Source organism: Sus scrofa, chromosome 8 (genome assembly GCF_054392235.1).
Source record: "Sus scrofa isolate SSC_HxYL_T2T_F1_AM1 chromosome 8, Sscrofa_HxYL_maternal_Yorkshire_Landrace_v2.0, whole genome shotgun sequence".
In the NCBI taxonomy this organism is placed as follows: Eukaryota; Metazoa; Chordata; class Mammalia; order Artiodactyla; family Suidae; genus Sus; species Sus scrofa.
Genome location: NC_139390.1, coordinates 107,342,364 through 108,434,381, shown reverse-complemented (window position 1 = coordinate 108,434,381; position 1,092,018 = coordinate 107,342,364). Strand labels below are relative to the sequence as shown.

The following is a 1,092,018-nucleotide window of genomic DNA, read 5'->3' as shown; positions in this document are numbered from 1 at the left end:
CCCTTTGGGCCTTTAGGCCTATAATTAGGGTTAAATCACAAAATAACACAGATGGGAAAGAACCAGCCATCATAAGGAGGGACAGAAATTATACCCTAAAGGAGCTGCAAGACCATGGTAGCAGGTAATGGGAGCTGGGAGAATATGTATTGATTGGATTCTGAGGGTGCTGATCAAAGGAAGAGTTTATTAACTAGGATACAGTTAGTCCGCTCAGATACAGGAGATGGTGTGAATCCTCTCCTAAAATGACTCCTAGAGGCATGGAAAAAGCCTGCCTACATGGTGCCCACATCATGGCCCACAATGAGCAGAGCTGAAATGCCAGAGTTTCTGTGGAAGACAGTATAAGGGAGGGATTAAGAAGATCAGGGAAGTGAGCATGCTTGGATGGATATAGTATGGTGATGAGAAGACTTGGCAGGGAGGCCCAGAGGATGTACCATTTACTAAGTCTGTGAGAATGAACTGGCGAAAGGGGAACCAGCGTGAACACAAATTTTTATGGGGGATCCTCTTCTACAGGTCAGGGCTGCTGGGAGGACAAGAATGTTACAGAACTTGGCTCACTGATAGAAATGAGGATAGCAGCAAGTTCTGATTGTGGCTCAGTGGGTTAAAAACACAACATAGTGTTTGTGAGGATGTAGTTTTGATCCCTGGCTCTGCTCAGTGGGTTAAGGATCTGGCATTGCCATAAGCTGTGGCCTGGGTCACAGATGTCACTCGGTCTGGCATGGCTGTGGCTAAGGCATAGACTGGCAGCTGCAGCTCTGATTAGACCCCTAGTCTGGCAACTTTGATGTGCCTCAGGTGCAGCCATAAAAAAGACAAATGAAAAAGAAAGAAATGAGGATGACAGACTCCCAGAATAACAGAAGATCAGATGCATTTAAGAACCAGAGGATGGCAATTATTATAATGATGAGAAAGGTCAGATTGGAGCCCACAAAAAATTACAGATTATTAACAGTATACAGCATCCCCAGGGGTGAATTAAATGGGCAGCCAACAGAGGAACTATTTAGCTTATACCAGCAGAAGCAATGAAGAGTAGATGACCAAGGGGTGAGCAATATGATTCCTTGCCCAATTCTGCACCTGAGCTAAGTTTCAGATGAAAAACTCATTGACTCAGAGGTGGCAGGGTCCCAGGGGGGAAGGACCCCATGACATCACAGCGAAAAACATGGTGATGGTTTCCCCAGTGCCTCCCTGAAGAGACTTAGAGCCTTTTGTATGAGTAACCATGCACTGAGGAAAAGGCAATATCACACATTCAAGGACTGATGGACCCAGTGTCTAAGTGACATTGTAATCTGGAGTGGTGAAGTGTCATCATGGTCCCCTGTTAGTGTATAAATATATTAGAGGCCAATTAACAGAGTCCTGGTCAAGGTCAGGCTTACACTGCATTCTCTGAGTCCCATTGGTTCCACTAGTTCACACCCATTGGTCATTTTCCCAATCCCTGAATTGAAGTCGATGTACTTGGTACATAACCCTCACAGTGGTTTCTTGCACTGTGGAGTAAGAGTAGAGAAGACCTAGTGGAAGCCTCTAAACCACCCCCACCCCACCTCCGACCAAGATAACGGATATAAAACACAGTATTGCTTCCCAAGAGATCAGAAATTAGTGCTGCCTTTAAGACTCTAAATGATGCAGCAGCAGTGGTCCCCATCCATTTAATTCACCAGTCTGGCTCCTTCAGGAACTAGATTAATGCTGGAGGATAATTATAGAGTACCACAAGCTCAACTAACTAGTACCCCTGATTAGAGCCACCATGCTGCATGTGGCATCTTTGCTAGATGAGATTAATCTGGCCTCATATATATAGTATGCAGCTGTTGATTTTGTGAACATATTATTTTCTATCCCAATCAGGAAAGAGGATTGAATGGAACAGTTTTACTCCAGAACTCTATTAGCTCTGTTATGCTCTGCCATAATGTAGCCTGAAGAGATCTGGACCATCCACAGAACATCACATTAATCCATTACATTGATGGTATTATGTTGATAAAGCTACATAAACAAGAAGGGGCTTGTATGCTGGAGGCCTTGTAAGATCCATGTGTTCCAGAGGGTGGACAGTAAACCATGCGGAGTTTCAAGAGCACGCTACAATGGGAAAACATTTAAAGTTTCAGTGGTCAGGCTTGTGTTGAGATATCTCTTCTCAAATAGAAGTCTAAAGTATTTCCTTTTGTACCTCCTCCCATAAAAAAAGAAGAGACAGGCTTTGGGTTCTAGAGGCAGCACTTCTCTGGCATGTGTACTGAGTGATGGATGGCTGCCAGCTTTTAATGAAGCCCAGAGCAAGAAAGCGCTCTGCAGTATATCCAGATTGCTATGCAAGCCATGCAGCCACGAGCCATATGATCTGCAGAACCTATGGTGTGAAGATATCAATGGTAGGAAAAGATGCTGTGTGGCGTTTCTAGCAAGCCCCAGCAAGGAAATAACAAAGCAGGGACCCTGGGGTTTGAGAGCAAGACCATGCCAGAAAATTAGTACCTGGCATGCTACTTGGGCCTTATGGAGGTGGAATGCCTGACTATGGGAAACCAAATAATCATACATCATGAATTGCCTCTCATGAGAACTCACAAATTCCTAAAATTGAGCAGGCCAGCAATAATCTCTCAAACGATGGAAGTGGTACATTCACCACGACTGAGCACTGTCAGGGCCAGAGGGCACAAAGCAAGCTACATGTGCAAGTAACCCAGACTTCCACGATGCCCACTGCTGTTACACCAGTGCCTGTCACTCAGGTGGAAATGGAGGGGGAAAAAAATGTCTGATCTTGGTTTATGGGTGGGTCAGCTCTACATGTGGGCACAAGTTGCGCTGGAAAACAGCTACACTATGCCTCATTCAGAGGAGGCCTTGGCAGTGATGAGGGACAATTATCTCAGTGGACAGAGGCCTCACCAGCAATGGCTTGGCCAAGATGATCAGTGACGAGGAGGACTGGGGTAGAGGCATGTGGATGGACATTTGGAAGCATACACAAGATGTGAAGTTTTTATATCACACTTGATGTCCATCAGAAAGTTTCACTATGAGAGCCACCAAGTAGACAAAATGATTTGGCCAGTTGATGCCCACCCAAGTACTGGTATGAGAGGCACAAGTAACAGTGTGATATGTTTATTTCCTATCACTAACCACTGAAATGACCTAATAGCCATAATATTCTGGTAACAATGAGTACATCTAGCTCTCAGATCTTGGTTTTTAAAATACCAATATCCATTAAAAAGGATGCAGGAACCCTTGGAGAAATGGTTGACTCCAAATCTGGGACAGAAAATGTACAAGGTGAGCCTGGAATATTTTTTCATAGCCAAAGGGCAAGAAAGTTCTCAAAAGGCCACAAAAGCCGGCTTGAAGGAGTTCCCACTGACTAAACTTGGGACAATTTGAACATCAAATTGAATAATGATGCTAATGAATTTTAACACATTGAATAAAAGACAATGGTAAGTTCATAGTGTTCTTTACTAAAAATGGAAGGAAGGGGAGAGACCTTATCTGCAAAAGAGTACAAGCCAATAGATGTAGTAAAATGATAAATAGAAAAAGCACCATTTTGCAACCACTGATTGATATGAGTAGTAATCATTAATGGATGCTAAAACCCCTAGGTGAAAAGTTATTGGGGAACAGGATATTCAGTTTTCAAATATCATGCCACAAATTACTTACTCATTACAAAGAAGGGAAAAAAGATGAAATTTTAAATGACAGTGGAGAGATTTGATGGACACCAGTGTAACCAAGTGATGAAACTTTGCCTTATCAATAACAGAATAAATGATATTTTTACCTCTTGAGAGGTACTGAGAAAAACACAACATCACCTAAGCTATGCTCTTGCCAGAATGTTTAACCTTAACATAACCACAAGCAAACAGTCAGGTAAATCCAGATTATGAGACAACTTACACTAAAACTGGCTTTCCAAAATGTCAGTCATTAAAAGCAAAATAAAAGGTGGGGATCTTTTCTACATTAAAGAACATTAAACTCTTCTATATTAAAGAAATACATTATATAACATTTGCTTGGATACTGGATCCAAAACAAAAACAAAATGAAAAATAACTAGAAGCACATTTGGTGGACAACTGGAGAAAACTGAGTATCAGATAGTATATTAGGTTAAAATGCTGTGTTATTTTTTAATTTCTTGAGTATAATGCAGCTGTTGTGATTATATGTAGCAGAATGCACTTATTCATAGGAGAGATTTACTAAAGTATGTAGGGATAACGTGTCCTGAGAGATAAAGGGACTGCGGCAAAATATTTGTTAACTACGGTAAATTAGGTTGAAAGGTAAATGATTGTTAGCTTTACTATTTGTTCATTCCTTTTTTTTTTTTCTCCCTCCCTTTTTTTTTTTAATGACTGCACCCATAGCATATGTAAGTTCCCAGGGCAGAGCCTAAATCTGAGCCACAGACACAACCTATGCCATAGCCGTAGCAACACCAGATTCTTTAACCTACTGCACTGGACCAGGAACTGAACCCAGGCCTCCACAGCAACCTGAGCTGCCACAGATTCTTTTGTGTACATCTCTGGGAAAGAAGCCAGATCCTGAGGTCACCTTGGGACTTCAGTTGTCTCAGCTTTTTTTCTTTCTTTCTTTCTTTCTTTTTCTTTTTAAATTATAGTTGATTTACAATGTTGTACAGCCAATTTCTGCTGTACAGCAAAGTGACTCAGTTACACATTCTTTTTTATTATTTTCCATTATGGTCATACATTCTTTTTAAAAATATTATTTTCCATTATGGCCAGAGTTTTTTCTAAGTAATTCATCTTTCCAACCATATTGCCACCACAAGATCTAGGAGTATCCTTTTTTCCCTTTTTTCTTTTTTTTTTCTTTTTCAACATTTCATTATGCAAAATGTTTATATGTATGGTAAGTTTGAAAAAAACTTAACATTTATATATCCACCATCTAGGCTGTACCATTACCATTTTACTATGCTTGCTTTATCACACATCTATCCATCATCCCTCTACTCTGGATGGGAACACTCTTTTTCTTAAAGTTGTAGCAAAGTCCTTCTTCCATGAGCCCTGAAGATAAGCTCTGAGATCTGAACCGTGCATGAACTGGATATTAGAGATAAAATATTGAAAATCCAGCATTTCCTAAACTGTTATAACTATGGAATTAAGTTTTGGAAACACATAGAACTTTCTCAAGACAGGAAAGAAAAAATGGTATAGTTAGCATCTATATAACTGTCTGTTGCATAAACATTTCCTTGTTGTTAACATTTCTTATTCAACAAATCAAGATGGAGTCAACAATATAAAATAGCTGTGTTTACCCGCTCTGGGGGCAGTCATGTTCTCCACTATTGGCCTTCCATACTAAGCTGACTACCTTTATTTAAGAAAATGAAAAAAAAATTTGCAATCCAAGCATTTCTGTTTTCTGTGCTTTTCCTTATGAATATTTTGTACATAATTACACACAGGCTCTGGGTTGTACATGGCATTTTTCTACCACTACAAAGAAAAAGAGTATCATTGGTCAGATCTTTGGGATACAGACGGAAAATACCAATAGCTCACCACTCTTTGTCCTTAATGAGTTTCATTTGAAGTTTTAGCTGGGCCCATGTCTTGAGATACTTCCCCATACATTTCTCTTCATACTTTGGATGATAAACTTCTCACTGAAATGAGAAAATAGACCCACAAGTCTTTAATGTGCTTTTGAAGGGTTGTAACATCACATGCTCCTTTGAAGGGTCGTAACATCACATGCTCCTCCTATTTATCTTCTGCTTTTATGTTTCTTTTTACTCCCTCTCTTCACCTTTCCATCACCTCACATCTTAGGAGAGATGAGTCAGAGCTTTGTAAGGCAAGCTTTTCCAAACTCCACACTATGTTCTAGGTGTAATCATTCTTGAAATGGTTGGTTCTAAATGGAATCATAGCTTGAAATGCTAGTGAAGACATTAAAAATAAGACCAGTGATAAAGTTTATTTTTTCCTCAACAATAATGAGCCACAATTAGGCAGGAAAAGATTTTGTAATTAAGGTTTCCAACAGTTGTTCTCAGGATTGAAAAAAGTTCACCACTTATCTCACATTTACATATATTAATTATTGTTTTAGCAAAATGTTTTATTGCCATCTAGAGAATGACTTTAAAAATATGTTTTGATTCCATTCGAAAAACATCCGAGTTATTCATTTTAAATTGATTTTTCTGGAGTTCCCGTCGTGGCGCAGTGGTTAACGAATCCGACTAGGAACCATGAGGTGGCGGTTCGGTCCCTGCCCTTGCTCAGTGGGTTAACGACCCGACGTTGCCCTGAGCTGTGGTGTAGGTTGCAGACGCGGCTTGGATCCCGCGTTGCTGTGGCTCTGGCGTAGGCCAGTGGCTGCAGCTCTGATTGGACCCCTAGCCTGGGAACCTCCATACGCCGCGGGAGTGGCCCAAGAAATAGCAAAAAGACAAAATAAATAAATAAATTGATTTTTCTCATTGGAACAGGGCACTGTGGAGGCTGAAATTCAGGGGAGCAATAGCAAGATCATAGAATGTTAGTTACAAGGCAGATCACTCAACACAATCTTTATCTGGCTCATGAAACCTATACACAGTATCCTCAGCGAGGTCAAGAACTGAATTGAAAGATCCATCCATAAAGATCGTACTAGAACTACTTGTTTTTGAGGGATATTGAACAAGAAACTTGCAATTCTCTTTTGAAAATGAGTCCGAAAGGAGCTTATGTTGTGACTCAGCAGGTTAAGAACCTGGCTAGTATCCATGAGGATGCGGCTTCCTATCCCTGGCCTTGCTGAGCAGGTTAAGGATCTGGTGTTGCCACAAGCTGTGGTGTAGGTGGCAGGTGCAGCTCAGATCTGGTGTTGCTGTGGGTGTGATGTAGACCCCTAGCCTGGGAACTTCCATATGCTGCGGGTGTGGCCCTAGAAAGAATTTTAGAAAAGAAAAGAAAAGAAAAGAAAAGAATATGAGTCTGGAAAAAGTCATCTGGGATAGTAATAACAAAAACAGCTAAGAAGCCAAATTCTTTTTAAAAAATAATTTTCTTGTTTGGTTAGTGCAATAGACCTGCTCAACCTCACAAAAACAGCCAGAAATTGTTTTTATTAGATGAGAAATGCAATGTAAGGATGAAATACTATATGTAAGAAAGAAATATTTCTATGTCTACTTGTGTACTTGTAATATTTGTTTTTCAGGTGCCGAGGGGGCAGAGAATTGAAATAAACTTTCTCCTTACTCTTAGCACATTATCAATATCTGTTTATATCCCCATATTTTTCGCTCATCTTAGGCCTCCATTCTAATTAAAGACAATTACAAGGATAAATTAGTTCTTAACTATACATTTATCCTTGTAAAATATGTTACTGGATGCAGTGCTTTGATGTGTGTAGCATTGTGCTATAAATCTCATTCGTAACACTTTTACTATTTTTGATGCCTATAAGGCTTGCTTCTCTCTGATGCATATTAGTCCATGGTATGCATCTATCATATTCTACATATCCATTCTTCCAGCTTCCTGTTCCCCACAATCACCAGCAATGCCACAATGAATATCTTAAAAAATAGCCCATCAAGAACTTATAAAAAGATTTTTCCAGGATACGCCAGAAAGGGATCACTGGGTCACAGGATGTGCACATACCTAATTCTTTGACCATGATAAGATCAGATCATTTCCAGGATGATCTGACACCAGCAATGCACCATTACTCATCAAACCTCAGTATCATTCATCTTCATAATTCAAAGAACATGATAGTTTAGCGTAGCATATTATTAAAAATTTCCATTTCTCTGGTTACTAGTGAATTTGGGACCCTTTCGGTATGCTTATTGGACATGGGCTTCTTCTTCTATGAATGTCCTATGCCCATTTGCCATTATACATGAACTTCAAATTATACCTTCACTTGGTTCTTACATTCCATTGCTTTGTTTTTTAACTTAATGATTCAGTGATTTTAAAATATTGCACATATTTTTTCTTCGTCACCTGTCTACTAAAGAAAGTTACAGGTGGTATCTTAGCCTGAATGAAATTGTTTCTTTCAATTTTGCTGTAGTCAACATCCATTTTCCATCTTATTGTTTGCCTTCAGGGTCCTGTGTGGGAAGCCTATCCCCAACCACATAGCACAAATATATCTTATAGCACAAATATATCTTCCTATGTTTTCTTCCACTAGCTGTATTGACTATCTATTTATATAAGAAAAGTAGGAGTATAGTTTTATACTTCTTAATATAATGATGTTATTCCCAGCATCTTGGAAATAGGTACCTTCATTTCTCCATTGTTTTGCAGTATGAATTTTATATATCAATTGCCATACATACACAAAATCTGTTTCACTGCCCTATTTGTTCCAGTATCATATTATTTTTATGAATAAAGTTTTGATTTAGTCAATACCTAGTAAGACATGCCCCTGTTCATTCCTCTTGTTTATTAAAATTGATTTAGGTATTTGTGGGCTCTATTCATCACTATAAAATTTGTGAGTTTTTTGAGTTCCTCATACCATCAGCTGCATTTATTGGGGGAAGGGGATAATGTCATTGAATTTACATAGTAAACATAATTCATACTGTGCTAAAGTAAAACATTATGAGCATAGCTATCTCTTCACTTACTCAGGTCTTTTATATCCTTTAAAATTTTGTTCACAGAAGTTTACATACTCTTTTTTTTTTTTAAGCTTTTTAGGGCTGCACCTGTGGCATATGGAAGTTCCCAGGTTAGAGGTCAAATCGGTGCTGTAGCTGCTGGCTTATGCCACAGCCACAGCAACTCCAGCTCCAAGTCTCTTCTGCAACCTACCCCACAGCTCATAGCAATGCCTAATACTTAACCCACTGAGTGAGGCCAGGGATAAAACCCACATCCTCATGGATACTAGTCAGATTCTAACCTGCTGAGCCACAAGGGGAACTCCTACATTCTTTCATTAATGCTTAGTTCTGTTAACGTTTTTGTTAATATTGTCCTGTTTTCTGTATTTTTTGTTGAAATGGTGTGGGTTTTTTTTGGGGGGGGGGTGCTCCCATGGCATGCAGAAGTTCCCAGTCGAGGGATCAAACCCATGCCACAACTGTAACCAGAACCATAGCAGTGACAACTCCAGGTCCTTAACCTATTGAGCCACAAGGGAACTCCCTGAAATTGTGTAATGAAGGTATATTATAATATTTATATACTGTAAAAAACTGGTACCACTGCTTGTGAAAGGAAACTAATTTTTGTAGTAGGTTCATGCTTATAAAATGAAGATACTTTTTTTAATTTTTTTTATTACTCAATGTATTTGCTACATTTATAGTTGTACAATGATCATCACAATCCAATTTTACAGGGAAGATACTGTTAAACAGCATGTGTGTGTGCAATCTGTCTCTTTCCATGGGAAATCCCACACCCATTTCTAATCTTCATTTCTTTCTGCTCACGATTCCCATATTAGGTTTCTTTCCCCCATTATTGAAAAAACACGTCATTTAAAGAAACTAAAGTGATAGGAAGTCCTGTATAACCTCCATATTTACATACCTTTCAAGTTTGTCTTTCATTCAGATTCTTCTCAAGTCTGACTCATTTCTTAACTCAAAAGAGAGGGACTTTCAAGGTGTTTTTGGACCCAAAAGCATAAAACCTGATTTTACTATCTACTAACATTTGTGTCAGGTGCCAGGGAAACAATTGGTTTGTGTAAACTGAGATGAATCATGTTATAAATCGTTGAGCTTTGTATGAATTGCCATTATAGTTTAGGGAAAAAGTGGCAATGGACTGCCTTTGATGACTGGATGAATGGAACAATAATTCAATTACATATTACTAAAGTAGGAGTTTCTGGAAGAGAAAATATGATGAGAGTGCAATAAAAGTGTATATTAGAGAATTACATCCTTGATGTATAGTAACAAGTAAACAAACTACAATATTTTCTTCTAATGAAAATGCTGACACCAATTTGTGATCTCTTTCATTATTTAGTATGTCCCATAAAAATTGCTATTGAGAATTACAGCTATTGCTGAAAAGTTTCAGTTATTTTAGAATAATAATTCAATGGTAATATGTCCAACATTTAAACTTGATTGAGATAGAAAAAAATTATTCCAAAGTAATAATATTGGGTAATGCACACTGTTTCCTGTGCATTACAGTGAAATGGGGACCTTTTGTTGTTATTCACTTTTGCTGTTACTCAGAACTGATTCTGCTAAGGAGAAATGATAGAAAACTTACATCAAATTTAGTAGATGTATAATTTTATTTTGCATATTAACTCATGAAAAATAGAATCAGTGCTATATAGATTTTCTGTCTAGACAAGCTCACTCCTAAATTCTCTGCTTCTAAAATATCTATCTTCCAGGAGTTCCTGTTGTGGCTCAGTGGGTTAAGAACCCGACATAGTGTCCATGAGGATTCGGTTTCAATCCCTGGCCTCCCTCAGTGAGTTAAGGATCCGGTGTTACTGCAGCTGTGGTGTAGGTTGCATATGCAGCTAGGATCCTTGCATTGTGGTGGCTGTGGCATAGGCTGGCACCTGCAGCTCCGATTTGACCCGTAGGCTGGGAACTTCCGTATGCTTCAGGTGTGGTCCCAAAAAGAAAAAAGAAAATAAAATACCTATCTTCCAAATAACTTATGCTTTCCCACCAATGCCATACTTGTATTTTCCCTTACCTCATTTTGTGACAGATGAAAAAGTTCATCTTTCAATTGCAATTGTGTTTTTTTTAGTCTATGGGACATATCTTCATTTTGAAACATCCTCCCTAGGCTTCCTTGCCATTGTCTTTTTATGGATTCCTGCCCACTTTATTGGCCATTTTGTCCCATTTTGGCTTAGTCTTCTTTCTCTATTCCCCTGATAAATGCTAGAGATTGGCACAGCTTGGTCCGAGCTACCCTTAAATTTCATGCCCTACTTGCTTCCTGAGTGATCCAACGCATTTTCTTAGCTGTAGTTACCAAATGTATGCAAATGACTACTATCTCTGGTTAGGTGTAGAGGGTCACCTTAAGAAATGAAAACACATTGAATAAACTAAAAAGTCATATTTTTATTTAAAGACACAAAGAAATATGAATGAACTAAATTCAGAAATGGACAAGCCCTCATGAATGAATAGAAACCTAGGGCTCCTTTGTCCAGGGAGATGTTTGCTGAGTTTTGAGGGACAGGAGGGTAGAGGCCATAGCCAGAACTCTCCTGGACAAGGAGTAACAAGTCAATTTTTTAAATTTATTTTTTAAACTGTTTTATTTAAGATGAAATCTATACCATTTGCCCATTCAAAATGTACAATTCAATGTTTTTTAATATACTCACAGGGCTGTGCAATAATCATCACATTCTAATTTTAAAACATATTTGTACCCCTAAAAGAAACCTCATACACATCAGCAGTGAATCTCCATCCTCCTCCTCCAGCCTAAGCAACCACGAATCTACTTTCTATAACTATGAATTTATGTATTCTGGATACTTCATATAAATGAAATTATATAATATATGATCTTTTGTTACTGGCTTCTTGATGTTTTTGAGGTTAATCCATGCTAGAGCAAGTATCAGTACGTCTTTATTTTTATTGCTGAATAAAATTTCACTTTATCAATATAGCACATTTTGTTTATCCATCTGTCAGTTGATAACATTTGTTTCCCATTTTGGGTTTTATAAGTGATGCTGCTGTGAACATCTATATATAAATTATCTGTGAACATGTGTTTGCAACTTTCTTAAATATATGCCTATGAGTGGAATTGCTGGGTCATATGGTAACACAATGCTTAACATTTTGAGGAACTACCAAGCTGTTTTCCAAAGTGGCTGTGTCTTTTTACATTCCATCAGCAAAGTACAAGTGTTCTAGTTTTTCCACATCTCCTTCTACACATCTGTTGTTTTGATTATAGCCATTCTAGTTAGTGTGAAAAGGCATTTGATTTCCACTTTCCTAATGACTAATGATGTTGAGAATCTTGTGTTCTTATCAGCCATTTTTGTATCTTTTTGGAGGAATATATATGCAAATAATTTGTCCATTTAAAATTTGGGTAATATATATTTTTGTTGTTGAGTCATAGTAGTCCTTTATATATACAAATTCCTTATCATGTATATGATGCCAAAATTCTTCTCCCATTCTATGTGTTGTCTTTTATTGATGATATCACTTTAAAGGTTTTTAATTTTAATATAGTACAAATTTATCTTTTTGTTTGTTTCCTGTGCTTTTGGTGTCATATTTAAGAAACCATTGCCTAGCTCAAGTTTATGAAGACTTACTCCTGTATTGTCTTAGAAATTTTATGAGTTTGTATTTTACATTCTATATAAATTTGCATTCTTCATTGACTTGCCGTTGCTCCTTTGTCAAAGATCAGTTGACTATATTTGTATGGGCCTATTTGGGGGCTCTCTTTTCTGTTCTATGATCTATGTGTCTATTCCTTCACTAATATCACACTGTCTTGATTACCGTAGCTTTATAATAAGTCCTAAAATTGGCTAATGTGGGTCCTACAACTTTGTTCTTCTTCTTCAGCGTATGTTGACTCTTTGAGGTCCTTTGCCTTTTCATATAAACTTTAGAATAATTTTTTTTATATCCACAAAATAGCTTTCTGGTATTGCATTGAGAATTTATAGATGAAGGTGTGATAAACTGACATCTCAACTCTACGAAGTTTTCCAATTCATAAATAGAGAATATTTCTCTATTTAGATAATCTTTGATTTCTTTCATCAAAAGATTTAGAGTTTACTGAATATATATCCTGTACATTTTTTGTTAAATTTGTACCTAAGTATTTCATTTTTTGGTGCTATTGCAAATGATATTTTTTAAATTTCAAAATTCAATTATCAACTGACTTTTTTATATTAATCTTGTATTCTGTTACCCTGCTCTATTCACCTATTAGTCACAACAGTTTTCCTATTGGTTGTAGGGGATATTTGACATATATTATCATGTCATCTTTAAATTTTATTTCTTCCTTCTAAATATGTATAGCTTTCACTTTCCTTTCTTGTCTTATTGCACTAGTTAGGATTTCTAGTAAAATGCTGAATAGGAGTAGGCATTCTTTCCTTGTTCTCCATCTTAAGGAAACATACATAGTTTATCACCATTAATAATGATGTTAACTGTAGGGTTTTTGTAGGTATTCTTTATCAATTTGTGGAAGCGTCCTAGTTTGCTGACAACTTTTATCATGAATGGATGTTGGATTTTGTCAGTGATTTTCCTGCATCAGGTGACATAATGATGTGATTTTTCTTCTTTAGCTTATTGATATATGAGTTACATTGCTTAGTTTTTGAATGTTGAACCATCCTTGAATACCTGGAATAAACCTCACTTGGTCAAAGTGTATAATCCTTTTCATACATCATTTGATTAAAATTGCTGATATTTATTGAGGAATTTACATCTATGTTCATGAGAGATATTGGTTTATAGTTTTCCTTTCTTGTAATGTTTTTATCTGGTTTTAATATTAGGGTAATGCTGGCCTCATAAAATGAGTTAGGAAAGATTCCCTCTGCTCCTATTTTCTGAAATCTATTGGGGATAATGTGTATCATTCCATCCTTAAATGTTTAGAAGAATTCACTAGTGAAACTACATGAACATCATACTTTATTTTTTTGAAGGGTACTAGTTATTGAATTCAGTTTGTTTAACAGATACAGGACTCTTTACATTTCTATCTTTCTTTATGTCAGTTTGTGTAGTTTCGTCAGATTCATATAAATTATCAAATCTATGGGCACAGAATTGTGTGTAACAGTTTTTTTTTTAATCCAGTTAATGTTCATGGGTTCAGTAGTGATGACCCCTCATTCATTTCTTTTTTTTTAAATTTTATTTCACTTATTTTTTTTTTTTGGAGATTTGTTAATTTACTATTTTTTTTTTATTTTCCCACTGTACAGCAAGGGGGTCAGGTTATCCTTACATGTATACACTACAATTACATTTTTCCCCCACCCTTTGTTCTGTTGCAACATGAGTATCTAGACAAAGTTCTCAATGCTATTCAGCAGGATCTCCTTGTAAATCTATTCTAAGTTGTATCTGATAACCCCAAGCTCCCGATCCCTCCCACTCCCTCCCCCCCCATCAGGCAGCCACAAGTCTCTTCTCCAAGTCCATGATTTTCTTTTCTGAGGAGATATTCATTTGTGCTGGATATTAGATTCCAGTTATAAGTGATATCATATGGTATTTGTCTTTCTGGCTCATTTCACTCAGTATGAGATTCTCTAGTTCCATCCATGTTGCTACAAATGGCATTATGTCATTCTTTTTTATGGCTGAGTAGTATTCCATTGTGTATATATACCACCTCTTCCGAATCCAATCATCTGTCGATGGACATTTGGGTTGTTTCCATGTCCTGGCTATTGTGAATAGTGCTGCAATGAATATGCGGGTGCACGTGTCTCTTTTAAGTAGTTTTGTCCGGATAGATGCCCAAGAGTGGGATTGCAGGGTCATATGGAAGTTCTATGTATAGATTTCTAAGGCATCTCCAAACTGTTCTCCATAGTGGCTGTACCAGTTTACATTCCCACCAGTAGTGCAGGAGGGTTCCCTTTTCTCCACAGCCCCTCCAGCACTTGTTATTTGTCGATTTATTAATGATGGCCATTCTGACTGGTGTGAGGTGGTATCTCATGGTAGTTTTGATTTGCATTTCTCTTATAATCAGCGATGTTGAGCATTTTTTCATGTGTTTGCTGGCCATCTGTATATCTTCCTTGGAGAAATGTCTATTCAGGTCTTTTGCCAATTTTTCCATTGATTGATTGGCTTTTTTGCTGTTGGGTTGTATAAGTTGTTTATATATTCTAGAGATTAAGCCCTTGTCGGTTGCATCATTTGAAACTATTTTCTCCCATTCTGTAAGTTGTCTTTTTGTTTTCTTTTTGGTTTCCTTTGCTGTGCAGAAGCTTTTCAGTTTGATTAGGTCCCATAGGTTTATTTTTGCTCTAATTTCTATTGCTTTGGGTGACTGACCTGAGGAAATATTCATAATGTTGATGTCAGAGAGTGTTTTGCCTATGTTTTCTTCTAGGAGTTTGATGGTGTCCTGTCGTATATTTAAGTCTTTCAGCCATTTGGAGTTTATTTTTGTGCATGGTGTGAGGGTGTGTTCTAGTTTCATTGCTTTGCATGTTGCTGTCCATGTTTCCCAGCAATGCTTGCTGAATAGACTTTCTTTTTCCCATTTTATGTTCTTGCCTCCCTTGTCAAAGATTAATTGACCATAGGTGTCAGGGTTTATTTCTGGATTCTCTATTCTGTTCCATTGGTCTGTCTGTCTGTTTTGATACCAGTACCACACTGTTTTGATGACTGTGGCTTTGTAGTATTTCTTGAAGTCTGGGAGAGTTATGCCTCCTGCTTGGTTTTTGTTTCTCAGGATTGCTTTGGCGATTCTGGGTCTTTTGTGGTTCCATATAAATGTTTGGATTGTTTGTTCTAGTTCTGTGAAAAATGTCCTGGGTAATTTGATAGGGATTGCATTGAATCTGTAGATTGCTTTGGGTAGTATGGCCATTTTTACAATATTGATTTTTCCTATCCAGGAACATGGAATATCTTTCCATTTCTTTACATCTTCTTTGATTTCTTTGATTAAAGTTTTATAGTTCTCAGCATATAGGTCCTTTACCTCTTTGGTCAGGTGTATTCTGCCCTCATTCATTTCTGAGATTTGTAAATATATCTTGTCTTTTTTTTTCTTTCCTTTTTCCTTTATTTATTTATTTATTTATTTAATTTATTTTTTTTGTCTTTTTGCCTTTTCTTGGGCCACTCCCACGGCATATGGAGGTTCCCAGGCTAGTGGTCGAATTGGAGCTGTAGCCACCGGCCTACACCAGAGCCACAGCAACGGGGGATACGAGCTGCACCTGCAACCTACACCACAGCTCACAGCAATGCCAGATTCTTAACCCACTGAGCAAGGCCAAGGATGGAACCCACAACCTCATGGTTCCTAGTTGGATTTGTTAACCACTGAGCCACGACGGGAACTCCTTCTTTTTTCTTTTTAGGACCACACCTGCAGCATATGTAAGTTCCTGGGCTAGGAGTGCAATCAGAACTACTGGCCTACACCACAGCCACAGCAGCACTAGATCTAAGCCGCATATGCAACCTACACTGCAGCTTGTGGCAATGCTGGATCCTTAATCCACTGAGTAAGGCCAGGGATCAAACCTAAATCTTCATGGACACTATGTTGTGCTCTTAACCCACTGAGCTACAATGGGAGCTCCTATCTTATCTCTTTTTTTCCTAGTTAGCCTGGCTATAGGTTTATAAAATTTATTGATTTTTTTTGCCAAAGAGTCAGTTGTTGGTTTTGTTAATTTTCTCTAATGTTTGTTTGTTTGCAATTTTATTGATTTCTGGTCTAATTTTAATATTTACTTCTTTCTGCTTTCTTCTAAATAAAATTGCCCTTCTTTTTCCTGTGTTATAAGGTAGAAGCTTAGGTTGTTGATTCTAGATATTCCTTTTTTTATAATACTGTTTTAATTCCATAATCGTTTAATCACTGCTTTCAATACATCTCACAAATTTGATAATTGTATTTTCATTTTTATCAAGTCAAAAATATTGTAAAGTTATTCTTAAATATTCTTTTTTTTTTGACTGCTATGTTACTTAGGAATGTGTTAATTTTCAAATATTTGGAAAAATTTCCAGCTGTCTTGTTGATTATAAATCAATTAAACTAGAAGTTTAATTCCACTGTAGTTTGAGAGCATACATTGTATAATTCCTATTCCCCACATCCAGGATGGTGTCTGTGTTGGTGAATATTATATGTGAGCTTGAAAAGAATGTGTATTCTCCTGCTATTGAATAGAATATTCCACAAATGTCAGCAAGATCAACTTTACCGGCCATGCTGTTTGATCAATTATTTTCTTACTGACTTTCTGACGTATCAATTAATGGAAAAGCAATATAGTTGATTTATAATGTGCCAATTTCTGCTGTACAGCAAAGTGACACGGTCATATATATATATATATATATATATATATACACATACATACACACATACATACATTCTAAGCAAAGGCATCTTTTAAATCAATTAAGAATAAGAAAAATATAATGATTTATTTTACCCTAATTTACATGATTTCTGATAAGAAGTCTTTTGTAATTCTTACCCTTTTTTCCTTTAAAGAAAAAGTGTTTTTTTAATCTGACTTTCAAGATTTCTTCTTTAAGTTTTCTGTGGTTTGAATATGATATCCCTATGTGTTTTTGTTGTTGTTGTTATTTTTGTTTCTGTTTTTGCTTTTTTTGGTATTCATTCTGCTTGTTGGTATTGTCTAAACTCCCCAGATAATGTATTGGAGTCTATTAGTAACTGGGGGAAATGCTCAGTCATCATTACTTCAAATATTTCTTCTCTTCCTTTTTCTTCTTATATTCCAAATGCATCTATTTTATACCTTTTAAAATTGTATTTTAGTTCTTTGATGTTTTATCCTATTTGTTGTCATTCCGATTTCTCTTTGCATTTCATCTTGGGCAATTTTTATTTACATATCTTCACTGATTTTTTCCTTGACTACCTCCATTTTATCAATGAGTCCAGCAATGGCATTCTTCATTTCTGTTAGTCTTCTTAGTTTCTAGAACTTAGAGTGCTTATTTTTCTTATACTTCCCATATTGTAGTATAATATGTTCTTCCATGTTGCCTACTTTTTCCTTTAGAACCCTTGATATATTAATCATAGTTATTTAAAATTCATATCTGATAATTCCAGCACCTGTGTCAGTGCTGTGTTGATGGGCCTGTGTGCATCTTGGAGAATTATTTCAAGACTACCTATTTGTCTTGTTCTGATTGCTCCTGAGTAGGTATAGCCTAGCATATGTACACACCTTTCTCACCCAGAGTTGTCTATGATCTTAAGAAAGTTCTTTTTCTGCCTCTTTCCCTGTCTCTTTCCATTAAAGTTCTGGCTGCTATGCTATTTTGCTTATATGAAAACTAACAGCCTTTTCTTGATTGTCCTCCACCAAAATCTCAGTTGTTTTCATTAGGCACGGAGTTCTCCACTCTGTTCCAGATAAAAGTTCCTTCAGGCAGAGCTCTTTGTCCTTGTGCCTACCTTTCCCCCTGGGCAGAACCCTGGCATTAACATTAAAGGAAAGAAACTGCTCCCCCTCACCCACAAGGGCAGAAGCAAGCCCTAGTTTTCTCAACCTACTCCTCCAAGATGGAACCACCTCCCTACAGCCTGCTAGGGCTGGGATAGATTAGAACCTTAGTATTTTCAGACTGCCATACCTGAAGTAGGGCTTCCATCCTTGAGGGGAAGCTGTGTGTTGACTACTGCTAGTCCTGTCTGGAATAGAGCTACTGTAACATGAGCCTGGTGAGGAGGGAAATACCAGAGTACCTGACCTTGTGGTCACCATAATCCCAAAGTGGAAATGAGGGGGAGAGGAATCTTATTCTTTGTTGTAAATACCTGTGGTAGAAACTTTATAATGTGGAGCTGAGGGCGGTTGTGTAATGGAACAGATGATGGTACATATGTCCCAGGTTCTCACTGTTCTTACCTAAGATTATATTTCTTTAGTAATGTTTATTTACTTGCTGTATGTTCTTGGCATAATTTCCAGAGTCTTAGAATGATTGATTTTTATAATGTTCACCAGTTAAATCAGTGTTAGACTGGGAAGAGGCTCTGCTGAACTCCTTACTTCATCATTCTGAAAGTCCTGCCTTAAACATGTCCACCTCTCCTTTTTAACTACTGCAAGCATCCAGTGTGGCAAATTGGAATCTGGAGGAGCCACAATAAAGGATTAGTCCTCACTACTAGGCAGAAGCCAAAGAAAACTGCTTCCCCATCTTCTTCCCCAGATGGATGGTCCCAAGGCACATTTCTTATAGAACTGTCAAGGATAGCCAACTTTTGTATCTGTTCCATTTCTATCCTTGCTTTTCTTCACTTCCTGATCCAGCAATTTTTCTCAAGCCTCTGCCTTTGATTCTGCTAAAATACATGCCATGCTTTGTATCATACTTTTTGCTTTATAAATAACTTACAGTTTCAGCTAACCACTGCAATGTGCTAAGTTAAATTATGAAAACTAGCAAAAAATGTATTCTCTGGCTTATAGATTATTATGAGAATGAAAAAATTATATTAAACTATATGATTTTAATCTTAAAGTCTTTACCTCTAGTTCTCTACATTATGGTTTACTTTTCGATGTTATTATTCATCAAAATGCATACAAACACATGCATTTGAATTAAAAATTAAGACATTTTTTAACAGAAAGTCTATCTGATTTGGCTAACTGGAATAATAATGAAGTCCAACTTTGCTAATTAGATTCAAAGTAGACATTTTCTATAAACAAGCTTAATCTGAAGCTCTAAGATTTTGGCAAAATGCATTTAAAGCACATGGCATGATAAAGCATTTTATCAAACATACTGTATGGGAAATATTCTGAAGTTAACAACATTTCAATTTTCTCAAAAGTTTCTGAGTGTAATGGGTTAAACAGGTGGCTCTAAGTGAAACAAATATATAGTTAATATTTGAGAAGTTTTGGTAAATTCCTCTTAGAATAAATGACTAATGGCTAGGTAACAAATCATTTTGCAACTCTAGAGGTTTCTTATTGGTTTCTAATTCTTAGTATTAGAAAGACCTAATCAAATAAATAATTTTTGATGATAGATTATGTGTTTTTTCACATGCAACTCTGAAGGAGTTCAAAGAATTAAGTGATATTCATGTAATAAAACTTCTTTCACCGCTATTTCCTTCTTTATATGAGTAAGGTTTCTCAGAGTCTACATCAGTGCACATGAAAAAATAAGAATAAACTGGTCTTCAAGCAATCAGTAAGATTCATCCACAGATATACTAATACGGGGGAAAAAACATACTTTTCAGAATTACAGAAACATTTTCAGTACAATTTACTTCTTATGTAATAAATTTTGCCAAAGTTTATAAAATAGTTATTTTGGTTAGTTGCCTTAATTATAACTCAATTCAGAGGGGAAAAATTAACTCTTAGAACTTTCTGGTCACATGGAATTTTAGAAATTAAGTTCATGTTTATAATTTGTTGCAAAAAAGAAAGAGTCAATAAAATACTTATAAGCATTTTAAATATATGTTAAATCAGGTAACATTTTGCAAGGGAAATATGGTGAAATTATAAGTTCAAAAGGAAAAAGAAATGATATGAAATTTTTAACTGTTAAAGAAGAGATTGTCCATTATTATTTTTAAGTGAATCATAGTGGGTGTAAATGACTATGGTATTTAGATCTGAGTATATTTAAAAGACTGATATTGGCTGTTTTTTAAATTTGTTTGCTGTTTTTTGTTTTTGTTCTGGCCATGTAGCAGCTTGATGTGGGATCTCAATTCCTAGACCAGGAACTGAACCCAGGTTGCGGCAATGAAAGCACAAAGTCCTAACCACTAGACCACCAGAGAACTCCATGTATTGTTTTGTTTTATTTTATTTTACTTTTATTTTTATGTCCACATCTGCAGCATATATGGAATTTATCTGGCTAGGAGTTGAATCGGAGATGCAGCTGAGGCTACACCACAGCCATGACAACACTGGATCTCAGTGTATCTGCAATCTACACTCCAGCTTTTGGCAGTGTGGGATCCTTAACCCACTGAGCAAGGCCAGGGATTGAACCCCCATCCTCACAGAGACAATGTTAGGTCCTTAGCCCACTGAGCCACAACACAAATTCCTGATATTGCTTTATTTTAAAATGTCAGCCCAGCCTGGAAAATTGCATCATTTGCAAACATCTAATCTTATAATAAAACAAATTAAAAATATTAAATGTGAAGGGGTATATTGCTTATGAAATCTTTCAGGAATACACAAGCAAAAGCATTTGAAGACCACTGACCTGGACCTAGCTGACCTGACCTAGTTCACCACCTGGAGTTCAGCCCCTGAAATAATGCATAGAGAAAACCCCCAAACCTGCAAGTTGACCTAGAACCTTGAAATGGCCTTCTGCTGGAGGAGACAGAAAATAGCCTGAACAGAGAACATAGTGAGTCTCATGGAGATTGAAGTATAGTGTAATACAAATTGGATGACAAATCTTTTTAAAGTCTTTCATGGCTTCCCATTGATTTAGCAGAAATTCCAAACACCTAATCACAGCCTACATGCTTGATACTCAAATTTGTTGCATGGAACAGCAGCAGCAATATCACTTAAGAGCTTGTTGAAAATGCAGAATCTCAGATTCCCACCCCACACCTTGAGGCAGAATCTGTATTCTAAAAAGATCACAGGTAATTTGTATGTCTATTAAACTGTAAGGTATACTTGATCGTAAATAATTTAGATAATGTAGAAATAGTCAAGGTATTTAGGTATTTAGCTTAGAAAAAGCTGATGTATACTAGAAATGAAAGAGCAAAATCTGGAGTTCCCACTGTGGCACAATGGAATTGGCAGGGTCTTGGGAGCACTGGGACAACAGGTTTGGTGCCTGGCCTGGCATAGTAGGATAAAGATCCAGCATTGCCACAGCTGCAGCTTAGGCTGCAACTACAGCTTGGATCTGATCCCTGGCCAGCTACTCCATATGCTGGGGGCGGGGGGCAAAAAAAAAAAAAAAAAAAAAAAAAAAAGCAGATGGCACAATCTTTCAAAAACACCCAAAAGATTTTTCTTCATCATCAATGCTATCCTTCTGTCCCACTCTCTCCCTTATTTACTGTGCCTCTGATCAAAAGGATCCTCTATCGATTCCTTTTGCACTCTAATTTTTTCTTGCCCCTAGTGACTTCTACACATGCTGTAGGAATTCTGCCTGGAATACTATTCCTTTCCTTCACACACAGTCTTACTCTCATCTTTCTGATCTCTGCTCAAAAGACACCCCCTCAAAGCTACCTTTCTTGATCACCCTCCTGAAAGTCTCCAGTTCCCTCACTGTCCCCTCTTCCTCTCCTACATAGGCTTTAGCACAAAGTGTAAGTTATTTATTAATTTTTAACTTTTTATACTGAAATAATTGGACTCACAAGAGGTTGCAAAAACATTATAGGGAGTTCTGTGCATTGCTTACCCAGCTTTCCCCATTGACATCTTATATAACCATATTACAAATTTAAACTAGGAAACTGACATTGAGACAGCAAACATTAAAACTGTAAGTTTTTGTTTGCCTATCTCTTCTCTTCGTCACCCTATTAAGTTAAACCCAGTCATTCCATATAACATTTCCTTGTTTGATTTCCTTCTTTGGACTCATATATTCTACTCATTATCTAGAACTACCTAATGTATTTTTTTTCCTTGGATGTTTTCTGTCCCCACTCTTAGGACGTAAGTTCCCTGAAGGCAAACAATTTGTGCAGCACTGTATAACCAGCACATACAGCAGTATTATAATCGTTAAGCAGAAACACCGAAATTACTCGATATATATTGATTTGATATGTGAATGGATGGAGGCTGAGATCCAGTTCCAGATATCATGATTGATTTGTATATTAGTAGTTGAGGAAACAAACATATTACAAAATTAATTGTATTCAACTAGTAGATAAATACGTTCTGGAGATCTAGTGCACATAATGGTGATTATAGTCAAATACTATATTATTTATTTCCAAATTGCAGAGATTAGATCTTGAATGTTCTAAACATAAGAAAGAAATGATACTTACATGACGTGATAGAGGCGTTAGCTAAAGCTATAGTGGTAACCATGCTGCATTATGTTAATGTATCAAATCAACAAGCTGTATACCTTAAACTTATAGAATGTTACATGTCAACTGAAGATCCCCCCCAAAAAAAGTAATTGTAGAATTCAATACTTCTCATGAACACATTTTATTGTTGTCATATGTTAAGTGGTAGGAAGGAAATATATAACTTCAGTCTCCTCCTCTACAAGACAGGAAAATATGGTAATTCAGACTTTGAAAACTCTTCTCAAGTCTCAAACATTATCCTTTGTTGACCCATTTGGTTAAATATGTGCAAAAATTGTTTAGAATGAGGATAGCATATATCATATTTCTGTAAGATAATTTTTTTCAGGCAGATGATTTTCATTTCTGCTTCTTTTTAGTTGGACACAGATAGCTGCTTTTTGAAATTGTATAAAAAAGTTCTTTATTCAGACGGGGAGGAAGATTACTGATCTAGAGTTCAGCTGCTGGACACTTGAAAGCCAATACTTGAGGCAAATGTTAGTAGAAAAGAAAGGTTGCTTTATTCAGGAGGCCGGCAACCTAGGGAAAAGACGGACTTGTGTTCAAAAGCCAACTCCCCTCTGCTGATCAGGGGTAAGAACTTTTAAAGGAATTTCAGTGGTATGTTGGTGGAGGGAGAGTGCTATGTGCAGAACACCACAGCTAGCTCTGATAATCATCTTGCAATTGGTCATGCAGTGGTCTGATCAGTGTCATCTTGACTGTTTTAAGCACAGTGAATCTTCAGTTCCAGGGTTGGTTTGTTCTCATTTCCTTGAGATTAATTCTTTCAACTGTGTAAGGTAAGCAGCTCATGTCATGGCTACAATCTGGTCATCACGTAGCTAACTTCTTCTACCAGATGGGGGTTTCAGTATTTGCAAAACAGCTCAAAGAATATGGGTCAGAATATTACCTACAGCTCTTAAGGAGAAACTAAAGTTCTTGTCTTTGTTTAATTATTATTTGGTCTTATTTGTGTCCTCCCAAAGTGCTTGTATAATTCCTTCAATTTTGAGTGTGCCCTTGCACTATTCCAAGATACAAATTTTAGTTGGGAAATGCCTGAGACATCTCCCTCCAACTGCTCCTTCTTATTCAAATGTGATCACAATAGGTTTCCAATCTGTTCACTTTCCCTCTGACCTGGGACATGACACCCAGGAAAGGTTCTTCTCGGCATTGAGAGACAAAAGGCCACTGAAGGCTCATAAAAACAAACAAGTAAATAAATAAAATAAAATCTAACTCTTGATCAGTAATGCTTTCAGAGCATGATCTTGATCAAACTGGGGAAATATGAAAAATAATAAAGACAAAGGACTAAAATGGAGTCAGAAGACCAGAAGAGGGAGTTCTCATGCACTTGACATTAATACAGTTTGCAACAGGAAGAGACTACCTTGCATGTCCAGCAGGAAATTACCTTATTCCCACCAGCAGGAGGAGAAAAAATATTTTCTCCTTGCATGGCAACAGCTCAGCCAATGAGAGACTGTCACAACTCAGCCAATGAAAAGCCACTATACTTCAAACTCCCAGTTTTCTCCAATGGACTTTTTTGTTTATAGCAGACCCTCACAACTTTATCCTCAATAAGAGTTTCCTCTCCTTTGCTTTCCCAGACTTGCATGTTGTTCAACATAGTTGCATGTCTTAAATTGCAATTCTTTGTTCCTGAATAAATCCATTTTGCTGCTAAAATAACTACCTGTTTTATTGTTTTTGGTTAACAGTTTTAACTATAGTAATTATGATGATATCACTCAACAAATTTGAATATGTGGTTTTCATAGAAAATGTAAGCTCCTTCAGACATAATAGATGTTGGATTATTATGTATAGTCAAGTACCAAAAGTGTTATATAATGGTAACTTTAAAAGTATTGCTCAATAGGGAGTACCTGTTGTGGCTCGGAGGGTTAAGGACCCCATGTTGTCTCTATGAGGATGTGGATTCAATCCCTGTCCGTGCTCAGTGGGTTAAGGATCCAGCATTACCTCAAGCCGAAGTGTTAAGTCACAGATGCAGCTTGGATCTGGTGTCTCCCTGGCTGTGGCTTAGACCACAACTAAAGCTCCAATTTGATCTTTAGCCTCGGAACTTCCATCTGCTGCAGGTGTGGCCATAAGAAGAAAAAAAAAAGTATTGCTCAATAACTGGAATTCCAATGTAAAGTGTGCCATATTTTACATTCAAACGAAAGGGGTGACATTGATTTTAAACACTCTGACACATTTGTTTTTAATGTAGATTTCTGTGTCTGAACCTAATTTTTCCTGCTTTCATTTATTTTAGTAACCCTTTATTGAGTGTTTACCTTATGGCAGACACAATGCTAGACCTGAATACAAAACTCTGTAAGACACTTCCCTCCTTAGAGAATTCACAATCTATCATGGCAAAAAGGTATTTAGAAACAGAAATACTGGAAAACATTGTAATACATCTTTATTGATTATGTAATGGCAGCACAAAGTTGGTATGAGCTCTGATTCTGGAACTGGAGTGCATGACCAAGGTCCATACCAATCAACACTGCTGCAGTTTCCATTGCCATTAGAGAGAAGCATGGGACATAGGAATAGTCAATGAGACACAAGAAGACCTTGGCTGAAATTTCTGGAGAAGAGATTCTTGCTCTTTCTTGCTGATCAAAAAATGAGGAGGAGTTCTCTTGTGGTGCAGTGGGTTAAGGATCTGGTGTTGTCATTGTGATGCTGCGGCACAGGTTCGGTCCCTGGTCTGGGATTTTCAACATGCCAAAGCCCCAGCCAAAAAAAAAAAAAAAAAAAAAAAAGGATGTATATATATATATATAGGGAGGGTGTAGGAGTTCTGCTACCATCTTGCTACAATAGGAAACATGATTTTGAAGTCCACATAGTGAATGGTTTTGCACATAGATTATAGCCAAGCCTGGTCCTAAAGACATATATGGCATGGAGCCTCAGCCTGGCCTGGACCCAATCTACTCCTGGGGTTTAAAGCTTATGAGGACCAGTACATGACATTTACTTAGGCCAAACTTATGTTAGTTTTCTACCAGATAAAATCAAAAGAATTTGAACTTAATGTGAATTGGGGGAAAAATGCCATTAACAGGAATTATTAGACTGCAGTAAAAGGATTAGAATTTAACTTTTGGTTTGTTCTCTGTCTTTACCACTGACTATAAAAGCTCTTCAAGGGGCCAAAGCTATGTCTACCTTGACTTTTTCTGCATACTTAGGACCTAATCCAGTGTCTCATACACATAATTTTAAATATTTATGACTGATGTGAAGAAGAAAAATAGAGACATAAAATGTCAAAATAAATAAAGAAGACTTTGAAATAGTTTTTTTTTCACATTTGACCTGAGCAATGGAGATACAGTGATAAGATGATTAATGGATTGTAGAAGACTGTAGCTGCAAAAGCAATAGAAAGAGTTTATTAGAGAGATAAGATGCTGTCAGGCTAGTGCACAGGCCAAGAGCAAGCTTGATCAATACTAAGGGAGAAGGGGAAAAAAAAACAACCATCAGCCTTTTCTAGAATACATACAAGACCAAATGATAACTTACAAAATTGTAAACTTTACACATTTCTAAAAAGAATGATAAGTGAACAAAATAACAAAATACAAAATAGGGGTAGCAAGAGTTGTTTTGTTTCTGATTAACAAAGGTTTACTGGGCACCTACCGTGAGCTGTGCTCAGCTAGGCACTGGATACATCACATTGAACAAGAAGGGCTTGGTCCCTACCTTTGGGGATAGTCATACTAGTATAAAGAGATGGATGATAAACAGGTAAAGTAATACAAATTAAGAAATAATAAATTTTAGAATACGGTATGTGGAGTATATATTTCAAAGACTTATACAAGAGAGAAAATGAGACTAGTTCTAGGAAAAGATCATATTTGTCAAGCATTATGGGCTGAAATGTGTCCACTCAAAATTCCTATTTGAGGTCTTACCTCCCAGAACCTCAGAATATGACTATATTTGGAGAAAGGGCTTTTAAAGAGGTAATTAAGTTAAAATGAAGCCATAAGAGTATTTAATTTGACTGGCGTCTTTGCAAGAAGAGGAATTAAGACAAAAAAGGAGATAACAGGGTCACACTTGTGCAAAGAAAAGGACCACGTGAGGACACAGTTAGAAGGTGGCCATCTCATACATGTATATAAATGTTATTCTACCTTATGTGCCATCAACTGGAAATTTAAACTTTTGTCCAATTTAGTCTTTTGACCAATACATTTTTAAAGTCAATTTGTTGGCTTTGGCCTATTTACTTATTATTTTTCACACACACATATATTTTTGCTCTTCATCTTCTTTATAACATACACTGTAGATAATGTCCTATCAGTGCATTTATAGCTATCACAGTTTTTCACTGCTCTACAGATTTTTAAACTATATTTTTAAACAATCTTCTAGAACTGAACATGTTTAGGTCATTAATAATCTTTTACCTTTATAAACACTAGTTAGCATTGGCTCTATTGTCATTTTTGTCAGTGTGAAGATTTCTATATGATTCCTTTCTAGAACTGAAATTGCTAGGTCAATAGATATGAGTACTTAAATCTTTAAAGAGTTATTTCTGTATTGCTCTCCATTGAGGCTAAGTCAATTCATACACTCACCTGCAAAGTAAGAGGGTATCTATTTCTTCAAACCCTTTCTAATATTGATCTAAAAAAAATGTTTTTAGGAGTTCTTCTTGTGGCTCAGCTGGTTAGAATCCAACAAGCAACCATGTGGATCCCTGGCCTTGCTCAGTGGGTTAAGGATCTGGAGTTGCTTCAAGCTTTAGCATAGGTTACAGATGAGACTAGGATTCTGGGTTGCTGTGGCTGTTGCATAGGCTAGCAGCTGCACCTCTGATTAGACCCCTGGCCTGAGAATTTCTATATGCTGTGGGCTGGTCCTAAAAAATGTTTTGAGCTTTGTCAATTGAAAAGAAAAGAAATGACACTTCAACTTTAGCTTTAATTGGCCTTTATATTTTTATGAGAATGAAGAGACATATATTTGACTTAAATATTAGTTTGTTTGTTTTAGCATTGGTGGATCCTGGGACACTGGCGTCACAGAAGCTTGACTTGTGGCCCGCATTGGCTGGGGATAAGTGAAATGAAAGAAATAATTTCAGTTGGCAAATATTGGTAAATAATACAGGAAAACATTAATGGTTTGGGGGAAATAATACAGGAAAACATTAACAGTTTTTTGTGTTTTCAATGGACTTATTGATGTTACTTTGGGGGGGGTGCACCTGCAGCATATGGAAGTTCCTGGGCTAGGGGTCATAACAGAGCTGCAACTGGCAGCCTCCATCATAGCCACAGCAATGACAGATCCAAGCCATGTCTGTGACCTACACCACAGCTCATGGCAATGCCAGATCCTTAACCCACTGAGCAAGATCAGGCATCAGACCGACATCTTCATGGATACTAGTTGGGTTCATTATTGCTGAGCCACAAAGGAAACTCCCTCCTTTTTTTTTTTTTTTTTTAATGTGAGAATTACCTTCAGATTTGGTATGGTGTTATAAACAGTGTATAATAACTTAAGGAACAGTCAAGGTTGTACCTATAGAAATTGTGGTTATAAGAAACTATTAAATGGTAGTGAAATAAAAATCTGAATTAAGCATTCACATCAACTTTAACATATTAAACTTGGTGGCATTAAATTCTTTTATACATTAAAATATAGACAATATGCTGTTTTAACATCCTTGTTTTTAAATTATCTGTAAAATAGTTGTATTACTGAACCAAACTTGGGTCCACTTGCTGGTGTACAGAAAAGTCAATCTACTGACAACAGGTTGTAGTGAAGGAATGTGCTGCGTTTATTGCAGGGCGCCAGGCAGTGAGTCCAGGCAGCTAGTGCTCAAAAGGCCCAAACTTCCCAGTGGCTTTTTGGGAAAGGTTTTTAGAGACAGGGTGAGGGAGAGGGTTGTGGGGTGTGTGATCAGCTCACATTCTTATGATTTGTTGGTAGTGTGGTAATTGAGACTCAACATCATCAGCCTGGTTCCACTGGTCCAGGGACTACATGCTTGTGGGCAGCATACAGTTAACTTCTTCCACCTGGTGAGGGTTTCAGTATCTACAAAACAGTTCAAAGGATATGGCTCAGAATACTCTCTATATAGCCTTTGAGGAGGAACTAAATGTCCTTGATTTGTTTAATGGCTAAATTATTATTATTTTGTCTTGCTTGACTACTTTCCTTTGTTTTTGCCTTTTTTTCACTTCTCTGATTAAATTTATTCTTCAAAACTCCAGCAGGCTTAGGAGGCTAAAGTTTTTCTACAAAAAAGACACAGGCAGAGGACATGGGGAGTGCTGATTATGTCCCAGGAAGACCCCATAGAGTCCTGCTCAGTTACAGTTGTGGTTTTACATTATTATCTGTTGCAGTACTACATTTTAAGAAACTTTTTATTTTATTTTAAACTTGGAACTAGTATGGAGTAGTGAAATACAACAAGTCTTGGAGTTGGACTCTCTTGAGTTCAACTTCTGGTTCCACTTTCTAGTTTGTGTTATTTAACTTTTCTAAATTTCCTATTCACAGTGGAATTTACACTATGGTTTGTGTGAATCAAATGAAATAGTTTATATCAGGTAGTAGCCAAGCACCTGGCAATTAGTATATATTTAATTTAAAAAATTATTAGTATATAATTCATTTAGTTTTTGAAGCACATTTTATTGTACTCCAGGGTAAAACATTTTCATGATGAAAATATCAGTGTAAATAGAAAGCGTCTAAATTTGGTTAATTCGGTGGCTACCTTTGTGGAGTATTTTGAAAGTATCCCTTCGATCCTTAAGTAATCTTTTGATGGTGCATGAAATTATACTGTTAGAGATTTGTTCCATTAAGTCTCTTTAAACTTGAAGATTTTTATTGTCTTTAAGGTTTTTATGTAAAAGTGAAATATCCCCCAGAAGAGGAGAAGGATAATTTCAGGGGGACCATGAGATCCTGATTTAATTCAACTTGAGGCTGGCCTTTGTATGTGAACCTGTGAGGTGCAAATGAGAGTAACAAAGGGGAAAGTTAAAGTTGAAAGAGGTGACTATTACCTTGATCCCAGCTTTAAAAAAATAGTCCTCTTTCTTCAGTGGGCCAAAAGAAATGAAGAACAAGAAAATGTCATATCTTTTTTTAATAAACAATGGACCACAATGAAAACCTATATACAATTATTCATAGCAATTTTATTTGTAATAGCCCAAATGGGAAACAACAAAAATGTTCCTTAGCAGGTGAATGGTTGATCAAACAGTGGAACATCCCTACACAGAATACTACTTAGCAATAAAAAAAAAAACACTCACTCACTACATGGAACAAGCTGGATAGGTCTCAAGTGCATTGTGCTGAATGAAAAAAGCCCACCTCTAAAGTCACATACTGTATCCTCATGCATATTCTTTAAATGATGAAATTACAGAGATGGAAGATATATGTGGTTTCCAGAGGCTGGTGATAGTACAGGGAAGAGAGTATGTGTGACTACAAAGTGGTGAGGTAGCATGAGGGGATGTCTTTGTGGTGACAGAATAGCTCTTACCTTGTTTGCAGTGATGATTATATGACTTTACATGTGATAAAATGATATAAAAGTATATATACACATTACCCATGTCAAATTCCTGATTTTCATGTTGTACTATAATTAAGATAAAACCATTGGGGGAAATTGCGTGAAGGGCACACAAAACCACTCTGTACTACCTTTGCAATTTCCCATGTATCTATTATTACAAAGTAAAAATTTAAAAAAAAACCCAGAAAGATCACTAGAGAGCTTCCATCATTACAGCAATTCTCATGGAAGTCTCTGGATGGCGATAGTTGCTTTTGAGTTGCTTTTGTACCCTATTTAGTGGCACGATGGTGAACGGTGAAAGTAGGTGGTAGACAACTGAAGGGAGTAAACCTTGTCATGAAAATTAGTGAGTCAAATGAAATGTCAGATAGCTTAATGATCTCCACAACATCAAACACCTTTAGAATAAAAGGCTTTTAAAATAAATAATTCATTTTTATGATGCTGTCTAACACATATCTGTAATTACAGGGTGGCTCTTGGTGCTAAGGATGAAAGGAAATAGAAGCTTTCAGATTCCAACTCTTCACTCAGTGGTTAAATGAAGAGCACAGTGAATATCACCTCCCTCTCTCCTCTTTCCTCTTAACTCTTTCATCTTCACTCCAGAGTAATTTAGTTTCAGTTTAGTTTTTCATTTGAGGAACCTGGATCACATCTCGGCAATTTCTAGTTCAGAGAATTTGTGATGGGGCAATTTTCCCCTGGGGCAAAATTAGATGTTTGATTTAGCAAACTTGGATTCTTGTGGGGGTTTTGGAGCCTTACTAGGAAGTAAAGATTAAGAATGACTGAGATTTTTTCAGACTTTGAAAAAGACTATTGCAATTAATTTCTCTGTGTAAGTACAGAAATAAATTCTAAAACGTTATTTCGAATAAGGGACGTAGGGGGTGCCCTGGTGGCAGGTGGAAGTAGTAAGATAGTTATACGCTTTTTCATTCTTGGCTTTCATCCAATCCTTTCATAGGCCTTCTATTTCCTTATAGGCAATAAAGGTTAACACCTGTACCTCATGTGTTCAGCCTTTTCTGGCTTTATCTTAAATTTGGCTTCATAGCTGTCACTTTTGAGGTAAAAGTGAAACTCTCATTTAAAAATGTTAGGAGAGTAGCACTTCAGCTCAAGAGGGAAGTCAGAACTAGAGATTGTAGACATTTAGAATTTGAGTCAGTATATGGTAGTGCCTGGGAGTGAACTTTGGAGTCATACTGATTGGGAACCCTAGCTCTCCAGTTTGGCAAGTTATGTAACCTCTCTGTACCCTAGTTTTTAATTTGTTAAGTGGAAATAAGTGGGCATAATAAGAGTATTTATCTCACAGGATTTGGGGAGCATTAAATGAGTCAGTAAATATAAAGTGCCTGGCTCGTGCTTGACAGTGTTAACTATTGCTAGTATATTACGGTTTACATTTCTAGTTGTCTTATGTGCGTATTTCACATCTGCTCCAAGCAATCAGAAAACTTCTACAGAGCTAAGACTTTTACACTTTTCTTATTACATTATGCACAATATCTGTAATAAGCCTCTAACTCCAGGAAGTCGTTTGCTTGGGTTCATTCTCTAATAACATGAAGAGACTTTCTCCTTAAAAATGGTGAGCCACTTTTCATTACTATAACAACAACAGACTTACTTGAAGGATTCACTGTGGCAGCGTTTCACACAATCAAGCTCCTTTTACTGCTAGAGTCATAAGAGTATTATTGCTCTCTATTCTGAGTGGATTCAGTTCAAATCACAGCACATGATTTTTCTTTTTGTTAGCCATCTGTCCCAAACTGTGCTCATCTGTCTTCTGACCTCTGGAAGGCTATTCATTAACATTTTCTTAGACCAGGGAGCAAAAGGACTTCAAATTCGCTCCTAACCTCCGCCTCTAGGCCCAGGCTCCGCCCCCAGCCCGGGGAAAGGGCGGGGCTCAGGTGGCGTGCCTCGAGGCGCCGGCGCCGTGACGTCTGACGCTACCAGTTGACGCAGCCGCAGTGCCGCCCGGCCCTAATTCGGACCCCTCCCATCCTCCTCCGCCCCTCTCTGGGTCAGTGGCTGGGGTCCCGGGCTGGACTTGGGGCAGTGGGCGCGTGTGGTGGGGTTAGAGGGTCTGGGCGCGGACGGAGCTCTGCAGGCCTGGTCCGGCTCAGTGCTGCAGCTGCCGCCCAAGGCCCTCGGCGTCCCCAGGAGAGAGATTAGAGCGGTTCCGGGCCGCCCGGGCGCTCGTTCAGGTGAGGGGACGGGTCGGTCCGGGGAGGGTTAGGTGGGCAGCACTCTTCAGCGTTTCTGTACCTCAGCCTGGTCGGAAACTGGGTATTTTGGCTTTGTCGCGGCTGCCTGCTGCGGCGTTGACTCATCTCTTACTCTTTTGCCATCCTTACCTGCAGCAGGGGGACTTGTACATTGTGTGTCGGAGGTCAGTGAGAAGGCCTGGAAGGGCCATGACAGTCAGATGACTGGGGGCTCAAATGCAAGAGCTGGCCCTGCAGATGGTAATAAGGCGGGTGGGCGACGCCCACTTGCTGATGCGTGGGCAGGACCGTGCACCCTGCAAGTTCAGGCTACAGCCTATTAGCACCGGGTTACAGGAGACCCCATACTGCTTAATACAGGGTCGATTTTGGACCAAGGGCTGTGGATCTGTAGAAACTCCCTTTACTCCCGAGCAGTGGTTTGTTTTGTATTCTGAATTGGTGCTTGCTGAGTCTACACTATGGAAGAGTACATTTCAGTGGAAACATCTTTGACCAAAGGAAGGTGAAGGAAAGTTAATTTTCCTTCTGTGGAATTGTCCCCCTTCTGTCCCTCTTGGCATTAGTTTTGACTGTAGCAAGATAGGGCCGCTTGTTAAAGGGAAAGAGTTCTTGTAAATTTCCTCTGTAAGGAAATCATTGTTTTCCGTGACTGTCCAAGCGTCTGTTTCAGCTGGTTTCATGTTGCTGCTTTCCACTCCGTGCATAGCGATAAAGCTGATTTAAGTTAACTAGATACATGAAGTATAAAAATAGACGAATTAACCAGAATATTTGTTATATAACTGTTGAGTAATACATGCTTTATGTGCATGTTATTTAATCATCATAACAATTCTATCATGTAAAGTCCATGATTACTATCATTTTACTGATGAGAGAAGTAAATCCCATAACCCTAGAAAACAACTTGTCCAAAGTCAGAGCTGTGATTTAGATCAGATAATCAGACTCCAGTTTACAGTTCCTTAATCAGTATGCTTTACCATTCTCAGGCATCTTGGGTATTTGCAAGGTGATTTTTATTTGATAACAAGTGTGCAGGTGCTGCGAATAGGAGGGAAACTGAGGCATCATTCTTGTCAGCAAGTTTGAGAGAACAAGTTTTTCATGGTGACACCTGGAGTGTGTTTTAAAGGTAGAATTTGACTTATAGAACCTCTGACTATCAAAATCATACTCTTTCCATAAGTACAATGGTTTTGAAACCTATAGAAGACTGTAGTTTGGAGATTGTGGTCGTATTCTAGTTTTAGGAGTTTTTCTTGCTCGGAAACTTTAAAGAAGGAGGTGTAATATTGGACTAATATTAAAGCTTTCCTTGCATGTGCGAGTGTACACACAAGTACATTTAATCTGAAATGGTGAAACTGCTGATAAAGCAGAATATCTTGTATAATTGGTTAAAATGGTGTTCTTTTCAGGTTTGTGAAGATGAAGCACTGCAGGAAGGCCTTCTGAAGATCAAGAAAAGGAAAAACAGAACATTGCAGACTGAAAAAAACAAACAGGTAAATATTTGGGGTTTCAATTCAAGTTCAGAGGAAATCGTCTGACTTTGTGCTTCAGCTGTAATTAAACCTGCTTAAATGGCCTAGGAATGGGGGTGGGGTGGGGATAGTGTATAATGTGACCTGCCAATCACTTTACTTTTTGAACTATTGCTCTGTGACCGACAGTTGAGTCATGTGTTTAGCTTGTGTATTGGCAGGAGAAAGCCAAGGGCTCGATTTTATCAAGTGTCAACTTTCTTTTCTCTCTCATTCTTTTCTTGCTCATTAATCTGCCCATGTTATAAAGAGTTTTAAAAAGAAATGAAGAAAATTAATTGAGTTTTGGGTTCTTCATAGAATACTGTACATGGTTGAACTCAGGTATATTTTTTACTATGAGTTCTAGTAGAAGACATGGTTAAAACATGATTAAGAAAAGCTTGGAGTTCCCGTCGTGGCGCAGAGGTTAACGAATCCGACTAGGAACCATGAGGTTGCGGGTTCGGTCCCTGCCCTTGCTCAGTGGGTTAATGATCCGGCGTTGCCGTGAGCTGTGGTGTAGGTTGCAGATTCCGCTCGGATCCCATGTTGCTGTGGCTCTGGCGTAGGCCAGTGGCTACAGCTCCGATTGGACCCCTAGCCTGGGAACCTCCATATGCCGCGGGAGCGGCCCAAGAAATAGCAAAAAGACAAAAAAAAAAGAAAAGCTTAATTCATTTCATAAATACTGAGTACCATATACCAGGATTTTTTTTCAGGATTCAGTTAAGAGTAGTGGTCATCATGGTCCTGGAGAGTACTAAGGTAGTGAATTTTTTTCTAGCAGATAACATTTTTGTGAACCCATACCTTTTTTTGAAGTTTCATATACAAGGATGTTTTTGGTTTATGTAAAAGACTAGGAAAACAACACTACTCACATGATAAATGTTTGTATATATATATAATAAGTCATTTTAGTTAATAAAGGAAGATGCTCTACTAGAGCTACTTTAAGGTACAGTGGGAGACAAGGATTCTTACAAACTTCATTTTAGCATACTCTTTTTCAGGTTAAAGATATCTTCTTATCCATTCATCTGTTGATGGGTACTTAAGTTGTTTCCATATCTTGGCTATTATAAGTAATGCTGATATATATGTGTATATACATATATATGTAACTGCTGTTTCATAAAAACAGTATGAACTGTTTATAAAAACAATGAAACTTTGTCATTTGTGACAACCTGGATGCACCTTGAGGATATTATGCTAACTGAAATAAGATGGAGAAAAACAGGAGTTCCCGTTGTGGCTCAGTGGTTAAGGAATCCGACTAGGAACCATGATGTTGTGGATTTGATCCCTGGCCTTGCTCAGTGGGTTAAGGATCCAGCATTGCCATGAGTTGTGGTGTGGGTCGCAGATGCAGCTCAGATCCTGCGTTGCTGTGGCTCTGGCATAGGCTAGCAGCTACAGCTCCGACTTGACCCCTAGCCTGGAAACCTCCATATGCCGAAGGAGTGGCTCAAGAAATGGCAAACACACACACACACACACACACACACACACACACACACACACACACACACAAAGATGGAGACAGACGAATAACATATGATTTCATTCATATGTGGACTATAAAGAACAAACGAATAAACCAAACAGAAACATAGATACAGAGAACTGAAGAGTGGTTACTACAGGGGAAAGGATTAGGGCAAAATGGGAAAAGGGGATCAACTGTGTGGTAATGCATAGAAACTAAATTTTTGATGGTGAGTGCACTATAGTGTATACAGAAGTACAAATATAATGTACACATGAAACTTCAGTCAGTGTGACCTCAGAAAATAAATTAACATGGTCAGATAGGCAACAATCTGGAGGATGATTTGGAGAGAGATGAGGTCAGAAGCATGGCAGTCAATTGGAGGCCTTGTAGTAATCCAGGTGGCAAATGAGAATTAGAAGCAAAGTAGTGCAAATGGGAATTAAGGCTTGGAGATGGGTTAGATAGATGTAAGATCTCACAAAATTACCATTCTCATACTTTTTATTAGTTATCTATTACAGAGTAAGAAATTATCCCCAAACTTTGTGGCTTAAAATATTTGTTATCTCAGAGTTTCTGTGAGTCAGGAATTTGGGAGTGACTGAACTGGTTGCTCTGGCTTCAGGTCTTTCATGAAATTGTAGCCAAGATCTTGTACTCAACTGGGACTGGAGGATTTGCTTCCATGATGGTTCATTCACCTGGCTGTTGGCTGGAGGCCTCAAATCCTTACCACATGGACCTCTCTAGCACTCGTTAAGTGTCCTAATAAGGCAGCAGGCTTCTTGGAGCACATAATCCGAGAGAGCAAGGAGGAAGCTATGATGCCATTTTTGACTTAGTCACACACACCACTGCTTTGCCATATTCTTTTAGAACTGCATCACTGAGTACAGCCCACACTTGGGAGGGGAATGAATTAAGCTAAGCTCCACCTCTTGGAGGGAGAATATAAAATAATTTTTGGACATATATAAAAACTACCACACAGCTTCTTTCAGTTGTCAGTTTTTTAGTTTTTTTTGTTTTTGTCTTTTTAGGGCCATACCTGCAGCATATGGAAGTTCCCAGGCTAGGTGTCGAATCGTAGCTGTGGCTGCTGGCCTACACCACAGCCACAGCAAAGCAGTATCTGAGCTGGGTCTGAGACCAACACCACAGCTTATGGCAATGTTGGATCCTTAACCCACTGAGTTCAGGGATGGAACCCGTGTCCTCATGGATACTAGGCAGGTTAGTTACCGCTGAACCTTGAGGTGACCTCCCAATTGTCAGTTTCTTTAAGGGGCAAATAAGCTCTTTAAAAATATGTAGACATAGCCTTTATGTCCAAGTGAGAGAGACGTGCAGAAAAGTGGGGAGGTGGTTCAGTGAGATTTGACTCACTTTACAATTTGGCCTCCTTTGCCACTAATTAGGCTCAGTAACTTGATGATGTGTTGCTTCCTGTAGTTTAAAAAAATGGTTGCTGACCTTTGATTTAATGGAGGATTCTTTGGTGGAGGATTCTAAGGTGCCATAGTGGGTAAAATATGAATTTTTTACACCAAAATACGGATTTTGGTAACATTCAATAGTAGCTCCTAAACTAGAATTTAGAGCTAGAAGGAAGGAACTCATTTTTCATAGTAAAGAAATTGAGGACTAAAAGATAATTACAGGCTGATTTCTGTGTTATACTGCCTCATATATTGCCTTATCTGTTTACCTATATTGTATATACTGCCTCATATACAATATGAGAGGCAGTATAACACAGATTCTACAGCGAGATTGTCTAGGTTTTTTTTTTTTTTTGTCTTTTTGCTATTTCTTGGGCTGCTCCCGCGGCATATGGAGGTTCCCAGGCTAGGGGTCCAATTGGAGCTGTAGCCACCAGCCTATGCCAGAGCCACAGCAATGCGGGATCCGAGCCGCCTCTGCAACCTACACCACAGCTCACGGCAACGCCGGATCGTTAACGCACTGAGCAAGGGCAGGGACCGAACCCGCAACCTCATGGTTCCTAGTCGGATTCGTTAACCACTGCGCCGTGACCGGAACTCCGAGACTGTCTAGGTTTAAATCCCAGGTCAGCTCTGTCTTAGCTATATTTGTGTCTAGCTTCTCACAGCAACAATTTGCTCATCTATAAAATGGTGAATTGTAAATAGGTAGTCATTTCTAATTATTAGATCAATAAATAAGTGTATAGAACAGTGCCTGGCACATAGCAAGCAGTGAATAAATGTTAGTTTATGGTAGCTATATTTTATAATGGTAAGTTGATACCATGGAATGAACATTTCAAAGAGTAAGATAACATTGTTCAAAATGTTTACATTCTAGACTTTAGACAACTGACCTTATTGAACTTTGTCATTTTTTATGTATATGTACAGTATGTTTCTGTTCAGCTCCGTATCCTTTTAAAATACTCTGTTGGATATCAGCAGTAGTATTGTGTAAGATCATACATGCATTAAACTTCCTGAAGCAGCCTCTTTTTACAGTATGTACTCAAAAGCTCATTTTCAATTGTAGCAGTGTTCTCAGCTCATAAGAATTGGCTATTAAATGGACCTTTTGGGCTCTTTGCACAGCAGCATGCTAATAAAAAATATTTTCTTTGAACCTGATGAGAGTGTTGGTAAACACACATGGCCAATTTCTTCCTCCCTCTCCCCCATATCCAAAGACCCTATTTTATTGGGTGAGAAGTTTGAATAGGTATTAAGTGGGATTTTCTGGGAGTTCCCATTGTGGCTTAGTGGAAACGAATCTGACAAGCATCCATGAGGACGGAGGTTTGATCCCTGGCCTCGCTCATTGGGTTAAGGATCCGGTGTTGCTGTAAGCTGTGGTGTAGGTTGAAGACGCGGCTTGGATCTGGCATTGTTGTGGCTGTGGTGTAGGCCAGTGGCTACAACTCCAATTCAATCCCAGCCTGGGAACCTCCATATGTGGTGGGTGTGGCACTAAAAAGCCAAAAAAAAAAAAAAAAAAAGAAGAAGGGTTTTCTGATATAAGTGATTTAAGGCAGAAAATAATAGAAGATTAAAGGTCAGATAAGAAAATGGAAATACTAGTTTTATTACAAGAAACCTTTAGGATTTTGCTTTGCCGATGCTAGTTTTTTAAAAAGTTTTTTGCCTTCCTGTGTATCAAGATGGAAGGAATATATAGCATTCTTTTTTTTTTTTCAGGGCCACACTTGTGGCATGTGGAAGTTTCCAGGCTTGGAGTCAAATTGGAGCTGTAGCCAATGGCCTACACCACAGCCACAGCAACATGGGTTCCGAGCCACGTCTCCCACCTACACCACAGCTCACAGCAACGTTAGATCTTTAAACTACTTAGCAAGGCCAAGAGTGGAACCCTGTCTGCATGGATACTAGTCAGTTCATTACCGCTGAGCCATTGCTGGAACTCTTGTTGATGACTTGAAGAATACATTGAAGGTAGTAAATACTTGTGATGGACTCTTTGGAGATGAGTAAAATTTAGAAATCATGGTTTCTTCTAAATTCGAAGAAGCTGAAGTTGGCTCTTTTTATCCCATTGTTAGTAGATGTGCTCTCTACAGGTTTTTAAGAGTTTTGTTTGTTTTTGCGCTTTCTATGAGTATTTAGGTGAACCAACATAAATTTCTGGCTATAGAAGAAAGGCTTGCTAAAGTGCAATATTTTTATTGGATGATATGACTTATTAAATGTTAAAAATTCTTCCATATGTAAGATAAACCATTTTTGTAGCATAGATTGTGATATTAAAAAGTGCTTTACATTTGTTTAGTTTGCTGATTTATACTGTTTGAATTACTGGTCACCATATCTGAATACTACTTCAGCAGTAGTTGCCTGGTGACCAGTGTACTTTGGTATTTGATCTGCTTTTAAGAATCTCAACGGTGTTTGTAGAATTATATTATTTGTATTAATGTGTTCTTGAATGTCATTTATGTCAACTAATTTCTTTAGGTTATAGATTTCCGTTCTTTAGTAAATATATATTTTTCTCTTATAAGGAATGAGATTCATTTTAGTCATTGTTTACTGGTATGCATTTTATTTTTTCTTAGCTTTCACCTTGTGTTGAAGTGGTTTAAAAAAAAAATTAATGGTAGCTTAGCTACCACTGTTAAAATGTGTTTCTTGTCAAGCTATGAGTTTTATGTTTGCTCTTCAAGGAAGAGATGGCCATTTTACAACTTGGAAAGGGGCTCAGATATTCAGTAACTTGCTCAAGTTATTTCACAGCTAAGGAAAAGATAGAGGAAATTGAAGGAGCTTTCCATTTCAAATCTGCTTTAAAGCCTACTCTCATTCCAGGATACCATTTTTTTTTTTTTTTTCTGATTGTTATTTTACCACTTAAATCTGTTGGTCTTAGAGTTAGTTAATAGTTAATATGTCAGACTGTGCTTGATGCATGTAGAATACTGGTGCTGAAAGGGACCTGGAATGACTCTTTCTAGGTAGAGAAGATTATACCTTATCTATTTACCTAAGAGGATAATTGCCTATTTTGTTTAAATTAACAGAATAGTATATTATATGTTGCTTTATGTACACAAAGCTGTTGACCCTGGCCAAATTTGTTAAGGAAACTACATTTTTTTCCCACCATCTCTTTTTTCAAGTTTTCCCATCTTCAGGAATCTCAAGCCTTTTAGGATATTCTTGAGTCCAGCTTATTAATGAGAAAACTAATCTAAGGAAGTGATTTATATTAATAACATGGGTTAATAATTAATGGTAGCTATTATTGATACACTCTAAGGGTATCTTAGCATTTTAAGAGAGAATATTGGTTGGTACTCTGTTTGAAGAAATGGATGGTGGGATTTTTATGCTTGTATCCTGATGGGCAAAACTTTTTAGGCATAGAGGGCTCTTAAAATCACTATATGTTAAGTTCCAGTAGTGTCTTAAATGTAAACGTTTACATATTTCTTTTCCATGAGATGTTCAATTACAGGTCCTTTCTGTATTCTGTTTTGTATATTTATTTGTACAGCATCATAGAATTGGAAGGAGCATCTCAAAATTACTTATTTCAGGCCCTCTGCCTTTTTTTTGGTGAGTGCTCAGACAACTTGGGCTGTTGTAGAAACAGTCAATAAATTTAACACTCTTAAAATTTCATTTTGGATAAAAATGTTGTGATCTGATTTGTGTTTTGTTTTGAGATATCATCATGCCATAGGAAAGGTAAGCAGTCTGTGTGGGCAGTTTCTTTGTGTTGGTATTTACTGAGATCATTGGGTCAATTACCTGGCTTCTAAGTAAGGAGGACATAAACGACTGAAATTGGGACCCCAGCAAAAGTATCTCAAGATAATTTTACAAAAACCAAACGGTAGCTTGAAAGTTTTCAAGTTAAGTATGTATTCTATAACAGTTAATGTAAAATCAGTCGTTTGTCTGTGGATAAACAATGCAGAAATATGTACAAAGTGCATACTTTACAGAATTTCTAGTGCAAAGAATGCTGCTGTGTGCTAATAGGTATTCATGCTTCATGATGATGAGAATGTGAATGCTGATTAAGTTCAAAAAAGAGCTATAAAGTTGATTTACTTTCCAGCTCTTGAAACGCATGTAGTTTCCTTTATGGAAAACGAACTGTGATTAAATCAAGAGAATTTTAGTATAATGGTCTGAAGATACAAATAATTGTGACTTATACAAATAATTGTGACTTTATTGTTGCAGGAGGGATTTGAGTATGATTAATTTTTTTCCTTTATTTTTATTATATTTTGAATTGAGTTATCAAAATGTTGGATGTCCTCTTTTTAAACTCAAGCAAATGAAACCCAAATTTTCTTGAGTGTGAAAAAGATCAGTTAGGAGTTCTTTGGCCTTGAATACAGTGGAAATACTTGCTTAACTTCGTGAGTAGTTTATAATTATGTACTTTCTATAGTGATGCATTTATTTCAGTCATTTATGAAACAAGTATTTGTTGAGAGGCTACTGCATACCAGGAACTTTGTTGAATATTGCATACTCCAATGAATAGGGCAGACACATCCTTAAAGAGATGTTTGGGGTGGGAGGAGACAGACTTCTAAACTGATAATTATAATACAGTGTCATAAATGCTAGGTACAGTTACCACTGTGGGCATCTGGAGTTTACTACCACTGGGGAACTCTCAGAGACCAAATAGAATATACCTCAGAGTTCTCCCAAGCCAAGAGCAGGGGAGCTGCAGGTGTTTACCCACCAACTTCCTAGCCATCATTGACATTAACTCTGGCATTTCTGGCTTGCCCCAAGTACAAACTTGAGCATGTTCCTACAGTCAGAAAGCAGTCCACAGCAGGGTATTATAGGTTTCAGAATGAAGCGTCTTCCTGCATAAAGGTGAGTGTCCACTGTATATGGGCAGGACACCAATGGGATTGGTTACCAGTATCAGGCATTTATACAGTATATTATCTGTTGTGTGCCAGGTGTTCATTGCTCTAAATGCTTTACATATCCAAACTCATCAGTTCTCACAGTTCTCTGTGAGGCAAATACTGTCAGTGTCCTCATTTTACAGATGAAGAATTAGAGCACAGAGAGGTTAAATAACTTACCCCTGGTCATACAACTATAACGTCAGAACTGGTATTTGAACCCTCCTGGTCTAGTACATAGTCCACACTCTTAATGCATATAATGGTCTGCTTTTGGAGCAATACAAAAGCAGGACCTTTTGACTCTTCTGTTTTTCCCTGGTAACTGCTTCCTCTTTCTCCCTTCCTCTAATTTCTTTCCTGCTAGTGTTCTTTACTTCCTTCCTGTTTATAGCTTGCTCATCTCCTGTTTCTAGAGCAGTGCAGCTGTTCTTCCTTCCATTTTTATACTCAGGGCTATCAAATAATTCTTGCTAAGGCATTAACTGATCTTTCTGATGTTTTGATGAAGGCTTTGAGTTTGATATCATTAGGTATTTGCATTTTAACTTTATAAAAGGACAGGGATTTAAAAACTATAGAAAGAAAAACTTGGTGGTAGAATGACAGATGACCAAGTTGATTCTTTTGGGTTGGGAGATACCTATTCGTAGGCCGTAGTTATAAGGAGAGGCCAAGAGATGTGTGCTTGGGCAGGAAAAGCCCCTTTCTCACCTGTTGTGTCCTGTCTTCCAACCACTACCCTCCGTTTTTCTTTTTAAATTGTGGGAAGTATTACATGACAGTTGTAAAACATTTAAATAATAGGTATGAAGAGTGAAAAAAAGTCCTGCTTTACTCATCCTTTTCCTTCCCTTAAACCGCCTCCCAGTGTTCTCCTTTGAGGTGACCACTCATGGCTTTGCTAATGTTTCTGCAGATTGGTAAAAGTAGGTATATATATACACACACCTTACATATGCCATATATATCTATATGGTAGTACATATGTACTACATACAATAAGATAGTCTTTTCTTTTTAAACATAAGTGAACTACTATTCAGTTTGTTGCTCAACTTGTTTTTCTTCTGCTGACATTATGTATATCCTAGACATTTCTCTGTATTATCCCCTGTAGAACTATTTTGTTCTTTTAAAAAATGCTGCATATTATTTTCTATGGCAAGAGTGTACCATAATTTACTTAACTGTTGTTTCCCTATTATTTGACATTTTCCCCTATTTTCTCAGTCTGATATATAATGCTGCAGTGATTATCCTTGAAAAAACATCATGTCTAAGTGTTTCTCAGAAATAAATATAGCCCTAGAACTGAAATATTAAGTCAAAGTCAAAGCATGCTCATTTTTATAGTATCTGATAAATTGTTCTTCTTAAGGCAGTTTACTCCCCTTGACTATGTATGACTACCCATTTCCCCATACTTTTGTCAATATAGTTGTTTGTAATCTTTCTAATTTTTGCATTTATGACTAGTGGCTGATAAATTGTGATTGTCCACAGTTGCTAATGACATTGATTATATTTGTTAATTGCATGTTTATATGTTTCCTCATATTTCTATTAGATTATTTGTATTTTTGGTATTGATTTGTAGGATGACCTCTATTCTTGTAGGACCAAATCAAGCTTTGGTCTTCTATCTCTAAGACTCTGATGATGCAAGGACTAAATGTTTTATTCCTTTCTGTTAAGGGGAGAGAAAATAGGTTAAATGTAGTATTTGAAAAGATTTTAAAAGTAATTCATTTTGGAAAGTAGTCTTGGAGTTCCTGTCATGGCTTAGTGGTTAATGAACCCGACTAGGATCCATGAGGACAAGGGTTCGATCCCTGGCCTTGCTCAGTGGGTTGAGGATCCAGCATTACTGTGAGCTGTGGTGTAGGTCACAGACGAAGCTCATATCCAGCTCATATCCCGTTTTGCTGTGGCTGTAACGTAGGCTGGCAACTACAGCTCAGATTCGACCCTTAGCCCGGCAACTTCCATATGCCGAGGATGCAGCCCTAAAAAGACGAAAGAAAAAAAAATAGTCTTTCTTAGAAAGTTATTTCTAAGAATGGTGGTAATAGTGATAGTATTAAATAAGGAGCTTTGATAAGTCTCTGGTTGGGGCTGTGTTTGGTTAAACTTTCACTTTTCATTTGCTTTTCTTTGTACATCACCAAAGTAATAGTTGCCACAATTTTCTGATGTGGACAGCAGTTTTGAAATGAATGCCATGGATTTTAAGAAGGATGAAGAGAATATATGTGCATCATGAAACTATTAAGAGAACATGTCTTAAAAATGTAGATCAGTGTTACTTATGTAGTAGATAAAAAAGGCAATATAAAATGATGTGATAATTGAAAACAGGTGGCTGTGTTCAAAGCATTATCACTGATTTTATGGATATGAAGATGAATAAAACAGTTTCTCTTGGTTGTATCAGAAGAAAGAGGCAAGATAGATTAGATTCAGGTTGTGCATCTTTGGCAGGAATATCAAGGAAATGAAGCTGTTCTATTAAAAATGCACTATTTTGGAGTTCCCGTTGTGGTGCAGAGGAAACAAATCCGACTAGGAACCATGATGTTGCGCGTTTGATCCCTGGCCTTGCTTGGTGGGTTAAGGATCCAGCGTTGCCGTGAGCTGTGGTGTAGGTTGCAGACGTGGCTCAGATCTGGCGTTGCTGTGGCTGTGGCATAGGCTGACAGTAACAGCTCCAATTAGAGGCTTAGCCTGGGAACCTCCATATGCCTCGGGTGTGACCCTAAAAAAAAAAAAAAAAAAAGTGCACTATTTTGATTTATCCCCAAATTAGATACTTTGATCACTTAATTAATTGCCAACTTTCTCAAAAGTTCCTGTTCTCCCCTTTGTCATTAATAATTATTTTGGGAGGCAGTTATTTTGAGACAGTATGAGTATTCTGTTGCTCATCAAAGTTTAGTTGATTGTATTGGTATGACTCACAAATTTGTATTTATTAAATGGGTTGTAATTTATTATTATTATTGGTTTTAATGCTTAAATTGTCCCAGATTTTGCCAGTGACAGTCTCTTTAATCTGGTTTCTGTGTCCTTCCGACATGTTTCCATCATTCTTTGAACACTGTCCTTTCTGGAAACAAGGCTCATCTTGACTTTTCCTTGCCCTTGTGGAATCAGCCATATATCTTCAAGGAGCCTTTTCAATAGAAAATGTTCTTTTTAACTATCAAGGCTTTATCTGTTGTTTTCTGTTAAAGATTTTTTATTTAATAATTAGACAAATGTTGGTTAAACTGTGTGATACTGCAGTTTTCTGACTTTGCAACTTGAATACCCTCTTTCTACATTCTTTTTGGCTATGGATTATTATGTGATGGGTGGTCCAGGTGATTTTGCATGAGGACTATAGATCCTTTTGCTGGGTACATCACTTTCCCTTGGATTTGATTTAAAACAGGTTCCCTTTTATGTGTAGATCTGAATGCCGGAGCACATCCCTCATGAAGCATCTCTTAGGAATCACAAGCTGCTCTTTTCCTCTTTAGTAGTGTGCTGGTGATACATCTTTAAAATGGTAAAAATAAGTGTGAAATAGGTGCAGATGTTATTTTATAATATGTAAACCATTATGTAGTATGTTAATGTTTGGTTTTAGATTATAGGTCTTGTCAAAATATTTTCTCCTTTTAAAATTATTTCTGTTTTTTAATCTACAGAACTAAAGGAAGGGAAAGTTCATGTTGTGAAAGTTAGTCTCCAGATTTTAAGTTGCCAGTGACACAGTTTTCAAAGCCTTGAAAAATATGACATTTTACCATTTTATTGAAATATAATTGACATATAGCATGTATTACTTTAATATATAGCATAATAATTTGACATATGTATATATTGCAAAATGATTGTCACAGTAAGTTTAGATAGCATCCATCACCTCTCATAATTACAAATTCTTTGTTCTTATGATATGAACTTTTAAGATATATTCTCTTAACAACTTTCAAATATGCAATACAGTATTGTTAACTATAGTCACTATGCTGTTCATTACATTCCAGAACGTATTTATCTTATAACTGGAAGTTTGTACCTTTTGACTCTCTTTCTTATTTCCCCTACCTCAGGCCTCTGGCCACCAACAGTCTTTTCAATATGTGAACATTTTTAAACTCACCTTGTAAACTATAGGAAAAAAATGGTTATTGAAAAAGGTAAATGTTAAAAAATTTCTCTAGCTACTTTGTCCTTAAGGTTTTCATATATCACTTTTTTTTTAAATTTAGGGCTACACCGATGGCATATGGAAGTTTCTAGGCTAGAGGTTGAATCAGAGCTACAGCTGCTGCCTGTGCCACAGCCACAGCAATACCAGATCCATGCCGCATTTACAACTTACATCACAAGCCGCATTTGTGACCTACACTGTGTCTGCGACCTACACCACAGCTCTTGGATGTGCCGGATACTTAACCCACTGAGCAGGTCCAGGGATTTAACCTGTGTCCTCATGGATACTAGTTGGATTCATTACCAATGAGTCAAAACGGGAACTCCCTCAATTTTAATAATAAACATTTAGTTATTGAGCTCATTTAAAAAGAATAGATCTTTAATTTGAGTCTACATTATACCGAGATTTCAACAGCATGGAAATATGAAATATAGTAATCTCTTATAGATAATATCTGCTGTCTCACCCAGTTTTTAAACATGTTTTGTGGTCTGTGAAGATAGGATTTATGGTGAGTAAGCAGAAAACATTTTAAAGAAGTTCACAAGCCAGCTGTACTGAACTTCAATTAAAAAGTTGTCCTCACATATTCTTCCTGCTTTAAAATCTTTTTTTGTGGTTGTCTAGATTTTTTTCCTTCTGATTTATCACAAAATAATTTTTTTATAGGTGGGTTGGATTAGTCATGTTGTATCATCAAGCAGTAATTTTCTTATTTCTTAGATCATAAAATAAGAACTTTCATTCTTCACTTTTTGCTCATTCTTAGTACATATATACACATATCAAATACACACATATACCTTTACAAAATGTACATACATTTTTCATGTCTGCTCACAATTTGATGTTATATTGTAATACAGTCAAATACCTGAGCATCTGATAGCAGGAGATATGCTTACTGTCTAGACTCTATCCAGAGTGAATCCAGAGTAAGAGGATTGTTCCCCCTGGAATATTGGGGAATACCCATTTGATGGTGGTTAAGAAGAATTAATATGATTTAATGTATAAATATCAAGTGGCAGCTTTTGGGACAAGTCTAGATGAATTTGGCTAATGTAGATGATTAATAACTTACTCTCTCATTGTTGAGATAAATATCTTTGATTAAATTTAAGAATAATAATATCCCTCCTATTTTAAGCTAGAGTATAGTAACTGAACCTGAGTCTCTATTCATACTTAGAATGGTGAAATCAGAACATTAAAAATATGACACTGGGAGTTCCCATTGTGGCGCAGCAGAAACAAATTTGACTAGTATCCATGAGGATGTGGGTTCGATCCCTGGCCTCGCTCAGTGAGTCGAGGATCCAGCGTTGCCTTGAGCTGTGGTGTAGGTTGCAAAAGCAGCTGGGATCCCCCCTTGCTGTGGCTGTGGCCTAGGGTGGCAGCTGTAGTTCTGCTTTGACTCCTAGCCTGGGAACTTCCCTATGCCATGGGCACAGCCCTAAATTAAAAAACAAACAAAAACACAGTTGTTTTTCATTTTATGTAGTAAAGTGGACATGTTTTTTATTGTTATATTTTTGCATTCTTGTCATTGAAGGAGCCAGAATGTGATTTAGTAACTTTCACATTTATTAAATTTACCTTTTTCGGAGTTCCCATCGTGGCGCAGCGGAAATGAGTCTGACTAGGAACCATGAGGTTGTGGGTTTGATCCCTGGCCTCACTCAGTGGGTTAAGGATCTGGGGTTGTTGTGAGCTGTGGTGTAGGTCACTGATGTAGCTTGGATCCTTTGTGGCTGTGGCTGTGGTGTAGGCCAGCAGCTGTAGCTTGGTTCCTTTGTGGCTGTGGTTGTGGCGTAGGCCAGCAGCTGTAGCTCTGATTTGACCCCTAGCTTGGGAACCTCCACATGCTGCTAATACAGCCCTAAAAAGCAAACAAACAAACAAACAAAAAAACTTTTTCCTCCCTTTCTTGTCTTTAGATGCTCTTCTAGAAAAACTTCAGTGATGGATCAAAGGAAGAATGAGAGTATTGTACCTAGTATCACTCAATTAGAAGATTTTCTTACAGAACACAATTCCAATGTTGTTTGGCTCCTTGTTGGTAAGTAGAATATATTTTCTTATACTTTAGTGATAGTTTTTCATGTATGAATTAACAACTGCCAGATTTTAAGCAGTGGTCAACTGAAGTTAGAATGTTTATAATATCATTTGTTTATTTTTTGGAAAGAAGATTTTATTCTATGTTTCTATGAACATTTGCTCTGGAATCTGCTCTGGAAGGCTCTTTTCTTTAGACTGCCTCCTTGTCTGACCTAGGGGAAGTGGAATGAGAAGAAAGACATTGAGCTTATTAGCTTATCTTTGCTGTTTCAGGTTTGCTCCTCCATTCCCTGTATCAACTTACATGCAGACTTTTATCTGTTGTATTATAAAAGTGATAAGTCCTCATGGTAAATATGTTTTTGCCTTATTATCCTTATCTCTTTGCTCACTTCTTAGGCACTTGGCAGTGGGCATTTCCAATTACAATTTTTTTGCCTTATATTCCAGAACTTTTCTAGGTGTATACAAACAATACAAAACAGTGTATAATTAAATTGCAGGGAGAGGGAAGGAATGTGAGTGAATGAATTAATATGAATACATGAGAAGGAGAAATACAAACATAATGCCAAGGGAGAGATTGCTTACTATATAGGCTGTTACTACCTGGGAAGTTTTTCTGGAGGATTAGTGTTTGATTTGAATTTTAGCATAGGGATTAGAAAGGAACAGAGAAGAAAATAGGAAGGGTAAGATGGGTGAGAGAAGAAAGGGGGAATAATGGTAATATTTATTGAGGTAATCATTGGTGGTATTTATTGAATGTCTTCTGTGCCATATACCACAGGCATTTTGCATATATCGTCTCACTTAAAGGTAGGTGTTATTTTCCTCTTGAGGGAATCGAGGCTCATAAAGATTAAATAATTTACATAAGTTACATAGCTGTTTTTTTCTGAGTACAGACAGGCTTATGCTTCTTTCATGACACCATAGGATGTGTGGTAGGATTACAGGTGGAGGTGAAGTTTATATAAAGGGAATTATAATGATTCATGATTTGTAGGTAGGATTGGATTACTGTTTAAAATTCAAGCTTTTTTTTTTTCTAATTGATGAACAGGAACTGTTGTAAATTATCATTAATGAAAACTTTAAAAAAGTAAAATAAAATGCAAAACATTAGCATGAAATGTAATTTCATAAAAGTAGCATTAGAAAATTACCTTTTAGTTTAAGTAAAGGCAGCCTTCTTTCTTATTTCCTATGTGTCCCCTCTTTTTCACCGAGAATGTCTCTTTTTCACATTGTACGTGGCTTCTTTCTTTAAGGTGAAAATACTAGCAACAACAAGAAAAACATTGAGGGGTTGTTTAATGCCTCTGTTTTACCAGTGGCTTTAGCTACTGAAGTGGGGGGTGGGAGACGATACATTGAAAAGACCACAATTTCCAGGTGGTTTAGTATAAGAGGCATATGTTCTCAGCAAATACCTCTTGCCTTTTTAAAGGGCCCATAACAACCTGCCATGCACACAGTGATTTACAATAAAAATTAATACAAAATGACTTAAAGCTTAAAACATAATGTCCTCTCATCAAAATAGCTGTTCAAAAGAATTATTCTAGAAATAATTTTTATGGACAAGTTAAAACACTTGCTACCTCAAAGCTATTACTGTCAGTTTAAGCTACCTTGAGGAATGCTGTGACCGCTTTGTTTTATCTAAGTTAAATAATTTTTTTAAATTATGAACTGAATATGATGTTGCTAAAAGGTTACACACATTAAATTGCTTTTGAATCTTGAAAATGGTTATACTTTTAAAATAGAAAAGTAAAAGAAAATTTATCAAAAAATGCTTTCTTGGAGTTCCCGTTGTGGCTCAGCGGTTAATGAACCTGACTGGCATCCATGAGGACACAGGTTCAATCCCTGGTCTCTCTCAGTGGATTAAGGATCTGGTGTTGCCATGAGCTGTGGTGTAGGTTACAGATGTGGCTTGGATCCCATGTTGCTGTGGCTCTGGCATAGGCCGGCAGCTACAGCAGCGACTGGACCCCTGGCCAGGGAACCTCCATAGGCTACAGGTGCGGCCCTAAAAAGAGAGAAAGACAAAAAAAAAAAAAAAAAAAGCTTTCTTGTGTTTTGCCTTTTGTATATTCATAAACTTGTTTTGGGGGGGGAATATTACATTTTATAAGTGACTATAAATTTTCATAAAAAATAGTCAAATGTAGACTATCATTTACTATAGCGTACTTAATGGCATTCTTTTTTTTGTTTGTTTTTGGCTTTTCTAGGGCTGCTCCTGTGGCATATGGAGGTTCCCAGGCTAGGGGTCTAATCGGAGCTGTGGCCCCCAGCCTATACCAGAGCCACAGCAATTCGGGATCCGAACTGCGTCTGTGACCTGCACCAGAGCTCACGGCAACGCCAGATCCCTAACCCACTGAGCAAGGCCAGGGATCAAACCCCAAACCTCATGGTTCCTAGTTGGATTCGTTGACCACTGAGCCATGACGGGAACTCCCTTAATGGCATTCTTTAAAAGTGGGTTATTGTCATCAATTTCAGCAAAATAGTGTAAGGTTACCTATATAATATAGATATATCTTTAAGTAGGTTAAAATTCTCACTTCTTTCCAGTAGTTTTTTTTACAAGCAGAGACAGTTGATTTTTTTAAAAAGTGACATTTCTCTGATGTAAGAAAAATCATTAGCTTTCTTTTTAGGTGAGTGCAACTTTTAGGAAATAGCTTGGGAATGAGCTTTTAGCCTAATAAAAGTAGATTCTTTTTTCCAGAATATTTAGAAATACTGGCTTTCTCTTCCCAGAATATCTTTGTATATGTCTAATAACTAAGATAGTACAAATAGTGAAAAAGGAAACAGAACAAGGAAAGCAGTTTTACTTGAAACAATGATTTATTTATTTATTTTATTTTATTTTTTGTCTTTTGTCTTTTTGTTGTTGTTGTTGTTGTTGTTGCTATTTCTTGGGCCGCTCCCGCGGCATATGGAGGTTCCCAGGCTAGGGGTTGAATCGGAGCTGTAGCCACCAGCCTATGCCAGAGCCACAGCAACGCAGGATCCGAGCCGCGTCTGCAATCTACACCACAGCTCACGGCAATGCCGGATCGTTAACCCACTGAGCAAGGGCAGGGACCGAACCCGCAACCTCATGGTTCCTAGTCGGATTCGTTAACCACTGCGCCACGACGGGAACTCCGAAACAATGATTTAATTGATATGATTGGAATCTATGTTTTTATGGCTAATAACTAAGGAGAATGAAGAAAGTTGAATAAAGCAGAATCAAACTCTAGTTTTAAATAATCAACTATTAAATTATAAGCGGACAAATTACCATATGAAAGTAAATCCTATCATTTCTGAACATGATAAATGATCTTTTACTAACAAATTTTTATTAAAATATTAAGGCGATTGAAAGGAAACAGTGAAATTTTTTTTTTTTTTTTGCATTTTTTTTCTCCCAACAGCTACCATCTTGTCCTGTGGATGGATTATTTATCTCACATATTATAATTCTCGCAATGTCGGTCTTATTTTAACACTAGTTCTTAACAGATTGTATAAGCGTGGCTATATTCATATTGGTAAGTTTGATTTTATCTTCTTTGTAGTTTGGAGATGTATATTGTAAATTAATATTTTATAAACAGATAGTAGCTTTAGAAACTTACCTGTGTTTCATGAAAGTTAAATTAATGTAACTGAAATTTCTCTCACATAGCACTCTGACTAGAAGAACTACCATTTGGTTACATCCTATAGCTCATTCTTATTTCTTAAAATGTTTCTTAGTAAGCTTTGACTTTTTTTTGTTTATAAGAGATACTCATTAAAATAATTTGAAAAATCTAGGCACATATAAAATATGGAAATACAAATTTCTTAAAATTCCACCAGCCAAAGAAAATTTCTAATGCCCGATAAAGTTTTGCGTTTTTTTTTTTTAAACTGATACTTAATATAACTGTAAGCAGAATCATTTTGTGTATTTCATTTTGCAGGCTGCTTTATTAATTTAGTTTGACTACTTACAAATGGAAAGTTCGCAAAGAGATGGGAGGATGTAATAGGAAGTTACACGCTTTGGAAAGCCCTAAACCAGTGGGAGAAAGGGCTGAGGGGTCACCTGTTAGAATGTTTCTAATCTTCATTAGAGTTTAATACCTCTTCATGGTTATAAATAAAGCTTCTCTCAAACATAAATAGTCTTTCATTAATTAGAGGTAATGACTGGTTCCTGGAATCACCCAGACTAATGGAGAAGAAAGGTGAATTAGTCACAGCTTTAAGTTTATTTAATGGCTGTGCCTTATTAGGGGAATTATCGATAGGAAGCAGCTATTTAACTGATATCCTCAGATAGTTATTTAGTAGCTCAGTTCATAGTGTCAATATGTATGGCCCTTTTTTATATTTGAGGAAAAAATGAGAGAGTATTAGTAAGGATGTTAGGAAGCGGGCAGGGAGAGAACATTTAATTATTGAATGAATTGAATGCTAAGATTATTTAAAGCTTTAAGGGCTCTACTATTTTTCAAAATGATTATATTAATTGCTCTTCTTTTCCCCCTACAACAGGCTCATTTTCTTTCTCTGTTCTTTCTGGAAAAGTCATGGTTCGTGAAATCTATTACATTACAGAAGACTTGTCTATTAGGTAAAAAAAAATAAAGAATCCATCTTCAACAAATTTGAGATATTATAATTTTTTTGATTATTAAACTATTGAATATCATTTGCTTTTACATATTAAAATGTTGCATTTTTCAAATAAAAAATCATAAACATAAGAAATTATTATTTCCAGTGACTCATACCTGGTGAATTAATTTTTTCTAATGTTTCTCTCATTGGATTAATTTCAAGTTAGACTGACAAAAAATTGGGTAACAGCTTATAGAAATGAATAATTTTTTATCATCACTAGTTTAAAAATTGAACCATTAGATTACCTAACCATTTTTGTTGTAGAATTCATTGTGGTCATTCGTTATATAAGCATAGGTTGGGAATATTGATAATGCCCATTTATTAGCTCCATATTATATGTTTTCAGAATTGTTTAGCCTTTTTTAACATTTCTGATTTTGCCTTAAGGAAATGAAAATCTGAATATAGTAAGAAATGGTAGTTCTCTCTTCTATAAGCTTTGAAAGAAAAGCTTAGTCTATTTTTATGATTTTATTAAAATTTGTTACTTAGCTGAAACTTGCAAATTTTCAGTTAGTTGAAAACTGCTAGGGTTTGGCAGCACTCATATCTCACTTAAAACAATAGAGACAAATTCTTCATGAGTCTAACATTATTTCCAAATTAAAAGTAAAAAGTGGAGTTCCTATTGTGGTGCAGCAGAAACGAATCCGACTAGAAACAATAAGGTTGAGGGTTCAATCCCTGACTTGCTCAGTGGGTTAAGGATCCGGCGTTGCCATGAGCTGTGGTGTAGGTCACAGACACAGCTCAGATCTGCCATTGCTGTTTCTCTGGCATAGGTCGGCAATAATAGCTCCGATTAGACCCCTAGCCTGGGAACCTCCATATGCCGCAGGTGCGGCCCTAAAAAGATAAAAGACAAAAAAAAAAAAAAAAAAAAAAAAAAAGTAAAAGTAAAAAGTAAAAGTTAGGCTGTAATTCCATCCTTTTGGGATATGAATGAAGGAAAATCTTTAAAAGTTTCCCTTTAATGTTGCTAATATCTCCCTTTCAAGATTTGGCTTTCTGTTTGTATACTTTTCATACCACTTAAAAATATCACTTAAAAGGAGAACTTTTTTTCTGTTAACACTTAATTTTTTTGTTAAGTGTAGTCTGGTATTACAGTTTGCCTAAATAGAAGAATCTAACTTAGAGCTATGCAAATCTTTTCCTTGCTTAATTTGAAGATTATGAAACAGGTAGGTATGCTAGTGTCCTGTTGAAATTTTTCCGTATTTCCTTATTATCATTTGCCTGCCTTTTATAATAACTAACTAGGAAATGAGTTAAGTAAATTGTTATTTAAGTTTTCGTTTTTATAATTTATCTTGCTTAGAATTCAAGATGGATTTATAATTTTTCGGTGGTGGAAAATGTATAACCCAAAGCAGAAGCAACATGGTGAGTTTGCATTTTTTCATGTGTTTGAGATCTTCTATCATACAATCCTAATTTTCATTTGTAGATATTGAAATGTTTCACATTTTATAATAGATAAAAATATTTTTAAAAGCTTTGGAGTTTATAAAATTCTGATTTTAACACCCCTTTGTTGAAAAATCCTTCAGCAGCTTTCCTCTTGTACGGTTAAATTTTGTTACTTTAGCCTATTATTTATTTAGAATTTTTCCTCTCCATGACTCTTACCCACATTTCTAGCCTTACCTCAACCTCATACTGTGATTAAAGTGGCCTTCCTACACTTTCTTTTTTTCCTGCATTGATACTGTTGTTTTAAGAATTTTTAAATGATTTTTCTTTTATCCATTATAGTTGGTTTATAGTGTTCTATCAAGTTCTGCTGTACAACAAAGTGACCCAGTCACACACACACACACACACACACACACATTCTTTTTCTCACATTATCCTCCATCATATTCCATCATAAGTGACTAGATATAGTTCCCTGTGCTGTACAGCAGGATCCCCTTGCTTGTCCACTACAAATGCTATAGTTTGCATCTATTAACCTCAGACCCCAGTCCATCCCACTCCCTTCCCCTACCCTCTGGCAACCACAAGTCTGTTCTCCAAGTCCATGAGTTTCTTTTCTGCAGAAAGGTTCATATGTAATCTATATTAGATTCCAGATGTAAGTGATATCATATGGTATTTGTCTTTCTGACTTACTTCACTTAGTATGAGTGTCTAGTGCCATCCATGTTGCTGCAAATGGCATTATTTGGTTCTTTTTTATGGCTGAGTGGTATTCCATTGTGTGTATATACCACATTTTCATCCATTCATCTGTCAAAATGGCTTAAAGACTTAAACATAAGACAAGACCCCATAAAACACCTAGAAGAGAACATATGCAGAACATTCTCTGACATCAACTGTACAAATGTTTTCTTAGGTCATTCACTCAAGGCAACAGAAATAAAAGCAAAAAGAAACCAATGGGACTTAATCAAACTGACAAGCCTTTGCATTGACAAGCAAAGGAAACGATTTAAAAAAAAAAAAAAAAAAGACAACCTCTTGAATGGGAGAAAATAATTTCAGGTGATGCAACTGACAAGGGCTTAATCTCTAAAATACACAAACAATTTACACAACTCAACTGCAACAAAACCAACAACCCAGTTGAAAAATGGGCTAAAGACCTGAGTAGACATTTCTCCAAAGAAGATATACAGATGGCCAACAAGCACATGAACAATGAGTGCTGTCTCTGTAGCACCTTGGATTGCTGCTGAGACATGGTTTGATCCCTGGCCTGGAGCAATGGATTAAGGATCCAGCATTGCCGTAGCTGTGGCATAGGTCACAGCTACAGCTTTGGCTTCATTCCCTGGCTGGATCCCTGGCCTGGGAACTTCCCTATGCTGTGGGTGAGGCTGAAAACAAAACAGAACAAAACATGTATCACTTGTAACAAAAGAGAGCACTGACTGTGGTACCTGTCTTCTGCCCCTTTTTGGTTGCTATGAGATGCATTGTCTTAGATTATTTCCTTAGTAGAAAGTAGCCTCTCCTATCACTTTATAGGTGGATTTGTTAATTACTGTTGTTACTTATATTTAATGTAATTATGTCTTTTATTTGAGATTATTGTTTGAATCTTTTAGCATTGTGTAGTTTTAAAAAATAAACTAGTGTGTCTGTAATGCAGAAGTTCAAATACTAATGTGATGTGTAAATGCATCATACTTTGAACATTTTAGTAGTATATTTTAATATACACTGATGGCTACATTGGGATAAAGTTTTACTCTGAAAGTAGACCATACTGTTCTTATCATAAAATGTTTAAATTTTGTTGTTATATAACCAGAATGTAGAAATTCAGATTGTTTTTAGAATGCTAGATTGAAATACTGTAGTAAATCAGCTTTTTTCTTTTGCCAGTGTTTGATTATTTTTAAAATATGATTCTCTTATCATAGGATTTTGTTCTAAAATAAATTGTTCAATTAACTATCAAGTAACTTAGATTAATTTTGACTAAAGTTTTAAAAATGTTGAGTAAATGTTGTTCTCTGTAATTGGCATCTTTAGATCCAAAAGCAGAAACCAGATTATACATCACAGTCAATGACTTTGAATTTCATGTCTATAATCGTTCGGGTCTTTATGGACGTCTTCAAGAATTGTTTGGTTTGGAGCAAACAATAATTCCACCCAAGAAAGAAGATGATAAAACACGAGAAAATGGAAGAACAAGAACCCAGTCCAAAATTGAAAGGTTGATTGTCACATGCGAATTTATTAATCTTCAGCATTTAAATATTTGCTTTTATTAGAGTGTTATTGACATTATCCACCTAAACAGCCTAATCTTTGCAGATTATCTACAACTTTTATTCTCATAAATAATTATATAATTCTTTAGGAAATTCAAACAATACAGAATTATGTAGTTTATAAAAAACAGTCCTGGACTACTTCTGCTCACTGGTTCTACTTCCCTCCATGTCGATAACTGTTGCTCTTAATTTTTATCCTTTTGAGTGAACATACATAAATCTATACAAACAAACGTATTTAAGATGCATATATGATTATATGATTTTGTTTTATCTGTTTCTGAGCTGTCCGTTCTGTTTCATTGACCTATTTGTCTGTTCTTTCACCAGTACTACAGTGTGTTGATTCCTGTAGCTTTACAGGAAGTCTTGAAGTTGAGTAGTGTCAGTCCTCCAACCTTATTTTTCTCCCTCAATATTGTGTTGGCTATTCTGGGTCTTTTGCCTTTATAAATTTTGTGCCTTGTAAACTTTATAAACCTTCTGCCAAAATAATTTACTGGGATTTTGACAGAGATTGCATTGAATCTATAAATCATGTTGGGAAGAACTGACAGTGTTGTCTTCCTATCCATGGAGATGGATTACTCTTTGGTTATTTAGTTCTCTTTGGTAGCTTTCCTCATATTTTATAGTTTTCTTCATGTAAATCTTGTATGAAAATTATTAAATTTATACCTAAGTATTTCATTTCCCGTGGTGCTAGTGAATGGTATTATGTTTCTGATTTTACATTCTACTTGTTCATTACTGGTACATAGGAAAATGACTAATTCTTGTATATTATTAACTTTGTATCCTGCCATTTTCTATAATCACTTAATTTAAGGGTTTTTGTGATCAGTTCTTTCAAATTTTCTTGATAGATGATTGTGTCACCTGCAGAGAAAGTCTTACTTCTTCCTTTCCAATATGTATACGTTTTCTTTCTTTCTTTTTTTTTTTTTTTTTTTTTTTTTTGTCTTATTGCAATAGCTAGAACTTCTACTACAAAGTTGGCAAAGAGTGGTGAGAGGGGACATCCTTGCTTTGTAGCTGGTCTTAGTGGGAAAGCTTCTAGTTTCCTCACTATTACGATGTTAACTGTTGTTTTTTTGGTAGATATTCTTTATCAAGTTGAGGAAGTTCCACTCTGTTCCTTGTTTACTGAGAGGTTTTAATCATGAATCATTATTGGATTTTGTCAAATGCTTTTTCTGCATTTGTTGGTATGATCCTTTCATTTTTCACTTTTAGCCTCTTACTCGATTTTTGAATGTTGAGCCAGCCTTGTATACCTAACAGGTTTTTTTGTTTGTTTGTTAAAGTAGATGATAGGACACTTATCACAACTAAATATTTAAAGGTATTAGGTCCTAGGCACTGAGCTGAGGTACTGGGGCCACCAAGAATATGAAAACTGTTCTATCTTAAAATTTATAGCCTACTCAGGGGTTAGAACAATTAATAGTCAATTTTAGTGCAAGAGATATAATATATGGCCAAGAATAGAATTCTCTGGGCACACGTAGAAGGATTAGTGGAGGTTGGAAAAGGGTGAATAAATTAAGCAAAGGAAGAGATGAAGGGTCTTCTGTAGAGAAGAAACATCATATGCAATAGAGAAGTTGTCTTCTGAGGCTGGAGTAGATTACTTGATGGGGGATAAATTAGACTAAGGAAATTGCCAGGGTCCAGGTGTCAGAAATCTGGCTTTACCATAGGTCAGCAGTGCTGTATTGTGATTGGAAGGAGATATGACTCAAGGCAGTGAGACTAGATAGAAGGATGTTGTAATAATTCAGGGAAGAAATGATCATCAACTGGGTTGTTGGCAAGAAGGGAGAAGTGAATGGATTCCAGATACACTTAGGCACATGAATACTTGAGAGTGATAGATTAATTGTGGAGAACAAATAAGAATGATGAGTCAACTGTGAATCAAAAATTTTAATTTAAGCAGTGGTTAGTCAGGGAACTTTAGAGGAAGGGGTAGTTAGGGGAGGTGGATAGTGAGTTAGTTTTGAATTTTTTTTTTTTCTTTTCTTTTTTTTTTTTTTTCTTTTTACAACCATACTCACAGCATATGGAAGTTCCTGGGCAAGGGGTCGAATCAGAGCTGCAGCTGAGGCCTGTACCACAGCCACAGCAACAGCAATACTAGATTTGTGCCGCATCTGTAGCCTAAGCCAGAGCTTGTGGAAATGCTGGATCTTTAACCCACTAAGTGAGGTGAGGGAACGAACCTGCATCCTCACAGAGACTATGTTTGGTCCTTAACGAGCCATGGTGGGAATTCCAGTTTTGAATTTAGTTTTAAGCACAGAGGGCCACCTTGCTGAATATTGTTTCAGAATCGTGATTTAGGAGTTAATGGATTATTGAAGAGATAGGCCTTGAATTTTCATAGGAAGTCTTTAGTGAATTACTGTGAATATTTCACTTCTTAAATTTTGTATACTTGGTATATGGCTAATTTCTTTTTTCTAACTCTTGGTTTATCCTTTTCATTTTATTGGCACAAATTGGTAGAGGTAGGGAGGGAAAAGGATCAGAAGTGCTTCCAAGACTTAAAATGTCAAAATGACTTGTACCTTGGCCATTTTTGTTTTAATCATAATTTTGATTCTCTTGTAAAATGACATATTGTAGTATAGTGGGCATAATGGTGGATGTAATGACAAGACATCATAATTTATATGTTTGTCATTAAAGCTTCTTATTCTAAAACTATGCTTTTGTTACAGCTTGCTTACATAAAAATTGATGCATGATAGAGTACATTCTAAGAGACATTTTAGGGGTATTAGTGTTCCAATAGATAGGCATTGTTTTATTTACTGAGTAGTCATTAGATGTATTTGAAAATGTACAGCTGTATTAATAATGTGTGTTGTAAGGAAGTCAGCTGTGTTCTCAAGTACATAAGTTGTTCTCATATATGTCCATTTTTGTTTTATTTTCTCAGGGTTAAAGTAAAAACAGAATCTCAAGACCCCACATCTTCATGGAGATCACTTATTCCAGTCATAAAGGTCAATGTGAGCACTGTAAGTAAATTCCACTATAGTTAGTGTTTGATGGGTTAATAACAGAATGTTTTACTTTTGCAGATAAAATTTTCACTTAAGAAAGCAATTTTGTAGAATTTTTTGGGGTTCCATTTTTCATAAAGTGAAAGAATTATTTCAACACTAATACCACTTTAGCACCAATATATAGACCTTAAAGGCTATTATTTATTTATTCAGAAATGCTTAACTTTCTAAATTGATCAGTGGGGTAATTCAAATAGTACATAGTGCTAAAGTGGAATCATTTAGTAGTTATTGAAAATGCTTGTTAGAAGGTAAGCTAAGAAAAAAATATGGCCTAGATAGTGTGGTATAATATCATTTATCTTTTTTTTTTTTTTTAAGGGACGTTTGGCCTTTGGAAATCATTATCAACCTCAAACTCTGTGCATCAACTTTGATGATGCTTTCTTAACTTATACTACGAAACCACCTTCTAGTCATCTTGACCAATTCATGCATATTGTGAAAGGAAAGCTTGAAAATGTTCGGGTCATGCTTGTTCCCAGTCCAAGATATGTTGGTCTTCAAAATGATGAGTAAGAAAGTCATAAAAATAACAAATAACTGCTTTATGTCTAATATAGGCTATCATTTAGAATCTTTGGTATCCTTTTAATTTCCTTGCTATAAGCTGGGCAATGATTAGATATATTTCTCTATTAAATCAATTGATAGTATTCCATTTTTATAAGATAAACAGATATGCTGTCCATTGGTAAACTCTGATTTTATATATTTTTCTATAAGTTTATAACTCTAACTTTTCTATCTTTTTCATTGTATTTGAAAAACTTATTTTGGACAATTAAGCCTTGATGTTTGTATGTTAGAAAATATCATACCACAGGTTGGTTTTTATTTTCAGAAGGGCTGCAAAGTAATAAATTGAATGAAGTCATTATAGTGAAGTAGTATTTGAGTTAGTCGAAAGTTGAAAATTAAATCAAAATTACTCTTAGAAAACTGATAAAGTTAGGACAGTTTTGGAACTTGCTTGGCATGTAAGTCTCAGTTTTCCAACCAGATTGCTTTCCTTCAGTGAAGTAGTTGCTTGCATTTTGGAGACACATTATAATAATGATGCATATTAGAGTCACTCTCAATTGTGGTGGGATGCTTCCATTCCAGTGGACTAGGACCCTCAGGTAATAGCAGACATGTCACCTTGGTCTGATTCCAGGCCACATGCTCACGAGTGTTCATCTTTGTTATTCTTAATCTCTTTTTTATGCAAGAGCCTCTGTGATTGAATCTGTGTAATTTAAGTATTCATATGATGAACGTCCACTGTGCTTCAGCTTCTGTCTTTGTGTGTCAGCAATACTTAGTTTGATGTTATGAGAAACCTGATTTTTAGTTCCACCTTTTTGCTAGCTTGCTATTAGATTTTTTAGAGGTTGGCTAGAATGATAAATATTCTCTACCTGAGTACCAGGGAGGCTGTGGGTTTCACTCTTCAGGATCACTGAGTTTGTTAAGCATCTTCTGGAATGTGAATCATGCACACAATTACATATTTATAGGTATAAGTTGTAATACTGAAAAAATAAATCTGGCTTTTTGGAAAACTACTACAGAGTAAAATGAACAAACGTTCTAGTATTTGTGTAAAAATATTTAAAATTGTTTTTTTCACTCTCTAAAAGTCAGCATGGAGATTGATCATATTAAACACTAAGCTTTGTGATTGAATACATATTTAGAAGAAGATTATTGAATTTATATACATTATCTAATGATTGAAAGGTTAATTTTGATATAGAAGGAAAATATTGTGGTGTATCACAAAGAGAAAAGTTGTTAAAGCAACTGAAAATTTATAGTTGGGAGGGAAATTAATTGGTGATATACAAACATTCATTCCAGAGTTCATGATGTTTGCTTTAAGTTTGTTTCAGTTTATTTCAAGTTGATCAATTTAATATTCTTAGAACTAGGTAATATAAAGTTGATACAAATGACATAACATTTTTTCTTATTTAATGTTTCTGAAAGGTTCTACTTTATTTTATGGATATTTAAGGTATTTCTTATTCAGTTTTATGGCCTTATTAATATAAAATGGTTGAATTTTAGGTCTAATTTTCAATTTATTGTTTCAAATATATGATTATTCCAATGAATAGAATTTGTTTCCCATTGTATTTAATTAAACTTTGTTTTAAATTGATTTCTCATTCAAAACTTAAAATGGAAAATGTAAAACAGATTTTTTTCCTTCTTTTTTTTTAATTTTTTTTTATTTTAAAAAATTTTTTTGTCTTTTTGCTATTTCTTGGGCCGCTCCCGCGGCATATGGAGGTTCCCAGGCTAGGGGTCCAATCGGAGCTGTAGCCACTGGCCTACACCAGAGCCACTGCAACGCAGGATCCGAGCCGGATCCGAGCCGCGTCTGCAACCTACACCACAGCTCACGGCAACGCCGGATCATTAACCCACTGAGCAAGGGCAGGGACCGAACCCACAACCTCATGGTTCCTAGTCGGATTCGTTAACCACTGCGCCACGATGGGAACTCCCTTTATTTTTTTTTTATTTTCTTATTTTGATTTTTTTCCTTCTTGAACCAATTTACTGATCAAAAATTTTTCAGTGCTATTTCATTATATACTTTAATATATAGAAAACAATTATAGAACAACTTACTGTATGTTGAAAGATGTTTTCTCTTTTCGAGATGCTGCACTCGATTACTCTTTGGTTTTTTGTTTGTATTAACCTATTACCATCATTAATTAGAATACTGAACATTTTATACTCTGGAAATGTGCTTAACCTTCACCCTCTTTTGTATAGACCACCAAGATTGATGGGAGAAGGATTTGTGGTGATGCAGTCAAATGATGTTGACATCTACTATTACATGGATGAGCCAGGTATTACTTTTGATAATATGCTTCATAGATGCAATTCTCTTTCTTACTTAGGATATAATATCAGTAATGGTATTTGTGATTAAATAGTGGTAAATGTGGATATAAGAATACCTACCTAAAAATATTTGTGTCTTGTCAAAAGTTGAATATTACCTTAGTATTTTAGACCAAAAGAGAATAATATGGTAATATTTGCTTCAATTCCGTTTTTGTAAATATACCTCAAAATTATGAATGCAAATAATAACCATGAGTGAAAACCTTTAGAGAATGTGGGGATAGTTATAGTAGTTCATTCTGGCTTAGGAAAAAAATCACAGTAAGTTAGATTTGAGCTTTAAAGTTTAAGGATTGCAATCCATCTAGTTAAAATGCGTCACAGGTGGCCTCAGTTTTATAAATGTAGCTAAGTATTGGATTTATTTATTTATTTATTTGCCTTTTCCGGCCATACCTGCAGCATATGGAAGTTCCTAGGCTAGGGATCAAATTGGAGCTACAGCTGCTGGCCAACACCACAGCTACAGCAGTGTAGGATGAGAGCTGCATCTGCGACCTACACCACAGCTCACGGCAACGCCTGATCCCTGACCCACTGAGCAAGGCCAGGGATCAAACTCACATCCTAATGGCTACTAGTGAGATTTATTTCCACTGTGCCACAATGGGATTTTTAGTTGTTTTTTTCCAAATTCTCAGTTTTTTATACATTTTAGAAGGCTTATGAGGTCAAAGTATTTTCAAAATTAGGATGTTATTTGCCTTTTTTTTAACCAAAAGCTGTGGTGGATAAAACTACTGGTGCTTTAGTATGATTTAAAACAGTGGTTCCAAACTACACTAGTAATCACTGTCTTTTCCACTGCTGCATATTCACAATAAGACAAATGCCAGTGTTACTTTTCAGTGTCTTCGACTAAGCAGTAAAATTTACTTTTATCAGATCTTTTTTTTAGGGCTTCACCCGTGGCACATGGAAATTCCCAGGCTAGGGGATGAATTGGAGCTGCAGTTGCCAGCCTACGCCACAGCCACAGCAGCCCAGGATCAGAGCTGCGTCTATGATGTATACCATAGCTCGTGGCAGTGCTGGATCATTAACCCACTCTCTAGGCCAAGAATCAAACCCTTATCCTCATGGATACTACTCGGATTCTTAATCTGCCAAGCCACAACGGGAACTCCTACTTTTATCAAATCTTGACCCTTGAGTGAACTTCTCAATATTCAGTATGATAAAATAGTAAGAATACATAATGTGCTAGTGCTGCATACCAAAATACACTGGTGTTTTGAGGAAGAGCACTGTGTGATGAGTTCCAAGCTAAACTGTTTGCTCTTTTCATGAAACACTAGGTTTGCTTGCAAGAGCAAATAGAGACAAACAGTGGTTTTGAGCTTTCATGTGAAAATTAGAATTTCGGAAATAGGAGTCTTCCATTGTGAGTTTTGTAACTTTTCTGATGAGATTACCAGTGATGTTAAGAATATGGTTTTGTGAAGAGACTTGTGGCTGCCTGATGGGAGGGGGAGGGAGTGGGAGGGATCGGGAGCTTGGGCTTATCAGACACAACTTAGAATAGATTTACAAGGAGATCCTGCTGAATAGCATTGAGAACTATGTCTAGATACTCATGTTGCAACAGAAGAAAGGGTGGGGGAAAAACTGTAATTGTAATGTATACATGTAAGGATAACCTGACCCCCTTGCTGTACAGTGGGAAAATAAAAAAAAAATAAAAATAAAAATAAAAAAAAAGAATATGGTTTTGTAAATGTTTAATAATGAGATTTATCTATGTAGGGGAAAATGCATGTTTCAGGGAACCAGTATTTTCCAAATGACCAATTCATGATCAGTAAAAGATATATTTAGAGTGCAAGAGAGGTCAGTACATTGTATCAGAGTGTGAAAAGTTTAGCAATACAGTTTCAGATTCCATATTGCAAGTAATATGTTGAGTAGGGATGGATTGAGAGTTTGGGATTAGCAGATGCAAACTACCATATATAGAATGGATGAACAGAAGGATGCTGCTGTATAGCACACAGATCTGTATTCAATATCCTGTAACAAAACATAATGGAAAATAATATGAAAAAGAATATATATGTGTGTGTATATATATATAGTTGAATCACTTTGCTGTATAGGAGAAACTAATACAACATTGCAAATCAGCTATACTACAATAAAATAAAAAAGAAATCACTTGAATTTTGGTGTAGGACCAAAGAATATCCAAAATTACTTGAAAAAGCTATTAACATATTGCTCGCTTTTCTCTCTATTTGTATGAGGTTAGGTTTTCTTCAGATCATTGAGTAACATATTAAATGAAGAAATAGCTATGAGAATTCACTTGTTTTCTGATAGGCTGGATATTAAAGAGATTTGCCAAAATAAAAAATGCCAGAGTTCCGTCACGGCGCAGCAGAAATAAATCCGACTAGGAACCATGAGGTTATGAGTTTGATCCCTGGCCTTGCTCAGTGGTTTAAGGATCTGGTGTGGCTGTGAGCTGTGGTGTAGGTCGCAGACGTGGTTCAGATCTGGCAATGCTGTGGTTGTGGCTGTGGCTGGCAGCTACAGCTCTGATTAGACCCCTAGCCTGGGAACCTCCATATGCCGCAAGTGCAGCCCTAAAAAGACAAAAGACCAAAAAAAAAAAGGCCAACATTTCTCACTAAATTAATTTTTAAAGAAAATGTTATTTTGATTAAATATTTTCATTAAAAATGAAATTAGGAGTTCCTTCTGTGGAGCAGTGAGTTAAGACTGACTGCAGTGGCTCAGGTTGCTGCAGAGGTGTGGGTTTGATTCTCATCCTGACACAGTGGGTTGAAGGATCTGGCGTTGCCGCAGCTGTGGCTTGGATTCAAACCCTGGCCTGGGGATTTCCATATGCCATGGGTGAGGTCATACAATGAAAAAAAAAAATTTGTTTTTTATTAAAATACATTTATTTTTACATATTTTCATAAAATTTTATTAAACATTTCATTATGTAGTGAGTTTTTTTAATATAAAAATATTTCAGTTCTAATTTTAAATACAGTAAATTTTGATATAATGCAAAAAAATTTCTCATATGTGAGTCTGCAATAATATTTTAGAGTGTAAACTGTTCCTGAAATTAGAAAATTTTAGAACTGTTGATCTAAGGAATATTTTTAATGATTGTTTAAGTCATTATCTTCATACTTTATATTCTGCAACATAGGACTTGTTCCAGAAGAAGCAGAAGAAAATATTGAAGGAGAAATGAGCAGTGAAGATTGCAAATTACAAGATTTACCTCCATGTTGGGGACTGGATATAGTTTGTGGTAAAGGAACAGATTTCAACTATGGGCCATGGGCTGATAGGCAAAGGTATTTGATTAAATTATATTTCTAAGTCAAATATATTGGGATAATACTCTAATTTTTTTTATTAAAAACTGGCTTAGTATTTTTATAAGCTGTTTTATTCTGGCAGGGTAAGATATCATTAAGCATTTAAATTCAAATAACTTGTAGAGAAATTGGCATAAGCATGTTTGCTCTAAATGACGAGCTAACTCATTAGAAAAATGGTGAATGAGCAGTGTATTTATTGCTTCCTTTGTTTTCTCTTTTGTTTTTAATCCATGAATATGCCGGGGATTGTTGGGACTATGGAGATTCAAAGCCAAAAGACATAAATAGTTCAGTTTTAGGAAAAAGGAAACAAATTTATTAAGTGCTGTAATAGAGGTAAGTATAAAGTCTTGATGAAGAACTTAGAAAGGCTCTGTATTAGTTTTCTAAATCTCCCGTAACAAATTACCACAGATTGTGTAGCTTAAACAACAGAAATTTCTCACAGTTCTGGAGGTAGGAGTTCTGAGATCAAGGTGTTGGTAGGATTGGTTCCTTCTGAGGGCTGTGAGGTAAGGGTGTGTTTGAAGCCTCTTTCCTTGGCCTGTAGATGGTCTTATCCCTGAGTCTTCACATGGTCTTCCCTTCTGTGAGTCTTATAGGTCTCTATGTCTGCATTTCCTCTTCTTGGAGAAACATCAGTTGTGTTGGATTGGGGCCTACCCTAGTGACCTCATTTTAATTTAATTACCTCTCTAAAGACCCTGTCTCTAATTATGGCTAAATTCTGAGGTACTACAGATTAGGACATATGATATGTCCTATATGAATTTTAGGGGGGATGCATCCATGACAGTTGCACAACTCATTGAAGAGGAGAGAAGAATTGGGGAATGTTTTTTGGTAGCAGTAACATGTGAGTTGAGTTTTGAACATAAATAGGAATTAGCCAGGAAGGCTAAATAATCAAAGCAAGGAAAGAATTCTGCAAATACATGATGGCAAGTGGAGAATTATCTCAGTAAGTTCTGTAGGTTGTTAAGAGATTTGTAGGTAGTTAATAAATATAGAGATTTTACACTGGAGGTAATGGGGAGTGCCTGAAAGGTTAAAAAAAAAAAAGGTTTTTGTGTCTTATTCTATTAATTTTGAAGTAATTTTCTTATTTTTAATATATTACGAACATCTATCTACTTACTGAAGAATTTGACATTTACCACTAAGAGGGAACATATAAATTTTCATGTAAATGGACATTGTTGAAAGCTAGTTTAGTTTTTCATAAACTAGTTTGAATGGAGAAATAAAAGCCAAATCAGTCACTTGAGGCAGATATTACTGGGCCATTAATGGACTAATAAGAGTGTGGATCCTAACTTGATGTACTGACTCTCTTTATACTTAATTGTTTTAAAAAGTGCTTCCTATCTAGCATTGTTAGAAAAATCATATACTTTGTCAAGTACTACGTGCTATTAATCCTGGTATCTCTAGTATTCAGGAATACTTGGCTCCATTAAGTAGCTATTTAAATATTTAACAATTGTATGGTAAATGAATGTGTATTATTTGAAAATTTGCATTTTGCTAATATAATAATTGTTCTGAGATAGATTATTAGACTATGAAAGTAAACTGAGCTTAAAATTTCAGGTTAGAAAACAAATCTATATTTACTATGGAATAGTTGAAAAATGAGGGCTTTTACATTCCATTAAGTAACAATTACATTTATTGTATTTGAGAGAAAAAAATGAAAGTAGTGCTTTAACACATAAAATATTTTTGCATTTTAGCATTTGAATAAAGTGTAATTCTTCTTAAACTGTATTTAATTTTATTGTATTTAGAAAAACTATTAGGCTATATTTACATGAAAATCCAAGCTAAAATTATTTTAATACATAGCCATATAATTTCTGGGGTAATATATCTGTAACATAGAGAAATGATACTGAAGACAATGTGAAAAAAATCATGCTTTACCTCCTCTCTTCAGTGGATCCTGTCACTGCTAGGAGAGAATAGCAATGTATTTCTTAACCTGGACTTAACAAAACCATTCAGATTTATTTAAAAAAAAAGAAGAAAGAAAGAAACTTAACATATGGGTTTAATTTCCTTACATGAGTGATAATAGTACTCATCTCCTCCCTTCCATGTACAAATTATGTATTTCCTCTTTTGGAGTGATTTCCTTTTGTCCTTCCCTATTTTGAGTTTTTACACAAATATGAACTGTGATCAGAAATGACAGGTCAGTTTTCTTAGCATCTACCTGTTATAAGAAATATAGAAAGAAATCTCAACCGTTTAATTATTGGATAGTTCACTTAGCATTGTGAGTTTTTAATCTCTGATGTAGCATGACCTTATTTAGCTTGCAGATTTTAATATCACCTTTACCTAATTTTCTGAATCTTTAAGGTATTCAGCTTTTCTTTTATGATATTTTTAAGAGTTTTCATGACAGAGTCGAAATGCAATCTTTATACATCTTGTAGTTAATCCTTAAATGATTAATAATGCAAATATTCCTGACCTTATTTGGCCTTTTATTGCTTTCACTTCAGTTGTTTTCATTTGTATTTTCACATTTGAGCTCTATAACTCAGTGAGAGACACAGAGACAGATATGTGATTTCATTATACCTGTGAGAAAATGAAGATGCAGAGAGGTTCAGTTATTTGGGCAAGGTAGTGAAGCTCTAGCGTCTAGAGCCAGTGTTCGAACCAACCCTTCAAGTCTACTGCTCTTTTCATTTTATCCTGCTATCTATTTATAGGCTATGATCATTTGATGCTCAGATGGATTCCTTGTCTTTAATAGTGTTAGTTTTACATATTTATGTGTCTTAGCCAAAACATTTACAGACCTAATTTTCTTTTCATGTACATTAATTTAATGATGTCCAGTGAAAATCTGTGATGGATCAATTTGCAGATTTTGTTCTGTTCATCGCATTTTTTCCTAGTCAGTTTATCTCAAGCAGCATTTCCTGTTATGGAGGATTCCTTCCGCAACTCTTCTGTTTAAAAGTCACAAACTAGTACCTTTTCTGAATGTATGTGTAACATGCTAATTTTTTATAATTACGTAGAAGACTCTGAATTGAAAATGTTTGGGTTTGTTAAATCTTTGTAAAATGATAAGGGTAGGCAAATACATTAGAGCCCTAGCTTCCAAATACATGTCTACTTTTTAGAAATCTGTTGTTCTTTAGACTCTTATCATTATAATATTGATTAAAATTGATTATGAAAATAGTAAAAATAATTGCCATTTTTTTCCCCTGTGCCTTGTACTGCTAAGTCTTTTTTGATATATGTTGTCATTTAATCTTTGGATCTATTCTGTGAGACTGGTTATGATAACCCTATTTTACAGATGAAGAAGCAGGCAAGTGACCTCAGAAAGGTTAAGTAACTTGTCCAGTGTGAAATAATGATTCTTATTAAACCACCCTTCTTCAGCTCTTTGTTTGCCATTTGGATCATTTATATACTTGTATTTTCTCACAGTATACTTGAATAGTGCAAATTTGGTTTTACCTATGGCCTATTGGATAGTAGTATTTTTTTTTTTAGCGCCACACCCATGGCATATGGAAGTTCCCAGGGTGGGATCGAATTGGAACTGCAGCTGCTGGTCTACATCACGGCCATAGCAACACTGAATCTGAGCCACATCTGCGACTTTTGCCACAGCTCATGGCAATTCTGGATCCTCAACTCACTGAGCGAGTACAGAGATTGAACCCAGATCCTTAACCCACTGAGCTGGTCCAGGTGTCCAACCCGTCTTCTCATGGATACTAGTCAGGTTTTAACCCACTGAGCCACAATGGGAACTCCAATAATACAAGGTTATAACACTGATTTTAGTCGCTTATCAGAGGTAATTTTATTTGAATAACATGTCATCATTATTCTTTCTTTTTCCTTGTACAGAGATTGTTTATGGAAGTTTTTCTTCCCACCTGATTATCAAGTTCTGAAAGTTTCTGAAATTGCACAGCCTGGAAGACCAAGACAAATCCTTGCTTTTGAACTACGAATGAATATTATTGCAGATGCTACAATTGACTTGCTGTTTACCAAAAATAGGGTAATTATTGAAATAACATGGTAGAAAACAGTGTTCAAAGAATTTTTTTTTCTTTTTTGGCCGCACCCACAGCACATGGAAGTTCCCAGGCACAGCCACAGCAATGCCAGATCCTTAAACCACTGTACCGGGCTGAGGCTCGAACCTGTGCTGCCTCAGAGACAATGTTGGATTCTTAACCCATTGTGCCACAGTGGGAACTCCTAGTGTTTAAAATTTGAACATTATTTTCTGAATATTTTTCTAGTAACTAATCCTATGTTGATTCATTTTTATGAGCTTCCCCTGACCCCCACTCCTCATAACTGTATGTATATTACTTTCATTAAGAGCTAAATAGTAGAAGGAAGTTCATTGATATTAATAAAGCTTCATACTGTGGTCTGATTCATTTTCTTCTTTATCTGGCTAAATTGTTTTAGTATATTTTTGGTATAAATTTGAAGTTTTGCTCTTAGGAACTTTTAATACCTATTTAATATTAGTGATGATTAAGTTTTATCTGTGAAAATAACTGAAAAGTAAAGATAACTGTCTCCTATAAATTAATTTTTTCTTTTGGTAGGAAACAAATGCTGTACATGTGAATGTAGGAGCTGGCTCATATTTAGAAATTAATATTCCAATGACAGTTGAGGAAAATGGTAAGCTACAATGAGTATTTTTATGTTTTAAATGCTTAGTAGGGGAATAATTAATATATAAATAATTGTTAATCCTTTTAGACTAAAATTAATGGAATTTTCTTTTTCAGCTTTCTATTATACTATGTAATTATTCATTCACCTAGAGAGAAAGGAAAAATATTTTAAGCTAGGTCTTATTATTCTGTACTTTCATTATACCTTCTCTTTTGTAAGATTGCACATAATTTGCTGAGCATATGCTTTTCCTGTTAGTCTGTTGCTCTGTGAAAGCAAGTACTGCGTATTTCTTTTCATTGGTGTATACCTGGTGCCAAACCCATACCTGCACATGGTCCATGGGCAGAAATCAACTGAATGACTAATAGGCTTTGTTTTATTTTTTCTTTATGGCTGTACCCACAGCATATAGAAGTTCCTAGGCCAGGGATTGAATCTAAGCCTCAGATGCCACCTGAGCTCCAACTGTGACAAGGCTGGATCCTTTAACCCACTGTTCCAGTCCAAGGATTGAACCTGTGTCCCTGCAGCAATTCAGAGTAGCTGCAGCCAGATTCTTAACCCACTGTGCCACAGTGGGAACTCCTGTGCTTTATTTTAGGTTATATTGTTAGTAGATTTTTGTTAGGGATTAAGCTGGGTATTTTGAATAGAATAACTATTAAGAAAGCAGAACATTTCATATTTAAAATATTAAATAATGCCCTGATAACTGTCATTTCATATGAGCTAAGATGATCTAAGATCATTATACATTTGAATTTGGGGCTCTGATATGGGTTAATCAATAACATGATTAAATATTTTTTGTTAAATTTATTAAAATATTATATAGTCTTCCTCATTTCTCCTTCTACCTATCCTCTTATTACTTTTATAATTGAGAGCAGTTGAAATAAAATTCTGCCTTATTTATTATTCACTTCCTTGAGAGTACAGAGAATAGTAACTTAACTGATAATTTTAAATCACTAACCAGCAATGTTACTATTGCTATGTATAGAGTAATTTTTATGTAATTCTTGGCTTTCTTTCCTTATTTCTGTCTTTCATCTTGTTGCAATGTTAAGAAAAAAGCAGGCAAAGGGGTTGACTAGATTCATTAATTTTTATAAAAAGTTAGCAGTTGAGTCTGCTTGCTTAGATAATTAATTGAAAAAGTGACTGAGAATGGCATAGTATGTCTTTTTGCTGTAACTTTGGGGCTATTTCGATAAAGAACTAAACCTTATTTTAACTACTTCTAAACTAATAACCATACTGAGTCTTGAGGCAGGTGCTTCAGATTTTCTAGAAATCAGAGCAGTCAGTTGGAAAGAAGCATTTTTTAGGTAATTCAGTTACTGATATATAGGATCTATAATTCTATAGTGGAGAAGGCAGTTGGAGGTTGCACAAAATTGAGAATGGTTCAATTAAGGGAATGCATCTACAATTTTGAAACGGATGATGCACATAGGAAATAATATTTGCACAATTTTTTTTTTTTTTTTTTTTTTTGTAGTGCAGTTACTGGTGCACCAGGGTGAAGGGTCCATCTGAGGACTGAGGCATCAGTATTTTTTTTTTAACAGTCTCACAAGCTTTTTTTATTGAAGTATAGTTGATTTACACTGTTGTGTTAATTTCTGCTATACAGTAAAGCTAATCAGTTATATATATATATATATACATATATATACACATATACATATACACACATATATATACATATATATACACACTTTTTTATTTTATTTTTATCCCAAAGTTTAAAAAGAAAATTTTTATTACAGTTGATTTAGTGTTTTGTCAATTTCTGCTGTACAGCAAAGTGACCCAGTCATACATGTATATACATTCTTTTTCTCACATTATCATCCATCATGTTTCATCACAAGTGATTAGATATATAGTTCCCTGTGCTGTACAGCAGGATCCCATTGCCCATCCGCTCCAAAAGCAACAGTTTTCATCTACTAACTCCAGACTCCTAATCCATCCCACTCCTTCCCCCCTGGCAAACATGAGTCTATTCTACATGTCCATGATCTTTTCTGTTTTGTAGATAGATCATTTTACCATATTTTAGACTCCACATATAAGTGATATCACATGGGGTGTGTCTTTCTCTTTCTGACTGACTTCGCTCAGTATGAGAGTCTCCAGTTCCATCCATGTGGCTCCATATAACAAGGCCCATAGCATTGGCGTTCATAAGAGTGCAATCCATCAAGAAGTGATGTACTCAGAACGTTTGTGCTTTTATTCAGAATGGGGCTGTGTTGTTTAGAAACTGTCATTGTATAAGGAGTAGTTGAAAATGATGAAAGTATGTACCCGTGAGTCAGTGAAAGACAAGACATGGAAGCTGTCTTAAATAGCTACACACTATCATTAGAAAATAGACTTGTAGTTTTGTATTGGAAAGCAAAATCAGAATAGACACTGTATGATAATGTATCTTTTTTCCATCAGAGCTGTCCCAAATGAGAAAGGTTACCTATTAGATAATATATTGTAGATTATTGGGGTGTATTTAAACAATGACTGATCACCATTTTTAATGGATTCCTTCTTTGAGTGGTGGGGGGAGTTGTTTCTAGTCCAGATTTTTAATTATATAAATATTTTTTTAGGTTCTTAATTTTTATGTTTTCACTTCTTTTAGGTTATACTCCTGCAATTAAAGGACAACTCTTACATGTTGATGCCACCACCAGCATGCAATACAGGACTCTTTTAGAAGCAGAAATGCTAGCAGTAAGTATATGATATGCATATGTATATACATAAAACACAAATTTGGTTTTAATTTTTTAATATAAAATTTTAATGGTTTAAAGTCATTAGATGGTCTGTCTTCTCATTCAAGAACCAGCAGATGCTCTTGACCATCTTGGGGGAAGAGGAGTAGATTGCCAGTGCTGTGGGCTCCCTTGAGCATCTCTCTGTTGCTCTTCTTTTGTAGGAAATGAACATAAGGGAATGATACATGGGTTTTTGGTTTTTAAAAATGTGAAAGTCGTTAGAATATTATTTTAAAGTCCATCGTGTGGCTCGATTAACTCTCTCTTATGCTATAAATAATTTCTTACTATATATTTTCTGTCCACACTGGGTTCTTTCTCAGGGCTTAATAATTCATTGCCCCTATACTTGATGAATAAGGTAAAAGGAAAAAAATCTTATTGATACCGTGAATTACTCCACATTAGAAACAAAATGAATATGAAAAGGCTCATGATTAAAATTGCAGATCAGGAAATCATGAATCAAGCAGATTATTTTTTTGTCTCAAGGACAACAACAATAATAACAAAATTACTGTGTAGAGTGGCTGTAATTTAAGGAGGGTTCTTTTATATTAGATGGTGCCATTAGGTCCTCAATTGTCTAAAAAAGCATATTTACACATGATATATGTAAATTAAGAGGAAAAATGTGCAATTACCAATAATATATGAAATATTATAAATATATATTAAATTGACATATTTAGCATTTTAATGAATTCATAAGCTATTGCTGATAAATAGCACTGTGCAGCAATGCTATACCTGGTCAGGGGTAGCTCTTGGCTTTGCAGAATTGCCAAGCTTTGGCAGGTGGAGTACAGCACAAAGCACCATGTCAGATTTATAACTACTGTGCTGTTAAATGAGAGCTCAGGAGGCACTGGTGGTCAGCTCTCTGTGTGACAGTGCGCATTGCATTCTGCCTTCCCTTACCCTGAGCCTGTCACTTAACAGATTATGTAAAAGGAAGAATTAAGGTAGTTGGCTGTTGCTCTGTTTTGCTATAGCATCAAAACTGTAGCCTGATTTGTTCTTAAAGTTTTTTGACTACATGGGTTAGTATTTCAATGATTTGGATGTAATATTAAAATCTCTAAGGGGCCTTCTGTTCAGCTTAGTAGGAAAATAAGTTTTAATTACCAGTTTGTGTGAATTAATTTCTAATGCTGTTCACACAATGTCACATTTTAAGCTCTAACCTTTTTACTTAACATGTGGTTTGCAGTTCCACATCAATGCCAGCTACCCCCGAATATGGAACATGCCACAGACATGGCAATGTGAATTAGAGGTTTATAAAGCCACCTACCACTTCATCTTTGCACAGAAGAACTTCTTTACAGGTAATTTGCTAATAGGTATAAATACCATGAGATTTATCACAGTGAACTAGTTTATCTTCAGTGAGTTTTTCTTTCAGACACAACCTAGGGATTTGATGACATATTTCGTACTTTCTTACTTATACTTCTTTTGGGGCCAAGAATATCAAAGGAAAATTTTAAATATAGATATTTTTTGCTCTCTTCTAATGAACAAGGAAAATATGAACCCCAAATTGAGTTCAGAAGTAAGTGAAAGAACTCATCTTGTGTCAGTGTAGTGGGGAATAAGATGGGGAAGATGAATCCTCTTCTCTTCTTGAATTAAGCATCATCATGGCTTCATTATTTACTTTTAATTATTATAATCCAGACAGTATATTCAGATAGCAAATATGTTACTTCTGTATTTGGAGCCCCTCCTTCATTCCCTTCCATTAGCATGTGTCATTGAGTTGATGCTATCACTAATTGGAAAATCTTTTATTTTTTGCAGCTTATTGTGATAGCTACTCATTTTATGATTATCGAAACATGGAGTTTTAGTCTCTGAATAACATAAATATAAGTAGCATTATTGAGCCTTCCTATAAAAAGTTTAGCCTTACAGAGTTGGTCTGCTTTTCCAGGATCAGTGCTATGCCAGAGATCCTAATATTGCTTGATTGATTGCTACATTTATCCGTTCATCCATCCACCCACCCATTGTTTACAAGCATTCTGTGATGAGTACTATTAGATATTTGTGGGGATAGCGGTGATTAAGATATTTATAGGTTGTCATGTCCTACTTAATTAGCAGTATGATGTTGGCCAAATTGCCTAATAGTTTGAATTTCAGATTCTTTATTTATGAAAGGAGGGTTAACAATTTCTAACCTAATTTTGCTATTGCTAGAGTTTTGGCCTTTTGTAATAATGCCATTACTATAATACGTTTTTTTTTTTTTTTTTTTGTCTTTTTGCTATTTCTTGGGCCGCTCCCGCGGCATATGGAAGTTCCCAGGCTAGGGGTCTAATTGGAGCTGTAGCTGCCAGCCTATGCCAGAGCCACAGCAACGCGGGATCCGAGCCACGTCTGCAACCTACACCACAGCTCACGGCAACGCCGGATCGTTAACCCACTGAGCAAGGGCAGGGACCGAACCCACAACCTCATGGTTCCTAGTCGGATTCGTTAACCACTGCGCCACGACGGGAACTCCATACTATAATACGTTTAATCATTACTCTTTTATATTTGTTTTTTTGCTTTGATCAGGAGCCTTATCTTGGGGATTAGATGGAATGATTCCTATATTTTTGGAGTTTATATTTCTTTCCAAAGCTCAAGTCAGGGGCCCAGTAGTAAAAACTTTGACAGAGTCCCTGACAAGTTAAGCTTTTGTCAGTGAAGCTGAACATTTAATGAGTAGTACATAATTCAGATTTATGAAGAAATAGCTAAAATTTATAGTGTGTATTAGTGTCTGTCTCTTTGCTAAGAAGGTTCACATATTAAGTCATTGAATACTCATGATAACTCGCAGGGGTAAATTTATTATCATTATGCTTATTTTAGAGGTGAGGCAAGTGAGTTATGGGATGGTCAAGCAAGTTTTCCAGGGTTACATGGCTAATAAATTAGTCAAGCTAGGATTCCAACCCAAGGAGTCTGGCTCAAGAATCTGCTTTTGTATAGATAACTTCTTTGCATAGCCTTTTCTTTCTCACTTAAGATTTTGTTGTTTCTAACTTTGCTAATTTTTTAAAATGTATTTCAGTTTTTCTTTTTTTTGTCCAGATATTTAAAATTATTTATTTAAACTTAACCCAGCATTTTTAAGCATTCAATCCTCCAGAATTTCCCAGTCTGACTTTATTAGTGCTAAGAATAGTTGGAGTAGAAGTATAAAGTTCTCAAGATTTAAACTTTTAAACTTTAAACTTTTTGTTTAGATTTAATATTGTAATAACAAGTACTCATTTCCTAAATTACAATCGTTTTCCTAAATTATTTTCTTTCTCTAATGGTAATCTTTATGCTATTGAAATTCACTGTTTTTAGTTGTTTTTTTTCCCTAAAATTTACTTGGAGAAATTTTAAGAATATAGAAAGGTAAAAAACTTTTAAGTTCTCATCTCCTAGATTTTTTTTTTCCCTTTTTTTTAGGGCTGCACCTGTGGCACATGGAAGTTCCCAGGCTAGGGGTTGAATAGGAGCTGCAGCTGCCAGCCTACCCACAGCAGCTTTACATCTGAGCTACATCTGTGACCTACACCACAGCTTATGGCAACGCCAGATCCTTAACCCACTGAGCGAAGCCAGGGATCAAATCCACATCTTCATGGATACTAGTTAGGTTTGCAGTCTGCTGAGCCCTAACGGGAATTCCCCTCATCTCCTAGATTTAATAGTTGTTAACATTTAGAAAAACTGCTTCCAGAATCTTTCTGGTGTCCTTTAAAAACTTATTTCTAAAAAAGTTACAATCAGAAAATGATACTGGTTTAGCCTCGGAGAGAATGTACTTGGTGATAGTGTTTGAATTTCTTTTCTCAGTTTGTTTTTTGCCTTTTTGGGGCTATGCCTGCAGCATTTGGAAGTACCCAGACTAGGGGTCAAATCGGAGCTGAAGCCGCTGGCCTATACCACAGCCACAGCAACACCAGCTCCGACCCTATGCCACAGCTCATGGTAACACCAGATCCTTAACCCACTGAGAGAGGCCAGGGATTGAACCTGCAACCTCATGGTTCCTAGTCGGATTGGTTTCTACTGCGCCACAACGGGAACTCTCCTTCCCTGTTAACTTAATTATAAAGTGAGTTGTAGGTGAGTTTTTTGTTTTTTGTTTTTACCAGAATAACATTTAGATTACCAGCTCCACAACTTTTAAAACTGTTCTTGAAATGAGTAAGGCAGTCATCAAGAAAGTGTTTTCTTTTTCTAATAAATTTTTTTGGTGAGACCATCTGGTAATGAGAGCAGCTTTTGGTTTAAAGAGAAATACATATTGGAAATAGTTTTTGAGGTTCTTAGTAAAAATATTTTGTTACAGTAATTTTTAATATTTATCAATAAAGATGTTATATAAGCTGATAGGAAAACTGTTGCAGAATATGTTCAAATTTTAGATAAGTTATTAAAAAACTAATAAGCCTTGTTAAAATAGAAATTAGCTAATAACTTCAAAATTACGTTGTTTTCTTTAGATGCTTAGTAGATTATTTGAACTTGTGTTTATTTTACTAGTAGTTTTTTACATAGTAGCAGTGTAAAGTAGATAAACACAACCAATATAAGTTGAGTCTCTTATGATAGTGATTCAAAACAAATATAAACCATGATCTCAACCCTCAGAAAACTTAGGGGGCTATTGCTTATGGTCATTTCTTTATCAGTCTCCACTATATTGGCATGTGCACTAGATTTAGATAAATGAAATAGTATATTACAGCGTGTATTGACTGTAGAGCCTGTGGTTTCTCTAAAGCATCATGCTGTTGTTAAAGACGATTAGAGTTTTCCTTCAGCAAAGAGGTTACCAGAGAGTGTGTTTATTTTAGATAAAAGTTGAGAACCAAAAATGTTTATGAGGAGAAAAGTGAGAACATGTTTGATGAGTGATGAATTTGTATTGTGCAGTTGGGTAATTCCACAGATAACTTTTGGGCATCTCCCAGGTGCTGAACACTGTTAAAGAATAAAGTTAGATAGTAAGCATGTAGTCAGGTCAGTTAGGTAGGATGACATGTAGAAGTAAAAGTTTAGAAGTAAGCGTAGATACTATAAGGTATGATGAACTACTGTGATTACTTATTAAATGAAATAATACATTTAAAGTAACATTGAGAAGTGGAATTTCCCTTTGTCTTGTCCTAAAACAGGTTAATAGCCATATGCCTTTTATTTTTGGTATAGTAAAACCTACATCTTACTAATTTATTATTGAAATTTGATATTAAATGTATTATTTTGCCATTTTATCAGGAGAGGAATTTCTCTCTAATATATGTGCACAAGTTTCTGTACATTGCAGCTGTATTTTAAATGAGTTCATGTGATATTTGACTTCAGATTTCATCACTGAATCTAATATTTTTCAGCTTAAAGATATCTTTTAAAATTCAAAGACAACTACTTTAAATATTTAATTATTTTTGCCTATTATTTTCCTTAGAATATCTTCAATAGTAAGTGCTATTATTTCTTGAGCACTTGTGCACCTTGTGGCAGTTTCTGTGCTAAAACTTCACGAGTGTCATCTGAGTTTTCAGAATAAGTCTGTGAAATTGTCCCTATTTTGTAAAAGAGAAAACTTATAGCATTTAAGTCATTTGTTCAAGATTACATAACTTATAAAATGATAAAGCCAGAATTTAAACCCAGGACTATCTGGTGTCAGTATGTGCTGTAGTAATAGTACTTTCAGTTGTTTCTGTTTCTCAAAAACAAAAGTGCTGATTTCCCGTACACAGGATTGTGTTATATGCTGTGAATATACAAAGATGAGCTTGACATCTCTCTGAGGAGACCATTTCTTATATGGTATTGCTGGGAGTATACAGTGCATGCAAATGATTTGAATGCCAGAAGGAAAAGTAAAGGAAAGCACTATGGTAGAACATAGCTAACATCTTTATTTAAAAAAAAATTTTTTTGTTTTATTGAAGTATTGTTAATTCACACTAAAATCTTTATATAAAGAGCTTTTGCCTGGTGAGGTTAAAAAAATTAAGGTACAAAAAGATAAGCAGACTAAGTATGTGAACACAATTTTAAAAGGCAACACTTAAACCATATAGATCAGCAGTACAGTAAATCAGCAATCAGCAAAGATGATTGACTTTTATTCTCAGAAGGCCAAGTTTTTGTTTTGTTAACATTGTATCCCCAGAATCTAAAACAAAGTCTGGCACACAGGCATTTTGTATGTATTTGTTTGTGAATAAAACAACATGAAAAAATTTAAAAAACATAAAAAATGAACAAATGAAAAAATGTTCAACCCTACTTTTAATTAAGAAATTCAGTTAAAGTGAGATATCATTTTTTATCAATACCCCCCACCAAAAAAAAAAAAAAAAAAAAAAAAAAGGGAAAAGGAGAGAGGTAGAAAGGAATAGAATTCAGGAGTAGGTGCAGTGAAGTAGATAATTGACCATACATTTCTAGTAGGAGCATAAATGGATTCACAACTCTTAGAAAGCAGATATTTAATTTATAATAGCCTTGATAAAATTCATAAACTTGTACCTGGCAGATTTACTTTTGGAATCTATCCTGACAAAATAATCCTGAATATGCAATGAAAATATACATGGTAACATTATGTATAACAAAATTTGAAAGAGTCTAAATATCCTAGTACAGTAAATGGTTAAGTATATCTTAGCAAATCTCTTTAGTGACCTATTATTAAAATTTTTGTTAATGTGTATGAAATAGCATGAAAAATTGAGTTCAATGAAAAAATATATGTATATACGTAAAGTATGTGTATCTGGAACAGTATAAATATATATATATAAAAAAACTGGAATGAGATATATCCACAATATTAGATATTTGGGTAGCAGAATATCAGGTGATTTTTTTTTTTTCTCTTCTAAAGTTTCTTTAAAAACATAATAGGTCTGTGAAATGCATTGAAATTTTCTTCTTTGGAACTCTTGATTAGTAAACATATTTACTCTCAGATCATTTAGCTATGTCTTAATTACTTTTTATATTTCAGTATAAAAGTTCCTTTTAGTTACAATAGAAAACTTCACTTTTGGTGTTAGAATATTTGTATTTCATCTTCTAAATTTCAGTTAATTTTACATTCTGTCTCCTACCCCAACAATTTTAGATTTAATTCAAGACTGGTCAAGTGATAGTGCTCCTGACATATTTTCATTTGTTCCATATACATGGAATTTTAAAATAATGTTTCATCAATTTGAAATGATTTGGGCAGCTAATCAGCACAATTGGATTGACTGTTCCACTAAACAACAGGAAAATGGTAAGTACTTAGAAATCATTAAGAATCCTGTTCATTAAGATAAATACCAAACAAAGAAACTTTGTATTGATTTTACAGGTTTAATAGATACTAGAATTGATCTTTTTTCCATTGTGTTGTGAGATTCTCAAAGAACTGTTTTAGAATTTGTATTGTACTAAGCATATTAAATTTAATTTTGTTTAGGTGTATATTTAAGGAGGTTTTTATTTAAAAATTTTTTGAAATTAAATTTTTTTCTTTTTTTGCAGTGTACTTGGCAGCCTGTGGGGAAACACTAAACATTGATTTCTCTTTGCCTTTTACGGACTTTGTTCCGGCTACTTGTAATACCAAGTTCTCTTTAAGAGTATGTATAATTGGATACATTGTTTATTACACAAGGTTTATTAGTAAGTTTGATTTCCCAATGCTTATCTTTTTTTTTTTTTTTCTCTTCTTTTTAAGGCCTCACCTGTGGCACATGGAAGTTCCCAGGCTAGGTGTCGGATTGGAGCTGCAGCTGCAGGCCTACTCCACAGCCATAGCAACTCTGGATCTGAGCTGTGTCTGTGGCCTTTGTCTCAGCTTGTAGCAACACTGGATCCTTAACCCACTGAGTGAGTCCAGGGATTAAACCTGCCTTCTCACGGACACTATATCGGGTTCTTAACATGCTGAACCACAATGGGAACTCCCCCAATGCTTATCTTTACTCTTTCCTGCCCAGCCTGTTGCCCCCCTGAAATATTTTAGCTTTCCTCTATTGTTCACTAACTTCAGTGTCAAGGAATTGTACCTGTTTCTTTTTTACCGTTAACTCTAATGTTCTACCATTCCCCTAAGTTCCCCCAAGCTCCCCTAAGGAGTTGGACAATAATATGGAAATATAGGTGTACCACAGTGTTCGTAGCAGCATTGTTTACAATAGCCAGGATATGAAAGCAACCTAAGAGCCCACTGACAGATGAATATATAATAAAGATGTGGTATTGGAGTATTATTACTCACCCATAAAAAAAGAATGAGATCTTTCCATTTGTGACATGGATGGACCTAGGGAGGTATTATACCTAGTGAAATTAGTCAGAGAAAGGCAAATACTGTATGTGTCTGCTTATATTTGGAATCTAGAAAACAGAACAAATGAACAAATAATATAGAAACAGACTCCCAGATATAGAAAATAACTACTGGTTACCATTAGGTGGTAGGGATAGGGGTGCAAAAAAAAAAGAGATTAAGGGGTACAGACTACCAGTCACAAAATATGTTAATTGCAGGGGTACAATGTACAAGCACAGGGAATATAGTCAGTATTTTTGATAACTTTGTATAATGTTTAATCTATAAAAACATTGAATCACTCTGTTGTACAACCGAAATGAATATCATAAGTCAACTATACTTCAACTTTAAAAAATTGAACAATAAAAAAATATTCCTTGAGTCAATTATTAGAGCTCATTTACCTCTGTGATTAATCTATATGTAGTATTTCCTATTGAAAAAATCCATGTGCAAGTGGAGTTGCACAGTTCAATTCTGTGTTGTTCAAGGGTTAGCTGTATTTTATTCCTAATTGTAAACGTGAATTCAAGGAATATATGACAAATACCTTTCTTTTATCCAATATCCAATTCTTTTATCCAAAATCCAGTTCTTAGGAGTTCAAAATGTTGTGGAACACCTAATATGTAATCAGTAGTAGTTGCAGTATTGATGATGGTTATGGTGGTAAAAAGTAGCAACAGTAAGAAAAGCTAACGCCTATTAACATTTTCTTTGTTCTAGACACTATTCCAAGTGCTTTATGCGTAGTAACTCATTTAATTCTCAGAACAATCTTGAATTAGTTGTTGTTATCTGCATTTATGGCATAGGAAACTCAGGAGGCAGGTTTATGGAACTTGTCATGTAGCTAGTGAGGGCCAAGTTGGGATTTGAACCAGAAGATACAACTTCAGGCTCCATTTTTTTTCTTTAGACTTGCACCTGTGGCATATAGAAGTTCCTAGGCTAGGGATCCAGCTACAGCTGCCGGCCTAGGCCACAGCCACAGCGATGCCAAATCTGAGCTGTGTCTGCAACCTATATTACAGCTCAAGGCCAGATCCTTTACCCACTGAGGGAGGCCAGGGATCGAACCCGCTTTCGCTGCACCACAATGGGAACTCCAGGCTCCAATCTTTTAACTACTCTTGTGCTACCTGTTAAGAAACCAGGCATCAAGATGAACAAAGATTAGGGGACCTAAAGAAAAAGTTAAACTCAGTGACGATCCTTTGATGTAATTCTTAAAAGCAAATTGAGGAACCAAGACTTACTACAATCAAAAGAGACAATTATATTGTAAAAATTAATAAAAATACAAAGCATATTCTACCTGAGCTTGTATTGGTGAGATGGTTTTTAATTTCTTTTTGTGTGTGTGTCTTTTTGTCCTTTTTAGGGCCACACCCATGGCATATGGAGGTTCCCAGGCTAGAGGTCTAATCAGAGTTGTTGCTACTGGCCTACACCAGAGCCACAGCAACGCCAGATCCGAACCACATCTGCGACCTACATCACAGCTCACGGCAACGCCAGATCCTTAACCCACTGATCGAGGCCAGGGATCAAACCCGCAACCTCATGGTTCCTAGTCGGATTCGTTTCCACTGCACCATGACGGAAACTCGGGTTTTTAATTTTTTTTAACTGAGTTACATGTGAAATATTCAAGGATGGGATGGAAGATGACCTTTTTACTGTTTTCTAGAAACTATGCTCTTTATTTCCCTCATTTTTTTTCTTGACTTTATAAGTAGAATTTAGTTTTAATGTAAAACATTATTCCATTTAACTAACTACTCAATGTAAAATCTGCCATTTCAAATTTATTTTTATTTTCTGTTGATTAGTTTCAAGATTATTGTAGTTAAGCTTGCTTGTTAACTAGTAACCTAACAAATTTATGTATTTTATTATTTTGGGTTATTATAAATTATTTTTTAGGGAGAAGATGTTGATCTTCACTTGTTTTTACCAGATTGCCATCCTAGTAAATATTCATTATTTATGCTAGTAAAGAATTGCCATCCAAATAAAATGGCTCATGATACTGGTATTCCTGCTGAGTGTCAAAGTGGCCAGAAAACAGTTAAACCAAAGTGGAGGAACATTACTCAAGAAAAGTAAGTGTATAATTTAGTGACTTAAGTATATTGTGTTTATGTGAAGAAATTACTCTTGTAATTCTTTTAGAGATTAACAGTAAAATTTGATTATCTGTAACTAATGTCTGTAATGCAGTTAAAGGAATACGTACCTGACTAGAAGCTTTATTTTTTACTTTTCAAAGGGCTGGTTGGGTTGAATGCTGGACTGTCCCAAGTGTCATGCTTACAATTGATTATACATGGCATCCAATTTATCCACAAAAAGCAGATGAACAGCTAAAACAATCATGTAAGTGTTTTTATATAATTCACACTTTGAAACATTTGGTGTTACAATTAATAAGCACTAAAGATAAAAAAAAAAAAGAAACATTTGGAAATGCATCTTTTCTTCTGATGCAATTGTATACATTTAAAATCTTTTAAAGATTTTGGTATAATTCTCCTAACTTTCATTGAGCATTTACTATATATCAAATACTAGACCAAGCTGTTTCCTGGATAATTTATCTTATTTAGTCCTTAAAGCAATCCTGTGAGATAAATATTATTACTGTTATTGTCATTGTAGAGTGGAGGAGATATGCTCAGAAAAAGTAATTTTCTCAGGGTCTGCTGAGCTAGAAATATCAGAGCTGGAATATGAAACTAGGTGTATGTGAATCTGTATAGGTGCTTGATTTTGTGAAATGCTAGTTTCCTTAATGCATTTGGACAACTATCAAATCATTTATAGTTTCTCTGAGACTTAAGCACTGCCTTACTGGGAACCAAAAGGAATTAGTCAAGTGAAATTTCTTTTAGGTATTTTTCCAGTGAATTAAGTTTTAAAGAATAGTTTTCAAAGCTTTTTTACATATGGGGCTTGATAATGGTCACACTGCATTTGAATAGCTAGATACCTATTTGTGTGAAAATAACTTGATAGCTTAATGTCCAAGTGTAGTTAAAGCCTAATTGTGACCTAGATTTACAGCATATTGGCAAAACTTGATGAGAATGTTGTCTTTGTTAATGTGAACTTTTCATTCATTCTTCGTAGTCTGATTTATGTATTTTTATACGTATTTCAATGAAGTCTGTTCTTTATTGTATTCTCAATTATTAGTATTTCAGGTTCGTTTTCATTGTATGCTACAGATATTTTATCAGTATTAGTTTTCATATTTGCAATGTAGAGTTTCTTAGTGAATAGTTGCTTGAAAAACTTTTTAAGAGGTAGAGGTGCTTTTCTCCCTGATTCAGACATTATTCTTTTTTTTTCCCCCTCAATTTATTCCAGTGTCAGAGATGGAGGAAACAATGCTCTCTGTATTAAGGCCATCTCAGAAAACAGACAGAGTGGTTTCTTCTCCCTCTACTACTTCTCGTCCACCTGTTGATCCCTCAGAACTTCCACCTGATAAACTTCATGTAGAAATGGAACTTTCTCCAGATTCTCAGATAACTCTCTATGGACCTCTATTAAATGCCTTTCTGTGTATAAAGGTATGGTTTTTAAAAGAACTTAGATATTTTTAAACAAGGCAAAACACATCTGATGGAAATTGAGACTATTTGAAATAGCCAGTTGGATGATTTAAAGTATTGAGTATATATTTGTTGATTACACTTATGGTGTTAGACGCAATTACAATTACACAATTATAAAAATAGTATACTCCTCATTTTAGCATTTTTTGGGGAGCAATTAGTATGTTCTAGGAATTGTACTAGTTGCTGTAGAGATGATATAGCATCTGTTCTTAAGCTAGAGGGGTATAGCATGATAGACATGTGTATGTACAGTTTTACTGCATCATAATTAATTCAGTAGTGGAAGTATAAGAAAACCTTTTTATCTGAGGATAATTGTACCTGGAAAAGGCTATTTCAAGTGAGTCACTTAAAAACAGACAACTTTATTTCATAGTAAATAAAAAGCAAAGATTTGTTTGGAGCTCTGTCTTGAAAATTGAAGCAAATATATGAAGATGAATTCATTTCAAAGTATGACAAATTTAGGCTCTTAAGAAGTATGCACTACTTCTTTGAGCAATGACTGAATCAAATGGTGATTCATTTTGGTATAATTTTTCCACACAAATTGCATGATTGTATAGTATGATAGCACTTGAAGGTTGCTGTCTCTAGCATGATTACAAAGAGAGGCTATTTTGAGAAAAACATCTGAGCACTTGTCAATTTTCTATACGTCGCTTTTATTCTTTTGATACTCAAACCATACTTTTAAGAAGTCCCCAGCAAAACGACCACTAATTCTTGCTGATTACTACCCTTTATAGGTAATTTCTCTAAGCCTTCCAGATTGTCATTTATACTGCTTGTATTACCTGTGATTTGAACCATCATCCAGTATCACTTTCAGCAACTTCATGAAATTTGCATATTTCTAGGATCTTGCAAATTCACTTTACTTTACTTTTTCATTGTACCTTTGGGTGTTTACTACATCTGATAAAGAGAGACTAATTGTTCTAACATTACCAGTCATGAACATTTAGAGTTACTTGTGACATGGATGTTTGTGTGAGTCTAATTTTATCAATGCATACCTGTTTGTTTCCTTTTGTAATTTCACAATTGCAGAGGTTTGAATATTGAATGCTTGGCTAACAAGGAATCCTGTAATGTTCAGTAATAGGGATAATTCTGGTGAGGGTCTAGGATGATCAAAGTTGGCCAAGAAAGGACAATCAAAGTTTGTTAGCAAAAAAAAAGGCTGTTTGGAAGAAGTGCTAGCTGAATAAGTTTTGAAGTTTTTGTGAGTTACTGTATTAGATTTACTAAAAACTATTATAGAGCATCAGATAATATAATTTAAAGTAGAAGATACAAGGGGAAATGCATTGATTGATTGATTGATTGATTGCTTCTTAGGGCTGCACTCACGGCATATGGAGGTTCCCAGGCTAGGGGTCTAATTGAAGCTACAGCTGCCGGCCTACGCCACAGCCACAGCAATACCAGATCTGAGCCATATCTGCGACCTACACCACAGCTCATGGTAACACTGGATCCTTAACCCACTGAGCAAGGCCAGGGATCGAGCCAGCAACCTCATTGTTCCTAGTCGGATTTATTTCCACTGCGCCATGACGGGAACTCTGAAAATGCATTTAACATTTGTAGAAACCTGTAGTTTCTGTTTGTTTCCCCAGAGTTTTAGAGATTCTGGAAGGTGTAATTCTGATTCCAACTGGGGAGACATGCACACAAACATACACACAAGTGTTTTTTTCTCTCTTTGTGACCGATTTTCTGGTCAGTTTTGAATACTATTAGAGAGGTATTAACTATGGTTTTTGTATCAACACATGTATATTGAACCTCAATTATTTATTCATTTATTTATTTTTTGACTGTGCCTGCAGCATGTGGAAGTTCCCAGGTCAAGGATCCGAACCTGTGCCATAGCAGTAACCCAAGTTGGTGCAGTGACGATGCAAGATCCTTAACCTGCTGCACCACGAGGGAACTCCATTTTTTTAATTTAAAAAATTCCATAGTAATATATAAACAAAAATGACTGTAACAACACAGAGAAAAACATCTATCTTTATTTTAGACTTCCTTATAAATTCTACTCCATGTATGTTACATATTTGGTAGTTTTTTTTTTTTTTTCTTTTTATGGGTGCGCCTGCAGCATATGGAAGTTCCAAGGCTAAGGGTCACATCAGAGCTGTAGCTGCAGGCCTATGCCATAGCCACGGCAACACCTACATTGCAGCTTGTGGCAACACTGATTCCTTAACCCACTGAGCAAGGAGAGGGATTGAACCTGCATTCTCATGGACACTATGTCAGGTTCTTAACCTGCTGAGCCACAACGGAAACTCCTATTACATATGTTGGCAGTTTATTATGTTTTGATGCAGACTGTGCATTACAGACATTATAACAGCTTTTTAGTGTCAGAAGTTTGTTGCACTGAATATTATATTGGTATTTGTATTCAAGTGAATTTAGAACTTAATATGAAGCATCTACTGAAATAAATTGAAACTTTTTTTCTTTGTCTTTTTAGGGCCGTACCCTCGGCATATGGAAGTTCCCAGGCTAAGGGTCGAATCAGAGCTACAGCTGCTGGCCTACACCACAGCCACAGCAACGCCAGATCTAAGCTGTGTCTGTGACCTGCACCACAGCTCGTGGCAATGCAGGATCCTTAACCCACTCAGCAAGGCCAGGGATCGAACCCACATCCTCATGGATCTTAGTCGGGTTCGTTAACCACTGAACCGCCACAGAAACTCCCAAATTTAAACTCCCCCCCCCCCCCCCGCTTTTTAAGGCCGCACTCTCAGCATATAGAGGTTCCCAGGCTAGGGGTGCATTCAGAGCTACAGCTGCTGGCCACAGCCACAGCCATAGCCGCAGCAATGCAGGATCTGAGCCATGTCTGTGACCTATACCACAGCCCATGGCAACGCCAGATTTTTAACCCACTGAGTGAGACCAGGGATCGAACCCACAACCTCATGGTTCCCAGTGGGATTCCTTTCCGCTGCACCACAATGGAAACTCCCAAATTTAAACTTTCTAAGTTTTGACGTTTTATAAAATATTTTCTAACCCCAATGTGGGAGGGTTCTGCTTCCTTTTATTGGGAATATATGTAACTCTTTAAGTTTTTCTCTTTTTCTTTTTTTTGACTTAGTGTCATGCTGACATGGGACTATTATCCTATATGAAATAGCTATCTCTAATATTTATTTTCTCATCAGTTTTAATGTATAACTTATCTTCCACTTAGTATCAGTGTTAGAACTTTAAAACTTTTTGGAAGTTGAGTTTGAGATATGTATAATGTGTGTATACATAAAAGAAAACAAAGAGAATATGAAGATTTATGTAACTGAGATTTTATGGGTTTTTTTTTTTTTTTTTTTTTTGTTACCAAAATTAAACATCAAGAAATTCTAAAGGATGCACTAGAGGGGGAAAAATTACTCTATATTGACTTAACTGTAAAACTGACTTCCAAAATCTATAAAACAAACCAGACTTGGCATCACTATTACAAAGAATTCTAGGAAGAGTGTATAGTGAACATGCATTGCAGTTTATGAGGACGTTTCTGTGGAACTGGGAGGTCTTCTGAAGATGCAGAAAACATTGCAACTCTGCTGGCCCAAAGTCATTTCAGATTGGTTTAGTAGCAAATTGAACATTATGCCCAAGAGAATATTTTTCTTTTTTTCTTTTTTAAAATTTCATTATAGTTATACAACTTTCATGACAACATAATTTTAGAACATTTCCATCCCAGACTCCCAGTCCAAACTCTGTATCATTTCATACGTTGGGGATATAAGGTTGGATAACAGTGCCACTTGTATTAGTTTTATGAATTGACTTCTCTTAGTCTTACTAAGTTTTTCTTAATGGGAGAAGGAATCCTGACTCTAAATAGTATATCATTGGTAGCAAATAGAACTGAGGATTAAGGTGTATATGGCATATATGTTTTCTTTATTTAAAAATCGTTTTTCACAGGGAATATAGCCAATATTTTATAATATCTATAAATGAAATGTAACCTTTACAAATTGTGTAAAAATGTTAAAAAAAATAGTGTTCTTGAACAGAAGTTGGCTATCAAGTTTCCATTAAAAAAAAACTTTAATAGTGAAAATAGAGTGCTTGTAGGGTTTTTTCCTGCATTTCCAATTTTATTAGCTGTCGTCTTTTAACTATTGTTGATAATTCTCCCCCCACCCTATTTTTGAGAAGTGAGTATTATTGGAGGAGTGTGAATTTTTAGCTGGGGGAAAATGGCAGTCTCCTTTACTTGAAGTAGGTTACTTGACACTCAAATAATTAAATATCTCTAGGAAAATCTCAGAAGACTCTTAAATAAATTGAGAATGTTGCTTATTCTATCATTCTTAAAGTTATACATTGTACAAACTTGACAAAAGAACACATTTTCCCAATTCTGTAAGCCAGTGTTTCCCCCCCCCCCAGGATTGTTTAAAATTGAAATAGAATTTTTATTTGTATTTGTAAATATTTGTGTACATTTACTAATGTTAAAATATCATAACTGTTTGCCACAATATATTACTACTTGCTAGATACTTGAGTCAACCTTTTGGTATTTTTTTTTTTTAAGTGAATTCTTAAGAAATTAACCATTACAGACGGAATTCTCATATTAAAAACCCCAGGAAACTTAAGTCAGACACCCACCATTAAACATTTAATATTTGACTAACTTTTAAGAGTTATCGTTTTTAGGAGTTCCCGTCGTGGCTTGGAGGTTAACGAACCCGCCTCTAGCATCTGTGAGGATGTGGGTTTGATCCCTGGCCTCACTCAGTGGGTTAAGGATCCAGCCTAGCTGTGAGCTATGATGTAGGTCACAGATGTGGCTTGGATCCCGTGTTGGTGTGTCTGTGGTGTAGGCTGGCACCTACAGCTCCTATTGGACCCCTAGCCTGGGAACCTCCATATGCCGTGGAGGCGTCCCTAAAGCAAAACAATACAAAAGAAAAAAACCCCAAAAGTTACCATTTTTAATAAGTAAATTTTGTTGATAATATTCAATATGTACAAATGAATTAACTCATAGAAGGCTCCTAGGGTTTTATAACTCCTTAAAAACAGTCACTTCCACCATGTTAGGAATTCATTGTTTCCTGTAGCATCTGATATATTTCTGTTTCAGATATTTAAGTGGAGATTGGTTTAGTAGCCAATTGAACATTATGCCCAAGAGAATCTTTTTCTTTTTTTCTTTTTTAAAATTTCATTATAGTTATACAACTTTCATGACAACATAATTTTAGAACATTTCCATCCCAAACTCCCAGTCCACCACTCCCTTCCCCCCACTTGTGGAATCTTTTTTTTTTAATTGTAGTAATCTACAAGAATCTTGTTGTTGTTTTTTTTAAGATAAAAAATTATAAGAGACCACAAGGGGTCTTTTAAGAATTAGAGATTATTAGTCTAGGATTATTGAAAATTAGCTAAAATAATTTATTTCTAATGATCTGTTAGTAACTCTTAGTATGTTGAAATCTAATAGACATGAATAGTGTACATTGACTCCTTAGATCAGTTGTATGGAGGGAAGTTGAGGCAGAGATGATGGGGTCTGGAGGCCATTTGCAGATAAAATCACCAGATGGATTTTTCCATTTTCCACCTATCTCTAGACTCCATGACCATTGTAAACCTACTGAACACATCTCCAAGACTGAGGTGGCATCTGTATTTTGAAAAGGCTTCTCAGATGATCTAAGGAGAACTACTGCTCAAATGTTTCTAATCTTGAATATCTCTCTTTTTAATGTTGATTGAAATCAGATATTTTTAGTTTAAAAAAATTTTTTTTCTACTGTACAGCATGGTGACCCAGTTACATATACATGTATACATTCTTTTTTCTCACATTAAATGTTCCTTCATAAGTGACTAGAGAGAGTTCCCAGTGCTACACAGCAGGATCCCACTGCTAATCCATCCCGAAGGCTACATTCTGCATCTATTTACCCCATGAGATACCACCTCACACCAATCAGAATGGCCATCATTAATAAGTCCACAAACAACAATTGCTGGAGGGGGTGTGGACAAAAGGGAACCCTCGTGCACTGTTGGTGGGAATAGAAGCTGGTACAACCACTATGGAGAACAGTATGGAGGTATCTTAGAAAACTATACATAGAACTACCATATGACACAGCAGTCCCACTATATCCGGACAAAACTCTGCTTAAAATAGTTTTAAATATTTAATGTTGGAATTTATATAAAAAGTGATATTTATTTGCCTTTCTTTTGTGCTTGAATTTGTCCCTACTTCAGAGTTAGCACAATTAAGTCAAGTAGATTCTAAATAGCATGTATATTATTTAGAGTCAGATAATAACAATAGAGAATTGATGAAGAAGCTTCGGTTCTGCAAGTTAGTAGATTTTGGATTTTAATATTTGTCCTACCAGTTAACTGAATGACCTTAAGCCCCTCAATATCCTTTCCTATGAAGAAATATTAATTGGCCTGATGTTCAAAACCTTTGCCAGAAAATAAATGTGTCAGTAACCAAAGTGCAGAATTTATCAAAATAATTGACTTGGTTTTAATATTGAGCAATTTTAGTTAACAGCATTAACTAGAATATTTTAACAACTTTTGATTACTAATGACAGATCAAATAGGCAAAATTTAAATTCAGAATCAATGGGAAAAAATTTCAATTAAAAAGAAATTCAAATTCTGATACAAAAGAAACCAGAATATTAATATTTCAAACACTTCTGAAATTATAATGCTTAAGAAACCAGTATGAACTATGTGAAAATAAGTTTTGGTAACTGTTTATAACATGTTTTTGTCATCAGTAACCAAAACTGGACATCCTTATTAAGTCTGTTAAAACATTCCTGATAAATATCTCAACCAGAATATATTAATTATAGATTTACCTAAATGGATTTAGCCAAATTGATATTTAGTGAATTGATCTGCTTCCCTCAAAGGTTATCACTAGCTATTTTGCCTCAGAATTCTGAGAAGCACAGATTGAAAACCATTGAACATTACAAATCTTCATAGGTTTCTTTTAGAACCTAAATTGAAAGTTTTTGTTGTATTCGGAGGTTTTGATGTTACTAAATTTTACTTCAGATTTCTTTGCCTTTTTGTGGGTTTTGCTACATAATATTGCTACTTGCTAATCAGCCAAGTGTATGTCTTAAATACATGTATCTTGTTTACATTTTAAGGCCATAGACTGATGCTTTTAATTACATGAAATAGGTTAAGAAAATATTTAGTTTAGAAATTTTGGGCTCTGAGGTGAAAAATTATTATTATATATCTCTTTTGCTAGCAGTTTATTCTTAATATTTATAGGAAAACTACTTTGGGGAAGATGATATGTATATGGATTTTGAAGAGGTTATTTCAAGTCCTGTTCTGTCACTGTCAACATCATCCAGCTCTGGGTGGACTGCTGTTGGAATGGAAAATGACAAAAAGGAAAATGAAAATTCAGCCAAGTCAATTCATCCACTTACCTTGCGCCCTTGGGATATTACTGTACTTGTTAATTTGTACAAAGTTCATGGGCGTCTTCCTGTTGTAAGTGTTTACATATCAAAATAACCTGGAATTTATCTCCTACCCAGCATAGGAGAATCTATCTATGTGTGTGCACACACTTATATTTAAAAATTCAGATTCAAAAACTTCCAAATTTATCCTTTTATCTTTATAAAGCTAGTTTATTATTTTCTTCATAATATAGTTACTTGATCACTGATAATTGTACTTTCTGGTTTTCTTCTTTAGTTTTCTTCTTTGCTGTTCTGTGTAACTTTAGAACTTGGCATGGCACTGAGTTGCTAAGTTTATAGCTAGCCTGATGGATAGTCCAGGACGTTACATTTTCTTACTCTAACTCCAGATCAGTTTGGGACTGTATGGTGGACCTATTACAAAATTAAGATCCAGGGTTGCCCCAGGAAGTTGAATTGGGTCAAAGTAAGGATGACCCTTGGGCCTATAGGGGCTGACTTATAATGAGATTATATTGCCTGAAGAACTCATGGCCCATGGAGCCAGACAGTGTATGGAGGGGTGGTTCTAGTGCTTGTGCTGCGTCCTGGGTCCATGTCATGTACTTAAGTTTGCACATCAGAGAAATCACCTCTGGTGCTTAGTGAACCTGATGTCTTTACTGGGGTACAGAATAGCTATTTTTGTGAGTAAGCTCTGTTTCTCCTTTTTAAAAATCAAAGTCTTTTAATTATATAAATGTAATTTTTATTTTCCTGTGTTTGCTTGGTCTTTTTTTTTTTTTTTTTTTTTTGTATCTTGATGATGGTATTTTGTTTGACTTTAGCATGGTACCACTGATGGTCCTGAGTGCCCTACAGCTTTCTTGGAAAGACTATGTTTTGAAATGAAAAAAGGATTTAGGGAGACCATGCTGCAACTTGTCTTGTCACCTCTGAATGTGTTTGTCAGTGATAACTATCAGGTAATGTGAAAGTGAATTATGATAGTTTTATTAAACACTGATTTATTATCGCTATTTATGGGGTCAAAACAACGTGTTAACTTCTGTGCATGGAATATATAGCTCTTTAAACTAGAAACCTTTAATTTAATTGTACTAAGAAGTTTTGTATGTGTGTATATAGGTATGAGAATTGTTTCAAAAATCTTAATTTCTCTTTTTTTCCCTTCTGTTCCTTAATGTGATCCCTAACAATTATATTTTATGTCTATTATTTTTAGAAATGGAAAGTACCTTTTAACTTTCTCATATATTTATGGACGGGAAAAAATAATTGTAGAAAACATTGGTAGAGTCTGTTGAAAATCACAACCTAAGTGTTAATTTTAAACAGTACCATAAATCTTGAAAACATGCATTAACTGCATGGTCAATGATTTATTCTTTTCAGCTAACAAACCTATAAAGTATTTGGTTAATTCCTTCAAGATATTCCAGGGGATCTTTTGGAAGAGAACCAATGACACTTATCAAATGAGAATATTTTACATTCCTGTGTAGATTATTACATTATCGTTACTATTTTTTTTTTAATGCTAGTGGCTTCTCCTGGCATCTACGATTACTTTAGGGGTCTTCCCTAATTTTAGTCAAGTTGTATGCTTTAGAAATATGATGGATTTTAAAAATTATAAACAGGAGGATTTATCTGACACCCCCCAAATCATCAGTGAACTCACTGTGGATTCTGTGTAGTAACTGATCATCTTATTTACCCTCTTATATTTCCTCTTTTCATTCTTTTGCCATACTAACTACATTTTTTCTTCATGAAAGTTTAATTATTATGTATTTATATATAAATGCATAAATATGTTTGATATAGCTGAGATCTAGTTGCTAAAACTTAATGCTTAATGTATGCTTATTTTTGTTCAGAATATGTTTCTTTTTTAAAAACTTATATTTCAGAGGAATTATAGATTTACAGGAGGTTATAAAGGTAGTACAAGAGAGTTTCTGTGTTTTCCCCATGTTGATATTTTACATAATTATGATATATTATCAAAACCAGATTGATCTTAGTAAAATATGTGTGCATAGTTTTGTGCCATTTTATCACATGTGTAGATTTTTGTGTAATTGCCACCAAAATCAAAATACAGAACTGTTCTTTTTTTTTTTCTGATTATGTGTTGTATTTATTTATTTATTTTTTTATTTCCCCAATACATTATTTTTTTTTCTACTGTACAGCATGGTGACCCAGTTACACATACATGCATGCATTCTTTTTTCTCACATTATCATCCTCCATCATGAGTGACTAGATATAGTTCCCATTGCATGGCAGGATCTCATTGCTAATCCATTCCAAAGGCAATAGTCTGCATCTCTTAACCCCAAGCTCCCAATCCATCCCACTCCCTCCCCATCCCCCTTGGCCACCACAAGTCTATTCCCCAAGTCCATGATTTTCTTTTCCATGGAAAGGTTCATTTATGCCATATATTAGATTCCAGATATAAGTGATATCATGTAGTATTTGTCTTTCTCTTTCTGACTTAATTCACTCAGTATGAGAGTCTCTAGTTCTATCCATGTTGCCGCAGATGGCATTATTTTGTTCTTTTTTATGGCTGAGTAGTATTCCATTGTGTATCTATACCACATCTAACTAATCCAGTCACCTGTCGATGGACCTTTAGGTTGTTTCCATGTCTTGGCTATTGTGAATAGCGTTGCAGGGAACATGCAGGTGCATGTGTCTTTTTCAAGGAAACTTTTGTCCGGATATATGCCCAAGAGTGGAATTGCTGGGTAATATGGTAGGTCTATGTATAGTTTTCTAGGGTACCTCCATACTGTTCTCCATAGTGGTTGTACCAGAACTGTTCTGTCATAACAAAGATCTTAACTTGCACAACACTTAATTTGTCATGTGAAATTTTAAAAATAACTCTTGTCCTGTGCTTTCTAGTTAATGGGTCATTAGAATTGGTTGTTTTTTTATTTTGGGAGGTGAGTGTGTAGAAAGGAAGCCTATTTCCTTTTTCAGTTTGTTGAGGAAATTAATAGAGGTAAAAGGGAAATATCTACTTATGGCTAAGTTCTGAGAATCTTGAGTGAGTATTTCTGGTTTCTTATGAGTACCTCTGGCTTCTTATGAGTACCTGGTGATACTTCAACTTCTGTTTTAATCACTGTTTTCTCAAAAGACTTTACTACATGTAGTAATTCTGGGGATTGATTTTTCATTTTGTTGATAGTTTCCTTTGTTATGAAGAAGGTTTCAGTTTGTTGTAGTTCCACTTGTTTATTTTTGCTCTTATTGCTTTGTTTTTGGTATTAGATTAAAAAAATAATAATCACCAATTGAAACTATAGATTGTTTTGGGTAGTATGGACATTTAAACAGTACTGATTTTTCCAGGCCGAGATCCACATGTGTTTTTGAGCTCAAAAGAACCTATCAAAAACATTGTATGGAGAATTATTGAATCTCAGTGCCAAAAGTGATTTTATTGACCATCCTCCTGGCTGCATCAGATAAAATATAACTGATACTGGAGAAGTTAGGTGATTTTATATACTATCACAGCCCTTAGATGAAAATAAAAAATGTATCAGAGAGTTTCTAGGACTGTTATTATGGTCACAATTTGAAGTGACTTCAAAAATTCTTATGAATTAGATTTAGCCCTATCCTTAAAAATACTTCTTTATGGAGAGTTCCTCCTGTTGTTTGGTAGGTTAAGGATCCAGTGTTGTCTCTGCAGTGACTTAGGTGGTTGCTGAGGTATGGCTTGATCCCCCATTTGGCGCAGTGGTTTAAGGATCTGGAATTGCTGCAGCTGTGATGTAGGTAGTAGCTATCCCTCAGATTCAGCCCCTGGCCCAAAATTTGTTTTGTAGCAAGAAATACTAACCCTGTAAGATGGCCTTCATGCACACACCAAAAAGACTATCATAGTAAAATTAGATAAATAATATCAAGTCTTAAAAAATGCTGCAAAGAGAGGTATGAGATGCTTCAGTAACATGTAATTGTTTTGAGATAAGAGCATGATAAAACTTGCCTATTTATTTATTCATTTATTTATTTATTGGCTGTGCCTGCAGCTTATAGAAGTTATCTCTGTGGTGGTTTTGTAGAGTATGAAACAGATAGATGTAAAAGTGAGTGCTGCGAGTCTTTGCAGAGGTTCCAGCAAGAGGTCATATTCTTTGGACCAGGATGATAGCAGTAAAGCTGTAAGAAACTCAGTGCATTTGTGAGAGATTGGGCAGTAGATTCTATAGAAATTAGTGACTGATAGGTAGAACATTACCAAACTTGATTTTGTGTTCCTGATAACAATCTGTGGAACTGCTGTTCCACTGAGCCCTATTTTAGGGCATACCCTTTAGCTTTCTGTAAGTCTTAAAAATTTTCTCTCTGAAGTGTTCCTTTTTAGTTGTGAATTTATAATTATTTTCTGTAAAATGAATTATCTTTTTAATATATATATGGAATTCTCAAAATCCTTATTAAAGATGACAAAGCTAGTGCTTTGTTTTATGGTCTTAATGGTCTTTGTTTTCCATGTTATTTCTTCTTTTTAATATTTTAACACCATGATTCCTACCTTTCCATGAAAGACAGGCCTCTGAAATTCCCTGTCAGTCAGAATACTTGTTTCATTTTATTCATCGAGGCAGTTACCAATTAGAAATCTGCATTATTTTTAGGACTTTGCTGTCTTGCTTTGCATTTGGGCGCTTATGGATATTGTCACTAAAATAGCTTAACTCTGACACTTTTGTAGGTACAAGGTTGTGTTAGAAGCTTGTGGATTCCAAAGACTTATTTTCCAGATAGCATGTTTTTACCATTTGTCTCTGGGGAAAAAGAGCAACCAGAAATTATAATGCTGATTTTTCTTATACTTCTTATGGTCTTATTATTGTTTTTAGCAGCGACCCCCTGTGGATGAAGTGCTCAGGGAAGGTCACATCAATTTGTCAGGTCTCCAGCTGCGAGCACATGCTATGTTCTCAGCAGAAGGTCTTCCCTTGGGAAGTGATTCCTTAGAATATGCATGGCTAATTGATGTGCAGGCTGGAAGCCTTACAGCTAAGGTCACAGCACCACAGGTATGTTCTCCGAGTGCTAGCTCCTGATTTACTTTCTTTTACTCACCCACCTCCCCAGGAATAAGTTGTATGACCATTTGAATGTTCATTGCCTTTGCACTTACCATTCAGAATTTTCATAGCAGTAGATGAGTCAGAGACAAGTTCACTTTTCTGGGCTACATAAAATTGACAAGTGTAATGTTTTATAATTCTACATAATACTTTTAAGAATTGAAGACTTTGAGAAAAACTCAGGAAGAAATTTCTGGAAATCAAGTTATATATTATTAAAATTGTATTACTTGTCTCTCCATTGTTGAAACAATCTTGTTTTCCCAGTACATAGAATAATTTTCTAAGAACTTTACCTTCTTGTGTATTTCTTAAGTATAATTTGAAAATAGCATTTATGATATTAAGGTGGCATGATTTTTTACTTGTCATGTCTCAGAGCAAGGGACTATCATTCGTACCTTCACTTAGTGATGTGAATAGTAATTTAGAAAAGTAAAAATGAATTTATTGGTAAGTGAATCTGGTCTGTAGTGCAAGTTGTAATCCTTTTGGATAAGCCCCCCTTCCCCCTCACTGTCTGACTTAGTCTTTAAAAGACTTGGAGGCCATAAGGGTTACAGTCAGCTCTCCCTATCCACAGGTTCTACATACATGGATTCAACCAACCAAGGATTTAATCAACTGTAGATGTGAAGCCTATGATATCAGAGGGCTGACTGTATTTAGTTCTAGAAACCATTGAAATTTGAAAAGCTGCATTACTGCAATATTTTACCTGTTGAGCCACATGCAGGCATACCTCATTTTATTGTGCTTCACAGATTTTGTGGGTTTTTTTTTTTTTTTTTTTTTTTAACAAACTGAAGGTTTGTGACAACCCTCCAGCAAATACGTCTGTTGGCACCATTTTTCTGACAATATTTGCTCAATTTGTGTGCCTTTGTCACATTTTGGTAATTCTTACAATATTTCAAACTTTTTCAATTTTTTTTTTGTTTGTTTGTTTGTTTGTTTTGTCTTTTTGCCATTTCTTGGGTCATTCCCGCAGCATATGGAGGTTCCCAGGCTAGGGGTCCAATCGGAGCTATAGCTGCCAGCCTACGCCAGAACCACAGCAACGGGGGATCCAAGCCATGTCTGTGACCCACACCACAGCTCATGGCAATGCCGGATCGTTAACCCACTGAGCAAGGGCAGGGATCGAACCCGCAACCTCATGGTTCTTAGTCGGATTTGTTAACCACTGCACCGCGATGGGAACTCCTCAAGTTATTTTTTATGATGATCTTTGATTAGTAATCTTTAATGCTACTGTTGTTAAAAGATTATGACTCACTGAAGGCTCAGATTAGCATTTTTTTTTAGCAATAAAGTTTTTTTGTTTTTGTTTTTGTTTGCTTTTTAAGGCTGCACCTGCGGCATATGGAGGTTCCCAGGCTAGGGGTCGAATCAGAACTGTAGCTGGCAGCCTACATCACAGCTACAGCAATGCAGGATCCAAGGTCTGCAACCTACATCACAGCTCATGGCAAGGCCAGATCTTCAACCCACTGAACAGGCCAGGAATCAAACCCTCATCCTCATGGATGCTAGTTGGGTTCGTTAACCACTGAGCCACTACGGGAACTTCTAAAGTTTTGGTTTTTTATACATAATGCTATTGCACACTTGATAGGCTACAGAATAGTGTAAACATAATTTTTACATGCACTGAAAAACTGAAAATGTGTGATTTGCTTTATAGTGATATTTGCATTACAGATTTTGTTAGCATGGTCTGGAATCAGACACACTGTAACCATGAGGTATGCCTGTATTTGTAATGTGTATTTCGTAATTGGCATTTCAAAGACTGGAACGTGGTAGAAATATATATACTCATTTTTTAACAAAACATTACAGGTTGTGTGTGAAACACATACAATTTGGAGGTAGGTAGTGGCTACAAACAGCTGAAAAAAGACTCTAGATAGCTTATATACCTGAAAGAAATTGTTGGAGGGAAGCAAAAATTAAGATTTTAGAAATAGGAAAATGAATGGAATTGAAAAGGGATATTTTATATAAAAATGAATGAAAAGAAATAGATAATAATGGATGTGTACAAATAGTCAGTGCTCACTGGCTTCACAACTGTCTTCTTATCTGTCATTTTCTGTCTTTAAATATACAAGTAAAAACTGAAATGCATAACAAAACAGCTTGTTCCCTAATAAGCATGCAATGAAGCCATACTGACCCCCCCAAGACTGGACAGAATTCTTCTAATCTAAGGACTTCCATAATCTCATATAAGCTGCCCTTATCAGAAGATGAAACATTTTTCTTTCTTCTTCAGTAGAATCTTGGCATCATTGTTTCCTGCAAGATTCATGAATCTATAGGCACTTTTCATATTTATTCTATCTCTGCATGTTTTAAAAGTAAAATTCATGTTCTCTGAGAGATTAAATTATATACATTTTGAAGTATTTACTCATGTCTGTATTGTAAACAATTCTAATCAATTCTAAGATTAATTTTTTAAACTTGAGATTTGATGTAGATCTAGTATATACTTAAGCTTCAATTACATAGAAGTGCTTTACTCTTCAAAATACTTGTTTTTTCAAAATTGTAGCTTTATAGATACGAATTTACTTCAAAGCTTGGTTTATTATTAGGTAGAAAATTTTAGGTGCTTTTCTGTGCAAAGGATTCCAGTTAGTCGTGTAGAAAGCAAGATGTAACCGTGAAGAAAAGTACTTGCTTAAGAAGATGCCAAAGTTGAATTTTTCAGTTGAAATGAGTTTTCATTTTGGCAGTGCATTTTGTCATTCACAAATTAAAAGTAGCACAGGCTTATACATGATATCATGGTATAAAAATTACGATATTGGCTAGCAAGGAAATTATGTAGCAGGTATAAGGCACTGTTGGGGTTCTTTAAAGCTGTATTAATATTCGTGATAAGTTTTTGAACACTGAACACTTCTTTAGAATGCTAACAGTGTTGTCAACCTGTCCTGGCTTATTTGTAGCTGGCTTGTCTCTTGGAGTGGGGACAGACGTTTGTTTTTCATGTGGTATGTCGGGAATATGAATTGGAAAGACCAAAATCAGTAATAGTATGTCAGCATGGAATTGATCGTCGGTTCTGTGAATCCAAGGTATGTTAACAAATATGTTAGTAGTATTAGAAATATTTTTTTCAAAACGAAAGATTGAGATGCTGGCTTTAAATCATACACACATTACATCTAGTAAATAACAAAGTACATTTTTTTCAAGTAATTACTTTACTTTGCAAATTCATAACTATTTGTTGTAAATATCTAAAATACAAAGTAATTATTGAGATATACATTCACAAGTAAATGGAGATATTAAAACATATCTCTTACCTTTTTACTGTTAACATTCATGTCTTGTTGCATTATTACACTAACTCTTTGGGATATGGATATGGCTGTGTATTTATGTAAAAGATTTAGAAATTGAAGAAAGAATAAGGTTAAATTAATTATGTGACATTCTTTGCAGACCCTTCTGAAACCTGTTCTCCTATAATGTGATTAATTTTGGGCATTTGCTAAGTTTCCTGATTCCAAACGCTTTCCACAGCATGGTACTGCCGTGACTAAGGGTCATTACAGTACCTTAAAAAGGTTGTAAAAAGTAGATGGTAATTCCTAAATGCATGTATAGTGGTAAATGAGATGCAGAATGTTATTTTGCGGTAAATACTATACTATTCCTTATGAATTTGTGGTGGAGTGCTTTTTTTTTTTTTTTCCCGGTTATACTCACTTCAAATAACCTGAAAAACATGACAGGTTCAAAAAAGAAAAATAACTTACCCTAATTCTATAGCATAGAGATAGCCATCACTAAAATTTGGTTTTTCTTTCTAGTTTTTTTCCATGTCTTTTCTTTCTCTTGTGTTATACAAGCTATATTTCTTTGCTGTTATGTTAATGTGAATTGAAAGTAATTCATAGTGCTTTTAATTTGTCTAAAAAAATCTGTAACCCATGCTTATTTACCAATAATAAAGGAAACAACTGTAATTGGTGATAAAATTATTTTTTTCTTGTTATAAACACATAGCCGGGCTCTAGAGACCAAGTTCCTTAGTTATTAGTTTCTTGTGGATAATTGGTACATGCTTGTAGTCATGTCTCTCTCTCTCTAATACTCAAAGATTGTAAGTTGCATTGTAATGTTAAAAAATCAACTTTATTAAAGCATAATTTGCATACAATAAATACACCCTTTTAAAATTGCACACTTTGAGTTTTGACAAATGTTACATATACTGTTATAACCATTACCACCAGTCAAGATCTAAAACATTTCTGTCACCTTAGAAAATTCTCTAGTTACGCTTTGCTGTCAGCCACTATTCCAGGCAACAGCTGATATGCTTTCTGTCATTTTAGATCAGGGTTTTTTTTTGTTTGTTTGTTTTTTGCTTTTTGTTTTTTGCTTTTTAGGGCCGCAGTCGCGGCATATGGAAGTTCCCAGGCTAGGGGCTTAATCGGAGCTACAGCTACCGTCCTACTCCGCAGCCACAGCTATGCCAGATCCCCCACCCACTGATCAAGGCCAGGGATCAAACCTGCCTGCTCATGATACTAGTTGGATTCATTTCCGTTGTGGCACAGTGGAAACTCCAAGAGGGTTTTCTTTAGGTCTATTTTGTGTAGAGGAAATATATTAGCGTAGAGTACTGAGAATCACGCAAAGACATCTGCCTTCTACTCCTGACTCTGCCATTGATGAACAGGGTACATGCTATTGGGCTGGTGATTTGTTCAGGGCTGTCATTTCCCACATTGAAGTTGGTGATGTGTATGTTTTCTTTGAACCTAATCACAACCAAATATATGTTTTGGGAGTAAAACAAAAATAAATGGATTTTCCTATATAGCATCATAAAACTTACAGGTCGTGTATTTGTGGATGTGTGTAAAAAGGTGCCTGTGTGTGCACATGTGTGTGTAAGGAATATGGAATACTCTTATGAAAATCTTACAACTTTAAACTCCTATACAGTTCTTACAAGCCTGTGACATTGTATATCAGTTGATTTTTGGCTGTTCTTTTTGTGTCCCAATAACAAGTTATATATATACTCTGTCAGTTTGGTATTGCCACTTGCCACTTTTGAATAAAAATGGCACATGGTTACTTACTGGTTTTCTAATTGGTAAGACTTTAATTGCTGATTATTTCATGTATCATTATAAATATATCTAATCATAAATATACATAATTATAAAATAAAATTCGATTTCTTAAAATATACACATAACCAGAATTTTATTTATTTAAATAAGCAGATTTAAGTATTACAATAATGAATTGATGATAAAGAATTAAATGTTCAATCCCTTTTCATTTTAGTTGAGTTGTATTCCTGGGCCTTGTCCAACTTCAGATGATTTGAAATATACTATGACTCGTTTAGCAGTAGATGGAGCTGATATTTATATTGTGGAGCATGGCTGTGCTACAAATATAAAGGTACACATTTATTTCTTGACCAGTGTAATTCTTTTTTCCTTTTACCAAACCAAGCCTCCATTTCTTGAAAGAAAACACATATTTATAGCTTGTCATCTCAGAGAATGACAAGAATAAAATTCTAGGAGCTAGCTTTCTATGTTTTTACTCATCCATTTATCTTCTAGTATTTTCTTTTTAAGGCATTCTTTCTTGACTTTTTTTGCTCTAACTTAATTGTTATAACTTTGCTTATGGCAAGGATATGAACTAGTAGGTTTCTTTTATGGCAGGAACGCAAGTTTTTCAAAAGATTTGATTTTGGTAATAATGCCTTTAGGCTTTATTCATTTATAATAAATGCCTGGTTCCTGAAAACATTTGTTTGCCACCTCTGCTTTAAGGGTTATTGTTTAAAACTAAGCCTTGTGGAGTTCTCGTCGTGGCTCAGCAGTCAACGAACCTGACTAGCATCCATGACGACATGGGTTCAATCCCTGGCCTCGCTCAGTGGACTAAGGATCCGGCATTGCTATGAGCTGTGGTGTAGGTCACAGACACGGCTCAGATCCTGTGTTGCTGTGGCTTTGGCGTAGGCCAGCAGCTCCAGTTCTGATTCGACTCCTAGCCTGGGAACCTCCATATGCCGCAAGTGCAGCCCTAAAAAGACAAAAAATAAATAAAAATAAAATAAAATTAAGCCTAGTTAAGATTCTGTGATTTCATTACTTCCTACTCTTCTAACTTTTCTTTGCTCCTCCTCTAATTTTCCTTTAAACTTTTGTTCTTTTATTTTTAATCCTCTTTCTTTAATTAAATGTTTATTTTTATTCTTTGCATTTATATTTTCTATTTCCCTTTTCCCCTTTCTTCTATTTTTCATGCAATTTGAAATAATTAGCTACTTTCTAGTTTATTGTATGTTGCTTAAAAATACAGGAACTATAGTTTTGTTCCATTTCCTTCATTCAACTTTAGATGGGTGCAATTCGGGTTGCAAACTGTAATCTCCACAATCAGTCCGTCGGGGAAGGAATAAGTGCTGCAATTCAGGATTTTCAAGTGAGACAGTACATTGAACAATTGAATAATTCCAGAGTTGGACTTCAGCCTGCAGTACTACGGAGGGCCTATTGGCTTGAAGCTGGGTCAGCCAACTTAGGACTTATTACTGTTGATATTGCATTAGCTGCTGATCATCATTCTAAACATGAAGCACAAAGACATTTCTTAGTGACTCATGATACCAGAACTAAAAGGTGAGTGAAATTTAAGAATGATAGTAGTCTTAAATTCAGATAAAAGTTACTAGATAATTATAAAGGAAATTCCACTGGTAGGAGTGGAATAATAACATCTTAAAGAAAGGCTGGTGTATACCTCAACCAATATATAAGGACCTGATACCTAAATAATTACATTGTATATACATCATCTCTGATAATGGTGTGGTTGCTGGAAAAAACATTATTTTCTGATTTCTTTCTAAGTCCATGCTGTGTATGTCGGCAGTGAAACAAGGAGTTCCCATTGTGGCTCAGCGGTAACCAACCTGACCAGTATCCAGGAGGATAGGGTTCAATCTCTGGCCTCTCTCAGTGGGTTAAAAATCTGGTATTTCCGTGAGCTGCTGTGTAGGTCGCAGACATGGCTCAGATCTGGTGCTGCTGTGGTGTAGACTGACAGCTACAGCTCTCATTTGACCCCTAGGCTGGGAACTTCCATCTGCTGTAGGTGTGGCCCTAAAAAAACCAAAAACCAAAAACAAAACAAAAAAACAGTGAAACAGATTTAAATTACTGATCCCCAAATAACATTTTGTAAATCACTACACCCCTTTCTCTCTCACCACAGTTCTCTACTTTCATCATTTCTAGTAAACACCATCGCTAATCAGCATTTATTCTACAAAACTCCATCTTTTGTACACTTTCACAGCTGCAGGGAAGATTGAATGTACCTAAACCTTAAGAAATGGTCCTTAAGAAATTATACTGCTTTTTTTAATAATTTGTTTTTAAATGAATTGGTGCTCTCTTTTATTTATTTATTTTTTTGGCCACACCTTGGGCATGTATAAGTTCCTGGGCTAGGGATTGAATCTGTGCCACAGCTGTAACTGGAACCACAGTAGTGACAACACTGGATCCTTAACCTGCAGAGCCATGAGGGAACTCCTATGTCTGCTTTTCAAAAACTTACCAAAGCCTCTTACTGAATCACATCTGTTTAAAAATGACGGTATGACTTTTTCCATCCCCGTCTCCTCCATTATAAGTTTATGAAGCTTATTTTAAAAAGATAAAACTATTAAATAAAGGAAAATAATTATCGTAATCCTACCACACTGAATTTGTTACATTTTTCCAGTATTTTTAGTGTATTTTTCTTATACTTAAAATCATCCTGTATTTACAGTTTAAAATTCTGCATGTATATAATGTTGCCCTTTAAAAAAAAAAACAAAAAAACAAGAGAGGAATTCCTGCTGAACCTCAACAGATTAAGGATCCAGCGTTGTCTCTGCATTGGCCCAGGTTTGATCCCTTGCCTGGAACAGTGGATTAAGCTTCAGACGTTGCCACAGCTGTGGTGTATGTTGTAGCTGTGGCTTGGATTCAGTCATTGGCCTGCAAACTTCCGTATGCTGTGATCCTGGCCAAAAAAAAAATCCCCCCAAAAACCAAGAGAGCCAGTTTTTTGTTTATTTATTTATTTATTCATTCATTTATTTATCTATTTAAGCCAGCACAAGGGGTTTATTTGGGAATACCAGAGAATGGCAATTTGGGACAAGCAAACTGTGATGAACCATAGGAAAGCCTGGAGAACAGAGAAGAGGGGCTTGCTTTTACAGAAGAAGGGAGTTTGGAGGGGCTATGACAGTTCTTCACTGGATGCAGCTGTTGGAGTGAAAAGTTCCTTTTAAACAAATGGTAGTACACCCACAAAGTATATTATGCTTTTTTAGCATTTGCCCTTATATTAAATATGTAGGTTGTTTCTAAATTTCTCATAAATCATAGCAAGAGAACCATTTTTGCACATAAAATCTTTCCCACAGTTTGCATCGGGTGCTTTTTATATGTTATACATGTATATTTTCCCTTCTGTCTTCTCTAGACCGATGTTGCTCTTCTAACTTGATATATTCATTCCATCTCATATTTCACATCTTGAATACTATTTTTTAAAAGATTGCCCCTGTTTTCTTGTCACAACACCCTCTTCTTTACCTCAGAGCACTTACTGTAATTTATGATTAGGTATTCTTGTTTATGGCATTGTCTTTGCCTCTGTAAGTTTTATATGGATAAGACTGTATCAGCTTTGCCTAACATGATACAGACACATAATAGGTAGGTTCAAGAAATATAAATGAATGAATGTAAAATGAAAATGGTAATACCTGTCTGTCTTCTTGTGAGAGTCTCAAGGGTCCAGTGAGATAAGGTGTGTGAAAAATGCATAGAAAAATGAAGTGCAAAAATGAGGTTTTATTATTTAAAGTTTAAAAAAAAAAAGGGGGAAAGTTCCTTTTGTGGCCCAGCAGGTTAAGTATCCAACTAATATCCATGAGTATGAGAGTTTAGTCCCTGGCCTAGCTCAGTGAGTTAAATGATGCAACGTTGTCACAACCTTGCAGTGTAAGTTGCAAGTGTAGGTTGTAGACAAGGCTCAGATCTGGCATGGCTGTGACTGTGGCATAGGCCAACAGCTGCAAATATGATTCAACCCTTAGCTTGGGAACTTCCATGTGCCGCAATTGTGGCCCTTAAAAAAAAAAAAAAGCACCAAAGAAGTAAAAAAAAAAAAAAAAAGGAATAAAGATAAATTTCCCAGATTTATATAATATTTTTTTAAGAAAGAAGAGATAATAAATGCTGATAGTTTCATATGTAGATTAATCACTGGGCCTGATGAATTTTACAGATATTTACTCTTATTGTCTTAATTCTGAATACTTAATTCAGAGTTCTTATTACAAAATTATTATATGTTTTTTCTAAAATTATTATTTTCTAAAATGCATTATTTTGATTTTGTTGAGAAATAATTTCTTGCCCCATATTTATGATATTTTGGTATACTAAATTTACCATGTGAAATAGGCTCTGAAATGCTAAAGGGAATAAATTATCTATTAAGCATAATATGTACTAATAATTTTATGTATCTTTTAGATTAGTGTTTAATTTTTAGTTCTTTTGAATGTTTACTGCTGTTTTTAAACTGGATTTAAATGTCTTAATTTTATATATGCTTCTTTTTTAGCTCTTTTTTGTTTTTAGATGTATGTTGTATATCTCATTTTTTTTCCTACTTGTTTTCATTTTTCATCTCACCATGGTGAGACTGTTGTTTTTTCCTCTTAGAAAGGTAAAATAATAAAAAAGACATTCTACAGTAAAAATAAAACTTTTGTGTTTAATTTGTCTTTTAAAAATATTATCCATTAACTTTATATTTAACTGATTATCCTCCCAAAAGTTTCTCATGAGGTTTTGCTATGTTGTTCTTTTGTTTGTTTCATTTTGGGCTTCTGTTTAGGTTGTGGTTTTTGTGGCCAGATGATACCCTGAAGAATAAGAGGTGTCGGAACAAGTGTGGTTGTCTTGGTGGCTGTAGATTCTTTGGTGGCACAGTAACTGGCCTAGATTTCTTCAAACTTGAAGAATTGACACCTTCCAGTAGCTCTGCATTTTCAAGTACAAGTGCGGAGTCTGATATGTATTACGGACAGTCTCTGCTACAGCCTGGAGAATGGATTATTACTAAAGAAGTTCCCAAAATTGTGGATGGTAATGTGTTGTCAGTTATGCTAAACTTTTACTATCTTTGTCCTTTTGCTCCTCTGAGAGAAGTTCAGTGTTTAAGCTTGTTTGTTCAACTCAGTTTTTTGAGCAGTCATATAGGTATGGTTTGGTATAATCTTTCCTTGTTTTGCAGGTGATTTAACTAAAGCCAGACAAAACTAGCACAAGGCAAAAGTAGATGTACTTTTCACATCTCCTGTTGTAAACATGAGTGATTTTTCTTGGCCCAACTTATTCTAAATAGTTTCTTATCTATCATTTCCCTAGAACCCAGATTCCAGAGGTATACTTAGGAATAGCTGTGCTTTGAGGTAACAGTTGTTTTACTGGTTTACTTTTATAGGACAGATTTATCAAGAGAAATATTTATACTCTTGGCCCTCATGCTATCAACTACTTCTGCAAAATATTCTTCTTATCATTAAAACTGTACATGTCAAGAAGAGAAATGTCTTTCTTAGAGCCTGTAGGATAACTTTGCCAACACATGAATTTGGTATGAGCAGTGAATGGTGGCTTTAGGTATATTAGATTTATATTTATCTAGTGTCTTTTCTCCAGAGACTTCAGAAATGCATTTTCTTTTGGGTCTTAGTTGTGTTTTCCTACAATTAAGTTGTCATGCTTTCATTAAGTGAAATACAGTAGAAAAGTCTTGATATTTCGCCAATATTTAGCCTTTTCCCCTTGATCCATTCAAAAACAAAAAACGTTGACTTAGCTCTGCCTTTTGTCAGTAGAAAGACAGATAGGAAAGCAGTAGTTTTAACTTTAAGAATTTATTGGGTTGATTTCCCATGTATCAGGAGCTCTTATAGAAAAGAGCTGGACTATTACATATGCCAAATATGTGTTTAAATGGTTTCTCATTGAATCTATGTTATTTTAAGGTTGCTTGACTTCAATAGTTTTACCAGAATAAGAGCAGATTTTCTTATAAAATCAGCAAATACCAAAACTTCTTTACATTTAAAGGACAAGAAACATGTTAAATAAAATTTAACTTAGCTGTCTTTTTATGGTATTACTTTTCACATTTGAATGTTTGTTTTTAAAGGTTTTCATAGGCATTTCTTATTTCATCCCCAAGCTACCATGTGAGTTCTTTATTTGCCCTATTTATAGTAACTAAGGTTCATCACGGAGACTGAGTTGCACAAATGCACACAGTCACTTATATGGCTGAACAGAAACTAGAATCAGGGTCATCAAAGCCACTTTAGTTCTCTGCACAATACTATAGCTGCCCCTACTTATAAAGACTTTGCTTGATTTTCTAAATTGCAGATAAAAATTTAGCCATCAAAAAGTCAAGACAGTCTACAGAGAATTTATACATGGTATAAAAGGTGGAAAATAGCAAATTCTCTTACAGTGAACAAAAGAAACCCCATTATAATTCTTATAATGAATAATACGGAGTGTTTGTGTCTCCTAGTGATTCTCTCGGGAGTAAGTTTCTTGTGAAGTGAAGATTGGAATTAATCCCTACATAGGTACCTTACTTTCAGATTGTTGAGTTTTCCAGAACCAGTTATAGATGTACAGTGTCAGGATAGAGTCAAGGGGGGCATATTGGTAGAACTAAGAATTTCCTTGGAACGTCAGTGAATGGTAGTTTCCTATCACTTAGAAGTGAATCAAACACATTTTTCTACTGACTATTGTTCCAGCTTTTACCTTTGTGGTAGTGGAAGCAAATAATATTACTTATATTGTAAGTTCTTAAGTCTTCTTGCCCCTTAAGTTCCATCCAGAACTGTCTTATGCTTGGGAAGATGTTTTCTCCTACTAGCAGGTTCTTCTTTATTGGGTAGCACAAGGATGGCTGGAAGAGAGGAAAGTAGGGCAGTAGCTATTTTTTTGTATCTAAGCAGCCTTAGAACTCTCATTTTATCCCTCCACCTTCCAATTTTCATGACACCATCACAGGGCTATGATAAAAGGCTGAGGAAATGTTCTAGATTGACAGCTGAATGCTGAATAATAAACCATCCTAGATTGGATCTTGTCCTGGAGACATCAGAGGTATTTTCAAGGACCTTATGGGGTCAGTTGAGAAAATTGGAAAGCACATGGTAGATAAAACAATAGCATGGTAATAAACACCAAATATTACAAGTTAATAATTATATTGTGGTTTTGTATTATTCTTAGGAAATATAAATGTTTAAGTATTTAGGGTAAAAGCCTACGATTATGCTCATATGGTTCAAAAAGTATTATGTCTTTTATAATAAATAGAATACATAGGGCAAAATGTTTGAAACAGGTAATTTCAAATAAAAGATTTTTAGTGGCTTTATACCACTCTTTAAAGTTTTCTAAGTTTGAAATTTTTCATATAAATAGTTAAGAAGAAGAAACAATTCACTGTGGACTCTGGATTCATACTTTCCATAGGGTTTAGCATATTTTTATTTGAAGTTAATTATGCTTATGCAAATAATTATATCTGTCAACCTCTAGGCTTGGAACTTCCATATGCCGCAGGTGTGGTCCTAAAAAAAGAAAAAAAAAGTGATTATATACTTAAAAGATAAAAGTTAGGTTGAGTTCTCATATTTTTAGAAATTGCTTTTATAATTGCTGAAATTATCATGTTTATGTAACGTACTGTTTATTTGTTTAGGAAATGTGAATGGCTTGAAGAGGAAAGAATGGGAAAACAAATCAGTAGGAATAGAAGTAGAGAGAAAAACTCAGCACCTTAGTCTTCAAGTACCATTACGATCTCATAGCTCATCCTCTTCCTCAGAAGAGACAAGTAGTTCTAGTGCTGCACAGCCTTTATTGGCTGGTGAAAAGGAGAGTCCCTCTTCAGTTGCTGATGACCATTTGGTTCAAAAAGAATTCTTGCATGGTGCGAAAAGAGATGATGGCCAAGTAAGGTCAGTATTCAATTAGACTTAGAGACCTGATCATAATAGGATTATATGTGTTTAAAATTGTAACAAGAAAAACTTCTCTCAATTCACCTATTGTAGAAAATTTTTTCTTGTCCTGAATTTATTTTTAAAATCCATTTGCTGTTTTTCTGATTATTAAAATAATACATATGTATTCATTCCAGATGTTAGGAAAACACAGAAGAGTATAATAAAAAATGACTTGTCATCCCACTACTCACTGTGAACCATTACTAACATTTGCATGTTATTTTTCCAGTGTAGCGAATATTTTTTGGTCCTTCTCTTGGCACCTTAATAGTTGACTACTAGAGAAACACACTTTCCTCTAGACTGGATAGCACATTTCAGAGTCCTCCCATCTCCTTGTCTATTCCTTCTCAGTTGCTATTTCCATATCCTCTGTTTTCCTTACCCCCACCCCTTCTTTCTCTTCCTCTGATGGTCTGCCATTTGTTAAATGTTGCTGACCCTCAGGTTTTTGTTCTCTGTACTATTTCGCTACTTTGTGTGGATATTTTAATGTAAAATTTTACATTTTCTTTATAACAAATGGTTGAGATTACAGAAAAGATTTTGTAATTACTTCTATTTATTTTAATACTTCTATGTATAGAGAGAATTATATGATGTGCAATTAATAGTAATAGTTTTGCTTTCTGTTTTAGTATTCCTACAGAAATTTCAGGAAACAGCCCTGTGTCTCCTAATACTCAGGATAAGTCAGTAGGTCAATCTCCTCTGAGATCTCCCTTGAAACGACAAGCCTCTGTATGTTCTACCCGACTTGGAAGTACCAAGAGCCTTACTGCTGCTTTTTATGGGGACAAGCAGCCTGTTACAGTTGGAGTCCAGTTTAGTAGCGATGTCTCTCGAAGTGATGAGAATGTACTAGACTCGCCAAAACAGAGAAGAAGTTTTGGTTCATTTCCATACACACCGTCAGCAGACTCAAATTCATTTCATCAGTATCGATCAATGGATTCCAGCATGTCAATGGCTGACAGTGAAGCCTACTTTTCCGCAGCTGAAGAATTTGAGCCCATTAGCAGTGATGAAGGCCCTGGAACTTATCCAGGTAGAAAAAAGAAGAAAAAGCAAGCCCAGCAGATTGATTACAGTAGGGGTTCCATATATCACAGCGTAGAGGGACCACTTACTGGCCACGGAGAAAGCATTCAAGATCCCCGCACGCTGCCGTTCAAAACTCATCCTTCCCAGGCTTCCTTTGTTTCTGCATTAGGTGGAGAAGATAATGTTATAGAGCATCTGTATGTTGTAGAAAATGAGAAAACAGTGGAGAGCGAACAGATTACTTCTCAACAACCTGTGATGAATTGCTATCAGACTTATCTTACACAATTCCAGGTAATTAACTGGTCAGTGAAGCATCCAACCAACAAAAGAACCTCTAAATCCTCATTGCATCGTCCCCTCGATCTGGATACACCAACCAGTGAAGAAAGTTCGTCATCATTTGAACAACTTTCTGTTCCAACTTTTAAGGTATAAGCCAAACCATTAGTTTCCACTGATAAGTGTATTTAAGAAAATTGATTTTTAAGAAGTTTAAAAAAATACTGTCATTTTGCTACCTTTCTGAAAACTAGAATTCCTAAAGTCATGGTTTCATGTATGACAGTAGACCTCAGGGTTATTGATGAGTATTATAAATCTAAGCATATAAAATTGAGGAATAGTTTTAGAGTTCCCACTGTGGTATGCTGAGTTAATGATCTGGTGTTTGATTTCCTCCCAGCACAGTGGGTTAAGGATCCAGGGTTGCTGCAGCTGTGACGTAGGTTGCAGTTGTGGCTCAGATTCATTCCCTGGCCCAGAAACTTCCATATGCCGAGAGTGCAGCCAAAAAAGAAAAAGTAGTAATAAAATAAAATTGAGAAATAGTTTCAGGAGTTCCCATCATGGCGCAGTGGTTAACGAATCCGACTACGAACCATGAGGTTGCGGGTTCGATCCCTGCCCTTGCTCAGTGGGTTAAGGATCCGGCGCTGCCGTGAGCTGTGTGTGGTGTAGGTCACAGATGCGGCTCGGATCCTGCGTTGCTGTGGCTCTGGCATAGGCTGGCAGCTATAGCTCTGATTCGACCCCTAGCCTGGGAACCTCCATATGCCGCGAGAGCTGCCCACTTAATAGCAAAAAGACCAAAAAAAAAAAAAAAAAAAAAAGTTTCAGACTTGATTGTCACAATATTAACAATGTATAGTCTGTCTTCATTATTTATACTTTTTAAGATAAGGATCAAGTCTCTGTAAATTCATGTTTTCTGTGTCTTAAAAGTAAATTTTGAAATTGTTTTTAATAGTTGGTGTTTTTTATGTTAAACCATAAATGTGTTTATGGAAATCCATTTCTGCATACCTGATATATGAGATCTTATAATTCAATATGACTTGGTTATTATCCGTTTCTGTAATGTATTCTATAAAAAGCTTTTTTTAAGGAAAACTAAAAATATGTCAAATTTAATGACACTAGCCAACATAAAAACATTTTTATAAAATTATAAATTTAGAAAGTGCCCATTGTGGTGCAGCGGAAACAAATCTGACTAGTATCCATGAGGATATGGGTTCGATCCCTAGCTTTGCTCAGTGGGTTAAGGATATGGTGTTGTCCTGAGCTGTGGTTTAGGTCACAGATGCAACTGGGATCTGGCATTGCTGTGGCTGTGGTGTAGGCCGGCAGCTCTAGCTCCCATTCAACGCCTAGCCTGGGAATGTCCATATGCCGCAGCTATGGCACTAAAAAGCAAAAAATAAATAAATAAAAATATGAATTTTTAAGATAACTTTTTAGGTTTTAACGGCCAAAATTGAGCATATAAAATTTCATGGAACTGACTGATAATTCAGGAATCTTATGTGGTATATACTTTGTGTGTGTGTCTGTGTCTTATACTCATTTTAAATTCAGATATTTATTATATACTACTGTATGCCAAGCATTTCATATTCAGTAATAAGGGAAATGGACGGAGCTTATAGTTGAAGGGTGGAATACAGGCATAAATGGATAAATGGATAAGTACAGTGTCTGATTACAGATTGAGACGTCCTATAATCAGAGGATGTCGGGATAGACAATAATGGTGGGTGGAACTACCTAGATTGTACTGACATGAAAGGACTATCAGGAGGTAATATTTAAACTGAAACTTAAAGGAATGAAGAGGAATTGAGAATGGGAAGACTTGGGGATACTGCATTCAGGATACAGGCATCAGACTTTAGCTAAAATTCTAAAGTGGAAAAGAAGTCACTGTGCATGAGACATAGTGAGTTAGCAGGGAGCCTTGCACATGATGAAGCTAAAGACCTAAACAAGGGCCAGGTCATTAAGGACTTATAGACCAGACTATCAGTAGTTAGAATTTTACTTTAATTTCATTAGGAAATTCATGAGAGTTTTAAGGAAATACAATGTGATCTCATGTACTTTGGCTACTAAGTAGAATTTAATTGTTATTAAGCAAGGAGGAAGTGGGTTGATCACCTTGAAGGCTGTTGCAGAAACCTGTGCAATAGATAATGGGCTTGGATTTAGGTAATGATGGGAATGTGATAAATGGAATGGGCTATTCTTACAGATATATGCATTTTGAGTAATATGTATTGAGGAAGAAAGAAACGTTAGTGACAGTTACAAATGTTTTAAGATTGTATCCATTTCTTGTCTAAGTTTTTAATTTTTTAATTTTTTATTTTTCTTTTTAGGGCTGCACCTGTGGCATACGGAAGTTCCCAGATTAGGGGTTGAATCAGAGCTACAGCTGCCAGCCTGTGCCACAGCCATAACAAGGCCAGATCCAAGCCACATCTGTGACCTATGCCGCAGCTTGTGGCAATGCTGGATCCCTAACCACTGAGCAAGGCCAGGGGTCAAACCCACATCCTCATGGATAGTAGTCGGGTTCTTAACCTGCTGAGCCACAATGGGAACTCCCCCCAAATTTTTAAATGATATCTTTATTCCATGTGAAAATATGTTGGTAAATGAATGTTCCAGGATAAAACCGAGTGTTACTTGCTATGTAGAATAGAGGTTAGAACTGCTGTGAGAGGTTAGAATTACTTTAGTATTTTCAGTAAATTCAGTTTGATTAGACAGTCAAATCTCTGGAGAAAATAATCAAGGAGTTCATATCTTTAGATAACTGCAAAAACAGAATACAAAGTTACTTTTCTTCATTAAATCTAAATAATGCTTCATTACTTAATGCTTCATTAAATCTAGCATTTAAAGGGGTTCAGTTTGAGTATTGAAGTGCATTATTTATTATCTTTTATGGATATAAAGTACAATTTTTCCTATAATTTAAGGTTACTCCGGGATTCTTTCCTACTTAAAAGTTGATTGTGCTACATGCCTCTAAAATTAGCTTAGAAAAGCCTAATGAAAAAGGAACTATGAAGCAAAGACATTTGAAACACTTGCTTTTTAAGCTTTAGTTGAATAGTCTTTTACTCTCATTACTCAATCCTCATAACCTGCTCTGTCATTTGTCTGAATGATCAGAAAATGAAATTGCTAATTGAGTGTTTTCTATGATTTTTTTCAATTTGTCTGTTAAATATTTATATATATCAGAATCACATAAACAAGTAATTTGGATATTTGCAAATATCACTTCATAGCATAAAATTAGAGAATAATTATTAAATTTCTAGGCTGTAAGTAATGTTTTATATTCTAGGTTATCAAACAGGGACTCACAGCTAACTCTTTACTAGATAGAGGAATGCAACTTTCAGGATCAACTTCAAAGTAAGTAAAAATTATATCCTTTTGAAGTTTAAAGTCAGTCCTGATTATGAGACATACAGAATTTTTATTCTGAGGAATAACCACTCTATTTGACTGTAGTTTTTATTTTATGAAGAAATTTTCCCAAATAATTCAACTTTCTTGTCTTTTGTGACTTTACATATACAAGCAGTCCATAGCATTTCTTTGAGACATACTTTGCAAACCATAACTTGGCATATGAAAATTGGAAACTAATAAGAATTCAGTAATTTTTATATTTTTGGAAAAACCAATGAGGTAAATATATCAAAAAGTTTTTTTTATCATTTCACATATTAATCATCTTTGATTAGTTTGCATTTTAGTGCTACATTTATCTTGTCCTTAAAAAAAATATTTGGGGCTATTATATCTAGTCCACTTTTGTGAAATTTTTAGTTGAAATAAGTGTAAGAGTCAGTCATCTTAAGGAAGCTCCAACTTTATTTTTATCATGCTCTTTTTAATATATACTTGTTAAACTGTATAGTACACCATATACTCCTCTGGAAAAGAAAGCTGTTGATAACACCGATGATGAAACGTTAACAGAAGAGTGGACCTTGGATCAACCAGTCTCTCAGACCAGGACAACAGCCATAGTTGAAGTAAAAGGAACTGTTGATATTGTTCTGACTCCCCTAGTGGCTGAAGCTTTAGACAGGTATTTTTATAAAATGATAAATGTATGTAATACGGTTAGTATATGTGATATAGTATTTTCATAAAAAAGAATGCTGGAGTTCCCATTGTGGTTCAGTGGGTTAAAAGCCCAGCTAGTATCCATGAGGATGTGGGTTCAATCCCTGGCCTTTCTCAGTGGGGTAAGGATCTGGTATTGCTGAAAGCTGTGGCTTAAGTTGCAGATGTGTTTCGGCTCCTGCATTGCTGTGGCTATAGTGTAGGGCGGCAGCTGCAGTTCCAGTTCAACCCCCTAGTCTGGGAACTTCCATATGCCGCAGTTGCAGCCCTAAAAAAGAAAAGAAAAAAAAAAAAAAAAAAAGAACGAATGTTGATGGCTATTTTGATTCAACAAAAATGAAAATAAGTTTAAAAAGATCTGTGTTACTTGTTACTTTTTTAGCCTAGATAATTAAATATTGCAATATTATAATAATTATATTGCATTATATTTTCTACCTTTTCTTGGACTGATAGGCATAAAATGATCAAATACCCAGAAACTAATTACTAAGTTTGATAGTCATACTACTATCTAGTTAATGAAGGGACTAAGGGGAAATAACATATTCTCTGTCCTGCAAGGAGGTTATATTCTATCTAGCGAGATAAAGCAAACTTAAATAAAATCTAGAGTGGAGCATATTGGAATAGTTAAGATAAACTAGATCATAGTATTAAGTGCTAGTAAAATTTTTCATTAACTGTTTTTCTTCCCTCAGATACATTGAAGCAATGGTTCATTATGCTAGTACTCGACATCCAGCTGCAATCGTAGATGATCTCCATGTCAAAGTCCTGAGGGAAGCTGTCCAAAATAGCAAGACCACCTTCTCAGAAAATGTAAGAACTTTTTACTCAGTGAGTGTGACAAATTGAGTGTTCTTCACATTTACATAATATCCAAACTTGAAAAAAACGAATGTTAAAACTTTATTTGCCATTTAAATTGGAATAGATGGATGTCTCTAAATAGTCTTTATATGACATTGGCTCTGTAAGAGATAGGCTATATAACTATAGTATGTATTAAATAGGCTTCTAAAATATTTATTAAAATGTAGCGGTGCTAAACTAGATGGAACTGACACATGGATGGGTATAAAGGAACACAGTGAATACCATATTTCTATTGTAGATGATATGGGAATTGTGAAAGGTCTGTGAAATAATAATTGTACTTTCAATCTTTTTAGCTATCTTCCAAACAAGATATTAGAGGAACAAAAACTGAGCACACTACCATAGGAATGACTAACCAAGGACAAGCACAGACAAATATAATGAAGCAAGATAATGTAACAATTAAAGGTCTTCAAGCTAATGTTAGCATACCAAAGGTAATAGTTTAATACATTAAAAATTTTCCTAATAGGGAATGTTTTGGTGGTTTTTATCATTTATAGTCATTGAACTGAATGGTGGTAGAATAGATTGTAATATCAAAAATATGCATTTTGTTTCCTTGATGATCTAGTTAAAGAAGTAAATGTAATAGTTTGCTTAAGCAGAATGTTGGGGAATAGTTCTAAAATATTTCACATCCATCCTCTAAGAATTTAAATATTATTTTATGGGAGTCTATATTTACAAGCTTTGCTTTCATGACTCTCAAACACATATATATGCCATTCCTTATAGTTGTTTCTCATACTCCTGTATATCTTACATTTAAGTGATAAATTTTTACTTTTCAACTCTGAAATTTTTGACATTTTGTGTGTTAGGTGAACTTATGTTTGTTACAAGCCTCAGTGGAAGAATCTCCAAGTACAGCTCCTAGTAGAAGTGTGACACATGTTTCCCTGGTAGCACTGTGTTTCGACAGAATTACCACTCAAGTTCGTATGAACAGGTAAAAAAGGTTTTTTTGATTGGAATCATGATTATCTTGCTGAATGTAAAAGCAAAACGTAATCATCTTTTTAATATGTTTTTGAAAAATTGTGATGTTGAAATTCAAAACTAATACTGGAATTTCAAATCTGACTGTAGATTAGCAAAGTAGGTTTTAAAAAGTTTCTACTGTTTTTATTCATACTGTCTTTCAGTAAACACTGAAGAATTTGTTACTAATATCAGTTTAAATAGAACAATAGAATGGTTTTTAAAAACTAGTTAAATGTTTTTACTAAACTGTATATTTAAATGTTAACTATCATAACTCTTTTTTTTTTTTTTTTTTTTTTCATTAAGAGGTGTGGTTGAAGAGACTTCAAACAGTGCAGAGCCTGGTAGAACAACAAATTTTGATAGGTATGTCCATGCCACCAAGATGCAGCCTCAGTCATCTGGATCTCTCAGATCAAATGCTGGAGCAGAAAAAGGCAAAGAGATTGCAGCCAAGTTAAACATTCATCGAGTTCATGGGCAACTGAGAGGTCTTGATACAACAGGTAGGATTCTACAACATGCTTTTGCTTTGATGTGTATAAGAGGATTTTGCAAAAGGAAACATAATTTTTTTCTTTTGAATATTGCTATAATTTGAGTGTTTTATAAGAAGAAAGGTATTTCTGATCACGGGGTATTTATTACTCACATTCTACTCAGGATGGTAGGAAGTTAAGTGGTATGGCCCTAAATTGCCCAGTACTTCTATCTCCCATCATTTTTCTTCATGGTATTATCTATTTGCTCATTGTAGAACAGAGAGAGTTTAATCTTTATAGTCTTTCTTTTTAAGATCATTCTGTTGGGACAGTTTTCTTTCACAATGAAGAATTATGATCTCAAAAGCAGATAGTCAAATTTGTAATATACAGCGGCAATAAGAATAATAGAAAAGGCGCTGCTTCTTAAAGTCCCTGGTGAGGTAAAAGAGAAAACTAGTAATAGCACATATCATTTCAATAGTTTGACTCAGTTCAGTGCATGTGCTCATTTAGAGGCTTAAATGATCTCTGATTGTCAGAAATTCAATCCAGAAAAAATTGAATTTGCTAATCTTGTTTGAGATGATTGTCATGATAAAATCTCTATGTTGGACAGTTGTCCAAGTCCTGAATGAGCAAATGATTTCTTTGAATTTGCTAACTGTTACTTTGTAGATGCTGAAGGTTCCATGATTCTAGTCTGTATTCTGAGTCTGTGTTACTGCTATGCCTTTCTCAGGGTTTATATCACCATCTTCGTGTTTGAGGCAAAAGCATTTGGCCTGAAGATGTCAAATGGAGAGATCTTTTGTGACTACCTGAAATATATAGATGTAAAGCTGGTGCAAAGTATACTATAGAAAAGTCTTTCAGACTCAGTGGCTTGAATATAAAAGATTTTTCTCAGCTCTGTAGTTTGCAGTGATAACCAGTTTGCACATGGGTGTTGTGCAGACCATTATGCCATAACTAAATATGATTTTGTCATATTTGTCTAGAAAACACTCATCAAAAACAAAACTCCCAATGAAGTTCCAAGGTGGACATTGTATAAAACTGCAGTAAAAGTTGTCAATATCTTTGCTTTTATGTACACAAGGTATCTGTGAAAGGACACTCAGTAATCTAATGGTATTTGTTACCTGTGGGGAAGGGAAGTAGATGTCTGGATGTGCATGGTATTAGAGGCTTTTCATTGTGTATTCTTTCATACTTTTGGAACTTTAATCTATGTGAGTATATTACCTAATAAAAATTTTAAATAAAATTGAGATTAGGGAATTTCCGTCATGGCTCAGCAGAAACGAATCTGCTTAGTATCCGTGAGTTTGCAGCTCAGTCCCTGGCCTCGCTTAGTGGGTGGGGGATCCGGCGTTGCAGTGACCTGCACAGACAGCAGCTTGGATCCCACGTTGCTTTGGCTGTGGCACAGGCCAGCAGCTGTAGCTCTGATTGGTCCCCTAGCCTGGGAACCTCCATGTGCTGCGGGTGTGGCCCTAAAAAGCAAAAAAAAAAAAAAAAAGGCAAAGAAAAGAAAAATTGGTGATAAATCCTAACCTTATACCATACATCACAGTAAGTTCTGAATTAAAGCCAGACATTTAAAAATGAGAAAATTATTTTAAAAATAGATGAATATTTTGGAGTTTCCATCATGCACAGTGGAAACGAATCTAACTAGGAACCATGAGGTTGCGGGTTCGATCCGTGGCCTTGCTCAGTGGGTTAAGGATCTAGCGTTGCCGTGAGCTGTGGTGTAGGTCGCAGAAGTAGCTCACATCTGGCGTTGCTGTGGCTGTTGTGTAGGCCGGCAGCTGTAGCTCTGATTCGACCCCTAGCCTGGTAACCTCCAAATGCCATGGGTGCACACACACAAAAAAATAGGTGAGTTTTTAATCATAAATTCAACAGGTAGTATTTTTCTATGGTGTAATATTATATAGTTATTAAAGTAATATCTTTGAAGAATTTTTAATAAACTGAGGAAATTATGATTGTTGACTGTTACATGAAAAGTGGGAACCAAAGCTGGGTTTGTAAAATGATCTCTAAAGAGCTAGAAGGAAACTTACTTGTATCTCTTGGTGGTAACTATACATGGGTTTTTTTTCCTTTTTCTTTTTTTAATCTTCTTGCTTTTCTGTATTCATTAGCTGTAATTAGAGAAAGAAATGAAAAAGAGTAAAATAGAAACTTCTGCCAGGTACTTGGAATGGTAGTTTCCATATTCCATATTGAAAGTGATGCAATAATGGCAATTTCTGTGGTTATATAAATTATATTAGCATAAAGCAGTGTAGTTTTCCTGGAAAGTAATGTTTTTCCTAAGGTCAGGAAATTAATTAAAATACTTTATCTTATAAAATGATGAGAAAGTACTTAAAAATAGTTTGCTATGAATCTAAATTACTTAGGAGCTTTTTAAGTGTAGGTTTTTAGAGTACCTGTATCTTTCATAAATTTATGCTGTCTCTGAGAAATTATTTGTTAATTCTTTTCTCCATCTTCACTGTGATTCTGGCATTTTTTAAGTAATATATTAGGCAGTATTATTTTTATTTTTTTTTAATTTTTTTTTTTTTTTTTTTTTTTTTTTTTTTTTTGTCTTTCTGTCTTTTTAGGGCTGCACCCATGGGCATATGGAGGTTTCCAGGCTAGGGGTCTAATCAGAGATGCAGCTGCTGGCCTATGCCACAACCACAGCAAGGCTAGATCCTAGCTGCATCTGCGACCTACACCACAGCTCATGGCAGTGCCAGATCCTCAACCCACTGAGCGAGGCCAGGGATTGAACCCACCCCTCACGGTTCCTAGTCGGATTTGTTTCCACTGTGCCCCGACAGGAACTCCAAGGCAGTATTATTTTTAAAATTAGTTGGTTTGTTTTTCTTTTTGATAGAATACTAACATATCTTTTAAGACAGCCACTGTGCCAAATGTTTACGTTATTTGTTTTTTTAAAAAGTATATAAACCTCAGTTTTTAAAAATGATCATTTTGTTCTTTTTTTGATGATAGATATTGGTACCTGTGCCATCACTGCTATTCCCTTTGAGAAGTCCAAAGTTTTATTTACTCTTGAGGAGTTGGATGAGTTTGCTTTTGTGGATGAAACTGATCAGCAAGCTGTTCCAGATGTGACTCGTATAGGTCCAAGTCAAGAAAAATGGGGTTGGATAATGTTTGAATGTGGACTTGAGAATTTAACTATAAAAGGTAAGCATTTTTCTTTTGAATTCTGCTTAAGTAAGGAACACATTGGCCCCACATTGCTGAAATATTTTGAATAATCATGACTTTGAGTAATCTGAATTAGCATTTTCAAGCAGAAAGTGTGGTACCTGTGATTACTTACTAGGAATGGGTGTCCCATCCAATTGCATAGTGGAACTTTATGGAATAATTATGCGATTCGAAATTAACAGAGCATTTAAACATAGAAAACCTCAATGCCTGAGCAAAGTAGTGCATGATTCAGAAAAAATTCCTTAATGAAATATAAAGCCTCCTAAATTTTGGAAGCTTGCCTCTTTGGAAAGTGGATCTTTGATTAGTAGAGCTTTGCCGTATAGGATGAAAATATTATAAATCCTTTATTCAGTGATACCGACTTATATTTGTTTTCTTTTACACGACTCATACATTAAAATAGGAAGGCTGAATTGTGTTAGACTTGTAGGTTTAGTTGTATATAATGGAATGTATTTGCCTAAAATTCCTTACCTGATAATTTAATATTCCATCACATTAATAGATAAGAGCAAAGTTTTGGTGAGGAAAAAAAATCTTTATGTGATTTTTATTTTTATCTTTATGGATATTATAGAGTACAGCATTGAGACACCTTGTGTTTTTAATTAATACGTCATTTTATTTTTATAGGAGGAAGACAGTCTGGTGCTGTTTTATATAATACTTTTGGAATTATGGGTAAAGCTAATGTCACAGAAAGGGGTGGAGTGCTGACATCAAATAATTCTTCTGATTCTCCAACTGGCAGCGGCTATAATACTGATGTCTCTGATGATAATCTTCCTTGTGACCGAACAAGCCCTTCATCAGACTTAAATGGGAATTCTGTTTCTGATGAACAAGTTGGTGAATTTCTAATAATAATAATAACAACAATAATGTTTGGGAAAATAAAATAGAAAACTACATACCCAATTCACATTTAGTTTCTAGAGTATATTTACTTGTTTCATGTTATAGATTTTGCTTAAATGATAGTAAAAGCGTTTTGGTGATTATATTCTACTAGAGTATAGTTGCTGAAATGTAGGTTCACATCATACATATGTTTATATTTATATCCATTCTAGTACCTAGTGAAATACCTTGATTATGTTAGACAATTATAATTGTTGAATTAATAGAATTTCAGAAAAGCAGGCTTTGTTTTTATACTATCTGAAGAATTTCAGCAGAATGCATTTTTTAGTTTTTGTGGGTTTTGTCTTTTTTTTGTTTTTGTTTGTTTGTTTGTTTTGCTTTTTAGTGCTATGCCTGCAGCTTATGGAGTTTCCCGGGCTAGGGGTCTAGTTGAAGCTACAGCTGCTGGCCTATGCCACAGCCACAGCAACACCAGATCCGAGCCGCATCGGCAACCTACACCACCACTCATGGCAATGCTAAAATATTTGACAGAAGCCTAAGTGTCCTCCTTGATCTCTTTGATCCTATTCTGCTTGCTGAAAATCCCCAAATTTGGTAATATTGCTTTCTGTGGGTTCTCTGATTTTTCTTGGTCCATTTCCTTATGTAGTTCGTTGTCCTCAAACGTGGATGTTCTCTCGTGGATGTGCCATGTTCTCTTCTTGGCTACCTTTCTCTTCTTGCTGTTTGTCCATTCCCTCATTTATTTCATTTCCTACTTCAGCTCCATAATTTGATGATGCTTCTCTTTCCTATAGGTTATGCCTTCATCACCAACCAACCCTTCACCTGAGCTTCAGAATTGTATCCAATGGCCATTTAGATACCATCACTTAGATGTGCTATAGTCACCAAAAATTCAATCTAAAAACAATTTTATTATTACTTTGCTTCACATACCCTATAAATACTTGCTTAGGAGTTCCCATCGTGGCTCAGTGGTTAATGAATTTGACTAGGAACCATGAGGCTGTGGGTTTGATCCCTGGTCTCACTCAGTGGGTTAAGGATCCAGCATTGCCGTGAACTCTAGTATGGGTCGCAGATGTGGCTTGGATCTGCGTTGCTGTGGCTCTGGAGTAGGCCAGCGGCTGCAGTTCCAATTAGACCCCTAGCCTGGAAACCTACATATGCTGTGGGTATGCCCCTAGAAAAGACAAAAAAAAAAAAAAAAAAAAAGAAAAAAATAAACAAATAAATAAATACTTGCTTATTATCCAAAAGCTCCCCCCTCCCTTTTTTAAAGTTCAAGTTCACCTAAACTGTCTTCTATATATTTGTGTACTTAGTGTTTGGCTTATAACTCTGGACTGAAACCTATGGGCCAAATGTACTTGAGAATTCAATTTTTTTTTCTTTTAAAAGGAGAAATATCATTCTTTTATATGTTCTACCCCTATATTGCTATTGTCTTTCCTTAGTGGTAACTACTAGTTTGTTCTAAATATCTTTGAGTCTGCTTCTTTTTTTTTTTAAATTGAAGTATAGTTAATTTACAATGTTACGTTAGTTTCAAGTGTACAGCACAGTGATTCAGTTGTACATACATATATATAAATACATATGTATTTGTTTATAGAGTCTTTTCCATTAGGTTATTATAAGATATTGAGTATAGTTTCCTGTGCTATACAGTAGGTCCTTGTTTATTTTATGTGTAGTGGTATGTGTATATTAATGCTAGACTCCTAATTTATCTCCTCCCTGCCCCTGCTATGCCCTTTGTTTTCTGTATCTGAGAGTCTATTTCTCTTTTGCAAATAAGTTCATTTGTATCATTTTTTAGATTCCACAAACACTGATAAATGATATTTGTCTTTCTTTGTCTGACTTCATTTAGTATAATATTCTCTAGGTCCATCCATGTTGCTGCAAATGGCAATATTTCATTCTTTTTTATGGCTGAGTTATATTCCATTATACACATACCACATCTTCTTTATCCATTCCTCTGTCAGTGGACAAGGATGGTAACTCTGTTTTTAGTTTTCTAAGGAAACTCCATACTGTTCTCCATAGTGGCTGCACCAATTTACATTCCTACTAACAGTGTAGGAAGGTTCCTTTTTCTCTACACCTTGTCCAGCATTTATTATTTGTAGACTTTTTAGTTGTGGCCATTCTGACTGATGTGAGGTGGTACCTTGTTGTAGTTTTGATTTACATATCTCTAATAATTAGCAATGTTGAGCATTTTTTCATGTGCTTTTTGGTCATCTATATTGTCTTCTTTGGAGAAATGTCTATTTAGAGTTTCTCATTTTTTGATTGGGATTTTTTTTTATAGTAAGCTATATGAGGTATTTGTATATTTTGGAAATTAATCCCTTGTTGGTAGTATCATTTGCAAATATTTTCTCCTAGTCTGCAAGTTTTCATTTTGTTTATGGTTTTCTTTGCTGTGCAAAAGCTTTTCAATTTAATTAGGTTTTATTTATTTTTTATTTTTAACTTTTTGGTTGCCCAATGGCATGTGGAGTTATCAGGCTGGAGTCAGATCTAAACCACAGCTGTGGAAACACCGAATCCTTAACCCACAGTGTTGGTTTGGGAATTAAACCTGTGTCCCAAGGCTGCAGAAATACCACCATTGCACCACAGCAGGAACTCCTAATATATATATATATATTTTTAATGGCCATTCCCTTGGCATACATATGGAAGTTCCTGGCCCAGGATTGAATCCGAGCTGCAGCTGGAGCAATCCTGAATCCTTTAACCCACTACGCTGTGCCAGGGATCAAGCCTGCACATTCACAGTGACCCAAGCTGTTGAAGTCAGATTCTTAACCCACTGTGCCACAGCAGGAACTCCTTATTTATTTTTATTTTTATTTCCATTATTCCAGGAGATAGATCTAAAAAAACATTGCTGTGATTTATTTCAAAGAGCATTCTGCCTTTGTTTTTCTCTAATGATTTTATGGTATCCGACCTTACATTTACATCTTTAATCCATTTTGAGTTTATTTTTGTGTGTGGTATAAGAGAATGTTCTAATTTCATTCTTTCGCATGTAACTGTCCAGTTTCCCCAGCACCACTTAATAAAGAGATGGTCTTTTCTCCATTGTGTATTCTTGTTTGTTTTGTCATAGATTAGCTGACCATAAGTGCATGGGCTTTTTTCTGGGCTCTCTATTCTGTCCCATTGATGTATGTTTCTGTTTTTGTGTCAGTATCATACTGTTTTTATGACTATAGCTTTGTGGTATAGTCTGAGGTCAGGGAAGCTGATTCCCCCAGCTTTGTTTTTCTTTTTCAAGATTGCTTCAGAGTCTTCTGCATTTCTATACAAATTTAGAAATTTTTTGTTGTAGTTCTCTGAAAAATTCCATTGATAAGAGATTGCATTGAATTTGTAGATTCCCTTGGTTAGTATGATCATTGTAACAGTATTGATTCTTCCAATCAAAGAGCATGGTTTGTTTTTCCGTCTGTTTGTGTCGTCTTCAGTTTCTCTCATCACCATCTTTTATTTTTCAGAATACAGATCTTTTGCCTCCTTAGGTAGATTTATTCCAAAGTATTCTATTATTTTCATTGTTATGGTAAGTGGATTGTTTTCTTAATTTCTCATTCTGATTTTTCATTTAGTGTATAGAAATTCATTAGATTTCTCTGTGTTAATTTTGTATCCTGCAGCTTTACCGAATTCATTGATGAGCTTTGATAGTTTTCTTATCATGTCTTTAGAATTTTCTTTATTTTCATCATGTCATCTGCAGGCAGTGATAGCTTTACTTCTTTTCTTATTTGGATTCATTTTATTTCTTTTTTTTCCTTGATTGCTGTGGTTAGAACTTTAAAACTATGTTGAATAAAAGTGGCGAGAGAGTGCATTCTTGTCTCGTTCCTGATCTTAGAGGAAATTTCAGTGTTTCACCATTGATTGTGGTGTTGGCTGTGGGTTTGTCAGCCTTTATTATATTGAGGTATGCTTCTTCTATACCCATTTTGTGGAGAAGTTTTTATCATAAATGGATGTTGAATTTTGTCAAAATGGTCTTTTACATCTATTGAGATAATTGTATTTCTTATTCATCAGTGTGTTAATGTGATGTATCACATTGATTTGCATATATTGAATAGTCCTTGCATTCCTAGGATAAATCCAACTTGATCATGGTGTATTATCTTTTTTATATTTTGTTGGAGTAAGTTTGCTAGTATTTTGTTGAGGATTTTTGGGTCTGTGTTCATCAGTGATATTGGCCTGTGATTTGTGTGTGTGTTGTGCTATTGTTTTCTGGTTTTGGTATAAGGGTGATGTCCTCATAGAAGGAGGTCAGAAGTGTTCCTTCCTCTGCAGTTTTTTGTAAGAGTTTCAGAAGGGTAAGTGTTAACTCTTCTCTAAATGTTTGGTAGAATTCACCTATGAAGCTATCTGGTCCTAGATTTTTGCTTGTTAGGAGTTTTAAAATTACAGATTCAATTTCACTACTGGTAATTGGTCATTATTCTCCAGTTTGTGACTTGCCCAGCTTGTGGATATGGAATTTGATTATATCATAAGCTTGCCCCTCCTATCAGTTTCATTGTGGTTCCTTTTTTATGTCTTCAGCTGTAGAGGATCTTTTTTGGTAGGTTTCAGTTTTCTTCATTGATAGTTTTTTAGCATATTTTTGTGCTTTTATTGTGCCCGTGAGAGGAAGTGAGCTTAGGGACCTTCTACTCCATCATCTTGACTGCTCTCTCCTACTTCTTTTCTGTTATATTCCCTAGTTTTGTTGTATTTTATCAGAATCTGTGTATTGGTGATTAAGAGGTACAAACTTAGGTATAAAATAAGCTACAAGAATATATTGTACAACACAGAGAATATAGCCAGTTTTTTATAATAATTATAAATGGAGTATATAACCTTTAAAAATTGTGAATCACTATTTTGTACACCTGTGACTTATATAATATTGTACATCAGCTATACTTCAATAAATACTAAAAAGTAAAAGGTAATATGTGTGAACTATATGTTATGTTAACTCTTAGTGGAATCTGAGATAGCACTACATTTTGACATACTTGAATATTTTTGCAGCATAGCATTAATAAACATACCAGGTGGGATAAATGGTCTCTGATCAGTTCATATCAGATTTTGAGGCCACATTTACAAAAACTGATTTGGATTTTCAGAATATTGTTTGTTTTAGAAATGCAGATACCAGGAATATAGACTTACATTTAGTGTGTGCTAACTCTAAAATCACCAGGGCCTATTGTTCATATTGTCTTGTAACAGGATTTAAAGCTGTTTTCTGGATACTTAATCATTACTTAATTATTCTACAAGAAAATCCCACTCTTGACTTTATTTCAACAAAGACTATCTAAAAGTGAATTAGAGGCCTATAAACAGTTGTGACAGGCAATAGACTCTTTTGTTTGTTTGTTTAATATTATGCTTCATACTTCCCTGCAGTCTGAAAAGTGGTGATTACACATTTAAAAATATTACCCCAATTTCTCAATTCAGAGCTAGATTACTAGCATGTATGATAATTAAGAGTATTTTGTTGTAGAGTGTTTTTTATTTGAATATCGGCTATAATAGTATTTCTTATGGCACTTTATTTGGAAGTTTGAAATATTTTGTTAGAATGGAAAGTATATTGCATTAGGAAGCAGAAGACTTTAATGCTATCACTTATTCTTTTACTTAATAGTTGTATGACTTCTGGCAAGTCACAAAACTTCTCTCACTTTCTTCGTCTAGGGAAAAAAAATACTCTTAAACGTATGTTACTGAATGAAGTGATTAAGAGAAACCCTTTAGTTCTAAGATCTCCAATTTATCGTTTGTTACAATGCAGAGATTTTTCAGATTGTGCTACTTGGAGCTTCAAGGATTCATAGGTATTTCTCAGAATAAAGTTTAGGCTGGGCAAGGCTAATGTTATCTTTTTAATATCAAGGTATTATCTATAGAACTAGATTTGATGGAAAGGTGTTGTGCTTAAAACACTAGTTAACTTCCATGCTGGTGGTTTTAAGGGGCTATATTTTTTATAAGTTTTTGATATCCTTTCTTACATAGGATGAAGGAGTGGAATCTGATGATTTGAAAAAAGATCTACCTCTAATGCCTCCACCTCCAGATTCATGTAGTATGAAATTAACCATCAAGGAAATTTGGTTTAGTTTTGCTGCTCCCACCAATGTGAGATCTCCTACACATGCATTTTCTAGGTAAAAAGTTAAATATAATCATATCCCTTGATTTTTCTTTATTTTAAATAACATAAAATTATTTCTTTGAATTATTTTTCTGATATGTCTAGTATTAGGGTTCCCACCTTTTTTCCATCTTTCCTACTTCATATTTTCTTTACACATCTTCCCAGTTGTTTTATCCTTTTTCTTTTCTAGGGCTTTAGTTTTATTTTTACATGTCACCCTGCCATGAACCTTTTACTCTTTTCACCTTTTATAGGCTTTTATATTTTTCTTACTTTCCTATAAGCTGTTCTTTGCCTTTTTTACTTATATGTTCACAGTTTATCCGCTGGTCAAAGGAAAAGTAGTTTTATATAAATAAAATAGTCACTAAGTACTGTAGGATGGAAGATTATTTGAAATATAAATCTTGATACTTGTTATTATATATATATTTTTGATTTTAAAAGGCAACTGAACCTTTTAAGTACTGCAACTCCAGCTGTTGGCGCATGGCTTGTTCCCATTGATCAACTCAAGTCATCCTTAAACAAATTAGAAACTGAGGGAACCTTAAGAATTTGTGCTGTTATGGGATGCATAATGACAGAAGCGTTAGAGGTATGTCTTTCAACATCACAGAGTATCATTGAAGCTTAACAGAGTTTTTCATTGAAGATGATCCCTTGTTGTTCATCATTGTTGAACAACATCAAATATGCAAGTTCTTAATTACTGAATACCTTTAGAATACCTGTGTCACTCTAAATCTTTTGTTTTTTCTCTTTTTTAGAATAAAAGCGTACATTTTCCCTTAAGAAGTAAATACAACCGACTTACAAAAGTTGCCCGCTTTCTCCAAGAAAACCCTTCATGTTTACTGTGTAATATACTTCATCACTACCTGCACCAGGCAAATTACTCCATAATTGAAGATGCTACAATGGTGAGTTACTGGAACCAGAAAGCTTTTTTAAAAATCCTCTAGCTGTTGAGATGTGTGTGGGAAGTCCAAAAGAGAAATGTGGTTAGAAATACAGACTTATGGACAAGACTGAGCTCAGATTTATGGTTTGGGAGTTGCGAGAATGAAGGTGTTAGAAGCTGTGGATATGGGTGAGCCTTTTAAGGATGATTTATTGAATGAGAAACTAGTGAAGAGTGGGATACCTGAGAAATACCAAAATTAAAGGGGCACAGAGAGATTACATAGAAGTGTACAGAGTGCTGAGAAGGGAAGGGAAGAGATAGAAGAACCAGGTAAGAAGGTCTTGAGAGCTAAACCTATGAAAAATTTTAAGCAAGAGAATAATCATTAGAGTCAGATTTCACAGAAATGTTTAATAAAATAAGGACTAATTAATAATTGAGGGGAGAATATATAATTATGCAAAATAAATACAACATATCTCTGCACTATTAAGATATCTACTACAGAATGTGACACATCCTGGTTAGGGGTTTAGAGCTTGAGAATGTCTTTTAAGCTTTTGGTCAGTAGAGGATACCCAGAAACCTTTAGCTGAACTAGTAATCAATGTCTCAGTAATATTAATGGGCAGTCCCATTCCTGATAACCTCTAATGAAAGAATCTATAGTAAATTATGGACTTGATAAAGGTACTTAAACCTTAGGCTGGTTTGTTAGTTTCTACTCCCATCCTATGAATTAAATACTGCGAGGTCCACAGTGCATGGTCAACTTGCCCATCTAGTCATAGGTGGAGAAACTAGAACAGGGAGAATGGATGGATGCTCTGCCTGGATATTGTTGCCGTGTAAGAGGAAGAAACACAAGGTGACCCTCGTTATTTGAGTCTGGGAATGAAAGTGCAGGCTAAGGGACCTGATGTTCTTGAGAAGGTAAAGGAGTTCATTCCTGCCATCTAGTAAATGGCTCTCTTCAGTCAAAACCATCACTCCTAACACAAGAAATTATAGGAAAGGGGAGAGAGAGGACTTGGGTATTTTCTTCCCATGCTAAGGCTGTAGTAGGCAAATTTTCTTTCTTACAGTCATCACCAGTCACAGTGGAATAAAATATATTCTAAATTATATAATTGTTACTACAGTTATAATACATTTTAGTTTCAGAGCAGTTACAAATCCATCTATACCTAGCACTTAGCTATAGTAATTTATTTTTTATGTTAAGTAGAGGTGGTTACCTAATCTTTGATCAAAATAATTTCATTTGCTCTTTGCTTAAGGAATATCTTGGGTAGCACAAAATACATTTAATTCCTCACTTGAGCAAAACAGGTAGAGTGGATTAAATGTTTCTTAGGGGGAATCCCAGTTTTATTTTCCATGTTTAGCTTGTTTTTCACCTGGTACTGCTGTGTGGTTTATGACAGAAAGATGAAACACTGTGTTTAAAGATTCAGTTCTGTGGTCAGCTTGAAATACTGACTCACTTGTGTAACCTTAGATAAATTACTTAACATGTAACTTCTAGTTTCCTCATCTCTAAATGGTAGTTGTAATATTTAAATGAATAAGTATATGTAAAACTCTTAAATAGTAACTTTTTGTCACAGTAAGATTACTCCTAACCATGTCATTCTTTTCACAGAGTGATGGCCTTCCTGCTTTGGTAACTCTGAAGAAAGGTTTAGTTGCACTGGCAAGGCAGTGGATGAAGTTTATTGTGGTGACACCAGCCTTTAAAGGAGTTAGTTTACATCGACCAGCTCAGCCTCTGAAACCTCAATCAGCTGTGGACCATGAACATGAAGATGGCCTTGGACTGGACAATGGAGGTGGTCTTCAAAGTGATACTAGTGCTGATGGAGCAGAATTTGAATTTGATGCAGGTATTTTTCTAATATATTAGCTAGATATTATGTATTTAGTAACATAATACATGTGATAATTTTAATAACTTCTGCCCCAAATTTGAAAATGTCGTGGTTTAGTTATACCAGTATGATTTGTATTAGTCCAAGTAAATAGTAATGTTGGAATCTTTACGGAGACTTGACTTTTAAATTTAGTTTTGAGAAGTAGAGTAGATTTTTTTTCTCCTAATCTATCCAGTACAATTAGCAGACATATTTGTATAATTAGAATGCTTTGAGTGAAACTCATGAATTTCTTTTTGAAACTTATATTTGTATTTGTCTATTTATCATTCTCTCTAGCTACAGTCGTTTAAAGGAGGCTTTGAATTTTGCCTGTTTAATTCTTTTTTTTTTTTGCTATTTCTTTGGGCCGCTCCCGCGGCATATGGAGGTTCCCCGGCTAGGGGTCTAATCGGAGCTGTAGCTACTGGCCTACGCCAGAGCCACAGCAACGTGGGATCCGAGCTGCGTCTGCAACCTACACCACAGCTCACGGCAACGCCGGATCATTAACCCACTGAGCAAGCGCAGGGACAGAACCTGCAACCTCATGGTTCCTAATCGGATTCGTTAACCACTGTGCCACGACGGGAACTCCATGCCTGTTTAATTCTGAATGTGTATAATGCTTTAGAGGTATGCATTCAGCCTACAAGTCTGTCACCATAGCGGCTCTTTCAGAAAACAGGTTATAGATATGCACTTCAGAAATATACATGCATACTTTAATGCTTTTTCAAAAGTTATTTTTTATTATGATGGTATGTAGTATTCAATTAAAATTTGTGATATTTCAAAAAAAAATAGTAAAAAGGACCATGGAAATGGGACAGTAGTCTTAAAATTAGAGCTTTTAGAATGTTGACACGTAATACTTTACCAAGCTTTTTTTAAAGTTAAAAAAAGACCTTTGTATTTAACAAATGGATATGTTATGAGAAATAGGCTGTTTTATTATTTATTTTGAAAGATTACCAGTGTACTTAAAAATTGAAAGAACAATGTAGTAAACATCCCTTCTAACTATCTGCAGATGCCTAGATTAATCTGTGAACATTCTGTACTTTCTTCAGCTTAATTGAATTTTTTGTTTTGTTCTGTTTTTTGTTTTTTGTCTTTTTAGGGCCACACCTGCAGCATATGGAGGTTCCCAGGCTAGCAGTCAAATCGGAGCTATAGCTCCTGCTCTATACCATAGCCACAGCGACACAGGATCCGAGCCGTGTCTGTGTCCTACACCACAGCTCAAGTCAAAGCCAGATCCTTAACTCACTGAATGAGGCCAGGGACCTAACCTGCGTCCTCATGGATGCTAGTCAGATTTGTTTCCACTGAGCCATGACGGGAACCCTGCTGAATTGGTTTTTGATATCTATACCATTTGGGTGGCATGTCTGAAAGATTGAGTAGGAGCTATCTGTTCTTTTCTTGAGACTGAGTGAGAAGATTGGAATTTGTAGAATAAAAGAGGAGTGAATATTACAGAAGAGGCTACATTAATTTGTCAAGAAATATGAAAAATTGAGTTCAGTTATACCACCAGCAACATTGGAGTTGATATTTCAAAAAAATGATAATCCATAGTCCACTTGCTCTTTTGGACTGTTTTCAGCCACAGTCAGTGAACACACAATGCTACTGGAAGGAACAGCCAACCGGCCTCCACCTGGCAGTTCTGGACCTGTAACTGGAGCTGAGATAATGAGGAAACTTTCTAAGACTCATACCCATAGTGACTCTGCATTAAAAATAAAGGTACCTTGCTGATATTTTCTGTTACAGAGTTGATTTACAGAGAAGACCTAAACTTTTGTTATCTCAGATGTAAACATTAATCTACCCTAAATGTACAAATAGTATTTTTATTTTGAAATTAATGTGATTAGGGAGTTCCCATCATGGCGCAGCGGAAATTAATCTGACTAGGAACTATTAGGTTGCGGGTTCAATCCCTGGCCTTGCTCAGTGGGTTAAGGATCTGGCCTTGCCCTGAGCTGTGGTGTAGGTGGCAGAGGCTGCTCGGATCTGGCATTGCTGTAGCTCTGGGTATAGGCCAGCAGCAACAGCTCCAATTAGACCCCTAGCCCGAGAACCTTCATATGCTGTGGGTGCAGCCCTAAAGAGACAAAAGACCAAAAAAAAAAAAAAAATTTAATGTAATTAGTAACTTTTCGTGTACACAGTTCTTTGAAAATTATATCAGTAGTTAGTAATTAATACTGAACAAGGACTACTTCAACTACGAAGCCTTAGGGCTCTCTTTTCAATTTATTGAATATTGTAATCTCTAAAATATAATATTGAAAATGTTTATCAGCTTATAATTATTAGTTTTAATGAGAGACCTTATAGGTAGTACATGATCAATCAACAGTTTCAGTTAGGCTGTTTCATGGTTTTAATTACTTTTTTTATTTTAAGAAATTAACCAATGCTAGATAAGACTTATGTATAAATAGCAAAGTGGTTGACTGCTACTTTAGTAGCTAGACTGCCTTGGTTTTAATCCTGCCTCTGTCACTTTGTTGCTTTGTGACTGGACAAGTTATTAAATGCACTGTGTGTCAGTTTCTTCACATGTTAAAAATGGAGAATATAATAGTAATCTCCTTCGGAAGGTTGCTGTAAGAAATAAAGTTAACACATGAAAAATACTTAGAACAATACCTGGCACATAGTAAATAACAACAAGTAAATTATTTGTTTTTGTTGTGGGAATTATTTTTTGGTAGTTTCTTTTTCTTAACTGAAAACAAAAGGTAATTTGCTTTGACAGTACGGATATATAATCTTTTTTAAAAAATCTATATATAATCTTAAATTCATACCAAGAGTTCTTTCGGTAAATGGTAATTTTGACTATATTAAAATATAAAATATCTACACAGAAAAAACAATGCATTGTAAACAAAATAGAAAGACATATAACAAAGGGCTGTTTTTCTAATATGTAAAGATTTCCTCCTAATCAAAAAAAGAGCACAACCAAATAGAAAATAATTAAAGGCAGTTCACAGAGAAACACACACACACACACACACACACACATACATATATGTGTACAGTTTGGACTATAAGGCTTATTCTGTTTCTGTAGTACATTTACAAAGTGAGGACACTTTAAATTCTCACTTCCTTCATCCGTCTCACACCTTTTCTTCCTGGTTGATATTTTTTTCAAACCCTCCGATCATATTTAGACATTTGCTGTTAATGTTGTTCTCTCTCAGAAATGTTTTTGAACATTCCTTTGTTTATGGATTACAAAAGTCCTCCAAAATTTTGAAATCATAAGTGCTTTGTTATAGATATCTGCTTTTCAGGATCTTTCTGTCTGCATAGTATTTCTTTGTACTGTTTGAAACAGATCTGGAATTTTAATCTTAGCTGTTGATAGAGATAGGAAAATTCTGTAATTTTTTGGTTTTTTTCCCTCAGAGAATTGCTGGAAATTGTTTTTGGCGTATTAGAGCTCTACAGAGAATCAAGTCTTAACATAGAAATGCATTATCAGAGTACTAAGAGGAGTATATATAGTATTAAGAATTTTGGGCTAGAAGTCTTACCACCAGACTTCCTCTTCAGATTTTAAAGGGAGTTAATCATTGTTAACATTAGGTAGATGATAGTAAATGTTCTCCTTTGTTTTGTACTTTAGAGTTTAAAATCTTATTACATACACGGGAGATTCACCACAATTTCTGGTAGACACTACAGTTGTTTCAATGTGAACAATAAATAGCAGTAATAAAAACAGTATGTAGTTGTGATTGTCAGCAGTCATTTTTATGTGCATAAGAGTGAGCCCCATGTTGTGTCTTTGTAGGGCATTCACCCATATCATTCTCTGAGCTATACCAGTGGAGACACTGCCACAGATTCTCCAGTGCATGTCGGACGTCCTGGAGTGCCCATTAAGGAGAGTCCGAGGAAGGAGAGCCTACTCAGCTACCTGACTGGAAGTTTTCCAAGCTTGCACAACCTCCTGGAAGGGACTCCTCAAAGAAGTAGTGCAGCGGTGAAAAGTAGCTCCCTAACGAGAACAGGTATATCCTTAGTTTTGACAATTTGGAGTTTACTTCTATGGAGAAATTAAAAAAATAAAAACAGGACTTAAGTTTGTTTACATATATAGTTTGGTTTCATAACTTGTCTTTTGTATTATACCTTATCTTTGAAAAAGTATTTTGGGAAACTGTTCTGTTTATACCTTGTTGGTGTCTCATGCCCTTAGTTTGCATTTTTAAGTTGCAGCACTTGCTGTTACTCTCAACCTAGGGTGTTAAGGGATGCTGCCTAGGCCAGCCAACAGAAAATTTCTTCCTATTATAATAAAAATAAATTATTTATTAATGCCTTAATATCTAAGTATCAAGAACATGCAGTGAGATTAAAGACATGTAAAGAAGACATAGTTTAATCTGACTTTTCAAAAATAATTACAGGAGTTCCTATCAGGCTTAGTGGTAACGAGCCTGACTAGTATCCTTGAGGACACGGGTTCAGTCCCTGGCTTTGCTCAGTGGGTTAAGGATCCGGTGTTGCTGTGATCTGTGGCATAGGTCGCAGACCTGGATCGGGTCTGGTATTGCTGTGGCTGTGGCACAGGCTGGCAGCTAAAGCTCCAATTCGACCCCTAACCTGGGAACTTACATATGCCACAGGTCTGGCCCTAAAAAGACAAAAAAAAATTTACATAAATTACATTTTCTACTCTTTAGTACATAATCATTGCTATAATTAATAAAACTTTATTTTCAGGAAATGCAATGGCCACTGATATGTTATCTGAACACCCTTTATTATCTGAGCCATCATCTGTGAGTTTCTATAATTGGATGTCAAATGCTGTGGGTAATCGAGGAAGTGTGGTACAAGAATCTCCAGTTACAAAATCAGGACACAATAGTCTTCCAACAGGTATTGGAATCACATTATTTTACTACCTGTCTAAGAGATACATGTAAAGTTATAATGAAATACTGTTTTTCAGAGAATGCTTAAAAAAAAACTCAAATGTTTTAAGTGCTGTTTAATTGAAACGGGCCCATTTATGAAATACTTTTTGGAAATCTTGCAGTTGAGAGAGTTGTAAGCCATCCCTCAGTGTTCTTATGAAAAGGCAGATATATTAAATGTGAGACTGTATATAATTTAAAGAGTTTAAAACTTGCATTTAATGTGGCTGGTTTAATTTTCAAAACACTAAAAGGAGGTAAAAGAGAAACACTAAGTCAGAGTTCCCACTTTGGCTCAGGTTAAGAACCTGATGTTGTCTCTATGAGGCTGTGGGTTCGATCCCTGGCCTAGCTTAGTGGATTACGTATCTGGTGTTGCTACAAGCTGTGGCATAGGTCACAAATGCGGCTCGGATCCTTTGTTTCTGTGGCTGTGTTGTAGGCCTGCAGCTGTGGCTCTGATTTGACCCCTAGCCCTGGAACTTCCATATGCTGCAGGTGCGGCTGTAAAAAAGAAAAATTTTTTAAAAATACAAAATATAACTACAATATCATGTACCTACAATTCAGAAAATATTTTCAGCTTATCCAGATTCCTCAGAGAATCTAGGAAGAGTATATAAACTAGGATTTATATACTGTTTATGGTTACTGAAATATTTAATTAAATCTGCAGGTGTACTAAAAGGAGTAAAATATGATTCTTGCCCTTAGAGAGAAAGACAAATGAGGAAAAATTATTAGTTAAAAAAAATACTTATAAATAGCAAGAGAACAGGCAGGAAATTCACAAGAAAGTATTGGTGACTGGTTCCAGTAACATAAATGGAGCTACCCTTTCTTCTATTTTTTTCCTATTTATCCAAATTTACTTGATGCCTGTACTATTTTTCTTGTAAAATGCATATATATTTTTAAATCATTTCCCCAATACATTTTTTTTTCTACTGTACAGCATGGTAACCCAGTTACACATACATATATACATTCATTTTTGTCACATTCCCTCTTGCACTGTTGGTGGGAATGTAAGCTGGTACAACCACTATGGAGAACAGTATGGAGGTACCTTAGACATCTATACATAGAACTACCATATGACCCAGCAATCCCACTCTTGGGCATATATATTTTTTAAAAGTTATGTGAACTAGTTTGATCCTAGTTACTGAGGGCAACTGAAATTAATCAGGGTAACAGCTGTTTGGATCACTTGTAAATTCTATTCGGACGAAAATATGAAATTATTGAAAGTGGTTGACATGTGACTACCTACTCAGTCCCCCTCCACCTTTTTCTGTTTTTTGGTTTTTTTTTTTTTTTTTTTTTTGCTAGTGTGTGGACCACTTTTGAATCTGAAACCAATCCTAATTCTGACTATAAGAACACTTAATACATGCTAGTTCTTGGTATTGGCCCTTGGTTGAAGATAGAAGGATGATGCTTCTACCAGCTTTCAGCACTTTTCTGAGCTAGTCTCACTACACGGAGTTTAAATTTCAAGAGAACCAGAGGGAATATTTTCTTTCTATCATAGGTCCTTTGCCCTATGGAGTTAGAGAATAAAGTTTGTACAAAAGAAGGAAGTAGTGCCATTTCAGTTTTGTTCTGCCTGAGAAAAGCATACTTGGGGAAAAATTTATATGTGGGATTCTTTTTCACCTATGATTCCTGCCCTGCTGCAGCTGCTTTGGTAGCTCTGCTGTTTTCTAGTTCTGTTCCTCATTGCAAAGCTAATGGGATATCAAATACTTTTCAAGTATCTTAAGCCCTAAAGTTTTATATCTTGGACTTACTGGCTCTAGTACATACTTGTATGTACTTGGATGACTAATATATTCTGAAAATTCAGCTTAATTTCATTTTTTTATTAATAAATCATGTCTGTATAATAACCTGAAAGTTTTTTTTTTTTTCCGTTCTCAATTTAAATGGTCTGGTAATATGATTATATTACAGGTTTCATAAGTTTACTTTGCTGTGCTCTTTTATGTTGTTTTCATTTCCCAATAATATAGATTTTATTTTTGTACACTTACTGTTAGGTGTTGCACCCAACCTTCCTACAATACCCTCGGCATCGGATTTTAACACTGTCTTATCTAGTGACCAGAATACTTTGGATGGGACACATTCTCAACATAGCACTAGTCAGGATGATGTGGCAGGTGTAGAAGAAGCCAATCAAGGATTTCCTGCTGTACAGCTTGCTGATGCTCAGGTGAGCCAGTCTTTTTTCCCCTAATTATAATTACCCCTTATTAGGCAGTACTTAGCAGCTGGAACCATCATGTATGTGCACCTTGGAATTCTAGTGAAAATTTTTTTTCCTTGCCTGTCCGCCTAAAAATTTCGTGAAAAAAGGAGGAACCTTTTAAAAAGTACATGGGTTAGAGTTCCCATCATGGCTCAGCGGGCAACGAATCTGACTAGCATCCATGAGGACACAGGTTTGATGCCTGGCTCTCTCAGAGAGTTAAGGATTTGGCATTGCCGTGATCTGTAGTATAGGTCGAAGATGCTGTTTGGATCCTCTGTTACTGTGGCTGTGGTGTGTAGGCCAGCAGCTACAGCTCTAATTCAACCCCTAGCTTGGGAACTTCCATATGCTGCAGGTGCGGCCCTAAAAAGACAAAAACAAACAAACAAAAAGTACATGGGTTAATTATAAGTACAAATTAAGCATCTGTATTAAATCAAAGAGTGCCATATAGTTAGTTTTATCATAAAGCAACGTTTTTGTTATTGGGAGACAGAGATTGGCTAAATAACATGACTAGAAAATTAAATTTAATCACTTTTATTTCCTGTAGTCTTTAGTACTGTGTTAAGACTTGAGTGAGCAATGGAGAGGCATTGAAGATTTTAGAGCAGAGGAATAAAGTGCCTAGAACTGTATGTGTAGAAATATTACATGGGTAGTAGTGTGTTAGATGGATGGAAGTGGAGAAACTAGAGGTGAAAAGATGAGTTAATGAAATAGTTCACACAAGTGTAATGAAACTTTTAGCTTATTAGATGATTATGGCTTTGATAAAGTAAAGGAGAAATATTTGTGGAGATGTTACTTAATTGACTAAATGTAGAAAGTGGGGTACAAAATCCTTTGAAATGTACGTTTTAGTTTGAGTGACCAGAAGGCAAGTGGGGGAGTGAAATACGGATATTAAGAGGAGTTATTTTTTTCAGATTGAAAGAGGACTTGAGCATATTTATGTACTTGAGGGGAATTAGGAAACTCCTGATTTAAAAAAAAAAAAGGAAAAAAGGGTAAACTGATAGAGAAAGATGAGAAGTGTTGCAATTTAGAGTCATTTATAGAGAGGGATGCTTTTAGACATAAAAAGCAGATTTTCTTCTGAGAATTTTGGGATGGCAATAAGGATAGTTCCTAACTGTACAGATAAGTTAGCAAATTTGTAGCTTCACTTTTCTCTCACAAGAGGAGGTGATTTATGTTAAAAAATGTGTCAGGCACTTTTAAATTTTCTTGAGATTTACTTCACTAATACATTGGAGTAGATTTTAGGGACTCACTTTTTTTAAAGAGAAAGGGAATAAGTATATTTTTGTTTGTGTGGGCCTGTATACATATCCATTGTATTTATTAGAATCTAATATGCTTTTTTAGCGATAACTATAATATTTTACATGTAAGATTCTAAACTCTGCCAGAGACATTATCATTAAATAACACAACAAATAAACCGTGTAAGGTGATTTAGATAGATGAAAAGGTTGGAGTGAATGTGAAAGAGAGCTTACCACATACCCCCAGAACAATTGCCAGCTAGTACTGAGAGTCTAGTTATTTAGGTTAGTAGTAGTGAACACAGTGATATCATTTCCTCTCATTGTCCTTAGCAGCTCATCTATAGGAGTAGAAGAGGATTGATCCAAAGCAGATGTAGCAAGAAAAATGAGGTGATGAGATGTAAGTTGTTAAAATGGAGTTCAAGCCAAGATTGGCAGGGGATGGGGGAAAGAAAATGATATCACTTGAAACATAGCATTGGTTATCTACATGGCCAAGGAAGTCATTCAAGATGAGAAACTGGGATAGAAGAGAAGAGAACCCAGGTCGTGGTGGGTTTGGAGGAGGCATAAATGGATGACAGAGATTAGGAAAGGTAGAGTGTGGAGTGTGGTTTGAACCTGAAGAGGGAACAGTTTTTCCATTAGGACTAAAGAGAAAATCTAAGAAAGAATAAGCCAAGCAAATATATAAGGGAAAGAAAAGTTCTCAGTTTCCAGTGTGGGTGAAATTGTTTGAAATCTCTCATTCTAGGCCTTCAGACCTTCACAAGAGTACAAACAAATGAGAAGACTGAGAGACAAGTGAAAATGTGGACTTGGGTCTCATTGCATAAATGGCACTTGTCCGTTTTGATCGAATTTTTAAGCTTTAGGAAAAGATCACTAAGTAAGAATGTGAAGTGAAGAGTTAAAAGGGGGTCAGGAAAAGCATTGGATAGATAGCACCTAAATTTAGCCTGTGGAAGGAGGAAAAGGGACCATTTAGCTAAGAATGAATAGTCAACAATTGTAGTGATCAGCTGTTGAGTACTTATAGTTGCTTGTCTCTGGGTGTGCTCTTAGTGACTATAAAATTAATTTAGCTAGATGTTTAGTCTAGCTAAATTAGTCTTATAGTCTCAGCATATATGATATGTAAAGGAAGTTCTTTGTCAGAAAATAAATGTTAAATGACTTTTATAGCCAAGGGATACCACTTAAAAATAGATCAGATAGTTATAGCATATGTATCACAGGAAATTGATCAACTTTTGTGAAGCTTTTATACCAGATTTTTATAGGAACACAGTATTCATGCCTTTTTTAAGAGTAAGAAGTAGAATGATTTAAACTAATTCATAATTTTATTTGCCTTGTGCTTTTACTCAAGCAAGATCAAAGAATCTTTGTCCTTATGATTAATTTGAGGATGAGTGACACATAGTAGGTGATCAAAAATACTGTTAACTTTTTAAGTAAAATTAGAGCTATACCTACTATACAAAACCTTTTTCTTTGACACTACAGTAATAATATGTACTGAGGTAAAGTGTAAGAAAAAAGCCACAGTAAATGATGAATTATAAATTGAACTACTACAAATGTCATGTCTTTTAGGTTGTTTTCAAACCTCTTCTGAGTCATACAGGGATTCAGTCACAGGATGCAATGCCACTTTGCTACCGAATGTACTTTGGGGAACACCTTTCATTTTCGGGAACTTTGGACTGCCTTAGAGCAGATATCGTGGATTCAGACACAGCCAAGGAGAGAAAAGGCAAAAGAGCAAGAAGGTATCTTGAATTGCTCATGTTTTTATGTAAAACTTTGTACAAAAGTTATAATACCTGTTTTTTTAACTTTGCTTTCATCTCATGCTGATGTGGAAATAATTTTAATGACTTAATGAGAAGATAATTTTAACTTAACAGAAATAGTAGCCACATTTTCTTAATAACCTGTTTATGACTAGTTTCTGAGGCTTATTTTTAGGCATATTTTTATAAGATTTTAGCACACTCAGGAGGGTCAGCCAAAGCACATATGTTGATATATACACTTATAATTTATTTACTGGTGCATAGTTTAATTTTTATGATCTTATGGGCTGTAATTGTATATATTTTCCTTAGAATTTATCCCTAACCTCCTTTCTGAGTTGACTTGTAGTAGGTTGTATTTTCTGGGGAATAGAATCGAGGTCATGTGAGTATAGCCATCAAAAACGTACATAAAAATACTAAATATAGCATGATAAAAAGAACCATCCTTTACTGCCATTCTTTATCATCACAGGTAGCTCTTCAGTTTCTTTACTGCTTTAGTAGGAAATAATATCTGCACTAAAAAGATTTGACTAATTTTTTTGAACTTGGAATTTTCCAAGTTGGATAGTCTTGGTACAGTTTATAGGAAGAGTTATTTGCAACTATCTTGATTTTTTCCAATTTCTGCTTTAGCAAGCTGGTATATTAAGAGTAAAATGCACATATATCCAACATATAGCTAAGTGAAATTTATTTTTCATTGGAATTAGACTATTTAAAAAAATAATTTTAACAAAATCAGTTATAGAAAATTTCATGGCAATTTTGTATAGAAAGATATAGCCTTCATAAATTTTGTTTTAGGTGTAAATATCTTAGGATTTCCAGTGACACAGGAACATAAAAATTGCATTGTTTTTTTTTCCACTAAACACAAAATAGTCCTTGCTTTTCACAGTAGTGTGGTACTGTAAGAATGACTATGCAAGCTGAAATACTACAGGTATGACCTTGGTGATGATTAAGATGAATGGGGAAAAATTACCTTTGTTTTGTGACCTGGAAAAATGTTTGTCAAAACATTAAAAATTCTCTTACTGTTCATTGTAACTGTGTAGGATTATAAAGAATATGGTCAAACTAATAGTTTGTTCATATAATTTAAAACATTAGAAACATTGAAAATTAAAGTATTTTCTTTCTTATTTTCTTTCTTTCTTAAAAACTCATCAAAGGGTAGTTTGTATAGTTCTTGCCGGTTTATCATCGTGTAACTTACAACACAGAATGAACATCTTTTCTGTGCCTTGGCAAATGTCATACTTGATTCTCAGTATTGATCAGTGCCCAGTATTTTACCTTTGTACTTTCAGTGTCATGAAGTATCTTTAAGATATCTTTTTACGAGGAAGTTTTTTGGCCACATCACTTTTCCTTGGGATATCTTTGTCCTTTTTGTCACAACCATTTCCTCTCTGTGCCAGTAAGTTTACCGAGTTGCTCTAGCTGCATAACTAGAATTTCTACAACAGAGGAATTGTCAACATTTTCTTTTTTTTTTTTCCTTTTCTGTCTTTTCTAGGGTGGTTCCTGCAGCACATGGAGGTTCCCAGGCTAGGGGTCTAATCAGAGCTGTAGCCACCAGCCTACATCACAGCCACAGCAACGCAGGATCTCCGAGCCTCGTCTGCAACCAACACCACAGCTCACGGCAATGCCGCATCCTTAACCCACTGAGCAAGGCCAGGGATCGAACCCGCAACCTCATGGTTCCTAGTTGGATTCGTTAACCACTGAGCCATGATGGGAACTCCCAACATTTTCATACTAAGTTTTTTCTTCTATAACTCCATTTACTTTTTTAAAATTTAATTTTTATTGAGGTAACATTGATTTATATCATTATGTAGGTTTCATGTGTACAACATTATATTTCTACTTCTGTATATACCACTATGTGCTCACTACCAAAGGTTTAGTTTCCTTTTGTCACCATACAGGTGATCCCCAATTTGCCCTCCCCCCCTTACTCTCAGCCCCTTCTTCTGTGGGGCCACTACTTTGTTCTCTTTATCTGTGTGTTTGTTTTTGTTTGGTTTGGTTGAAATCATATGGTATTTGTCGTTCTCTGACTTATTTCACTTAGCATAATGCCCTCAAGGTCCATCAGTGTTGTCACATACGGCAAGATTTCATCTTCATCTCTTTCTCTCTCTGTCTTTTTTTGTTTGTTTGTTTGTTTTTTTTTTTTTTTTTTTTTTTTTTTTGCTTTTTAGGACCGTACCTGTGGCGTATGGAAGTTCCCAGGCTAGGGATCAGATCAGAGCTGCAGCTGCTGGCCTGCACCACAGCAACACTGGTCACCTTTTTTATGCTGAGTGGTATTGGAGTGTGTGTGTGTGTGTGTGTGTGTGTGTGTGTGTGTGTACACACCACATCTTTGTTCATTGATGGGCACTTAGGTTCTTTTCATAACTTGGCTTTTGTAAATGCCATGATGAAAATATGGATGCATGTATCTTTTTGAATAAGTGTTTTGTATTCTCTGGGTAAATACCCAGAAGTAGGATAGCTGGCTCACAAGGCAGTTCTTGTCTTAATTTTGGGGTGAATATCTGTATTGTATTCCATAGTGGTGCACCAATTTATATTCCCACCAGCAGTGTACGAGGACTCCCTTTTCTCCACATCCTTGCCAATAGTTGTTATTTCTTATCTTTCTGATGATAGGTATTCTGACAGACGTGAGGTGATACCTTATTTTGTTTTTTATTTATATTTCTCTAATAATTAGTGGTGTTAAACATCTTTTCATGTGCCTGTTGGCCATCTATATATATAATTTGGAAAAATATCTATTTAGATCTTCTGCCCGTTTTTAAACTTTTTTTTAATTGTTCTTTAAATATTCCTCTTATCAGATATATCATTTGCAAAGATCTTTTCCCATTCAGTAGGTCATCTTTTCATTTTGTTGATGGCTTCCTTTGCTGTGCAGAAGCTTTTAATTTGATGTAGTTCCATTAGTTTATTTTTACTTTTGTTTCTTTTGCCTCAGGAAGTATATCAGAAAGGTCTTGCAAAGACCAATGTCAAAGAGTATATTGCCAGAGTTTTCTTATAGGAGTTTTCTGATTTCATGTCTTACATTGAAGTCTTTAGTCATTTGAGGTTTTTGGGTGTGGTGTGAGGTAGTGGTCTAGTTTCTTTCTTTTCTTTTTTTTTCTTTTTGAATCTGACTGTCCAGTTCTCCCCACACCATTTATTGAAGAGCCTGTCCTTCTCTATTGTATGTTCTTTGCTTCTTTATCATGAACTAATTTTCTGCATATGTGTAGGTTTATTTCTTGGCTTTCAGTTCTGTTCCGTTGATCTATGTATATCTGTTTTTCTGCCAATACCATTCTGTTTTGATTACTTTAACTTTGTAATATAGGATTATGGTGCCTCCAGCTTTGTTCTTTTTTTTGTCAGGATTGCTTTGGCTATTTGGGATCTTTTGTAGTTCTGTGTAAATTTTAGAATTCTTTGTCCTGTTGCAGTGAAAAATGTTATTGTGATTTTGATAAGGATTGTGTTGAATCTGTAGATTGCTTTAGGTAACATGGACATTTTAACAGTGTTAATTCTTCTGGTCTATTAGTACAGATATCTTCCTCTTTATTCGTGTCTTCAGTTTCAACACTGTCTTATAGTTTTTGGTGTACAGGTCTTTCATGCCCTTGGTTTAATATATTCCTAGGTAATTTATTCTTTTTGTTTTGATTGTAAATGGGGTCGTTTTCTTAATTTCTCTTTCTGTTAACTCACTGTTAGCATATAGAAAGAAGATAACAAAGTTTTAAGTGTTTATTTTATACCCTGTGACTTTCCATTTACTTCTAATTGAATTTCATCACCAGTATTATCATTTTTCTGTTTTGTTGCACTTTCATCTTTGCTGTCCAGTTCTCTCTTGATTAACCATTTTTCTAAAATGTCATATGAATTTATCACAAGAAGGCAGTACAACTACATGCTCTACTGTCTGTGTGTAAAGTGAATAACAAATGTGCATTGAGCAATCACTGACAGACTGGCAGAAGTGATGTGCCTGGTCAATGACTATGAGTTATATCTATTATTTATATAGTGATTTGTGGACCAAAGAGCTAGCAACAAGTTTATACTATATGCTGTTACTCACAGTGAATTATAAATAAAATTTGAACCATGTTTTTGGGGTCTAGTGTTACTTAACTGTAAATTTTGGTAACTGAAGTCCATTCCATTGGAATCATCAAATCCAGACACTGAAACATTAATGCCTGCTTATGCTCCTTGATTAGAGTTTAAAATTCTTAGTTAAATTTGTATTTCTAGTTGCAGTAGCCAACTTTCATATACATGTATTTTTAATAATGTATATAATATACATTAAAATGTAAAATATATAAAATGGTGTGTATATACATATAGTATATATATCATCATAAATATAATTAGGTTATGCATAATTATATAATATGATTAAATACATTAGATTATATTGCCAGCAGGCTACACCTTCATCTGACCACACATCGCTTTTTATGTTCCCAGAGAAATTCTTCAAGTGCCTTTGAACTTACTGTCTTTGGTCTAGCCGAACCTAACATTCCTTTTAATTTTTCTATGCTCACACCAGCTCTGAGTGTTCTACATTTCTATTAGTAGCTATGGTTTTGCTTTTGTTTCTCAGATCTCCTGTAACTCCGCCTTAAACTCTTATTTATTGGGAAACCTTTGTCACAGTATATGTTTCCTGGTCATTGATTTCAGTCCTATCAGGGCTTTTTTTTTTTTTGTAGCACATTGTCCATTCTGCTAATTATTATACATTACTGTTGGATTTTTGCCTTCTTGTGTAAACATGTTTAACTCTCTTAGCCTATGAAGCCAGAAAAAATTATTAAATCATTTAACATAGGTCCTGGCATGTAGTAAGTCCTCAGAAATATTAGTTTTCTTATATCTTTGCTGTCTCCAATTAAAGTAGTTGAAAATATTAGGGACTTAATATATATTTAATTTTATTTTTAGTTTTAACCTGTCTGGCTGATTTGCCTTAAATGACTGCTTCATTAAATGCCCAGATTTTTTTTTTTTTTTAACTTGGATCTCTTTAAGACTTTCTTGCCTCTCTTACATGTTTTCAGTTCTTCTTTTTGCAGATGTGGATTATTTTAATCTCTTTTGAGTCTCTCTCCTATATGTTCTAATTCTCATAATCTAGTTTTTCCTTCTCTGCACACTTAGCATTGATTGTAGGCTTTTTCTGAGCTTATACCTTTTCTTGAATTATACTACAAAATGGAATTTTTATTAAATACTGATATTCATTAAGGAATTATGAGTCTCTTAATTATAAATTCTTGAAGTTAAATTGAGAACATCAAAGCTACTTTGGGGTTTTTTGTTGTTCAATAGAAAAAAATACCCTGTTTAATTTGACCTATATGGCTACACATTCGTATTTTACATGGAAGAAAAGGGGGAAAAATACCTTTTTATAGTTTTGGTGCTTGAGGGTTATTGTAATTAGTAGTTGGTTTATGGAAATCTGAGATATTTTGACTTTTTTTATACATTTATACATTTTTTTATACTTTTACCTGAAAATTTTTATATAAGCAGAGGATTTGCCACATTAATTTCTGTATAGGTTTTAAGTTCTGTTGTGTGCATTTCTCATATTTCAGTTGCTTTTCTCAGCACTTTTTCTTTGTTTTTTTTATTTTTTTTTGAATGATTTATTTATTTTTGGCCACGCTTACAGCATGTGAAAGTTCCTGGACCTAGGATTAAACCTATGCCACAGCAGTGACAACGTTGAATCCTTAAATTAAACCCCATATATTTAAGAGAAGAGGAGAGACTGGTTAAGGGAGGTATTCTAGTTGACCTTTTATTGACTTTAAATTCTGATACCATTGGGGTGTGTATTCAGATGGCAAGAAAAATTGTTTTATCATTTCACTAAAATCATTAATGCAAGTCTGATTTTGACTAGTTATAGATTAAGATCAGAAGGAAGACTTAAGGTCCAGTTTCAACTTAGGAAAAAGCGTATTCTACTTAATTTCTTACTTAAAATGATTTAAGTAGATTTTAACATACTTCAGTTTGGAGATTATTTTGCCTATACATTAATAAATATTGTGTGGTTCTGAACAAAAATAAATAAAACTTTATCTTTTTTTGTTCACATTTTTAGGCAAGGCCATGTGAATCTTCCTCCACTTGAGTTCAAACCAGCATTAATGTTGGAAACCTTTAGCATCAGCGCTGTTGTCATGGAAAAGTCTGTGTGTACCCCTCAGAACTCCACCAGTGCTCTTTCTTTTCATGATCTCAACAAGCGTTATTACAATACCTTTCACTGTAACTTTACTATTTCCTGTCAGTCAATAAGTCAGCATGTAGATATGGCTTTAGTTCGTCTTATTCATCAATTTAGTACAATGATAGATGACATCAAAGCGACTCAGACTGACATTAAACTTAGCAGATACACAGCTGGATCAGCTTCCCCAACGCCTACCTTCAAAACCAGAAAACATCGGGATTTTCGCTCATCTGACTTCAGCCGCAGTTCTAGAGGAAGTCTTAATGGTGGCAATAGAGTAAATAATGCAAAGAACAAACGGACCAACAACGAGAATAATAAAAAAGAATCTCGAAACAAAAATTCATTAGGAAGATCTGAAAGAAGAACTTCAAAAGTGTCTAGGAAAGGTTCAAAAGATGTGGTGGATCATATGACTATACATATGGATGACTCTGATTCAATTACAGTGTCGGAACAAAGTGAGCCTTCAGCTGAGTGCTGGCAGAATATGTATAAATTGCTTAACTTCTACTCACTTATCTCTGACCCAACAGGAATATTGGAAAAATCTTCAGAAACATTTGGACCAGCAGGTAATGGAAATTTTTGTATTTAAAAAATTTTCCTTCCTAACCCTCACACAGTATGCTCTTAAAGAATGCATTCAGATGGACCTGCTTTCAGATATCTGACTCTGCTACTTATTTTCAAATATGACCATGGGAAAATGTTGAAAATTTTAAAAATATCATTTTGGTGGAGAGGACCTAGAGGGCTAGTTTGGAATGTGAAGGAAGGGAAGATAAGGTGATGTTTGGAGCATCCTTCTATTTTGCAGTTTTCACATCTTAACCCATGTATTTCCATTTACTTATAAAGGAGTTCGGAGCCCTACAGAGCCAACATGTAAAGTTGTGTTTGAGAATGAACAAGACAGTAACAGTTTGACTAAGACGCAGAGGAAACGCAGCTTGGTAACTGCTGAACCTCAGCATGTTACTCTAATAGTGTTTGGGATTGGCATGGTGAACCGCACGCACCTGGAGGCAGACATTGGCGGGCTAACAATGGAATCGGAACTGAAGAGGATCCATGGCAGCTTTACACTTAAGGAAAAAATGAAAGGTATGGTGATATTCCAATACTTTGGTGCCACTTTTTTGAAGAAAGGCAATGCCATGTCTTGTAAATTGCTGCTTGGCAATTTTTCTTCAGAAAATAGAGCTTCCTATTTATACAGATGAAGAGTGTTAGTTTATATAATTTTCATATTCTTAATGTTTTTAAAAATATTCTAAGTCTTCTGTACTTCTGAGATTTAAAATGTCATTCTGTTTAATGTCATTAGTCTCTTTAATGCATGAATGACATGTTACATTATATACTCAACATTATTTCAGTTTTGACATATAACACATATGTATATGTAAGTGCATAGGAATAAATATTTTCAAAGAATTTTTTTTTTGGTCTTTTTAGGGCCAAACGTGTGGCATATGGAAGTTTGCAGGCTAAGGGTCGAATCAGAGCTGTATCTGCCAGCCTATGCCACAGCCACAGCAACGGGGGATCTGAGCTGAGTCTGACCTACAGCACAGCTCAGGGCAATGCCAGATCCCTAACCCACTGGGTGAGGCCAGGCATTGAACCCACATCATCATGGATACTAATCGGATTCGTTTCCATTGAGCCACAATGGGAACTCCCAAGAAAATTTGTTTTAAAGTATTTCTTAAATAGTTTAAATTTTATTATAACTTTATGATTATCTTTGTCACCAAATATATTATGAGTAAAATGAAATTTTAATATGAAGTGCCAGCTAATTATTTCCATAATTTACATAATTATTTTTCTCACATTTTAAGATGTTTTACATCAGAAGATGACTGAGACATGTGCCACTGCTCATATTGGTGGAGTTAATATTGTGCTGCTTGAAGGAATTACACCAAATATACAGTAAGTGTGCTTTTTTTATTATTTTCTTAATATTTAAACTTAAAAATCGTTGGATGAATCCCATACTTAGCAAGTTTTGAGATTTACATAGGTCGTATTCCCAGATACTGTGATTCTGTCACTAAGAATATCTCCAAATGAAATGTTTTCAGAAAAGTTACTCCCTTTCGAAAATTGGTTTACTACCTCCATCACAACCCTAAAAAATTGACTCCCAGTACATTTTAAGGTTGTGTAAAAAGAAAAATGATGACAATGCTAATTTCAGGGAAACATATGATTCAAAAGCTCCTATAGTTCAAATAGTAAAGTAAAATAAAATTATAGTCAGAGAACATAGACTGTCTCTTGGTTTTATGCTAACTAATCATTACCCATATTTATGTTGGGTTTAAAAACTTTATCTTACCTTCTTTTCATTTAAAGAATTTAGCAATTAAGCCTATGAGACCCCTCTAATAGTATAGGTAAGCTTTCAATAGTGAGTATAGCATGCCATACTGCTTTTCTTTTCACTCTTTGTGCTCACCTTTTCTTTATGTGTTCTAGTCGTGGATCTGTCTAAAATTGCTCTGATAATTATTACCTTTATACATGATCTCTAGATTACTAATCTTTTATCAATACATTTAACCATTGACTTTGTTCATATACTTGGGGTTATATACCTTCATTTCTAACTTCCTTTCAGTGGAGGAGGTTTATACTATAACTACAAAATATATTCTCATAATTTAGGTCAGATTTTGAGGATTTACTCTTTTTTTTCACAGGTGGGCACACCTGCAGCATATGGAAGTTCTCAGGCTAAGGGTCAAATCAGAGCTGTAGCTGCCAGCCACAGCAACATGGGATCCAAGCTGCATCTGTGACCTACACCACAGCTCACAGCAACACCAGATCCTTAACCCACTGAGTGCAGCCAGGGATTGAAAGCACATCCTCACAAATACTTGTCAGATTTGTAATCTGCTAAGCCATAATGGGAACTCCTCATTCTTAATATTATAACTAGTTTATGTCCTACTCTTGTCCTGTTAAAGCATCTATCATGCTAAAATACTGACTAAATAGAGGATTTGGTTCACTCTTATAAATATTAGTCATAGATTGTCTCATTACAAGCCTATTTTTTTAACATTTCCAACATGGGTCATAAAGCTGACTGTCTTGGGGAAGATACCCTGAAATGGATGTCAAAGTCTTGCTGGAGTAGTTTGGATCTGTAAGTCTAGAACGAAAGAGTGTATTTCGTTATAGCTGCCTAAATGGTCCAGATCATAGTTCCTAAGCAGGCTTTCTAAAGACCAGGAAATCTCAGTAGTTGAGAGAGAAAAGGTCTTTTCTGATCATTCTGTGTGGGAAAGGGGTATTATTATTAACAGTTACAATCTAAAGGAGTATCTACTGTGGACCAGCAGCCTTGTAAGTATAATTTTAATCAGTCCTCACCACAATCCAGTTAACTGGGGTGATTTTACCCCCATTTTTACAGAACAATAAATTGAGATTCAGAAAGATCAAAGTGTTTTCCTACAATGCTTGAACTCATACCCGTTAAGATGCCTAAACCTCAGTTCCTTCCACCTCCCCGTGATGCTTCTGCAGAAAGTCATCACACACCTTGGGTTTCATGATTCCTTTGCTGACTCTAAATTTAAAGTATGATGGCTACTTTAGCCTATTTGCAAGTACAGCAAATTTCTTTAGATATCTAATGTTTTATTTACTCTATCGTATTGAACCTTTTATCTCCATTATCTGTTGTCTCTTAAGAGATGGGCTTTAAAGAGTATCTAAATTTGCAAAACATAATATTTATAAAACAGATTTTTAAAAAGGTATTAGTTGATATTTTTTGTCTTGAAATGATACCTCAAGCAAAGATCCCTTAACTTTTTCATTAAAAAAAAAAGGGGAGTTCTCTTTATGGCGCAGCAGGTTAAGGATCTGGTATTGTCACTGCAGCACCTGGGGTCACTGTTGTGGTGCAGGTTCAAACCCTGGCCCGGGAACTTCCACATGCCATGGGCACACCCAAAAATGATAATAATAAACGTTATTATTACTTACTGCCAAACTTCAGTAGTATTAAGACTTTCTGTATTTATTCTTTAGCTTTTCATTTCCAGTTTCAATTAAAAGGAAACAGAACTTTAAAAAAAAAAAAAAAACAGTTGAAAAAGTTCCTTGAGGGAAATTTTTAAAAGTGGGAAATAAAAGCTTACCAGATTGGTCATAGTGTAACTAATTTATGTATGAATGTTTATTTGCTTCCTTTTTGTTTCTCTGCTTTCTCTTGAACCTTCATCATAGACTGGAGGATTTTCCTACATCTCCTACAAGCACAGCCAAACAAGAGTTTCTGTATGTCATTATTATTCTTTTTCATGGACTTTGTGATTAACATAGTATTGAGTAGTTTTAAAGATAAAGTAGATTATCTGCATGGCTGTGAGTGTATGTAATTAGTTATTTTGTAGTTTTAATATAGACCCTTTTATAGATTAAAGCTTACTGATATTCAAGGAGAACACACAGGTAAGGACCAATTTTTTGGTAGTTCGTGTTGTTGGAAGATTGTAACACTGTAGTTGTGTGTCGCTTTGTGCTTTTTAAAGACTTGTTAATATTAAAATTTGTATTATCACATCTTGTTAATATTTGATGTGATAATAGAAGATAAATTTTGTAACTTTGCAAGAGTTTTTACACATTGCAAAAATAATTATTAAAACATTAATATATGAAAATGTCTACATAGCTCAGTCTCAATTCTGTTTTTAAGATGGGGAGAGTTTATTGCTTTATTGTCAGTTTTTATGTATGGCTTTTGCTGGAAGTACTTTTATATTTTGACTGGCTTGATTTGACATATATATCTGATATTTTGTAGTTTATTATTATCTGATATTTTCTGAGCTATACCAAGTGCTATATTTAAATATTTGTCACAACAGTATTACCACTGTGACAGTTGAGTATGTTACTTAACTTTGATTATCTCTTTGAACATTTTCCATAAAATTTGAGTATACTGAGTAAGTAGATGAATATGTATATTTTGTTCCAGGCTGATAAGATTATCAATACCTGGTGAGATTTGTTTCTTTGTGTACTGATAACAGGCCATAGACAAAATATCATCAATTACTAACCCTTTGTTGGGATTACCTATGATGTATATCACTTCATCAGCCAAATAGAAGTACTAAAAAAGCCTAAATACACTAATATTATATTAGAAAATTGTTTTTTGGAAACCACTCTTAACAGGTTTAGAAAAATATCTAAAGTATTATCATCTTAGCAGGTATAGAAAAATATCTAAATCTTCTTTATTGATCATCATAGCTAGAGAAGATTCATTGTTTCTCTTCCTTTTATTCTCTAGCTTTATAATAATTTTAAAAAATTACTGTATGACTTTGGAGGGGATGCTTTTTAATAGCTGAAGATCACATCTTCATCCATCACAAATTAGGTTTTTTGTTTACATACTGTAGCCTGCAAACGGTATTAGGGTTCAGAAATGCAGCAGTAAGCAATTTAAAGGTGGTCCCTGTCGTGATATCACTTACAGGGCCACTCCCACTTTTTTTAGGCTTTCCTGCTGAAAGAATTAACATGTAAGATATAATTGTCAAATGAGAAAGAGAGTTCCAATGATTTTTAATAGTTAGCTAAATAACATGTGATCACAGCACTCTCTCCCCGTTGCAGAGCTTTTCGGGGAAAACTGATTTGAGGCAAGCAGGGTATGTCAGCATATATAAATCAGTTTACTTCTTTTCCCTGCTTCAGATGTTTGGGCCTGCATGCTCAAGGAAGTGGGGTAGGGGTGAAAATAGACTAGAGATAATGAGGCCCCAAAGTAAATCCTCAGATCCTCAACGTGCAAGTAACAAGGATGCCTGGCCTACCTTTAAGGCCCTATTGTCCAGACACAGGAACAAAACGATGGGGAAAAGTCTTTGCCTATTAGACACTGCGGTCATTGTAATTTAGACTCACAGTGGAACTAGCAGAACCTTGTCAAGTGGATCGCTGTCAATGAATTCTTGAACCAGATTTTTTGGTCACTTGCCAAGAACTTTTTACATATATGAAGCATGCCTGGCATACAAGTTTTTTTACAGTCTTCTATTTAGAGCGATTTTGGCCACTTCTCTCTTACGTAAAAGTCTTACATATACTACATGCTTTATGATACAGATTAAATGACCACTTTTTAAGAATTAAAATAAAATTAGGACTAGATAATTCATATTGGCAGCCTGAAAATTGTTTCTCGTTCAGATCTTCTTACATTTTTAACGTACTGTTCGACAAGAGTTAATCAAACACCCTACAGTGGCTGGCTCAGTTTGATCAAGGTAGGACTACCATCCTGTTGTCTAGCTTCAAGGGACATTACTCACTCTGTAGTCATGGGCATCATTTACATAGTCTGCTGTGTGAATGATGCCCTCTGGAGTTGGGCAGCAGAGAGCCCTTGAAGTCCCTAACATCAAAATTGCCACTGTGATACCACAGTAGGAGAGCAGTCAGCCCCATAGCTTTCTCTTCTGATGTTTGGTGTATTATTGGAATCGAGGGTTGTTTATGTGCTTATATAATCACAAGGAATATTTTTGTTTGTTTGTTTTTTGGGTTTTTTTGCCATTTCTTGGGCTGCTCCTGTGGCATATGGAGGTTCCCAGGCTAGGGGTCCAATCGGAGCTGTAGCCACCGGCCTACGCCACAACCACAGCAATGTGGGGATCCGAGCCGTGTCTGCAACCTACATCTCAGCTCACAGCAACTCCGGATCCCTAAGCCACTGAGCAAGGCCAGGGATCGAACCCGTAACCTCATGGTTCCTAGTCGGATTCGTTAACCACTGCGCCATGACGGGAACGCCTCACAAGGAACATTTAAGTAGACTTCTCTAGATTATAAAAGTAAAATGGTGTGATTGGTGTAGCATTTCTTGATTGTCATGATAACAAAAATTCTTTGTAAACACATGTTTAGTTTCATTCAATAGGTGGATACTGTTCACAAGTAGAAAGCCCTTTGCATTTTAGCATCATCTGATTGTTCTGGCTTGTGTCGACATTGAATTTAAAAAGGAATCTCATTGAGGATAAAGGATAGCTTTATTTATTAAATAGTTAAGATTCAAAAGTCAGTAATTAGCATCCAGAATCTACCTGCTGGCTAGAACAATTCCATTGATCACTTTATTCTCTTTCTAATTAATGATAGTCTCTGAGTAATAGCTCCCTTTGTAGAAGAAAGCAAATATAGTTCTTGAGTAATCATTTCACTGTCTCTAATTGGTAATAATCTGATGGAACCATGGTTATACTTCTCAAGGTTTATTTTACTAGAAGCTAAATATAATTATTTCATTCTTTCTTTTTTTTTTTTTTTTTTTTTGGCTTTTGTCTTCCCGTGGCATGTGGAAGTTCCCAGGCTAGGGGTTGGCCTACACCATAGCCATAGCAACATGGGATCTGAGCCACGTCTGTGACCCACACCACAGCTCAGAGAAATGCTGGATCCTTAACCCACTGAGCAAGGCCAGGGATCGAACCTGTGCCTTCATGAATACTAGTTGGGTTTGTTAACCACTGAGCCACGATGGGAACTCCTAATTAATGATTTCTTAGATTCTTGAGACTGTAAATAAATTCTCATTGAATCCTTCATAGCCTAAGTAGAGATAATTGTATGTGAACTGACATGTAGTTAATCTGAAATTTGCATTATGTGTTCTTTGCTAAATCTATTGTCTCATCCTTTGCCCATTCGAAAGATAACATTTATGTTAAAAGCTATCCTTTAACTGTCTAAGCCTTTAGTGGTGCAGTTCACTGATGTAAACTGTGTATATCAAGACTGCTTCATCACAACTTTTACACACATGATTTAGCAAGTGCTGTCAGTGGAATTCCACAGTTGTAGTGTTGAGTCATTCTTCTGCTCATTCATTTCACAAAATTCAGTGTGTGTCTGCTGTGTTCAAAGCATTGTTCTTCTAGCCATTGGGAAGAAAGAATGAGAAATCAGTAAGACAATAGTTCTGCTTTATATCTGTGCCAGTAAAGCTTACCAATTTTTAACTAAGTAGTAATTACTCATTATAATTGGATTCCTGTCATTTCATTGCCACTCACTGAAAATAAAAAATGAAAAAATGCAAGTTAAATTTCTTCCTCCACATTAACTTCTTAACATATTAGATGTTTATTAGATTAATTTCTTTGGCTGATTAGATTTTAAGAAGTATAGTGGGTTTTTTTTTTTTTATTCTTTTAATGTTCACTCTCTATACTTTCTTAGTGGTTGTACAAATTCCTAAAATAAGTTGAAGAAAAGAGGAGCTCTGAATGGGAAAAAAAAATCAAAATGGAATTTTGTCTGTTGTGTATGTGTAATATGTCAGTGTCTCTTACCTATAAGTGTATATGTATATTCTTTATTAAAGAAATAGAATAATATTCAGTACAGATAGTATAAAATATATTTCAGCATTTTTAGGAAACGTTTCTTTAGTATGATTTAAATCCATGAAAAATCAAGTCATTCACTTCATTGAATGATTCAAAGACATTTGTATTGCTCTCAAAATATTTTTTCAAAATCTCTTTTTGTTTGGCCGTATTTAAATGATCCTCTTTCTCTATTAATAGAACTGTAGTGAAATGTAGCATTGCCAAGTCCCAAGCCCTCTACAGTGCCCAGAGAGGGTTGAAGACTAACAATGCCGCCGTGTTCAAAGTGGGAGCTATCAGCATCAACATACCCCAGCATCCCGCCACCTTACACAGCATGATGGTTCGAAGTTCTCATCAGCTGTCTAAGCAGATCTCAGATCTCATCAGACAACCTTCTACAGCGTAAGTTGTTTACTTAGATTCTGTGTAGTGTTTCCTGTCATTCTTTGCTGTGTTAACAATAGTTTGGAGGAAGACCAAAGGTTACCTCTAAGAAGTGACCATTATGGATAGTGGGGCAAGTAAAAGGTAACTAAACATGATTGTGGATATTTATAATACGGGATATTATAAAAGTATTATGTTAAAAATACAATTGTCAGTCTTTCATATTGCATCAGTAGAACTTAAAGAGATCCTAGATTAGATGAGTGGACATCATAAGAGGTATTAATAAAAAACAAACTGACAGATTCTAGGACTCTAGCAATACTTATTTACTTTGAACTCATTGAAATTAGTGACTGCATAGATTTAAAAAGTTGTAGTGGCCATTTATGTCCTCTGTATGGTTTTGTGCTGTCCTCTATATGAAATTAGTACATGGTTCAAAGTAGGATTTGATTATGCCGTTATTATACTTACACACACACACACACACACACACACACACGTGTGTGTGTGTGTATACATAGTCTTTTTAGGGCTGCACTGCAGCATATAGAGATTCCCAGGCTGGGGTCGAATTGGAACTGTATACCACAGCCCCAGCAATGCCAGATCTGAGCCGTGTATGCAACCCCACAGGTCATGGCAGTACCCAGTCCTTAACCCACTGAGCGAGGCCACGGATTAAACCTGCTAGTCAGATTCATTTCCACTGAGCCACAATGGGTACTCCCCATATTATAAATATTTTAAAGGGCAGTAAGTTGTACCTTTACATAGTAACCTTTATTTCTTGGGTCTGCCTTGCTGGGCTTTCTTCCTGGTCTCCAAAGCTATAACTAATGAATAGCTAATAAAAATATAAGTAAAATGTAAAAATTTGTCTTACTATGTTTCCTTTTTCCTATTCTGTAAGGAAATAGGAAATTAATATGTCTTTTGATGGTGTCTTAAAGCAGTGATTTTTCCAGGTGTCCTATCTGCCAGGTCTTTAATTCTGATTTAATATCAATTCATGTCTGGGTGACTAAGTAGTAATAATTTAAATATGTTTCTCCTGTCAATGGAATATGGAATCCAGAATGTGTACATGAGTCTTAATTCAAAATACTCTAAGAAATTTTTCTGTATTAGAGTGTTTTGGCAGTAGAGTGGAGTACTTTAAAAAAAAAATCAGACGCTGGAGTCAGACTGAGTTCAAAACTTATTTCACCACTTTCTAGCTATGCTTCCTCATTTGTAAAATAGAGATAATACTACTCGAAGGGTTTTTTGAGATGAATAAATGGTATAAAATGCACAAAACACTAAGGACAATACCTGGCGCATAGTAAGCACTGAAATAATTTTTTGTATTTCTTGGTGTTGGTATTATTAGTGGTAGTAATAGTAGTGGCAATAGTATTATGACCAATAGTAAAGTGCATAATGGTTAAGTCATGGAATTTGGAATCAGACAAACCTGAGTTTAAATTCCAGTTTCATATTAATGATATGAATGGTGTTGGCAGTGTAACATTTCAGATTATACAGTTATTACTTTTTTATTTTTCTATATCATCATTTTTTAATGGCTATTTTGTGAAAGTCTCGTGTTGAGAATAAGACATCTGTTCATTTTAGTTTTGCTATTTTTCACTGAAAATTCCAATTTTATACAGTTTTTATTTTTTATACAATTTGTTTCATTAGTAGCTGTTCTAATTGTCTTTTTTAAACTTTTTTACTTGCTTTATAGCCCACAGCCTGTAAAAGAAGATATTGCCACGCCTCTACCTTCTGAAAAAACCCCAACAAGTGTTAATCAGACTCCTATTGAAACAAATGAATTCCCTCAGCTACCAGAAGGTTTAGAAAAGAAGCCTATTGTCCTTAAATTCAGTGCCATGTTAGATGGCATAGCCATTGGAGCAGCACTTTTACCATCTCTGAAAGCAGAATACAAAATGGGAAGAATGAGAAGTCATGGAATGACAGGTAACACTGAATTTGAATTCATTCTTAACATTTATGACTGGTTTGAGAAATTAGTAATGTTTTAGTGAAAGATTCAGTTTTACAGATTTCATACAGAAATTTAAATTTAATCAAAGCACTTTTAAATTTCATTAATAGTATTTTCCAGTCAAGTGAAAATATCAGTATACTTCCCTGAATGATCAGCATGGACCTGCTTTCATCTGGATTTTTTTATAATTATTCTACTCTTGAGACCATTACCACCTTAAAACTTAAGTTGAATACATTTCTGCATCTATTAGGTTCTGATAGCCTGAGTAACTCGGTTTATTTTCCCATTGGGTGCATTTAGCTCCAATCAGAGGTAATTTGACTTCTTCAAATTAGCTACCTTTGTAAGAGTTTGTGATCCTTATATATCCTCTCCAAAAGCACTTTACAGTTGAATTTTTAATCTGAAATGTAGCAAATATACAGAAGTGTGTGTAGCACAGGAATTATATCCTATCTCTTGGAATAGACCATGATGAAAGATAATATAAGAAAAATACACACACAAAACACACACACTGGGTCACTTTGCTGTATAGCAGAAATTGGCATAACATTGTAAATCAATTATACAATTAAAAAAAAAAAAAAAAAAACTTAAGAAGGACTTCTTGTTATGGCGCAGTGGAAACAAATCTGACTAGGAACCATGAGGTTGCCGTTTTGATCCCTGGCCTCTCTCAGTGGGTTAAGGATCTGACGTTGCCGTGAGCTGTGGTGTAGGTCGCAGATGCAGCTTGGATCTGGCGTTGCTCTGGCTCTGGTGTAGGCTGGCAGCAAGTAGCTCCGATTAGACCACTAGCCTGGGAACTTCCATATGCCGCAGGTGCAGCCCCAAAAAGCAAAAAACAAAAACAAAAAAACTTAAAACCTTACCAGTACTTAGAAGGCTTCTTCAAGGAGTTTTATCACTACCAGATAATATTCTTTGTGACTGCTTGGTGAATAACCATTATCATGAATTTGGTGTTACCCATTCCTTTGCTTTTCTTTATAGTTTTACCACATATGTGTATACTCATAAATGACTTTGTTGTTGCCTACTTTAAACTTTAGTCGTGTGGAGTCTCATGGTGTATTTTTTAGCTTGGAAATTTTTTGTTGTACATTTTCTTTGAGAGTCATCTAATTTCATTCATACTTCTTTGATTCATTCATTTTTTACTGAAACATAGTAGTCCTTTAAGTGATTATATCACAATTTATTTATCCATTCTGCTATTGATGGATTTTTGGCTCATTTTACTTTTTTGCTGTTACATTTGTTCTCATACGCATCTTTTTGCACACGTGCAAAAGTTTCTCAAGGGTATTTACTTTAGAGTGATACAACTAGACTGTTGAGTAAATGCATTTTCAATTTTACTAGAAAATATAAATCTGTTTTTCGGTTGAGTTCACCAGCATTTACTCTTCCACCAGTATTAGATGAGAGCTCCCACTGTTCCACATCCTTGTCAGCACTTGGTATTATCTGACTTCAAAATTATTGCTTGTCTGGTAAAGGTGGATGATATCTCATTGTAGTTTTAATTTATCTTTCTCTAATTTTTAATGGAACTGAATTTTTAAATATGATTATGATGATATATATATTTATGTAAAATAGCTGTTGATGGTTCATGTTTGTTTTTTGCCCATTTTACCATTGAGTCATTTATATTTTTCTCGGTTTATAGGAGTTCTCTGTATACTTAGTAGATTAATAAATACTTTTGAAGTTACATGTTCAACATACATTGTCACCCAGTCAGAGGCTTATTTCACTTTTTGGTCTTTTGATCAGCAGATACTCTTAGTTTTAATGTACTTGAATTTACCATATTTTCTTGTTTTATTGTATATTTTTATGTCTTGAAGAAATCCTCCTGCTCTTAGGATCATGAAGATATTTTCCTATATTTTCTGTTAAACATTTTGAAGTTTTGCTTTTCATATTTAAATTCCTAATCTGTAAGGAATTGATTATTTCTTTCTTTAATTTGGTATAGATTATGTATAACCAGTTATCTCACGATTACTTACTAACTAATCTGTTCTTTTTTTCGGTGATAGATAATCCAACTTGTCATCTGTTAAGAGTTTCTGTTTATGGCAGTCTGTTTCAGAGATGTGTGTTATGCCTCAGTAGCCTGTTTTGATGCCTGAATTTTCCTTTTTTAAGTTGTCCTGGGTACTTTTGGGTTTTTGCTCCTTTGTATACATTTTATTTATTTATTTATTTATTTACACTGCACTCACGGCATGTGAAAGTTCCCAGGCAAGGAATGGAAGCCACCCACAGAAGTGGCCTGAGCTGTTGCAGTGACAGCACCAACCCTTAACCCTCTGCTCCATAAGTGAACTATCTTCATACACATTTTAGAATCAGTTTGCCAAGCTCCCTGAAAAAAACCTTTTTTGATTTTTATAGCAATTTAGTTGAATCTGTGTATTTACTTAGAGAATTGAAAATATCAATTGATATTGAGAATTGATACAGAATTTAACCTTCTTATTCCTGAATATATCTATTTCTCTGTTTCTGTAGGTCATTTTCAGTGTTTTGCTACAAAATTTAAAGTTCTTCAACCTAAAGCTTTTGTGTATCTGTGCAGGATATATTTATTTACTTAGGTACCTAAGTACTTTCTGTTTCTGTTCTTACAAATGGTGTATTTTGTAAAATGGCGTCTTAAACTAGTGGTGGTATGTGCAAGCAAATGTGGTTGATCCTTTTATATTAATTTTATACTGGCAACCATATTAAACTATTTTTTTATTGCTAATAAGATGTGCAAAGAAGATTTTTGTTTCTTCCTTTGGAGTCTTATACCTTTTTACTTATTTTTCTTATCTTATTGCACCTCTACTACAATGTTCAGTAAAAGGGGTATTGTGGGCACCCTTGTCTTATTTACATTTTTTAAGGGAATTAATATTTCACCAGTGAATATGATGTTTGCTGTAGATTTATGCTGGGTTATTTATCAGTTTAAGAAAATTTATTCCTTGTGTGCTAAGAGTTTCTATGAATAATTGTTAAATACTTATTATTGGATACTTTTTTCTGCATTTGTTGAAATTAAAATATTTTTCTCTTTTATTCTATTAACAATTTTAAAAATCACTTATGTGCACATATATGTGAGTACATACATACATACATGTAAGTATTTATATACATATGTGTATTATTCCTGCTTCCTCACATTTTAGGTTTTTTTAATTGAGAGGGATTTTTTTGGACATCTAGATCTTTTTGTTAACAGAAACAAAAGAACTTTAAAGTGAGTTTCCATATATAGCAGAGTCAGAAGTGTTGGCCCTTCAAGTATTGGACTAACAATAAGTTAGACTCACCTTGGCCATTTATTCAGGGCATCCATGAAGTACAAGAGTCAACAGAAGCAGCAAAGCAAAAGTCAAAATGGCAGTTTTAGAACTAGGAGGATATAAAGATTTAGAGGCAAAGAAAACATACTGTCAAATGTTCAGACAAATAACAACCCATAATTCTTCTTGAAATGAAGGAAAGGGACTACAGTAGTAAAATAATGGTTGCACAAGTGATAAGGATGACCTGAAACCTAGGACTACTTTAGTCTTGTGATTTTATTCGGTGATGTTGGTGATATTAGTAGTGGTAGCTACTGTGGTAGATGGTCCACACTCCTTGCAGCCAGTAAGCCATGGTCTGTGAGTGCCTGGCAGGAATGCTGAGTAAGAGATCAGAGCAGTTGTGACCTTTCTGGCCTTTCACAATTGCACAAGTTGGAGAGCATTTTTCTGTTTATGAATAACTCATTCCAGTATGAATATTATTGTGTAGTGAGTGAATATAGTGAGTGTGACATATAGGAGATAACTTTTAATTAGTATTTTGAAAAAAGAATTATTTCTGATACAATCGAGAATACCAGGAATGTATAATAAATTATGAATGTAGGCAAAATAAGCTATTTAAGCTATTTAATGATGTTTGAGTGGAGAGAATTAGTTACATACAGAACAGTGTCAGTATATTTTGTTGGTTAGAAAGGAATATGCACATATATATTAGAGAGTATATGTAATAGTCAGTAATAGATCATAATTTTAACAAGGTATCTGCCACTCCTTAAAGCCCTCATAAGGAGTTGGAGAAATGTGACCTGAATAATAGTACAGGTTATTCATTTATAATTGTTTAAACTGCTACATGCCAAATTGTCCATTTAAGAGTTTAGACTCATCAGTAAACCAAAAAACATACCATATTCTTATTTGAAATATGGTCCTACTCACCTTAATTATTGTTAAGATCAAAGATACATATGTTTATATAATTTTATACTTGATGAATGTTTTCAGTGAGTATAATTTATTCGATTTGACAATTTCACTGCTTCCTTCCATACTGAATTGGGACCAGGAGGCAAGTTGTCAACTGCTGACTGTTCTCTGTGAATAAAACATTATGTGAGAGTTCCCTGGTGGCTTAGCAAGTTATGGATCCAGCATGGTCACTGCTGTGGCTCAGGTTTGATCCCTGGCCTGGGAACTTCTGCATGCCACGGGCGCAGCCAAAAAAAAAAAAAGAAAAATAACCACTCTGCGGATTGGGTTTTGTGTGTGTATGGTTTTGTTTTGTGCACTTAACTAATTTATCTTATTTTAAGTCTTTTCTAATAAGAGTGATTTCTTTCTTTACATTCTGTGAAATAAAGAGAACATTTGTTGGATATATGTATATATATAACTGATTCACTTTGCTATAAACCTGAAGCTAATAAAACATTATAAGTCAACTATACCTCACTAAAATTTAAAAAAAAAGCTTTTGCAGGCATTTCTCTAGCACCTAACACAATGCTGGGCACCTACTAGGCTTAATAAATGATATTTGCTGGTTTTATAGTACTGACTGGGTCTTTTTGGTAACCATTTATTTAAAGATAGGAAACATTTTATAAGCCAATTTAAAATATCCTTTTCATATCTTTCAGCATAGGTTTTAGAAAATGCACACATTTGTCATAGACACCATTTATTGAACAAATTAAGGAATGAAATGAGTTGAATGAGTACCTGAATAACAACAGTCATTTTTCTTATTTCTTACAGGTGCACAGACCAGGTTTACATTTGAGCTGCCAAATCACAGATTGCGTTTTACCTCAAAAGTTTCTGCCACAGATATGTCAACCATTCCTCCTTCTGCCAGTCTTAACCTTCCCCCTGTGACTATGTCAGGGAAATACATAATGGAAGAGCACGACAGTTATTCAGATCAAGTATGGAGTATAGATGAACTACCTTCTAAACAAGGGTACTATTTACAGGGAAATTATCTACGTTGTGTGGCAGAAGTAAGTTCACTTTTTAATTTTCTTGGTCTTTATAATTTAGGAGTCTTCAAGCTTTTAGTGTATCAAAATATATAGTGATCCAAATTTTTAAGACAAATCATTGAATCATTTATTCCTACAGAATTTTGTACTGAATCTGGTGTGTTTGTGTGTCTTATCTCCTTATAGTTGTATTTTATCAGGCTTTTTTTCCTTTAGTCATCTTTTTTTTTTTTTTTTTTTTTTTTTTTTTTTTGTAATCAATTGCTATTTCTCCTTTAGTCATCTTTGAATTTGTATTGCTTACATTAGGTTTGGGTTCCCATCCATCTCTGCAATATTTTCATGATTCATTTGACTGTTAAAAAGCTAATACTATATGACATTTTTCAAGTGCTTCATATACATTGACTTGTACAGCCCTTAAATCAGTCCTTTGAGGCAGATATAGTCTCATTTTATAAATAAAGAAACTGAGCCTTTAGAGAGGTTACAGGATTCTTCTGGCTACAAAGGGTCAGACAGAGAGAGAAAATAATTACAATCAGATTCACAAACTAATTTCTTTACTAAGGGAAATTGAAAGCCAGCATACCTGATTGCATCTTTTTTGTTTGTTTGTTTTATCTCTGTATAACTATCATAAGTTTAAAAATCATTTGGATGTATTTTTCACTTGATTTGTGGTAAACAGGTCATTTGTTATTATCCAATTTGATATAGTAGAAAATTAAATTTGGAGACATTAAGCAATTTTCTCTAATTCTCTTAACTATCAAATGAGAGATGCCGGGGTCATACACTCTGCTGTCCCTCAGCTTAAGTTGTCAGTGTGTCAGGAACAATAGCAATCTTACCAAAAATCATTTTGCCAATTATTTGATTTAAAAGTTTTATTGCCTAGAATCTGAAGCATCCGTAAGAATGCTCTTTGGCTTCTTTCCAGAAATATTATAGCTACATAGGACATATTTAAGTCTGATTTACCTTCTTTGGACTCTGCTTGCCTTAGAACTTGGGATTTCAGAATGTGAAAAACAGGTGTGTACAAAAGAATAGTGTACATGAAGTTTCCTGGTGCCCTAGCAATTCAGGATCCAGCATAGTTATTGCTGTAACTTGAGTTCGATCCCTGGCCTGGAAATTTCTGCATATTGTGGCCACAGCCAAGGAAAAAAAAAAGAAAATAGTGTTCAAGATTCTAGCAGTCAAATATTTATTTACTGAAAGATAGATTATAAAGCATATTTCATTTGTGCTTTTCTACTCTGAAAAATAAGTGTCCAGATTTTAGTTTAGCAATACATTTTTTTTTTTTTTATCTTTTTAGGGCCACACCCATGGCATATGGAGGTTCCCAGGCTAGGGGTCAAATTAGCCACTGGCCTATACCACAGCCACAGCAATGCCATTTCTGAGCTTTGTCTGTGACCTACACCACAGCTCACAGCAATGCCAGATCTGTAAGCCACTGAGTGAGGCCCGGGCTCCAACCTGCGTCTTCATGGAATGCTAGTCAGATTCATTTCTGCTGAGCCATGATGGGAACTCCTTAGCAATACTATTATTAATGTTTCATTTGACAAAAAATAAATCTAGTGCAATATATTGCATCATTCCTTACTAATATTAGGTATTATAAAGGTACAAAGTTTGTAATTGGGATAGAACTATTCCAAATTTACTAAGAATGCAATAAATGACAAACACTAGGAAGTATCTAAAGTTGTTTCTCTTTCAGCATTTCCCATTTTACTGTTGTCTGAAATAGATGCATGTGAAAATCATCTTTGCCCATTTGGTACTACTCTATATAAAATAAAAGTTCCCAATGCAACTTAGACTTTATGTGACTTCTCACTTAAGACTGCCACATCTGTTTTGCTCTTAATTTTTTAATCAAAATATGAATTCTATCAAAGTGACAAATGTTGAAGCATTTGCCTTACTCATCATTACTGTAAAATTACGGCCTGCTTTTTATTCTGTTTATTAACTAATTCTTTTTTTATTAAAGTATAATTGACTTATGGTATTATGCCAGTTTCTACTGTACAGCATAGTGACCCAGTCATATATACATTCTTTTCGTCATACTATCTTCCATCAAGCTCTATCCCAAGAAACTGGATATCCATTGCTTATCCATTCTAAATGCAGTAGTTTGTATCTACTAGTGCCAAACTCCCATCCATTCCACACCCTCTCTTCTCCCCCTTGGCAATCACAAGTCTGCTCTCTATGTCCCTGAGTCTGTTTCTGTTTTGTAGATAGGTTAATTTGTACTATATTTAAGATTCCACATATAAGTGATATCATAAGGCATTTGTCTTTTTCTTTCTGTCTTACCTGACTTAGTATGAGAGTTTCTAGTTGCATCCATGTTGCTGCAAATGGCATTATTTTGTTCTTTTTATGGCTGAGTAGTATTCCATTTGTATATATGTATTACATCTTCTTAATCCATTCATCTATAGATAGACATTTAGGTGGTTTCCATATCTTGGCTATTGTGACTAGTGTTGCTATGAACATAGCGGTGCATTATCTTTTTGTATAGTTTTGTCTGGATATATGCCCAGGAGGGGGATTGCTGGGTCATATGGTAGTTCTATATTTAGTTTTCTGAGGTACCTCCATACTGTTTTCTATAGTGATTGTACCAATTTACATTCCCATCAACTGTGAAGGAGAGTACCCTTTTCTCCATACCCTCTCCAGCATTTGTTATTCATAGATTTATTAATAATGGCCATTCTGACCAGTGTGAGGTGATACCTCATAGTAGTTTTGATTTGTATTTCTCTAATAATTAGTGACACTGAGCATCTTTTCATGTACCTATTGGATCTCTGTATGTCTTCTTTGGAGAAATGTCTATTTAGCTCTTCTGCCTATTTTTTAGTTGCTCATTTGTTTTTTGTTGTTGAGTTGTATGAGTTGTTTATATATTTTGGAGATTAGGCCCTTGTCGGTTGCATAATTTTGCAAAGATTTTCTCCCATTAGGTGGGTGGTCTTTTCATTTCTTTTTATGGTTTCCTTTGCTGTGCAAAAGCTTTTGAGTTTAATTAGGTCCTATTGGATTATTTTTGTTTTTATTGTCATTATTCTAGGAGGTAGATCAAACAAGATATTGCTGCGATTTATGTCACAGAGTGTTCTGCCTATGCTTTCCTCTACAGGTTTTATAGTATCTGTCCTTATGTTTAGGTCTTTAATCCATTTTGAGTTTATTTTTGTGTGTGGTGTTAGAGAATGTTCTAATTTTATTCTTTTACATGTAGCTGTCAAGTTTTCCCAGTACCACTATTGAAGACACTGTCTTTACTCCACTGTATGTTCTTGCCTCCTTTGTCATAGATTAGTTGACCATAGGTGCTTGGGTTTATTTCTTTGCTTTCTATCCTTTCCACAGATGTATATTTGTGTTTTTTTGTGACTACCACACTGATTTGATGACTGTAGCTTTGTAGTATAGTCTGAAGTCAGGGAGCTTGATTCCTCCAGTTCTGTTCTTTTTCAATATTGCTTTGCCTATTCAGGGTGTTTTGTGTTTCCATACAAATTTTAAAATATTTTTTTCTAGTCCTGTGAAAAATGCCATTGGCAATGATAGGGATTGCATTGAATCTGTAGATTTTTGCCTTAGGTAGTATAGTCATTTTGACAATATTGATTCTTTCAGTCTAAGATCATGGTATATCTTTTCATATCTTTGTGTCATCTTTGATATTTTTCATCAGTGTCTTATAGTATTAACTAATTCTTGCCAGAAATTTTAGACTTTATGCTAATCCTGTGGCATGTATTATAGTAAACCTAAGTGAATATATCTGATTTGCTAATTCACTCAAATGTAAGCTTCATTGGAGCATAATTTTGTTGTTTTTATTCACAGTTGTATCCTTAGCACCAAATGCAATACACAGAGTACATGGTCAATAAATATTTGAATGAGTAAATACATTTACTTTCACTTATACTGGTCCATGGATCTAACATGCCAACAGTAGTCATTAAAAAAATAATTACATAAATTACAGTTTTAAAATTAACAGATTACATAAAGTATAATTTTTATTCATTTTCAAAAGATTTCTCATACCTTATTGGCTACTATTATTAAAAAATGGGGGAATGGCTCATAATAATATCAAGGCAACTGGGGAATCTGAATTTTTTTTTTTTTGTCTTTTTTTGCTATTTCTTGGGCCGCTCCTGCGGCATATGGAGGTTCCCAGGCTAGGGGCTGAATCAGAGCTGCAGCCACCGGCCTATGCCATAGCCACAGCAACGCGGGATCCGAGCCACGTCTGCAACCTACACCACTCACGGCAACGTCAGATTGTTAACCCACTGAGCAAGGGCAGGGACCGAACCCACAACCTCATGGTTCCTAGTCGGATTCATTAACCACTGTGCCACGACGGGAACTCCTGAATCTGAATCTTTTTAACCCTTATTTAGCATATTAATTTCAAATAGTGTATAGATAATTGTTTTTCTTCAGAATTTGGGATGATTTATGTGAGATGTATTTAAAATTAATATAATTCATAGTGTTAATCTAATATTCTGTTTTTGTTTGGCAGGTTGGTTCCTTTGAACATAATCTTACAACTGATCTTCTAAACCATTTGGTGTTTGTACAGAAAGTGTTCATGAAGGAAGTTAACGAAGTAATACAAAAAGTTTCTGGTAAGATGAGCTGGTTCCTTATACTACAAAACATACAGCAGGTTTTTATTCTCATTGGTATATGACAATGTGTCAATGTATGAGTATTTTATTTAGGTACTTTGAGTAACTCCTTTTCTGGCTGTCTCACCTACAAATTCTTTTGCTTATTACTTTTGTCATGTATAATATATGGACTTATAATTTATAAACTAAACAAAGCTCCATTTGCTTTCCCTTACCCCCCAAAAAGCTTAGTGTTTGTCTATTAAACTAATCTTACTCATTTGCAACAAAATTTCAACCAATATTAAGATTTTGATTTCAGTATGTGCCAGATAGTGACTGTGTACTGGCTACGTGGTAAATTGTTGATAGCAACCCTTTTTATATTTCTGCTATTCCTCAAGAGTAGATTACAAGTGAGATTCTTAACTCACCATTTTACACTTTAACAGGAAATAGGCATTTTATTTAAAAAATATTTAATTGATTTTTAATTCACAATATAATTCATTAAGAGTAGAGTGGAAAACAAGTTGACTGTGTAACAATTCTTAAGATTGAATATTTCTGTATATGTATAATCATGTTGAAATAATACTTAAGCTTCATATATAAATTGTCATCAGAGGAGATTCCTCCATGTTAATAGGTAAATTAGTTCATTTGTAAATTAATTCATGTAGCATATTTATTGAGTAAGTAGGTATTCAATTATCATTGTGATGAATTCTCTGAATGACAAGAAGAGGGTTGCTGTGTCTGTGTCAAAGGAGGAATTAACCTAATTGAAGGAATTCGAAAAGGCTTCCCAGATGAAGTCATATTCAAAACCTCTTAAGTGGGAGTTCCCGTCGTGGCGCAGTGGTTAACGAATCCGACTAGGAACCATGAGGTTGCGGGTTCGGTCCCTGCCCTTGCTCAGTGGGTTAACGATCCGGCGTTGCCGTGAGCTGTGGTGTAGGTCACAGACGCGGCTCGGATCCCGCGTTGCTGTGGCTCTGGCGTAGGCCGGTGGCTACAGCTCCGATTGGATCCCTAGCCTGGGAACCTCCATATGCCGCGGGAGCGGCCCTAAAAATGGCAAAAAGACAAAAAAAAAATCAAAAAACAAAAAAAAAACAAAAAAAACCCTCTTAAGTGAAGTCTCATTTGGCAAGAAAGGAGAAGTAGAGAAGATTGAGACAGGGCTTATGGACCAGTGTTTGATAAGGCCTTAAAGGATAGAACTATTGGGATAGGGAATTGGATTATGTAGCAACTGTGTGAGCAAGAGATTTTCCTGGTTCTAATGGGTTGGTTCTGGTTATATCTGAGGAAGCTACCTAATGATCACATTGAAGAGGCCTGGCAGAGCTATTATATACAGGTTAAGTGTAAAAATCAGGTCAGTTGGTAGTCTTAAAATTTTTCTGGAAATGGTTGAATACAAACCGTTAAGGAAGAGGTGAATATATAGCAGGAGCCCTTTCTGCCACTGAAGTTGTCTCTAGTTGGGGACCGTACAGAAGTTTTAATGGTCCATTTACCTTGTTAAAATTGCATTAGAACATTGTCTATAATATGAAAGTTAAGAATATTTCAAATTGGTAAATTTTTCTGAGTTATAAAGTGTATTTTTAAGACTGCTATTGCTGAATATGTTTAATTAAAAAACAAGTAGACTTCCATTAATGAATCTCATATCTCTTTTGGTAAAAAACTGGGGATTATAAAGTCCCTAGTAATAGTCTGGTACTGTAAACTGTCCTTAAAGTGGGTTTGATGGAAGAGAAAGGCTTTTCTTAACCTTTGAATTACATTCTGTTAGAAGTTGGAAGTAAAGTATATCCCTTGGTCTGTGAATAATGAACTGAAAAAAGAAAACTGGAAGTTAATGTTCCAACCAGGAAGACTAGCTAATCACCGTGAAGAATACAGCGTGAACCCTGGAGAAATAGCAGAAGTCAAGTCAAAGTCACTTTATCATCCAGCTGGCCCAGGGCCTCATGGAGGCACATAGGTTTCTTTATATTTTCAAAACTAGAGAATAGAACATATTTTGCAGAGGAAATACTTTGAATCCTTGTAGCCAGATTTCTTTGTATTCTAATCTCTGTCTTATTTCCCTACTCTCCCATAAACTTCATGATAATTTTCCTTATTTATTTCTTAATCTTTTCCCTCATGCTTATCCTTTATGTTAAATTTAGCTTTAGAACATTTTCTGTTGCATAGGTATTCTCATGTTCATCAAGTTTGTTAGGAATATTCTTTTTTGAAGAATCAATTCTTATAATCTTATTGCCCATAGATTTCTTGGGTTTCAGAAAGATGTAGGTAAGCACTTAAATAGTAAAAAGAAGAGATCTATTTTCAAGTAATGTACAGCCATGAATATATAGGGAGATATAAATATAATGAGAATACCTTCTTACAATTGAACCAGGTATATTTTTAATTCCCAACAAGGTGAAAACTGTGGAGTTAATGTGACTAGTCATGTCTCTGATATTTCTATAAAAGCATTGTATAATATATTTGTGAGAGGCAGAGCTCTTCTTTTTTTTTTTTTTTTTTTTTTTTTTTTTAAATTTTCCCACTGTACAGCAAGGGGGTCAGGTTATCCTTACATGTAAGAGCTCTTCTTTTAAATTAATTTTTTTCTGAGTATAAATGATTTTCTGGGTAGTGATAGATAAACAAAATAGGCTTTTAAAAAAATAGACTTTATTTTTTAGAGCAGTTTTAGGTTCATGGCAAAATTGAGAGGTAAAGAGATTCCCCAGATAGCCCCACCTTCAGTCAGGTATAGCACTCCCTCCCCTTATCAACATCCTCCGTCAGAGTGGCACACTTGTTAACAACTGATGAACCTACATTGACACATCTTTATAATCCAGAGTCCATAGTTTACATTTGGGTTCTCTCTTGGTGTCATACCTTCTGTGGCTATGGACAAATGTATAATGACATGTATCCACCATTACAGTATCCTACAAAGTAGGTCCACTGCTCTAAAAGTCCTATGTGCTCTGCCTCTTCATCCCTCCCTTGGTTGCTTCCAAGTTTTGGCCATTATGAGTTAAGCTGCTATAAACATCCATATGCAGGTTTCTATGTAGACATAAGTTTTCATCTCCTTTTGGTAACTACCAAGAAGCATGATTGCTGGATCGTATGGCAAAAGTATGTTTAGTTTTAGACAGTTTTTAGGAAACTGCCAAACTGTCTTCCAAAGTGGCTATACCACTTTCCATTTCCACCTAGAAATCAATGAGAGTTCTTGTTGTTCGACATCCTCCCATAATTTGGTGTTGTCACTGTGCTAAATTTACATTTGATGGGTGTGTAGTGGTATCTTATTGTTGCTTTAATTTGCATTTCCCTAATGACATGATGTGAAGCATCTTTTCATGTGCTTATTTATGATCTGTATATCTTCTTTGGTGAGGTTAAAATCTCTAGCCCATTTTTTAGTCAGGTTGTATGTTATTGTTGAGTTTGAGCTCTTTGTGTTTTTTGGGTAATAGCCCTTTATCAGATTTATCTTTTGGAAACATTTTCTCACAGTCATGGCTTGTCTTCTTATTCTCTTGACACTGTCTTTCTCAGAGCACAAGTTTATTTTAATAAAGTCTATCTTATCAGTTCTTTCATGGATCGTGCCTTTGGTGTTGCATCTAAATAGTCATTGTTATACCAAAAATCATTTAGGTTTTCTACTATGTTGTATGATTTTTCTGGTTTTAGGGGTTTTTGGTTTTTATTTTTATTTATTTTTTTTGAATAGCTGATTTCTTTTTTTCTGACGTAATTTTTATGTAAAGGAAAAGATGACCTAGTGAGTCATATCCAAGACACATAATTTGGCAACATGCCTGACTTCATTGAGCTTCATTGAAGCTTGTGAAGGGGTACAGAATAGCACCCCCAAATATGCCTTTTAGTGTTGTGTTTTAAATTTGGCCTTGTGATCCGTTATGAGTTAATTTTTGTGAGAAATTTAAGGGCTATATCTAGATTTATTTTTTCCATGTGGATGTTCAGGTATTCCAGCACCATATGTTGAAAAGACTGTATCTTTGTTCTGTCGTATTGCCTTTTGCTCCTTTGTCAAAGACCACTTGACTATACTAATGTGAGTCTGTTTTGGGGCTCTTACTTCTGTTCAGTTGATCTTCTTGTGTTATGGTATAATACCACACTGTCTTGATTACTGTAACTTGTATTCAGGTAGTTTCAGTCTTCTGGTTTTGTTCTTCTGCCTCAATATTTTATTTTTTACTTTTTGTCTTTAGTCTTTTTAGGGCTGCACCCATGCATATGGAGGTTCCAAGGCTAGGGGTCTAATTGGAGCTATAGCTGCCAGCCTTCGCCAGAGCCACAGCAACACCAGATCCGAGCCATGTCTGCGACCTACACCACAGCTCATGGCAACACCGAATCCTTAACCCCTGAGCAAGGCGAGGGATCAAACCCGCAACCTCATGGTTCCTAATCAGATTCGTTTCCACTGCACCATGACAAGAACTCCTGCCTCAATATTTTATTGGCTATTTTGGCTCTTCATGTATACCTTAGAATGAGTTTGTTGATAGCCACAAAATAATTTGCTAGAATTTTGATTGGAATTGTAGTGAATCTATAGACTAAGTTGGAAAAAACTGACATTTATCTTAGCAGAGTTTTGTGGTTTTTCTCCTGTAGATCTTGTTACTATATTGGTAATTTATACTTAAATATTTCATTTTTTGTGGTGTTAATGTAGATGGTGTTGTATTTTTAATTTCACATTCCACTACTGCCAGTACATAGGAAAGCGATTGACTTTTGTATATTATTAACTTTGTATTATGCAACCTTGCTATAAACACTTACTAGTTCTAGGAACAGGTGATCAAGGTCATTTGTGAACAAAAGCAGTTTATTTCTTCCTTCCCAATCTATATATCTTTTATTTCCTTTTCTTGCCTTATTGCATTAACTAGGACTTTTTGTATGATGTTGAAAAGAAGTAGTAAGAGGGGACATCCTTGCTTTGTACCTTATCTTAGTGGGAAAACCAAGCTTGTCACCCTTAAGCATGATAATGGCTGTAGTTTTTTATAGATGGTTGCTCTCAAATTTAGAAAGTTCTGTGTTCCTAGTTTACGGAGTCTTTATTACCAAGAGGTGTGGGATTTTGTCAGATGCTTTTTCTTCATCTTTTAATATGCTCATATCATTTTTCTTCTTTAGCTTTTCGATGTGATGGATTATATTAATTGATTACCTCCTAGGAAGAAAGTCCCATCCTCCCTATATTTGCTCTCTGGTATTATACAAGCTCAATATTTATAGGAAAAGATGAATCATTTTAAGATAAAATATTTGAAGGATAAACATGCAGAAAAGTTCTTACAATAAATTAGAAGTTTTTTATTTATTTATTTATTTTCTGTAGTCTTTTACGGGCAAATGGAAGTTCCCAGGCTAGGGGTTGAATCAGAGCTGTAGCTGCTGGCGTATGCCATAGCCACAGCAACATGGGATCCGAGCTGCGTCTGCAACCTACACCACAGCTCACAGAAATGCCCATCCTTAACCCACTGAGGCCAGGGTTCAAACCTGCGTCCTTATGGATGCTAGTCAGGTTCATTACCACTTGAGGCACAATGGGAACTCCTAGAAGTTGTATTTTAAAATAATAGAATATTGTTTCCTGAATGCTCCATGGCCTGGGCAACAAATAGTTTATTAGTAGGAACTTTATCCCCAGGGCCCTCTGCCCCGCCTTTTTTTTTTTTGATGTATAGGCCAAACCTTTATTGTCACTCTCTTTATTGCTAAAATACATATGACCTTATTTTTTACTTCTCCACTTTTATTTTTTCTTTTCATTCTTTTTTGTTTATAGTGCATGCGAATATAAATGACAAATGTCATATTTTTAATTGAAGAGATTATTGCATTGTAATTTTTTCCCTCAAATACATTTTCTGAGATGTATAATCATGTTTGGTTTAAATATATGTATAATGTTCTGTCTTAATCCTTATAAAATGTTCTTAACACACATACATCTGTCTCAGTGAAATGTGATATGGCTGAAGTTCCCTATTAAAGATTGAGTTAATGATTGGAAAAAGTTTTTTTTTTTTTTAAACATGCGAAGTAGTTATTTTCTTTTTAAAGAATTGCCTCAAGCCTTCAATTATTTAATGTCTTTCAGGTGGGGAGCAGCCTATTCCTCTTTGGAATGAACATGATGGAACAGCAGATGGAGACAAGCCTAAAATTCTACTCTATTCATTGAACTTGCAGTTTAAGGTAATATAAATAATAATAAAATAATGATTCTTTAAGAAGTGTTTTTCTACTTAATGTATGCTTATACAAATTCATATGATAACATGAATATGCCAAATAGAAGTATAGCCCTACCCACTCAGAGAAAAAGCTGTAATGATTGAATGTCCTTTAGGATATTTTCCTACTTGTATTTTTATATGTGAGTAATTTATGCATATTTAAAAACAATACTTTTTCGCGTCAGAACATTTAGGTCCACTTTTGTTACAATTTAACTGCTTCCTTCTGGTGAACATTTTGATTTTTTCTAATTATTGCTGTTATAAATTACTCTTTAAGAAATATTTTGTACACTTGTCCAATTAAAATAATACCTTAATATAAATGTTGTTATTTCTAATATTTATATTTGTGTTCTTAAAAACTATTCTTACCAAATAGTTAATTGTAATTAATGTATTTAATCCAGGAATAGTCTGTGTTTTATATACAAAATACTGAAATGAAATTTAATAGCTGAAAAAGTTCCCACTGACATGAGAAATTAAAGGATCTTGCTAGTTTTATCAGTTCATTAGACATCCTATATCTGTTTTAAAACATGGTATTTTATATATCATATACTGAAAGATTTCATTTGATTAGGTGTACATTGTTGATTTGATTTTTTTTTTTTTTCCTCCAAACATATAATCTGCTAGGGTATTCAAGTAACGGCCACAACTCCTTCAATGAGAGCTGTGAGATTTGAAACTGGATTGATTGAATTGGAACTTTCAAACCGACTTCAAACCAAAGCTTCACCAGGAAGTAGCAGCTATCTAAAACTGTTTGGTAAATGCCAAGTGGATTTAAATCTGGCATTAGGACAAATTGTTAAACATCAGGTAAGTGCTGAGAATGTTAATATTAAAACTGTGGCCTTTGAACTTTGCATATCAGTTTGAACTACTTTTAGTATTACTATACTTTTAATTTTTTTATTTTTTGGCCATGCTGGCAACATGTAGAAGTTCCTGGACCAGGGATCGAATTCGAACCACAGCTGTGACCTATGCGGCAGCTGTGGCAGTCCAGGATCGTTAACCCACTGTGGTAGGCTGGAAATCAAACCCGCCCCACCGCAAAGACAACACTGGATCCTTAACCTGCTGTGCCATAGCAGGAACCCCAATTTAAAAAGTATTTAAAGTTTCTAAGAATTTCTAATGAAAAATCACTTAAGAAGGCGCTTATAATTTTACCTGGCATTTCATAGAGTATTTTGGTGGTAGTATATTGTTCAGTGCAAATGCAATCACATGACGCTTAATCTAGTATCTTCATGAACATTTGTTTACTAGCATTTATTAGCATTGGTCAGTCCTTAAAATGTTACTAGGTTTCCTAGCTGTCCTCTATGATAAGGCAAACTTTGCATGCCATAATGTTAAACATGTAATGTTAAAAAAAAATTTTATATATATATATATATATATATATAGCAATAGATCAGATTTTGTTTTATAAAAATTAACTTCCATAGCTCATCAAGGAATTTTTTATTTTTTTTATTTGGCCAAAAATTTTTATGTAGATTTTAACTGTTTTTCCTTCTTTAAATAACTGATTAATGGAATACCAGTCACACTTTCAAAACTGAATAGGTATCTTAAAGATTATATGGGGAAATAAATGAACAAAAATTTTATGTCATCTCTAGAAAAACACTAATTTATTCAAATATAAGTACAATTTGAGAAGAGAGAGGATCTAACTGTCTCGAAACATTTAATACATTGCCATTGAGAATATGGACCTAATCCTAGCTTTTGTATGAATTTTATGATGACTTCGTATTTATCTCTTATATACACGTCCATTTTGTAAATTAACTTCAAGTGTTCTGGTACAGAGTGTCAGGAATATATATATGTCATTGACAAATGAAATTTAAAATGTACTATAGTTCTTTTGGCGAACAATACCATTATGGTGTTAAAACTTAATTTTCTAAATTAAAACATTTTCCATTACTTGATTTTATTGAGCTTTTGATTTTATTTTAGGTTTATGAGGAAGCCGGTTCTGATTTTCATCAAGTTGCCTATTTTAAAACTAGAATTGGATTAAGAAATGCCCTGCGAGAAGAAATCAGTGGTTCTTCAGATAGGGAAGCTGTGCTTATTACCTTGAATAGACCAATTGTTTATGCACAGCCTGTGGCCTTTGATAGAGGTAAGATAAAAGTCCAATACTGCCTTGTTTGATTTAGAAATGTTTTGGTAACACTAGGAAAAATCATCTATAGTTTACCAGTGTAAACGCTTGACAGCTATACATCTCTTAAATTTGAAATGTGAGCATGCAAAAAAAACTTTCTTGCTTATTCCCATCATTTCTTTTAAAATAAATGAAGTAAGTAAACTTTAAAAGTTATTTTACTTTCCAAAATTATTTGCTTTCTACATAAATCTATAGGACTGTCTGATTCAGAATTTTAATTGTAATGCTGTTTTTTTGGTTTGGATAACTATCACACTCATTTGCCTTGGAACTGTCTTTATTCATTTAATGTGTAAACATTTCTTGCTTAGTATCTAGAAGTGAAATACAAATACGGAAAACAGTATCTCTGCCCTCAAGGAATCTCGGGTGGGAGAGAGAGCAAAGTAGACTACAGAGAGGAGGTTTTTATATATGTGTATACACACACACATACACACAAAACACACATACGCACATATGTATCTATGTTTAATATATCCTCTGTATATACACACATATACACATGTTCTAATATCTGAGGGAGTCTCTAACTTTCCCTGTGCTTCTCAGGGTAGAAACTAATTTTTCAAATTCAACTTGGAGTTAGGAGTTCATCAGGGAGACAGGAAATGAAAGCTCGTCTTATTTACCTCTGTATCCAAAGGCCTAGAACAGTCCCGGGCATGTAGTCAAGAAGTAAATAAATATTTTCCAAGTGAGAAAGAACATAAATATATATGAGCACAGAAGTCTTAAGAAAATATAGCTGCAACTTTGATAAAATAATGGGAAATAAGACTGAATGATAGATAGGGTCTAATTAATGTATCTTCAGCAAATAGGAATTGTATTTTAGAAAGAACCATTTACGAAGCCATGAAAGATTGAAGTTGGTGGTGGGTATTGGCTGGAGATAAATTCAGTTTCTTAGAAAATGGCCTCTTGGCAGTATTATGGATAACATTTTATTTTGTTAAATCCAGAGCACATTTTTTTCATTTCTCTTTTTACTAGCCTCTGATCAGCTTTCAGCAACTCCTTAAAGTACTTCCTACTCTTTGTGTCCATGTCCTAACAGTTGCTTTTCCTTCTATTTCTCTGACCCCTTCATCTTTATCTTCTCTTCAGGCTCCTCCTTCCGTATACCACAGTAAATTATGGTTTCCCTTAAGATTTCATTCTTGTTACAGACTCAAATGTTTTTGACTTCTCTTTCTAAATCGTGCTTTTTTGTTTGTTTGTTAATCTGTCCCAATGCCTGGCATATAATAGGCATTTTACAAATAATTCCTTGAATGAGTGGATGGACTTTGATTTTCTTCTTTTGCCATTTTGCAGTTACTTGCTTTCTGCTTTTTTTCATTTGTCAAGTTGACTATATCCTCGTAGCTCCTTTCTAATTCTAATGCTACAATTTTCTGAGAGTAATTTTTATTAATGAACAGGATTTTACAGCTGTAGAGGTTTACTTGCTGTATTGTTTACAGTTTTGATTTTAATTTTCTTTCTGCCCTGTCTTAATTATCAAAAGCTGTGCTGTTTTGGCTGAATTATAAGGCTGCCTATGACAATTGGAATGAACAACGAATGGCTTTGCATAAAGATATTCACATGGCTACAAAGGAAGTGGTAGATATGTTGCCTGGTATCCAGCAAACATCAGCCCAGGCGTTTGGGACTCTTTTCCTCCAGCTCACTGTGAATGATCTAGGAATTTGTCTGCCTATCACAAATACTGCACAGGTATAAAAAATAGAATCATAGACCAACATTAAGAACCAAACATTTTTTACTAACCATTCTTATGTATGTAGAATATAACAATAAAATGTTCAGGTTAACAATTTATAACGAGTTTAGTAAATAGTGAATAAGATTGAACTTCAGCCATTGTTCATCCGCAGTGTATTAAATATGAATCTCATGAGACTTTTTTCTGAAGCATTCTGATGTGCCTCAGAATAGTAATGAGGTTACACCCATCTCATACATCTTAATTTTTTACCTTGGAAAATAAGCAGTCTGCTTTTCAGAATTTTTACATTTGTTTTGTAGTTAGCAAAGATATCTTTGCCATTTACTTGTTAATTCAATAGGAACAAAGAATACTTAAGAATACTATTTCATAATGTTTAATAACCTCATCTAAGAGAAAGGAATTTCAAAATTCTTTTATACTGTAATAATGAATGGTAACAAAACTTATAAGTTATGTATACTGGATAAAGCAAAATTTTCCTCTTTGTAATTTAGGACTAGTTCTCAGAAATACGTATTTGCATTCACATGTGTATGAGAGAAAAGGCTGTGAACCCCTATCTGGCTAAGAAGTTAGAACTATAACAAATACAGAGATCTATGTTTTACTGTTGTCACTTACCTAAAATAACCTGTAACCAGTCGTTGAATGAATTTATCTTTTAAAAGTATTTTGTTTGGCAACACAGTGTTAAGAAAAACTCTGGGTCAGGGATTGATATGTTTGTGCTTCAGGAGAAAAATGATAATATTTCAGTGGCATGGTGGAAAGAGCCCAGGAAGCCCATACACTTCAGAGGTGGTTGTCAAAATGAAAATGTTCCCTACAATTAAAACAAAGGCTTGAGATAGAAAAATAGATAATTAGCCTTTTGCAAGTTCAGTTTTTAAAAAATGTACATGGCAAATGCATTTCATTCCAGCAATTTAGTTTTTTAAGGTAGTCATCATCTTTGTAAGCTGCTTTTTAATGAAGCTTTCTAGGGTTGGCTCTTTCTAGATGTTTGGTCCTATGAATCCTATGAGATTTCCAAGTTTTGAAAGTTGTCACCTTTTGTCATTTCTTCTATAATATATTTTGCAGTCGAATCATACTGGAGACCTTGACACTGGTTCTGCCTTAGTACTGACCATTGAAAGTACTCTCATCACTGCTTGTTCTTCAGAATCTCTAGTTAGTAAAGGGCATTTCAAAAACTTCTGTATTCGTTTTGCTGATGGCTTTGAAACATCTTGGGATGACTGGAAACCAGAAATTCGTGGGGACCTAGTGATGAATGCCTGTGAGTGTCTTTTATTTTTGTATGAGGTTTAGAATTTTTGAAATTAAAAAATAATTCCAGTATCTTTAGTAGTAAAACTAAAGGATGTTTGTAGATAGGAATGTTATTGGACTTTGTGAAATAAAGGCTATTTCTAATTAAAGATATCAAACCATATTTGTGAAAAACTGCAGCTTTCAGTAGTTCTGGTAAGTAAACCGACTAGATACTCTTTTTGATGTTGCAACATCTGAAGTTTTGCTTAATGCCTGGTCTTGCCTATAATTGATTCATGAATGACTAGGTAAGATGTATTCGTTCAGTGGGGATCTTGAAAGAAAGTGATAAATGTGCAAAAGCCAATTCATTGTATAGTACAGGATAAACAGGAGCAGGAACTCCAGCCATAAATAATAAATCCACACTCCCAAATATGTAGCATACAGAGTGTAACTTGTGTGAATTCTTCTGATTCCATAATACTCAAGGTTAGGAATAAAGCTGTGTTTATATGCTATTTTTTCAGTTCTGGGTTTTTTATTTTTTAATTTTTCTTTTTAAAAAAATTTTTATATATGTTATTTTGAAGGTAAAAGGGTACATTTATTTTAACTGTTTTATTTTAAATATTACAGCAGAGTAGATGAAGCATCATTAACCTCAATAGTGAAGAAAAATTTTATTTGAAGAATTAAACATATGAACTAAAATTCCTCAGCCAATCTGTAAACCAAAATTAATCCTTAATTCATTTTTCAAAAGGTGGTATACCATTGTTTAACAGTTTTTCTTCCTCTCTACTGGAAGAAAATCTTTCCAGTTCTCAGTTCTTTTTGAGTATTGGGAAAACTTTCCACTTTTTTTATATCAAAAATTAACATTTGGGCATTTAATGTTGGCTAATATTTCAGGTGAAATTCTTGGTTTTGAATACTTTGCCTTTAGGTAATTCACAGGTAAAATACTAGGATTTCTTTAAAAACTTCAGGTTACTAAGAAGACTTGATATCAAAATACTTATGCCTAATACTCAGAAGACCAATAATTGCCTTTATCAGAAATCTTTACAAATAATTGTTTTACTGTTATATATATATGTTTTTAAAGTCACCGTAACTGTCTCTTTTTTGCCCCTTTAAAATTTTTTAAATTTATTTTTTATTAAAGTATAGTTGATTTACAATGTGCTAATAACTATCTTTTGTTTGTGTGCTTTTTTCCTTAAATTTAAACATACTGATTTTTATTAAGATGACCTTTTGCCATCATTACAATCATACTGGACAGAATATATTTGGAAGCAAAGGGAGGATAACATTTCATTAACAGTTTAAACAAAGGGAAAATGCATAAGAAATATGCCTCTGACTCAAAATCAAAAATACATATTAAAAAATATAATGCTGTACAGTAGAAAAAAAATCATGTTGGGTAAATAATTAAAAACAAAATTAAATTTAAAAATATATATATATATAAATAATAACTCAGCACCTTGGTGGATATTACACCAGCAAAGTAGAACACTAACATGCTGATAATTGTGATAATGATAATTTATTTTGGATTTTGGAGGATATCAAATGATTTGTTTTCAAAACGTGCTTATTGTCTTTTGTCTTGGGAGAGTGGCAGAAGAAGGAAGTAGAGTAGTTGTTTTGTTGACATAGAATTCCAAATTCCAAATGTGCCAAAGTTTTCTGCTTTGTGGTTTTTATTAGTAATTATTAGGAATTCACATGCATAATGTAAAGCTAAAACCTTTTTCTTTATTGAAGTATAGTTGACTTATACTATTATGTATACTAGATGTATACAGTTTAGTTCTTTTAATAAGAATAAAATATTGTGAGATATGAAGTAGGCTTTGCAAGTCATATAAGGTAGCCCTTTCATTCTCCAGATTAGAAATTGTAACTTAGGATAGTAATCCTGTTAATATTTAGATAATCAGTTGGGGTGAAAAATTGCAGTATAATATCTAGTCACAAGCATAATTTTATTGAAAATTATTTTGGGGGCAATTTTCGTGCAGGTGTAGTTCCAGATGGTACCTATGAAGTATGTTCCAGGACTACAGGACAAGCAGCTGCTGGTAATTCACATTTGGTATTACTTTTGCTACATATATTAGGTAGAATTCTGCTTTTATATCTATTTTTCCTTTATATTAGAGGATCTTTTAACTAAACTAACTCTGATATTCCCTAATTTGTGAAAACTATTATGCAGTAACATTAGCATGTTTTTATTTAGACACCATCAGTGTACAAGATACATGACAAAATGTTTTGGGGAAGACAAAGATGAATAAGATATACTATATACTCTATAAATTTAAATTCTCATAATGCAGTTAAGCCTCTGCAGTATAACTAAACTGTAATAAGTGTAATTTCAATAAAATATAAAATTCCAATTGCTAATGAAATTTATAAGAAGAAAAAAATTTTCTGAATTTCAAAGGATAAGGATACTGCAATGAGAGAAAGCCTTATGGAAGAACAAGGATTTTTTTTTTTCCTGTATCTGTGACATGCAGAAGTTCCCGAGTCAGGGATCAAACCCATGCCACTGCAGTAACCAGAGCTACTGCAGTGACAGTGCTGGATCTTTAACCTCCTGAACCACAAGGGAACTCCAGAACAAACATTTAAACAGGTATTTGAAAGATGGATAAAATTGTTTGTTAAGCAAAAACTGGAAAATGTGAATAGAAAAAAATTAGAATTATACCCATAATAATGTTAAAACACAGTGTTTAATTAAAATTGTCCAAATTGGCTGGAATAGAGTTATGTGAAAATAAGATGGGAAAAATCTTAAATCCAAAATTAAGGAGTGTGGACTTTCTTTAGTGGACAGTGAGAAAGCCTTTGAATTTTTTTTGAGCACGGAAGAGATGTGACAGTATCAAAGCCCACTTTCTGGGGTTTAAAAGGTAGAAATCCAGGAAACTCTTTGGAGATAACTATAGAAGTAATAACCTGTCTTGACTTAGATGATAGCATAGTGTAAACTTTTATTTTGCCTGGTATAAACTTAGGAAAAACTAAAGGGAGATATTTATTTAAAAGCTCTTAAAATGTTGAGAGGGGTAAAAGCTGATTAAGATTAGTAGATTTCCTTTTTCTCCTTACTGTTTCCTCTTATCCTCCCAAACCTAGTCTCAGTGCTCATCCTAAGTAAACTCTCACAGTAGCAAGGCCTGCAAGTCCCCACTGACAGAGAACTGAAATGGTTAGGAAATTTCCAGCAGGAGAAAGGTGATGACAGAGGTAAACATACATGCTGGGGAAAAGGTCATATAAAAGTTTTTGTCAGGACTCTTAATAAGTGAAAACAGACCACTCAAACGATCTTAAAATGGGGAACTTACTGGAATATTTACAGATCACAGTTAAACTTAGGAATGGCTATCTCGGTGAAGAGAAGGAACCAGGCCAATTCAGGGGCCCTCAGAAACTACTGGAAACTACATTCCAGCTGTCAGCGGGGCTCTTTCCAGCTCTTGTCTCTTCTTCTTTCTGGCTGCTTCATTTTTCCTTACTGCTTACCTCCTTACACATGGCAGGAACATGACTGCCAGCAGCTCATGAGCTTCATTTCCCCACCCTCAGTCACTAGAGAGGAACCAGAGAAGTATTCTTAGTTTTCTAACTTTGACCCTTGCCCAGACTAATTATCTAACTAATTCTGGCTAATGAAGGAGGGTCATTCCAGCTCCTACTATAGCCTTGGGAAGGTAGATCAGCTCGGGGACTGAGAGGAGAAAGGAACCCATAGGTCACTGGAGAAAGAAGGGCGCTACAGCGAGGAAACCATAGATGCACACTAGACAATAGGGAAATTAATCCCGTAGTCTAATGTTTCTGACAGATTTAGCTGTGAGAGACATTAGTTATTTCGCAGGGCCATCATTCACTTTATTCACTGGGTGTAGAGTTATTTAAGTTCCTATACTCAAGACTTATCAAAAATGTCACTTCTTTAAACAGAAAGTAGTAGTGCTGGAACCTGGACACTCAATGTATTGTGGAAAATGTGTGGGATTGATGTCCACATGGATCCTAACATTGGCAAAAGACTTAATGCTCTGGGTAATACCCTTACGACACTGACAGGAGAGGAGGACATAGATGACATTGCTGATCTGAATTCAGTGAACATAGCTGACCTGTCAGATGAGGACGAAGTTGACACTATGTCTCCCACCATCCACACTGTAAGTAAACTCACTGTTAAGACTTTTTCACCACTGGCTTTCACCCTGAAAAAGGGGTATTATGAAGTCAGTGTTATTTGTTGTAATTACTAATTGTGGAGGAAGGAAGGGAATGGTGTTTCTCTGTATCTATATTTATAAAATACTGGTTTTTAATTTCACAGTATTGTCTTTTAATTGAGTTACTTATTCATAATAACTGCCAGTCAACTTGTACTTTAACCTACAGGTAATGAATAAACGGCAAAAGGAAAGTGCAAGCAAATCCGTAGAGACAGAAAGTAGATTTGTGGTTGCCTAGGGCTGGGAGAGTCAGGGGGCATTGGGAAGGGGGAGGGGAAGAGATTTTTAATGTTAGGAGGTTTTGTTTGGGTGGTGGTGAAAATATTCTAAATGGATTCTGATGATGATAGCACAACTTTGTGAATATACTAAAAACCACTGAATTACATATTTTAAATGGGTGAATGTTATAACATGAATTATATATCAATAAGAATGTTAAAAAATGAAAGTCAAAAGCAAAGTTCACACTCAAAATGAAGTATAAATTTTAAAAGTATGTATTTCTTTCTATACTATACTGTCCGTGTATTCTGTAGTATCATATTTTTTGGAAGTTAAAAAAAGTTTCTCTCTGCTTTCATTCTAATATTAGTTTTTAAAAAAATTGAAACATCTTTTAACTGTTGTATCATGAAACAGTTTTGTTCCTGGAAGGAAACTTTTAAAAAATTAATGTTACTGTTTATCATTTAGAATTCAGATGGAAGTTCAGTAAGTGGAGATGGCCACAAGCTCACCTTTGGGCAACGACTTGTAAATCACCTCCTAGGCCTGAGGCCCCCACATCAGCGCTATTCTGTTCCTGCAGAGTATCTATGTGACTCAGACATGTGGGCCTCCCCTCAGTCTAGCCAGTCCCATTTGAAAGCATGCAGAGCTCACTCATGGGGAAACGTAGGTAGCAACTAGATTGCTTATGAAAATGAAGGGGTTTGAATCACTGGAGAGTCCAATCATCTTAATATAGATGACTTTGATTCTTGCATGCTTCCTTTGATTTAAGATGTTATTTCTGTGACAGTATGGATTTGCTTTGTGACCTGAGGGTTTACTGACAGACCTACTTTTGATTTTTCAGGAAGCTGTAGATTATCGAAGACAAGGAGCATCTTGTAGTCAGCCAGGAGAACTTAGAGGAAGAAAAATTATGAAGCGTATAGTGGATATCAGAGAATTGAATGAACAGGCCAAAGTAATAGATGATCTTAAGTATGTATAATGATTTTTAGTTTAATATAATACTTTTTAATAATAGAATCATAAGATTCTAAATGTGAAGAATATCATTTTGGGGCCAATACAAGTGCTCTTTAGTTTATAAATGAGATCACCAAGGTCGAGAGAAGTTTGGAAATTTGTCTGAGATCATACATTCATTAGTGATAAAATTATAAATCATACGCTAGTGCTCATCACAACTTTACATTTATGAGCAGCTTATGGCTGGCTGTCACATGTATGCATCTCTACATGTGTGTATATATATATATATATGTATCTTCACATTTGTATATATGTATCACTTTTTTTCTAACAATGGTATTTTTGGAATGATTTTTTTTTTTTTTTTTTTTGCTTTTTTGGGCTGCACCCTTGGCATATGGAGATTCCCAGGCTGGGGGTCGAATTGGAGCTATAGCTGCCGCCAACACCACATCTGAGCCACCTCTGTGACCTACACTACAGCTCACAGCAACGCCAGATCCTTAACCCACTGAACAAGGCCAGGGATTGAACAAGCAACCTGATGGTTCCTTGTTGGATTTGTTTCCGCTGAGCCACGATGGGAACTCCAAAATGCAAATTTTTAAGAGAGGAAACAAATTTAGAATTTATTAAGTACCTATGTAATCTCAGTTTAATCCTTACAACATTTCTTCAAGGATAGATGGAATTATCTACACAAAAATTGGATTGGAAAGGTTAAAGTGGAATCTGAACTTGTGTTTGTCTAAATTCCAACTACATGCCTTTTTTTTGCCTGCCTGTGTTAGTGGCTCGCTGGAACTGAGGTGATGGTAGGGCAAGTCAAGAGTAGGGAGGGGGTGGTAGTAATTTTTTTCTTTATCTGTTGCCTGCTACATAATACGAGGTAATACTTCCTAAGACTAAATATGCTTTTAAACAAACTTTAAAACCTTTTTTCCTCATAGGTGGAAGTTATACCTCATCTTTTCTCATTTTCATACACATGTAACTATGGGGTTTTTTGTATTCAAGGACTTTACACAAATGTATGCATGTACAGTGAAAGATATTCCCTAAAAACTTGTCTGTAAAATCAGTTATGATAACAGTGGTTCAGTGTCCTGTTGACTTATATTATAGTTCGAATTTTGTTACCAGGGTTAAAAAAATGACTTGAAGAAAAGTATACTTCCTCCTCTAAAATCTTACCTGAGGCTTAAATTCTATAGAGTTTTACATACAGATATTATTCTGTGGAGTGGTTCCGTAGGTTTCATGAAATTATCAGAGATTCTTGATGTAGAAATGGATAAGAACTGTTTGCTGAAACAGTAGAGCTTTTTTACACCTGGTCAGGTGTGAGTATTAACTCTATGGAGGATTTTTGCCTGTCCATATATAATCTTTGATATTCTGATAAGTGAAAGAATTAAAAAGGTGCAAGTAAAAATCACTCTTACTTTGTTACCTCTTTAAGCTAATTGCCGATTTGTTTTGAATCCAGAAAATTAGGTGCAAGTGAAGGAACCATAAACCAGGAAATTCAGCGTTATCAACAGTTAGAATCTGTTGCTGTGAATGACATTAGAAGAGATGTTCGTAAAAAATTACGGAGATCCAGTATGCGAGTGAGTAAATATTTAAGGAGAATTTTATTAAAGTAGACTATTTAAAAATTTGTTTACTGTATGAAATTGTGTAGTAATACTTTCCTTGTTTTCTTTCCACCTCCATTGCTGGTGATAACACTTGATTTGTATATCTCTTGTGTACTATGTGTCAGGCACTGTTTAAAGCATTCAACATTTAATAACCTATTAAATCCTTACAAAAGCTCTATGAAGTAGCTTGTATTATTTTTTTCAAATTTTAAAGATGAGGAAAATGAGGCACAGAGAGGTCAAGTAATTTGACTGAGATTATACAACCAGCAATCCCAGTGGAGCCAAGATTTAAACCCAAACAGTAGAACTCTACAGTCTGTGCCCTTAGCCTGTGTGTTCTGTCTACCTTTCATGAAGTCATACTTTCTTTGTTGTGTCTTACTCAAATGGGAAGTCTTTCGAGATATCCATCCTACCCTATCCCATTTTCCACAACTGACTTTACTCTTTAGCCACTATGTACACTCAGCACTTTATTCTTACCTTATAATTTGCATGCTTAGTTGCTCTTACCAGAGTTTGAGTCTCTTATAAGACATTCATCTTTGACCCAACTGCCTACCAAACTTTCTGAGATTTAGTACAATTGATGAACAATTGAAATAAATAGATAGATGTATTATAAAAATATAGTAGAAAATAATTCGGAAACTTACTCAAATGGAGCTAGGTTGCTTTGAGTCAAGGTGGTCTTGTTAGTGAAAAACCTAATTTGTAAAAATATAGTCAGCAGAACTCTCCATTTTTTTAAAACCAGAATAAAGTTTTTTTGGATGTTATCCCAATACATAAAACTGATAAAAATCAAAGCTGCTGAGGTTAGAGGAAGGAGGAAGATTGCAGGGTTCCAGGGTTCGTTGGCTTAAACTTTCTTTCCATGGTCACCACCAAAGCCCCAGACAACCTCATTTGAATACCGTTCTAAATTATTTATTTAAATGAAGAATTCAATTTGAGTTATTCATCACTGGCTTTTGATAGTACTAAATGGATGGTGATGGTCAGTAATGAATTACTCTGTGTTTAAATTTTGCCACTATGTACTTCACAGTTATACAATATAAGGAGAATATTGCTTGTGTACTATCTAAAAGCTAGTTTATACCTGGCAGTCGACTGTTAAAAATAACACTAGGTAGAGAAGATTAGGGAAATTCTTGAAATTACATCTGTATTCTTAACATTTGTCTCATTTGGCATTTCCCCTTCAATTCCCTTTTAGTCCTTTCATGTTCTAAATCTCCATTGTATTCAAATCTTTTTAATATCTAGCCACCCAAGTACAAATCTGGAAGAGAGGAATTTGGAGACAGGGAGAATGTTTCAAGCTACCACTTCCTTTCATTTTTTGTAATAAAGGGTTCTGTCAGGGGTGCTATAGGGTGGTCCCCGAGAGGATTGGTAGTCCGTCTCCCTCCTCCTCTTCTTTCCTGGTCTCTTATGGTCCCCCGATCCTCCACCTGACTTTCTCCTAGAATCTTCCAATTCTCATTTTCTTTCTCTTTTCTTTCTTTCTTTCTTTTTTTTATTGTTTCCTCTCTCTCCCCATTTCTGTACCCCCATCCCCTCTCCCAATCCTCTTTTATCTCAGGCCAGCCAGTGGCTCCTATTTTCATCATGCAGCCCTTCTAACTGATGTTAGGACTAAAGAGTAGCTGATTCCTGCTGCACTTTAATCCATCTATGCTATTAAGTGACATTTAAAGTCACAGTTGAAGGTAGTTTGTTATTTACCTGAGGGAGAGGAGCTAACTTCTTTAATACTTGAACATTTCATCTGAAGTCAAATATTACAAGAGTAAAGAAATGCCTGAAGTCACCCTTTTTCTCTCCCCTTTCATAAGGCTGCTTCCTTAAAGGATAAGTGGAGTTTGGGTTATAAACCAAGTTACAGCCGATCTAAAAGCATTTCAGCTTCTGGAAGACCACCTCTTAAGCGCATGGAAAGGGCAAGGTAATATATTTCAGACAATGCAACAAGTAATTGCTTACTCTTTTACCAGTTCATTACTTATTTATTGGGTTCTAATTATGGAAATTAGAAAATTAAGAGAGCAATGGACCTTAGTAAAACCAGTAATAGTGGATACTGTCAAACTAAGAAGTTTGAGGAGGAGTTCCTATTGTGGCTCAGCAGCAATGAACCTGACTAGTATCCATGAGGATGTGGATTTGATCCCTGGCCCACTTAGTGAGTTAAGAATCCAGCATTTCCAAGAGCAGTGGTGTAGTCACAGGTGTGGCTCAGATCTGGCATTGCTGTGGCTGTGGTGTAGGCCGGCAGCTGCAGCTCCAATTCAACCCCTAGCCTGGGAACTTCCATATGCTGTGGTACGGCCCAAAGGAGTTTGAGGAATTCCTCTATCCCATTTGTACCACAACCATTGTGTGCTTTTTAGTAATGAAGGAGATTGCTATTTAGACAACTTTATAGTTTATCCAAAGAAATGAATATTTATGTATTATAGCTGTAGCTGTAAATTTGTCATTTAAGAAATGTGTGTGATTATACACCATTTAACATATGAAAAAATGGAAATTTTACGTACCGTTGAAGAAAAATACAGTTTTACTAGTAAATGAACACCATAAATTAAGTATAAATTCTTTTCTATAAGGTTTAGTTTTAGAAAATCTTGTGTCAAAGCAATGAATGTTTTTCATGGGATGCTAAAGGTTAAGAAATGGAATACAAGGGAGTTGCCTTCATGGCTCGGTGGTTAACGAACCCGACTAGGATCCATGAGGATGCGGGTTCAATACCTGGCCCCGATTAGCGGGTTAAGGATCCAGCGTTGCCGTGAGCTGTGGTGTAGGTCACAGATGCGGCTAGGATCCCACTTTGCTATGTGTAGTGTAGGCAGGCAGCTACAGCTCCAGTTCCACCCCTAACCTGGGAATTTCCATATGCTGTGAGTGCGGCCCTAAAAAAAGCAAAAAAAAAAAAAAAAAAAAAAGAAATGGAATATCAAAAGTTCAATCCTTGGATAAGGTAAATATTTAGAAATAGAATGTTAATGCCATTAATCAGACTTTTATAAAATTCAGAGATTTTTTTTTTAACAAGAATGTTAATGTTTTATAACTTTATGTTTTATCTGCAGTTCTCGAGTAGGAGAAACTGAGGAACTCCCAGAAATCCGTGTGGATGCAGCATCTCCTGGACCTAGAGTCACTTTCAATATCCAGGATACAGTAAGAGACATATTATTTGTTAGAGATGCACAGTGCTAAATAGCTTTTAGCAATTACAAAATTATAGTAGTTACTCACATTAGAATACTAGTTCCTACTTACAATGAAAGTGTGGCTTGTAATAGTTGAAGTGTCTGCACATTACAGGCACTGCCTGTGTGCCATCATTTGAGACCCTTACTGCAGCTGTTAGTGTTTTGCATGTAGAATAAAGACTCCATACTGCTTAAATGTTTTGTTGAATGATTTTGCTTACAAGTGTGACTACATGTTAAACTAGGTATTTTACACAAATGTAAATGTGGAATGTTTATACTTAATGTTATTATTTATGAAAAAAGTTATTATTTATATATTTTACTTCAGAATATGTAGAGATAATAGCAGAAACCAGAAATAAAAAGGTCAGCTTCAGAGCTGTATTCTAATTTTATAGCATGTTAAAACTTATGTTAGAATGTTCTGTTTTTTTGTTTACTTTTAAAAGCATTGTTTTTTTATTTTTCATGAATTTTTATAAATTTTCTTATTATTTTAATTAAGTTGAAAAAAACGGTATGGGGAAGTACACCACAATCCAGCTGTCCTGGGGAAGGGTATTTTCAGGTACTTTTTAAGAACAACATAAATTTTGCTTTAAAACTATAATTAACCCACTCTGAAAAATCTGCTTTCAAAATGTCTTTCTCTCATTTCATACTAAACTCAGACTTTGGAGATATTTTACATTAAGGTTTAAGGTTGTTTGAATTCTTTTTCATCGTGTATATTTCAAAAATTCTTGTATGAATATATTTTAGTTCTTATAATTTAATAGTAATTATTTAATCTCCAAAATTAAAAGACTAAATCATTATAACAAATTAATTCTACGAACTCATAATCCAAAACTGCAGTATGCTAGAGTTAGTCGCTAATCCCTAAGTGAATCACTTTTCCCCTAAGTACAACTGCAAAATGAGTATTTTAAGAAAAAATTAGTTTCCTAATTCACACTAGAATCAAACCCATCTCAAAAGAAATTAATCATTGGATGTTATTTATTCTGAGTCACTGGTGTAAAAAAGCATGTATAAAAGCAATCCATTAAAAAATGTTCAAACTAGGAGTTCCCGTCAAGGCTCAGTGGAAATGAATTTGATTAGTATCCATGAGGACACAGGTTCGATCCCTGGCCTCACTCAGTGGGTTAAGGATCTGGCATTGCCGTGAGCTGTGGTGTAGGTCACAGATGCGGCTCAGATCTTGTGTTTCTGTGGCTCTGGCTTCGGCCAGTGGCTGTAGCTCTGATTCGACTCCAGTCTGGGAACTTCCATATGCCATGGGTGCGGCCCCAAAAAGACAAAGTTCAAAACAGTGTGGAAAATGTGCTACACAGTCATTATTAAGTTGAATTAACATCTTTACTAACCACATATTTTCCCTAAATATAAGTTATAAAAGTAAAATTGAAGTTCCCGTTGTGGCTCAGGTTAGGGACCTGACATTGTCTCTTATGGGGATGCTAGTTTGATCCCTGGCTTCGTTGATTGGTTTAGGGATCTAGCACTGCTGCAGCCTGCTGCAGCCTACTGCAGCCTGCTGCATGGATCATGGTTGCAGCTCGAATCCAGTGTTGCCGTGGCTGTGGTATAGGCCACAGATGTAGCCCTGATTCAACCCCTGGCCTAGAAATTTCCATGTGCTGTAGGTGTGGCTGTAAAAAAAAAAAAAAAAAAAAAAAAAAAAAAAAGATTTAATTTGAAAATTGTATCTGTGTAGTAGGTTTATAAATCTTTGTCTAGAAATTTTCTGTCAAATTATATTTAAAAACTGGGACTTCGCATTTTTGTTTCCTTCCCCTAGTATATGCTTTCAGTATATATCCCATAGTTATACTGAATTTAGTCAAGCTGAATTTTGTTTTAGAACTATTAGATTGTAATATAGTGAGCTTGACAGACATGTCCTTTTTTCTAAAAATGGACTTAGAAGTAAATCATTTATAGTGAATTGAATGGATTCTACTAATTAAATGATTATTTTCTTGTGTCCAACATTTTTTTAAGATCAAGATAATTGACATGTAACATAATTCTCAGGTAAACAACATAGTTATTTGATATATGTATATATTGTGAAACAATTGAGTTTTTCTTAAAAGCATTAATATTTGAATTAAGTCCTGTTTTAAATAGCAGTGTATAATGTTTATAAAAAATAGCATATTAAAATCATAGATTACAAGATAGATCATTAAGGCATGGGTAGATAGAAAATAAATATAAAACAAAGGGATATTTATCTAAACTCTTAGCACAGTTTTAAAAATTGAAGATTTTGTGATAAAATCTGATTTACTTATTTCCTGAATGATAGGTATTTTATAAAACGTGAAGAAAAGCTAGATTCTGCAGATGTTTAAAGTTTTGATTATAGGATTTCTCTATGTAATTAATAGTAGTATCAATAAATTTACCTTGCACATTATACTTTACAAAGGCTTATCACATTCTTAAAGGATAGGAATTAACTCTCAAAACGGGGTATCAAAATTAGGTCATAGGAAGTTGTATTGATTTTTTTTTTTTTTTTTTTTTGACCTCCTTAAATACAGTGGCTTCCTGGTACAATCCTCTCAGTTAGTAGCACTGTATTTATACAAGCCATTCACCTTACAATGTAGAATTCTTAAGTTTGACTAATTGATTTCTTAATTACATAACTATTTGCACATCATTCTTCAGCCCATTAGGGGCCCATTTTTAAAAGATATGCTGACAAAAAGCATTTAGAAGCACGAAGTACATTCTGTACTGACACTGCATGCTCCTTAGTCACTAATGCTGTCTTGCCCTTCTCATTTAAAGGTGATCACATTGTTTCTTTTGTCTCCACAGCATGATTAACCTATGCTTTAAAGAATTAATGTATATACTAATCAACATGATGATACATGCTTATGTAAAGTACAAATTTCACTCTGATTTTTAGTGTGTCAGTGGTGTGACTCTCTGTGGTTTTAACTTCTGCTTCCTTCCTTGGTGTGCCATTTCATATGTTCATAAAGCTGACCTTTCTTTCAGTTCAGCCTGAGGAAATTCAACTTTGAGAGAAATTTTAAATAATTAAACGTATTTTTTAAAAAAACTGGAAAGAAGATTGTAGTGCAAACCTGATTCATATTTTTCTCTTTTGACAGTTTCCAGAGGAGACAGAACTAGACCTTTTGTCAGTAACCATTGAGGGTTCATCCCATTACTCATCAAATAGTGAAGGATCATATTCCGTGTTCAGTTCTCCCAAAACTCCAGGAGGCTTTTCACCAGGCATTTCTTTCCAACCTGAAGAGGGCCGACGGGATGACAGTTTATCTTCTACCAGCGATGATTCTGAAAAGGATGAGAAGGATGAAGACCATGAAAGGGAAAGATTTTATATTTACAGGAAACCCTCGTGAGTAGCCTTTTTCATTTTAAGATCCTTCAGCAGTATTTTAGAATCTAGAACTGAGCTTAAAGCATTATACATAACTGTTAATTTTTACAGAAAAAATTCTTAATGTGCCTAGGAAACCAAAGTAAGACTAAGAGACATATCCATGGTTTACTAATATAATTTAGCTTCATATGGCATTATTTTTTTTTCTTTCTCTGTTTTTCTGTCTTTAAATAAAATCTAGAAAGTAGCATTTAAATTTTACAATTTACAGAAATAAAACCTCCTTCAAAATATAGAATGTAGTTTATGCACTTAAATTTAGAGACTCCTTAATAGTGATTGTTCCTGTATCCTGAGTACTTAGCACACTGCCTGGCACATAACAGTTACTCAGTACATAGTTGTGAATAAAATATGACTCCATTAAACTTAGGAAAACTTGAACTCGTTAGGAGCTGGTTGGGTAATTTGTGTGAATTTATCCAATAGTAAAATCTATTTACAGACTATTGCTCACATAACATGTTGGAAATAGTTCCTTGAAAACTCCTCCCATTTTACTACGATGTAGTGACCAGTTGTTCTTTCTTTAGACATGCATCTCGTAAAAAAGCAACAGGCTTTGCTGCTGTTCACCAGCTATTTACCGAACGCTGGCCAACAGCACCAGTCAATAGAAGTCTGAGTGGCACGGCTACAGAGAGAAATATTGACTTTGAACTTGATATACGAGTTGAAATTGATAGTGGAAAATGTGTGCTCCACCCAACCACTCTTCTTCAAGAACATGATGATATAAGCTTGAGAAGGTAAGACATTGGTCAGAAAAGGTCACAACAAAGACAAATACCATATGATATCACTTATAACTGGAATCTAATATCCAGCACAAATGAACATCTCCTCAGAAAAGAAAATCATGGACTTGGAGAAGAGACTTGTGGTTGCCTGATGGGAGGGGGAGGGAGTGGGAGGGATCGGGAGCTTGGGCTTATCAGACACAACCTAGAATAGATTTATAAGGAGATCCTGCTGAATAGCATTGAGAACTATGTCTAGATACTCATGTCGCAACAGAAGAAAGGGTGGGGAAAAAACTGTAACTGCAATGTATACATGTAAGGATGACCTGACCCCCTTGCTGTACAGTGGGAAAATAATAAAAAAAAAAAAAAAAAAAAAGGTCACAAGTAACTTAATTTGCTAGAAATACTGTGTATATGCTATGTATATGGAGTTACCATCATGGTACAGCAGAAACGAATCCAACTAGGAACCATGAGGTAGTGGTTTCGATCCCTGGCCTTGCTCAGTGGGTTAAGGATCTGGCATTGCTGTGAGCTGTGGTGTAGGTCACAGACGCTCAGATCCGGCGTGGCTGTGGCTGTGGCGTAGGCCGGCTACTACAGCTCGGGTTAGACTCCTACCCTGGGAACCTCCATATGCCGCAGGTGTGGCCCTAAAAAGGACAAAAAGACAAAAAAATAAAGTCACTCTAAACATTTATAAGTTTTTACAAATGTAATAGTGATGATAAACAAGAATGTTAATTTATTTTTGCTTCAACTGCAATAAACCAATACTCAGCTGTTTTCAACTATGTAAAAGGCAGTTTCATTTGGTTCAACCTAATGTGTTCATGTGAAACAACTGTAACCTCAGGAAAAAATAAAGGTAACTGCCCTTGTAGTTATGGAACATACAACATAAACCTCATCCATGGCAGGAATGATTAAGCCAGTTTAGCTAGAGACCTTGATGAGTTTCACTTTTTCAACTTTATTAATGAAGAATTACATTCCACTTACTGTATAAATAAAAGTTTGATTTTAAACAAAATAGGAGATAAATGTGTTACAAAAAGATAAACTTTTTTTTTTCCATTTATAGGAGTTATGATAGAAGTTCCAGGAGTTTAGATCAAGAGTCTCCTTCAAAAAAGAAGAAGTTTCAAACTAATTATGCTTCCACCACCCATTTAATGACTGGCAAGAAAGTGCCATCATCTCTACAAACAAAGCCTAGTGACTTAGAAACAACAGTATTTTATATTCCTGGAGTTGATGTAAAGGTAAAAGTCTAAATGTATAGGATAAGGGATTAGATTATTAGTAGCCATGTTTATTTTCTATCATATATATTTTTTCTTCACCAATTACATTAAAATGAGACTTCTAATAGAGCTATATTCTATACATGAGACCTTCTAACCTGCAGGTTTCCCCCTTTTTTTGACATAAGTTAATTTTCTTTTTTGTGCATTGAGTCATAACGTATTCACTAAATCTTTGCTAGTACAGCATTTTTAGATTCTGGAATTATACAATCCTAGAATGTTTAGAATTTAAAGTATCTTGAATAACGTTTTTAATTTTAAAAATGAAAAACCAGTACAGAACTTGCTGGGGTCACAGAGCTAACTTGTAAAGTCTTCTGGCTCCTACCACATTTGTGTGCACTTCTTGGTTTTCCTCATCTGCACAATTTTAATTTTGAAAGTTTATTTGTTTTGATACAGTTGCATTACAACTCCAAGACTCTAAAGACTGAATCACCTAATGCCTCCAGAGGATCCTCCTTGCCAAGAACACTTTCTAAAGAGTCCAAGCTGTATGGTATGAAAGATAGTGCAACATCTCCTCCTTCTCCTCCTTTACCTTGCACTGTCCAGAGCAAGACTAACACCTTACTTCCTCCCCAACCCCCACCTCTTCCCTCAGGTATTTAAGGAAAATATACTGTATTTTTACTTTTTGTCATAAATTTTTAGTCATTACCTACTTGCTCTATTGAGACTTTCTTTCAAATTCACATGTTTAGGGAAAAAGGACTTAGAATTGTCAACAATGACTGTACAAAATTCGTATGTGAAAGTGTGGGCCAGCTAGTTTGGGCTGGTTCTCAAGTTGATATTACCTTAGAATATCAGTTGCTAAAATAAACTTAATAGGAGTTCCCATCGTGGCTCAGTGGTTAACAAATCCTACCAGGAACCATGAGGTTACGGGTTCGATCCCAGGCCTTGCTCAGTGGGTTAAGGATCCAGTGTTGCCGTGAGCTGTGGTACAGGTCGCAGATGCAACTCGGATTCTGTGTTGCTGTGGCTCTGGCGTAGGCCAATGAGACTACAGCGCTGATTAGACCCCTAGCCTGGGAACCTCCATATGCCGTGGGTGTGGCGCTGAAAGTGACAAAAGACAAAAAAATTTTAAAAATTTAAAATAATTAAACAATATACTAAATAACTTGCTTAATTTTTTAGATCTGTGTACATTTAGGAAAAGTCTTACAGTTTAGATTTGGGAACATGATCTAGAAATCATCAAACTTAGACATTTAAGACTGAGTATATTGGACTTAACCACATTTATTATCTATTATTGCATAACACATTATCCAAAACTTGGTGCTTATCTCAAACACAATTTCTGTAAATCAGAAATTCAGGAGCAGTTTTGGCTGGGTGCATCTAACTTTACAATCTTTTATGAAGTTGCAGTAAAGATGCTGGCTAGAACTGCATCATCCAAATGCTTGACTGGGTTTGGAAAATCTGCTTCCATCATAATCCCATTCACATGTCTGGCAAGCTGAGGCTTTAGTTTCTCCCCTCATGGGTCTCTCTGTGGGCTGCCTGAGTGTTCTCATGACAGGGCAGCTGATGATCCCTGGGAAGGAGTGATCCAAAAGAGAACATGGCTGAAGCTGCAGTATCTTTTATGGGTTAGTCTCAGAGGTCACATACCATCACTTCCACAATATCTTATTGATCATACTGGCCAGCCTTATTCAGTGTGGGAGGGAACTGCCCAAGAGCATGAAGACCAGGAGGCTAGGGCTATTAAAAGTTATTTTGGAATCTGGCTACTATACCACATCAATAATACCGTGTGTGTGTGTAATAGAATTTCCAAAAAAGGGAACACTGGACTAGACAAGAAGTATCTGAAAAAGTTTTTTTTTTTGATAGAATTTGATACATAGATCTTTTAAAGTAGCCATAATCATGATAAGAATGTCTAACATTTTTATATTACTTTAAAATTGACAAGACACATCTGTGTCCATTACGTGGAGGCCAAATACAATCCCCATTTTATATGTGAAGAAAGTTAAAGCTCAAAAAGTTGAATTTATTTCCTAGGTTTACAAACTCTAATACATTTTGGGGTTGAAAACCTAAGCTAAAGTTAGCTAAATCTTAGTTAGCTGTTATAATCATTCTAGTGATGAGAACGTATTCAGTCAGGTAGAAGGAAAGAGAAATGCAGCCTGTGCAAGGAGGCATTATAAATAGGTACAAGGTAAGAACAGCAAGAACATAAGAAGGCCTAAAAAACATTTTTTTGCTCACTTGCCACAAAATATTTTTAGAGTTCTCTATATCTTACTTATTAAGTGGATCAAATAATACTAAATAAGACACTAAATTCTGAAGTAACACTAATGAGAGAGTTAGCAAAGTATAAACTTGAAAAGTTGAACCAAAATTTGTGACCTAGAGCAAGTAGGAATAACTGTTGTGTTAAATATACATTATTGATCATCTTTGTATTCTAACAGTAATATATGATTTCTATCAGCCCATTTTTATTGCATTCTTGTATGGTTTTAAGTATAAGGTACTTCACCTGATTAAAAATCTTTCATATAATTCTGATTTCTCACAAAATTATTGTATGTTTTATGGAAACTATTTATTAAATTCACCTCACATTTGTAAATGTTCTAGCCAAAGGAAAAGGAAGCGGAGGAGTAAAAACAGCCAAGTTATATGCCTGGGTTGCACTTCAGTCATTGCCAGAAGAAATGGTTATTAGTCCCTGCCTGTTAGACTTTCTGGAAAAGGCTCTGGAAACTATTCCAATCACACCAGTTGAAAGGAATTATACAAGTGAGTGTCTTCTTTGTACACTTACTTGCACAACACACATGTTTTGGGGTCTTGTTACCTAGAAGGATTTCTTAATGCTATTATATATTATTACAGAATATATTCAGTGATAAATGTGAAAGGATTATAGAACTATAAAAGAACTTGAGAGACCATCCAGTCCACATTTACAAATAAAGAAACTATGTCCTAGTGAGGTTTTATGATTCTTCCATGGCCACGGTTAGTCAATGACACATCCTTAGGTCCTGTGTTAGTGTGTTTCTTGGACTGGAAACTCCTTGAGGGCAAAGGCATTGATTGCTGTTTAATTTGTACATTGTTTAATAATAGCACCAAGGAATCAGAGTTTAGAGGAATGAGTAAGAGGTTTGAATAGGGAAAGATATATAGATAGCTAGATAGATAGTCTACAGAAGCCAGTGTTTGCCTGTGTTCATACCCTTGACCTTAGTACTAGCATAATAGAAAAGGATCTTTTAATAAATAGTTGCCCTTGGAGTTCCCATTGTGGCACAGCGGAAATGAATCTGACTAGTATCCATGAGGATGCAGGTTCCATCCCTGGCCTCCATCAGTGAGTCAGGGATCTGGTGTTGCCCATGATCTGTGGTGTAAACATCAGACATGGCTTGGATCCTGCATTGTTGTGGCTGTGGTGTAGGCTGGCAGCTATAGCTCCAGTTCAGCCCCTAGCCTGGGAACTTCCATATGCTGGGGGTGCGGCCCTAAAATGCAAAAAAACATTTTTTAAACAAGTAAATAGTTGCCCTTTTCCTAATAGTAAAACTTTAAATATTTTAACAGCTGTCAGCTCACAAGATGAAGATATGGGACATTTCGAGATACCAGATCCTATAGAAGAATCAACAACATCTCTAGTATCATCTTCAACATCTGCATACTCTTCCTTCCCTGTAGATGTTGTGGTTTATGTACGAGTTCAGGTGATATACCTCATTTATTTATTTTTGTTTTAAAGAAGTTTTTTCCCCCTAAAGTTTATTTGAACATTTACAATATTATTTCCCTTTAAAGTTGTCTTTGTCTTTAGTATGTCTATGATGGCTTAGAGGGTGCTTGAACCTTTGGGAATTATATATACAATTTTATGTGTATATTTACTTTTCTACTGAAAAGGTTCATAGATCTTTGAGTTGTCAAAGTTGAGATATCATACTTTTGTGGCAAATGTGAAAGTATATAAGTTAAAACCCTTTTTTTTAGGATTTTATGCCTTTTATGATGTAATATGGCACCTTTGTTTCTTGTCATCATGGTCACTTTGGGGTAGATAAAAAGAGAAATTGAGATATAAAGCCATAATAGTACCTTTGTTAGGTTTTCCTAAGAGTTATATAATACCTATTGAGAATTTTACTCTAAAATTCAGTCCTATGTATAGGCCTTCAGGAGTATACCTCAAGAGATACTGTGCTTTCAGTTCCAGACCACCACTGTAATAAAGCAAATATTGCAATGAAGCAAGTCACATGACTGTTTTTATTTCCTCATGCCTGTAAAAATCATATTTACACTATACTGTAGTCTATTAAGTATGCACTAGCATTACATCTTAAAAAATAATGTACCTACCTTAATTAAAAAAATGATGTCATTGGAAATATGGCACCCTTAGACATGTTCAAGGTAGAGTTGCCATATACCTCCACTTTGTAAAAAACTGAAGATCTGCAAAGCAAAATAAAACAAGGTACGTTACATTAGCATCAAGAGCTTTATTCTGATCTTCTGGAGTTATGCGCTAGCTCTTTTGAAGGGCTGAGAAAACATGTAATGTATGAGGGCTTGAGAGTTTATGTAACTTCAGTCTTTAATGCAACAGCCTTTTAAAATTTCAGTATAAAGGAAATTACTTCCTTTAAAATACTTGATTATAGACAATATGAACATAAACATCCTTAACGTTCGGAATTACCTAAATATCTACACATTTACTGCTTAGACAGAGTTCCTCACATGATTAGTTTTAAAAATGATACCATTTTGTTAATACATTTTGGTTAGTGTATCATATGTCTGTTTGAAAAAGACAGGACTATTAAAATTCTTTTTCAGTGTCAGATAATAAATTTGGTATATGTAGACTGAAATGGAAAATAAATGTAATTTTTAGAATTTTGAATCATCTAGTTCCTAGAAACTTTTTTTTTTCTTTCTGCACTTTTCAGCCCTCACAGATCAAGTTTAGCTGCCTACCAGTATCAAGAGTAGAATGCATGCTAAAGCTGCCATCCCTGGACTTGGTGTTTTCTTCAAACCGAGGAGAACTAGAGACTTTAGGGACTACATATCCTGCAGAGACTTTATCCCCTGGAGGTAATGCTCCTCAGAGTGGATCAAAGACCTCTGCAAGCAAAACTGGAATACCAGGTGTGAGAACATTCTTTTATTCCAATGGCATAATGCCAAGTACTACTTTATGGTAATTATATATATTAAATTTGCAAAAGGAAAATATTTGAGAATTAGCGTATTTATAGGGAAGGTCTATAGTAGGTCAAAGTTTTGAGTGTATTTTGTTGTTGGCTCGCATGTGCATATTGCAAGCACTCTTCAGTATGAATGATAATGTGTTCAAGTACTTCTTAAAGTTTTTTATGCTATGTTTTTACATTATGAATAATCATTGTTGCAAATGATAAATAGGAGATGTCATATTATATCGAGGATTTCATATCACACTGAATTTAAAGTGTATCAAATTGTGTGTGTGTGTGTCTATAAATATTTTTTATGGTAAATTTTGTTACCTTACTTATATCCCTGTCGCACGAAAGGTTCAGTTTTAAAAACAGAAGTGATAATTTCCTGATGAGATAGTCACTCTTTACTATATTAAAACTCATTTTAATAGTGTCATTTCTGTCCTAAAAATCCTATTTAGAGCTCACAAATGCAAATAATAAAGATTTTGTCAGAACATTTTTTTTAAAGAGAGACTAAAATGAATGAAAATTGAAGAGAGAACTTATAAGAGAACTAATGTTAAAACAGTGGTTCCTATCCAGGGTTGATTCTGCCCCCAGGGAATATTTGGTAATGTGGAAAAATGGCTAAAGCAAAACAATTCCTTTGCTGTGTGAATTTCTAAACGTTTTCACAAAACAAATTGGAAAACAAAAAGTTGATATTTCAGAAATAAAGTTTTTGCTAATGCCATCAGCCACTGCTGTCCTTAGCTACAAAATATTGCTAAGGATTGTGCTGTGGTCAACAACATAATGGAGTGGCAGCGTTGGTTTTTGAAACTATATTCTTCTGATTATAAAATTAATTCATTTTTCATTATTGAAAACATAAAAGTACTAAAAATGAAAATAATATCCCTTTATCATAGATAACGAATGTTATCAGTTCTGCCTACTCTCCAGCATTTTTGTGTATATATAATCTTTTTCTCAAGCATAATTGGAATAGTCTCTTCTGCTTTTCAGAATTTTTAAATACAGGTTTTCCCAAATTATTAAGTATTTACCTTTTTTTGTTGTTGTTTGTTTTTGTTTTTTAAGGCCATAGCCACAGCAGTATGGATATGAGCCATGTCTCTGATGAACACCACAGCCCACAGCAACACCAGATCCCTGACCCACTGAGTGAGGCCAGGGGTTGAACCTGCATCCCATGGATACTCGTTGGATTCACTTCTGCTGCGCCTTGATGGGAACTCTTGATATTCAATTATTTTAATCATGTATTTGAAACTCTGAGCTTTTTGGTTTTTATTTTGTAAATAATATTGAGATAAATATCTTTGTATATAAATATTTTTAAACATTCTTAGGATAAATTCTTTACATTTATTTAAAAATATACTTAAGGCGGTCCTGTCATGGCTCAGAGGAAACGAATCCAACGAGTATCCATGAGGATGTAGGTTCAATCCATAACCTCATTCAGTGGGTTAAGGATCTGGCGTTGCCGTGAGCTATGGTGTAGGTCACATACACGGCTTGAATCCTGCATTGCTGTGGCTCTGGTGTAGGCCAGCAGCTATAGCTCTGATTTGACCCCTAGCCTGGGGTGCAGCCCTAAAAAAATAAATAAATAAATAAATAAATAAATAAATAAATAAATAAAGTTTATTCAGGAATTCATCAGAGAGAGTGAACATTTTTAAAGTGTTTGTTATCTTTAACTCTCTAGTAAAACTGTAAGTTTTCTGTGTCTTCATCAGATGTGTTTGGACACCAAGTTCACTGTATTCTTCCCATTGTGCTTTAAATGTATTTTCAATCATTACCAATATGATGGACTAAAATGGTATTTTATTATTTTAATCTATATTGTTACTTTATTGGCTATTTGAAGGAAGGAAATAAATATGCCCATGTCCATTTCTCATTGGGATATTCACTTTTTTCTTGATGACAAAATGTTACAAATTATTAACATAATTATAGCAGTATATAAGCATTATGCTAGGAATACATAAAGGAATATAAAATGAACAGCTATTTTATGTCCACATTTATTTTAGAAAATAAAAAAATGAAATAGGACCTCACATTTTATCATCATAAAACATGCAAGAAGGAATGCTGATGAGAATAAATAAATGTATAAGAAGTATAGGTTATGACAGTATCCATTCTTTTAAAGGATCTTTATTGAACTTTATGGATTTCTGGGTCAGTGCTAGGAGTTGTATATACTCTTGTGAACTTAGCTAAAAGACATAGTCCCTGCTAATGTGGAACATAAATTGAATTTGGAAAAACAGATAATAAGCAAACAGGCATATTTTGAGAGGAAACATGAAGTAGGTTAGTATGAGTTAGCCAAGCAGAGAATTGGGGAATAAACACTCTAGGTTACAGAATACAAAATGCAAAAGTAGGAAAGAATTTGACAACTTTGAAAAATAAAAGAATAAAATTAGTATAAGGGTAGCATGGTGAATAAAGGTCATATGGCATGAGCAAGATGTAGATAGATAGCAAAGAGCCAGGTCATGTAGGGAAGCCACTGAAAGGTTAAGCAGGGATGTGGACGTGACTATGGTTTACACTTCTAGAACAGTAGTCCAGCCTGCAGGGCGGGAGCTGATTGGAGAACATGAGTGGAAGGAAGCAGGAAGAGCAGTTGGCCATTTCTGCAGCCTAGAACAGATAATTGCTTAGGCTGGAATAGCAATAGCAAGATGGAGGGAAATGGATAGAGTTGGTATATGTTGTTAGACATAGAAATGACATGGGGATACTTTGCATGATAGGAAGTTAGAGTGGGAAGGATGGCAAATAACTCTCAGGTTTCTGGTGAGCTATTTGCATGGAAGTGTTCCTGGAGTTGGGAAGTACTGGAAGAAAAGCAGATTGGGAGGGAAGGTCAAGAGTGCACTTTCAGACATGGTAAACTTTAAATTCCTGTGATCCATTCTAGTGAGATAGCAAATACATGAATGCAATATATGAATCCAAAGGAAGTCTGGATTGGCAAAATCATATAATACTCTATTCAGATGGTCTCATCTTTTTTATGTTTGAAGCATATTTGGAATTAGCCTGTGCACCCATGGTAAATGTTGCCAGTGAAGACACATGGTTGCTTAAGACAGAGAGATCTTTAACATTCTGCTTTTGTGTACCTTGCTCTATTTCCACTGTTTCTATGAAAATGTGGGCTTCAGATGTATGATTTGGACTTTTTACAGTTTGTTTTCCTTCCCCTTTGCTTAAAACCCAGCTATTTTGTACCTCTTCCACTGCCTGCCTCCAGTAGAACAAAGGAGAAAAACAAGAAACCGTGGAATTGGCCAGTCCTATGTATAAGTAATTATTTCATAGATGAACAGAATATACAGCCCTGGTTTACAGAGTAAATTAATTGGAAAGTACATCTAACTCCTCATTTTAGTAACTTCAAGGATTTAAATCCATTGATTAATGTTTGATTATTTTTATTTTCAAGTCATGTTTAGTTCTTGAGAATATATTAGTGATGGTATTTAAAAATCTTCCGTGGCTTATAAACATGCTAGATTTCTTGCATTCCCTATAGGTTCGTCGGGATTGGGCAGCCCTCTTGGCAGAAGTCGACACAGCAGTAGTCAGTCAGACCTGACCAGTTCCAGCAGCAGCTCATCTGGGTTGAGCTTCACTGCCTGCATGTCTGACTTTTCCCTTTATGTATTTCATCCATACGGAGCAGGAAAACAAAAAACTGCTGTTTCTGGCCTCACACCTGGATCAGGAGGATTAGGTACTTAGCATATTTGTGTCTTTTTCAAATTTATCACATCTTTTCGAGCTTGGATCTTTTGGGATATCATGACATCTTTAACAATGGATATAAAACAAGATCAGAAACTTTATTTTTCTTCTTGATAATATCTATCCCATCTCTATAATTAGAAATATGAGTTAAGTAATGCATATAAAACAATTATTCTAAAACTCAATATTTTAAAAGTTATACACTGTGCAGCCTCTTTGGATATGAGGTTACTTACGTTACTTACATGTTTAACCAAATCTGTATGTATCAAAAATTATATTCCATAATAGTAAAATTTTCAAGTGTGTATATCATATTTGTTCATTTAAAGTGAGACTCTTTATTAGTTTTAATCTAGTGGACTTAAATTCCACTGGCGTTGAAGTGCAAATTTACCACTAAAAATGGTTAAGATGTTGTTATCAGTGAATGTCTGTTGACTTATTTAGACAAATAATGAGGACACACATACTCCATGACAGTTCTAGTTTTTGTTTGAGAGACATAAAAATCATCAATTATGTTCATGGACTTGGACCTATTAAACAACCTGACCATTAGGCATTATTGGGAATGCCTAGTGATCACTAGGTCATTCTGCTTAAATTTTTACCTCACTTAAGTGACTTTGATAGATGGCATATTCTAGTCTAGTAGATAATAGATGTGTGTATATATATATATATATATATATATATATATATATATAAAATGTGTTCATTTGTATGTGTTTTTTTAAAGGGAATGTGGATGAAGAACCCACTTCAGTCACTGGTCGAAAAGACTCACTCAGTATAAATCTCGAGTTTGTAAAAGTGAGTTTGTCTCGGATAAGACGTTCAGGAGGTGCCTCATTTTTTGAAAGTCAGTCTGTAAGCAAGTCTGCAAGCAAAATGGACACTACACTAATAAATATATCTGGTATTCAGCTTTATTGCTTTTAAATTAAAATACTGTTTCCCAGAATTAAATAAGAGCCTCCTTTTTAAGTGTTTAAATATTAAATATATTTAGTAATATTAAGCATTTAGTGACAAATTGATTTAACAACTCAACCAAGTACTAGCTCAGTGCAGGTAATCAATCTTATAAATAAGATTTCTAGATAAATATGTAGAAATATCACCCAAAGGCCAAAATATGCCTAATTGAATAATTGAAAACTACTACCTTTTCTTAAGGTTTAGTTCTTTTGAACTTGATTTTTATTTTATATCAAAGTATATTTGATTCAAAATGTTTGAGGTGTATGGCAACGTAATTCGGTTATACATATGCATATATCCATTCCTTTCAGATTCTTTTTCCATATAGATTATTATAGAATATTGAGTAGAGTTCCCTGTGATATGCAGTAGGTTCTTGTTGATTATTTTATATTCAGTAGTGTGTGAATATTAATCCCAACCTCCTAATTTCTCCCTGTCCCCTCTTCCTCCTTTGGGAACCATAATTTGTTTTCTAAATTTGTGAATCTATTTCTGTTTTGTAAATAGTTTCATTTATATAATTTTTTACATTCTATATATTAATGATATCACATGATATTTGCCTTTAATTTACCTCGCTTAGTATGATAAACTTCAGGTCCATCCATGTTGTTGCATATGGCATTATTTCATTTTTTATGGCTGAGTAATATTCTGTTGTGTATATGTACCATGTCTCTTTTTTTTGTTTATTTTTTTATTACTCAATGAATTTTATTACATTTATAGTTGTACAACAATCATCACAAACCCTTAGGTCATCCCCCCACCTCACAACCTGTCTTATTTGGAAACCATAAGTTTTTCAAAGTCTGAGTCATTATCTGTTCTGCAAAGAAATTCATTACATCCTTTTTTTAGATTCCACATGTAAGTGATAGCATATGATGTTTGTGACTCATTGCCTGACTGACTTCACTTAACATGATAATTTCTAGGCCCATCCATGTTGCTGCAAATGCCGTTATTTCTTTCCTTTCAATGGCTGAGTAATATTCCATTGTGTATATGTACCACATCTTTATCCACTCCCTTGTCAATGGACAAAATCAAAATGGATTAAAGACCTAAATATAAGACCAGATACTATAAAACTCTTAGAGGAAAATAGGCTCAACACTCTCCAATATAAACTATAGCAGTGTCTTCTCAGATCCACCACCTAGAGTAATGACAATAAAAACAAAAATAAACAAATGGGACTTAATTAAACTAAAAGTTTCTGCATAGTAGGAAACCCTAAACAAAACAAAAAGACAGCCCATAGAATGGGAGAAAATATTTGCAAATGAAGCATCTGACAAGGGATTAATCTCCAAAATTTGTACCATATCTTCTTTATCCATTCCTCTGCCATTTAGGTTGCTTCCATGTCTTGGATATTGTAAATGGTGCTGCAGTGAACATTGTGGTACAAGTACCTTTTCAAATTAGGGTTTCTCCAGATAGTTGCTCAAAAGTGAGATTGCTGGATTATATGGTAGTTTTATTTTTAGTCTTTTAAGGAAACTCCATACTGTTCTCCATAGTGGTTGTATGAATTTATGTTCCCCTTAACAGTGTAGGAGGGTTCCCTTTTCTCCATACTCTCTCTAGCATTTACTGTTTGTAGATTTTTTGATGATGGCCAAGATGACCAGTGTGAGGTGATTCTTCATTATAGTTTGATTTGCATTTCTCTAATAATTAGCAATTGAACATCTTTTGACATGCTTTTTGGCCAGCCATATGTCTTCTTTGGAGAAATGTTTATTTAGATCTTCTGGCCATTTTTTTGATTGGGTTGTTTGTTTTTATATTAAGCTGCATAAATTGTTGGTATATTTTGGAGATTAATCCCTTTTGGTTGCTTCATTTGCAAAGATTTTTCTCCCATCCTGTGGGTTGGCTTTTCGTTTATGGTTTCCTCTGCTCTGCAAAATCTTTTATGTTTAATTAGTTCCCATTTGTTTAGTTTTTATTTTCATTACTCTAGGAGGTGGATCAAAAAGATACTGCTGTGAATTATGTCAAAGAGTGTTATGTTTTCCTCTAAGATTTTTATAGTATCCGGCCTTACATTTAGGTCTTTAATCCATTTTGAGTATTTTTTGTGTATGGTGTTAGGGAGTGTTCTAATTTTACTCTTTTACACACAGCTGTCCAGCTTTCCTAGCACCACTTAATGGAGAGACTGTCTTTTTTCCACTGTATATTCATGCCTTCTTTTTCAAAGATTAATTGACCATAGGTACATGGGTTTATTTCAGGGCTTTCTATCCTGTTCCATTGCTTTTATAAGTCTTTGGGCCAGTACCATGCTGTTTTGATGACTGTAGCTTTGTAGTATAGTCTGAAGTCAGGGAGTCTGATTCGTCTAGCTGTTTTTCTTTTTCAGGAATTTGGCTATTTGGGGTCTTTCATGCTTCCATACAAATTAAAATTTTTTTTTTTGTTCTAGTTCTGTGAAAAATGCCATTGGTAATTTGACAGGGATTGTATTAAATCTGTAGGTTGCCTTGGGTAATATAGTAATTTTGACAATACTGATTCTTCAAATCCAAGAGCATGGTATATCGTTTCATCTGTTTGTGTCATCAGTTTCTTTCATCAGTATCTTACAGTTTCTAAGCTCTTTTGCCTCCTTAGGGAGGTTTACTACTAAGTATATTATTTTTTGAACTAATGGTAATCAAATTGTTTCCCTAATTTCTGATGTTTCATTGTTAGTGTACAGAAATGCAAGAGTTTTTTGTGTATTAATTTTGTATCCTGCAACTGGATTCATTGATGAGTTCTGGTAGTTTACTGGTAGCATCTTTAGGATTTTGTATCTATAGTCTCATGTAATCTGCAAACAGTAACAGTTTCACTTTTTTTCAAGTTTGAATTCCTTTGATTTTTTCTGATTGCTATGGCTAGGACTTGCAAAATTGTGTTGAATAAAAGTAGCAAAAGTAGACATCCTTCTCTTGTTCCTTATCTTAGAAGAAGTGCTTTCAACTTTTCACCATTGAATATAGCTGCAGGTTTGCTATATACAGCCTTTATTATGTTGAATTAGGTCCCCTCTTTGCTCACTTTCTGGAGAATTTTTATCATAAATGGGTGTTGAATTTTTTCAAAAGATTTTTCTGCGTCTGTTGAGATGATCATATGGTTTTTATTCTCTGTTTTGTTAATGTGGGTATCACACTGATTTCTGGATACTGAAAAACTTTACATCGCTGAGATAAATACTACTGGGTCATGGTGTATGAGCCTTTTAATGTATTGTTGGGGTCAGTTTGCTAGGATTTTGTTGAGTATTGTTGCATCTATGTTCATTAGTGATAGTGGCCTATAATATGTGTGTGTGTGTGTGGTATCTTTGTCTAGTCTTGGTATCAGAGTGATAGTGGCCTCATAGAATGAGTTTGGGAGTGTTCCTTCCTCTGCAGATTTTTGGAAGTTTCAGAAGGATAAATGTTAAATTCTGTCAGAAACTTAGAAAAGAGTTAAATTATCTGTGAAGCCATCTGGTCCTGGACTTTTGTTTGTCAGGAATTTTTTAATCACAGTTTCAATGTCAGTACTTGTGATTGGCCTATTGATCTTTTCTATTTCTTCCTGATTCCATCTTGCAAGGTTGAATCTTTCTAAGAATTTGTCCATTTCTTCTAGGTTGTCCATTTTATTGATATATAGTTTTGCCTGTAGTAGTATTTTAAGACCCCCTGTATTTCTATGGTGTCACTTGTGATTCTTTTCATTTCTAATTTATTGATTTCAGCCCTCTCCCTTTTTTTCTTGATGAGTCTGGCTAAAGGTTCATCAATTTGGTTTATCTTTTCAAAGAAGCACCATTTAGTTTCATTTTTTGTAGTTTTCTTTCTATTTCATTTATTCTCTGATCTTTATGATTTCTTCTACTCATTTTGGGTTTTGTTTGTTCTACTTTCTCTAGTTGCTTTAGGTGTAAGGTTAGGTTTTTTATTTGGGATTTTTCTTGTTTGCTGAGGTAAGGTTATATTGCTGGAATTTCCAGCAATTGCTTAGAATTTCTTTTACTGTGTTCCATAGGTTTTGGATCATTGTATTTTCATTTGTGTCTAGGAATTTCTTCTGCTTTCTTCAGCGAACTATTGGTTGTTTAGTAGCATTCTGTTTAGCCTCCACATGTTTGTGTTTTTTTAAACTTTTTTTCCTTTAGTTGATTTATGCTCTTACAATGTTGAGGTCAGAAAAGATGCTTGAGGAGTTCCCATCATGGCGCAGTGGAAATGAATCTGACAGGAAACCATGAGGTTGCGGGTTCGATCCCTGGCTTGACTCAGTGGGTTAAGGATCTGGTGTTGCTGTGAGCTGTGGTGTAGGTCGCAGACACGGCTCGGATCTGGCATTGCTGTGGCTCTCGTGTAGGCCGGCAGCAACAGCTCCAATTAGACTCCTAGCCTGGGAACCTCCGTATCTGTGGGCGCAGCCGTAAAAAGACAAAAGACAAAAAAAAGAAAAGATGCTTGATATGATTTCACATTTCTTACATTTATTGAGGCTTGCTTTGTGGCCCAGGACATAATAATCCTGGAGAATGTTCCATGTGCATTTGGGCTATGTATTGTGCTGCTTTTGTAGAATGTTCTATAAATATCAACTATATACTTCTGGTCTAGTGTGTCATTTAAGGCCTATTTCCTTATTGATTTTCTGTCTAGATCATCTGTTTACTGACATAAATTCATTGATGATAATGGGTTATTAAAATGCCCCACTGTCATTGTGTACTGTTGGTTTCTCCTTTTTTAGCTATTAGCATTTGCCTTATATATTGAGGTGTTCCTATGTTAGGTGCGTATTTATTTATAATTGCTATAACTTCTTTTTTGGATTGATCCTTTGTTAATTATGTAAGTATCCTTCTTTATCTCTTTTAAGAGTCTTTAAAGTCTATTTTGTCTGATGTGAGTATTGCTTCTCCAGCTATTTTTATTCCATTTGTCTGTAATACCCTTTTCCATTCTTTCACTTTCAGTCTATGTGTCCCTAGATCTGAAGTGGATCTCTTGTAGACAACATATATACAGGTCTTGTTTTGCATCCACTTCACTAGTCTATATGTCTTTCACTTAGAGCATTTCATCTATTTATATTCAAGGTAATTGTAGATATGCATGTTCTTATTACCATTTTCTTAGCTGTTTTGGATTTGTTTTGTAGGTTTTTTCCCTCCCTTCCTCTTTTTTTATTTTCTTTTGTAATTTGGTAACTATCTTCAGTGTTTTCATTTCTTGCTTTTTCTTTATCTATTGTAGATTTTTGGTTTGCTGTTAAATGAGGTTTTGAAATAGCAGTTTATAAACTTAGAAAGTTGTTTAAATTTTCCCATTTGCAATTTCAAATGCCTTTCCAATATTATGCATTTGTAATCTCCTCTTCTCATGATTACTGGTTTTGATGTCACATTTGTGTGTGGATGATTTCCTACCTTTCCTGTGTGTTTGCCTTTACTGGTGAGCTTTCCCATTCATAATTTTCTTGTTTCTAGTTGTGGCCATCAAACTAGATGTGCTTCTTCACTTCTCTACCATGAATTAGTAAAACAGTGCAGTTTGACTTTTTGTTGATACAATTTTTAATTATAAATTTTTAAAACACTAAGGGTTAAGTATTAAAAAAATTTTAATATCTTAAGTTGTGTGCATGTGCATCACTAGCTTTATAACTAGTTATATAAGTATGGGCAAATCACTTGCTCATTTTTTTACATTGTGATTTGAGTATTTAAAATTAAATCACATAGAATATTTTGAAGAATTTACAGTACTAAACATTTTAAAAATTATTCATTGAACAAATATAGTTAAGTACACTTAACACACTCAACACAATATATGTTTGGTCATTCAGCAAATATATTGAGTCTGTATTTTACAATTAACTTGTGTCAGGTACTCTGCTAGATACTCAAATATTCTGCAGGCATGAATAATTCAGTCTTATGAGTAAACAAATAAATTATACTGCACTGTGATAAGTCCTATATTGAAGGTTTACTTAAAGAGGAGGAAACAATTAAATTGTTTATATGAGAGATCAGAGAAGGCCTCACAAAGGAAATGATGTTTGGACGAGATCTTCAAAATTATGTAGGAATATTCTTGGCTGTAGCAACATGGTATTTAATGCTATAGAAGCATCAAAAACATGATTTTGAATCATACTTTGATTCACTGAGGCTGAAACCTAGGTATAACTGAACATTTAGTTAGTTGTACAAAGTAAGGGGGGAGGGGAGTTCGCTAGAGGTAAAACTGGTAAAACAGACCAGGACATGATAGTGGGGGGGAGGCAGAGGACTCTTATGCCAGGATAAACAATAGAGTTCTGATCCTTTGGGCAGTTAGAAGCCATGAGAGATTTTTAAGAAATGGTATGACAACATTGTCCCTAAAGATGGCAATACTGTATTGTACACTTAAAAAAAATTGTTGAGAGAGTAAATTTTCACATTGTGTTCTTACCACAAAAACAAATAAATTGTATATGGATTATATGATAATATGTTCACATTTAAAAAAAGGAATGGTACTTCAAATTGGTATTTTAGAAAGAGAATTGATGATTGAATGAAAAATAAAGAGTGGAAAGATGCTTGAGGCTGTTCAAGTAGACTAAGCAATATGGGATGAAGGCCTAAATTGTAACAGTTAAGGGGGGGAGTGGTTTCAAGAGAAATGTTAAGAGTATCCACAAGCTTAAGAACAAGTTGTATGTGGAGAAAGGAGACGAGGATACCTCAAACTTTTAGCTTTAGTGATTAAAGGAACAGTGAAGTCACTAACTTAGAAAATAAAGAAGAAAGTGCCTAAAGGACATTGAGGTTAAAGAATCTTGCAGGCAGTTGGCTAATGGGCTGTGTGGAAATGGGCTCGGGCTGAAACAGAAACTTTAGGTTTGGGAGACATTGGCAGGTGAATGTCACAGAAGGTATGGTGGAAGAATAGAAGAGCATATAAAGCAGGAGCAGTGGAGTGCCCAGAGCAGAGCCTCAGAAGACAGTCATCAGAATGCTTTCAGGTTGACAAGTCACTTTTTGTCTAAAAGTAAAATATTAGTTCTTGCCATTGAAGTTATTTGGTTTGCAGCTGCTCTTGAGGAAGTTTGTATTCTAACTCATCCTGTGGGTCATTTCCTATATTTGAGAAGGTCTCTATGTTAAAGCTGGTGCTGTCTATAATGGAATTCCAGTCTGCCCTCACCTCAAAAAATGGAAGTAGAACTGATAGTGCTATAATGTGCTATTTTTATCTTTTGTGGAAGGAACACATTATCACTTACTAATCATACTTATTTTGGTATTTCATGAATTGTAGCAGAATTATAATTCATTTGTGTGATATCATGTCATAGTACACCTATAGTGTGAAAATATTAAAAGCTTGGAATCTGTTCTTACAAATTTCATTTGTGTATCAGCTGTTTGTGATATAGGGTCTGCTTCCTTTAAATATGATATGCGCCGCCTCAGTGAAATTCTGGCATTTCCAAGAGCCTGGTATAGGAGGAGTATTGCAAGACGCCTATTCCTTGGAGACCAAACTATAAATTTGCCAAGTAAGCTTGTTCTGTAAATTATACTTATGTTGCTTTTAATTTTGGTTATAACAGTAGCAAGATCCATGATGTTGTACCATGCAGTTCTTTCACTCATTCAACAAACATCTATTGAGCCCCCTTAATATGCTAATAATCCCTAGGAATTCACTAGCATTGGAGGTCACAAAATATTTGCCCTCTTAGGGATTAAGTTCAGCTGATATTTATTCTGTGATCTGGAAATGCAGAAATACATTTAGCCAAGTTAATCATGGTTAATTACCCATGGAAAAAAAGAAAAATATTGGGGACGTGCTCCCATATTGGATTTTTTCTCTTGGACTTGGATATTGTTGTAGTATTATATCATAAATAAAAGAGTTAGCATGATACAGTAGAAAATAGCAGAAATCTGGGTCTGGATATATTCCCTCATTTTTTCAAATGGGAACAGGTGTGTCCTGCCCTTCTAGAGTTTCTGTGAGAATTCAGTAAAATAACATGCTGGAATGTGTTTTGGAAACTTTACATTGTACACCTGTCAGAGAACTGTAAGGAATACATGATATGACTAGAAATGGTGAAGTGGTTCAGTTTATTATTTTACAACATGGTGATTTCACCCTTTTTATTTCATGTTTGTTTTCTCCTTTTCTATTAGCATCTGGCCCTGGGACACCTGATTCTATCGAAGGTGTAAGCCAACATCTTTCCCCTGAGTCATCAAGAAAAGCTTACTGCAGGACTTGGGAGCAGCCCAGTCAGTCAGCCTCATTCACCCACATGCCTCAGTCACCTAATGTGTTCAATGAGCATGTCACAAATAGTACTATGTCACCAGGGGCAGCAGCACAGAGCCTCAAATCCCCAGCTTCCGTAAGATCAAGAAGTGTGTCTGATTCTTCAGTTCCCCGAAGAGGTAACACTGCTCTCTTTATTATCATTCACCCTCCAGTGCTCCCAAGATGAAAGTCTTAATGAGTTACTCCCATATTTCTGTCCAAAGTGCAGGAAAATATTCTCTTGGCAGGTTTTTAATGGAAGGTTGGGGGGACCCTAAGCAAACAACAAATACCTCACAGTATTTGCCAGCAGAGGAGACAGGAGATGGGTAGTAGCTTTGAAAAGGAATAGGGAGAGAGGAATGTGCATATCTGTTGGCACGTTCCATATGGTACAGTTATTTTTAAGAAGTAAAACAATCTATAGTGTTGTAAAAGATATTTGATGTTGAAAAAAATCAGTTTTTTCATTGTCATTCTTTTATTCATCCAGTATTTTTTGAACTCTTATGTGCTGAGTATTCTGCCTGTGTTTAAGTATATATAAAAATGATGTAGTTTATATCACAAGGTAAGATTAGGGTACAATGAGCAAATGCAGGATTCCTGATAAATACTGAGTCCAAAGAACAGAGAGAATAGGCACACCAGCCAGCCTCTGCATTTCAGAAGAGTAACTGCCTTCAGGGTTTTTTTTGGCAGCAGCAACTTATGATTTTCTTGTTTGTTAGGGAAATCCTAGGGTGGCGAATGACCTGTGCCTTAGAGTCTCCTCATATAAATGGAGATCATACAGAACTTTATGGGTTTTCAAGAAGGCTGGGAACCCTTACTGAATATTCAGTAAATGATAACTTACTTTAGATGTAATATGACAGCTATTAAATGTTAGGTTTTAACATAAGAATATCATAATTTTACTTTTTAGATTATAGTGATAATAGGTTTTGCTTTGTAATTGGCTGAGCATCTATGTGAGTGAATGTACATTTGATTTTTCTATTTTTAGATTCACTTTCAAAAACATCAACTCCTTTTAACAAATCAAACAAAGCAGCAAGCCAACAAGGGACCCCATGGGAAACACTTGTCGTGTTTGCTATCAACTTGAAGCAATTAAACGTTCAAATGAATATGAGTAATGTAATGGGAAATACAACGTAAGCTATCAGATACAAAGAAAATATATTTAATCATTAGTTGTAATTTTTCACACATTGTAGTAAAGGAAGAAAAAACATTTTTTAATGTTAAAATGTTTGAGACGGTAAAGACGGGTAGATAAAAGATTATAAATTGCTTTATCCTAAGAAGAGTTTAACCTTAAAGATATTGTAATATAAAACAGCATGAAATATGTTTTCTAAAAGAAAATATGGAAAATAGCATAATTTTCTAGCTAAGAAAACTTCATCATTAATGTTAGTAATCAAATGTTTATCACATTTTTAAAATGTCCAAATTTTTGCCCAGCTTTTTTGAAATTATCTAACTCCTGCTTTAATTGATGACATTGGAAGCCATATGCCCAATTAATAACTCTTTTTTTCGTTTCTAGTTGGACAACTAGTGGTTTGAAGAGCCAGGGCCGTCTGTCAGTAGGAAGTAACCGAGATCGAGAGATAAGCATGTCTGTTGGTCTGGGAAGATCACAGTTAGATTCTAAAGGAGGAGTGGTTGGAGGGACTATAGATGTCAATGCTTTGGAGATGGTTGGTATGTTGAAATTTTACAACAGAAAGATATATTGAAAAAAAGTATGTGAATCCTGATTTTGATGCATTTTCCCTTTAGGCAGTTTTGTGAAAAGTACTTATTGTTTCTGTTTTAGCTCATATTTCTGAACATCCAAATCAGCAACCCAGTCACAAAATCCAGATTACTATGGGTTCCACTGAAGCTCGTGTTGATTACATGGGCTCAAGTATTCTCATGGGTATCTTCAGTAATGCTGATCTCAAGCTTCAGGATGAATGGAAAGTAAATCTGTATAATACACTGGATTCAAGCATGACTGATAAAAGGTACTTAGTAAAATATTACTTTCTCAATACTTTACATGGCTACTCTTAACACTTTCTATCATCTATTGACAAGACATAACCATTTTTCCTGCAAAATGATTTTATATCATGTAAATTAATATGAATGAAAAGCTGATGGGGAAGAGAATTTTCCTTGTGCTTTTAAACTATCTTCTATAAGATATATGATAAAGACTCTGTTTTATGCTCTAGTGAAATATTTGTCCATGGAGATCTGAAGTGGGATATTTTTCAAGTAATGATATCAAGATCAACCACGCCAGACCTGATAAAAATAGGAATGAAGCTGCAGGAATTTTTCACTCAACAGTTTGATACCAGCAAACGAGCTCTGTCTACCTGGGGACCAGTTCCTTATCTTCCACCTAAGACAGTGACTAATAACCTAGAGAAAAGTTCACAAGAGCAATGTAAGAGTTAAAAGACTAAGACTTTAGATATGCTTTTATCTTTTACTAAATATGTGCTACACTTTTTTTTTTTTTTTTTTTTGGCTTTTTTATGGCCGCACCCATAGCACATGGAGGTTCCCAGGCTAGGGGTCCAATCAGAGATGTAAATGCTGGATCTTTAACCCACTGAGCAAGGCCAGGGATCGAACCTGCATCCTCGTGGATACTAGTCAGGTTCGTTAACCGCTGAGCCATGACGGGAACTCTCATATGTTACACTCTTAATTTAAAATAATATCTATATACCATACTTAGAAAGTGGTCCATGTGCTTGTTAACTTACTCAGCAGAGTACCCAATTTCCTACTGGAATTAGAGGCCATCATTTGGGAAGTATTCATTTACTATCTCTACCCCTGCCACAACTCATCTACAATCATACCATTATTACAAATTATATTACTATATTACAGATTATTTTCTTACATTACTATAATTACAAATTACAACTAGTGATTAAATATATTTTGAGTTGTTTATATTGTATTTCCCATTACATTATTCATATTCATTTGACTGTTAATACATACACTACTCTGTGCTCTTGAAGACTAATTATGATAATACCCTGTTTTGGTTTAAAGCATGAGCTACAGAATGAGTGTGTCTGAGTTTGGATTTATTAGCTGTGTCATGTTAGGTAGATTATTATTTTCATTCAGTAACTCAAATATGTATTATATATCAACCACGTTCTTAAGCACTGTTTTAGACATACAAGATGTATTAGTGGTCAAATGTTTTCATGAAGCTTACATTGTAATGGGAGAGACAAGACCATAACTAATTCACTAAGTAAATCTGTAAGATAATTTCATGTAGAGAAAGATGCTGAGAAAAAGAACAAAGCAGAGGGAAGGATGTGGTGAAGGATGGTGTGTGAGGATAGCTATTTAAGAAAGAATGGTCAGGGAAACCTTTCTGAAGTGAAAGAGCTATGCTAAGATCTGGGGGAAGAGACTTCTGTGCAAAGTGGGCTCCTAAAAGGTGCAAAGCTCCTACAGTCCGGAGTAAACTTGATTGTTTGAGGATCAGTAAGGTGGCCCACTGTGGTGGAACAGAGTGAGCAAGCAGGAAAATACTGGACATGAATTCAGAGAGGCCACAGATAAGATTTTTAATGTGATTAGCAGCTTTTGGAGAGTTTTGAACAGATTTGATATTATTTGATTTACTGTTTAAAAAAAAATAATAATCCTTTTAAAAGCATCATCCTGGTTACTGTGTGGAGAGCAGTAACCAAGGTGGTTTAGGAATGAAAGTAAGAAAACCACTGCAAAAATTACCCTTATCATTGTTACACACTTACATTACCATTGTAAGGAGGACATTTCAAGAGTCCAGGCAACAGTGGCTGCTGGCTTTAACTAGAATAATGGAGGTAAAAGTGAAAAGTAATCAGAATCAAGATTATTTTTAACAATTTATTATCACAGAAGCAGTACGTGTGGATTGGGAAAAAAATTAGAAAACATACAAGCTAAAAATAAAAACATCACATTCTACCCAGAAATCATTTTGAACACTTTAGAGCAATTCTTTCAGATACTTTTCTATGTATATATATGTGTGTGTAATTTTTACCAAAATATTATTCATATTGTTTTGTAACCTTTCCCAGTCAACAACCTCCAACTTTCTATTTTGCTGATTATCTCCTCTGTCCTTCTCACCAGAGTCCACAGCTGATTTAAAATTACCTTTATACCAGTTAAATATGGTTACGTTCCTTTACTCTTTTTCAACTCAGTATAGTCCTTTTTTTTTAGTGACCTCATTTGTAAGAGACTTGGCCAGATGTCCTGCAGAATGTCCTACCTTCTGGGTCTTTTTTATTTACTTGTGATTTCATTTATCGTGTTTCCCTAGCCCCTGTATTTTCTTTAAACTAGAATTGGTATCAGACATATATAATTAAAGGGATGTTCCCCAAAGTGCCTGGCCTGGATTCTTCCAAAAAGTCCTTGCCATGGAAAACAAACAAGCTTAGGGAATTGTTTCAGATTAAAGGAAACTAGAGAGATATGTCAACTAAATACAATGCATGATCCCTAGTTAGATCCAGAATAAGAATTGTGGAAAACACCCAACAGGATATTATTGGAATAAGTAAGAAATATGAATTGTACAGCTGACCCTCAAAAAACAAAAGTTTGTACTGTGCAGGTCCACATGCAGATTTTTTTCAACAGTAACAAATACTATGGTACTACACGATCTATGATTGGTTGAATCCTGGATCTATGGTAGATACAGAGGGCCAACTATAAGTTATATGTGGGTTTCTGACTGTGTGGAAGGTCTGCGTCCTTAATCACCACTTTGTTCAGTGGTCAGATATATATCTGATTAGTTCCTCTTGAAATTTAATGTGCATCTCAAACATCTGGAGATCTTATTAAAATGCAGATTCTGATATAGTAGATATGGAGGGGTAGACATAAGAGTGAATTTCGAACAAGCTCCCAGGTGATGCTGGTTCGCAGACCTCACTTTTTAGTAGTAAGCATCTAAAAGAGTTTTTGGGTTTAAGTATTTAAAATTGGGATCTGCCTTTGATTTCTAGGTCTTTTTATCACTGGTTCACTTAACCCCTCTTCTGTTTCACTTGACGATGAAATAACTAGTTTACAAAGTTACTGTGAGAATAGCATAAAATTTCATACAAGCACTTTGTAAATCATCAGTCATTATAGAAGTGCTAGTTGTCATTTTAGCAAGTTGCTACTTTCCTTAGTTCTCTCCATCTTACACAGCATCTTTTCCCAGACTGTTCTGCTTAATGTTAACCAGGTGCTGAATTATTGTTTTCATCTCTTAGCTAAGTCACTTCAACTGTAGAAAGTTGAAAGCCACCTGTGTCTTCCCACGTACCACTCATGAGACACTTTTTTGGTTTTCTTGCAGTGCTCGATGCAGCTCATCATCGACATTGGCCCGGAGTATTGAAGGTGGTATCAGGATGCCACATATCCTTATTTCAGATTCCATTACCAGAAGATGGAATGCAGTTTGGAGGATCAATGAGCTTACATGGAAATCACATGACGCTAGCTTGTTTTCATGGTCCAAATTTCCGTTCAAAATCATGGGCCCTTTTTCACTTAGAAGAACCAAATATTGCTTTTTGGACCGAAGCCCAGAAGATCTGGGAAGATGGTAAACTGACATGTTTTCAGCTTTCACATTTCCCCATCTTCTTGTATGATTATATATGACAGAGTAATTTTCTTTTCTTACATATTTTGTTTTTCTTACATTTCTGAAGTCCATATATATTTATTACCAAGTACCTGACATGTCAAGGAGTTAACTGCTAATGAGTCAATATCTATGAAGTCTGGGACATGTTAAAGGACTTACTGCTGAACTTCCCATCTTATTGTTTTACTTAGGCAATTAAAGTTTCTGCTGCTGTGGCTGACCATAGTCATAGTTACAAGTATTTCTTATAAAAACATGAAAAGAGGAGTTCCCGTCATGGCGCAGTGGTTAACGAATCCGACTAGGGACTATGAGGTTGCAGGTTCGATCCCTGGCCTCACTCAGTGGGTTAAGGATCCAGCATTGCCGTGAGCTGTGGTGTAGGTCACAGATGCGGCTCAAATCCCACATTGCTGAGGCTCTGGCGTAGGCTGGCAGCTGCAGCTCCGATTAGACCCCTAGCCTGGGAACCTCCATATGCTGAGGGAGCAGTCCTGGAAAAGGCAAAAAGACAAAAAAATAAATAAATAAAAAATAAACAGGTAATCAAGATAAAAAAATGAATCAAAAAATAAAAATAAAAACATGAAGAGAAGACACACAGTGGCAGTTAAGGAAATAACTTGGCAGTCAAAACTATTACAAAATTTTTATTGGCAAGGTTGTGCTTTGTAGTTTCTTTTAGCTTTAATTTTCTACTAAGTTGTTTCTTAATGATGAAGGGAAAAAAAAAAATGGCTGATGTTCTTTCTTCATCTTCCTGGGGATAAATATAGTTGTAACTAAAAGAAAAGGTATTTGTGATTTTTTTTTCTCACATCTATTGCTACAGGGCCACACTCTTGTTGCACCTAAATACAGTTTGTTACATTAAGAAACTTTTTTCCCTCTAGGCTCTAGTGATCATTCTACATATATTGTGCAAACACTGGATTTTCATCTAGGCCATAACACCATGGTTACAAAACCATGTGGTGCTCTGGAAAGTCCTATGGCAACAATAACCAAGATAACAAGGCGTCGCCATGAAAATCCACCCCATGGAGTAGCAAGTGTGAAAGAATGGTTCAATTATGTTACAGCCACAAGGAATGAAGGTTAAAAGTTTGATTCTTAGATTTCTTGTTTTGTTTTTCTGACTTTGGGGCTCTGTTTACTGTGTTTAGAATTTAAGTGGAGTGAGAATTTCCATGTCTAAAAACAAGTTTCATTTTATTCCAGCTGCCATAAGTAGTAATATCAGTACATGACTCACCATCCTACTAGTGCAATACCTTATGGACTTAAATTTTTTTAGACGTAACTGAAAACATTCAAAATAAAATTGGTTTAAATAAATGAAATTAAGTTTATGTTATAACTGGAAAAATATACTTTGTTAACATTGAAGGTTTGGGAAAGTTAGTACACAACTAAGTAATATAATGCCACAAACTTAAGGTTCAAGATGGCTGGAATAAAATGAAAATAAGAATTATTCCTATGAAGTCATAAGTTTAAAGAGAGTGCTTTTGATGAATTTTTTCATTTGATTATTAGATTCACCAGCTTGGTAGTAATGCAGTCATAAAAATTCTTATTCTGTGGTTGTTTCTGTGTTAGATGAAAAAGTTCACATTACTGCTTTTAGCAATCATTTCATTTGTATTAGAAAGCTGACTAAATGGAGATATGTTAATACTTGAGTGTTTTACTTAAAAATGACCTCCTTTCCAAGATGGCTTGGGCCTCATGGAAAATAGTTGCTATGCATCGCAACCCCAGGCATCAGAGACAGTTAAAAATGTTCTGAGGAGTTCCTGTCATGGCTCAGTAAGTTAAGAACCCTACTAGTATCCATGAGGATGAGGGCTGGATCCTTGGCCTCGCTCAGTGGGTTAAGTATCTGGTACTGCTGCAAGCTACACTGAAGGCCACGGAAGTGGCTTGGATCTGGCGTTGCTGTGGCTATGGCATAGGCTGGCAGGTGCAGCTCTAATTCAACCCCTAGCCTGGGAATTTCCATATGCCACAGGTGTGGCCTTTTTAAAAAGAAAAAAAATGTTCTGAGAACAGAGGAGGATAAGGAAATAAGTTAGAAAATTTTTCACATATTGATTATTCTACTTTGCAATTGGAGACTGTGGGGAAGGGAATTCTTTCCGACCTGGATACTGAACTGCTACCTGTGTACCTAGAAAAATGCTAATTTTTATAAAACAACTTCCATGTAACCATAGCACATATGCTGGGGAAAATCAGGACTTCTACCAGGTTTCAAGGTCAGGATCATATTTAATCATAAATTCTATTAAGAGTGAAGTATTCAGTCTATGAAAAACTTTGAGCTTAATGAAACTCTTAAATTCAGATATTAATTCAGTTGAAAATAGTATTCATTTTAAAGTTCAAGAAAAAACCAAACTATTTGATTTATCCAAAATCATGTTATAAATCTTCAGTATTGAAAACAGTGATTTTATATATATATATATATATATATGTATATGTATAAATATCTTTGTCCATATCTACACAGGTAAATAGGCATATAACTAATCTCAAAACCAAAGCTTTAGTATGGCTTGATTTTTTTTTTAATGTTTTCATTTTCTAGCTTTTGAAATAAAGGTTTCGTGTATCAGTGTCATGAATGCTATATGCTTATCAGTGCCTGTTGGTTTATTTGATTCTTACTGTCTTTATTATAATGCATGTAGAGCTAAACCTACTTCGGAATGTTGATGCTAATAACACTGAGAATAGCACTACAGTGAAGAATTCTAGTTTGCTGAGTGGCTTCAGAGGAGGTTCTAGCTACAATCATGAAACAGAAACTATCTTTGCACTACCAAGGATGCAGCTTGACTTTAAATCCATTCATGTTCAGGAACCACAAGAACCTTCATTACAGGGTATGTGGAAAAACAACTTTTAGTTTCTAAAGTTACTGATAAAATTCTAAAAGATTTTCACACACTCCCCCTTCCAGGGTATTTTTGTAATATAATATGATGAAATTGATTTTCTAGGTTAAATTTATTGATTTTCTTACCAATTATACGACCTCTAGCAACTAATTTAATCCAGTTGTATCTATTTTTACTCAAATGGGGCTAATAGGACTTCATTAGGTTTCTATGAGGAACAAATGTCATATGTTTGGAAAGTGCTTAGTAAACTGTCGTCATCATTCTGTGAATCACATACAAAAAACTACTCATTTCTCAATAGCTGCATTTAAGTAGATTCATTTATAGGGATCTATGTAAATACATTGTTAACAGGAAGAGGAAGAGACTTATTTCAGTAACTCTTCTACTATAAAAAAAACAACAAACAAACAAACAAACTTTGCCATTGCAGATGCCAGCCTGAAGCCAAAGGTAGAATGCAGTGTGGTGACAGAGTTCACTGACCACATCTGTGTGACAATGGATGCTGAGCTCATCATGTTTCTTCATGATTTAGTGTCAGCTTATCTTAAAGAAAAAGAAAAAGGTGGGTAAAATATTATTCTTTTTTCATTAAAGCTTCAGGAAGGGCAGCTCTCACTACCATTTATAAGGGTTTTATGGTCTATTGATAAAATGGTATAACTTACAAATATCAATAAATAATATAACAGTAAGACTATGTGATAGATTCTCGGAGTATCTGCTAGGTACATGGCATTTTTTTCTAACTGTACTTCAAACTGAATTGTGTTTTATACTTAACAAAATGTTTTCATATATGTTATGTACATTAGGTCTTGTAGGGTACTCTCAGAAAGTTGGAAAAGAAAACCTCTGAAGAAATATTGCTAGTCAAAGTGAAATGACTAAAAAACGACTACATAATAAAGTTACTGGTAGGAGTTATATACATAATTGGGAAATGAATTTAAATAAGAAGATAAATCTGTTTGGAATGCACAGAACATTTTTTTATAAATATTTAGACCCCAGTAATGGTGTTTTGTTTTTATGAAGTACCTAACATTAGTTTACTCACTGCAAACTTAAATGTTTGCCCAGTAAGAAACATACAGTGATCCTAATATCCATATGGAATTGGTTGAATATATTATGGTATAGTCATATAATGAAATGGAATACACTGTACTTAAATGAGAGCTATTTTGAAATTTCATGATTGCTCTCCAAATACATGGCCTTTATTCACTTATTGTACACCTATATGAATATACAATGGTAAAACAACAGATGTGCTTTTAAAAAAAAAATGTTTGGAATAGAGGTAATTTGTTCAGGTCACACTATAATCATGCTTTTTTTTTTCATGAAGAAAAACAATTTGTAAATATTTCAAAATGCCCTTATGAGGAATGCTTAAGTGAAGAAAAAGATTACCAAAAGATAAAGTGGAAAGAGTACAGAAGTAGCCTACATAAATTGAATTGCTCTTCTATTACTATTCAATGTAGAAGTGCCAAAAATTCAGTGAAAGTGAAATCAGTGATGGCTGGGAGAATCTATGAGACATTCAAGTAAAATGATTGAAAGCATATAATAGGAAAGATTATGTATAATATACATAGATCTAGTCTTCCCATAGAGCAACAACATATATTAGTTACTGTTAATCCTCTTGTCTTTCTCTCTGCCTTAGTATTTAAACTTAATTCTAGATAAACCTATGAAGTTCAGAATTCTTTTCTTATCTACCTAGACATGAATGCCTGCCAGATTTCTTTCTCTCAGGTATTATGTGAAACCTTTATCATTTTATGGAAACAGTGTTGGTCTTCCTTGAACTATATTTCTTAAAATATATATATTTTTATAGAAATTGTTTTAAAACTTTATTTCAATGGGAAAAGAGGAAATAGAGACTTGATTATTGAACCTAAAATAATAAAATTATTATCTATAGGGATTTTATTTTATTTGCTTTTTTAGGGCCTCATCTGCAGCATATGGAAGTTCCCCAGGTTGGGGTCAAATCAGAGCTGCAGCTGCCGGCAAATGCCACAGCAACCGTAGCTGCGTCTGCAACCTAGACCCCAGCTCAGGGCAACGCCACATTTTTAACCCACTGAGGGAGGCAGGAATCGAACCTGCATCCTCATGGATACTAGTAGGGTTCATTACCACTGAGCCATGATGGGAATTCCTATGGGATTTTAATTATAAATAAAAATATTTTAATAGCTATAAGTATATTTTCTTTTCAAAAACTAAAAGTAGTTTTAGCCAAAATAAATATAAACATGCCTCAAAATTCTTAACAGCATGTAAGACTAGAGCAGAATCAATATATTTCTAGAACATCAAGATATAGCACTGCCTGATGGGAGAGGGAGGGAGTGGGAGGGATGGGGAGCTTGGGCTTATCAGACACAACTTAGAATAGATTTACAAGGAGATCCTGCTGAGTAGCATTGAGAACTTTGTCTAGATACTCATGTTGCAACAGAACAAAGGGTGGGGGAAAAAAATGTAATTGTAATGTATACATGTAAGGATAACTTGATCCCCTTGCTGTACAGTGGGAAAATAAAAAAATAAAAAGATACAGCACTGTATTGATGGTGATCAATAATAAACAGAAGCAGAGCAACAAAGCAGGTAGTTACTGAAGACATCTGTGCTGATGTGGTTGATAGTACAGCATCATTCCTAGGTTCATTCCCAATCAAAATATTATCCCACTGCTCATTAACAAAGTTATACCAAAGCTACATAAGTCATATCATATTACCTAATCATTTTATGATCAATTTGTCTTGAAAACCTGTACCTTATAGAAATGCTGTATTTATTAAAGATCATATGAACACCACCTTTGTCTCAGATTTGATTTTAAATATATCATTTATGATTGCCAATTTAAAAGGCCTCATTTTTCATAAAACATTTACTCAACTATGAAGAGTGAAAAAGCTCCTTAGTACCACTGTTCAAATATATATAGCCAATAACATATTAAAACCATTGAGTTGTACACTTTAAATGAATTGTATCTCGATAAGCTGTTCAAAAGTCATCTACCTACAAGCACTTTTTTTTTTTTAGAAACCCTACATCTATCAATTTCAGCACTCTATGCCTGCTATCAAATAAATCTCAGCAGCATTCTTTTTTTTTTTTCCCTTTGGCCATCCATGTTCCAGGCCAGGGATCAAACATGTGCCACAGCGGCAACCTGAGTCCCTGTAGTGACAACAGCTGGATCCTTAACCTGCTGCATCACAAGGAAACCTCAAATCTCAGCATTCTTCACCATTAGTTTTAGGCATAGACGTATATATATAAATCCTATGCTATTATTCAAAAATATATGATGACGTTATTTCTAATTGTAAAAGAATAAAATAACTTTGATACTGTCTTTCTCCAAGACAGTAATGGGCATGTATGTTTATGGCTTTCATGTTTAAATATTACTTGAAATGTAATTTATAGAGGCTTTGACCAGTTCATAAATAAAATAAATAGAGCCCATTACTTTGTATAGTGATTTAAAATAAATTTATTATATATATATATATATATATATATTTGCAGTGTTAATCTATAATTTTCATTACAGCCATTTTTCCACCTCGGATTTTATCTACTCGACCAGGACAAAAGAGTCCAGTTATAATTCATGATGAAAATTCCTCTGACAAAGACAGGGAAGACAGTATCACTTACACGACTGTGGACTGGAGAGATTTTATGTGCAACACATGGCATCTAGAACCCACACTTAGGTAGGTGGTGGGTGTATATATTTACCTACTTCCTATGAGATTATTAAGAGAAAAAGGTTATAAATAAGGCTGCAGGTTAAGTATGGTTTACCAAAAAATATTTTTATGTTAATCATGTACAACCTCTACAGCTTGTGACTGATATTTGTGTTGCACCTTTCTGCTTTTATAAGTGCTTCTAGGCAAGGCAAAACAAGTACAAATATAAGAATAGCACAGCCACTGATCAGCTGTCCACTGTGTGACATTCTGCCAGTTAATCAGTAAAACATGAGAATAACTCCACTTTCACAGTTGCTGTTATTTTTTTCATCATCTCAGCAGGATGTTATTTTCAGATGTTTGAGGTAGCTGCAGTAAACTGTTTTTGTCACTTTGGGAAGATGCAGAAATCATACATCATCATTAAGAAACTGTTATAATTTCTCACGTATGTCATGATATCGTAATAGAACCTACAGTGTCAGAGTAGCTTTCTGTCTGCTTACTAAGTGATATAAAACCATCCTGAAATGTCAGACTTAATTGTCAGGTTCCTTTACCATGTCATGTTCTTCAGTCATGATCCCAACTTGTTTTCATATCAAAATTTCTGAAGTATTTTCTTGGTTTTAATTACATTACATTTCTCCCATAACTGGTAGTACTTGCTTTGTATTGGCCTTCTATGTGATTTAACACTCACAAATCTTCCAATTATTTTTCCCCTTTTTTCACAGCTGTTTTGTTAGTCAAATTATAACTGTCCAAAATCATGCAACAGTGTCAAAAAAAAGTCCATCACAGTTAAGCACAACATTCTGCAGAATGATACATACTTCACTTAGATAACGTTATTATTATTATTATTCAGATATATTTATGCCAGAAAGTCATTCCAAACTAAGTTTCCATTATTCAGTGGACTCCTGTATAAGCAGAAAGTAGTAACTTTTTGTTAGTAATTTGTATTTAATAAAATTTGTTGTAACCCAATCAGCAGAACACTTTGGCATTAACAGTACCATTATACAAGTATATTAATACTACTAAGACTTCAGTCACTGATTGACAATCCTGAGTGTCAATACTCAGGAACAAAATTAAAATCCTGCAAAGGTCTTAATGCAGAAAACTATCTAGTATTTGTAAATCTAAATAAATGTAATGAAATTGACTAAGTATCTTTTAATTTAAAACGAGGATAGGAGTTCCCGTCGTGGTGCAGTGGTTAACGAATCCGACTAGGAACCATGAGGTTGCGGGTTCGATCCCTGCCCTTGCTCAGTGGGTTAAGGATCCGGCGTTGCCGAGAGCTGTGGTATAGGTCACAGACGTGGCTCGGATCCCATGTTGCTGTGGTTGTGGCCTAGGCCAGCAGCTACAGCTCTGATTAGACCCCTAGCCTGGGAACCTCCATATGCCGTGGAAGCAGCCCTAGAAAAGAAAAAACAAAACAAAAAAACAAACAAACAAAAAAAAGAGGATAAAAATAGTTACATTTGCCATAAATCTGTTGCTTTTTCTTAAGAAAACTACCAAGAGATTAAAGTAATACATATGGTAGTGGAGAAGAACATGGTTAAGAGCTCTGGCTCTAAGCCCAGCTTTCTTACTCAGTAGCTCAGTGACCTTGGCTAAAGGACCTAACTGCTCTCTGCCTCAGCTGCCTCATATGAAAAATTTGGAAAATAGTATTTTCTAGGTTTGCTATATTGGTTACATGAGTTAATTAGTGCAACATGCTTATAACTATTAAAGAGTTTTCGTAGACCAGTGCTTAATGCTCCTTTTTTCTCTACATAAGATCAGGATCAATTGAAATAGGAAGTGAGGCAGCTGGAAATCAAAATGACACCTTTGATACTGATAGCTGTTAACAGAGAATGTGGTTTGATGTCAGGCAACAATGTCTTTCTACTACAAAGTCCAGGTTTTGACATACCTACAGGGATTCAGTGATGCAGAACTCAAGGGGCTGGGGTGCAATGGGGTGCTGAAGTTGCACAGTCAGCAGTCCTGTGTACTCACCTAGTTGCAGGCAGCCATGAACAGTCCTAGGCTAACCTATTTAGGGACCTGTCCTTGTAAAACTATGGCTTGGAGGAATAGTTCAAAATAGTGACTCCTAAGAGCTGGCAGGGAGGAGAGTACCAACTACATTAGTCAGTCCCTCTGTTAATTTGCCAGTCAGATAAGTTATAAGTAAGGGTGCAGAGAAAGACAAGGAGTGTTTCACTAATGCTATTCCTCTATATGGAAGGAAGGGAGATAAAGTAGTTCTTCCTTCAGACATGTTTAGCACATAGCAAACATTTAGTAAATTTTAGCCTTTTTTTCTGCAGCTTTATTGAGGTGTAACTGACAAAACAGATACTTTAAGTGTACAATGTCATGATTTAATAATATATGCCTGCATTTTGAAAGGATTCCCCCATCAAGCTAATTAACATCTTTCAGAATGAACCAGATGTCCTTTAAAACTTTAAAATGACCATATAACTTGAGGCCTAAAATAAATAAATCCTGGTAAAATTCATTAAACCCCATTGCTGTGTAGGCTTACACATCTCTTGAGTGCTCCTACAGTGAATCTAGGAACTGCAGGGTTAATCAGTTGCACATACTGAAAAGATTTTGTCTTGTGCATATTATGGAGGCTTAGTGATGTTCTGAACCCACCTTCAGGACTGTGCTAGGGCGCTGAACTCCTTAATAATAATAATTTATAATTATTTTAGATTAATTTCTTGGACTGGAAGAAAGATTGATCCAGTAGGTGTTGATTATATTCTTCAAAAATTGGGCTTTCATCATGCCAGGACTACTATTCCTAAATGGCTTCAAAGAGGAGTCATGGACCCACTGGACAAGGTTCTGTCAGTTCTTATCAAAAAACTTGGTACTGCACTACAGGATGAAAAGGAAAAGAAAGGAAAAGACAAAGAAGAACACTAAAAAAAGTAACTTCATCTGTGAACAAATTTTGATTCTGTCCGTTAAGCTTTATTACACTGGAGTGTTGGGGTTTTTGTATAGTAAAATTATTTTAAATATAACTTTAAAAAATTCTAATTTTGTGGCCATTATATTATAAGTTTATAAGTTAACCTGTTTATTCTAGTTCCACCATTCTGTATACAGTGAAGTATTGCATGATGATGTAAATTTTGTGAAAAACTAGATTAAAATATACAGATCTGTTCAGTAGAGTTTATAATTGTATTATGTGCAATATGATTCCTGCATCTTTAAAATATTTTCAGAATAACTGTGAATTTTCTTTGTTACTGGCCATAACTTTTAGAAAAAAATCTTGTTGATAATGTGATTTTCTTTGGTCATTAAATGCTTTTTTAAAACATAGACTTGTATAAATACCTATTTGTATATAGTCTGAGTAACTGTGATACGAATAAATACCACTAAAGTATTACCTGTAACTATTGTAATAAAGAATAATTGGTTTCATTCTGTATTTGAGACTTTTCTTCCTTTACTAGCTTATTTTTATAATTACTAAATGCCTTAGTAAATGCCTATCCAGTGTCACACTCTTTCCACAGAAAATAATTTTTATAAAAATTAGCTCAAGGAGGATATAGTCAGAAGCATAGCAGAGGTTTCAGAAATATTAGGTACTGTTCTATTTATTTATTTATTTATTTATTTTTTTGTCCTCCTGCCTTTTCCAGGGCTGCTTCCTGCGGCATATGGAGGTTCCCAGGCTAGGGGTCCAATCAGAGCTGCAGGCACCGGCCTACGCCACAGCCACAGCAACGCGGGATCCTAGCCGAATCTGCAACCTACACCACAGCTCATGGCAATGCCTGATCCTTAACCCACTGAGCAAGGCCAGGGACCGAACTCACCACCTCATGGTTCCTAGTTGGATTCGTTAACCACTGTGCCACGACAGGAACTCCAGGTACTGTTCTATTTCTTAAGCTACTGGTGAGAACACAGCTCTGTTTTATTACACTATATTCTTTGAGTATATGCAAACTGTAAATAAATTAAAATTTTTTGAAGAATAAGAAAATCTAAAATAATATTCAAAGGTAGCTATAATACTGTTAATCACAACTCAGGTCTGAAATCTAGCCAAGTCAAAACAGTTTAAAGGTGGGTGAAACAGAACTAAAGAACCATGAGCTAGAAAACACCTCAAGAAAGCCTCTGGTGCAAACTTTTGCACTTATGATCTCTGACAGATTAAAAACAATTCAAGATCAAGATACTTAGCCAAGGGTGTGTGTGTAAAGTAAATTTGGGTAGGAGAATTAACAATTGGTATCTATGTAAAGTCACAAAACAATTCAGTTATACAAATTAAAATTAAACCTAAAACCCTAGTCATAATTTTGTATTCTGCTAGACCATCTTATCCATCATCTGCCTGGTCTCTGTATCCCCCCGCCTAGTCATCCCTACAATTGGGAGCTATATGTACATTATTTCTATTAGTCACTTACCAGAGAAATAGCTAAGATAGTTACTTCATAAAACAAAATAACTAAAAACTTAAATTAATTCCTTGAGTTGTAACTCAGGTATTAATTCTCTGCTTCAAAGAAACAGTGTGCTAGTACATTCTAATTGTTAAAATTTTTCTATGGCTTTAAATATTACTGATATAAGATATGACCAAAAAATGACATAGGAATAAACTTTACTTCTGACACATTGTGATATGCTATAAAAAGAAAAGGGCAATTTAAAATAAATCTGTTAAATGTTCAAAATTTAGGTGGCTTTACTGAACAAAGCTATGAAAATGAAAAAACCACATTTGTGCCATGGTGGTAAGAATGTAAACTGACACAATTCCCATGGAGGACAATTAAGCAAGAGCTATTAAAATGACAAAGGGGAGTTCCCATTGTGGCTCAGTGGTAAGGAATCCCGCTAGTATCCACAAGGATGTGGGTTTGATCCCTGCCCTTGCTCAGTGGGTTAACCATCCGGCGTTGCCATGAGCTGTGGTGTAGGTCACAGACGCGGCTCAGATCCCACGTTGCTATGGCTCTGGCGTAGGCCGGTGGCTACAGCTTCAATAAGACCCCTAGCCTGGGAACCTCCATATGCCGTGGGAGCGGCCCAAGAAATGGCAAAAAGACAAAAAAAAAAAAAAAAAAAAACATAATCAGAGAACTTAAAATTTCAACCTTAGAGAAGCAGAGACCTGGAAAAAGGCATTGTGCTCACCCTTAGAACAGAAAAGTTGGACACAATATAAATGAATGATTTTTCTTGAACCCATCATAAAACTGAGGTCATAGTGTAAACAACCAACACAAAATTTGAGGAGACAGGCATAAGGACAAACAGGACCTGAGCATTTGCTTACTCAGGTCAAATGCTCTAACAAATGCCATATAAGCTAATAAGATTCAGCTAATAATTTGTAAATAATTGTACAGGCTGAGCATAGGCTTGAATAACATTTTGAGGCCTTTGCAGACTTAGAGGATTTTGTGCCTTCCTGCAAGCTTTCTCTCCAGGAATCCCACAAGATGTTCACAGGGTAAAATCAAGGTGAATCCTGGAAAAGCTTCCCCCATAGAGCTGGCTAGAGACTGAGAACAGCCACCACTGAACCTCTGCCCAGCCCCATGTCCTCCGTATCTCCTAAGGAATACAAATGTAATCCGCAGAGCGAAAGGCAACAAAATTATTAGCCTGAGGAAACTGGTGGAAACCCACTGAAGCTGGAAGAGAATAAAATGAGAAAAAGTTCTGCTGGGAAAAGCAGCCCAAACACTACATCTGAAAAAGGGGCAGAAACACTTATGAATGAATTTGATACAATCAGAAACCTGGATCTAAATAAACAATGTAAATGAGGGTAACAAATATCTTTTTTGTTTCTGATTGTTGTAAAAGATCATTAACTCCGTAAAGTTACACTACACCTACACTTCAAAATACATTAGGCTGGAGTTCCCATTGTGGTACAGTGGTTAACGAATCCGATTAGGAACCATGGGGTTGGGGGTTCGATCCCTGGCCTCGCTGAGTGGGTTAAGAATCTGGCATTGCCTTGAGCTGTGGTGTAGGTCGAAGATGCAGCTCGGATCCCACGTTGCTGTGGGTCTGGCATAGGCCAGCGGCTACAGCTCCGAAAAGACCACTAGCCTGGGAACCTCCGTATGCAATGGGTGCAGCCCTAGAAAAGAAAAAAAAAAAAAAAAATACATGAGACAAAAATGAAAATAAAAGATAGATATATCCACAATTATAGTTGGAGATATCAACATGCTTCTCTTGGTAATTAATAAAACAGACTGGAGGGAGAAGGAAGATCAATAAAAATATGGATGAGTTAAATAACACTAAAAGCCAACCTGACCTAATGGGTATTTATAAAACAGTCTTCCAAACAACAGAGAATAGATTCTTCCCAAGTTCGACTGGAATGTTCACCAGGACAGACATACTCAGCCCTAAGACAAACCTTAACAAATCTAAAATAGAAATCAAAGGTGTTCTCTTGTGGCACAGCAGGTTAAAGATCTGGCATCACTGCAGTAGCTCAGGTTCCTGCTGTGGTGCAAGTTGTTGGCCTGGAAACTTACGCATGTCATGGATGCAGCCAAATAAGTAAAAGTTTAAAGAATTAAAAATTAGAAAAACTGAAATCATACTATGTATATAGTCTCAACCATAATAGAATTAAACCAGATATCAGAAAAATTCTGAAACATTTCAAAGTTAAACAACACACTTCTAAGTAAGCCATGAATCAAAGAGAAAGTTCCAAGGGAAATTATAAAATATTTTAAACTAAATGAAAATATAATGTAGCAAAATTTGTAGGATGCAGCTAAAGCAGTACTTAGAGGGAAACTTAAAGAATGAAAATAATTAGAAGAAATCTTAAAACAGTAAACTATGCTTGAAACTAAAGAAGTTAGAATAGAAATTAACTCCAAAGCAAGAAGAAGGCAAGGCATCATAAAGATTAGAGCAGGAATAAATTTCAAACAGAAAAATAACAGAAAAAAAAATCCATAAAACCAAAAGCTGCTTCTTTGAAAATATCAACAAAATTTACTAACCTCTAGTCTGGCTGAAGAAGACACAAATTACCAAAATTAGAACTAAGAGAGGATGTATCACTACTTATCCCACAGACATTAATTAAAAAAGGAGTTGCTGTTGTGGCTCAGTGGAAACAAACCCGACTAGTATCTACGAGGGTGCAGGTTTGAACCCTGGCCTCGCTCAGGGGGTTAAGGATCTGGTGCCACCCTGAACTGTGGTGTAGGGTGCTGTGGCTGTGGTTATAGGCCAGCAGCTGTAGGTCCTATTTGACCCCTAGCCTGGGAACTTCCATATGCTGCAACTGCAGCCCAGGAAAAAACAAACAAAAAAAACCCAAAAACTTATATGGGCATATATTTGACACAATCACAATTACACAAAACTTGGATGAAACAGACTCTTAAAAGGTACAAAATACCAAAAGTCATCTTAGAGATAGATAACATAGAGTTCTATATTGATTAAAGAAATTGAACTTATAGTTTAAAACCTTCCAAAACAAACAAACCAAAAAACCTCCTGGCCCAGACAGTTTTACTGAGAAAATCCTGAAAAATTTACTGGAAAATATAAAACATTTAAGGAAGAAATAAGATCAATTCTACCTAATCTCTCTGAAAGCAGAATACTGAACACTTCCCAACTAACTGTATGAGTAATTATCCTAATACTAAACCAAAGACATTACAAGAAAGGAACACTATAGTCCAATATTCCTCAGGAGCACAGATGCAAAAATCCTCAACAAAACAGTATGAACTCAGCAACATATTAAAAGGCTAATACATAACACCCAAGTGAAGCTCACCTCCAGAAATTCAAAAGGATGGTTCAGCAATTAAAAATCAATAAACATAGTTAATTGAATTAACAAACTAAATTTTAAAAGATCTCAAAAGGTACAAAAAAGAAAACTCAACAAAATTCAACAACCATTAATGATTTTAAAAAATCTTCATCAAATTAGAAACAGAGGAGAATTTCTTAAGCTTAAAAAGGGCTATCTATAAAAAACCTAGAGCTAACAGCATACTTAATGGTGAGACAATGAGGTCTTTCTCTTCAAAATCCAGAACAAGGCAATGTTTCACAGCTCAAAGGGAGCATACCATACTGGAAGTTCTAACCTGTGTTTTATGGAAAAAGAGTCTTCACATAAATACGCCAAATTATGTTTTTGACAAAGGTGCAAAAGCAACTCAATAGAGAAAAAATAGCCTTCTCAAATGGTGCTGGAATGGCTGTTCACAGGCCAACAACAACAACAACAAAAAACCATAAAAAAGTCATTTCAACACAATCCTAACACCTTATGCAAAAAATTAACCCAAAGTGGAAAAAATACATCATACACCTAATGTAAAAATTAAAATTATAAAATTGGTCTGGAAGAAAACATATGGGTAAATATGTGACGCTGGGTTTGTGATGAGTTTCTAGATACAATGTCAATAGCATGATCCATTAAAAAAAAAATACCCTGCTTTACTTTGCTTTATTGTGCTTCATATATACTGAGGGTTTTTTTTTTTTTTCCTGTAACAAATTGAAATATTTATGGCAACCCTGCATTGTCAGACGATTGTCAGAATTTTTCACCAAAAAAGTATTTTTTTTTTAATTCAAGTACAGTTGATTGACAATGTTGTGCCAATTTCTGCTGTACAGCAAAGTGACCAGTCATACATATACTTTCATACATTCCTTTTCTTATATTATCGTCCATCATGTTCTATCCCAAAAAACTGGATATAGTTCCCTGGGCTATTCAGTAGGACCTCATCACTTACACATTCTAAATGTAATAGTTTGCATCTACTAACGCCAAACTCCCTGTCCATCCCACTTCTCCTCCCATTCCCTTGGCAACCACAAGTCTGCTCTCTACATCTGTGAGTCTGTTTCTGTTTTGTAAATAGGTTCATTTGTGCCTATTTTATTTATTTATTTATTTTTTGTCTTTTTGCCTTTTCTAGGGCCACTCCTGCAGCATATCGAGGTTCCCAGGCTAGGGGTCCAATCGGAGCTGTAGCTGCCGGCCTATACCAGAGCCACAGCAATGCGGAATCCGAGCCGTGTCTGCGACCTACACCACAGCTCATGGCAACAGTGGATCCCCAACCCACTGAGCAAGGGCAGGGATCGAACCCGCAACCTCATGGTTCCTAGTCGGATTTGTTAATCATTGCTCCATGACGGGAACTCCATGTGCCATATTTTAAATTCCACATATAAGTGATATGGTATTTGCCTCTTTCTGACTTGAGACTCTCTAGTTGCAAGCATGTTGTTGCAAATGGCGTTATTTTGTTCTTTTTTATGGCTGACTAGTATTCTACTTAATATATGCACCACATCTTCTTAATCCATTCATCAGTTGATGGACATTTAGGTTATTCCCACATCTTGGCTTTGTGAATAGTGCTGCAATGAACACAGGGGTGCCTTTTTGAATTACAGTTTCTTCCAGATATATGCCCAGGTGTGGGACTGCTGGATCATATGGTAGTTCTATATTTAGTTTTCTGAGGAACCTCCATACTGTTTTCCATAGTGATTTTACCAATTAACATTCCCTCCAACAATATAGGAGGGTTCCCTTTTCTCCATACCCTCTCCAGCATCTGTTATTTGTAACAAGATTTAATAATGATGGCCATTCTGACTGGTGTGAGGTGGTAACTCATCATAGTTTTGATTTGCATTTCTCTAACAATTAGTGATGTTGAACATTTTTTAATGTGCCTACTGGCCATTCATACATCTTCACCAATAAAGTATTTTTTTTCAAAAAAAGTATTTTTAAATTAAGATATGTACATTTTTAAAGACAAAATGCTATTACTGCACACCTAATAGACTTTAGTACACTGTAAATGTAACTTTCATAACCACTGTGAAACAAAGTAATTGTGTATCTCACTTTACTGTAATATCTGCTTTATTTCAGCGGTTAATAAACAAACCTACAATATCTCTGAGGTATGCTTGTAAGTTAGACTTTATCAAACTTAAAAACTTCTGGTCTACAAAGACACTGTTAAGAGAATAAATACTCAGCCACAGACTTGGAGAACGTATTTGCAAACCACATATCCAATGAAGGATTTGCATAAAGAATACTCTTCAAACTTAATAAGAGAGGAAAATTTCCAATTAGAAAATAGGCAAAGGACTTCAACAGACAATTAAGGAATGGCAAAGATATATGAAAAAAATACTCAATGTCATTAGTCATTAGGGAAATACATATTAAAACCACAATTAGATACCACTATATACCTACTATAATGGCTAAAATAAAAGTTAAAAAACTAACAATACCAAATGCTGGTAAGAATGAAAAGCAACAGAAAGTATCATTTATTGTTGCTGAGAATGCCAAAATGTAAGTTACTCTGGCAAGTTCTAGCAGTTTTTTCTAAATTTAAGTATGGACTGCTATGGACTGAAGGTTTGTGTCTCCCTAAAACTCGTATGTTGACATCTAATTCCCAATGTGAGGATAACTGGAGGTGGGGCCTCTGGGAGGTGATTAGATAAAGAGCCCTTGGAAATGGGATGATGCCCTTATAAAAGAAACTCCAGATGGCTTTCTTGCTACTGCTGCCAAGTGAAGACACAGAAAGAAGATGGCCACCTATGAATCAAGAAGCAGGCTCACACCAGACACGGAATCTGCCAGCACTTGACCTTGGACTTAGAAGCCTCCAGAACTATAATAAATATTTGTTGTTTAAGTCATCTAGCCTATGGCATTTTTGTTATAGCAGCCCAAACAGACTAAGACACTAACTGTATGACCCAGAATCCTACTTAGAATTATATTCGTAATTACCCAAAACTAGAAATAACCAAAATGTCCTTCGATAGGTGAACAGTATTATATCCATACAATGGAATGCTACTCTGCAACAAAAAGGAATAAGCTAAATATTCACATAGGTGAATCTTAAATGTGCTTTTCTAAGTAAGAGAAGCCAGATTCAAAAGGTTATGTACTGTATGGCACTACAGAAAAGGAAAAAACTATACTGAAAACAGGCCACGGATTGCCTGGAGTAAAAGGAAAGAAGAGGAAATTACTACAAAAGGGCCACATGTGGACATTTTATGGTGATGAAACCATTCTGTGTAGAGCTGAGATGGTAAATATACAACTATGTATTTGTCAAGAACCATAGAACTGTATTTGCCAAAAGTAAACTTAATTTAAAAAACCAACAGGGGAGTTCCCGTCGTGGCGCAGTGGTTAACGAATCCGACTAGGAACCATGAAGGGTTTGGTCCCTGCCCTTGCTCAGTGGGTTAACGATCCGGCATTGCCGTGAGCTGTGGTGTAGGTTGCAGACGTGGCTCGGATCCCGCGTTGCTGTGGCTCTGGCGTAGGCCGGTGGCTACAGCTCCGATTCAACCCCTAGCCTGGGAACCTCCATATGCCCCGGGAGCGGCCCAAGAAATAGCAACAACAACAACAACAAAAAGACAAAAGACAAAAAATAAAATAAAATAAAAAACCAACAGGGATGTCAGGGAATCCTAGGATGAAGTGCAGACTGTAACAAATAAATATAACTGTGTTATAAAACTATGACATGATCTCACTGAAGGGGGTGGTAAACAACTGACTTTAACTTTGGAAAACTGTTTTGACCAGATAATATAAGACTACAGGGGGGAAAAAAAAGAGGCACTGTGCTCTAGCTGGTAAGTTGTTTCCCCAGTGATACAGTTAACAAACGTGCAAATACTTCATATGCTGAACAAATAAATCATACACTTAGCCAGATTTCTCACTGTCAGAGAAAGAAGTCACACATAAGCAAAGAGGAAAGCTAGAATGAATGCTCTGGTATTTCATTACAGACAAAGGGATAAATACAAATTCATCTTTATGTGCAGATACCAAAATACAAATGTGTCTGTATGTATCAATTAGTATACATAAATATTCTTACTAGCTCTGTTCTCTGTGTAGGCACAGAAGCAATGACACTTCAACAGCAACAAGTACAACTTGCTCCAAGATCTTAGTTTCTCCTTACCATTATCCAGAAAAAATAACCAGGGCTTCCTGGAGAAAGGGTAAGTTTTAGATCCAGGGCATGGAAAATACAAGTATCTTATAGTCTCAGAAAATAAGGAAATGCTTTTATAAAAATGGGAAGATATCAAAAGGGCAGAGGAGGCACCAATGAAACAGCACCCAATGCTGGAATGATTTGAGCAACAAAATAATGACAATATGGGATTACCCCCAAATAATAAAATAAATACCAATGAATCCACATTGGTATAAATGATCGAGTACATGTCAGGGAGGGGGATAAATTTTTCCTACAATGAATTCCAAATAATAAACATAAAAGGAATGAGGAAAATAGCAAATTGCCAGTAGAACACCACAGTAGAAATTCTGGTTCAAGATGGTGAAGAAGGAAGATCCCAAACTCAACCTCCTCCCACAGACATACCAAATATACAGCTATATACAGAACAATTTCCTCTGAAAGAAACCACAAAACTAACTGAGCATCTCCTACGCAACAGGCAACCAAAAAACCCCACATCAAAACAGGTAGGAGAGGCTGAGACATGATCTCGCTGTAAACCCCACCCCTAGCGTGGTGACCTACAATCTGTAGGAAACTTCCAACTCCAAGCTTCTACTGAGGAACAAAGGGTTTGATCTCCACATCTGGAAACTTTTAAGACCTGCACCTCAAAGATGAGCCCCCCAAAATCCAGCTATGGGCGCCAATAGGGCTTGCATCCACAAAACACACAAGGCGATAGTGAACTAACAGTTCTGAGGACATTCAGGGCCCAGCACTGAGAGGGCCAACTGAAATACCCAGTCTTTCTGCAAAAGATGTCTACTTTCTTATCTTATAGATTTAGCCTAATGGACAGCTATTTAATTTAACACAAGTCTAGGGACCTCCTCGCCAAAGATCACAGAGGCCTTCAGGCACCACCTTTCTATTCTCCCCCTCCCTCACTCTAGGTCATGAGTTTCTCCCAGAAAAGAATTTGTGCACATGTCTGGTGTCCCCAGTTTTTGTGCATACCACCCAGGGGGCACTCCTTTATTACCTGGCTCTGGTGGAGAGAAGAACTTATGTTCACAGGTCCTACAGGTTTGTAACAGAATTCTTAATTGGCTATCCCCCAGGGCATGGTAGAGAAGCAGCAGACTGAAATGCCCAATCTTTCTCAGAAAGAAGCCTATTAGTTTATCTTCATACCTGAGGGCCAAGGGGAAGGCTTCTTCCTAAACACACATATAAGGGACCACTGCAAACCTCTCCAGAGACCAGACAGTCTGGTAATGCTATCGTCATGTCTTGCCTCTACCCTACACCATGCCACCAGTGTCTCTTTGAAAAAGGAGTTGCATACATGTCTTGCACTCCAGCTTTTGTAGATGCCACCCAGAGGACCCATCTTTTTGATAGCCTGACGCTGGTGGCTAGTGAGGGTTGGGCTCAAGGGGTAAATGGGACGGTGACAAATAAAGAAAGAGTTCTTAAATGGCTATCACCCCAGGACCCAATGCAGAGGGAACATATAAAAATGCCCATTGCTGGAGTTCCCATTGTGGCGTAGTGGTTAACAAATCCAACTAGGAACCATGAGGTTGCAAGTTCGATCCCTGGCCTTGTTAAGGATCTGGTGTTGCTGTGAGCTGTGGTGTAGGTTGCAGCTACAGCTCCGACTAGACCCCTAACCTCCATATGCCTCGGGAGTGGCTCAAGAAAACTCAAAAAGACCAAAAAAAAGCCCATTGCTGAATCTTCCCCTGAAAGAAGTATATCTGCATTCTTTAAAAGCTGCTGCCTGGTCTGACTTCCAATCAGTCTGGATGTAAGTAATGACTGAAATCGTCCCCTTTTGGACACTGAAAGATCTTGGCACACCCTCAACTACGTGGATGCACTAAGAAAAGCACAGACTACTTAGACAACCACAAAGGTCTGAGAGATAACCAAGAGGTAGGGCAGGGTTGAACAATAAGGTTTATCTGCTACATGAGGCCAACACTTCAAGACATGTAGCTGTTCTTTCTAATGCACAGAAATCAGAGTCAAGAAAAATGAAGAAACAAAAGGATATGTTTTAAAGAACAAAAGAAAACCTTAGAAAAAGTTCTTAATAAAATGAAGATAAGTGATTTATCTGATACGCAATACAAAATAACAGTCGTAAATAGAAAAAAGCATGGGAGAGGTCTGTAAGTTAATGATAACTCAAGAACGCAGGATTGCTTAACAACAAAAACATGCAACAGAAGCACAAGACATGCCCCAAAACAATAAAACAATGGTGAAATGAGACCTGCATCCTGCCAGTAAGTTAATGATTCCTAGGACATGCTCCTCTGTATGCACTGAAAACAAAAATACAGAGGAAGGTAACATTATACTGAAACTGTCATAGTGGGCAGATGGCTAGGTATGAGGAGAGAAAGGCGGGCATAGGCCAGGTGGCAAGAAACCAGGCGTTTTGTACACAATGAGGGGTCCATAGGCAGCCAAAGAAAACTAGGAACCTCCAGACTGATGGAAAACTACCATTTTGGGGTAATAAGTGTCCTGGAAGCAGACAGAGAAAGGTGGGAAAAGGCACCAATCTCAAGCTTCTGAAGCAATCTATTACTCATTAAACCCTCATCACAATAAAACCAGTCTTGTAGATAAGAAGTTCCCATCATGCACTGACAACATGACACTTCCACTCAAGGCCAAATAAGAAGAAAAATCCTTCCTCCCTTCGGGAAAGGGAAACTAAAATGAAAATCAGGGAATGTGACCCTCCCCCCCACCCAACGCCTCCTTCTCAGTGAATATTCTGTCTATTCATTAGTATGCCCTTCATAACAGGCCAAATAAACACAAGCCAGATGCTCACCTGTCTGCCCACCTTCCCCTCTGGAGGCATATCTCTCACTTAAATAAATCCTCACTTAAATAAATCCTCACTTTACTTTCTCAATTTCCATCTCATTTCTGAATTCCTTTTGTGATGAGACAAAGAACCTTTGAGCAGGAACAAAATCTGAGATGATTTATCATATTTCAGTATATGATACCACATTATAACAATCTCGACCATGTAGGGACAAGAAAATTATTCTGCCCAACCTGGAGGAGGAGTTGATGATAGAAGTCTGATGTCTACTCAAGAATGAGAAAGAAAAGTGGTCTTCTTCCCCTCCCCACTTTTTCTTTGGTTATAAAATCATAGCCCACTAAGTTCTTAGGGCAGCACTCCTATCCCTGCCCACCAGTCTCCCTCACAAGCACCCTATACTAATAGGCTCTTTCCTTGCCTGTCACTCTGCCTCTTGCTGAATACTTTCTGCATTGAGACAGAAGAACCTATACTCTACTATGTCCTCAAATGCGTTCTGCAGTTTCAAGCTCAGAAGAATAGATTTAAAATGTGAGAATTTTAACAAAGAACACATAATAAAGTACTGAATAGAAATCAGAGCTGAAGAATACAAAAAGTGAACTGAAAAATACAATAGAGGGGTTCATCATGCAACAGAAATCAGCACAAAAAAAATCAGTCAACCTCTACCTGAAGACAGGGCAGTGGGATTCACCTAGTCAGAGCAGCAGAAACAAAAAAAAAAGAATGAAAAGGGTGAAGATTGCTTAAGTGACTTACAGGACAACATCAAGTGGACCAATCTGCATTATAGGAGTCCCAGAAGGAAAAAAGAAAGAGAAAGGGACAGAAAACTTATTTGAAAAAATATGGTTGCAAATTTCTCTAACCTAGGGAAATAAGTGGACATCCAGCTCCAAGAAGCCCAGAGTTGGCAAAAGGAATGAAATAACAAAGACCAGAAGAGAAACAAATAAGAGAGACTATACAGCTACAGATGACACCACAGAAATATAAAGGAACATAAGATATTGCTATAACAATTTTATACCAATAAAATGGACAACCCAGAAGAAATGGAAAAATTACTATAATCTCCCATGAATGAGCCAGGAATAAAAAGAAAATATGAAAAGACCAATTACCAGTAATAAAATTGAATCAGTAATTTTAAAACTCCAAAGAAAAGTACAGGACCAGATGGCTTCAGAAGTGAATTCTACTAAACATTTAGAGAAGACGTACCATCTATACTTCTCAAATTATTTCAAAAAATTGCAGAGGAAGGAACACTTTCAAACTCATTCTATGAGATATTATCTGATACCAAAAGAGATAACCAAAAAAAGTAAACTACAAGCCTAGTGAACAAAGAAGCAAAAATCCGCAATAGAATATTAACAAAGCTAATTCAACAAACATTAAAAGAATCACACCATGATCGACTGGAATTTTATCAGGGGAGTGGGGATGGTTCAATATCTGCAAATAAATCAATGTGATACACCACATTGACAAATTAAGGGATAAAAATCATATGATCAGAGTTCCCGTCGTGGTGCAGCAGAAATGAATCCAACTAGGAACCATGAGTTTGCAGGTTCGATCCCTGGCTTTTCTCAGTGGGTTAAGGAGCCGGTGTTGCCGTGAGCTATGGTATAGATTGCAGACATGGCTCAGATCTGGTGTTGCTGTGGCTGTGGTATAGGCCCTTAGCTGTAGCTCCAACTGGAATCCTAGCCTGGGAACTTCCATACGCCCACAGGTGCTGCCCAAAAAGAAAAGAAAATACAAAAAAGTAAGTAAATTTAAAAAAAATTTTTTAATCATATGATCATCTCAACAGCTGCAAAAAAACCCTTTTCAAAATTCAACATTCATTTATAATAAAAATAACTTACAACAAAATGGGTATAGAGGAAACATACATTAACATAATAAAGGCCATATATGACAAGCCCACAGCTCACATCATATCCAATGGTAAAAAGTTCAATGCATTTTCTTTAAGATAAGGAACAAGACAAAGATGACCACTCTCACCACTTTTTTCAACATAGTTTTGGAAATCCTAGCCATAGCAATGAGAAAAGGAAAAGAAATAAAAGCACTTCAAATTGGAAATGAAGAAATAAAACTATCACTGTTTGCAGATGATAGACTACATAGAAATACATAGAAAATACTCAAGATAACATCAAAAAACTAGAACATATCAATAAAAATTGCATATGATGTTAACATGAATACAGTGCCTTTATAGACACTAATAATGAACTATCAGAAAGACAAATTAACAATCACATCATTTATAGTCACATCAAAAAGAATAAAATACCTAGGAATAAATCTAACAAAATAAAAGACCTGTATTCAGAACATTATAAGACTCTGGTATAACAAATTAACAGACACAACAATCAGAAACAGATGGACAAAGATACCATGTACATGGATTGGAAGAATTAATACTGCTAAAATGACCATGCTACCCAAGGGAATCTACAGATTCAAAGAAAACCCTACCAAAATACCAATGCTATTTTTCACAGAATTAAATAATTTCAAAATTTATATGGAAACAAAAAACCCTGAATAGCCAAAACAATCTTAAGAAATAACAAAGCTGGTATCATGTTCCCTGATTTCCAACTATACCATAAAAGTGCTGTCAACAGCATGGTATTGGAACATAAACAGACACATGGATTAATGAAACAGACTAAAGAACCCAGAAACGAATACACTTACATAGGCAATGAATCTACAACAAAGGAGGTAATAATATAAAAGTGAGAAAAGACAGCTTCTTCAATAAATGGTCTTGGGAAAACTGCACAGCTACATATCAAAGAATCAAACTTGACTACTCTCTCAACATGCAAAAACAAAACAAATTATATATATATATATATATATATATATATATATATATATATATATAAAATGTATTGAAAACTTAAATCTAAGATTAGAACCATACACAGTAAGCTCTTTGACATCAGTGTTAGTAATATTCTTTTGGATATGTATCCTCAGGCAAGAGTCACAAAAGCAAAAATAAACAAATGGGACTACATCAAACTAAAGAGCTTTTGCACAGCAAAGAAAACTATCAACAAAATGAAAGGCCATATATTGAATGGGAGAAGATATTTGCAAATGACATATCTGATAGGTGGTTGAGCTCCAAAATATAAGATAACTCATTCATGTCAATGTCAAAAAAAAAAACCAAAAAACCAACAACCCTATCAAAAACCGACAAAGGACCTAAGTAGACATTTTTCCAAAGAAGACATACAGATGGCCAAAAGCAAGTGAAAAGCTACTCAACACCATTAATTATCAAATAAATACAAACCAAAACCATAATGAAATATCACCTCACACCTATCAGAATGGCTATAATCAAAAAAAAAAAAAAAAAAAACAAGTAACAAATATTGGCAAGGATGTGGAAAAGGAAACCTTCACACATTGTCGGTAGGAATGCAAATTCATGCAGCCACTACAAAAACAGTAAGAATATTCCTCGAAAAATTAAAAATGGAACTTCCACAGAATCCAGTAATTTCACTCCTGAGTATTTGCCCAAAGAAAGACATATGTTCACAGCAGCATCATTTATAAAAGCTAAGATATGGATGAAACCTAAATGCCCATCAATAGATGAAAAGATAAAGATGTGGTACATATATACATATATATATATATTGTCCACATATGTATTCACACACATGCATACAGACACACACATAATGGAATACTACTCGGCCAGAAAAAAGAATAAAATCATTTGTGACAACATGGATGAAGAGAATATTATGCTAATTGAAATAAGTCAGGTAGAGAAAGAAAATACATGATTTTTCTCATATGGAATCTAAAAAACAAAATAAACATAAGAAAACAGAAAAAAGAATGTACAACCAGCCCATTTAAGATGGCAGTTCTTTTGCTCTCTGTACATCCTTTGCTCAACCGATCAGTACCTGCTTTAGTTACTCAAATAAATGACTTTTTTCATAATCGGACTCTAATCAGTAACTGCCTACATGCTTCCCACCCTACCCCTAGTTTCAGCTAGTGACTGATCTGATCTTTAGATCAGAACAGTTCCACCCTGCTAGTCTACCAAAGGGACTCTGAGGGACTAGCCCCTCTGCTGGTTTCCCTTGTAATCAATGAGCCAACCTGATGTCAATTCCCCCTTCCCTCAGTAAGGAAGACTGCTGCTGTGACTTGCCTGCTGTCTGCGGTACTCAATGGGATGTTACTCCAGGACCTCCTTGCTTCCACATGTAAGATCCTCTATCCAATAAACCACTGATGTCTCTATCACTGTCTCTGGGCTCTTTCTTCAATCTTAAGGCTAGGCAACTACAAGGTTTGCAGGTCTGTGGGATGCAGCCCAACAAAGAGTTATAGATACTTGAGAACAAACAGGTAATTACCAGATGGGAAGGAGTTCAGGGAGTGGAAAGAAATATGAAGGAGATTAAGAAGTAAAAACTTCCAGTTGCACAATAAATGATTCACAGGTATGAATATATAGTGTGGGGAATATAGTCAATAACTACACAATGTCTTCATATGGTGACAGGCTATAACTAGATTTATCCCGGTAATCATTTTGAAATGTGCAGAAGTATCAAATCACTATGTTATGCAACAGAAGCAAAATGACGGAGGTCAATTATACTTCAAAAACAAACTCATAGAAAAAGAGACCAGACTCATGTTTGCCAAAAGTGGGCCGGCGGGTGGGGGGACTGGATGAAGGCAGTCAAAAGAAACCTCCAGTTACAAAACAAACACTAGGAATGTAATGTACAAGACAATAAATACAATTAAAACTACTGTTCGTTGCCTACCAAAGTTGTTAAGAGAGTAAATCCTAGAGTAAATCCTGAGTTCTCATCACAAGGAAAATATATTTTTTCTATTTCTTTAATTGAACTGAATTTCATTTTATTTTTTGGCTTTTTAGGGCTGCACCCATGGCATATGGAGGTTCCCAGGCTAGGAGTCAAACTGGAGCTATGCTGGACTACACCACAGCCACAGCAACGCTGGACCCAAGCCACGTCTGCAACCTACACCACAGCTCACAGCAATGCTGGATCCTTAACCTACTGCATGAGACCAGGGATGGAACCTGCATCCTCATGGACACTAGTTGGATCCATTTCCACTGCACCATGACGGGGATTCCTTTAATTTTATATCTATATGAGATGATGGATATTCAACTCATAGCATATGTAAGTTCCCAGGCCAGGGGTCAAATAAGAGCTGCAGCTGCCAGCCTAAGCCACAGTAATAGCCTTAATAACACCAGATCCAAGCCGCACCTGCGACCTATCCCACAGCTTGAGGCAACGCCAGATCCTTAACCCTGAGGAGAGCAGGGGTCAAACCCACATCCTCACAGAGACTATGTTGGGTTCTTAACTCACTGAGCCGCAATGGGAACTCCTGTTCACCAAACTTATAGTGATAGTCAGTAGACCACTATCTCATACCATACACAAAAATAAGCTCAAAATGGATTAAAGACTTCAATGTAAGACCTGAAACCATAAAACTTCTAGTAGAAAATTTAGGTGGATAAGCCCCTTAATTTCAGTCTTGGCAATGATTTTTTGAATTTGACACCAAAAGCAAATGCAACAAAATAAAAAATAAGCACGTGGGACTATATTAAACTAAAAAGTTTCTGCACAGGAAAGGAAACCACTAACAAAATGAAAAAGCAATCTATGGATTGGAGAAAATACTTGCAAATCTTTGCCAAGAGCTCATAAAACACAATACCAAAAGAAAACAAAACAAACAAAAAAACAAAAAACAATCTTGCCAAAAAAAAATCTTATTTTAAAAATGTGGAGATCCCGTTGTGGCCCAGCAGGTTAAGAATCTGACTAGTATCCATGAGGATGCAGGTTCAATCCCTGGCCTGTTCAGTGGATTAAGGATCCGGCATTGCTGCGAGCTGCAGTGTAGGTGGAAGATGCAGCTCAGATCTGGTGTTGCTGTGTCTGTGGCGTACGCCGGCAGTGACAACTTGGATTCAACCCCTAGCTTGGGAACTTCCGTATGTTGCAGGTGAGGCCCTAAAAAGAAAAAAAAAAATGGGAAAAGGATCTGAACACACATTTTCCCAAAAAAGATTTATAAATGGCCAACAGGTACATGAAAACCCGCTCAACATCACTGATGATCAGGGAACCACAATGAGAGACTACTTCACATCTGATAGAGCAGCTATTATCAAAAAGACAAGAAATAATAAGTGTTGGCCAGGATGTTGAGAAAAGGGGAACCCTCATATACTGTTGATTAAGAATGTAAATTTGCTCAGTGGTAATGAAAAACAATATGGAGGTTCCACAAAAAATTAAAAATAGAATACCATATGATCCAACATGTCCACCACTAAGTTATTCATCCTAAGGAAATGAAAATACTAACTGGAAAAGATAACTGTGCCCCCATGTTCACTGTAGCATTACTTACAACAACCAAGATATGGAACAACCTAAATGTCCATCAATGGAGGAAAGGATAAAGATGTGGTCTATAGATACAACTCATACTATTCATCCATAAAAAGAAGGAAATACATGGACTGACTTTGAGGGCATTATGCTAAGTGAAATAAGAAAGAGCAATAAAAATACTGTTATGATCTCATTTATATATGAAATTTTAAAAAAATGAAGTCATCGTTACAGAGAACAGATTAGTTACCAGAGGCAAAGGGTGGGGAATATCAAAAGGTACAAACTTCCAGTTATAAAATAAATAAATCCTAGGGATATTATGTATAATATTTGTGAAGATAACAGATCTTTAAAGTTCTTATTACAAGAAAAAAAAAGTGTACTGTATGTGGTGATGAATTTTAACTAGACTTGCAGAGATCAATGTGCACTATATACACATACCACCTGTTTCATACCTGAAACCAATACAATATTATATGCCAATTATATTTTAATTAAAAAGAAGAAATCGAACATATCTAAAAAAAAAAAAGGACACCACAGTAATAACTGCTTTAGGGAAAATGAAAATTAGTGAGTCAAATTCTGGGGTGAAATAGGATATCTGCAGAGCCTCAAAATATTTACTAATATGCTGGTTTTAACAGATGTTCACAAACTCTGTGATACTCTTCTCTCTAGGTGAACCTCTCTTTCCCTCTCCTTCGTGTGCTGGACTTCCTTCTGAGTATAGAAACAGGAAAATAGTAGCTTCGTCATGGGGAAACCTGGCAGACAACCTTAACCAGGTCATTAAGGTTAACACCATCACTAACAGCTGTTAATCATGAAGCCCAGATAGGCCACAAGATGCACCTTTCGCCTTTGTAGTAGTCTTTGCAAATATCCTTAACTCTTGCATAACCATGGGAAAACATGAGGTATACATAAATTGAAGACCCCAGTGTACAAAATATCCAACCAGTACTCTTCTCTTCAAAACTATCAAGGTCATGAAAAACAAGGAAAGCTGAAAAACTATCATAGACAACAGAAGACTAAGGAGATGTGATTGCTAGGTGCAATGTGGTATCGTGGATTTAATCTGGAATAGAAAATGGACATTACTCAAAAAACGGGTGAAATCTGAATAAAGTATATAGTATAGTTAGTAGTATTGTATCAGGTGTGAATTTCTTAATTTGATAAATGTACTATGATATGTAAGACGTTAGCATTAGGGGAAGCTGGATGGAGGAGTACAGAGGAACTCTATCCTTACAATTCTTCTGCAAATACAAAATTATTTCAAAATAAAACATTACATGTATATAAGCTTTAAGAGTAATTTTTAACCATTCCTTTTACTTTTTGAGCTTCTCTTTCCATTCCATGTTTCTACTCACATTTGATCCTAATGTAATTATATATATATTTTTTTTACTTAGTTTTATTTACCATCCTTGGCGCACCTAGCAACAACATTTGAATTTAATGCCCTGTAAGCAAAAGTTTTAAATGTTAAGAAAAAGAATCCCTGGAGTTCCCGTCATGGCGCAGTGGTTAACGAATCCGACTAGGAACCATGAGGTTGCTGGTTCCGTCCCTGCCCTTCCTCAGTGGGTTAACGATCCGGCGTTGCCGTGAGCTGTGGTGTAGGTTGCAGACGCGGCTCGGATCCCGCGTTGCTGTGGCTCTGGCATAGGCTGGTGGCTACAGCTCCAATTGGACCCCTAGCCTGGGAACCTCCATATGCCGCGGGAGCGGCCCTAAAAATGGCAAAAAGACACACACACACACATAGAAAGAATCCCTAGACTAAGTTATCATTACAATTATTAATGAGGACTTGATCAAAGCATAAGATATTCTGATAGCCACTAAAGAAAAATATGCTGCTTTTACTGAAAATGCATTGCTTTATGAGAAAAATGAGGCAGGTTTTTTTCGCTCAATTAGCCCATGTATTTGTGGATGGCTATTATTCTTGCTATAATGAGGTACAGTACAATCAATTCAGCTGTTATTTTTCCATTTTCTCTAAAGCCATTTAATCCTTGAGAAACCTTTCCCACATAAAAAAGTAGAAGGGCATTTAAATTTTGTTACAACAATGCCACTCAATTCCTTTAAGTCATTGTGGGCTACAGGCCAAAACTTGTTCAGTAATTTACAATTTAAAATAGTTTCAATATCTATCTTCTAATACCTCCATTAGCCTCTGCTTCAACTTTCAGAGGAGCCAAGAACTGAGAACACCCACACAGTCTGTCGTGCATATATCATAGCTATTAGCTTTCAAACCCCCACCTGTTTTCATGATTCCCTGCGTGGCTCCAGGTGAGGCTTCAGCAAGAGTCCAGAGTGGTTTTTCATAAACACGAAAGACACTGAGGTCAAACCTTGTCCACAGGCGCCTCTTCAAAATATACATGGGGACAAAGCGAAGGGTTTCCTTGAAACCACCCCCACACAGGTACCCCAGCAGCACCTCCAGGCGCCCTAGATAAAGAGGCCCCATTACAGTGCTCTGTCGGTGGCTGCGGCGGGGGAACGGAGGGCAGCAGCCAAGAGAGTGAAGAAGCACAGAATTGCACGAATTTACCTATCTACACCCCCAGGGAAGGCGGCCAATGGGCCTGGATACCACGCTCGGTGAACTAGGCTAACATCACACGGCCTTGAACGTGTGCTACGTTCGGCGGCGTCGGTCCGCTGGGCTTTGCAGGCGGTGGGGTGCGGTGGGCACGCGCTGGCTCAGGCGCAGGCGCAGGCGCAGGCCTGGGCGCGGGCGGGGGGGCGGGGCACAGGCCACGAAGACGGTTGGCGATTGGATGAGGTAGAGCGCCGGGACAGTCGCGAGGCCATTTTTGAAAGAAGCGGACCCGGGCGCGTGGCTCTCAGGCTGAGCGGTCTGAAGTGAGAGGTTGAGGCCGGGAGGAAGAAGCAACGGCGTCGTCGTCGGCGGCTGGCCGGCGAGCCCCTGGCCTGCGGCCAGGCCTGCGACTCGGCCAGAGCTGCCCGGCAGAGGGATCAGGCCAGCAGGGCAAGAAGGCCGATATTGGTGGGTGGGAGTTGGGCTGGGACTCTGGAGGCCGCCCACGGGCCACTGTGCGTCTCATGCTTCTGTTTTTTCTCTTTTTTCCCGACTTCCGAGTAAATGTAGGGGCTTTTTCCTGCGGACCACCTCCTCCCTTCTTTCCTCTCTGTAGTAGTGTTTAGGGGAGGGATTCAGGACAGACTTCTGTTGCCCATAAAACTCTGGCCACAAAGCCGTCATGACACATTAGAGATTTAGTGCTTGTTATGTGAATGTGTGTGTAAATTTATGGGAATGTGGTGGTGTTCTTTAAATTATTATTGTATTTTTACTGCCCTTTTTTTTTTTAAACAATTTGTAGGTGAGAAAATGTCTGGCAGCAATGACTGGTTTCAGAGTTCCCGGGTCCCTAGCTTTGCTCAGATGCTGAAAAAGAACTTGCCAGTTCAGACATCAGCCCAGACAGTAACTACACCCACAGGATATTCCTCGGAAAGTTACAGCATGTCGAACATGGCATCCAAGGTTACACAAGTGACGGGTACAAACTTAACATTTGTAATAATGCCTAAGCTCTTGAAGATTCTGGGTTAGCCAATGGGTTTTGTTGAGCCTCTGGTTTAAATGTTTCCTGGATATATATCCATTCACCTGTGGATGTCCCAGCTGAAACTTGGATTGGATGCCTAACACAGTAGAAATCCTTCCACTGGCTGCTCACTTAATTGTTGTTTACCACTTGAGTAGTCAACCACTTCCACTGTGTCTTGCCTTTTTTGATAATGAGGCTATATTATCCCCTTAACAGAAGGACTGGATTTATACTGGTTTGTATTCCACATATCATTTGGCATAGTGTTAAGTGCAAAGCAGGGATAGACAGCCTAAAAATTTGAACTCAGTGAGAAAGGTTATATAAAATAGTTAATTGGAAGCAGGAATTAAGTTCTAGTCCCAAATTTGTCTTACCACATTCTAGGCCTTAGTGACATCATATGTAAAAATGGCTTAGAGTCTCTGAAGACTTGATTTTGCTAAAATTCTATGATTCTTTAATGTCACTTAATGACTTTACAAAATAGTTTTAGTACTCCAAAAGATATATGAAATAATATGAAATAATAAGTTACACTTCTTTAGAAGTAGAAACTTTTAATGAAAAGCTCATGACTAAGTGTATCTGGGACAATCTTACATTTTAGGGAAGGGCTTGGTGCTTTTGCTTATTATTCTTTTAATTTAACCAGATTGACAAGTATAAAAATTTATTTTTAGGTAATTTTCCAGAACCATTGCTTTCCAAAGGTCTTTCATCGATTTCAAATCCTGTCCTTCCTCCGAAAAAAATACCAAAGGAATTTATAATGAAATACAAACGTGGAGAGATAAATCCTGTATCAGCCTTGCACCAGTTTGCACAGATGCAGCGGGTTCAGCTTGACCTTAAGGAAACAGTAACAACAGGCAAGTGCAAAGTTGTATCTGGTTACCATATTACTAGAAAATCTTTTTCCTGTTAAAAGCAGAGTATATAAATGGTATTAAATTTGATTATTTTTTTGTTTACCTAATGTTCTAATTGAATTTCTACTATTGACAATTATGTTTCAATTTATATATATAGTTTTTTGGTTTTTTGAGGCTCTACATTTAACTTATATAAAATTTTTATAGTCACCAAATTTTAATTTTTGTGTATAGCTAGTTGAACGTAAATCTCGTCAGCTTTGCAGATTGTTTTCTGGTATGGATGAGTACTTTTGTAGTGTAAAGGTGCTTTTGTAGTCATGGTAAATATTTGGACTATGATTATTTTATGTCTATTCTGTGATGATGACTCCCAACAAAAGTTTTAGTCAAATTTGGCTCATGGAATTTAAAAATTAGAAGTGAAAGTAGCACTTACATCCTTGATTGTCTCTCTGCAGTCTTGTCCATGACTGTTTTCTCCATTTTCTCTTAAACTGCCCCCTTCCCCTGCCAGCAGAAGAATCTGTTACACCATTCATTGGGCCTGTGTAAGGCTACAGGAGTACAGATTAGTAAAAGAAAGAAGCTTCTGATAGCCTTACCTTATGACTAGTCTTTAGGAAAGTATAGGGATAAGAGGATAAAGTGCTTTTAAGAGGCATTAACAGGTTAAAGGCGTGGGAGTCACAGGAGCACAATCTTTAAAAATTTTGGAGTTCCTGTTGTGGCTCAGTGGGTTAAGAACCTGACTAGTATCCATGAGGATGTGGGATTGATCCCTCAGTGGGTTAAGGATCCGGTGTTGCTGCAAGCTGTAGTGTGGGTCACAGATGTGGCTGCAGCTTTGGCCAGCAGCTGCACCTCTGATTCGCCCCCTAGCTTGGTAATTTCCCATATGCCTCGGGTGCAGTCCTTAAAAAAAAAAAACAAACAAAAAACAAAAACAAAAACCCTTAACGTGTGTATATGTTTGTATACACACACATTATCAAGTAGTTTGGTTTCTTTAATTCTCTCTTCCTTATGTTAACTTTTGCCAATAGGGGCCTCAGAGTAAGTATCTTTACAAAAGAATTTAAATCTGTTGAGATTTTAGTAAAAATGTCATAGTGAAGCCAAGTTTCTAGTCACTGTTTTGGATAAAATAACAGTAACAGGTGGTAAAAGTAAGGTCTTAATATCGAAGGTGAAATTTTTTTAGGTCCTGTCACTGTAGGTTGGATAACTTTAGTGGTGAATACTCCAGACTGAATTTCTGTGTTAACTAGTTAACTTTCCTCCATTCTTCTCAAACTCCTCATAAAAAATGTAAACTATTGGTTACAGTAAGAGAAAACTTATCAGGCTACGTCTCCATTGAAATGAGCAAAAACTGCTCAAAAACACAACCCAATGATTGTTAGTGGTATTCATTTTATGTGCATAGTACTAGTTGAATAATCTAGTTCAGTATATTAGGTAGAAAAACCAGTCTCGGTATTTATTTTAACAAGCTCTTTAGTATGGATTTAGATGATAAGTTTGAGAACCTGGGTTATAAACATGATGAAGCTTAAGTCTTAGTATTCTGACACAGAGTACTTGTTAACAAATTTGATGCATAATATCTCACAAGAATCATCTGGGCCACTTGTTAATATATTCTCAGGTCCATTAAATTTAGATTGGAACTCAGGTGATCATGAAGGAAGGAACTTGGGAAACTGAGGTCATATATGCTGGGAGGAAAGCAGTTTACCCTGATGCAATCTGGAGTTGCTTGTGAAATCTTAATGTACAGCTTAAAAGAAAAACCCAGAAGTTAATGTAATATGTGAGAAGATAATACAATAATGAAGCTTGGTGCTCTTTAATCTGAGTACCAACAAATAAAACTTGTACCAGAAAAATCTTTGATCAGTAAATTTATGAGATGATTCCATTTCATTTTTCATCAGGTAAATATGAAAACTAGGTAAATGTAATTGTGTGAAGATAACTTTTCTGGGAATTTTGTCTGACTGGATGTTCAGATATTGGCATGTCTTTTTTTTTTTTTTTTTGCCATGCCTGTGTCATTCAGAAGTTCCTGAGCCAGGGATTGAACTCCAGCCAGTGATGTCAAATCCTTAACTACTAGGCCACAAGGGAACTCTAGCATATCTTTTTGATTATCATTTATGTTTTGATTTTCCTCTTGAATCTCCCCTACCCCCCCCCACCCCTGTCATCTCTGCCACACCAGCTACACCCCACCCCTGCCAAGGCTATGATGGGTTGGATTGCTTATCTTGACTCCCTGATAGAAGCACAAGATATCTTCAAAGGAATTCCTTCTGTTCTGGAGCTTATATAAGAGTATCAAGACACTCAGAGGATAGGAGAAATTCAACTGTATTGGTATTGAAATTTGAAGGAAGGGAGTTGTTGCCATATGCTGCACATTTTCCTTCTTGATGGTCCTTAGATATTTGAATGCTTATCATTGCCAGGCATTATGCAAGACACTGTCACTCCGGGTGTGACATGTACTCTAAAGCTGGAACTGCTGTTCATGCTGAATCTGGGAAACCAGCTGCTTGAACGGTTCCTCAGAACTGGTTCAAGGACCCACAGGCTTTACTTTTAACCAGTATAAGCCCTCAAAAAAAAAAAAAAAAAAAACTGGTAGGCTAAGAGGGTTTTCTACAGTTGTCCTGGGATGTTTTCTTATATAACAGACATTTTTTTTTTTTTTTTGCAAGATACACTGTGAAGTATTACAGTATTCATTCTGAGTTATTTTTCAAGGTAATGTTATGGGACCATATTTTGCTTTTTGTGCTGTGGTTGATGGAATTCAATACAAGACTGGACTGGGACAAAATAAAAAGGAGTCTAGATCCAATGCAGCAAAATTAGCTCTTGATGAGCTTCTACAGTTGGATGAACCTGAACCAAGAATTTCAGAAACATCAGGTAAATATTCTTGCTTATAAAGTAATGTTTATAAAATATGTCATTTTCCAGAAAGGATTACCTTAAAGATGTGTATTAATGAAGAGTTGCTTGGCAACTATAAGAAGTAGCAAAATTTGAATAATTTCCTTCCATTGCTGATTGCTGACTTATTAATAGCAGTTAAAATGCTCTTGTATATTTCAGCATCACAGATGTAAACATGTTGCTAATCTCTGATAATTTGTCAGATTGTCATTGGGTTTGTGTCCTAAAACTTAGTTTTCTCTGTAATTTATTGAATTCTTATTATGTACTTAACACAGTACGTTTAATACATAGATGTTTTTAACACAATTTTTATGAACTTACCCCATGTTAAATTTGGTAATGGTAGGGTTATTTGAGAAAATAAGGGCCTAAGATAGCAAATAGGTTGAGAGTACAAACTTTGGAATTAGATTACTCAGGATTGAGTATTATTCCTGGACAGACAAGTTTTTTGCCTTCTAAACCTAAAGTTTCATTATTTGAAAAATAAAGACAAGGATAGATACCTCCTGTGGCTGTCATTAGGATTAAATGAGCAAGGCATGCAAAGCCTTTAACCAGTGCCTGGTGAAGGGTAGCATAATCAAATGGCAGTGGTTCTTATTAAATATTAATCAATTTGAGGAGTATATATGTTAGTATAGTAAACAGTTTTGTCAATATTCATTTCATGTTAGATTACATTTTGGCTTACTTATAAATGAGGCAACTTTAATAAAAATACTTAAATTTGATTTAAACAGTGACAGTAACTTCTTTTAAAATTCACATCATCAATTTATTTCACTACGGGACTTTTCTTGTTTGTAGCCTATTCATTTCTTTTGTAATACTTTTCTTGATGTCATTTGTTCTTTCTCTAAGTTCAGTTCTTGTTTTATATATTTTAATTTGTCTGGTGTTTAATTAAAACTATTTAATAATTAAAAGTGATTTATTATGCCACATTTCTCTTTAATGTGTAGTCTTATTGTTTCTAAATAGCTTGTCATACTTTGTATTTAATAAGTACTTAGGAAATTATTTTGTTAATTTTCATGTTTCTGTTCACTGTTTTTTTGATTAATTTTTTTAGGCCTATTTATGATGATTTTGGTATCTCATACATGCTGGCAGTTAATTAATGGAAATTCTTTATATGTGATTATTTTATCAGCTATTAATCCACCTAGATATGTCCCCAGCAATATTTTCCCAGTTTTCTTCCAACCATAACATGCATTCAAATCTGTAAATCTATGTTTTGAGGATATGCTTTGTTCCAGGGACTGTGGTAAATACTGGGAATCTAAAATCAAATAAAGCCCACCTTCTACCCTCAAGGAACTAAAATACTTTGTTGAAATCAAGTTAAAACATAGCTGGAGAATTTTCCAAGCATCTTATTTAATTATTAGAAAAGGATATTTATGATTGACATCTCATGATAAATGCATTTTTTTCTAAGGGTTTTCGAAATGTTTTATGTAAGGCTAGCAAGTGTTCTCCTCTGTGGGCTACAATTTTTTTGTTCTAAACATTTTTTTCTCTTTTTGTGAAAATTAAGGTAACATTTTCCCACCTCCACTCCTTCACCATTGTTTTCTCAAAAAGTGCCAGTAATGCCTCAATTATAACTAAAAGTTATTTCATAAAACATTTTCTCTTGGCATAGAGCCTGATTCTTCTGTAAAATGTTTGTCCTAGTCTTTTTAGGGCCACACTCACGACATATGGAGGTTCCCAGGCTAGGGATCTAATTAGAGTATAGCTGCCAGCCTACACCGGAGCCACAGCAACGCCAGATTTAAGCCGCGTCTGCAGCCTACACCACGGCTCACAGCAACGCTGGATCCCTAACCCACTGAGCGAGGCGCAAGGGATCAAAGACGCAGCCTCATGGTTCCTAGTCGGATTTGTTTCCGCTGTGCCATAACAGGACCTCCGACAACTACATTTATTTACTTGTAAAGAGATGTGGAAGATAAATGTTGAGGATTTCTTTTCTTTGCTGTTAACATTGCATTTGTTTTTCTAGTCTCCTCCCCTTTTACAATGTAAAATTTTAAAAACTTAATTTTTTCAAAATTCTGAACCCATAAGTACTTCTCATGTATATTTTCTTTCATATTTTGTGCATGTTTTTAAAAGTATAGTCTTAGCATTTTATTAACTATAAACTTTTTGCTCTGACTTTTTTTCAAGGGCAGTATGATTAATGGTGCTATGTTAGGTTTTGAAAATCTAACACTTTTTGACACAGTAATTAAAGAATCTGACTCTTCAGTTTATTTCAGTACCTCTTAAGTCATTTAATACTGTGGTAAAAGAAACATGAACTTTTTATAATGCATTTGTTAAAACATAAAATTTACCAAGTTAACCATTTTAAGTGTACCATTCAGTAGTGTTAAGTACATTGACTTTTGCACATCTGATATCCAGAACTCTTGATCTTGCAAAACTGAAATTCTATACTCATTAAATGGTTACTCCGGATCCCACCCGAACCCCCCACCAAGCCTGTGGCACTTAGCATTCTACTTTCTATCTATGTGAACTTGGCTAGGCTAGGTATTACCTCATATAAGTAGAATCATATAGCATGTATCTTTTTGTAACTGGCATATTTCTCTTAGCTTGATGTCTGCAAAGTTTACCCATGTTGTGGCATATGTCAGAATTTCCTTCCTTTTAAAGACCGAATAATAATTCTGTTATATGGATATACCACCACATTTTGTTTATCCATTCATCTGTTGATGGACATTTGGATTGCTTCAGCTTTTGGCTGTTGTGAATAATGCTGCTGTGAAGATGGGTGTACAATACAAGTATCTCTTTAGAACCCTGCTTTCACTTGTTTGAGTTTTATACCCAGAAGTGGAATCACTAGATCCTATGGTAATTTTATATTAAATTTTTTTGAAGAACTGCCATTTTATTTTCCATAATGGCTGTACCATTTTACATTCCACCCAGAGTGCACAAGGGTTCTAATTTTCCACATCCTTGTCAACATTTGCTATTTTTCATTTTTTCAGTCACCATCCTAATAGATGTGATATCATATTTCATTGTGATTTTGATTTGCTTTCCCTAATTATTAGTTATGTTGAACATTTTTTCATGTGTTTGTTGTCCATTTGTATATCTTCTTTAGAGAAATGTCATAATCAAGCCCTTTGCTCATTTTTGAATTGGGTTGTTTGGTTTTCTCTTGAGTTTTAGGAATCCTCTTTATATTTGCAATGTGATTTGCAAGTATTTTCTCCTTTTCTGATTTGCATTTTTATTCTGCTAATAGTGGTCTTTGATGCACAGAAGTTTGTACTTTTGAAAAAGTCCAATTTCTCTTTTTTTGTTTCCTATGTCTTTGGTGTCATAGCCAAGACATCATTGCCAAGTCCAGTGTCTTGAAGCTTTTTGCCCATGTTTTCTTCTAAAAGTTTTATAGGTTTAACTCTTATGTTTGGTTCTTTGATCCATATCAAGTTAATTTTTGTATATAGGGTTAGCCAAGGGTCTAACTTCATTTTTTTTGCGTGTAGATACTCAGTTTTCCTAGTATCATTTGTAGAAAAGGCAGTCCTTTCCTCCAGTGAACATATTGGCACTCTTGTTGAGAATTGTTTGACCATATACATAAGGATTTATTTCTGCCCTTTCTATTCTACTTCATTGGTCTGTTTGTCTGTTCGCCATTACCACGTGGTTTTCATTATTGTCACTTTTGCACTAAGTTTTGAAATCAGGAAGTGTGAGTTCTCCAACTTTGTTCTTCCTTCTCAGCATTATTTTACCTGTTTGTATGTGATGTTTCTTATACACTCACATTTTCTAATTTATGAAAAGTATTTGCACTTGATGAACAGTTTTCATTATCTTTACTTTTCATTCCACTTGAGATCCTTACTCACTGATTCACTGAGTAAAAGGAAAAAATCCATCTTTGTGTGAGTTTTTGAAGTTCTGCTTTTTTGAAGTTCAGAGTATATATATCTAACTAGAGTCAATATTTGCTTAACTAATGTGAACTCCAAGATGACTTTGTCAGTCTTCCTTTGCTAATTTTTGTGTATTCAACTGGTTTCTCATTTTACTCAAAATGAAGTCCAGAGTGGCAATTGTATTTACTTTCTTTGTCTTTATGGATGTTTCTTGAGAAATATTTGCTACTTTAGTTGACACTTTGCTCCTAGAGTCTCTCTCTCTCTTTTTTTTTTCTTTTTGGGGCCACACACGTGGCATATGGAAGTTCCCAGGCTAGGGATAGAATGGGAGCTGGCAGCTGCTGGCCCATGCCACAGCCATACAATGCTGGATCCAAGGCCACGTCTGCAACCTACACTGCAGGTCATGGCAACGCCAGTTCTTAACCCACTGAGTGAGGCCAGGGGTAGAACACGCATTCCCAGGATATTAGCCAGGCTCATACCTCTGAGCCATGACAGGAACTCTTTTTTTTTTTTTTTCCTCCCCTGCAGTCTCTTAATTTAAGCTTACCTGATCTTTTTTTGTCTCTTTGGTTTATTGTCATGTTCTTTTATTGTTTTTCCTGGATTCCCTACTTTGGAAAGCCATTGCAAAAAATGGGAATTAAAAGCTTGGAAAATTTTGAAGTGTTCCCCTGCAAAATACCTGGCAAAATAGCATTAAAATAGTTGTTTTTACTTGTTAACTTAAATTCTTGGTGGAATATTAAGTTTAAACATTTTACCTAGTAATACTATACATATAAAACATTTTACCTAGTAATACTATAAATATAAAACTGTTCATAAGCATTTAAAACAGGGTTTCATTTTAACCAACTTTCAGAATGTTGTATCTACTACAAAGCAAGCTATATAGTAGCCTAAGAATAGGGAACTCAGAAATGTGTTTGGTATTTGTATAGTTGACTTTAATATTTAGCACGGCTGAGCTAATGGATAATTGATGACCTAGAGTTGGCAGAAGTATACAGGAAAAAATAATCATTTTTGGATTGCTGTTTTATTACAGAATAGTATGATATCTGCTCTTTGGCGTTTTGAAACTTCATTTTTTCTTATGTTTTGTTTTAATTACAGGTCCTCCTCCTATCCCTGCAGAACCTATTGTTTCACCTGAACCAGTATATGTTTCAAAAGTACATTATGGTAGGAAAGTCCTTTATGATAATTTTTAAAGAAGATTAACCCAATTAAAAATAACAGCATATAATTAAAATATGCATAGGTATGAAAATATACCTTAGTATTTCATTATTCAAACCTGTCACACTTCTACAGAAATGAGTGTTTCCTTCCATATATGCTAAAAATTAGAGAAATAATAAAGTTGGAGAGGAATGATTAAAGAAATGGCCTTTTTCCTATAAAGAGATGATTCATTGATATCATATAACTGCTTTTTTGACAATTCTTCACTTTTGTGGGTGTCTCATGAATGAAAGCCAGTGGCATTCTGGTGCTTGATGGTTGGGGAATGCATTTCATATAATTTATTCACTTTATTTTAATGTTAGTTATTTGTCACTCAAGCCCAAGAAAACTATAACTGCAGTTGAAGTTACTAGTAGTGTGAACTAGGACCAGTTACTTCTCTATGCACCTTCATTGCTCTGTCTGTAAAATGGCTGTAATAATAATTACCTCATGGGGTTAGTATGAGGATTAAATTAATTTATACATCTAAAAAACTTAGATCATAGCCCAGCACACAATAAGTGCTTACTAAATAGTAACTACTCTTCCTGTAACATTTTATTATATTCAACATTATGTAGTGATTATTGTATGCTTTTCTCATTAGACTGAATCTTCTGAAAGGCAGGAAATCATCCTTAATTTCTATATTACAACATAGTAGTAACACTTTAGGCTTTCTAGTTTAGAGTGTCTGTAGAAGTAAAATGAAAAAGAACATTTCTTACTTCATCTTTTCCAAGTCTGAGGATCAGGATTTGAAAATACTTTCATCCCTAATCAGGCTTGGTTTCCATTGTCTTTCTGAGACAGAAAAAAACTCTGTACATTTGTGTGCTTGTTTGGTAAAAGGACCAAACCAGGGGATATTGGAACATTCAAAAGACAAAGTATAACAATAGTTAAATATAGTCAAATATAGTCACTTGACCTAACAGTAATAGGAACTGATTGAACAGAAGGGCAGTGAATGATCAGTCTAAGAGCAATTATCTCTTAATATGGAAAGGATCTCTAGTATTTCTTTTTAGCTTCTGTGGACATCTTTAATGAATGCTGAGATATTCATTGAGGTGAGTGTTTCACAAATAATATAGATTACTATCACCCTAAGAAAACGGATCAATTTATGAGAAGAAAGAAAATGTGGTTATCAGTATGTTTGAAGAAATATATGAGTAGAGTAATATTTGGTAGGTTCAGGTAAGGTGTTAAAAAGTTTAACAGTTTTCTGTTAGAAAAAGTAGAACAATCATTACTCTTTGGGCTTATGGGTAAACACAGGAGTTGGATATTATCATTTTTTAAGGAAAGAAAGATCTGAGACACACAAAAATCTCCGGAACAATTCTTGTTGGGTCAGTTATGGAGGGTGTCACTATTTCACAGCCTCTCTACTTTGTTATGTTCCTTCTGGACTGTTTCTTCATTTAATATAGTGATATTTTGGCTCTGAAGATAGGTTCAGGATACTAAAGATCACTTGAAATTAGCAACTGGAAATAAAAGTGGTATTAATCAGTATTAAGTATTCTATGTTTTATCTTTCACTTCCAATAATTTGTGAGAACATTTTATTTCCTCAGCAACGTACATATCTAGGAAAAATGGTATTGCACTTTGTTCCTTATTCCTTCGTATGCGTGCTAATGAGGTGCATTTAGTAACTAAGATTTGATCATAGTCACGATACTCATTATTTCCTTCAACGCACTGAAACATTCTCTTGCCAAATACATAATTCTTATTGTCAGTATTAATTGCTGTGTATTTTCTTATTCTATATCACTGCACAAAATAATTGCTAAGTATGCTAACTATAAATAGGACATGATTAAATAAATTATAGAATGTTCATTCTGTGGAAGGATTAAGAGAAAAGGAGGTAGCACTAATGTCTACCCTTGAATGATGCCCAAGACCAAGTAAGTGCAAAGTGGTTTTTCTCATGCCTCAGTTTTTATTTTTTAAAGTGGTGTATGTTTGTGTTTATTTGTTTAATTTTTTTGTTTATCAGAATGTCCTTGTAATCGTTGTATTTGCAGAGGGAGACTTCTAGAAGTTTATCTCTTGTTTTGCTGTTTCAGTGGGGAAAAAGTCTGATTTTAAAATACCATTAAATGATATGCTTCTTCTGTATCAAAAGTTTTTGGTGAAAGGGAGTTCCTATTGTGGCACAGCAGACCCAAATCCATGAGGATGCAGGTTGGATCCCTGGCCTTGCTCAGTGGCTGGGGGATCCAGCATTGCCAAGAGTTGTGGTGCAGGTCACAGATGCGGCTTGGATTCTGCATTGCTGTTGGCAGAGAGGCTGGTGGCCCTAGCTCAAATTAGACCCCAAACCTGGGAACTTCCATATGCTGTGTGTGTAGCCCTAAAAAGGAAAAAAATGTTTTTGGTGATAAGCAGAGGCAAGTTGTTGAGTACTTCATGGTTTTACCACAGAAACACCTAAAATTCATTTTTATACCACATGTTGATGGTTTTACCAATTTAAGTGAAATACATGCTAGCATGCAGTTCTAATAATTTGTACCTTCACATCATATGCTTTGGGGTTACATAAAAGAATATAGCCAGTAGTTCATTCTTCTTTTCCTCAGAGTTTCATTTTGTGATTAGATTTATAATAGTCTTTAAATTTTTGATAATGTGACTTCACCTGTTTTTGCCAAGAAGAGAAAGTTAACTATTAACAAAGAGAAATTCAGGTTTGACAAAAACTTGGAAATGGTTGACCTAAATTGAATTTTATTAGCTGAGTCTATAAACATTAAATTTTTATCATTTGTGTGCGTTTTTAATGTAATTATTAAGCAGGTAAAAAGAATTTTATAAAAATATAGTTATTTCATATATATGCAACACATGAAAGCAAAATTATTTCATTACTTTTTTCCTCTGAAGATACAATGAACTATGACCCACCTGATAGACTACTTGGCAACCATCATCAAGAGCTATCAGTGGTTTAGTAAAAAACTAAACTCTGAGAAATATTGTATTAAATGATTCTACAACCTCTCATGTTCTACAATAATGGTTTTTCCATGGGGATATACAAACATACATACACAAAGCAACAGATGGCCAGGGCCCTATCTCAGACCTCAAGCTCTTGTCATATTTTTTAATTCAATATGTAACTTTTGGTGTATATTCTTTTTTGGGAGGGAGTGGGGAGGTGCAGGTTGGCATATGGAAGTTCCCAGGCTAAGGGTCGAATCAGAGCTACAGCTGCTGGCCTACACCACAGCCACAGCAATGCCAGATCTGAGTCACATCTGTGACCTACATACACCACAGCTTGTGGTAATGCCAGATCCTTAAACCACTGAGTGGGGCCAGGGATCAAACCCGCATTCTCATGGATACTAGTCCAATTCCTTTCCACTGAGCCATCATGGGAACTCCTTGATGTATATTCCTGGTTAAAACTATTCTATGGTAATCCTAATTACTTAAAACAATCTTTATCTCCTTTCAAAGTTTGGGATTTTTTTTTTTTTTAGGGGAACACCAAACTATATCAAGAGTGTAAGAATTTACAGCTTTGCAGTGGTTCTCAATGGGGCAGATACTAAAGAATGTTTGCATTTTTTTTTTTTCTTTTTATGGCCTTACCTGCCACATATGGAAGTTCCTGGGCCAGGGATTGAATCAGAGCTTCCAAGGCAACATCAGAACTGAGCTGTGTTTGCAGTCTACGATGTAGCTTGTGGCAACACTAGATCCTTAACCCATTGATCCAGGCCAAGGATCAAACCTGCATCCTCATAGAGTCACTGTTGGGTCCTTAACCCACTGAGCCATGACAGGAACTCCTTTAAGAGTGTATTTTGATTGTCCCAAGGACTGGAGAAGACTACAAGCATTCACTGAAATGTTGCTTATCAGGCAGTGTGGGACAGTCCTATGCAACAGAGAAATGTCTTGGGTCCTGTATGACTTTTAAATAGATTCATCAAGTAGGAATTAGTAATTCTCAAATATGTAATACTTAATACATCTTTTTACAATATATCCAAAAAGCTTAATAACTTGTGTCCTTTTAGAATGGAACCCTTTAAAATCTTAGTCATGATGTAAAATAAATTTACTTAACATATCTCTGTGAATTATTAACTCATTCACTTGAAAGGTTATAAGAGGAATAATAGAGGCCTCTGGGAGAAGGCACACAGTGTTCTTCAAATTCATATTGCATTTGATTTTTTTTCTAGAAGGGAGACATATTCAGTTTGCAAAGATTTCACAGATTGTTAAAGAAACATTTAATCAACTAATTTCTAATCATTCAGAGTACCTGAAATGTAGCAACTCATTAGCTGCTTTTGTAATTGAAAGAGGTAAGTGCGAGTGTTTGGAATGTGTTAGTTTGTGGAAAACCTATTAAATAACTTAATGGTCTGAAATGTACAAAGTAGCATTTTAATTAATTGTCTTCCCCCCTCTTGACAATGCTCTGGCATTGATTTGAGGTGGTCTTTTCTAGTAGGTGTGGGTCATTAAACACATTCTCAGAGGTCTCTAGAAGTAAAGTATACTGATGAGGAACAACAGAAAATTTCAGAATGGTAAAACATCTGGTAATTAAAAAAAATAACTGTGTTGGAATCAGTACCAACCTGAAATCCAACCCCCTCATGACAAACATTGAGAAGAATGCTATATAAAAATTAACGTATTTTCTTCATTTTTTAAGAAAGAGAAGATTAAAAAATGAAAAATCACGAATCAAATTTTTCTTGTAAATATGTGATTTCAATTATATTTTATCTTTTATTTATCATTTAAGGTTCTATATTCATTAATTAAAAGCATTTGAATTTTATATTAATCTCTGAGTAAAATTATAAATGATATAAAAAATTTGGTATTTTGTTCCTTAAGGATTTTTTGTGACATAAGTGTGAAGAGAAGATATATATGATTGTTCAAGGGTCAACTTTAGTTTGAAATCATTGAGCATGATACCTCCATGCTTTTTTGTTCTCTCTCAAGATTGCTTTAGCTAGTTGGGTGTTTTTGTGTTTTCATTTAAATTATACAATTATCTGTTCCAGTTCTATGAAAAACACTGTCGATACTTTGATAGCAGTTGCATTGAATCTGTAGATTGCCTTGGTTAGTATAGTCATTTTAAGACTATTATTTATTCTGATCTGTGAGCACAGATATGCTGTCATCTTCAATTCTTTCATCAGTGTCTTAACAGTTTTCCTTTCTTTTCTTTTTCTTTTCTCTTTTTTTGTTAGGGCCGCACATATGGAAGTTCCCAGGCTAGGGGTTGAATCACAGCTGCAGCTGCTAGCCTGCACCACAGCCACAGCAACGCAGGATCCAAGTTGTGTCTGTGACCTATACCACATCTTAACCGCAACTCCGGATCCTTAACCTACTGAGCAAGGCGAGGGATCCAGCCCACATGCCTATGGATACTAGTCGGGTTCATAACCCACAGAGCCACAACGAGAACTGCACAATTTTCTAAGTCTTTTAGCTCCTTGGTTGAATTTATTCCTGTGTATCTTATTCTTTCTGATGCAATTTTAAATGGGATTGCTTTCTTAATTTGTGGTTCCGATAGTTCATTATTAGTGTATAGAAATGAAACAGACTTCTGTGTATTAATTTTGTATTATGCAACTTTCCTGAATTCATTTAATAGTTGTAATCATTTTTCAGTGGTGTCTTTATGGATTTCTATGTATAGTATGTCATCTGTAAACAGTGACAATTTTACTTCTTTCTATCCAATTTGTTTTCCTTTTATTACTTTTTCTTATCTGATTACTGTGGCTAAGACTTCCAGTACTGTGTTGAATAAAAGTACTGATGGTGAGTATCCTTGTCTTATTAATTCTTAATATAAGAAGAAATGCTTTTAGCTTTCCAGCATTGACTATGATATTGGCTGAGGATTTTTCATATATGACCTTTATTATGTTGAGGTATGTTTCATCTATCCCCACTTTTGTTGTGAGTTTTTTTCCTATCATAAACGCATGTTAAATTTTGCCAAAAGCTTTCGGTGTGTTTTGAAATGATCATATGCTTTTTAGTTTTCAGTTTGTTAATATCATATATAACGTTAAGTTATGAATATTAAACAATCCTTGCATCCCTGGAATAAATCCCACTTGGTTATGGTGTATGATCCTTCTTTTAATGTATTGTTGCATTTGATTTGCTAATATTTTGTTGAAGATTTCTTCTTATATCCATGTTCTTTGTGGATATATGTGTGTAATTTTCTTTGGTATCTTTGTCTGGTTTTGGTATCGGGGAAATGCTGGCCTTATAGAATGAGTTTGGAAGTGATCCCTACTCTTCAGTTTTTTGGAATAGTTTAAGAAGACTAGGTATTAACTCTTCTCTAAATGTTTGGCGGAAGTCACCTGTGAAGCTCTCTGGTCCTGGACTTTTGTTTGTTGGAAGTTTTTAAATTATAGATTCAGTTTCATTACTGGTAATTGATCTATTTATGTTTTCTATTTGCTCCTGGTTCAGTCTTGGGAGATTATATGTTTCCAGGAATTCCTTCCTTCCTTCTTTCCCTTCTTTCTTTGTCTGTTTCTGTCTGTCTATCTGTCATTTTAGGGCTGCAACTGCTGCATATGGAATTTCCCTGACTAGGGGTTGAATCGGAGCTGTACCTGCCTGCCTATGCCACAGCAACACTAGATTCAAGCTGCATCTGCAGCTTACTGCAACTCTGGATCCTTAACCCACTAAGCAAGGCCAGGGGTGGAACCGACATCCTCATCCTCGTGGACACTAGTTGGGTTTGTTACCATTAAGCCAAAATGGAAACTCGTGGAATTTACCTTTTTCTTATAGGTTGTCCTTTTTACTGGCATATAATTGTTCATAGTAATCTCCTGTGACTCTTTGTATTTCTGTGGTGTCAGTTGTAACTTTCATTTGTGATTTTATTTATGTAGATCCTTTCTCTTTTCCTTGATAGGTCTTGAGGGCTTATCAATTTTGTTTATCTTTTCAGTGAACCAACAGTTTTATTGATCTTTTCTATTTTTTTTTTTTAGTCTTTATTTCATTTATTTCTGCTCTAATCTTTATCATTTCTTCTAACTTTTAGGTTTTGTTTCATTTATTTCTGCTATAATCGTCATCATTTCTTCTAACTTTTGGTTTTTATTATTTTTCTAGTTCCTTTAGGTGTAAGATTAGATGTTTTATTTTAGATTTTTCTTGTTTCCTGAAGTAGACTTGTATTACTTTAATTTCCTTCTTATATTTGCTTTTACCATGTCCCATAGATTTTTTTTAATTGTTTATTTATTTATTTATTTATTTATTTGTCTTTTTGCTGTTCCTAGGGCCGCTCCCGCGGCATATGGAGGTTCCCAGGCTAGGGGTTGAATCAGAGCTGTAGCCTCTGGCCTACGCCAGAGCCACAGCAACTCGGGATCCGAGCCACATCTGCGATCTACACCACAGCTCACAGCAACACCGGATCCTTAACCCACTGAGCAAGGGCAGGGACCGAACCCGCAACCTCATGGTTCCTAGTCTGATTCATTAACCACTGCGCCACAACGGGAACTCCCATGTCCCATAGATTTTGAGTTGTGCTTGCATTTTCATGTTTTTTGATTTCCTCTTTGCTTTCTTCAGTGATCCATTGATTGTTTAGTAGCATGTTGTTTAGACTCCACTGTTTATGTTTTCTATGCCTTTTTCTTGTATTTGATTTCCACTCTTATAATGTTGTGGTCAGAAAAGATACTTTATATGATTGTATTCTTCATAAATTTATTGAGATTTATTTTTGGCATAGCATGTGATCTGTCCTGGAGAATGTACCACAGACCCTTGAAAAGAATGTGTCTTTTGCTATTTTGGTTGAAATGTTCAATATAGGTTTAATTGCATCTGGTCCGGTGTATCATCTAAAATCAGTATTTTCTAATTGATCTTATGTCTGGATGGTTTGGCCATTGATGTAAGTGAGGTGTTAAAGTCCTCTACTATTATTGTATCATTGTCAGCTTCTCCTGTTATGTTTATTACTATTTACTTTATGTATTTAGGTGCTTCTATGTTGAGTGCTTTAAAATTATTATATATTCTTTTCAGATTGATCCCTTTATTGTTGGGTAATGGCCTTTTTTGTCTCTTGTTACCATTTGAATGTCTATTTTGTCTGATAATAAGTATTGCTACTGCAGCTTTTTTTTTTTTTTTTTTTTGATTTGCATGGAATACCTTTGTCCCCTTCACTTTAGTCTCTGTATGTCTTTAGATCTGAAGTAAGTCTCTGGTAGGCTGAATATGTGGATCATGTTTTCTTACTCATTCAGCTACTTTATGTCATTTGATTGGATTATTTAATTCATTTACATTTAAAGTAATTATTGATAAGTATGTACTTATTGCCATCTCGTTAATTGTTTTCAGGTTGTTCTTGCAGGGTTTTTTTGTTTGGTTGGTTTTTTTTTTTTTTATCCTTCTTTTGCTCTCTTCCCTTGTGATTTGATTGTCTTTAATAGATGTGTGTACGTGTGTGCACCTGTATTAAAGGTTTTTGGTTTATGTCTACCATGAGGTTCATATATAATATATGTGTATTTATGTATGTATGTGAGTGATTTTTTTAAGTTGACGATCTCTCAAGTTCAAATGCTTTCAAACCACCCTATATTTTACAACCACCCCCCAAGTTTAATGTTTTTGGTATCTCATTTTTCATCTTTTTGGTATGTGTATTCCTTAACTACTTTATAGCTATTGATGATTTTACTGCTTTTGTTTTTTAACCTTCCTACTAGCTTTATTTTTTTATTTTATTTATTTTATTTTTTATTATTTTTTTATTACTCAAATGAATTTATCACATCTGTAGTTGTATAACGATCATAACAATCTGATTTCACAGCATTTCCCTTCCTACTAGCTTTATAAATGGCTGGTCTCTCACCTTAACTGTATGTTTGTCTTTACCACTGAAAATTTTCCTTTCATAATTTTCATATTTGTGGTTGTGATCTTTTCTATTTAGAGCAGTCCCTTTAATGTTTTTTGTAAAGTTGGTTTTGTGGTGCTGAACTCTTTTAGCTTTTGCTTGGTTGTAAAATCTTTATCTTCAAATCTGAATGATAAATTTGTTAGGTAGAATATTTTCTACTGTAGGTTTGTTTCTTTGATTGCTTTGAATATACTGTCTCTCTCCCTTCTGGCCTGCAAAGTTCCTTCTGAAAAGTCAGGTGAAAGTCTTACAGGAGTTCTCTTGTATGTAACTAGTTACTTTTTCTTTCTGACATTCTTTATTTTTATTTAATATTTGCCTTTTTAATTATAATGTGTCTTGGTTTGAACCTCTTTAGATTCATCTTGTTGGGATTCTGTGATTCTTGGACCTGGATTTCTCTTTTCTTCCCCAAGTTAGGGAAGTTTTCAGTTATTATCTCTTCGAAAAAATTCTCTGCCCCTTTCTCACTTCTCTTTCTGGGACCCCTACAATGCAAATAATAATTTGCTTGATGTTTCAGAGGTGTCTTAAACTACCCTCATTTTTTTTTCTTTTTCTTTTTTTTTTTTTTTTTTCTGTTTGGCTTAGGTGATTTCCACTACTCTGTCTTCCAGATCTCTTGATTTATTCCTCTGTACTAGTTAAACTACTATTTACTTTTTTCTAGTGTATTTTTAAATTTCAGTTATTGTATTCATCAGCTATGTTTATTGGTTCTTTATGTTTTCTACCTATGTTGAAGTTCATACTGTGTTCATTCATTTTCCCATTTACGGTGAGCATCTTTATGATCATTATCTTGAACTCTATCAAATGTATTGCTTATCTCCTCTTCATTTAGTTCTTCTTGTGAAGTTATATGTTGTTCCTTGGTTTGAAATATAATTCTCTCTTTCCTCATATTGTCCAGTTCTCTGCATTTATATCTGTGTGTTAGGTAGTTCAGTTACATTTCCCCCTCTTGGAGAAGTAACCTTATGTAGAAGATGTACTATGGGACCCAGCAACACATTCTTCTCTGGTCACTAGGAGTATTTGTTCTAGGGGTGCCTGCCCCTTATCTAATTGTACTCTTCCACCTTTCTTTATCTCAGTAAATGACATCCACCCAGTTGCTAAAAATTTAAGTCTATTATTTAGTGCTTTCCTTAACATCTTATTTATCATTAAGTCCTGTTTAATATATCCCCAAACACTATTTCAGATCTGATCTTTTTTTTTTTTTTTTCGTTTAACTTTGGTCATTTGAGTCTTACATCATTGTCTATTACCTAGACTATTGCAGCAGGCCCCTAATTCAGCTTTTTTGACTCTACAAAAAGTGTTTTCCACTTAGAGGAGTGAGCTTAAAAGGTAACCCAGTATGGTTTTTGCCCCCTTACTTTTCAGTAGCTTCACCATAGCTCTTGCGTAGAATCCATAAACTATTTCGCAGGGTTTGTCATACCTTTCTCTAACCTCATCTTATGCCTTTCCCTACATTCCCCTTTATTGGAGCAGCTACACCAGTCTCTCTTTGCCCAGAGTCTGCCCAAATTATGTCTTTTGATTGTATACCTTTCATTTCACTCCTTATGCTACTAACTCCTCATAATGACACTTAAATTTTAGTTTCACAGGGAGATATTCTGGAACTAATCTGCATGAGGCAATCTTTCCTCTTGTTACCCTTTAACCCTGTATTTGATTCCCTCAAAGCTCTTATCACAGTTTGTGGTTTGTTTGGTCTTTTCTTTTTCTCTCCCATTAGAAGCTCCGAAAGGGCATGTCTTATTCATTGTTTCATTCCTAGCATCTACTTAAGTGTCTAGTGTTTGGTAGGACCTCAACAATTTTGTTGGATTAGTGGACTAGCTTTGAAAGACTAAGTCCAGAAATATTCTGAATCTCTAGCCTTAAAGGTAAAATATAAAATGAGATATTCAGAGAATATTTTTTAAAAAATGAGCAATGGGGGAGTTCCCGTCGTGGCGCAGTGGTTGACGAATCCGAGTAGGAACCAAGAGGTTGAGGGTTCGGTCCCTGCCCTTGCTCAGTGGGTTAACGATCCGGCATTGCCGTGAGCTGTGGTGTAGGTTTGCAGGCGCGGCTCGGATCCCGCGTTGCTGTGGCTCTGGCGTAGGCCGGTGGCTGCAGCTCCGATTGGACCCCTAGCCTGGGAACCTCCATATGCCGTGGGAGCGGCCCAAGAAATAGCAACAATAACAACAACAGCAGAAAAAAGACAAAAAAAAAAAATGAGCAATGATCTAGCAACTAGGCTATATAAAGGCCACATAGTTAGAATATAAAAGGAAAAAAGAAATATCTTCTAAGCATAGAATTTCAGGAGTTCCTGTTGTGGTTCAGTAGTTAACGAATCTAACTAGGAACCATGAGGTTACGGGTTTGATCCCTGGCCTCACTCAGTGGGTTAAGGATCCATCGTTGCCATGAGCTGTGGTGTAGGTCACAGACGCTCAGATCTGGCGTTGCTGTGGCTGCGGCGTAGGCTGATGGCTACAGCTCCAGTTAGACCCCTAGCCTGGGAACCTCCATATGCCGTGGGTGCAGCCCTAGAAAATCCAAAAAATAAAAATAAGAATTTCGATGAAATCTCACATGGAGTATAGCAAAAAAGTAAAAGAAGAAAAAGTACTGAAGAGAGCATACAGTGCTAGTTTCTTTTTTTTTTTTTTTTTTTTTTAATTTTTTTTGTCCTTTTGCCATTTCTTGGGCCGCTCCCACGGCATGTGGAGATTCCCAGGCTAGGAGTCTAATCGGGGCTTTAGCCCACTGGCCTACGCCAGAGCCACAGCAACACGGGATCCGAACCGTGTCTGCAACCTACACCACAGCTCATGGCAACGCCGGATCGTTAACCCACTGAGCAAGGGCAGGGATCGAACCCGCAACCTCTTGGTTCCTACTCGGATTCGTTAACCACTGAGCCATGACAGGAACTCCAACAGTGCTAGTTTCTTAAGAAGAGCTGTCTCAATAGAACAGAGAAAGAAACTATAATCTGGTTTGCAGAGCGTTTGAGTGGATTTCAAAAAATTAGGAACATTATATATAGATAGAAGTAGAATGGCAAGCGAAGTCTTTTAGCAAGGCAGATAAATCTAGATGTAGAAGAAATCAATCCATATTTGTAAACTAGTGCTATCTGTTGATTCTGTTGATTATAATAAAAATTTGAAGTATAATATTAAAAAAGCTTTTCAAATTGAGATGTTATTTAAGTACTTAAAAATTTTTGCTTATAAGATCTTCAAACTCTTGGAATCATGGAATTATTTTTCAATCTTTTTGTTTAATACATTTTACTAAGTTTAAGATGTTAAGATAGAGATGGAGATGCAACGTAGGGAAGAGGTTGGTGAGAATAACCTGCTTCTGTTAACCTTTTCAGCTGGACAGCATGAAGTTGTAGCTATAGGCACAGGTGAATACAATTACAGTCAGTGTATTAAGCTGAATGGAAGAGTGTTGCATGATACTCATGCTGTTGTTACAGCAAGGAGGTCTCTCCTTAGGTAAGTAACTTTCAATAATTGTGCTCTTAGTCTAAAGTTATCATATATGTATGTATGTCTTTATTTACCAATGAAATTTTACCCATTATTTTACCAAGGATGTAACCATCTCTTACTTATCCAAGCCCTCTGATTATTTCCATGTTACTTTTGGAAACCTTATAGTAATTGCAATGTCTGTGAAATTTAGTGGCTTCTGTGATCAAGACCTTATTAACTCAGCTTTAAAAGTCATATCTTTTTAAGATTAAAAAAAAAACCTGTCTTTTTTACTCATTAAATAATCGGAGAATATAGCTTTATACCAAGTAGTCTTGATAATAATTCACCCCTGAATTAGCCATACATAACAACCAAAGGCAGAAATCAGTGGGTTTCCGTAACAGCAGAATGTCAGTAAAGTATTCTTTAGATCTCAGAAAGAAAGGGGCTGAGGTGAGCAAGCCTAGTTTTTTCCAAACTTATCAGTCACTCTGCTCCCTAAAAGAGGCGTGAGTAGCAGCTAGTGGAGAGAGAAATCAGGACAGTTACTCTTTCGAAGTCCCTTTCTATTAAAAACATGAAAAATAGGAAATAAGCATTTCCTATTGTATCAGCTTTTGGTTCTTTTAAATTATCGAGTTTACTTTTTATAAAACCTTTTCTTTAATTTTTCATATATTCATAAACCAGATAAATAGTTCCATCATTTAGTTATCAGCATTCTGATACCAATATCCAGTGATTGTAGACAATTATTATATCCAGTTACTAGGATTCTTTTCTTATTTAATCTATGCATTGTCACTTTTTGTTGGTGGTGTTTTCTTTGCTGGAGTATTTTTTTAATTTAAACATTTTATCTAAATAATATTTTATTTCTAATAATAAGGATAGAATCCTATAATCTTGAAAGCTTTTGGGAAGTCTTTGAAGATAATACATCTTGATATCCTCCCATCATCCTTGGTTCTTACTGAATTATTTGACCTGTTGAAAGATACCTTTTTTGTATTTATTTCTTCCCATGCTTGAAACTATTGTATGTTATTGGTGCTTAATTTTTTATTACATATTTCTGACAATAGGATTAAAATCATGTTTTTTAAATAAACAGTATTTAGGCCAGCACATCTCAGAAAGAGAAAGGGGCTGAGGTGAGCATGCCTGTTTTCTTTTTCTAGACTTATCATTTACTCTGCTTCATATCAGAGGTGTGAGTAGCAGATAGTAGAGACTACATCTGACTTGATAGTAGTTATCTTTCAGGAAGTCTGTTTCACTTCTCAATACAGCTTATGGGCTTAATTATATTATTCCTGCGTTCTTATATTTTTGTCTTCAGAACCAGTAAGTAGCAAGAAACAGTTGTTGTTTTTCAGCCTGTTTTAACAGGGAAGGGAAAATCGAAGTAAAGCAGAAAATAGACACTTTAGTTTGAAGGCTGGAAGCAGAACTGTCTGAGAAAGAAGGGAAGAATTAGAGAAGTGAGTCTTTTGCAGGAAGTGATAGTTGAGGACTTGAATGTGAAATGGGAATGGAATGGTAGTTGAAGAATGATTCTTTAAGGCAGGTCACAGGGCAGATTGGGATCTAGTTAAAAACTTCTCAGGGGACTTAATTCTTGATTAAGTAGGGCTAAGGTCATTTTAGAAGTTCCTAGGAATATCAAAACTTCTGACCTAAAGGAACACTAGTCATGACATGTTTAAAATACTTCGTTTTCAGGGCGTTACTGTCGTGGCTCAGCCAAAATGAATCTGACTAGTAACCATGAGGACGTAGGTTTGATCCCTGGCCTCACTCAGTGGGTTGAGGATATGTCATTGCCATGAACTTTGGTGTAGGTCACAGACGTGGCTCAGATCTGGCACAGGCCAGTAGCTACAGCTCCGATTGGACCTCTAGCCTGGAAACTTCCATATACCACAGATGCTGCCCTAAATAGACCAAAAAAAAAAAATATATATATATATATATATACTTTATTTTCAAATTTTCTTACTTGATAAAATTATATCATTTATTTTAGGTACTTTTATAGACAACTTCTACTCTTCTACAGCAAAAATCCTGCTATGATGGAAAAATCAATATTTTGTACAGAACCTGCCTCTAATCTACTCACTCTCAAGCAGAATATCAACATTTACCTCTATATGAACCAGGTGCCTAAAGGATCAGCCCAAATTAAGTCACAATTGTAAGTATTGTGAAGCTATTTTTTATTTATTTATTTATTTTTTTGTCTTTTTGCCATTTCTTGGGCCACTCCCATGGCATATGGAGGTTCCCAGGCTAGGGGTTGAGTCAGAGCTGTAGCCACCGGCCTACACCAGAGCCACAGCAACACAGGATCCGAGCTGCGTCTGTGACCGACACCACAGCTCACAGCAACACTGGATCCTTAACCCACTGAGCAGCGCCAGGGATGGAACCCGCAACCTCATAGTTCCTAGTCGAAATCGTTAACCACTGAACCACGACGGGAACTCCATGAAGCTTTTTTAAAAAGTAACTAGGATGGTCATGTCATACATTCTGAATCCATACAGCAAAAGAATAAATAAATTCCTGTCTATCCATATTCTCCTTCTAGCCTTTAGGTGTTATTTGTAGGCTGCAAGAAGCCACATATTCTTCCTCTCTCCCCTCCATTCAGTCTGATCTGTTACTGCTACTCAAAGATCCCATGTTCTTCACCACTTTCTTTTCTATTCTGTTGAAAATCTTCTACTCCTTTTTTAGTTGTAAGACTATAAAATTTAGTAAGTATGAATTTATATACTCTTCACCTACTAACACAGGAGTTAAGAAATGCAGTCTATTCTTCTAGTCAGTCTGTGGCCAAACTTCATTATATTGATGAATGGGTAGCATCAGTTAGCATGAAATTTGAGTAACACAGACAAGCACAAAAAGAAAGTAAAATTCACTTCAATTCTAACTGTCTGGAGATAACTGTGCTTTATCGTACTTTGTTAAAAGTCCTTCCAGTAACACCTTTGAAAACCAGGGTAATGAGTGTTCCTAGAGAAAAAACTTAAGAAAAGTAATTTTAGATTCTGTTGTTTTCACATGTTTTACTGTAAATGAATCTTGAATACAAATTTTTGCTTTTCTTTATTTCATTCCCTCATTTTGTAGTCTAAATTTTTTTCATATGGAGAAAGGAAATAATTCACAAACTATGATAGGGACAAAAATTAGATTTCCCTTCGATTTCAAGGAATGTAAAGAATGGTAATAATATGAAATTTATTCTTGCCAAACACTCTAAATGTTGTTGTTAATTTCTGTTTGTTTTTAATCTTGTGGAATGAAGTCACTCCGTCTTACCTTGCTTTGGGTTTGCATCCATTTCTGTTACTGAAATTAAATGTATACTGCTGAGTTAAATATGCTTGAGAAAAATTCTTAGGTACATGCAGATTTTACTTTGTCAGCTTTGTTTTTTAAAGGAAGAAACTATTTTCTTTCTCTAGACGTCTTAATCCACATTCTGTATCTGCATTTGAAGCCAATGAAGAACTGAGTCTCCACGTGGCTGTTGAAGGCAAAATTTATCTGACTGTCTACTGTCCTACAGATGTTGTTAATAGAATAAGCAGTATGTCCTCAAGTGACAAATTGACAAGATGGGAAGTGCTTGGTGTGCAGGGAGCATTGCTGAGTCACTTTATACAACCAGTTTATATCAACAGTATGCTTGTTGGTGAGTGGAATTTCAGTACCTCTTGGCCTCTTTCAATAATTATGCTTTATCAGCATAAAATCAGATTTTGCATGTGTGAAGCTTTATATAATGTAAAATTCCGATCCACTGTTTTGTTGAGGTTTTTGTTTTATGGGTAACTTGTAATCACACTTGGTATAATAGGACTTTTGTCATCTTGTCAGGAGCCCGAGAATTAATGTTTTAAGTCAGGCAATTCACTTACATGTATTCTGTCTTGAACTTACACCTTTGTTTGCACAATATTCAGTTTATCCTCTTTCTTTTGGAAAATGTTTATTTGAACTTGTCAAATTTAAAAGTTTATATTTAGTTATTCCTGAAGTAATAAAAATATTAAATGCCATTTTGGTTCTTTCCTAGTTTTATGCTTTTTTTGTACATTTGGTTATGATTTAGATCCTTTGGATTTGTGAAATGAGTAGGAAATAACTAGAGCACTGTGTCTGTTAAACTTGACACTCTTGAAAGGAGGTGCTTTGCCACACTTGGTCTGGTTTGTGCTAGGAGATAAGTAAATGTATGAATAAATGCTTTGAGTCAGCATGTTTACTTTTGAAAATGCTTTTATTTTTCTTCTTAAACTAATTCTGCTGACTAGAACACTTGAAAAATAAATTTTAACTATTATTCTTTACTCTTGTTGCACTTCATGCTCAGCTAGAGAGTGTTTAACATAATGTGGGCAGTTCCCATCATGGTGCTGCAGAAACGAACCCAACTAGGAACCATGAGGTTGCAGATTCAATCCCTGGCCTCACTCAGTGAGTTAAGGATCCAGCATTGCCGTGAGCTGTGGTATGTAGGCCACTGACATAGCTCAGATCCTGCATTGCTATGGCTGTGGCGTTGGCTGGCAGTTGTAGCTCCAATTTGACCCCTAGCCTAGGAACTGCCATGTGTCGGGGGTGCGGCCTTAAAAAGCAAAAATAATAATAATAGTAATATGGAAATGGAATTGGTACTAATAGCCCAATTCCTAATGCTTCTAATGTGCATCCAGAGTTGATAATTACTGTTCTCTGATGATCTAGTCTTTTATATTCCTTTTTCATCAGGTGTTTATTGAGCCACTTACTATATGCTAGGTTCTGTGCAATGTTATTACATAACTCTCAGGGGCACCATTCATATAAAATACAGAATTAACATAAGGAATACAAAGATGAGATGATTCTTGCCTTTATGTCCTCTCTCATCTAGACATCATTTGTGTTTCATAGGAGCATGATTTGTTTTCTCCAGATATTCTGCAATATATGGATGATAGTGTTAAAATATAATGCCTCAGATCAAATATATGTTCCACATGTGATATGAGCAGTGCATTGTTCTACAATAATGTTGTATTCTTTTATTATTATTATTATTTTGCTTTTAGGGCCGCACCCATGGCATATGGAGATTCCCAGGCCTAGTGGTCTAATTGGAGCTACAGCTGCCAGCCAGTGCCACAGCCCACAGCAACACAGGATCCAAGCCACGTCTGTGACCTATACCAGAGCTCACGGTAATGTCAGATCCTTAACCCACTGAGTGAGGCCAGGGATTAAACCTGCAACTTCATGGTTTCTAGTCAGATTTGTTTCTGCCACACCACGATGGGAACTCCAATAATGTTGTTTTCTTTGATTTAGACACTTTATTTTTGTTAATGCAGCCTCAGTTTATATGGGCACACTTCAAAGATATTGTGGGTTCAGTTCAAGACCAGTACAATAAATTGAACATTATAATAAATGAATCACATGAATTTTTTGGTTTCCCAATGCATATAAAAGTTATGTTTATGCAATATCTGTTAAGTGTGCAGCAACATTATATCTTAAAAAAGCAATGTACATACCTGAATTAAAAAGAACTTTATTGCTAAAAAGTGCTGTCATCTGACAATGCAGGATTGCCACTAACCTTAGTTCGTGAAAACCATAATATTAGTGAAGTGCAGTGAAACAAAGTACAATAAATTGAGGTATGCCAATATTATGTGTTTCAGCAACTGTTTTTGTTGACTTCTATTAATTTATGGTACACTAAGGTCCTGAGATCTTCTCTGCATGAAAATCTCTCAGGTCAGGTTTGCAAAAGTCTTTGATAAGATTTAACCTTTGATTTAGTCTTTGACAAGATTTAACCTTTGATTTGGTCTTTGACTTTCATGTCATTATTTCAAATCATTTTAGATGAATCAAATAGAAATTATATGATATAATTTTAGAGATATATTTTTCTAGAAACAAGATTTAACCTCAAAATATAATCAGAATCATACCTCAGATATAGTTAAAAATTAAAGCATACACATAAAAATGAAAAAAGTAAAATTTCTAATATAATATTAGCGTACCTGATTTATTCTATTAAATTAACTTTTCTACCACCATGTTAAAACATCTAGGTGAAATAGTTTGATGTTTAGGGAGTCTTAATATGGAGTTTTACTGATAGGGTCTCTTTCTTTTTCCAAATGTGGTTTTGCTATTTTAGGCACAACTAGTGTCATTATCTTATTACAGTATGCCTTAGTCTGTTTGGGCTGCTACCAAAAAAAAAAAAAAAAAAAAAAAAACCATAGACTGGCTGGATTAAATAATAAACATTTCTCATAGTTCTGAGAGATAGGAAGTCCATAATCAAGGGCCGACAGATTCAGTGTCTGCAGAGGGCTTGCTCTCTGGTTCAAAGTTAACTGTCTTTTCAGTGTGTCCTCATTTGGTGGAGTAAGGGTCTCTTTTATTGTAAGGGCAACAATCCCATTCACGAGAGCTTGAACCTTCATGACCTAATCACTTTACAGTGACCACCTCCAAATACCATCACATTGGGGATTAGGTTTCAGTGTATGAATTTTGTGAGGACAAGTTTAGTCTATAGCACAGTGTGTAATACATGACATTTTCTTTTGAATCCATGTCTTCTGTTCATTATAGATACAATGACTAATCCTCAGACCTTATTTCTTACCTTTTTTCTGTGTCTATCTTTAATTTAACTAGCCTTCATTTGTCAGTATCTCTTGATTTGGAATGTTCAACAGAGTGCTTAGAAAAAAAGTGTTAAAAGCAAATCATATTCTTTTTACATCATTTTATAGTTTCCAAATAATCATAATGAATGTAAGCTATGTAACCATCTCAACAATTCCAATAATGTAAACACAAAACTTTGTGAAATGTATCTAGTGACATTATAAAGAGTTGCTTGTTAGAACTTCAGACCCTCTGAAGAGGAAAGAGATCTGCTTTGGAATTACTAATTTTTAAATAGGAATTGACTATTCTCTAACTTCTGTTTCAAGTTTGATGCAGCCTATTATTTTATACTAATGACACTGCATTTTTTTAACTCTCTTCAATAGTTTAAACTGAGAACTCAAAGTTTTTGGCATTGGCCACAATTTTAATCAGAAATAGTCATTCTTTAGTTTGTGTTATGAAACTGTAATATTTGGTTACTAGAACAGTTGCAATATGTGGCTCTCAGATGTGGAAAAATAACATACCTTAATGAGCTATTTCTGAGCCACATATATCTGCTACAGTATGTGTTGGTTTCATGCTGTAATTTCAGAAATCAAGACTGAAAGCCAATTCTCTTTGGCAGAACCCTGTAAAAGTATTGATTTGTTTCTGGTCAGCTCTGGCTTTTTGCTTTTTTATTCACTGGAATATCAATTCATTATTTTCTGTAGAAGATTCTTTTTCGAATGGAAATTCTGTTATTACCTTGTCTTGGTTCTGGTAAAAATTCTAGAAGTGGCGAATAGAATAGAAATAGAAAAGAAAAGGTTACTGGGTAAAGAAGAATGTTTACAATTATTTATTATCATATTGTGTAGTCTTTGATATTGAACTTCTGAGTATTTTGTTTTTGCTCTCTAGGTGATGGGAATTGCAGTGATACCAGAGGCTTAGAAATTGCTATAAAGCAACGTGTTGATGATGCACTCACTTCAAAACTTCCAATGTTTTACTTGGTCAACAGACCTCATATTAGTTTAGTACCTTCTGCGTATCAATTGCAAACAAACTTGGAATATAAATCCCTGAGTGTGAATTGGGCACAAGGGGACATTTCTTTGGAGATTGTGGATGGCCTAAGTGGAAAGATCACTGAAAGGTGAGCTTTACTCATTTCTTCAGAAATCACATATTACTTAAGAATACATTTTAATACAATTTTTTAAAAAACTTAATTTTTTAATACAATTTTTTGAATTCTGAGTAAATAATAATAGTTATCATTGAGTATGACTATGTTGCAGGCATTATAAACTTTTTTTCTGTTAAGATGACAGGCCTGCAGAAGTTATATAACTTATCAAAGTTACATAGAAAGTGATGGAGCCAACATTGAACATCGGTCTCCAGCACCTTTGTTTCTCAAATGATCATTAGCATTAGAATTATATAATTTATTTGTTTTAAAAATTCAGTTTTTCCTACTGAATCTGTATGTATGAATTTATGGTTTAGAAATCTGTATTTTTGATAACTTTTCCCAAATATTGTTTATGTGCACTTGAGTATGAGAACTGTTGTACTATGTTATACTACCTTCTTATTAAAAACCCTGTAGGTTAGGTGATACTGTTGTGTTTTTATAGAAAAAGAAATTGAGATTCAAGCTAGGTTAAATGTCTTAAAGTTACCCAACTATTAAGTGACACAGCTAGGATTCTAATCTGGGCATTTTATTTCCAAACCCTTTGTTCTTGTCCACAGTATGTTGTGCCTTTTAGACCTTTTTTTTGTAATATATCTGGCACTGATTATCAAGTAAAACTAAAATCCTTCTTTTAGTGTGAACATCTCTTTATAATGGAATAATGAATAATGTTAAAAATTTAAATGCCTAAATTTGCTTTCTTAGTGCAAGTGAATTTAAATTAAGATCACATACAAACATTTCTTGGTGTGAACTCAGAAGCATACTGTTGATAAATTATTTATGCTTTGAATTAGTGTAAAGAAGTTTATCACTATTAATAACAGACTACACACATGAAAGACATTAAAAAGCTGTTAACTGAAAACACAAAGATGAAATTAGTATACAAAGAGCTTAACTCATTTAAGGCCAAGTGTTTGCTAGGTGATTACAAACACAAAGCAGACATGCTCTAATTAGAATTACATAAAGTGAAGAACTATTTAGTAATATAATTTACAAGGAAGAACAGTTACAAGTAACCGTGCAACATTGCATAGTATCAAAACATTCATAAAGCAGAAATTACAGAAAACAAGAGGAAAAATGAAAACACAACATTAGTTGAGGCAATAATTCACCTCTTTCAGTTCCTGGTAGATGGAGTAGACAAAACAATAAGCAAGAATATAGCAGTCTTAAATAACAAGGTAGATTTGATTAATTTCTTTAAAATTCTGCATCATAAAAATATAAAATATACCTTCTTTTCAGGAACCTGCAGAACATTAACAAAAATTGACCGTATATTAGACAACAAAGGAAATTTCAAATTCTAAAAAGTAGATATGATGTAGACAGTATTCTCTTATTGTGAGGCAATAAAGCTCTAAATAACAAAGTCAAAATACTAGAAACTTTTTTCACTGGGAAAAAGTCTCTATGACTTTTGTATAATGAAAGCCAAGAATGTTTAGAAAACAAGGATATTTAATGTATTGCATTTCAGACCTTGTAGGATATATAGTTAAAAGCTGAATGGAAAAGCCAAATCTTTAAATGCTTACATCAACAAATAATACAAAAAAAAAACAGAAGAAATGTATAAAACTAGAAATTTAAAGTGCTAGAGAATATGTTAGAAAAAATCATTAAAAACTGATTCTGTGAAAACACTAGCTCATCTCATGTAAAATAATGAGTTAACTACAGAAAAAATTAAATCTTAAGAAACTTCTTTGATCAACCATACAAATATATTTGAAAATCTGGGTGAAGTGCATACATTTCTAGGAAAAAATTACTTCTAAAATTGGTACAGAAGAGGAAAATAATAATACCGAGAGGATGCCCTACCTCTTTCCAAAGAAAGCACCATTCTGAGATGTTTCAGAGAAATTTTAAAGAACTTTAAATAGAAAAAACTTCTAATTCTGTAAGAAATTTTAATGCTGTCTAAAAATATGGAAAATGTTCATATGCTTTTATGAAGCAGTGTGTCATTTATACTTAAACCTTATAGAAGATTGCTGCCCACCTCACCACAAAAGTTAAAAACCAAGTTCACTTTTCTATCCAAGCAGAATTGCTAAGTAAAACATTAGAAAGCAGAATCTTAAAATAATAAATGTTATACAATAATACCAAGTGGTATTTTTTTCTGGAAATTCAAGGAAAATGCCATAATAAAAATAATACCAAATTAGAAACTCTTACTAATATAATTGGTCTTATTAATTGATCTAGAAGAAAACACCATATATTCATCTCAGTAAATTCTAAGAAGGCATATAATACAACTCTACAACTATTCTAAATAAAAATACTCAATAAAAAAAGGAATAGATATTTTTGTAAAGGGTAAAATGTATCTTTATTAGTCCAAAAGCGTCGTCATGATTAATGGTGAAATCTCAGTCATTTATACTAACATTTGGCACAAGGAATGATTGTTTACTGTTATTGCCATTAACATTTAATGCACTTCAACAAGAGAAAGAAATTAGAGAAAACATTGGAAAGGAGAAGGTGAAATATGACTTTATATATGGTATCATTTGTGAAAAATGCAAATTATGATTCTTTACATATGGTATCATTTTTTTTGTGAAAAATTTCTGAAAAACCACCACCACAAAAAAAAGTCATGATGGAAAATTGATATACAGAGATCAGAACATTTCATTACAGGAGTGTTATGTTAACTATTGCTGCCGATAAACTATCTCAAAACTTAGCAGCTTTAAACAACAACCATAGGTCAGCTGAGCTGGATTTGATCTGGCTCTCTCATGTGTCTGGAGTCAACTCTAGATCATCTAAAGGGCATCTTGGCTGGTCTTAGAGAGTCAGCTGGGCTCTGGTCCATGTGTTCTCTCATCTTCTAGTACACCAGTCTCAACTGGCCCGACATGGCAGAAAAAGGGTCCTAAAAAAATGAGAACACAAAGCCTCTTGAGGCCCAAGCTTGGAACTGGCTTGGCATCTATTTTGTTCACCAAAACAAGTCACAAAGGCAGCCCAAATTCAAGGGGAGGAGGAATCAACTATAGTTAGTGATAGAAGAATCTGAAAAGATACATTCTAAAGAGCATGGAGACAGGGAGTGATACAGGATTTTGGCAATTTTTGTCATCTGTCACAGGAACAACTAGCGAAAAGATATAATAAAGGGATAGAGTTAAAATAGCAAGAAAGCTCATGATCTGTGGACTTTTATTAGAAACATAAAAATTCAAGTTCCCTGGTGGCTCAGTAGGTTAAGGATCTGGTGTTTTCACTGCTTGTGGCACTGGTTGCTGCTGTGGCATGGGTTTGATTCCTGGCCAGATAACTTCTGCATGCTGTGGACGGAACCAAAAAAAAAAAGAAAATGTATATCTACATGCATGTACATACACATATATATATGGCGGGCGGTGAGGTGAGTGTATATATTTTACTTTTTGTAGTGAGTCAGAATTTACATACAATTAAATGCACTGTAAAATTTAATGAGTTTTTGATGTATTTATATACCTTTATAACCATACACCTTTCTTCATCTCAGAAAATATTTCTGTGCCCTCTTCTGGTCAAGCCCTGTTAGAACCACTCTTTTAATTTGGATCACCATGGATTAATTTTGCCTCAAACAATAGAATTGTTCCAAATATCCATTTCTACTTTAATTTTAATGCAATATTTTGATAAATTATAATTTTATAAAAGAAATTTGCTTAGAAAGCAGTTAAATATTCAGAATAATTTTTTGTAAAGAACTTCATTATATGCACTGCACATAATTGAGAAATATTTGTAGATTCTGTGCTGATTTTAATCCCTGCAGTTTCCAACATAAATCATTGAATAATGATTAGTGAATGTTTCATTCCTTTCTACTTTAGTTCCCCATTTAAAAGTGGTGTGTCAATGGCAAGTCGGCTTTGTAAGGCTGCAATGCTAAGTAGATTTAACCTGCTTGCCAAAGAAGCTAAAAAAGAAGATTTACTTGAAGCTAGTTCATATCATGCAGCTAAGGTAAGTCTCTAAAGAAATGAAGTTGATCATTGAAATAAAAATTTAAGGATAATAATGTAATATGATGATGGTACATAGCAAAAGTTGGTTAAATAGTTGCTGAAAATAAGACACTGCCATGTAGTGATAAAATCAATTTTTAAATGAATATGCCAGAAATTGGATATGTTTTGCCACTTAAAGTAACTACCTCAGTATGGTATGTACCTTTTTTGACAATACTGCTCAAAATCTACTGTTATACCCAGAGAGACAAAATGGTAGTAAAATTTCTTCTGTGCATGAAACTGACTATGCTAATTGTAGCACTTAAGTATTCTAAAATAATACATTAGTATATTCATACAAATTAATTTGCTTATTTTAAAATTGTGAAACACCTTTATATGATTTGGGGTTAATTGAGCGATGTAAATAGCCTTTTACTATCTTTAAAAATATTTTTATTCTTTTGTCAGTATTAAAAACATAATGCTTAAGTAGAAAATTCAGAATTTTTTAAAAGTACAGAAGGGAGGAGTTCCTGTCATGGCACAGCGGTTAACGAATCCGACTAGGAACCATGAGGTTGCAGGTTCGATCCCTGGCCTCACTCAGTGGGTTAAGGATCCAGCATTGCCTTAAGCTGTGGTATAGGTTGCAGATGCAGCTTGGATCCCGCGTTGCTGTGGCTCTGGCGTAGGCCGGCAGCTACAGCTCCGATTCGACCCCTAGCCTGGGAACCTCCATGTGCCACGGGAGCAGCCCAAGAAATGCAAAAAGACAAAAAAAAAAAAAAGTACAGAAGGGAAATAATATAATGTTACATACTATTCAAATATAATACTCCTAATTTTGTAATGTAAGCATGTTATTTCAGTTTCTTTCATGTTTTTTTGTATATGCATATATTTTAAAATATTAAGCTCATATTAGATGCTTTTAATCTGTCTTTTTTCATTCAACATACTATGACCTGAGCCATGTCATAAGATGATATATCCATGTTATCAAGTTATTAAATACAAATTGTTTCTGATAACCTAATTTCAGTTCCAGTAAACATTATAATGTTGTATGAAAATCTCTTAATTTAACCAACATCTTAATGTTCAAACTGTATAATTCCAGCCTCTAAAGCAAGTGATATCACATACAGGTTTGTTTGTATGTATACATGTTTTTAAGTATAAAAGCTTATCTAAGCAATCTCTGGTTTTGATGACATAAAGAGGTTTCAAAGTCATCTCTGTAAAAACAAAAAGTATACAGTTGGAAAAAATGTCAAAAAAAAAAAAAAAACCCAAAAACCTTTCCACAACTCTGGAAAACATTGAAAAAACATATATTCTTGGGAGTCTCCTGGTGACCTAGTGGTTAAGGACTCAGTGTTGTCATTGCTGTGGCTCTGGTTGCTATTATGGCTTGGGTTAGATCCTTGACCCAGGAACTTGTGTATGCCATGGGTGCAGCCAAAAAAAAAAAAAAAAAAAAAAAAAAAAAAAAAAGTGTCTATTCTTGGAAAACATGAAGAACTTGAGGTAAGAACAATAGGAGTTTCTGGCATCTTTGCCCAAAGTTGTTCCTATTTTTTCTCCTCCCTCTCAGCTACTTCAAATGGCAGGAGCTGTAGTTTTATCAGATTGGGGATACCACCAAAAGTAGTATATTTTCTACTACAGGGTTGAACTGAATTTGGGGGCAGAGGGTGAGAAATTATGGCTTTTTTAGCTAAATGTGCCAAATCAGGTAGGGAGATAAATGGGGAAAACAGTAACTTTGCCAGCCTAAAGTTTCAGTCCTCTTTGGGGCAAATGGTGTACCAAATAGTAACTGAACATGTAGGTTTTGGAAATGAAAGAGCCATGGAAGAGGTGAGAGAAATTCTCGCTGTATCCTTGGTTGACTGAGAAATTGCATTGATTCGCAAGGGAGCCCAGTAAAGAGTGAAAGTGTGAAATAGAACTATCTGCAACATTAAATACACTCTACCACCTACCCTTTCCCAAACAAATTGATCAGAAGAAGGTGGAAGGTTTATAGCTGTAAGGTGTTTGAGCATAATGTCTACTGAAATTATTTTCCTATCACTAAGCTACTTGCTTTATCACTATGCTATGCAGATATACGGGGTAACCAATAGGAAGCCAGGCTAAAACATTAAAAAACTGGGAAAAGACAATGCACATCATAGGGAAAACAGAACTCACAGTTTTAGCAAGCTAAAAAAAAAAAAAAAAAAACTTAGAAAAATAAAACAGAATCCAGAGTTGCTATATCATCTTAAAAGTCATTTTCAACCAAAAATTATGGGATACTTAAAAAACAGGAAAGTAAAATCTCTACTTAAATAATAAAATTCAGTAGAACCTGGTTCTGAATAGATTCCAATCTTGACTACAGGAAAGTCTTCAAAGCAGCTGTTATAAATATGTTCACTAGTTAAAGGAAAATATAACAGTGTTTCAGTAAATAGGTAATCTCAGTAAAGAAATAGAAACTACAAAAAGAAAAAAAAAAGCCAAATGAATATTCTAGGATTGAAACAACATGTAATAACTAAAGGGAATAATTCTCTAAATGGGTTCAGTAGTACCTTTGAGATTGCAGAAAAATATCAATGGACTTTGAAGATGGTAAGAAATTATTTTAAAGGACACAATGCAAACAAATTAAAGAAAAATTAACAGAGCTTCAGAGATTTCTGGAATAGCATTAAGTGTACCAACTAATGTATACTAGGAATCCTAGAGGAAAAGGAGAGAGAAAAAGCGCCAGAAAAAATATTTGAAGAAATAATTGAAAAAAATCCACATATTAGGTGAAAACCTTTAATAGATCCAAAAAGCTCAGGAAACCTCAAGAAATAAAAAAAATAAAGATTCACACCTAGATACATCATATCAAACTACTTAAGACAAAAAGAAAATCTTGAGAGCAGCCAGAGTGAAAATATCAACCATGACCTATGCATTTGAAGGCTAATTTCTTATTAGCAATAATTGAAGCCAAACCAAAATAGCCAAAACAATCTTGAAAGAGAACAAAGTTGGAGAATTCATACTTCCTGATTTCAGAGCATACTGCAAAGCCATAATAATAAAGATAGTATTATAGCAGTATTAACATAAACATGTTTGTAGATCAATGAAATATAATTGACAGTCCAAAAATAAACTCTGGCACTTAAGATCAGTTGATTTTTAACAAAATGCCATGATTATTCAGTAGGAAAAAAGTCTTTTCAGTAGATCTAGGACAACTGAATATCTCTATGGAAAATAATGAACTTGGACCTCTGTGTCATACCATATACAAAAATTAGCTCAAAATAGATAGACCTGAATAAAAGCTAAAACTGTAAAACTCGGGGGGAAACAAGGGAGGAAATATTTGTATTTCTAAGTTAGGAAAAGGTTTCTTAGATCTGATAACACAATGCATAAGAGAAATATTTTAAACTTTATTAAAATTAAAAATTTTATATTTCAAAAACTATCATTAAGAAATCTGCAAATCAGATATTTAATAAGGGACTTGTATCCAGAGAATACAAAAAAATTTTGCAACTCAGTAATAAAAAGGCATTACCAAATTTTTTGAATGAGCAAAGGTTTTGAACAGACATTTCTACAACATTTTAAAATAGCCAATAAGCATATGATATTCAATATATCACTCATTAGAGAAAGGTAAGTGAAGACCTCAATGATATATTCTTTACCCACATTAGTATATTCCATAATAAATAATGGCATTTAAAAGTATTGTCAAGAATGTGAAAAAACTGAAAATACCATGCATTGCTAGTAGGAATGGTACAGCTCCTTTGGAACATAATTTAACAGTTCCTCCAAAAGTTAAATATGAGTTTATTTGTAACCTAAGCATTTCACTCCTAGGTATAGGCATAAAAGAATTGAAAACATTTATCCAACCAAAACTTGTACATAAATGTTCACAACAGTATTCATAATACAGAAAAGGAAGAAACAATCCAAATGTTCTTCAACTGATGAATGGATAAACAAAATGTGTCATGTCCATACTGTGGACTGTCATTTATCCATGAAAGGAACTCTGAAGTACTGTTAGGTTCTGCAACATAGATCAACCTTGAAAACATTAAGTGAAATTAAGTTACATTAGGTGAAAGAAGCCAGACACAAAAGGCTGCATATATAATATAGAATAGGTTTGAAGTTAGACAGAAAACAGGAAAATCAGTAGAAAAATCTATGAAATCAAAAGTTGATTCATTCAGAAAATTCAACAAAATATATAATCCCTTAGCCATACTGAGAAATAAGAGACAACACAAATGATAAAAATCTAGAATGAGAGAGAAGCCCCCAAAGAGCTAAACAAATTATAAGAAAATATTACAAACAACCTTTTGTCAATAAATTAGTCAAGTTAGCTGAAATGGACTCATTCCTTGAAAGACAAATTATAGAATTTGACTAAATAGAACATCTGAATTGTGCTCAAGTAAAGAAATTCAATTATTAATTAAAATTATTTATATAAGGAAAAGCACAGGTGCAGTTATGGCTTCACTGATGAATTCTATCAAACATGAAAGCAAAAGTTAATAAAAATCCTAAAAAAAACTCTTTAAAAAGAAGGAGAGAATGCTTTCCAACTCATTTTATGAAGCCGGTATAATAACCCTGATGCCAAAAGTGGGCAGAAACATAGCAAGAATTAAAAACTACAAATCACTATCTCTCAGGAACATAAGTGCAAAATTTTATCAAGAAATTGACAAAGCAAATCCAGCAACATATAAAAGGGATTATACACCATGGAATACAAGGTTGATTTAACATCAGAAAATCATTCGATATATTATATGAAGATATTCAAGTTCAGAAACGATATACCTATCTCAATAGATTAACATAATGTGTTTAACACAATCTAACACCTATCCATAATAAAACACTGAACAAAAAGAAACAGAAGTGAACTTCCTCAACCAGATAAAGGGTATCAATGAAAACTTGCAGTTGACATGACAGTGCTGAAAGGCTTCTCCTTCCTCAGAGTTTGGGCAAGAAATTCTGCTCTTAACACATCTAGTCAGCTTTAGTCTGTAAGTCCTAGCCAGTCCAGCAAGGCAAGAAAAAGAAATAAAAGGCATCTGCACTAGAAAGAAAGTAGAAAAACTCTTCTTATTTCTAAGTGATCTTGTATGTACAATATCCTATGGAATCCTGCCAAAAACTACATCTTGTGTGAATTTAGCACACAGTTTTAAGAGTAATATAGAAAAATAAATTGTATATCTGCATACTAGGACTGAACACTCCAAAATTAAAATTGGGAAAGCAGTTTCATCCACAAGAGCATAAGAATAAATTTAGGAGTAAATTTAACAAAAGAAGTCTAAGATATATACACCAAAAATGATGAAACATTGCTGGAGAAATTCATAGATTGGGAAAGTCAATATTTTTAGAACGTCACTTGTCTCAATAATCTGTGAATTCAGTGAAAACTCCTATCAAAATCCCTATAAGATTTTATGTAGAAATTGACAAACTCATTTTAAAATTGATGTGTAAATCCAAATGACATAGAAGAACCAAAACAATTTTTCAAAAGAAGAAAATTGGTAAGAGTTACCCTACCTAGTTTCAACAAGTTATAAAGTCACAGTAATCAAGACAATGTATTGATATGATAATAGACAACTAAATCAATGACACAGAGTAAGAATCTAGAAATAAACCCACACACTTATGGTCAATTGATTTTGTACAAAGGTGCCAAAGTAATTTAATGGGAGGTCAAAACATCTTTTCAACAAAGTGTGCTGGAAGACTTGAGTATCTGTGGGCAAGCTAAAAAAATAACTTAGACTTCTATCAGTCATACAAAACTTCAAAATGGATCATCAAACTTAAAGAGCTAAAAACAATAAAACTTCCAATGATAATGGAGGAAGAATTTGTTTTCTTAGGCAAATTTTTCTTAGATATCACACCAAAAGCACAATCCATAAAAGAAAAATTGACAGACTCCAAATTTTAAAACTTGGATTTCAAAAGTCATGTTAAAAAAAAGTGAAAATACAAGCCACATAATGGAAGAAAATATTTGCAAATCATACATTTGACAAAAATCTTGAATCTAGTATAAAGAACTCTTACAACTCATTAAGTGGGCAAACAGCCCAATTTTTCAAAGTAGTAAAGAATATGTACAAATGACTGATACACATAGAAAAGGTGCTCAGGAGATAAAAACTGAAAATCAAACCACAGTAAAATACTACAGTAGGATACCACTGCACACCTAAAATCCAAGAGCCTAACTGTACCAGGTGTTGTGAAGAAACTAGAAACCTCTCATGCTGTTGACAGGAATGTATAAATAGTATAAGGTGCTTGGGAAAGCAGTTTGAATGTTTGTTTCAGAGATAAACTTATGCTTACCATGTGATCCAACACTTCACCTGGTATCTATCCAGGGGAAACAAACTTATGTTCATACAAGACTGATTTATTAATGTTTACAGCATTATTATTTATAGTAGCCAAAACCTGGAACCAGTTCTGATGTTCAGCAGCCAGGAAAGCATAAACATTATGATATATCCATATGATGAAATAGTAATCAACAATAAAGAGGAAATAACTGGTAATCAAACAACATGAAAGAATCTGAAAATGTTATGCTAACTGAAAGAAACCTGATAAAAAAAGAGTACATGCTAGAGTTCCCATCATGGCTCAGTGGCTAAAGAATCCGACTAGGAACCATGAGGTTGCGGGTTCCATCCCTGCCCTTGCTCAGTGGGTTAAGGTTCCGGTGGTGGTGTAGGTCGCTGACGTGGCTTGGATCCCGCGTTGCTGTGGCTCTGGCATAGGCCAGCGGCTACAGCTCTGATTAGACCCCTAGCCTGGGAACCTCCCTATGCCACGGGAGCAGCTCTAGAAATGGCAGAAAGACAAAGAGTACATGCTGTGTTAATCACTTTTTATAAAATTTTTAGAAAAAGCAAAACTCTAGAGACAGAAAGTAGATTCATGATTGCCTGGGGCTGGGGCTAAGAATCCATAATGACTATATATGAGTGCAGAGGAACTTTTTGCAGGTGATGGTTGCAGACCTATATAAATTTAGTTTTAAAATATCAAACTAAATACTTTGCAGTGGGTGAATTTATGGTATACAAATTATACCTGAATAAACCTGTTTTTTTAAAGTTCATCAGTATGTTCATTTATTAAAATATGAAAGAGAATAAACCAAAATATTAATGTTGGTTATCTGTAGTTTGGGGATTACAGTGATTTTTATTTCTATTTTCTTTATTTTTCAAGTTTTCTGTAATGAGTATGATTAGTCTTTAATTTTAAAGCTTTTTAAAAGAATAAAAATTATCTTTTAGAAGTATTGGGGAAAATGGGAATTCAAAAGAATTTTTATTAGTTTTTAACATTAAAGAAGATTAGGGCTACTTAACTTTTCATAAGCCAAATTCTGCCTATATTCTATAATTTAATATTTTTTCTTTCTGTAGCATATGTCTGGATCCTATCAAGAAGCTAAAACTTTGTTGAAATCCTACTTACAGCAACATGGCTATGGCTCCTGGATTGTGAAATCTCCCTGTATAGAGCAATTTAGTATGTGAATTAAGCAATCCATTGTCATATTAAAAACCTTTTTTTTTCATGTGTTTTGACTGCTAAAAGTGTTTTTTAAATATTAGTGTTTTCAGCTCTCAATATCAGATTCTTGCAACAACTGTTCAGAGATTGCTGAAAATTTGTAAATATGTCAATTTACATTGAAACATTAGGGTTTTAAATTTTTTTTTATTTTTTGAAAACTAATTACCTGCTTCATTTTGTAGTCATTTTGTATATATATTCTTATAGACATTATAAAGCTATTACTCTTTTGTAATTTAAAAAAATTCATTTTCTTTCAAGTTTTTGCTTTAGAGTTATTTGTTCAGCAGAGATACTCAAAATTGTGTCTTGGTATCTCAAGTTTTTTGTTTTGTTTTTTTTTAATTAAAAATTGGAATCTAAGGAGTTCCTGTCTTGGCTCAGTGGTTAATGAACACAGCTAGTATCCATGAGGACACAAGTTTGATCCCTGGCCTTGCCCAGTGGGTTAAGTATCTGACGTTGCCACAAGCTCTGGTGTAGGTTGCAGATGCGGCTCAGGTCCAGTGCTGCTATGGCTGTGGCATAGGCCTGGAGCTACAGCTCCTATTTGAACCCTACCTGGGAACCTCCATATGCCATGGGTGCGGCCCTAAAAAAAGAAAAAAAAAAAATGGAATCGAAGAATACAAATAATAATTCTTGCTCATTTGTTGATTAAATCAACAGACAGTTGATTTAATGCCTAGTATTTTCCAATAACGATAGTAAAAAATAGTAATTAAAACATAATTTCTTTTTTTAAACATCATTTCTTCTGTCATATAAGCTCATGAATGCAGACTGAACATTATAAATGAAAAAAATGATAGCCATGTTAGGGAATAACTTGATAAATTAGTTTTTCTGATTAATAGAGGATTATAAATGCTTTAAGATTGCCTGTTTTCAGGTATTCTGTAAGAACCATTCAAATGTTATTCCTTATAATTTACATTAATCAGTAGGGATTTCTAATAATAGATCAATAAAAGATTATTGACCTTGATATTTTGGTTTATACAGTTAGATGAAAAGGGAAAGTTTAGTTATTCTTGAATTGGGATAAATATCTTTAGTGAAATTGTGAGTCTGTTCTTACTTCAGCCACTTCAGTCTTTTCCTTAGTTTCAGTCACAGGTGAACTAAACATTGGCTGTCTGACTTTGTCCCTATTAGCTTGAATCTTTTTTAAATTAATAAGTCTTACTCCAACTTCAACCCTTTTGAACTATTATAATCTCTAATAAGGTTAATTTAGGGTTTTTGTTTTGTTTGGGGGTTTGTTTTTTGTCTGTTTTATTTTTAGATTTTATTGGGGTATAGTTGATATACAGTGTTGTATTTGTGTCATGTTGACAGCAGAGTGGGTCAGTTATACATGTATCCATTCTTCCCCCCACCAATAGGTTATTGAGAACTTTGAGTAAACTTCCTGCACTGTGTAGTAGGACCTTGTTAGTTATTTATTTTATATATAGTAGTGTGTGGATGTTAATCCCATCCTCCCAGTTTATCCCTCCTCCCTGCCCATGGTTTCCCCTTTGGTAATCCTAAATTTAATTTTGAAATCTGTGTGTTAATTTGTGTTTTCTAAATAAGTTATTTTGTATATTTTTTACTAAATTCCACATGTAAGTGATACCATATGATATTTGTCTGGCTTACTTAAATATGATAATCTCTAGGTCCATCCATGTTGCTGCACATGGCATTATTTCATTCTTTTTATGGCTGAGTAATAATCCATTGCATATATGTACCACATCTTCTTTATCCAGTCCTCTGTCAGTGGACATTTAGGTTTTTTCCCTGTCTTGGCTATTGTAAATAGTGTGGCAATGAAGTCTTTGAATAATTATTTTCTCTAGATGTATGCCCAGAAGTAAGATTGCTGTATCATATGGTAGTTCTGTATTTGGTTTTTTAAGGAAACTCCATATTGTTCTTCATAATGGTTGTACCAGTTTACATTTTCACCAACAGTAGGAGGCTTCCCTTTTCTCCACACCCTCCCCAGCATTTATTGTTTGTAGAGTTTGCGATGATGGCCATTCTGACTGGTATAGGGTGATACCTCATAGTAGTTTTGATTTGCATTTCTCTAATAATTAGTGATGTTGAGCATCTTTTCATGTGCTTTATGGTCATCTGTCTGCTTTGGGAAATGTCTGTTTAAATATTCTGGCCTTTTGTTTGATTGGCCTGTTTGTTTATTTGATATAAACCTGCATGAGATATTGGTACATTTTGGAGATTAATCACTTGTTGGTTCCTTCATTTGCAATGATAGATTGTTGCTTTCTTTTGTTTATGGTTTCCTTTGCTGTGCAAAAGCTATGAAGTTTACTTAGGCCCCATTTGTTTATTTTTGTTTTTATTTTCATTATTCTAGGAGGAGGGTCAAAAAAGATATTGCTGTGATTTATATCAAAGAGTGTTTTGCCTCTGTTTTCCTCTGGGAGTTTTATAGTATCTGGCCTTATGTTTAGGTTTTTGATTCATTTTGAGTTTATTTTTATATATGATATTAGAGAATGTTCTAATTTCACTTTTTTTACATGTAGCTGTCCAGTTTTCCCAGTACCACTCACTTGAGAGACCTTTTTCCATTGTATATTCTTACCTCCATTGTCATAGATTAGTTGGCCATAGGTGCATAGGTTTATTTCTGGGCTTTCTATCCTGTTCCACTGATCTATATATTTCTGTTTTTATGCCAATACCAAACTGTTTTGATGACTGTAGCTTTGTAGTAAAGTGTGAGGTCTGGGAGCCTGATTCTTCCAGTTCCATTTTTCTTTTTCAAAATTGCTTCAGCCATTTGAAATCATTTATGTTTCCATACAAATTATAAAACTTTTTGTTCTAGTTCTGTGAAAAATGCTATTGGTTATTTGATAGTGAATTACATTGAATCTCTAGATTACCTTGGGTAGTATAGTCATTTTGACAATATCAGTTCTTCCAATTCAAGAATATACATATTTCATCTGTTTGTGTCATCCTTGATTTCTTGTATCAGTATCTTGTAGTTTTCAGAGCACAGGTCCTTTTGCCCCTAGGTAGATTTATTCCTAGGTATTTTATTCTTTTTGATGTGATGGTAAATGCAATTGTTTCCTTAATTTCTATCTCTCTTTGATCTTTCATTGTTAGTATATAGGAATGCAAGAGATTTCTGTGTATTAATTTTGAATCCTCCAGCTTTACTGATTTTGTTGATGAACTCTAGTAGTTTTCTGATAGCAAAAGTATGGTGGATTTAGTTGATGGAACATTGAGGTCATTCTGGAAAGACACACATGTCTTTCAGTAGACTAGATTCTACACTTATTAATAGGTTGAACTGTGTGAAATTGCTATGGGGGTAGGATAAAAATGGTCAAATATGGGCAGTTTCCTGTGGGTCAACATAAATATGCCATTATTAATAACTTCCGTTTCCATTAATTAGATGATATTTACTGCTGTTCCTCTAAATTGGTATTTCCTTGTTAAATCATTTTAGTGTCTTTTCTGGATTGTTTCCTTCTGAAGCTAATTTCCATCCTTTATTTCTATTACTTTACGTCCCTTTGATTGTAAATTTCCGTTGAAAATATAAGATCTTTCATATTCTCTTGTCTCTTCATATTTTAGATATTTTGCTTTTGGCTGACACAGAATTAAAAAAATCACCAGGTGGTCAATTTTGCCTAAATACTTAAAGGTCATATGTTAAGACAATTTATTGCCTCAGGAAATTTTTTGTTTTAAAGGTAATATAAAACAACTTTACTGAACTATTTTACAGGCAGAGTCTACTATGTGCCATTTATTTATTCAACAGGTGTTCACTAAATGTCTCTGTGTAGTATGTCTAATTATATATGGTGTTTTAATTTAAAGAAAGGTTATATCTAGAAGGAGATAAGCTATATAAAGGATAAAGGAGATGAAATTTAGTAGAAGGTAGTCATTTTAGTAGAAGGGGCAGGCTATAAATTTGAAACCCAACATTGGCTATTTAACTGTGTCAGTTGTAAATGTTTATTCTCTTTTAGCTTGGTTTTTTTATCTTTTGCAAGGGTGAAATTGGTACTTGGGGTTGTTATTCTCTGTTCAGGGATGGAAGCTTGATAGAAAAGGTTCTGGGTTGCCTTCATCCAAAGTGGCAGTGCTAATTATTTCTTCTACATATGATTTATTGGGGTTGTACAAGATATTTTGCTTGAGGAAAAGAAAACTTCTTTTTCTTACCATGTAACATTTACTTTATAAGCATGCTGAACACATTATTTAATTTGTAAATAATACATATTTATGGCAAATATTTGTCAAAGACTTTTATAAGAAAGGTTGATAATTATGAAATACTTCATGGAGAAGGATCATGGGGTAAGGTGTTTTTCGATAGGTAAAAAAACATTTTTTTTTGCAAAGTTCTATTTATTTTTAAATTTATGTTGTCGGAAAAGCAAAATTCTAAATTTAGACTTCCAAACTTCTACTTCTGAAGTTGTTCAAAACCCATGAAACTAGTTGCATCTAAATTTAAGTCCTCTTTTAGCTCTAAAGTTCTGTTCTCTGAAGTAAGCATTGAATGATGGGTAAAATTTAGAAGACTGCAATGGGAGAGAGAATGCATTCCACTTGGAACTAATAAAGCAAAGGTTAGAGGGGAAACATTACAATGTTTGAGGCTAGAGTATAAAACACTGGATGGAAGATTTGAGAGTTGGAGTCTAGCAGATGTTTGCAATTTAGTAGGCAGAAGGGAGTTCTTAAAGAATTTTGTATAAGGAAGTGACCAACCTTAAAACATGATTTTACAGCATTTTCTTTGTTTGCTTATTATGGAAATTTTCCAACATAGAAAGGTAGAGAGCAGAGTAAATGAATCCCCATGTATCCGTCATACTAGCTTATTTAACGTGGCGATTGCATTTTCATACATACCTCCCCAAAGTGGGTTATGTTAGAGCAAATATCAGATGGGTTCTTTTATTTGGAAGTACTTTGATACGTATCTATAAAATATGAGGACTCTTTAATACACATGTGTGTGTAACCATAATTTAGTTAATATACTTTAAAATTATAGTAATTTTCTCATCTCATAAATGTTATATACATTGTTGGGAAACAAGGTAAAAATTACAACCATATATAGGAATTTGAATTTTGTGAAGTATCTGTTAATCTGTAAATTTCCTCTCATTTTTTTCTTTTAATTTAGTTCTTGAAAAAACTGCATCATTTCCCACAATCTCATTTCGCTGCTTACACCTGTCTCCATGACATCTAACATGTTTGTCTGTCCTCTATATTTCCAGAAAATAGTAGATAATCTAGAGCTTTCAAATTAAGGTTCAGTTTTTAGAAAAAATACTTCATAAGCAGTATTGTGCATTTCTGGGTTGTCTTTCTTTTTGGGATATAGCAGTCATTGATGATTATTGCCTAAATCCATTATTTTATTAGGGGTTGCAAGTGATAGTCAGATTTTCTCATTAGCTGGAATACTTCTATTAAAATAAGTGTTCACTTACAAATTAGTTGATTATCCGGAGTATAGTTGGAACAGAAAAACCTGGGTTATTTCTGTTCATGTTTTTGAAATGATTGATTCTGGGTAATCCTTTTTAACATTGACTAATGAGGATTTATTGTAGTGTCATCATGAATTTAAACATATTTGTGTTTCAGTAATTACAATTCATATTCAGATTTTTCTCTTTCACCAGTAGGCACCTTTTCTAAATATATCTTAGTATTTTTCCCCAAGTTCAAGTCTCTGATGCTAATTTAAGTAATATCATTTTGTATATTTTATTTTGTCTGTTGCTGATATATAGGCACACAACTGATTTTTTTTTACATTGACTTTATATCCAGTGACCTTTCTGAATTAATCTAATAGTTAATCTGTGGAGCTTTGGGGGTTTTCTTCATACACAGGCAAATCATATGTGAATTATTTAATCGGTCCCAATGTTTTTCTTCTAATTTCACTTTCTTTTTTTCCACTGGCTATGACTTTCCAATTCAGTGTGAATAGAAATAATGAGTGTGTACTTGTCTCATGTGGAAGCTTTATAATATTGGTGCCTGTATCTTTTCAACATGATCCCAATAGTCTTTGTTGGCTCCTTTTTTTCTCTTAGGATGGAATTTTCTTGCCTCATCTTGTGCATTTGTCCCCCCATACTTCATATTGGCCATTTCTCTCAAGACGCCTAGTTCCTTTTTATGGAAGGTTGTGTTTGAAAACCATGGAGTTCCCATTATGGCTCAGTGGTAACGAACCTGACACGTATCCATGAGGATGCGGGTTTGATCACTGGCACCCTGCTCAGTGAGATAAAGATCCAGCATTGCCATTAACTGCAGTATAGGTCGCAGATGCACCTTGATCCTGCATTGCTGTGGCTGTGGTGTAGGCCAGCAGCTACAGATCTGACTCCACTCTTAGCCTTGGAACTTCCATATGGCATGGGTATGGCCTTGAAAAGAAAAAAAAAAAAAAAGAAAGAAAGAAAGGAAAGAAACTGTAACTCAGATGCTGAGGGTACCTGTTACTGGCTTGGTTATTTTTCCCTAGGTCTTTTAAGAGAAAAGAGCTTGGAAATATATGTATTAATTTAAGATAAAAATATATTTACTTTGTATTAATATTTCTGTTTCCAATTCAGGTCCACGGGGTTTTAGTTGATTCCTATTTATACCAACATAATTTCTTTTCTTTTTTTTTTTTTTTTGAGGACATGTTCCACATTTTAGTTACAATTTCAGACTAACTTTAATCTCGGAATCACATTTCCATACACCTATTTCCTTTTTGTTGATTTCACTTAAACATAAATGAACAGAAATTCATTCACCTCCCCCACAACATTTTTTTATTATAAATACAGGTATCAAAACAATCTTGAACATATTTTTTATATTATTAGTAGTCAGCACCCATACCACTTCAAAACTTAACAGTTTGTGACAATATTCATTGTACCTGGTACTTTAGACAATTTTAAATAAAGCTCTTTCACTAAGCAAGATGGATGAAGCATGCCAATTCAGTTTTTACCCACTTGAGATTTTTTACTTTTCAGAAACACACATGCTTCCACAGCCATCTGATACTTCTTGCCATGCTTTCATGTATAAACCTGAGTTCTATTCGGAGTACTCCAGATTTATGCTTAAATGACAGTGCCTTAACAAGAAAAAAAATGTGCTTCATCTTCCTTCTATTACCTGAAAACATAATGGGTGTACCTATATTAAATATAATCTTAAAAATGTCCAGGTCATGTTTACCAGCTGGAATTATCTTAATGTGTGGGTATTGTGCATCGTGATACTTAAGACATTAACATGAGTAGAAGGTTATTGATTTAACAATAATTTAACCATATTGATTTAACAAGTTTGAGATCCACTGAAATTAATTGTTGTATGTTTGTCCTTCTGGTGTCTGTGGAAGCTTCATATTTTCTTTGGACCTCATTAGATGTCTTAGCTCTTGAAGTACAACTTTAATACTATGTGAATTTTGTCACTTTGCTAAAACTGGTATGCTCTATGCAACCACAATTCCACTGGAATTATTTATTCCATTCATGCTAATTTTGGTTACAAATCTAACTGATGGAGGAGTTTCTGGGTATTTAGGTCCACATTCTATTTTCAGGCTATATTCTGTTTTCATAATTTATGTATGGAGACCACCATTTTCTCTTGCAGCCCGATGCACCACCTGAACGTAATTTCTTATTTACATTTTTTTAAATGGTTGCACCCTGGGCCAGGGATTGAATCTGAGCCACAGCTGCAACCTGGGCCAGGGATTGAACCTGAGCCACAGCTTCAACCTACACTGTAGCTGTGACAATGCCAGATCTTTTAACCCACTGTGCCAGGCCAGAGATCTGACCCGCACCTCTGCAGTGACCCAAGCCACTGCAGTTGGATTCATCACCCACTGCACCACAGTGGGAACTCCTTTATATACTTTTTTTTTGTAATTATTTATTTATTTTTTTTTTGCTTTCCAGGGCTGCACCTACAGCATACAGAAGTTACTAGGCTGGGGGTCGAATCAGAGCTACAGCCACCAGCCTACACCACAGCCACAGCAACGTGGGATCCAAGCCTCATCTGCGACCCACACCACAGCCCACGGCAACACCAGATCCTTAACCCACTGAGCAAGGCCAGGGATCAAACCCGTATATTCAAGGATCCTAGTCACTCACATTCGTTAACTGCTGAGCCACGAAGGGAACTCCCTAAAAAAATTATTTTTTCAATTGAAGTGTTAGTTGATGTACTTTATATGTTACGTGTGTAAAATATAGTGAGTCATAATTTTTAAAGGTTATACTACATTTATAGTTATAAAATATTGGCTACCTTGTGTTGTATACTGTATACTTGAAGCTTATTTTATACACAATAGTTTGTACTTCTTAATCCCCTAAACCTCTATTGCCCTTCCCCATTTCCCTCTCCTCACTGATAACTACTGGTTTGTTCTCTATATCTGTAAGTCTTCTTCCTTTTTTATTATATCACTGATTTTATTATTTAGACTCCACATATAAATGATAATGATACAGTTTTTATCTTTATCTGACTTATTTCACTTGGCATAATACCCTCAAAGTCCATCTGCATTGTTCCAAATAGTAAATTTCATTCTTTTTTTTTAGTATTCTACTGGATGTATATAACACATCTTCTTTATCCATTTATCTATTGATGGACATTTAGGTTGCTTCCATATCTTGGCAATTATGAATAATCCTGCTGTGAACACAGGGGTGCATGTCTCCACACTGTCTTCTATAGTAGCTATTACCAATTTATAGCTACTGTGAGGAATCACACTCCCTGATTCAGTTTTATTACTGGTAATTAGTATGTTCATACTTTCTGTTTCTTCTTGGTTTAGTCTTGGGAAATTGCACATTTTTAAGAATTTTTCCATTTCTTCTAGACTGTCCATTTCATTGGCATTTAATTGTTCATAATAGTCTTTTATGATCTTTTGTATTTCTCTTGTGTTGGTTGTAGTTTCTCTCCTTTTTTCAATTTTCGATTTTATTGATTTGAGCCTTCTCTCCTTTTTTTGACAAGTCTGGCTAAAGTTTTATCAATTTTGTTTATCCTTTCTTCTTTTTTCTTTTCACAGCTACACCTGTGGCATATGGAAGTTCCCAAGCTAGGGGTTGAATTGGAGCCACAGCCACAGGCCTGTGCCACAGCCATGGCAACACTAGATCCAAGTTGCAGATGTGACCTACACAACAGCTTCTGACAAAGTGGGATCCTTAACCCACTAAGTGAGGCCAGGCATCAAACCTGTATCTTCATGGAGATTATGTTAGGTTATTAACCACTGAGACACAATGGGAACCCTCTTGTTCATCTTTTCAAAGAATCAGCTTTTAGTTTCATTAATCTTTTCTGTTGCTTTTTGGGGTCTCTGTTTCATGTTTTTCTCCTCTGGCCTTTTAAGATTTCTTCTGCTAATTTTGGGGGTTTTATCTGTTATTCTTGCTGTAGTTCCTTTAAGGTATAAGGAGATTTTTCTTGTTTCCTAAGATAAACTTGTATCACTATAAACTTTCCTCTAAAAGCTGTGTCCTATAGGTTTTAGGTCATTGTGTTTTTGTTCTCATTTGTTTCTTGGTGTTTTTTTATTTCTTCAGTGAATCATTGGAATGTTGAGCAGCATATGGTTTAACCTCCATGTGTTTGTGTTTTATGTAGGTTTTTTTTCCTTGCAGTTGATTTCTAGTTTCATAGCAATATGGTCAGAAAATATACTTTTTTTTTTTTTTTTTTTTTTTTTTTTTGTCTTTTTGCCTTTTTTTCTAAGGCCGCCCCTGCAGCATATGGAGGTTTCCAGGCTAGGGGTCCAATAGGGGCTGTAGCTGCCAGCCGATACCAGAGCCACAGAATGGGGGACCCTCAGCATAGCTCACAGCAATGGTGGATCCCCAACCCACTGAGCAAGGCAAGGAATTGAACCCGCAGCCTCATGGTCTCTAGTCAGATTCGTTAACCACTGAGCCCTGATGGAGACTTCAAGAAAAGATACTTAGTATGATGTCACTTGACTTAAATTTACCTACGCTTAAATGTTTTTTGGCTTAGCATGTGATCTGTCCTTGAGAATGTTCTACATGCACTTGAAAAGAATGTGTGTTCTGCTATTTTTAGATGAAATTGTTCTGTTTATATCTACCAAGTCCATTTGGTATCATGTGTCATTTAGGCCAACATTTGCTTATTGATTTTCTCTGTATGGTTGTAAGTGGGATGTTAAAGTCTCCTACTATTATTGTGTTACTGTCAGTTTCTCTCTTTATGTCTGTTAATATTTGCTTTATGTATTTAGGTGCTCCTGTGTGCATATATATGCATATATATATATATGCACAATCATTACATCATCTTCTTGGATTGATCCATTGATCATTTATGGCTGTCCTTCTTGGTCTCTTGTAATACCCTCATTTTCAGTCTATGTATGTCTTTAAATCTGAAGTGAGTTTCTTGTAGGCAGCATATAGACAGATCTTGTTTTTGGATCTGTTCAGCCACTATGTGTCTTTTTATTGGAGCATTTATTCCATTTACATTTAAGGTAATTACTGATATATGTCTTCTTATTGCTATTTTGTTAATTGTTTTGGAGTTTTTTTGTAGGTCTTTTGTTTTCCTTTTTTCTTTTGTTTTCTTGTGATTTGATGACTATCTTTAGTGCTATGTTTGGATTCCTTTTGTGTGTGTATCTGTGTGTGTATCTGTTTTAAATTTTGGTGTGTGGTTATATAGTTTTAAGTTGCTCATCTCTTCATTTCAAATTCATTTCGATAACCTTGTATTTGTACTCTCCTCCACCACAATTTTACAGTTTTTTATATCATATTTTGCATCTGTTTTGTGTATCCCTTAACCACTTATTTGTGGGTGTAGATGATTTTGTGACTATTGTCTTTTAACTTTTCTATTAGGTTTGTATGTGGATGATTTCCTGCCTTTACTGTATGCTTTGCCTTTGTGGGTGAACTTTTTAATTTCTTAATTTTCATGATTCTAGTTGTGGCCTTTCTTTTGTGCTTAAAGTTCCTTTAATAATTCTTGTAAATCTGTTTTGGTGGTGCTGAATTCTTACAACTTTTTCTTGTCTATAAAACTTTTGATCTATCAAATCTGAATGAGAGCCTTGCCAAGTATTCTTGGTCATGGGTTCTTTCCTTGCATCAATTTAAACATATCATTCCCCTCCCTTCAGGCCTGCAGAGTTTCTGCTAAAAAATCAACTGATAGCTTTATGAGAGTTCCCTTGCTGCTTTTAATATTCTCTTTATAGCTTTAGTTTTTGCCATTTTAATTACAGTGTTTCTTAGTATGTTAACTCTTTGGGTAAATCCCGTGTGGGACACTCTGTGTCTGGACTTCGATGTCTGTTTCCTGTCCCAAGTTAGGGAAATTTTCAGCCATTATGTCTTTAAATATATTCTCAGCACCTATCTCTTCCTTGTCTCCTTTTGGAACCTTTGTAATGCAAATATTAGTGTTCCCAATGTGGTCCCAGATGTCTCTTAAAGTGTTCTTGTTCCTTTTCATTCTTTTTTTTTTTTTTTCTATTCAACATCAGTGATTTTTACTACTGTTTTCTAGCTCTCTGATGCATTCCACTACATCATTTAGTCTACTGTTGATTCCTTCTAATGTATTTTTAGTTTCAGTTATTGTATTCTTCATCCTTTTTGGTTGTTCTTTATATTTTCTAAATCTTTTTTTTGAAACTTCTAACTTCTTGCTCTATACAAACATTCTTACATACATCCCAAGTTCTTTGATCATCTTTATGATCATTGTCCTTAACTTTTTCTCAAGTAGGTTGCCTAACTCCACTTCACTTAGTTCTTCTTCTAGACTTTTATCTTGTTCCTCCATGTGGAACATGTTCCCTGTCACCTCATTTTACTCATGTTGCTGTTTGTATTTTTATGTATCTGGTAGGTTAATTATGTTTTCTGACCTTGGAAAAGTGTGCTTTTGTGTGAGACGTCCTGTGCATCCCAGCAGCACACTCCTCTCTCATCACTCAAACTGTGTGTTCCAGGGGTTCCCCTGTGGGGCAATGCAGGTCCCCAGTCCAGTTGGTGTCCAGGTCTTGTCTTTTAATAACCTGACAGCTCCTAATTGTGGGGGATGGGTCACAAGGCAGCAACTGCAGAAGGCCAGGGAGCCACAGGGTCAGTGCTGGCTTACTGGTGGGCAGCATCAGGATCCAGAAGACTTTTGAGGCAGTTGTCTGCCCACTGGTGGGTGAAACCAAGTCTTAGGGTTAGAGCCAGACTACTGGAAAGCAGATCCAGTTCCTGGAGTCTGGTCATAGGACCTAGGGGTCCCAGTGATGGTGTCAGATCACTGGCTGAGGGAACTGGTTCCTGTGACACAGTTGGATATAGGACCCAGGGTGTCCCAGAGCTTGTGCTGGCCAGTTAGTGGGCAGGGCTGTTGCCCAGCTGTTCGCAGGAAAATGTCTGGTCTGTTGATGGGTAGGCTGAGGCTGCAGGATTGTGTTTTTCTTGCCTCTGGTTTCTGCTACCTGGTGGATGAGACTGGTCCAGAGGCTATAGCAGGTTTCCTGGGGGCAGGGCTGGGGCTCAAGGGATTTAGGCCTGGTGCCTGCCCACTGGTAATTGGAGCTGGGTCCTAGGCCCTCTGGTAGACAGGGCCATGACGGAGCAGCTATAGGTTCAGCAGATCTTAAGGAAGCCTATCTGCTGATGGGTGGGGCTGTGTCCCTGCCCACTTAGCTGCTTGGCCTGAGGCATCCCAGCAGTGGCACCTATACGCTTTTGGAACAAGGCAGCTGGGTCCTGGGGCTAACGATCTAGAAGGATGATTCTACAATGGCATCCACTAGCACCTGTGTTCACTGATAGAGCGAGCTTCCAAGCATGGCTGTTGTCAGCATCTGTGTCCCCATGGTGAGCTGCAGCTTCCTGCATCTCCAGGAGACCCTCTAAGAGCAGCAGGTAGGTCCCTTTCAAATTACTGCTTTTTTCCTGGGTCTCGGAATGTGTGAAATTTTGTGGGTGCCCTTTAAGAGTGAAATCTCTATTTCCCTCAGTCCTTTCAGTCTCTCTAAATTAAGTCCTGCTCCCTTCAAAGCCAAATGCTTTGGGGGGCTTATCTTTCTGGTACAGAACTCCTGGGTTGGGGTGTTTGATGTGGGGCTCAGACCTCTCACTGCTGTGGGAGAACCTCTGCAATGTAATTACTCTCCAGTTTGTCAGTTGCCCACCTGGGGTGTAGGACTTGATTATATATATCATGCATCCACACATCCTATCCATCTTACTGTGGTTCCTTCTTAATGTCTTATGTGGTATAAGATCTTTTCTAGTAGGTTCTGGTCTTTTTTTCAATGATTTTTCTGCAAATAGTTATGGTTTTGGTGTACTCATGAGAGGAGGTGAGCTCAGGGTCTTTCTACTCCACCATCTTGGTTAATCTCGTCTTCTTTCTCTTATTTACTTGTTTCCACAACACACAGGCAGCAGTCTCAGAATAATAACAGCATCACTACCATCAGTAATATGATTTACTTGAAACAGTTTTAAAATTGTTTTCGTCTTTAGGATATAGCCTGCCAAATATGTAACTTGTTTCTGTGAGGTATGCCTCCACCCGCAAGACACATTTCAGATTGTTCATTTAATTTGAACTTTAGTATTTAAAAATTGCAATTTAAAAATTACTGTATAAAATAATAACATTTATAATACATGCTATATGCAGAGAAATCTAGCTATTATATTTCTTCCTTAGAATGTGTGTCTCTATCCACACAGACACATACTTAAGTACATATACTTTGCATGTATGTATATAAAATTATTTAGGATTTGCATTTGTCTTTCCATTATTCTTAGTGTAACACTCTAAACATACACACACTCACACACACAGATATACATATCAACATTGGATTTTTCTCTTTTGATTTTTATTTTTTGCTTTTTTAGTGCCGTACCTGCAGCATATGGAAGTTCCCAGGCTAGGGGTCGATTCGAGCTACAGCTGCTGGCCTACACCAGATCTGAGCCACGTCTGTGACCTACACCACAACTCATGGGAATGCCAAATCTTTAACCCTCTGAGCAAGGCCAGGGATCCAACCTGCATCCTCTTGGATATTAGTCAGATTTGTTTCCACAGAGCGACAATGGGAACTCCGGGGGTTTTCCCTTTTCTTGATGTTATAAGGAGTGTTCTGGCCACAGTGTTTTTAGGTTGTTTAAAGAGGAGATTGTAAAGTCAGAAGACTATGACAGTAGCCTGAGCAAGAAGTTATGGTAATTCTAACCTGGGTTGTGACCCATTATTAGGGAAAAGGTAAATTCAAGCAGTGGTGGGGAGGTAGGACTAGAAAATACAATATATGAGACAAAGGACGTGTATAAGTCACAGATGACTCAATGGATAACTATAGGTACTTTTTTTTTTTTGTCTTTTTGCCATTTCTTGGGCCATTCTCGCGGCATATGGAGGTTCCCAGGCTAGGGGTCCAATCAGAGCTGTAGCCACCAGCCTACACCACAGCAACGCAGGATCCAAGCTGCATCTGTGACCTACACCACAGCTCACAGCCACGACGGATCCCTAACCCACTGAACAAGGCCAGGGATCGAACCGAAACCTCATGGTTCCCAGTCAGATTTGTTAACCACTGAGCCACGATAGGAACTCCAACTATAGATAGTTTAAATAGAAGTACAGGAGTCAAGAATTGAGTCTGATTTGTCTGAAAAGATTTCAGGCTTTGACATTTTTTAAGGTGTTGGTAAGATTGTCAAGTGGAGATACTCAGCAATTGTGAGAAAACATTCGCCTCTTCTTAGGGAGTGTAAAGAGACATTAGGAGACATTAGGGTTAGAATCTGAAGGAACACTTATATTTTGAATTTGGAAAAAAAAGAGGAAACATGGAATTATTAGATAGGTGAAGAGTGAGGATAACAAAAAGAGGAATTTCAAAAATAGAATAAGCATTTTCAAGTGCTGCCACAGGGTCAATGAGAATAAAGACTACAGAAATGTTGAATTTGGCACCCAGGAGTCCACAAAACTGCTGTAACTAAAACAGCAGTCCTCAAACCTGGTTGCTTAGTAGAGGCACCACTCCAAGTTACTTTGATTCAGCAGAATTAATAAAAGGCCCCAAATCTACATTTTAATAAGTTACTACAGATAATTTTATGTGTGTTGTACTTTGACATCACTTTAAAAAAATACCACCATACAGAATGAAAAATTGGTGGGATCAGGGATAAAATTGCCTGCAGTCAAGAAGTAAATGGGAGTTGAGGATTTGAAGGCCATGACTGAATTCTGTTCTTTAATAGCTTGATGGTGAGAATAATATGACTTTGGTTAGGTGGTTTTTCTTTGTTTGTTTATAAGACTGAGGAGATTTCATCAATATGCACTAATTTTATTTATTTATTTATTTATTTATTTATTTAGTCTTTTTGCCTTTTCTAGGGCCACACCCGTGGCATATGGAGTTTCCCGGCTAGGGGTCTAATCGGAGTGGTAGCCACCGGCCTACGCCAGAGCCACAGCAACATGGGATCCGAGCCACGTCTGTGACCCACACTACAGCTTACAGCAATGCCAGATCCTTAACCCACTGAACAAGGCCAGGGATGGAACCCGCAACTTCATGGTTCCTAGTCAGATTTGTTAACCACTGCGCCATGACAGGAACTCCAATATGCACAAATTTATAGTGGAGCCACCTAATGTTATATTTTTGGCTTGTTTGAGGGGATGGTGAGTGTTAGAGAATTTTCCCAGTTGCATTTGGGTCAGATCTGCTTAGGGAACCTTGGGTGATGCACATGCATTGCTTGAAATGACTTAAGCCAAAATGGAGGAGAGAGAAAAGAAAGGAATTGAGTAGAAGTAAAGCAATTTCACTGAATAAGGGACAGATATGAGAGAACAAGAGATTGTGTTTAGAGTATTTTCAAAGTTCGAATTCTTAGGAAGTTTAACTCTGGCTTATATCTTGTCATGCTCTTCTCACCCTCACTCTAACTCAGTTATTAGTAGAAATAGTACAGTAGTTCAAATGTAGGCATAAATGGTGGATTATAAATGGAAATTTAGTGTTCAGTCTCTTCAGCCTTTGAGGAGTCTTTGTGGACCCAGAGACAGGTAGAGGCCTGGATAGTCAACTCTATACTTAGGCACCCTGTTATGCACCTTCATATTCATTGTCTGAATATGCTAGTTTCTTATCTGTGCCATGATATGAAAAAGCTAGCTTTTTTAATAAAAATATTAGGTGGTGTTGATTGTGAATTAAGTCATTGCCTATTGAAGTGGAACAGACAATTATAGCTGTTATAAGAACTTAGAGATTTTTAGTTGGGAGGTATTTTTAGATAGTTACATTTCATTTTGTACATGAGGTAAAGTGACATGACTGAGCATTATTTTAAGGGAGCCTTGGATGAAACTTAAAAATAATTTGAGGAGAATGTATATATGAAATAGGGAAAAAATGCTTTAAAAATAATAATGAGGGCTGGATATGAGTATTGTCAAGCTTCATGATAACAGTTAATGAAGGATCACTGTGACTTTCAAAAGCGAGTTTATTTTCTTTGAGAATGAGCTGAAATTGATGGTTCCTAGATAAAGATAACTGTACTTTGATGTGAGAAAGGAGAAAGAATATTGTTAAGTAAACAGGAAGCATGAGAATTTCCTCTTTATAAATCTTTTGATCCTGATACCATCATCCTATATATTAAGTTGATTTAAAATACAACTTACTACTCTGTTACTTCTTATGTTTTAGTAGATGTCAAAAATATTTTTCTTTAGTTTAATAGTTTTAATAGTAGTACCAAAGGAGCATACTAACTACCAAAACAGTATTTGTTCCTAGAAATAATATACATGCTTCTATTGTTAAAAATTCTGCTGAGCATGAATTCCCTTTCTTTATGTATTTTAAATCTGGATTATTTTCTTATAAGCTATACTTTTTATGTGTTACATAGTGGTAGAGGTTAAAAAGGTATACTCCTACTAGAATGTCAGTATTACCATTTAAAATCTTTAAATGGGTTATTTCCTGAGAGTTGTAGTAAATTGTTCTACATGTATTAATACATTTGTCAGAGTTTTGATCTTGGTCATCCAAGCAGCCTTTTTTATTTTGTTAATTTTTTATTTTTATTTTTGTCTTATTAGAGCCACACCCATAGCATATGGAGGTTCCCAAGCTAGGGGTCTAATCGGAGCTATAGCCGCCAGCCTACACCAGAGCCACGGCAACATGGGATCCGAGCCACATCTGTGACCTACAGCACAGCTCACAGCAAGGTCAGATTCTTAACCCACTGAGCAAAGCCAGGGATCAGAGCCGCAACCTCCATAGTTCCTAGTCAGGTTCATTAACCACTGCACCACGACGGGAACTCCGCCTTTTTTATTTTGAATAGCTCTCAGTGGTTGGTGGTGTTCCAAGACCAGTTTATATCCAAAAGGGGAAGATCTTAGCATCTAGAATCTAGACTGATTAAAAGCCAGACTAGCAACTATGGAAGTATGCAAATATATATTGTCCTGTGGGACCACAAGCCTTAAGCCCCAGTGGCTTCCAGAGCCAGACAATCTGGAGGTGTCCCCTGGGCAGCAGTCACAAAAATCAGGACTCCAGACAAGTGTATAAGCTCCTTTCTGTGAGATATCATTGAGATGAAGTGAGACAGAGGGAGAGTTCAAAGATGGTATCCCCTGGCCTATGTTCCCTGAGAGAACCTTTGTATCCTTTAGATGTATGCCAAACCTGAAGCCTGCCCCTAAGGCCAAAGGTCCAGGACTATCAAGTAGGCCTCATTCACAGAATGTCTGGGGATACTACTCTGCTCTCTGTGTAGTACCCTGGGAAGTGACCTGCCAAGAATTATCTCTTCAGTGTTACAGTTCCATGGTACCTAGGAATACAAGTCCCCTTGGTCATTAGAGCCAGGCATTCAAGGGCAGCAACTACTAAAACCAGAGCATCACATCAGAGAAGGGTATAAGCTCCTTTCTATGAGACACCACCAGCAAGCTGAAGTGAGTCAGAGTCAGAAAGCACAAAGATTATATCCACTGACATTCCCTGAGAGCACCTCTTTAGGTCCCTGTAAGTCTGACAAATCAGAAGCCCCCTCCTCAGACCAAAGCTCATGAATAAGGAAATAGACCTCTTAGAAAGACTGAAGGTGTGTTTCAGTCAACAACCTGTACAGTGCCTGAGTGTGATAGACTTCCAGGAACCATCTTTGTGATTGTTACAGTCCCTTCAGACCAAGGAGTGTAGGCTTCTGGTTTCTCTAGAGCCAGGTGATCAAGGGCCATCCCCTGGGGGGCAGCCACAAAAACTGGGTATAAAAAAGCAGAGCACCAGATATAAAAAAGCAGGGCACCAGGTGTGCATAGAAGCTCCCTCCAGGAGGTACTGGTCTTCCGAAGCAAAGCAGAGGAAAATGTGAGGTGAAGATGGTGCCCTCTGGCTTTAGCAAAGCAGTGCGAAAGCAAGAAGATGGCACCCACCAGCCCCTATTCCTGGAGTGTGTCCCAACAGGCCCCTTCCCCTCAGACCAGTGCTTTAAAATTAGAACATGCATCTCCTTTATGTAAATTCTGGCACTTTTCAAAGGACTGCTTCTACACTGGGCCCTGGGACAGATAGGTCTGTGCACAAGCCCTCATTTTACCACAGCTCCACAAATCTCATGGGTGTGACCTGCACTGGTCTTCAAAGTCAGATGTTTGGAGGGCTGATTCCTCAGGTTCTGGCCTTAAGAGTTGAAGGTTCCTGTGTGGGGTATGATCCCTCTGCCACTCAGTGGAAAACTCTATGTTTTGAGTTTCCTCCCAGTTGTGGGTCACCTCGCAGAGGATGGGGTTTATGGTGAGATTGTGTCTTAGCCTTTCCTAGCCACTTTGGTGTGGTATCCCTCTCATTTGCCCAATGTGAAGGGACAGACTGGTTTTGGTGGTTTTTAGTTTTGTTTCCAGAGCAATTATTCCTTATATAGCTATAGATTAGGTGTGCCCATGGGAGGATATGAGTTCAGGAGCTTCCTACATAGCCATAGCTTCTTGAATTGGAGCCTTTCCACTCCATCTTTTTCCAAATTCTCCCTATTTTAAGGATAGCTCCATTATAACTTTTCCATGAAATTTTTTCTGAAACCACCTAGTTTTAAATATCCTTCCTATCTCTGAACTCATACATCCCATCCCTCTCTTAATACATTTATTTTTCACTGTTATTAAATTGTTAATGTATTCATTTTTTACTTAATGTTTCCTGGGCAATGACTTTCCTAGTAATTAGTTAATAAATATTTACTTATTGAAAATTTACCAATGGAGTTCCCATCATGGCGCAGTGGTTAACGAATCCGACTAGGAACCATGAGGTTGCGGGTTCGGTCCCTGCCCTTGCTCAGTGGGTTAACGATCCGGCGTTGCCGTGAGCTGTGGTGTAGGTTGCAGACGTGGCTCGGATCCTGTGTTGCTGTGGCTCTGGCGTAGGCCAGTGGCTACAGCCCCGATTGGACCCCTAGCATGGGAACCTCCATATGCCGCGGGAGCGGCCCAAGAAATAGCAAAAAAAAAAAAAAAAGAAAGAAAATTTACCAAGTTTTTATATTTTTCCCCAAGAATGAAAGATAGACACATATGTAGGCATGTGTGGAAACAGCTAAATTTACCGCTACAGAATTTGGAGTATCTCTGGATCCTTAGATATATATTGTTATAGATAAATTATATTATTTGGTCATTTACTGTTAAAATTTTAATGATTTTACCTCACTTATAACTTCACTTATCAAGATGACTGGTAATTTTAAAAGCCAAGAACTTTCTGAATTAAGAAAGTACATGAAGGAGTTGCTGTTGTGGCTCATTGGGTTAAGAACATGGTGTGTCCGTGAGGATGAAGGTTTGATCCCTTGCCTTGCTCAGTGGGTTAAGGATCTGGCATTACCACAAACTGCAGCATATGTCACAGATGTGGTTGAGATCTGGTTTTACTGTGGCCATAGTGTTGGCTGGCAGCTGCAGCTCCAATTTGACTCCTAGCCCGGGAACTTCCATATGCCTGCCACAAGTGGGCCCCCCCCCAAAAAAGTATATGATAGCAAATTTAATGTGTTTTTTGTGTATAAACTAGAAGTTTTATTTTTAATTTTTTATTATAGTTGATTTACAATGTTCTATCAATTTCTGCTGTACAACAAAGTGACCCAGTTATACATATATATATTCTTTTTCTCATATTATCTTCCATCATGTTCTATCACAAGTAATTGGATATAGTTCCTGTGCTATACAGCAGGATCTCATTGTTTATTCACTCCAAATGCAATAGTTTGCATCTACTAACTGCAAACTCCCAGTCCATCCCACTCCCTCCTCCTCCCCCTTGGCAACCACAAGTCCATGAGTTTGTTTCTTTTCTGTAGATAGGTTCATTTGTGCCGTATTTTAGATTCCACATATAAATTATATCATTTGGTATTTGTCTTTCTCTCTGACTTCACTTAGTATGAGAATCTCTAGTTCCATCCATGTTGGTGCAAATGGCATTATTTTGGTTTTTTTTATGGTTGAATAGTATTCCAGTGTGTATATGTACCATATTTTCTTAATCCATTCATCTGTCAGTGAACATTTAGGTTGTTTTCACGCCTTGGCTATTGCGATAGTGCTGCAATGAACATAGGGGTGCATGTGTCTTTTTGAATGAAAGTTTTGTCTGGATATATGCCCAGGAGTAGGATGTGTTTTTTACTAAAAAAAAAAAAATTTTCTCTCAAGAATTTTAAAAACCTTTTATTTTGAAATAAGAGCCTATTTCTTATAGGCTTATAAGAAATTTAACTAGACCACAGAACTTATATTTCAACAGTTTTCGTATGTGCTCCTTTTATATGTGTACAGTTTTATGAAATGTTTTCATATGTATGCATGAAAATAAATACCATCACAAAGGAACTCTCTCAGGCTTTATAGTCAAACCTTTTCCTCCAACATCGGGCAGTCTGCTCTCTCTGTATATAAAATCTTGGCATTTTTAAGTATTATATTAATGGAATCTCATAGTATGATATTTGGATATTGGCTTTTTTTCACTCATTTATAATGACCTTGAGATAAGTCCAGCTTGTTGCAGGTTATCAATAGTCCTTTTTAAATTGCTGAATAATACTTCACTTCATATATTACCACAATTCGTTTATCCCTTTATCTATTAAGGTGAACCCATTTGGGTTGTTTCCAGTTTTGGCTATTATAAATAAAACTGCAGTGAACATTCATGCATTTGAATTGTGGTAAAATATACATAACAAAATTTGCTGTTTTAATCATATTAGGTGTACAATTCAGTGGTATTAAGTATATTTACAGTGTTTTGCAACCATCACAATTTATCTATTTCCAGAACTTTTGTATCATTCCAAACAAAAACTCCGTACTCATTAAACAATAATTCCCTGCTCCCTTTTCCCAACCACCAGATAAGCATGAATCTGTTTTCTGTCTCTATGAATTTGCCTATTCTAGATACCTCATCTAAGTGGAATCATAACTATTTGTACTGTTGTGTCTGATTCATTTCACTTAGAATAGTGTTTGAGAGGTTCATTCATGCTGTATTATACGAGTTTCCTTTGTAGACATGAGTATTATTCCATTTCTGGGTATACTGCATTTTTGTTGTTGTTTGTCTGCTCATCTGTTGATGGATATTTGGCTTATTACTACCTTTGGGCTATTGTGATTCATGCTGCTGTGAACATGCGTATACAAGTATGTTTGAGTTCCTGCTTTCAATTCTTTTGGACATACATCTAGAAGAGTAATTGTTAGATTATATGGTAATTCTGTGTTTAACTTTGTGAAGTTAAACCACTGTGGCTACATCATTTCATGTTCCCACAGCAATGCATAAGGGTATCAGTTTCTTCACATTGTATCAACACTTGTTATTTCCCTTTGGGAGATGGGAGACGTAATGCTCAAGGATTTAAAAAACATATATCCAATTGTCCTGGCAGAATTTATTGAAAAGACTATTTTTTTTCCCACTGAATTATTTGCAGTTGTATATCTGATGTAACTTTATATATGTTGGTCTTTTTCTTTGCCACTGTTCTGTCCTAATGTCAATACCACACTTAATTATTACGTAGCTTCTTACTGCTATTTGGTAATATGAGCCCTCCGTTTTGTTTTCTTCAAGAATATCTTGGCTATTTTACATTCTTTATCTTAACATACAAATTTAAGCTTCATTTTTTAAATTTCATTCCACCCCTCCATCACAAACATATACACATTTAAAATCTACTGAAATTTTGGGAGTTCCCATCATGGCTCAGCAGAAACAAATCTGATGAGTATCCATGAGGACATGGGTTCAATCCCTGGCCTTGCTCAGTGGGTTAAGGATCCAGCATTGCTCTGAGCTGTGGTGTAGGTGGAAGACAAGGCTGGGATGCAGTGTGGCTGTGGCTGTGGCGGGCAACTGTAGCTCCGATTCGGGCTCCTAGCCTGGAAATTTCCTTATGCCACAGGTGTGGCCCTAAAACAAACAAAAAAAAACTCCTGAAATGTCAAATAGATTGCATTAACTCTATTGATCAGTTTAGGAAGAACTAAGTCTTAAGTCTTAAATTCACAAATGTAGTAGATACTTTCATTTATCTAGGTCTTTTTTTTTTTTTTTTTTTTTGCTTTATAGGGCCACACCCAAGCATATAGAGGTTTCCAGACTAGGGGTCCAATCAGAGCTACAGCTGCTGGACTTCACCACAGCCACAGCAACGTCAGATCTGAGCCGTGTCTGCAGCCTACACCACAGCTCACGGCAAGGCCAGATCCTTAACCCACTGAGCAAGGCCAGAGATCAAACCCACAACCTCATGGTTCCTAGTCAGATTCATTTTCACTGTGCCACAACAGGAACTCCTTATTTATCTAGGTCTTAATTTCTCTCAGTAATGTTTCTTTTCAAGATAGAGATATGTATATTTAATGAAATTTATTCCCAGTTTTGATGTTTTTTGGCACTATTGCAAATAATATTGTTTTAAAATATTCTCTGTTTGATTCTAGCATATAAAAATACAGTTAACATTTTTGTATTTTTATCTTGTTACTAGTAATCTTACTATGCTCACCCATTAATTCTAATAGTTTGTAGTTGCAAATCCTTTTGGGTGTTCTATTTTGTACAATCACATCTATGAAAAATGATAATTTTATTACTTCCTTTCTAATCTTTTGCTTCTTTTCCTCATTAAATGGTGATGTATACCCTTATTTTAGTCTTAATTTCCATACTTCATCTTTAACATATTGGCTGTGGTTTTGTGACAGAGATACTCAGATTAAGATAATTTCCTTCTATTCTAAATTTTATGAGCACTGTTAATTTTTATTTTATTTTCCTTAACAAGTTTTTATACACTAATTGATTCTGTAGTCTATATAGATTAGTTGATTCATGCAGTCAACAGTGTCAGTAGCCAGATCATCATTTGTGAGTGAAAGGCCGTGATGATGGGCTCAGACATATCTCTCTATACTTGCTACCATAGCCATTTTGTTCCTGGACCTATGGAATAAACATTGGACTGGCCAAGGAAAAGGCTTGCTAGCATCCTCAGGAAGGGTCATCATTTCCACCTTAATAATGAGAGCCTCCTTTGCTATGGGGCATTAATATCTTCAGATTCTCTCTGCCCATTCAAAGAGGCCCATTTGCTTACCTGTTCTCCAGACCTCCTTGTCTCCAGTTTTACATTTTCTTTTTCAGGTCCCCAATCATCTGGCAAACTCATTTGCCACCTCCCAAATCTGTGTCCATTTCTCCTTCAGTATGAAATGAACAACCAAATGTACAAATTTCAATAGAGTTGTTCTGAGATCATTCATTCTGGCTGGTACCAGCATCTGGTGCAGATCTCTTTGTGAACCAGACTCTTACTTTCCTCTCTAAATTTGTCATAGGAAACTCCTCAAGAAGCCAAAGGAGTGGGCTAAGGAAGAGGGGTTAAAAGGAGATACTGTGAGAATCTAAACTGTCTCCTTATGCAGTTGAATTGTCTTTCTTGGACCTGTTTAGACCTACTCAACTTGCATTTTTAAGTGAAATGCTGCTCTTTTGTCCAATATTGTGTTTCAGTATATCAGTTAATAACTCGTTCATGATGGGCAGTTCAGATTGCATAATCATTTGGTGTCCTATAGCCAGGCATTTGTCTCTACCAGGATTTTGTCACAAGTCAGGAACTGCTTTTAAATGGAGAATTATCTGCAGGGTAGAGCATGGTATTTTCTAAAAACTTAGGACTCTGTGGTCATTATCTTGCAGGGGCTTTGTAGAGGCTTTTAACAATATCCTTATCACAAACACTTTGAATGCCACTGGATTGGCTGGATCATATATCTCACGTGGCTGATGAATTTCAGTTGAGGCCTGGACCTGCTATATTGCCCCTTCTTGCTTCAGGCCTCATTGAAAACTGACAGCCTTATGCACTACCCCTCAAAAAAGTGTAAGAGTAGTATATGTAGTGTACTTTCAAATTCCAGAGGTCTCACCAAGATTTATACCCCTTCGTAGATTACTTTCAAGGCACAGCATCTTGTGCTCCACTCTAAAGGAATCTCCTAAAATCCATGAAACTGCTGTACCCTTAGAAACTTCATTTTTGTGACACATCCCTAAACGTATCTCCCTTCTTCTGTCCCACATTTGCCTTACTCAGGCATGACTCCTACTTGTTACTTCTCAACAAATCCAGTTACCATAACATCACCAATGTAATGGACCAGCTTGATCCTCTGTGAAATAGTAAAATGATTAAGTATCCTCCAGACTTATAAAGCAGAGAGCAGTAGAATTGATATATCAATAGGACAACACTTTAAGGTATTCTGTTGCCCATGTCATGTAATTGCAAATTACAACTTAGAGACTGTTAGTTAACTATGCATCCTGGAGATATGTTTTCTTGAAGGGCGTCTGAACAGAGCACCTCCCTGGCCACTATAGGGTAGGCTACCGGAGAGTCTGTGATCGCTTTGGGCTCTCCTGAGAGGTACTCAGGCTAATACACCATTGGGCTAAGTCCCCATGCTGACTGGTGGCTCACAGTGGAGTTTCAGAATTATAGGGTCCGTTAGAGCCATTATCTAATAGCCCTCAGAACATCTAGATATTTCCCGTTCCTGAGTGAAATATCCCTTGTAAATAGCTCTTCCAAAATGTCTTGAGAAAATATTTACAGTGTATATCTGTGGCTATATTACAGCATCTTTCCTTAAAGGAATCCAGCATCCTCCACCTGAGGCAGGGATACCAGGTCTATGAAGTGGCTTAAATCCAGAAACTGTTAACAGGTCATGAATTCCAATTTTGTTGACTTTCACTCATTTCTACCCAACAGAATTAGAGCCTTCTAAGTTTTAGGGATCTTAGCCATCATTTAGGATCTTTTCAGATAAAATACTTTGATTAGCACTCTGCCCTCTGGTTTATTATGGTGATTGCTTCCACTTTGTCTTTGAGGGGTAAGTGCTGCCACCTTGCCTTTATCATTACAGGTTTATGTTATTCCTGGGGAGATTAGGGAAACCAGTTCCATTGCAGCAGCATCTATCATTTCTGGCCTAATGAAATATCCACCACAGAACTCTGTTGGATGCTAGTGTCCCCCTTACCCATGCATTTCTCAGTATCTTCCTGGGCTAAATGAAAAGACTGCACATAATGGATCTATTTCAACAGTTCCATTTCCCTTGTCCTCTGGACTCCCTCTTCCACAGGGAAGCTCTGGCATCCATTTCAACATCATTTAAAGAGGCCATGGTAGAGTCCAAGTATTTACTGAGCCTATTAATGCCATTTGCAATATCTCATTAAATTTGGAATATCAGGGAGTTGTATTCATCACAATTAGAGTAACCCAGACATGACTTATTTTTTACCCCATTGGTCTAAACACTTTTTATCTCATCACCCCAACAATGTTGAGATCTTAACTGCCATTTTAGTGTGTTTAAGAAATTTTTTTTTTCCTCAGAAGGGATAATATTAATGAAAAGGAGATGCTTCTGTCAACAGGAAAGACAGATGTTTAAGGTTCTTAGCTTCTATGTCTGACAGAATATCCACATCCTATATCTCAGAGCCACTCCTTCCCTTCCTTAGTGTAAGACCCAGAAGGCTTAAGGTTGTAATTGGCACTACATCTTTGCAAACCTTACATCAGACCCTTGGCTTTGCCCTCTTCATATATGCCTTTTGACTACAAGAGATAAGGAATCCCTTCAGAACTGCCCATGTAGACTTCTGGTTGTCTGTGAATATTTCTAATTGTATATTCATAACTTCAATTTTTTTGCCTTTGTTCTCTTCTGGGACCACAAGAACAATCCAGGTAATAATCACAATTTTTATAACTACTATTGCTATAGCAATTAAATGTCACAGTCATTTCATCTCACAACATCTTGCTCTCCATTTGCATTTTATTCTATGATACCATCGGTTATAATTTGAATAATCAGGTTACTACTACATCCCATAGGTTTCTCATGTCCTAATTTCGTTGTGCTCCTTAAATATATGAACTACTTAGCCCCAGAATTCTATTCTGAGGATCCATTTCTTAGAGCTATTTCTAATACAATCACTGTGTCTGACTCAGAAACAGATGGCATACTCAATTAAACTCAAGGAGAATCTAATAAAGAGACAAATTACAAAACTGTGATCAGGATACAGGGAAGCTTCAAGGGATAGTATAGTATCCTGGAGTTGCTAATATTACAAATGTTGCTATCTTTAGGCTAGAAGGGAGGAGTGGAAGGAAAGTGTAGCAGAACCCAGAAGGGAAAAGTCCAAAGAGAGCCACCTTGAGAGAAACTGGGTTCTTCAGTCAAGAGGCACAGCCATCAAGTGGCTACTCCACAGGGAGAGTCAGGGGAATATGTATAGTCCATCAGACCTCCTACCAGTTTCCCTAATGCAGGACCCAATGGAAAGCCAGAAGGCTGTCCTGCAGGTGAGCTGTCTGAGGTCAGAGTGTGATATAAGATGTTGGAGAATGGATAGAGAGAGACACCAATTAAATAAAGGGTTTCAAGAATGTTTTTGTTTTGTCATCTTGTGTAAATTTTAAGGCATGACCTAAAGAAAGAAAATAGTATAATTTGATGGGGTTTTCTAAGATTAGAATTAAGAATCTAATTGGAACAACATTGTAAATCAACTGTACTTAAATTAAAAAAAATTAAGAATCTATTCAACTCATGAAAGAAGAAAGCAAGGACTTTGGAGACGCCCGTTTCCCTATTCCTTATCTCTCTTCAGGGAAAGAGTGACTTTTGTAAGCATCTTAACCATCTTATGAGTTTACATTAGTAAATCAGAAATATTTTACTGCTTACTCTATGCTGTTCCCAGAGTAACAGACATTTGGGCTTGGAGTTTCCTGGTGGCCTAATGGTTAAGGATTTGGTGTTGTCACTGCTGTGGTTCTGGTTTGATCCCTGACCCAGGAACTTTTCATGCTGTGGGTGCAGCCAAAAAAACACCTGGACTTGTTTTTATTCATCAAATTTATTAAATACTTTTATTAACTGACCTACATAGACATTATATTTAATAATTCAATATAAAAATAAATACTTCAGGATAAATAATTTAAGTGAGTTTTTTAGAGCCCGTAGGGCTTACAGAAAGAATCTTAAAACGATCCATATTTATCATCTGAAGACTAGTATTACAAAAGTTAGAACACCATGCATCAAAAAATAAATATAAAATTTAAATATTTAAATAAATAGAAAGCCTGATACATTTAACATGAGAGGCACTTAATTATCAAGTCAGTGTTGAGTAGATGCTTTGACAAAAGGTAATCCATTTGTTCAGAAATTCAACAGCAGTTACTGTCTCATCATCATATTCACATTTGAAACTTGTTTCAGATCCCTGTAAAAGAAAACATTTTAATTTTGTTTAGTTCAGGGTAGTTTACCTTATATCTAATTATTATCAACTGCAGTCTTAAAGACTTAATGGCCCTTATTTTCAGTTGTGTTAAACATATTAATCATTTACATTTTCTTGAAATTGATCAAAATAACATGCCAGAATTGTTATGATACCCAGTGATAATGACATGCAAGCTGAACTTTTCCTCATTTGTTAATTCTGTCAGTCTCAGTGAACATTTTAAAATAGTTAGAGACAAATACTTCATTAAGTGCTGCATGCAAAATTAAAGTTGTTAAACCTCTTTTCCTCTGGGAATGTGTATTTTATATATATATATATGTACATATATGTAGGTTACATGTATGTAGTGATAAGCACATTATAATTTCTTCATTTCTAAACCTAAATCTCCTATTATTCTGCTTGAGTGAATCTCATATTTTCCCCAAAGCAGGATAGAACCAGCCCAGAGTAAGTTAGCATAAGCATTTGTTTGGGGAATAATTTGAACGTTTTCATAAATACTCATACCCACTCCCATCCCACCTAAGTATCAATGCAGTTAAGTTTACCAGCTTTTAAAAGTCTAAACATTAGACTGTGATTCTAAACCAGTGTTTAAATGTCTAAACATTAGTTCACTGTAAAATTCTATGAACTAACTTTTTAGATGTTAACCTCCTCTGCTGATAGGAACTATTTCAACTATGCTTCTAGCTAATAAGCTAACAAGAAAATATTTTGATATGTAATGAGATTAAAAGAGAGGGCTTTTTTAAATTTGAAGTAATTCCTGTCCTGAAAACATAATTCAAGTGAGATAAAGTGTTTAATGAAATAAACTATTGCCGTGTTATATACCCTCTTATAGATAATCATTTAAAAATTGTAACCTCTTGGGGATTTAGATTTTTTAAAGTATCGGCTTTTGAAACTCATTTTCTGATTTTCACGTTATTTTATCCTGATTTTGCATCTAGAATTTAGAATGAGTTTTTCTGATGTTGACTCGACATAGATGATAAAATGAGTCCATCAACCACTAGATGACATTGATCTCAATGTATTTTTTAAATTAAAGGGAAAGAGACAGTCTACTAATAAAGAGACTCTTATTTGGAATCAACTAGAGTTACATACTTTTAGAAACTTGGTTGCTCTGTAATTAAAATTATGCTGTTTATTTAGGATATCTATTAATTCATGAACTTTGTACTTTGGCAGATGGATGAAAAAATAGAGCCATGAATCTCTCACATCACCTGAGTTCCTTGTATATTTCACACTTCCTATGCGTTTAAAAATACTTACGTCCTGAAAGTGAGTATTACGTCTAAATAAAAATTAATTATCTGGTCCATTGACCATTTTACTTGTTGCCATTTCTTTTAGTCAAATCTCTTTAGTCTTTCTGTCAAATGATAGGAAACCCCATTTTAAAAAGCTTTCAGGTAATCAGAATTAGCTATTCTGGAAAATGATCTGAAGGAATTAAAAAAAAATATAATGAAACTTGTCTGTTTTCTGTGGAATTCAATTCAGTGTCTTCTTCCACCCCCCAGTTTTGTGTTAATGTGAGAGGTGACAGAGTACAGGGGTGGGGGCTTGTCCCTGAGTAGATGGTAGGTGGAAACTCTCTAAAACACTTCCCAGCTCCACAATTTATCACCTAACGTAAAAATAACTTAATGTTCACAGTGCGCTTAGAATACATGAGTACTTCACAAATACCAAAAATTTTATACCTCCTTGAAATGCCCTTCCATTTATTTTATTTCCAGGAGAGCAAATAAAGTAATATCTTACCTTTAGTTCCAAAACTGTTACGTTGATATTGTTCATTGATTCCTTGATATTTGCTGAGTCAGAGTTTTTGCTTTGACCTAAATTTAGCACTCCCTCCAGAGCTTTGAGTTCTTCTACTAAACACTGAAGGTGTTTCAATTCTGTAGCCTTGAATAGTAATAAAAATAATTAGCAAATTTATTAATAGTGGCAGTTCTCAGTATTCTTGGCACTATTATAAAAATAGACCAATATGGTTTACATTATACAACTGGAAAAACTAGAGTTTAGCTGCCCATGGTTAGCATTAAGTATTAATTAACAAATAATGAGTCATTAATTTCAGCTTAATTTGGCCTTGCAAAGTTAACGTTTCCACACCCAAATGCAGATCACCAATAGAGATTGAATTCTTTTCTAGTCTGCATAGAAATTATTAGAACCAGAGTAGCCATGTGGAAGTATAGGATCACATTTTATGATTCTAATATTGAATAATCTAAGAGTTGAGAATCATAGACTGTTAGAGACAGAGGGAGCTCTTGGATGCCATCTGTCACAATCCCAATATTTTATAGATTAGATCATTGTATCTATTTGGTAAGGGTTCAATATAGCAAGTCACATCTTAATTTCTTACTTTCCTATTATAAGTACATTAAGATGCATTTTAAAAAATTATTTGTCCCAGTTAAATAAAAACAAAATATATGAAGCATTTGGGGATGGGCCTCCTGATTTAGACCTACACACAAACACACGTGCACACTCATATATAATGATAATATTCCATACTAGTATGGTACATTATAATTTCAAAATAATTATAATTTTGTCCTAAACAAGCCCATTTTAGCCACTTTGGAGATAGATACTGCAGTGTGTTACCTACGTTTTACAAATAAGGAAACCAAATCTCAGAGTTTAAGTGTCTTCCCCAAGACCACATGACTAGGTGGAGCCAGGACTAAATTTCAGTTCTTTTTTTTTTTTAAATATCATTAACATAATTTAAAGTAAATGTTTTTAGCTCTCCAAATTCTTTTGAAAACATAGGATGGTTGTAAAATGAACAAATGAATGGAGTTTATCACATTACTTTTGGTTTCAAATAGATTTTGCATTGTCATTTAGAAACTGGTTTCAAAGAATTCCACCACCCTTTAAATTATGTACATAATCTCGTTATCTAACAGTTTTTAGAGGGAGAGGTAAGACTAGAGCCACATACTTCTTAGGACATTTTCATCTAATACCCTTTCAACTTGCTTCTACAAATTCAGGGTTTATGGTTTTGGCATGAACAACTTAGAGTTATTTCCCTCAAAAAAACAATCTAGTGTCTTTATGATTATGTTGGAGGAGCATCGGATTTCCTTGTTATCTTTCAGAAGGGCAGTTTGAAGCATAACTTCCTTGAATTTATAAGAGTTGGATCAGCAGGATTACATCCATGACCCATAAATCTCAATTTTTTCTGGGCTATTCATCCTGGGACATGCTCTTTCTAGCACCAAAGTTTTGCACATTATCTGTTGACTGGCACAACCACTAGGAAAATTTACATGCCTAAGGTAGCTCTGGGAGCTTGGATGATGCTTATCTAACTATCTGAATCCCTAAATGACCAAATGAAGTTTTTAGTCTTGAAACATAAATCACATCAGAAGCCTCTAGATCTTTTGATGTAAGAGATGTTTGTGAGTCCGAAGTTTTACTTTATACTCTCCAGGGGGAGTTTTGTCTTTATTATTACTACTCATACCTAATGCTTTATGGTATTTACCATATGCCATATACCAGACGCTGTTTTGAGTACTTTGCATTTACTCACTAAAGCTCACAAAAGTATAAACAATTATCATTTACATAAGGAGGTAAAACTGAGTCACAAAGAGAATAAGTAACTTGCCCAAGGTTACAAGAGCTCAGACATGGCAGAGCTGAGATTTCAGTTCAGATAATTGGGCCCTAGAATCTGTGCTGTCAATTACTGCTATGCTCCCTCTTGAAGACAGATCCTTAGGAATCTTTCCTAAAACAGTAAAGGATTTTTTTAAATGGGGCTTCTGAAATCAGTTTTGCTAATTTGAATGGTAAAGTGATAAAATCAGATATCTCTTTGTTTTACATATTTTAATTAAACAGTAAGTCAACACAATCTTTTTAAAAACTGTCCCAGCAGTAAAGTGAGAATACTATTCTTCCCACTTCCTCTACCCCTAAACACACACAAGTACATATAAAAAAAAAAAATAATGGCAAAGGCATTTTTCAGAAGCCTCATTATCAAACTTGGTTTTAAAAAAGATGCTGAAGTTACTAATTCTCTTCAGGTGAGTGCTATTAATTCAGCCAGTGTGCATATTTTCATATTATTTTCAATTTTATTAAAATGTAAATTGAACATAGAAAGTTGTACTTACCTGCTTGGGCATGTAAAATTTAAATGTGAGCATCCTGGAGAGATCAGCATTCTCGTAATTCTGAGAAAGCATAACAGATGTTATTTTAAAAAAAGCTCCAGTTAGAAAAATTAAATGTAATAATTTTAGTAAGAAAGGAAATAAACTTACCTTAACTTCCTTCAAAAGCAACTGTAAATCCAGCAGCAATGGCTCCAGTTGTTTCTTTGTGTTCTTTGTAGAGCTTGAAGTAGGTGCACCGTTTGCCATGAGTGCAAGGGTTAGTGCAATGCAACACAAGAGCTGCATCTTATACATTGTGGCAGGAGTTGAGGTTACTGTGAGTAGTGATTAGAGAGGCTGATAGGAAGCGTTTGAACAAGAGAAGCAATTTATACTGTTAATTCTGGAAAAATATTATGGGGGTGTCAAATGTTTTACATATTACACATATTTTCAAAGATTCTACCTGTGTGGCAAAAAGCATTACCTTTATTTTTCCTCTTCTGATGACTCTTTGGAATTTCTTTAAACCCCCATAAACTGACTGAATGGATGTAGGTGAAATCCCTCTTGGTTACATTAGCCCACACTTAGGTGGCAGTTCTAATTCATACAACTAACGCCTTCTGTATGAAACAGTTTTTCCTCCCTCTTTCTTTAAGGGGGTGGGGATACAAAAGTGGCTCATGAAAAATTTCTTTTGTCACAAACTATGGGGAACATGTGGAGCACCATGTTGTGGCGGACAAGAGCAAGAGTAAATAGTTGAAAAAAAATAAATGTTTAGATTTGTTGATTAAACAGGAAGAGTGTTGGTTTCCTGTTTCAGGATGGCTTTACCTTTTTATCTCCACAATGACTGAGCTAATGAGTACAACCCGATAGATTACTTCTTACACAATCAGCTAGAGATATTGAGATTAGAATATATAGAATGCCCACTGAGCTTGAGGTACTATTTTATGCTATTTTAACATCTGTTTAAAATCTCTTAATGTCTGATTATATATATATATATATATATACACACATACATATCATATATTAGGATATGGTGTTTAACAACCCTTAAAAACCCAGAAAAGGGTTTGCATAGGAAGGACTACTAATGCTAGATTTGATGGGGTTTTGTCTCTTTTTTTGACAGATTTGGGGGGGGGTGCGGGGGGCTCCTTTATTATTTTTGCTGGGCATCAGGTGGCTATAATGAGAGTTGGAATGTTGCCAGAACCGATAATGCTTTTTCTTCTCAGTCTCTCAGGAGCTGTCTGAGCTATGAGAGCTTTCTCCCTCTTCATGTCCATTTCATTTATTCTCTTTATTGGACAGATTGCTTTTATTTCTCTAAGTAAAGGCAGAAAATGACCATTATAGTAAGCACCCTCAAGTTTATTTGTTTATAGGAAGCTTACTGACTGGAATTTCTGGAATACCACTTGTATATTCTTTAGGAGAAAGATAATATGGCCAGCTTGAGGAGTACCAGTACTGGCCTAATTATTGTGAGCAGGGGTGAGAAAAGCAGGGTAATAAGCAGTCCAGAAGGTCACAGTGAGCCACAGTATGTTTGTATGAGTATGTTTTGTGGAGTGAGAGCAGTTCTCTAAGCTGAAGTATTTGGGCTCAGTTCTTCCAAGATTACTCTTACAATTCAGAGACCAGAACTCAATCAACAGAAGTTACTAAGAGGGGTATCCATTGTTCGTCTTAGAACATTGTTATGAAAAAATGAATAAAATATTACAAAAAACTTGTGACAGATACTCAGAGAAGGGTTTAAATCCAAGGGTAGTGATGCTAGTTTTATAATAGGCTTCATGTGTGTGTCATTTATAGACCAATCCAGAAGTTTCTAGTTTTTATGTTATTACTTTTTAACACAGCCTCTGAAGCACCTGCAACACTATGAATGTAACAGTAATAATAATATTACATATATATGAAATAATAATAATCAGATCAGTATTTTTCAGTCATTAGATCAGGTAGGACATTTAGGATTGTGTTCATTTTTTTCTTAACTATGATGCCTGAATGATGGTATACATATATCTAATTTAAACTAGGAGGAATTGGGGAAATTCTTTTTCAAAGATATTTCTTGTAACTTCTCTGTTGTTACTGCCTTATTCATTTCTTGTCTGTTTTTTAAACAGATATTTACCTAGTACTTATGATGCCATCAGGTATAGAGAAAGAAAAAAGTCTGAGCAGGCACAGTCTAGTTTAAGCCATACCTGTTAAGTCATGGTACCATTTTGTAGGTTAGAAAACTGAAGCTCAGGGAAGTTAAGTTATTTATTCTGGGTTATTTGGCCCTTACTGACAGTTTAGGGCAGAACAAGGATTTGAAATCAAAATATTCTGTCTCCAAAGTCCACACACTGATCATTTGTATTCTTACTCCAAGAACCTTGTATGTAATAGAGGAGACATACATATAGACAAGTGTAATCCCGGGTAAAAGGTGATTGCTGCATCAAGAAAGGTGGTTATAAAGAATTTTGAAGGAATATGTCTTTCAACTGAATTTTGACAACATGGTTTAAATGTTGATGTGTAATTTTAGAATTAAGATGAGGGTGGGTAGGCAGGAAAGGTTACACATTCTAGGGAACACTTAATTGTACTTAAAAAGAACGGAGAAAAATGGTTCATTGCTTTTTTTCCATGCATTAGGGAATACTCTGAAGAATATAAAACGTCTTCATAAAATTTTAAAATAAGTGTACAGTTCCTCAAGGGGAAGAAACGAAGAAAAAGCCTGATTAGAGGCAAATATTTTTTTTCTTTTAGAAATAGAGACAGACACAAATGATCATGGTCTTTTCCCTTTTTTACTAAAAAATACAGAATGTCTCTCTGTACCTTTCAAATCAAAACCACAAATTTAGCATTAGTTCTAAGGGAAAGGCTATTTGGTAATCCGTGTGTCAACTTTATTATGCTTGTTTCGCTTCTCTAAAGCCTTCAGTGTCTCATCCCAGCATCATCAGCTCAGGCCTTTACCCTTCCAGAATGGAAGAATTCACACCCACACATTTTTCTGTGTGGGGGCTTTTCCAGTGAGGCCTTTGATGTTCTCATAGTCTTGATATTTATATTTCTCCAGCTAGTTCCATTAGAGAATGGGTCAGTATATGGCTATATTGATGGGACTCTCTAGAAAACTGAATTCCTAGGCCCCTGGTTTGTCCTTATTGTTGTATAACAGGCATAATTATGGAAGTTGGCCTTATAATTTCTTTCTTGAAATACCTGAGGAGAAAGCTACATGCACTGTGGCAAACTTTCACTTTTTAACATGTCTGACACGTCAGCAGGCTTTTCTGGCTATGGTGGTGTGATAGAGTCAGTAGTAGACTGCTAACTACCATGTCTGTCACACCCCCTACTTCCCCTTTGAAAATTAATTTTCCTCTTCAATAAGAAGCTATTTTAGTTGCTTAGCATTGTTTGTGAGTCAGCCTCTTAGACGCAGGAATAGCCCAAGTCCATTAAAAAGAAAAGCCCTAGTCCCTGAAGCTGCCTCCCGGAAGAGGTTGGTCAATCAGTTGCATAATTGTCTATCCATCAAATCCATCAAAGCTGGCTTTCAAGGATTCTACCTTCTGCAAGAATTTCTTCTTTCTGGGCCTCTTTCACAGCTTTGGGAAACTTTAATTTGGTCTGGAGCTTGAAGCCTGAGTTAATGCATCTCTTGTTGGTTTCTCTAAAGGCCTCTTCACTTTTCAAGATACAGTTCTTTCCCTTTGAAGTTAGGACATATTGTTGGATAATTTTCATACCACCTAAACAGAATTTAGCTAGGAGCTCTGTGTTTCCTGTGAAAATAGAGCTTTCTTCAGGCATAGGTTGGTGTCCATTCTTTGTCTTTTTTCGACCTGTGATTCTCTGTAATATGATACCATTTCTGTATATCTGTCCATGGATCATAGTTAGGTCTCTGTGTGAGCTCTTCCATGTTGTAAATTTTAATGATGTTCATAACCTTTGGGGGTGGAAGAATTATTTCCTTGGAACCTTTAATTTTGCAGTGTTTCTTCAAATTCATTATCTTATTGAGTCACATTTTGCTGATAAAAAATTTGACATTTGTAGAGGTTTAAGTGACTTGCGCAAGATTACATTCTTAAATTAGTGGTGAAGTTAGAACAATACAAAACTCAATACTTTCTGACCTCTAATCTCATATATTTCCCATGTTAAATAGTCATGCCATGTTCTAGGCCCATTATACTATATAGAAAAAGTTCAATTAAATTGTGCCCATCTTCCATCTCAGTTCACTCTTGTCAGTGATAGCTGATGAGTAAAAAGCACTGGAGCGGTTGATATTTCCTGACATTTCTCCCATACCTAAAGTAAGAAAATGATGGTATCCCATGTGGATTTGAGCAGCACTGTACTTTTAGGAGTGCAGTGCTCTACAGTTGACATGCTATCACACAAGGCAGTTGTCTGCATTTGTCAACCAAGAAATGGGGTGAGAATGAAAGTATCTTCAGAATCTTTGGAAGTTTACTTTTTGTGTAATATCAGATCCCTGTGACAAGTCACATAGCAGTTTCTAGAGGTAGAACATGACAATTGTCTGATGGTTATAGTAATGGATTAGTAAAGCACTTCCATACCCATTTCACAGCAAAATTAAGGAAAGAAATTTTCTGGCTCGTGTATATTTCATGAAGACCTTTATTTTCTCTGTACATTAAGAATTAAGTCGTACAACTTACAAATAAATATTAGAGTTCTTCTCTACCAAGATAAATAATTGTGAAAATAAAGTTATTTACATTCACTTAAGCTCATCTTCATCTAATTACTTTTCCTCCCTAACTTTGTTTCTAAGTTCTCTGTGAACTATTTGTTCTGTTTTCTCCTACAGTGGTTTTGGATATATCATTGACAGTCCATTGTTCCATCATTCCCGATGTTGGAATATAAACTGTGGCATACTAAAAATGTTAAGTTTATTTGCCCAAAAGTCAATTTGAATCAGGCAATATCTAATCTAGCAGTTAGAAGGGAACTCTGGGGAGTCATACAAAATGAAAAATTTTTATAGCTGGAAGGGAATGAGAATAAAGTTAAACTAGTGGTTTGGTTATTGTAGTGTTACTTTCCTTTAGGATTTCAGGGGTCTATCAGACAGATTAATTAATGCTAATTAGGCAGTTCCTGACTGGAATTTCTGGGAAAGCCAAAACTGTAATTAAGTCTTGATTTAGTGATAAGTGACTCCATTTTGGGGCCGTTATTACTGTTTTTAATACAAATATATTTTTTAAAGGTTATAACCTGATTTTTTGTTTAAAAGCTATATAACATCTAATTACAAAAGAATACATATTTATTATAGAAAATTTGGAAAATACAAAGAAACTGAAAAAAATTGAGAATCAGCTGTAATGTTACTAGGTAGATTTAACTATTATTATCACATACTGGTATTTATGTCCATCCAATCTTTTTTCTGTGGATCATGTATTATAAATATCTCATATTAAGTGTTCTAAAATATTTTTAATAGCTATATAGAATTATATTGTGTGACTGTATTCTGTTATTGGAATTTACATTAATTCCAATCATTCACAATTATGGATAGTGCTGTAATTCACTAAGATATTTTGCACATAGATATTTGTGCCAGTCTTTTAATTATTATTATTAATAAAATAATATGCAAAAGTTCCCAGGCCAGGGATCAGACTTGCACCATAGGAATGACAACATCAGATCCTTAACCAGCTGAGCCACCAGGGAATTCCTGTGCAAATTTCTGATTCTTCTCTTAGGATAAAAATCTTAGAATTGGAATTATCGGTTCAAAGAACATGAATATTTTAAGCCTTTTGATATTTATTCAAAGTTCTTAACGACGTAGCACCTCTTATCAGTGGTATAAACCTGTATTTCTGTATCAATTACATAGTTCCCATATTATCAAATAAGGGTGGAGCAAGAGGGAAAAAGGAGTGGGAATGATGAAATGTATGTCACTTGGCATTTATATTAATACACTCGGGTCCATATTTGGAATTGGAATCAGGTAGACCTAAGTGCCAATCTTCTTTATCACTCACTGTCTATGTGACCTTGTACAAATTATCTTCCCTGAACCTGTTTTTTCATTTCTAAAATGACAGTATGGACCTAAGTGGACTCTTGTGTGAATGACAAAGTAGCATAAAAGAAAGCACACAACACTTACCTTTGAATGAATGAGTAATCCCATGACCTGTGTCTGATATGCTACACCCTCTCCCTTTTCCACTCAGTTATTTTTTTACGTGACGGCATTTGCTTTGCAAACTTTTTTATATCATCCACATTTACCAATCTGCCTAACATGAAGGTTGAAAAAGAACCAAGTGGGGAGTTCCTGTCGTGACTCAGCAGAGACGAATCTGACTAGGAACCATGAGGTTGAGGGTTTGATCCCTGGCCTCACTCAGTGGGTTAAGGATCTGGTGTTGCCGTGAGCTGTGGTGTAGGTCGCAGATGCAGCTCAGATCCGGCATTGCTGTGGCTGTGGCATAGGCTAGCAGCTATAGCTCCGATTATACCCCCTAGCCTGGGAACCTCCATATGTTGCGGGTGCGGCCCTAAAAAGACGAAAAGACAAAAAACGGAAAAAAAAAAAAAAAGAACAGGTGGAAATTTTTACCATGACAGCGTTACCCAGATTAAATGCAGGTAAAATCTAATTTACTGAATATTTTTTAATCATTGCATTACTGGAGGTAAAGTATAACAGATATTATTCCATAATATGTCAGTCCCATCTAAGGAGATCTCTGTTCATTATAGAGGAGGAACAATCATGTTCCCTCCATCCTTCTCTCTGAGAGCCCTCCTCACCCTATAATAAAAGAGTAACAGGAGAAAAAATAAACAATTTTAAGTACACACACACACCTACAGGAGCCCTAAAAAGATCTGAGACTCAAGAGGCAGCCAGATGACATGCTTAGATACTATCCTAAGCTAAGGAAAGGGATCTAGGGGTCTGAAGCTTCAAAGAGGGGGAGGCGTTTCTTGAGAAGGTGAGAAGAGGAGACTTATGGTGAGCAAATGTTGCACTGCCATGCAGAGAAGTCTCTCAGGTAAAGTTGTCTTTGGTAATGGCTTTCTTCCTGATACAGGTCCCTCTCTCATGTAAATTTCCTTTATCAATATAGGTTTCTCTTACAAAAGAGTAACTTCCACTCTGTTTTCAGAGATGCTCCTGTGTCTGCAGTTTCTCAAAGTGATTAGCTAAAAATAGTCCTTAGGGCCAAGGCATATTTTGTGGTGACCTATCATGGTATGAATTGAAAACAACCTCATTTCTCTAAAACAACTAAAATCCTGAAGGTTAATTTTTAAAAAGTCCTTTCATGTGCTGAATTTTTAGCAGTGTCTGCTTGGAGTGCTATATTGAGAATAATTCTGTGTTCAGTGGAGAAGTACATATGGATATTTAGTCCCAGCCCCTTGGATGTGGAGTTTTTAACATTTCTGTTCTGCTTATAATTTCTTTAGGCCTAATTCTATATGTTATTTGTTTTCAAGACCAGGATAGATTTTAGAAGCAATTGTGGAAATTGGGCCGTCTGCAGAATAAACAATTATTGATAGTTTAAAAGGATGAGGCATAGGAGGTAAATATAAAAATAGAAAACAAGTGTTAAAAAGTTGCAGGGGATTTCCCATCAAGGCTCAGTGATTAACGAATCCGACTAGGAACCATGAGGTTGCGGGTTTGATCCCTGGCCTTGCTCAGTGGGTTAACAATCAGGCGTTGCTGTGAGCTGTGGTGTAGGTTGCAGACATGGCTCGGATCCCGTGTTGCAGTGGCTCTGGCGTGGGCCAGTGGCTACAGCTCCGATTAGACCCCTAGCCTGGGAACCTCCATATGCCACAGAAGCGGCCCTAGAAATGGCAAAAAAAAATCTGTCTTTGGAGTTCCTGTCGTGGCACGGTGGTTAACGAATCCGACTAGGAATCATGAGGTTGCGGGTTCGATCCCTGGCCTTGCTCAGTGGGTTAACAATCAGGCGTTGCCGTGAGCTGTGGTGTAGGTTGCAGACGCAGCTCGGATCCCGCGTTGCTGTGGCTCTGGCATAGGCCCGTGGCTGCAGCTCCGATTAGACCCCTAGCCTGGGAACCTCCATATGCTGTGGGAGCGGCCCAAGAAATGGCAAAAAGACCAAAAAAAAAAAAAAAAGTTGCAGGAAATATGAGGGAAGGGAGTGGATGGACTGGGAGTCTGGGGTTAATAGACGCAGACTGTATAACATTTAGAATGGATGAGCAGTGAGGTTCTATTGCACAGCACAGGGAACTGGAATAGACCATGATGGGAAAATAATGTTTTAAAAATAAGAGTGTTAAAAAAAAACCACTTTGCCTATGCAAAGTTAACCTGGAGAAACAGATTCTCATGTTTTAGATTTCTCACATTGTAAGTCTGCAAAATAAGGCATTCTTACAAAACCATTGAGCTAATATTGAAATATGGACCATACTAGAAAACCTAAGTATTTCTGGTATCCCTTCTTTTCTAAGGGGAGGGAGTGAACACTTGATGCAACCCATGTACCACTTGACAGGCATCCTAGATGTGGGTATAATGAATGTCCTTAAAAGTTTTATTATTCTGAGTTTGGGTATGTTTTAGGAGAAGCAACACCATGAAAAATTCTCAGAGTTAACTACTCAGTTAAGATGCAGGTACAGTTCCTAAAAAGAGTAGCTGCAGGTTGGCTGCCTCATGGCCCAGAGTTATGATGAAATGTTTTGAATGTAACAGGTGATAACATAATAATGTTCAAGAATTTTACTTCTTCTGGAAGTGAGGAATCATTGTTGTTTCACTTAGAACTACCTATAAACATGGTAAGAGGCAGTAAAGAAGTTCAAAAAAATATTCTTGAGATGAGGCAAAAGTGACTTATGTTTTCTGTGTAGAATATATAGAAGACAATAATTTTTTGTTGCCTCAAATTGAAGGCAAACTGTGTAATCCAAGACAATATATATTCTTCTCCTCCAAAATTCTCCCTCTGATTGATTGTGTCGGCTGTGGTGGTTAAAATCCCAACTATTAGAAATAATTTTGTGTGGCTAAAACATCACAGAAAGTTCTGTGAACATGCTCATATACTACTTAGAAGAATAAATATAATAGAGCCCTAGTATCCTTTAGATTTCAAGATATTAATTCATTGTTCTCCACATGAGAGTAGGTTTGGGGGGAAATGGAAATTTAATTTAATTTGACTAGGTATTTAGGGATGATTTTTATTTAGATTTTATGGTACTATTTCTTAGGGAATATAAATTCAAGTGCCAAATCACAATGGTGAGGATAGGACCGCATGAGGATCCCAGACAGCTAGGGCATGAGAGCCTAAAAAATGAAGAGAAGTTTCATATCCATTCCAGGCTCATCTCAGTTTAGTCCTAGTGGGGCAACTATGAGACTCTGAAATACTTTGGCGTTTACTAAATACTTCACTTTCTTCAGACACAAAGAGATTTTTTAAAAGTTACTCCACTATTTTTGTTGTAGAGAATGCTAATTTCCTCCTAATATCTAGTCTTCCTTCCTGCATGGAATAAGAATCCTGAGTTTTATCTGGATGCAGTGCCATTCCCTGGTAGAGACCACATTCCCTAGTTTTCCTTTGCAAAGAAAGAGATGTCGTCATGCAGATATAATGGTGGAGCTCTAGCAAATTCTTCTGGACCTAAAGACAGGACACCACACTCTAGGGATATTAGAGCTGAGAGCTAGGATACCAGTATTTTCATGGAGCTGCCAAATCAGCTCTGATTTTGTCCTAAATTGTTTTATGAGCAAGAAATAAATATCTTGTTTAAGCCACTGATATTTTGGGTTTCTCACTATATCCCCTAACAGTACTGTATGAGTACATACATTATGCCTTGTTCTTTTTAGAGAATTCTATTTGGTTTTCTGACTGTGAAATATTTAAGGTACATTATTGACTATCATCATGGGCTATGAGAGTACAAAAAATAGTTTCTATCCCTAGCCTATTATAGAATTTTTATATTCTAGAGGGAGTGGGATGGATTAGGAGCTTGGAATTAATAGATGCAAACTTTTGCCTTTGGAATGGATTAGCAATGAGATCCTGCTTTGTAGCACTGAGAACTATGTCTAGTCACTTATGATGGAGCCTGGTAATGGGAGAAAAAAGAATGTATATGTGTGTGTAACTGGGTCACCATGCTGTACAGTAGAAAAAAAATTGTATTGGGGAAATAACAATAAAAAAATTTTTTAAAGAATTTTATATTCTATCAGGAAAAACAGACATATATAGGGATGCTACAATATAAAACTGTAAGTGCAAGGGGATGAGTAAGTAGTTAATTGCTAAGTATAAAATTTTCTAGCATCTACTGGCGTAAGAATAGATAAAGAGATCAATGGAATAGAACTGAGAATCCGGAAATAATATTCTTAATTTATGGTCAATTGATTTTTGACAAGAACGCCAAGACAATTCAATGGAGGAAGAATGGTCTTTTCAACAGCTGGTGCTGAAACTACTAGACACCTACATGTGAAAGAATGAAGTTGCGCCTCTACTACATACCATATACAACCAGTAACTCAAAATGGACCATAAAACTGCATTTTAGAGCTAAAATTATAAAACTCATAAAATAAAATATAGGAGTAAATATTCTTAACTGAACTAGGCAGTGGTTTCTTAGATATATCCCTAAAAGTATAATCAACAAAAGAAGAAAAATAAATTATGCTTCTTCAAAATTTAAGACTTTTGCATTTCAAAGGACACCATAAAGAAAGTGCAAAGATGACTTACAGAATGGGAGAAAATATTTACAAATCCTATATCTTTATAAGTGACATATCCAGAATGTATTAAGAACAATGAAAAGACAAATAACCCAACTTAAAAGTGGCCAAATGATTTGAATAAATGTTTCTCAAAAAAAAGCGTTTGTACATGGCCAAAAAGAACATGAAAAGTTGCTCAATATAATCATTAGGAAAAAGGAAACCCAAATCACAATGAGATGCCTCTTCATGCCAATTAGAGTAACTTAAAATTTTAAAAAATGCTAACAGTGTTGGCAAGGACATGAAGAAATTGGAAACATTATGTCTTGCTGGTGGGAATGTAAAATAATGGTCAGGTTGTTTGGGAAAAGTTTGGCAGTTCCTCAAAATATGAAAGAGAGTACTGTATGACCCAACAATTCCATTCCTAGGTATACTGTCAAGAAAACTGAAAACATATTCACATAAAAACTTATACACAAATGTTCATAGGAGCATTAATCAAAATAGCCAAAAAGTGGAAGCAGCCTAAATTCCAATCAGCTGATGAATGGATAAATAAGATCTGGCATCCCATATGATGAAACATTATTTGCCAATAATTACTGAAGTACTAGTACATTCTTATACATAGATGAACCTTGAAAACATTATGCTAATTCCAAGCAACTGGTCGCAAAAGTCGAATATTGTATGATCCCATTTACGTAAAATGTTCAGAAAAAGCAAATCTGTCATTGCAGAAAGTAGATTAATAGTTTCTAGAGATTGGAATAAGGGAGATTGGGGAGTGACTGCGAGTGGGTTATAGGGTTTCTTTTGGGGGTGATGAAAATGTTCTAAAATTAGGTAGTGGTGATGGTTTCACAACTTTGTGAATATACTGAAAACCACTAAAAACATACAGTATGTAAATTATGTCTCAAAGCTGTTAAAATTTTTTTTCTAGCTTCACAATTGTGGTTGAAACATATGCAATATGCTTTTGACTTGTGGCTAAACCGAAATAATATCCCCAGGTAAAACTTTTTATCTCTAAGAACATCATATATAACCAACATATATAAAGCAACTATATTATTACAATTAAGAATGAAATGGGTTAAAGTTTTATATCATCTTTATTGTTAAATAGAAAAGATACGACATGGTATTCAATCGTTACTCCTATTGCCAGTTATCATAACCTAATTAAGTTCCAAACAATGTAGAAGTGGTATGGCTTTCACTTTGAGTAGTAAATGAAAATGGTATCCTCAAACACATCAGTATATTTGAATATTGAAAAATACATTTTAAATAACTGCACAATACTAAAGAAATGTGGCGGTAGTTTCAGAAAAGATGTTTGCATTGTTTTCCCTATCACTGTCTGCTCAAAACAACAACAAAAACAATGCAGTTATCTTTGTCTTCTTTCTTTCTCTTGTACCCCACATTCAGTCTTACAAAAAGTCTTGTTGGTTCTGTCCTCTGAATGTATCCTTATCCTTGATCCACCACTTATCACCACAGCCGGGCCACCACAGAGACAATGCAAGATCATTAACTCACTACTGCAGAGGGAACTCATTTGCTTCGTATTTTAATCAGGTTATTCATTTTGTTACTGAGTAGTAGGAGTTCCTTATATATTTTGAATATTAACTCCTTATCAGATATGAGGTTTGTAGATCTTTTCTATCATTCTGTGTGTTGCCTTTCATTCTGTTGATTGTTCTCTACTATGCAGAAGCTTTTTAGTTTTGATTTAATCCCACTTGTTCACTGTGCTATTAATGTCATGTGCAAAAATCATTGCCAAGACATTAAAAAGCTTCTCTTCTATGTTTTCTTCTTGAAGTTTTACATTTTCAGGCCTCATATTTGAGTTTAATCCATTTTGAGTTGATTTTTGCATATGTCTTAAGGGTCCAATTTCATTCTTTTGCATGTAGATATTCAGTTTTCCCTACATAATTTATTGAAGATATTATTCTTCCCCATTGTGTATTATTGGTAGCTTTGCTGAAAAGTAATTGACTGTATTTGGATGGGTTTATTTCTGTGCTTTCTGTTCTGTTCTGCTGGTTTATATGTCTGTCTTCATACCAGTATCATATTGTTTTAATTACCATAGCTTTGTAATATATTTTAAAGTCAGGAAGTGTTATGGCTCCAGCTTTTCTTTATCAAGATAGCTTTGGCTATTCAGGGACTTTTATGGTTCCAAATGAATTTTAAGATTTTTTTTCTATTTCTATTTTAAAAATGTCCTTGGGATTTTAATGGGGATTACATTAAATCTGTAGATCATTTTGGGTAGTGTGGACATTAAACAAAATATCATGTCTTCCAGTCCATGAAAATGGAATGCTTTTTCATTTATTTGTATCTCCTTTAGTATCTTTTACAAGTGTTCTATGGTTTTCAGTTTGCAAGTCTTTCACTACTGTGGTTGAGTTTATTCCTAAGGATATTCTCAAACCTTTTCTATGAATGTGCACACTCTACTCCTCTCCCACCTTCCTAGGAGGAAAAAAAAAATCTGTGGTGTTATTTTTTTTTCCTGTTTTCAACCTGCAAAGCTCAAAATTATTGGGCTCTCAATAAACTTAGATTATAGTCCATAGAGAGAAAGAGACTTCTTCCTTCTCCTCTATCAGATGGGCCACCTCTAGTCCCTGCTCCTCTCTTGTAGGATTTTACTAAGGGCAAGAAGCAGTTGATCCATTCCAACAATCCTATTTTTTTCTACCATTTCCCCGAATACTACAGCTTTAATAGGCTTATGTCTGCCCCCAAGGTAAAAGAGTTTACCAACTTTTTCCCAAGCAAGCTTCTAGAATCTCTTAATGATGAACAATATCAGGTATCCATTGTCATTAGTCCTATGTTTCTTACTCGACAAATTCCATATCACATTTTAGAGTCTGAGACTTGTAGCACTTTAGTTTCATGTACCAAATTCTGTATGAGGTAGGGTACTTCCAGCTTTAAGTAACAGAAGCCCTGCTTTGACTTGGCCTGAATACCAAGGACATTCTTTTTATATATATATTAGGAAGTCTAAAAGTAGAGTAGGCTCCACAGCCAACTGATTCAGCACCTCTGAGATGTCATCAAGGACCCATATTATCTGCTGCCAAACAGTTAGCTTCCTGATAAGAGTAGTCACTCTCATGAACATAATATGGCTGCCAGCAGCAACTGGAATAATATACTTCCTTGTTTATATCCAGCAGGAGAGTGAAACTAGCTCCTTTTCCCAGAATCTCAAGTAGTCCTTGACCTAAATTGGCTTAGGCCTGCCTGGTCCCTAATTAACCAATTCCAAAGGTGCTAGTCTCATCAGGATTGGCTTACACTGACCTCAAACAGAGCAGAAATTAGAACATTAGCTTCAATATCCTCTAGCCAAGCCTTTTCTAATGTGCATTTATAAGCAAATGGGGTTTCTAACTTCCTAATACCTCTTCTCTCAATGCTAGCCAAGTTTCTCCCTGTGTTCTCCTACACCTGAGATCTTAGAGAAGATTGTATTGTGTATATGAGTAACATTAGCAGAAAAATTGATTGACAAAGCTATGCATTTGTCATTTCACTCTTGGCTTAAGTTACTATCAACAACCAACACTCTAGTCAGTAACGCTAGCTGGACTCCCTGAATCATTTAGGAAAGCTTTAAGGTTGAAAGTACATAACCCCAATATAGTGCTTAAACAAACAGGCTATTATTTGTGTTATATAAGAAATCTGGTTATATGTTCTTGCTTATGTTGGCTCGGTAGCTTGACAATGTCAAGGTTAATATCAAAATATTGCATTAATCAGGGCTCTCCAAAAAGAATATATGCATACATTCTGTATACATATTAATTCTGTATATATAAAGTGAATAAATGAGAGAGAGAGAGAGAAAGATACTGAGAATTGAGAAAGAGAAGAATTAGCTCACCCAATTATTGACTCTGAGAAATCCAGAGAGCTACAGCCAGCAAGGTAGAGACCAAGGAGAGCCAAGCGTCAGTCCAAGTGCAAAGGCTAGAAAAGACCAATGTTCCACAAAAGCAGTCAGGTGGGAGGAGTTCTGTCTCCCTCAGCCTTTGTGTCCATTTAGGTCGTATACTGACTGAGCGAGACCTTTCAAGATTAGGAAGGGCCTTGTGCTTTATTCAGTCTGTGGATCCCAAGGTTAATTTCATCCAGAAGCACCCTCACAAACAATACTGAGAATAATGGACAACAGCTAATCTAGGCATCCACAAGCCAGTCAAGCTGACACATTAAATTAACCTTTCAATCATTCTGTATGGAATAAAATAATCTTCATGAGCATAATTTACTTAGTCATTTGAGATTACTGTATTTTTTTATTGTTTACTGTTTTTTCTCACTTGTATTTAACACATGATGGACATGTTTGTGGTATGAATGTTTCCATATTTTAAACTGTTTCTTTGGAAAAGCTCCCCCAGATGGATTTCTTTGTGCTTGGAGTTTGGAATATATGTTAAGTTGCCTGGGACTGGTGTAACAAAATAGCACCCATTTGTTGGCTTAAAACAGTAAAAGTTTTATTATTTTGGAGTTTAGATGTCTAAAATAAAAATTTTGGATGAGTTAGACCTGAGGAAGAATCCATTCCTTGCCTCTCTTCTAGCTTCTGATGGTTGCTGACTGTCCTAGGTGTTTCTTGGCTTAAGGATACATTACTCCAGTCCCTGCCTCTGTAGTTATGTGGTACTTTTTTCTCTGTGTCCTCATAGGGCCTTCTTGTAGGAACCAGTCATCGGATTTAGGGCCCTCCCTGATCCAGTATGGTGTCGTCTTAACTAATTACATCTGCAGAGGTCCTAATTCCAAATAAGGTCACATTCACAGGTACCAGTGTTAGGACTTCAACATATCTTTCTAGGGGGACACAATTCAACCCATGGCAGGGTGTCTGGCTATTCCTGATAGATAGTGTCAAACTGTACTCTAAAGGTCTGTATTTATTTAAAATATGCCAATAGGAGAGTTCCCATCGTGGCGCAGTGGAAACAAATCCAACTAGGAACCAGGTTCCTAGGATCAAGGTTGCAGGTTCAATCCCTGGCCTTGCTTAGTGGGTTAAGGATCTGGCATTGCCATGAGCTGTGGTGTAGGTCACAGACGCAGCTCGGATCTGATGTTGCTGTGGCTGTGGCACAGGCCAGCAGCTGTAGCTCAGAGTAGACCCCTAGCCTGGGAACCTCCATATGCCGCAGGTGCAGCCCTAAAAAGACAAAAAGACCAAAAAAATAAAAAATAAAATATGCCAATAAGGTATGAGAGTAGTTTTGTTATATCTTACCAATGATTTGACTCTTTTATCATTTTTGTAAATAACACTTTGTCTCTCAAGTAAGCATTTTTGGCTGGGGCCAGAACTGCTGACAGTATTCTTGTGGTAGAAAAATGTGTAGGCTCTCACAGGCTATTCAGAGTGCTAGAATAGCCAGCAAAAAAGTTCTAGGTTACTCCAGCCCTTCCAAGTTGCAAGGAATGTGTGTAGGTTACGTCAGGAGGTAAGGGCATGCAGCAGATCAGGAATAATTGGGCAGTCTAATGAAGACTTGAACATCATTCTGGAAAAAACTGCAGCTACTCAGTCAAACCTCAAGAAGTAGCATGGAATGCTCATTCAGGGTACAGTGCTTGCTCCAGTGGCTGGCAGTTTTAATTTTCTCTTGGTAGCGTCTGTCCAATGCTCCATAGTAAAATAAGCTCCATCTAGTAGGTGACTTTTTGTCTGTGTTTGTGTGTCTTCTGCTGCTTAATTTCCTTACAGGTTCTGTTCTGTTATGGCTTCTATTCTACCATAGCTTCTATTTTTTTGCCCCCTCTTGGTATCTCTTGCTTCCATCCATACTGTTTTTCCACTGATTCTCATGCTGAGTATTCTGAATTCAAACTCCCAAGAGAGAGGTTCCCGTCATGACTCAGGGGTAACGAATCTGACTACTATCCATGAGGATGCGGGTTGGATTCCTGACCTCGCTCAGTGGGTTAAGGATCCGACTTTGCCATGAGCTGTGGTGTAGGTTGCAGATGCTGCTCAGATCCCACATTGCTGTGGCTGTGGTGTAGGCTGGTAGCTGTAGCGCTGATTGAATCCCTAGCCTGGCAACTTCCATATATTGCAGGTATGGCCCTTAAAAAAACGACCCTCCAAGAGAGTGATTCAGATTAGGTTGGTCCATCCTCACTCCTGTTGAGCACAGTTCTAAGTAAAGCTCATATGATAGGCCTCATGGGTAAGGGCCAGTCTGTTGGTGACTGTTTGGATCTGCTGGCTGTCCCTAGTGCAGTAAACCATGAACATGGTGGTTAATCCTGTATTTATAAATACGGTGACCCAGGCCAAGAAGCCCCTCTCCAAAGGGGTAGCAAACACTGAGCTTTCCCAGTAGGATTAGTGCAATTATCAGGTTGTCGGCATGGTCTGTCCACTTGACAAGTAACTCATATAAACAGCTCTACATATGTGTATGGTTTGGGATAATTAACTCTTAGGTGATTGGAAGTCCTCTAGAGAAGACTTCCTTGAAGAGATGACAATAGAGCAGAGTCTTAAAGGATAGTTAGAGTTATTTAAGGAGCGAAGAAAATAACCAGGCACGGAGTATATATTGAAGAAAGGCATAGACAGGAAACATTACGCCATGTGCAAGAAACCAAGTAGTTCAGTGTTACTAGAATACAAATATTGAGACAAGAGAGTGTAGGCTGTATTGGACCCGATTAATGAAAACTCTGTTTACCAAGTTATAGAGCTTGGACTTTTGGTAAAAGGAAGTAACTGTAGCGTTTTAAGCAGGGAAATATAATAGCTTTTTTCTAGTTCAAGTGTAAAATATAGGTTTAAAGGGAGCAGAACTAACAGCATATTAACTGGTTAGGAAGCTATCAAAATAGCCATGCAAGAGACAGCAAGGGCAGTGGAAGTACGGTTGGATAAAAGGGTACAGATTTGGGAAATGTTCAGAAGATAAAAATGGCAAAAGTTAATAACTGAAATGATCCAGAGACCAAGTGTCAGGAATGAGTTCAGAATGACTCCCAGGTTTCTAGCATGGACAACCTATGAGTAGTATCCCTTTAACTGAAGTTTAAGGAATTAGGACAAAAACCAGTTTGAGGGGAGGAGATGAAAGGTACATACTGTGTTCAGTTTTGGACATTTTGAGTTTTGAGTACACTAAGTACATATATATGGATATATACATCCAAGTTAAAATGTCATTTCTTCAAAGTTTTCTCACTAGTTCTAGGGTCCAGATCTCTATCTCATTCTCTGCTTTTCTGTTGTGCCAATCAAAATTTAAGTGACGCAGCAGAAACTAATCTGACTAGGAACCATGAGGTTGCAGGTTTGATCCCTGGCCTCACTCAGTGGGTTAAGGATCCGGCATTGCCGTGAGCTGTGGTGTAGGTCGCAGATGCAGCTCAGATCTGGCGTTGCTGTGGCTGTGGGTGTAGGCTAGCAGCTACAACTCCAATTAGACCCCTAGCCTGGGAACCTTCCATAGGCCACGGGTGAGGCCCTAAAAGGACAAAAAAAAAAAAAAAAATTAAGCAACCAATTGGGTGGCTAACTGTTCAATGTAATCTTCAGGAGGATGGGCTCCATCTCCCTGGTCTAAGCCAGAATTCTCTCCACAGTAGGCAGTCAATAAATATCTACTGAATGAATGCTAGGTGCATCTTGGTCACCTAAGAGTTATTGTTATCCTGTACCTTACATATATAGATCTGGAGATTCTGAGAAATAAAGCAGCTTGTGCATTGTCATACAGTGAATGAGTGAGTGTAGGGTAGCAAGATTTAGCAAATAAAAATATAGGATGACCAGTTAAAATTGCATTTCAGATAAACAAGTACTTATTAGTCCCAAATATTACATAAGATAGACTTTCATAATTCAAAGTGAGTAGTGTTTGACTTGGAACTGTGTGACCCCAGCGTCTAACTCTTTCCCCTCTGCCCCTAAGAGTGAACACCACTCTCATGCTGAAAGCTTTGCTGGGGATTATACCAGCACCAGTCCTCTTCCCTGTTGATAAAAGTTTTGTTTTGCTTTGTTTCATCTTGTTTTGTTTTTTAATTCCTGCTTGGATGAAAAGTGAGTGAGTTTGTCCTGGATGCAAACCAGCAACCAGTGGATTCCAAAAGTTTTATTAGGGCTTTTCTGGGATGTCTTCTCCAAATGCAAAGGTAAACTAAAACAATTTGGACATTCTATAGTATCAGATGCGGGGGAAATGAGTTATAAAGGACTCTCCTGAGTAGAAGTGTTCCCCACCCACTTCTGTGATATTTTGAGCCACTTAGGGGCTGTGGCTCCTATCAGATGATTATGTACGTCAAAGACAATGCTTTATACTTTATGAGTTTCCTCACAGATTTTCTGAATTGTTCTGGAAACAAGATAACAATGTGGTTCTGGCAATTTTCCTGAGCGATCTTTAGGGCTGTCCTGTGTGGTTAATTTGATCTGTGAAGCTGCTGCGTTATGGGTAATTTTGAAACACGGGGTTTGCTTATCTCTCTCTCCTAGGTGACAGTGTTTAGGCATTGGTTCAAAAGACAATATCAGGCTTTTCTTGAAGGACCTGGAAAGTCTTTTGTGCCCTCTCTCTCCTTCTCTGTCTGTATCTACATAGAGAGACGCATGTAGATCATTTACTAGAACATTAATAGTGGTTATCTTCTGAATAGTGAATTTTTACTTTTCTTTTATATCTATTGTTTGAATTTTTGACATAAGTATTACCTTTATAATAACAACAACAATAAAGACTATTCTCCTTTGGGGAGAAAGATAATTTTAGCGTTCCTTTTACGGGCCATTGATTGGTCCTCATAGCTGATACTCTTCTGTTTCTTCTTCCGCTTTTCTACTTACAAAAGAAAGAGAAGAGAGAAATGAGGTAAATAAAAGGTAGAGAATCTTCTAAAACATTGTTCAATAAAAAGGAAAAATCAAAACAAACAGCTTTTTGAAAAGGAAAGTATAATATTGGTCAAAACCATTACAAAGATACGTACATTCTTTGATTTTTCTGGTTTTTGTGGGGTTTTTCTCCTTTTTTTAAATGGCCATACCTACAGCATATGGGAGGTTTTGCACCTTGGGTCTAAGAGGAGCTATAGCTGAGGCAACACTGAATCCAAGCCTTTTTTGTGACCTATGCCGCAGCTTGAGGCAACACTGGATTCTTAACCCACCAAGTCAGGCCAGGGATCAAACCCGCATCCTCACAATGATAATATTGGGTCCTTAACCAGCTGAGCCACGGTAGGAACTCCCATTCTTTGGTTTAATATAAGCAGTGAACACATGTAAGCTCGGGACTTGATGCAAAGGCTCTTTTCAAGAAAAGTTTATAAGCAAATATTCCCAGAAATTGACATTTTCACGTGGTAAAAAAAATTTCCGAGCTGAGAGCACCTATTAGAACCTTGAGCCTCAAGCATGAATACATATTATCATGGACAAAACAACTGTCATCTTTCAGTTCCTAATGCTTGGGTTTTACCCAGAAATACAGGCCCATTTTCCCGATTGATTTCTCCTCGCTCAAGCCCCCAAGAAGCTGCTACCATTTATAAAGATTCCTGTCAAACCGTTTTGAAACATTTTTATCCATAGAAAGCAAATGGAATACAGAAGACCTGGCAGGTTTCCATAGAGCACATTTTTATGCTTCAACTATATTTTAGGCTTTGTGTCCTCAACCCAGACTGGGATACAAGCAGAATCACAGTAACAGTCACAAAACAGTATTTCTTTTTCTATATTTCTACCTTCTGCACAGAAATTCCTCCCAGCTGATTCTGAAAGGCCGGGAGCAGGATCACTTGTGTTTGCTGACTTCTACTCTGTGCATCACATGGAACAATTTTCCATTCCTACCCTCTTTTCCAGCTCACTGTGCTGATATCCTAAAGCTGCCAGTATTGTCAGGGTCATAGTGGCTTTGACCAAAACCCTGATTGTCGTCTGCAAAGCACTGCCTAGAGTTTCTTAAGGTTTAAAAAGTTCAGTGAAATAACTCTTTTTGTTTTTATTCACACTTACTTCAGGATTACATCCATAGGAGTTGGATTGAAGGACAGTCTGGTCTACTCCCTCTCTTGACTTTCTTCCCTCCCCATTGCCAACTATGATCTTTTGTTCTTGGACCAAACTTGAGGATGTTCGGATGAGTTCTTGTGTATGTTTGGATGAGTTTTTTCTCTCCCAGAAGTCTCTTCAGTCCTTTGGGCCAATGTGCCCATTGTGGGCCCCCCTGCCAGCCTCTAGGCATGCTCAAACATACTTGACTTCCAAGATAAATGTGGCTTAAGGCACCAAACCTACTCTGCTTCCCATGAATTTAGATCTGGGGTTCCAGCTGTAACAAAAGTGCTTTTTAGGGTAGAAGTATAAGAACTCCAGCCAGCACTTAAAGGCGACAGCAGTTCCCTGGCATAAGTGGCCACAGAGGGTCTTCTTTTTCAGGACAGTCATTTGAATGATCCCAAATGGTTATGCAAACAAAAGGTACACAGGAACCCATTGTTCCAGGAGGTGGATTCAAACAGAATCTCAATATAAGACATCTCTCAGGACTCCTTGGTGTGTATGGCCGGTTGCTGGAGAAGAGGTAGCAATTTACACAGATGCCAAGATAGATAGCCTTTTACATGATCTATGCCAAAGTATAAAGCCTTTTAAATTTCAGTTCGTTAGAAATTTTCTGATGGATTGGAATGGTACTGACTGAGATTTTCCTGCAGTTTGAAAGGATAATGACTGAGAAGAGAGCATACCATAAGGGATGAGGATCCTAGGCTGATGGATTTATGGGGCAAAGGGGAGATCTATTCACACAGATCTTTGGAATTAATCCAGATTGTCTCTGCTTTGACTTGTGCCACCAGTTCTTGCCCAGTGATTCCTGGTTCTTTGATTTGATTCCATCTGAATACCTCAGCTTTCCATGCCTAGTCCTCTTGGACTGTTCTGGGCTAAATTTTCTAGTCTGGCAGAGATACTCTCTTTCCAGCCAAGCCTTTGGCAAATGTTCACCTTTTTCCTGCTCTTGGCTCCCACGACTGATCTGCCTCCTTGTTAGTGGAGGAGGAGAAGTGCAAACTGGGAAGCAGAGTTCACTCCAGTGCCCTGTATCTCTGTGCTGGGCACCAGCCTTTTCGAGCTATTCCACACTGTGCCGCCTCACCTGTGGAACGTAGGGATTTAACTAGATGGTCTCACTGTGCATTATAAATTAAGAAACAAACATTAATTTTTGTGCCAGTAGTATTCATAATAATTTTGAGATACATATACAAAAAATGTTTACTTCACATCAGATGTGAATTGTTGCACTTGAGTATTCATACTTGAGTATTCATGCATTCAGAGCTCTCAGTTTTTGACAGGATCAAGATGACATGGTATTTTTCAAAAGTTAAACCCTTGAAAAAGTGGATTTAAAAAAAAAACTGTATTTCCCCTTCTAAAGAGGGAAAGATGGAGGTTGATTAGGGGTTGATATAATGGAAAGAAATGCTGAAATCCTGGTATTAATTTTACCTTAAAAATCTGGAGTTTTTCACATCAACTTGGTAATATAAGCAAAAGTAATGGAGAAATTTGCCCAAGACTTGGTCTTCCCACCTTTATTCAAATTACTGTCTTTATTACTTTCCATATCTTAACAAGGGAAAAACTGAAAGTAAGGGAGGTGTGTGCACCACAGTGACTGCACTCATACCTTCCATCACTGAAAATGAGAATGAGCAAGCAATTTGTTTTTCCACATCCAGAATCATATTAAAAAAAAGAAGAAGAAAAAACCCACCTCAGTTTTTAATGGCATTAAGATTAGAAGCAATCGGCAAAGGTAAGTAAACTCACTGTGGAGGAAAAGAAATTCCATCTTAAATCTCAAACCCAAGAAGGCATAGTCTACTGGTTTGATCATATCAGCAATCCCCTGCTTATACCTGAAAACAGTCCCTTCCCTGTAACAGATCGTTTTAGTCATGCGACAAGGTGTGTCTCAGGCATATAGTCATCAAGGTATTTTTTAAAGAAAATTTTAAGAGACTTGTTAAGTCAGAACTGCTTGTATCTATCTTACTTTGAGGTTGTTTTGACAAGAATTATCAACTAGAAAAACTTTCTAAGATTTCAAACCTGAAAAGATTGTGTTTAATTTTTCTTTGGGTGGCTCAGGGGGAGGCTAGTAGATAAACACAGGTCTACTTTTTATCTTTAGTGAAATCACAATGAGTAAACTGAAAGGAAGATTGGGTTGGGGTTTATGCAAACTCAGTTTCTTCCTCTCTACCCCTCTGCAGCTCTGCCTGCAAAGAGATTTACCTTTGCATCTCTACATTCCAGCTCTTCACTCTCAGAGCACTGCTAGTCAGTCCTGGGCAATTCTAGCATTTCTGGTATGAAGTCTTAGGTTGAATGAACAAGGTCAGCATTTCTTAGGATCAGCCTATAAAACCAGAGTCTCCAAACTGAAAAATATAACAAGACTCACTGTTCGTTCAAATTGACATGAACAGGAATCATTTGGAGCTGTACAGCCATAACTGTCAAGAAATATTTTAGATCCCCATTTATGTATAAAACTGAATGAAATAAAATGTACGGTGAATACTATAGGCACAGTCCTGACCCTAAGAGGCACAACTTGATAATAACAGTGATGTTAAGAGAAATTAATACTTAGCAGGTACTCACCATATGCCAGACTTTTTTATTCTCATGTAATCCCTATAGTGAAACGGTTCTGATAATTAGATACTATTATGACTCTTTTATGGAGAAAGAAACTGAGGTTAGGAAACATAAAGCAATTTCCCCAAGGCTGCATGCCATACACTATTCTCTCTGAAGAACACACCTACTGAATTGTATTTCTCTTGGGCCTAAGTGAAGATTGAGCATGTAGGACTGGAGATAGCCTCTTCCCCCCAGCTGTTTGCTGGATCGTAAGTATTTAAGTGCGTGGGGTCCTTGGATGGAGAGAGAAATAGAAAAAATAACAGAATTTCTTCCCCACGTGGCCTGATACAGGCCTCCTGGAATGACTCCCTAGAAAGAAACCAGGAGGAAGCAAGGTTCCTGTGGCCCTGCAGGTTAAGGATTCAGCATTGTCACTGCAGCGGCATGTTGCTCTTGTGGTTTGAGTGTGATGCCTGGCCTGGGGAACTTCCACATGCCGTGGGCATGGCCATAAAATATCTATATAAGGTTTTTTGGCGGGGAGGAGGAAGTTTACATAAGAAGTATATCCTAGTTAAAAATTCAAACAATACAGGAATGTATAAAATAAAACCTCACCAGAAAAGATTGCTATTAATGGTTTATGTATATTCCTCTAGATTTTTCCCACATACGTAATTATTTAAAATAGGATCATAATAGACATTTCATCTAATAAGATGCTTTATAATTTGTCTCATATCTTTACCTCCTTTTTCCCCAGAAATACTTGGTATTTCACTGTATGGCCATACAAAAATTTATTTATCTAATAATTCTATTTATTTGGACAGTTAAATTTGTTACAAAATAGCCGATAATAAATGTTTTTATGCACACATCTTTGCAATGTGTGTAAAGTAAATCCCTGGAAGCAGAACTGCCAAGCAAAGGAGAAGCATATTAAAAAATTTTAAGGACTATTGTCAAATGCCTTCCAATAAGATGGTATCATTTTGTATGTCAACTATCACTGTAGGGAGTGCCTGTTTCCCACACTTTTGTCAGTACTGAGTATTACTAATCTTTTTAACATGTGCCAATGTGATGGTTGAAAATTATATCTTGTTACTTTTATTTGAATTTCTCTCATTGTTATTAAGTTTTAGCATCTTTTCATATGTTTATTTAGCTGCTTGTATTTGTCTTCTGTGAATTCCTAATTCTGTCTTCTTTTGATGTTGGGGATTTAATGATTTTCATATTGATTTTGACAAATTTCTTCTATATTGGGGTGGTTTAGCATTCACTTGCTATACGGATTGCAAATTTTGTTTCCTAGTTTGTCTTTTGTCCTCATTTTCTTCTCCTTCTCCTCTTCCTCTTTCTCCCTCTCTTGTACTCTTTCCCATACAGATGTTTTACATTTTTATGTCAAAAGTTTTTCTAATCTTTGGACTTCAGATATTTGTTAGAAAGCCCTTCACAGTTACAAGAGTATGCAAGTATCAATTCATGTTTTCTTCTAGTACCTTAATTTTTTTTGGTATTCAAATACTTGATCTAACCTTAATTCATTCAGATTTAGTTAGGAAGGTAGATATTCAGGTAAAATCATTTGCTTTAAAATGTGTATATTTTCAGTGTATGAGCTAAATAAAACTACCTCAGTGGCCAGATTTGGCTGTGGACTGCCATTTTGTGACTTCTAGTTACAGAGATTCCACATAAGAAATTAAACAAGGGCATTCCCATGGTGGCTCAGCAGTTAACGAACCCAACCGGTGGCTACAGCTCCAACTGGACCCCTAGCCTGGAAACATCCATATGCCTTGGGTATGGCCTCAAAAAGACCAAAAAAAAGAAAGAAAAGAGAGAAATTAAACAAGACCAGACTCTTCCTGTTATACCAGATGGATAAAAGGAGTATATATAGCATTAAATGCAGGGGAAAACTGTATAATTACCTGTTTGAAGAGAGATAGATAGATCTTCACCCTCTGTCTCCTGAGGAAGATTACTTAGTGTCTCTCAGTTTCTCCATCTGCAAAATGAAGACAGTAATAGATTTAAGGGAGCATTAATTGTGTCTGGCCTTGTATAGGATCTGGCACATGGGATAAGTCATTAAGTGGTGGTTATTATGAGATGTTTCAGTGAATTGCAAATATGATCTCTACCATTCCTGTAACCGTTATGGTATGTTCTAAACTTGTTTCAGAAAGAACTGACTCAAGTAGAGATTCAAGTAAAGTCAAGTAGTGCTTATGGGTTCCAAGTTTGTGTATCTTATAGTGATGGACTCTGTTGGCAATAGGGAAGAAGCATTAGATATAGTCTCCTCTCAGAAAGTCTCCAATTTGGTTAGGAAAATAAGGTTTTCATTCAGAAAACAAAAACTCAAATAAGGATACTATAAATAAACACCAAATTGATATAGGTATGTTTTAGCTCAAGAAGATAAAGTCGTAGGGGCAATGGAATTGAAGGCATTGAAGAATGAAGGATTTATGCGTCCTGAGAAAAGAGCATTCCAGCTTGGGAAACAGCATGAACAAAGACAGAGATTGGGGGTTGCATATGTCATTGTGCTCCACTGCAGATGGTGGGGGACAGGGAGAGGAGGTATGAATGGGGACCGAGAGGAAGGCGTCCTGGCCAGGGCAGAATTGTGGCAGTATGCTGGGGCAGATGTGCTGAACTCAGTATACAGAGAGGGTCACAGTTGTGACCTGAATATTTGGGAAGAAGAGGCACAAGAGTCTGTGACCATACAAAGTTTGTTCACAGGACTGATCAGTACTTGGAAATTATGGGCATTTACATGGAAGTTGAAGTTGTGACTATGGGTGAGAATGTAAAATTAATAGCATTTATGTCACTAACATAGTCAATAACTCACTAACATAAAAATGGTTTCAAGAGTTTATCTTATTTAAGCTTATCACTTAACCATTGCAACAACTGTAATGAGTTGGGTGATATTATTCTCATTTTACAGATGAAAACATTAAGATGTGGAGAGGTTAAGAGATTTTCTCTGGAAGAGACAGATGTCCTCAGTAAAAGTGAATGAGATGATCTTTGGGATCATCTTTGGAAAAGCCACTCATAAAATCAAGCCAGACAGAGGCCACATTTCAAAGGATGGATGTCAAGTTCTCATCCTTTTTTGAATGCACTTAGGACATAAGTTAAGATGTGGATGAGGTCACAGTATCTTGGTGACATCTGTATCCTCAGTATATGATATATCCAACAGCCTTTCAGAGGATTAGAAGTGTGAAACAAGGTTCACAGAGCATAAAAAGTCTGTTCAGGTGAGAAAGTGTTCATTTTTGACTCAGTGATTTTCTCTGGTCATTGAGTCATGATTGCTTAATGCTGTCAGGTGTTTCAGTAATTCCCTTTTTCCTTTTTTGACTATTAGGTACTTTCTCTTACTTTTCCTCTTCAGTTTTGGGGATTTTTCATATTGTAATTTACTACAGGAGAGAAAACCATTGATTTTTATAATTATGTAACGTTTAAGTAAATCAAGTCAAAGAATAACCAAAAAACTTGCCCTAAACAAAAGAGTTAAAGTTTATCAATAGGACTAAAATGTCTTAACATTCCTCCTTGGATTTTTATTAACCAAGCACATTTAAATATCACTTTCTGGGGTATTGTGCTAATTTCTTTCCTGAGAACCAATAAATGCAGCTTTTATAATTCTCAAGTTCCTAAAAGCAAAGCAAGTCACTTTTTTAATATCCATAGGCCAGTTAAATGACCATGTGGTTAAAAAAATTTAGAAGACAAGTATGACAGATCATTTGCCTAAAGTTTACCTCCTCAAAGGCAATCATGAGAAAATCTTTCCTAAAATGAGCAGAAATCTGTTTTCTGAGAATATTGACTTGTGAATCTAAGGCTGAACCAAATCTAGTATTTAATAATGTGAACCCAAGATGAGCCTGGGATCCACTGATCTACTCCAGGAGCAGAAGAGCATAGCTTCCATGACTATTTTGGATTGCACTTCTTTTCATCCATGTTTTCACAATAGATGGTACCAGATATTCCAAATCTGGAATATGAATGGCCACTTTCTGCCAATGCAAACAGAAACCCGGCTACATATTGTTTGGTTTTTTTGTTTGTTTGCTTGTTTTTTTAAAGATGACAATATATCAATTTATTTATTTGATGTGCCCATGGTTTCATGAAAATACCCCTTTTTGGTTTGTTAGAATTCATTAGTAGATGCATATTTTTGATAGGACATGAGCAAACTGTTGTTTGGACCTCCATAACATACATCAAATTTATCAACTTATCTTCAGCCCCACTACAAGCCACCCAGGTCAAAGCCACTCACTAGCAACTCTTGCCTAGAGCAAAAAGGAACTGCAATGCATTTTTGCTAGTCATTTTTTTGATAATAATAGTTTCAGATCTGCTTGTTGTCAACAAGCTCTACTTTGAGAAGACAACCAGGTTTGGGTTCATAATATAGGTAACTAAGACATGCCTATGTGTCATTTGAGACACTGGTCTCTAGGCTAAAATGTTAAAGTGTCCCAATTAATCAACAGATACTCTCATTGGTGATATTGCAGTTACCAAAGACTGTGGCAAACTCAAACGTGTTCAGAATAAAACAGCTAAGTTGAGGAAGAGTGTGCAGACCATGGAGATGTAGTAGAGGCTATACAGAGAAGGAAGAACAGAAAATGAGAATTTTAATGTTATCTAGGGATAAATTGTAAAAAAAAAAAAAAAAAGAGAGAGAGAGAGATGAACATTAAAGTGCTAGTATATGGAAGAGGTATCTGATTTACCCTAAGTTGTTCAGAGGAGACTTAGATCAGAAAAACATACTTCATACCATCATAAAGAAAAACTCTCATGGTTGCCCAAAAATGAACTTCCTTGTTTAAGAACTAAGCTTTTTGTCATGACAAATGTTCAGGCAAGACCAATAACATCATTGAATATATTGGTGTGAAAATTCTTACACATAATAACTTGTACAAAATAAATATTCAATTCATGTTGATAAATAATTGCGACTAATGAAGTGATGAACATGTTAATTAGCTTGATTGTGGTAATTTCACAATTTATGCATATGTCAAAACATCACATTATGCACCATAAACATACACGATTTTTGTCAATTATAATTTCAGTCAAGCTAGAAAAAAATTCATGTTCAGTAAATGAATGAGTGTATTACTGTGCAAACTTACACCCAGTATACACGGAAGTCTAGATGAACACTGACACTCCTTGAGGTGTATCATATCCACTCTGTACCATGTGGGAGATGCAGAGAGAGAGAAATCATCCCTTGTTCCTTGCCTTAACAAAGGGTTTTAGAGAAGGTAAAAACTCTTTAGCTGTTGTAGAAGTTTTCTTAGAGGTTTTGTATGAGTTGGTTCTCAAAGGATTAAGAACAGAAAAGAGCCGTAGCATTTTAGAGAATCAGTACAAAGGATCAGAGATAAAATTGAGCATGACATAAAGGACAGTGAGCAGACAAGCTTGTTTGAATGATGTGTCCCTCTGGGGCAGGAAGAAATGATGCAGGCCAGAGGCATATTGGAGCCAGACTGGGGAGTTTGAGCTTGATGCGGGGCACACAGGAAAGTTATGTAAATTATTGAGCAGAGGATGTACATCATTAGAATGCGTTCGAGACACATTTGCCTGAGAGATGCTCCTCAGATAAAATAGAGCTGTGCTTTGTAAACTGGGTACACTTCCCTCACAACACACACCAAATTGTTCATTGAGCATTCATTTTACTCGGAGATTTGGGGGTAAAAGATAATGTAGCTGTAATTATTGAAGACATTGTCTTGTATTAAACAAATACGATAAAACCAAAGACTTCAGAGAAATGACATTCTCTGCATGTTGCAAAATGGCTATAGGTTCTGGTCCAGAAGCTCTCCTGGGCTCTCTGTGGCTGCTGGCCCTTGGATGGGAAAGTATGAACAGCCTATGAGAGGAGTTGAAAGAGAAGAGGACAGTTCCTGATTAATAAATACTGAGAATGAGCTGCTCTGGGCACTATGCTAAGTGTATGGGGCGGGGGGGAGGGTTGACAGATGAAAGCAGTGCTTCCCTGGAGTAGCTGTCCATCTGTGGGAGGAGACAGCTAAATAGACAGATAACGTCACTATATTTTGGAAACCAATAAAAACCAATTATGCATAGGATGGGGCCTGAGGTATGTTAAACAACTAGAGAATATAGTGGCACACTGCATGCAGAGGCTTTAAGGGGGTGAAACAAAGACCAGACCAAGATTTCTCTTCTGAACAAATAATGAAGCTGCTTCTAACAGAAAAGATAGAGATGTGATTAAGTGCCCAAAGTGGTATCTGTTACTAAACGACTTCTGTATAGTATGAGAATTTATGTCTGGGAAGAAAACAGCAGATGAGAAAGACAAACACCCACTTAGAGAACATGTTTGCACCCACACTGTCTAACCTTGCTCTGCAGCTCTCCCACCTACCTGTGTACGAGAGCTCATTTCCATTATTGGTCCTAAGACCCAAGTTCTGATATTTTCCAATGTTTAACTTACCTTGCCTGTTGAGAAAGAAAGCCAGTTTGAAAACTCCAGAATAACCTTTTCAGTAAAAAACCCAGAGGCCTGCAGGTCTTGATAAGAATTAGAATAAAGATTTAATATGTAGAAATGGAATATTTCTTGCTGAGGTTGGTATTTGAACTATATACATGATTTAGATTTACAGGTTTTTTCAAAGAAAGAATTGTAATAAATTCAAAATACAGTTGCTACTTTTTATAAAAAAAGTATAAAGAGCAGTGTTTTACATTCACTGAATTGAACTGAGTTGAAAACCAGTGGCACACTGGTGTATGAAGTCATTTCTTACTAATAATAGTTTTCAAGTATTAACCACAAGTAAACAGCTATTGCTACTAGCTAAAACTTATTGAATGTTTAGTGCTTGCTATGGACTCTTCTATCTCACCAGTGGTGCAAGAGATGAATTCATTTAATTATCACGCAGCAAAATTTAGGGGCTATCATTATTACCTGTGTTTTATAGATAAGATAAAGGAAGCAGGAGAGATGAAGATGTCTGTCCAAAACAGTGTAGTTAAAAAATGTCAGAATCTGGATTCAGAACTCCACAGCGTAAATGCTTAAATCCTGTACTTGGCTCCCCTAACAATACTAATAATTTTTGCAAAATTATTAGTATTTATAATTTTTAAAAAAATGCTTCCCTGTGTGAGTCTCTCAGTAGACATTCCCTTGGCTAGGAAAGAGAGGGAGAGAATGAGCCTGTTACCTTGAGGACACAAGGAGTTGCACCCCATCTCAGGTAAACCTATGGGAGTATATGATACCCAGGTATGTCATGTTGGTATGCATCTCAGTGTGACGGGGAGTTTCAGACTTCTGACATAGAGAATGAATTGATGTTCATTTAAACGCTGTGCTGTGCAGAATTTTCAAAAACTCAGCAACGTTTTATGTCCGTTGCCAGTACACAGCAGTGGATGCCATATGTTTGAGAACATTTATCTCAAAGGATTTGAGAAATTATGAGCCACCTTTAGGTAGGTATCTCAAGCTATCAACAGGTCACCCTCAGCAATCAGTCCTTTGGTGACTGCATCAGACCTGGTTTACCTTCCTCCCAGATTTACCCCACCCACTCACCCCCACCATCAGGGTTCTCACTGGTCAGTGGAGTGCCCTGGCCACCATTATGGTCACCCCATCACCTTGCACCAGGCTGTCACTGCCTCCCCAGAGTGATTGTTGGTCTCTCTGTTAGGCCTGTTGGGAACATAGATGAGATCTGCCCAGACCTACAGAAGCTCTGGCCTCTCTGATCACACAGGTTGCAAATGAGGCATCTTACTGTAAGGTGTGGTATCCACCTTCTCCAGCAGCTGCCTGGACAAACCAGGGCTGAACAGCCAAGAACTGCAGGGGTGTGCATGTTACCTGTGGCAAACTTTGACCATTGAGGCATGGGAAGTGGAAAGGGTTGGCTGATAATTCCTTTCCTTAATGTACTGTTTGAAATATTGTTCCAAAGAGCCTGTTTGAAATATACCCTTTGCAACCAAGCAGTCAATTATGTTTTCTTCTGAAACTAGCCAACTTGCTCATACAAAAACTTGTATTGGTTTTATGTCCGTTCCTGACTCATGTCCTTTTCCCCTCACTTTTGCTGCCCTAAGATTGTACTACCTAACAAAGCCTTCACACTCTGGTTTCTGGGAAACTTGGACTAAGTCGCTTTAATTATCCACTGTATAAATGGCTGTTGATCTTATGGATACATGTGCCTTCAGATAATCCCTCTCTTCAATAAACTTCTTGCTCCTGAAATTCTATTATTTTTTTTTTTCGTTTTTCTATTTTAGCCATTCCTAAAGTATTGGTTGTATAGGAGTTTTAAATATATAACATGAATTTTTGAGATAGCTGGGTAATGAATGAAGTTTGAGAAACATTTAGGCCTTTAGAAATCTGCTTGAATAAGAAATAAAAGTGGTAAAAGTGGACATCCTTGCTTTGTTCAGGTCTTAGGGGGAAGGTATTTAGTCTTTTACTTTTGAGCATGTATGACATTAGATGTAAGTTTTTCATAGGTGTCTTTCATCAATAGGATGTTCTCATTTATTCCTAATTATGTAAGAGTTTTTATCATGAATAGGTGTTGAATTATGTCACATGATTTTTCTGTATCGAGATTATCATTTGATTTATTCCTTTGGTCTATTAATGTGGTGACTTAATTAATTTTTGAATGTTAAACCAACCTTGCACTCATAGGTTAAATGCATTTGGTCATACGTATTGTCATTTTTATATCCTTCAGGATTTCATTTGTAAATATTGTATTCAGAGTTTTTGCATTCATATTCATGAGAGATATTGATGTGTAGTTTTTCTTTTCTTGCGATGCCTGTCTTTGATTTTGGTATCAGAACAATACTGGCTCTGTAAAATGCATGTGGAAGTATTCTTTCCTCCTCAGTTTTCTGATAGAGATATTAATAAATATTTAATAGAATTCCCCAGTGAAGAAAGTATGCTTGAAATTTTCTCTATGGGAAGGTTTATAGTTATGAATTCAATTTCTTGTGTAGACTACTCAGTTTCCTATTTCTTCTTATAAGGGTTTTGGTAATTTGTGCCTTTCAAGGAATTTATCTCTTTCATCTAGCTGTCAAAGTTTTCGGCATGAAGTTGTTTATAACATTTCCTAGTTACTCTTTAACATCTGTAAGATCTGCATTGTTGTTTCCTTTTACATTTTTGAATTTGGTAATTTGAATTTTCCCTTTTTTGTCTTGATTCTTATAGCTAGAGGTTTATGAAATTTGTTGGTTTTTAAAGAACTATCTCTTTGTTTCATTGATTTTTATCTATAGTTTCTTCATTATATATTTAAGTGATTTCTGCTCTTGTATTTATTACTTTCTTCCTTGTACTTCCTAGCCAGTGAGGACACAGTTTTCAAAAGGGAGACTGGAGGACTCATTCACATCTCTAAGGAAAGTCCACCAGACTGACTCTAATACTACTTGGGTTTTCGTGATAAAAACTGGTATAGTTTTTTTTTTTTTTTTAATAAACTAAGAAATTACTTTTGATTACCTGATGGACTAGTATTCTGATTACTTTAACAGCTGTATGGAAGCTATTTTCTGATGTCTGTTTTTAATTTTTTTCCAGCTTTACTGGAATATAATTGACATATAACATCGTGTAAATTTAAGGTATACAACATGATAATTATATATGATTACTATAATAAGGTTAGTTATCATATCCATCACCTCACATAGTTACCGTGTGTGTGTCTGTGTCATGAGAACATTTAAAATCTGCTCATTTCAAGTATACATTACATAATTGTTAACTATAGTCACCATGCTGTTCATTAGATTAAATGCTTTAAAGGTTGGAATTAGAGGACATGAGAAGAATTAGTGTGGAAGGGAGGGAGACTTAGGCAAATAATTTTCACTGGTGAAAACTGTCTCTAAATGAATTCTTTCTTATTTTTAAGTCCTACCAAAAAATGGTACAATGGGAGTTCCCCTCATGGCTCAGTGGTTAACAAGTCCGACTCGTATCCATGAGGATGCAGGTTCAATCCCTGGCCTTGTGCAGTGGGTTAAGGACCCGGCATTGCTGTGGCTGTGGTATAGGCTGGCAGCTACAGCTCCAATTCAACCCCTAGCCTGGGAACCTCCATACGCCACGGGTGTGGCCCTAAAAAGACGAAAAAGACCCCAAAAATGGTACAACTATAAATATAAAAAAAATTCGTTGAGTTAAAAAAAATCGGCCTGTGAAAAAATAACAGTACTCCCCCTAAAAGTCCTGTATTATCAGAGGAAAGATCCTAGGTCACTTTCTCTGTTATTGTTACTTGCTAGAAAAATCTAACTTGACTATATCACATTTAATTGAAGTTTCTTTTGGATATATAGTTTGTTTCCTCTAGCTACCCTTTCCCTCACAACCATTTTTGGCCCATAAGGAGAAATAGAAATTTACTAACAATAACATCAGGGTTAAAGGAGACATCTCCAACATGTACCCTGTGGCATTTTAGAAAATATGCGTATGACATGTTGTCAAAGGGAGATGTTGGTATTAAACTGTCTTCAAAGCCTAGCTCTAGGTCAATGGTCTTGGCCAAAATAAATGTCCTCAACTACAAAAAGGAAAAGATAATACCCACCTCAAGGTTATTGTGAGTTCATATATATAAAGTGCTTAATATAGTGATCACAGGGAATTCCTCTAGAGGCTGTAAATGCAGTCTGGAAGGGAGACATCAGTGTAGCAGAAGCAGAAGCCATAGATATTTAAGTACTTCTTCTAACTTGCTTGTGTCTTCAGGGCCTGCTCAGATTTGATCCGTTTTGTACCACTTTCATTTGATAATGGAGTGCTTTTGTGCATGCCCAACTTAATAGTTTGGTGATTCAGAGAAAACCCAGTTCATGAGAGACAGCCCAAATCACATGGTAGCTTGGTGTCACATGGTTAATCATTTAGTCCCTATTAAAGCCAAGAAGCAGGCCTAGGTCTGTTTCTCAGAAGAGTAGTTGTTATCTGCAGAGATTGGCAGGGTTTGCTCCCAGATAGAAGGGCCTGGGCTGTAATTCACCAATAGGGGCCTGGCAAAGGCTCCAGAAAGCATCCCTATTTGCCACCAACACTTTAAGCACCATTGGACATCTGCTGGGTCATGTGGCTCAAGTGGTAGAGCAGCTTGCACAGCAGCCTGGACCTGATGCAGAGCCTTCTATTCTGGGACCCACTCAAAACTACCAACCTTTCGGGTCACCTGGTAAATAGGCCAAAGTAACAAATCCAAGTGAGTAGTATGTGGCCTCTAAAATTCAAAGGGGCTCATCAAGCACTGTGCTTCTCTTTCAGCTGTAGGAAGAGCCAGATCCAACAACGTATCCTTTACCTTAGATATGATATGTGGACATGTCCTACACCACTGAACCCCTAGAAATATCATTAAGGCCCCTTAACTTTTGTCAGATTTATTTCTCACACTCTGGCATGCAAATGACTTACCAATAAGACTAGAGTAGTTGCTAGTTCTTGCTCACTAGGTCCAATCAGCATTGTGTCATCAATCTAATGGACCAGTGTGATATCTTGTGGAAGGGAAATGTGATCAAGATTCCTGCAAACTAAACTGAGACATGGGGCTGGAGAGTTAATATACCCCTGAGGTAGGACAGAGAAGGTATATTTCTGGCCTTGCCAGCTGAAGGCAATGTGGTCCTTACTGACAGAGATGGAGTAAAAGGCATTTCCAGATCACTAGCTGCATACCAGTTACCAGAGGATATGTTAATTTGCTCAAGCAATGAAGCTACATCTGGTTCAGAACCTTCAATTGGAGTCAATATGGAAGCTTATGGTAGTCCAATATCATGCTCCAAACCTTCTAGAGGCCAGATAGGCTAGCTGAACGGGAATGTGGTAGAAATTACCACCCCTGTATCTCTCAAGTCCTTGATGGCACTAATCTCTGCAATCCCTCCAGCAAAGCAGTATTGTTTTGGCTTACTATTTTCCTACGTAGAGATAGTTCTGGTGGATTCCTCTTGGCCTTTCCCACAATATTAGTCCTCACTCCACAAGTTAAGGAATCAGTGTGGGGATTCTGTCAACTGCTGACTATGTCTACTCCAATTATGCATTCTGGAACTGGGGAAATAAACATTAGATGAGTTCAGGGACCCAAAGGGCTCACTGTGAGACAGACCTGAGCTAAAACTCCAATCATCACCTGACTTCTGTAATCCTCTGGTCTGACTAGTGGACGACAATGATGTTTTGAGTCTTCTAGAATTAATATCAGTTCAGAGCCAGTGTGCATTAGTCTCCAAAATGTTTGATTATTTTCTTTTCTTCAATGCAATTACTCAGGTAAAAGGCTATGGATCCCTTTGGGGAAGGCTAGGAGAAAGACTGACAGTGTAAGTTCTTGGCAATGTACCAGGGTCCTTCCTTAGGGAACCCAGCCTTCTCTTCATCCAAGGAGTTCTGAGTAACTAAACTTGCCCAAGTTTAGGAGTTGATTGAGGGTCTGTGACTCTCTGTTTTTATAATTCAGGTGAGACTTTTGTTCACCTGACCTAGAACTTTTCTGCTTATACAGATCAAGTTAGAATTTTGTTTGTTTTATTGGAGTATGGTTGCTTTACAATAAATACCATGTTAGTTTCAGGTGTACAGAATAGTGATTCAGTACTTTGGTGGATTATACTCTGTTATGGGTTATTACAAGATAATGGGTAGAATTCCCTGTGCTATACAGTATATCCATGTTGCTTGTCTATTTTAAATACAGTAGTTTTTATCTGTTAAGTCTAAACATTCTAAAATGTTCTTAGTCTGTGTGGAAGGGAAAAAAATAAAGAATATCTTCAATTTAACTTGAAGTTTAAATTGAATATCTTCAATTTAACTTGAAGTTTAAATTGAATATCTTCAATTTAACTTGAAGTTTAAATTGAATATCTTCAATTTAACTTAGTTTTACTCCAAACAATTGCTCGAAAAGCAATTCACCATTTGAGGGCAAAAAACTCCCTTTTGAAAATAGTACTTTGGGGTTTGTTGGGATTTTTGCATGACTTTTTTTCGGGCTTTGAAAAATGCTAAAAATATAACTTACTGAACTCATGGGAAAAGTGAACCACTATGATCAGATAGAGCCTGCTCAATCCATGAATGCTCTGGAAACATTTCTTAATTTGACAGGAAATAGAAAGTTTTTCAGTAGAGTCTCTCAGGGCTAATTATAATCAACTTATAGAACTGAAGGACTGGTAGGGACTTTGGGAGATCAATTTATCTATTCTCTGTCTTCTAGCAGGCACAATATTTAAACCATCCCAAGAGATAATAATCTATTCTATTTTAAAAAGGTCTGTAAAATACTGGAAATCTTAAATCCTAAATGCTTTTATAGACACTAATAGTATATCCCCCACAGGGATTTCCAGTAGCACAATTAATCTAACATATGAAGAGCCTGGGACATAAGTGGTCAATAATTATCAGCTATAATTATTTTTACATAATTAAGATGGCTAGAAAAACTAAACATCTTCCTAGGGCTAAGAAAAAAATTAGCTTCTCTTAATTTAAAAAAGCAAATTGGGCTTACTTGCCTATGTAGTTATTTTGTAACTGAATATTACACATGAAACACTGGAAAACGTATAAGCTATAGAGCCCCTTGTAGATGTGGGTTTAAATTCTATCTCCTGTAACTGCCATTTTTTTAAATGGGGACATTTATACAAACCTACCTTGTGGGACTGTTGTAGAGATTAAATATATTATTTGTAAAGTGTTTTCTACAGCACCTGCCCATTTGGTCCTTCCAAATATTTCCTGTTAATAGGGCAGGTACTCACTTAAGCATTAACAAGTGCTTGCAGAAAGATTGAATGATGAAGTTACTATAAGATCAGTCTGTGAAGTTATAAGCACGACTACAGAGAAGGTCTCATTTCTTAAACTGTTCCGACAAAAGCTGGATGTTCACAAGACGAGAATGTTAGATATTCTTCCATCTGAAGGGAGAGAGAACTATATCACTGGATCAGACAGCTAATCCTCTGAATCACCTAGGGAAACTTCTAAAAGTACAGATTCTTGAACTCCTAGTCAGAGCTAGAAAATCAGCCTCTCTGGGGGTGGGAAGAAGAAGGAAGGAATCCTTTATTTAAAAAAAAAAAAAAAAAAAAAAAAAAAAACAAGCTAGGTGATTCCCATGATAAGTCAGTGAGATGACCTCTCTATTCCCTTCAAGATTTAAATTCTGTGATTCTAATCACACCTTCTAAGTGAGTCAGAGCTCAGAATTATTGTGCAGAATGAGGTAATTTGTGGTTTCCTGTCTTTAGATTATTGTAGAAGGAAGAATCACATAATGGACATTATCTGATAAATTAATGAAGATTTGTTATAACAGAAAAATGAAAAATTGCCTGATCTAACTCCTAAGCTTTAGATCCCTAATATTCTGATGAATAAAATGAACAAAGCAAACTGGATTTGAACGTGATATATTCTGTTCCACAAAAAACCATGACACAAAAAGGAAAATACCCAGGGAATATTCAAGCAAGCCACAGTCACAGGAGCAATGGAGAAATAAGCTGAAGGTAATGACAGACAGACGGACACCTAGTTTTACCTTATAACTGAACAACTGCAGTCTCTAGGCTGAATCCATGAAGGAAAAGAATAAGCCTTCATTGAACCAGATCAATAGTTCATATAAAATTATGGAGCACAATTGCTGTCTGAGACCCACCCGGTCAAGGGAAACATCGTTAAATTAGAGGTCACAAATGTATTTAATTCGATCAAAGGAAGAAATCTTCAGATTTGTAATGTGTCACAGACAAATGCAGCATATCATGACCCTCAGGATAAATCACTCTTCTAAGAGTGGACTGAGAACAAGCTTTTATATTTCCAGCGCCGTGTCTGGCTTCCAGAAGGAAACTAGTATTTATCATGGCTCTTGGTTTCCAGAAAGCAGATAAAGTTCTTGGTATAGTCTCCTTACTCTGGGAAAGAAACAAGAGAGTTGCCTTTCACTCCTGAATTGATACAGACAGAACTAAGATATGGGCAATTGAGGACACCACCCCTCAGAAAAATTTGCCAACTGCATTGACTTACATGGAGTCTGCTCCTTTGTGCCTGGGGGGGTGCTGGTCACTCCATACACTGACCTTGGGAGAAAGTGGTACCCGAAAGACTCCAAGTCTCAGCAAAGCAGTAGAACCACATCATTCTTTCAACCAGGTGTGTAATTTTTTTAAATTCTCGTTAATTTTTATAATAGTAAGTTTCCAGCTGCAGGGGTATTAACATATTCAGAAAAGGCAAGTTCCCATGTAGTGCCGTCTCCAGGGCCTAGATCAGAAAAATCAGTCATTCACAAGGTGAAAAGGAATCTGATTCTTAGATTCTGGCTATAACTCTCAAGCGCGTTCTAACTTTCTAGTTGTACACAGTCTCATAGCTAGAAAACACTCTCCTGTCACTTGCTGGTCCACATTATGATGATCTGCATCCACGTTGATAAAAGTGAGGTCTGAAGGCCAACAGTGACTTCTTTACAGGAAGGGAGTTCTCGAGGGCTCCATATCTTGTCCTGTTTTTAACTCTCTGAAATGTATTAACCTATTCACCCCTTGTGTAGGTGACACAAAAAAAGGAAACGATCAGGTTTTATAACTATTTATAACTTTCTGATTCATTCTTGGTCTCAGAAATCTGTGGGTGTTTACTACAGCTTAGCAACTTTCTCTCATAAAGTAATGCCCAGTAAACCTCCTTTTGGACCACAGCCAGGTACAAATTGTCCCAGAGCCCTATTTTGCATCAGTGTACTTGATTGCCTCCAAAAAGCTGAGAAGCACGCGAAGAGAAATTCCTCCCCCGGAGAGAACCCCTAACTAACTGGAAAGGAGTGTTGATTGCTAATGAATATTTTCGGTTTCAATTCCTGGATTCAGGGCTGTATTTAAAGTGGCCCACTTCATGGAAGAATTTAAGTTTACTTGTTGAGTGATTTAGGAAAGCTCTTTGCTTTCCTGAGTGTCATGTCTGAGGCAACAAGGAAAGAGGGAAAAACTGGCTTCCTTGGAGCTCTGTCTTTGGAACAAGGTGCTGAGTTTTAAAATAGTCACAAAGTACTTGAATCAGCAATTCTAGCAGTATTTCCTCTCTACGATGAAATTAAGAGAGTTTGTCTTAGAGGCTTTCCTCACTTTCTCTTTCTTTTTTGCACTTACAGTACGTCCCCTTGCTTCACTGAATTTCCCTTTTCTGCTTCTTACCCATTCCTACTTTCTTTTCTCCCTCATCCTTCAAGAATTTCACAGATGTGGTACAAATGGGAATGGCAGAAAAAACATACATCTCACCTAAAAGCCAGATAGGAAATAGTCAGGTAGATTCAGGGATTTCTGTTAGTTTTGTAAATTCAGGATCTCTAAGCATGTGAGGGGATTGTGGCTGCAGAAACCTAGTCAAATCAGCTGAACTACACAGAAGTCATCCCCACAGGCTCACTGATGTTCTCGTCCATAGTCTGCCATTAGTTTGAGATTGGTTTGGGGTTGAACTAAATAAGACACCTGGCAGACGAAGGAGTAAAGAGCTAGGTAGACAGAAGCCCCCAAGGTGATTTGTATAGAATTGTAAAAACCTGATTTTTTTTTCATACAAATGGCAGAAAAATCAGTCGGAAACAATGGTTTAGAATTTTCCAGCATGTATGAGGATTTCATTGGAGGCTGAGTCTTAATGGTTGGCAAATGGTATAGAAATCCTTGTTTCACAACTAGGATCCTAAGGTGGCCTGTAGCATGGTTTTACTACCAAAGGACAGGTTAATGTCTTTTGTGTTTAAATTATAACAGAGCACTTGATTGCTTGACCCAGGGCTTGTGCACTGCTGACATAAAACATCTTCTTTTATCTTACCCCCTCCACTCTCATCACCAATGTGTACATCCATGGAAAAGGCAAGTGAATTTGGAGTGGAGAAGGAGGGAAAAGTTTTTCAGGATCAAAGCCACAGTAGAATAAAGAAATTGGGGAAAATGGAATGATGGTATAGCATCTGTCCCCTGTCCAGCTCCTAGAACTGGTTTTGAGCCTAAGTGATGAAAAGGACTTGCCCACCACTACTCTTTGGACTGAGGAAGAGGAGAATGCAAGTGGGCAGAGGGCTATACTTTGGATTGATTGAGTGACAAAGTACACTAAGTTAGGGCTGTTCCTCTCATGGAGCCCAGCATGGCTGTGGTGCCTTGAAGATTGTCAGCTTATGGAACACTAGATAAGCACCCTTGGCATGGGCCTTGATATTCTCACCAGGGACTTCAGTGATGCTCCTTCCAATGGCCCTTTGAACTTCAGACACCGTGGAAGAGTGTACCAGTCCCAAGACAGACCCACGTGAAGTACGCCCTTTGTACTTGTACTCACTGTGCTCAAATGCAGGAGATTTTGAGGGAGAGTTGAAACCTTCCATCAAGGATAGGGACGTAGTAATTTGGAAATTTCTGATTAAGCCAGATGCGTGCCTGCCAAGGAAATCAGAAATGCCCTCTGGGTGACTCGTGTGTGTGTGTCTCTCTGTCTGTCTGTCTGTATGTGTGTGGGTATGTTAAAAGAGGTCTGAATTTAATATCTAGTGATATACAGTGAGGGGCATATTTATTTTATATTAGTAGATCTTCTTTCTGGCCTTCTGGTACTTATATAATTTTTTAAACTTCCTTAGTCCTTGGTGATTAAAAATTGGTGGAGAAGACTAGGTCTAATTATTATATTGTGTACTCTAGAGAAGATTTTTTCGCCAAAATCCATTTTTAGGAAAAATTCTAGTATCAGTGATATCTCTGTTTTTCTCCCTTAAGGCCTGTAATTAATGTATCCTTGTTTTGCTTTAGATACTTTACTCCTTTTTCCGGTGAAATAAAATGAATTATAAGACATTTGAAATTATGAAAATTTTGAAAGAAGGAAAAATATCACAAATCATATACTGCCATAGGCCTATTCTGGAAAACACTAGCAGTACGTGCAAGATCAGAGAAATGGTATCCAATCCACTCAGAGACAAGGACCAAATTTACCCCTCAGTCTGCCTATTAATGGCAGAAACAGGATTAAAGCAAGATTCTAACTTGCTTCTAACTACATTTTAATATTTAAAAGTGTTAGTGGACTTCTAAAAACAATAACGATTTCGCTTTTATTATGTAAGCCTTTTAGTGCGGCTACCCTTGGGGATTTCAGACCACATAATAGGAAGGGCAACACAGCAAGTATTGGAGAAACACTGTAGATTGACTGAAGCCCTGCTGTGATTTGGACCTACATAACAGGCTCTATTGTTACGTGAATATTCTGGACCCTCCCAACCGTATGTTTCTGCTCCTATTTCTGGTAGGCAAAGATGATATTTTTCTTTTCTATCACATTCAATCCAAAGGAAAATATCAGAAATGTCAACTTACTCCAATCTACATGTAATACCTCTTCCAGAGACAGCTTCAATTTTAAAGAAGGACTAAAGGTTTAAGTTAAGGAAATTAATTTCTAAATGTGAAGTTTCCGGTGTCACTAAATGTAGAAGCATTGACAGAGCATTATATTACACGGAAAAGGTAACCACCTGAGAAGATATCCTACATATTGAGTCCAGGGCAGTCTTTGGGCATTCTAAACCCTAAATGAGTCTTACTGAAGCAAGTTCAGAGTACTGCCATGGATTTTATTTTAGATACCAGGAACAAGCCCAAGAATGGCTTAGATTGAAGATATTGAATTTGCTCATTCAATATACATTCACTGAGCACATATATAAGGCTCAATCTTAGAATTTGGAGGAATTAAAAATATGTTTAAATTTTTAATTCTGGTCTTAAGTAGTCTTTATTGTAGTATAGGACCTAAAACATGCACAAATAACTTTAATACAAGGTTAAAAAGTGGTGTCATGAGAAAGTTTCTTCTTTTTTAAGACTGGAAGGTGCTAGAGCACCTTATTGAAAGGAGAAAATATGCCAGAGTGAGGGGATGATTAAAGAGTCAAGAGAAAGAAATCTTTTGGGGAGAATGGTGCTCTTGGAGTGAAATGTGATAAGATTAACATGGCAGAGGGGCTGGGAAAGAGACATAAAGGAAAGAAGAAAGAGCTCGTGTGTGTGCATTTGTGTGTGTGCGTTTGTGTGTGAGAGAGAGAGAGAGAGAGGGAGAGAGAGAATGTAATTTGAAATGTAATTGAGTAGGAAGAATGTTAGGGGGTTTATATGGAATGGTCTGTGTACACATTATCTTAAGGCAGGAAACTGTTTAATAAATGAGATTGTGGCAACAGTGATGTTGGGGCTTGATAGGAAGATTTAAGTAAGTGTCCTGAGACTTCTCTTGGTTCCTCTGTTAATGAGAGAGCCCTGTCAGGTAGAAGTGATGGCCCAAGCAGGTCATGTCGCATGATTTTATTATGGCTACATATGGCCTAGGTTTATGTCTTTAAGATTGAAAGCAAGTATTAAAACAGTGGATGGGGACTTTAACCTAATGGGGTTTGGCAAAGAAGGCACAAGTGGAGGAAAGAAAGGAATGGATGGAGAATGCCCACAGGAACATCACAAAGGGGATGGATTGGGGTGGGGGGGCGGGGGTGTGGCAGCAAGAGTGCACATGGAGCTAGAAGAGCCGGAGGATCTGAGAAGATGGGTGCCAGTACCTCCTGCTGACACACTCATCTCAGCTCCACCTACTGATCTCCTCCACTCTGCCCTGCGGGTGAGTCCCTTTAAATCTAAATTGCTTCAGTGGGAGAGGAAGTGGGTGAGTGTGGGGCCAGCACTCCGAAGGGCAGAATCTTAATAATGCAGTGGCTGAATTTCAATGCAGTTAGACTTCCTGTAGATATAATTCATGGAAAAAAATCCTCTCCCACTTACATTTTTTAAAATGTGAATAAGACTTCCCTTGTGGTGCAGCAGGTTAAGGATCTGGCGTTAACCGCTGCAGTGGCTTAGGTTGCTGATGTGGTGCAGGTTTGATTCCCTGACCTGGGAACTTCCGCATGCCACAGGCACCACCGGGGAAAAAAAAAATTGAAATAAATGGTGAACAAACACTACAAAGCAAAAACATGTACCTATACAACAATAAGTTGTGTTGTTAAAAAATATAGAAAATGTAATATTAACCAAAAAACACTTTGGAACAATGATGCATTTACAAATTCTGAGCTCTCATCAATCATTTAATCTTACCTTGTTTTCCCTGGGCTTGTGTGGATTTTTTTTCTCTTAACTTTAAATCTTTACACTTAGGACCAAAAACCACTTCAGAATTGAAAAATCTATACTAGGAGTCAATTATATCTTTGGCTGTTATTTTGCTATAGGCTTTAACTTCCCTGAAATGAGGATTTTCAGTTTTTATTTTTTTACTCTCATTTGGTTCTTTCTTTGGGTAAATGAAGAAAAAACTATTTTTCTTCATTACACTTCTGAAAGAGAACAGATGAAGTCACTAAGTAAAACCCTCTCTCCTCCCCAGTCAAGGTTTCTAGTTACTTTTTTCTTCTTGGAAAGAACATACTTCTGACTCCACCTCCCAGTCAACATCCTTTAATAATTATCCCCTAATGACCACGGTAGCTTCACATACATGGGTGAATTCTGAGTGGAATAATTTTTTTTCTTTTTAGGGCCACACCTATGGCATATGGAGATTCCCAGGCTAGGGGTCTAATCGGAGCTACAGCTGCCAGCCTACGCCACAGTCACGGCAATGCCAGATCTGAGCTATGTCTGTGACCTACACCACAACTCATGGCAACACCAGATCCTTAACCCACTGTGAGAGGCCAGGGATTGAACCCACAACCTCATGGTTCCTAGTCCACTGCGCCACAATGGGAACACCCTAAGTGGAATTCTGGTTGTAAAATTAGACCTATCAGAACTTGAATTTTAAGGAGAGAATTCACCAAGTTCTTAAGTAGACTTGTCTTGGTGGAGGAATCCCTTCCACAGCTCTGGGCCCTTTAGGAATCAAAGGCTCTGGGACCACCTGGGACAGAACTTGTAGCGTGTTGCCCTTGGCACTACCTCCTCCTGGCTGATTTAACAGCGGTGGCCCTCACATTGCCCAAACCTGTGGTACGCATCACACTGTGCCAGGCCCCACTGAGGTCTCCTCTGTTACACCCTCAGTGCTCAGACTGATTGTGTGAGTGACATTTAGAGGGAAAAAAATCTTTATTTAAAAATTCATTTGAGAAAGTAACAAGGATAAGGATCACAACTGAAACCATGACTTTTCTGAGATAGCCCCAAGCTTGGATCCTTCATTCTTCACTTACTCTGCAAACCTGGGCTAGGTGCCAGGCTCATGGGAGTTCTCAACTCTGTCAGCAGCTCGTTTGCTTTTCTTCTTGGTGCCACCTTTGGAGGGAAAAGTGAGTAAAGCCCTGAGCATGCCAGCTTTGTGAAGTGAAATCACTTTGAGGGAAGGGAGGCAGAGAAGACTTTGTGCTCCATCCCTTGCTTTCCTCTTTCAGTCTCGAGGCAGGAGTCACCTAACTGTGGAGGACCCTCCCAGGGGCATGGAATTGCTGTTATGGTAAAGGCTCCTCCAGAAAGTGGCCGGGCTTCTCCAGGGCCCTGACCTGCTGAAGCTGGGGCGGCAGAAACTGAAGGATTAGAGTTGGGTTTCAAATGAGCTTTAGGAGAGGAAAGGTATAAAATAGCATTGGCTGGAGCTTGAGATGTGTTTAGTGCAGTGTCTCAACCCTGTCTGTACTTTAGAATCAACTTGGGGGCTTTTGAGAAAATGCCAATGGCTGGCCTGTCTCAGACTAATTGAGTCATTATCTTGGTAATGGGGTCTAAGCACTAGCATTTTTTTTTTTTAAATAGTTTCTCAGGCAATTCTAATGCAGAGACATGGTTGACAGCCACTGGCCTAGAGTCTTTCCTAGTCCCCCCTTCTTATCTCTGGGACCTGCAGCTACAGACCCATCTCTCGAGAGAGGCCTCAGAGGAAGAAGAGGTTATCCTTTATTTGGGATGTGGTCACTAATGCCCCAAATGTTCTCCAGACTATTTCCCTCCATTTCATTGTAAACCTCAGTTCATCAGTTATTGAAGGGTTATTTGATTAATTTTGTTTTTACAAATTCATATATTGTTTATTTAGAGGCAGGAAGTGTGGATAAAAGCATAGGCTCTGAAGTCAGCCTGCTGGGTTTCAGTTCCAATCCCACCATTCACTAATTACTAGCTTTGTGATCTCTCAGTGCTTAAGTAACTATAAGATTGGGTAATGACAGTATCTTCCTTTAGTTCACGCTGTGTGTGTAGTATGTATTCAGTACGTTGCTATATATAAAGTACTTAGAATAGTGCTTGATGTAATGATCTCTTAATATTGTTAGCTGGATTTTTTTTTTTTTTTAATTTTATGCCCTCACCCGTGGCACATGGAACTTCCCAGGCCAGGGACTGAATCTGAGCCGCAGCTGGGGCCTATGCTGCAGCTGTGACAACAGCAGTTCCTTTTACCCACTGCTCTGGGCTGGGAATTGAACTTGTGCCTCTGCAGAAACCTGAGCTGCTAAAGTCAGATTTTTTTTTTTAGGGCCGCACCCAGGGCATATGGAAGTTCCCAGGCTAGGGGTCGAATTGGAGCTGCAGCTGCTGGCATACACCACAGCCACAGCAACATGGGATACAAGCCACATCTGCGACCTACATCACAGCTCACGGCAACGCCGGATCTTTAACCCACTGTGCAAGGCCAGGGATCGAACCCACAACCTCATGGTTCCTAGTCAGATTCACTTCTGCTGGGCCATCACAGGAACTCCAGAAAACCATGTATCTTAAGTATATCCATTTTTGCTGCTTAAATCCAAATACACTGAATGTGATGTCAATTTCCTAGGAGAGATTTCAAGGAAATTGAAATAGAGAAAGATCACATGGCACAAGGAAATGTCCAGGCTGATATGACTCAGTTTTGATCCACATGGGATGTAGAATGTCAGGTCTTATGAGTTGTACTGCATCCCATACCCCTGCACCCACAAGCCAAGGAAGAATTCACCTACAGGTTTCAGAGGAAGCACTTAATGACATCTTGGCTTTAGACTTCTAGCCTCCAGAAATGTGTTCTCTTAAGCCTCCTAGTTTGTGGCACTTTGTTATGATTGTCCTAAGAAACTAAATAGTCAAAGATGTCAGAAGTTAATCAGTAGGTGTGAACAAACATTATCCAGTCACTTGCAATAATTGTTTTAGCTGGTAAGGGATTAACACTCGAATGTCGTGGACATGGCACTTACTACACATTATCTGTGCCCAGGGTATATGTATAACTGCATAAATTATTAGAGCTCTAACCAGTTTTCAGTCATAAGTTCATGGATTCTCATCGGAGCCTTTGCTATAAGTACTATCATCAATCTCCACTTTATAGGTGAGAAAACTTAAGCACTGAGAGTTTAAGTAAGGCCTCATGGCTGCTGAGTGGCAGAGTCAGGAGTTAAGCTCCAGGGTTCATGCTCCTAATCATGGCCATATTTCAATATTAGCAGAAAGATGGAGTTCCCATCATGGCTCAGGGGAAATGAATCCAACTAGGAACCATGAGGTTGTGGGTTCGATCCCTGGCCTCACTCAGTGGGTTAAGGATCCGGTGTTGGTGTGAGCTGTGGTGTAGGTCGCAGATGCGGCTCAGATCTGGCATTGCTGTGGCTGTGGCATAGGCTGGCAGAAACAGCTCCAATTAGAACCCTAGCCTGGGAACCTCCATATGCCACAGGTGAGGCTCTGAAAAGACAAAAAAGACTAAAAAAAAAAATTAGCAGAAAGAGCAGCTTTGGAAGGGGAGGAGCAGTTGCCTAAGTTGCTTGTCTGCGGAGTTGGGCAGGGGCAGTCCATCTTGCTCCTTCTGGGAGTGAGAGGTGAAGGCACCTTCTGGGAGTGGGAGGTGAAGGCACCAGACTCAGCGAAGACAATGATGTGGGCTCCATCCTTCCTCCACCAGCTGTGAGAGGCTTCAGTTAATCAGGAAAGGAATAGAAGTAAAGGCAATGACAGCCACATTGGGTTTTTGAAATTTTCTCTCTACTGAGAAAGTTAAAAGATAATTCAGACTTTCTGTAGTATGGATGATTGAATTTTATTTTTTATGATTGATAGTCAAATATCTAAAACACGGAACTTACCGTGTTCACACAGTCATGCTTACTACATTTAGTACTGCTATAGGTACAGTTCCACAAACAGGGATTCTGACCATTTCTATTTGTTTGGTCCCTATAAAAATGTATGGTTATTTGTAATTATATATGTTCCTTTATCATGATAAGGAGAACTTCCATTTTTGGTTTAGTGTCTGTGCAAACTGAACCCTTCACTTATACATGTGAAGATTCTGGTGATGAGAAGAATATTTCATAGAGCAGCTTCTAACTTTGTACATTTCAAATACTTTTTCTCCTGTGCACCCCATATTTTCTGGTGCTGGACATGGCAGGACACATCCACATTGTGATGCAACCTCTAGCCCTTTCTCTTCATGTCATTACACAGATAAGTTGGCACAGGGGGTTGGTAGGAGCATTCCTGGAGGCCATTCCTACAATAGCTTATTTGTAAACAAAAAGGTTACAAACTATATTAAGTATATGTCACTAAACCTAAATTAAATATATTTCCAGTGTAATTCCCCCTCAGCCCAGTGTTTCTCAACCTTATTTTTTCCCACTTACCACCTGCCTCCAAGGACCATTCTTAGGCATCTCTTAATTGCCTCCTCCATGATATTTGAATACCAAAGATACACTGTATATACAATTATGTATGGAGTTCCCATCGTGGTGCTGCGGAAATGAATCCAACTAGGAACCATGAGGTTGCAGGTTCGATCCCTGGCCTCACATGGTGGGTTAAGGATCTGGCGTTACCATGAGCTGTGGTGTAGGTCACAGATGCGGCTTGGATCTGGCGTTGCTGTGGCTCTGGCGTAGGCTGGAGCTATAGCTTCAATTAGACCCCTAGCCTGGGAACCTCCATATGCTGTGGGTGTGCCCCTAAAAAGCAAATATATATATATATTTATACATAAAAAGAGTAAGACGTTTTGCATCTGTGGGGAATACTGTTACCCCATTGAGAAAGCATGCCTTGGCCAAAATCCCCCAAATGTTATGCCATTCTCATGCTACTCAGCCCAAGGGGAGATGTGACAGAGGGTAAATTGGAAGAATAAGAAACATATGACTATATGATGAACACTTTGAGAGGAAACCTCCAGCACCCCAGAGATGAGTTCAAGTGAGGAGACCCAAGGTATAACCTCCTTTTTCTTCATGATTAATACACCTCTGCCAACATATGTGATTTTTGTAGCATGGTGGGAAAATAAGAAAATCACAGGGAAAAATCAGAACATGCCCTTCCTTCAGAAAACTAGGTAAATGTCCTATTAGGGCTGCTTATCCCTTGGGAAACTATGCTTACTCCATGCCTGAAAAAGCAAAGAAACAGACTGATAAAAGTTCCCAGAAAAGATTGTGAGAAATCTGCAGATAAACTAATCTCTCCTATTATTTCAAAACCAAGTGGCTTCTCGGGCATAGTAACAATTGATTTCATGATATAACTGTGTATTTTTGAAAGATAAACTTTTATTGTAAAGAGTCCGTTGATATAGCAATGATGACCGAAAACATTTAAAATAATTGAAATACTCATACATGTCAATATATTATTCTAATTCTCGGTTTTAAAAAACAAACAAATTCAATTTAAAAATGTTTCTCTTGATAAGCAGTAGGAAAATATTCAAACTGTAACTAGTATGTATAGGCGTTCCTGTTGTGGCACAGTGGAAGCGAATCCAACTAGTATCCATGAAGATGTGGATTCTACCCCTGGCCTCTCTCAGTGGCTTAAGGACCAGCATTGCTGTGGCTGTGGCGTAGGCCAGCAGCTACAGCCCCGATTCGACCCCCAGCCTGGGAACCTCTATATGCCTCAGGTGCAGCCCTAAAAAGCAAAAAAAGAAAAAACTAGTATGTATAAATACTGGACATATTCATATGTCCTGCGCTGTGGTACTACCAGTAGAAGTCACTGATTTTCACATTTCTTTATCCTTTGAAGGAAAAGTTAATTTGAAGGATGTATATATTGATATTACTATGGTTATAAAATGTTGTATTTTGAGAATCAGTAGAGTCTCGTATAGCTGGTTGTTTAATCTCCACTGGGCCGTAAGGTACTCCTTGATGCGGCTGTTTGCCTGAGAATACTGACTGCAATGTAAAGGATCATTCAACATGTTTTTACAGACTTAAAATAGAAAGACAGGTTTTACTTTTTTCCCATGTAGGAGAGAGTGGAACATTTTAAAATTGAGACACTTAAAAAGAATTCCAAGATAAAAGAAAGTGAGACTTGAAATTTCTAAGTAGTTCTGGGTCTTTTAGTCACAGTCCCCAAGTCATTTCTCATAAGGTGCTTTTATTTTTGGTAAGTTGCGCACCTGTTTGTGTAAGAAGAATCCTTATTTACAATGTTTATGAATATAGGGTCTTAATTTAGAAAATTGGTAATAATTATCAAACAACACTCAGTACAGAAGATCCCCCTGTTAAGAGAGCCATGCGCTATTGTCACTCAAACGTGAAAGTACTCCTTCAGAGAGACTTAGCTTCCCTAAGCCACAGGTTCCTCTTCTGTAAAGGATTGTAATAAAATCATTTTCAAAATGTTGCTATATGGATTAAACAAGATAATATGTCACGATAGTTTAGAACCTGTCCAGTGCTTTGCAAGTATGAAGAACTGTTGACATTATTATTGTTGTTTTGAGTTGGAATGTCAAGAAAAACACTCAACTTCTTGACAAAGCTCTTCTGATTACTGTGTGGTGTCTACTTAGAGGTTATCATTCTCTTTTTTTTAAATATAAGGATTCCATAGGATTTGTTTTAACTCCACTTTACATAGTTGTCTATTAATTATATTGTGATTGAACTCTATTCATATTTCCTGTTTACTTGTCAGTATCTACTACTAAACTCTAAATTAGAAAGCCAGCTTTTCTATCTCATTCATTCATCATTCACCCCAATGTCTAGCACATATGTGGCGTAGCATCCAGTAGGTGCTCAATTATGTGTTGAATAAATGCCAAAGTATATGGTGACAATGTCATGATAGATAGTTATATACTTCAATTTCCTCAGGTGAAATGTTTTTCCCATGTGGTTTTTAAACCTGCCTCAATTATAACCTGAGGCCTCCATGACTCATTCAGCCTCCTAACCAAAAACACCAGGAGTGCCAGTTACTGTAAAAGGCAAATGTCTTCAGAAAGAAAAGTTGTCTACCTACAGTAACTAAACAGAAACCACCTACCATCTAATTTCATGTTAGCCCATGAACCACCAAAGAGTAGGAATTTTCCATCCTCACCGAAGACTACTATTTAACGAGCGGCCTAAATCACTTTGGAAGGTGTTTGGATTAGAGTAAAGAAAGTGACCTACATACACTCATTAAAGCTGTCTTTAATCTACAGTGTGAACTACAGTGTGCTAGGTTCCCCATGGGTTACACGATGTCAAGGAGATAAGTCTATACTAGAAAGGAAGGATCGATTCAAGAGTGTCTCAAGGGACAACAGGCATAGAAATTATTGGCTCTTGTCTTGAGATTTCTGGGGACATTCTTGTGGAAGAAAAACAATAAGTCTGTGTTGATTTGGGAGAGAAATTTTAGCCTTAGAATTAAGAATTATTTCACTCTTAGTGGTATCTATACAGGTGGAACATAAAACAGTTGCGATAGTTTCAGGAAAAAAAGCCTAGTAAACTTATTTATACCCCTTTTTGTATGGATTTTGCTTCTTCTACATAGGAACATAGCTGAGAACAACCTTTGGTCCAGGGTTCTTCCTGTTCCTTTGTGAATGTAACAGTTTGTAAACATAATGCTGGCTTCAAAAAGCCAGTGTATGACCTCATTCTGGCCAGAGCTTGAGGTGGGGGAAATGGAACTGGGTCCTCTCGTGCTTTTCAGTGCTTTCTTTCCCCGTGGTGCTGTCTCTGTCCTATGTGAGCAGAACAGGGTAAGGCAAGTAGGATCAACAGATAGCAGTGTGGCCGACTGCAACAAGATGGCAAGGTAAGGGCGGGCTGGGAGCTACTGAGTGGGGACACCACTGAAAGGTGTAGGACCTGAAACAAAGTAGCTTCTGGAAGCAGTAAGATGATGAAGAGAACATGGATAGGTGGAGATCAAGTGATGGGTGCTTCAAATTCAAGCTAAGTTGAAAACAAGGTGTTGCCGGTAGGACTGTCCTATAGGACTTGAGCTTGGCTTGAGCATTTTCCTTGAACTGGTCACCTGTTCATAAAGAAAATGTTTAGGTGGAGCAGAGGCTGGGGCCTTATGCACAGCCCAGGCTTAAAGGGAGTCAGTCCTGTTGGGATTTGCTTTGCCTCTCTATCAGTCAGGACTGCTTTCTTCCTTATGTGTCACTTACAAGATAGTGCAGCTCTGAACATCACATCCATGTTCATTCAAGACAGAAGGAAAGGGGGTGGAAGAGAGGCTTAATGTCAATAGATTTTCTTTGGTGTCTTGTCAGAACAGTATCACTTGTTAATGCCTGGGGATTCTAGCAAGGAAGATTGGGAAACAAACTGTTTAGCTTTTGCACCCTCTCAAAAAGTCGATAGAGAACTGGATCTGGGTGTGGGGGAACCAGCATATGGTGTCTGTCACTGGCTTTGAAACACTCCTCACCACTCGCTCGCTTACCACTGGAAACATCCATGAGTGTTTTCTACATAAAAAAATATTGTAATGAGTAGTATTTTTTTATGTAGAGAACACTCATGGATGTTTCCAGTGGAAATAGTCATCAGACTCACTCCAGTCCTCATCTTGCATCCACTCAGTCTGCTCAGATACCAAGGAAACCTGTTTCCCTTATCACCTTGCAGTCTTGTAGTGATGTTTTCTCTCAGCCCATCTCTGAGTTCAATTGCAGTCATGGTACACAGTTCTTTTCATGCCATTAATCCTCCACCTCAGACACCCACCATAGGACTTGGTGATTGATGAAGTAGGGGATGGAAACAAAAGTGATGTAGGGATCTTGGATGACTCCAAACTTCCCAGCCTTGAATGGGAGGATGGGACATCATTAACCAAGACAGAAAATGCAGGGAAATAGATGATTGGAAGAGAAAGGTAATACGTTAAGTTTTAAATATCTGTAGGTTGTTCAGGTAGAGATATCTAGTAGACAGAAGTATGTGGCTAGAGATAGAGAAATCAATGTTGGAATGTAGATTTGGAAGTTATTGATGTATAAATTTAACACTATGGGAATAAATTAGCTCAGTAAGAAAAGAGAAGAAAAGCAAGCGGAGGATTAATCCCAGGAGACAGTGGGACTAGTAAATGGCCTAACAAACAAGAACCAGCAATAAGACTGAGGAGGACTGACCACAGGGGTAGAAGAATCAGACGGGAGTGTTTTTCAATCCTCTTAAAAGCCAAGGAAGGATGTATAAAGAGAAGCTGAAATTTATAGTAACTCATGCTATATATGGAGAGGTCAGGTTGGATGGATAAAGACAAGAACCTTTAGCATTAACGAACTCAGAGATATCAATCTCAGTAGAGGGGTAGACCAAGGACATCCGGTACATTGCTTTAGTCACCTCAACCTGTGTCTCCTTAGCAGCCATGAAAGTAGAACAATACCTTCTTGCACCTCTATTTATAATATTAGCTTCTGCGGACAACCAGCAGCGAATTTCTTCACTTTCCCTTTTTTTTCCCTCCTGTCTCCTCCCTAAACATATTGAGATTTATCTTCCTTGTATGTGAAGTATTATTCTCTCCTCCCTCACAATATTGTTTACCATATAGAAGATACTTCTGTTTCTTGGCTTATTTACACAGCAAATTCTGGTTAAAAAAAAAAATGCTCTAATTTTATCTGAACAGAAGCTTTCTGGACAGCTTCATTTGTATTAATGAAACAGCACCCCCATTGGACCATCATTCCACCAACAAGGCCATGTGGCACAAGCCAGATGATCTGATTAAAAATACTTTGATTGAAAAGACAAATTGGTAGAAACCCAGAACTGGTTACAAACTCATATTTCCGGTCACATGTTTTGCATCCTTTGTGTTTTGATGCTTATTTTACTTTATAAGGATGGCTTACCTGAAGAGATTAGTGCTACATCTATGGGAGGCTTTGCTCAGTGCAGATAAATTACACCAAAAAAGGAAAGAAAACCCACTAAAAACATTTTTTTTTTTTTTTTTTTTTTTTTTTTTTTACAAAATGGTTATAAGAATCATATAAAGTCAGAAGTAGATTGTGATGTGAAGAATGATACAGGTCACAGCAAGCTGTTTAGCCCAAGGCAGTAAACACTAGGAGACTAGAAAACTGTTTCTTGTGGTATGAGCTGGATCAATGTAGGCTTCAATCTTCAGAGAACTCTGTGCAAGTTGGTTGGGGACTTAGAAAGATGATTATAAATTTGGTCCTAGACATATTGAATTTGAGATTCTAATCTAGAGAAGTCTGGATGGAAAAGCTTGCCAAGAATGTGTAAATGGGGAAGGGAAAGCTGAAGAGAAATTGAGGCTGGAAGAGATTTGAGAGTCCATCCATGCAACTGTAGGGATTACAGGATTACCAAGGTAGAATACAGGGTGAGATAAAAGAAGGTTTGATGAGACTGTTAGCTACCTTCCCATTTTATTTAGTAATAGAATGCAAACTGCTAGCTGAGTACATCACCTCCTGAAAGCAAAGACCACATTTCTCAGCTCGCCCTATAGCTGTTGGCCACATGACCAAGCTCTGGCCAATTACGTGTTGTCAGAAGTGTTGTATGGGACTTCTAGGACAGAGCATTCCTAGCATTCCTCTTTTTCCTTCCCTGTGCTTGGAATGCAGAGGCAGTGGCTCACTCTGGCAGTCGTGCTGGCCATGGGGTGCCCTTGAGGAAGTCACATGAAGGGGCCAAACAGTGGAAGAACCTGAATTTTTATTGATTTCATGAGGCTGTTATAAACCAGACATTCTGTAAATTAGATTTTCTTTTATTGGAGAGAATAAACGCTTGTGTGTGGAAGCTACTGTGGTTGGATCTTTGTTACTTTCAACTGAACATCATCTAATAAAACTCAGAGTATAAAAAGGAAGAGGCGCTAAAGAAAAGACAAGGCAAAATCAGAGAGGTGATAGGAGGATTAGGAGGGTGTATCAGAGAACCAACAGGGAAGATGGAAGACTATGAAAGTATTAAATACTGAAGAGAGAATGATTATATTTCTGTATAAGCACATTAAACTTGTGGTGAGGAAGGCAAATCCATTTTTTAATCATAAGTGATTATGCATCATTTATTTAGTGTTGCAAAACATCTAGGGCTTACAATTTTCTGTTATTCTAAAATACTTTAGAATTCACTTTATAGCTCTTAATTCTCTTTCACCTGAGGCTAATCTGAGCCATGGATCTTCACAAATTGTATTTCATGTTTCAGTGTGACAATACTGACTATATTATACAATAGACAGTAGCAAAGAGGCAACAAAAATTCTGTATGTGCATATATTTTTGGGATACTAACTCCTTATTGGTCATATCATTTGCAAATATTTCCTCCCATTCAATAGTTTGTCTTTTCATTTTATTGATGGTTTCTTTTGCTGTGCAAATGCTTTTAAGTTTAATTAGGTCCCATTTGTTTATCTTTGCTTTTGTTTCCTTGGCTGTAGGAGACAGATCCAAAAAAATATTGCTATGATTTATGTCAAAGTGTGTTCTGCCTATGTTTTCTTCTAGGAGTGTTATGGTTTGGGGATCTTACATTGAGGTCTTTATTTTGAGCTTATTTTTGTATATGATGTGAGAAAATATGTTCTAATTTTATTCTTTTGCATGTAGCTGTCCAGTTTCCCCATTGAAACTGGACAGCTTCATTTATTGAAGTGACTGTTTTTCCCCATTGTATATTCTTGCCTCCTTTGTCATAAAGTGATAATGAGTGCATGGGTATATTTCTGGGCTCTCTATTCTGTTCCACTGACCTATGTGTTTGTTTTTGTGTCAGAACCATACTGTGTTGATGACTTTGTAGTATAGACTGAAGTCAGGGCATTACCTCTAGCTTTGTTTTTCTTTCTCAGGGTTGCTTTGGCTATTCAGAGTCTTTTGCTGTTCCGTGTAGATTTTAAGATTATTCTGATTCTGTGAAAAATGTCATGGGTATTTTGATAGGTATTGCATTAAATCTGTAGATTGCTTTGGGGCAGCTCATACAACTCAACATCAAAAAAAAAAAAAAAAAGAAAGAAAAAGAAAACTAAAAAACCCAATTAAAAAATGAGCAGAAGACCTGAATAGACATTTTCCCAAAGAAGACATGCAGATGGCTAACAGGCACATGAAAAGATGTTCAATATCACTAGTCATCAGAGAAATATGAATCAAAACCACAATGAGATATCACCTCATACCTGTCAGAATGGCTATCATCAAAAAGACCACAAATAATAAAAGTTTATAAGGATGTAGAGAAAGAGAACCTTGTACACTGTTGGTGGGAATGTGAATTGGTACAGCCACTGTGAAAAACAGTATGGAGGTTCCTCAAAACTAAAAATAGAACTACCATATGATCCAGCAATTCCACTCCCGGGTATATATCCAAAGGAAAAAAAGCACCATTTGGAAAAGATATATGTACTTCAGTGTTCATGGAAGCACTATTTATAATAGCAAAGATAAGGAAGCAGCTTAAGTGTCCATCAACAGATGGTTGAATTAGGATGTGGCACATACATTCATACAGGAATATTACTCAGCTGTAAAAAAAAAAAAAAAGAATAAAATTTTTCCATTTGCAACAACATGAGTGGATCTGGAGGGTATTATGCTCAGTGAAATAGTCAAAAAAAGAAAAATACTACATGTTATCACTTAAATATGGAATCAAATGAATGAATATAACAAAACAAAATCAGACTCATAGATACAGAGAACACACTAGTGGTTACCAATGGGGAGAGGGAAGGGAGGAAGGACAAGATAGGAGTAGAGAATTAAGAGGTACAAACTACTATGTATAAAATAAATAAGCTACATGGGGGGGTGGAGGGATGCTCTGGGGGGTTTGGATGGAAATGCTATAAAATTGGGTTTTAATGATTGTTGTCAACTATAAATGTAATAAAATTCATTGAGTAATTAAAAAAATAAACAAAATTTAAAAGTAAGCTATAGCACAGGGAATATAGCCAATATTTTATAATAATTTAAATGGAGTATAGTATATAAAATATTGAATGACTATTTTTTTATACCCGAAGCTAGTATATAATATTTTAAATCAGCTATACTTCAATAAAAAATCTCCATGTCAGCAAGATGAAATTTATATGCTTCCATAAAAGTTAATGGTAGTGATTTCTATTGGATTCCGAATGACACAATAGAACTGGATTTTTTGTTTGTTTAGTTTTCACTGTCTTTGCTCTGAGACAGGAAATTTATATCCATCTTATTGAAAATGTTCATATCATAAAATGAGGATACTGACTAGAATAGAATTTTATTAAAAGTGAGTTTTCTAGCACTGGAAACTATGTCTGATCACTTGATGGAGCATAATAATGTGAGAAAAAAATGTATACATGTATGTATAACTGGGTCACCATGCTGTGCAGTAGAAAATTGACAGAACACTGTAAACCAGCTATAATAGAAAAAAATTAAAATCACTATGCAAAAAGAGAGAGAGTTTGCAATCACTTAAAATCCAAAGTTGGATAAAAATTTCATGCAGACAGAGCAATGAAGTTTAAAAGATTTTTCAAATCAGCAAGAATGTTCCATAAAAGCATAATTTCATATTATTACTTGCCTTATTTTTTATTGAAATATAGTTGACTTAAAGTATTGTGTTAGTTTTAGGTATACAACACAGTAATTTGATATTTCTATACATTACACACAATAGAAAGTTATTTCAATATTATTGACTATATCTCCTGTGCTGTACATTAGAGTCCTGTGACTTATTTATTTTATAACTCATAGTTTGTGCCTCTTACTCCCCTTGACCTACTTTACCCATATGTGTTGTTTTTTATATTAATTTTATATTAATTACCATATTTTAAGTCTATTACACTAATAATGACCTGCTTCTAAATATGTATTAAACTTAATCAGCATATCCAAAAAGTAGAATATTATACTTATCTGAATTTTATGGACAACCCAGGATTAAATAAAAGGTTTTGATTTCAGTTACTACCTTTGAAGGGGTCATTTTACATGTGTATGTTTTCTAGTCTTTGTAATTAGGGTAAAATATACTGCAACTGTAGTTGCATATTTTGATGCTTAATTTGCAATGCCTCATGAATAGCTTGTTTGGATAGCTGTAGAAAGAATGGGGGTCATATCCTGGGATGCAAAGCTTTATATTATAGATAAGGAACTGAGGCTCTGAAAGTCAAAGGCATATGCACATGTGTGCTTCCACATATGCATTCATAATAAGACATAGATTTATCCAATTATCAATTTAAACCACTGTTATCTTTTACAAGATCTCAAGGAGAATTCAAACCACCAAAATACAAGAATTTTAATTTTTAACAAACATGATCATCATGAATTTTTCTCTACACATACAAACAAGAGTCATACTCATTCTTTTTTACATAATATACTCAGAATTATCCACAGGTTGATCATTGTAAAACTGGATGTTCTAACCTGTAATATTTTGAAGTCTCTAAAGAACCTTCTTAGCAGGCAGAAAGGAGGAGTGACTGAGCAAGCCAAAGTCAGAGTTACTTCTGAGAGGACACTCTGTGGTAATAATGTTGGTACCTCAAAGCTGAATCTTAACCTATCCTTTTGGCAGGGAGGCGTCTCTGCCAGAGGTTTATACTTATCTCTCTTTTAATAAAGTAGTGTTATCAGTAGATTGCTCTATTTAACTATGATTACCAATTAGTAGAATGTTAAATCTTCAGCTTGAATTTGATCTGCTATTGTTTCTGCCTCAAAATGCACAACATTGTTGTATAGTGGTTTATATTTATGATAAAAGAGTTACTGATTTCTTTAGCAGGTGAAACAGCATTATTCTTCTCTTATCACTTCCCCTGGTTCTCCATTCTCCACATCTGGATAGTAAGTAAGGCAGATTCCAATCTTTTCCAGTCATTGTGGGACATTAAAACAAAACATCCTATTTTCAGCTATAGAAGGACATTCAACCTAATATCAAAATTTAAATCTTTTATTTAATTAAACCTTCTCCTTTCCCCTACCTGCCAGCTTGGTATTGACCCCTGGCTTTACACCAGCTGTGAGGAAAGAGGGAGTGGGGTACTCCACTCTTTTGCTCTCCTTTCTCTCTCCCTCCAAACACACATCTTTGCTACTCTTGCTCCTTCAGGGTCGTGGCAGAGGAGAGACAAGAAAGAAAGGATGGTGCTTTAACTAGTTGGTGCTGAGTCTGCTCTCTCACATTAAGATTCCAAAGCTGGCTCCTTCATGGTACACACTGGTGAATTCCTTAGAGCTATCCACTTGCCTGGGTTCTTGACTTAGGTGATTCTACCTCCAGATGAGGTGAGGTACCGCATCAGCTCCTGTCCCTGGTGGTAATCCCACACAGCCTTTTCTGGCAGGACTCCCTCATCCCAGTGGACAGCCTTTTGGGTTGGAGACAAAAGGACTGGGTCTTCCGTGGCCACTCCTCCTCCCTGTCACCGGAAAGTCACCTAGGGAACATTTGGCGTCCTTACTCTGCTCCATCCCACTGCTGTCCTCTCCCCTTGCCCTGCCATCTTGGGCTACTCTGGTTTCTTCCTCAGATGTGCTCCTAAGTTCCTAAAAGTACACATGAGTTTGACCCCGAAACTCATCTGTGTGCATTCTGGTGGTGGCAGGGCATTGTGAGTGATGCGGGTCAGCCCTTGACCTGGCCAACAACCCTAGTCTCTAGGAGGACTTCTCTTGGGGCCTCCTTCATGCACTTAGGGGAGGGTAAGGGAAATCCTTTCTCTACTATGAACTCTGAGCAAGAGCTCCTCTTTCCAGGGAATCCTAGTTTGCTTTTATACAGTGTGCTGGGATAAAGGTCACTGGGTTAGTTTGGATACTTCCCAGCAAGGCGTGACTTTAGGGTGTAGAAGGACTCCCCATCATTTTCCACTTTGTGCTTAAGCTGAAATTTCAAGACAATAGAAAAAAGTTCTGTTCTACCTGTGTTTAAAGATAGGCAGCAATTTTCATGAATTACATATACAGTTAAGAAGTTGAAGTAGTTCATCGTTCTAAGGTCTCCTCTTGGTCAAAAATATGCTAGGATTTATCCTGAATTCCTTTCTTTGCTGGTCCAGCTTCTTGAGAACAAAAATCAGGAAGTAAACACTAAAGGCCTCAGAGCAAGTAAAAATGGTATGTAAATCTTCCTTCTCTCCAACACACATGGGGGAGTAGCTTGAGTACTTATTTAGCTTGAGTACTTATTTATTTAGCATTCCCTTGGATGTCTCCTCAGTACCTACTTACTCTGACTTTCATATACTGCTCAGATTTAAGTCTCTGAATACCACAAAGTTAGTATTCTTTTGTTAAAAGTGACAGAAATCACCTTAAAAGTGCTTATCACTTAGAGTTCTGTCAGTTGCAAGCAACCAAAAACATAACTCAAATTGCCCTTTAAAAGTAAAAGAAATGTGAGAAAAGAATCTGAGAGAGAATAGGTGTGTGTATATGTATGACTGGGTCACTTTGTTGTACAGCAGAAATCATCACAACCTTTAAATCAACTATACGTCAATAAAACTTTTTTTTAAAAAGGAACCACAAAAAAGTAAAGGAAATGTATATCATCCATGACATATCTAGAGGCTTCAGGCAAAATCTGATCCAGGTTCTCACCAAGAAACCAGTTTTTGGGTTTTTTTCTGCATGATTTTGGCTGTATCTTAAATTCAGTTTTCCTTGTAGTTGTAAGATGCTTGTCAGAAGCCCCTGACACTTAAAATCCTCTTTTTTATTTCCACTGAGCATCTTTTTTTTTGCTAACTCCTAAGAGCAATAAAGGAAACTTTCTTAGAAGCTCTCAGAAAAGTCTCTTAATAGCTCAGTCAGGACAAACTAAGTCATGTGTTTCATCTCTGCATCAATAACCCTGTCCAGGATGATGAGGTGTGCCAAGTAGCTTTAAGCTGGGGCCACTCTAGAACTGAGATTTAGGGTCAATTCTACTAAAAAAAAAATATGATTGGAAATTTGGGGAACTGTTAGGAAGGAGAGAGTAAAGAGTGGGTGCTGGGGAAGCATCAACAAATGTCCACTCCATCAACATAAGGGGTAAAATGGGATTTATTATCAGAGTATGAACATGTCTTATAGACCCTAAGGACAGGAATGTTCTGGGCCTTAAAGAGGAATCAAACTGGTAATAAGTCCATTATGGGGAGTTCCCATCATGGTGCAGCAGAAACAAATCAGACTAGGAACCACGAGGTTGCGGGTTTGATCCCTGGCCTCGCTCAGTGGGTTAAGGATCTGGTGTTGCTGTGAGCTGTGGTATAAATCACAGGTGCAGCTCAGATCCTGCATTGCTGTGGCTGTGATGTAGGCTAGCAGCTATAACTTCAATTCAGCCCCTAGCCTGGGAACTTCCATATGCCACAGGTGTGGCCCTAAAATGCAAAAAAAAAGAAGAAGAAAAAAAGGCCCATCCATTATGAATCCTTGCACACATGCACCCAAGGCATATAGAAGTTCCAGCCTAGGGGTCACATTGGAGCTACAGCTGCCAGCCTACTTTGCAGCCACAGCAACACAGGATCCGAGACGGGTCTGCGACCTTCACCACAGCTCACAGCAACACTGGATCCTTAACCTACTGAGCGAGGTCAGGGATTGAATGCACATCATGGATCCTAGTTGGGTTCGTTAACTACTGAGCCATGACAGGAACTCCCTACTCCTTGTCTTTAAGCACCTACTTTACAGAGGGCCTAGAGGACAGGCTATATGATGGCTTAGATGATAGCTTCTCAGTTCATGTATGACAATTACAGACATACAGAGGAATGTAACATTCATTCTAGCTCCAGAATCCACATTACTAGGAAGGACCCCTGATTACCTACCTAGTCAGGTGCCTGGTCTTCATGCAGTCAGCTGTTACCAGGCACCGGATCACTATAGAGGACTTGGCTTCTTCTAGGAACCTGCTCCAGTGTATCAGGGAGGAGTTAAGGGAACCACAGGGAGCTTGGCAGCCTTTACACAAAGAGTCTACCACAGGCAGTAACCACTCACTGTACCCTCACAGACACTCACTGACCCTCACAGACACTCACTGCACCCTGTATGCAATGAAAGAAAGAAAGGGAATTTACAAATCAGACACAAGAATCAAGACAGTTCCACATGGCACAATGGTTCATATTCGTGATAATTCCCTGTCATTTAATGTTACATTAGGTTCACTCTATTCTAGTTAAGTGGAGACTCTACTCTTGTGGAATAAGTTTTGGCCATTACTATACTAGTTAGCATAACCTACAGCCACCCTATTCGGTCTTTTGTGATTTCCTTAACCTCTGTATTTTGCCCCCATTAATTAAGATTCCTTTCTTTATATGTATCTGCAGTTATTTCTGATACCAATTCTGAATCACTACCATTGTTTCTAGCATGAATTCTTTCCACAGATATTTCCCTCTCACTGAACAGTATGCTTGCCTCCTTCCATAATGTATGCTATTTTTTAAATATAATTTTGGCTGAACTGGGGAGTTCACGTCGTGGCGCAGTGGTTAACGAATCCGACTAGGAACCATGAGGTTGCGGGTTCGGTCCCTGCCCTTGCTCAGTGGGTTAACGATCCGGCATTGCCGTGAGCTGTGGTGTAGGTTGCAGACGCGGCTCGGATCCTGCCTTGCTGTGGCTCTGGCATAGGCTGGTGGCTACAGCTACAGCTTCCCTGGCCTGGGAACCTCCATGTGCCGCAGGAGCGGCCCAAGAAATAGCAACAACAACAACAACAAAAGACAAAAAAGACCAATAAAAAAAAAAAAAAATTTGGCTGAACTGTTGAAGGTGGGTGTTATTTATCTTAGTTCCCAGAGGTGGACTTGCCATCAGTCTCTTTATAGATTTCCTTATTCCCAAGTTTTGGTCACAAAATTCAATGTTTTTACTGAATAATTTCTCTCTGCTAAAGTCTGAGAAGTATTACTTGAGAAGTAATGCCATGTCTGTACTGAAGGACCCTCAAGCACGCAGTACTGGAATAAAGAAACAGAGATTTATTATCAGAGAAATGGAAATAAATTATACCCATCCATCAGTGTGGCAGGAATGCTAAGAAGCTAGACCCAGGATTGTCTCCCTTGAGCCTTTGCCCTGCCTTTCCTTAACTTGTTCTAGATTCACAGACCCTTCTGGGGAGAAGACAGCAGCATGGTGAAGAATGCAGACTCTGGGCTCAGGAAGCATGGTAGCAATTAAGAACATGGGCTGGATTAGAAGCCCTTCTGTTTCTCTGAAAAACTGAGAAATTACTTACCTTCTCTCACTCAGTTTCCTTCTTTATACAAGGGAAATCATAATCATGATTATGATCATATAGCCTAGGATGGCTGTCTAAGTCCAAGTTGAGCTTAGTACAGTGTCCATATTCTGTACACTCCCCTCTCTGAATTTCTTTTCCTTTCATATTCTTTCCTACCCTGTTGTCCTTTCTATTAGAAAAAGGAAACAGCTTTATTACTGAATAAGCATTGAATTTGAACTTGATGCATATCACAGGCAATCTGCTAAGACAGAACTGCAAAGACAGAAAGAAATCTCACCCCCTTATATGGCCACACAGATAAAACCAATTACATACATGTTTACAAAATAAACAACAACTAGTCCTCAGGTAAGACAATCTAATAGCATTATTTGTCACATATAGTTTATTCTAACCTCAGGGTGACCACCAATGTTAGCTAATAGACTTTATCTGGAGGGGGAAAAAAAACTTCTTATCTCTTTATGACAGGAAGCAGCTTTTGTAACTTGGAGTAAGATACCATCTGAGCTAGGTTCCTACCCTTCTCTAAAAACTGAGAGACAGCAGTGCTATCTCCCTTGATCTTAACCTATTTTGTTGTTCTGCTTTAAATTCCCTAGCAGTTAATCCTTTCTTTTCTGCTTTTTTTTTTAATTATTATTATTAAAGGAAGGTCAACATTTAAAAAAAATTGAGACATAATTGACTATGTGTTTCAGGTGTACAATGTAATGATTTGATATCTGTGAATATCACAAAATATTTGATCACCACAGTAAGACTAGTTTTTTTCAGTCTTAATGAGTCTTTGTTTACCAATGTAAGAAAATCCCACCATGCTTGACTATCAGATCATACATACACTTTCCTGGGACCCATGTATCTTAGTGAAATCATAAGTCTCTTGGCCAGTTCAGGTTCCTTTCTAAAGAGCAAAGGCCACATTCCTGAGTGACGACTGTTGCCTTCTTGTAATCTAGAGATGTGACTGCAAGCCTAGTCTTTCTCTCTGTTTTCTAGAACATATCTAGTAACCCTCTGGTGCTAATTAAGAATTAAATAGCCATTGGTTTCAATTAATGACTGAACAGTTGACTGTGTGTGTCATAATCCATACCGTCTTTTGGCAATACCTATATTTATAGTTAGAAATTCTTATAATCAAAGCAGAGAAAATACTATATCCACATTGTAAAAGCAGACACTTAGGGATAATAGGATAAAGCAGCTGCCCCTGAGGTCAGGTCTGGGGGTCACCATGTCCCACACAGCAACTGGAGCCTGTCAGAGCTGGCTTAGGGGGTCCGACTCACACTAACCAAACTCACAGCACACAGATAAAATACCCAAGAGCCTTTGTTTATAATAAAGAGGAAAATCAATCAGAAGGCTCTGTTTTTGTAGGTAATTCTCAGCTTCCTTTCCAGTTCAGAGACCCCCTTATTCTGCAGTGCTCTCACAATGCTGTCTGATAGTTCAGTTCTAAGAAATGCCTCAGCATCATAACTTTGTGATTTGTGCCAAAGGAGGCCCTAGTCTAATGTAATGACCTCTAGGTCTCTGTTTTATTTGATATACATATAGCATCACTATGTATTAAGTGGCATCTTAAAGCAAAGAGGACTCTGACAGAATTCAAGACAACTAATTTATGAGAACATTGATGTAGATATAGATTTATAATGTGCATCTCACCAGAATGTGAGTTTAAACGTGGAGAGGGGATAGAAATTCATGGAGAAAGACAAGTTTCAGAAGCACAATGGATAGAATGATTTTAGACCAAAACCTCAGTCTAGAGCAGCAAGGCCAGTTGGACTCATAGTTTCTTTAACTGCACTGCCCTCTTCTGGTAAAATGGCTCAGTCCATTGGCAAAAAGAGGCAGGTAGGAAATGAAGGAGACAGATGAGAGGCTGGAACAAAGCAAGGGCAAGAGGTCAGACAAGAAATAATATAGAAAAGAAGTTTCCTGAAAGAGTGGAGATCAGGGGATTCTGCCATTGAGAATGTTGGGAAGAGCTCCTGGCACCTGTAGGGTGCCTAACTGTGATGGTCAGCTCTCCTAAATTCCTTAGGAAGACAAAATTTTGCTTCGTTTTGTTTTGCTTGGAAGCCCTGTGTAGAGTTCGTGTTGTGATACTGAGTCATGTGGCTCATCCACCACTGTTCCCTGCACTCATCATCTTGGAGAAGTGTAGCCTAGGAACTTAAATGACCCTAGTCCACAGGCATACGCTTGGCAGAGGAGATGGCATAGTAGCTCAGTGGCCCAGAGGAAGGCCCTGTGCAGGGGCATTTTACCCTTAACTATCTTGGAGGCTCTCAACCAAAGGAGGAGCCTAGTGCTTGTTTCTAATTTATGCCCATCTAACTCCAGTGAGGTGGGGAGGCCTACAATGAATATGACATTCAGAGAGATGTTTGAAAAATAAAGGGGAAGACTCAAAGCAATGTTGAGGAAGGAGCAGAAAGTGCAGCAACTATGGCACCAGGTGGCTGCCACAACCAAGCATTACATTTAGTTCTAAATTTCCTCATAGCCAAGGAAAAACTAGAAATACAAGGAATTATGTACTTTGCATTGCCTGGAAAGAGAAAAGATAATCTCCCTTTAGAAATACATAGTTTCTGTGATGAGATGGAGGTGTTAGCTAAGGTTGTGATGGTAATCATTTTGCAACATATATCAAATCAACATGTTGTGTACCTTAAGCTTAAACAATGTTATATGTCAATTATATCTCAAGGAAGCTGGACAAAAATGTTTAAGTGATTTTAAAGAGAAAGAGAGAGAATTTAGCATTACATTCTAAGAGGAATTTGTCCCAGTAATTCAAAACCCATAAATAAACACTGAATTGAAAAATGCCCAAATGCATAGTCAATTCACTTCCAGGGAAGTTTGCAGATATGTTAAGTACTAGACTTAAAGAGTAGTTCCCATTAATCACATGTTCCCAGTCTCTGGTGAGACCTCTAGTGAGCCATGCTGTTATTGCAAAGGGTTTGTGAATCTAGATTTCAGATGCATCATTTCAGGAGTGAAAAAATAATGTTTTTGTGCAAACATACCGACATTTTTCATAAATATGAAGATAACCAGCACTAGCAAAATATAAATATGTATGAAAGGACTACTGAACTCACACTAGCTTTTAGTTATCATATATTTTTAGTTACATTCTATTAACATTGCAATTATTAAAAAGTTGATATTGCAGGTAGGTCCTTGGGCATGGAAAAGCTGTCACCTATTACTGGTACAGTCTATCTATTTGGTGTACTTATCTGAGCTGAGAGATCTCAACACACACCCCCCACACACACACACCAACCCCCCCCACACACACCAGTCACTATTCTCAACAACTGTTTTTAATGTTCTGAGATGAGCTCCAAGGAAGACACTCCTGTGCTCACATGCTGTGGAGCTTGTTCAGTAATCAGCTTTGTGGTTTCAGGAGGCCCGAAAGTATTTCAGGGCTTTCCACTCTAAGTACTTTGTTCAGGAAGCTTGAGAGACTTGTTGTGGTTTCAGAAATGACGTGCTTGAAGTTCTGGAGTTGGCACAAACTACTGCTCCTGCTCAAAGATAGGAAGAAAAGCAGCCAGAGGGGCTGGTGGCCCAAAAAACAAAGCTGTGGTTGTCTCCACAGACAACTACTCATAAGCAAGCTTACAATTTCTCCACACTCCTTTCATGCAGGCAAACAAAGAACTTTATCAGGCAGAATGTCTCTAGTTCTCTTGAAGTGTTGGGGTGAGAGTTGAGGAAGTTAGGTGGTAAATCAGGGCAGAATTTACAACAGTGAAAACCATGTTTTTGGTGAGTTTCCCCCATCACACAGGCGACCAGATGTCTCCTAGATGCTTGTGTGCTGGCTAAGGCTCCAACTGTAACCTGAGGCCCTCAGAGAGGGGAAGGCATGGCTCCTTGCAGCATGCCTGAGGTCTCAGCCTCTGCACTCTGGATTACCTGGCTCATCTTGGACATTGAGGACAGAGGCCAATGGTAGCAAGATTCCAAAGTTAAAATGGGCATTGCAAAGCCTTGTGAGAGAAGCTGTCATACAGTATTTCAGCTTCTCCCATTGCAACAATGCCAATAAGCAAGACACCCAATTACCACCCAAGGACAGACTGGCACATCTGTTAAGGAAAGTACCAGGGTCACAGATTGTTTTTGTTTGTTTGTTTGTTTTATCTTTTTAGGGCCCCAGGTGAGGCATATGGAAGTTTCCCAGGCTAGGGGTTGAATCAGAGCTGCATCTGCCAGCCTACACCACAGCTTATGGCAATGCCGGATGCTTAACCCTCTGAATGAGGCCAGGGATTGAACCCCTGTCCTCATGGATACTAGTCGAGTTCATTACCAGTGAGCCATGACAGAAACTCCACAAATTGTTTTTTGTTATAACTCAAAGGATACATGTAGGCACACGCATATATGACTGTCTAGCCAAAAACGTCAATCCTTCTGTCTATTGTGGTTCCTCAGTACTACTGGAAATTTATTTCCTCAAATCCAAGAGTCTTTTTGATCTCTCTTAGAATGCAAATATCTTGGTGGTTGTATCTTGTAGAAATGGGGGAAATGATAGGTATCTGAAGGTGGGGTAGGATACTGGGAAAGATAAAAGAGAGTAAAAAGTCAAGACAGATTGTTCTTATAGCTTGGAATGTTGGGAATAGAATCTGGAATATATGGTCAGAAACAAGGTGGCTGAAGGCTAAATCACAATCTGGGTAGAGTCTGCCTGGCTGTGGCCCAGGTTCCATCCCCACCAGGCCCTCCTCCCCTCTGGCTGATCTGACTTCAAACTTCAAACTCTTACCCACTATGCTCCAGCAAGCCAGTCATATAAAGAGTACTGAACCAAGGAAATATGTGTCCATACCTTGATTCTTTGGGTAAGGCATTTCACTTCTTTCTCTTTTCTCAGGTAAAATGGGAGCTAGTGTTGTCATGGTTCCCCAATGCTAAAAAAAATATTTTTTTTCTTGCATTTCTGAAATCTGGAAACATTTTAAAATGTATACATTTAACATGGTAGTGTTTTTTTCTATAATCCCCCAAAACTTTTACTAAATAAATGGTGTACCTTTTAACTAATGACTTCATAGAATTAACAAATAATAGTATTTTTTTGCTCTTTCTCACAAGGTAATGTGAGGGACAGATGTAATAGTTCTTGTAAAAACTTGGCACTGTATAAAGGTAGAGAGTAAAATTCCATGGATTTTTCCTAGAGGGGCTGCTGTCTATTGAATTATGGTTCAAATGATTCCCAGTGACATCCTAACACGTTCTTGCACAACAGACTCATGAAGCCCTTTTCCTAAAGGCACAGTGTTATAATGTTGAGTTCTGTTACTTGAAAACAATTTTCCATCATTAAAATGCCCTGATCATTAAAATAAAAGAGGAAAAAGAGAGAATGAAAATGTATGTTCTTATAAACATTAAAAGTAAACACAATATAACTATTATATATACTGTATACCTAAATTATATACATGGTAAAAGAAGCATTACAAACATTCCTTTCGGGATTTTTCTGCATGGTCCGTATTGACCAAGGCTTCTTAAAATATGAATCCAATGAGATTTTGGTAGAAAACATCTTTTTGTTTTTCTAAATATCCCCTAGAAAACAAGAGTTGTTGATTACTCTAAGACTTGTTAAAGTACAAGGTTGCTATAAGATGAATTTGGGGCTTCTGGAAGATCAAGAAAGGAAGGTTTGGGGACAGGCTAGCCACATGGTACCTCTCGGTGATACCAGGTAGATGGCCTCTGCTCTCCTTCCCAGTCCAATCTTCAGCAAATTTTTACATAAGAGCTATTCCCTCTAAAGTATTGGACTGGGGGATACATGAAGTCAGGCCTGCTGAGGGTCTGACTGCCATCAGCATTTTCAGATTCTGAGCATTTGATTTTCCAAAGTTAGTAAATTCTTGGTAGTCAAGACTGAAACTTAGAATGCCTGGCTTGTGGGAAGAAACATATCTTTGCAGCCAATGAGTGGGGATTCAACATATTTTTATTGAGTAACTACTGCACGTGAGGTTCTATACTAGGTATCAGATTTACAAAGATGAATACAAGCTCTTACAATTGACGCCAAAATATGCTAAGGACGTGAACTAGAAATTCGCAAAAGAAAATTTTAAATGGTCAATAAACATTTAAACGTGTAATTTACTAGCAATTAAATATAAATAAAATAAGTCTTTTTTTTCTGTTTAAAGAAATGGCTATATCCACTGTTAGAGAGTGTGTGGGTGACTTTTCTATACTACTGGATAAAATACCACCTTTCTAGAGGAGTTTTGTATTATGTATCAAAATAAAAATGCTCATGTTTAACCTGGAAATTCCCATTTTAGGAATTTAAACAAAAGAAATAGTAGGAAAGGGACTCAAAGACATAGATACAGAGATTTTCATTAAAATATTGCCCACAGTAATAGTTTCAAATAAATATCATTTAACAGTATTTTGGTGTATCCTTTCAGTGGATTGCTGTGCAGTTGATGATGTATGCTTGTGTTAGTATAGCTACCCACAATATATCAAACTTTAATTCTATTTCTGTGTTGTTTTTAAAAGTACATATACTTATATATACAGAAAGAAATTGAGATCATCCAAGATGATTAACATGGACTGATCTTTCATTTCTTATGTGTACTTCTCTGTATTTCTTTATTTCTTTCTTTATTTTTTTTTTTTTTTTGCAATGAGCTTTAACTACTTTTACTGTCTGAGGAAAAGTATTAAAATATAAATATCAAGCACTCTGTACTCAAGGATATCACATTTTGTATAATGAGCATGTTTTTTGAGCTGACATATGAGTTGCTGACTCATTCTAGAATTTAAGGAATTGGCAGCATAAAGAAAGCTCTGAGTCCAAAGCCCGGTCCCAGGAAGATGGCTAAGGATTCAGACAAGTCCTGCCTCCCTTTGCTCCAGTGAGCAAGCCACTCCAGTCCTTTTCTCAGTCTTTTCCTGCTTGTGATAAATCAAATCCACATGATGACATCTCTCCTGAGCAGGAAGGGACCACAGTTTGTTGTAAGGTCCCTAAATTCCAGGCATTCTGTCAGATACACAGATATCCTCCACTGATGAACTGGGTATTACTAGACAAAGTAACTGGCCCCAACTTGGCATGGACATAACTCAAATTCAGTTCTCTGATTCCAAAACCCATATTATTTCCATGGATTCTTTAGTGTCTGCTTTTGTACATTTGTGTGTTCACCAAGATATAGATCCCCGCATTAGTGTAAATTAGTTTGCGCCCCCCAAATTTGCACTTAATTGTGTCTTCCTTACCAGAGGCCTAGAGTGGGTGCATTTTTCTCATGTTTTAGCTATTTTTCTTTTCTTTCTTTCTTTCTTTTTTTTTTGTTTTTGCTTTTGTTTTCGTTTTGCTTTTAGGGCAACATCCATGGCATATGGGAAGTTCCCAGGATAGGGGAGCTAGAGCTGTTGGCCACAGCCACAGCCACAGCAACACCAGATCCAAGCCACATCTGCACAGCTCACGGCAGCACCAGATCCTTAAAGCACTGAGCGAGGCCAGGGATTGTATCTGCATCCTCATAGTTACTGGTTAGGTTTGTAACCTGCAGAGCCTCAATGGGAACTCCTGTCCTAGCCTTCTTTAACTGGCTATACACATGCACACTCATCCACCCATCCATCCTTGCATATAGCACCTCTATTCATTCATTCTTCCATCTAGTATTTGTTAAGAGCAACATTGTTTTTGTTTGTTTATTGTATCGAAGTATAATTGATTTACAATGTTGTGTTAATTTCTGCAGTATAACAAAGTGATTCAAAAAAAAATATATATATAAAACACATTCTTTTCATATTCTTTTCCGTTATGGTTTAATCATAGGATTTTGAATATAGTTCCCTGTGCTGTGTGGTAGGACTTTGTTGTTTATTCATTCCGTATAAAATAGTGTGTACCTGCTGAACCAAACTCCCAACCCATCCCTCCCCCTGCCTCCTCTCCTTGGCAACCACAAGTCTGTTCTCTATGTCTATGAGTCTGTTTCTATTTTGTAGGTAAGTTCATTTGTGTCATGTTTTAGATACCATATATAAGTGGTATCATATGCCATTTGTCTTTCTGAGTTACTTCACTTAGTACAGTAATCGCTTGGTCCATCCATGTTGCTACAAATGGCATTATGTCATTCTTTTTTATGGCAAATATTCCATTACACTACATATACCACATCTTCTTTATCCATTTGTCTGTCACTGAACATTTAGGTTGCTTCTATGTCTTGGCTATTGTTGATAGTGCTGCTGTGAACATAGGGGTACATTTATCTTTTTGAATGAAAGTTTTGTCTGGGTATATGCCCAGTAGTGGGATTGCTGGATCATGTGGTAACTCTAGTCTTTTGAAGAACCTCCCTACTATTTTTCCATAGTAGGTAGACCAACTTACATTTAATGATTTACCTTTAATGATGGCCATTTTGATCAGTGTGAGATGGTACCTCGTTGTAGCATTTCTCTAATAATTAGTGGTGTTGAGCATCTTTTCATGAAGCGTGACATAGTTTAATTGAGGGTTATGATCTGTAGAACCAAATTGGCCAGGTGTAAATCTGTGCTCCACTGATTACCAACTATGAGGCCATGGACTGTTCCCTTGTTCCTTTGTTTTCTGTAAAATGGGGATAATAACAGCACTTACCTCATAATGTTGTCGTAAACATTAAATGAGTGAATCAGTGTGACGTAGTTAGAGTAGTGCCTAGAGTATGATAAGTTCATCTCTATCGTGATTAATACCATGCTCCAGGTGCTGGACTAGATGCTGAAATTTCAAAGTGGAACAAAACAGGGTTTCTGCCTTCAAGAGCTTATGGTTTAGAGGAAGAGACAGATATACCTGTGACGGTAAGCGCAGAGTGCTGTGGGGGGGGGGGCAGTACTGAGAGCATGGGGGTCAAGGAGGCTTCCCAAGGAAGAGACTGTTTAATCTGATTGGAACTAGCCTATGATGGGAAGGGCAGGGACAGAGACCTGGAAGCAAGGGTGTGTGGTGAGTTTGAAGCCCCAGGATGGTTCTGAATGACTGCAATACAGAATGTCTGGGGGGCAGGAGGGGGAGGAGAGATGGAACTAGAGAGATGAGATCATCTGCCTCTTGTTCTTTGGCAACTTTTATAAACGTCTCCTACATTTAGTGGAATACACCCCTCTCCTTTTACCTGCATTTAAAGCTTTCTATTATAATTATAACTGCCCTTAGTTACTAACAAGGCGTCTGACCTAAAAGATAAGATTGGGGGTTGTTTTGTTTTGTTTTTTGGGGTTTTTTTAAGGCTGCACCCACGGCATATGGGAGTTCCCAGGCTAGGGGTCAGATTGGAACTGTAGCCTACACCACAGCTCACGGCAACACCAGATCCTTAACCCACTGAGTGAGGCCAGGGATCGAACTTGCATCCTCATGATACTAGCCACAGCAGGAACTCCAAGGTTGAGGGTTGTGGGTGAAAACTCTCCTTGCATTATCCTTGCTTTTTCTGGAATAGAATGACCAAGTATTTCACCTGTGTCTGTGTCTGGAAACTTCACCATATTTAGATTCTCAGACTGTGGAAGTGGGATCCAGAGTGTCCCCAGCTTTGGGAAAAACTGACTTTCCCAGCCATCTGGGTTTGGCAGACTCTTCTGGTTGGACCAACTGCCTCCCAGCTCAGAGAGTGGGGCCATAGCCACGGCCCACACCCTGGCCTTCAGCGGAAATCACAGAGTATCGGTGGGGTGGGCTGACCAGCCTAGGTGGGCAGGTTTATTTTAAAGTTCTTATGTTTTCCTTCTCAAAAATAGTTACGTTCCAAGGATAGAACTTGAGTGCTGCAACTCCCACGGATGAGGAGTTTTATGACTGTCTTGACTATTCTCAAGAACTACTCACCTTGTTTCTTTGTTTACCTTTAAAGTATCAAGTATTAAAGTGTTTTCTGATCAGTCAGATTTAACTAATGCCTCATTCATTCTTATTCATTATTCCTCACAAAAATCGTGCATTCTTATTTTTTGTCTTCAATCAGTGCATTCCATAAGTTTTTATGAAATATGTATCTTTGTACCAAAAAAGTCTTACTCTATTTTGAGATTCCCTTTGAGAGTAAAGGAAAGATGCTCACTGAGCTGATTGCTATTTTCCAAAGAAAGTTCAAACTCGATTACCTATATTTATCTTCAAAGGGATTTCTGTAGGTCTGTCATAACACCCTCTGTGTTTTTCTGTTGGCTTCTGCTTACTTTCTGTTATTTTAGTGTAACATCCTTCATAGGGTATTTTTGGCAACAGACCTTGCCTGAATCGGTCTCCTTTTCATTTGTGAGGCAAATTAGTGATTCATCTTTAGTACAGAGAGACTTTCACAACCATGGCCGTACTGTTTTGTTTCACTGGAGTTTGAGTTAGGGAGACAGATGGAGGAAGTTGTCTCAACAGGTTTTCAACTTTCCAATTAGTTCTGCACATTTGCTCCTGTCAACACCACCAGGAAGAGTGTGAGTGCAAGTTAAGATCTCCTTGGACTGCTTTTGACACCATCCCTGCTGGGAAGGTGGGTGGGATGGGTAGAGGGCAAAAGGCTGGGAGTTGAAGCTGCGAGTGCATTAAAGAGTAATAAAATCACGTGTCTCCCAACGTGCTATTCTGAGAAGAGCTGAGCATCTATTATTGTATTCTTGCCAAAACACTTAATCTGAATCTAACAGTGAGGAAACAACTAGGTACATTGAAATTGAGATATTTTGCAATATACTTGGCTCGGGCTCTTCAAAAACATCAGTTTAATTTTTTTTTAAAGCAAAAGATTGGAGAATTATCCTATATTGGCTCTCTAAATGTGGTCCCAAGGCCAACAGTATCAGCATCACCTACAGGCCTATTGGAAATGCAGATTCTTAGATCCACCCTAGACTCAGAATCCACATTTTAACAGAGTCCCTGGGTAATTTCTGTGCACATTTAATTTTGAGGGAATCTGATCACATTCAAATTTCACCACTCGTCCCATCCCAGTAACGGCCCATCTAGCCGTCCCCCACCCTATCTCCACCCCAAATTTAAATCTAGTCAAGTATCACACATTGCATTCGGTTGTCAAGTCCCTTCAGTCTCTTTAAATCTAGACCCTTGGCTCTCAAATTTTATCAGGAATCAGAATCACTTTGAGGTTTTGTTAAAACACAAATTCCCCCTTTCCCAATGCACACACTGTATGAGAGTTCCTAGAGGTGAAATCAGATGCTGCTGGACCTTGAACCACACTTTGAGTAGCATGATATTAAATAACAGTATTAGTTGAGTTTTTTTAAGTTTTTAAGTTTAATAATCATATTTGTATAGGAAAAAGCCTTTTGTTTTGGAGAGTCTTTTTTTTTTTTTTTTTTTTTTTTTTGTCTTTTTGCCATTTCTAGGGCCACTTCTACAGCATATGGAGGTTCCCAGGCTAGGGGTCTAATCGGAGCAACAGCTGCCAGCCTACACCACAGCCACAGCAACTCGGGATCTGAGCCGCATGTGCAACCTACACCACAGCTCAGGGCAATGCCGGATCCTTAGCCCACTGAGCAAGGTCAGGGATCGAACCCACGACTTCACGGTTCCTAGTCAGATTGGTTAACCACTGAGCCACGACAGGAACTCCCCAGGTTTTGGAGAGTCCTGATGGGCTGTTTAGAGAAGAAGCATTATGATATCTACAAGTGACTCTCACATGATTCAGTAAAATAAATACTTGGCTAAAGGATGGATGAACCATGGATAATGGATAGAGGGACGAATGGATAGAGCAAACTGTTAATAATCAGTGAACATATATGAACAATGAACATAATGAACAAAATAAATAGTGAAGTAACATAAACAAACATACTTCAGGGAGGGAAACTAGAGCCTTGCAAATTAGACTGACAAGAGACAGATTTACAGAATAAAAGGCAAGCAAATTTTATCGTATGTTAATTTTTTATGACACATAGAGATCTTCCTAGAAAAGAAGTGAGGACCCAAATAAGTGGATAGTCCTGAGAGCTTATATACCAATTTTAATAAAGAATAGTAAATTATGGATTTGTGGCAAGTCAAAGGAAAAGGGTTTGGGGCTTTCAAGTATGAAAAATTCTGGGAAGATAAATATAAGGGGGCAGTATTAAGAGATAAGTACTATCATAGCAAAGTTTATTCATGCAGGTGCATTTCAATACCAATGTTCCACCTTCTTCAGGGCCATAAAAGTTCTCTGGGATAGAAGATTTATGGCAGTCTTTATTTCTTAGGAGTTTCTGCTTTCAGTCCAATAAGGGGAGATCTGGGATAGCTTCCTTCTACAGCTGTTGAATCTCAACTGTCTTCTGTTCAAAATAATGTTTTTGCCAAAATGGATAATGAGTTCAGGACATACTACCTCAGAATATGGCACCTTGACACAAGATAAAGGAATTTGAGAAAATGGCAGGTGCAGGAAGGACTCTTTTACCTCTCTTGTCTCCCCTAAAGCAGGTTTTGAGACCCTCAGGTAAGCCACCCTCCCTCTATTTGGAGAAGAGGAATATCCTTATCACTGAAGACAGGCATGCCAAGAGGAATCCAAATCAGCAGGCCTTGCTAAGTTTCCCCCAGGTTCCTACCCTTAGCTTTTTTTTTTTTTTCTTTTGTCCCACATTTTCCCATTACTTCCCACTTCATCAAACCTAGTATAAAAATGATCAGGCTTAACTACTTCTTCGGATCTTCATTTCCTTACAAAGGCTCCCATGTTACGTAAAAATTATATTACATAAGTTTATACAATATTCTTTTCTCTTGTCAGGCTGTCTTTTGTCATTCTAATTTACAGGGTCCTAGCCAGTAAACCTGTGAAGGAGAGGGAAAAGCACATTTTTTTTCCTCTCCTACAGTGGCCTATTTTGGGGTGGCACAGTCTGATCTCCTTCAAAACAAACAAAGTCTCTACCTAGCGATTACAGCTTTTATTGTCCCTGTTAACAGTATACCAGTGTGGAATGTGGAAAGAGCAGTCTTTGGGTGGATCTAATGGCCATCTCCAAGGCTGCTGGATGAGCAGAGTATGATGCATGGCTCTATAACTGGCCCTCATGATTTTAACCTGAAAAGCTGAGTGAGAGAAGGTCTCATAGGTACTCGTGTTTCATGCCATCGTGACCAAAGGGAGTGGTGACCATTTGAATTGATTTCTTTTCATTGTCTTCAGCCAACATCATTTATAATTTCTATGTGTTACTGAACCAAACTCAGTGTGCCTGCCAGTGTGCAATAAAGCCAATCTACTACATTGAGTTGTGGTAAAGGGAAGTGCAGCATTTATTGCAGGTACCAGGCAGGGAGTCTAGGCAGGTAATGCTAAAAAAACCTCCAACTCCCTGATGACTTTCAGGGAAAGGTTTAGAAACACAGGGAATGGGAGGGAGGTTGTAAGGTCCATGATCAGCTTGTGGACACACTTCTAATTGGTTGGTGGTGAGGTAACATTATCAACCCTCTGATTCCAACCCATCTGTCTGGGGTCTCTGTGCAAATGAGCGGCATACAGTTAACTTCTTCCACCTGGTGGAGGTTCCAGTATCTGCAAAATAGCACAAAAGACATGGCTCAGAATATTATCTATAGCCTTAGAAAGGGAACTAAAGTCCTTGATTTTGATTAATGGCTAAACTATAATTTGTCTTGCTTCACTGTTTTCCTTTGTTTCTGCGTTTTTTCTTCTCTGATTAAATTCACTCTTTGGAATTTGGAGAAGTAAATTTTTCTACAAACCAGAGGCAGGCAGAGGACATGAGCCCAGGGGTGGGGAGGGTCCTGACCCTGGAAGGGCCCATAGGGTCTTGTTCAGTTACATATATGATGTCAGAAATATTTGACCCTTGCCTTCTGGATCCAACCAGTGGCTATCCCCAGGGACCTGGAGAAGAAAATATTTTAATCTTTGGGAGGGATTGTTCAAGTCACCCTGGACTAGATGAGAAAGGAATGCAGCCTCTGGTTCAGGCAGTGTCAATCTAGACATCTGTGGCCTGGGCAGGTCACTTAGGCCATTTGGGCTTCTGTTTTCTTGTCCATAGCCTGACCATTGGACTAGAGCAGGGATTTTCAAATTCTGCTACTCTGTGGTACCTTCAGAAATTCCCTGAACGGATCTTGGGCTGCTGAAAAGAGTGGGGAACACCCTTCGGATAGCCATGGGGGATGGGGGAGCTTCCTACCTAGCTCCAACCACACATGTGAACCATCCACCCCTGCCCAGCAAATGGCAAAGTCCTGAGGGGCCTTGTAGGATCTCCAGTGAAAGGTGGGAATGGGCTGGTGGGTTGGGAACAGAAGACAAAAGAAAGCACAGTCCTCCCTCAGGACCAGGAAATGCACAAGAAAACCCCATTCTCATCAACATTTGTTGAGTGCCTACTCAGCAGGAGGAGGTGTTAGTTTGTTGTTCAGGCCAGGTATGCTACATAAGGGCTGAGGAAAGAGTAAAGGCAGCACTGGGTCCAACATGGTCAATACAGAGCTTCTTAGAGGAGGTGTTTTTCAGTCAACTTCCAAAAAGGCTGGCACTTGTCCTGCCTTTACCCTCCACAGAAATAAGAGAGGCCTCTTTTCCTATTGCCATTGTCAGTGCCCTGTGGAGCTCTGAGTCCCAGTAGGAAATCCCTGGCACCAGGCGATATTTGCCATAAGTTGCGAATGTAAAAAAACAAGTCACCTTTGCTACATCATTTCACTGTTGCTTTCATTTAGATATAATTCTAAGCAAACAAGTTTGCCAGCAAGCTGTGACATTTATACTGACCGTTACTTAGTCCCCACATGTCCAAGCGATTTCTTAGCAGCACCTCCTTCCACAGTGGACTGTCCCAGCAGCCAGGCACAGGTCTACAGGCTGCTTCCCCATCACAGTACACAATGGCAGTGCTAGCTACCATTTATCAAGTTTGGCACCTGCCCATGCCAGACACCTGCATGCACAGTCAACTGGCTAATTATTTGTTACCAAGGCATAAATCTTAGACTCTTTCTTTGAGAAATGAAAATAGACATCAGATTCTCGATCGTTTCAGGTTAACTTCAGCAGTGAGTTTTAGTTTCCCAGGAGTAGGAAATAAACTCTTAGCACATTTGACTCACAGTCTCAAATGCTGCAATAGAAAAGAGCTTGGTATTATTTTTTCTTTAAAAAATACAAAAAGAAGCCTCATGTGAAGACTTCTTCTGGATTTGCATTTGTCCCCATCACTTCCACTGTTGCACCAGTGTCTTATTAACACTGACCAGCTCACAGTCTAGCATGAGATGTTGAGCTTTTCCAAGCCTTAGTTTCTCTATTTATAGGGCTACATGGAGGGCGTAGCCTCCTGAATGGCCATGCTGTCTTTGATCAAGTTTCATGCTGTGGCCTCTTCCTAGAAGCCTGTACCCACCTTCTAGACCAACTGGATTCATACTTCCTCTGTCAGTCTTATCATCTCCCTCTCACACACCCTAGCATCCTCTCCTGCGTTAAACGTATAGATGCTATTTCCTTACTCTCTTAAAGGTTTCTGTTTTCCTACAGGTCTCTCTCTGCCTTACTGAGGCCCTCACCACTTCTTGTGTGGGAACTTTTGAGAGCCTGAATTCCCTGACCCTGGATAATAACCCTTCCCAGCCATACCCTACTCTGCCCTTAGTTTGATCTTACCAAGATAAAATGCCTCGGTGGCTTTCTCTAGCTTTCAGGATGAACTTTAACTTCTTATTCCTCAAGGCCCCTTCTGATTTGACCCTACATCCTTTTCTAGACTCTGCTCTCCTAGAACCTCCTCCTAAAGGCGCTGTGCCATTTCACACTTCCATGCCATTCCACCTTTATACTCTCTACTTCAAATTCTTTCCTCCAACTCTCACCTCACCACCTCCTACTTGCTCTTCATACATCTACTTCTTCCAGGAAGCCATCTTTACATTCTAGGCTTCAATTGTAGCTTCCATTTATTCAGAAAAATTTGTATGCAGTGAAATACACATATCTTTATAATTCAAGGAGTTTTAATAAACTTATACATGTCCATGTAGCCTCTACTGCAATCAGGATGGAGAAAATTCCCTTCTTTTCCCTCCCAGTCCAAATCTACTTGCCCTTCCCATGCCAAATAGGCAATTATCATTCTAATTTCTATCATCACAGATTTGTTTGGCTGTTTTTGAATTTCATTTAATGGAATCATATGGTACATACTCTTTTTTCCATATATGCCTGGGTCTATTTTTGGACTCTAGTCTGTTTCTTTAATCTATTTGTCTATCTTTAAACCAATACTATCCTGTCTTAATTATTATATCTTTATGGAATTCTTGAATTCAGATCATATGAGACCTTCAACTTTGTTTTCAAGAACATTTTGGCTAAACTAGGTGTTTCGCATTTCCATATAAATTTTAGAATCAACTTGCCAACTTCTAGCAAAAAAAGAAAAATTCAATTGGGATTGTAAATTTAATTGTAATTGCATTGAATTTATAGATCAATTTTGGGAAAAATCGACTGTAAAGAATAGTCATTCTTCCAATCATGAGCATAATATTGTTCTCCATTTATTGAGATTTTAAATTTCTCTCAATATTGTTTTGTAGCTTTTAATTTAGAGGTTTAACATGTCTTTTATTAAATATGTTGCTAAGCATTTTATAATTTTGATATTATTATGAATGAGATTTAAAAATTTTCACTTCCCAGTTTTTGCTGCTGGTATATACAGAATTGATTTTGTTATCCTCGTGTATTGAGACCTTGATAAATTTACTTATTAGCTCTAGTAGAGTTTTTTTTTAATATTCCATGGAATTTTCTATGTAATCAGTCATTTCAGTATGTAAATAGAAAGTTTTGATTTTCATTTCCAATATTTATACTTTCTATGTCTTTTGTTGCCTTATTACACTTGTTTGGACTTCTAAAATATCTTTGAATGAAAATGAGAGTAGACGTCTTTGCCTTGCTTCTGATGCAAAATGTAAAGAGTTTAATAGTTCATCATTAAGTTTGTTGTTAGCATTTAACTAACTGTTCTGGGTGTTCCCGTTATGGCTCAGTGGGTTACAAACCCAAATAGTATCCACAAGGATGCGGGTTCCATCCCTGGCCTTGCTCAGTGGGTTAAGGATCCTGCATTGCCCTGAGCTGTGGTGTAGGTTGCAGATGCAGCTCAGATCTGACGTTGCTGTGGCTGCGGCATAGGGCCGGCAGCTGCAGCTCCGATTGGAACCCTAGCCTGGGAACTTCCGTATGCCCCAGGAGTGGGCCTAAAAAGAAAAAAGAAAAAAGAAAAAAAAAACTGACCTTTATCAGAATAAGGAAGTTTACTTCTATTTCAGTTTTCAGAGATGTTGTTGTTTTTGCTTTTTTAGGGCTGCACCTTCGCAGCATATGGAAGTTCCCAGGTTAGGGGTCCAATCAGAATTGTAGCTGCCAGTCTACACCACAGCCACAGCAGCTCAGGCTCCCAGCAGAGTCTGCTGAAGCTCACAGCAACGCTGGATCCTAAACCCACAGAGTGAGGCCAGGGGTGAAACTCATGTCCTCGTGGATACTAGTCTGGTTCTTTACTGCTGAACCACAATGGAAACTCCTGTTATTATTTTTATTTTATTTTATTTTATTTTGTTGTTGTTGTTGTTGTTGTTGTTGTTTCTATTTCTTGGGCCGCTCCCGCGGCATACGGAGGTTCCCAGGCTAGGGGTTGAATCGGAGCTGTAGCCACCGGCCTACGCCAGAGCCACAGCAACGCGGGATCCGAGCTGCGTCTGCAATCTACACCACAGCTCACGGCAACGCCGGATCGTTAACCCACTGAGCAAGGGCAGGGACCGAACCCGCAACCTCATGGTTCCTAGTCGGATTCATTAACCACTGCGCCACGATGGGAACTCCTGTTATTATTTTTAAATCAAGAAAAATGTTCACTGTTATCACTTGCTTTGTTTGCACCTACTGAAATAATTATTTGCTTTTTCTTCTCTAAATCTGTTAATATGGTGAATTATATTGATTTATTTTTGAATATTAAACAATCTCTGCATTATTTGTATGAACTGATCATAGTCTAATGAACATATATATTGCTGGATAAAATACACCAATTTTAAATTATTTTTGCATTTATGTTTATGAAGAATATTGGTCCATGGTTTATTTTCTCAAAAGATTTCTCAGGTTTTGGCATTAGAATTATGCTGACCTCATAAAATGAGTTTGAAAGTGTTCTTTCATCTTCTGTTTTCTGAGAGTTTGTATAAACTTGATATAACTTCCATAAATAATTGGTAGAATTCACTAGGGAAGCCATATGGGCCTGGGGTGTTCCCTGTGAGACATTTTTTTTAAATTATGAAATCCATTTCTTTAATGGATGTAGTTTTTCAGTATTCTATATCTTTTTGTGTCCATTTTGTTAAATTTATCTTTTAAGGAATTTTTCCATTTCGTCTAATTTTAAAAGTTTATTGATATAAAGTTTTTAAAATAATATTTACTTGTTATAATGTCTGTAGACTCTTGTAATATCTCCTCTTTTATCTGTGTTGGTTATCTATACTTTCTTTTTTTATTCATCAGTCTTGCTAGAGATTTGTCAGTTTTACTAATCTTTTCAAGGAACAAGTTCTTGGCTCTTCTTGGTTTTCTCTATTTATCTAATTTCTATTTTATTGATTCTGCTCTCCTATTTTCTTCCTTCTACTTACTTTGGATTTATTTTTCTCCTCTGGTTGAGCTTCTTAAAGTAGAATCGTAAATAAGTGATTTTAAACCTTTTCCCCTTAATATATATAATGCTACAGATTTCCTTCTACACATTGCTTTAATAATTAATATGACTGTTAATATTTTCTAATATTTCTTGTGATTTCTTCCTTAACTCATGGGTTATTTAGATGTCTGTTTCTTAATTTCCAAATATTTGGAGCTTATCTAGATATCTTAGTAGTAATGATTTCTAATTTTATTTCATTGAAGTTTTGAGATTCATTTCTTTTGAAATTTATTGAGATTTATATTAAGGCTGAGGATGTGGCCCATCTTAGTGACTGTTTCATGCACACTTAAAAAAAGTATCTACTTTGAAGTTATTGGATGTATGTTTTGTAAACAGCAGCCAGATCAGGTTGGTAGATAGTGTTGTTCCAATCTTCTGCATACTCTGTGTTTTATCAATTGCTGAGAGTGGTGTGTTAAAATATCCACTTAGAACTGTAGATTTGTCTATTTGTCTCTTTAGTTTTGTCAGTATTTGCTTTGCCTATTTCGAAACTCTAAACTAGATGAATACACACTTCTAACTGTTACACATTCTTGATGAAGTGATCTTTTTATTACTATGAAATAGTCATCTCTTTCACTGGTATTACTTTTTTAAAATCAATTTTTATATTAACATAGGCCCAACACTTTTCTTATACTTATTGTTTTTGTCACGTAGCTTTTTCCATTCCTTTACTTTGAACCTATCTGTTTCTATATTTACAGTATGTCTCTTGAAAGCATATAGTCTAATAGCCTCTGCTTTAAAATGTAAGGTTTAGTCCTTTTTCATTTAGTATAATTAGTTATAGATTGGTGAATTTAAGTCTGTCATTTTCCTGTGTGTTTTCTCTTAGTTCCATTTGATTTTTGTTCTTGTTTTCCTTCTTTCCAGCTTTTTCTTAGGTTAATTAAATATTTCTACTATTACATTTTAATTCTCCCAATTTTGGCTATTTTTAATCCTTTTTAGTTGCTACTAAGATTGCAATGTGCATCCTCAACTTATAGTCCATGTAGAATTAATATTGCACTAAATTTAAGAACTCTGAAACAATGCAATGTAATTCAGTTTGCCACTGTACCATCTTGTGTGCTGTTGCTGTCATATATTTTCTATAATATCCACCATACGATGTTATATTTTTCTCATTAAACAAGTATTTGTCTTTGAAAAAAATTATAAGAAGAAAAATGTATTATTTTGTTACTCACTTATCTGTCAGTTCCAATGGTCTTTATTCCTTCCTGTATATCTGAGTTTCCATCTGCTATCATTTCTTTAGTTTGAAGAATTTTTTTTAATCGTTCTTGTAGGAAATCTCTAGACTTTGTTTATTTGGGAATGCATTTTTGCCTTCAGTTTTGATAAAACATGAAAAACCACCATTTGTAGTTTGCTAAAAATCAAAAGCAGGCCAAAGTGAAGAAGTTTGACTCTTGAAAGAAGGAAACTACACTGAGTGAGAGCTATGTTTATATGGCATTTACTTGGAGGGTTCCTTCAATCCCTAAGGTGTGGTGCAACCAAAACTCATTCAGAAGACTTCAGTCTTTTGATCTGAGTTGTCAGAAGATATAATTTAGGGTGTTAGATTATCTGGGAACTGAGGGAGGGAAGCTCAAAAATGGGGGAGCCGCAAGAATGAAACCTCTAAATTGGCACATAAACTGCCTCAAATCCTTGTTGGACGGCCTCTGAAATACCCACTGGGCTCTTGAAATCTCCTCTGTGCGTGACAGTTCAGGGGCTATCCAAGGACTTGAGATAGTTATCTGTGGGAGGGTTTGTCAAGTAAAAACTACTCCACCATTCCTAGAACCAGAGCTTTCCCATTGTATTTTGAACATTCCCCTATCACAGAATTTGTCATCTTGAACTATAATTAATGGATTTAATTATATATCTCTCCCACTAGACTTTAAACTCTCTAGGGTATGACCTACTTATTCAAGTAGCCCTAATGTCTATTGCTGTGTCTGGAACATTGTACTCAATAAATGTTAAATGAATAAACCTAATACAATGTTAAGTTTGACAACCAGGATGAGAAGACCTGCCTCTTTGGCAGTTCTCATGTGGAACATTGGTTTTCTCAGAGCAGTTATTTGAAGAATGTCTATCCTGAGGTGTATAGGAGAAAAATTATCCTCCTCTTTTCTCTAGCCTTCATCATTTTGCCATTAATTTATAGTGATGTCAAAAATAAAAACCAGTTCTTTGGCAATTAGTCCCAGATTACAAATTACCATAGTAAATAGGAAGATGATGACACATTATTTCTTTTTTTTTTTCATTTTTAAAATTTTTATTGAAGTATAGTTGATTTACAATTTGGTGATAATTTCTGCTGTACAACAAAGGGATTCAGTTATACATATACACATTCTTTTTCAGATTCTTTCCCCATACAGATTATCACAGAATATTGGGTAGAATTCCCTATACTGTATGGAAATAGTGATACATTATTTCTTGTTTTATTTTTTACCTGATTAGAATAAACCCCTGACATGAAACAGCGGATGTGGTGGCCATGGCCCTTCTCACTCATGCAGGAGGGAACAAGGAAAAATAACATTCAGTCCAGCTCAAGTACATTTCCTGGCTCTATAGAACAGCAGTGGATTCCAGGCCAGAAAAAAAATGGAAGGTATGACCCCAGATTCTGTTCATTATAATATGCTGACCATCACTTGACAAAATAGTGTATCCTGATTGTCAAAGGAAACATAAACAGTGCAAATAATTGTAGGGTCTCAGAACCTCTTACTCAGTGTAACTTTTCTACATGGCTATTGTCCTTTCTGCTATTTATATGGTGGTGTAACCTTTACTACAAGGCATGTGTGGGCTGAGGGCTGGGGACAAACTCCACATTGGGCTCTGTGACCTGCGAGGGACCATCCTACTGTCAAGGGCTAGTGCTGACTGGCAGCCTTCATAACCTGACCAGACTTGTTTTCCAAAGTTAAGAGACAGGGTTTCTACATTTTTGTTTTCCACAGACGGTTAGCCAGAGGGAGTAAGGTTGGAGGGAGTTTCACACCTCAGTTTCATCTAACGAGGGAGGGGGCGTGGGGGGAGTTGGTGAAGATCAGGATACTATCCTTTATGAAGGCTATTTTTAAGGTAATTTAAAATGCTGGGATTCAGGAGCCTATTAATTTAAGGCTCTTCCAGTCATAAATGGCAAAAATACGACTGAAACTAATTTAAATATAAAAGAGGATTTGGTTTCGAGCTAAACCTTCAAGGAATGATCTATCTCCCTCTTTTTCACTCTGCTTTTCTCTGTGCTCAGAAAGCACTCCCCAAAGAGTGGCAAAGACAGCAACTGGCAGCTCCAGCCTAAATCCTGGAGCTCAACAACCCCAGTAGGCAAAGAACATTTCTCTCTAAATAATTAAAGCAGAAGTCATGGGAAGGCTTCTCCACTCTCTGGCTTATGTTAGGTTCCCCCTCATGGAGCTGGAGAGGAGGTGTGACCAGCACCAAGTGACCAGAAGGACTGAGGGTTGGTCAAGGAAGGATTCCCCCCTCATAGAAGAGGAGGGTTCTAAGGCCAGAGGAAGGAGAATAGACGCTAGACAGACAAAAACAAAGGGCTGTGGGTCTTCGTTGGTTGGTTTGTTGTTCCTCAACAGGGAGAAAGAAGTTTCAGCATTAAAAGTAGAAGCAAAAGAAGCCAGAATTTGTGAACCATTACTAGACTAGACCTGATAAATGGAACAGAAATAGGAGATGAGAAAAGCTTAGTAATACAGAATTGGTTGGAACACTGTATTGAGGAAGGCTATATTACACAGAACATGCTGATAAACTTTCAGAAGGAGGAGGCATGACCAGAAGCAGCTTAAAAAATTATTTAATTATTGTGTTTAATTAATGTCCTGCCACCTCAAATCTTCCTTGGCAACCGCTGGGAACACTTTTCAACTTATTAAACAACTGTGAATTAAAATACCATTTGGTGAGGCCAAGGTTGTGGAAAAAAGGTTCCGCCCTGAGCTACTCATCCTGGAGAAGTCCCCTGAGTAGTCTGAGGTGCATGGGAATTCAGCACAAGCCAATTGTCGCTAGCAGCAGAACACATCTGAAAACAATCTCCTAGATCATCATATGTGTACACACGTTACAAGGCACTTCCCTTCACCTTATTTGTTTTATCTTTGTAAGCAGTCTATGATGTTAGAGGTGCTGGAATTATTACAACTATTTCACAGGTGACAAAATCTGCAGTGTGTTTCTGACATCATCCTAAATGAAGTACAGGGATAACTGTGTCCTGGTTAAAGGACCTCTAAAGGGGCCCCCAGCTGGATCTTTTTCTTCTTCTTTTTGTCTTTGTCTTTTGTTTTTCCATTTTTGGCTGCCCCAGCGTCTGGAGTTCCCAGGCTAGGGATCAGATAGGAGCTGCATTTGCAACCTACACTGTAGCTGTGGTAACACGATATCCTTTAACCCACTGTGCCAGGCCAAGGATCAAACCTCCCTCCCAGCGCTGCTGATCCTCATTGAGCCAAGTGGGAACTCCTCCCTAACTGAATTAAGGTCATTTTCCCAAGAGCCAGTGACCAGGCATACTGCCTATTTAAGGACCCTGCCAGCTCTCCTCTGAGCTGCTGTGTGTGAGCAGGACAGTGGCTAATGGCACCAGAGAAGGTTTCAAACACTCTTGTTCTTATTCACACTGAGTTCTGGAGGTCTAAGGAGAGAAATAGTCTTCCTGGTCCTGAAGCTCCTTTTAGAAATGCTCGCAAGAGTGAAAATCTTTGTCAAGTCCAGGACTGAAAGAGCTGGGAAAATGTTTCAGAGGTTATACCATTTGCTTTTGTGTGGGATGGGGTGACAAGGTCCTGACATTTTAAAATCTGGTTATATGTATGTATTTGCATTGCTTCGATAGGTGGCAGCATGTCCTCTCATTTAAAAGGTAACCTTTTTAAAAGGACACACTCGGTGGAAAGCTCTGTAAGGAAATGAAGAGGTGCTAATAATCATACAGGCAAATAGAAAATGTTCCCTGCAACCCATCACGAATGCATTATTCATAGTCATGATTCAAGTCATTGATTAGGCTTTGATCCACCGGCAATAACTTCAGAGCAAAAGTTGTATAATACACTACCTTGAATTCTAATGCTATTTAGTTCTCTCCTCATCAGGCACTTAGCATTTCGGAAAAGATTTGCCAGATGACACTGAATTCTTTCCCACCCGCCATGTGGTGAATGATTGTTTCCATCCTGGTCACACCAGCCCTTCTCCACCCTTCTAAGTGACCAGCTCCAAATTCTTCTCTCTTTTCAGAAATAGATTTATCCATCAACAGATATAAATATTTTAATTCCATTCATAATGGCATTTCTCCCAAGGGACCATGCAAGGATAGTATGATTTCAACTGAGTCAGAAAAGAAAGAGGGAGGCTGATTAGAAGCTGGGAATCCACCAAGTTTCCTACATTCTAAGAATAAGAATATCCTTATCAGGGAAAATCTATTCTGTTTTTGGCATGGAGTGATGGCTGTCCTGGGGCAGGGGTAGGTTGTAAGGAGGGGTAGCAGGTCCTCCAAGGATGTAGGACTTGGGGTGCCCATCAGTAGTGTCAAAATCTTGCACTTGAGAGGTCACTCTTTGTGTTGCAAATCCATTTATCTCCAAAACTGGGCTCCTTTCGGTTAAGTGGGCTTTTGAAATTTGAATTGTGCCCCCCCCCCAAAGGAGATGTAAAATATATACCATAAATTTTTATAATTATATATAATTGCATATGGACACATGTACCCTAACTTTCCTGAAACTACCTCATTTTAATAATAAAATTAATCTTTGCCCTAAGTCTTCTTCTTACTTAAAAATAATTTTTCAAAAGAGGAAAAAAAAAATCACCCTTACTGTAGTAGACACAGTTGGTGCTGCCCAGATGCCCTTGGATATCCTTTTCATCAGCTCCAAGTGCCCATCCCTTCTGTGCCCTTTGATGACATGGACAGAGAATGGTCCTTGGGCATTGGAGCAGCCTCACCTGTGTCCTCAAGCTCCACAGACATAATGAGTGGTTGCAGGAGTACAAAAACCCAGTCCCTTGTATTTCAGGAAAAACAACTCTGAGGCATAGTAGTTTATGCTCCAGGGAACATTGTAGAATTAAGCTAAATTTATTCCCAGGCTTCAACTTCACCTTCCCAATCCTCCTTTCCCCATTCCCTTCCTGATTTTTCTCATATTTCCTTAGTAAACCACCTTACTGGAATCTATGGCTCAGGGTCTCCTTCTGGGAAAACCTGATCAAGTATACTTAATCTTTTTTCTTTTCTCTCTCTCAGGCTGTCTTTACTTCTCTTTCTCTCTTTCCCTCTCTCATGCTTTCTTTTTTCTTTTGTAATTTAGGTCTGGGAATTTTATGGAAGTCCCCAGACTAGGAGTCACATTGGAGCTGCAGCTGCTGACCTACACCACAGCCATAGAAACACCAGGTGAGCCACGTCTGCGACCTGCACCACAGCTCACAGCAACTCCAGATCCTTAATCCACCGAGCAAGGCCAGGGATTGAACCTGCATCCTCATGAATACTAGTCAGGCTTTTAACCCATTGAGCCACAGCGGGAATTCCAGATCTTGGAATTTTCTTGAATTAAGATTATAGGGGAAAAACATGGAGCAACACAAACTTTTCTCCTCCAAACAGATTGTCTCTCAGCTCAGTAGGAAGATGGTAACATTATCAGAGTTAGTTTAAAAAGATAATTTTAAAGATGTTGTTTTAACTGAGGTACCACAAACTAGAGTCTTCCTTTGCAGCATTTGCTGGATTTTTCCTTCACTTTCCTCCCTATTTAAAATTGCTCTCAGAGTTCCCTTTGTGGCTCAGGGGTTAATGAACCTGATAAGAATCCATGAGGATGCATGTTCGATCCCTGGCCTCACTCAGTGCGTTAAGGACCCAGCATTGCCATGAGCTGAGGTGTAGGTCATAGAGCAGCTCAGCTGTGGCTGTGGCTTAGGTCGGCAGCTGTAGCTCCAATTTGACCCCTAGCCTGGGAATTTCCACATGCCACAGGTGTGACCCTAAAAAGCAAAATAAAATAAATAAAATAAAATACTCTCTCATCTATCTCACACATGCCCTACCCACTTCTCCCCAGTCCTCTGCTTATGTTTCTCCACAGCATTTCTCCACATTTTACCATCTCATTCAAGAAGTACAAAAGAAAACTAAAGAAGGTGAGAAAAATAAAATAATTTGTATCATGCAAGGAAGCCTTCTTGAAAAGAATAATATTTCATTATGAATGGGAAGGTATAAAAAGACATCTTTAGGAATCCACAAGTGGGTATATGAATGCTTGAATTTTCTATTTTTGTGAAGGAAAGAGTGTCATATGGAAGAGTTTCAGTTATATGATTTGAAATCATCAAGATGTTTTATCTACCAGCAAAAGAACTCTAGACATCAAAACTCTAGAAGCTTTCTTTAGAAAAATATTCTTGCTAAAATGTTCATATTAAGTAGGGATGTTTCCATTTTTATCTTCCAAATTTTGGATTGCTAAAGACCAATTTCAAAAATAAAGAAGAGGTTTGGTTATATCTGATAAGAGAATGGGTAAAATTTGTAGAAAATACGTGATACCCAGAGATCAGGAAGCTAAAGTGAAAAACAAAAGTTGACACACTTTAACTTTTGTGTTGGGAATTAAAACCCCATGGGAAACTCCAATGCCAACCATCACAGAACGCACGAATTCCTTCCAGAAATATTAAATGAATTCTTTCTATGTTCAAGGCATAGTTCCAGGTGCCAGATATATAGCAGTGAACAAAACCGAACAAATCTCTGTAGAATTGAGCTTACATTCTGGTGGAGAACAGAGACAATAAACATATAAATTATTAAAATATATGTCCAGGGATTTCCTTTCTTGGCTCAGTGGAAATGAATCTGAATAGCATCCATGAGGACACAAGTTAGATCCCTGGCCTCGCTCAGTGGGTTAAGAATCCAGCATTGCCATGAGCTATGGTGTAGGTCGCAGACATGGCTCTGAACTGGTGTTGCTGTGGCTGTGGTGTAGGCCAGCAGCTATAGCTCTGATTCGACCCCTAGCCTGGGAACCTCTATATACCACAAATGTGGCCCTAAAAAGACAAATAAATAAAATGAATGTCCAGGGTGGTGGTAAGTGCTATAGAGAAAAATAAAGCAAGAGTTCTTTGGGTGGGGGGGTGCAATTTAAAATACAGTGGTGGTCAGTAGATGATGACAGCTGAACAGGACTGAAGGAGGTGAGGCAGCGGACCACATGGACCTTTGGCAGGAAAACCTTCCAAACTGAAGGAATGCAAAGTGCAGGTGGCTTGGGCAGGAATGTGCCTACAGTGTTCGTGAAAGGAGAGTGCCAGTGTGGCAAGAATTGAGTGAGGAATGTGAAAACGAAGCTAGAGAGATGAAGGGTAGAGGGCACACAACCACGTAGATGCTGTTGTAGCACAGGTTTTCCCCTGAATGAAGTGGGATCCACTGGAAGGTTTTGAGCTGAAGGATAACATATTCTGATTAGCTTTTAAAAGACTCACTCAGGTTGCTTGGTTGCAGATGGATTTTGGTGAGGGGCAAGGACAAAAGCAGGAAGGAATTTAGGAAGGTATTACAATCATCTGGGTGAGAGATTATGGTGGCCTCAACAAAGTGGGAGCAACAAAAATGGTGACAAGTAGTTGGAGTCTAGAGATATTTTGAAAATAGCATCACTGGCTTTGGTGACTGAATTCAACATGGAAGAGAAAGAGAAATGTCAAAGAAAATTTCAATGCATGAGCATACATTTGTATTTAGTTCAATTTAGTTATATAAATATTTGTTTTCTGCTGTAGGTTATCTAGCACATATGAGGCACTATGCTAGTGAAATTCAGTTCCATCTGCCAAATATTTATATTCTAGAAAGGGAAACAGACATATAAATCAACAAATTTGTGTATGCACATTAAATTTAATAATCATCAAATGCTCAATTTCTCGAAGTAAGAAGAGAATAACACTGTCAGAGACAAAGATGATTGGAATTCTTCTAGAAGAAGTGATGATGACGTTGAATATTGATGGACACAGGAGGGGTTTTCTGGGTATTAAGAGGAGGTGGTAGAGAAGTAATATCCCAGGGAGAGTTCACTGCAAGTACAAAGGCACAGAGGAATAAAACGAATGTGGTGTGTCTAGGGAAACAGAAGTAGATTGGATTGGCTGGAATGGGAAGTTCAATGTGAGGAGAGATTGAGAGCTGAAGAGAGCATATGATAAAGAGTTTTACATGCCCTGCTTCATGGCTGGGCTATCCAAAGGAAAGCCAGTGAAAAGTTTTAAATAAGGGAGAATTGTGGTCAGACTTAAGTTTTAAAAAATATCACTCTGGTGGCCATGCAGAGACTGGAAAGGGGCTAGAAACCAAAACAGAAGTTATTACAACCATTGCTGAGAACCTGAATTAAGGCAATGGCAGAGGGAGTGAAAAAGAAAGGATGGACTTAGAAATAGCAAAACCCAGGGGTGAATTGGCTATATTGTATGAGAGAGAAGGCAGGGTCTTGGCTGCTGGGAGATCCAGTCCCCTCAATTAAGATTAGAGAACCTGCCATCATTACTTTATAATAGCCAAAATATGGAAACAACCTAAGTGCCTGTCAACAGATGCGCAGATAACAAAGATGAGGTATACAATGGAATACCACTCAGCCATAAAAAAGATGGAATCCTTTTTTTTTCTGCAACAACATAGATGGACATTGAGGGTATTATGCAAAGTGAAATAAGTCAACAGAGAAAGACAAATAACATATGACTTCACTCAGATATGGACTATAAATAATAAACAAGCAAACCAAAACCAAAATAAATGAGCAAATCAAACCAAACGCACAGATACAGAAAACAGAGTAGTGGTTACTGGAGGAGAAAGGTCAGGAGGGAGAGGGCAAAATGAGTAAAGGGGATCAACTGTATGGCATCAGATGGAAGCTAAATTTTTTGTGGTGATCATGCTATAGGATATACAGAAGTAGAAGTATATTATTGTATACATGAAACTTATAAACTCATTAAAAAGTAAATCAAAGGAAAATAAGATTAAGAAAACATAGAAATAATAAAGACTAGGGAAACAAAGAAGGTCATGGAAGTAAGGGAAAGTGATGAGATCAATTCCTGTATGTGAAATAAAGGTGAAAGGCCTGGAGGATAAAGATGAAAATATCTAAGGAGAAGTTGGATCTATGGGTCTGGAAATAGCAGAGGGGAATAGCCTTTATGTGTAGATTTAGGGGTCCATTATGTGTACAGGCATATTTAAAACAAACGTAATTTATTGGATTATTGAAGGAAAAGGTTTCAAGTGAAAAGGTAGCCAAGGATGGAATTCTCAAGAGCATCATCTTCTAAGGGAGGCACAGGAAAGCAAACCAACAACTGACAATGACAATGTGTGGTCAGAGAGGTAGGACAAGAAGCAGGAGAAAGAGTAGCCTCCAAAGTCAAAGAGGGAAAAGAAAGGGTGTACTCAAAGGTAGCAAGGGTCATAATAAGATTAAGATTTAGACACATTTGTGAGTTGGGTAGTTTGGAGGTCGTTGTTGACCAGAGAAGGGATAATTTTAATGATCCAGTGGTAGAGTGTGGGAGGGTTAGAAATCAGATTATAGTGGTTTGAAGTGGATAGGAGGTGAGGGAGTGTACACACACATATACACTATTCTTCCAATGAGCTTGACTTCACGTGAACATTCAAACCTCTTCCCTCTGCATGAGGTGAGGCCATTCCCACACTAACCTGTGGACTGGAATATACAGAGGCAGATGTTGAAAGCAGGTGAATGTTTAGACCTGAGACTGAAGTGGGGAAGTGACTCCAGTAAGTCAGATGAGGGAGTTTGAAAGTGTCCCCAAAGATAAGAGGCAGAACTAGCATCTGAAGCTGAATCAGGGGAGCAAGACAGACATCTAGGTAGCAGTTTGTGGGCACAACCTCGAGAAGAATGGGATTGGGTCTGTGCCGGGTCTGTAGTTCAAGAGATTGATCAGGGACCCAGGCTCTGTGCAGGAGGGAAGGAATTTAATAAACTGGGAGAATGGGAATGGGGAAGGCCTGGCTGTTGTGATGAAATGTCAGGATAGATGTAGTAGAAGGAGGGCAGTTTGAGAGCAAAGATCTTACAGGTGGGTTTTATTATATATGTAAAGATTTCAGGCAGAGAATGGTTCCAGGTGATAAAGTCTGGTGTACCACCATGAGAGTGGAGAGAAGGAGGTAAAAGATGCAGGTGTTTGAAACTGAAGCACTCAAGGTTCTGAGAAGCTATCATTTTGGCAGAATCCTCCTCATGGTCCTTGAAGTCACCCAGGCTGTTAGCAGAACTTGGATTCAAAGAAAAGAACATGCTTAAGTTTTCAATTAACATAGAAGAATGTTCAGGAGATAACAACCATCAGTAAGAAGTAAGGGGACAGCAAAGCTAGGTGGGTTAAACTTCAAAGCAGGAATGAATTTTGCACAAGATGTGCAGGTAATGGGCATTGAATAAAGGTATCTTCAACTCCTCTTGGGCCTACCATACATTTGGGAGGATGAAAAGAAAGTGGTGTCCTTGAAATAGGGACAGGAAATAAAAAGTTCCATTTTAGTGAAAGTATGTAAGGAGAAAAGGCCATCTTTACTTTACACATGTAAAAACTATATGCGTTCAGAAACTAAGGATCATCTTTTATTTTCTGCTAAAATTAATGAATTAAGAGTTTCCAGGGAATCACAAAAGACAGTTGTACTGACTGCATAGTATTTAATGTGATGAGGTCTTAAATAAGAAGCCATGAACATAAACATTTAAAATCAAATATATAATAAATAATAATTAAGTTATAAAGTACATAGTTCATATTAAAACTAAATTCTCAGATGCAAATGTAAATACAACAGACCAAAATGTAGAATAATAATGCTATAATTTTATATGTGTCCAAAGAAGAAACTTTCAGCTAAAACAGTAAAAATCATGATTAATTTTCCCTGAACTCTTATGACCTTTGTTCCGTTCTTTCTTTTCTTTTCTTCCTTTCTTTTCTTCCTTCCTTCCTTTCTCTCTCTCTCTCTTTCTTTCTTTCTTTCTTTCTTTCTTTCTTTCTTTCTTTCTTTCTCCCTTCTTTCTTTTTTCCTTCCTTCCTTTTTTTTTGGAGGGGGGGACATTTCCCTTGTTCCTGCAGTGAGTCTTGCTACAAATGCTATTGAAATAATGTTGAGCAAAGGAACATCAGATTCAGTAGAAAGTTTTACTCAGAAGTACGGTCAGATGTTCCTATAAGAGCATCCAGAACTTTAGAAATTTGTAGACACTTAAATCTCAAAAAAAAAAAAAAGGCATAATATTCTTTAGAGATTAAGTCCAACATCGTCATTCTACAGATAAAGAAATGGAAACCCCCAAATTTAAGCAAGTGACCATGAATTTACAGCCAGCGAGATTTCGGGTCTCTTGTGTCAGAGTCTATTGATGAACGGCAATGTTTATGGGTCAGCCTCATACCCTTTTGGAGGGCTGGCCAAGTCTTGAAAACAGAGTATTAAGATGGAGTAGTCTGAGTCTCATGTCTTCATCTTGTTTATTCTGATGCATTGCTTTCCTTGAGATGTGCTAGGATCTATACCCAAGTCTTTAAGCTCAGTTTAGTGAAGGCTCTTAGCCAACACCCCATTAAATTAATTTTACTTTTAAAATAGAATCTCTGGTCAAAAAGACCATAACAGATTTTTAACAGTAAACATGCCAAAATAAATACATTATTTTAAATATAAAATCACAGTGTCAAGTCAACAACTAAAAGCCAGGAACAAGAAATAAGGACTCTATCTTTCCCAAGTCAGCCTCATGCCTGCTTTCCACTTTTTTCCCAACAACCTGGTCCAACGCCAAAGGCAGGCATTAGATGCATGTTATCGTCATAATGCACATGTTTACGTGATTCCTTTGTAATGACATTTAAAATTTTTTAAATAAAATACGTTTTTTTCTGATAAACATTTCATTGGGATTTGACAAAAAAAGATTCCAAATATATATTTTAGAATCATAAATTAATCAGTATTGTTTTTAAAATATTCATAAGTAGATCATTTTTCTTCTCAGAGCATATAGCATTTTCCATACAACATCCTCTTGCACACTCACAGCCATTTTAGCAATAAGAAATTCTCAAATAGCTTATAATATTCTAGTGAAAATTTTATTTTTCTAGCGTTTTTAACTTTATATTTAAATAGACTGCTGGAGCTGATATGAAACGGCAGTTAGAGCAGGTTGCTTGTTTTCCTACCCATGGTTGAAAGATTGGGATGCTTCTGCAAAAGTATGTTTTCTACTAGGACAGGAGTCCCGGACTCCTGATTTGTCTCCTGATTTTGATTTCATATAGGTGATGAATTTGCCTTATACAAAGCATGCAAACACAAAGTGTCTGTCAAAAAAGAATTTTTAAAAAGGAAAGGAAGAAAGAAGGGAATAGACATTTGGTGTTATTGGCTCGCTCCCATACAATCATTATAACAATTTGAGACGAGAGCTACAAGACTTTTTAAAATTCTGTTTGATTCCAGAAGACCATCTAATATATGACCCTCTACAGGTTTCAGCTGCCATTTCCACAGGCTTAGAATGTTAGCTTTTAAAGAGACTTGAACTGGGAAAGGTACACCACTTAGAGGAAAAAGCAGGACTAAAAGAGTCTATTCCATAAATACATTCATATCTATAGGATTTAAATATTTGATAAAGCTCAATAAAGTAAGTCTTTTTGGAGACATTTGGTAAAGCTATTCCCCTGGTACATAAATAAACCACAGATTTGTATGTTAGACTTTCTGAGATAAGAACCTCTTCCTCTTCAGATACAGGTTTTAAGCACTCAGTTTTCATTTCCTTAAAAGAATAAAGGCTTCAACTTTGATTTTGACCCCATGCTTCTATATTTTTCAGGTCGAGTAAAGCTTTACAACTTTTAAGTTTTGATCAGAAACCTCACTCTTGTCATATCAAGATCAAGGTTAATATAAGATCAATAAATTCCCAATCTGTGTTTTTGCTTAATATTTTTGAGCTTCTCCAAGAAATTTCATAGTTGAGAAGTAAGATGAAGTAAAAACTTTAGAAGTCATAGAAATCTATCACACAGGAAATTAGACTCTAATTGAGGAGAAAGATTTTTCAAGTTGACCAAGCAGAGCATGTGGATCAAACTGAAGTACTGCATAGTGATTGTGGAGAAATAACCCTGGCTTTGAACACTTATCTGAGTTTTTCCCCATCACCAAAATATTGTACTCCTCCATTTGGAATACCAAGAAGTGAGTTTCACTGCTGTGTTAGAGTGTATGATATAGTGTCCAGCTTCAAGTGAGATCTTCAGGAACCTTCATATTCCTTGTATTCTAGGAGAGACGCTGATGAATCATCTGCGGAAACAGGATACCGTGAGTAACCTCAACATAAGAAAGAATCTGGACAGATAAAAATGAAATAGAAAGTCAATTATAATTTAAGTAATATACCTTTTGGATGAGCGATTTCAGTCTTTCTAGGAATTCTTTGATTGGTTTTTTCTCATACGAATCACATGTAGGACATGTCTAGAAATCAATGAAAGAATAATATTCTTCTTTAAAACTTTTTTCCTGTTCAATCAAATATTCATTCAAATTTTATTTTTTCCAATTAGAGACATAAATCATGTTCACTGAAAAACTCTGAGAAGTGCATAAAATTGTTCAGAAAATAATATTGAAAAAAATTGCTTGTAATCCCCTCAGAGATAACCACTGCAATGTTTTAATTTATATCCTTTCAGCAATGTTTTCTTTGCATTTATGTTATCTATTTTGGTTATTAATTTCTCTTTTTTCTTTACACTTAACATATCACAAGCATTTCCCATGTATTCAATAGTCTTTAAAAATATGACCCATTAGGGTTGCTTTGTACTCCTACATAGGATTGAAGTATTACTGTTTTTGGACACATAGATTGATGCTAACTTTTCCCTATCATATACAATGTTCGATGAACATTTCTGAATAATTTTTCATATACATTACAAATTACTAAAAGTAGAGTTACTCAAATTAAAGGGGATAAAAATATTAAGGTTTTTGATATACATTAAACTATTTTTCTTCTATTCACAGAGAACATTCTTAGCATTACTGGGTATTGTTAAAATTTTTAATGGAAAAAAATAGGATTTCCTGTCTTAATTTATATTTATTTGGTTATGAGATTAAACAATGTTGCATCTGTGTATTGTCCTCTTGTATTTCTTTTTTTAAAAAATCCTTGGTTTATGTTCTTTATCCTTATTCTTGTTGAGAGACCAAAAACCAGGCCATTACTTGCTGTTCAGCATCGCTAATGCCAGTTTGATGTTGTGGTGAGAGATATTTGACTGACAGGTAAGAGATATAAGTTCTAATTCTCATTCTGGCATTCAATATTTGTGGGGCTTGGGACAAATTACTTAACATCTTTGACCTCGCTTTCCTATCTATCAAATGAAGGTGTTTAACTGAGTAGATATAAGTTCAGTGCCAATACTACCATTTCATGGATCTTTGATATTTGGTTTCAAAGGCACACTCAGCTCCTTTCTTCCTGAGGAAAGTTTTAGAGGGACACTTTTACATTACAAGCTGGCCAAGCACTCAATGGAAATAAAAATCATTTTGATATTATGATTAAGACAATTTGAATCAGATGTACAATTCCTCGGAGGAGAAATAACTGATTTTTAAAATGTTTAGTAATTTATCATATGTGTTTATCCACTGGTTTTGATTAATGCTTGAATTACTTGTGAGATTATCCACATCGCTCATGAGTTGGCATTAAAGGAGGTAAACAGGAGGGTCTCTGGGCCCCCTAGACTAGGGAATATTGAAATTCCTCAGACAAATAAAGGGGTCTACCCATTTAAATGTAGTACTGACTATGTAATTGCACAGGACAGTAATATTCTTTAAGAAAGGAAGGCAGTTTGAAATTTATCCTAGTGTCTTGTAGGCTGTTTTCTTGTAGGAAAACTAGGATCTAGCTCTTGTTAATCAGAATACAAGTTACTTATATATTTTGGAGATTAATCCCTCCAAAATATACAAATAACTTATACAGTTCGATATCAAAACAAAACAAAACAAAAACCAAACAATCCAATCAATAAATGAGTGTAAGATCTAAATAGACATTTCTCCAGAGAAGACACACAGATAGCCAAAAATCACATGAAAAGATTTTCAGCATTTGCTAATTATTAGAGAAATGAAAATCAAAACTACTGTGAGGTACCACCTTACACCAGCCAGAATGGCCATCATCAAAAAGTCTACAAACAATAAATGCTGGAGAGGGTGCAGAGAGAAGGGAACCCTCCTACACTGTTGGTAGGAATGTAAATTGGTACAACCACTATGGAAAACAGTATGGAGTTTCCTCAAAAGACTGAAACTAAACTCGAACTACTGAATGATCCAACAGTCCCACTCCTGGGCATCTATCCAGAGAAAACCGTAATTCAAAAAGATATCCGTTGGTGCAGCCCTAAAAAGACAAAAAAAAAAAAAAAAAAAAAAAAAAAAGATACACACACCCATCTTCACTGCAGCACTATTTACAATAGCCAAGACATAGAAGCAACCTAAATGTCCATAAACAGATGAATGGATAAAGAAGATGCGGTACAAATACAATGGAATATTACTCAGCCATAAAAAAGAATGAAATAATGTCATTTGCAGCGACATGAATGAACCTAGAGATTTTCATATTAAGTGAAGTCAGATAGAAAAAGAAAAATATCATATGATATCACTTACTTGTGGAATCTAAAAAAAAATATGCATGCACTTATCTGCATAATAGACTCACAGACTTTGAAAACAAATTAATGGTTACCAAAGGGGACAGGTGTGGGGGAGAGATGGACTGGAGGTTTGGGACTAGCATATGCACACTAAAGTATATGGAATGATTGACCAACAGGGACCTGTTGTATGGCAGAGAGAACTCTACCCAATACTCTGTGATTATATATGTAAGAATTTGAAAAAGTATGGATGTATGTATATGTATAACTGAATCACTTTGTTGCACAGCAGAAATCATCACAACATTGTAAATCAACTATACTTCTTATTCCTTTAAAAAATGAAAAAAAAATACAAGTTATATATGATCATAAAATGAGAGACAATTTTTTTAACTCTTTAAATCGCAATTGAATTTTCTGCGAAATGATTTCCTCACTTTGAAAAGCTATATTAACTTATTCCAGCTACTGGGGACTGTTAGCAAATTCTAACTGGGTTTCCGGGCACTTTCAAGTCTGTGGACTTAGAAGAGATTACCTCACTTTTCAAAACACACTCTATGCAATAAGGTGTAATGTGTAACTGGAAGGAAGGCACTGGAGGCTCTTGACTCGCTCGCTCTCTCTCTCTCTCTCTCTCTCTCTCTCTCTCTCTCTCTGTGTGTGTGTGTGTGTGTGTGTGTGTATAATGTAATAGACATAGCTAATAAGTACAAATAAGATAGATGACAAATGACAATCTTACTAGCCCATGTTTCTGTCTTCTCCCTGCATTTGTGGGAGGTAGTTTCCTCTTCAGCTGTTTTATTAATACATTGATTATCTTTTCATTGTCTCCCGTATTTGCTGACTTTAGTTCGACCTTCTGAAAACATGAAAAAGCTGACTGCTCACAGTGTCTCTGAAAGAGAAATAATTTGTATACATGTTAATGAAAGTTATTCAGAAAGACCTTCCCATTTCTCTTTCTACTTCTACTATAGCATCTTGGATCACATTCATTTCAGCAGACAAATGAGGAATGGTTTCATGCAGTACTTAATCTTTGCATTGAAGGGGAAACTCTTGCAATGTACAATTTCCCTAGTTAGGGAAGAGAAGATGTCTCCTTGTCTCACAGACAAGAGAAGGGAGCCTTGCTTTGCCACAGTTCTTTATTCCTAATGTTATTTTGAGGTCTGGGTGTGGGGCAGCACCTTAGTGTTTCATGAGGGAGAGTTATTTTGGTTATAGAACACACTTTATGAATTTTGAGGCTCTAAGAGATATGCTATGACTGATGGCAGCTTTGGGTGAGTTATGCTATAGTCTGATTAGGAATCTTTCATTGTTTTGTGTTTCTCTCTGCAGTGTTCACAGGAACATCCAACAGTGAGAATCACGTCTTGAACAGGACTTCTTCCTGTATAATACCTGGCATAATGTCTTGTTACTAGTGAGTGCTCAACATATACTTGTGGAGTGGACCAGTGACGTAAGTGAGTTAAAGCCCCTTCTTTGGGACAAGTGGGAACCTACCTCTAGTGGCACATTCCACATTAGGATTCAGGACACCTGCCATAGACTATGCATGACATTTCTGACATCCTATTCACACTGTCAGGTCAGTTAGGGTGGGATCTGCCTGAATCAAGCAGTTGAGGAACATAATTTGAGACGTGCCCCACCCAAGGGAGGGAAGACTGTCCCTTGGAAAGTAAGAGTACTATCTCAAAGAATGGAGAAGCAGACAGAACAAGGATCAAGACTCAACTCTTGCTTTACTTTACTCAAATAACCAGTGACTAATGAATAAATCTTAGAAATTGTACTGAAAATGAAATGGAATTTATTGGAAGAACAAAACTCATATTGACCTGTTGAAACATTTTAATTCTGGTCTAAGAACTTGTATCTGGGTTACCTTTTCCTTTTAGCAAATGTGAGTATACGATGCTGCTCTTCCTCCCCTCAAATTTGCTATATCTTCATTTTGCCAAAATGTATAGAAGGACTCCACTGAGGACTGATGCCTCAATTTCTTTTGGTTCCTGCAAGGCCTATCCCATGAATAACGATATTACCTGAGTCTTCCCGTGGACAATCAGCTGAAAATAGCATTTGGCCTGCTTTGCATTTTCCAACCTATATGCTTACCCCATATGAATGTTGATTAATAACATGCATCTTTAAGACACAACCCTATCAGGTTTGCTTTGCATATGTAGCCACAAGCCGAGAACCAGCTTATCTGGTTTCCTTATATCAGAGCAGCTTGCCTCTTATAAGGGCGAGATAGTGTCCTTTACATATGTTTGCCAAAATGCTTATTTAATAGAAACTATTTATAAATGTTAATTATAGCACTTTTTTTTTCCTTGAAAACCACATGTTCATATTTGTTGAAGTTTTTTCTTTTCTCTTCTTTTTGACCACAACCGGCTTAACTTACTGGAAAAAAATAATATTCATATTTAAAGAGGTAAATTTTCCAGCTGAAACTGAAAACACTAACTGCTTCATCCGTGATGATCTGAGAAACCAGCATTTCTCACAGAGGCCCATTTTGCTGAGTTAACATTTACATGTGTATGTTGAAAGAAAATTAGGTTCTGAAGAAGTATAGGGGCCTGTCAAGTGAACTCCCTTAAGACAGTATTGCCAAGAGTGGTTAAGACAGTGAGCAGAGATTTTACACCTGGGAAAGCCTTTCTGAAAGCCTCTGAAAGACATCTGGATACTGATGCCACGTTGATGGGGCTGTGCTATCTCTCCTGCCCTTCCTTGCTCATCTGTGTCAATAGACAATAGAAATTTGCGCTATGCTTTCTGCAAGCAGCAGAGCTCTCTCTGGCAATCTGTGGTCCAGGGCAAATAACTCTTGCATTTGGCTTCAGATGCACATCAAAGGCAGCCTTAAAGAAAGAAAGAAGCAGTGGAGCTCTCCTTCTAACTGCCTTAGGATGTGTTGAGTAGGGGAGTAGAGAGATTAACCTCAATTCAGGTGGCTGCAGGTGCCCTGTCAGTTAGGATGCACCCAAGTTCATGTGCAGCACCATCATCTGGGAGCATAACCATTGCTTTCTTTTGCTATGCTTTGCAGATTCAGAGGGCAAGGCTTTGTTTCCTTCATCCTTCAACACCTGGAAATGTGAGGAGTTAATCTGTTCTGCATTAGTTTTGTAGAGTAAAGGGAGCTTACAAACTACTCTTCTCTTTAGCCAGAGAACAGTCGAGTGCTGCTTCTGCAGGGAGGTGCACTTGGCTTTGTTGATTTGCAATTGAATATTTGAAAATAATTTGCCTTCTTCAACTTATTTTTGACCTACTTAATTTTTTTTTTCAAAGAAAACCCTAGGCATTCACACTAAGCCTTGCTAACTAGGTAAAATTACCTTTGTGCTACATATAAGGTTTATAGTAGGGTCTCTCAAAAGTGGCACTATTGACATTTTGGGCTGGATAACTCTTTGTTATCAGGGCTGTTTAGTAGCATCCCCAGCCTCTACCTACTAAATGCCAATAGAAACTACCCACCCCACACACACACACACAATTATGGAAACAGAAAAATTTTCCAGACAATGCCAAATGTTCTCAGAGGGCAAGATCCCCATCCAATGAGGACCACTGGATACATGATTAGAAAGAGAAAGAAATACACCTGGTGAGGCCAGTTAGTCTTAGATAATCACTGTATATCAGCATTTATATGCAATGCTTAATCGAGTTCATTTTCATTAAACTTTTTAATCTCTTAAAATCTCTAATAGACTCTGCTTCTATGCTAGCCCTGAAGAGCTTATTATAATGCTACCACGGCCTTGAACTATTTTCTTCACTCCTGAGTTTGCCTGCCAGAATAGCTTAAATTTATGCCGTATTCACTTGTATCATAGCCAGCTAGCCAGTGTTGTTTGATCAGATACAGTGTCACCAAGACAAAATCCTGTCATTACAATATAAGATAAAAAATAGCTCTCTTTAACAAAGCATTCAAAGGAAGTACCCACTAGATCAACGCAAGTTAGAAAATGGGCTATCTTTTCATATTTTGCAAGTTATAGACTGTAGCTAAGAAACTCCCAAAATGACTCTAACCACAGCAATTAGACAAAGAGCATGAGATACTAAAAAACATGTGTTTTGATAATTAGGACATTAAGAAATAGTCTAACTTATTGGAAAAGTCTTTCCAATAAGCTGAATGTGCTACTTTCATTTTAGATGCTGCTTATTAGAAAAGGACCCAGTAAATGAGAGTGGTTAGATTTAGAACTAGAGAGTGAGTTTTAAAGAAAAGCAATAGTTGTGACTCATTCACTTTCTAAACTTTTGCACATAGTCATTTACGATAATTGTTTTCTTTGCAATGTATCTTCCTAAGTCTCCCCTTTTGTAGTGTCCTAATTACTGGTAGCACTTCTATAGTTATTCTAATTTATGCACTTAAAAGTCTGTAACAGTGAAAACATTTCCCCCAATTGCGTTTATATCCTCAGGGTACCAAACCTGAAGACTAGATCGAAGTTACCAAGGAACAGATCAGTACACTGCACTCTTGAACTACCTGCTAGGCCTCTTCTTCCTGGGACCTAATGGATTTAAATGGCTTAAGAGGACGGGATGAGTTGTTGAAAACAGTCCTTTCAAAAGACTTCACGGAAGGCGAAAGACAAGACTCAGTGAAGCCAAGGTATATGGGAATTATATTCTAAAGGACAGCCTTGATTTCTACACTACCATTCCTCCATGCTATTGTGTAGTCTGTTCTTTTTCTTTCCTTCTTTCTTTATTACTTCCTTTCTCTTTCTCTCCCTTCCTTCCTTTCTTTTTTCTCTTTCTTCCTTTTTTCTCTCTTCTTTTCTGGTTACTAAAAGGTAAATTCTGCTTCTTATTGTATATGTCGATGTTTCTTAGATAGATCTACAAAGAGGGCTTAAGAACTTTCATGCACAAGGACTCTTAAAAATGTAATTAGTTGGTCATTGTTCAGAAAAATGATCATAGTATAGATTCATTTTCTAGTTTTATTATTCTATCTGAACAGTACTACTTAGGAATACTCAGAAATATTTGGTGGTAGAAATATATCTTATAACGTATGTAGTGTTTTATTGATTGGCTTGATGGTAAATCAATGAATATTTGAGAAAAAAAGAAATAACTATTTTACCAATTATTAAACCTTTAAATTAAGCATATTTCTAAATAATCATATTAATACCTTTCTTAATTGGATTTTAAAACTTATTAAAATATATTTTCACAAATAAATTCAATTGGTCTTACCTGTACATCTTCTGGAGCTGGCAGCAATTCAGGGTCCTAGAGCAAAATAAAATTAGTTCTGAGTTATTTTTATAAGTCAAAAAGCTCCTTTTGTAGTAATTGAAGAATATTATTTAAATTTTGTTGTGACAAGGATGGCCTTACCAAGTCATGAACATAATTTTTCAGCTGATCAACAGTGTCTATAAGTTGACGCAGTCTAATCAAGAGGCGATCTTGTCCTTGGAAGCTTGATTTATGGGCCACTGTGCCTGAGAAGATGACCATCAGGCAGATGACTATTTTCTCCATGTTGCCAGGACTGGATCTCATAAGTGCCAGTAGGGCAAGACCTTGGTCTTGGTTTTCACTTCAGTTTGTGAACAGGTTGTCAGTAAAGCTACCTATTTATTCATCCTTCAGGGAGAGGTAAAACCCTCCCATTGCAGCCTGGAAATCTTTGTAAAATGGATGAATGTGAGTAACTCTTTTTTCTTTTCCACTGGCTAGGTATACGTGTGCATGTGCTAATGCGTGGGGGCAGGGATTGATGGAGTCAACGAAATATGCCCCATCTGCATCTTAGACAGGAAAAGAGAGAAATGGGTGAATTCCAATTTTCAGCATGAATCAAGAAGGGTGCACAGTAAATAGTAGGTACTACAAGACTTCAAAGAAGTAAACAAAAACTTTGATCTCTCTTTCTCTGCCTCCCCTAGCATCTTACCTGTTCCCTCTGACAGTCATAAGGACACTTCAATAATGAGTAAAGTGGCAATGTGTGCTTTCTTGCAGAAATTTTTTTAATGGTTGTAACTAGGCTTTTTGACTGAAATCATCCAGTATTCCATCATAAAGGTAGGAGGAGAGCTACCTTTTAGGAAATTTTAAATATCAGGGGTATTTTATAAATTAACAAGAATATTTTATAGTCTTATCAGGTTAAACAGTTTAAAGTAGAATTTGCTTCCAGCTCTTCTCCAAAGCATCTTTAAATAACATTAATCTCAGCTTCTAATGTTTTGCTTAACAATCTGATTTACGCATATTATCCCAGCATCCCAAACAAGATCTCACTCTACCTTCATTAAAAAAACAAAACTCTCTAATGTCTATCTCCTCTATGTAATGCATCAATTAAGTGAATGAGAAGTGCTAATACTAGTTTGCATCTACGGATAAGCAGTGAGGTCCTACTGTACAGCACAGGGAACTTATATCTTGGGGTAGAATATGAGAGAAGATACTAAGAGAAAAAGAATAGGTGTATGTATGACTGGGTGAGTATGCTGTATAGCAGAAATTGACACAACATTTTAAATCAACTATACTCTAATTTTTAAAAACTTCTAGCTCTTATTCCTCTCCAAACCAAAATTTTATTTCAAACAGGAAAATCCAAAAATATCCATAAGTGACTCTTCTTCTCTTCGGTAGTGTTAACCTATTTCTGTTAGATATTATTTTCTCTGGGTATGAACATCTCTAACTATGACCAGGCAGAGGTTCATAAAAGACTGACAGTCATAAGTGGTTTTATCATCCTCATCTCTGCTGCTTCTCCTGTCCCTGCTACTCTACTCATTTGGGAAAGCTGAATATGATGTTCTAGTGTCATAGAAGAAGTATTGTACCACAGTCAACAAGGTCTTAACAAATAAAACACCTGTCTGTATATTTTATCTATCCATTTATTTTTTCATCTAGTTAATAACATGCTTACAGTCATACATTTTTCTAACATGTTAAGTGGCTAAGATAAATTGGACTTTGGACTTGATTTGCTTTGAACACTGTCATCTTTTTTTTACCATAGAGTATCTATTCAAGAATATTAAGATTTGATCTTACAGAAAACATAAAAATTCCTCCCATATGATCAAGAAGTCCTCCCTATAATCATAAAATTCTATAGGGGAGGGTTACCTATGGACTTGGGGTTGCCATTTGGCTCCTCAACATTGCTCACATCAGTCTTTGTACATGCTTTCTTTATTTGCTAAAGAGATGTGAGCCTCCTTGAAGACACTAACTGCAGTGGTTAAGAGCTCCATTTCTAAAGCAAAGTGCTTGAATTCAAACCCAGGACCTCATAATTAATTGTACATATGACCCTGGATATGTTATTGCAAAAGGAAGATAAGTATAGAATCTAATTATAGAGTTGTGGTGAATCTTAATTAGATATCCCAGGTAAAAGGGCCAAGTACAACACATGATCCAATCCCAGGAGATTTGTGTGCTGACCACAGATAAGTGTGAAGAGAATTTATAGAAGCCTGGAGAGCCTCACTGAGCCATGGAGGGACAAGCACAGGCAGGTCAGCACACAGGGTCAAATGTCAAAGGTAAAATGTCTTTGATGCTGCTTAAAGAGAATCACTCATCCCAACTCTGGAGTATCTCACCACCACCCGAGACACCCTAGTCTCCTCCCTGAGACATTCCAGCCCTCCGTTGTCCATCAGCCAGCACTCCAGGATCTCCAAGGTCCCACTCTAGCATCAGGACCCAAGACCTTTCTGAGAGTCAGATCCCCTGCTTTAAGGGGCATTTCGGTTGTTAAGTATTTTGAATATCACTGCTGAGGTGATAGTCTGAATAATGGATCCTGAAGATGTCCACACGCAAATCCCTGGACCCTATGAATATGTACCATCACAGGTAACAAAAGGGCTTTAACAGATGTGCTTAAATTAAGGATCTTGCAATGGGAGATTACCCTGGATTACCCAAGTGGCCCAATAATCACCAGAGGAATGTCAGAGTCAAGGGAGATGTAATGACAGTATCAGAGTGATATGGAGCTAGAAGCTCAAAACTTCGGGTAGCCTATAGCAACTGGGAAAGACAAGGAACAGATTCTTCCCTAGAGCCTCCAGAAGGGAGGCAGCTGACACCTTGACTTTAGCCCCATAAAGCTCATTTTCGGCTCCTGGCATCCAGAACTGTAAAATAATGAATTTGTGTTGTTTTAAGCACTGACTTTTGTGGTAATTTATTGCAAAAGCAAGAGGAAAGTAACACACCTGGGTATGGAATTTTTGCTCCTGAGGAAAGGGTGGGAAAGAGAGAAAGGGGTGATAAGGAGAGAACTAATAAAGACTAGAATTTGGTTGGTTGGGCTTTGGGGGATGCAGGTAGAGGGGACAAGGAATCATGAAGAGAGGGAAGGAAGATTAGAGTAGCTACTCTGGGATTTGAGATATTAGGGATAAGAACATATGATGAGGACTTTCCAGGAAGTCTGGGGTGTGTTGTAACAATTTTTTCTGGTGCCGAGAAGGCTTGCTCAGGAGTGTTCCAAATTTATGGAGACCAATTTGCATTTCACCTGAATTTATCACTATTTTGAGATAGACCTTAGGGTGGATTTTCCTGAGTTATGTGTTCTCTGTATAGAAATACTAACTTACCGCTACCTTTACAGCATCATTTCATTGGGGTCTTAATGGCTTTTTATTTTTTTAATTATAATTTTTTTTATTATTTAGACTCAGTCCTACCATAACACTTGTACTGAAAATAAGAATTTATTTCACTGTGACTAATATACTAGGGCACAGTTCGAGTATAACAAGAATTTTGTGTTTCTTTATGTATTATTTTGTCTGCAAGAAATGCTAGGTGAATGTAGAAAATGGCATCCAGCTGAACTGAGCCATATAGAAATGCACAAAATGCACACATGCCTCAAACACCTCAGTTCACTGTGTGTGTGATGAACCCCGCTTATCCACATCTGGTGGTAAAACGTTGCCATTTCCCAACAGCTCACAGCTGCAGCCCTTCCAACACTCACCTCCTCAAACAAACCTCAGATCTTTTTCTAGGTAAAAGTACCATATTTATTGTAGTATTTATGTACTTCTTAACCATTTAAAATGTGTAAGACTGCTATCTTTTTTTATTATTTTTTATGATCTTTTTTATGTGTCATTGATGAAGTTTTAGAGTTGCGCCCCAACCCCATTTTCCTCATGAGCTCTGTGGTTGTTATTGTGTGATCTTATGTAGCGCAGTTGATTTTTAGAAAAGCAAATGTGACATTATAGAAGAACTGACCATATTTTGTCTGAAAATGTCACACTTAAGCCTCAACGGCATCTTTTTACATCCAGGTAAAGAGCAAGACTATGATAAAGGACTGTTCCTAGAGAGAGAGGAAAAGGGGGGGATGATAGAGGAAGGGAGAGAGAACGAAGAACAATTTCTTATTTTTACCCATGGCCCATCTGAGCTCTGATGTTGACAAATGCTGGTGCCACTTCTCCCCGGCCCTTCCCCATTACCACAGGGGAGCTCATCTTGGCCCCCATAAGCCTCCTGAAATTACCTGTAAGATTTTGTGTCTATGTTTGTGGGAGGAAGAAAACGTTAAATTTCATCCGCTTCTCTCAGGAAATGTCAGGCAGCTGCTATTTTTATTTTCTAGGCTTGCGAGTCTTCTGTGGAGGGCAGTGCAATCCATGCTCTTCAGCACACCCACCACACTGGGCACCAGAGTGGCAGCCCCAGACTTTGTGTTTAGGATAAAGTAAGGGGCTTCTGCTTAGCTTGTGTGTTTGTTTGGTACCTCGGAGTAAGGTGGTGGTTCTGCTAAGATACATTCTTTCCAAGAAGATAAGCCGTCTTATCACCATGAAAGCATGAAACTTCAGTCACTCCCCAAGGAGATTCAAGGACATATTTCTACAATTTTCTCAAATTCACTGTGGTTCTAGACCACCTTGTCAGGCCATGGAACTGAAGAAAGACTTCCAGCCAGGGAGAGCAGGCTGAGGGTGAGAGGAATAAAGGGAAGAAGAAGTTGAAATCTGAAAATGAACACTACACATTCATGAGGATGGATGTGCCAGGTCTAAAACGGTGCTGGTGACTCTTTGTACTCAACTACTTTGCCCTGCCTTTATAGCTCTTCTTTGTGACAACTGGGGGTCAAATACTCCCTTTCTGCTTTCCCTGGCTTTGGCCCCTCATGGGTCGAATTAGATGTCCCACCTGGCAGACTCTGCAAAGAAAGATCTCTTGTTTTTAGCATGATAGAGCTTATTATAATATGTGCCACTCCAGCATGACAAAAGTATTCAGACAATGGCCTATCTCTAGGCTGATTTCTAGGTGACTTTGACACCCATCATCGAAGCTAGAGATCTAGGATGTCCATCATACCATGACCTTCAGGCATAAAGGATGGAGAAAAAGAACTGGAGGATCCATATTATTCAACCAAGTTCCATCCTGACCCCACAGGATGAGATGTGACAAGTTATACCAGCTTTCCTAGCCTCCTGTCCAACTTCTCTGATCAGAGAAATCCTGTTGTCTCTGGACTCAAGACCTGCACCTGTTTCCTTTCGTAGGGTGAGGAGCAGCTATAAATACCTTCTGTCTTGGCCCTGCAGCTCCCAACACACTGTCATGAAAATAAAGAAGTACAACATTGACCTTTGCTGTGTCCTCTTCCTAAGGTGTCTACTGAGTTCTTCATTCATAGGAACCTCCTCCCCATGTTCTCCAAGGGGTGGGGGTGGGGGGCCCTCAGGATCTCAGAGAGAGGAGTCTGCATGCTGAATACAGCCCTCACTTGGGACAGTTATTTCTGTTTCTAAGGATAAGGATAATTTGTGGAAAAGTACTGCTTTTCATCTTTGTATTTTAAAAAGTAATATGTGTGTCATAAAACTAAGAATTTGAAGAAAATGTAATCGTGTAAAGTAAAATATAAAATTGTTCCTTTTTATTCCCTAACTTTCACTTCCTGCGGGCACTCTTGAGAGTTTACACAGTATCATTACCGACCTTTTCCTACATACTTAAAACAGTATAGGGGAATATATAGAGAGATACATAGAGATTGAAGAAAATAGAATTATAGATGGAGACAAGGACATATAGAAAAAGAAACAAAGATATAGACATAGGAAAAATGTGCTTTTTTTACATAAAAAATAGTCTACAAATTTCCTTTTTCACTCAATAATATTTTAGGGAGAGCAATCCATAAAGTATTCATGCATAGTGCTATCTCATTTAAATAGATGGCGTGATATTCCATTGTATGGCTGTACCATAATTTATCCATTCATAACCCTGCTGAGAGACATTTAGATTGTTTCCAATTTTTATCTCTTACAAACAGTGCTGTAATGAATATCCTTAAACATCTATGTTTTTAAGCATATGTGAACTATATTTATTTTAAATACATGTCCCACGTTTCATTTCCTGAGTGGAAAAAGTATATCCTTTTAAAAATTTGATAGAAACTGCCAAGTTGCCCTTCAGCATGTCACACCAGTTTATACTCCCGCCAGCATTAGTTTCCTTTCCTCCTCAATTCTCATAAACACTTTATATTGTGAATATTTTAAGTGTATGCCATTTTGCTAAGGCAAAAAAATTAGTATCCTATCATTGGTTTGTCTTTTTTGATCAATAATTAAGTGTGGAATATTTTCATATTTTTATATCAGTGGGTTTTTTTCTTCTATGAACAGCCTTGCTCATATTCTTTTCCCATCTGTTGGGTTATTTCGTACCTATAAGGGCTCTTTTTCTATTAAATATATGTTAAACATGTTTAAATTGTTTTCTCTATGATGTCTTTTGCCATGCAGAGATTTTACTGATCTGAAAATCTTGTGTTTTATGACATGAGCTCCTACTGAATCTCAAAACTGTCTTACCTTCCCTAACAGTAAATGGTAAAAAGTGTTTTAGTCTTCCTCTTGCTTAAGGAATTGTAATGCCAGGGATTCACTCTGAATTCAAGGATGCTTTTAAATGAATTTGTATGTAATTCATCTCAAGACCAGCTACATACTTTTTTGAAAGTATGAATAATACATATATGGTTGAAAATGATTTAGTCAGTTTATAAACAGTGGCTCACACATCGATGGATTCATGGGTCCCCTGAAAACCATTGTTTTAGAACAAAGTTGTATATGATATAAAATTATTATATACATATAAATCCAGTCTTATACTACAGTCAGAGGGACAAGGCACTGCAGAATCCTAAAATGGCATCCAAGCCATCAGTTGTCAATTGCTACGGTTTTAGTGCTGAATGTTTTATTTTACTTGCACTCTGAATATGAATTCTCGGCATACAGTGTGTATGATAACTCCATGAACAAAACTGACTGATTAACAAAGTGGAGAATAGCAAAGTACAGACTCTGGGAGCTTGGCCCAGGGGGCTCAAAGGGTGCCCTGAAATCAGCCTTTAAACTGAAAAAGTTATACCTGAGAGCCGCTTCTGTCATTAACGAAGGGGGTGGGGTGTCACTTTCTGGAACAAAACTTTGGACCAGTCAAAAAGATAATAATATTGATACTTATTACAGCAAACACTTATATAGTTAAGTGCTTTACAAACTTTATTTAAAGCAACAGTGTGAGATATAGGTACTATGATTATGCCTCCTTACAGGTGAGGAAACCAAGGCAGAAAAAAGCTGAGTAGCACACTGAAGGGATTGGAGGATAATGACTGCAGAGCTTGACCACTTCTCTCCATAGAAGGAAACTGCCTCTGGTGCCGGTGCCATTGGGCTATAACAGAATAGCTTCTGCCATTCTCAAGGCCCCATAATGGAATTAAACCACAGTGGTGATGCTTCTAACATGTGGATTTGGAGTGAGGTGAGGAATCCTTTTGCAAAATTATTCTTGGTGGTATCCAGAATATAAATGTTTATCTTGTTGGAATTAATTAAATAATCACCTTCCAGTCTGGGTTGGAATATGCAGTTATCTGTCTTTCGTTTATTTTACTCAGTGACAACCTGGTCCAGTGTAAGATTCAATATTCTTCTGGCATTTTACATCCATACAAGGAGAGAAAATTAAATCTATTAACCCTTCCAATCATTTGGATCATGAATAGCATAGACAACATCAATCAGGAAATCAGGTACCTTGACAATTTAATGACCTAAAAATATGTGATTAACTTATTTACATTTAATCAGTTATTATTCATTTGCCATGTTTTTTAAGCCTTCTCATCCTAAATGAGACGGCCAGAACACTTATCTCCTGCTGCATTTAGCTCCCAGAACTTTCAAATAGACACTGGGGGGAACTCAGTACAGAAAGACAAAAGAAATATGCTTAGAAAGAGATCCAACAAAAATGAGATCGTCATGACATTAAGGGGTGGATGGCTCAGTGTTTTGGGATGTCCACAGTTAAGTCATCACATGTCACATCAGTGTATCTAGCAAAAGTTGTCTTGTAACTTCTGCCATCTGAGTATGTATCAACTGGAAGCTTTAATGACATTACCAGGATGAGGGACTCCAGCCCTTGACCTAATTTTCACCGAGCTCTCAGAACCACTGCTCTGATCTTTGCTAATTTATTCAGAGAATATCTCTTAATGGAGTTAGTGATTCCGTCAGCCTTTGGGATGGAGACCTTAGAAATGTAGGATTAAGGTGCCTGGAGGAGGTCGACTGTAGTCATGGAGAACAAGGAGCCCAGCACTATAGTCATGGAGAACAAGGAGCCCAGCAGCCCACAATCCAAATGAACCACAGAAGCTGTGAAAGCTGGGTACCCACCTCTTGCTCTTTGGTCTCCTCCTGGCTTTCTGGATCTCCCTGTTCCCCCTTGCTCTTTTGTTGCTCATTAACTCCAGATTATATCTCCTTCTTTTCTCTCCCTAGCTTTTCTTTCTTTCACCCCAGTTTGTTTCTTGTTCAAATCCTCACATCATGAAATCAAAATATTTTAATTCTGTTTTATTATAATAAGAATTTCTAGTCTCTACTTCAAATACCATTGGCCCTCTGTGTCCAAGAGTTTCCAATCCAAAGATGAGGAAGGCTGACTTTATTCATTGTACTGCACCTTTTTATATAAACACATGGACTTGAGCATCCATGTGTTTTGCTATACTCCAGGGCTCCTGGAACCAAGTCTCCAGTGGATACTGAGGGGTGACTGTATTAATTTCAAGTAAAAGGAATTTGAAATCCCCTTGTGGCACAGTGGTTTAAGGATCCAGTGTTGCCACAGCTTTGGTGCAGGCTGGATCCTTGACGCTGGGGAATTTCTATATGCCACAGATGCAGCCAAAAAAAAAAAAAAAAAAAAAAAAAAAAAACGTGAAATGAATTAAACAATATATTCTCTCTAAGGAGCGCAGAGAGTCCTTTTTAAACGGTCTTTCCTATTAGATCTTTGGGGTTCTTTTTTCCTTCTCATGAGCCAATGATCCTTTTTCAGAAAAAAAGAAAGACAATACTTTTGCTTTTTCCTGATTTATGGAAATGTAGGTCAGGGGAAAAGGTTAAAAAAGGTAATATCTGCTTTGTATCTGGGAAAAAGATAATTTGGGAATGTCCTGTGTTTACTTTCCAAACTTCTATGGAGCTACAATTGTTATCACATGGGCTTTCTGTGGTTGGTTGAAGCTGGGGATGCAAAACCACAGATATGGAGGAATTGATTATAAATTGTAAGTGGAATTTTGACTCTGAGGAAGGTGCTTCCCCTAACCCATGCATTGTTCAAGGGCCAAATGTATTTTACTTTAGAAAGAGCTCTCTTGCCTCTTTTTTCTTTGTTTGTTTTTTGTTTTGCTTTGTTTTTAGGGCCACACCTACGGCATATGGAAATTCCCAGGCTAGGGGTCAAATCGGAGCTACCTCCGCCGGCCTACACCACAGCCACAGCAACATGGGATCTGAGCCACATCTGTGCCTACACCACAGCTCACAGCAATACCAGATCCTTAACCCACTTAGTGAGGCCAGGGATTGAACCCGCATCCTCATGGATACTAGTTGGGTTCATTGCCACTGAGCCACAAGAGAACTCCATCTCTTACCTGTTTTAATTGTTGTCGTTGTTCAAAGCTCTCCAAGCTGCCACAACCATGAACCTGTGTGGAAGCTTCCACTCAGTTCTTACTTTGCACGTAACATGTACCAAACCTGGGTACTTTACATAGGTGCACACACATCCAACAGGTACCACCGGAAAGGAAACACTTTGAATAACTTTGTATGGGATATTGAATATTTCTACTTTCATTTGTTTCCTTCGTTGCTAAGTTTTATGTGGATAATCCAAGATGAGAAGGTTGTTGGAAATGTCTATGTTTCTCCTATATTCATAACTGGAACACAAGTTAAATTTCACTTATTATTGGGTAGAGGCTTTCTTTTTCTATTTTTTAATGATTTTTTTTCCATTATAGCTGGTTTACAGTGTTGTGTCGGTTTTCTACTGTACAGCAAGGTGACCCCGTCACACCTACATGTATGCATTCCATTGCGTGGAGGCTTTCTAAGACAGAACTCGAAGAGAGTTTCAAGGAAAAGACATTAGAATTGATAGTCCTTGATATCAGAAAGCTTCATGTGGAACAAAAGTGAGTCGTTCTTTATGGTCTGTCCTCTGAGAGCATTGAACTATGTCTGGGAAGGGTCATGAGGTGATTTGGTTGAGATGGAAGGACGGTGTCAGTCTCATGTGACAGACTGGAAAGAGTTTGAAGACTAACATGGAGGAAGACGGACAAGTACATTGAAAATGTGTTCCGTACTGTGCATGTGTTGGGCATTGAATAATGCCCAATAATAAGGTGGCATTTGGTGAAATGCTGCAAATAAAGTGATATTTCAATAAAATGAAATTTGACAGGGTTTGAAGTGGTTAACAAACATCCCATAGACGTTTTAGGAGACTTACTTTCTCGATTATGACAAGAATGAGATATTGCTGCCTTGAAAGGTCTCCTTGGCAGGGGCTACCCTGCGGCTACAGAGGAAAGGTGGGCAGAGTTTTGTGCCTCTCCACCCCTGCTTCACTCAGAGAAAACCTTCTTTTATTTCTTTTATACATGGGGTCCTGTGTAAATTTGAAGAAAATGTTTACCCACTCAGAAAGACACAGTTTTAAAATGACAATGGAATTCCCTATTGGAGAGCCCAGGGCAGTGGAGTCACCTTATTATGCCTAGGTCTTCTGCCTTGGATAAGGAAACCATGCCACGGTCCATGGCGGGTGAGGAAAGCCCAGTTTTGCACTGTGATTCATGGGTTCCTAATAGATATTTACAGTTAATATTTATTGGGCACATACTACGTGCCAGACATTATTCTAATTTTTGTACCTGTTCTATCTTTTAGCTATAACTATATAATCAATTCTTGAATAGCATCTATATATATTAATATCATAGGAGCCAGACTGCCTCTTACAATTAATGAAAACTTAGAGTTAATAAAGTACAGTAACCCTCACATTTGTGAGGTAACTGCTATTGTCATCCATTTTAGAGATGCAAAAACTGAGGCACAGAGAGTTGAAGAAATTTCCCAAAGGAGCACTTAAAAGAGTGATGTGATGGCTACTGCTAAACACCAAGGTTGCTATTGACTAGATAATAAAATAGCCCAGGATTTTACCTGTTAGTGCTAGGAATAAATGATTTGATTTGGGAACCACAAAGAGGGTGGCAATAAATCACAGCCATAACATAAAATTGTGTATAACTCTTTGGGGAAAAGAAGCCTAAGTCTTACATTTCTGTATATTTTCTATTAACTCTGCCCCCTCTAACTTCATTATTCACAGTAAAAAATCATCTATTAGTGAAAAAGATGGAAAGAAGGTTTTTTTTGCCTTGAAAGGATATAATTTATATAAGTCCATCAAAACTGTTCCTTGCACATAACAGAGACTCATTAAATGAGAGTTCCCTGCTTTTTTTCCAGGGGTCAAAAAGTCTTTCTTGTGGGTCATACTTTTAAAATGTCATAGTGGTGGCCGTCACCTCTGATATTAAATTTATTTGCTAAATAGAAGTGTAAGCATTGGGGAATATTGTGGTTAGAGCTTTGTTGATTGCTAAGCAGATTTACAATGTGTAAAACAATTTTCCTGACTATTCAAGAAACAAGAAAAGCTTTGGGGCAAAAAAGGACCATCTATAATTGTTTGCTGTTAAGTTCACTGGAGGACCAGGAAGTCAAGGCACATAGAATTAAAGTTAATAGCTGTGATCAGGGGCAGAATGTCTTGATTGTTAGAAACGTGAATAAGAACAAGACCATCGGGGGTAGCTTGGTATGCTTCTGCTTTGTGTGTGCATGAGGTGGGGAAAATACACGGTTTCGCTGTCACCTAGTGAGAGCAAATGGGCAAGTGACGTGAATTTAGCACACGTCACCTAAGAGGTCTGTGGCTTAGGAACATGCTGAGTCAATTTGCTACTTGAGAATTTACATCACCTTGACAGCGGACTTCCCCAAAAGTGGAATTCTAAGCAAGCTCATATCCCTACCTGGGGAGAGCAGAGATTTCCTTTTTCCTCTGTCTCTGACAGTCCAAAGCATGAGATGGATACAAACCAGACCTCATTCCCTCCACCCACATTCTCCTTTACATCATAGCACAGAAAGATTTTTTCCTACAGCTTAGTCATTGGTAGGTAAGATAGCATTCTGAAAATTAGGAGGCAAAGAGAACAGAACTGCTTTCAAGGAATTTTTTTAGTCTCTAAATTGAGGATTCTTAATTCATTATTCAGCAGTTACCATAAGAAGGTACTAATCTGAAAGATAAAATGGCTTGTGATTTAAAACAATAAATAGGAAGCATTACATCATCAGAAAACATTTATTGAGCCGGTGTGTATCTGATGTTCTCCTTGATGCTATCAGGTCACTGCTCTACAAAGACACAAGGCAAACCTTAATTATACACATGCTTGAGGAAATGAAAGCAAGCTGGGCTTTATGTGTGAAAATGACACTAAATATGATTAGACAAATGTGCGTTTGAGGTTTGTTTTTCAGTTGCACTGAGTTTTCTTTCCATAATTTCTGTAGCACATTTACTGCTGGTGACCTGTGTCATGATTCTAAGATGATTAGCACGCATTAGAAGTATAGTCTTTGCTCATAATATGGTTTTTGTCTTTGAGAATTTGATAGTAACTAAAACCATGAGCAAGTACTTATCATCATCTTTTGACTGATGCTTCAGTGAAAAGAATCTAGACATATGAATTCAGGAAAAGTTCGTAAAACCTACTAACTAGTAGTAAAACACTAGTAAGCTATGAAAACTATAAAAGTACTAATTACATATGAATTCATCTATCAGGAACAATTAGTTGGGGGAATTGAATAAGAACTTCAGCCACATTATATACTGGTGGGATTCCTTTATTCAGCTTTGCATTAGAATTCATCTTGATAATATTAGGTTAAATTGCTTGGTTGTTTTTTTGCCTTTTTAGACAGGAGAACCCCTGTTAACTGTCTCCTGCCACAGTGGAATATAAAGACCCCATGTGACTGTCTTGCCCACTGCTATTTTCCCAGGGCCTGGCACAATGCCTGGCACAGAAAGGCACTTAACATATTTGTTTCCTGAATACATGAATGGTTTATTGATTAAATGAATGAATTAATACATTCATTAACTGATTTTTGGCATGTACAAGAAATATAATTGGATACAGTAGGACACCAATCATCAGCTCGGCCCGATTCTTGCAAACAGAATGAGACTTAGTGGGCAGCAAAATGGGAGGAGACCACCCACAGTCCATTTGACTGAGCATATCATGAAAACAGATAACTCAGGTTCCAGAAAATGATGCTGACTTCCCTGCAGTTACATCCACAGAAAAAAGCCAGCAAGTGCACCCTAGATAAGACAAACTCTTTCCACTCGTGAAACAGAGGCATTTGTTAATTAACAAAGAAGCGGTCACTTGAGCAGAGACAAATGCCTTGAGCAGTTAAAACAAATTTCCTGCAGAAAAGCATTTCTTTTTGATGATGACTTAAGAAAATAATATATGTAGTTTCTTTTTCAGTCGCTGTGCTCTATCTGTAACGTGCAGCACTATTAGCATTTGTTCACAACAGAAGTGGTAAGGAAATTACTCACCAAGATTGTTAGACCGGGTTATTAGAGGCAGAGAGTAGCCTTCATGGGTACTCAGTTCAGATGCTGCAGTCAGCAGAGGTGTGGGCCACCGTGGGGGAGGATGTGAGAATGAAGGAGGGAACCAGCTTGCCTAAGTTTCTGGTGAAACATTAAAATTTGTAATGCAAGCCACCCAGCCTGGCAAGCATGATTGGCTTCTTTTGTTCTAAAAGAGAAGTGTTGCTGGGGATAAATTCAGATGAATAAATGTGGCTCTAAATTTTTTTTGAATGTGAATTTCATAAAGGCTCATTTATGACATCTCAGGAAATAAGTACATATACTGTTTTTATTTTTTTAAGTGTGCAAAATTAGTGAAATATATCCATCATTTCTCATGAATGATCTGGTGTCATGGATTCGGTCTTCAGTTGTGAATTTGCTTGCCACAGGCACTTTGGTCCCTCTATGTCTGTATATAATGAAGCCATCTTTGTTCATTTAAAATTCATTCAACAAGTATTTGGTGAGCACCAACTAGTCACACTTTCTCTATTTTTTTCCATGTATGAAAAAAATAGGATGATCTTTAGCTATTTTATTGGGCACAACTTGCAAATGGTTTAGCTGGGACTTCCTAGCATATGTGGTACTTTTGTGGAAAAAAAAAAACCTCTCCCTCTGTGTGCAAAAGATAATTTTCGAAAGCATCTCTTCCTCTGGGAAGATGAAGCCCTATGCCACAGCACAGGGCTTGATGAAGTGGGCACTTGATGAAGTACACAAAAGGCATACCTTAGATAAAGCTCACCTTAGATAAAGCCGCACAAAAACAGACTGGGTTTTGTTCAGCTCTTGGTGACTTGGACCAAGAGTGGGGAGAGTTCCTTCAATCCATTTAGTCAAAGATTCTCTATACCAAAGACTCTATTCTTAATAATCCATCTGCTAAATGACAGAGTTAAACTAAGTGCATTTTTTCCCCTTAAAATATATATATATATATATCGTAGAGAGGTCAAAAGTGTGGGCTTTGGGGTGGGGCGGCTTGACTTTGAATCCTAGCTCTGTGATTTAAGGACAGTTTGACCTTAGAGAATGTCTCTGAGCCTCAGTTTATTTGTTTTTTTTTTTAATTTTTAAAAATTTTTTATTGTTATTTCCCCCAACATGCTTTTTTTTCCCCACTGTACAGCATGGGGACCCAGTTACACATACATGTATACATAATTTTTTCTCCCATTTGTCGTGTTCCGTTGTAAAATGGAAATGATACTACCTAGGTTCTAGTTAGTTCCTGGAGTTATTATGAGAATTAAATGAGATAAGGAATGTAAAGTATGTCATACAATATCTGGAGTAAGTGCTCTTAATCAAGAGATTAAGTCATTGTCAGTTGCATCTTTAGTTATTATTATTATTTAGTCACTGTGATTCCATATCTTCAGGATATCAAGGGTAGACAATCCCCATCTATACAGCATCAGTTATCTCACTAACACTCAATAGTTTCTCCACATTTGCCACTCAGCCAGTTACAACACCTTTTGGGTCACTTAGCTGTAGTAAATAAGAGTACTCATTTGGTAGGTTTTGACAAAGCCATTGCCCTCTATCTCCTAATACTCCTGTAATAATACCCCTATAGACATTTTTGATCTTTCTAGGGGAGCACCAAGTGGCAAACAGTTTTTCCTGAATTAAGTAATGAGTATTTGTACTGACATTTCCACATGCTCCTAAAAGCAGCCTCTGAAGACTCTTAATAAGTAATCCAAGAGTGGGATTGCTGGGTCATATGGTAGTTCTATGTATAGTTTTCTAAAGTACCTCCATAGTGGTTGTACCAGCTTATATTCCCACCAACAGTACAGGAGGGTTCCCTTTTCTCCACACCCCCTCCAGCAACTGTTATTCATGGAATTATTAATGATGGCCAATCTGACTGGTGTGAGATGATATCTCATGGTAGTTTTGATTTGCATTTCTCTAATAATCAGGGATGTTGAGGATTTTTTCATATGCCTGTTGGCCATCTGTATATCTTCCTTGGAGAAATGTCTATTCAGGTCTTTTGCCCATTTTTCAAGTGGGTTGTGGGCTTTTTTGCTGTTGAGCTGTATAAGTTGCTTGTATAATTTAGAGATTAAGTCCTTGTCAGCTGCATCATTTGGAACTATTTTCTCCCATTCTGTAAGTTGTCTTTTTGTTTTCTTTTTGGTTTCCTTTGCTGTGCAAAAGCTTGTCAGTTTGATTAGGTCCCATTGGTTTATTTTTTCTCTATTTTCTGTTGCTTTGGGGGACTGACCTGAGAAAACATTTGTAAGATTGATGTCAGAGAATGTTTTGCCTATATTCCCTTCCAGGAGTTTGATAGTGTCTTGTCTTATATTTAAGGCTTTCAGCCATTTTGAGTTTATTTTGGTGCATGCAGCTGTCCAGGTTTCCCAGCAATACTTGCTGAAAAGACTGTCTTTTTCTCATTTTATATTCTTGCCTCCTTTGTCAAAGATTAATGGACCATAGATGTCTGGCTTTATTTCTGGGTTCTCTATTCTGTTCCATTGGTCTGTCTGTCTGTTTTGGTACCAGTACCACACTGTCTTATGACTGTGGCTTTGTAATATTGCCTGCAGTCTGGGAGAGTGATGCCTCCTGCTTGGTTTTTGTTCTTCAGAATTGCTTTGGCAATTCTGGGTCTTTTGGGATTCCATATGAATTTTTGGATCATTTGTTCTAGTTCTATGAAAAATGTCATGGGTAATTTGATGGGGATTGCATTGAATATGTAGATCGCTTTGGGTGCTATGGCCATTTTTTACAATATTAATTTTTCCAACCCAGGAGCATGGGATATCTTTCCATTTCTTTACATCTTCTTTAATTTCCTTGATCAATGTTTTATAGTTCTCAGCATATAAGTCTTTCACCTCCTTGATCAGGTGTATACCCAGGTATTTGATTTTTGGGGGTGCAATTTTAAAAGGTATTATATTTTTGTGTTCCTTTTCTAATATTTCATTGTTAGTATAGAGAAATGCAACTGATTTCTAAATGTTAATCTTATATCCTACTACTATGCTGAATTTGTTAATCAGTTCAAGTAGTTTTTGTGTTGAGTCCTTAGGGCTTTCTATATATAGTATCATGTCATCTGCATACAGTGACAGTTTTACCTCTTCTCTTCCTATCTGGATGCCTTTTATTTCTTTTATTTGTCTAATTGCTGTGGCTAGGACTTCCAATACTACCATATGACCCAGCAACTGCACTCTTGGGCATATATCTGGACAAAACTTTCCTTAAAAAAGACACATGCACACACATGTTCATTGCAGCACTATTCACAACAGCCAAGACATGGAAACAACTTAAATGTCCATCGACAGATGATTGGATTAGGAAGATGTGGTATATATACACAATGGAATATTACTCAGCCATAAAAAAGAAGGAAATAATGCCATTTGCAGCAACATGGATGGAACTAGAGACTCTCATCCTGAGTGACGTAAGTCAAAAAGAGAAAGACAAATATCATATGATATAACTTATAACTGGAATCTAATATACAGCACAAATGAAGCACAAATGAATCTTACCACAGAAAAGAAAATCATGGACTTGGAGAATAGACTTGTGGTTGCACAGGGGCAGGGGGAGGGAGTGGGATGGATTGGGAACTCGGGTATAACGGTTACAAACTATTGCTTTTGGTATGGATTAGCAATGAGATCCTGCTGTGTAGCACTGAGTACTATGTCTAATCACTTATGATGGGGCATGATAATGGGAGAAAAAAGAATGTACACATGTATGTGGAACTGGGTCACTATGGTATACAGTTAAAAAAATTGTATTGGGGAAATAACAATTAAAAACATTAAAATAAAAATAACAACCAAAAAAAAAGAAGTAATCCCCTCAAACAGATGAATTCCTGAAGTCCCTAAGTACAATGTACAGTTAGCCATTGCTATGTAACCAACAACCCCAAAACATGGTGGATTAAAAAAAACCACCATTTATTATTTCTCATGAGTTTATGAGATGGCTTAATACCTCTACTGACATGGGGTAGGCTTGACTGATCTTGGCTGGTCTTGATCATGTCTCTATGGTTGATGGCAGGTTGACCTTAGCCCAGACAACTAAGTTCTCCATAATGTGGCTCCCACATCCCTTTAGCCTAGGAGTATTCTGATCATGGTGGCAAGGTTCCAAGGGAAAAAGTGCAAACAGCAAATCTTTTTCAAAGTCTTTGCTTCTGTCAAGTTGACAACTGTCTCATTAGCCAGAGTAAGTCATATGGCCAAGCCCCTCATCAGCATGTAAAGATACAGGTAGGGGAAAGCATGAAAAATTGGGGCCAGATCCACTATCTACCACACCCAGTAAATATTATTTTAAGGATTTCTAGGAGTTTCCATTGTGGCTTAATGGTAACAAACCCAACTAGTATTGACGAGGATAAGTGGGTTAAGAATCTGGTGTTGCCATGACCTGTTGTAACTCAGATCCTATGTTGCCATGGCTGTGGTGTAGACTGCCAACTGCAACTCCAATTCAACCCATAGCCTGGGAACTTCCATATGCAACAGGTGTGTCCCTAAAATCTAATAGCTTCATTGTTTTAATATTCATTTCTAATATGTATACACATATATAATATGTATATGCATATATATGTATAATACTAGTATGTATTATGTGTATACATGTATATATAGTTTTTTCTTGTTTTAGTCACAGGAAATATCTTGAAAAGCAATACAAAGTCCAGTAATAAGTTGCTAGTTTTCAATTAAATGATGAGATCATGTCTGAAATGTTCTGTTTGGCTTTTTATTCCCCTGAGTGGCTCAGTCAGGGTGTTCAGGGAAGTGGTCACCACAAATGTAATTGCCACCAGCCAGAGCAGCTGAAAGACTTCCCTATGTCCCAAGCCATGTCTTATGGAGGCCTCCAAGAGCCCTGTCTGCTCTGAACATGAACAATATAGTCAAAAAACAGAAAGAAAGCAGACTGGCATTTAAGGAATGTTAATGATTGGATGAAATATTGATAAGTTCTCTTCATGAACTTCTACTTTGTTCTTTTAGAAATCAGTTGGCAAAGTCCTTCTAAGGTAGATTAAAAATTAAAAGGTAGGGTGAATTTATCCCTATTAAGATTAAAGCATTGAATTCTGTAGTTAAGTCACATGCTAGGGGATGCCACCTAGGATGGTGTAAAAGACAGAGCTCCCTTTTCATAACAGTTGGTTGTCCTAGCTGCATCAAAGAGCTGGTTCCAACTAGTTCACAGAACCACAGTTATTATGACATGCAAGTCCTCCAAGATATAAGTTGTCTATGGAAATATTCATTTGGACCTTAACTTTAGGATCTGGAAAAAATCTCAAAATTGGCAAATATACCTTCTTATTTATTTATTTATTTTCCACTGTACAGCATGGGGACCAAGTTACACATACATGTATACATACTTTTCTAATTTAGCTTATGTCCTCAAATTCTGCCACAGCAACACAATGGCTTACACCCTGAAATAAATTTCCACATATTTGAAGACTCCATGGCATCTTCTTTTCTCTCACTTATTAACCAAACCGGTTTAATATTTTCCTATAAGACCTAGTTTCCAACAATACTGTCATTTTGTTCCCTGTTTTTCTTTAGACGTTGCAGCTCTTTGCCGCGCCTGCTTTTAAATGTGGTGACAGTGCTGTCCCAGGTATAGTAAATTGGGACGGTTCCCAGGCCCTATATTTTATCTCCCCTCGCAACCCCCCCAACCCGACCAGCACACACGTTATAACGACAGGTGGCTAGGAAATGACTCAGGAGGTGTTGTACGGAGGAACCAGAGGAGGCTTCCAGCACAAGTGTGGGAAAAAACCCTGACAGTTTCGTACATAAGTGTACTCAGTTGATAAACTCATCCTTCCTCACTACAGTGGATGGTTGTTGACTCCGTCCCTCTTTCCACAGGCTCTTCAGAATGCATGGGTAGGATTAAGGCTCCTGTCTCCTTCCAAGTTTATCCTTGATACTCACTGGAATAAGAGGTTGCCTGTAAATGAGCAATCAGCACGAAACGTGATTTACCCTTACCTGGCTCACTGCACCCACCACAGTAACCCCAAGTGGTGACCAAAATCTATTGTAATTTTAATAACAACAACCACCCCCCAAACTCCAGCTTTAATGTCATTCTTCTAACAGTGCCGCCTGATAGGTGTTTCTCTCTTCACCAGTACTCCAGTCCTCACTATATTCAGTTTGAACTACAACTCCCTGGGCTTTTGTCCTCCTTGTTCCTTTTTTCCCCCTTGTTCCTTTTTTCTATCTTAACTACTCAAACCTTTGTATTTTCTCACAAAAATAACTGCAGTGGGTTGGCCAAATGTGTGAAGAGGAGAGTTACCCTTCAGGGTTCTGCTTTACATACTTGCCTCCAGTACTTCATGCTACCCTAATTGGAGTTTCTATGAATGTATTTCAAGTAAATAGTAAGGAGTTATGAACAAAAGTTTTCTGTGATAAAAATGCATGGGCAAAGTATTAAGCCAGTCTCCTTGATGGCAGGACTTTGCTGACCATTGCATACGCTGACAAATCTGTGACTTTCCAGCAGTGTGCACGTGACCGTGGAGACTCTTCCTGTGGAACATCAAGTGAGACAAGTAGTATAGGATCAACTCCGGTCTACCTGGTGAAGGAACATCCCCCAAACAGAGGTGGAGCATCCCTCCCAAGGGAGGCAGCTGACCAGAACAAGCCTCCCATCCAGGTTTAGTCACTGGGTCTCAGTGGGATAAATTCAGCTGCCACCATGCAGAGGTAAATGGAGTGGAGGGGGGTGCTCTATAAAATACCCTTAAATTTCTCTGTTAGTGATCTAGCATGCAAGTAGGGATAATCTCCCGCTGCTGATTTTCGGAGTATAGAATTTTAGATCATTCATTCAGTCAAGAAATATGTACTGAGTTCACATGGTGGCTCAGCAGGTTAAGGACCCAACATAGTGTCTATAAGGATGCATGTTCAATCCTTGGCCAGGCTCAGTGGGTTAAGGATCCCGTATTGTTGTGGCTATAGCGGAGGCTGGCAGCTGCAGCTCCAATTCAACTCCTAGCCTGGGAACTTCCATATGCCGCAGGTGGGAGTGGAAAGAAAGATAGAAAGAAAGAAAGAAAGAAAGAAAGAAAGAAAGAAAGAAAGAAAGAAAGAAAGAAAGAAAGAAAGAAAGAAAGAAAGAAAGAAGGGAGGGAGGGAGGGAGGGAGGGAGGGAGGGAAGGAAGGAAGGAAGGAAGGAAGGAAGGAAGGAAGAAAGGAAGGAAGAAAGGAAGGAAGAAAGGAAGAAGGAGGGAAGGAAGGAAGGAAGGAAGGAAGACAGATGTATTGAATACACAGTTTGTGCCAGCCAGACCAAGAACCCCAGCCTTTATAGAGGTTATATTCTTATGGTAGAGACAGGTAATGAATGGGTAATAACATAAAATATAAGATATGTCAGATACTGAGAATTGCTTAGGAGAGAAAAAGCAGAGAAATATGGGGAATGTGGGGGTTGGGAGTAGGAGTTACTTTTCATCATGTGTCCAAAGAAGACCCCATGGATGAAGAAGGGAGGAAGTAAACCCTTTGAATACCTGCTGGAAGAGCATGTCAGGCAGAGGTAATAGCCAGTGGAGTTAAGTCTGGAGTTTTGGGAGGGAGTTCAGGGCTGGAAATCTGAATTTGGTGTGACCAGCATGCATATGTTATTTATTTATTTATTTATTTATTTTGTATTTTTGCCTTTTCTAGGGCCGCTCCTGCGGCATATGGAGGTTCCCAGGCTTAGGGGTCCAATCGGAGCTATAGCTGCCGGCCTATATCAGAGCCACAGCAACGTGGGATCTGAGCCACATCCGCAACCTACACCACAGCTCACAGCAACACCGGATCCTTAACCCACTGAGCAAGGCCAGGGATTGAACCTGCAACTTCATGGTTTCTAGTCGGATTCGTTAACCACTGAGCCACGACTGGAACTCTGCATATGTTATTTAAAACTAAAAATCTGGTTGAACTCACCAAGGGAGTTAGTATAGATGAAGAAAAGGGAGGTATGAGAATTAAGTCACAAAGTTGAAATGCTTCAAAGGTTCAAAGTTTGGGGTGGTGAGGAGAAATCAGCAAAGGAAAATGAGATGGAGTGGACACCGCCAAGGGAGGAAACCCAAGAGAGTGGAAGCCAGGTGAAGAAAGAGGGAGTGAGGGCCCAGTGAAATGATGATAAGTAAGATGTAGATGCACATTGACCTGGACAGAGCAATGCAGGAATAGCTGGTCAACGTGAAAAAAAAAAAAAAAAAAAAAAAAAAAGGCTGTCTTTCAGTTAATTAGTGGGAACAAAGACTCGGGGAAAAGTGGGTCGGAGAGAGAACAGGAGTAAAGAAAATAGAGTAAGTAGGAAGAGATTGTTATTTCAAAAAGTTTTGCTGTAAGGGGGGGCAGAGAAATGAAGTAGTAGGTGGAGGGGGGTAAACAGTCAAAACTGCTTTTAAGGTGGGAAAAATAATAGCTTGTTTTTATGCTAACATAAATGATTCATTAGAAATAACATCAAAGATAATAGAGAAGAGGGAGAATGGCTGCAGTGGTGTCCTTGAGTGGTCAAGTGAAGCTGGGACCTGGTGTCCATGAGAGGACTTGTCCGTAGATGGGAGCACAGACTGTTCTTCCAGGACCACAGTAGGGCAGGCTGATTATATGGACACAGATTCACCAAGTGGATCAATACAGCGCTGAGATCAGGGAGAAGCTCTCTTCTGATTGCATCCATTTCTTAGGGAAAATGTAAGCAAGGTCATTACCTGAGAATGCAGATGGGGGAGGAGGTATTAGAAGAAAAGACAAGATGTGAAACAATCACCTGGGGGAGGTCCTGCTGTGCAGTGGATGAAGAATTCGACTGCAGTGGCTCAGGTCACTGGGGAAGCCCATATTTGGTTAAAGGATCTTGTGTTGGGTTAAAGTATCTTGCAATGGCCATAGCTGTGGAGTAGATTGCAACTGCAGCTCAGATATGATCCCTGGCCTGGGAACTCCATATGCCATGGGGCAGCAAAGAAAGGAAGGAAGGGAGGGAGGGTAGAAGGAACGAAGGAGAAAGAAAGGAGAAAAGAAAAGAGAGAGAGAGAGAGAAAAGAAAGAAGGAAGGAAGGATAGAAAGAAAAAGAAAGGAAAGAAAGAAAGAAAAGAGGGAAAGAAAAGGGGGAAAGGAAGAAAGAAAAGGAAAGAAAGAAAATCATATGGGATCATATGGGAGTAGAAGTAGTGAATGGACTAGGGAATTTAGTGAGATTATCAGGCAACTTAAGGTTCATAATCATGCATTTTTAGTGAGACCAGTTATCACAGAGGCATACTTTTCTCCAGCCCAGCTCAGCTGTGTGCATATGAGCACAGAGTAGGTGAAGAGGTGGATTTCACCATGGTTGTACTTTTGACAGCTGAAGACACTGAAGTGAGGAAGAGAGTAATAATTGTAATGAATAAGGATGGAAGTGATGACATAGAATGGAGTAAGGGACAATCCAAAGTTAGTAGGAGCAGTAAATTGTAAATGGTGAAATGAAGGATTGTTGGAGTTGGGTCACTAGAGAGAATAAGCTGGAAAGATAGGAGGTGGTCATCCGAGGGTGGGATGCTTGGAATTGAAATTGTAAAGGGGTTGAAATGCTTGATGATGACAAGGTTTTAGTCTTGACGACCTAAATTCATGTGCACCACAAACACAGCTGCTGAACGAATGGAAATGTCAGAGTTTGGAGCAGAGAAAGTGCATTGCATGGCAGAGCAAGGAGACAGGCAGCTTATGCTCAAGAAGCCTGAACTCCATGGTTTTCAGGGAAGAGTGTCTATATATATATATATATAGTTGATTTACAGTGTTCTGTCCATTTCTGCTGTACAACAATAGGACCCACTTTTACATGTCTATGTACATTCTTTTTTCACATTATCCTCCATCGTGTTCCATCATAAATGATTAGATATAGTTCCCTGTGCTATACAGCAGGATCTCATTGCTTATCCACTCCAAAGGCAATAGTTTGCATCTACTAACCACAAATGCCCAGTCCACCCCACTTCCTCCCCCTGCCCCTTGACAACCATAAGTCTTTTCTCCACATCCATGAGTTTATTTTCTGTGGATAGGTTCATTTGTGCCATATGTTAGATGTCAGATATGAGTGATATAATATGGTATTTGTCTTTCTCTTTCCGACTTACTTCACTTAGTATGAGAGTTTCTAGTTCCATCCATGTTGCCGCAAGTGGCATTATTTTGTTCTTTTTTATGGCTGAGTAGTATTCCATTGGGGGGGGCTACAGGATGTGTGACCTTTCTCTGATTGGTTGGTGGTAAGGGCACAGAGTTGTGTTCCAGGAATCTCAATCATCAGTCTTCTAGTTCCAACCAGTCTGGGGTCCACATCCATGTGCTCAGCCAAAGTTACCAGCCTCCTCCTGGGGCGGGGGATGGACTTAGTTCCCAGAGAAGAACTCAGAAATGTATTGTTATGTTGACCCCTTTGAGGAGGAACATGATTTATTGCTGCTCTGGTGTTTCCTGACAGCTCCTTCTTTGTATCTGCATTCCCTCCCTTCCCTAATTAGTAACCATTTGAATCTGCCCTTTGAAACTCAGGGAGAGTAGGAGACTGAAGCCTTTTTCCCTACAGACAAGAAATGGGGGACATGGGACACGGAAAGTCTTTTGTACCCAGGAGGCCCCACAGGGTCCTGTATGGTTCCACTAGTAGGGTGTGACCATAGAAGTGAGTGGCAGAGGAATGGTGTAGGCAAGATCTTTGAAACAAATGAGGTTGAGGAACTGATGCAATAACGTAAATCACCAGGAATTGTCCGGAGCAATATTGGAGGAAGTGAGTGACAGTTAACTAAGAGTTAACTTTTAAGGAAGGAGGGAAGGGACCTTGGTGGTGGGGGAGTGTCAAAGACTAAAACAAGGACACTGGCTAGTGGTATGTGCCTTATGACCAGCAATTCAAAACAGTGTTTTGTTTTGAAGGTGAAGGAAGCCGGAATAATGTGGAGTTCAAAATGAGGAGCAAGTCACTTGCCATCTTGACTCCTTTTCCGCTTCATCTCTTGTACCTTCTCTAGCCCATCCTACTAGTTAGGTATATTAGAGGCTTTTTATTGCTGCGTGGTTTTCTTTTCTCCTAAACTTGATCTCTTCTTGTGTTCACTTTGTGTCCCCAGGGCTCTAATCCTCACCTCTTCCTGTACATCAGAATCACCTGAAGAGATTTTTAGCCTTATACCATATTCGGGCCCTTCTGAGAGCCAGACTGATTTAATCCTTCTGGGGTGGGGCTCAGGCATCTGTTTGGTTTTTTGTTTTTGAGATTTTAAGTTCCCCAAGTGGTTCTAATGGACTGGCAAGTTGAGAAGCACTGCCCTAGGGTGCTTGAAAATTTGAAAAGATTTGGGTCTTTTGAGGCGTAAGCCTTGTTATGGAGAATTGTCCATAATTTTCGTTATATCCTGACTCAAGAAGATTAAGTCTAAGTCCTTTGTTTTTCTGATGAGAAAACTTAACCTGAATTGATTTTTTTTTTAACTTTTTCACTGGAGATTGTGATAGGAATTGGGCAAAAGGATTTTGTTAAAACCTTGGAAGAACAAGATCATACTAAGTAAAATGAGGGTGTCTTTTCCAAAACATCAGCAGGGCTCTGAAGCCTCCATTAAGTGGAATCCTTGAGGCTAGCCCATCACCCTGTGCATCCAGGATCCTCTGCATCTCCTTTCCTGCCCTCTAAAAATGCAAACGGTACCCGGGTAACCGATTCCGGGGCTCTCTCACTGCTGGTTTCTGCGTAGGAGTGTTGCACACAGCAGGCTCACTTAACACCTGCGTTTCATGCGGTGAAAACTGCACATCCATCATATGAGCATCACCTCAAATTGTATAATTTTTTCTCACAAAGTGGAAAAAAGAAGTTTCATAATATGCATTCAACCTCTTCTGACCTCCTGAAAGAACAAGGCAGGTTAAGAATGGGGTCATGAAGTCGGAGAGCCCTGGAGGCAGAAGCCCTCTCTGAGAGGCCGTGGCCCCCACTGTGCTCTGCCAGGCTCTCGGTCCTTCCCTGCTGCAGTAAGGCCAGCTGCCAGTGCACTCGATTTTGTGGATATACTCGTTTATGTATTAAAATGCTTGCCAAAGATAATTCAGTGGTCCTGGTTCCTTCATTGTAGACCTTAGTCCTTTGATAGGGAAGGCAGGAAAATCATGGAATCATGCACTTTAATTATAGCCGTCATCTTTACTTAGCCATTCTTTATCAATTCAGTTGGGATTCTGAGATGCCCCAAATTAAGACATGGCATTTTTTAAATTTTTTTTCCTTTTTTTATACAATTTTTAAAGGTTACACTTCATTTACAGTTATTACAAAATATTAGCTATATTCCCCGTGTTGTACACACATCCTTGAGCCTACCTTACACCCAGTAGCTTGTACCTCCCACTCAACCACCATCATATTGCCCCCCTCACCCACACCCTTGTAACACTAGCTTGCTCTCTATATCAGTGAGTCTACTTCTTTTTTGTTATATTCACTAGTCTGTTGTATATTTTAGATTGCATATGTAAGTGGTATCATACACTATTTAAGACATGACATTTCTAAGCTGTTAGCACAAAGATAATAGGAAACAACTTATAACTTGTTAGGACAGAAAAGTCAGACGAAAGCCGTAGCCAGAAGAAATTCCTGAATGAACCTGCCTTGGCCGTGTAACTGCCCATCTCTGGCCTAAGGAGTGTTAACACCTGCTCACCCCTGCACTCACTGGGGAAGATACACATTGGCAGATAGAGCACGACTGCGAATGCACTGGGTGAAAGTGCATGTGGCTGCTCCCTTCTCTCTCCCTCTCTGCCTTCCTGCTACCATTGGCTGGCACCCTCCTCCCTCTTCTCTTTCTGCTTATAGACTCACATGCATGCCTGCCTCACACCCCCGCGTGTCATCCACTGACTCACGTTCTCACAGTCACCCACGCAGTTGCTTGCTTGTGCTCCTTCCACGTCCATTTCTGTTCAGATGCCTTAGTGGTAAGCTTTTGCCTGATTCTCAACAGCAGTAACCTGTAGGTCTGCAGGCCTCTTGAAGTCCAAGCAGCCACACCAGCCACGGGTTGACCTGTGACACTCCCCACTCCTCTAATATTTGGATCAACTTTTGGAGAACTCTGTGAGGACACACATAAATCCAGAGATTTCGACCTGAGATCTCCAGGGAAGGCTGCACGTTAGCTGTCCTTTGGTGCCTCTGATCAGTGTTCGGTTTAGTGCACATGTGATCTTAAAACTACTGGGGTTTTTTTGTTGTTTTGTTTTGTTTTGTTTTTGCTTTTTCTGGACCATACCTGCGACATATGGAAGTTCCCAGGCTAGGGGTTGAATCAGAGCTGTCACTGCCGGCCTACACCACAGCCACAGCAATGCCAGACCTGAGCCTTATCTGCAGCCCACACCGCAGCTTACAGCAATACCGGATCCTTAAGTCACTGAGCGAGGCCAGGAATCAAACCCAAGTCCTCGTGGACACTAGTCGGGTTCGTTACCACTAAGCCACGATGTGAACTCCCTTAAATTACCGTCGAAGCCACATTATCATTAACAAAAATACTGAGTCAACATTTAAAGCTGGGAGACACCATAACTTCTTTTATATAACACTGTCAATCACTGGCTGGAGTTAACTCCTGCAACCCTTCAACAGGGTATCTCCCATTTGCCACAGCCCCCACTACTCCTCAGCCATCCCAGCTTCCTGCCTCTTCATGCATTTTACCATTCTTGGTCTGGTTTATGGAGGCACTTGTGCTGGGCACCTGCTCTACAGCTACCACAAATGGAATCCAACCTAGTCTGACAGGAACCCAAGCCCAAAAAGATAAACTACAATTTATCTTTATTTGGGGTTGGGACCACCCAAAAGAGAGGGGTAGACCAAGGGGCAAGGCTTCCCTAATAAAATACCTAGCCCAGTAAGTGCTATCTCCTATTATCATCTACTCTTCTTCTTTCTGGCCCATACATGTTCTTTTTTTTTTTTTTTTTTTTTTTTTTTGTCTTTTTAGGGCCACACCTGTGGCATGTGGAAGTTCCCAGGCTAAGGGCTGAATGGAGCTGTAGCCACTGGCCTATGCCACAACAATGCCAGATCCAAGCAGCATTTGTGACCTACACCACAGCTCATGGAAATGCCAGATCCTTAACCCACTGAGTGAGGCCAGGGATCGAACCTGCGTCCTCATGGATGCTAGTCAGATTCATTTCTGCTGAGCCACAACAGGAACTCCCCCATGTACCTTCTGAGTACTAGTGAGTACACATACACAGTACTAATGAGCATATGTCACTCCTCTGTACAAATTCCCTGGTGGTTTGGTTTTCCCTCAGGGTGAGAGCTAAAGGGTTTTGCAGTGGCCAAAAAGACCCCACATCCTCTGCCCTCCTTTAAATCTCTGACTCTCACTCTCCTTCAAATACACTGGCTTCCTTACTATTCCTTGAATATGCATGCATACTTCCTCACCAGGGCCTTTGCACTAACTGTTCCCTTTGCTTGAAACATTTGGCCAGCTTTCTCGCTTCTTCAAGATTTTGTGCAGATCTTACCTTCTCTATGAGCCCTGCTGACTACCTTATTAAATAGCAAACTGTCACCTACTGCCTCATTTCTGATCCATCCTACTCTGCTTTTTCTTTTCTCATTGTCATTATCACTTTTTAATATCCTACATGACTTACGTAAATGCTACAATTATCGTTTACTTTCTGTATCTTCCCCCTAGAATGTAAGCGCCATGTGGCAGGTATCTTTGACTTTTTTGTACATTGATGCAACCAAAGTACCTAGAATTGTTGCATATCATAGGGGCTCAAAAAATAGTTGCGGGGTTAATTGAATGCTCATAGTGGATAATGAGATTCAGCAGTTGTAGTATAATGGACTTTATTATATGTACAGTTGACCCGTAAACAACACTGGTTTGAACTGTGTGGATCACTTATAGGTGGATTTTTTCAATAAATAGGTACTACAGTACTACACAATCGGTGATTGGTTGAACCCTTGAATGTGGTATCCAGGTTACGGAGGGCTGACTATTCAATTATACATAGATTTTCCACTGGGCAGAGGGTTGGTGCCCCTAACACCCAAATTATTCAGGTATTAACTGTTCAGAATCAGAAGCGAGTATGCAGGAAGATTTATTTTAAAAAATGTGGTTGTAGAAGTGGCCCATCACATACAGCATGATATAAATCAGAATTAAAGTGCTTGTGGCTTTTATGTCCAGAGATAGTGGATGTTATTCAATGTCACACCAACACCAGAGCCACCCTGTTGTCCTAGCAATGATAGAAGCTGTCTCAAAATATCAATAGGCCAACAAAGCATGTTTAGGAGAGATACTCAAATACTAGCATCTGAAGTCGGTTACCCTCTGGGCGAGAATTTTCCTATAATTTAGATGTAGTAGCTTTTATAGCTTTTGAACACTTCCAACGTGGTTGGCACTACGTGAGGCGCCTTGTGTGCTTTAGGTCACTTAATCCTTTCACAAGCTGGCAAGTAGATATTATGATTTGGCAGATGAGGAAACTGAGACAGAGAAATGCTGCCCAACATTCCCAGAGTCACACAGAGAGTAAGTGGACTCGCCTGAACCAAGACTGCCTCCTGAGACTGGTTTCTTTGCTGAACATACATATTTTAAAAATGGCAAGGAATTTGTGAATTTGTTTGCTTATTTGTGATTGCAGCATAGACACTCTCACTCTCTCTTCCGTACTCTTCCCCTCTAAGAGGGGATTCTTTCCTTTCAGGATGACTCTTGGGTGTCCTTTTGTTGTAAAGAATGCAAATAATGAGAAGATGGGAAGCTGAACAGAGAGAGATTAATATAGAGCCACATCATAAAATAAAACACTGATGGAAGAAGAGAGTGGCAAAAGCCTACTTGGCTTAAGCTTATGGCATCAATTTTTGAGAAGAAATTAAAGATAAATTTTGGAACTAATTTGTATGAAAGCAATATTGAGGATAAGATAGGGAAGTGAGATTCTTAAAGAAATTTACCTAAGTATGTACTTTGAAAGTAATCTCTCCATGGCACATTTGGGAGGTACTATCATAAAAGATTAAATTGTGTTTATCTCCTTTCCGGTTGCCAGACCGTTGTTTCTTTGAATGGAATTCCATGTGGGATTGTATCACAAAGTGGCTTGCTTATGTGGGTTACATTTTGAAAGGAAGGAAAATAGATAATTAGCTCCACCATCACCCAAGCTTAAAAATCACAAAGTAATCTGATGCCTCCTCTATTAGGTATATGTTACTATACAGTAAATCACCCCAAAACTGAGTGGCTGAAAACCACAATAAGCTTTTATTATATCTCATAGGTTCATCCCCACGGGGACCTCCCTATAGGACCTCTGGGTCTCATGACCCAGTGGCTGGCTTCCCACAGAGTGGCCAACCGAGAGAAAGGAAGTGGCATGGCCTTTTATGACCCAGCCTTGGAAGTCACTCACCATTGCTTCCACCATGTCCCACCGGTCACACAGGTCAGTTCCAATGTGAGAGGGACTCACCAGGGCAGGAATACCAGGAGGTAAGAAAGGATCACTGTGGGGAGGGGGTCATCTTAGAGACTGGCAGCCAAACCTCCCTTTTCTTTCTCCCCAAACCCAAGTGGGACCTGAATACTGACTATTCCTCCTTTATGGTGTGAACTAGAGACTGGCACTTGCCATCTGCTTCTACATGAGTTGAATCATGAGCCACTGCAGCTGCTGACCCTCCACACCCCCTGAAAGGAGCTCAGGATGGAGATCAGGAGTGAGGCACTCTGTGCTCTGGGAAAACTGGCAGAACAGGTCTTCAGAGAGTTAGATATGTTCAGGAGAAGATTTTTATGAGCCCAATTCTTGCATCTCCTTGTATCTAGAAAAGGACTAAAATCCTTCATGGTGTCATCTGTTCCTTGTGACCAGCAGTAACCTTCATGAGACTAGCAGCAAACTTCTTTAAAATGTGTGCTTGATTGCATGACCTCCCCTTCACCAAAGTCACATATTTCCTGACAATCCCCCTTACCTCTTTGGAGTGATATTTCAGTGCTATTCAAAATACTGCCTCCTGGGCAGTAGTCCTCATTTTGCCTCAAATAAAACTTAACTTTCAACTTTAAGGTTCTACATATTTTTCTACATATTTTTCAGTTGACAGTGGCTTTTTCTATTTCGGCCATCTCACTATTGAATTCCCACGCCCTGTCTCAGTTATGCCCTGACTAATGTAATGGCCAGAAGGCCCTGACTCTCGAAGTTCTCTCTCTTCCACTTCCAGGGACCGTGTATAGGGTTCTAGAGCAGCACTGTCCAATAGAACTCTCTGTGCTGTTTAGTAGGGTAGCCACTCAGCACATGTGGCTATTGAGCTTTTGAAATGTGGTTAGTGGCAGGAAGTGTGTTTTTAATTGTATTTCCTTTTAATTCATCTAAATTTAAAGAGCCACATGTGGTGAGTGGCTACCAGTGTATTCAGGACGGTTCTGCAGTCTGCAGTTCTATAGTGTTATGGCACACGGTAGGCACCCCACTAGGCAGACCTTCTTTCCCTCTTCTCTGTGGGCAGCTGTGATGCCATAAAAGCTGCACTGTGAAAATCTGAAGTTGAACGCTTAGAGATAGAGCAAGGAGAGTGTGATAAGTCCCTTACTCGAGGAGCACAGACTGACTTGCACTCCTTCTGTGCCCATGAACCCTGCATGCTGGAGAATAAAAAGATGTGACTTCTGTCCTGAGGAAGGTAAGATGATCTAGGGAATTCAAGCTGCATAGACACCAGAAAACATATTGGGTTAATATGCTAAGTGAGAGAAAATAATTAACATATAATTTCTATTTATGATTTTATTGTCAACTGAAAGCATTTTAATGTAACCCCATGTACATCATCCCACTGTCGTCAGCCCATCCCCAGGCCCTCTGGCTCATGTTGTATTTAATCCTCACAAAGTCTATGGACCCTCCCTACTTTTTTTTTTTTTTTTTTTTTTTTTTGTCTTTTGTCTTTATAGGGTCACACCTGTAGCACATGGAAGTTCCCAGGCTAGGGGTCTAAATTGGAGCTGTTGCCACTGGCCTGCGCCAGAGCCACAGCAACACCAGATCCGAGCTGCATCTGAGAACTACACCATAGTTCACGCCAACACTGGATCCTTAACCCACTGAGCAAGGCCGGGAATTGAACCTGCAACCTCATGGTTCCTAGTCTGATTCATTTCCAATGCGCCATGACGGGAACTCCCTTACTTTTTCATAGATGGGAAAACTGAGGCTCTAGAAGCCTGGGCAACTCACCTAAGGCCCACACTATGAGTGAGTGGTCAGAAAGGGTTATAACCCAGGACTGTTATGATCCTCCAAATCTTGTTTTGTCAACCATTCTTCTCTACTGCCTCCGTCTTTATAACATGTCCTTCACGTTGCTTGTTTGGTTTGAATGTCTATGTGTGTGATTCCTTTTTCTCAATATGATTTTAATTATACAGTTACCTGAATAAATACAATTTGAATTTGGCATTAGCTGTAATGTGGTTTTCCCATTGGTGAGCATAATCACAGAACGTAATTGACTGCCCAGCCTGTCTCCTTTAGGGACAGAGGGACAGCCCAGTGTGAACTTATGCTTAACATTTCTTTACAGGGTCAGCTCCTTGTATTTGCTCACATGTACACAATGAAATGGCAGAGTCTGAGGGAATATATTGATTATCAAAGGATTCTAGACCAACTTTCTCATTTTCAGAAGATAGAATTGGAAGGCCCATGAGTTTAAATAACTTGCAATAATAACTCTCAAGAAGGTAAAATTGTCCCTCACTAGAGGAAAGGCTGTAGAACTTTTAGAAACCTCTCAATGCACATATGGATTATATTTCATTTTATGATATTCCTAAATCCATGTGTTCATATATTCAGTGACACCCTATAGGCAGCCGCTACTGCCATCTGTTGGTGATGAACAGAGCTGATGCATAAAATGGTTCCTTTCCATGAAAGTTCTTAAGTTAAAACTTCATTGCAGGAACTTCTGTATTCATTAAAAAAAAAAAAAAAAAAAAAAAAAAAGTAAGGCATGTGGAATCAGATATACCTGGGTTCAAATCTTGGCTGTGTTTCATGCAAGAACTGTAACCACTTTCATCCATGATTTTCCATTTGTAAAGTGGGGATAATATACAGTTCATAGGGATGCTGTAAGAATTAAGAAACAAATGTGTATTAATTTGAGTAAATGCTAGCCAAAATCTCAGCAGCTCAACACAGTCTCCTGTTAACATCGCAGTTACTTGCTCATGTCATGGTTCAAAGTGGGTGCTCCAGATGTGTCACGACCAAGCTACTTCCATCTTATGACTCTACCGTCTTCAACTCTGGCCTCCAATATCCACCAGCAAAGAAAGAGGAGAGGGCGTGGAGGTGAGCAAGTTTTCATGGGCCGGGCCTGGAACTGCACAGATTATTTCCATATCCATTCCGCTGGTCGGGGCTCCATCCCATGGTCGCATCTCACAGCTGGGAAGACTGGGAAACATGATCCAATAATGCCTGCATAATTTTTAGTGATGGAAACATAAGCATCATTTTATGCGTTGTAATTTTTCTTTGTGTAATATGTAACACTATTTTTCTCAGTTTTTAGTATAACACAGATCTGAAACTAAAAAGCAGCTGCTATGCTGAAATAAGCAGTGCTCTTGAAGATGTGGCTTTGAATCCTTTGTGATCTTGGATATATCACTCAGCCAATCTGGACCCTAGTCCTTATCTAGAGAAGAATGGGGGTAAATCCAGCTAGTATCTGTGTAGTCTGTCCTCATTCCCATCTCTCCAGTTCTAAAGGTTTACAGCTTTGTACACAAAGATAATGTGAAGCAAAACAAAACAAAACATGCAGTGACTCTCAAGTAGGCAGTGGTAGAACTCAAGTCTTGGATGTGCTTAGATGGGAAGATTTCTAAAAGAGAAATCACTCTAAGCCCATTCTTGGAGGATGTAGTGGTCCTGAATAGAAGGAATGAGATAAAGGATGCTGTGCAAGGAAGACATGAAGAGGACCACAAATAGAAACTAGGGGAAAGAGCATGGTGAGGAGGAGCACCTGCTGAAAAGGGGGAATGTGCCAGAGTGGGACTGGGGTGCATTGAAGATGTAGTTTTGTTTCGTTTCACTTTTTATTAGAGTATAGTTGACTTATAATGTGTTAGTTTCAGGTGTACAGCAAAGTGTATCAGTTGTACCTATACATATAGCCATTTCTCTTCAGATTCTTTTCCCATATAGGTCACTACAGAGTATTGAATGGGTTTCCCTGTGCTATGCAGTAGGTCACTGTTACTCATCCATTCCATATATAGTAGTGTGTATGTGTCAATTCCACCTCCCAATTTATCCCTCCTCCCAGCATTTCCCCTTTGGTAACAATAAAGTCTTTGAGACTCTTGGTTTGGTTTTGGTTTTAAAGTCTTTGAGACTCTTTCTGTTTTGTGAATAAATTATTTTGTATAATTTTTATTAGACATCCCGTATTAGTCGTCTCATATATTTGTCTTTCTCTGACTTACTTGAAGGTGTAGTCTGGTAGGAGAGGGAAAGAAAACATTAATGATGGGCTGCCAGATGCAGTGGTCGTATTGAGTCCTAAAGGATCCCAATAGGAAGCCAGTTATGGTTTTTGTACAGGTAAGTGACATCACAAAAACCTGCTAGTCTAATCTGCAATCTGATCAGACCATAGCTTGGCTGTGACATAGCACTTGATGTGACAGTACCACTTACCAAATTGCTATTGCTAAATGCTCCATAAATAGTCTCTCAAATATGTTAGTTATCTGAATTATATACTCATTTCATGGAAAAAGAAGGAGTTTCACCTGGTAATGAAGAAAAGATGAGGATGTGGGAAAAATCAAGTAGTTTACAGTGAAAAAAAGCCCTCATTTCTCTGCTTTATTTTTATTTTATTTTTAATCAAGGCTAAATATGTAGGTAAGACATGAGTCAGAACAGACTCAGAAAGTACCTAGAAGCCTGCAGCATTTGAAGCATGCTAGCTAGTTTCATGTGGGTGAAGTTTGGTTTTCAGGAAGACGAATTGAAAACAGAACTTGTTTGTTTAGAATTGCCACTCTTCAGGGGACAGACAGTCAAGGATGTTCTATGAACCAAGAGGGAAAAGGATTTCTTCTTGGGAACTGCTGCAGAGCCTTGTCTGGAGAGAGTCTGGCCCCAGGGCATCCCCTGAACACATTTCGGCCTTTCTTTGGTCCAGGTTTGGGAAGATGTGACCTTGGCGAAGTTTGAGTGGAAATTCAGTTCAGCCCTCCAACCAGGTCTCCAATAAAGGCCTCTGTCACCCTCTCAAGAAAGACTAGAAGATAGAAACATTCCATGGGAAAGCTCTTGATGATGTTCTTGACTCTCCTTCAGATCTTATAAGCTCTTGGGAAGCACTATTTGTAGTTTTTGCTTTTAAGAAAAAGGTTAAATTTCAGATGGGTAACTCTTTGTTATTTACTACCTATGAATTTTTTTACACAAGTGAAATAGTACACTATTAAGTAACCACATGACCTTGGCAAGTCACAAGGTTTTTCTGGGCTTTGGGCTTTGGTTTTCTTTGTAAAACACAGAGACTAGGTTATATAATCTCCGAAGACTCTTCCTGATCTGAAATGATAAATTCTAATTCAAACAACTTCCTTTTTCTGGTGAAGTAACATGAAGCCTGAGGTTACTTTATCACATTGTTCTAAATCTCTGTCACTCTTGAAATGTACAGGAAAAAGACTGGCAGCCCATTGAGTGTGTAAGGTGGAAAGGCTCCTCGGTTCAGCGCAGCACCACGTTGATGGGAGATTGAGCTCAGAGCTGCTTGCCTCCCACCCCCACAACAGGGGGGTGTTCACACCTTCACGCTTCTTAGAAACACCAGTGTTTTTATTGTGGCTGTGCAATAGATTGTCTGACGGAGTGCACTTTCCAGTTCGACAGTACTTTATATACTTTCTACTCTTATTCTTTATCCCCTTTCATATTTTAAAATGAGTTCTACTTCTTTCACAAGAGGTAATTTCTTCTACAGCAAGACCATATCCTAAATAGAGCAATTTTATATACAGTGATCAGAACAGAGGATGTAATGATAACGTGATAGTCAATGATGAGAGCTAGAAAAATATCATAGGATTTTAGTGCTGGTCTAATCTGGGCTAATTTAACTACATAAAATTAACTAGAATTAAATTAAATTTTTAGTCTCTCTGACGTGCTAGACACATTTCAAGTGCTCAATACTAGCTCAATTTCAAGTGCACATGTGGCGAGAACTACTGTTTTAGGTTCCTTTTGTTTGTTCGTTTGTTTGTTTCTTTCTTTTGGCCACACGCATGGCATGTGCACGGCCCCTGGGCAAGGATCCAAGGGGAGCCACAGCAGCAGTCCAAGCCACTGTGCCACCACACCAGATCTTTAACCTGCTATGCCACAAGAGAACTCTAAATTCCTTTTTTGGTATTATTGAAATATAATTTATTTACAATGTTGTGTTAATTTCTGCTGGAAAGCAAGTAATTCAGTTACACATGTATATACACTTTTAAATATTCTTTCCCATTATGGCTTATATGAAGGACATATATAGAAATATGGAATAGGAATATAGTTCCCTATAAGACCTTGTAGTTTATCCCCTCCACCTATAATAGTTTACTTCTGCTAAGCCCAGCCTCCCAGTCCATCCCTCTCCCAACCTCCTACCCTTGGCAACCACAAGTCTGTTCTCCGTGTAGGAACTACCACTTTGGACAATCTGGATATGGCACATTCTCATCACTACAGAAAGTTCAACTGGACAGTGCTGCCTTAGAGATCAATTAGTCATAGAATCATGTTCTTAAGAGATGCCAGGGAACTTGAAAATCACATAATACATTCTTCTATCCAGGACAGTTCAAATCTTTCCAGTACCAAAGAATTTGTCATCTTACAGAGTGGTCCATTCCATTTTGGGAAAACTTTATACTAGAAAGTTCTTCCTTAAATTTGGTCAAAATCTATATCCCTGTAACTTCTGCTCTCTTTCTATATACACAAAATAAGTGTAATAATTCTTCTGCTTGGAACTTCACCAGAACATCAGTGCCATTATTGTTTCTGCCTGAACTCTTCTTTTCCAGTTAACCCATGCCACTGGGGAGGAGGCTGAGGCTTGGTGCAGTTCTGCCTCACACCTTGTAACTCCACAACACAGCTGGGACTGAATCCAGGTTTCCATTTGGTATGTTCCAGTGAAATCTTACTGCTTCCAAGTCTAGCAGCTATGCCATTAAAAATGTGTGTATATGAGTTTATAGAGTTGAAATTCTTGTTCTTTTATCTTTCTTTCCATTTTCTTGGTGTCATTCTCCCATTGCTTTATTCTCATTTTTCACTGCATGATTCCGAAGAGACTCTAGGTTATTTCTCCTCCTGTGGAACAAAGATTACTGGAACTCTGCATGAATATTTCAGAACATAAAACAGTTGCTTCCCTGCCCCTAATAACCCCAGCTACCAGGCAAAGAAATCACATTGAAGGCTTGCTTCCATCTGCCAGTTTGAAAGCAGTATGAGGACATAAGAGGGAGCTTGAAGGACTCAAGGTAAATGATCTACTTCCATATGGTGTCTAGAGGAGAGGATGTGCTTGATAACTTCAGTAAGAAAGGTCATCTACATCTGCACAGGGCTTCTGTGGAGACTTTGCAGGTGAGATAAGGGTTAGTGCCATTTGTAGCTTCAGATCTGTTTGACAAATGCTTTTCAAAGTGTGGTGTTTTTGCTGGGGCAACAAAGATGATTAACACAGGGTCTTTACCCTCCAGTCACTGGCAGGGGGCCAGGTGGAGTCAATGAACACTCAAGGACCACTCTAGGCAACCCCACTGAGCCCTTGGATGTGTTATTGCAAAGAAACCAGCAGGACCTTAAATGGTCACAAGCAGTTGTCACAGCAAAACAACTTCTGAGAATCATTAGGTAAAGGAATCTTATAGACCAAGCTTTCTAGGGAAGAAGACTCTGACCAAACCAGCCAGGGCCCAGCAGGAGATCTGGCACTGCATAAACAGCTATCTTCCCTACCAACAAAAACTGCTACCTGATTCATTTCATTAAATTCTGCATACCATCAGAAATAATAATAATGTCACCAGACTCCACCACTAGCCATGCCCTTTAACATCCAGTTCTAGGTCCATGGTTGACTCTATATATGTATGTATACATTCTTATTATTATTCCTACATATATGTATTATTTGTGTATGTGTACACACACATATGCAAATAATACACATAGGTAGGATCTTATATAGATGTTTTTAATGTATATGTATACATATATAGGCATAATTTTATGTTATGTTTTATATTTTCATGGTCTTACAAATGTGTGTATGTGCACAAATGTATATTTATATAATACATCTTTCTAGTTGTGACACAAATATATACTTCTGTGTAACACATACTACGTATGTGTATGATACATACACACTAAGGACATTTCTAAAGGGATACCCAAGAAATTTTTCGTGGTGGTTTCCTTGGGAAAGTAGGAATGGGGACCTTGGGGCTGGAATAGAGAAGTACACATTTATATTTCATTTTATAGCCTTTCCATGTTTTAATTTTTTACTGTCTCTTTATTACTCTTAGAACAACAAAAACATTTTTCTTAATACTGGGTTATACTAAAGACAACATCATCTATCTTTGCTTTGTTTTCCAACATGAGCTCCAAAATGCGATAGAGGTAAAAAGCCTTATTCCAAGCTGGGCTCCTCCAGGCATCTTACCTTAGATGATTGCAGTGGCTGTTTTTTTTTCCAATCTGCTAGCCTGAGATAACTTGGCCCAAGTTAAGGTCAAATGAGATGATATATGTACTTATGTGAAAGTGCTCTGCAAACTGTGAATTTCTACATGCAGGTCCAAATATTGGATCCTCAAAGAATACTCCGAACTACCCAGCTTGACTAAAATCACCTAGGTCCTGGTCCTCTTCACTAGCCTATTTTTGAAAAGGGATGTGCCCAGCATGGGGTGGGGCTGGGGGTGGGGGCTGTGATATAATGTGATGTAATGACAGGGAAAGTAGTGGGAGCATGAAGAAAAGAAAGAAGAGGGGCAGTAGTACAGGCACCTTAGGCAGAGGGTGGGAGAAAAAGCCTCTAGGAGCCCTGATGTAATTCTGGCCTCTTTGTGGAAGGGTGCTCTGCTCTGGCCTGAAACCTGGGCTACCATAACTTGCCCTGGTTCCCAGCGGATGTGTGAAGGTCTTTGCTGGGACAACAGGTATCATTCTAAGTAGTTTCATGAGAATATGCTGAAGTCATGTCTCTTCGTCCAAAAGCTGAGCTGCCTCTCACTGTCCTCTGCCAGAGGCCTTCATTGACTCTGCTGAATCCTCTTATTTCGTTATTAATTCAACCACCGTCTATTGAGTCTCTCCTCTGTGCTCGGTCCTGTGGATATGGGAAGAATATGCTAATAACCCAGCTTTCTAGATAGTCTCTGTTTGTAGTGGGTAAGGACATGGATTAACAGTTGCAGTGCAGTGTGTTAATTGTGATAGCAGAGAGATATACGGAGTGCTATGATGCTGATCAACTATGAAAGGGATAGGGAAGAGACACTGAAGGGTAGGTAGGAGTTTACTACACAGGAGGTATTGAACAGAGAAGCTTGAAAATTCCTAAGAAATTCAACAGAAAGTGAGTAATTGAGGTTAATTGAAATATAGAGTAAGGGCAAAGTGACAGACAAATCTGAGAAGGCCAGGCAGGGTCACCTTGCAAATGTGTGTCATGCTAAGGAGTTTGCACTCTGTCCAGTAGACCAGAAAGGACTAGGGAAGATAGGATCCCATTCATTTCATGTTACATCTTTTGTGAAGGAAAACTTATATAAGTACACAGTTATTTATATTTAACCAATTAATAATTTATTCAAAATAAGAACTTTTCAATCTACTTATGGTGTGGTCGCAAAGGGCAATTTGTCAATTATATTCAGTTTCTCTCAATAACTGATTGGCCACTCAATAGTAGCAATAGTAGAATAAATTCTAAACCTGCTTGGGAATCAAAATCCCCAGTTTGATGAGCTGATGAAAGTTATGATTTTTCTTCCATAAAAATGTAGACACAAAATATTGCGTGTAATTCCACGGGCTTCTTGGAACTGTAAAAAAGTTCCTGAGTTCAGTATTGTATAGACAATCAAATACCAGTTTTGTTGTGACAGTTTTGTTTTTAATAAGTGAATTATGTGCAGAGTCTTAGGTACTTACCTAAAGCCTCATATTGGGTTCAAAATAATGAATTCTAAATCTGATTTCAGTGATAAATATCTGAGATCATCTCTCAAATACAGTGTGGAATATTGAAGTATTTTGAAACCTTTTTGATTAAAAGAACTGTGACTCATATTTTATTAAAATGGAAAGGGTCATTAAGCTATTTTAGGATGCCCAAACAAGAAATAAAAGAAGTAATAATCCTATAAAATAAAGTGAAAAACAATAATTCCATCAGATGTCAAATTTTCAGGTCTTTTCTTTTGCTGCCATATAAATGCTAGAATGAGTTCATGACCATAAATAAAGATCTCTTCAATTTAAGGCTTGCTAATTTTCAGAGTAAAATGTAATTCTTTTATTGATTTATTAACCCAAGAGGCCCTTGAAATTCCATTCCCTTTTTCACATGAAACAAGGATAACAGATTTGGAAGTGTATTACTGAGTTTTCCTGTTTAGGACCTGCAGAGAAGGGGTGGGTAGGGGGTGTGGGGGTGTATTGGAACTTTTTGTGGCAGAGCACAAAGAAAAAGATTCGCTGTTTAGCTTCTGAAAACCAAAATAGGATTTGTGTGTGTGTGTGTGTGTGTGTGTGTGTGTGTGTGTGTGTGTGTGTAGACCAAAAACCTGGTTTCATTTAAAAAAAAGAGCAATTAATTCCTATTTGTCCTATTTATATGGGAAGAACCTGATCTGGTGATTTGGTCTTGAGGTCTGGTATACGGAAGGAGGATTTGGAAGCTGGTGGAGGAGTGTGGAAAGAACCTACGAAGGGGTCAGGGTGGGAGAAGAGAGGCAGCTGAGGAGGGACTGAGCTCTGGCTTCCTCCCCTCTGCTGAGGTCCCAACAGACAGTACTGCTGGATGAGCTGAGCAGCTCTACTCCTCTTGGTAAAGGTGGGAGAGACTGGTTTGCAGTGCAGTGGACTGCCACGCGCTTAGGCGGAGTCTGGGCTGGCCCTCTTGGCTCTCAGACAATGCAGCGAGTTCAGAAATTCCTGCTGGCAAGAGGAGGACTGAGGAAGGAAGCAGATGGTGTTGGCTGTCCAACTGGGCAAAAGTCACCAGGCAAGAACAAAGTGGCTCTAGAGGCAGGTTGCAACCAACCTTCAGGGGCCAAGTCACCAGAGAGGAGCCTTGGACTCAGGCCAAGCTGAGAGACCACAGTCCAGTCACACTGGCCTCAGACTTCAGGAGCCATCACCAGCTACAAGTCCAGGTGCAGGAGCAGAGCCACCAGAGCTCAGGGGACACCAGCCAGCACATGTCCAAGGATGCTGCAAAGAGCACAGCAAAGCCCCTCACATACCCAGTGGCTACCCAAAAAGGAGAGAAGGAGAATTCTGAAAGTCTAAGCATTTTGTGAAGGACTGATTAACCCAAAAGAAACCATTTGAGCCAATTCTAATTCATGGTATCATATCATAATTGAGTAGGTTGAAATTTAGACCGAAATAATGCTGTTTAAATCATCAGTTTTTTGTCATCTAAATGTTCCCTTCATCAGGAGGATGGGAATTCAAAAGAAGGATGAAATGTGCCATAAAGAAACAAAGAAACTACATTTTCTTTACACATGTCAGTCTGCTCTGAGTGACTTTGGAATCCTGACCCATCGTTTTTCTGCTATACAGAACTACCACAAATTTAGGATTATATTATAATTACTTTTTTGAAAAATGAGGGAAAAAATCCAAATTTAATTAGCAAGGTGTATAATTGTAAACACATTTTTCAAATATAATGTTTACTACATTTGTGACTTTTCTGTCATGTAGAACATGTATTTTGTGTATGTGTGTGTGATACATACATGTATATATCTTAATATTCTCTATTTCCTTTTTTTTTCTGTTGTTACATTTCCTGTGTGCTGAGCTGGGGTATTTATTCTTCTGAATGATGCAATGGGTTAACAAGATAGTCTATCAGGAAGGAAATCTTTTAAGGTACAAGGACCTTGACACTACACTTTGTTTCGGTTTGATTAAACAGATGGAATTCCACGCAAGTGGAAAGTTGTGAAGGCGGACACCTCTAGCACATACAACATCAGTGAACAAAAGTGGTAGGAAGCCACTGAAATGAAAGGCGACAGAATGGTTTCTAGTATCTCACCTTTTACCAGCAACACTATGCTGCTTTGAGCCTTCATGTTCAAAATCCATGTTTTGTAACAATAAGAAAAAGTGATGTTTTTACCCGTGAAAAGCTAAAACTTCTAACCATCAGAGAATGGAGTGGGTGATTGCCTGGAACATTTCTCTCAAAAAGCAATTCTTTTATGAACGGGTAGAGAAAGCACTGGGAACCACAGTTAAGGTGGGAGTTTTTTTCTGAATAAAAACTACTGAAATTTATGATGAGGATTATTCTTCATTTTGCCAATGGTTGTTAGGGAGACGTCAAAAATCAACCAAAATTTTAAATGTAATATTTTGGAAAGCTTGGTATGACCTAATTTTAGTTAACTGGAAAATTTTCTGATTAAAGATGATATGTTCAAAGTGACACAATGCTTAAAGGACACATTCTTTCCAATTAATTCTGTAATGTTGAAACAAGAATTAATGAAAAACAATGATATGAAGATCCAAATTTAACTTTATTTTTCAAAAGGATATAAATCTTGCCAATTTAACCAGAATCTATTTTTTCCTGCCCAGTTACATTTTTACAGCACATGGAGTTGGAAAAATTATCAGGACTACACTAAGTATTTTAATAGCATATTAAGTTTAGATTCATTATTTCAAATGAAGAAAAAATGTCCAGTTTATAGCAGAGAATATATGCTCAATGTTTGCGGGTGCTGGAGGGGTGATGGTCTGCAAAGAAAACAGCAAAGGGAGAGCATGTGTTTTAGCCGAGTATCCACCAGTCAGATAAACAAAGAAATTCTGATTTTTGGCATTTAGCACGTGTATCATTGTTATATACTTGATTTCCTTTTGTTCCTTCTTCTGTTTAGTGATACAAGTGGTTTGTGGCCAAAGAAAGTGCAGAATGCTTGATTACGTGCCATCACCCATATTCCCCAGCACCCTGAGAAACAACAAGCTACACAGCGATGGTAAACAACGCTCCCGAGGAAACCACTTCAAAAACCTCAGGTCAGTGTCCCCAAGAGGACAGTTTTACTGCAAAGCACTGTGTAGAATAAACATTGCTTCTAAGCAGAGAAACGCTTAGGAGATAAGGCTGTCAAGGAAGGGAGGGCACGAGTGCACTGAGATGATGGGGCAGAAAAGGCAGGGATTCCAAGGACTGACAGCCCTGGGTTTCAATACCAGATTCAGTTCCAGCTGCGTAGAGTCACTTAGGTTCTCTGCTCCTGTGTCTTTTCCTATATCCAATGGGAGTAAGGTTACAAACCTCTAAGATTGTTATGAATACTGGGTCAGTATAAAGTGCTGGGCATGGTGATTGCCTTTCTGGGAGATTTATTCATTCTGTTCCTGCTAGTTCTACTTAGAACAAATTAGTGAATAAGTATGTGCAGATTAAATGCCCTAAATGATCATCTCCTCGTTTCTGTGAGCACACGTGCCCACGGGTGAACATGGATGGATGTGGGGAGTCATCAGTTCCAAGCCTCTGGCAGCTCTAGAAGCCTCACATCTCAAGGCTTCCCCACCCTACCCCCAGTTACCGTTCAGATAATTTGTGTGAATTCTCTGAGCTATGTCAGGTTTATGAGCAAGTGTTTTCTAATCCTTTCTAGAATAACTCAGACATAATCTACAGAGAGTCCTCCTTTCCCCGGGGCTTTAATTTCCTTCAGCTTCTTCTCTCATTTAATGTTAGTAACAATGGTAACAGTAACCATAATGACAGCTGTCTTTAGTGAGTGCCTGCTATGTACCAGCCCTGTGCTAGGTCCTTTAAGTATATTAGCCTTCCAACAATTTAGAGAGCTATGTATTTTTATCCACATATGGGTTTCTTTTTATCAGGGACTATCCCTTATAAGACAACATTTCTGAATTATCTGGGACTCCCCTAGAAGCAAGGTTTCTGAAGTTTTAGTTCTATTGGCCAGACGTCCCCTTTGAAGTGATCGCTTTTGCCACCTGCCATCATAGAGACCCCGTAGGCCACATGGCCTTGTCCAGTGGTAACTTCTCATTCTGTTGACCCACACTGTAAGGCTATCCTTCCCACCCCTCCCTGACCCGGGGGGGCGGGGGAGGGCAGGGAAACTCTGCTGGTCCAATGAGAGCCCTTCTTTTAGCCACGTTGGATCACTTAGTTCTTCAACTTAGTCACTCATTCTTAGCCCAGAGCTCCTGCGAAAGACTCTTGAATATCCTCTTGAGTCTCTCACCTCCTTCCACCATGCATTTTCTTTTTTTTTTTTTTTAATTTCCCCAGTACATTATTTTCTTTTTCTACTATACAGCATGGTGACCCAGTTACACATACATGTATACATTCTTCTTCCTCACATTATCATGTCCCATCCTAAGTGACTATACATAGTTCCCGGTGCTACACAGCAGGATCTCATTGCTAATACATTTCAAAGGCAATAGTCTGCATCTATTGACCCCAAGCTCCCAATCCATCCCTCTCCCTCCCCGTCTCCCTTGGCAACCACAAGTCTATTCTCCATGATTTTCTGACGCAAATGAACCTTTCCACTATGCATTTTCACTGTGTACAACATTATCAATTCCACAGCTCCCCAAATTGCACTGTATGAAAAACCTCCCTCTGTACAAAGCATTTTCACAGAAAACAATCTCTCTCCCTATAATACTCATAGTAATGTTCAGATATTGTGGATAAAGTCATAACGGAGGTTCTGAGAGATCAAATAGCTTTGCCTACGGTGACCCTGGTACTAGGATCTAGGTCTTTTGACTGCAAGTTTAGGACTTTTTATACTATACTAGTCTGCTTCCTGATCTTGTCAACGGTTGATGTATTTTTAGGAACGTCAGAAATAAGACAGTCTCCAGTCATATCTCATTTAAATACTAATTCAATTCCATGGAAAATGATGATTTTATAATGTTATTTACGATCATCCACTTATAATATCATTTAGCACATTTATTAAGTGTTGAGTGCCAAAGGAACATTAAGTACTTAAAAATTTTTAAGAGTGATTCATTACCATTACTAAGAAAATGTGATGAGGATGATTCACTATAGAAAGTTTAAATGAGACTTTGAAAGAGACAATTTACAAATCACATATAAAATTTTTTTTTAAGAGAGAGAGAAGAAAAAAAAACCCTTTGTGGTTGCTTTTCTTACAACGAAATATCATTTTACTAGAAAAGGGCTTAGCCAATCTATTGATTCATCCTGGACGGATGCTGTTTTTTGTTTTAGATTTTTTTTAAAAGACCCATTGTTCATTTTAATAATTTCATTTCTCTTTCTTCTTTTGCTCATTCTTGTTCTCCTCTGCCCCTCCTTCTCTTTCCCTCCCTCCTCTACTACCTCCTCATTTTTCTTTTTTTTCATTTCTTTGAGTATTAAAGTTAGTTCATACAAAGAAATCACATATTTAATATCACAAAGTGCAATATCTAATCACAAGATAAATGAATGTTATATTCAGCTTTATTTTTTTCTCCTTATCTATAGATAACACCTATTTTTCTTCAGGAGATAAAGGTATTAAAAAGTCTCCCTCAGAGTCCCGTCGTGGCTCAGTGGTTAACGAATCCAACTAGGAACCATGAGGTTGCGGGTTCAATCCCTGGCCTTGCTCAGTGGGTTAAGGATCCGGCATTGCCATGAGCTGTGGTGTAGGTCACAGATGAGGCTTGGATCCCACGTTGCTGTGGCTGTGGCGTAGGCCAGTGGCTAGAGCTCCAATTAGACCCTTAGCCTGGGAACCTCCATATGCCATGGGAGCGGCCCAAGAAATGGCAAAAAGGCAAAAAAAAAAAAAAAAAAAAAAAAAAAAGAGGTCTCCCTCTAAGGGTAGAATAGGGAAAAAGTCAGTGTTTAGATGTTATGAACTCACTTGTTGGGGAAATTTCTAAGCTTATGTTAATGTATTGTCAGGATTCTTCAGAGAAACAGAATCAATAGGAGATCTATCTACCTATCTATCCATCTAACTATGAGAAAGGTTTATTTTAAGGAATTGGCTCACATGCACATTACTATGGAGGCTAGCAATTCCAAGAGCTGCAGGGTGGGCTGGCAGGCTAGAGAAATGGAGAAGAGTCAATGTTGCACCTTAAGTGCAAAGTTAGTATGCTGGCAGAATTCCCTCTTCTTCAGGGGAAGTTGATTTTCTTCTATTTAAGTCCTCAGCTGCTTACATGAGGCCCACTCACATTATGGAGCGTCATCTGCTTTACTCAAAGTCAGCCAATGTCATCTAAAAAATACTTTCACAGAAATATCTAGAATCATGTTTGACCAAATCTCTGGGTACTATGGCCCAGCCAAGTTGATACGTAAAATTAACCAAAACAGATGGCCAGATACTCCCTGAAGAGAGATCACTGGCCCATGTCCTGCTTTCAACCTTATCAGAATAAGTAGACAGGTCCTTTAACTGTGCCAGACTTAGCCAGAAATATTTATGTTTTTTACCAACTAAAGCCTGATTCCCTAGGTTTATAAGCATCTAGAAGAGAAATTGTTGCCTCAACTCCAACTGTGTTGTCACAAATAACAATTTTCATTACTAGCAAAGCTGGAGAGAAGCTTTCCTCCAGGCTCTAAAGATCTGACCGTTCCTTCCCTACTAGTCACTGAACAAGGGGACAAGTCTATTGTCACTACAGTCATTCTTCCAGAATGACCTAAGAATTAAAGTTCTCCAGTTGCTTTCTTCTAACTTCTAATGACTCATCCCCTACTCTGTCCCCCCCCCCCAATTCTGTCTTATAGATGCAAGAATATCCAAGCAGCAGTTGAGTCAGAGCTGGGGAAAGCAGGGGAAGTTGTGGATCTTGACTCCCCATAGTCCTAAGTAATCCCATCCTCCCCAGGGGTTTCCAGTTGAGAAAGTTGCTTGTGTGTGTGTGTGTCTGTGTGTGTGTGTGTGTGTGTGTGTTTGTGTGTGTGTGTGTGTGCGCGCACGCGCTCAAGCACAGGCAAGCATGTGCACACATTTATCCTTGAGGGCTGGAGAGCAAGAATTGAGAGAAGGATTCAGAGGACAGAAAGAGAGGATTGGAATTTTCTTTTTCTTTTTTTAAGTTTTTTCATTAGTTGCCCCTAAATGCTTAAAAAATTAGGATTGAGAAGGTATAATTACATTTAGAAAAGAGATGCTTACTGTCATGTAAAAAATTCATCTAAGTTGTTCTTCATCAGGATCGGCTGGTTCTATGAAGAAAGGGGTATAGAATGTGGAGATGGAGGAAGAAAGGGGCATCCTGGGCTGGAGGTGTGTAGGAGTGTTGAGAGTTTGTGGGAAAGTGGGCTGACTAGACTGGACAGCAATAAGAAATGAGATTGGATAAGGAGCATAAAGCCACATTTTGGAGAGTCTTGGAAACCCCACTGAGATGAGACTTGTTACAATTGTGCTGTGACAAGTAGAGAAAGAGACCTGATGGATCTGGGCTGGTGAGAAGGAATGAACAGAGGGTCCAGGGGTGAGCTTTGGGAAAGCCCCACTCCTAGAGGGTGAAAGGAGGAGTGTGGAGGTGTGTGTATCTTGTCCCATTGTTACCTAACCGAACTTGGGTCTGCTCGCCAGATACACAGCAAAGCCAAGCTACTGACCCTGAGTTGTGGTGAAGGAAAGTACAGCATTTATTGCAGGCACTAAACTCAGAGAACATGTGGCTGGTGCTCAAAAGACCTGAACTCCCTGATGGCTTTCAAGGAAGAGTTTTTAAAGGCAATAGTATAGGTGTGGGTTGCAAGGTGCCTGATCAGCTCATGGACACTCTTCTGCTTGGTTGGCAGTGAGGCTAACAGGGTGATGTTTCAGGAGTTAATATCATCAATCTTCTATTTTTTCTTTTTTTTTGTTTTTTGCTTTTTAGGATTGCAACTGCAGCATATGGAAGTTCTCAGGCTAGGGGTCAAATCAGAGCTGCAGTTGACAGCCTATTCCACAGCCAAAGTCACAGCAACATGGGATCTGAGCCGTGTCTGTGACCTACACCACATCTCATGGCAATGCTGGATTCTTAACCCACCAAATGAGGCCAGGAATCAAACCCACATCCTCGCTGAGCCACAGTGGGAACTCCAACATCATCAGTTTTCTAATCCCAATTTGTCTGGGCTCCATGTGGTTATAGTCAGCAGTTTCCATCTGGTAGGAGTCTTGTTTCTGTAAAAACAATTTAGGAATATGCATCAGAAATGTGCATAGATGTGTGTTATCTATGTACTTCAGGGAGGAACAAAAGGTCCTATGACTCTGTTATATGGCTGATATATTGCTTAAATTTTTACCAGTTTCCTGGCCTAACAGCTCTTCTTTGTTTCCACATGTTCACATTTTCCTCATCATTAATGCTTGAGCCAGCCTTCTGAGAGCTGGAGGAGGCCTAAAGCAAAGACTTTTGCTTCAATAAACAGAGGAACTGTGGTGGAGGTGGGGCTCATATAGCCAAGAGGGTCCCAAAGGGTCCTGCTTGGTCACACAACCATTGATTTCCTTCCTAAAGTTATAAAGGAGGTCATCTGCTGATGGAAAAGGCAAGAGGTTAGGATTGAGGGCTTGAATGAAGGTCGTTCAGTTCAATTCTGCAAGCCATTTTAAGCTTCTTCTCTGGACTGGCCACAGTGCTAGGTGTTAGGACTATAGAGGTGGATAAAATACAGCCTCTCTCTTCAAGAAGATGCCAATCTTCTAGAAATCGATAAAAAATTCATTTTTTTAATGAGCCAGCAGCACAAGTCGGGCTTGGTCTCCTACTTGACTCTGAGAATTGAGACCTAGCAGCCCAGTGTGGGATGAGGACAGTGTACCATGAAACCCAAGGCTGGTGTGGCCATGTCATGTCATAGTGAGCTAATGACTGCAGCTGGATGATTAGAAGTGCCGGGGGAGAGCAAGTTCCATACCTACAGGGGTGGGGAGAGGCATGTGTGTTAGGGGTTATGGCTTGAGATTCAGTGTAGATTCTGAGACCTCATGGTGCAGGGAGTGAGCGTGCAGATGTAGGGCTGCTCTAAATAGGGATGGAGGTCAAGAACCAGAGCAGATGAAGAGCCTTGAGATCCAAGGGCAGGATGAGTTGTTAATGGACAGTAACATTTTGTGTACTTGTGACAAGGTGAAATTGCTCCTACACTCAGATTGGGCTTCGAACCTGTTTCTTTGTATCTCCATAAATCATCTCCATTTATTCATGACCCTCGAAATAATAAGGAAAAAAACCTAAATGTTAGTTTAGTCTCTAAATAATCTTCATATCTTGTAGTGAGAAGAATCAGCTATTTAATTTGCAGGGCTCCAGGCAAGAAGGAAAGATGGTCCCCCTTATTTAAAAATTAAGAATTTCTAAGCTAAGTCATGGGAGTTCCCATCATAGCTCAGTGGTTAACGAATCCAACTAGGAACTACGAAGTTGTGGGTTCGATCCCTGGCCTTGCTCAGCAGGTTGAGAATCCGGCATTGCCATGAGCTGTGGTGTAGGTCGCAGATGAGGCTCAGATCCTGTGTTGCTGTGGCTGTGGTGTAGGCTGGCGTCTACAGCTCTGATTAGACCCCTAGCCTGGGAACCTCCATATGCTGCAGGTGCAGCCCTAAAAAAACAAAAAACAAAAAAATAAATAAAATAAAATAAAAATTAAGAATTTCTGTCTAGTCACTTATGATGGAGCATGATAATGTAAGAAAAAAGAATCTATTCATGTATGTGTAACTGGGTCATCATGCTGTACAGTAAAAAATTGACAGAACACTGTAAACCAGCTATGATGAAAAAAATAAAAATCATTATCTAGACAAAAAAAAAGAAGAATTTCAAGAGGGCAGCATTGGAGTATTAAAGCAAGCCTGGGGCCCTTCTGGTCACACACCCATGAGGCTAGCCCTGGTAATAGATTCTACAGTCCATTTATTTATTTATGTATTTATTTATTTATTATTTTTAATGCAGGGTTGCCACAAGCCTTTAATTTGTAAAAAAATACAACATCTGCAGTTCCCATGGTGGCTCAGTGGTTAACGAATCCGACTAGAAACCATGAAGTTGCAGGTTCAATCCCTGGCCTTGCTCAGTGGGTTAAGGATCTGGTGTTGCTGTGAGCTGTGGTATAGGTTGCAGACACGGCTCGGATCCCACATTGCTGTGGCTCTAGTGTAGGCTGGCGGCCACAGCTCCTATTCCACCTCTAGCCTGGGAACCTCCATATGCCGCGGGAGCAGCCCTAGAAAAGGCAAAAAAACAAAATAATAATAATAATAATAATGATACAACATCTGTGAAGCATGGTAAAGTGAAGCACAAAGTGATGGCTCCATCTCTTTAAAGTGCTGAAAGTCTTTGTTTCCTCTTCCTCAGCCTGCTCCTGTGCAGGCAGTTACAGGGTATGGCTTACTCACCCACTCAGCAGGATGGAGACTGGGGGAAAGGATATGTTCCCAGCACTGCCACCTCTACCCTCACTATAGACAAATAGTTGGAGTCTGAGCTTCCTATACTGGTGCCCACTGAGGTGCGACTGCCTCATCTGGTTTTAAGGAGTGAAGTGCTGGCCCACCTGCTAAAGTCTGTGATTCCAACCCCTGCCCTTTTGAGTTAAAATCTAGGCTCCAAGCAGCCTCCTTACCCTGGCCCTGGGCTTAGCTGGGCCACCAGCACTTTTGGTGCCTCTGTGGTTTTGCATCAGGATACTTTGGAAATATCTAGGTCCCTGAATTCCGAGCCATTTGTGGGGCACCATCAGCCCTGCTAAGGTCCTCTGCCTCTATCCTTCCCACACTCTTCACTGAATCACCATTGCCCAGCATTGATGCGTGCTCTATCCCATTCACCTGAGAAAGTATCATGTGCCCTGATGTTCATGAACTTCCTCAAACCTACTCGAATGTTGCTAGAGCTTCCACCAGGTTCTTTTAAAGGAGGTGCAAAGACCTGCCTATCTGGCCCATACCCATCTCCACCCACAGCTTCTGGATTTCTCCTTCCCAGCATTTCTCTAGATGAAAAAGAGATGGGTTGATCTTTTTGACATTCTCTATGTCATATCTCACTTTTCTTTTATGATCCTTAGGTGCACAGAATTGGATTAACTGGAATTTTGGGCTCATAGTGCATCATTTTCATTGATTTCTTATATATCCCTAGGCATTTAAACACTGGGTCCTCTGTGTCGGCACAGGCAGGTCTGTGACTCTTTCTGATGTATTGTACATGCTGGAAGATCTTGTAACTTTTTGTGGAAGTGAAAGATTAATCTTGATATTTTATGTATCTTTAAATGACTCTACAATCTTAGTTTTTCCTATACCCTCCCTCATTGGCAGAAAGAATCCTATGTGTTTCATTTTCTTCTTCCCTGGCATATAGGACTATATTGCCTACCTCTCTTGGAGCTGTGTTTGAGCCATGTGACTGGGTTTTGATTAATGGAAATAAAACCTGGCTATTCAACATCTACAACTAACCGTGTTCTCTGCTCCTTTTGCACTTGCCATCACTTGTTCAAGGTGGCAGTGTAAAAGGTGCTAGATCACTGACTCACCACGTGGAGGAGAGCCCTGAAGGGGAGTCTCCCAACCCATATTGTGGCATGAGTAGGAATAAAACATGTTGGCTTAAGCCCCTGAGATTTGATACTTGTTATTGCAGCCTAGTCAGTCCTATCCTGATTCTTATCTCAGGAACAACCTTACAAGTCCTAGGATTCATTCTGCTTGAACATTCATGGGTCATATACCCACCCCTGAAAAAATTATTATGGCCAAGGAAGAGTTGGCACATTGATTGTCCAAGTTTGGGTCACATGTTGTACTCCTAGAGTTGAACGTAGAACCTTGGCAGAAAAATTGATTGATGGTGGGGTAAGAGTTTATATGCCAGAAAGAAATCATAAAAAAAAATTAAGTGAAGGAGGCAGAGAAAGACAGGGAGTAGATGCTAGAGTCTAAGAACATCATGGGCTTTTAGGAATTTTGAACAGGATGTTTTGTTAATAAACATTAGTGTCAAGAACTAGTTGTAGACAAGTCTAAACTGGCAAATTAAATCCAGTTTTGGAAACTCAAACTGTAATATCCAGGTAGGTTGCCTATTTGCCTATAAAATGTACGAGTCAGTATGTTTTTGAGGTGGGCAGTTATTTGATGTTTGATGAGAGCAGAATTTTAAAGGATAGTAATTTGGTAGCAGTATGCAGACTAGATTGAAATCAAAGAAAGCAAGAGTTGAGAAGATTATAAATCTAAGACTGCAGTGGTAAGTGACAGTAGCAGTTATGGAGGGAGTGAAAAGGAGTCAACACTTGAGTTACATGAGAAAGGAAGAATCAACAGGTCTTCATGTCTCTCTGATTTGATGTGGGGAAATAAGGAGGAATCAAAGATGATCTAAAGGTTTGAAACTTGCACATGCGATTCTATTTGGGGAGGATGATGTTGAGTCTGAGATGCCTCCTAGATGGAAATTAAGCAATTTTACAAGTGGAATCTGGTGAACAATCTGATCTGAAAAGAAAAAGTGGGGAGGCATTTATATAAAGACATTTGTTAATAAAATTGCTCAGTGAGAGTGGAGACTATGTAAAGCAGAGGTCTGAGGACAGCTCCTTGGGGAGTAACCACTATAGGGACAGAGTTGAGGTAGGAGAAATTGAATGAAGAAACAGAGGAGTAGGAGGACAAGAAAGTAGCGTGTGACAAGGAGGGGGAAACCTCAATGTCTCTTAAAATTGCCGAGCACTGCGAAGACTGACACTGAGTCACTGGGGATCTTTGAGTTTTGATAGAGTGAAGATAAAGTTGCTGGAGCGCCAAATTTTGAAGTGTTACTAAGATGGCCAATGGTAAGGAAATAGCGTTAGAAAGCAGGTCAGAAATAAAATGGTAGACTGAAGGCACATCATAGTCGCACCAAGGTCTCTCCAGAACCAAGGAGACCTGTGCATTTTTAAAATTAGAGAAGAAAGCCAGGCAAGAGGAAAGGTTTTTGTTGTTGTTGTTTTGTCTGTTTGTTTGTTGGCTGTTTTTAAAGAAACCTAGTAACAATAATTAATAGCAACTTTTATTGCCATCTAATGTGTGTCAGGCACTGTGATAGGTACTTTTCAGTTGTATTTTTCCAGTTACCATTTTATAGAAGAGAACATGAAAAGCGAGAGGATAAGTAACCTGGCAAGATCAGTTAAGAGGCCAAGCAGGAGTTCCTGTCATAGCACAGTGGAAACGAATCCGACTAGGAACCATGAGGTTGTGGTTTCGATCCCTGGCCTCACTCAGTGGGTTAAGGATCTGGCATTGCTGTGACCTGTGGTGTAGGTCTCAGACACGGCTCGGATCCTGCGTTGCTGTGGGCTGTGGCTTAGGCAGGCAGCTGTAGCTCTGATAACACCCTCTAGCCTGGGAACCTCCATATGCCTGCGGGGGTGGCCCTAAAAAGCAAAAAAAACAAAAACAAAAAGAAAAGAAGCAGAGCAGAATCAGTCTCACATGATGTGAATTCAGTTTCAATGCTGCCCCACAGTCTCTGAAGTGCCCACAGTGCTGGCATGAGATGGTCACAGAGTTCTCAGTGAGTGGCAGGTGTTGTCTGAGAGCCTGGATAGAATATGAAAAGGCTTCCTGGGATTTCTAGCAAGAGCCCCAGGAATTTATCTCAGCAAAGCAATCAAGCCCTGTTTCTGGAGGCCTCTCTTCTGTGCCCATTTAATAAATGTGATGACGTGGTTTGAATTATGTATTAAGAATGAACTGGTCTTTGAAAGTAAACAAGCTTACTTTCTTTTATCAGGTTAAAAAGAAAAAAGAAAAAAGATATACTCTTTTTGCCTTTTAAATCAGGGAAAGCCAAGAAACAAAATAAAAACTCTGCTGAAGCCATCAACCCAAATACTTGAACAGATATATTCCCTCACAAACTTTTTTTCTTTCAGTTGTTCTTTTCTATTATTTTGAATTTTTTTCAAGTTGTTTGGGGGTCCTTTGGGAAAGTCAATGATATATATGTGGATTTAGGCTGTACATGCTTTTGAGAGATCTGAAGGATGGGTAGGTTTTAAGCAGGAACACGTGCTGGTGAGAAGGACATTCGGAAAATATCTGGGTCTTGTAGCACAGGGTATGTTGATGCTTCTGACTGGAGAGGAGTAAACATGGTCTCCGTCCATGGTTCCTATGACATATGCAGGGGAGTAGGAGGGAGCCTAGGGGGAAGGCAAGTGTGAGGACCACGAATGCCAGACTGAGAAATCTGAACAGCAAAAGCTCTCTTCTTGGAAGTCCAGTCAATCAGCTCTGTAGATAATCGATGCTTCTTGTTCCCTCTGTAAAACTTGTTTGCTGATGCCTCCTGTGCCTGGACTTGGGAGGTAGTTGCTTCTCTGCACAGCTCCTGGCACTTCTGCTTCTGCCATCTGAGTTCAAGGCTTATCAAGAATTACCTTTGGTCCTAAGCCTGTTGATGCCTTCTTTATTTTACAACTGAAATAACATAATTTAACTAAATGCCATATGGCCTGATGAAATATGAATGTGAGGGGATCTTTCCTATGATGGCTAAATAGAATGCTTTGGAAAGAACTGATAAAGTGAAGACCTAACTTCTTTTTTGGCTGCTCCAGGGCACATGGAGTTCCCAGGTCAGAAATCAGATCCGAGCCGCAGTTTCAACCTAAGCCATGCCTGAGGCAACACCAGATCCTTAACCCACTGTGCCAGGCTGGGGATTAAACCCACATCCCAGAGCTCCCAATATGCCACTGATCCTGTTGCACCACAGCAGGAGCTCTAAGAACTAACATTTTTGATGTTAAATTAGCTGCGGGGGAGAAAGTTATTTTAAAAACTGGAGAAAATGCATAAAACTCCAGAAAGGTTCTGGGCTCAGGTTGCCTCACAGATGTCTGCTCAAGATCTACCAACATTTCATGTTAAACTTAAAATATTAGAATGTGTTTACAGCATCTTCCTCATTTTAATTGACTTCTTCAGTGGATCGCTTAAGGATCACTTAGGTATGAGTCAACAGGGACTGGAGATTTCAAAGAAAGGAAGTGACATGTTCAACACAATTATAGTAGAATTTGTTGCATTTAATAAGCATTTTAATCTGCCTCTCAAACATGAAATATTTTAATACACTTGCATGAAAAAAATCTATCAGTTTGAAGTATGAGTTTAACAGAATTTTCTCCATAACTTGATTTGAGATCAAGGTACAAATGCAATATGATGTCATAGGTCTGGAAGAAGACTAATTGGTGTCAAGTCCTGGCTTTACCAACTGCTGATGGTAGGAATAGAGCCTATCTGAGAGGAATGAGATGTATATTGGCAATATTATCATTAAAGAAAGTTTAGGATGGGTACCTCTGCTGGCTTCAGAGTGGGCTGAGATTAGAGATATCCATGCCAGAGGCTCAGAAGTATAGGATAGTTTGCCTACTTTGGGAAGATAAGGACTTTGGTGAATTTGTACTGTACCTTTCTAAAATATTGTTAGAAAATAACTCTACAAATTGAACCTAAAACCCCTGCTTTATCCTCTTGCTGCTTTGTTATATACCAACCTGGCCAGTTGTCAGCTCCTCTGAGCATCTTCATGTATAAGGATGATCAAGGAGTTCCCTTATGGCTCAGTGGGTCAGGAACCTGACTAGTGTCCATGAGCATTCGGGTTTAATCCCTGGCCTCGCTTATTGGGTTAATGATCTTGCATTGCTGCAAGATGTGGTGTAGGTCACAAACGTGGCTCAGATCTGGTGTTGCTGTGGCTGTGGCATAGGCCAGTGGCTCCAATTCGACCTTAGCCTGACAAGTTGCATGTGCCCCAGGAGGAGCCCCCTGCCCTCCCCCAAAAAAAGGATGATCCAGTCACTTGGGAGTCTCCTCTGTGACAAGTGAAACCTCAGCCTTCCCTTAGCTGCTTCTACTGCATCCAGTTTTCTCTCTGGTGCTATTTAGATACAACATGTTCTACGTAAACTTTAGCAGAGAAAAAAGACTGAATAAGTCAAAAGCAGTTATAATCATCTCCCATTGATAGAAGATCATATTACAAATAAAAAGCAAAATTTGCCACTGTGCTACAGCTTTTGACAAGGCAGAGTGAATATCAGTTATGTCTTTAGTGAAGATGAAAAGTACAATGAGGAGTTCCCTTTGTTGTGAAGCGGAAACAAATCCGACTAACATCCATGAGGATGCATGTTTGATCCCTGGCCTTGCTCAGTGGGTGGGGGATCTGGCGTTGCTATGAGCTGTGGTATGGGTCCCAGACACAGCTTGGATTCTGCAATGCTGTGGCTGTGGCGTAGGCTGGCAGCTGTAGCTCCAATTCGACTCCTAACCTGGGAACCTCCGTATGCCATGGATGCAGCCCTAAAAAGAAAAAAAAAAGTGCAATGATACTATATCAAAATACCAACTTTTCTGAGGACCCAATCTTGCTATCATTCTCTCCACAACTTGATTTGACATCAAGGTACAAATGCTATATGATGTCATGGATCTGGAAGAAGACTAATGAAAAGACTCAGAAAAAAAAAAATTTGTTAAGTGTGTGTGTGTGTGTGTGTGTGCGCGCGCGCGTGCACGCAAGCACACATACCCAAAATAAGACACATACAAAACTCAGAATTCTTCACACACTTGAGAAAATATTCTAAGTCACACTTCTTGCAGCTTTCACGGTTAAAATGGCTTTTGTGACTGTCCCTGAGCTGTGTGGGTGCCCATCCCGTTCAATCATAGTAGTTTTTACTAAGTTTCACAGTGAATAACAATGAGGAATTTCAAAGGAAAGAAGAAGCAGAGAGGGAAGGAAAGAAAGAAGAAGGAGAAAGAGAAAAAGGAGTGAGAGACAGAGAGACTCATTGCCAGTTGTTTCCATACATGAAAAGGATGAGAAACCGTAGGTGGGGTTGGTCTCTCTGGGACATTCCTGCATAGAGTCCCCCACATACCAGCAGCCCACTTTGGGCACCTCTCCTTCCCTCTGGCTCCCTGCTAGGGGAGCTGGAGCTCAGCGCTAGGAAAACCCCACAGAGGCAGGGCAGAAAAGGTGTGAGGCAGCCGGCATTTCCATTTCCCCTCTTGGGCTCTGTTTTTCCACCGTACAGTTTGACCTGATTCAGAATGAAAAGGTGAAAACCTGCAAAGGGAGATGGCACCAGCCCCCTTACCCACTGTGACCAGATCACACAACAGCCAAGCTTTGACACCAAGAAGTCCAGGAAACCAAGGCCCAGCCAATCAAGACAGGCTCATTTCAACCCCTGGTCCGGTTTTGCTCCATGAATGTTCGACTTTCCCAAAGGGAAGAGTTTGGAGAGGCTATTGGGCAAACTTCCTGGCAGCAGCAGACCCTGGATTCTGTAGTACACAGTCACAGCCTGCCTTCACAGACCCTGCCTCCCTTTACCCTGCCTCCCCTGTCTCATGAGCCACTGCCAGTCACTCAGCAGGCCTCGTTTGCCTTTTACTCGTCAGCACACAAATCCATGGGCTTGTGATGGATTAGCAGCCTATCTCATAAATAAGAAGCTGGTTAGCCCTGTGGCTGCAAAAACAAAATGAACCACGGTTAGAGATATTTATCTCCCCCTTCTCTTGGTATATATGATGCCATCATTTAAACCACCTAAATATAGAAGAATCTCTCCAATTCATAAAACCCTGAAGAGAAAAGCTGAGTTTGAATCTTTCCTGAATTTTGCCAGTTAACCATAAACTTTGCAGTCTTACCTCAGGGCCCAGTATATTCACTGACTTTCTTTTTTACATCAAGAGAAAAATACGTTTAAACTTCAAGTAAACTTTCATTAATAATGCCAAGGCTTAACGAAAATATAGATGTAATCTAAAAGTCTAGAATTGGAAGTTCCCTTTGTGGCTCAGTGGTAATGAGCCTGATTAGTGTCCATGAGGATGTGGGTTCCATCTCTGGCTTCACTCAGTGGGTTAAGGATCTGGCGTTGCTGTGAGCTGTGGTGTAGGTCACAAACGTGGCAAAGATCCATATTGCTGTGGCTGTGGTGTAGGCCGGCAGCCACAGCTCTGATTAGACTTCTAGCTCAGGGACCTCCATATGCGACACGTGCAGCCCTAAAAAGCAAAAAATTTTTTAAATTTTTTTAAAAAGTCTAGAATCACTTAATATATTTACTGATTGTGTTTTTAAAGATTAAAAGATATAGTTATAAGCAGAAAGTAATGTTATTAGAATTAATGTTGCTTTCTGCAATTGTCTGAAATTACTACTCAGGGGTGATAGGAATCTTTTATTTTAAAGTATTAAAGTTTGTGGGGTGAATGGGAAGGGTAGACACTTCTCCCTCGCTCCTGATATTCCTTTCCATTTTCAGAGGGGCCCATTCCCATGGTTCTGCTGGCCTTTCTCTGCCACTTTACTGTCCCAGGAGAGGAAGTGGCCTTTGGGGAAGATAGTTTGCAAAGGTGGATACAGTGTAATGTCCTTTGTAATGTGACATAGCCACTTCTGCCACTAAGAGGTGAAATTAACTTCCCCACCCCTTCCATCTGGGTTGGCCTTATGGTTTCCTTTCACCAACAGAATGCAGTGCAAGTGATGGGTTGTGGCTTCTGAACTTCTCCACTTCCAGTGGCATTTTAGCTTCTGCACTAGTCCTCTTGAATGCCACTGTGTAAAGAAACCCAGACTAGACTTCTTAACAATGAGAGAATGCCTGAGAGAAAGGCCCAACCAACAGCCAAAACCAACCACCAGCTGTGTAAGAGGGCTCATCTCCTGATGACTGCGTGACCCAGACAAAAGCAGCACATAGTCCTCCTACTGGGTCCAGTGCAAATTGATTACCCACAGTATTTTTTGAGATATAATTTATATAAAACTTTGTGTAAGTTTAAGGTATACAATGTGTTGGTTTGATTCATTTATATATTGCAGTGTGATTAGAATCATAGCTTAAGCTAATGATTAAGCTATATGTCACATAATTATTATTTCTTTTTTTTGTGGTGGGAACATTTAAGATCGAGTCTCTTAGCAATAAAGTATACAATACAATACATTTGATTATAATGGCTGTGCTGTGCATTAGCTCTCCAGGACTTTGGAGAGCTAATTCATCTTCTAGTTGCAAGTTTGTACGCTTTAACATCTCCCCAGTTTACCCAACCTCCCAGCCCTTAGTTACCACCATTCTGTGCTGTTTCTACAAATTCTGCCTTTTTAGATTCGAATATAGGTGATATCATACAATATTTGTCTTTCTCTGTCTGGCTTATTTCACTAAGTATAATGCCTTCAAGTCTATCCATATTGTGGCCAGTGGCAGGATTTCCTTCTTCCTTGTGGCTGAATAATATTCAGAGACAGTGTGTGTGTGTGTGTGTGTGTGTGTGTGTGTGTGTGTGTGTGTGTGTGTGTGTGTACCACAACTTCTTAAACCATTCTTCATTGATAGTCACTTACATTGTTTCCATATCTTGGCTATTGTGAGTAAACATGGGAGTGCAGATGTTTTTTCAATATCCTGTTTTCATTTCCTTTGAATACATATCCAGAAGTGATTGATGGATCTTATGTTCATTGTATTTAGAATTTTTTGAGGAAGCTCCACACTGTTTTTCATAGAGGCTGAACCAATTTACATTCCTATCAACAGTGCACAAGGGCTCACTTTTCTCCACATTCTCACCAACAATTGTTATCTCTTGTCTTCTTTTTTTAAAGTTTTGTTGAAATATAGTTGAGTTACAATGTTGTGATCATTTCTACTCTACAACAAAGTGATCCAGTTATACGTGTACATATATCCATTCTTGTCCTACATAGATTGTCACAGAATAGTGGGTAGAGTTCTCTGTGCTATACAGCAGGTCCCCTGTTGACCAATCATTCCATATACCTCAGTGAACATATGCCAATCCCAAACCTCCAGTCCATCCCTCCTCCTACCACCTGTCCCCTTATTGATTTGGCTATTCAGGGTCTGTTGTGGTTCTAAACAACCAAAAGTTTGTTTTCAAAGCCTGTGGGTCTGTTTCTCTTCTGCAAATAAGTTTATTTGTATTTACATGTAGAATCTCCTGTCTTCTTGAAGATTGCCGTTCTGATGGATATAAGCCGATATCTTATTTTGGTTTTGATTTGCGTTTCTCTGATGATTAGTGATGTTGAGCATCTTTTCACATACATGTTGCCTATTTGAATATCTCTTTGGTCAAATGTCTGCTCAATTCCTCAGCTCATTTTTGATCAGTTTGTTGTTTATATTAAGGTGTATGAGTCTGTTATATATTTTTTATATTAACCCCTTATTCAGTATATGGATTGCAGATATTTTCTCCCAGTCCATATTTTGCCTTTTCATTTTCTTTTTTTTTTTTTTTTTTTTTTTTGGTCTTTTTTTGCTATTTCTTGGGCCGCTGCCGTGGCATATGGAGGTTCCCAGGCTAGGGGTCGAATCGGAGCTGTAGCCACCAGCCTACACCAGAGCCACAGCAACGTGGGATCCGAGCCACATCTGCAACCTACACCACAGCTCACAGCAACGCCGGATCATTAACCCACTGAGCAAGGGCAGGGACCAAACCTGCAACCTCATGGTTCCTAGTCGGATTCGTTAACCACTGCGCCACAACGGGAACTCCTGCCTTTTCATTTTGTTGATTGTTTCTTTCAATGCACAAATTTTAGTTTGACATGGTCCCACTTGTTGATTTTTGCTTTTGTTGCTGGAGTTTGGGGTGTCATATCATATCCAAAAAATCATTGCCAAGACCAATGTCAAAGAGCTTCTTCTCTATTTTTCTTGTAGGAGTTTTACAGTATCAGGTCTTACGTTTAATTTTTTAATCCATTTCAAGTTAATTTTTGTGAGTGATGTAAGATATGGGCCAAATTTCATTTTTCTTCTTGTGATTATCCAATTTTCCCAACACCATGTATTGAAGAGAATATCCTTTCCCCTTTCTCAGGATTGCTTTAGCTATTCAGGGTCTATTGTAGTTCTATACGAATTTTAGGATTGTTTTTGCTATTACTGTGGAAAATGTATTGGATTTTTGGGGTTCCCATTATGGCTCAGTAGATTAAGGACCCAAAGTAATTTCTGTGAGAATGCAGGTTCTTCCCTGACCATACTCAGTGGATGAAAGATCCGGTGTTGCTGCAAGCTGTGGTGTAGGTTGCAGATGCAGCTTAGATCCAGTGTGGCTGTGGCTGTGGCTGTGGTTAGGCCTCAGCTATAACTCTGATTCAACCCCTAGCCTAGGAACTTCCATATGCCACAGGTGTGGACTTAAAAAAAAAGAAAAAAGAAAAAAAAATAGAAAAATGTATTGGATTTTTGGTAGAGATTATGCTGAATCTATACTCTAGATGATTTTGGATAGTCTGGACATTTTAACAATGTTGATTATTATCCATGAACATAAGATATCTTTCCATGTATGTTTTTTTCAGTTGCTTTCATTAAGGTCTTGTAGCTTTCATTGTACAGGTTTCCTTGGTTAAACTTATTCCAAAGTATTTTATTGTTTTTGATACTATTGTAAATGGAAGAGTTTAACTTTTTTTCGGATAGTTCATTGTTAGTGTTTAGAAACAACTGATTTCTGTATGTTGATTTTATATCCTGAAACTTTACTGAATTCATTTATTAGTTTCTGCAGTTTTTTGGTTGAGTCTTTAAGATTTTCCACATCAGACCATATCATTTGGAAAAAATGACAATTTTACTTTTTCCTTTCTGAACTGGATGCCTTTATTTTATTTTATCGTGTTTTTCCATGGCCACACCCACAGCACATGGAGATTCCCAGGCTAGGGGTCCAAACACGGCTGTAGCTACCGGCCCATGCCAGAGCCACAGCAACTTGGGATCCGAGCAGCGTCTGCGACCTACACCACAGCTCATGCCAGATCCTTAACCCACTGAGCAAGGCCAGGGATTGAACTGAAACCTCATGGTTCCTAATCAGATTTGTTAACCACTGAGCCATGACAGGGACTCCAAGGATGCCTTCTATTTTTATGCCTTGCCTAATTACTCCAGTCAGGATTTCCAGTACTATTTTGAATGGGAGTCATGAGAGTAGGCACCCTTATCTTCTGTCTGATCTTAGAGGAAAAGTTTTCAATCTTTCGCCTTTGAGTATGACGTTAGCTGTGGTTTTGTCATAGATAACCTTCATCATGTTGAGGTATATTCCTTCTATACCCAATTTGCCAATGGTTTTTCTCATGAAAGGGCATTGTATTTTGTCAAGTGCTTTTTCTGCGTCTATCAAGATGATGATTTTTATCTTTCATTTTATTAATGTGGTGTACAACTTTTTTGGGGGGGGGGCTTTTTAGGGCTGCACTTGTAGCATATGGAGGTTCCCAGGCTATGGGTCAAATCGGAGCTACAGCTGCCAGCCTATGCCACAGCCATAGCAATGCAGGATCAGAGCTGCATCTGCGACCTACACCACAGCTCACAGCAATGCCAGATCCTTAACCCACTGAGCAAGGGATCGAAACTGTGACCTCATGGTTCCTAGTCAGATTCATTTCTGCTGTGCCACAACAGGAACTCCAGCATTTATTGATTTGCATTATGTTGAGCCAGTCTTACATCCCAGGGATAAATCTCATTTGGGCATAGCGTATGATACTTTTAATGTGTTGTTGGATTCAATTCGCTAATATTTTTTCAGAATTTTTTCATTTATCAGAGATATTGTTCTATAGTTTTCCTTTCTTGGTCTTAATTGGCTTTGTTATCAGGGTAATTCTGGCTTCGCAAAGCAAAGAAGCTTAAAACAGTTCCCTCCCCTTTAGTTTTTTGGAAGAGTTTGAGAAGGATTGGTGTTAATTCTTCCTTCAATGTTTGGTAGAATTCACCAGTAAAGACATCTGCCTTGGGTTTTTCTGCGTTGGAAGGTTCTTATTTACTGATTCAATCTCACTCATTATTGATATGTTAAAATTTTCTCTTTCTTCCAGATTCAGCCTTGGTACGTTATGCACTTCTACGATTTTATCCTTTTCTAGTTTAGCCAATCATTGGTCTTTAATAGTTATGGTAGTCTCTTATGGTACCATATATTTCTCTGATATCATTTATAATGTCTCTTCTTTCATCTCTGATTTTGAATCTTTTCTCTTTTTTCTTAGTCTAGCTAAAAGCTTGCCAATTTTGTTTATCTTTTTGAAAAACCAGATCTTAGTTCCATTGATCTTTTGTATTGTTTTTATGGTCTATATTTCATTTATTTTCACTCTGATCCTTGTCATTTCCTTTCTTTTGCTAACTTTGGTCTTAGTTTATTCTTTCTTTAATTCTTTGAGATTTTTCTGTTTTCTTAATACATGTGTTTATTACTATAAACTTGCCTCTCAGAATTGCTTTCGCAACATCCCATAGGTTTTGGTGTGCTGTTTCTATTTTCATTGTTTTGAGTTTTGGGGTTTTTTTGTTTGTTTGTTTTGTTTTGTTTTTGTCTTTTTAGGGCCGCAGCTTCAGCATATGGAGGTTCCCAGGCTAAGGGCTGTAGCTGCTGGCCTATACCACAGCCACAGCAACGCCAGATACAAGCGATGTCTGCAACTTACACCACAGCTCACAGCAATGCCAGATCCTCAACCCATTGAGCAAGACCAGAGATTGAACCGGCATCCTCATGGATGCTAGTCAGATTCATTTCCTCTGAGCCATGAAGGGAACTCCTGTTTTGAGATTTTTTTTTTTAATTTCCCTTTTTGTTTCTTCCTCAGACTACTCATTGTTTAGGAGTGTGTTGTTTAGTTTCTACGTGCTTGTAAATTTTCCACCTTTCCTCTTTTTGTTGATTTCAAGTTATATCATTGTGGTATAAAAAGATTTCAATCTTTTAAAATTTACTAAGACTCCCTTTGTGGCCTATAACATAATCTACCCTGGAGAATGTTCCGTGTGCACTTCAGAAGAATATGTGTTCTGCTGCTGATGGATGGAATGCTCTGTAAATGTTTGTTAGGTCCATTTAGTGTATGATTCAAATACAACATTTCCTTTTTGATTTTCTGTCTGGATGAGCTATCCATTGTTGAAAGTGAGGTATTGAAGTCCCTTAGTATTATTGTATAACTGTCTATTTCTCTTTTTAGATCTATTACTATTTGCTGAATATATTTAGGTGCTCTGATGTTGAGTGTATATGTATTTACACCTGTTATATCTTCTTGAAGAATTAACCCCTTAGAAATATGGAGCACTTCTTGAATTTGCATGTCTTCTTTGCTCCAGGGACATGTTAATCTTCTCTGTATTATTCCAGTTTTGTGTATGTGATGCTGAAACAACAAGGACTAATGGTACTGTGAACATTTAAAATTGTTGTTGCTTTATGTTACTAAGTCTCTTTTTAAATTTATTTTTAAGATTAGAGTATAGTTTATTTACAATATTGTGTTAGCTTCAGGAATATAAGTAAGTGATTTTTTTACACACACACACACACACACACACTTTTTCAGATTATTTTCCATTATAGATTATTACAAGATATTGAATCTAGTTCCCTGTATTATACAGTAAATCCCTGTTGCTTATCTGTTAACAGATAATCCCAAACTCCTAATTTATCCTTCCACCCTCTCCCTTTAGCAACCATAACTTTGTATTTTATGTCCGTGAGTCTATTTCTGCTTTGTATATAGATTAATTTGTATTATTTTTTAGATTCCACATATAAGTGATATACAGTATTGCCTTTCTCTGTCTGATTTACTTCACTTAGTATGATAATCTCTAGGTCCATCCATGTTGCTGCAAATGGCAATATTTCATTCTTTCTATGGCTGAGTAATTTTCCATTGTATATATACACCACGTCTTCTTAAACCAGTTGTCTGTTGATGGGCACTTGGGTTGTTTCCATGTCTTGGCTACTTTGAATAGTGCTGCTGTGAACATTGGAATGCATGAATCTTTTTTAATTAGTTTTTGGGTGGTTTTTAAACAATAATAGATAATTGATAAATACTTAACCTGATTAAAGAGTCTAGAAAGTGACATTGAGGGTGCACAGCCCAACACCTTCCTCTCATTGTTCTTTTGGGAGAGAGCAGCCCATTGAGAATCCATGTTGTCTTTCTGTCATCTGGGCCATAAATCCTACAGAATTGAAATGCACTGATATATATTTTTCCAAAATGTGAAGCGGCCAGGGGTCAAATTCAGTATTTGGCTGAAATCAAGTTCAAAACCAAATATTGCCACAAGAGAAAGAACTAGGAATCAGTAATAAACCTGTAAAATAATTTAAAAATGTAGAATTTTTATAGTAATTTTAGTAATCACAGTTTAAAAGTTGATCAAGAAATTAAAATGTTTTAAATATTTTTTCTAACAATGTATTCAGTTTCCCTTCTCTTCACATTCTGTATTATGTCAAAATTGAATGTAGTTTATCCAGATTTTGAATTTTTCTTCCTTCTTGTATTTTACGGTGGCAAAAAGGATAATTTAATTCATCCTGATAAGCTATGAAAATTTCTCAAGCAGGACTTTTTATTGAAAACACATGGGATCTTTGTATGGGATTTGGCCTTGACACGTTTCTGTTGAACATTTTACTGTGAGTTTAGTTTTCCTGACTATCAGAAAGATATTTTGTGCTAACAGCTCCTTTTGTTTCCATGTGGTATTAAGTATACATATTTTTTTTAATTTAAAGGTGATTTTTCTGAGTATTTTTTGCTCTGTTTGCCTGCCCCAGTTTTATCTGGACCTTCTCTTTCCATCACCTCTTTTGTTCTTTTCCAATCAATTTTAATTCAGCTCCGACCATTTTGCCTGAGTGTAGAGCCCTATGGAAGGTAGGAAGGGCATGCTGCTAAGCCCATCAGCCCTGCTTACTGAAGGCCATTTGCCTCACCTGCTAAGCAAGAGGCAAACCCCTCTCCTGCCTGCTGCTGCCCTCAGTGGCCCACCTCCTCCTGAGTATTGGTGGCCATTTTGGTGCCTCCTATTGACAGGCTGTTGGTCATCCTGTGGCTTCCGTCTGCTTTCTCCTGAACACTTGCTGATTACATGCGGATCTTGTGGCTCTTGCTGGTTTGCAGTTTGGGGTTCACAGAGTTCCTCATCACCTAGTTGTGTTGTAAATGTTGTCCACTGATTTTTAAAATTTCACTGTCTTTCTTTCTATTGGGATTTAGGAAGAACCCAAAGCTCGCCATTCCCACCGCGGTCATCTTCCCAGAATTTGATAATAAGGGTTTTAATACAAGTTCTGTCTTGACTGCTTGTACATTATTTGAAAGGGATTGCCCAGATACCTATTCAGATCAATGATAAATCCAAATGACATCCCTCGTTCACATCTGTTGTTTGCATTACTGTCACTGTTACCCTGATTGGCTATGATGATTACAATCACTCTCAAGTTTTAGGATGTGAGAAATGCTGTGAAAGTAGACATATGTCTGGGTCTTTTGGCAAAAATAGCAGGGCCAAGGTCACACACGGGTACATTTTTATTACATCAGTGACGTGTGTTCTGGCTGCCCTGCCACTGTAAATCGAATTCTGGACGGAAGCCTACCTGCATAGAGACAGAAACCATGTCCTCCAGCCCAACCCTTACCAATTAAAAAAAAAAAAATGTTCTTTTTAAAAAAAAATTGTTTTTTTTTTTATGGTTGCACCTGTGGCACATGGAGATTCCCAGGCCAGGGACTGAATCCTAGCCTCAGCTGCAATGTATGCTGCAGCTGTGGCCATACCAGATCCTTTAACCCACTACTCTGGGCTGGGGTTGAATCTGCACCTCTGCAGGGACCCAAGCTGCTACAGTCAGATTCTTAACCCACTGTGCTACACTGGGAACTCCTTTTTGTCTTTTTCTTTTTAAGTTTTACTTCCAAATGCCAACCAACTCCTTATATCAGTTTTTATTTCCTCAGAACTTAGATAGGGAGAATTTTTCTCTTTATTGATTGAAAAATACTAAGAGTAGAATATTTGAGAACATCTTAAACACATGGAGCTCGAGACATCTGGCAGGGCCAGGGAGGGCAACTTTATGTGTTGGTGACTCTTACTATGTGTTATGCATTGAATTGTGTCCTCTCAAATTAGGTATGTTAAAATACACCCCTCTGAGCCTCAAAAATGGAACCTTATTTGGAAATAGGGTGCTTGCAGATGTAATTAGTTAAGAAGTCATACTAGAATGGGATGGGGACCTATTTCAGTGTGACTGGTGTTCTTACCAGAATATGGCCTCAAAGACAGAGAGAGAACACCATGTGACGATGAAGGCAGAGATTGGAATTATGTAGCTGCAGTGTCAAAGATTTCCCACAAACCACCAGAAGCTGAGAAGAGGCAAGAAAGGATTCCTTTACAGGTTTCAGAGGGAGTGCAGGCCTGCTGACACCTTGATTTCAGACTTTTAGCCTTCAGAACTATTAGACAATAAATTTCTGTTGTTTCCAGCCACCCAGGCAATGAATACTCTAAGTATAAAGCTTTGGGAGGTTCTTATCTTTTGAGTTCTACAGCCTGTATTGAGCAATGGAGCTGGGTTTTGCACTCACAAAAAGATATAGTACAAAGAATCTCGCTGAATCTACAGTGAACACAGAACACAACACTCAAGAATTTGAAAGTAATGTCAATTAACATCTCTCCGCAGGAAACCCTTTACTTCCATTGAATCTTTGCTTGAGCCACACCAAGAAAAAGCACCAGTTAGGTAATTCAATATCAAATTAGAACAGTCTGTTACTTGCAACAGAGAATACACTAAGTAATGTGATATAAATGAGTTGAAGGACAATGTTGTGGAAATCGAAACTTTAAAAATCTCCTGCAAACCAAGAAAATTTTTCCACAAAAGTAGGGGAGAAAGAAAACAGTTTTATTGTTGAATAAGCATTAAACCAGACAGTGATATGCGTCACAGGCAATCCACTGAGAGGTTGCCAAAACAGAAACAAACCTCACTCTTTTACATAGTGAGGCAGGTAAAACCCATTTCATACATGTTCTCAAGATAAGCAGTAATGGGTCCCCAAGAGGACTGGATGGCACCATTTATCACACATAATCTAAATGCCTTTGGTAACTGGGGTGACCCTCTGCATTAGCTAATTGGCTTTATCCAGAGGAAAAACAAATTTCTCATTATCTTTATCAAAAGAGGTCCTTTTGTAATTTGGAGCAAGGTGCCCACTCAAGTTAGGCTTCTACTTTCCCACAGAACCTGAGAGATAAGTGTTCTGTCTTGATGATTACATTTTTAAAAGATGCCTTCCCAGTGCTTGAGGAAACATTTTGCTTTCAAATGAATTACTGCAATCACTAGATGAAAATGAAATAACATTGATTATCCCTTTCATGCCTCTGGTTCCTGTTAGAATGCCTTGGTAAATCAGTTTGCCCGTCCTGGTTCTCTGGTTCTTCCAGTGAATTGCCTTGGATGTTGATTCTTAACAGTTAAGAAAATACTGTGAAAAGTAGTTAAGTTACATCAACATTTCCACACCTTTATTTTGTGAAGTGCTCCATGAAATGAAAGTTTCATGGTTGTGGTAGAGACTGTTCCTGGTCCCCTCCTCTTCCATGAAATAGAATTTTTAAGCAGGCATGTGGCTGCAGAGAGTAAAGACTAGCTTTTCAGTCCTCTTTTTCAGGTGGATGTGGTCATGGAATTAAGTTCTGATCAGCAGAATGTAATCTAAAGTCACTTTTCAACCTCTAGAAAGTGTCCTTAAAGGAAAAGGGGTTTCTCTTCTCTTTCCCATTTCCTCCCTCCTGCCAGATGGAATATGCAAGTATAGGTTGGAGCTGGAGCAGCCATGTGGGACCATGAGGTTGTCTTAACAATGAAAGCCTGAGTTATGACACCTTAAAGAGCCAAAGCACCTCTGTACTATCTATCTCTGAAATTTTACTTAAGAAAGAAAGAAACTTTTATCTAGTTTAAGACATTAAGACACTGATATTTTATTTTTTTTCTATCATTAAGATTAGTTGAACTTAATCTTAATTGGTACCATAGTCAAACATACCTGGAAAATTCTGCATATCTTACCTCCTGCACTGCTAGGAAATATTGGCATATAAAGACTTTTAAGAGACCACCAGTAAAATAATATTTTGAATTGTGTTTAATCCTCCATTCCCCAGTGTTTTCTTTTTTTATTAATACACTGCAAGGAGATTTGATTTCCATCTTATTATTACACAATAAAGGATCCTGCCGTAAATCTAGTAGACTTTCATAACAATACAACTTTGCTAGCTTTACTGCCATTTGAACAACTAAGATCTCAATATCCCTGAGCTGTACTATGATGAATATTTAATGCCATACTTTGTTCAGAGAGGTCTTTCAGATCCGCATTATGCCCCTTGAACCCTAGGAGTAAAAACAGGTGGTTGGTAATGCTCCCATAGCCTGAGTTAAGTCATTGCTTAAGTGATTAAGTAACTGATAGACATTTTCAGGCATTATTTACTGAATTCTTCTAACTCTGGTATCAAAAGCTTATACTGGGTTTATATTCATTCATTTCTATTACAAGTAGACTCACTGTCTAGGGTCTGTTCTTGGGTCAAGTTTGGTTCACTCAAGGGGAGTCACTGGAGGACTTTATCATGAGCTACAGCTATAAGCCAACCTTATAATATTGTTTGAGGTACTCAAATTACAGTGTTAAGACTTAACCTCATTTCTTTAGTAAACATAGCTTTATATGTAGCTTTAGCCAGACCCACAAAGTGGAATTTTAACATCTGGTGTTACTGAGAAGAGTGTCTTCAATAATTCTACAAACTCTTCAATATTACTGTTAAACTAATGTGAAAGCTCCTTGAGGGCTATGACTTATTTTTCTTTTCAGCCCCTTCAGTGACAAACAGGAGACACAGATAGGGATTCACTTATTGTTAAGTGGGATGTAGTGAAAGTGTCTGGGTTACCTTAATGAGCACAAAGGCGGTTTTGTAGAAGCTGTTTCAATACTTTGCTTCAACAGTGCCTCCTTTTCTTGGCTTCTTGTGAAATGGTTAAGGTATTTTTTTAACACTGTTTCCCAGTATTTGAATTAGTCTTGATGCTCATATGCAGACATGAGAGACAGGAGTGTTTTGAATTATGCTTCTGTAATCTATTTAATTTTTCTGTAATCTAATTAATTTAGTTACTGTTGTTTTTAGATCCACTAAATCTAGAGGTGCGTTCAAAGTGTTCTACTAAGTCTATTGGGGCCCAAGGCCCAGAACAGCCCTGAGCCCTGACACAGTTTGCCTCCCTGCATTCTTCTGTAAGGATAACATTATTTTCTGCCATAGAGAAGTTTGCTTGGCTTCTGCAGCCTGGGTGAATTGGGGGTATCTTCTCTCCTGGAAATAGCATTTTATGTTTAAGTTCTGAATTACCAAAAAAAAAAAAAAGATAAAATCTCAAAGAATAACAGTTTTTCTTCATTAATTGTAAAAATGAGCTCATTCCCATTAGAGAAGGATCCTGACTTTAATTTTTCCCTACAGAGGGCTGCTTAGGGGCACACTGCAGCTATCATTAGAAAAATCATTGAAAATAAGGCCTTTTCGGGCTTGGAAAACCATATGAAAACACCCTCTGATAGTTTCTGGAAGTGAAATAGATGACAATCTTGCCCAAACTATCCTGACATTTGAAGCCGTATACCATTAGACCTAGGGTATAGTTGTCTATGTATGGGTTACTCCCCATGAAAATTTGAACTAGAGCGGATTTGACGGGCTTTCTTTTCTTGCCTCATTTAATTCATGTTTTCCCTCCCTTTTTATAGTCTCAAACTTTTTCTTTGACTCTGGAACAGTCATTTTCAACCTGAGCATGCATGAATCTCATTTTCAAAGAATTGATTCGGTAGGACTGGGCTGGGTTCAGGAAACAACATGTATAATAAGACCCAGTTCAATCCATCAATCAAACTATCATCTATCTGTCTATGTATCTATCTATCTATTTATCTATCCATCTATCCTTCCTCCCTTCCTTCCATCCTTCCTTCCCTCCCTTTCTCTCTCTCCTTTTCTTTCTTTCTTTCTTTCTTTCTTTCTTTCTTTCTTTCTTTCTTTCTTTCTTTCTTTCTTTCTTTCTTTCTTTCTTTCTTTCTTTCCTGCCTTCCTGCCTTCCTTCCTGCCTTCTTTCTTTCTTTTCCTATAACTGGCAGTGGGACGTGCTTTGGACTGTTGCTGCTGCTATCTTTCTACTTTGCCCACAATCATCTCGGGACAGAAAAAGGAAGTTCCCCTCCTTCCCCTTCATATCTGGACCTCGCTAAAGTAAAACCCTAGAATCCATTTGGCCAAGTCTGCCCCTTGATATGCTAAATTGGGAGCTAAGATGAGAGCTGTGATTTTATTTAATACATTCGCTAATGAGGGAACCAGTAAGATAATACAGCCAGTTCAAAAGCACGCACATATTGGTCATTAGGAATGCCGAAAGGAATTTGCAAACATGTAGAAGACTAATCATTATCCACATGGCCATAATCAATTGTGTTTCTTGTGAAGATATTAATTTGATTTCCTATATACAAGAATTATTTGAATTACTGTATGTTTTCTAAGACTTACTGGGTTATAAAATAGTTCAGAGACTGGTCTCAGACCCCTGCGGAACTAGATGACTTGGAAAGATGTACTAGACAGGACACCCAGCGATTTTTTTTCCTGTTTGAGTATCTTTCAAATTTTTCCTGACACAAAGACCTAAATTTCCTTACCAGTAAAATGAGATTGGACTGGTGATTTCTGAGACCCTTCAATTCCAACATCCTGTTATTCTGATTCCTTGACCATTGTCTATGTGTGGAAGTAAAACTCATGGAATTTTTTTGTTGGTATGTCAGCACTACTGCAGTCATGTGTATTCGTCAAAACCATCTGTAGCTATGAGTGCATCTTTGTGCAGTCTCTGTCTAAAAATAGAGTCAAATACAAATTCTGCCTCTCTCCCAAATACTTTTAAGGTGTGTGTGTGTGTGCGTGTGTGTGTGTGTGTGCGCGCACTTGTAAATGAAAGCAGAACCTGAGCATAGGTATTCTAGGTATATTTTTTCACTGTCTTTACCAAATGCTGCTGACAGAATACCCCAGTAACTTGCTTCGTGTGATAAGTCAAGACAATAGTGTACAGATTTTGCAGAGATTTGAGAAACAAGGAATCAAGTTTTCTTGTATTCTTGTAGACATTCCTGTAGGGCAAGTTTAGCAGATCATTTTAGGATTGTTTGTGATGGTGGAGGTGGTCATAGTACTGTTGTGGGTCAAAAATTGGTGGAGCTGGGGCGTCCAGTGTTAGGCGGCGGAGAATAGGAAGATGCCGAAGTGTGATTTGTAAGATGTACTTCATTTCTCCTGTATTAGACTAAGCTCTAAACTTTAAAGCAATGGAGAAAAGGGGCAGAGCCTCTTTAGCTTTGGACTTTAACAAATGTTTATTGAATGAGTAATTGAACTACCTTTCCTTTCTCTAAACATAGAGCCCAGGTATCCTAAAAAGCTCTCCACCTATTGAGCTTTTTAAAAATCTACCCTATTTGAAGGAATGAAAGCATGAGTAATGATTATGTGCAGTTGATATTTTTGGAGAATAAATATTCTGCTTTGTAGATTTTATCAGGTAAAACCCCATTCAGTTTAGAAATCATCATCAAAACTTCTTTTTTATTTAAATTTGTTTATTCTCATTTGAATGGTCTCATCTGAACTCAAATGATATTCTTGATGGTAAAACATAAAAACAATCACATTTCTTTGTTTCAGTCTTTCTTTTCTTTCATCCTAGTCATTTCTGTAGAAACAGAGACTGAAATGACTTGTAGCGTTATGGAGGGTTTCTGGTAAGAATACACCTACACAAATGTGCTGCAGGAAGTAGAAGTCCATGCCTGATACCCTCGTAACTTATGACGTGATGAGTCATATAAGAACTTAGGACTGCTGCTACTGAATGTTGAAAATTGACGTCCCAAATATATTTTTCTGCACCAATAACATAACATGGATTCAAGAGGCAAAAATATCAAAGGCCTAATTTTTATGCACACACTCACATTTGTATTTGTATACACGTGGATAGAGCTGGTTGCAAGTAAGGTGAAGGAAGTGGACACGGACGATGAGATGATGAGAAAAGATAACTCATATTTTTTAACTCCTTTTATGTGTGAGCCAAATGACATTCATTCATTAATTTTATCATCACAGCAACCCTGAGAAGTAGTTTCTAGTAACATCACTTTACAAATGAAGAAAATGAGACTCAATCATAAGCAGCAGAGCCCAGTTTTGAAACAAGTTTTGCCTGATTCCAAAGCTAATAGGACATATAGTAAGACTTTCTTTTCTGTTGTCTCTGAATTGCAGTGGGGTCTCAGACTAAAGCCAAAAATCAGTAAAGATGTCCACATTTTAAAATCAGAAAGCTGCCAGCACCTGGAGCCATCCACTTCCTGCTGGAGCTTCAAGTAGCAGAATTGCTCCCACCGCCCATCCTATACTCCCCCCACCTCTGTTTCCCCCCACCACACACTCAAAAGTTAGAATAATCACCAAACCAATTACTCTATCATTTTCTCCTTTAAGTAATCCTCATTAGGATAGTGACCCAGAGGCATATTTCTAGCCCCTCAGAACCCCTCTTAAGACTTCCCCAAATAACTGGGGCTCTTCAAAGCTGGTAAGAAAGAGTATAAATTTCCCATAATTACTTACCCCTTAGGTGTTCCTGTCTCTGTTGCACATCTCCTTCACACATCTTCACCACATTGTGCCTTTGCATTCAAAAGCCCGCCCTGCTCTCCTGTCCCTGATCCTTGACCCCCACATACTCACAGAGACACCTGCATCTTCAAGGAGCAGTATCCATGTCTAATTTCAGTTTATTGGCTCAGTGATCACTGTGGTAGCTTGCATCACTGCCTTCAATGCTCTGCCCCTTCCTGTGTCCACGCCTTTTGCCAGGGATCTTGCAATTCTTACCACCAAGGGAGCAGATTTAGGATCTGGTGTTGCCACAAGAGAGGAAAGAGATGTCATTTTCCTTGCCCCAAAGTTAATGGAAAGGGAAAGGGAAAAAAGAAGAGAATTTCTCCTAAAGATTTTATGCCTACAGGAAGATGGACCCACATTTTTATCCCCATAATGGGATTTAGTTTAATAGTGGATGTATTACGTGCCCCCCACCATGTGATCTGAATAGGGGCAGAGAGATTTGGAGAGAGAGGGCATGATGATATCCAAGGACTACTCTGCCAGTGATCTGTCAGTTCCCTTTAGAAGTTCCTATGTGTGCCTGCTGACCTGAAGTTTGCTGAAAGGTGAGACCTGAGGCTGAAGTTTGGAACAATGTAAGCAATGTGTGTGCACGTGTGTGTTGGGAAGGCACATGTGTTGCCAGGTAAATGCCACAGCTGGAGGTCACCTAGAATAGATAGACCTGGCAAATAGATAGCTAGAGCTGGCAAAGCTCCTAAGGGAGCTTCACCAGAATAAGCTCCCTCCCCATCACATCTGCAGAAGACACTGGGGCCTTCTCATCAGCCCAGGTAGACCTTGAACATAAGTGTAGTCATGGTCAACCAAGAAGAGGTAGTCTGCAACTCTGTCCCTCCTTCCCCATCCCTACCTGAAATACAGCTGGAAATGGGAGGAGGAGATGGATACAGAAGCAACTGTGGTCCCTTTAGGCAGATCTAGCCTAAGCTGAAGTAAGGAGAAGATGAAGTGTGAATTAAGTTTGAGAATAAGACTAAATCTTAAATGCCAGAATTAGACTGTTCTGTTAACAAAAATGGGCTGAAAATTGTTTTAAACTAGCCACGATGCTGTTAAAGATGCTAAGGGAGTTCCTATTGTTGCTCAGAGGGTTAAGAACCCCACATTGTGTCTGTGAGGTTGAGGGTTTGGAACCTGGCCTTACTCAGTGGGTTTAGGATCTGGTGTTGCCACAAGCTGCCATGTAGGTCACAGATACAGCTTGGATCTGGTGTTTCTGTGGCTGAAGCGTAGGCCAGCAACTGTAGTACCAATTCAACCCCCAGCGTGGGAATTTCCATATGCTGCAGGTGTGGCCCTAAAAAGAAAAAGAAAAAGGTGCTAATACTCAAGGAAAAGGTTGGGGAGACAGTGCCATTTAGTACAACTGCCAAGAGAGTTATTGGAAAACATAACTTTTATATTTATACAGCCCCCCAACAAAAGTTAGAATAATCACCAAACCAATTACTCTATCATTTTCTCCTTTAAGTAATCCTCATTAGGATAGTGACCCAGAGGCATATTTCTAGCCCCTCAGAACCCCTCTTAAGACTTCCCCAAATAACTGGGGCTCTTCAAAGCTGGTAAGAAAGAGTATAAATTTCCCATAATTACTTACCCCTTAGGTGTTCCTGTCTCTGTTGCACATCTCCTTCCCACTAACCTTACTTGATGGGAAAGTTCCTGGCTGGCTCTATTTGTCACAGCTCTGGATGGAAAAAGAGGCCCCCAGTTTCTCTGCAGGACCAGCAGATTAAATACTTTAAAATACTCTTAGATTCAGGGAGTCTTAAATCTTTAAATGGCAGGTTTAGGCATTGTGCCTTTGCATTCAAAAGCCCGCCCTGCTCTCCTGTCCCTGATCCTTGGCCCCCACATACTCACAGAGACACCTGCATCTTCAAGGAGCAGTATCCATGTCTAATTTCAGTTTATTGGCTCAGTGATCACTGTGGTAGCTTGCATCACTGCCTTCAATGCTCTGCCCCTTCCTGTGTCCACGCCTTTTGCCAGGGATCTTGCAATTCTTACCACCAAGGGAGCAGAATATATTTCCCCACCCCTTGACCTTGGGTTTAGCTATGTACTTGCCTGGGCAATAGAATGGAAAGGAAATGAAATTGTATCATTATGAGCACAGGCCTTAAGAGGCCTTGACTATTGCCTCTCACAAACATGTGAGTCATGTAGTATTTGTTTTAAGCCACTGAATTTTGGGGTGGGGTTTATAATGCACTAAAAGCTAACCAACACTGTCATTTTTATAGTAGGGTAAAGGAATGTGGTAGAATTTAAACAGAAGTGCTGTATTGAAAGATAATAGAGTAAGACAGGCCACTGTCTCTCCGCCCTGTCTCCTCCCACACGATTGTTTGGCTTCATGGACTTGGACCCTGCTCTGTAGTTTCTCTCTCTCTCCTTCCCAAACATACTTGAATCTACAGTTCCCATGTTTCATATATGCAAAGGCAACTGGAAATTCCACTTTAGTCTCAGTCCTAAGATGGGTTTTCCATCAGAAAGTACCCCAAATCCTTTAACGAGCGAATTTTTTTTTTTTTTTTTTTAATGCTTGTGCAGAATTCCCTGGTGGCCTATTGGTGAAGGGTTCGGTATTGTCACTGCTGTGGTCCGGATTTGATCCCTGGCCTGGGAACTTCTATGTGCCTCAGGGGCAGCCAAAATAAAATGCTTGTGCAGATGAATAAATGAGTGCTTACTTTCTCTCTTTTGGGTGGTGATCCCTCCTGGATACATCATCAGTCAGAAAGTTGGGGATACCAAGGATAGCTGGCATTTAGAAGTCCTAAGACACAACCCCTTTTGTTCATTATTCATTTTAGAAAATTTTTCCTGTATTCCAGTGAGGAAGCTTGGACACATCTTGAGTGCAACTTCCTTTCATATCTTGGAAAATGAGGCCCTTTCATTTCATAATGACTTAAGTTTTGGAAGAATCTCCAGTTCTTTCATGGAACAGGAAGAGTTATATTTTGTTAGAATAGGGACATAAAAGTTGATTTTGGAGAAACTAAGAGAAGTAGTTTAAAAGTGCATTGGGTTGCATTTCTTTAAAAATCACATAAAAATGCATTAACTTCTCAGTTCAGAGATTTAATTGCTCTCTGACCTTCCCGTCAAATGATACAAACTTATTCTAATACAAACTCTTAATACCATTTTCTGAAAAAACTCTGACATTCTTTGATCACTATTTTAACCTAACATTAGTCTTTTCTTCAGCTAAAACTCTGTGTTAGTTTTGTCTCATATTTTTAAAAAAATCAAACTACTTAGTAGAGATATATGACCTTTCTGTTTATTACTAGAATTTTCTTCTTAAATTCATCAAAACTATTTCTCTCCATAGTCTATGTCTCATAAGAGCCTCTCATGTGCTCTAAAAAAATATCATGCAAGTTATCATTTAACTATCTTCCCTATAAGTTTTATGGCCAGTAAGACATATTATTGTTAATCGTATATTTTAACTATAAAAATATTATTAAGATTTTTTAAACTATGAGATTTTCTAGGCTTCCTTTAATATAGCTGGTATTTTTTAAAATGAGTTTAAATGCATACTGTCCAAATACTTGTTCAGGACATCATGAGATCTCACCTCTAGGTAAGATGTGTCTTGAGCCAAGGGCTTCAAGACTAAGTGAGGCCACCTTGTGAATCGACTGAGTTCCTCCCAAAAGCACTTTAAAAACCCCCTCAGGAATGTCATGCTCCTACACACTCTTGAGTGGATCAGGATTAACAACTCCACCGCAGTGGACCAATGGAAGCCACCACCACTAGCCAGGCCAACCGCACTGGTCCTGGCCCTTCTCTGTGGTAGGGAGAAATGGGTGGCTTTGGTGCAGTGGGCAGCTGAGCTCCCCTGTGTGGAAGCAGCTCATCTACTCTGCTGTGGAAGAGCATGAGCATTCCAAAAGAAGCAGGAACTGGTGAGCTCTGGTAGAATTTGATCCTGGCTCCATATACTTCCCTGCATCACCACAATTACTGGAGTGACTGGATTCTCTTCTTTTTTTTTTTTAAATTAACTTATTCTGTTTTAAGTCTGGAGCAGGTTTGCTCTTGGGCCAGGGGTAGAGTCTGAAAGGGCATGAGGGCTCCTGGAGGCCAGGTCTATCCCCTTTCTTGATCAAGGTCCTGGTTAGTACGTGTGCTCAGTTGTGAAAAGTCGACTAGCTGTACTTATGTGCACTTTTCTGAATCTATGTAGTACTTCAATAAAAATCTTACTCAAAAAAAAAAAATGCAGTTGCCAGGTTAGTTGTTAACATAAGATTACATATTTATTGTAACAGTAACTACTCCATGACACTTGGAGTCGGCTTATTAGTAAAGTTGCCAGAAAAAAATACTGGACACCCAGTTAACTTTGAATTTCAAGTGAACAATAAGTAATTTAAAAACATAAGTATGATCCCAAAGGTCACCTGGAAACATATACTGAAAATATATACGTTGCTTCTCTGAAAATTGAAAATTTAACTGAGTGATTTCACAAATAAAAACATGGACACTCAATTATCTTTAAAACAGATCAAAATACTCTCTTTGGATCACAGAAATGAGGATGTGTACAGCGCCTGGTCCACTCCAGTATCATGAGCCACCAGCTGTCAGGACGCCAGGGAGGGCAGGCTCCTAGGGTCAGGCATCCCCTAGAGAACAGGCACCAGCACACACTCTCTGAGATGTCTGTCCTTCTAAGCTTTGGGAGAGTAGGGGATGCCATCCTGGCCCAAGCACCCCTCAACTTTTACCTGTTTCTTTTCCTGAGAAATCATAGCAAAACTACTATAGTGGTAGTTTACAAGTCATAGGAAAATCTCTTTTACATCATATAGAATTTGAGATGTAGTATTATGAATGTAAAGAAACCATCAACTTATAAATATTTCACCATTAAACTAAGACTTTCTTATTGTTTAACCATCAACAATATTAATAAACAAAAGTAAATCACTTTGCTCTTTGGGGTCTATGGACAAAGAAACATGAAACCAAGCTAGCAAAATAAAACCAAGAAAATATAGATCCAAATGGTTTGTTTCATAAGTGTGTGTGTATTGTATATCAACACAAATGTAATGTAGGGATTGTATACATATAATTCCTTTTTAATGTTTGAGCACTGAAGAAGATGGTTTTTCATATTAGCAGCTTGATTGAGGACAACTTGGGAAGGAATTTTGCAACAATATTAGCAAGATTTCATGTTTTTGTAGGAGCTTATGTAGGAGCTTCCTTCTAAGACTTATTTCATGAGAAATAATTTTAGCAGTTATTCAGTGTTTTAAAAAAAGCACTGTAAATTGTGAGAAATGAAATATAGTCATCCCTCAGTATCTATGGGGCATTGGTTCCAGGATCCTTCTTGGATACCAAACTCTGCAGATGCTCAAGACCTATACATAAAATGGCATTAGTCGAGTTTGTATATAACCCGTGCACACCCTCCCTTTATACTTTAAATCATCTCTAGATGACTTATAATATCTAATATAATATAAATACTATGTAAAGGTAAGGCAACTTGAAACTTTCTAGAATTATTTTTCCCCGATATTTTCTTTCTTTCTTCTTTTTTTTTTTTGGACACCCTGTAGCATATGGAGTTCCTGGGCTAGGGCAGGGATCAGATCCTAGCCACAGTTGCAACCTACACTGTAGTTGTGACCTCTGCCACAGCTGTGGCAACAGTGTATCCTTAACCCACTGTGCCAGATCAAACTGCGTCCCAGCTGCTACAGAGACACAAACTGATCTCATTGTTCCACAGCACAAACTCCTCCCTAATATTTTCAATATGCACTTGGCTGTATCAACAAGTATAGAACCCACAGATGTGGAGGGCTGACTATAAAGTAACTTGGTAAACAGGCACTAAGAAATAATAATGGGAGTTAAAAACATAGGTCAAATAGACAACTGTGTTGCAATAGTATACAGAGTTTCATTCTAACTGGATAACTGCCTTAATTCTCTGTCTCTCTTTGACCCTGATAAAGCAGTTGATGAATGACATGGATTCTAACAGGTTATTTAGTGACTTCAGAAGAGATGTCCTCATGGTGATCACACTAGTGCCTTGATTTAATTTCTAGCTAAAAAAGTGATGCTTATTTGCCATATTATATATAATAATATAGATTATATGTTTACAAATATAGAAATAAAGCTCTAAGGTCCTTTTTACATAAAACAGCTCCTAGGGAATAGAAATTAAGACTGTGGCCATCAAAAGCCAAATGGCCTGCTATACAGAAATGTTCAGGTTTTCCTTTGAAGGTGGCAACACCTTTAAACTCAAGACTTTTTTCATATGTATTATGTGTTTTGCCCAACAGGGTGGTATTGACACATTCCCTCCTTCCTTCAAAAAGGGAGGCATTATAGTGATTTCTGCTAAAATAATGGTAGCTTATCTTTTAAAAATCTTATTTGAATATGAGAGAAATGCTCTAAAAATTCACATTCTTGAGATTAAATAGTAAATTCTAAGTTAGGAGAAACTGGAAAACTGTTCAACTGCCGCCATGATGACTCTTGCTCAGAGAACTTTCTTATTCCCCAGATAATGCAGGGAATCTGCATAGCGCTCCTTAGACAGGAATTTATGGTTCATCACTTGGAGAGCTATACATATGGATGATATTATTCTTAACTGGTCACATGCATCACTGTTTAAGTATTTTTCCAGTCCCTGCTAAGTTAAAAAGGCATTACATTACAGTGGAAAGAACATAGAGCGGATAGACTGACAGACACGGAAAGAAGGAGCCAGGGACAGAGAAGGGGAAATGGATTCATTATGACACACAGATGTAAAATTCCCTAGTTAAGAACAATGCAGCTTAATTAAAAATACATATGTAAAGGTATGGTTTGGTACTTTTCCATTAATTTTTCAAAGGTCTTGACCTCCAAAATTTTCTGACTAAAAGGGGTTTTCCTCACCACTCAGTTCCTTCTTCTGGGTCCTACAGCAAAACAGCGATCCTGTATTTGGCCCTTCAGACAGTTGCCATGGAAATGAGAGCGGCAAACACTTTCAGCTTTCTGGCTTCACTGTGGGATCCAGCATAGAACATGACTGAGCTGTCAGAGAACCTCCTTAAGTCAAGTTTTACCTGATAACTAAGAGTTTCCAGAAAAATGGTGACACATACGGGAAGGAAAATAGATTGCTTAACTCACTCTGAAAAATCCCTTTTGATTCATAGACTGTCTACATGATTGAAACGTAAGAAACCATCTCTTTCTCTAATCAGACTCTTCTTAAGTCACAGACTAGTCCCTCAGGAGGCAAATAAAACTTGGTTGTGTTTGGTGAGGAGAGATCACATTAACAAAAGGAAAATCGGGCTTCTGGGTGCTGAAGAAATGAAAAGATGCTAAACTAGAAGAGAGGCAGTAACAGAGCAAATGAGAGGGAGGGGATCAAATGCTATTTAAACAGTTTTTAAGGAAAATTAGGATATCTTATTTGCAAAAAAAGAAATCACTGTGGAGGTCAAAGAACACTGACTTGTCCCAGATGAAACCAGAGACCATTGGGATCTTGAAGGGCTGTACTGGAATGGACTTGAAACTTTGCTTGTACCATTGTCCCCAACAAACGAGACCTGGCTTTTCTGAGGAAACACTAGCTATTACTTTGAATCCACTGGGAAGTTCTCTTCCACATCACTGGCCCTTAATAAGCTCTTTTGGATTGTGTAAGGTCAGTGGTTTTCATATTGGATTAAAGAGAACAGACCCACTCCATTTAGTACTATGGCTACAAAATAAAGAACTAATTGGCAGAAGCCAATTTTAGACAGCTATTTGGAAGATGTTCTAGACATTGGTGGGACAGGAAAAAGAAGTTGAGTTTGAAAAGGCTTTACCCTCTATCTATCATTTGGAATTGTTTAGTTTTCGTAGTTAAAAATATACTATCATCTATATACTCGCTGGTGAGTGTGTAAATTATTACAAGCACTTTGGAAATCAATTGGGAAATATCTAGAAAAGCCAAAGACGCAGATTTCACACAAAGTAGCAATTTTACTACTAGATTGCTACTAGGGACTGAATTGTATACCCGCAAAATTCATATGTTGAAGACTTAACCCGTCTGCTCACTGCAGCCTAATGTGACTGTATCTGGAGATAGGACGTTAGTAGGTAATTAAGGTTAAATGAGATCATAAGGGTGGGGCCCCAAACTGATATGATAAGAAGAGGCCAAAAAAAAAAAAAAAAACAACAAAAAACAAAAACAAAAACACCTCTCTCCTTTCTGCCTTCATAGCTAGAAGGTGACCACATATAAGTCAGCAAAAGAGTTTTCACCAGAATCCAACCATGCTGACACCCTGATCTTGGACTTCCAGCCTCTAGTATTGTGAGAAAATGATTTTTTTTCTTGCTTAAATCACCCAATCTATGGTATTTTTTTATGGTAGCCAAAACCAAGACAGTAGGGTAAACCTAACCCTAACCCTAACCCTAATTTTTCTATCCTAGAAAAGCTGTTAGCCATAGGTATGAAAGAAATGTAAGGATGTTCATTATAGTGTTATTCCTAATAGTAAAAATGTGAAACAATCTGACTTCCTATAGAGAAATAAATAAACTGTTCACATAACAGAACTCTACAGAGCAGTTGAAATGAAGTGACAGTATTAGCATGTGTCAATGTAAATAAATCTCAAAAATGTAATGTCAAGTAAAAAATTCAGGCTGTCAAAGGATATTTATACATACTATCAGAAATAATATTTGAAATGCCCAAGCCTATGAGTGTTTGTAATTTTTAAATGTATATTATATAAAAATTTAAAGTTTATAATTTTAGAGATACATAACTTGTATAGTAAAGGCACAAACATGCCTGGGAAGTATACACACCAACTCCTCTGAGAAAGGAGGTGAAAATAATACTGGGAGCAAGGGAATGACTTTTGCTATGTTTGTAATTTTTTGTTTTGTTTCATTTTGGCTTTTTTGGCTTTTGTCTTTTGTTTCATTAGAGCCGCACACTTGGCATATGGAGGTTCCCAGGCTAGGGGTCTAATCAGAGCTGTTGTTGCCAGCCTATGCCAGAGCCACAGCAACACTAGATCCGAGCCACATCTGCGACTTATACCACAGCTCATGGCAATGCAGGATCCTCAACCCACTGAGCGAAGCCAGGGATTGAACTCACAACTTCATAGTTCCTAGTCAGATTCGTTTTTGCAGAACTACGACAGGAACTCCTGTAATGTTTTATTCTTTAATACAGAATGATATTTATGCCACTTTCAGCAGATTGTCCACATCTTTTAAATCTAGTTGGTAAATGCATGGTACCTGTTAATTAATTTTCTGTAGGTTTCACATATTTCGTAAATAAAAGATGTTTTCCCTTATCGTTTGGGTTTTCAGATAGTACGATAGTACTTTTTAGACAAATAGTGTGATAGCACGTTTTAGACAAATAGTTTTCTTATCTACCTTTTATATATGCTGCTATAGAAAGCCTAGAGAATTTAGGTAACATGGCCAAAGTGTTCAATCTAGTTAAACAGTAATTTGAGGATTAGAAACTAGTTGTCTGCCTTTTTCCATAGCATCCTCAATATATCTGTTAATTATGTGCTATATTGATACAGAGATTAGGACTCCAACTTTATCATCTAATCCAGAAATAATCTAAATCATGCCTAACTATGGAAGAGCATGTTTGAAGTTGTTGTATCTTTCCTGTACCCCCAAATCATACTCCATGGTTGATGGGTTACCTATTTGATTTACTCAAAGCATCGGCCCTGCATAGGACGGGTCACATTTTCCAGTTTTGAAAAAAAAAAAAAAGGATAGAAGGAAGCAAGACTACTGACATAGAAATTTTCTGAAACAGTTGAATAGTTGGCAGAAGCTCTAAATGGAAGCTTTACTGAATATAATTTTGGCAACGAGGTTTTAATTAGAACATTTAAAGTCTTTGCAAGATAGTTTAGTGCTGTTCAATGTAGATTTACAGCATGAGAATGAGCAGTCATTTATACTGAATTTCCAAATTAATCTAAATAATTGGATTTTTAAATAATAGATGACACGAAGGATTCCACAATATGATACTGAAACAATAAGTAGAAAATACTCAGGGACATTAGAATAAGTTTCGTTTCTGCAACACCTAATATATCCAGACCAAAAAAAAAAAGTATTGTTTATCAGATATTCTTTATGTTTTACATAGTTAGGGTAAGGAATTTTGACTATGTTAATTAGGTAGTGTAAACCCACTTCAGACACCTGGTGGTGTTCTTTAATCTACATTTCATGAAAAATAAATAAGTAAATAAAAATGACTTGAAGGAAGACTGGACTTATTTTGAAAAATGGTGACTAAATATGCAACTTATGCATAGTTTCATACTACAAACATTTACCAAAAATACACAGTTGGGAGAGAGGCTGTATTATTCACATACAATGGCTGGTACACACAGACACCAGAAGCTTAGCCAGCCTAAGGTAAGAAAATGGTCTCTACTCTTGCTCAAATCAGATTGCTGATTTTTTTTTTCATTATCTGGATTTTGCTGATTTTCCAAAATGTGTCTCATCTATACTTCCATCGTCAGACCCCTTATCTTTATTTCCAAACCAGCTTAGCTTCCTGCTTATCTAATTGTTCAGAATTTATTTTAAATTTTATCTTGATAATTAGTATTCCTAAAACACTCTCTCCTTTCCACATGCTTTGTAAAACTTCTGTATGTTCTGTGTCTTCTGGCTAGATGCCTCTGTAATAGACTCTTCTGGGTTGTTGGAGGTGATGTTTTAACCCTAGTTCTTTGGGCAGGAAGAGGACCCTTTTCACTGGCTTAGCAGTGAAGACATGAAGCCCTGACACTTCTTCCACCCACTATCAGACACTTCTCAGGGCATAGAAATTCAGGAGTGTTTAGTCAGTGATAGTATGGGGTTGCTACTTGCATTTATAGGTTTTTACTTCTTAATTTGTATGTGGTTTGATATTGACTTATCTACAATATATTTCCTCTTTTCTTTCCGTTTTTTCCCTTTGTTAGGGACACGTGCAGCATATGGAAGTTCCCAGGCTAGAGGTCAAATCAGAGCTGTAGCCACTGGCCTATACCACAGCCACAGCAACGTGGAATCAGAGCCACATCTGTGACCTACACCACAGCTCACAGCAATGCCAGATCCTTAACCCACTGAGCGAGGCCAGGGACTGAACTGTCATCCTCATGGTTACTAGTCAGGTTCACTACCACTGAGCCACAAAGGGGACTCCCACAATATATTTCTAAGAGAAGTAAAAGGTACTTACATATTTCTAATAAAAATGTAGAAAGAAATAATGTAATCAGCGCACCTATATCTTTTTCCAACAGGTTAAGGTTAATTGAAAGGACCTTGTTCCAGAACATAATTTATTTTGGCTGTGTATTTCTTTATTTATATATAGTTAGTTCTTTTGTATGTCACGTTTCCCAAACTGAGTGTTACAGAACTGTGTTATTAACTCTTTTGCTAAGTGTGAAGAAAAAAAAGTGCTTTGTTCTCAACTAAAGTGGAGCTAGAAAAAATTAAGTGTTTTATCTTTGAGGATTTCAGAGACTATCAGATTTTGTGACTATCCATTATGCAACCCAAGAAATGCTAAAGGATACAATGTAACAACACCTTTCCTTCCTTTTCGCTGTTATATTGTGGAATGCTTATTAATATTACTCGGTTGCTATATTTATAAATACTTAAGATACATAAACTTTGGCCTGTATTTCTATTTTTTTCTTTTTTCTTATTTCTTTTTGGCTGTGCCCACATGAGGGAGTTCCTAGCCACGGATCAAACCCATGCCACAGTAGTGACAATACCGGATCCTTAACCTAATAGGCCACCAGGGAACTCCTCTAATTCATATTTATAATAGCTTCCTAACCCAGTTTTAAATGCAATTGAATTTTTTACTTTTTATTTAAATTATAAAATTTATGTTTATAAAAATTCAAACCATGCATAGGTATGGTAAAGCAAATATCCTTACTGTTTCCCAAATCACACTCTCCTCTCCCAGAAGTAACCATTGTCAACAGTTTAGTGAGTCCCATTTTAGTCATTTGTACATGAAATTATTAAATTCTTGCTTCAATTGTCATAGGAAAATGCCAAACATCTTCAAAATTAGGTTGGAGGGGAAAAAATCTTTTAAATGGCTTAAATTTTGAATAGTGTGAGATTTGGTTTTAAGTGAAACGACTTTCCATTTTCATAAGTAATTTGTTACCAAGGAAGTGGGTTAAGAATAATACAATTTATATAAATTTTTCCCAAATTGTACTAGATAAATTATGTCTTTAACTGTGATCTTTCTTTAAATCCTTTACTAATTTAGGTCAAACTATCAGAATAAGCATAAATCAAACCACACCTCGCTCATCAAACTGAAATAAGACCTCAACGCCCTCTAGTGGAGGAACCTCCATGCTCCATCATGAGTGACCAATCCTCTGATTCCAGTGTGTGGATTGATATGATAGGAGCTCTAAATATTAGACTTTTACTTCCTTCTTTCATTTATTTAACAAATATTTAAACGCATATTTAAATTTTTCTTGTATAAATTAAATCATCACCAAGAACACAAGGGAAAATATTGGGGGAGAAATGACCATATATAAAATATCAAGTAATAATGTGCAGTACTATAATTCGTTTCTAATCTCCCAAGTTATCTGCTTGTCTTGACTGCCTATTCATAGCCATATCGTGACTCTCTACTACTGAATCTACAAAGACTTAAGCCTATTGCTTTTTTAAAAAAATTATATTTTTCTTTCTTTCATTTCTCCAGATTCACCACTTCCCTTAAGTATAACTTCACTCACTTTCCAAACAATAACAAAAATACCACTGATCTAATTTTTCTGCCTTTCTCCCTCTGAGAATATGCGTTATCAACCTCTCCCATTTAAAAGATAACACCTATTCCAATGAATGCTGAGAGCAGCCGAGCATGGTGGTTAGAAGCAGAGGGTAGAGCTAGAAGCCCTGACTTAAGGTCCAGAGGAGCCATTTACTGTCCACATGATGTTGAGCTAGTCACTTAAACCCTCAAAGTATCTCAGTTTCCTCATCTGTAAAACTCGAATGATGATAACAGTATCCGATAAGCATAGGACTTAAGTAAGAAAATCCATGTAAAGGAGGTAGAACAGTGCCTAACACATAGTAAGCCTTCAATGACTGTTACTTAATAGTGCTATTTCATCAGTCCTGTGAATAAAGAATAAGGTAGCATGAATAAAAAATTTGAATCTGGAAACATTGTAAATCAACTATAATTTGATAAAACAATTTTTTTTTTTTTTTGGGCCTTTTTGCTATTTCTTTGGGCCGCTTCCGCGGCATATGGAGGTTCCCAGGCTAGGGGTCTAATCGGAGCTGTAGCTGCTGGCCTATCCGAGCCGCATCTGCAACCTACACCACAGCTCACGGCAACGCCAGATCATTAACCCACTGAGCAAGGGCAGGGACCGAACCTGCAACCTCATGGTTCCTAGTCGGATTCACTAACCACTGCGCCACAACGGGAACTCCTGATAAAACAATTTTTAAAATCATGTTATCACACACACACACACACAGATTTGAATCCAACCTCTTCCCAAATGCAGCTGTTCACTATCTTATTACTCTTCAGGCTCTCACCATCTCTTGTTTACATGACTGCAGTAGCCTCCTATCAGTGTTTTCAGCCAGTAGTCTCTCCCAATTCCAGTCTACTGTCATTGGTCAGGTTACAGACCTGAACTTGGATCTGCTCACCCACTGCACAGCAGATCCAATTTACTTAGTATGAGAATATCTAGTTCCATCCATGTTGCTGCAAATGGTATTATTTTGTTCTTTTTATGGCTGAGTAGTATTCCATTGTATCTATGTTTCGCATCTTCTTAATCCATTCATCTGTGGATGGACATTTGGGTTGTTTCCATGTGTTGACTATTGTGAATAGTGCTGCAATGAACATAGGGGTGCATGTATCTTTTCGAATTGTGGTTTTCTCTGGATTGATGCCCAGGAATGGAATTGCTGGATCATATGATAGTTCCATATTTAGTTTTCTAAAGATTCTTCATGCTGTTTTCCATTGTGGTTGTACCAATTTACATTTCCGCCAACAGTGAAGAAGGGTTCCCTTTTCTCCACACCCTCTCCAGCATTTGTTATTTATAACTTTGTTTATGATCACCATTCTGACCGGAGTGAGGTGGCACCTCATTGTACTTTTATTGGCATTTCTCTAATAATTAGTGGTGTTGAGGATTTTTTCATCTGCCTGTTACCCATCCATATGTCTTTTTTGGAGAAATGTCTCTTTAGGTGTTCTGCCCATTTTTCAGTTGGCTTGTTTGTTTTTTGTTGTTGAGTTATATAAGTTGTTTGTATATTTTGGAGATTACACCCTTGTAGGTTACATCATTGGCAAATATTTTCTCCCATTCTTCTTGTCTTTTTGGTTTTGTTTGTTTTTTTGTTTTTTTTTAATGGTTTTCTTTGCTGTGAAAATGCTTTTGGATTTAATTAGGTTCCATTGGTTTATTTTTGTTTTCATTGTCATTATTCTAGGAGGTGGATCAAACAAGATATGATTTATGTCCAAGAGTGTTCTGTCTACGTTTTCCTCAAGGAGTTTTATAGCATCTGGCCTTATATTTAGGTCTTTAATCCATTTTGAGTATTCTATCGTTACTTGACAAACCACCCTCAGAGTTTACCAGTTCAAAACAATCACAGCTTTTATTTTGCTTAAAAATCTGCAGTATAGGCAGGGTTCATTGGTGACATCTTGTCTTTATTCAGAATCAGCTAAGATGGCTCAAAGGCTGGATGCTGGAACCATCTGAAGTTTTGCTAACTTGCCTGTCTGGTTAGTTGATGCTAGCTATTGGCTGGAACCTCCACAGGGCTATGCCCAGAACACCTACATGTGGTTGTTCCATGTGGCTGCCTGACATAGCATGGTGGGTGGCTGGTTGGATGCTTAGAAACAGAGCCAGGCTGAAACTACATCACTTTTTCTAATCTATCTTCAGAACTCATGCAGTGTCACTTCCATTATATTCTACTGGTTAGAAGCAAGTCACTGGGGACAACTCATATTCCCTGTTGATAAGAGGAATATCAAAGAATTTGTGGGTAGGTTTTAAAAGCACAAGAGCAAGTTTCAACAATTTTAAAGTAATTGATATTATACAGATGATGTTCTCTGACAACAATGCAATTCAATTATTAATCATTATCAAAGAGCAGCATTTTAAAATTCCTCCTATATTTGGAAATAAAGAACACACATGCATTAATAACCCATTGATCAAATAATGAATCAATGAAAATTTAAAACTACTTCAGATGAAATCACAGTAAGCCTAATGCATATTCAAATGTACACTTAGAGGAGATATATTGAGGAAAAAATTTACACTTAGTAAAAAGAAAAAAGATTGAACATTAGTAAGAGAAAGAATCAGCTTCAAAAGTAAAAAACAAAATGAAACAACAAAAAGAGAAAGAAACAGGAAATAATAAGGACAAAACTAAAATTAATGAAATAGAAAACAAAAATACAATAGGATAAACAAATTCAAGTTTGTTCTTTGAAAATTCTATTAAAACTGAGAAATCTCTAGCAAGATTGATTAAGGAAAAAATGGGGAATAAATAATGTTAGTGTTGAAAAAAAGGACGGAGTTCCCGTCGTGGCTCAGTGGTTAACGAATCCAACTAGGAGCCACGAGGTTGCAGGTTTGATCCCTGGCCTTGCTCAGTGGGTTAAGGATCCAGCATTGCCATGAGCTGTGGTGTAGGTCGCAGGTGCTGCTCGGATCCAGTGTTGATGTGGCTCTGGTGTAGGCCAGCGGCTACAGCTCTGATTGGATCCCTACCCTGGGAACCTCCATATGCCAAGGGTGTGGCCCTAGAAAAGGCAAAAAGACAAAAAAAAAAAAAAAAAGAAAAATGAAAAAAAGGACATAACTAAGATGCATCAGAGATGTATTTAGGTGAAAAGGTTTTCATATTCATTACAAACACAGTTTCTTTCCAGTGTTGGCTCTGATGATAAATTAACAAGGTTCACTACCTCCTCTTGTACCTGAATGCTTGGCAGCCCTCTCTAGTCTAGTCTTGGCAGAGCCATCAGTGTGTTGGCTGATCAACTTCCCCCACCCCAGGACTCTCTCCACATTACTGGCATAAATGACACAAAATTATGATGCCTAACAGTGTAGACATGAAGGTTTTTCTCAACTTTCTTTTATTGAAGTATAATGCTCACTCAAAAGCACAAGCCACATGAATAGCTCAATGGGTTAAGAGAGTGTAAACACTTATGTAATTACTACACAAACCAAGATGTATGAAGTTACCGACACTTCAGAAATCCCCTGCAATCCCCCTCCTAACTGCTTCTTCCTCCCTTTTCCCCAAGGTAGACACTATCATGACCTCAAACTCCATAGTTTAGATATGCCTGGGCTTTGAACTTGAGAAAAATGGCATTTGTGCAGAACATATACTTTTGTTCCCGGCTTCTTTCAGTCAATGCCATGTTGGCAATTCATATATATTGCTGCATGTGGGTAATTTTCGTTTTTCATTACTTTATGCATTACACTAATATAAAAATATAACAATTTATTTATATATTCTACTGTTGATGGACGTTGAATGTTTTCAGTTTTTGGCTATAATATATACCGCTGCCATGAACACTTCTTATATGTCTCATGAGCCACATATGCACACATTCCTGTTGGATCTGTACCTGGGGATATATGATGGTCATAGCATATGCGCATTCCTCATTGTTGAATAATGCCAACTGTTTTCAAAGTAGTTGAATTGATTTACGCTGCAAGCAGAGGTAACTGAGAATTCTCGTTTCGCATTCTTAGCGACACTTTGAATGACTGGCTATTTCCAATCTGTCTCCCTGGTTACATTGCTTTCTCTTCTTCTATGTGGCAAATGTCTTTCTGACCATGTCTTATATGGACACTGGTGATTGTATTTAGGGCCCACCAGGTAATCTAGGAAACTGATCTCCTAATCCTTTACCTTCCCACACCTTTTTTATCTGATAACATTCACAGGTTCTAGGGATTAGAACATGGTCATCTCCAGGGAGACCACTACTCAGCCTATCACATTCCTTATTTTGATTAATTTTCACTTGTTTTTGATTATTTGAATATCCTCTTTTATGAAGTGTCTGCTTAAGCCTTTTGCTTATTTTTAAAAATTGGACTTTTTCTTACTGATTTTTAGGTTATTTTTATATATTCTACATGAAAGTATTTAGTCAGGTGTTGAAAATATCTTTTTTAACAAACAAAAACTATGTAAATCATTGAATTAGACTCTGTATCAACTGTAAACCAAAGGTAAATAAAGTACAATCTCCAAAAAAAAAAAAAAGAAAATATCTTTTTCTACTTAATTGCTTATACCTTTAAGTTCTTAGTTATAGTCCATTTTGTCCATGTTTTCCTATAAAGTTAGTGCTTTTTTTTAATCCTAATTAAGTTTGAGTCCAAGATCATGATAATATTTTCCTAAGCTACCTCCTGGAAGCTTTCTGTTCTTACCTTTCATGTATAGATCAGTAATCATTTAGAATTAATTTTAATGTGCAGTGTGAGTTTGGGTCATATTTTCTTTTATTCCTTATGTCTTATTGACTTGGAATCATTTATTATAATGAAAATGTCCCACTGCTCTGCACAGTCACCATTATCTTTTTTTTTTTTTTTTTTTCTGTCTTTTTGCCGTTTCTTGGGCCGCTCCCCGTGGCATGTGGACGTTCCCAGGCTAGGAGTTGAATCGGAGCTGTAGCCACCGGCCTACACCAGAGCCACAGCAACGCGGGATCCGAGCCGCGTCTGCAGCCTACACCACAGCTCACGGCAACGCCGGATCATTAACCCACTGAGCAAGGGCAGGGACCGAACCCGCAACCTCATGGTTCCTAGTCGGATTCGTTAACCACTGCGCCACGACGAGAACTCCTCGATATTCTTTTATAGTTTTTGGTGTAGAAGAGCCATGTATATTCATTAAGTTTAGCCATAGACTTTTTATATTTTTAATACTCTTACAATTAGTCTCTTAAATTTTTCATTTTCCAATTACTTGTATGTGATATGTAAAAATACAATTGTATTTATATTTGCATTTGCATAACAACCTTGTATCCAGCAATCTATAAGTTCTTTGGAGGTATTCTTTGTATACATCATGTTATCTGCAAATAAGAATTTAATTTCTCCCTCTTTGGAGAAATATGCCTTTTTTTTTTTTTGTTCCTGTTCCTTACCTTATCGGGTTGGCTGGCTCTTCAGTACAGTATTGAATAGAAGTAATGATAAAGGACATTCTGTTTTTATTCCTTATCTCAGAGAAAAATATTTGAATGTTTTGCAATGAGGATGCTATTTGTAGGATTTGAAGATACTCTTATGCAGTTAATAGACATTCTCTTCCATCCCTAGTTTGGCACAAGTTTTTATAATGAATGGAGGTTAAATTTTATCTTGTGAGATTTTTTTTCCCTACTGAAATTGTATGATTTTTTTTTGTTTTTATTCTATAAAATGTGATACATTAATTACATTGATCCAAATTTCAAATGCTAAACAAATCTTGTTTTTCTGGAACAGACTTGGTTAACAATGCATTATCCTTGTAGCTTCTGGTAACAAAGTTTTGCCAATCTCATAAACCCAGTTTGGAAGAGTTACCTCTTTGTCTATTCTCTGGAAGAATTAAAGATGCTCCTTTTTTTTTTTTGCTTTTTGAGATTTTTATTTTCTGTTGCAGTTGATGTACAATATTCTGTCAATTTCTGCTGTACAGCAAAGTGACCCTGCCATGTGATATATACATTCTTTTTCTCACATTATCCTCCATCATGTAAGAGCCTCTTTTTAAATGGCAGAAATCACCAATGAGCTATTTGGACCAGGGGTTTTCTTTGTAGAAACAGTTCAATTTCTTTAATAATTAAAGAATTGTTTAAGTTTTGCTACATATTCTTGTATCCTTGGCTTTCTGCTTACTCCTAGGTCTGTGATCCATCCAATATGTATTTTCATCCATTTTGATATATTTGTCAGTCTGCTTTAGTAGTTGCCAAGATTCTATCAGCACTAACCTTGTACTCACCCCGCTTCTAATGCTGCCTGAATCCTTGTAATTCATTACTTTCACTGCCAACAATCTGCTTGTTAACAACTAAAATATCAATCAGAACTCCAAGATGTTTATTCCAACCAATGGCTCTATAGAATGGGTCACTTGAGTGCCAACTTCAGGGTTGCAGGAACTGCAAAATGGAACTTTAACAGAAGGTTTTACAAGTCCTCTCACTGGTGGGCTGAAGTCCCCATGACATCCAAGTGCTATGGTCTGAATGTTTACATGTTCCCACTTCTGCCAAATTCCTATGTTGAAATCCTCACCCCCCAAATTCATACTAGTATTAGTAGGCGGGGCCTTTGGGAACTGATCAGGTCATAAGGTTGGAGCCCTCATGAATGGGATTAGTGCTCTTCTAAAAGAGATCCTCTCTGAGGGCCCTTCCAACATATGAGGACACAACAAAATCTACAATCCAGAAGACAGCCCTTACTTGACCATGCTGTCACCCTGATCTCAGACTTTCAGACTTCAGAACTGTAAGAAATAAATTTCTATTATTAATTATGTGGTATTTTGTTATAGCACTGAAACAGACTAAGACACCAAGCAGCAGAGATCAGTCAGAAAACTTGCTGAGTTTCAGGTAAATGTCTGAAAATAAATAGTCAGAGAACAGCAGCACCCTAATAAATGGTATTGCTGTTTAGCTATATTCTCATGTGATAAGTCTACTTCATCTCCTCTTTAGTATGGATAGTTGGAATTGCTACTTGGTTACTTGTATATCAAGCAACTCAACAGGTAAGAAAACACAAGTTTCAAGATAGTGTGGACTGTATGTTATCTATTGCTGCCTAACTAATTACTCTAAGAAGTAGTAGCTAAAAATAACCTTTATTTCACAGTTTCTATGAAGACAATTTAAAAGTATTAGTGATTGAAGTGATTTTTCTTTTCCACCTTTATGGCATCTTCTTAAATTGTCCACATAAGGTTGGATTTGATCTTGCTCTGAAGAGAGAAAGGAAAATGTGGAAAACTAGACCAGTTTGAATTTATTTTAGGATTAAAGTGACTTCTGAGATATTTGGCTAAAATGATCCAAGTTTTATAAAATGATCCAAGCTTTTCTGCCTTTATCTGTGAAGCCATGAAATAGTCATAATTTTCTGTTTTCTAATGAAAATTTTAAATCTCAAAAAGAATTTTAGTAGGAAAACATTTTGAGATGCAATTACCTCAACAAATTTCACCGCATCTTAAGGAGTTAATTTCTGCCACAGCAGTTATAGAAGCCTGAATATATTCGAGAATAGCTCAAGAATTGTGGCCTGGTCCTGAATTTTTCTGTTCCAGCCGTATTCTTGGGGCCATTCTTACAGTTTGAAGCATTTTTGTTGGATTCAGTCAATCACAGAACTCAAAATAGATCTAATGCTTCTAAAACTTTCCTCCAGCATTGGATTAAATCCAAATCATCTCAACTATGAAGTAAAGATGATCGTTTCGAATGGAAAGTTTGATGGCTTGATAAAGAACCACCCTCTCCCCTACTTTTTAACTCTCAGAATTAGACTGCAGTCTGGTACGACCAATATAGTTTTGTGAGAAATACTATTAAAAGACAGATCATTGCCGTCTTACTGTCACATAGTTTGAACATCTGTTGAAATGTCATAAAGTAAACTTTTTAAAATTTGAGGCTGAATCATAATCAAAAGACAAATAACAGGAAAATGCTTGCAACACATATGACAAAGATTAATTTCCTTTATAAATAAAGAGCTCCTACAAATCAATGCATTGTTAAAATCCAACAGAAGAATATGCAAAGGACATGGATAGACAAAACACAGAAAGGTAGAAATAAATCCTAAATATGAAAATATGCTCAATGCCTCTCAAACTAGGTGAACATTAAAACTACAATGAGGATGACTTAGAACTTGTCAGATTGGAAGAAGTCAAAAAGTTTGGGAGTTCCCATCATGATGCAGCAGAAACAAACCCGACTAGGAATCACGAAGTTGTTGGTTTGATCCCTGGCCTCGCACAGTGGGTTAAGTATCTGGCCGTGAGCTGTGGTGTAGGTTGCAGATGCAGCTTGGATCCCGCCTTGCTGTGGCTGTGGCATAGGCGCGCAGCTGTAGCTCTGATTAGATCTCTAGCCTGGGAACCTCCACATGCCCCAAGTGCGACCCTAAAAGCAGAAGAAAAAAAAAATTGGTAATATTTTATCAAAAAATGGGTTATTTTCATATGCTATTAAAATTGTAATTCAGCAAAAATATTTTTAGAAACCAGTATCTATCAAAATAAAAATGCATATAGCTTTTGACCCAACTATTTCAATTATAAGAATTAATTCTACAAATAATTTACATCTACAGATTCACATATATATTAATTTAAAGAAAGATTAGACATAAGTAAATATCCTTCAGTGATAGAATGTTAAATGAAATATAATCAGAGTTCCTATAGTGGTGCAGTGAAAACTAATCAGACTAGGAACCAAGAGGTTGTGGGTTTGATCCCTGGCCTCTCTCAGTGGGTTGAGGATTTGGCGTTGCTGTGAGCTGTGGTGTAGGTTGCAGACATGGCTCAGATCCTGTATTGTGATGTGGTGTAGGCAGGCAGCTGTAGCTCTGGTTTGACCCCTAGTCTGGAAACTTCCATATGCCTTGGGTGTGGCCCTAAAAAAAAAGCAATAAATAAATAAATAAATAAAATCTATGCAATGGAATATTATATAGCCATTAGAATGAGTTGTTTTCTTTGTATGGCTCTGGAACTTTCTATAAAATATATTAAGTGAAAAACATAAGATATATATATATAGTATGCTATCATTTGTGGAAAAAATATATTAATAAATATATTAATATGCATATGTATATATCCTCTGCAATGATTTCTTAGAAACTGGTAAAAATAATTATCCATGAGGATAACTGGGGTGTGAATGGTAAGGAGACTTATTTAGAACTTTTCAAACTTGTTCATGTGTATTTTTAAGTGTATTTCCCACTTAAAAATATGAATCTTTTAACAACTTAAAGGCCATAATTTTCACATATGAAGCATATTTAGTAGGTATACTTTTGCTTTAGCCTAGGAGGAAATGCTACATAATTAGAAATTAATACTATGAAACACTAAAGAATGTTCATAAGTATATGTTAATCTAGCTTCAGAGAACAAAAACCTCTCTTGTGCTGACAAAATACTTTAGTCTTCATTTCATTTGAGCTAAAAATAAATCAGCTGGGGCAACTAAAGTTACATTTTCTACCAGCTTTTCTTCCTCTAAAGATCATTGGATTTAGGAAGAGTTTATGCCTGGCAAGTGGCGTCTGTTGCCTATTATGAGGAGCCCAAGTCTGAACACTTCTGCCCACAGTATCTTGGTATCAAAGTGGCTGAGGAAAACACATTGTAGGTAAGTACTGGCTGGAATAATGCTTCAGGCATAGAGAGAAGAGACAAAAAAAAAAAGGGAGGGGGAGTTCCCTGGTGGCCTAGTAGTTAAGGATCCAGTGTTGTCACTGCTATGGCTCGGGTTCAGTCCCTGGCCTTGGGACTTCTGGATGCCATGGGCGTGGCCAAAAAAAAAAAAAGAAAAAACATAAGGGAGTTCCCATTGTGGCACAGTGGAAACGAATCTAACTAGGAACCATGAAGTTGCAGGTTCGATCCCTGGCCTCGCTCAGTGGGTTAAGGATCCGGCATTGCTGTGAGCCATGGTGTAGGTTGCAGATGTGGCTTGGATCCTGCATTGCTGTGACTGTGGAGTAGGTTGGCAGCTGCAGCTCCAATTTGACCCCTACCCTGGGAACTTCCATATGCCACAAGTGCAGCCCTAAAAAGCAAAAAAGGAAAAGGAAAAGGAAAAAAAAATGAGAAGAGACAGAACAAGATCAGATCCAGCAGAGAGCGTCAGTTTCCTATGGCCAACAGGTTCTTCCCAGGAACCAACAAGGGGCAACTGTCCATCTTATGCAACAGACGGACCCCATCCTCTCCCCAAAGGGAACAGATAAAGCAATGAGGTTGGCCAGGTGCCATATATCACACATGCTTAAGCAGAATCAAGAAATACAAATTGAGTCTGTAACAGGGAAAGATATTCAAAGACAAGGCGACAAATCAGAAGCAGCTATAAGGATTCTTTCTCTGGGTAAGGAAGTATTCCAGGCCAGAGGCCCATTCTTATGCAGCCCAGTGGGGGGTCAAAACACTGCATGCTGGAGACTGATTTTCCCATCAGTTTGGCTCTTTCATAGAAACAAAGTTAAATTATAAGAGGAATTATATGAGTTAGAAGATATACAATTATCCTGAGAGTTTTTATCCACAGGGAAACAGTGTAATGAAGAGTAAAGTTATAAGATTTAGAACCCATATTTTATTTATCCATCTATGGGCAACTAAGCAATTTTTAAATTTAAGCTCTCTGAACTTTGGTTTTCTTATATGTATTAAGATGGAGCTCACACCACCACTTCCAAGTTGTAATACAGTAACTGAGATAACATACGTAAAATCCCTAGCACCTGTCCTAGCACACAGGTATTAAATAAATACCAACTTGCAGGGTCAAATATATGGGAAATTTGGGTGATATCAGTGCTGCTTTGAATTTCTTTATAAGAAAATTAGCCCTGGGGAGTTCCCGTCGTGTCTCAGTGGTTAATGAATCCGACTAGGAACCATGAGGTTGCGGGTTCGGTCCCTGCCCTTGCTCAGTGGGTTGAGGATCTGGAGTTGCCATGTGCTGTGGTGTAGGTTGCAGATGCGGCTGGGATCCCATGTTGCTGTGGCTCTGGCGTAGGCGGGCGGCTACAGCTCCGATTAGACCCCTAGCCTGGGAACCTCCATATGCCGAGGGAGCAGCCCAAGAAATGGCAAAAAGACAAAAAAAGAAAAAGAAAATTAGCCCATAATGAAGTTGTTAGGTAATTTATTTAATACTTTACATATCTGGATAACTGGTTAAAAAACAAATGTTCATCAGTTTTTAAAGGGTTGCACAAAAGGAAAATAATACAGAAAGTAATGGCTTGCTTGCCAAATTCATTTGATATGGAGCCAATTTCCTTAAATTAAAAAAAAAATCTAAGTCTTTGGACCCTGGGCTCTAAAAATAACATGTGGGATTAATACTGTTCTTGGATTCTTGCTTCAAGAAAATTATTACATTTGCTTTGTTTCTTGATGCTGTAGATTTAACAACATATTGTAGAGAGACGTAAATTCTCACATGGATTAGATATCAAGAAACCAATTTGTGCATTTACATTAAAAACTGAAAATGAATCCATTCAAATTATTATGGAACTTCTAACAAATACAAATTTGTTAACAACTTTCCAGAGGGAACAAAAAACAGTATTAATAAAGAGTAGTCTTTTTCATCATTCTCAAAAATTCTTCCTCGTTTATTTCTCCATCCCCATCGCGATCAGCTTCATCAAGCATTTCCTGTAAAATGAAATGTAAATATATGTGAAGTCCATTAAAAAAGAATAGTAATATAAATGAACAAATACATACTCTAAACCAAATTTTCTTTAAAATATATTAATAGAGTAGGAATATAACTAAAAAATATATAAAATTATACAAATTATAATTGTATATGTGTAAATTATATTTACAAGTAAAATTTACCTGAAGTTCATCATCTGTTAAATTTTCTCCTAGTTCCTTAGCAACCCTCTTGATATTGTTTAGTGATATGCTTCCTGTATCATCATCATCAAATAATTTGAAAGTCTTCAGTATTTCTTCTTTTTCATCTTTTTCACTCTTTAAAAGCAGAAACAACTAAATATCATTAGTCTTTCATTTCTTTAGTCAGTCAGGCTGGATGTGTAGGTCTTTGAGGTCTAGAGCAGCAATTATAGCAGGTAGTTGAGCTCTGACTGTATTTACAGCTCTGACTTTTAATCATTATTCCGCTTTACTCACATCTGCCCTCAAGGCATTGAAACTCAGGGTTTATTGAAGTAGAAGAGCCACAAGGTGGTAAAGAAAACGTGTCTCTTATTAACCTCAGTAATTGAGCTCTATTATCAAAAATGTAAGCTCCAAGAGAACAGAGGAGTTGCCTCATCTATGCTCCCTAGGATAGTGCCTAGCAAAAATAGGCACTCAATAAATTGTTTGCTGATTTCAAGTCTTAAAAATGCTGGCCCCACTCTCTCTATCCAGACATATATCCTTATTATTTCCTAACAACAACAACCACAAAAAGCCTCTTCTCCACAACTGGACAGTCTTTTTTATATCTTGAAGACATCTTTAATGTTGTTATTCCTATCTATCTAAATCCTACCCATCTTTAAAGACCTAGTTCCAACTCTTCCTCTATGATTGCTGCAGCCAAAAAAAAAAAAAAATGTAGAAGGCTATTGCTTATATTTCATGGAAAAACAAAATCGCTACTATACCATTTTTACACTCATTATGGCAAAAAAATCTTCAAAACCAATGGTGCCGATTCCTTCTTTGTCAATTTCAGCTATCAATTTTTTAATTTCTTCTTTCTTTGGTTCAAATCCTAAGGCCCTCATTGCAATCTGAAATAGAAAACATAAATTATAATACACCACAATCTCATTCCTAGTTCTTAAATTACCTACTAATTGCCTGATTCTTTTTTACTATGGACTAGGCTTAAACCTAGAAAGTCAAGTCAGCAGGCTTAGGTTCCAATCCTCCTGTACCATAAGACATCACTGTCACATTCTGGGCTTTGGCCCGTTCACTCATAAAACAAGAATAAAATGCTTAAGGATATATTGTTTTGTTAGTGCAGGCCAGGTATGTATACGGAAGGGGTAAGTGTCTGCCCTAAAGAGACTTTAAATCAAGCTTCCAGAAAGCTACTGTTAAATATTTAAAGATTGCCACAAATCAATGATAGGGTTTTTCAAATGTTTCAGAATTAGAAGTAATTTCAGAACCTTCAATTCTTTCACATCTATAGTTCCAGACCCATCAACATCGAATAAATCAAAGGCCTCTTTAATTTCTTGCTTTTGGGTTTCATTCAATTCAACTTTTGCTGCTCTTTTCTTCCATTGGTCTGAACTTGTGCGGTAGTTGGATGCCTGTAATAAATACACATGTGGGTGAAAGACAAACTGTGGAACTAGAAGATACCAGAACCAGAAGAATTAATGATGAACTAATTAAATATAATAAACATATTCAAGTATCCTATTCCCTACCATATAAAGACCTTCAAGAAGTTTCCCCCTTCCTTTTTCTAACATTGGTGCTTTTAGTTATTAATATCTTGCTGGAAAGCGTGGTTCTTTTTTTTACCACGTAGGTTTTACCTTCAGATTCAGACAGTGCCTTCTGAGAGGGAGAAGAGGCAAAGAAGACATGCTAGAACAATAGATGTTATGTTGGAAAACTTGGCCTTACTTGGTATATCTGAAACGCAGTGTTTAAGGCATATTTACTTTCATCTATGCCTATATGTTTCATAATAAGATCTGTTTATTTTGTGAGATATGGTTGACATAATATCCTTTCCCGCTTTCTCTCATACTTTTCTATATTGCAGAGATTGAGAAATGAAAAAAATACATTTTCCAGGTGAAAAATTACTCCAGGGATCTGGTTAAGAATAAATATTAGACCAATTTACAGTATCCAGGGAAGATGGAGGTCATCTTCCCGCTATTTGCCATTTTCTGCTGGCAAGCAAGGTCATAGAGTTAGTCTTGGAATTCTGAGGCCTCATCTCAGCATCTTGTCTCCAGCTCTGGGGTTGAGAAGTAGTGGCGACAGGGACTCCACGTTCCTGTGTGTCCAGACGCCAGCCTCACGGGTGTTAAGAGTTGGCTGTGGGGGCGGCAGATTCTTCATCTCTGGACTTTCAGATACACTGGTGCGGTCCGCAACGCCATAGTTCCAGGCACAGAGGTCTTGGCCCGCCCCCGACAGGTTTTCACAGTTCTGTATGTCTGTCCTAGAGGCCCAGGCCCTCCAACAGTTTTCAAGCATCTTACCCTCCATTTCTGGATGAAGAGTGGTTTCTCTTTCCAACACCGAACTCTAAGTAGACCGTTGGTATTAGCAGTTGATGGGGTTGAGGAGGGAAAAAATGAGCTGGAAAACAGTTTTTCTGGCCCTAGAGCCACGAACAGTGCGCCTCTATTCAGCGACAAGAGGAGGGTAGTAATATACTCGAGGGTCATGATGAAAAGGCGAGTAATACATTTCATAAACTAAAAATCAACTATATTTCCATTTTAAAAATAAATTGCTTTCTTGCTCCGAGGATAAACTTCATCCCCAGCCCTAGTAAGGTGTTACAGCCCCGCACTCACCATGTCCCCAACCGCCGCCCTCAGGGGACCTCCCGGCTTCACCCGCCTGCTGCGCAACCCAACTCAAGCAGTAGCCTTCACAGCCACCCAGCCGTTGCTATGGCAGCCTTCGCAGACCTCGCATTCAGCCCTGCCCGCTTAGGCTTGCCCCACTGATTGACAGTCGTTCCATCCAATGGTCAGAAAAGAAGCCCTTAAGGCCGGCCCCCCTCTCTCTAGTCTTTACCAATAGCTTAACGCTCTTCCGTTCCCAGCCTACTGTTAAGCGGAAATTTTCCCTCTGGTTTCTTAGCGACCAAGCCCACTGGCCCGCCCCACTCGCCCCGCCTTGCGCTTGCGCAAAATCCTGGCCTGGGAAGGAGGAGCTTTGGCCACAGTTGCTTGGGCGTCCTAGCGCCTGAGAGAGCTTCCCCTGGTGTTGAGAAGCCGGGGACTGGAGCGTCCCGTAGGGATGGAGAAAAGAGCGAGGTTAGTAGCGAGGTGCTTCCACCAACTTCTAAGTCTTGAATGGAGATATTAGGAGACCTTGTTTGCTTTTCTGACCTCTTAGGGCCGGGGGGAAGAATGAGACTTTGGGACCTGTGGGCTTAGTGAATTGGTACAGCTTTGGTTTACCTTCCGGCTGGATTACCAGAGGCGGAGGAGACTGCCCTTTCCTTGCCCCGCTGGACATCCCTCAGGCTCCACAATTCCTGGGGCTTGGCCTTTAGCCAGTTAGCTCCTCCGTGGTTCGCCGGGATTCTAGCAGGGTAGGCAGCATTTATTTATAGGAGGGGGCGTGGGGCGGCGCTGTGATCAGAAGGCAGTGGGCTTGGGGGCAGGACCCGTCTTGGAATGCACATGAAGTCTCCCTGCATAGGAAGGAGTTTTTACCGTGTTGTAGCGTTTATTTGCGGGGTTGGACTTTGGAGCCACCCATAATCACTATCAGTCTTTTCTAACCCCCAGCCATTCCATTGCCTTGATCCCAAAATTTGGTCCGTTTCTCAACCATATCCGGCATAGATCCGAACTGTAGTAGCCTCATAATCCAGTAGAGATTTAGATGCGCATTTAACTGCTGCAAATCAGAGCAAATTCTTGTATAGAGGGCCAGACTTGCTGGTTCTGCCCCGTGGTGCATCTGGTCAGGGACCAACTAAAGGATCAGGGAGAAGGACTGGGATAGCAAGAATGAAGAGGTAATAGTCTCTAATGCTTAGTTGCTTAAATATCAGGACTTTTTTTTTTTTTAATGCCTCTTATGGTGCCTTCTCTAGAGTAAGTGCTTAGTTTTCGAAACAAATATTATACTGTGTTCTCCAACAATGGATTCAGGAAGAACATTAATTTTTGCCTAGTCTTTTCCCTCTCTCCCACTTATCTCCTTGAAGGTAAGGCAGGAAAAAATGTGCAGAGTACATTCTTTCTTTTTGTTGTTGTTGTTGTTGTTGTTGTTGTTGTTGCTATTTCCTGGGCCGCTCCCGCGGCATATGGAGGTTCCCAGGCTAGGGGTCGAATCGGAGCTGTAGCCACCAGCCTACACCAGAGCCACAGCAACGCAGGATCCGAGCCGCGTCTGCAACCTACACCACAGCTCACGGCAACGCCGGATCGTTAACCCACTGAGCAAGGGCAGGGACCGAACCTGCAACCTCATGGTTCCTAGTCGGATTCGTTAACCACTGCGCCACGATGGGAACTCCCAGAGTACATTCTTGAAGAAGTGTCCCAAATCACTTTTCTTCCTTTAGTAAGTAGAAACATGGCACATTTTTCAAAACCATCATGCTTTCTGGTTCACATTATATCCCAGGGAGACACCCAAGCATTGCAAACACTGATTAAAACAAAAACAAAACAGGAGTTCCTGTTGTCGCACAGCGGAAATGAATCTGACTAGGAATCATGAGGTTGTGGGTTTCATCCCTGGCCTCGATCAGTGGGTTAAGGATCCAGCATTGCTGTGAACTGTGGTGTATGTCGCAGATGCGGCTCAGATCTGGTGTTGCTTTGGCTGTAGTGTAGGCTGGCAGGTGTAGCTTAAATTCCACCCCTGGCCTGGGAACCTCCATATGCTATGGGTGCGGCCCTTAAAGAAAATAAATAAATAAATGAAGAAGAAGCAAACAAAACAAAACTCATTAGGGTTCTGGAAGATAGGTGAGGTCATTATAACATTAGAAGTGATTTTTTTTTAATATAAAGTTACCTCAGTAGAAATTAAAATGATGCAAATTCAGGAAATTCCTTTTGTGGTTCAACAGTAACCAGCCTGACTCTTATCCATGAGGATGTAGGATCGATCCTTGACCTTGCTGAGTGGGTTAAGTCAGGATCCAGTGTTGCCATGAGCTGTGGTGTATGTCATGGCCATGGCCTGGATCCCTCCCTCATTGCTGTGGCTGTAGCTGTGGCCACCAGCTGTAGCTCACATTTGGCCCCTAGCCTGGGAGCTTCCATATGCCACAGGTGCGGCCCTACAAAGCAAAAAAAAAAGCAAATTCAAGATAGTTTGTGAATTAAGTAAAGTATTCATTTGATTATAGTATATTGATTTTTCAGGCCATTAATCTCACTGAGAAAGTTGCTTTTGATTAGTTTCTAGGACATATACTTAATCTTTGTTACTAATATTAAAGGGAATTGGAGACCAGAAATGAATAATGGCCAAATATGTATAAACAATTCTAATGTTTAGGCACTTGTGGCAATTAAAGAGCTGAATAGTGTGTTATGCCTTTACATCACTCTATGATTTAGGCGTTTGTATTTTGGGATATTAGCTTATAGTGAAAATGATTTTTTAAACTACAGACTCAGATTGAAGTTTCTAGGTCTTGGGTAGAAAGTACTCAGTCTTTACAAAAATATGAAATTAAAAAAAAAGAAAGAAAGTACTCAGTCTTGAAAAATAGCTGTTACTAATCTAGTTTTACTGTAGAACATTAATAATAATGATCTGGAAAAATATTAAGCCCATTAGCACTTTTTTTTTTAGCACTCTTAAATCCACTAAATTTATTTAATGCTTTCTACATATCATGTACCATGCCAACTTTTGGGTGAGTTCGAAGGGAACTGGGTGTAGAATTATAAAGATGAATGAAAGCAAGGAACCCGCAGAGTAGTGGGAGAGATAGGCACAGACATAAATGCAGTGTTTTTAATTGAGGGTGCTAAGGGCTTTAGTAGTACTCTCTGGGGCATTGGATGAGGCCATATCAAAAATGTGGCATTTGCCTTCGGTCATAAATATAGCATTTGCCAGGGTAAAGAAAGGATAGTATATTAAAATTACACTAATTTTATAGCATGTGTATATGGCATGTGCCAAAATTAAATACAGACGAAGTTTGAAATAGCCCAAGACTTTTTCCTTTTGCTCTAAATTCTCTCTAACTTCTCCACTCATGTAGTGATATCTTGTGATTGATTGATTGATTGATTTTGTCTTTCGTCTTTTTAGGGCCACACCTGTGACACATGGAGGTTCCCAGGCTAGGGGTCTAATCAGAGTTATTGCTGCCGGCCTACTCCACAGCCACGGCAACGCCAGATCCGATCTACACCACAGCTCAGGGCAACACTGGATCCTTAACCCACTGATCAAGGCCAGGGATCGAACCTGCAACCTCATGGTTCCTAGTTGGATTCGTTTCCACTGCGCCACAACAGGAACTCTGATATCTTGTGATTTAAATATAGTATAGAAAGGAAATCATAAACAGAGTCTCTGACACCTGAAAAAAAAATGGGCATATCCATATTAAGAGTATAAACAAAGCTCCAAAGAAAGCAGAAAGGCTTAGATGTGGGCAATGAATTGGAAGATTCTGTAAAAGAGAGTGTGGATTATTATCATGCTGGATAGAGGGGCAGCCAAAAGGCAATATAGTATAGTAGTTAATAACATGGGACTATGGCATTAAATAAACATGAGTTTTAGTTCCTAACCTTTTACTTACTAGTCATGAGATTTTTTTTCTCAATTATTCTTAATTTTCTATGTAATTAAAATAGGTTAATTATACATAGTTGTGTTAATTATAGTACAATGATGGGTTACTCATATTTTTGTTGCAAGGACTATATTACATAATGAATGTAAGCTTCCTCATATTTAGTAAGCTCCCCAAATATGTTAGAAATTAAAAAACCAAGGAGTTCCCACCATGGCTCAGCAGTTAACAAACCCAGCTAGTATCTGTGAGGACGCAGGTTTGATCCCTGGCCTCGCTCAGTGGGTTAAGGATTCAGTGTTGCCATAAGCTGTGGTGTAGGTCGAAGATGCAGCTCAGGTCTGACATTGCTGTGGCTCTGGTATAAGCCAAACGGTAACAGCTCTGATTCGATGCCTAGCCTGGGAACCTCCATATGCTGTGGGTTGTGGCCCTAAAAAAACCAAAAAAGAAAAAGAAAAGAAAAGAAAAAACAAAAGCAAAAAGCCAGTCTTGTCTTTTCAAGCTTATCTTTTCAAGAAATTATTCTGGAGCAACTGGCTATGCAAGAGAGAAAAAACAAGCCTTACTTCACACCGTTTACAGACATCAGCTTAAGATGAATTAAACATAATAGTTAAAACTAAAACAAAAAGAGCAGTTAGAGGACTCACACTTCCTGACCTCAAAACTTACTACAAAGAGTAATCAAAACAGTATGGTCCTAGCTTAAGGATGGACATATAAATCAATGAAATAATAATGAAAGTCCAGAAATAAACCCGTGCATGTGTTGCCAAATGATTTTTGACAAGGTGTCAAGACCAGTCAATGGGGGAAAGAATAGTCTCTTCACTGAATCCAAATTTGATATCCAAATGCAAAAAAAAAATCAAGTTGGAATCCTACCTCATACCATATACAAGAATCAACTCAAAATGTATCAATTAATTTAAGATATGAAAAGATAAAACTCTTTGAAGAAGACATTGGGTTAAATCTTTATAACTTTTTTTGGTGTGTATTTTCTAGGGCCACACCCATGGTATATGGTGGTTCCCAGGCTAGGGGTCGAATCGGAGCTGTAGCTGCCAGCCTACACCACAGCCACAGCAACATGGGATCCCAGCTGCATCTGTGACCTACACCACAGCTCACGGCAACGCCGGATCCTCAACCCACTGAGCAATGTCAGGAATCGAACCCACAACCTCGTGGCTCCTAGTTGGATTCATTAACCACTGAGCCACGACGGGAACTCCAACTTTTAGAAAAAATAAGGAGTTCCAGCTGTGGCACAGCAGGTTAAGCATCCGGTGTTATGTCATTGGTGGCATGGGTTCAATCCCTGGCCAAGGTAAAAGATCTGGCATTGCCACAGTTGTGGTGTGGGTTGAAACTCAGATATGATCTCTGGCCTGGGAACTTTCATGTACTGTGGGTACAGCCGAAAAAGTATAGAATACCCTTTGTACTCAGGGGTAGACAAAACTTTAAAACATAGAACCCAGTAACCATTGGGGGAGGGGGAGGCAAATGAACTGGGAAAATAGATTGCCAGGCATTATTAAGGGCACTTGCAGTTAAGAGTCCTAAACATAAAATGACACCAGTCAGCATGGCTGAGTGTTTTTTTCTGTTTATTTTCAGCTGCCCCAGGGTAAGCATGAAATAGACAGAGCTGAATTTCATCAGGAGTAGTGGCTTTGCAAGGTGAGTAAGACGAACCAAAAGAGACAAGGGTCTTTAAGGTGTATGTGCAAGAGAGTGATTGTAATAATTGTCAACGGGAATTTAAACTGGATAAGTAGAGAATTGATACAATGGGGTGGAGGACAACAAAGATATGATGAGATCAGAGAGCCTTAAGACTTGTTGGGCTCAGGATTGTTGGAATCTAGAGTATATGGTGATCTTGTCTAGGTGGTATGCCTGAATATATCAAGAATTTTTATTTTACAGAATTGAACATTTCGCAAAAGAGGTTTTGAAGCTGTGTTCAAATAATTTGTTGTATGTTTTCCTAGACTGTACTGGCTTTTCTCCATAGTCCTTGAAATCCTTTGGGAAGCTACTCTTGAGCACTAGTTGTGCTATAGCTTCCTGCTGATGCTAAGATGTGTCTCGAACTGTGGTACTCTTCAGCTTCAAGGATGAGTCTAGGTATTATTGAAACAAATTTACCATTGCTGTGGTCGGTATTAGAGGAAAAGCAGAACTGTGAGAGTCATTTGCTCTTTGATATTTTGAATTTAAAGGTTGTGATACAAATATACTTGAATAATTATAAAGCCTTAGAATTGGAATAAAAGCATACATTGTCTTCAGTTTTAATTCTAGTACCTTAAGAGCTCATATCTCACAAGACAGGTTATTTTATTATAGAGAGCTTTTCATTTAGTGGGTACTTTGTTTAAAAGTTCTTTTTATTGGGCGAAGGCCTTTCTCTTATAACTTCCTCCTGTTGGTTTTAAAGGTGAATTCTGAAATATTATGTGGAAAAGTCTAATTTCTCATGAACTTCCTTTTAAGTAATACATCCCCCCCCTTTATATTCTGATCAATAACCAAATCCATCCTTTTAACCTTCATCCTCTACCACACTTCTCATATAGAAACCATGGGCTCTCTGCCTCCAATGAAGCACTCATCCAGTCAGTTCTCTACACTGTTATCATAGTGGTAATATATCCAAAATACTGCTACTAATAATAATTTTAATATTATTTAATTTTATATTATAAATTGATTATTATTATTACAAGTACTGATAAAGCACTATCAGTGTATGAGGCACTGTTCTAAACAGTGTACTCATTTACTCCTTACAATAACCCTATGAAGTAGATTCTGTTATTATCCTCATTTTTCAGGTGTGGAAACAAGGCAAAGAAGTTAAGAAACTTGCTGAAGGCTGCACAGCTAGTAAGCATTAGAGACAAGTTCAAACCCAGACCTCTAGATTCAGAGTATGTGCTATCAAACACTACACCAAGCTGTTTCTTCTTCATATCTCCCACCCCCCATAAAAACCCTTCTATGGTTCCCATTATAGATAGGATCAGGCTCAACATGGCACATCCTGCCCTTCTTGATCCAACTCCTTTTCTCTTCTAAAGCTTCATCCGCTACTATTCCTCACTACTTGCTTTATAGTCCCGTGAAACTAAATGACTTGTATTACCCTAATATACTGTGGCTTTTTTCACATATGTGTATTTACTACTGCCTCCTTCAACTTGCTCATTGTTTCAAATTATTCTTCAAGATTCATTTCGGATGTCGCATTCCTCTGGAAACACTGCTTTCCTGGGTGATCCACTTCCCCTGTTGGATGAAGTGTTCCTCCTGCACACACCCATATCTTTATCATTAATACCGTTATAATACTGTATCACTGCACTGACCGTATGTAATGGAAACTACATATACCAGAAGCTTCTCAAAGGCAGGAACTATATCTTATTTGTCTTTTCTAAGCATCTTTTATAACCGTGAATTACCCTGAATAAAGTTCCAAGTTTTAATTTTATTTGCAGATGATGATTCATGGTGATGGCTTGCAGGGTCATAAACAAAAGAAGGCACATGGGACTTCAACAACTTTCATCATTTGCAGAAACAGGAAGAACTTTCCTAGGCCCAGTAAAATCCTCCAAATTTATTCGAGATGAAGAGTGTCACGAAAGTGTGTTAATCAGTTCAGCAGTAAGGCTTCTTGAAAATTTGGATTTAACCAATGCAGTGGGACAACTTCTCAATGAAGCAGTTCAAGCACAAAATAACATGTACAGAACTGGAACCAGTACTCTCTTGTTTCTTGTTGGTGCATGGAGCCGTGCTGCTGAAGAATGTCTTCATTTGGGTGTCCCCATTTCATTGGTAGTGTCTGTAATGTCAGAAGGCTTGAACTCTTGCATTGAAGAGGTCGTTTCCCTTCACGTGCCTATCCGCAATGTATTTGACCTTACAGACAACACGAAGACATTTTCTGGTCTTGAAACATTCAGTGTCAGCTTGTTCCCTTTTCTACAAATCCCTTCAGGTACTGGCTTGAGGCAGGAAGAGCATGATCTCAAAGACGTTACCTCTCAGTCCTTGGCTGTCTGCAGTCTTTTTGGGAGACCTGTTAAATCACCTAAACTCTTTAGGCCTCAGGCTAAGGTCGAAACAGATAAAAACACATCACAAACTCCTCAGGTTCTGAAAAACAGTCTGCTTGCTGACACCCGCTGCAGAAAGTCAGTCCTAACCCACAGTAGACATTTTAGTAGCAGAGATGATAATCAGTGGATAAGCAAACCAGATGGATTTCTAGAGCAACGTGGTGCAGCTGCTCCTAAGACTTACAGATGTGATGAGTTGGTAGAGTTGGAGGTGGGTTTGAGTCACGGAGATCACAGCAGCATGAAACTGGTGGATGAAGCAGTACGGCTGCAGTGTCAGAGCTCAGGAATGCAGCATGGCAGCAGTTCAAGGCCATTTCTGTTGGACATTTCAAGAATCTTCACTTGGTGCTTACCAGGTTTACCTGAAACTTTTTCTTGCGTCTGTCCAGGATATATCACTGTTGTATCAATAACTAGTACCGCTGTGATCAAGGAATTGCAGCATCAGCCTACCCGGGTAGTTCTCATTGAGGGTGACCTCACAGAGAATTATCGTCACCTAGGATTTAACCAGTCTACAAATATTGTCACAGTATCAGAAAGCACAAAGTTTCAGCAAGAGAGTCTAGAAGAACTATGGACAAGTCATGTTTTACAGGTATTAATCAGGTTCAACGTGAACCTTGTCCTGGCACAAGGAAGTGTATCTGAGCGCTTAATTGAAAAATGCACACAAAGTAAGCGGCTGGTAATTGGGTCAGTGAATAGCAATGTGATGCAGGCTTTTGCAGAGGCTTCAGGAGCAGTGCCAGTGGCCTATGTTACACAAGTGAATGAAAACTGTGTGGGCAGTGGGGTCTATGTGACCTTCTGGAGAAACGTTCCCTTCAGTGCTGCAGTGCAGATCCAAAGAATAGCAATCATGTTAAAAACAGAGGGAATGAATTTGGTGACAGTAGTGCTGACTAGCCCAATCCCTGCCCAGATGCAAGCCAAAGAAGATAGGTTCTGGACTTGTGCCTATCGCCTGCATTGTGCTCTAAAAGAGCAGAAGGTCTTCCTCGGAGGGGGCACAGTTGAATTTTTATGTCTTAGCCATCTTCAAATTCTTGCAGAGCGATCTCTGCATAAAGGAAACCAAGGCTGTTCAGAATGGCTTCGTAATACTTCCTCTTGGCTGGCCTCATCTGTGGCACTATACAGACCAACTGTGCTTAAATGCCTGGCAAATGGATGGCACAGGTACCTTTCAACTCTCCTATGTAATACTGCCAGTTACTCATCAGAATGTGAAGCCAGCACATTCATTCAGCAGCATCTGCAAAATGCAGTAGACTCTGGCTCTCCTTTGTCTTACATCTTGAATGAATATACTAAACTAAATAGTGGAATTTTTAATTCAGGCATTTCAGATAAACTAGAAGAGATTCCAAGAGTTTATGACATTGTTACACCAAAGATTGAGGCATGGCGCCGAGCTTTGGATTTAGTACTGTTAGTACTTCAGACAGACAGTGAAATTATTACTGGACTTGGACATACACAGATAAATTCACAGGAATCAGAGGGCTTTTTATTTTTGTAGTATTACTGGCTAAGACTTCGGAAAATAATCTTGATAACTTATCATGCTAACAATAAGTTTTCTAGTAGCCAGGTCTTAGTATATAAAATGCCAGCTTTTACCAAGAAGAAAATAAGGAGTTCCCGTCGTGGCTCAGTGGTTAACAAATCCGACTAGGAACCATGAGGTTGCGGGTTCGATCCCCACCCTTGCTCAGTGGGTTAACGATCCAGCGTTGCCATGAGCTGTGGTGTAGGTTGCAGACGCGGCTCGGATCCCGCGTTGCTGTGGCTCCGGCGTAGGCTGGCAGCTACAGCTCTGATTCGACCCCTAGCCTGGGAACCTCCATATGCCACAGGAGCGGCCCAAAGAAATAGCAAAAAGACAAAAAAAAAAAAAGAAGAAGAAAATAATTGATATTTATCAAATAACTGTACAGTGTCTGAGACTTCACCCTACTTGTAATCTAGCAAGTTAGCCTGTTACTATTTCTTGGAGTGCAGAAGAATATTCAAGATGCTTGGATCAGAGACAAAAGACTTTCATTATTCACAGCAAAAGCAGTAGCCAGAGCTTCAGGTTGCTTTGTATCAGTTCCCCATTTCTCTGAGTCCCACAAGAGCAACGCCAAGGGCCAATGATGGAAGCCTACACATGCTGTGTGTTGTGTTCCAGAAGAGGAACACTGAGCTTTGGGTACCCTCTGCTTCTCTCATAAGCAGAAACAATCCGGTTCTTTGTTCAGGGTAGTTGTTACCTCATGCCTCAGGGTTGCTCAGTACACGCAACCCAGAGACACAGACTGGGTAAGGATAGGTCATGGCCTACTGAGAAGATGCCATGACTGAGATAGGTCATGACATGCAGTGTCACTCACAACCCATAATGGATAGCCTCTTCTGGCAGTTTATTCCTCAGCCTGCATGTTCTTGACCAGTCTTGAATGTTCATGTGAGTATGCCACTCTGTTGGCCACTGTAATTAATCTGGCAAGCAGTTTGCTTAGTCAGTTCCAAGTCCATTCAGTTGGTCTCATATAGCAACTAAATTAAGGCTACTGAAGCAGACTCTGAGCAGCAGGATGAAGCCAGTCTGCAGTGACTCTCAGTCAGGTCCCCCAGTGTCCTAAATTTAGTCACATGTAAATTCCAGGAGAGGATCAATAGGTCTGTTTATTAGCCAAAATGTAGTCCAACACCAATTTATTATCCCTTATGAATCATGCAAGGGAGCTTTGACTGACTTGCTAATCTTTGTTGTCATTGCCAAAATTATAGGAGGCAGTAGATGGGCCAAAATGCAACTCCCGTCTGTAGTGGAGAGAACTTTGTGGCCCATTTTCCCTACATACAGACACATAACCCCAACAGGCCCAGGTCACTGTATCTCAGGATTTGTTGTTAAGTCTGATTTGAATCACCATTGTATCAATTTGATTAAGTCCCATAGGTCGTGTCATCCAGTAGTTGCAGCCTCAGTTTCCATACATGGCCAAATGTAAGACCACACCAACACTAGGAGAAACATATCAGTTGGGTTGAAACAAAGTTGTCCTGCTTCCTATGTATGTGCATGTTCACATCTGGGAGCTGCCATTAATGGCACGTCCTGCCTCCAGTGCTGGAAACGAGTCTTACTAAGTATTCAGCCTCCTTTATGATGGTGGGTGGTCAGGGAAACAGCATCTCTTTTTTTGACTTCCAGAAGGACTGAGTGCTATGAATCTCTCCAGATGGTCTCAAGGAACTTTACTTGGCAAACAGTGTTGTGAATTTTGTTTGGGTTTATGAGTCACTCCTGTTGGTAGAGGTAGATAACACTACAGCCAGGAAACTAATGGTCCCACTCAGGGTCATTGAGACAGGCTACTAACTTGTCAACCACCAGAACATCTGCTTGTCATCTCTATAGCGAACACTTGAGGCATCAGCGCATAGAGGCGCTCACTCTAAATCCTAGCCTCTGAATGGGTTAGGATAGCTTAGGGCATGGTGGTGGATGGTATGAAGTTTGTCTCATTTCTCTCCTTATAGCAATACCCTGAGAAAGAGGATCACTTCTGGCACTTTGTGAGCATTTAAGTTTAAGCATACAACCACCTTGATACCAGTTTATATTTTCATAGCAAGAGTTCATTGAATTGGGCCATTGGGCCCCACACACAGGGTCACTTTTTTTCTTTATCGCATGATTTGCTCCAATCCTGTTCATTTACTTTAGTCACTCCTCCCCGCACCTCCCTCCCCAGTGGAAACATGGACCAAGAAACTTAATACTTTCACAGTAGGGGCTTTAATAGCCACTGAGGCATGGTCTTCCTGGCTGGTAGCTAGGAAGGAGCAGAGGGAGGGAAGCAGGCAAGGAGGGGCTTAGTTTTTTGGTTCTTCATTTCAGTATTGATGCCATCTTCTCCCCTCCCATCCCAGTATCTGGAGAGCACCCAGGCTCCAGGGATTTTTCTTTTTGCCCTCCACACACCACTGTGTCTCCTCAGCCCTCCAGTCCTGGGTACCTTTGGCCACCCTCTGGTCAGTGCCCACTTCCCTGGTGGGATGGTCACTTGGGCACCTGTATCTAGCAGAACTATAAAAGTGAGTCACTTTCTTCCCCCAAGTGCCCCATCACGCTTGGTTTTTTCCTTCCAGCAGCTGAGGTCAGGGGGGAGGACGAAGGAGGTACTAAGTGTAGGGGGAGAGAATGGCTCCGTCCCAGCAAGCAGCGCTTGTGTTAACTTTTGGTTTTGATCAGCTGCCCAACTATTGCCCAAAAAAACTTGTATTTATGGTCTACTCAGAGTTGTATTTCCTCATCGCTGACAGCATTTCTTTCTGCTTTGGGAACTGCTTGTCTTAGCAGCCACAGCTAGTTTCTCCTCAGCTAGTGCAGGCGGGCACACCGCCTTGCTGTCGTGTTCAGTCTTCCTCCCCCAACCCAAGGCAAGTGAGCAACACCCAAGGCACTGTTTGGGTGGCTTGTTTTAATGCTATGGCACCGTTTGGGTGGCTTGTTTTAATGCTGTCTTTCATACTTAGTCTCCAAGTGTTCATTAGCAGGTAAACAGTAGGAGGCCTGCATCCCCTCCCGTCTTCCCGCTACTTGAGCGAAAGCCCAAGTGAAAACTCTTGGAGCCACAAGTCATATCTCTTAACCCAGCCTACCAGGGCTCTCATCTTCTCCAGAGAACCATGGATGTCTCAAGTCAAAACTGGCAAGAACTAGGCAGGCTCTCAGGTGTTGGCCAGTTTACAAGCTCACAAGTTAGCCTGTTAAAATTTCATGAGATATTGGCAGAAGACTCAAGACAAAGACTTTATAAAAGTAACCAGAGCTTCCTGTTGGTTTATGTTGGTCCCCGGTGTTCCCAAGTCCCACAGGGCTGACATAAGAAGTCCATGATGAATGCCTGCACAGACAGTAAGTTTGTGTTACAGGAGAGGAACACTGAGCTTAGGCAATACCCAGCTTTTATAATAAGCACGAGCAAGCCTATTCTTTATCTGGAGAAAGATGGAACATCATCATCATTCAAGGGTGCTCACTGCAAACAGAGCCTTGAGAAATGCCCTGGAAAAGAGAACTCAGTACCTACCAAGAACATGCAGGGATTCCTGAGCCAGAAATTAAACATTATAGGGCCTCAATTATGTGTGAAGTTTTGGGAATTGAATATTAGCAGAGCTCTGATAAATTAATAGTTGTAAGTTACCGATTACCTACCATGTTCCAGGTAACATTCAAAATTCTTTATGTGTTTAATTTGTTAAGAATCACCACAACAAAGTACCACATACTAGGTGGCTTAAACAACAAAAATTGATTTTCTCACAATTCTGGAAGCTGGAAGTCTGCGATCAAGATGTGGGTAGGGCTGGTTTCTTTTGAGGCCTCTTTCCTTAACTTGAAGATGACTGTCTTCTCCCTGGGTCTTCACAAGGTCTTTCTCTGTACCTTTGTCCAAATTCCCTCTTCTTGTAAGGACACCAGTCATATTGGATTAAGGCTCACCCTCATGACCTCGTTTTAACTTAATTGCCTTTTAAAGGACCCTTTCTCCAAATACAGTCACATTTTGAGGTGCTAGGGTTTAGGACTTCAGCAAATGAATTGGGAGAGGGACGCAATTCAGCCAATAACACATATGTAGTCTCAGTCTTTGCAACATCTATTCCCTCCACTCTGTAGATGAGGAAATGAGCTTAGTAAGGTTAAGAAACTTGCCCAAAGTCTCAGAGATACTAGGTAGTAGAGCTGGCATTTGAACTAAGGTTTTATCTAGCTCCAAAGTCTGTATTTCTAAACATTAATTGTTATGTGAAGCACTTTCTTCCTGCAAGGTAACAACAAAACAAGAAAAGAGAATGCCTGGTTTATTTACAAGACTAATTTAAATGTATTAGAAAATATAAATTTATTATCCTCATGTTTGGGTAAAAGAATATCATTGTGGGTTTGTCTTATATGTGATAACCTGCGAACTTTGCACAGATGTCATTTCAATTGTACATACTGTCATTGTTCAAAGAATAACAAAATTGAGTGTAGAACTGTTTTTAAAAATATTTTCTTTTACTTGAGTAGATACTGATTTTTTTCTCCCTCTGTATACTATTAACACTTAGTTTTTGTTAAGATATTTTGAAGATTATGAATGCCACTGATATTAACATAGGTGTTCAGCTCACTATATAGATTTTTTTTTGCTAAGCTAGTATTTGCATGTATTTATACTCTTAAGTACTGAGTACATCTTTTAATTTTACTTTGAATATTTTACTTTGAAACTAGAAGTCTCACTCTAATAGAGGTTTTGTAAGTTTGTTTTGTTTCCAGATTAAAAAAAAAAAACAAAACTTTGTATTATCATGTGGTTTATCAGCTATTTTTCTAAATCTTACAATCATAAGAAATATCTTTAAATTTTAATTACTCAAGGAACACTTCTGTCCTTGTAAACTGAGGACAGTCCCTTGGATAAACTTAGTTCATCTAAGTAAGTGAAGTTTTTAAGAAACCCTATCTACAAGCAGGTATAGACATTTTTTAAAAGACCAGTGTTGACATCTTTGTAAGACCAGTCTACCTCTTGAAAAATTGTAGATTACAAAGAGGTTTGCAGTTATCCTGCATCCATATTATAGCTCATTTTCCCAAAGATAAATAACTTCTCCTGGACCAGGGGTTAACTAGTTCTTCAAAAAATAATACTTAATTCTAGGAATTCCTGTTGTGGCTCAGTAGTAATAAACCCGACTAGTATCCATGAGGATGTGGGTTCAATCTCTGGCCTTGCTCAGTGGGTTAAGGATCAGGCATTGCTGAGAGCTGTCGTATAGGTCACAGAAGCAGCTTGGATCCCAAGTTGCTGTGGCTGTGGCATAGGCCAGCACCTGTAGCTCTGATTTGACCCCTAACCTGGGGAACTTCCATATGCTGCAGTTGCAGCCCTAAAAAGCAAAAAAAAAAAAAAAAAAAAAAAAAAAAAAAAAAAGGAAATTCTGGCAATGGAATTCCTACATATTCCAGAATATGGGCAGGTGTGCCTCCCCACCTAGAGGCTGGATAGATGCAGGATCAGCAGAAAAGAAGTGGGAAGCAGGAAGGGTGAAGGGGTTACTGTGAGGGGTCATTGTGAGCTACAGTCCCCCAAATTGCTAATAAGTACTTCCAAAGGAAATGAAAAATAAATGGAAAAAAGCGTAATCCAGTTTGAGAACTAGCCTATAGGTATCACATTCTGGGTGAGTGTAAAACAACCAACAAAAAACAAAACTTAACCCCAAATCTATGTGTTTATGTTGTCAATCTGAAATAAACAGATATTTATCAGCAAAGATGTGTTTATTCAGATCAGCAGAGAACTGCAGTTCAGGGTCTGCAACCATGGCGAGCCACGTGCAAGTCCGTCCCCACATGGCAAGGGTAAGAGAGGACTTCCATAGGAAGGAGAACAAAGTTGGGAGGGTTATAGAAAAACAACCCATGGCTTTTCATTGCTGAGTCCTTGCCAGGAAAGAAGTTGAGAGAAGAAGAGTTTCTCAACTCTATTTAATTGAGAATTATGTATTAATTTTTTTTTTACATAGTGGATGTAGGACAATTGATATTCCTGTGATGATCTAAACAGCTCTGAAGCATAATCAGAAATATTCAGCATGTGCTGTTAACCAAGCAAAGAGCTTATGTGCCTGTGGCACAGAAAGCCAAACTGGCAACAAGAGTTTTCAGCAAAGTAAGGATTTCTTGCAGGGCACCAAACAAGGCAGTGGGAGGCAAGCCTCAGATCCTCTCCAGCTTGGTCTTTGAGTTAGTTTTTAAGGGGGTAGAACAAAGATATTGGGATTAATTATTGTCTTCTGTCTTTTTTTTTTTTTTTTTTTAGGGCCACACCCATGGCACATGGAAGGGCCCAGGCTAGGGGTTGAATCAGAGCCGTAGCCCCCAGCCTATGCCACAACCACAGCAATGCCAGATCAGAGCTGCATCCATGACCTATGCTGTAGCTCGTGGCAACGCCAGATCCTTAACCCACTAAGTAAGGCCAGGGATTGAACCTGCATCCTCATGGGTACTAGTCAAGTTCTTAACCTGCTGAGCCACAGTGGGAACTCCTCTATGACATTCCTTAATTAATAATTTGGGGAGTCTAGATGTCTCTGGTTTATGATTCTCTGGCCAGGTGGTCTGTGGCTTGGGGGTCTGTTAGCTCGTCTTGTCCTGGAGAAACAACTTGAGTTTGCACATTAATGATGGTAACTAGAGTTCCTGCTGTAGTGCAGAGGAAATGAATCCGGCTAGTGTCCATGAGGATGTAGATTCAATTCCTGGCCCTGTTCAGTGGGTTCAGGAACCAGCATTGCCGTGAGCTATAGGTCACAACTCACGATGTAGGTCACAGATGTGGCTCAGATCCATCATTGCTGTGGCTGTGGTGTAGGCCAGCTGCTGTAGCTCTGATTTGACATCTAGCCTGGGAACTTCCATATGCCACGGGTGTGGCCCTTAAAAAAAAAGATGATATCTATAATAGTGAGTTTAAGTCCATTTAGTGATATTATCAACAATAGTAATTTTAGTCATCTGACTCTGGTTGATTAATGTTCAGTTAGCACAGGATTGAGGTCAGAGGGCATAAGAACAGGAATAAAGTTTTAGAGAGATTAATCTTAAACCTAGTAAGGGAACTTTGTTTTAGGGGCGCTCAGTTTCAATGCTTTCTTCCAGGAAAACTGAGTTACACTCTGAGGGGAAAAAATGTTGGATGCAAGTAAAACAAAGCAAAGCAGGAACATCTGGAATAAGGGAGAGGGAAGAGTTACATTGGGAATGGTAAAACAATGTCATTTTGTATTAGACTGGGTGGTCGGTAGACTCAGAGGAATAAGCTCTGAAAATAAATGTGACCTTGAAGGCAAGGTCCATAGACCTTTTGGAAACAGCTGGAGGTCGAAAATCTTCCGAACCAGATTTAGCTTTGACAGGCAGAGAAGGGCTAAACAGAAAGGCTGTGCCAACAACTAGAATGCCAATCTAGTACAACCTTGCTTAATTTGGGGTTTGAAGGGAAAAGTAGAAACTCATACTTTCTTAGCATCTTTCTTGACCGTGTTCCTCCTCCCTGGTCCAGTTTGGTTGCCCCCTCCTATGTTTTCTCAGCAACCTATTCATAGACCTACCACATACCTCGCTCTGTCGCCTATTTACTTGTCTCCCTCAGTGGACTGACTAGGCTCCTTGCGGGTATAGACCTTGTCGGATCATTTTGTATCTCCAGGTTCAGGGGAATCAGGCGTTGGTATTTTGAAGGGCTCCCCACTGACTGGAATGTACAGCCAGGATTGAGAACACTGACATAACAGCGTGATTTTTTCCTCTTATTCAGTGGCCCTCAATCCCTGGCTGCACACTATTATCACCTGGAGAGCTTTTGGACAACTCAGAAGCCCTATAGTTGAGGCTGCATATCTGGACTTTTAAGGCTCCACATATCATTATTGCGAGCAGCTAGGATTGATCATCTCTTCTGTAACTTAAACAGAATATGAAGATACTAGATAGATTATGAAAATGTCTTTTTCATACAAATTAACTCTAGCTTTCCATGGGAAAACTATGAACTCATACGTTCAGGGGGAATACACAGTTGCAACTTTGCAAAAAACTTTAAAAATCATGCACTTAGCTCCAGGCTGTGGAGGATGAAGTAGGAAAAAGGCACAGCATTAAGAAGGAATAAGGGGAGTTCCCGTTGTGGCGCAGCAGAAAAGAATCCGACTAGGAAACCATGAGGTTGTGGGTGCGATCCCCGGCCTTTGCTCATTGGGTTAAGGATCCGGCGTTGCTGTAAGCTGTGGTGTGGGTTGCAGATGCGGCTCGGATCCCACATTGCTGTGGCTCTGGTGTAGGCTGGCAGCTACAGCTCTAATTTGACCCTAGCCTGGGAACCTCCATATGCCTCAGGTGCGGCCCTGAAAAGACAAAAAGACAAAAAAAAAAAAAAAAAAAAAGTGGAATAAGGGAAAGTGGCAGATCTTCATACATTATTGTATATGAAACAGCTGGAATTCCTAAAATATCAGATATAACTTTAACTCTGCAATCATCTAAAGAAGGATTGCTCCTTGCAAAGCATTTATCATAGATCATGGGTACCATTAGAGAGCATTTTTTCATGCCAAGTGATGGGGAACACTTTACAGGCACTAGCTTGCTTAATCATCACGGCAGTTCTGTGGGTCAAGCTCTGTTGTTATCTTCTTTTTACAGATAAACTGAGACACAGAGTTTTGCCCAAAGTACATAGCTTTTTAGCGATTACAGTCTGGCAGTGGGACTCCAAAAAGGAGACTCTGAAGAGGGGCAGATGCAAAGAAAAGGAGGTCCATTGGGGTAGAAGAGGAGTGTATTAGAATTTCTACTTTTGCTTGTTTTTATCTTCTGTAGTTTTAATGTTTATGTTTATAATTTACATATCAGTTTAGTAGGGTATATATTATTTATAAATAAGTAAATGAGCATAAATTGGGTCATACGATCAGAAAAATTTGAAGACCATTTCTCTAGAAGCTAGTGGGCACACAGATAACACATGGCAGAATAAGAGTCTGCTTTAGGGGGATTTCTAGTGGTGCAGCAAATTAAGGATTCGATGTTGTCACTGCAGCAGCTTGGGTCGCTGCTGTGGCACGAGTTCAATCCCTGGCCTAGAAACTTCCACATGCCGAGGGTGCAGCCAAAAATAAGAAAAAATTTTAAAAATTAAAATAAAAAAAATTAAACGAGTCGAAAGTAAGCTAGGAGCAAATCTTCACTACAAGGTTAAAATCAGATGGATTTTGGTTAGCTCTATCTTCTTTGGTAGGTAATAACATTGAGACTTAAAAATGTAATATATTTTAGTGACATACTCTCAGATATTTCGAAATACTTTTCAGCCTAGTTTCTTTCTTACTTTCAAATGAGTTTTCACTTGTGACCACCTAGCAGGGTGATTTTGTGGAGCTTTTTAAACAGCGTGGATCTTTATTTAGACTAAGGAATTTATTAACTCTGTTAGATTGACTCCTAGGGTAACAAAATCCCCTCCGTACAAAGCAGTGGGCATGCCTATTTGCCTGTGCTGCTGTGGCCTCAGTTTCAGGATCCTGGATCACGTCGTACAAACTCTAACTTTGCATCTGACTTTATCCTTGGCCAATTTGATTACATGTTCTGGCACCTCCCTTCTTCCTAAATACTTTTATTACCCTCCTTATATCCAGGCCCCATTCTTTTTTATCTTTAACTATGGTTTGTCTTTTCTTCTGCCCCATATTCACACTTTTATGCTGGAATTTTTTATTCTTAACACGAAATTATTTTTTCCATTATTCTTCAAGAGCATGTTTAAAAGGAAACTCTTGGTCTCTTTTTTACCACACACCAAGGTAATCATTATTAATATTTGGAGTTTGGTTTTTCCCACACCCCTTTTGTATGGATGGATATAGACATGTTTTTCATAATCCATTGGTGGAATCATATGAAACACATTGCCATATAACCTACTTCTGTCAAGTAATATATCAAGAAATTTCCCCAGTATTAAGTAAAGTTCAGTAAAATAGTTTCAATGGCATCGTTATTCTAGCGCAACAACCTACTATAATTTATTTAACCCATATCCAATCAGATATTTAGTTCATTTCCTGCTTGGGTACTATTATAAACAAGGCTATAATGTATTTATAGCTGTATTTTTCCTCTTCATGATTATATCATTTGAATAATTCTTAAAGGTGGATATTGGCTCAGGAGGTAGATGGACATTTTGGCTTTTCTTACATATTTTTGCCAAATCGTTCTTCCAAAGGCTCTGTAAGTGACAATGTCATTTCCACAGCCGTTGTCAACACTGGATATTATTATTAAATCTTTGTTTGACTAATTTGGGTGAAAATGCAACCTCAGTTAACTTGATTATTACTATGGAAGAAAGAACAGTGATTTTTCTTTATATTTTTTAATGTTTTTAAAATGTTTATGTTTTCTTTTGATTTTCTTCCTTTGGTGTTACATTTAGAAAGGTCTTCCCACTGCACAATTACTTTATGATCGTCTGTATAAACTTATAGTAATTTTAAGGTCTTATTCATCTTTTATATTTAAATATTTAATCCCTCTTGAATTTACGGTATTAGGTGATACAAGATTCTAAAAGAAATTTTTCTAAATTTCTAAATTTATCCAGTTGTTCCAACATCATTGTAGGGTTTTCGTTGTCCACTCAGATATTTCTTAGCAGTGAAGAAGACATACCAACAGAAAAGGAAGATACCATGTTCTCAGTTGCTATAAAACATTTTCATGCCCTTTGTGATTATGGATTCAGTGTTCCATCTTTCTTTTCTGCTACTGTAGCACCATATACTACTGAAAAAAGAGTAGAAACTTGCACATTAACCTTGATTAGAATGAAGGCAGGATCCCCTTATAAAAGTCCTTCTGTGCCATATGGAGAGCTTCTCACTCAAAGAATTATTTTAAAACACTTTTGCTTCATCAGGGTCATCAGAGCTTTACTCTAAAAACTCTAAAACATTTCTTTCTTTTGACCTGTAGGTGGCAAACTTCCACTCTTATGCTCTTTCAAATCTTGGACCTGCCTGTTTAAAGTTCTCGAAAAGAAAATTGAGATTGTTTTGGTTTGGGTTAGTGTAGATATAAAGGTAAGGAGATTTAAAGTAAAAGAGCAGTAAAAGTAGAAGGCAGTTGTTTGGAAATTATTATCTGTTTTGAGATGGTCAGCCAACACCTCAGTCAGAGTCTTGGCTTTTCCATTAACTAGCTGGAACTAGGGAAGGTGAGTCAAGTTCTCTTAGCCTCTGTGACCTCACCTTTAAATCTCAGAGTTCAGTGAGCTCGTCCCTATTATACTTTCCACCTCTAAAATGTATGGTTCTCATTACAAATTTAAATCCCTGACCAAATTTGAATGACAGTGAAACTCATTTGAAAGGGGGCTAGAATGTCCAAAATTGCTCCTTAAGAGATAATGAGAAAGACAGACATTTAATATGTGATGTATATAACACTGGGCCTTCAAAAATGGGCTAATAGATTCAAACCATTGTAGTGACTTATCTTATTGCAAACCAGGAATAATACAATAGAGTGAGATGATTTTTACAATGATATGAAAACAAATTAACTTAGATCTATTGTCAGTGCAGCAAAATCAGTAAATTACAATGAGTTCACAAGTAGAATGTAAAATATAAATCTGGAAGAAACCAGAATATAAAATATAAAACCCAAAGAAGCCAGAATAGTACAGGTATCCATTTTGTGGATAGGAGATAAATTAGTGGATATTGAAAAAAAGAACATCATGACAAGAAGAAGTAAATGTGACACACCATTACAGGCTTACTATTTTAAATGTATGAATATGTATAACCTGGGCAGCAGTTATGATATCCCTAAGTTAAATCTAGTAAGTGATATCAGAAGGTCCTCTGAAAATTTTGTTGTGCCCCCCAAACACTGAGTCTTTGCTTGTATTTTTTCTTTCTTTTCACCACCATTTACTTCTCCAGTCATATTGCCTGCAGCTGATCTACCCATTCATATTAAGCACTTTATGGGTTTTTTAAAGTATTTTGTAAAGGCCTGAATAAGTTACAGAGGACAGGCTTCAGAACATGGAGTGCTGACCTTTCACTGTGTCCTCATTACGACTGATTTTCTTGCTTTTCCCCTTTCTCCCTCCCCTCTTCCTTAATAAAACCATCCCAAGTTTCAGGAAGAGTTCTCACATTCACCCTTGGCTGCAAACTTCCATTGTCCCCAAGGGGCAGTTCTTCCCAAAAGGCATATTAGTAAATAAAATTTTCTTCATCTAATTTCATCTCTAAGTTTGGCATTTAAATTCCACTTAAAAAAGGTGAAACAATTTACACAAGAATATGTGACAAAGGCACAACTTGCTTCTATAATGTGGTATACAGCAAGGCCACTTTAAAACAGCATTGCACACTAGTTAGAATGAAAAATATGTGAAAGATAAAGCTCTATTGATGAACATGTGGGAAAGCATGCATTTATATACATTGCTAGAGAAAATGCAAATTGGCCCTATTTTAAATTGTTCCTGTACAAAAATGTTAATAGTGACATGATAAAAAATGGAAACCAAAAATTCCACAATGGGAAATATTTAGACAAGTGTATTAGTATGATGGAATGAGTACAGTACTGCTTTTTTTTAGTGTCGAAAATGCATTTTCCTGGAGTTCCCGTTGTGGCTCAGTGGTTAACGAATCCGACTAGGAACCATGAGGTTGCAGGTTCGATCCCTGGCCTTGCTCAATGGGTTAAGGATCTAGTGTTGCCATGAGCTCTAATGTAGGTCACAGACTCGGCTCGGATCCCGTGTTGTTGTGGCTCTGGCATAAGCCAACAGCAACAACTCCGATTAGACCCCTAGCCTGGGAACCTCCATATGCCGCGGGTGTGGCCCTGGAAAAGGCAAAAAAAAACAAAAAAAGAAGAAGAAGAAAATGCATTTTCTTTCAACACATAGACAAGTTTATAAACAGTGACAAATTAAACAGAACTCAAGCTAATATTAACTATATGGCTATGTGAAAAGAATATCAATGATTGGAACTGAGAAGAATGTAAATAATTTCAATTCTTATTAACTTGTGTAGTTCCAATTTTTAGATGACTGTAATTCTAACTTCTATTCATAGTTATGCCTTTTTTTTTTTTTTTTTTTTTTTTTTGTCTTTTTAGGACTGTGCCTGTGGCATATGGAGGTTCCCAGGCTAGGGGTCTAATCAGAGCTGTTGCTGCCAGCCTACTCCAGAGCCACAGCAATGCCAGATCTGAGCCTCGTCTATGACCTACACCACAGCTCACGGCAACGCCAGATCCTCAACCCACTGAGTGAGACCAGGGATCGAACCCACAACCTCATGGTTCCTAGTCAGATGAGCTTCCACTGCACCAAGATGGAAACTCCTATTATAGTTATTCTATCTTGTGTTATATCTCTTTATACACTAAGACTAGTTATTCACATCTACTTGAGTTAATTCTAATAGTTTGAATCTCCTCCCAAAGATTTTTTCCTTTTAATATTTCTGTAAGTCCATTTTTTCCTAGTACATTAATTCTGTATAGGAATAAATTAGGTATCTTTAAAATTTTGTTAGTGTGTGACAGTCTAAAAAAATTTCTGACCAGAACTGCTCAGAACAGTCCAGGTTATGACAAAACAAGGAAAATCTGAGAAATAGGCATAGAGGAGCATCAGGAGACATGATGACTGACAGTAATGTGCTGTCCTGACTGGGACCCTGGAAGAGAAAAAAGGACATTAGGTGAAAACTCAGGAAATCAGAGTGAAGTATGACCTCAACAATTATGTATCAATATTGGTTCACTAATTTTAATAAATGTACCATACCAAAATAAGATGTTAATAATAGGGGAAACTAGATGTGGGGTGAATGGGAATTTTCTGGGCTATTTTCACAATTTTTATATAGATCCAAAAATTAATTTTTTATTTAAAAAATATGTTAATACATTCAGACAACTTTAACATAATCTCATGTATTGAACTCATGCAATAAATAACAGAACCTCTTTTCTGTGAGTGCCCAGCTGATAAAATGAACAATTACGTAGTCAGTATCTATAATCAGGTGGTAGATTCAGAGAACACTTTAATAACAGAATAAAAAGAAGATACATTATTAAGAGCTGAGGAGGCAGAAAGTACTGTATAAAGCACTGTCCTGCCCCAAGTATACAAGTATGTATAAGCCGTCTCCCACAGGAGCAAAGGATAGGAATACATTACAAAGGCCCAATGCAAACTCTAGTTTTCTAACAAAATGTTCTTACCAAGCCTGTGAAGTTGTCGCTATTACACTTCAATATATAATGAAGTCTATTTCAAACTGTTTTGAGGTTTCTTGCATGATTTTTTTTTCCTTTTCTGTTTCGTTTGCCATTCTTCTTGGCAATTGCATCTTTTAAATTCCTCAATGTGTTTATCTGGTGATGTGAAGACGATTCTTTGTACTCTGTCCACTACGAATGAAAAGCAAATTGGGAGTTTCACAGTCTGTTGACAACATTGAGACTGGTTTGATGCCTAAAAAAAGTAGACCTGTTTTCCTGTGTTAACCTCAGAACAGGAGGTAGAAAAGGCTACTTCCCAATAGATTTACATTTTGGTCTAGTAGCAAAATAAAAGAAATGAGACAGATGTAATACATTTTTCTGCTCATCACTTAAATTATAGATTAGTTTCTTTTTTAAATATTAAAATCTTTTAAACTAGCATCTGTGTTTTCTTAAGGCAGTAGAAACTAGTGTTGATGAAGTCGTTTATTTGCTTAGAAATAATTATTGGTTTCCTGCAGCATTTCTTAAACTGTCTTGCAAGAATTACATGGGCTACTTGTCAAAATGCAGATTCCCAGACCCGCCCTCTCAAGATACTAATTCATTGTGCCTGAGGGCTCAAGAGAATCTGTTTTTGTTGTTGTTGCTTTTGCTTTTGGGGGCCGTTCTCATGGCACATGGAAGTTCCCAGGCCAGAGGCGAATCAGAGCTGCAGCTTCTGGCCTACTCCACAGATCCATCCAGATCCAAGCCGTGTCTTTAACCTACAGCACAGCTCATGGCAATGCCAGATCCTTAACCCATTGAGCAAGGTAAGGGATTGAACCCACATCCTCAGGGATACTAGTCAGGCTCATTACTCCTGAGCCATAGAGGGAACTTCTGAGAATCTGTCTTTTTAACTAGAGCCTACTTCTGGTCAGGTGAAGTCTTCTGATTAGTCACATAGTTGTAGTAGTCCTTAACCCTGACTATACAACAGAATCATCTAGAAAACTTCTAAAACTCCTAATGCCCAATCTACCCCTTCTACACCCTCAGATCATCATTTATTTATTTGGGATGAGGCCTACACATCCATGATTTTTAACTCTCCCTGGTTGATTCCAGTGTGCAACCGGAGTTGAAACCACTAGGCATTATATGGAACCGAAACTAATTTAAAAAAAAACTGAGTTGTCAAGAGAAGATTAAAAGATACAGGAGTTCCCTGGTGGCTCAGTGAGTTAAGAATCTGGTGTTGTCACTGCGCTGGTCCCTGCACCAGTTCGATCCCTGGCCCAGAAACTTCCACATGACATAGGCACAGCCAAAAAAAAAGATACAGGAAATAAAATAGAGGAAATGTTGACTACAAATCTGTCTTAACCTATGAGAAAAGCAAATCTGATGAGACATAAAGATAATGTTTGACAGTAGAGGTCTTTTAATATTGGAATTGTTTACCAAAGACAGCTATAAAATCTCTGTCCTCAGAACTCTTTGAAAAACACCCTTGCTGTAAAATCAGTTCTATTTTGAGATGGTATCTTGTAGTAATTGGCCAGATAATTTACTGAGACTTAAGCCAGTTCTTTCAGTCTACCTTTAGTTTATATTTACATTTTATTCTGGGAAATTTGAATTCCAATAATAGGATACTTGCCAAAGAGAATTAGCTAATTCATGTATTTTTAGTTAGAACAAACCGTATTGTGATCAGTTTCACTAGTTATCAACCTCAGTTTCCCTAAGCTCAGTTTTGTTTTCTTTCTTTTATACTGTTGCCAAAATAATTTTTTTCTTAATTGCTATTGATATACTGACAATTCTAGACTCTCCTTCCCTTTTTTTATTTGTATGCCCCAGAGTTTCATACCTCTTTTTATATTTTTTTAGCTCTACTCATAATTCTAAGACCTTTGGTTTCCAGAAATGACTACAATACTGTGAGGTTCTGGAAAATTTCACTTCCTTTTGTAATAATTTTTGTAGGCTAAAACAATATGGTTCACCACTGACTCCTCCAGTTCCAGGATTACTTCTTTAGAATTGAGTCAATTTAACATTGCCACTAATTTCATAAGCTCTGTTTTGCATGCAATATACTTCCTTTGAAACCTTTTCATGAATTTCCAGAACTGCTTATTATTCCATTAGCCACTTGTAGACTATGCCTTTGTGTTCTTACATCTAAGGTTTTGTTTATTTTACAAAGAAAACAAACATCATCTCAAATTTACTTTGTTCTTAATTGTCTGAGGACATATTATAAGCACTTGTGATATTAGCCAGATTCAGAGACAATTTTTTGTTTTGTTTTGTTTTTTAGGCCTGCACCCGAGACACATGGAGGTTCCCAGTCTAGGGGTCCAGTCGGAGCTGTAGCTGTCGGCCTATACCACAGCCACAGCAATACAGGATCTGAGCTGCTTCTGAGAACTACACCACAGCTCACGGCAACACTGGAGCCTTAACCCACTGAGTGAGGCCAGGGATCCAACCTGCATCTTCATGGATGCTAGTCAGATTCATTTCTGCTGTGCTACAACAGAAACTCCAAGGTTTTTTTTTCTAATTCTAATTTTTCTAAGCATTTCTTTATTGACTCTCATATCTTATATCAACTTCTTATTAATCATGTTATTTGTTTGACTTAATAAAATCACAAAAAGAAGAGTACATCTTATTTCTTAACTGCTAACCAAATATATTAAAAACATATTAAATATGTATATATCTATATCTATAGGTATAGATATAGATATATTCCCCTTTTTGAGAACCAAGTCCCTGGGATAGCCATAGATAATTTTCTGGCTAGAAGGAATTTTCTAAATTCTTCTCCAATCTCCTTCTTTTATACACGAGGAAACTGAGGCCCAGAGAAATCCATATAGTTGCTAATAAAGCCATTTTTCTTCTACAGTCTTATTGTTTCATTTTACTTAATTTACATCTTTTTTTCAAAGCAGTATTTTAACATGTGGGCACACTGAGACATTTTCACTTTTATTCTCTTGCTTCATGTATTTAAAACTTTTTCTTAAATCATTTAGCTTCTCTTTAGTATGAGGTGTGCAAGCTAACTATTTCAGCACCATTTAATACATTATTATAAATATCTTAGCACAATTTTAACAACTTCCTCAGAGCAAAGTATTTTTCTTTATATTTTTCCTCAGAGCAAAGTATTTTTCTTGGTGGGTTTTCATGTATTTTTTTCCTCCATCCTTATTAAATTTTCAAAATGTAACTAGCAAAGAAAACATCCATCCCTTTACATCCTCATTCCCTATTTCCTTCTTTAGAGACCCCTTGGATAATGATAACAGCTGATAGATGCTGAACTCCATGTTGATTGTTCCCATTCTACTGACAAGATAACTGAGGCACAGAGATGTTCTTCATGGTAGGGAGGGATGAGACTTAGGCTTCCTCATTTCTCATTAGATCTTGTATTTAACTTGTTATGTATTGCTTTAATAAGTTCTACTTCTAGGTGTTCCCTAATATTCATTGTGTGCTTGCATGTAGTACTTGTGTATAATTTATAAATTTATAAAGCTAAAGAATTATCCTCATCTAAAAAGAGGCCTGGCCTTTTCTCTCAGCTCCTGGGAGATGATCTCTGAACCCTTGGTATAGCCTGTCTGGTGAGAGTGTCTTTGTTTACCTGGGGACCTTTGGTTACTCTTGGTGGTTTAACAGTGTGACTTAACAGTAGGGACTTTAAGCAGAGTCATATCAGCTTGACCTTCAAAGGGTCTAGAAACAAAAGACAGGACCAAGCTCTAGTAAAAACTCTGGGCACCAAGGCTCGGGTGAGCTCCCCTAGTTGGCAGTACTCCATGTGTAGTATGACACATCCTTGCCAGAAGTTAAGCAGCATTTATGACCCTACAGGGAGAGGACAGTTGGAAGCTCCACCCATGGGTCCTTCCTGGATTCTGCCCTATATGCCTCTTCCCTTGGCTGATTTTAATCTATAGCCTTTCACTGTAATAAATCATAACTGTGAGTATAACAGCATTTAGTGAAATCTACACATCCTTTTAGTGAAATCTACACAATCCTTTCAATTAGCAAACCTGAGAGTGGCCTTGGAGACCACCTAAACGTGCACTGTCACAAGTGAGTATGGTCCTTGAGGACCCTCAAACATGTGGTCAGAAAAGTTTGGAGCCCATTAGTGTAGGTCACATTAGCAAATCATTATCCATTATCTTCTTAAACATCTATGGAAATGTACATTTCTTCAGTGATGTATATTATGTTTACGGTATAGATGTAAAACCACTTATGGCAGTAACCAATAAAGGTCAAATTTAACCTGCTCTAAAATTGTGAGTGACTTCCTTTTTTTTTTTTTTTTTTTTTTTAATCTCCGTGGATTATTTTGTTCTCATCTTTCTGCTTCTTCTGACTGCATTAGAAATTGTTGACGGCTCCATCCCTCTTTAAAAAAAACTTTCTCCTGGCTGATCCCATACAGTCAAAGGCCCCTGAGGGCTGAGACCATAATTTAATCATTTTTTAGTCCCACACTTAACGTAATGCTTGTGTTTGTCCTAGTTAGGAGAAAAAACAAAATTGTGTCTCTAATGTAGAGACAGTATTAGAGAAAAAGCCTGATTTGTAGTCCATATATATATATTTTTTTTTTTTTTTTGCTTTTGCTTTGTCAACAGTGAGCAAGTCACCTTCTCTGAACCTCTTTTATCATCTCTTAAACAAAGAATATGGTTCTCTTTTCAAATGAAATCTGACACAGAAGCCCAGTTGAAATCCAGACAGGTTGAAGAAACTGTAGGAAGGCACCTGGGCCTTTCTTTCCAGAATCCACCCTCGCCTTCCCTACTATGGCCCCCAAGCCCTGCAGGACCTTATTGGCCTTTAGAACAGCACCAGAAGCTCACTGGGGTAGTCAGTTTCCATAGTTCTCACAGACTCTAAAGTGCAGTATTGCAAAAGCAGTATCAATATTTTTTTTTACAGCATTATCACCTCAAATGTTTAATGACAGTGGAAATTTTGTTTGATGAAGTTTTGCTTTGTATTTTTAACATGATGTTTACATTATAAAACAGATTCAAGTTGAACTCTTAAAGAGATGGAACAAAGAATAAGGTAAATTGGAAGCCAAATTTGTCCTTTTCCTTCTTTTCCAACTTAAGTCCAGTAACACTCAACAGATGGTAAGTAGCTGACAAGGCCAGAAATCTTCAATGACATGGGTGCTTAATCTTGTCAGGAGGCTGCCATTCTTGGTCTGCTGGGAGAAAAAGAAATCGTTAAATGAGAGGCAGTTTTGCAAAGCTGAGTACTGAACTTTCCAAATGCTTTGGGAGTTGTCATGCTCCATCACAAGGGACTAGATATAGCTCCCAGATCTATACAGCAGGATCTCATTGCTTAACCATTCCAAATGCAATAGTTTGCATCTATTAACTTGGATATTCCAAGTCCATCCCATTCCCTCCTCCACCCCCTTGGCAACCACAAGTCTGTTCTTCAAGTTCATGAGTTTCTTTTCTGTGGAAAGGTTTATTTGTGCCGATTTCAGATATGAGTAGTATCACATGGTTTTTGTCTTTCTCTTTCTGACTTACTTAACTTAGTATGAGAGTCTCTCATTCCATTCATGTTGCTGAAGACATGTTCTTTATTTCTTGGTTTCTTTTTTCTTTTTGGCCGCCCCATGGTATATGGAGTTCCCAGCCACAGTTGCACCCTATACCACAGTTGCAACAATGCCAAATCGTCTTAACCTAAGTCCTTTTAACCCACTGTGCCAGGCTGGGGATGGAATCTGCATCCTGGTGCTGCAGAGATCCTGTTGCACCACATTGGGAACTCCTCTTTTCTTTTTTTTAAACTTAGGTGTGGTTAATGTACAATATTAACTAAGTTTCAGTGTGATTTCATAGTGATTTGCAGTTTCTAAAGGTTGCATTCCATTTATAGTTATTATAAAATATTGGCTATATTCTGTGTTGTTCTATATATTCTTGTAGCTTATTTATTTTATACATAGTAATTTGTACCTCTTAATCCCCTACCCTCTGGTGCCTCTCCCCTCGCCTCACTGGTAACCACTGTTTTTTCTGTCAGTTTCTTTTTTGTTATATTCATTAGTTATACTTTTTAGATTCCACATATAAGTGATATCATATACTACTTGTCTTTCTCTGATTTATTTCACGTAGCATAATACTTTCCAAGTCCAACCATGTTGTTGCAAATAGCAAAATTTCATTCTTTTTGTGACATAGTATTCCTTTGTATACACACACCACATATTCTTTGTCCATTCATCTCTTATTGGATATCTAGGTTGCTTCCAAATCTTGGCAATTGTAAATAATGCTGCTGTGAACATTGGGGTGCATGTATTCTTTCAAATTAGTGTTTAGGTGGTTTTTTGGATAAATATCTAGGAGTGGCATTGCTAAATCATGTGGTAGTTCTGTTTTTTGAGAGACCTCCATACTGTTTTTCATAATGGCAGCACCAATTTACAATCTCACCAACAGTATAAAAGGGTTCCCTTTTCTCCACATCCTCACCAACATTTGTTATTTGTGTTCTTTTTGATGCTAGCCATTATGTTCTGACACATGTAAGGTGATAGCTTGTTGTGGTTTGATTTGCACTTCTCTAATGATTAATGATGTTGAGCATCTTTTCATGTGCCTGCTGGCCATCTGCATGTCTTATTTGGGAAAGTGTCTATTCGGTTCTTCTACTCTATTTTAAATCTGTTTTTTGTTGTTGTTGTTGTTGTTGTTGTTTTTTTTTGGTGTTGAGTTGTATGAGCTACTTATATGTGTTGGATATTAACCCTTTATCAGTCATATCATTTGCAGATGTCTTCTTCCATTCAGTACATTGTCTTTTTGTTTTGTTGATGGTTTCCTTTGCTATGCAATAGCTTTTAAGTTTAATTAAGTCCTGATTGTTTATTTTTGCTTTCATTTTCTTTGCTTAGGAGACAGATCCAAAAAACTGTTGCTACAATTTATGTGAAAGAGTGTTATGCTATATTTTCCTCTAGAAGTTTTATGGTTTCTAGCCTGACATTTAGGTCTTTACTGAATTTTGATTTTATTTTGTATATGGCTTTAGAGAATGTTCGAAATTTATTCTTTTACAGGTAACAGTCCAGTTTTCCCAGCACCACTTATTGAGGAGACACTCTTTTCTCCATAGTATATTCTTGCTCCCTTTGTCATAGATTAATTGACTAGAGGTGCATGGGTTTTTTTCTGGACTCTATGCTGTTTCATTGATGTCCCTTTTTGTGTCAGTTCCAAACTCTTTTGATTACTATAGCTGTGTAGTATAGTCTGAAGTCAGAAAGCCTAATTCCTCTAGCTTTGTTCTTCTTTTTCAAGATTTTGTTTTGTTTTGCTTTGCTTTTCAGGGCCGCACTCGAGGCACCTGGAGGTTCCCAGGTTAGGGGTCTAATCAGAGCTGTAGCTGCCAGCCTATACCGCAGCCACAGCAACACGGGATCTGAGCCATGTTTCTGACCTACATCACAGCTCACAGCCACACTGGATCCTTAACCCACTGAGCAAGGCCAGGGATCAAACCTGTGACTTCATGGATGCTAGTCAGATTTGTTTCCACTGAGCCATGACGGGAACTCCTCTCAAGACTTTTTGGCTATTTAAGGTCTTTTGTGTTTCCATACAGATTTTAAAATTATTTTTTCTAGGTCTGTGAAAAATGCCCTAGCTATTTATATAAGGATTGCACTGAATCTATAAATTGCTTGGGATAGTATGGTCATTTTAACAGTATTAATTCTGGGAGTTCCCGTCGTGGCGCAGTGGTTAACGAATCCGACTAGGAACCATGAGGTTGCGGGTTCGGTCCCTGCCCTTGCTCGGTGGGTTAATGATCCGGCGTTGCCGTGAGCTGTGGTGTAGGTTGCAGACGCAGCTCGGATCCCGCGTTGCTGTGGCTCTGGCGTAGGCCGGAGACTACAGCTCCGATTAGACCCCTAGCCTGGGAACCTCCATATGCCGTAGGAGCGGCCCAAAGAAATAGCAAAAAGACAAAAAAACAAACAAACAAACAAACAAAAAAAACAGTATTAATTCTTATTTTCGTCTTTACTATCCATCACCAACCTACTAGAAAAGGAAAGTTAACACATTATTCCTATTTGTTTGAATGGTTAATCTTAAATTTTAAATTTGTACTAATTTAATAAAGTTTAGTCAATATACAATCCTTCTACCAAATAAAAAGATCCTTAATATGCAATGGGCTTTCTTCCACGGTTAGATGTTTGAGTTTTCTGGGCCTCGTTTTTTGGCTAAACAGTCATCTCTGAGTCTTTCGGGCCCCTAGTTTGTGAAGGAACTTCTGTGTAGCACCTAACATGCGTGGGGCCATACATATATTAACTTGTTTCTTCCTATTATTAGATTCTCTAGCCCTTTAGTTGTACATCTTGTTCTAATGCTCCTGTGAGTGTTTTTAGCTCTTTCTCCCCCTCTCTGTCCTAGATTCTTGTTTCCTCTTCATTTCATTATTTGGAGAATAATTTCTTACGTTCAAGCCTGTTTTAAAACGTCATGGAACAAGCAGGTCCAATCACCGTAATAACTGGAAGTCTCAGAGACACTTTATTAACTTATTTCAGATGTGGAAGCAAGCATAGAGAAGTTATGACTAGCCTATGCCAGTACCAAAAAAGGATTAGCAGACTTCAGATCCAAGCCCTGTATTATTTCCATGATATTGGGGTTCTCTCTTTTTCCCTTTCCTCCTTACTTATCCCGTAAAGTCATTCCTAGGATCCTACTGACTCTTAGCACCTCAGTCTGTTTTTATCTTTCCAAAGAAAGCCCTGGGCATTCATATTGTCCTAGAAGTTCTATCCCCATCTTTGCCAGTATAATTTTTTAAAGTGACATTAAGCATTTTTTTGCCAAGCTTGATATATCAGGAAAAAACTAGAGCACTAAGGCCTTAGGTGAATCATGGAAACTAAGATTTCCTCGAGTCCTCTGGCTTTTGCCTCTCTTAGACTAATACAAAACCATGTGAACCTTATCCTCTTTATTTGTAAGTCCATACTTTCTTTTACCCTCACAAGTAAGAACCAGTCTCTGGATTCCTGTGAACCATGTATGAGAGAGTTTGCATTCATAACCATCAGTGTAGTTGACTTTTGAAATATTATACCTCCATGCCATTTTAAAAACTGTATTCTTTCTCTGAAGAATTATTCTCATCTTTACTATAACAAATATTTCCACTACAAATATAGCTCACTGTATATGAACACTTATTTTAATGTTCACTATTCATTCAGTAAACATTTTTGGCATATTCTGTGCTAAGCACTAGAACGACAAAGATGAAAGAGAGAGAAGTTACACAGTGAAATCAGTACTATATAGAAATGTGCAGATCATGCTATGGCTATGTAAAGAAGAAACAGTTACTCCCTGGAGATGGAAAGGGTACTGTGGATAGAAAGAGGCTACAGCATGTGTGAAGGCATCAAAGTCAGGGTACTTTGGGAACCTTCAAATCTGTCTGGGGCTGGGAATCTAAGATAGGAAGGAAGACCGGTGGGGAGGCTAGCCAGGGGCTGGGCTGTGTGCCCCTGATACACAGAATTTCATTTTGGAGGCACTGGGTAAACTTGGGATAATTTTAAGCAGAGAAATGGATTAAAGTAGGGAGAGCTGGCCCCAGAGAAGCACATGGGATAGTCACAGTGCCTGGCTCATGGTTAGCACTCAGTGAATGTCAGTTAAATTGGTATGTTTTTATTCATGAATGAGTACTCCATCCTCCACATTGGCCTGCACAAATTTAAAAAGCATTCACTGTGGAAGAATGAATGATGTCTGCATAAGGTAGAAACTAGTTTGGCTAGACCACTTTCATTGTTGACATTCCACTTGTGATAATATCCTCTTGATAAAAATGGCCCTGGAGTTCCATGGCAGCTCAGAGGGTTAAGGATCCAGTGTTGTCACTGCTGTGGTATGGGTTCATTCGCTGGACTGGGAACTTCCGCATGCCTGAAGCACAGTCAAAAAAAATAAATTCGGAGTTCCCGTCGTGGCGCAGTGGTTAACGAATCCGACTAGGAACCATGAGGCTGCGGGTTCGGTCCCTGCCCTTGCTCAGTGGGTTAACGATCCGGCGTTGCCGTGAGCTGTGGTGTAGGTTGCAGACGCGGCTCGGATCCCACGTTGCTGTGGCTCTGGCGTAGGCCGGTGGCTACAGCTCCGATTCAACCCCTAGCCTGGGAACCTCCATATGCCGCGGGAGCGGCCCAAGAAATAGCAACAACAACAACAACAACAACAAAATAAATAAATAAATAAATAAAATAAATTCATTAAAAAACAAGCTCAATTAGTTTGCTGTTTACTTGGAGCAGAAGTAGAACTCAATGTTTTCAGAGTGGGCAGAATCCTAGCTTAGGTTTTGAACATAGGATGTGCTCACAAGTACTTTTTGGTTACTCAGTACCTCTGTTATTCTATTTATAATTCAGGTCCTTTGCTTTTCTAATGTCCAGTATTTTGCTTTTTAAGGATTTTGTTCACATTCAGATAGTGGGGAGAATGAAAGAAGAATTTAAGTTTATTTTTATAAACATTTTTAGAATAGCAATTTCCATAGTAAGTTTCCCTAAATTCTGTGTGCTTCCCTAAAGACCTTAATGATATCAGAGGTGTATTTATGCACTTCTGAAAATCAGGTTCTTTTGTAGAGAAAATACCTGTTTCACCCAAATTTTGTTTATATGGAAAAATATTTATATAGTAGTGAAATTAAATTGCTAGTATTACTGATTTATTTTTATTAATTTTTTTTCTTTGTGGACAGTTAACAATGACCAGAAAAAAAAAAGAACCCATGAATTTTGTCTTAAATATTTCAACAACTTACTTCAATTTATGCCCACATATTTACTTTCACTGACATAACGAGTTAAAGTTTCAAATATTTACTGTACCTTTACGTCTGAGCCAACCCAAGGGATTTTTCAAAGCATAGGTTTTTCATTTACTGAGATGCATTTATTGATGGTACAAATGAACTTGTAAAGGTCAATTAGGGACATAGAGAGCAAATAATTGAAGTGTTGATTCCGTGTGTTCATTACTGGAGATGAGATTTGGGATAGTGTGGGTGACAGAGTCTCCTAATGGTAAATATACTTTTTAAGTTTATAAAATTATAGTATTTAAAACAATATGATACTGGAATTGGATTATCAAATAGATAAAGTAGTAGCAAATGAATCAATGGTGCAGGAAAACAGCTTAACAATAGGCCCTATCATATTACAAAAATTAAATGTGATGAGGCATTAAAATTCAACAAACAGTGGACATTCATATTGGAAAAAATGAACATTGATGTATACTTCACACCTTTTATAGAAATTAGCCAAAAATGGACCACTGGCCTAAATATAAGGGATAAAACTATAAAAACCTTTAGAAGAAAACATAGAAATCATTATGTGTGTGGATTATGCAAAGAATTCTTAGATTTGATACCAAAAGTGATATCATTTTTTAAAAAGTGATAATTGGACTTTCAAACTTACAAGGTTTTGTTTTGAAAGTTTCGTTAAGAGAGTAAAAAGACAAGGCACAAGTTACGAAAATGTTTTTAAATCCCATATTTGTATTGAGAATACTCAAAACTTAACATAATTAATTTGTGTGGTGACCATTACACACCTCTTTGAGTAATAGTAAAAACCATCGAGTTACACACTTTGAGTGGAGAGTTGTATGGTATGTAAATTGTATCTCATTTAAAATGTTATTAAGAGGCAGAGTAAGAGTTTGCACAAGGGATAGCACAGGAAAACTTTTTTTAGGGTGATAAAACTTGATCCTGGTGGTGATTACATAATTCTCTGCCTTTGTCAGACTGCACACTAAAAGAGTGAATTGTAATGCATGTAATTTTGATAATTTTAAAACTCTAAAAAAATTCAATGGAGAAGTTAAGGTTTAAGAAATAAATGGTCCTGCGAAAATTCATTACCTAGTTAGGAAAAAATGTTAAGAGGCTGACCTTGCACAATCTACAGAGACGCATTCTGGAAGGATGAAGAACTAAAATTTTTGTCAAAGAAAACAAAGACGGTATTTATCAAGACTTTGGATTAGGGAGAATTTTTTAAATTAAAAAAAAATGAAGGAACAAAAAGATTTATGAATTTGGCTATACAAAAACGTGGAAATCTAGATATCAGAAATACCCCAAAGTAAATGAATTGGGAAAACATATATATTCAACAAATATGACAAAGTAGTGTCTACTATATCAAGAACTCATACAAATCAATCAAGAAGTGACTTAAACCTAAATTGGTAAAACATAAAATTCCTATTTAATTCTTCAGTGACTATTTTTATTTTCCTCAACTATACCTGCCATATTATGCTCTGTACATTTTGAAGAAGATTGAAGGAGGAAAATGTAACCTACTTACTCATACTTCAGAAATGTGTCAAATCTTCATCCAACGTCAACTACAGAAATGAAGGGAGTTCCTGTTGTGGCTCAGCAGGTTACAAACCCGACTAGTATCCATGAGGATACCAGTTTGATCCCTGGCCTCACTCAGTGGGTTAAGGATCTGGTGTTGCCTTGAGCTGTGGTATAGGTCGCAGACAGCTTGGATCCGGTGTTGCTGTGGCTGTGGTGTAGGCCAGCAGCTGCAACTCTGATTCCACCCCTAGCCTGGGAACTTCCATATAACATGGGTGCATCCCTGTAAAGAAAGAGAAAAAAAAAAAGGAGCTGCTAATAAAGAGAATAAAATCAATTAAATACATACATACATATATATATATATATATATATACACATGTATATATATACACATATACATATATATACAGTTTGGTTTTTTTTATTCTTTATGACAAGTTCTTTTGATTTCATTACTCACCCTGTGTCCAGTACATAGAAAGTGAGGTCAAGGCCTACCAGATTTGGCCATTAAAGACAAAATGAGCCATTATTAGCTTTAGACGGTTTATTACTTACATAGACAATGAAAAGAAGAGTAGACAAAAGTGTCAGCTCCCCTATGGTCCTTGTTTCACAGACCAAAAAGAAGGACCCTGAAATAAAAGCCAGATGATAGCAAAGCAAGTCGCAGTACACTGGTGCTAAGCAGAGACTTCTAGATTGCATCTCAACGTTTTGTAGCCTGCCCTTTGTCTAATGGGGCGAGGCAGAAAGCCTCCCACTTTCCCAGAAGCCAGGAGGCAAGTCCAAGAGAACCTCTCTCCTGTCGGTGTCCCTGACCAGTAGGGAAGTGAGTGGGAAGTGTCCTGGGAGCAACTCCTCGCAAGCCTCCATGCCAGCATGTTCCAGGAAGGCCATGAGGAGGATCAGCCAGACTCAGGATAGGCTGCAGTCCAAACCTGGCCTATTGGGATGTGTGAGGTCACCAGGGCGCCATGGCAGAGTCACCCCCTACTTCTTGCAGCATACCTCCCCGTCGGCAGTCACTCGACTCTTCCAATATGCAATGATACTTTCTTCATTTCCCCCTTTCTTGTCTATGAAGCAAAGCTATGTGATCCATCTTCATAGAACTTACAGCCTGTTTGCCTTAGTTCACTACCTTTCTCCAAATTATCTAATATTTTCCACTATGATATCAGGAAAAAGAAGAAAAAATATGAGTGGTGTATTTCTGTGTAATAAACTGCTCCAAACCTTAGTGGCTTAAACCAACAGCCATTTATTATTTTCATGATTCTGTGCATTGGCTGGGTGCTGCTCTGCTGGCTTTGCCTGGGCTTGCAGCTGGAGGTCAGCTGAGCTGGAAGGTCCAAGAAGGCCACAGGCACATATCTGGCAGTGGGTGCTGGCTAGCAGTAGGGGGCACTTGGTTCCCCAGTAGCCTCTCATCCTCAGTAAGCTAGACTGGCTGTCTCTGTGTCAGTCGCAGGGCAGCACTCTCAGAGGACCAAGGTGGAAGCTGCTTAAGGTCTAGTTTGGCAGTCACACAGCTTCACTTCTATCACCTTGTTTTGGTCAAAGCAAATGATGAGAACAGCTTAGGCTCAAGGGATGGGGAATAGACTCCTCTTCTTGATAGGATGTGTTGTGAAGAGAGCACCCAGGTTTTTCAATCTACAGCAATGCAGAAAGTCAAGACTAAGTGCCTTCAAGTGGATAGGTTCTTTGAAACCCAAACAAAACATGACTTTACTTTTCCTTCAGGTAATTAAGAATGACAATTGGCTAAACATCTTCACTTCTGGTCTCTGCAATAAAAACATTGAAACACTGACAAGTCACGAGGATAGACATTTAAGGAAACTACTAAAAACTATCATAGGCCCAGAAAATGTTTGTAAGAGGAAGTAGAGGTACGAAGTCTTATTTCTGCAGGCAAAACTGACCCGACAAGTGTTCTTTCCAGACCTTAGAAAGTTGCGCCAACTTGATTCTGAGCCTCTTTAGTTAATAATAGAATGGAGAATACTAGCCAAAGGTTTTGTTACTTAAAGAGAATTTACAAATTAACTCTTTTAAGTCACTTTTGGTTGTCCAACATTTACTAACAAGAGTTTGTATTTTTACCATCTACCTTGTGTAACTGATGAAAGTAAATGAGATAATTAATGTAATGTGCCTAGTGTAATAACTGGCTCATGTTTGCCTCTAAAAAAATAGCTGCTACTATTATTTTATTCAAGACTTTACCAAGAATTTGCATTGTATAATGATGGGTCATTCTATTAGTGCTTTCTTAATATATTTTTATGGTCAATATGAATGCTTCATAAACTTGCCTCAAGTTTTTCCAAGCCAAAATTATCATTGCTATATTCCACGTGGTAAAATTTAGAACCTCCATTTTCTTTTCTTTTTTTCCCAGGCTAGGGGTTGAATCAGAGCTGCAGCTGCTGGCCTGCGCCACAGCCACAGCAGCACTGGATCTGAGCCGTGTCTTCGACCTACACCACAGCTCACCGCAATGCTGGATCCTTAATCCACTGAGCAGGGCCAGGGATTGAACCTGTGTCCTCATAGATACTAGTTGGGTCCATTACCACTGAGCCACAATGGGAACTCCTTTTTTTTTCTAGGACTGCACCAGTTGCACATGGAAGTTCCTAGGCTAGGAGTCGAATTGCAGCTGCAGCTGCTGGCCTATACTACAGCAATGCCAGATCCAAGCTACATCTGCAACATATACCCCAGCTTGTAGTATCACCGGATCCTTAACCCACTGAGCAAGGCCAGGGATCGAACCTGCATCCTCATGGATACTAATTGGGTTCTTAACCCACTGAGCCACAACAGGAACTCCCAGAACCTCCATTTTCTATTTGTTCATATATTGGAAACTGATCTTGCACTATTACAACAGTCAGCTATTGCTGTGTAACCTCAGAAATCCCAGTGGTCTTTAATAAATGCATTTATTTTGCTTATGGATCTAGGAAATGGCTAGGGCAGTTCTGCCTCTGCCTGCAGCCCCGGGCTCTGCCTCAGGCTGCAAGCTTGCTATAGTCTGGACCAGCTCTTCTCAATGCATGTTTATTCTGAGGCCCAGACTAAAAGGGCAGCAGCTACCCAAAGTAAGTTCATCCCACAGTGCTAGCATAGGTACAAGAGAACAGCAAAAATATATAGGATTTCTTAAGGTCCAGATTCAGAATTTACATACTATTACTTCTGCCCAAGCCAGGGGAATAGTAAACTTCACATTTAGTAGGAGGAACTTCTTATTAAGTCATGAGACAAGCTCCAAGTTACAATAAGAGATGAAGAGTTGATGCCAATAGTATAGTCCTCCACAATAGTGATTTTAGAATCTTGGCCCGTTCCCAGGCAGTCCTCAATCCTGCCTCCATAAAGAGGCATTTTGGGGCATTAGGATTCTCATACTTTCTCAATAGGATAAAAATCCCCTGGCTGGCTAACCTCTGATGGTTATGATTGTTTCCTCAAATAATAATGTGGGCTGTCTGCTGCTCGCTACCTAGCAGTGTATACCTGTGAATTCTATGCTGGCTCATAATTATAAAATCTCAGTTTGGAAAATCATCAGGATTTCTTCACAGATTACTCATCCCTCAGAATAGGCTAAATTTCATATCTTGAGCAAGACAGGTTACAGGAAATTTCTCTGTATAGCATAGGATGTCGGCCTCTTGTAAAATTGCTTTTACCTAACTAGGCTTTGGTGTTAAGTGCTCTGCTTACATTGTAGGAAGTTATAAGGAAATAGTTTATAGATCTAATTATTAGTTAAGTTTGACATTGGTGTGATCTATGCATTCTTTTTTTTTTTTTTTTTTTTTTGGTAATCATTCTTGGCTCACAGAAACAAGAATTTTCCATACTCTTCCTGACAAATCGACTTATTTTTATCTTACAGTCACTGTGATGTAACTGATCATCTTTCCATTTTTACATTGGCCAGTAGGAGGAGGTTCTGATGCAGGCGTACAAGCCATTTTTGTTGGATCACAGAGCCTTATGCTTAGTACAGCCGTAGTGTGTCAGGCTTTAACACATGTGAAGTCCTTACAAGTGTTTGGCACGTGGAAAGTGCCATATGCATTTGTTATTTTAATTATTTTCACATAATGGAATAAGTTTGATATAAATAAGAGAATGGGACCCTAATATTTGACCTTCTACATCATTTTGGAATAAAAAGTCCAGAATTTATCTGTTCCTTTTCAAGACTTTTGTAACCAAATTACCTAATAGATAAGCACACCAAGTATTGGATGGGGAAATTTTCTTCTCCTTCCGCTTAACTAATATTTTACTGATTAAGTTTGTACTGTTTGGACCAAAATAAATTTTCACATCTTGCCAAGAACACTTAGAATGGAATAACTGAAAGTTTCAGCAAAAACTAAAATAAGTAATATTAAAGGCTAGAGTAGAGATTGAAACTCTCTCTTATTGTTTGGTGGGATGGGGATTAGGAAGGATAAGAAGTCCAATAAGGAAATCTCTTCTTCACAACAGCTAGTTTTTGGTCTAAGCTGAGCCACTAGAATTTCATTCTGCTCCCTTGTTCTGTGGTCTAGGTGGAAGTAAAGGACCCTGTTAGGATTGATAATTTCTTTAGCAAAGGCACTGTTTCCCCAGGATCTTCTGTGGGAGGAACAGACGGGAACTGCAGTGTTCTCTCCATTGAGTTTGATGCACCCAGCAAGTGTGATGCACAGTCTAACAACAGAGAGAAAGAAAACAGCTGTTTTGCCTACACCCAACGGGCAAAACAACACAAACTGTCAACCCCTAGCCCTCAAACTCTTGACCACCAGACGGAAGGGCTCAGATAGTCCCCTGCTAAATAGAATAAGGAGTCAAGGATAAATTTTCCCCACCCATTTGGGGCTAATTCTTTTTTTCAAAAGAACAGCCTTTCACAAAAACAGACACATAAATCAACAGAACAAAATAGAGAGTCCAGAAATGAACCCGCACTTATATGTGCGAATGATTGATGACAAAGGAGGCAAGAACATACAATGGGTTAAAAACAGCCTCTTCAATAAATAATGCTGGGAAAACTGGACAGCTGCATGCAAAAAAAAAAAAAATCAAACTGGACTATCAAAATCCTACCATATAAAAAATAAGTTCAAAATGTATTAGACTTAAATTTAAGCTCTGAAACCATAAAACTCCTGGAAGAAAACATAGGCTGTACACACTTGACATCGATATTAGCAATATTTTTTGAATCTGTCTCCTCAGGCATGAGAAACAAGAACAAAAATCAAGGCAAGCACATCAAAATAAGTTTTGCATAGTGAAAGAAACCATCCACAAAATGAAAAGGTTGCCTATTGAATGGGAGAAGATATTTACAAACAATATGTCCAACAAGGGTTTAATATCCAAAATATATAAAGAGCTCATACATACAACTCAACATCAAAAAAAAAAAATCAAACAAGCTAAATAAAAAATGGGCAGAAAACCCGAACAGACATTTTTCCAAAGATGCCAACATGCTCATGAACAGAGGCTCAACATCACTATAAAGGAAATGCAAATCAAAACCATGATGAAATATCACCCCACCCTTGTCAGAATCACTGTTATCAAAAGGGCAACAGATATCAAGTGTTGGTGAGGGGGAGTTCCCCTTGTGTCACAGCAGAAATGAATCCTACTAGTATCCATGAGGATGCCAATTTGATCCTTGGCCTTGCTCAGTGGGTCAGGGAGTGTTGCTGTGAGCTGTGGTGTAGATTGCAGATGTGGCTTGGATCCTGCATTTCTGTGGCTGTGATGTAGGCCAGCAGCTGTAGCCCTATTCAACCCCTAGCCTGGGAACTTCCATATGCTGCAGGTACATTCCTTTAAAAAAAAAAGCAATAATAATAATAATAATAATAAAAAGTGTTGGCGAGGATGTGGAGAAAAGGGAACACTGGTAAGCTGTTGGTGGCAATGTAAATTGGTAAAGCCACTATGGAAAACAATATGGAGATCCCACAAAAAATTAAAAATTGAGCTATGATTCAGCAGTTCCAGACGTAGGTATTTATCCTAAGACAACAAAAACACTAATTGAAAAGACATATGCACCCCTATGTTCATTGCAGCATTGTTTACAATAGCCACGATATGGAAACAAGTGCCCATCAACAGATGAATGGATAAGAGTACCCTTTGTGGCTCAGTGGGTTAAGGACTCAACATTATCTCTGTGAGGATGTGGGTTTGATCCCGGCCTTGCTCAGTGGGTTTAAGATCTGGTATTGCCACAAGCTGCCACATAGTTTGCAGATGTGGATCAGACCCAGTGTTGTTGTGGCTGTGCTGTAGTCTGCAGCTGCAGCTCCAATTTGACCCCTGGCCTGTGAACTTATGTAGCTGCAGGTGTGGCTGTAAAAAGAAAAAAAAAAAGATAGATGAATGGATAAAAAAATGTGTATATACACATACACACACACACAGGGATATTACTTGGCAATAAAAAAAGAATGAAATATTGCCATTTGCAAGAGGGCAGTATGCTAAGCAAAGGAAGTCAGAGAAAGACAAATACTGTATGATTTCTATGTGGAATCTAGAAAAACAAATGAATAAACATAACTAAACAGAAATAAAGTCATAAATACAGAGAATAAACAGGAGGTTACTAGAGGGAAAGGATAGGGAGAGGAGAGAAGTAACTGGGAGAGATTAAGAGGTACAAACTTTTGAGGTTCCCATTGTGCAACAGAAACAAAACCAACTAGTAACCATGAGGTTGTGGGTTTGATCCCTGGCCTCACTCAGTGGGTTAAGGACCTGGTGTTGCCATGAGCTGTGGTGTAGGTCGCAGATTCGGCTCAGATCTAGCTTTGCTGTGGCTGTGGTGTAGGCTGGAAGCTACAGCTCCCTAGCCTGGGAACCTCCATATGCCACAGTTGTGGCCCTAAAAAAAAAAAAAAAAAAAAAAAAAAAAAAAAAAAAAAAGGTACAAACCTTCAGTTATAAAATAAATGAGTTACAGGTATGAAATGTACAGTGTAGGGAATATAGTCAGTAATTCTGTAATATCTTTGTATGGTGACAGATGGAAACCAGACTTATGGTGATCATTTTGAAGTGTATAGAAATATCGAATCACTATGTTGTATACCAGGAAGTAACATGGTGTTATAGGTCAATTATGCTTCAAAAACAAACAAATTTATAGAAAAGGAGATCAGATTTGTGGCTGCAAGAAGTGGGGTAAGAGAGAACGGGAAATTGAATGAAAGTAGTCAAAAGTATAAACTTCCAGTTGTAAGATAAACAAGTACTAGGGTTGTAATGACAACATGATAAAGAGAGTTAACACTGCTGTACATTATGTGTAAAAATTGGTAAGAGAGTAAATCCTAGAAGTTCTCATTGCAAAGATTATTTTTTCTATTTCTTTAACATGGTACCCATATGAAATGATGGATGTTCATTAAACCTATTATGGTAGTTGCTTCCTGATGGATATAAGTCAATCTTTATGCTATATACAAACTTATATAGTGCTGTTATGTCAGTTATATCTCAATAAAACTGGAAGGAAAAAAAGAAAAGCCTTTAGTCAAAGAAACAAAGCTGAATAAAAAATTTTAAAGAGAATAGACTAGAAAGTAACATGCAAAAGACCTATGAAAAAGTCTATATGAGAAGAAGACATTCAAGACACAATTTCCAGGTAATAAGTTGGAAAGATTTTATACCCTAAAGTAAAGAGTATATCTATAGTGAGGAGTTGTCAAATATTTTATACCCCAATGAAGAGAGTATAGGGAAAAAGCAGTTAAAGTATTAGATATTAAAATATACACTAATTGAATTGTAAATAAATGAGTTTAATTGTAGAGAGTTTGTTTTTTAACAGACAAAAATAATACCATGCAGGTTTTGCGGAAATCAATTTAACAATATCTATAAAAATAGCAAATGCCAGTCAGAGGACTTTATCCTCTGTGTCATGTGTGTGTAAAATACTTGTAGAATCATATGAGTATAAAACAATATAAGTGTGGCATTATTTACTGCAAGATTGATAGTAAATTATTGGAGATGACATAAATACCCATTTGTTGGAGACTGGCTAAATAAATTATGACAATTCCCATACACCTGCAATATGCAGCCATTAACAGGAATGAGGCAGATATTTATATCATGATAATGCAAGTTCTCCAAGGTTTATTGTGAGGACCATGTGGAAGAAATGCAATAGAATAGTAATATTCATATAATAATATTTATTTGCATTTACTCGTTTTCACATTCGTATCTCTGGAAGGATCCACAAGAAGATGGCAAAAGTTCCCACTACGCAGGAACCGGGTGTCAAGGGAGTTTTGCTTGATATGTTTGAGTTCCATTGCAGTCGATGTCATTTGCATTTAAATTCATTAAAAATGATATCATTAAAGAAATAATTGGAGTTCCCTGGTGGCCTAGTGGTTAAGGATTGAGCGTGGTCACTTCTGTGGCTTGAGTTTGATCCCTTGCCTAGGCACTTGTACATGAATTCATCTGAAACAACAAGGAGCAGAATTGACACAGGTGCAAGCAATCTGTGATGTGGTGGTAAAGCTTGGGAAAAATCCTACAGAATGCAGAGAAGAAAGTCGGAGACTGTCCAAAGAGGTATGGAGGACACATCACAAAGGTTCAACCTATAAACAATCAGTATCACCATAGTCTATGTACTGTGATCCTAACTTTGTAAAGAAAAAGCTACACCTAGAGATTCAGTGTCTGGTGAGACTTGCTTCTGGTCCACAGACTGCCATCTTCTCACTGTGTCCTCCCCCAGCAGAAGGGGCAAGATATGCCTCTGGGGTTTCTTTTTTATAAGGGCGCTAATGCAATTCATGGGCTTCACCTTCATGACCTAATCACCTCCTAAAGGCCTTACCTCCTAATACCATCACACTGGGGATTAGGACTGCAGTTTATACATTTTGGGGAGATAGAAACATTTAGTTTAAAGCAGGCAGCATAGCAGATTTATGGAAATGAGCCTTATGATAGCAATTGCAACACTTGCAATAACCCCAGACTTTGGAGATGTTCCAGATTAAAAACAATTCTGTAAATAACCTTTTCCTGCTTACAATTTCTATACTATAATGTAATTTTATAATACTTTAATTCCTAAAATAATATACTATACTATTATAAATGTACTGACATATAATATATATTGTATAACACGTTATATATATATTATATATATATTATATATAATATTTATATGAGTGTATATATATAATAGTATGTACTGTTGTTTCCTATACTTGGCCTGTGTCTACCAGTGCCTAGTAGAAACATGGAGACAAAGTTTTGGATGAAGGAGAAAGAATAGCTTTTATTGCTTTGCCGGGCAAAGGAGGCCACAGCAGGCTAATGCCTTCAAGTCTATGTCCTCCACTGGGAAGAATTTCGGAGAGTATTATAGCAAAAAGGAGAAAAACAGGATTTCAGATAAAAATCATGATTGGGACAAACATGCATTCTTCTTTCTTTGCGGGAATCTTAGTCATCAAAGCTGATGTCAGGAGATTTCAGCTGAATCAAGGTGCTGGTCTTCTGGGCTATTGCCCAGAATAACAGTACTTGCAAAAAGGGCATATTGATCAGAGATTAGAACAAACTAGGAAAGTTCCTGAAAAACATTGTGTGTTAATAATCTTTAACCCATAGGCATTTGTGCTCAGGGTGCCTAATCTGTAGCTTACAGGTGATTGTGTTTAGGGTGCAGTTGAGACAGGGAGAAGCACAAGGAAGGACTCTAAGCTGTTCAGTTTTAAAGTATTCATTTCTTTCTTTTTTTTTTTTTTTTTTTTTGTCTTTTTGCTATTTCTTGGGCCGTTCCCGCGGCATATGGAAGTTCCCAGGCTAGGGGTCCAATCGGAGCTTTTGCCACCGGCCTACGCCAGAGCCACAGCAATGGGGGATCCGAGCCGCGTCAGCAACCTACACCACAGCTCATGGCAACGCCGGATTGTTAACCCACTGAGCAAGGGTAGGGATCGAACCCGCAACCTCATGGTTCCTAGTCGGATTCGTTAACCACTGCGCCACGATGGGAACTCCCTAAAGTATTCATTTCTAAAGGAAGCAAAGGAATATAACTCTTCTCTTAGTTGTATAAGATGCCTACATCATTATGTGTATCCCCCAAGGGAACCAGGATCCTGCCCCAAGGCCGTGTGCTATTGTTTCTTAACTGCTCCTCCCTGGTCTCTGAATCTCCCTCCTTCCCTGATCAACCACTGTCTGAACCTGCCCCTTAGAACTCAGGCAAGTCCATGAAGACTGAATGTGGCCTGTTCCTAAAAACAAGAAATGGGAGACACAGAAAGGCTTTTGTGCCCAGCAGCCCCACAGGGCCCTGCCTGGTTACACACACACACACACACACACACACACGCACGCACGCACGCGCGCGCGCGCGCGCGATAATTGAGTCTATTTGAAATTTAGCCTTTTCACCAGGACATTGTTTGAATAGCTGTGTTCCTTGTATCTTTTTTTTTTTTTTTTTTTTGTCTTTTTGTCTTTTTAGGGCCTCACCCACAGCATATGGAAGTTTCCAGGCTAGGGGTCGAATCAGAGCTGTAGCCGCAGGCCTACGGCAGAGCCACAGCAACACCAGATCCCAGCGCTGTCTGTGACTTACACTAGAGCTCACGGCAATGCTGGACCCTTAACCCACTGATCGAGGCCAGGAATCAAACCTGCTTCCTCATGGATACAAGTCGGGTTCATTAACCTCTGAGCCACAACAGGAACTCCCCCCTTGTATCTTAAGACTTCTAGTGCTGATGGCATTTTCTCTTTCATGACAATGAGGTATATTGAGTAAGAAGCTAAGGCTTATATATAATATTTAAAATTATTAAGAATAAGCAATTATAAAATATTAAGAGCATCTTTCCCACTGAAGAATCTAGATCTCTGTCAAAAGCTTATATTGCCTTAACAGTGAAGATGATCATGGAATTAACAACTTGTTCCTAGTCTCTGTCAGGTTTATTTAGATCTGATAACTCCTATATGTGGGCATACAGTGAGAAATAGATACGACAAGATGTAGTTGTAATAAATGTAGGTATAACAACAGCTTCTATATATCTGTGTGGAGTGGGGATCCCAGCTTGAACTTAAAGCATGTCTGCAGTTTTATTGACAATTCCGACCCTCTTCCAGCTTGGGATCGCCAGGAGTCTTGGAACAAAACCAGTCTCCTAAACATGCCCAGACATGTTGGAACAACGTGTGCTGCTAAGAGATTAGAAATCACAAAAGTCTATGGGACAGAAAATAGACCTAGTATTTCAGACTAATGAGTTAATCCTGTATTCCATCTTTTTAATTTATTGTTCTAACTTTGGAATCTAGCGCTTACTTAACCATCTGACTACTAGGAATTACTTTTGAAGTATAATATTACAAGAAGACAAAGACCAGAAGAAAGTATTACACACAGGATTTCCTGTTTATAGATTTGCAAAATACTTTAGGACCCTGATTAAATGATTAATGAGGGGGAATGGAATATATCTAAACAATGTACTCACTAAAAGTTCCTGCATAAATGCCGTGGATAGGTTGCTCCAATGTCTGACTCAGCGGAAAACATTCTAGTGCTCTCATGTCCACAGAGAAGAAATCTAACAATAGCAGTGTTACCAGAAAAATGTTACCGGAATCCACATTCTTGTTCACAGAGCCGAAAATTGAACTTCTCAAGAATACACAGGTGGCAAGCAAGCCAAAATCTTTATTACAGGAAAGCAAATAGTTCCCAGCACAGACACTGGGAAGGGAAGGAAGAATCCCCCTTCCCTAGTTTTCTAAGGAAGTTTTATCTCTTAAAGATGGGGTACCAACATGAGGTCCTATTATCATTCCTTTTCCCCATTGGCATTGTCCAGTCACCTACATCAGGCCTTATCCATAGGGGTCTTAGAGATGGATATGCCCCATAAGTTTCATGGTTGCTTTGTTCTTCTTTCCCCTAGACTGGGAGTTGCCACTCTTGACATTCTTTTGCTAACAATCAAATGCATAGGTCAGGGGTTAATGTCCACCTTGACATAAAACAAATATACTTTCAATAGTTAATCTTCCAACAAGAAAGGCCTGTTCATCTAGATTTGTCTTTACCAATCTTAAGTGATGGATGTTAATCAGGAAATATATCGAAGCCCCCATTTCTACACTAACTAACTAAATCATTATTCATTACTCTGCCTCAGGAGGATGCAATTGTTAGTGTCTGTTGGAAATGAAGTGGCAGGATTAATACTTTATTTAAAAGACCACATCCAAAATATAATACAAGGATGCTGAATTTTTTAATGATAGCATATTCTGCTGTCAAATTGTCCAATGACACTATTCAGTTTCTCTTTCCTTATAATTCAAAGTCTATATTCTGGGAGTTCCTGCTGTGGCTCAGTGTGTTAAGAACCCAGCATAGTGTCCATGAGGATGTGGGTTTGATCCCTGGCCTTGCTCTATTTGGTTTTTCAACCAGTTTTTGAAAATAAATATGCAAGAAAATCACAAAAAATAAACTGTCATCATTTTCATCTTTTTAACCTCCAACGGTGCTGACTCTGCTCCCCCATTCCACAGTAATTCTGATGTGTGGAGAAAAGGGATTTTCTGATTCTTAACAGAAGTAATAATACTTGAAATCTCAGCACTTTGACTTTTTTTTGTCTAAAGCACAAATTAATCTTTTGTATTTTCTCCAAGAATTACTATGATAGTTTCTAATCTGATTGAGACTGTTCTATCAGAGCAAAAGGAAGCCTACATTTCCCCCCCATATTTACAGCAAATATAGCAAGAAGTTTCTCAAGGCATTTAAAGAAAAAGGAAGCATTTTTTTTTTAAAGGAAAACAAATAGCAAGGTGAGGCTGTTATTTGAGCTAATTCCTGCTTTTAGAACAAATCAAAAAATCATCCATTACCAGTCCCTTATCTAACCTGCTCTATTCCAACTTCAGTTTTGTGGTATATCCCAGATAAAAAAGCTATCATCAAATGAACATTTTATTAGATATACTATTTCCCAACTAATTTTTTTTCTTGTTGCCCAGTTCCAAGGATAAACAAGTTGTTTCTTCTGAGTTCCATGTCTGAAAGTCTTTCTCATAGGTGATATTATTATAAAGCTCAGAAAGACACCATATATGAAAGTGCTTTAAAATATATGAAGAATCATATAAATGTAAGTCAACATCATTACAAAATCACTTTGTGATATGTCCATTTTTTCTTTCGTTTTTACTTTTATCCCATCTTTATTTTCTAAATAATCAAAACTGCTATATTGGAATTATAATTTTTGGTTTTACTTTTCAGTAAAACTCATAAAAATACATTTCAAATTTTTATTTTAGATTGAGGGTGATATGTTTTAAAAGTTTGGAAAACACAATCTTAAGAAGTCATTTTCTAAAAAGTAGCCATAAAACTTATGGTTAACCAGCTGCTTTGGTTGTTGTTGTCATCAAAACTGCCATGGAAGTCAAATTTCATAGCCTGGGTATGCAGCCCTCAGAAATCTCGTCTTATACTTCAAGGTAATACAAACTGTTACAAAAGTCATTTAGGGGAAAAAGATTAATAGTCCTAATAAATTAGCCCTTTCTTTTCCTAGTGATTATAAACAAAGATCTCCTCTGAGAAAGAGAATGCATGCAAAAGAAGGCAAAGAAACCAAGAGCAAATTCTTAGATGGCTCCAAACACAGGGAGAATGCTCTGTTTGGCCCATGTCCTGTTCCTAGGGGTTCTGCTTAGACCAGTGCTACAGCAAGCACACATTTTGTGTATTAAACATGCAAGAAGGAAAAACTAAAACCTGAAATGCCATCTGCTTCCAGTAAACTGCATGCTTTTTTTTTTTTTTTTTTTTTTTTTTTTCTGGTTTATCGCAGATGGAAGATCTGGCTTCCTTCTCTGCTGCTTCCCCTGACTATTGCTTTAGTGTTTACTCTAGTATCATAACTTATTTTTTTTTTATTAGCCCAAGTAAAAATAAGAAGGAAAGGATAAGCCCATTCATTAAAAACAGTATAAAATAATGCATTGCAAAGAAAAAAATGGGATTTGAGTGTTAGCTACAGTTCATTCTCTAGAATGGATAATTTTAGGGGCTCTCAGGTCAGTGAACACTAACCAGAGCAGAGACCTGTGCATGAAACTGTCCTACTTCACTGTTATTGGTCCTTAGTTCATCTTCCCTCAGTTTTTGTCATCTAGAGACTAGCATTAAAGAGTCAACTCCAATAAAAGAATGTTCTACATTCTCAATATGCCTTCTTTAAAAGTGTCCCCCTTGGGCCATACCCACAGCATGTGGCAGTTCCGGGCCAGGGATCAAACCTGCACCCCATCTGCAACCCAAACCACAGCAGTGACAATCCCAGATCCTTAACCACTAGGCCACCAAGGAACTCCTAAAAGCTCTTTTTTACTGAAGCTTGGTCATTTTTCTCTCTTCATCTTTTAAAACCCTCAAGATGTGGATTGAGCCTGAAGACTGGCAGGATATACCTCCCCAAATATGCCACTGGACATAAAGATAATTCCTATCTAAAGGAGCTTGAAAAACAGCAGATTCAAGAAGGGTGCTCTAGTCACCCCTTTTCTTCCTGAAAGCAGAAGATAAAACAGCCTTGTCAAAGATGCCCTCCCTGTACCAGGAGGAAAAGCATAGTCTTACCACCAGAGACAAAGAATGAAGGCCGAGAGAATTTACAAGCGAAGCTTGTTAAAGTCACTCATCTTTTTTTCTCCCCATATATTTTAGTTACTGTTCCACAACTTTCTCTCTTTGTTCAACCAGGGGCCTTAAGCCTGGCCCCTTCTTTGGGGCTTCATTTTCCTGTAAAGGCTCCCATATACATGTAAAATTAAAATGTGTATGCTTTCTCCTATTAATTTGTTTTATGTCCACTTAATTCTCTGGCCCAGCGAGAGACCATAAGCAAGGAGGGGAGAAGTTTTGCTCCCCTTCAAGGCTGAGTATGGACATTATGTTATACAATGGCTCAGATTCTTTTAAACTACTTTTCATTAGAGCTTGCTGTTCCTCTCGTCCACGTGGAATGAGTATTCTTGGGACTGGAGTTGTGGTCGTCATAAAGTTCATCTTCCAAAGATTCTACTTACTTTCCCATTCTTGCTTTTCACTTGAACTGCCTGCCTTGGGTAGACATTAAAGAGGGAGGCACTTCGGCAGGAAATGAGATAAAGACTTCCAAATGGCACACCTCCATAAAATGAAATACACACATGTTTTCCCATAGGGACGTTGTATATTTTGATAGTTAAAATTTTTGTTAGTAACTCCTGATGACCTGCTTAATATTTTTTGTTATGCAGAAGCTTTTCCTCTTGAAAAATAACTGAATAAAAAGGGAAAATACTATATTATCCATATATTTTAAGCAAAAATTTTTATTTTGTGAGCAATTATTTTTAGCAATATTAAAAATTTTGTGGAATACCAATACTTACTTTTTAAAAATGATTATTTAAAGGATCAGGTTATCCAGAAATATGTTTCAAAGGGGAAATAGATTCATTGAAAAAGTAAGTAACACATGTACTGTATAAAACTCTGAATTTCTAGTCATCACTTGGTATATTAAATTGAGTATGCAATCAGCTAAGCTAATACGAAACATGGTTTGAAACTTTATTGATTTTGACTAAAAGCAGATTATATTGTTAAGAACTGTATATAATCCAAAAAAGTATGCTTTAGATTACCTTTTTAGGTTGGAGATTGAATTATAAATTCATAATACTTTTTTTTTTTTTTTTTTGCTTATTGGGGCCGTACTTGTGGCACATGGAGGTTCCCAGGCTAGGGGTCCAGTCAAAGCTACAGCTGCTGGCCTATGCCACAGCCATAGCAATGCAGGATCTGATCTGCATTTGCAAACTACAGCACAGCTCATGGCAACACCAGATACTTAACCCACTGAGTGAGGCCAGGGATAGAACCCACAATCTCATGGTTCCTAGTCAGATTCGTTTCTGCTGTGCCACGATAGGAACTCCATAAAATCATAATACTTAATAAATATAGAAAACATAGAGTCTTAGAGAAGAATTATATGGACTATAAACTATGGTTAAAAAAAAATTTTAATCTGGAGTTCCCTTGATGGCTCAGTGGTTAATGAACCCGACTAGGATCTGTGAGGATGCAGGTTCAATCCCTGGCCTCAAGCAGTGGGTTAATGATCCGGCATTGCCATGAACTGTGGTGTATATTGCAGATGCGGCTTGGCTTGGCTCCTGCGTTGCTGTGGCTGTGGTATAGGCCGGCAGCTGAAGCTCTGACTCAATCCCTAGCCTGGGAACTTCCATATGCCATGGATGTGCCCCTAAAAATAGCAAAAAAAAAAAAAAAAAAAAAAAAAAAAAAAATTAAATCGGTTTGCCATAGTAACAAACAGAAATAGCAATACCAGGCAAAATTGGCATCACTGGCCAAATTGTATGCATCTTGAATTCATTTGTGGTGTAGAAGTTAATCCTGTTCTTCAGATATGTTTTTCTCTCTCTCTGTCTCTCCCAACACATGCATGTGCACACACATAGACACATACATTCAACTTCTTTGTCCCCAATCTATCAGAGAACATTATTTCTTGATTCATTTATCTTTAAAAAACGTATTTTGAATGCCCTCTACATAGTAGCATGGCATAGTAGTAGCTGTGTAGTTGCAAGTTAAGTAGACACTGGTCTTACAGTGGTCTTACAGTTGCTGATAGTCTAATGGAAGAAATAAATTCTGACACAAACAATTACAGTAGAAAATAGAGTCACACATCATAAAATGAGCATTCGATGATTCAACAGATGTCATTTTGCTTTGGGGAAGCCAGAAAAGTCTTATGAAAAAGAATATCATTTAGCACGGGCTCTGCAGGATGATGAGGTTTTTTATAGAAATAATGGCAGAAAAGCTGAGAGGGCTGATGGAAACCAGCAGCATTCGCAATGACACAGAGAACAGCTCTTTGTAGAGGGACCCTGAGCATGTCATTCTATTTAGCTGTAATGTAAAAAGTGGCAAGTAGCTGGCAGGGCACTGAGTGGAGAGAAGCCTGAGAAGGTAAGTAAAACCACCAGTGAAAAATATCCTTTATTGAGAAGAAAGTGCAGATCCCTTGGGGTTCTGGAGGAAGAGCATGGTTAGACTGTAGCTAGAAATTGATGAGCAGGTTTCACAGGACCCAGAAAAACAAAGGGGGCAGTGGAAATGGACAAGAGATCCAAGCCAGGGATAGTTCTGTATCTTTAGGACCTGGTAATCTGAAGAACTTGGGAGCTAAAGATGTTAGTTACTCTTGGTTACAGCCAAGTAACAGCAGGTTAAATTGAACTAACTTAGGCAGAAAGAGTTCACAAAACCCAAGGAGGGGCTGAAACCCAGCCATGGGAGTAGTTAGAGCCATAGACGCAGGGACCCAAATGCTTGCCTGTCTCTTATCTGTCCTTCCTGTGAGCTGCAGCCAAGCTTCCCTCCTATAGAAGAGACATGGCAAACGCAGTTGTTAATATCTCCTGAGGTTTGTATCTTTTACCTTCTACCACTGAGAGGAAATGACAGATAGGCATTGCTTTTTCTTCTCAAATCCAAACCTCCCAGGAAATACCTATAACATTTTAAAGTGCTTCCTGTGTACCAGGCACTGTGCTAAGCAATTTACATGTTTTATCTCACTTGATGCTCATGTTTAACCATCCAATGAAATAGGTCCTCTTATTAACCTGGCTGTATCATTCAAGAAACCCATGCCACCTAGCTCGAGGAGAGTGGAGTCTAGTAACCCAGTGATTGAAATCCTGCCATTTACTCCAGAGTAAAGCTCTTAACCACAGTGCACTGCCACTCTCCACAGGCACACTCTGTGTGTGGCTCGCCCTCGAGCCAGTCATCTGAAGCCAGAGAAGGTAGACCTATGAGACCGTGGCCACATAGCCAGGATGGAACAGTTCTTGAAGAAACAGGGCTGGCAGAGAAAAAAGCCTCTAGAAAGCTACTGAACAAAGAGAAATCCAATGGATGGAGCTAGTGTGCTGACAGGTAAATTATCAGGAAGTAATCATTTGCAAGAGAGCATAATGAGTTTGCTAAGTTTAGTCTGGGCTGGCTGATCATGTAGATACATATAGCTACCAGGTAAGTGGGAATGAGTCAGCTCTGCACTCAGAGACTAAGTTTATAATTTAGGAGTCACACTCAAAGCCGTGGTAATGGGAGTTCTTCCCGTCGTGCCTCAGCAGTAACGAACGCAACTAGTAGCCGTGAGGACTCGGGTTCAGTCCCTGGCCTCGCTCAGTGGGTTAAGGATCTGGCGTTGCTGTGAGCTGTGGTGTAGGTCGCAGATGTGGCTCAGATCTGGCATTGCGGTGGCTGTGATGTTGGCCAGCAGCTGCAGCTCCTATTCGACCCTTAGCCTGGGAACCTCCACAGGCCGGGTGCAGCCCTAAAAAGCAAAAACAAACAAACAAACAAACGAAACGTGGTAATTTAAGCAAAGGGAGTGGATGTTTGTTGAGGAAAAAGTATGGAGAGGGTTCTAAAAATGAAAGAGAGAGTGGGATATCCTGGTGGAGGAGCAGGGGAAAGGAACTTGGGAAGTACCTCCATGTTTGGTGAGCAGGAAAAGGAAAAGGCAGTAATGATGGAAGCGGAGAAGCAGCCACCAGGAAAAGAGGAAAAGGATGAGAGAGAAGAATCCAAAGATAAGAACATTGCAAGATGATGTAATGACAGTGTCATCTCACAACAGAGAAGGAAGGCCTAAAACAATCTAATTAGACAGCAATCACCAGTGTCCACTTTTCAGCAAAGCATGGGAGGAAATATTTAAACTAATAATAATGGTTTAAGGAGTGGAGAGAGCAATGGGTCACAAAGTGGGTCGCAGGTGTAGACAAGTCTTTCCTTCATCTTTGGGGGGTGACGGAAAGAAGAGAAGTAGGATTGAAAAAAGTGTTTTATGACATGGGAGCCCCAGGTCTGCTGTAGGCCCAGGGGACAGAGCCAGTAGAAAAGGAAGGATCACACATGAGCAGCTCTGGGAAGGAAGGCCTTGTAGCACCTCATCTATCTGGAACCTAGTGAACCAGCCACCTCCACTATCCAGAATACAACCAAACAAGAAAGAAGCAAACATGGTCTCAACAGCCTAAATCAGTACTGTTATATTTTTTAATTAAGTTCACAGGTTTCAAGTAAAAGAAAACTCTGATTCTTTTGAAAAACCGAATCAGTCTTGGTCTCCTCTAGGTCCAAGATGGAGAAATGTTTCTCCTGGGCTCCAGTCTGACGGTAGGAAACCTACCCACATAGACACGTGATAAAAAGTTAAATTCCCATTTAATTAGCTGAGGATACGCAGTCCCATAGGACATTAGGAGGCCACAGAGCAGGAACAGATAGAGCATATTTCCTCTACCCAGGGTCCTTGGGGACAGAGTTGGGATAGGGACAAGAAGATAAAACTGACACCGTCTGTTGGGAGTAAGGTTTTTCTACCTGGAAAAGGAATTCTAGCTAAAATCCTGTTCTCATGCTAGGCGTTAAATCCCCACTCTACACTGACACCACTTGTCATTCTATTTAATGGAAGGTTTACAAATACAGGTTCTCCTGGTCCTTGAACCATTCTCAGCATCAGCAGGACACATCAGTGTGTAGTCAATGCCCAGGTATCCTCACATAATAGCTGTGCCTGCAGTTCTTCAATGCCCCAGAAAGTTCATTTCCCCTCTGGGCCACAGATCCTCTGGTGCCTCCTACATCCCTTCCCCACCCATCTGCATCCTGCCCTGTGCCCCAAGAGGGGCATCTCTAGGAACTGCATCAAGGGGATCTACCTTACCTTGCAGGTTCCAGTTGTAGCTAGCCAATAAGAAGCACTGGAAGGACACTGGGCTATAGGAGGTAAGTGAGGTCCAGGTTTATTCTCACGCCTCCCTCCCAGCAGGGTCTTTATAAGTTAGCTGCAGCCTCCCACCCAGCAGTTAGATCGAGACCCTGGTAGCTGCTCCCCCTGTTTGTTCCTCGAACCTAGAGGTTATAATGGCTCCCACTGTTATAACTCAGGGTTAGCAACACAGGGTGTGGCCAGGTACAGCTTACTTAAACGCTACTTAACCTCTGTAAATAGAGTATTAAACTCTCTTCAAATCACCTAGTTCGAGGTGCCATTTATTTCTTGCAGGACCTGACTGCTACCACCATCCCATGGCAGATAGGTTTCAGCTCCCAGGCTGATTCTGTCGATTGGAAGGAGCTACTTGGAGCATTTTTTGTGAAATATCCTAAGACCTCATCCAGGGGTTTGGTGATTGGTGGGTTGTGATTGACTGGATGCATGATGGAGAAGAGTCATTCTCACACCAAGTGTTGGCAATCCCTCTTCTAGTTTTTAACCATCATCCCATGCCCAGATTCTTGGAAGATTTAAAACCAAGCAGAGAGAGATTTGTTACAAGTGGGCAGTCTGACAACAGGACAGAATTGTGGTTGACAGACTAGCAGAGAGGAGCCTGAAAGGAAAGCTTAAAAAGAAAGTGAACATACAAGCAAACAGAAGCCACACCGTGTAAATGATAGCAAACTTCAGGCCAGTCTAGTGTTCGATCTGCCCAGATAATAAAGGTGGTCTTCAATTTAAAAAGGCTGGGAGGGATTTCCCATTGTGGCACAGTGGAAACAAATCCAACTAGGAACCATGAGATTGTGGGTTCGATCCCTGTCCTCGCTCAGTGGGTTAAGGATCCGGCATTGTCGTAAGCTGTGATGTAGGTGGTAGACACGACTCGGATCCTGAGTTGCTGTGGCTATGGTGTAGGCTGGCAGCTGTAGCTCCGATTTGACCCCTAGCCTGGGAATCTCCATATGCTGTGGGTTCAGCCCTAAAAAGCAAAAAAGTAAAAATAAAAAGATAAAAAGGTTAGAAGCTCCTGTTGTGGCTCAGTGGTTAATAAACCCGACTAGTATCCATGAGGACATGGGTTTGATCCCTGGCCTTGTTCAATGGGTTAAGGATCCAGTGTTGCCTTGAGCTGTGGTGTAGGTCGCAGACACAGCTTGGATCTGGAATTGCTGTGGCTGTGGTGTAGGCCAGCAGTGGAGTTCCTATTTGACCCCTAGCCTGGGAACCTGCATATGCTGTGGGTGCAGCCCTAAATAAACAGAAGACAAAATAATTTTAAGAATTGAAAAAAAATAATAAAAAGGCTAGATATGTTTGCCCTACTTTCTTTTAAAAAGGCAGAAAGTGTTTCATACATTTTAGAAAGATTTCCAACCCAAAGGGCTAGAATGGTATTAATGATCTGAAAAAACTGTCCCATAGCTTGCTGGCCAGTTCATATCCCACGTCAGTTCATCAGTATCTGGAGAGACTGCATAATAGGTCAATTACCCACTGCTGCCATTGCCAGAATTCCTAAAATTCCTGTCTGTCACAATAGGCAGTGACAGCTAATGACTGCAACCCTCTTAAGGATCAAGAGCCAATGATGTCAAATGAGGGCCAGGGGTGGGGGTGGCGGGCATGTCTGTTTCTGCCCTGGCCCTGCTGTACTGGGGCCTTGCCTTCTCTGTGCCTCCCAGGTCTGGTTGCTACCCTTTTCCACTGCAATGGAACTTACTCCTTGGCTAGACTCTGTGTTTTGAGCAGTGTAACACTGATCATTTCTGCAGGGTTTACAAGCTAATGGGAAAAGCCATGTGAGCCTTCCTCTGACCCCAGAGAACAGAGGCCCCAATTCATAGCAAATTTCTGGGGCCATGTGGCAGCCACTGCTGAATCTGTGTCACGCACAGACTAAACAGCTAATGAGCGATTCAGCAGCTTCCTGTGAACAGACCACTGTGCTGAGCTTTGTAGGGGGACACGAAGGGGTGTGAGGAGTTGGGGCCCATCTGAATAAGCTCCCAGTCTGGTGAAGAAGGCAAGCATGAGCACTACTAACTGCTGTTATAGAAAACATTTTGCCAAACTAGTCTGGCCACCATGCAACCTGAGCACGCTAGAAAGGTGCTCTGGACCTGGGCCTCTCGGAGAGTTGTGAGGGCTCCAGACACTGGACCCCGCTTCCCATCCAATGTGATGACCAGCTGGAAAGAAGAGTTACACTCTTGCCTTGTCAGCCAGCTAGAGATGTGCACCCAGAATCTGGCTTCATTTGGTGACTCTCCTCTATCATGCCCTGTATCCAGTTCTTATCCTAAATTCCTGCTCAGAGGAGTTCCCACTGTGGATCAACAGAAATGAGTCTGACTAGGCTCCATGAGGATGCAGGTTCAATCTCGGGCCTCCCTCAGTGGGTTAAGGATCCGGCCTTGCTGTGAGCAGTGGTGTAGGTCACAGACACAGCTTGGGATCCCAAGTTACTGTGGCTGTGGTGTAGGCAGGCAGCTGTAGCTCTGATTCAACCTCTGGCCTGGGAACTTCCATATGTCCCAGGTGCAGCCCTAAAAAGACAAAACAAAACCAAAAAAACTAAATTCCTGCTCAGAGAGACCTGCTGAGAGTATTTCTTGAGTGACATAGCTCTTCCTCATTTGGCAAGGAATACGCTCGGTTTTGTTTCGTATTGCTTTTGCCCAGCTCTTCTGGTGTTTGTACTTTGGCACTAGAAACAGTGCCAATAAATGGATGCTGTGAAGAAGTATCTGCTGATCTGGACTTAAGAACGAGAGGGTTCTGACAGGCCAAGCAAGGAGAACAGTCATCTTATGCTCAAAAAGTACCCACTCCCTGATGGTTTTCTGAGAAGAGTTTTTAACAGGTGGGAGGTCCGTAGGGTGTGTGGCCTTCCTCTGATTGGCTGGTGGTGAGGTAAGAAGGTGGTGTTCCAGGAATCTCAGTTGTCAGCCTCTGGTTCCAACCAGTCTGTGGTCCCTGTGCTTGGTCCCTGTGCTTGTGTTCCAACGTTATCCTTCTTCACCTGGGTGGAGGCCTTAGTTCCTGCAGAAGAGGTCAGAGGTATGTAACAGATGGTTAAAGGTATATCTTGAGAAGGACACAGGACCCTGCCCCATCACTGCAGCTACTGTTTTTTCGATTGCCTTTCCTTTGTTTCTGCGTTCCTTCCCTTCCCTAATTAGTAACTGTTTAAATCAACTCTTTGGAACTCAGGGGAGGTCTAGGAGGCTGAAAGCCTTTTACCTACAAACAAAAAACTGGGAACACAGAAAGGGTTATATTCTGGAGGGGACCCCACAGGGTCCAGCTCAGATTTGCCTCTTTCTGTGATGCCCCCATGCACATAAAATTAAAAATTAACAAATGTGTATGCATATTCTCCTCTTAATCTGTCTGTTGTCAGTTTAATTTCACAAGTACCTGCCGCTAAACCTTAGAGGGTGGAGGAAAAGATTTTCCTCCCCTACGTCTGTCATCTGATCTATCAAAACATAATCTAATTGGCCCCAGTCAATTCGGTTATTTCAGTGAGTTTCAAATGTCAAGTTTAAACTTGGTCAGTCATTCAAGAATTTTCCCCAACCTCTCAATTCTCCCAAAGTGGCACCTGTGTTTGGGGGAATGTCTTTGATTCCCTAGAAGCAGAGCCTGAGGCAGGTAATCTTTGGCAAGTGATTGATTGAAGAGATGCTTTCAGAAAAAAAGCTGTAAAAAGACAATGAGGGGGAAAGGATACTGCAGGAAAAAAGCTAAATACAGTGAGATTGCTGCTGAAATCTAGCCTCAGCTTGCTGGGGAGCCCTGGTGTCTGAATGGCACCACAAAGTCGATGTTCCTTGTAACTGCAGAACCAATCCAAACTGGCCTTATCCGGTTTCTAAAAAAAAAAAATACTGAGTTGTTTTTAGAAACAGCAGTAACAGGTCATGTGGCCAAAGCATGTCCAGAAGAGGAAATTTTAACTAAAATAACACCTGCAACCAAAGTTCCTCACCACAGAACCAAAGGTCTAGACATGAACGGAACCTGAAGCCAGAACCCCTTCAGAAGCCAAGGGTCCAAGAAGATCCAGTGCTGAAGCCCCTTTACCATGCCTTATAAATGGCCAAGTTCCAAGGCCCTCCAGTGGAAAGCTGCCCTGCCAGTGCTTCCACGTGACAGCCCTCCTCCTCTAACTCATAAAAGCTAGACTGAACACCCGATGGGGGGGACAGATCTGAGCTTTGCCCCTGTCTCCTTGCTTGGCAGCCCTGCAATAAAGCCTCTTCTGTCTGCCGAAGACCATTGCTTCGGTAGTTGGTCTTTCCGTTACCCAGCAGCCAACAAGCCCACTTGCTCTGTTAAACCCTGAGGCAAGGAGCATAGGTTTTTGTCAGTTAATCATGGGTTCCCTGGTTGGGGTGAGGTGAGTTAAATTCCCGGGTAGCTGTGGGCAGTTCCCTGGTGAGGACAAGTCTCTGGAAAAGGGTAGATCCACAAGCTACCATCTGCCGACAGTCACAACAGCTGAGGGTGGCATCCTGGTCAAACCAACAGTGTCTCCTGGAGGGAGCTTCCCAGGTATCCAGGCACTGGGCCCGTGTCCTGGGTACTTGTCTTCTACCACTGTCATCCAGTGGTCTCCACTTATCAGCACTTGCTGATATGGGTGGCGTACAGGTGTGCCAGCCCCTGGGGTCTTCAGGTGGCCACCATCAACTGAGCTCTGAGAAAGCATCTGATCCCCAGGTGTAGCTGATGCTGTAGCCCTCGGCATCCCAGCCCTGAGAGCCCTATAGCCCTCCTCTCTTCCTTTCTCTCATTCATACCCTCTCCTCCCTCCCAGGGCTGGGGAGCACTGCCTGAGCTCTGCACCTTCTGAGATGAGCAAGGGGGGGTGAGGCTGTCCCAGGATCTGTGTGGGTCTTAGGAGACTCGGTGACATCCTGGACACGAGACCCCCTTGTCTTGGCATTTTGAAAACTTTTCAGGAGATCTCTTCAGCTACCTCCGGGTTTCAACCCTGAGAAAGCAGGATGAACTCCTTCCCTGACCCACACGCCAGCCCCTTGCTCTGAGGCGCCTTCCTTCCCTCTGCCGCAGCAACGCTGCTCTCGTCTCTGGCCTGGTAGGTTCTTCATCTACTTTCTTTACAAGGTACTTTTTCTGTTAAACTTCACTGGGGGATTTTTCTGTTGCTATTTAAAAGTAAGCTTTTGGAACTCAAAAAACCTCTCTCCCTCAAAAAGCTCTGACTTTTTCTTTTTTTTCTTTCATAACTATTGTCTCAGCTCTGGGTTTCAAAAGTCTATTCTTGAACTAAAGCTGAACAATAATTTTTTTCTTTGTTTTTTTCATTCCTGCCTTAATAATGCTTATCCTCCCTAAGGCAACGGATGCCTCCCACTAAATAATAAGGCTTTTGAAACAAGGAGGGTTTCAGATGAGAGGGCACAACCTCACCACTGCCGTAAGGGAATCACAAGACCAGAGGCACTGAAAAGTGGGGGGCCAGTCTTGGAGGCACAGGAAGGACAAGAATTTTGCTAAAGAGGAGGAAGCGTGCCAGAAAGGCAAATGGAAAGAAATGTGGGAAGAAATCAAGATGAGTTTTTAGAGGTTTCAGTTTCAGGCTCAGTAGGGGAATCCCGAGATCATTTGATCTCTTTGCCTCTCCTGGGGCTCGAAGGCATGTCCAGACTTGCAGGATCTGGACCCTGCAGAAGAGGCTAAAATGGAAGAGAAGAGGAAGAGAAGCCCCTTTGAATCTGTTTAAGATATTTAAGTAGGCAGCAATGAATATTTGGCCTTGGTCCAGATATGCCAACAAACATCCCCAATGTCTGCTCTTAGAGAAGAATTTAAGACATAAGATTTTAGTTCAACATTATGTCTAAGAGCTAACTAAAAAGAGTAATATGGAACTCGTAAAGGGGGAAATATTAGTTTTCTTCATTTTAGGAAACACAGATGAAGAGGGAATATTGTTCTGGTTTAAAAATTAGAATTAGTGGTGTGGAGTCCGGGTCAGCTGGCCCCAAGTATGCCAAAGTGGCATATTGATTATTTTGAATTAAAGTTACTTAAGAAACAGCCAATACAGGAAGGACACTCTGACTCTCCTTCGTCTCTCTGAAAGCAGGAAATAAATCCCCCATGTGAAAGGTGCCCTTCCTGTGCCAGGAGGTCAGGAGATGTTATTATCATCAGAGAGAGGGAGGGCTGTGTAAGCAACACTTGTGACTCTACAGTTTTACTAGCCCAAGCCCAAACTTCTTTGTCTTGTCACTTCATAAAGGTATTGTTTCTTGGTCTAAAAACTATAAAAGCTGCCTGTTTTGGGTCATTTCTTTAGGTTCCCTATCCATGTGAGACCTCTGTACATACAAAATTAAATTTGCTTCTCTCCTCTTAATCTGTCTTGTCTCAGTTAGACCAACCAAAAGAACCCAGAAGTATAGGAGGAAAATTTTCCCCTCTTCAACAATGGCCTGGTTGAAAACAGGCCTAGTAATTTCAATAAAATGTACAGCTATCCAATGAGTTCCAGCAACTTACCAGAGTAAACTAAGGCTTGGCCACATAATTCCTCTTGGTTTCAGATATTTGGGTCAAAAAAACATTTGCAAACTTTTTTAAAAAGTATTTTTGTCCATTTATAAATAACTATTGAGAGTTTGTTTTTTTCACTTTTGGGTCTTTTAGTTGATAATTTATAATCAGTCATCATCTCTGAATTGGTTTATAGTTGATAAATCATAATGACATTTACTGAGAATTTATTAGATGCACTTTACATATAGTGTCTCATTTAATCCTCATTTAACCATGTGAGATGGAGTCCCCTTTTATAACTGGAAAAATTATTAAGAAAACACTATACACAGGTGCTAAGTACTTTGGTTTTATTTGCTTCTGTTTTCATTGTATTGGAGTATAGTTGACTTATAATGTTCTACATATACATATATCTATTTTTTTCACGTATAGGTTATTACGAACTATTGAGTAGATTTCTGTGTGCTGTAAAATAGGTCTTTGTTAATTATCTATTTTATATACAGTAGTGTGTATGTGTTAATCCCATCCTCCTAATTTATCTCTCCCCCAGACAGTTTCCGCTATGATAACCACAAATTTGACTTTGAAATCTGAAGCACTAACTGTTTGGTATGTGGCATCTCATTTAATCCTTTAATAAAATATATCTAGTATTATTGGGATTTGGGTCCACCTGCCTGCCATGCAACAAAGCCATTTACTAACACCACATTGTGGTGAAGGAAAGTACAGTGTTTATTTGTAAGGTGCCAAGCAAGGGGAACAGGTAGCACACACTCAAAAGACTGAAATTTCCTGATAGCTTTTAGGCGAGGGGTTTTTAAAGGCAACATTTGATGAGGGTTATATCTCATGAACTTTATTCTAATTGGTTGGTGGTGAGATAACAGGGTGATGTAGGAATCTTAATCATGAACTTTCTGGTTCTGGTTGGTCTAGGGTCAACCTGCTTGTGTTCAGCAAGTAGTCACCATCCTCCACCTGGACAGAGATCTCAGTTTCTACAGAACAACTCAAAATTTCTTTTTCCTCCCCTACTCTGTTCTACAGAACAACATCAAATTATTATGTATATCTCCTGATGAGGAACTGGGACTCTGTTTTATTACTAACTATTGTTTTCTTGACCACTTTCCCTTTGTTTCTGAATTAATTCCCTTACTTCCCTAATTAGTAACTGCTTGAGTCTTCTCTTTGAAACTCAGGGAAGGCCTAGGAGACTGAAACCTCTTTCTTTTCTCTCTTTTTTAAATTTATTTTTTATATTTTTTGGCATACTGTGACATGCAGAAGTTCCTGGGCCAGGGATCAAACCCACTCCACAGTAGTGACAATGCCAGATCTTTAACCTGCTAGGCCATCAGGGAACACCCAGCCTTTTCCTTTAAACAAAAATGGAGTTCCTGTCGTGGCTCAGTGGTTAACGAATCCGACTAGGAACCATGAGGTTGCAGGTTCGAACCCTGGCCTTGCTCAGTGGGTTAAGGACCTGGTGTTGCCGTGAGCTGTGGTGTAGGTTGCAGACATGGCTTGGATCTCACATTGCTGTGGCTGTGGCATAGGCCAGCGGCTACAGCTCCGATTAGACCCCTAGCCTGGGAACCTCCATATGCCACAGGAGTGGCCCAAGAAATGGCAAAAGACCAAAAAATAAATAAATAAATAAATAAATAAAAATAAACAAAAATGGGGCACATGGAGGAGCTTTTGTACCCTGAGGGCCCTGCAGGGTCCTACTTGGTTTCAGTCCCCTCTTGTCTTTGATACTCCTCAATCCAGAGGGGAATAAGAGTGTGATAAGTAAGGGGGTAAAGTTTCAGATAGAGAGATGAATTATAAACTTGGCAGGGGACCTTAATTTTAGAGGGACTCAGTTTCACTCTGAGGTTCTATTATTTTCCCCATTTTATAGATGAGGAAATTGAGATTCAGATAGATGACTTTTAAGGTGATAAAACTAGTATGTGATGCAAGAAGTGTTTAAACACAAGCCTATCTATTAACCCAATGTAATGTGAAAGATAGAAATAATCTGTATGTTCAATAATAAGTAATTAGTTAAATAAGTTAATGATACATCCATGTAATTGAATATAATGCAGCCATCAAAAATGATGCTGAACATATACCACAGTGACTTATAAAAAAAACTTCAGCTAAAAAAAGCAGGTAACACATTATGTACATTGTGATTTCATTTAAAAATATGTAAAAATATAAACATACGCATACTTTCTTAGGAATTACAGAAGCAAAATGAAAATGCAGGGACTCTTGTGAAGGGTAGCAAAATATGCCCTCCACCCACCCCCAAATATGCCTCTTTGGCATAAGGATTATTATGCTTAAGGTAGTTATTTTAAGAACTTAGCAGAAACAGGAGAAGCTCTAAAATAGAGAAGCTACCCTTTTGTAAGGGGCATTTACATTTATAAGGGAAATCTCTGTTTGTGTCTCTCAGTACCAGGAATGTCAGGATGACTAAATAACAAGAGAGTCTTACTAATAGAGAAGGCACAGACTTCAATCTGTGTAACAAACTTTACCCTTGTTTACTATGCTTTTCCCAGTAACCTCCCCTAACTAGTATATTCCCGATATCTTTCTTTTGTCTTTAACTGAAGATGGTATTTAAGGTTGTGTCTTGGCCATCTGGAGAGTTACTCATTTTCTCTGGTTATCTTCCATGTATACATGAGGTACACATGTTAATAAACTTCTGTTTGTTTTTTTTTTCTCTTGTTAATCTGTTTTTTATTATAGGAGGTCTCAGCCAATGCCTCAAAAGGGTAGAGGGAAATTTCTTTTTCCTCCCCTACTCTTGTTCAACAATTACTAAGAATTTCAAGATGGTGACAGTAGAGCATAGAACCAAGTACAAGATCCTTGTGAGTGTAGGGCTCTGCATGACTGAACAGGTCACATGCCCAAGCAGCTGGCCAGTTATAAGTACTTTTTATTTTCTTCTTTTTGCTTGTGAAGGAGATCGGAACATACCACCCACTTTGGCATAAGGATTATTTTGAGCTGAAGGCAGTTGAGAAGAAGCTGACATAGGACCCACTCTCTGCCTCCCTCTTTCTGCCTAAAAGCAAGACATGAATTTCCGTTTGTAAATGTGTCCCTCTGTCCAGGAAGAGGAGAACTATGGCTCTTCTCTGTGTAACAAACCTTACTAATCAAGTCTTATCTCCCATATATTTCCTAGTCATCTTTCCACAATTTACTACCCATAGGAACTCCAACCTCCTTTTCCCTTTGCTGACTTCTCCCCTGTTCATTATCCTTTGTTAAAATCCATGCATAGGTCCACAGGTTTAGCTGCTTCTTTGGGTTTTTACTTCTTTTCTATGAAGCCCTTGTGCATGTGAAAATATTAACAGCTATAAAGAAACACATGGTTTTTCTCCTGTTAATCTGTCTCTTGTCAGTTTAATTGTAGGCTCCCAGATACAGAACCTGAGAAGGTATAAGAAAAAGTTTTTTCCTTCCCTACACTTATCAGTATTGTATTACTTGTATGTTTTTCTTTGGTAATATGGGGGGGAAATGATAAAACAATAGAAGGGCATTGAGTAGGGTGATGGGAGTTTTAGAATATATGCATATAAATATAGGTGTTCATATGCATACATATATAGAAAGATCTTTTTTTTTTTTTCTAATTGCCTACTTCCTTCCATCTGCCTTGCTTAAATAATTTAATCCTAAGGCTAGTAGATAGAATTGAGCAAGAGGAAGCATCCACACTGGAAAGTGGGTGCTAGTGGCCCAGCACAAGGTGGAACACAAGAGGAATGAGAAAGGCATTTGCATGGGGTGGGGATGGTAGCAGTGGTCTGGCATGTGAGCCCAAGCAAGATAAGGACAGCCTCCTACATGGGGGCAGATGCTGGCCATGGGATGTTGGAAGCAAAATGGGTGTGGAGGATGCCCACTCAGGGGGCAGTGATGATGAGAAGAGACTGATTATACTGGGATTTGATCCAACAAGCAAATATATTGAGGTAATGGGGGCCAGGCTTCTCACTATTAGAAAAAGGTTACAGATATGGAAAGGGAGAAAACTAAAATAAACCCTGTGGTTCATAAAACTAGATTTGGATATATCCATGATTTTGTGTTTTCAATAGTAAATGCGTGTGTGTGGATATCTGTATGTGTACACATGCACATATGGAGTTATATATTCCCTAGCTCATTCCATTGAGAAAACCTAAGAGCAATGTCATTGCAACAACATTACCTACTATTCGGATCTAACTAGGATTCTCTACAGAAAATAACAAAAGAAAAACAAACAAACAAAAAACCCCAGAGCTCCTTGAAGAAGTACTTAATTCCAGGGCAGGGGCTGAAAAAGTATAAGATAAGCCTGAAAGATTTTTGTGTGTGTGCTGGAAGGTAAAGAAATAGTCAAAGAATGATGGGAATATGTCATAAGAATATAAAAGCCAGCCTGAAAGACCTCCCACTAGCCAAATCTGGAAAAATTTGAGCATCAGTAAACAATAGTAGAAGCAGATATTGCCTACAGAATAAAACAAGCATCCACAAGTTCATACTAATATACATAAATGAATAAATGAATGAAAGAGGAGAAGAAAAAGCTTTACCTTATGTAGCATACATTTTATACCTCAGCGCTGTATATATAATGCAGAAGGAATGACAGGTTTAGGAAATCACTCCTCAGCATCATAGTAGAAAATTTTATAAGGCTTCTAGACACAGAATAGAACTTTCAAAGGCAACTAATAAAAGATAACTAGACTAGTAATAGACTTGTTATCTACAACGTTGGTTGACTCAGACAATTTGCATTTATATTTACAGACCACTGGCACTACCCCTCTACAAAGGAAAGTTCTCATCCTCATGTGAGAGCAAAGTAAAGAACTTTTGGCCTGTCGTCAGGGCTCTGAAAATTCTGTATACCTTTCGAGAAAATTCTGTAACCAAGTGAAAATCAAACCTCATGATAGGGAAGATGAAAAGTTCAAGAAACATTGGTGAACAATAAATGTCATAATATTTACAATTAAATCTAAGTGGATAATGACGGTTAACTGGAGATTATACTCTGTTAAGAATTTTGAAACAGGAGAGAAACTGTGAGGAAAACCTTGATAACTGTCTGGGATTGAAATCCTATAATCATCTCTTATAAGTTGAAGATTTGGGCAATAGGGAAGGTAAGGGCTGTTAAATGTTCTAAAGGTTTTATTTCAGTGGAAGGAGTGCAGAAGGATTAAACTAGTAACAGCACATAGAAAGGCAAAATTGTTACTTATTTTTTGATGTATCAATGGAAAGATTTAATTTTGACAGCTGGGAAGACAAATGTTAGTAAAATAGAAAGATTTATGTCTGATGGGGAATGAGCAAGTTGGAGGACATTATGTAATTTTCGCTTATCCATAGAAATAGTAATATAACTGTTAATATTAGGAAGGTTATGAGTAGCAGAATGGAGATGCATAATGAAAATTCCAGTTTATGAGTAGAAAAGGAAAAGATAAAAAGAAACCTTATCAATTTAGTAAGAGTAAGAAAAAGAGAAAAGCAGGTACAAAAAAATGTACAATTAAGTGCAAGAAAAAAATTAGATATGTAAATTTTCACTACAACTGTAAAATTATCCCATCAAAAAGGAAAAACTCTCACATGGAGTTTCAGAATTAAATTCAATTGTATTCTGTATGAGGCAATGCCTCAGTAAGATGACACATTCAAAATAGGAGAATTTGAGAAAGGTTTACTTAGGAAGTTGTGGGTGGGGAGTAAAGAACTACAAGGCATCGTGTTATACTGGGAGAATACCAGCAGAGCTCATGCCACTCCCAGGCCCAAAAGGGTGAAGGGAGGACAGGGTTAGCAGAACCCAAAAAGAAAGAATCATGTAGAGAATGACACCCAGAGAGGAGCAGTGACTCTCACTTGAAGGTCACTGTGGTGATATCATAGGAAGAATTAACTACAGTCTCCTCCTTCCCTTGCTTTAGCCAGAGAGCAAGAGGAGAAGTTGGTGTGGTCCATACAGGTCAGCCTCTTTGCAGGGGCTGGAAGAATGAATGGAGGATGCAGAGAAGCCCGCAAACAAGGTACCTGCCACACGTACTGTTTACAACAGCTGCGCCTAATTTAAAGCAACAAAACTTCAAAGAAAGGAAAGGTATGTAATTGGAACAGGAAGTATGGGACATGCCAGAACATGGACACTGTGTCTACTTCCAGCCTAGAAAGTCTTGAAGATAGAGGCCACCGAATGGTCTGTGCCGCAGGGCTTGAGGGCACAGTGGTGAAGCACAACTAGGAAGAAGATGAGGCAACCATCCTCCCATCCAGGTCCAACTTGATGTTATCCTATATTATGGGGGAATCTCAAATTTTTCCCATAGTAGATAGAATATGAGCCACTATATCATAGACAGTTATGGCACACTTTAAATGGCCCCTCTACAATATACATGGACAAACAATTCACACAAGCTCTTAATAAATTATGGAGTTCCCATCGTGGCACAGCAGAAATGAATCCGACTAGGAACCATGAAGTTGCTGGTTCGATGCCTGGCCTCGCTCAGTGGGTTAGGAATCTAGTGTTGCTGTGAGCTCTGGTGTAGGTTACAGACACAGCTCAGATCTGATGTTGCTCTGGCTGTGGCCGGCAGCTGTAGCTTTGATTAGACCCCTAGCCTGGGAACCTCCATATGCTATGGGTATGGCCCCCCCAAAAAAAAGAAAAAAAAAAAAAAAGCTCTTGGTAAATTAGGTACATGAAGTGCTTAACCACAGCAGTAACAGTGGTAAAAACCATCTAAATGGCCCAAATAGTGAATGGTGAAATGAATTACACGCATATCAACTAGATGAAATTCCTAAAATACAAATTCTCTAAATGGTGTAGCAAGATAGGAAATTAGAATATCAAGCAAGGAGAATAGCATAGAAAAATATTCCTAGTCTATGATCACAACAGTGTGAAAAAGGACTTACACCAATGAGCAAATACAAGAAGGGAGCACAAGTAAAACAAGAAGAATTGATGTCTTAAGCTAGTGGAATGTGGGTGAAGTCTTTTTTGTAGTCATTACTTTTGTTGTCATACAGTTGCTTAAGCAATAAATGAAATCGAAGGTTTAAAACAGAGAAACAAATGGGTGGAAGTAGAAGAGACAACAATTAGGCAACTGTTGAGGAATTTTGCTTTAGAGGGAAGCAGAAAATGGAGTGGTATCTGGAAAGGGCTGTGGGGTCAAGGGAGGGGAAGGGCTTTTTTGAAGATAGGAAAGAACTACATATTTTTATGCTGATGGGAATGATCTACTAGGAAGGAGCGAAATGAATGCTGGAGACGGCCCTTCAGCAAGGGAAAGGAAATGTGACCCCTGTCCCTGCTCGGGTCGGGCTGGGCAGAGGGCAGGTCAGGGGCCTCGTGAGCATGTGAGAGCGGATGCAGGTAGGCTGGCTGTTTGATGGTGGAAAGCTGAGGAAATTCTATCCTGATGGACTCCATTACCGTCAGTGAAATAAGCACAACAAGGAGTCAACCAAGAATGGGGATTGTTGGAAGGTGCAGATAAAAGGAGAAAGTGTGAAATGGTCTCAGAGACAGAAAGAGTTGAGGAACCAAGGCAATATGGTAGAAATTCCTGAGAAAACTGAGGGTCTACTTGAGGTTTGAGCGGTAACAGGTCTTGTTGACATATCCTATGTAAGACATCCTGTCTTGGTTATTTAGCATCAATACCCTGATCACACTGTCCTTTTTTTCCCGTGTCTTCTAAGAAAGAGTTCAGTTCCATAAATTGCCAGTAGCCTCCCTTTTCATTTTATGTGTGAACAGTGATGTTGAAAGTACACTTGCGAGAGCAACTGTTTTGAAATATCAGCTTACGTTTATACTTTGAATGTTTTATTGTTGTACCAGAACATCTTCTGGAAACATCAGGATGATCTGACTCCAGGCACTGACACCATCATCCATCAGAAGTCATGACCTGTGATTTGAGGGTATGAATTAGATCGTAGATTCTCAAGAGAATTGATGCCCTTTGGCAACTGTAAAATGAAGAACTCTGTATCATTTTGTTGAGGATGAGTGATGTAGTTTTTTGTTTTTGTTTTTTAATACGATGGCTTTAAGTGAAGACAGGGCCACACAAATTGCATGACTAACTCCTCTCAAAAGTTAGATATCTTTTGCAGCCTACTCACTGAAGTCATTTACAGTTCTTAATACCAGCAAAGTGGATATAATTGCACAGTGGGATTTATTCTAGATGAATCAGGATATGGGGGAGAAAAATGGACACATTAAGAAGAAAAATTAAATTGAGCACTTAAAATAATTGACCAAAGAAAATGGTCAATGTATGTTTTATCTTTTCTTCCTTTAAAAATACATGTTGTATGGAAATTGTGATGAGGGGAAAAAAAAAAAAAAAAAAAAAAAAGAAAAAACCCACACACAATTAAAAGGGACAGGTACCTGACTGGGTTTTCCCATCTCTTCCCCCAAATGTCCAGCTCACAGGAACTCCTATGGTCCACCTCTGTGCAGAGATGAAAATCTTTCCTTTCCAGAGTCAAAGTCAGCTCTCTGAATGTTTATAGCCTAAAATTAGTGTCTGTGAAGCTGGTAAGACTGTTGCTTTGAACATTGGTGTTTTAGGCAGTTTCCAGGTAACACTGAAATGACCGTTTCTTAGCACTTGCCAGACCTATGAACAATTGTTAAAATCTAAATTAAACCCATATTAAACTGACTTTTTTTTTTGACATCAAAGTGATGCCAAGATACCTGATATGATACCCAGAGTGAGTATGGAAAAGAGGGACTCTCACTATGCTTTTGGGAAAAGTGTAAATTGACACAACTTTTTCAAACAAACTTGATAAAATGTACTTCCAAGTCTTAAAGCAGTCATTTATTTAATCAAGAGTATTTATTGAGTGTCTTCTATATCATGGGCTGGCAATTATATTCTATCAGTGAGTGAATAGACATTACACAGATAATTACAAGTGCAATGACCCCCATGAAAGGAAAGTCAAAAGGACCTGAGAGAGAGGCATCAGTCCTGCGAAAGTAATTAGTCTACAGTAAGGTATAAACAGTGAGAACTACCTAAATGTCCCCAGGCACTGGATTAAATAAATGGTGGTATATCCATGCAGTGGAATAACATGATGGTGTTAAGAATAAAGTTATAGGGAGTTCCCGTCGTGGCGCAGTGGTTAACGAATCCGACTAGGAACCATGAGGTTGCGGGTTCGGTCCCTGCCCTTGCTCAGTGGGTTAATGATCCGGTGTTGCCATGAGCTGTGGTGTAGGTTGCATACGAGGCTCGTATCCCGCGTGGCTGTGGCTCTGGCATAGGCTGGTGGCTACAGCTCCGATTCGACCCCTAGCCTGGGAACCTCCATATGCCGCGGGAGCGGCCCAAGAAATAGCAACAACAACAACAAAAAGACAAAAAAGACAAAAAAAAAAAAAAAGAGTAAAGTTATAGAAAAATACTTAACAGCATGAAGAAATGTTCACAATGTACTGGGTAGTGGAAAATAACTGGGTAGTGGTAGTTATAAAAGTGTGTCCAGTTTGACCCCATTTGGTAAAAATTAAACAAAACAAAAACTATTTATTTATAAATCTCTATCTGTATCCATCATCTATGAAGGATATACCAGAAAATGCCTCCAGTGATAATTGCTGGTTGGGGATATTACAAGCAATACCTTCTTCTTTGTGCATATCTTCATGAACATTCTTGTAGTTGTAAGAAATAATAATAATAATTAAGGGAGTGGTTTCCTCAGGGTTCCCTGAGATGCTGCCTCCAAAGCTTAAGTCCTCATTTTGCCCCAAATAAAACTTAACTCTCAAAAATAAATAAATAAATAAATAAATAAAAAGCATATAACTAGGCATAGAATAACTGACTTTTGAGAGAGAAGACCTAAAGAGTATATTAATCAACCACTTCTAATTTATTTAAAATCTGTTCTTGTCTTAAATTAGATCAACAGAATACAATGTTCCTGAAAAATATTTTTAAAATCCCCCGCAGAAGTGCTTTCACAAAGTTATAACTGAACGTTGAACTCAGCTTTATTAAGGCAATCTGAAGAATATTTTCTTAATCTTTGGCAAAGTTACAGTTCAGGATGTTGGCTTTTATGTTACTTACTGCTCCTTTTATAAAGAGCCACTTAACGGGTTTCTAAGAGAATTGACGCCAGGAAAGGGCATCAATTACTTTTCATTGAGCTCGTATCAAACAGTACACATTTTGGAACACACCTTATTTTCCTTACTGCCTTGTCTGCCAGGTTTAGAGCTAAATTTAGTGATCAGTTAATGTAAAGATCTAGCTCTTGGTACAATGAGTTCTATCCTTTTAAGTGAAATGAACTACTCATTTTTATAATTTTTAATTCTTCTGTCTTTAAATAGGCAAGTCACCTCAAATTGTGTTTCTAAATAGACATACAAGGAGAGCCATGTCCAGATGCTATATAATAAATAAATATGAGAAACTGGAAATAACTACTCTTCTGCTGTTTTATACATACGTAATGTTAAAGTTTTAAAATAGTTGCCCTTTTAATAATCAGTGTTTTCCTAACGTGTTTAGCCTTTTACATGGATAGTGAATACATTTATTTTATCTCAGCCTTCTTAAACTGCAGTGGTTTTAAATATAATCTTTACTAAAACTTCAGAATTCTATTCGTAAACTTCTGGTCAAAACATTAGCTTTTCAGACAACATATTGTTATGGAGAGTTTAAACTGATGAAATGCATTTTCCTATCATAGAAGGAATTATTGAGAGAACATCTGAAATTTTCAACTACTCAGTTGCAGTTCCAGCTTTTTAAAAAAAATCAATACTCATTCTTTCTGTATTACTTTTCTGAGAAGACCTTAACCTTAAGAACACTAATTTGAGATGAAGTTTTGTATTTGCCTAATGACTAGGGGCTGAAGTGTTTAAATGACCTTTTTTATCCTCAGGGGGTGATTGCTTTGGGGCAGGTTTGAGGTCATTGGCTGAAGAGTTACGAAAAATGTCATAATTTTGGCTGAAGGTGTAGTAAACTTGGACTACAGACAAAGCTGAGGCTTCCTCTGTGATGAAAGAAAAAAATATTCAGTCTTCTCTGAACACAAATAAACACTGGCCATAATCCGCCAGTTTTGATGGGTTGGAGTTTAAAATATTTCTAAATTTAGTACACATTATCATATATGGTCAAGTTGAAGGGAATATTTCTGGGAAAATAGGAATATTTCCAAGGAAAGATAAAGATCATAGAATTGTAGGGATGGAGGCAGCCTGTGGAGGTCCATTTTCGGATGAAATGCATTTTCCTATCATAGAAGGAATTATCTAGAAAGGCTAACAAAGTGTCCATAGTAAGTAGACACTCTCTTTGGAGAGCTGAAGAAAGAGTGTTTCTGTAACTTTCTGCTGTAATGAGCTTTTATTCAGTCTTTGCATAAAAGAACCTAATGAAAATTGGGAATTTACATGATTACCGCAATACATGATTATGGTAATAAGCATTGCCCTATCTTAAAAACTGTCTTGTCAATGTCCCCTTAAGATATGAATGTTCCATATGTGATCTGTTCAAAGTTCAGAGAAATTTTACACTCTTAGCATCTGCTCACTAAACATCTGTTAATGAAGTCTAGTCATGGTAGCTTCCTGGGCAATTACTTACCCTATTGGTTTCTACTAACCATGTGATCTCTCATTTTTATTTTTCAGGATGCCAGCAAAAATCACCTCCTTTATTTTCTAGAGGTATAGATTTACATGGGAATTTTAGGCCTGGGATTAGGCCATTGAATTTTTAACTTTCATGTGATCTTTTTTACATAACTTTTTTCTAAGCCAGATTTTGCAATGCTATACTTGCTCAATTTATTCTTTTTTTTTTTAACTTAGAACTTTATTTGGATCTAATAATTTTATCCTGATCCAACTTGTAGAAAGTCTTTTAAATTTTAAATTCATCATCTGTGCTACTAATTAGCATTCTCAGCTTTATGATGCTAGAATTTTGGCAAGAATGGCACCTCTGTGAAGGTATGAGCACTGCTGGTCAGAATATAACTCAGTACAGTTACTTGGGAAGTGAATTTGGCAACATCTTTTAAAATTGAAAATGCAGAAGCCCAACAAACAAATCCATCACTAGGTAACAACTTGGAGCACACAGAGGCAAATACAAAGATAGTCACCGCAGCACTGTTTGTAATGGCCAAGACCTGTGTACAAACTAAATGTATGCCAGTCAGGGAATGGTTAAGTAGTATGGCTATATTACCAGTGAATACTCTGTAGCCATTAAAATGAACAAGGTAGATCCGTGCTTAATTAACATGGAAAGAATTCTAAGACATACCATGAGTGAAAACACATTACTGGAAGCTAAGGACAACATAATACCATTTATGTAAAGACACATATGAACACTCATACAAAACAATACTATATCTTTTCTATGGGCACACATGTGTATGTAAATACACAAAGAAAAATCTGAAATGATACACACCAAACCAAGAAAAATGATTTCATCTGTGGAGAAAAGGGAAGTGACTGAGCTTCCGAGTGGAGTCCAAAGGATACTCTCATCCTTGTCTGTAATGCTTTCATTTTAAACAAAAATACTCTATATGATTACACAAAGTTAATTTTTTAACTAATTAAAAACCAGTAACAAAAAATGAAAAGAAACAATTCAAGTTGACAGTAAAAATGATTAAAAGGAAAGCATCCTTAAGCTCATAATAAAAAATATTCCTCCAGTTAACAGAAATGCTAAGTTAAGAAATAAGAAACTAGGTGTTCTCGTCTTGGCTCAGTGGTTAACGAATCCGACTAGGAACCATGAGGTTAAGGGTTCGATCCCTGGCCTTGCTCAGTGGGCTAAGGATCCGGCGTTGCGGTGAGCTATGGTGTAGGTCACAGACGCGGCTCAGATCCCGTGTTGCTGTGGCTCTGGTGTAGGCCAGCGGCTACAGCTCCGATGAGACCCCTAGCCTGGGAACCTCCATATGCCAAGGGAGCAGCCTAAGAAATGGCAAAGAAAAACAAAAAAAGAAAAGAAAAGAAAGAAAGAAACTAATTATAAGACTTTAGCTGCATGAGAAAGTCCAGGAACATCTCATTGGAAGATTTTCAGTGTGCCTTGTAGATGTCTGGGGAAATGTTCACCACATCAGTCCACGCTCTCTCCTGTGTGATGCGGCTCCTTTCTGGGCCCTCATCCCTTCATATTCAGTGTGACCATTGGTTTTAATTTTATGATGGAATCAAAAATGAAAATACCTGAGAGTCCAATGTTGAGAAGCAAGGCAATAAGTGGATGAAGGGATACTTACAGAGATCTTCTCTCAAACTATACCTGCAGCCACTTTCCAGCAGGGTCATAAAATGGATTGCAGAAGTCATCAGAGAGCTGGTCCCGGGGTCCCCACAGGCCATAGCCAGAGATGACACGTGGTGTCTTTACCTATGGACCCTCAGCATTTACTTTCTATTTTTTATTGAAAAATCATGCCTCAAATTATCATATTTTTCTCACTATATGCTTTTTAAAATAAGTTAAGTAGGAAAACATAGTACATGCATATTGTTAAAAAAAAAAAGCAAGTAGTGCAAAAACTATACAATGAAATGTCTTCCTTAACTGCAGATTCCTGTCCCCAGAGGCAGACATTTCTGAATTATCCTATGTCTAAAAAGGCACAAAGGCAGGTGTGTATGCATATTTTCCTTTCATGAAAATGGACCATGCTATACACCCTGCCGTATGCCTTACATTTTTCACTTGTTTCCACTTTTTCAGTATATCTAGATCATTCCATAGCCATACCCAGAGATCGACTTCATTGTTAAAAAACTGCAATAGCTCATTATAAAATTGCATATGATAATGTTAGGCTCTCAAAAAAGTTTAAATGAATGACTCTACATAATTTCTTCTGCAAGCCTTGACTAATAACTATTTTATTGTTTATTTCTAGTCTTTTGCAAGCACAAGCAAAGCTGAAGTATACCTGTCCATGCATCTTTGTGCACATGTGACTATGACTACAGGATAAATTCCTAGAAAAGAAATTGCTGAATTAAAAGACACATTTATCTCAAATATTGAATGTTATTAGTGATTGATCTCCCACCAGCAGTGAAAGAGAGTACGTTTCCTCCTACTTTAATTGTATGTTATACTTTTTGACTAAGCTCATCTGAGAAATAGAACAATGTATCTGCTTCTAGGTTTGATTTGTATTTCTTTTACTCATATGTTTTATATTTTATATATTTTAAAAGTTTTCTTTATGTAAATACTATGTATTTATCTATATATTTTATTTATATTTCTTTTTCTATGAACTACTTGTTCATGTTTCTTTGCCTGAGATTCTTTTCTTACTGATATTTAAGCTCTCTTTATTTTTTTTTAGATTAACTTTCATGTCATAGACACTGTGCAATTTCCCAGTTTGTCATTTATCTTTTGACTTGGTTTAGAGCAGGGAGAGGCAACACTGGTGGTGGGTACTTGCCTTAAATTTATATAATCAAAGGGTTCATTCATACAGCTTTCCCCAAACCAAAAAGCAGTCTGTCCCAAAGGTAAATTCAGCTTCCTGCTTCTTGCACAGTTGCTTTAGAAAGACAGGGGTTTTGTTTGCCCTGTATTTTGCACCTAAAAAAAAGTGCCTTGAACTGAGGATCACGATGCCACCTTTCATCTAATGTCAACTAAGAACAGATGGACAAGGAGATTTGTATCTTTCTAATCTGAGCAGACTGCACAGAAGATAAAGAATAACCAGGCCTTTCTGTAAGGGGCTATCTTTGAAATGTATTCATTATTAACAATAATTTATTTGAATGAAATTAATATAAGGAAAGTCGAGCTCCTCTGACTCAACAGTTTTTCCCATCCAACTCTTACTACAGTGTTGAGCTAATTAAAAAAATACAGAATATATGAATAAACCTAATTACTTCCAGCATCCCTTTCTTTAAAAGGTAAAAGAACTGCTTCTGGTGGTTGTCCAGTGACCCTCAGGGAAGCCTCAAAGATAATTTAAGGGTAAAAGACCTCATGAAGTTTTTATATTTTTCTGAATTTAGGAGTTGATCTTAGGATGGCAAAATCAGAGAGTCTATAAGAGGAGACTGATCACTTGATTAATGCAGATGCCTGAAGACAGTGCATGATTGTAGCTTGACTATCAATTTAGAGTGACAGTACAATATTTTAAAATAAAATGCCCAAATGTGACATAATTAAACCTTGGCTATTTTATAAATTCTGTGTTTGTTGTTTATGTGTTTTTAAAAGTCAAGGAAACACAGTCAACATAAAGTATAGATGTTATTTTGGGTGAAACCAAGATCTGCATAGATGCATAGAAGGTGTATGGAAGGCTTAGGAGGTAAATGGTAATTTTTTACTACCTCTCACGGAGATAAACTAGAGGCACTGCTCTATTATATTAAAGCTCATGGGCATAATGATGACTTGAGAACTAATTAGATGATTTTTGATGTACTAGTCTTTTTGTATCTTTTAGGGTCGCCCTTGTGGCATATGGAGGTTCCCAGGGTAGGGGTCAAATCGGAGCTGTAGCCACCTGCTTATGACAGAGCCACAGAAATGCATGATCCAAGCTGTATCTGTGAACTACACCATAGCTCACGGCATTATTGGATCCTTAACCCACTGAGTGAGGCCAGGGATCAAACCTGCTGTCCTCATGTATGCTGAGCCACAACAGGAACTCCAGACGTACTAGTCTTTAGAAGAAAGTGATTTGTTTATGGGCTTAGTGTGATTTCATTAAAAATGTTAACATTTAGGGTTCCACAGTCATTGGCCTTGCCCATATATAATGTAGACGAGTTTGGTTTTCAAAAGCAACTTTCTAAAATGAAATTAGTGCATGTATTCATTTTAAAAAATTACCTTTCCTCCTTTGTCAAAGATTAATTGACCATAGGTGCCAGGGTTTATTTCTGGGTTCTCTATTCTGTTCCATGTGTCTGTCTGTCTGTTTTGGTACCAGTATCACACTGTTTCGATGATTGTGGCTTTGTAATATTGCTTGAAGTCTGGAAGAGTTATGCCTCCTGCTTGGTTTTTGTTTCTCAGGATTGCTTTGGCAATTTTGGGTCTTCTGTGGTTCCATATAAATGTTTGGATTGTTTGTTCTAGTTCTGTGAAAAATATCATGGGTAATTTGATAGGGATTGCATTGAATCTATAGATTACTTTGGGTAGTATGGCCATTTTTACAATATTGATTTTTCCAATCCAGGAACATGGAATATCTTTCCATTTCTTTACATCTTCTTTATTTCCTTGATTAATGCTTTATAGTTATTGGCATATAAGTCCTTTACCTCCTTGGTCAGGTGTATTCCCAGGTATTTGATTTTTTTGGGTGCGATTTTAAAAGGTATTAGTATTTTTGTATTCCTTTTCTAATATTTCATTGTTAGTATACAGAAATGTGACTGATTTCTGAATGTTAATCTTATATCCTGCTACTTTGCTGAATTTGTTAATCAGTACTAGTAGTTTTTGGGTTGAGTCCTTAGGGTTTTCTATGTATAGTATCATGTCCTCTGCATAGAGTGACAGTTTTTTCTCTCCTCTTCCTATTTGGATGCCTTTCTTTCTTTCGTTTGTCTAATTATACTCTCAAGGCAACAGATATAAGAGCAAAAATAAACCAGTAAGACCTAATCAAACTGACAAGCTTTTGAACAGCAAAGGAAACCAAAAAGAAAACAAAAAGACAACTTTCAGAATGGGAGGAAATAGTTTCAAATGATGCAATGGACAACAGACATTAATCTCTAGAATATGCAAGCAACTTATACAATTCAACAGCAAAAAAGCCAACCACCCAATGGAAAAATGGGCAAAAGACCTGAATAAACTGTTCTCCAAGGAAGATGTACAGATGGCCAACAAGCACATGAAAAAATGCTCAACATCCCTGATTATTAGAGAAATGCAAATCAAAACTACCATGAGATACCATCTCACACCAGTCAGAATGGCCATCATTAATAAGTGCACAAATAACAAATGCTAGAGGGGGTGTGGAGAAAAGGGCACCCTCCTGTACTGTTGGTGGGAATGTAAACTGGTACAGCCACTGTGGAGAACAGTATGGAGGTACCTTAGAAATCTACACATAGAACTACCATATGACCCAGGAGTCCCACTCTTGGGCTTATATCCGGACAAAACTCTACTTAAAAAAGACACATGCACCCACATGTTCATTGCAGCACTATTCACAATAGCCAAGACATGGAAACAACCCAAATGTCCATTGACAGATGATTGGATTAGGAAGAAGTGGTACATATACATGATGGAATACTACTCAGCCATAAAAAAGAACGGCATAATGCCATTTGCAGCAACATGGATGGAACTAGAGACTCTCATACTGAGTGAAATGTCAGAAAGAGAAAGACAAATATCATATGATATCACTTATAACTGGAATCTAATATAGGGCACAAATGAAACTTTCCACAGAAAAGAAAATCATGGACTTGGAGAATAGATTTGTAGCTGCCCAGGGGGAGAGGGAGGGAGTGGGAGGGATCGGGAGCGTGGGGTTATCGGATGCAAACTATTGCTCTTGGAATGGATTTAAAATGAGATCCTGCTGTGTAGCATTGAGAACTATGTCTAGACACTTACATTGCAACACAACAATGTGAGGAAAATTATGTATACATGTATGTGTAACCTGGTCCCCATGCTTTACAGTGGGGAAAAAACATTACCTTTGTTCACACTGCTTAGTGACACTAAGTCCAAAGAGACAGCCATGTTTAGGGCAAAAAGATCTCTCCTTCCAGGGACTTTGTATTATATTTGAGTGAGGGGACTTATAATAAATAAGGAAACAAGTAAATAGAGAAGATAGTATTTTGGATACTAAGTTTTATATAATAGTAGCCAGAGGTTATTTTTATAAAAAAATTTTGATCATCCAAAGTGATCAGTATTAACATTTTAATATATCTCATTTTAATATCTGTTTGGGAGTGTATTTAACAAACAGGATATTACTCTACAGTTTTCTAAACTGCTTCTTTAAATTAACAATATATTGCAAGTATTTTTCCATGTTACGTATTCTCCCACAAAACTATCTATGGAACACATTAGTTTGTATAAATATAACATGCTTTATTCAAATTAATTTGCTCACCTTTATTTAGATTATCCTTCATTCTTTCCTCAGTGTAACCCATGTTGTAATGAACACCAAGGTCACTAAATATATTTGTCTGCAATTTTTTTTCTTTAGAGTAAATTTCTTGCTCCAAAACTATTGGCTGAAATGACATTTAATTTCAAAAATTTAAGGACTTGATGCACATGTTTTTAAACTGCCCTTTCAAAATGTTGCAGTAATTTATCCTCTTTCTGGCAGTTCCTGTAATCTCCAGTTCTCCTTGTCCTTGATACTGGCCAGTATCATTTCTTTTTTTCTCTCAACTTTATAGGAGAAAACTTTCATTTTTAGTTCAGCATGCATTTCTTTATTTTTTCTAAGATATAATTCACATACCATAAAATTCACCATTTTCAAGTGTACAATTTAGTGGTTCTTTACCATATTCACAAATCTAATTCCAGAGCTTTTTCATCACTCCCCAAAAAACCCTACACCCACTAGCAGTCACCCCTCCAGTCCTCTCTTCTTCCAGCCCTTGGCAACCACTCATCTGCTTTGTGTTTCTATGGATTTGTCTCTTCTGGACATTTTGTATAAATGGAATCATGCTTTTCTATCTGGCTTCCGTGACTATGCATACTTTTTCAGGGTTCATCTATGTTTCAGCATGTGTCAGTACTTCATTTCTTTTTATTGCCAAATAATATTTCATTGTATGGATATACCACATTTTGTTTACCATTCATCAGTTGATAGACATTTGGGTTGTTTCTACTTTTCGGCTATTATGAATAATGCTGCTATGAGAATATTCATTGACATGTTTTGTGTAAACATAATTTTCATTTCTTTCATATATATATGTATGAATGGAATTGCTAAGTCATGTGACTATGTTTAATTTTTTTTTGAAATGCCAGATTATTCTCTATATTGGCTATACTATTTATGTTCCCACCAGCAATGTATGAAGGTTACAGTTATTCCACACCCTTGACAAACCTCATTATTCTTTTTTTTTAATCTTTTTTTTTTTTTTTTTTTTAGGGCCATACCTAGGGCATATGGAGGTTCCCAAGCTAGAGGTTGAATCAGAGCTGTAGCTGCCGGCCTATGCCAGGGCCACAGCAACAAGGGATCCAAGCCGTGTCTGTGACCTACACCACAGCTCACCAGCAACGCCAGATCCTTAACCTGCTAAGAGTGAGGCTAGGGATGGAATTCACATCCTAATGGGTGCTAGTCAGGTTCATTAACCACTGAGCCACAATGGCAACTCCTGTCTCCTGTCTTTTTTTTTTTAATTATAGGAATCTTAGTGGGTGTGCAGTGATAGCTCATTGTGGTTTTGATTTACACTTTCCTAATGACTAGTTATATTGAACATCTTTTCATGTACTTATTAGCTGTTTTATAGCTTCTTTGGAGAAATATCTATAATACTTTGCCCACTTTTAAACTGGGTTGTCTATTACTGTTGAGTTGTGACAGTTCTTTATATATTTTAGAGACTAGACTCATCCTATATATGATTTACAGATATTTTCTTCTTTTCTCTGGGTACCTTTCATTTTCTTGATACTGTGATTTGATGCACAAAAGTTTTTAATCTGGACGAAGTACAGTTTACCTATTTTTTCTTCTTGCCTTTAGTGCCCTTATCTAAGAAACCATTGCCTAATCCAAGGTCACAAAGATTTATTTACATTTAACGTTTTCTTCTAAGAGGGTTTATTGTTTTAGTTCATACACTTAAGTTTATGATCTATGTTGAATTAATTTTTTGATAAGGTCCAAATTCATTCTTTTTCATGTGAATATTTAGTTGTGCCAACTAAATTTGTTGGAAAGACTATTCTTTCTTCATTGAATAGTCTTAGCACCCTTGTTGAAAATCAATTGATCCTAAATGTCGGTTTATTTTTTAACTCTCAATTCTGTTCCATTGATTTATATGCTTATCCTTAATTCTGTACCACACTGTCCTATACACTATAGCTTTGTAGAAAGTTTTGAAATTAAGTCTTCGAGTTCTCTTCTTCTTATTCAAGATTGGGGTTCTTTGCCTGTCCATATGAATTTTAGAATTAGCTTGTCATTTTCTTCAAAAAAAGGAAGTTGGAATTTTGACAGAGAATGCATTGAATCTGTAGATCAACTTTAGTATTAATTACCATCATAACAAAATTGTCTTCAAATCCATGAATATAGATATTTCTCCATTTATTTATATCTCCTTTAATTCTTCCAAATAATGTTTTGTAGTTTTCAGTATACAAGTCTTGAACTTCTTTGGTTAAATTTATTCCTAAGTATTTTATTTATTTTGATGCTATTGTAAGTGGAATTGTTTGCTTTCTTTCTCTCTTTGAATTTTTCTTTTTTAAATTGGCTGCGCTGGCTAGGAACTGAACCCATGCCACAGCAGCTCCCCAAGCTATAGTGACAATGCCAAATCCTTAACCTCTGCATATAAGAGGACTCCCAGAATTGTTTTTTTAATTTCATTTTTGGATTGTACTTTGCTAGTGTAAAGAAATGCAACTGATTTTAATATACTGATCTTGTATCCTGCAATCTTGCTGAAATCATTTATTAGCTCTTATAGTTGTATGCATGTGTACATATGTTCTTTAGGATTTTCTATATTTAAGATTGTGTCAGAGTCCCCATCGTGGCTCAGTGGTTAATGAATCCAGCTAGGAAGCATGAGGTTGCAAGTTGGATCCCTAGCCTCGCTCAGTGGGTTAAGGATCCAGTGTTGCCACGAGCTGAGGCATAGGTCGCAGACGCAGCTCGGATCCCGAGTTGCTATGGCTCTGGCGTAGGCTGGTGGCTATAGCTCCGATTAGACCCCTAGCCTGGGAACCTTCATATGCCTTGGGTGCTGCCCTAGAAAAAGACAAAAAAAAAAAAAAAAAAAAAAAGATTGTGTGTCATCTGCAAATACAGATAGATTTACTTCTACATCTACAATGTGCATACCTTCATTTCACTTCTGGCCTAATTATTCCATTGTAAGACTCCACCCTTACGATCTCATTTAAATTTAATTGCCTCCTGTAAAGGTCCTGTCTCCAAATACAGTCACATTGGAGGTTAGAGCCTCAACAAATGAATCTGAGGGTCACACACTTCATTCCATGACAGTTACCTACAACTTACATGAGTTGTAAAGTTGCTCAAAGATACTGGGACCCCATAGAATCAGCTAATTTAGTTCTACTAAGATAACTCCTATTCCATTGAAGATATTTAGTAATCAATTTTTTCTTTTCGATTTAAGAGTCTTTCACATTTTCCCCTACATTAAAAAAAAGTATTTGCTATTCTTATATATTTATCCAAATGAATTTTACATATTGTTAAATAGTTTTAAAAACTGTGCTAAAATTTTGATTATTGTTTAAAAATTTTAAATATGGTTAGAGGAATTTGCCACTGTTATTTTACTGTATGTTTCCATCCAGGAACATTTGAGATTTTTTTTTTTTAAGCTCTCATTAAGTCTTTGTACTTTTCATCATTTATATTCCGAACAATTCTTCTTAATTCCAAGGTAATTTATCTTGGTATTGTGAGGAAGTTCTCCTTCTGTTATAGTTTCTAAAGCATTATCTAAAGATATCTAAGGTATCTAAAGCATTGAGGAGTAAGTCCTCCTTCTTTTATAGTTTCCAAAGCATTTTCAGTGGAACCTAAAGGTTTTTAAAATTAATGTTTTCAATTCATCATCTTATAGAATTCTACCGTTGATTCTAGTTATTTTTCAAAATTATTTATTTTCATCCTTATAGTTGGGTGAATTGAGAATGCAAGTAAGTCGAATGCTCCTGGTGCAGCTGAGACCAAAATGATTGTATGGAAGAATATTGTCTGTCTCTCTGTGTCCATACAAGTGTGTGTTGAGAAGGCTGTGGGTAGGAACTTGAGACAACTTTCTTAATGATGTCTTCTTGGAATTAACACTATTTGCCTTGGAGACCTAGATTCCTAGAACTGGCTTAACCATTTCTTGCGATATCCTGACTTTGAAGGAATTAGAAAACAATCAGTTACTGTACATGGGATGCAATTCTACAAGACCGGTGGTCTATTAGCATACAAATTACTTAACTGCTTGTAGCTGTTCCCCAAATTTCTGGATACTACTGTTTAAAAATATTTTGACTTAGCTTTTATCCCTTTGGTCTTGGAACACAGGTTTCTGTGACAGAGTTCAAGACTTACTCAAATCTAACTTGATTTCAAAGTAAGGGGCAACCTGAAGAGTGCTGCAGTAGCTTCAGGCATTCCCTGGGATACCTACAGAGATCATCTGAAAGGGAGCTCTTTGTTATAACAAATTTTCGGTGCAGAGTAAACCTGTCCATTTTGGAGAGAGATGTCAGAGAACCCGAATTGGCCCAGATTAAGCCTGGTTTTAAAGCTCCAAAGAATTGATGCACACTCTTATTTAACAGCTTAGAAATGCACCTGGAGTTAAACCTCTCTTGGAGACATGAACAAATGCACTCATGGATAATCTTTCAAAAGCAAACATGTTCTTAAACAGAGGAACTTCTGTATTCTCACCTCTTCCTAGAAGCTTTCCCTAGCCCTGACTACCCTCAAGCTGATTTTGTTTGTGTTGTTCATGCTCCCCATTGTCGCCTTCACTGTGCCAGAAGATCCCATGCAATGAGGCTTTTCTCACTGCATTTACTGAAATGCTTTGCACACAGTAGGCGCTCAGTATATGAATTTTATGGACCAGTATTTTCCTTATCTGTAGTACCTGTTATATTCTACTGAAAGTTAGCGAAGTGCAATTAACTTTAATTTTGTAGTTTGGGATTTTCAGAAAACTACCCTCCTTCCAAGAAATGCCTAACAGTTTAGCTAGAAAAAGACATTAACATGCTTCTAACGTGATAAGGATTTGAGACCCATCTTCATCTTTACACGTTGTCTAATTCAAGTTAAGTTAGTAAAAGGAAAACTCTTTCCTTTTAGCAACCCAATCCTCTCCCCTTCTCTGGCCTCTTTCTTTCCTTCTGTTAGTAAACTACTTCAGCCTCTGCCTTCAATTTTAACAATTTGTGCCTTGCGGGTACCCCTCATCTTTCGGTGATTAGAGAGGTTCAAAACCTACTGTGACACACAATCCTCCCTCGCTTCCGATTCCTCTATTTTTTTCCGGGGTGGAAATAGTTTCTCAGCTTTGAAGAGCTGGCAGGGAAAAAGAATGGGGGAGAAAATTGCATTTAAACTTTGAAAAGTTGAGTCACGACTGGTTGCACAGCAAAAGCTCCTCACTGTGGAGAAAGACTAAATGTCGTTTGGGTGGCGCGGGGTTGGGCTGGGGCGCCTTCTGGGGAACCGGCGGGGTCGAGGGCTCTGGAGCTGCGGAGGCCTTGGCTTTGGCCTCCTGCCGCGCCCCCGCATCTCCCCCGCCCGCGACTGCCTTCCAACTCCCTTTGGATGTCGCGCGCTTGCGTGAGGCAGCCGGAGCGGCCGACCCAGAGGCCGGCCCCAGAAAACCGGAGCGAGTAGGGGGCGGCGCGCTGGAAGGGAGGAGGGCCGGGGGCGTGGGGGTTGGTGGGCGTTTGGGGGTGGAGATGTAGAAGATGTGACGCCGCGCGGCTCGGCCGGTGCCAGACCAGCGGACTCAGAGCCCGCAGTTGCAAGCCGATCCCGGGCGCTGCAGTTTGGGGAGGCGGCCCTGCCGAGAGTGGCGGCCGCCGAGAAACCCAGCCCTAACCCGCAGCTCCAGGGCCGGCGGAGAGCGAAGCGGCCAAAGAGCACGAGGCTGGGGGCCCGCGGGCGCGGCCGCGTGCCGCGGGGCGGGAGGCTGGGGGGCCGGGGCCGGGGCCGCGCTCCGGAGCGCGTCGGAGGCCGGGGCCGGGGGTCGGCGGCGGCGGCGGCGGCGGCGGCTCCCCGCGCGGCTCCAGGGGCTCGGGGACCCCGGCAGAGCCCTGGTGGGGCCATGGCAGCCGGGAGCATCACCACGCTGCCCGCCCTGCCGGAGGACGGCGGCAGCGGCGCCTTCCCGCCCGGCCACTTCAAGGATCCTAAGCGGTTGTACTGCAAAAACGGAGGCTTCTTCCTGCGCATCCACCCCGACGGCCGAGTGGATGGGGTCCGGGAGAAGAGCGACCCTCACAGTGAGTACTGGCCCGCTGGTCCTCCCCAGCGCGGTCTCCATCTCGCGCGGTTCTCTAGCCTGCCTTCCAGTCCCCGCTCTCCTTCTTTCCACTCCGACCCCAGTGGGACTTGGGGTTTCTCTCCGCGCTGCCCTCGGCGGTTTCAGGTTCACCGCTCGCCCCCTCCTCCCCCGAGCTGCGGTGGCGGGTAGACGCTCCCCTAGGCTTTGGAGTGTGCCGCTTTCCCCTGGTAAACCAGTCCTCTGGGCCCGGAGCCGCAGGGCGCCCCGGCCTTGCCGGCGGCTTGCTGAGCGCTGACAACCTGTCGTATCCGGGATACCCCGCGGCGGAGCGGAGGTGAGCCGCCCGCCAGGTGCCGCCCGCGCCCCCCAGGCTTGAGTTTCGACCCCTTCTCTCTGGGATGCACGCAGTCCACCCCCCACCCCCCGCCCCCGCAAAGCCGACAGCAGCCGAATTAAAAGGGAAAATACCATAAGAGCCGTGTCTTTAAATTCCAATTCGGTAGGATCCGAGGTGGCTGGCACACTGCTCTCGTCCACCCACTTCTGTTTTTTCCTCCGAATTTTCGAAAGCTGAAAGAAAAAAACGAATGGGCTTTGTGCTATAGATTTTCGTTTCAGTTCTAAAAAGAACTGCAAAAACTTTAATTTTCCATTTGCAGTTATTAGGTTTGGGACCTCGAGAGATACTTAACTTGTGAACCCGTTTTCTCTTCCCGAAAGTGGGGATATTATTTACCTTGCATCGGGTTTGAGGATCAAATAAGAATTTATATAAAGTTATATAAAGTGCTCAGAGGATTCAGTTTACTAGTCTACACTTTGGTTTACTGTAAAAAAAAAAAAAAAAAGAAAGTGTTTGTGGTTATAGAAATAAGTCTGGCCTGAGTTATTAGTTCTCAAATTTTAGGAGTGCCTTAGAATCACATGGATAGTTTGTTATCAGGCATGGAGGAACCATCTCCCACAGTTTGATTCCTTCGGTCTGGAGTGGGGTCTGATAATTTGCGATCCCTGGTGATGTTGAGGCGGAGCACACTTTGAGACCCACTGGTCTAGAGAAAAGGGAAGAAAAGGGCATAAAATGAGCTGGTTAAAAAACATTGATGAATTTTAAGTGAAAGAAAGAGGATCAGATGTATTTTTAACTGTCATCCTGTAAGTGTAGCTGAAACATCTGTTTTAAAAGCTGTTCTGCCTGGCCTTTCTCTATGGGTTTCAGGTGGAAATTTCATCCTCTTTTTGCATTAGACCCACAGGAGTTTACCTTTTGATGCTAATGGTATGTCCTTCACCCTCGAGGGAGGGGTTAGGAAGAGGAGAAAGTTCTGCAGCCAAACCTGAGTTGACAAATTCTAGAATGGGAAATGTCCTTTTGTAAAAGTTGGGTCCTAATTGATTCCGAAACAGCGAAAGATGCAGGTCTGTAATTTTTTTTCAGGTCTGCCATAATTTAAAAATTTTACCAGCTGCTTACCTTATCCAGTAAAAACTGAAAAGATGCTTGTAGCCCAACATATGGGTTAATGCTCTTACTCTTTTTTTTTGTAGCTTAAGTAGGTTTCACAAATTATCTTTGGAGTTTGTTCTGCAGTTGGCTGCCAGACTAGCCCAGCTGATTAGGGCAGGGTGCATGCATATATACCAGTTCATTTTGCTCTTTTCTAGGAGTTTAAGAAAGACCATGTTGTTGTGAGTAGAAGACAGAACTCTTCTCCAGATCAGATTCATGTTGGGGCTTCCCCTAGTACTCTTTTTTATTTTTTTTCCAGTTATCTTATTAGTTACATTTTTTCCACTTTGAAGCTTCAATACCCTATTTCCTTTAGAATAAAAGTGTATAGGGACTAGCAAGTGAGGATAATTCTGAACTGCACACCACATTACCATCCTTGTAAAGACAACCATTAACGTTAACTCTCAATTCTGGATTGAGTTGTCATTTTTGTAATCTGATTTTAACCCAGTGGTAATCAAATGGGGTTGATACCTATCCCCATTCCTACTCCCCCCATTTGGCAATGCCTGGAGACATTTTTGGTTATCATACGTGGAAGGGTGCTGCTGGCATATAAGTAGAGGCCGGGGATGTTGTTAAACATCCTACAGGACACACAGTACCTCCTGCATCCCTCAGCAAAAAATTTTCTGACCCAGGTGTTAATGGTGCTAAGGTTGAGAAACTCTGCCAACTTGATAACCAGCTAAAGACAAGATGTTAAAAGTGAAGAGTTTATGGAGATGATTGATTTTTTTAAATCACCTTTTACCAGGCAATAGACTGACAGGAATGTAAATCTAAAAATGATGAATTTGGACTACTTTTATGTATCCCAACCTGGACATAAGTTTTAAGTGCAATATTTTTTTCCCGGCATATGGAATGTGTCCTGATGGTTGACCAAACCAAGAGGAAACTTAGGGGAAAGAGATAAGAAAAAAATGAATATGGACATGACATAACAATATACTTTCAACCACATCCTCTCCATTCTTCTCAACAAACAAAACTGGTCTGCAAACTTGGAGAAATAAAGCAGAGTTAATGGTTGCTACAACTTCCCACTGAATTAAGGCTAGGTGTCTGGACTGGTTTGAAATGCTGACAAACCTAAGGCCCCATTTCTCAAGCTGTTTTGCTCAATGGACCTGAAAAATCTACCATTTGAGAGTTATTCCTTTGGTGTTAACACCTTCTGTCCAGCTGTTTCTAACATGCAAACACAGTCTGTGCCCCATATCCGAGGGTTCCCCATCTATGTATGGAGATGGAGGGCCCACAGCTATGCTATTTTTCCATGAGGGACTCGAGCCTCCACTACTGTTGGTATCTGCTGGGGATCCTGGAACCAAACCCCCATGGATACCAGGGGAAGACTGTACCTCTGAAGAGTTCAACCATTATTGGATTTTACCACTTGGTGTGAGTTAAGTTGTGTGCAGTTTCTTCCCCGAAATCTGACCAGAAGGACTGAAGTTGAGGGAGGGAAGCTTTGAAGATGGCGGCATAAATGTGGGGCACTGGTTAGGTGTGGGGGACTTGGCTCAGGTTGTGAAAAGATGTAGGGCAGGAGGAAAGCGGGAGAAAGGAAAGGGAATGTAAGGTAAGGTGACTGAATCCCAACTACTCAGTATTGCCAAAGATCACCTGTGCTTCTCATGTGGGTTCTTGCTTGAGTTTTCACTTGAAAAGCACTGTTTTCAGAGTTCCTGTTTGGGCTCAGCAGTAACAAACTCAACCAGTATCCATGAAGACGTGGATTCTGTCCCTGGCTTTGATCAGTGGGTTAAGGATCTGGAGTTGCCGTGAGCTGTGGTGTAGGTTACAGATGCTGCTTGGATCTGGTGTTGCTGTGGCTGTGGGTTAGGCCAGCAGCTGCAGCTCTGATTTGACCCCTAGCCTGGGAACTTCCATATGCTGTGGGTAAAGCCCTAAAAAGAAAGAAAAGAGGGGGTGGGGGAGGGGAGGAAGGAAGGAAAGAAAGGAAAGAAAAAGGAAGGAAAGAAAGGAAAGAAAAAGAAAAGGCCCATTTTCCTGCCCCTGTTTCGTGATCCTGGAATAACCTTCATTTGACATGAGGTCTTGATAAAAGCAAGGTAAAAACAGAGTCTGCTTCCCTGGTGTGTGTGCCGCACCCTCACCTTCCTTTTGGCATCCTGGTTACTTTGCCAGCCCCCTTCCAAAGGTCCATGGGACTGTGTAACATTAAGTATGTGCTCCAAAGTAGTGAACTATGTGGAAACATTCAGAAGAGAGAACATTTTCTCCCAAGTAGCATGTACAACAAGTGGTGGAGTATAGCAAGGGAAAAGTATGCTGCTTGTGTACATTTTAGCATTAAATATATTCCAGATGTTCTTATTTTGGAAAAAATGAAGGTAGTTAGAAGCGCTGGATCTCCTCCTTGGGCTTCTCCCAGAAGGTGACTGCCTGCTTGCCACACTGCTCTGCTTCCAGGCTCCAGACAGAGAATGCTGAGCCTTGAGGAGCCAGGGGGACCTGTCCACTCCTCTGTGGAGCAGGGATGGGATCCCCATTGCTTCCTGTCCTCTTTGCTACGGCACAGACTCCATGCAAGCCCCATCATTAAAAACACAAACTTGTGAAATTGAGAGGGAGGCATCAGAACGTTGAGTCCACCAGTCTCATTTGGCAGAAGATATTGAGGTTCAGAAAAGTAATTGAATGCCTGGCTTTACCTGCCGATTCTTGCCCACCTGGCCCCTTGCCTCCTACCCCTGCTGTCCCTCAGCCTCCTGGACGGATCTCTTCCGTTCAGTCACAGAGAGCCTTCTGGGTCCTCCTTTTAGGCTTCCTCTCTTTCTGGGTATTGACAGAACCTGCCCCTCTGAGGAGTTCTTATCAGTTCATAGGCTGCCCCTGATTGTTTTCCTGGAGGTGTTGGAGGAAAACACCTTTCCTTCTCTTCCTTTAAGTACGTGGAACTTTCGATTGAACGATACCAGATTCTCTCCTCACCCACCCTTTTTGAGTAAGATCTGGCAAGTGGATGCCACCAATTTACCTTAATAAGCATGCTGTTTACTGTAATGCTATTTGTGTGCAGTAAACAAATGAAGTAAGAGTCTAATAGCTCATTTAATTGTGGAAGTCATGTAGTTGGTACAGCAATAAAAGGACAATTCATGAGTCATCGGTATTACAACACCTTAGTAGCCTTTTAAGATGCATTTGATGCCAAGTGACTTCAGCCTAGAAAAGGCAATAGCCTCTGTGACAGGCCCTGAGGGCCTCAGTTGTGTTTATAAAATGGTCATCCTGTAATTAGACGTTGACAGTGGTGTAACAAGTAGGTTCTAAGTATTTTTGTTCTGATTTATGATGGATGCTATTTTGAATAGATGGCCATGATTTGTAGGTTTAATTTGAACATAAAATGTTTCAGATGTAATAACACCAGAATCATTCTTTATATGTTAGCATTATAAAATGACTTTACTCATCTATACATTGATTCTTAGAAATCACCATCCATGATACTGAAAAAGGCTGTTAAAGGTCTCACATTATAAGAATTGTTATTTTCAAGCCACAAGATATCTGTATAGCAGGATAGTAACTATGCATGTGCCATTGCCTTTGCTTGTTTTTCCAATTCCAGTGCTGATTTTTGAAACACCCCGCTTGGCCCCCTCTGTCCTATAACACACATCTGTAAGAAGGCTGGGCTAACAGTGCATGACAGAGAACAAGACAAATCGGCACATTTGGGGAACAAACCCCATGACCTCATCACCATATTCAGTCCAAGCAAATATACTTCATTTTGTTTTCTTTTTTTTCTTTTCTTTTTTTTTTTTTTTTTGTCCTTTTAGGGCAGCACCCGAGGGATATGGAGGTTCCCAGGCTAGAGGTCGAATTGGAGCCATAGCCGCTGGCCTGCACCACAGCCACAGCAACGCAGGTATCTGAGCCAATTCTGCCACCGACACCACAGCTCACAACAACACCGGATCTGTAACCCACTGAGAGAGGCCAAGGATCGAACCCACATCCTCATGGATACTGGTCGGGTTAACCTGCTGAGCCACAAAGAGAACTCCTTTGTTTTGTTTTTGAGCTTGTCATTTTCCACACTTTTAAATCAGGGGTCTAGTCTTAACTTGCATGTTGTCAGTGTTTAGTTGTTTCCAAAATAATTCAGAATAACCACTATCAATGTAGAATTTTCTCTGTATCATTGGGAAATGGAGTAGTGGCACCATGATTTTCAGCGTTTCCTTGTTGTATCCATTGTTAGGGGTTAGCTATTGCATTTTCCCTCTAAGCTAGGTTATTTATAGCCACAGGAATTTAGGAGAGGACTGAGCCTAAAGTGGTGACTCCTGGGAACCTCACCCATTGACCTGTAGACTGTACTTTTTAGAAGCTGGCTTAGTCCCATTCTGAATTCCTATGGGATCTTTTTAATTTAAAGAAGTTTGAGGGGTCTGGCGGCAACAGATAGCCAGTATTATTCAGTGTTTAATTTATGTCTCATCCTAGCTGTCCTCAGTCACTCTCCCTGCATGGGGTGACTTTGAGTTGGTCATTGCATCCTTAATGCTTAATCATTCATTTATAGAAATCAGGTGTGTGTGTGTGTGTGTGTGTGTGTGTGTGTTGACATTTCTGTTTTTCAAGTGCTACTTACTTCCTCATATTAACTTACCCTCTGAATTATTCCACGGAATTCTTAAGAATAAGGTTCACAGATTTTTTTTAAGGTATTATGAGGGGAAAGGGTTTTTTTTTTTAAGGGGAATTTGTATAGTGTAGTAATGAATTGGCTAGATTCTGTGAGTAGATTATTCTCTAGTCATGACTTAGGCACTTTGAAAAGATGATGGTACCTTAATGTAGGAACAATGACTTTTCCACAAATAAACATCATAAAAGGTTTGTACCTCTTACTCTGGGAAATGTTCAGCTGCTGAAGAAAACAATCTTTGTGGACCTTCCTATGGAATAACTACACATGCTCTATAAAACCTGGTCGAGGTCCGTAGTTCTCCATGTTTAGACACATGGTCAATGTTTTAATGAAAATGATTATGTGTAAAAAAAATTGTATTTGGAAAATATTTTGTAATCTCAAAAGCTGGCTATTAGCATTTTTTAGGATAATCCATAGATTATCCTCTCTATACAAGTTCCATAGAAAGATGAATCATTTCTCAGGATAATTAGTTTAAAGCTCTCATTACAAATTCTGCTTTCTTTCAAAAGTACTCAAGATTTTTTATCATATACGGTATGTTATAAAATTCCTCAGGTATGCTGTATATTTTTTGTTCATTCTTTTGTGGCCATTATCCTGGAATCCTGTGCCATCCTCGTCTACTACTTCTCCTTTCCTCTTTTTAACTCTGGATTCTGTCCCCAGGTTCTCATTCTGGGCCCCAGCAGTCCTCCTGTTCAAGCACCTGGACTTGTACGATTTGTCACCCTACTTGTAACACTGGACACCAATGACTATCTCTGTCTTCTTGAAAATTCCTTGGGTCCTGGTATACCCTATCAACCTGGTTTGCTCTCACCTACTCAGCTGTCTTCTCTGGTCTCCGCTTTTGCTCTTGTGCTCTCATATTCCCCAAGGCTCTTGTTTTGGTCCTCTCCCCTTCTTGCCATGTACTCATGCTCCTGCAGCGGATCATTTAGAGTCTTGTTTCTGATTTCCCATCTCAGTGTTAGTACTGTGTCTCCTCCTGCCCAAAGGATGGATGTGCTGCCACAGCCTCAGCTCAGTCCAGCCCCCATAAAGCAAAACATCATTTTCCAGACTAGCACCCTTCCTACCAAATGTCTGTTTGGAGTGAAATTCTTCTAAGTCTCCAAAGATAGACACTTTGGAGTCTTCCCTGCCTCAGTGACTTTTCTCTACGCTGTCTCCTGATTTCCTCTGCCCTTTACTCACCTAGAACCATACCCTCCCGGACTCCCCATTTCAAATATGGGCTGCTGAATCAATCTTAACTCCCAGTCTTTACCACCCACCCTCCCCTGTTGCCGCTGTGCTGAGCTTTAATCAGTTTCTAATCTGACAGAACCCATCACTAATACAATGATTGGCTTTTCTGCTTGTGATGCTTATTTTTGAAAAATCGTGGGGTTTTTTTTGGTTTTTTTTTGTTTTTGTTTTTTTTTAAATCAATTCCTTTCTCAAACCTTGTTCCCATTCCTGCCTTTCTCTGGAAAAATCTTTTAAGAGCCAGCTGAACAGTCTTCTCCTTTATGAAGCTTTCCGCTACTGTCCCAGGGAGAAGTCAGTGTTTCTACCTGTTTTCTCCAAGGACTTGGTACGTATTCTTCTACCGACTTAGTGATTTTTGTTGTTATTAATTGTGTACATGTTTGTCTCCTGCACTGGGACTCTGAGCTCTGTCTTCATGCAGTGTCCCCTCAAAGAATGTGTGTTAAGTTTGATGTGTACCCAACAAGTTAGCCAAGTCCTCTAACTTCCTTTCCAACTGTCTCCACATATCCTTCTCATCCTCTTAGCCTTTAATTGGGCTGTTTCCCTGAGCTGGAAGGTCCTCTCAATCCTCTTACCTTACCCCAGTCCTAGGCCCATTTCTTTCATACCATACTGTACTCATCTTTCCTCTCCTGAATGCGATCCAAAAATTCTAATACCTTGGTGTGTTTTAACTTCTTGTCCCTCAGTTTTATTGGAAATTCCTAATCAGAAAGATTTTTCAAAATTCAGGCAATATGGCTTAGCAATCCTTTACTCTCTTTTCTACTTAGAAGTCTGGGACTGAATTTACTGATCCCAGAATCCCCTTGGCCCCGTTGTGAAATGAATGAACAGGTTCATTCATCCCCTTGGCCCCGTTGTGAAATGAATGAAGAGGTTCAATTGGTATTGTCCTGTGACCTAGAACTTTAAGTAAATGAGCATAAGCACTTAGACATGAGGCATGTAAAATGGATAAATCGAATGTAGCATCACTGTTTTCCTGCTGCAGACACCTTTCACATTATTCAAAGGGAGCAATAAAGATAAAACACAATCATTTGTTAGGATTAATTTTTATTATGAAAAGTTTTCTTTGCAGCTGTTGAATAACATGTGAACATTTCTAGCCAATTCAAGAACTGGTTATAATCCTCTAATTAAAGAGTGCAGACCTGAGAATTCATACTTGAATCAGATATTTTAATGCTTAAATGTCTCAAGTCTGAAACTAGTGAATCATTTTATAAATTAGGATTAATAACTGTCTGGTACCATTGTTTATATCCCTTTTGGCTGTGAGGAAATGGCACAAATAGTTTCATCCTAATATTCATTCAGATTTATGAGCCAGTATTCATCACAACAATCTTAAAACTCCTTAAAGGATAGAAACTGTATGACAAAGTGAGTCATAGTCTTTGTGATGTGATGTCTGCAAGGGTGGGTGGGAGAGATTGCTGAATGACCAGTCTCCTTCTACTCCTTTCTGAGCTGAATCATTTTGCACACAGAAAACAATTCATAGCTTTTTAGGGAATTGTAACATAAATAGAAAGTGGAAGAGAGTAACAGAGTCAAATAATACCTCCATTTAAAAAAGTACTTTTTGAAATACAACACTTGATCAACAACCTTTGTTTTGAATTAGAAATGAAATTAATCTACTACCTAATAACATATCTTTTAATCTAACACCTGTTACATGTCTTCTTTATATATTTTCATTTTTTTCTATTATGTTTCTTCCCTTGCCTAGTTTTTTTTGTTTGTTTGTTTGTTTTTAATTCTCCTGTGTCATTTGACCTTTCTCTCATAGCTTTTTCTAGCTTTGGCTCATTTGGAGATTGTGTGTGTGTGTGTGTGTGTGTGTGTGTGTGTGTGTGTATGTGTGTGTGTTAGAAGGGGTGTCATTTATTCATAGCTGGATGACTACTTGAATTGGATGAGGACTCAAGAGAAAAAGGTTCCATTCATCTTGGAAATTCTGATTCTGAGATGGTATAAATTGCATTTTGCATGGTGGGTCCTCTTTTGTTACTTTGCGTCTTAACTAGAATCAGAAATCTGGAGAGCCTATCTAATTTAATCTTTAATCTTTAAATGTAAGATTGATTAACTTTATTTCCTTATCTTTGAGGCAAGGTGAAAACAGTTATGTGAAAGGGAAACATTTGATTTTTAGTATATTTCCTAGTTCTAGAAGTTCTTCTTATATACTTAAATTTATACACTGCTCTAAACTCAGGAGTTTAATAATGGGAATATAATGGAGATACAGTTGTCAAGTCATTCTTGCTAACTGGTTTTGTGGAAGACACATACATTAGGAATTGGGTTAAAAAATAATGAATTACAGGAGTTTACATCATGGCTCAGTGGAAATGAATCTGACTAGGAACCGTGAGGTTGAGGGTTAAATACCTGGCCTTGTTCAGTGGGTAAAGGATCTGGTGTTGCCGTGAACTGTGGTGTAGGTCACAGACATGGCTCAGTCCCACGTTGCTGTGGCTGTGGTGTAGGCCGGCAGCTACAGCTCCGATTCACCCCTTAGCCTGGGAACTTCCGTATGCTGCAGGTGCAACCCTAAAAAGCAAAAAAAGAAAAAAAGCAGATGTTCTTGGACCTATTTTATTTTAAACTTCTTCACCAAGCAAGGTTGTCAGTCAAACAATAATTGTTTGTCTACTATAATAATTGATTTATATGTAATAATTTGTCTGCTATAATTGAGTGTCTACTGTGTGAGCAAATAAAGTCCAAGACAGACAAAGAGATATGAAGAAAGTGCTTAGCTGCACATCTAAGAAATGTATTTAAATGAAATACCTCTTTCCCTGAAGCCTCTTGCCTCTCCTTTTTAAAAAAATATAAAATACATTCAGTTCCTCAACAACTAGGCCCATCTCTTGGAGTAAATTTCTGCTTATCCGCTTCCTCAATCCCCCCATCACATTCTCAGGTCCTGTGCAGTTTGGTTCTGCAATGTTTTTACACTCACACTGGTTTCCAGTTGTTGCCCAGCTGCATTAGTTCTGTCCCTGAATTGCAGCTGCCTTGTAACCAATCCCACCTGAACAAGTTTGCTAGGACCGCCACCACAAAACATTGTGGATTGAGTGGCTCAAACAATAGAATTTAATTTTGTCATGGTTTTGAAGGCTAGAAGACCAAGATTAAGGTATCTGTATGTTTGGTCTTTCTGAGGCCTCTCCTTGCTTGCAGACAGCTGCCTTCTTGCTGCCCTTTCACGTGGTCATCTCCCAGTGCACACATATGAATGAGCTCTTCTTGTGAGGACACCATCCAGACTGGGTTAGGGCCCACCTGCAATGGCCTCGTTTTAACTTAGGTACCTCTTCAGAGTCCCTGTCTCCAAACACAAAGATACAGTTCAGCCTATAACACTGTCTGATCAGCTGGATATTGTTCTTTGGCAGAGCAGTCTTCCCAAAGAGCAGCTCTGATCTCATTATTCCTCTCCTCAGAAAAACATTATGGACTTAAGAGTCTAGTGCCCTGGTACCCACATTGCTTACAGATGTGGACGCTGTTGAAAGTCTGTGAGAACCTCAGAGAACAGTGAGGTTACCAGCACTTGGGTGGTTGCCTTAGATATCAAAATGTGGAATAAAGATATTTTTCTGGAAACTCTAGACAGGTAGTAAGCTTGAGGTAGGTCTTGGGGAAAAAAAATTCCAAGAGACTTGAGAATACTGAGAAAAGAAAATAATTGAGAAAGTAGTAAATAGAGTCCTATATGTAATGGAATGAGGGTGATATATAAATAGAGTAATATATAATGGAAGGGTTGAAACATACATAGGCTGATTTGTTGATTTCAGTGGAATGTCTGACCAAATTTCTCATAACTTCTATAAAAGAAGTACATTTACTTCAGAAGAGAATCTAGAGTTTTTCCAGTTTTGGGCTTCCTAGGCCAAGACCCAAGGAACAGTATCACATTTCATGAACTGGAAGTATGCTCTCTCTCTAAAAGGGAGAACACTGATGATAACTAAAATCAGTGATGTGTATTAATTATCATGATCTAAAAGTATTTTTAATAGACAGCTAACTCTTGGCTAATTATCCACCCAACAGTGAAGCTTTAGATTCTTATTCTAATTCAAAGTTATAATTTTTGCTAGACCCTGTACCCAACTTCAAACAGCAAGGTAGCTAAAATCCCCCTATAGCAAGTGAATTATTCATTTAGTAATTTACATGTATGTTTTGCAGCTCAACGAATTTTTCTTGGAAGGCGTTGGAGGAAGTTACATTCCTCAAAAAGTAGATAGTCTTTGAGTGTTTTAACGAGATTAGGAGAAAAAGCATTTGGGATATCTGTTTGGCTACACTTATGTTGAATATTTTCCAGACTTAAATTATTTTTGGCCATGCTCAATGATGTAGAACTGTAGAGCTTTTATGTTGTAGAATCGTGGAGAGCTTGGCCTTGCCCAAGCCATCACCTCCTGATGTGGGAAGCCTGACTCAAGGATGTAGAGTATATCTTTCTTCCAGGTTGAGGATTTTAACCTGGATGGTCCAGACAAGCTTCAGGTTTCCATAATCCCTTGAAAATTGATGCAAAATATTATGTTGGGGTGTTTTTCTGAGGAGAGGAAATGTCCATGGTCCAAAGTATGTTAAAGTCACTACCACTAATAACTAAAGTATATCTTCTCATTAACCTGACTGACAGTGAGGACAGTGAGAGAACCAACTTGCATGTGTTGGTGTGAATGAGCCTGTGGTTTATGTCAGTGATTTATCTCTGGAAACTCATATCTCTGTTAATTCTAAGAAATATTTAAGGTCGTTGTTTATTTTATTATATGGTGTCCACTTTGAAGTCTTTTGAGAGACATTTCTCTCTGGTAACCATGTCAGGACTAGTTATGCTTCTCCTTAGCAGCCAGTTTGTTTTAACCTGTGGACTCTGGGAAACTTGTTATTGCTACTGGCTTGTGGAAAGCAAAATACATGGTTTCTTTCTAGCAGATGTAATAATCTCAGTCCTGGCTTCACCAATTTTCAGCTCTTAATTTCTAGTTGCCTTATTTAAAAGCCATTAGGAAATTTTTTTGACTTGGTATATATATACATTTTTTCCCCCCACTGTACAGCAAGGGGATCAAGTTATCCTTACGTGTATACATTACAATTACATTTTTCCCCCCACCCTTTGTTCTGTTGCAACATGAGTATCTAGACCTAGTTCTCAATGCTACTCAGCAGGATCTCCTTGTAAATCTATTCTAAGTTGTGTCTGATAAGCCCAAGCTCCCCATCCCTCCCCCTTCCTCCCCCTCCCATCAGGCAGCCACAAGTCTTTTCTCCAAGTCCATGATTTTCTTTTCTGAGGAGATGTTCATTTGTGCTGGATATTAGATTCCAGTTATAAGTGATATCATATGGTATTTGTCTTTATCTTTCTGGTATATTGTTAATATCATTGTGACTCATCTTAAATATTTGGGAACAGATAAGTCGTACCTTAATAAAAACAACGTACTTACTGATTGGTTATTTTAACCACAAAATGCCTACTATGGTGTCATATATAGCATTGGGTACTGGATATTAAAAGTCAAATAATATATGCACATAACACCTGAAACTACCACAATTTTATAATTCTACAATACTATAATTAAAAAAAAAAAGATAGGTGCTTGCCCCTTAAGATGTATGTGGTCTGGCAGGACAGGAAGAGATGTGAATCAATAAAGGCACTGAAATGTTGTGGCTGTTTTGCTTATGTTGTGTCCTGGGGGAAGAGTGGGGTCATATCAAGGACAGCTGATTCTAACAGGAAAATCAGGAAAGGCTTCAACAGGAGTGACTGCTGTGGATGTTGGGAGGCAACTAAATTGGTTTGCTGGACAGCTGACTCTGTTATCTTAATTACCACCAAAAGTGAAGCTTTAGGTTCTTTTTTTTTTTTTTTGTCTTTTTGTTGTTGTTGTTGTTGTTGCTATTTCTTGGGCCGCTCCTGCGGCATATGGAGGTTCCCAGGCTAGGGGTCTAATCGGAGCTGTAGCCACCGGCCTACGCCAGAGCCACAGCAACGCAGGATCCGAGCCGCGTCTGCAACCTTCACCACAGCTCATGGCAACGCCGGATCGTCAACCCACTGAGTAAGGGCAGGGACCGAACCTGCAACCTCATGGTTCCTAGTCGGATTCGTTAACCACTGCGCCACGACGGGAACTCCGATGCTTTAGGTTCTTATTCTAAACAATATTCTAATTTTTGCTAGACTCTGTACACAAATTTTAACAGCAGTGTAGCTAATATCCTCATACAGCAGGAGAATTCATTTGATTATCTATATGTATGTTTTGCAACTCAACTAATTTTTCTTGGAATGCAAATAAGGGCATGAAGGTCAAGGAAGCAGCAGCAGGTTTGGTGTGCTTTGGGAACTGCAAATGGTTTGGCATGGCTGGGGTGTAGGGTTATGGTAAGAAGTAAGCGCAGCCACACAGGATTCTGGTGGGACTTGTAAACCATACTAAACAAGGCAGTGGAGAGTCAATGAAAAATTTTAATCAGGGGAATAAGAGTATCAATGTAAGAGATTTGGGCTTTTGTAAAATCCCTCAGGAAGGTATGTGGAATGGATTGAAGGGTATAAGGCTGAGAGTAGGGAGAACAGTTAGGAAATTACTGCAGGAGTCCAATTGAGAAATATAAACCCCATTGCCTGGCACATTGTAAGTGATGTGCATGCACTAGAAAGGAACGGTCTCCATTTTGACAAGAGAAAAAAGGAAATGATTGGAATAATACTAAAAATATTACCCTACTTATAAAAAAGCACAAAAAGAACACTAATGGAATATATTAATGGAGTTAAGATACAGACTAAGATCTGAAAAGGATATATGCCAAACTGCTAACAAATGCTTATAACTTTGGAGAAGGGGATAGAATTAAGAGAGAAGAAATGAAGGGGAATTTTTACTTCTTTACCTATGTATTTGGAAAGAAGATTTTAGCAACTATATACCATATATTATTTCCATAAAAATTTCTGAGAAGAATGAATGGGAATGGGGAGCAGAGGTAGATGTTGGATACTGTTCTCTGAGGTACATGTGTATGAAGGGACAGAGAGAGATGAGATAGTAACTGTATGTTCCTGTACTGGTTGGATGGAACTGTGGGTGCGTCTTTGGCTATTGGTGGACACCACACCTAGTTGACTGATTGTTGGTGAGTAGTGCTCAGGCCTATTCCTGCCCGTTAGAAGGAACCCATTTCTTACTCTTTCATCCCCTGGCTTATTTCCTCAAAAATTCTACTCAGAGATGCATGGCCTTGATCATTATTAGTGCATTTGCTTTACTTGGCTTTGGGAAATGTTGCCTAGTTAGTACCTGAAAGTAGAACTATTAGAATTATTTCTAGTTAGAATTATTTCTAATTCACTATATATTCTAAGTCAAAACACACTGAAAATCTAAACCTAAACATATTCTGCATAATGTATTTTACTTTCCTAAGGTGAATCATAACCATGTTCTTTGGGAAACTCCTATACTGGTGGAACAGTGGCTTGAGAAAGAAATGAGGGGACTGGATCAGATCACAGAGGGATGGGTTAAGTTTAATGGAAGCAAAGAAATTAGGTTGGGAAGAAACCAGTGTGGGCGTAGTTTGCACTGATCTTGTTGGCTGGGTCTGATATAAGAGCAGCAGCACTCACTGAAGGTCAACCTGACTTTGGAGTCTTATCACAGAGGGTAGCCCTTCTGTGTGATGATGCTGCCTAAGGAAGCAACTAAACAGATGCTTATCTCCATATGACCTAGCAATTTAACTTTTAGGAGGACTGTATTAGTCATGGTTCTCCAGAGAAAAAGAACTATTAAGAGATACATACAGGATGGAAAAGGTAGGAGAGGGAGTCGGGGAGAGGGAAGGAGAGATTTATTTTAAGAAACTGCTTTAGAAAACACAGCCATTCAAAATCTATGGGATGCTGCAAAAGCAGTGATGAGAGGGAACTTCATAGCTATACAGGTCTTCTCAGAAAAGAAGAAAAGTCTCAAATCAACAACTTGACTTACCACCTAAATGAATTAGAAAAAGAAAAACAAACAAAACCTAAAGTCAGCAGAAGGAAGGAAATCATAAAAATCAGAGAGGAAATCAATAAAATAGATATTCAAAAAACAAAAGAAAAAAATCACTAAAACCAAGAACTGGTTCTTTGGAAGGGTAAATAAAGTTGACAAACTTCTGGCCAAACTCACCAAGAAGAAGAGAGAACCCAAATAAACAAAATAAGAAAAGAAAAAGGAAAAAAATCTCAATGGATACTGAAGACATAAAAAAATCCATATAATTATGATCAATTATATGCCAACAAATTTGACAATCTAGAAGAAATGGACGAGCTTTCTAGAGACATACAGCCTGCCAAAACTGGATCAAGAAGAAATAGATCAATTGAAAAGACTGATCACTGGAAGTGAAACTGAACATGTAGTAAAAATATTCCCTGCAAACAAAAGTCCAGAACCAGGTGGCTTCACAGATAAATCCCACCAAGCATACAAAGATGAACTTGTACTCATCCTTCTTAAACTTTTCCAAAAAGGTTGAAGAAAGAACCCTCTCAAAGACCTTCTTTGAAGCTACCATCATGCTAGTACCAAAACCAGACAAAGATAAATTATATCTTTAATGAATATAGATGCAAAAATTCTCAACAAAATTTTAGCCAATCGAATCCAACATCACATAAAAAAGATCATACACCATGACCAAATGTGATTCATCCCAAGTTCACAAGGATGGTTCAACATTCACAAATCAATTAATGCCATATACCATGTTAACAAAAGAAAAGTCAAAGACCACATGATCATCTCAATAGATGCAGAAAAAGCATTTGACAAATCCAACATCCATTCATGATCAAAACTCTTACCAAAGTGGGTATAGAGGGAACATAACATAATAAAAGCCACTTATGACACACTACAGCCAACATAATACTCAGTGGAGGAAACCTGAAAGTCTTCCCACTAAAATCAGGGACAAGACAAGGATGCCCACTATCATCACTTTCATTCAACATAGTATTCAGGGTCATTGCCACAGCCACCAGACAAGAAAAAGAAATAAAATGTATCCAAATTGGAAGAGAAGAGGTAAAATTGTCACTCTGTGCAGATGACATGATACTATATAGAAAATCTAAGGAATCCACACAGAAACTACTTGATCTGATCAACAAATTCACCAAAGTAGCAGGATTCAAGATTAACATTCAGAAGTCAATTGCATTCATGCATACTAACAATGAAATATTAGAAAAGGAATATAAACGAATACCTTTTAAAATTGCACCCCTAAAAATTAAATACCTAGGAATAAACCTGACCAATGAGGTGAAAGACTTATAGACTAAGAACTTTAAAAGTTAGTCAAGGAAATTAAAGAGGATTCAAAGAGATGGAAAGATATTCCATGCTCCCAGATTGGAAGAATTAATATTGTTAAAATGGCTGTACTACCCAAAGCAATCCATAGATTTAATGCAATCCCTGTCAAATTGTCCATGACATTTTTCACAGAACTACAGCAAATAAACCAAAAATTTATATGGAACCACAAAACACCCAGAATTGCCAAAACAATCCTGAAGAAAAAAAGAAGCAAGCAGGAGGCATAACTTTCCCAGACTGTAGATAATATTACAAAGCTATAGTAATCAAGACAGTGTGTTACTGGCACAAAAGCAGACTTATGGACCAAGGGAACAGAATGGAGATCCCAGAAATAAACTCAGAGACCTATGGTCAATTAATCTTTGACAAAGGAGGCAAGAATATAAAATGGGAAAAAGACAGTCTCTTCAGCAGGTGGTGCTGGGAAAATTGGACAGCTGCATGTAAATCAATGAAACTAGAACACACCCTCACTCCATGCACAAAAATAGACTCAAAGTGTCCAGGCCACCATCAAACTCCTAGAAGAGGACATAGGCAAAACATTCTCTGAAATCAACCATACAAATGTTTTCCTAGGTCTGTCTCTCAGGGCAATAAAAGTAAAACCAAAAATAAACCAATGCAACCTAAGCAAACTTACAAGCTTTTGCACAGCAAGGGAAACCATGAAAAAAAAAAAAAAAAAGAAAGAAAAGATAACCTCCAGAATGGGAGAAAATAGTTGCAAACGATGCAACTAACAAGGCCTAATCTACAAAATAATACAATTCATGCAACTCAAAAGCAAAAAAACCAACAACCCAATTGAAAAATGGGCCGAAGACCTAAACAGACATTTCTCCAAAGAAGATACATGGATGGCCAGCAGGCACATGAAAAAATGTTCAATGTCATTAATTATTAGAGAAATGCAAATCAAAACTACAGTGAGGTGCCACCTCACACCAGTCAGAATGGTTATCATTAATAAGTCAACAAATAACAAATGCTGGAGAGGGTTTAGAGAAAAGAGAATCCTCCTACACTGTTGGTGGGAATGTAAATTGGTAGAACCACTGTGGAAAACAGTATGGAGTTTTCTCAGAAAGCTAAATATAGAACTACCATATGATCCAGGAATTCCACTCCTGGGCATGTATCCAGATAAAACTTTGATTCAAAAAGGTACCCCTATGTTCATTGTAACACTATTCACAACACCCAAGACATGGAAACAATCTAAATGTCCATTGACAAAGGAATGGATTAAAAAGATGTGGTACATATACACAATGGAATACAACTCAGCCATAAAAACAAAATAATGCCTTTGCAGCAACATGGATAGAACTAGATATTCTCATACTAAGTGAAGTAAGTCAGAAAGACACATACTGTATAATATCTCTTAATGTGGAATCTAAAATACGGCACAGATGAACCTACATACAGAACACAAATAGACTCGCAGATTTGTGGTCATGGGGGAGTGGGAGGGAGTGGGATGGACTGGGAGTTTGGGGTTAATAGGTGCAAAACTATTACATTTAGAATGGATAAGCAATGAGGTCGTGCTGTATAGCACAGGGAGCTATATCCAATCTTTGTGATAGAACATGATGGAAGAAAATATGAGAAAAAGAATGTGTGTATATATATGTGTGTATATATATATATATATATATATATATATATAAGAATGTATACATATATATATATATGACTAGGTTACTTTGGTGTATAGCAGAAATTGTTATTATAGTAAATCAACTATAATAACAAAAGTGAAAACAAAAAACTGGTTCATGTGATTTTGGATGCTGGCAACCTGTCTGACTGGAGACCCAGAGAAGAGCCCATACATGTGGTTCAAGTTCAAAAGGCTGTCTGCTGGCAGAATTCCTCTTGCTCAGGGAAGACAAGTCTTTTATTCTACTCAGGTCTTCAGGTGATTGGATGTAGCCACCCACAATATGAAGTTCAGTCCTCTTTATTCAAAGTCTACCAGTTTAAATATAATTCTCATTCAAAAAAACCCCCATGGAAACATCCAGAATAATGTTTGACCAAAAGTCTGGGCACTGTGACCCAGCCAAAAAACACATGAAATTAACAATCACTGGGCCCTAATTGGCCTAAGTCCTAGACTGGCCCGAGTGTCCAGTCCTGGCTTGGTTAGGACCACATTATTCACAGCAGTAGCCCATGATATTGGGTGAAGGGTCTTGATAGAGAGGCTGGGATGGGCCCCTATTATTTTTGAGGTTTGCTCTGGTCCCCAGCTCACCACTGAGACCCCAAGGAGGCTCCTCCTTCCATGACTGGTGCTGGCCAGGAAACATGGAAGGTAGCTTCTGCCTTTTCCTCTAAATGGAGCTGTAGTTGACATATAGCATTGTATCAGTTTTAGTTACACAGTGTAAGGGTTTGATATATTTTGTGAAATGATCACTACAGTAAGTTTAGTTAACATACATCTTCCCACATAATTATAGTTTTTTTTAATTTTAATTTTTTTTAACAGTGGGAACTTTTACGATCTACACTCATAGCAACTTTCAGTTATATAACACATTATTGTTAACTGCAGTCACCAGGCTATACATTACATCCCTAGAACTTATTTATCTTATACTTGGAAATTTGTACATTTAGACCACCTTTACCCATTTTGTCCACTCCCAGCCTCCTGCCTCTGGCAATTGGTCAATTAGTCAATCAATTCTCTGTATCTATAGGTTCAGTCTGGTCTTGTCCGACTTACTTCACTTAGCATAATGCCATAAGGTCCATCCTTAAGGATGTTATCACAAATTGCAGGATTTTCTCCTTTTTCATTGTTGAATAATATTCCTGTGTGTGTGTATTTCTCATTTTCTTTATCCATTCATCCATCAATGATGGGCACTTAAGTTGTTTCCATGTCTTGGATATTGTAAATAATGCTGCAGTGAGCATGGGTACAGATTTAGTAAATGCAAAGATTTAAATACAGATTTAGTAATGCAAAGTTAGTAAATTTGTTTTGGTATAAATACCCACAAGTGGGATTGTTAGATCATATGGTAATTTCATTTTTAATTTTCTGAGGAACCTCTGTACAGTTTTTCATTAGCATTTTTCTTCTGGTTCTTTTTCCTTCTCCCAACATGTGTGGGTTAGTTTTGCTTCTTTAGGATTCCTGAAAACAAAAATATTGATCCTATTCCAGAAGGAAGGGTATTATTAAATTAAGCAAATAAACAAAAAAGGATTCCCAACAAGATTACAGTAATACTTACATGTGGAGATGCTTCAGGCTGCTGATGCCTGTGGCCACAGACAGGGTTAATGCTGTCCCTGGTCTCTGTCAACTTCCACCTGCTCCATAGGCTCCTCTGCTTGTCCCTCATCCCAGGAGGGAACTGGGCCTCAGATGCCTGTTCCTGAGGACCGATCAGCAGAGGGGAGTTGAAGCTGCAATCTGATAAGGAAGAATAGATACTGTTTTGTTTTGTTTTTTAAGTCATATTCTAGTCTGTGTTTGCAGATGTTTATTGCTTCTGTCATAGCGTCACCCTCTTTTCCTTGTGGAGGAAAATCAACACTGATTAGAAGCAGAGATAGTAGCATAATTAGAGGCACTTATGGTGCAAATTGTCTGTGCCTACTAAGTCCAGCATGACACAGAAGTAAGGGAAAGGGGAAATCAGGTGCCCTTCTATTTAACAGAATAAGTCCCTGGCAGTGCTGGGAGAGAGCTGGGCACGTGATGGGGTACGATTAGGTGGTGGGCCAAGAGCAGGGGAGTTTTCCAAGTACTGCTGGTCTCCTGGTCCTGTACCCTGGACAGTTGGGTCCCCTTGAGTGGCTTTCTTTATGTCCTCAGGGGCCAGGTACAGAGACTAAAAGGCCATGCCAGACATTATCATCAGATACACAGAGATTTCAGTGTGCTGATTTGGCAGCAAAATGGAGCAAAATGACAAACCCTCTTTGGTGGTTTAGTTGCTATTTAAAAAAAAAAGACAAACATGTCCACTAAATGGTGAGCTTGGCTTGGCCAGCACAGTGTGAGTGAATGATTTTTTTTTTTTTTGGCTATGGGAACATTGAGGGACTTTATGTCTGTGATAGTCATTTTTTTCTTTGAAGTAAGAGGCAGGGTTATTTGTATCGGAGAGAGGAGTGTGGCAGTGGGCTTGGGCCCGTAGAATGTGGTGGAAGTTTCATGGCTGTTGTAGGGAGTGGGAGAAGACAGAGGCCGGGGATACGCCCACCGTTGCTGAACACTTGCTGTGGGCTAGAGACCCACCTTCCTAATGACACCAGTCTGGGTGGTTGTGTTACTTCCAGGTACGTTTCCATTGTGTGTGTTCAACAGTGCAGGTGCCAGAATGGAGAAGCCAGTTGGCTATATCGATCCAAAAAAGTGCTAGAAAGAAAAAGCAGAACTAATTGATGCCCCACAGAGTTTAGAGTGATAAGGAAGGGAAGCCCAAGAGGCTGTGGATGGGTAGATAAATGTGGAGTCAGTTTCTGTTAAGTCAATGAGGCTGAAAAACCATCTGAAGGAAAGGGGGTTACCCCATTTTGGAGTTTGGTTACCCCATTTTGGTGGCATGGCCATGAGAGGGGTGAATGCAGGTTACTAGACTCAATAAGCCAAAGATTTTTGAGGCTGGGTTGTTGGACAGTGAAGTCTTTCTGGATGATGGCAAGAGCTGTGGGGTACCAAATTCCAAGGTCGACAGTGGCCACTCAGTAGATAGCACTGACAAGGAGGAAGAGAGAGTATGGACCTTGGAGGAGGAAAGACTTGAGTATGGTGACGGGAAATTAATAGTGTAGATGGTAGGGAGCCAGAAAAAGGCTTCATACACTAAGAGGGGAAAGGCCTGATCCCAGATGAAAATGGCTGGATCCTGGTGTGCGTAGCTCCCAGTGGTGTTCTAGTGGCCTGTGATATCTAGCAGGCCTTAGGATTTCAGTGTTGCAAGGAGGGAAGTCTGGATGGGGTAAGGAAAACATCTTTTGGTCAAGGCAACCATTTTCTCTTTTTTAAAACTTCATTGTTGGAATAGGTGATCTATAAAGCACCTTCCTGGTTTAGAAGTACTTTCCATGAATCTGAAAAAATGTAAATCAGGGATACGATTCCCTTGTATTGCCCAGCTGGAAGAACATGGCTAGAGTCTGAATAATCTTTTTTCCATGTGAAAATCACCATTCCCATAGAGATAAAAAATAGAATACTTTAGAAATTCTTGGGGAAGAGTAGACAGTTACAGTAAAAGGTGTGAGCTGAGCAAAGTGAGATATATTTTGCGTCTGGTCTTGGAACAGTTTATTTGCTGGGTGACTCCCTTCCATGCCTGAGATAAAAGGTTTCAGTTCAGAGCATCTCAAGCAGTGCCTAAAAGCTTTCTTTATACCTCCAAAAATAATGCTAGGACAGTCTTGGAGGACTTTATAGATGTCTGATTTTTTTTTCTTTTCTTTTACATATCTTTTGGAGGAAGCAGAAAGAATAAATCAAGGGAGCAGACAGGGTAAAGAGGGGAAGAAAGAAAGAGAAGAAATAAACACACACCCGAGAATATGAAAGAGAAGATTTAGGCTGAAACAGACGTTCATATTAAAAACTTTTGAGTAATTAGTAGTATGAGGCTCTTGGCATTCTCTCCAGAGAGTGGTTTCAAATCTGAGAAGCAGAAAGGAGTAAAAGAAAACAAAATGACGACTTTCCGTGGCACAGGGGAAGGAAATAGGTTTAGTAATTGTGATTTTAGGCTTCTTTTTTGGGATGGATGTGTGAATGCTAGAGCCAGATGGTATTTGCTTTGCTATTTGTGTACTTTTGTGACTTTTTTTTTTTTTTTTGTAACTTTAAACTGTAGCAATTAACCCTTTTTCTTAAAAGGAATAACAAGACATAGTATAAGATTTTCTTTGGGAAGATAAATCCCCTTCTTGCCATTTTCCTCCATCTGCCTTCTTTCCCCCACTCTTTCCATCCTCACACAACGAATTGCTTGGAACAAGGCACAGTTTCAGCATGATTCCAACCACCTATTCCTTGAAGAATGGCAGATGAGGGAATGGTAGAGTGACACAGGGCAGTGATGCTCAGCAAGAGAGGAGGATTGGGTCTGCTGACCTTTGACCTTGGGCCATTAGGTACCCTCTGGCAAAAGCAATTCAGCAACCTTGGACTCTGCTTCCTTATCTTTATTTGTTTATTTATTTATTTAGGGATGCACCTGTGGCATATGGAGAGTCCCACGCTAGGGGTCAAATCAGAGCTACAACTGCCCACCTATACCACAGCCACAGCAATGTCAGATCCAAGCCACGTCTGCGACCTACACCATGGCTCACGGCAATGCCAGATCCTTAATCCACTCAGCGAGGCCAGGGATTGAACCTGGAACCTCATGGTTCCTAGTCAGATTTGTTTCCACTGTGCCATGACGGGTACTCTTGTCCTTATCTTTGACTGAAAAGTCTGCACTAGGTGATTTCTAATGGCTGAGCTGTAGGGATTTTTGACCCAAATTCTGCTGGAAGGTCAAAGAATGAGTTTGGGAGAAGGGCCGACAATGTCCTCAGAAATAGGTCTGGCCAAAGGGAGAGTGTATGAGCCCAGAAAAGAGAGCACCTCATTATGGAGATGGCCTGACAGTGATGATCCTGGAGTGAAGGATGTATGAGGCCAACAGGTGACTCGAAATATGGCTGTAGGAGATGCTGCTGTAGTCAGGGTTGAAGTACATAGGTAGATCGACAGGCAGGAACTGCCTTTCTCACTAGGGGCTAGTCCTTAACCAGAATGTGGTGAACAGCTGTTCTTGAAATTAGAGAAAAATGCAAAGCTGTAATCAAGTCATTCTTTCTGGCCCAGCTCTGTCCTCAGTCCCCGTTCCCTTTTATTCTCACTCCTCCATGGAGGTCATTCTCATGGCTTCATCTTTCACACTTGTGCAGGTAAAAGGTAGACCCGAGTTTAATGTTTCAGCTGTACCTTGCTCGTTTTTCTTTTCTTTTCTTTTCTTTTTTTTTTTTTTTTTTCTGTTTTGGCCACCCCCATAGCATATGTATGGAGATCCCCAGTCAGGGATCAGATCCAAGTCACAGTTGCAACCTACACTACAGCAGTGGCAATACTGGATCCTTAACCCTCTGTGCTGGGGATTGAACCCGTATCCCAGTGCTCCAGAGATGCTGCCGATCCCGTTGCCCCATAACCAGAACTCCTGTATCTTTCCAGTCATACGATCTTGGGTAAATTACTTCATTTCTTTGAGTATCAGTTTCTTCATCTGCCAAGTAGGAATACTAGCTAATAATAGCTACTGTGTTAATATTGTTGTATTAATATGGCTGATAGTAAGCCCTTAATGGATGTTAGCAGTGACTATCGTTATTCTTCCTAAAGCTTCTTTTGCAGACTTCCATCTCATTTGTCCTACAGAGCTTCAGTTATCTCTTGCTGTGTAACAAACATCTCAAAATTGAATGGCCTAAAATTATTATTTTATTATTTCTCATGATGCTGTGGATTGAGTGTAGTTCAGCTGGATGGTTCTTCTGTTGGTGTGGTTTGGGATTCCTCATGCAGCTGCAGTTAAATGGTGGCTGGAACAGAAATATGTAAGATGACTTTACTTACGTGTCAGTGCCTTGGCAGGGGAACTGGAACCCCAGTGATCTCTTTCTTTCTTCATGTGGTCTCTCCATGAGACCAACTTGGACTTCTTTACATATTGCTGGATTGTAAGAGCAAAGCTCCAACGTGTAAGCACTGTTTACATCATGTTTGCTAATATCCCATGGACCAAATTCAGTCAACGCGGCCCAAGACTAGAGTCAATATGGGAGGGGCTACACAAGGTATGACCATCAAGAGGTGTGGTTCATTGGAGGCACCCAAATAAGTCTCTACCACATCCAGTTTCCAAACCCCAACTGTCTGGAAAACATCTTCACTTGGATGTCACTCTCTTAGCTTGAACCTAAGTAATTCACTTCCAATCAAATAAGCAATTCATTGTTCTCATTGATGAGCATGGAGCTGGTGCTGGGTCATTGTACCAACTTCCCCCCCACATTATTCCATCAATTTTCATATTTCCGAGTTGAAAACTTAGACAGCTTTTCCCACTTTGTTGTTTTTGTTTTTTAACCAAAATCCAGACTTCATGAAACCCTGACATTTATTCCTTTATTCTCCACCCTCACTTCCACTGTGGAAGTCCACAGCCTTATTATCTCACACATAAACTGTTGCACTAGTCTTTCAGTTAGATTTTCTTTAAACACTGCTTTCAGTCAGATACCTTTCTTTCTAAGAACATACAATGTATTTGTACTTAATGCATTAAATCTAACCTATTGCATTAAACCTGCTTGTTTTTCCGAAGCCCTTATTTATCTGACCCCACTTCATTTATACAACTCTTTTTTCCACAATTGTATGTTTATCCATCTTTGAGAATCAGATAGGGAAGGAGGGAAGGTACTTAATGAAAGAGTTTAAGTCAAACTATCAGATAAATATCTTCGAGCACAGAGGAGGATGGAAGAGGTAATGTGGAGACAGAACAGAAATCCTGAAGATAAAATGTACAGTGGAAGGGATTTTATTTTTGGTGTTTGTGTTTTTCAGAATTAGGTAGAAGGACAAGGAAGAAATAGGTAGTTCAGGAGGTTGGAAATTAGATCCCTTATAATGGATCTTAAGTTTCCTTAAGTTGAAAAAATCTGGAACTTTTTGTTGCACTACTCCTGGCTCAATTGAGTTTTATATCCATGCAGTCAGATTTGATTGTTCAGAGTGGTGCTAGATGTATGTCTAATGCTGTGCTTGGCACACACTGAGTGCCTTATAAAGGTTTGTTTGTTGAAGAATGTAAGCAAAAGGAGTTCTCATTGTGGTTTGGCAGTAAGGAACCTGAGTAGCATCAACGAGGTTGCCGTTTCAATTCCTGGCCTTGCTCAGTGGGTTAAGGATCTGGCATTGCCATGAGTCTGTGGTGTAGGTCACAGACGAGGCTCAGATCTCACCTTGCTGTGGCTGTGGTGTAGGCCAGCAGCTATAGCTCTGATTTGACCCTAGCCTGGGAACTTGCATATGCCGTGGGTGCGGCCCTAAAAAAGCAAAATAAATACATACATACATACAAACACATTGGTTAAGCACTCACTGCATGTGCTCTGGATGCTGACCGAGGCTTAGCTGACTCCACCGTACAGTGAAAGCACCTGTTTCTTCTGTAGATGGAGCATACAAAATGTGTTAGGAACATGGGAAGAAAAACTCATTATAATTTTTTCTTTGTTAGCTCTATAAGCCTGTTGGATCAGATAAAATTTAAAAAATAGGACATTGGAAGAATAGCTTTCTGTTCATATGAGGAAACAACATTTTGAAGGTATAAACATAGAAAGGCATTAACCTAGTGGAAGTTGAACAAGCCTATTCAGTTAGTCCCTGATATTATTCTGACACCATTCGTTTTCATTCCGAAGGCCTGTATTTTTGTGAGACCAGTGATAGTACTGAGTGAACATCAGTAATGGAGCTGCCGTGTAAGGAAAAGGCTAACTTTTGGGAAGAATCTCTCCCGCTCCACCAACTTTCAACCACAGTTTCAAATACCGTATTTTAAAGAACTTAACTCCAGAGTATCCACTTAACTTTATTAACTTGGACTTCAAGGCAGCTGCATTCTTTGGGGTGGAGCCATGCTCATCTTTTACTGTGACCCTCTTTTATTCCTTTAACTTCTCACCACAGCCGGAGGGGCCTTGTTCCTTCCTGGAGACTTTGAGGCCGAGGAACCGTTTCCAATTTCCTCCTAAATCCACCCAGCGATGTCATGCAGGGGATGCAGTGGAGAGTTTTCCTTGGGAGGGCCTCCTCAGTTTTGGAGATGGGCCTCGAGCTCTTGGCTGCAAGCAGGGTTTTCCAAAGTGGAGGCCGCAGAAATGCTCGTCATTGAATGAGAGACGTGCCGCCCAGGCTATTTTCATGAAGGTCAAAGAAAACTCTCTTGTCTTAAGCCTGCTTTGAAAGGTGTTTTCCTAATGATTTTACCAGTCAAATAGAATGACTGTGTGGGAGAGTGTAGTTAAATAACTGGAACACTCTGGGCAGCTTCCCTTCTCCACCCTGTGCCCCTACTTGCCTTTCCCCCGAAGCTCCTCCTTTCCCAGACACACACTTGCTGCTCTGTTTTCTGTTCTGGAGCTGCCTGAATTGTGTGATTTTTGTAGATGAATGTGAACTCTTCAATCCAGAAAGAAGTGCCAGGAACACAAACAGCTAATTGGCATTCACCCCTAGGGGAGGCGCATGACCAGCCAAGCTGGTTGCATTATCTCCGTGGGGCACGTAGCTTTGAGAGAGACCTCAGATCTCTCAAATCAGCCGAGAAGCATTTTCAAAAGGTAGACAGAACTGCCAGAAAAGGCTGTAATCGGGAGGTGCTCTATCTTTTGCGTATGTTGGACTGATTGTGAAAATACTTGCCTGAGACAGTTTGTATTTTTGCCATTAATCTGAGTTAATTTGCCGTTTATCTGAGCTGCTTGTGACTTCAGGGTAGTCTGGCCAGGTCAATAGTCTTTGAAACAGGGATTTCAGATGGGTGATCCACAGGCCAATTTCCAATGACAGCAAACTGAGTGTGTGTATGTGTGTGTGAGAGAGAGAGAGAGAGAAAGAAAGAGGCGAGAGAGCGCACCTGGCTGGTGCTGAGTATTGGCTGCCCCATCACTTCGGGGTGTATATTCTCTGGTTTATCAGTCCCCACTATTCCCTTCTCCTAGTCTTTCTTTTGTCGTTGTTGTTGTTGTTGCTATTTCTTGGGCCGCTCCCGCGGCATATGGAGGTTCCCAGGCTAGGGGTCCAATCGGAGCTGTAGCCACCAGCCTACGCCAGAGCCATAGCAACGCGGGATCCGAGCCGCGTCTGCAACCTACACCACAGCTCACGGCAACGCCGGATCCTTAACCCTCTGAGCAAGGGCAGGGACCGAACCCACAACCTCATGGTTCCTAGTCGGATTCGTTAACCACTGCGCCACGACGGGAACTCCCTCCTAGTCTTTCTTATCACCAGGCTGCTTCTCTCTAGTATGGTACTCATACGGCCCCTAAGCCTTTGAGTTATGCTTTTAGTGTAAGTATTTTCAGTGGTCCTTGAATGCTGAACTCCATTTACTCTGAGACAAACCAAAGGAGTTGATAAGCATTTTTCAAGAATTGATTTGTATAAAATTTAGAAATATCAACTCTTGTTTTTCAGTAAAAATATTTCTTAGCTTCTAGCAGGGGCCAACCCTGACCGAAGGCCTGTCTGTTTCAACAGTTCGGTCCATATTAGGCTGTGGACTCCCCCAGGGGCCTGTCTGCTGTCCATCTCCTCCGACAACAGAACAGCTCTCCTGAAACTTGGTGTTTCCACCTCCAGCTTTGGAAGGCCTCTGTTGGAAGACGTCTTCTCATAAGTAGCACAGATGCCTGCTCCAGGAGCCCATGTGCTTCCTGTTTAGTCGGTAAACATTAGAAGAAATATGAAGAAATGTGAAGGGACCACATGTTTTGGAGTTACCAGCGCAGTTCTTAGCATTCTTTTACTGATGAAAATTATGAGGATCTCTAGTATTCAGCTGTCTGAGGCATAAAAAATCTTTTTGTCTTGCCTTTACATAACTCCTTTCTGCTGCCTAACTTTTTAATATGGCAACAAACAGCAAAAGTGATATCTGAACGTCATCCTTCTCTCCTCTGCCTCTTGTACCTTCACCATCTAGTGGAAGTATTCAGAGGCTATGAATAGAAACTGAAAGAACTTGAGAACCCTTGGAGGCAGAATAGCCCATAGACCATGTAATGAGCCTCTGAATAACTGCGAATTTGATGAGTATAATAAGCCATCAAAAAAGAAGAATTTTCAGGGAGTTCTCGTTGTGGCTCAGAAGTAACAAACCTGACTAGTATACATGAAAATGCGGATTCCATCCCTGGCCTTGCTCAGTGGGTTAAGGATCCGGCATGGCTGTGAGCTGTAGTATAGGTCACAGACATGGCTTGGATCCTGTGTTGCTGTGGCTGTGGTACAGGCCAGTAGCTGCAGCTCTGATTTGACCCCTAGCCTGGAAACTTCCAGATGCTGCAGGTGCAGCCTTAAAAAAAGCAAAAAATTTTAAAAAAGGCAAAACAAAAAGAATTTTCAAATAGTGATTCATCTTAGAATCATTTCATATTTTCCTCATGATTATTACAGTAAAATCATTAAATTATAGTGTTAACTGAAATAGTGCATCAGATTTGATACTGTATTGTAATGTGTTTCATTCCACATACCCAGATAGGACTGAGCACATAGTGAGCCTACAACAAGCTGTAGAATAGAAAAACCTACACACATCGGAAGCTAATTATTTGGTCTATGGTCTATTCTACCTGTGGATTCTTAATTCTGTCTATTCTGTTCTACCGTGGAAAGGGAAGGTACAGTAAAAATAATGTCTAGAGGAGTCTATCTTCTTTACATTTCTTGCTTTGATTTTTTTCTCTTAAATAATTTTTTGTATCTTAAAGCACATATTTCTAGTCTTAGTATAAAGCCAGATGATTTGAACTAGTTGGCTGACGTTTTTAAAAATAATTTTTTTAAAAATGTGAGGTAATTGGAGTTCTTATTGTGGCTCAGTGGTTAATGAACCCAACTAGTATTCATGAGGATGCAGGTTTGATCCCTGGCACTGCTCAGTGGGTTAAGGATCTGGCGTTGCCGTGAGCTGTGGTGTAGGTTGCAGACACAGCTCAGATCCCAAGTTCCTGTGGCTGTGGTGTAGGCTGGCAGCTGCAGCTCTGATTTGACCCCTAGCCTGGGAACCTCCATATGCCATGGGTGCAGCCCTAAAAAGACAAAAGAAAGAATGTGAGGTAATGGTAGATTCACATGGAGTTATAAGAAGTAATACAGAGATTCCATGTTCCCTCTGCCCAGTTTTCCCTAAGTGTAACATCTTGCAGCGCCTTTTACGATATCACACCAGGGTATGGACACTGACACAGCTGAGACCCAGAACACTTCCATCATCACAAGGGTTCCTCAGGTTGTCTTTTTATAGCTACATTATTCCCCCCAGCCCCTCCTCTGGCAACTACAAGTCTATTCTCCATTCTACAATTTTGTGGCCAACTTATTTTTAGAAGAATTTCTCCAACACTTGGCTTCCGGGAAGAAAATAGCCTTGAACACTTATATAGCGCTGATGACTTTTGTAGGTGGGAGCTGGTATTTATCCATGCATACTCCCAGTGCTGCTTTGGGTTGCTGTGCCAAGAGACAGTGTTGGGTCCTGAAATCCAGATCACTGAGATGTTGGTACTGCAACTATTCCTGCCAGAAAATGCCCCTGCCAAAAGTTGATGGAATTTTCCCTCCTGAATTACACACCTCCACCACGCAGGCTGAGAAATGCCCTGGGTGGCAGGCCTTTCTGGCCTCTTCCTATCACTAGAATAGTCAGATGCTGTCTGGGGTCCCTGGTAGCTGTGGAAAGGATGAGGGAAAGTGTTTTCTCTCCCTGTCAACCTGTGGTGATTGTTTACTGCTGAGTGTTGAGACTTTGAATGCTTTCTTTTTCTTTTCATCTGTGAAATTATGTTTGCTGCTGTGCAGCTCTGCATTAACCCCCAGTTGTGCTTAGAGATTCTGGAATGCCACAAGGTGCCAAGTACTCTTTCCCCCTTTCTTGCTATCAGTCTGACTTCATTATCTGATGCCACTATAAAGTGAAAGCCGTTGCCATTCTCTCTCTCTCTCTCTTTTTTGTGTGTCTTTTTAGGGCCACAACCATGGCATATGGAGGTTCCTAGGCTATGGGTCGAATCGGAGCTATAGCTGCCAGTCTATGCCACAGCCACAGAAACACCAGATCAGAGCCGCATCTGCAACCTACACCATAGCTCACAGCAATGCTGGATCCCTAACCCTCTGAGTAAGGCCAGGGATCAAACCTGGGTCCTCAGGGATGCTGGTCGGATTTCTTTCCACTGAGCCACAACAGGAACTCTGCCATTGCCTTTCTTAAACAGCTGTGTTGCTAGAAGAAGCAGGAATCACCTATGTCTACAGCTTTTCAAGCCCGTGTTACACTTGTTCTTATCTGTAGCCCACCTTGCTCAAACAAGTCCACTTTAGGATTTGAAGTATGAGACCCAGTAGGGGAGATAGTACAGAGAATTGATTTTTGTAGGTTTTTATGGTTTGGAATTCCTGTCATAAATCAGATGTACACTTTCACTTTTTTTAATTGAAGAAATTAAATGATACGGCTTAGATGTAAATGGCAAGAAACTTGGTATTTCAGACATATTATATTATACTTACTTTGATATGAACAGTTTTGAATATTTTGAGTTTTGTAACCCTAATGCCTAGCATAGCATCTAGTACACTGTACACTCGAAAAGTGTTGGCTATTCTTGAAGAGGATTCTAAAATTTATTCAGTTACAAAAAGGAGTGAGCGTGACTACACCCAGAGTTGTTAATTATCCTGCAAAAATCACATAAGTATATCTATGTCAGATAATCAGATGGTTAAATATTCTTCAAGTCTAAGTCCCTTAATTTAAGTAGACACAATTTCTACTTTGTGGATGTAAGAATTGATACAGAGGAAGCTTTAATGGACTCCTAAAGTCATGTCCTGTGGAGTAGTATGAAGGAATTGATGGATTTCAATGGACCCTTCTCTCTTTTGCTTTCTTCCTTCCTATTTTTTCTTTCCTTCATAGTATGTCCAATATTAACCTTTTTTTTTGTAAACTGAGGAGTTGCTAAGAATTTTAATGAATTACCTCTCAGTTGTTCTTATGTATTAACTTTAACCAGCCACTTGAGTTGTGAAGAGAAGGGAATGCGTGGTTTTTGGGTTCTGGGTTGATATATGGAAGGAAATAAAAAAAAATGAGGGTTTAATGACAGGGACTGTGTCAAACTTGTTAGTCAGATTTGTGTTTTGTCCTCACAAAAAAGGAACGAAGGAATAAATAAATTTAGGTTGGTGTTCTTTGTTGTCTGATTATTACCTCTGGTATTTCGTATACATATGGAGATTTAAAGTTTCTCATTTTCAGCAGATGAGTTTCCTTTGCTATGTAGGCTCTTTTGTCAGTTATCTGTGCATTAAAAAGTTTTCAGTGCCTCGTCTTCAGCATTACCTTGGACGATTCCTGATAGAAGACTAGGAATGAGTGGGTTATGCCTTGGAATTCAGTTATCAGTTACTCATGAATTCTGGTTCCAAGAAGACTTCTGAACCTGACTCAGTTACTTTTTAGCTCCCAAACATAATTTTATTGGAAAGTTGACACCCTCTATCACTAAGTTTTAAATTAATATATTTGTTTTGAATGAGTCAGTAAGAAATTAAAATGTGTGCTATGTTTTAGATGAGGATATCAGGAAGATGAGTACTTGTCATCTGTAAACCTATATAGTGAACACTGAAATATAGTATTAGACAGCTGCTTTCCGGCTATTTTCATATACTAAATTAAGTTTCTCTTTGCTTCGACTTCAGATTATTTAAATGAGAAGTAACAGTAATGCTGGCCCAACTAAAGCACCACCATGCAGTTATCACCAAGATGTAAGCTCCATGAGGACAGAGACTTTGTTGATCTTGGTTACTCTTGTATTTCTGTCTTTTAGAGGAGTTCCTGACACATAAGGCAACCAATACCATTTTGTTGAACAAATGAATGAACAGAGGATAATGTATTGAGAAACTGTACTCTTAGTTTTCACTCTCCCCTAGTTTTCTACTTCTGACCACTCTCTTAGGGAGTCATTAAATTTATAGACTATTCGGAAGGAGAAGTGACATCTTAACTATATTGAGTCTTCCCATTTGTATTCATGCACACCTCCCCTTCTAAGTCTTTTCAAAATGACTTTCAGTAAAGTTTTATAATTTTCTCCAAAAAGACCTAGTTACCTCTAGTTATTATATCAAATGGTATCTTTTAAAAAATATTAATTACATGTTCTACCAGTTTGTTGTAGGTTATAGAAACTCATTTGATTTTTATGTATTCTTTTATCAAGCAACCTTGCCGAAGTATTTCTAGAAGTTCATTTGTATTTTATTTTGATTTTTAAAAAACTTTTTTATTTAGGAATAATTATAAATTTATAGAAGAGTTGCAAAGATTTTACAAGATCCCCCTGTACCTTTCACGCAACTTTTTTTTTTTTTTTTTTTAGGGCTGCACCTGTGGCATATGGAGGCGCCCAGGCTCGGGGTCATATCATAGCTACAGCTGCTGGCCTACACCACAGCAATGCCAGATCCAAGCCGTCCCTGTGACCTACACCACAACTCATGGTAATGCCGGATCCTTAACCCACTGAGCAAGGCCAGGGATCAAACCTGCAAACTCATGGATCCTAGGCAGATTTGTTTCCACTGCGCTGCAACGGGAACTCCCACTCAACTTTTCCTAAATTTAGCTTCTTATATAATTGTGGCACTTTTGTCAAAAATTAAAAAACAAAACAAAACAAAACGACACCTGAAAAACCAATACTAGTACATTACTGTTACTATAGACTTTATTTGGATTTCACCACTTTTTCCAGAATCGTCCTTTTTCTGTTCCAGGATCCAATCCAGAATATTAGGTTGCATTTAGTATCTTGATGTTTAATGCAGAAAATTGTACCATCTGCAAAGAACAACAGTATTGTCCCTTAGTTTCCAAATCTGTGTGTGCCTCCGAGTGTGGTGTCGGTAATAGGTGTGTCTATAGTACGTAGCTGTTGGCGCTGGCGTGGACTGACCACTGCTTTGCAGGCTCTCCTTGCTGTGCCCCCGCTACTCTTCCTGTTAAGTGATGCTGCTTCCCAGGATTCCATCCTTTGCCATTTAATTTGTGCCTGCTACACACTGTTCTGGAACTCATTTTCTATTTCCCTGAGTGGGTGAGGGGCAGGGCAGCCTGTGTGCCCAAGATAGCCACTGTTTGCTAGGACTACCACATCTTTATTTCTAGAATAGATTTCCTTTTGAGCCCCGGATTTGTACAGCTGCCTATCTTCTGGATGTCTGTCTGGATTTTCCACAGGCTTTCAGTGTCCTAAGGGGATGTATCTTATTGTCTTCTCTCACCAACTTGTCCTTCTTCCTGTATTTCTCATAAGAATCACCCAGTTATCCAAGGCAGAGAAACCCATGGCTGAGAGAGAAACCATTCTTTCCTGCTTTCCCTCTTTTTTACCTCTATTACCTTCATTCTCATCTCTACTTTTGTTGCTTTCCTTCATTTCTCACATTTATCAACTTCTCTCCATCTCAACTATTTCATTGAAAACTCTCATTCTTCCGTCATATTTTTTTTTTGTCTTAAAAAATTTTTTTTTCACTTTTTAGGGTCACACCTGCAGCATTTCAAGTTCCCAGGCTACTAGGGGTTGAACAGAAGCTGCAGCTGCTGGCTGACACCACAGCCACAGCAACATGGGATCTGAGCCTCACCTGCAACCTCTGCTGCAGCTTGTGGCAACGCTGGATCCTTAACCCACTGAGTGAGGCCAGGGGTAGAACCTGCATCCTCATGGATGCTAGTTGGATTCTTAACCTGGTGAGCCACGATGGGAATTCCTCATCATTTTTTATACCATTGAACTCCTTAACATAGTTTTCTGAGCCTCTGGCCTCATTTTGCCCTTGATGCCCTCTCCCACAGCACACACAACACCCTCACCTGTGCTGGCTGCACCCATGTCCTTGATGTGTCTTGGCTGTGCCATTCTTTCTGTTTCTCCTCTGCCAGTTTTGTCAGGATGCTTTGGTGGCGGTTGTTTTCTCTTTTCCTAACTCCTGCCAATTCCTTAGGTCTCCATTCATTTGTCACCGCTTCCAGGAAGTCTTTTCATCTCTCAGGCTGGGTTAGGTGTACCTTCTCAGGGAGCTTCCGTGTATTTCTCTCATGGCACAGTATTAAGCTTGTTTAGTTATTTATCTGTGTACCATCCCTCTTCTCCTTGATTAATACTGTATGTTCTTCCAGGTCAAAGACTGATGTATTTTCCTTTGTGCTTCCTATTGCTTATCACAGTACCTGGCACATAGCAGTTACTAATAAATGTATATTGAATGAATGAATAAATGTATTCACCATTCTCAGAAACACTTACTTGTCTATTTCCAAAAACCATATTCTTTTACCAGGAACAAACCTTTCTAAGTGTCAGCTTCCTTATTTATAAAAGAGAAGAGTATACTGGGTGATCTCTGAAGTCCTTTACAGTTTTTTAACGAATTGTATTTATAATTTTAAGATTTATCGTCCTTGAGCCTATTCAAAAGAAAATGATGCAAATTCTGGATGCAAAACTGAGATGCAAAATATTTTGAGCTATGCTAGACACGCTGAAATAATAATTTGGCTTTTTGGTTATACGGTGTAACTACATGTGTCAGGTTCTAATGGTCTGAGCACTTGAACATTTGAGTAGTTTACTTTGATCAGTTTCTGTCCCTTTGCTTATATATCTAAATCATTGTAGAAATACTGTAAATTCTCCTTTGCTAAAGATTTTTAGGTAAAAATTAGACAGGTGTGTCTAGTGGATATTGTAGATAGGATTTAAGATGTGATTATATAATGGTGGAACCCAGTTGACCTCTAAGATCTTGCCTAGTAATGAGGTTTCTTCAATTTTGTGGTTTACAGTTTTTGTTTTTATACAACAGAGAAAAAAAGTTGGCTTTTAAGCTTAGATAACACACATTTATTTTTCCATCTCTTAACTGGATTTCATGTCAACATTAGAAAGCCACCACAAGTCTATGTTTATCAAAATTGTTGACTTTTGTGCATCCAAAAACTATATATAGTGGGTGTTCTCCATCTTGCTAAAATGACTTGGGCTGCATCAGTGTCCATGGCCCAATAAAGAAAGATCTTCACCCTCATGAGGGTGTAGACCTTTTTTTTTTTTTAATTTTAACAACTTTTAAACTGTAAAATATGACAGAGGTACAGAGAACCATGTAAAACAAATTTGTACTTCAATGGATTATTAACAGGTGAACATTCTTGTAACTGTCACTCAGGTCAGAAAAAAGAACTTTTCCAGTCACCCTAGAAGCCTCTCTTGTGTTGTCTGTCCCAGTCACAGCCCCTGCCTCCCCAATAAGTGTACAGAGTTTATTTTAATCACTTCTTTGCATTTTTCAATAGTTTCATCACACTGATAGACATCCTTAAGTATCTATTCTAAATAAATAGAAATTAGTATTTTTCTATTTCCAGAGACTAGACTGAGGATAATAGCTTCCCTAATTAGGCACAGAAGGGAATTGACCATTTTTATGGTTCTGAAGAGTTGATGATAAAGTTATTCTTCATTTTTCAGAACAACCTTTTTGCTAGCCTGTTTATCTTGTTTCATTTCCTGAAAAGCATGGGAAATTTCGCACGGGAAATTTCACATTGTACTCTTTAGGTGGACATTTAATTTCTTTCCCTATCTTGAAGTACTTGATACTTAAAACTACTCCTTTAAAGAAACTACTCTTCCATCTCTTCTCCTAGCAAACGAAATGTGTCTTTGGCTTAGACTTTTCGAATGTTGTAAGATCCAGTGGCTTTGCTTATTAAGAATCTTAATGGAAATCCTGTGAAATTGGACTGTGATGATCATTATATAACTACAAATGTGATAAATTCATTTGAGTAATAAAAAAAGAATCTTCTAAATCTTAGGTATGGTTATTTTATTGTGTTTTTCCTCCCTGTGAAGGCAGCCTAACATGAAACAGGGACAACGAAAAGGCTGACTGTTATGTAACTAGATTTAATTTCACTGGCCTGGACTGTCCAGTATACCTGAGTACCGGCTGAGATTTCATATTGTGTAGGATCTACAAGTATCTGAAAGACTCTTTCTAGAACATTAACACAGTTTTTAAACTTGTTATGGACTGAATGTTTGTGTTTCTCCCAAATTAATATGTGGAAATCCTAATGCTCAGTGTAATGGTATTAGAAGGTGGGGCCTTTGGGAGATGATTAGGTCATGAGGGTGGAGCCCTTCATAAGTAGGATCAGTGTCTCTGCAAGAGACCCCACAGAGCTCCCTAACCCCTTCATGTGAGCACAATGAGAAGTTTGGCTTTTGTGAACCAGAAAAAGAGCTCTCACTGGACTCCAGATCTAACACCACCTTGACCTTGGATTCCTTAGCCTTCAGAACTGAAAGAGATAAACATTTGTCACTTTAGTTACGCAGTCTATGGTGTAAGACAGTATTCTTTAATAAACTGCATCTCAAATTTAACATTAATTGCCCAGTGATTGTCTTGGTTACCTTTTGTTCTTTTATAGTCCTCAAAAAACTTTTATTTTTGGCCATGCTTTAGGCACGTGGAAGTTGATCAACCAGGGATTGAACCTGGGCCACAGTAGCAACCCAAGCCACAGCAATGACACCAGATCCTTAACCCACTGAACCATCAGGGAACTCCCCAAAAAACTTATTAGAGTTTCAAATATATACAATAAAAGAGAAGGACCAGTTTATTTATTTTTAAATTTTTACAGCTGCACCTGCAGCATTTCTGGGCTAGGGGGTTGGATCAGAGCTGCAGATGCCTGCCTACACTACAGCCACAGCCACATTGGATCCAAGCTGCATCCGTGACCTACATCACAGCTTGTGGCAATGCTGGATCCTTAACCCACTGATCAAGGCCAGGGGTTGAACCTGCATCCTTAGGGAGACTATGTCAGGTTCTTAATCTGCTAAACCACAAGGGGAACTCCTAGAAGGATCAGTTTAATGAATCCCATGTACCCATCTGAGCTTCAGCATCACATGACTAATCTTGTTTCATTTAAACTTGCCTTAGCTCTTTCCCCCACCTCCCTACTACTGGACTGTTTTGTTTCCTAGACATCATATCATCAAATCATTTAATAAATGATTACACAATTTTTACATAAGTGAGAAGTATGTATTAGTACATGTTAGATATATAAATAATATATATCTCTAAAAGATTCTTTAAAAATAAATACCATTCCATTCCCATGCATAAAAATTAAAGAATTCCTATAGAAGCATAAAATATTTGGTTAGTGCTAAAATTTCCCCTATGGTCTTATAATTTTTATAGCTGGTTTGCTTTCATCAGGATTCAAACAAGGTTTACACATTGCTTTTGACTGATATGTTTCTTATGTGTTACTGATATGTTTCTGATATGTTTCTTTTTTTTCTTTCTCTTTTTTTGGTCTTTTCAGGGCTGTACCTGTGGCATATGGAGGTACCTAGGCTAGGGGTTGAATCAGAGCTGTAGCTGCTGGCCTATGCCACAGCCACAGAAACGCCAGATCTGAGCCGCATCTGTGACCTACACCACAGCTCACAGCAATGCTGGATCTTTAACTCACTGAGCGAGGCCAGAGATTGAACCTTCGTCCTCATGGATGCTAGTCAGATTCATTTTTGCTGAGCCAAGATGGGAACGCCATGTTTCATACAGCTCTCTCTCTCTCTCTTTTGTTTTTGTCTTTTTAGGGCTGCATCCACAGCATATGGAGATTGCCAGGCTAGGGGTTGAATCAGAGCTGTAGCTGCCAGCCTACACCACAGTCGAACTGCATCTGCGACCTACGACTTACACCACAGCTCATGGCAACGCCAGACCCTTAACTCACTGAGCGAGGCCAGGGATCAAACAAACCTGTGTCCTCATGGATACCAGTCAGATTTGTTTCCACTGAGCCACAACGGGAACTCCCTTTTTTTTCTTTCTTATATCTCTTGAGAAATTTCCTCTCCCTTCATGGAACTCACAATTCTTTTCGTAGTCATGTTTAATATGGCATACACTTGGTATTTTATTCTACAGTATTTAAAAATTCTGACAATGCTAACTTTTTATGTTCTTGTTATAAAAATAATTAACATATGTTCAACCAAGGAAACAATTTAAATATCAAACAGTATATGAAATTATTATTTTTTTTTAATCACCCTGAAAATAACTGTTAACTCTACTGATCTGTTATATTCAGGTGTACAGTTTTTACATAGTAACTTTAGGCTTTACTTTAGGCTTAATTTGCTTTTTTTCCCCCCAGTTCCTAAGGTAGAAGCTTAATTAGGCTTTCCTGATTTTTGCTTTTCTAACATAAATATTTAAAGCTTTAACTTTTCCTTTAAATATGTTGAGGATTATTATACAACTGTATTTTCTAATTTTCCCTTGTGATTTATCTGTGTTTTGTTAGAAATGTATTGCCTGATTTCCAACTCCTTGGAGGATTTTCTAGATTATTGTATTGTTACTAATTTTTAATATAATACTCTGTATGATTTTAGTTCTTTTGGAGTTCCCATCGTGGCTCAGTGGAAGCAAATCTGACTAGCATCCATGAGGATGCAGGTTCAATCCTTGGCCTGACTCAGTGGGTTAAGGGTTTGGCCTTGCCACGAGCTGTGGGGCAGGTCGCAGATGCAGTTTGGATCCTGCGTTGCTCTGGCTGCGGATGTCGGGCAGAGGCTACAGTTCTGATTCAGCCCCTGGCCCAGGAACCTCCATATACCATGGGTGAGGCCCTTAAAAAAATTTTTTTTTTCAATCCTTTTAAATGTATTAAGACTTGATTTTTGGCCAGTATATAATTGATTCTTGAGAGTAATCTTTGAAAAGAATATATATTCTTCAGATGTGGGTGTAGTAATCTTTAAGTGTCAATATAGGCATATCTACATGTAAAAGATGCATATAAAAACTCAAAATGGACCAAAACCTCAATGGATGAGGTAAAACTAAAACTCTTAAGAGAAAAGGTATAAATCTTCATGACCTTGGATTAGGCAATAGTTTCTCAGATATCATAACAAAAGCATAAGCAATCAAGGAACAAAATGGATAAAGTAGATGTCATAAGAATTAAAAATGTTTGAGCTTCAAACATCAAAAAAGTGACAAAAACCATAGCATGGGAGAAAATATTTGCAGATCAGATATTTGATGAGAGGTTTGTATCTAGAATATATGAAAGACTCTTACAGTGATCAAAAGACAACCTAATTAAAGAATGAGTCAAAAATCTAGACATTTCTCTAAAGAAAATAGCCAATAATCATATGGAAAGATGCTACCTACATATCATTACAAGCAGAAAAATGAAAATCAGAACTATAGAGGTATCACTTCACACCGAGTTAGGATGGCTATAATGAAAAAAACACATTATTACAGCAATGGTTTGAATGTGGAGAAACTAGAATCCGCAGTTTCTAATATGAAAATGGTTACTTTGGAAAATAGTCTGACAGTTCTTCAAATGATTAAAATTTACTATATGACTCAGTAATTTGATTTCTTGGTATATACCCAAGAGAAATGAAAACATGTCTACACAAAATCTTGTATGTGAATGTTTATTCATAATAGCCAAAAATTTGAACCCAAATGTCTATCACCTGATAGATGGGTAAATTAAATGTGGCCTATCTATTCAATGGACTGTCATTGGGTAATAAAAAGGAATGAAGTACTGATACATAGCTGTAACATAGATGGACCTTGAAAACATTATGCTGAGTAAAGGAAACCAGTTATAAAAGACCGTATAATGTTTGATCCTATTTTTATGAAATATCCAGAATAGGCAAATCTACAGAGATAAGAAGTGGTTTAGCAGTAGCCTAGGATTGGGAATGGTGTTACTAAGGACACGGGATGTGTGTGCTAAAGGGTATGGGAAGATGAAAATATAAACTGATTGTGGTGATGGTTACACAACTCTGAATAAACCAAAAAAACCACTGAATTGTATGTACACTTTAAGTGAATTGTGTTGTAGGTGAATTATATCTCAGTGATAAAAACAAACAAAGGAACTGGGACACCAGCCGTTTAGGACAAGAACCTTTGATGTAAAACATCATGGCGATTTTGGAAAAAGAACTTCTCAGCTGGAGTTAACTGATTTAAAAATTTAAACCCACTAGGCAAATAAGTATAGGATGGCTTACTATGCTGGCGGTCAATTTTTTTCACACAGTCTTTAAATGACTGTGGTATTAAGAGTGAAACGAAAGGTCTCAGGTAAATAAAACCTGGGTTGCAAGGAAAAAAAAAAAAGTCACGTTGCTTGACGACGTTATTCATATATGCTATATTCTTATGGATGTTTATTTCTTTTGTCAGTTTTTGCTCTAGGTGTTTTAGAGTTCTATTCACTGCTCTATGTTTAAGCTTGTGATGTCTTTTTGGTGTATGTGACCCACTTATCCTTATGAAATAACCTTATTTATCTCTAAGTTATACTATGTGCCTTCAAGTCCACATCATCAGACATTCCTGTAGCTAATACCAGCATTCTTATAGGATATATTTTTTTCCACATTTTTACTTTCAACGTGGCTGTATGTTTGTATTTAAAGCAATTTTCCTATAAACAGTATGGTTAGGTTTTTTCTATCGTGTTGACAATTTTTTCCCTTAAGCGGAATGTTTAGTTCATTTAGCTTTAGTGTAATTATTGATATGTTTAAGTTTAATCTCCCACTTTGGAATTTATTTCCCCATCTGTTCTTTGTCCTTTTGTTCTCCTTTCCTGCCTTCTTTTGGCTTGATTAGTTTTTTGTATTCCAATTTGCCTTATAGTCCAGCTGTTAACTATTTGGGTAGGTCAGAAGAAAACCTTGCTCTTGAACTCTGCCCTTTGGTTTCCTTGTCATGGAAGATCTCTGTTCATCCTGCTTTGTATTCAGTGAAGGCTCAGTGCTTCTCAGAGGGCTTTCTCAGCTCTCTCCTGTTCCAGCCTTCAGTGGACTGCTGCTCAGCAAAGCCTTAGGAGCTTCGGGAGGGTTTCTCAGCCCTTTTGTTCTGTCCCTTGCTTGTGGTGTATGGTGGCTGTGTACTCAGTGCAAGCTCTGTAGGAAAGATCCGACAGGTGGGTATGGAGTTGCTCTTAGGGTTCCTCAGGGTTCTAATTCCTCACATTGGCAGCTATTAAAAGTTTGTAAAAGTTCAGCTGATTTCTCCAAACTCCTCTTTTGTGGCAGGTTTAGTCTAACACCTGTCAGAAATGAAAGCAGCTGATCGTCACTTTTTTGGGATCATCTGTATGTGGAATTAGTTCATTTAGATCTCGTTAAATCACAGCTCTGATTTTTTTTTTCAAGAAAGTTTATGATTTTGTAGTGTATGTATCTACCTTATTTTAGGTTCTGGATATTTTTAAAGTTTATATTTTTATAATTTTTCAAGCATCTGCTATTAATGCTTTTTTAAAGTGACTTATTGAATGATGATATCCTAATGTGGAATAGCCAAGAACTCTTTAGAAATCTGTCAGTGAATAAGAGAGACATTTACTTTGGGTGTTAAGTCAATGGTATTTGTCACATGTAAATATTCAATCTACCTATGACCAGTAATACATATTTACAAGATGGTGGGCTAGAGCTGGGCAGCATTTATTGATAAAGCACCAAAAGAAAGTATAGTGATTGATGGAGTTCCCTGGTGGCCTAGTGGTTTAGGATTAAGCATTGTAACTGCTACTGTGGCTTGAGTTTGATCCCTGGCCTGGAGGTTTCTGCATGCTGCAAGGGTGGCCAAAAAAAAAAAAAAAAAAGTGATTGATCATGCAGTATTGGCTCACGAGCATTTATATAGCCTCATGAATTGAAAAGAGATGCAAATACACTCATAATTAATATGGCTTATCTAGATCACTTTAGAACTACATACAAGGATTTTATTCATAATCATTAAGAGAATTTTGGTTATTTGTTAAAAACAAAGCTGATTTTCTACATTTTCCTATAATGTGAAAAAGACTATGCCCTTCTTTGTTTAGTTTTCTTATATCAATTATATTTCTTTAGCTTTGTATTACCTTTTAAGATCCAAGAAATTATAGAATTTGACCTGGGGTGACTGGTACATGGGAGAGTCAGATATTAATTTAAGTGTCCCGACAAATATCTTTAAAAAGTGTGAATTGTGAAACATTCATAAAGCAGTGAGAATAATGAACTTTCATGCTTCTAATAACTACTGACCTAGGTTTAATCAATCTCACTGATTGCTGGAGTATCTTTTTTTTTTTTTTTAATTTTATGGCCACATCTGTGGCATATAGAAGTTCCTAGGCCAGGGAAATAATCCTGGCTGTAGCCATGACCTGTGACGCAGCTGCAGCAACACTGGATCCTTTAATCCATTGGCCAGGGCATTGAACCCTCACCTCCACAGCCACTGGAGCCACTGCAGTTGGGTTCTTATTAACACACTCTGCCACAGCAGGAATTCCTCTTGCTGAAATATTTTAAAGCTAGTCCCAGATGTATGTCTCATTTTACCTGTATGTTGCTCTTCCTGATAGGAAAAAATTTAAGCATCATTACTATAATTGTATCTAACAATGTTAGTAATTCCCAGAATCTTTCAAACATTGCTTTTTCGTTTTTTTTTTTTTTTTTTTTTTTTTTTTTCGCTATTTCTTTGGGCCGCTCCTGCGGCATATGGAAGTTCCCAGGCTAGGGGTCTAATCGGAGCTGTAGCCACTGGCCTACGCCAGAACCACAGCAACGCAGGATCCGAGCCGTGTCTGCAACCTACACCACAGCTCACGGCAACGCCGGATCGTTAACCCACTGAGCAAGGGCAGGGATTGAACCCGCAACCTCATGGTTCCTAGTCGGATTCGTTAACCACTGCGCCACGATGGGAACTCCAAACATTGCTTTTTCTTGCCATGTTGCCTAGGTACCTGGAAATTGCTGGGAAAATTATATTTACTTTAGAATGTTATCCAAATAATGTTATGCTGATTTCTAAATTTTTTGGATATTCATTGCTTTTCTTCTGTTACACTCAAGAATGTCCTAGATATGCTTATAGGCCATAAAATGGCCTTGTTCTGGGACCAAGCACATTTTACAAACACTGTATACTTGATCCCCTTATGGTGATTTACAATGCAGGCAGGTTATGAGAAGCAGAGTTCTGAAAAGTTTGACCATAAAGGGTTAGCTTTGCCTAATCAAGAATTTCCTAAATTTATTTGGCCTCAGAACCTGTTTTTTTTTAAGTGATCTCTGTTAGCCAGAGTATATTTTGTGGAGTGCTGTTCTAGGCAGGAGAATGCTGCCTGTGAATAGTGAAAGAGAAATTTTAAACTTTGTTTTTAACTGAACTAATCAGATAATCATTTGTCCATATGGTATTATGGTCACGATCATATAATGTCTATTTTTTTGTTTTCTGACAGTCTGCTTAATGTTGATAATGTAGTGTAACATACAGGTTATCCTCTTCAGGATCTTACATTCTGAAAATATTTCTTCACACTGTATAAGAAAATTAAGTATAAGCAATTTGTTTTTCCACTAGATAGATAATTGCAAAAAACCCTATACATCACAATTCCTCCATAAGAAAGAATAAATGAATTGGTGGGAAGCTAGAAATAATATGTGTAGAAATTCAAGGAAATTCAAACTAAGAGGTAATAGTGAGCAATTTTATTTGTGAAGAAATGGTTAAAAATAACTTTTAGAGAGCATAAACTTGGGCAGGACTGTGGAAATTCTCACAAGTGGTTTACCTATGTATAGACTCTTGAAAAATTTAAGTAGTTAACAGGACCAAGTGGAGGCTAATAACACATTAAAGGAAAAAGGTTCTTCATCTCTCACTCTTCTCTGCTGACACTAGAGTAGAAGGGAGTCTAGTGGCACTTAAACTCCAGTGGGTCTGCCTCCCAGCTTCTGGAATAGAATTTAACTGATAGCTGGCCCCTGTCCCCCAGCCTGCTCCTTGCCATTCTACGTGAGCTGGTTGCTTACGTGTCTCTTATCTTCTTTACCCTGTATATTGCATAAGTGTGTAGATGGCTCTTTTTTCTATGATGCTACAAAGGTAATTTTTTCCTTATTACTTATAGTCAAACTACAACTTCAAGCAGAAGAGAGAGGGGTTGTGTCTATCAAAGGAGTGTGTGCAAACCGTTATCTTGCTATGAAGGAAGATGGAAGATTACTGGCTTCTGTAAGTAATGCTTTCTGTTTTTGTAGTTTTTTTTTTTTTTTGTTAGCTTCTATTGCTGTGAATTTACTGTTATTGGTATTTATTAAATCCCCCCCCCCTTTTTTTTTTTTTTTGCCTTTTTAGGGCTGCACCTGTGGCACATGGAGTTTACCCAGGCTGGGGGTCAAATCAGAGCTACAGCTGCCAGCCTACACCACAGCCACAGCAATGCCATATCTGAGCTGTGTCTGTGACCTCACCACAACTCATGGCAATGCCAGATCCTTAACCCATTGAATGAGGCCAGGGATCAAACCTGCATCCTCAAGGATACTAGTCAGATTTGTTTCCACTGAGCCATTATGGGAACTCCTATTAAATCTTTACTAAGGGTTTTACAGGTATTATATTACTCAATCTTCATACTCACCCTATAAATAGAGTATTAAACTCTATTTCACAGATGCAAAAACTGAAGTTGTGAGGGATTTAGAACTCCCTCAGAAAGTCACCAAGAAAACACTGCTTATAATGAAGCACAGCCTGCGTGGCACCTCGGGCAGTCCTGACTCTAGAGTAGGAACTCTAACTCACTGAAAAGCTATTAAACTATAGTTTTAAAAAGTCCTTATATTATGCAGCTGTCTGAAGATCACTGGGGTGGAAATATAAGAATCCTAAGTGTGAGTTTTTAAGCTTCTTTCATATTTGACATACAAAAAACACCTGCTGTATTTATAGAACACTAGTTGAGAATATGGGCTCTTAGGTACAAATGCTGTCTTTTCCTCTTATAAGTCGTGTGTTCCAGGTTAGTTCTCCTACCTAGAAAATAGAGACAGTAATGATCCTATCTCATAGAGGTTTTGTGTGGATTAAATTAGGTAATTTATATCAAGTACCAAAATCAGGGACTTATACATAAATACTCAAAATTGTTACTTCCCATTTATATATAAAGTCATTAAGGACAAGGACTTTTTTTTACTTTTTATCATAGCTAGTCAGGGGTCCTCATTCCAGGTTCTCTGTCACTGTCACCATTATTACTATAGCTGGGACTATATGTTTCTGGAGCAGAGAGGGTGTGTGGGGAACGATGCGCAGAAAGAACAGTATGAAAGACCAGACCCTTCTTCTTTCTCATTGGGACAGTAGGTGATGGCGTGTACCTGAAGTGTGTGTAGATACATCTACAAACCACAGCCATAACACCAGTACCAGGAGCCAGTTATAAGTACTTTCTCTTTCCTCACAGAAGGGATCTAGATCTAATAGTGTTTCGCAGTTGTGGTGTTCTGAGCTATATGAATAGTTTTGGAAATTTTTTTTCTGAGTTGAAGATCTTTGGATTTCTGAAGGGACTGAAACAGACTTAAGAGAAAAGGAATATTCAACCACCTGACCATCTGACAAAGATATATTTATAATATTTATGTGATTTCTGCAGGATAAATAGTAAGTCTGGGTGTGGTGGTACTCACTTGCTTCTCCTTTTTACAAATGACTAAATTTTAGAATCCTCAAGAATAGCCAGCATTTTTGAGTGTACAGTATACTAGATGCTATACTAAGCATTAAGAGTTACGAAATTCAAATAATGGCCCATGCCTTTAATGAGTGACAATCCTGGGGAGACAGAAGTGTAAATAATAATGTTTCTAATAACATGTATGGGGTTTGATGTGTTTCTTCTGTATCTTGCATTCATGTATAGTAATATAGGAAAGGGAAGTAAAATGTATTATGATATAGGAAGTAATATAGGAAAGGAAATGATTAAACTTGTTTAGATTGGGGATTCCCCATAATGGGGGATCTTAGATAATGTAGAGGAAGGAGTTTATCAGGTGGTTCCGAAGCAGAAGAATGGACATGGGGATGTAGATAATTCTAGGATGTAGAATAAGTAAAAGCATGGATGCAGAAGGCTTACTAGGAGTTTCTCTAGGATTACACGTAATTCACTACTGCTGGAGTGTAAAATGCAGAGATTCAAGGTCGAAGGGGAAAGATGAGGCTGGAGAAGCAGAGAGACTGCCTGCCGAAGTGCCTTATATGTCATGCTGCTGTCAGGTGGGAAGCCCTGAAGAGTTTTAAAAAGAGACACAATCAGATTTGAACTCGAAAGAGATCTCTCTGGCAGCAGTGGAGAGTCTGGATTTGAGGGGGCCAAGGCTCCTCAAAAGTGTGGAAATAGTCTAAGCAAGCGATGAGAACCTGGCACTAACAGGATGGAGAGGAAGGGGTGAAGTGTTAGCACTGAGGTTGATCAGATTTACGAGTGGAGTAGAAGGAAAAGTCAAAGATGGCACATAGGTTTCCAGTGTGGAAACCAGATGAAAAAGGGGAAAGAGGGAAAGAGCCAGTGCTGGGAAAAGGTGATAGAGACTCAAATGGAGCCTTCTCTAGTTTGAGTTGCCTAAGAGAAATTCAGGTGAAGACCTTCACTACATAGTTGGAATTATGGGTGTGGAGTTTAGAGAGGTCTGTGTTGATCTATAGATTTGGGTGTCACCAGCATATAGGTATAGTGCGTATAATGGGAATGGATAAGATTTCCTAGGTAAAACATACAGCTTTGAAAGACCAATTACTTGAAACTTGCACTTCTTCCCCGTCCCTGTCTTTTTTTCTACTAGTCTGTTGTCAACTCAAGGGGTGATGTAATACTTTGGGAATCTACTGAAGTAGCATTTAAAATATTTCCAGGACACTGAATCAATACGTAATTTTGGATGACCTTGATCTTATAGTCAGAGGAAGGGTTGACCCTACTCTTCTTACCTCAGGATGTGACAAAACATATACAGTATGAGTCACACTGTCTTCTGCAATGGTTTGATGTGGCTACTGTCAGACAATAAAGGTGATGGAGAAAAGAAAGGAGATACAACATTTGCTTCTGTCATAACTGTGAAACAACACCAGTCAAAAATGACACTAGTGAGAATGGTTTTAAACCTCTAGATTCTTCTGTCTTGATTTGACTCAGTGAGTATATTGAGATCGTTATCCTATGGTATCCACTTACTGAGATTAGGAGATCCAGTCACCTGGTAATCATGGTGGATCTGTAAGATAGTCGTTAGAGGGGTTACTTATCTTGAGAACACAGGCTGGAATATAGTTTCACTTGTAATGACCAAAAGCTCCATAACTGTCAAAAATGATGAAAACAGAAGCTAATCTAGTTAAATTTTTTTTTTTTTTTTTTTGGCTATCCCCATGCCGTGCAGAAATTCCTGGGCCAGGGATTGAACCTGCGCCACAGCAGTGACAATCTGGATCCTTAACCTGCTGAGCTACCAGGAAACTTTGCCTTTTTTTCTAGGGCCGCATCCGCGGCATATGGATGTTCCCAGGCTAGGGGTCTATTAGGAGCTACAGCCACCGGCCTATGCCACAGCTACAGCAATGTGGGATCTGACCTGCGTCTGCAACCTATACCACAGCTCATGGCAATGCCGGATCCTTAACCCACTGAGTGAGGCCAGGGATTGAACCCACAACCTCGTGGTTCCTAGTTGGATTCGTTAACCACTGAGCCCCGAAAGGAACTCCTAAAATTTTTTTTTTACTGAAGTTGTATAAGTTGATTAATAATGTGTTAGTTTCTGATATATAGCAAAGTGATTCAGTTATATATACACATATATTCTTTTCATATTCTTTTCCATTGTAGGTTATTACAAGATATTGAATATAGATAGCTCCCTGTGCTATACAGTAGGATCCTGTTATCTATTCTTTAACAGCACTTAGTATCTATAATCTCCAGCTCCTAATTTATTCCTCCCTCCCCTACCCCGCTTCAGTAACCATAAGTTTGTTTTTTATATCAGTGAGCCTGTTTTGTAAGTTCATTTATATCAGTTTTTAGATTTCACATATAAGTGGTACTTGTTTTTCTCTGATTTACTTCGCTTAGTTATGAAAATCTCTGAGTCCATCTATGTTGATGCAAATAGCATTATTTCATTCTTTTTTATGGCTAATGCTCCATTATATACAGCACATCTTCTTTATCCATTCATCTATGTTGACAGACATTTATTTGAGAAGCTACTCTACTTTTGCATCTCTGAAATTACTGGGGTCTGTAAAAGAGGAGGCAACTTAAGATACTAGACCTAAAAACTGAGCTTTCTTCTTACTCTTCCAGAATTCTCTACAAGTTAGAATTCAGAGAATCCTGACTGACTTCTTCTCTTGATACATAGATACCAGACCTTCCAAACTATTGATTCTGTACCATGAAAAGAAAAAGGGCTTTAAAATAAGCAATGTTTTGGGATTTCCGTCATGGCGCAGTGGTTAACGAATCTAAGAACCATGAGGTTGCGGGTTCGATCCCTGCCCTTGCTCAGTGGGTTAACGATCCGGCATTGCCGTGAGCCGTGGTGTAGGTTGCAGACGCGGCTCGGATCCCGTGTTGCTGTGGCTCTGGTGTAGGCGAGTGGCTACAGCTGCGATTTGACCCCTAGCCTGGGAACGTCCATATGCCACAGCAGCGGCCCAAGAAATGGCAAAAAGACCAAAAAAAAAAAAAAAAATCAGTGTTTTATAGTTTCTTCCCTAGCAGGACCTTTGGTAAGATTATGGTCATAGCATTTTATTTAGTCTTAAATATATTCCTTTTCCCTTGGATGTGTATTGATTCTTTCTGACTGCATCAGCTTGAAAGAAATCTGTTGTATAAGAGTTAATTTAGCAATGCTCAAAAATTTATCACAAACACTTAGGGACAAAGCAACAGCTGTTCCACATAAATGGAAAAGTCAGGATTTATCAGTTTCCTTTGAGGAATGGCACCAGCCAAGATCCCGTTGTTCCAGCTCCCATCATAGAATCTATTCCTGCCAAGTTCACGAGTTAATCTCTAGTCTTACCATTAAATTTGTGTCGCTTGCTGCCTTGACTTTTCAGCAGCAGTCCTCTTTCACATTAGTTTGGGTGGGCTGTGTTAATTTTCAGATGAAAAAGTAGTGTTCCTACCCCAAAAACAAGGAGGCAGTGTTGGTGGTTCAGTAAGTGGCATATTTCTGAGTCAGATCCATAGGTATCAGACTGTCAACAACAGCAGCTTTTAGGAAGAAACTCAAAGTCTTGACCCTTGGCTTTTAATATCATCTGCCAACATTTAATGCATTGAAATGAATCACTGATGGTGAAAGACATCGTAGTGGGGATATCAGCAGGGACCTCACTGAGGTGACAATGAGAAGGGACAACTGGCATGTAAAAGAAAAAACAAAACCCATAGTAATTTTTGGTATAAGTCCAATGTTGTGATCATTTGGGGATGTGGGGGTTCCTTATTACCTGGAGAAACTGGGGTGTATGAACCTGCATTTGCCAAAGGCATAATTCTCCCCACTCTATTTCAGACTGCTGTGTTATGGCACTTCCCTGGGTTCTTCTGCATTTTTACCTTGTGTGCAATTCCCACTTTATAGGAAAACATTATAATTTCTCCTCAGAAAGAAGAGTAATCTAGACATATAACCAATTTTGGTTTCTAATAGTCGATTACTAGTTGAGAGTATAAGTTGTGTACCTTTTTTTTTTCCCTCCAACAGCTTCACATATTAATGGCAGAAATGCATTCAGGCTAAGCATTTCTCACTGTTTGAAACATTTAAGGGTCTTTTCCCCTCTTTGAAGCTAGAAAATATGAAAGTTCAAAGAGTAACTATATTTATCTGCCAAAGCCTAAATTTAGAGGCTAAAGTTGAGTAGTTTTTTAATATGCAACAGACTCCTTATTTCATTCCACAGGCAAGATAAATTTTGTTGCTATGAGCAACAGAACCCCAGAACAAAATATTAGGATTTACAATTTCTTCAGTGTTCAAAAATTGCATATAGTGAGGTTAACTGTAGTTTTAAGTTTAAATCACTATATAACCTTTTTTCTTTCTTTCTTTTTTTTGGTAAAGCTTTTTAGGGCCTCACCCATAGCATATGGAGGTTCCCAGGCTAGGGGTCTAATCGGAGCTACAGCTGCCAGCCTCCATCACAGCTACAGTAATGCAGGATCTGAGCTGCGTCTGTGACCTACACCACAGTTCATGGCAAAGCTGGATCCTTAATCCGCTGAGTGAGGCCAGAGATCGAGCCTGCAACCTCATGGTTCCTAGTCGGATTCATTTCCACTGATTCATTTCCACTGTGCCACGAAGGGAACTCCACTACATAACCTTAATAGTAGCACTGGTATGAAAAAATCTGCCTGGTCTCTATCTGCTAGAAAGTTACATGTTGTTTTCTATGTTATGTGATAGATTATGATAACTTGAACAAAATATCTTAGCATTAGAATTGTGTGTGATTTGTGTTGACCCATAAGAGTGAAATACAAAAAATTATTCATATTCTGAGGATATACAGTTAATGTAAAATACTTTTTAAATTTACCAAATAGGTTTCTTAGTTGAGGGGGCTTTAAAATTGAAACACACATTAAGTAGGGAAAAATTGATTTTTGAGGGTTCACTTATTCAGACTGGCAATATATGCCGATCAAATTTGTCAGAAAAAGGTAGCAATCACAGAGGAATGTTTTTCATTTTTAAGAGACATAATTCTAGATTAAATGCTAAAGTTACTGCTTAATAGGAATTACTGCTTTCATAAATCAATCTTAAATTTTATGCAACTTATATATATTACAATATTAAGATTAAATTAATTTTTCAAAATCTGTATGTCTTACTTTGTTTTGAAATAGTCAACACTGATACTTACGTCATGTCTGTTTTTAATTCTCAGAAGTGGTGTAAGCAAAAGCATTTTTGGATTCATGTTGAGCAAACTCCCTCATAAGCCAAAACTGCAAAATCAAAGTACTGTAAAAGAAACAAACAATCCAAAAAGCAGAGCATGGAGGAATGGCCATAAGGGTCAATCTAACATTTAGCAGTGCACGAGAATTTTGAGACCAGTGCAAAAGGAGGGGAGTTGGGAGGGCAGGGAGAATTTATTCAAGTTCTTTTTTTCCTATAATATGCTAGGGCTTAAAAAAGATTATTTTATAGGCTTTCAAACCTTAAAAACTGTTAAGATTGTGAGGAATCTTAAAGATCTAATCCAATCTTATTTTACAGGTGAGAAAAATAAGGCTCAGAGGTTAAGAGACTTGCTCAAAGATAACAGGTTAGTTAAGGATCAAGACAAGAGTGGAACCCAGTTTCCTGGCTCATCAAAGATCCTCACAGATGTTGTTAGGACAGTCAGATTCTTGGAGTGGTCCAACTGGCTTAGTTTCCTCAGGGACTAAAGAGTCTATAAAGTTATTCTGTATTTCAAAAGTTAGTCTGGGTTTTCCTGGGTCTTAGTTCTCCAGTTCTTATTTAGATTTTGCAATGCCAATGAATGGTATTTTTACTGTAGCCTATCTAAAACAGTTTCATTTATTCATATAATTTAGTGTATTTTACTCATCACATGCTATGTGCCAGGCATTGATGCAACAACAGAAGAAAATCTCCACCCACATGACATTTATAGTCTAGTGAAATAAAGTGGACATGTATATATAAATAAATGATCTGTATTTGGATGTCATAGAGCACAAAAATAAATGTTTTTGTGATCAAATCTGTAGCCAGAGGTCTTTTTTTTTTTTTAAATTTTGATTTCAGAATAGTTTTAGGTTTACAGGAAGGTTGTGAAGATGGTACAGAGTTTCTATATACTCCACACCCAGCTTCTCCCATTAGCATGTTACATTAGTATGGTACAGTTGTCATGACCAACAAGCCAATACTGAAGCATCAATATTAGCTAAAGCCCAACTTTATTCCTATTTCCTTAGTTTTTACCTCATGTCCTTTTCTGTTCCAGGATCTCATTCAGGATACCACATTTAGTCATCATGTCTCTGTAGTCTCCTTCAGACTGTGACATTTCCTTAGATTTTCCTTTCTTGGATTACTTTGACAGAATACTGGTCAGGTATTTCTCAGAATGTCCTTCAATCTGGGTTTGCCTGATGTTTTTCCTGGCGATTAGACACAAGTAATGAGTATTTGGGAAGTAGATAACCTTGGGAGAATAAAGTACTGCTTTCATCATTAAGGGAACACGCTTTTCACCCTTATTAACCCTCATCACCTGGCTGAGGTAGTGTTGTCTCCACTGTCAAGTTACTCCTATCTCCCCTTCCCATACTCTGTTCTTTGTTCCATCTCCTTGAGGAGGAAGTATGCACATAAATATGCAGAATTCTTTTGTATGAAAACGTGTCTATCCTCCATTTATTTATTTAATCATGTATATCAGTATATACACATGGATATTTATTTTATACTTGGGGTTGTAATCCAAAACTGCAGTGTTTGTTATTCAGATTGTTTCAGCTTTGGCCACTGGGAGCTTTTTCAGTTGTCTCCTATACTCTTTGACATAAACCAGTCAGTACGGGGTGTTTTGAGTACTTCCTTACTTTATGGCCTCTAAGAATGCGCCAGGTTTACCCTATATTCCTTATGCCAGCCTAGAATGAGCCATTTCTCTAAGGAGCCTTGGTTCCTTCTGTTGGAAAATGGTGTTAGAAAACAAGATCTGCGTGTACATACTGCTACTGAGGTGTGTTTGCTTCTAGGCCCTCTTACCTGAGAGAGCAAGGAATATAGACATATAGAAACCTGGGTATGTACACATTTCTATAAATATTTCTATACTTAACCATCTGTATTAATTAAGCTAAAAATGAGTACATACCGATGAATCCAACCCTAATCCACCAATATCACATGAGCCATTTTAGCCTTCCCTGCTGGCTTGTCTATAACCACCCATTGCAACAGTGTTCTCACTGGTTCGTACCTCTCCTAGGATCAGTTTTTTTCATTATGTATAAAGGTATCACATCAGTGTACTTTCTTTTTGAAATTTCAAAGTAATTGTCTAGACAAAAATACAAATTCAACTATTGAAAATGTTGATTATGCTTTTTCAAAACTTTGATTCTTTCCGATTCAGATATCCCACTGGGGTCAAACTCCCAGCACCATCTTTAAAATCATTGTTACCAGTTTCAGCAAATGGTTACTGGGCCCCCTACAGAGAACCCTGAACTAATAAGCTGGTTCGGATGTATGGCTTTCAAGGAGATCTTTAGGTGTGGCCCACCACTGGTACACAACATATTTATATTACTCTCATATATGTAAATCTATATTTGTTAGATTCCATACCTTTTAGAATTGAGAATAATGGCTTAATGGAATTAGTGCAGCTTAACGCATTTTCTAGCAGTGCAAATAAATTAGTACTTTTCAAATTCCAATTCTCTGGTTATTAGCATTAGTGGGAGGGAAGAAAGTTTAAGTGATGTGTCTGTTGCACAGGACGTGCTTAGTAAATACTCATTATTTCCATTAGGATATTGTTCATCTCAAACGCAGAAATGTCCAAAATTGAATTTCTAACCTATTACCCATAAAACCTGTTTGCACTCATAGCCTTCCCCATCTCAGCATGTCTATCATCTGGAACATAAACTCGTGTCATCCTCCATTCCTTTATTTTTCTCACACTGCGCATCTGACCTGTCAGAAAACTTTGTCAACACATCCTTCAAAATATATCCAGAAGCAGACAGCTTCTTAGCATCTCTGTGACTGTCACTGGCTCTGAGTCTCCATTCTCTGCTTAGGTTACTAAGCAAGCCTTTAATGGGTGTGTCTGCCTCTGCCTTTGGCCCAGATTAATCTCAGCAGCCAGAATAATCCTGGAAAAGTGTATCAGATCATGCCACTTAATCTGCTCAAAAGCCTACAATGGCTTTTCATTATCTCAGGATAGAAGCCAAACACTTACAATAGCCTACAAATCTCTAATCTCATTACTTCTCTGACCTCATTTCCTACCTCTTTCCCCTTCAGATTCTCTGCTTCATCCACACTGGCCTTCTTGCTGCCCTTCACACACTCCGGCCTGATCCTGTTGTGGCTTACCCTCCCTTTGCCTGGAAGCTCTTCTCTGAAATCTGGACGGTTAACTCCTTCACCTCCTTCGAGGTCTGGTTAAATTGTTACTTGCTCAGTGATGCCTGTGGTGCCTATACTATTTAATACTGCAACCTAATCTGTACCCCCACCATTCCCGATCCCTCAGCTTTACTTTTTTCCATAGGATTTACTATATTTTAGCATAATAGAATTTACTCAATCATGCTCATTGTTGCATCTTCTCCCGTGAGAATTTGAGTGGAAAGGCAGGGATCCTTGTTCAGTGATATATCCCAGTGCCTAGAAGAAAAAATATACATAAAATGAATAAATGCGTTAGTTGAACTGTGTGCTTTCCTTATCACCAAATTATTAAATTAAAAAAAAAAGGAAAATTTAAAAGGTGTCAGATACATGGGCAAAGGGTGCTCACAGTATGAAATAAAGTAATTTAGAGCCTAGAGTTTTAAACCCCTCATTTGTTAATGGGTATATGATAATTATGTCACAGGATTATTGTGGTATTTAAATAATGTGCATAATGCATCAATAACTGTGAGTTAAGAGTTTTCCCAGCTTCTGGGCTTAAGCTGTTGAAGGCAAGGTACAGGTCGTTATAAGCCACTTCTTCTGTGGCTTGTTCCTCTTAAGATCCCCTTTTAAGTCTACAATGGTGGGCAGTTAAAACACTGAGAATAAGAAAAAAAGCTCTTAATAAAAATAACATTGCATCAATAGTTAACAGAACATTGAGATCACAGGCAATGAAGATGAATGTAAACCCAGAATAGGGAGAAGTGGACACAGTAGTTAGAATAGGCTGTTAAATGCCTGATTTTATTGAGACTGAATTTTGACCTTACTATCAGTTTAAAAAAATTCAGTTTGTTTTCAAGGGCATAATAGCTATTTAGTCAGTTTACATGTTTGCACATTCACCACAGACACCTGGTTTCCTTTTCTCCCTCTCTTTGTATAAAGGTACAAGTAACTTTTTTTTTTTTTTTTTTAAAGTGGGTTCCATGATATCTTATCCACTTAACCCCTGGTACTACTTCTTTTCTCTAAAATATTAGCAATTGGCTGAGAAGGCAAATATTATAGGCATGGTATGGATTCCAGTTGGCTAAGCATTGTAGGAAGTGTCAGCTAGCAAAGTGGGGCACCCTGGAGGCTGACTGAGGATATCTGAATGGTGTGGTTTAGGTCTTCTTCTGGGGAATTAGCCCATGAAGCTCTCTGCCAACCTTTCATGTTATCTTATGATTCCATGACTTTTCCTTTCACTCTTTACTCTTCTACTCCTGATCTTAAACATGGACTAGGGAAAGAGGAAGATTTTTATTGGTGGCTGAAAAATGACCAGATAAAGTATTACAGGTTAACTTTAGTTAAAGACAAGAAGCACAATATTCACCAAAGGTAAAGAGAAAGTATTGGCTATAGAATTTACATTATAATGTACATTATGCATTTTGTACAGACATTACCTAGTATTAGTGTTCCACTTTTAGCACATTTGAATCTTTTTGAAAGCCCCAAGATAGTCCTGAGTATCATACAGCTGGGTCCTTGTGCAATGAATGCTGATCTGTAAGGCTACCTGTGATACATTTGCATTAGAAAGTCTGAAGCTGCTTTCCAGTTTAAAAAAAAAAAAAAGAGCAAATTAGGTAAGTTTGCATTTCAGTTTTTTTTTTTTTTTTTCATTCTTGTTTTTTCTTTTTAGGGCCACATCCATGGCATATGGAGGTTCCCAGGCTAGGGGATCCAATCAGAGCTATAGCTGCCGGCCTATGCCAGAGCCACAGCAATGCGGGATCCGAGCCGCATCTGCAACCTACACCACAGCTTACGGGAATGCCAGATCCTTAACCCACTGGGCAAGGATTGAACCCACAACATCATGGTTCTCAACTGGATTTGTTTCCTTTGTGTCACGATAGGAACTCCTCCTGCATTTAGTTTTTAAAAGTTGAGTTAACAGTGGTCAAAACATTAAAGCCACGTAAACATCCTATAACACTTGTATCCCAAAAAGCCAATGGCAGGAACACCATATCCTTACTTTAGATGACTGAGACACATGTTATTCGCTTTTAGGTCTTTCTCAGTCCTTTAAAAAAGAATGTATACATGTATGTGTAACTGGGTCACCATGCTGTACAGTAGAAAAAAAATTGTATTGTGGAAATAACAATAAAAAAAACCACTTTGGTTATTATGCCAGCTCTTTTCATTATTTTGCTTACCGATTTATGTTTTTCTCACACTTTGTGCCATTATTTATCTTAGAACCAAAGTATCTGGGAAAAGATTCACATCTTTTGAATGTGGATTTCCCCAAACCTGAAGTTTCCTAGACTTGAGTATTTAAAAGTTAGGTGAAATCTGGTATGCTTGTTAATACAGAATCATAGGTTTATGTCCTATATCTACGTATACATGTACATATAAAGATATATATGTGTAATTTATAAGGTTTTCTATATGAGCTTATCATTCCACTCTACTTACCTACCTACCTACCTAATTGTAACAAAAAATAATTTTGCCTCTTTTTTTTTTTTTTTTTTTTTTTGGCTTTTCAGGGCTGCAATAGCAGCCTGAGAATTCCCAGGCTAGGGGTTGAATTGGAGCTGCAGCTGCTCTCCTACACCACAGCCACAGCCATGTGGGATCTAAGCCATGCCTGTGCTGAGCCACAATGGGAACTCCTCCTCTCTTTTCTTAAAGTAAGCCACTTGCTGACTTTCACCACAGTGGTCAATAAGTAACATTAGTACTACCCTGTGAAGTAGTTTATCTGAAATAATATTGACTGCCTAATGGACTCCATAACTTGGAGTAGCATTTCCAGGTCTGGCTATTTGTAAGGCTAGCTATTTCCCCGACTCTGATAATAGTTCAATTAAAGTAAAATGGCAGAGTAGTTTCCCTGCCCACAAGAAAGAGACTGCCAAAAATCAATATGGTCTACACTGCTAACTACTTACTATCAGTGTTTTGAGAATGTAAACCATTTATAGTGTTCCAGTATAATTTTTTGACATTATATACATCAGCTATTTTTTTGTACAATAATGCCTTAGAATTAATGTCAGTTACTAGAAAACATTTGTTATAATTTGAAGAATTATTTCTGTTTCTGTGAGTAAAGTACTAAAATAAAGCCCATCTCCTTCTTTATGGGAAGATTACCCCGGGTTATAATTCCAGCACTATTTCACTGGACTGCAAAGAGATGGAGGGACCACACCTACTAGAAGCCACTGCTTTCGCTTTCCCCAGGTGCAGCGTGCTTCTTGTTACTGGATGAGTACCTCTTTGTGGGAACCATTGAGATCTACGTTCATGGGATGTTTCAAGTCTGAGCCAGCGTGGTTCCTATACCACCTGTGTGCTCTTGCTGCCTGATACCTGATCTGTCCATTGTGGAGCTGGAGAGTGGTCTTTGGGCTGTTCCTTTGAAGAGATGTGCTTCAAGTTGTCCCACTGCTGCTGTGTTCCTGTCCTGCGTCTTTCTGCAGAAATTAGATTTCAACAGATTTTAGCCTGAGTCATGCTAGTCTGATTGTCCTGCTAACCCAAAGCACTGTCCACTGTTGTTAATTATTTAATATGAAAAGTGTTACAACAACCACCGCTAATTTTCCTTTTATTTTTCAGAAATGTGTTACAGACGAGTGTTTCTTTTTTGAACGACTGGAATCTAATAACTACAATACTTACCGGTCGAGGAAATACTCCAGTTGGTATGTGGCACTGAAACGAACGGGGCAGTATAAACTTGGACCCAAAACAGGACCTGGGCAGAAAGCTATACTTTTTCTTCCAATGTCTGCTAAGAGCTGATCTTAACGGCAGCATCTGATCTCATGTCACATGAAAGAAGAGGTTTATTTTAGAAACTTGTTAATGAAAGAAAAATATATACAGCTATCTGCTCAGTTTGGTAACTGGTCAGATAATCTTTTATCTAATAATAAAATATTTAACCATTGCCTTAGTAAATAACAAACAAAAATTCCTGGAAAATGTATATACTTCTGCTTTTTATATAGCATTTACCATTATCCAGTAAAGCTTACTTAGAGCTATAATCTTTTTCATACATTTGAAGAGAGGCTTTTAAAATGTGCACACTTACAAACAAGTTTTCTTCATGAAAATCACAGGCATTAGAAAATTAACATCAGACATACAGTTAACCCAAATGTCTACTACTTATTATGGCAAACATTAATCTATGTGTACAATGTACTAACATTTTTTTAGACATGTTAGTATGAATTTAATCCATTCCTGTCACAGTTTTGTAATTGTCTGGCAGTTCCTTGTGATAGAGTTTATAGGACAAGCCTGTGTAAACTGCTGGAAGTTCTTCCATGGTCAGATCAATCTTGTCAAACCCTTCCTTGTACCCATAGAGCAGCAGCCGAGCAACCCTGCTAGTGATGGGAGTCGTATTTTCACTCTTGACCAGGTCACTGAGATCCATCCACTCACACCTTAAACATTCATGCTGGCAAAAATTTATGATGAATGAACGTGGCTTTAAGCGGCATATAATATACATATCTGACTTCCCAAAAGCTCCAGGATTGGTGTGCTGTTGCCGAATACTCAGGAGGGACATGAATTCTGACTTTATACCAGTCTCTTCAAAAACTTCTCGAACTGCTGTATCTCCTACATTAAAAAAATTATACAGACACTAATCAATAAGATCATCTTTTTGAAATTTAATCCAAGATTTTCAGATAAAGTAGCATTAGCTAAAGGTTCAAAAGCAAAACTCTACCCTAAGAAATGAAGTTTTCAATGTAAATTCGTTGCCTTCTGGATATCCTGAAATATCAAAGTATTTTCTTACCACCATATAGCTAAGGCTGCTCTTTGTGTAGGCTTACCCATCTGTTTATTTTGGGAGTCACATGTTTTTAAACTCTTCCTGCTGTATATCCCAAAAGGTGAAAACATACGTTGTAATGTAGTTAATATTCCTACATATTTTTTCATAATTATCCTGTTTCTGATCATCAAACCTGCCTAAATTTATACACATTAGCATTGAGGAAAAAGTGATACATTTGTCTTTATAAAGTGTGTAGAGCTAGAGACTCTACTGAACTATGAAAAGATGCAAATTTCCCCTGGTTCCTCCTGGGACTGTCAAGCCTCTGAAGTCAGAGCAGATTTCTTCTGAGTCATTTTGTTATGCTCTTCTAGTTATCCTGTTAATGGAACCCTAGCATGGTAATTTTTGGCATTTTCTTTTGTTTCTTGCAATTTCAAAGAACTTGGATTCATTTTCCTAGCACCAATATGCTATAATCATCTCATATGAAGTTTTCAAAAAGCTTGTTGGAATTTACAGAATTTTATAATATGACCAGGGTTTTCACATTTTACAAGGGTGATTTTTTTATTAATATGTAAACTTCTGGGACAGGATTTTTATTGCCATTAACTTATTTTTGTGGCTGCTTTTTCTAAATATCCAGATGAGCCTCCTAGGTGAGATTTCCCTAATTTTGTGTTGCTCTGTCATTGTCTCCCAAAGTGTTTATGAGAAGCCCTTTAAAAAGCCGCCTTCCTTGCCTATTTACAGAGGTTTCACAACTGCCACAGGTATAGATTTCTGTTCAACTACCCTTAAATGCCTCCACTTATTTGTCTGTCAAATTGTAAATTATATTTGCCTTCTCAGTAGCCCTCCTTGTGAGGTACAGGCAAGGAAAGTAAAGTGAAGGAAAAAGTCTCAATGTTTTTCTCATACAGAGTTCTGGAAATGTGCACAGGAAGAGAGGAAAGTGTTAAAATGTAAGACATTTGTTTGCCATTTTTGAATTACATGCTGACTTTCCTTGCCATAGAGTAAACATGGCTAGAAATTATATTTTTTAAACCAAAAAGATGAAAAAAGAATTTATGTGTTAAGGAAAACTTGCCTTAATAAGAAAAATAACATGGTTGTTATTAAACTTGTTAAAGATTGTGGCACTAGCCATAAATTTTACATGTTATTTGTTGATCGGACTTAAAAATTGTTTAAATGTTAATTTTTATTTTGAAACACTTCGAAAAATGACCATGGGATCTTGTTTAGCTTTTAGTGACACTAACCAAGAATTTGGCATTTAGTTTACCTGAGTCTTATTTGTATTTTATGGATGCACAGACCCGGCTAGTGAGCTAATCTGTCCTGCTCATTAGTCACCACAGTAGTTGATTCAAAATAAGTGTTACATGAGTAGTTTGATCAGTTTAATTTGAATCATGACATCGTTGACTTGACTAAAAGTTGAATGGGCAAATAAGTGCTTTTATATCTAAAGGAACCCCTTCTATCTCAAGATTGAAATCTCTTGACCAAGGATTTTACTATGAATTTAAAATTTTCATCTAAAGTGCTTTTTTCTTGTACCTTTCCTATTTTATGTACTGTAAGCTAAACTGAAATAACATTTACTGTTTTATAGGTTTGAAGAATATGGGAAAAACCAAAAGGGTTTTGTTTTTATTTTTGCTGGTTGAAAGATAATGTTTAAATAAGTCAATGAAATGGAGTTTATATTTGTTAATTCTATTTTGTAATATTTAATAATAGGATTAGGTTGAAATAAAGTAAAATAATAGGAAAAACTGCAGAATGTGGGTTTTCCTGGTGTTCCCCTCTGACTTGGATATACTGATGAACTTTGGTCAGACCCCAACTGCTTTACAGTCCTTTAAAACTATGCAGGGAGATTCTCTTCCAGTCAGTGGAAATGAGATTTTTTTTTGAGGAAGGCCGCTTCTGCATTTTTAACCTTGTAGATACCTTTGTATAGGGTATTATGTTAGAGTCTGAGGATTGCATTATATTTTGTATATGCCCCCTTAATGTTTTTTAAAACATTATGGACAATAACACTTCATTTACCTAGTATTATCAAAGAATGAAGAATTCCAAACAAATGTGCTTCTCAGTCAACTAGTGTTTACTACTTAAGAGCCAATATGAATGTTTGCACATACTTCCCTAAAAACAGCCTAAAGAAAATAATTTAAATAATTCTTGGATGATTAGGCTTCATCATTAAGAATAATCTGTTATTGTACTGTGTTACAAAACAGAAATGCCCTTGTATAGACAGTCTTTCAGATCTCTGTTAGTTATCATTTCTAGCTGCTTTTAGGGTTTTATCATTTCTAAAGCAAAGCTCCAATTTTTATTACTCTTAGGCAGTATAGATAATGCCAGTTGCTGTTTTTTTCTTAATTCCACATAGCTGAGGTGTGTATGTGACCTCTGAATAGGTGGGTTGTGACAACCACAGATTTTAAAAAAATGTAGTGAATTTCTTACTTATGTGGACTTGGAGGTTCTGGAGTACAATCAGACCTACAATTTATACTATTTGGCTTGGAAATGTGTTTCTTCCTTTATGTTTAAATATATCTGAAATTCAGAAGATCCATAAAAACACAAATGAAAACATCAATTCATTTGAGAAGGCAAGACTCGGAAGCAGAAGCTACATAAACCTTTTCCTATAAATTATTGTTTATATGGATTGGCTAAGGATATAAAACCTAAACTTAACTAGTTCAAATGACCTCATATCACATAAGGATAGTGTGAGATAATCAGATGTTCTAGAATAAATGGCCTTCTCTTTTAGCACTCCCACCACTACAAAATCCTCTCTTATTTCAACAGAAGACCTAGCAGACTCTGAGCAAAAGGTCAGTAAGTTTAAGTACCTAAAACCCAAAATTTGCTATGTATATATCTGAATGTAGTAAATTTACTTATAAGTTGTTAGGCGTTGGCTCTGTACTGTGTATAGGACATTTTAATCTGTGGAACATTAAAAGAAAAGTTGAGTATATATATATATTCAAAATTTTAAAATGATTTAGGAAATTGCCTTCATATAAATGATGGCTAAAGAGAAATAAGGGACATACACTTTGAGGAAAAAGTCAGAGAAATAATATTGGTATCAAATGAGTTACCTCTTGATTTATTATGGTGGGGACTGCATGCATCTGACCTTAAGGAATAGGTAGGAAAACTCAATTTCTATTCCTTCCTCTATTTCCTGTAAAATCGGTGACATAAGAAATTCTTAGCTTATTTTGTATTTCTCTGTCTTAAACAATGAGCTCAGTAAATCGTTTCAGAAAGTTATATCTAATTTGATACTTTTTCATGAGGCATTTTACTATAAAATACAGGCTTTCTGACTATCCCAAATAAAATAGTAGATAAAATTTTCATAAAAAGAACAATGTCACCATTGCTCTGTAACTGACTTTATAAATAACACTTCTCAGTTCATTTAAATATTATTATTTATCAAAAATTTTCTCACAGTTTAATTACAGTAATTTTAGTTATATTCCAAATAACCTTTAATGATAAACTTGACTGATGTATATCCAAAGCTTTTCATTTTCAAACAAATTAATATAGAAGCAGTCCTAAGCAGAAAAACAGGTGTTATACTCCTAAGGGTATACCTTATATTAATGGGATAAGTTGTAATGTTATAAGGTTTGCCACTAATTTTATATCAGCCCTGAAGTAACTTCACTGAAATTTTCTGACTTAGTAGAAAAGTTGAAAATCCTATTCTCGGCTCTATAGCAAGAAAAGTAATAAACACATGAATTTCCTCAACATTTTCAAGCCAGTTAAAGATATGTAAGATACACACCAATATCTTCTCCAGGCTCCGACAGGCCTCCTGGAAATTTCCACATATTTTTCAACTGCAGAATAAAAATCAGAAAATACAGTTAATATAGCTTTTATTCATTAACACACAAACATGGAGATGCCACAAAATCTACTCAAAATTTGTCAAGTTGTTTGAGAATTTATTTTTTGGTACCTGCACCCCAATTTTTTCCAGCTTCCTTCCTCTCACTCCTTTTTTGGAGAAATTGGTGATTTGTGAAGTCTTTTCCCACCTTTTTCTTCAGGAAATATAAGTGGTTTTGTTTGGTTAATGGGTTAATGTGATAAATTCTGTCTGAATAAAAACAGTAGGGAAAGGGGACATCTACTGAATTTGTATAGTTTAAAAAATCTTGCTGCTACTTTATTAAAAAAAATAGAGGAATCTTACTGATGCTGCTATAAGTAAATAGAAAATATAGTATAATTTTAATCACTAAAATATGCTATTTTTAATTTTCACACTTATTTTCTATATTGTGTGTCTAATCAGATATATTAACCTTAAGATTTCTCTTGTTCTCTGTGTTAAAGACCTTATGTAAAAATGTAATTGCTTTTCATGAGAAGTTGTGAATAAAACTGATACAGTTTTAAGTTTGTGACTTTTTGTATACCATTTCCTTTTTTGGTGGGAAGGGACAGTTGGGAAGATCTGATCTTGAAATGGGGATGAACATGGAAAAAGATGATTTAAAATAATTCTGGAATGGAATGGGACAATATTCTTATGGCTGCATGATTCTTTTTCTTGTTAAGAGTTCTGTTACATCAATCCATCACCATGATAAAAACTGAAGAATGACTGAGAAATTATGACATACTCATAAAGGTGCTGCAGCTTGGAGCCAGTATACCTCATACTATTTTTTCATTCATAAAACAAGTTTATGGACCTTTTACTGTTGTGCTTTGTGACCCACTCATTTCCTGGACAAGAGCTTCTTAAAGAATGTGTCATTTCCCAGCTATGCTAGGTTGGAGACCAGTGGCATGGTTCCCAGAGTTTCCACAGACTGTTGATTATGTGGGTACAGAATTCAGGCTTTCCGCCCTTCCGTGTCTGGCTCACACTTCAGATTAATTTATGAAGCATATTATGTTTTACTTTAATGTAGAAATATATCTCTCTACCTCTACATTAATGTACTGTCTTTGGGGTTGCATTTTGAAAATTTTCCAGAAGCTATGTTTCTCCAGAATCTATGCAGTCTTTTGTCTGCTAGGATATTAAACTTCACCACCATAAATTCTATTTCTAACAAAAGAAATGTTATAATGGAGCAAACAAATGCTTCTCCAAAACAATAAAAATATTTACCTAGACTTGATTATAAGTGATTGGAAATTGTTGATTAAATCTGGAGATATGAATTTATTAGAGGGGGAAAATGCTAGATATAAGGAAAAGCTCACACAAACTTGATTTTATTTTATAAACTTAGGTAGGGAAAGATGAAGTACATTTTTTTATGCTGGGGAGTATTCTGTGATATTTTATGGCATCACTTAGATTTAAAGAGCTTATTTTAAAAAAGCTTCCCCCCCCCACAAGCCTTGAGGTTACAGTTAATTCTAAGTGGTAGAATGTCTAAGTTATGGGATTTGAAAAACCTGGTTAACGTTGTGGATATGATGATCAATGGAGGGACAGGTATGTCTTCTCACTTTTTATATTAAAAAATACTCCCATTAGCTGGGTTTAGCAATATAAGTAATAGTAAAAAATACTAGGCAATATATATTGAAATGTCCAGTATTTTCTAGATGCTCTGCTAAATGTTTTAGTAATTATACCCATTTAAACTTTATAGTAATCCCATGTGCAACTATTACTATTCCCATTTTAGATGTGATGAAAGCAAGGGCAAAAAGATTTAATAACTTGCCTAGAGTGACAAAGCTAGTGTGAACTCTAGGTTAAAATCCAGGCAATTTGATGCTAATCATCTAAGATACGTAAAAAATTAAGTTGCTATTTTCGTGCTAATCCTTTACTTGCTTTTTCATATACTTCTTGATCTTTTTGTTGCTTTTTCATATACTTCTTGATCTTTTCTTCAGATCTCACTGGAATATTCTATATAAACCCAACCAGAATCTGTATCTTAGTCTTACACCTCTCCAGGGTTGGTGAATTGGAACTAAAACTTAGTTTGGTATCAAACATCCTTCTATCTCACATTGCCTAGAATGTTATGATTAGCATGAGATTTATTACTTTGCTAATGATTATTACTCTAATATTTCTAGTACAGTGTTTCATAGGGAAAAATTACTGAGGAAGGGGTAAGGCTGAGTTTTGAATATTTAGCCTTTTTTGTTTATCACTGTTTTCATCATTGTTCTCCCTTCCAATAAAAGACCAAACATCTCCATGCTTCCAGTGAAAAATTCCATGATCCTTTTTCCCAATCATAAAAAAAAGAACTTTCCACTCTCTTCTAAAAGAAATATTGTGCTCAAAACATTCTCATGCCTCCTTGGTTGTTGGATGCTACCCTACATTCGCATATATGACCCCTCCCTACTTTGAGTTAGTAACATCATCTAGTTCCTGAAGTGTATCTGATTTTTAATACTACAAAAGGGAAATTACCCTTTTAAGTGATAAAAATGTGATTTTAAACCATATTTAGAGTAATTCTGTCATACTGTAGAATGGTGATTGTGATGACAAATTTTTCCTATACATTTGCCAATTATAAATCTAATGTCTGTGTGTGTGTGCCAGGACGTGCTTGTCGGGATGAAAGGAAAACAGAGTGAAGATTATATGCAGTGGTCCCATCGATCAGTGGAACCTCTCTCCTTCCTCACTGTTAGGAATTGCTAAGGACATTTTAACATAGCATTTTAGTTTTGAGTTTAACTGTGCATTTGCACATGGTGAGGGTTAAATGTTCCTCTGCCAGAAATACTTGACACTAAAGCCTGGGAGAAGTGAATCACTTAAAGGAGAAAAACTGGCTCGGATGTCTGAAAATAATGCCAATTTATTATTTACTGTTAGTAGCTATCACTTATGCTTAAATTCCACCTAACACCAAAATAATTACAGAAATTAAATATGGTTAACTGTCTCACTTATACTATTACGACACTGAGCTGTGCACTAATACTCAGTTTTCATATTTTATTGTTCCTTTACATATCTATTTATAACTTAAAGTCAAAACCGTTTAGTAGTAGTAGCGCTTTTATTTACTCCATAAAGAAATCAGAGTCTTATATAATTGTTGAGGAGCATCTACAGAGTTAGAGTCCTCAGGCCTGGGGTGGGGCAGAGGTGTGAGAATGTGAGAATTTCTAAGAAGAGGATGCTATTACTGTCTCTGAGCTTTGGACTTGCCCTGTGTGCTCTGTCTAGTGATGCTGGAGCTGGGACTGCTAACCAATTTCTGCTTTGTCAGCTGACTCCCTTTTAGACTCCACCAACAGACTGCAAGGCTGGAAGAGGAAGAAGGGACCAGCTCCTCTTGTCTGCTTACTGTGGGCTTTCCATGTACTTCTGGTTCCCGTATTGCCTCAGTATGCTACTTCATTTTGGCAGCAGCAGTTCCTTCTCATAGCAACAGCCAAATCCAGTCTGCACTTTTCTAACATTTCCAACATAAGTTTCACTGTACTCCTCCCCAAAGACACCAGGCAGCAGATGGCTCATTTTCAGAGCTCTAGGTGCCAGGCTCTCTGAATTCTGAGACATCAGCAGCAGCTGAACAGCATTTATTGGAGATCTGATTAACTATGTGCAGTCACAAATGAAGGGGTGCACAACCTACCAGAAAGGCATAGAAATGACATTAAACTGAAGATATTTGAGATATGAGATGCAGAAAGAAGCCGTTTTTGAGATTCCCTTTATTTGATTAAAGGTAGAGCTGAGAATGAAGTTGCCAGAAATCCCTCCCGAGGGAGCTTCCAACCAGGAAGGAAACTAACCTTCAGCACCTGGTGAAAAACTGCATACACAAACTATCTGAAGCTGCTATACTTCCCCCCTCCCCCATACCTTCTATAATTACTCTTTATCTCCTTCACTTAATCATCTCCTTTTACTCCATCGTACCTATTTTTATTTCACACTTTTGTTCTAACTGCTTTTTTTAGGCCATCAAATATATACTTAGTATTACTGCTGGAATCTGAACTGAATGAATTGTTCACCTCAGTAAAAGTAACATTTATACATGTATTTTAAAAAAGCAAAAAACTCTACCTCCCTAAAAACAAACCCCATTCAAGTGACATGTTTTCCTATGCAACTTATGTATAGGCACTGCCACACAAAAGTGGGGAGTGGGCGTGGCCCACTGCTCCTGGGGGCTCTGCAACAGGCCCTGACACCCTGGGGAGCACCTGTGTGGGCTGCTGCCACTGCTGTTGCCGAAAAGGTCCCAGACCTACATTTGCCCTCGCCTGTGGCCCACAGCTACCACCTAAGGGGCTGTAACCAGGTGCCAACCACTGGTTGTTGCTGGGCGCTAGGAGGGGTTGCACAAGCCACTGCCATCTCTCTGTGGCCTCATCCCTAACTGCTACCCAGCTTGAAGTGCCCATATGAACCACTACCACTACAGAAAATTCCAGGACAGGAACCAGGTGTGGCATCTGCACACCTACTACCAAGGGGATAATATCCATGAGCTGAGGAAAGAAATGACAGGCAGCCATACTAAAAACAGCCCTGCAACTTAGGAGGAAGAACTCTCCTTCCAACTGCACAAATCACATATTTACATCTCCACTGCCAGCCTTATAAATCCAGCGCTGGTGGAACATCCCAATGAATAATGAGTGCTCCCACACCTAAGATGGGTCTGGTTTTAGCAGCTGTGAGCTTTGTGGGCATGTATATACAAGGGTTGGACCAGGCCCAAGTCTGCACTGCCTCCATAAAGCCACAGCAGGCTCAGGGGCATGAATACTGCAGTCCTGAGTTCTGGCCTCAGTGGATCTGCACTGGTGACCTGGTGAAAACAACACCTGAGAGATACCAGGGCCAATTACAGACATATGGATGGTTAAGGTGGTGCCAAGAGCCATGCCAAGAACAGTATAATCTGTGATCACACACTGATGAAAAGGTGACACAAAAGAGCACACTCACAGGTGAACAGATCTAGAGGAGGAATGAATACTGAGTGGCTCCTCTCCTAATGGGAGTGCTGCAAACCTGCCTACCTCGTACTGCAGATCAAAAACCACAGCTCAGAAACAGATCTGGGGGAGGGAGAGGATCAAGATGCCTGAGGAGTAAGACGTGGTGTTCACATTCTCCCCTGAACACATTAAAAAAAAAAAAAAATCTGCATGTAGAACAATTTGCACAGAACATTTACTGAATGCTGGCAGAAAAACTTAAATCTCCAAAAATGGCAAGAAACCATTTATTTTACCACATATCTGGGTAAAAGAAAATGAAAAAAAAAAGAAAAAAAAAATCAGAGTAGGACTAACACTTTTGAGAGGGAGCTATGAAAGAAGAAAGGAATCTGCATTCTGGCAGGCCACCTGAGATCAGCTAGGATGGAGGGACCTCAAACCCTCAGAGAAAAAAGTGCTGCAGTCATACTGAGGAGGGCAAAGCAGAGAGAGAGGGCCACATAGACCATCAGTACCACTGCCTGGGGGCTGAGACTCAGGTGCTGGAGGTCAGTTCTGGGAAGAGGACTATGGTTGGCTGCATGGAGACAGCTAGGGAGCAGTGCACTAAGGGGAGGGAGATAAGCACCACAGCTGAAGGAACCCAGCAGGAGGTCTGGGCCCTCAAGAGAAACAAGGTGCCATTGTTGGGGAGGGCAAGAGGAGGAGGGGTAGATCACCATAAGAATATTTTTCTCTGCACACACACAGACTCTCACAGGGCAGTGCTATGGGTGGCGAGGTACCCCTTGTGTGGGCTATGGGCAATGGGTCACAGGGGCTTCTTGGGCAGGTGGTCTATGGGCAGTGGTGACTTGTGTGCAGGCTAAGCACGATGAGGTGTCTCTTGCATGGTCTATAGGCGGCAGGGACAAACTCAGTCATCTCAGACTCCAGAGATGGGTGTGTTTCCCCACCACTAGGGGTCTGTGAACAGGCACCACCCAGGGCCCCCACCTGTCACTTTGGAGGTCGGCACAGAGAAGGGCACTGCAACTAAGCACCATCCATTTTGGCTCTCACTCCCCTGGGAATCCACATGCCCTGCCCTGCTGCTGCCAATGCCAAATGCTCTGGGCACCACCTACACTGGCCTGAGGGTCACTGCCACTTCCCAGGGCCCTGCTACTAGAAGCAGCTTGTGCCACCTTCCTTGTGGGTCCTTGCTACTGCTAATGGCTTAGCAACCAGGCACTTGCTACTAGTCCTGCCCATTGCCTCCATCTCCCAGGAAACATGTGCAGTACCCTATCAAGGGGATAAGAGCCTGCACACACTAGGAAAGAGGACAGCAAACATCTGAAAAAGCAGCCCTCATGCCAGAAATAAATAGTAAGCCCTTACAAAATACCCAGGGGGCTCTGTTGCATATAAATAGCCCTCCAAGAATACAGCAGTTGTTTTCCCTAAACTCACAGAATAAGAAAAATATAAGCTAAATAAAGAAGCTCAGGAAACATTTGCAGTTCAAAGAATAGGAGAAATCCCATGAAGGAGCAAACAATGAAACAGACCTCTGCAGTCTAATAAGACACCGAGTTTAAAAAGGAGATGGTGAAAATACTGAAGGAATTAAGAGAGGATATGAACAGTAAAATATATTACTTTAGAAAGGAACTAGAAAATATGAGGAGCCAAGAAAAATTAGGAAATTCATTTACAGAGTCACAGCTGAGTTAAAGGCACTGAAGAGCAGAAAGGATAATTGCAGAAGATTGAATTAGTGACTTGAAGGATAGAGAAATGGAAATCACCCAAACAGGACAGCAGACAGAAAACCAAATGAACAAACATAAAAGCAATACACGAGATCTATGGGAAAATATAAAGTGGGCCAATCTATGCATAATAGGGATTCCAGAAGGAGAAGAAAAAGAAAAGGGGGTAGAAAATATATTTGAAGAAATTATGGCTGAAAATTTTCCAAAGGAAACAGATATCAAGATACAGGAAGCACAGAGGGCGCCAAACAAGTTAAACACAAACAGGCCCACACCAAGACCAACATTTTATAATAAAAATGGCAAAGGTCTAAAAAATAAAGAGAGGATTCCAAAGGCAGCAAGAGAAAAACAACGAAATTTAATTATAAGGGAACCCCCATAAGGCGGTCAGCTGATTTCTTTACAGAAACAATGCAGGCCAGAAGAGAGAGGCAAGATATATTCCAAGTTCTAAAAGGAAACAATCTGTATGCTAGAATATTCTACCCTGCAAGAATATCATTTAAAATAGAAGGAGAAATAAAGATTTTCTTCAACAAACAAAAACTTTCTGAAAGAGTACAGCAATACTAAACCCATTCTCAAAGAAATACTGAAAGGGCTCCTCTAAATAAAAAAGAAATAAGAAGAAACAGGATGGAGGAAGTCACAATTGGAAAGCAATCCCTTAAATAAGACAGTATACAGAACTAAAAGGGGGGTAAAAACTATTGTAAAAGAGATGATAAAAACAAGGAATAGCAAAAGGCTAAACATGAAGAAGTTAAAAAAGGACATCAAAATCATAAAATGAGGAAAGAAAGTAAGAAAATCTCTTTTTTTTCTAGAATGTGATTGAGCCTATATGACTATCAGGCTAAAGCAAGCAGATACAGGAAGGGGACAAGATACTTAAAAAACAGGGGAACTACAAATCAAAATAAAACAGTACAGTCAAAAAAAAAAAAAAAAACTAAAAAGAGGACACAAGCATAAAATAAAAGTAAATCATCCAACCAACGAAAAAAAGAAAGGGACAAAGGAGAAACAGAATCAACTGGAAAACAAGACTTAAAATGGCAATAAATACATATTTATCAATAATTTCCTTAGGTCAATGGACTGAACGCTCCAATCAAAAGACACAGAGTGGCAGACTTGATTAAAAAACAAGAGCCTACAATATGCTGCCTACAAGAGACCCACCTTAGGGCAAAGGACACATATAAATCGAAAGTGAAGGGATGGAAAAAGTTATTTCATGTGAATGGAAATAACAGGAAAGTGGGAGCTGCAATACTCATATCAGACAAAACAGACTTTAAAATGAAGGCCATAAAATAATACATAGAAGGACACTATTTAATGATAAAAGGATCCCTTCAAGAAGAGGATATTACACTCGTCAATAAATACGCTCTCATATAGGAACACCCAAATATATACAACAAATACTAACAGACATAAAAGGAGAAAGTGATGGGAATACAACAATAGTAGGAGACTTTAACACCCCACGCACACCAATGGACACATCCTCTAGGCAAAAAATCCATAAGGCAACAGAGATCCTAAATGACACAATATAAAAGTTAGACTTAACTGATATTTTCAGGACATTACATCCAAAAATATCAGAATATACATTTTTTTTTTCAAGTGCACATGGAACATTCTCAAGGACTGACCACATACTGAGGCACAAAACTAACCTCAAATTTAAGGGTACAGAAATTATTTCAAGCATCTTCTCCGACCACAATGGCATGAAACTAGAAATCAACCACAGCAAAAGAAATGAGAAAAACTGTCTACATGGAGACTAAACAACATGCTACTAAAAAACCAATACGTCAACAAGGAAATTAAAAAATACCTCAAGACAAATGATAATGAAAACACAACCACTGAAAATCTATGGGATGCCACAAAAGTGGTGCTTATAGGGAAGTTCATAGCAATATAGGCTTTCCCTCAAAAAAGAAGAAAAATCTCAAACTGACAACTTATCCTATCACCTAAAAGAATTAGAAAAAGAAGAATGAACAAAACCTAAGTTCAGCAGGAGGAGGGAAATCATAAAGATGAGAGGAAATCAATAAAACAGAGATTTGAAAATAATAGAAAAAAATCAATAAAACCAAGAGCTGGTTCTTTAAAATGGTAAACAAAATTGATAAACCTCTGGCCTGACTCACCAAGAAGAGAGAAAAAACTGAAATAAACAAAGAAATGAAAAAGGAGAAATTTCATTGCATACTGCGGAAATAAAAAAAACCATAAGAGAATACTAAGAAAAATTACATGCCAACAACTTCAACAACCTAGAAGAAATGGACAACTTTCTAGAAACATACAGCCCATCAAAACTGAATCAAGAAAAAATAGGTCAACTGAATAGACTGATCACTAGACATGAAATTCAATATGCAATAAAAACACTCCCTATAAACAAAAGTCCAGGACCAGATGGCTTAACAGGTAAATGCTACCAAAAATACAAAGAACTTATACCCATCCTTCTTAAACTCTTCCAAAATGTTGAAGAAGAAACACTCCCAAAGACAGTCTATGAAGCTCACCCTTATACCAAAACCAGACAAAGATACTATTAAAAAAAAAAAACAAACACTATAGACCAATACTTTGATGAAAAAAGACCTAAAAATTCTCAACAAAACTTTAGCCAACAGAATCCAACAACAAATAAAAAAGATCACACACCACAACCAAGTGGATTCATCCCAGGTTCAATAGGATGGTTCAACATATGCAAGTCAATCAATGTCATACACTGCATTAGCAAAAGAAAAATCAAAAAGCATAAGATCATCTCAATAGATGCAGAAAAAACATTTGATGAAGTCCAACATGCATTCATGATAAAATATTCTCTGACATCAACTGTAAAAATGTTTTCTCAGGTCAGCCTCCCAAAGGAATAGAAATAAAAACAAAAATAAACCAGTGGTACCTAATCAAAATTACAAGTTTTTGCATAACAAAGGAAACCATAAAAAAAAAAGGCAGCCTAAGGAATGGGAGAAAATAATAGCAAATGATGCAAATGACAATAGGTCTAGTCTCCAAAATATACAAATAACTCATACAACTCAACAGCAAAAACAACAAACAATCCAACTGGAAAATGGGTAGAAGACCCGAATAGACATTTCTCTAAAGAAGACATAAGTATGGCCAACAGGCATATGAAAAAATGCTCAACATCACTAATTATCAGAGAACTGCAAATCAAAACTACAATGAAGTACCACATCACACCAGTCAGAATGGCCATCATGAATAAGTCCACAAATAACAAATGCTGCAGAAGGTGTGGAGAAAAGGGAAACTTCCTACACTGTTGGTGGGACTATAAATAGGTACAACCTCTATGGAAAACAGTATGGAGGTAACTCAGAAAATAAAATACAGAACTAACATATGATCCAGCAATCCCACTCCTGGGCATATATCTGGATAAAGCTTTCATTGAAAAAGGATACATGCACCCCTACTTTCACTGCAGCACTATTTACAATAGCCAAGACATGGAAACAACCTAAATATCCATTGACAGATGAATGGATTCAGAAAATGTGGAACACGCACACAATGGAATACTACTCAGCCATAAAAAAATAAAATAATGCCATTTGTAGCAACATGGATGAAACCAAAGACTCTCATGCTAAAGTGAAGTGAGTCAGAAAGACAAATACCATATGACATCACTTGTATATGGAATCTAATATATGGCACAAATGAATCTATCTACAGTAAAGAAACAAACTCATGGACATGGAGAATAGACTTGTGGTTGCCAAGGGGGAGGGAGTGTGATGGACTGGTAATTTAGGTTACTGGATATAAACTATTGCATTTGGAGTGGATAAGCAATAAGATTCTGCTGTAGAGCATGGGGAACTATATCTAATCACTTGTGATGAATCATAATGGAGGATAATGTGGGAAAAAGAATGTATATATGCATATGTATATCTGGGTCACTGTGTGGTGTAGCAGAAAATGAAAGAACATTGTAAATCAACTATAATTGAAAAATTAAAAAAACACAAACAAACCACAAAGTCTTTCTCATGGAGGTTGCCAATTCACCAAGCTCTTTTCCTGGAATTTTTTCTTCTTCCTTCATCTAGGTCATATTTCTCTCTCTCTCTCTCTTTTTATTGGGGCCATACCCACGGCATATGGAGGTTCCCAGGCTAGGGGTCTAATCGGAGCTTCAGCTGCCTGGCTACAGCACAGCCACAACACCAGATCCGAGCTGTGTCTGCGACCTACACCACAGCTCACGGCACTGCCAGATCCTTAACCGACTGAGCAAAGCCAGGGATTAAACCCACAGTCTCATGGTTTCTAGTTGGATTCATTTCTGGTGCACCATGACAGGAACTCCTGTCTTTTCATTCTGTATAGCTTTTTTGTGTGGTCTCCCTTTTTGTAGGCTACAGAGTTGCTGCCTCCCTTCCTTCTGTGTCTGCCCACTGTGGATGAAGTTGATAGAGGGGCTTGTGGCCAGCTTCAAAATGGGGGGGCCTGATGCCTGCCCAGTGAAGATGGAGCTGAGTCTTGTCCCTTTGGTGGCTGGGGCTTAGTCTCTGCATGTGATTAGAGGTGGGTAAGTGCCTAGGACTTTAGGAAGCCTGTTTGCTGATGGATGGGGATATGTTTCCATCCTGTTTGTTGTTTGGTCTGGGGCTTCTTGGCCCTGGTGGGTGGGGCTAGATTTTTCAAAAATGGCAGCCTTCAAGGGAGCTCATGCCAATGAATATATTCCAGGACCTCTGGTTTCAATGTCCTGCCTGCACAGCAAACCACAGCCATTTTCATCTTTCCCAACAATGGCATCCTGCGAAAGACCATCCCAACTTTATAAAGAATGGACAGAACTATAAGGGAACATGGGAAACTGAACATAATTAACAGAGACAAGATTCCAGAGAAGAAGGACTCAAGATCAACAAAATAGAACGGAAGCTACCAAAAAAGATATCCTATATCCAAAGACAAAGAAGAAGTCACATCAAGACAGTAGGAAGGGTGCTTTCATGATATAAGCAATCCCATAACTGCCAGGTGGGTGACCCACGGACGGGATGCTCTCCCACAGGAGTGAGAGTTTAGAGCTCCATGTCAGGTTCCCATGCCTGGGAGTCTGGCACTGGCAGGAAGAGCCCCTGGAGCATTTGGCATTGAAGGCCAATAGGCTTAAGTGCAGAAGCTCCACAGGACTGGGGGAAAGAGAGACTTCACTCTAGGAGGGCACACGCAGGGTTTCATGTGCACTGGGTCACAGGGCAAAGCAGAGACTCTATAAGAATCTGGATCAAGCCCACTGGCAGGTCTTGGAGGGTCTCCTGGGTGAGGGTGGGTGTGGCTCACTGTGGGGGCAGGACATTGGACAAAGAGGTCCCAGGAATAATCATCAGTGTGAGCTCCCTGGAGGCTGCCATTATGGAAAAATCTGGCCCCATCCATCAGGGCTCAGAAGCTCCAGGCCAGACAACAAACAGGGTGGGAACACAGCTCCACACATCGGCAAATAGACTGCCTCTAATCACACCCAGAGACAAAGCCCTACCCACCAGAGGGATAAGAATCAGCTCCACCTACCAGTGGGCAGGCACCAGTCCCATCAGGAACCCTATAACAAGCCCCTGTATCAACTTCACCCACAAGGGGGCAGACACCAGAATAAAGAGAGGCTACAACCCTCTAGCATGCATAAAGGAGACCACACAAAAGCTATACAAAGTTAAAAGTAAGAGAAATATGAGTCGGATGAAGGAACAAGACAAAGCCCCAGAAGATCAGCTGAGTGAAGTGGAAATAGGAAATCTGTTTGAAAAAGACTTTACAGTAATGCTAGTAATGGTGATCCAAGACCTTAGAAAAAAAATGAGAGGAAAAGATCTATGAATTAGAAGAAACATCTAACAAAGGAATACAAGACTTAAAGATTTAACAAGCAGAGATGATGAACACAATAGCAGAAATAAAAAATTCACTAGAAGGAACCAATAGCATAATACAGGAGGCAGAAGAACAAAAAAGCGAGGTGGCAGACAGACTGGTGGAAATCACTAATGTGGAACAGAATAAAGAAAAAGAATGAGGAGTTCCCGTCGTGGCGCAGTGGTTAACGAATCTGACTAGGAACCATGAGGTTGCGGGTTTGGTCCCTGCCCTTGCTCAGTGGGTTAACGATCCGGCGTTGCCGTGAGCTGTGGTGTAGGTTGCAGATGCGGCTCGGATCCTGCGTTGCTGTGCCTCTGGCGTAGGCCGGTGGCTACAGCTCCGATTCAACCCCTAGCCTGGGAACCTCCATATGCCGCGGGAGCGGCCCAAGAAATAGCAACAACAACAACAACAACAACAAAAAGACCAAAAAGACAAAAAAAAAAAAAAAAAAAAAAAAAGAAGAAGAAGAAGAAAAATCTCAAATTAACAACTTAACTTACCACCCAAAAGAATTAGAAAAAAAAAAAAAAAAAGAAAAAGAATGAAAAGAACTTAGGACAGTCTAAGAAAACTGTGGGACAACTTTAAACACACCAACATTTTCCTACTAGGGGTGCCAGAAGGAAAAGAGAGAGATAAAGGGCCAGAGAAAATATTTCAAGAGATAATAGCTAAAAACTTCCCTAACATGGGAAAGGAATCACTCACTCAAATCCAGGAAGCACAGTGAATACCATATATAATAAACCCAAAGAGGAACACACCAAGACACATATTAATCAAACTGACCAACATTAACGTCAAAGGGTGAATACTGAAAGCAGCTTGGGAAAAGCAGCAAATAACATACAAGGGAACCCTGATAAGGTTATCAGCTGATTTTTCAGCAGAAACTCTGCAGGCCAGAAGGCAGTGGTATAATATACTTAAAGTGATGAAAGGAAAAAACCTGCAACCAAGAGCACTACCCAGCAAGGCTTTCATTCAGATTTGAAGGAGAAATCAAAACCTTTACAGACAAGCAAAAGCTAAGAGAATTTAGTAGTACCAAACCAGCTTTACAACAAATACTAAAGGAACTTCTCTAGGCGGAAAGAAAGGGCCACAACTAGAAACAAGAAAATTACAAATAAGGAGGTTCACCAGTAAAGGCAAACAATAGTAAAGGTAGGAAATCATCCACACACAAACATGCCACCAAAACCAGCAATTGTGAGAAGAGGATTGTACAAATGCAGGATCCTGGAAATGCATTTGCAATTAAGAGACCAGCAACTTAAAGCAATCTTGTGTGTATATATAGACTTCTATATCAAAACCTCATGGTTATCACAAACCAAAAAATCTATAATAGATTCACATACAAATAATAAAAGCAATTCAAACACAACACTAAAGATAGTCATCAAACCACAAGAAAAGAGAACAAAAGGGAAGACAAAAGGCCAAGAGATAATAAAGGGCCAGAGAAAATCAACAAAAATAAATCTAAAACAATTTACAAAAGGGCAATAAGAATATACGTATCAATAATTACCTTTAAGTGTAAATGGACTAAATGCTCCAACCAAAAGACATAGACTGGCTGAATGGATACAAAAACAAGACCCATATATGCTATATAAAGAAGATGTGATATATATGTGTGTGTGTATGTGTGTGTGTGTATTACTCAAGCCATAAAAAATAAAATAATGCCATTTGCAGCAACATGGATGGGACCTAGAGATTATACTAAGTGAGTCAGACAGTGAAAAACAAACAATGGAACATTACTCAAGCCATAAAAAATAAAATAGCGTTATTTGCAGCAACATGGATGGGACCCAGAGATTATTACACTAAGTTAGTGAAAAACAAACATCATATGATATCACTTATATGTAGAATCTAAATAAAAGATACAAATGAACTTATTGCAGAACAGAAACAGACTCATAGACTTTGTACAAAAACTTATGGTTACCAAAGGAGACAGGTGGGGTTGGGGGAGGGATGAACTGGGGATTTGAGATTGGCACATGCACACTGTGGTATATTGAATGAATGGCCAATGGGGACCTGCTGTACAGCACAGGGAACTCTACCCAACCAATATTCTGTAATAATCTACACAGGAAAAGAATCTGAAAAAGAATGGATGTGTGTAATGTGTAACTGAGTCACTTGGTTGTACAGCAGAAATTATCACAACTTGTAAATCAACTATACTTCAATAAAGTTTTTTAAAATGGGGGAAAAAAGAATCAGTTCTAACAGTGTTCTGAATTATTGGGATAGTTATCCATTTAAATAGAGACGAATTAAAAGATGATTAAGTAGGTTAATTTAATTAAGCTAAAGGACATCATTCCTTAGATATAAGAATTTTAAAAAAGTGATGCTCAGTCTAGGATCAAGAAGGTGGTAGAGTAGGATGTGGAGCTCACCTTCCCCCAAAATACATCCAAAAAACCCCTATCTACATGTAGAATGATGTGCACAGAATGTCTATTGAAAGCTGGCAGAAGACCTTGGACTTCCAAAAGAGGCAAGAAAACCTCCACATTACTTGGCAGAACAAAGGAAAAATGGAAAAGAGAGAGAGAGGGAAGAGAAACAAAGGAATCAGGATGGGACCAGCACTACTAAGAGGAAGCTGTCAAAGAAGAAAGGAATCTGGACACTAGAAGGACACCCAAAAGACTGAAAGATCAGCCGGGATGGAGGGGGAGCCTCAAAGTATCAAAAAAAAACCCAACACACAGAAGCATGTTTGAGGAGGGCAGTACCACCATCCCTGCACACCAGGGCCTGAGACACTTGGGCAGGTCTGGGTACTGAGGAGAGGGAGGGTGCTCAGGTCCAGGAAGAGGACCAGGGTTTGCTATGTAGAAACAGCCTTAGGGACTAAGGAGCAATGCACCACGGTGAGGAAGTGTGGGAGGAGGCCTGGGCCAGCCAGAGAGGCAAATATTGTGGGGGAGTGTGAGAGGAGGGAGAGGGGGCAGGGCCACCATAGTAACTTCTTTCTCCACACATGTGTGGGCTTCTCAGGACACAAGGGGCCTCTTGTGTGGGCTACAGGGGTAGCTACAAACTGTCAGGGCCATCTCAGACTCCAGGGATGGGCATATGGCACGTGGCCTACCACCACTGATGGTCCTATGAACAAGTACCACCTGCCAGTCACCCCAGAGGTCGCCACCACAGAGTGCCCTGCAATTGAGCACTGCATGTTACTCCCACCTCCCTGGGAAGGCATACACCCTGTTGTCTCTGCCAAGGGCCCTGGGCACCACCCCCACCTACCTGGAGGTCACTGCCATTGACAAAGGCCCTGCAACCAGGCATAGCCTGCAACCCCCAACTCCCTGTGGGTAGCCTCCATTGCCAAGGGCCCAGTGACCAGGCACCACCCTTGCCCTACCTGCCCTGAAGCATGGGCACGCCATGCACACCTGTATACCTCCTATTAAGAGGAAAATGGCCTGCATGCACTGAAGACAGAGACAGCAAGCATTCAAACGAAAAGCAACCTTTGCACCAAAAAACTGTAAACCCACAAACTACCCATGGACATATAAATAAACCATCAAAGACTACAACAGACAATTGTTTCCTCTAAACTCAGAGTAAGAGAAATATAAACAATACAAAAAAGCACAGGAACCATTCCAGGTTAAAAGAGGATAATTCACCTGAAGGAGTAAACAATGAAACAGACCTCTGTGATCTAAAAGACACTGAGTTAAAAAAGGAGGTAACTGAGAGAAAATAAACAAATGGGATCTAATCAAATTTACAAGCTACCCCACAGCAAAAGAAACCATAAGAAAAACAAAAAGCCAACCCATGGAATGGGAAAAAAATAATTACGAATGATGCAACCAACAACATATTCACATTTAATTAACATATACATATACTTAATCTCCAAAATATACAAACAACTCATACAACCACCAACCCCCCCCCACAAACAAACAAACAAAAAAACCAATAAAAAAAATGGACAGAAGACCTAAATAGATATTTCTGCAAAGACAAACAGATGGCCTGTAGGCACATGAATAAATGCTCACAATCATTAATTATTAGAGTAATTCAAATCAAAATTACAATGAGGTACCACCTCACCCTGTCAGAATGGCCATCATGAATAAGTCCACAAATAAATGCTGGAGAGGGTGTGAACCATCCTACACTGTTAGTGGGAATGTAAATTGGAACAACCACTATGGAAAACAGTATGGAGGCTCCTAAGAAAACTAAATATAGAACTACAATATGATCCAGAATTCCCACTCTTGGGCATCTATCTGAACAAAAGTACAGAGTACAAAATTCAAAAAGATACATGCACCTGTACGTTCACAACAGGGAAAAAAAAAAAAAAAGAAAAAACCAAGAGCTATTTCTTTAGAAAGGTAAACAAAATTGACAAACTTCTAGCCAGACTAAGAAGAGAGAAAACCCAAATAAACAAAATAAGAAATGACAAAGGGGAAATCTCAATGGATACTGCAGAAATCCAAAAAAACAAAAACAAAAAAAGCATAAGAGAATACTACCAACAATTCTATGCCAACAAATCTGACAAGCTGGAAGAAATGAGTAAATTTCTAGAAATATACAGTCAATGAAAACTGAATCAAGACATAGATCATTTGAACAGACCAATCACTAGAAATGAAATTGAACATATAATTTAAAAACTCCCTATAACAGTCTAGGACCAGATGGCTTCACAGGCAAATTCTACCAGACATACAAAGAAGAACTTATATGGATCCTTCATAAATGCTTTCAAGAGACTGAAAAAGGAACACTCCCAAAAGCAGTCTATGAGGCCACCATCACCCTAATACCAAATCAGAAAAAGTACAAAAAGAAAATTACAGACCAATATCTTTGATGAATATAGATGCAAAAATTCTCAACAAAATCTTAGCAAACCAAATCCAACAACACATAGAAAAGACCATACACTACCACCACACAGGATTCCCCTCAAGATCCCAAGGATGGTTCAACATATGCAAATCAATGTCATACACCACATTAACAAAAGAAAAGTCAAAAACCACAGGATCATCTCAATGGACGCAGAAAAAGCATTTGACAAAATCCAAAATCCATTAATAATAAAAACCTATGCAGATGATATAATACTACATAGAGAAAACCCTAAGGACTCCACACTACTACTATTTGATCTGATCAACAAGTTCAGCAAAGTAGCACGATAAAAGACTAACATTCAAAATCCTCTGCATTTCAGTATACCAACAATGAAATATTAGAAAAGGAATATAAAAATACCTTTTAAAATTGCAACAAAAAGAATAAATACCTAGGTATAAACCTGACCAAGGAGTTGAAACACTTATATGCTGAGAATTATAAAACATTCATCAAGGAAATTAAAGAGGATTCAAAGAAATGGAAAGATAACACATGCTCCTGGATTGGAAGAATTAATACTGTTAAAATGGCCATACTACACAGAGTAATCTACAGATTTAATGCAATACCTATCAAATTATCTATGGCATTTTTCACAGGCCTAGAATAAATTATCCTAAAATTTATAAGGAACTATATAAGACCCAGAAATGTCAAAGTAATCCTAAGGAGAAAAAGCAAACAAACAAAAACAAGCAAGAGGCATAATGTTCCCCAAATTCAGACAATATTACAAAGCTATAGTAATTAAGACAGTGTGGTACTGGCACAAAAGGTGACACATGGATCAATGAAACAGAATAAAGAGCTCAAAATAACTCAGACAACTATGGTCAATTAATCTTTGACAAAGGAGGCAAGAATGAAAAAGGAGAAAAAAGACAGTCTCTTCAACAAGTGATGCTGGCAAAATAGGACAGCTGCATATAAATCAATGAAACTAGAACTTACCCTCACACCATACACAAAAATAAACTCAAGATAGCTTAAAGACATAAATATAAGACACCATAAAACTCCTAGAAGAGAACACAGGCAAAACATTCCTTGGCATAAATCGCACAAATGTCTTCTTGGATCAGTCAATAGAAATAAAAGCAAAAATAAAGTGGGATCTAACCAAACTTACAAGCTTTTGCATAGCAAAGGAAACCATAAAAACACAAGCAAAACAGAAAAAAACCCCGAAAGGACAACCTATAAAATGGGAGCAGATGTTGCAAACGATGCAACTGACAAGGACTTAATCCCCAAAATACACAAACAACTCATATAACTCAACAACATAAGAACAAACAACACAATCAAAAAATGAGAAGACTTAAGTAGGCATTTATCCAAAGAAGACACACAAGTCAGAATGGCCATCGTGAATAAGTCTACAAATAACAAGTGCTGGAGAGGGTGTGGAGAAAAGGGTACCCTCCTTCACTGTTGGTGGGAATGTAAATTGGTAAAACCACTATGGAAAACAATAGGGAGGGACCTCAGAAAACAAAACATAGAACTATCATATGATCCAGCATTCCACTCCTGGACATATATCCAGACAAAACTTTCCTTGAAAAAGATACATGCACCCCTATGCTGATAGCAGCACTATTCACAATAACCAAGACATGGAAACAACCTAAATGCCCATTGACAGATGAATGGATTAAGAAGATGTGGTACATATACACAATGTAATACTACTCAGCCATAAATAAGAATAAAATAATGCCATCTGCAGCAACATGGATGGACCTAGAGGACCTCATATTAAGTAACTCAGAAAGAGAAAGACAAATAACATATGGTATCACTTATATCTGGAATCTAAAATATGGCACAAATGAACCTATCTACAGAAAAGAAACACACTAATGGACATGGAGAACAAACAGACTTATGGTTGTCAAGGGGCAGGTGGAAGGAGTGGGATGGACTGGGAGTTTGGGGTTAGTAGATGCAAACTATAGCATCTGGAGTGGATAAGCAATGAGATGCTGCGGTATAGCAAGGGGAACTATATTTAATCACTAGTGATGGAACATGATGGAGGATAATGTGAGAAAAATAATGTATATATATGTATGACTGGGTCACTTTGCTGTACAGAAGAAATTGACAAAACATTGTAAATTGACAATAACAAAAAATGGTTAATTGATAAAAAAAAATCTTTGACAAAGGAGGCAAGAATATAGAATGGGGAAAAGACAGTCTCTTAACCAAATGGTACTAGGGAAACTGGAGAGCTGCATGTAAATCAATGAAACTAGAACACACTCTCACACCATGCACAAAAATAAACTCAAAATGGCTTAAAGGCTTAAACATAAGACAAGATTCCATAAAGCTCCTAGAAGAGAACATAGGCAACACATTCTCAGACATCAATCATACAAATGTTTTCTTAGGTCAGTCTCCCAAAGCAATATAAATAAAAAGAAAAATAAACCAATGGGACCTAATCAAACTTACAAGTTTTGCAGAGGAGAGGAAATCATAAATGTGGAATCTAAACTATGGCACAAATGAATCTATCTACAAAATGGAGATAGATTCACAGACATAGATAATGAACTTGTGTTGCTGTAGGGGACAGGGGAGGGAGTGGGATGGAAGGGGAGTTTGGGGTTGGTAGATGCAAACTACTACATTTAGAATGGATAAACAATGAGGTCCTAGTGTATAGAACAAGAAAGTATATCCATTCTCCTGGGATAGATCATGATTTAAAAAAATATTTTAAAACAGTTATAGACTGGGCTGGTCTGGAGTGGGATAGAGCTTTTAAGGAAAAATAAAAAATATGAATCCTTCATATTAAATAAAAACATACCATCAAGGATCAGACTTTGTCAAGGTGGAAGTGATGACTCAGATGAGTCTGACTCTTGTCCATTTTGTTTATACCATCATTCTCATTCAACATATTGTTCAGATTACTCTGCATTTTGTTATTAATCCTGTCCATATATCATCTTCATAATTTTGTCATCTCCATAAAAATCTTTCAGTAATTGGTGTTGTTTCTATGTCAAATCTAAACTCTTGCTGATTCTCTGGCCCCCTTATAAGTAGGCCTTATGTTTAACATTTAATCTTGCTTCCCACACTCAGTTTTATCATATACATATGTTTTTTATTTTTATCCTATATATGTAAGTTTTTTATTTGAACTGGAGAGGAGAGAGTATGTGTGTGAGATTTTATATAATTATTATATTGTTATATATATATATAAATTCTCACACACATACTCTCTCTTCTCCAGTTCAAATAAAAAACTTATTGGAATTCCTGCTGTGGGGCAGTGAGTCAAGAATTTGACTGTAGCAGCAGGGGTTGCTGTGGAGGTGCAGGTTCAATCTCTGGCTGGGTGCAGTGGGTTAAAGGATCCAGCATCATTACAGATGTGGAATAGGATGCAGTTGCAGCTCAGATTCAATGTCTGGCCTGGGAAATTCCATATGCTGAGGATGCAACCATAAAGACAAACAAACAAACAAAAAACACCCCCTCCAAAAAACAACCAAATATAAAACTTACTAATGGCTAGGCACAATTCTATTTTAGGTACTCAGTAAAATTATGTTGCAGATAAAATTTAGTTTGAGTCAGAGTTCCTACCTTAATGAAAACTTTAAAAGTTTTTTTAGACTATGAGGATGCTTTTATTTTAGATAGATTTCTGAGAATGTTTGATACCACTTTCAGCTATGAGTATGAACGTTATTACTGTTATTTTGCCTTGTAGGGCTGCACCTGCATCATATGGAAGTTCCCAGGCTAGGGGCTGAATCTGAGCTACAGCTGCCAGGCCACACAACCACAGCAAGGCAAGATCTGAGCCATGTTCGCAACCTACACCACAGTTCATGGCAAGGCCAGATCCTTAACCCACTGGCCAGGGATCAAACCCACATCCTGATGGATCCTAGTTGGGTTCATTACCCCTGAGCAATGACAGGAACCCCAGTATGAATATTATTTTAAAATTAAAAAAAAAGTATGATTGGGAAAATGTTTGATTCCATCCACCAGTATTTATTGAAGTTTCAGAAAGTATCAAAATGATTATTCTCGTTCATTTTTAGTTATACTCCTGAGCATAAAAACATCTGATTTCTAATCAAGGTACTCCTCTTAAAAATCTTCCTTGCTTCTAGTTGCACATTATTTCTTATTTGGGTACATGAAGCTCTTTAATTCCGTTCCAAATTTAGCTCTCAGATCAACTATTTTACCACTCCCATGGCTAAAGGAGAGAAGGTCCATACAGGCAGTACCTTGCCCTGGAGAGCTCTCCTGCCTGTGGCTTAGGTCACAACTGCAGCTTGGATTTGATCCCTGGCCAGGGAACTCCACATGTCACAGAGTGGCAAAAAAAAAAAAAAAAAAAAAAAAAAAAAAAAGAACTAATCACAACTAGACAATTCAAATGCTGTTATAAAAACCAATCTAGAAGTTATGGGTAGCAGACTAAATGACAGAGGAGGAATAAGTGATCTAGAAGAGAGAATAATGCAAAGCATCGAATCAAAACAGCAGAAAGACAAATGAAAGAAAAAAAAAAAGAAAGCAACATACAAGTTCTACAAGATAATATAAAATATGCCCACCTGTATATAGTAGGGATTCCAGAAAGAGAAAAGAGAGAAAAGGGGACCAAAATATATTTGAAGAAATTATGCCTGAAAACTTTCCAAAACAAAAGAATAAAACAGGTATCCAGAAAGAAGCAGCACAGAGGATCCCAAACAAGATGAACCCACACCAAGACACTTCATGATTAAAACGGCAAAAGTTAAAAATAAAGAGAGGATTCTAAAAGCAGCAAGAGAAAAACAGAGAGTCAGTTACAAGGGAACCCTTATAAGGCCATCAGCTGATTTCTCTGCAGAAACCTTGAAGTCAGAAAGGAGTGGCAAGATATATTCAATGTCCTGAAAGGGAAAAACCTATAACCTATGAAAAGCGATCATTTAGAATAGAAGGAGATATAAACAATCTCTCAGCCACACAAAAACTAAAAGAATACAACAATACTAAAGCTATCCTAATGGAAAGATCTTCTCTAAATAGAAAAGATGCAAGAATCTATAGGAAAGGGAAGATCATAATAGGATAGGCAAATATATAAAAGGGTTGAAGATCATTTAAATAAGCCAATAGAGATTTAAAAAAATAAAAATTTGTAAAAGTGATTATAATTACAACAAACTGTAAAATAATAAGTATAAAGATGTTAAATAGGGCATCAAAATCACAAAATGTGGGGAAGGGCAGTATAAAAATGTACATCTTGTCAAACTTGTTTGAACCTGTATGACTATCAGTTTAAAGCAAGCAGACATAGATATGAGTAACTATACTTGAAAATGAGGGTAACCACAAATCAAAAACATAAAACAGATTCACAAAAAAGAAAAAAAGAAAGGATCTCAAGCATACTATAAAGGAAAACCATCAAACCACAAAAGGAAAAACAAAACCAAGAATTGAACAAAGAAGTACTACAAAAACAACCAGAAAGCAAGTTTTAAAACGGCAGTAAGTGCATACCTATCAATAATTACTTTAAATGTCAAAGGACTAAAATGCTCCAATCAAAAGACAGAGTGGCATACTGGATTAAAAAACAAGAACCTACATTATGCTGCCTACAAGAAACTCACTTCAGTGTGAAATACACACAAAGATTGAAAGTGAGGGGATGGAAAAAGATATTTCATGCAAAAGGAAATACCAAGAAAATGGGGCTAGTGATATTCATATCAGACAATATAAACTTAAAAAAATTCATAAAGACAAAGGACAATATATAATGATAAAGGAATCAATACAAGAATAGGATATTATACTCATTAACATATATGCACCCAATAAATGAGCACCTAAATATATAAAAGTAACAGACATAAAGGGAGAAATTGACAGGAATACAATAATGGTAGGAGACTTTAACACTATATTGACATCAATGGACGGATCATCAATAAGGCAGCAGAGGTCCTAAAGGACACACAGACCAGCTGGACTTAATTGATAGTTTCAAGATACTACATTGGAAAAGAACCCAGAATACATAGTCTTCTCAAGGACACATACAACACGCTCTAGGACTGATCACATACTAGGTCACAAAACAAGCCTCAACAAATTTAACAGAATAGAAATTATTTTGGGCATCTTTTCTAACCACAACAGTATTAAAGTAGAAATTAACTGCAAAAGAAAAACGGGAAAAGAATGAACACATGGAGACTAAACAATTTGCTATTAAAAACAATGGGTCAATGATGGGATTAGCAGAGGCAAACTGGTATTTTGTAAATGGGATGGACAAACAACAGGGTCCTACTGTATAGCACAGGGAAGTTTATTAAATATTCTGTGACAAACTATAATGGAAAAGAATAAGAATACACACACACACACAAACATATTAAGTGAATCACTTTGCTCTATAGAAGAAATTAACACAAAAATGTAAATCAATTATTCTTTAATAAAACATACTATAAAAAATAAAATACATAAATAAAAGTTAAAGAAACTTTTTTCAAAAGTTTAAAATAATTAAAATGACTGAAATATAATATTGGAGAGAATATAAAACAATGAGCTCTTTTATATATAGAAACTGATACAACCACTTTGAAAGTGCAAATTGAAGTTGAAAATATGCTATGACATAGCAACTTTACTCCAACTTTTATACTCCAGAAATGGATACATTTTTGCTCTAAAAGACATGTAAGAGGAATGTTTATAAACAATATTTTTCTTTTTTCTTATCTTTTTAGGGCAGCATCTGCGGCATATGGAGGTTCCCAGATAGGGGGCGAATCAGAGCTATTGCTGCCGGCCTACACCACAGCCACAGCAATACCAGATCTGAGCAGTGTCTGCAACCTACACCATAGCTCATGTCAATGCCAGAGCCTTAACCCACTAAATGAGGTCAGGAATGGAGCCCACAACCTCATGGTTCCTAGTCAGATTCATTTCCACTGTGCCACGATGGGAACTCCAACAATATTTTTCTTAATAGATAGATGAGAATGGAAACAACCCAAGTGTCCATTAACAAAAATCAATAAATTATGACATTCTCATGCAATGGAATCATATATCGAAAAGATTATGAACAACTAATGCTCCAACATAATGAGCTTCAAATAAAAATAATGCTTAAGACTGGGGAATGGAAAAAGGGTGGTGATTAAGATGGACACAATGGAGAGTTTTGGGCTGTTGGAAGAGTTCTATTTCTTGAGTTGGGAGGTGTTTCCTGGTATACTTATTTTTTTGTGGCTTATCAAGCTATGCACATATAATTTCTGCATTTTTTATGTGTGTTATGCCTAAATTACCATTTTCTTAATGAAAAGTATATATGCATAACAACATTCATTGCGGCATTGTCTATAATGTCACTGGATTCATCAGTTACGGTATCAGTTAAATAAATTGGGGTATATTGAGAAAAAAAAAAAGAAACCATAACCTTACAAAAATCTATGGGATGCAGCAAAAGCTGTACTTGGGAAGTTCACAGTGATACAGGCTTTCCTCAAGAAACAAGAAAAATCTTAAACCACCACGCCTACTACCTAAAATAATAATTAAAAAAAAGAACAACAACAGAAAAACCCCCAAAATTAGCAGTAGGCTTGGATTGCCGCGGAGGCATAGGTTTGACCTGCAGCCTGGCACAGTGGGTTAAAGGATCCAGTGTTGCCGAAGCTGTAGCGTAGGTTGGAGCTGTGGCTCAGATTCAATTCCTGGCCTGGGAACTTCCATATGCTATCCGGGTGGACATAAACAAAACAAAAAGCAAAAAAAAAAAAAAAAAACCAAAAACCAAAAACAAACAAACAAAAAACACCCCATAATATAGATCAATGGAACAGAAACAGAGACCCCAGAATTAAACCCATATGTATGGTCACTTAATTTATGAAAAAGGAGGCAAGAATGTTCAATAGAGAAAAGACAATCTCTTCAACAGGTGGTGTTGGGAAAGCTGGACAGGTAAATGTAAATCAGTGAAATTAGAGCACTGCTTCATACCATATACAAAAATCAACTCAAAGTGGTTTAAAGGATTAAATATATAAGATATGACCTCATAAAACTCCTAGAAGAACATATGCAAAACATTCTCTGACATAAATCACAGCAATATTTTCTTAGACCATCCTACCAAGGCAAAAGAAATAAAAGAAAAAAATAGGCCAACTGAGACCTAATCAAACTTAAAACCTTTTGCACAGCAAAGGAAATCATAAACAAAATGAAAAGACAACCCACAACATAGGAGAAAATATCTGCCAACAATGTTACTAACAATGGGTTAAAAATGTTCAAGCAGCTCATATAACTCAATATTAGAAAACAAATAACCCACCTAAAAAATGGTGGGCACAAGACCTGAACAGATATTTTTCCAAAGAAGACATTTAGATGGCCAACAGGCACATAAAAAGATGCTCTTCAATGCTAATTATTGGAGAAATGCAAATGAAAACTACAGTGAGGTAGCACCTCACTCATCAGAATAACCATCTTTAAAAAGTCTATAAATAACAGGGAGTTCCCGTCTGGCACAGTGGTTAATGGATCTGACTAGGAACCATGAGGTTGCAGGTTCGATCCCCGGCCTTGCTCAGTGGGTTAAGGATCCGGTGTTGCCATGAGCTGTGGTGTAGGTTGCAGACACAGCTTGGATTCTGCATTGCTGTGGTGGCGTAGGCCAGTGGCTACAGCTCCGATTAGACCCCTAGCCTGGGAACCTCCATATGCCGCAGGAGCGGCCCTAGAAAAGGCAAAAAGACAAAAAATAAAATAAAATAAAAAGTCTATAAATAACAAATGCTGAAGAGGGTGTGGAGAAAAGGGAACCCTCCTACATTGTTTGTGGGACTGTAAATTGGTGCAGCCATTATGGAAAACTGTATGGAGCTTCCTTAAAAAAGGTAAAAACAGAGTTGCCATGTGATCCAGCAATCTTACTCCTGGGCCTATATCTGGAGAAAACTAATTCAAAAGGATACATGCCCCTCAATATTATAGCCAAGTTTTTGCCCATCAATAGATAAATGGATAAAGAAGATGTGGTATGTGTACACACACACACAATGGAATATTAGCCACAAAAAAGAATGAAATACTGTCATTTGCAGCAACATGGTTGGACCTAGAGAATATTAGTGAGGTAAGTCAGACAAAGACAAATATTTTAAGATACCATCTGTATATGGAATCTAAAAAATAATAGAAATAAATCTATATACAAACAGAAACAGACTCAGAGACATGGGGGAAAGGGGGAGGGATAAATTAGAGGTATGAGATTAACATATACAAAATAGCTACAGAAGAGAGATAAACAACAAGAACCTACTGAAGAGCACAGTGAACTACACTCAGTATCTTATAATAACCTATAATGGGAAGTAATCTGAAAAAAAATACATAGAACAATCCCTTTGCTATATACCTGAAACTAACAAAATACTGTAAATCAACCACGCTTCTATAGGAAAAAACTAGAAAAAAAAAAATTGTGCCACTCCCTGCACTCCTGGCCACAATGAACTTTTACATTATTTCTACTCTATGTAGAATGGGCTGAATGTTCCCCACTTCTGTTGCTCCCCCATCCACCCCCTGCCACTACCAGTTTTTATGTTGAATTCTAATCTCCAATGTGATGATATTATGAAGTGGGGCCTTTGGGAGGTCATCATGTCATGTGAATGCCTTAGGAGTGGGAGTAGGGCTCTTATATAAGGATCTCAGAGTTCCCTTGGCCTTTCTACCAAAGGACACAGGGAGATGGACCTCTACAAACCAGGAAGTAGGACATCACCAGACACCAAATCTGTCAGTGCCTTCATGTTGGTCTTCAGAGCCTCCAGAACTATGATAAATAAACATTTGTTTCTTTGCTTTAGCTACCCTGTCTATGGTTATTTTTGTTAGAGCAGGCGGAATGGACTAAGACATCATGTCTGCCCTTCTGAATTCCGTGCCTTTATATATACAATTCTAATTTTCTCAGTCTGTTTTTCTACTTCCCCACCCTGTCTTGTTTTGTCTTTTGCCTGGAAGCTCCAATTCATTGTTCAAAACCCTGTTTAAATGTTACCTGTAAAGAGACATCTTTAGGGGCTTTTTAAAGGCAAAGTTAATTGCTACCCATCTGTTGTACGACTGCTTTCCCAAATGCATAAGTCACAGGACATCAGGAATACCGTCTTACTAATCTTTGTATTCTCAGCACTGAGATCAGAATAGGAAGGAGTTTAATGAATGCTCAATGAATGGAAAAATATCTTTTTTGGGGGGGGCAAACTTGTGGCATATGGAGGTTCCCATGCTAGAAGAATATCCTGATGGCCTGTAAGAAACAAAGTTGTCTTCCCAATTAAATACAGCCAATTATAATTTTCCTGTAGTCAAAAATGATAGATAGTGAGCATCGCTGAGGTTACTCTGACATTTTCAAGGCCCGAGTAAGTGCTTTTTGGATTAAGTATCCATATGATCTATAACTGCTTAGAAAATGACTTTTAAAATATCTTTCTGTAATCCTTGAAGCATATCCAAATTTCTACATTTTTCTCTAGAGAGAACTAAACATTTAGAATGCAATTTATAAAGCAGAGGCAACTTACTTTATTTCGATCTTGTACAACCAGTATTTTTTTAGTATTTTCATCGAATACAGCTCCTGTAAGGGGAAAAAAAAGATAATTAAGAATCATGAATTTCATTCACCTTAGACTCCTCCTACACTATTATTGCTGGTCATCAAAATCCTACCCATCCTCGAAGGCCTAGTTCAAATAAACATCTCATCCGTGAAGAGTTGTAAAACCTCTACAGCAAGAAGCTGGTTGCTCAGTTGTAGAGGTTCTTTTAATGACTTAAGTGTACCAATGATGGTGCTAGCATGTGCTAACTTGTAGGATAATCACCTGTATCTCCTTCTTCAGAACATCTATTCCTGATGATACAGTTAATTAATTTATCCTTTTTTAGTACTTAAGTGTCTAATTTTAAGTGTTTAAAAATATTTACTGAATAAATGATTTTTCCATTCTCATTTTTATTTCTTGAATCACAGTGTTTAAAACATAGGTTGTGCTCCCTGTTGATCCTAATCTCAAATATCTTAATATTCAGTTCCCTAAAGCCACTTCAATTTCTTTACCATTTTAACTTTTTAAACACACAACTTTGTAACTTACTAATATATTGCTTTGGAATACTTATGTTATATTTTTAAAGTTCTAGCCTATTCTTTCATTTATTCATTCATTACATTGCCCAGCCCAGTAGGCATTTTACTATATGTTAGAGGCTCAAAAATAAACTTTTTTTTCTCTTTGGGTAATCCTGGGTCAAAAGCATAAATGATACTTTAATGATTTATATTGGGCTCCTTCAAATGCTACAATTTAAAAATATTTGTGGGAGTTCCCATTGTGGCTCAGTGGGTTACAAACCCGACTAGTATCCATGATATGGTTCAATCCCTGGCCTTGCTCAGTGGGTTAAGAATCTGGCGTTGCCATGAGTCGTGGTATAGGTCACAGACATGGCTCAGATCTGACATTGCTGTGGATGTGATGAAGGCTGGCAGCTGGAGCTCCGATTCGAATCCCAGCCTGGGAACTTCCATATGCCACAGATGTAGCCCTACAAAATCAAGAAAATAAATAAATGAAAGAAAAATATTTGTATCCACGTAATGCGGGAAGATATTGTCCAAAAGATATTTTTTTACTTATTCAGCCATTCTTTTAATATTAATTGAGCTCCTTATATAATACATGTAGGTTTTATATATAGTATATTAACTGAGATCCTATTACTCATTAGTGGTGAACAAAACGAAATTCCCTATCCTTTTGTGGCTCACATTCTGGTGTATGTTTGAGGAGGCGACAAGCAAATAAAAAATAAATGATATAGAACAATGAGGTGATGAATGCTACGTAGAGACAACATTTAGAAGGGAATAGATATGTGCAACACAAGGAAAAATAACTTTCTCTAAAATTAAAACACATTTTAGTATTTCAAAGCAGGAAGGAAAACCACAAAGTGAAATATAATTAACATTAATGTTGGTTTCTATTAGAAAATAAAAACTATAATAGAATTTACAAGGGATAGAATGGATAGCATGCCAAGGAAATGCCAAGGAAACCTACTCCTAAATTTTAACAATTTGAACTTTTCCCTAATTCAGTATAAACATGAGCGACTGTTAAACACAATATGAGCGACCCCTGCTGGTCACACCATAAAAGTTAAATAAACCCAAAGAAATCAGGGCTAATATTACAGGTATTGTACTAAGTGCCTTCTCTGCATTATCTCAGCTATTCCTCGTCATAATCCTATGAGTGGTATAATTTTGAGCACCCAAATTCACACAGCCCTAAAACTGACATCTCGTCTGGCTGGATCCCAAGCGGGCATTCTTCTCACTGTACAACACTACACTTGCCTTTTCAGAGGCTGATTCTACTTGAAGATCTATCCCAGCATTCATTCAAGAGATATTTATTGAGCACCTACTTTATACCAGACACTATGTTTAGCCTGAGGATAAAGTGGTCGACAAATCAAACAATTGCCTTCAGGGAGTTTACATTACTGTGGGAGAAATTAAGTACATTATTTAATTTCAGATTGTGGTAAGTGCTATAAAGAAAAACAGAGCTGGCCAAAGGATGATGGGATTGGCATATGGGAAGACCCTATTTTAAGCAGGAAGGTTAGGGGCCTTTTTTTTTTTGGTCTTTTACCTTTTCTAGGCTGTACCTGCGGCATATGGAGGTTCCCAGCAATGCGGGATCTGAGCTGTGTCTGCGACCTACAGCACAGCTCATGGCAATGCCAGATCCTTAACCCACTGAGCAAGACCAGGGACTGAACTCACAACCTCATGGTTCCTAGTTGGATTTGTAAACCATTGAGCCACCATAGGAGCTCCGTGAGGGACTTTTCTGAGGTGGAAATATTTGAGTAAAAACCTCAGCTCTAAAGAGCTAGATAAATAAAGCTCTGGGGAAGGGCACTGAGGAGGAGGAGCCAATAGTTTAAAGGCTCTGAGAGAGATAAATGCTTGCTGTTTGAAGAACAGAAAGCAAGCCACTATATTCCCATGTAAGGGAGGAAATATTTTTTTCCTCTATCCATTTAGGTTCTGTCTGAGACCTGTGAGTTGAAATGACAAAAAACACATTAATGGATAAACTGTATATAAATTTTATTTGATGTTAACGTTTTCACGTGGTCCAGTGTAGGGGTGGAGGGCTCCATAGAAAGAAGTGAAAATCCTCCTAAAGTAGTTAGGGGCTTATGTATCACTTTAACAAGGAGGGATAAATTGTGGAGAAAGGACAAAAGAAAAAGAGATATATGGGGAAAAAAATAGAATATAAGGGTTGTTTTATTTATTTATTAATTTGGAGGGGGTATTTTTAGGGGCACACCCAAGGCACATGGAGGTTCCCAGGCTAGGGGTCAAATCGGAGCTGTAGTTGCTGGCCGACACCACAGCCACAGCAATGTGGGACCAGTGCTGGATCTGCGACCTACACCACAGCTCATGGCGATGACGGATCCTTAACCCACTGAGCGAGGCCAGGGATTGAACCTGTGTCGTCATGGATGCTAGCCAGATTCATTTCCGCTGAGCCACGACAGGAACTCCATATGATTGTTTTAAAAAAGTTTGTACAGACTCATCTCAGTGTCAACTCCCCATCTCCAGTGGTAAAGAATGTTCTCCTCTTCATGGTACAACAAATTTATGCCCCGCTTTTAGGTAGAAACAGGGAAGCAGAGAGCCTTTCCTGCATTTGCTGTTTCCCGTTGTCTTCAGGTCAAAATAATCGATATGCCAAAGTGGCATGATGTGGGGTATAATGTTCCGACTTACTTCACCAGCCACACCTACCTTCTGTTCCTAATAACAACAAATGTCAACTATTTTTTCTTTACCTAAAAAAACTCCTGAAACTTTCTAGAACAATTTCTTACATTATCTTCCCAGTCCAACAGCCACTTCAAATCTTAGTTACTCTTCAAGACTCTGGTCATAGTTTCAGATCTCTCATTCCCTGAACTCCTATGGTATATCTTAACTGTAATATAAAATACAGTACTTAGGAGTTCCCCTAGTGGCTCAGTGGTTAACAAACCCGTCTAGTATCCATGAGATTGTTGGTTCGATTCCTGGCCTCGCTCACTGGGCTAAGGATCGGTATTGACGTGAGTTGTGTGTAGGTCACAGACGCGGCTAGGATCTCGAGTTGCTGTGGCTGTGGTGGAGGCCTGAAGCTATAGCTCCAATTCAACCCCTAGCCTGGGAACTACCATGTGCCACAGGTGTGGCCCTAAAAAAGACAAAAAATAAAAAATAAAATAAAATACAGTATTTAGTTATAAAAACAAGCCCTAGTCCTACATAGGACACTCTTTATGCATATATTACTAATTCTGTAGTAATAATGTGGAACTCAAATTTCAAAGTCTATACCAATGAATTGATAATTATTTGGATGACTTTCCAATGAAGTGGGAGGCTGTCATCAAATTATCAAGTTGCCTTCTGAGGTAGAGCTGAATGGAAAGTTTCCCAAATGCCTCTACTTGCTATAGGGGAGTAAGCCCACAAAGAAAACAATGGAAAACAATGTTTTCTAATCCCTGAACAACTTTTTTTTTTTTTTTTTTTCTGTCTTTTTTAGGGCTGCACCCATGGCATATGGAGAGTCCCAGGCTAGGGATCTAATCGGAGCTGTTGCTGCCAGCCTACGCCAGAGCCACAGCAATGCCAGATCTGGGCCACATTTGCGACCTGCACCGCAGCTCACAGCAACGCCAGATCCTTAACCCACTGAGTGAGGCCAGGGATCGAACCTGCAACTTCATGGTTCCTAGTTGGATTTGTTTCTGCTGCTCCACAACGGGAACTCCTGAACAACTTCTTTAAAAGATTTCAAAGATGCAAACTACCTTTTAAAACTCTTGTAAATTACACAAAGGCAAATAATAGTGTTATTATTAAATTACTAATTAATACATATTACTGCTCTAAGTTATTTAAAATCATAAAGATTCTTTCCCATTTTTTGTTTTTCTGGAAATCTAGGTATTTGCTTAACCTGGTTCTCAAACAGTAGTCCTAGGACAAGCTGTAGTAGCAGAGAACTTGTTAGAAATGCAATTCTTGAGCCCCATTCCAGACCATCTGAATAAGAAACTCTTGGGGCTGGGGCTCACCAATTTGCTTTAACAAGCCCTCCAGGTGATTTTGATGCACTCTACAAATTGATATCTCCTATCTTAACGTAAAGCAAATCTTCTCTCAAGACTATGTCTCTGAAACTAATCGGTGTTCTCAAAAATTCTATATTTAAATTAAGCTATTTTAAACAACTGTTTGGCACAATGACTTAATGTAAATGTCTAACAAGTGATGTTCAAATCACTGAAAAACTGGTTTGCTTTACATTAAAAGTTCTTTTATTAATTCATATAATTAGGACTAACATGTTTTACCGTAATGAAATGAATCTATTCCCTGATTCCAAATCGGTGTTACTATTTCAGTAGTTAAGTTCACATATCTGTGTAAAACATATTCAAACATATCTTTTGGAAAACTGAACACTAAACTTGCTTGTTCTCTGTGATTCCCTCTGCTGACTCATAATGCAAACTTCATCTATTTGAAAATACTGTGTTAGGAGTTCCCGTCGGGGCTCAGTGGTTAACGAATCCGACTAGAAACCATGTGGACGCACGTTCGATCCCTGGCCTTGCTCAGTGGGTTAAGGATCCGGCGTTGCTGTGAGCTGTGGTATAGGTCGCAGACGTGCCTCGGATCCTTCGGTTGCTGTGGCTCTGGTGTAGGCCAGCGGCTGCAGCTCCGATTCGACCCCTAGCCTAGGAATCTCCATATGCCACAGGAGCAGCCCTAGAAAAAGGCAAACAAACAAACAAACAAGCAAAAAATACTGTGTTAGAGTTCCCAGGAGAAGAATAATTTAATCAAATTGTTCATTCTATGTAACATCACTCAGCTGTAAAAAGAAATTGGGTGAATCTCTAAGTTATTTCTGTTTATCATTAGTTTGAACTGACCTGCAACTCCCACTTGATGTGTAGCATATCCTGGTAACCTGCTGGGCCCTTTTCCCAGCCACAGGGTCAGGGTAGATGAATCTGATTCTGCGTGGTGAAAGCAGAAGCCCAGGGAAGCGGCAGGGGCAATAAATCGGCTTTGGAAGATGGGAATGTGCAGCCATACCGCTACCCTACCTTCCGATCTCCATTTCTGTATTGCAGCTAAAACACAGAAGATAAACATCTGTAAATATTTTCCAGTGAGAGGAGATTAAATTAAGACTTATCTTCCTCCTCTAGGAAGCCATCTTTAAGCTCCATTTCCCTTATTAATTAACTCTTTTGGGGCTGGGGATATCCCCCATGTTTTATAATATTTAGTATTTTGTTCATTTGTTTCTCCACCAGACTGAATTCCTTGAAAATAAAGTTAATATACTGATGATCTTCATATTCACATCATCTGACACAATACTTGGCACATAATTGGTACTAACTGTAGAATGAACAAACGGATTTAAATAAAATACCAGTTCAATGCTGTTCCTTTTAATAATCTTAGTTTTAATCTTTACAAATAACTTACGTGCGTCTCTTTATTTTTCTTTTAAAAGTCCTGTCATTCACATATATGCATGCGTGTGTGTATGCATACACATTTATTTTCTTTTATATATTTCAAGATGGTTAAAAATATACCTTTGTTTTTAAACAATGTATGGTAGTTCAAGAAAATTTTGAAAGTAAAGTATAATGAATAAGTCAAAATTTCACATTAGGACACAGTAATAAAATTTAAAATTTTGATGTTTTTCCATAAATATAATTTTGGAATTGAAATAAGTCCAAATAAATCATATTGTATTTAGTTTACATATTATATTGTAAACATTTTGCTGTCATTAAAATTCTTAATGAACATTTTTATGACTGCATAATATTCCTTATATAGATATACCATAATTTAACCAACCTCCTACCCTTGGATATTTAGACTGTTCCTAATTTTTATTTATCATAAATAATACCATGATGAACATGAAGCAGACTTTCTGTCTTTGACTTTAAATTCTCTTACTCTGTCAATTAAGATTGAGCCAGGGAAAAAGGATGCCAGTATTTATCTGACCCTTACTAAATTCCAGGCATTTTAGATACACTAGTTCATTAAATTATCACAATAAAAAAGGGCAAGTATTATCATCTAATTTATAGGTGAAGAAATGAATACTTCACAGTTTTAGAAAAACTTGTCAGACCACTGTCTCTATCTACCATCTCACTTAATCTTAACAATAACCCTAAAAAGTATGTGTAGAGAGATGGGGAAAGATTTGATTATTTACTTATTAGATTCCTTTCTCTTGTCTTTTACATCCTCTGCAGTAAGCACCTTCCCCGTTAAGGACCATGTTTCTCTACCTGACAAGTCGGTGTGCCTAACACAGTGACAGACAAGTTGGGAGCCTTAATTTAACAGATTTCTTAATTTGGGCCTATGGCATCTCCTCAGATCCTTCTCACCTGGATCTTTCTCTGATCAAATCTGTTTTAAAATTGACATAGAATTACATAAAGTGAAATGGACAAGTCTTAAGCGAACATCTGATGAGTTTTGACATATGCATACACCTCTGCGACCCACACTCATGATTACAGAGTATCTCTATTATTCCAGAGAGTTGCTATGTCCTCCTTCCCAATCATGACAATCAAAAAACCTGAAGTTCTGAACCTACAGTCACTTTTTTACTGTTTTTTAACTTTACACTGATTGACTCCATCCACTCCCACTTCTTCAGTTAACAACTATTCAAGGATGTTTGCCCAATCCTGACTTCACTGAACACTGATTTTTTCTGCTCTCCAGCTGCCCTCAGACATTTCTTGAAGGCTGCCATTGCAAACTTCATGCCTATGTTCAAGACTGACTCCTACACACTCCACCCCAACCTCATTTTATTTATAGGCATATTTCTGGCACCAATGCTTCAAGTCTCAGAATCATTCTTTTAATTCATTTTCTTTCTCTGATAAACTTCTAATACTTTTTCCTTCTCTATCCCTCACTTCTTTGATAAGCTTTCCTTACATGCTCTCCACAGAGAACCTAAGGATTCTGCTCTAGATTTACTAGAGCTTATTATACATTTCCTAATGATATCTCTTGTTATCTATTTCTAATCCTAATTAATATTTTGTGTATTTGCAATCCTGAAGGTTAACATAAGATTACACACTGGGGCTCAATTCATATTTATTAATGACTGGGTTTGTTTAAAGCCACACAGCTAATGAGTGACATAGCAAGGAGTAGAACCAAGGTTATTTCCTCACTTATGCAGATATATATGAAGCTCAACAACATATTACCTGTTCATTCATCTAACTTTACAGTTATCAATAACAGGAACAATAAAGCAACAGACTTCATGTGTAAAGGTACTTAACAACTCTTGCTAATACATTATATACAATCAGTCCAATTTACTCGAATAGATTTGGATTTAATGGGCTTTCTTCTCAGGTTATTTTAGTTTATTTTTATAGGCAATACGATTAGGTTTTGTTTGACTCAATGACAACTAGCAATGGCACTTAACGGTGCTGTAAGAACACATTCTAGAGCCAGAGGAAGTTAATCTGTCTCAGTACCATCATCCCTGAAATGAGGATAATAGTACATACCACACAAGTTGTTATGAGAATTAAATGAATCTGTATTCATGAAGTTTTAAAAAGTGTCTAGCACTTAGTGCAATTGCATTAAAAAGTTACAAAAAGCATATGGTACTTCAAAGTTTATAAATTAGTTTCATGTAATTTATCTCTGATCACATCTATCCAGTAAAGTAATTAGAGCTAGCATTATTCACATAAGCAACCTAAGATAAAAATATTTTCAGTGGTGATTTGCCTAATGGCTGGCTAGCTGTGTGGCAGAATCTGGGACTTGAAACTTGGGTGTGGGACTCCAAACCCAACCCACTTTCTGCTTTACCTTCCTGAGATAGTGCTTTGATCACTTGTTTGGCCACTTACGAGTAACAAGTGTGTGCAATAAACACCTGTGTCTACCCACACATATGACACACATTAGAGGATGAACACCGATTTGATCTGCTGGAGTTAGCAACTATCCCAAGTAGGAGAGAAAACAGGTGAAGAGATAAGTAGCTTGGAAATGAGGATGCTTAAAGATTAAACTAACTAGCTCTACTCTATTACCATAGATGCTCACTTGCCATATGCTGCACAGAATAAAGATTATTTGAAGTTTCCTCTTAGTGTGAGAGGATATTTTTCCATGGCTAAATATCCTTTCTCTGCTTTCAATTTGATTATGAAGACCCTCAAGGGCAGTTTGAAAAACAGGTTGCTCCACCAAATCGAGGGCTCTCAAAGTGAAGGTTCCTCTTCACAAGCTTTCTTTTTTTTAATCATTGAATTCAAGGTTCAAAGAGAATAAAGAGAATGGTGAGCTTTGTTCCTGAAGACTGAAACCATTCACCAATCTCCCCCGCTAATTATAAAGGGAGTGTTGCTTTCTAAGTAGAAGAAACTCTCTAGTTCTGGGCACCAGAGCTCCTGACCCCACTTGTGAACAAATACGACCACTCGGAGCCTCTTCGGCCCACTTACGGTCCACCACCTGTATCAGAAAACGCGATAGGGTGTTTTTTGTTTTTTGTTTGTTTTGCCTTGGGCAAAGTGCCGGGCAGAACCAAGTCTCAGTAAACGGCAGTAAATAATTATGAAATAATATTAACAAACGCGGAGCAGTAAGTACGCGGCAGATATAACGCTAAGCACTTAATAAGCATTGTCCAACTTACCCCTTAACAATCCCATGAGTTCCTGTTACCTGGTTTTACAGATGAAAAAAAGGTGATTTACAAAACTTGCCCAAGATCACACACTAGAAAGAGGACCAGAAAGTAGGGCTGCAGACCTAAAGTTTGAGCTCGTCACCATTTCACCCAACAGCCTCGGAAACCTCCCAGCCAAGGGCACGAGAACGAAAGGCAGAAAACGGGTGCGGGTCACACACGCCCTCTCTCCTTCCCTCCAGAGCGACTCGGGAGTGGGAACCGCAGTTACTTGGTTAGAAAGGTCGGGAGCCCGGGGAGCCTTGATCCAAGCGCACTTGCCCTGCAAAGCTCTCTGGAAGGCGACGGTGTCCAGGCGGTCCAGAGCGTCTAGTTTCACCGAGACGCCCCCGAATCTGTCCAGCTCACCCCTCAGCTCGCCAGCTACGGAAGGGGGGTCCCGAGAGCAACCCAGGAAACTCGAGGCCCCACGGAGCCCTGCATAAAGCATTGCGTGGCGCACCCGAGCCAGCCCAGTGAACCAGCAGCGCCCGCTCCGCAGCGGCGGCATTTCCACGCAGGCTCTCGTGGCCTCAAGCCTCAGCTTCCAAATTACCCAGCGGGTTTGCCTTAGAACGAAGAATGCTACCGTAAGTTTTAGAAGAGTACCACCCACCCTATCTCAGGGTTGAGCAGGCATTACCGCTTTGCAGCTCTAGGTAGAGGAAACGGCAGTCCTGTTGACTGACTCCTCTCAGAAGTTTGCCTGGCTCCCGCCAAGCGGGGAGAAACTCCCACAGCTTTCCACCCTCCCGGAGTTACCCCCACCCATTTTAATATTAAAGGGACGTTTGTTCAGGGATGGAAAATGCGGTGGAGATAAGAAAAATTCCTGTTTTTCAGGAATTTACAATCTAAAGGACAGTTCTGTCCACCTACTCCTTGGCAGAAGTCAGAACCTCTTCAACGAAGGATCCTCGGTTCTCCCGCTCCGCCTGCGCTCCACTCCGGGGATTACGGCGCGGAACAGAGCCTCGCTGGCTTCTGCCCCGGAAGTTTTTCTCTCAGTGAAGCGCGCACGTTGAGCCGGCTTCACCGCTGCTTCTCTCAGGCAGCCTTGAGATAATGTCTTCCAAGAAGAACAGAAAACGCCTGAACCAAAGCACCGAGAATAGTTCGCCCTCGGCCTCCGCTGCTTCCTTTCCTGAGGGGGCCACAGCTTCAGCCGTGGCGGCCGGGACTTTGGTGGTGATCAACTTCCTAGAAAAGGGTAAAGAGTTCTGAGAGGGAGGTCCGAGGCCGAGGGGGTGCTGCCTGAGAGGACGAAAACCTAGCGGTTCTACCTTGAGGGGAAGAGGTTTTTAAAAAGTTGGTCGAGGCAGCGATATGAGCGCGGCACAGAAGTCCTAAAACACCTGAAGCTGCGCCTGCATTGGAAACGTGAGGCAGAAATGACTTAACCATGGGCAAGTCAAGCTGCATTTTTTGAATTTCTAAGTTTCACTTGAAACAGCCTAGGCTTGTTTAAGATTAACGGCATATGTAAGTGTAAAATCGCTCATATCAAGCGAGCTTTGTATACAGTCACCCAGTTCGGTGACCATGTGGACCCGTCCTTCTTGAGAGAGAGGTCGATGTGCCTTTAAGATTGATAAGTGGCTTTTCCCCTGTTACACCAGTTCTGGTATTTAATAACAGCTGTTAATTGTACACTGGCGTTAGCAGTAGGTTGCGCATTTCACTTACGTGTCTCATTTACTCTTCTCAGAGCCTTGGGAGATGGTATTGTGTTCTGCCCATTTTACAGAGGAAGAAAAGTTAACGTGACCGCCCCAGGTTACACAGCCTACTAAATAAATAACAAAGGTTTATTTGAGGCCAGAAGTATTTGACTCTAAAGCCATTGCTTTAGATCAGGGCAACCTTGACTTGAGAGAACGGATTTAACCGAAACGCATTTAGTTGGTAAAGCTTCTAACAGTCTTGATGTTTTGTGGTTTTTAAAAATGGTTCAGATTAACCTAGCGGCAAGATTTTTATTTCTCTATTGCAGACCCTAAAGACTATCTTCAAGTTAACATTGCGTTTTCAGTCTCTTTTGGGGATCAGAGGGCAACTAGTTGGGTCTTGCTGTCTTGCACAATCTCTTTTTCTTTCTTTCTTTTTTTTTTTGCTTTTTATGGCCGAACTCTGGGCATATGGAGGTTCCCAGGCTAGGGGGTCCAGTCGGAGCCACAGCTGCTGCTCTTCTCTCACTCCTCAGCCTCTTCCTATTTGACATCCACCCTATTATTCCATCAAAATGGCACCTGCCCTGGTGGCTGATTATCTCCATGTGGATAAATCCAATGGATGGTATTTCATTATTTGACCCCTCAGCAGCTTTTGGTATTGTCTGTCAGCCATTTCTACCTTCTTTAAACAGTTTTCTTCTTGACTTATGTATCATCACTTTCCCAGAGTTTTCCCCTTCTTTGGTTGGTACTTAATCAGTTTGTTTTGCAGGCTCACCCTTATCTACCTAACTGTCCAAAGTAGAAGCTTCTTAATCCTTAGTCCTAAACCCTCTTTTTCTCTATATGAACTTTCTTCAGCAAGTTCATCCACTTCCCAGAGTTTCCCATTTATACCCTTATTTTCCAGATTTGTATGTGTAATTTATATTGTTTCTGAGTCGATTCAATTGTCTTCTAGACCAATGCGTTTCAAACTCTGTAGGAAAGATTTTGAAATTAATGACGTGGCACAGTAACACTGTTGTAAAATAAAATAGAAGTAAATTACTGGCAGATAAGTTAGAGATTTTTATTAGATTCAACATATGTAGAATTACTTTGTCAAAATGCGATAAAAGCTTCTAAATGCATATCATTTTTTTGTTCTTACCTCATCATGAACAGTAACAAATAGTTTGTGGACTACATTTTTTTTAAATTGGAATATAGTTGATGAACAATATTTTGTTAGTTTCAGGTGTATGTCATTGTGATTCCCTTTTTTTTTTTTTTTTTTTCTTTTTAGGGCTGCATTGGTGGCATGTGGAAGTTTCAGACTAGGGGTCCAATCAGAGCTGCAGCTGCTGCCCTACACCACAGCCTACACCACAGCCATAGAAATGCAGGATCCGAGCCTTTTTTGCCACCTACACCACAGCTCACAGCAACGCCATATCCCTGATTGAGGTCTGGGAGCCTGAGATTGAACTACATCCAGTGGATACTAGTTGGGTTTGATTACACTGCACAACAATGGGAATTCCCCACTTTTACTGCACCTGTTGAGGTGATCATATGGTTTTTGACTTTTGTTAATGTGGTATATGATGTTGATTGATTTGTGTATGTTGAACCATCCCCACTTTTAAATACATTAAATGATTACCATGATAAGTCTAGTAACCATCTATCACCATACAAAATTAATATAGTATTATTGACTATATTCATTATACTGTACTTCTCTGTGACTTACTTTTTAATCGGAAGTTTGTACCTCTTAATTCCTTTCACCTGTTTTGCCCAACCCCCTCCACTCTTCTCCCAGCTAGCAACCATCCCTTTGTTCTTTGTATCCATTTGTCTGTTTCTATTTGTTTTGTTTTTTGGATTCCACATATAAGCGAAACCATATATTTGTCTTTTTCTGACTTACTTCACTTATAATATCCTCTAGATCCATCCGTGTTTTTGCAAATGGCAAGATTTCATTCTTTTTATGGCTGAATAATATTCCATTTTACTATATCCATTTTATATGTATAAAAGTTCTCTATATATTTTGGATATTAATCCCTTATCAGATATATCATTTGCAGAAGTCTTCTCTCATTTAGTAGGCTGCCTTTTTGTTTTGATAGTTTCCTTCACTGTGCAAGAGCCTTTTAGTTTGATGTAGATTCATTTTTTTTATTTTTGCTTCTGTTGCCCTTGCCTTAAGAGATCCAAAGGGAGTTCCCATCGTGGTGCAGTGGTTAACGAATCCAACTAGGAACCATGAGGTTGTGGGTTCGCTCCCTGGCCTTGCTCAGTGAGTTAAGGATCTGGTGTTGCCGTGAGCTGTGGTGTAGGTCACAGGCACTTTGGATCCCTTGTTGCTGTGGCTCTGGTGTAGGCCAGCGGCTACAGCTCCAATTGGACCCCTAGCCTGGGAACCTCCATATGCCGTGGGAGTGGCCCTGGAAAAGATTAAAAAAAAAAAAAAAAAGAGAGACAGGTCCAAAAAAATATTGCTAAGACCAAATTCAAAGAGTTTATGTGTGTACTTTCTTCTAGGATTTTTATGGTTTCAGGTCTTATATTTAAGTCTTTAATCCATTTTGAGTTTATTTTGTACATGGTGTAAGAAAGAGATCTAGTTTGATTCTTTTGCTTGTAGCTGTCCAGTTTTTCCCAGCACCATTTATTAGAGAGTCTGTCTTTTTTTCCCCCTTATATATGTCGTTGATTAATTGCCCAGATAGATGTGGATTTATTTCTGCGTTCTTTATTCTGTTCCATTGATTTATGGAACTGTTTTTGTGTCAGTACCATATTGTTTTGATTACTGTAGCTTTCAGTATAGTTTGTGCTACCTCCAGCTCTGTTCTTCTTTCTCAAGATTACTTTGGCTATTTGGGGACTTTTGTGGTTTTATACATATTTTAGGATTACTAGTTCTAGTTCTGTGAAAAATGTCATTGGTATTTGTTAGGCATTGCGTTGAATCTATGTTTCAGGTAATATGGGCATTTTAACTATTAATTCTTCCAATCCATGAGCAGAGTATATCTTTTCATTTATTTCTGGTTTTTTTTTTTTTTTTTTTGCTTTATATTAATGGTTTTTATTTTTTTTTCATTACAGCTAGTTTACAGTATTCTGGGTCACCATGCTGTATACTGTACAGCATGGTGACGCAGTTACACATACAAGTATACAGTCTTTTTTTTTTTTTTTTTTTTTTTTTTTTTTGTCTTTTTAGGACTGCACCCGTGGCACATGGAGGCTCCCAGGCTGGGGGTCTAATCAGAACTGTAGCTGCTGGCCCATGCCAGAGCCACAGCAACTTGGGATCTGAGCCACATCTGTGACCCACACCACAGCCCATGGCGGCACCAGATCCTCAACCTACTGAGCAAGGCCAGGGATAGGGATGGAACCCGAAACCCCATGGTCCCTGGTCAGATTTGTTAACCACTGCACCACGATGGGAACTCCAAGCATACATTCTTTTTCTTACATTATCATTCTCCATCGTAAGTGGCTAGACATAATTCCCATTGCTACACAGCAGTATCTCATTGCTAATCCATTCCAAAGGCAATGGTCTGCATCTATTAACTCCAAGTTCCCAATCCATCCCACTCCCTCCCCCTCCCCCTTGGCAACCACAAGTCTATTCTCCAAGTGCATGATTTTCTTTTCTGTGAAAAGGTTCATTTGTGCCATATATTAGATTCCAGATATGTGATATCATATGGTATATGTCTTTCTCTTTCTGACTTACTTCACTCAATGTGAGAGTCTCTAGTTCCTTCCATGTTGCTGCTAATGGCATTATTTTGTTCTTTTTTATGGCTGAGTAGTATTCCATTGTGTGTATATACCACATCTTCCTAATCCAATCATGTGTTGATGGGCATTTAGGTTCTTTCCATGTCTTGGCTATTGTGAATAGAGCTGCAATGAACATGTAGGTGCATATATCTTTTTCAAGGAAAATTTTGTCCGGATATATGCCCAAGAGTAGGATTGCTAGGTCATATGGTAGTTTTATGTATAGTTTTCTAAGGTACCTCCATACTGTTCTCCATAGTGGTTGTACCAGCTTACATTCCCACCAACAGTGCAGGAGAGTGCCCTTTTCTCCACACCCCCTCTAGCATTTGTTATTTGTGGACTTATTAATGATGGCCATCTTTGTGTTGTTTTAATTTTTTTCATCAGTGTCTTACAGGTTTCAGAGCATAGGTCTTTCATCCCCTTGGTTATTCCTAGGTATTTTATAATATTTGATGCAGTTGAAAATGGGATTGTTTTCTCAATATGTGCTCCACACGTTGAATATAGCACTGTAAAATACCTCTTCTTTTGGATTTTTCAAAGGTACTTTAAGACTGACCTCAAGAACTCGTATTTCCTCCAACAAAACAAATGACCTGTGTTAGTTTTTCCCATCATAAAATTCAGAAATCTAGGATCCATCAATGATACTTGTCTCTTATATCACATGTTGTCCAGTCCACCACCAACTTCTGTCTAATACCTAAATGTTTCCCATATTCCACTTCTGCAGTCTGTCCCCACTGCTTCAGCCTTACTCTTAGACACAGTCCTCTTTCACCTGGACTGCTACACTAGCTGCTCCCTTCCAATTCCTTTTCCACTCTCCAGACAGAATGATCTTTTAAGATAAAAACCATGATCCTGCTTTTCACCATTAACCTGTCTGCAATCACTGTCAGATTAAAGACCAGGAGCTTGATACATCTCCACTGCCCTGGGTGGTCTTGACCTTTCTTTTGTAGCTCTTTCTTGTCTTCCACCACTCTGTACTTTTATCCTTAGATGCACAATGCCTTCTTCTGTCAAGGATCTCTGTACATGCTCTTCACTTTGTTGAAAATTGTCTTTTTTTCCCCTTTTCATGTAGTTGATTTTACTCTTCCTTTAGCTATGAATTTAAGCATTATTTCTTGGAGAAGTGTGCTTTGATTTGTCTAAATTAGATCCTGCATTATAGGTTCTCCTAGCACTCTTAGTTGTTCTTTCATTGTATTAATCTTAAACAATCACTAAATAACTGCATAATGATAATAAACTAATACTTCTCTTTATTAAGTCATAAGCTTTGTGAGGCCAAAGACTGTGTCAGCTTTTATCTACTTTGTATCCCCAGTATCATATCTGCCGTGTAGTATACATAGGAAATGTTTGCTGAATGAAGAAATGAAGGGTGGATGGTTGTTTGAAAGTACCTTTACTATGTCATTAATTAATCTGGTACATAGCATGCTCAATAAATGTGAAGTTAGGTGTTCCTACAGTAGCACTGTGGGTTAAGAATCTGGCTTTGTCTCTGCAGCAGCATGGGTTTGATCACTGGCCAGGTGCAGTGGGTTAAGGATCCGGCGTTGCCACAGCTGAAGAATAGGTCACAGCTATGTCTTGGATTCGATACCTGGCCAGGGAACTTCCATATGCTGCAGGTGCGGCCAAAAGAAATGTGTAGTTAATTGGCAAGTGGATGTAGAGATAACATGTTTTTAAAATATTGGAGGATTGAGGTCTGGTGTGGGGAATTGTGCAGAAGACAGCTTGAGTAGATTTAGATGTGTAAGCAGAGACAACAATGGAAATGTATTAGGAAATAAGGCCCGTGAATGGGAATTTGAACGTGATCTCCATTGGTGATAGGGAGGAAATGGAGGTATTTTGAGAAGTCTGTGAATTATCAAATCTCAGTGCAAGATAAGATGGAGGGAAGAGAGGAAGAAAATCTTGTGAAGATTTTCATGTACACCTGTGAGGTAATTATCAAGAGGGAAGTGTAATTCATTGAGGTTTCCTTCATTAGGAAGAAAGAAATGGCAGAAACTAAACATTATGAGGTAATCAAACACACTTTGCTGTTATTGATGGGCACCTTATGTAAGAGACCTGCTGCTCATAGGAATGTTGAATTTCTTTTAAGCCTCTCACATTATACGATATGCTTATTTTATACTCAGTCCTGCTAATCCTAGTCTTGCGAAATGCTTTATTTTTCTGGATTTGTTCATCTGATGACAGGGAAAATAAATTTGTTGGGAAATTATTTTGTGGTAGAGACTGATGTAAGTCAGACATACCTTATAGTTTTGTTTAGTTCCTTTTTAATTACAATAGATCTTTTTTTCGGATTATGAAGGAATACTAAGATCAGTCAGAGTTCTTTGGTTATAATACATTTTATAATAAAGTTTATGAAAGACATAAGTGTTACATAGATTTTGTTTTGGAAAAGAAAAATATTGGGTACTCATCTACTGCATTCATTCATTTCATGGGTATTTATTATGCAACTGCTGTATTTAATGCACTCCTAGGCATTAGAGTTATGAAGATGAATATGACCTGATTCCTGCTCCAAAGCAGTATACAGTTTAAAGGAAAGTATAGTAAAACGAGTGAATATTATGGTCATAAATGCTAGTATTTGGCAACATGGCGTGCTGAGAATCAGAGGAGGGATACTAAGGACATGTAGAGCTCAAGTTGGCGGGGGACGGGGGTGGAGATGTTAGCACATCATTTTCAGAGGTTTTGTAACTGGACTGAATTCTGGGCTCCTTTGGCCAAAAGTTGAAAGCGCTAATGGTCATTTGAGTCAGTGTATGTTTGTCTAAGGAATAAGACCTGTGTTACTGTTATCCATGTATTCTTGGGAGTAGAAAGGAAAAATGTCTGATTGCCATCATGTGAGTCAAAAGTGGAAACATAACTTAATCCTATAGAACTAGATGATGTCCCATTTCCCCAGTTCAATACTTTGAATACTAATAGCCAACTCAAACTAGAAACTATAGTATGAAATTTCAGAATGTGAGCATGAAAAGCCCTCTTGCAGCTATGTTCAGTTAGCCATGGTATTAGAGATTTAAAAAAAAAAAAAAAGAAAGAAAGAAAACCAATACCTACCCCATAACACATGCTTTTTTAGTTTGCATTCACAATGTCAGTCGACTCTCCAAAAGGTTTGGTTTGCTAAAATGAGGAGGATTAGAACAGTAGTGTCTCCATTGTATGGCAAGCACACTCATGTGGTCATGTCATTAGAGGATTTTTATTTACTTCAAAAGAAAGCATGCTTTAATTTTAGTTACAAAATAGTGTTAAAATTTTCTTTTCCTTCTTGGTAGATGACAAAGTTCCTAAAACATTCCAGAATTCCCTTGTTCAACTTGGACTCAACACCATGAAGTCTGCAAATATATGTATTGGTCGACCAGTGTTGCTTACCAGTTTGGATGGAAAGCAAGAAGTAAGAGTCCTTTCTATCTCCTTACTTTAGAAAGATTTGACATGTTTGTGGTTTTAATTTTCAACACAAGCAGTAATAAATGAAGAACTGTATTTTTTTTTTTTTTTTTTTTGTCTTTTTTGCTATTTCTTGGGCCGCTCCTGTGGCATATGGAGGTTCCCAGGCTAGGGGTTGAATTGGAGCCGTAGCCACGGGCCTATGCCAGAGCCACAGCAACGCGGGATCCGAGCCGCGTCTGCAACCTACACCACAGCTCACGGCAACGCGGGATCGTTAACCCACTGAGCAAGGCCAGGGATCGAACCTGCAACCTTATGGTTCCTGGTCGGATTCATTAACCACTGCGCCACGACAGGAACTCCAAGAACTGTATTTTATGAGTCACATCTATATAAACTTTTCCTTCCTTTGATACCCTGGGATTTATAGCCCCTAAATGTCCTAATGTAGAGAGAAGCCTTTCCTCCAGAGGTAGTAACCCACACACTAATAACCCTGTTTCTCCCAGTTTGTTAGTTGTATTTCTCCATAGAAATGTTATTTTAGGGTTATGAAGGTCATCTCTTTTTGTATATAAATTTTTGATTATTCTCCCTATTTTTAGCTGTTTATCCCTCTGCCATTCAGCATACTTGAGACTCTCAGCCCAGAGCCTTTCCTGGATCATTTTTGGTAGCTTGGCTTTCTTCCTCTGCCTCTGCCATGTCTTCTGCTGTGCTCAGTGTTCTCTCATCAAGTGGGGTCCTCTGGAACTGTTTTGCAGTCACATCTGCTGATGACATGCCTCCATTCTTTTAATTGTTCTGGGTTTTATACTGTAAAAAATCCTTTACTGTGTCTTGTGGAAGAGAAGACTATAAATGTGCAAATTCAGCCCGCTATCTGGAGCTAGAAATCTTCACATTGCTCCCTGAGCACTTAAGCCTGGTGAGATCCCTCACTACTTCCTGGTTGTTGTTTATGCTCCAGACAGAATTGCCTTACAGTTAGTTTGTCTTTAGTATTTTTTTCTTGTTTTCTTCTTATCACCTGTTAATGCCTTTTTCTCCTTTCTTAAATCTTCCTTTCAGCCTTTTTACCATTTTCACTGTGGGATTATTCCTAATCTTCACAAAAAAGATGTAATATTAAAATTTTTTTTTTTTTTTTGTACGTGTGAGGTCATAACTCTTTTGGGATAAGGACTGTATTTTGCAGATACATATACCTGACTGTACTTAGTTTTCTTCCTTATAAATTAGTAATATAGTATGAATATTTTTTTCCTTATGTTTTAATTTTCTATTTTCTGGACAGGTCTATACGGCTTGGCCTGTGGCAGGATTTCCTGGAGGGAAGGTTGGCCTGAGTGAAATGGCACAGAAGAATGTGGGTGTGAGAGTTGGTGATGCCATCCACGTCCAGCCTGTTTTGGGTGCTGTGCTGCAAGCTGAGGAGATGGATGTGGCACTCAGGTTTGACTCTTTGGTGACTGTCTAGATCAGTGTTGCCCAGTAGAAATGTAATGAAAGTCACAAATGTGAACCACACATGTAATTTTGCATTTTCTAGTAGCCACATTTAAAAAGCAAAGACAAAGGAAAATTAATTGTAATAGTATATTATATATGTATTTTTTGCTTTTTAGGGCCACACTTGTGGCATATGGAAGTCCAGGCTAGGGGTTGAATTGGAGCTGTAGCCGCCGGCCTATGCCACAGCCACTGCAACGCAGGATCTGAGCCACGTCTGCAACCTACACCACAGCTGATGGCAATGCCAGATCCTTAACCCACTGAGCAAGGCCAGGGATCAAACCTGCGTCCACATGGATGCTAGTCAGATTCGTTAACTGCTGAACCATTACGGGAGCACCTGTAATAGTATTTTATTTAACCAATACATATAATAAAAATCTTATTTGAACTTAAAATGACTACAGAAAACTATTAATAAAATTTTTCATCTGTTTTTCAAACTAAGTCTTCAAAATCCAGTGTTTGATAGTACACTGGTAGCATATCTCAATTTGGACTAGCCACATTTTAAGCACTTGATAGCCACATGTGGTGAGTGGCTAGTAGCCTACTGTATTAGCACCAGCTAGACCAGTGCTAGGTATTTATGGACTAGACACTCTCATGTCCTATGGTAAGAGTATGCCCTAACATTTTAGGTGAGAGGAATTATTATTGATGGCTATTTAACAATAATTTTTGTCTTGGTTTGCAGTGTAATCAGGGCTTCTTGTCTTTTTTACTGTCGTAAAGAGGAGCAGGCAAGAAACAAGTTTTAATTTAATTAAGATTGCTTAAGCAAAGTACCTGATTATGTATTTAAACTCATTGATTATTCAATGTAATAAAAGTTGTATCTATCAGATTTTTAAATAGTTCCCCCTCACCAATGACTGTCAATATGGTTAAAGTATAGTGCCTATCCTCTTGAATGTTCTATATCTAATACCATATTTACTGAGTTTGGATCTATGAGTCTTGGCAAAATTTGTTTTAAAGTTTTTGGTTTTCTTTTTCTTTTCTTTTTTTTTTTTTTTTTTTGTCTTTTTGCTATTTCTTGGGCTGCTCCTTCGGCATATGGAGATTCCCAGGCTAGGGGTCTAATCAGAGCTGTAGGCCATGGCCTACGCCACAGCCACAGCAATGCGGGATCCGAGCTGCATCTGTGACCTACACCACAGTTTATGGCAACACCGGATCGTTAACCCACTGAGCAAAGGCAGGGATCGAACCTGCAACTTCATGGTTCCTAGTTGGATTCGTTAACCACTGTGTCACGACGGGAACTCCTGTTTTAAAGTTTTTTGATACTTTAATGTCATTTATAACAGTTGGGCATTTTACCTTATATACAAGAATCACAAAACGTTTTCTAATCCTTAACTTGATTTGAAGATATTTTCTTCACTATTGGTACTGTTTTTAGATTCCAAGCTTGAGCTTTGGCGTGTTTTTTCTTTTAAAAACAGGAAATGTTCTTAGCGCATTTAATAACAGTTTAATGAGCAACAAACTAAATGGCAGAAAGGAGAAGAGAACACATTATAGGTTGAGCACCAGCTGTGTACTAACATGCACAAGCACACAGTTTCCCCTTTTTCTTCTCTCATTTAATCCTCTCAACATTGGTATCCATATTTAGTCCTTTTTTACAAGTGAGAAAATGGGCTCAGTGAGGAGAAGTAACTTGCCGATTATTTTATGGGTTAGTTAGTAGTACTGTTTGGGTTGAATCTTCAGACTATTTTAAAACTGGGGCAGGTAGCAGTGATCAGTTGACTGGATTTTTGATAATTTACTACCTACTGTGACCTCTTGAGGGCGCAGCAGACTTAGATGATGACTACCTACTGTAGAGGGACTATGTATATTTTAAATGGAAGCTTGGTTTATTTTAAAGAACACTGTGATTTAAATATGGCAACAGAACTTAGATAAGAACTTTAATTTCCAGTAAGGAAAATTAGCAATTTTAGTCTGCTTCTTAAATCCTTTAGTTGTAGCTGAAAAATTTTATTAGTAATGTTAGAGCTCCTTCTAGTGGAAATGATTTTGTGTACACATTCTTTTTTTAAAGCAGAGTTTGTTATTTTTATGTATTTGTACATATTTGCAAATGTCTTCTATTCGAAGTTTAATAAATAAAAACAGTTTAAGTAGTTTCAGAGTTCTATAAACAAATTTAAGTATTTAAGGAAATATGTAGACTTTATATACATGCTAGATTCATGAAATTTTCTTTTTTCTTTTTTTTTTCTGTTTTATATGACTTCACAGTCGATTCTCATTATTTGTGGTAATATTCTATGAAGTTATATTCTATGAATTTGCCATGAACACTGAATTAACAAATGCTGAACTGTTGCTTCTAGGGGATGTGTGTGTGTGTAATATGTATGTATATATTAATATGTATATATGAAAAATATATCTTACATAGATTATAATCTTAAGTTCTTAAAACAACTCATTTTGGTAGATTCTTTTTTTCTTTATTTTGCAAAAATTAAGAGGTGGCTCAGAAGTATTAAAGGATTTATTTGAGGCCATCCCACTAACAGATGCTAAAGTTAGAATTCAAATTTTCTCCGTCTGGTCCCAGAGCTGAAACTTTTCACTCAGTACTGTTTTGCCCCCTACCAACTCCCAACCTCTGATCACTTCTGTTTGAGTGTTGAAATAAGAGGCCTTTTTCACCCTCAGCTGGCAAAGTGTTGGGTGACTCACATTTTTTTGCCCACTCTGCACACATCCACAAATGACTAGGGAAGCTCTGCTAGTACTGATTTTGGGGTTTACAAATACATTTTAACAAGTAGGTGAATTTGCATATGGTAACCTCAGTTAATGAAATTTGACTGTATTGGTTTCGTTACTGATTGAGTGATTGGGAACAAAGCTTAGGTTTGGACCAGATGGTCTTGGTAACACACTTTTTCCTGACCTAAACCATTCTCCCTCTGTGATCTCTGGCAGAGCTCACAACTGTAGGCTTCCTTTGTGATATGGACTGCTTATACCTTGAGGAAGAGGGAAAACACATATTCTGAGAACTCTCCAAGAACATGTTTCTTTAAAAGTGTAATTTTTAGGTGTGCATACTTCCTGTAGTAAGATAAGCAGTATTCCTGGAAGACACAGTTACTGGTCAGAAGAAGGCTTTTTCATTTTTTCATAGGTGTACTCTTTTTCTTTTTTTTTGGGCCACACACACAGCATATGGAAGTTCCTGGGCCAAAAGATCAAATCTGAGCCACAGATGCAACCCATGCCACAGCTACTACCATAATGCTGGATCCTTAACCCACTTCACTGGGCTGAGGATTGAACCCACACCTCAGCAGTGACCCAAGCCACTGCAGAGACAATGCCTGGTCCTTAGCCTGCTGCACCACAGAGGGAGCTCTTAGACATGCCCTTTCTCTTGAATGAACTTCCATTGTACCAGTACCCTGCTTCTTTTTTCCTGTCTCTTCAGATAACATACTCTATAGGATTTAATTTTCTTTTTGTATAAATTGTACAAAGAGAATAAAGTAAGCGATTACTAAAAGCCATTTTTCAAGCTGGGCAAGTTCAGAAAGGGAATGATTAATTGAAACCATTGTTTTTCAAATCTTTTTGACTGAGATGATAAAAAATACTTTATTTGTTATGGTTTATTGCACCCACAGATGTATTGCTAAATGCACATGTGTTTACCTGTATACACCTGAGCATATAGGTGTGTGTGTGTATGTGTATAAGATAGTAAAGAATATTGATTTAGGCCACTAGGACACCAAATTGCAAATATTTTTATGGCTGTAAAAAGTATCTGAGAAGTATATAAATTATTTCAAAATTGTATAAATAATTTCCAGATTGTAAACCAAGGAACCAAGGATTCATTTGATTAGGTATACATTACAACTGTGTTCATGTCACTTTATATTACATTTTAGTTTCTGGTATATTTAATACTGGTTTTTATTTCTCCCACCCTTCACAGTGACAAAAATGCAGATATTAATGAAGAACAGTTGACTGGTTGTCTTCTGAGAAAACTAGGTGAGATTGTATTTCAAATAATTTTCTAAATTTTAAAAAGCAAGGAAGCTGCAAATAATGTGTCTTTTAGGTTTTATATACGTAATAGTCTACCTTAAAATGGTATAGAGAATACTCTCCTCAGTGAATTAACGTCCTTATAAGATAGGTATGTAGCATCCTTACCCCAGCCCCAGCCGTGGGCCCGCAACTGCCCAGTAATTGATTGGCATTTCAGCAGTGGAGCGGATTTATGACTTACCTATGAACAGAATCAGTGGTAGAACTGAGACCTTTAACCCTTGAACCCTTGCTCCTTCCAGTGAGAAGTGTCATCTTGGAGTGTTGATCTAGGTGTGCTATTTTAGGTTAGTTCATTATTGAACATGAAATGTCTGACTGTGGATAAAATTGATAGAATCCTAAGTGTGTTGAGTGTAGAGAATTTCAGAGAATCATCTTGTCCTTCTGTCTCCAGATAGTCCTATATCGTAGAGGACTATTTCATCCTCTGTTTTTTAGGATAGTTATTTTATTAATACTTCAATCTTTGATTTAATCTTTTCAGTCAGTTTTGTTGCTAAATGAAATAAATTGCTATTTAAACTTAAAAATTGGTGGAAAAATTGTGCTAATGTATATATTTAATAAATTGTCTTCCAGATGGCAAGATTGTTTTACCAGGCAATTTTCTGTACTGTACATTCTATGGACGACCATGCAAGTTGCAAGTGTTGGGAATAAAAGGGGCAGATGGCACGATGTTGAGAAAGTCTCAGAATGACCCTGACACTGATGCCGGTGGAATGGCTTCTGAGCCATCCAGCATAACAACCAGCACCCTGGATTTATCCTTACAGCTAAGTCAGTTAGATCTGGAAGTGTCCCAAAACCCAACATCAAGCAGTACTCCTTATAAACTAGTAGATGACAGAATGATCAATAAAGCTGGTGACATTTTGTCAGATGTTACACAGAGTCCTGGAAATGGCAATGGACTTGGATTAGAGGAAGTCACAGGTCTTAAATGTAGTTTTGAGTCTGCCAGAGAAGTAAATGAGCAACCTATTAATGAAGAGAGATTGCTGAAGTCACCCAGCGTGGGAGCAAAATGCAACACTGATACCTTCTATTTTATTTCTTCAACAACAAGAGTCAATTTTACAAAAATTTGCACAAAATCAAAAGATCAAGACAACCAATTAAAAGTGACTTACGATATGATCGGTGGCTTAAATAGTCAGCTGAAAGAAATTAGAGAAATAATTGAATTACCTCTCAAACAGCCTGAACTTTTCAAGAGTTATGGTATGATTTATTCAGTATGTTACACTCAGAATATTATGTTCAGACTAAAATGCTGTTGGTTCATCCCACTTATCTAATAACTGTTCACCCTCTGTTTCTGTTTTACTTTCCTGCGCGGGAAGTATCATGGGAGGTGTGAGTTGCTTTGGGAGATGCCAGTTAAGTGAGCCTTTTTCTGTGCTTAAATCTCTTTAGGTGTAATATGAGTTAGTTGCAGCCTGTCTCTTCCAATTGCACACTTCCAGTTGTTTATACTGGATCTGGAAGAAGTATCTTGTCATGCTAGATTGACTGTGACAACTAAAGAAATAAACCAAATATTTAAATAGGTTGGATAGAACTTCTTTGTTAGGAAATATAGCTGGATGTAGATCTCTTTGCTTTGAAACAAGTGGTTAAGGGAGTGACTCGGTGCTTAGGAAACTCAGGGCTTCCTCTGCATTGTTATTGCTCAGATCCTCTGCATATATTTGGTGCATTCCATCTCTTCTGTTTTCTCCTTTTTCATGAATATATAAAAAGTTCCTGTTGTGGCTCAGCGGATCGACAGTCTGACTAGCATCAATGAGTATGTGAGTTTGATCCCTGGCCTTGCTCAGTTAAGGATCTGGCATAGCTGTGAGCTGTGATGTAGGTCGCAGACATGGCATGGATCTGGCATTGCTGTGACTCTGGCATAGGCCAGCAGCTGCAGCTCTGATTTGACCCCTAGCCTGGGAACTTCCATATGCCAAAGGTGCAGCCATAAAGATTAAAAAAAAAAATCCCTTGGATTGATATTTTGCTAGTATTGCTTATATTCTCTGAGATGGTTAGTTGGGATAAAAATTGGGATTGGTGGCTTGTTTTGGATGCCCTTGTTGTTTGGGATGCCTTTGTTGTTTTCTGATCATTGGAGTGTGCTGTGTGGGATGGGGCATGACAGTAGAGGGGGTGTCCAGTCAGTTTTTTACTAATCAGCTTGGGTCTTCAGACACAGAACAATTCATTGCTAGAGATCACTGTTTAGGCAAGTTACTCTATCTTTCTAGGAGGAATAAAGAAGTTCTCACTCTTACTTTAGTTTTGATGCATGGTAAATTTATTTTATAAATTGTTTTTGAAGTCATGGAATAACACAAGAATTATGTTGTTGTTAAGAACAACCTAGTAATGTGGAATCCAGTGTTCCCTGCTTTTTCTTCTAGGAATTCCTCCCCCTAGAGGAGTGTTGCTCTATGGCCCTCCAGGTACTGGAAAGACAATGATTGCCAGAGCTGTTGCTAATGAAGTCGGTGCCTATGTTTCTGTAATAAATGGTCCTGAAATTATAAGCAAGTAAGTGCATAATTTAATAGAATAAACAATATTGTTAGATACACTTTTCTTTTTAGATATACTTCTTAAATGTGGTTTTTAAAAAATGGCTACATAATATTCTGTCTGGGTATTTCATATATTTAAATATTTTAAATTTGCTTTTAATGTGTATAAAAATTAAGTTTGGAAATTCCTGCTGTGGTGCGGTGTGTTAAGACTTGACAGCTGTAGCTTGGGTCCCTGTGGAGGCACAGGTTCGATCTCTGGCCTGGGAACTTCCATATGCCATCATATGGCCATCAAAAAAAGAAGAAAGAAAAAGAAAAAAGGAAAAGATTAAGTAGGAAAATTTTTGAAAGTAGTTTCAAGTGTTCTGGGAATATTTGGAAAGTCAGATGAGCTTTTATAGACGGAGCTTTGAAAACAATAAGAGTGGATCCTTAAATGTATTTTATTTGTTACAGATTCTATGGGGAGACTGAAGCGAGGTTACGTCAGATATTTGCTGAAGCCACTCTGCGGTATTCTTTATTTTTGGACATTTGGAATTAGTAGTCAAGGCTGTATTAATCAAAGTAGAGACAGTATCTCTTTATATGAAGCATGAAAGAAGAGAACAAAAATAGTAGTCATAGCACTGGAAATGGATTGTAAATTTAAGGAGGTTCTCTTTAATCTATTTCTAATACTATTTTGGAAATGTGATAAATTATTAAATTACATAATGTAGCAAAAATGTACAAACTTACTAGTTATAACTCATGGGGATGTAATCTGTTGTGACTGTAGTTAATGATACTGTATTGGATATTTGAAAGTTTCAAAGAGAGTGGATTTTAAAGTTCTCTTTACAAGAAAAAAAAGTTTATAACTGTAGGGTGACAGTGTGAGCTAGACTTATTGTGGTGATCATTTCCTAAATGCTGAGTCATCATGTTGTATACCTCAAAGTAATATTATGTCATATGTCAACTATATCTCAATTTTTAAAATTACGTAAGGTAAGAGAATTAAGACAGCGCTGTCTGATACAGTGTGTGACTTTGCCTGCCAATGTTAATTTATTATTTTCTTTCTTTTGGGTACTCAGGCATATCCAGTGTATCTAGTTCCCAGAGTAGACTATTACAGTTGTCCTTTAGACTTAAAACTTTGTCTTGGAGTTCCCGTCGTGGCGCAGTGGTTAACGAATCCGACTAGGAACCATGAGGTTGCGGGTTCGGTCCCTGCCCTTGCTCAGTGGGTTAACGATCCGGCGTTGCCGTGAGCTGTGATGTAGGTTGCAGATGCGGCTCGGATCCTGCGTTGCTGTGGCTCTGGCATAGGCCGGTGGCTACAGCTCCGATTCGACCCCTAGCCTGGGAACCTCCATATGCCGCGGGAGCGGCCCAAAGAAATAGCAAAAAGACAAAAAGTAAATAAATAAATAAATAAAAATTAAAAAAACAAAACAAAACAAAAAAACTTTGTCTTATTACACTATGTTTTAAAGGGACACATTTTTTGCTTTAAAGATGATTCTTATTAATTATTCCTCAATTTAGGCTACCATTGTTTCATTGCAAGGAATATTAGCGGATGGTCTATAACTTGGTCTAATGTAATTTATAATATAGCTATGTCTCTTCCATTATTTTGGTATGTCACTTACCAGAATTACTGCTATCTTATCAAAACTTCCATTTATAAAGTCACCCCCCCCAGCAGTAGTAGATGAAACAAGTAGTTTTTACTCCCAATATTGAAAAGTTGAGAACCAGTGGTATACTTTATTGTTTAATATGTTTTTACTGTCCCATTGCTATGTTCCTAGCAGTTGAGGTTTCCTCTTATGAGAGAATTCACATCTTTTTATGGGAGAATGATCATCTTGAAAGTTGTTTTTTCAGTAAATTTTAAAGGAAGAGCATTTCTACTTTATATTCATTGGACTTTAAACTGGCTTCAAGGAATGGCATTATGGGCTCAACTTTTGAATTGATGCAGGCATAGTAATTTAGTGGGTATTAGTGGGAAGGTTCTGTTTGGGTGTAGAGGCTCATCTCATAAGCAGTACATGTTCTCAGTACTCTACTTTTTATTGAGGACATATCAACTAGAATGTGATATTAGTGAGTTAATAATTTGAGCTAGAATTTAAGATTTTTCAGATTAACATCCTATTGCTTTTATCTTTAATATTATTAACTAAGTCCTAAATTTGATGCATTTTGCATTTTCAATCAAAAAATCAAAATGACTTAATTTCAATTTTTAATTGAACTGCAGTGTATCACATTTAAAAATTAAATGTGTATTAGAGAATTCATTTATTTGCTTATTTTTTAGGCACCCATCAATTATTTTTATTGATGAGCTGGATGCACTTTGCCCTAAAAGAGAAGGAGCTCAGAATGAAGTGGAAAAAAGAGTTGTAGCTTCACTCTTAACACTGATGGATGGTATTGGTTCAGTAAGTATAGCACCAGTATTGATTCCTGTAGTTGGGGGTAGATTCTTAATAATATGTTTGTTGTGGCAAAAACTATCAAATAATGTCTGAGTTTTGGGGATTGTCTAGGGTAAGGAAAAAATATTAGCTGTAAAAACTAGAGGATAGACCCATAAAATAGTTTTCTTTATTGATTTCTTAGTAGCAGCTGGGGCAATATAAACTAGCATCTAAAATTATATACAATGATAGATTCCTTTTGTAGTAAATGGTATTAACCTAAAAACCTGAAGCAAAAACCAGTAAGGAAAATTTAGCAGTTCAGTTTAGGGGATTTTAATAAGAAATGTCGTAAGTCTTATTAGTTTTGTAAAAATTATGAGTTCCTACTGTGGCAGCAGGATCAGCAGTGACTCTGCAATGCTGGGATTCAGGTTGGATCCCTGAACCAGCATAATGAGTTAAGGATCCTGCATTGCCGCAGCTGTGGCATAGATGGTAACTGTGGCTTGGATCTGATCCCTGGCCTGGGAACTCCATATACCATGGGGTGGGCAAAAAAGAAAAAAAAAATTAATTCCCTGGGATCTTTAAGTTTGGCAAGTGATTGGACAGAAAGTGAGAAAATTGTGTTTGTATAACATTTAAAAAGATTGTAAATAACTCATTATTTAGAGTCATAGTATGTTAGAACCAAAAGAAATTTTAGAAATCACAGTCCCAAGTTATTCTTTTGTACATTAAAAAACTGAACAGTTAGAACTTTCTGTTGTACTGCCCATTGGTAGAAACTGAATATGTGAAAATACAGGAAAGTTTGGTATTGTCTATTTTATCTGCTAACCTTGTTACAGTTTTAAGAGTAACACAAGGGAAGGGCTATTAACTGGGGGAAGCTGGACCACCACCTGTTTCTCAATCTTAGCGTAGTACCTAGGTGTGATCATCATGTCCCTAGTTCTCAGCTTAAAAAGCTGGAGAATTCAGTATTGTTAGTGTGTTGGAGATAATAGGGACTCCGAGGATAGACCATGATAACAACACTCAAGAGGGTCTGATATATAAATTAGGACACCAGTTTGTCCATTTATAATAGGAACTATAATTATTAAGCTGACCACGTTTTTAGATGAATGACTTTCTTTTCACCTGGAAGACAGATATACGTGGAGAGTTGTATTATAATTAGAATGGATTTTGGTAAGTAGGAAATCAGATGGAAGGCTGTGTGTTAGAGGATCTTAATCACTATGTCATTGCCCCCACTTTCTCTGCCACTAGGATAGGCCTTCTGTGAACTGATGTTCTTGCCTTTGGGCAGGACTGAAAGATTATGTTACTGATGATTTAGTCTGAAATATTTAAGTGCCTGTATTTTTGCTTTCTAAATTCACAATTCCTAGACTCTTATAATCCATACATTTTCTATTGGTGCATCCAGTGTAATTGATTAGGTTTGAGTTTTCTTCAAATCACATTCTAGTTAAGCTTCTCTGTTAAGATTACACTTGGGTCGAAGTTCCCGTCATGGCGCAGTGGTTAACGAATCCGACTAGGAACCATGAGGTTGCGGGTTCGGTCCCTGCCCTTGCTCAGTGGATTCACGATCAGGTGTTGCCTGTGAGCTGTGATGTAGGTTGCAGACGCGGCTCTGATCCCGCCTCGCTGTGGCTCTGGCGTAGTCTGGCGGCTGCGGCTCCGATTCAACCCCTAGCCTGGGAACCTCCATATGCCACCGAAGTGGTCCAAGAAATAGCAAAAAAAAAAAAAAAAAAAAAAAAAAGACGAAAAAAGATTACACTTGGGTCATTTGAATAGAATGTTGGATAATTTCTACAGGTGGCTGATCATGATCATAGGTTTTTGTTGTTACAAAGTTTATTCTCAGACCAAAAATCCATATATATTCAAAGATATCTGGTACTTGGATATTGGTTATATTGTTGTGTATATTCTCAAGAATTTAAAAATTTAGCAAAATAAAAAAGTTCATACATGAAGAAGATTTCTGAGACAACTCTGATAAAGCTTTTTCTGTTTGAATCATATGTAGGTCATAATCTTTGCTTTCGTAGGGGAAAAGTACAACTTAAAATAATTAAACAAATTAATGAGTCCCCTGGTGGTCTAGCAGTTAAGGATTCAGTTTTGTCACTGTTGTTGCTTGGGTTCAGTCCCTGGCCTGGGAACTTCTGCAAGCCATGGGCATGGTCAAAAATATAAAAAAAAAAAAACAAATAAAACAACTATTTGGTATAGGGCATATCTGTTATTATTCATGAGAATTGTGTAGTTGAGATGCTAGACGTGGCGAAACCATTGTCACTTATAGTAGATGGAGAGGAAATTATTGGAAAACTTTCTAGATAAGAGAGCATTTAGACTGACCTTTGGGAAATGGGGGACGAATGATAAAATTTGGAATATAAAGGATAGGAGTTAGCAACCTGTACAGTTAGATCTATCCTTGTCCACATAGTGCATATTTGAATTTTTTTTTTTTTTTACTTTTAGAAGAATATGTAACATTTTTTTTTTATTTTGTTAGGAGGGAAGTGAAGGACAGGTGTTGGTCCTTGGGGCCACAAATCGCCCTCACGCTTTGGATGCTGCACTCCGAAGACCTGGACGATTTGATAAAGAGATTGAGATTGGAGTTCCAAATGCTCAAGACCGGCTAGATATTCTCCAGAAACTGCTTCGAAGGGTACCCCATTTGCTCACTGAAGCTGAACTGCTACAGCTGGCAAATAGTGCTCATGGTTATGTTGGAGCAGACTTGAAAGCCTTGTGTAATGAAGCAGGTGAGAGTGATTTTGCTATATTGAGTTTGTCCTGCTGTACTTACTAACTCTAATATTTGCAAACTGGTAATTTATATCTCACTTCTTTCCTAATGGAAATAGCTAATTTTTTCTAATCATAAAATATATATATTTTTGAAAACAAGTCTGGATAATTCAGAAAACAAACAAAAAAAAGAAATAAGAATCACTCTTAATCCTACTTCCTAAAAATAACCACTGTTTTAGTGTCTATCCTTTCAGACTTTTCCTAAGTACAGACATACACACACATACATATGTAACTGGATGCATTAATGACAGTACTGATGATGACAATATTTATTGATATTATGGTACGGAAATAAGGGAGAAGCGTCTGTGGTAGGATGAAAAATTTTCTTAAGGAATAGCTTTGTATTTGTTGCAGTACTAAAAAAGTACTTAGTGAGACCTAAGAATTCTATGTCTCAGAATAATGTTATAGGGTTTTTTTTTTTTTTTACCCGAGGCATATGGAGGTTCTCAGGCTAGGGGTCAAACCATAGCTACAGCTGCCAGCCGCAGCCACGCCAGTTCTGAGCCGTGTCTGTGACCCACACCACAGCTCAGAGCAACGCCGGATCCTCAACCCACTGACTGAGGCCAGGGATTGAATCCGCATCATCATGAATCCTAATAGGGTTTGCTAACTGCTGAGCCACGACTGGAACTCCAGGGATGTTTAAGTCTGAAAATGTTTAAGAGCTTTTATTAATCAGTTGACTCTGACTTTAAGAACTTCGCTATAGCATAACAGTAGTTACTTTGGAAACTCTTGGGACTTTTTAACATTTTTGCAGTTTTTAGGGTGATATTAACTATGAAAAATGTAATCAAATCAGGGCAGTTTTTATCACCTATGGAAGTATTTGATTCGGCAGTAAGAATTTATTGAAAACTTTTTTTTTTTTATTCTGAGAGTATTCATTTCTAGAAAAGTTTTCTTTCCTCTGAAGACTGGGCATATATCTCATAGCATCTCTAGTTTGCTAGTAATCTTAGGTTTCTTAAATTTATTTTGTTCTCTTGTATGGGTTTATGTTTCTGAGGTTTTTTATATTTCGGAGGAACCTGTTTTCAGTTGTGTCATTCCGTTGTTTTAATTTGTTATCTATCCAATATCTTAACAAGCTGCTTTAAGTAAAGTTTAATCCTTTTAGATAGCAGAAGAAATTGAATTCTGAGTTGGGAATTTATACATAAAATACAGTAATTTTTATCTCCAAATCATTGATTCACAGTTTATCTAATTTAGTAGGTTTCGAATGCTCTTTCATTAGTCCTTTGAGCCTTCTAATCTGGCCTAAATGTGTGCAGGACAAGAGGTTTGAGGAGGAAGAACAGAAAACTTGTAAGAGATATTTAGGAGTCTTTGGATATCTTATATTTTGTGGGGGAAAAAAATCAGTTTTACTTCATTCTATTGGGTCATTATCACAATTTCCATTTTGGAGGACTCAAAACTGGCAGAGACTACAGATTATGTAAACTATGAGGCAAATACAAACTGTATTCTGGGACATTATGGTCCAGGACAAAGTCCCTTTCTGTCTAGTTTCTTGTGTTTCACAAGAAATGGCAGGTTTGGTCATAGAAATGAATTCCCTAGTGATCAAGATGCTTAAGTATCAGTGGGTAGATAACTTTGCTTCCTTTATTCTACTGGATGATAAGGAAGAGTCTGGATGACTCTTTAGGCATTGCTTTCGACTTGCTTATCTAGGCAAGGATTCATTCTTCAGCATCCTTTTTCAGTCATTTTTTGACTCTAAATACATTCTAGAAGGTTCTGGGATTTTTTTTTTTTTTTTTTTGCTATTTCTTTGGGCCGCTCCTGCGGCATATGGAGGTTCCCAGGCTAGGGGTCGAATCGGAGCTGTAGCCACTGGCCTACGCCAGAGCCACAGCAACGCAGGATCCGAGCCGCATCTGCAACCTACATCACAGCTCACGGCAACGCCGGATCGTTAACCCACTGAGCAAGGGCAGGGACCGAACCCGCAACCTCATGGTTCCTAGTCGGATTCGTTAACCACTGCGCCACGACGGGAACTCCTGGGATTCTTGCTGTACAGAAACACACAATTTGATGAGGGAAAGTAATTTGTAAACAACTAATTATGCGGTGAGATACATACTCATGATACTAGGGATAATGTAGTGACTTCTATGGAGAAAGGAAATCCTCTGGTTATATAGAAAAAGTGACATCTAAGAATCTTAAAGAAAAAGTTGAAGTTGTAGTCAGATTGAGGACATGAGAAGGTGGGAAAGGAAAAACAGTCTTTCATCTGATTCTCACACCAATCCTGTGATATACGTATCAGACTCAAAAACACATCTCCCAGCTACTCTGTGGCAAAGCTGGAATTTAAACTCAAGGTCCAAATGGATGCCCTTAATCATAAAAAAAAAGGTATTTTTCAGAGTGATGTAATACTTTTTGATTTAATTTTAGTCTATAAATCTAAGCGTAGGATCAATTTATAATGTAAAAAATACCTCCATATATTTTCACAGGTAAATGTAGTCCAGAAATTAAGTTGTGTCCTTAGACTTTTGGGAAAAAGTGATGATGTAACTCACGTTTCTAGATATAAATAGGAGCATCCATTTGCATGGGCACTATAGTACCCTCAAGAACTTTAGGAAAATGGCAAGAAAAATTCAATTCTGCTGGTTATGTTACATTTAATTGAAAAGTTGTGAAAGGCTCAGAAGGTGGGATGGGGATAGGCCTCTAACTGAAGGCCTTTCTCAGTTAAAAAAAAAAAGGATGTACATGTTAAAATAAAAAAGGATGTACTTGGAACATACAAGCAGTAAATAAGATTTTTTAAATAACTTGTTGAAGTATAGTTAATTTACAATGTTGTCTTAATTTCTTCTGTACAACAGAGTGATTCAGTTATATATACCCACACATATCTCTTTATTATATATAAATACATATATTTTTCATATTTTATATGTATATATATTTTCATGTTCTTTTCCATATGGTTTATTTATTTATTTATTTATTTATTTATTTATTTTTTTGTCTTTTGTCTTTTTGTTGTTGTTGTTGTTGTTGTTGTTATTGTTGCTATCTCTTGGGCCGCTTCCGCGGCATATGGAGGTTCCCAGGCTAGGGGTTGAATCGGAGCTGTAGCCACCGGCCTACGCTAGAGCCACAGCAACGCGGGATCCGAGCCGCGTCTGCGACCTACACCACAGCTCACGGCAACGCCGGATCGTTAACCCACTGAGCAAGGGCAGGGACCGAACCCGCAACCTCATGGTTCCTAGTCGGATTCGTTAACCACTGCGCCACGACGGGAACTCCCCATATGGTTTATTACATATTATTAAATATAACTCCCTGTGCTATACAGTGGGACCTTGTTGTTTATTCATTCTGTATATATAGTTTGCATCTGCTAAGTCCAAACTCCCACTCAATCCCTCCCTCATCCTTTCTCCCCCTTGGCAACTACAAGTCTGTTCTCTATTTCTATGACTCTGTTTTGTGGATAAGTTCATTTGTGTTGTATTTTAGATTCCACATATAAGTGATATCATATGGTATTTGTCTTTCTCTTTCTGACTTCATTTATATGATCTTTAGGTCTATCTATGTTGCTGCAAATGGCATTATTTCATTCTTTTTATGAGTATTACTCAGCCAAGTAATATTCCATTGCTTATATATACCATATCTTCTTTATCCATTTGTCTGTCAATGGACCTTTAGGTTGTTTCTATTCGTGGTTATTGTAAGTAGTGCTGCTATGAACATAGGGTTGCATGTATCTCTTCAAGTTTGAGTTTTGTCTGTGTATATGCTCAGGAGTGGGATTTATGGATCATATGGTAGTTCTATTTTTAGTTTTTTTTGGGGCACCTCTGTACTCTTTTCCATAACAGCTGCACCAGCTTACATTGCCACCAACAGTGGAGGTGGATTCCCTTTTTTGCACACCCTCTCCAGCATTTCTTCTATGTAGACTTTTTATTGATGGCCATTCTGACTGGTGTGAAGTGATACCTCATTTTAGTGTTGATTCAAGCAGTAAATATTAACTGCTGTTAATATGACTTAATAATTTCAGATTATCAGGTATTTAACGGATCTTCTGTTTGATCTGGCAATGAATCAGATTATGAGAAGATAATCATTAAAAGGTTTAGTCTTAAAATGAAAGTGTCTAGTAGGGAAAATATGTGGTTTGTGTATACTCTCTTAAGGACTAGGTATATTGTACTATGTAGTATTTTTCTCTAACTTTATGTAGCAGAATAAAGCTTAAGGACATTGCGCTAAAATTTTTTGTAAGGGATTTTTCTAAAGAGGCAGGGGCATATAGTAGAAAATGGATTTTGATAGTTGGACAGACCTGCCTTTAAAATCAGGCTTGTATTCTTGGGCAAGTACTTTGCCTGAGTCTTAGTTTTTTTCCATTTGTAAATTGAGGGGGTTGTGGTAAATGATATCTAAGTGCCCTTGTAAATATGACATTCCCTGGATATAAGGGAGAACAAGAAAGAAATGGAAAAAAGAAAGGAAGGAAGGGAGGGAGGATAGGAAGGGTTGGACGAACTAGAAAAGGGGGAAAATAACAAGGAACTACCAAAGTCCAGCATTAAATCTGGCCTGGCCTCGTAAGCTACTTTCATAAATGGCCTTTCCACCCTTCAAAAGAGATTGTCTTCTCTTTTGTACTTGTTTGTCTGAGTGATTTTTAAACTTAGGTGGTTAGTCAGGGCTTTCTTCCATGGTATCCTTAGAGATAATGCTACAAAGCAGACTAATGTTGATTATGAAGTTAACTGCATTTTCTCATTGAAACAGTTCTATAGTTTCTAAGAACTTGAGTAAACTATACATTTGGTTAATATTGTGACTCAGAGGAAAGATAAAAGAACTTAAACTCTGTAAGCATTAAAAATAGTAAGAATTAGGAGTTGTCTTATGGCACAGCAGGTTAAGGATCTGGTGGTGTCACTGCGGCTTGGGTTGCTGCTATGGTGCGGGTTTGGTCCCTGGTCCAGGAACTTACACAGTCCACGGGTGTGGCCCCCCAAAAATTAGTAAGAATTATGCTCCAAGTGCTACAGACTAAGCATAAGGGTATTTCACTTACTGCACACACAAAGGGCATCCCTAATGTGTGCATTGAGTATAGGAAAAAAAAAATCAAAAACAAAACTCAGCCATATTGTAAATTTGAAGTATGTAGTACTTTCCTAGTTCTCGATTTAAAAAATTGAACATTTAATGTCACCTATTAACTAAATTTAGAGGAGTTATTAGGGGAAAAATTGAATGGCTCTCACTGCACCTGCACACATGGAGGTTCCCAGGAGTCTGATTAGGGCGTACCCGCTGGCCTACACTATAGCCAAAGCAACACAGGATTTGAGCCACATCTATGACCTACACCACAGCTCACTGCAACACTGGATCCCTAACCCACTGAGTGAGGCCAGGGATCAAAACTCCTTCCCCATGGATGCTAGTCAGGTTTGCTGACTGCTGAGATAGGATTGGAAATCCTGATTTTTTTTTTTTTTTTTAACACAGTAAGTGTCCTTGGACAAGTAGAAACAGTCACACTTAGTACATTGACCTTAGAATTAAACACAAAGTTAGAATCGTAATTTTTACAGAAAGAGTCATGGTAAAAATCTTAACATTTGGAGGCAGTACTAATGATTTCTAATACAAAATAAGTGCACAGTAAGTATTTGATCCAAAAAATATATGTGAAAACTGAGAGACATAATGAGGCATAATTACCACTACACTCCCCTTGGTAGAGTAATAAACATTATATTTATTAACCTCAGAGTTGAGTTGAGTTTTATCTTTAAATCCCTGGCGAGATTCATCTCTTCCTGTTCTCTGTTGGCTTTCAGAAATCCCTGCTTTGTGCTGAGGATACAACTCCAAGTGGTTACTGCTATCTTTATAGGTAGCAATAGACAAGGTAGTGTTCTGTGATGCACTAAGCAACTGTTGCTGTTTTTTTTAAAAACATTTCCAGTCTTATCCTTGTCTTCCCACTGAGGATTTTTCAACTGTGATTCTGACTGTGGACTTTATATTGCTTAAAACCAGGGCTTTTTAGGAGGCAGTTTCATTGCTTACCATTTCGTTGTTTACCAGCTGTGTTTAAGCAGACATCTTAACAGTTCCCACTGGCGTATCTGGGAAGTGAGGCACCTTGACCTCCAAGTTTGTGAGGACAGTGAGAGACTCCAACTTCAGGAGATGTATTCCTGAGTACACAAGTTAATTCTGTCTCTATTATTTATTCTTTTCTGCAGAATTCAGATTCATTTCACATGTTTTCAATTCTAGACGCATCACTTGGAGTTAAAGTTCTCAGACTTTATCATGTATCAAAATCAGCTAGAGAACTTAGTAAACTATAGATGGCTGGCTGTACCCTATTCCTAGGGTTTCTGATTTAATAGGTTTGGGGTGGTGTCTGGGAATTCTTAACATGTTTTCAGCTGATGCTGATGCTGCTGGTCTGGGGACCACACTTTGAGAACCACTGATAGGGGACATTTGTTCCTATATCTCATTATGCATCAGGTTCATCTGGGAAGCTACATCTGTGCATACAATGGATACGTGATCTCTCTTTCTCTCTCTCTCTCACACACACTCTCTCTCTCTCTCTCTCTCTCTCTCTCTCTTTCTATCCTTCCTCATACTTCATTGAACAAGGGAAGTGGGAAACTGGAATCAGTATGTGTTTCCCAAGTGATTTTGAAGTAACCAGTCTTGGATTTGCCTGTGAACAGGTATTTGTATCATTGAATTAGGCCAGTGATTCTCCTGTGTTAAACCTGTGTAGTAGAATTCTCTTGTAGTACCTGTTAAAACACAATTTTTTTTTTTTTTTTTTTTGGTCTTTTTAGGCCCACACCTGCGGCATATGGAAGTTCCCAGGCTAGGGGTCGAATTGGAGCCATAACCGACAGGTCTATGCCGCAGCCACAGCAACACCAAGATACAAACTGCGTCTGCAACCTCCACCATAGCTCACGGCAACACCAGATTTCTTAACCACTGAGCCAGAGATATGTCCATTTCTATCCAAAGTAAAGCAAAAGAAAGTTTTGATATGCTTTCACCAAAAAAAAACCCCCAAAACCAAAAACTGCATTAAGTTTAGGTAATATAATTCTCTGACTCTCTTTGACAGTGTTGAGTTTTTTTCTGGAGTTTTTAATGTGATAGTAACATACTATTCTGAACTACTGTATCATTTCATTTCCCACTCTAGGAGAAAATGAATGTTCATGTTTGTCTTGTAGTTGTGTCTAATGGTCCTGAATAAAACTTAAAAATGACAAATAATTCTGAAAGAGAAAGCCACAATGAGGTAAATAGTTAAAGATTAATAGTGAAGAATACAAATAAGAATATAGACTTGTGTTTTTCCTACAACATTTGCTTATGGTTTGTGAACATGTATCTTCTTTGAGCTTTCTGTGTGTTGGCTATCTGATGGTTTTCCTTTTCCTGGATGGCCTTCTAGCCAAGGAACCTCTGCCTTTTTAACAAAAAGTGATACATAGATATCTAGTAATTGCATTCACTGAAGTGATTCAGAATTTCATAAAACGTAAGTGAACCATCTCCCTAATTGTTTTGGTAATCTTAAAATTATTGTTTGTGGGTTATTAATACAAAAGATCGAATTCCCTGTAGCATGTATGTTTGCTCATGCTTTTCCAGAGGACAGAAGGTTTCAGTTTATCCCAGAGTTTGTAAGAATGATAGTGTCTTTCACAGTGTGCTTATTCTCAACTTTTCTAATCATTTATTCCAGTGTTACTGAATATTTTCCATATTATTAAACTTTGTCTCCATAATTAATAAGAAAGTCAGGAATACTATAGCAGTGTTTCTTTCAACACTTGGATCTCTTATTATCTGAGCAGATATAATATTTAATGTCGAGGGTTGAGTGTGAAACTGATTTTCAAATGTTGTTTTCTTTATAATGAATTTTTGAGCTAGAGTGTGATTTGATAAGTTGTGACTTGTCCAAAACCTAATGTTTTGTAACTCACCTTTTTAAGCAGAGAGCAGCTGCATTTTGAAATGTTTTATCTCAAGTAGACAAGCTGTTTATAAGCTCAACTCTGACACATCCTGACATTTAATGTCTATGTTTGCATCCCTCCTGGGATTAGGCTGCCTTTCTAATTAATTAGTTGTATAGCCTTTTATTAATTCCCTCAAAATTTATGATGCTTTAAATTAACAACATAGATAAGCATACCACACTTTTTTAGAAAACATGAAATGTTAATTATGCAGCGGAGACATGAATTATATAAACTCTGCTGAATGTTAGAAGATGCTTAGCAACAGTGTTTTCCAAATGCAGGGATTTATTATAAACTTATCCTTCTAAGGCTGCCTGTGCCATTTCAGGAGAGTGAATATAAATAGAGCTTGATTTCTTCAAGAAGTGGACTCAGTCGTTTTGTTTACAATAGAAGGAAGTATTTGCTTCACATCTCTAAGAATTTATCTTTAGCATCCTTGTTGATTACACATCATTTCAACATGTACTTTTCAACCAAATACTTGTGCCTTGATAAGATAGCAGCGCAGAACAGGAAGAATTAAAACTCTTATTTAAACAATGATTTTGTCATCATTACACTTACGTAGGTCTAGTAAAAATACTGAATCTAATTACTGTAATGTAACTTTTTTTGAAATGGAAAATTTTATCTGTCTTGTACCAGCGTTCTGAGATATTTATAGCTTTTAGTCCTCCCTCCCACCCTTCACTAGCTTATTTTAACAGGAATTTATAGAGGATCTACTACATACAGCTCAGCTCTTAAGAAAGATTCTTTTTCTAACATTTTCCATCTTTTTGAATTATGCCTATGTTGTTTCTAGGATAGAGTTAAAATATTGATTCTATAAAAATACATATCTTTAAATAAAGTCCAGGGAAATAGTGGGGTTTGGTGGAAAACTCATGGTGAGCTCTAGTTTCAAATGTTAGTACTATCCCTTATCAGCTGAAAGTCATTGAGCAAACCATTTAACCTCTTGAACTGTTTCCTCACCTGCTAAATTAGGGAGTTCTTAGGAGGTTTAGAAGTATAGCCTGGCATGGAGTTCCCACTCTGGTGCAGCAGGTTATGGATCCAGCATTGTCTATAGCAGCTCAGGTTGCAGGCCCATTGCAGTAGGTTAAGGACCCAGCATTGCTGCAGCTGTGATGTAGGTCACAGCTCCAGCTCAGATTCAGTCCTTAGCGCAGGAATTTCCAATTGCCATGGGTGAGGCTAAAAAAAGAAAAAAATGAAGACGTATACCCTAGCAGCATTGTTCATGGTGTTTATACAGGTCCTTGGTAAATATCATTTTCTCTTTTTTAAAAAAAATTTTTCTTGTTTGGTGTGTATTTATGCAGTTCTCTCGTAAAAGCTTATTTGAATTTTGGCAATATTTCTTGTTTTATTAAGTTTCTTGATTATTCTAGTATAAGAGATAAAGGGAAATCTGACAGAATTCTTTACCTTGCTAGACTAGTGATTTTTACTGAATCTGTATTCAGTAAAAGTATTGTCCATATTAGAAATATGCAGACTAGAGTTATGGTTTGTTTTGGGGGTGCCTCCCTGACAGATTTTCTTGCTGAATTCTGTCAGGCACAGTCAAAATCACAGTCTCTTCTCTCCCCTACCCACCTTGTCTCACATGTTAAGTCCACTGTATGCCTGTGGTACAGCAACAAAATTAAACTGATGTGTCTATCATGATTATCACTCTAATATATTTTATAAGGGATCATATCTTTATTCATTATTGTAGCAGGATAAATAAGCAGTAATTATGCAGTATAATATCTCCTAAAGCAAGAATTACCCTTATTTTATATAATTCTGAAATATGATAGTTATGTTTTGTAATGTTAGGATTTTTCCTACTGCATAAATATTATGGATATTATGTAAGAGATGGAATTTTTCTTTTCTCGATAAGTGAATTGAGTATCTTAATACTACTTTTGCTGTTCGTTTGAAATGACTGGAGCTGAATGGTTTGTTTCAGAAAAACAGGTGGTAGTTTTGATTCTGTTTAAGCTCTAAGTGATATATACCATTTACTTCACTAAGTGGAAAATTTTCTGAGTTGCCTTGCCAAGGCTATAAAAGTAGAAAACTTGAGGAAAGGTTTTCTTTCTAATTAAAACAATCACAAAAATAAAATCAGTCTTTCTAAATGAAAGTTACTTTTAAGAGTTATTCTTGATTCCTTTTTTTGTTACTCTATCAAATCCTGTTGGCTTTATTTTCGAAATTTATTCAAAGTTTGATCTTTTAAAACATTAAAAAGTTGTTTTAAATCTGTTTTCATTCCTCTTGTCTGGACTGCAGACAATGTTTTCTTCCTGCCTGCTCTACTTCCACTTCCTACCGCTCTTTATTCTTTACATTATCTAAGCTACAGGACTTTGAATTGCAGGTTTTGGAGATGAGGAGAGTGTTGGTTAGATATATGGATTAGGGAGCTGTCAGCATTTAGATAGTGACTGAAGCCGTTGAAATGAATGGAATCACTTAGAATGAGTAGAGTTCGGTCATTTATGTAATGACCCAGGCACTGAAGTGGGTGCTGGGCTTACCTCAGGAAGAGACGGACTTTGGACTCTCTTTTCTTAGAGCTCAAGATGCAAAGGGAAGTAGAGCAGTGTAACAGGAAAATTACGGCCTATTGTATTTGTGTCTTTAGGGAGGTTTTAGCATGCTAATGAGGAAAGAAGTGATCCTGGGAACACCTGGGAACACCACCACTGAAATGAGTTATGTTGTTAGGAAAGATCTGGTATAGGACTGAAGAGTAGGCTAGAGATAGGCGAAGAGAACCCCCCAAAAGTGATAATTCTAATGAGGGAAGATTTCAGGGAGGAAGTATTTAGAAATCATATATTAGTTACCACCAATTGAGTACTTACAGTGTGCCAACCATTGTTTGAAGTGCATTAACATGTATTAATGATTTCTTACTCATAGCATCCCTTATATGTTTAGTTTCATTCAATAGGTGAATAAACTTAAGTCAGAGAAGTTATGGAACTTTACCAAGATCACACAGGGAATAAATACTGGAGCCAAGATCAACAGTATAGAGACCACAGTGACATCAAGTGCTTAGTACCTGAAAGGTCATGGGGGCCTTGGAAGATAGTAGTGCTAATGGGAACTTGTGGCTAGCTGCTAGGTTGCAATAAATGGAAGAGTGATAAAAGTTGAGGGAACAGAGATAATGACTGTGAATTATTTTTTCAGTTTTAATGGTATGTTGTTTAGAGTTTTTGTACTTTGCAGAAAAAGAGATAAACATAGTTGACTTGCCTTCCTCCTTTACCATATCTGTCCCCTCTTCCCCCTTCCTCCTTGAGTCAAAACCAGATCACACTATATTCTTTCATTATTTTCCTGGTTCCTCTCCTCTTATCTGGGCTTTGCTCTAGTCCTCCAAGCCATAGATCTTCAACCTCTGTTGGCATAAGAATTGTGCTGTAATCAATTATTCCTTTTTTTGTTGGCATTTTAATAGGGTGGTAAGAAAGATAAGTAAATAATTTGATACTAAAAATTTGAAACTAAAGGCTATAATTTTAGGAAAGTTTGTTAAAAATTGGGACTGGTGAAGTGGATCACTTCTGAGGTTTTAGACCTAGATGACATATCAGAAATCATATAGTACATTCCCTTATTTCACATATGAGGGCAGACTCTGTGATCTTTCCTAGCTCTAGCACTTAGTGAAGTCTTGGCCCAAGATTAGGTCTTGGGACCAGAGTGCATTCCATAGTGCCATTACTTTTAAAAGCAACTTTTAAAAGGGATAGGGGCTTCAAGATAGACCTGGCTTCTGCAGTTAGTTTAAGTTATACTAATCATTTGTAATATAAATAATGCAAAACCCACAACACCCTCTTTGAGGATATTCAGTGTAATTTCTTCTCTGTGAATGAGGAGTAAGAAATGTAACTCTCCCAATGATATATCAAATGATACAGTCACCTAATCTATTCTTAATACCAAGTTGAGAAGGAGCAAGGCTTCAGATCAAACATTTTCTAGAGTTCTAATGTTTTGAGAAACGTGTATTTTAAAAAGGGAAACTTAGATTTTGTTACAGTTGCTTTCAGTCTTTGTGTGCCTGAGTATACTATTTGGAAATTTTACAAATAACTTTTACAATTCATATCTGAGAGACAGATGCCCATGTTTCATGTCACTTCTTTGTATAATTGTTTATAGAGTAGATAGTAATTCTAGAAAAACATTATTACCTCTGTGATTAACTTAAGCTTAGTTTCTAATGAAGGAACTTAATTGCTGTCTCAAAAGATATCATATTTTAGCAAGCATTAAGTATAAAAAAATGTGCTGGGCAAGATGTTTCTTGATTGACTCTGGAGTAGATGGTTTTGAAGAGCATGCATTTAGAGGAACTGATCTTGTCCCGCAGTGATTATATCTGGATAGTGGTGTGGGGCTTGAGAACATGTCATATACCAGAAAGAATGTGTTGGCATTAGACTTGCCTGGGGCGTTTTGCCTTTTCTTCTTTTCCTTGCATCTTGTTTTCCATTTCAAAACTTTTGAGAGCACTGGAATATAAAATAATGAAAACAGAATGACGCATTTAATTAGCTACACGTGTTTTTTGTTTCAAAGTTGTGTTTCCTAAGAACATAAAAGTATGGCTTCTGTTTTTGTTTACATTTTTAAAATTAACTTTAAACTTAATAAGGAAAGGAAATGTCATAGTCTGCTTTCCCTGAGCTATAGTCTTTGAAGATGTGCATGTGTCCATTTGCTCCTCTAGCACTGTAGAATTTTAAAGCTGAAAAAATGATTTAGAGAAAATATGTCATTTATTAAATGGAAAGATTAAAATATAACTGATGGCCAGAGCAGCCAAGTTTTAGGTAAAGTGACACCTGAGCTAGTGGCCTATCTAGGACCATGGAGGATTGGTTGCATTAATATGATAGCTCCATGGGTCTTTATTTTTTGCAAGCTCTGATATACATTTAATTCATATAAATTGTTTCAACTAATTATTTTCAAGAATAGCATTTATATGAAATATGGTATCTCTGTATATACTCTGAAATCATAGAACCTCATATTGGAAAAGAATCTGAAGGCCTGTGGCAGGGATTTCCAGGATCCCTTGTTTTGTTGTTTTACAGCTTTTGCAGATGTGTGATCTTGCATGTTTTCTTTTTCTCTGACAGTCTGCTATGCTTCATCTTCACACATATCTACAAATAAATGAATAGAGTTGGATTTAGGTTTGTTTAAAACATTTTCTTTCATATTTCTTAGAGTGAACTTTTATTTATTTATTTATTTTTGCACTGCACCTAGAGCTTGTGGAAGTTCTGGGCCAGGGATCAAACACGTGCCACAGCATAGACCCAAACCACTTCAGTGACAACACCAGATCCTTAACCTACTGTGTCACAAGGAAACACCAAGAGTAAACTCTTTAAGGACAGAGATTTTATCTTTTATTGTTCTGCAGGGCCGCATAATCTTTCAAGTGTTAATGCTCATTTTTGTCCCTAGGCCTTTCTGTGTGCTCTTCGGTCTGTCTACCTCAAACACTTCATTGCTTCCTTGCCTCAATTATGTTAGCAGTTTAACATCAGCTCTTCTTTCAAGTCTAACTACTTGAGCTTGTACACATGTTTTAGTCTCCATTTTCATTTGTAAAATGAAGGAATATACTAAATGATTTTTCTGATGGTTATCTAACTCTAAACTGTCACTAATCCTCCTAAACTGAGTTAAATGCCCCTGACATGTGTTTTGTGCCTCTTTGTTCTTTCCATGTCATAATACTTGGCATGGTTTATAACAGTTTGAAGAACTGTTCTTCAAGAGTACTTTCAGATTGGAGTTCCTGTCGTGGCGCAACGGAACCATGAGGTTGCCGGTTCAATCCCTGGCCTTGCTCACTGGGTTAACAATCTGGTGTTGTGGTGAGCTTTGGTGTAGGTTGCAGATGTGGCTCAGATCTGGTGTTGCTGTGGCTGTGGTGTAGGCTGGCAGCTAGCTGTAGCTCTGATCCATAACCTGGGAACCTCCATATGCCACAGGAGCTGTATGTAAGGAATCTCTTATTTCTCCTCAAATGCCTTTTTTTTTTTTTTTTGCTGTTTTTAGGGCTGCACCCACAGAGCAAGGCCAGGGATCAAACCTGCATCCTCATGGATGCTAGTCAGATTAGTTTCTGCCTAGCCGCAGTGGGAACTCCTGATTTGCTTTTTAATTGTACATTTGTTTTCTATTTCATTAATTTCTGTTCCTGTCTTCATTGCTTCCTTCCCACTGGTTTTTCCCATTACTCACTTACAGCTACTAAATAGCCTGTCCTTTTCTCATTCATTTATGATATATTGTAACAAATTTATTTTATTTTACTGTTACATATGTATGGATTATTTCTGAAATCTATTCTATCCCAGTGTGGTCTGTCTAGTCTTATAACTTACTGTTTTTAGTACTATTAATTATATCTTAATATCTAGTAAGGTAAATCTTATTAATGCATTACTGTTGACTTAGTTATGTATAGACCTTTATTCCACAGTATATTTTAAGAGAAAATTTATTCTAATTTAGCAAAAAATATATATAGCTGGCATTTTGATTGGGGGTTGCATTTAGAATATGTAGATTGTTTTGAATATAATTGATGTTTTCATGATATTGTCATCTCATTCAAGAACATAGGATGTCTTCCTTTTATTCATTATTGATTGATTTATTTATTTTTTAATGATTTTTACTTTTTTTCATTACAGCTGGTTTACAGTGTCTGTCAATTTTCTACTGTACAGCAAGGTGACCCAGTCACACATAACATAAACGTTCCTTTTTCTCACATTATCATGCTCCATCATAAGTGACTAGATATAGTTCCCAGTGCTACACAGTAGGATCTCATTGCTTATCCATTCCCAGATTCCTAGTCCATCCCACTCCCTTCCCCTCTCCCTTGGCTTCCTTTTATTCATAGTTTCCATTAGCTTAGAATTCTCTCCATAGAGGTCTTATGTTCTTAATTAGGTTAATTCCTAGATACTTTATTGTTTTTGTCATTGTTGTGAATGGTATCTTTTTTTCTTAATTATATTTTAAAATTCCTTTTCTAATTGTGAAGAAACCTTATACTGATTGTTTTTTGTTGGTTATTGACTTTGCATATCTCATAATTCTAATAGTTTTTTATTTTATTTTTTTGACTTTTCTATGTAGATGATTGCCATATAGACAAATAATGACAGTTTTACCCCTTTTCAGCCTTTACCTCTTCCTCAATCTCTTTTTTTCTATTCTTAATAACCATGCCTCCACAATTGAATTATCCAGTACTAGTGATAGTGACATCCTTGTCTTGTCATCAGTTTTCAAGAGACTGCATTTAAGTTTCTTCATCAAGTATAATGTTTACTAAACTTTTCTGGAATATAGTTTTAAACACACTTTGTTAAAAGTATTTTGAATTATTTTTATCATTATAAATAGATATTGAATCTTATCAGGTATTTTTTTCTGTATTATATGATTTTTCTCAGTTTAGTCATTGTGGTGAGTTAATAGTTTTTTTGATGAATTGGTATTTCATTTCTGAGATTAATTCTTTGGTGAGTATGTGATTTTTTAATGCACTTTTAGATTTATCCACCTCATATTTTATTTAAAACTTTTGTCCCATGCCCATAAGTGAAAAGCATTTTTTTTTTCTTGTTCATATTTGGTTCTGGTGTCAAGGTTGTATTTCCCTCTTAAAATGTTTGTGTAGTTTTGCTATCATGTATAAATCCTAAGTCTGTATATAATGGAGAAAACAGGTTTTTTCTTAAATATCCCATAGGATTGTTATTTGTGCCGTGATCCAATTAGGAGATAGAACCTATATCAGTAATTTTACAGAGAGAATTTAGCATGAAGAATTGATAATAAACTATAAAATTGTTAACAAAGAAACTACTACTACCCCTAAGGCTGGGGAAACAAAGAGAAGAGTTTGGGATTATTAAAATCTAGAAGCTATAACTCAGACTTCTGAAGAGCAGCCTGATATTTGAAGGCTGACTCAGACCTCTGAGAATATGGCACTGGTAGTAGATTGGTGCTCATGTCTCTTAGGGGTTACTAGAATGATAGTCACAGGAGCAGCAGACAGACAGCCCATGGAAGTAAAGAGTCCCTTTTTCCCATCATCTGCAGTCTCTCTCTAGAGTTTTGCTCTAGAATTGGCAAAGCTTATCATAGAGACAGAATGTAGTCTGCAGTGTCTCAGCCCCAGTATCACAAAACCAAGTTTAGAAGTGTGGTTTTAGAGCTGAGAGTCAATAATTTAGTAACTGGTACAATTGAAAATAAAATCACATAATGCTCAAATAATCTCTGTGTGAGCTAAAAAACAAATTATATAGGAAATAAAAGGAATAGAATGATAGCCAAAACTCTGTGTTAAATTTTCTGTAAGAGAGAATTATAACAAATATGTTTTATCAGGAAGCAAGAAGGGTTAAATTAAATGCATTCAACTTAGTAGTTGGAAAAGATTATAGTAAACCCAAAGACATGGGAAATTTAAAATGTTTTAAGTTAGAGCCAATAGAATAGAGAACAAAACAAAGTAAAGTTTAAAGTAATCTTTCTTTGACAAAAGAGTTTTTTAAATTATGACATCAGTCCAAGGGCAGTTCAAGAGGCAGAACCACAACAGTGGAAGATTTTGGTGAAAGAGAAAAGTAGATGTAAATAAAATACAGAATGGACTAAATAACAACATGGTAGAGATTTAAACACAAGTGTTTACTCTGGATGTTTGAAAACTCTCTCTGCAAAAGAATAATGTGGAGGTCTCTCTGTGGCCCACCTGTCAATTTCCTTGCAGCCTTATGATTAACTTTAATTTGATTAACTATACTTAATTAAAGTACGTATATTAACATTTTTTTCACATAATTAAAACAATGGAAATAGAATGTATAACTTTAATAGAAGGCATGTAGGATGTGAAAGAATAAAATAGTCTCAAAGAAAGCAAGAAAAGGAGGTGGTAGGGATTGGAATATAGCCAGGTTAACATTAGACCAAGTAATTTTAATGTAAAAACCACTCCTAAAGATAAGGATGAGCATTGTATATTGATAAAACATCCAGTTCATTGGGAAGCTATAACTATTTTAAAACTGATGTACTTGATAGGATAGCTTTGAAATATATAAACAAAAATTTCTATAATTACAAGGAAAAATGAACAGAATAGCCATTTTATTGAGTTTTAACACATTTCTGTCAATTGTTGAGGATAGAAAAGGTTTGAACATCACTATCAGCAAACTTGATTTAATGAATATGTAGTCGAAACACCGAACTGAACAATATACGTATTCACACACATAGAGAACGTTTATGAATTTGCCATTCAAAAAAATTCATCTTATATAGACTTGTCCTCTGACCAAAATTCATTTAAAAATCAGTCAGCCAAAAACGTTCATACTTTGGAAATTAGAAAATTTTAATTCATTGGTTGAGTTATAATAGGCAAATTTAAAACCTACTTGAAGTTGAATGATGAAAATATATCCCAATGTGTGGTACACAGCTAAAGCAGTTCTTAAAGGGTAATCTACAACCTGATATATGTTAGAAATGAAGAAAGGTTGAGAAATAATAACCCCTAGAAAACAGAAAGATTTAATAATTGGGCAGGCATGAATGGAAGAAGAAAAAATTATAAGAAAGAAGTAGAATGATTTTATATGTTATTCCATAGTATCTGCCCCACTCCTATCTCCACTACCCCTGTGTGGTGATCATCTCTGGAGTTATCACAGCCTCTGCTGAGCTTGTCTTGTTGATTGCAGTACTTCATTAGAAGCCTTTGAGCACATCTTTTACTTTATTTAGAGAATAATTCTTCCTGATGGAAAATGGGGGGATAAATGGGTATTTGTGTGGCTGGGTTGCTTTACTGTACAGCGGAAATGGAGGAACATTCTAAATCAACTATACTTTAGTAATAATAATAAAAAAGAACAGTTCTTGGCTTTATTGATGAGCGGGGGCAAAACTACTGCTTTAGCTATTCACTAGGTCCCAAGTATTTAAAGCTTGGTGATTGCCACTGTTTTGTTTTCCAGCTTGCTGATCAGTTCTTCTGTATCATGTGATCTACAGTTGATTCCTTTGGGTTTATTTTTTTATTGTATTTTTATATTCTTTTTTTAATTGAAGGATAGGTGACTTAGGATATTATGTTAATTTCAGGGGTATAGCATAGTGATTCAATATTTTTGCTGATTAAGTTCTATTATAGGTTATTACAAAATAATGAGTATAATTCTCTGTGCTGTATAGTAAATCCTTGTTGCTTATTTATTTTGCATATAGTAGTTTGTGTTTATTAATCCCATCCCCCTAATTTGACCCATCCCACTTCCCTCTCTACTTTGGTAACTACAGGTTTTCTATGTCTGAGTCTCACTCTGATTTGTGTATACATTCATTTATGTTAATTTTTAGGTTCCACATAAAAGTGATATCATATCATATTTGTCTGAGTTGTTTCACTAAGCATAATATTCTCTAGGTCCATCCATATTGCTGCAAATAGCAGTATTTTGTTCTTTTTAATGTAGCAGTAATATTCCGTTGTGTGGACACACAACCCCCCACACTCACCATATCTTCTTAACCCAATCATCTGTTGATGGATACTTGGATTGTTTCCATGTCTTAGCTATTGTAAATAGCTATAAATATTCATAGTGCCATTATGAACATTGGAGTGCATATGTTTTTTTTCGAATTAGCATTTTCATTTTTCCAGATAATGTACCCAGAAGTAGATTGTTGTATCATATGATAGTTCTAGTTTTAGTTTTTTTAAGGAGCTTCTGTACTGTTTTCCAGTGGCTGCACCAATTTACATTGCCATCAACAGAGTATGAGGGTTCCCTTTTTTCCACATCCTTGACAACATTTGTTGTTTGTAGACTTTTTGATGGTAGCTGTTCTGACATGTGTGAAGTGATACCTCATTGTGGTTTTGATTTGTGTTTCTCTAATCATTAGCAGTGTTGGGCATCTTTTCATTTTCCTGTTAGCCATCTGTGTGTTTTCTTTGGAAAAATGTCTATTCAGGTCTGCTGCTCATTTTTTGACTTTTTTGTTTTTGTTATTACTGATTTGTATGAGCTATTTGTATATTTTGGATATTACCAGTTATTGTATTCTTTAGCTCTGTTTGGTTCTTCATTATATTTTTTTCTGTTAAAATTCCCACTTGTCCATCCATTCTATTCCTGCGTTTCTTGAGCATCTTTATTATCTTGAACTCTCTATTTGGTAGATTGCTTATTTCCTCTTTGTTTAGCTTTTTTCTTGAGGGTTTGTCTTGTTCCTTTATTTGGAACATAGTCCTTTGTCCCCTCATTTTGCCAAATTTGTTGGGGTTTTTTGTTTTATTTTGTTTTGTTTTCGTTTTGTGTTTTGGGCAGTTTGTTTATGTTGCCAATTTTGGACAAGTGGCCTTTTGTAGGTGAAGTTCTGTGGGTGGGGCCTAGTAGCACACTCCTCTCTGGTCGCTAGAGCTATGTGCTTTAGGGAATACTCCCTTCATGGGCTGCTTGGGTCCTTCTGTTTAGGTGAGACTGACTGCTGTTGGTGCACTGGGAGACAGGGCTGTCCCCAACTCAGTTGGCTGCCAGTCCCTGCCTCAGGAGTGGCTGCTGGCCTGGTGGTCTGTGTGGTTGGGTTCTAAGCTTCTAGGCTATGTAGCCCAAGGTGTTCCAGACTGGTGCTGGCCTGTTCATGGACAGGACAATGTGGGGTCCTGGGGGGATAGAGTCTGCTACCAGCTCACTGGTGTGTGGGTAAGCCCCTGGCACTAATATCCTAGAGGAAGGACTTCTTAAGTGGTGCTTACCAGCACCACTGTCCTCATGGTTGAATGATCTCCTCAAAATGTGTGTCTCCAGCAGAAATTCCATTTGCCTCTTGCCTTTCCAGGAGGTTCTTCAACCTCAGCAAGTGGGTCTGACTCAGGCTCCTTTGAAATTACTGCTTCTGTGCTAGACCTGTAGTGTGTGAGATTTTGTGTGACCCTTTTAAGAGCAGAGTCTCTGTTTCCTACAACCCTCTGGTTCTCCCATACACAAGCCCTGTTGGCTTCAAAGCCAGATGTTCTGGGACCTGTTTTTCCAGTCACTGCAGGATCCCCAGGCTGCACTGGAGGAGCCTGATGTATGGCGTGGACCCCTCTTGCCTTGGAAAGGACTTATGCAATTGTGATTATCCTTCCATTTGTGGGTTACCCATGTAGTGTATGGGTCTTGACTATGTATGATCTCTGTCCCTCCTACTATCTCACAGTTCCTTCTTTATAGTTTTAGTTGTGGAAATCTTTTCTACTAGTGCTCAAGTTGTTCTCATAGATAGTTGCTCTGTAAATTTGTAAAGTCATAATTTTGTTGTGCTTTAGGAGGAAGTGAGCTCAGGGTCTTCCTACTCTACTATCCTGTGACCCCTCCACCCTCGAGACTCTAGGCTTTCTTTTGCCTTTTCATCTCCTTGGGGAATTAACTGCCGCAGCATTTGCACCTGCTCCTGGAGTCTCAGTTTTCATAGAGATAGAGAGTCCATACAAAGTGGCATTACAGGAGAGGGACCCTGAGCTTAGGGAACCTGAATCTTTTGTAATGGGCAGTATGTTTGTCGTTTGCTTTGGAGGGAGTCACTCTATCTTTCTGTGTACAAACATCTTTGAAAAGATAGTCTACAATAGAGGCAGTTAGTGCTTCTGCTGAAAAAGATAAGCAGAAATGTGAAGAATTATCTCTCAACATTTTTGGAAGGCAGAAAACCAAATGTGTATTTGTCAGATAGGCTTAAATAAGTGACTTAATAGATTTTAGATTGCAGAGGATGGCCTAAGAATTTTTTTTCTAGAAAAAATATATCCTCAATTTCCTCTTTTCTAGCTTTTTTTCCTAGTTGGCCTACTATCAGAGATCTCTGTGAATATTAGTTTTCCTTGGGAGAGATTGCTATGCATCTATTTTTTGAGTAGTGATGTACTATCATGGTTTTTTCTTAGTAGTCAGAGATACCCAACTCTCTGTTCTGGGGAGTTGTGTCTGCTTTCCTTGCACCAATGCTTTTGTTTCAAAGTTCAAATAGAATGAAAGCAAGTAAAACGACAGTTAAAGATACTTTAATTTTGTACAAATTCACTGAGGCCTATCATTTTATACAAAAGACATTAAAAATGATTGAACTAGCTGGTGTTTTAGGATAAGTTCAGATATTCAGACTGGATTTCTAAGAGGTCTTGAGACTAAAATTCTTCAAAGTGGAACTTCATCCATCTTGCACTAGAATACAAATATAGCACTTCATTACAAAAGACTTTAAGGCAAAGAGCACATAGGGACTTGGCTGCCCTCTAGGCTAGTCACAGACCAGAGGGCTCTAAATCTGGCAGCTTAGATGCGGGGGTAGAGGTTGGGGGTTGGGACATACAGTCCTGTCAGTGTTTAAACTCCAAGCAAATAGCAAAAACAAAGAACTTAACATCTTTAACTCTCTAGGTCAGCATGATCTCTTTAAGTTATTTTGCTTGTCTCTGAATTTGATTTGGTTGATCATCTTTTTGGCTCATGTGTTTTACTATTCTAGTTCTACTTATCTACTCTGCCTATCAATTTTTTCTGTTTTTAAACCATCATTTCCTCCTATGCTCTCCGTTGAGAGGCTTTCCTAAGATTGAGACGTCAGCCCTCACCTCATTCTTCCATCCCTGATTCCCTTTTAGAGGACTCTTTACTCTTTTAATATCAGATCTTGTGTGTATACTCATAATTCTGAAGTTTGATTCTCTCTTGAATTCCAGAACCACATTTCTAACTGCTAAGTATTTCCTTTGAGATGTTCTGTCAATACCTTATAAAACTTGTAACTCTGCTTTATATACATTAACAAAAAGGGCAGAGGCAAAAAGTGTTACTGTTTTATTTTACTCTTTTCAGAGGAATCCCTGAAACAAAAAAGATTGTGATAAACCTTTATGGTCTTTTTTGTAGATAAAGTTTTGTGAGTTTTATTTCACATATATAAAATATCTCTTTTCATATTTCATACAAGTTTGTCATATTTTCATCACCAAAACAAAGCATTTATATTTTTGCCTTCATCCCCCGCATTATTCCATGTTCCTCCCCACCCTCCCAGTGCTACACATTCACACACACACACACACACACACATACACACACACACACACATACAATTTTAAATACTATAATGTGCATGAGGTTTGGGCTTTTTGTTATTTTTATTGGTAGTGGTTCAGTCTCTATTTATGAAGTAAAAGATAAAGCTTGTATTACTTTTCTCTTTGCAGGTCTCTATGCCTTGCGAAGAGTCTTGAGGAAACAGCCTAACCTCCCTGATAGCAAGGTAGCTGGGCTGGTGAAGATTACTCTGAAAGATTTCTTGCAGGGGATGAATGACATCAGGCCCAGTGCCATGAGGGAGGTAGCAATTGATGTCCCAAATGTAAGTTATTTGTACCCTCATGCTAGCCACACTGTTTGAATTAAACTCCAAAAGAGACTAAGACTATATGGAAACTACTTTCTTACACTAAACTTAAAAAACAACTTTTTTAATTGAAATTTTTTTGAGGTAATTGTAGATTCAGTACAGTTGTAAAGACTAAGGAGATCCTATGTATCCTTTACCCAGTTTCCCCCAGTAGTAACATATTGCAGAACTCTAGTACAATATCACATGCAGGATATTCATATTGATAGAATCACTGATTTTATTCAAATTTACCCAGTGTTAACTTGTACTCATTTATGTTTGTGTTGTGTGTGTGTATGTGCCTGTGCAGTTTTAATACATGTAAAGGTTTGCGTATCCATCACCAGAATCAAGATACTGAGGAATTCCATCACCACAGTGATCCCTTGCTTTACTCTTTCATAACTATACCCACCTGTTCCTGCATCCATTTCTGAAATTCTGTAATTTCCAAAATCGTATATAAATGGAATTATACAATATGTTAACTATTCGCAATAGTTTTAGTTTTTTTTTTTACTTAGCCTAATTCCCTGGAGATTCTTTCAAGTTGTTATATATCAATAATTTGTTCCTTTCTTTTTCTGAGTAATATTCCATGGTATGCATGTACTATAATTCATTTAACCATTCATCAGTTGAAGGATATCTGGGCTGTTTTTAGTTTGGAACTATTATGAATAAAGCTACTGTGAACATTATTGTGCAGGTATTGTGTGAATATAAGTTTTCATTTCTCTGGTACAAGTGCCCAAGGGTACAGTTACTGTGTTGTGTACTAATCCCTTGTTTAGTTTTACCAGAATATATCAACTAGGGTAATTTTAGAACAACAACAGAAAAAATCTTCTCGTTATGATACTTGCTATTAATGATGCCTGATATTTCCCTTGGATTTTTTTTGCATATACTTTATGATTGACTGTCTTTGCACAGTTTTCAGGCAGATCACCACAAGGGCATGAGAAGTTTACCTTTTATGTGTGGACCATTGGTTATGTCACCAATGACCCATGTGGGCCTGATACTCATGAAAAAAAAGACCTCATAATTTTCTTTGAATGTATTAATATTTTTAGAAAATAAACATTGAAACAAGTATTAGCAGTGCATCCTGCATTATATTATCTTGTAATTATGTATTTTGAAGTGATGAAAAGGAACTATTATTTAAACTTGGACCATGTGGAGCATTTTGCAACGTGGTAGATTGTAAAAAGTGACCACAGATTCTTTCCATGATGGCATTTGCCCTGCACAGCAACCTTGTAGCTCATACTGTAAAAGATAGGGAGTCAAGTTTTTCATCCTCAATCTGCCCTTGGCCATGTAACTTGCTTTGGCCAAAAGAATGTTGGCAGTCATGATGTAGCAGGCTTGAAAGTGCTTAGGGTTTGCCTTCTCTTGCTGGTCTTTGACCTTTCATTAGCTTTGTTGAGAAACTCTACTAGCTTCCTGGAGGATGAGGGACTGTGTGGAGCAGAGATGAGTTCTCCTAGTTGCGATCCCTTCAGTCTAGGTACACCAATTGTCAAACCTGTGATGCCATGCCAAACTGTTCCACCCACCCCTATCGAAGTTTGCTCAGACCAGTAGAAATCACCCAGTTAACCCTCAGAATTGTCAGAAGTAATAAATGTTGTTTTGAGCCACTAAATTTTATGTAGTTATTAGCAGAAGCTAAATAAAGCAGACTTTTTTTTTTTTTAGCTTCTTATAGAACCCAGTTGACTTGTAAATTAGCTGGGAAATGGTACCCTGGAGATAAGAACATCCTTAAGGACTAGCTGCTAGTTTAGGACAGGTTTTGAATTCTTTTTGAAGCATTTTCAGATTTACTACTGAAAGCTGATCTTTTGTGGTTTTTCACAAGTTATGTGGCAGAACATACTAATTTCATGAGAATAATTTAACAGATGGAATTAGAGAATAAAAAATGATTGATCTTGGCTTAGTAGGGAAACTTTTTATATTTTTGGTGCTTATGGTCTAAAGTTTGGGCACATTGCATTGATTGGTATGTATACTTTTATTTGCAGTATTTATCTGTATTTTGTTGGGTACCATTACATAATACAATGGTCAGATACGAGCCTTGTCATCAAATGCCACATGTGAAAATTTTGAGGCATAGAGTTATAAAGCAACTATACCATTCAAAAACATTTTAGTGATTAAAAAAGTTTAGAAACTAAAGAAACATACAGTAGGCCTTTAAACTTAAAGTTAACTGCCAGTGGAGAATTGTGTTTAAACAGTGGCTATCCACTCTTGGAATTGCTGTACTGATTTATTCATCACAAGAACTGGTACTACAACTGCATTTTTAATTACTCTAATAAAAGATTTTTTCCTTTATTTTCTTTTGATAGAGTTTTTATAATCCATGGACTTGTGCCATTTTCCATTTGGCACTTTATTATTTGGCCTAAGGCCATGGTATACTGTGATGTTCCTCATGAGCTCCAAAGTGATTAGCCTTGGTCAGAGTACTTTCTTACATTGCTTTTCATGCTGACTTCAGATTGTAAAAATTTTCCTAAGAAGTCAACATTTCTATATTTGAAATTCTAATCTTCACTCTTCTGATTTCTGGCTAGTTATACCCACAAGTACATCTGCAAATTAATTCTGCAGAAGGTTTAATACTTATTTTGCTTCAAGTAGCTAGTTAATTGCAAACATTTTTTAAATAGTAAATTGAGCATTAAACACCTTTTGAGAAAAGATTTTAGTGTATGAAATTAAACCTTCTAAATCACACTTGCCTAAAGTTTGAAAGAAATGTCTTAAGGTGGGAATGTTGCCAATTATAATATAACGTGTTATTAATTTCAGGAGACCACAGGTGTTAGCCACTTACTTAAATGTAATGTTTCCATTTGGGGTGCTTTTCAAATTGGTGATTATACCAATTGGTGTAATAAAAGTCAAACGTATTTTACAATTAACCGGTGATGAAAGTCAAATGTATTTCTTTTCTGGAGGAATCCTTAGACCCTTTGAATAGGCTAATATGCATTGAAATTTCAGTGTTTCACCCAGAGATAACTGTGAATATTTTGTTAACAGTTACTTAATTCTAATAGATTTTTAAAGAATTTTATAGGTTTTTTGTGCATATAGTTATTTTAATATGTTTAATTTTAGGGTATGTATAGTTTTATATTCTCCTTTTTTTCACTTAAAATTAAATGATAAACAATTTTACTCTAAAATTTCGTGTCAATTGTCTTTTTAATGACAGCGTAATAGACTTATGTAGATAAACAGTATTTGTTTTATCCTTTTTCTATTCTCAAATATTTAGGTTTTTTTTTTTCTACTTTTTTCTTATGTGGTTATAAATGTATTTGTGTCCAAGTCTTTGCATTTATGATTCCTAGAAGTGGAGTTACCAGACTAAAATGTGTTATTTTTACAGTTTTTGACATATATCATTTAGTTATTTTTCCCCCAGATTTTTCTTATTTATAATCATGTGGTAAAAATATAAAGTTGCAAAGAGTGTAAGCAAAATCTCATTTTTCACTTTAATCCTTTTCTCTTTTTGCTTTCTGTTACTTTATTTTATTGATTAAAAAGTTCTTTATTATAGGAAACAATGCTGGATAAACTTTAGTTGAATAGGGATTTTAAAAAGAAAATGAAAAATAAGTATCACTTATGTATCTTCTCTTCCCTATGAAAATGATAAATTTTTAGATAAAGGGTATAGCTAAATGGATATTTAATGGAGTTTAAGTTCCATAACAGCAGAGGTTTTTATTTTTAATTTTTATTCTTGGTACTTGGGATAGGGCTAGCACATAATAGATGTCTAATCAATATTTGTTGAATAAATTAGTGAATAACTAATTTTCATGAAAAAAACAAAAAAACGAAAAAGAATATCTCATCCTTTACTAAAGTACATTATTACCCTCATGTAACATTTTTCAAATTTTTCATACTTTATAAAGCAACTGATTTCTTTATTGAATTTTAACCCTACTGTTGATGAATATAACAGTTTTGGAATATAGCGCTAAGCTGTATACTCTGGAAGGATATATAAAATAATATTTTCTATAGAACATTGTGCTTCCTTAAACATTCTTGTCTTATAAAGTAAAGAAACAATATAGTGCTTTTCATATTTGTACTTATGTGTTATCTTTGCAATAAATCATTGTGTATCCATCCTAACAGTCATCACTGATAAATGGCATTCTTAAATCTGTACAAATTAATTGCCTCAAGTTTATATAATTCATTTATGCATCTTAACACTTCCCCTCCCTCTGGCTTTTCCATTTTCATTTAATGTAGTTTTAAGTTGTCCTTTATTATTTGGAAATAATCCATCTGTATGCTTTTGATATTACCTTTGGATTGCAGTTTTTAGAATTTGGACCTTTGGTTCAGAATAAGCTAAAAGCCAATAAAAAAATAGGACTTTACTTTCATCTGAACCTACTTTTGTAAAGTGAACTGCAACTAGAGCTTCAGGACTAACTATATAGCCCCAAACCTGTTTATAAACTTGAATCCATGATAAATGTAGAGGTAGTTGGTGGTCAGATTGAGTGTCTACCTCAATGTCAATAGTTAAACATTTTTCATTTAAAAAATAGCAAACTTATTAATTATATGAATAATCAAAAGGCTCTCTAATTACATATTCAAAATTAACTGATGTATTTTCATTTCATGCTTTCTCAAATGATTCTAGAACATCAGAATGTGACTAGCAAGTTGAATTCCATAGGATGAGTTCATTACTTTGCTGGTGCCAAGATTTGAGTTAAATAGTTTAATTGACCATAATTACATTTCATTCTTCTTGTATCCTCAGGATATTTAGAAGGAATTTGAGTTTCTGTTTTTTAAAAAACAGCACTGTATTCTCTATTTTCTTTATTTCTTACACATTCAAAGGATTGAGAGTTTCTATGATCCTTTACTAAATAACAGATTACTTTTTTGGAATAGATAGTATAACCTGTGGAAATTCTATTAATTCCATATTGGTTCTTGGCAGGGCATTTGAATTTGGTTTCTTTTGATTTTGCTTCTTGTTGTCTAGACAGAATAGTGTCTTCTATCACTCCCAAAATCCCAGTCTTCCTTACTAACTTCTCTTATGCATTTTTATAATTTTAAGTAATACCAATTGAACAGGAAAGCACATTTGGGAAAATAAATTACTTTTAACCAGGAAATACTCTGTGCCAAAATCAAGACTGTAGTTTTTTAACATTATTAAATATTGTAGAAGTTAAAAATCTTGCACTCCACTTTTCTTTTTGTACTTTACTTTTCTGACGCTTCTATAGGAGGAATGAGGAGATACAAAAGTTAGTGGAAAGATCACAGTTTCTGTTCTCAGCTCTGATCCTAATTAACTCTGATGAAATTAAATACTTTTCCTTCCAAAATATGAATAGAAGACTGAATTTTTTCTAGTGAGTGTTTTCATTTGAACCTATAAATAATGTTGAGGTTATCCTAGAGGGATATGCCACACTCTTGTGTGTTAATAATAAATACTCAGTTCAAGAATAGTTCACTTTTTTGTGTTTCACTTTATTACACTTCACAGATACTGTGTTTTTTATAAATTGAAGGTTTGTAGCAACTCTGTGATGAGCAAGTCTATCAGAGTCATTTTTCTAACACTATTTTCTCACTTTGAGTCAGTTACATTTTGGTAATTATTAAAATATTTCAGACTTTTTCATTATTAATATATTTATTATAGTGACCTCTGATCATTGATCATTTATGTTACTATTGTAATTATTTTAGGGTGCCGCAGATTGCACCCATATAAGATGGTGACCTTAACTGATAATTGTTGTGTGTGTTCTGTCATGTGTGTCGGTGTGCTCCACCAACCAGCTGTTCCTCTATCTTGCTCCCTCTCCTTGGGCCTCTATTCTCTGATACACAAGAGTATTGAACTTAGGCCAGTTAATAACCCTACAGTGTCCTCTGAGTGTTCAAGTGAAAGGAAGAGTCATGTCTCTCACTTTCAGTCAAAAGCTAGAAATGATTAAGTTTAGTAAGAAAGCCATGTCAAAACCCAAGATAGGCCAAAAGCTACACCAGTTAGCCAGGTTGTGAATGCAAAGGAAAGGTTCTTGAAGGAAATTAAGTACTACTCCAGTGAACGCATCAATGATATGGAGAAAGTTTTAATGGTCTGGATAGAAGCTTGGATCAGCTACAGCATTCCCTTAAGCCAAAGCCTAATCCAGAGCAAGGCCCACATTCTCTTCAATTCTGTGTTGGGTGGGAGAGGTGAAGAAGCTGCAGAAGAAAAGTTTGAAACTAGCAAAAGTTGATTCGTAATGTTTAAGGAAAGAAGCCATATTTGCAACATTGAGGTATAAGCAAGATCAAGCAGGAAGTGCTGATGTAGAAGCTACAGCAAGTTATCCAGAAGATGTAGCTAAGATGATTTATTGAAGATGGCTCTACTAAACAACAGGTTTTCATTGTAGATTGAACAGCCTTTTATTGGAAAAGGATTCCATCTAGGACTTCCATAGCTAAAGAGAAGTCAGTGCCTGGCTTTAAAACTTTGAAGGACAGACTGCCTCTTTTGTTAGTGGCTAGTGCAGCTGGTGACTTTAAATTGAAGCCAGCATTTATTTACCATTCCAAAAATCCTAGGACCCTTAGGAATGATACTAATTCTACTTTGCCTGTGTGCTATAAATGGAAAAACTGAGAGTGGATGACAGTGCATCTGTTTACAACATGTTTTACTATTTTAAGCCAACTATTGAGACCTAATAACTCAGAAAAAAAGATTCCTTTCAAGATATTACTGCTCACTGTTTACGAGAAGAGGTCAAAATATCAACATTCATAGGATTTTGGGAGAAGTTGATTCCAACCCTCATATATGTGTGAGGGGTTCAAGACTGTAGTGGAGGAAGTAGATGTATATATGATAGAAACAGGAAGAGAATTGCAATTAGAAGTGATTGAATTGCTGCAGTCTCATGATACAGCTTGAACGAGTTGCTTCTTAGAGGTGAGCAAAGTGGATTTTTGAAATGAAATCAGAGAAGGTGCTGTGGAAATTGTTGAAATGACAACAAAGGGTTTAGAACATTGTGTAAACTTAGTTGATAAGAAATTCTACTGTGGTTAAAATGCTATCAAATATTGCATACCACAGAGAAATTGTGAAAGGAAGAGACAATCCATGTGATAAACTTCATTGTTGACTTATTTTAAGAAGTTGTCACAACCACCCCAGCCTTTAGCCGCCCCTCTGGTCAGTCAGCAACCATCAGCATTAAGACATGACTTCCACCAGCATAAGATTATGACTCGTTGAGGGCTCAGATGATGATTAGCATTTTTTAGCAAGTTTTAAAGAAGTTTTTTTTAGTAAAATATAGTTGATTTACAATGTTGTACCAATTTCTGTTGTACAACAAAGTGCAACAGTCATACATATATACGTATTGCCTTATATTATCTTCTGTCATTCTGTCGTGTGGTCTATCCTAAGAGACTAGAATATAGTCCCTGTGACAAACAGTAGGACTTCCTTGCTTTATCCAATCTAAATGTAATAGTTTTCATATAAATTCTCCAAACTCCCAGTCCATCCTACTCCCTCCCCCCACTCCTTGGCAACCACAAGTCTGTTCTCTATGTCTGTGAGCCTGTTTCTGTTTTGTGGACAGGTTCCTTTGTGCTATATTTTAGAGTCCACGTATAAGTGATAACATGGTCTTTGTCTTTCTGACTTATTTCACTTAGTATGAGAATCTCTAGTTGCATCCATGTTGCTTTTTAAAAAATTTTTATTAGCAGGTATTTTTTAATAAAGGTGTGCATACTATTTTTTTATACATAATTCTCTTATTACTTATTGGATTGCAACCAAAAAATTCACACGACTTATTGACATATTTGCTTTATTGAGGTGTTTTTTTTTTTTTTTTTTTTTTTTTTGTCTTTTTGTCTTTTTTTTTTTTAGGGCCACACCCATGGCATATGGAAGTTCCCAGTCTAAGGGTCAAATTGGAGCTGTGGCTGCCGACCTGTATCACAGCTACTGCAATACAGGATCCAAGCCACATCTGCAACCTAACACTACAGATCATGGCAACACTGTATCCTTAACCCACTGAGTGAGGCCAAGGATCAATCCCATGTCTTCATGGATACCAGTCAGGTTCCTTACCACTGAGTCACAATGGAAACTCCTTATTGAGGTAGTCTTGAACTGACCCCGCAATATCTCTTAGATATGTCTGTAATACTTGATGAGTGCTAGCTAAAAACATGGATTTTCATTTAAAGCAAGGGAAATCATTTGTAGGGTTAATGTGATTCTTTTGTGGTACCACCTTTTTCACTTCACCTTATATAGGTATGGAATAATTACAGACTTATCTGATCTTGCTCATTAGTCCTTCTGGCCCAATCTGTCTTAAAATGCCATCTGCTTAATTATGTATCGATAATCTCTAAGATGAAGTCTAAGCTCTTTTTTCAGTTTGGTGTTCATTACCTGGCTTATTCCACCTTCCTCACTTTCATCTTACGTTGTGTGCATCTTATTAAACCATTTCATATTTTTGCACGTTGTTCTATCCTCTGCCTGAAAGTTCACTTTTTGACCTCTCAGTTACCAAAGATCTTATAATATGATTCCTAATATGCACAGCGCACAAAGCATACACGTATATGTCTTGCGGACCTTTTGTCTTACACATCTTTGAATCCCCTCTGTTTAGCAAATAGTACCAACTAAATAAAAGCTTGCTGAATGATTGAATGTTTTTTGCTTTGTTTTCATTAAAAAAGCATCTGAAATTTTTTTTTGTTGGAGGACATCTTGGAATCTTTTTGTTTTTATGTGGTATCCCTAAGTAATTTGGTATATTTATGATTTCTTATCAAAATAAATGTACTTAAATATTTGAAATGTTAAGAAGCTCCACATCCTTAACCCAGCAGAGAATTTGGAATAGGTGCCAACTCATTTGCTTGTACCTAGCTTCTTGTCCTTATGTTGGTACTTGTTAGTATGAAAGAACAAAAGGAAAGGTACTCTTTGATTCAGTATTTTCTATAAAAATAATACTTTCAAAAGAATGTTTGTCCCTGGCAGTGTAAAACCTAGCACCTAGCAAACAAGAGGATCTTAACTCACAAGTGAATAAGGGCAGTGTTAGCCCTTCTGGAGCTCATAGTAATTCTTCCAGTTCATTAATTTTTATATTGTCTTCCTCAAACTTGCCCATAAAAGTTTTGTTTTAACCTGATCATCAGGTCTTTTGGATTCTGTGGGTGTGCAGTTTGAATTGAGTTTTCGGTTTTTATTTGATTTGTGTATTGTTGGATGCTTGTCCAGAAAGTATTGTTAAGATATTTGTAGGGGGCACTTCCCTTGGGAAACTTATCTCTCTGCTCTGTCTGTGCATGTTTGAGAGCTGTTCCTTCACTTCTAATTTTATTATTAATTCAAAAAGTTTATAAAGACATATGTGAGCAGCTGTTCATTATTTTCATCAGGACAAAATAGGAAAGGTCCCAACTATTATCAGGAGTGATTTGGCTTAGATAGTAGGAATAATTTTCTGACAGTTATGATATAGTGTAGCTTATTTAAAAGAGAATTACAGAATTAAAAATAATTTTAAAGAGCATAAAATAGTATTTGCTGAAAGATGAGTTGAAAGGTGAAGTGCCGACTGAAGACAGGATAGAGAACCAGCTAGTTTTTGAATTCCAGTTTTAGTTCTAGGATTTTGTGATTTTATGCTGATGTTTATGAAAGATGAGAGGAGTTGAAAGATGAAGTACTGACTAAAGATAGGATAGTGAACCACCTAGCTTTTGAATTCCAGTTCTAGTTCTAGGATTTTATGATTTCATGCTGATGTTTATTCTTCTTTTACAGACTAATTTTCTCATGACTTTCTGTGCTTTGAGACTCCTCTATGCAATCATATTTTAAAGGAAATTTATGTTTATTTTTTAGCTAACATATTAGCTGTAGACAGACTCATCATTTATTTAGCATTCAGGTGATAGATTAAGATGCAAAACTTGTTTGCTTTTAGTTTAAGAAATGTAGTAATCACACAAAAAGGAACAGTATAGAAAAGTTACGGTTTTTAAATTTTGTTCATGATACTACAAATGTAGTGGCTTGATTGTCCTCTATCTTTTGTCACCAGTCCTTCAAAATATAACTGTTCATTGAGATCATCTTTCAGACATTTAAATAAAATATCATATTTTTTAGTTACCATGTGCCAGGCAAAGTACAAGTAGTGTAATATATCAGACTGTTTGACTCTCATGATAATCCTAAGAATTTAGGTTTCTTTGTCCTATTGCAGATAAGAAGGAACCTTAGAGAGATGAAGTTAATTGCCCAAAGTGACACAGTAACTAGGAAGATATATATGAAAAAAAGCATGAAGTTTTTAAAAAGCCTAATATAAAATTGCGTGTACTTTATGATCTCAATGGAAACACATGCACAGGAGACTAGGAGGCACTACACCAAACTGTTAGTCATGGTTACCATTAGGTGTTGGGAAAACAGTTAATTCTTACATTGTCCTTCATAATTTTTTATAGGCTGTACTTATAACAGCTATCCTCATAAACAAGTGAGGTGGGAATTGCTGTTATTATTTTCATATTCTAACACCTTGACATGTCTTACATATATGCAACATTTTTCAAATCTCTGTCTTCACCTTCTCACATATTTAAGAACTGTTAACCTATTTTATATTTTTTCCAGTAGTTTTTGTATTAATTTATGTGAAGGCATATCTTATGTCTTTAGGCAAAAACTGTGTCTTTTAGGATACTTTTCTTATTCCTCTAGTTAGAAAATTTTGAGGACATTATCTTACCTTTGTGCCCTTACAATCTCTAAGACAAGCTGAATACATAGAAGACATTTCTTGAAGTTTATTGGATTTATTTCCCTTATAAATTCCAACCACAGTACAATAATTGGAAACTAATTCCCTAATTTCTGAATAAGTTTCTTTTTCTCTTTTAATATAGCTTTCAGTTACATTATTGCCCAAGTCTGAATCCTGACCGTTACCCTTGATTTAATTTTCCTTTTACCATCTCCTTTCCAAATCTAATTAATTATCAAGACTTGTTGATTAGCCTTATTTAATATAGTTTAATATGGTTTTTATCTTTTTCTTCTTCTCTACAACCCCATTGCTACTACTTTAGTTCAGATAGCCACAGTCTCTTATGGGAATTACTGTAGAAGTCTTTCTTCCCCATCCTCCCAATTCTGATCCTCATTCTACTTTGTAATCACAGTGATCTGCTAGAAATCTGATCATGTCATTTCTTTATGCTCATTGTTCCCTTAATATTTTATGTCTTCAAGTTCTCTTAGCTCCCTATCTTGCTAAACTCCTTTGTTTCTGCTCCTCTCTTGGCGCTCTAAATTTTACCCCTACTGAATTACTTCTGGTTTTCCTAATGTATAATGTTTTTTCGCTTTGTCTTTTCCATGCCATTTGCTTTTACTTTTAGCTGACTATTTTCTGTATGTTTATCAGATCCCACATTGTATGACACTTCTGAAAAGCTTTTTCTGACCATCCAATGTAAACTCTGTGACCACCCTTTTAGCATATGCCAGGCTTTAGAGTAATTGCATAATTATAGAAGTATGTGTTTTTAAGGAAACATTCCATCAGGTTAAAAACTCAGAATGGGCAAGAAATGTTTTTTTCTCTAGGATCCAGGATAGTGTGAAATAGGTATTTAGTCAGTATTTGATAGATTGATTCATTTTTTTTTTTTTTTTTTTTTTTTTTGTCTTTTTAAGGGCACACCCATGGTATATGGAGGTTCCCAGGCTAGGGGTTGAATTGGAGCTTTACCTGCTGGTCTACACCACAGCCACAGCCACACCAGATCCAAGCCGAGTCTGTGACCTATACCACAGCTCACAGCAATGCTGCATCACTAATTGAGTGAGGTCAGGGATGGAACCTGTGTCCTCATGGATACTAGTCAGATTTGTTTCCACTGAGCCATGATGGGAACTCCTTGATTGATGATTTTGCAGATGACTTTGCTTCATATTTTCCTGAAGCTAGAGAGCTCCTGTGACAGTTCCTTTAACTCCCTGCTTTCCTGCCAGTCTTAAACTTAATATCTTTATCTTTTTACTCTCCTTTCCTATCACTGTTTGGGAGGATAAAATGTTTTAACTAAAATGTAGAGTGAGAAATAGAAATGCAATAGAAGTAGAGGGGTATTAACTATCTTTCAAGAAGTTTAGTCGTGAGAAATAGATACAACATTTAGTAGAAAGAATGTCAAAGTAAGGTTGTTTTGAGGGATGGGGGAAATCAAATATTTGTAGGCTGAGGAAAGAATGTAGTGAAGAATATAATTGAGGCAGGAATAGAGAGAGACAGCTTGCTTTGTAATGAAGCTAGAGCCCAAATGTCAGGAGATAGGAAGAGACAGGATTGTTTCATTTTTCTACTGGTTCTTAAACAGCCTTCAGGATGATGGACCAACTTCTCAGTATAGACTACTAGTCCATGCTGTGGCATCAGTGTTTTGGTCTTTCCATGTCCAGTGAACATTCACATTTCTGGTGAGAGCATCTTAATTTCTCTTGAGGAACAGGCCTTCTCCAGCCCCTTATCCAGCAGACTGTTTGCTGCTTTTCCCTGATCCCTAACTAAAGGGATCATCTTTTATGGTACGGATTTCCTTTTATTTTGGTGATTTCTGTGTTTGTTTTATGGAGGTGCTTCAGGGGTTTAATATCTAATATTAGGTTCTTTTAAATGGCTCTTTTTAAAGACTTTTTGAAAAACTGATTAAAAACCAAACACACTCAAATGTTAAATGCCAGTGTTTATCATATTGAAGATTATCAGGTGTTGCCAGGTTTATTTAGTTTCATACAAATCTAAGAAAAATATCCTCCTAGCCATTTATAGGCATACCATTGAACTTTGTTTTAAATGTTATTGATTAGGAAGAATACAGTTCTGTGCTGATATTTAAGAAAATTTTATCTGCATATGTGTGCTTATGTAGATTAGCTTAAGTGAGTATTCCGCTACAGTATTCAAGGTATAACTCAGACATGCTCCAAGGCGTGGAATATCTGCTCCTCATGAAGCATGTTCACAGGATGCTGTACTCATTGTGTAGGCATAGTAACTGCATAGTAACAACTGAATGAGAATCATGCAGCATCATAACAATAACATAGTATCATTTTAGTCTTTATAAAAGTGTAAGGAGTTGCTTCTTTAACTTGTGTATTTGTCATAGTTATAAATATAGATTTTATCTGTTACCTATAATATATGCACATGCTGTCCCTCTCTATATGTATGCATGCATGTGTGTATGCATGTATGTGTGTTGTATGTATGTACATATGCCACTGCTAAAAGACGTAAAAGCAAAAAGTACTGATTTAATTAAACCACTATTCAGTAACATCATTGCCAGATCTACTGACCATTTCTTCTTAATTCTCTCTACTTTCTCATCTATTTAGTTTTTGGTAGTTGTTGACTACCCTCCTTAAAAATTTCTTCCCAGGATGTTTATTTTTATGAGAGGTATGCTAAAGTATTTAGAAGTGTCATGGTATCTGTAGCCTCTTAAAAAGGTTCAATGGGAAATTTAAAGTATTTCTACTTTTGTGTGTCTTGTTTGTGTATGTGTGTAGAGAGAGAGAGAAAGTGAGAGCACTTACTAAAGCAAAATTGGTAAATATTAAAAATTGGTGAATTTTGGCAAAGAGTATATATTCACTTACAGTACTGATTTTTCTTCAGCTTTTGTTTAGGTTTGAAAATTTTCAAAATTAATTAAAAAGTAAAAGTAAAGGATAAAGAACAGGTCAGAAACACCCGAGAATATAAGCAGGAGCACGTCAGTATGTCACAATGCTGCTGCATGTCTGTCTATAATAGGCCTGGTTATACAGATAACAGTCACCTTCTGTGGTAAACAATCACTTTGATACTTCCGATACTAGCTGGGGATGTTATTAGGGCCATGAGCTCATGTGCATTGATCTCAGGTTTAATTTTAACTTTATTAATTGGTGAAATCAGAAATCAGGGAAAAAAAAGGAAAATGAAAACCAAGGCTAATCATGCTGCAGAGAAACATGCATATATATAACTCATGCCATTAAAATAGATGATGTTGTTGAATAGCAAGCTGGCATTGGGTATTAAGAGACCAAAAATGTTCATGCCTTTTGATCCAGTAATCTCACTTCTTAAATCCCAACAAAGCAATTTAGGAAAAAAAAAATTAAATCAGATCTCAGGGTTATGGTTGATAATACATCATTCTTCTGGTTCTGTGAACAAAAACCAAAAACAACAGAACTCCCCCCCCCCCAAAAAAAAATTGCAAGTTCTCCTTCCAGAGCCCCATTCATGACATATATTCTCTGTTTTTTATGTATATTTAATTGTGAATGTATTCAATTCTGCGTATCAAAAAAAAAACCCCTATCTTATTTATTAGCTCTCTGAAAGATCATTTTTTTCTGTGGTCCATATTGTTATTCTTTTTTGGGCCGCATTTTTGGCATACGGAGGTTCCCAGGCTAAGGGTCAGTTTGGAGCTGTAGCTCCTGGCCTACACCACAGCCAAAGCAATGACAGATTTGAGCCACGTCTGTGACCTACACAACAGCTCGCAGCAAGGCTGGATCCTTAACCCACTAATTGAGGCCAGGGACTGAACCTGCGTCCTCATGGATGCTAGTCAGATTCGTTTCCACTGTGCCACGATGGGAACTCCCATGGTCCATGTTCTTATCAACCAGTCTTAAAATCTTTAGCTTCAGATTCACCCACTTTCTTCCTCTGTCTTCAAAACCCTCAGCTGTAGACCTGCAGTATCTTTCCAGTGTATCTTCATTATCTCCATGTAATTATCCTAGTTCAGGCTTGCTTTTTTTAAAAGAATGTTTATGATAGATCCTTAATTAGTCTCCCTGCACACTCTCTCCCCTCTAATGAATCTTGTCAGAAAAGTCTTTCTAAAGCACGATCAGACTGTATTACTTTCTAGATTAAAAATCTACAAAGACTTCTTAAAACAAAAGAGGTTTTTTGAAATCCATCTGGTCTTCAGGGTCCTCCATTATATGGCTTGAACTTTTCCTTTATTTATCTGCCTCAAACCTTTTCTTTCGTCTCATCTTCTTCATACTTCCGTTTGAGCCTTTCATAATTTTTTTTGCCTCTTCCTATTTCCATGTTTTCACATTTTTGGACGTCACCCATACTTCAAGAGTTGACTTTCAGATTGCCTTCAAGCAGGGAGTAATCTTTCCTTCCTGGGAACTCCCAAAGGCTTTATCTGTTTCTTTGTTATTGTAGTTAGTATCCTTTCCATTGTAATATCATTATTTATGTGCATGTTACTGATAGTTGTTAAGTTCTTTAAAGTCTGAATTTGTGTTTCATCTAGTTCCTATGTACATTATCTGGCACATGGTTATTAATGCGTATTTATTCAGTAAATAATATGTAAAGAGCTTTCTTGTTTTGGGGACATTTTGAGGGGAAGAAAATTTAATATACCAAAGTAGGAAAGAGCATATGTTCCATAAGGACCTACAGAAATATATTTGGAAGTAATTTTACTTAAAAAATATATAAGAAATTAGATCTGTAGATGAGATTTTAGATCAACAGATGAAAACTAATTTTTAAAGCTTTGTAGAATATATAGACTTAACAGTATGTTCAGTCACTTAAACAGTAACTTATACAAGACTTGCAAACAGAAACATTTTGATTTTCTTTAGTTATTTCTATAATATGGAGCTCACATTTTATAAACTCCTAATTTACTTCTTGATATTGTTGAATTTTTTTAGGGTATTACTGATTCTTAAATGATTCTGTTTTCCTTCTTGCACATTTTCTTTAAAAATTTTTTTTATATATATTTGTTTGTTTTGTAGGTATCCTGGTCAGATATAGGAGGGCTGGAAAATATCAAACTGAAATTGAAACAGGCTGTGGAATGGCCCTTGAAACATCCAGAGTCTTTCACTCAAATGGGTATTCAGCCACCTAAAGGAGTTCTTCTATATGGACCACCAGGATGCTCTAAAACAATGATTGCAAAGGCTTTGGCTAATGAGAGTGGGCTGAACTTCCTAGCTATAAAGGTATGGTATTAAGTTTGGGGTTTGTTTTCTTTTTGCAGATGTACCCATGGCATATGGAAGTTTCCAGGCAAGGGATCAAATTGCAGCTGCAGCTGCAGGCCTATGCCACAGCCACAGCAATGCTGGATCCAAGCCACATCTGCAGTCTACACTGCAGCTTGTGGCAACACCAGATCCTTAACCCACTGAGTGAGGCCAGGCATTGAACCCGAACCCTCACTAACACTATGTTGGAATCTTAACCCACTGAGTCACAACAGGAACTCCTGGTATTAAATTTTTAAATTACTACTCTCTCTTCCAGCCTCCCTATCATCCATCCTCTGATACCTGTCCTTTAGGAGAACATGAAAAACTGTCTTAAGGGGTAGTTGATTTTTATTTGAGATTGATGGCAGTATAATACAGGATGATGAGAGAGAAATAGTATCTATGATCAGCAAATCATGGTGGACAATAGAAGTCTGCTTTATTTAGTTTCTTCATTCTCAGTACTTCTTAAACCCATGTGTAATAGAAACCAATTTTCTTTAGTTTCTGCATTTTTAATTATGCCAATCCCTTTTGTTTAACCATGACTTAATTATAAATTTGATTGTGAATTTAGTTGTTACATATAGCATATTTTAAAAGAAACCATGGAGTTCCCGTCGTGGCGCAGTAGTTAACGAATCCGACTAGGAACCATGAGGTTGCGGGTTCGGTCCCTGCCCTTGCTCAGTGGGTTAAAGATCCGGCGTTGCCGTGAGCTGTGGTGTAGGTCGCAGACGTGGCTCGGATCCTGTGTTGCTGTGGCTCTGGTGTAGGCCAGCGGCTACAGCTCCGATTCAACCCCCAGCCTGGGAACCTCCATATGCCGCGGGAGCAGCCCAAAGAAATAGCAAAAAAAGACAAAAAAAAAAAAAAAAAAGAAAGAAACCAAATACTTTATATGGTAAAAATAAATTCCTTAAAAACATTTTTCTAGTCAGAGGCTAAATGTACATTATTTATATACTGAAACACATATTTTATTCACTGCCCTGCCCTATTACTTGGGATAGATTATCGTACCTATTATGTAGTTTCACATTTACTTTAGGACCAGATATTAATTTTGTTATAACTTCTATACAACATGATTGTATATCTATTTACTACACACACACACACACACACACACACACACACACACACACACGCATATTAAAAACCTTATATCCATTTCTGTGGACCTTTTCACAAAAACGTATATCTAAATATGTAAATTATCAAAATCATTTCAGAAAAGGCACATTATTTTGATATTGTCAGGGAATTTTTTGTAATAAAATGTTTTCTATCTTAGAACATTGAAATCATTGGCAGTTTGAAGGTATAAAACATTTGAGAGTATCAGATTTTTAGTTTACTGTTGACTCTTGAACAACATGAGTTTGAACTGGGTGATTCCACTTATACACGAATTTTTTTCTATAGTGAATACCACAGTATTACATTATCTGAGGTTGATTAAATCCAAGAATGTGAAGGAACTATGCATATGGAGGGCTGGCTATAAGTTATACTCAGATTTGCGCAGAGGATCAGAGCCCCTCACCCTTGTGTTATTCAAGTATCGAATATTTAAACTATTTAAATTTTTTGAGGAATGATATTTAGATGTATTTAGCCTATTTGCTTTTTAAGAATTGTTATCTTCACAATTACTAGTGTTTGCCCATTTTTTATTAATTTTTGCCCATTATGTTTGCCTATAGTTTTGAAGGCTGCAGGTTTAAACGGTGGAGTAATGAGTGATTTTGAAACTTCCAGAGACATCTTGATTTCTCTTTGGCCCTTGTCCTCTTGTAATGGACGTGGCCATTTTACTGGCATTACCTACACTTTTTTTCTGTCATCTCCATTTTTCTCTACCTACCTTCAGCAATTGTATATTCATAATATTTGAACTTTTCCTGTCTAATGAAAGTCTGAAACTTATTTAATGAGGTCTTAGCTCAGAGTTACACTTGAACATCAAGGAAGAGCATGTACATTTTCTTACAAATTAGTGTTGGATTCTTTTGTGATCCACGATAACAGTTCCAGGCTCTACCAGGACTGCTTTCTGCCAGTCCTGGGATTACTTACAAATATATTACTACTGCTTTTGAATATGAAACCTTTCATAACTTTACAGTTTCATTTTTGTCTTTTTTCTTGGTGAGAAAATGACAAAAAAAAGATTTTTTGAAAGGTTTATCTTGGACACTTTTCACGTGTAAGTAATCATCCATGTGTGAACTTGTATGCACCTTTTCATTAAATTTATAATTCTTTCAGATCATTCCAAATATAAGTGATGTTAAGAAATTTTCTTAGTAAATTGAGAATGTACTTGCGTAGCAATTATTGCATATCCTATTTACTAATTTTTATTTCATGTGGATTTTTATTCATTATACAGTTTAGTGTAGTTTGACAGTATTCAATTTTTGTATCTAGGTGGAGGATATAATTAATGAACAATGTGTCTTCATTTTACTAGTCTTTCAACTTCCGTATATGTTTAAAAATTATGGAAGAAAAATTTGGAAACATAAGAAAATGACTTGCTTTTCTGTGCATTTTCATTGGCCCTTTCATCTTTACACTGATTAATGCTTGGTCTGAAGAGTTAAAGTAGCTATATCATATAACTTATGTATGGGGAAGTTTAGTCAAAGAAGTTAGAATTCATGTTGTATTCTTTTTTTCTTCGTAAGAAGAAAAGGTTATCTTTTGTTTCCAAGATAGATGTTTGTTTTCTATGAGATTTAAGTGTTATAAATTTGAACTTCTAGAAATAACAAATCTTACATATTTTGAAAGTGATTAGAAAAAGATGACACTGGTATTGGGAAACAGAAGTATTTTGGGTGTATTGAAAGAATACAAAACAAACAAAACGAAAAAGAATAAACTCCCTAACACTTTTCACAATGATAATTACCTTTAATTCCCGAAATAAAGAATTTTAAAACCTTAAATATTTCTTTCTCTGAGTTCGTGAAAGAACCCTTTAGCTTCCCGTATGCATCTTTTCTAAACAGTGATTAAAATATTGATACTCTACTGAGGGTTAAGACTTTACCTTGGCTTGCATGGGCTCTTAATATCCTTTGGCAACTCTGTGTGTTTTTGTGCAGACTGTAGCACTTGACATATGCTTAAGTTTAGTTTATCTGGGTCAATTACGTCAAAATATTTTCCAGTTGAAATTTCCTCTCTGCTTCTCTCTTACTTTTTGTCTGGAGTGCTACCAAAGATTAATTACTTTTGTATAGCTGGGCTGCTTTACTTTATGAAGAGCTGTTACTGATTCCGGAAAAGATGGGTGGTTAGGCCCCTGACAGGAATTTTTAGCAAGTTCTTTATTAGCTCTACCGGTGAATATAAGAATGTAGTGAGCTTAGTATGTCTTTGACTTTTTGGGGTAATTTCTTCCAATACATGTCTCAGAGACGAATTGTACAAAACACATCCCATTTTCAGGGAAAAAAAAAAAAACCTATTTTATTCAAAACAGTGCACAGTTCAGAGTAATTACTATTGTTCATTTAATTAAATCCCATACTATTATTTTATCAAAGGTACATGATAATCTGAATTTGGTAGCTTCCAAGTTCATCTTTAAGCTTTTAAAAAAAAAAAATTGCGAAGGCTAGTCTATAAATCATAGAGCTTTCATTCACATGGAAAACTGCATAGGTATATCTTTTGAATGCTTTAAGGTTAATTTCTAGGATTACAAATAAGGCTAATGATGTTTAATAAGGTGAAATGACTTTTCCAAGTCAAAATGGTGGTGGTGGAATCGAAATTTTGTCTCAGGACTTTCTGACTCCAGAGTCTAAGCTAGAACGAATCGCTGTGTTATACAATTTTCCATTTTGCTTTACTTTACTTTTCTTTCTTTCTTTTTTCTTTCTTTCCTTCTCTCTTCATTTTTTTAAAAAATAAAACTAGTGTCCAGTGCTTTTTTTCATTAATTACACCCAGTTACTAGAGAAGAAGTTAATTCAGGCAGTTTCTGTAGGGAAGATTCAGAGATGTGGAAAGATGTTTTGGAGCCTACTTTAAAAAATAATTTTATTTCTTTAGGACAAAGAAAACTGAGGAAAATAGCATGACCTTGGAGTGGAAACTGGTAGAGTTAATGAGAGACGGTAATCACTGCCAAAGACACAGGAACCTGATGAATTAAGTGGAAGTGTGTGGAAAAAGACTGGTAGTTGAATAATGTAGAGCTTGAAATTTACCCATTATTATAAATCTGTGCCCTTAAGATTGAGTGTGGTAGAAGGAAAAGAGCACTAAGCTAGGATTCAGATAGCTTTGGTTTGATTTCTAACACTTTTTAGCTCTGTAACCTTAAACGAGTTCTCTAAGACAATTTTTTTTTTTCTCATCTGTATAGGCCTTTTGAGAGGCTTATATTAAAAACAAGTGAAAAATTTTAGAGGGTATAACTACTTAACTCCCTCAGTGTGGGACCTCCTACCAGAGAGTTCACTAGGGAAAAGTTGGAGGTGCAGAGTTACTTTGTAGTGGAGAAACCTACCTTAGCCAGATCATCATGGTTAACATCATTAGTTATTAGTCATGTTGGTAGCATGTACCCTTGTATGATGTGATGAGAATGGCACTTTATTTTTGAGGCCTTCCCCCCAAACACTCATAATCCATGTCTAACTATGACAAAAACATCAGGCAAACCCAAATTTAAGGACATTCTATAAAATACCTGATCAATTCTCCTGTAACCGTCAAGGTCATTAAAAATAAAGAGTCTGAGAAACTGTCACAGTCTACAGGAGCCCAAGGAGACAGGATAGCTAAATATACTATTATGGTTTCCTGGATAAGATCCTGAAACAGAGAAAAGACATTAATCAGAAACTAAGGAAATCTGAGTAAACTGCGAACTTCAGTTAATAATAATAATAATACATTGATTCATTAATTTTAACAAATGTACTGTTACTGATATATAGTAAGACTAGGGGACACAGTGCATGTTAGGGGTAAGAGTGAATGTGTGGGCACTCTGTATTAGATACTCAATTCTTCTGTACACCTTAACTTTACCCTCCCCCCTCAAAGAAATAAAGGATTTAAAGTTAGTATCACAGATTGAAACATATTATGTTGAGATTCGAATGTACCTGAAGTTAAAAAGGCCAGCTCAGAGTTCCATATTGCACTGTACATGATGAGCAGCAGGGAAGGAGAATCATGGGGAGATTGTTGATTGCTTGGGTGAGGGCTTTTGAGGAGATCATCTTTCCCACTCATCGTCATAGTGATAGTGGAGAGTTACTGAGAACAAAGCCCTGAGAGGAAATTGGCTGGAGAAACTAGGTTTGGGGCTGCCCTGAGCTTGCCTATTTCACTGCAGTTCTAGTTGAAGCCTGCAAAGATGTGTTGGTTCTGGCCCCAGACCCAGATCCCAATATTATAAACAATACTTTCTTTTAGTGTTTTGGTTATTTTTCTTTCACCTTGGGTACAGCTTCTAATTTAGAGTCTCATCGAGAACTATGTCCTGTTTCGTGCCTTTTGTGGACCCTCTTTATTCTCCTCCTATAGGTTTATTGTTACTTGGACTTATCTAGAGTCTCAAACCTTTTGAGTTACTATTTAATTTCCATTAGGGTTTTGTTTTGACTTCTCCAGCTAGTGTTGTCTTATGTGCTCCAGCCTCTTAAGTTATCACTGTTTGAATGGCTATTAGGGAATAACTAATAGTAATCTATTTGTCTTAGGACGAAAAGTATAGTTACTGTGCCATGGTCAGTATCACAGTTTTGTAGTAGTTTGCCAAGTTACTTAAATTTGGCATTATTGGTGTATGTATCAATACATTTTTTGAGTTGGGCTTGTATCAGGTAACACTGGTATATAAAAATGATGTCTTAACCTGAAAGTGTTCTATAACATTTTGCTACAAGTAAAAAAAAGAATATATATCACAAATAACAAAACCTTTAACATTTGAAAATCCAGAAGACATGAAGAAATTAAGAAGGAAAAGAATAATTTTTTTATTTCTAAGAAGTTTACTTAGTAATAGAGTGTTGGTATAATTTTTTATTCATGAATTTCATTTGAGAAATTCTTTTTTCCTTTTTAAATAATATTTTTCCTTTTTAAATCTCTTTTGAGTGAAATTTAATTGGAATTGAAATAAACACTACAAGATCATGTCTATAAAACTTTAAAAATATTAGTAAATATTTTACTATTACAACAATAACTATATTAAGCACCTTCTATGTACTGGGCACTGTAAATGGTAAACAAAGTGCATTAGATGGACTCTTGCTGTCTACCAACTCATAGTTTAGTGTAAGAGACATTTGATACAATGATATGGGTAACATTTAGAATTTGGTGATTAATTGTATGTGCAAAATGAGAAAGAAGTTAAAGGTGATTAAAATTTTTACTTTTAATGACTGGCAAATGGAAATAGGAAGAATTAGCACTGAGGAGGAAAAGTAGGTTGGAGCTGGAAGAGTAGGTACCAAATTGGGATTTAGATACGTGGAGTTTGAAACACCTTTAGAACAATACAGCAGATATGTCCAAAAGGCTGTTCAATACAAGTTTGTAACTCAGTAGAATGGTCATTTCTAGAGATGAAAACATGAAAGTTGAGACCTAATGTTTAAGATTCTGCGTGGTAGTCAGTGAAGGAGATTGAGAGTGACGAAAGCAGTCAGTAATAATGTAAGGGATTCTTCCAGGGGCATGTTCACATGAATACTTTACAGCAGCGTAAGTGTAGTCAGCATGGTGCCCACAGTGTAAGTTTTAAAATAAATGTTTCATTTTCTTTTCTTGAATGAATGAATGAATTATGGGTTAAGTTTGTACTATACTTTTTGAGAAAACAGCTTTTACTCTATTTCCTTGCCTGCCAGCCCCTCTCACTTTTAGAGTTTTTACTTGCCCACAGCATTTCTTACCTAGTACTTAATTCTTATTTTTCAAACCCTTTGAAGTGCTTTCCCAAAATGGCTTTCCCTATGTGCCGATGCTGTACTTTTTATTAATTTTCAAGATCCTTTACTCATGTTGCATCTATGTAATTCTATCTCATGTGAGTTTGGGTTTTTATGAGCTTATTCCGTAACATTTAACCATAGTTAACACTTGGGGTAACTTGCCTTCCCTAGACATTTTGGAACTTATAAAAACTTAATTTGAATCGTTATAGCCAAAAGCAACAGGCAGGTGTCAGATATATTTAAAAAGCCCTGGGAAAGATTGGGAAAAAACCAGTAGTGATTAAAAGGGCAAGATTTTGCAGGAGCATGAGATATAAATATTATACTTGAATTTATGACTGATAGGCTCTAAAATACTGAAACACAGTCAAAGATAAGTCAGGTTTAATTTTCATTAGATTAATAGAATGGTTGTACAAAATTACATTATTTATATTGTTTTTGTTGTTTTATAAATTTGAAATCTTGGGCATGGAAATATTAAAAACAACACTGCTGCCTAATAAGCCAATTTATTGCACCAAACTTACTTTTGGTGGTTTTCTTGGTCACTCTTATCAATGAAGCACTTATCTAGTTGGGTGAAATGTGGCAGGACTAACATAACATAGTTATTTTGATAAATTAGAAGAGAAATAACTTTATCCAGTTTCATCAACCTTACCTATTCTAGGGAATTTATGTGTTTCTTTTTTAAAAAGTTAAATAGCTTATGAGCAAATATAATATTCATAGACCATTTCATATGTACCCAATCCTTAAGGTTAGATATTAATGGTCTCTTGCTTATAATAGTTACCAATAAAATTCTTACTTTCAAATTAATCCATTCTGGCAGCCCTTTATTGAGGGTTACACTTTGCCCTTGGGTTTACACTTGATGTGTTCCTATAGATACTTTTGAATTTGAATTGCTGGTACTATGTACAATATTAAGGGAGTATTTGCTTTTCTTTTTAATATTTATTTTTTTTAGACTCTGGAGAAAACTGAGGACATCAGTTTTTAGAAAGAAGGTAGTTGTCTGGGAATCTAAATCCTGCATTCTTAAAATCATTTCTGTCATTTAACTTATTTAGGTCTTGCAACATTTCACCTAACCCCTGTGCTTTGTTCTCAGGTTTTAAGTGAGGTAAGTTAGAGTAAATGACTCTCCTAAAGCACTTGCATGAGTAAATTTCTATGAATAGCTCACACAATGCTTGTATTCTAATATGTTGTTTATACTTTTTGTCTGTTGGTGGTTAAATATTTGGGGCATTTCCTCTAATAGTCAGGTGTAACAGATTAAGAGACTTGAATTCCAATCCTTCATTTACTAAATAAGCCATGTGACTGTGCACTTTAACCCTTTTTCACTTCATTTTTTCCCTCAAGTTATGGTAATAAGAGTATTCACTTCAGAGGATTGTTTTAAGCAGTAAGGGAATAATGCATACCAAGCATTTAGCAAGGTTTCATAAATGGGCTGATGCTAGTTGCTGTTTTCTTCAGTTTTTAAGAATTGGATACATATGTGACCTCAAGTAGGACAAAAAGTGTAGTAGTACAGCTTATGATTCCTTCAGTTTTCTGTTAGTATTAAAATAAAATATATATCTTTGAAACTGAATTTTTAGTCTTTTGCAACTTGTACCAGAATACAGTGCTTTTTGGCAATTTGGACTTCAAACATAAAAAAACCTTTCTTGGTGATGATATTGTCTTAACTTCATATAGAACTCTGGATTCATGTGATATAGGAGTTTAGCTACTGGTGTTGCATTTGTAGGCCAGTCATCTAGGTAGGATTCCTCAACATATAGTTCTGTACAAAATCACATCTCTAGAGGCCTTTCAGAACTTTTCATTACTGCTATGACTTGCTGGTAATATTTGACTTGAATTATTCTAAACCAGATTTTCTTTGTAATGCTAAATTCTTAGGTTAGATTTTCAAATCTTTGATTTTTTTCCTTTTATTTTGTCTTTGGAGCAAAAGCATTGTTTCTAATTCACAGGTTTTCTATAGCTCACCTCTAGGTAGTAGTGGAATAGTCCTTCACTGATTAAAGCTAGAGTCAGCTCTATGAAGAACAGTAATCATTTCTCCAGATTCTACCAACTGTTTTCCTTCAGCTAAGCCAGATAATTAAAAGGCAGTATAAATGCATTGAGTTATAGTCTAACCTGTATCTAAAAACAAGCTTATAAAATTGATTTGGTATTTCTTTAAAATCTTTTAAGAAGTGAGAACACTGCCTCTCAGCATAACTAATGTTTCATTGTTTGTCTTTTTTATTTAACCATTAAGTATTTTATATAGCATAATAAAAAGAATAACTTAACTGGTAAGAATTACAAAAATAATACACCCTCTGAAAATAAGTAAAATATAAAATGCATAAATTGGTTAAAAAACAGTGTAACTATATAAATATGTCCTCACAATTTGTTACATCTTATTGATTCTTCAATAAAGGCATTATACCATTCTAGATGATGTGATAAACAAGACATTATAGACTTTACATCGTATCATGGAGAGAAATGGTTATTAATAATACAGTTGTAGACCTATATTATTTAATTGTACAGTTACATTAATTATAATTATCATAAAGTCTTTGAAGGAGAGGAAATCAGAATCAGATCTAAGAAGACTTCAGCATTCCAAGAATGATGTCAAATGACCCCCTTCATGGTGGATTATGCACTTATTTACTATGAGATATATTTCTTCTCCAGAGATTCCTTGTTTTTGTATCAATTGTAGATTTTTGATTTGCAGTTATTCTGAAGTTTTGATATAAGAGTCTATATGTATATGAAGTTGTTTTAAGTTGTTGTTCTCTTAATTGCAAGTTCATCTCCAGTGTCCAGCATTTGTACCCACCTCTTCTCATCATTTCTGATTTTGGTGGTATAATCGTGCATGGATGATTTCATGTCTTTACTGTATATATACCTTTACTGGTGAGCATTGTCATTTGTGGAATTTTTGTTTCCTGTTGCTGTGTTTTCTTTTCTGCCTAGAGAAGTTCCTTTAGTATTTGTTGTAAGGCTGGTTTAGTGTTGTTGAATTCTCTCAGCTTTTGCTTACTGTGAAGGTTTTGATTTCTCATTCAAATCTAAATGAAAGCCTTGCTGGGTAGAGTAATCTTGGTTGGAGGTTTTTTCCTTTCATCACGCTAAGTATATCATGCCACTCTCTTCTGGCCTGCAGAGTTTCTGCTGAAAAATCTGCTGATAACCTTATTGGGGTTCCCTTGTATGTTACTTATTTCTTTTCCCTAGCTGCTTTCAAGATTTTCTCTTTGTCTTTAATTTTGGACAGTTTGATTAATATGTGTCTCAGGGTATTCCTCCTTGGGTTTATTTTATCTGGTACTCGTTGTGCTTCCTGGATTTGAGTGAGTGGTTCCTTTCCCATGTGAGGGAATTTTTGGGCTATTATCTCTTGGAATATTTTTGCTGTCTCCTCCTCTCTCTCTTCTCCTTCTGGCACCCCTATAATATGGATGTTGTTGGCGTTTCACATTGTCCCGGAGTTCTCTGAGACTCTCTTCATTTGTTTTCAGTCCTTTTTTTCTTTTCTGTTCTGCATCCGTAATTTCCACTAATCTGTCCTCCACCTTGCTTATTCGTTCTTCTGCCTCCTGTATTCTGCTGTTGGCTGCTTCTAGTGAATTTTTTATTTCATTATTGTATTTTGCATCTCTTTTTGTTTAAGTTTTATATCTTATATCTCTTTGGTCAGTGTTTCCTGTAAGGTATCCATCTTTGCCTCTAGTTTATTTCCAATGTCTTGCATCATCTTCCACATCAAAAGTGTAGTCTTGGAGTTCCCGTCGTGCCGCAGTGGTTAACGAATCCGACTAGGAACCATGAGGTTGCGGGTTTGGTCCCTGCCCTTGCTCAGTGGGTTAAGGATCTGGCGTTGCCGTGAGCTGTGGTGTAGGTTGCAGACACGGCTCGGATCCCGCGTTGCTGTGGCTTTGGCGTAGGCCGGTGGCTACAGCTCCGATTCAACCCCTAGCCTGGGAACCTCCATATGCCGCGGGAGCGGCCCAAGAAATAGCAACAACAACAACAACAAAAAGACAAAAGACAAAAAAAAAAAAAAGTGTAGTCTTTTTCCTGGAGGCTGAGAATCTCCTCCTCGTTTAGCTGATTTTCTGGGGTTTTTTCCTTTCTCCCTCATCTGAGTTATATATAGTTCCCTGTCTTTTCATTTTTATAGGTTTTTGGTGTGGTGACCTTTTTACAGATAACAGGGTTGTAGCCTCTCTTCCTTCTGGCGTCTGCCCCCTTGTGGCTGAAGTCAGTATGGAGGGTTTGCTGTAGGCTTCCTGATGGGAGGGGCTGATGCCTGCCCACTGGTAGGTGGAGCTGATTCTAATCCCTCTGGTGGGTGGGGCTTAGTCTCTGGATGGGATTAGAGGCAGCTGTGTGCCTGAGGGGTCTTTAGGTAGCCTGTTTACTGAGGGGCAGGGCTGTGATTCCACCTGGGCTGTTGTTTGCCCTGGGGCTTCTCAGCAGCTGACTAATGGGTAGGGCCAGATTTTCCCAAAATGGCCACCTCCAGAGAAAGGCACACTGCTGAATATTCCCGAGAGGTTTGTCTTCAATGTCTCTCCCTCCCAACAAGCCACGTTCACCCCTGTTTTCCCAGGATGTCCTCCGAGAACTGGGGTCAGGTTTGACCCAGATTTCTATGGAGACCTCACTCTGCCCTGGGATCCAGTGCACGTGAAAGTCTGTGTGCACCTTTTAAGAATGGGGTCTCCATTTCCCCCAGTCCTGTGGAGCTCCTGCGCACAGGCCCCACTGACCTTCAATGCCAGATGCTCCACGGGCTCTTTCTCCCAGTGCTGGGTCCCCACACGTGAGAGTTTGTTTTGATGTGGGGCTCAGAACTCTCACTCCTGTAGGTGAGTCTCTCTCTGTGAACCAGTTAGTTTTCAGTCTGTGGAACTTCCCACCCAGGAGGTATGGGGTTGTTTATATCATGAAATTGCCCCTTCTACCTCTTGATGTGTCCTCCTCTTTTTCTTCTGGAGTAAGGTTTCCGGTCCAGTTGGGTGGAGATTGCTGGGCCTTTAGTTGTGAATTTTGTTGTTTTTAGGGGAGAAGTTGGGCTCCAGTCCTTCTGTTCCACCATCTTAATCTTCTTTCCATTGTTTGTCTTTATTCAAGTTAAAGGTATTTTGGATTGTATTATTTAAGAAATAATACAGTAATTAAATAATTAAATCATTGATAATGAAGTTAGAGTGATCAGGTCTCTTTGTAGTATCTTTGGAGAATTAAGTATGAAACCAATTCTCTTGTGTAAACATACTTGATTGGAGACAGTTTAAGTATCAGTGTGCAAACAATTGATATACATATCAATTTATATTAAATATAAATAATATTTAGTTATCATAAGCACTGTTCCAAGCAAGTTTTCTTAATAACTTTGTTTGCTTACATTTAGTTTATCGATTTCTTGGTTGTTGCTAGATTTTAGTCAGGTATAGAGGTACCTTTAAATATTAGATAATATTTTGTAGTATGTCATAATTATACTTTTCATGCATCTGCCCCCTAATTAGACTCAAATATTAATTTTTATAGTATGTATAATCTATTACTCTGAAATAATTTTGGGAAGATAATTTTTTGTTTTGTTTTGTTTTATAGTTCCTAGGCCAGGGGTCCATTTGGAGCCATAGCTGCCAGCCTACACCACAGCCACAGTAATGTGGGATCCGAGCCACATCTGCAAACTACACCACAGCCCGAGGCAATACCAGATCCTCAACCCGCTGAGTGAGGCCATAGATCGAACCCACAACCCCATGGTTCCTAGTCGGATTCATTTCCATTGCACTACTGTGGGAACTCCCGAGAAGATTGTTTTTAAAGAAAAGAGGAAATAGACATAAATAGATGAGAGATTTCTTGAGGAGGAGAGGGAAACATTATCGTTAACCTTGTTAATGTTATATAAAATTTACTAATGCGTCATTTTAGATCACTCAGATCAGGCGGAAAGATAAAACTGTCCCTCCTCCCAGAAATACATAAGGATGTCTGTGTTGATGCTGTCAGATAACTCATCTTAATTGCAGATAATGAATGGCAGTATCTTTGGAGCAACTGGATTTTGTCAGCCTGACTTTCTTTTTTTTTTTTTTTTTTTTTTTAGGGCTGCCATGGCATATGTAAGTTCCCAGGTTGGGTGTCAAATTGGAGTTGCAGCTGCCAGCCTACACCACAGCAATGCCATAGGTTGAGCCACGTCTGCAACCTATACCCCATAACTCACAGCAGTGCCAGATCCATTAACCCAGTGAGTGAGGCCAGAGATCAAACCTGAATTCTGGATATTAGTCTGGTTCATTACTGCTAAGCCACAAAGGGAACTCCATGTCAGCCTGAACTTTGAGTTATTCTTCCTATCCTTCTCTTATTTTTTTCTGGCCATGCCATGGCACGTGGAAGTTCCTGAGCCAGGGATTGAACCCATGCCACAGCAGCAGCTTGAGCTATTGCAGTGACAACCCTGGATCCTTAACCCATTGTGCCACAAGGGAACTCCTCTTTTCTTATTCATCTCCTTGACTATTCTACCTTGAACCCTATTTGTTCAAGCTATATATTTGTTACCATATTATCGTATTTCAGTATTTTTAAAGCACTCGTGGAGGTAGTATAAAAAGCAATATTAAAAGATTGTCTTCCCTTCATGAGGCATGTTTGTAACTTGAACCTAACTTTTGTTCATTTGTCCCATCTGTTCTTTTTTCCCCCCACTTTTCCTGCCTTCTTTTGGATTAGATAAGTATATTTTGATATTCTAGTTTATCTCCTATATTTTTTGATTGCTAAACCTCTTGATTTTACTTTTTAGAAAATACTTGCTCTAGGATTTATAGTATACAGACTTCATTTATAGCCTAGCTTCAAATAATACTATACCAGTTTATGTATAATGTAAGAGTCTTAAAGCAGTTTACTTACCTTTGGATGGAGAATTTAAAACTGAGCTCTGAGTGTTAGGTGTGTTTATTACTCTTGGGGTATTGTTGCTCTTAGCTTCTCCTAGGGAACAGCATTCAGGAGAGAATTCTGTACCTTCTCTCCTGAAAATGTATGTACATATATATGCACACACATTTTTTTTTTTTTTGTCTTTTTGCCATTTCTTGGGCTGCTCCCATGGCATATGTAGGTTCCAAGGCTAGGGGTTGAATTGGAGCTGTAGCTGCCAGCCTATGCCAGAGCCACAGCAATGCAGGATCCGAGCCGCACTACAACCCACACCACAGCTCACAGCAATGCCAGATCCTTAACCCACTGAGCAAGGCCAGGGATCGAACCTGCAACCTCATGTTTCTTCGTTAACCACTGGGCCACCACGGGAACTCCTACCGAAAATCTTGAATTAACACTATTTCCAGTTTCAGTTCAGTACAGCAGAATTCATTCTTATTTTCTTCCTTTATTTTTTTATAACTCTTTTCTGTTACTGAGACACCTAGCTACTATTATACTTAATATATTTACTTATTTAATCAGTTCTTCTGAATATAACCTTTCTTGTCAGCCTTCTGCCCCTTTTTTCTTGGGCTGAATATGTTTCTCACCTACTCAGGCTCCTCACCTCCACTTCATGAGGAGGAGGATGGTACCAGGCCATCTTCTCTCTTGGGTGTTGTCCTCATCCTGCTCTGCCCCTCCATGTTGCCCTTCTTTGACATCCTCCACATCCTACATCCTGATACTTCCAACCTCTCCATAAGAATACCTGTCTTACCCCAACTGGGGCTGCAGTATTTTATATTGGGCTGCTCCCTCATGTGGACACTTTTCTCAAACTGCTCAATACTCCATGCTGTTCCATATCCTTGTGTGAGAACTCTCCATGCTGTTCTCCTGACCAGCCTGCACAGGAGTACTGTCCTCACCCTATTTACACCTCATCGTGAGCCACTCCTCCAGGGAGAAGTTCTCTTTACCTCTCTTGATCTTTGACTTCTCAGCTAGGTGACTTCTAGCCACCACTGACTCTTGACCTTCGGTCTTATCCCTTTACCTCCTCATGGCTCCGAAACTCTCCAACTCTACACTGCCTGCTCTCCGCCCCTTATGGGGTTGCTCTTCTCAACCTACACCTGGTTATTCCCAATGTGTTGACCTGAGACCTTTTTTTTTTTTTTCCTGATGATAAACTCCATTTGCTTCCAAAAATTTTCTTTCCGTGTTCTGTTTTTTTCTGACTGTTTCCTTTATGATGATTATAGTTTTTCTGTTCTAGTTTATTAACTCCCTCTTTCCATTCTAAACGACCTAACATAGTAGTAATATCATTGCTGTTCAGGAATATTCCTTTATTCTTTTACCTGAAAGGAGTCTTTGTGTTATTTTTCTCTTCATGGCTTTCTCTATATAGTTGTGATTTTTTTTCCTCACTGTATTTTTATTTGTTAAGAATATGCTTAATCTCTCTATTAAACCATAGACTCATTATAGGCACTTAATAAATATTCCTTGAATGAAAAAAAAAAAGAGTGATTCAATGCTTTTATGTCAGCAAAGAGATTATGGTGCTAGCTGTTTTTTTCTGATCTTTCATGCCTTCGATTTTGTGTGAATTGTTACTCACAGATGGAAAGTCATGATAGTAACTCTACATCTCTTTGATATTTTCCATTGCTGAATTAGAACAGTTCATGGCACATAGGAAATGTTTAATAAATGTTAGCCCTTAGCCCTATTTATGGTTATAAAATTTTTAATTTTAATCAATTGGGATAAAATATTTTTAGTGAGAGGTATATTTCTGACCCTTGCTGCACTGAATATATTGAGTATCTTTTTTTCCTTCATAAATTAATTCAGCATTATGAATGTCAAAAATAGTATAAGTCAAATTTGAGTTAGTGTCCTATATACCTCTTATTCTCTCACTTTCACATCTTGCTACTCACAACAAATTAAGTTGATTTTATCTGTTTAATTTGTGGCTGTATTCTTATTTCCATTCCATTGTTTTACCTTAATCCTGTGCCTCATCATTTCTGATCTTTCCTGTTTTAAGAATTTCATAACTGCCATCTCTACTTCTAGTCTCACATGTTCCTCTAAACCATCTTATTATCATACCCCTGTTGTCAGTTAACTCCCCCAAGACTCTTTCCATTGCTTGCAGGATAAAATCTAAGCTTGTTTTTGACATGCTCCTGACCCTCCCTGTAAGTAGCTATACTGTTACTTCCTTCTCTCAGCACCCTAAGCTCTACCTGTTCTAAATTCTTAGATCAGTTCAAACTCAAGTTTGTTAAGATATATAACTGAAAAGTCAGTGAGTTCTGAGTCAAGCGCTCTTTTGCAATTAAAACGCATATAATTATGGAGTTCCCATTGTGGCTCAATGGTAATGAACCCAACTAGTATCCACTGAGGTTGAGCATTGGATCTTTGGCCCTGCCCAGTGGGCTAAGGATCCTGCGTTGCTGTGAGCTGTGGTGTAGGTCGCACTTGCAGCTTGGGTCCCACATTGCTCTGGCTGTGGTGTAGGCCAGCAGCTGCAGCTCTGATTCCATTCCTAGCCTGGGAACTTCTATATGTCATGGGTGCAGCCCTAAATATATATATACACACATCTATTTTAGCCTATCGCTGACCTTTTCCATTTCTTTCCATGCCTTGATGTATTTTATATTGAGGGTAGTAGATCAACTGCAGACTCACCTGAAATGTTGCTTTCTTTAGAAGCTTCCTTGACTTTAAGCAGTTCCTTTTCTATGTTTCAGTGGCACTTATATATGCCTCTATCTTAGTACTTGCCATACCATGTGGTAGTTATCTTTTTAATATGGTGTCTTAACTGAAGCTAATTATAGCCCACACTGATTTGTGGAGTTAGTTGATATTATGCTGGGGATTGCCATGAGCTTCAGTCGGTCTGATTTTTATTTGATTGGTGTAAATGTTTAAGAAATACTCAAACCAGTGTCTGCTACATGCTCTGTGTTGTCTGGACCCGTACTTTGCATGGGATCAAACATGACTCTTGTTCAAAATAAGGTATTTGTGTAGTGTGTGTGTGTGTGTGTGTGTGTGTGTGTGTGTGTGTACACACATATGTGTACATGTGTGTGGAGAGAGACGCATACACATACATGTCTATTGGATTTGGAGTTGTGTGGGGAAGGGTGTCAGCAGAAGCCAGATGCTGGGAAAAATTCAAGAAAGTTCCCATAGCCAAGAAAAATGTTTGTGGGGCAAACTTAATACCAGTATCTGAAGGGAATAGTTGTGGTTCTCAGGACAGCATCATCATCATCAGTATTATTTAACCCCGTGACTTCTTGTGATGCAATGACTGTGTATCATGATAAAGTAGATAGGCATGCTCTAAAAATGAAAGCCTACCATTTCATACAATATATGATATTTTAGGTACTTAAGAAAAGTCTTAAAATTCAGAAATGTTAAATGTCAAAAAAAAATGCATCTTTGAATCAGTGATAAGCAGTCTATTGCTGGCAGTCCAGCCACGTTTTTGAGGATTCTTCTGTTGGTGGCCATTTAGTAAAAGTTGATAGAATTTTATTATTGGAAGTCCACATCTTTTATCCTTGACACTCCTTCTAAAATAGCTGAACACAGGAAAGGAGAAATGATTTCTCATCAACTATATGCAATGCTGAGTAGCAGTTATCTGAAGGGAGATTGAGGCAGAGGCTGAGTAAATAAACACTTCGGAGGGTAACAAGTATTATTGTCATTGTGAAAATGTGAAACTCTGACTGAGGGTTAGCAGTGTTGCTGGTCCTAAGATTTTGCCTGTGGGAGTTATCTCCTTTGGCTGGCATAGTGGCTAAGAAGAGCTTGTTTGGCTCTGCAGATCTATAGAGTCAATGTCTACATGGCCAAACCAAATGAGAACGAAAAGCTTGAGAGCAGCATTTGTATCAGAAATACTTAGGGATTATATGATAATGTCATTGATTTCATGATTCCCAACCCATTTTCAGGAATTATCGTGGAATTGTAAAAGTAATAGCCCTGAGGTCTTGCTTCTTGTCAGAGAGGGCTGTTGATCTAGTATTAGATTTTCCCGTCTTCAGTGCCTAGTACTATGCCTGATACATAGTGAAAATATGAATGGATGAGGAGGCAGATGATGAATAAGATGTTAAACTATTATGTTTAGTCACAGCCATTATATGTATTGATATGTAGTTTTTGAAACATAGAATTGCTTTAATTTTTGAGATGTAAATAATACCCATTGACAATAAGCCAACTCGGAGTTCCCTTTGTGGCTCAGTGGTTAATAAACCTGACTCGGATCCATGAGGATGCAGATTCGATCCCTGGCTTTGCTCAGTGGGTTAAGGATCCGGCATGGCCAAGAGCTGTGGTGTAGGTTACAGACACATCTCAGATCCTGTGTTGCTTTGGCTGTGGCGTAGGCCGGCAATTACAGCTCCATTTCAACCCCTACCTGGGAACCTCTATATGCTGCTGGTGCGGCCCTAAAAAGATAAAAGACAAAAAATAAAAAAATTTAAAAAATAAGTAAGCTCAAGAAACTAATTTAATTGAAGGAACATTTTTGTTTATTTTCTTTTCCTCTTTTTGTTTTATGTGTATTTTTTCTATTTTATTGAAAGACATACATGTAATTGAATTTATAAAGACAATGAAAAATTGTTTTCTTTTCATGCAGGGACCTGAATTAATGAATAAATATGTTGGTGAATCTGAAAGAGCAGTTAGAGAGGTAAGAAGATTATTCCTTTAAGTGAACTCTGCATAGGAGAACCACAGTTCTGTCCTGTATGGTTTCCATTTTGTTGGGCATACAGATTTTGAAATTTCCAAATCCAAATCCTAGTGGTATATTTTTTATTCAAGCAGATATTATTATTATTATTATTTATATAATTATTTTAATTTTTTCCATTATAGCTGGTTTACAGTATTATGTCAGTTTTCTACTGTACAGCATGGTGACCCAATTATACATACATGAATGCATTCTAAGATACTATTTTAAAATGTAATTTTGAAAAAAACAAACAAACAAACAAAAAAAAACAAAAAATTTCAGGAGTTCCCGTCATGGCGCAGTGGTTAACGAATCCGACTAGGAACCATGAGGTTGCGGGTTCGGTCCCTGCCCTTGCTCAGTGGGTTAAGGATCCGGCGTTGCCGTGAGCTGTGGTGTAGGTTGCAGACGCGACTCAGATCCCGCGTTGCTGTGGCTCTGGTGTAGGCCGGTGGCTACAGCTCCGACTGGACCCCTAGCCTGGGAATCTCCATATGCTGCGGGAGCGGCCCAAGAAATAGCAAAAAGACAAAAACAAAACAAAAACAAAAAAAAAACAAAAATAAAAAAATAAAAAAAATGTAATTTTGATCATGTACAATACATTGTTTTTGTTTTTAGACATCAGAATATTACCAGCCTTTAGTTTTACCAAAAAAATAACAACTATCAGCATTTCATTTAAAAAAAAAGAAAGGGATCTATCTATACTTAACAAAGAATGCATGATCTCAGAATGAGATTTAGGTCCTTTTAACTAAGTAGTCCTTTAAATCAAATAGGCTTATTAGTACATGAAAATTTCACTGTCCTCTCCTTATTTTATTTATTTTACCTTTGAAAGGTGATTTAGAAAATACATTTCCCTCCTCCCTCTTAAGTTTTAAAGCCAGTGCCTGATTGGCCTGTTGGCTTTTCCATATTGCTGAAGCTACACTATTGGGACATTCATGCCAAATCAAGGCACTGCAGTGGGGTGACTATACCAGTTTGAACACAAGTCTTGGCTTTCCTAAGGAGAGATTGGCCTGCTTAATACAGACATCCTGTATCATCACAGAAGCTAAGCAAGGACAATGGAATGGATGTCTATATTTGTGAAATATGTGGTACCAACCAAGAGTATTAGAGATTGGAATCTATTTTTTTTTTTTTTGCATCTGAGAAATTTAAGTCACTTTTTTTAATACTTTTTCCTTTGAAATGTAGATGTTGATCTGTATAAAACTAACTGATAAGGATAGCACCATCATTGATTAAAATATGAAAAAGGAAATATTTATTAATATTAATATTTTAGTAACTATTATGTATTTGTGGCCAAAACTGGGGGCCTAGGTTACAGGTAACATACTTGAATTTCTTTCTGTCTATGCTGACTTTTTCTAGCCCATTTCCACAGTTGCCCCCATGGCTGTGTAGCTAGTCTTTGTTGTTGATAGTCTGACTGGTGGTCTATCCAATTTATGCTCTTCCAAGTTTTGACTATTTTTCCCATACAGTCTTCTAAGAGATGAGCAGTGTGTTTGACTTTTGGGTTTATGGGTATTTTACATGCTAAACTTCGGCTGATTTTTTTTTTTTTTTTTTTTGCTGTACCCATGCCATGTGGAAGTTTCCAGGCCAGGGATCGAACCCCCACCACACTAACAACATAAGCTATCATAGTGACAACACTGGATCCTAAGTTGCTGCACCACAGGGGAACTCCTTAAACTGTGGCTGATTTTATACATTTATGACTTTTTTAAACATATGTTCATGATAGATAATAATTGTCATTTACTGAGCTTTTACTGTGTTCTAGGCATTATACTAAATGCTTTGCAATCTTTTTTAATTCAGTTCTTAACACAACTTCTGAGGCAAGCATTTATCATAATCTCCATTTTAGAGATGAGGAAATTGAAGTTTAGAGAAATAAAGTTACCCACTGAAAATCACACAGCTACTTAGTGGTGGAAGTGGGATTTTAATTGAGATTGTCTGATTACTAACCAAACTGTCCCCTACACACCTCTAAGATTATGTGACATCTTGTGTCTGTTTGCAGGTAAGCAACATAGAAGAAGATACTTTTACATCCATAATGAAGTGATAGGTTGTATACAAATTGATTGGTTTGCTGACTTGTACATAATAGATTTGGTTCAAATATGGTTTTCAAACTAAAACCAGCTGTGGAGTTTGCTGATTTTTAGCTAATGTGCCATTTTTTACACCAGATCTTCCGAAAAGCAAGAGCAGTGGCTCCTTCCATTATTTTCTTTGATGAACTTGATGCCTTAGCAGTTGAAAGGGGCAGGTAAGAAACATTTAATAGGACTGCTAATTAATATTTTCAGTTATAGTGTAGACAAACTAGCAGTTCTTATACAGATTTTATGTTTTAATTCATTTGGATTAAAAGAAAAAAATTTTCAATTCAATGTAGTTTTTTTTAGTATCAAGTAAATTGTTCCATGTCATCACTCTATAGTATTTTCATATACAATTTTTTTTTGGACTATATCCATTTGGGGCATTTGAGTTTTTTTTAAATAGTTTACTATCAAGAGAGAGCCCCCTGCATTGCCTATCAAGATTTGGATTTTTATTGGTATATTATTAAAACTATAAGTGAAGCTCAATTAAACATAATTATATGACAGAGCAGTACTCAATTGTAATAAAAACTATTTTTGTACAGATTTTAGTATTGTCTGGATTAAATCACGTTTCCTAAAGTATAATTAGTTACAGTAGAATTAAAAATTAGTATTAATAATTTTTGAATCTCAATCAAAAGGATTATTTATAATATAACAAATATATATATATCATATATATATTAATAATTTTTGAATCTCAATCAAAAGGATTATTTATAATATAACAAATATATATATCATATATATATATATATGATATATATATATATATACCAGAACTGTTTTCAAGTATGACTTTTTTTCTGTACAAATGTTTACTGATCCTTTCAGAAATATGTTCTACAGATACTTCATTTTGGAGAATGTTAATTTTATGTATTTCTTTCATAGCTTCCTGATTATACATTGGTATATATATTGATCATAAAAGTTTTGCTGATGGTAATTACAGTGATGGTAAAAGGCACCTTCTAAGTCTCAGTGTTAAATTCAATAAGAGGCATTGCTGTTCTTTTCTTTACTAAGTAAAGCTGCCTAATCAGATAAAAGTATAAACTGTCGCTAGGAAGCATTAGGAGGTAGCTTGTCTTGCTCTCTACCCTTCCCATTTAATATCCTGTAAATACCTATCTTGTTATTTAATGAGTTGAAATATATGAGCCCTTTTGTTATCTCTGAAGTAAGATGGAGCAAAAGGTTACAAATTGCTTAAGTTCACCTTGTCTACAAGAAAAGAAGAAGCCAGAGATCTTTGCTAAAGTAGGGTGATCTGCCACATTTATATGACATCAGAGACATCTGTTTTTGGACCCTAAAAAGGGACACGGTAGGAAACATTGTTAAATATAAACTAGATGGGAGATGAAAAAATGTCACAGAGTTCTCATAAAATACTTTTGAAATATAATGGTGTGAGAAACTAGATAAGGCACTTGCTAATAGTAACCTGTATTTGCAGGGAGTTTAGCTCAGTAGGAATTTGCAGATTTATTAGAGATGCTAATAATTTGCAGCCTCTAGATCTCATTTCCTCTAATAGTCTTCATATTGTGTGAGCCCTTCCTCGGTGGCTCGTTCAAATAAAATACAAATAAATTCTACGTAATTTCCTTTGCATAGAAAAAAATCTTGGTCAAGTAGGTTGACATTCCAGAAAACAAAGATAAGGCTGACTAGCAAATGAATGTTAATAGTCCAAAGTAGAGAGTTTTAGTGGTGCTTTAGTTGACCTGTCTTATATAATTTGGTTTTCATAGCCATGACAATTTCATAGAATGATATTCTGTTTTCAGTTGTTTTTTCCCCATAATTGTGTGAGGCCAGCATTGCCTAGAAAGTGATTGCTTTATCTAGTTACTGTGCTGTTACCTGAAAACTAAAACAAATAAAAGCTTTACGCATTTATTTTTTTTTCTTCAGCTGTTTGAATTGGACACAGTTTCTAGAAATTGAAAAAAAAAACAGCTGTTGATAACACACAAATACAAAATTCCCCAAATACTAAACCAATTTTATGTGGTGTTAAAGAAATAGAAAACATGAAAAAATTAAAAATTGTATAAACTAGGAATTTTCTATGTAATTTTGGCCTGTAGAATATTCATTGCTTTCATTTCTTTAGTTATTATCTGTTTTCTATGATAAAATTCAGTTCACACTCATATGACTAGTCCCAAAATGTCAGTGCCTAGGAAGACTGTTTCTTCTTATCAAGATTTTAACTTGCACACTTAAGGTGTGTAACAGATTGAGCTGTGAATTATGATACATGCTAATCCTTACTATCCAGTGCATGTTAAATCAATTATTTTGACTATTTGAAGTTATTCAAAGGAGCCATGAAACTGAGGACTGCAACCTGCACATTGTAGAGAATAAACATACTATTTGCTTAGCTATAGAAATATCTGTGCTTTCAGAAAGAGATTTTTCATGTTTATCAAAGTGTCTACTCTATTTTCTCCTCTTCCCTGCCCCACTGAGTTTCTGTGGGACTTGAAAAATAAATAAGCCTGATATTTACTTTTGTATTTTTTTAAAAAATTATGGATATTTTAATAAGTTTTTTTGTCTTATTTCATATTGTGAATTGGAGGAAATGTTATAAGTTTCCCTTTAAAAAATGCTTTAATCTTTATTGATCTCTATAACATTTGGGGACATTGAAATATATATGAAGATACTGTTAAAGTAGCACAGCTCTTTAGGAAGTGGATAATATGGTAGGGAGTAAGGCACTGAGTTAAGAAAGAAGCTGGATTATACCGAGCTAATAATAATAATGTTGGATAACATTCATTTAGTGCTTATCATATACCATCAACTGTTTTAAGTGCTTGATAGGTGGAAAAGGAAATCACAAAAAGGCCCCTGCATTAATGCTAAGCAGGACATTATGCATTTGGTTCCATTATTCTGCCCTGCCTCTCAGCCATCTTAAATTTTTACCTTTCTCAGGATTATAATGGGGAGGAGAGAGCAAAATGGGCAGTAAATCATCAGTCAGTCTTGCCTGGCAACATTTCTGTCCACAGAAATAAAGACATATGGGGTGAATTCTCTTGGTTTAGTCTCCTCTGATTGAGGAAATGACCACTAGACTAAAGATTCCTGGAACAACTTCGTCAGTCTAGGACATTCCAGCTAGTGACTGGGTCCTGAATCATCCTCACCAGCCAACATCAATTGCCTGGTAATGCCAAACTTCAAGCAGAACTAGAAGAGGTTTGGAACTAGGAACACACCTCTGAAACTTAGAGTCACAGAGGCTCATCTTGTTTATATCATTAACTTCAATTAACGTCACTGATTTTGGATCTCACTCACCTTGTTGTGGTCTTGGTTATGGCCTTTTGCTTACCTTCTGATCTTTACCACAACATCAGGAAGTGTAGGTTCTACGTTCATCTCTTTTAACAGGTGAAAAAACTTAGGCATAGAGATATATAACTACCTTATTCAACGTCGTGCATCATAAGTAGCAAAGCTAGAATTTGAATTCAGGTATTTTCACTCCAGAGCAGATACTCTGACCCACTTTTTTTTATTGACTACCATACCGCGATTGCAGGATTCCATGTCTAAATAGTTAATTAACTAACCTTTCAAGGTCATATTTATTAAGCATTTTCTCTGTGACTTATATTAGTAGTAACCCTAACTGGGCTGTTGTAAGACTCCTTTGCAGGCATTCTTTCATTCACTTGTTTAGCAATATTATTGAATGCTCTTTCTGCTCTGCATTAGGGATAAAACAGAGAATAGAACCTAAGACAATTTCCTTAACTCTTTCAGCTGTAGTTTTATTTATAAAATGGAGCTAATAGAAGTAATAAATTGTAGGTTGTTGGAATTAAGTACATGTAAAGTGCTTCATGTAGTACCTGGCATTTAGTAACGGCTATAAAAATTTTAGTGTTTCTCATAATTTCTGCATTGATATTCTTATAGTAATGATTATTTCCATGTAAATACAAATATAGTAACAGTTAGAAATGAGTCTAGTCCCATCAGAGTTTGCATTCTAGTGAAGTTATTGAATCAAGTAGAAAATTAGAAAAAGTACTCTACCAGATGACAGGTGCTATGACATTTCATCAATCTAAGTTACTATTAGTTTTAAGTTATGTCATTATTTTACATGCCATCATCTCTAAAGAAGAATGCAGCCCTAAAGTATGAAATGGTGCTGAGAAATTACCAATTCTTGAGACATCCTGATTTAAAAAATTTGAGATACGAAAATTGTTTGTATTTTAGAAATAGAAGAAAGACGTTGTTTGGGAAACAGTGAAAATGGTCTGTTTTATATAACTAATGCTATCACATCAAAATATTTAGAATATTATTTTATGACTAAAATGTAAAAAAGATGATTAAATATATGGAAAATGAAGTGCTCAGTTAAAAGCTGACTAATCTGTGAGGTATTAGAGAATCTGTGATATTAAATAACTATTTTCTTGTGTAGCTGTTTCTGCATTTAATAGTCCTGAATGGTTTCCACTTGAAGTGATTAGGGGGAAAAGTAAGAAGTTCTTAGCCAGCTTTCATTGAAAATGAAGACTCTAAACTTAGTAACATTCTGAAAAGAGCTCTGAGTTTTAAAGTAATGGGGTATAGCGTTTTTTGCAGCATATCCAGATTTCAGGTAAATTCAGTGAATTCATAACCCTGAGCACTGTAAAATAAATTTTTGTAGGCATCATTTCTCTAAATGACGCTTTTTAAGGGAGGTTATGAATTTTTTAAATGTGATTTTTATGGTGGTTTTTAAAATTTTATTAAATCATAAAATTTTATAGCTGGAAAAGTTCTTAGAAGTCACCTAGTGCAACTTCTTATTCTTCAGAAGGCCCTAGGATTTAAGAAAAGACACATGTAACTTTTTTTGGCCTAGATAAGACTAGAACTTGTGTCTTCCTATTTAGTGCTCTCTGAACTATACTCCTGTCTCTTGGACTGTCAGGATTTGGGATAGAAAAAGTATGTTCATGTCAGGGTAAAAACTCTCATTTATCTAAATATTTAAAGAATATTTTTTTGTGTTTAAGAAATTTAAAGAAATAACTTATTAACTGCATTAACCACTATTTTGTATATCTGTGTTTCAAGTTGCTAAATTCAGTGCCTTTTTCATGGTATGCAGTTTTTCCTAATTTATCCTTCATTCTCTCATAGTTTTTAAACTGCTAAAACTTTAATATTAAGCAGAAGTGCTGAAGGAAATTGGACAAAATAAATGGAAAATATGTAACAGATTTTTCATTATAATAGCTTTGTAGAGTATAGCAGAGTTCTCTGAATATTTTTCTTTTGCATTTGGCCTGTACATTGTGGCTGAGTATTATAGCATGGATTAAAGTATGACTTTGCTTAGAGAGATAGCCTGTTGCAGCATTTCACTAGGAATGGGGAATTGGTTTTTGTTGTTATGGGACACAAAGGTCTCTTGTTGTGGCTATCTTGCTTTTAAAATGAAAGATTGCATTTTACATGCACTGGAAAATTATCATAAGTAATGCTTGTGTTCAGATTAATGTATGTTTGGCTAGCCTTTTTTAGGTCTCTTCCAGGCGTGAATATTGACTATGGGGATGTGGAAGGTAGATTTTAAGAAACAAATTCAGATGTCTGTCATTTGAAACTGAAACCGACAGCACTTAAGACTTGAACCTAACCAGAACCCAGATTGGGACTTGAACCCACGGTTTTTAAATTAGAGTCACTCACCTGGTGTTTGGACATAATGAGGTTTAAGTTCTTTGTGCCTCAGCACAGAAGGAATTCAGTGAGAGACAAAGTGATAGGCAAAACTGGACAACTGCATGTAAAAGAATGGAGTTAGAACACTTCTTAACACCACACACAAAAATAAACTAAAAATGGATTAAAGTCCTAAATATAAGACTGGATACTATAAAACTCTTAGAGGAAAACATTGGAACACTCTCTGACATAAACCACAGCACTGTCTTCTCAGATCCCCCTCCTAGAGTAATGACAATAAAAACAAAAATAAACAAATGGGGCCTAATTAAAGTTAAAAGTTTTTGCACAGCAAAGGAAACCCTAAACAAAACAAAAAGACAACCCACAGACTGGGAGAAAATATTTGCAAATGAAGTGACTGACAAGGGCACCTTCCAAAATATATAAACACCTCTTGCACCTCAGTACCAAGAAAACAAACCAACCCATCCAAAAATGGGCAGAAGATCTAAATAGACAATTGTCCAAAGAAGACATACAGATGACCAAAAAAAAAAAAAAGAAAAGATGTTCAACATCACTAATTATTAGAGAAATGTAAATCAAATCCACTATGAGGTACCACCTTACACCAGCCAGAAGGCCATCATTGAAAAGTCTACAACCAATAAATTCTGGAGAGGCTATGGAGAAAAGGGAACCCTATTACACTGTTGGTGGGATGTAAATTGGTGCAACCACTATGGAAGACAGTATGGAGATTCCTCAAAAAACTGAAAATAGAATTACCATTTGATCCAGCAATCTCACTCCTTGGCATCTATCCAGAGCAAAGCATGACTTGAAAAGGTACATGTACTCCAGTTTTCATTGCATTGTTATGTGTAATAGCCAAGACATGGAAGCAACCTAAATGTCCATTGACAGAGGAGTGGATAAAGTAGTGGTACATATACAAAATGGAATATTACTCAGCCATAAAAGGAATAAATAATGGCATTTGCAGCAGCATAGACGGACCTAGAAATTATCATGCTAAGTGAAGTTAGACAGTGAGACACAACGTCATATGCTATCACTTATATGTGGAACCTAAAAAAAGAATACAGTAAACTGCTTAGCAGAGCAGATACTGACTCACAGACTTTGAAAAACTTAAGGTTTCCAAAGGAGACAGTTTGGGGTGGGAGAATGGGCTGGGGGTTTGGGATGGAAATGTAAAATTGAGTTGTGATAATCCTTGTATAACTATAAGTGTAATAAAATTCATTTTTTTAAAGAAAAATACTGTTTTAAAATTAAAGAATGAATCAAGAAAAAAACTTTACCTAGTTGGTAAATAATTAAATAAATAAATAAGACACTTGTGAGAGATGCAAGTGGACAGGCAAGGAGACTGCCCTGAGATTAGGTGTGCTACATTTTTATAATCCAGGGGAAGTGGGGAGTGGGAAAAGTCTTGCTCTTTCTTCAGTCAGGCTTACAGCATTTCGCTGTTCCTTCTATCCAGTAAGAGAGTATTTGATACTGTAAAGTCAAACTAGGACTGTCATGGTGTTTATTCAATCAGCAAAAGGGCAGTAACATGCTAAAATATTGTGAATCATCTCAAGGTTTCTGTTAAGAGGGTTTAGTACTTTGGCATGTCATTTTCCTTAAACTCCTCCCCTTGGTCCTAAGGGAGATTGTCTTGCTAAACTTGAATGCAGGCCTCATTTTATCTTTCACTTAATGACCGGAGGCATATCTCTTTTACTTGTGGTTTTGTAGTTGAGCAAGACTGCTTTGTTCTGTTGGCTTTCTAGAGTGATTATTAATTTACGGTGACCTCCCAAAGTTCCCAAGATTTCCCTCTCTGTCTATGGTTCCCTATTGGGACTTCTGCAACTACCTGGGTAACTATTCTACTCCATTCCTATCAAAACTATTTATGACATTTAAAAATTATACTAGAAAAGAATTTTTAAATATATTTTTTAAAGTATGAAAGTGTAGTCTGTTTACACTGTTGTGTCAATTGAATTTTAAAATTGAAATTTAATACATAAGACATTGGTCTGTAATTTAGAGACCATATGAAATAATGATAGGAAATGATATCTTAATGGAGTGAAAGGAAATACATACATTTTGTGAAATTTTTACTATTGAAAAATATAATCAGTATAATAATTATGGTCATGGTAGTGAGATATGAGATAGGTGTTTGCATGTCTTTTCTGCAGCAGGCCAGTTAGTAAATATTTTTGGCTTTTGGGGCCATACAGTTTATTTATCTCTATTGCTGTAGTACAAAAGCAGCCATAGAGAATATGTAATCAAATAAAAAACAGTTGGCTGGCCAGATTTAGTGTGTGGCTGTAGTTTGCTGACCTGTCTTAAGATATCATAAACTCCCTTCAGTCCTTGGCACTATGAATTTTTAATAGGGATAATTCTGAAAAGGGGGCTTGACTTCTAAAGGAAAAAGAAAATTAATCTTTTGGGAAAGTCTAATTTCAGTATTTTCTATAGCTGAACTTTTTTTTCCATTGTTGTGTTGCCCATCTCTAGCAGATAATAAAGTTTTATAAAATCATTTCATTATGTTAGTGACCACACATTTGTTCTTAAACTTCTTCTTGAAGTTGTTTTTGCTTTCCGAGGATGTCACTTATGAATTTTGTTTTCTACTGCAACTTTGAAAGTCAGCCAAGAATATTTCTCAGTCCATAAAACATTTTCTCTATGCTATTCTCCACCAAGCTCTCAATGATCTGTGGAAATAAAGGGCAAAGGCAGTATGGCTAATGGGAATCCAAAGAATTCCCTTCACCTAATCTTCAACATTAATTATAGCCACCAGTTCCTCTATAACATGTGAGAAATTGGACAAGTATGAGTTTCTCTTCTTTCCATTAAGAAGCACTCAACTAGAGGTATTAATAAGTTTCTGAATACTAATGTTTTTATTAAAAATAATGAATTAAATAACTTAGGTGCTCCATATTACCATCACACAATCTTAAAAAACTCGAAGGATCTATATGTATTATATAATTCAACTTTCTCTTTTATACATGCCAGTAATTATGAAATCTTCAAGGCAACAATAACGTCTTTATCCTCTTACTTCAGATGTCCTTCACAGTGCCTAGAAAAGAAGCACCCAGATGTTTAGTTTTTGAATAAGGGAATGAAGGCTCAGAGAAGTTAGATACTAGGTTCACTCAGCTGGTTGTTAGCAGAGTCTGGTTTCACCAGGTTTCAGTGCATTTGTGAACTAATTTTCTTTTAAAAATTAAACGCTGAGACCATCTTTTGAAATTTTGTCACCTGTATTACATTCATAGAGGCATCATCATCTTCATTATAAAGAATCACTTGTAAGCTTTGGGATACACTGACCTGTCGAAGAGCTCCAACAAGATTTACTCAAGTGCCACGTGATATGTTTTTCAAAAATAGTAACTAGTTTTTGTACACACTCTAAAAGTGAGTCTGTACTCAGAAAACTTTGTCAGTTGTGCTAAGGGTACAGAAATGATAGATGTTGTTTTTAATGTAGCTGATAGCAACAGTATTCAAAGGATAACAAAGGATAACAAAGGATGGCAGCAATAATGAAGATTATATTTATTAGATCAGTGAGAAAATATCTTGAAAGACTGTAGACATTCTTGGTATATTAATTAATTTTGTAGAAGGAGCACCATTGTTACCCTCTGCCAGAAGGCCATACAGTCACATTTATTTTATTATAGGGGAATTAAATTGAGTCTTAGGTAAGCAAGCATGCAGGTCACTGGGTTCCAAATCCTATGTGTCTGTAGCCACACTTAGAGCATTGCAAATGAAGATCCTGGATCAGTATCCACTTATCCCCTCAACCTTCCTAAAAAGTTCACTTAGAAGACACAAAAAAGAGGATAGGAAAAAAAAAAAAACAATGAAGTAAACTTCTTTTGGTACAGATCCAAGAAACCAAGAAAGTGAGATTTCCTTCTCATTCTGTTTCTTGAGCCAAGCTTTCCTGCATCTGAGTACACAATCTTATAGTATCTTCTGGATTTTCTGTTTTAGAAGGTTTTCCATTTTTTTAAAAAGTCATTTTTAAGGTATAAAAATACCTGATAAGTATAAAGGTCTCCTTATGTGGAAATTTTTGCTATTCAAAATAAATTGTTCCTTGAGGACTCTGAGAAGCCAAAACTATTATTATATTTTTTATGGCCATGCGCAGGGCCATCTGGAAGTTCCCAGGTCAGGGATAAAACTCATGCCACAGCAGTGACCTGAGCCCCAGCAGTGACAACGCCAGATCCTTAACCCACTAGGCCACCAGGAAACACCTACATTTGACTATTCATGTGTAGTTAAAACTAAAATGTAAAGAACTCTCATTGCCAATGTATAGCAATCTCCTCTAATACATCTTGTATAAAGAAAATGTCTTTTAGTATTTTATTAGGCTCACTATTTAGGGCATAGTTATGAAGGACTTAAGAGGAAAAGTTTTTATCTTAAAATTATGTTGGTGGTTTTCATGACAAAATTTAAAGAGGTTTGATACTTTGTCCCATGTTTTAGGTAAAGCTCAGTAGGGACCTGGAATCATGAATCTGCACGTTTCTACTGACCTGTGCTGTCCTAGCTTCTGAAAATCTTGTATCATACATCACATTCGTGCTTTATTTCAGTAAAGTTTATGTGCCAGACATACCTTTTCAGTTTAAGATAACTTGTCAAAGGCTGCAGATATCTTCAGTGAGCCAGGTGATAGTTATAATAATGATAATGCTTATAACTACTGTGTATTGACATTTTCTTTGTGCTAAGTATTATGCTCGATACTTTATATGTTTTATGTAATTTTGAGGATAGTCTGGGTCTTTCCATGTTTTTTGGGAAAACTGCGGCTCAGAGGTTAAGTAACTCTTCCACAAGATTATACATAAAAATATGTGGTAAAGCTGATGTTTGAACCCAAGCTTACTGAATATCAAAGCTCTAATCTCAAATCCAAAGCAGCCTTCTCAATGAGTACTAATCAGTGAAGATTTCACTGGAATGATTTTCATTTTTTGGAATGAAATCATTACTTCTAATTACTATAGAATTTTATTTTTCTGTGTCATAATTAAACTACTACATCTCTGCCAGTTAAGAAAATGTGATAACATGTTTAGAAGCATTTTCTCTGCCTTGATGTTTGGCTTATTGTCAGAAACCAGTTTGACCTGACATAGGTTAATTTTCCTTATTTTTCATTTGTTGGATTATGTTCATAACAACAGCATGCAGAGGTTTAGGAGTGTGAAAAAATTCCTTTCAAAAAAGTTTTTTTGGCAGAGTGTAAATTGAACCATGAGTTTAAAAATCACTTGTTTCTTGAAGTTCCCATCGTGGTGCAGTGGAAACGAATCCAACTAGGAACCATGAGGTTGCGGGTTCAATCCCTGGCCTCACTCAGTGGGTTAAAGATCTGGGGTTGCTGTGAGCTGTGGTGTAGGTCACAGACGCCGCTCAGATCTGACGTTGCTGTGGCTGTGGTGTAGGCTGGGACCCCTAGCCTGGGAGCCTTCCTATGCCGTGGGTGCGGCCCTAAAAAGACAAAAAGACAAAAAAATCACTTGTTTCTCTAACACTTTGTTTTGAGTCAAAACTATACAAGTGTAGTAAGTGTTGCTTATGTTAGCTTGGAATTTTTTGTTGGGAAATTATGGCAAAATGGAAAAATACATAATTTTATGTCATTGTCTATGTTAACAGTTTATATAAAGCTGCAGTTATTCAGAGCATATGCAGCTTACACAGCTATAGGACAGCTGGAAAAGATAACTCATAAAATATGTCTTTCTACTTTTATAGAGTATGTTGTTAATCTAAAATTATTTATTATTAGGTTCAAACTGAATATCGATCATAATCTGACAGCGTAGTTTATCATGTGGTAAGCTAGGAAATTCAAGGCGTATTGATTCTTGATGTTCATCGAACATTTTTGCTTTCATTTTCTGAGTTTTTGGTGGTTATTTCTTAATTGGCATATATTTCTCCAGTATAATTGTTTTTTGTTTGAACTGTAAGAAATAAAACCTGCCCCTCTACCTTCACTCAAGTGCTGATTTAAAAGATGGCTATTGTAGATAATTTCAACTTTACTTTGGCATGTTGGTGTTTTTTGCTTTACAAAGTTCTTTATTTATGCTTTATAGTATTATGAAATACTTTATATTATTATTATTATTTAGAAGGTGGACTCTAGAGTCAAGGAGATGTACATTCAAATCCTGCCTCTGCCATTTACTAGTTGTGGAATATTGGGCAAGTTAGCCTCTCTATTGCTTCAGTTTCCTTATCTATAAAAATGAGAATAAAAGTAGTATCTACCTCATAGTGCTGTTATTGGGCCTAATGGATTAAAACATGTGATGCATGGCATAGAGTAAGTTAAATACAGTGTCTGGGAGATGGATAGTCTGTGGACAGTGGGTGTTTTTTTATAATTATTTATGAAAGTTTTTCCCTCAAAGCATTCTGTGAGAGATTAGAATTTTCCATTTCCTTGAGGCTATAGGTAAGGTACAGATAAACTACCTTATGTAAACAGAATATATACTAAGGTTTAATAATGCTCCAAACAAATGGTTTATCATAAATGGGGGGGAGGTTGATTTTATTTATGGGAATCAGAAAAGACCTTGTTGAGATTATTTTTAAGTAGCTCAACAAGGTGAACAATCTAAGAAATTTCTGATTTTGATCATAGACTCAATTTAATTATCTAGATGGTATTGTATATGAATAACACAGCTGGAGTTTTAAGCACACAGAATGTTATTTAGGAAATATGTAATATGTAGAATGTACAATTCTGCCTTTTTCTAGAATTAAAAAAAATAATCTTCAGTTTAAGAGTTTGGTGGTATTAGAAATGATTTATTAAAGACAATGAATTTTCTTTCTTTTCTTTTTTCTTTTTTCTTTTTTTTTTTTTTAGTGCCACATCTGCAACATATAGAGGTTCCCAGGCTAGAGGTCAAATCGGAGCTCCAGCTGCCAGCTTACACCACAGCTACAGCAATGCAGGATCCAAGCTGTATCTGTAACCTACACCACAGCTCATGGCAACACGGGATCCTTAACCCAGTGAATGAGGCCAGGGATGGAACCCACAACCCCGTGGTTCCTTGTTAGATTGATTTCTGCTGCACCAAAAATAATGAATTTTTTAAGTGAAAGAACCAACTTCTTTCTGATAGACAGAGGTGTTTTCTGTAGATAAATTTATTACCATAATTTCAACAGATTTTATTTGGAGTTATATAAAAGGGTTATGTTCAAATGTTTTTAATTATTTAAAATATGAGTTCCTACACTTTTTTTTTTTTTTTTGCTATTTTAGGGCTGCACCCCTGGCATATGGAGATTCCCAGGCTAGGGGTCAAATTGGAGCTACAGCTGTCAGCCTATGCCACAGCCACAGCAATGCTGGATCCAAGCTGTGCCTGCGACCTACACCACAGCTTACGGCAATGCCAGATCCTTAACGCACTGAGCAAGGCCAGGGATTGAACCCACATCCTCGTGGATCCTAGTCGGGTTCGTTTAACCACTGAATCATGAAGGGAAGTCCCATAGACTATTTTTTTTTTAACTAAAAATATCTCTAGTTACCCTTCCTGGCCTATCTCCTTTTTCTTTCTTACTTTTTCCTTATAGGAAAAGGCATTAGTAATTTTAGTGTTTTCATAATTTGCGAGCTATATTTTGTAATAGATGTTTATTTTTTGAAACAGAATATTGACAAAATTAGTGTGCCATGTGATTTTATTTTTCATAGATAACTTTTTAAAGTATTTATCCACATGCTGAAATTTTTTAAAAATACAAAACTCTCTCCATTAAATTTTTTTTTATTTTAAAGAAATGTCTATCAAAGAGCCAGAAATGTAATTTTGTTCCCATAGTGTTATCATCTTCAAAGGCTTTTATTTGCTCAAAATGTATTCATATTCTTCCTGAACTTTACTATAAAACAGGGGGGAAAAAATCTTTTAACTGTTTTCTCCTGTCCCAAATTCATTTGCCTTTAGGTGGTTAGACACACTTCCTCATCAAGGAAATCTAGTTCCTTCCTAAATATAGAAGTTTCCTAATCATGGTAATTCATTTAAAAATAAGTTTAAATTGGTCTTGTTAACATCAGGTAAAGAAAGAAAAAGCAAAATAGGACATGGAGCAATTGTGTATATTATTAACTTTTTCAGTGAACAGTTATTGGTATCTATACAAACAAATGATCTCATAAATCTGTAATTCTCTTCTTAGGGAAAATGATACTTAGGACTCAGAAATATCCAACTTGTAACTCTTTTTACTATTAACAACTGTGTAGAAGTAATCTTGCAAAGAAAATTTTGGAGTATACCTTACATGTAAATGTTGATCACAGACTTATTGAGTTAGCAATAACTTTATTGACTTCAGCATTTGAGAATCTTGAGTTCATTCTTGATATCTTTGATTTCTTTTGATGATTTTTGGAAATTCTTAGATTGCATTTCTTGAGATATTGCTTCTACGAAAGTTTTTATGAAACTAAAAACTAAAGGAGGATTTAGCAGTAAATTAAGAATAGAGTGCTTTAATTGAATAAGGCCATTCTGTTTCATTCTCTCACTTCTCTCCTTATGGGACTGCAATTACATGTTTCTTAAGCTTTCCACTGGATTCTTTGTCTTTTATATTGTTTTCATTCTCATTTCTCTTTGGGCATCACTCTGGATATTTTTTACTAACCTGTCTTGCAGTTCAAGAATCCTCTGTACTGTTGTATTTAATCAAATATTACATTCATATTTTTAATTCTTAATTTTAATTATTATAATTTTTAGGTTTAGAGTATTTTCATATATAGTCCACATCCCTGCTGAAATTCTTCATTTTTTCTTTCTTTCTTTTTTTTGGGGCTACAATCCATGTGAATTTTTGTTTTTGCTATCTCAGTCCTATCCTTTTCCAGATTACATGCTAATTTAATGTTAACTCCCTAGCGTCTCTTCTTAAGAGGAGACTGAAAGGAAGAAGGGATAAAGGCTAAATAATAATCTAGGGAAATCTTTTCCTATTTGTCTTTTTATTTGTAGGCTGTAGAGTTTTAAGGAATGAGGTGAATCAGGGATATAGATATCTATCTATAGATGAGATAAATAGATCAATAATGCTTTTTGTTGATGACAGGTTATTTTAGGCTTAATTGTCCCATTTCTTTTGTGGACTCCATACTTAATGCTTAGTGTTGGGTTCAGTGTCTAAAGCAATTATGGTAATGGTGATTTTTCTATTTGAGAGATGTTTTACCCATTCTTAAATTAATTTTAGATTAGTTTATGTTAATAGAAAGTTATGGTGTGTTAGTGAGCTTTCGCAATCTGAGAATAGCATTTAAAAAACCCCTTAAAAATGTTTTTTTCCTTACCTGTGACTTAAAATAGATTCAAAATGAAAAACAGTTATATAGTTTTGGGATTCCCCCCCCCCGATAACCTCTCATGTAAAAAGTGCTTGTAATAAAGTTTATATGTGGGATTCTTTCATCTTTAAATCTGTTATTCTGTGTAATAATTTATGTTCAAAACATTAATACACGGTTATGAGATACTGAAATTTTAGTTAAATTAGAGGAAAATTTACATAAATTTGGGGTTCGTGCTGTGGCACAACAGGATCAGCAGCATAGCTACAGCACCAGGACCCAGCACAGTGTATTAAAGGATCCAGCATTGTTGCAGGTGCAGCTTGGACCTGATCCCTGGCTCAGGAACTCCATAGGCCACAGGGAAATGAAAAAAAAAAAAATTTACATAAATTTGGAATGCCTTTAAATGTATTCTGATTTTTTACTTTATAAAATGTGAGGAGTTCCCGTCGTGGCGCAGTGGTTAACGAATCCAACTAGGAACCATGAGGTTGCGGGTTCGGTCCCTGCCCTTGCTCAGTGGGTTAACGATCCGGCGTTGCCGTGAGCTGTGGTGTAGGTTGCAGACGCGGCTCGGATCCCGAGTTGCTGTGGCTCTGGCCTAGGCCAGAGGCTACAGCTCCGATTGGACCCCTAGCCTGGGAACCTCCATATGCTGCGGGAGCGGCCCAAGAAATAGCAAAAAAATAAAAAATATATATATAAAATTTGAAAACTTAAAGCCAATGTATAGATTTTTAATAATAATAAGCCTATATTGTTTATTAAAATAACTCATTTTCTTGGCCTCTAACATCATTGTTCAATTTTTCTTTCAAGTATTACCTCTTAAGATCTATATTGAATGGTCCTCAGATTCATTACTAGCCCTGGCTAAATCTAATTTTGATAATAATGAGATTGCCATCTTTTCTATAAAAGATTCAAATATGATATCAATTATACATATATATGTGGATTATATCTATATGGTATAATCATTCATGGTTATAAGTTAGAGCCACTTCTTCATTACTAATGGTGTGAATCTGTCATCTTAATCTAGTTTTATTTAGTTTAGTTTATTCTATCCAAATTCTTTATTTAAACTAAAAGCAAATGTAATCCAGTATTCTTAAATCAGTCTTTGAGGAACTGTTCTGTGCTTTATTTATTTTGGAAAAGCAAGTGAATGTGGAGTTTTCTGTCTCATTACTAGGCTCCAAGGCCCTTGAGGGAGTAGGGACTGCCATCTTAATCTTTTCATTTTTCCTAAAGCTCCGCCTGGTTTGCTAGGCAGTTAATGTTTATTGAATAAATGACTTGAATTGGATGAATTATTGCACTTCCTAATAAAATTATCCCCCTGTTTTTCCTCTTATCCTTATCTCACCATACCACAATGACCTTTGACTAATCTGAAACAAAACCTAGTAGCTGTTTTGTCACTTCTCAACAAGTTTAGTGATTACATTCATACTCACCAGTAAGATGTCTAGCATCTTATTGATTCATTGGAGAAAGAAGGGAGGGTGTACAGGACATAGCTACAGATGAGTTCTGACATTATTTGAGTATAGTTCCTATTAGGGATAGGCAGAGTAAGCAATAGCATACGTAAGATTAGATGTGGAATGAGCCCAGGACCTTTTCTTTTGATGAAAATAGACCGTTCACTTGAAGCTATTTAATGTTGCCCAGACTCCTCACTCCTCAAGGTAGGGCAAAAAATTAGAATTTTACCATTATCTAGTAGTGTAGTTAGGTTAATATTTTTTGGTATATGTATAGCTCTTTCCAGTGCTTGGTAGTGTAACCCTCCTATGGGGGTTCATCAACTCTCCTTGCTTACATGGTTTCTGAGGAGTCATTATATTCAATGTAATTCTTATCTTTGCATCTCTAAAGATAAGTGTTTTTGTCCTCCAGCTTCTTTCAAGCTTTTTTATCTTTGATTTTTCTATAGTTTGAATATTATGATTTGCCTAGGTATAGCTTTTTGGCATTTTTCCTACTTGACGTTTTCTGGACTTTTTGGATCTTGGTGTCAGACATTAATTTTGGTAAATTCTAAGTCATTGTTGCTTCGAATAGTTTTCTATTCCATTCTCTCTTCTCCTTTTGGTATTTCAGTTATACATATGTTAAATATTTTGTTGTCCATTGTTCTTGGATATTCTTTTCTATTTTTTTCTTTTCTGTTTTCTTCAGCCTTTTTTTTTTTTTTTTTTTTTTTCTTGGCGTTTGGATTTTGGATGTTTCTGTTGACAGACTCAGAGATTCTTTCCTCAGCCATGTCTGTTCTCCTGATGAGTCCAGTAAAGGCATTCTTTATTTCTGTCACAGTTGTTTTATACCTAGCATTTTTTTTTTTCTTCGTCTTAGAATTTCCATTTCTCTGCTTATGTTGCCCCTTTCTTGCGTGTTGTCTGCTTTGGCCACTAGAGCTCTTAGCATATTCGTCATAGTTTTAACAAATTATTGGTCTGATAATTCCAGCATTCCTGCTGGTTCTCTGGTTCTGATGTTTGCTCAGTTTGTTCCAACTGTGTTTGTTTACCTCATAGTATGCCTTGTAGTTTTTTCTTGATAGACATGATGTACTGTATAAAAGGAACTGTGCCAAGTTGGCCTTTAGTAATGTAGTATAAGTGAGGTAGGGAAATGTTCATACCGTCCTGATTATGTTGCAGAATTCTAGTGAGTCTGTGTTGCTGGACTGTGAACTTCATTGGATTTCAATAACTCCCCCTTCCCTTAGAATAGGGCTGGCAAGGGTTTTTCCCTTCCTCTAGCTCAGTTGGGCTCTGATAAAATCCTAATATAGGCTCTGGTAAAATAGTTTCTCTTGGAAGCAGGAAGCAGGATTTGTTGAGAAGTACAGAATGTCCTAACACATTTCAAAATGGCTTCTTATGACCCCCACCCACCCACCAGAAGTATGAAGAGGTTTTCCTCAGAACTTCTCTTGAGAGCCTAGTGTAGCTTCTGAAGGTAAAACACAAAAATGTAAGAGTTTCCATATGATTGGGTCTTCCTGGAGTATTTAGCTCTCAGACTTGTCTACACTGGGCCTCCAGCAATTCATCAGTTACATTTCAGGCTTTACTACTCCAGCACTGCTTCCTGTGGAGATTTTTGTTTACTGTTTTTTTCTGTATCCAGCCTATCTGTCTCTTCAGTTTTGGTGATGGTGATTTGGCTTATTGTTTTGGTCTAGAATGTTTGTTTACTTCCAGAATTCATGTGTTGAAATCCTAAGAGGTAGAGCCTTTGGGAGGTGCTTAGTTCATGAGAACAGAGCCCTCATGACTGGGATTTGTGTCTTATTTTATAAAAGAGGCCCCAGTCCTGGAGAGCTTGCTGGCCCCCTTTTATCTTGTGAATACACAAGTGAGAAGGTGTTAGTTACCATCCAGAACAGTCCTCACCTAACCATGCAACCCCTTTGATCTTGGACTTCTCAGCCTCCAGACTGTGAGAAATGAATATCTGTTATTTAAAATACCACCTGGTCTGTGATATTATGTTATAGCAGCCTGAATGGATTAGGGTACCTGTGATCTCACATCTCTGTGGGATATAAGAAAAACTGTTAATTTTTCAGTTTATAGAGCTTTTTCTTATTGTTAGGAGGGAGTAAAGACTTCTAAGATTCTGGACTGGAAAATGGACCAGTCTTGCCTTTTTGTAATCTATTCTCCATATTTTTGGCCATTGCGGTCCTCAAGAAGATAAATCTGACTTTGTCATGTCTGTACTCAAAACTTCCCATTAACTTTAGGATAAAATTCATACTCCGTTAATTTGGATAATAAAGCCTTTGTTACCCAGCCTTGGTTTATCTTTCCCTGCCAGTCTCTTACATTTCTACTTTGCTGTTATGCTATGCTGTTCTGAACTGTTTTCCAGTTTCATTGTTCTGTATTCTCTCCCTATCTTTGTCTGGTCCGCATGCATTTTTCAGGTTTTAGGTTAAAAACTATCTCACCTGGACAAACCACCTTGATTTTCCCAAGACCTGTTCATATGACCTTCCTTATTAGCACCTTGTAGTATAGGATCACCACTAATTAGTTAAGTAAATACAATTAAAGGCCTTGAATGTAATCTGTTTCCATCCATAAATATTTGTATGCTTGTAGTCACCTTGAAAGAGCCTTTAGAGTTTTTGCTAGCAATGTCCCTATGTAACAGCTAAACTCTCGTTTGGAATAGTTATATTATGGAGGATTTTTTGAAGAATATGTAATCCATTTATCCAAAATGTTCAAAGTTTATTCTTAGATAGATTTAGATCAGCAAATTTATGCATTTCCCTATTAGTTATTTGAGGAATTAGTGCTAAACAAAACAAATCTCAGTGGCTTTCCAGGTATTCCTTGGTCCTAAGCTTTTTTGACATTGGGAAAGACCATTTAATTTAGTAAATTGACAATGTGATTGATATAACAACCTGGAAGGACAAACCACTTAATTTAATTTAATTAATTGATAGTACGGTTTGTATAACAAACTCATTTGTGTTTGATTAATGTGAATTAACTAAGTCACTGAGGTCTAAATTCTTTTCTTTAGAGATCCTGATTACCTTACTATTAAATATATTACATGATAATTATCCTAAGCTGTACTTGCTGTCTTGGATGCTAAGACAAAGTTACGGGGTGTGTCTCTTCTATTCTCTTTCCCTTTTCCCCCAACACTCAACTGCAACTGATTGAATTTATATATTTAATACACTTACAATGCTGTTTCACTTTATAATTGTCCATCCAGGTGTTTATTATATATTTCTCAATTCTGAATAAGTCTTAGTAAATCCAGTTAGTGCTAATGGTAATTGTTATTGTGGGGCCTTAAATGTGTAACATCAGGATTTTGTTAACTAGTAAGACTTACTGGGTTTGCTTCTTATAAATTGATATTCAGCAATTTTTTGTATGTGTGTGATCAAAGGAAATGAGATTAAATTAAGGTATAGTTTGTTCAGGGGTAGCTTTGTAATTGACCTGTTACATGAACAAAAGGAACAAAATAAAATGAGTTTTTTTTTTTTTTTCCTTATTTCTCCAGATATGGGTATTGTAGTGATTTCCTACAGGCTGATGTGTTTTAAAAATATTCTTAATATTTTAAAATATCAAGATAATCAGAAATATCCCATTTGTTATAAATGTATAAGGAGTTTTCTATCACGTGGGTTCTTAGTTTCATGTGAGGATGAGTTTGTATCTTATTCAGTTTTTTTATTCCCAATTCCTGTCAATATATTTGCTTTGTAAAATGTAAATATTAGGTTAAATAATTACTCGATAGTATTTGATTAACTTTTGAAAATAATCTTATTATCTTACTTTCCAAATCTTTTTATATTTCAAACTCACTGAGCACTTTGTTATTAGAAAATAGTCATAGTTTAAGGAGTTCCCATTGTGGCTCAGCAGAAATGAATCTGACTAGGAACCATGAGATTGCCTGGCCTCACTCACTGGCCCTAAAAAACAAAAAAAAAAAAGAAAAAGAAAAAGAATAATCATGGTTTATGATGGAGGAAAAGAAATTATTTGGAAATAGTTCTAAATTCTGAAGCATATATCTTATATTTTGAAAAAGGCATAGTGTTTCTTGTTATAGCATATATAGTCTTTGAAAAATAATATTAGGGTTATAAGTAAACAGATTTTTAAAATGGTATTTTTAATACTCAGTTCTTCAGGTGCTGGGAATGTAGCCGATCGTGTTTTGGCTCAGCTCTTGACGGAAATGGATGGCATTGAACAGTTAAAGGATGTGACAATTTTGGCAGCTACTAACCGCCCAGATAGGATAGACAAGGTAAGAAAGAAGGCAGTATGGGCTTTGTAAAATTAAGAACTGGATCATTTGATTATTTGGAGATTTTGTTTTTTAAAATGTTTTCTATCAAATTACTTTCTAATTAGTTTATCATTTAGAGGATACTGAAAAGATCTTAAATCAAAGGAAATGAAGAGAACAGAGTAAAGCTTTTATTTCTGTTTTTATTACTTACAGTTTGGTATTAATGAAACTATTTTGTGAGCCCTTGAGTTTCCCCTCCCCCAATGTTGCATCCAACTCCCAGTATATATCCCTATAGAAGTGAAGTTCTGAAATTCTTTTTTTATCTGATTTATTTTGAGAAATTTTAAACTTTTTAATTCATATTAAGATAAACTTCTGGCTATTTACAAGTAGTCAGACTCAAGTTATTATCAACAACTTTCTAGCATTCTTGGCCTAGTAGTTGCTTTCAGAATAAGTAGAATAAAAATGACAATGGATTTTATTTCTCTTAAGAGTTACTTAGGCTGTAGCTTTAAATTAAACTTTATAGTACAAAATTAGCACTTTCAAGGTATTGCTACCACTATCTTTCCCTAGATTGTAGTTTAATAAAGGAGTTCACTAAGTTTAAATGCCTAATTTATACTTAATACGTATTTTTTAAATAAGAATCTAAATGGAGAGTAAAAATTTACCCCTGCAGCATACCAGTTTCTCTTTTTTTGTTAATGTTATTGCCTCATGTTCATGGCCTTATGATCTCTTCCCTCCCTATGCATGTATACACAAATTTTCACCTTTAAAAATGGGATTTTTTAAAAAGTTATCTTTCTGAAGATTTGAAAGGAGCTTTTATGTGGGAAGAAAGCCTTGTTTTTGTTCACTTAGTTATTTTGCTATGTGATAAAATCCCTTGGTTGAATGTAGGTAAGAAAGCTTTGAACCTTAATAAATTAAACTGTTCCCTTTCTGATGCAGTGTTTCATAAGAAGCTAGGTGAGTTATGAGCACTTATAGGAACTGGTTGGTGCCCAGACACCTCTTACGTCTGTAAAAAGATAGGACTATACCTTAACAAGAGTTATAAAAAGTGCTGAAGGAGACCTTAAATGTTACCTAATCCCACCTTTTGGTTTCACTGAATCCAGAAGAATCCTTTTTCTCCTGGTAAGAATACTTTTTTTTTTTTTTTTTTTTTTTGTCATTTTAGGGCCTTACCTGTAGCACATGGAGGTTCCCAGGCTAGGGGTCAGATCAGAGCTGTAGCTGCCAGCCTATGTCACAGCCACAGCAACTCGGGATCCGAGCCGTGTCTGCAATCTATACCATAGCTCACGGCAACGCCGGATCCTTAACCCACTGAGCGAGGCCAGGGATTGAACCCACAACCTCGTGGTTCCTAGTTGGATTTGTTTCCACTGCGCCACTATGGGAACTCCAAGAATATATTTTATTTTTGTAACATTTGTCTCCTGGTTACCCCATGGCTATTAAGTGCTAAAATTTCTTCTATTTCTTTCTCTACAATGTCTAATCTAATAGTGGCTTCTTTGGTTTCTTCATATTATATGTCTTTGATATTAAATATATTTCTTGAAGTAGGGCTTTGGGCTTACTATAAACTTCTTTGGGTTCTTCAGACTATATGATTTAGCCTCTTTTGTCTTGCTGTGTAACAAATTACTTCAATTTTAACAGCTTCAAGCAATACTCATTTTTTTAGTGTTGCTGTAGTAAGTCAAAATCTGGACGTGATCTGATGGAATTTTCAGTTCAGGGCTCTGTAAAGTGTTGGCTGACAGTGCTCTCATCAGGAAATGGTATTCCTCTTTTAAGCTCATGTTGTTGTGGTAGAATTGACTTTTTGTGACTGTAGACCTAAGGGCTAAGTTTCCTTACTGGCTGTCAGCTGGGAGCCAATCTCAGCTCTTAGAGACCCTGATTACCCTTCTGTCTTCAAAGATAGCAGTGGAGGTGATGCATCATATTTTATTCACCTTACACTTTAAATTTCTATTGCCAGAAAAAGCCTGGTTTCTTTTAACATCTTACTTGATCAAATTAGGCCTACCAAGGAAAGTCTCACTTTCAAGTTAATTGGTTCAGGACGTTAATTAAATTTGTAGAAGCCCTTCACAATAGCATCTCATCTAGCATTTGATTAACTGGAAGAAGGTATGTGTCTGGCAGAGAACCAGCATCTTGTGGCTGAGCAAAAATTCTTTTTACCACAGTGCTCTTCAGCTTCTTTCCCAACCCCTGCATGAGTCCTCTTTTGGGCACTAAGAATAACTTCTAACTTCCTCAGAGAGCAACTTAACTTTGCCTGTCATATGATTAGTTACAAAGATGTTCCTTTGAAATGTCCTTTTCTTTGGAGACCATCTTTTCTCAAAGCATTTCTCTGCTTTGCCTTGTCCAGATATATCTTCCTTCAAATTATACATATAATCTCCCTTAAAATAGAAAAGGATGCGTGAATTGAAACTCCTTTATTAAAGAATTCATTTTTTCACATTCTTTATGTGTTTAACAGTTTGTGAGCGTACTATTTAATATATTCATTAATTTATAATCTCTAATGCTTACTTTTTCCCTCTATAAAACCTAGATTGAATCCCAACTGTTGTGTTTTGCACTAAGGTGAAATTTATCCTAGTTTTTACCTACCCTGGTACGAAGGACCTCAAGAAATGTTAAAGATAAACCTAGAGATTATAAATTATTCTTGGGCTACTCTAAGGTTTTAGGCTTTTTTCAACCTCATCTTAGAATAAATCCTAGAACTCCAAAGATAATGGCAGATGACTTCCATCCTCTTTAGGGTATTTTAGTCTAAATATCTTGGCTCCCTTCTAGAAAATGCTTAACCAGATTTTGGGCAAAACTTGTCTCCAAAGATAGGAGATTGAAGGGTTGGAAGTGGGTTCTTTTTTGCATTTCTTATTTTTTGCATTTTTTAAATGTGTTTCTTGCCTGCTAATAATATTTGCCTTAGGCAGATGCTCTGTTTCATTAATGGCAACTTATAAGTGACAGTCTTCAACATCACAGAGTTTGAAAAATTAAAGTTTGGAAAATTTCTTGATAAAATTCTAGTCATATTTTTGATCCTTTATAAAATGTTACCTTTAATACCTTTGTTCTGAAATCACCTAAGTGTCCAAAATAAGTATTTTAAATACCAATCTACACACTGGCAGTACCTTTTGATTAATTAATCTTTGCCTTAAGCAGGTTCGGAGAGAAGTGCAAACATATACAAATACACACATGTATATATGTGTATTTATATGTATGCTTGTATGTTTGTGTGTATGTATACATCATATATATACGCACACATGCTTAAATATATACTTTGATTTTTACAAAATTAGACATCCCACTTTTTTTAACCAACTAATCTTGGATGAGCATATTTAGATTAAGCTATTGTAATTAGATACAAAGATTTAACTTTCACTAGGCCAGAAGCAGCTAAAAGTCTTTAATTTACTATACACATTTTTCAAAATTTATAATGTTTAATTTGCAGTAGATGAAATATAGTAAAATTATGACCAGCAGCAAAATATAAAATTGGTAAATGGAAAAAAGTATTTTTAAGTGGTATAACAATGGTTTCAAGATCATCAAATGATATGCTATGCTTTCAAGTACAACTTTAAATTTTAATAAGAACAATTATAGGCTTCAAGTCCCCTTCATGGAGATTAAATCCAAAGCCTCTGGTCATGTCTCATTGTAATGCCCCTTCCCCGACTTTGACCAGCCTGGACTGCTCAGTGCTAGCTAGAGAAGGAATGTTGCCCATTCCTCACCCTGCCTCTATATGACCTGTTCCCCATGCAAATAAGGTGTCCTACCAAAGACCAGTTAGAAGATCAAATATGCCCCATACAGAGATCAGGCAACACTCAGCCCTTATGCATGACATAGGGAGCTAAGGCAGGAGAAGGAGAAATTGGATCTCCACTCAGGTCTACATTGTGGGGAATAAAGGCTTGAAGAGTGAGTCAGGCCCGCGTCTTTTAACCTCCATGCACATGAATTCTCTCTCTCTCTGAAAATGTACTTTTGCTTTAATAAATTTGTAAAACATCCACTGTTCCAATGCTTTGCTACAGCAGGATGAGGACCAAGGAAACTTGTAAGCCTATCAGAACCATGGTCTTACTGTTCTGCATATGTTCTCTAGTTGTGCAAAAAAAAAAAAAAAAACCCTAAATAATCAGTGATTTTTATAAAAAATATTTTGTTTGCCATTTCAGGTAGAATTCCATATTCATGTGTAATATGATATTTTTTTTCTTTTTTTTTTTTCCCACTGTACAGCAAGGGGGTCAGGTTATCCTTACATGTATACATTACAATTACAGTTTTTCCCCCACCCTTTCTTCTGTTGCAACATGAGTATCTAGACATAGTTCTCAATGCTATTCAGCAGGATCTCCTTGTAAATCTATTCTAAGTTGTGTCTGATAAGCCCAAGCTCCCGATCCCTTCCACTCCCTCCCCCTCCCATCAGGCAGCCGCAAGTCTCTTCTCCAAGTCCATGATTTTCTTTTCTGAGGAGATGTTCATTTGTGCTGGATATTAGATTCCAGTTATAAGTGATATCATATGGTATTTGTCTTTGTCTTTCTGGCTCCTTTCACTCAGTATGAGAGTCTCTAGTTCCATCCATGTTGCTGCAAATGGCATTATGTCATCCTTTTTTATGGCTGAGTAGTATTCCATTGTGCATATATACCACCTCTTCCGAATCCAATCATCTGTCGATGGACATTTGGATTGTTTCCATGTCCTGGCTATTGTGAATAGTGCTGCAATGAACATGCGGGTGCATGTGTCTCTTTTAAGTAGAGTTTTGTCCGGATAGATGCCCAAGAGTGGGATTGCAGGGTCATATGGAAGTTCTATGTATAGATTTCTAAGGTATCTCCAAACTGTTCTCCATAGTGGCTGTACCAGTTTACATTCCCACCAACAGTGCAGGAGGGTTCCCTTTTCTCCACAGCCCCTCCAGCACTTGTTATTTGTGGATTTATTAATGATGGCCATTCTGACTGGTGTGAGGTGGTATCTCATGGTAGTTTTGGTTTGCATTTCTCTTATGATCAGCGATGTTGAGCATTTTTTCATGTGTTTGTTGGCCATCTGTATATCTTCTTTGGAGAAATGTCTATTCAGGTCTTTTGCCCATTTTTCCATTGATTGATTGGTTTTTTTGCTGTTGAGTTGTATAAGTTGCTTATATATTCTAGAGATTAAGCCCTTGTCGGTTGCATCATTTGAAACTATTTTCTCCCATTCTGTGAGTTGTCTTTTTGTTTTCTTTTTGGTTTTCTTTGCTGTGCAAAAGCTTTTCAGTTTGATGAGGTCCCATGGGTTTATTTTTGCTCTAATTTCTATTGCTTTGGGAGACTGACCTGAGAAAATATTCATGATGTTGATGTCAGAGAGTGTTTTGCCTATGTTTTCTTCTAGGAGTTTGATGGTGTCCTGTCGTATATTTAAGTCTTTCAGCCATTTGGAGTTTATTTTTGTGCATGGTGTGAGGGTGTGTTCTAGTTTCATTGCTTTGCATGCAGCTGTCCAGGTTTCCCAGCAATGCTTGCTGAATAGACTTTCTTTTTCCCATTTTATGTTCTTGCCTCCCTTGTCAAAGATTAATTGACCATAGGTGTCCGGGTTTATTTCCGGATTCTCTATTCTGTTCCATTGGTCTGTCTGTCTGTTTTGGTACCAGTACCACACTGTTTTGATGACTGTGGCTTTGTAGTATTTCTTGAAGTCTGGGAGAGTTATGCCTCCTGCTTGGTTTTTGTTTCTCAGGATTGCTTTGGCGATTCTGGGTCTTTTGTGGTTCCATATAAATGTTTGGATTGTTTGTTCTAGTTCTGTGAAAAATATCATGGGTAATTTGATAGGGATTGCATTGAATCTGTAGATTGCTTTGGGTAGGATGGCCATTTTCACAATATTGATTTTTCCAATCCAGGAACATGGAATATCTTTCCATTTCTTTACATCTTCTTTGATTTCTTTGATTAAAGTTTTATAGTTCTCGGCATATAGGTCCTTTACCTCCTTGGTCAGGTGTATTCCGAGGTATTTGGTTTTGTGAGGTACAATTTTAAAAGGTATCGTATTTTTGTATTCCTTTTCTAATGTTTCATTGCTGGTATACAGAAATGCAACTGACTTCTGAATGTTAATCTTATATCCTGCCACTTTGCTGAATTTATTAATCAGTTCAAGGAGTTTTGGGGTTGAGTCCTTAGGGTTTTCTAGGTATAGTATCATGTCATCTGCATACAGTGACAGTTTGATCTCTTCTCTTCCTATATGGATGCCTTTGATTTCTTTTGTTTGTCTAATTGCTGTGGCTAGGACTTCCAAAACGATGTTGAAGAGCAGTGGTGAGAGTGGGCATCCCTGTCTTGTTCCAGATTTGAGTGAGAAGGCTTTCAGTTTTTCCCCATTGAGGATTCTATTTGCTGTGGGTTTATCATAAATGGCTTTGATTATATTCAGGAATGTTCCCTCTATACCCACTTTGGCGAGGGTCTTGATCATGAATGGATGTTGAACTTTGTCAAATGCTTTTTCTGAGTCTATTGAGATGATCATATGATTTTTGACTTTTCTTTTGTTAATGTGGTGTATGATGCTGATTGATTTGCGTATGTTGAACCATCCTTTTGAACCTGGGATGAACCCAACCTGGTCATGGTGTATAATTTTTTTGGTATGTTGTTGGATTCGGTTGGCTAAGATTTTGTTGAGAATTTTTGCATCTATATTCATCAATGATATTGGGCGATAGTTTTCTTTTTTGGTGGTATCTCTGTCTGGTTTTGGAATGAGGGTGATGGTGGCCTCATAGAATGTCTTTGGGAGTATTCCTTCTTCTTCAACCTTTTGAAAGAGTTTAAGGAGGATGGGCACCAATTCCTCTTTATATGTTTGATAGAATTCACCTGTGAAGCCATCTGGTCCTGGACTTTTATTTGTAGGGAGTGATTTTATGACCTCTTCAATTTCATTTCTAGTGATCGGTCTGTTCCGTTGGTCTCTTTCTGCTTGATTCAGTTTTGGCAAGCTGTAAGATTCTAGAAAATTGTCCATTTCTTCCAGATTGTCAAACTTGTTGCCATACAGTTGTTCATAGTATTCTCTTATGGTTTTTTGTATTTCTGCTGTATCCATTTATGATATTTTTTATTAACTACTTTGTTTTTACTCAGGTGATAAACACTGTATCAAAAGTGTATTTTCCATAGTTTTTTCTGGAAAATATACCTCATTATTTGTTTATTGTTTAATAGTACTGTAAAAAAAAAGTTTCAGCACATGTTTGATCAAAACATGGTGTTCAAAATGTGCCCTGAATGTACTGTTAGAAACAAAACAGTCTTAAGAAATGTTTGAAAAACAACAACTTCCTGTTATGAAGTGAATAGACATAGTTTTCACCACCTGTCTTGTCTGGAGGAAATGGGAATAGGAAGAGAAGGTGACAAAAGAATTAAAGTAAATTTCCTGTGCTGATGCTAAAAGGCAGAGATTTTGTTTTTAGCCTAACACCGAAAAGAAAATTAAAAAGGACTGTCCTAGTGTCAGATATTGCATTTAAGCTAATTTTGGCGACATTTACGTAAATATTTGGCCTTGAAAGTTAATTAGAATACTTTACAAGCTGTGTCGTGATGACCTTAAGTTAGTATACTTGAATGGACAGAATTTAGACTGTTGGAATCGTGAAATTAATATCATTATGTGACCCATTTGTTGTGCATTTTTAGTATTTTGGGGGCAATATTTCAGTTTCATATAGTCCGGGGAAACTAAACTGGAGTTTCCTGGGGATTCTGGTGATTCAGCAAGGGGAGCAAGACACAGAGCTCAAGAATCACATTATTCTACTTCCTTCTATGTCATACATGTCAAACACATTAACTATGATGGAGCACACTAGTCTGAGTAAAGTGATTGCTTGGGGTCTTAGGTGGTATCCTGAAGTCTCCGTAGAACTTTTATCCCCCTACCCTTTTCCTTCAGCTTAGAGATGAGTGAAGAAAAGCTATATTCTCAAGAGTCCATTTTGCATAATAATGACAGTATGTGAAGGATGATTTTTGAGACTGTGATGGCAAGTAATTACATTGTTTTTAGATTGATGATGGCCTGGATTTACACACAGCATCAGGAGACTTTAGACCAGCAAACAACTAAATTATTTTTGATGCCCAAATAATAGTTAAAAGCACAAACTCTAGGAGTTTATATTGTTCTTTGTTATTATTGCTTATGTGGCCCCTTTTAGAAGAGTATAGTGTTCAATCTGTGATATTTCATGTATTTGTGTTGAATATCAAGGAAGAAACAATTGTATCTTCTTACCCTAGTGTTAAGCTTCAAAATTGTTTACGTTTTAAAACGTAGTCCTTTTATTTAGTAATGAGTAATGATGCTTACTATATTAGGCTCTCGATAATGATTATCATTATAACTATTATCTCTAGCCTAAAACATAGTTTTCTTGTAGTAAACTTGCAGAATTTTAAAAATTCTGCCCTATGCCCTCTGTCAAACAGATTGCTCAATTAAGGAAATTTTGTAAGTAATATAGAGGTCTTAAGTAATTAAGTGTTCAGAGTTATTTTCTAACTTAGTATGTTTAATTCATAGAAGTTATAAATTGGTATTATTTTTCCTTTCAGTTTTTCTGGAAGATGGGTTGATGGGTTAAATATGACATAATATTTTTATTTCTTAACTACTGTAAATTGAAAGTTGATTTTACTATACCTTTGTAACATGGAAAAATTAGCATATTTAGAAGTGTCAGCAAATGAGAAGCTATAAATTAGATGTTGACAAGGTAAAGAATATCTAGCCCAGGGATTAGCAAACTATGACCTGTGTACCTAATCTGACCCATCACTTGTTTTGGTACATACCATGATCTAAAAATGATTTTTAATATTTAAATGGTTGAAAAAAAGATGATTTTGTGACACATGAAAATGATGTGACATTCAGATTTCAGGCCTCATAAATAAAGCTTTTTTAGTACAAAGTAACACTAATTTTTGATGTATTATCGTTGACTTCATTTGCACTATTGTAGTAGAATATTTACAGTAGAGGCCTATGGCATGTAAAGCCTAAATTATTTACCATTTGGACATTTGCAGGAAAATTTTACTGACCATTGATCTATCCTTGTAAGCTCTTAGCAGTTTACTAAAGTCTCTAATATCTAATGTTTACACATGAGCCACAAGGTTTTTCTAGAGATTGTTTAAATACATTTGTTGCATATATTTTCTGAAGATAAATTATGTATGAGTCAATAATATCATGCTAGACTTAAAATAAACCAATAATATTAGGAAGGCTTTCTAACTTCTTGTTCTTCGAAGTGACTTCAGTCTCTTCTTGAACATTTTAAAAATATTTAATCTTTTAAAATACGTTTTCATGGAGCAAATAATTATTGTTTCCAAATGAGTGTCTTACTATAAAACATAAATATAGAAATGAAGTTTTTATTATATGAAAAATATATAGTAAATATTCATGACATCTCAATCTTAAAGTTGCATTGGTTTTTGCTTTTTATAATTGTGAGTTGAATCACCTTTATAGTATTTGTCATCATTGGGATTTTCAGGCAATATATTTAATTTTTAAGGAGTTAAGAGTCTATGTTTATACATTGCTTTAGTCAGTAATATTTGATGATGTAACTATGCAGATGGGAGTATGTTTAATCTTGTGTTAGAGTAAGAGTAAGAGTAATAATATAATAAAATACATATTGCCCTTGATACTCAAGTTCTAAGAGAAATTAATTTTTTTAAAGATCAGAGAGACTGTGGAAGGTATGTTAGTCTACTTATCCTTCTGCTGCACTGACCCTGTTATAAAACTTCTGCTATTGTTTCTCCTTCCTTTATTTACCCACCTATACTGATAGAGAACCTGTTAACTCATGAAATAAACCACTCCACCTTTGTTGCACACTGTCAGAAGGTCTTTATTCTCCTGAATCAGCAGCTTTTTTTCTGCCTAGAGCTTCTACATACCCATCTGATTCTATTCTAAAATGCTATAAAGAACAGTTTTTAATACCTCTTCTCTGTGGTTCTTTATTTTATTTATTTATTTTTTTCCCATTAGTTGTCAAATAATCTTTATTTTTCTTTGCAGTTCTTAGCTAGCTGGGCATTCCACTGCACCACTGTTGATGTCATCTATGATGTCATGAGGGTGGCGGCCCTCAACATTGCATCCCACAGACTGAGCAGTCCCCAGGATCTCTTTAATGGTTCCAGAAAGCTCTCTAGCTAAAGAGCGGTGCCGCATCTGCCGGGCAATGTTGACAATCTCATCAAAAGTGATGTTTCCACTGTGCTTAATGTTTTTCTGCTTCTTTCTGTCTCTTGGCGGTTCCTTTAGAGCTTTGATGATCAGGGCAGAGGCAGAAGGTACCACCTCGATCTGGGCTTGTCTGTTCTGAATGGTCAGTTTCACTGTAATTCTCAGACCCTTCCAATCACCAGTTGCCTTGGCGATGTCATCACCAACCTTTTTTGGAGACAGACCCAAGGGGCCGATCTTGGGGGCCAGGGCAGATGTAGCCCCGACTTCTCCACCGGTGCATCTCAGATACATGACTTTGATCTCGTTGGGGTCGAACTTAGGCGGCATGGTGGAGGCGGCTGGTGTCTGATGAACCCGGATTCGGGACGACCGAAGAAAGTTGCACCGTAGCCTCCTCCGAGCCGAAAGCCGAAAAGCTGGTTCTTTATTTTTGAAAACTGTGTTATATGTCTTATCTTTGCATTTCATCTCATCAACAAGTCTTTTTTCCTCCAGGCTTTGCATCTGATTTTATTTCATATGATACTCTTATTCCATCTTCAGCATTCTTCCCTCTCTTTTTTTCCTGAACTGTTGTCCATTTGTTCTTTCTCTCTGACATTGTAGCATCCACAAATGTATATACTATAATTAGTTTTTTAGTGTGATTGGTACAGAGCTTACTGAGTCACTTAAAGCCTTTAATATGAATACTATGCTTCAGCTAATACATTCCAGGATTGCATGAGTTTATTTTCCAGCTCAGTCACACAGTAGATTGCTGTTGGATTTAATGTCATCAGGAACAAAAGAAAAACAAAACTAAAATGTCCAAGTCTTTCCTCAAAGTCTTTAGTTGAGTAGTAGCTTCGCTCTTTGAGCTTATGCTGTTAATTTAAGTCTTAGAAGTTGAGCTCTGGGATCCCCTGGCTCATGTCCCTTCTAGCTCCAGCCATCTAGCCAGATTAGCCCCAATGTGGTATACCTCAGAATGCCTGTCCCCTGCCAGCCTGCACCCACTCCAACTCCACCTGGCCTGACAGAGATGCGTAACACATTCAGCCTACACGGGGGATGCTTCTACACGAGCCAGGAGAGGTAGCTGTTTCACCTAATTCACAGAAACAAAATCAAACAAAAATGAGACAAAGGAATATGTTTTAGAAGAAAGAAAATGAATAGGGGAGGAGCCTAATGCAAGGGAACCTAATACTCATTTACTTGGGAGAAGAATGGAGGACTACAATGAAACTTTTGACAAAGACTTAGAAAATATTAGAAGGAACAAACCAGAGCTGAAGAATATGGTAATAGAAACGAAAAATACACTAGAAAGAATCAACAGGTGATGAGACAATGCAGAAAAATTGATCAGTGATCTAGAAGACAGAATAGTGGAAATTGCCCAATCATAACAACAAAAAGGGAAAAGGATTTTTAAAAGTGAGGGTAGTTTGAGAGACATCTGGGATAACATTAAACATACTAACATTTGCATTTAAAAGTCCAAGAATGAGAAGAGAGAAAGGGACAGAAAACGTATTTGATGAAATAAAGGTTGAACACTTTCCTAACCCAGGAAAGGAAACATGTATCCAGGTCCAGGAAGCTCAGACAGTCCCAAAGAAGATGAATTCAAGAGATCTAAACCCAAACACATCATAGTAAAATGACATAAGTTAACGATAATAAATATTTTAAAGTCAGCAAGAGAAAAACAACTACAGTTGATCTATCAACAATGTGGGTTTGAACTGCAAGGGTCTACTTATATGCAGATATTTTCTAATGGTATATACTACAGTGCTACATGATCCATAGTTGGCTGAAATCATGGGTCTTAAAGGAACTGTGGATACTGAGGGCTGATTATAAATTATATGTTGATTAACCCCCAAGATGTTCAAGGGTCAACTGTAGTCACATATATGGGAATTGCCGTTAAGACTATCTGCTGGTTTTTCAGCAAGCATGTTGCAGAACAGAAGGGAGTGGTATGATATATTAAAAATACTGAAGGGAAAAAACTTAGTACCCAAAGAATAATGTACCTGGCAAGGTTACTATTTAGAAGTAAGGAGAGATAAAGAGCTTGCCAGACAAGCAAAAACTAAAGGAGTTGGTCACCACTAACCTGGCCTTACAAGAAATGTTAAAGGGTCTTTTTTACACAGGAAGGGCATAACGAGAAATAAAATATGTGAAAGAAAAAAAATCTCGAAGGCAAATATATGCTAAATGCAACGTGTCAACCACTTGAAAAGCTAGTATGAAGGTTAAAATTAAAAAAAGTAGTAAATTCAGCTATACCTACAGTAAGTAGTTAAGGGTACACAAAATAAAAAGTAAATATGACATCAAAATCATAAAACATTAGAGTGGAATAAAAATATAGTGATTTTAGAATGAATTTGACTTAAGTGACTAATAGCTTAAAACAAGTAGCTATATAAATAGGTTGATATATAAGAACCTCACAGTAACCACAAATCAGAAACCTACAATAGATGCATAAAAATAAAGAGAAAGGAAATCAGACATAATCAAACCACAAGGCAAGAGACCAAGAGAAAAAGACTGAAACAGAGGACTGTAAAAACAGCCAGAAAACAATTAAAATGTTAATAAGTACATATCTATCAATAATGTCTTTAAAGGTAAGTAGACTAAATGCTCCCATCAAAAGACATATGGTGGCTTGATTAAAAAAAAAATGATGCACACATATGCTGCCTACAAGAGATTTACTTCAGATCTAATGACACATACAGACTGAAATTATAGGGATAGAAAAAGGTATTCCATGTAAGTGGAAACAAAAAGCTGGGCTAGCAAAAGTGATATTAGAAAAAGTAGACTTTAAAACAAAGACCATAGCAAAGGACAAAGATGGGTATTAAATAATGATAAAGGGGTGAATTTAAGAGGAAGATATAACATTTGTAAATGTTTATGTACCCATCATAGGAACATCTAAAATAACAAGTATTAATAAGGATTAAGTAGAACTACCGTATGACCTAGCAATTCTACTTCTGGGTATTTATCTGAAAAATGAAAACCCCAAAACAAAAAAATATGTACACCAGTGTTCTTTGCAACATCATTTACAATAGCCAAGATAAGGAAATGACCCAAGTGCCCATTGATGAATAGTGCATATATACTCTTGACATTTGAAACAACATTGATAGACCTAGAGGGTGTTATAGTAAGTGAAAGAAATCTGACAGAGAAAGATAAACTACTATATTAGCTCACATGTGGAATCTAAAAAGCATAACAAATGAACAAACAACAAAACAGACTCATGGATACAGAGAATAAACTACAGAGTGGAGGGGAGTGAGGGGATGGGCAAATTAGGTGAAGGGAATTAGGGGTACAAACTTCCAGGTATAAAATAGGTCACAGGAATGTAATGTATAGCACAGGGAATATAGTCAATAACATTGTTTTAACAACTTCGTGTGGTGACAAATGGTAAGTAGACTTGCTGTGATGATCACTTCATAATGTGAAAAATGTCGTCACTCTTTTGTACACCTGAAATTGACATAATATTGGAAGTCAGTTATACTTCAGTAAAAAAAAATGGAATGAATAACTATACCCATAATGACATGAGTGAAATTCAAGGACATTTCTTTAAGATATTAAAGATTGCATATTGTATCATTCCGTTTGTATAAAATTTCTAGAAAAGTCAAGCCTGTAGCAATAGAAAGCAGATTATTGATTGGCGCTAAGTGTGGGAGTGGAGATTGACTACAAATATGGATGAGGGAAATTTTTCAGATGATGAAAATATTATAAAACTAGAGTTTGTTGATGGTTATACTTCAGACATTGAACTAACTGTACACTTAAAAATGGGTGGATTTTATGGTATGTAAATTATACCTAAAAATAAAATGAAATAAACCTATTTGGAGAAAAGGGAAGGAAGTTCCCCTTGTGGCTTAGAGGTAATGAGCTCAACTAGTATCCATGAGGATGCGGGTTCGATCCCTGCCCTTGCTCAGTGGGTTAAGGATCCGGCGTTGCTGTGAGCTGTGGTGTAGGTTGAAGATGAGGCTCAGATCCTGTGTTACTGTGGCTGTGGTGCAGGTTGGCAGCTACAGCTCTGATTTGACCCCTAGCCTGGGAACTTCATTTGCCATACATACAGCCCTATAAAGCAGGAAAAAAAAAAAAAAAAAAAAAAAAGCAAAAAGGAAAATGAGACAGGCAAAGGTGAAGGGATGGTGTTTTCTAGGTTTGTTGCTATCAAACTGTATTATTTGAAATTATTTAGCCTCTCTGGGCCTCTGTTTCTGTACCTGTAAAAAATGTACTCCATAGTCTCTGATACATCATTAAAGTTCTGTAATTCTTGTATTTTGTGACAGAGAGATAGATAGTAATAGAGATTCTAAATGCTACATAAAAGGATGATATTTACGAAATAATTTTCTGAGGTTTTGTTTTTGTTTTTGAAGGGTTTGTGGGATGATTTTTTTATTTTGTATTTTTTTTGGTCTATTTAGGGCCGCACCTGTGGCATATGGAAGTTCCCAGGCCAGAGGTCAAACTGGAGCTGCAGCTGCCAGCCTATGCCACAGTCACAGCAATGCCAGATTCAAGCTGCGTCTGTGACCTACACTGAAGCTTGTGGCATTGCTGCATCCTTAACCCACTGAGTGAGGCCAGGGATTGAACTCACATCCTCGTGGATCCTAGTTGGATTCTTAATCCTCTGAGACACAGTGGAAACTCGGGGATAGTTTTTTAAAAAAAAATTTTCAGGTATCATCTTTTTAAACTTTCTTGTTATTGAAAAGTGCCTTTCTTGAAATAGGTTGTAAAGAAAGTAAATATCATCCAGGTGTGCAAAAGTGACTTTTCTTTTTAACCACTTGATTGTCAGAAAAGGGGGCGAGAGCCATAAATCAGTTTAAAGCTGCTGTTGTGTAATAGAAAACTTAGTTGACAGTTGAAAAACACCTTAACTTCTTCCCTGAAAATTTATTACTCTGTGAAAAAGGAAAACTTGTTGAGCTGCATATTTTCTCTATTCACAGTTGTCTGTTCAGCCTGTAGTATTTTGGTCTATTTAATATGCTATTTTTAAAAGCTTCTGTTAATGTAAAAATAATTCTGAGTTAGAAATGTCTAACTTTATGAGTTACTTTTAGATTTGAAAAAGCTTCCTCTCTTGGATTATTAATGCTTAATAGAATCCCATATTTGGGAACTAATGTTCAGTGTAGCCAAGAACTAAATCTGAAGCCATGTAATGAATGTTTAAAAGTCATTGGTAGAAGATCTAATTTGGGAGTTGACATTGTGGCTCAGCAGGTTAAGAACCCAACATGGTGTCTATGAGGATGCAGGTTCGGTCCCTGGCCTTGCTTAGTGGGTTAAGGATCAGGCCTTGCCACAAGGTGGGGCATAGGTTGCAGATGAGGCTAGGATCTGCTGTTGCCATGGCTTGGATGTAGGCTGGCAGCAGGTGCAGCCCTAAAAAGAAAAAAAAAGAAGCGTATTTGATGATTAGTTTTAAAGTGCACAGAGAATGTTAACTGTAATATTTCATTTTTTTTTGTTTGGTATTATATTCAGGGTGAGTGTGTGTATTTGTGTATTGGAAGGGATTGCCAAAGTATCGGGGGGGGCATATAATAGGAACCTCAGTTCTTAAGATATATGCCATCTAATTTAAAACACAGCTAAATTTAAAAGTATTATAAATCATGAAGTTTAAACTTTGTTTGCAGTAATATATTGCATATACATCAGAGTAAATTTTGAAAAGTGGATTTTAGATCTCATACTCTCTCACCTCTATCATCTATGTTCTCTGACAATAAATTTGGTATTGCAATTACTCTTTTTGGACACAAGATGGTGATACTCACCTGAAATGTTTCTTGTGTACAGGATCTGCTTTCATTTTATTTTTTTCAGTCATCAATTAAATTTTTATTCATTTAATTTATTCGTTGAAGTAGAGTTGATTTACAATGTTATATTAGTTTTAGGTGTACAGTGTAGTGAGTTAATTATAGTTTATACTTCATTAAATGTTATTACAATGTAATGGCTATAATCCCCTATGCTTTACAGTATATTTTTGTTTCTTATCTATTTTATACATAGTAGTTTGTATCTGTTAATCCCATACTAATGTGCCCATCTCCTTTTTTCTCCCCCTACTGGTAACCACTGGTTTGTTTTCTTTATCTATGAATCTTTTGCTGTTTTGTTGTATAAATCCATTTGTATTGTTTTCTAGATCTCATATATATTTGTCTCTGACTTATTTCACTATATATAAACAGCTCATACAACTCAATATAAAAAAAAACCCAAATAAAAAATGGACTGAAGACCTAAATAGACATTTTTCTAAAGAAGACATACAGATGACTAATAGGCATATGAAAAGATACTCAATATCACTATTTAAAAGGGCAGGGCAGATCAAATCCACAGTGAAATATCACCTCACACTTCTCAGAATGGCTTTCAAAAAAGTCTTTAAATAGCAGTTGTTGGAGAGGATGTGAAGAAAGGGAAGCCTTGTACACTGTGGTGGGAATGTATGTTGTTGCAGCCGCTATGGAGAATAGTATGTAGGTTCCTCAAAAAACTAAAAAATAGAACTGTCATAGGATCCAGCATTCCCACTCCTGGGTATATGTCCAGAAAAAAAAAAAAAATCTAATTCAAAGACACATGCACCTCAGTGTCAGTGCAGCACTATTTACAATAGACAAGATATGGAAGAGATCCAAGTGTCCATCAGCAGACAATTGGATAAAGAAGATGTGGTATATATATCTATATATAATGGAATATTACTAGGAATCTTCTGCTTTTAGAGGCTTTCCCTTGTACAGCTAAAGGATAAACAGCTTAAGCAAATACATAGAATTTGCTTTGCTTTTAATAATAGTCATTGCAATTGTATGTGTGTTCTACTGTATAACTTATTTAACAAGTAACAACTTAAGTTTAAATGTAGGTTTATGTGAGTTTAGTTCGTGGAGGTTGGGAACATTAAGAAAAGGGGAATTTGAACAGTGGAGAGAGAACTAGCAGTCATTAGGTATATATAATGCACCAGGCATGTGCCGGGTGGTTTACATATGTTATCTAATTGATTCTAGTCAAATATAAATAAGCACTCTGTATTTTATACAACTCTATTGTATTCTTAATTTTGATAAATTGTGTAGCATTAGCAGTCTGTGTTCTCTCCTAAGAACTATAGTATACATCAATTTAAGATCTTTTTTCAAAGTTTAAATGAAGTTATGTCTTTGTTTTTTTAATGAAAAGTTTCTTGTTAAATATATACTCATAATACTACATAGCAATCCTACTCCTAGATATTCATCCAAGAGAAATTAAACATTTGTCCACAAAAGACCTGGAAGTAAGTCCTTAAAGCAGCTTTATTCATAATTACCTAAACAGTCCCAAATGTCTATTAACTAATGAATATGTAAAGAAATTGTGTTATGTTCCTACAATGAAGTTACTGTTCAGCTGTGAAAAGGGATAAATTACTGATATATGCAACATGATGGATGAAATCCTAAAAGGTGTCATTCTGGGCAAAAAAAGCCAGATGCAAAAGGCTACAGAATATAATGACTGATTCCATTCATGGAACAGTCTGGAAAGGCAGGGTGATAGGGATAGAAATCAGATTTGAGAGTTGGAGGGAAGGGATTGACCCCAAAGTGCCATGAGGAAAAACTGGAGAATGATGAAAATATTCCACATTATGGTTATAGTGGTGAGTACAGGGCCGTATGTGTTTGTCAGAACATTTCTATCTATAAAACTAAAAATAAGAAATTTTATAGTATTTAAAGTGTATCTCAATAAATCTGACCATTAAACACACTTGGAAAAAAACCTTTTCAATCATAAATGCAAAGGGAATTGTCAGCTTTATTTCAGACACAGTTTCTCCTCCATAGCACCTCCTTGGAAGAAGATTCTCTTGCAACTTGGTTCTTTTCCCAGCCTTTGATTATCTTCTAATAACCCATTTACACATACCTCCCTTTTGTCACTGCCTCATTGGGCCTAGAACTACCTCAGCAGATTTTGCTTTCAAACATAGCTACCTGGCTTTTAGGGCAGAAGTAGGTAGAATTTTGGTGATGGAAAGATTCTTAGAGAATTTGGTTTCTTAGTAAACATTTGTTTGGCAAACTAGAGAGTTTATAAATACATTTTTCAGAGAAGTTATTAACAAAAGTCAGTTGATTTGTTATGCATATATTGTGGACAGTTTTTAATCTGGTTTTTATTGTAATACAGTGTAACTAAAATTAGGAATATGTACTTTTTCTTTCTTAGTTTTTTCGGTGCTAGATTATACTCTTGTCTCCTGGAATAGACAGTGCAGGTGAACTAGTGCTTTGGATCAGTCATTATCTTGCATATCAAGTAATAGTGTTTACCTTTCAGTAGCTCTTTAATCTCTTATGCTAGTAAAATTTATGGCCTGAAGTTTACATATTTGATGACATTTGATGACAGACTTATTCAGAAGTATGTTTTATTATGGAAAAAACAAGTATAAACAAATTATAATTATACGTTTTGGAAATCTTGATTCTGGAATTTTTTTTCTATTAAAGTGCAAAAACTATTTGATGTAGTAAGATATAAATAAGAGTTGTTACAGTTTATGTAAGTAGAAAGGTGAAGAAAATTAAACATTAATGTGTGAGCAAAGGTTTTTGTTTGTTTGTTTGTTTTGTTTTTTTTGTCATTTCTAGGGCCGCTCCCGCAGCATATGGAGGTTCCCAGGCCAGGGGTCGAATCGGAGCTATAGCCGTTGGCCTACACCGCTGACAGCCACAGCAACTTGGGATCCAGATGTGTCTGCAACCTACACCACAGCTCATGGCAACGCTAGATCCTTAACCCACTGAGCAAGGCCAGGGATCGAACCTGCAACCTCATGGTTCCTAGTCGGATTTGTTAACCACTGCGCCACGACGGGAACTCTGCAAAGTTATATTTTTAAGCACAGTTAGTATACTTTTGGAGATTTAAGAGTTCTTCAGTAATCCCTTGTGTTCAGGCTTAATGATGTACTCATTTCCTCTTCTGGATAAAATGTAGGTGTGCTTTTTCAAAGGCCACTAGAAAGCTGATATTTTATTGACTGCAGTGACTTTATTAGGTAGGCACTGTTATGGCCCCTGGTTTACAGCTGAGGAAACTGTTTCTTAAAAAGATTAAGTAAACTGCCTAATTCTCTGGAGCTGGCAGTTAAAAAAATTTAGGCAATTTCAGAACTCACACTCTGAACCACTAAGTTAAATCTTAAATTCTATGTCAGACTTAATGTCTTTGAATTGTTTGCTTATTTAATACTTTGACCAGCATCTGCTTTTGCTTCATAAACTTGAATTCACTCTCTGACATTTGCATTGTATTACCAGATGACTGATAGTGCTGCATGTATGTATATTCTTTGTTGAAATTATGGTGTAACATCAACTAATGAATAGCTTTGGCCACAGTTTAAGTTATCAAACTTCACTTAGAAAAGAGAAAAGAAAAGAGAAAAAGAGAAGAAAGAGGGAGGGAGAAGTGGAGTTTGCGTGTGTTGTTGTAATTATGTTTTGTTGAGTTAGTTGATTAGAATTGAAAAAGTTAGTATTTGCAAGTAGATGATAAATTTACCTTTATACTCCCATGAAAATTAACTGAAGACTAAGGCAATTAGATACAGAATAAACTAATCAGAGATTGGAAAACTCCTATGCTCACTGCTTGTTTTTATAAATAAAGTTTTATTGGAACACTGCCACACTCATTGCTTATTTGGCCAACGATATGTAAATATTTACTGTGTGACTGTTTAGGAAAATCCCTGAACAAAGTTTGTGACCAAAACTGTTCAAATAAACTGTTTATTGAGTCATTTACCACACATCTATTGAGCATCTGTTATATGCCAGGCAGTGTGCTTAGGGATGGAGAGGCAAAATCAAACATGTCCTACAAAAAATATTTGACTCTTTTTTATTACTGATTTTAACACCAGTTGCAGAAAGCTAATAGAATTTATAAGAGTTAGGAAATACTCATAAGATAGATCTCATTTGTCTGAAGCAGTAATAATACTGCCTCTCTTAGGCAATAATTGTATCAGTTGAGTGACACCGTAAGTACTCCAGCTCCTTTTCTCTGGTACTCCTGATTCCCTTCTGTGCTACTCGATTATTTTTTTCTATAGCATTTATTACCATATAGTGCTTATTTAAAACATTTATTATTGTCTATCTCCCCTTGTTCCAGTGTAAACTCTGTAAGGGCAAGGATTTTTGTTCTGTTTACTAATATATCCAAGTACCTGGAACACATAGTAAGCAGTTAATATGAAGGAAACCTGTCTTACATACTTTTATAATGAGCCACATTAATAAATTTGGAAAGCATCAGCATTTTTGTGTCAGCTGTAATTTTGTTGATGTAAAATGAAAAGAATTTCTTGAGTTAACTTATGTATCTTTTTAATTTGTTTTGTATGTAATTCATTGAGAAAACTAGTATTTCTTACATTCTTACCTCTTCACTTTATCACCAGTTATATCCTGTTTATGTAGCTTTTTCCTTGGAAATAGTAGATAAATGTTTAGTAAAAATTGTTTTGGGTAGTTGAGTAATACATTTATTGAAAAGAAAGGCACACACTAAGATGAGACCATATGTTAACTTTTCTGATGATATTGAGGAAGTAATGTGGTTGCATGTTTAATTATTATTAAAATAAGAAATATTTCTCCTAAAATTTCTTTTCCTTCTAGTTATATTTGTGAGTATGTTTTGATGACAGTTGATTACCCTGCCTACATAGTTTGCAAAATTAGTAAGGAGAACAGTATTCTGAAGCCAAGTTTCCATGAGTTGATATTTCACATTCACGTTTGTGACCTGAACCTGTATTCCTTCACAGTGACAAAAGCCAAATGTTCTCATAAGCAGCAAGGATTTTCTTCATGGAAAACAAAGTAAAAGTGTAGCCCAAATGAAAGTGTAATGTATATATTGAATATTATAGGTAAATCTACCTATATAAATATGAATAAATGGTTTTATGCATTTCAGTATAGGAATTTTTTTCTTGGTATTATTTTTTAAAGTAAAAAATAAAATAAAAATACATGAAGGAAATCGGAAAAATCATAAATATTACCACTTTTAATTGAGCAGGCCACATCATCTGTAATTCTAATGACCCTGCAAAGTAGTGTTTCTGTTTACATTTTGGAGATGAGAAAATTGATGTTCAGGGAGATTAATATCTTGCCATGGTTCAAGAACTAAGTGGTAAAGGCAGGGCTTTCTGTCTCTGAATACTTTATTCTTTATCCTCCAGTGTGTCAGTTTCTCATATGTTATCATGACGCGCTTCCAAATGAGTATACTCTATATCAATACTTCATTTAAAAAGTTTATTTTTTATAAAATTTACATTTACTTTTAAAATTTAAATTTTTGTAATGTAGTATTCTAAATAACCTGAGAAGAGTATTCTACGAAAAGAAATGGTTTCCTAATTCCGGGGAGTAGTGCATGTTGGGAATAAATACCTCCTGGTCTTATCATTTTATTTTATTTGCTTTTTAGGGCCACACCCATGGCGTACAGAAGTTCCCAGGCTAAGGGTCAAATCGGAGCAATACTTGCTGGCCTACACCACAGCCATAGCAACACCGGATCTGAGCCTCATCTGCGACCTATACCACAGCTCATGGCAATGCCAGATCCTTAACCTACTGAGCGAGGCAAGAGATCGAACCCACATCCTCATGGTTACTAGCTGGGTTTGTTACCACCAAGCCACAATGGTAACTCCCCTTTTCTATCATTTTAATGTTAAAGCCATTGCTTTCCAATTTTAAGCTGACATATATTCTTTCATTTTATCTTTCTCATCTCATCAACATTTATTGGGCATTATATGGCCACATATACACATACACATAATCACAATATGATTTCCAAGGTTTGTTTTTATTTAAAATAAATAATATTTCAAAAGTTTTTAATTGAAAGTATTCTGTATAAAGGCATTACCCAAATAAATCTTTATATTATATAAATTGACTCTTGAAGAGATTGGGATGTTATGTGGTACTTTTTATGACTATAATTTGTTTCATTAACTGGAACTAGCATGCCATGTTAGCCAAGAAATTGAGATAACTTCATTCTGTCACCCTTCACATAAGATTCACTTCTAGTTTTCCTAAATTCAGATGTTTAGCTGTCTAAGAATAAATACATTAATGAAGTTTTCTTAAAGCATTAGGAAATAATTACTGTCTTTGCTGTAATTTGAGTATATATATAACTTTTGAACCCTTGTATTCTGGTTTAGGATAGAATTTGATATCTTGTTAGTATTTATAGACACCTAAATTTTAAGATACCCCTCAGATTGTACATTTAATAAGACAATAAACAGGGCTCATTAAATTTTTGATTTGATGGAAGACTGAGAAACCATAGGACAGTGAAGGAATTAGCATTTCCAGTAAAGGTTATGTATTTAAGACTTATGGTGGCATAGGACAAAGAACATTAGTCTTGAAAAATCCATTCTTTTTTTTTTTTTTTTTGTGGTCTTTTTAGGGCCTCACCTGTGGCATATGGAGGTTCCCAGGCTAGGGGTCGGAATGGGAGCTGCAGCTGCTGGTCTACACCCACACCACAGCCACAGCAATGCCAGATCCCAGCCATGTCTGTGAATTACACCTCAGCTCATGGCAACACCAGATCTGTAACCCAATGATCGAGGCCAGGGATCAAACCTCATGGTTCCTAGTTGGGTTCGGTTCCACTGCATCACAACGGGAACTCCTTTTTTTTTTTTTGCTTAATATATATATATTTTCCCACTGTACATCATGGGGATCAGGTTACATATACATGTATACATAATTTTTCCTCCCATTGTCATGTTGTGATGTAAGTATCTAGACATAGTTCTCAATGCTACACAGAAGGATCTCATTGTAAATCCATTCCAAGAGCAATAGTTTGCATCTGATAACCCCATACTCCCAATCCCTCCCACTCCCTCCCTCTCCCCCCCTCTCCCCCTGGGCAGCCACAAGTCTATTCTCCAAGTCCATGATTTTCTTTTCTGTGGAAAGGTTCATTTGTGCCCTATATTAGATTCCAGTTATAAGTGATATCACGTGGTATTTGTCTTTCTCTTTCTGACTTATTTCACTTAGTATGAGAGTCTCTAGTTCCATCCATGTGGCTGCAAATGGCATTATGTTGTTCTTTTTTATGGCTGAGTAGTATTCCATTTTGTATATATACCACATCGTCCTAATCCAGTTGTCTGTCGATGGACATTTGGGTTGTTTCCATGCCTTGGCTATTGTGAATAGTGCTGCAATGAACATGTGGGTGCATGTGTCTTTTTTAAGAATATTTTCTCAGGTCATTCTCCCAAGGCAACAGAAATAAGAGCAAAAATAAACCAATGGGACTTAATCGAACTGACAAGCTTTTGCACAGCAAAGGAAACCATTTTTTTTTTGTCTGAAAAATCTATTCTTAATTCCATAATTTTCAATGACTCCCTACAGCTGCCTCCTGTCTCTGCCTCTTATTCATCACAAATTTAACTTTTCCCCTTTCACAGTAGATCATAAAGCCTTGAGTGAAAAGTTAATTATAATAATGTAGTAAAATTGTTTCATACGTACTCAAAAGTTATAGAAATGTTAATTATTATTATTATAGAAGAACTTATGAATACTGTTTATTAATACCAAAGATTACCTTAAATTGGTATTTGTTGAATGAGTACACCACCAAATGACTGAGTGAATTCAGAGCTCTGGGCTCCAGAGTGGCATGTCCTTCTCCTTGGTTTTGGAAACATTAATTTAAAAGATATTTTAATGTTGTTAGTTATTTTCTGTAAATGCCAAAGAAAAACTATAGAGTCCTCCTAAAGACAAATAAGGAGGTAAAGAAAAACCAAGAAAACTGATGGCCCAAGTTGTTAATTTTTATTTGTTTTATATGTTCTCAAATCATTGAGATCAAATTCAGGCATGGATGCACTCCCCTTGTGAATTTTTTTTTTTTTTTTTTTATTTTCCCACTGTACAGCAAGGGGGTCAGGTTATCCTTACACGTATACATTACAATTACAGTTTTTCCCCCACCCTTTCTTCTGTTGCAACATGAGTATCTAGACATAGTTCTCAATGCTATTCAGCAGGATCTCCTTGTAAATCTATTCTAAGTTGTGTCTGATAAGCCCAAGCTCCCGATCCCTCCCACTCCCTCCCCCTCCCATCAGGCAGCCGCAAGTCTCTTCTCCAAGTCCATGATTTTCTTTTCTGAGGAGATGTTCATTTGTGCTGGATATTAGATTCCAGTTATAAGTGATATCATATGGTATTTGTCTTTGTCTTTCTGGCTCATTTCACTCATAAAACTCTACTTAAAAGAGACACATGCACCCGCATGTTCATTGCAGCGCTATTCACAATAGCCAGGACATGGAAACAATCCAAATGTCCATCGACAGATGATTGGATTCGGAAGAGGTGGTATATATACACAATGGAATACTACTCAGCCATAAAAAAGGATGACATAATGCCATTTTCCTTGTGAATTTTTTGTTAGAGTCTATTGCATAGGTTCCCTCCATGTGAGAAAATAATACTGCCCCAGATGGTTCTTGATTTAAGGATGGCGTGTTTTTTTAATAGTCTGTATTTGTTTATGTATCATTTAAGTCTTATGAAACTTAATTACTTCCATCATTAAAATTTCAGCTTCTCTTCCATCAGAAACATAGTAACATGGAATCATTTTGTCTAAATAAATATTTAAGAGCATAAAATGTGGACAGTTAGAATACTTAAATATAGAATAATGAATTTTGTTTCTGTTCTTCTTTATCTGACACTCATAGTAGTAGCATTTTTTCCCTTCTGTTGTATTTTAAACATTCTTCCGAAGTGTCCCAGGCACAGAAACTCTGTTTAGATTTTTCCTATTTTATTTTCTTGATTTTTTTTTTTTTTTTTTTACTTATCCAGAATGATTTTGCCATTTACTTTGGATTAGGTTACTATATTTTGATTCTTATTTCCTTGATTTAGATGACAATTTGAATGTTAAATTTTTAAAGGCTTGGGCATAGATGGCCAGTGGTGGTCAAATCTGGTTTGTAACTAAACTACTGTAATTTACTTATCAGGTACTGGTGGGGAGTCATTCACATATTTAGATTTTCTGTTTCATGTATTTACAAATAATTAATGATTGTCATTGGCTTTTTCCTCAAGGAATGAAGACTGTGCATAAATACTCTGTGTGTGCACTTTCTCCTGCATTTATTTTCATTGATTTTAAGTAACCTACAATACATAAAAATGTACATTTAAAAAGATGTTCCTACCAAAAGCTTTGCTTGGGGTCTTTGCTGGGAAGATAATTCAGAGGGATGGAGAGGGTCGCTTGCTTTACTGTTTATCATTTTCCTAGACAAATCCATGGAGACAGGCTGCTGATAGGATAGGAGAAAAACAACAAAAACAAATACAGTACTTTGGCCTGGAACTGAATTGTATTATCTGTGCCATCAGCTAGAGTCTTTGCTGACTTACCCAGACAATTTCTATAGGGATTAAAACTTCCCTCTGCCTTAGTAATAGCCTTTAGTATGCTTCAGCCTCATATCCAGTTTTTAAAAAAATCCGGCTATAAACAGTGTTTAATAGCTCGCAAAATCCTCACCAGTTCAACCTTTGGGGAGGGTGCTTACGTTGATGAATCAAACAGAAGTGTCACTTATTAAATTGCTAATTATCTCTACTTCATTTTTTTAATTTCCATGTGTAGCTCCTCACAGCCCCCAACTTTGACCCTGATCTGGAACTTCTAGGTTTATATTTTGTCATCTTTGTCAATCAAAGTTAAGGAAAACATGGACAAGTACAGTAATGGGTACACTGGCAATTCAAAAATTATTTTGAGGACATTTCTATTTGTTAAAAAAAAAGTTATAAGAATTTTGACTCTGCATGAAATACAGAAGGATAAATGGCAATTTGGAGTCACTTGTGCATTTAACGTCTTGAACACTAAATTACTTCTCTTCCCTTGTTGTTTTTGGTTGAACTGTTTCCTAAAGCAAAGCAAATCACTCCTTGATCTTGGCCTTTCTTGTCAGAATTTTGTGCATTGTAACATCTTTGGTCGTGGTAGTTAAGTTTTCCTAGTAATTTTGTTAATGTGCTGTGAAAGACTGAACATGTGAGTACATAGTGTATATGATATTAAATTGTGAATTAGTGGGACTTATGATATAACAACACATCAACATTTGAAGATATTGGTACTTGATATCTTGTTAAGGAAAATTTGCCTCCAGATTTTAAGCTGTAAAGTCACTGGAATAACAGTTGAGAAAAGAGTCACAATTATATGATTTTTTTAGATTTTTGGTACATATGTTAAAAATTGTGTACAAATTGAAACATCTGTGTTCTGATCCTCAAAACAACCAATGAAATCTCAGTTATGAAAGAAAAAAAAAGAAAGTTTAGAGGGAGAAAATTATATAAACAACAACTAGAAGTAAAACTTCAAGAGATTCTATAAATCAAGTAAAAATATTAGAACCAGTTTCTGTATCATTATTTGAGCTATGCTGGAAGCTGATTATTCTTTTCTTTAAAAATTCTAATTATGGGGATTTTGCAATCTTCTATAGCAGTGGTTTTCAACCTGCTGATTCCAACCAATCCTTCAGGACATTTGGCAGTGTGTGGGCACATTATGGGTTGTGCAAGTGGAATGATGATATTGGCATCCAGTAGGTAGAGGTCAGAGCTACTGCTGAATGTCCTATAATATACAGGAAAGCTCCCACAACAAAGTATTATCTAGCCCCAAATCAGTCAGGTAGAGGTTGAGAAACCCTGCTCTCAAGCAATGGATTTTTATCTTGTTGAGAGTTTTTTCAAAATGAGTAGTGACACTAATATTTACAGTGTTTTATAGGGGGATTTTGTTTCATTTGTTTGAATTACTAATATGAGAGAAAAGAGACTTTAGATGTTGATTTGGGTGTTTATGGATATGGTAAACACAAACAAACACTCTTTGAAAAATGTTCATGGAGACAATATGGTCGCCTCATGATACAGAGAAATGAAAAGCAATCTTTTTTTTTTTTTTTTTCCTTTTTAGGGCCGCACTTGCAGCATATTGGAGGTTCCCAGGCTAGGAGTCTAATTAGAGCTGCAGCTGCTGGCATACGCCACAGCCACAGCAACACAGGATTCAAGCTGCGTCTATGACCTACACCATAGCTCATGGCAATATGGATACTTAACCCACCGAGCAAAGCCAGGGATCGAATCTGCGTCCTCATAGATATTAGTTAGATTTGTTTCCACTGAGCCACATGGGAACTCCAGAACATTTTTTTTTTTTTTTTTTTTTGCTTTTTTGCTTTTTTAGGGCCACTCATGAGGCATATGCAAGTTCCCAGGTTAGGAGTCCAATCAGAGCTACAGCTGCAGGCCTATGTCACAGCCACATGGGATCCAAGCTTTGTCTGTGACCTTCAACATATCTCATGGCAATGCCAGATCCTCTACCCACTGAGCAAGGCCAGAGATCTAGCTCTCATCCTCATGGTTACTAGTTGGATTCGTCTCCCCTGTGTCACAATGGGAACTCCCCAAACAATCTTATTTTATTATAGAAGAATATGAGAAATTTTGTGTTATTTTTTCCCTTCAGAAATATGAAAGGAAACTTCTATTTTGTAGGATATGGAGTTGTATAGAATTACTTCTCTATTGATGAATCAAATCATTTCATAAAAGAGAATAATTATAATGTGTAAAGTTAATTATCTTAGCAGGATATTCAACAGCCTGAAACTCTGAATTTACTTCCTAGTTATGACTGTGGGTAATTTATTTAATGTCTAAGCCTCAGTTAACACATCCGGAAAGTCATGTGATAATTTTAAACCTGTCAAATGGCTATTTCCTAATTTGTATTGACACTAAACTTTTCTCAGATGAATTAAAAGAATTGTCCAACCTTTAACTAATCGATTGCTGCACCTTAATGTAAGAAGTAGGCATTCCCTTGTTCATTCCACAAATGGAACTATTGTACCTCCATTCATTTTCATTATCTACTCAAATAACAATAAATTGCAATAGAAGGAGTATATGTGGCCACACATGTATAAACACAAACACACCTAGCAACTTAGTGGTAGATTAGTTAGAGACTGACAAAAAGTGTTTATATTGCCTTCCAGAGAGCTAGGTTTTTGGAACCTGGCCTAGGATCCAGGGCATGCCTATTACAACCACTGACGCTAATGGAAGTAGGACATGGGACAGAGCATACTGCCTTTAAAGAGATTTAGTAATATTCCATTCATTGCGCTAAAACCAAAAAAATACATTAGGAACCAAATGTGAGTCATCTTCTTAACTCCACAATATTTAAAAAATTGCAGTTGACCTTATTTTCCTCATTAGGTTTCCTCTGTATATTTGCATTTTCTTTTTGTTTCCTGGGAATTCTTTTATATTGCCTTCACCTTTAAAATAGACAGTTCTTAAATTTTGTGTTTGATATTTTTAGGTGTTGATAACCTAGGTTTTCTCTTTATTGGGAAAAAATAGGTCTAATTTTTAAATTAGAAATATTTGACACTTTCTTCAACAATATGGGACTTTGTTTAAAGCAATTATAAAAATATTAAGGCAGAAATAAAGACAGGGTGTCTTGGAAAAAAGGAAATATTTATGAAGGGTTATAATTGACTGATTTATTGCTGAAAGTGCTAATAAGGTAATTCTAGGTGTGAGCAAGTTTCTTGTATCATTTAGACACTTTATTTGTTCTGCCATTTCAGCCCATCTCCTTCTGTCTCTTGCTCTTATCTCTGAGGAGCCAGAAAATCATAACCTTGGCTTCAGAGAGATGAGTTAAGCATTAAATATCCTTGATCTTTTGTTTTTTTCTTTTTCTTTTTACGGCCTCATCTACGGCATATGGAAGATCCTGGGCTAGGGTTTGAATCAGAGTTTCAGCTGAGGCCTACATCACAGCCATGGCAACAGCAGATCTGAGCCACATCTGCAGTCTATGCTGCAGCTTGGGGCAAGGCCAGATCCTTAACCCAGTGGATAAGGCCAGCGATCAAACCTGTATCCTCATGGACATTATGTCGGGTTCTGAACCTGCTGTGTCATAATGGGAACCTCTTCCTACATCTTTTCCAAAGAGTCTAGGAAGGTATGTACTTTGCTTTCCCCTTTCCACACTTCCTCTTCTTAGACATAAAAAATTCAGATGAAATAGAGTAAGGAAGCAGGTTAGATATATCTTCAGTCCCCATTTGACTTTCATTTCCCGACTTGTTTATTCTTGAAAATCATAACATTTCCTACAAAATTAATGAGCTAGATGTGCTGGGGCTTACAGAACTTCAGAGGAGATTACAAAGATAAAGGTTCAGTTTAGGTAGTATTGTGTTAATGAGGCCATAATTATGGGATATTTCCTTATAGTGATTTTCATCTCTTTCAAACTCACAGAATTTATCAACCTGACCAGCCATTTCAGTTTTGTCTTAACTGTTGCAAGTACTGGTCAGGGGAGTGTGGATTGGTCCCTGCTAATTAATCGCTCCTATGAGTCATTAACATAATGCCTATATTTAAAGGTCTGCCTATATCTTTTTTGATACCATCTATCTTGCCTTTATCCACTTCTCAGACAAACTCTGAAAAACAAAGACAATAATAATTAAGGGCTAATAATTAAGAAAGGACTTCAGTGTGTTAGTGATATCATTTTATCTGTTTTATTTATAATACAACTAATAATTAATATTAACTATCCTTTCAATTTATATATACATAAATCATTTTTCTTATTGTGTGTGCCGCCATCATATATAGTACCTAAACATGTCCCTCAGGCAAGACTAAGTCTTGGTGAGTGAGGATTGTTACTGCTGTCAAATTCAGGATACTTCGTTTGATAACCTTCTTGTCTAAGTAGACTATTTCAATTGAGTCAAATGCTACCTATCTTTTTGTACCCCCTTAGATCATATTGAACCTTTCTCTCCTAAGTTCTTAAAAGATGAGTATATTCAAGGCTGATTATTCATAAAACCTTTTAGGGTGCACTTTTTTGTTTGTTTTTGGTCTTTTTGTCTTTTTAGGGCCACATCCACGGCAGACAGAGGTTTCCAGGCCAGGGGGTTGAATCTTAGAGCTGTACGCCAGAGTCACAGCAACACTGGATCTGAGCTGTGTCTGCAACCTTCAGCACAGCTCTTGGCAACACTGGATCCTTAGCCCACTGAATGAGGCCAGGGATCGAACCTGTGTCCTCACGGATGCTAGACGGGTTCGTTAACCGCTGAGCCACGACAGGAACTCCTAGGGTGCAAATTTAACTTTTTATTTTAAACTAGTTTTGTCAGTTTCAAGGATACCATCACACTATATTCTTCATTGCTAACTCAGGAGCCTATGTACTCTCTCAATTTCCTACTTGTTTTTTTTTTTTTTTCCCCCCACACATGTCCATATATCACCCCCTACTTCCAATCTGTAATGTTCAAAACTTACTTGTTTTAATGTCTAGCATAATATTTAGATAATCAGGCAAATAGTTTCTCAGGATAAGCTAATGGAAAAGAGGTATATTTGCTCTGGGACATATATATTCTTCTCTGGACATAATACTGCTACTTTTGATGTTTACTGCAATAATAACTAATGAAGGAAAATACCAGAAAGAAATATTTTTGATGTTGTATTGATAAACTGTTCTTTCTATACATAGGACTGTCTTCTTGCATTTATATTAATCAACTTTAATGAATATAGTATATAGTTATTATATTGGCCATGTCATCTTTTTTTGATTACACATGTTAGACAACAGTTCAGTTGTGGGTAGTGTTTTTAAATCCACCTCTTCTCTTCATCCAGGTATGTCCTATGTGAAGTGTTGATTAAAGTCCTCAGTTTAAAATTGTCATTCCTATTGTTTTATCATATATCTTTTACTTTCTAAAAATTGACCTTTTTTTTTTTTTTTTTTTTTGTCTTTTGTCTTTTCAGGGCCGCACTCACGGCATATGGAGGTTCCAAGGCTAGAGGTCTAATCGGAGCTACAGCTTCTGGCCTACACCAGAGCCACAGCAATGCCAGATCCGACCCGCTTCTGCAACCCATATCACAGCTCACAGCAAAGCCGGATCCTTAATCCACTGAGTGAGGCCAGGGATTGAACCGGCAACCTCATGGTTTCTAGTCAGATTCGTTTCCACTGTGCCACGACGTGAACTCCTAAAAATTGATCTTTTTATTTATTTATTTATTTTGCAGAGAAATCTCTTGTCAAAGGAACATTTATTTCTTTTTCAAAAGGCAATTGCCTTGAAAAAATCCATTTTTCACTGAGTCTAAAAATGAAAAACTGACATTTTTAAATTGCAAAAGATGTTTGAAATACCTAAAATATAACTGTTGCTAAAAAGAAGTGTTCATGTATATAAAGACTAGAGGATGATATTCAAAGAACAAAAAAAATGGTTATTTTTTCTTTTTCTAATATTTTATTTAATCAACTATGAAATCTTTTACAACTTTAAGAGAAAAAGGTATTATCAGACCTCTGCCTGTTTAACTTTAGAGAGAACTTATCTGGTCTATTATATAGATGTGTAATCAGTGTAGTACTTTCATTCCTTGTACAAATATATATGAGTTCTTGATTTTTAATCTTTTCTAGGAAGTATCAATTAGTGTTAACATCTCATATCAATTTTATTGCAATATTCAGAATATTTAGTCATGAAGAAGAATAAGACCTTGCCTCAAAACAACTGGTGTCCTCTTCAATAAAAGAATATGTTCTTATGAAACCTCTTCATATCCTGAGGTTTGTCGCATCATTTTCTGAACGTGAGTTTTAAGAGGAAATTTTATAATTATAATATTCATTTTCTTTATCACATTACAGTGATAACAAGATAGTGAAATTGGGCCAGAAATATTACAGATAATTTGCTCTGTAAGCAAATAAATTACTTGAAATCTAACTCCAGTATTGTACGTCTTTTAACAAATTTCTTTGCAAAGAAAATGTTAACATAAAATTCAGAAATTATGATTTCTCATGGGTTTTGTTTTGGTTTTTTTGGTGATTCTAAAATAAAAATACTTTTTTATCTTAGGAGACACATTACTTATCCATGAGATATTACCATTACCACTTTTACCTATGGCATTTGAATAAGGTCTGTTACTGAGTTGCATGCCTAATTCTAGATGTCTTTGCATAAACCATGTTCAGAAAGACTATGTTTGTATGTGTAGGAAGCAGTGTCATGGGTGGGTCAGCTTTAAACTTTAAAAAAAAGTAGCATATAGATTTTTCTAGACATGTATGGAAAAATGAGAAGTCTTGGCTAGATGAAGCCATCCCTTGAGATTGGATATCTACAGTAGACACTCTCCTCCTGGATAGAAAAGTGATATCAAATATTTTCCAATTTTTTTTCCTAAATATTAATCTTTTATTCTTTTTTTTTTTGAGAAATGAACTTAGAAACTGATTTATAGAGATAATTGAGACCACTCTCCATGGAATTCCTTGTGTAGCCCATTTTTAACTATAAACATAGCTTTTTCCTACTGTTTACATGTTCCATGTTCCACTTTTCCTCTACTCTGAGATGGATGAGTTCTCCCTAAAATGAATTGTTCTACTAAGTTTGTGTATCTCATCTCAGTTTGTAAAGTTTTAAGCTCTCTAGTTCCTCCTGAGTATAAGTGAAATGTAAAGGTCACCATTGATTACTGTGCAAAATGTATGGCTTCTTAAGGGTTCTTATTTGGTGTTACTGACTACACATATCTTTTTGAAACTCTGTATCCCATTAGCTCCAGTGACACTACAGTTTTCCTTTCTGTTCACTCATTGTCCACTACTCCTCTTATATTTCAGTTGAGCTTAACAGTCATTTAATTTGGTATAAGAATTGTGCAAAAATTTGAATGCAGTCAGTCACCCAGTTTTGTTTTTAATGCTTCAAAATGTATCTCGATTTCCTTTTCCTTTTCCTTTCCCACTGCTTCCATTTCTGGTTCACTTCTCCCCTTGGCTTACTATACTTGTCCCTTAACAAGTCTCTCTGCCTCTAGGTTCTTCTTCCTCCATTTTGTCTTCATTCTGTTTTATAGTTCTCTTCCTCAAGGATTGTCTTTAACCATGTTATTATGCTGCTTTACCTCATTACAATACTGCTTTACCAGGTTACCGGATTGTGGAACCTTCAGTGGCTCCCTGTTGTTTGCCTCAAGTCCAGCTCTTTATTCTGACTTTTTCAGTTTTAAAAATTGGATCCCAATCTCTCACTGTTTTCTATTCTCACTAAACATTTATCCATTTGTTCTGGCAGATAGGGCTCCTGTGTTCTCTGCATTCTGTAGTCCTTATTTCCTCTAGGCTTTTGCTTATTTTGTGTCTTCTGCATCTGTCTAATACCATCTCTTTACTTTTACTCAGCTGTCTCAGTCTTAACCTTTTTTTATTCATTTTTAAAAACAGTTTGGCCCTACCAGTCTCTCTAGCTTGCTTCTCTTCAGTATCACTTAGTTCAGTTCTTGATTTTCTCTAATAGTTTATTCTTTTCCAGGTTTTTTTCCTATCCATCTAATAACTTCTAAGTATTTTGGGGTCAGAAAGAAATCATATTTTTGTGATGCCACACAAAGTCATGTTTTTGTGAGTGCCAGGTTATGCATATCCATAAATGTTTGCCTGTTTGAGTGAAAGTAAGAGAAATTAAATATTTAAATCTCCATAGTTTTCAACAAGAAATTGAAACAAATTTCTGATTAAAAACAGTTGTTTAAAAAGATCACAGTTTTATCAACTTCTATGGTTTTGAGAATTTCACATCAGCAGGGGGCAGTCAAACCAAAGTTCGTTTTGCTGTCATATGGAAAATTAAAATTAATCTCTGTAATATTTATTCTACTTGAAATACCAACTGTACTTTATAATCTATTTGTAAATAAAGTTTAAAACTCTTTAATAGTAGGGCTGTAGAATTAATGTCTTTATGGGAGATAAATAAGTTTTTGTTTTTTAATGAAAAAGAGTTGAAAAATGTTTTTTAGAACATGAAGTGTTTTATTTGGTGTTTTTGATGGGCGGCTCTTTTACATAGAAATTTGTTTTTCTGCCTCTGAATCAGTATTTCAATTAAATTAACTTATTACTAGGCTGTTTTTCATTCAATAAAATATTGACTTTTATAGAATACTTTTATTTTCCTCTGTGAACTTGAGAAAAATGAATTTTTCTTAGAGACTGCAGCATAACACTTACTCAAACATAGTTTGGCAAATTCTGAAAGTTTAATTGAGTTTTTCTTCCTAAACCTTTCCCCTGGCTAGCTCAAACGACTTGCGGTTTGTGTTTATAGATGTGCTCATTTTCACCTACTTCTTTTGGAGGTTAACCTAGTACTTATTAAAAGAGAAATACCGTTTATACTAAATAGTGTTTAACATATACTGATGGTATTACTGTATTTCCTGTTTTGTGTTCACAATAAGAAGTTTCTGAAAAACTGCCTTTGTATAAATACTTCACTGACATTCCAGACAAGTATAATCTTGTCTGCTGGTAGGCAGGAAAGAGTGATGTCCTGGAATGCTGTTAGAGAAGGAAATCTCTTTGTGTTCCACAAATGATACCCCTAAACCTTTTAAGAATATAATTTAAAAATGACAACTGTGTATTTGCTTTTCCTTCCGTTTATTAACTCTGTATGCTTTTGGTTCAGAAATGCATTTAGTCAGGGAAGAAAAAAATCCATTGTGTCTGAGAAACAGGCATCCTACTGGTAGTTTGCTGGAAATTGGTAGAAAGTCAGAGTGTAAATATTAAATAAAGGTTTGGTAAATAATTACTACTTTTTTTTCTTAGCTTCAAACTTTTTTTGATACTTGAATAAGATTTTTTGATAATTCTGTGCATGCATAAAAGATGCAAGTTTCCTACTCCTTTCCAAATTTCCAGTAAATAAATAATTTAGAGATTGTTTTTAGAACATACATTTTTTTAAATTAGATTTGAAGTTTTTGTTATTCTGTTATTTAATGTGTCATTAAGATATATAAAAATCAGTTGTGTAACATTAACCTTGAATATTCTAATGGTAGATTTTCTTATACTTAATTATGATAGACAAGAATTCAATTAAAGTTGTACCAAAGTTTCTTTTCGGTGACTGAAAAAAAGTCACAGTTGAACTTTTAAATAATTGTTAAAAAAAAAAAAAGCGCAGGCTAAACCTATGTCTAATTTTTAGATCTACAAGGTTGAATATGCTTAGCAGTTTCAGTTTCATACTGTAGAAGAGTATCATATGCTTTTTATGATCCAATACTTCTTATAGTATTAATGTATATGTCATATGTTGTACCTTTTGTTTAAAATATGTTGACAGTATTCTTTGTATATACCCATCTCATAAATCTGCTGTGATGAATTCTGAAATATTGAGGCTACTGCATCTTCAGTTAAGCGTCTTTTAAAGGGAGTAATTTAACCAAATAGAACCACTTGCTGATATAGTGGTTCCATAGTGTCAGAAACTGTTTCCTTCTAACTTGCTGTTGTACCATCCCTTTGGCCACATGGTGAAAATCCTCACTGTCATGTCACTTGCTTTTCATTAAGATGAGGAGATGAGGTAATAAATAGGAAGCACACTCCCTCACTTTAAGGGCATAGCCCATAAATTGCACGTATCATTTATGTGCCATTTGATCTTAGCTATATGACCATATTCAACTACAGGAGAGTCAGGAAAATAAATATCTTCTGTGTTTTTAGTGGCTGGGTGGACAGCTTGAATTAAAGGGTTTTGTTACTAAAGGAAAAAGCAAAACTACAAGTGTCAGCCATTATCTGTTAACTTTATTCACTATTGTGCCCTCCTTCCTCTTGAAACATTCTCTTACTTTTATATGGCACAGTAATGTCCTGGTTTTACTTCTATTTCTGTGGCCTCTTGACTCCTTTACATGTTGCAGTTTGTGACAACTTTCTTCTCTCTCTTTTTTTTGTTTTTTTGTTTTGTTTTGTTTTGTTTTTTGTTTTTGCTTTTTTGGGCCGCACTTCTGACATATGGAGATTCCCAGGCTAGGGGTCCAATCAGAGCTGTTGCTGCTAGCCTACACCACAGCCACAGCAACCCAGGACCCCAGCTGCATCTGCGACCCACACCACAGCCCACGGCAACGCTGGATCCCCAACCCACTGAGCAAGGCCAGGGATCAAACTCGCAACCTCATGGTTCCTAGTCAGACACATTTCTGCTGCACCATGACAGGAACTCGAAGTCTCTTCTCTGACCATGGGCAATCTCATCTGCATCTATGGCTTTAGGAATCAATATGATTGTACCCTGGTTCAGCTAAGAAATTTGCTCTGACCTCTTTAATGAACTGACTACTTAGATATTTCCAAGGCATTTCAGATTCAGCATATCCTAAATTTAAGTTTGTTCTAAGTATTTTCCTCATTAAATCTTTATGAGGTCAATTCAATTATCATATCCAATCCTGCAGGTAAGAAACTGAGATAGAGACAGGTTAAGAAACTTGGCCAAGATTACAGAGCAGTAACTGGTGTATAGTTCTATGAGTTTTGACAGATGTGCAGAATTGTGTAACTACTTCTCCAATCACAATACAGAACAATTTCTCACTCCAAAATATTCCTTCATGGTGCCCCTTTGTAGTTACACCCTTTTTCTACCATTAACCGCTGGCAACTACTGATCTCTTCCCACAGTTGCCATTTCTCATATGTCATGTAAATGAAGTTATGTAGTATGTAACCTTCTAAGCTTGGCTTTTACTTAAGTTTTTGAAATTTATCTGTGTTGTGTGTATCAATAATTTGTTCCTTTTCTGTTGCTGGGTAGTATTCCACTGTGTAGAAGCAGTATAGTTTGTTTGTTCTTACACTTGTTGAAGGACATTTTAGATTGTTTCCACTTTTGCTATGAATAATGCCACCATTGTCATGCATGGGCAGATTTCTCTGTGAACGTAAGTTTTCATCTCTCTAAGGTAATTACCTACGGAGTCATAGATTATGCTTAACTTTTTAAGAAGCTGCCATATTCATGTTCAGATTGTTGGAACTTTGTTGCATCCTTGCCAGCAAATATGAGATCAAGGTGCTCTCTATTCTTGATAGCACTTGGTATTGTCAGGTTGTGTTTTTTTTTTTTTTTTTTTTTTTTCAATTTTAACCTTTCTCAGTTGTGTAGTGTTAACTTACTGTGGTTTTAACTTGCATTTCTCTAATGATGAATGATACTGAGCATCATTTATGTGCTCATTTGTTGTTAGAATATTTTCTTTAGAAAGGTGTTTTAAATTCTTTTGAACTACTTCAACTTTTTTAGTTGAGCTGTTTTCTTACTTGCATTCTATGTATGCTCATTAAAAATCCTTTGTTAGGGATATTGCAATTCTTCTGGTCTGTAGCTTATCTTTTCTTTCACCTACCAGTATATTACTAATTTTGGGCAATTCCCATTGTGGTTCAGTGAGTTAGGAAACCGGCTAGTATCCATGTGGATTAGGTTTGATCCCTGGCCTCACTCAGTAGGTTGGGGATCTGGTGTTCCTGTGAGCAGTGGTGTAGGTCGCAGATGTGGCTCGGATCCTGCATTGCTGTGGCATGGGCTGGCAGCTGCAGTTTCAATTCAATCCCTAGCCTGGGAATTTCTATGGGCTGCAGTGAGGCCCTAAAAAGGGGGGAAAAAAAGTTTTTAATTTTGAAGAAGACCAGTGTCCTTATTTATTTATTTTTTTTGGTTTTTTTTTTAATCAACTCTTTGCTTAACCCAAGGTCATGAATAATTTTAAAACATTTTGTAAAAAAGAAAGATACAACATAAAATTTACTGTCTTAATCATTTCTGAGTGTTCAATTCAGTAGTTTTAAGTATATGTTATTATATACTATTATTAGTATTGTATACTATTAATAATATTATATATTATTGTGCAACAAGCTCTAGAACTTTTTCATCTTGCAAATATGAAACTCTATATCCATGAAATAACAACTCTCCATTGCACTCTCTAGCCAGCTCTGACAACAACCATTCTACTTTCTGTTTGTATGAATTTGACTACTCTATGGATACTCTATAGATACTTTCTGTTTGTATGAATTTGACTACTCTATAGATACTTCTGTTTGTGTGAATTTTTGTGACTGGCTTATTTCACTTAACATATTGTCTTCAAGGTTCATCCATATTGTAGCATTTTAATTTTTTAAGAGGCTGAGTATTGTTCTCTTGTATGTGTTTACTACGTTTTGCTTACCCATTTATCTGTCAGTGGCTGCTTGGGTAGCTTCCACCTTTTGGTTTTTGTGACTAATGGTACTGTAAACATGAGAATGAAAATATTTCTTTGAGGTCCCACATTCAGTTATTTTGGATATATACCCAGAAGTAAAATTACTGGATCACATGGAAATTCTATTTTGAATTTTTTGAGGAATTCCCACACTGTGTTCCACAGGACCTGCACCATTTTACATTGCATTCAGCAGTGTGTAATACAAGTGTTTTAATTTCTCCAGATCCTTGTTAAAATGTGTTGTTTTCTGAGTCTTGTTTTGTTGTTGCTGTTTTTAAATAGTATGTATGAGGTTATACCTCTTTGTAGTTTTGATTTGCATTTTCTTAATTAGTGATGTTGAGCATCGTTTCATATGCTTCTTGGACTTTTATATACCACCTCTGGAGAAATACTTGAGTCCTTTGCCCATTTTTTTAAATTTGATTTTTTTGTTGTTGAGTTGTAGAATTTCTTTACATATTTTGGATATTAGCCCCTTATCAGATATATTATTGGCAATTATTTTCTGCTATTCTGTAGGTTCTCTTTTTACTCTGTTGATTTTGTCTTTTGATTTTATAGAGGCTTTTAATTTTAATGTGGTTCAATTTGTATATTTTTACTTTGTTGGCTTGTTTTTGGTATCATTCCAGGAAATCTTGGCCAAATCCACTGTCATGCTTTTTTTCTAAATTAAAAAAAAATTTTTATTGGAGTATATTTGACTTCTAAGAGTTTTATAGTTTTGGCCTTAAGTTTAGATGTTCGATCCATTTTAAGTTAATTTTTATGTATAATTTAAGGTAAGGCTCCAGTTTCATTCTTTTGTATATGTTTTCTAGTTTTCTCAACACCATTTGTTGAAGAGACTCCTCTTTCGTTAAAGTTTTACAGTTTCACAATCCACAGTTAGATCTATAATCCATTTTTGGCATTTTGTATCTAGTGTGAGTTATAAATAGAGGTCCATTTTTACATGTGAACACAAAATTGTTATAGTACCATTTGTTAAAAAGAATATCTTTTCTCCATTATATTATCTGTATAGCTTTGTTAAAATCAATTGACCATATTTGTATGGCTTATTTCTGTCTATCCTTTTAGCAAACCACACTGTCTTGATGATCACAGCTTTATAGGAGGACCTAAAACCAATGTGTCTAACTTTGTTCTTCATTTTCAAAAAATTTTTTAAACTATTCCACTTCCTTGTCCTTTCCATATAAAATACTATCTCGGGATGTCATTATCTTTGAAAAATCCTTTTAGGATTTTGTTTGGGATTTTTTTTTAACCTGTAGAACAATTTGGGGAGAATATATAAGTTAACAGCATTGAATCTCCAGTCATGAACATTGTCTATCCATTTACTTAGATGTTCTTTCATTTCAATGTGTTGTAGTTCATAGCACAGAGAACTTGCACATATTTTGTTAAGTTTATAATTAATTCCTTTTTTTGGAGGTTTATTATATATGGTATTATTTAATTTTGGTTTCTAGTTGTTTATCATTAGTAACTAGAAATATGATTTTTTTTTTTTTTTTTTTTGGTATGCTGACCACTTTTTCTGTACTCACTATTGGTTCTTTGTACTTCCTGGTACTTTGCGGATTTCTCGGAAGCTGTGTACTTTATCATGTTGTCTGTGAATGAAGTTGGTTCTACTTCTTCCTTTCCGATGTGTATGCATATTTTTCTTTCTCTTGACTTATAACTAGGATTTCCAGTCCCTCGTTGTGTAGAAGTGGTGACAATGGACATCCATGTTTTGTTCCTGATCTTAATGAGAAAGCATTTAATATTTTGCCATTAAGAATGAAGCCTTGTTAAAATGAAAGGCTTAGGTGTTTTTGTAGATGCCTTTTAACAAGTTGAAAAAGTTCCCTTATATTCCTAGTTTGATCAGAGTTGGGGGTTTGTTTGTTTGTTTGCTTTGCCTTTTTAGGGCCACGCCTGCAGCATATGGAAGTTCCCAGGCAAGGAGTCAAATCAGAGCCACAGTTGCCAGCATCTACCACAGCCACAGCAATGCTGGATCCGAGCTGTGTCTACAGTCTACACCACAGCTCAAGGCAATGCTGGATTCTTAACCTACCGAGCTAAGCCAGGGATCGAACCCACAATCTAGTTCCTAGTCAAATTTGTTTCCGCTGAACCATGACGGGAACTCCCTAATTAACTTTAAAATGGTAAACTGGTGTTGCATTCCCAGGATAAACCCTGCTTAGTCATGTCGTATTACTCTTTTTGTATATTACTGCATTCTGTCTGCTAATATTTTGTTAAGAATTTTTCTATCAATGCTCATGCTGGATGTTCAGGTATAATTATTTTACATTTTATTTGTTTTTTAATGGCCACACCCATGGTGTATGGAAGTTTTGGGCCAGGGATTGAACCTGAGCTACAGCTGTGACCTACACTGCTGCTGCAGTGGCATTGCATCCTTTAATCCACTGTGCCTGGTGGGGAATCAAACCCATACCTCTGCAGTGACCTGAGCCACTGCAGTCGGATTCTTAACTCACGGCACCACGGAAGGAACTCTGCTTTATACTTTCTTTTGTTTTGTATGCGAGTAATACTCACTTAATAAAATGAAAGAAGTATTTCTTTCTTCTAGTTACTGGAAGAGATTGTTTAGAATTACTATTTCTTCCTTACAAATTTTGTAGAATTCTCCACTAATACCCTCTGGGTCTGGAGTTTTGTTTGTTGTAGTTTGTTTTTGTTTTACTATGAATTCAGTACCTTTAATAAATAAAAAAAAATTCTGGTTATTTCATCCCAGAAAAGTTTTGTAAGTTTATAACTTGAAGGAATTTTGTTCATTTCATCTATGTTGTTAAATTTATATCCATAGAGTTGTTCACTGTTTTATCTTTTTAAGTCTTTGAAAGTCTGGGTAAAATGTTTTTCCTTCCTGATATTGGCAATTTGTGTGTTTTTTGTTTTTCTTTTTTCATATGTCAGTCTTAGTAGAGGTTTATCAATTTTGTTGATCTTTTCAAAGACCCAGGTTATGTTTCATTTATTTTTCTCTATTGCTTTTTGGTTTTCAATTTAATTGATCTCTATTCTTGTACTTATTTCCTCCCTCCCTCCCTCCTTTCCTTCCTTCCTTCTTCCTCCAGGTATTGTTTGGTCTTCTTATTCATGTTTTATAGGTGAAAACTTAGATTATTGATTTGAAACCTTTCTTCAGATACCATAGATTCCCTTCTAAGTACTACATCAGCTGTATTTCACAAATTTTTGATATGTTTTATTTTAATTTTCATTCACCTCACATATTTTCATGTTTCTCCCCTAAGATGTCCTGTTTGATAATGGATTATTTAGAAGTGTGTTACTTAATTTCCAAATATTTGGGAACCTTCCAGATATCTTAGTGTTTTTAACTACTAATTATTAAGGTCAGAAACACACTTCATATGATTTCATTTCTTTTAAATTTGGTAGATCTGTTTCATGATCCAGAATGCTATCCTATCTTACTGAATGGTCCATGTGTTTTTTAAAAGAATGTACTTTGCTACCATTGAGATAGCTTTTTCCATTCTTTTACTTTTAATTTATCTATTGTTTTATTTCGTTTCAGTTTCATATAGATAATATTTAGTTAGGTCTTATTATACACTCTGAGAATCTCAGGTTAATTGGTGTGTTTATACCGTTTACATTTAGTATAACTGTCAGTATTTTGGGGTTTAATTTCTGTGTTTTAATTGCATTTCTGTTCTTCATTCCTGTATTTTCTTTTCTTCCTCCTTTTTAATTATTGGACCGTTTTCAATACTCCATTTTAATTCATATATTGCTTTATTATTGTGTTTCTTTGTATGCTTTTTTTTATTAGTCGTCCTAGTGATTACAATATTCACACTTCACTTTAGCGGTTCTACTCAGAGTTAATATTTTAGAACTTAAAATTAAGTGTAGAAAACTTAACAACTGTCTAGGTCAAGAAAATAAAGTGTATATTGCTAGGTGTGTGCCTCAGAAGGCATCCTAAGGTTAGTTACTCTTTAGCCTCTTCCTCTTTACTTAATCTTTTCTGTACTACCTATTACCCTATTACCTTTTAATCATTTGTTTTGTTCTATAATACTTTTAGCCTGTAGTGTATAAGTATGTGGAAAATAACTTGAATGTTCATGCCTCTTTTTTCTTCCTCTTCTTCTTTTTTTTTCTTTTTTTTTTTTTTCTTTTTTTGTCTTTTTATGCCCCTCCCCCCATGATATATGAAAGTGCCTGGCTAGGGGTTGAGTCAGAGCAGCAGGCATATGAAAGTGCCAGGGTAGGGGGTTGAATCAGAGCCATAGCTGCCAGCATACACCACAGCCACAGCAATGCCAAATCTGAGCCACATCTGTGATCTACACCACAGCTCACAGCAATGCCAGATTCTTAGCCCACTGAGCAAGGCCAGGGATCGAACCTGCGTCTTCATGGATACTAGTCAGGTTTGTTACTGCTGAGCCACAATGGGAACTTCCTCATGCCTCTTTTCTTGAAATTATTTTCTAAATTCAATTTGAGATTATTGATAACAGATGAGAAATCTGAGATGCAAAGTGATTTATGATTGCCCAAGATCACATAGCTAATATATGGCAGAGCTGGGATTTTTACTCTGGCAAGCTGGCTCAGGGTAGGCATGTTTGACTGTAATGCTACTGTGTTTTACTTCAGACAGTTGTAGTGCTTATGACAAATCTCTTATTCTTTTAAGCATATGGTTTTTAAGTCTACTTATTATCATATCTTTGGGGTTCTAATTTAGTTTTTAAAATGTGCTTTTTTTCATTTTTTTAAGGCATCTTCATTACTTCTTAAAATAGCTCATTAAATATTTATTCTAGAAATTTTAAGCTTTTTTGAGTTTGTGGAACTAGTTTGTCACATCAAAACAATTTGTGGATTCCCACATGATTGCAATTAAATTTTCTAAATGTAACTGAAAAAATATTTTCTGGAAAAAATACCGAGAACTGTGTAACACTTTTAAATGATTTTGTTTTTGTAATTACAGCACTGTGTACATATATTAAAAAAATAGCATATATATATATGCAAAAGTCATATTTATTCATTTTTTAGATAATGTTTGGTATTCATGGAGAGTCTTAAAACACAGATGTCTGCAGTCTACAGACTGGGAACCATACTTTAGCTATTAGTGAGTAATAATAACAAAAATAAATTTTACATTTTTTTCTAGTACGCTAGAGTTGAATAGATTCAAATTTAGGGGAGGTAGGTAGATAGATAGATGCATACATCAAAGAACTCTTATTAATTTTTGTCAAACTCGAACCTTACCATTGACATGGAAATATCTTTTATTTCCTAAACACCTAAAAGTTTCCTATTATCTGTGAGGTATTATAACAGGTATAATTTTGGAATTTTTAAAGCTGTCTTTTCCAGCTTTGATTGAATTAGTCTTCTCAAATGGACAAAACATATTTTTCAGAAATTAAACAAAAATTTGATGTCTATTATGAAGAATGTTATTTCCAGGAATATAGAACTAAATGATCTAAATATTGAGTCTGGCAGCTTTCTCTTTGCTGTCTTTTTCTTTCTTCTACTCAGAGTCTTTCAAAAAGATTCATGGAGTTCCCTGGTGGCCTAGTGGTTAAGGATCCGTTGCTATCATTGTTTGGGTCACTGCTGTGACGTGGGTTCAGTACCTGGCCTGGAAGCTTCCATATGCTGCAGTCACAGCCAAAAAGAAAAAAATTATTAAAACCAGCAATGAAATGGTTCTGAACAAACTTCTTTTAAACAGCCTTTATTTTGTGTTTTGATTTTTTTAGCCTTGGGCACAATAATCTTTTTTCTTTCTGGAATCAAATGAGTTTAAAGATCTGAGAAAATCAAACTGACATTTGAAGGTTCAAGTCTGATCCATTCAACAGCATTATGATTCAGAGAAACTGAAAGTATAAATGTAGTTTTACAAATATAATAATGAAGAGTATATTTAGTGCTGGCTTAATCTTCATATTAAAGAATTAAGATACTCAGTGAGTTTGAAAATATCAGATTGATAAAATAACACTTGGATTAATGTACTTTATTTAAAACTTTAATGAAGGAATGACTAGTCATTATGAAGTGAACTTTTATCTTCCATTTAGGTAAAAATGTGTGTTGTATTTTATGTTCTGTAAATATTGACACATTTTTACACTGCTTGTAGGGCATAAATAAGAGCAATTTGGGAACAACTTATCCTGTGAATGGTTACTAATTTTCTGAATCATGTAGCTTATATTATACATTCTATTCAATTTCTAAGCTTATTTTTTTACTATAAACTTTTTCATTTTCAAATTGAGATCCATTGCTTTTCAGCCATAGCAGAGGAATAGATTTCCAAAATAAGACAAATAGTTTATACTGTGCCCACAAAGAAGTAAATAAATATCCCATAGGGATTGGACTAAAGTTGGATAACTACATTCTCTTTTCTTTTCATGACACACAAAGCATAAAACATGGTAATTTGTCCTGTTCATTGCGATCGAGATGTGTCAGATTTACATGTCAGAATAATAGTCCCACTCTGTCAGCTCTTTGTGGAGTATTCTCCAGAATACTGTGGTAAATCACAGGTGGATTGCTCAGGTGCTCAGAGAGCCCTCAGGAATAGGCAAATAATCAACTGACAGGTCACTGCTGGATTGAGGAATTTACCCTTTTCTTTGGCATATCATAGCTCATGAAGGCTAACATTTTGGTAACTGTTTCAGGAAAATACTGTACTATATTTTCTTTCTTCCCTTCAGTCTTTGTTATACAAAGCAAACAAACTTGTTTACAGAACATCCACCATTTGAATGAGTGAATGACAGGTAGGAAATTAAGCTGTTAATACAGGAGGATGACTAAGTGAGGAAATCCGTCTTTTGTCAGCCGCTCTTATATTATTATTATTTTTAAAATAGAATCTGTTTTCAGTTTCAGTGACTGGGAGTATTAGATGTACATGATTTAATGGATTTTGTACTTAGAATTCTGGCTTCGCTTTTTTACTTACAATCCAACATCATAGTAGAAAATAATGCAAATAGTCTTCCAAATGATTGATATAGGATGATGGTTCAGGTTTATTTATTGAGTCAGAACTCTACACCTGTCTGTGTCATACAACTTCCTCAGAGGATGAATTAAAAATAAATAAATAAAAGCAATCCTTTCTTGCAATGCCAGAGGCATCATAAATCTCTAAATTGAAAAATTGCTGAATTAAATTTGGGTTTTATTTAAATCTGTTTAAATTAATCCTTTGGATCCTTTCTCTTTAAGTGGATTGCTGATTATTACATTGCTCCATATATGTATTTCTTTTTTAAATAAATCTTGACAAGGTATTAATCTTGACATTTATGGTAGTATGAAAAATAATCCTAACATTGTATGTAACATTCTTCCCCTAAATGAAGTTTACTGTAAACAACCATAAATTTTACATTTCAGTTCATCAAAGTAAACATATAGGATGTAAAAGATTTTATTTGTTTGGTGTTAAATGGAAATTTGAGCTCACATTTAATGTAAGTCAACATTGTCATGAGCCTACCTAAAAGTGTTCATGCTGCATTAATTATGGCATCCAGATCATATAAACTAATAGTTTTGCGGTACTCTGTCCTGGTCAGATCACATCTAGAATATAATATACAACTTTGGCATTCTTCACAGTTTATGAATAATTTTAGACATAGCAGGAATGGATCTGAGCATGATTTTACCCTGGAGAAGAGAAGAATACATGCAGATACAGTTATTGCCTTCAGATATCTAAAAATTTATCCTTGGGAGTTCCTTTTGTGGCACAGTTGTTAACGAATCCGACTAGAAACCATGAGGTTGCGGGTTCGGTCCCTGCCCTTGCTCAGTGGGTTAAGGAGCCGGTGTTGCCGTGAGCTGTGGTGTAGGTTGCAGACACGGCTCAGATCCTGTGTTGCTGTGGCTCTGGCATAGGCCAGTGGCTACAACTCTGATTAGACCCCTAGCCTGGGAACCTCCATATGCCGTGGGAGCAGCCCTAGAAAAGGCAAAAAGACAAAAAAAAAAAAAAAAAAAAAAAAAAAAAAAATTATCCTATGGAAAGTTCTGGCAAAACAAAAAGAATAATTTCCCAGTGAACTAGAACTGTTTACTTATTGTCACCCTATTATTGCAGGTGTTTTAAAAATGGTTGATTATGCTAAATGTCTGCTAAGTTGATTAGGAAATTGGAAAAGGTAATTTCAATTTTGAATTGATAAGCAAGCATAAAATTATTTTATTATTCAGTCACTTAGCATATACGTTAGTATTTGCAAATTTGGATTTGAGATTCATCATCGACTATTACCTTTGACCCTATGAACATTCCGTGTATTTTTGCCCTTCTATATGTATTTTTTTCTTTTTAAAGCTAATTCCAAATATTTATCAAAATGAAAAAGAAAACACCAAATTTTGGCCTGGGTCATATGTAAATGCAGTCTGAAGTTAGAAGTAGGAATGAGAATGAAAAATACAGGTCCTCTGTTTAACGAGAACCCCACTTACCCCAGATGTGTGAAAGCTGAACATTAGGAACTTAATAGCACAGTTCAGTAACTTGCTGCTTTCTTTGAAGCAAGCATAGTCCCTCCTCAAAATGGAGGGAAATGTATTCGAATATCATTCCTAGGCAGTATTGTCCTTTGAACTTTAGGCTATTTGGATAGGCTTTTTGACTCATCTCATCACCCAAAACTTCTTGACATTCTTCCCCTTTCTTTAATGTTTTCAGTAGTTGGGAGAGAATACAGCGAATATTATACGTTTGTGCAGAATTCAGAAAGAGAGGTTGGTGTTAGCATTAAATATCTACATTACTATAAAGTTTAGTTGCTTCTTGATACTAGTTAGCACAGAGAAACTACCTGTTACATAGAGTTACTCATTTGTGGAATATAAAAATGAAAGAATGAATGTGATAGATGCATGCATCCTTGGTAGTTGCAAGGGCAGAGATCATGTTTTATCCATGGCCTAGCCTTAGGATGGTTTTTGGTACTGTCAAGTTGTAATGAACATTTGTCATGTAAATAAATATATTTGATTTGAATAGCTTTAGATAGATGTTAACATTTGGACAAAGCAGATATATATGTAATTTTTAAAAATTATATATGTAATTTATTTCAGCATTAAATTATGAATTTTCTTGAGACTCTATACATATATTGATTTCATATCAGTCTAAAACAGTGTATTGTATAGATATATTAATTTTAGCAATCTGCCATAAATTTCACTCCATTCTCATGGCCATTATTGTAGAAGAATGGCAGTTCTTTAGGTGCCCTCTTCATATTAATCTCCCAGTAGCTGAAAAAACAAGAGCGGTTTACATAACACAGGATAGCATATCTTTTTTTTCTTTGTTTTTCCCTTAAAATAATCTATAGTATAATTGGGTCTTAAATAATTTAAAGCTGGATTTGAATTCTCTTTGGAGCTTTATTGTGTTATGAGGCACTGTTTGCTCATCTGTAAAATAGGGATACCACCTCCTTTTCAGAAATGTTGATGGATTGTATGAGGTAACCTAGCCTTGAGCCTGTTACGGAGTGAGCCCTTAAGATGCAATAGGTATTATTACAATTTCTCTAGGGAAAAAAAAATATTAAAGCGTCATGGATAAATATCTGACTTTAGCACTTAAAATTTTGTTTATAACACCTTCAATTGTTGTATTTTTTCTTTTCAATTCTAATGTTGAAATTTTTTTCTCCTGTTACACATAATGTATCGGCAGTTTCTCATTAGTCATCCCTATACATGAAATGCTTGTTTAACTCTAAGTATTTCTTTGGGAAACCTGATGATATCTCCCTTTTCTTCTTCAGTGTGATGGTTGATGCACGTCATATCTATGACCCTTCCTCCGTATTCTATTGCACAAAAATTTCTGAGATCTCAAAGAATCTAAAATGGTTGTGTATGTAAGGTCCTTACCCATGGTCAGGAATCCAGTTTCTTCAGAGCTTTTCCAGTTTTTTGGCTAATACCTAAATAGAATCTTCTGATTTCCTCAACTTGGTGACTCACCTTTTTGTATTTTTAAACTGGCCTGGATTGATGCGAGTCTGTCAGGAGAAGGGTAAGCTGGAAAATGTCAAACCAGAAACTAGAAGATTAGAGATTGGAGCACCCATCATTCATTGTACACACAATGCCTTATTTTCTCCAATGTTCTTATTAAACTCTATTCTTAATAAGCTTAAGCTTATTAAGTATCTATGGCTCAGTATTAACCCAGAAGCAAGTTTCATTTTTCCCTCTTCTCCCCCCCACCATATGATTTGCCTCATGTACACTGAACACACACACATTTGCCAATATAGTCTAACATATATTGAGTAAACTACACCATCTGTATCTTTCTGTCTATTTTAGTCTTGGTCAGCATCTACATAGCACTTCTAATAGAAATGCATAGAATTTATAGCTCAAAATAAACAATGAAGATTTAAGCTTTTTGTCTTTTTTTCTAGGAACATTCCCCATTTCTAAAATATTTATATTGTCATGGTTCTCCCTGTGGAATCATACAACAAAAATTGTGCCATCCCTTCAAAGAAATTCAGTTTATGACTCTTCTTGGAATAAGAACAAGTGTTTAAAGAAGGAACGGTTTTGGAGTTCCTGTCATGGCTTAGTGGTAACGAATCCAACTAGGAACCATGAGGTTGCAGGTTCAATCCCTGGCCTTGCTCAGTGGGTTAAGGAGCTGGCGTTGCCATGAGCTGTGGTGTAGGTCACAGACATGGCTTGGATCCCGCCTTGCTGTGGCTCTGGCGTAGGCCAGTGGCTACAGCTCCGATTAGACCTCTAGCCTGGGTACCTCCATAGGCCGTGGGAGCGGCCCTAGAAAAGGCAAAAAAGACAAAACAATAAAAAATAAAAATAAACAAATAAAGAAGAAACGGTTTAAGTATCACCAGGGGAAAATAACGAAAAAATTGTTACGTTAGTAAATTTGCTTTGTATGCATGGTGTCAGTCTGCCAATCTGTAGAAACATGAAGAGTAGCATTCATGTTTTTCATTTCTTAGGAAGGGAAAGACCAGTAAGATTTTATATAATTTCATAAATTGAGTAGAAAAGAAAAATACTTTTGAGCCTAAAGCCTTGCTTCATTCAGAAATAAATTTTTCTTCTTCTGTCTTTAACCTGAAAGTATATTCAGAAAAATCAACCCTCACCAGAAACATTACTGATGCTCTGTAGGAATATATATATATATATTTTCATCTTATGTCCTTTTGTTCAGAATTTGTCTAGTGCCAGGAAGCATTCTCACCAACATTGAATGAATGAATTTTTGTGAAAATCCATGCTTTTGATATGTAGTACTGAGTGGTTTGATACAGTAAGTGTTAAAGATTTGGAGAACAGAGAGGTTATGGAAATTCAGAATAGTAAAGAAAAGACACCCATTACTTGTTTTTAATTTAAAAATTCATTTTCTATGTGTCAGGCTAAGTAGTTTCCATATGCTCTCTCATTTCAATTTGCACAGTAAACCAGTTAAAGTAGATATTTTTCATACTGTTTTGTAGGTAAGGAAACAGTCTCACAGAAATTAAGAAACCTGGTCCCTTATCTAACAGCTGGCAAAGCATTCTACAAGGAGTGTCACTTTATTTCATTTGGATATTCTTCCCATAAGTCGGTGACTTTTGATGGCCTTTAAGAAATCTAAATAAGTTAACAGGGTTGCTTCAGACCTTGGGAGTTTCTGGGAATGGATTTAAAGACACTGAAAAAATCTGATGATGGCTTTTGAGTGGGAAGTTGAGTAATCTACCTAATTCTATGTACTGAGAGTAAAGTCAGTTGCAATATGTTCCTTTATCGCCCTGAAGATTTCCTCAGTGTATAATCCTGTGGTGAGTGATATATATCACCTAAGTTTGTTTTGGTAGGTACTATTTGGATCAAAGAAGTACCTGCTTCTTGTTCACAAGATTTTAATTTTCTTAAGAGACAAAAAAATATATTTTCAGTTTGAGGGATCTCTCATGAATAGGAGTATTCATAAATACCTTTTTTACAAGCATGCTATGGTACCTTATTAACAGTGATATTAATTGAAGTAGAAGTCGTTTCAAAATAGACACTGTTCACTACAACATTATTGGCATATGTCTTAGCATACAGATAATTATTAATAGGGAACCATTTTTTGTGGTAGTTTAACATTTTTTAATGTATTGATTGATTGGATCTAAGCTGCTATATCATGATATGTGATGGTTAACAGCATAGACTCAAGCCATGAGTTTGAATTCCATTTACATCTTCTGCCATATGTATGACCTTAGGCAAATTAGTGAATCTGTACGACTCTTTTTTCACCTGTAAAATGAAAATAATAGTAGTACCTGTTGTTTTAAATAACAGAGAGTTGTTTTGAGGATTAAATGAATAGTAAATTTTAAATAACTTAATATAATGCTTAATAAATATTATTTGTTATTCTACTTTTTTAAAGTTTGCCTCCATTTATATTTGATTGAGCCAAAGCCCATGAAAAAAAAAAAATCTTTGTGGATTTTTTGTTCATTCTGGTACTAAAATACATTTTTAATTTTGGTTGATTTATACGTAATTGGTCATTGTGTATTCATTAAAATATATCATTTTTATATTAACCTGGTAGCTAATACAAATATATTCTTCTTGAAAATTATTTGCACTTTTGGAAATCTGATTTCCTTCCCAATATTTAGGTATATTGAATTTCCAAAAAGATAACCTAAGTGTAATATACAAAATTGAACATGAGATTTATGGGATACATGAGAAGGTTCTATTCCCAGAGAGTTAATAATTATTATGAAATTTCTGGTTATATTTTGCCTTTGATAAAATATTTTTAGTAGGTTAAGGATCTGGCATTGCCATGAGCTGTAGTGTAAGTCACAGATGCAGCTCAGATCTGGCGTTGCTGTGGCTGTGATGTAGGCCAGCAGCTGTAGCTCTGATTTGACCCTGAGCCAGGAAACTTCCATATGCTGTACCTGTGGCCCTTAAGCATATATACATATATATATGTTTTCAACATTTTTGTTTGTTGTTGTTTTTATCTACTAAAAATGTTTATTTAGGTCCTTAGTCTGCATAATGTCAGGTGCTGGGAATACAAGGATGAATAAATAGCTGGAGTCTCTTCTGATAGGCATAGAGTTTGGTGGTGGTTACAGACAAGCAGGAAGCTATAGTAAAATATGCTAAACTCTGTGATGGCAGAAATGCAGAGAACTCCAAAGGGAAGAGGTTAGGACAAAGAGAACACTAAAACTAGATTTAGGAAAAAAGAAAAGTTTCTTTGAATGAGCCTGATAAGGGGGCTAGAAGTGATAGGGTAGAAGGGGTGAGATATTGCAGCAAGAGTGTAGCATTATGTGGAAAGGTCTAATATGGAGGTAGCACAGGATGCATTTGTAGTCCAGTAATATCTTGGGCATGGAGGAAATGATGAAAATTACAGAAGTGAGGCTGAAGAAGTAATCTGTGGCTTATCTAATACAATCTTTGAATAACATGGTGAAGAAGTTTTCTTTTATCCTGGGAGCAAGAATAATCATTAAGGCTTTTAATTTTAAGTGGGAGGTGACATAATCAGATACCTATTTTATAATTCTCTGATTATAGTAAGAATATGGACAGAAGTCTAAATTAGGGAATGATAAAGGTGGGATGAAAGGAAGTAGTTGGTTTCAAGAGTTTCTTAGGAGTAGAATGTACAGGACATCATGGTTGATAGATGATGGCCATGTATCTGCTTTGACAAGGATCAGCTTCATGAGCATGCAGTCTGTACAGCTGCATGGGGCCCTTTGCCCAGAAGGGCCTCACTACTGCTTTAATGCTATTGTTCCTATCTTTAAATTCTTTATAGCTTTTTGAACAAAGCAATCCAGGTTTTTATTTTAAACTCAGCCTTGCAAATTATGTAGCCAGTCCTGGCTTTGAGAACTAGCTGGATGGTGGTATGTTTCACAGGGAGAAGGAAAACAAGAGTACATTTTGGAGTAAAGGTAAAGAGCTCTATAAGGGATATATTGAGTTTAAGGTACCTAAAATATTTAATAGCTTTTTGATCCTTAGTTAAGCTGTACTGATGATAGAAATTTAAGACTCAGCATTTTAGTGATAATTGAAGCCATTTCAATGGATAGTATCCTCTAGGATAGGTATATAGCAGCTGAAGAAAAGATTGAGTAGGAAAGAACAGATGCTCTCCAGTATTCAAGGGTGGGCAGAAGAAGAGGAGTCCATGAGTGCAGAAGGAATTGTATCATGGAGGAATTTGAAGATTCAGAAGAAAGAAATTATATAAAATTAGAATTTGTAAGTGTATTGATGTCAAGAAGTTAAGAGATTTCCCCTCTAATGTCTTTTATTTCCTCTGTTACGTAGGAGGTTAGGTCAACTGCTGAGAAGAAAGGAAAGTGGTTAGGTTAGGGATTTGAGGAGAATGGAAAAGCTTGAAATAAATTCTGAGAAAAATGAAAGAACTGTCTAAGGAAAGAAGAATGCCAGGTAAAGTTAAGGGTGAAAACTGAGGGGTTATGCAACTTGTAGTTTCAATGAATAAAGATCTTCCTAACCATGTGGATAGTCTCTGAATTCATTGTAGGTATATTTTTGTCTTTTGTGACTATTATTTTTTCCATTTTACCAGAGGCGAAATATTTTCATTGATTTTTTTTCTCTAACAAAATAACACTGCTACATAATACACATCAAGATCCATATGCAGAAATCAGACCGTTATAAATTAACAAGTAGAATCTTGACAATGAGATGTTATAAAAATCATGACTCTAATTTGTACGGAACTTTTAATAATCATTATCTTATTTACCTTTTATAATCCTATGAGTTGGTAGAATTAGATTGTTTATGCTAATTTTACATGTAAAGTAGAACTATTAGATTCATTAAACCCTCCAATGTCATTTTGCAAATACATTTTTTAGTGATTTAAAAATTGAAGTTATGAATGCCTTTCTATTTTTACAAATGAATACTTTGAATAATTTAATTTCATTTTAACTTCATTAAGTGTTCTTTTGTAAATAGGCTGCACTTCATATTTGGACCTGCACATAATGTCCACATTTCATTCAGTCACATACATGTTCATGAATAGACTGGGGAGAATTAGCCCTTCATTTCCCTAGAAATTTTCAATATAATTTAAAAATTTATAATATCTGCTATATATGCATAACTGCATATACATTTACCTTTTTGTTTACAGAAAAAAACCCTGAAAAGATATGTATGTTCTAACATTAAACGTGGTTATCTGTAGAAATGACGGTATATATCTATTTCCCTGCTTTTTACATTTTCTGTAATGAATATGAATTTCTCTTTAAATTATTTTTTAAATTTTAACTATATATACCTATGTAAAAACTTTACTGCCATAAAATTTTGATAATGTCTTCAACTAAGTCTCCTGAGCTAAAAATTCTCTACCATTTCTTACCATAACTAGACTACATCCTTAATCTCAGTTCCACAGTGAATCAAGACAAATTCAACAATCATTGGACTATGAAAAGCTCACTTAGATGAAGTAAATAATCTTATCCTTAAATGCCAGTAGATAACCTATTATATAGGCATACTATTTTTCAGAGAGTACTTAACTGACTATAGCTTGTTATAATTGTGCCCACTGATGATCACAATCTCTGATGGTTGTTATAGGAAGACTCTAACGACCTGTATCTCTTTAGTAAAATCTCTTACCAACACAACTGAAAATGTATGGTAACTTTATTTTGTGGTACTAAATAAACCAAGACTTATGGATTTTGAGAATTATAATGAATTCTATAATTCCTATATATGTTATACTAAAAATTAGAGCTAGTAAGAGAGTTTCAAATATTATATCATTAAAATTAAGTTATGTGAATATTCATGGTTTAAAAGGTTTTTTTTTACTGAATTTTCCATTTTTTTTTGTTCCTAAACCAAACCACAAAAAGTAGTTACTATTAATTTGAATAATAAACACATTTAATCAAAGTACTTCGAAAATAAAAAATCTTTATTACTCCTTAGTGTTACTCCAATCTGTTCAATTCAAAAAAGTATATTCTATAAATACATATCCTCCCAGGTATCAAACTGTGTCCTATTTCCACCCCCGGGTGAGGCCAGTTTACTCTTTCTCACCAGTAAGACCTGACCAGTTGTCTTAATTAATTTGCTAAGACATAATATAAAAATTATTGTGTCAGTTATCCCCTTTTTACAAAAGACTGAGAGACAGAAAGCAATAGGCAGTTTGCCAGCAGGCGAGTAGTAAATTCATAGAAGAGTTCAAGTATCCTCTAAGCCTATGAAATTGACAATTCTAGTTGCTATAGGAATCATTAAAATCATTTTATCTTTATACCATGTCATATAGACATGACATAACTTTTGGAAAGAGCACGTCCTTTTTAGAGTTGGTTTCTTTAATTTTTAGTGTTCTAACATATTTTTCTGTTTTGCTCAGCAAAGTGCAGTTAATTTTAGGATAAGCTGTATAAATGATCTAATTCAATTTCTCTATATGCTTCAAGAAATATAGTCATGCTAATTATGCTGTTCCTTTTGTTCTATTATCATCCGAAGCCAGGTTATAGTTTTATATACTATGTTCTGCACTGGATGCCAGATGCAAGGGAAGCCAGTAAATAACTTAATAATATCCAAAGAGATCTAGCTTTAGTTTAAAAAGGAAGATGTCTTGTAAGTAGGACTGTTGTAAACTACACAGTAATTATAAATCTCCGTAATTATAAAGGGGCATTTTCTCTTCTTTCTTTAACCTGTCTTAAGTATTAGATACGATTAAACAAAGGAGTATTTCTCTAAATAACGAGGAAAAAAATACTTGTTTTTATATTCAATTTTTGAAACAAAAGGAAACGCTCTACTGGGATAAAAATATGTCCAAACAGACCTATCATGTAAAATTTTCCAGGCTTATAGGGCCTCGAACCCTATTTTTTGGTTATTTGATAAAATTGCTCATACTGCTTTGTGAATGGTTCTGAATCAGAGTTCCCTTTGTGGCTCAGTGGTTAACAAATCCGACTAGGAACCAAGAGGTTGTGGGTTTGATAATTGGACTCGCTCAGTAGGTTAAGGATCCAGAGTTGCCCTTGCCCTGAGCTGTGGTATAGGCGGCTACAGCTCTGATAAGACCCCTAGCCTGAACCTCCATATGCCGTGGCTGCGGCCCTAGAAAAGACAAAAAGACGAGGAGAAAAAAAAAAGGCTCTGAATGTTCTTGTATTCTTTTTATATGAAAAATTTAAAAATCTGTCAGTTTTGGTTTCTCCATCAGTAGATGGACCTGTGGGAAGTGGGACTTGCTTACAAAATGCATTGAAAGTGGGTACTTTCCCCGCCTCGAAAAATTCATTTTCTCCTTCCAATCTTCTTCCACATGTATATCCAGAGTGGCCGCTGGACATGTAATGCATATAGCTTTAGACTGCTATTTAACTTTTTATTTATGCCTACATTGCAAGCTCCTCAAAGGCAGAGATTCACTCTCTTGCTTGTGATATTCCTAGAGCCTGTTCTTACATGGAGTTAGTTTTTAACAAATCATTAATAAATTATTATTCTGGTAGTTTCCTTTACGTATTACACAATTGGAGGAATAATTTTATCTTGCTACATGGACAGAGCTTTCACATATATGCCAGCTCTTTTATTCAGTTGCTTAGTTGTTTAATGAAACTGAAGCTGGAAATAAGTCAGGGAAGGGGACCAGTGCACTGAAGACACAGAAGCCTTGAAGATGACTGCAGTTTCTTCATTTAATCTTGTTAGTGACATAAAGAGTTCTTCAGATAACACTCATTGATGGCAGTTTGAACAGTTGGTGATATTGCACATCAAATAGTAGCAAATTATGCACTTTCAATTTGTTGATATGCTGACTAAGCACTTTACATTATTTCTTTCTTTTACAAAACAGAAATCTGAAGCCTAGAGAGTTTATAAATGTCCATGGGTAATGGTTTGTAGTGGCTGGATTAATATTCTGTTTTAATCCAAAGCCAATGGTTTTAACAACTTCCAAACAATTTTAATAACAACAAAAAATGAGAAAACGAAGTAACATTTCTTGAGAATTCACTGTATACGTACATTCAATGGGACATAAACTATTTCATTTAGTATTCCCAACAATTCTCTGGCAAATACTTTCTCATTTTATAGATAGAAAGATAGATAGATATCTTTAGGAGTGACATACTAGTGACTGATGGTTAAGCTACTAAATTTTAAAAATTTAATAAGCAATAATTTAATTTCAGGTGCTTTTATACATTTTTTTGGTATTTTTTTGGCCTCGCCTGCAGCATGCCAAAGTCCCAGCGCCAGGGATTGAACCCCCACCACAGCAGTGACAACACCAGATCCTTAACCCACTCAGCCACCAGGGAACTCCCTATACAGTGTTTCTTAATCTTTGGATTTTTTGTGAGGTTGCATATGGACTACTCTTAATGACTTACAGCAGTGCTTCAAACTAATTTAGAAAAGTCCCAGCCTAGAAATGTGTGAAATATTTGTAAGGAGTAATGCAATGTTATTTAGAATCTTGCTAACATATGTAATAAGTGTCAGTAAAAAAAATATATTTGCTATATTTTAAATTTCATTTTGTAAAACAAAGCATTCCCATTAAGTTAGAAAATAACCTGGATTTCTGGTTTGAAAAAAATCATGTTTAAATTACTAAAGCTTGTAGCTTTCTATGTCGTATAATATATTAATTGTTCTAGCAGCACTCAGAAGCCCTAGTGTTTATGAGTATGACCTGCCATTTAGATTCCCATAGCCTTTCACAGCCCCAGGTCCTAGAAACAAAGAGGACTGAAACTGAAATGACATCTTTAAAATCTTGCAGGAAAATAACTTTGAATCTAAAATTTTATCCAACTCAACTTTCACTTAAGTGTGCGGGAGAAGGAACGACATTTTCAGAGATACAAGATCTCAGAAAATTTACTATACAAAAGTCCTTCTCTGAAAGAGTTCTCAGACCATGCACCCAGGCAAGAAGGGAATTGTATCCAGCAGGAAGTAGTGAGATACACAGATAATAGAGAATACAGAATCCAAGAATGTGCTTTGTAGATAAGCAATGGCAAAGGCAGGGGTGGGAGTGGGAGTGGAGAGAAATACTAATAACCAAGTAACTCAGGATCTAGAATTAAAACTCCAGGTAGTATTAATATTTGGGTAGTTATGGGGATAAGAGAGGTAATGGGGAAAGAGGGGTTAGAGACCAGAGGTGGTGAAACTGTAGTAAAGTTCCCATCTTCTTCAGGGAAAGTATATACATGCTGATTAACATTAGACATTTACAGTGAAAAATAAGCACAGTTATAGAATCAAAATTAGTCTCCTTTCTTGATAATAGACATGGTATATAACAGGAGCAGATCATGATAAATTAGAAAAAGATTTCTAATATCAAACAAAGCAGAGACTTCTCATTTCCAGATGATTTGTCATTTGACCCTGTTTGAGAACCATTGTATCACTTAAATTAGGGCTCTAATATCTTTATTCTTTGAGCTGACAAGGGGTGAATACCAAACTTCTTGTTTTAACCTTATCATTATATCCCAAGTCCAGTACACAGAATTTAAACAGCTAAGACAGTTTTATCATGTTGGTATGTCATATGGTTTGTAGAACCTTGTGTAAATCTCACATGAGCACAGATCTGCAATTTTAGGCCCTTTTCTATCCTGAACCATTTTTCCATCCTTTCAGATGGAAGCTCCAAGATATATGACATTTTATGAAATACTTGATCTTATTTTATTAATATTGCATCTTTGTGTTACGATTTCACTCTTCAGTTGTCTTGATTCTAATACTTAAATGCTAATTGACCAATCTTCCAAAAGTTAATTTCTTTAACTAGCTTCTTTAAACGAGGAGATTTCACATGTGGGGATGCATGGTATACAAAGGAATGATAGCTGAAGGACATCCACTTTCAGATCTTTTTTTTTTTTTTTTTCTCCTTTTTTTAAAGGGCTGTACCCATGGCATATGGGGGTTCCCATTCCTAGGCTAGGGATAGAATCGGCGCTGTAGCCCCTGGCCTACACCACAGCCACAGCAACGCAGGACCCGAGCAGTGTCTATGACCTGCACCACAGTTCATGGCAATGCTGGATCCTTAACCCCACTGAGCGAGGCCAGGGGTCAAACCTACGTCCTCAGCGTTACTAGTCAGATTTGTTTCTGCTGAGCCACGACAGGAACTCCCAATTCCAGATCTTTAATGCTTAAAATTGGTGTGCCTGAGAATCCACTTGTGATGAGAGTAGAGATTTCCCTATCCAGTCTATTCCCCTGCTTTATAAACCTCTGAGTAACCAAACAAGAAGACAGTAGGAAATAGAAGTAAGTTATAGGTTTGAAAGAATGGACGACTCTGAAGCACCATTTTTCTAAATGTGGTCTGGAGATCATAATAATTTCTGTTGACCTTTTTCATTCTCATTTTCTCAAGAGTTGCAGTTTAAAAGGACTTGCAGTTGTTATTGTTTGTCATCTTTTCTGATACATAATTCAAATTTCAAAGAAATCGAGGGATGCTATTATAACAAAATTTCTTGTATTCTTACCTACTTATTTATGTCAATAAAGTCTCTCTGTACTTTATTCCATTAAAAATTAAAATAGAATTAAAAAATAATTGAATTCTAGCAATAAGTAATGGTCTCCAATGTCTACAAGAATGCATTAGGGAGGAGGAGACTAATGAGATAATTTCCTCTGTCTCATTAAGAAATACATTTCCAGTAAACTTTAGCCTTTTATGATTAGTATTTTGCCTGAATCTATAATATATAATGATGCATAAATAATTGTAATGCTAATTCAATCCAGAAAAAATTTAATACTTAGAACCATATGCTCCTGTGAATTGTTTAAATTTAATGTATGTACATATTTTTATTTATGAAAATTATTAAGTGATTAGTGAAGAAAGTAAATTCTCTTAGGGCAGTGGAATGGAAACAAATTTAAGGAGAAGAAAAAGCAATTTGAAGTTACTCAGAGCTAGTTTTTTAAATGGATGGCAGTATTAAATCACTTAAAAGCTATTAAATACACTGCAAGGAGTTGATATCGAAGTTATATTTTTAAATTTCAGTATTGTTTTCTGGACATTACATCCTTTACAGCCATGTGAGAAGGCAATAAACTGAATTTTCTTTTTAAAATATATGTACAGTTCCTTTTTAGCACTACTAAGAGCTACCTGTGCACCCAGAACTCTGCATTTTTGGAGGAAGGGAGAGAGATGAAGAGAAAGAAAACTGCTTTTAAAATTAAACAGTGAAACTTTTCCAGGGAGTGAAGAGAAGGTAATCATAAAATGATGTTTGGAAACAGATCATCCATATAGGTGAAAGGATCAGAATGATGATATGGCAAAAGATAATGGTGTTGTCCCTAGCCGGCCTGTAGCAACTACCTTATTATATTTTAATATGTGCTATTGGCTGTATATCTTGATTCCTTCAACTTTCTGCCTGAACAAATGACTCTTATCTATAGTAACTAGAATTGGGTTGTCTGGTCTATTGATACCACCTCAGCCTTTTGTAATCCATTGTATATTTTTAAATGTTGGGATTTAAGTAAAAGGATTTTGCTTAATTCCTTTGATTACCAACAACAACAACAAAAACAAAAAACAAAAAATAAAAACAAACAAACAAAAAAAGGTACCCACTGTGGCAGAAACTTATGACATGGTAGAATTGAAGTCAACTTAGAACACAGACACACATGTGAATGCATATGCCTAGAGTGCTCTGTCTCCTTTACTTTACCCAAGTTGTAACAGAGATGTCACTTAGGTTAGTAATTAGAAGAGTTTCATGCTTAGAAATGGAGAATAGAGAATTAGATGATGAAAGGGAGCTGGCAGTAACACTAGATAAGATGAATTATTTGCTGCAGATCTTGACAAAATCCTAGGCTAAAGGATTGGAATCATCTAATTCAGAAAATTTACAGCATCACTGGAGTAAAAAAGGGAAGAAACAAACACAGGAAGGATATTATGAGAGAAATTGTGGAGGGAAAAGAAAAAAATGGGGGGGCAGGAAATAAAATCATAAGAAATGGGAGTAGGATGTCTATAGTAAAAAAATAGAAAATGAATTTTTTCTGCTTCAGTTCATACCTTTCCATTTAATAGCTAATAGTTATGAAAATTAAGTTATTTGCCTGAATCAGTGATTATCAAAGGAGCTTCAGGGCGTGCATCTGAGGAGTATGCATGTACGTCAAAGAATGCAAATGCTCTCTCTTCTTCACCAGGTTCTGATATGACCTAATGATCTTAAACAGTGCTCCCCCTACGTACTTCACATATATAAAAATAAAAATAAAATAAATAAGTACCTGATTTTGCATGTGGAAATATGCAAAATTTCATCACACACAAATATGTAAAAATTTTAGATTTTAGATTTCCTAAGCATTATTACATTTTAGATTTCCTAAGCATTATTTTAGGTAATAAATAGTGGCTTTTGGGGGGGGCACACCCACAGCATATGGATGTCCCCAGGTCAGAGATCAAACCTGCACCACAGCAGTGACAATGCCAGACCCTTAACCACTAGGCCACCAGGGAACTCTGTAAATAGTTGGGGGGGGTTAAATGCTTTTTAAAAAAACAGTTTAGCTAAGTAATTTCGATACTCCTCATTTAAATGAGTTACAAGTAAAATATTATTGAAGAAATATAGCAGTCATTTAAAATATGTAATCCCCAACATTTCTTAAGGGAAAGTCGGTGATTGGTGTATATAAGCACATTTGAAAGAAGTAGCTAGGATTAGCTAAATTGCCTACTCTGGCAAGAGGATAGCTGACATCTGAGGGGTAAAACAATAAATAATGAGGAAACTCAGGGTATTTCTTTGACAGTAGTTATAATAGCTAACATTTTAAAGAATTTATTTTACTAAGGAGTTCCTTTTGTGGCTCAATGGGTTAAGAACCCAAACCCAACATAGCATCCATGAGGATGTGGGTTCAATCCCTGACCTTGCTCAGCAGATTAAGGATCCAGTGTTGTCACAAGCTGTGCTGTAGGTCACAGATTGGACTTGGATTCAGTGTTGCTGTAGCTGCGGTATAGACCACTAGCCCAGGAACTTCCATATGCCTGTATGCCACAGGTGCAGCTTTAAAAAAAAAAAAAAAAGAAAGAAAAAGAAAAAATTTGAAGTATAGTTGATTTACAGTGTTGTGTTAATTTTCTTTGTACAGCAAAGTGATTCAGTTATACGTACATACATTCTTCGTTATAATTTCCATTATGTTTTATCACAGGGTATTGAATATAGTTCACTCTGCTGTACAGTAGGACTTTGTTATTTATCCATTCTATACATAATAGTCTGCATCTGCTAATCCGAAACTCCTAATCCATCTCACCATCTGCCTCCCCGCCTTGGCAGTCACAACTCTGTTCTCTGTCTGTGAGTCTGTTTCTGTTTCATAGATGAGTCATTTGCATCATGTATTAGGTTCCACATATAAGTGATATCATATGGTATTTATCTTTCTCTGACTTGATATGTTCATCTCTAGGTCCATCCATGTGGCTGCAAATGGCATTATTTTGTTCTTTTTATGGCTGAGTAATATTCCACTGTATGTATATTTACCACATCTTTTTTATACATTCACCTGTCAGTGGACATTTAAGTTGTTTCTATGTCTTGGCTCTTGTGAATAGTGCTGCTGTGAACATTGAACTGCACATATCTTTTTGAATTGTAGTTTTGTCTGTATATATGCCCAGGAGTGGATGCCAAATCAGATGGTAACTCTATTTTTAGTTTTTTGAGGAAACTTCATACTCTTTTTCGCAGTGGCTGAACCAATTTACATTCCCACCAACAGTGTAGGAGTATTCCCTTTTCTCCACACCCTCTCTAGCATTTGTTACTTGCACACTTTGGTGATGTCCATTCTGACCAGTGTGAGGTGGTACCTCATTGTAGTTTTGATTTGCATTTTGCTAATAATTAGTGAGATGCTAATTATTAGAGCATCTTTTCATGTGCCTGTTGGCCTTCTGTATGTCTTTGAGAAATGTCTGTTTAGGTACTCTTCCCATTTTTCAAATGGGTTGTTTTTTTGTTACTGAGTTGTATGAGCTGTTTGTATATTTTGAAATTTAAGCCTTTGTCAGTCACATCACATGCAGATCTTTTCTCCCATTCTGTAAGTTTTTTTTTCTTTTTGTTTATGGTTTCCTTTGCTGTACAAAAGCTTGTAAATTTGGTTGATCCCATTTGTTTATTTTTGCTTTTATTTATCTTGCTTTGGGGGACTGACCTAAAAAACATTAGTGCAGTTTATGTCCAAAAATGTTTTGCCTGTGTTTTCTCCTAGGAGTTTTATAGTGTCATGCCTTATTATTTAAGTCTTTAAGCCAAATAATAGCTACTATTTACTGAATACTTGTGGTGTGTTGGGAACTAGCTTAAACTTTTACACATGTTAAATTAATTGTCACAGTAATAACCACATGTGTGTTACTATCATAGAAATGGCCCATTTTCCTCTTATTTATTCTTTTATCATTCAACTAATTATTGGCATTCCCCTTGTCTGAGTAGGCAGTTGAGTCCAGTTCTAACTTTTTCTTTTTCTTTCTTTCTTTCTTTCTTTTTTTTTTTTTTTTTTCTTTTTATGGCCACAACCACAGCATCTGGAGGTCCCCAGGCCAGGGACTGAATCTGAGCTGCAGTTGTGACCTATGCCACAGCTGAGGCAATGCGGGATCTTTTAACCCACTGTGCCAGGCTGAGGATTGAAACTGTACCTCCATGGCAACCCAAGCCAGTGCAGTCAGGTTCTTAACCCACTGTGCCACAGCGGGAACTCCCTAGCTTCCTCTTTTAAATGGAGGCTTGACTGGCCTAAAATGTCCACATTGGCTCAACCCTGTGTATGGCTCACCTGGGATATTCTCCCAGAGCACCTTGGAACTCTTCCACATGGCCTCTCAACAAGTACAGGCTTGTAAAGGCCTGGCAGCTAGGTTCTGAGATGGAGGTTTCAAGCCCAGAAAAGTAAAAGTTGCAGGTCTCTGAAGGCCCCTCTCTGAAGTTATACTGTGTCATGTTACTTGATGTTTTTGCCCTGCATCTTGGCCAGAGCACTCATTGGGCTAACCCAGATTGACTTAGAGGAGAATAGATTCATCCTCTTATTGAGAGGAATGGGAAAATTTTGCAACCATCTTTAATCTATCGTTAATAATGTGCTAGCTTCCAGTGTTATTATTGTTAAATTCTGTTCATGAGAACTGACCACATATTTTACTTATAGTAACATAAGCTATTTATAAAATATCTGCCTATAACAGTTTTCCTAAAGATATCTCATAGTTGGATAAGATTCTGACCTGTGAGACTGGAAAGGAAGGGGACTGAGTATGCTTGTACACAGTTTCACTTGTGCATGACTCTACTCAGTTTCAGCATTCACTTAAATCACTCTAAGCAGTACGAAGTAGAGAAAATTATCCCAATACTTCCCAGAGCGCAAAAGTCTCTATTTTGTGGGGAGAGAGATATCAAGAGCATGGTTTACATATAAAATGATTTTATATGTGTATATTTTTCATTTATGTATCTATTCCTGTTTAGTTTTGTCATAATAATACCTGCTCATATTTTTAAAAGTCAAGAAAAACTGCAAATCTAAAAAGAAAACAGGAATTTCCTGCACTTTCCTCCCCATACTCATACTTTTACTCCCCTAAACAAACCACTTTCTAGTGATTTAGCTCCCCCATTGCCTTTTTTCTAATAATGATTTTTATTTTTTCCATTATAGTTAGTTTACACTGCTCTGTCAATTTTCTACTGTACGGCAAGGTGACCCAGTCACACATACATGTATACATTCTCTTTTCTCACATTATCATGCTCTATAAATGACTAGATATATTTCCCAGTGCTGTACAGCAGGACTTCATTGCTTATCCATTCCAAAGGAATAGTTTGCATCTATTAACCCCAAATTCCCAGTCCATCCCATTCCCTCCCCCTTGGCAACCACAAGTCTGTTCTCCAAGTCCATGAGTTTCTTCTCTGTGGAAGGGTTCATTTGTGCCTTATATTAGATTCCAGATATAAGTGATATCACGTGGTATTTGTCTTTCTCTTTCGGACTTACTTCACTTAGTATGAGTCTCTAGTTCCATCCATGTTGCTGCAAATAGCATTACTTTTTTCTTTTTTATGGCTGAGTAGTATTCCATTGTGTATATATAACACATCTTCTTAATCCAATCATCTGTCGATGGACATTTAAGTTATTTCCATGCCTTGGCTATTGTGAATAGTGCTGCAGTGAACATGTGGGTGCACCCCATTGCCTTTTTAAATAACATGTTTATATTCTTATTTCTTGAAAAAGAACCATATGAAATTTGTGGACCTGAAAAATACAAAATATTAAATGAAACATTTAATGAATGGGATTAATAGCATATTAGACATTGCAAAAAAGAATTAGTAAACATATCAACTATTGACAAATGAACCCATTCACACCAAAGCCTTTAGAGAAAAAGGCAAGAAACAAAACCACACACACAAACAACTATACAAAATAACAGAGCCTCAGTGGAAGGGACTTATTAGGTGATCTGTCAACCCAGCAGAAAAAAGTACCTCCAAGAATAAGTAGCATAAGTAGGCAGAAAGCAATTCAAGCAAGATAATCATAAGAAAACCACATTAGGGTATATCATAATGAAGTTGCTGAAAACCAATGATAAAAAGAAAGTCTTTAAAGCAAACCAAAAAAGAAAAAAAAATGTGTTAAATAACAGGATCACAGGAATGTCAAGAAACAGTGCAAACCAGGAGACAGTGGAATAATATCTTTAAAATGCTGAAAGAAAAAAATCCATCAATATTGAAAAACCAAAACCTCTTCCTCTTAAATAATGAAACATGTTCTTATTGAAGGAGTCCTTTCCATTTATAGAGTCATGGAAACTGATGCTAGAAAGGACCTTTGAGCTACTTAGTCTATAGCAGTGGGAATGGGAGTAAGGAAGAGATTAGACTAATTACCACCATGAACACATACAGGGCTTTATGTCTTGTCAGCTACAGCTGGAAACTTTTTCATAGACACCACCACCACCCACCACCCCGCCCCCCTTAAGCATCTTGAGGGCAGTGAACCTTTGTGTATGAGACTGAGTAGGATCATCTCTGGTGTATTGGGGCAGAAAATAGATTGAAAACCACTGACAGTCCAAATCCTCCCTTTATGCATATGGCCAGTAAAGCTTTGAGAAGATGAAATGACTTGCCCAAAATCATTTTTGACAGAGAAAATAGTAAGCCTGAATCTCTGATCAGGTGTGTCTCTATTTCTTGTGGATATTTAAAAAGTTTGGAGTCCTCTTAGAATTGCCTTTGACAGTATATTTGCAAATGAGAGGTGAATCTCAGGAATTTCAGAGCAAGGTTATGTGTATGTATGTGTTTGAAGGGGAGACTTATAGTTTTCATATCAGTGCAATTTTATATAAACTCTCAGTATACAAAGACTAGAGTTTACTATGCTGTTAATTTACTGAGGCATAACAGTAATGGAGATGTGTACAAAATCTTTTCAGTGTTTCATCTCTCTCTTGACAAGTTCAGGGTGTGGTAATACTTATTATGTAGTTGCTCCCCAAAGAAGTTTAAGTCCAGAAATACAGAGTATGTAGTCAGTATATAAACATGCTTATTGTTATATCATGTCACTGGAGGAGAATACAGAAGGAACATTTGAGCTCAATAAATCTCTCCTAAAGAGAACATTACTTGCTACAACCTGTCTGAAGCAATCAGAGGAAGGAAGTCAGCAAAAAGGGAAAGAATGCCAGTTGCAGGTGCCAGATTGTCTCATCACTTGCAACTCAAGAGAAAGAACAGATTCCCATAACTCAAAATAAGGTTCAAATTCAGCTGCTAAAATTACAGTGCTATCCTAGATTTTGAATCCATTTTTCTCTTACCAATAAAGGTGATCATGATGCAAATATCAGGACTGAAAACCACTGAGGACCAGTGTTGAAAGGGTCTTATTAAATCATGTCAAACCCTCCTATTTTCAGATGAGGTAACATGGATCAAAGAACATTATTTGACTCCTACTCTAATGTTCTGTTCATTAGACTCTGTTATGAAAAATAATTCTAACCAAATCACCTTCAAATTCCAGGCAAATCATGCCCCAACCAAAATAAGTCTCTTTGTTATTTGATTATAGCTGTTACGTGGTTCTGAGGAACTAATTCTGAAGGATTTACTGATATTATTTAGATATCTTTTGTAAAGATTTTGACAAGTTTTTAATCTGATATTATGATGCGTCTGGGAGCTACCAACTATTGCCTTTAAAAGTCTCATTTTGGAGTTTCTGTCGTGGCGCAGTGTTTAACGAACCCGACTAGGAACCATGAGGTTGCGGGTTTGATCCCTGGCCTTGCTCAGTGGGTTAAGGATCTGGCGTTGCTGTGAGCTGTGGTGTAGGTTGCAGACGTGGCTCAGATCCTGCGTTGCTCTGGCTCTGGTTTAGGCCGGTGGCTACAGCTCTGATTAGACCCCCTAGCCTGGGAACCTCCATATGCCGCGGCTGCGGCCCTAGAAAAGACAAAAAAATAAATTAAAAAAACCAAAAAATGAAAGTCTCATTTCTCACTCAAGTACAGTTTTGATAAAATAGGCATGATTCTGTAGGTGTATTTTGTTTCATGGGAACCAAGTCAGATGGAAGTCCTGTAAGTGTTAAGATGTCATTGATTGTATAGACTACTAAGAAAGAAAATGCAAGCAATTAAGTTATGTGCATTGATTCCAAGATACACACTCATTTTTATGATGTTAAATGATGAAGAAATGTGCTCCTTAGAATCATTGAAATATTGGAAGTAGTTTGTTAGGAAAGGTAAGTACCTTTCTGCAGGAGAGGAAGCAGAATGGAAGCAGGAGTGCAGAGTAGAGCCTGGGTGAAAAACTCCCTTGGGAACAATGGGAGATAACTGTAAGCCAGATAACCAAGTCCCTTGGTCCCAAGCTCAGCTTCCTAGTTCATTTCAGCAGTGAACCTAGAAATGTGTTGGAAATTGAGTCTTAACTATTTAAATGGGAAAGCAACTCTCAGAATATTTGAGACTATCCTAGGATTTAGAAGACAAGTCAAAGGATTGAATGCTAACCTAAAGCATTTGAACCTTAGTTTTTAGTTTATAGTGAGCCTCTGAAAAGGATCGAAATAGAGTTCACCAGTATTTTAGGAAGAGCAATCTAACTAACAAAGGTGTGAGTAATTATAATCTGCCAAAAATCTTGTCTTTTTTTTTTTTCCCCCTCAGCAAGTACTCTCTCTGGAGAAGCAATAGTGGTGTGATGACTAGTGGGTTTTTTTTTTTTTTTCTTTCTTTCTGTTTTTCCAAGTTGTACTACTTCTTTGAGAAAAATCCAAGTCCTGAACATGGCAGTAAAGAAGAAAGTAGTTATTTACATTCGATTTTAACCTACTCTCACCAGTAAACTAAAACACAGTATTCAGTTACATCCTTCAAAAAAAATGATTCACTTTGGGTGGAGTACAAACTTGCCCATAGTCAACGGTTTTACTGCAGGCAAAATAAAGACACACCTCTTCCTGAAAACATAGACAACACAAATTACTGTGGCCAGCTCCTTGCATTATCACTTTTACATCAGCTCAGCCCTCACTGCTAATCACCTAACACTGCTAATGTAAACACCTGCCCTTTCCAAGCACCAGGCCTCCTTTGCTGTATTCTGGGATAACCTCTCATTCTGAATGCACTGTCTTCTTTGACATTTCTTTTTCCTACAAGATTATCTAATTTCTGGTAGTGTATTTTATAACCTCCATCATATCACTATGAATAAGAAATCACCTTCCTATTTGTTTGCTTGCTAAATTCCTGCTTCTTTTAAAAATCAGATCTCTTGACCATTCCTAGCAGAGATTTGGGCTTCTTATACATAAAATAGTTCTTTCTTTCTTTTTTCCTCCCTTTCTTTTTCTTTCTCTCATACTTGAGTTTTCTCTTTGTATTTACACTCTTGGAAGCAGGAGTCGTATCTCTTCTGATTTATATCCTAAAAGCTTAATTAGCACAATGCCTTGTACATAACAGATAGTCACTGCATATTTGTTGAATTGATTAGTTAGATGATGGAGTTACATCATCTGCTAGCTATAAAGTTTGTATTTACCATGCATAGTATTGGCTTAATAAGATATATTCGCTAGCCTCAAAATCAGAATCTAATATGAAACTTTAGAAGCACAACTAATTTGAAGATAGGGAGCATGAAATCTTGCTTTAAAAAGAGTGTCAAGGACATCTAGGACAGATCGCTCCTAGCAGGGGTGACTAAGGGATGACAGTCATTCTAAGTCTTAGGGGAAAGGATATTTCAAGAAGCAGAGGAGAGGAGTAGGTCAGCATTCCATATGGAACTGACACTATAGGCAGGGGACATAGACATGAAAACAAGGAATGTATTTGGAGAATGGTAAATATTCTAATTTGCGTAGTTCAGAATAAGTACAAGATCACTGGCTGATACAGCTGGGCCAGTAAGTTGAAATCACATCTGGGGGAGTTCAGACTTGAGTAGTCTGTGAAGAGACATAATTTTTGAGTAGAAGAAAAATACAATCATGAGATTTTAGGATGATTAATCAGTGCTCAGGCTGGATTAGAAAAGGCAGAAACTACAGGCTGGGTTAAAGGGTTATAGTATTTTTTTAGGAGAGGAATTCAAGGTTAGACACTAAATCAAAACAAATGAAGGTCATATATGAGTGATATTTTAATATATAAAGAGAAAAAGTGGAGTTCCCATTGTGGCTCAGCAGTTGAAGAACCTGACATAGTATGCGGGTTCTATCCTTGCCCTCACCAAAGAGTTAAGGGCCCAGCGTTACCGCAAACCGTAGTCTGGATCACGGATGCAGCTCTAATCTGGCATTGTGTGGCTCTGGTATAGGCAGTTCCAATTCGACCCCTAGCCTGGGAACTTTATGCCAAGGGTGCCCAAAAAGAAAAAAAAGAAAAGGAAAAAAAATGTCTCACTCTATTGCATGTTGGTCACTTTACATTTGGATCACCATATTGTATGAGAAACACTGGCAAGCCAAGGCCAATCCAAAAGAGAGTAATCAGGATTTGGATGGGAGGGAGGGACAAGGGTCTGCAAACTGTGAGACCCTGATTAATCAGGAGGGGAAAAAAGACTCTGAAGGAGAGGTATGATAGGCGGCTTCAGTTAATTCAAAGGGCTGTCATCTAGAAGACACTCCAGAGTGGCAAGGAGTATTCAGAAGGGAATTACCTAGATGTAGAAAGATGTGGAAACCATATCTCACAGGAAGAAGAGTTGAGGTATTTTGAGAAGTTTAATATATATGGATTAAGGAAATTTGTAAGGAACTTGAGCACTGTTTTCAAATACATGAAAAGTTGGCCACATGGAAATGGGACTTGTAAACAGGTTAACTCTATACATCAGAACTATTTGTAAATTATAGATAAGCAGCTTCATAGACACAACATGGTAAAATGAAAAGACATGGGCTTTGAAGTCAGACTGGCCTCACTTTGACACCTAGCTCAGTCACTTCATTAAAGGTGCATCCATAGCAACCTATTCAACCAATATGAACTCAGGTTCCTTATCTGTAAAGTGAGAACAATGCTTATCTACCCTACAGGTTCAGAATAATAAATCAGGACATATTATTTTTGTGTTTAGCAGAGTATTGTATTTAGTAAAACATCTGTGTTCACTTCATTTCGTTTTCTCAAATGTATGAAGAGCCAGTATCCCACTCATGACCTTTTAACAGTATTTTACAGACTTAGATGGACTGGAAGCCCTGACTAGATTCCATAGTTTCTGAGGGAAGAGGTATTCCTGTTTGCCAGTGCGAACTCCTAGGACTGATTCACCTGATGAACTGCCCTCTATTAAGCAACTCTTAAAAGGGAATGTCTAAGTTTTAATAGGTAAGGGGCAGAGATTCAGATCTTATTTCATACAAAAGTAAAGAGTTTGTTACTAACATCTAGGCACATGTATAAATCCTCTATTAGATAAGGGTTAGAGCCTTATCTAATACTCCTAAAGCTTTACCTTTACCTTTTCTAGAAATGTATAGTGATCAGAGGAGAGATTTGAAATCGGCCACTTATACCGAGTTTTTTACCCTCTGGTCTTCAGCCAAATGTCATAGTCAGCTTATATTCACTGTTCCTTATTATTGAGGTAATTTACTTTCTTCTTCCTTTCTGCAAATTTACCATGGTCTTCTTCTTACTTGGAAACCCACCCCCTTTGAGCTCTTATTTAATTGAGCCACACCTTGAGTCATCCTAAATTCTGCCTCTTTTGTGGCCTCTAGGGATCCTTTTAAACCCTTGGCATTTTCCCCCACCTTGTTATCTCTCAGCCCCAATTCTGATTCACATTTTACACTTATTTTCTATTTTGAGTTCTTTTGTAATCATTTCATGTGTGTAATTTATTTTCCCCAACATAAATTTAAACCCCTGAAGGGTAGAAAGCTATATTATCATATTTTTATTATGTCCCCCATTGTGTCTAGCAAAATGTAGTTATGTATGGTAAATATTTGATTAAGATTTATTGAATTACTTTTAGATATTTATTGCAGTTTCTGCCAACAATTAATTATTTTGTTCAGTTAATTTGCCTTTGAAGTTTTCTTAGTATTTCTGATTTATTTTCATAATTGGAAAAACTTTGAGGTTTTATGACGAGTGATCACTTAGTATAAAAATATAAAAAAGTGTTCTAATTCCTAATCCAATTTTCTTTCTTCTAAATATAATACTGATGAGAACAACAAATGGCACTACTACTTATTTAATGATTCTGTAATTCTGAATATATGTTTAATGGCCAAAAGAGTGTAAAGTTTAAAAGTTTTTTTAATATAAAATTTTCCTGTTCATGTTAAATATAGATGGTTATAATCACTGATAAACATTTGGGATTTTCATTTTCATTTGACTTTAAGGATAACTTTATTTGGAGAGGCCTATAAAAGTACATTGGGCTTTAGCAAAATTTCGCTTAGGGTAAAAATAACTATTAAATTACATGACTTTATTTATATGAAATATCCAGGTAAGGCAAATTTGTGGAGACAAAAAGTAGAACAGTAGTCTGGTGCTGAGGTTGGGATTTGCCTGGCGGATTAACTAAAAATAGGCATAAGGCAAGCTTGGGGGCAATGAAAATGTTCTAAAACTAGATTATGATAAAGGTTGAACAGCATGATAAATTTACTAAAAATCATTAAATTACACACTTAAATTTGGTGAATTTTACAATACATGAATTAATTCTTCAATAAAGTTGTGAAATATAACTTATGAGATTACATAATTAAATTTTATTTTATACTAAATTGCCCAAAGTAATAATATTTCTATTATGAAAGGCAAATTATTCCATAGGAAAAACTAATTATTCGAGTTCCCATTGTGGCTCAGTGGGTTAAGAAACCGACATAGTCTCCATGAGGATGAAGGTTCTATCCCTGGCCTCACTCAGTGGGTTAAGGATCTAGCATTGCTACAAGCTGTGGCATAGGTCACAGGTGGGGCTTGGATCTGACATTGCTATGGCATAGGACTCAGCTGCAGCTCCTTTTCAGCCCCTACCCTGGGCACTTCAGTACACTCTAGGTGCAGCCTTAAAAAAAAAAAAATTAATTGTTGGTACTTTGTATTGATATATGTAGTATTCATGAAATTCAAATGATTCATTACCAATAGCTATAATTTTCTTTCTTTTGTTTGTTTGTTCTTTCTTTTTGCTTTTTAGGACCGCACCTACAGCATATGGAAGTTCCCAGGCTAGGGTTGAATTGGAGCTACAGCTGCCAGCCTATGCCACAGCCACAGCAATGCAGGATCCGGGCTATGTCTGTGACCTGTACCACAGCTCATGGCAATGCCGGATCCCCGACTCACTGAGCGAGGCCAGGGATCAAACCCACATCCTCATGGATACTAGTTAGATTTGTTTCCACTCTGCCACAGCAAGAGGTCCCACTGATATCTATAATTTTCAACTCTGAAAATAGTTTAATTATTACTTGCCTTTTTAAATAAATATATACTACCAGAGTTGACTATAACATCATTTTTTTTTTAAGTAAATCTTAATTTTTTCATATATTTCTAAGATTAAATTTGAGAGATGTTCACATTGGGGGAAAATTCAAATTTAGTAAGCTGTAAAATTTTGACAATAAGGATGAATCTACTGTCTTAATTTTTTGCTAATCTCTGCTTACTGCTCCATTCTCAATCATAAGAACTTCCTTTATGCCTGATATCTTTTGGCTTTATGCTTTTACTTTCTGTTTGTAGTGTTCTTATGTCCAATTGAGCAGTAATGCTTTTTTTTTTTTACTTCACAAACAGGAAAATTTGAAGCTGCAAGGAACCATAGTCGTGGCGCAGTGGTTAACGAATCCGACTAGGAACCATGAGGTTGCGGGTTCGATCCCTGCCCTTGCTCAGTGGGTTAATGATCCGGCGTTGCCATGAGCTGTGGTGTAGGTTGCAGACGCGGCTCGGATCCTGCATTGCTGTGGCTCTGGCGTAGGCCAGTGGCTACAGCTCCGATTTGACCCCTAGCCTGGGAACCTCCATATGCCGCGGGAGCGGCCCAAAGAAATAGGAAAAAAAAAAAAAAAAAGAAATCATCCAGTCCAACTTACTAAACAATTTATTTGATGTGAGATCCTAGGTGATGAATGGATTTGTTTGGATATATGAGTTAAATAGCTCTTAAGTTACAAGGAATATTCACAATAAACAAGCATAATTTCTTCATCTAGTCAAGGAGAAGAGAGACTGATTTGGTCAGTTCCTTCAACTTCAGAACTCCATAAATTCCCCAAATTTGAATCTAGCTCTGTCAAACATTTATTTACTCTGTGACCTTCAACAAGTTTTTCTCCCCCTCAGTGTGGGGAGAATAAAATTCCTCATAAATTTGTGGGGATTAAATGGGTTAATATATACAAGAAGCACTTAGAATAATACATTGAATATAGTATAGTAGGAACGCACTATTATTACCATAGTATTAATAATATGCTGAACAATTAATATAAGTTGAACACATTGGTTGGAATGGGTAAAAAGACACCCATGTACTAGTAGCTTTTTTCCTTTCCTTCTTAGCCTCTTTCTCTTTATACGTTTAACTCTGGAGCTATGTTTCTTTAACGCAAGTAATATATGGTCACATTTTAAAATAATCCATTCAGACTTTTAAGACTATACCTACAGATTCTAGCCTGAAAGCTACATTAATTAAATGCTGTCATTTCCGTAACTTGGTGCCAAAGCAATCAGAAATACAAATGCAAATTCACATGCTGAAATCAGGTCAGCAGTAGCCTATTGTAAATATGGTGGTCTGTGCAGGTGGATTAGAAAAAAGAATTTTCCAGCATAGAGAGGTGAAAAGAAAGAATAGTTTGTTGAGATAAGAGACGCTGCTAGTGCAGTGGGATGATTTCCTGATAATCAGAGCTGACCCTGAGGCCTGTGGTTGTGCTGTGCCTTTTTTATATCCTGGGGATGGGAGAGGTCTTAGGATACACCTGCTGATTGGTTGGGGAAAGAGGGGTCTTATGATACATTTGCTGGTTGGTTAGGGGCATATAGGGCCACTATAGGGGCAGGGTGAGGAGTGGGCCACATGCCTTTCCTAGTAGAGGGCAGGAAGTATAAGGGTCTGGTAATTCTTGTCTTAGCCAGAGGCTTTGCGTTTTGTCTCCTTGAAGGGGCCTTGAAGTGAAACAGTAAGGTATTCAGTTGATCTAGCATTTTAATTTTTTGAGATTATCTTCAAAATGAAAACACGAATTTAGACTTTTACAGTTTTTTTGAGACTACTTCAGCAGACCTTAGTATGATAACTATTGCATCAGAGGCAAAAATAACCCACCTTACATACAAGTCTGTTGTTTTATATGTATCCAAGACTCTATTATTCCTATTTGTTTTGGTCAGTTGAAATTACTTCAGGGTACCACCAGGCTGGGCTGCCATTGGTAGTAGCAACTAAAGTTGACTTTGGTTAGATCATAGGAGTGAAGACAGTGCCAGCTCTAAGGCTGCTAGAATTGCTAGTATTTAAAATAATTGGTCCTGCTCGGTAATAATAGATTAACATTCAAAACCTAGGGTAATTTTACAAAATACAAATAAAGCTAAATTTTAGAATTTGACACATTATTGTATACCAAAGTTATTAATTCTACTAGGAGAAAAGGCAAAGAGGTCTTTGTTTTCCCCTAAGTAAAGTTTAACTATAACATTTAGAGTGGATAACTAGTGAGGTCCTACTGTACAGCACAGGGAACTATATCCAGTCTCTTGGCATAGAACATGATAGACAATGGTATGAAAAAAAGAATGTATGACTGGGTCACTATGCTCTACAGCAGAAACTGGCACAACACTATAAATCAACTACTTTAATAAAAAAAAGATAATGATCATAGGGAAGTAATTGAAAACTACTTCAAATGGAGGATAATTATACGTGGAATATTTGGGATTTTTATTAAGATAGAGGTCATTTAAAATATAATAAGCATTATATCATTTTGTTGGTCTCTTTCTTTAACTTTGCAAAGAGAAAAGCCAAAGATTCCCTTTGTACATACTAAAAGCTATAAATGTTGTTAATTTGTGTTTGATAACTCCCTATAGTAAAGGAAAAATTGGTTATTACTCTAAATATACTCTCTTCTTTGACCAAGTAGTTGAAGCTAATTGTAGGTGATTGGGGTTTCATTTTGTTTCTGGTTATGTTTAGAATCTTTTCTCATGACATGGTTTGTTTTAGAGCAATGCTTGCTTGCAGTTGAGTACATCCATTAACAGTAAGTTTGGTTAAATAGAACCTGTCCCAAGATGGTAGAAGTCTACTTGGATAATAATAATGCAGTAACAATCTGGATATAGCAACCACAATATTAAATCTGTGATGATGAGATAGAACATTATCAGATGGTTGCATGTTTAATGGGGGTGGGAGAGGACAAAGTAATGGCTTCTTCTTGCTGGAAGTGAAGTGGAGGCTTATATGACGATCTCTGACATTCCTTGAATGATCCATTAAAGGCCGATGTTTATTTCCATCTTTGCTTTCTGTCCTTGCCTATAGAGTGAAAATAAAGTGAGGACCCTAGAAATAATGGGTTGAGTAAATTCTCATTTTTATATTCATGTCCTGTAAGGTCTTAATGATTAAGTGCCAAATGGAAGAGAGAATTAGTATTTAGTGCCTACGTATGGTGTGCTTGTATTTTAAATTATTAATCCTCAGAATAATAGTTCCATAAATCCAGGGAAGATTAGTGACTTGTCCCAAATAGGTAGAGCCTGCCCTTGAGCCATGTTCTATCTGTCTGTTCAAATCTACTCTTTTCCTCTTAAATAAGCAGATATGTATGATATATGAAGCATAATATAAAATAGATATGGAAAAGGTGGCTACCACTATAGTATAGCTTCTGGTTAGTGCCAAATGAGTGGAATAAAGAAGGGAAAGATTGATCCAGAATGAAATAATCAGGAAAAGCTATGTGAGGATACAACTTGAATTGGACTTGAATTGGACTGTGAACTCTCTCGGTAGATTATTCCTAGATAGAGATATTGGCCATAGGTGGACTGAAGACTTTTGGAAGATAATTATTAGTATGTATTTGAAGACAAAAGGGGAAGATGGTCTCTGGGTTTTTCAAGGCTACAGTCTTAGTTATTGGTATCTCAGTACTTAGCACAGTGCCTGATACCCAGGTAGATGCTTAACAATATTTCAATAATGCGTTTGTTAAATTGAAAACATTCTGAGAGAGATGAAAAACATAACAGTGTGTATAGTCTTGCATTGTTGGAGGTAAGAGAGTTAAGAGCTCTTTCTCCCAAGTTGTTAGTCTGGTGTGGGGTCCAGGAATGGGAAGGAGTGGGGAAAGGAAGAGAATGAGCACAAGACAGCTTTCCCTCTGATTTGGAATAATGCATCTAAAAAAGGAGGACCAGAGGTCATGAGCAAGATTGATGAAAGAGCGATCCCCTTAACCCACTTTGAGGGACAGGAGACTTCCTTGAAGCTTTGAGGGAGTGGAGTTTGGATTAGCCGTTGAGGCAAGGGCAGATGGGTTCATAAAAAGTAAAAGCCATATTGCAAGCAGCAAGGACCAAATTGAAATTTGAGAACTAAGTTTAGATAGTTTATTTCATAAGGTTTTTCTGTTTTCTTCTCAGAAATTCTAGGTGTAGTACAAAACAAATAGCTTTGCCTTAATATTTACCATTCCAAATCTCTAACATATGCAATCATATTGGGCTCGTGTTTTTGTTTTCAGGCCATAGGACCCAACTGCAGATGTACCCTAGGCCTTTATATAGAGTTGAAACAGTGCAGACACAAAATTAAAATATTCTCCTAAACAATTTCTCTCAAGAATGCTTTAAAAACCACACATGGCTCAAGTAGCAGAGCAGGAAAAAACGATTTGGTGGGAAGGCTAATGGGTTCATTTTTGCAGTTCTCATGATTGTATTATTTTTAGTAGTCAGGATATAGAGCTCTGTCCTTCCCATCATTTAATTATAGCATGCAAGGACTGATTGCATGTGCTCTTTGACTACCCTCCTGGCACTAAGAACCATAAGCAAAGCTGCAGGCACTAATTACCTCCTTTTCCTAATCTGAATTTTGATGTGCTTTTGAACTAGTAAGTCTTCTAGCCTTCTAAGAGGGCTTCTACCACTATTGGAAAGATTTTTCTTCCCCTGAATTCAGGGAACGAAATTTTGAATGAAAGTTTCTGATGCTTATAATTTTATAGCGGCAAAATAAATGTCTTTATTTGTTTTCATATATCCAAACCAGCACTGCCTGCATATGAGAAGATAATTATAAAAGTTTTCTCTAAGATACTCAGGCGATGTTTATGCTTTTTGATAGAAAACATGGAGACAGGGTTCATTTTGTATCTTGATTTTGATTTTCATTTTCCATCTGTAATAATCAACAATGTGATTCTGTATCTGTTTTGGATGAGCCATTACCTGAATTTCTTGTGCTGATACTAAAAAAGTAGAAAGAATAAAAATCAACTTTGGGTTTATGTTGGTTTAAAGGAAGGCAATTCACTGATTGCTAAGCAAATTTGAAAAATGATAAAGCAGGGTCTATTTATTCCTTTTTGGTTAAAGAACCAAGAAATACTTCTGGCTAATGGCATTGCAATGAGTCAGATTTATTAGCTTGAAACACGGAGCTATTATTTTCCTCCAAAGTCTTGACCAAGAGAATATGGTCTTATATAAAAATAATTTAGTTTATGATTTTTCTTCTTTTTTTTAAATTTGTTTAAATTTTTCTTACTGTTTTTATAATTATTATTATTATGCTATATGGCAACTCACTCTACTTCAATTTCCTTATCCTTAAAATGGGGTTATTAATTTACCTATTTAGCAGAGCCATTGTGAGGATTGAATAAGGTCAGATCTGTGTAATGGTTGGAATGACTAGAATAGTACCTGATAATTACTCAGTGAATATTAGCTATTGTTTTCAATTAAACCAGTATGGCTTCGACCACACTGGCATGGATAGTATTTCAGTTCTGCCCTTTATAAGTTATATGACCTTAGGAAAGTTACTTACTCTTTTTGTACCATATTTCCCATATCTGTAACATGGAAGTAATATTTATGCTGACGTTATAGGTATTTGTGAAAATTAAATGAGTTAATGCATGTTAAAATGCTCATAACAACCTGGCACATAGTAAGCCTATTATTGTAATTATTTTCAACATTTTTATTGTTTTGCTAGAATAAATTTTGTAACAGTGCAAGAAAGTGCTATAAATGTACATAGTTCTACGTCATAGCCAAGTAGGGAAATAAAAATAGATAAGGTAAAAAGACATAAGGGAGTAAAAAGAATGCAAACTCAGTAGGGTGGATTGGGAGCTTGGGGTTAATAGATGCAAACTATTGCCTTTGGAATGGTTTAGCAATGAGATCCTGCTGTGTAGCCCTGGGAACTATGTCTAGTCACTTATGATGGAGCATGATACTGGGAGAAAAAAGAATGTATACATGTATGTGTAACTGGGTCACCATGCTGTACGGTAAAAAAAAAAATTTGTATTGGGGAAATTACACTTAAAAATTAATTAATTAATTAAAAGAATGCAAACTAATAGGAGTAGGCTCATATGAGAGTAAGTACTATAGAAGTAGACAGTGTAAAAACATGTACACCAAGGGAGAAAGAACTGCTAAGATAGGAAGGTTCCTGAAAGTTCTCTCCACTTCTAAAATTCATTTATTTGTTCTCACACACATGCACACACGCACACTTGCACACACAGATATAATCCTAGACTGAGTTACCTGCTCTGTGGGCTACTATCTCCCATCACTTCATAGCATTTATTACACTGTATTCTGTTTTCTTGGTTAGTTGTTCATCTTTCCCCTCAGACTGCAAGTTCTCTGAAGACAGGAAACATGTATGTTTGTTCATCTCTGAAATCATTGTGTCTTGTACATAGGAAGTAATTGATAAATATTTAAATTTCAAAAATAGGACTTTGCAGAGTTCCCATCGTGGTGCAAAGGGAAACGAATCTGACTAGGAACTATGAGGTTGTGGGTTCGATTCCTGGCCTTGCTCAGTGTGTTAAGGATCCAACATTGCTGTGAGCTATTGTTTAGGTCACAGACAAGGCTCGGATCTGGCATTCCTGTGGCTCTGGCATAGGCTGGCAGCTGTAGCTCCAATTAGACCCCTAGGCTGGGAACCTCCATATGCCGCGAGTGTGGCCCTGAAAAGAAAAAAGACAAAAAAAAAAAAAAAATAGGACTTTGCAATACTAGCTGGTATTTTTCTGTGAACTTTCCTGTAATATTTCCTATAGATATGCCTTAAATATTAAATAAAGGTGTATGTATATTTTATGTATATATAAAATCCCCTGGCTATGTGTAACATATTTGCCCTTACTACATGTAACTTTTTTGTTTATACATTTTTTTTTTCACTTTGAAGTCTCAGTACTTAATTAAAATTAAATACCTATGCTTTTTAACATCATAATTCTTACCACTCTTTAGGAAAATGCAGTTGTCTTATTCACCACATTTATGTCATGTTAATTTTTCTATTACTTCTTTTCTTTTGGAGTCTATTGTTCTTTTTGTTTGTAAAGCAGCATACTTGATGCTGCAACCAATGGCTTTTTGCCATGCATTCTTAGTACTTCTTGGAACATTGGTTTAGGAAGTAGGGTAATTAGTATATAAACATTGTGTAGCAGAACTACTCTAATTAGTGCCTTTTGGCCTGGGTTCAGTGATAAACAAAGTAAGATACACGTCAGCATTCATCCTAACAGCTTATAAAAATCCTATTACAGCCCTATGGGATAGCATACTCAAGATGTAATAAATAATGTGGTAGTTGAGACCATGAGAAAGGGTTCCATCCTTTCAGTTTAATAGTCTCAATATAATAAGTTAGCTGCCTAACTTTGAAGTCTTTCATTTGTCTTAGTTATTCAGAAATCCTAAACTTAGACATCAAAGTATATCCCTAATAACTTTTCACTTATTTAGTGAAACATTGCCTCTTTAATCTATAGCTAAACCAATTTCTGTTTTCCTGTAATCTAGCAGGAGAAGAGAGTTGATTTAGACCATCAGAATGAAATAGACTTAAAAATCAGAGGGAGTTCCTGTTCTGGCTCAGCGTGTTACAAACCTGACTAGCATCTAAGAGGATGCGGGTTCCATCCCTAGCCTTGCTCACTGGGTTAAGGATCCGGCTTTGGCTTGAGCTGTGGTGTAGGTCACAGACAAACATGACTTGGATCTGGCGTTGCTGTGGTTATGGGTTAGGCCGGACAGCTGCAGCTCCAATTCAACCCCAAGCCTGGCAATTTCTGTATGCCTTAGGTGCAGCCCTAAAAAGAAAGAAAAAAAAAAATTCAGAGGCAAAACATTTCTCACTCATTTTATGGGGCCTTCAGCACATTTTCTTTGGTTCAGTTCACTGTTTCTTAAGTCCCCTACTTCTAAAAAGCACTACTTCTATTTTTGAAGTATAAATGCTCAGAAGGTTTTTCCTATTAAGATGTTGTCCCATTAGTCCACATTATTCAAGCTGCTATTATTCACACAGGGACAGATAATTTTTTTTAGAGATTAAGAACAGAACTTTCTACTAGACAGTTTATTTTTTAGAGACACTTTGAGTTTAAAATTGGGACAGAGTATGAAGTCTCAATGCTGGTGTTTATCAATCTCATTTGTACTCAGAATGTTGGTTGTCAGAAACCTTTTTGTGATTAATTTCCTTGTATGAAGCTACTGAAAATGGAAACTAAATATGTACAAAAGTAGAAAACTTAACAGTGAAATATTTGTCACAAAAATGGAAATGATAGTCAGAGCTCTCCCTGAATTCTCTAATAAACAGACACACCTACCCAAGCTTGTAAAGTATTAGTTTTACAGGATACTTTTACCAAACTTTTGGTAGCTCCTGTCTCATGCAGGTATTTTTCTTTAAAAAGGGGATGGAGGTTGGGAGAATGTTGCTTGACTAATTTTGTAAGATTATACAACTTTAATTCTAAGAGAATAGTACAAGAAATGGAAATAATAGGTCCATCTCACAATGTCAAGTTTGGGAATTCTAAATGAAATATTTGCTACATAAATCTCAACAGCAGATTTTTTTTAATATAGTATTTATCTCTGGAGGGTGAGGATGGTTTAATATCAGAAATATCAATGAAATCTATTGGTGAAAGTACGTAATAGGCAAAAAATTCACACAGTTATCTCAAGGAATGCTTAAAAAGTATTTGATAAACTTTAACTCAAATTTATGACTAAAAGTCTAGAAAACTAGGAAAAGAAGGAAACCTTACGGGCTTAATAAAGGTTGTATATTAAAATCTATAGCAAACATCAAAACTAAACATAGATAAAGCAAGACAAATATACCTGCTAAGATTGATATTCTTGATATAGATCTGCCTAATCCGATAAGAAAAAGAACAAAGTAAAATAAAGATGAACGGGGGGGAAGAGAAAAAAATAGCAGATGAAACAGCCCTTTTTTGGAGTTTCTATGATGTCTACATAGGCAAAGTACTAGAACTAGCAAAAGCATATATATATATGCTTTCAGAAGTCAGTCGTTTTGTTTTTCCACATTAGTAGTAACTACATTTCAAAGTTCACAGCAGTTAAAAAAAAATTATTGTATTTACACATTAACCTAAAATGCATAAAAACCTTATAAAACTTTATTAAAGGATGTGAATGAAAACTTAAATGAAGAGTTACAACATATTCCTTTGTGGAGGACATAATGACATAAAGATGTTAATTCTCACCAAATGCAATTCCAGTTAAAATTATAATGGGATTTTTTTTGAGGACCTCAATAAAATGACTATAGTGAAGAACCAAAACCTTCAAATAGCTAAGTCTATTTGAAATATATCTGGGAAAAGACTGATTTTCTTTTAAATCATGCTTTAATTCATATTAATAAAATCAGTTTGGAACTGGCACAGAAACAGATAATCAAACTAATGATGCTAAGATGCATTCTCAAAAATAGACCCAAAGTGGGGAAAAGATGTGTTACTTTGTAAGTTCTTGGAAAAAATGGTTTATTAGATTAAAAAAAATTAAGTTGGGCCCCTATCTCACATCATGTACTGTGTGAACTCGAGAGAGAATAAAGACCAACCTGAAAGTAACAGGTAAAACTATAGAGCTGATAAAATATTAGAGAATATCTTTGTGACCTTGGTATATGAGAGAATTTCTTAAACTGTTTCCCCAAAGCACAGGTTATCAGGGATACATTGTTAGCTTTACAATGTCAAAACTAAGGATTTGTGTTCAGCCAATTATAGGGTAAAACAAACTAACCCGTAACAGTGTCAGGTTGGAAGAATATATCAGATTGCAACATCAGAGCCTGAAAAGAGATTAAGTGAACTATATGAGAAATGCTTGAGAATTCAAGAGTAAGAAGGGGATAACCAATGTATATAAAAGCAAAGGTTATTAAAAGACTGTTCATGAAAGGAGGTTCCTAAGCAGCTAAGTGTATGAAGAGAGATGTTTAACATTGTGAGTAGAGAAATGCTAATTAATAACAGTAATATATCACTTCACACCTGTCTAAATAAGAGGAAGTTTTTGAAAAGTCAATAAGTAAATCAAAATGTTGGTGAAATTTTGGGGTAATAGGGACACTTAATGACTAATGATGAGATTCTAGACTAATGTAATCCAGTCTGAAAAGAACTCTCTTACAATCCTTAGTTAAAAGTATATGTATAATTTGTCTTCTAGTAGTCTCGTATTTGTGTACATCTTCTAGTGAAATACAACTCAGATCTGTAATGAAGTATACAGCCGACATTGTTTATTGCAGAATTTATTCTGGCATTATAGAGGCGAGGACAGCTTAAGGGTCTATCACCAGGGAAATGATTAAGTAAAATATGTATAATGGATGCATCCCGTAAAACACTGTGTAGCAGTCACAAGTAATGAAATAACTAGTAGCATTGCATTCCAGCCCAGGACCCCTGGGAACACACACCAATAGTGGGGAAAAAAAAAATGGGTTTATTATTCATCATAGGAAGAGGATAACACACACTGTGGGGAGCAAGAGAATGTTTGGAAGGATTTACAAGATATGAACTTGTGTGAGATAATTTGAGAGAGGGTTAGAGTGGGACTTTGCTTTGGCTTGGATACTGTCAGGAAGAAGTAATTCTATGATTGGTTATTTTAATTAATATTATCTATAGGAAGGTAAGAATAGACCAAAGCAAAGCTGTAACTGGCAAAGAACTTGCAGTCACTCTTACTAACCAGGATAGGGAATGTTTGGTTATTTTTGTGGCTTGGACAGTGTTCATGTGTCTATATTCAAACATGATTATGCAGTTGGTCTTGTGTTTGTCTTAATCCATTATGGTTACAGAGTGGCCTTGTCTGATGTTGATGTTCTGTGAAATTGTTTATGTTCAGTAGAACACTTGACTGTTAGGCTCATAATAACATGAAGTCTTTGCTGATAAAGCCAAACCAGTTCCCTTGTGTGCTTTTCTCTTTCACAGTACTGCAACAACATGAAGAGAACTTAAACTATGAACAGATTATTAAAAAGGGCTTACAACAAGATCTATAGCATTAAATGCATAAGTTAAACAAGAGTATATACTATTCGAGGATGGATACACACACACACACACACACACACACACACACACACAGAGTTCTATACCAAATACATAGGTTCTCATCTTTAGTGGAGAGAGGGAATGTAGCCAGTGCTGGGGGTAAAAGGAAGTATTAAATAAAGGAGGAGCCTTATGAGAATGACTCAGTTTCGTGTGTGTGTGTAAAATATCAGATGTATCTGTTCTTTTTTCATATTCTTTTCCATTGTAAGTTATTACAAGATATATTAAGTATAGTTCTCTATGCTATACAATAGATCCTTATTGATTATCTATTTTATATATAGTACTGTGTACATGTTAATCCCAAACTCCTAATTTATCCTTTCCCCTTTGGTAACCATAAGTTTATTTTCTACGTCTTTGAGTCTATTTAGTCTATTTATGTTTTGTAAATACATTCATTTGTATCATTTTTTAAGATTCCACATGTAAGTGATACCATACGATATTTATCTGTCTGATTTACTTCACTTAGTATAAGAGTCTCTAGTTCTATCCGTGTTGTTGCAAGTGGCCTTATTTCATTTTTATGGCTGAGTGATACTCCATTGTATATACACGTCTTTATCCATTCTACTGTCAGTGGACATTTAGGTTGTTTCCATGTCTTGGCCATTGTGAATAGTGCTGCTGTGAACATTGGAGTTCATGTACCTTTTTGAATTATAGTTTTGTCTCGATAGATGTCCAGGAGTAGAATTACTGGATCATAGAGCAGCTCTATTGTTAGTGTTTTGGAGAACCTCCATACTGTTTTCCATAGTGGCTGCACCAACTTACATTTCTCCGAACAGTTAGGAGGGGTCCCTTTCTCCATATCCTCTCCAACATTTATTATTTGTAGACTTTTTGATGATGGCCATTCTGACCAGTGTGAGGTGGTACCTCATTGTATTTTTGATTTGCGTTTCTCTAATAATTAACAATATTGAGTATCTTTTCATATGTCTGTTGGCCATCTGTGTATGTCTTCTTTGGAGAAATGTCTATTTAGGAATTCCTTCTTTAAGCTTTTTCTAAATCTCTTTCACTTTCTCTAACTATTGTAATGATAGCATATTGATACTTGTTGAAGTAAAAATTCCCACTAGTATAAAATGAGGGCATTAATATTTCATTTGGGAACTTGATTTAACTTTAAACATAGCCCAAAGCTTTGAAAGTAGAAACAACAACAAAACAACAACAACAATAAAGGCCACCTCATTTTAGCTGCAGAAAAGCTGGTTTATTACATCTTAGCTAAAAGATTTCTTCATGAATGTTAAAATTAATGTTTATAATCATATTATAGTATCATTTACTTTTTTTTTTTTTTTTTTGTCTTTTTGTTGTTGTTGTTGTTGTTGCTATTTCTTGGGCCGCTCCCGCGGCATATGGAGGTTCCCAGGCTAGGGGTCTAATCGGAGCTATAGCCACCGGCCTACGCCAGAGCCACAGCAACGTGGGATCCGAGCCACATCTGCAACCTACACCACAGCTCACGGCAACGCCAGATCCTTAACCCACTGAGCAAGGGCAGGGACCGAACCCGCAACCTCATGGTTCCTAGTCGGATTCGTTAACCACTGCGCCACGACGGGAACTCCTACTTTCTAACTATAGAAAAGAGCGTGTGCTTTTAAGAAGCAAAGAGACTTCCTATCTCCACTCCTGGCATTTGATCAGTGATTCTTTAAATGTCCTAGTGTATTGAGTGAGTTCACTTCAGTTTCTTTAGTAAATATTTAGAGGTAATTAATAATAGTATTAAGAGCATAGATTTTTTAATTTAGGAAGAAAAAACTTAATTTTTATTTTACCACTTTTCTACTCAACTCTAAAGTGAGTTAGAGACTGTAGGTCTCTGTCTCCTGGGGTCCTCATTATGCTTTGTTTTGCCCTTTCCAGTTTCCATCACATTGGGCCCTTTGGCGTTTTAGGCATGTTAACAAGATAAGGCTAATGCATCTAATGCCTCCCTGTTATGTATTAGTGTTAGTTCTTATTCGTCATTGACTATGCTGGAAAGGATGTCTTGTGGGTTTTTTTTGAAACATTCTTTCTCTGGAAGTTTTTCTATAAACATTCAAAACCCTGAAATTAGTTTTTAAGGATAATTACTCTTTATTACACTATCTCCACAAATCCATGCCAGATCCCTGGTCTCGTTTATGTCCTTTAATAAATATAATGAATTTTGATTTAAAAAAAAAAAAAACAAGCATACCTCCATTCACATTCTTGAACAATACGTAATTGATGAATTCCTCTGAAATTTTGCTTATGAAAATATAAGTTATATTGTATAAGACCGCTCTTCTCTTGAGAGAGGCAACATTGTTTCTTATAGAACTTATTCATTCAGATTCTTGAGGATCTCTTGAAATTTGTAGGAGTTCCTGCTGTGGTGCAGTGTGTTAAGAATCTGACTGCAATGGCTCGGGTTGCTGTGGAGGCATGGGTTTGATACCCAGTGTGTATAGTGAGTTAAAGGATTTGGCATTGTGGCAGCTGCAGATTCAATTCCTGGCCCAGGAACTCCATATGCCGCAGATGTGGCCATAAAAAATAATTTTTAAAAAATGTAGTTTTTAAAAAAAATAAAAGAAAATCTCTGTGTTTCATCTCTAAAAATATTTAGCAAATTCCATGTTTGTTTAATCTAGATAGTATTAAGGGGGAACTATGTTCTCAAAATTGTGTTGTAAATAAGTTGTTGAAATTCACATTTTCCTATATGACGATATTAAAAATGATGGCTCACACTTTCTTTTAAACCCATAACATGGCTGACATATTATGTTTGCAATAAAGACTACTAGAAAAATATTACAATTGAATTCTATATTTTCAGTATAGAATTGTCTTTAGTTCCACCCACCCCTGTGCTTCTATTGATACTTGCATATAGGCTTCCCACAGCTGCGTTGGTCTATGCCAGATTTTGAAACTCATTTCCACTAAAATATAAGTGAAAAATGCTTGATTTGCCCTTGATCTTATGAAGTGGAACTAATAAACAGTGTTATTATTTTATTTCTCCTTTCCCCCTAACCAGTTTTCCTCCTAGACATATTTATTTGTTTCTAGATTTCCTACATCCTTGGGCCCAAGATTGTAAAGCATAGTAAGAAGCCAAAAAGAATACTTTTAGAGGAACTATTCTCAAGTTAGTGTACCTAAGCAGACTAGGACCTTAAGCAGTTTTTCCTGCAGATGCTAACAATCTGGAAGGAGTAAAATGGGAGCAGACAGATTACTTCAACTGAAGGTGCTTTTTTGCAAACGCTTCAGATTGGCAACTCACACACACTTTAAGTAAGACTATATTTAGTATCTCCATATCAAGAATGGAACTTGACACAATTATCCATATATGCACATACACATAATAAATGTCACCCTCTTGTGACTGCTGTAAGAATTAGTGCTTATGGCATTTGATGTTCTGTTAAAATCATTAACTTGGTATAGTGTTCTTTATAGGGGAATTTTATCAGAAAGGACATAAGGTGTTTTAAGCATGTGATAGCAAAGGAAAGGGAAAGCTAATAAAGAACTTAGTAGTGTAACTATTGATTTAGCTCTTTTACAGGTACAGTTTGGAACTAAAGTGAATTTTTTAATATTTCTTTAGCCACTGGTGGCAGGAGACAGATTTCACATTATAGAGGTACATATTTCATACTTACATGTGGTACATTTGGCTTAAAAAGTAATTGTGGTTGGTACTGTAATAGAAAGTCATGTAGAGTCACTGCTGACATCTAATACCCAGTGTTTCTGGTAGGCATGGGCCACAGTTTGATTTGTTTTTTAAGGAGGGGATTATATATCTATTTATGCAAGGTAAATTCTTAATTTTGGCATTCATATAGAATTCCCTATTTTGGTTCTTATGTTTTTAGACAAGTGGTAAATCCCATGATTCTCCAATCAGATAAATTACTGAGAATACAGGTGTTTAAAACCTGAAATTAGTTTACCTTAAAACATTTCAATATTTTGAAGGAGAAAAGGATATTGTCTTAATTGCCCCTTGGCAAAGAAGTTTTGACTACATTTTAAAATTGTGCATTATTACCTGATATACCAAAGATGTGGGGCTGGTATTCATTTGTTCTTAGATCTCAGTATATCTGTTTTTCTTTAACATGAGGGTCAGTAAACCTTTTCTGTGAAGGCTCAGAGAATAAATATTTTAAGCTATGCTGGCCATGTATGGTCTCTTGCATCTCTCCTGATTCCATTGTCCTCTTCCCCTTCTCTCTTCTCTTCTTCTGTTTTTTACAACCTTCTAAAAATACAGAAACCATTCTAATTTTGAGCAGCCTACAAAACAGATTTGACTCTCTGGCTGTTTTAAGTGAGCCTTTCCTTAGTTCTAGACCCATTTCTGCCCCATACTCAATTTATGATTTTGGGCAATTGGTATAATTGGCTTCTCTGGTCCTTTTATGAAGATAACCTAATAGTCTTTTCCAGCTTGCAGAATCTATGAGCTACATATGCACTTTTGTTCTGTCATTTTAGATGTACAGTTTAATTTTTTTTATTTTTTTATTACTCAAATGAATTTATCACATCTGTAGTTGTATAATGATCACAACAATCTGATTTCACAGGATTTCCATCCCACAGCCCAAGCACATCCTCCCACCCCCCATACTGTCTCCTCCGGAGACCATAAGTTTTTCAATGTCTGTGAGTCAGCATCTGTTCTGCAAAGAAGTTCAGTCTATCCTTTTTTCAGATTCCACATGTCAGTGAAAGCATTTGATGTTGATGTCTCATTACATGGCTGACTTCACTTAGCATGATAATTTCTAGGTCCATCCATGTTGCTAAAAATGCCAGTATTTTGTTCTTTTTAATGACTGAGTAATATTCCATTGTGTATATGGACCATGTCTTCTTGATCCACTCCTCTCTCGATGGACATTTAGGTTGTTTCCATGACTTGGCTATTGTAAATAGTGCTGCAATAAACATTGGAGTACATGTGTCTTTGCGAGTCATGGTTTTCTCCGGATACATGCCCAGGAGTGGGATTGCTGGATCAAATGGTAGTTCTATGTTTAGTTTTCTGAGGAATCTCCATACTGCTTTACACAGTGGTTGCACCGATTTACAATCCCAGCAACAGTGTACTAGGGTTCCTTTTTCTCCACACCCTCTCCAGCACGTATTGTTTGTAGACTTTTTGATGATGGACATTCTGGCTGGTGTAAGGTGGTCCCTCCTAGTGGATTTGATTTGCATTTCTCTAATAATGAGTGATGTTGAACATCTTTTGATGTGTGTCTCGGCCATCTGTATGTCTTCTTTGGAGAACTGTCTGTTTAGATCTTCTGCCCATTTTTGGATGGGGTTGTTTATTTTTTTGGTATGGAGCTGCAGAAGGTGTTTGTAGATTTTGGAGATCAATCCCTTGTCCATCAATTCACTTGCAAAAATTTTCTCCCATTCTGTGGGTTGTCTTTTTGTGTTGTTTAGGGTTTCCTTTGCTGTGCAGAAACTTTTAAGTTTGATTAGGTCACATTTGTTTATTTTTGTTTTTATTGTCAATACTCTAAGAGGTGGATCTGAGAAGATGTTGCTGTCATTTATGTCAGAGAGCCGTTTGGCCTGTTTTTTCCTCTAAGAGTTTTAGAGTGTCTGGTCTTATATCTAGGTCTTTAATCCATTTGGAGTTTATTTTTGTGTATGGTGTTAGGGAGTGTTCTGCTTTCATTCTTCTCCATGTGGCTGTCCAGTTTGCCCAGCACCACTTATTGAGTGGGCTGTCTTTTCTCCATTGTATATCCTTGCCTCCTTTGTCATAGATGAATTGGCTGTAGGTGCGTGGGTTTAATTCTGGGCTTTCTCACCTGTTCCACTGATCTATATTTCTGTCTTTGTGCCAGTACCATATGGTTTTGATGATTGTTGCTTTGTAGTATAGTCTTAAGTCAGGAAGCCTGGTTCCTCCAGCTCCATTTTTCTTTTTCAGGATGTCTTTGGCTATTCTGGGTCGTTTGTGCTTCCAAACAAACTTTAAAATATTTTGTTCAAGTTCTGTGAAACATGTCCTTGGTAATTTGATAGGGATTGCATTGAATCTGTAGATTGCCTTAGGTAGTATAGTCATTTTGATAATATTAACTCTTCCAATCCACAAGTATGGTATATCTTTCCATCTATTTGTGTCATCTTTGATTTCTTTCATCAGTGGCTTATAGTTTTCAGAGTACAGGTCTTTTGTCTCTTTAGGTAGGTTTACTCCTAGGTGTTTTATTCTTTTGGATGCAGTGGTAAACTGGATTGCTTCCCTAATTTCTTTTGCTGTTCTTTCATTGTTGGTGTATAGAAATGCCATCGATTTCTGTGTATTAATTTTGTATCCTGCGACTTTGCCAAATTCACAGATGAGCTCTAACAGTTTTCTGGTAGAGTCTTTAGGATTCTCTAGATTTAGTATCATGTCGTCTACAAATAGTGATAGTTTTATGCCGGGGCCAGCTCAGCAGGATGGGGAAGAACAGGTGCTGTGGAACTTAAGGAAAAATAGTTAACATAAAACAAGACACAGAGACATTTATCTTAAGTAAAGGTGGGAGCCGGGGGACTCAAGGTCTCAGGGACCAAGAGCGCGGGACTCAAGGTCTCAGGGACCAAGAGCGCCGGGGAACTCCAGATCTCAGGGACCAAGAGCACCCTGCCTCAAGAAACCACACTGCTTTTATTGTGAGATTAAGTGAGGAGTGGCTATGGGTGGATGATACAGGGTTTGTTTAGAAAGCCACTTAGGTGGTAAAGGGTTAAGCTCTTACTCTGACCTCTAGGCACATAACAGTTCTTAAACTTAAGTCACTTATGCCTTTAGGTCTTTGCTCTTAAGCTTAAGTCATTTACCAGCACTGTGACTGTTTCTCCAAGAAGGAAGATGGGATAAAGTAAGACAAGAAGATGGGATAAAGTAAAGAAGGACAAGATGGAGTTTTCAAAGAAACATGTCTTGCAACAGTTTTACTTCCTTTCCAATTTGGATCCCTTTTATTTCTTTTACTTCTCTGATTGCTATGGCTGGGACTTCCAGAACTATGTTGAAGAGTAGTGGCAAGAGCAGACATCCTTGTCTTGTTCCTGATCTCAGAGGGAATTCTTTCAGCTTTTCACCATTGAGAATGATGTTCGCGGTGGCTTTGTCATATATGGCGTTTATTATGTTGAGGTAGGTTCCCGTTATGCCCACTTTCTGAAGGGTTTTTATCAGAAATGGGTGTTGGATTTTGTCAAAGGCTTTTTCTGAGTCTATTGAGAGGATCATATGGTTTTTATTCTTCAGTTTGTTAATGTGGTGTATCACACTGATGGATTTGCGGATATTGAAAAACCCTTGCATCCCTGGGATAAATCCCACTTGATCATGATGTATAATCCTTTTAATGTATTGCTGGATGTGGTTTGCTAGTATTTTGTTCAGGATTTTTGCATCGATGTTCATCGGTGAAATTGGCCTGTAGTTTTCTTTTTTTGTGGTCTCCTTGTCTGGTTTTGGTCTCAGGGTGATGGTGGCCTCATAGAATGAGTTTGGGACTGTCCCTTCCTCTGCAATTTTTTGGAATAGTTTCAGAAGGAGACGTGTTAGCTCTTTTCTAAATGTTTGATAGAATTTGCCTGTGAAGCCATCTGGTCCTTGACTTTTGTTTGTTGGAAGTTTTTTAATCACAGTTTCAATTTCAGTTCTTGTGATGGGTCCATTCATCTTTTCTATTTCATCTTGGTTTAGTCTTGGAAGATTGTACTTTTCTAAGAATTCCATTTCTTCTAGGTTTTCCATTTTATTGGCATATAGTTCCCTATAGTAGTCTCTTATGATCCTTTGTATTTCTGTGATATCCGTTGTGACTTCTCCTTTTTCATTTCTAATTTTATTGATTTGAGTCCTCTCTCTTTTTTGCTTGATAAATCTGGCTAGGAGTTTATCAATTTTGTTGATCTTCTCAAAGAACCCGCTTTTCATTTCATTGATCGTTTCTGTGGTTTTCTTTGTTTCTAGTTCATTGATTTCTGCTCTGATCTTTATGATTTCATTCCTTCTACTAACTTTAGGTCTTGTCTGTTCTTCTCTGTCTCGAGCTGCTTTAGATGTAAAGTGAGCTTGTTTATTTGAGCTTTTTCTTGTTTCCTGAGGTGGGCTTGTACTGCTATAAACTTTCCTCTTAGAACGGCTTTTGCTGCATCCCATAGGTTTTGGGGTGTCGTATCTTCGTTGTCATTTGCTCCCAGGTATTTTTAAATTTCCTCTTTGATTTCTTTAGTGATCCATTGGTTGTTTAGTAGCATGTTGTTTAGTCTCCATGTGTTTGTGTTTTTTGCAGTTTTTTTTCTTGTTGTTGATTTCCAGTCGTATAGCATTGTGGTTGGAAAAGATGCTTGATATGATTTCAATTTTCTTAAAGTTACCAAGGTTGGATTTGTAGCACAGGATATCAATCTTAGAGAATGTTCCATGTGCACTTGAGAAGAATGTGTATTCTGTTGCTTTTGGATGAAATGTCCTATAAATATCTATTAAGCCCATCTGGTTTAATGCATCATTCAGGGTCTGTGTTTCCTTATTGATTTTCTGTCTGGTTGATCTGTCCATTGCTGTAAGTGGGGTGTTAAAGTCCCCCACTATGATTGTGTTATTGTCGATTTGTCCTTTTAAGATTGTTAGCAGTTGCCTTATATATTGTGGTGAACCTGTGTTGGGTGCATAGATATTTAAAATTGTTATATCATCTTCTTGGATTGATCCTTTGATCATTATGTAATGTCCTTCTTTTTCTCTTAAAATATTCTCCATTTTAAAGTTTATTTTGTCTGATATGAGTATTGCTACTCCAGCTTTCTTTTGATCCACGTTTGCATGAAATATTTTCTTCCATCCTCTCACTTTCCATTTGTATGTGTCCCTAGAAGTGAAGTGGGTCTCTTGAAGACAACATATATATTGGTATTATTTTTGTATCCATTCAGCCAGTCTTTGTCTTTTCGTTGGGACGTTTAGTCCATTAACATTTAAGGTAATTCTTGATATGTATGTTCTTATTGCCATTTTATTAATTGCTTTGGATTAGTGTTTGCTGCTCTTTTTTCTTTCCTTCTTCTCTTGTTCTTTTCTGCCTATAGAAGTTCCTTTAGTATTTGTTGTAAGGCTGGTTTAGTGTTGCTGAATTCTCTCAGCTTTTGCTTATCTGTGAAGGTTTTGATTTCTCATTCAAATCTTAATGAAAGCCTTGCTGGGTAGAGTAATCTTGGTTGGAGGTTTTTTCCTTTCATCACGCTAAGTATATCATGCCACTCCCTTCTGGCCTGCAGAGTTTCTGCTGAAAAATCTGCTGATAACCTTATTGGGGTTCCCTTGTATGTTACTTATTTATTTTCCCTAGCTGCTTTCAAGATTTTCTCTTTGTCTTTAATTTTGGACAGTTTGATTAATATGTGTCTCAGGGTGTTCCTCCTTGGGTTTATTTTATCTGGTACTCATTGTGCTTCCTGGATTTGAGTGAGTGATTCCTTCCCCATGTTAGGGAAGTTTTCAGCTATTATCTCTTGGAATATTTTTGCTGTCTCCTCCTCTCTCTCTTCTCCTTCTGGCACCCCTATAATACTGATGTTGGTGTGTTTAACATTGTCCCGGAGTTCTCTGAGACTCTCTTCATTTGTTTTCAATCCTTTTTTTCTTTTCTGTTCTGCATCCGTAATTTCCACTAATCTGTCCTCCACCTTGCTTATTCATTCTTCTGCCTCCTGTATTCTGCTGTTGGCTGCTTCTAGTGAATTTTTTATTTCATTATTGTATTTTGCATCTCTTTTTGTTTAAGTTTTATATCTTATATCTCTTTGGTCAGTGTTTCCTGTAAGGTATCCATCTTTGCCTCCAGTTTATTTCCAATGTCTTGCATCATCTTCCACATCAAAAGTGTAAAGTCTTTTTCCTGGAGGCTGAGAATCTCCTCCTCGTTTAGCTGATTTTCTGGGTTTTTTCCTTTCTCCCTCATCTGAGTTATATATAGTTCCCTGTCTTTTCATTTTTATAGGTTTTTGGTGTGGTGACCTTTTTACAGATAACAGGGTTGTAGCCTCTCTTCCTTCTGGCATCTGCCCCCCTTGTGGCTGAAGTCAGTATGGAGGGCTTGCTGTAGGCTTCCTGATGGGAGGGGCTGATGCCTGCCCACTGGTAGGTGGAGCTGATTCTAATCCCTCTGGTGGGTGGGGCTTAGTCTCTGGATGGGATTAGAGGCAGCTGTGTGCCTGAGGGGTCTTTAGGTAGCCTGTTTACTGAGGGGCAGGGCTGTGATCCCACCTGGGCTATTGTTTGCCCTGGGGTGTCTCAGCAGCTGACTATGAGTGGGGCCAGATTTTCCCAAAATGGCCACCTCCAGAGAAAGGCATGGTTGCTGAATATTCCCAAGAGCTTTGCTTTCAATGTCCCTCCCTCCTAACAAGCCACGTTCACCCCTGTTTTCTCAGGATGTCCTCCAAGAACTGCGGTCAGGTTTGACCCAGATTCCCATGGAGACTTCGCTTTGCCCTGAGACCCAGTGCACGTGAAAGTCTGTGTGCACCTTTTAAGAATGGGGTCTCCATTTCCCCCAGTCCCGTGGAGCTCCTGTGCACAGGCCCCACTGGCCTTCAATGCCAGATGCCCTGTGGCTCTTTCTCCCCGTGCCAGATCCCCACACGTGAGGGTTTGATGTGGGGCTCAGAACTCTCACTCCTGTAGGTGAGTCTCTGTGAACCAGTTAGTTTTCAGTCTTTGGAGCTTCCCACCCAGGAGGTATGGGGTTGTTTATATCATGAAATTGCCCCTCCTACCTCTTGATGCGTCCTTCTCTTTTTCTTCTATAGTAGGATTTTTTTTTTTAAGGTTTGCAGTTCATTTGGGTGAAGAGTGCTCAGTCTTTAGTTGTGAATTTTGTTGTTTTTGGGAGAGAAGTTGAGCTCCAGTCCTTCTATTCTGCCATCTTAATCCCATCTCTGATACACAGTTTAATTATTGTAGAAAAATTTGGTTGTGTTTCAATTAAATTTCATAATGCTTATAGATTAGTATTATCTAGGGCAGAGCCATCTGATGTGAACTCAGTGTCAAAAAGTCTGAATTTTATTCCTTTTTTTAACTTTTTGGCCACTTGTTAGACTCTTGTGTCACAAGCAAACAACCAAACCATTCTGACTTTTACTTTTCTCCTCATCAAATTGAGGAAATGACACCAACTCTGCCTACCTCTTAAAACTGTTTAATTTTCTTTCTTTTTTTTTGCCTTTTTTCTGTCTTTTTTTTTTTTTTTTTCCTTTTCTTGAGCCACTCCAGTGGCACATGGTAGTTCCCAGGGTAGGGGTCGAATTGGAGGCGTATCCGCTGGCCTACACCAGAGCCACAGCAACGCAGGATCTGAGCCACGTCTGCAACCTACACCACAGCTCAAGGCAACGCCGGATTCTTAACCCACTGAGCAAGGCAGGGATCGAACCTGCAACCTCATGGTTCCTAGTCGGATTTGTTAACCACTGCACCATGATGGGAGCTCCAAAACTGTTTAATTTTCTAATTGAAATGTGAACGCTGAAAATGCTTGGTAACCTACAGAACATAAAATGATCATTATACCTCATTCTTTTAAGCAACTTGCTTTTATAACTGTGAATTTCCCTTTGTATATTTTAGTATAAGAGAAATGTTTTTCTGTTAAAACTGCTAGCTTAAATAATATTCGCCAGTAGGGCCAATAATTCTTCTTATTGTATAACATCTGGAAAATGGTAGATGACCAATGCCTAGTTAGTCAAGGCAATAGTAGCTTTTTCCAGCCAGAACTTACACCTAGATTTTGATTATATTATTTCTTTTCCAATGATATCAAATGCTCTCTAGAATATAGATAACTCATTTCTTAATATGGAGCTTTACACATAGTAGCCACTCAAATATTTGCTGACTTTCTTTAGGGCCTTAGTCCACAAAGGTATCAGATGTACCTATTTCCTTTTCAGCTGTAAATAATTACATTTTTATGCTTAGAGTATAAAACTGTTGGCTTTCCTTCTTTCATAGTTATTGTTAAAGAAATTCTCCACAGATGTTTACTCCATTCCCTCAGTGACTCTCTTTTTTTCCTTCTTCTATGGCTGAAGAATGAAAAGAATATTCCCTGAAACTGGGCAGGTTTTGTCCAATTAAAAGGTAGTTGATTTACAGTTTATTTTTTTCCTTAACCCCCTCCCATCAGTTATTTCCATCAAAAGCCTCTTTAAACCAATTTTCATATAATAAAAGCTGTGCCATGGTAGTGGAAGTTGATCTGGGTAGAGGTGGAAATAGGTGGGAAGGAAACTCCCTAGAAATCTGAGATAGGTTTGTCAGATTTATTTGGTTTTGTGGTATATACAACTTAAAGGAAAGGAAAGCAAGATAACCTAGCACAGTTCTCCCCAAATCTGACTGTACATCAGAAACCAGAGGAACTTCAAAAACCAAGGATTTCCTAACTCCGTCACAATCTGAATTAGAATCTTTGAAAGGGTCATGCCTAAGAATGCGTATTTTTTAAAAGCTCCACCCAAGTTTGACAACCAGTGAATAGTTACTACTGTAGTCTGTAGAATAAGACAGATATGAGTATAAATTCTCTGTTATTTGTTTCCTGTATGAATATGAGAAAATTTCTTAACCTCTCTCCAAAAAATTAACGATGATAATTAAATTATATTTGATAGATGTTTTCAAAGATTACATCAGATAACATAGCATTTAAGTACTCGGCATGTAACATTCAGTAAATCATTTATCATTGCTGTATACGACTGTATTATTATTTTTCTGACAGATACTATATTCCTTAATGAAAACCCATCAGTAAAAATAGCCAATTATGTAGATTCTTCAGTTGGAACGAAATTCCCCGGGGGAAGCCATATAAATGATACCATTGAATTTGACCATGTTGTAGCTCTAGTCTGTAGCAGAATCAAGCTTAAAACTCAGGTCTCCTAACACTCCTTGGAAACCAGCCATTTATTCAATAGATGAGCCTAGGCTAAGCCAATGTGGTGCTCATCCCCTTCCCCAAATCTGCAAAATAGATTCTTAGAGAGTATTTATTCAGACCAAATGTCTGAAGAATTGGAATAGTATTAATAATAATAGCCTTTATTCAAGCACTTAATTGGTGCTTTACCTGTTTTCATTTAATTTTTATTCTATCGTCCTATGAGATATATATTATTATTATGTCCATTTTAGAGTTTATTATTTGCTTAATATTCATAATTTCATAATATCAAAACCAGCCATAATATTAACTATTATTAGAGTAGCCACTGTAGGACCTTATTTTTGACACTGCCCTTTACTTTCTCTTTTACACATTATTTCATTTAATATTATGGACAACCTTATGAGAGTATAGATGTGAAAATTCACATTTTACACTTGTAGTACCTGACACTAAACAGGTTAAAGTAACTCACCTAAATTCACACAAACTGAGGTTTGAACTCAGATTGTATTCCAAATTTCATTCCTGTCCCACAGCTTTACCTCTTCAAAGCCATATTTACAACTTTTATTAAGGTAAGATTGATGTTACTTGGGAAATAGGGAGGGCATGTCAGAGCAACATCTTCTCTTAAACTAGGGAGTTCTTACAATATGTATACTTGAATTTTCCAAGATTAAAACATGTTCCTATTCATTATTATCAAATTGTAGATCAGTTTAGTGCCACAGTATATTTGGAAGGTGAGTGTTGTATTAATTCTCTTTGAATTGTCAGAGATCTCCAAATATGTATCAGGGCGACTGTAGTGACAACGCCAGATCCTTAACCCACTCCACCACAAGGGAACTCCCTGAAGGGCACTTTCATTAGTTGAACTTTGAACATAGATACTTATGAGATGTATCATACTGTAATATGTGTTATTATTTTCTTTTGGAAGATAGATTTGGAAGATGATTGGAACTGAAAGGAGCTTCTGGCATGTGAAAGGAGTGTGGGCAGGCTGAGCTACGTAAAAGACTATTATCATTGCAGTGGCTTCTTTCTAGACATTGCTCTTTGAGGAAAGAAAAAAGGAAGTGTGTGCATATGAAAGGAAGGACTTGGAAAGAAGAAACAGGCATAATTTTCTTTTTTCTATTTTTATTTTTATTTTTTTGCTTTTTAGAGCCGAACCTAAGGCACATGGGTGTTCCCAGGCTAGGGGTCAAATCGGAGCTGCAGCTGCCAGTCTACACCACAGTTCATGGCAATGCCGGATCCTTAACCCACTGAGCAAGGCCAAGGACCAAACCCACATCCTCATGGATACTAGATGGATTTGTTACCACTGAGCCACAGCTGGAACTCCCATAATTTTCTAAGTGCCTCTTTTGTCATCATTGCTTTGTAAATAAGACAGAAAATGGCAAATATAGTTATGCAAAAATACAAATGACCACAAAAGAGAGAAGTCAAGGACCAGCCTACTTTGGTTTTTACTGCTGTTCTTGATGGTGTGCATTTGTATCTACAGGGCTCTCTGAAACAAACCTCCCACAGTCACTTTTTCTATGAGTTCTTTACCACGCATCTCCTCAGTTTAATGAAGTTGTTTGCTTTAATTTGTATCTGTAGTCATTCCCTAAGTTTATTCTGGAATGGCCGAAACCACTTACAAAGAAGAAAATATTAAGGATATCTAGTGGCCCAATGTGTTATTTATGATTGCTGAATTGAACTTTTTACCAGGAATATACTGACATTTTCATTCAAAAATGTGTCATTTTCTCTTTTTAATTAGAGTATATGGCGACAGTAGAGTCTTTAATTTCTTTATTAAGAATATTAATAAATATTTTGAATATTTCTCTCTGAAGCTTAGAAAACTTTTGCATCAAAGTTATATTTACTGCTGATTATATATATAATAATTGTATCATTCATAGCAATTGTATGTAAACTAAAGTGATCTTCCATAGCTTTTTAGGCTCGGGGAGAAAAAAAAACTTAACTCTAGCCGTTAAATTTATGTTTCGATTTCTAAGAAAAAAGAAAAGAAAATTACTCATTTATTCTTAATCTTTTTTTTTATTTCCTGTTATTAAATATATAAGCACAATATTGTTTAGTCCATGTATGTGTAATAATCTGTATTTAGGGGGATTTGTATATCCTAGTATCTATTCTTCCATAGAATAGGTACATTCCTAAAATGTTTGCTGTACAATAACTTTATATTTATTATAGTGACTTTTCCCTATGATTTTCACTATAATATTAATATCATAGACCATTTTTCTAGTTCTGACATCTCATAAAATCATATTTATTTTTAAACATCTGGGTCTTTAAGAGAAAGCAATAGTTCTCCCATAAAATATTAACAATCTTGAAATATTAACATTTCTGCAATGTACTCAAAATAAGAACCAGAATCTTTGGCAGGAATGTCATTCGCATTTTTCTCCAATCATAGATAATCACAAGAGCTTTAGTGATTAAGCTACCCTGTTTGCTAGTGTGGAACTGCACTACCACTTCGAATATTTTCTCCCTGTTAACAGTATTTTTTCCTCTTGGCCTTTTCCGTCTTTAAAACTTACCATCTTTTCCAGAAGTCTTCATTTAGATCACTTCTACATTAACATGCTGATGATAAAAAATAATTCTGTTCTGATAGCATTTCTATTATATTGCAACTAATAAAAGCATAAGTTTATAGGCAGACATCCGGACAGTCATAGGTTTTGTAGTTGGCCCCAGAAATCAGTAATCAGTTAGTTCTTGTTCTGTAATGTTGAAGATATTGACAAATGCCTGAAATTTTCATGTTTAACAAGTGAATTTCTATTTATTATTTTTAAAGGTCTCTTAACAGTGCTAAGTATATGAGATATACTGAAACACTAAAGAACCAAACATATTTGGTGGTTATGACTGCCACTACTACATAGCAGGCTTCTTCCCTGGATCACATTTTCCCTTTTCTCCAAAGAGTTTTTGCGTTTTTTATCTTCAGCTTCAAAAAAACATTTTGTGTTAGTTCAGGTTAACTCAGCAGCCAGTGAGCAGAGGTGATTGATGAGCAATTGGAGAAAAGTTAGGAAATAATGGGACTCTTGTACAAACACTTTTCCAATCCCTCTTTGTATGAAAAAAAAAATCTTGTCATTGTCTTTCTCGTTGTCTCATTGTGACTCACTTAATAACATATGAAAAAGAAGCACCATTTAGATGATAGAAATAAAACATGCAGCAGCAGAGAGTGGAAATTGCTTATGACTTCCCAACTTTTCTTTGCACGCCATCCTGTGTCAAATCAGATTAATGTAAAGTAGCACAAAAATGTAATATTAAATATTGAAATACCTGGGTTTTCCTGGCAAAGCTTGTTTGTTTGCCTCAATATAATTCCTGACTTTCGGAATCCAGATCTCCATGTGTACTTTAGATGAACATTTTAAAAAATTTGAAATACAGAGAGTATTATTACATAGTTGGTTACTGGATGTTAAAATTCTGAGCTCCCAAATACACCTTTGTGTAACATTCTCTCCATTTTACTAATTCAACAGGTAGAGAGGGGTCTTAAGACCTTCAGGAGCCACTTGATAGGACTCTCCAGGGTGGCCATACACTGAATAAACTTTCTGCCACTGTTTATTTCTCTCTACTTCCTGCTCACTTTGACTTCCATTTCAGCCTTCATTCCTGATCCATGTCTTCCCCTTGTCTGCACTGACCTGTTGCCTGGACTGCTTCTCTTAGTTTTATCTGAGTTAATTTGGATATTATCCATTGGCTAAGGTCAGTTGAATATAGGAAATGCCTTCTTCCTAGGTTGTAGTCTCAGTGATTTTTCTCTTTCTGTTTTTTTTAATTTAATTTTATCAGAGTTTTAGTTTATTTGCAATGTTATTTGAGCTTCAGGTGTATAGCAAAGTGAATCAGTCATACATATAAATATATCCATTCTTTTTTCCTATATAGGTTATTACAAAGTATTGAGTAGATTTTCCTGTAGTTTCTCATTAATCATCTATTTTATATAGTAGTATGTATATGTTATTCCCACCTTCCCAATTTTTCCCTCCCCTCAACAGTTTCTCCTATGGTAACCATAAGATTGGTTTTGAAATCTGTGAGTTTGTTTCCATTTTTTAAATAAGTTCTTTTGTATCATTTTTATTAGACTCCACATATAAGTGATATCACATGATCTTTGTCTTTGTCTGACTTACTTCACTTAGTACCATCATCTCCAGGTCCATCCATGTTGCTGCAAATGGCATTATTTCATTCTTTTTATGGCTGAATAATATTCCATTGTGTATATGTACCACATCTTCTTTATCCATTCCTCTGTTGGTGGACATTTAGGTTGCTTTCATGTCTCGGCTATTGTAAACAGTGCTGCAGTGAATATTGGGGTGTATGTGTCTTTTCAAATTAGAGTTTTGTCTGGATATATGCCCAGGAGTGGGATTGCTGGATCATGTAATAGTTCTATGTTTAGTTTTTTTAAGGAACCTCCATGCTTTCCTCCATATTCTCTTTTCAAAAATACACATTAGCTTAAATGTTTAAGAGATGGGAAAGAGATGTTCCTGATGATGTTGTAGGTTCCAACGTAACAGTTGAAGTGGTGGCTATATATCTCTGCTTCAGTAATAGCTATTTTGGCATTATACCAGCATCCAAAGTAATTCCGGAAAAATATGTGTCACAATTTGTTTCATCAGTTCTCCATCTCAGCACTAAAAATTAAGGCAAAAAATAAAGCAGTGTGCTTTCTGTATCTAACCTCAGCTGATTTCATAGTCATGGCCAGATTTCACAGAGATGAATAGAGGACTTTGAGGTATCACTTTTCTAGTTAGATGTCCATCTTTCCTGTGTAAGTTTAAGAGAGCCAGAAGAATGAGAAAGGGTCTGAAGGGTACCTCTGTCTTTTCTTCTTCCTCCAGTGAAGGGACTTCCTCTCATAGATTAGTGGACAGAGATTAATAATAGTGGTATTCACAGAAATAAGAGAATTGGCTATAAGTGAAGGAAATCAGGTGCTGCTATAGGTGGGTTTATCAGATAGAATCATGACTTCTATACTCTATAGTAGCATTAGGAACATTTTGTTGTTCGTGTTTTTTAGCAAAATACCCTATTTCATTGTGTGTTAAGAATGTTAATACACGAGTGTGTAGGTGAAAACTGCCTCAGATTTCAAGATCTGTTCTTATAGCCAGACTTCGACCCTTTTCACTTTGATGCTACAGAGGGGCTTCATCTATTTACTACCTAAAAATTGTCTGAAAGAATGCAGAAATTTAAAAAACTGCTCCCATGTTGGAGTTCCTGTTATGGCTCAGCAGATTATAAACCCAACTAGTATCCATGAGGATATGGGTTCAATCCCTGACCTTGTTCAGTGGGTTAAGGATCTGGAGTTGCTGTGAGCTGTGATGTAGGTTGCAGACACTTCTCAGATCCTGTGTTGCTGTGGCTGTGGTGTAGGCTGGCTGCTGCAGCTCTGATTTGACCCCTAGCCTGGGAATTTCCATATGCCACACATGTAGCCCTAAAAAAAAGCAAAAAGGCAAAGAAGCAAAAGAAAAAACAAAACAAAACAAACTGCTTCCATGTAAAACTTGGCAGAGATGTTACTTTCTGCCCATTACTCTAATAAACGTCCTCATCCTGCTATGTAGGAAGCACTTTTCTTTGGACTGCTAACTTCTGGTTGATATGTATAAATCACATACAGTGGACAGAAAAATTCAGAGAAGTGGGGACATTGTGTTCACTTAGTCATTTTAAAAGTAAAATTACTCTTTGATTCATACAAGCGATATAAACTCTGTCTTTAGATATTTCTGTCAACTGTTACCAGCTCCACAATGTGTCACTTCTGTGAAAATGTCGTAACTGATTGGTTGAGCATGCCCACCTCAACTCATCCTGGGGGCTTTTGTTCTGTTTGGAATTGCCTGGAGGCGGAGAGGTTTCATGGTACCTGCTCTACCAGGCAATATTTGCTCCTGAGTGGGAGCCTGCATTTAGCTTAGGTGACTGAGTAGGTAAATGTATCTAATTCGGAGGTGAATTTTTAGGAAGCCATATGACTATACCATTAAGCTACTTCCTTGATAAAATGCGTATTTTAATGTGTTGATCTCCATCTCTCTTACTCCTCTGGGTTCTTACTCTCTCACACCTCTCTCCCCTGCTATCCTCTTCCAGACCTCTGCTGAAGTCAGATGGGGAAGATAAGATTATTTTGTGACCTTTGCCCCCTCCCACCCACCCCCAGCCTAAAAATGTTAACAATATCTTTTGCCATTTTGGGAGGTCTTTTTCCTGTTACTTTCTAAATCATCATGTATTTTGTTACTACTCCATTGTCAGGTGTAATGTAACTCAGTGTCCTCTCCCAGTCCTATCCCTTGTCTTTACACTTTGTTTTATATAGTCTTTTACTGCAGAGGAGTTTTTCACTTTAATATAACCAAATTTATCAGTCTTTGCCTTTTCGTGTTCTTGATATCTTCTTTAAAGAAATCCTTCTGTACATACAAAATCATATTTTTAATTAAATGCTCTCAAGTTGTACCTTTTATATTTAGGTCCTTAATCAATCTCAAGTTTTTGATATAATTTTCAGTGCTGCAATAAATGCAGTCATGCATCTCTTCATATAGATATGCACTGTCCAATACAGAGATGACTGGCCACATAGCTATTTAAATTTAAATTGATTAAAATTAAAGAGAGTTTCAAACCTAGTCCTTCAGTCTCACACGAGCCACATTTCAAGTGCTCAGTATCTCTTTGTGGTTGATGACCTCCTAATGGGCAGGGCACATATACAACACCTCCATCCCTTTCTTTTGCTCTTCCTTGCAGTCTTTATCAAGACTCTGTTCTTAGTGGGCTTTGATTCCAGCTTCTGGCGTCCTGAACTGATAAGCATGTTTGAAAAGGCAGCTTCTTATCTCTCGATAGCTTCTTCCAAGAATTAGAGCTGTTCCCAAGGAAAAAGGTGCCCTAAATACAGGACTCAACCCAATAGTCCTCCTTCCCCCAGATCTTGGCCTCATTATTACTTGTTAGTTCCCTGATTTCTCATCCAGATGTTTTTCTATAGTTTTTCTAGTTATTCTCAGTTGGAGGGTTTGTTCAAATTACCCAGACCACCATTATTAAAATTTTAACTATCCAGCATTCAGGCTTGCACTTCTTAACTAAAATATTGTTCATCTATATAAATATTCAGTTCTTTCACCCTTCATTTTGAACCCATGATATTTAAGTATATTTTATTTTTAAGTCAATATATATATATATATTTGTTTTTCCTAAATCCAGCTTTAGGTTTCTATTCTCCCTTTGATTAGGCCTGTCAAAGAAATAAACCAGTCCATTTAAAGAGGTCCTATTTGGAGTTCCCGTCATGGCTCAGTGGAAACGAATCCGACTAGGAACCATGGGGTTGCAGGTTTGATCCTTGGCCTCACTCAGAGGGTTAATGATCCAGTGTTGCTGTGAGCTGTGGCATAGGTTGGATCTAGCATTGCTGTGGCTCTGGCGTAGGCCAGCAGGTACAGCTCCAATTGGATCCCTAGCCTAGGAACCTCCATATGCCGCGAGTGTGGCCCTAAAAAAGACAAAAGAAAAAAAAAAAAGATGCCATATTCAATATTAACTTTCAACAGCATAAATCAGACTATTTACTTACTATTTCTGAGATATTAATGTGAATAAATAAGAAAAGTCTGGGCTTTATCTGAAAAAAGTACATTTTCATTTTTTTAAATGTTTTGTTTGCTCATTGAATAACTTTAATTCCTTAATTCTTCTGAGGATACCAGTAAATTCCATGTAAATACAGTCTTGGAAACCTGAAGTTGCTAGCAAAACTTTACTGATAGGCAGTTTTTGTTCGGGAGAATTACAAGCTTTGCATATTAACACAGCAAGAACAACCCAACTTAAAACATGAAAATTAAACTGCCTGATACCACTTTCACTAAGGCTATCATTCATTCAGCTACACATTAACATACTTAGTGACATTACTTAGTGACATACTTACTTAGTGACATTACTTAATGACATATTTAGTGACCGTAAAATAATACCGCAGACTTCAGTGCATGCAGAAAGCATCTAGGAAGTTGAAAACAGCATCCTGAAGGTTTCTGTTTTTTAAAACACTCCCTAATTTTATAAGATTTTTATATATTTACCCACATGAAATGTTGACCTACAATAAAATATGGAGAGAATATAAGTTGAAGATAACTGTTAATATTCATTTTCCTAATAAAATTTTAGTTGCTGAATGTTATAATAAATAACAAGCTTCACTTTAAAGCACTACAGATAAAAGCATAATATTCATTTAACAGCCAATTAGTAAATGATTTGACATTTTAAAGCATTTAATAAAATTATTAATAACAATATAATATAAAAATAATATAATGTAAAAGTATAATATAATAAAAAACCCACAGCAAAGCTGTTACTGGTGTACAATTACCAGAGAAGTTCACTAGGTCAGAGAAAAAGCAAAGAAGATTGATCTCAACATCTAATATGAAGTATACCTTTGTTTCTTAATCAAAATGTGGAAAAGCACATAAAATACAGAATTGTATTTTCATCAAAATTTAATCCAGACTTGACATCTTCAAAATACACCTCAAAAATTAGAAGTATAGATCATATTATCAGTTGCACAAATAAGAAAAAACTAACAAATGCCTAGTCCATAAAACAGTCCTAAAAACAGACCACATTACAGACTTAAATTTTTAAGCCAAGATGGCTTTAAAATGCGAAGAGGGAAAAAGGAGACTAAATGGAATCAGAACTTATGTCCCGGGGGTATTGAAAGGAAAGGTCTAATGCAATTGGGCAAAGTATTCTTCCATCAGCCTCTCAGTTTATTTTCCCCTGTTTATTAGGGTGAGAAAATAATAAATTCTCTGTACTTTTTTGAATCATAAGGTTTTACTAAGGAACAGCTTGAAATGACTAATGTAAAATTTCTTTTTATGTGGATTTTAGTCTTTGAGGAACAAACTCATCATCAGATTTCTTTTTATAAGTTAATTTACAGGGTTGTATAGTTTCCATGTTAATATGTAACTCATAGGCTGCTTCATTTTATGTTGGCTCTTAGAAATTTTAAAGAATTTATGTAATTCAGTATTTGTTCAGTATTTGTTCTTGGGTGGCTCTGGGAATTTGAGGACAGGATAATACCAAAGGAAATCATCTGCTTTTCTCCCATAAGAAACATTGGTATTGGCAGGGAGAAAAGCAAGTTTGAATATAAGGGCCAGAAAAACTCATTGAAACCTCAATATCACTTTTTATAGTAGTTTTTCTTGGGGATTAATTAAGACTGAGCCATTTTAAAAAATATATATTTTCTCTCATGAGAAAAGGCAAATCTTGGGTTCCCATTGTGGCTCAGCAGGTTAAGAAACCTACATAGTGTCCATGAGGATGTGGGTTCGATCCCTGGCCTCGCTCAGTGGGTTAAGGATCCAGCGTTGCTACAAGCTGCTTGCTGTGTAGTTTGCAGATGCGGCTCAATCCCATGTTGCCATGGCTGTGGCATAAGCCAGCAGCTGCACCTCTGCCGAATCAACCCCTAGCCTGAGAACTAGGTGAGCCCTAAAAAGAAAAGGCAAATCTGTTTTAATGAGTAGTATAAAATCTAAGAGATTTTAAAAATTCAAAAAAGTTATAAAGAAAATATATCAATATTTTGATTGCATTTTGATTAATAAGTTCATTTATTTATATTTTTGTGTATTGTTAAATTTTAAATATTTAAAATTTTAAATTTTAAAATTGATGATCGGGAAGTTCCCGTCGTGGCTCAGCAGTTAACAAATGTAACTGCCATCCATGAAAATGCAGGTTCGATCCCTGGCCTCAGTGGGTGAGGATCTGGCGTTGCAGTGAGCTGTAGTGTAGGCCACAGACGCAGCTCAGATCCCGCGTTGCTGTGGCCCTGGCATAGGCTGGCATCTACAGCTCCAATTGGACCCCTAGCCTGGGAACCTCCATATGCTACAGGTGCAGCCCTAAAAAGAGAGACAATAAATAAATAAATAAATAAATAAATAAATAAATAAATAAATAAAATTGATGATTGGAGTTCCCATTGTGGCTCAGTGGGTTAAGAGCCCAACTAGTGTCCTGAGGATGAGGGTTTGATCCCTGGCCCTACTCAGTGGGTTAAGGATCTGATGCTGCCACAAACTGCAGTGTATGGCTCAGATCTAGCGTTGCTGTGGCTGTGGTGTAGGCTGGCAGTTGCTGCTCTGATTCAACCCCTAGCCATGGGTGTAGCCATTAAAAGAAAGAGGAAATGAAAAGAAAGAAAAGGAAAGGAGGAAGAAAGAAAGAGAGAATAAACAAATAAAATTGATGATTAGCGCATGACTTTAAACATGAGATTTTTCTAATTTTGTGGCGATGACAGAATCAACTAGTTCTTAGGCTCCTGGGCGAGACCGGTACTTACTAGCAGTGGTGGAAGTAGCAATAAAAATTATGATCTCTTATAATCAGAATAATAATCCTTACTTAATTACTGTAGATTCACCAATTTTACTCTAACATGCCCCCCCCATAATAGTGTGATTCTTAAATAGCAAACAGAGAAAATAAGGCAAAAACAGGTCAATTTTAAATCATCCCATTCACTCTTTCATTCATTCCTTCATTAGTTTATTTGTTCCCCTTTTAGTTTCTAACATGATATTAAGCTAGTAATAGCTTAATGATAGACATATGGTGACTCTTAAACAAGTTGAAAAGTAAAACAAAAGCATGAAGACCTTACACATTTCTCTCATCACTAAGGCACTATGCCAGTTAATCAAATAAAAAACAAACAAATACATATGTCAGACCAATTTGTTTTATGTAGAGAAGACATAATCCAAGACATTCCCTTTTCTCATAGTTATTGCTGTCCTGAGAATCCAGTCTGAATCATTCTGAAGCTAGTTCATAAAATACACATCAAAATTTATCACAAATGTAAAGCTCCATGAGGTCTGTGTTATAAATTTCAAATGTTAGTTTTTTTCTAATATTAAAATACATTGTTTAAAACTTCCATTAAGAAATCTTAGATTCAATTGAAAGTTAATACTTTGGATGGAAAAATTTTAGTAGTAGATGTTTCAAAATACAGTTCATGTAGAAAGAGGGATTATGACTTTATGTATGTGCAGATATACAGTTATGTTTTTAAAGTCTAGATTAAAAAACATATAAAATTCAAGTTTAACAACATATCTCATTAAGATAAGAATCTTAATCCTCTATGAAAAGAAAACCAAAACAAAGCCTGGATAACAGGTCTCTTTTGGTGGTGATCTACAAGGTATTAGGGATGTGATTTCCCTCTTGTTCTGTCTCCATGTCCCTCAGTCATCATAGGTCGACCATCACTCCAATAACTCTTCCTGTCAGTATTGGTGGCGACAGCCAGTCTGACCTGAAAAGAAACCAATACTTCTTCACCATGTGGAAATGTTGGTAATTTATTTCACGAGCCCCCACCCCCAGCAGCAGGCTTTGTTTATTTAAAATATAGAATACTGCTTTCACATGTAAGCTGATTGGAATCTTCAAGTACTAATACTTGAAAAACTATGTATTTCCTATAAAAAGTATATTTTTTCCCACATTAGACCGTTACTACTTTTTTAAATTTTTATTTTTTATTAAAGTATAGTTGATTTACAGTGTTGTGCTAGAACATTACTTCTAAATCACTTTACTTTAAAGAATTTCTTATGATGGACATTGTAATATGAATTGTTTTATATGCTATGTGTTGATGAGGGAAAGTAAAAAGATAGTACAGCAAGAAGCATACTTCTGAGACTCCCCAGGATTGTTACTATTCAATAGTGTTAGAGACAGAGTCACTAATTTCCATCTCTAGTCCTATGTGCAGTGTTAGTAATATTCTTGTCATGGTGTCTTTACTATTTATGGATTTATGGGAGCCATTTTTCTGGCAATCCAAAACTCTTAAACATGAAACATGAGTTGAAAAAATTGTTAATACTATTAGGCAAAAATGCTCTTCATTAGTTTCAAAGAAGATGATATCACCATTATTAACAATGGCACTTGTTTGAAAAGGATTAGTATCCTGCTCCTGTGTTTTTTTAGAAATATAAGCAATAATATTTTTAAAAGTCTTTATTGCTATAATCAGTCCTTTGAAAGAGTTGTCTAAAACTCTTAGATTTACACACTTTATATTGGCCATACCTAAGTTTATTAGTAGTAGTCAAATACAGTTAAAGTAAATACTACAACCCATCAGTTCAGTCAGTAGAACAATTTAAGGGAACATTGGTTCTCTTATTTTAGACAATGTTAGCTGAAATAATACCACCAACCATTAATGTTTATTATAATTCATATTTTTCCCTACCCATCCCTCATATTCATTTCCGTTATATATTGGGTTGGTTGGTTTGTTTTTAGGATTGCAACCACTGCACATGGACGTTCCCAGGCTAGGGGTTGAATTGTAGCTGCAGCTGCCAGTCTACACCACAGCCACAGCAACACCAGATCCGAGCCACGTCTGCAACCTACACCCCAGCTCACGGCAATGCCAGATCCTTATCCCACTGAGCAGGGCCAGGGATTGACCCGCATCCTTATGGATACTAGTTGGGTTCATTACCACTGAGCCACAATGGGAACTCCTATTATTTTTAAAATCCACCCCTTGGTTAAGAGAACATAGACATTTGCATGTAGCAGCTAATGTAAAGACAAATAAGATTAAAAAGGAATTATATATTAAATTCCCTGTTAGGCTCACTGGCTGTACTCACTAGTTTCACTCTAGGTAGATTTCTTTTTTATAAGCATGTGTACTTTACTTTCATGGATGTGTTAAGAGGGAGGCAATTGTTAACTTACATAAAATTCAAAGTGTTTAATCTATTAAGAGTTTTGGGGAGTTCCCATCATGGCGCAGTGGTTAATGAATCTGACTAGGAACCATGAGGTTGCAGGTTCAATCCCTGACCTTGCTCAGTGGGTTAAGGATCTGGCGTTGCTGTGACCTGTGGTGTAAGTCACAGACACAGCTCCAATCCCGCGTTGCTGTGGTGCTGGTGCAGGCTGGAGGCTGTAGCTCTGATTAGACACCTAGCGTGGGAACCTCCATATGCCGCGGGAGCGGCCCTAGAAAAGGCAGAAAGACAAAAAATAGAGAGTTTCTGAATGCTGAATTACAAATTCCTTTTAAGCAACATTAACAATAGAAACTTTGGGATCTTGGAGCCCCCTACATAAATGTGCATTAAGAGGATAATAGAAACCAAGTTAAAGGTATCTAGCATACAACTGCCTGAGCGTCCTCACCTACATCATGGGCCCATTGTGCTTGGTATTGTGGTGTGAGTGTATGTGTTTTTGTTTTTATGTGTGTCTGTGTATGTATGAATGTGTACATCTGTCTGACTAGAGTGTTCTTGTCTCCCTTGGATCTCGCTCCCTGGTTGAACCTTGGTGAGACCACTGCAGTGTTGGAAGGAATCCTTACCAGCCTCTTCCTAGAATTGTATCTCTGCTATTGAGTTTGTGTCTTTTCAGATAGACTTCACTCACTGAAGCTAGGACTTTACAAAGCTCTAAAAATCACGACAAAGTAAGACCATTAAAAGCCAAAACAGTTTCCTACCACCTGTGGGGAGATTGGTATGTGCTAAAATTGACTTACATTTTAAAATATGTTTTTAGGAATTCCCATCATGGCTCAGTGCTTAACAAACCCAACTAGTAACCATGAGGTTGCAGGTTCAATCCCTGGCCTCTATCAGTGGGTTAAGGATCCGGTGTTGTGCTGAGCTGTGGTGCAGGTCACAGACACAGCTTGGATCCCTCATTTCTGAGGCTGTGGCTGTGGCGTAGGCCGGCGGCTACAGCTCCAATTAGACCCCTAGCCTGGGAACCTCCATGTGCCGCGGGTGCAGCCCTAAAAAAGACAAAAAGACCAAAAAATTAAATAAATAAAATATGTTTTCTGTTACTTATAAAGTAAAACAAGACAGGGGTGAGATAAAGAAACAGATTAGGGACTGTGTTGACATTATGGGAATTAGATCTAGGAGTCGAAGGGTGAACTGGAATTCTGGGCCTTCTTGTGGTAATCTGACATAACATAGATGAAGGGGAACGTGAAATTAGTATTGGTAGACTCAAGGCATAAATGTCAGTGGTGTCGCTGTGAATGATGGGGGAAGGGAAGGTCAGGTGTTTGGGGCTCCCTAAGTCCTAGTTTACAGAGCTCGTGCTTAACCTCTCTGGAGGAAGGCAGATGCCTCCATGTCAGGGCTACTCTTCCTCTTACAGATTAGGGCTACTCCTGTGGGTTATACCTGTGGGTTATAGATATTCTGGATCGAGAAATAGATGATAGATATAGATACAGATCCTGGTTAGGTATATGAAAGATCCAAATTCTGATCTCTCTAGGTAGCAAATATAAAATAATGTAGTATTTACATTATACAAAGGGGCTTTTAAACAATCTGAACTTGGAGAATTTAGATGACCCACAGAGATGTGATTTTTTCAGAATCAGTAATAACATCATCATTTTGAATTTATGAAAGGAATTATAGTGGTAAATAAAAGACTAAAATATAGCTCTTAAATAGATAATGTCACATTAGTTTTTCCACATTAGAATTTTAAATTTGTCATTTTATAAGCACTAGATATGATGAATTATAGACTCTTCGGTAATATACCCAGATTTTTAATATTTTGTCTATTGTCTCTCCTGCAAATCTACTTATAGATCCACTAATCCTTATGGCAGAGTATAAAAATGTCTCCCTTTATGTGGTCCTTATTTTGTATGGAATATTTACCTAAACCAGGCTCTGATTTTCTTCTGGACTAAATTTTTTAAAGGTATTTTGCATATATACATTTAACATGGTTCCAAAGAAATGAAAAATATCTTTAGATTCCTTAGAACTACTTTCATTAATTCTGTGTCCTTACAGCTCTTTCTTTTTTTATTGATTTGTTGAGTAAGACCTTAATTTTTCTCTTACCAACATTTTGAAATAAGAGGTATATAACAGTTCACATATTATGATTATTTCAGAGATGAACATAAATTCACAAAGCTTTTGTTCCCACCAGCCTTGAATAAATGAATAAGTAAGACATTAGCACCAATTATTCTGTTCCAAAGGAAAGCCCACATTGTGTATGTTAATATTTTTCTACCATAGCCTTTTCATATGGTACTCAAAATTATGAGAGGAATTACATTTATTTTCTCCACTCTTCCTGTACATCATCTTGAAAGCCCAAAGGAATGTCTTATTCAGAATAGCAATTTGTGCTATTGTTCAGTGCATACTGATAACGTACTGTTAACAAAGCTATGGGTACTTGAGGGGCTGATGCACATGTAGTGTTAAAACATTTCTTCCAAGATAAAATTTGTTTTTGCCCACGGTTACCCAGTTGGGAATGCTTCTATGCATACTGTAAGTTTGGACCTCAGTTTGTCCCTGCTCATGGTTTACAGTGGCTCCTTTCATTGTTTGAATTTGGTTGCACTGAGAAAGCAATCCTGTTACTTCATTGTAAAAAGAAAGTGCTTGTTCAAGCACGTTGCATGTTGGCAGTTTAGAGGCTGCTCTTTTGCTGTCTGGAACTTGGACAACTTTTTAACCTCTCCAAGGCAGGGTAGCTGTGACAAGGTGTCAGTTACTTTAAAAAAGTAAATAAATCACAGGCTTCGAGTTTCGGTATAATAATAAAGATCCAGTGTCCTCACATGAGTTTCTCATTCCATGATTTTGAATCGTATTTTTAGTTAATGAATGCTCTACCTTCAAAGTAAACCTTTTAAAAAGCATAGAGAGCCAGGAAGATTTTTAAGAATTCCCAATGAAAGAACAATGAGTTAACTTTAATAAAATGAACTGAAAAACCAAAAAAAATAAAAATATATTTGAAATTTATTCTTTTCTTGTCTATTTTCTTTACCAAATGAGGAAATACCGGGATAGCTGTAGTGTGAACATCCTTGTGCTTGAGGGAGTGACTTTAAATGTTTGAAATATTCTGTAAGCTAGTTAACCATGCTATAAGTTCACTTAAGACTTAACAAATTTCCATAAATAACTCTAAACTTACTCTATAGAACAGTACCTTAGAAATTGACAAATACAAAGATAGAAGTCTTTATGACTTAACTCTGTGATTGCTAATATCAGACAACAGTCTGTATTTGCCAGATTCCCCTCCAAAACCATAAATTGTACTTCTTTTTTGGAAGGGCAATAAAAACACTAATCATTAATCAAATAAAGAGCCTGATTGATAACAAACGGTCTGCAAATATATGAAGCTTGAATTTGCTTATCTTTACCAAGTGATTTCTAGAGCTCTTCAAGTATGCATAGTAGAGGAAGCATACCTTGCTGAACAAAAACTGTTTCTTTTTTATTTGTATTTGTTCTTAAAACCTCCAAAATAATTGGTAGAGTTAATCGTGAGACACAGATTATCTAAAAAGAATGAATAAGAATATACAAAATATGAATAACAATAAAACAACAATATTGGAGTTCTCTTGTGGCACAGTGGGTTAAAGATCCAGCATTGTCACTGCTGTGGCTCAGATCGCTGCTGTGACTCGGGTTTGATCCCTGGCCCAGGAGCTTCCACATGCCAGGGGTGAAGCCAAAAAAGAACCAACAGCAACAACAGCATCATCCATAAATTAGATGAGTTAAAAGGGATTTTACCAATGATTGAAAGTATATTAGGATTGCTAAAGCCTTTTCCAGAGAGAGGTGATATAAATGACTAGTTGCCAGAGTTGTTGTTGCTTTATTCTGTTTCTACTTAGCATTTTTTCTAGTTTATTTTTAGTATTTCCTGCTTTTCCTATTTAATGCTAGGTTAATAATCTGGAGGTAATATTATGTCAGAATGTTACATTTTGGTTTTCACTATTTAAGTAAGATATGCTAATAGTACTTCAGAGCATTGGTCTCTAAACCTTTTAATTATATGTTTCTATAAGTGCTTTTTAGCCAGTATATGTTTGTTTATTTATAAAGTAGATATGAGTACACTATACAACATATTAAAAAATATATAAACATACAAGGATAAGATTTTATGTCTAATGTCTCTTCTAATATCTTAATTTTATACCCAGTGGACATTTTTTTTAACTTATTTTAACATAATTACAAACCTACAGAAAGCTGTAAAAAATAGTGCATATAATCCCATGAACCTTTCCCCTACTTCTCCCCACCCCCCAGTTGTGACATTTTGTATGACTGTAGAACAATATCAAAGCCAGGAAACTGTCATGGGTATAATAATGTTGACTACAGGTGTTACTTAGTTTTTGCCAGTTTTTACATGCACTCATTTGTGTTGGCACACGTGCCTCTGTGCATTTGCATGTGTATTTGTGTGTGTGTATGTTTGATCATTTTAGATTCATGTAATCACTACTGTAATCAAGATACAACATTGTTATCTTGGATCACCACAAAGAATTCACTGGTATACTCCTTCATAGTTGAATATTCCCCTCTTCATCTCTGACCTTTGACAACCACAAGTCTTTGTCCATCTCCACAGTTTTTTCCTTTCAAAAATGTCATATAGCTACAATCATATAGTAAATATGTAATCATTTGAGATTGCCTTTTATCAATAAACATTATGTTCTTGAGATCCATCCAACTTGTTTGTATCAATGGTTGTAACTTTTTTATTGCTGGGTGGTTTTCCAGTGTATGGATATTTCTAAGTTTGTTTAATTATTTACCTGTCCAAGGACATTTAGGTTTATTTCCAGATTTGGGCTCTTATGAATAAAGCTGCTATGAACATCCATATAAAGATTTTTGTGTGAACAGAAGTTTTCATTTCCTTGGAATAAATGTTCACGTGTAATTGCTGGGTAACATGGTATATTAATTTCCTATTGATGCTGTAAGAAATTATTACAAGACTTGCAGCTTAAATTATACAAATTGACTGTCTTACAGTTCTGTAAGTTAGAAGTCCAGTATTGCTCTTACTGACTAAAATCAAGGTGATGACAGGGCTGCATTCCTTTTTGGGGGATTTAGAAGAGAATGTTTCTCTGCCTTTTCCGGTTCTTCTTGATGTCCTTGCCTAATGGCCCCTTCTTGCATCTTCAAAGCCAGCAAAGCTGCCTCTCTTCCTTTCTTCAATAGTCACATCATTCTCTGCCTGACTCTCTTTTACATCTCTCTTCCATGTTTAATCCTTACGTAATGTTAATCACCCATTTTTAGTCAACTAATCAGCAACCTTAATTCCATCTATAATGTTAATACCTCTTTGCCAAGTAAGGTAGCATATTCCCAGATTCCAGGGATTACGGGATATAGGATAGGGATTAGGATATAGGCAAATTTGAGGTAGCAGAGCAGGGTATGCACTATTCTGCCTTCTTCACATGATCTATTTTTAAAAACTGTTAAGCTGTCTTCCAGAGTGGCTGTACCATTTTGTGTTCCCACCAGTAAGTATGAGAATCCAAATTTCCTATATCCTTACCAGCATTTAGTGTTCTAATAAGTGTGTAGGGATATCTCATTGTAGTTTTAATTTGCATTTCCCTAATGGTTAATGGTGTTGAACATTTTTTTCATGTGCTTATTTGCCCTTAATATCTCTTCTGTGATAAAATGTCTGCTCATGTCTTTTGCCCTTTTTCTAGTTGGATTCTTTGTTATTTTACTGTTGTTTTGAGAGTATTTTATGGTCTAAATACAGGTTCTTTGTTGGATATGTAGCTTACAAATATTCTCTTTCAATCTTTAACTTGTCTTTTTATCCTCTTTAACAAGTCTTTTGCATATGGAAAACTTCGTAAAACCTCCTATCTCACTTTATGTGGGTGATGCCACATGCTACAATCATGAATATTTCATGGGATTTCAAAGAAATTTTCATGAAACAGTAATCATTACTTAACTGAATTTCAGGTTAATATTTTGTGTTGATTTGGATGCATTTAGAGTTGGACCCAGTGATGTGCTAGAACTGGCTCTTACCAGTTTTCAAGAGCTGCTTTAAATTTTTTTTGCAAAAGTTGCAAATCAGTTTTTAAACAATCAGTACCCACGGTGTGGTATGTATACCATAGAAATTGCCAGTCACTGCAATTCAATGTTTAGAAGTGAGGTTTGAACCAAGACTGATTCTGAAGTTTATAGTCTAATCCATACCACTAAACTATACTACTTATTACTGCCTGATATAAGACAAAGTGGATGAAGCAAATAAATACAAAGCAAATTATTTTAATCTGGTACAGAGAATGGCCTGACTTGTTTATTTATGATAGATAGATCAATGAGTATTGATTTACTTTTTAAGAGAAGAGAAAAAATTTCAATTTCTTGGTAATTCTTTGCCTAGTTCCACCAGTGGTATGCTAATAAATATTTAACAGCTTCTTCCCCCTGCCCCCAAGAGAAACAAACAATTTAGTAGCTGTTTGACCCTGGGCAATCAGTATCATTTCATATGTAAAATTGTGAGTGTGATAATACATACTTCATAGATTATGAAGTTTATATAGGATGATGTTTATAAAGCATTTAAGAATAATGACTCAATAAATGTTAAATGTTATATCATTATAATCATCACCTCTATAATCTCTGTAGGGTACACCTTTTATAGTCACACAAATTTTACCACATGACATTCAATAAATTATGTGTACAACAGTACTAAAAACATAGCCACCTCCATATGTTAGTGCAATTGAAAAGACGAATAAAATTGAAAAGATGAACCAACAGACTACACATGTGAAAAGCTGATCTTCATGGTATGGCACTGGACATAAAAATATATAACAATACAAATATATGTAACAGAACAGGATAAATATATTTCATTCCCTATTTACTAAGTACCTACTATATGCTGTTGAATACAATTCTGTTCTCTTGAGAGAAAAAGCCTTGGGAAATATGGAAAGGACAAATCTTTTTCTTAGAAAATAAAATTAAAGACATAAGATGACTTAAAAATTACATGAAATGAGCTTGTTTTGCAATTAAACTAAAAATGACTTGTTGATATTAGAATACCTTTTTGGTATTTAAGCATTCCCTAACTCTTAACATCCTAAAAAAAATGAGACATCCTACTTGAAAACACTAACCAGAAGCCCATTCCCACAAACCCTCAACTGGTTTCTTAAAACCTACTAAATCTGTATAACAAAATGTCTTTAAATTAACAAATTATGATCTTAGGATATACAATTCTTAAATCACGCTACCTGCTGACCTAACAATCAAATTTAAGTTACTTGGTTGACAGAGGGCTTTCATAATGTCTACACATGATCTGCCCTTTTCACCAGTTGTATTTGGGTTGTAACATGAGACTTTCCCCTCATACATCCTTTTGTTTAAAATGTTATATTAACTTTGAGAAATGTAAGTATAAATTTTTTCCTATATAAACATCAGCTGGAAAATGTTGAATTAAGAGGCATATATTCCCTGAAGTATGAGTGTTAAAACTAACACTAATAGGCATTCTAACCAGGAAGATGTTAACCATAGAGAGTCTCTTCAGGTATCCCTGTTTTTGTGTTCTGGCTTACTTGTAAGATGAAGTTCAGAATAACCAGGTGTGCTTATTTAATTCTCATACAACCTTTGATGAGGAAATGGGGGTTCAAAGGCCTTAAATTAATTTCACAATACCATATAATGCCTGTTTTAAACCTGGGATTTAGATCTACTTCCACAGGTGATATTTAGGACCACTTTTAGAAAACTTGTAAAGCAGCAAGGAAAACACACTAAAGATGTACCTCAGATGGCTCCAGTGTCATGTTGTTTTAGAATAAATGCCCTTTCCATACCCTCTGCTTGCATAGGAAGTTTTGAGCCTTATTTCCAAATATCATTATATGAGATACAGTTTGTAAATTTTGACTTTCTAGTCTAACAGTAGCTATTTTCCAATATGCTGTACAGTTACCCCAGTAGTATTTTTTTACTCATTCTTTAGTAAATATTTCTGAAATCAGTATTTGCTGCAAAAGAATTAATAAAATATATTAGGAAGTTTGCTAGAGCTTTTTACTTTGCTTATCTCGTGGAGCCAAGTGAAAAACTTGGTTTTCTTATTATATTTTTTTAACTCCATAATTCACAAGAAAGCCAGCCTCATGGAACCATGAAGGTATTGAAGCAGTGAGTTTTTAAATTTATGTTAGAAAAGAATAAATGAATTAATGAGAAAGAAAATCATGAAAAAAAAGTTGAAGCATTCCAGAGAATTCTATTGAAAATTAGCTGTGAAATGACTTTTGCATCAATTGTTCTACATAGTGTCGTACTTGCTCAAATGTTAAGTCACAGTCTGGCCATTCTCTTCCCTAGGAAGCACTCAAAGTATTTTAGGTTTTGTTTTCATGTACCAGCAGTGAACAGTCAGAAAATGAAATTAAGGAAGCAGTTCTATCTATAACAACATCCAAAAGAATAAAATACTTAGTAATAAGTTTACACAGGTGAAATACCTGTACACTGAAAACTGAAGAACAGTCATGAAAGAAGTTAAGTAAATAAATGGAAATAATGTATTTCCTTTCCTAAATAAATGGAAAGATATCCTGTGTTCATGGGTTGAAATACCTTGGTTAAGATGTAGTTACCACTCAAAAAAATATGCAGATCTAATATAATCTCTATCAAAATTTCAATATTTTTTTGCGGAAATAAAAAGATTGATCCTCAGATTCATATGGAATGCGAGCAGTCCCAAATAGCCAAAACAATATTGAAAAAGAAGAACCAGTCAGAGGACTTACACTTTGTTGATTTTAAAACTTATCACAAAGCTATTGTAATCAAAACAGTGTGGTACTACCATAAAGATAGACTATTTATAGGTCAGTGGTATAGGAATGAGCATCTGGAAACAAACCCATGAATATAAGGCCAGCTGAATTTTGACAAGGTGGCCACAACTGTTACTGTTAGGAGGAGAATAATAAACTTTTCAAACTGAGGCAACTGGATTTCAGTGTGCAGATGATGAAGCTGGACCCCTACCTCACACCATATACAAAAATTAATTCAAAATTGATCAGTGATCTAAATATAACAGCCAAAAAATCATAAAACTTTTAGATAAAACCTTGGGGAAAGATCTTAATGACTTTGGATTTAGCAATAGATTCTTAGGTGTGAAACCAAAAGCATAAGGAAAGAACAGGTTTAATGGAACAGCTTGGCTTATAAACAGTAAGCCCAGACCACAATGACAAAACTGTTATAAAACAAAAAAACTGGTTAGAACCATTAAAGTAGATTATCTGTCTATCTACTGATTTTGATAATATGAAACCTTTTTTTTTTTTTTAATTTGTTGGCAGTGAACCTGCATATAGTAACTAACCTCCAGACTTTCAGTCTGGAAGCATTGTCAGACTTTACCAAGCCAATTGTCAATGGTGTTGTGGATAGAATATAGCAGAATCTTTGGGGTAACATATATAGATGATGAAGACGGTTAGGGATATTCTCTAGAAGGATACCAAAGTGATTCTTATCAAAAAAATATTAAGAAATAGCTATAGTTCTGTAGTTCATTATGCTGATTGTTATCCTCCCACTCCCTAGATCTACTCTTGCCTTTCTCGGTGTTGCATATGTAGGGTGGAAGGGAGGGTGAGGTGACCCCTGTGGACTGTAGAGGCCTGATTTCCATTCCATTGGGTTCAACTTGTGAAAAGTATCAACAGGAGATTAGAAGGCAGGAAGAGAAGGGAGTCAGGATATGTCTTTCCGCTCCCTTCCTGTGCAGCACCACAGTTCTAGCATAGTATGTGTCTCTTTATGACTGTACTTTCCTGACTTTGAGTAGCCACTCTCCCTCCCCAGCAGCTTCAGGCTATACTTAGGTTTTGAAAATTTTTCACTTTCCCGTTACTTTCAGGCTCCTAAGCAGTAATAGCGTCCTATAGTTTCTGGATTTTGGATCCCCACTGGGTACTCCTAACCTTTCCCACTCTCCTGGAAATGTTTCTTAAAGTGATTTATCTTGAAAATTCCTGCCAGCACTCTGGCTAATTTACTAATCTTCCAACACAGTTATTTCAGAAAATATTTACAGAAGCTATGTAGAATAATTTGTATCTGTTTAGTTTTTACGTAATTTAATACTTTTTTTGTCTTTTTTGTCTTTTTAGGGCTGCACCCGTGGCATATATAGGTTCCCAGGCTAGGGGTCAAATTGGAGCTACAGCTGGCGGCCTACACCACAGCCACAGCAATCTCAGATCCAAGCTGCCTCTGCAGCCTATACTACAGCTCATGGCAACGCCAGATCCTTAACCCGCTGATTGAGGCCTGGGATCGAACCCGCATCCTCATGGATCCTAGTTGGTTTCATTAACCGCTGCACCAGGAAGGGGACTCCCTGTAATTTAATACTTTATATAAACTAATTTACATGTAACATGTCCTTTAAATAGTTGAAATTATTAATAATTCCACTGTATTTACTCTTACTTTGTTGTCTTCAGTTTACAAACATGTATAAGTACCTGTGGGTATTTTGATGCTAGGTCAGGGATTTAAACTGTCAGTGTATTAATTATTATTACACACAAAGGTTTCAGGGATCCAAAACAGCAGATAAAACAACTAAGGAAAAGCATATTAGTTTTAATATCTTTGCCATTAATGGGAGGTTTAATAAGCAAAGGAAACAGATTATGATAGGTCATAATTATAGCATATGTACAAGAAAATTTAGAAGTCGGATAACATTGGTCTTATTGAAATTATTTGTTTTGGCTGAATGTTAACTGCTTATTTTTTAAGACAGTTTTTAAAAATTTATGTAGATACAAAAATATATGTTAAACACTAGTTTTATTTTAATTAAACTTTGAAATAAATTAAAATTGAAAAATAATATTCTTCCCTGCTTATTTTAGACATTTAAAAATATGTGTAATGATTTCATACATTGAAGCCAGTCTGGAGCCGAACTAGTTAAGACAAAGTTGACATAGCAGATTTGCCCACTTTTCTATAAAATATTTTTGTGCTTTAATCAGACCCTAAATTTATCTTCTAATGCTGATTATATTGATGTGGATAATATAGGTCAGTAATTTTATTTCTTAAATGTTAGAAATTATTGGATAAATTGTGGATGTTTTAATGATTTCTAGACCATTTGTAGAATAAAATCTGATCAGAATATTTGATCTAAAGAAGATACTAGATATAGTGTCCAGTCCCTCTCCTTTTACAGATGAGAAGACTGAAGCTCCAAAAATAAAGTGAAAATAGCTTCATGAATGTCATAGAGAGGATGAGAACAGATGTGCAGATGTGGACTCCAGTCTGTCAGTTCCCTTTTTTAAAAAATTCTTGTATCAAGTTCATTAAGAAAGGTTTACGATGATCACTGTTTTACAGATGAGAAAACTAAGAATATGAAAAAAATTAGAAAATCATCTTTTCAATCAATTGGAAGCTTTAATCAAGCATAACCAAGTTTAATTTTACTTTTAAGCCCTTTATTTTTATGTTTTTATTTTGTTGTTGTTGTTGTTGTTGCTATTTCTTGGGCCGTTGTTGCTATTTCTTGGGCCGCTCCCGTGGCATATGGAGGTTCCCAGGCTAGGGGTCGAATCGGAGCTGTAGCCACCGGCCTACGCCAGAGCCACAGCAACACAGGATCCGAGCCACGTCTGCAACCTACACCACAGCTCACGGCAACGTCGGATCGTTAACCCACTGAGCAAGGGCAGGGACCGAACCCGCAACCTCATGGTTCCTAGTCGGATTCGTTAACCACTGCGCCACGACGGGAACTCCCTATGTTTTTATTTTTGGCCCTGCCTGCAGCATGTGGAAGTTCCCAGGCCAGGAATCAAACTGGTGCCACAGTAGTGACTTGAGCCACTGCAGTGACAGTGTCAGATTGTTAACCCATTGAAGTGAATGAATGCCTTCTCAAAGGTGCCTTCTCAAATGCCTTCTCAAAGGTCAGATTTCTCATCAGCAACTTCCTTAGCACAAGTAATGCTGTCAGAGAAGTGGAAAGGGGTGGAGGGAAACTGAGATGTTGACAGAATCCAGAAGAGAAGTCAGCTGATGATCCAAAGTAGTATTGGCAAAGTTGAGAATTATGTGGCAATTTTAAGGCTCTGATGGTTTATACTTATTGTTTAGAGCTCAGTCATGTTTTAAACATCATCTTGGTGAATTTCGGGAAAGGACGACCGTCCCTTATTTGGACTCAGCAATTTTATTTTTAGGTATATATAGAGAAGTTCTCTTGGTCAAAAAAAAAAAAAAAAAAAACGTTTTTAAGGAAAATCTTTAGACAGCTAGCTGAAGTGAATGGTAATCTGAGTGTATGTGTGGAGGGTGTAATGAGTGACAGTGTTTCATCCCCCTCCCCCACACACACCAGAATCTGTACCTCGAGATATGAGTGCTTTTCCCTGGCTGTTTTTAGGAATAATCACATTTTTTGAGTACTGTGTGACCCAATCTGAGGGGATTAAGAATAAGTAAGACAAGGTGTCATATAGTGCAACATATGGCTCTTTACAGTTTTTTTTCTCTTTATGTCCCCATTTATAGTTAACACTAGGCAATAAACTCATTTTAGAATTATTTACTGAGAAGGAAATGGCTTAACTACTCACAGCTGTAGCTGCTTAGGTCATCTACATTTCCCTGGGATTTAGGATCAAATCTGAGTTGGTATTATCAGACTACTTCTGCCCAAGATAACAAAATTTGAAGTGCTGGCTGTATTTTAGGAGTACTGAAATGTGTGTGAGTACTTGAGGTCTGTCCAAAGTATTCCTTTTCGAGAAGAATACAAACAAAACCAAGATAGTGCATTGAGAGTTTTAGTTTAAGATTCCCTTTACACTTTCTTCCCCTGAGGAATTTTAGTTCTCTTTCGCAACCTCATTGTCAAGTACGGTAGGGAATCTTACAGAGAAAGGAAGAAATTAATTTCTTATTTGTACTGGATTATGTGCAGTGTAATAAAATCAGATGTCCGATACAAGAAAAAGGAGAATTCTGCTTTATTGAGCTGAAGTAAATCCCCTCTCTTTATATAGTCTGAAGTGTTGAGGGGCTTTTGTTATGATTATTTTTTTTGTTTAGAAAAGTTGTACCGGTTTTGTTTAAGAACAAAATTTTCAAATCTGAGTTCTCATCTTGAATTGAAATTATTTCTTTATCTGTCATCTCCATTCGGTAGGTTTCTTTGCAGTAAGGGTGATATTATCTTTGATAAATCCAGTACCAGACATAAATATTTACTTGGTGGGCTAATTAATTAATTTTGCACTTTGACACAGGTGCTTCCAATTTAAAGAGTTGGGGATGGGAATAGTTTTTGCTACAGCGATTTACCAAGTTTTAGGATTAAGGGATGAAATTGCGATATATTGAGTGGGAATTGGAAAGAACAATAATATCAAAGGCTGTTTTGTATTTTAATGTTTATATGCTAGAGGATAGGAAATGTAAAATCTGTTACAAAAAATGAACTAACCACTACTCCTCATATATTGGCACTTATATGAGGAATGACAAGTCAGTGCAAAATGTGGGACAATTTACATAATTTCTTTTTATATTTTAATTCCAAGGATAATAACTGTATCCATAATTTATGTATATGTAAATATAAATATAGAAAAACTGCATAATATTATCTATTTCTGGAGTTAAAATATAATTTTACTTCTATGTGTGGTATATGTGTGTTTATACATATACACTTATAGACATAATATTTCTAAAAGTAGTACCTAATAAGAAGCCTTAGTTCTGTTTCTTAAAATGAATGCAAGCTCTAATTAATAGACATTTTTCATATCTCTAAACTCACATGTATTGAAATCTTGAATCTCTACTAAAAGTCTATGACAAGAATTTGGAACCCATTGTCATAGAAAGAATACAATTCCATTACATATTTCTCTTAACAAGTAAAATCTAAATAGTTTACAGGATTGTTTTGCTTTCTAACAGTGCCTCTAGTAGAAATCTAAACAAGAGTTAAAACTGAGTTCAGCATATAAGTGAACAACAAATTAAAATTTTACTTTGAGCTGAGTATTTTTCAGCTGATAATGGTCAGTTTTTTTAATGAACTTATTTTTTTAATTTTTCTTTTAAGATCAACAGAAGTCTTTGGAAAAGAAGAATGCTCTCTCATGTGAAGGAAGTTGATGAGACCAGTTAATGCTTTTATAAGGTTAATTTATCTAGTGTCCTAGCAATTTAGTTTGTATTTGGGAATAGTTTTATCAGTAAAGGTCTCCACAAACCTTAGAACAGCCTGTCCAACTTGGTAGCCACTGGCCACATGTTGCTGTTAAGCAAGTCAAAATGTGCTTTAAATATAAAATATATTCCACATTTCAAAGGTTTTATACATTTAAAAAATATAAACTATTTCTTTAATAATTTTACACTGATATTTAAATAACACCTTGGATGTATTATATTAAGATATATTCTCAAAAGTAAGTTTACCTTTTTAAAAAACCTTAAATGTTAGCTACTAGAAAATTGGACAGTTCCGATTTTGAGTCTTACCTTTTTCGCTGTCAGAGTTTAAGTGGCTGATGACCTGTGATGCCACAGGTATAAATTAGAGTGGAAATCTCATGTTTTAGAGCTAACACATCCTGGGTCAGAAGTGGTCTCTCTCTACCTTCTACTTACTTTCTGCTGGCCTCAATTGTGACCTGCTTTTATAGGAAATGTAACTTTTTCTGAGCTAATCGAGTATCAGAATTTTTCTTCACGAGTATCAGATCTGGTGAAATAAGTTAGAACATCATGACAGGCCTGGGTCTTTCTAACATATAACACTTTCTTGTGTGTCTTTTATTTTAAATTTCAAATTATCCATTAAAGCTCTGAGATGGGTTTGTCCTTGTTTCTCCTTGCTCTGAAAGGTGTCATTTTCGAGCAACAAAAGTAATTAAACACTAATATTCTGATATGAAGTTGCTGTGTGTTTTATAAAGTTACTGGTATAACAGCCATGTATGGTTTTAATCTTCAAGAGAGTATTATTTTTATAGTTTTGTCAAGGGACTTTCCTCATAGTCGCATCTTAATATTGTTGCTGTGATGCAGGTTAGGGATTCATACTGAGCAAAAACAAGCTCCCAGATTTTAGAGATGTTTAAACTACTTCTCACAGCCTCCTTACTTATTATGCTTACAGATTATTTAATGTTGCTTTTTTGTATGCAGATTGTTGAGGAGAGGACTTAGAAGAAAGAATAATTCTCAATAAGTCTTTACATTTAATTCTTTTATCACATGGTCATGGAGTGGGGAGATGGGTGGAGAAAGAAGGTAAGACCAGGAGTTCCCGTCGTGGCTCAGTGGTTAACGAATCTGACTAGGAACCATGAGGTTGCAGGTTCAATCTCTGGCCTTACTCAGTGGGTTAAGGATCCGGCCTTGCCGTGAGCTGTGGTCTAAGTTGTAGATGCGGCTCAGATCCCGCGTTGCTGTAACTCTGGTGTAGGCCAGCAGCTACAGCTCCGATTCGACCCCTAGCCTGGGAACCTCCATATGCTGCGGGAGCAGCCCAAGAAATGGCAAAAAGACAAAAAAAAAAGAGGGTAAGACCAGATAGGTAACTGAGGAAATTTGAGCGAAGATAATAGTCAGCTTAAGATAAAAGCAAAGTGGACCCATATTTTGTCACTGTTTATGTTGTACTCCTCCAAGTTATTTCTTTCTAAAGTTCTTGAAGTTTCTATCAAACTTGAACTAGAAACTATTATTTCCAAAGTGATGATAATTTGCTTCCTAGATTTGTAAAAGGAAGACTACATGTAATGTACCCTTTTAGCAGAGATCTGGCAGAAGTTTGATAAAGGGTCATGAAATCATTAAAGGCCCTAAAACATTTATAAAACTGGATTTCTTAGTCTGAGTGCCTGGGCCAACATAGTTTCAGTAAACTATATCTTATCATGAAAAGATATGAAAGGGCAGCCCCTATATTCTCTTTGGCTAGGTATCTAGAGATACAAAGGCAATTTCATTCATGTACAATGCTCATGCTTCCTTTACTCTATCTGCTATTTCAGAACCTCCTCTTCAAAATAATCTAAACATTTTATTGAAGTTCCTTGAAGTTATTTAAACTGTAATTTCCTACCGATTTATTTTTCATTATCAGTTTCTTCTGGATAACATCATTTCATTTACTCCTAATCTATTTATGCTCTCACTATCCCAGACAATAATCTAATATGTTCTTTCTCTCTAGACTTCTAAGTACCATCTCTTCTATCCTCAGTCTCACCTGATGTATTTTTAATAAGAAAACTGAATAATTAGAAGGAAAAGCATTCAACACAAAATAGGCCAAAGCTAATAGGGATGATAGAATCAGCAGACTTTGAAACAACTATTATAAATGTGTTTAAGAATTTAAAGGTAAACTTAATGAAGGGGAGATAAATGGAGGCTATGAAATAAATGAAGTGAAAATTCTAGAGCTGGAATATGTAGTGTCTAAAGTAAAAATTCACTGGTTGGACTTATCAACAGATTAGATGCTACACAGCAATAAAACTGTCTAAATTAAAGCACAGAAAATAAAAAATGTGGATGGGGAGTTATGGAAAATATAGAGGCCTCAATATCCTGTGGAATGATATCATGTAATCAGAGTACTTAAACAGAAATGAGAGAGATTAGGGCAGAAATTTTTTTTTTTTTTTTTTTTTGGTCTTTTTGCCTTTTCTGGGGCTGCTTTCTGCTGCATATGGAGGTTCCCAGGCTAGGGGTCTAATCAGAGCTGTAGCCACCGGCCTACGCCAGAGCCATAGCAACACAGGATCCAAGCCACTTCTGCGACCTACACCACAGCTCATGGCAACGCCAGATCCTTAACCCACTGAGCAAGGCCGGGGATCAAACTCACAACCTCATGGTTCCTAGTCGGATTTGTTAACCACTGTGCCACAACGGGAACTCCTAGGGCAGAAAATTATTTTAAAAAATTAACATTCACAAAAATTTCCAAATATGATAAAAAATATATATATCTTAATAAACCCCAACAGGATACACATAAAGAAAATTACACCAGAGATAGACTATAATTAAATTGTGTAAAATTAATCATAAAGGAAAAAAATCTTAAAAGCAGCTCGAGAAAAAAGAGATTTTACATACAAATTAACAAGGTAATAATATTACTGATTACTTATAGAAACAATGCAAAGCAGAACACAGTAGAATGACCAAGTACTGAACAAATGAATGCGCGAAGTCAAACATTTCTGAGTAAAGACAGCTTGTACTTACTTAGTATATATTATATACCAGAAATTATATTTGGTTTAATATACATTATGTCATTTTGTCCTTAGAACAATCCTGAAGGGTAGTAAAATTAACACATACTAGAAATGAAGGGAATGAGCTTAGAGAATCCAAATGACTTAGTTAATAAATGTTACATACTTAGGAAATTAAGGATTTGAAACCAGATGTAACTGACAAAAAGCCACTTCTTTCACTACAAGTCATAAAGAATAGAACATTTATATAGCCTGATTTATTAGGTAAGCTGATTGGAGGCTATTTGTTGTGGTTTGTGTGTTTGAAAACTACTATCATTCAGGGTTCCCTTGTGGCACAGCAGGTCAAGGATCCAGCATTGTCACTGCAGTGGTTTGGGTTGCTGCTATGGGGCAGGTTTGATCCCTAGCCTAGGAACTTTCACATGCCTTGGGCACAAACAAAAAAAAAAAAAAAGAAAGAAAGAAACAACTACTATCAGTCAATGAGTATTTACTGAATACTTAAGATATTCCTGGCTGAATATTGGAATGGAATAGTAAATGATATAAATATGATTCCCCATTCTCATGGAGCTTATAGTCTATCAAGAAGAGAAATGTGGTAAGTCTAGCTACCTCTCAGGTTGCTCTAAGGATTAAACAAAATAATGTATACCATGAGAATTAGCACAATTTGGGTATATAGCATCTCTTTTTCAATATTTCTATTAAATAATTTTAAGAAAATAATTATAGGTATTCAGAAGACTTTGAATAAATACAAAATGCCATGGAAGCATGTAGGAAAGAAACTCTAACTTAGTCTGGAATATTAGAGAAGGCTCCCAGAATTATTTATTTTTAAGCTGAATCTAAAAGACAAATAGGCTTTTAGCCAGAAAAAGAGGGAGTGGGATCCTGAAGACCATTCTCTTCAAAGGGCTCAGCATTTGAAACAACAACAGAGATTGAAGAGAGCATAGTATGTCCTTTATTCTAAGGACAAGGGGAAACAATTGATGGTACTGAGGATGTGATTGGAGAGTGGCTGACAATCATCACATTTGCATTTTAAAAAAATCTTTTCATCATTCCAGCACTCTGTATGGACAATATTTGAGGGATGTGACAAGAATGTACACACAATAAACATGAGAAAGTGGTTCAAGCATTGTGAATAGAACAAAGAATCCACAGAATCTGGCAGTTTTGAAAGTGGGAAATGAGAAAGAAAATACACAGTTCCTAGGTTTCTGAGTTGATGGAAAGACTATTTACTGAGAACAGAAATCATGGAAATATTGCAGCCTTGGAAATGAAAATTATGAACTATGTTGGATTTGTTTATATGGATATGCCTGTGTGACATCCAAGTAGAGATGTCAGATAGAACTGGAGCTCAGAGAAGTGTGGACCTGATACGTAGATTTGGGGAGTCATTTATTTGTACATGATAACTGAAGTCATATACTCCCTGGTGGTCTAGTGGTTAGGATTCGGCACTCTCTCATGATAACTGAAGTCAAAGAAGTGGATGAGAAAGTGAACAAAAGGAAGAGAGGGTCAAGTATAAGTTCTGAGAAACTTCAGTCTTTGAGGGAGAAGAACCAGCCAGCAAGGGTGGCTGAGTAAGAACATCCAGAGAAATGAGCGGTATAACGTAGTGCCAGAAGCCAGGAGGAGAAGTCTTTTAAGCACAAAAGAGTAATTCAGGTTTTTTTGATTGTTTGTTTGTCTTTTTAAGGCTCCACTCATGGCATATGGAGGTTCCCAGGATAGAGGTCGAATTGGAGCTGTGGCCGCTGGCCTGTACCACAGCCACAGCCATGTGGGATCCAAGCTGCATCTGTGACCTACAGCACAGTTCATAGCAACGTCTGGGTCCTTAGCCCACTGGGCAAGGCCAGGGATCGAACTTGCGTCCTCATGGATACCAGTCAGATTCGTTTCCCCTGAGCCATGACAGGAACTCGGTAATTCAGTTTTTTAAATCCTGCTGGAAGTTTAGGTAAGATATGGACAGATCTTCTTTAATTAAATAGTCTAGAAATTGTTGATAATCTTAAGAGTCATTCTGGTGGTATGATAGGAACAGATTGGTGTCAACTAAGAAAAGAGTAATAGGTAACTAGAGACAGCTAGAGCTTAACCCTTTAGCTTTGCATGGGGAAGAAAGAGTTTGAGCAGAGCTCCAACAGGATAACATGTTGAACTAGGGTTTTCAGTAGGCAAAAGGTATCTGAGTATGGTTAAACCGTGATGGAAAAAGCAAATAGAATAGAATTTGAAGTTACCCCAGAGGGGGCATAATTGCAATGCTCTAGTCCACGATGGCAAGGTGAGGTGGGGTTTGGAGGGAATGCTACTAGATAAGGAGAATAGCTGGTCTGATATAACCTTGGAGAAAGTATGTAAAAACATAGCATCTCGTCTCAATGTCAGTTCTTAGTGTCACACTAAATCCAGGTGAGGACTTTGCTTGCTATTTCTAAAGGAAATCTTTCTTGTTACAACAGAAAAACAGAAATAACAAAAAAAGTAAATGAAGATAATGAATTGGGAGTTCCCGTCGTGGCGCAGTGGTTAACGAATTTGACTAGGAACCATGAGGTTTCGGGTTCAGTCCCTGCCCTTGCTCAGTGGGTTAACGATCCGGTGTTGCCGTGAGCTGTGGTGTAGGTTGCAGACACGGCTCGGATCCAGCATTGCTGTGGCTCTGGCGTAGGCCAATGGCTACAGCTCCTATTAGACCCCTAGCCTGGGAACCTCCATATGCCGTGTGAGCGGCCCCAGAAATAGCAAAAAAAAAAAAAAAAAAAAGATAATGAATTGACATGAAGAAGTAATATGAAGTAATGAAAACAAAATTAATTCATTTTTTAAATCATTAAAGCAGAATTGTCTATTTGAGCACTTTTGTATGCACAGTCCTATTAATTTTAATGCCCAAGACAGTGTTAACCTATGACATACATGAAAGATTTTTTAAATGCTTTGTGGTGGACTTTAGTTGCAACTTTCAAACTCCTCTGGAAAGGTTTGTAATATTTGGCTAGAATTCCATTTTTTTTTTTTTTCCATGCAAAGGAATCACTGCCCTCCCCACCTTCAAAGTAAGATTTGAGATGATACACCCACATCTGTCAGAGCTATTGCTAAACTCTGTCGTCTAGCTGTTCTGGTAATAATATTTTCTTTCCCTTTCCTTTCTTATCCTGTTCTCCCAAATCTTATAAAAAGGTTGAGAGAAAAAACAAATTGTCTCTCTTTCATATTGATATTTAAGATAGAATAAAAGTGGTTATAAAAGCATCTATCAACATAGCACTGTCTTGCCAAGCTAAGTATTTGGGTTGGAAATCATTCCTTCCCAACTGTTTAAAAACAGGAAATATCTTTGTTAAATGATAGATAGGTCCCTGATGCTGGAACGGAAGGTCTCTTTCATTTCTCTTTACATCTTTGAGCAATAAAATGAGTTCTCCAGTTTTATACATGGGGTCAAATACATACTTACACATTTTACATACACACACATATATTGCAGAAGTCCATTTGCAGTAGTGTGTGCGCACACACATCAGGACAGGCATACCTCATTTTATTGTGCTTTACTTTTTTGTGCTTCACAGATACTGCATTTTTTTTAACAAATTGAAGGTTTGTAATAACCCTTAAAGTTTTTCAGCACCATTTTTCCAACAGCATTTACTCATGTTTCTGTCACATTTTGGTAATTTTCACAATATTTTAAGCTTTTTTGTTATTTATATTTGTTATGATGATCTGTGATCGTGATGTTTGATTTTATTACTATCGTAATTATTTGGGGGCACCACAAATTACACCCGTATAAGATGGTGCACTTAATTAGTAAACATTGTGTGTGTCGTGACTGGTCCACAACCAGCCTTTCCCCTGTCTTTTTCCCTCTTCTTGGGCTTTCCTAGTCTCTGAGACACAGTATTGAAATTAGGGCAAATAATAGCCCTCCAGTGATCTTTAAGTGTTCAAGTGAAAGGAAGAATCAATTGATGTGGCAAACTTCATTGTCTTATTTTAAGAAACTGCCACAGCCACTCCATCCTTCAGTAACCACCCTGATCAGTCAACAGTCATCAACATCGAGGCAAAGACCCTCCACCAGCAAAAAGATTATGACTTAATGAAGGCTCGATGATAGTTACATTCATTTAAAAATACCTTATTGCTAAACGAGCCTAGGCACATTGGGGTTTTTTTTAGACATAATGCTATTATTATACCCTTAATAGACTACAATATAATGTAAATATAACATTTATTATATGCACTAGGAAACCAAAAAATTTATGTGACTCCGTTTATTTCAATATTCGCTGTATCGCAGCGGTCTGGAACTAAAACTGCAATATCTCTGAGGTATGCCTGTATGTGGAAATATATGTTAAAATACCTTCAAAGACTTTAAACATAGAATTTCTTTTCATAAGCCAGCCCAGGCACATCTTATCCAACAATTCAGGCAAAGCTCTTGGATCTGTCAGAAACAGCCTATAGGTTTGGGCTGGGTGATTAATTGCCAGGAGAATCTGGTTCTATATTTCATTACACATAATTGTTATCTTTTCTAAAGGTGTTCTTTTACTAAGCTCCTACCTTAAACAGGGGAAAATACACACACATAACTTACATTCCTGATGCTTAGCATTTCTTACAAAAAGAAAGAGGAAAGCTTTAGCTTAATGTAGAAACAAAGACCTATTTGTCTTGGTTCACAGAGAGTTTTTTCCCCATTTTTTGCTAAAACTGTAATAATATTTTAAATTGCTTGGAAATTTGTCTTTGGATAGCAGTACAGAATAATGGAATATAGTTTAGTTACCATGATCTGAGGGTATGGAATTAAACTTTAGTTCAAATTCCAGCTTTACTGCTTAATGTTCCTTTGACCTTTGGCAATTATTTAACCTCTTCAAACCACCATTTCCTGTTTTACTGGAAAGTGATATAAGAATACCTCCTTCTGAGTGTTATTGTAAGGATTGTACAATTACCATAATACTACCCTTATCACAGTTGTGAATATATAGTAGGAGCTCAATAACATTATCATTTTAAACATTACTAGATTACTTCTATATCTACCACTTAATCATGTATGACTCTTGACATTAAACTGTGCACTTAAGTCTTCTCAGCAAATGCAGGAATAAAGAAATCTTTATTATACTTACATTGTGTAATTTTCTAGTTATCTTTAAGTTAAATTAAGAAAAAAATGTTTTTGGAGTTCCCATTGTAGCTCAGTGGGTTAAGATCCCAACTAGTATCCATGAGGATGTGGGTTCAATCCCTGGTCTCACTCAGTGGATTAAGGATCCAGCATTGCTTTGAGCTCCAGTGTAGGTCATGGATGCAACTCGGATCTGGCATTGCTGTGGCTGTGGCATAGGCCAGTGGCTACAGTTCTGATTTGACGCCTAGTCTGGGAACCTCCGTATGCCATGGGTGCAGCCCTAAAAAAAGAAAAAAATATATTTTTCCTTTAGATACAAAATATTCTTGTTTCCCCCACCCATAACTGATGAAGCAGGGAACCTAGCTTCTGTTTACAGTGTAATCTTTGCATTACTTCCGACCGTGAGTATTCAGTAGGATGTATTTTGCTGTAGTGGTTGAGTGTGGACTCAAGAAGAGTCTACCAACATTCCCCCTTACTTCACTATTTACTAGTTGTATGCCTTCGGACAAGTTACTTAACCTCTCTACGTCAGTTTTTTTTTAATCTATACAGTGGGATTAATAATAGTACCAAACTCATAGGGTTGTTAGAATTAAATGAGTTATTTTTTGTAAAGGCAGTGTCAGGCATACAGTGACTTCCATGTACAGCTCTTCTTTATTGTTACCATCATCATCCTGGAACAGCTTCTCCATTGCCTTTTAACCGTAGCATGAGAATATTGTAATAGATAGATCAGGGTTTGATTCTCTGAAAAACAGAAATAGAGCCATAAGCTTTTATATATGCTATCTCTTATTTAGGACTGAGGTCTCTGAAGATGGACATAAACACCAAGAAGAAAATATTAGAAACTTATATTCATGATTATTTTACATACCATTTTTTAAAATGTACATTTGTATGTTACATAATATACACAATATGGTAACACAGGGATGCATGTGTAGACTTTCTGAATAAATAGAGGAATACTTGGAGAAAGTGCTGAAACTTATTTCAATATTATGAACGAATGATCAAAAAAGTTTGTAAACAACATTCCCAAGAGCCAGTTGTCAGTCTGAACTGTCTACCCTGTATTCGTTGGAGATTAACATGTACTAAAGAAGCAAATCAGACTTCTTTTTATATCTCCGATTTGGAAAGACTATGGCCAGTGAGTGGATCTTTGCTAAAGACAGGGTAAGCACAGTGGGAATCGAGGTTATTCTGGGTGTGTTGACCACTAATGTGACTTCATAAGGAGGTGTCTGAGAGATATCAAAGCAATCAGTTATTTTCCATACTCATACTTGGACTTGACCATGTAAGAAAATTCTGCTGTTCTCAGTACCCAGGAACCATAAAAACACACTTTGATAGGATAACCAAATTCCTTTTCTGCTTAAGTTTAATGGTAATACAACTGGGGCTTTCCTGGCACATTTAAAATTTTTGATTATAAATATAATTACCACCATAGAAGTGAGGAAATTATTATTAACTTCTTACCTACTCTATTTAGAAAGCACCAGGAGTAAATAGCCAGTAGATTTCTTTCTCTTTTTTTTGTTTTTTTTTTGTTTTTTTGCCATTTCTTGGGCTGCTCCCACGACATATGGAGGCTCCCAGGCCAAGGGTCGAATCGGAGCCGTAGCCACTGACCTACGCCAGAGCTACAGCAATGCGGGATCCAAACCGCTTCTGCAACCCACACCACAGCTCATGGCAACGCCGGATCCCCAACCCACTGAGCAAGGCCAGGGATCGAACCCGCAACCTCATGGTTCCTAGTCGGACTCATTAACCACTGAGCCACGTCGGGAACTCCGAGATTTATTTCTTCAATGGATTCATTTTAAACCAGGGCAAGAGCATTTGGAAATCACTCTCAAAATGGATTTTTTTTTTTTCTCTTGATAACAAGGTTTCATAATGGGTTGATAAGGCCCATGTCATAGGACATAAATACTTAAGGGTAAGTGACTGCCCTAATCTCTTTGCAGAGTGGATTCTTTTGGGAATATACTCTCCTGAAAAAGGTACATACAAAGTTTTTGCATGCAAAATTTAGCCTACAATTTCATGAGTTTACAGGTACTCCCTTCCCTAAGACTATCCAAGAACCTTTAGGTAATTGAGATCTTCTGGACAGTGAAGGGGATATAGCTACGTTTGTACTCCAACCTCTGCACCACTATGTAATCATCATAGTATTGACCAGATTTTTGTAAACCCTTTATTTTACATATTTGACTTCAGAAAGTCATTGACACAGCTCTTAGTTTTATGTCTTATTTTTACACTTGAAGGAGTGTTTAAATATGGTATGTACGTTACTGCTTATTACGTGATATCTGCTCATTATCTAAAATTTTTAGAAGACCATATCATTTATAATCTCAATCTTCCAAAAAACATATCATCTTCGATTTGACCAGAGAATTAGACTTGACAGAGCACTTCCTATAGCAAATTTATGAGATAGGCAAGCCAGAGAAAGGGAGAGTTCTATTTTACAGACGAAAAAACAAAGACTAGAGCAATTAGGGTGATGTGCAGTTGCAGCTGCACAGCTTTGCTGTCCTAGAGTGAAAACAGCCATAGGTAGTACTTAAGTGACTGAACATGGCTGTGTTCCAATGCAGTTTTATTAAAAACTGGTGATGGGGGAAGTTCCTGTGACGGCTCAGCAGAAACGAATCTGACTAGGAACCATGAGATTGCGTGTTTGATCCCTGGCCTCACTCAGTGGATTAAGGATCCGGCGTTGCCATGAGCTGTGGTGTAGGTCGCAGACACAGCTTGGATCCTGCATTGCTATGGCTCTGGCGTAGGCTGGCAGCAACAGCTTCGATTAGACCCCTAGCCTGGGAACCTCCATATGCCTTGGTTGTGGCCCTAAAAGGACAAAAGACAAACAAAAAACAAAAAACAGATGATGGGACAGATTTGGCCCATAGGCTGTAGTTTGCCAGACTCCACAGAGGTACATGATTCTTCACATGCCTCACTCAGCCACTGTTGGTCTGTGTTCTGTATCTCAGGTGCTTTGGGTTATTTGATATGAGGGTTGGAAATTGCTGTATTAAAATTCAATTGGTAAGTAATAGAGCCACAATTTTAAACTATGTGAAGGAAAGAACAAGAGGAAGTAAGTAATGGAGGGAGGAAGGAAGGAAGAAAGGGAGGAATCTTGTATGTGTTATCAAAGATAATATCAAAATGAAAAGGCACCAGGTACTAGGAAGAAGAAAGATGCACTGAACAGCCAAAGCAAAATAAAGCAGATGTAGTACGGATGGTCACGGAACTCGGAAATGGGCTGGGTCAGCCTGATAGTTAAAAGGAAGGGAAAAAAAGACAAAAGCACTTCTATACTTTCAGAAGGTGAGATTGATAAGAAATAGCTTCCTACACATTTTTATTCTTTTACCTCGAAAAATTGAGGTGTTGGCAGAAGCGGAAAAGAGAAATGATTATTCTCTTTGGGGTGGGAGGCAGAGTAACATTATTGTTGAGCTCAGTGACTGTACAACAATCATGTACCTGGCGAGTGAGAGCAGGAGGCCCTGTACAGCTCTGTAGTGCTGCTCTGCAATACCCATCAATCCTGTGGTGCCCATTCAAGTCACACTGTATGTGTGTGACTTGAATATATATAAATCTGCCATGCTGCATCTCTATGCTTGACAACTACTTTTAGCACAGAATAATGTTTAATCATAAGAGGGAGAAAACTGTAAGTCAACAAGAAAAGCTTTATTTACATTTACCATACCATCTGTTGTGCATAGTATATATGAGATTTCTATTTTACATTTTAAAAAATGATTTGGAAGTAATGGGTTAAATACCCCAGCCATCCAGAATGTTAATATTCTCAGCAATTTGTTTGTACCACCTGATATTTCTTATATGCATGCTTCTGCGTCTGATAGTTACCTGTAGGTAAATCACCTTACATGGTAATCAACTGACCTTCTTTATTTTGAAAAAATATGTATCATTTGAATACCTTACAGTCTAGTGGGAGCATTAGAACATATAAACAAATACTATAGTATAACATACACAACAGACATGTGAATAATGTTTAGAAGTAATACAGAGAATAAGTAATAGAGAATAAAATGACCATTTCTTTATGTATGCAGAAGTGATGTGAAAGAAGATCAGAATTGTCACGAAATACGAGGCATGTGGGCGGGTAGAACTACTCAGATCAGTATGTACAGAGGTGTGAAAGATGTGCTATTTTCAGGGAACTACAAAGAGTTCATTATAGGTTGAAAGCAAAGGGCAGGGAAAAGCAAATGATGGGAGCTGATGGCTGGGAAAATAAGCAGGGGACAGGTAAGTTCTCTCCTGACCACCACCTCTCTCCCTTCTCCCCCATTAACAACCTGTGGGTTTCACTTTTTACAACAGGAAGGATGAGGATTAGTTCTAGATAAATACTGATTTGTCATTGCAAAAGTGCTCTTTAAATAGAAGTAAGTGAAGGATATATCATTCTAGTAAGAGAACCTAAGTACATGTGTATATTTGTGTGTGTTGAATTATTTTTGTTCTGTTTTCTTAACTCTTTTGTACTCGTCACCAAGTACTGCCATTTACTGTGGCACATTCTTCCCAAACACTTGCTGTCAAATGCATCAAGTCTTTTCTTGCACAGTGCTACGGGTTTCTACAGAACTGAGCAAGCCCGACATTAGACAGATAGCCTACAGACTGATTGATTTATTTGTTTTAATACAAATATATACTCAGATGTTGTCATATAGAAATCCTTTTTAGAAGAATTATTTTTCAAAGAAGAAAGAATGTTGTAACCCTAGCACCTAATCCTGTGCCTGGCACCTAGTAGATATTCACAAATGTTTGTGGAATTGAACTTTTCTGTGAAGCAAAAAACTCCTTCAAAATTTTAGTTCATATTAAAGCTATTTAAGATTCAGTAAAGTTAAGATTCAGCTGAATCTTAAACATCTTTAATATGAATTGAAGTGTTTAAAAAGCATTCCCAGTAGTTGGGAAATGAAGTTGTATCATGTTTTGAGATCCAGATTTTAATTTGGCAGGAATTAATCTGTTTGCGGGATACCAATACAAATCTTTATCAAAGAAATCCTGCTTTATCTTTCTTTGCAAAATGGGAAGGCATTGTCACAAGGGGGAAATGTGTAATAATAAGTTGAAAAGTTTGGGAAGTTCTGCTTCAAAGATAGCTTTTAAATCATTCTTTTCAGGTACACTGCCTCTGTTATTATTCCTGTTCTAATTTAAGACCTCAAGGTTGTATTTGCTTCCTAACTGGAAGTTGCTCTTCATTTCTACACTGCCTCCACACTGCTACCAGAATTATTTACTTCCTTAAACAGAAAATCGAGCCTTTCCTGCACCTCATTAAAATCCTTTCATAATTTTCTGTAGACCTTATGAAATTGAAAACCATAGTCACTGGCATTACCCATCATTTGTAATAGAATCATACCTACGGAGGATTTTTTTTTTTTTTTTTTGGTTGTATCAGGTTTTTGATTTTTTTTACTTTGTCTACCTCCATAGTCCCATGTTTCAAAGAAGCCTCCACCAGTGCTTCCCAAACATTTCCATGGAATGTGATACATAATAATAAACAGACAAAGTTGCTATCTGACTGCTTAGAGCCTCTGGCTTCTATGGGCTCCTGGCCCTCCAGAGAGCTAGAGGCAATATCCTAAGCACACATGCAGTCCATTCCTGATGCAACTGTTGGAAACATCTGTCTCATACTGTAAGCACAGTAAACCTTTTGCCTTCCAGGAATGGTTCGTACATTGCTGCACCTTTAATACTTTGGACATAGTATTTATCTTTTCCCATCTTCTCAACCTGGTGAATTTCCCCTACTTGTCACTTAAGGCACATCTCATTTGGATCAGGGTAATGTTTCTAGATTTTTCAAGGAAATTTTAAATTCCTCATTTCCAGTATCTTATCTCAAATCAATTAATCTTGACTCTGGGAACTTTCCATTTACTGAACCAGGTGTAGTGACTATAACTATACTAATAATGATTTTATGTTTTAAAAATACAAATAAATAAAATTTTCATTTCCTTGGCTTTTTTAAAAAGTTTTTTCCCACATAGATTATATTCTCCTTGGTTTCAAATATACCCATCTCACATGTTAAAAGGGTTATTTATTTAAAGGATAAAATGGATAATACAAATATATAGTCCCAGGTTAGGGGTCAAATTGGAGCTGTAGCCACAGGCCTATACCACAGCTGTAGCAATGCCAGATCTGAGCTGAGTCTGTGACCTAAACCACAGCTCACAGCAATGCCGGGTTCTTAACCCACTGAGCAAGGCCAGGGATTGAACCCAGGTCCTCATGGATACCAGTCAGATTCATATCCCCTGAGCCACGACAGGAACTCCTGGAAACAGGAAATTTAAACAGACCAATTACTAGAACTGATATAGGATCTGTAATTTAAAAAAAAAAAAAAACTCCCTGCAAACTAAAGTCAAGGACAGACAACTTTACTGGAGAATTCTATCAAACATAAAAGAAGAACTTATACCTATCCTTCTTAAGTTATTCCCCCAAAGTTGAAGAAGAGGGAACATTCCCACATTCATTCTGTGAAGCCACCAGCACCCTGATACAAAAACCAAAAGACACTACAAAAAAAGAAAATTATAGGCCATTATCTTTGATGAATATAAATGCAAAAATTCTCAACAAGTATTAGCAAACCAAATCAAATAATACAAAAAAGGATCATACACCATGGTCAACTTGAATTTAGTCCAAGGTCGCAAGGATGGTTCAAACACACAAAAATCAATCAACATGATACACCACAAAGAAAAGATTAAAACCACAAGATGATCTCACTAGATCTTGTCAACAGCAGAAAAAGCATTTGACAAAATTCAACATCCATTCATGATAAAATCTCTTATCAGGAGTTCCCTTTGTGGTTCAGCAGTAATGAACCCGACTAGTATCCATGAGGATGTGGGTTTAATCCCTGGCCTTGCTCAGTGGATTAAGGACTTGGTGGTGCTGTGAGACATGGTGTAGGTCACAGACATGGCTCGAATCCCACAGCATTGCTGTGGCTGTGGTGTAGGCCAGCAGCTACAGCTCCAAATGGACCCCTAGCCTGGGAACGGCTGCGGGTATGGCCCTAAAAAGCAGAACAAAACAAAAAACCCTTACCAAAGTGGGAATAGAGGGAGCATATCTCAACATAATAAAAAGCCATTTTCAACAAATCCACAGCCAGTGTAATACTTAAAAGTGAAGGGCTAATAATAACCTTCACACTAAATTCAGAACTAAATAAGGATGCCCACTCTCACCACTTCTACTCAACATAGTACTAGAAGTCCTAGCCACAGCAATTATACAAGAAAAAAGAGATTAAAGGTATCCAGATTGAAAGGGAAGAGGTAAAATTCACTATTTGCAGCGACATGATACTATATATAGAGAACCCTAAAGTTTCCACACACTATTAGAACTGATAAACGAATTCAGTAAGGTAGCAGTGTATAAGCTTTTAACATGCAAAAATATGTTTCACACCTTTATAATAAGAATGAAATACTAGAATGAGAAAGTGAAAAAACATTTTTGTTCAAAATCATATCAAAAAATAAAATAGATACCTAAGGGTAAGTTTAAACAAGGAGGTGAAAGACCTATATGCTGAAAGCTATACAACATTGATAAAGGAAATTGAATAGTTCAAAGAAGTGGAAAGATATCCCATGCTCTTGGATTGATAGGATTAATATTGTTAAGATGGCCAACTACCCAAGGCAATCTACAGATTTAGTGTAATTCTTATCAAGAAATACCCATGACATTTTTCACAGAACTAGAACAGGTTATCCTAAAATCCATGTGGAATCACAGAAGACCCAGAATTGCCAAAGAAATTCTGAGATAAAAGACCAAAGCTGAAGATGTAACCCTTCCAGACTTAAGACTATACTACAAAGCTAAAGTAATCAAATTAGTTTGGTATTGGCACAAAAACAGACACATAGATCAATGGAGCAGAATAAGGAACTGAGAAATAAACCCACATACCTGTGGGTCACAATGTATAACAAAAGAAGCATGAATGTGCAATGGAGAAAAGACAGTTTCTTCAACATGTGGTGTTGGGAAAGTTGGACAGCCACATGTAATTCATTAAATTAGACCACTCCCTCACACCATATACAAAAACAAACAAACAAACGAAAAACCTCAAAATGGTTTAGAAACCTAAATATAAGACATGACCCCATAAAACTCCTGGAAGAGAACATAGACATTTTTTGACATACATCATGGCAATATTTTCTTAGATCATTCTCACAAGACAAAAGAAATAAAAGGAAAAATAAACAAATGGGACCTAACCAAACTTAAAACTTTTTGCACAGCAAAGGAAACCATTAAGAAAACAAAAAGATGACCTACAGAATGGGAGAAAATATTTGCAAAAGATGAGCCCAACAAGGAGTTAATGTCCAAAATGTACAAACAGTTCATACAACTCAATATAAAAAAAAAAACAAATAACCCAATCCAAAAAATGGGCTGATACCTGAATAGACATTCCCAAAGAAGAAATATATGATCAACAGGCACTTAGAGAAATGCAAATCAAACAATACAGAAAACATTTCCAGAAGTCAACTGTGTTTATCTGAAAATATTTAATAAATAATACAGGTGTGTCATGGGGCCTTCTCTCTTAATGATTCCCTTATCAGATTCCTATTGAAGAAAGCAAGCAGGAGTTCCCATCGTGGCTCAGTGGTTAACGAACCTGACTAATATCCATGAGGACTCAGGTTTGATCCCTGGCCTTGCTCAGTGGGTTAAGGATCAGGCATTGCCATGAGCTGTGGTGTAGGTTGCAGACTCTCAGCTTGGATCCTGCGTTGCTGTGGCTGTGGTATAGGCTGGCAGCTATAGCTCAGATTTGACCCCTAGCCTGGGAACCTCCATATGCAGCCCTAAAAAGATTAAAAAGAAGAAGAAGAAGAAGAAGAAGAAAGCAAGCATAGTTCTTTAATGTCTTCTTTCTCTATTATGAAAAGAGTATGAATTGAACCTGTCCAAGGCCATATATGAAAAGAAGCCAGGAGAGGAAGAGGCAAGTAGAGAGTTGTTAAGTAGTGGCCTTTTTTTTTTTTTTTTTTTTTTTTTCTTTCTTTCTTTTTTTCAGCCTCACCCTTGGCATCCGGAAGTTCCTGGGCCAGGAATTGAACTCACACCACAGCAGTGATCTGAGCCTCTGTGATGACAATGCTGTATCCTTAATCCACTATACCACAGGAAGAATTGAACATTGAAATTTTAACATTGAAATTTTATTTTAATCTGACTTGTCTCCCATTATTCTAACCTCCTGGTTTTGGGACATTTATTCTTTCATCATTCAAAGAACATTAATGTCTACCATATGCCAGGTATGAGGATCAAAGGGTAACTATCATTCCATATATTCAAGGAGTGTGTTCAAGTACTGGGATAATTATACAGGAACGGTAACGATGACAGTAGCATCTGAATTGAAACATACATGCCATGTGCCAAGCACTATGCTGAGCCTTTTATATGGATTGTATCATTGAATACATACAGTCATCTTCTGAGTAGATACTAGCACTGTTAAGGATATTAAAGTACCAAGAGGTTTAAATGATTTATTTAAACACAGCTAAAAAATAGTGGAACTAGAATTTTAACCCAGTTAGGGTGATTCTTTTGCCTTCATTTTTTAACCTGTATGCCAAATTACAAATTATACAGAAATTGAAAGAGTTGTAGAAGGTTGTATCAAAGAGAAGAGTTTTAAGCTGAAAGTTGAATAAGAAGTGGGGCTTGCCTAACAGACTAGGAGATAAAATGTAATTCAGAGCAGAGAGAATTATGTGTGAGGACAAAGATGCAGAAGGCAGCTTGAAGCTTCACTACCGGTAACTGCGTAGATGCTCTTGGACCCACAGAGTGAGAAAGGAAAAGTGGCTGCATATAACTTGGAAAACTCAAATCAAAATTATAGAAGCCTGAAACACTATACTTGAATTTGACTTTTTCCTTTGAGGTGCTATTAAATGGCTAGAAAACGAGAAGTTACAGTATTTGCAATTAGAATGATCATTTTAAAGAAGATGAAATAGAAGTGACAGTTTCAAGAGAGATTTAAGAGTTACCTTTAACATACCTATTCTTCAGTTGAATTTAAAGGAAGTGGGAAATGTCTAGAAGAAGCACAAGATTTCTTTGAAATAAATCAGAAGTGTTATCAAGGATTCACCTCTCTTCTCTAGTTTCAGGAACAATTTTCTCCGTGAATCATGATATATTGATGTTTTCATTCAAGTAAAATGTAAAGGCTTAGTGCTGCTTTTCTTTACAGAAAAATACACTCCCTGCACTCACATACACACCCTTGATGATCATTTTAAATGAATAGGAGCCAATGGTAGTATATTTTCAATAAAGAGCATTTAATATATTCAGTGGGCATTGCCTTGGGTAAAATAGTATATGGAATTGGATCTGGAAAGCCCATTTAAAAGGTCATCTAATAGAGTCATTCTTAGTCTGGGGTGCACAAGCAGATTTCAGCTGAACTCAATGGAATTACTTGCAGAATTGTGTGGGGTATTTTCTCATCTTGTGTACTTTGAGAAGAATTCTTGTCAGAAGTACATAGGCCTCTCTGATTAAAGGACCATCATTTTCACACATGAGGGAACAGGCTGTTAGAGATACAAAGACTTGCCAAGGTCTTGAATAAGTTCTCTGGTGAAGGCAGTTTGCCCAACAATTTTTTAAACAGAGTTAATGTAAGACTACAGTGTCTATGACCTTGCGGCCAGAAATGTTTCTTCTGGGCTTATTTCTTCATTGAGAATTGTTGTATGGTTTTTTTAAAAATAACAGAGCATGCTGTCATTCAAAATACATTCTTCCACCCTAATGTTGCAGAACAGTATTTTTAAAGAAATTCTAGGAAGGGTGTTAACTCATTCAGGGCTTTACAGGAAGGAAAGCTCTTTCCTACCGTTTTTTTTAAGCTAACTTTCACTGACAAGATCAGGCCAGAAAAAGCCTAGTTTGGCTGTTGGCCCAGACAGTGTTATAATCATTGAAGTGTACTCAACCTGCATTGCCCAGGGACAGCTACAACTTGGGGTGGGGGTGGAGGGCAGGAAGTACAGATGCATGCTGAGTGTTGTTCCATTGACTTAGATGACGTGTATGCCCTATATCCTCTGCCGTGTTGTTCTTTCAACTACTAGAAAGGAAATTTTAAAATAGCCTAGAATGAGTTTTCCCAGAAAGGTGAAAAGGATAACTTCAACTTAAAAAAAAAAAACAAACAAGCCATTTGCAGCTGTATCCCCAGCAACAATAAAATAGAGGCTGGTACCTGTAGATGTGTTATAATTTTTTTGATGATAATTTTTTATATAATTTTGGTAAATTTTTAAATAATTTTTATACTTGTATCATATTTCAGAACAAGATTTTTTTTTTCTTGTCCCCTGATGCTGAGTATCATATTGTACTGGCAGGATAGTAAAGTAAAAAAGGTCTGATTCAACATTCAGAGACCCCCTGATTTCAGTTTAGTTTCTGCCATTTATTGTATGATCTTGGGCCTCATTTTCTTTTTCTTAATGGGGATATATGAATACTTAATTCATAGAATTTAGAATAATATTAAATGAAATATAGTACTGTGTGAAAATTGCTCTATAGATTCTGAGGAGTATATAAATATTAATTTTATTTATCTTAGATAATATTTTTAATAATTTGAAAAAATATGTTTACTTGGAATTTCCTGGTAGCCTAGCAGTAGCTGAGGATCTGGCATTGTCACTGCTGTGGCTTGTGTTTGATACCCAGCAAGGGAACTTCTTCATGCTGAGGGCATAGCCAAAAAAAATAGGGAAGAAGTAATTCCCATGATTGAAGTACAGTTTTGAATTTTATGATAAAATACATATCAAGGAAGCTGATCATGCGTCATTTCTACCTAATGAACTAATGTTAAATGTAGAGAATAGTCCAAAAATAACTAAAGCATTCATTTTTAAATAAAATTACTATATTTACTTTGTTAATTAACTTTTTGCTTACTAATTTGTACATGACTTAAGAATTAATAGATACTTGATAAACCAATTAACATCATATTCTAGGTATTGAGACATGTGAAAAAGTATACAGCAGATTTTTCCAAAGTGAAAATGTGATATTAGTTTTTGGGATGTTCTATAATTAAAACCTGGGATAGAATTTCTATATACTACTGAAGATCCCTTTTGGAGATTTTTAATACTCATTAATATAAGCTGCAAAAATTCCTGCATATAGAAACTTGTTTAATTTTTTTTCTACCCAAGTGTTTCCCTAACTTATTTAACAAGAAAACCCCTTTTTTTTTTTCATTAAGATGTGAAAGTTTGGCTTATATATAAGAATCTAACTTAGACAAGTTCTTCTCAAAGCTATTTTCATCAAAATCCAATCATTGGGTGAAAAGAATTTTTTCTAAAAGCAGGAAAAAAAATTCATATATCTATATATACATACACACATATATATACAAATATATGTATATATATGATTACTCCTACTTCCTGAAATCATGATGATATTCAAAAGCAACATAGTAACATGATTAAAATGCAGTTATGAATATAATCAGAAATTCTAACCAAAAAATTCTGTTTTATTGCCCTTTTTTTTTTTTTTTTAAATGGCCACTTCTGCAGTATATGGAAGTTCTCAGGGCAAGTTTGAATCAAAGCCACAGCTATGACCTATGCCACCACTGTGCTACACTGGATCCTTTAACCCACAGCAGCGGGCTGGGGATCAAACCCAGGCTACCGTAGCAACTCAAGCCACTGCAGCAGACTCAACCCACTGTGCCACAGTGGGAATTCCAGAAAACCCCTTTTCCTATTACATCTTCTAGCATTTTATGAAGCACTAGTATAAGATAATAGGTATCAACTCCATGAGTTTTAATATTCTGTTTAGGACTCTTAAAATAGAGATTTTTATGGAATTGGAATGGTTGTGATACCTGTCTTCCATATTTGTGGCCAAATCATTAGAATTTGACCTGTCACAGCTTGTTATAAAAATATTCTTTCTTTTATTGACCACTCATGTGACTTTTCCCAAACTGCTTAATCCACTAAGATAGTCTTTCCAGATAGAGATATGAAGTTTACTGATTTGTAATACTGAGAACCTAACAAATGCAAGGTTTTTTTTTTTCTTTTTCAGATTATTTTCACATATAGGTTATCACAGAATATTGGGTAGAGTTCCCTGTGCTATACAGCAGGTCCCCTTTGATCATAAATTCCATGACAATTCTAGACCGTAGTCCATCCCTACCTGCCTCCACCTGTCCCTATTGATAACCATAAATTTGTTTTCAAAGTCTTTGAGTCTGTTTCTCTTTTGTAAATAAGTTCATTTGTATCTTTTTCTTTTTTTTTTTTTTTTTTGGTATGATAATCTCTAGGTCCATCAGTGTTGCTACAGATATCATTATTTCTTTCTTTACTGCTGAGTAATATTCCATTGCATATATGCACCACATCTTCTTTATCCATTCTTCTGTCCATGGACATTTAGGTTACCTCAGTGTCTTGGCTATTGAAAATAGTGCTGCAGTGAACATTGGAGTGCATGTATCTTTTTGAATTACAGTTTTCTCTGGATGGATGCGCAGAAGTGGGATTGGTGGAGCATGTGTTAGCTCTATTTTTAGTTTTTTGAGGAACCTCCATTTTGTTTCCCATAGTAGTTGTATCAATTTACATTCCCACTGACAGTGTAGGAAGATTCTCTTATCTCTGCATCCTCTCCAGCATTTATTGTTTATAGACTTTTTCATGATAACCATTCTAACTGGTGTGAGGCGATACCTCATTATAGTTTTGATTTGCAGTTCTCTGATAATTAGTGATATTGAGCATATTTTCATGTGTTTTCTGGCCATCTCTGTGTCTTCTTTGGAGAAGTGTCTATTTGTGTCTTCTACCCATTTTTTGATTGAGCTGTTTGTTTGGTTTTGATATTGACCTGTGTAAACTGTTTGTATATTTTGGAGATTAATTATCTGTTGATGACTTCATTTACAAATATTTTACCCCATTCTGTGGATTGTCTTTTCATTTTATTTATGATTTCCTTTGCTGTGCAAAAGCTTTTAAGTTTAATTATGTCAAATTGTTTATTTTTGTTTTTAATTTTCATTACCTTAGGAGGTGGATCTGAAAAGATACTATTTTGATTTATGTCAAAGAGTATTCTGCCTATGTTTTCCTCTAGGAGTTTTATAGTATCTGCTCTTACATTTAGGTCTTTAATTCATTTTGAGTTTATTTTTGTGTATGGTGTTAGTATTCTAATTTCATTCTTATACGCGTAGTTGTTCAGTTTCCCCAGCACCACTTATTGAAGAGCGTGTGTTTTCTCTATTGTATATTCTTGCCTCCTTTGTCATTGATTAGTTGACCGTGGGTACATGGGTTTAGTTTCTGGGATTTCTATCCTGTGCCACTGATCTATTTTTCTGTTTTTATGCCAGTACCATACTGTTTTGATGACTGTAGCTTTGCAGTATAGCCTGAAGTCCAGAAACCTGATTCCTCCAGAAACCCAATTCCTCCAGCAGCACGAAAATGCACATTTAATCAACTTTGTTTGGTTATAATTTACATGCAACAAAGTATATGATTCAATTAATTTAAATACATATATATGTAAACCTGTGAGAGCACACAAGATATAATAGACTGTTTCAGTCAACCTAAAGGGTTCCTTTTGCTCCTTGACAATCCATCTTTCCCTCCACCCTGGGCTCCAAACAACCACTTGTCTGCTTTTTGTAAATATAGACTAGATTGGATTTTTAATTATTTTATATAAATGGCATTTATAATATGTACTTTTCAATGTCTAGTTTCTTTAATTCAGCACAATGATTTTGAGACTCATGCAAGGTATTGAGTGTATCAGTAGTTTGTTCTTATTGCTAGGTGGTATTCTAGTACATGTAAATACATTTTTTTCATCCATTCATGAATGTGTAGACATTTAGATTATTTACAGTTTGGGGCTATTGTAAATAAAGCTGCTATGATGAATGTGTGTATGTGTGTAACTGAATCACTTTGTTGTACAACAGAAATTATCACAACATTGTGGATCAACTATACTGCAATAAAACTTAAAAACATAAATATATAAATAAGTACATAAATAAATAAAGCTACTGTGAACATCTTTGTGCAAGACTGCATGGATATGTGTTTTTGCTCCTCTTAAATAAATACCTAGGAGTAGAATTGCTGGATTGTTATAGTGGGGAATGTTAAACTTTCTAAGAAACTGCCAGTTTCCAAAGTATGTTCCCATTAAGAGTGTGTAAATTCTAGTTTCTCCATATCCTTGTTCAATCTTTGGTATTATTAGTGTCTTCAATTTTAGTTATTCTTATGAGAATGTAATGATATTTCATTGTGGCTTAAATTTGCATTGAACTGATGATGACCAATGATGTTGAGCAGCTTTTTACCTAACATATACTTACTTGCCAACTCTGTATCTTCTTTGATCTAGATCTGTTCAAATTTTTTTGCCTATTTTCTCTGGGTTGTTTATTTTCCTATAATTGAAATTTAAGAGTTCTTTATATGTTTAGATACATGTTCTTTGTCAGATATGCCTATTGTGAATATTTTGTCCCAATCTGTGTATTGCCTTTTTATTTCCTTAAAGGCATCTTTATAAGAGTAAAAGCAGTTGTTTTACAAAGACAAGTTTATCCATTTTTTTCTTCAGTACTTCTAGAAATTTGTACTTTTAGCTCTTATATTGAGGTTTATTATCCATCTTAAGTTAATTTTTGACTACAGGGTGAGGTAAGGGTCAATGTCCATTTTTTTAAACATGAGTATCTAGGTGTTGCAGAATAATTTCTTAAAATACTTAACTTTCCTCATTAAAAGGCTTAAAAATCAATATGGGCTGCTTATTCTGTTTTATTAATCTATATTTCTATATTCCAGACCTTATCACACCATCTTGTTTCTTTAGCATTGTAAGTTTTGCAGTCAGGTAGTGTAAATCCTTCAACTTTCCTTTTTTTTTTTTTTTTACTTTCCTTCACTATTTAAGTCATTTGCATTTTCATATAAATTTTATGATTAGTTTATTAATTTTTTTGAATGTCCTTGTGGAATTTTGATTGCAGTTGCACTGAGTCTATAGATAAATTTGGAAAGAGAGAATATCTTAATTTTTTAGTCTTCTAATGAAAATAGTGTGTGTGTTTAAATAGGTGTTCAATTTCTCTCAGCAGTGCTCTGTAGTTTTCAATGAAGTATTTTTTGTTAATTTTATTCCTATCTTTTGTATTTTTATATGTTTCCATGAAATAGATTTTTTTAAATTTCATTTTCTGTTTAGTTTTCCATTTAATACTTTTTTCCTAATCCTGTAATCTCGCTGTTAGTTGCTTTGTAGATTCCTTAGGAGTTTTACATAAATAATCCATGTTACCTCCAAATGACGATAGTTTTACTTTTTACTCTTCCAAGTTCTATTTTTCATTCCACCATACTCTCCTCACCCTGGTTTTGCCTTATTGGAAAGGATAGTACCTCTATTATAATGTTTGATAGAAGTGGTGAACTTTTTACCTTGTTCTTGATCTTAGATAGAAAGCATTCAGAATTTTTATGTTAATTATGATGTCACCTATAGGGGTTTTTTTAGTTCCATTTATTATATTGAAGTTTCCTTCTAGTCCTAGTTTGCTGAGAGTTTTCTTATCATGAGTGATTTTACATTTTGTCACATGCTTTTTCTGCACATATTAAAGTGATCATATGTATTTTCTCCTTTATTCTGTTACTATGATGAATTATACTCACTGGATTTTGAGTGTTAAACTGACTTTGCCTTCCTGGGATAATTCTTACTTGGTTTTAATGCTTTATCCATTTTATATATTGTTAGATTCTGTTTACCAATATTCTTAAAGGATTTTTAGGTGTGTGTTTATGAAGGTGTCATTAATCCATAATTTTCATTTTTTATAAAGTCTTTGTGAGGTTTTGGAGTTAGTATTATGCTGGTTTTATAAAACAACTTTAGAAGTATTCCCTTCCATATATTCTAAAGTGATTGTATAATTTCTCAGAGTTCTCATTGTGGTTCAGCAGGCTAAGGACCCAGCATTGCCTCTGTGAGGATGTGGGTTCTATCCCTGGCCTCACTCAGTGGGCTTTGGATCTGGTGTTGGCACAAGCTGAAGCATAGGTCATTGATGTGGCTCAGATCCGGTGTTGCCGTGGCTGCAGCTCTGATTTGACCCCTGGCCTGGGAACTTCAATATGATGCAGGTGTAGCTGTAAAGAGGAAAAAAAGCATAAATTTTATGTTATTTCTTCTATGGTAGAATTCAGAAGGGAAACCATCTGAGCTTATATTTTTTCCTAATAAGAAGGTTGGTCATAATGGGTTAAATTTTTTGAAGAATTCAGTTCCATTGAAAAAATTAAATGTAAAGCTATTCTGATTTGCTGTTTTATTTTGTGTCCATTTTGTAACCGAATGTTTTTAAGGAATTTAGTTCTTTTTTATTGTCATAAAATTGTTTATAATATACTCTTATCATTTTACTATCTTTAGGATCTATGATGATAACCCTTTTTAAATTTCTTTTTCAAAAATTTTTAAATTGAAGTTAGTTAATTTACAGTGTTTTGTCAATTTCTGTTGTACAGCAAAGTAACACAGTCATGTGCATATATATATGTATATTTGCATTTCTCTAATAAATGATGCGGAGCATTTTTTCATGTGCTTGCTTGCCTTCCATTTGTCTTCTTTGGAAAATGTCTGTTTAGGTCTTCTGCCCACTTTTTGATTGGGTTTTGCTTTGTTTTCTTTTTGCTATTGAGTTGTATGAGTTGTTTGTATATTTTGGAGATTAAGCACCTTGTCAGTTGCGTAATTTGTACCTAGTACCTATTTTCTCCCATTCCGTAGTTTGTCTTTTTGTTTTTTGTTTTTTTATGGTTTTGTTTCCTGTGCAGAAGCTTGTAAGTATAATTAGGTCCCATTGGTTTATTTTTGTTTTTATTTCTATTGCTTTGGGAGACTGCCCTGAGAAAACATTGGTAAGGTTAATGTCAGATAATGTTTTTACCTGTGTTGTCTTCTAGAAGTTTTATGGTTTCTTGTCTTATGTTTAAGTCTTTAAGCCATTTCGAGTTTATTTTTATGAGGGTATGTTGTAGTTTCATTGATTTACATGCTGCTGTCCAGTTTTGCCAGCACCGCTTGCTGAAGAGACTGGCTTATTCCCACTTTATGTTCTTGCCTCTGTCGAAGATTAATTGACCGTAGGTGTCTGGGTTTATTTCTGGGTTCTCTATTCTCTTCTGTTGGTCTGTATGTCTGTTTTTGTACCACTACCACACTGTCTTGATGACTGTAGCTTTGTAATATTGTCTGAAGTCTGGAAGAGTGATGCCTCTTGCTTGGTTTTTGTTCCTCAGGATTGGTTTCACAATTCTGGGTCTTTTGTGGTTCCATATACATTTTTGGATTTTTTGTTCTAGTTCTGTGAAAAATGTCATGGGTAATTTGATAGGGATTGCATTGAATGTGTAAATCGCTTTGGGTAGTATGGCCATTTTAACAATATTAATTTTTCCAACCCAGGAGCATGGAATATCTTTCCATTTCATTGAATCCTCTTTAATTTCCCTGATTAATGTTTTATAGTTCTCAACATATACATCTTTCACCTCCTTGGTCAGGTTTATTCCTAGGTATTTAATTTTGGGGGTGTGATTCTAAAAGGTATTGTTTTTTATATTCATTTTCTAATATCTCATTGATAGTGTAGAGAAATTCAAATTATTTCTGAATGTTAGTCGTGTATCCTGCTACTTTGCTCAATTTGTCAATTAGTTCAAGTAATTTTTTTGTGTGTAGAGGCCTTAGGGTTTTCTATAAAAAGTATTGTGTCATCTGTATATAGTGACAGTTTTACCTCTTCTCTTTTAATTTAGATACCTTTTATTTATTTTGTTTTTCTGATCACTATGTCTAAGACTTCCAATACTATGTTGAATAAAAGCAGTGAGAGTTGTCTTGTTCCAGATTTTAGCAGGAGGGCCTTCAGCTTTTCTCCTTAGAGTATTATATTGGCTGTGGGTCTTTTTTCATTTCTGATGTTGGTGATTTGTTCTCTCTTTTATTCTTGTTTAGTCTAGCTAGCATTTAATCAATTTTTTAAATCTTTGTAGGGACCTACCCTTGGCTTTCTTGATTTTTCTCTCTTGTTTCCTATTTCATTAATTTTTGCTCTCATATTCATTATTTCCTTCCTTGTACTTACTCTTGAAACTTTGATTTTAGACTTATTTTCTACTATAAACATTTAAGTTATATATTTGCCTCTAAGCACTGCTTTAACTATATTCCACAAATCTTAATAGATTAGATTTTCATTATCATTCAACTTGAAACATTTTCTAATTTTTTGGTATCTTCTTTTTCCTATGATTTATTTAGAAATATGTTGTTTAATTTCCATGTGTTTGAGGTTTTCCTATGTCTTATTTTTAATCATATCTAACTTATTCTTAAAATTCTTCTTTGTAGGATTTCAGTCATTTTAAATTTGTTGAGTTTTGTTTTATGGCTCATCATATGGACTCTTTTAGTGAATATACCAAGTGTACTTTAAAGGAATGTGTATTCTATAGTTGTTGGGTATAGTGGCCTGTTAATAAGTATCAATTAGGTTAAGATGTTTGACGATCTTATTAGATCCTCTTTATCTTACTGATTTGTTTTCTAGTTCTATCAGTTGCTAAAATAGGAGTGTTAAAATCTCCTATTATTATTGTGGAATTATATATTTGTCCTTTTAATCCTATCAGTTTTGCTTTCTATATTTTGCGTCTTCATTATTAATTAGCAACATATATGTCAAGAAATAGAACAAGTTTCTGAGACTTTGCCCTATTTGAAAGCTAACAAGTTAGCCTGAGACAGTTTCCTAGAGTCTGACAAAAGACGTGAGACTCCTGGGTAAGAGATGGGACATTTTATTACTCACAGAATATCATCATTTTTTGGTGCTAGTTTCCTAAGAACTAATTCCCACAGAGCAAATATGAGATTTCAATGTTTATATTTTCTATACTGTTCTGTGTATGGTCCCAGCTGCATTTTCAGGATCTGGGAGTTTTGTTTTAGTTTTTATAATTAAAAAAAGTTAATGTCTGAGTTCTTTTTTACTTTATGTATTTACTTCTATCACACTTTCTTTCTGGATTGTCCATATTCATTCTTAAGTACAAATATGGAAATGTGCTGTTTTTCACCATTTGTAAGTGAGTATCTCCTAAATATTTAAGTACTATTTCTGATTATGTCAGCAAAAAAGAATGTATTTGGCAATATAAAGAGTCTACATTTTGGGGGTATTTCATTCCTGATGCTCTTTTTTTCTTCCTGAAGATTCAGTTTTTCATCTCATGTCATTTCCCTTCAACCTGAAAAACTTCCTTTAGCCTTTTCTGTACTGTACATCTGTTGGAAACAGATTTCCTTGGTTTTCTTTTATCTGAAAATGACTTTTTTCCCATCATTATTTAAGGATATTTTCACTGGGAATAGAATTTTGGGATGACGTTTTTATTCTTTTAGCATTTTAAAGATATTCTGCTGGTTTCTGCTCTTCATTGTTTTGACTGAGAGTCACTGGTGATTCAAATCATTGTTCCCTGTATTCACCTCTGGCAGCTTTCAATATTTTCTTTATCCTTGGTTTTTAGCAATTTAACTGTTATGTGTTCATGTGTGGTTTTCTTTGTATTTCTTTTGCTTGAAATCTTTTTTTTTTTTTTCTGGTTTTTATTTTTTTCTATTATGGTTGATTTATGTTTTGCTTGAAGTTCACTGAGCTTCCAAATTGTATGATTTATTCATTTTTTACCAGTTGGGTGATTTTCAGCTTTTTCTTCAAATATTGTTTTCTACCCCATTTCTCTTTTCTTTCCTTCTTGGACTCTAATTACGCATATGTTAAGCACTTTTTGTCCCATAAGAATGATCTTTTCCTGTAAATCTTATCATTTTACCTTCCTATTTAAAACCTTCTGATTGCTTCTCATTGCAAATAGAATTCAATCCAGACTCTTTACCACCTTGTTTAAGGCCTTATAATCTGCACATGTCTATCTCTCTAACCTCATTTCCTGTGTCTTTTCACTTTATTCATTGTTTCTAATACATTGGGGTTTTTTTTTTTTCCTTTCCCTATAATGTACCAATGATCTATGTCTTTTCACTTGATGGTCCCTTTACCTTGAATGCTCTTTCTCCAGATCTTTGTATGGGTGACGGTTTTGAGTATCTGCATACGTTACCTCCTCAGAGAGGCTTTCTCTCACTACCCCAACTAAAAGCTACCCTAGCCCCTAACACACAAGTACTTTAGGCCCATATCCCTTTAAATAGCTTTTACTGAGACAAAATTCACATGCTACAATTTTCACCCACTTAAAAAATACAATTCAGGAGTTCCCGTCATAGCTTGGTGGAGACGAATCTCACTAGTATCTATGAGGACGTAGGTTTGATCCCTGGCCTGGCTCAGTTGCTTAGGGATCCAGCATTGCCATGAGCTGTGTTGTAGATCACAGATGTGGCTCGGATCCTGGCATTGCTGCAGCTGTGGTGTAGGCCAGCAGCTACAGCTCTGATTCAACCCCTAGCCTGGGAACTTCCATATGCCGTGGGTGCAGCCCTCAAAAAACAAAAAATAAAATAAAATGAAATAATAAAATTCAAAGGTTCTTAGTATATTCACAGACATGTGTAACTATCACAACATTCAGTTTTACATATATCTACCTTATTCATAGATACTGCTATTTCCTAGTACCGAGAACAATGTCTGGTATATAATGCATGCTCAGTAATGTTTTTCTGAATTGATGATTTCATTAGCCCTAAGATAATTTAGGCATTAGCCTCCAGTAAAATATTAGGAAAATTCATTTGACTACCATCAGCTCTAGAAGTATTATTTGATCAGAGCTGTGCTATTTTGAGGGCTCTCTGAAACAGCTTAGCACATATTTTAAGAGTTATTGCAGGAAGTTACCAAAAAAATATCTTTTGATATGGTGAATACAAGTCATATACACATTTCCTTAAAAAAGAATAGCCATCTTTTACTGACCTGACAGTTGTTGAGGAGCAAAAAGCCTTTCAGAAATACTGTTTTTCTATTTTCAAAAGTACTCTGATGTTGTTTATTTGTTTGAGTCTTTGAAATAGATTATAGAATCTGTAGTATTTGTTTTATTTACTAATTATGAGATTGGTAAGTTATTCATGAGATTCTAAACATCGTATTTCCTTGTATACCTTTCATGTGGAAGGAATGTCAAGTCTGAGCTTGGATAATCTATACTGCCCCATCTTCCTTATAGGCTTTGATGCGGCCTGGAAGAATTGATAGAATCATCTATGTGCCTTTACCAGATGCAGCAACAAGAAGGGAAATATTTAACCTGCAGTTTCACTCTATGCCAATTAGTAAAGAGGTTGATCTGAATGAACTCGTCCTCCAAACAGATACATACTCAGGAGCAGAGGTAAGATAACTCCCTTCAAAATACCTTGGTGGAAGAAAAATGGTGGTTTGGGTGTCAGTAGTGAAAAAGACTCCTTGATGCCAGCTGTTTTAAATAACTATATATTAAGAAATATTGGTGTTCCCGTCATGGCTCAGTGGTTAACGAATCCGACTAGGAACCATGAGGTTGCAGGTTCGATCCCTGGCCTTGCTTGGTGGGTTAAGGATCTGGCGTTGCCGTGAGCTGTGGTGTAGGTTGTAGACGCAGCTCAGATCCCACGTTGCTGTGGCTCTGGCGTAGGCCGGCGGCTACGGCTCCAATTCGACTCCTAGCCTGGGAACCTCCATATGCCGAGGGAGAGGCCCTAAAAAAGGCAAAAAGACCAAAAAAAAAAAAAAAAAAAAAGAAAGAAATATTAAAACAGGATATATGCTGTATGACAAGTAATCACTAAATGAAATTACACTTCACTTGGCCTCTATTATATTTTGATTGTTTTTGCCTAGCTCCTATTATTTCTCAAGATGCGTAGCATAATATAAAGGAGAAAACACTGAACTAGAATTAGAAGGTTCTTCTTTTGGGCTTCTTGACACAGAAGCTTCCAACCAGTTACACACTTCACTGAACTTTGATTTCTTCACCTATCAAATGGAAATGATACACAACTTTCCCTACTGTTTTCTTATAGAGATCATAAAAATGAGATTAAGATATCCTAAAAGCACTCTGAAGTACCAAAGAGTTGGCAAAGAGATTTTGTTATCTTTTAAGATTTTTGGAAAATTGTCTTAGTCTACAAATATTCTCTCATAAAAACCATAGAAGAGATAGCTAGTTTACCCTTAATAGTAAAAATATATTCTCAACAAGAACAGCAAGATCTCTGTGAGAATATGAAAATTTTAAGTATGGCAGATAAACATTTTTTCTCTCCTTAGCAACTCTTTACTTAGGCTGCTTTTATTTATAGAATAAAATGCCATTAAAATAATTTTGCAGCTTTTGTACATGTATTTCTTAAGAAAAAATTGGACTATACTCTTCAACACAAAAATATCATTTCAATACCACTGATACAGGTTTGTACTGGGAAATTAATATTTCTTAAGACGTTGTAGATTCTTTTCATTCTGAATTATCCAGCAGACTGAGACTCCCCCTTCTGTTTTGCTTGTTACTATTTTTATCTGTCTTCATTAAAACCAAAGAGATTGATGTGTAATAGATCATCAGTGGTACTCACAGAGCTTGTAGGTAAGTTTACATGTGGAATTGGGTTTAGTATAGCATGCCGTCATAGCTAATAGCAACAACCAAAATAAATCTCAAATTTACTCATTGTTTTTTTTTCAACTATGAATTATGTATATTTGATTTTTTCCCCCTTTAAATTTTTTAATTCTCTTTGTGGGGGAGAGACAGCAGGGAGATCCACATAGAAAGTAGATTGAGAAGCAGGTAAAGTGCATTCACCTTTAAAGTCCTGACTGAAATGATAATCTTTATTAGCATCTCATTGGCACGACCATCCATTAAATTGAAATGAACGTATATTTACTGCTAACTGACTGCTCTAGCATTTCTAGAATTTAGTTTTTGATATGAGACCAAGGGCTGGTATCCTGTACATATGTCAGTTTACAGGAAACAGCCAGGAAAAGAAACCATAAATCTTTCACTTGAGTGAAGTGGAAGAGCAGTTAGTAAGGTATAAATAGGCCTTTCTCACTTTGAAGTAATTCATGGTAGTAACATAGAAATGCAAAACAAAAATCAAAGCCAATGAGGTCCTGTCTGGCTGAAAGGAAAAAACTCATTTGGTGCCAGGAATTATTGTACCAGCTTGCTAGTTCTTATGTAGTACATGCCTTATTCAATCTGAAATATAAGCACATTCATTTTTATTAATTTCTATGTCAGATTTTCTAAAAACAGTCACAGAGAAAGTAGCAGAAAATTCTATCCCTGGACTTACAGCTTTGTGTCCCATAATGCTTTGGTGAGGGAAAGGTATCCTGCTGTGATCCTAATTATAATCAGTGTATTCTTACAGCTTCAGAGACATTTATTCCAGAGCCACATCTTTGTAGTTCTAGGTTTTTCAACTTGGGCATGATCGATTTGTTCCACATTTTTTGTTTTGAATGAAGGCGTTGGTCTGAATATTTAGGTAATTCACACAGGTGCCTTATTGTTTGAGAAGTATTTTTTAAAATCTTAAAATTAATAGGAAATTTAAGACATATTAAACTTCACATAAAGTATAAGATCTCTCTTGTCTTATTTCCTTCTATGAGAACAAAAATGGTGCTATGATGTTTGAAAGGTGAAACTGGTTTTGATAGGTTTTTAAATAGTAGAACATATTCAAACTTGAAACACAGTCGCCTGACTCCTACAGGCCCAATTCTTTACCACTAATGTAGCTAATTATTTCATCCCTCAGCAAGGCCATATCCTTCAGCAGAGAACTAAGTTAGCAAATGCTTAATAAACTGAAAAATATACATTTACGAAAAATAGACTTTCTCCTCTCATTTATCATAGAGGAACCCTCTTGTAGCAGTGTAGCAGTGTACCCTACTATAGGCATAGCCTTTTTTTCAGAGTTGGAGTGTCTCTATGACCACTTTCGGTATAAAAATGAAACTGTTGACTCTGTTGTCTTCACAGGAGAGTAGTATATTCAATATTACATTAAATTAATTTTATTTGATGATACAGTAGTATCCATATCAATAAGAATTTATTCAAGTGAGCCAGAAATGAGGAAATTGCTAACACTGTTTTTTAGAAACATAAAATGTTTAACTGCAATGAGTATTTTTTTCTTTTCAATTGAGAAGTTGTAAGGGTGGAGTTCCCATTGTGGCTCAGTGTTGTAAAGAACCCAGCTAGTATCCATGAGATTGCAGGTTTGACCCCTGGCCTCGCTCAGTGGGTTAAGTATCTGGCATTGCTGTGAGCTGTAGTCTAGGTCACAGGTACAGCTCGGATCCGGAACTTCCATATGCCACACTTGTGACCCTAAAAAGCAAAAAAAAAAAAAAAAAAAAAAAAAAATTGTAAAAAAAAAAATTGATTGAGATGGAGATGATACTAGCACTCATTAATAAGAAGACTGGGATGGGGGGTTACTTTTTTAAAGTATTTTCTGGTGCTTTTGCCTAGTCAGCATTGTTCCATAGATGCTTACAGAGGCCTAATGTTTGAAATCTCTCCTTATACCCCTCTGAGTTACTCCATTTTCCCTCCCTGGAGAGGGTGTACAGAGAATTGAGGCTTTTTTTTTGTCCTCAGGAGAGGCCTAAGAGGAAGTTTGTCGCCAGCTGAAAGGGGAATGTGGTCACTAGGGAGCAGCCTCTAAGGAGAGCCTGAAACAGGCAGCATCCTTCAGCCATCTCTGCCGTCTGCTGCTCCCCCGTGGCCAGAACCTCATTGTCTTTGGCCTCTTGGCTGTAGCTACCAGTTAATGGAAAAACACAGTGCAGGAGGAAATAAGCAGTCTTTTTTGGTTATAGCTATTGTTTTATTTTGCTTTGATTTTTGTTTTTTAAGTTATTTGTAGCAGATTCCACTTCATTTATTTGTCTTATATCAAATTATCCTCATTACTTTAGGGAAACTTTGACCCACCAACAGGACATCAAAAATCACAAAAACTTGCACATGAAAGCCATAACTGGACCCATTATGCATGTGCCATGTGCTTGAGAACAGAGATGATAAATAAGATACATCATTTTTCCTCCCTGGATAGGAATTTACTGACAATATCTGTAAAATTTGGGTTGAATGTTTATTTGCATTTAGATGTTATCCTTCTTTTAGTGATTACTTCATTAAGTAAAACTGACAAAATACCTAAGAGCCAGGTGTTAGCTATACATTTTATAAATAATAGAGGCCATCATAGCTTTTCAAATATCAAGATTTGAGAAATCAACTTTCAAGAGAGACACTAAAATAGGGAACAAAAGAATTTTAATGTTGCAGTTGAGTAGTCTTTTAATACAGTTTTCAGTCTTTTCTTTCAGGTGGGTTCAGACTAGTTTATTTAACTTCTTCAAACCTCAGTTTGCTCATTTGTAAGACATCTATGTGACTGAAATTGTTTTGAGGGTTAAGTGAGATAATAAATGTTATTTCCCTTCATCCTTTCCTTCTTTTATTATTCAGTACTTATATTTACTTGTGCGGTATTGGATGATGCTGCTATAAGACAATTTTACATTGTCTCAGTAACCAGATAATTTATCCAAATCTAAATAATAATTGAATTTGCCTCTTACCCTTTTCTTGAAAATGTAAAAATTTACTTAATCTGGTGATTTTTATGGTCATCTTATGAATCTAGCTTTAGAAAGTCTTTCTAAAGCAACTTGTTAGGGTCAAATACATTTCCCATTAATTTTTCAAAAAGCTTTAACTTCATGTAAATTTAGTTTATCTCTATTTTACTAAAGCGATGTGTCTTGCCCTGAATTGTTTTGTAGTCTAGGCCCTCCTGGGTCTAATAAATAGCTCAAGGTCTTCATGCCAGCCTGACATTAAAAAAAATCACTTTCCAGGAGTTCCCATCATAGCTCAGCAGTTAACAAACCCAGCTAGAATCCATGAGGATGTGGGTTCGATCCCTGGCCTCACTCAGTGGGTTAAGGATCTGGCATTACCATGAGCTGTGGTGTAGGTCACAGACGTGGCTCAGATCCTGCATTGCTGTGGCTCTGGTGTAGGCCAACAGCTACAGCTCCAATTAGACCCCTAGCCTGGGAACCTCCATATGCCACAGGTGTGGCTGTACAAAGACAAAAAAAAAAAAAAAAAAAAAAAAAAAAATCACCTTCTAGTGTACCTTACTAATTAATTCGAGAAAGTTTCTATTCATTGTGCTTGAGCTATTATAGCTAATAAAGGGAGAGACTTAAATTACTTTTCTCTCTTGCTGATTAATATTCCTTCTGAGATTAGAGCTCTCTCTCTCTTTCCTCCTACATAGTGTAAGCAGAAGGAATAGTTATATCCATGCTGGATATCTGTACTCTTCCTACATGAGGCCTCTTTTGACTGTTTAATTTAATCTAAAATCAGGATCGGTGTACTAGAATCTAGCAGCATTGACTCTTTATATGACCAGCCTAACAACACATCTGTGGTAGGACCAAAGATCCTAGAACTGGACTCCTTTTGGTCTGGCCTCAGGCTCTCTGTGTAGTGCTTCTAGAGAGCAGCTAGTAGCAGTGTTCCCATCTCAAGTGAATCAGGGCCCTGCAGGCCTTAGCAACCTCCTATAGACATACCTGCAGTCTGCTTGTCTCACCTAATCAGAAACTGCCCTATGAAAACATGCTCTTATTGCCAGCTGGTCTATTCTTATCTGAGATCTTTGTTCTCTCTCCACTCTTTCTTGTGTATTCACTCTAAAATTTCTGTATCTGGAGTTCCTATTGTGGCCCAGTAGAAATGAATCTGACTAGCATCTGTGAGGGCACAGGTTCGATACCTGGCCTCGCTCAGTGGATCAAGGATCCAGCATTTCTATGAGCTGTGGTGTAGGTTACAGACGCGGCTTGGATCTGGTGTTGCTGTGGTGTGTGTTTTTATTTGTAAAATAAAATTCTGTGTCTGTACCCCTGAATTTCAAAGTATTCTTTGCTTATACAGCCTACTGGAATCACTGCTTTGCTATAAAATCATCATGATAACCCCACCCAGAAATAGCTTCTCTTCTTGAACTCCTTTAGCTCTTAGGATATTTTTCCTTGCAGTTATTTTAACATAAGCAGCTGCCTCTTATCCCCTCAAACAAACTTTAAGATTCTCTATGGCAGAAACCAGGTTTTGTGTTTTTTGGAGTACAACAAAGCAACCGATATGTCCACTGAATCAGTGGCCATTAATGTTGGATGGATAATTTATGTGTTGATTCTAAGTAATTGTAATGAAACAAAAATGCAATTTAACATTTGCTAAAGTGACACTTCTTTTTTTTTTTTTTTTCGCCTTTTGTCTTTTTAGGGCCTCACCCGTGGCATAGGGAGGTTCCCAGGCTAGGGGTCTAATCGGAGCTGTTGCCACCAGCTATGCCAGAGCCACAATAACGCTAGATCCAAGCCGCATCTGTGAATTACACCACAGCTCACAGCAATGCCGGATCCTTAACCCACTGAGCCAGGCGAGGGATCAAACCCGCAACCTCATGGTTCCTATCTGGATTCGTTTCTGCTATGCCACAACAGGAACTCCTAAAGTGACACTAATTCTAAACTTATGGGGGGATTGATTATCTATTTGGGTACATAACTCTATGGGAATACTGCTGTAGCAGAAGAACTAGAGCCAAGCAAAAGCTGTAGATTTGTCTGAAGCCCCAGAGCAAATAAGTGACAAACCCAGGACCAGAAACCAGATCTTTCAACTCTTCCCGAAGTACTGATCATACTCTTCAACAGAAAAGTCTTTTAAATGTTTCATAATTCCCTTTGACATATCTGAATCTTTGATAAAGGTTTGCCTGCTCTTGTGGACAATAACTTAGCAAAGTAAACAGCAGATATGAGACATCTTTTTCGTGTGCATGTGTACTTTTCTTACAGTTATTATGTTTAGTTACCTTGATGTACTTCTTGAAGATTACTTCACAGAAATTGAAGCTACTTGAAGTTAAGAACTATGTTTTTTCTTTATTCACTCAAAGTTACTTCCTGGGTATTGTGAATAAGATCTAGAGTTAAGTGGGAAAGACATAAACACTAAGTTCTATATATGTGTTTATGTGACATGACATAATGATGTGAGGAATACTATAGGAGAAAGAAGAGGAAGTAACCCATGTTTACTGGAATTGAAGGAGGGAATAGTTGATCTGAGTTTTAATAGGTCAATAGAAGTTTCCCAAGTAGAGAAGGACTTGGAAAGGGAGCATCCCTGACATATAGAAAGGCAGAGGTGCATAAAAGAACATAGTATGTTCTAGATTCAATTAAAGGTTGAAATATGAATAGAAAGAATCTGCAAGTGGAAATAGTAGGTGATAAAGCAGGAAAAGTATGTCAGACAAATATGATCTTGGACATCACCTGAACTTGTTTTTTCCTTTAAGCAGTAGAGAGCCATTGAATTTAGTAACAAATATTGTCAGATTTGTGTTATTGAAAGATGGATGGCAGAGTTCCCATCATGGCGCAGTGGAAACAAATCTTCCCATCATGGCGCAGTGGAAACAAATCCAGACTAGGAACCATGAGGTTGCGGATTTGATCCCCGCTCAGTGGGTTAAGGATCTGGTGTTGCCGTGAGCTGTGGTGTAGGTCGCAGACACGGTTCGGATCCTGTGTTGCTGTGTGGCTGTGGTGTAGGTCGGCAGCTGTAGCTCTGATTTGACCCTTAGCCACCACATAATTCCCCTTTCTATGAATTAGAAAAAGGTGCCCCTTTACACCACTTGGTGACAGATTCCTGACAGGGCAAAAGGCTTGTCAGCAGAACATGAACTTTCATGAAATTCCCTGGTTCATTAAGTCCTTATTCACCCCCTCAGCTGGGCATCCTTGTGTATGTACAACCCTCACATCTGTACGGGGTTGTTTCATTTTTGGCTTATGTACCCTTAAATATCCCTCATAGTACCTACAAGCACACCTCATATAAAGTTGACATGTATTCATCAAACTAACAAATTTAGATTTTAATTCCAAGTAGATAAACGTTCTGTGACTTGAAGATTTGCTTATGAGCCCTTGAACAAAAATCTTCTGTGAAGGAGAGAAATGGGGATTGTTAAAGATGCCTTTTATACAACATCAGCACATTAAACCTGCCATGAGATCCAGCACCTGGTATGAATGGCCAGTATATTAAAAGTCAAGTGGATTATGTCTTCTGAGCCATATTATCACTTGTAACTTTGAATATAAGCTCCCAGAGCAGGTACCTTGTTTCTGCAGCTTGGTTTGTGATGGCTTAAATGTAGCTACCCTGTTGTATATGAATCATGATAAAATCCTCCCAGAGCAAAAATCAGAATATACTAAAAGTAGAGATTTAGGCTCTTTGAGCCAGCCCTCCACCCCTCTCCCTTCCTCTTACCATCTGATAAAGACTGAGACCTAGACTTCAGTCCCATCCTGACCACTTACTACAGTATTAGTTTGGCCAAATCAGTTGCTAATCTCTAGAGTCAGTTCTCATATTTTCATAAGGGAGTGGGATTGTGGTCTATGATCCTTTCTAGTGCTAAAAATCAGGGTGATTATATACTTGTCATAGATTAGATTAATTGTATAAGGAATTCCTTAGGGGCTGGACCTCCAGGGATATATAACATGGTTTTGTTTTCCTTATAATGCTTCTAGAAACCTAGGATCCTGGGATGGTGGTCAGTGTCTCTAAATACATGCTATCGTAGCCGAGCAATGCTAATCATGGCACTAGAGGAATGGGAATCTTGAACACTTCTGAAAGTACTTAGAATTCAGATTTTAATAAAATTCTCCTTAGTAAACTTTAACAATTTTCCATTGAATGGAAATGAAAGTTTTACTTAGCGATTCTGAGGCCCAGTGATTTTCTTTTTTTTTTTCTTTTTTCTGCTTTTCACCTTCCTAAAGAATAGCTACTCAAGTTCACTATCTATAATTCTGGAGGTATTAGGATTAAAAGTCTTAGAAAATGGAAATAGGCCTCAGCACATTTTCCCCTAAATTCTTTGTTAGGAAAATAAGTAAAATTACAAAACTCATGTTCATTTTAACTTCTAGTGTTTAAAACTTCCAGTGTATGGAAACATAACAGTCTCTATATTTCCAAACTTGAACTTCTACTTAAATTGGCAATAAAAAGAGCCTTAATTCAGCTTACCTGAAGGCTATTTTAGATAGGATGTTTACTCCAAAGTAAATTATCCTCCAGAACACCTTGTGCTGCCATACCTGTAGTACTGACTCCTTGCCAGGTGTTTAAAACTGCTATCAGATTACAAGAAGTATTAGTCAGAAAGGAAATGGATGTTGAATAGGAGGCTGGCTGGCAACAAACTTAATATAGCATTTTATTACTGAAACTATAAAGTACTGAAGCCCCTTTATAAAGAGAAGCAGTATATCAAGGCAGCAAATTCATCAGAACCTACTTGATAATCTGGTCCCCACGCCTGTTATCCAGGCTAAATATGTATCTATGAAGGATTATTCGGGCCAATAGTAGTGCTGATTTGAGCATTTTAACATTCCACCTTGTTTCTCCTCTTCCAAATTCTCAGTCTATTGACTTAGCCTGGTTCTCCAGAATTTTTGTATAAACATTTAATCTATGCTTCTTCATCTTCAAAAGAGTAATAAATTTGGAGAGTTCTACCAACTTGAAAGGAGCTCATGATTTTAAAAAGATGTGTAAAGTATGCTATTAATTCTGTAGTGTAGATTCTAGTAGAGTTGGATACTTTTGTTTGGTTATTTGAGGCAAAGATAGGCCAAATTTTAATAATAATCCTAATCTGTACATGAAAAGTATGCCACCGGTATAAGTGAAAACTTTCTTCTTTTAGGAACAGTTTATACTATGTGAAACAGCATTATGGTTAAGCAAATGGGTTGTGCAATGAGAAAGATGTAAATCCAAATGCCAGGTCTGACTATTTCCTAGCTTGTGACCAGTTTCCTTAAATGTTAATGATGATAGTGGTCTATACTTCATAGATATGTTTTCCAGAATAGGTGAAATGATTCAGATAAGTACATATGTGTACCTATCCTAGTACACATGGTAAGTGCTCAATAAATCATTTTGTTTTGTTTTTTATAAATCAGCAAAATCAATTTAACTGATCTCTAATATAAAGAATTTATAATGTGCTCTATTTTTCCGTATTTTGTTACCTTAGATTTTATGAATACTCATGAGTGTTTCATGTGTGTGTCATGTTTTTAGTTTTGATGGTGTGTTCTTTAAATTCAAACTATATTTCGTAGTTATATGTAGTATTTACTTTAGCTGATTTATATTTATAAACATCTGTAATCCCTGTTTTTATTTTTCCCTTTTAAAAAATGTATAATGGAGTTCCTGTCATGGCTCAGCAGAAACCAATCAGATTAGTATCCATGAGAATGTAGGTTCGATCCCTGGCCTCACTCAGTGGGTTAAGGATCCGGTGTTGTCATGAGCTATGGTGTAGTTCGCCGATGCAGCTCAGATCCTGCATTGCTGTGGCTGTGGTGTAGGCCTGCAGCTACAGCTCCGATTGGACCCCTAGCCTGGGAACTTCCATATGCTGTGGGTAAAAAAGCAAAAAATAAATAAAAATAAATAAGTTAAAATGTATACTATTTTCACATATATAAAACTAACGTTTCTTTATGAACTGTCTACATAATATCCCTATTTTGGTATATTTGTTAGGGTAATTGTTAGTTCCTTGAATATAATTTAATTTTAATGTAAGTTTTATTAATAAAAAATAAAAATATAGTGAACCTAGCATTTCTACTAGAATGATCATTTAGAAAATAAGCATGTCTAATTACTATGCCCTTTCGTTTTAACTTTGGACTGAAACTGAGTGTTCAGGCTCAGAAATCTAACATTAAGGACAAAAGCACTGAATATTTGTCATTCAGTGTTTGATGATGACATAGGGATGGTCTCATTCTTCATCCCCAAATAACAGTTATTCCAAGTTCTCAAAGGTATCATTCTATTAAAATGTTACTAAAACTCTATAAAGTAGTTGTTCAGAGTTGCAATGAAGTCGTTAAATTTTTCTTAAATATAACTTCTACTATGATTTAGAAATTTAAAAACAGAATCTAACCTTGCCTTAGACTTGAAAAAAAAAGTAGAAAAAATTAAAATTTTCATGTCTCCCTTTTGTTTTGTTTAACATATTTTTTTTAACCTCCAAATATTATTTCTGGTGTTCTTTAACAATAGGTCTCTTTTTGCTTAAAATCTGGAAAATATACAAATACAGAATTTCCTTTTATATTTGTAGGAAAGTTCTTCTGTTCATTTAGAAGCAAAAAAAAAAAAAAAAGTCCTTAGGTATAATATCTATGCTACTTTTACCATTGTGGATATACCAAATCATAAATTAGTTATTTTTTCTTTTCAGAATTAAAAAAAGAAAATAAGACTGTTTTGGCATTTGGACAAGACCTTCTTTCAGTAGTAGAAAAGTAGTCCTTTGGCATATTTTTATTCACTTCAAAAGAATCCTTAAGGAGTGGTTTTATACTTAAAACCAAGAATTGTATTTAGTTTGCTTAGCATTAACCTCTTAGCAGAATTCTTAAAAATATAAAAAGTCAGACAAACACTCTGAGCAATAGTAGTCCCTAGCATTTCTTTCTTTCTTTCTTTTTTTCCCCCTCTCTGTATAATAAACCTGAGTCAGAATAAGAGATAGGGGAGTTCCCGTCGTGGCGCCGTGGTTAACGAATCCGACTAGGAACCATGGGGTCGCGGGTTCGGTCCCTGCCCTTGCTCAGTGGGTTAACGATCCGGCGTTGCCATGAGCTGTGGTGTAGGTTGCAGATGCGGCTCGGATCCCGCGTTGCTGTGGCTCTGGCGTAGGCTGGTGGCTACAGCTCCGATTCAACCCCTAGCCTGGGAACCTCCATATGCCGCGGAAGCGGCCCAAGAGATAGCAACAACAACAACAACAAAAAGACAAAAAAAAAAAAGAATAAGAGATAGGGAGAGATGAATACAAAAGTTGTCATTTCAGAGTGAATTTTCTTATTATACAACTGAAATGGTTATGGGTGTGAAATATGCATATATGCATGGGTTCACAGAAACTGATCTACCATTTTTATTTATGGGCTCCTTATAGTGTAATAAATGCTGTGAAAATAATATTGTGCACCTACTGTGTCCAGCACATCAAGACTTTTTGCCATGTCTAGTTTGTACCCTATTGTGATAGTTTCGTGAGTAAATTATATCCTCAGTGATTTTAAATTATGTATTTTAAAAATTTTTTTACAAAATTTTAGAACATTTATTATATAAAACAAGTTACATTAATATGTTTTCATTCATATGAATATAAAACTGGAAATCAATAATTGAATTTTAGGAACATAATAACTCAAGTAAGTAAAAGACTTGAGTTATGTAACATTATAATTTATAATGCAACATTATAAATTGTGTGCAAGTTGAAACACATCAAAGTCCAGCTTTAACTGATCTCCAGCTTTAAATTCAGTTTAATGTGGGTATGACTTGGACTCTTTCCCAAGTGGTTTATTGTAATCAGTACCCTCAAGTCTCATTATAATAAATTTTTCTATAATATCTTATAGCATAAAGTAGTATGTACCTAGGTTCTCTGTTGTTTTGAAGTTTTATTTTTGTACCCCAGTGGTGATATATCCTGAGGACCTCTTAGGGCCCTAAACATAACTTTTACAGGTGTGTGAAGAATCAGTTGACCTGAACCATCTAGGTCTATAAAGCTTTGTTTAAATACAGATCCTATGTAAACTGATTGTGCTTTATAAGCTAATCACCAGTAAGGTTGTATGTTTTCTTCTTTGATAGGCAATACTTTAAATGATCAATATATAATCCAGGAGTTCCCGTTGTGGCACAGTGGAAATGGATCTGACTAGGAACCGTGAAGTTTCAGGTTCGATCCCTGGCCTCACTCAGTGAGTTAAGGATCCGGTATTGCTGTGAGCTGTGGTGTAGGTTGCAGATGTGGCTCAGATCTGGTGTTGCTGTGGCTCTGGCGTAGGCCGGCAGCTGTAGCTCGAATTAGACCCCTAGCCTGGAAACCTCCATATGCCACAGGTGCAGCCCTCAAAAGACAACAAAAAAGCAAACAAACATATAATTCACATTTATAGTCATAAAAAAATGCAATGAAAGAGAATTCTGCTCCCTAGACAACAAGGTCCAACAGTATTGCACAGGAACAATATTCATTATCTATGATGAGCCATAATGGAAAGGAATATTTTAAAAAAAGAATGTGCATATCACTGAATCATTTTGTGGTGCAGCAGAACACAACATTGTAAATCCACTATACTTCAATTAGAATAAAAGAATGTTGCTCCCATTTTATGTTCTTTACAGAGGAAGCCACAGGTTGACTGAAGAAAAAAGATCTTAGTACCTAATAAGTTTGAAGTTTTCTTTCCTCTTTTTATTGATAGTAATCGCTTATAATTTTTTTTCTTTTTCTTTCTTTCTTTTTTTTTTTTTTTGTCTTTTTAGGGCCACACCCATGGTATATGGAAATTCACAGGCTAGGGGTCAAATCAGAGCTGTAGCTGCTGGCCTACACCACAGTCATCTACATCACAGCTCTGAATGACAACACCAGATCCTTAACCCACTGAGCAAGGCCAGGGATTGAACCCACGTCTTCATGGATACTAGTCAGGTTCCTTACCGCTGAGCCATGATGGGAACTCCCCGCTTTTAATTTTTTAAAGAGTCTACTATGAACTAAATTCTGTTCCTGCAAAATTCATATGTTAAAGTCCTAACCTCCAGTGTGATTGTATTGGGAGATAGAGCGTGTAAGAAAAGGAGGTAACTAGGGTTTAATGAATAGATGAGGTGGGCTCCCAAAAGGCTTGCTGCATATACAGAGGAAAGGCCATGTGAAGTTACTGTGATACTTTCAACTGTCTGCAAGACAAGAAGAGATGCTTCACCAGGAATTTCCCGTAATGGTACATGATCAGCAACTTAACAGCCTCCCAGCTGTGAGGAAATAAATTTCTATTTCTTTAGGCCTCCTCCCCCCACAGTATTGTGCTATGGCAGCCCAAGCTGACTTAAGAGAAAAACTTTTTTTTTTATTTGAATTTTTTTTTCCGCTGTACAGCACAGCAGTCAGATTACTCTTACATGTGTACATTTTTTCCCACCCTTTGTTCTGTTGCAATATGAGTATCTAGACATAGTTCTCAATGCTACTCAGCAGGATCTCCTTGTAAATCTATTCCAAGTTGTATCTGATAACCCCAAGCTCCCAATCCTTCCCACTCCCTCCCTCTCCCACAAGTCTTTTCTCCAAGTCCATGATTTTCTTTTCTGTGATGTTCATTTGTGCTGGATATTAGATTCCAGTTATAAGTGATATCATATGGCATTTGTCTTTGTCTTCCTGACTCATTTCACTCAGTATGAGAGTCTCTAGTTCCATCCATGTTGCTGCAAATGACATTATGTCATTCTTTTTTATAGCTAAGTAGTATTCCATTGTGTATATATACCACATCTTTCTAATCTAATCATCTGTTGAGGGACATTTGGGTTGTCTCCTTGTCCTGGCTATTGTGAATAGTGCTGCAGTGAACATGCGGGTGCATGTGTCTCTTTTAAGTATAGTTTTAAGACAAAAACTATTGCACCTCACATCATTGTAGCACGGGTCATGTTTTATTTGGGGTTTTTTTTTTTCTAACTAATATAGATGATTTCTGTTAATTTATAGTCATTAATATCATCCTGAATTGTCTTTGAGAATCAGATGAGTATAAGCAGTTTCTCGTTGACAAAAATTTACTTAATTTGCCTTTTAAGAATTCAAAGTACATTGATTTCTGGAACTGTTTCCAGAACAGTGGTGGATAGTTTCCAAGCTAGTCCCCTAAAATGTATTACACCCTAGTTTTAGATCCTGGAAGCAGAAGAATGTACATTATTAGAGCCAACCAAAGGAAAAAGGGAGGTTTTGTTTTTCCTTTTCTAGGCACAGAGCCAGTCCTATGCAAGACTATATTATTAGACACTTTGTCTTCACTTTATCTCTTAATATAACTTTTTACCCTTCAGCTTCCAAGTTTCCTGCCCCACCCCTAGCATCCTCTAGACTTACTTTTCTGAGCCCTTTTTTTTTTTTGACAGTCTCAATCATTTGGTTGGAGAACCATCTAAGTCAATTTACTGTATAATGACAAATAATCAAGATCACTCCCAGAAGTATCTGCATTGTTTAAAAAATTACTCCTCCAATGAATCTCTTAATTGGAGGTTTTTTGGGTTATATAAAAAAAGTAAAGAGAAAAGAAAACATAAGTATTCAGGTTGGCTTCCTATAGCTTGTCTTGCTCTTTAACACTTTACCTTTCTTCGGCTGCTGATTTTCAAGATACTTGAAGATCTCAAGGTTCCTAGTAAAAAAGATTTATTCTATACCAACAATTTTTGCATTAAAAAACATCCAATGAATATAAATATATTTACAGTTTGCTAAAAGGACTTCCAGTCTTTTTATTATATGCAATTACATTTTCATATGGTTAAAGTCAAATCACATGACACATTTTATTGACTCTATTACATTAGTCTACCCTCAGCTTAAACACTGCTATTCCATTTTACTGAGCCTTATTAGCATCAGGGACTTTGGAGTGGAAGCTGAAAGATAGATAATTGTTAACAGAAAATTTGATAGGAAGTGATTTTCTAACTGAAAGGTATTTCTATTTTAGAGAATAATTTAAAACTGTTTCTAAAAGCACCATAGTTCCTCAGGGTTGTCTCAAGGTCAGGGCATAGGAGTACACAGTAGGGAGAATCCTAGGGCCCCCTCACTTGCACTTCACTGCGTGGAGCATCTCCACTTAATCTGTAAGTTTCTTTGATAACAGGGATTTTTTTCCTAAAGAAATCTTAGTTTAAGGCCCCAAGTGAAGAGGACATTCATAGTTAAAAATTTTAAAAACTGGTAATTTCCCATACAAGCAACAAAAAGAAATGAATTAAAGAATAAAATTAATAACCAATTTCTGCCCCTTGAGACATTTTTATACAAAATTTTTGGAAATGTATTAGAAGATATCAATTAAAGAATTTCTAAAGAAAAATATTTGTAAATAGTTGATCACCAATTAAAACATGACCCCTAAAACTAGGGCATACATGCTTAAGACCCTATTTTTCTAGTATCTGTGTACAAAATTTGAAAAGTATCATTTTCTATTATCAAAGGACTAAATTTGGAAATCTTATCTCAAAACATTTATCTCACAAGAAAAGGTAGGACTTTTTCTTATACATTACTAAAATGTCAGCTTTAGTATTAGGAATTATCTCATACACAGCATTTTTAATTATATGTATATTGTATTAGTAGATTTTATTTTTTGAGAGACTTTAGACCTACAGAAAAACAAATGGAAAATACAGAGTTCTCATTTACCTTCTCACCCCCCCTTCCAGTTTCCCTTATTATTAATATCTTGCAGTATTGTGATATATTTATTAAAATTGTTGAGCTAATGTTGATATAATTTATTATTAACTAAAGTCCATAATTTCTATTAGGGTTCACTCTTGGTGGTGTTCTTCCTATGAATTTTGCCATTACTGTATCATATAGAATAGTGTCACTGCCCTAAAAATCCCCTATGCTCTACTTATTCATCCCTTCCTCCCTCACCCCAAATCCTTGATCTTTTTCCTATCTCCATACTTTTGCTTTTTCCTGAATGCAGTATACTTGGAATCTTCTTTCACTTAGCAGTATGCAATAACTTTCCTCTATGTGTTTTTGTAACTTGATACCTCATTTCTTTTTATTGTTGAGTAACATCCTATTGTCTTTTGGTACCACAGTTTATTGGTTCATCTGTTGAGGGACATCTTGATTGCTTTTAAGTTTAATGAATAAAACTGTTATAAACATTTATGTGCAAGTTTTATTTATGGGTGGAAGATTTCATCTCTTTGTGGTAAATACTTAGGAGTATGATCGCTAGATCATACAGTAAGAATTTATTTAGTTTTAGAAGGAACTTAGCAAACTGTCTTCCAGTGCAGCTGTGCCATTTCACATTCCCAACAATGAATGAAAGTTCTTGCTGCTCCTTATCTTCCTCAGCATTTGATGTTGTCAGTGCCTTAGATTTCAGCCATTCAAATGTACGTGTAGTAGTATCTCACTGTCAATTCACAGTTCCCTAATGACAAAACAAATGATGTTTAGCATCTTTTCATTTGCTTATTTGCCATCTAGATATCTTCTTTGGTGAGCTGTCAATTCAGATCTTTTGCTCCTTTTTAAAAGGTTTGTTTTGGAGTTCCCGTGGTGGCGCAGTGGTTAGCCAATCCGACTAGGAACCATGAGGTTGCGGGTTCGGGTCCCTGCCCTTGCTCAGTGGGTTAACGATCCAGCGTTGCCATGAGCTTTGGTGTAGGTTGCAGACGCGGCTTGGATCCCGAGTTGCTGTGGCTCTGGCGTAGGCCAGTGACTACAGCTCCGATTAGACCCCTAGCCTGGGAACCTCCATATGCCGCGGGAGCGGCCCAAAGAAATAGCAAAAAGACCAAAAATAAATAAATAAATAAAAGGCTTGTTTTCTTTCAAAAAAACTTACGGTCTCTGCCAGGGCCAGCTCAGCAGAATGGGGCTGAAGAATGGGTGCTGTGGAACTTAAGGAAAAATAGTTAACATAAAACAAGACACAGAGACATTTATCTTAAGTAAAGGTGGGAGCCGGGGGACTCAAGGTCTCAGGGACCAAGAGCCCCTGCCTCAAGAAACCACCCTGCTTTTATTGTGAGATCAAGTGAGGAGTGGCTATGGGTGGATGATACAGGGTTTGTTTACTATTATATAAGTTCTTTTACTATTTAAAAAGCCACTTAGGTGGTAAAGGGTTAAGCTCTTACTCTGACCTCTAGGCACGTAACAGTTCTTAAGCTTAAGTCACTTATGCCTTTAGGTCTTTGCTCTTAAGCTTAAGTCATTTACCAGCACTGTGACTGTTTCTCCAAGAAGGAAGATGGGATAAAGTAAGACAAGAAGATGGGGTAAAGTAAAGAAGGACAAGATGGAGTTTTCAAGGAAACATGTCTTGCAACAGGTCTCCAGAGGAGACAGTTTGGGAGATGGGGGGATGTGCTTGGGCTGTGGGATGGAAATACTGTGAAATCAGATTGTTATGATCATTATACAACTACAGATGTGATAAATTCATTTGAGTAATTAAAAAAAATAAATTAACCAAAAAAAAATAAAATAAAATAAAAGGTTTGTTTTCTTATTTTGGATTTTAAAAGGTTTTTTTTTAATATTTTGAATACCACTCCTTTATCAGATTTATGTTGTCCGAAAAAGGTTTTTTCTTACTTTGTAGCTTATCTTTTCACTCTCTAAACAGCATCTTCTATAGAGCAGAAATGTTTAATTTTAATGAATTACCTACTTTTTTCAAAATAAATGTTTAATGAGGTATTAAATGTATTCTTTCTGTAAATATCTCTTTGGAATCAATTTATGTTTTGTAAATGTTTATAGATAAAACCACCATATTTACTCAGTAGTTTATTTTTGCCCTCATTTTATAATTGTGAAGATTTATAACTTTTAATAGCAAGGGAGAATTATTCCCTCAAAGAACTGTTAGCCATGAAGAAAACCATTGTCTTTTGAACATTATGCTACTGTATTTGGATCAGATATTTCTGCCTGCATGAGTAGAAAAACATTCTTCTCAGAAACTAGGACTCAGTACTTACCATGAGTGCTTTTAGCTTGGGAACATGCAGTTTTTTACATGTAGATCACATACTACACAATGGCAGTACTATATGGCCATGTTGAAAACACAGGATAATTGTGCTAGGAGGTGATAGATGAGGGGAGAGACCTTTTAAATGAAGAAGTACATTATAGAAAGAAGTTTTTACATTCTTAAAGTTTTGACTGATTCAAGAACCTTGTCACATCACACTTTAGCAGTGAGGTAATGGAGTTTATATATCCAGTGATCTCTTTTTAATGACAATTAAAAAATATCCTAACAAAATACAAATAATACAGAGCAGTCTGGAATAATTTTTCTTTTGATATTGACTTAGCTTACCTGTATTTTGTGGGTTTTTCTGTTGCCACAGTGCACATATGTTTGTATGTCTACCTACACACTGAGCTCATACACAGATCATGGAAATTAGAACTTCAAACAGCTAAAACCAAATTATTTTTCTTTATTTTTTCTAATATCTTCAACTTTTTTTTAATTCTTTTTTAAAATGATTTTTATTTTTTCCGTTGTAGGTGATTTACAGTGTTTCAATTTTTTGCTGTACAGCAAGGTGACGCAGTCACACATACATCTATACATTCTTTTTCTCACATTATCCTCCATCATAAATGACTAGATATAGTTTCCAGTGCTATAGAGCAAGATCTCATTGCTTATCCATTCCAGAGGCAATGGCTTGCATCTATTAATCTCAGATTCCCAGTCCATCCAACCCCCTCCTCCTCTCCTCTGGCAACCTCAAGTCTGTTCTCCAAGTCCCTGAGTTTCTTTTCTGTGGAAAGGTTCATTTGTGCCATATATTGGATTCCAGATATAAGTGATATCATATGGTATTTGTCTTACTCTTTCTGACTTATTTCACTTAGTATGAGGGTCTCCAGTTCCACCCATGTTGCTGCAAATGGCATTATATTGTTCTTTTTTATGGCAGAGTAATATTGCATTGTGTATATAGACCACATCTTCTTAATCCATTCATCTGTCAGTGGACATTTAGGTTGTTTCCATGTCTTGGCTATTGTGAATAGTGCTGCAGTGCACACACGGGTACATATATTTTTTTCAAGAAAGGTTTTGTCTGGATATACGCCCAAGTGTGGGATTGCTGGGTCATGTGGTAGTTCTATATTTAGTTTTCTGAGGTACCTCCATACTGTTTTCCATAGTGGTTGTACCAATTTACATTCCCACCAACAGTATAGGAGGGTTCCCTTTTCTCCACAGCCTCTCCAGCATTTGCTATTTGTGGACGTATTAATGATCGCCATTCTGACTGGCATGAGGTGGTATCTCATGGTAGTTTCAATGTGCATTTCTCTAATAATCAGGGATGTTGAGCATTTTTTCCTGTGCTTATTGGTCATCTGTATGTCTTCTTTGGAGAAATGTCTGTTCAAGTCTTTTGCCCATTTTTCAATTGGGTTGTCGGCTTTTTTTCTGTTGAGTTGTATGGGTTTTTTCTATATTTTGGAGATTAAACCCTTGTCAGTTGCATCGTTGGAAACTAGTTTCTCCCATTCTGTAAGTTGTCTTTTTGTTTTTTATATTGTTTCCTTTGCTGTGCAAAAGCTTGTCAGTTTGATTAGGTCCCATTGGTTTATTTTTGCTTTTATTTCTGTTGCCCTTGGAGACTGACCTGAGAAAACATCTGTAAGGTTGATGTCAGAGAATGTTTTGCCTATGTTCTCTTCTATAGTGTTTGATGGTGTCTTATGTTTAAGTCTTTAAGCCATTTTGAGTTTATTTTTGTGCATGGTGTACAGCTGTGTTCCAGTTTCATTGATTTACATGCAGCTGTCAGGTTTCCCAGCACCACTTGCTGAAAAGACTGTCCTTTTCCCATTTTATATTCTTGCCTCCTTTGTCGAAAATTAATTGACTGTAGGTGTCTGTTTGTTTCTGGGTTCACTATTCTGTTACATTGGTCTGTATGTCTGTTTTGGTAACAGTACCACACTGTCTTGATTACCGTGGCTTTGTAATACTGCCTGAAATCTAGGAGAGGTATGCTTCCTGCTTGGTTTTTGCTCCTCAGGATTGCTTTGGCAATTCTGGGTCTTTCATAATTCCATATCAATTTTTGGATTATTTGTTCTAGTTCTGTGAAAAATGTCATGGGTAATTTGATAGGGATTTCATTGAATCTGTAGATAGTAGTATGGCCGTTTTAACAATATTAATTTTTCCAACCCAGAAGCATGAAATATCTTTCCATTGTTTTGAATCCTCTTTAATTTCCTTGATTAATGTTTTATACTCCTCAGCATTTAAGTTTTTCACCTCCTTGGTCAGATTTATTATGAAGCATTTGTTTTTTGGGAGTGTGATTTTAAAAGGTATTGTATTTTTGTATTATTTTTTAATATTTCGTTGTTAGCATACAGAAATGTGACCAGTTTTTGAATTTTAATCTTGTATCCTGCTACTTTGCTGAATTCATTGATCAGTTCAAGTAGTTGTTGGGTTGAGTCCTTAGGGTTTTCTATATATAGTATCATGTCATCTGCATACGTGATAATTTTACCTCTTCTCTTCCAATTTGGATACCTTTTATTTCTTTTATTTGTCTGATTACTGTGGCTAGGATTTCCAGTACTGTATTGAATAAGAGTGGTGAGAGTAGGCATCCTTGTCTTGTTTCAGATTTAATGGGAAGGCTTTCAGCTTTCCTCCATTGAGTATTATGTTTGCTGTGAGTTGGTCATAAATGGCTTTTATTATGTTAAGGTATGTTCCCAAATTATTTTTAATATGATGCAGTTTCCCACAATTAACAAAGCTACCTTATAAGTCATGTAGTAAGCCAGAGCTATTTATTACACTGTTAAAAATGCCCAAAGAATAGGTTGTGCCCTGTGTGTTATAACAACTCTATAAAATGAGGCTTTGGCAGGAGAACCAAATACACAGTTATGTTTGTGTGGCAATAACAGACTACCATTTGGAGTTTAGAATAGATAATAAACATTCACCTTTGCTTTTTCTACTCTCCCTCTCAGCTTTCCTCTCTTTCTTTTTCCTAGCTTTATTGAGATACAACTGACAAATAAAATTGTAAGGTATTTAAAGTATACAATATGATGATTAGATATATACACTGTGAAAAGATTCCCTCCACCAAGTTAATTAACACATTCATCACCTCCAATACTTTGTGCATGTGTGTGTATAAGAGAGAGAGAGAAAGAAAATTTGGCTTCTACTCTTACCAAATTTCTGTTACATGGTACTGTATTATAAACTTTAGTCATCACGTTATACATAAGATTTTTGGACCTTGTATTCATCTCATTACTTAAAGTTTGTACCCTGTTTCCAATGTCCTCCTATTTCCCCAAACCCTTAGACTCTGGCAGCCACTTTTCTACTCTCTGTTTCTATGATTTTGACTTAACTTTTATTATTATATATTTTTAGATTCTACACATAAGTGACACCATGAAATATTTGTCTTCCTCTGTCTGTCTTAATTTCACTTAGAATAATACCCTTCATGTTTATTCATGTTATAAATGGCAGAATGTCCTTCTTTTTTAAAAATGAATTTTCATTTTATATGTAATTATATATATATAAGTATTTTGTATATATACACACATATATATATGTATATCACATTTTTTTATCCATTCATACAGTGACAGACACTTAGGTTGTTTCCATACCTTGGATATTGTGCTTAGTGTTCCAGTGAACATGGAAGTACAAGTGTATCTTCAAGATAATGCTTTCATTTCCTTTGGATATGTACCTAGAAGTGGGGTTACTAGATCTTATGGTAATTTTATTTTTAATTTTTTTGAGGAACCTCTATACTATTTTCCATAGTGACTGTATCAGTTTACATTCCCACCAATAATGTACAATGGTTTCCTTTTCTCCACATCCTCATAGCATTTATCATCTCTTCTCTTTTTGATAATAACCATCCTAACAGGCAATAACTGATTGTGGTTTTGATATGTATTTCCCTAGTGATTAGTCATTTGAGCACCTCTTTATGTACTTGTTGGCCATTTGTATGTCTTTGGAAAAATGTCTATTTAGGTCCTTTATCAATTTTTAAATTGGGGTTTTTTTTGTTTTTTGTTTTGGCTGTTGAGTTGCATATTTTTAATATTTTGTGTATTTTAGATATTAATCCTTTCTCGGATACATGATATGCAAGTATTTTTCTCTGATTTAGTAGGTTGGCTTTTCATTTGTTGATGATTTCCTTTGCTGTGTAGTAGCATTGTCCCACTTGTTTATTTTTACTTTTGTCACCTTTGCTTTTAGTGTCAAATCCAAAAAAAAATATTGCCAAAACCAACATCAAGGAATTTACCTCCTATGTTTCTTCTAGGAGTTTCATAGTTTCCAGTCTTACATTAAATTCATTTCAAGTTGGTTTTTGTGTGTAGTGTAAGGTATGAGTCCAGTTTCATTGTTTTGCATGAGGATATCCAGTTTTTCCAGCACATTTACTGAAGAAACTGTCATTTCCTCAATGTATATTCTTGGCTGCTTTATAAAAATTAATTGACTATATATGTATGGGCTTATTTCTGGGCTTTCTATTCTGTTCCATTGATATATATGTCGAATTTTATGCCAATACCATGCTATTTTGATTATTGTAGCTTTGTAATATAGTTTGAAATCAAGAAGTGTGATGCCTCCAGCTTTTTTCTTCTTTCTCAGGATAGCTTTGACTATGGTCCTTTGTGGTTCCATACAAGTATTAGGAATGGTTGTTCTATTTCTGTGAAATATGCCATTGGAATTCTTATAGGGATTGCATTGAATCTGTAGATCACTTTGGAGAGCATGGACATTTTAACTATACTAATTCTTCCAGTCCAGGAACACAGTATATCTTTCTATTTGTTTGTGTCTTCTTCAGTTTCTTTCATCAGTGCCTTATAGTTTTCAGTGTACAGATCTTTTATTTCTTTGGTTAAATTTAATGCTAAGTATTTCATTCCTTTTGATGCCATTATGATTGGTGTTGTTTTCTTAATTTCTCTTTCTGATAGGTCAAAGCTGGAGCACCAGCTGTATGTACAAGCTCCTTACAGGGAGAAAACTGGTAACTTGGTTTTATTGCTTGGACTGGCTAAAAAGAGGTGGAAGAAGTGTCTGTTGGCTTCCCCCAAGGATTGTAGCCAACTCTTAAATGTGTGCTATAATTAGAAGCTGATCCCTTGGGCTGCAATTTATAAAGTATGCATTTAGAGCTCTTTCAGGAAGGACTGGGAGAGATAGGTATTTTTTTTTATTGTTTCCTCTCTGCTAAGCCCTGGGGAAATAACTTTAGTAATTACTTATGCACCCATGAAGCACTGCTTCTTTGTTTACTATAATCTTATGGGTTTGCGGACACCAGCTTTGACTTTCAGAGCAAAATATTTTGGAAGCCCATTCTTCAGGTGGAAGTTGAGGCCTGAGTTGTGCAGTCTAAACCCTTTGCTCCACAGGGAGAAGCTAAGAATTGGGAGTTCTCTTCAGATTTCATGGCTCTGTTTCCAGAAATAGTATTTATGACAAGAATGCATCTCAGTCTTTCCTACCCATTTCAATGTGGGTATTTTCTCATTCATCCTATGTATATGAGATGCTCTATATTTCTGGATTTCTTTCATAGGTAATTGCTCCACATATAGTTCTACATTTAGTGTGTCTTTGAGAAAAAGGAAATTCAGAAATCCCCTGTATTGCCATTTTGGTCAACTCCTTCCCTGCTTACCTTTTTATAATTAAAATCAAAGTTCTTTTAATGGTATCAAGCAATGTAAGGGATCAGGTTCTGTTACCCATGTTTAAAAAAAAACTTAACAGATGCCAAATAGAAGATGTAATAGAACAAAATGTAACTTATGGTCTAGGTTCATCTTTTGCATTTTTTTTAAATGAGTAATTTGGAAGCTTTGTTTGAGAACAGGTGAGCTTAAGCAAAACTCTAAGATATAATGTTCTTTTTTTAATTTGGGAGACTTTGCTTAAGATTTTCAGTTTCTTATTTCTCTGAAGAAATCCATGGACTTCATTTGCCGACCTAACTACAGAAGTCTTCATCTGCATTAGCACGTTGAAGGTTGAATATTCACCTGCTGTGTTTCCTGTGTATTACCTTGTCTTTAAAGCATTATGCTTTGCTTTTCCTGCTGCCTATCAACTGCAGAGCTGCTGTTGTCTCCTTTGCTTTAAAGGACACATCCTCCCCACCCATAAGTTGGATAAATTATCTTATTAGACAAGGAAAACAAGCATATTTTGGAGCATTTTGTTGTATAGCTGCAGATTCATAGAACTATTTTTGAGTCTTTTGTACCCACTCAGCTTAGATAAAACTTCTTCCAGAAAGCCATTTTCTGACCACCTCTAGTCCAGATTAGATACCTTTACTATGTATCCCATAACACCTTGCACTTTCCCTTTCTTGTCTAGATTTTTTTGGTTTTTTTTTTTTTTTTTTTTTTTTTTTAACCTTTGTTGAGATAGAAAAGAAGTAGTTGTTGCTGGTTTTGAGCATCTCGACTCATGAATCGGGATCCACATAGGCCAGGTAATTTTGTTAACTCTAAGCTAAAATGGGTTCCTCAACTTAACACTTGGTGAAGATGGGAAAAGTTGTTGAAAATATTTTAACACATAGTGTTATAAAGCTCAAGCAGATTTAACTTTCATATCTTTCTTGTAATAGTTTTAAGAGTTTCTTATTCTTCTACTATGAACACAGTAAGTATTTTGGTTTACTTTGGAATCTCAACAACATGTCTTGGTGCTATTGCCTCATATTCTCTGTGTCCACAAGTCCTCTTTTCATTTCGATGCTGTTATTGTAAAGTCTTAGAATGTTTGCTTCCTTGGCATAGCCTTTAAGAACAAAGCCCTTAAAAATTAATTTCTAAAAAGGGCTTTAATTCTCTAGCTTGCTCACCAAAATACTTGTTACGCCTGTATGGTGCTACAGTCTATAACTGAAACCCTATGTCTGGGGCCACTTTGGCAGCCAAAGCCTCTTTTCAGGCCAGCGTTCATCTGAATACTATGGCAAGGAGTTACCATACCTGTCAGCAAAGAATTCCTTCTGTGGGCTTGAAACTGAAGTCAAATACCACTACTTTACAGATATATGCAGATCATGCAACTTGCAGTGTGATAGTATCAATTATGTCCCAAGAATCAGTTTATCCAGCTATTAAGAACTTGAAGACTTCTGTTACATGGGCCACAAGAACCCACTCAACTCACTGTATCTTACTCATCTTTAACGATGAATCGTAAGCTTCCCCAAAACAGGATCTCTGTCATATCTTTGTATCCCCAGAACTTAAGCACTTAAGAGATGGTTCATAATTTTCTAAATAAAAGAATAAATTAATGAATGAAAAATGGAGTACCTCATCAGTCCAGATGCTGTGAATTTCATACTGACTCTTCTCATCTTACTTTCTTCAGAAAATAGCATATACACAACAATTACACACACACACACAAACACACACTTTAAAAAAAAAAGGAATGAATCAGCAACTCATTATATGCTGTCTGTTGATTTTATATACTTTATGATATATTAACATATTAACCTATCTTAACAGAATAGTAGAAAAAGATTAATGGGAAAGTATTGCATCATGCAGAACCATATTGGAAAAATTATTAAGAGCAACTAAAATATAAGCACTTAATATCTTAGCCACTGTTCTTTGTTAAAGTTTTATAAGCATTATCTCATTTGTGTCCTTCAACAACCCTTTCAGATAGGTACTACCTTATACCCTTGATTCTAAGATGCCATCAATTTAAGAGATATCATCAAATTAATAATAGCTTTACAATGACTCTGTGTGTTGGAGGCATAAAGACTGCCACTTTAATGTTTATGTCTATTTTATGACAGATTTTAAACATTTAGAAAACATGTCTTTAAACATTTAAACATTTAGAAAAGCATATCTTAGTAACATCCTTAGGAACTTTAGAAATGAAGGTCCAGGCCACAAGATACAGCATGTTGGTATGGTTTTACATGCAGCTGGCTCTACATGTTGAGGCTAAGTTCTGAGACATTGATTTGTTGAAGCTGTGGGGTGACCTGAAGAAACTGAACATCATTAAATAAATTTATGAAACTCGGAGTTCCCTTTGTGGATCAGAGGTTAACAAACCTGACTAGCATCTGTGAGGATGCAGGTTCAATCCCTAACCTCGCTCAGTGGGTTAAGGATCTGGCGTTGCTGTGGCATAGGCCAGCAGCTGTAGCTCTGATTAGACCCCTAGCCTGGGAACCTCCATATGCCGAGGGTGCAACCCTAAAAAGACCAAAAAAAAAAAAAAGTATGAAACTTCTCATTAAACATGGTAACCTAAACACACTCATTTATATCTGCTCCCTCCTGACTCTCACTAAAACAGATAAATAATAAGAGTTGTATAAATCAGTTAACGACAAAGAAAATGAGAAAGATGACATCTGATGAAAAATATAAATTAAAATTTTGAAACTAGACAATAAATGAGCAGGTTAAGGAAATGCTGAAACCTGTAGGCAAGAGAAACAAGAAATAGCTAATTGGAATTCTCTGGTGGCTCAGTGGGTTAAGGATCTGGCATTGTCAATGTTGTGTGGGTTCGATCCTTGGCCCCGGAAATTCTGCATGCTCTGAGTGAGGCCAAAAAGAAGAAGGAGAAGCTACTTTCCACAACAGAACTCAAGACTCAATACAGGAATTAGAATACTGGGCACCTCTGAAGAAAAAAGGGGAGGGCTGAGAGCAGAATTTGCTGCAGGTCTTTACATATAAGTGGTAGACTCCTAGACTGTTTTCCAGGCTCCTCACAGACAGATGACCCCAGTAGAAAACTGGAACTTTATTTTCAGAAAAGTTGAAATGAAGAGATCCTGGACATGAAGATATGTATTCCATCTGGAGATGAGGGAGGGGTCACATGTCAAATCAAAACCAAGATATTAAATGAAAATCTTTATACTGAGTCTCCAGGCCCTTTTCCTTATTCTGCTCCTGTCAGGCTGGCAGCCAGGCAGATTATTGGAACATTGCTCTGTGGACAAACTGACTATTTATCTAATAGAACACCTCTACAGATACTTACATTTGGGGAAATTGCAGTAGTGGAGATGACCAGCTGACAGGCCTCACCAGTGCACACTGAGTTTCCAATTTAGTCTCACAGTGCTAAATATGAATGGAAAACTATGGATCACCAGTATTTGAAGAAAGCCCCCAATATGGAAAAGCCCTCCAAAAGAAACACAGGGAAAATAGAGGCAATGAAAGAGCAGATTAAAAAAGAGTGAGAGAGAGATTAGAAAAAGATAGTACACCAGGAAACAAGCAGCAAAGGTTCTAAAGAAGAATATTTAATTGCTCCTTAATTGAAAATTTAAAACGTTCAGGTAGAAATTGTTTTAATGCAATAGAAGCCTTGAAAGTGAAAGTCGAGTAAGTCTCCCAGACAATAAAACAAAAAGACAAGGAGGTAAGAAATGGAAACCTATGACTCATAGGAGTCAGGAAGAGGAACCAAATCAGATGAAAGAAGACTATCAAAATTTCTGTCTACGAATGGAGGAACGTAAGTCTCTAGATTGAAAGGCTCTACAAAGTGTCCAGTCCCAACCCATCACATACAAAGGACTAAGAATTTGGATTGCCTCAGGATTGTCTTCCAGCAGTAGAAGCCGTAACACAGGAGAGCAACTGTGGTTTTAAATTTCCGAGAGGAAATTATTTCCAACCTGGAGTTCTTTATCAAGCCAAACTATACAATCAAATGTAAACATGAAATAAATACATTTCAGACATACAAGGTCTAAAACAAATATATCTCCATGGACCTCTTTTTAGGGAGCTATCAATGAATGTGTTTCAGCAAAAACAAGGAAAGGTATGGGATCTAGGAAACAAGCAGTTCCGCACAGGAGAGTGGTGAAGGGAATTCCCAGGGTAATGTTAAATAGAAGTTCCAGGAAAAAAATATTTTTAAGCTTCTCTGTATAAGCTGGCAAGGAAAAGTCAGTCTTTTCAGGTTGTCACTATTTGTCTGACTTGGCTTTTCAATTGAGAATAAATAATGACAAGGACCAGTAGGTGAAGACTATATCAGTTATACTTGGAAATTATAAAAGCAAAATGTTGTCTCGAAAAATTATGTTCTTTCCACCTCTTCATTCCAGTCCAGAGCTGTTTCTCCATGAAAGCTTTATCTTAGAATTCAGTTTTAATCTTTTTCTGTCATTGTTGAAACTAAAGAAGAGTAGTTTCTGAAAGATTTTAATAGCCAATCCTTTTTCCCTCCCTCAAATAAATCCTTATATAGGAAGACCATTATATAAAAAAGATAAAAATGAATCTGCTTTGGTTGAGGCCTCTCCCACCTATGTACTTCCCCCTCCTACTCCAGCTGTGACCTCTGAGGCACCTTGGAGACTCTGCAGAGCAGTTTCAAAACTATTTCACTAGCTGAAAAAGCTGCCGAACACATGGCTTATTTCATTTCTGTTTCTCAGAATTATAACCCGAGTACTCATTATTTTTAGGAACTCAAGAAGCAGAACATTATTGTGAGGTTATGTACCTGTGTATGTGTGAAAAGCACACTAAAATTTCATCCTGACAAGTTTGCACCTATCTAATTGTAACAGTCTTGTTTTTAATAAAATGTCTTTGCTTTAGTGTCAGATGAAAGTTGGAACTTCCAATTTTTACATTCCTAGAATTTTTAAATTTGAAATTAGTAACTCATATTTCTTCTCCATTGTAACCATGAGCTGAGGCAAACATTGAGCATCCAAATAATACTGTATTTGGGATGGGAAAACCTGCATTTCAAGTACTCTTTGTACCACAGCCTTTGTCGCTCTTAATACTGTCCTTTCTTCTTGCCATGTCACCCCCATAAAAGAAACTGTTGACAGATTTATAGTTTTAAATAGTTTTCCAGATATAATCTTCTCTGGTAAATAAAACTGAAAGATGAGGTTGAAGAATAAAAATAGATAACTTAATGCTATAAGAATCTGGGTTTTTGTATAGTGTAGTCATTATGGGATGTCTTTCACATCAGAGTGGAACTTGCCTACTTACCTTGAAAATGTAAAACACAAAATAGTAGAGCCTGGCAGTAACTCTTCAGTTTGAAAAATGATTTATCATTGGTGAATATTAAAAATGTCAACTTTAAGGAGTTCCCATTGTGGTGCAATGGAAACAGATCCGACTGTATCCATGAGGGTGCGAGTTCGATCCTGTCTCTCTCGGTGGGTTGGGGATCTGGCATTGCCGTGAGCTGTGGTGTTGGTCGCAGATGCAGCTTGGATCCTGCATTGCAATGGCTATGGTGTAGGCTGGCAGCTACAGCTCTGATTCAACCCCTAGCCTGGAAACTTCCATATGCCTCAGGTGCAGCCCTAAAAAAAGCAAAAAATAAAAAATTTTTAAAAAGTGAACTTTATTGTTTTTGTTACCTATATACCTTCTAGGGGAAGAGTAGTCCCTAACCAAACATTCTGTGAACTGGTTAATGTTTAATATATTTATTTGTAAAGCTTAGAAATATAATGAAGAAATAGCTGTAAATCTGGCATGCTTTGTGTATCAAGGAATTTAGGTTTATGTTGCTTTCCCATTAATCTATTCTTTTGGGATTCTTCAACTAAATAATGCAGAAAACATAGCTTATGAAATTAAAAGACGAAAATAATATTTTTAAAACTCCACCTTTTATATCCCTATCTATAGTTTTGGGAATTAACTTTTAGTGTGTATCTTGGCAAATTATTTTAAACTGAAACTTGATCAAAGTTCAATAGAAGAACACTGTGAGTCACAGCTGGATATTATTATGCTCAACCTAAAAAGCAGATGCGCAGATTGCCATTTCAACTCAGAGGATATTTTTTTCTTAAAGACTGTGAAAAGTAAGCTACGTGAAGGGGGATAGCCTGTCATTTTTAGCCCTCAGTCATTCTCCAAAGGTAGTTTTTGTGACACCTGTGAAGAAGCAGTACAGTGGAGTTATGTCCACAAAGATAATAAGCTATACTCAGATTTAACGTGATTGATGAGATCCTTGTAGTCTACTGCAGCACAGTGCTAGAGAGTGACTAGCACTCCAGAAAAGCCCCTTACTTAGGAGCTACTTTCAAGGCCAAAGCATTACTTAGACATACCTTTAAGGAATATTGTGCCTTCCCAACTTAGCAAGAAAATAATAGTTGGAATGGCTTGAGAATGTTCTTCAGTTCTTTATCATCTTCTGGTTTTCTACCTGTAGAAACAGTTTTTTTAAAAGCCGTCTATTGTTATTTTTCCTCATCTTCATTTACTTAAATGAGGATCTTTTTGTTATCAAGAGTTGACAGCACTTGTGAATTCTTGCCAGCAGGAATAGTGCACAGCTCCGGGGGGGCCATGTGAATATTACCCCTTGACTTAGGCAGGACTCAGTCACTATGGCTTTTATTTAGTGCCCTTGCCCACAAACTTCATTTTATATAGCTTTTCATGCAAGGTTTATGGCTTGAAGGATGTCCTGATCCCTATGGGTTAAGCTGTCTTATTCTCCTTTGGTTTCTAGCTGGCTTACCCACTCCTAAGAACAAAGATCCCTGGGTAATTGAGACTCATTTCTCATCTGACAGAACCATGACGCACATACATTTGAGTAAATAAGCTTTTCAGTGCCATTTGTAACTCATTCTGAAAAATCATTCTGGTCCTATAGTTAAAATTCTACCCTGAGCATCCTTAATATTTCAGTGGCTATTTCCATGCCCTAAGATGATATTGATAGCTTTGGTTTGCTCATTGCAAAATGAATGATTTACCCATCCTAATTTTGAAAGGTTTAGAATAAGCACTATTTCACATGCTAAGAATCACAACATCATTACCTATAATGCACTGTAGTACACAGTGAAATTCTTTGGGGTGTAGGCCAGAATGATCTTTCCTATCAATTTATTAATGCTTCTACCAGTCCGCAAAGGCAGTGCAAAATTTCATCACTCAGTCTTGATGCTCAGGTAATACCAGTAGTCAGGCTGACATTGTTGAGCTTCTAGCTGCTAGAAAATGTTTTGCTTTTTGTTTTCTAAGACAGCTATTGACAGATAACTCATTCTGTATGTGTACGGATGTAATGAAGATAGACCACTGTGAATTTAGTAGACCCACACAAACTCCATCTTTAGGATTCTGCAATATACTTGGAAAATTTGGTTATGCACAACTATGCCTCAAACCTATGAACTTCCACTCCTCATTCCTTTATGTCATTTGCTGTTTAACAGTGTTTTCCCCCTCAGTCTCCAACATTGTATGCTAAGTGGCTGTAAAAATTAGTTTGGGGTTGCTTTGTTTATATTCATCTCATATCAGAACCCCATATATCAGCCTCAGTTGTTCTCCGGAAGATTTCCAGAAGAACTGGAACTTTAGGAATTAGAGAAAAATTACAACCAAATAGGGAACATACCCACCTGTAGAAACATATGAGGACGTGTGAGATAGAAGCCTCTCACGCTGAATTCCACTTGAATTAGGTTTAAATAATTTTTGTTGAGAAAAAAAAAATGGTAGATAAATCCATAGCCACCAGATTCTCTATTGACCTTCATTATATATTCAGTAGTCAGGTAATATATTAATGATATCAGTAATGTTTGCCACAATTTTTTTGAGCACTTACTGTGTGCCAGATATAATAAGTACTTTACAAACCTTATCCAATTTAATACAATAAGCCTGTGAGACACAAAATTAGTACACTCATTTTACAGAGGAGGAAACTAGCTTAAAATAACTTTTTTAAAGTCTCACGAGTAACAGTAGATCCAAGATTTAAACCCAAGTGTGACTCCAAAGCCTATGCCCTTAAATCCCAATTTCCTTGGATATCCCTTGTTTCTTTAGAATGGTTTTGAATGTTTTCAATAAACATGTGTGTGGTGGGGTTTGAAAGAAGATAAACTGACAGTGGAAGATTTCCTTCAGAATCTTGAGGAAAAGTATATTTAACCTAGTATGTAGGCCAAACCAGGTTTTAGAAATGTGAAGATTGGGAGTTCCGTTGTGGCTCAGTGGTTAACGAATCCGACTAGGAACCATGAGATTGTGGGTTCGATCCCTGCCTTTGCTCAGTGGGTTAAGGATCTGGCATTGCCGTGAGCTGTGGTGTAGGTCGCAGACACGGCTCGGATCCCACAGTTGCTGCGGCTCTGGTGTAGGCTGGTGGCTACAGCTCTGATTAGACCCCTAGCCTGGGAACCTCCATATGCCACGAGAGCATATGGAAATGGCAAAAAGACCAAAAAAAAAAAAAAAAAAAAGAAATTTGAAGATTGAATGAAGCCATTTTCTAAGTTTCTAGAAGGGACTCAGCATGTATTCTTTTTTACAAATTTACTTAAGATTGTATACCAGCCAAACAAAGGAATAATTCAAGAAATAAGATATGGAAAGAGTAATAATGGAAAGTCTTAAGATGAGAACTTTGCTGCAGGTCTAGAGAGCAGTTAGTTCATATAGAACAGAAAAATGTAAAGTTTCAGGAAACAGGTTTCGGGGTAAAGGTAGAATGGTCTCCATAAGTTAGATACCATGATTGAGATGCCGGAAGAACCCAAATTTTGTAGAAGGAGAAAAATATTAAAAGTGTATGTTAGGTTAGGAAGAGTCATTAGATAATATACTTAAACATTATTTATTGATTTTCAGCGCTAGAATCAATCTGTAGACAAAGCTTTAATTATGGTTACAGAATAGAAGGTAAAATTGAGAGGTGGAAGGGGACAGAAGTACACTGAAGAAAATGACATTAATATCCTGATCTTGCAAAGTAGGGAATCAAGATGTATACTGTCTGTAGTTAATGGAAAAAGAAATAGAAGTTAAAGTAAATTGTTTAATGTGACAAAGTAAAAGAAAGTGGAGGTATAAGTACATTAAATATACACATATAATAAGATATCGCAGATGTCTAAATAAGACATCAACAGAAGATTTAAAGATAAGCAACCACCAGAGGAATTTTTTTTTAAGTGTTATAAATTGTTAGTCTGGGGAATAAAATGCGGGAGAGCAAGAGGCTATTGCTTTTTTTATATCACCTATTTTTTATTCATTTATTTTAGCCATGCTCATGTATTACTTTTAGAGAAGTAAGTTTTGATTTTAAGAAAAACTGAAGGAAAAAAATGCTGCCAAATTATAGATATGCTTCATATTGTCTTCATGTATTTCTAGGGTAATTTGAAGTACTTTGACCAGTACAGAGCAAAGCAGTCAAAACCTCAAGTTGGCAAGCTCCTAGTTTATCATGAGTAACCCATGGAAAAGTTCACTTTGCCTCCAGAGGTTTCCAGGATGAAATCTAATCCTCACTGAAGGATAGATCACCGAAGTTTATACATAAATGGTGAAGGAGGAGATCCCGTCATGGCTCAATGGTAAATGAATCCGACTAGGAACTATGAGGTTGCAGGTTCGATCCCTGGCCTTGCTCGGTGGGTTAAGGATCCCGCAAAGGACCCCACATTGCCTTGAGCTGTGATGTAGGTTGCAGATGCAGCTCAGAGCCAACGTTGCTGTGGCTCTGGCATAGGCTGGCGGCTATAGCTCCAATTAGACCCCTAGCGTGGAACCTCCATATGCCATGGGAGTAGCCCTAGAAAAGGCAAACACACACACACACACACACACACACACACACACACACAAACACATAAATGGTGAAGGAAATTATGAGAACCATTGAGAAAATCCTGAAAATGAAATAAAGGCAATGAAACTTAAAAGGAAGTAGAGGGAGTTCCCGTTGTTGCTCAGGGGAAACAAATCCAACTAGTATCCAGGAGGATCGGATTTGATCCCTGGACTTGATCAGTGGGTCTGGGATCCAGCATTGCTGTGAGCTGCGGTGTAGATCTGCAGACATGGCTCAGATCCTGTGTTGCTATGGCTGTGGTGTAGGCCAGTGGCTACAGCTTCCATTTGACCCCTAGCCTGGGAACCTCCATATGCTGTGGGTGAGGCCCTAAAAAAAAAAAAAAAAAAAAAAAAAAGGAAGTAGAGAGTTCGTTCCAATGGAATATCAGGAAAGCTTTATAGAAAAGCTAACATTTTGATAAGCTTTTTATAAGGAGATTATGGAAGAGAATACATTTTAGGCAGAGGGAGAGGCAGAGAAGGATGCAATTTAGTAAAGCTGGGATATACACAAGAAATGGTCTGTGTCAAAGAGTATTTGGAGGTAAGGTTCTAAAGGTAGGTAAGGATTGTATCATAGGAAACCTAGAAAATGCACATGCCTGGAAGTTTGTCATTTACTAAGTAAACAGCAATGAACTTTTGAGGAGTTTTAAAGTGATATCAGAGCTATAATTTAGGAAATTTAAGAACAAGATTGCGGGTCAGGGAGCTGTTACAAGGTAAAAGTAGTATAATGTAGAAAGAAGACAATGTAAATGAAAAAAGAAAATGAAAATAACACAGAAAAAAGTTAGGGAGTTCCCGTTGTGGCGCAGTGGTTAGCGAATCCAACTAGGAACCACGAGGTTGCGGTTCGATCCCTGCCCTTGCTCAGTGCATTAATGATCCAGCTTTGCTGTGAGCTGTGGTGTAGGTCGCAGATGTGGCTCAGATCCTGCGTTGCTGTGGCTCTGGTATAGGCTGGCAGCTACAAATCTGATTAGGCCTCTAGCCTGGGAACCTCCATATGCCGCAGGAGCGGCCCAAGAAATGGCAAAAAAGACAAAATAAATAAATAAATTAAAATAAAAAATTTAAAAAATTAAAGTACAGTAGAAATTAACAGAACACTGTAAATCAACTATAATGGAAAAAATAAAAACCATCAAAAAAAGGAAAAAATGCAAAAGTTAGTAATTGATGAATAGAAAAGAGTGAAAGTCAAGCATCAAAATTGATTGTTTTCAACCTGATGACTGGGCAAACAGTATTTTTATATCAGAAAATATAAGCATATAGTAGTGATTTTCTACTTGTTTTAAGTAAGAGAAAATAGCTGGAACTGACATGAGAAAAAACAAACCAAGAATGTTTTCAAAATAGACTATAATCTCACAGTATTAAAGGAATAGGCCTTTGTAAGATTAAGAGCTAGAAGGACTGCACAGTCCTCAACAGCAGGAATTATAACTACTCTGCAGCCATGAAAATGAATCAGCTACCTGAAACTTTTTTTCTCAAAGTCTCTGGAGAAAGAATCTGATTGGTCCATTCTGAGTCATGTGTTTGCCCCTGGGGTGGGGGTGGGAGGTGGCACACAAAGTCATTGCTTACAGATATGGCTACTAGAAGACTAATTTCCTAGGGAAGAGGAAAGTATTATGGGATAAGCTATATATAATTGACTAAATATGTTTATTCTGTTCTTGAATGAATGCATAGATTAGGCATACTTACCTTCCCATACTTCCATCTGTTTATGAAACATAATACCTTGTTATCCTATAAACAACTATAAAAGTACTGTCCCCTCCCTAACTAAAGCTAACATCTAGAAATGATACTATATGACCATTGTTTTCCAAGTCCATAATCTCCTAGTGATTTCAGTTTTTTCTGTGGTTTCATTTCATCATGATCTTATGTTGCTTATGGCCTTGCAAGTTGCAGTAACCTAGGGGTTAAATTGCAAATTTAACTATCACCAACATCCTTTATATACAGTAGTCATGGAAAGGAAGAGAATAGAGGAGAGGCAAACTACAAAAAAAAGAGTATCATTTAAACAGAAGAAAGAAAAAAGGCAATTTTTGTTTGTTTTTGTTTTAAGATACTCTAGCTTTAAGCAAGGATGAAGTGATAGAAGCTATACTCATAGTTTTTGCACTTGGTTTCTCCACTGATACTTTCCTCTTTGCTTTTGATTAGTATTTCACCAAGGCAGAGTTCTTACTGTTGACATGACTCAAACTTACATTCCTGAAGAATCTGAGCTCTAGATGGAATTGTTGGTTTACTGTTGTGATGGTTATCCAGTAGTCTTAACCAATTGGTCATGAAAGCACAAGATGTTCTGCCCCAAAGGTTACTAGTGTTCCACTTATACCCTTCCAAGCTTCTATTGTGCATTATCAGTCTTGTGCTACCAACACTGTGACCTTTCTCTTCCTTCCTTCATTCATTCACTACTTTCTTCCTTCCTTCCTTCATTCATTCACTACTTTCTTCCTTCCTTTCTTTTTTGTCCTCTCTCTCTCTTTTCTCTCTTTCTTTCTCTCTTTCTCTCTTTCTCTCTCTCTTTCTCTCTCTCTCTCTTTCTCTCTCTTTCTTTCTCTTTCTCTCTCTCTTTCTCTCTTTCTCTCTTTCTCTCTCTCTCTTTCTCTTTCTCTCTCTCTTTCTCTCTCTTTCTTTCTTTCTCTTTCTCTCTCTCTTTCTCTCTTTCTTTCTTTCTCTCTTTCTCTCTTTCTCTCTTTCTTTCTCTCTCTCTTTCTTTCTCTCTCTCTTTCTCTCTTTCTTTCTTTCTCTCTTTCTTTCTTTCTTTCTTTCTCTCTTTCTTTCTTTCTTTCTTTCTCTCTCTCTCTCTCTCCTTCTTTCTTTCTTTCTTTCTCCATTTCTTTTCCTATTCCCTCAGAGAAGAAATTCACAATGGCCAGGTAGCAGGCTCAGCTGCTGCTTCGTTGGAATCTTATATGCAAGTGAAAGCACTCCTCCTTTGGAAACTGAAACTTTTAGAATGAAAAGATCTTTTGTTAAGAGATATGGAGTCAGGTAATGCAAATTCAGAATAATTCTCTTTCTGGTGAGTAAAAGATCGATCACTGTAAATGTAATCAACGTAAATGACTTACCTCTGCCATTGATTGACTCTCTGAAGTGAATTAACCCAGTGGCTACTTATCTGCTTAAAACCCTTCCCTGGAATGCATGCAACAAGGCCTGGAGAGGTACAAACCTCATCTATTAACACTCTAAATCTTTTCTTTTATTTCAGTAACAAAATGGTGCTAGATTTCCTCAACATCTTTTTTTTTTTTTTTTTACTTGTTTTTACTTGTCCTTATACTGTTTCCTTTTTGTAGAATTTTCTAACCCTTTTCACCAAATACCTGCTTCTTCTTGACTTAGGTATTCTTGTTTCAGGAAGCCTCTTGACCCAGTCTCTTTAGATTCTTTCTCAATTCTTCCAGAAAACTCTCACTGGTGTTGTACTTATCACAGTGTCTTATAAATGTGTTCACATACCTTTCTTCAACTAGATTGTGATTTCCTTAAGCACATAAGTAATCAGAGTCTTAATTAATAAAAATTGACCTAGAAATCTCGTGTGAGTCTTATCTGCATGAAGAGGGCTCCTGCTATTTTTTGAGTAGAGAGATAGATTGGGCTAAGCAAAGATCAAGTTTGGGGATAGTGTGTTTTCTCGCACTGGAGCAGGAATGAGTCCAAGGTGCTGTTTTTGCCTTATGTAGCTGCAGAATTGTCAGAGATCTGGATGGAGGTTACAGTCCAGTCTTGTGCTCCCACATACGGTCATCATTAGCTCAATGTTGTCCTTTTTGCCTGTAATATCTGCTGCTACTCCCATCCATCTCTGAGAATGGGTCTCAGAGTGAGCCTCAAATGATACTTGGCTTAATTTCACTACCGCAAGTTTTAAGTTTTAACTAAATACCTCTGGTTGTGGTGTGAAGGGTAGCTTTTAGATAGACATGACTAGAAGCCCAGGTAATAGCCCACATGAAGGAATGTTAGGGCCTAAACTTGTATTGGTTAAGGATGGTGAAGTGAGGAGTGATTCGTAAAACATTTAGGAAGCGAGGCAAAGTTTAATTAGTTAGGAAGATAATAAAAAAAAAAAATCAAAGGTGACTCTCAGGTAGCTACCTTGGTTGATGATAGTGCCACCAAGTAAGAGGGAAAAAATATATATAGGTCACTTGGGGTGTAAAAGTAATAAATCGAGTTTGGGACATGTTCAGTATCAAGGACTTTTGAATCAACTGAGAAGAGATGTCAGTAGGTGGTAGTTGAATATACAAATTAGAAGATGCAACCAAGAGAATAAAGGAAATTACACTGTAGAATATATAAGATGAGAAGGGTAATTGGTCCAAGAAGGAGACCTGAGAACACCAAAATCTAAAAGGTGGACATAGGAAACAGAAGTTATTGGGGACCAGAAGCCAATGAGATAAAGAATGTTACCAAATGTAGCTGAGAGGTTCAGGTCTATTGATTTAGCAATATGTGATTCATTAGTGACTTTATTGAGAGAAGTATCAGTGGTAGAATGAAAGCAAAAACTAGATTGTACAGAACTGAAGTGAAAAAGGAAAGTGAGATTATTATAGATATCTCTTTCAAGAAATTCGAATGAAAAGGGAGGAGAGGGATTAGATTTGGTATCTAGAGAAATATTGTTGGGAGTGGGAACTAAGATGGAAGAAAAGAGCATGTTTCTAAGCTGAGGAAATAGAGTCAGGAGAGAGGGAGAATGAAAGTATCCAAGAGAAAAATGAGGAAGGGGACAACTAATAAAGGAAGGTTACAGAGGGTTGGGGTCATGGCTCCAAAGAAAGATTTGACCTTCAGCTGAAGGAAGGGAACATACTGAATTTGAGTGGTCTGTGGAACACCTTAATAGTTACTACCCAGACTGGTTTTAATTTTGTTTGAATTTCTACCCATTCCATTAAAAATGGGATCCAAAATGTAAAATTGTAATTAATATAGATCTATTGCATAAAAAGGAGTTCTGTGTGTGGATGGTCATGTACTTATGGAAGATTTTTGACTATAAATTAATATAGTTTTCTAGATAAGAAAGTAAGACTGAATATACTGAGATAACAAGTAATTCCTTAGTCTCCTGGTTTTATATAATTACTCTTTTTAGGTCAGGATATATCCCTGTTTCTGGTCTTGTCTGTGTAACATTTTTGCTCATTAAGCTAGAAACTCAAGCTTTTTCTTTCTGATCTGCTTGATACTCATCTCATATTCACTATCATAAAGAATTAGTCTATGTAGTATGTTAGTTGTAACTCAGTGTCATTTTAAAGGGTTTTCTGAATTATTTTAATAGTAGCCATTCTGCAAAGATCTGGGAACCATTTACATTTTCCAGAAATAATGCACTTTGTAATACAGTGTCAAAGCTTCAGTACCTTCCAATGAACTGATTGATCGAAGAAGACTATCAGCGCCTGGCCCACAGTTTGTACTTAGTAAGTGTTCGATGAATGAAAGACTGAATGCAGGCACTGTTATTTTTGTGTAAGTTTATCACACTGAGTACTCTCCCATCTTCTCTGGAAAGAAATAGTATATGTTCTTTTTGGGATATCTGAAACCACTGTATCTTAACTATAGTTAACAAGTGCTTTTGTGAGCCTCAGGCACTCACCAAGACAGTCACTGGAGATAAAGAGACTTCCTTCACTCATTTTACCTTGGTTTTGAGTTTTGATATTTGATGATAGCAAGTTTGGATCAGTGCTGGGTTGGGCAAGGTTCCGATTAATTATATAAAGGAATGCATAATTTTTTAAAACCCTATCTGTTCCCCATTTATCTAATTCAAGTGCTTTAGCATGGATTTAATCTGGAAATGATAATTGGACTTCTTGCTAAAATAGTCCATGTGTTTTTAGAGGCTGTCTGGTAATGAGGATGTCATCCTTAAATGAAAACTTGAGGCAAGAATCTAGAATGAAGAACTCTAGTTGATCTCACCAAAGTACTGGCAGCTATGTGATCTGAAACATTTGGTCAAGCCACATTTACCAAGGGTCATAATTTTCAGTAAGAAGAATCTCAAAGTAAGTTGCTGGATAGGTCAAAATTAAAACACAACTCACAGGCTGCGGGATGGAGCACGTTTGCTTTTATTTCTTGAGTTTTGCAGATATATTAGCTTTCACATCCATGTGTACTGGAAACAGTTTGTATTTTAATTGAATTATGTTCACCTAATTTTCTCTGCAGTACTTTTTCCTCAGATAGACCCCTGAATGATTATCTTTTTTTTTTTTACCCCCTCCAATTTCCACCACTCTCTTGTTCATGTGTATAAATGTAAACAACAACAAACAGCCACACTCTGTAAAATATCCCATGAGTAGACCCTTGAGTGTACTCATTCACTTTTCTGATAAATGACTTTTGGGTCTTAAAGAAACCATGTGATGAAACCCTTAGAAGTAGTATAGGTGGATTTGCGAGCAGTATTTGCATAAAGTTGTGGTAGCCTCTTCTGTCCATGTTTACTCTTTTAAAGTGCCTTACCTACAGCTGGGTTTTTGTTGTTTATTTATTTATTTATTTTTATTTTAGTCACTTTAGACCCAGGAAAATGACTTGAAGAGAAAGGAAAGTCCTGTGGCAATCCGGCTTATATTCTTAGCTAACTGACTTAATTGGCTTAACATATAATTTTTGTTTATGAAACTACAAAAATAAAGCGTATGAAAAACCCATAGTTACAATACTGATATTTTTTTCTTGAGTATGTACATTGCAGAAATGAGTTATATTTCCACATTAGGGTGAGTTATATGCTAAAGTTTTAAAAGGAAATTTTAATCTATGTTTCTTATATAAATGGCACCCTGCATTTTTTTGGACACTGAAAGAGACCCCAGGATTTCACATGGTAAAGAATTGTGAAATTAATTAATTTTTCCCTTTCTGTGAGTTCACATTATCTCTGGTTATAAAGATAGTTTCTTTTAAAACTTTAACTAGAAGAAATGTATATAAAAATATATACAAATTGGAAGTGTAGCAGAGAGATGAAGACCTATGGAATTAGGCAACACTGGATTTGAATCTCATCTCTGATATTTACTAGCTCTGTGACCCTGGGTAGTTTTCTCGTATGTATAGTAATTCTAATAATAGTACTTACTTCCTAGAGTCACTGCGAAGATTAAATTATTACCTAAATAGTTTGTCTCTGATATTAGCAAGCAAATCGCTGGCAAGGTTTTTAGAAACTGTGTAAGTCATATTTTTTTATAATACTGGATGCAGCCAAAAAAAAAAAAATTTGTGACTTTTGGGGTATTAAACCTGGATTAAACATTCTAATCCAAAGACTAACAGATGTTTAGACCTGCAGGCTCCAGTGAGGAGAGCAGTACCTTTAGGTAATGATAGATGTTGGAGGCTAGACTTAGATAAATGCACAAGGAAACAAACAATGCCATAGGCCAGTCACTTACCCTCTGGGCCTCAGTTTTTTCATAGCTGTTTTTGGGATTGTATGGGTTGCTAATTAAGACCCTATCTGCTTTTGATGTGCTTTGACTTTAAAGCAGAAAAAAGAAATTAAAATAAAAGAATGATTATAAAAAGTGTGGAAGCAACCAAGACGTCCTTCAGTACGTGAGTAAATAAACCGGTACATCCAGATGGAATATTATTCAGCACTAGAGAAATGAGCTGTCAAGCCATAAAAAGACATGGAGGAGGAGTTTCCTGGTGGCCTAGCCGTTAAGAATCCAGTGTCGTCACTGCTGCTGCGCAGATTCAATCCCTGGCCTGGGAACTTCTGTAGCCTTGGGTGCAATCAATAAAAAGACACGGAGGAGCCTTAAATGCATATCACTAAGAAGCCAATCTAAAAAGGCTGCGTACTACACAATTCCAACTATATAATATTCTGGAAAATGCAAAACTATGGAGACAGTAAAAAGATCAATGGTTGCCAGGGGTGAGGGGGAAAGAAGAATAAATAGGCAAAGCACAGAATGTAAAACACCAAGAGTGAACCCTGATGTAAACTGGACTTTGGGTGATAATGATGTGTCAGGGCAGGTTCATCATTTATAACAAATTTGCCACTTGGTGGGGATGTTGGCAGTGGGGGAGGCTATGTGTATGTAGGGATGGAGAGTGGCTGTACTTTCCGCTACATTTTACTGTGAACCTAAATAAGGAAGTGTACTAAAAATAGTAATAACAATACAGGATAAGAGGAAAAGAAGAAACAGAGACATTAAAAGGCTACTCAGTGAGGCTGCCCTCTTTGCCACTGCCTGTTTTACACACTGGGCCTTTCGGTTCTGTGGCTCTCCCTCTCCTCCAGCCTCAGTCATTTCCATGTGGATGGATGCAGGACCATGTTTCTCCACAATGAATTCCTAGAAACAGTGCTATAAAGCAGACCGCCACAAAACAGATCAGTGAAAGAATTATATTTCCTTATACAAACAATATTATAATAGAGGATTGCATTCCTGACCAGAAATCACCATCAAATAAAAAAGTATGTTCCAAATTCTCTAAAACGAGCATGAGTATATGCCACACATTTGTTGGGATCCTGTACACCATGAATGATTGGTCCATAAAAATACAATTCTGGAAATAATCGTGTCTTACAGCTATTTGGGGGTAGTATATTCCTTTCAAACCTTCCTTGGATCATTGTTACCCTTTAGGATACAACCTGTCTAGACCAGCTGGGTGATGCAGCTACCCCTGTGACCAGCTTCTAAAGGTTTGATGTGGCTGAGGAGCAGTTCCCTAAAGAAGCAGGTCTCATTTGTTCAGATTACTAAGGAAAGTACTGGGGATATCCAAAATGAACAGACAAACAAAAATAAGAGGGAGAAAAAGACAGAAGAATGCTATGTTTCCTATCAAGGTAATGAGACACCATCCAAGATGTTTTATAAGATTTCTCTCGTAATGCAGAAAGGGAAAGTCACTGTTTGTTCTATAACAGAACATTTACTGTATAAAAATTATTTTGCTTCACAGAAACTATGAACATAGATGCCTTGTACTTATATCTTTCCTTTGTTTCTAGAAGTCTAGGTCAGATACTCCATAATTTTTTTTATCACCATGTGATCTGTAAAGCATATGTTCCACCAGAAAATCCTTCTAGTCACCAGCTCTCTGGTTACCATAGAGGCAATGATGGAAATTTGTGTGTAATTCTGAACTAGCATTGTGTTAAAAAGGATGTTTATAAAATATTAACTTCTGATAAAGGGAATATTTTAAGACATTCTTGATTCCTGAATAATGTTGTACATAGCATTTGGCTTCAGAATTTCTTACCACATAAACTTTGATTTTATACTTATGTAAGTTTCATGCTAGAAAAAAGTAGAGATTCTTGTCTTTTTCATAGGGTTAGAGAGAATCTGCTGTGTCTTCCCAATAAATGTTTTCAACCATTACTACCACTTTTTTTTCAGCTACTGACAAAAGGAACAGTTTTTATTATCCAGAATCCCAAATTTGTGTCAAACCCAAGTTTATAGAAATATTTATCTAAATCAGGGGGTCAGCAAACTACAGTCTGCATGTCAGATAAGTCCCACAATCTGTTTTTATAAGGCCCATAAGCTAAGAATAGTTTGATGTTTTTAAGTGATTGAAGAAAAATCAAAAGAAGAGGGAAAATACATGAAGTTCTGATTTCAGTGTCTGGAAAGTTGTACTGGCACACAGCCACAACTCATTCATGTGCATACTGCCTTTGGCTGCTTGCACACAACAAGAAAGATTTGAGTTGTTATAGGAGAGACGGTGTCCTCCACAAAGCCTACTGTATTTGCTCTCTGGCCCTTTACAGGATAAAATAACTGATCTAAATAATTTTTTCACCATCTGCCACTCTACCCACACACTTGTAGTCATTCATTTTCTCTGTCCCTTTCTTCCCCTCTCCCTCCCTCCTTACCTCCCTTCCCCGCCTTCCTTCTCTTCCTCTTCACACAAATATATCATTTTGAATCTGGCAGTTGCAATTACAAAGAAATCACATTGTGACTACAGTAAATGCTAAACGGAAACACGTTTTAATTTCCCTTCAGCTTGTCAGCTCTGTCCTCCCCCTTACTTTCCCTTTCCTCTACTGCCTTTATATAGAATTTCTAAGGCCATGTCATTTTCCAAACATATTTTGTTTTTAAGGTGGGGGGTTATATCTTGATACATTTTTTAACTTCCATGGAAAGTTCCCTGTTAGTATGTGGTCCCATTTTTAACCTATTTGTAGACACCCCCGATTATATAAAATCACTTTCACATGGGGCTGAGGTTAAGCTTTATTTCTCTTGGCATGCCCCTGCCATAGCAGACACTTCCTCTTTGCCTTGAAAGGACAAAACGATGTTCAGCTGTCTGGGCTTAGGCCCAGTATTTGATTTATACATTATTTAATTTCCTCCTGAAAATTGGAAGCAGGACTTTTAGGAATGGAAGTCAGTATTTTTCATTTGTTTAAGAACACTTTTAGGTCTAATATAATCATCAGTAGTAGATGTCAGCATGATTAGGGGGTGACTTAAGGTAAAGCAAATAAAAGATGAATGCAAAAGAAAATTATTTGATAATGGAGATCTGAAGTTTTTGAATAATCGCTATTGTATTTACTAGGTTTTTTTGTGTGCTAGTGTTCATTCAACAAACTTTTCTGTGCTACATTTTGGGCACCTGTCTTTACCCACTGGAGGAAAGACCTTTAACCTTGTGTTGTAGTTGAAATTGTTGGGGGATTAGAAGTTTGAGGAGAACTTAATGTAACCATTCCAGTAATTTTACAGAGGACTTTTGATTTCTGTCTGCACTGCTACTGCATTTATCTCTGCAATTAAGTTCATACACATGCCAGAATATGAATGCCAAAATGGTTTGGAATTCCTATAGCAGCGAACTCAGGAAATTAAAAATTAACTCTGGAAATACCATTTCTTGTTTTACACCCACTTTGGGAGAGTGTGTTCTTTTTAAACTTTCCTTAGATCATTGTTACTCTTAGGTTACAACCTGTCTCCTTTTTCCCACCAAAGTTCTTAAAGGTCTGGCACACCTTCTGCCTCCACTTCCTCATTCCTAATTCACTTTTCAAAGCCTGGCAGCCTTGCCTCTCCCTCCCTCCATAGGCTGACTGATCTCGCTAGCTATTTCCTCATCTCCAATCCAGTCTAAAGCCTTGACTTCCCTGGCCTTTCTGTCCCATCTGCCAGAGTTCAGACCCTTTTCCAGTTTTCATGTGAACTGTCTTAGATTCTTTGACTTCCTGTCTCTCCTGGACTCTGTCCTATGGCACTAAGCTGAGTTGTTCCCTTAGATCACTTCTGTTCCTACACTTTTAGTCTTTTCCTTCCCATCCTTCCTCAGTGCCTAAGATACTTGAGGAGGAGACAGAGGCTGCAGGAGCACAGTTTGGAAACCTCTCCAGTCCTTGGAGACTACATTCGTGTCTCTGAATACAGCCCACCCTGTCTGTGCCACATCTGCGCCTTGCTCAGGAGTGTGCCTTCCTGTGTAGTGCCTCACTGCCGGCGCCACCGTCTTCACATTCTCATATGGCTTTAAAGCTCATTACTAACGGTCTACTCTTTGGTGTTACTGAGCTCCCATTAGGCGTTTTCTCTTCCAAACCTTAGCTACATTGGTGGGGGGCAGCCTGATATATGGTTATTAAGCAAAGGCACTGGAGTCATGCAGATACAGAATTAAATTTGGATTCACCACTTTCCCGATTGTGTGATAATGGGCAGATTTACCTAAATGTTTCACGTGTCAGTTTCTTGACTTAGAAATGGGGGGGAGGGAGAGGAGAATGCTGCCTACCTCACCGGACTCTGGTAGATTAGACCTGTGAGGACATAGAACACTAGATTACAACATGGGAATCAGCCGGCGGTGGAGGAGGTGGTAGTAGTGATAACTGTTATTATCATCAGTATTATTCTCCCACCCCAGCATTTTTTGTTTGTCATATGCCAGTTACTTCATTTCACTTTTTAAGAAACATTTATACAATTGTCTTATTCCTCCTTCTGAATCCTTCCTACATGTTGTCTTTATTTCCCCTCTTCCCCAAGAACATGGAACAATGGCTTGTTTGTAGGTTTTCCTAAATGAATTGAGTTCAGTTGAGTAGCCCTTCTCCTTCCCTAAAGAAATACTGGCTTCACAGTATTCTTAGGATTCAGAGCTGGTGTATTTGTAGCTATAGCTTCATATTTCAGTCAAATATTAGCATACTGAAAAGTCTTTATTGTTATATTTTGTCACACTGAATCTTGAAAGTATTACATTTTAATTCCTCAAAAGCTTAAGGACCTATACTTAGAGCTTGATAGTCTGAAGTCATTCTTATTTTGAAAAAAAAAAAAAACTACTAAATTGATACATAAATATTAAATAAGGTAATGTATAAAGTTCTTACATTAAAATGTATCTATCATTTAATACTTCCTGAATTATAAAATCAAAGCCAACTACAGCTTTTTCTTAAATAACTAGCAATTTTTCTTTTTTACATAATGTTTTTTCTTACAAAACCCTTACTTTCTTTTTCCCCTTTTTTAAAATTAAAGTATAATTGATTTACAGTGTTATGCCAGTTTCTGCTATACAGAAACCTTACTTTCCATCTCTAAACATATTTCTGGAAAGTAGATTTTTCTGCTTCTCAAAAGTGTCATTTTTTTCACAAATCACACATTATCCTGCGTACATACAATAACCTGTAACTGCTTTGTTTGTTGTTCAGAGGACCAGAAATGCAGATCAAGTGCTGCTGATATTTTTTGAAGAAAGTAGAAAAGAAATGTTGTACTGTTGCTGATCTGAACTTCTGTAACAGAGGAGTCTAAAGCTAATGGATTTGACTGACAGACCAGGCAGTCATTGAGGCCTTGGGAAAACAGCGTAACTTTACCTGGAGTGCTTTTTTAAAGTACCAGCACCCCTGATCAGTCATTCATTAGTCAGAAAGCCTTTTTGGAGCTGTAGTTTTGCAGAGCTCAGTGTTGGATGGTGTTCTTGGAATCTGAACTAGCTGTGCCTCACCTGAATTAAAGATACCTCTGCAGAGAGCCCTGGGTTAGTGTGCTCCAGGGTAGTTGATGGGGTCGGGAAAGAGCGGGGTGGCCAAAGGACAACCTGAATTTACACTTCGAATACTTTCGGGAATTATTTGCAACCACTCTGGAATATAGAATAGTATCACAGCTGAGGGCTTTGTTTAACATTCCATTTTACTCTAATCTCTACTTAATCTCTACTGTTTCTATTTGGTTACTAGGTATTTAGTGCAACACCATTTTGTGAAAGGCTAGCCTAAAGCATAGTTCAAATCAATAGTAGTCAAAGCTAACTCTCCTGAATCTAGATTACAACATGAGCATACAGTTTCATTGGTTCTGAAGCTTGTGGGATAGTTTTTTTATTTGTTTGTTTTTGCAGTTTCTGGTAAGTCTTAACAGTCTGCATAAGCAGTTTATGCAATGTAAAGTTAAATATAACACCTGCCTGAAGGTGTAACCTCCACTTTTGGTCAAAAACCAAATTGTTAGGACTGAAGTCCTAACTTTAGTTAACATTAAGTCAAATATCAGACTTGCCCTCTTTCATTCATTCAACATATATTTATTGAGCACCTACTATTTGCCAAGTAAATTTCTAGGCACTAGTACACATTAGCAAACAAATTAAACAAAAGTCTGTACTCTTTGTGGGCTTCATTTTTGTGAGGTGGGGGGGGGAGAAAATCAACAAAATAAGTTAAAATGTAATACTTTAGATAGCAGTAACAGAGAGGGAGCAAAATAAAGCTGGAAAGGAAAAAAGGATTATAGGGAGGCACAGCAGATTTAAAATGAAGGTGGCCAGGGAAAATCTCACTAAAAAGGTGACATCTGAAGTTGGCTGTGCTCCTGAAATTAAAACAACTTTGCGAGTTAACTATATTCCAATAAAAATTTTTTTAAAGAGGGGGAGGGGTGCAATCTGAGTGAAGACCTGAACTGGGCAGTTAGCCAAGAGAACAGCATTCCAGAAGGGGAACAATAAGAGCAAGTGCTCTGAACAAAACAGAGCTTTTCATGTTTAAGAACAGTCAGGAAGCCAGTGCAGCTGGAGTAGAGAGTGTGGGGTGTTCTCCTGTCCACTGAAGAAACTGGCAGAGGGTGACTGATAATCAAACAAATGATAGATCAAGTAAATTGAGAACTAAGGACTAACCATTGGATTATGATTTTCACAGAGCGGTTCAATGGAAGGTCAGAAGTCTCATGGGCATGGGCTTAAGTGAGAATGGGAGAAGTGGAGAATGGCGAATAAAGACAACTCTTCAAAAGAGTTTCACTGATGCTAGGTTGAAGCAGATATGGAGACAAGGGAGGGTTGTGCTTTAAAATGAGTAATTGCAATATGCTCTTATGCTCGTGGGAAAAGTTGATTATATGTGGGGAAATAACTGTGGCAGCAAATCTCCATTTAAGAAAAAGGGAAAGGAAACCAGTGTATAAATAGGAGGACTGATCTCAGGAACCCAGGTAGTTCATTCATTAAAACAGAAAGGAAGTTAAGTATGTATGCAAGTACAAGTAAAGGAAATAGGTGAGATTTGACAGTGGTAACATACTCAAAGTTATTTTCTGCCACATAAACAGACTTTCTTTCCAGTATTTGAATAAAATCTACAGTACCCCTGTCATGTGATCATTTACTCACTATCTCTTGGAGCTATCTCCATATTTGGTTGGCTTATAAATTATTCATGTATTTCTTTATTTTACTGAGCAAAAACCTGTCTCCTGCTTTCTAGAGGAGATCAACAGTTCTAATCCTGCTCTGTGAGTGCCTTTCAAGTATTAAAAGTGGACATGATTTCTCACTGTGGACTTCATTCCTTGTGGTTATCATAATACCTATCCCTTTAGTGTTTCTGCTGGGTCGTGATTTAAGCCCCTCTCACATCTATCTGATCACTCTTAAGAGGAGCCAGGCTTATTTAATCAGTTTCATTTGTTAATTGGGACACATTTTTCCTGGCCCTTGGGGTCTTTTTTCTCCTAGACTTGTTTTTTTGTTTTTTTGGTTTTTTTGCAAATATTCACTAGTTCTAATAAATGTTCACACTTGACCAGCATACCAGCAAATTTTTTTTCTATTGTGTGTATCCATAGGATGCAGCCATAGCACAGCACTTAAAAAATCCCCTCCAACCCGACCATAACCTATTAGTTAGCTCCTTCTGGATAGGATTGTCATTTCCCATGGCTCCAGGTAAATCAATATCTAATCCAGGACAGGTGGTTAGATTAAGTGTAATGGGACAAAGAAAGAGGGATATATTATCAATGGATTCAAGCTTGGATAACTAGGAGAATGGTGTATCCTTGAAAATGAGTTAGTAAGGCAGGCAGTTTTCAAATCAAGATGACACATGGTATGGAGTTCCCTGGCAGCCTAGCGATTAAGGATTCAACATTGTCATTGTTGTGGCTCAGGTTTGAACTCTGGCCAAGGAACTCCCACAAACCACAGGCATGGGAAAAAAAAAAAAAAAAAAAAAAAGGCAGGTGGGTAGTAGGTGCCTGGAGTGATGTCTGAGCTGAAGATGAGCATTTCAAAGGCATTTGCATGATTTTGATATTTCAGGACCTAAGAGTAGATTCATTTTTGAGAGGGGATAATAAGACTAAAAACCAGGAGCCAAGAATAATATCTCTATATTGAAAACCTGTATGGCATGTAAGCATGTGATCTAAAAATCAGAAGCTAGTCCTAGCACAATACCATGTACATGAAAAATTGATTTTGAGGACCACACTGGTTTGAATCACTAGGATAAATGAGAGTCCTGATTTTCCTCTTATCACTTCCTAAGGCCATGACTGCTGCTAATGTGAGCTGACCTTAGCCCAACTACCAGCCCCATTAGTGCTGCTGCTGCCCTTACCAATACCACATTAGTGTTAACAGCGGCAGTGATCACCAGAGTATGAGTCAGCTCCAGTCACCAGGCTTCAGAGAAGAGCCAGGTGAGTTCTGTAGCATGAAACCCCTTAGAGATGTGGAGAGATTGAGCTGTGACTACAGCTGCTAGAGGCTGGGGGCCTTTAAAGGCTGGTTAAAGCAGAGCAAGATAAAAAATGGAAAGAACAGAGGCAAATACAGGAAGCAGAAAATATGATTTTGAAGACTCACCTTTTCTAACATTTTGAGCATGAAGTAGTTGAAAAAACAAGATTCTGTAATCATATTCATGCTTCAGTGAATAGGAGCATCTTACTAGATTTTTTTTCCTTTGGTAAAATTTTACTTTTGTCCTCCATGATTGTCTTTAGATGATGATTGACATATAAATAAATCCAAAAAATAAAAAGGAAGAAAAGACGGGAAACAACACCAGTGTACATTACTTGGGACCTGGTTGGATAAATATGCAGCCGTAAAAGGAATGAGATATAGTTCTTTATATAGTTAGGAAGTGATTTCTTGGACATATTGTTAATTGAAAACATCAAGGCAGAGAAAAGTTCGAATGGTATGCTAACATTATCTAAGACAGTAGCAAGAAAGGGGTAGGAGAGCTTCCCTTTAGAAATAACATCCCAATCAACAAATGAAGAGGGAATACCAGAAATAGGATAGCACCATTTTGCAACCCTAACGAAGTAAAGGACTTAGGCTATCATAAGTGACTATTAAATCATAAAAAGAGGGACAACCAGATATTATGTACATGGCAACATCCATGAAATATTTGCTCCAAAAAATCAAAACCTGAATCCTCTCAAGCCTCTAGATCTTATATGAATTTACAGAAAGTAAGGAGACGGGGGAACATGTTAAATCACACTACAGAGATGCTCTCAGGAAAGTGAAGAATGTAGGAAGCTATGTAGGACATATATTATAAGGGGAAAGAGGGAGAGAATCCTTTAGATATGAGACATATTAACTAAATGCAATGTGTCTTATTTTGATCCTAACTCTAACAAACTAGCTGTGGATACAGTTATGAGTAATGGGCAAATTTTTAACACTGACTAAATATTGATAACATTAAGGAATTATTACCATGTTTTTAAGGCAGAACAGTGATGGTGTGGTTATGGTTTTAAAAAATCTTTTAGAGCTATATACTGAAATAGTTGTGGATTAAATATGATTCTGGGACTCACTTCAAAAAATTTAGTGCAGTGTTAGGGGTAAAGATTGGAGTTTAGATAAAACCGGGTTGGCTGTGAGTTGATCATTGTTAACTGAGTAACAGATGAATGAGAGTTCACTGTACATTATTCTCTCTACTGTTGTATATGTTTGAATTTTCCCTGGTTAAAAAAAGTTTGAGAGGAGAAGAAATATAATATTACTCTCTCCCTAAATGTTCACTAATGATCTCAGTCTCATCTATCTCCCCTTTCTCCACTATTCTCAAGAGAAAGAGTTGGTCAGATTTACAAAGTGGGGTAGAGCTGGTGTCAAAGACACTTAAAAATCATTTTTCAGACACTTAGAATGGTAGAATTAATGCAAAGTTTTCCAACCTTAGAATGCTATCCACTTCATTCTTCTCCTTAAGTCTTATCAGATGCATTTCTAGTTACATGCACAACTTTAGTTGAATTTGGGGACTGTCTCCAAATAAAATTTCCGTCAACTGCTAAACTGAACAGCTCCAGACTCAAGCTTTATAATCTACTAGCTACAGATTATAGCTCCCCCTCACAAAAGAAGTTGAGGTTTTGTTTGCTTTCTTTTCTAATTTTCATTGAGACTTCTCCCGTTGCTAAGAAAGAGAATGGATTCAGCACAAAGATAACATGTCTTTGATCGTGACCCACGTTAGAATCATCATTCAAAAAGAATAGCTTTAATTTTTCCTATGTATTCCATAATCATTGCCAAGGAAATTGGCTCTTGAAGTTTTTCAACTTCACCATATTTTGGATGATAACCTCTGACCTGAAAATCAGTTGCACAGAATGTTATCTGGATGCCTAATGAGCAGCATAATCTAAGAAAATAGCAGCTGTTAAGCAGCTGGCCCTACTGAGATATGCTGAGCACTGTTTTGTGGCAGTATGGCTGGCAGGGAGCAGGAGGGCAGTTGCCCTGCTGGGCACAAGATCCAGTTGGCACCTTTTCAGCAGAACACTTTGAAGTACGGTGTTACCAAGACAGCATTTGAAGCAATGAATAAGCAGCACAAGTTTACGTATACCCAGGGAAGGGTAGTTACTTTTTACATCCTCTCTCTCTTTCCCTCAGCCACCACCATAGGCCTGCCTCCAGTCATCTAGACTTCCAGCCCTCCCAAGGATCTTCACCTTCTCCCCCCGCCCCAAAAAAACTACAGAGTTGTCATGTCATCACACTGTGAAAACACACACATGATTGGCATCATGTAGAGGAAATGACCTACCTCAGTGAGGCCCCATCTTAATACCTTTTCCCCAGCCTCAGTGACTGGGCCAGGCCATTCAAAGACTTCCCACAGGAGTTTTGGTTAGTGGAACTGAGAAAATGAGGACTTTCTGGGGACTAAAGCTGTAAGATATGGAACATAGAAACTAGGCATTGCCGTATTTTCTACTATGTGGACAAAGCCACTCTAATGAGAGAGGAATAAAGCCAAAGTACAGAGAGAAGGACAGGTCAAAATTATGGAGAGAAAACCAGTTTTTGGTTCCAGTTGGTCTGCTGAGGCCAGACACCCTACTGTCCTCGGGTTCTATTAGACCCAGTAATAACCTTATAATAACTTTTCCCTTTTGATTCAAATTAAATTCTGTCCCTAGCAGTAAAGGACTAATATATAGCAGATGTCACAAATGATTGCACATATTTGGAGACCTAAGAGAGGCTGAGGCAGAATTTAATCCTCCTTGCTAAGAGGCGTTCACATATGTAGTGTGAAAACTGCTCACAAGTCCCCTTTGATTAAAGTTAGCCTAGTCATGTTTGTTACAGCAATTAAAAATACATGCCTTAAAGTCTTCAAGACTTGGGTTTCTCCTTAAAGAAAATAAATCAAAAGTGTTCATTTTAAGAATGATTTAAAAGTTGATAATTCTGAAGTTAACCCAAAACTTAACATGATCTTTTGTGGGAACATTTGTATGTATGTGTGTGGGTTTTAAATTCCACAAATATTACTAAAATGAGCAATCGGGAGAAAGATATTTTAAAATATTTTGTTTCAGCATGTAAAATCTCGTTTTATTACAGAATTCTTTTGTTAAAGGCACAGCTATTTTGGGTTGCTGCCAGAGTGACGGGATCTTAACAGCCTAGTTAATTTTAAAAGATTCACAAATTCTGGGCTTTGAACTACTGTGGGTAAAATATACTTCACAGTTTAATATAGTGCTTAAACTCCTGCCACATCTTGTGAACTTAACATTGCATCTGCAAATGACAGAGCACGTATGAATGTAGATATTTTTATTTCAAAGAAAAAAAGAGTTGGTTGGCAGAAGGCAGGACAGACCTATACAATAACTCAGAATTTCTCCTAACTTTCATATTCTTCAGTGTAATTATAAAGTATGTACAAAAGATATCTTGAACACACTGTATCAAAGGTGGTATGAGTATTTTTCCAGTTAGATGCCAACATAATGAAACGAAGGTGCTTGTTACCAAGGCATAGCCTAAAGTGTGGTGATTAGATCTCCAAAAAGTACAGCCCTTAAGAAGAAATTCTTGGCACTTGCTCCAATTTTCTCCTCTTTACAACATTGTAGGGTGCTTTTATGTATATAGTTTATCCTTCATAATAGAGAATATCTTGACTAGGATTGCAAAATAGTTTCCATTGTATCGTAATCCCCTTGCATCCAGTTGACTCATCTCCATGAAAAAGATTTCTCTTCAGTTAGAAATACCTACTTGTCTCTTTCCATTAATACATTTTAGATGGTTAGAAATCTGATGGTTTAAAATTATGAGATAAAATGTATGGATACAGTCATGAGATTTACTAAACACACATAGTTATATTCACTCAATTTTACATCTTTAGATTTTACTAGGTGTATAATCTATACTTTAAAAATTCACCAAAAGCTCTTTAAATATACCAACTGCTGCATTTCTGTTACCAAACCAATCCCAACAAGTGATAATTTAATACATCTTTTAAATCTAAAAAAATTTACAAGGTCTCTTGCAGCACAAGAGGTTAGGGATCTGATATTGTCACTGGGCAGCTTGGGTCGCCATTGTGGTCCAAGTTCAGTCCCTGGCCTGAGAACTTCCAAATGCCTCAGGCATGTCCAAAAAATATTTTAAACATGATTTGTTCATTATCAACAAGTAGTTTCATCTATCCTCTCTCTCCATAACCCTTTCTATATCTGTGGATTGCCATTATGGCGTTTCTCATATTTTTAGTTTACTCTTTACAAGTAGATGTTTTTCATTCTTTTTTCTGGCTGTTTTCATTGCTGAACTTGTCACAAGACTTTTTCTCTCATTAGACTTCTTATAAAGGAGTTGGGTCACATAGTTAAGAAAGAGTGCTTAGGTTTCATAGGCCATTAAGTAATGGACTTAATGATCGAAAGAGGAAAAACGTGAATGTTTTGGTTAAAACCCTTCATAAAATGAATCATCTTTATTCTTCACCTTGACCTCAATTAAAGGTAAATATAAGGAGATTGATTAACTGATGTGGCTTTTACATGTATTTGTAATTTATTTTTAAATAACCCACACATAATTTTTTCTAATGTTTAAATTTTGTTAAAATTTTTAAAAAAATCTTAAAAAGGAAAGTGCTGTATCTCACTACTGGCTTTCAAATCAGTAAAATCAGAGATCCTTTTTATTTTATTTTTTTTTCCTTTTTTTGGTCTTTTGGCTTGTCTTTTTAGGGCCGCACTGGTGGCATATGGAAGTTCCCAGGCTAGGGATCTAATCAGAGCTGTTGCTGCCAGCCCATACCACAGCCACAGCAATGCCAAATCCGAGTCGTGTCTGTGACCTACACCACAGCTCTTGGCAACACTGGATCCTTAACCTGCTGAGTGAGGCCAGGGATCAAACCCACAACCTCATGGTTCCTAGTAGGATTTGTTTCCGCTGCTGCCCTACACCACACCCACAGCAAAGCCAGATCTGAGCCAGCTACGTCTGCAACCTACACCACAGCTCTCAGCAACACTGGGTCCTTAACCCACTGAGCAAGGCCAGTGATCGAACCCACGTCCTCATGGATACCAGTAGGGCTCATTACTGCTGAGCCACAATAGGAACTTCTGGTTCCTTTTTAGAATATGGTGAAAATTTTGAACCATCTCTTTACATATAAAAGTTTCATAGATTTCAGTATATTATTAGACCCATCTAGCTATCCAGAGACACCAAGTTAAGAATCTTTCTTTGTTTCTTTCTTTGTTTCTTTCTTTCTGCCTCACCTGTGACATGTAGAAATTCCCAGGCCAAGGGTTGAAACTGCACCATAGCAGCCATCCAGGCCATGGCAGTGACAACACTGGATCCTTAACCTGCTGAGCCATAAGAGAACTACAGGATCTTTCTTATATAGCTAATAAACACACAAAACTGAAGTAATACTTGAAATAGCATCTAGTTCATGTAACAAACAAGACAGTGTTGCTTTATTATCATTTGAATTTAAAATAATGTAATGTGAGCTTATTTTAATGGTTTGGGGAGTTCCCATTGTGGCTCAGCAAAAACAAATTCTACTAGTATCCATGAGGACGCAGGTTCAATCCCAGGCCTCGCTCAGTGAGTTAAGGATCCAGCATTGCCTGAGCTGTGGGGTAAGTCATAGACTCGGTTCGGATCCCAAGTTTCTGTGGCTATGGTGTAGGCTGGCAGCTGCAGCTCCAATTCAACCCCTAGCCTGGAAACTTCCATATGCTGCATGGAAACTTCCTCTATATGCTATAGGTGTAGCTCTAAAAAGCAAAAAATAAAAAAGAAGAAAAAGGTTTATAAACAACATAAGCATTATCAGAGGAAACAGAGACCACCTTAAAAATGTAAAAGTAGAGAAGCTATGTGAATATATACTGTTAGGTGTTTTTGAATGGTGATGTTAATTTCATTTAAATCCATTTTTATTTATTTATCTGCTATTAGGAAAGAAGAACTTTGAGAATACTATCATCAATGAGAATGACATCTGTAAAATAAGTGGATAAATATCATGTTGTCTTCCCACTCCCTGTCATGAGCTAATGGTATACTTAGTGTTTGCTCACTGGGACCTGTCTTCAGATGCCCCTTAGCTAGCTAAATATTGTCAAGTCATTTTTTTCTGTTTAAGACAGATAGCCACTAACACCATACCATACTCTTTAATATAAATTTAAAGATGGCAAGCAAGGCTGCTGATTGGGAAGGACTGGTCTGCAGCTCCTCAGAGAATAGGAGAAAGGAGCTCATTATAAGTCAAAACCCTGGGTTTAGTGTGTGTGAAATGGGTGAAGGTGGTCAAAAGGTAAATCTTCCACTTATAAAATAAATAAGTCCTGGGTATGTAATGTACAGCATGGGGACTATAGTTAATAATGCTATATTGAGTGTTTGAAAGTTGCAAAATGAGTAGATCTTAAAAGTTCTTATCACAAAAAAAAAGAAATTTGTAACTGATTATGGTGGCAGATGTTATATTGTTGTGATCATTTCACATATACATAGTGAACCATTATGTTGTACTTCTGAAACTAATATAATGTTATACGCCAACTATCTTCAAAAAAAAAAAAAAAAAAAAGGTGTAAAAGGTTCTAATTCCCAAAAACTCCATTCTGCAAGACCTCAGAGTCCAGAATCCCAAGCTAGACAAGATCCAAGGAAGGCTACCCAGGGCATCCCTGAATCTATAGAGTTTCAAAGGAGGCATTTTTATATTGTATGTTGGTGGAGCCCAATGTGGGAGCTGGCAATGAAGACATTTGACAGATGATGAAACACAGGGTATGTTAAAATTAGCTTAACACCCCTGCCTTATACTCTCCCTCAGCCACTGCTCCCCAAGCTCCCATAGCACTGGCAGGGAGGATCAAACCCTCCAGACTTAGAGAGGAGTCCTAGAGTTCACTAAACTTTGCTTGGTCTCCTCTCCGTAGAATATCCCCTTGTGGTGTTCTCTCCTCTTTGCCCAAGGCCAAGCTCTCCCATTACTGAGTGTTTTTACCCAAAGTTTGGTGCCTCTTCCTGGTCTCCAACAGCTTTCTGGTCATAGCTTGGTCATCACCCCCCGAGGGTTCACAAATACACACCTGACTTAGGATGATCCATTGTGTCCCAGGCATTTTTGCTTTTTTAGTCCACAGTAGACAGTTATCTTGGCTGCAGTTGTCACAGTTCTGTGTGTAGCTGTCACGGAGTTGTGTGTGTGTGTGTGTGTGTGTGTGTTTAAAACAAAAAAAATGTAAATCTAGTTTGTATCTCTGTTTGGAAATGCTCAGAGAGGACCTCAGCAGTAGTTTTGTAGACTCTCAAATGTCAAGTATGCTGACTTAATATGTTTGGGGAGAAGGACAGGGCCAAGGCCAGAGAGCCTTCATGAGACTTCTAATCTAGTGAGGGAGACAGACTTTTGCCACTAATAACTCTATATCCTAACAATTGCAATATGACAGAACCGTAGTCCAGACTGCTGCCAGACCGTAACACAGGTGATCCTAAAAGCATTCAGGCATGAGGAGATAATGAAGTTGCCTCCAGGAGCACCTCCCTGAAAAACATTCACACTAAGCCTTAAAGAAAAAGTACATTAGCCAGTACTTTGCACATCTTGTTCTGTGAAAGCAGGACTTTGTCTTCTTCACCACTCTGTTGCTCATGGCCTGGTACCTTGTAGGATGTCAATAAAGATTTCCTTAATAAATGAATGAATAGGGGGTCCCCAACATCTGTTTGCCTTCTCACCCCGTTCCTTCCCTACCACGTGGTCTTGTTTTCTCTGTACCCATACCAGTTGGGGTATTCTTTTCAGAACCAAAAATACGTCTTTTTATCTCGTGATTCAGTTAATGTTAGAGATATTAAAAATTCTCACAGCTGCAGATGGTTGTAGAAACAATAAGAATAAAAACGCCAAATCTTTCCCTCTGGGGGATGATTAATCCATTTGTAAATTTTTAAAAAACAAAAACCGTTTTGGGTTTCTCCATGCAAATAATAACGTCTGGATGTGTATATACTTCAGCTATATATTTTAGAGAGTTCATAATAACTTTAAATCAGCAAAATTAAGCAAAATAGTTTTCCCCCTTCTCTAATGTCATTAGGCTTTGAATGTGTCCCTACAGAAATTCTTTTCTTCCAATTCAGTACTGTGTATGGCATTCTAGATAATATGACCTTAACATAAGCCCAGATGGATTCGGTATCATAAAGCTTATTTTGCAGAGAGTCCAAAGGCTATAGTTAGGTAATTCCTTAGTTTGACCTCCAAAAGTCTCACTTCCAGCCTCCATAAGTAAAAGTATGTCTGTGAGGTGGCATATTAAAGGACTTGAAATAAGTGCCCCTTGCGTCCCTGGAATTCCCTTCCCTGGTGCTATTTTCTGCTCTGATCTGCGTTCCTGGCAGTTTGGGGCGCGCCTGGCTGTGCGTGCCTGTGACAGTCTGACTCCATCTGCTGCTCTGTGGCCAGGAACCTGCTGCGCGCCCTTCATCACATCTTTCAGGCGGGGCCATTCAACCACCTTTCAACGCGTCTCAATGGGGCCGAGGAGAATGGTCCGCGGCGTCCACATGAGCACATAATCTCCCAGGTAGCCTCCTCCTTGAAGCACCTCCAGTGCAGGCTATTCGCAAACAGCAGGACACCACTCTACTGGGCTCCTAATCCCTCAGACACACAGGGGAAGGAGGTCGCGGGCTGTGAAAGTGAAAAGAAAAGCTAAGGGGCGGGGGAGCGGAGCGCAACAATGTCCCCCGCTGCCGCTGCGCCACAATCAGCGCCAGCTGCAGCCCAATTAAGCTCAACAGGTCACAGGTGTTCCAGACAGAAGATGCTTTTAACAAAACCACTTTCTTGAAAATACCTAAGACTCTCTAAAGCACTGCAGCCCATTTCTTTTGGTAGATTCTTTAAAGCTATTTAGTACACTTGAAATACAAAGAAGCTGAAAAGCACATTTAGGCCTCACTGGAAGGCGTGCTTTCTTCCTGCCAAATGGCAAGAGCCTCAGCCGGGCCGGTTGTGGCTGCAGGGCCAGCAGAGAGGAGCCCTGCCTCTGCCTGGATTTAGCGCACAGTCTCCCAAGAAAGGGCTATAGGCATTTCTCTTCTCCAGCTCCACCTCGCCATATAGTCTGTTCTGTACTGTGCAGTTCACCTACTCAGATGCTGCATGGCCATAACCTTGGACCCATAAATTACTGTCCCTTGGATAGGTTGTAGTTTCCCTATGAACTTTATAAAGCAGCCCTTCCATGTGCTGATTAAACTAGGTAAATTCAGGGAGCCACTTTTCTCATCATCTAAGGTCACCCTGTAAATGAGCCTCCTCTTCTGGCACATTTAAAATTACTGACATCTTTTTTTCCACAGTTCTGGATTCACTCTGTGCCTGCAGGGTGGGGCGATGGGAACCAAGCAGAACTTTGGTTGGTGTTTAAGCCATCTTCAGAAGTTTGTTATCCTTCCACTTTTTTGGAGAATACAGATGATCTCTGAGTGGTCATTAGGAGCTGAGGGGTAAAGGTTATGCTAGAACATGAGCATCCTTTCTTCCCAACCTTACATGCTGCTCGAGGGTATGTGTTCCTGTTGTCATTCTCATAATCTGTTTACAGTCAATAGAAAAGAAGTGCAGACACTACCCAAGCCTTATCTGGAAATGGCAGTAACTGTGCTTAAAGTTGCTCTTGGGTTCCTCATTTCTCAGTGCACCGGGAAGGAAGGTAGTGCTGCTGTGAAACTGAAAATAATAACGAAAGGTTTATGGCACAGGAGGAATGAATAGTCAAAACAGTGTCCAATTTTTCTTGCATTTTCCTTCCTGATCATTAGTTTTTGGTAAACAGTTTTTGCCTTGATCATTCTTTATCACATCATTTTAAAAAATTGCTGCTGCCTGTTTAGAAACCACGTTGGTTTTGATTTTCGCAATACGCCTGTTTCTATTTTACTAAGCTGAGCCACCTGTTTAAACTCTTCTTGTCTCATGGATTGGGGGGAAAATACTGTAGACTATGTATAAGAGGTTTCATTTTTTCTTTTTCCCCCAGTGAAGTAAGACATTGTTCTTATTCTTCGTGGCATTCAGAATTCTGCACAATTGCCTCTTTTGCCCTTTTGCATTTAAAAGTGAGGTAATTAGATTTCCCAAGGTTCAATGGTCAAGAGCCTTCTCATCCTGGGAAGTTGCTTCCCCACACCCCGCACAAGTGGAGTTGTCTCACGTAATCCAGTTATTGCTGTATTGTTGTTCTGTGCTTTCTCAGAGCACAGGCATAGCATGAAAATTCATACTCATATGTCCTTTTGCTTATATTGCTGTGTTATTTTTTTCCTGCAATTGAAAACAATTACTGTTTTCTCTAGTGACTTGAGAATTTCTAAATATTTTCATAAAAATCTTTCCCTTTCCTACCTTTTAAAAGCTCATCTCAAACATGCCTCAGTCTTTCACATAGAGATTTCCTGCTTATTTTATGTTATTTTTCAGATATCTGATGGATCTATTACCACTGCTGAATGAATAGAAAGAGGAATTGTGACATGTTGGCACCAAATAAATGGTTGTCACGGCCACTGAAACACAACCTTAGTCTCTCTGACAGAGATCTTGGGCTCACTCTGCTAGTCTTTTGTCTTGTTTACTCATTTTCCCAAACAGATGATATTTTTACCTTTCAGCAAAGCACATATATGTGTTTTGAGTATTAATTTTTTAGTCAAAACTGTAAAAGAACACAGAATACACACGCTCAGTTTTACAGAGCTAGCCAAAACAGCCTAATGGCAAAGGTAACCTTACTGGTAGTTGGCTAATAATCCATTTAAGTAATAAATAATCTAGTCTGCAGCCTATGGGGGAAGAGGATGAGATAGTGAAGGGATTAAGGGAAAGCTTCCAAAATCCTTTTTGCCAAAGAAAGTTAAGGGACTCAAGTGTTTTCTATCTAAACGGGTTAGTTTAACATACCTGACAGTCTGTGACTTAAATTTGTATGTTCATGTACACTTCTTCTCAGTGAGGTTCTTCTGTGGCCTTATGGGGAAAAGCCATCTGAGTTCCCCCATCACTGAAACAATCACAGACTCTGTGTGATTTTGAAGGGGATGCCAGCAGAATAATGAGCTGTGTGGTCCCTTTATACACTGTAAGGAGATATATACATATACATTCACTCTTTCAGTTTTCTTACAAACTTTAGTGAGAGTGGAGAGAAAGGCCCTAGTTTAAATTGAAGAGCCTTCTCAGTTTCTATAGTATTCATTCTCAAACAGAGAGGTGTGTGGGCAGATTTATCTGAAAAGACCTCACCTTTCCAAGCTTCATACAGAAAAGAAAATCCTTCAGTAATTAATTGATGCCAGATTACTGTCATCCAGAGACAATAGGTAACTATTTGCACAATTTTTTAAAACAAATCTTCCATTTTAATTCTCTAAACCAATATGTATTACTTCATTGTCGGTAAATTTGGGGGAAACTTTCTCAATTTAAGTGCAGTTTTTCTCCCCATGACAACACAGGAAAAAATTTCTGTCTTTGTGTAACAAATTTTGACACCGAAGGAAGTATCCCTCAAAATAACAGGCATGCTTGTATTCTTGCTAAAATTTCCAATTTATGTTACCTCTAAGGAAAGAACTAGATTCCAAGTAGTGCCCCAGACTGAAACTTAAGAGGAATATACATCACAGTGTTAAATAGTTTTTCTTACTGAGTTTATCATTCCAAAAGCTTAAATGTAACTGACAAAGTAGAGGTCATATGAAGCATAAGTTAAAATATTAGAGGATATTGGCCAAATAGTAGAAAGATATATACAACGTATACTTTTTATTTATTTATTTATTTATTTATTTGTCTTTTTGCCATTTCTTAGGCCGCTCCCGTGGCATATGGAGGTTCCCAGGCTAGGGGTCTAATCGGAGCTGTAGCTGCGGGTCTATGCCACAGCCAGAGCAACGCAGGATCCGAGCCGCGTCTGCGACCTACACCACAGCTCACGGCAACGCCGGATCGTTAACCCACTGAGCAAGGGCAGGGATCGAACCCGCAACCTTGTGGTTCTTAGTTGGATTCGTTAACCACTGCGCCACGACGGGAACTCCTAAATATATACTTTTTAAAAGCTCGTTTATAGTTAAGGAACTGTTCAGGTCAGTTCAACAAATGTACATAGATTATGTGCCTGTCCAGAGCACAGTCTCTCTTACTCAGCCCTTTCCCTCTTCTCTCTAGTCTGGAATAGGGGAGAGCAAAAGAACCAAACAGATGTAAGATAGGCAAGAGACGCATTGTGCCTGGATTGAGTTGTTGGGTACAGATTAGCATCTCTGAATGTGTGCTGAAGACCTGCAGTAACCCCAAAGATAGCCACTTATAGGTGTTCTGCCAATAACAGGACAGGTGCAGAGTTCTCTGGGAAACATCAGGCTAAAGTAAATTAAGCAGATCATCACTGCGAGGCTTCACAGAAATCTTTAACATTCTACTGTGCATCGTGGGAATCAGAGCCTACACACTGTTTTACTGTGTGAATTGTTACTGTGAAATGTTAACATTTACCGGAGGCCCCATGTTACTAATATCCAGCCCTCAAATGGCAGTAACGGCTCTGAACACCACCAATGTCCCTTCTGTCACTGTCAAGGAAACTACCACCTAAAATCAAAAAGTAATTTATGCTTAGAAGAAAATCTATAGATGCAGATATGAAGGAAGCAAAGCTGATTTGCAAAGAGGAATTGCTCAGGAGAGCTGGCCCCAAGGACAGCCTTCGAGACCTCAGTGACCTCACTTCATTGCCACGTAGGCCACCGGAGATGCCAGTTATTAGGGGAGTGTGTATGATCATGTCTTCTTTTCCCGTTTTGATTACTGTGTGTTAAGAGAGGAAGACCGTTGGTTTACTTTCTCGGATGTGCCAGTAGTATTAGCCACCTACCATCTGGCCACATGAACCAAATTCCAGGAATTTTGAGAGATTCCAGGCAGCCTTGACCTTCCCTTCTTTCCTCAACCCAACCTAGCCTCCCTCCACCGCTGCCCACCACCACTCCATTTGCCATGCTTCCATCAGACCTCACAGGTATCTCTAATAGGGGATCACTGCATTGTACCAAACTAGGGACACTAATCACACAGCAGTTAATTACTAAAGTAATTGTGGTAATTGTAATTAGTAATTGCCTGGCATGTGGTAGGTACTCAGTAAATGTTTGTAGCCATTATGCCCTGGGTCTAGTGTTCTGTGAGCTAAGTGTCAGGTATGAAGTGTGCAAGAAATAGCATTGGTGGTAACTTCTCTACTCCATTCAGCCTGAGGAGGGAGAAACACAGTGGAAACATCCCTGTAGAATCTCAGCGAAGAAGCTACAACTATAACAGTGAGCAGGAAATTCATTCCTCTCTACTCCTTCCAGTGATTCTTCTTCCAGCTTTTCAGCTTTGCAACCATTGCTTCAGATTCATGTGTGGATGAAGGAAGTGCTGCTCAGATGGAGGGGACTTAGGGGGTTGAGCTCTCCCCACTGGGTCCCTTCACTTCCTTACGGAGGTCTCTGGGGTCCCTTTGGAACACAGTGGAGCTATCAGATAACCAGTTTACCATGCTAGGTGTTTCCTGTGCTTTTACTGGGCTTATTGACTCTCACTTCTGATTTTCAAAATAACTCTTTTGCACCAGAATATGTGATGAGGTGGTTTCGCTAACCCCTAGAAGTTTTGTTTTTTCCTTCAACAAGTTGGTAGCTGTTCTTTCTGGAAAAGCATTAATATGCATAACCACTATAGTCGACTTCAGTGCTCATTAATGAAGCCCAGAACTAACAGTTACATTGTCGTAATTTGACAAAGCCATCTAAATCTATGCAGGTTTTTTTGAAAGCTCCCTAAACATGCTGCTAAATCCCCTAAAAAGCTACTAAACTGCTTTGGCAGCCATTAGCCCAGCATAAGCAGAGGAACTCTTTTCAGTAAGTGAACAAACAGAGAAAATATGCTGAATGGCTGGACAAATGTGTTTCAGCTGGCCCTTTCATTTACCGATATAAGGGTGCAGTCAATATCAATCACTGTTTTCCCTGTTGCCCTGAAAATCACAATATCTCTTTTCATCCCACAAGCTCTTTTCACCACAGTAATGTGTCTTTAGAATGACACTGGCATCAGCCTGCTTCCGCTGTCTGAAGTCCAGAGCGCCTGAAACACATTTCAGGATTCAAGACTTGAACCTTCCTCCCTTCCGTTTTTCTACCGCCTGCGCTCTCCTCCCTCCCTCTGCAGCCACAGGGCCCCTTCCCCAGATGCTTTTCTATACTCCCAGCTTTCCTCACCGAGTAAACAGGATTCACGTCTCTGTTCTAATGCAGCTCTCCAAAGTAAACGGAGACAACGCTATCTGATATTCCTAAGATTTAAGGACTCATTAAGGAGATACACATAAAGAAATGCTCTTACATGTTGGTAATACATCAAAGGTTGAAAGGAATGCGGAAATGCTATGCTGTGACAAGGTGTGCTGGTGCGCTGGGGCCCCCTCATTATCCTCCCTCCCTCCTGGTTCTTCCCTCCCTCTCCCAGCACAGGCACACTCTTCCTTGGTCCCCCTGTGTCAGAGGTCTGTGCCCGCACAGTCTGCTCCATCTTTATACTTGTAAGCTCAAGGGCCAATGCCATAGTTTATGTATCTTTTTGCTGCTCCTGCATGGAAGTACTCTCTTGTTTTGAAATGAAAGTGATTACTTTTTGACCTTTTGAAAACTTAGGTGGAATGACTCTTGAAGGTAAATTTTAAGGATATGCATATAGTTTTAGAAGTTACCACGGATGAATATTTTAAATGTTAACATTTCTAAAAAACAGTATTGATTGTTTTCTCTCTCCTTTTTGGGGGGAGGGGGTGGCTTGGGTTTTGTTTTTATTTATTTGTATTGTTTCAGATTATAGCCGTCTGTAGAGAGGCAGCCCTTCTGGCTCTGGAAGAAGACATTCAAGCCAACTGCATTATGAAAAGACACTTTACTCAAGCCTTGAGCACCGTGACACCCAGACTTCCTGAGTCATTGAGACGTTTCTATGAAGATTATCAAGAGAAGAGTGGGCTGCATACACTCTGAGAAAATATACATATTTATTATGCTAAAAATACTTTCTAGAGAAAACTTGTTTCTGTTTTAAAGCATGTCAAAAAAGCCCTTAATAAGCAGTGTCTGAAATACGTTAACTGGATTGAGGAGCTTTGGTTTTCATAGACATTTTAAATCATATGGCTACAGTGAAAATATACATGAAAATCTCTGAACAAGAGTTTAAATCAGTTTTATCTGGAAATATGGGCTGAGTTTTACAAGGCAAACTTAGTTTTTTCATTTTTGACTTGGTTCATTCATCCCATGAAATGCTTTTCTGACTCCAAAATCCATTTCAGTGCATTTCCAAATACCAAAAATGTGGGCATCAGTTTTATACAAGAACATAGAAAATGCATGTAGATGAAAGCACAGTGAAAAATATTTACAAATCTTTAATTTTGAAGGCCAGCCAATGAAATGTTTACATGCACCCAACCAGGCTTGCTTCAAAATATGTATTTGTTCTAATTATATTTCGGACTTACATTTTCGATTTAGCCTTCCTAACCTGTACTTATGGCAATTTTTAAAAATTCAGAATTATTTCATATATTATTATGCCCTTGGAAGTTTAAAACATTGGAAATATAAGCCCAGTCCAGGCCTGGAGAAGTAGAATTGAGGTTTTTTTTGTAAAATGCCATAAATAAACCATATGTTCATGTTCAAACTTGTACACCTTTCCAGGTTACCAATAAACTTTTTCAGTTCAAAGATAAACCATGTTGTACTCTTAATCATATTGTCTAATATTTCAGTCTAAATCTCTGTATTTATGCTCCAAATTATTTATCCTTGAGATTTCTTGACACTTTAATATTCCATAAATATCCTTGAAAAAGCTGTTGGAAATTGATCACTTGACTTCTAGTTCAGAAGCTGGCGACGGAAAGAATGTGCACTTAAACCCAATCACTGTAGATCTTCGAAAATTCCCAGAAAGACAAGTCAGGCGAGAAATACCTGATTATCCAAATAAAACGGTTTTGTGGTGATTGATATTCTGAACTGTTTCATCCTTTGACTATTCGAACTAGGTTTGCAAGGTTTTTTCCCCCCAGGCTACATTGGTTTATTAGTACATAAAACAACCCAAGAACTAAGAATATTACTAATATTTAGAAATGTTCTGTCACATATAATAGAAACTCATCACATGTGGCTATTTAAGTTTAGATTTTAATTAAAACTACATAATATTAAAAATTTAGTTCATCAGACATGTTAGCCACATTTCAAGTGTTAAAAGGCCACATGTGACAAGTGTCTGGTATATTGGAAAGAATAGATTGCAGAACATTTCCATCACTCAGTTCTGTCAGACTCTGCTGCTTTAGAAGATAAGACTTACACGTTAAAATAAATAGGACCTCAAAGTTACTTTTTTGCTTTGCATTATCCCTTTAGTTTTTAGAAGACCATAACTTCTTCCCTCTCAGTGCTGGGGCACAAAAAATAAGAGAAAAATTTATCCCAAAGGCCTAAACAGGAAAGTTAAAGAAATCGCATTGCCAGTAAACTAAAAACCAGAACAGTAAGCTTGAACATTGAGGCTCTCAGCCTGGGGGCTGAGTGTTGGGGAGCAGGACGGCAATCTGAGTCACCAAGGAGTCAGATGTTAATGGCCACTGGACCATTCAGCCTGTATGACATTTGAAGTTGTGACTGAGCCTCATACATAATGTTCATATCTTTAAAGATCATTACTTTCAATGGAAGGGCAAATTAGAAATCCTCCTACAAGTCAAGGAGACCACAAGGAACTTCTCTTGACTTGATCCATTCGTTTGATTTAAAAAAGAGGATTCTAACTATGGAATCCTATAGTCAGATTATTTTCTATTCTGACTACCTGACCATGGCCTCAGTTTTAAATTCACACAAACTCTGACACAGAGGCTCAAAACCTATAAGGTAATATGAAAACATGGATCCAAACTAGAAATATCCTTTAGATGACGCAGTTGCACTAATTGGAGGAATATAACCTCACCCTGGTCACAGAGGATGCCAACAGCTAAAACCCTGTTTACAGAGTTTATAATCTCAAAGGATGTGGAACAGTGCAAACTCAGGCCCTGCTGGTGGAGTAGAGATTGGTTCAGTCACTTCAGAAAGCAGCTAACATATCTACTCATGTTGGAAAACCCTGTAATCCCAACAGTTCTACACGTATATCTCAGAGCAAGTTTTGTTCAATAAGATGATGAAAAAAATCATAGCACCATTATTTGTAAATAGTAAGAAACTGGAAGTAATCTAAATATCCATCAGTGAGAGGATGGATTTATATGGAATTATCATACGATAGAATACCTATGGCAGTAAAAAATAGAGTTCTGTGTAAAACAGGAATCTCAAAAATAAGAACAACATTTCAGAAGGATACTTAGGGTATTTAAAGTTTAAGTCATGCAAAATAAGATGTCGTTTTGGGGGATACGTGTAGTAAAAGACTACATGGAAGGAAACAAAAAGCACCAAGCACTGGGGAGGAATTCTTTCATGGAAGAAAAGCTGAAATGTTTCATATCTTTTTAAAAAAAAAATGATTTTTATTTTTTCCATTATGGTTGGCTTACCATGTTCTGTTAATATCTTCTGTACAGCAAAGTGACCCAGTCACACATGCATATATACATTCTTTTTCTCACATTATCCTCCTCATGCTCCATCACAAGTGACTAGATATAGTTCCCAGTGCTATACAGCAGGATCCCATTGCCCATCCACTCCAAATGCAATAGTGGACTCCCAGTCCATTCCACTCCCTCCCCCTCTCCCTTGGCAACCTCCAAGTACATGAGTTTCTTTTCTGTGGAAAGGTTCATTTGTGCTGTATATTAGATTCCAGATATAGGTGATATCATGTGGTATTTGTCTTTCTCTTTCTGACTTATTTCGCTTATTTCACATGAGGGTCTCTAGTTCCATCCATGTTGCTGCAAATGGCATTATTTTGTTCTTTTTTATGGCAGAGTAATATTGCATTGTGTATATAGACCACATCTTCTTAATCCATTCATCTGTCAGTGGACATTTAGGTTGTTTCCATGTCTTGGCTATTGTGAATAGTGCTGCAATGCACACACGGGTACATATATTTTTTTCAAGGAAAGTTTTGTCTAAATATATGCCCAAGTGTGGGATTGCTGGGTCATATGGTAGTTCTATATTTAGTTTTCTGAGGTACCTCCATACTGTTTTCCATAGTGGTTGTACGAATTTACATTCCCACCAACAGTATAGGAGGGTTCCCTTTTCTCCACAGCCTCTCCAGCATTTGTTTTTTGTGGACTTATTCATGATGGCCATTCTGACTGGTATGAGGTGGTACCTCATAGTAGTTTTGATTTGTATTTCTCTAATAATCAGTGATGTGGAGCATTTTTTCCTGTGCTTGTTGGTCATCTGTATATCTTCTTTGGAGAAATGTCTGTTCAGGCCTTGTGCCCATTTTTCAATTGGGTTGTTGGTTTTTTTGCTGTTGCATCATATAAGTTGGAAATGTTTCATATCTTAAACTGAGTGATGGGAATCCAGCCCTTGATTGTGATACAGTACACTTTTTGTATGCCTAAGTATTTTATGATAATTTTTTAAAGATGAGCCTTAAAATGTCATATTGTGGTACAAGGACAAAATGCATTTATAGCAGTATTCCCGTTTTAACTAACATTACAATCATAATCACCACATTCCATGGACTTCCAGTGCAATCCACAATGGCTACAACCCGACGTGTCTAGAAAATCAGGAATACCAGATACGGTGGCATAAAATTCCAGGAGGCAAATAAGAGATCAGGCTTTAGGACCCAGAAAACAAGTTGAAAGAATTTTTTGGTTTTTTCTAGCTTTTTTTTTTCCTTCCAGTTTTGTTGAGATATAATTGACCTACAGCACTGCATAAATTTAAGATGTACAACATAATGATTTGACTTAACATACATTGTGAAATGATTACCACAGTAAATTTAGTGGCCATCCACCATCTCACGTTGATACAATATTAAAGAAATAGAAAAACAACACTTTTTCCTTGTGAAAATGGAAGAAACTTGCTGGTGAAAGTTAGTGTTTGCAGTGGGTGGGAAGAATTAAATCTGGGAGTCAGACATCTGTTTCCATGGCATTGTGATCACGCCAAGAGTTGAAATTTAAGAATTTTAAAAGCTTTTAGAGCACTACATCTTTAGTCAATTCCAAACCAGTTATTTTTTTTTAATATCTTTAGGTAGCTAATTATTACCATTGAAAAGGCATTGATAGTCCTTTATATGAAGTTTGTGCCCTTTCTTCATTGGTAGCAGTGAAGATCTGAGTCACAAAAAAGAGCAAGTCAGATGTTGCTGGCAAGAGTTCACCCCAGCTTTATCTCCATGATGGTTTGATATCTAATTCTAGAGTCTCATGGTTATGGATTTAAAAATAGTGTATGATCCTATTATTTGGGATTGTCTATAATTGAATACATAGTATATAATTCATGGAAAATTTAAGTTCAGCAAGGAAAGAAAATGTCCAGCTTCCTGTCTTAAAGGCAATTTGCTTTTTTTAGCATGTTTGGTGAAAAGTTTGTTGTTAGTTCAGAGTCTTTCCAGGGTTTGGGATATTGACATTGACGCATTTTTTGCAGTGTTCCAAGGGATATTTGAATAGTGCAATTAATGTTTCTTTCTAACAATAAAAGTTAGAAGAATAGCTTCTAACCTTTACTTTTTTGTGACCAAAAAAATTTATTTATAAGCTTAATCTTGACTGCCCCAACATAGCTTTAAAAGTCTTCAGTTCTGTGTTATTTCTAATGTGTAAAACAGGTTTTAAAAATAATGTATAAACTTTCCATTTTGGAAAAATAATTATTGAGTTTATGGAAAAACCAAACCTGAGTATATGTTTAATATATGTTAATCAGGAGAAGGCTATGTAGAAAAGTTGCTTTAAAGATAGAATAAAGTGGGGTTCCCATCATGGCTCAGCGAAAATGAATCTAACCGGCATCCATGAGGACACAGATTCGATCTCTGGCCTCTCTCAGTGGGTTAATGATCCGGCGTTGCCATGAGCTGTGGTGTAGGTCGCAGATGCCGCCTGGATCCAGTGTTGCTGTGGCTACGGTGTAGGCCAGTGGCTACAGCTCCAATTCAACCCCTAGCCTGGGAACCTCCATATGTAGCAGGTGTGGCCCTAAAAAGACCAAAAAAAAAAAAAAAAAAAGAATAAAATAATAAAATGACTTCTCTAGCCTGTTTCTACTTAAATTCCTGAATATGAAGTTGTTAGACTCTTGATTCATTTTGTTGTGTTTCCTTGAGTCCTCCTGTCAAAGATGAGTACATACCAGAGCATCTATGTGGATTGAATTAACATTTGTTTCCAAATATGGTGCACATAGAAATTATAATTCTCCAAATTGATTTGCTTTCCTTCCTTCTGTTTTCATTATACCATTTGTTTGCATGGATAGTCTTTTTACCTAATGTCTATGTCAGATATACCCCAGTAGCCCATATCTTTTGGGGCTCACTTTTGAGGAACAGAATTCACTAGCAAATTTAAGCAGAAAGAGATGGGTTACAAGGTTTTTAATAGTTTACAAAATCACTGGAGAATTTGTAGACTCTTCTTTCAAGACTTAATGATAAACATTTATGAAAACATGTTTAAAGTGTTACATAGAATAAAAGCCAAGGAAATGAAAAAGAAAAATAGAGCTCATCTTTGCTGACATTAGAGATCAGATGAACCCTGTGTTAAATATTTCAAAGGCTATCTGTCAGGTACAACACATTTTGGACCAACTTGAAAAGAATCCAGGAAGTTCAACATACACTCTTCTTGAGAGCACACATGATGTGATAGAAAATATCTTATTCACTTGGTTTGAAGATATCAATTATAAGACTTTTTTTTGGGGGGGGTGTTTGTTTGTTTTGTCTTTTTAGGGCTGCACCCACAGCATTTTGGAGTTCCCAAGCTAGAGGTCCAATCAGAGCTGTAGCTGCCCAGCCTACACCACAGCCACAGCAACGCCAGATCTGAGCCACATCTGCAACCTACACCACAGCTCACAGCAATGCCGGATCCTTAACCCACCTAGCAAGGCCAGGGATGGAACCCCCATCCTCATGGATACTAGTTGGGTTGGTTACCTCAGAGCCATAACGGGAATTCCAAGACTGTTGATTTTAAAACATCTTTTGGGGAGGGAAATGTACTGTAATTTTAATAATATTATTTCTTGATTTCAGAAACATTAAAATGTGAAAAACATACATATTAAAAATCAGTCAAGGAGTTCCCGTGGTGCAGTGATAACGAACCCGACTAGTATCCGTGAGGATGCAGGTTCAATCCCTGGCCTCACTCAATGGGTTAAGGATCTAGCATTGCCGTGAGCTGTGGTGTAGGTGGCAGATGTGGCTCAGATCTGGCATTGCTGTGGCTGTAGTGTAGGCCAGCAGCATGTCCAATTGGACCACTAGCCTGGAAACTTCCATATGCCGCAATTGTGGCCCTAACATCAAAAAAATAAATAAAAATCAGTCAAATACAGTTAAGTGAAAAGGGAACTGACCTGCTCATACATTTATCGTAAGTCCACAGCAATTAAAATGCTATTTGCACCAACATAAAACAATAATGAAAGTATTAACCAGATAATAGAAGAGAAAAGGATATAGAGCTCAGATTTGGAAACCAGGAATAATCAGATTTAAATATTCCTAATAGAAGTAGAAGTAGCAGCAGGGGAAATATGCCCAAGATCTGGGAGTGGAAAGTTTGGGAGTGGGGGGAGAAACAAAGTATAGAAAAATAAACTTGGAACACATTAAGAGGGATATTATTTGTGGAAAGCAATGAAAAATTTAAATATAACTTCTTTGAAGTTTCAAAAAATGTTAAGAAAACCCAGATAATATGGTTCAGGAGATAAAACAGCTTAACAAGATTCAAATGGAACAGAGCTAAGGAAAGGGATTTATTTTTAATTTATTCCACAGAAAGTACTCCTGTGGGTACAAAAATGGCATATTATTTACCATGTAATAATATTCATTACAGCCTTATTAGTTGAAATGGAAAAATATTAGAAACAATTCAAATACCATAAATGAGGCTATTTAAGTAAGTTATGGTACATCCATACAGTGGAACATTACAGTGCTGTAAAAAAAAAAGAGGTTCCTTATAAACTGATCTGAAATTTATCTCCAAGATACAGAGACTCTAAATAACATGGACATATGCTTAAACTCTGCAACAGAGTGTGCAGCGCTCTTATTGTATACACAAGGTGCATACACATATACACACAACTACAATATATTTGCAAAAGCATAAATGGTGCTGAATGTGCTCTATGACCACCATGTAGTAAATCTAAAAATAAATAATGTGGAAACAACAATAACAACAGAAAACAACTGCTTGGAGGTTCAAAATTCATTTTGAAATAATTCTTTGATCAAAGAGCAAGTCAAAATAGTAGAGTATCTGGAAAATAATAACACAAACACTATATATCAAAATTTATGGTTGTTTTCCCTATAGCTATCTCGCAAAAATTCTTAAGCATGGATAGTTTTACAGGCAAAAATTCATTTAGATCTTCAACCTGATCATCGTTATTCTATTTAAACTGTTTCAGAGCATAAAGAAAAAGGAATTCCCAACTCTTGTTATTATTAATAACAACTAGGTTGGCCCTAAAAAGCAAAAAAAAAAAAAACAAAAAATGATAATTAACTGAGGGGATTATTATGTAACTAATATGTCTTCAGACTTCACTGGCAAAATAAAGTCACATTGTCTTGTATACCTAATTTATGTCTTTAAGCCTTCGTTCCCCAATAACCAGAAGTCCATGCTACTGATTTTACCCCTTCAGATACTTTCCAGGACTCTCCCATCAATATATTTCAATGTTTTCTAAGTACACAATGGCAGTAGCCTAATACCAGCTCTTCACTGTCTACTCACCCCACCCCAGCCGAGAGCCACTCATCACCCCTGGCCCTGGTGCTCTTCTCACAAGCTCCTCCAGGTCACCACTGCTCTTCGCTTTCTCTTTGCCCCAAGTTAGGCAGGAACCTCACTGCAACTCCTCTGGTACATAGGCTAAGGTTAGGACGTAAATTTTTTTTTTTTTTTTTTTTTTTACAAAACTAATGAGAGAACATTATTTTTAGAAAACTAATGATGAAAACTTAATGTCATATCAGATATCAGGGTTCCTAGAGTCTGCATCCATGTTCCTTCTTGGGCATGTGGTCTCTCTCTACTATCCTGTTGAAAGAACCAGCCTATGACATACTAACTGTATGTAGTGTCCTTCACTATGTGCTCCAACTGAGACACAGTAATTTCTTCCATTCTGCCCACCATGAAAGCTGATGTCACCTATGGTACAGTCATCTAACTCATCTGTACCCCAAATTTTCATTCTAGAGATTTAGGTTATTTCTGTATAATTGAAATTTACATTTTTAACCACCAATCTTTCCTCTAAAGATAAATTTCTCTTCTGCCTTGAGAACAGCAGTAAATAACATCAGGAAGTTTTAAGACTGCTTTTAGATTATCAAGTTTCTAGAAATATATTCCAGGCTTAAAGGAATATAATATCACCTTTCCAAGCCCTAGAATTCAATAAGATGGATCTTGACTGGTGTCGCCATGAAGGGGACAGGAAAAGGAAGAGAATATAGGGAGCTGAAGAGGATGCCTTATAAGTGGAGAAAGAAGACATTTTTAGGAAGCAGCAACAAAGAGTCAGTGAGGAGGATCCAATTCAGAAAACATCATTGGATTTAGTTCCTAGTAGTTCGTGAACGAACTTTAAGGAAGCTATATCAATGGAGTAATAAATAGAGGCTAATAGTGATTACGCTATGATGTTACATGCATTATGTGGCTTTTTCCAAAAAAAAAATTAATACAATAAGTGTGCCAGTTAGGTTCTTTTCTTCCAACTCCAAACCAAACCTTCTAAATTTTGCATTATGGTGCTACGGCAGGTACTCCGCCTACCACTGCATTGCTTCATTGCCAGCTGATGTCCTAATAGGCTGTGCCAGTAGGAGGCGCTAGAGGAAGACTGCAAAGCTGGGGTAGAAGACAGAACTGGCTCCTTTCTGTTTCCTGTGGGCTCCCTGTGTCCTCCCTGCCTGCTTCCTGAGCATCACCTGAGCATAACCATTTTTTTAACCCCAACAGTGGAAGTTCCTTTCCACAGCAATTGAATCCAACGTTTGCAAATGCAGCCTCATTACACGTTCCTTTTGCTCAGAGATGCTGAGCACCAGGAGCATGCGGGGAGAGTCTAAGGACAGTAGACCAAGGACCATTTAATGTAACAGTGGGTTGAGCTGGATGTATGATCTAGGTACATTTATCATAGATTTGGGATTAAATGTGTTAAATTTGTTTAGCTGCAAGTGACTGTAATAGGTGCTACTTCTTTATTTTACTTGTTTATTCATTGTCTATATTGCCCCCATTGCTTCATGTATGTGCAGGAGTTTATCTCTGTTTTGTTCAAAGATGTATTCTCCCCAATTTCCATTGTAAGTGAAGGAAAATTTTTTGGCCTCTGTTGCAAATCTAAAAAAAAAAAAAAGAAAAAAAAATCATTTAATTTGCATATTTCTACCAAAAAAAATTTTTTTTGGTAGACTTCTGTTCTTGGCCCCTCTGTATAACTTCTTGGTGGGAATTCTTCAGAAAACTTGTGATTTTTCTGTGATTGAATAAAGGCAAAAGAGCCTATTGGCTGAGAGTGAAAGGACAGTAGTTCTCCATTTCAGCTGTTCCTACTAAGCTTCTGAGGTTCTGTCAAGAGAGAAATCTGGTTCTTTATCTCCTGCTTTCACCTTTAACAGTTCACCACTTTATTTCTCCATGTAACTCCCCTTTAGTAATAAAATATCTAGTAAAAACTAGGAGTTGGTGAAAACATTCAAGTAGATACAGAATTATTAACACACATTTTTAAACATTTTGTTCACAAAGGCCCACGCTTCTGGAAAATGTTGAGATTTTGGTAGGTTTTCTCTCAAAAAAAAAAAAAAAAATCTGATGTAGCTGAAAAATATTACAGTGAAGTTTTAGCACAGAGCCAGGTTGTACCAACCCAAGAAACAGTAAGGATGTTTCCAGTGACTTCTGGGGTACTTTGTATTTTTCACCTCTGAGGGCAAGTTAGAGTTCATTATCACAGAGCCCACCAGCCCCAGAATCACAGGAATCACAGCTCAGAACCACAGGAATTAGTCCAGAGCTCTGGGCAGAAGTTAAGTGTCATTGCTGCGCAGGGTCGAGCTTTTCCTGAGGTCTCAGCAGAGAGAAGGTCCAAAGGCTTCCCCCCTCCCTTCCCTTTACCATGGTCTTAACTGGCCAGCTCCGGTGGACTCTAGGTGAACCCATTAGGAAGCACACTGGGGAAGAGGGCAAGAGAATTTGGGCAAAATGTGGATAATAATACACCAATTGCATTGGAACACTCACCCATCTCATGGGGGTGCCGTGAGAACCAATTAATGTTTGTAAAGGCATTTGAGTTCCTTGGAGGGAAGGTGCCACCAGAGCGCTAAGCATTATTGTGAAGGGATTATGTGCACAAATACAATACCAGGAGCCAGGATATTACTAAAAATAAAGCAGAACTTTCTGTGAGGAAGGTAAGGAAGGAAATGCCTCACTGAAAAAAGCTTAACTGTCTTTTAATACAAATGCTTAGCCTACCCGGTAATGGAACAGCAAATCTGAGATTCTATTCTAGGTAAAGGATTATGTTTTCTCGGCATTGTCAAGGTACTGTGGAACAAAACAAAATGACTGCTTTACCAGAAAGAAGGTTATAGTCTTTGAAAAAGATATTAAGAAGATATTTGGCTATTGCACTGTGTCCATCCATGAGGAAAAAGGCAACAGAAAAGCAAATGTTTATTTGCATTTGGGGTGAAGGGGTTTTAAAAATTGGAAGAAAGGCAACTGCTTCAAATTAAAATAACTGTTGATTGTGGCTCCCAATAAATCTAGTAATGAAGATTAAAGTGTGTTAGAAACTGAAATACATTTTTCATTTGCTTCTCTTTCAAACATGTGCTTAAAAGCCCTAAGTTAGAAAAAAAAGCCCTAAGTAATATATTCTTGCTTGTGCATTTACAGAGACCGACCACATTAGCTATGTTAAAACAAACAAACAAACAAACAAAAACACCTGTATTTCATCTGTATGATAAGTGCAATATGCTATATTTATGAAATAAGTCATGCAGTGTTTTCAAAGCCCTTGTTAGGCATTGGGTTAATAAAACTCACAGCAGAAATAGGAATAAAAATGCTGTCTCTTCCCAACCCTTCTTTCTGACCCTTTTCTTCTTCTCCACCTGCTTATTTTATAACAAGGCCTCTGGAGTCTGAAGCAGATTAACAAACAAATAAATCCTTTAATGTCATGGAATACTTTCCCCAGCATAAATGGGATTAATCTGCCAACCCAGCAAATTCTACATTTCAAATACCTCAGCTGCATAATAAGCCATTTATGCCAACCCCCTAATTTATGGCACAAAGGTCATTTTATTTCAATGTTTGTGCTAGTTAAATTTTCTTTCTCCATTCTTGCCTTTCATTCCATCTCCCACTCTGTCAGTTTTCCACCTTTGAAAATGTCCCAAGTGTAGCCTTTAGAAAAGCATCAAAGAGCACAAATAATGACCTGTGGCTCCCAGAGAAGTCGGAAGAGTGGAAAGAATATAGAACCTGAACAGCTTTCCACTAGCGCCAGAAGATCCATCTCCAGAACTTCTCGCGCTGGCTCTGGCTGTGCAGCAGCCCGTGAGGCCTGAACATCACAGGCAAACACAGGCCTCTATACCTGCCAAAACTTGGTTCCCCTCAGTTTTACCAAAATAACGAGGAAAGGCAGGGCTGCTTCCGAAGACCCCCCTCAGACATTTTAAGAACTGGAAATGGGTTGAGATTTGTATGAATGGAGAAGTCTCTGATCTAAGAATGAGAAGGAATCTCCAAGCGCCATCAAATTCGGTGACTGGCTCAAGGTCACAAGGAAAGAGGTTGGGGCAGGTGGGTGGTTTATGGTCACCCGTTCTCCACCTCCCTGAGCCATGCTCTTCCTACCAAACCGCACTGCTTCTGTGAGCCAAGGATCACTATGCTGCTCCTGTTCAGGAATCTAAAGGGGAAAAGACTATTTGGGGAGTTATTTACTCAAAACCATTGGATAAATTCTGAGTCATATTAACATTTCCCTTTACTCACCCTTTGAAACTTGAGCGACATGAGTCACCAAACTAGTCTATCCTCTCAGTTGGTGACCAAAGGGAAATGCTTCATTTAAGAAGTAGGTCCTTAGGGCTGTTGTGGATACATTGCTGAGAGTCACAATGAACAAAGTTATGACGAATAGTAAGGCCGGAAGATCCCTGCAGCTGTGAGCCAGGGAGGATCCTCTTTCCTAAAATACAAGGTCTCCTTCAGGCCTTTAGGCTAAAATAGTAGGAACAATGGGGAAAGGAAGAATGAGAACATAAGTGTGTTTCTAAAGAACAGTCAGGACATCAGGCCCTTTTATTGCAAAACAGAAAAGGGGCCTAATAGATGAAGTACCAGCAGACAACATGATGGAGGCATCTTAGCAATAGGATGTCAAGTAAAAAAGAGAGGCCCCAAAGATTAGATACCATATGACACCCTTGATGTAGGTTAAAGCAACCAAAATTATTTAAAGCCATGAGTAATTTAGGAATACAATAAAACAATATAGAAGGAAAAGCAAGAAGTTGATGAGACCAGGATTCAGGATGATGGTGGGGAGGGCGGGTGATGCTGGTGGGGAAATGTATGGTTAGACATGAGTTATTTTCCTGTCCTATTTTTGTTTTGGGAGATATGTTCCTAGATGCTAAGTACATTTACAGAAATTATTTACATACCTCAGATTGAGCATGTATGCTATTTATACTTAAGATATATAAATAATTTATGTACTTAGTTATATAATAAAAAAGTAAATAACTGAATTCTAGCTGAACATTCACAGCCCAGTGATAACAGTGTACCGTGAATCAAGGGCCCTTGGCTTGTAGCTGGCCATCCTCTCTCTGTATCTGCTCACATCATCTTTGCTCCACTCTGTCACTGTGTCGAATTTCCCCTTTTTAATAAGACTCTGATCATACTGGATGAAGAACTACTCTAATGCCTTCATGCTCTTGATTACTTCTCTTAAGACCTCTTCTCCAAATGAGGTTACATTCTGAGATACTGGGGGTCAGGATTTCCACATGCCTTTTCCTGGTCAGACACAAGTCAGCCAATATCAGCAATGCCCAATACTTGACTGTTAGGATTGGGAAGGGAAGAAAACAATTACTTTAATTGCATATTTACAACACAGTTTTCAAAGTTTTTTCTTAATTTTAGCACTGCTGCCTTAAACACTGTGAATGGAAGAAAGCATAGAAAGACGATTGAAATGCTCCAAACTCATTACCCAGAGAGATAGAGAAAGACAGAGAGGAATTTCATTATGTGAGTCTTTTGTTAACTGAAGTATAGTTGATTTACGATATTATATTAGTTTTAGGTGTACAAAATAGTTATTCAAAATTTTTATAGGTTATACTCTAAAGTTGTTATAAAGTATTGGCTATAGTCTCTATGCTATACAATATATCCTTGTAGCTAATTTTATACATAATAATTTGTACCCCTCCCCAGCTCACCCCTCCCCACTTCCCTTTCCCCACTAGTAACCGCTAGTTTGTTCTCTATGTCTGTGAATTTGTTTCTGTTTTGTTATACATGTTCATTTCTTTTACTTTTTAGATTGCACATATAAGTAACAACATAGAGTATTTGTCTTTATCAGTTTGACTTATTCCACTAAATATTCTGTAGATTTACCCATGTTGCTGCAAATGGCAGAATTTCATTCTTTTTTATGGCTGAGTAATATTCTATTGTATGTATGTACCACATCTTCTTTACCCATTCATCTGTTGCTTGACACTTAGGTTGCTTCCATATCTTGGCAGTTGTAAATAATGCTGCTATGAATATTAGGGTGTATGAATCTTTTCAAATTAGTGTTTTCATTTTCTCTGGGTCTTTTTAATTAATCACAGATATTGATCCCAAAACATTAAGCCAACTTTGACCCATTCTCCTCCTTAAAGCACCCCCTCGATCCTAGTTATATTTTCTATCATGCCACATCTATCAAGATTTAAAGACATCACTTCTTTCGTCCTGGAGTCTCTTTACTACATGAATTTGTAAAAGATGTCCAAGGCTATTTATGGAAAAAAAAAAAAACTCACAAAAAACAAAAAAGAGGAGTTCCTTTTGGCACATCCTGGTTAAGGATCCAGCATTGTCACTGCAGTGGTTCAGTCACTGCTGTGGTATCAATTCACTCCCTGGCCTGGGAACTTCGTGTGCCTCAGGCACAGTGCCCCCAAAATAGCAACCTTATGGACACTGCTCATGTACAAAAGCATAGACAGCCTAGACTGTCATAGATCTAAGGTAAAATATAAAGCATAAATATTGCTCCGGAGTAAATCCTGACCTGTTATTACACCAGTCCCTCCATGATTAGCCTTCTCATCCTTGAACTGAACCCCCTCCATGGCTGAAGCCCCAGACCAGCTGCCGGATTCTCTGCGCCACCACCTGCTCAGCTGGACTGCTACCAGAGTGTCTACCTAGACATCACCCTGGGGACTAGGTTTGAATGCTTACTTAATGGCATTTATTTTGCATGTACCCTTTCCTTATATGGATTTCTCTCCTGATGTTATAACTTATTCAGGACAAAGGATTATTGGAGTCTCAAGTCCCGCTATCCTTACTTCACACCCAGCACTTGAATCGTGTGCTTCTCTGTGAGTTTGCCCAGAATACCATCCCACTGTCCACAACCCAACCTTTTGCCCCTGAGCCTCTCTGGACAATTGCAGCTGGAAACCATACCTGTGCTTCAGTGATACTGCAGAGGAAATTGAACAACTAAAAGCTTTTGAAGATTGAAAGAGAGGTTGCTAAAACTCCTTGAAAAAAGATAGACAAAAGAAATCTGCCCCGTACAGAATGAGGCCATGATCAGAAGGGCAGAGCTTGGTCAGAGAGTTTATCTTGATGTGTGAGGTAGTCTTGACACCACTTGCCTAATTAAAGTGTAAACTGACTTGTTTACTCAGTGTCACACTCAGTCATTCAAAAATTTTCAAAATGCTCAAGTGTATAGGCTCAAGATTACAGGAGGTCTTTTCTTGAGGACAGGTCATTAAGGGAAGATAATCAGAGTCAGATTAGGGCACACGGTGGTAGGAACAGCAATAGTGAGAAGGGAGCAGATGCCAGGCCTTGGCTTCTAACCTGCAGCACCAGGATGATGGTGCCCTCTGCCTGGGCAGCCCTCACTTTGATGACCACGACTCTTGGCCTTCTAGGCCTGCCCATCCTGTCCGCTAATGTTGATAGAATGTGAAGAGAACACGTTCTAGCCTTCTAATAAGAGGGACGAAAATCTCTGTGTAGCCCCAAAAGCATTCCTGGCCTTCTACTCCAAACACTCAAGATCAAGGTCATTCTGCTGAGAAGGCAGGTAGGGCTGTAGTCAAGAGCAAGCTTAGAGAGTTCCTGTCGTGGCTCAGTGGAAATGAATCTGACTAGCATACACGAGGACACAGGTTCAATTCCTGGCCTTGCTCAGTGGGTTAAGGATCTAGCGTTGGCATGAACTGTGTATAGGTCACAGGCTCGGCTTGGATCCTGCGTTGCTATGGCTGTGGCGTAGGCCAGCAGCTACAGCTCCAATCCAACCCCTAGCCTGGGAACTTCCATGTGCCGAGGGTTTGGCCCTAAAAATATTTAAAAAAAAAAAAAAAAAAGAGCAGGCTTAGACTTCACTTTCAGACAGCTCCGGCTTTGAACCCCATCTCTACTGTCCTCTCCCTATGTGATCCCTGGTCACACAGCCTTCCCAATATAAATTTCTTAGTCTGTCCTACTAAGAGTATTCTGTTTTTACCCACAGAATATTTTTGACACCAAATGTGTGAGCTTTCCATACCAAGCAATTCTCTGTGGATACCAAGTGTCCTGTAAGTCAATTAAATTTGGACACTGACTACCTGGAATTAGTCCAAATACTAGAGGTGAAGCACTGGTCCAATAAGACTGTGCCTCCTCTCCTTGAGTTGCCAATTGCAAGTCTGAGTCACTTGCACTTCTGACTGATGGGCTCTAGATCAGAGGTTCCCACAAGCCCCTCCTCAGGTGTGGTAATTTGCTGGAACAGCTCACAGAACTCAGAAAGACATTTCACTTACCATTACCTGTTTGTTATAAAGGAAAAAACCCAGGAAGAGCCAAGCAGAAGAGCTGCACAAGCAGGGGAGCAGAGCTTCTGTGCTCCCTCCAGACACACCACTCTCCCAGCGCCTTGATGAGCTCACCAGGCCTGAAGCTCTCCAAACCTGGGGTTCTTGGTGGTTCCACTATGTACACATGATTGATGAAGGCATTTGCCATGGGCAATTAACTCAACCTCCAACTCTCTCCACTCTCCAGAGATGAAGGGTTCCTCTAGCAATTGGCCCCAATCCCCAAGCCATCTAGGGGACCACCCAGAGTCCCCTCATTAGCAACCATGTCAGGTATGGTTGGCAGGAGCTTGTTAAGACACTTACCCCTAATACCCAGGAAAGCACAAGGGTTTACAGAGCTCTATGTCAGGAACCAGAGATGAAAACCAAATACACGTATTTATTTTTTTTCTATTTGTTGTTGTTGTTGTTGTTTTTACGGCTGCACCGCAGCATATGGAGGTTCCCAGACTAAGGGTCAAATCAGAGTTGTAGCCATCGACCTACACCACAGCTCACAGTGACGACAGATCCTATCCCACTGAGCAAGGCCAGGGGTTGAACCCGAGGCCTCATGGTTACTAACTGGGTTCGTTACCGCTTAGCCACAACAGGAACTCCCACATATTTCTTATTATATCACATTATCACACTCTGAAACACAAAACACTGCAACATCTACCTTTTAAGGTTGTGAAGGATAAAATGAAATAACGTGTGTAAAGTGTGACGCAGCTCTCATTCTTAATGAGAGCTCAGGGCCCTCGCACCTCCCTCCCAGCCCTGGTTCTCAGCACAGGGCACGGCCTCCCTGAGTGTACATCCTTCTGCCCTTTAAACATATCCTGTGGAAACTCAAACAATTCGGAGAAGTTTTTCTGCACAGCCATCACCTGTTCTTTTTCACAGGGATTATTTATGAGTGTTCAATCTGACACTGGGGTGGGTGTTTCTTAGTCGGGTTGTTTGTTTTTTGGGTTTTGGTTGTTTTTTCATTTGTTTTTGGTCTTTTTCTTTTTTTTTTTTTTTTTTCCCCTCAGAATTTCCCTTTCTCGTGAATCATATTCCTGGCCAACAGGGGCATACCTATCATTTTTCTGAACTTTCTAAAGCCTGTTTCCCTAAGTCCAGACTCACGTCAGCACAGCCTGATGGTCTCTTTCCTCTATTTGACCAGGAATGACACAGTCATTTTTTCTCAAGGTTCCTGGAAATTACACAATAGCCATCAGGTTCTTTTTCGTCAGAATGAAGTCAAGAATAGCAGTTCCCTTGTTGTTTCCTCTGTCTTCTTGGAGTGAGGCTGTCTTGGAGACTGGCAAGGACTTACCACACTGTTTTCTTTTCCAGTACCATTTTTTCAAAATTGAGGTATAGTTGACGTACAACATCCCCTGGTTTAACTTTTAGCGGAAGAAGCCTTCTAGTACAATCTGAACCTTTGAAGCTGGTTCATCATCGTCATTATCTAATTTGCTTACTTTATACCTAGTATCGATAAGGCATTTTTTCACTTCACTTTCAGAATAATAAACAGAGAAGGACAAATACTGTAACACTTGTATGTGGAAACTTTAACGAAAAAAAAGTCAAACTCATAGAAGCAGAGAGTAGAAAAGTGGTTGCTAGGGAATGGGGAGTGGGGGAAATGGAGACTGGTAAAGGATATAAACTTTAATTTTGACTCTAGTTAAATAACACTGCATGTATAATTGAAATTTGCTAAGAGAATAGAACTTAAATAGTCCCGCCAATTTTTTTTTTAAAGGCAAACATGTGAGGCCATGGATGTGTTAACTTGATGGGGGTAATCCTTTCACAATGTACACATATGTACGTACATCAAATCATCACATTGTATACTTTAAATATCTTGCGGTTTTATTTGCCAATTATACCTCAAAGCTAAATAAAATAAAATAAAATAAAATTTTTAAGAAAGCCAAAAGGAACAGGTAGGTGCTATTAGCATTTCCCATTTTACAGATATGGAAACTGAAGCAATAAGTGAGTATGTAATTTGCCTAAAGCCACGTGGTTTGCAAATACCGGGGCGGGGATTATTACCTGCCTCCCAACTACTCTCTACCTTTTCTCCTGCTTGGTTCAAAGACCAGCTCCCCGGGGTTCCCACTGTGGCTCAGCGATAAAGAATGCGACGTATATATCCTTGAGGGTGCGGGTTCACTCCCTGGCCCCGCTCAGTGAGTTACATACAGTGTAGGTCACAGACAGGCTCTGATATGGCGAGTTGCTCTGGCTGTGGTGTAGGCGGATAGCTCGGCTCCAACCCCTAGCCTGGGAACTTTCATGTGCCACAGGTGCAGGGCTAAAAAAAAGGCAAGCTGCCTAACTCAGCGGCTTCCCACCTTGGGGAAGCTGCTTAATGTCTGTGTCTCGATGTCCTCATTTGCAAAAATGGGAATAACAGTCTCAGATTCCGAAAGATTGTTATGAAAATGAAAAGGAAGCACCACTTGCGGCAGCAGGTAGCACCAGTCCTCTCCTGGTAAGCGGGGTGCACGTCCCGCTCCGCTGTCAGTAGTCAAAGCATCCTCACTATTCCTGCCGCCCCACGTCTCCTCTGTTCTCACGCTGCTCCCACGCTACTCGCTCTCTTCACATGTTCATAGCTCTGAAGTCAGATTCCGTCATATAATCAATACATACACTTTAGCTTTTCCCCTGAAAAGTTATTACTTGATGGTGTGCCTTTTTCTAAATGGCATCTGTGAATCAAGGAGATATATCATTTCTGTGTGTGCTTATTTTGTCCGGCTAGTTTATTGACAACTTAAGGGCAAGAGGCAATCTTGAACTGGAGTTCGCTCAACGCCCAAGACCGACACATTCTAAACATTCAATAAATAGCCAGCGGCACATTAGTATTTGTCAAAAGCGAATTCAGCAGCTCTGCGCTGTGCTGAGTAAAAGGTGCCTCTTCCCCCGCCGCCCCCGCCACCGTCCCCTACCCCCCCAATGCAGGAAGCGAGTCGGGTTGAGGCGGACAAGCTGTGTTTTCCTCCAGGGTCCTTTTCCCTTACAATGGAGAGGGGCCCCCGGCGCTTCCTGGAGGGAGCAGAGACAACTGCTGCCCGCAACAGCTGGGGTCTCGGCAAAGCCCTCCCCTGGGCTTTCCCAGGAGATGCTGTCTCTAAAGCCGAGGAGCCGAGGAGCTAGAGGGCAAGGGAAAATGCGTTTGTCTGGGCCACGTTGCTGAGCTCCAGCGCTGAGACGTCCTCGGTAAGAGGACAAAAGGAGAGCTGGATTCTCTTCTCCGCGGTGGGAGGTGTGCCCGCCGGCGACTGGGAAGGCGGATGCAGATGCTTTAGAGGGACTGGATGGGAGAGTGAACGCGCTTAGGAGGCGGCGGCGGTCAGAGTAGCACCTGCGGGGACCAGCTGGGCAGGAACTACAGGAAACAAGGGCACGGAGATGGTGTCATTGGTCTGCATCAGCAGTGTTCATGCCTTGCCTTTTCAAGACTTTGATGCTCCAGAGCAAACAAATAAATACAAAATAATTCGTCTGAAGATTGGTCTTCGAAACCTCAAGCTGGAGATCTTTTTTTCCCCCTGAAATTAAGAAAGTTTCTAACTCACTGATCTATGGACAAGTGAAGTTACGTCCTGACTCTGGGTACATTCTTACCTGCTCTTTAATGGTTTCGAAATTAGAAAGAGTAGATTGCCCGTTATAGCCTCCTCCAGTATCACCCTTCTTTTTATTTAAAGGGGTTACAGAAACAGCGTATGTGTAGCACAAACTTCTGTGACATATATACTGGTTCGCAAATATTTTACAATATTTCACTGTGGATTTGAAAAAAAGTAGAGTTGTCCAGCTTCCTGTCTACACAGAGAAATGTCCCCTTGGGTTTCCAGGGGTTTTCTTTGAGGTTTTTTTTTTTTTTTTTTTTTTTTTCTTTAGTTTCTGTTCTGACTGACAAGGCCCAGTGCTGGAGTTGCATATTGTGGAACGCTGCTTTTCTTTGTGTCTTTGTGTACTAATAGAAACTGAAACATGCTTCTGGATGAGCTCCCTCTCCTAATGAAAGGGAGCTATATATTCTGCTTCTCCTGTCACTCAGCTCATGTTAAGGGCAGAAGTGGCCCAGTCAGTCCTCACCATGGGAGTGACTTGTGGGGGAAGTGCATCCTGTCCCACCATCTGCTAGGGATCATTTTGGTAAATAATAAAAGATAAAATATTTTTCTGCACTTTTTGCTAGAAATTTAAAATTACGGCTCTTCTCAAATGCTTACCTCAGCCCTCTTCCTGTCCATTCTATAGGGCGACCATATTGCCAACTCCAGGGGCAGGATCCCTCTGGGCTCCAGGCTGGAGTCTCCCAGCTCTGCAGCCCCTGCAGGAAAAAAATGATATGTGGGAGCAATTGCCTTTCTTCAATCCTGTGAGGTGTCTTTTCATTTGGTTCCATTCTCTCAGGTCCTACAAAGCCCCTACAGCTCTTCTTTCCTCCCCTCTCTGGAACTTTCCTCCTTCTGCCATAGCCATCCCCAAGGCCCAGGGATGGACATTTTTGGAAAAGTTTCATAACATATCTTACTTTTGGATAGTTTGTTAACCTCTTTGGTCAAGGTTAAAATATGCCTGGAGAAGTCCTGTGCTTAAAAAATAAGGAACAAAAAAACCAATCAACCAACCTATCAACAACAGCAAAAATAAACTCAATTTAACTCTGTTTAACCTGGAATTTCCCAGATGATCTGTGCTCATTTGTTTCATGATACTGGTAGCTTTGGGAGTTGCTGTCCTAGAGCTTCCTGGCCACCTTCTAGGCCCAAAGAAGTCATAGCAGTTTGGTAGAACTGTTTAATGAGGTTCCAGGGAGCTATATATGATCTATATTATGTCTAAACTTTTATGTTGTTGTCCTAAAGTAGGTAACATCTAGAAATCCAGTTGGATTATTGTTCTTCGAGCCCCATTATGTAGAGATTATTCTGCCAGTGAACATGAAAAAAGACAATTGCTACACCTGTCCAAGTCTAGGAGGTGAGAATGGAGACAGACAGACTAGAAATGTTATAGACTAAGGCCATCTGACCCAAGAATGGCCTCTTAAGGAAACAATACCCAGATCTGGTTCTCAATTGCATTCACGTAAAGAAATTGGATTTGGTTAATACACTCAGGTGATCAGGAGCAAAGCTATTGACTCATTAAGAAACCTCACACACCATACCAAATGCTGGTATGGACTAGAGCAACAGGAGCTCCCATTCCTTGGTGATGAGAATGCAAAATGGTGTCGCCACTTTGGAAGACAGTTTGGCAGTTCCTTACAGAATGTGTTCTTATGCTACAACCCAGTAATTGCATTCCTTGGTGTTTACCTAAAGAAGTTGAAAACCTTTATCCCACAGAAACTTGCACACAGATGTTTATAGCAGATTTATTCATAACTGCCAATACTTGGAGGCAACCATGATGTCCTTCAATGGGTGAATGGATGCATCCAGACAATGGGATATTGGTAGAATGGTCTCTATATAATGGGGCTTGAAGAACAATAAGGTTCTGCTTATTCACCCCTCCACCCCAAATCCTGGCAACCATTGACCTTGTTACTATCCCACCCCCACTTGCAGTTTTTGCCTTTTCCAGACTATAATATAGTCAGAATCATACAGCGTGTAGCTTTTGAGAATGGCTTCTTTCCCTAAGTAATAAGCATTGAAGTTTCCTCCATGTCTTTTCATAGTTAGACAGATCATTTCTATTTAGTTCTGAATAATATGGCGGGGGGCAGTAAAACAACTGTGTATGACAGTATAATAATGGCTACATGTCGTTGTACATTTGTCCAAAACCACAGGATTTACAACACCAAGAGTGAACCCTAAGGTAAACACTGGCCTTAGGGTGATTATGATGTGTCAGTGTAGGTTCACCAGTTGCAGCAAATGCACTGCTCTGGTGAGGGATGTCAATAATGAGAGAGGGAGTATATGGGAAATCTCAGTATATTCGCTGCAATTTTACTCGGAATTGTCTTTAAAAAATTGTTTTAATGAAAAAGAATGCAACTCAGGAAGAAAAGAAAAAGAAAGAAACTTCACACAATATCAACATATAAACCAGAATGCTGATGATCACTGTTTAGTAAGAATAGCAATGCCGGGTGTTGCCATATGGCCACTTTGGCTGGTCAGTACACTGTCTTCCTGTTGGAAAGCCATAACTATCATCCTAAAATTGCTTTGTGAGCCAGAAATGTGAACAAGGAATATTCATTGGATAATGATGTTCACTAGAAGGTAGACTTGCCAAATAAAAGACTATGGGACAGACCCAGACATACTTCTCCAGTTCTTCCTGTGAGAGACCGCTTTTCACTGCACTCTGAAGACTGAATCTCTTGGGAGAACAGAAGGAAAGTTTCCAAACTGGACACCAGGTCGTCTGACTTCGGGCCTCTAGTTGTCTGGGTTGCACTTGGTTCTTCTCCAGATCACCTTGACTTGGTATTTCCAGAGAGTCTTCCAATGGTAGATGGCTGATCCCCATCACCACCCTCACTTTCAGAGATTATATCCATATTGGGGCTACCTTATTTCACCCCATGTGTCCTGACTATTCTATAGTCCAGCCTGAGTGGTCTTGTCTGATAGAGACATGAGCAGAGATGGCGGCATCTGAGTGGATCATGCTCCTCATAAATTTGCCACCATGAACTTTTCTATACAAACAGCATCTCCCCACCCCCCCCCACCAGTCTGTTAGGCTTCCTGGGCTAATTCAAGGTAATTCAAGTCAATAAATACAACAAACATCTGTTTACCAAATGTAATGGGCTAAATGTTTATGTCCCCCTCAATAAGTTGAAACCCTAACCCCCACTCCCAAGGATGCTGTTAAAAGGTGGGGCCTTTGGGAAGTAATTAGGTCAGAAGGGTAGAGCCCCCATGATGGGATTAGAAGAAGAGAAGAGAGCTGACCCTGTCTCTGCTCTCCACCACATGAGGATACAAGGGGAAGTCAGCCATCTGCAAGCCAGGAAGAGGACTCTCACCAGACACTGGATCCACTGACACCTGGATCTTGGACTTCTCAGCCTCCAGAACTGTGAGAAATAAATCTTTGTTGTTTAAGTAACCCAGTGTACTGCATTCTGTTACAGCAGCCTGAAAAAGACACCAAGTGCCAATTATGTCTAAAGCAGCATGTTTAGCGCTATTGAGGAACTGGAAACAGAAAGTCAGGCATTCCTGGGAGTTCCCGTCATAGCTCAGTGGTTAACAAATCCAACTAGGAACCATGAGGTTGTGGGTTCGATCCCTGGCCTTGCTCAGTGGGTTAAGGATCCGGCATTGCTGTGAGGTTGCAGACATGGCTCGGATCCCTCGTTGCTGTGGCTCTGGCATAGGCTGGCAGCTACAGCTCTGATTCAACCCCTAGCCTGGGAACTTCCATATGCCGAGGGAGCAGCCCAAGAAATGGCAAAGAGAAAAAAAAAAAAAAAAAAAAGTCTGGAATTCCACCCTATATTCCAGGATTTTGCCCACTTACTGAACTGAGCAAATAGTTGTCAAAACATCTTCAAGTGCGCACAAATTCTATTTGTACTGAAAAATTGAAACTGCTGCCTCCCATCTGTCATCTGTTCAGTTCCAGTCTTGTTTCATTTCTCTCATAGCACGCGACCTCGTGCTTCTAACTTTTACCTTTAACTTCCATGACAGCCCTGTCTAAAGCAGTGTTCCATGACTCCTTGTCCTTATTTTATTTTTAGAAGCACTTATCATTATCTGAGATTATTCTGTCCATTTGTTAATGCTTATTTCTCTCTCTTCCCCATCTAGAAAATTCGAGCTCCATGAAGGTAAAGACTCATTGTCTGGCTTATTTATGATAGTATTACCATGTCCCTAGTCCCCGGAACAGCCTTAGTATACAGTAGGAGCTCAATCAATACACACTGCAGAGGAGGAGGCAGTCAGTTGCTGAGGCTTGTCAGGTCATCAGCGCACCTGAAAGCTTCCATCAGAACCTGATTAAATGCAGAAGCAGGGCTTGCACATTCCCTTGAGTCCTGCTTGCTAGCAGGTGGTAGCAAGGGTGCTCTCTGTTCTGTCCAGGAGATGCGCCCACAGCCTCCGCTGTTTCTCTGGCCCTGGCAGTGATGGATGGGACCTGAGGGGGAGGAAAGCTTAGGGGGAGGATGAGTGAGAATGTCCCTGTGCCTCATTCAAGGGCAGAAAGGTGTTAACAGGAAAGTGAGGAGGGAGAATGACCTAAAGGTAAGGAATAGGTAAAAGGGTAGGAGCAGGGTTAGAATAAAGAATTATAAAATCGTCATTGTCAAGAGTCTTCGGGACTCCAAAGGCAACCCTCTCTCTACCTTTGCCCTCTACAACGAGCCTGAGAAGTGGCTGCCTTTTCTTAGTACAGGTTCGCCCCATCATGGGGAGTTTCATACACAATTACTAACAGCAGCTGACATTTATCAAGCGCCTACTGTGTACCATACTGAGCCATCAGCTCCGCTGTACAGCAAATGCCCTGCATTTGCAGCGACCATAGAGTAAGCTGCAGCTCCTGACAGTGGGCAGCAGGGCTCCTCACCTGGCAGTGTGATGCAGTTCAAGGGCCCAACCCAGTCAAACAGGCACCTGGTGATTGGTGGTAGGGCTAAACCCCAAAGTCAAACCTCCTTAAAGTGGAAATCTGAGCCCTGACACCCACTGCCTCTTCACTTCTACCCAGCGGCCCTGACTCTGCCCTCTGAAGACCCCCAGAATCCTGCCATCCCTTCCCTTTGCTAGACCCGGGCTCCCACCACCACACACACACACACCCGTCTTGTTGATCCTTGACTTACCCTGCCCAGCTCCTTGTATCTGGCCTGAGCTGCCCTCTTCCTCACTTGCTTCCCTGAAGCCACAATATTCTCTTCTACTCTTGGACCCAAACACAGAAAGCCTTTGCATTCTTGGGCCCTCTCCCTAGGGTGCCCTTAACCTCCTTCTTCACCTGCTAGTTCCTACTGTTTGTTTGTTTGTTTGTTTTTTGGGTCTCAACTTAATATCACATTCCCCTCCCCCCGGGGGCTTCTCTGACCACAATCCCTAAATATTCTTATGGCCTTTTCTGTCTCCTATGTCTATTCTGTCTCATTTTCTTCTATCCCTCCCAGGATTTTAAAGCTCATGTGTGCTTTAAAAAGAATAATCTGGGAGTTCCCTGGTGGCCTAGTGGTTAAGGATTCGGTGTTGTCACTGCTCTGGCTCAGATTTGACCCCTGGCCTGGGAACTTCCACATGGCAAAAAAAAAAAAAAAAAAAAAAAAAAATCTGCTCATGTGCTGTTATCACTCTCCTCCACCTGAACATAAACTCAGGAAGAGAAACACTGCATCATCTTGTTCATCGCTGAATCCCCACTTTACCCATAGACAGCATTCTACGAATATCTACTGAGTAAATAAATGAATGGATGAATGCCGTTTAAGTATTTGTAGACAGTTTTTCTCTCATGAGTCCATTTTTTTCCTATGCAGGACATGCTCTGTCATTTCGAGTATTTTTCATATGCCATGGGACTCCCTGGGTACAGAGTAACTCCTCTCTCTTGTCCTTAAAGTACAACACACCAGGTATGACTGAACTTGCCCAGAACACAGTGGGATTGTCTCCTGGCCCTTCTATCCGTGGTTCTATCCAAGCCCAAGAATTAGCTTTTTGCAGGGAAGGTAGTTGAAGGAGTTAGTGAACTACACCCACTGAATGTACAGTCACTCCAGATGTTGCCTAGACTCCTGCTCCGGGGGACACTAGTTAATAGTTAGTAATCAGCTGTTTTCTCACACACACACACACACACACCCCCCACACACACACAGCAAAAGCTCTGTTCTGAAGTGCTTGCCAATTGGGGGGTGTAAATACTCCCACCAAGTCTGATTTCAGGCCACCCAAGTGAGGTCACTGGGTGTGGATTTAAGGAGTTGGCTAATTCTCAAAGAGCCAGTGGACACATCACTGCTCCTCCTCCAGCTCCTGCCCCTCCCCCCACACATCCACTCACCACCCCCCACCTCCATGTTAATGGAGAAACATCACCTAAGAGAACCTGCACATCTGCCTCTTGCAAACACTGCGTTCCTCCATAAAAGCCAGAGTTCTATAAAAACCAGACATAAAGGGAGCCGGAAGGGAAGGAAGGAATGTATTCAGTCTCTTTCAGGTCTGCCGCTGGCATCTCATTAGGCCTTTGGGCACATGGACACGTGCCTATTTTCATGGCTTCCCTAAAACTTGTCGACTTATTAAAATTCTTTGTTTTCTTTTTCCGACCAAAACCAGTGGGCAAAAGAGAAGGAGTTCTTTTGTTGTTGTTTTGGTTTCTTAAAGTCATTCATTTCTTCCCCTGCCCCCCCTCAACTCTCACAACAGGTGGTATGACTTAAAAAGACATAATTCAGCTTCAGTGAATGTGTGGAGGTGAGGTGTTCCTCATAGAGGGCCGTGAATGTCAGGTTGTGTGTCTGTGTGTTTTGAGAATATGCTTCAGAACTGTAATTTACTTACCATGTTTTTATTTGGGTCAGTGGGAAAAAGACGGGCAATTACTTATTTTGGCAAAGGTTCAGTTATGCCTGAAAAAGGAACACAGACTTAACATGTTATATAATCACTCTTAAACCACCTCTGGGAAGTTCTCCAAGCCCTGTGTGTCAGTCTGCATTGTGCATGTCTGGACACGGCCTCTACAGGAATTCTTATTTTATGAAGCAGGGTGGGGAAGTGCTGTGAGACAGAGCTGAGTTTAATTGTGAGGTTGGCTTGTTATGGGACAGCCCAAAGGAAGAGCTCAGCTTATCCTAAAATCCACCACATGAATCGTTTGGCGATGCCAGGGATAGACTGTCTTCCAGACCACTTGACTCTACGTTGTAAAATAATTTGTAAAATTCCAAATCAAATTATGTCTATGGGTGATTTTTCATTTTGGGGTGGTAAACTTTTTATTTAAGCGTAAATGCATACAAAAAGCACAAAGATCACAAATATACAGCTCTATGAATTACTACAAAGGGAATATAGCCATGGAACCAAAGAAACGAACATTAGCCAAAGCTCTCATCTGCTCACCCAGGCACTGCCTCCCAGCTCGTCCTCAAAGATGACCGCTAACATCCCTAGGGAAAAGTTTTCATTTCACTTTTTCTGATTCTAATTCAAAGTTCTGATTTTCTTTCCCCTAAAATTGTGTAGAAGGGCTCTAACTTACTCATGATGTTCAGCTAGAGACTGGGTGTCGTGAAGCATGTGTTGGGGGCATCACTGAGTCAGATGCTGAAACCTGAGCAGAGGTCAGGCCCACCCCTTGAGCAGGCAGAGGTCTGAGCAGGCAGAGGTCTGAGCAGGCAGAGGTCTGGGCAGACATTTTTTGCTAGGAGCCCATCTTTGTAAACACTTTAACTAAATAGTGTATTAGAAAATTTGTGGTGCCACATGAGGTATAGTGATTTATCATGAAGATTTACAGCAATGGTTGAGAAGAAGTAGTTATGTGTTTGTTTATCGTCCAGTCAGTGCACCTGGAGAGTTAGTACTGTCCAGGCGCCAACTATTCCTCTTCAGGTCCAGGAAATATCTCTTCCTGTTCTTTATTGTCAAATGCCTTGTTTCTGGCTCATTTCACATCTTTCACTACAAGAAAGGATAGCAGTGCTGCTATTCCTCACAATTTGTATGGCTCTTCTGAACCACGAAACAATGGAACTCTTCTTGTTTTTCCTAATTCCATTTTTTTCATTCTGGCCACGTCATTACTTGTGACCTTGCGTCATCCACTACGCCATCCATGAATACTGGCTTCCAAGGATGCTCTGCAAGTGCTTTGTTGATAATGTCCGTAAATGCAGCTCTTTCTCAAAGTGTGCAGGGAATTGTGAATGATGATGACCAGTTTTCTGATTGTGTTAACTTTGCCGCTAGGAATTTTACAGCATTCACATACAACAACACATCTTCCAACCATGCTTTTGGGGGAGGGGTGTCGGTTAGTATCTCTTCTTCTTTAATGTCTTTCCTTCCCCCTTTCTCATTCCTTAAAAGACAACTTCAAAGAGCATCTTAAACATCATTTCCCCTCACCCCACCCCCAAAGCTCTAATCGTTATCTAACATACCCTATACTTGTGCTTCACTTCTCTATCCTGTTTATTGTCTGTCTCCCTCTGTAGACTGTAACGTCATAACGACAGGGACTTTTTACTGTTTTGTTCACTGCTATAGTCCCAGGATCTAGAGTAATGCCTGGTACAAAGTAAGCACTCAATATGTATTCGAATTAATAAAATTCCACTTACTCTATGAAGTCCTCCTTTACACTACCACTTTTTTTTTTTTTTTTCACAAATACCTAAACATTTGGTCTTTTTAGCACCCAATCAGGCTGTAATTATTCCATGTGTTCTAGTTTGTTGCTCTGAATTGTAGGAATATTTGTGTCCATTTGTATGTGTCCAACTTCCTTTCTTCCTTGCTTGTTCTGGAAATATACCTGCCACCCTATTCCACCTAACTCCACAGACAAGGACAAGAGACTCAGTGTGGGCAGAATCCCATTCCCCTGACCATAGGGAACAGTCAAGGGATGATCACCAATTACAGCGGGTGGGTAGCTTTTCTCCAAATCACCAAGCAATTCTCCAACACCAGCTGAGTGTCCTACAATTCAACTCAATACTGATGCCATTTATCTGGAGATAACATCAGATCTCATGGGCTAGGAGCTCAGTCCTACAAGACTACCTCCTGCTCCCCCAGCCGCTTCAGACACCAGTTACAAGTCCAGGTTCTCACCTGTTCCTCTGGAGAACCAGCTATAGATTGGAGGCTTCCATGATTTCCTCCTTAGAGTTGATTAATTTGAGGAACTCTGAAAAACAAATTACTTGCTAGATGACCAGTTTGTTATAAAAGGATATAACTCGGGAACAGCCAGGTGGAAGAGAAGCATAGGGCAAGTATGGGAAAGGGAGAGCTTCCAGGCTCTCTCCATAAATCTTTGCATGTTCACCAGCCTGGAAGCTCTCCCGGAGAGGTCTTTTGGGTTTTTGTGGAGGCTTCATTATGGAGGCATGATTGATTGGCCCATGATTCAATCTCTAACCTCTTTCCTCTCCTTGGAGGTCAGGGGATGGGACTGAGAGTTCTAGCCCTCTAATCACAGGGTGGTTCCTCTGGCAACTAGCTGCTATCCTTAGGTACTTTCCAAAAGTCATCTCATTAACATAAATTCAGGTGTGGTTCAAAGAGATTTGTTATGAAAATCAAGCCCCCTTTATCATTCTTATCACTTAGGAAATTTCAAGGGTTTTAGGAGCTCTGTGCCAGAAGTGAAAGGAAGACCAAAAACATATTTCTTGTTATAAATCACATCACACAGCACACCCTATCCCACCTAACTCCAGAGAAGGGGCTCTGGCTGCGTCAGTTGTAGAAGCCGGTTCCCCTGGCCACAGTCAACGGGTGGGAGTAAGACTCAGGCAAGGAGAATTGGAGGCCTTCCCATGACTTCACTATTCAGGCTCTTGTGAGCTTTTCCTTCAATTCCACTAGATACTCTGCAAGAAATTCCCTCTTTTTTTTTTTGCTTAAGTTGGCCTGAGTTAGGTTTCTGTCATGTGAAAATGGAAGACTCTGTCTTATATATATCTTGTATTTTTCAACTTGCAGGCCAATACATGCATTTGGTTGTATACAGATGTCTACTATATTCTAAATTATAGGTTATTTAATACAATATCTTTCTCCCCTTGTTTTGCCAGCAGTGAATTACCGTAATGAAAAAGTGTACCTAAAACCTGATTATGAGGTCCAGCATATTCTATGAGAAACATAAGACAGTAACAATGGCAATAATGATAGAGGAAAAAAATAAATGCAAAAGCCTACTCTTAAGTATATTGTAGATAGTACTTTTTATGGTTCCATTTTCCAGATAGAAGAATTTGAATTTCAAAAAAAAGCAAATGTAAGATTCTGGTTTTGTACGTACTTGTTGCAGCTTTCTGGGTTCTAGAAGAGTGTCATTCCTGTGTGAATTTTTGGTTTAGCTTTTTAATAGCATGGCTAAGTTATTTACCACCAATATTCTCATTTTCATCATCCGTATAAAGGAAGATGACAACCACAAATTTCACAGGGTTATTCAAGTTTCCCCCCCTCCCCAAGGTAAAAAATATACCAGATTTAGCCTAATTTCCCTAAAAACAGAGCTTGGGGCAGCAGCTTACATACTAACACGTTTAAGGGGAATGTGGACCCCCTTAAAGTGTTAAACGTGGTGTTTAACATGTTTGAGAGGAAAAGGACAAAGAGGCCAGGAAGTTGGGAGACCCAGCCGCCAGCTCCATTATCAGGAGGCCACAGCTTTGAACCAAAAACAGCTGACTGCTGTTCTCACGATTCCACTTCCCCACAGTAGGCAGCTCTTGGGAGAGCCTGTCTGGGTGGGGTAAAAGAGGAGAAATTAGTGCTGGTTCCCACTCCCTCAGGTCAAAGTTTGCCCCCAGGGCGTCTGCTCCCTGCACTTCCAGGGCGCCCCACCTACCCCCTCTGGCAGCTGACACCGGAGGCTCCTTAGTTCGAGCCACGAAGAGTCATCGGTGCCCCCATGTGCCAATCTGAGTGCACTCTGCAGCCTGGAGGGCCAGTCAGGGGAGCTTTGCCAGCGTGGGCATGGAAAGGGCTCACAGAACCTTACATCTCAGCAACAGTGAGGGGTCCCAGAGCAGGAATCAGGAGGTCTGTGCAATGTGTGACATCCGGCCAGCTAAGCAGGTTAGTGCTAGCCTCATTCCCACTCCCCAAAATTAATCTCCCCAAATTCCACACGAGATGCCCCAAATCCGGCCAAATAGTATGAATTACCAGCTTTTCCCGTAACTTAGAATTATTTTTTGTAGTTGTTCTAAAAACTACCTCATGTGTGACGTTCCTTGCTGAAAGAAAACAACAGGACTTAAAAGTTGCAGCTGTCTGAACAATTTCTGCATTAAAAAACATTAAATGAATTAGGAAGATAGTGGTACATGACTCATGGTAAACAAACATCAAACACATACTAATCATTCTGTACAAAAATCAGGAAATTACATGAATCTATAAAGGCATTTTCCAGAAAGGAAAATGAAGGATAACCAGAAGACAAATTTAAAGGTTTTATTTTTTTCAAATCATCAATTTGTGTAACTTCAAAATCCACATCGATCAGAATCAGTCAGAAGATGAATATAAGAACATTTTGGTATTTTGAGGTCCACCCTCGTTCCTCCAAGTTACATTTTAATGAAGTGTCTATTTATGAAAGTCTCCATTAACTTTTTGCAGTCCTATCGGATTCCGAATAGTTTAGAATTATAACGCATCACTCCTAAAATAAGCAACATTACTAAAGTCTGTTGAGTACAAACTGTATCATTCATTCTTCTAGATGATGTGGCAAACAAGATGTGTAAGTTATCCTTGCCAAGACAAAGTGTAGTTAATTACATTTGCCTTGAAAATTTTCCGAAACTACAACTATTTTGGTCAAATAATTAGCAATTCAATATACATTTAGGGAGGGCCTAATATACATCAGGTAGTGAACTAGACATAGATGCAGTTGTGAAACGAGTCAAAATTTTACTTATTGAAAGCTTAGGTAGGAAAAACAATACTCTGAGAGTATATGCATTCCATCCTCTAGAGCAATGATTTTTCAACATCACTGTGCATACAAATCACCTGGAAAGCTTGTCAAACTGCAGATGCTAATTTAATAGGCCTGGGGTAGGGCCTGAGCTTTGTCCTTTCCAACAGGCCCCAGGTGATGCTGATGCTGCTAGTCTGAGGACCACATATTGAGTAACAAGGCTCTAGAAAATTTATTTAAAAAACCATCCCCTAACACAAGTGTGTGGGCCTGGGACTCGATATCGCTGAGATCTCCACTTGGCTCTCCTCCGCGACATCCACATACCTGTAGAATAAACTACTTCCTAAAGGTTTTGTGGGCTCTCATTGACATATATTAAGAGAGAGCAGTATTAGAAAACAGGCCTAGAAAACTCACTCCTGTATCTACTCTAACAACGTCTTCTATAGGGCGTCGCTCATGACCTCACTTGCTGCCTTCTTCCACAGTGGAAGAAATTCCTCTTTGCTCTTCCTCTCAAGAGCAGTTTCACTTCTAAGCACTTGGTATATTTTTACTCATGCACATTGTGAGTTCAGACATAACTGCCTGGACCTCCCTTTTGCATAAGTATTAGAATGCTTAAGGTCTAATTTTGTCACCCATCTAGAGCATCACTAAATACACATTTTTGCTCTCACTTAATTCCTGGTTCTAATTTTGGACCTATCTTATTTTTCATCTTTCAATGTATTTGCTTTTGTATTTTATGCAACATTACAAGCTACTTAAATATAACTATATATTACTACAAACAAGAATCCTATGTGAGAGTTTTCTATAAATTTGAGCAACATTCTGCCGTAGTTCTGTGTTGACCACCATGACTCGTCTCTAGGAGGGGATATGTCAGATTATCTCAGGATATAGGAATTCCTTCCTTGTTCCAAGCTAGCCCTCTGCAACTTCATGAAACATGGAATTTTCACATTATCCCACTTATTTAACTAGATCAAGAACTTTCCAACTATCACAACCATCGCTGTTATGATCTTAAAAGCAAGACTTTTGTCTCATCTTTTATTCCTAACATCTAGGACAGTGTTTAGAACATAATAACATACAGTAAATATTTGTGGAATGAATGGATAAATGGGTAAATTCCTTCATTGAAGAATCTGGGCTAGAAGACAAGCCATCTCCTCAAGGACACCGAACCCTACAGCCTCTAGTCCCACCAAAAATTGAGAATGTAGATCAACAGAGAATCAAGAAACCGAAAGTATCGCAAACCATTTTTAACATAACTCATGTGAGACTCGTCAAACTGATCAGCAGAAATTATCAAAAGTTAAATGAAGCCTTAGCCAGATAGAATGATTTACGCATTCACATTACTGATTATGAGAAATTCTGGAATAGATTTTATAAGGCTGCACAATGTACATGTTATAACTGCAGTTAGCTAGAGCACTTGCAGCTTGGGAAGCTGACCTCTTGAACGTTTGGCGTGGCCTCTAAGACAGGCATACCTAAAGGGGGGTGGAGAGAACAGTTTTTGCAGGGCCGAGTCACTGCATCTCTGGGAACATGGTGCTGCCCACCCTCACAGCACCCCGTGAAGGCAACCTGGAGGAGAACTATGCCACTCTGACATTTTCTGGAAGATTAAAGGGCACCTTCTGCAAAGAGGCCACTGAAGGCCATGGTGGAAGGACAGCAGGGCAGGGACGGATTTGTGTGCTTTCTGCCCATGTGGTTAGTGACAGAGGCAGACACCTGGAAAGAGGACAGCTTCTTTGCCTGGAAATCCTAAGGGATGCGATTCCCCAGGGTGGTGGAAACCAGGAAACACAGAAGAGTCACAGAGAGGCAGAGAGGACAGACTTGAGAGGAGGCCCTGTTTTATCAGCGTTGTATAAGAAAACAGCCTTTGGTAAACGTCAGGGGGAAGAGACGGGAGAAGACTTTGCCAACCGATGGCATCTCTTCAAGGCCCCACAGCCCAGGAAAAACTCCAGAGACTTTCCCTAAAATACCAAACCAAGAAAGGCATCTGGAAGCAGCAAAAGTGGATCAAAAGGTCGTTAGAGTTGAGTGTGAACCCTGAGGCCATGGAGAAACCCAGCAGAGGAAGGGGACAGAGCTCGCCTCACCGCAGGAGAGAGTTCAATACACTTGGGGGAGCAGTTCCTCCATTTTAGGGCTGAAAGTTCACGAAGCTCCTGTTTGAACTGAGCATTCCCCCAGCCTGCAAGATGCACTTGTGGAGCATCAAGCAACTCTGACTGTTGTCGCACAAAATCAAAGATGGAGTGTTTTCTTCTCTTTCAATAAAACCACCCTTTGCCCCATTGTAAACATTACACTGGCAAGCCGAGAGTTAGTGCCAGGTACTTACTGAGATCTTCAGGGAGATAAGTTAAAGGGTTGCTAACCACGGGCCAGAGCCAACAAATTGCCCCATCCTTGTAAGGGGGCCTGGACCCACAGAGGCGTTTTGTGCAATAACTTTAATATTAGGAGCAACGTCTTTGAAATTGCTACATGGCGGGGACACATTAATAGAAATGCCATCTCCTTCTCCACTTGTCTGGGTCACACACCTGTGGCCTGTGCGTCAAACTGTCTTCTTTGGCATGCACAGTGTTTTGAAAAAGAAAATGAGTCTTCAACATTCAAAAACCAGGGGACTTGATGTTAAGAACCCTGATGAAGGTTTTTCCTGCAAAGCTGGGAAGAGCTGCCCACACTGGGCCCGTGCTTCTGCGGTGACCTTTGGCTGGAGCTGGGGACCAGCTGCCTCCAGATTCGGTAAACGACCTTGAGGCTGAGTGGGCAGCCATTCCTCAGAGTGTTTGTATTGTTTTCTTAGAGTGGAAAAGTTCTTGGTGCCCATATCTCCAAGAGAAGAGAAGAGAAGTAAGAGCAAACTGAGAACCACGTGTTCCTTACCCCATGTCCACCCCCTGCCTGGGCCCCGTAGCCTAATTTGTCCTCAGAATAGTTCTCCCCTTCAATATTTTTAGCATTACTACCAGCATTCTCTAGTCTTTTCTCCTTACATTTGCTTCCTCCTACCCCAGAAGAATGCCTAATTATTATAAAAATGTATTTCGCTAACCAACAAACATATACTGTGGCTCCTGCATACCCAAAGACCTGTCAGAGTACCACAGATTATTTTCTCCAATTGGTACCTGAAATCTGAGAGTAGGATTTGAATGATAAACGTTTGGCACCCCCAGTTTAGCCTGTAAAAAAGTGATTTAGCAAAACTCAAGGGTCCCCAGGGTGTGGTGGGGGACGGATGCACTGAATCATCTTATTTTCCACAATCTGTGGCATTATTTTCATATTTATGATTTGCCAGTCATGATTTTTAATGCTTTCACGTCCTGGGAATCTTTTCTGTTGGCTTGGATTATTGCGGCAAAGTGATTCAAACCAAGAAAGAAATCTGGATCCATCTCTGACTTTACCAAGCTCTGAAGTTTATCTTTGAGAATGAGCTGGAGATAAAAATTTATTACCTTTCTTTCTATTTGACATTAAATGTTCTTTTTTTTTTTTTTTTCTTTGAATATCTGTCTGCTTGTTGTTGTAGGAGAAAGGTAGTCGCTGGGGAAATTAGGCAGAGGATAAATATTTGTTAATTGAATGAATGAGTGAACATCAGAGGTTATATCTAGAAGATTGACTCATAGCCTGGAGCATATTGGCAGCTAAGGCTGAGCAGCAGAAGTGGTGTAATGAAAGGCATGCAGGTGTTAGGATGGCCCAGGTGAACTATGCAAATCCGGTGGCATCAGTTACTAAAGATGGAGGAGGGGGGAGGAGGTAAGACAGTAAAGAAATGAGAGAGAGGGACAGGTGACTGACTTGGTCAATTCTATGGTCTATACAGAGATATATCCAAAAGAAGATTATTCAAAAAAATATTGAAAATAAAGGATAAGGAAAGGTATGTGAGGCAAATGCCAGCAAAAGGTAAGCAAGTACTGTCACTGCCTGATTGTAATCATCAGGTAAGTTGGGGTTCAGAACAAAAACATTATTTAAGGCAAAGAAAAATTTTAAAGATCACATTTCACAACTACAGCCATAGGAGTAATGACTTTTATATACCAAATAACATAGAAACAGTCAGAGAGCAGAAATCTTAGAGAAAGCAAGGACAAATTGACAAAAAAAATACTAGAAGTAGGAGTTCCTGTTGTGGCTCAGTGGGTTAAGAACCCAACATAGTGACCGTGAGGACAAGGGTTCAATCCCTGGCCTTGCTCAGTGGGTTAAGCCTTGCCAGAGCTGTGGTATAGGTCACAGATATGGCTTGGATCCTGCGTTGCTGTAGCTGTGGTGTAGGCTGGCAGCTGCAGCTCTGATTCAATCCCTAACCTAGGAACTTCATATGCCCCAGGTTCAGCCATAAAAAGAAAAAAGAAAAAAATGCTAGTAGTAGATTTGTTTTCTTTCAGTTCACAAAAGATCAAGGGTTCAAAAAATATGATATAGAAGGCCTTGATTATGTCATTAAGAAGTAATTCTATAAGATGTATCAAGTTTTCTCTAATAATGGGGAACATAGCTTCATTTTAAATATCCCTGAACTAATATCTTACATTAGCCCACAAAGGAAACCTGAATGTATTCCCAAAAGTTAAAAGGGTATAGACAGAATTCTCTGATTACAATGAAAACAACCCCAACATTAGTAACAATAAAAGCCCCTGCAATCTTGAAATGAAAGGCAGAAAACAAACCACAATACAATCTGCAGTTCTTGGATCAAAGAGGAAATATAAACTGAAATATATAGAAAATACGAGGAATAGAAAAACTTAACAAACCATAACATAACAAATGGGATATAACTAAAGTAGTTTTTAGATGAAAACTTCTTAGCTTTACATGCTTTTATCAATAAACAGAGTGATAATAAATTAAACATCTTTAACAACAACATAATAGGTTGAGAAATGCAAAAAGAAGGAATGGAAAAACGAAATAGAAATTAATAGGAAACCGAAAAACTGTAGCAAATATGAATACATGCAAAGTAAGTCTGGAAAATACAATAAAATAGACAGATAGCTAAACAGCTAGTTCACAGGAAAGGAAATATACACATAATTTAATGTATACATATAATTTAATGTATATATACATATTCTGAAAAGATATTCAACCCTATTACCATTCTTAAGAGAAATATGAAATAAAACCAAGCCTAGGTACTATTTTTTACTTATCTGATTGGCAAACATTCAAAAACTTGATGACACACTGTGTCAATGAGGCCTCGAGGAAATAAATTCTTTAACAGATCTAATGGGTGTGAAAATGTGTACCATGTCTTTTGATAGAAATTTGAAAATATCTAGCAAAACAACTCTATATATCTGGCCAGTCTATTTCCAGGATTTTATTCTGCAGATACATTCATGTGAAGATGAACAAGTTTATCTTTGTTTTCCATAGCAAAATATTGGAAAAAATTTAAATCTCCATGATTTAAAAAATTATATTCATTATGTAATAGTATACTGTGCAGCTGCCAACAAGAAGAAGGAAGTTATTTCTACAATATAATGTTAAGTGAAAAGGGCAATGTAAAGAGCAGTAAGTAGAATATTTTATCATTTATATAAAAATGGTAGACTAAATGGACAAGAAGTGTATTCTTAATTCTTTGTGCAAACGTTAGAAAATTCTAAAATGGAAACCCAAGAACCTAATAGCTGTGGTTACTTGTTTGGGAAGGGTTAGGAACCAGGTAGATAGAGAACATACACATTTTTATACTTTTAGGTTTTGAACCATGTAAAAATTTATCTAGTCTATATATATATATAATTTTGGCCCTGTCTGTGTCATGCCAAAATTCATAGGCCAGGGACTGACCCTGAGCCACAGCAGTGACAACTCTGAATCCTTAACCACTAGGCTACCGGGAAACACCAGGTCAAAAATTTTTTTAATAAATTTTTTTTTAACTGTAAAGTTTTTTTCCCCCCAGCCATGCCTGCAGCATGTGGAAAACCCAAGCTACAGCAGTGACTCGAGCTGCTGCAGTGACAATGCTAGATCCTTAACCAGCTACACCACAAGGGAATCACTTAACTGTAAAGTTTTTAAGTTTGATTTGTTATGTTAGATTGAAATAAAAATTAACAACATTTTGAGTTCTTGCTGTTAAGCACCCACAGTCTCTGAGTGGCTTGGATTGCTGCTGAAGTGCAGGTTTAGTTCCCTGCCTACCACGGTGGGTTAAAGATCTAGCATTGCTGCAACTGTGGTGTAGGTTGCAGCTGTGGCTCAGATTTGATCCCTAGCCTGAGAATTTCTATATGCCACAGGTGCAACCCAAAAAACAATATTTTTTATGGCAAAGGAAATTTCCATAGCAAGTCATTTTGCAATTTATTTCTTCCACAATCAGAATCTCTATGACAGATATACTAATTCTTAGTAATAATTTAAATAACTAGAAATTTATAGATATGGACCTCTCGATGCAATACAAAGATTAGAAATTATCTCAAGATAATTTTGAATAAACAAGCATTATGTGAAATCTATTATCCATATCTACATTTATATACATTATAATAAGTTAATATCCACTCCCATGGTATATTTAGAATACATATATAAAACAGACAAGCACCAGGCTCTGCAGTAAATCAACAAGAGGAGTCTCAAATTATATATGAGTGGAGTATGGGCACCATTAAACGAGTTGTGTTTTTAGCCTTTAACCTTCCTGAGAAGCAGCCCAATGCAATGGGTTTAAAAGAAAAAAAAAAACCTCTCTGTAAGGAGTAGAAGGACTAATGCTCACTACCTGGAGAATGGGAAAGAAAATAGATGGCTGATGGCCATGCTGGGGCCCACTGCATAAGAAAAGTGGCAAAGTCCAGCTCTAAGACAGACTTGGCCCTCTGTCTCAAGAGGTAGACTGGTAGACTACCCTCCTGGCATCGATGTGTGGAGGTACATACAGTATTGCCAACTCAGGAAGCTCACCTGCGCTCTGCTGTTCAGGCTTCATTAAGTAGGTGTCATTAATTGAATCATCGCCCCTGTGTTTGAGCTTGATTTCCAGCCTCCCTTCCTTCCTCAGAGATTGGGCTGATGCCAAATGGTTCGAAGCTCAAACCCCCTCACCATATGGTTGGTCTTTCTTTTCTTCTTTTCTTTTTTTTTAACGGCTGCTCCCACAGCATATGGGGCTAGGGGCTAGGGGCTAGGTGTTGAATTGGAACTGCAGCTGCAGGGCTACACCACAGCCACAGCAACACAGTATCTGAGCTGCATCTGCAACCTACAAGGCCGGATCAAACCCACTGAGCGAGGTGAGGGATGGAACCTGCCTCCTCACGATACTGGTCAGGGTCCTAACCCTGCCCCACAAAGGGAACTCCATGATTGGACTTTCTAGCTTAGCCCATCCCCTACTCTAAAGACAATGGGTGTGGCTGGCCCTACCCTGACTGTTCTAGTTAGCATAAACTGTGAGCCCACTATGAGCCACCTCCTTAGTGTATCTTTCAGATATAGTCTCAGGGGCCCACCATGAATAACAGACACTGCTGTTATCACTCAGGAAATCCCAGGGTTTACAAGTTACCTCCCAGGAACTGGCAACAAAGGTCAGCCAAATTCCTCATCATACACCCTCTGATTAGAATTCTTCACTTGGCCTCTTACCTTGAAAGTGAAATGCAAACTACTCGGTAGGATAGTCCAGAACCTTCCTGAGACACAGCCCAATACAATGCGTTTAAAAGAAAAAAACCTCTCTGTAAGGAGTAGAAGAACTAATGCTCACTACCTGGCTTATAGTAGCTATACAATAAAATCTTTTCAATTGAATTATTGACTGGCTGAAGAGAAGACAGAAGGAAAAGTATAAAAACAAACAAGATAAATTGCTGAGACTAGAAAACTATTTATCAGAGTACTAAGAAAATTCAGATTTTGCAGATGACGTGGTGGGGAGAGAAATATAAAAATAACACTTATAGACTAAAGAGAGTCAAAGAATTTTCAATAAAAGAAGGGAAAAATAATAAAACCTAGGTCTCTTTTGCACGGCTCTTGGAAATTGAATGTTTTAATTAGTCGTTTCTTATTCTGGTTTCTGGGTTTATCTTAGAGTATATGATTTTATATAAGCCAGTCTCTTTTGTCTTTTTATGAAGTGACTCTATCTAAATGGTGTAAAGTAAGATCACTATAAAATATTAAAATAAAAGTTGAGTCTTGAAATAGATATCCAGTGTATACAATAGAGATAGGAATTAGAAATGTGTGTTTATTAATACACTGCTAATTTGATATTCTAGATCCCCTATCAAGACATAAGAATAATGTATATAATGTAAGACTTTCAGATGATACTCTCTTTGCAAAAGAATTTTTGATGCAATTTCAATTCCTTACTCCCATTACTACATACACAAATAGGAAGATGTCACTTATAGTTTTGCTACAATCACAGTTATGTTGTTTGATTCTATATCTTTGTGTAGAATAAAAAGCTATTAACTATGGAATATTATGGAAAAGAGAATACATACCTAAGTTACTTGACAAGAGGAAATTATGTAGTATAGATGTTATAACATGAAGAATACAATCTATATTTTCTCTTGCCTTACCCAGAGTTAAGGGATTTTTATTTTTAAAGGAAATTATTTCTTTTTATATAATTGTTTAAGGAAAATGATATTCATATCTAAGCAAAGAATTTAAGAATTTTCTTATAGCTCAGGCCTACCTAGGGTAGATGTGACAAAATTACCTCTTCCTATCTTAATACTGGAAAAGGAGGCAAAGTAGGGAACCAGCCTTGTTGGTAGATGAAAATGAAGAAGCTGGGTCCTTCTATGTATTCAGCCCCCTCCCATCACAACCCCATACATTTCCTTACAAGATATATAAACCTGATGTCAAAAGAACATAATATGAACTGATTTGTGCAAATGATTGCAACTACTTTATAATTAAACATCTAGGGAATTACACATGTGAAATAGATATCTCTGTACATACCAGGGATTTAATTGCATCCTGGATTAAAAGAAATTTTGACCCACTATTGAAAACAGATGGTCAATCACCTCATGTCCCAATGGTTGCTTTGTCAGCAAGTGACACTGTGCCTTCAAGGACATTTCCCCCACCTCATTGTTTTTGTGGAATACTCGCTAAAGAAAAAGCACAAAGAGCTCCACTGTTAGATTCTGCCTAGGTTTCTTGAATGGTAGAAATCAACAGAATTAGCAATGTTTGATTGGAAAATTGTCTTAGGCATTTACCTTCATGATTTGTCTCTAACCTGGAAGGAAAGAGCTGACTTATTAAATTACCATGTTACGTCTTGTTCTTCCTTGTGAAAATCCAAAATGTCAAATTTAGATTGTTTCATCTCATTTTCTACCTTTATGTTAATAGCTTTATACAAATGAGCAAATAATGTGTGATGGGGATATATTTGATATTCTTCTCCCTCTTTTGTTGATGAGGTAATGAGTCTTCACCCCCCACCTCTACCAAAAGACTCAAAAATGTATTTGAATAAAGAAGTAGACAAGCAGTTCTTATTACTAGTTTGTTGATTGGATTGTTCGAGTAAACAGAAATAATTTGAATTTTCTCCCTCAGTCAATGAATTAGGCTTTTCTCTGTAAGCAAGTGAGTCTTTGTTTAATTGCACAATATACATGGATTTAGCCTCAGGCACTATATGGATGCTTGGGATATAACGGTGAGCAGGACATACGTGTTGTGGAGGCCCACAGTCTAGAAGAATGAGAAGAGAAGATGTTGCATCTTCTGTTTTAGAGTTATTGAGTAGCAGGTACTTATAACATCCAAGTGGAATAAGTCTTTATCTACATGGGCCTACTGCTCAGGAGTGAAGTCCAGGTTGGCCAGATATTTGACTGTCATTTGGATAAATATGCCAAAGAAGCTGTGGAAGTGGCTGAGATCATTTAGGGAGAGAGTATAGAGTGAGAAAAGAAAGCCCAGGAATAGGATGACCATTAATCTCAGTTTGCCTGGAATAGTCCCGGTTAACACCCGTCACCCAAGTATAGTTATTAATTGGATCCCTTTCACTCTCCAGAGTGACCTAGTTTGGACAATAAATAAACATATAGGCATTCTATTAAAGGCAGAGCCAGAGGAATGCCAACATTTACAGCTCGAGTGAAGCAAAAGGAGACAAAAGAAAGTAAGTCAGGAGAAAGTGATGCCTCTGAAGCCAAGGGAGAACAATGTCAAAAAATCTTACAGAGGACGTTGAATAAGCTTTGCTCTTGGGTTCTGTAATGACTGCACTGCAGGATAGCCAAAATCTCAGATAGGACTGAGGGTGGAGCAAAGATTAGTTCAGGAATTCAGGAAGAGGTGGAGGTGAAAGTGATCAGTTCTGGAGTAGGTGCCTTTGGTTGCCCACCTTCCCCCCTCCCCTGGGGGAGGGGAAACATAGAGCTTAGATATCAAAAATACAAACTAATTTTCTCATCTTGTCCACCATATTGGGGAGACTCTTAGGAATGTTAATGTCAACTATCTGGAATAATACTACATTACTTTTAGCTGCTCACTTAAGCTACGCCATTTCTTATCTCCAGAATTTTGACTTATCCCCAGCCTGAAAAATCCTTTCCCTCCACCTTCCTGTTTTCTCTTAAGATAAGCTTCTAGTGTCATCCAGGGACCCTCCTTATCTAGGTCCTCTTCTGAGCCTGGGTTCCGTCCTCTAGCTCAGCTCTATCCTTACAGCTCTACTAAGGTTCCTGCCATTTTACAGTGAAATTTACTTGTCTCTCTTCATCACCAGAGTATAAATCCTCCTTCTCAGGCTTTAAATTTCTTAAAGTCAGGGAGTGGGTTTTATTCTTGTTTATTTTTATATCCTTGGCTGCTACCTCGGATTTTGTATGTAGAAACTCTATGAATGTTGAATAGAATTAAAAATGTGGAAGTCAAGTCAAATCATTTTCTTTTTATTGAAATAAGATTCACATAGAGTGAAATGCAGGGATTGTAAATGTGCAATTATTGAGTTTTGATAAATGTATTTCACTGTAATTACTGTTCTAATAAATAGACTATTTCCACCACGCCAGGGTTCCTCATGCCTCTTGCCAGTCAATTCCTACTCCCTATCATAGACAATTAGTATTTTGATTTCTGTTCTTACAGATTAGTTTTTGCCTATTCTAGAATGTCATAAAAATGAAACCATATGGTGTGAGCTCTTTTTGTCTGGCTGATTTCTTTTAGCATTATGTTTGTGAAATTGATCCATTTTGATTTATGTATCAGTAGTCCATTCCATTTTATTATTGAGTGTTATTTCACTGCATGGCTATGCCACAATTTGCTTAAACATTTTCCTGTTGATGAACATTTAAGTAGTGTCCAGTTGGGCTATTATAAACAAAGTTGTTATGAATTATCATGTAGAAATCTTTTTGTAGGCATATGTTTTCTTTCTTTTTAGGAACTACTTAGAAGGACACTTGTTGGGTCATAGGATGTATGTGGGGGGAGGGTGTAAATAAGAAACTGCCAAAGTGTTTTCCAAAGTGCTTGTGCCATTTCTAAATTTCTTCCAGCAACATATGAGCATTCTATTTGCTCTACTTCCTTTCTACCATTTGGATGGTCAGTCTTATTTATAACTTTAGCTATTCTAGCAGGTGAGAAGTGGTATGTTTCTGTGGTTTCATGCCCATTTTCTTTATGAGTAAATGACGTTGAGCAGCTTTTGGTGAGCTTATTGGCCATTCATGTATATTCTTTTGTGATGTATTTAGGTCTCTTGCCTATTTAAAGATGTGATTATTTGTCTTTTTGTAATAGATCTATAGTACTTTATATATTCTAGGTACAAGTCCTTTGTCAGAAATATGTACTTCAAATATTTTCTCCCAGTTTGTGTCTCACCTTTTTATATTCTTAAATAGTATCTTTTGATGAGCAGTTTTAAATGTTGATAAAGTCCAATCTAATCTACTTTCTTATGTTTAGTGCTTTTTGCGTCTTCTTTATGTAATCAGTGCTTTCTCCAGAATCATATGATATTCTGTGTTTTCTTCTAGTAGCTTTAGAGAGTTAACTTTTTTTAAAAATTGAGGTATAGCTAATTTACAATGTTGTGTTAGTTTCAAGTGTTCAAGTGATTCAGTTATACATATGTATTCTTTTCCATTATAGATTATTACAAGATATGGTCTATACAGTAGGTCCTTGTTATTTATCTAGTGTTAGTATGTATATTTAGGTTTATGATCCATCTTGATAAAATTGGTGTTAGAGACATTTTTGATAATTTAGAGAGAGCAGTGGAGTCATACTCCATTTGATTGACCCTAAGGAAAAAAGGTTATTCTCTTATAAAGACTTTGATCATCATTTTGAATATTGTGTGGGCCTTATATTCATAAAATATAATTTATCCACTTTTAAAAATATATTAATATGCCTGGGCGGATAAGCAACAGACTGGAAACTCAATTACTGGGTTTTTTTCCCCCTAAACCCTTGTTTTAGTAAGACTCGACTGAGTTCGTTTTGATTTTTACATCTCAATTTTTAAGTAAAATGTGATGCTCCAACCAGCTTACTTCATACCATTAAAATGAACATAGAAAATGATAACAAATCTTTTCTGAAATATAAAATTGTTATAAATCAGCATCATGTAACAATGATAAATTGTAAACTGTATAACAGTTGCTTACTAAGTAATAGACTGTCCATAAATGAAAACAAGAGGTTTATGCTGAATATCTCTTAGGACTCCAATGTAGACGAAACTAATATATTTTAAACCAACATGACTGCATAAACTTTCTCTGACAGGACTGCATAATGAACAGTTTCAACCCTCAGTCTCCTGTAACAAAGTAAGAATGGCTATAGTGCTGTATGCTCACAGTCTTACTGTCACAGTGAATTGAGAAGGAGCCCGATTGGTGATGTCTGCACAGGGCCTTATAAAAATACACCCATCAAGGGGCACATTGTCACTGTAGAGCCACTCATTAATAAAACTCCTACTCCAGCATCAAATTTCTTATACAGTGTAAAAAAAAAAAATCTCAGTTCAAAATCCATTTTGGAGCTTGTAATAATTCGGACCTGGTACGCATGATTCTTATTCAGTAGAAAGTTCATAGTTCAAAAGAGAAGGTGGAAACTCAGGATGACTGTATTAAACAATGGAGATTAATTTTACCTTTTCAGATCTTATTTTTTAATATGTGGTGTACAAGCCATACGTAATTTACTCTTTAGACTTTTTACCAAGACACCCTTCTTCCTCTTCCTGCATTTTTCTGCCTCTCATTTCCCTCCCTCACTTCCTTCACCCCCAAACCCAGAGTTCCAGAGCGCATGTGACCTCACAAACTCACCTGTACCCAAAGTGAAACAAATTAATGTGGCTGGGAGGCTACTGTATTAATGAGATTTTCTGTATAAAGTTAAAGCTTGAGGAGTTCATGTGTGGCTCAGCAGGTTAAGGATCCAGAGTTGCCACTGTAGCAACTCGGGTGGCTGCTGTGGCATGGGTTTGATTCCAGGCCAGGGAACTTCCTTCCACATGCCGAGGGTGTGGCCATAAAAAAACATAAATAAATAAAGCTTGAATAAGATGCCAATGCGTGTTAAAAAGTTAAACCACACACTCA

The 1,092,018-nt window shown here is 37.1% G+C and overlaps 9 protein-coding genes, 1 long non-coding RNA gene, 1 other non-coding gene and 1 pseudogene across 113 annotated transcripts; 6 read left to right on the top strand and 6 right to left on the bottom strand.

Annotated features, from left to right (window-relative positions):
- Nucleotides 1-32,485: 32,485 nt before the first annotated feature.
- Nucleotides 32,486-231,506, top strand: BLTP1 (bridge-like lipid transfer protein family member 1). Of its 25 annotated transcripts, none has more exons than XM_084972967.1 (88): nt 32,486-32,557; nt 34,187-34,273; nt 48,334-48,455; nt 51,907-52,023; nt 53,018-53,096; nt 54,471-54,535; nt 56,639-56,825; nt 59,834-59,915; nt 60,285-60,478; nt 62,739-62,818; nt 66,043-66,193; nt 70,112-70,268; nt 70,834-70,912; nt 73,563-73,654; nt 74,915-75,032; nt 80,849-81,004; nt 81,256-81,353; nt 83,981-84,159; nt 84,327-84,433; nt 85,427-85,632; nt 93,016-93,243; nt 94,007-94,144; nt 98,084-98,260; nt 101,278-101,406; nt 103,646-103,765; nt 104,723-105,003; nt 108,296-108,546; nt 111,194-111,452; nt 112,139-112,976; nt 116,185-116,255; nt 116,767-116,940; nt 117,680-117,800; nt 118,154-118,297; nt 118,685-118,812; nt 119,154-119,353; nt 122,351-122,548; nt 123,215-123,426; nt 129,527-129,678; nt 130,116-130,266; nt 130,439-130,591; nt 132,221-132,461; nt 134,101-134,243; nt 136,315-136,534; nt 137,250-137,408; nt 139,492-139,667; nt 142,580-142,755; nt 148,964-149,670; nt 149,957-150,202; nt 150,946-151,039; nt 153,356-153,406; nt 157,720-157,926; nt 159,650-159,888; nt 165,007-165,251; nt 169,825-169,930; nt 176,106-176,203; nt 176,887-177,072; nt 178,234-178,402; nt 179,964-180,175; nt 181,275-181,473; nt 183,488-183,547; nt 185,451-185,677; nt 186,437-186,637; nt 186,822-186,952; nt 188,436-188,559; nt 190,440-190,549; nt 191,700-191,790; nt 192,334-192,396; nt 194,972-195,225; nt 195,804-196,019; nt 197,101-197,281; nt 197,729-197,930; nt 199,943-200,104; nt 200,912-201,051; nt 202,297-202,498; nt 206,126-206,326; nt 207,083-207,262; nt 214,765-214,902; nt 215,546-215,803; nt 216,676-216,826; nt 217,225-217,382; nt 217,498-217,690; nt 217,904-218,121; nt 221,071-221,322; nt 222,261-222,464; nt 224,067-224,261; nt 224,713-224,847; nt 227,884-228,049; nt 230,770-231,506. In XM_084972967.1, exons 3-88 carry the CDS (start codon nt 48,359-48,361, stop codon nt 230,984-230,986), a joined length of 15,273 nt encoding a protein of 5,090 aa, XP_084829093.1. In that variant the 5' UTR covers nt 32,486-32,557; nt 34,187-34,273; nt 48,334-48,358; the 3' UTR covers nt 230,987-231,506. The 25 variants fall into 25 exon arrangements, with proteins under 25 accessions (XP_084829093.1, XP_020957278.2, XP_084829101.1 ...); XM_021101619.2 differs by having other exon boundaries at nt 98,081-98,260; XM_084972975.1 differs by having other exon boundaries at nt 66,043-66,556; nt 98,081-98,260.
- A 20,807-nt stretch (nt 231,507-252,313) lies between these two features.
- ADAD1 (adenosine deaminase domain containing 1) lies at nt 252,314-423,463 on the top strand. 12 transcript variants are annotated; one of them, XR_014813087.1, is made up of 13 exons: nt 252,314-252,526; nt 252,864-253,043; nt 253,778-253,966; nt 256,742-256,909; nt 261,994-262,062; nt 266,334-266,459; nt 274,500-274,623; nt 276,635-276,805; nt 278,088-278,317; nt 282,220-282,457; nt 286,375-286,507; nt 411,158-411,311; nt 423,136-423,463. XR_014813087.1 is itself a non-coding variant. In XM_084972981.1 (13 exons), the coding sequence occupies exons 2-13, from the start codon at nt 252,872-252,874 to the stop codon at nt 323,497-323,499; spliced, it is 1,734 nt and encodes a 577-aa protein (XP_084829107.1). In that variant the 5' UTR covers nt 252,314-252,508; nt 252,864-252,871; the 3' UTR covers nt 323,500-323,639. The 12 variants fall into 12 exon arrangements, 11 of the variants coding, with proteins under 11 accessions (XP_084829107.1, XP_005666949.1, XP_084829108.1 ...); XM_084972981.1 differs by lacking the exons at nt 411,158-411,311; nt 423,136-423,463 and adding exons at nt 294,021-294,126; nt 323,492-323,639 and having other exon boundaries at nt 252,314-252,508; XM_005666892.3 differs by lacking the exons at nt 411,158-411,311; nt 423,136-423,463 and adding exons at nt 294,021-294,126; nt 323,492-323,639.
- On the bottom strand, nt 322,043-326,775 carry IL2 (interleukin 2). The gene is made up of 4 exons (NM_213861.1): nt 326,629-326,775; nt 326,479-326,538; nt 324,074-324,220; nt 322,043-322,261 (listed from the first exon to the last, which is right to left on the bottom strand). The coding sequence occupies exons 1-4, from the start codon at nt 326,773-326,775 to the stop codon at nt 322,151-322,153; spliced, it is 465 nt and encodes a 154-aa protein (NP_999026.1). The 3' UTR covers nt 322,043-322,150.
- On the bottom strand, nt 423,132-431,128 carry IL21 (interleukin 21; the record flags this gene model as incomplete). The annotated part of the gene is given in 5 exon segments (NM_214415.1): nt 423,132-423,155; nt 423,252-423,329; nt 426,303-426,458; nt 430,829-430,864; nt 430,973-431,128. Coding segments are annotated over 5 exon segments (450 nt in total), but the record flags the coding sequence as incomplete, so codon positions are not given.
- A 64,416-nt stretch (nt 431,129-495,544) lies between these two features.
- On the bottom strand, nt 495,545-495,647 carry LOC146400970 (U6 spliceosomal RNA). The gene has a single exon (XR_014813924.1). It is a non-coding gene; the product is annotated as a U6 spliceosomal RNA (small nuclear RNA).
- Nucleotides 495,648-529,294: 33,647 nt separating this feature from the next.
- CETN4 (centrin 4) lies at nt 529,295-532,800 on the bottom strand. Of its 3 annotated transcripts, none has more exons than XM_084973941.1 (5): nt 532,379-532,800; nt 531,320-531,466; nt 530,804-530,932; nt 530,022-530,159; nt 529,295-529,832 (listed from the first exon to the last, which is right to left on the bottom strand). In XM_084973941.1, exons 1-5 carry the CDS (start codon nt 532,592-532,594, stop codon nt 529,743-529,745), a joined length of 720 nt encoding a protein of 239 aa, XP_084830067.1. In that variant the 5' UTR covers nt 532,595-532,800; the 3' UTR covers nt 529,295-529,742. The 3 variants fall into 3 exon arrangements, with proteins under 3 accessions (XP_084830067.1, XP_003362020.1, XP_084830068.1); XM_003361972.5 differs by having other exon boundaries at nt 532,700-532,800; XM_084973942.1 differs by lacking the exon at nt 531,320-531,466 and having other exon boundaries at nt 532,700-532,800.
- A 254-nt stretch (nt 532,801-533,054) lies between these two features.
- On the top strand, nt 533,055-610,032 carry BBS12 (Bardet-Biedl syndrome 12). Of its 5 annotated transcripts, none has more exons than XR_014813085.1 (6): nt 533,055-533,167; nt 538,270-538,332; nt 540,159-541,970; nt 601,727-601,896; nt 603,655-603,737; nt 609,774-610,032. XR_014813085.1 is itself a non-coding variant. In XM_084972977.1 (5 exons), exons 3-5 carry the CDS (start codon nt 540,169-540,171, stop codon nt 603,678-603,680), a joined length of 1,998 nt encoding a protein of 665 aa, XP_084829103.1. In that variant the 5' UTR covers nt 533,055-533,167; nt 538,270-538,332; nt 540,159-540,168; the 3' UTR covers nt 603,681-608,481. The 5 variants fall into 5 exon arrangements, 3 of the variants coding, with proteins under 3 accessions (XP_084829103.1, XP_084829104.1, XP_005658970.3); XR_014813086.1 differs by lacking the exon at nt 609,774-610,032 and adding an exon at nt 596,272-596,330 and having other exon boundaries at nt 603,655-605,234; XM_084972977.1 differs by lacking the exon at nt 609,774-610,032 and having other exon boundaries at nt 603,655-608,481.
- Nucleotides 609,819-684,409, top strand: FGF2 (fibroblast growth factor 2). 3 transcript variants are annotated; one of them, XM_084970992.1, is made up of 4 exons: nt 609,819-609,944; nt 665,029-665,132; nt 675,005-675,139; nt 678,740-684,401. In XM_084970992.1, exons 1-4 carry the CDS (start codon nt 609,905-609,907, stop codon nt 678,923-678,925), a joined length of 465 nt encoding a protein of 154 aa, XP_084827118.1. In that variant the 5' UTR covers nt 609,819-609,904; the 3' UTR covers nt 678,926-684,401.
- NUDT6 (nudix hydrolase 6) lies at nt 653,639-722,581 on the bottom strand. Of its 50 annotated transcripts, none has more exons than XM_084973033.1 (14): nt 721,888-722,177; nt 721,573-721,601; nt 717,755-717,958; nt 712,261-712,316; nt 683,782-683,836; nt 678,803-679,762; nt 678,491-678,594; nt 676,561-676,673; nt 675,287-675,370; nt 672,938-673,116; nt 671,862-671,962; nt 670,004-670,105; nt 668,146-668,185; nt 655,815-657,303 (listed from the first exon to the last, which is right to left on the bottom strand). In XM_084973033.1, exons 2-6 carry the CDS (start codon nt 721,586-721,588, stop codon nt 679,365-679,367), a joined length of 729 nt encoding a protein of 242 aa, XP_084829159.1. In that variant the 5' UTR covers nt 721,589-721,601; nt 721,888-722,177; the 3' UTR covers nt 655,815-657,303; nt 668,146-668,185; nt 670,004-670,105; nt 671,862-671,962; nt 672,938-673,116; nt 675,287-675,370; nt 676,561-676,673; nt 678,491-678,594; nt 678,803-679,364. The 50 variants fall into 50 exon arrangements, with proteins under 50 accessions (XP_084829160.1, XP_084829147.1, XP_084829164.1 ...); XM_084973027.1 differs by lacking the exons at nt 655,815-657,303; nt 670,004-670,105 and adding exons at nt 660,492-662,151; nt 663,328-663,458 and having other exon boundaries at nt 676,561-676,704; XM_084973029.1 differs by lacking the exon at nt 655,815-657,303 and adding an exon at nt 660,492-662,151.
- A 25-nt stretch (nt 722,582-722,606) lies between these two features.
- On the top strand, nt 722,607-1,046,955 carry AFG2A (AFG2 AAA ATPase homolog A). Of its 10 annotated transcripts, none has more exons than XM_084970684.1 (16): nt 722,607-723,011; nt 730,424-730,545; nt 731,842-731,999; nt 736,033-736,091; nt 736,734-737,378; nt 738,566-738,695; nt 739,142-739,198; nt 741,006-741,129; nt 743,657-743,912; nt 766,423-766,577; nt 782,599-782,808; nt 801,535-801,588; nt 803,862-803,941; nt 824,652-824,778; nt 980,508-980,672; nt 1,046,044-1,046,955. In XM_084970684.1, exons 1-16 carry the CDS (start codon nt 723,008-723,010, stop codon nt 1,046,218-1,046,220), a joined length of 2,523 nt encoding a protein of 840 aa, XP_084826810.1. In that variant the 5' UTR covers nt 722,607-723,007; the 3' UTR covers nt 1,046,221-1,046,955.
- Nucleotides 774,544-780,468, top strand: LOC146400969 (uncharacterized). Its single transcript, XR_014813091.1, has 2 exons — nt 774,544-778,372; nt 778,485-780,468. It is a non-coding gene; the product is annotated as an uncharacterized LOC146400969 (long non-coding RNA).
- Nucleotides 834,942-835,566, bottom strand: LOC146400968 (large ribosomal subunit protein uL11 pseudogene; annotated as a pseudogene). The gene has a single exon (XR_014813090.1). The product of XR_014813090.1 is annotated as a large ribosomal subunit protein uL11 pseudogene (transcript).
- Nucleotides 1,046,956-1,092,018: the final 45,063 nt, after the last annotated feature.

Bases quoted from the DNA above. Each gene is read 5' to 3' on its own strand.
- FGF2 (XM_084970992.1), top strand. From the start codon at position 609,905: ATGTTATTAGTGATTGATCTCCCACCAGCAGTGAAAGAGA. The intron at 665,133-675,004 runs GTAAGTAATGCT...TTTCCCCTTCAG, and splicing joins ATGGAAGATTACTGGCTTCT to ATTCTCTGCTTCATCCACAC. The intron at 675,140-678,739 runs GTCTGGTTAAAT...TTTATTTTTCAG, and splicing joins ACTCCTTCACCTCCTTCGAG to AAATGTGTTACAGACGAGTG.
- ADAD1 (XM_084972981.1), top strand. From the start codon at position 252,872: ATGTCTGGCAGCAATGACTGGTTTCAGAGTTCCCGGGTCCCTAGCTTT. The intron at 274,624-276,634 runs GTAAGTAACTTT...CATTTATTTTAG, and splicing joins GCAAGGAGGTCTCTCCTTAG to GTACTTTTATAGACAACTTC. The intron at 286,508-294,020 runs GTAAGTCTCTAA...TTCTTTCTGTAG, and splicing joins GTTCATATCATGCAGCTAAG to CATATGTCTGGATCCTATCA.
- CETN4 (XM_084973941.1), bottom strand. From the start codon at position 532,594: ATGAAATGTATTACTCGCCTTTTCATCATGACCCTCGAGTATATTACT. The intron at 531,467-532,378 runs GTAAGATGCTTG...TATTTATTACAG, and splicing joins TCTTCATCCAGAAATGGAGG to GCATCCAACTACCGCACAAG. The intron at 530,933-531,319 runs GTTCTGAAATTA...TTTCTATTTCAG, and splicing joins TAGATGTGAAAGAATTGAAG to ATTGCAATGAGGGCCTTAGG.
- BBS12 (XM_005658913.4), top strand. From the start codon at position 540,169: ATGGTGATGGCTTGCAGGGTCATAAACAAAAGAAGGCACATGGGACTT.
- BLTP1 (XM_021101619.2), top strand. From the start codon at position 48,359: ATGGATCAAAGGAAGAATGAGAGTATTGTACCTAGTATCACTCAATTA. The intron at 62,819-66,042 runs GTATTACTTTTG...TCTGCAACATAG, and splicing joins CTATTACATGGATGAGCCAG to GACTTGTTCCAGAAGAAGCA. The intron at 195,226-195,803 runs GTGAGTAGCCTT...TTCTTTCTTTAG, and splicing joins TATATTTACAGGAAACCCTC to ACATGCATCTCGTAAAAAAG.
- IL2 (NM_213861.1), bottom strand. From the start codon at position 326,775: ATGTATAAGATGCAGCTCTTGTGTTGCATTGCACTAACCCTTGCACTC. The intron at 326,539-326,628 runs GTAAGTTTATTT...ATGCTTTCTCAG, and splicing joins TGCTTTTGAAGGAAGTTAAG to AATTACGAGAATGCTGATCT. The intron at 322,262-324,073 runs GTAAGATATTAC...TTTCTTTTACAG, and splicing joins TAACAGTTTTGGAACTAAAG to GGATCTGAAACAAGTTTCAA.
- NUDT6 (XM_084973004.1), bottom strand. From the start codon at position 722,116: ATGCCGCCGCTGCGGAGCGGGCGCTGCTGGTTCACTGGGCTGGCTCGG. The intron at 683,837-712,260 runs GTAAGTTGCCTC...TTTATTCTGCAG, and splicing joins TTGTACAAGATCGAAATAAA to TTGAAAAATATGTGGAAATT. The intron at 679,763-683,781 runs GTGTGTATCTTA...TTTTTAATGTAG, and splicing joins GGAGCCTGGAGAAGATATTG to GAGATACAGCAGTTCGAGAA.
- AFG2A (XM_084970683.1), top strand. From the start codon at position 722,671: ATGTCTTCCAAGAAGAACAGAAAACGCCTGAACCAAAGCACCGAGAAT. The intron at 730,546-731,841 runs GTAAGAGTCCTT...TTTTCTGGACAG, and splicing joins GTTTGGATGGAAAGCAAGAA to GTCTATACGGCTTGGCCTGT. The intron at 782,809-801,534 runs GTATGGTATTAA...CTTTTCATGCAG, and splicing joins TGAACTTCCTAGCTATAAAG to GGACCTGAATTAATGAATAA.